The sequence below is a fragment of the Moschus berezovskii genome, chromosome 2 (assembly GCF_049115385.1).
Source record: "Moschus berezovskii isolate FMDL1 chromosome 2, NW_MosBer_1.0, whole genome shotgun sequence".
NCBI classification, from domain to species: Eukaryota; Metazoa; Chordata; class Mammalia; order Artiodactyla; family Moschidae; genus Moschus; species Moschus berezovskii.
In genome coordinates, this window is record NC_142461.1 from 111,043,974 (window position 1) to 112,197,406 (window position 1,153,433).

Consider the following 1,153,433-nt stretch of genomic DNA (forward strand, 5'->3'; position numbering starts at 1 on the left):
AGAGGAGCCAGAGATCAAATTGCCAACATCTGTTGGACCATTGAAAAAGCAAGAGAGTTCCAGAAAAACATCTATTTCTGATTTATTGACTATGCCAAGGACTTTGACTATGTGGATCACAACAAACTGTAGAAAATTTTGAAAGAGATGGGAATACCAGACCACCTGGCCTGCCTCCTTAGAAATCTGTATGCAGGTCAGGAAGCAACAGTTAGAACAGGACATGGAACAACAGACTGATTCTAAATAGGAAAAGGAGTATGTCAAGGCTGTATATTGTCACCCTGCTTATTTAACTTATATACAGAGTACATCATAAGGAATGCTGGGCTGGGTGAAGCACAAGCTGGAATCAAGATTGCTGGGAAAAATATCAATAACCTCAGATATGCGGATGACACCACCTTTACGGCAGAAAGTGAAAAAAAACTAAAGAGCCTCTTGAAGAAAGTGAAAGAGGAGCATGAAAAAGTTGGCTTAAAGCTCAACATTCAGAAAACTAAGATCATGGCATCTGGTCGCATCACTTCATGACAAATAGGTGGGGAAACAGTGGAAACTGTGACAAACTTTATTTTCTTGGTCTCCAAAATCAGTGCAGATGATGCCTGCAGCCATGAAATTAAAAGATGCTTACACCTTGGGAGAAAAGTTATGACCAAACCTAGATAGCACATTAAAAAGTAGAGACATTACTTTGCCAACAAAGGTCCATCTAGTCAAAGATAACGGTTTTTCCAATAGTCATGTATGGATGTGAGAGTTGGACTATAGAGAAAGCTGAGCATTGAAGAATTGGTGCTTTTGAACTGTGGTGTGGAGAAGACTCTTTAGAGTCCCTTAGACTTCACGGAGATCCAACCAGCCCATCCTAAAGGAAATCAGTCCTCAATATTCATTGGAAGGACTTATGGTGAAACTACAATATTTTGGCCACCTATTGTGAAGAACTGACTCATTTGAAAAGACCTTGATTCTGGGAAAGATTGAGCTCAGGAGGAGAAGGGGATGACAGAGGATGAGATGGTTGGATGTCATTACCGACTCAATGGACATAAGTTTGAGTAAACTCCGGGAGTTAGTGATGGACAGGGAAGCCTGGCATGATGCAGTCTATGGGGTTGCAAAGACTCGGACACAGCTGAGCAACTGAACTGAACTGAACTGAAAAGGTCTCTATTATTTGCTCATCTATTCCAAGGCTAGGAAACCAAGCCCATGAAACTCTCTCCAACTTATACTGCCTCAAGATGGGGTGAAATCATCTTTGTTCAAGGTCCCCCAGATTTGCCAAGGTGCCTGGCCTGCTTACCACCTGTGAGGCTGGGATTCTGACAATCATAGAAAAAGATCAGGACAGCTTGTCTTCACTGGCTTTGTGGGTATTGATTCCACCTAGAAAGTACAAACCTTGTTCCTTCAGGGGGACTAGCTACAATAAGTAGTCAAGAACTAGTCTCAAGTATGACAACCCACATACAAGCCTTAGTAGCACAAATGTTTGGTCTAATTTTATCTGGTAAAAGGAAGAGAGAGTCTTACTGAGCTTATGGAAGTACCCATAATACCATGAAAAACAATAAGACACAGTAAAAAATATTGGATTCTTTTGAATGTGCTTTCTCCTTCAGCTAAACTAAGCATTAAAAGCACAATAAGAAAAGAAAAAGTATATATGAAAAATACCAATAATTTTTTTTTAAGAAAAGCACAGACAACAGGACAGTTAAATGGCTCTCTTAGTTCACTCAGTTCTATAATGAATTCTTGTACCTCTGGAGTTTGCATCTCCACTCTCCTTTCCTGAAGTCATCTGCCTCTGGACTTCAAAGAGCCTTGGAAATCTCAGCCCAGTCCTCGGGTAGAGTCTGCTGCTGCTGCTGCTGCTGCTAAGTCACTTCAGTCGTTTCCGACTCTATCTAACTGCTGACAGCTCAGAAGCCAGTACCCAGAGTTTCAACTTTGAATTGTACAGTCCTTCCCAAGACATTGAGACTGCATTTTGTTGAGGACTCAACTCCCATCTTATTCCTTATAGCAGAACCTTCAGGGAGCATTCAGGGAAAGAACTACCTTGTAGTGACGCAACTAACTGGCTGTGGTTAATATATTACAATAGCTAGTAAAATCAGAAGGAGGATTAATACCCCCTATTGGGGTAAAAATACATGACTATTTCCTAAGAATAAGATCAAGAATTCTCCTAGGGATGAAAGCATCATGGACAGTGAGGACATTGATACATCTTCAAAGGCTTTATTTTCTAGTTTACAAAGTGTGCAATCTTTGCAACATTCATATTAAATACATTCTAGCAATATGAAGTATTGGTAGATTTGACAATTTTTCTCATGCAATTCTTAAATTATCTTGAGTCAATTAAGAAGTATGGAGTATAAAAAGAGCCTAAATGTTGATCCCTCTTTTCATAAGATGAAAAAATAAATGTTTGTCATTTTCCAGATTCTCTGAAAATCTCAAATAGTTTTAGGTGAAAAAAATCATTCTAAAAAATGCTTTTATTTTGTTTTTGATTTCTGATGTTTTTTTTTTAATGTAATGTTTATTTATTTATTCATTTTTGGCTGTGCTGGGTCTTTATTGATGCGTGGATGTTTCTCTAGTTGCAGTGAGTGCTCCGCTCTAGTTGTGGTACATGGGCTTTGCATTGCGGTGGCTTTTCTTGTTGAGCACAGACTGTAGGGTTCACAGGCTTCAGTAATTGTGGCACACAGGCTTAGTTGCCCTGCAGCATTTGGGATCTTTCCAGATTGGGGATTGAATCTGTGTCTCCTGCATTGGCAAGTGGATTCTTTACTACTGAGCTACCAGGGAGGCCCAGGTTGTTATTGTTCTTCTGTCTAGTACAACAAAATTTTATTTTGTAGTTATTTCCAAAGTTGACAAAGAAATGGATCAAATATCCCAGTTAGTTGTGACTGCATAAAATGTTCATAATCACTTCATAGAAATTGTACTTTTTCCTATACTGACAGAAATTTGCAATGGACACATTGTATCTAAATATTTTAATCCATAAAGCGTATAACATTAACAGCCAGAGGCAAAGATTTGGCCATCAGAAGGCAAAATCAAAAGGGTTCTCAGGGTAACTTTGGTACTGACTTCCCAGATGGCACTAGTGGTAAAGAATCTGTCTGCTCCTGCAGCAGATGCAAGAGACTTGAGTTCAGTCCCTGGTGGAGAACATCCCCTGGAGAAGGAAATGGCCACCCATGCCAGTATTCTTGCCTGGAGAATGCTATGGACAGAGGAGTCTGGCAAGCTATAGTCCATGGGGCTGCAAAGAGTTGGACATGACTGAGCAACTAACACACACACACACTGATGATCTGTGCAGGATCTCTCACCTCTCTCTCAAGGTAAGATTATGGATTCTTGAGAACAATAGCTTGAAACTGCAGTTCGTCTCAAGGTCTCATTTCAGTAGTTTAAACAGCAAAAGCAGGGCTTCTCTGGTGGCTCAGAGAAGAATCTACCTGCCAATGCATGGGACAGGGGTTCAAACCCTGGTCTGGGAAGATTCCATGTGCCTCGGCGCAGCTAAACCCACGTGCCACAACTACTGAAGCCCCTGCGCCTAGAGCCCATACTCTGCAACAAGGGCAGCCACCACTGAGAAGCTCTTGCACTGCCACTAAAGAGCAGCCCCTGCTTGAGGCAGCTAGAGAAAAGACCACACAGCAGGGATGACCCAGCATCAGTCAGTCAGTCAGTTCAGTCGCTCAATCGTGTCCGACTCTCCGCGACCCCATGAATCACAGCACGCCAGGCCTCCCTGTCCATCACCAACTACCAGAGTTCACTCAAACTCATGTCCATCGAGTCGGTGATGCCATCCAGCCATCTCATTCTCAGTTGTCCCCTTCTCCTCCTGCCCCCAATCCTTCCCAGCATCAGAGTCTTTTCCAGTGAGTCAACTCGTCGCATGAGGTGGCCAAAGTATTGCAGTTTCAGCTTTAGCATCAGTCCTTCCAATGAACACCCAGGATCGATCTCCCTTAGAATGGACTGGTTGGATCTCCTTGCGGTACAAGGGACTCTCAAGAGTCTTCTCCAGCACCACAGTTCAAAAGCATCAATTCTTCGGCGATCAGCTTTCTTCACAGTCCAATTCTCACATCCATACATGACCACGGGAAAAACCATAGCCTTGATGAGTGTGTTAGGAGATGAGTGTGTTAGGAGGGGTATTTTAAAAGTGTGAGAGAGCAGAAAATAGATGATGAGCATCTATGCTGTTGCCTGACCCTATGCCCCACTGAACTACTGCAAGCCTCCTTACAAGTGACTGTTTCCTTTTTTCTGCAATTAATTATTTTTAGAAGAGGGTGATGTCCTTATATGAAGCTACTGTCCTGGTCAAGTTTGGCACCTGAAACTCAGAACTTGAAGATGGTATTTCCTGAGTGGAAGATGAAATATTTAACATTTGGGAACCTGTAAGATACACTTTTCCTAAAGTAGAGAAAGTCAGTCTTTGGTGTCAGACAATAAAATCAACACTCAGAAGGAAGCCAAGTGAGAAGATGAAGTGCCCTGTTGAGGAGAGTCCCTGGTCACTTGTCCCTGAGGCCCAGATGTATCAATGAATTTCACATGTTTGTATTGGTTCATCCTCCCTTAAGTTACATCTGCCATTAGGTTTCTGTCACTTGCAGCAAACTCCAAAGGCAAACAGCCTACATCACAATTTATTTAAGGATCGCCTTGTTTAAAAATGGATGTACTCTGAGTTTCAATCTACTTTGTAATTTAGGTATCTCAGCTTCTCTTTAAGACATTCACATTTCTAAAAGTCATGTCTTTACATGAGAATGCTGTTTATGTTAAACAAATAGCTATAGTGCTTATGAAAAAGCTCAAAATAATTTATTGGAAATTTACAAATCAATTAATGAAGCAGCTTAAGACCTTACATTTCCCACTCTAAGAGAATCAGAGATGAGACAGCATCACACACCCACCGTATAAAAAGGCTAAAGTGGTCTACAAAACCACACTGCCAACACTAAAGGTCAGGTTTTCATATCCAAATGCCTGTTAGATGCTCTACTAATCTTACAAACATTTTTTTCATCGATGTTTAGTTCTTCGGACATCTATGTTGAAAATTTTCTTTTCCTATTTATTTGCTTGATTTTCTTAGTGAATAAGGACTTAGTGAATATGTCTTAGTGAATATGTCTCAGCTGGGTAGTATTTATAGGAAAGTGTATATGAAGTTTTAAGTGGGGTGTCTTGAAGGATAGCAATGTTAGAATTTGGTTTATACGTTTAAGGAGGCATACCCCTTTAAATTATGCAAAATGAGATTCTAATGCACTAACTCGTCAGTCTTGGGTACTAGGGAGCTAATTCATGATGAATGACGAATGGAGTTCCCATTCCAGGTGTCCTCCTCACCGCAGTGACCAGAAAAGACTATTAAATGGCCAGAGAGTGCTGCTAAAATGAGACTGTAGCACAAAAAGGACAGTTACTTGGGCTGGTACTGAATCAGCTCAGCTAGGAACAGGGAGGATTTTATGCATTTCTGCACTGTCCCTGGCCTGTCAGCTTTACTAGGACTTTGCTAGAGATGCTGTTAGAATGCAGATTTTTGATACTGAGTAAAGAATAAAAAGTAAAGAAATAGCTTTAAAATAATTATAAGAATAACTGCTAGGGGACGTCCCTAGTAGTACACTGGATAAGAATCTGCCTGCCAATGCAAGGGACACAGTTTCAAGCCCTGGTCTGGGAAGATTCCACATGCTGACGAGCAACTAAGCCCATGACCCAAAACTACTGAGCCCGCGTGCTGCAACTACTGGAGCTTGCATACCGGGAGCCTGTGCTCTGCAACAAGAGAAGCCATGGCAGTGGGAAGCCCACACCTCACAATGAAGCACAGCCCTTGCTCACTGCAACTAGAGAAAGCCTGCATGCAGCAATGAAGACGCGGGACAATAAAAAAAAAAACCCATAATCATTGCTAGGGAAACATTTCTATTAGAGCCCTAATATTAAATCAGAGTTGGAGAAAACCACGTTGACAGAAAACTTAAAACCCTAGTCTTCTTTGTCCTAATTAAGGATTTGCATCATCCCTAAGAGACGGTGACCACATAAGGCTCCTCTCCTTCTAGCTAATAGCTAAGATTTCATATAAAACCAGGCTGCCCTGGAAGGTTTGAAATGGTTGGAATAACCTTACTGCCAGGATTGTGCATTGATATGTTCCAAAAGGATGCTTAGAGCCCCAGGAAAATCAGCCATCACAGGCATTCCTCCTCTCTCTATTATTTATTATGGGATTTCAGATAATAAACTGACTGGTTATGGAAGGACTCATAAGAAAGTGTAGTACCATCAGGTAGGCATTCATCTATAACACTGTCATGAAATCTTTCTTCTTTGTGTCAGGCATGGTATGGCTTTGGGTCAACAAAGTTTCACAGCAATGTTCTGTAAGCCCAAGAATCTCCAATAGCTCTTCAGTTTTCTCGGTCTCTGAACATCTCAAACATTCCATGAAATATCTTATAATGATTAAGAACATCGGTCATGTCCAAAGTGAAAAGACTCAATTTAAATTGAAGAAAGTAGGGAAAGCCACTAGAGCATTCAGGTATGACCTAAATCAAATCCCTTACGATTATACAGTGGAAGTGGGAAATAGATTTAAGGGACCAGATCTGATAGACAGAGTGCCTGATGAACTATGGATGGATGGTCATAACATTGTTCACGAGAGAGGGATCAACCATCCCCAAGAAAAAGAAATGCAAAAAAGCAAAATGGCTGTCTAAGGAAGCCTTACAAACAGTTGTGAAAAGAAGAAAAGCAAAAAGCAAAGGAGAAAAAGAAAGATAATATACCCTTTGAATGCAGAGTTGCAAAGAATAGGAAGGAGAGATAAGAAAGCATTTCTCAGTGATCAGAGCAAAGAAATGGAGGAAAAGAATAGAATGGGAAAGACTAGAGATCTCTTCAAGAAAATTAGAGACACCAAGGGAATATTTCATGCAAAGATGGGCTCGATAAAGGACAGAAATGGTATGGACCTAAAAGAAGCAGAAGATATTAAGAAGAGGTGGCAAGAATACATGGAAGAATTGTACATAAAAGATCTTCACAATCCAGATAATCACGATGGTGTGATCACTCACCTAGAGCCAGACATCCTGGAGTGTGAAGTCAAGTGGGCCTTAGGAAGCATCACTACAAACAAAGCTAGTGGAGGTGATGGAATTCCAGTTGAGCTATTTCAAATCCTGAAAGATGATGCTGTGAAAGTGCTGCACTCAATATGCTGGCAAATTTGGAAAACTCTGCAGTGGCCACAGGGCTGGAAAAGGTCAGTTTTCATTCCAATCTCAAAGAAATGCAATGCCAAAGAATGCTCAAACTACTGCACAACTGCATTCATCTCACACTCTAGTAGGTGATGCTTAAAACTCTCCAAGCCAGGCTTCAGCCATACGTGTACAAAGAACTTTCAGATGTTCAAGTGGACTTAGAAAAGGCAGAGGAGGCAGAGATCAAATTGCCAACATCTGTTGGATCATCGAAAAAGCAAGAGTTTCAGAAAAACATCTATTTCTGCTTTACTGACTATCCCAAAGTCTTTGTTTGGGTCACAACAAACTGTGGAAAATTCTGAAAGAGATGGGAATACCAGAACACCTGACCTGCATCTTGAGAAATCTGTATGCAGATCAGGAAGCAATAGTTAAAACTGGACATGGAACAACAGAGTGGTTCCAAATAGGAAAAGGAGTACTTCAAGGCTTTATATTGTCACCCTGCTTATTTAACTTACATGCAGAGTACACCATAAGAAATGCTGGGCTGGATGAAGCACAAGTTGGCAAGATTGCTGGGAGAAATATCAATAACCTCAGATATGCAGATGACACCACCCTTATGGCAGAAAGTAAAGAAGAACTAAAGAGCCTCTTGATGAAAGTGAAAGAAGAGAGTGAAAAAGTTGGCTTAAAACTCAACATTCAGAAAACTAAATCATGGCATCTGGTCTCAGCACTTCATGGCAAATAGATGAGGAAACAATGGAAACAGTGACAGACTTTATTTCCTTGGGCTCCAAAATCACTGCAGATGCTGATTGCAGCCATGAAATTAAAAGACGCTTACACCTTGGAAGGAAAGTTATGAACAACCTAGACAGGATATTAAAAAGCAGAGACATTACTTTGCCAACAAAGGTCCATGTAGTCAAAGCTATGGTTTTTCCAGTAGTCATGTATGGATGTGAGAGTTGGACTATAAAGAAAGCTGAGTGCTGAAGAATTGATGCTTTTGTACTGTGGTGTTGGAGAAGACTTTTGACAGTCCCTTGGACTGCAAGGGGATCCAACCAGTCCATCCTAAAGGAGATCAGTCCTGAGTGTTCATTGGAAGGACTGATGTTGAAGCTGAAACTCCAATACTTTGGCCACCTGATGCGAAGAACTGACTCGTTTGAAAAGACCTTGATTTGGGAAAGATTGAAGGCAAGAGGAGAAGGGGATGACAGAGGATGAGACGGTTGAATGGCATCACCGACTCAATGGACATGAGTTTGGGTAAACTCCGAGAGTTAGTGATAGACAGGGAAGCCTGGCATGCTGCAGTCCATGGGGTCACAAAGAGTCAGACATGAATGAGCGACTGAACTGAACTGAACTGAAATGTAGAATGCGATAGGTATTTTTCCTAATTAACCGTCTATCAGTAAAATTTAATATTGTTTTGGAGGTGAGAATTATAGTATTGTCATACTGACTGCTTTTTAATCAGGATTTTAGTGCATGTCAGTTCAGTTCAGTTCAGTCGCTCAGTCGTGACCGACTCTTTGCGACCTCATGAATCACAGAACGCCAGGCCTCCCTGTCCATCACCAACTCCCGGAGTTCACTCAAACTCATGTCCATCAAGTCGGTGATGCCATTCAGCCATCTCATTCTCTCTTGTCCCCTTCTCCTCCTGCCCCCAATCACTCCCCGCATCAGAGTCTTTTCCAGTGAGTCAACTCATCGCATGAGGTGGCCAAAGTATTGGAGCTTCAGCTTCAGCATCAGTCCCTCCAATGAACATCCGGGATTGATCTCCTTTAGAATGGGATCTCCTTGCAGTCCAAGGGACTCTCAAGAGTCTTCTCCAACACCACAGTTCAAAAGCATCAGTTCTTCGGCGATCAGCTTTCTTCACAGTCCAACTCTCACATCCATACTTGACCACTGGAAAAACCATAGCCTTGACTTGACAGACCTTTGTTGCCAAAGTAATATCTCTGCTTTTTAATATGCTATCCAGGTTGGTCATGACTTTCCTTCCATGGAGCAAGCGTCTTTTAATTTCATGGCTGCAGTCAGCATCCGCAGTGATTTTGGAGCCCAAGAAAACAAAGTCTGACACTGTTTCCACTGTTTCCCCATCCATTTCCCATGAGTGATGGGACCAGATGCCATGATCTTCATTTTCTGAATGTTGAGCTTCAAGCCAACTTTTTCACTCTCCTCTTTCACTTTCATCAAGAGGCTCTTTAGTTCCTCTTCACTTTCTGCCATAAGGGTGGTGTCATTTGCATATCTGTGGTTATTGATGTTTCTCCCGGCAATCTTGATTCCAGCTGTGCTTCTTCCAGCCCAGCGTTCCTCGTGATGTACTCTGCATATAAGTTAAATAAGCAGGGTGACAATATACAACCTTTACATACTCGTTTTCCTATTTGGAACCAGTCTATTGTTCCATGTCCAGTTCTAACTGTTGCTTCCTGACCTGCATACAGGTTTCTCAAGAGGCAGGTCAGGTGTTCTGGTATTCCCATCTCTTTCAGAATGTTCCACAGTCTATTGTGATCCACACAGTCAAAGGCTTTGGCATAGTCAATGAAGCAGAAATAGATGTTTTTCTGGAACTCTTTTGCTTTTTCCATGATCCAGCGGATGTTGGCAATTTGATCTCTGGTTCCTCTGCCTTTTCTAAATCCACTTGAACATCTGAAAGTTCATTGTCCACGTATTGCTGAAGCCTGGCTTGGAGAATTTTAAGCATCACCTACTAGAGTATGAGATGAGTGCAGTTGTGCAATAGTGAGCATTCTTCGGCATTGCATTTCTTTGGGATTGGAATGAAGACTGACTTTTTCCAGTCCTGTGGCCACTGCTGAGTTTTCCAAATTTGCTGGCACTTTGAGTGCAACACTTGCACAGCATCATCTTTCAGGATTTGTAGGCAGATCCTTTACCACTGAGCCAGCTGGGAAGCCCTTCATCTTTCAGGATTTGAAATAGCTCAACTGAAATTCCATCACCTCCACTAGTGCATGTAACTATTATTTTTAATCAACTCAATGCTACCATTATTTATAGCATCTCTTCTGCATGGAAGGCAGTTTGTTTTATTAGGGGAATTGTTTTGATCTAAAGTGCTATCCTTAACCAAAACATAGTGTTTTCTGTGTGTTTTGTATTTTTCAATTATCTGATTAAAAAATATATAAGTAATATTTTTTGACTTTTTCTCCTATGCGTTCTTGTGTTTTGATAACTTGTCATGCTTTCATTTGCAGAAGATTAGAAGGTTTCAGATATGTATTTGTGCAGTATTGCATTTCATATTAAGAAGCCAAGTTCAACAAATAAAAATGATCTTTCAGTGGATTCAACATAATGTTTGAATTGAAAACTAAACAAATGGAGAGTCTCTGAGAAATGAGTAAATTGAAAAAGATTAGAAAAATAAATGTCCTATGTTAAGATAGTTCTGGAAACTATTCTAATTATCTTTACTGGCTCTTTTTGAACCCCAGAATTTTATAAATCTTCAGGGAAATAAACATCTCTCTTTTATTTTTAGCAGAATAATGGGCTTTTAAAAAAAGATATTTTATTTATTCTCTTGGCCACTCCATGTGGCATGCAGGATTGTAGTTCCCCAACCTGGGATGGAACTTGGCCCCTTTCAGTGGAAGTGTGGAGTCCCAACTACTAGACCAGGAGGCAAGTCCTGAGGGAAATAAACATGTCTTGCCAACATATAGTACTACGGGGGTGGAAGGTATAGCTATAATTTCAGGATTTTATTTTTTTTCCAGTATTCATAAATAAGTTTCTGGTATATTTTACCTAATATGAGGATTCTAAAATTTATGTCATGGTGAAAAGGCCTGACACTGCTTGATTTTTTTTTTTCCAATAAAATGATAACATTAGCTGTTTACTTATTTCTCGGCTCTTTTTCATAAAAAGAGAGACAAGGAACAAGATACAGACACTTTATCTGCTATTTGAGCCTTTTGATTGCTTGAACTTTAGATGCAGAAGTTTCATTAATTGTGTTATATTAAGGAATTTTACTGTATTCTCTCCCCCATATTTCCTTTTCAAATTACTCTTATAGTTGAAAGTGTCCCTTAGGGCCAAAAATATCCTGAAAGCAAAGAAAAAACACTCAATATCAACTTATTGCTATAGTATTTTGCTGGATCATTTGTCCTTAACCATTACTAAGAAGTATCAGTATTATGTTCTTATTTTTAAGAACATGTTGTTTTATAACAAAAGTAATTATACCACTTATTCTAAAATGATTTCCCCTTTGTTCTTTTGTTTGCATAACAAACTACCCTCAAATTTTGTGACTTAAAACGAAGACTGTTTTATTACATTTCATGTTTTTTTGGATCACAAATTGGGCAGGGTTTGGTTGGGTCTTTCCTCTGTTCTATATGGTGTCATAAAGGTCTTTCAGTAGCCTGGAAGGCCCAAGACAGTTTCCATTCTCTGGTTAGGGCCTTGGTGGGGACAGTTGGATGTCTGGGCCCCTCTAGGACTGTGTTTGGAGTACCTACAAGTGGCCTTGCCAACAAAGTGGGTTCAGCGTAGTTGGTCTTTCATAGATGCTCCGAGAACCAGAGTTCCAGTGATAAAGGCAGAAACCCCAGAATTCCTATGACCTGAAAGTCACACTGTCTCGTGACTGCCAACTTTTATTGGTTAGTCCGTCCGCCACCAACCTGGTGGTGGTTGGTGGTTTAGTTGCTAAGTTGTGTCCGACTTTTGTGATCCCATGGATTGCAGCCTGCCAGGCTTCTCTGTCCATGGGATTCTCTGGACAAGAATACTGGAGTGGGTTGCCATTTCTTTTTGCAGGGAGTCTTCCCAACCCAGGGTTCGAAACCAGGTTTCCTGCATTGCAGGCAGATTCTTTACCAAACAAGCTACGAGGGAAGCCCAACTTCCCTTTTGATTTATTGTTTAAATCAATCACAAACCCACTCAAATTAAAGTAGAGGAAACATGGACCTCATCATCTACATCATTTGGTGTATGAAGTGTTCAAGATTGCAGTCAGGTTTTAAAACCATCAAACCTTAACTTCAGGCAACTTTCCCCCATCCCTCCTTCGAATCTCTGAAATATTTTCACTTTTCCTTATTCTAGAAACTGTGCAGTTCTATGAAATCATTTGGCTTTAAATTCACTGATGGTAGAGTTTACACTTTCATGATCTATATCTTTTCTTTAGTATTTCTTGCCTGAAATAAGGGTACCGATATCTGTGTTTACCATATGAAAAAATGGCAATACTAATAGTTCTTTGTGGTGGGAAGTAACTCATTTAGTCAGACTTTATATTTTTGGGCTCCAAAATCACTGCGGATGCTGATTGCAGCCATGAAATTAAAAGACGCTTACTCCTTGGAAGGAAAGTTATGACCAACCTAGATAGTATATTAAAAAGCAGAGATATTACATTGCCAACAAAGGTCCATCTAGTCAAGGCTATGGTTTTTCCCGTGGTCATGTATGGATGTGAGAGTTGGACTGTGAAGAAAGCTGATTGCCAAAGAATTGATGCTTTTGAACTGTGGTGCTGGAGAAGACTCTTGAGAGTCCCTTGGACTGCAAGGAGATCCAACCAGTCCATTCTAAAGGAGATCAATCCTGGGTGTTCATTGGAAGGATTGATGTTAAAGTTGAAACTCCAATACTTTGGCCACCTCATGTGAAGAGTTGACTCATTGGAAAAGACTCTGATGCTCAGAGGGATTGGGGGCAGGAGGAGAAGGGGACGACAGACGATGAGATGGCTGGATGGCATCACCGATTCAATGGACATGAGTTTGAGTGAACTCCAGGAGTTGGTGATGGATAAGGAAGCCAGGTGTGATGCGGTTCATGGGAGTGCAAAGAGTCAGACACGACTGAGCAACTAAACTGAACTGAACTCATTTAGTAACAGATTTTATATTTCCATGATAAAATATAGATTTAAAAAAGCCAAAAATATAATCACAACTTGTTAAATATAACATATTTTATAGAAATATAGAAGTAGAATATTCTCAAAGTCCTGGTTTTTAATTTTATTGCAAATATGAATACATATATATATATATATTTGGCTGAATCTGTTCTTGTTGCAGCATGCTGGATCCTTAGTTGCAGCATGTGGAATCCAGTTCCCTGATCAGGGATCGAACCCAGGTCTCCTACGTTGGCCTGGGAGGCCCCTGAATATATTTTTTAAATTAGAAAACCTTTCCTCTAGTATTTCTCTACCAATAATCAAGTGAGCATTGATTGACAGATCAGGCTTAATAATCCTGCCGTCCTCTTTCCTAAGTGAGCTGTTCTACTTACATTTTTGACATTTAGAAATGACTGCTTGTCAACATTGTCAGTGATACGTTGAGTAAGAAACTTCTTTTACACAGTTTTCCAGTCTCCCATTTTCCTTACTTTTCTTTTTCTCTTCATATTCATTGTGCTTATGGACATGAAACAATTACAGATGAATAGGAATTGTGTCTTCCCTCTATTTACTGTTCAAAGTTCATTGATGCTTTGCTTAATTTTGTAAATTCGAATTTTAGAAAATGGAGGAAAAGATGCTAATACTCTGCTTGCTAATGTTCATGACAATGAAACTGTCTCATCCAGTTAGCTATGCCACCGGTGTCCCCCCTCAATAGGGCTGGAGTCCCACCACCCTGACTCTATTTGGAAGAAGAGCTATAGGATATCGTAATCACATTCTGGCAATGGAGGACCAGATTGTCTCTGGGATATTGTGTATTGTCCCAGGTGCTGAATTATAGTACTGTGGTATAAGGAATACTGGACTAGAAACTAGGATGCTTGGTTTATTACTTTGCAGTGGACGTCAGCCTCCTGAGAAAATAACTAGGGATGTCATTACTCCTTATTCTCAGTCCCTGTGGGTCACACAGGGCTAGAGTCATCTCCTAGACCCTGACAGAGGCACTTGGCCCTGGCTTGACCAGTCAGCATATCTCATATCCCTGGCCATAGTTCAGGGATAAGTATATTCTCCAGGTAAATGTAATAAGAATTACACTTAGCACTTTTGCTACAATTACCTATCAGTTACATAGAAAGAAAGAAGTATTCTCTTTGCACTGAGATTATTAAACAGAACATAGTACTTGAGCTTCTGATTGCCATATTTGCCACTGCTAAAGGAAAATCTGCTGTGAATAAAGTCAATTAGGAGGAAAAAGAGCTGAGAAAAAGATCGATTCCTGATTAAATTTGTAACTTTAATTAAAAAGAATTGAACGCTCCCAGAATTCAGAACTACTCCCTTGACTTTTCAGTTATAAAAGCAACAGGTTTTAGTTCCATTTATAAGCAGTTCTAACACAGGCATCCTACTCATAGAGATAGGATTTAGATCAGTGGTTACCAGAAGTGGTAAGAGATCACAGGCAGGGAAGGTGAACAATGCAATCCCGTCGAACATCAGTTGACCACATATGCGTGGGTCTAATTCTGGACTCTCTCTTCTGTCCAAATGATCTATATATCTGTTCTTACATTGATACCATACTATCTTGATTACTGTAGCTTTATAATAAGTTTTGAATCAGGTATTCTAAGTACTTTGTCAGTTCTTTTTGAAAATTGCATTGGCTATTATAGGTGCTTTGAATTTCCATGTATATTTTAGAATCAGTTTATTAATTTGGAAAGAATTGATATCTTAACACATTGAGTCTTCTAATCCGCAAACACAGCATATTTCTCCATTTATTTAATCTTTTTTTCTTGTTGATTTTGTAGTTTTTAGTACACAGATATTGCACATATTTCTGTTAAAAGTATGCCAAGTATTTCAGGTTTCTGATCCTATTAAAATGGTATTTTTTAATTTAAATTTTAAACTGTTTGTTGCTAGTATATAGAAATAGTTGATTTTTATATACCGATCTTGGTCCTGCAACAATGCTAAATTCATTTATTAGCTCCAGCAGTTTATTGACAGATTATTTAGGATTTTCAGTGTACTCGATCATTTTGTTTATGGTAAACATAGTCTTATATCTTCCTTTTAACCCATGTGTCCTTTATGTTTTTGTCTCCAGTATAATGTTGAAGATTAATGTAAATATATATATAATGAATATAAATATAAAAAGCGAGAGCAGACATCTTTGTTAGTCTTTGGAGGAACGATTTTGTATTTTACCATTAAATATGATATTAACTGTAGGGTGTTCATAGATACACTTTATCAGATTGAGGAAGAAATTTCTTTTATCCTGGTTTGCCAAGAGTATGGGGGTTTTCTTGCTGTTTGATTCGTGTTCTGTTTTATCATAATGGGTGGTGCTAATTTTATCAAGTACTTTTCTTGCATATGTTAATGTAAACATAATTTTTTTCTCCTTTATGCTGCTAATATGGTGATCTATATTGATTGGCTTTTTAAGACTTCAAAATACTGAAGTATACATTTCATTACTTTGCCAACAAAGGTCTGTCTAGTCAAGGCTATGGTTTTCCTGTGGTCATGTATGGATGTGAGAGTTGGACTGTGAAGAAAGCTGATCGCCGAAGAATTGATGCTTTTGAACTGTGGTGTTGGAGAAGACTCTTGAGAGTCCCTTGGACTGCAAGGAGATCCAACCAGTCCATTCTAGAGGAGATCAGTCCTGGGTGTTCATTGGAAGGACTGATGCTAAAGCTGAAACTGCAATACTTTGGCTACCTCATGAGATGAGTTGACTCACTGGAAAAGACTGATGCTGGGAAAGGTTGGGGGTGGGAGGAGAAGGGGATGACAGAGAATGAGATGGCTGGATGGCATCACCAACTCTGTGGACATGAGTTTGAGTGAACTCCGGGAGTTGGTGATGGACAGGGAGGCCTGGCGTGCTGTGATTCATGGGGTCGCGGAGAGTCGGACACGACTGAGCGACTGAACTGAACATTTCCTTAAAACAAGAACATTCTCTCATATAACTATAGTACAGTTATCAAAATTAGGAAATATATATTGATACAATGATATCTAATTTACAGACCTTATTAAAATTCTCTAATAGGCCCACTAAAATCCTTTTGTAAGTGAAGTATTCAAGATATGATAATATTTTGTGTGAACTGTTGTATTTCTTCTGTCTCCTTTAGCCTCTAATAGTTCTGTAGTCTGTCTTTGACACTTTTGAAGAGTTGTGGTTCAGTGGCTAAACCATATCCAACTCTTTGCCACCCCATGGACGCAGCACACCAGGCTCCTCTGTCTTCCACTATCTCCTGGAGTTTGCTCAAATTCATGTCCATTGAGTCAGTGATGCTATCTAACCATCTCATCCTCTGCCACCCACTTCTCCTTTTGCCTTCAATCTTTCCTAGCATCAGGGTCTTTTCCAATGAGTCAGCTCTTGGTGGCCAAAGTATTGGAGCTTCAGCTTTAGCATCAGTCCATCCAATGAATATTCAGGGTTGATTTCCTTTAGGATTGACTGGTTTGATCTCTTTGCAGTCCAAGAGTACCAGTAAGTTATTTTTAAAATTGTACCTCTATTTGGGTTTCTCTGATGTTTCCTCTAGTTTCCCAGGTGGCACAATGGTAAAGAATCTGTCTGAAAATTCAGGAGATTCAAAGGACGTGGCTTTGATCCCTAGGTCAGAAAGATAACCTGCTCCGGTATTCTTGGCTGAAAAATTCCATGTGTTATAAAACAAAACATATGTCAACCCAATCATCTAATAATTTCATTCCTTTGAGTTTACTTAAGAGAAATGAAAACATGTCAACACAAAAAAGAGTAAGGAATAATTGAATGAGCTATCTGAAGTAAATATGGCAGATTGGTGCCTAAGGTCTGTTTCATCTTCTTATACTGTGGCAGCCTTAAAAACTAGTAACTATACTAATCTGTCTGCCAATGCAGGAGATACAAGAGACATAGGTTTGATTCTTGGGTTGGGAAGATCCCCTAGAGAAGGAAATGGCAACCTGCTCTACTATTCTTGCCTGAAAAATTCCATGGACAGAGGAGCCAGGTGGACTACAGTCCATGGGGTCGCAAAGAGTGGGACATGACTGAGCACGCACACAAGATGTTTCCTTATGGTTTGATCAGGTTATGCATTTTGGACAGGATGCTAAAGAAGGGATATTATGCCACCCCAGTCAGCACCTTAGGAGGAATACGGTGTTAATTGTCCTATTATTGTTGAAGTTAACTAGTGACTTCCAGATTCCTCCACTGTAAAGTGACTATTTTTCCTTATCATTAATTTGTATCTTGTAGAGACTGAATAGTCTGTTTCTCACCATACTTTTGGCCACTAATTTTATCATCCATTGGTGATTCTTGCCTGAAGCAATTACTGCTGTGATGGTTGACACAGAGTAATTTTCGAACATTTTTACAGTGTCTGAAATCCACCATAAAAAGAACTTTCTTCTGTTCCCTATTTATTCATATACAACCATATATAGCAATATATATATATGGATATATATTTTGTATATATTGTATATTTATATATATATGTATATATATATTTGTATATTTTGTATATATCCACATATGGTATATCAATAGATATCAATAGATACAGTGTATCAGCACAGATTCGTGTGTTCTTATTTTATGGATTTTAGCCCATTGCTCTCAATATTTACTTATTTCACTTCTGTCCCTGGTGAACAAACTTGGCATAATCCTCTCCCTTTAGAGGGAAGCTGAATGGTCATTGCCATGATTGGGTTACACGATACAAAACTCTGTTCAGTTCAGTTCAGTTCAGTTCAGTCGCTCAGTCGTGTCCGACTCTCCGCGACCCCATGAATCACAGCACGCCAGGCCTCCCTGTCCATCACCAACTCCTGTTACATTGTATAAATCTCTCTGCAGGGATTGTCCTTCTGGTTTTGAAGAAGAAAGCTATCAGGAAGTAAGAGGGTCATAAAGGACCTTTGGGCAGCTTCTGGGATGTGAGAGAAACCACCACTGACAGCCAGAAAGGAAATGAGGGTTTCAGCCCTCAGTCACAAGTAAACAACCTGAACAAACTTGGAAGAGGACTCTGAACCCCAGATGAGAATGTAGCCTGGCTGGTCCTTTGATTTCAGCCTAGCGATATGCTGGGCCTTAATCCATTTGAGCTATACCTGGACTTCTGATCTACAGAAATGGTGAGATAACAAATGGCTGTTATTTTTACATGCTAAGTTTGTGGTGATTTGTTGTGCAGCAATAGCAAACTAACACAAGGTTCCACCCTCCCTTGTGCCTTTCCTGCCCAAGTCCTAGAATCAGTCATTTTTTCAAGGAGTCTTCCAACAATGAGAAAGCTGGCTATAGTGCTATATAAATAATAAGCCTGGCTATAATTATATAAATTATATCCACACACACTCACATACACCCTTTCTATATATTGGAACAAAAATACAAACTTAGCTATCTACATATGCCTCTAATCTTCTTTTTCTCTTCTTTAACCTTTTATTCTTTTCTTTGTCAGTTTTTACTGATATAATTTAATTCATATCTATTGCTTATACAATGCTTAATAAATGTATTTAACTTTCCTCTTTCCCTTTTCAAAAACCATCTTTTAATTTCATTCTATATTGTTTGCCCTGTTCCTATTTCACAAATTTCCTCTTTCAATGTATTCCTTCAATTTTTTGGTTTAATTTGCTCTTATTTTTTATCTTCTTGAGGTAGAATCTTAGGTTTGAAAGAAAAGACTTTTTTTCAACACAAGCACTTAAAGCTATAATTTCCTCCCCTCTGCTGCTGCTGCTGCTATTGTTATCCCACAAATTTTGATAAATTGTGTTCTCATTATAATTTGGTTCAAATATTTGCTAACTTCCTTTATGACTTCTTTGTCTGATGTTTAGAATATTTTTTCATTTCCAACTGTTTGGAAATTTTTTGATATTTAAATTAGTAATTAATTTCTAATTCTGTTGTAACTGAAAAACACTCCATGAGACTTTTTTCATTTTAAATTTCTTGAAATGTGTTCTATATTTCAGTATATGACTTTTGATAAATGTTCCATGTGCATTTCAAAAGAATGTATTTTGTTTCTTTATCAATTAGATAGAATTGGTAGTATGGTAAAGATACTTCTATTCTTAACAATTTTCTGTGTCCTGGCGTGCTGTGATTCATGAGGTCGCGGAGAGTCGGACACAACTGAGCAACTGAACTGAACTGTTTATCAGCTACTGAGAAAGGAAAGTTGAAATCACCAATTATAATTTAAATTTGTTTATTTCTCATTTCAGTTCTGTCATTTAACTTTGTTATTAGATACATACCTATTAAGATTTTTATATCTTTTAGAGAAATTCATCTTTAATCTTTATGTAAAATACTTCTATATTTTTAGAAATATTTCTTGTACTGAAGATTATATTGTCTGTATTAATATAGCTTCTTCAATTTTTTATGATTAGAGTTTTCATAATATAGCTTTCCATTCTTTTTTAAAAAATTAGCTTTATTGTGCTATGACTTACATACTGTAAAATTAACCCCTTTAAAGTATACAAGTGGCTTTTAGTATATCCAGAGTAATGCAATTACTGCCTTTATTTCATACTAGAACATTTAGTCACCCCAAAAAGAAACCATGCACCCATTAGCAATCATTCATCCTTCTACCTAGCCCTTGGCAACCACTAATTTACTTTCTGTCTTTATAGATTTGCTTATTCCAAACATTTCATGTAAATGAAATCATACAATACATGGCCTAGTGTGACTGGTTATATCACTTAGCATGTTTTCAAGATTTATTCATGTTTCAACAGGTATCAGGGCTTTATTCCTTTTATGGCTGAATAATATCAGGACTATAATCCATTTTAAGTTATATTTTTGTGGATGGTTTAAATTCGGAGTTCAGCTTTGTTGTTTTACAGGTTCAGATAGTAAAGATTCTGTCTGCAATGCAGGAGACATGAACTCAATCTCTGGGCCAGTAGGATCCCCTGGAGAAGGGAATGGCTACCCACTCCAGTATTCTTGCCTAGAGAATCCCATGGACAGAGGAGCCTGGTGAGCTACAGTCCATGGAATTGCAGAGTCAGACACAACTGAGTGACTAACACTTTAACTTTTCATACATTTAGCCCAGTACTTCTCGTTGAAAAGACCATTTTCCCCCAATAAATCATCTTGGTATCCTTGTCAAAATCAGTTGACTATAAATGTAGTCAACTGATTACTTTTAGACTCCCAATTCCATTTCATTGATCTGTCTGTCCTTATGCCAGCGCCATATTGTCTTGATTATTGTTGCTTTGTTATCAGGGGAAAAGTTCTGATATCAGGGAATGTGAGTCCTCTAACTTTGTTCTTTTTAAAGATGGTTTTGTCTAATCTGAATCTCTTCATTCCATATGAATTTTAGGATGAAAAATTTAGAAATTTTTGTCAATTTCTGCAAAAAAAAAGAAGACAACTGAGGTTTTCTTTCATGATGTGATGTCAATCAGCTCTGCTGCTGCTGCTAAGTCACTTCAGTCGTGTCCGACTCTGTGCGACTCCATAGACAGCAGCCCACCAGGCTCCGCCGTCCCTGGGATTCTCCAGGCAAGAACACTGGAGTGGGTTGCCATTTCCTTCTCCAATGCATGAAAGTGAAAAGTGAAAGTGAAGTCGCTCAGTAGTATCCGACTTCGCGACCCCATGGACTGCAGCCTACCAGGCTCCTCCACCCATGGGATTTTTCAGGCAAGAGTACTGGAGTGGGGTGCCATTGCCTTCTCCATCAATCAGCTCTGCTGCTGCTGCTGCTGCTGCTAAGTCACTTCAGTCGTGTCCGACTCTGTGTGACCCCATAGACGGCAGCCAACCAGGCTCCCCCGTCCCTGGGATTCTCCAGGCAAGAACACTGGAGTGGGTTGCCATTTCCTTCTCCAATAGCACACATTAAAGATTGTTTATTACCACCATCTTTCTATACATTTTAGCTCTCTTGGTTTTTGTTTTTTTCCCTTTATTCCATGCCTTTTTTTAGGTTGAATTATCTTAGAAGTTTGTTTAGTCTTCTCTGTTGAATTGTTTCCTATACCTCCACATTCTAGTTATAGCCCTGCTGCTGCTGCTGCTAAGTCACTTCAGTCGTGTCCAACTCTGTGTGACCCCATAGACGGCAGCCCACCAGGCTCCGCCATCCCTGGGATTCTCCAGGCAAGAACACTGGAGTGGGTTGCCATTTCCTTCTCCAATGCATGAAAGTGAAACTGAAGTTGCTCAGTCATGTCTGACTCTTAGCGACCCCATGGACTGCATCTTACCAGGCTCCTCCGTCCATGGGATTTTCCAGGCAGGAGAACTGGAGTGGGGTGCCATTGCCTTCTCTCTAGCCCAAAGCAATCATCAGTATATTTTCTATCCCTATGATCTGCCTTGTCTTGACTTTTCATATAAATGAAATCACACATTTTTTTCTTTTGTGTCTGGCTTCTTTCAGTGAGAAAATATTATTTGAGGTTTGCCTGTTTTTTTTTTAATACCCTTTTTTTCAATCTCTACTTCAGCTTTGACAGTTTCCTCATTCAAGTTCACTTATTCTTTTTTTCTGCAGTGTCTAGTATAATAAGTCCAGTGAATTTATTTCAGATATTTTAATTTTCAGATCCAGAAGTTTGATTTGACTTTTTTTATAGTGTCCATTTCTTTCTTCATTGTCTATATGTTTTCCTTAAATCTTTACAGTTATTAAAGCTGATTTGTAGTCCTTTTCTGTTAATTCTGGGTTTGCTTCCATTAACTAATTTTCTTCTGGTTATGGGTCACATTTTCCTGATTCTTACACTTCCAGTAAATTTTTATTGTGTCCCTTCTATTGTGAATGTCATCGTATAAAGTGTATGAATTTTTTAAAATCCTTTTTTGAAGAAGGTTGCATTTTATTCCTGAGAGCAGTTACACTGTTGCAGCTCCCCTTAATCTTTCTGAGACTTGTCTCAAAGCTTTGCTAGTACTTGTGCAGCGTAACCTATACGTAGTGGTAATTTAGCTCGAGCCTGTCTGGAGCCTCTACTGAGTGCCCAGTTGTTCAAGGATGTTTCTCTACTCGCTCAGGTACAGACATTGAATGTCTTCTAATTCTATGGATACTCTAGTGGTTTTTCAGCTTACAGTCTACTGGCAGATTTTTTTACCATCTGAGCCACCAGGGAAGCCCTTTCTAATTTTTTCAGCTTGCAGTTCCCTGGTAGTTGTCCTTATATGGCCTCATTGAGTGTCACCCCATGCAATGCATGGAAGTGTTGCACCAAAGACTCAAGGGGATCCCTCTGAAGACTTCTGGAGCTCTTATTCTGTGCACCTCCCATTCTCTCGTTTCCTGTGCCACGATCCCAGCTGCCTCAGCTCCCTTCACCCCTGACCTCTGTCTTTTAGCTCAGTGAGACGGTTGTGCTTTGCTTAGGTTCTCTCTCCTCCCGCATGGCCTGGAAGTTGCTTCCATGCAGTCAGCCTGAGTAATTGTAGGTTTACTTTGCTTGTTTTCCATCTCTGAGATAATAGTCTTGTACTGCCTATAATCCAATTTCTGAAGTTAGTTGTTTCAAACAATTTACCCAGTTTTCTAGTGTTTTACCACAAGACAGTTAGTCTAGTACCAGCACACTATCATGGCAAAAAGTTCCAAGACTATACATATTTAAACCAGAAATATTCTTTTCCAAGAGATGTTTTATCACTTTAAAAAGTAGTTTTAAATGATTTTTAAGTTGGAATATTAACATAATGGGATATTAGAGTAAATTGAAAATAAATGTGGGAAATTAGCAAGGTATTTTACTGTAGTTACCTTAATGGAGGGCAATAAAAAACAAGACTTTGACCCAAGTAGTAATTAGGAGCTTATGTCAAGATTTTTCAGTGAATTTCCCTCCCATTTTTATCTCTTCCTGCATCTTCTAAAGATAAGCCATTCATTTGCAAAATATTTTTCTTCTAAAAAGAAATTATTTCTAAAGGGGGTTTATATTTGATTTAAGACAGTTATTTGGAGAATATTTAAGAACAAAAAATATATCTTAAATTATTCTCTAAGTGGAAATTGCATTGGCTAGATAATTACATGGGTTCAGAATAAATGCAACGTCAGCTTCCCTCTATCAATCTGATAATAATACTACTAATAAGAGCTAATACTTATATATATTTTATTATGTCCCAGGTAATCCAAGTGCTTTATATGCTGTGCTGTGCTTAGTTGCTCAGTCGTGTCCGACTCTTTGTGACCCCGTGGATTGCAGCCCTCCAGGCTCCTCTGTCCATGGGGAGGCAAGAATACTGGAGTGGGTTGCCATGTCCTCCTCCAGGGGATCTTCCCAACCCACGGATAGAAACCTGGGTCTCCCCCTTTGCAGGTGGATTCTTTACCATCTGAGCCACCAGGGAAGCTTAAGAACTCCAGAGTGGGGAGCCTATCCCTTCTCCAGAGGAGCTTCCTGACCCAGGAATCGAAGGGGGTCTCCTGCATTGCAGGTGGATTCTTTACCAGCTGTGCTACCAGGGAAGCCCAGTGCTTTATATATGTTAATATATATCTTGCTTAATAAGCCTATGAGGTAAATGTTATAATTTACTTACTCAGCCGATGAAGAAACAGACCTACAGAGAGATTAAATAATTTTTCCAAGGTCACACAGCTAGAATGATTCAAATATATTCTGAATAAATTTTGGAGAAGCTGCTTCTGACCTAGCCAAAAAGCAGACTTCACTAAATGAGGTAATCATTTACATTTACAATCCTTTTTGATTGCTGGCTCAAGGCCCAAACTCATACTCATACCTAAGGAAGATCTTGCCAGATTAAGTCAACTGGAACGTTGCCTGCATTCATTGTATAAAATTTGTATCATCACACATATCCTGCACGCAGGCTAGCTTTTGGGCAGAAGTGGTCATTCACATCAACAGTAAAATTTGGGTTGAAATAACTGATGATTTTGCTAGTATCACAATAGCTTTATTTAAGACGTTGTTCATGTCTATTTAAATGAAAATAAAGTTCTAGGTTGGTTCACTGAAAGAAATCTTATCTTTCCTTATAGGGTTGGAGGTTGAGAGACTTGGAAAGTAGCTATACTTTCTGAATTCTTGGCAGGAGACAAATCTTCCTTTCAGCACATAGAATCTTAGTGGTTGAACTCTGTATGTGTTAAAAACCCCCAGAAGAGAATTGCTCATCTTATTTGTTAGAGAATCTAGTGATAGAGGCACAGTGCTCAGAACTGTACATGTAACAACAGACTGGTTCCAAATCGGGAAAGGGGTACATCAAGGCTGTATATTGTCACCCTGCTTATTTAACTTATATGCATAGTACATCATGCAAAATGCCAGGCTGGATGAAGCACAAGCTGGAATCAAGATTGCCGGGAGAAATATCAGTAACCTCATATATGCAGAGAAAACATGGCAAAAAACAAAGAACTAAAGAGCCTCGATGAAATTCAAAGAGGAGAGTGAAAAAGCTGGCTTAAAACTCAACATTCAAAAAAGGAAGATCATGGCATCTGGTCCCATCACTTCAAGGCAAATAGATGGGGAAACAATGGAAACAGTGACAGACTTTATTTTCTTGGGCTACAAAATCACTGCAGATGGTGACTGCAGTGTTAAAAAGACACTTCTCCTTGGAAGAAAAGCTATGGCCAACCTAGACAGCATATTAAAAAGCAGAGACATTACTTTGCCAACAAAGGTCCGTCTAGTCAAAGTTATGGTTTTTCCAGTAGTCATGATGAATGTGAGAGCTGGACTATAAAGAAAGCTGAGCACTGAAGAATTGATGCTTTTGAACTGTGCTGTTGGAGAAGACTTTTGAGAGTCCCTTGGACTGCAACCAGTCCATCCTAAAGAAAATCAGTCCTGAGTATTCATCAGAAGGACTGATGTTGAAGCTGAAACTCCATACTTTGACCACCTGATGCGAAGAACTGACTCATTGGAAAATACCCTGATGCTGGGAAAGATTGAAGGAGGAAGGAGAAGGGGATGACAGAGGATGAGATGGTTGGATGGCATCACCGACTCAACGGACATGAGTTTGAGTAATCTCCGGGAGTTGATGATGGACGGGGAAGACTGGCATGCTGCAGTCCATGGGGCTGCAAATAGTCGGACACGACTGAGTGACTGAACTGAAGCATGTTTAGTCTACCCATTTACTAATTCAGCAGAGTTCACTAGCCAGCTCAAATGTGAACTTTTTTTTCATATCCCATCTTTATTTTATTCTTAAACTTAGTTGCCAGTCATTCTCAACACCACAGAAAACTGAATGGTCGTATGAGTATGTAGCTATGCTAAGACAAGAATGGGCTTCCGCTGGCCCTCATGGTAACGAACCCACCTGCTAATGCAGGAAATGCAGGTTCCTTGGTAAGATGCCCTGGAGAAGGAAACAGCAACCCACTCCAGTATTCTTGCCTGGAGAATCCCATGGACAGAGGAACCTGATAGGCTAGGATCACAAAGAGTCAGACATGACTGAAGTGACTTAGCACACATACACACAAGACAAGAACACTGAATTTTGTAAACTTTAAGAGAAAACCTCAAAGAGAATTACATTAGCTCTTTTGTTTTTTATCATCATACATATCCTATAACTGAAACCATGATTTAAAGTGGGAGCAGCAGACTTTGGAGATTAGGTGGGGTTGAATGAGGCTCAGCATACCCTATCTGAAAATATATTTTGATAAACATTTCTTCTGGGAAACCAGGGAACTGAATAATTAAAAACTTTCATATGGTAGTAGACAAGGCAATGGCTAATAGCTACAGCTAATAAATTGGTTTCAGAGAACTGGAATACGTAATGGAAGAGTGAGAAAACATTGAATTGTTATGCACGTTAATACCGATCTGATGCATTTGTAAATTTATGACATTAATAATCTAAGTACATAAATGAACATAATGTTATGATTATGAAATAAAGGACCTAATTTCTAAGAAAATCATGTGAATTAAAAGGAGTCAGATATTTCAGATCACCATTGTTTAAAAAGTCATCTTGGAACTTCCCCAGCGGTCCAGTGGTTAAGATTCCACATTCCCAATGCTGGGGCCCCAAGTTCGATCCCTGGTCAGGGAACTAGACCTGCATGCCTCAGTTAAGAGACTGTATGCCTTAACTAAAAGACGCTGTGTCCTGCAACTAAGACCCAGTGCAGCCAAATAAATACATATTTTTTAAAGTCATTGTGACAATTATGGAAATATTTTAAATTAGCAGAACTATTTTCCAAAGTCTAAGTCAATAAAAAAATCCCCATTGCAATTTTGAAGATGAGTTAATTCATCTGAAAATAGGACAGTTTTTGCCAGATATTTTAACACACAAAATCTGTTAACATACAGAATCATATTCAGAAACCAGTTATTTGCAATGCAGATCAAACCTGCCTAAAGAACAGAAAATGTTCATTAAGAACTTAATAAACAAAAAGTCAATATTTGCAAATATGCTATTCATTGAGATATTATGGGTTTGAAGATTGTCAATAAAAATTATAACACAGGAATTTAAATACATCTTTAAATTTTTTCCTATTTACTCAAAAAGTGTTTTAAAATTAACTTTATCATTTAATTCTCTGAATTAAGTTTTCTTAACAGGTGGGCACAGTCCATCTGCTAATTTACTAGTTATTTGGGTCTCTCACCAACTGAAGTATTTCTAAATACGGGCTTTTATACAAACTGCTCAGGGGTGAGCTGTTAGGCTCTCAGCTGCCCATGCCTTCAAAGATAAACTACTCTACCACATGAGCTGCAAGGAACATCAAGTCTATTTCCATTTTCCCAATTTAAATGGAAACTGCTTAACCCCCTTCAAGCCAGATGGGAAGGAAATCCTACAGTACACTCTTGGTGTTCCCTCAACCCCTTTGCTCATCCAAAAATTGTGGTGGCTTTTTATCCAACAAAGAGGTCCGTCCACTTTCACTTCTATCTGGAGAGGAACTTCGTGTCTTAAGAGCTGTTGTTTTGTGGTCATCGTACCTTGCTGCTACACACTGTCCCTTGGGTGTGGCCACTTGACTGTCCCGAGCTGCAGGGAAGTCACCCTCCACAAATGTCTGATGCAGGTCATCCTAAGCTTTTAAAGGAGACCACATCTGGAAGGGGCTCCACTTTATCCAGGGTTTCTTCCCCGGGCTCTCTGTATATCACTTAAGTGTCCAGAGTTGCTGTGCTTGAGCCGATTAGAGGGTCAGCCCATCACAAAGTAGGCAACTACTGTTGCTCTTTCCAGTCTCAGAAATTTGGGGAGCCTGCTGGAGGCATTGACCAGCCTCCTTTCCTTTCTAGCTCTAAAGACATGGAGTGTTTATTCCACATCCTTTATCAGAAAACAGAACTTGCTTGTCTTTGAGTTGGGCCAAAATTATTTTTAATGGGAAATACATTCTCTGCTTCTCTGATCAGTCATCCTGCCTAGGACAGTCCAAGAGAATCTCTGGCATCTATCTTGCTAACACAACAAATTCATAACCACGTTACTACCGACAGCAACACAATTTAAAACAGAAGTTAAATCTTCGGTGGCCACCCCACCACTTTTATACCATTGTGTAGCAGGACTATCACCAATGCCTCTCCATATTTTAAAACCTCTACTGTTTCCAGTGAGCTACCTGTATCTTCTCTTATGTACTGAATTTAGACAACAATTTCTTTCTGTCTATTCTCCAGGTAGGAACTAGAGTAGTACTGTTTAGCAGAGCTTTCTGTGATGATGAAAATATTCTCTCTCTGTGGTATTTAATATGGTAGCCACTAGGCCCACATGGCAATTCAGCACTTGACATGTGGCACATGCAACTGAGAAACTGAATTTTTAATTTTGCTTGATTTTAAATAAATATAAATGGCATGCATGGCTAACAGCTAATGCACTGAACAAAGTGCCTGCCTTAATTTCTCTTTATGAAAGAAATTAATCAAAATTCATTTCCAGAGTGTATTTTTTTATGAACTCTGAGTTTAAACTCCTCTTCAAATCAAGCCAAACAAATACTTCATCCGGTATTTTAAAAAGACACACATGCTGGAAATATGTATTTTTGTTCTTTTATCAAAACAAAAGATTATTATAAACTTTAGAACCAGATATTTTTGCTGGATAAGCCTTACCCACCAGCCTTTCCCTCTTCCACAGCATGCCTCTTATAAGTTAAACATTTGCAGTGGTAACATAAATAATTTCTCTCCAAAATTAACACACACCGAATTTCAAGTGCAGAGGGACATTCTTCATCCCCACAACCCATCTCTCTGTCAACATAACTTGTCTCACAAAGCTGTTCTATGAACTGACTCACTTATGAATGTGGTTTTTTGCCTCTTAAGAATAAGACTCTACTGTGTAGAGAAATTGGATATTAAAAGTAAATGTGAACTGATGTTATTTCTTTGGGCTTACTATCTCTTTGACAACTTGCCTTCAACTTAAATAGGACTGAACTTGGTTAAGAGTCTCATCTAACAGACTCGGGTTTCTGTGATACCCCCGAACTAAATATATATGAAGCTCAATTGTCTTCAGTGGAGGTATTTTAATTTACCACAAGGCCACAGTTTGCCCATGGTTATTTTTAGAAGCCTGTTCATATTGGACAATTGTTTATTCTGCCACAGGGGCTAAAGTTAGCTGCCAAAAATCCATTTATCTTCCTGCTCATTCACTGGGCCCCCAGTCTCTAAAATTATTTTTTTAAGTGTCTGACCACTCAGGAATAACTCCAGTATTCAAACATCATACATTTTGGGGTAGCTGAAAAGTGAATCTGCAAAAAAAGAATGATTCACTTTTGCTTCTGTGTCAAAAAGGCTAAGGAATTTCACTTGGAAAAGATGTCTATATTTAGGAAGTCTAGTTTATGAAACTTGTGGTCAGTAGGTCTTTTAATAAACAATTGGCGTACCTGAGTCTTCAGTTAATGTGATTTAAAAGCTAGCTCTGAGGAACCTGTTTGAACAGAATTACAGTTCAATAGCATTTACTCATTTGCCCAACAAATTATTTTCTACTGGAATGAAGATTACAGTTGATTTCAAGAATGTCTTTTGCCCCAGACTGTCTAATATAGTCGCTTGGGGGATGCACCATGGCTATAATAATAATTTATTCAAGAACTCAAAGCTGCTGTATAGCCTATACAAGTATCATGGAAAATCATACTTCATTTAAAATGCTTGTGTTGAAGAAGTCATACATATGAGCGTGCATCAGCAATGTACCAACAGGGATGTATACTACACAAATGCCGGGAAATCCAGGCTGAGGATTTAGAAGTTTTCTCCTGTGGGTCTGAGCGTTAAAAAAAAATTTACATACTGAAGGAAGCATACTTGTACAAACAAACAGCAGTCACACTGCATCACTGTGTTGGTCTCTGAGCCCAACTTGGGATTAAGTCTCTCATCCACAGCGCTCTATGACTAGGGATAAGCACATGAGAAACGCTAGATATAAATTATTTATTTCTATTGTGCTTGGCAGAATGGGATCTGTGCCCTTTAAAACTTAATTACGTAGATACTGAGATGGGTAACTTGGAGTCAGTGAAGGGTTTGTTATACTGAGCATGTTTCCTGTTTTCACCAAAGAAGTGACAGAAATAAAGGGACTCCTATCATAGCAAGAAATTTGCTGAAGGGGGGAAATTAACTTCCTAAAGGAAGTAATGAGATGCAAAGACAACTCTTACAGAATTGATACAATCTCTGTCCCTAAAATATGTCAAAAAATAGGATACTCCTCATTTGTCTGATAGGAGGATCTTAAATGCAACCTCTCTGGAAATAGGGCTGTTCTACAATTCAGGCTGGGAGTTGCCTGTGTGGGGCTATAAGTCTGAGATACAGCCGTTCCCCTATTCCTTTGCTGTGTACCCTGCCACAGACCTTGCTTTGCAACTGAGCTAGTAGAACTCAATAGTTATTTGTTGGGTCAATTGAATAAATGCAGGAAGAAATAAGGAACTTATTTATCTATTACTATGCATCGACTTGATGGACATGAGTTTGAGTGAACTCCGGGAGTTGGTGATGGACAGGGAGGCCTGGCGTGCTGTGATTCATGGAGTCGCAAAGAGTGGGACACGACTGAGCAACTGAACTGAACTGATGCAACAACAGTACCTTGTATTTAGCAGCTTAGAACACAATCATTTATGATCTCACAGTTCGTGCAGATCAGGAGTTTAGGAATGGCTCAGCTTGGTGGTTCTAGCTCAAGGTTTCTCATGAGTTGCAGTCAAGATGTTGGCTGGGCTGTGGAGGCAGAGACTAGGGCCTCTCTGCTACTGGAGTCTGGGAGCCAAAGGGCAATGGTTAGGGACAGGGGGCAAGCACAGTGAAGCAAGGGGTGGAAATCCTGAATTGAGGCTTACGTGAAATTTGGTCAGAGGAAATGGAACTATAGAATGAAAGGCACTGGGACCAGTCAGAATGTCCAGGCCGAGTGGAGATGAGTGGGGTGAGCCGAGGAGCAGACAGACAGTGCGTGACTTGGAGTGGATCGGGTAGGACGGGCCAGTCGCGTGGTGAGAAAAGAACCAGGCTGGGAAACGCCAGCCAGAGCACCCTGATTTGGGCTTGCAGCTGCTCCCCCCAGGTATTAGGGAGGGGTCAGAGCTGGGGATAGGTAGAGAAGGAGTTTTAGGAGGAAGTTTAGAAGAGGAGGAGTTTTCACCCTGAAAGCATCCTTTGGTAGGCAGTTGACTGCTCACCCTCGGCTACTGTGGGCCCTGCTTCTCTCTTGTGTTTCCATTAACACCCCCACGGTCCAGCTCCTGATCTTGCTGGAGTCTCCAGTATGATATCATGCTGCTGCTCGGTCCCCATGGGATCCTGAAAATATCTATTCACAACCCTCACAGACAAAACAGAAAATCAGTAAACACTGGGTCTTTGAAAATTAGAAAATGGACTGGGTCGGTCAGTCAGTTGCTCAGTTGTGTCCGACTCTTTGCGACCACATGGACTGCAGCACGCCAGGCCTCCCTGTCCATCACCAGCTCCCGGAGTTTACTCAAGCTCGTGTCCATTGAGTCGGTGATGCCATCCAACCATCTCATCCTCTGTCACCCACTTCTCCTCCTGCCTGCAATCTTTCCCAGCATCAGGGTCTATTCCAGAGAGTCAGTTCTTTGCATCAGGTGGCCAAAGTATTGGAGTTTCAGCTTCAACATCAGTCCTTCTGATGAATATTCAGGGCTGATTTCCTTTAGGATTTGACTGGTTGGATCTATCCTTTGAAAAATTAGACTGGGTACTAGAAAATAATAAGTAATACTTATTTTTTCCTTTTTTTTTTTCTTTTATGTGTGACAATGGTATTGTGGTTACTTAGGAAACTGTCAGTGGCGCTTAAAGTTCGAGAACCCTAGCTTGGACTCTGGTTACAATCTCACTAGAAGAGTGCTACTTTTCAGTGATCTTGATCTGAAATTCTACCACCATGTATTTGACACCTTCATGCCAAGCAGAGTCTTCACCATGATCCACTCCCGTTGTCCTGTCTCACTCCCTGAGTCTGGAGCTCGGTCCAGTCTTCTAACTTCTGACATAGTTACTTGTTAGCTAATGATGTTCTCACCTCACTCCTTAGCCCTGAAATTAGGCACTACTCCATTTCTGGCTTCAATGTTAATCTTCTTTCCTCAACTATGAGTTGAGTTCCCCTTCTGGTTTTATGACATGAATTTTCCTAATCTATATCTTTGGACTTACTTTTCTTTGTTTGGAGTGTGTGCCCTTGTTGGATTTGTCACAAATGTGAGACAAGATCTTCACATTGATGACCATGCTACCTTGCCTGAAACCTCTGTGAAACACATTAGTTTTTCTTTTTCTGTTTCAAAGTCCATGTCCCTCCCTAGATCACCCACTAGGTTTGCTTCCTGTTTAGAGGATGCTTCCTATACTGAACTTATTGTTGAGTGAAAATGACTGACATACATGAAATCCAGTGAATGACCAGATTTATCCTGTCCCGGAAGATCAACCTCACTCATATTTCTTCAACAATGTATCAGGCATGTTACTCCACAAGCCCTCCTCTACATTTTGCTCTTGTATATCATAGAGTCATGCCAGAACTTCTAAATGTTTGCAGTAGTTTTAGAAAGAGTCTCTCAAGAGAGTTCCTGGCTAGGGAAACTTCTGCTCCTCACAAATCCAAAGCATAAACTCCCAAATTCCAACATAAAAATCCATGTAAAGAATGATCTAAATCAATCACTCACTACTCAACTCCATACACGTGAGAATATCTTGGAGTAAACGACATCTTCAGGCACTAACTCACCTGTGTTCTTCTCTTGGCCAGAGAGCATTTCCAGCAGCCGCTATGGGTTCACTCAAGTCCTGGCTTACCCTTCCACGGTATTCTGGGACGCTGGCTCATTGGAACAGCTTAACCTGAGGCCCAGGTAAAGAGGAAATTTCTCATCTATTTTCAGGAACCCAGGAAATGGCTTATATTTGTTTAACCCTAATTGAATTCAATTACAAATATTTACTAAGTTTATTTCGTCTGTAACTCATTTTTACCAGATGCTGGAATGCAGGGCAGAATTTGGTAAAAAGAAGTAAATAAGAAATGATCCCTATGCTCAAGGAGCTTTTAGCTTAATACAAATTTATACACATAATTATTGTATAATAGAGAAAAGTAAGGGCTCTGAGAGCCCAAGAAAGCCCTAGGTTGGTTTGAAGAAAGGAGACATTTGGGCAATTGGGCCGAAAGGGGTGTGTGGGGCTGTATTTGGCATTTAGCACAGGACTGCAAAGACCAGTGTGATTTTTGCTGCAGCAGTAGAAGAGGGAAGGGCAAACTTTCAGTGAAGGTCACATAATAAATACTTTAAAGTTTTCAGGTCGCATCCTGCCTCTGTTGCCTACTCCTTCCCCTGTCCTCCTCTACCTTTGAAACATGTAAAAGCCATTCTTGGCATATGGGCTGCACAAAAACATGCTGCAGACCCCATCCCACAGGGCATAGTGTGACGGCCCCTGTTGGCTACATGAACAAAGCTGTGGCTGTGGGAAGCGGCAGTGTGTTTCCTTTTGGCTGAAGGTTATGGAAGGTGGGGCAGGGAGAGTGGGAAATAGGATGGGAAAAGTTAGTTAAAGCTCTAGTTTGCAGAGCCTTGGATGACGATATAAGTTCATCAGGCATGAGAAAAAAGCTGAAGGTTTCCAAACAAGGAAAATGATATGACATAGCTTCAATTCTGGAAGCTTAATCTGATGCAGGATGGAATCGTGTGGGGAGATGAGCAAGTACACCAGGAAGAACAAATGGGGTCGGTATTAGATGGTAGAGTGTTTGAAAGATGGAGACAGACAGGAGGGGCCGGGCGCCTTTTTATGAAGAAAAGAAATCAGCATTTGCTATGGGAAGTATATTTGCATAAATAAAGCATGGCATGATGGATGCAAGGCTTGGCAGAACCAAATAAATCATGAATACAGTCATTAGTCAAACAAGATTTCACAATGTCACTGTCAAGTTTGACTTCACCAATTGAAATTTTGATTACCAGCCTGCTGAATGCAGCAAAGTAATTTCCTGTCAAATTGACACCTGGCTCAGAAAGATTCTTTCAGAGATCTCCCATCAGATGGTCAACAGAGGAGTTATTAAAGAATATTTGTCATGGGAGATGCCATGTCTCCAGAGAAAAGCCCACAAGAAACACGTCGGAAAAGAAGTTTGGGGGAGAAAGAGAAATTCAAATGCATTTCTTAAATATGAAGAAGAAAGCAGCTGAATTAACATTATTGGAATTAATTCACAAAACTAACAACTTACGGGTGTACCTATGGCTGGTTCTTGTTGATGTATGACAGAAAACCACAAAATTCTGTAAAGCAATTATCCTTCAATTTAAAAAATAAATAAAGAGAACTAACAACTTCTCTTTAGCAAAACTGTACAGAAAAAAATGAATAAAAATTGAGACCCCCCACCCCCCACCCCCAGCAAAGTCTGACATCCCCATAGGACAACTGAGCAATGCCAATCTGTCTCACAGACATCAAAGCATTTCCTTCTGGAACAGAAGCTCCTTGCCAGCACTGTTCTGCCATCACTACAATAAATGCCCATGGAAACTACTTTGTATAATTCCCAACCTGACCTTGAATCAGACAGCACCCAAAGAAGAACCATCAACAGCAGAAAGAACTTCAAGGGAATACAGAGGCAGAGGGGGTGAAGGAGAACCCCATAGCTATGTATGTAATAGAGAAATGTTAATGGTGAAAATTGTTATATTAAAATGATAAACAGAAATGAGGGAGTGCTCCAAACATTCTCACGTGTATTTGAGACTTCTTCCTAGCACCTAGAAATTATTGAGTCTCTAGAGACATAAACTGGAGTAGTTTTCTAGAAAGTCCTAAATGGTATTGGCTGTTGTGACCACAATCTATAAATAACGGGAGGCAATTCCCTTCATGAGCTTCTTGGGCAAAGGATTTTAAAAATTTTCTTAGTTTTTATACTCGCTGCTCCCCGTATGCACTGAGTAGTTTTTAAATTTCATATAGTGAAAACAGCTTCCTTTCATGTATTAAGAAATTGTAGCATGATTTTAAATAAGATTGCTTTTTCCATTTAGCCTGTATCGCTAAAAATGGCCAACTTAAAAAAACAAACATGTTTTTCCTGTCATTATATATAGCTTGCAAATTTGAAACAACACACTACAAACCCATCCAAATTCAGAACTCTTGAAAAATTATGCCTTTATAAAGAAATAACACCACCTTCTGTGTTTGAAATATGGTAAATTGTATGTAATAAGGGATGATGGGAAATCTGTGTTTGTAGCACAAAGGGTAAAAGTTTTCAGAATCTTCCCAATTCTCTTCATTCCTTTTAAAGAATTCGTTGCAAATGAGTACATTCATTATTCTCTATTGAGTACACTTAGCTGTCAATTACATGAAAATGTATTATAAAAATAATTGCTTTTCATCCTCATTAACCAACTATTAGGAAGAAAAATGATGGAAAATCTTTCAACATTTTAATTCTACAGCAGTATTTCTAATGAATCCTTTTATCAAGTTATGTGTAGAAAAGCATTTCCCTCCCCATTTTCTAGTGAATTAGGCAGCACTTGAATAAAGAAAGACACTCCCGTTACGAACACATTACAGCATTCCCTGTGGACTACAGAGACTCTTCAGCATCTGGGGGAAAAATTAAATCTTGCTTTCCCACCGTTGCTTCTCACAGGCTTTGTAGAAGCTTTAATTGAACCTGGCACACGCTGCTAGATTTTCTACGCATAATTCCCTACTTATTCCTTTTTGAGTAATGGCAAGGAAGCAAATGCATCCTCTAGATTCTTTGGGCCATAAAGCTTGAAAGAAAGGGGAAGGGCTCCAAGACATCTCCAGAGACCCACAGGGAGCGGGCTAAGGAGTAGAAGCCTTGCACCTGTGCTTGGCTGCAGCCCTCTCCCTCTGGTGGGTGCGAGCAGCTCCAGTTTCCCACTCCCACTCCTCATCTGTGGTTACAACTGTGTGTGTGCTAAGTCGCCTCAGTCGTGTCTGACTCTTTGCAACCCTTTGGACTGGAGCCCACCAGGCTCCTCTGTCACGGGATTCTCCAGGCAAGAATACTGGAGTGAATTGTCATACCCTCCTCCAGGAGATCTTCCCGACCCAGGGATTGAACCCGTGTTTCTTATGTCTCCTGCATTGGCAGGTGGATTCTTTTCTTTACCACGAGCACCACCTGCGAAAGCCCTTAGAGCTGAGTCGCCCTTATTCCTTGAAGGAAATGTTTATCAGGGTGCCACCTGATTGACGTGCACACCAGTTCACACCACCCACCTTTGGCTCAAGGGCTGGCTAGTCATAGTGGGATTTCTGTCTGAAGGGTCTGGTTCTCCTTATTAATGATTTAGGACTAACAACATGGCACCCCAACTGGCCTGAAGGGACCTGGGCTACAGTCTGAGGAACTCCTCAGCTTCCTCTTAAAGGCAAAGAATCTGCCTGCAGTGCAGCAGACCTGGATTCGATCCCTGGGTCAGGAAGATCTTCTGGAGAAGGGAACGGCAACCCACTCCAGTATTCTTGCCTGGAGAATTCCATGGCCAGAGGAGCCTGGAGAGCTACAGGCCATGGGGTCACAAAGAGTTGGACATGACTTAGCAACTAAACAACAACAAGAGGATGGATAAATAGCAAGGTCATACTGTATAGCACAGGGAAATATATTCTATATCCTGTGAAAAACCATATGGAGAAGAATATGAAAACATATATGTATGTATAACTGAGTCACTTTGCTCTACAGCAGAAATTAAACACAACATTGTAAATTAACTATGCTTTAACAATTTTTTTTTTTAATCCAGTAGAGGTAAAGCAAATCTACTTGAATCAAGAAATGCAGTATTACCCGTCACATGTGAGGTACAAAGGGTACAAATCAGTACAGGACGGACTGCCGATGCTCCCAGAAAAGCGTCCGTGTGAGTGCAGAGCTGGGGGTTCAGAGGACGCTCAGTGAAGGAGGTGGCAGACGGCTCGGTGCTTGGAGGCCACACAGGATTTGAATGGGCAGAAAGAGAGGATCATCTCTGCCGGGTGGGATAGTGTGAAGACAGATTCACGGGTGGCATGTTTTGGGAAGACGATTGCAAGTTACACGGCAACAACAGCGGATCGCATGCTCAGAATCACCTGCAGGACTTGTTACAACACGGGTTGCTGGGCTCCACACCCCCGCCTCTTCTTCATTGAATAGATCTGAAGCCCCCTCTTCCTCATTGAATAGATCTGAGAATTTGCATCTCTAACAAACCCCAGGTAATCCTGATGCTGGTGGTCCAGGGAGCATACTCAAAGAATCTCTAAGTAAAAGGGTAGAATTTCTAAGCAAAGAGGAGGCTGAAAAGATGAATGGAGCCCAACTCTGAATGGTTGTATGCTTTTGGAAGAAGTTGGGATGTATCTGAAAGGTGTTTTAGGAAGTGTCCTTGGACCACTGTGCTGAGAATAACTTGGAAAAGGATAAGACTCATCACAGGAGAATCTAATAGGAAGTGAGCCCCAGGGCTTTAGGACCCGAAGATGAATGTGGAAGAGGGAATAGCAAAAGAAAAGAGACGGTACAAAAGCCCATTCACTCATTCTTCTTTAAACTAAATTTCAAGATACATTTGCAAAAGATTTGACAAAACAGTTTACTAGTAAAGTCTCTAAGCTAGTGGCTGTCAAAATTCAGGGCAAGAGGCTCATTAGAGATGCTTCTTAAAAATGCAAAATACATCTCAATATATTCACAAAAGAACTGAAAGAAACTCTAGCAGATATTTGTACCCATGTATTCATAGCACAGAGTCGGACACGACTGAAGTGACTTAGCAGCAGCAGCATTCATAGCAACGGTAGCCACTACAGCTAAAAGGAGGAAATAACCCAAATGTCTATGATCAATAAACACACACACACACACACATATAGGAATATTATTTAGCCTTAAAAAATGTTGACACCTGCTGCAACATGGATGAAACTTGAAAAAATTATGCTAAGTGAAGTAAGCCAAACACAAAAGAACAAGAACTGCATGATTTCACTTAGTGAGGTACGCAAATTCATAAAGACAGAAAGTAGAATAAAGATTACTAAGGGCTGAGGGTCGAAGGGAAGGGGAGTTACTTTTTCATGGGTATAGAGTTTTAGTGTGAGATGATGAAGAATTTCCAGAGATGAGTCGTGGCGATGGTTGGACATCAATATATTATTTTTGCCACTTAACTGTACACTTGAAATTTGTTACAATGGTACATTTTCTGTATATGTGTGTGTATATTATGTACACATACATACATATATATCTATATACCATTATACACACATATATTTTAACACGCAGGCCCCCCACACACACAGACAAAACTCAAATGCCTGAGGCAGTCTCCCAACTAGAGATTGTGATTCAATTGGTCTGGGCAGGGCCCAGGAAACTGCACTTGAACATCTAGCCCAGCATGCTTCAAAACAAGTGTCAGAAGAATACATTCTCCACCTCAGCTCTAGAGAAAAATAGCTCCTTTGCAGTAAAGCCTTATGTGAGTGAGGGGTTTACTTAATGCGAGGATTCTCAGGAGCCACTTAGACCAGAAGCTGCTTTTTCCTCACAATGTCACAGAAGTCCATAACATTTCTGACTATGAGAAAACTGAATAGAAGCCTTTGTCCAGGGCTCTGCTTCTCATCTGAAGGCAGCCACATGGGAGAGTCACCTCTCCTGTGATTCTCGCATTGCATGTTTCCTGTAATAACTACTAGAAGCAGAAAAAGAACAACATAAACACAGATGATGCACTTTTTGTAGTTGCAGCAGAATGCCTGAATTTTATGGCTTGAACTCTATACAATTATTGACTGGCTGAGAGCTGTCTACAATGAGTATTAATTAACATGAGGCAGGAAACAGTCCAGCAGGAAACAGAATGGAACATAGATGAGGATAATGGGGGTTGAAGGCTCGGAAGCAGGATAACAAATGTGAACTAGGATCTGCATTAGGACCAAAATGGAGATATCATCTCAGCTGCTGTCTGATAATTTAAACCTGGAGACCACAGAGGTTATTCCTCCCCAGCCTGAATGTGTGCATTATAAATTCAAGTATAATGCATATTTACTTATTTGAGTCTCTTTACGACCTGAGAATTATAGGATCCAATATATTTGATTCTCCAGTTTCTCCACATAGTAATTTAGAGAAAAAAAATGTTTCAAATAAAATTTAGTAATTTAGGAATGGTGATGAAACCACACAGGTGGTTTCAAAGGCACACAACAAAAAAGAAGAGACTTAGTATGCATATTACCTGGCAATAAAACAAAAGGAATTTTAAAGTACTTTTAAAACTGAGAATGTGGTACAGGGCTCATGTGATGGTTAACTTTATGTCAACTTGGCTGGGCCACAGGGCTCCCAGATATTTGGCCAAGCATTATACTGGGTATTTCTGTGAGGGTGTTCTAGATGAGGTTAAAATTTAAGTCATTAGTCTTTGAGTAAAGCAGACTGCCCTTCATATGATAGGTGGGCCTCATCTAATCAAGTGAAGACCTGGCTAGAACTAAAAGAGGCCTCCCTGGAGCAAGAGAGAATTCCCCTGCAGATTGCCCTTGGACTTTGCCTACAGGATCAGTTCTTCTGGCTCTAAAGCAGTCTGCCAACCTTCAGACTTAAAGTTGCAGTATTGGCTCTAAGGTCTCCAGCCTGCTGGCCTATCCTGAAGGTTTTGGAGTTGTTCACCTCCATAATTGTGTAAGCCAATTCCTTTTGAAACAGTCCCCAGCACAAAGGTTAGAGATACAGTCTGTGCGTCAGAAATCCTCTTATACCCTTTTAGTCAGCCCTCCAAAGACTGTGTAGTATTGTGGGACATATTTAGTAAAAAAAAAAATTCTTTTATAAGTGGACCTGCACAGTTCAAATCCATGTGACCCAAGGGTCTACTGTGTGCGTGTATATGCACACGCTATTGGTCTGTTTTACTGGAGAACAATTACTAACACAGGTGGCAGATGAGATCTGCAACTGTTTCTAGTAAGTTCAGTTCAGTTCAGTTCAGTCGCTCAGTCGTGTCCGACTCTTTGCAACCCCATAAATCACAGCACGCCAGGCCTCCCTGTTCATCACCAACTCCCGGAGTTCATTCAAACTCATGTCCATCGAGTCGGTGATGCCATCCAGCCATCTCATTCTCTGTCGTCCCCGTCTCCTCCCACCCCCAATCCCTCCTAGCAGCAGACTCTTTTCCAGCCAGTCAACTCGTCGCATGAGGTAGCCAAAGTATTGCAGTTTCAGCTTTAGCATCAGTCCTTCCAATGAATACCCAGGATTGATCTCCTTTAGAATGGACTGGTTGGACCTCCTTGCAGTCCAAGGGACTCTCAAGAGTCTTCTCCAACACCACAGTTCAAAAGCATCAATTCTTCGGCGATCAGCTTTCTTCACAGTCCAATTCTCACATCCATACATGACCATGGGAAAAACCATAGCCTTGACTAGACGGACCTTGGTTGGCAAAGTAATTAGGAGGGGTAAAATTAGGAGGGGTATGATTGTTGTGGCTTTTAAACAGTCACAAACTCTTTGACATTCTTCCCAACAAAAGATGTGGTATATGTTCCCACCCCATGAATCTTGGGTGCATTTGTACTGTTTTGACCAAAAAGTATCACAGAATTGCACTGTATGACACCTGAGGCTCTATCATAAAAGCCATGCAGTCCTTTCTCCTGATTCACTGAACACATGCTCTTGGAGCCTAAGGGGTCATGAAAGAACTCAGATCATCCTGAGGATTCCATGCTATGAGGAAGTTCAAGCCATGACAAGATATCTTGTGTAGGGTCTCTGGTGACAGCCTCAACTGAGCCCAGCCTTCAATTCATGACCCATGTGCCAAACACGAGACTGAAGTTCTCAGGGGATTCTAGCACCCACTTATTAGTTTTCCCAGGTGAGGTCCCAGACTCTGTGATGAGAGACAAGTCATCCTTCCTGAATTTTTGGTCTGCAGAATCCAGGAACTTAATAAAGTATCTTTTTTTTTTTACTTTTTATCGTTCATTTTTAATTGGACGATAGTTACAGTATTGTGATGGTTTTTGTCATACATCAACATGAATCAGCCACAGGTATACCTGTGTCCTGCCCTCTTGAACCCCCCTCCTACCTCCCTCCCTACCCCATCCCTCTAGGTTGTCACAGAGCCCTGGCTTTGGGTTCCCTGCATCATGCATCAAATTCCCACTGGCTATTTCACACATGGTAATGTATATGTTTCAATGCTATTCTTTCTCATCCCACACTCTCTTTCCCCCACTGTGTCCAAAAGCCTGTTCCTCATGTCTGTGTCTCCTCTGCTGCTCTGCACATAGGGTCATTGGTACTATCTTTCTAGATTCCATATATATGCATTAATATATGATATTTGTCTTTCTTTTTCTGACTTACTTCACTCTGTATAATAGGCTCTATGTTCATCCACCTCATTAGAACTAATTCAAATGCACTTTTAACTATAAACTTCCTTTTATAGTTGAGTAATATTCCATTGTATGTATGTACCACAACTTTCTTAACCCATTCAACTGTTGATGGACATCTAGGTTGCTTCCATATCCTGGCTATTGTAAATAGTGGTGCAATGAATATTGGGGTCAGTTCAGTTCAGTCGTTCAGTCGTGTCTAACTCTTTGCGACATCATGGACTGCAGCATTCCAGGCCTCCCTGTCCATCACCAACTCCCAGAGTTAACTCAAACTCATGTCCATTGAGTCGGTGATGCCATCCAACCATATCATCCTCTCTCGTCCCCTTCTCCTCTCACCTTCAATCTTTCCCAGCATCAGGGTCTTTTCAAATGAGTCAGTTCTTCACATCAGGTGGCCAAAATATTGAAGTTTCAGCTTCAGCATCAGTCCTTCCAATGAACATTCAGGACTGATTTCCTTTAGGACAGGCTGGTTGGATCTCCTTGCAATGCAAGGGACTCTCAAGAGTCTTCTCCAACACCACAGTTCAAAAGCTTTAATTCTTCAGTGCTCAGCTTTCTTTATAGTCCAACTCTCACATCCATACATGACTACTGGAAAAACCACAGCCTTGACTAGATGGACCTTTGTTGGCAAAGTAATGTCTCTGCTTTTTTATATGCTGTCTATGTTGGTCGCTCAGTCGTGTCCGTCTCTTAGCGACCCCATGGACTGCAGCGGGGGTGCCTGGTGGGCTGCTGTCTATGGGGTCACACAGAGTCGGACACGACTGAAGCGACTTAGCAGCATCAGCAGCAGCAGCTACGTTGGTCATCACTTTTCTTCTAAGGAGTAAGCGTCTTTTTATTTCATGGCTGCAGTCATCATCTGCAGTGATTTTGGAGCCAAAAAAAAAAAAGTCTGCCACTGTTTCCACTGTTTCTCCATCTATTTGCCATGAAGGGATGGGACCAGATTCCATGATCTTTATTATTGGGGTACATGTGTCTTTTTCAATTATGGTTTCCTCAGGGTATATGCCCAGTAGCGGGATTGCTGGGTCATATGGTAGTCTTATTCCTAATTTGTTAAGGAATCTCCATACTGCTTTCCATAGTGGTTAATCAATTTGCATTCCCACCAACTGTGTAAAAGGGCTCCCCCCTTTTCCATGCTCACTCCAATAAATTGGTGTTTTGTCATTAAGTTTTAGGGAAGAAGCTTGTTATAACGCAAGAGGTCACTGAAACAATGCTGCTGCTGCTTCTGGGGCTAAGTCACTTCAGTTGTGTCCGACTCTGTGTGACTCCATAGACGGAAGCCCACCAGGCTCCCCCTTCCCTGGGATTCTCCAGGCAAGAACACTGGAGTGGGTTGAAACAATGCTACTACTATTTAAAATGTATAAAAGTCACTGATTTCTCATTTACTTAGCTGTAGAATCTATTCCTTTATTTTAGTGAACATCAAGAAATTTTTATAGAGTTTATAGATGTACCCCTAAACTTAGCATTTAATCTGATTCTTTTTTAAATTATTTTCATTGACATTTTCTACTTTGGGAATCTTTAAGGATATAATCTTGGAAGATGAGAGAAACTTAATTTCTTATACATACTTGCTGTTAGCTAGCAAATTGTAAATAGTTAATTCCAAAGACTATTTTCTGTTTCTTTTTTCAACCTTTCTTTTTATTGTAGTCATAAATGTGGACTTTTGACAATTCTTACAATTACTACCAAGGATAGCTAGCCAATCTGGTGTGGACCTTACTTTCATTTGAAAGTACCATTTTGTTTCCTATTTATCTGATTGGGTTGAGGGTAGATTTTTAGCTGCGTTTTTATAAATTCCAATGATCTTAGTACTTTCAACTACGAAGAGAGAGTATTAATACCGTTCAATGCAAGAAATATTAATCTCTGTAGTAGGCAAGTTTAGAGCTAAAATAATTGAAGGAACAATTACTCTTTAAAAGCATATAGCTATTATGATAAAATTGTAGTTACATAATCACTAGTGGTTTATAAGAGTTCCTTGAAATTAAGTTAATTCAACCAAATTCATGGGCTTCCTAGGTGGCACTAGTGGTAAAGGACCTGCCTGCCAATGCAGCAGATGTAAAGATGTGGGTTGTACCTCTGGGTTGGGAAGATCCCCTAGAGGAGGGCATGGCAACCCACTCCAGTATTCTTGCCCAGAAAATCCCATGGACGGAGGTGTCTGGCAGGCTGCTGAATCAGACTCAGCTGAAGCTACTTGGCACACAACCATATTCGTGGTTTTTATAGTGTGTCAATTATTCTCTTGAAGTATGTGATGAACATTTTAAAAGATCATATATGTGTATATATATATGTGTGTGTGTGTGTGACTGAATTACTTTGCTGTGTACTTGAAACTAATACAGCATTGTAAATCAACTGTATTTAAAACATAAAAAAATTTTTAAACTTAAAGGTTATTATATAGAAACTGACCTTATGAATCCTATAGTCTAGTGAACACAGTAAGATTTGCTTACTTGAAACAACTAGATAGGAGTGCTTTGTAGAAAAGGTATATTCAGATGAGAATCCAGGAGAATCACCCCTGACTCTCCAGGGCCTTTATGTCATACTAGAAGGAAGTAGTTCCTTAAATGATGGGGAATGCATGCTTTCAGATCTTTTTCTAAGGCGTTCTAGTCATTTAAATTTGGAAAGGTCTTTTTTTTTTTTTTTTTTTTTTGTATTTTCAGCTTGGTTGATCACAAAACAAGGAAAAGCAATACAAAACAGCAAAACCAGCTCTCCACTGACTGGCATATACTGATCTGGACTCTTGAATTGGATAATTTTGTATTATTTGAAAATGCTATTGAACTGCCTCTTGTTGTAATTAAAATTTCTTATGAGAATGACTGCAGTAGATTAGTAAGCAAAACAATGCAGGCTACGCAAAATCTTCTTTTGTTTTCATCTTAATTCTGTTAATACTGTGAACAAACTAGTCTTCTTCCTGCCTACTCTTCATATAAATAACTTGATCCTGGGAATTCTGCCTCCCTTGGGATCTCAGTCATCTGCAATTCTCTGTTTCGTGTCTCACGCCTACAATTTCCAGAAGCAGGTGGGTGCTCAAAGAAGCTGTAAGAAAGTTGGATTTTGGTAACAAAAAAATCACATTAACCCCATTAACATACTTATTCTACATTTTGAGGGAGAAAAAAAGGAAGCAAAACAGTTATTGCCTTCAATAAACTTGGAATTTAAAAGAAAAAATAAATAGTAGTTATACATGAACACTCCAAGTCTCTAAATACATCAAGTCTTATAAAGACATCAAGTTTTGTAATGATGAAATTTTATTTACTTTAATAAAGTTATTACAACTTGTAAAAATTATGAAGGTTTCAGAGTAGATAGATTTCCTACATGTCACCTGGCTTACTCAGAGAGAGTATTCTGAGAGGCAGGGTTTGGAAGCAGCTAGTCTCATAAGGCCTGAGCTCAGAAACTGGCACAGCATCACTTCTGGCAAGTTCTATGGACGAAAGCAGACAGAGAGTCTGCCTGGATTCAAGGGGAAGGGACTACTGGCTACTTCTCAGTGGCAGGATTGTCAAAGAGTTTGAGGCCATCTCTAATCTGTCATGACCCCTTTCCCCTGAGGTCCCTGTGGCTTCCACCACAGATAAGATTAGGAGCCACTAGATGCGTCTGTGCTTGATGCCACTTATGCCCCCCTGCATTTAGCTGGTCATGCTCCAGGATGGATGATTGCCTAAGCCTTTCTTAAGAGCATGCTGTACCCTTTGGTTAAAGCGTGTGCCTCCAATGCGGGAGACCCGGGTTCGATCCCTGGGTCGGGAAGATCCCCTGGAGAAGGAAACGGTAACCCACTCCAGTATTCTTGCCTGGAGAATCCCATGGACGGAGAAGCTGCCTGGTAGGCGACAGTCCACGGGGTCGCAAAGAGTCGGACACGACTGAGTGACGGAACAGAACGGTACCCTTTGGAGCAGTGCTTGGGTTGCCCAAATGCCCCTTGATTTTCACAACTATAATCCATTCACTCATATTCATTCATTGATTTATCAAGTGCTGGGTGCTGGAGATAAAGGGTGAGAGGAAGCAGATGTATCTGTCCTCAGGGAGCATATAGTCTATTGTAGGAGACTGATGCTAAAGAATCTCACAAAGCAATATAAATTTATAACTGTGAACTGTGCCCCAAAGGTGAGGGAATAGTGGTAGGAGAGGGAAATGGGCCTTGTCCCCGAGGACATGACCTCTGACCTGATACCTGAAGAAAGGGTAGGCGTGTATCAGGGGAAGGGGTGTGGAGGGGCACCATGTTCCGGATAGAGGGAACAGATTTTGCGAAAGCCCATGGTGCCTTCCCAGAACTGAAAGAAAGCTGGTGTGCCTGGAGCACAAGCCCTGTAGAGTAGGGTCGATACTAAACCCATTTCACAGATAAGGAAAATGAAGGCCAGTTACTGAACTTCGTTTGTCTGATATACCAGCCAAAGGTTGGCCCTTGCCATCTACCTCTACAAGGATTAAATCATGAGCTGCTGCAGCCGCTGACCTGCAATACCCCGTGAAAGGCATTCAGTATAGAGATCAGGCACTCTGTGCTCTGGGAAAAACTGGCAGAATAGGCCTTCAGATAGAAAGTTTCAAGAGAAGATTTTATGAGCCCAGTTCTCACATCTCCTCATATCTGGAAAAGGACTAAAATCTTTCATGGTGATGTCTGCTCCTCGAGACCAGCAGGAACTTTCTGCAAAAATATGTGCTTGGTTGCATGTCCTTCCCCTTCACCAGAATCACGGATACACTGACCTTCCCCTCTACCTCCTCAGAGTGCTTTCTCAAAACTATGTGAAGCTGTAGTCCTTATTTTGCCCCAAATAAAACTCAACTCACAACTCTCACATTGTGGGGTTTTTTGTTTTTTTTTCAGTCATCAGGTAATACAGCCAGAAGGCTGCAAAGCCAGACTTTGAACAGAGTTCTTCTCATTCTCCATTTTCTGATCCTCCCCGAATGACTAGCTGTTTGAGCCAGGTCTGTTTTAGCTATGTTTTCAAGGAGGGGAAAAAGGTATCAGGGCCAGGGTGGGAAACCCACCTCCCAGGCAAGGAGCATGGCCACTAAACAAAGCCTGGAGGAGTCGCAGAGAGCGTGAGAGAATTTTAAGTAATGGAGCCAAGTGCCTGTGGAGAGCTCAGAGGAGCAATGACTAAGATCAAAGCGCTGGGAAAAAAAACCAACAACAGGAAAGTTGGAGGAAGGCTTGCTTTGTGATTAGGATTCTGGATTTCAAATAATTGTATGTCAACTAGATTAGGTTAATCTAATCACAGCAGAAACTAATTCTGGTTTTGAGCAGTTTAATCTCTGACACTTTTCATCCCTCGTGGTGTTTAGAGATAGAATCAATGTGCCTCTGAATAACAGTTTCACTTTTCTCCTCTCTGGAGGGTGGGACTGAAGGGACCCCAGGATTTCTCCAGTTCCTGGTGATTCACAAAATCAAAGGCTTTCTAAGTGTGCTGTGAAATACAGGGTTGGGGAAAGTAAGGCTTATTAGGTCTGCAGAGAGGCTGACCTCTATTCTCTAGATAATTAATACTTGGGAAATGGAGAGAATGACAAGAGGACTAAAGATCCCCCAAACAGTGCTGGTTAAAATGCAAATCTTCAGACTCCTCAGAAACAGTGCCTGGGAAGTTGAAGTTTTAGCATATTTCCAAGGAGCTAGTTAAGGATCTAGGCAGTGAATGAATTCCAAATTAAAAGAAAGATGCCTCCATTTGACCTCAGCCCAGTGAGGCCCCCCAGGTGAGAACCACCCATCTGAGCCCAGTCAATCCACAAAGCTGATGGAGATTATTATAAAGTGTTGTTTTAACCTACTAAGTCTTGAGTTGGTTTGTTATGCAGCGATAGTAACACAACCTCAAGGCCCAGTAAAGTGTTTCTGGTTGGCAGGCAGTTGTAACCCTCTGATGACCCAGAGGTCTTCCATATGCAACTCTACCATTTTCAATACAGAGTTTCCAAGATCATTGTGAAAAAGAAAAGAGCCTGAAGAATAATGCAAGGGAGATCTTTATGGAACCAGACCTGGAAATGGAATATATCACTTCCGCCCACATTTTGGGGCCAAAACTCATGGTTGCACCTAACTGCATGGAACGCTGGGAAATATAGTCTGTGAGGAAGGGAAATGGGTTAAGTGAACAAGCTGGTTGGTCTATCTCTGTCTCCTGAACTAATGTTCCTCCTAGGTTTCCTTCCCATTGGGTAAGGGGGTAGAAATAACTAAACGAGACAAATCTCAACTTGTCTTTCTCTCAGTTTGAAACTATTTTAGTTCAAACAGCCCTTTTAGATTGTATTTCTTCTCCCTTCTGCTGCCCCTAACCAAAGTGGTATCTTGGTTTTGAGGGCCAGGGAATAGGTCACCTTGGGGCTTGAGAAAAAGGAGGCCTCAGCTCAGCACATGCTGTTTCTAGTGAGAATTGCTGTTTTACATGTAGAACCAGAACCCTGGCATAGAGTCTGATCCTTTTTGGTACTTATGGTTGCTGTGTCCTCAACCTCAGAGCTAAAGTTGACGGTCTAGCCCATCTCTACCATCTCAGCTTCTTGGATACAACCTGTGGTTGCTGGCACTTCGGAGCTCCCTGTCCCCTCAGCAGGGACACAATGGAAGTTCTGTCTTCCCCACCCCGCCCCGCATGCCTCTTATAAGTTTTGGAGAATTTGGTCCCCCTTGGCTTGGAACCATTAGCTTGGGTATGATCTACAAAGAAAAATGGAAGCCCAGTATGACCTAGAAGGAAATGGAAAAGAAATAGGAAGAGAATCCATGGGGCCTCAATGCTTCTCCTTTGAGTCATCAGCATGGTTAAGTCAGAGGACAGCACCTCCTCCTCTGTGGATCCTAGCATAGTACTTGCAGTTCGGTGCATAATGTTCACATAATCAGAATATATTTGTATTGAGAGAAGGCATTAAATTTTTTGAAACCTCTAACAAACACAGAAATTTAGAGAAAACAATAAATGTAATTGGGCTTCCCAATGGCAAGCCACTCCAGTACTCTTGCCTGGGAAATCCCATGGATGGAGGAGCCTGGTAGGCTGCAGTCCGTGGGGTCGCTAAGGGTCGGACACGACTGAGCGACTTCACTTTCACTTTTCACTTTCACACATTGGAGAAGGAAATGGCAACCCACTCCAGTGTTCTTGCCTGGAGAATCCCAGGGACGGGGGAGCCTGGGGGGCTTCCATCTATGGGGTCACACAGAGTTGGACACGACTGAAGCGACTTAGCAGCTTAGCAGCAGCAGTGGCTCAGATGGTAAAGAATCCATCTGCAGTGTGGGAGACCTGGATTCGATCCCTGGGTCGGGAAGATCCCCTGGAGCACGGCATGGCAACCCACTCCAGTATTCTTATCTAGAGAATCCCCATGGACAGAGGAGCCTGGCAGGCTACAGTCCATGGGGTCACAAAGAGTCAGACATAACGGAGCAAGTAAGCACAGATATGTAATTAACCTGAATAACTTAAAAATTGTAATAATCATAATATAGTTAACAATTAAAAGAGGAAGATATCAAAAGTATGTTAAACTTCCCAGCTATCACTGAGGCAGGATGACAGTACATTCTAATACAGAGAAATCAAGAATTAAAAGTATCTGTATTTAATTCAGTTGGAAGGTGATGTTCCTAGAAGAGCAAAACCAAAAGTAACAACAAATGACAACAAAACCTCTAGGGAGTGGGCCCTGGAATGGAGGGTGCGAGAAGAGAGTCTTCAATTTCCATGTCAGAGCGCTTCATGGTTTGGACTTGGAAACTCACATGCAGAAACTAGCTTAATTAGAAAATATTGAATTTCAAAATGTAACAAAACAAGGCAGACTCATCAATAAGGAAATGCCGAAATAAGATATAATATATTCATCAAATGAATATACATATTGAGGTAAAAATGAAATAAATGTATAGATTCTGACAAGGAGGGATATACAAGATGTAATGTTAGGTGATGGACAAGAGTTATAGAACGATACAGTTAGAACATCTGTTTATGTAAAAATTATAGATGTCCTTGTACACAGTCACACATCATGTGAGTAAAGAATACATTTGCATGTACAGGGAAGAATGTCTACAGGGATATATATACCCCCAAACAGTTTGGAATGTAGAGATGTGAAAGTCGCTTAGTCATGTCTAGTTCTTTGCAGCCCCACAGACTATACGATCCGTGGAATTCTCCAGGCCAGAACACTGGAGTGGGGAGCCATTCCCATCTCCAGGGGATCTTCCCAACCCAGGGATCAAACACAGGTCTCGTGCATTGCAGGCGGATTCTTTACCAGCTGAGCCACCATTTTTACATTTCATACTTCTCTATTACTTTTTTTTCTTTTTAGAAAGCACACATATGTCTTAGTTATCATTTTAAAATGTGAATTTGCATTTTGGCACTGCCTTTTCCAAGCTGTGTAGTGTGGAGAAGTCCAGCAACCTCTCTGCACCTTGGTTTCCCATCTTTACCTAGAACTCCCACCCTTTGCATGGTGGGCTGTGTGGATGAAAGGCATGACTGTATTCTAGCAGCTTGTGAGGATTTGAGACAAATTGCATCCTTCCCTTTTCGTCCTTTCCTAGTGAGAAATGGCAATCTGGGTGACTCGGGAAGAGGGGTGAGTTGGAGGGTGGAAAGTGGAGAGATGCTCCAGACAGACAGTGTTTAAAAACAGCCCTCAGATACATATGCATGCAGTCATCTCCAGCCCCGAGATCACACCCTCCCCTTTCCTATAATTTTCTTCCCACTCCTTTCCCTTCTAGACTCCTCTTCATATTTATCTTAACCCAACAATATCTGTGTAAAACATTCCAAGGTTATTAAAATGTTCTAAGATAGGAAGAGCCTCTTTTTTATGTTCCCCTAAGTTGTCACACTAATTAATGATGAATGCCTGACCCATTAAGCTCTTGAAGAGTATAGACATTATTTTGTAATTTTTTTCCTCTGTTGCCTTTCACTGTGCCGGTCACATGCCATTTACCCAATAATGTATATTGAATGAATCCCAGAAAACCTTTCTTGGTCCTTTCCATAATATTCTCATGACTTCTATGCCAGAGTCACTGTCAATTATACAACAAAAACATTTTCAAGGAAATAACACATCTAAAATACTCGAGATGTATGGCAACCCACTTCAGTATTCTTGCCTGGGAAATCCCATGGACTGAGAAACCTGGCAGGGCTACAGTCCATGGGGTCGCAAAGAATCAGATACAACTTAGCAATAATAAACAACCGTTTGTTTATTAGCACAAATGCACTTCTTATTAGTCAAAGTCCAGACTAGGATATTGGTTTAGCCTTGTGTGGAAGGAGGAAAATGGAATATTTCTGAGTTATTGAATCTTCTTCATCCCTGTAAATAATGGCTGCTTGAAGCTAAACCAATCCCAAGACTCTAAGATTCTGGTTTATGGTAACTGTTCTGCGTGTTCCTTGTTGGTTTGCCTCAGTGGAAAGGTGATTGCGAGGATGGCATTTGGTTGGGAACCATCAATCTCATGGGCTTCCCAGGTGGCTCAGTGGTAAAGAACCTGCCTGCCGTTGCAGGAGCTGCAGGAGACGCAGGTTTGATCCCTGGGTCAGGAAGATCCCCTGGAGGAGGGAATGGCAACCCACTCCAGTATTCTTGGCTGGAAAATTCCATGGCAGAGGAACCTGGAGTGCTACAGTCCATGGGGTCACAAAGAGTCGAACATGACTGAGGGACTGAGCACACACCCATGCACGCACCAATCTCAGTGACAAAAATAGGATTCTTCCTCAACCATGCGTCACTCCCTATCCCAGCCACTGAGGAAAATAGGCATCTGTATGGAGGGAAAATTCATACAATTTCACACATTTTATTGCCATAAGGATTTCACCTCCATCCTCCACACAGACCCCTGGACCACACTGATGATGCCCTGAATGGTAATGAATGGTAGATGTGGACCGAAGGACAGTCACCATGGGAGGCAGGCTGGCAGCTTCTTCCTAAGATCAGCTTCAAATTCTCCATGTTCTGTGTCTCACCATCCAACGCTGAGGAAAGGAGAGTTTCCCAAGAAGGCGCTGCCCTTCCCGCACAATCTTCTCAGCATTCTCTTCCTTGGAGACGCAGAGAGGGAAGGGGCAGGGCAGGGACAGGGGTAAGGAGCTCCAAGGGGCTCACACGCTTGTCAGCTGGAGCCTCTTCAACCACCTGGACTATTGTTGCCGGAGGAGTGGTGACAAGAAAGACTCGACCTCCTGATTTTTCAATCCAGGGTCCTTTGTGGAAACTGCAGAACAACTTCCTGCTCTTTCTAAATTGTCTTCCCTACAGCTGACTGTGGAATCACTTGGTTTGGCTTTGTTGACACGACAATAATTACAGTCATTTTCATTAATTGCTCCCTATTTGAGTCTAATTGCCATGGAATACAATAAAAATTAGGCACATCATTCAATGTGCCATATTAACGTCAGATTTTATTTCATTATAACACGAGATTTGGTTCACTTTTACATAGTATTGCTCACATGACTTGGTTTTATACACTTTTTTTATTAGAGAAAAAGACATATTTCAATAAACTAGCAGAGGAACCTTATGAGGGTTTTGGACCAAGAACGGAAAATCATCCTCTACTTTTCTCTGTGCTTTACTTTACTCTTTCCTTTCTCTTGATCACCTTTTTTTTCTGTTTCTCCATGTACACAACTCCTCACAGAGCCCCCAGATTCACAATACCTCTATTTAAGTAAGGGCTTCCCTGGTAGCTCAGTTGGTAAATAATCTGTCTGCAATGCAGGAGAACAATGCAATGTTTGATCCTGGCTTGGGAAGATCCCCTGGAGAAGGAAATGGCAACCCATTCCAGTATTCTTGCCTGGAGAATCCTATGGACAGAGGAGCCTGGTGGACTATGGTCCATGGCATTGCAAGAGTCGGACATGACTTATCACCACCATTTAGGTAACCAGCCAGACTGAAGTTTCTCTTTGAATCAATTCCAAATTAACAAGAAGAAAAAATCTTGGTAAAGCAGCTTGGTTGACTCTTTCTGGTATAATCAACTCTGGCCAATTAGTGGGGTGAAGAAGATATAGAACAGCTTCAGGGGCTCCCAGCCTGTGGCTGGATGGGTAATTGTGGGGGTGAAGGTGCTCTCAATTTCTTTAAGCCTTTCTGTAAATTGAGGGTGGGGAATGCACAGAACTTATCTCTTAGGGTGTTGGTGAGTGTTGCGAGGAGCAGGGTTCACAGAGTATTTTGCATATTCCTGGCACATAGAAAAGACTGAATATAATGTTTCCCATTGTTATTGTTATTTCTTTGAGCACTTAAACCATTTTTTTGAGATTCAGGGGCAGATATGATGTGCAAATCCATAAACCTCACCCCAAAGTTTATACAGCTATCTGAGAAACTCAGGGAAATCATCTCAAAAAGCTATATTCATTCCCCCCCCCACACTCCTCAAAGCTCTAAACAGCGGTTAAAGCATCTACAAATTTTTAGACCCAGTTTTAGAGAGCTTAGGACTTCCCTGGTAGCTCAGATGGTAAAGTATCTGTCTACAATGCGAGAGACCCAGGTTCGAGCCCTGGGTTGGGAAGATCCCCTGGAGAAGGAAATGGCAATCCACTCCAGTACTATTGCCCTGAAATCCCATGGACAGAGGAGCCTGGTAAGCTACAGTCCATGGGGTCGCAAAGAGTCGGACACGACTGAGCGACTTCACTTTCCTTTAGAGACCTTTGAAAATATGGTCTGTAATATTTCACTAATCCAGCAGGGGGCAGGCTTCGCAAACGTAAATGCTCTGTACCAACGGGACTGCTCTGTGAAAAGCTAAGGTGATTCCAATGAGGCGACTGTTAACTTTCGGGAATGCAATAATACTATTACCTTCAAGAAATGTCAAAAATAAAAAGCACCAGAACATTTTTAAGACCCAGCAGAATTCCTGGCCGTGTGACCACAGGGGCTCCTTGTTGCCTGCCAGGTCAGCTGGACTACAAGATCGGGAAATAAGCAAGTCATTACTAGTGTCCTCCACTATCCTCTCTGCCTTCGGGTTCTCTGCTCCCTTTCTCCCTATGATTCCTTCTTCTTTTTGTCCCCTTATCCTTCGAAAATGTATCTTCATGAAAAATAACTGATTTATATTAAAGAAATAAAAATCTTAGCAACTTTAGCTTACTGCCCACACGATCAAGAGAGTGACAGTTATTAAAAATGGCATTTGGATTTTCAGATGCCCAGCTAGGACTCATATTAAGGTAGGTACAGTATTAATGGTTTAAAGCAAGGGCCTTGAAGGCGGACAGGTCTGGGTTTGCCTCCTGGCTTTGGTTATATACTCATCACCATCTCTGTGACGAGGGACTATCTTCGCTACCTTGGGCTAGTTGCTAGGGTTTCTCCTTATCTGTGAAAAGAGGATAATAATAAAACTTGTCTTAGTGTTTCATGTAAAGTATATAGTGTTCGGCGCATAAAACACATTCAATAATATTTGCTATTATACTGTAAGTTTTATGACAGTGACATTACATTAGTGAATTATCATTCCCACACAGGCTAGACAATTTCTAGAATGTTGCCTTTAGATCTGAACTGGATGAAGGGGGCACATTTTAAATGGAATATTGAAACACAGAAGAAAATGAATAGTGGTGGTTCTGAAAACTGTTGTGTGAAAAGTAGTTGACCGAGTTAGGACCATTTCAACTGGAGAGTATAGGATTTAGGAGGAATATAAGAAGCATTTTCAGATACATGAATGGCTAGAAGAAGTTCTGAGAGGTCTGGACAAGAGCCTCATTTTCCAAAGCAAGTGGGCTTTGCATTTGTTTCTGTTAGCTGACCAAGGAGAATCATCTCCTGCACCTTGGTTTATGTGAATTTCCCAGCTTGGGTATTCTTGGAACTGGTTACAAATTCTCCAGGGAAACTTTGTCCCCAGAGCTAGACCAAGACAGAAAAGCATCCTCCTTGTCTCCATAAGTCGCTGGGTGTATTTTCCTGATTTCATTGTTTCCTTACGGTAGTTTTTCTAGCTCTATAATATTTTTAGGAGTTTTTCTTTCACAAATATTTTCTTTGACTGTCACAAGAACCTTGTGTAATACAGATTATTGTCTCCACAGGACTTTGTCTAAGGATACACAAGTATTCAAGACAGGACTTGAATTAATGTCTTAGGCCAGATCATGTGACACAGACTCTTCCGCGTGTCAGTGAGTTAATATCCATGGTTGTCTCCTGCAGAAACTCTAGGTCTCTGATACAAAGTCTCTGCTCTTACTTGGTTGTGTCTGGTTGAAATACATCTCAGAGAAGAAGATTAGCGAAACGAGTCTGGTGACTCTGTTCTATCCACGGCTCAAAGACTTCTGTACAAATTCCGTGCCTTTGGTACTTGGGTGTTAAATTACAACCAGTCTCAGGTAACTCTGCACAACCATTATAAAGATCAGAGCACTATGTAAGGCATAAGAGGTTGCCCTTATTATTCACCATAGTTTTCTTTTCTGAGGCTACTCTCTGTATAGGGTAGAAAGTCCTGAACTGGCAGCATGATACAACAGCTTGGATTTATTTCTTCCATGATGATTTCACATAAAGGCTGTGTGTGCCACGGTTCATTAACCTTAAGCTGGGAAATGTTCATTAAAAACACTATATCAGTCTGGCTTTACCAGCTACCGTGTGTATGCTTGTCATAATCACTATTACGTATTTTCCCCTAGAATTCACAAGAAAATGTAATAAAATCTAGAAATAGTTAGAAGTCGCACAGACCAAGATGGTACAGAGGTAAAGAATCCCCCTGCCAATGCAGGAGATGCAGGAGACATGAGTTCAGTCTCGGTGTTGGGAAGATCCTCTGGAGGAGCAGATGGGAACCCACTCAAGTATTCTTGCCTGGGAAATCCCATGGACAGAGGAGCCTGGTGGGCTATAGTCCATGGGGTCACAAAGAGCTGGACAAGACTGAGCATGCATGCATGCGTGCACACACTCACACACACACACAGACTAAAAGAGCTCATTCTGATTAACAACAATGGCCAGCAACTCATTTCAATAGCCTTTTCATCTCTCTGGCCTTCATCAAGCAAATATGATGGTGTTTCTAAGTGTTAATAATCACTAATGATATCTATTAAGCAAATGCTAGAGGGATGTCGTTACAGTAGGAAATAAAGGGGTTTGTTTAAATCACATGACTTTGAAAGAAGTCATGTAATAACGATGTGAACTCCAAGATCTCAGTCATTTCTTTCCAGTGGAAAGTTATTAGAAACAAACAGAATATCAATAAAAGATTTCAGTCTCAAAGAGTATAAGCCTATAAATATTGTAGAAATGAGTTTCAGAAGGATGGTAAGCATAGTTCCATTCCATTCAACTCAGCTGAAAAATCCAGCTAAAATACCAATGACCCCTTCTGATGGCTGGAAGATTTATAACAGGCAGGTTGGATGACTTCAATGAAAGTAGGAGCATTCATATAGTGGGAGCCGAGCCAGAACTTGAGCATTAATTTATATAGCTCCACCACCTCACACCACAACCTGTCTCCTCACTTCTCTGATCCTGAGGTGTATTGTGACGTTTTTCTAGGAAGCTCTCAGATCTCTGGTTTCACCAGGATTCTTGATGGAACCCTCTGGACCCACTTAGACATTTCTCGGCTCTCAAGAAAACTCATTTTTCCTGAAGTGTGATGCTGGAAATAGTTTAAAGAGCAGCTCTCTCCCTCTCCTAGGGAAGTTACAGTTAAACAGGAGTCAATTCTGAGCTAAACACGGAGCAGAACAGTGTTATTTGTATGCTATCTTTTGTGTGAGAAAATATAGAATCCTTTATGCCTTTATTTGCAAAAATACACAATGGAAGATGAGACAAAAGTGTAATAAAAATGGTTACCTGTAGAGCAAGAGAGAGAACCAGATGGAAAGGATAGGTAGAGGCAATCCTTTTCTGAATATGCCATGTTCTAGAGATGTGCTAGAGCCAGGTCAGCTGGTGTGCTAACAAGAACCAGTGGTTAAATTTCCAAGCATTTTGTGAGCCAGTTAGTCAACCACCACTATTAGAAACTAAACTACACAATTAGATAGATTACATTAAAAATATATTCTCAAAACTCATCACTTTGTAATTATTTTCCTATTATCTATGCTACTGAGATTATTCTATTTGTATGGTAGAAATATTATATAAATGAATATTATATAATGATTTACTGCTGCATATCTCTATGCTACTGAGATTATTCTATTTGTATGGTAGAAATATTATATAAATGAATATTATATAATGATTTACTGCTGCATATCTCCCAAGCTCTGCATTCAATGATGTGACTTTGGTAACTTGGAATTGGTCATGGTAATATCTACACCATCAGTCACTTCAGTTGCTCAGTCATGTCCTACTCTTTGCAGCCCCGTGGACCGCAGCACACCAGGCTGTCCTGTCCATCACTAACTCCCAGAGCCTACTCAAACTCATGTCCATCCATCGAGTCGGTAATGCTATCCAACCATCTCATCCTCTGTCATCCGCTTCTCCTCCTGCCTTCAATCTTTCCCAGCATCAGGGTCTTTTCAAATGAGTCAGTTTTTCACATCAAGTGGCCCAAGTATTGGAGCTTCAGCGTCAACATCAGTCCTTCCAATGAATATTTAAGACTGATTTTCTTTAGGATTGACTGGTTTGATTTGTTTGCTGTCCAGGGGACTCTCAAGAGTCTTCTCCAACACCACAGTTCAAAAGCATTATTCTTTGGCACTCAACTTTCTTTATGGTCCAACTCTCACATCCATACATGACTACTAGAAAAACCATAGCTTTGACTAGACAGACTTTTGTTGGCAAAGTAATGTCTCTGCTTTTTTATATGCTGTCTATGTTGGTCATAGATTTTCTTCCAAGGAGCAACCATTTTAAAATTTTATGGCTGCAGTCACCATTTGCAGTGATTTTGGAGCCCAAGAAAACAGAGTCTACATCATAGAAATTAGCAAAATTAGGGTTCTTATCCCAGGGCTTCCCAGGTGGCTCAGTGGTAAAGAATCTGCCTGCCAATGCAGGAGACATGGGTTTGATCCCTGGGTTGGGAAGATCCCCTGGAGGAGGAAATGGCAACTCACTCTAGTATTCTTGCCTGGGAAATCCATTGGACAGAGGAGCTACAGTCAATGGGGTCATAAAGAGTTGGACACGACTGAGCGACTAACACTTATCCCAGGGAGCCAATTGTCAAATATTTACCAGCACATTGTCACTTTGGAACTATGTTACTATTTTGCATGATTTAAAATTAAGAGTAAACTTTAAAAAGAGTAATCATTAAAAATAAAAAGCAAACAAATAAGTTTATCACGTGTATATCATTTAGCTGCCATAACAATAGAATGAAAAATTATTTCAAGTGACTTTAAAACATGTGTTTTGACTATAAATTCTTACTGGAAAATATCTTAAATGAAAATAAGTGCAAAGAATTCTTAATCTGCACTAAGTAGTCTTATTGCTACTAGTAATAATCATACTGTTACTGTGAAACTATCACATACATATATAATAATTTCAAAGTAACAATATAATTATTACTACTAGCAATAAGACTACTTAAATATCAGTTCAGTTCAGTTGCTCAGTTGTGTCCAACTCTTTGCGACCCCATGAATCACAGCACACCAGGCCTCCCTGTCCATCACCAACTCCCGGAGTTCACTCAAACTCATGTCCATCGAGTCGGTGATGCCATCCAGTCATCTCATTCTCTGTCGTCCCCGTCTCCTCCCACCCCCAATCCCTCCTAGCATCACACTCTTTTCCAGTGAGTCAACTCGTCGCATGAGGTGGCCAAAGTATTGGAGTTTCAGCTTTAGCATCAGTCCTTCCAATGAACACCCAGGACTGATCTCCTTTAAAATGGACTAGTTGGATCTCCTTGCAGTCCAAGGGACTCTCAAGAGTCTTCTCCAACACCACAGTTCAAAAGCATCGATTCTTCGGCGATCAGCTTTCTTCACAGTCCAACTCTCACATCCATACATGACCACGGGAAAAACCATTGCCTTGACTAGACGGACCTTTGTTGGCAAAGTAATGTCTCTGCTTTTTAATATGCTATCTAGGTTGGTCATAACTTTCCTTCCAAGGAGTAAGCGTCTTTTAACTTCATGGCTGCAATCAGCATCTGCAGTGATTTTGGAGCCCAAAAAAATAAAGTCTGACACTGTTTCCACTGTTTCCCCATCTATTTCCCATGAAGTGATGGGACCAGAGGCCATGATCTTCGTTTTCTGAATGTGAGTATATTTGTACATATATGTGTGTTGTGTATATATATATACACGTGATAAAGCAAACAACTAACTTTCTTATAGGAACCAAAAATTCCTTTAGCATAAAAGGAAAGACATACAAATATAAAGCCAAAATGTTAAGTAAAACTCTATAGTCTTAAACCTAAATTGCAAATATCAGTATGAATTCCTGATATGTTTTTGTCTTTCCATAAATGCCCATTTCTAAGGTCTCCACTGAATATCTCAGAAGCAATGACAACCCAGGAGAAACAAGCAGGCTTAGCACCCAGATTATGATCTCTAAATATTATTTCCTACTGAAAAGATTGAGGGCAATCTAGACAAATAGTTTGTTCCGTGTCTGGGTCAAGAAATATGCAGGATGAGCCTGGGATATTGTGTTTTGTCAGAAAGCAATAAAGCTATCAAAGACTACTAAAATAAAGTCAAAAGGACATAGAAACCAATTTGTAGTGACTTCTAGGCATAGGTAGAACAGTTTGAACATTTAAAAAAATTTAAGTACATTAAAACTCATTAAATACATTCAGTTCAATGAGCTTATAATAACAACTTATATACATTTTTTCAGAGTGAAAATGAGATTTAATAAGAAAAAGAGCAAAATAATCGGGGCAGACAGGAAGTATAAAGAGTTGGGACAGAGTTAAGACAGAAATTGAGGACCTCCTCCAACGTCCCTCTCAGTCAGATCCTCTTCTTTGTGGGCCAGGAGACTTGAAAGCAGTGGTACCATTGTGTTTCTCTTTAGCCTTTGGCCTTGTACCTATGTTTCTCCCCTCCACAGCTAATCTTTTAAGATTAGATCACCACTTATTATGAAAGGATATAACACAGGATAGAAGAGATGCATAGGGTAAAGTCTGAGGATACAGTGCAGTGTCCATGCCTTCTCTAAGTCTGCCACTCTGCCCAAAACCCCATGCATTTACCAATCTGGAAACTGTTAAACACAATTTTTAAAGCTCGCTGATTACCTTTAGAGAATGCTAGTGAAACAGCTAATTATTCTGAAAACTGAGAAACATAGAAAGACAGTACTTGCTCTTTCTTTTTAAAAAACAAAACAAAACTATACTCTGAGGTAACAAACTGAATGATGCAGAAAAGTTCTTTTAAAATAATTCCATCTGAGAGATGCGGAAATAATGAAAGAATTAAGTATCATCCGTTTATAACCCCTAATAAGATAATGGCTCTAGGACTTGAACATCAATGATTGCTAAAACAAATGAAAAGCTAATGGATTAAGACACCATACATCAAACAAAGCATAAGTGTTCTCTAAGAGATGGCAAACAAATGAGGTGAATGCTACAATTGTCATAGCTTTGAGATTACTTTGAGAGACTTTCCAGGCCACAGGTCAGGTAGAGTGGAGCCAGGTGAATCTTGGTGGTTTCCTTGAGTAAAGGAGTAAAATATTTGGGATTATCTCAGTAGGAGAAAATAATTAGCTTTAGACTAAACACATGCTCTGAATCATCGAAAGAGTAAGAGAGTTCCAGAAAAACATCTACTTCTGCTTTATTGACTATGCCAAACCTTTGACTGTGTGGATCACAACAAACTGTGGAAAATTCTTAAAGAGACGAGAATACCAGACCACCTGACCTGCCTCCTAAGAAATCTGTATGCAGGTCAAGAAGCAACAGTTAGAACTAGACATGGAACAACAGACTGGTTCCAAATCAGGAAAGGAGTACATCAAGGCTGTATATTGTTACCCTATCTATTTAACTTAAATGCAGAGCACATCATGAGAAATGCTGGACTGAAAATTTAAGTTCTCGAAGGAGAGGAAAGAGAGAGGTGGAAAAGAAGAAATGTTTAAAGATATCATGGCTCCAAATTTTCCAAGTTTGATAAAAATTATAAACTATAGTTTCAAAAAGCTCAATGAACCCTAAGCAAAAGAAAAAACCACATCAAAGTACATTACAATCAAATTACTCAAAAGTCAGCAACAAAGGGAGAAATTTAAAACAGCCAGAGTGGAGGAAAAAAGATGTTATATGCTAAGAAAGAAGATAAAGATGATGGCATTTTTTCACTGGAAACAGGGTAAACAAGAAGATGGTGGATAACATCTTTAAAGTATAGAAAGAAAAACCTATCAACTTAGAATTCTCTATGGAGAAAAATATAGTAAACATAGCTTTCATTCTCAAAATTTTTCTCTTATCGATTTTTTAGATCCTCCCTTCTGCCAGTCACTCCCCTGTCCTCAGTCCCCAGGAAATCACAGATCCTTTCTCTGTCACAATTGAGTTGTTTTCATTCTCTAGAATTTTATATAAAAGGAATCATACAGTATGTATGCTTTTTCTCTGACACATTTCACTGGACATTATATTTTGAGATTTATCCATGTTGTATGTATGAATGGTTCACTCCTTTTCATTGCTGAGCAGTATTTTATTTTATAAATATATCGCAATTTATCCATTTGCTTGTTGATGGATACTATGAGTTGTTTGCAGTTTGGGCTATTACAAATGAAGGTGGTATGAACATTCTCCTGTGATGTATGCCTCCTTTTCTTTTGAATAAATACCTAGGAGAAGAATGGCTACATCATATATTAAGTGTATATTTAACATTTTATGAAACTGCCAAGCCATTTTTGAAATTCCCAAATGACCTGGTGAGATAAGAATAATTATTCCATTCCCAAAGATGGAGTAGTAATAAGACCTGTTTATATTTGTTTAGTCAACTATTTTCTAAACATGTATCAATAATAAACATGTATTAGAGATGTGATTAACTTAACAAAATTTGAATTAGGACTTGCTAGTCAATCCTGAAAGATGATGCTGTGAAAGTGCTGCACTCAATATGCCAGCAAATTGGGAAAACTCAGCAGTGGCCACAGGACTGGAAAAGGTCAGTCTTCATCCCAATCCCAAAGAAAGGCAATGCCAAAGAATGCTCAAACTACTGCACAATTGCACTCATCTCACACGCTAGTAAAGTCATGCTCAAAATTCTCCAAGCCAGGCTTCAGCAATATGTGAACCATGAACTTCCAGATGTTCAAGCAGGTTTTAGAACAGGCAGAGGAACCAGAGATCAAATTGCCAACATCTGCTGGATCATGGAGAAAGCAAGAGTTCCAGAAAACATCTATTTCTGCTTCATTGACTATGCCAATGCCTTTGACTGTGTGGATCACAATAAACTGTGGAACATTCTGAAAGAGATGGGAATACCAGACCACCTGACCTGCCTCTTGAGAAACCTGTATGCAGGTCAGGAAGCAACAGTTAGAACTGGACATGGAACAACAGACTGGTTCCAAATAGGAAAAGGAGTACGTCAAGGTTGTATATTGTCACCCTGCTTTTTTAACTTATATGCAGAGTACATCATGAGGAACGCTGGGCTGGAAGAAGCACAAGCTGGAATCAAGATTGCCAGGAGAAATATCAATAACCTCAGATATGCAGATGACACCACCCTTATGGCAGAAAGTGAAGAGGAACTCAAAATCCTCTTGATGAAAGTGAAAGAGGAGAGTGAAAAGGTTGGCTTGAAGCTCAACATTCAGAAAATGAAGATCATGGCATCTGGTCCCCTCACTTCATGGGAAATAGATGGAAACAGTGTCAGACTTTATTTTTTGGGGCTCCAAAATCACTGCGGATGCTGATTGCAGCCATGAAATTAAAAGACGCTTACTCCTTGGAAGGAAAGTTATGACCAACCTAGATAGCATATTGAAAAGCAGAGACATTACTTTGCCAGCAAGGGTCTGTCTAGTCAAGGCTATGGTTTTTCCCGTGGTCATGTGTGGATGTGAGAGTTGGACTGTGAAGAAAGCTGATCGCCGAAGTATTGATGCTTTTGAACTGCGGTGTTGGAGAAGACTCTTGAGAGTCCCTTGGACTGCAAGGAGATCCAACCAGTCCATTCTAAAGGAGATCAATCCTGGGTGTTCATTGGAAGGACTGATGCTAAAGCTGAAACTGCAATACTTTGGCCACCTCATGCGATGAGTTGACTCACTGGAAAAGACTCTGATGCTGGGAGGGATTGGGGGCGGGAGGAGAAGGGGACGACAGAGAATGAGATGACTGGATGGCATCACCGACTCGATGGACATGAGTTTGAGTGAACTCCGGGAGTTGGTGATGGACAGGGAGGCCTGGCGTGCTGTGATTCATGGGGTCTCGGAGAGTCGGACACGACTGAGCGACTGAACTGAACTGAACTGAACTGAGTCATGATAACAGCATAGGCTTCTTTTACCTGGCCCTTCAGGAACCATGAAAGAAAGAAATTCAGGCATTAAAGTGACATTCCTGTATTGATTGCCTAGATATCAGAATAAAAGAATTTTATTCTTATACTGAACCAAAATCTTTTGGGGCTTGTTAATTTCAAGCTGAGTTATTCTTTGACATTTTGAACTTCACTAAGAAAGAAAATCTTTAACCCATTTCAGAGCTGATGAATGAACTGTCAAGTTGTAAGGACATGTCTTCTCTTGAGTTCTTGTATATCATGGGGCCTCAATGCAATTAAGTGAAGTTGAAAGAGTTAAGAACAATTTGCCTATTTCAATGGTCTTTCTCTGCAGGGACCAAATTCTATTTAAACACTATGTTCCAGGTTGTATTTCTGTTTCAGAAACAAGGCCCACGTTGCCTCTTTAACCTGTTATTGTCCTTGTTTTGACTGTGATTTTTCCTTCCATAAAGGAATTTGCCCCCAAATCTAAATGGAGAGTATTGCAAAACCCAGGAAGAATTAGTTTACCAATTCTTCCTGTCCACCCACACTCTCAATGACTTCACAGAGTGATGAAGAGGTGGGCAGAAGGGAAGGCTGTGTAGGAAGGGACTCTCTGAGCAGGTTATTCTCCATTTGTCGTTTCAGACCCAGCCTCTGTCTTCTCCCTCCTGCTCTGTGTCCAAGGAGGCTGGCCTCTACCAGCTTCATCACTCTTGTTCTCTTTCCCTCTGCCTTTTAATTGAGATCGTTTTTCAGTCGCTACGTCATGTCTGACTCTTTGCAACTCCATGAACAGCAGCACCCCAGGCTCCCCTGTCCTTCATCATCTCCCAGAGTTTGCTCAAACTCATGCCTATTGAGTCGGTGATGCCATCCAACCATCTCATCCTCTGTCGTCCCCTTCTCCTCCTGCCTTCAATCTTTCCCAGAATCAGGGTCTTTTCTAATATTGCAATGAATATTCAAGGTTGATTTTCTTTAGAATTGACTGGTGTCATCTCCTTGCTGTCCAAGGGACTCTCAGATCCAATGGGCAACAAGATATCACACCTGGGACTCCTTCTGCTACCCCCGGTCACCTTCCTTGCCTGGCTGTGCTACCATCTGAGGTTGCCTGCACCTCCCCTCAGCCACACTCCTCTTGGGCCACCACCTTCCCACAGCTGCACAGCTCTGCTAAGGTTCTGGTACCTTCACCTCGCCATTCAGGCTTAGCGATGGAAATGGTTTCCCAGCATTGCTAATCCTAGGTGCTTCACCATCCCTTATCTCTTCCCTTGACCCTGATCTCACCTCTGTCAATAGTCCTCTTATTAACCTTCTACCCCTAGTGTGCCAGCAGTTTCCTGTTGTTATTCTGACATATACTCCTGTTCTGATGTCAAGATTGCTACCAAATTTCTCAGCATCATGTTATGGTTAAAAGTTGGGATCTGAAAGTCTTTCAAGTTAGAGGTCCTGCTTTGAAAGAGAAGCCGTTTAAAATGTAGAAGTTTAACATGACTGAAGGTATTTGATATTAAAATGGTCAATTATTGTCTTTTTTCTCAGTGAGTTTTGGGAACATATTTCAGTTAATTAGACTGACTGTCAAAATAGTATCTTGTTTTCTTACTTTTCAAAATACACTCATGAAAATTTCTGGGACATGCTGGTCTCAACTTAGACCATCTTCTCCCCATCTCTCCTTAAGAGTCCTCCGGATAAAGGTCACTCATGTGATAAAGGACCTTGGATAAAGGACCAAGTCAATATGTTTTATTTCCAAACACATTTGCTAAGTTAGGGGAAATCAAAGAAGCTGGTATTCTAACCCTCCATGCGTGCTTGTGTGCTAAATTGATTCAGTCCTATCTGACTCTTTGCGACTCCATGGTCTGTAGCCCTCCAGGCTCCTCTGTCCATGGAATTCTCCAGGCAAGAATACTGTAGTGGGTTGCCATTTCCTCCTACAAGGGATCTTCCCAACCCAGGGATTGAACCCAGGTTTCCAGCATTGCAGGCTGATTCTTTACCATCTGAGCCACCAGGGAAGCACAGGGATCAAACCCGTGTCTTTTATGTCTCCTGCGTTAGTAGGCGGGGTTTTTGTTTTTTTTTTTTTTTACTAGCACCACCTGGGAAACCCATTCTAGCCCTGCATACTGCCTGCCAAATTCTTTTCCATTTCACCCCTCTTCTCTTTCCCACCTCTTTTGATTTCCTATAAAAATGTTTTTTCTTCCTTTTCCTTGTACTTCTGCTCTTACTATTTGATGACCCAAATTCCAAGGCTGTCTCAATCACATGTGAGGTCTATCACAGGAAGGTATAACCAATAGGAACTAAAGTTCTCAAGTTTGCAAGCAGTTTAAATTAAAAACATTCATATGAGTGGATTCAAGATTATTCCCCCAAATAACTCAATCGGGAGGAGACGGGGACGACAGAGAATGAGATGGCTGGATGGCATCACCGACTCGATGGACATGAGTTTGAGTGAACTCCGGGAGTTGGTGTTGGACAGGGAGGCCTGTTGTACTGTGATTCATAGGGTCGCAAAGAGTCGGACACGACTGAGCGACTGAACTGAACTCTCAATCATCTAAAATCCATAATGCTGTCTTGAGTGGGAGAATGAGATTTGGAATTACCACTAACGTATTAGGAGTTAAGCATAACTGGCAGTCTTGCTTACCTATTACTGATCTACATTTAATAGCTTTGGCCATTACAAATAATTGTATGCTTTATTTTGGCACACACAAAAATTGTTTTTGATTCATTAAAAACTGGGCAGGCCTGTGGGACTGCAAGGAGATCCAACCAGTCAGTCCTAAAGGAAATCAGTCCTGAATATTCATTGGCAGGACTGATGCTGACATTGAAACTCTAATACTTTGGCTATGTGATGCAAAGAACTGACTCATTGGAAAAGACCCTGATCCTGGGGAAGATTGAAGGCAGGAGGAGAAGGGGATGACAGAGGATGAGATGGTTGGATGGCATCACTGAATTGATGGACATGAGTTTGAGCAAGCTCCAGGAGTTGGTGATGGATAGGGAACCCTGGTGTGCTGCAGTCCATGGAGGGGTAAAGAGTTGGACACGATCTGAACTGAACTGATGCCTGTGGGAGTGTCAAATATTGATATGTCATTCATCAAGTGAGTTTGTAGTACAAAAAAGGTTGAGCTGCTCCAGGGAACAACTAAGACAAATCCCATTACTGTGGGAAATCCCCAGTGGAAGCCTTGATACAATTTGAGAGAGAAACTCTCTGTTGTAATAACTGCATTGTTATGTCCATGAATCTTGAATGGGTCCTATCTTATCTGTTGAAGATCATTTCTCCATGCTATATTTGCTTTATAAGGCCATTTTTTCCCCTGTAATATCTGAAAAAAATCCAAACAGGCTAAGGTTGTTAATTAGTCCCATTTTGCTTCATCTCTTACTCTCTCTCGAGTGGAACAAAGTAAATTACCCTATTTTCAATCTTTTGAACTCATCAGTCCAGACTTTATGATGCTGACACATTGTAATTGCTTGAACATAATGTGTATGTTGACATTAATTTTTTTCAAGCAAAGAGGAAAATGCAATTTAATGGGACCCATTATTAAGATACTGGACTGTATCTGCACCGACTGTGCAAAGGAGCACACCAGCAAAGATCAGAGATGCATGTGATTATTGTCTTGAGGACTGGATAACTGAGCTTTTGTACTGTTGTTTAAGAACTTAGATTAATGCTTCTCTTTCCTCCCTTGAGCTTAGTGGCTTTGACATCTGAAAAGAACAGCTGAAGGTGAGGGGATGGGTGAAGGAAAAGTTAAAAACAGGCTGGTGGAAATGGCCTTTAGGCTTATTTGTAGTACCACCTAAGTATATGCCAACCTACTACCTATAATTAATTTGTTTTTTAATAATGAATTTAAACAACATTTAACACTTTGTTTTCACAGATAGAGCTGTCCTCCTCAGTATTTATGGGGAATGCTAAAACTTATGTTGAAAAGCATTTGTGCACATGGTTTTCAAACCGCAGGTCTAAAGGGACCTGGGCCAGGCGAGGGGGTCAGGTACTAGAACCAGAAGAGCCCTGTTTTCAGAACTGGGTGGAAACTGGGAATTGGGGCTCAGATATGGATCCTGTTATTAGAGTGGGACATGAGCGCACAGGCAGAGAAGCGGCAAAGCCAGCAATTCAAAATCCAGAGTTTCAGAACAGAGCTCGTCAATCCCATCTGCCTGAAGTCTGATTTGATCCTGAAAGTAAAGACTGCCTCTTCAGACCTGCAGAAACTTTTTTCTCAGGGCTTAAAGTAATTTGTTTTTCTTTTGGTTCCCGGAACTTGTCTATGGCACATATAGCATTAGTGGGGATACTTGGAAGGGAGTGACAGAAAATCCAATTAAAATTAGCTTTAGGCAATCACAATGAGAATTGACTGGTCCATGTAACTAGAGAATGCAAGGGTGGATGCAGTTATAAATACTGCTGGATCAAGGGGCTTAAAAACTATCCCTGGAGCTCTTTTTCATCATTTACTTCTACTTGTCTCTGCAGTGGTGGGCTGGTTCTGTTCGACAACTAGGTCTCTGAAAAAAGAAACGAATGTATGTATATACATACATCGGCTAGTTGTAAACTTCATTACTCTAAAGGATATTTAGCACAATTTACTACTAAAAACAAAATATATCATCCTTTTCACATAGACTTGATATAGCTACTTTATTCTATAAAATGCTTTTGTTGATTTTCGCCAGGCTTTTATACCCATAGCTAAATGTGATGATTACTGAAGAATGAGTGTAGTTTGGACTTGAATGTTAATTGCTGTTTTCACTTACAGAGTAGACAATATTATGGACTGAATTGTGTCTCCCCACCCTAAACTCATGTTTGAAGTCTGTTATGGACTAAATGTGTCTCCCCAAAATGCATACATTGAAGTATGAACCTCAAAATGTAATGGAATTTGGAGGTGGGGCCTGTGGGAGATAATTAAGCTTGGAAGAGGTCAGGAAAGTGGGGTCCTCATGATGGAACTGTGTTCTTACAAGAAAACAAAGAGACTGGAGCCCCCATCCCCACCTCCCCACCAGATGTGAGGATGCCATGAGAAGGTGGCCATCTGCTAGCCCGGCACTCATCAGAACCTGATCGTGCTGGGTTTCTGATAGACTTCTAGCTTCCAGAAGCATGAGAAAGTAAATAGTGTTTAAGCTACTAGTCTGGTATTTTGTTACAGCAGCCTGGTCAACTAAGACAAAGCCCTAACTCTCAATGTGACTGTATTTTGAGATAGGGCCTACAAGGAGCTAATGAAAGTTAAACAAGGTCATGATCAATCCTAATCTGATAGCCTTAAAAGAATGAGAAATGGGCAGAAGACTTAAATAGACATTTCTCCAAAAAAGACATAGAGATGACCAAGAGGCACATGGAAAGATGCTTACCATTGCTAATTATTAGAGAAATGCAAATCAAAACAATAATGATGTACCATATCACACCAGTCAGAATAGTCATTGTTTAAAAGTCTATAAATAATAAGTGCCAGAGAGGGTGTGGAGAAAAGGGAACCATCTTACACTGTTGGTGGGAATGTAAATTGGTGCAGTCATTATGGAAAATAGTATGAAGGTTCCTCAAAAAACTAAAAATAGGGTTGCCATATGATTCAGCAATCCCACTCCCAGGCGTATCAAAACTATAATTCAAAAGATACACGCACCTTGTTCACAGCAGCACTATTTACTATATAGCCAAGACATGGAAGCAACCTAAATATCCATCAACAGATGAATGGATAAAAAGATGTGGTATATACAACTATATCCAAATATTGGAGTGGATTGCCCTTTTCCTCCTCCAGGGAATCTTCCCGACCCAGGGATCAAACCTGCATTTCCTGCATTAGAGGCAGATTCTTTACCGACTGAGCCACCAGGGAAGCCCTTCCGGACAATGATGAAAGTGAAAGTGAAAGTCGCTCAGTCGAGTCTGACTCTCTGTGACCCCATGTCCATGGAATTCTCCAGGCCAGAATACTGGAGTGGGTAGCTGTTCCTTTCTCCAGGGGATCTTCCCAACCCAGGGATCAAACCCAGGTCTCCAGATATGGCCTGCAAAATCTGTAAAATGTTTACTATTTGGTCCTTTATAGAAAAAGTTGGCTGACCTTTGATCTAGAAAATCAATCAAACAAAAATTCCAGCCTGGATTTGTAGGGTTTATTAGTTAGTGTAAATACATCCATGTTGGGATTTCAGTATATATAGCACTGAACACAGAATTGGGAAGAGATGTTCAATAATGCATCATTATCGATTACTTCCACTAGTTAGGAACAGTAGCCATAAATAGTCTCAAGAGCATGGATAATAATAAAATGGAATATGATAATTGGGAGATAATGAGTTTTGAACAGGTATTACCTTTGTTTTTATTATAATTTACTTCAGGATATGTTTATATAATTTTTTTTGTGTGTGTAATGACTGTCTTTAAAAGGGAACCCTCCTACAGTATTGGTGAGAATGTAAACTGGCGCAGGCACTGTGGAAAATAGTATGGAGGTTCCTCAAAAAACAGAGTTGTCATATGATTCAAAAATGCCACCGCCTTGGGCATATATATATATATATCCAGAGAAAACTATAATTCAAAAAGATACAGGCACCCCAGTGTTCACAGCAGTGCTGTTTACAATAGCTGAGACATGAAAGCAACCTAAATGTAGATGAATGGATAAAGAAGATTGGCATATATACACAGTGAAACACTAGTCAGCCATAAAAAGAATGAAATAATGCCATTTGCAACAATATGGATGGATCAGGAGATTATTATACTAAGTGAACTAAGTCAAACAGAGAAAGACAAATACCATGTGATATGATTTATATGTGGAATCCAAAATATGACACAAACTTTTTTACAAAACAGAAACAGACTCTTACACGTAGAAAACAAACTTGTTACCAAAGGAGAAAGGGGTGAAGGAGGGATAAATCTGGAGTTTGGGATTAGCAGATACAAAGTACTATATATAAAATAGACACACAACAAGGTCCTACTGTACAGCACAGGGAACTATATTAACTGTATTCCATATTCTATAATAATCTATAGAATACATATATTATTTACATATCTACATCTATTAAACTGAATCACTGTGCTGTATACCAGAAACACAGCATTGTAAATTGGGGGAAGGAGCCTTGGGGATGAACTGAGAAAGCAGAATTGCCATATATATACCATCATGTGTAACATATATAGCTAGTGGGAAGCTGCTATTAACACAGGGAGCCCGGCCAGTGCCCTGTGACAACCTAGAGGTGTGGGGTGTGGGGGAAAGCGCAAGAGGAAGGGTCTGTATATGTAATTATGGCTGATTCATGCTGCTGTATGGCAGAAGTTACAACATTGTAAAGCAATTATCCTCCAATTTAAAAATAAAGTTTTAAAATTTTTAAATAAATGGCTGCCTTTAACTACTGGTTCACAACATTTCATGAAAATGTAGGATCTGTCTCTCCTGAAACAGTTTGAGCTGGTGCTAGCACACCACTATCTCTGTTTTACATGCTAACTTCACTCTCTTCTGCAGGCAACAGACTCCTTATGGCCAGATAACTGGTACCTGACTGCCACAAGCCTACATTTTACTCCCTGTCATAACAAAGATGAAAAACTCTTGAACCTCAAATGCACAAATCTAATCAGCCCCTGGACTAGCCCCTTTGGACCAAAGAATAGGGAGGGTACCATGATGGATAATCTCACTAGGACCACATGGAATAAAGGGGGAATTATTTCCTTTCTTGTAAAAAGGGGTTCTGGGTATATAAAAATTGATTGCAACTCTATTTACCTTACTCCAAAATGATTTCAATGAGGTGTGTGCATGCTGAGTCACTTCATTTGTGCTTGACTCTTTTCGACCCTATGGACTCTAGCTTGAAAGCACCTCTGTCCATGGGATTCTCCAGGCAAGAATTGTGGGGTGGGTTGCCATGCCCTCCTCCAGGGGATCTTTCAATGAGGTGCCAAGAATTAAACATAACATCTGGATGAGCTGTGTTGAAGGCAACGTATAATTGAGACAAGTACTTCCCTAGGTGTGGACATCATTATTCTCTTAATGCAACTCTAAAATGCACTGACCACACATGGTCCCAAATTTACTGGCTTCTTTAATCTGATACCTGTTGACATTCTTTTAAGTGTAAACACTTGCCATTTTTCATGAGACCTACTACTAACATATTTTCCCCAAGATCTGGATTTGAAGAAGTTGACTTTTTTTTAGTGCCAATGTGGGAGTTTATATTTCTTTTCTCAGTTATTATTTATTTCACCCCACTTTATCAATTGGCTGTGACACATTAATATTTTGATTCTGCTATCTGGTAATTCCCACTATCGTTATTTTGGTTATATATTATAATTTTTTATGCTTTTCAAGTCTTTAGCTTAGTCATCATTAAACAATTTTTAATAGCACATCCTCCTTTGAGATCCTCTCAGAAACTTCTTTGACATTGCCATCCATCCATATGTTGTTATCCTTTCCAATGAGTATTCAAGTCATTACAAATCCAGTCCATGAATCATTGTTGTGCAGAAGCTCTGTCTTATGCATAAAGATATCAGAAGAGACCAATGTCATAGCCAACTGTATTTACTTCTTAGACAATAGTCTAGAACTGTATGCAGTGAATATAACTAGGATTTTGTTTCCTCTGAGAATCAACTAGCATTAGCAGGTTATAATGCTGACAATGATTCTAAAGTAGGTCATGGTAAAATCTGTAAGTCCTTTTCCAGGAGATGAAAACCTATGTTGCAAAAATGGAAGAGAAATGTAATGATCACCAAATTTCTATGAGTAATTCCTTTGTCTAAGGTCACCTGAATTGAGTTTGATAAAGCATAGTGAGGGACTTACCCACTGAAAATGCCTAAGTTGAGTTGACAATAGGTAATGATGGCTTTATTGCTCACAATTTCTGATCCAGAGATCTTAATAAAAGGAGTCAAATACCTCCATTCCTTGTGGTAGTCACTTGACCCTGCCCTGGAGTTCTTGTATATCTGTGGTAAGGGTTGTTGCTGGTAACCTGGACAACATGTAGTCTCCTGGACTTCATGTACATTCTAATGAAAAAATTTACCCGTAGTAGAAATGTCATTAAGTAGTTTGAGTAATATTTATTATTGTTAACATAGCCTTACAGAAAAAAGGAAGGTAATAGAAAATTACTCATTTCTTCAAGAAAAACATACTGATTTCTGAAATAATCTCATAGATTTTAAAAAAGAATCAAACTTGGCATAGTCAAGGGGCAGAGAGGGGGAGTGTGGGGTTTGAGAGTATCTCTCATTTTGACCAAGCTGTGTGACAAAGCAGGTCACAGAATTGAACTACCTAGATACTTTTTTTCTAGTTATATGCTGTTTCAATTCTCCCTTGAGATAGCAGGGGCCTTTGGCCTAACTTGTTATGAGAAATGGTCAAAAGCTAGCAAGAACTCTCCAGGGAAAATGTCACAGTTAATGTGTCAACATAGTGCCTTTCCCCATCGGGATATATAAGCTGATTCTTGCTAGTCTTTCAAGATTCTGCCACCTTTTTTGTTTGAGTATAATTGCTTGCTTTACAATGTTATGTTCATTTATGATGCACGGCGAAGTGAATCAGCTATGTATACATACCCCTTTCCTCTTGGACCTCTCTCCTCCCTGCAATATTAGTCAGCTATAAAAATGAGCTAAATTGGGTCATTTGCAGAGAAGTCATACAGATTGAAGTAAGATTCTTTAGTGAGTTTCTCTCTTCCCATTAGGAGAATAACTTCATGAAGGTGGAGACTGGTTTTTCCTCACTTCTTTTTATTTTATTTCTAACTTCTATATAGTGGTAGGCACATAGCAGATGTTCAATAAATATTTGCTGAATGAATGAGAGAATGCAGTATTTAGTGAACATCTGCTATATGTCAGATACAATCCTAGGTGCTGAGATATAATAACAGAATTGACAAGTCCCTAGACTCCTCGAGCTTACATTAAATTAACAAATGCATCAAATTATTAAGCAACTGAAAGTATACATTATAAAAAAAATATCAAGTTCTAAAATCCTTGGAAGTAAACATAAAATTCTATCTCCTTATCTTTTTCTAGTTAAAACTTAAGTGCTGCTTTCCAGTAAAAAATATTTATACCTTTCTTATGTATATATAAATATATATATATATATTTAACTGAGTAACTTTGTTAGTACACCTGAAACTAACACAATATTGTAAATCAACTATACTTCAATAAAAACACAAATCAAACAAAAACAACCAAAGAATCAGGATAGCCATTATTCCTTTAGGACAAAAGACCTGTTTAAAAAAAATTTTTTTTGAAGTTGTCACACGATTTACTTGCTATTCAGAAGATTATCTTGTATATTTGGGCCTGAAAGAAACAGAAGGGAAGGGGAAAAGAGAATTTTGAAGATTTAGAGTTTTTAATTCTAAGATATAAATGAGTCACTGTGGACAGTGTTCCTAAAAGAAAGTTACAAATAACTTTATAGGTAAATCATCAAGAACCTAAGTGAAGATTCAGAAAAGAGCTCATTTTCACCCACATAGGGAAAAATGGCATGACAATGCAGAACAATTATCCTTTTAGGTTTAGAAACGAGTAGGTAAGTCAGAAAGGAAACACGATATTTGAAAATAGATTGAAGAAGAAAAGGAGGACTGGAAGGAATAGTGGAAATACAACAAGTATCTTGTCAGAGGAACACGGTAAGAGCACTGTGGCCAGAATACACTGTTTCTTTCTTGTTCCTCATTGGCAAATGGTGTCTTTTAGAGTTTCATATTTTTATAGGAAAGCATCTGGTTTCAGAGCAAACGATTTACTGGAAACACTGAAAAGGAAACCACACACAATTCGAGTGAACTTCCAAGTTCTTAAAGGAAGAAATGTCAGCATCACGCCCATGTCTAAATTCCCTCTGTTGCTGCAGATGCTGTCTGACCATCCTTGTCTCCAACAATCTCCCTCTCCCTCCTCGTTGTCGGGGGGCATAGGCAGAGCCAGGCCTTTGGCTTACTGCTCTTCCCCTTTCATTTATTATTTTATGTTATTTGGCTGCATGGGGTCTTATTTACAGCACACAGGATCTTTGCTGCATCACGTGGGATCTTTCCTTGTGACACCCGGAGTGCCTAAATGTGGCATATTGCTATAGGGCATGTGGAATCTTAGTTCCCTGACCAGGAATCAAACTTGTGTGTGTCCCCTGCATTGCAAGGCAGATTCTTAACCTCTGGACCAGCAGGGAAGTCCCTGCTCTTCCCTCCTGATGTACTCTCTTGAAGTCTCATTGTTGCCAACAAAATTCAGCACCCTGTTCTCTATCATTGACACCCAAGACTCTACCTCTAGTCCAGAACCATACTCACCACTTCCAGCCCCACTGTGGTGGTTAGTAGGTATTTCCCACTCCCCTGTTGTGCTGGGATCTCAAACTCTTCAATCAAACTCACATCACATCTTTCCCTCCTGTCGTGTGTGCTTTCTCCTTGGTGAGTAGGTAGGCCATCCAGAAGTTAATTGGTGCACAAGGGGCAGAAAGATGTTGCCAGGTACAGGTATGGCCTCAACTGGCACATGGCAGAATGTTCCTTGGTGCTTGATGACTGTCTTTTCCCAGTCTCTTATCCTGAGCCTTGGTGCTACTTCTCTCTCCTGACTCTGACCTTGTGGTTTGACTTTTTACTTTGAGGTCTTAACTCTTCCCAGAATCAATCCATTGATCTCATCCTGCCTGGTAATTCTTCACTATGTTCCTAAGTCAGTGTGTATGTATGTGTGTGTGTGTGAGAGTGTGTGTGTGAGTGAGTGTGTGTGTTAGTTGCTCAGTCATGTCCAACTCTTTGTGACCCCATGGACTGTAGCCCACCAGAACTCCTCTGTCTGTGGAATTCTCCAGGCAAGAATACTGGAGTGGGTAGCCGTTCCCTTCTCCAGGGTGTCTTCCTGTCCCAGGGATCAAATCCATGTCTTCTACATTGCAGGCAGATTCTTTACCATCTGAGGTGCCAGGAAAGCCCTCATAAGTCAGCATTCTACCATTAAATTAAGAGAGATAGTATATATATATATATGTGCATTCATAGAGTATTTCCAAACAGACATATAGGAAATTAGTAAAAATTATTGCCTCTAACAAAAGAAATTATTTAGCTGGAGACAAAAAGAGACTTACTTGCCAACTAAACTCTACTATATATTGAGGTTTTTTTTTTTTAACCGTTTACATATATTATGAAAAAGTATGTGGCCTCTCATCAAATGGCCTTCTTTTGTTCAATCAAAAAATAATCAAGTACTTACTGTATGCCACTCAGCATTGAATAGGTAAAAATAGAATTACCATATGATCCAGCAATTCTACTTCTAGGCATAGGTCCCAAAAAATTTGAAAGGGACATGGAAGACATTTATATACCTATGTTCACAGCAGCATTATTCACAATAGCCAAAAGGTAGAAGCAACTCAAGTGTCAGTTAATTTGGATGAATGAGTAAAAAAAACAAAACAAAACAAGTGGTCTGTATGTACAGTAGGGCTTCTCTGATAGCTCAGTGGGTAAAGAACCCACCTGCAATGCAGGAGACACATGAAATGAGGGTTCAATCCCTGGGTCAGGAAGATCCCCTGGAGAAGGAAATGGCAACCCACTCCAGGATTTTTGCCTGAAAAATCCCCTGGACAGAGGAGGCTGGCGGGCTGCACTCCAAAGGGACAAAGAATCAGACAAGACTGAGTGATTAGGCATGCATACATGGAATGGAATGTTATTCAGCCTTAAAAAGGAGGTAAATACTGGCACATGGCACAACATGGATGAAAATGGAGCACGTTATAACAAGTGCAATGATCCGACCACAAATAGACGAACACTGTATGATTCCACTGACATGAGTACCTAGAACAGTCACATTTCAAGAGACAGAATGCAGAATTATGCTTGCCAGGGACTGGGGAAAAGGAGGAGGGGATTTATTATACACGGGTACAGAGTTTCAGTTTTACAAGGTAAAGAGTTCTGCAGGCAGATGATCATGGTGGCAGCACAACTTTGTGAGTGTGCTTCAAGCTACTGAACTGTACACTTGAAAATGTTTAAGATGCTACATTTCACAGTATGTGGATTTTGCCACAGTTTTTTAAAAAGCAATAAGCCAGGTCATATGGTGGATCTATTTTTAGTTTGTTTTTGTTTTACACTATTGATACTATGTATAAAATATATTACTAGTGATTACCCAGCGGACAGCACAGAGAACTCTACTTAATGCTCTGTGGTGACCTGAATGGGAAGGAACTCCAAAGGGAGGGGGTAATAAAGAGTCGGACACGACTGAGCGACTGAACTGAACTGAACTGAATATGTTTATGTATGACTGATTCATTTTGCTGTGCAGCAGAAACGAATACACATTGTAAAACAACTATACTTCAATAAAAATTAATTAAAAAAAAACAATATGTGAGGAAGACAATGAGACAGAGAGAAATGGGTGGCCATACAGAGGGGTCAGAAGAGGCCTTCCCAGAGAAAGGCCACCAGAACACGATGGGAACCACGGAGAGACATCAACCTTTGGAAGGTCTGCAGCAGCCTGTCCGGCAGAGGGGGCCGGATTGTGAAGACCCCCGGGTGGGAAAGAGCTTTGAGTGCCTTAGAGACAGAAAGAAGGCAGAGAGAGGTGGGACAGGCCTGGCCCAGGGCGCTGAGTGGCGCCAACACCCAATTCCACCCAGTTCCACCCAGCTGCTGGCAGTCACCTCACCTGTCCTCACTCTTCTCATAGAGGGCTTCGACTTCCTTGTGACCTCACCCCCTTCTTGCAGGAAATCAAGATTAAAATGTCCTTCTTATGAGTTTTCTTCGGAATCTAAAAGTGGGACAATGGGGAGGCCTCAGGCCTGGAATGAGCCCATGTCCAGAAATACAGGCAGAGCAGCAGGCACCAATTCGACTCTGTTTCGAGCATCAGGAGACCAATTTTTGAGTTTAAGCTCAGTCATTTTCTTTTTTTTAATTTTTTAATTGGAGGATAATTGCTTTACAATGTTGTGTTGGTTTCTGCCGTACAACATGAATCAGCCACAGGTATACATATGTCTCCTCCTGTTTGAACCTCCCTCCCACTCCCCACCCCATTCCACCCCTCTAGGTTGTCACAGAGCACTGGATTGAAGCTCAGACGCTTGCTAACTGGGTGACCTTTAGTTGTTTTGCATTTCTGAAGCTCAGTTTCTCCATCTGTTAGAGGGGATTCATTATAATAACCCCCCCCCCACAGTGTTATTGTGAGGATCAAATTAATTATGAATAAATAGTAGTGAATTAGTGCTATTTATATGTTAGCTATTATTATGCCATTGATTTTACTAGTGCTGTCTTACCTTGCTTTAGAGTGGTTCTAACTATTTCAAGGGTTTTCAGAATAAAATTAAATAATGTTTTAAAAGAAAATATGTGACATGCAGTAGGTTGGAGGGTTTACAAAGAGGAGGGTTAGCATGATACAAAATGTTGACTCTAGGGACTTCTCTGGTGGTCCAGAGGTTAATGCTCTGCACTTCCAACGCAGGGGGTGAGGGTCTATCCCTGGCCAGGGAAATAAGATCCCACAATGCCATGCAGCCAAAAAAAAGGACATCAGAAAGGTTGTTTATTTTTTTTTAATTTATATTGGAGTATGGTTGATTTTTATGGGCTTCCCTGGTGGTTCAGTGGTAAAGAATCTGCCTGCCAATACAGGAGACACAGGTGATGTGGGTTCAATCCCTGGGTTGAGAAGATCCCCTGAAGAAGACAATGGCAACCCACTCCAATATTCTTACCTGGAGAATCCCATGAACAGAGCAGACTAGCGGGCTACAGTCTATAGGGTTGCAAAGAGTGACTGAGCACATGATGATAGTTGATATACAGTGTTGTATTCGTTTCAGGAGTACAGCAAAGCGAATCAGTACACACAGGGCATCTGGAAGGGCAGACCCTGGGGACCACACACAGTGGCTTCTATGAAGCCAGTCAGCATGCCTCCCCTGAAACAGCTTCCTGAGATAACAGGGTGTGGAACTTTCCCATTTTTCTATGATTTTCTGGTGACAGAAAAAGAGAAAAGCTTAAAAGAAATAGGCTATTGAGCTTTCTTGCGTGTTCAGAGACTGAATTTTAAATGTCCCAAAGAACTTCATAGATGGGAAGAACTGAGAAACATTAGGATGGATGAATGGAAAAACCTCTAACTGTGAGCATTTTGACTGTAGAGTAATAATGTCTTTGGGGTAATGTTTTGACAATCTTTCAATTTGTTGCAAATAATGTTCTCAATTGCTGTATTTGCCCAACCTAGATAAACTTTTGAACTTTATACAGTGTAAGCAGGTTGTCATAAGACACATCTAAGAATATTATCGATGGGAAAATATGCTTTGAGTGAAGTATGATTAGACAGAGGGCAAAGTCTTGGGCAAATGATTTGTTCAAAGAGAAGATATCATTGCATGTGAAGGCATATAGCTGACTTTTTTTTTTTAATTGAAGTGTAGTTTATTTACAGCATTGTGTTAGTTTTAGGTGTATAGCAAAGTGATTTGGTTATATGTATTTATAAGCTTATATCTATATTCTTTTCATTATAGGTTATTACAAGATATTAAATATAGTTCCCTGTGCTCTATAGTAAATCTTTGTTGTTTATTTATGGTAGTGTGTATCTGTTAATTTCATACTCCTAATTTATTCCTCCCTCCTCTTCCCTTCTGGTAATCATAAATTTGTTTTCCATGTCTAGGAGTCTGTTTCTGTTTTGCAAATAAGTTCATTTGTATCGTTTTTATTTTAGATTCCGCCTGTAAGTAATGTCATATGAGATTGTCTTTCTCTGTCTGACTTACTTCATTTAGTATGCTAATCCCTAGGTCCATCCATATTGCTGCAAACGGCTGACTCTGAATTAGAATGTAACTTCCATGAGGCAACAGCCCATGTCTACACTGGTCACTCTTCTATCTGCACTGCGTGTTAGTGGCACATAGTGGGTTATCAATCATGTTCTTTAAAAAAGAATGAGTGAATGACTTAATGAAGTGAGTGTATCAGCAATTTCTTCAGTTTGTCAACTTAAATGAAGAGGGATTTTTCTTCCTAAAGCAGTGGTTTCAATCATAAATCTATTGAATAAATGTCCATAATTTCAAAGGATGTTGATTGCTCAAACAGACTTTAATCAGAGAGATGCCTCAGGGATTGCTGGGGGAGAGGAAGGAGAGGCCAGGTGCAGTGGGGACGAGCAATCCTCAAACACTCCAACCCTCTTCAAGCAGAAGAGCTCTCCTCTCATTTGGTTTACACACTGGGAATGCGTAAATTTTTTATTAGAAAAGATTTTGGCTAGTAAACTAAAAATGTGAACAATTAGCTGATACCAAATGCTTTAATTGGACCATAGCCAATAAACACTTGATAAGACTTTGTAAAATAATGAATAAATACATCTATATGGAAAACTATGCAACATTCCCTAAAGCTTTCCTGCTGCTTCTTTTCTTTGGTGAATTTAAAACTATGAACTATCTGTTTACATTGTGCTGCCCTCCAGGCATTTTTCTCTACCACTTCCCTTAATTTGTCCTTTCCATCAAAAAAGTGTATGTCTTAAGTTCTCATACCTTTAGTGTCTACTCTCTGTTAGGTAATGTGAATGATGATAGATTTAATTAGCCCTCAAAGATGAGCTGCTGCTGCTGCTGCTAAGTCACCTCAGTTGTGTCTGACTCTGTGTGACCCCATAGACAGCAGCCCACCAGGCTCCCCCATCCCTGGGATTCTCCAGGCAAGAACACTGGAGTGGGTTGCCATTTCCCTCTCCAAAAGATGAGCTACTAATTCTAAAACATCTTTACCTGAAAGCCCCTAAGGAGTGGTTCTTCTGAACCTTGGTCAGAGAAATATGTGCGGCCCCATAGCTTTTCAGTCCTTCCAACGAACACCCAGGATTGATCTCCTTTAGAATGGATTGGTTGGATCTCCTTGCAGTCCAAGGGACTCTCAAGAGTCTTCTCCAGCACCACAGTTCAAAAGCATCAATTCTTTGGCGATCAGCTTTCTTCACAGTCCAACTCTCACATCCATACATGACCACGGGAAAAACCATAGCCTTGACTAGACGGACCTTTGTTGGCAAAGTAATGTCTCTGCTTTTTAATATACTATCTAGGTTGGTCATAACTTAAGCTGAAACTCCAATACTTTGGCCACCTCATGCGAAGAGTGGACTCACTGGAAAAGACTCTGATGTTGGGAAGGATTGGGGGTGGGAGGAGAAGGGGACGACAGAGAATGAGATGGCTGGATGGCATCACCGACTCGATGGAGATGAGTTTGAGTAAACTCCAGGAGTTGGTGATGGACAGGGAGGCCTGGCGTGCTGTGATTCATGGGGTCGCAAAGAGTTGGACACGACTGAGCGACTGAACTGAACTGAACTGAACTGATAACTTTTCAGAGTCCTGAAATCATTCTGGTTGGTCAGTTCCCCAGAGTGTGCAGGGAGAGCCCAAGATATGAAGCAATAATCTTGGTGGGATTTAACCTCTCTATAAACCTGATCTGTAATCACGGTACCATTGGGAGAAACATATTCTAATAAGAAAATATCTGAACCATTACATTCTCCCCTATGAATTAAACCATTTCTTACATTTTCCCTATGATAACAGAGCCACCTATTAACATTATGATCATTTCTGCCAAGATTCTAGAGTTCAGAAAAAAAAAAACAAAAAAACCTGTCTTCATAAAGTTTCCCAGGAAAGTAGGTTGGCAAGATATCATTGGGAACAACATGAAAATGGTGGGTGGTGGGATGAAGTGGAGAGAGAATTTTGTAACAGAATTTCAGTGGAGTCAAAATACACCCACTGTGCTGCTGAGGTTCTGAGAAGGAAGGAGAAAGACTTACACCAGAGAAACAGTTATAAACACACAAGACAAAGGCAGATACAAAATACTGCCAAGCGAAGGAGGCTGGCTGGGGAGGGAAAACAGCAACCCACAAAGACTCTGAGACATGAACTTGTGGAGCTAAATAGTAATTAGTGACTGGATATTGTGCAAAGACTTAATGAATATTCCTATGGTACAAAAGAACACCTGCAAGGCACTGCACATTCAACCCTCTAATAACCATGAATTCATGTCGGGCTAGTAAAATAACAAGAGAAATTGCTCCTGTCATTTGCTTTTAGGCCGGTTGACAAACGAAAGCTATGTTGTCTTTTTTTTTCTGACTGAGTTATTTCCCAGGCCTGTTAATCACACTTATCCTTAGAGAAAGCATCCCCAACAGTACAGGTTGTTATCAGTGATTATCTTTCATAAGATATTCTATAAATCAGGAGATGGAGACTTGATGTTATTTGGTATAACCACAGAAATTGAGGATCCTTTTACATTGGAAGAAATATTTCTTTTCCAACCATTAACATTTATAGGTAGTTAAACAAAAATATATTAATCATAAATTTCTGTTTACAAGCATAGGGCACACTTGAACTAGAAATTATTCTATGATTATCCACCATTTGGGCCAAGTATTAAAAGCATCAGAAGCTGCATATCTTTAATGTAAATATTAGAATTTGATAATTTATTTATTGAAGTATAATTCATTTACAGTGTTGTGTTAGTTTCTGGTGTAGAGCAAAGTGATTCAGTTATACACATACACACATATATTCTTTCTTCATATTATTTTCCATTATGATTTATTACATGATATTAGATATAGTTCCCTGTGCTATACAGTTTATTTTTATATACAGTAGTTTGTATCTGCTAATCCCAAATTCCTAATTTATCCCTCCCCCACCTCCATTCCCCTGTGGTAACCAAAAATTTTCTTTCTACATCAGTGAGACTGATTCTGTTTTGCAAATGAGCTCATTTGTGTCATATTTTAGATTACACATGTAAGTGATGTCATGTGGTATTTGTCTTTCTCTTTCTGACTTACTTCATTTAGTATGATCATCTTTAGGGCCATCCAAGTTACTGCAAATGGCATTATTTCATTCTTTTTTATGGCTGAGTAGTATTCTCCCTGGTGGCTCAGTAGTAAAGAATCTGCCTGCCAATGCAGGAGACATGGGTTCGATTCCTTGGCTGTGAAGATCCCCTGGAGAAGGAAATTGTAACCCACTCCAGTATCCTTGCCTGGGAAATCTCATGGACAGAGGAACCTGGTGGGCTATGGTCCATGGAGTCGAAAAGAATCAGACATGATGTAGCAACTAAACAACAACAACAGTATTCATACACACACACATGAACACACACATGAATGCATATCACATCTTCTTTATCCATTGATGAATTATTATTTAAAAGTTAATATCTTGGGTCTTCCCTAGTGGCTCAATGGCAAAGAATTCACCTGCCAAAGCAGGAGACATAGGTTCAATCCCTGATCCAGGAAAAACCCACATGCTACAGAGCAACTAGCCCATGGACTACAACCATTGAGCCTGTGCTCTAGAGCCAAAGAGCCAAAACAAGACAAGCTTCTCATTCTGCAACGGGAAGCCCATACTCCTCAACTAGAGAGTAGATCCCACTGACCGCAACTAGAAAAAAGCCTGTGCACCTCTGAAGACCCAGCAGAGCCTACATAAATAAATAAAATTATTTTTAAAAAATTAATATCTTTGTTATTTATTTTATTGTTAATGGCATTTGTTGGTATAATTCACTGATATTTAACACAATATCTATCTTTTCTCATATTAAAAAGTGAAAAAATAAATTAAATATCAACCATAACTGCACTGAACATTTTCAAGACATTTTGTCAAATAAAAAATGCAACTGTGGTTAAAAGAAGCCACAAATATGGGAAAAAAAAGAAAATATGGGGAACGGTAAATTCACTAATTTCTGGCATTATTTTGGCCTTGAAAAAAACATATTATTTTTGTATTTTTTAAAAAACGTAGGTAACAAAAACTAAAGTTAATCATTTAATCTAATTGGCTTGAATATTACACTCTAGTTGAAGCTTTCTAGAAATTTTACGTTACACCATGAAACTATTTAGCTGTTGAAAACAAGACTTCTAGGGAAAAAATAAACTCCCAATAATGTTACATTGTTTTTCGAAGTGTCATTGACAGAATAATGGTCCCCCACAGGCTATGGTTTTTCCATTGGTAACGTATGGATGTGAGAGTTGGACTGTGAAGAAAGCTGAGCACCGAAGAATTCATGCTTTTGAACTGTGGTGTTGGAGAAGACTCTTGAGAGTCCCTTGGACTGCAAGGAGATCCAACCAGTCCATTCTGAGGGAGATCAGTCCTGGGTGTTCATTGGAAGGACTGATGCTAAAGCTGAAACTCCAATACTTTGGCCACCTCATGCGACGAGTTGACTCACTGGAAAAGACTCTGATGCTGGGAGGGACTGGGGGCGGGAGGAGAAGGGGACGACAGAGAATGAGATGGCTGGATGACATCACCGACTCTGTGGACATGAGTTTGAGTGAACTCCGGGAGTTGTTGATGGACAGGGAGGTCTGGCGTGCTGCGATTCATGGGGTCGCAAAGAGTCAGACACGACTGAGCGACTGAACGGAACTGAACTGAAAAATGCTCATGTCCTCATCTCTGGAACCTATGACTATATTAACTTTCACAGCAAAAGGAACATTGAGGATATGATCAAGTTAAGGGTCATGAGACCAGAAGATTTTTTTGAATTATCCAAGTGAGCTTGATGTAACCACAACGGCCTCTAAAAGAGGGAGGCAAGAGGATTAAAGTCAGAAAAGGAGCTGTGATCAGGGGACCAGAAGTTGGAGCAATGAACTTGGAAGATGGAGGAAGGGGTCATGATCCAAGGATTGTGGGTGGCATCTAAAAGATGAAAAAGATAAAGAAAACAGATTCTCTCCTACAGCCTCCAGAAGGAAAACAGCACTGCTGACTTCTTAACTTTGACCCAGTAAGACTCATTTCAGACATCTGACCTCCACATTGTAAGATAATAAATCTGTGTTGATTTAAGCCACTAAATTTGTGGTAATTTGTTATAGCAGCAGTAGGAAACTAATACATAAAGCTTATGAAAAAAACAAAAATCATCTATTTCTGCCTCCCACTGAGGGTCCTCATCTAGTTCTGCTGTGTTTATATTTACATATTGCATATACTAACAACAAACATGCACCTTTCAGAAATGGGGCTATACCTGGGACTGTTCTTCTATCCACCTTGATGTTGCATTTTTTCATGTGTTTTTTTTTTTAAACTTAAAATTGTGTCGCTGACGTTTTTCTAAAACCATTAACTTTTATTAGAAGATGGGGAGGGATGGGCAGTGGAAGAGAAAAGCGTTGTTGCAAAGTTTGTCATAACTTAAATTGTCATAAGTTTGACAATTTAACCAGTAAAAGAGGTCAGAACAAAGAACTGTCCAGCTGGTGGATATTGAAGTTGACCTTTCCCCCCACATTTTTTACTCCTAGAGGCAATGTTTGATGGCTGTTTTATATATATATATATATATATATATGCACATATATATGCAAAACTTTAAATAAACACCTCAAATGGACCCTAAAATATAAGATGGATTAAAAAAGAAATAGAGAGGAGGACCAGAATTATTTGAAGAACACCTTCTTAAAAGCTGGTAGAAACATATCACTGTAGCAGTTTGAAAAATCATGGAGCAATTCTATTGGTGTAATAGTTGAAGTTTTTCTCATCGCATTTTATTTGAAATTCTTTATAGGGAAAATATTCAAATTTTCCATCTCTTTTTTTCCATTTTTGTTCAGATACTAATACAAAAAAGATCAATTTCTTCCTTGTCAAGATCATTGTCCTTTTAGCTCAAGGATTTTATAACCTAATAGAGGAATGAACATTCTGTCCTTCTGGTTCTGGTTTGAAATTTGACACATAATTTTAACAGGAGAAAGTATTTTATACACATTGAAGAAGGAAAAGTAGTTCAATCCTCTTGTGTTTTCTTTGAAGAGAGGAGGGAGATGGTTTAATCTGGACAAGGATGATGCTCAAAGGAATTCTGATGAGAAGCATTCATCAATGGACAGAGAAATGAACAGACTTTTGAAACTTCAGCAGTATTTCCTGGCTTTATTTTTAAACTACTTTGCATTTGATTAAGAAAGTGGAAAATTGGGTTGAGAATTTAGAAAATTTTAAAATAATACTGTCAAAGGCTGAGATGAATCTTTAAAATTGTATACAAAAATAAATAAAAGAGGAAGGAAAAAGGATTTACCAAAATAACTTGCAAAAGCATCTCTGAGTATGAGTGCCCACAGTCCTATATTTATGAAGTAAAAGTTAATTCTAAGAGGCTCCACCAGACATCAGTTGATCTATAGAGGAAGGCCAGAAAGGATGTGGTTACCTTCTGGTGTAGAGATTTCTCCTTGAGGCTGATCTGGTTTGTATGCAAAGGCAGAACTGATAAAATTATGGAGGATTAGAATGGGAAAGAAGAGGAAAGAATCTGGAAATGTCACAAGGTGGTCAAGGGGCCATGGGAAACCCCTGCTAACATGTTATACTCTGTACTTGAATTAAAGTGCTTCTTTCTTGCCTGGAGAATCCCAGGGACGGCGGAGCCTGGTGGGCTTCCGTCTATGGGGTCACACAGAGTCGGACACGACTGAAGTGACTTAGCAGCAGCAAAGGACAATTTAACCAGTAAAAGAGGTCAGAACAAAGGACTGTGCAGTTTTGACAGGACAAAGACTTTGGACAGAGCAAAAAGTGTCATGGCAAAGATGACTCAGGGAACTCACACCCAGGCCCTTGTAACAACCTAGAGGGCTGGGATGGGGAAGGAGGTGGAGGGTAGGTTTGAGAGGGAGGGGGCATATGTATACCTAAGGCTGATTCATGTTGATGTTGGGCAGAAACCAACACAATTCTGTAAAGCAATTATCCTTCAATTAAAAAATAAATAAATTTAAAATTAAAAAAGAAAGAGCATGAGCTTTAGAATTGGAGACATCTGGCTCTAGCTGTGTAATCTCATGCAAATTATTCAAAATTTTAACAATCTTAGTTTATTTACTGATAAAATGGAAAAAATAACTCTGCTGACATTGTGAGAGGATTTTGAAGATTATATATAATAATGCTTAGAAGACTGCACAGAGAATAGTTGAGGGCGCAGCAGAAGTCAGCTACATTGTTACTATTATTATGATTTCTGGCCTCTATACTAGCTTCCTTATTGTTCCTTGCCCAAGCCAGACATATTTCTGCTTTGGGGGCATTGATACAGTGTATTTCCTCTGCTTATAACTTTTTTCCTCCAGATGTCCCTGTGGTTAACTTTCTCAGATCCTTCACAATTTTTTCAAATGTCTTCTGCCCATGCTACTTAAAGATGCAAACATCAGTTCATTCTGTTTTCTCTTTCTGATCTTTTTTATCCTACTCTATATTTTTCACTATATTTTTCAGTTATCACCTTTAATGCTATAAAATTTATCTATCTCTCACCAGGCTGTAACTCCACAAGAGCAGAATTTTTATCTGATTGTTTTGATTGATGTATGCTTTGTATTCAAAATAGCCTAAAGCACTGAAGATGCTGTTATGCGAGGGAGTAACTGATTTTGTCAACTGCCATTATCAAAGTAAAACACTCCTCCACCTTCTTTTCCTAGTCCATTGACTTTTGGGTATTTTATTCGCCTTCGAGTTTGCCCTTGATGTTTATTTTTCATCAGGAATCGAGCCTAATGAAATATGCTATTTCAGCCTGTAAAGTTATGACCAACCTAGATAGTGTATTAAAAAGCAGAGACATTACTTTGCCAACCAAGGTCTGTCTAGTCAAGGCTATGGTTTTTCCAGTGGTCATGTATGGAAGTGAGAGTTGGACTGTGAAGAAAGCTGAGCGCCGAAGAATTGATGCTTTTGAACTGTGGTGCTGGAGAAGACTCTTGAGAGTCCCTTGGACTGCAAGGAGATCCAACCAGTCCATTCTAAAAGAGATCAGTCCTGGGTGCTCATTGGAAGGACTGATGCTAAAGCTGAAACTTCAATACTTTGGCCACCTCGTGCGACGAGTTGACTCACTGGAAAAGACTCTGATGCTGGGAGGGATTGGGGGCGGGAGGAGAAGGGGACGATAGAGAATGAGATGGCTGGATGGCATCACCGACTCTATGGACATGAGTTTGAGTGAACTCCGGGAGTTGGTGATGGACAGGGAGGCCTGGCGTGCTGTGATTCATGGGGTCGCGGAGAGTCGGACACGACTGAGCAACTGAACTGAACTGAAGTGACTGTACTCATTCACTTGTCTAGTTGGCTACCATTTTACAAAGACTACTTATTGCTTTTATTGAGCTTCTGAATTGATTGCTAATCAAAGGTGGTTGCTTTTCTATGGCAAGAAAATTCAGACAAGTCAATAGGAACGTATCTGTCCACTGCTACCCTTTTTCACTGCCAAGAGAACCCTAACTTTCTAACTCTAGAATGCAAAGCACAAGAAATGTAGAGAAAACACCTTCATTTTAAAGGAATATGAATTAGGTATAGGAAGGGGGAGTGAAGGGGATGAGTTGCAATTACAATGAGGCAATAACAATTGCCAAGCATTTTTAGATAGTTTACTGTGTCCCAGCACCATAGCTAACACTTAAAATACATCATTTTACTTAAAAATGCTCACATCAGCCTGATAATGAAGTTACTGCTGTTCTCCTGATTTTACAGATGAGGAGGTGAATCCTAGAACTTTAAGAACGACTTTAGTGTCACACAGCTGCAAGAACAAGAGCCAGGATGCAAACCCCAAGCTCTCTGGCCTCAGAAGTGTTAGTCACTCAGTGGAGTCCAGCTGTTTGTGATCCTGTGGACTCTATAGCCCACCAGGCTCCTCTGTCCATGGGATTGCCCAAGCAAAAATATTGAAGTGGGTTGCCATTCCCTTCTCCAGGGGATCTTACTGACCCAGGGATCAGACCCAGGTCTCCTGCACCAGAGGCAGATTATTTACCATCTGAGCCATGAGGAAAGCTGTGCCCAATCACTGTGCTAGCTTGATGTCTACAGAGGATGAAAAGAAGCCAGATGTGCCTCAGGCAGAGAGCTAAGAGAAGATATCGCTTCTGTTTAGAGATTCAGACAATCTGATTTCAACAACAATAAAAAATACTTGTAGTTTTGCTATCTCAAGAATGCATTTGTTCATTGAACCACATGAAGTGGTTCATTCAGTAATCATTATTTACTGAGACTCTAACAAAGTACAAGACAGTGAGATGAGGCTTGAATGGGCACAAAAATATTTTAGATTTGGTGCCTGTCCTCAAGTTGGAGATAAATAAAACACAGATTTAATAAAGGTAGTGATGCAAAAAAAAAATATTAACAGCTTCATTCATTAGAACAAGGATCAGTGAATATAAAAGACCAGATAGTAAGTGTTTTAGGCTTTGTGGGTTATATGGTCTGGGTGCAACTTCTCAACTCTGCCATTGGAGCAGAAAAGAGGCCAGAGACATCAATGAACAAGTGCAGCCATGTTTTCACAAATCTTTATTTATAAATCAATTGGGCTTCAGGCCATGGTCTGCCAGCCCTTTTGTTAGCGAAAATTTCTGAGACAATATATGGTACATTTCTGAGTGAGCTTTTGAGACATTAGGTGCCCTGAGAAGTTCGAAGGTGGGAGAAAAATTGGAGTCAGAGAAGTAACAAGGAGGGGCTGAGAAGCAGGAAGAGAATGAGGAGACAGTTGTGTCATGGAACTCAAAGGACAGGGATGGTGCGAAACATTAAGGCCTTCAGGAGTGTGAAGCCTTCAAGTGGGCCTCAAAGGATGAGCAGGTGTTTTGGAAAATTGAACATTCTTAAAAAGGCACTCATCAGGTATCCGGAGAAGGCACTGGTGACCCACTCCAGTACTCTTGCCTGGAAAATCTCATGGACGGAGGAGCCTGGTGGGCTTATGTCCATGGGGTCGTGAAGAGTCAGACACGACTGAGCGACTTCGTTTTCACATTTCACTTTCATGCATTGGAGAAGGAAATGGCAACCCACTCCAGTGTTCTTGCCTGGAGAATCCCAGGGATGGTGGAGCCTGGTGGGCTGCCATCTATGGGGTCGCACAGAGTTGGACACGAGTGAAGTGACTTAGCAGCAGCAGCAGCAGCAGCACCAGAAAGGCTTCCATGACCTTTTGAACTCATTCACTTAACATTAAAAATAAAAATGATGCCCAAAGCGGGGAAGGGCATTTCCAAGTCCTCATAATTCTTATTACTTGGGACAGTTTTTTTTTTTAAACCTTTTAATTATTCTTTTTACCAAGAAATATAATTTTATGCTAGAATACAAAGTAAAGGTAAATATAATAATTTCAAACAGACATATAATCTCTAGAAGAAAAACAGATAAATGTTAAGCCCTCCCAAAATACACTCCCAACCATAGCTCCTTGAGGGAATCACTAGCCTGACTTTTTAAAAAATTGTGGTAAAAATATATATAATATTTACCATTGTAACCATTTTTAAGTGTTCAATTCAGTGGCATTAAGTATATTCACATTGTTCTGCAATCATCACTACAACCTATTTCCAGAACTTTTTTGTCATCCCAAACTGAAACTCTGTATCTATTAAACAGTAACTCTTGGGATAGTCTTGATTAAGAATTGTCTAGATTTTCTGGAGCTCCAATCTTTCTAAAAACAAAAACTTTTTAAAACAACATGGTGATCTGTGCCTCTTTCTACTATTCATAGGGTTCTCAAGGCAAGAATGCTGAAGTGGTTTGCCATTCCCTTCCCCAGTGGACCACATTTTGTCAGACCATGTTTAGTCAAAGCTATGGTTTTTCCAGTAGTCATGTGTGGATGAGAGAGCTGGACCATAAAGAAGGCTGAGGGCTGAAGAACTGATGCTTTTGAACTGTGGTGTTGGAGAAGACTCTTGAGAGTCTATTGGACTGCAAGGTGACAAAATGAGTCAGTCCTAAAGGAAATCAGTCCTGAATATTCACTGGAAGGACTGATGCTGGAACGGAAGCTCCAATACTTGGGCCACCTGATGTGAAGAGCCGACTCTTTGGAAAAGACCCTGATACTGGAAAAGATTGAAGGCAGGAAGAGAAGTGGACGACATAGGATGAGATGGTTGGATGGCGTCACTGACTCAATGGACATGAGTTTGAACAAGCTCCGGGAGATGGTGATGAACAGGGAAGCCTGGCGTGCTGCAGTCCATGGGGTCACAAAGAGTGGGACACAACTAAGCAACTGAACAATAGCAAGGTGATTTGTGCACTTATCAGTTGAAGGGAGAAAGATGGGAGGAAAAAATTTGAAGATTTTTGAATATCCGTGGTAGCCATCAAAGAGAATGAAAGTTGAAACTGATATTGTTTTTATATTGAAAAAAAGGGGCTATGGACTCTGAACCCCTGGCACTGGGAAGTGCCAATGAATTCTGTTTCTAGAAGCTATCTAGAATCAGGGCTTATGCTGCACAACAGACTCTACCAGCTCCCCCCTTATGCCCTAATGTTGGAGCACTAGCCCTTAGAAACTGACTCCAAACTCCCTTCAGCAGAATATGCTTCACAGATTAAAAATATAACTCTCAGCCCCATATTCTGCTCTGAGTGATATAATGGAATATTCACCACTCCCTCATCTGAGCAAATATCATCACAGATAAGAATCACTATTTTTCCCTTCAGTTCAGTTCAGTTCAATCGCTCAGTCGTGTCCGACTCTTTGCGACCCCATGAATCACAGCACACCAGGCCTCCCTGTCCATCACCAACTCCTGGAGTTCACTCAAACTCATGTCCGTCGAGTCGGTGATGCCATCCAGCCATCTCATCCTCTGTCATCCCCTTCTCCTCCCGCCCCCAATCCCTCCCAGCATCAGAGTCTTTTCCAGTGAGTCAACTCGTCGCATGAGGTGGCCAAAGTATTGGAGCTTTAGCATCAGTCCCTCCAATGAACACCCAGGACTGATCTCCTTTAGGATGGACTGATTGGATCTCCTTGCAGTCCAAGGGACTCTCAAGAGTCTTCTCCAGCACCACAGTTCAAAAGCATCAATTCTTCGGTGATCAGCTTTCTTCACAGTCCAACTCTCACATTCATACATGACCACTGGAAAAACCATGGCCTCGACTAGACGGACCTTTGTTGACAAAGTAATGTCTCTACTTTTTAATATAATATCTAGGTTGGTCATAACTTTCCTTCCAAGGAGTAAGCGTCTTGATTTCGTGGCTGCAATCACCATCTGCAGTGATTTTGGAGCGCAAAAAATAAAGTCTGACACTGTTTCCACTGTTTTTCCATCTTTTTCTCGTGAAGTGATGGGACCAGATGCCATGATCTTTGTTTTCTGGATGTTGAGCTTCAAGCCAACTTTTTCACTCTCCTCTTTCACTTTCATCAAGAGACTTTTCAGTTCCTCTTCACTTTCTGCCATAAGGGTGGTGTCATCTGCATATCTGAGGTTATTGATATTTCTCCAGGCAATCTTGATTACAGCCTGTGCTTCTTCCAGCCCAGCATTTCTCATGATGTACTCTGCATATAAGTTAAATAAGCAGGGTGACAATATTCAAACTTGATGTACTCCTTTTCCTATTTGGAACCAGTCCGTTGTTCCATGTCCAGTTCTAACTGTAGCTTCCTGACCTGCATACAGGTTTCTCAAGATGCCCCTGCCAACACATAAATAATGGAATCTGTTCTCCTACTTATAGCGTCTAAGAGCAGAGAAAGGCCCAGATAAGGAAGAAGTGAGTGAGAATTGCAGGAGGTGCAAGAGAAAGGATCACTCAAACTGGGACTGGTGGATTAGGCAGAGGAGGGGACCTGGGAGGGGGGCGGAGGTAGAGGCTGGCAGGAGATACCATCTCTTCCTTGCACACTTTTTCCCCCAGAACATATGTACTAGTTCCAGTGACTACCAAGGGCAGCCTGTAACCTGAATAGGAGAACATCCAAGCTCATGGTCACAGTCTTACAATACTATTTGTCTTAGATATAACCACAGGGAGTTCGGGTGAATACACAGAACCAAAATACCAATCACATCCTTATGACAATTCCATTTGGAAATACTTACCCTCTGCATTAATTCACCATGGCTACAAACTTAACAGAAAAGGGAAGATCTAAGACCAGTGAAGGCCACACCCATTCTGGCCTGAGAGACTGTGTTTGTGTGTTGTGCTATTTTGAAAATAAAGCCTTCCCTTCTCAGATATCTAGGTCTCCATTGTCTCTAGACTGAAGTAGTCTGAATGTATTTGAATATCTGAGGAAAATGGAAATTCTGTTATAGTTTAAAAGAGGTTTCGGTTCTTCTGTTTAAGCTACAGAAAAGGCCCAGAGTTACCACCTTCCTCATTGCTGCTAAGTCACTTCAGTCGTGTCCGACTCTGTGCGACCCCATAGACTGCAGCCCACCAGGCTTCCCCGTCCCTGGGATTCTCCAAGCAAGAACACTGGAGTGGGTTGCCATTTCCTTCTCCGATACCTTCCTCATTAGCACTATACAATTTCAAAAAATTTTTTGAAATAAAAATATCTATACCATTCCCCAGAACCCTCAGTTTCAATCTTATTGTCCTTACTGAGTCACCATTTCTGCTATCCTGCTAATGTTCCAGCAAACTCCAGGTCTCGTTGCCTCTACTTCTTAAAAGATTCTAGCATTTACACTGTTTGTTCCCACAGCTACAACCCTTTCATTCATCAGACCCCTTATAATGCCCTCCTGTTTCTTACTCTTTACTTATCAGTATTTATCCATCTTCATTATTGGAGTTTTCTTTCTTTGCGTAAAACAACCAATCCAAACCCATACTTATATATTTTAAGCCTTTCCATTTAAATAACTTGTTCTTAAGCCAGTCTTCCCTTACCTCTCCATATTCCATCATCATCATCACCTCGGTTATTTTTTATCTTTACATGACTCAGACTTTGGCCATTTAAGTTAGCAAAGAGTCCTGGAAATACACTTTTGAAATTTGACGAATTATTTCCTCAGATCTCCTTCCTGAGGAGAAATAAAATGAACAAGAAAAATCCTCAGTGCAACAGAGGTGGTGGAAGGTGTTTCCATTGCTGGAACAAGATGATTTTTGCAGGCAAAATTATCACCTTATGATAATCGAGATATCACTCAAGATCTAATGGACAGAGATTTTGTGATATTTAAGAAGACCTCTGTGTCAGAATAAGGTCAGCATGTTTTTAAACTTGGGATCAAATAATCTTCTCTTTTGAATTCACTTTTGCCTTCAGTTCAGTTCAGTTCAGTTCAGTCGCTCAGTCGTGTCCGACTCTCTGCGACCCCATGAACTACAGCACGCCAGGCCTCCCTGTCCATCACTATTGTAGAGCTTGCCTTGCTTACTCCTGCTGATAACATGAAGGCATAAGGCATCTATGATATTACAATCACATAATTATCAAGAATAACAATTAAACCACCCTCCACATATATGATGGTCCGGCTTCGAATGGTCTGGGGCTATTTTTTATTTTGGGGCCAGAGTCTTAATTTTCCTAGATGCTGTGAGGTTTTGGCAGATAACTTTTATTTCAAGAGGCAGCCAAGTGCTGAATTTTGAATTCCATTATAGAATAATGCTTAATTGTCAATAATCAGATGATTATTTGCAGATATACAGATAATCAGTTTGTTTGCATAGCAGCCAGAGTACTCTCTTAAAAACAGAAATCTGCTCCTGTCATATTCCCTTTGACTAAAGCCTGAAGACCTTGAACTAAGTTAGGGGCCCTGATGGCAGGTCCCTCTGCCACTCATTGCCTCCTTCCTTCTGCCCTGGCCACTCTGGTTTTCTTTCAGTTCCTGCAGTGGGGCAGACCTCAGAGCTCTTGCCCACTGCTGTTCCTCCTGTCTAACTCTTGACCTGGCTAGTCAAACTCCAGATCAGTGGTAAAATATTACTTCTTCAAGAGGCTTTCCGTGACACTCCTTCCCTAATATTAATTAAGGCACTGTATTTCTATGCTCTCACAGTAGCTCATACTCTCCCATCAGATGCCTTAACACAATCAGTAGAGTATGTCGCATGATTCTTTGAGCGATGTCTGTCTCCCTTTATCACTCAGATTTGATCAGAGAAATAGAACCACTTTGAGTGATAGCAAGAACAAGATGTATTATAGGGATTAGACCTTATGCAATTGTGGGTGCTGGTGGAGTCTATAGAAGGCTGTTGCCTTGCCTCTGGTGGTGGGCCTGAAGTGTCCATAGATCAGCAGGATTAGCAGTTAGGAAGAAATGCTAGGCATGAAATGCAGAGAACAAGAAAAACAATAATCCGTGAGGACAACTGGAACCCATGTTTATCTCACAACACCTCTGTCTTAGTCTATTCAGGCTTCTACAGCTAAATGCCATAAACTGAGTGGCTTATAAACAATAGAAACTTATTTCTCATGGTTCCGTTCTTTGGGAAGTCCAAGATCAAGTTGCCAACAGATTCAAAGTCTGGTGAGATCCCACTTCCTGTTTCACAGATTCCCATCTTTACTCTGTAACTTCACCCAGTGGAGAGATGAGGAAACTCTCTGGGATATCTTTCATACTCATGAAGTTGGAGATTAGATTGCAACATATGGATTTTATAGGAACACATTCCATCTATAGAAACCTCTAACCTGGATGGTATGGGTAACATGTAGAAGAACCTGGTACTCTTCACCAGGGAAAGACATGAATATCTGTCCCAGGACTCAAAAACTAAGGGAGCTGATGGGGCAGGAGTGGTAGGAGCTGCAGGCTGGCTGCTACCTGATGCCACCAAAGTAAACCAGCAGAGCAGTGACTGTGTATGAGGGCAGTGATCCCTGGTACCTTACACCAACTTCCCCTTCCAAATTTCACAATGATAAAATTTCATGATATTCCTTGTGCCAACATTAAACCAGGACTACACACAAAAGGGGGGCTTCCCTGGTGGCTCAGTGGTTAAGAATCTGCCTGCCAGCACAGGAGATGCAAGTTCAATCCCTGGGTCAGGAAGATCCCCTGGAGAAGGAAATGGCAACCTACTCCAGTATTCTTGCCTGGGAAATCCCATGGACAGAGAAGCCTGGGCAGCTAGAGTCCATGGGATCACAAAGAGTCAGACATGACTCAGCAACTAAACAACAATAATATACAGAAGGGGAAGCTAAGTTGATACAGTACAAAACTATCCATTCCCTGAATCATTTGTAAGTTTCATGCAGGTTGGAAATACACTTTGTGCCCAGCACCTAGTATAGTTTTCAACCCACAGTAAGTCTTGAATAAGTTGTCATTCAAAAGCTGCATCTTTACAATGAACAAATTCTACTTTTGTCAATGAACAAAATGAATTTGCTCATTAAAAAAATGCACCCTTTGAATGACAACTTATCCAGGATTTAATTGTAAGCTAGAATTGTAAAATTGACAAATTTTGAATATGATGTTATTTTATCAATGCATTTAATAATTTTAGCTACTATTAGTAGCCTAATGATTGGTAGAAATTTATAGTTACCTTCAATTAGTTTTGAATATCAGTACAGTAAAGTAAAATTAATTCATTTTAAAATGTTACTACTGGCAAAAGGTGGCTATTACTCTTCTTAATGATGACATGTGTGCTCCTAAGAACTCAGATATCTTCCCTAAGGAATCTGCCTGCCAAAGCAAGAGACACAGGAGATGCTGGTTTGATCCCTGGATGGGGAAGATCCCCTGGGGGAGGAAATGGCAACCCACTCCAGTATTCTCGCCTGAGAAATCCCATGGACAGAGGAGCTTGGCAGGCCACAGTCCAAAAAAGTTGCAAAGAGTCGAACATGATTGAGCACACACACCAAGAAATCAGGGGGAAAAAAAAAAGTTTTCATAATTTCCTAGAACCTCCTCAAAGATGTAATAGCTGGCAAAGAAACAAGATTAACGTTAGTCAACTGTTAAAAACTGGAACTAACCTAAATGTCAATAATTGTGTTGAAAATTAGGACCCTTTGGTGATAAAGGGGATCAGTAAAACAGAAACTGTCCACAAACTGTCTGGGACCTTCCAAGGAGCTGTGGTGTGAAAGGCTGACTGCCTCTATTTGACTAATCCCTAAGGATCTGGAGGTCCCCACCCAGAGTTGGCTTTTGGCACATTTACATTTGGCCTTGAAAAGTCAATGTTTACCAACTCTTGAGTAACAATCATTGCTTAATTGTGCTTTGGTTTGTAGGACACACTGAAGCCTATGAATGTACAAATTCCCATGGACAAAAACTGAAGAAAATGCCTATTAGGTGGTGTGTTTGTTTCAGTAACATTTAGTTGCTAAGTTTAGAAAACTTTCCTAATTTTTCATGATGTGCCAGTGTACTGGATGAGGAGGAAGGAGAATCACTGGGATTTATCCAGAATGGCAACCCACTCCAGTACTCTTGCCTGGAAAATTCCATGGATGGAGGAGCCTGGTAGGCTATAGTCCATGGGGTCGCAAGGAGTTGGACACGACTGAGAGACTTCAATTTCACTTTCAGGGATGGCAAAGAAACACTTTGGCATGTCACTTGAAGCATGTAAAGATATTGAACAGCCTTCTAGTAACCAACACTGAGTTGTTATATCAGCATTAGGCAAATTTTAAACAGAGAAAGAACTCAGAACATCATCAGCTTTCAAACTACTATTTATTTAATCATTTATTCATTCCAGAAATAATTTTTAAAGTGTCTGCTGCTGCTGCTGCATCACTTCAGTCGTGTCCGACTCTGTGTGACCCCATAGACAGAAGCCCACCAGGGTCCCACGTCCCTGGGATTCTCCAGGCAAGAACACTGGAGTGGGTTGCCATTTCCTTCTCCAATGTGTGCAAGTGAAAAGTGAAAGTGAAGTCGCTCAGTCGTGTCCGACCCTTAGCGACCCCACGGACTGCAGCCTACCAGGCTCCTCCATCCATGGGATTTTCTAGGCAAGAGTACTGGAGTCGCTTGCCATTGCCTTCTCTGATATAGATAAAGTATCTAGTATGTACTAATTGCAGGTTAGGCTCCAGGATTACAGCAGTGAGTTAAACAGATAAAATTCCCTGCCCTTATGGAACTTGAAGCCTAGTGAGTGACTCAGTCAATAATCAACTTCATAGATAACTGTGTAATTATAATATAGGGTACAGTGAGAGGGCTAACAAAGGGCTCTAATTTAGGAGTTCAGAGAAGTTCTCAAAGAAATAAGAGTTTACTTCTCAGATACTTAATAAACCAAAGAAGCAAAATTAAAAGGAAGTGTTTAAATAGATAGAGTTAGGCACCACTTTTAATTACACATATATACACACACATAAAATAGATGTTGATTTTCTAAATAAATTATAAGCAAATTGAATGCAAAATTTATTAAGAAGAATAAAGTAGCACATATTCCAGAAATAAAGGCATGATCAGTAGCAAAAATCTAAATATTATCAATGTTGTTTATCACATCAATACATGTTTTAATGGCAAATTCAATGGTTATAGAAAGAGCATTCTATGAAAAGAAAAATGCTTAATAAATTAGTAAAATAAGGAAATTCCTTAACCTAATGAGAGATATTTTTAAAGATCCTTCAACAAATATATTTAATGATATAACTTTGAAAATATTTCTGATGAAGTCTAGAGACCACAAAATTCCACGTTGTTCTACAAGTTCTACTCAATAGAATAAGAAAAGAAATTAGCAGTGTAGGAGTTAGAGAATGTGTCAGACAGACTTCACATCACTCAATCTGCTGTGGTTTGGAAATTTAAGAAGTTGACCACGTTGTCCACTTTTGAATGGAAGAGACCAATTTGTCCACTTGCAAATGATGTGATAATCTTAACAAAACCAAGGCAAGGAACGGAAAAACTATTTGAATGAATAAGATAATTCAGTAGGATTCTTCAGTAAGATAAAAGCTGTGCATAAAAGAACACATAAAAGAAACAGTATTTCTTAATAGTATTTCTTTTACCAATTTTTTTATACCAAGTCATCCCCAAATATTATAAAATGTCAAGAAATGGATTTTTTCCAATGTTAGATTTTTATAGAGGAATTCTAAACATTTTTTGGAGGGCATAATAAGAAAATTTGAATGAATAAAATTATTTTCAAGGATGAAAGGAAATACTTTTATAAAAATATCTCAAGTTAAGCTATATATTTAATAAGTTCCGGTAAAAATTACAAAATGACTTCTTCAGCAAATTTGACAAATCTGAATCCAGTATTCACACAATTCAAAGTACATGAATACTTAGGGTAATTTTTGAATAGGAAATATAGTTATATTTCTTTTAAAAAGGCAAAAGGAGCAACCAAAATGAAAAAATTGTGGTAAATTTGACTACATTAAAATTAAAATGTCTACATAGTTAAAAACACTGAGCAAAGTCAAAAGAAAAGCAATTGATTGGAAAAAGTCATTTCAGTAATAATAATTAGAAAAGGATTAATATTCATATTATATATAGAGCTACAATTTAATAGAAAAAGACAAAGAATATAAATAGGCAATTCACAAATAAAGCAGTCTACATGTCTAATACATTCCTGAAATAATGTTCTGTTCTGTTCTGTTCAGTCGCTCAGTCGTGTCCGACTCTTTGTGACCCCGTGGACTGTAGCCTACCAGGCTTCTCCATCCATGGGATTCTCCAGGCAAGAATACTGGAATGGGTTACCATTTCCTTCTCCAGGGGATCTTCCCGACCCAGGGATCGAACCCGGGTCTCCAGCATTGGAGGCAGACGCGTTAACCTCTGAGCCACCAGGGAAGCCCTCATGAAATAATACTCTACCTCATTAATATTAGAAGATCACAAATGAAAATGAAACTGTGATACTCCTTTAAAATTTATTTTTAAGAAAATTTGTTTATTATTTTACTTTTCTGCTGCACATTGTTCATGCTCTGTCTTAGTTCACTGACCAGGGATTAAACCCTTGCCCCCTGCAGTGGAAGTTGGGCCTTCCTAGTGGCTCAGTTGGTAAAGAATCTGCCTGCAATGCAGGAGACCTGGGTTCGATCCCCAGGTCAGGAAGATCCCCTGGAGAAGGAAATGGCAACCCACTCCAGTACTCTTGCCTAGAGAATTCCATGGACAGAGAAGCTGGACAGGCTGCTGTCCATAGAACTGCAAAGAGTCGGATATGACTGTGTGACTTTCACTTTTTTTCCACCTGCAGTAGAAGTACAGAGCCTTTACTGCTGGAACGCCAGGAAACTCCCTGAGACATTACTTCAACCCATCCAAGTTGCAAAATTTCAAAGTCTGAAAATATTATTATTGATCAGGATTTGGAGAAAAACACACTGTGCTTTTGGGAATATAAACTGGTAATATATGGTAGCATCTAATAAAATTCTTAAAGTGATAGGAATACAAGACTACCTTACCTGCCTTCTGTGAAGCCTGTATGCAGGTCAAGAAGCCAGCAGTTAGAACAAGACATGGAACAATGGACTGGTTCAAAATTGGGAAAGGTGTACTTCAAGGCTGTGTATTGTCACTCTGCTTATTTTAATTATATGCAGAGTACATCATGTGAAATGCTGGGCTGGATGAAGCACAAGCTGGAAAGATTGCTGGGAAAAATATCAATAACCTCAGATATGCAGATGATACCACATTTCTGGCAGAAAGCAAAGAGGAACTGAAGAGTCTCTTTTGAAGGTGAAAGAGGAGAGTGAAAAAACTGGCTTAAAGCTCAACATTCAAAAAACTAAGATCATGGCATCCAGTCCGACCACTTTATGGCAAATAGATGGAGAAACAATGGAGACAGTGTCAGACTTTATTTTCTTGGGCTCCAAAATCACTGCATATGGTGACTGCAACCATGAAATTAAAAGACGCTTGCTCCTTGGGAAAAAAGCTATGACAAACCTAGACAGCATATTAAAAAGCAGAGACATTACTTTACTGACAAAGGTCCATCTAGTCAAAGCTATGGTTTTTCCAGTAGTCATGTATGGATGTGAGAGTTGGACCATAAAGAAAGTTAAGTGCCGAAGAATTGATGCTTTTGAACTGTGGTGTTGGAGAAGACTCTTGAGAGTCCTTTGAACAGCAATGAGATCAAACCAGTAAATCCTAAAGGAAATCAACCCTGAATATTCATTGGAAGGGCTGATGCTGAAGCTGAAGCTCCAGTACCTGGGTCACTTGATGCAAAGAGCTGACTCATTAGAAAAGACCCTGATGCTGGGAAAGATTGAAGGCAGGAGGAGAAGGGGACAACAGAAGACGAGATGGTTGGATGGCATCACTGACTCAATGAGTGAGAGTTTGAACATGAGTTTGAGCAAGCTTCAGGAGATGGTGAAGGACAGGGAAGCCTGATGTGCTGCAGTCCATGGGGCCACAAAGAGTCAGACATAACTGAGCGACTGAACAGCAACAACAATAAAACTGAAAATATACATAACCTGTAATTCCACTAATTCTATGCCTCAGTAAACACTCTGGAAAAACATATATATACACAAAAGAGAAACATCAAAGATATTCATGGAAGCAGTGCTCATTTTAGTAGATAAGTATAAAAACTTTAATGTTCATCAGTAAGGGAATGGATGAACGAAAAATATTCTATCTATGCAATCCAATGAACACCCAGGTTGGATCTCATTGGAAGGACTTATGCTAAAGCTGAAACTCCAATACTTTGGCCACCTCATGCGACGAGTTGACTCACTGGAAAAGAGTCTGATGCTGGGAGGGATTGGGGGTAGGAGGAGACGGGGACAACAGAGAATGAGATGGCTGGATGACATCACCGACTCGATGGACATAAGTTTGAGTGAACTCCGGGAGTTGGTGATGGACAGGGAGGCCTGGCGTGCTGTGATTCATGGGGTCGCGGAGAGTCGGACACGACTGAACGACTGAACTGAACTGAACTGAACTGATGCAATCCAATATTCAGTGACAGCTAAAAGATCTATAAATCTATAAATACAAATATAGATATCAATAGTGATGTTGAAAAAGAAAAGCAAGATGTAGAGTGACACATATAGTATGATGGTAATTGTGTATATTAACCATATATATATATATATGTATAAAACCTGTATATATACAGACAGAAGATGAGATGGCTAGATGGCATCACCTACTCAATGGACATGAGTTTGAGTCAACTCTGGGAGTTGGTGATGGACAGGGAGGCATGGCATGCTGCAGTCTATGGGGCTGCAAAAAGTTGGACACGACTGAGCGACCAAATTGAACTGATACATATATATATATACACACATACACACACACACAGAGAAAATAACCTTACATGTATTTTTATACTTATCTTTTACATACACATAGCATTTAAAAGCATTGAAATAGGTATACACTTCTATATGCAAAGTGTTAGTCACTCAGTCGTGTCTGACTCTCGGTGACACCATGAACTGCAGCCTACCAGGCTTCTCTTCCATGGAAATTTCCAAGCAAGAATACTAGAGTGGGTAGCCATTCCCTTCTCCAATGGATCTTCCTGACCCAGGGATCAATCCTGGGTCTCCCACATTGCAGGCAGATTCCTTACCATCTGAGCCACCAGGAAAGCCCACGTCTACATGTGGAGATGTGTACAACTATTTGAGAACACACTGGAAGACAGTAGATAGCACTTCAACCACACCAGAAGAGAGAGGTACGGGGAATGGGAGGGAATAATCACGGGGACACGGTTTAAGGGAGATTGACCTAGATTTATGGTGTATCATTTCTTAGCTAACCAATAAACAAAAGACTGTCAGTAAGACAAAATACTGACAATGTTTAATTCAGAAAGACTGAAAGAGATATTTGCTATATCACTTTTGGTAATATTTTCTCCTTTGACTCTCTTAAAATTAAGCACAATATTAAAAATGTATTTCTAAGTTCCTTCTTATACAATGCAAACATGCAGATCAAATGTCTTTGACATTTTCTTTTCTAAAAGTGTCTGTTGAAAGGAATTAGGTAATCTTTCTGGTTAAGAAAGAGAAGGAAAATAGAAGAGAAAGTCCAAAAGCCAGGTTCACTGTGGGAATTCCCTGAATTCTTTAGAAGGACCTGATTCCCATGGTGAGGGTGGGAGGGGGCAGTAGGAGGGAAAGAGAGAGGTGGGAGAAAGGTTATCCTCAGAGACTTCTCCCTACACCCCTGCAGACAAGTCCATCTGGCAGAGCATAGACGTAACAACAAATGAAGCAGGACTTGTAAGTCCTTTGAGGCTTAGGTAAGACCTCATTGTTATGGAATATTTTCATTCTTTCTGGGTGAGATGCCAAAAAGGTGAAAAGCTCTGATAAGGCATAATAATGGTGGTCTGAATGAAGTCCATCGCCCCAGAAAGTCTTCTTGAGCTACACCAGCTCATGATAACTTCAAAATTCTGAGCAACAACAGTAGACTATTAAACCAAGCATCCATCACATGTCATTATAAGATTTTAGAGCCTCTCAGAGGCCAAGAGAGTTATGGGCCACTTCTATTTTTCTGAGACTCCAGCACATTTTTAAAAAATGATGAAATGCAAGAAACATATAAGTTGATAATTAATAATAGTGCTTTTAACACACATTATCATAAATGTAAGTATGCTCGTCATCACAACTAAAAATCATGAAAAAAGATCAATTCATATTGAATTATGGAAGTCTGTTCCAATGAAGGAACAAAAACATGAAGTTCTATAACAAATGTTTTTGTCTCTTAATCCTGTTAGTATTCCTGTATGAAATATCTCAATAGAAGACAGGCTAAAAATATACAGTTGAGCCCCTTTGTGAATAAGGAATCAGTGCCAAGTGGACTTTTTTTGGCAGCCCTCCCTTTGCCCTTTCTTTTAAGTTCTGCTCTTGGAGGACTATGTGAGATTCCAGAATGACTGTCTTGTGCAAATCAGGAGGATGAGGGGAACAGTAACACTCCAGTGATACCCGTGGAGAAATGGCACACACTGCAAGTCAACTGGATGGAAAATCTGGGTTCAGAAAAGATGACATAAGTCAGGGAGAGGCAGGAAAGTTGCCATAAGTCTAGGCAGGGAAAATGCTTAGAGCAGGCACTTGTGCATAGGGCCTGGTGGTTTGTGGAATGATGGTAGGGTGCGAAATGGATGAGTGGGCTGAACTTTAAGCCACCTTCTCTATGCAACTCATGGTCTGATCATCATGTTTTATTCTCATATTCACTCCTCAAAAGGCTTTGTGGAAGTGTTAGCTGCTCAGTTGTGTCCAACTCTTTGTGACCGCTTGGACTGTAGCCCATCAGGCTCCTCTGTCCATGGAATTTTCCAGGCTCTTATACTGGAATATTTTGCCATTTCTTTCTCCAGGGGGTCTTCCCGACCCTGTGTCATCTGCCTTGCAGGCTGATTCTTTACTGTTCTGAGCCACCAGGGTTTTACTTCTCAGTATTAAAAATGGTCATGCTTATATTTAATTTGAGAAATTGTTGCAAATGTGCCACTTTGGGGGAATGTGCTCAAAGGCAATGGTAGCTTTCCCTCCAACTCTTCCACACCTGAAAATGCACATTGCCATCCAACTAGTTTTTGACTTAAATCTGGGGAAGGCAGCAGCAAGGATGGGGTGCTTAGATTAACAGAGGAGGGCCTAGAAAGAGGGACAAGTGAAGGAGTTGGGAGTTCTGGACAAACAGAAATAAAATGGCAAGTCTGAGTGTGAACTATGCAATGAAGATCTAGGCAGAGGGTACCAGCAGCTGAGGGTGGAGTCTTACACTCAGCGAGGTCACTCTGTATCCCTCCAGCTTATTAGAGATGGTTCTGAATGTGATGGGCCTCATGTGCACGTGGAGGAACCATGAAATTCCCAAAATGCACATACCTCTTCGGAACTCATCCGAGGAGCAAATACAACACTAGGCCTGTCCTAAGGTACTCAGGTAGAATTTTGAAAAGGCATTTTTAAGTGTTGTTAAAGGTACAATGCAAACTCTAAAATGTCGGAGCCCACAAGGACTGCGTACGACTGGACTATTCGACAATCTTGCGGACCTTCACAATCATTTGTCATTTGATAATATTTTCTTCATCTGGAAACCCAGAATGGTACACTATTATTAAGAGAGAATGGAAGAGAAGGTCTAAGGCATTCTATTCCCAAGAGATAATTCACATAAGCAATAATAAAGAGAGAGAGAATGAAAGCATAACAATATTCTTCAGTTTTGGCCCTTTGAAAGGTCAAGAGAATTGTTACAAGCTTCCTGCTTTATTGTTAGGAAATAGAGAACATTCTTATTCCAGTGACCTCCGAAAGAGAAAGGAAATTAGGACTGGATGCCATGTGTGTTGGGAGGCCTGTAATATCAAGGAAGAGAGGATGGACCAAGTCATGTCACCAACATTTCAATCTGGTGGAACTTTTTTATAAAAAAATTTATTTATTTTTAATTGAAGGGTAATTGCTTTACAATATTGGTTTGATTTCTGTCATACATCAACATGAATGGTGAACTTTTTCTTTTTTTTGTCAGTCTCTCCAAACTTGGGGAGATAGGAGAACAGGAAAAGTTGGACTAGGGAAGAAGAACTTCTAGGGATCCAGGAGAGAGAAAGTTCAGTTCATTTCAGTCGCTCAGTCGTGACCAACTATTTGCGACCCCATGAATCACAGCACGCCAGGCCTCCCCGTCCATCACCAACTCCCAGATTTCACTCAAATTCATGTCCATCGAGTCGATGATACCATCCAGCCATCTCATTCTCTGTCGTCCCCTTCTCCTCCCGCCCCCAATCCCTCCCAGCATCAGAGTCTCTTCCAGTGAGTCAACTCTTCACATGAGGTGGCCAAAGTATTGGAGTTTCAGCTTTAGCATCAGTCCTTCCAATGAACACACAGGATTGATCTCCTTTAGAATGGACTGGTTGGATCTCCTTGCAGTCCAAGGGACTCTCAAGAGTCCTCTCCAGCACCACAGTTCAAAAGCATCAATTCTTCGGCGATCAGCTTTCTTCACAGTCCAACTCTCACATCCATACATGACCACGGGAAACACCATAGCCTTGACTAGACGGACCTTTGTTGGCAAAGTAATGTCTCTGCTTTTTAATATACTATCTAGGTTGGTCATAACTTTCCTTCCAAGGAGTAAGCGTCTTTTAATTTCATGGCTGCAATCAGCATCTGCAGTGATTTTGGAGCCCAAAAAAACAAAGTCTGACACTGTTTCCCCATCTATTTCCCATGAAGTGATGGGACCAGATGCCATGATCTTTGTTTTCTGAATGTTGAGCTTCAAGCCAACCTTTTCACTCTCCTCTTTCACTTTCATCAAGAGGCTTTTGAGTTCCTCTTCACTTTCTGCCATATCTGAGGTTATTGATATTTCTCCCAGAAATCTTGATTCCAGCCTGTGCTTCTTCCAGCCCAGCATTTCTCATGATGTACTCTGCATATAAGTTAAATAAGCAGGGTGACAATATACAACCTTGACGTACTCCTTTTCCTATTTGGAACCAGTCTATTGTTCCATGTCCAGTTCTAACTGTAGCTTCCTGACCTGCATACAGGTTTCTCAAGAGGCAGGTCAGGTGGTCTGGTATTCCCATCTCTTTCAGAATGTTCCACAGTTTATTGTGATCCACACAGTCAAAGGCTTTGCCATAGTCGATGAAGCAGAAATAGATGTTTTTCTGGAACTCTCTTGCTTTCTCCATGATCCAGCAGATGTTGGCAATTTGATCTCTGGTGCCTCTGCCTTTTCTAAAACCTGCTTGAACACCTGGAAGTTCATGGTTCACATATTGCTAAAGCCTAGCTTGGAGAATTTTGAGCATGACTTTACTAGCGTGTGAGATGAGTGCAATTGTGCAGTAGATTGAGCATTCTTTGGCATTGCCTTTCTTTGGGATTGGGATGAAGCTGACCTTTTCCAGTCCTGTGGCCACTGATGAGTTTTCCAAATTTGGTGACATATTGAGTGCGGCACTTTCACAGCATCATCTTTCAGGATTTGAAATAGCTCAACTGCAATTCCATCACCTCCACTAGCTTTGTTCGTCGTGATGCTTTCTAAGGCCCACTTGACTTCACATTCCAAGATGTCTGGCTCTAGGTCAGTGATTATCTTGGTCGTGAAGATCTATTTTGTACAGTTCTTCTGTGTATTCTTGCCACCTCTTCTTAATATCTTCTGCTTCTGTTAGGTCCACACCATTTCTGTCCTTTATCGAGCCCATCTTTGCATGAAATGTTCCCTTGATATCTCTAATTTTCTTGAAGAGATCTCTTGTTTTTCCTATTCTGTTGTTTTCCTCTATTTCTTTGAATTGATCACTGAGGAAGGTTTTCTTACCTCTACTTGCTATTCTTTGAAACTCTGCATTCAGATGCTTATATCTTTCCTTTTCTCCTTTGCTTTTCGCTTCTCTTCTTTTCACGGCAATTTGTAAGGCCTCCTCAGACAGCCATTTCACTCTTTTGCATTTCTTTTCCATGGGGATGGTCTTGGTCCCTGTCTCCTGTACAATGTCACGAACCTCCGTCCAGAGTTCATCAGGCACTCTATCTATCAGATCTAGTCCCTTAAATCTATTTCTCACTTCCACTGTATAATCATAAGGGATTTGATTTAGGTCATATCTGAATAGTCTAGTGGTTTTCCCTACTTTATTCAATTTAAGTCTGAATTTGGCAATAAGGTGTTCATGATCTAAGCCACAGTCAGCTCCTGGTCTTGTTTTTGCTAACTGTATGGAGCTTCTCCATCGTTGGCTGCAAAGAATATAATCAATCTGATTTCGGTGTTGACCATCTGGTGATGTCCATGTGTAGAATCTTCTCTTGTGTTGTTGGAAGAGAGAAAAAGTCACCTGTAAAAGGGGAAACCTTGTGAATTATATCTGATTATAATTTAATGTGGTTTTTAAAAGAAAGCAAAACAAGTTTAATCATAACAAAACATAAAGCAAACTATTACAATTAACTTGGACCTTCATTGGGATATTCTCCCTTGACCTTTACCTAAAAAGTCCTCTAAAAATAAAATAGGCAACCCAAAAAATAAGGTTATTTTTGCAGGGGAAGTTGTTGTACAGCCCTTGAAGAGTTAGTTCCTAGTCAGAGTTTCACAGAAAAATTCCCTGAATGTCTGAAATTTCTCTCTGTGTCATTTTAAGTTGCTTTAATTTGTCCCCAACCCTATCCAGATTAATCCATGTGAGAGAATTTGGGGCTATTTCTGTCCATTAACTTATTCATTTCTAATTTTCAAAAAAACCCTCATACACAAGAAATGAAAGCAAGTAAAGTCCAAGGATAGTAAAAGTTTAAGAAATTTTGTCCAGGATAATGTTTTCTTTTAATAGGAAAAATTCCTCAAAGAGCTTTGTTTAAAAAATATTCATAAATTCACCTGATCTTTTATCAAGTCAAACATTTTTCTATGAAGCCATTGAGATCAAAATGTTGTTGTGAAATCACTAAATTCCAAAAATTCTGATGAAACTCTTTTCCTCCACTCTCCCTCCAAAGTGAGTGTGGAGACAAAGGAAGTGGCTGTGATACAATAAATGCATTGCTGGAATTTAAATTCAAAGACGGTTCTAGTTGGAAGAAACTGCACAAATGAATTAGAGCAGTGGTTTTCAAACCTGGTTGCACAATAGAATCACCTATTTAATATTATTCCACCTTTTATTTCAACTCATGTTTCTTAAAATATATCTTTGTTTATTTCTTTTATATCAAGTCTTCTCATCTACCCCTCCCATCCTACCACAACTGTTAAATCCAGCCATAAGTATACCTCTACTTCTTAGGATTGATTTTCATTCTCTATCCTGTTTGGGATCAACATCTGTCATCTCTTTATCTTTTTTGTATGAAATCCTACAGTTTTTAAGACTTTATTCCACTTCATGGATTCAAGTGCTATAACACTTATTGCTTCTAATGTACAATATAATCGATAACAATCTGCATTTGTTTTCTTTTTAAAAGTTAATGTTTATTATAAAATAGTTTAAAATATTAAAACTTAATAAATATAAAAAGACACAATAGATACTATACAGAAGAAGCCACATATAAGAAAGTGTTCATAAGACCAGATACTATAAAACTCTTAGAGGAAAACAGGCAGAACACACTCTGACATAAATCACAGAAAAATCTTGTTTGATCCACCTCCTAGAATAATGCAAATAAAAACAAAAATAAACAAATTGAACCTAACTAAACTTAAAAGCTTTTGCACAGTGAAGGAAGACTTAAAAAGACAATCCACAGATGGGAGAAAATATTTGGAAATGAAGTGCCCAACAAGGGATTAATCTCTAAAATATACAAACAGCTCATGCAGCTCATTACATTAAAAAAAGGAACAACTCAATAAAAAAAATTGACATTTCTCAAGAGGAGAAGATCTAAATAGACATTTCTCCAAAGAAGACATACAGATGCAGCACTCTTTACAATAGCAAAGACATGGAAGCAACCTAAAAGTCCACCAGAGTGGAATGGATAAAAATATGGTAATACAGTGGAATATGACTTAGCCATGAAAAATAATGAAGCAATGTCATCTGCAGCATGATGGATGGACCTAGAGATTTTCATACTAAGTAAAGTAAGTCAGAGAAAGGCGAATATCATATCACTTATTTGTGAAATCTATTAAAAATGATACAAATGAACTAATTACACAACATAACTAGACTCACAGATCTCCGAATCAAATTTATGGTTATCAATGTAGTGGGAAGTGATAAATTAGGAGATTGGAATTAACATATACACACTATCAGATAACTTGGGAATTTCCTGGTAGTCAGTGGTTAGGACTGAAAGGCTGTGGCCATGAGCCGTGAACAATGCGGGGACTCGTGGCCTCTGGAAGAGGAATTTGATCCGGGGCCAGAGACTAGGCTTGATCACTCAGAGTTTTATGTGTAGCGAGGTTTTATTAAAGTATAAAAAGAAATAGAGAAAGCTTCTGACATAGACATCAGAAGGAGACAGAAAGAACGCTCCCTTGCTAGTTTTTTAACAAGGCATTTTATACCTGTTCAGTTCAGTTCAGCTGCTAACCAGATAAAAGAAACACCTCAAGACTGACAGAGTTGCACCAGGGACCTCTCCCACCACATGCATTTTGAGATAGCATTGGCACAAGGGGCATCATCTCTGGCCATAAAATGATGTGAATCTTGAAGAAAAATAGATTTTCAAGCAACTACATAGTTTCGTTAACATAGCTTAAGAAAAATATTTCCATAAGAAAATGTGGGACCAGATGGAATCAGGTGTTGTCATGACAGCATAGGATTCAAAGAGAAAAGAAAAAATCTTCGGCCACTTACAGTTTATTTTCTTCTGCTGCTTGGGGACCTCTGGCCTCCCTAACGAGGCTGTTAACCCTTTCAGGTCTCCACGCTTTCACTGCAGGGGACCCGGGTTAAATCCCTAGTCCAGGAACTAAGATCCCAAAAGCCATGTGGCATGGCCAGAAAGAATAATAGATAACTAATAAGGACCTGCTGCTGCTGCTAAGTCGCCTACTGTATAGAAGAGGGATCTTACTAGATAATTAATAAGGACCTTTTGTACAGTAGTTACTCAGTATTCTGTAACAATGTGGGAAAAGAATCTGAAAAAATATGTATGTGTATATATGTGGGGGGGTGTGTGGGTGTGCGTGTGTGTGTGTGTGTGTGTGCGCACTCAGTTGCTCAGGCATGTCTGACTCTGCAACTCCATGACTGTAGCCTGCCAGGCTCCTCTGTCTATGGAACTTTCCAGGCAAAAATACTGGAGCAGGTTACCATTTATTCCTCCAGGGGATCTTCCTGATGCAGGGATGGAACATGCATCTCTTGTGTCTCCTGCATCGGCAGATGGATTCTTTACCACTGTGCCAGCTGGGAAGCCCCATACACACACACACACACACACACACACGCGTGCACAACTGATTTACTTTGCTGTGTACCTGAAACTAACACAACATTGTAAATCAACTACACGCCAATACAAATTTAAAAAGAAAATGTTGACACATAAAATTACTTAAACATTATTTTCTTGTGAATGAAAGTAGCAAAGCCTCTTAAATATACAATGCTTAATAAAATCAACATTCCCAGGATTTTTTTAAATGTACAATTATATAGTATTACTCTGCTTTGAGATAAAATTTGCTTAAATACCTTTAAATACCTTTCTTTTCAAAACCTAGCTTTCATTATAAAAAAAGGTCAGCCATCTCAATTTGTATCTTTGCCTTTCCTTTATGAATTCCCACTCCCTTGTTATAATAGGCATGACTCTGGGCATCCTATTAGGACTTTAACAAACATTTTATGATTTTTTCCTAGTTTCTGTATTAGCTCACCTTTGCAGGAGGGCATAAGGAAGAGTCCTCTATTTTCATGGGCTACAAAGTGAGGGTCATAATACTCTGTATTTCACAGCAGTAGGTAAACTAAATGAATTTTTATGTAGAAAAATTGGAATTATATAGCTTGTTGGAAGATTTCTATCATTTCTATCTGTAATTGAAGCCTGAGTTCTTGATTGTCTCTGAAGCCGGTATGAAGTAGCCACAGTCTGTTTGTAAACTTTCTCACACCGCAGGAAAAGTAGTCATGGACAAGTCATGTTCTGAGATGCTCTGTTGCTGAAAGCATAGTGGAGACCCTCTAGAGAAAAGAACATGGAGGAAGACCAAGGCATAAAGACTATGGTCTTTAAGTGGAGACATCCCCCTGTTTTTGCTAGGGAATGCCAGCACCAAAGGGCAGGTGGCAACCAACCCTTGCTTTTGGGGGCTGGTGTTATGAAGATCAGGTAAGCAAGATGGAATTGCTTATCTGTGACGTTAGCTGATTTCCACAAACGGTCTCAAATTTTCAGCCATATTTGCCCTGATTCATGGACTATTCCTAACATTCCAGTTCAGGGCAGATTTGTCCTATCACAAAGAGATGTGTTCTGACTTAAAGATATACTGTTCCTAGACTCGTAGTTGACAGCGGGGAGGGGTGTGGGGGAGGGATGGAGTGGGAGTTTGGTATTAGCAGATGCAAACTATTATACGAAAAATGGATAAACAACAAGGTCCTATTATACACACAGGGAACTATATTCAATATCCTGTGATAAGCCATAATGGAAAAGAATATGAAAAAAATATATATATATACACATATGTGTATGTGAATCACTTTGCTGTACAGTAGACATTAACACAACAGTGAGAATCAACTATACCTCAAATAAATACATTTTGAAAAAAAGGTTCACTGTTCCTTTTCATTCATCCCAAGTCAATACCATTTAACTTAGTTCAGTTAGAATTTTTCAAAAGAAATTAGATGGCAACTATTACAGTGTGCTAATGTACTTAGTCGCTCAGTCGTGTCCGACTCTTTGCAGCCCCATGGACTGTAGCCTGCCAGGTTCTTCTGTCCATGGAATTCTCCAGGCAAGAATATTGGAGTGGGTAGCCATTGCCTTCTCCAGGGGATCTTTCTGACCCAGGGATTGAACCCAGGTCTCCTGCATTGCAGGTGGATTCTTTTACCATCTGAGTTACCAGGGAAGCCACCAACTATTATAGAAGGGAAAAAAAAAAGGCTAACAAAGACACACAGAATGGGCTGGTTTACAGAGTTTAAGATTTTCCCTCCCTATTTCCTCTTCTCTTATTCTTCGTTTTTCATTTAATAAATGTGTTGAGCACTACTGTGCTGGTCAGTGGGAAGTCAAGAATGACGAACAAGCTTGACTTTCTTCCCCTAATTTACTTACAGTAGAGGCAAGCACTGGCTTGACTGCTGCAGCTTATAGCACACGAAAACCTAGAGCAATTTTCTAACTTCAATACCAAGTATCCGTCCGTCCGTTCCGTTCAGTCGCTCAGCCGTGTCCGACTCTTTGCGACCCGTGGACTGTAGCCTACCAGGCTTCTCCGACCATGGGATTCTCCAGGCAAGAATACTGGAGTGGGTTACCGTTTCCTTCTCCAGGGGATCTTCCCGACCCAGGGATTGAACCCGGGTCTCCCGCATTGGAGGCAGACGCTTTAACCTCTGAGCCACCAGGGAAGTGGAAATATTAGTCACTCGGTCCTGTCTGACTCTGCGACCCCATGTGCTGTAGCCTGCCAGGCTCCTCTGTCCATGGGATTCTCTAGGCAAGAATACTGGAGTGGACTGCCATTTCCTTCTCCAGGGGATATGCCCCACCCAGGGACTGAGCCCAGGTCTCCCTCAATGCAGGCAGACTCTTCACCATCTGAGCCACCACAGAAGCCCCAATCCCAAGTATGGCAAGTCTTATTTCAGCTCATTTCAGTCTAAGCTCTTCTTTGCCGCTGCTGCTTAAGTCACCTCAGTCGTGTCCGACCCTGTGCAACCCCATAGACAGAAGCCCACCAGGCTCCTCTGTCCCCGGGATTCTCCAGGCACGAACACTGGACTGGGTTGCCATTTCCTTCTCCAAGCCCTCCTTTGAGCCTCTTGGTGTAACATTTTCCCGGGACATTTGTGCGGCAGCTCAGCAATGTACTTGCATTGCCCTTAACTGCCACCGGGTGGTGTCTAATGCTGGAACCTACAGATGAAAAGCCTTTTTCAACTTTTTATTTTTAAAATAATTTTTAAAATTGTATTTTAAAAGAATTTTTGGTGAAGTCAACTTTTTCCACTATAAAAATTGTACCTCAGGACTTCCCTGGTGGTCCAGTGGTTAAGAATCCACCTTGCAATGCAAGGGACACGGGTTCAATTCCTGATGCCGAAAGATCCCACATGCTGTGGAGCAAATAAGCCCATGTGCCACAACTACAAAGCTTGTGCCCTAGAGCCCCAGAGCCATAGCTGCTGAGCCCGGGAGTCACAGCTACTGGGCCCATATGCCCACTGAGCCTGTGCTCCGCAACAAGCAAAGCCCCTGCAAAGAGAAGCCCGAGCACTGCAATGAAGAGCAGCCCTCACTTGCCACAGCTAGATAAAGAGGCCGCACAGCAATGAAAACCCAGCACAGCCACAGGTAAACAATAAATAAATCAATCTTTTAAAAACATATACCTTTAAGGGACTTCTCTGGTGGTCCACTGGTTAAGACTCCATGCCCCCAATGCAAGGGGCCTGGGTTTGATCCCTGGTCAGGGAACTTAGATCCCACATGCTGCAACTAAGACCCTGTACAGTGAAATAAATAAATATTCTTCTAAAAAATGTGCCTTTAAAATAAAATGTAAAGTGTTTAATCATTTACTAACCACTAGATTTTGGGGCAGGAGGAGAAGGGAACGACAGAGAATGAGATGGCTGGATGGCATCACTGACTCGATGGACATGAGTTTGAGTGAACTCCGGGAGTTGGTGATGGACAGGGAGGCCTGGTGTGCTGTGATTCATGGGGTCGCAAAGAGTCGGACACGACTGAGAGACTGAACTGAACTGAACTGAGATTTTACATAATCACAACGAACATTTGTATCCTGCCCTCAAATTTGCAAAGTGTGTTCACATTATTTCTTTTGATGTTTCCAATAGTTCTTTGAAGTCAGTTTGGCAGGTGTTTTTATTTGCTGCACTTTACAGATGGCCACACTTTATATAACCAAGGTCACACAGGTACTAAGTAGTAGAACAGGGGTATAAGACCTAGTACTCTGATTTAAATTTCCAAGCAGCTTGTTTAATGCTGTGCTGTAAAGGCCTGAACAGAGAGCAGCATTAGGTACAGTTCCTGTAAATCATTGAACTCAAGCCCTGGAATTATAAATCTTTACTCAATTATCATGCTCCTTATTGCTTTTAGGAAACTACTGAAGTTATGTTCTGTGTTTAGCACTGAATCACACAGCACTCACCTGTATACTTTGCAGTTTTTAGGGGAGGTGTCAACTGCCACTACAACCTTCAGTTTCTCTCTCAGTTCAATACAGTTGATCAGTGAACACCATAGATTTGAACTGCCGGACACTTACCCTCAGATTTTTTCCAACAGTAAATACTGGAGTACTAAAAAATCTCAGGTTGGTTAAATCTGTGGATATGGAATCGTAGATACAGAGGAATCATGTATAAGGAAGGCTGACTCTAAGTTATCCAGGGATTTTCCACTCTATTGGTATGCCCAGCCCTCTCATTGTTCAAAGGTCCATTGTACTTTCTTTTTGTCTTATTTTGTACCGTGAGAGACTGCCTCCCTCCTTTACTTCCTTGAACAGTAAGAATCCCTAAATATAATACACATCTAAAATATGTCAACACGTAATTGTGTCTTCCTCAGTTAAAGAAAATCGCTAGTAACCAAGTTGCTCCGTTCCAAGAAGCTCAGCTATTGTCACTGAGTGCTCAAATCTATCTTTTCTTCTTGAAGGATCCAAACCAATTTTTTTTTTTCTTATGGGTAACTTAAGGATGATTTTAACATAATTTTTAAATGCAATTAAAATATATTTATTTATAACCATCCATTCATGGCCTGACTCATGGCAAACCAGGGAGATTATATGTGAACTTAGAAAAAAATCATAGTCATAGCAAGTTACATTTATTGATCACTCACTGGTTAACAGACACTCTGCTAATCATTTAAAATTTCTTACAGCTCATCTCATCTTCACAAGAACTTTACACAGTAGATAGTTCTATCATTTGCATTTTCCAGGTATGGAAGCTCAGGCTTAGAGAAGTTAAGGGGTCTAAGACAAGGATAAGGAGTGGAGCTGGGATTTAAAGCTGGATCTGCCAAAACGTGGATCGAGGTCCCTTGATTTTATGCGTGCTCATCTCTAGGCCTCCTAGGATTGAGGACAAGCCAGCCCGATTCTTTACTCTTCTGACTAATTAATAAGCACCCATATTGTGCTCCATTTGTTTTTTTCAACCATCACCACTCTACCCTTGAATGCCCCTTGTAACAGGAAAAGTCTGTTCAAGACAGCTCAAGGGATGTGGGGTCTGATGGCTTCATGCTAATAATTTGGGGCTTGTAAGGAGTTTTGATGTCAGGGATTTCTACCTTTATATTCCCATAATCTTAGGATGTGGGTGAAAAAGACACCTCATGAAAAAAAGAAACTATGCTTCTTAGCCTTCACTCCCCATTTCCCCTTCACTAAATTAAAAAGAAAAGAGGAGCTTTCAGGACACAGTATAGATGCCAGAGTCTCACGAAGAGCTGAACTTCCAGGTCTCAAGAAGAGCAGGAAAACAGGATGGACTTTTAGATAGTAAAGGATGCTGAGCAGAAAAACGAGTGGACTTTTCTTCACTGTGCCAACTGACGCTCAGCTCTCACATCTTCCCTGTGTGTCTCTGTTCAGGTGTCAAATTTCAAAGAAGGAAACTCAATAGATGTAGATCGGCTTCTGCATATGGCCCCTCTAACTGCGACCACCAGAGGAACTCTGGTCAGGAATGACAGTCAGAACACACAAACAAGCAAACAACAATAATAAAACCTCAGACATCCAACACTTTGGTCTGGGGGAAACGGTTTCTGGGGAGGTGAACAGTACAGACAGTACATGAAGCCTTACCCTTTCAACAAGTCTATTGACAGGGAACAAGAAGTGAACTGGTAGCATGAGAGTTAGGGGTAGAAAAGCCTTTGCATGTGTTGATTTTCTTTAAGATATGATGCGCTTGAACATATCTGAAGGCTGAGAGACATAGGAGACAAAAATAAAGGTAGTTGATGGAGCAAGTTACAGAAGAAGGTAGGTGGGACTGGTGTTAAGAGCGCACAAGGAGACCTTAATTGTAAAGAGTAGGAGGCACACTTTTCTAAATAGAGGGAGGTTTGCAGAGCCTTCCCTGGTGGCTTAGAAGGTAAAGAATCTGCCCGCAATGCAGGAGACCTGGGTTGGATCCCAGGGTTGGGAAATCCCCTGGAGAAGCGAATGGCAACCCACTCCAGTATTCTTGCCTGGAGAATTCCATAGACAGAGGAGCCTGGTGGGCTACAGTCCATGGGGTTGCAAACAGTCGGACAGAACTGATTGACTAACACTTTGCAGGGAGAAGGGAAAGGAGATATTTTCAAACTGATGGCCTCTACTCAGTGCAATATGAGACAAAATGACCTCCAGATTGAGGGATCTGGAGAGTGAGGACTGGAGGTGGGTGGTGAATGCCTCTGACACCTGCTACAGGGTCCATTCCCTAAGGGCAGCAGAACAGGGAGAAGTCCAGTCAAATTTGAAGACACAGATTACTTAGTTTTTCTATTTCCCTCACATTGTATGCTTTTTCTTTTTGACATTTTAGTGCTTATTGGTCTCTCTCTTAAAGTGAGCAAAGAAAGAAAATGGAAATAGGAAACCAAATGTTACAGGTAGTACTGAATGGCCATTTCTTAAAATTTCTGCTAAAGCTTTGGCGGGGTGGGTGGAGAAAGGGATGGGGACAAAAAATGGGTATTAGATCATTCATTATTGGACTCTGTCATCCCTTTTTTCCCATCATGATCTCTAGAACATGAATGTTGGTTTAATTACCTCTCTAGGACTTAGATGTCCTGGTTCAGAGGATGAGACAGGAGTGTGGCATATCCTCTAACAGGTAACTTTGTACACAAGGGTGTACCATGTACTGCCAAGAAAATACCACGGAAGGCAGTTTATATCACCTTAAGGCAGAGTTGTCCAACAGCCAGAGAAACACAGTATAAAGACTATAGTGGCACAGGTGACTCCCACTACTGCAAAGGGCATCCTTGGCAAGACAAAGGGTCTGTGGATTTAAGCCAGGTGATGCAACCTGGAGTGAGGTGTCCAACAAGATCCGTCTCCTTTGAGAATGTGAATTTGTGCAGCCATTATGGAGAACAGAATGGAGTCTCCTTAAAAAAAAACAACTAAAAGTAGAGTTACTAATATGATCCAGCAATCCTACTCTTAGGCATGTATCCAGGAAAGATGAAAGCTCGAATTCAAAAAGACACAAGCCTCCAGTGTTCACTGCAGCACTGTACAATGGCCAAGATATGGAAGCAACCTAAGCGTCCACTGACAGAGGATTGGATAAAGAAGTGGTACATATATAAATGGAATATGATTCAACCATAAAAAAGAATGAAATATTACCATTTGAAGCAACATGATGTACCTAGAAATTATCATACTAAATGAAGTCAAAGATAAAATATATGGTATCACTTCTATGTGGAATCTAAAAAAAATAATAAAAACTTATTTACAAAACAGAAACAGACTCACAGACATAGAAAACAAACTTATGGCTATCAAATGGGAAAGGGGGCAGGATAAACTGAGCTTGGGATTAACACATACATACTGCTATATATAAAATAGATAAACCACAAGGACCTACTGTATGGCATAGGGAACTATACTCAATATTTTGCAATAACCTGTAAGGAGAAAGTTATATACATATATGAATATATATATATATAACTGAATCACTTTGCTGTATACCAGAAAATAATGCAACATTATAAATCAACTATACTTCAATAAAAATAATAATAATAATAAAAATTCTGCCTCCTTTGAATTCTTTAAAACTGAGTCTCAGAGGTTCTTTATTTCAGAATGGCTAGAACCAAACATCACAGATCTAGATAGCACAGCCAATAACTTCAGATTGTACTCTGATGAGAGAAGCCACTAGATCATATAGGAATTAGATTAGACAGACATGAGTTGCAACCCCTATCCCACTACATATGAATTGTGTGTCATTGGGCAAATCATTTATTCTCAGATCTTATCTCTTCATAAGTAAAAAGGATAATTTGAAAATTATATTAAATGTGTAGATGAAAGCATTAAGTAGTGATCCTGGCATATATTAGGTTTGCAATAAGTGTTGGAAAAAATGGATTGTGACACTTAGCTTGATTAAAAATTGCAGGTGGGGGTCACTTTTAGAATCAGCTAAAAGATACTTTTAAAGTTCTTCTGTGGATTCAATGCAACACAAATTAAAATTATAAAGGAGTTATCTTTTTATCAGAAAAAATCAGCAACAACAGTGACAAGAATAACAAACAAAAAGCCTTCAAGCTCCTAGCAGTTCATAAAAACAGGTCTGTTCTCCTAAAGACTGAGATCAAATTACCAAGGCCATTATTTTTTGATAAATCAATGAAAGTCAATACAAAAACAATACGCAAATACTCTCATCAAACACCACTTTGATTACATCAAAACACCATTAAACAAACACTCCAAACTCCTTCATACCATTCCTGTCCCTTCCAGTCTTTCACTGTGAATCTCCATGAAACTCAGCTCCAGTGAACTTGGACTCTCAGCCGGCCCTTGTTTTCCTAGCTCTGCATTCTTGCTCATGACATTCCATCTCTAGAGAATTCCTCCTCCCGTCCCTACACACAGCCATACCAATTTCCTTATCCTTCAAGTCTTGATGAAACCTCACTTCCAGTTTAAAAACCTTCCTTGTCCATCACTTCTTAGAGTGACCACTCTCTGCTCCAAAACTCCATGGTATTTCTCTTCTGCAGAACTCACTTGACCAGCTAGATTGGGCATGGGTCTTTCTGGCAGGTGCCCAGCTTCTGAATCCTTTCTCTATTTTGGAGGAAGTAGAGCCTGCCTCCCTCGCTAGAGGCTGAAGATGTTTGTATGCTTTCCCCATCTCCTTTCCAGTTAAGACAAGGACACTTGACAGAGGCTGAACCCATCAGGTGCACTCAGCACGCTTCGAAGGGAAGGCCAGTGCCATGAAGAAGCAGTTATGACGCGGACCTCAAGCAGTGCATAGAGATACCTGGGAGACGGCTGTGTTCTCTTTCCCAGGTCAGTGGTGGGAGCTGCCCACACTGACCACTCTCTGCCCTATGGTGGCAGTGGCAGGGTCTTCACCAGACTAGCTCCATGGCATGATTTGGGGCACTGTTCATGACTGGTCCTCTCCACGCCTGATTCTCTAGTTTTGCTATAAGTCTGGGCCTAAGAATAGGAGACTTCAGCATAGTATAAAACAGGAAACAGCTTAAACTGGAATGCAAGGTCTCTCTGGGAATTGCTCACTGCTTGTCTTTCTCCTCAGACTCTTCCCTTCTTTCACGGCCTTCTTTCTGCTTAGGTCTCTGCCTGGAGAGGGATTTGTGGCAACATTTTTGGATGTTGCAAAGTTTAGGGGGGTAATGTTGACATTCGGGAGGGTGGCAGAGGTGCTCAGACATTGTCACACAATGAAAAATCTCATGCCACTTTCCAGGGTCCCCTGGACAATCATATAGGCAAAAATAAATCCTATTTTCTGAACCTAGAAGCTGACCCTGATTTATGTATTAAAAACAACCTATTTGGGACTTTTTGAGGGACGATTGCATTTGGTTTGGAACTTCCCCAGGAGTTTTTCACTATTTTGGGTCATCGCATCAGGATGGCAATATGGCTCAAAGCAACACACATTGGTTCAGATGACACTACCCTTATGGCAGAAAGTGAAGAGGAACTCAAAGGCCTCTTGATGAAAGTGAAAGAGGAGAGTGAAAAGGTTGGCTTGAAGCTCAACATTCAGAAAACAAAGATCATGGCATCTGGTCCCATCACTTCATGGGAAATAGATGGAAAAACAGTGGAAACAGTGTCAGACTTTATTTTTTTGGGCTCCAAAATCACTGCAGATGCTGATTGCAGCCATGAAATTAAAAGACGCTTGCTCCTTGGAAGGAAAGTTATGACCAACCTTGATAGTATATTAAAAAGCAGAGACATTACTTTGCCAACCAAGGTCCGTCTAGTCAAGGCAATGGTTTTTCCTGTGGTCATGTATGGATGTGAGAGTTGGACTGTGAAGAAGGCTGATCGCCGAAGAATCGATGCTTTTGAACTGTGGTGTTGGAGAAGACTCTTGAGAGTCCCTTATACTGCAAGGAGATCCAACCAGTCCATTCTAAAGGAGATCAACCCTGGATGTTCATTGGAGGGACTGATGCTAAAGCTGAAACTGCAATACTTTGGCCACCTCATGCGACGAGTTGACTCACTGGAAAAGACTGTGATGCTGGGAAAGGTTGGGGGCGGGAGGAGAAGGGGACGACGGAGAATGAGATGGCTGGATGGCATCACCGACTCTGTGGACATGAATTTGAGTGTACTCCGGGGGTTGGTGATGGACAGGGAGGCCTGGCGTGCTGTGATTCATGGGGTCGCGGAGAGTCGGACACGACTGAGCGACTGAACTGAACTGAACTGAACAGCTGTCACCACTATGTTTGCTGGATCCTAGGATCAGTGTGGGCATCTGATTCCATTATGGATTCTCTAGTGTCCTCTTAGAAAAACATTTGCATCCTGAAAATGTATTTTTATGTATATCATGTTTCCTTTTCATTTCTCCTTTTTATTACAGTTATGGAAGTACACTGGATTTTTAGAAAAGATGATTTTAATTTCATTTCAGGATAGTCAAGGTGGCAGTCTTAGTTACTTATTATAAAAAGGAGATGTTTGATCAAAAAGGGTAGCAAACCATGGCCCTCAATTGCTCTCTTATTTTCCCACAATCTTCTAGCCTGCTCTCCACTTCCCCCCTACCATGTGTTAGGCAATATCCTTTGATATAGAATTTAGAATGTTATTCAATTTTTTTAGATAATGTATATTTTTTTTCCTGTTAGACACACCTTTAGAAACAGGCTCCATTCTGGCAAAACTAAAACCATAACATCTTGGGTTGATACTGATTGAGGGTCTAATGGCCCATTTCAAATGCTGACCAAAGGAGGCGGAATAGGTTTTAAAACCAGCAGGCTCCTGGGAGCTCAATTCTGTAGAAACTTAATAGGGTGGAAAGGGCATATGGAACCCAACCCACACCCGACTCTTAATCACCCCATGAAAGAACAAACTTGCCTTCAATGCTGAATGCTTAAAAGAATTGGAATATAAATTAGCATGAGATTTGAAAAAGAAAAAAAGAAGTTGCTTATTTTTCTGTTACCAACCATCAAAATCCATTTGAGCAGACTGAGCTACTTGGCAGTCACCTCATGGTACGGCCACAGAGAGAGACAATTCAGGACAAGGTGTCCTCACTCAGCTCTGAGAGATTTCAGGCGAAGCCCTGCTCCAGCCAACAACGTCCAAAGGTTGCCTTACCTGATTCATGCGCCCTCTTAAAATGACCATAACTGTGAGGCTGATACTCCAAGGAGAATGCTTCCTGATATTAAAAATTCCTGAATTTCTGGGCCTCGTCATATTTTATGAGTGACCTCTCAGCTGCTGATGGTGTTAGTCCTACATGTTTTTACTGGAAACCAGAGGACATGGGGGAGAAGGCAATGGCACCCCACTCCAGTACTCTTGCCTGGAAAATCCCATGGACGGAGGAGCCTGGTGGGCTGCACTCCATGGGGTCGCGAAGTGTCAGACATGACTGAGCGACTTCACTTTCACTTTTCACTTTCCTGCATTGGAGAAGGAAATGGCACCCCACTCCAGTGTTCTTGCCTGGAGAATCCCAGGGATGGGGGAGCCTGGTGGGCTGCTGCCTATGGGGTCACACAGAGTCAGACACGACTGAAGTGATTTAGCAGCAGCAGCAGCAGAGGACATGAGAAAGTCTTTTCCAAACCTTATCACTTCAGAGGCAGAAGCAGCATCTGAGGATTTTCTGAATTGAATTTACCTGTATGTCCTGAAAAACCCATATGTACTTACAGGGAAAGCTCTGGTTTTAAAGAAGACTGCCTTTTAATCACTTGGAAACTATGAATTAACACAATTTCCAAAATCAACAGCCTGAGTCTGATCCTGAGACTTTGATTGTATGACTCAAAAAATTCTCAACAGAAAGTTTCTGAGGAGTGACACAAAATGTCCCAGAGTTTAATCATGAGAAGATAATAGATGCAAAAGTGAAAGGTAAAGTCCTACACAAATGAAAAGTATTTAAGGATGTGTCATTGTCACAGCCAACTAGGAAATAATTGAGTGCAAATTCAGAAATAATACAGTAAATAAACCGTGAAGCTATACACCCACACTGTAACAACTACTCACTGAAAGAAGAAAAAACTGGTCAACACTTGACACAACAATTGACAACTGATTTTTTAATGGATGTTACCTCTCTGATTTTGAGTGAATCAGATATAACGTGAGTGGCCAAAACAAGATTATTTTTTGCAAATATGCCACTTTTATATGCTGGAATGTTTGCTCAAGCTGTGTTTCAAGTGTGTAAGTCACCCTGGAGCGCTTTTAAGAATCCTTTTACATTGTAGCCATTATTGCTCCATTAGTTTCAGGTGGTTGAGTCACTTGGTAACATCTCATCATCATCTGTTTATCTTGTTTTCTTTTTTTGAATGCTCACCAGAAAGTGGTCTGAGGCTTTGTCTGTCTTTTTTCTTTTTTTTCCATAGCCCCTCACAGTAATCTCGCTTTTGCTTCCTTGTCAACTTTGCCCTCATAACTTCCTTCACACTCCGACCTCACAGCTGTTTTTTAGCTCTCTGAGCGACTTGCAGCTCCTAAGCCTGTGCAGTGGGAAGATGACTTTCACTCTGTGAGAGCGACCGTGCCTTGCCTCGATGTGGTGCTCACACTTCCCTTCTAGGAATCCAGTAAGGCGCCAGCATTTGTTTTCTTGACTCACAAGCTGACTCAAGCGTTTATTATGTGTGATATTTAGAGATGCTGGGAAATACAAAGATGAGTTTGTCTCATTTTCTGACCTCAAGAAACTTACTTTACACTGAATAAAAAGGAAATGACATGAGTTAAATGTTACACAACCGCAGTCCAATAAACTAGCCACTACTTATTGATTACTGGAATTTGAAATGTGGCTAGTTCAAACTGATGTACAGTAGATACAAAATATACACTGGACTTCAAAGATTCGGTGCAAAAAGTGCAAAGCAACTCATCAATAATATTTATATTGATTACATGTGATAATATTTTGGATCAGTTCAGTTCAGTTCAGTTCAGTCACTCAGTCGTGTCCGACTCTTTGCGACCCCATGAACTGCAGCATGCCAGGCCTCCCTGTCCATCACCAACTCCCAGAGTCCACCCAAACCCATGTCCATTGAGTCAGTGATGCCATCCAACCATCTCATCCTCTGCCACCCCCTTCTCCTTTTGCCTTCAGTCTTTTCTAGCATCAGGGTCTTTTCCAATGAATCGGCTCTTCACATCAAGTGGCCAAAGTATTGGAGCTTTAGCTTCAGCATCAGTCCTTCCAATGAATATTCAGGGTTGATTTCCATTGTGATTGACTGGTTTGATCTCCCTTGCAGTCCAAGAGACTCTCAAGAGTCTTCTCCAACACCACAGTTCAAGAGCATCAATTCTTCGACACTCAGCCTTCGTTATGGTCCAAATCTCACATCCATACATGACTACTGGTAAAACCACAGCCTTGACTAGACGGACCTTTGTCCACAAAGTGATGTCTCTGCTTTTTAGTATGCTGTCTAGGTTTGTCATAGCTCTTCCTTCAAGGTGCAAGCGTTTCTTTAATTTCATGGCTACGGTCACCATCCACAGTGCTTTTGGAGCCTAAGAAAACAAAGTCTGTCACTGTTTCCATTGTTACCCCATCTATTTGTCATGAAGTGGTGGGACTGGATGCCACGACCTTAGTTTTTCGAATGTTGAGTTTTAAGCTAGTTTTTACCCTCTCCTCTTTCAGCTTCATCAAGTGGCTCTTTAGTTTCTCTTTTATTTCTGTCATAAGGGTGGTATCATCTGCATATCTGAGGTTATTGATATTTCTCCCAGAAATCTTGATTACAGCTTATGCTGCATCCAGCCCAATATACCACCATTAAAGTCTTACCTCCCTTTTCAAGTCCTTGTTTATAAAATAATTGTTATAATCTGAAATATTCCAAAATTTTACACAATACATCTTCAGGAACAGAGTAGGGAAAAAGATACATTTTCCAGTTAAATTTCCCTGTCCTTATTCTGTACTGACTTTATAATAACCTTTTATAACCTTTTTAGTTGTGGGAGATGGGAAAGATTCAAAGTATAAACTGTCCATTGTCTTTCCTTTTCCTGTTGATATACTTGGCCACTGGAAACCCTAGGAGAATATTTAGTGGTCTGCATCTATCTTCATCAGAATTATGGATGTCTCTGGAAAGTAGTGCAAATTCTGAGGATGTTGGTAGTGTAATTATTTTAGTGATGCAAGACAAGCTTGGCATATCTCCAAGTTCTCATTGGAGCAGTCCTTATAGAAGGACTTTATGACAGTCTGATACCTTTCTGAAGTATGCCAAGAAACTATTAGACCCACACATGACAGGTTACTAGGAGAGGAACTGACTGGAGGTGTCATTGTAAACATATACAGAAACTGCTTCTCTTCAAGACAGATGCTCACCACAGGATGGTGGGCCAACCACTGTGAGGGCCCAGACACGACAGTGGCCTCAAAACCTATATTCTCTCTCCCATCCTGAGGTTCTGGCTCCAGGAATTTTAAGAAGACTTCCAGAGAGGGAAAACCAAATTTTCATAAGATTTCATTAAAGTGCAGACTTTACAGACTTCTGCTTCTAACATGGGTTCCTCATCAATTTCAACTTTTCTTACCCCTGGTCATCTGTTAAGGCATCAAGAAAAGGGTGTCTACTGAAAGTCCTCATTCACCTTCAATTTTGGTTAGTAACTGCCTTTTCTGTTATAATAAAGCATCTAACATTATTGAGCACTCACTGCTATGCTAAACATTGTACTATTTATTTTAATCCTCATAACACCACCGTGGATTATATATCATTACCTGTTATTTTAGTTATCTATTGTTGCATAACAAATCACCACAAAATTTAGGGACTTACAACAACAATACTCATTTTTGATCTCTTATGGTTTCTATGGGTCAAGAATTCATACAGAACATGATGTGTTTGGTTTATCCCCATTCTATGAGGTCTGGAGTCTCAGCTGCAAGGCTTAAAAACTGGGCCCTGGAGTCATCTGAAGGATCGATCACTTCCATGTTGAGCCGTTAATGCTGGCTGTCAGTGGAGGGTCTGGTGGGGATGTCAGTAGGGACACCCACACGTGACCTCTCCGTGTGGCCTGGGCTTCCAAAGGCTGAGAGAGAGCCAGGCGTGGAAACCTGTTGCCTGTTATGACTTAGCTGGAAGCCACATCACTTCTGCCATGTTTCTTTTGGTTGAGGCAGTTTCAAAATTCAGCCCAGATTCCAGGAAAGCGATCCCATCTCCTGATGAAAGAATATCCATGTCACCTCATGAGAACAGCATGTGAAATGAAATGTATACTGGCGCAGCTGTATTTGGAAAATACAATCTTCCTTGCATCTATATTTTACAGATTAAACGACAGAGGCTTAAAGAGGGTAGATAAATTGCTTGTGATTACACAGCTAGTAAAAACAAAAGCCAGGATAGAAATCTGCTGATTTCCAAAATTCATTCTCTTAAAAAATCACTATGCTATGCTATCTCCAACCTCAGCTTTCAATTTTGAACGTAATGATAAATTAAAAATAATCCATTTTAAAACCAAATATTTATTTACCCCAATAGTGTGCCACAGATTTCATAAGCGTGGAGCTGGGGATGGTCGTATGAGGTCACAATAATTTTAACATCTAAGTTACAAGAGCTCAATAACTCATGTCCTTGACCTCACACTTTCCAGAAGTTTCCCTTTCCCCCCACTGTTTCTATAAAGAAGCCAGTCAACCCATCGGTCCTCTAGGCCATTACGTAACCACTACTGCATTCTTCGTTTTCTCTGTCAATGACTGGGCTTCTGAGAACATCAGTGACAATGGAGCTGGGTCTTCTTGCTACAGTAGCTTCTGGGGAAGCCAGAGGGGAACTGGTCTTACAAAGTGGTGGGAACAGTGACTCTGTCCCAACTCTGGGTTATACTCACACTCTCTCTCGTCACCTGGGCAGAGGAGCAGCACTGCCTTTCTCAGAGAGTAATAGGGTCGTATGAAAGCTAGCCCTTCAACTTCACCCCCAGATTATTCTCATTTTCCTGCTATTGACACTTATAAAACAAACAAACAATTCAGCCTGGATCTCCAAACTCACTCCTGCAAGGGTTAAAAATATATTTTTTTTCCTTCCCAAACAAAAAAAAATTTCAACAGACTCTACAGGAAGAAGCTCACTTCAATAATACAAGAACTTACAAACCAAATATCAACTCTGACTTTGAGTGCTAACCGTGGGTCTTCCAATTATTGGTGACCTTGTGGTTTCTGGCCAGACACTGGGTAGACATTTACTTCTTGTTTGTATGTCTCAAATACCTAGTGAGATGGTTTTCCCAAACAAAAGAGGGTTGACCCAAAGACAAGTTTTCTGCTTAAAGCTGTGAAAAAAAAGGTTTCCCAGGCTTTTCTCCACTCCAATAAGATATCTAGGCCTTGTTCTGGGCACAGTTGCAGTACTCTTTGCAAGAAGGAAAATTCTTCCTAAGACATATCCTAGAGATGGAGCCCAGCTGTGGGAGAGATAATAGGAGGCTTAAGGCCTTCCCCTTATGGTGTTAAAGCAGCAGTGGTGGGTCAGGGGAGGAGGGGGTAATGAAGTCAGGAGGAGGAGAGGGGGGGAGGAGGAGGAGCAGGAGGGGAAAGTGATATGTACTGCATTCTTCCGAGGTGTTGGGCATCATGTTCAATGTGTTCATCTAGTTCTTCCAATAACTAGGTGAGGTAAATACTGTTATGCATTTTGGTAAATACTGTTAAGTATTATGGATGTAAATACATACCATTTTCTTCAGATGAAGAAACTCAGGCTTAAAGATTGAACTAGTTCCAAGGCCATAGCGTTTAGGGAATTATAGTTGTGCATTCTTACTCCTGAACTCTTAACAATTTACATCAACTCTCTCCCACCCTAAGTTAGATGTTAGCGGCTGTTCTCTTAAGAAATCCAATCAAACCAAACTTTATCAAATATCTGCAATGTGCAAAAATCCCCACTAGGCCCCGGGGCAATAGAGACGAGGTAAGAACCGGTTCTGCCTTAAAGGAGCCAGTGGTTCAAGAGAAAAGACAACATGCCTAATGGGAAGGACTCTCAGGCCCAATGTAGGAAGGCATTCGTTCTAATTCTGATGTGACTACAGAGAATTTCAGAAGGTGGTTTTTGAGATGGAAATTAGCTTACAAATATAATTTTGATAGAGAAGAAAGGGAAAGGCATTCCAAACAGAAGGAAACATGAAGAAGAAGGAAAAAAATGCTTGTTAAAGTGCATGTGTGAGAGAAGTTTGAGTAGCCAGGGTGAGAACCTCAAAAGATGTATCAGGAAAGAGAGATGGAAGGTCAACTGTGACGGCCCCTGTTTCCCTACGGAGGAATCTGAATGTGTCCTGTAGACAAGGACAGCCAGGTAGAGGCTTTCACACAGAGCAGTGGCAGGCTGTGCCGGTTTCAGATACCGGGCAGGTCCTGTATTCCCTCTAATGGGTGAGTTCTCTGGATTCACCTCTTTCACAGCCCAGGTGATTGGGAGAGCCCAAAGGGAAGGTCGGCTGCCTTGGGCAGGGATCCATGGACACCCTGCCTTCCATCTTCAGGTTTTGTTTCTTTGAGTTGGATTTTTGTGGCTTTCTGTCTTTAGGATGACTCTTGTGTTACTTAGATATTTTCTAATGGTGTAGGAGAAGGCAGGTTGAGATTTGGGTTTAAATTCTCAAGCAGAGGCCAAATGTTGCCATTGGTCATCATTCCCAGAGAAGGCAGAGTTTTGCACGGAGGAGGAATGCACGTGGAAGGAGACTAAGTGTACGCCATATCTGAAGGTGACCTGGGGAAAAGAGGGCAAGATGCAAGAAGGGTTACTTCACCATCAGGGCCTTTTCCCTGGACCTTTTCAATGGTGTTTGTTCATATTTTTAGCCTGCAAGAATTGAAACAAATTTCCACTCTTTGAAGCCTAAGACATGAAGTTTTCCAAAATGATTTGTGATTCCTTTTTGATACTGTGAGAAGAGGTCTTCTTCACTGAGATCTACGATGAGTTGAGTTTATTAGTATTTCTGAGGATGGTCTGTAGGCCAGAGAACTGATGTCTGCATTGATCATATTGTCTCTTTACCTTGGCTAACCTCAGAAGGCTGGAACAAATGACTATCTGTGCCTCCTGCTCTGTTAGAACAGGGGAAATCAAATATTGTGAGGAGAGAGAGAAGGTTTTTTGACTCAATGAAAATGTCTTTTTTCAAACTGAGTATAATTTACAAACAGTCTAATTCCACATGAACTACTCAGTTTTCCCCTTAGCTGTTGAGTAGCTCTGGCCTGCAGCTTGAAGGTTAGTACACTCGTCAAGAGTTATTGGTTAAACACTAAATTCAGGTGGTAGTGAAAGCATAGAAAACCATATCAATACATTTGGGTAAGTGAAGATTAATTGAGGAGATAATAATATATATATGCACTCCTCTGTAAACTGTTCACCCGTCCAGTGGGATGAACTCCTTAGTTGTGTCACCCAAACAAAATCAAGAGGAGAGGAGAAGTAGCAGAAGTACAGGTAAGAATCAGGACCCAGGTGGGCCCAGGGCCTATTCAGGGCACTTGGCCTAGGCTTATCAATGGAGGTCAAAGTGGGGTTGGATGGACAGATGCTGAGATTCACTGACAGCCCCAGGGGGAGGAGATGGACAAGGGTTGAGCTGACAACAGTCCAGCCCAAGAAAATGAGTAACCCTGCAAGTCCTGCCAAGGGATCAACTGATGGTCTGATTCTGGTCAGACTCGCCTGAATGGATGGCTTTGGTGCAAAAGTCTGGATGTGTGTGGGAGACTGTGAGTCCTCTTACAATTATCCTGATTAAACTCATGGATTCCCAGTTGCTGCCATAGGATATCCTGCTATTTTCTTAGCTCACGCTCCAGAATAAATCTTTTTTTTTTTAATTGTTAGAGAAGTTTGTTTGAAATTAAAAACAAAGCAATCTACACTTCCCTTTTCCAATGATGATTTACTAAACAGCCATCATGTGCCAAGGGACTCTCAGAGCTTGGGGTAGAGTGGTGATGAGAATGGTCAGGGCCCTGCTCTTCCAGAATGCGTAAGTTCAAGGCAGATGACAACAACAGACTGGAGACAAATGAACCCACAAGAAGATCTCTATGGCCATGAGTCATGGGAAGACCTTGAGTAGGGGGATATGACAGAGTGATGGTGCAGCAGTTTTAGACTGGGGGGTCAGCGTTGGCTACCAGAGGAAGTGACATTTGAACTCAAGACATGTACCTCCATTTTGAACTTTTTATTGTGTCCAATAGCAGAAGTACAGGAGGATACAGGTGGGCCCAGGGCCTGTTCAGGACATTTGGCCTAGGCTTCCTTAGTTTAGGAGGTGGCTCACACTTGACCTTATCAAATGTAGGTCAAATGAGGTTAGACCAAGAGTTTCAGAGATTCACTGATAGCTCCAGGGCTTCCCTGGTGGCTCAGATGGTGAAGAATCTGCCTGCAATGCAGGAAATCCAGGTTCAATCCTTGGGTTAGGAAGATCCCTTGGAGAAGGGGATGGCAACCCACTCCAGTATTCTCGCCTGGAGAATTCCATGGACAGAGGAGCCTGGTGGGCTACAGTCCATGGGGTTGCAAATAGTTGGACATGACTAACAATGACTAACACACACACACACACACACACACACACACACACACACACACTGACAGCTCTGGGGGAGGAGATGGATGAGGGCTGAGCTGACAACAGTCCAGCCCAAGAAAATGAGTAACCCTGCAAGTCCTGCCAAGGGATCAACCGATGGTCTGATTTTGGTCAAACTCCTCTGAGTGGACGGTTACCCGATTCAAGAAAAATTCCAGGAAAAACAACGATTATCTAGATCACACTCAAGTTTGTATCTTAAGATAAACAGCCTTGTAAATGGTTAGTTCTCTCTCAGTGCAATCAAGATCTTTTAAGCACATCTGATTTTTGCTTTTCTGGAAAGGGCGGGCTGCTAGTGGGGAAAGAGTGAGCTGACAGCTTCCGGTGGTCAGGGCTTAGAATTGCCTAATACTAAATATAGCTCTTTCCCTCTTTACATGTTTATCGCTATAAACTTTTTTCTTTTCTGGATGGTTCTAACATGAGGGATGATGTGCTATCAATGAAGCTGATTTTACAAAACACCAGTGATGTCTTGTCTCACTGTTTTCTTGGGACATGGAAAAATATTCTTCTCTTTGGCACCTGCTGTGGCCAATGAGTAGAAGAAATACCTTCGAAGTGGATGTTGACTCAGAATCGTGCAGCCCACTGCTACTTAGAGATGCAGGGCATTTCTGAGTTTTCCATCAGGGAATAATTAAACCACTGCAGGTAACAAAGAATTAATTTTGAGGAATATTAAGCACCCTTAATTAGCACATTTGAGTTTCGTTTCCCCACAGGGAAAATATTCTCATGGCATCTTGCCACGTCAAAGCTTCTAAAACTTCTTAAACTTCCGAGCTGAAGTCTGTTTTACAATGCAAATGAGGACTGCAAAAACCTTTAAGCCAAATCATTCATAAGCATTTAGGAAGCTCCAGGGCCTCTGAATTTTGTTAATAATTCTGTGGCAAGCTCTGGAAAGGCTTTCTGAAAAATACATGGCTGGCAAAATCAGAATAACTAAATCTTCTCAGAACCCAGAGCTGTGCAGATTTCTGAAAGCTTAAGTTTTTCTCAATCTTGATTATGCTGGGTTTTAATTGCATTTTAAAGTTTAAGTGAATTTAGGGATCATAAAAATGCAAGACAAATAGAAACATCTCAGCCTAGACACATCCATCACATGGAGCTGACTGCTCACAATACCACCTACAATTAGGACAGCAGAAGGGATTACAGTTTATCGGTCTCACATTCAATTAAATGAGATCAATTAATTCCTTGGAATATTTACAATAAGCTTCTCCTATCTAGGTATCTATGCTACACTGAATTTAATTTAACAATGAAAGAGGCCTGATCTGTTTGGTTATTATGTAGATTTATATGTTTTTGAATTTGAGGGGAAAGACTTAAAACTATGTGTACTTTCCATGGCATGGGTGGAAGCTGGCAGGGAGGCTCAAGAGGGAGGTGATATATGTATACCTATAACTGGTTCACATTCTTGTACAGTAGAAATTAACACATTGTAAAGTAGTTATACTCCAGTTAAACATTAAATTAAAAAAAAAACAAACACTAAGTGTACTTTCCAAATATAAGCATGTAGAGTTTAATTTATTACATGTTAGCGATTGCCCAATAATGATTCTTTTAGACTTGAACATGAACATTTGCTTTAGATGCACTTCTGAAGGCAAACTAAATGATTACAAGGGAAGGTTGCCTTTGAAATTTTACCCTGCTTGGATTCACACATGAGAATGAACTTAAACTCCAATAACTAATGAGGGAAAGGAAGAACACAGTCATTTGAGGTAGTATCAGTTCTCAAATAGTATATAGCAGCATATTTCTCTTTTCATTTTCTACTACTAAAAACAGCACAGAAAAATGTTCAAAGAGCTAGGGAGGGAAGCTGGTAACTAACAGACTCTGCCAATGTAAGCATGTGGCCCAAGTCCTTTGACTTTGTTTTCTGTTGGGATTTTGCATGCAGCCAGCAACACATTCTAATAAGGCATTTTTAGGTTTTATCAGAACATTTTAGGATTTGATTTGAGGTAAAACAAGAAGTGATCTATTTCTTTGGACTTTTGAATGTCTCTTTTTAAATTTTGAATGTGCTTTTGTCCCATGGTAATTACCTTCTGCTTTTTCCTTTCTTTTTCTTCTTCACTCCTTCCCTCTCCTCTCTCTAACAGAGTAGAAATTTAAGATGAAAGAGGTCCTAAAATATTAGGGCATAGACTAGTGTCTCCTTCCAGCTGCAAAAATTTGTAGGGCAATGCAGATTCTTCTCTAAAATAGTGGTTTCTTTTAGCTCCAAAATACTAAAGGCAGCTTATGAGAAAAAGGGACTGTGCTCAGTCGTGTCTGACTCTTTGTAAACCCATGGACTGTAGCCCACCAGGCTCCTTTGTCCGTGGAATTTTTCAGGCAAGAATACTGGCTGCTGCTGCTAAGTCGCTTCAGTCATGTCCGACTCTGTTACCCCATAGATGGCAGCCCACCAGGTTTCCCCGTCCCTGGGATTTTCCAGGCTAGAGTACTGAAGTGGGTTGCCATTTCCTTCTCCAATGCATGAAAGTGAAAAGTGAAAGTGAAGTCGCTCAGTTGTGTCTGACTCTTAGTGACCCCATGGACTGCAGCCTACCAGACTCCTCCGTCCATGGGATTTTACAGGCAAGAGAATACTGGAGTGGGTTGCTAATTTCCATTTCCAGGGAATCTTCCTGACCCAGGGATTGAACTTGTGTTTCCTGAGGCTGCTGCACTGGAGGTGGATTCTTTACCCAAGGGCAACAATTTCCAGGTCAGTTTCAGACAGAAATACCTTTCCCAACATTTGTAACAGGTGAGCTTATACCTGAAACTTCCCATGATAGGAAGTCTCCTGCTTGATGAGGCTGCTAATTCATTTTTGGCCAACTTTGCCCATTTATTCTACAGAGATGCAATTAGCTTTACAGGCAGTTAAGCCAGTCATCCCAAGTTCTGCCCTCTAGATCTGAACAGATCAAGTCAAATTTTCCCCATCTAATAGCCCTTCCAATCTTGGAACTCACACACCCGGCCTCCCAACAATCTCTTCTCCTCTAGTTTCTGCCATGGTTTGCAGGATGACTGGATACAGCTTCCTGAACTACACCCGCCCCTTAACACTTGACTCAAATTCCAGTTTCTTGCCCTCTTGAGATTTTAAAATCCATGTCCGCAATTTCTCAAATTCTTTTCAGCTTACAACCTCCTGTTTCCTTGTTTGTACAAGTCACTTATATCTAAACAGTCTCTTTATGAGTTTCTAACAAACGTCACTGGTTTTCAGCAGTTTGTGTCTAATATGTTTATGGCAGTTTAGCAAAAACAGCAGGAGGAATCACATGTCCTTTGCATTAGCTTCTGAAATCTCCCTCCACTCCCCTGTCTCTCCCTTCCTGACATCATCCTCACTTTCTCTGCTGAGTGAAAGCTAATTCTACTAATCTCAGAAAGAAAGACCTGCTGATCCTAAGATGTGAAAGGCTCAGACTGCCTGGAAGGTAAATTATCTCAGCAGAGTCTGAACCTTCTTTCCCTGAAACAATGAAATTTTCATTGTGTGTGTGTGTGTGCTCAGTTGCTCAACTGTGTCTGACTCTTTGTGACCTCATGGACTGTAGCCCAACAGTCTCCTCTGTCCATGGAATTTCTCCAGGAAAAACACAGGAGTAGGTTGCCATTTCCTCCTCCAGGGATCTTCCTGCCCCAGGGATTGAACCCATGTCTCCTGCATTGGCAGGTGGAATCTTTACCACTGTGTCACCTGGAAAGCCCATTACTATCCACATTACTACAAAGCATAATATTCAGTAATAATCATAATCACATCCATCTAACTGTTAAACACTTTACAGTAACATTTAGATCTTACCTTAATCCCATGTGGTAAATAGTGTTATTGTTTTTGTACATGTGAAGAAATAGATTTCAAAAGGTTAATTAATTAATTTTTTTAAGGAGAAATAGGCTATTATTGACAAAGCCAGCACTTTAAACTTACATTTTTTTTTATTAAACTCCAAAGTTAGTGCACTTGACATATATACTAAATATCTCCTTAAGATTCCCATAACCCTTATCATCTTGGTTGTTATTTTCTGCATAAATTCCCTTTTAAAAAAAGTATTCCTTTAGAAATATGGCCATCTAGGACTTCCCTGGTGGTCCAGTGGTTAAGAATTCACCTGCCAACACAGGCGGCATGGGTTCGATCCCCGGTTCAGGAAGATTCTACATGCTGTGGGGCAACTAGGCCCATGTGCCACAACTACTAAAGCCTGTGCTCTAGAGCCTCTGCTCTGCAACAAGAGAAGCCACCACAATGAGAAGCCAGCGTCCCACAACAGAGAGCAGCGCCTGCTTGCTGCAGCTAAAGAAAGTCCTCACAGCAATGAAGGCTCAGCACAGTCAATAAGAAATAAGTAGTAAAAATTTTAAGACTTCATAAAAACAAAAAAAAACCAAAATATGGCCTTCTAAATGACTACAATCCTTTATGTATGAAAACAAGGAAGTAATCAAAGATTCTAAATGTAGCCAACATATGTGCTTGCCTGCTCATCCATTGTTTTTCATAAAAATGTAAAGCAAAACCACAGAAAAGAAGACACAAAGAAAAGGGAGAATTTGCATGGTTGTATAATTTCCAGTCTATTCCTTTTTCTCTTTTATCAGGCCTGTTCTATTTATTATTATTATTGTTATTTACCTGTCTGGCCTCTAAAGACACTGGAGTTTGCAATCCCTACTTTTTACAGCATGGCATATTCTTGCCATCCATCTTGGACTTGATAGAGTTGTATTCTTCTAAAAGCAACTCAATAGGCCTATTAGGATAGGAACAGGTTCATGGTAACTCCTAACTCTGCTGTGGGATGAATGGAAATTGCCTCAAAAAACTCTGTTTTATGAGGATAGCTATGTACATCAGTGTACATAGCTAACTACCTAGCTTCTACATCTAGCATGGCCTCTCTGTTCTCTTCTTGTCTTCACGTTTCATTCAGGAAACTATATGCTGTAAGGTCATTCATGTTCTGTAGAAAGCATGAGGATTGTAGCATTTACATTTCAAGTGTTCTCACTTTTTCCTGTATCTCTACAGCTGACAAATGATTCCCATGTATATGGAATTCCCATGTATATGTATACCCGTTACAAATTTTTTCGGGGGTAATCTTGTCATTCTTTTAATGTCTAAATTGAAAGAAGTCCTGCATTTTATGTAGATCACTAGGTAAGTTGTTGATCATTCTATAGGCAAGTTAAACTTTTTTATTGTTGTTGTTCATAGAGGCAAAGAATGCCAAGGTGATATGGAATTTCACTCAGAGGTATTACCATATCTCTCTTAGACAGATTATTCAAATATCCAGTGCTTCATCTTTTCCACAGTAATGCTGTGAAACATGAGTCTAATCATTGGCTACATCCATTCAGCCAACATTAAAATACTACCCCCGGTTTTACAACTGTGAAACCTAAGGAGATTCTACTGGAATCCTCAAGGTAATTTTTCCATTAAGGTATTTTCTAATAGTCATAGATGTGCCAAATAGAATAGGTCAGTCCATTAAGTAGTGAGCTCCATGTTAACAGAGACTTTTAATCATAGCTAGGATGGGCACAGAGAGCATATTGTACTCATTAACATATAAAGTCACTTCCAGCCCTGAAATTCTGTTTCTATATAAAGTCAATAATTTCAAACACTATTTGAGGTTACTTATTCCTCCTACAAATTAACTAGATGATTGGTTGAGTTCTCTGCTTCTCTTTGGTGGTAAAAATCTTTGCATAGTAGAAAGCAGAACTCAAGCTTTGTGGCAAATACATCAGATGCCCTGCCCCCTAAATAGTACTCATACATCTGTACTCATAGAAAATGCTATCATGGTTGATTTTACCTAGCTGAACATATCTATGACGTCATAGATATGTAGCTAAGGTGAATGTGAATGTAACTCTTAACTGTACAACCCACAGTCAGATAACTTGGCTGTTTCTAACTTTTCTCTGTTAGTGTTGCCACACATACTGCATGCTTAAAATTTTAGTGGGAGGCTGACATAACATTAGTAAGTTAATGAAAATTGCAAGAGGGGAAATTAACATTTAAATAGATTTTGATTATTAGAGGGAAGACAGACAATCCAGCCAGTGGTTTGGTTGAGCGAGACATACAAGAGTAATTGATGGTTGTCAATATCAGAAAAGGTTTCCCAGAGACAGGAACTGTCAAGGTAGAGGAGGAAGGAGAAAGATCTTCAGCCCTCCAACATTTTCACATAATTGTAAGAAAGACTGTGAGCATGGGAGGAAGCAGTAATGCTGGAGAACTTGTGGCAAATCAAGTATATTCAATTCCTGTCCAGGTTAAACACCTTTCAGTTCAGTTCAGTTCAGTCTCTCAGTCGTGTCCGACTCTTTGCGACCCCATGAATTACAGCACGCCAGGCCTCCCTGTCCATCACCAACTCCCGGAGTTCACTCAAACTCACCTCCATCGAGTCGGTGATGCCATCCAGCCATCTCATTCTCTGTCGTCCCCTTCTCCTCCTGCCCCCAATCCCTTCCAGCATCAGTCTTTTCCAGTGAGTCAACTCGTCGCATGAGGTGGCCAAAGTATTGGAGTTTCAGCTTCAGCATCAGTCCTTCCAATGAATACCCAGGACTGATCTCCTTTAGAATGGACTAGTTGGATCTCCTTGCAGTCCAAGGGACTCTCAAGAGTTTTCTCCAACACCACAATTCAAAAGCATCAATTCTTTGGCGATCAGCTTTCTTCACAGTCCAACTCTCACATTCATACATGACCACTGGAAAAACCATAGCCTTGAGTAGACGGACCTTTGTTGGCAAAGTAATGTCTCTGCTTTTTAATAAGCTATCTAAGTTGGTCATAACTTTCCTTCCAAGGAGTAAGCGTCTTTTAATTTCATGGCTGCACTCAGCATCCGCAGTGATTTTGGAGCCCCCAAAAATAAAGTCTGACACTGTTTCCACTGCTGCTGCTGCTAAGTCACTTCAGTCGTGTCCGACTCTGTGTGACCCCATAGACGGAAGCCCACCAGGCTCCCCCATCCCTGGGATTCTCCAGGCAAGAACACTGGAGTGGGTTGCCATTTCCTTCTCCAATGTGTGAAAGTGGAAAGTGAAAAGTGAAAGTGAAGTCGCTCAGTCGTGTCCGACCCTTAGCGACCCCACGGACTGCAGCCTACCAGGCTCCTCCATCCATGGGATTTTCTAGACAATAGTACTGGAGTGGCAATGGCCTAATTCCAATGCTGTGAGTTGAACACTTAAGATGGCAGGAGATGTGAATTTTTCGCACTGCTATGGTGATTTATATACTATGGGGATGAATCCTGCTTACTTCTTGTCCAAAGCTCTCCCTAAATATCGTATAAATGAAAATACAAGAGACTACTCCCTGCACAGTGCAAACCAAGTGTAGGTTTAAGATAGTTTTGCCAACCACAGCAAGAAGATTATATTCATGAGAAATGACTGAAGAAATAAAATTTGGCAATATTTCTGTATTATTCCCAGTGAAAACCAGCTTCCTTTAAAATCAATGAATTGAGTGTTTGAATCAAAGGCTTTCTTTTAGCGTTGTGGTCTGTTTTAAGCTATAAATAACTTATATGTTCTTAAAACCTTTGACAATTGAGTGTGTGCTATGTATCAGACATCACACTATAGAATTATTTATTGCCATTGTAGATAAAATCCTATTCTCATTAAAATATGGAGGAGCAATCTTTTGGCTCATATTAAAGGCCATTTGTAATCTGGCTTCTCAACCACATTTTGTTTATTGTTTTAAAGCCCACTTATTATTCAAAGTCTAATTCCATTTCTGCCTCTTCCTCAAAGTTTTCCTTGACTTCTTCAACACAGAATGTCTCCCTTCTCCTTTGGCCAGGAAACCCTCATTATCTGCAATATTTGGGCACTTCTCACCTACTGCCCAGTGCCATCTTGAGTGGTGCTAGTGTATGTTGCTGTCTGACTTTTTATGTAAATACAAATAGATTTTGTATTCTTTTTGTAGAACAAGTACAGTAAATTTGTTTTGTGCAACTCATAGTGGAAATTCAACTAAAATTCTTGTATCAAAAAAATCAGACTCGAGACTTCCTGGAGGTCCAGTGATTAAGAATCTGCCCTGCAATGCTGGGAATGCGGGTTCAATCCCTGATCAAGGAACTAAGATCCCATGTGCTGTGGAGCAACTAAGCCAGCATGCAGCAGCCACTGAAGCCTGCACCATCTGGTGTCCATGCACCGAGAAAAAGGTCCATGATACAACTAAGACCTGGTACAGCCAAATAAATAAATGCATGTTTACAAAAAAAACTAGACTCAAATGTATGCAGAGGATTAATACCTGCACATGTGCCTTGAAATTAGAGATAAGGCTTAACTTTGTTGATATTCACATTCAGGATCTAAAGCATGCTTTCCTTATACGCAGTGTAGACAGTATCACCCCAACTCCCAAGAGAAACTTTTTTCACCTTTTCTCTCTATTTACAAGCCACCACTTGGTTTTCTTACCGTTACAAACTTGTACAATAAATAAATTGTACTTTGGTTTCCTGGGACAACAAATTAGGATTCTTTTCTGCACAGGTAAATAAAAAGTGACCTACTTGGGAGGTGTGCTGGGCTGTGTCTTTCCTGGGACCAACCTTTCTCAGGGCCTGAACTGAGCTTCTCCATTTTCGATCCTTATGATGAAGCATGCGGTCAACAGCTTCTGAGTTTGACACTCTAGAGTCCAAGTGTACAGAGAAAGAATGGCTTGACCCATGCCCCAACACCTGAAGAAGGATTTTAATTGCTATCTTGGTACAAGGTCCATTCCTGGACCAATAAAATGTGGTAAGACATGGAACGATATTGTGCTCTATTGTACTATTTCTGGGGTAATCATTTGGAGGAAAGGTGACAGGAAAGAGCCATTACCTATAGGGAATATGCTGGACAGGTTCGTTAAACTCTGCATGTGTACAGAGGGTATTAAGAGTTTATGAGTCTTTTCCTATGCATTATTTAATGTGACTCTCAGGATCGTCTGGTGACACAGGCAAGACAGGTATTAATTGGTAACAACTTATGCAGGAGGGTGTTAACATGCTCTTAGAAACTAAGCAACTTGTGCAAGATACACAGATAAGTAGTGAGTTCTCTTTCCAGTGTCCAACAAAAGCTATTTTTCAAAGTGTTCCTGAAATCTCACCACCTTCTCAGAGTTGATGAATAGGAGAACAAAACGATCTTGGTTTGACTTCTCTAGAAAAAAAAGCATTTCCAAGGAGGTGTAATTTCAGGGAAGCAGGGATGAAAGATTTGGGATTCTCCAGTGGCTCAGATGGTAAAGAGTCTGCCTGCAATGTGGGAGACTCAGGTTCGATCCTTGGGTCAGGAAGATCCCCTGGAGAAGGAAATGGCAATCCACTCCAGTGTTCTTTCCTGGAAAATCCCATGGCCAGAGGAGCCTTGGAAGGCTGTGTGCTGGGCATTATTTTAAGCGCTAGGGATAAAACAGCAGTAAACAGAAATCTTTCAAAAGTTTACAATTTATTGTATGTGTCGGGAGACCAATAAAAAACAATAAAACATATATTGTGTTAGATGGTGATAAATGCTTCAGAGGAAAACAAACTAAGAAAGTTGACGAAGAAGAGAAGGGGTGGGGAGTGAGAATTAGAGATTTAAACTAGGGTGGCCAGGGAACTCTTCACTACATGAGTGGTATTACAGAAAGAGTGGGCATGGATAGTTGGCAGGAAAACTCCAGGGACAAAGAATAGCAATTACTGAAGCTCAAAGTCATGCTAAATATTCTGCAGGCAGGGCAGGGCGGCCAGTGTGAACAAAGCCCACCGAGTAAGTGACAGGGGGATGAGGGAGGGCAAGCGAGGTCAGAGAGGTACATGCAGTTGCATATCTTTGGTCACTGAAATGACTTTGGCTTCTAATTTGGGAGAAACGGGGAAGCAGTATGGCTTTAAGCACAGATTTGATTATACTAGCAGTTTAGCTGGATCACATGGTCTGAGAATAGACTGTAGAAGTATAAGTGTTGAAATTGGGGCTTAAGAGGCTACTACTGTAACTCAGAAGAGAATTGTTGGTTGCCTGAACCAAGATGGTAGTTGGTTCTTTGAACCAAGAAGAGGTGGTGAGAGAAAGTGTGATTCTTTAGATAGTTTAAAGATGGACCTGGGACTTCCCTCGTGGTCCAGCTGCTAAAACTCCATGCTCCCAATGCAGGGGGCCCTGGATTTCAACCCCTGGTCAGGGAACCAGATCCTGCATGCCACAACTATGAGTTTTCATGCCACAACTGAAGATGCTACATGCTGTACTGAAGATCGTAGATCCTGTGTGCTGCAACTAAGGCCCTACACAGCCAAATAAATAAATCAATTAGAAAAAAAAAAAGAGCTGACAGGATATGTAACTAACTAGGAGATATAGTTAGTTCTTATAAAGGAGATAAGAGAGAGAAAAGGATAAAAGATGACTCCAGAGTTTTGGCCTGAGCCAAGAAAACAGGAGGGGAAAAACTTAGGGGAAAGATTAGGAGTCTGGACAGGAAATGGCTCGTAGACATCCAAGTGGAGTAGTTAACTTGACAGTAGCTTTAGGAGTCTGAAGTTCATGGAAAAGGTCATGCTAGAAATATATATTTTGCAGCTATCAGTGTATCACTGAAAGCCACACAGATGGCACTGAAATCTAGGGGACTGGATAAGATCACAAAGTGAATGAACACAGAAAAGTGAGGAGGGAAAAAGACTGCCTCCTAGGCCACACCAACTTTAAGGCACTGAAAGGTGAGGAGTGAACCAGAAAGGAGACTCAGCAAAAGTGGCCAGGCGGTAGGAGGAAAACTAGAAAGAATGTGGTTTCTGGAAACCAAGACAAGAAAGTGTTTCCAAAGGCAGCAGCTAATGAACTTGGCCAAACATTTCCCATACCGGTGTTGAGAACCGACCTTTGGGTTTAGCAGCATGGAGACCATTGGTGACCTTGAGCAGTTCAATGCAGCAGAGAGATGCAACTGCTCCAGTGGACGTCCAGAAGAGAAAGGAGGGAGACAGTGGATACAGGCCTTTAGAGGTGTGCTTTCAAAGGAAGGAGTAAGAGGGTGGCAGCTGGAGGGGGAGGGAGGGTAAAGAACTGCGTATTAAGAGAGTCTGTTTATTTGCCTCTTGGAAAGAACCAGTAGAACTTACTAGCGGAACCAAGTAGGAAATGAATATTTGTGAGAAAATTCCACAAAAATATTCCAGGGAACCAGGTCTGTATGTACCACTGATCCTTTGATCCACACATAGCTCCCGTAGCAATGAAGAAATGTATCGTGGAAGTCAAGGTGCCTAGGGTCAGGTCTCACAGGTCCTAACATCTTAAAGGTTTCCGATTCAAAAGGTAGAATCAAGGAGGAGCAGAGTGGAGATTCTCTACTGATGTACCAAGTAAAAATGCGGTCTGGCGCCGTTATTTGCGAGATTCATTTTGTGGGCTGGTTTTACAGAATGCCGCGGTTGTTATCATCACCAACATCATCTCATCATTATCAAACAGCAATTAAGTGCCTAATTTCTCCTACAACGTCATAAATTGAAACAGAGGGCCTTGGTCCCTGGGGGAGCTGGTTGTGGTGATGAGCGGGAGTAAAACCAGGCTGGAAGGTCTGGTATGGGGAAAGACGGGCGGCGTGAGGAAGAGGCAGACGACTCTTGCCAAACCATCTTGCCCAAGTTCCTGATTTTCCCCCCTCCTACTCCAAGCGCTGGAGTGGGTGACTCTCCTGTCTAATTCTTCCTCCTTTGCGCTCTGCGCCCCCTACTTCTCCTTTTGCTCTTCTCTCTTGGCGCAAGGGTGGTTCTGAATATCTACCCCAAACACTGCCTGCCCCCCACCCATCGCCTGTAGGCGCACTGAAAGCCGACTGAGATCCCTGAAACTCCAGTCGGGCCGGAGCCGGTGTTCTGAGCATGTGCGAGCAAGCCCGGGGGACCGGAGCGGATTCGGGAAACCGGACCCAGGTCGCTACCCTAAGCGCCGCTCCAGAGCTCGGTGACCGCAGGGCCAGTCGGCTCTCCCAGGAGCGGTGCCCCCGCGCCCAGGGCGCAGCGGCTGCGCCCTGCCTCCGGGCGTGGGCTAGCGGCCGCGTGTGCCTCGCTGCTTGACGCGAGGACGGGCCAATCAGGGCCAGCGGCCCGGGCTGCCATGTGACAGGCGAGGCGGCTCCTTTCCCCAGCGCGGCCAGAGGGAGGAGGGAACCGGGGCTCGCCGCGAGCCTTCGAGAGCAGCGGCCGCGGAGGAGGCGGCGGCGGCGGCGGCGGCACAGGCTCCGGCCAGCAGCGCGCGCATCCCCTGGCGCCCTGCGCGGTGGAGAGCTCGGCGGGCCGCGGGAGCCCAGGACGAGAGTGGACAAAGCAAGATGGCAGGGATCTTAGCCTGGTTCTGGAACGAGAGGTTTTGGCTCCCGCACAATGTCACCTGGGCGGACCTGAAGAACACGGAGGAAGCCACCTTCCCGCAGGCTGAGGACCTCTATCTCGCCTTCCCCTTGGCCTTCTGCATGTTGATGGTACGGCTCATCTTCGAGAGGTAAGGAGAGCTGGAGCGCTCCTCCCCCCAACACACACCCGCACACCCTCGCGCGCGCACACACACACACACCCGCACACCCTCGCGCGCACACGCACACTCGCGTGCTCTGTGGCGCACGCACCCGCACCCCCAGCGCTAGCGCTCACGCCTCCCAACCTTTGTGTTCTGGAAGGGGTGGCTGACCCCTCAGCACGGTTGAGGTTCTGGGAACCGGAGAGGGTCTGGCTGGCCTCCGAATTTCCTCCGGGGCGCCGGAGAGGACCCGGGGAGCATTGGGGTAGCCCCCCGCACTCCTCTTGGACCCGCGCTCTCCTAGCAGAGAGGGCGGGCGAACAAAGGTGAGCGACGGCCGGCCGCGGGACGCGCTGCACTCCGCCGGGATTGTCCCGCTTTGCTGGTGATCGCGGCGCGCTGCCGGGAGAGGCTTCCCCGCCGAGCCTTGCTGCCACTCACCTGACAGCCAGAAACGTTAGGGACGCGCGGCCGGGAGGGCGGAGGAACCGTGCACACTTCCAAATCCTTTCACCCTGGCCCCCGGATTGCCAGGACTGGGCTTCGGAAATTTCTCCAGGGACTCTGGCTTCTGGCAGCTGTTTGGTTGCCATCAGTGACACTGAGTATCAGACCACAGTGCTGGGAAATAGGTGACAATAGTTTGTAGGTTTCCAGGACTCCGGGCCATTAGCGATTTCTTTAAAGAGGACGGGACGGGTGCAGAGCCTGCAAAAGGGTGTTATTAAATTGATAGATGTTTCCTATGAATAACCATAAACTTTGATACCAGAACACAAATAGTTTTAAAGAATTGCCATATTATTGCTTGTATAATAACCGGATTTGGTTGGATAACTCCTTTGTGTCATAAACAAACTTGTGTTACTTACTGAATCAATCTTAGTTACCAAATTAGATTTTGCCTGCCGTGCATTCTCCGGGGTGCTATTGAAACAAAACCGGGACAGCAGCACACGCTTCTTTTTCTCAACTGAAAACCTTACCTACCCTTTCTCTCCCTTCTCCCGCCCTCCATTCATCAATAGAGGCTGAACTCAGATCACTGAGTGTAGACTCCACTTCTCCCTTAGACTTCACTTCTCCTCTCCTGCCCCCAACTCATCTTGGTCTTGTTTCTTAAGCTTTTGCTCTGTGTTTTTCTTTTTTTTTTTCTCTTTTGGTATTTCTGTTTGTCCTAAGCCACTCTTGAGTGACACAAATGGCAGAATTTGTCTTTTGTGTCATTTGTTGCTGGAAATGGCAACAAAAGTACTTCATGGGAATAATTATCTTTTGTTTAAGGAAGGTGTATTTTTCAATGGGCATTATTGTTTGAGAACTAAATCAGCTATTTCACCTGCAGAGATTAACATGCACAAAGGAACAGACTTAATGATTGGACTCTAACACAGATGCCCTCTTTGATCCTATCTTGCGCTGAGACTTACAGTGAGAAAGCGGGTGTGTTTGCAGGGTTAGAGTTGCTTGTAGAGCAGATGTTTACTTACAGAAAATGGGAACTCATATCTGAACTTGCAGTCTCTCCAAAAAGGGGCTGTGGGGAGCAGCCAGTTGCTCCGCGACCACACATAGTAGGGACTCCATACAGTTGCCGAATGACATCTGATCAATCCTGGCTGATAAATCCTGGCCTCGCTCACTTTTAGCTAGCTAATGCATTTGAAAGAGATGTATAGTGTTATGTTTTGAAAAACAAGCATGTCAGCTATTGACCTGTGTGCAGAAAGCTGATTCCAGGCTGTTTGTTTGGTTGGAAGAAATACATTTGTTCAAGAATGGAGATAGCTTTGTACTTTGCCTTTTTCTGCTTTTTTTTTTTTTAATTAAAAGTCAATTTCATAGTTGAAACTGGAATTTCATTTTTCCTCTTCCTGAACATCTTTTTCTTCCTTTGCACAATCCCATGACTTACAGTTTACAACAGCTGCCTTCAACTGTTAGTCACAGCAGATGTCCTCATATTGATATGTAGAGACTTGGTGAGTTTCTTGCAGGCCCTTGATCCAAATAGAAGTGATTTAATAACCTATATGAAAAGTGAAAGTTTGTGATTAATACTCAATGTAATAATCCAGGATGGCCCATTTACCACAAGACGCTACTGACTTTTGAAATGGTGTCTACTTTGCTTTTTCCTATAGTAATGACAACTCTGTCTTTAACCATTTGGGACTTTCTCACTTTTCTGATAATTCAAGGGTTTAGTTGTATCCAGAATTTCAGGTACTGCATGTTTCTCCTCTTCTCAAACCTAAGTGACACATTTTGGCGTCCAACCTGTGGCCTGCTTTTCAGCACCCATCAAAGACCTGAATCTTTGAATCAGTATAACTGAACTAGCCAATACTGTTGGCAGTGTCACAGCTCACTTTTGGTACCCTTCCAACACACTGGGAATGTTTCTTTTTCTTTTGCAATTTTGTGTAATATATAACATGATTTAAAGAAGCTGGTTGGAAATCTTTTTATAAAATGATTTGTAATAAGAAATAATTCCCCTAGGATTCTGCTCCTTTTATGCCATTGTCATTTATTTCAAAGGTGAGAACATACCTATGAAATAACTAATTATCCAAGACCTTGATTTCTGTTAAATGGGCGTCTTCAATATCCTTGTTGAGACTAAAATTGTGAATTTGAATTCATTCTCCTCAGTCTTATTTATTTCTCTCTATAAAGAGAAACACTAAATAATGAATTGAACTGGCCTTTGACCAACTGAGCAGTCTTATCTTTTTAATTTCACCCCTGCTGTCCGGTTGTTGGCAGTGGGGCACTAGTGGCCGGAACAATGCCATGTTATAGTACCATATGGATAACAGTGTGAATACCCGGAGTGGTTGGTTAAAAATGGAGCAGGCTAAATGCAGTGACTTCTGGCTGAGTCTGTGAATGGCCCAAAGCTTGGTGGTTTCTAGCATAGCCTTAGATATTACCTGCTTAACTTAGTAAAATATCTGTGTTTACTGAGAAAACCTAGAAGTTTCTTATAGAATGAAAATTGTAGTGTATCCTGTCATATTATGTTGTTGGCTTGTTGACAAGGAACAAAATATTATTTAATAACATAGCATCATTTATTTGATGACTTTTCTTGATTTAATACTTGTTTAGGCTCAATAAGCCATTCTCTGGAATTATAATAAGTGCTTCTTCTAAACTAATTTTTTAAAAATATGTGCTGCTATGGTGTTCATAAATGTGGGATTAAAACTTTGCTGAATTTCTGTTCAGAAATAAAGACATTTTTGTGTTACCGTTATAAAAGGTAATGCTAATGCATTTTCTTCCTTGAGGGTTTGGGAGAGAGACACAGAAAATACTTTTTGAAAATAAGAACATTTGCATTCTAGTCAACCTTATCTCACACTGGGGTGGCCACCTAATTTCTATCTCCCTTATTTTCTCTTTTGTGCAGTGAAGTTGATGGCCTTTGTAATCCAAGGTTGCTTGCACTTTCGCAGTTATCTGATTCCTCCTATAGGAATGCTATAATATTTGAAGTTTACTAATTGTTATCTCTTGAAACTTTAAGGCAGGCTTCTCTGAATGTTATTTTTTTGCAGGTAGTAATAAGTCATCTAAGAATAAAGAGTTTTTTTTCATACATACAAATATCCTAGCTAATGGTTTTGCTTCTTATATTTTTAAATTATGGGTTGAGTTAAAGGAATCATTTGGGCTGTTATCATTTGTGCTCCAAAAAGCTATACTGTTTCAGAATAACCAACAAAGAATATTCCCCAGAGAAAGCAGTTGCTCTCTTTCCTTAGAACTTTTTAAGCTAGATCCCAGAGCCAAAGGATGAGATGGTTGGATGGTATCACTGACTCAATGGACATGAGTTTGAGCAAACTCCGGAAGATGGGGAAGGACAGGGAAGCCTGGTGTGCTGTAGTCCATGGGGTTGCAAAGAGTCAGACACGACTTAGCCGTTGGACAGCAAAGAGTAGACCTGACACCTCTTGTGATGGCTGGGTAAGAAATGAGTAACTCATTCATGTCAGGTTGTTTTTCCAAGTGCTAAGCTACATGAGAACTGTCATTCTTCAGAGGCTGACACCAGAGGTGTCCAATAATGACCTGTTGCCCCCAAACCCTCCAAGAACAACAGGTCTCAGTTGTATCAGAGGGAATGTCTGGCCAGTGGGTTAGTTTTTATTATGGGTTTGCTTAATATCTTGGTCTTGTCAATAGCCTTGGGTGAGACCACAGAGGAGAAGGGAGGAGAGGAGAGAGAGAGAAAAATGAATGGGGTTGTATTCTTGATGGTTAGAGGGGACAGGGTAGGTATGAGTGAATGTAAGGAAAAAGTGGGATGCCAGGTGAGTTTCCTAACTGAAGGATATTCCCATAATGTACCTTAATAATGAAAACACTGATATCCTTAGATTTATTTTAGAAGACTGGAGTGTGCAGTGGAATGAATCTTTACGTACCCTCAAAATCCATAGGTGGCCATCTTTAGTCATAAGTTGCAAGTGTCAAGGTGGTCATGGTAGGAGGTGGCAACTTTGGGAGATAACTAGGTCATGAGAGTGGAATCATCATGCGTGTATGGGATTAGTGCCTTTATAAAAAAACAAGCTCCAGAGAGCTCCCCCACCCCTTCCATCATGAGCGCACAGTAAAATGATGGCTGTCTGTGAAGCAGGAAGCGTGACTTCACCAGACACCAGGTCTGCTGGCACCCTGATCTTAGACTTCCGGTCTCTAGAACTAGGAGAGAGAAATTTCTTTTGCTGTTTAATGATATAATCTCAACATTTTCCATGTCATTAAGCTTATTCAAAAGTATTTTCAATGACTACATTATTCTATGCTATGGATATACCATAATTCATTTAACCAGTCCCTATATTATAGTTGGATATTTAGGCTGTTTCCAGTTGATGTGTATAAACCTTTCAATTACTGATGACTTCCTAAGGAATGTTTCCTAGAAGTGGCATTTCTAAGTCCAAAGATAAATGTTTTAGAAATAGAAATCACCAAATTGGTGTCAGGAAAGATTATATTCATTTGTATTTTCTTATCAGCATGCGTATTATTACTATTTGAAGAAAATGTTTTTTCTCTGAAGGTTGAAGATACGTTATTCTTGTAATGTGAGTGTGTTTATGTTATTCATGATGAACTTTCCCCAAATATTTGTTCAGTTCAGTTCAGTTCAGTCGTTCAGTTGTGTCCTACTCTTTGCGACCCCATGGACTTCAGCACGCCAGGCTTCCCTGTCCATCACCAACTTCTGGGGCTTATTAAACTCATGTCCAAGGAGTCGGTGATGCCATCCAATCATCTCAATCTCTGTCGTCCCCTTCTCCTCCCACCTTCAATCTTTCCCAGCATCAGGGTCTTTTCCAATGAGCCAGTTCTTCACATCAGGTGGCCAAAATATTGGAGTCTCAGCTTCAGCATGGGTCCTTCCAGTGAATATTCAGGACTCATTTCCTTCAGGATGGACTGGTTGGATCTTCTTGCAGTCAAAGAGACTCTCAAGAGTCTTCTCTAACACCACACATCAATTCTTTGGCGCTCAGCTTTCTTTACAGTTCAACTCTCACATCCATACAGTACTACTGGAAAAACCATAGCTTTGACTAGATGGACCTTTGTTGGTTTTGTATGTAATGTTTCTGCTTTTTAATATGCTGCCTAGGTTGCTCATAGCTTTTCTTCCAAGGAGCAAGTGTCTTTTAATTTCATGGTTGCAGTCACCACCTGAAGTGATTTTGGAGCCCAAGAAAATAAAGTCTGTCACTGTTTCCCCATCTATTTGCAATGAAGTGATGGGACCCGATGCCATGATCTTAGTTTTCTGAATGTTGAGCTTTAAGCCAACTTTTTCACTCTCCTCTTTCACTTTCATCAAAAGACTCTTTAGTTCTTCTTCACTTTCTGCCATAAGGGTGGTGTCATCTGCATATCTGAGGTTATTGATATTTCTCCTGGCAATTTTGATTCTGGCTTGTGCTTCATACAGCCCAGCATTTCTCATGATGTGCTCTGCATATAAGTTAAATAAGCAGGGTGACAAAATACAGCCTTAACGTACTCCTTTCCCTATTTGAAACCAGTCTGTTGTTTCAGGTACAGTTCTAACTGTTGCTTCTTGACCTGCATACAGATTTCTTAGGAGGCAGGTAAGGTGATCTAGTATTCCCATCTCTTTCAGAATTTTCTACAGTTTGTTGTGATCCACACAATCAAAGACTTTGGCATAGTCAATAAAGCAGAAGTAGATGTTTTTCTGGAACTCTCTTTCTTTTTCGATGATCCAACGGATGTTGGCAATTTGATTTCTGATTCCTCTGCCTTTTCTAAATCCAGCTTGAACATCTGGAAGTTCATGGTTCACATACTGTTGAAGCCTGGCTTGGAGAGTTTTGAGGTTACTTTGCTAGCATGTGAGATGAGTGCGATTGTGCAGTAGTGCGAACCTTTTGTGGCATTGCCCTTCTTTGGGTTTGAGTTGAAAACTGACCTTTTCCAGTTCTATGGCCACTGCTGAGCTTTCAAAATTTGCTGGCATATTGAATGCAGCACTTTCACAGCATTATCTTGTAGGATTTGAAATAACTCAACTGGAATTCCATCACCTCCACTAGCTTTGTATGTTCATAGTGATGCTTCCTAAGGCCCACTTGACTTCACATTCCAGGATGTCTGGCTCTAGGTGAGTGATCACACCATCGTGGTTATCTGGGTCATGAAGGTCTTTTGTTATATAGGTCTTCTGTGTATTCTTGCCACCTCTTCTTAATATCTTCTTTGTTAGGTTCATACCATTTCTGTCCTTTATTGTGCCCATCTTTGTATGAAATGTTCGCTTGGTATCTCTAATTTTCTTGAAGAGATCTCTACTCTTTCCCATCCTATTGTTTTCCACTGTTTCTTTGCATTGATCACTGAGGAAGACTCATTTATATTTCACTTTCTGTGAATTCATGTATATTTTTCTGCTGGGATGAACTTCCTAATATTTTGGGTAGGAAATGGTGGCCTTCAGATTTTTTAAAAATCAGAATGGTCTTGTATTAAACTGTTTCTCTAGTCATGTGTTTATGCTCCTGCTTACTGACTCTCCCCTACAACCTAAGTGATCATCATAAGGAAGGAAGTTTCTCAAATTCTAGATATTGGAAGGGATGCATGCAAAGAATGAAGTAAATAATATCCTGAGTTTACTATGGAGGATGAGACAGAGAGAAAGGGCTTGGAAGAAGTTTCAGGGGTTAAGAATGAATGGGTTTTTATGAAGGAAAACTCAGAGATTGAGCCTAAACACCTTTATATTGTTTCTCTGAATTTTGGATAAAAGTGAATTATTAGCTGAGTCATCAGGGAAATGCAAATCAAAACCACAATGAGATATCACCCTACACCCATTAGGATGGCTACTATTAAAAAACAAAACTAAACAGGAAAGAAAGAACGTGTTGGTCGTCATGTGGAGTAATTGAACCCTGTGCCTTGTTGGTGTGAGTATAAAATGGTACAGCCACTGTGGAAAGCAATATGGAGGTTCCTCAGAAAATTAAAAATATAATCACTATGTGATCCAAAAAGAGACCAGTCCTGGGTGTTTATTGGAAGGACTGATCTTAAGGCTGCAACTCCAATCCTTTGGCCACCTCGTGTGAAGAGTTGACTCATTGGAAAAGACCCTGATGCTGGGAGGGATTGGGGGCAGGAGGAGAAGGGGACGACAGAGGATGAGGCGGCTGGATGGCATCACCAACTCGATGCACGTGAGTTTGGGTGAACTCTGGGAGTTGGTGATGGACACGGAGGCCTGGCATGCTGTGATTCATGGGGTCGCAAAGAGTCGGACACGACTGAACGACTGAACTGAACTGATGTGGTCCAGCAATTCCACTTCTGGTATATTCCTGAAAAAATTGAAATGTGAGTCTCAAAGAAACGTTTGCATACCCATGAGCATAGCAATATTATTCACAATAGCTAAAAGCTAGGTGCAGCTCAGGTGTTTGACAGGTGAATGGATAAACAAAATGTGGTATATTTTAACACATTACAACATGGATGAACCTGGAAGACATTATGCTAAGTGAAATAGGTCTGACACAGAAAGACAGACACTGTTCAGTTCAGTTCAGTTGCTCAGTCGTGTCCGACTCTTTGCGACCCCATGAATCACAGCACGCCAGGAAGATTGCACTTATATGAGGTACCTAAACAGTCAAATGCATAATGACAGAAGGCAGAATGGTGGTTGCCAGGGGCTGGAGGGAAGTTATTGTTTCATGGGTACAGAGTCTCAGTTTTGCAATAAGAAGATTTCTGGAGATAGATGATGGTGATGATGGTGGCAAAATGCTAATATAAAGATAGTTCACTGACTAGAAGGAAAAGTTATTTACTAGAAATACCTGGTTTCATTCTCTAGACTTGACAATTTTTTATTTAGGAATAAGCATCACTTCCATGAGGGGTGATGGAAGGAAGGTTGAAGGCCAGAGAGCACTCAGATGAAGGCCAGAGAGCACTGTATCCTGGACCTTTTTGGAAGGCCCTTCAGCCAGACACCTTGCTTCAGTCTGTTTGTTGGCATGTCCAGGAAAGGGGAGCAAAGTGTCTTTGGGAAAAGCACATTTTCAGAGGATCCCTAGGACTAAAGTAGAGACTTTATGCTCTTTCACTTCACGCTCCATTGAAAGCAAGCCAGTGTGATAGCATAAATTGCTAGTAAGGCAGGTGGCCGAGGCTAGAGAGAATTCCTCTGGTAGGAAGCTTTTGCAGTGGAAGAGGAGTAGATTTGACCTTTCTCCCTAGTTTTCCATTTAACTTCAAACCCTTTTTGTAAGCAGATGTTTTTAGATACTTGTAAATTTGAACATGATTTTGTTTAAATGCTTTCTACTATAGGGCAGGTTGCAAGCCATGATTTGTGCAAGCAGTTGATTGCAAGCAGTGGCAGGTACATATTATTGAAAAGTAGTTTTCAAAGTTTATATTAATGTTCCATCGTTGTACAAAACACTGCTTTCCATGATTCATTTATGAGAGGATTTGGGGCAGGTTTTGTTGTTTTTAAAGAGAACTTTCTCTTCCTCACTGCGAGCCTTCAAAATGAACTTCTTGTGGACCACTTCTGCTTCCTGTTCCTGCTTTTGCTTTTGTTACCTCAAAATTGGATTGTGCGGGTCGTTTTTGGCAGGTGTGGTGTTCAGTTCAGTTCAGTTCAGTCGCTCAGTTGTGTCCGACTCTCCGCAACCCCATGAATCACAGCACGCCAGGCCTCCCTGTCCATCACCAGCTCCCGGAGTTCACTCAAACTCATGTCCACAGAGTCGGTGATGCCATCCAGCCATCTCATTCTCTGTTGTCCCCTTCTCCTCCCCCCGCCAACCTTTCCCAGCATCAGGGTCTTTTCCAGTGAGTCAACTCGTCGCATGAGGTGGCCAAAGTATTGCAGTTTCAGCTTTAGCATCAGTCCTTCCAATGAACACCCAGGATTGATCTCCTTTAGGATGGACTGGCTGGACCTCCTTGCAGCCCAAGGGACTCTCAAGGTGTGGGGTTGAAGATACCCAAATGGTTTTTCATCACAGGAAAGATGCAGTCCATTACTAGGTGGCCTTTTATGGCCACTTAGTGACCTAGGAATCACATTCGTGACTTGCTGATGTCTATATAAATGTCACATCTTATGTTTGAGGTTTTCTGGTTACAAAGATGTTGCTGTCCTGAAGCTGTGATTGTGATTCTTTCCTTCCTCTATTCCTTTTTTCCCTTTTCTTTCCTTTCTTCATTTTTGCCTTTTATTTTTTCTCTTTCCTTCCCTTCCCTTTCTTCCTTCCTCTCTCCGTTCCAGCCTTCCTTCCTTCCATCCTTTCCCTCTCTTCCTACTTTTCTCTGTCTCTCTCTCCCCTTCTCCCCTCTCCCTCCTTCTGCTGCTCATTGCTGCTGTTGTTTAGTCGCTCAGTCTGGCTCTTTTGTGACCCCATGGACTGTAGCCCACCAGGCTCCTCTGTCCATGGGATTTCCCAGGCACGAATACTGGAGTGGCTTGCCATTTCTTTCTCTGGGGATCTTCCTGGCCAGGGATTGAACCCACGTCTTCTGCATTGGTGGGTGCGTTCTTTACCAAGTGAGCCACTGGGCAAGTTCCCCTCGTTGCTACAGAGCCTTTCAAAAGACAGGGAAGTTTAGAGAGCAGAGGAGCAACACAGAGTTAAGAGTGGGGGAGAGGAACAGAACCATCTAGAATCTTATCTAGGGACATGGTTTGGCAAGTATCAGAGTACAAGCTGCCAGCTAGTCTGAGTGGCTCTGTAGATTTTCTCTTACTAGATCACCATTTCAAAGCAAAATAAAGTGACTTGGTGCTTTAACAAGAGTGGCAGTTTTGGACACAATAGCTTGAGTGAAGGAAAACTGAGAACCAGTCACTTAGGCATGCTGGAGATGAGAATATGAGGGCTTTGTCCGTCAGTGGGAGCATGGATATCTTTGAGCGCATGGGTACACTCCAGAGCGACACTGCAGTTAAATTCTGTTACTGTTGTATACACTTAAAGGACTTAATTAGAAATGTATATTCCTCACGAGAATGAAAAGGAAAATGGATAGGATATCAGAAAGACTGTGGAACTTGGGTTTAAATTCAAACACTGCCTCTTCTCAGTTATTCAGTAGTGGACAGAATGCCTTGAAATCTGGTCTTCTCACTTGTAAATTAGGGAGTGTGCCTACTTTGTGATATTGGAAGACTGTGAAAATGTAGTTAAAGGGGACTCAACTGGTTCTTAAAAATATACATTGTGTAAAAAATAATTGATAACATAGTACACTATAGTATTTACCATGAGGAGAAATCATGTTCTGTAAATCCAACCAGTCTATTCTAAAGGAGATCAATCCTGGGTGTTCATTGGAAGGACTGATGCTGAAGCTGAAACTGCAATACTTTGGCCACCTCATGCGACGAGTTGACTCACTGGAAAAGACTCTGATGCTGGGAAAGGTTGGGGGCGGGAGGAGAAGGGGACAACAGAGAATGAGATGGCTGGATGGCATCACCGACTCTGTGGACATGAGTTTGAGTGAACTCCGGGAGTTGGTGATGGACAGGGAGGCCTGGCGTGCTCTGATTCATGGGGTTGCGGAGAGTCGGACACGACTGAGTGACTGAACTGAACTGAACTGAACGTGATTTCATGTGTTGGATGTACCTGTGGGGAGATGGTGTGGCTTATAGAGGCAGTGGAACCTCTTTATGTATGTGATCCTGGAACTGAAGGATTTACTAGTTCTGTTGAAGAGTAAATATTTAGCGTTTTAAACAGGGATCGAAGCTTCAGTCTCTTCAACACAATGCCTATTTAGGGAGGAGAATGCATCTTAACCTTTTATTCTCTAAGGTTAATAGTGGATTGTAGGTCAGGGACTTGCTTGTACTGGGTGGCAGAAGACTATTTCTAACGGTAGGATTTGAGATGGATGAGGCGCAGCTGTGTATCACTTACAGCTTAAAGTTTTCTCAGAGGGCTTTGCCTTGAGAGAAAGCCCAGGAAGATGGACTTCCACTGGATGGAGTTTTCTCTGGAAACTGCCTTTCAGTGGACAGATGCCTTATGCAGATATCCCAGTCTATCTCCAACTGCCCCGTCTGGCCCCATGGTCATTTTTTTATTGCATGTGGTCTCCAGGGGAAACTGGCTAGGTATTCAACCAGTGGTAATGGCAAAGATCAAATTCACCATTTATATTGATTTAGGACCTAGGCTGAATTCTGACCATGCCTTCTATGTTGCTGCCACAGATCTAGGAGCAAATAGCTTAATCTCTTCATGCTCAGTTTCCATTTGAAACTCTTAGGGTTGTGAAGATTAAATAAGATAAAGCATGCATGCGTTGCGTTTAGGGCAGTACCTAGTTCAAGGAAGGAAGTGAAGTGAAGTTGCTCAGTCGTTTCCGACTCTTTGCGATCCCATGGACTGTAGTCTACCAGGCTTCTCTGTCCATGGAATTTTCCAGGCAAGAGTACTGGAATGGGTTGCCATTTCCTTCTCCAGAGGATCTTCCTGATCCAGGGATTGAACTCAGGTCTCCTGCATTGCAGGCAGACGCTTTGCCCTCTGAGCCACTAGAGAAGCCCACCTAGTTCATGGAGGTGGTAATTATTTGTTCTTTGGGTTTATTGAAGGTGCATGCGCACACATACACACACGTACATTCTCACACACAAACACACAATTGCTTTCTGACCGTTTGTTGGAACCCTGGTTTCCAGAAATGAGACTTTACTGTGAGGTGTCTGAAACTCGTTACTGGCATTATCTTTATGTCGTGAATGAGGATGTCAGACTGCATTCTTGCTTGCACAGGCTGGGGTTGCTGGTGTAGTCCTTTGACTTAACTTTCCCTAGTCCTCCTGTTTCTCTCTCTCTTTTTCCCCTCCAAGGAGCATTCTGATTCTTCCAGTTGTAGTTGGCTGAAAATAATCCCAGCCTCTTAGTGAAGAGCTGGGCCTTATGCACCTCACACTTGTTTGTCCTGCACTTTGCTGAGATATGTTACTATTTAGACAGCTCAGGAATACTTTTTTTTCCCCTAATAAGAGCCTTCCAGAGAAAGGAAAGACTTGGGAATGACATTTATTGATTTCTTTCAGAATTTTAACTCTTGTGGATTATCTTAATTTTATCCTTAAGAAGAAAGAAATTCATTCTAGGGTCTTTGCGACAATGCTTGTGAAGATGCACACGTTCAAAGTTAGCTAGACATACTAAATACATGTATTTTTTCCTTAAGAGAAACAAATCTACATCCCTAAATTTGAACTTCCTTTGGCATGAAAGTGGCAAACCTAGGCTGACCAAATTAGTTCAGAAGGGATTTGTACCTCATTTCTACTAGAGGCACTTTTCCAGCTCTACACAGCTTAAACATTTCATTCTTAAATATACGATTTGCCCTGTAAATAATTTAACAAGCCTGTTAAAGTCTTTAAGGCACTGATAGAGGGCATCTTAAGATGAGCCAATATAACATTTGTGGTGGGCTGTCTTTCTTTTTATTAATTTATTTTTTATTGAAGGATAATTGTTTTACAGGATTTTGTTGTTTTCTGTTAAACCTCAACATAAATCAGCCATAGGTATACATGTATCCCCTCCCTTTTGAACCTCCCTCCCATCTCCCTCCCCATCCCACTCCTCCAGGTTGATACAGAGCCCCTGTTTGAGTTTTCTGAGCCATACAGCAAATTCCCATTGGCTATCTATTTTACATATGGTAATGTAAGTTTCCATCTCTTTCCATACATCTCACCGTCTCCTCCCCTGTCTTTTAGCAAAGAGGAAACTACAGGGCTCTGGAATGACAAATTATCAAAAACTGCCTCAATTTTAATTCAGTAATAGTTTAACAGTGTGATTGACTTTCCACTTAGAAAAAAAAAAAGCAAAACTCATTCATTAAAAAATAGTTGAGTCAATCATGTGTTATACACCAGTGTGGCACCAGAGTCGGGGGAGGGGTGTTGGGGGTGGGAGAGGTCCACCCTGGGTGGCAGCAGTAAGGGGCTGTATTACCTACCAACAGATTTAAAAGGAAACAATACAACTGACTAAAAGTTGGTCTGCTTTTTCTTAGCACCATGTAAAGCCAATCCTAAACATAGAATTGATAGAGTGAAAAATTACCCCCTCACCTGAGCACATGCTTCCTACCACCCCTCTCCCCACTTCTTAGAACACCAGTTCCAGATGCTGTTTTAGGGCACAGATGTTCTGAAAACCACAGTTTGAGAAATTCTGGGAAAGCCAGCAATCGCCACTTCCCATTTTCTGTATCAGGACACCAAAGCCTATAGAAATAAATGAAGTAACTTTCCCTGCACCACCCACCCAGGTCTAGGTCCTGGGAGAGTGTGGCTGCTATAGCATGCTCACAAGGCCATTGTAGGATGATGCCCCTGAGCCCACTTTTTTCTGGAGCTATTCCAGGAAACGCCTCAGCCCAGGAAGACCTGGACCTGAAAATCAGGTTGGTCATAGCCCCTGATTGTTTGCTCTGTTACGCCTAAGTTGGTCTGGTCACCGGCCAGGGGTGTTCCTATTGATACAACACAAATGGCTACTCTGCCTCTCCCTGTGGGTGAATGAGGCTGGTTGTGGGAGGAAGCGTCTGGATGATTTGAGATGTGTTGCCTGCCCCCCTGTCAATGTACCACATTTCATGGCTTAAAAAAAAGAAGATGTGATTGAAGGGGCCCCCATTAAACGTGGGTTGGAGCTCCTGAGAGTAGAGCTCACTCTGCAGACAGCCGGGACCCCTTCTTCGTGTGCTAATTGCTCCTGAGCTCGTTTGTTCCGTGTTACTGAAACCATGCACCCAGTTTTACTTTCTTCCCACTTTCACCCTAGTGCCTGCTAAGCATCCACACTTAAGCGGCTGCTTGCAGAATTTGCAAAGGAACTGGGGGAGAGAGCAAAAATAGACATACAGGTGGTGGTTGTCAACCAGCAGTTATTTCTAAGGAGTGCTTGGGCAATCTAGTGGTTTTCTGTGTGTGCATTTTTTGTTCATGGTTTTGTTGAGTTTTACAAAGTATAAAACTTTCTTTCGGTAGTGGTAGGTACCTGTGGTTTATTTGAAAGAGCCGGGCTCCTGAAATAAACATTGCAGTGTACTGTATCTTAGAGTCAAATGAGGGAAGTGTTATTAAACTCCAGTGCTCTGACCTTGCCTCCCGCAGAGGCAGGCTCTTGTCTTGGGTCTCTAAGCAAGCATGAGGCTTGCCACAATCAGTCCCTGTGCTGTGGCCCGTGCCTCCCAGCCTGCCACACGTTGGCATAGAGTCAGGCTGTAGACGATTGGGTAGAGGACAGCTTGTCAATTTAAAACCAGGGCGTGTCGCTTCTTTAATTGCTGGCTCCCTTTCACTTAGTAATTCACGTCCTCTGATTACTTCTCTCTCCCGCTCACACCCTCCTCTCCCTCAAATTGAAGGTAACCTGGGTAGCCTGAGTCACCTGCTTGGTTGACTCCCTCATTTTTTGGTCCTGAGCTTTGGTTACCAGGATCTCTGTTATAACTCACATTTCCCAGGATAATAGTGAGTTTGAGTCAGATCCACTTAAAAAGGATGGTTAATAAGAGCAATCACCTCCCATTGTACTAACTTTAATTTTTTGGTTTCTTTAAAAAATAAGTCATATGGAATAAATATTCTTTCTGGTTTCGAAAATAAATTTATGGTTATAGACTTTTTTCTGGTTGGAAACAGAAGAAATAAAATTGGTTCCTTGATGGCTCAGTGGATTAAGAATCTGCCTACAATGCAGGGGCCACAGGAGATGTGGGTTCAATCCCTGGTTGGGAAGATCCCCTGGAGGAGGAAATGGCAACCTGCTCTAGTATTCTTGGCTAGAAAATCTCGTGGACAGAAGATCTTGGTGGGCTATAGTCCCAACAGTTGCAAAGTGTCGGATATGACTGAACATGAGCACAATTCAGTTCCAGAATTATAAAACAATTGTTTGGCAAGCAGTTTCCCCATTTCTCAGAGTTGAAGATGAGATAAAAATGTTGCATTAAAAGGAGAACGTTCTCTCCTTTCCATTTTCCCAGCCAATATCTAATTCTCTACTTGGGTCAAATCTGAGGACATCCAGTCCTTTCAAATTGTCTAAAGCTTTTCTGAATTGGATGCACTTAGCTGCCAGAAACTTCTTATGGCTCTATTTTAAAAGCCAATCTAGAAGAGTCAGGAAACGGCTCTGAATGGGAACTGCTAAAGTAAATAGTGTATGGTGATACATTTTGGAATTTGACACAGATTATACTTATCTTTGCAGGTGAAACTAAGCACGTCTTTTTGGTCCCGAGGAGTGTTTGGATTTGTGGAGAGACTGAGAGCGAGAGGTAGAGAGAGGGAGCAGAGGAGGGAGGGAGGCAGGGGCTCTCCACCGGGTGTGCACAACAAAAAGAAGCGTAGCTCCCTGACTTTGGCTTAAAATTCCATCTTGGTGGAACCCCAGTTCAGCTAATACCCTAATGGGTGTGTGGGTGCATGCTCAGTCACTCAGTCGTGTCCGACTCTCTGCGATCCCACAGACTGTAGCCCACTAGACTCCTCTGTCCATGGGATTTCCCCAGGCAAGAATACTGGAGAGGGTTGCCATTTCCCCAGGGGATCTTCCCAACGCAGAAATTGAACCCCCATCTTCTGTGTCTCCTACATTGGCAAGTGGATTCTTTACCACTGAGCCACCTGGGAAGCCCAACCTAATGAGTATTTGCTGTAAATCTGACACTGAAATGCACAATCATCACTTGCTTAACAAACGTTTCTACGGCAACTTTTTATTCTGTGTATAGCATACATACAGAAACATGGGCAAAAGTATACTGAAAACCTACAGCAAAGCAAACACACTTATGTGTTCATTAATCAGAATGCAGATTTAGAAATAGAACATTACTAGCATCGTAGAATCTTCTTCTTTGTTAGTTTTACTGATTTAATAAATTAAGGAAAAATTATTTACAGTGTGAAAATGAAAGGCAACTGTAGCTCCTAGTCCATTCAGCAATACCCATACCCATTCTTCCACTTAAGGTCTTGGTTTCTTATAGAGGAAAACATGAGCTGTCCTCTGGCACTTGCGGTCACCCATGGAGCCATATTTCCTCTCTTTGTGTTAAGTTTGTACGTATGGTACTTTGCTGGTGGTCCAGTGACTAAGACTCAGGCTCCCAATTTAGGAGGCCTGGGTTCAATCCCTGGTCAGGGAACCAGATCCCACATGACGCAACTAAGAATTTGCATGCCACACCTAAAGATCCTGTGTGCTGCACCCAGGACCCTGTGCAACCAAATTAAAATAAATATTAAAAAATAAGTTTGTATGCATGCTTGGATAAAGGTGTGTGTGCGTCTATGCAAAATTTGATTAATAGTTGGCTATAAAATTTAATAAAAGAAATTGCTTAGAAAGGAATGTGAAGAAGATATGAGAAAGTGAATGAGAGAAAGAACCATAGTCAAAACATTCTTTTTCTTTCCCACCTTATTTACTTAATTAGTGAGAATATTTTATAAGGATTTATAAGGGACAAAATGCAGTGTTTTTAAAAAGAAAAAAAATGACTGATGTTAAACAGGGGATAAATGTGTATGTTTATTGCAATGCTTCTGTGTCCTGTTGCTTGAATGTAGAGGATCTAAGAAGATTTGTTGAGACAAGGGAATCAGACTTTGGATTTAAATAAGCCATGTATTTTGAGCACTGAGTGTTTGCTTGTGATATAGAAATACAGTGCTTGTTTGGAAAATAATACCTTTAAGTCTTGCTATGTTTTGTGTTTTTAAAATTATACTAACCTTGAAAACAAGTATTTGTTGTTTGTTGTTTAGTTGCTAAGTTGTGTCCAACTCTTTTGCGACCCCGTGGAGTGTAGCCCACCAGGCTCGTCTATCTATGGGATTTCCCAGGCAAGAACACTGGAGTGGGTTGCCATTTCCTTCTCCATGAAAACATGTACGTTTTAATTTAAATATTTCTTATTTAATACAAACTTTTTTCTGTTCCATCTTTGGATGTGCTTTCTATTCAATATATTCTCTTTTCTTCTTCAGGAACACCAGTTACATGCATGTTAGCTTTTTTGGGCCTAGCTTTCATATCCATCTTTTGTACAGTGTTTTTAATATATTTCATTATTATTCATGGTTTTATTAATTTCCCTCAAGCCTACCAACCAGGTGTCCTTTTCACTCATGTTTATTCTGTCACCTTGATCTTAATGTTGCTTTAATTTTTAAAATATTTTTTTCCTTCTGTTCTACTGCTTTCTCCAATTTATTTTTGCAGTTTTATTTTTCAGTTTTCTAATCTTTCTGAACCCTGATTTCTCTCTCTCTTTTTTTTTTGAAAAGCAATCATGTAGCCTGCAATTTCTTTAACATTTTTGTTTGAAGTCTTCCTATGTTCCTGTGGGTAATTCTTTTTCATTTGCTTTCTGGTTCTTATTATTTTGCAGTTTTTATTCTTAGATTTTACTGCTTCCTACCCATGTCTTTTAGTCTGAAAACAGAAAATATTAGATTGCTTTCTGTTTATTTTTATAAAGAGGGTATCTTAAAATCAACTTGGCTAAAATCTATTGTTTTTGGACTCATGGAATAATAGAATGGTTTTCTTTAAAAATAATTTATTTCATTGATAAGATCTTCAAAGGCTGTGACTACCGTTTCATAATCTTCAGTGTTCACATGGCCACGACACTGCAGGTGAGGGACAAAACTTTCAGAGCTTTTCTGATAGCTGTGAGAGAAAATATTCTTCCAACTTATGCATTCTAGAGACGATGGGGATTTCATACCAGTTTTAAATGGAACTTCTAAATTTTTTTTCCCAGTTCTTACAACTGTAATAACACAACCTACTGTGAACTTATGGTGTAGTATTACCTCAGCAGTAACTATTTGTTAATTTCTAATATATTAATTCTAGTTTGTGGACTTTTAAATGTTTTGGTGTCTCAAATGATTAATAATGCTACAAAATTTGAAATCTTTTGAGCATTTAAAATGATAAAACCTCTTCCATTTTTAAAATTATTAAAGAAATTGATTGGTTTTATATATCTATAATCTCATTGGGAAACTCTCAATGCAGAAAAAAATACAGCAATTTTCCATTTTTACTCTGTTTTCTCAATCCCTCGTTCTTCCCTAGATATGTCCAGCATGAATAGTTGATATATATATTTTCTTCCAGAACTTTTTCAATGCATTTACCTACCTGCACACTCACACACACACACACACACAGCATTATAACTCTTGTTTAAAACATGAATGATATACTCTAAATGCTGTTCTGAAACTTTGTTTTTATTTAATATTATGCCTTGAAGATTTCCCACTGTTGGTGAATGTAGGACAGCTTTATTCTTTTCACTGTGATAATAATATGATGATAATATCCCATTGTTTGGGGTTATTTGTTTATGAATGCTATTAGAAACAATGCTATAACATCATTCTTTTACAGACTTCTTTGTACTCAGGTGTATTACTCTAAGCTAACATACAGAAGTCAGATTGCTGGGTTATAAGATATACAAAGTTAAATTTTAATAAATGCTGCTGGAGTCTTTCAAGAAAAATCATATGAATTTACTGGCTGACCCACACTGTATGAGAAACCACCCTACCCTGACTTCAGTGTGAAAGTGAAAGTGTTAGTGCTCAGTCGTGCCTGACTCTGTGAGCCCATGGAGTGTAGCCCACCAGGCTTCTCTGTCCATGGGATTCTCCAGGCAAGAATACTGGAGTGGGTTGCTATTCCCTTCTCCAGGGATCTTCCTGACCCAGGGATTGAACCTGGGTCTCCTGCATCGCAGGCAGATTCTTCACTATCTGACCTGCTGCAAATTTGATGTAACTTTTACTGATTGTCCTAATCTGTAATGAAAATAGATGTTTTGACATGCTGTTTCACAGAATTGGGGCTCTGGGTAAGAATAAAATTTAGTAGTATCTGCCATGAAAGGACATTTTGTTAGTCTTTCTTTACCTGAGAAATTGGAATAATAATAAAATAATAATCCATAAAATGCAGTAAGAAATTCCTTCAAGTTTATAATATTGAACTTTTTTAACATCTACTACAATCATTTGCTTAGAAAACATTTATCTCATGCATTTATACCCCTTTCAACACTTGTTATAAAAGAATGTAACAGAAACACTCTCTATTCCTATTAAGTCAAGCTAAAGCAGTTGTGTTTTGTTATATTCTTTTATAAGAAATAAGTCATTTTTAGATATATTAAATCTTATCACCTTGTATAAGAAATCATGAATGAGGGAAATCTCTCCTTGTATGAAGTTTTCTAATCGTCTGTTATTTGAGTTAGTCACTTTATGATTAAGTTATTTGGAGGGCAGAAAAATTTGTACTCAACAAGTCACCAAGTAACCAAAATTGAACAAGTAATTAAGAATCTAGAACTCACGGGAAATTTTAAAATCTACAATTAGGTTATTTTTCAGTACAGCTGTCTGCCTACCACATCCTACCTCTGGTCATCATATTGTCTCATTATGCCTTTCTGTTTAAGAAAAAGTTATGTTTTTATACCTTTAGAATAGCATATATTAAAATTTATAGACTTTTACAAAAATGTTCAAATATACAGAATAGCTAAAAAAAACAATGCCATGAACATGTGCATTCTCATCACTGGAATTCAATGATTAACATTTTATTGTCTCTGTATATTTTATTTTCTTCTGTACCATGCAAAGTAAATTTCACATATTATGACACATCATTTTTAAATACTTGAAAATCTGTTGTCTAAAAAGACATTATAGGGTGACTTTTTAAAAGTAGCTCTTGGAGAATGAATTTTACATTGTGGAATTTATTGTTTTTCAAAATATTTTGAATGTATAGCTTCAAAGCTATATGGGTTATGGAGTTGGTGAAATTATAAGGTAAAGGAAGACCATAAATTTAGATTCAGTGACTAAATTTAATGGTTGTACAAAAATAAGGCTTGAAGTGATATTTTAGTGAAAAACTCATGGGCAATTAAATGTACTGTTTGGAAGTTGTGTGCACGGTTTTGAGCTGGAAAACTGTAAGTTTACAAGAAGTAGCTAAGTAGTGGGGCTTCCCTGGTGGCTCAGATGGTAAAGAATCTGCCTGTAATATAGGAGACCAGGGTTTGAGCCCTGGGTTGGGTAGATCCCCTGGAGAAGGGAATGGCTACTCACTACAGTATTCTTGCCTGGAGAATTCCATGGTAGGGAGCCTGGTAGGCTACAATCCGTGGGGTCACAAAGAGTCAGACACGATTGAGTGACTAACACTTACTTAAGTAGTTATTCATTCATAACATTTCATGGCATTAGAAAGTGTGAAGTACATTGGCTTATAAATCAAGTTATAGACTCATTTCCATCCGGCAAACATTTCTCAAGATTGCAGACTCCTGCCCCCTATGTGGTAGAGTTTACGTTTCTTTGGGTCATGTTTGATCTTCTAGCATGGTGAACTCAAGACTCCAAAGCAAAGTTGGAGTACAGTTACCTTTTCAGAATGCAAGTCCAGACTCACCATTTCTGTTGGCTAAGTAAGCCTAAAGCAGTGAGCTGGACAGGGTTTGAAATAAATGAGATGTATGTTTGTTGAATACCAGACCACCTGACCTACCTCTTGAGAAACCTGTATGCAGGTCAGGAAGCAACAGTTAGAACTGGACATGGAACAACAGGCTGGTTCCAAATAGGAAAAGGAGTATGTCAAGGCTGTATATTGTCACCCTGCTTATTTAACTTATAAGCAGAGTATATCATGAAAAACGCTGGATGGATGAAGCACAAGCTGAAATCAAGATAGCCGGGAGAAATATTTATAATCTCAGATATGCAGATGACACCACCCTTATGGCAGAAAGTGAAGAGGAACTCAAAAGCCTCTTGAGAAAGTGAAAGAGGAGAGTGAAAAAGTTAGCTTAAAGCTCAACATTTAGAAACTAAGATCATGGCATCCAGTCCCATCACTTCATGGGAAATAGATGGGGAAACAGTGGAAACAGTGGCTGACTATTTTTGGGGGCTCCAAAATCACTGCAGATGGTGACTCAGCCATGAATTTAAAAGATGCTTACTCCTTGGAAGGAAAGTTATGACCAACCTAGACAACATATTAAAAAGCAGAGACATTACTTTATCAACAAAGGTCCATCTAGTCAAGGCTGTGGTTTTTCCAGTAGTCATGTATGGGTGTAAGAGTTGGTCTATAAAGAAAGCTGAGCACTGAAGAATTGATGCTTTTGAACTGTGGTGTTGAAGAAGACTCTTGAGAGTCCCTTGGACTGCAAGGAGATCCAACCAGTCTATCCTAAAGGAGATCAGTCCTGAGTGTTCATTGGAAGGACTGATGTTGAAGTTGAAACTCCAATCCTTTGGCCACCTGATGTGAAGAGCTGACTCATTTGAAAAGACCCTGATGCTGGGAAAGATTGAGGGCAGGAGGAGAAGGGGACGACAGAGGATGAGATGGTTGGATGGCATCACCGACTCAATGGACACGGGTTTGGGTGGACTCCAGGAGTTGGTAATGGACAGAGAGGCCTGGTGTGCTGCGGTTCCTGGGGTCTCAAAGAGTCAGACACGACTGAGTGACTGAACTGAACTGAAGTTTGTTAAATAAATTGTTGTAGTCACTGTTGCTAAAATTATACACTAAGATAAACTTGTATTTTATTTATTTTATTATTGTTATTCCCATTTCTCAGGTACAGAAAGAAAGAGCAGCAAAAGAAGTTAACATCTCCCCCAAACCAGTTCTTGGTTAGAAAAAGGAGTCTCAGCTTCCAGGCAGCACATTAACTATGCTCCTCTCTAGAAATCTCTTTATCATCCTATTATCATCAACTTGCCTGTATATTCCTGGGAAGGAAACTGCTTAAGAAAATATCAATATATGCTTATTGTGGAAAAACTGTCAAACAGTAAAATACTGTATTTAATGCAAACTAAAACTCCTTTCTCAGGGACAACCGTTTGCAGTTGTTTTCTGGGACTTTTCCTATGGATATCCAAACACATATATTTCTCTGTAAATGTTATATATGCTCTTTTGTGGCTCAGCTGGTAAAGAATCTGGCTGCAGTGCAAGAGATACAGGCAATATGGATTCAATCCCTGGGTCGGGAAGATCCCCTGGAGGAGGAAATGGCAACTCACTTTAGTAGTCTTACTGGAGAAATCCCAGGCTCCCAGAGGAGCCTGGCGGGTTACAGTCCATGGGGTCACAAAGAGTCGGACATGACTAAGTGACTGAGCACACATACATGCTCTTTTGTACTTTTTTACTTTAAATGGTTGTATAGAGTTTTAACATATATAATATATATTTTACATATATAATACATAGCAATATATTTGTCATAATTTATTTAATCAATCCTCTATAAATATATTTTTAATTCATCTTCAGTCAGGTGCTATTTAAAGCAATGCCACAATAGCTAGTTTTGTACATATATCTTTGTTTACATGTGAATGTTTAGGATAAACTCCTATTAGTTCACGGTGATTGGGTCATTTCGAATTTGATCCGTTCCGTTCCGTTGCTCAGTCGTGTCCGACTCTTTGCGACCCTGTGGACTGTAGCCTACCAGGCTTCTCCGTCCATGGGATTCTCCAGGCAAGAATACTGGAGTGGGTTACCGTTTCCTTCTCCAGGGGATCTTCCCGACCCAGGGATCGAACCTGGGTCTCCCGCATTGGAGGCAGATGCTTTAACCTCTGAGCCACCATCGAATTTGATAGGTATTATCAAATTGTTCTCCTAGGGGATTATACCTGTTCATAAGGTTTGTAATGTGTCATGCAACAGAACTGTCAAGTGTTTGCCAGTTGGCTACGTGAAAAATGGTGTCATTTCAATTACCCTTTGTTTTTAAGTGAAATTCAGCCCCATTTTCATATTTTTAAAACCACTTAAAAATTTTCTGTGAGTGACTTGATGTTTTTGTCATTTTGGGGAGTGTTTGTTGAATTATGAAAGCAAAAATAAACTAGCTATTTTTCATGTTGATTATAAGTATTTTCCTTTTTGTCTTTTGACTTTAATTATGATTTTTTTTCAGGACTAGAAATTGTAATTTTTCTATGGTTTGAGTAATTACTGTTTTTCCTTCAGAGTTACAGTAGACTCTTGAACAACATGGGGGTTAGAGGCACCAAACCCCTGTACAGTTGAAAATCCTTGTACAAATTATAGTGGGCCCTGTGTATCCGTGGTTCCTCTGTATCCATGGATTTAACTGGCGGTGGATTGAGTAGTACTGTAGTGTTTACCGTTGTAAAAAATCTGCCTATAAGTGGAGCCCTGCAGTTCAAACCTGTGTTATTCAAGGGTCAGCTGTACCTTCTCCTGTGCTTGTCAGTGTCCCTAGAGAACAACCTCCCTCTTCCCTGCCTGAGGGGCTTATGAGCCTGCTGCCTGCATCATGAGAGTCGTGCAGTAAAATGGAGCTGCAGGTCCTGTATGGTTTGTAGATTTTCCCTCTATCCCCTGTTTTGGTCATTATGCTCAGTGTCCCAGTGACCAGATCTTCTGTAACTCACCCTCTCCAGGAGTAAACCAGGGGGCTAGAGAGAGCAGTCACCTAACTTCGAGGACCAGGTCTGAGGTCTGCCTCATCCTGTTACAGACTCAGGACCTGTTCTGCTCCCCAAACCTCCTGAGGTTTCTGATGTCAGTGGTTTCTGGCATCCTCTACTCTAAAGCCGCGATACTCAACGTGTGGACCCCAGACCAGCTTCCATTCACATCACCAGGGTGCTGGTTAGCAATGCAGCACTTCAGGACTCCTGCCCGAGGCCTAAATCAGAATCTGAACGCCCTCTCTGTATCACCAGGTGGTTCTTGTCACATAAGAGTGGGTTGCTTTTTTTGATTTCCGCCGACGGCAGGCACGTAGTCTTCATCTGTCTTCCCTTGGCTGAATCATGTGTCACTCATGCTTCTGTTTTCTATTTTCCAAAACTTTTGGTGTTATTGTGGCCTTTTGTTCTTTTGGAAGTTTCCCTTGTTTATTCTTTTTTTTTTTTTTTTTTAAAGTGATTATTTATTTATTTATTTTGTCCTGTCTGCTCTGCATATGGGATGGTTTCCAGACCAGGGATTGAACCCACACCTGCGCAGTGAAAGCACAAAACCCTACCGCTAAGCCACCAGGGAACTTCCCTTGTTTATTCTTAACAGTAATTTTTCTTTTTTTTGGGGGGGAAGTGGGGGGGTTTCAAGAAGGCTTATAGATAAAAATATTTGTTTACTATATTTAATGAAAATCCCCTCTTCCGGTATTTTATGATTTTTTTATGTTTAAATCTTTAAAACATGTTGAATTAATTTTGGTGTCAAAAAGAGGTCTCCAGATTTAGTCCTCCCCACCTCCAATTGTATAGCTGGTTGTCCTAACATGGTTAATTAAATGATCCCTATTTTCCTTTCTGATTTTAAATGCTATTTCTGTCATATGCTAAATTTCCATTGTACTTTGACTATTTTAATTATTGTAACTTTATAATACTTTTTACTGCCTGACAGTACTATTCCTCTCCATTTTTAGAAGACAGTTTAAAAACTGAGTTAAAATAAACAATTTCTATATTTCCCATTTATTTTAATCTTTATTTTTGTTCATTACATTTTGTTTACTTTGCTGTCTATGGGGTCACACAGAGTTGGAAACGACCGAAGTGACTTACCAGCAGCAGCAGCAGCAAAGTGATAGGGTGATTAACTTCCTTTTATTTTTAACTAGGTTTTTAAAATACATGAAGTAGAGGTGCTTTTCTTATGTACATACGTATGATTTTTTTTTTTCTTACAGACTTTATTTTCTTTTCTTCACATATGACAAATTTGAAGACATTCCTAGGAAAATCTGTTTCTTCCCATCGTTTGAGAAGGGTACAATGTAAACACTGGTAAATGCAATAGAAAGCTTTACTGCATGAATATGGTATGACAGACTGTGTGTTGTGATTACTTCTATCCAAGACTAAGATAGGAAAGGCTCCCTCAGCTCCTTCCAGTGGGCCAACCCAAAGCACACCACCAACTTCTCAGAGCTGTGACTCTGCATTAGTTAAGAATCTCTCAGATCTTGTGAGATGGAGATCTTGTTAACCTTTCAGATGCAAAAGCTGGAGTTATTTGCAGGAAAGTGCTTAACTGAATCCCTGGGCCAGCGTAGGTACCCAGCCAATGAGCTCTGCTTCTTTAAATGTGTGAGAGGAGTTGATTCGGATGGCCTTTCAGAGTGATTTAATCAACAGGGCTGTTGAATTGCTCACTTGAATGTGCTGGTAGAAAAAAAGTTTATATGGGAACACTTCCCAGTGTCTTTGCTTTAGGGTACATGATCAAGTTTCAATTGTCCATACTCATGGAGGGGGGATATGACATGAGTAAATAACAGTAGATAATATTTTAAGCCTTTCAACATGGCTGAGAATTTGTTGGACAATTACTTTTGCAGAATATAGTAACAGAATTTCATAGCTAGAGGAGAACTTTGAGATTACAGTCCTTTCATTTTACAAATGAAAAAAACAGACCTAGAGAGACAGTGACTCATCCGAGATCATACAGTGGTGTGATCTTAGTGGCAGTTAGGATCAGAAAACAGATATGTTAGCTCCCAGTTCCGTGTTTTTAATTAACTCTTTAAGATTATATTTGCTTAGGTACACATCCAAAGCCACCCATGTGGCACCTGAGAACTGATGTCTGGGACCCTCGCCAAGTGTAAGATAAAGGACCCATGAACTTGGAGGAATAGAAACACTTTTGAGCCTTTGTGTTCCCTCCCTCTTTCTCTTTATTTATTTAGAAGGCAGATAACTCTCCTCTGACTCACAACCACAGCTTTGATTGTGTTATATTCAGGTGTGGGCCAGTAGATTTAGGGTGAGAAGCTAGCACCGGGGAAGGTAATTCTTAACAGAGTAGATATACATCTAAGTCAAAGAGAAAGTGGGAACCCTTGGGGATGTAAGTGTCCATGTAGATGTCTTGAGTAGGGTATAGATTCCACATCAACAAGACAGGCAGGAATGAGGACCACACACATCGTGGGCAAAAGCAAGTGGTTAGAAAGCCCTGTTCAGTGATAACATAGCAAAAAGTGTGTAGGAATGAAACATCAACAAAAGCTGAGCACCAGCCTGAGCCCCATTCCGAAAGGTGGTGCAGTGGGGATCCTGTCCACAGAGTTTGTGGTTTGAAAGAGGAACAGTTAAAAGCCATTAAGAGAGAGCCAGCTTTGAAACCGACCAACTATTTTGCCTTTGCTCAGAAGTTTTTTGATTTCCTAATCAGGTAGGATCAACTGTAGCCACTTGAGGTTTCTAGGTGTAAGTATTGAATGGAGTGAATAAAGTTAATTCCTGGCCATCATTAGCTCTATGTCCAAAGCTGGCCTTTAAAATACACAACTCTCACTCCAATAGCTTTGCTTCATAATCCAACAAACTGATTTTGCTTTTGACTTTACTGTTGAGAAATAAATGCTTGATCTGTTTTATAAGTAGAAATAATATTGGGATTGTGGGCTAGCTGACAGGCCAGTTGTTTTCCCCAAATATGGATTTACTTATTGAGTTAATAAGCCATTCATTTGTAACTGTGAATATCTATTATCTTGGGTTTTGATGAATTTGAAATAGTACCAGCAGGAATACATATGATTTGGAGGTCGTTTCAGTTTAGAAGGTATTTCCTTTTAGAAAACATCAATTTAAACTTTGGTTGAATTTTTGATACGTTTAGAAGAATCATTAACAACGTTTTTCAAAGGCACTCAAACATTCTATTATGGTGGCCTTAAAAATCCAATAAGCATGGGCATCTTGTAGAATCTTTAGTTAGAGCACATAAATACTAAAATAAATTATGGCATTTAACTTGAATCATTGTGATTCAGGGAGAAAAGTTAAATGAAGCTTTACATTTAGGCTTGGAGAATCTTTTGTTGGGTTTAGGTTGACTTAAATGAATTAAAATGAGTGTTAATTTCATTTGCGCAGAGGATTTAAATAATTAGTTACGGTGGATTAGATCAATGGACTTGGAAGTCAGTGGGACAAAAGCTACAAAAAGGCAAATAAGTGGGTCTGCGCAGTTGTTGAAGTCATTAGCTCCATGGGCTTTGCTGCTGCACCTCCATCGCTGAAGATAGCCCCCACTGTGAGCCTCTCTCCTAGTCCAGGGATGATGGCTTCCCATATGCATAGTACAAATTGTACCTTCAGCTTTTTCTTGTACCATGAGTCATCGTCTGAGTGGTCTTCCTTCTGTTCTGCTGTAGTGCATAATTCATGCAAAAAAATCTGATTTCAGCTGTGTCAACTTCAAAGGGTTGCAATCAGGCGTATATCTGGAAGGATTTGCTCAGAGAAGAGTTTCTGTTTTTCATTTATACCACTGGAGACTCAGACTATCTTTGATCAATTTAGTGGCAAGGAGCCGGAGCCGGCTTTTCCATTTGCCAGCCTTAGTTAAGCCTTTTGTTTTCCTTGAATCTCAAGAAACTCTCTGGGATGAAGACTGTGTACATTTGATATAATCATCTGGTTTATCTTTTTAAAAGCTAATCTTTACATTGAAATAAAGATAAAAGTGTCAGATGGTTGGAATAGCTGCTAACAACATATCCATTTGTTATGAAGGGTTTTGGTAGTTTAATCTGTTGTAAACTCTGCTGTAGCCCAACAGATGATGTGATCATGTTCACTGAATAAACACTCAACATGTGATGGTCTGGACAGTGTAAGAAGTCTGAAGGCAGGAGTGAAGGAACACAGTAATAGGTTAAAAAAAAAACTCACTTACTGGAGCAGGAGTGACTGCAGTGTTACAATAGCTGGAGTGGTGGTGGTGGTGTCAGGATCAGTAATTATAGCTCACATTTATTGCAGATGTGCTATTGGCCAGGCTCTGTTCTGAAAGCCTTCCATGGATTATCTCCTTTAATCTTCTGTGAAGTGGGTACTACTTCTACTTCTGTGTTATGGATGTGGAAATGAGGCTTATAGAGCTTCAGTAATTCATCCAAGATCACATAGCTAATGTTTCTTTGATCAAGACCGCTTAGAACATTGTGCTTGGCTTGAGCCAAGGAGACTCTGTATGCTTATTGCCTGGTTGGTCTTGAACTAGTGACTGGTTCGTCAGGGTTCTCTGAGCTTCAGCTTCCTGCTCTGTGAAATGTTAGGGGAAGTGAAGAGTCTGTGTCACAGGGTTTTTGAGATAGCTGGATTACATAGTATATCTGGAGGTACTTTGTAAACTGAAAGTTGTTATCCCGTATAAGATAGAAGTATTGTGGTTGTGAAAAAGGACAAGCCCTTTGGAGAGGGAGGCTTTTTTTTTTAACTGAGAAAACAGACTTCTTCACAATGTGGGTTCAGAGTTGGCACTGGATGTATCTTCCTCCTGCCTTAGGGGAGCACGTGAAGGTTCTATCCTTGCATAGTGAAGAGACAGGGATAAAAAGATGAGATTCTTAACCAGCTGTGCTAGGGTTATGAACATGAGGAGCCCTCTGAGCCAGTCAATGGAGAAAAAGGTAAGACATGTTTCCATATTTACATTTTCTAGATCCATGGCTTTCCAACTTCACTTTCCAACTTCACATCATAGTCATCTGCAGGGCTTGTAAGAACAGGTGGCTGGGTCCCGCCCCTGGAGTCTCTGATTCCGTAGATCTGGATTAGAATTGCATTTCTAACAAGTTCCCTAGGAATGCCATTGCTGCTGGTCCAGTGACCACACTTTGAGACCCACAGGTCAGGAATATCTGTGTGTTCAAAATATTGTCCCACAGTATTCAAAGCTCAAGGTGAGGCCCTGCTTATTAAAAGCACAACCAAGAGAAAATTTAACATGTCATCTACCACAACAGAAGTACTGTTTTTAGTACTAGGCTTTTTACACATTTTAAGAAGCAGAGAAGAAAACATCTCTCTATTTTAGCCTAACCAGTAAGGTGACAGGTTCTTCTGCAGACACATCAGCGTGAATCTTTCTGAACTGAGCACTCCTCCTGAGCTACTAAAATGCGTAACTGCTTGTTGGTGGTGTTTGAGAGGGAGAGTTCATACTCAGCCATTTTCAAGGTAAGAGTGTGTGTGTTTCCTTCAGTTCAGAACAGGGTCTTTAGTGTCTTTTTACCCCAGATTTCTCTCTTTTGAGGTATTTTATGTGAAAGTCTTCATTGTTGGTTACCCTTCGCCCTGGGGAGAGTCACTGGAAGCTGTCCTGGCTCCAACCTTAAGGGGATGTGAAAAGAGGGCTGTTTTCCACAGACACATCCTCGGGGACTGAAATAATGCTCCGTGATCACTCCTAGTGGAATAGAATGCATTTTCTTTATGAAAGTAAACAAATGAACAACGAGGCATTCTGGAAGTTAATGAAAAAAGAAGATGTAGACAGTGATAGGCAGGCTCTCATTAGACGCTTTTCTATTTCAGCTGTTTGCCTCATTGTACAGTTTTGGCATATAAAATTGGAGGAAATTAAAATATCTTTGGTGCCACTTGAACCTTTTGACCTGTAATCATTGAATAAGAACACAGAAAGTGACATACTGCTTCGCTTTAAAAAGTTGATAGACCATTTTTGAACAGTTTTTATATTTTATGGAAGAATGAATGGGAAGAACAGAGAGTCCTATACATTCCCTCATCTCTCTGTCCCAGCTCCCCACCACCGTCAGCCTCCACTTCACTTCTCTCTGTAATTAACGTCTTAAGTGCCGTGGTACCTTGGTTATAGTTGATGAGCCAGTATTGATGTTATTATTCACCGAAGTCCGTAGTCTACATTAGGGTTCCCTGTTTCCTACATTCTGTGCATTTTGACTAATGAATAACATGTGTCCATCATTACACTGTCATACAGAATAGTCCCACTACTGTAAAAATGCCCTGTGCTCCCCCACCCCCCCCATTCATCTCCTCTCTGCTCCCCAGAACCACTGATCTTTTTTCTGTCTTAATAGTTTTGCCTTATTCAGAATGTCATATAAGTTGGAATCAAATAGTATGCAGCCTTCTTTCACTTAGCAATATTTATTTAAGGTTTTTCCATGCCTTTTGTGGGGGAGGTAAAAAGAGCTTTTATTTGGAAATAATTTCAGGGTAAGTTTTAAGAACAACTCAGTGAATGCCTGTATGCTCCTTGCCCAGATGTACCTGCCCTTTGTTCCATTTGCTTGATCTCTGACTCTTTCTTCACAGGTATCCATATTATTCATATTTTTCCTAACTCAGTCCCTCCTAAGAATAAGGATACACGCCTACACAGAGTTCAGTCATTTTTAAAAGAAACACTCCAAACCCTTATCTCTGTCCAGTTAACTGTTGGGATTTCAGTCATAAACTGACTCCATATTTTTCTTTATAAGTCCATACCATTTTTTTCTCTAATACAGTATTCAGTCTCTGATGATGTCCTAATTTTATTTAATTTACTTTTGCCGAGTTTTTTGAGATATAATTGACATCACTACTATAAAGTTAGTTACACATCCATCTCCTTGCTTTTTTGTGGCTTTTGATGGTTCATTTCTTTCCATCTTTGAATAATATTCTATCGTCTGGGTGTACCACAGTTTGTTTATTCATTCATCAACTGAAGTTATCTTGATTGCTTCCAAGTTTTGCCCACTGTGAATAAAGCTGCCATAGACATTTGCATGTAGGTGTCTGTGTAGATGTAAGTTTTCAATTCCTTTGGTTAAATAAGCAAGGAGCATGATTGCTTTGTTATACGATAAGATTATGTTTAGTTTTATGAGAAACTGCCAAACTGTCTTCCCAAGTGGCTGTACCATTTTCTGTTATCACCAACAGCCTTTGAGATTTCTGTTCCACATCATCACCAGCTCTTGCAGCACCAGTGTGAGTGTTTGGATTTCAGTCTTCCTAATAGGTGTGTTTTCCATCTATTTCCCATGAAGTGATGGGACCAGATGCCATGATCTTTGTTTTCTGAATGTTGAGCTTCAAGCCAACCTTTTCACTCTCCTCTTTCACTTTCATCAAGAGGCTTTTGATGCAGCCATGAAATTAAAAGACGCCTTCTCCTTAGAAAGAAAGTTATGACCAACCTTGATAGTATATTAAAAAGCAGAGACATTACTTTGCCAACAAAGGTCCGTCTACTCAAGGCTATGGTTTTTCCCGTGGTCATGTATGGATGTGAGAGTTGGACTGTAAAGAAAGCTGATTGCCGAAGAATTGATGCTTTTGAACTGTGGTGTTGGAGAAGACTCTTGAGAGTCCCTTGGACTGCAAGGAGACCCAACCAGTCCATTCTAAAGGAGATCAGTCCTGGGTGTTCATTTGAAGGACTTATGCTAAAGCTGAAACTCCAATACTTTGGCCACCTCATGCGACGAATTGACTCACTGGAAAAGACTCTGATGCTGGGAGGGATTGGGGGCGGGAGGAGAAGGGGACGACAGAGAATGAGATGGCTGGATGGCATCACCGACCCTGTGGACATGAGTTTGAGTGAACTCCGGGAGTTGGTGATGGACAGGGAGGCCTGGCGTGCTGTGATTCATGGGGTTGCGGAGAGTCGGACACGACTGAGTGACTGAACTGAACTGAACTGAACAGGTGTGTAATATTACCTCAGTGTTTTAATTTTCATTTCCTTGATGACAAATGATGTTGAGCATGTTTTCATGTGCTTGTTTGCCATCTGTATGTCTTTTTTTGGATGAGGTATCTGTCTGTATCTTCTGTCCACTCTGTAATTCTCTTGTTAAGTTACTGCTGTTTTAAGAGGTTACTGTGTATCATGGATACTAGTCCTTTATCAGACATGTGTTTTGCAAAGATTTCCTCTCTGTCTGTGGCTTGTCATTTCATTCTCTTTACAGTGTCTTTTGCAGAGCAGAGCTTTTTAATTTTAATGTAGTCTATCTTATCAATTCTTTTCTTTCATGGATTGTGCTTTTGATCTTATATCTGGAAAGGCACCACTGAACTAAAGGTCACCTAGATTTTCTCCTATTTATCTTCTAGAAGTTTTAGTTTTTGCATTTTACATTTAGGTCTATGATCCATTTTGAGTTAATTTAAAGGTCTGTGTCTAGATTCATTTTTAACCCTTGCATGTGTATGTCCAGTTGTTCCAGAACCATTTGATGAAAAGGCTTTTTCTCCAATGTATTGCCTTTGCTCTTTTGTCAAAGATCAGTTGATTTTATTTGTATGGATCTATTTCTGGGCTTTCTACTGCCTTGCTTTTTAACTGCAAATTAGTAGCAGTTGCTTTGGATCTCTCCTCCTGTTGATCCTTAGAGTACAGGTCAGTATTTATACCCATGCCTGCTGATGGTCTCTTCTTGTTTGTGTAGTTAGCATTTCACTCCTCCAAACATTCCTTGTGATATAGTAATTTACTTCTTGTCCTTATCCACGTATTTGTCACTAGCCTTTCTTTGCTAAATTCAAAGCTATTCTAGTAAATGATTTTAATAAATTCCACACAGTCCACTTAATGATTTTTCCAGTGTGGTTTCCAGGAATGAACTGTATCATAAAAGTGATGAGTGCCTGTACTATTGATTAAGTACTTTTTGTCTGTCTGTTGCTTCATTTGTAAGATAGACATAATAATCTTCTTAGAGCAGATGTTTTTAATCAAATCACAAAAAAAATATGTGAAAACACATGAGGTGGGGGAGGGTACTGATGGTTTGTATGTACTATAAGATTCAATTCTTCACTTTTTTCTATCTTCGTTTTATACTTTCTCCTAAAACAATCAGTCTGTTCCTTTAGTTTTACTTATAACTGAAAACTTTCATTGAAGACCCTGATTCATGTATTTTAGATAATTGACGAATTTCGGTCACAGAATGTCTATCCCCTTGTGTAACCATCCCTCTTCCTTCTTTTTCTCTCCCTCCTCCTCCCTCTCCCTCTTCTCCCTATCACCTTAAAAAAATGACTGGTGGAGAGCAGGTGGGGTGCCTGTAAAGCTATAATTTCATAGTGAGAATGTTTAGGTACAAAATATTGATTGGAAGGACATCTATCAGGTCTGAGCCCCAAAGCATTATTTTATCATTGTAATGTAAGATGTGGTGATATCCATGATCTGCCTAATACTGTTGCTAATCTTTATAAGCCTAATAAAATGTTATGTCTTATCTATGTACTATACAGCCTGTTTTGCTTTAGGCACGCTGAATCAAAATCTACATTTAGTTGCTTCAGAAAATACATATATTTTTCTCAAGCTTCTTGTATGAATTCCATCCTCCCTGGCATTATTTTCTGAACCACCTAAACTGTGAATTCCATGACACTGTTAAAGCCTGCTAAATTTCAGTGTATAGAAGGAACTTAAAACCTTTTCTAAGCATATACTTTAGATATTTCTGATGTATAATTGATAATATAGATATATATTAACATATTAATAAACTTGTATTAATGTTGTCTGTCTTAGATTGTAAGTTCATAAATGGCAGGGGTATGCTGATATATTTTGTAAATCATTGCCAAGAACAGCTTAAAAGTCTGGAAAACGGTTTTGTGAATAATAAGGGAAAAACCTCTGTAATAAATATATTAATATGGAAGGATTAAAGATTAAGAAAAGCAAGAATATGAGAGTGGTCAAAATTAATACAGCCTGATTCTGATTTTCTTTTGATTATTATATACGTGATATGCTTTTTTTCATTTATTACTTTAAATTTATTTATTTAAAGTAATAAATTTATTACTTTAATCTATTTAAATCTATAGATTTAAATCTATCTTTATATTTAAAATGAGTTTTTTGTAGGCAGCATATAGTTGGTTCTTGTTAGTTGGAAATACTCTGACAATGTATTTACATAGGTGTTTTTAGATCATTTACATTTAATATAATTATTGATAGATTGGATTTAAAGTTCCCATTTTATTATTTGTTTTCTCCATGTTCCTCCATTTCTTGTTCCTCTTTGTCTCCTTTCCTGTCTTCTCTTGGATGATTTGAATCTATCTTTTTAGCATTCCATTTTCGTTTATATACTGAATTTTTGTCTTTATTTCTTTGAAAAAAATTTTGGGGAATGTTTGAGAATTCCAGCATACATATGTAAACTCTCACAGTCTGCTTAGTGTTAATATTGTACTACATCAAGTAAATGTAGAAACCTTATGATCATATAGTTTCCTTTATCCTCCCCTGCTTACCTTTATGACATAAATTATATCTGTACATTGAAAATCCTACCAAACAATGGTATAATTTCTACTTTTAGCAGTCAGACATGTTTTAAAGAACTGTGGACTGTCTTTTATGTTTGCCCAGATATTTACATTTCTGTTGTTGCTCTTGGTGAGTATCCAGGTTTCTGGTGTCATTTCCCTTCAGCCTGAACCACTTCCTTTAGCATTTCTTTTAGAGTAGTTTTGCCAAAAATGAATTCTCTTAGTGTTCGTTTGTTTAAAAATGTCATTATTTAGCTTTCGTTCCTGAGGAATATTATCAAGGGATATAGAATTCTAGGTCAGCTGTTTTTTTCTTTCTGCACTTTAAAGATGTTTCCATTGTCTTTTGGCCATTCTTGTTTCTGATGAAAACTCTTCAGTTATTTGAATAATTGTTCTCCTATATGTAATGTGTAATTGCTCTCTAGCTGTTATTAAGATTTTCCCTGTATCTTTGCTTTTAAGCAGTTGATTTTGATGTGTGTAAGGGTGGTTATCTTTGAGCTTATTCTATTTAGAGTTTATGAGCTGTTTGCATTTATAAATTTATGTATTTTAATAATTGGGAAGTTTTGGGCCATTATTTCTTCAAACAGTTTCTCCACCACTCTTTTCCTCCTCTTTTTCTAGAATTCCAGTGACAAAAATACTAGAAGTTTTAATATTCTCCTACCGGTCCCTGAGGCTCTGCTTATTTTTCTGAATTTTGTTCTCTTTGTTCTTTAGACAAGATGATTTCACTCACCCTTTAAGCTTACTCACTCTTTCCTCTGTGGTCAAGGTTCTTCTGTTGAGCCATCCAGTGAATTTTAAGTTTCAGATTTTTTTATTACTATAATTTTCACTTGGGTATTTTTATAATTTCTGTTTCTCTGCTGAGAACTTCTGTCTTTCATTTCATATCCTCATGGAAGATATTATAATATCTATTCTCTGGGTCATCTTATAGTTGGAATCTGGATGTACTTTTTCTTGAGATCTAGACATATTTTTCCAGCTATTTTAATATGAATTGCTATTAGACTGTATCCTGGGCACTGTGTGTATTATGCTACAGTGTATATTCTGTGTATATTCTGGGTCCTATTGTATTCTCCTGAACAATGTCTTTTAAATTTTGGTTTTGCAGTCAGTGAACCTGGCTAGATTCAGACTGAATTTCCTTGTCACCTTCCGAGGGTGCTGGTTCTAATCTCAGTTCAGTTTTCAGAGCCATTGTTGTGCTACTCTGGGTCTGTCTCATGAATGCACAGCTCAAGGTGAGGCTGGGAACTGTGCCAGTTTGTGTGTAGAATTTGGGAATTCCCTTCTCCTTGTTCTTTTTCTCTGTGATTTCCTTAATACTCTGGCCTTCAAGGGTCCTTTTCCAGGTTCCTCTGGCCCAAAAGACAGAGTTTCATTTGAAGATTTAGCTGTTCAGGCTGCAGCACTGACTGGTCTGTTGCTTTCTCTGGAACTCCGTGATGGTGTCCTGCTCCAGGACAAAGCAGGACGGTGTCCTGCTCCAAAGTAAAAGAAAATAATCTGGGAAGTTCACCCCCTATTTGGTCACTTCTCTAAGCTTTGGCTTTCCTCTGCAATTCACCTTTTTTGTTCACTTTTCAGAGGCCTCAGGTAGTTGCTTTTCATGTTGGACCCAGAGCTTTTGGTTGTAAAAAGTAAGAGGGAGAGGCTGCAGTGTATTTACACCAGCAGAGAGGAACTGCAGTGCCCTACTTTTCTTTGCTTCATGCAGGATCATGCACATCAAAGGGGAGAATATGTGATGATAGTAAACGGGACGTGTATGTGTTTTCCAAAGAGCTTGCAAAAAAGGTCTATATTTTGCTAGTAAGTGACACTTTGGCATCCGGGTAACTTAAAGCAGTAATTAATTTCCTTCCTTTCACTGTTTTGTAAGATGCAGGCTGTATTAATACTTTGTGGAGGCAGATGATATATTAGAGAAAACTAAAGTCCAAAAGTAATTGGGAGGTATTGAAGCCAAGAATGCCTAAGAGGTGAGGAAGGAGGCTTCCAGTCCGTGGGCAGTTGCCAGTCACCCTGAGGTTAGAGTGTGTGACCTAACTCCAGCTAATTGTCACTATCATCTTCTTTTCTCTGATGGCTGTGTGAAAGAAGGCAGGGTTAACACCATAGCAAAGAAGATTAGGAGAAAAGAAGATTAGGTCAAAAGTATTTAAAATTGAGGTGTGAGTCTGTCTTCCTTGAATTAGGACTTTGAGTCCACTTGGCCGTATTTCAGCAAGATAATCTTTTAGTGTGTACTTTGAATTATCAATTTTACAGTGACAATATTGGCTTCTTTATATTTGACTTCAGAATGTGGCAAAAGCAACTCTCATAATTCTATCACTTATATGAGTATATTTCCTACATTCTGTTTCTTACTTAATATTTGGATTTTTATCACAAAAGTGATAAAAGCTTACTATAAATATTCTAAACAATAATAAAGCTTACAAAGTAGAAAAAGTGAAAATTAATCCCTCAGCGTTTGTTTTAGGAATTTTCTAGTTCCTTGTATTGGGAGAGGGGATATAGTTGAAATTATTCTATATTAAAAAGCATTTGATCTGACACTCAAGATACCTTTGTAGTCTAAGCATTGTCAGCTTTTTATACATTATTTGAAAATTCTTCCTAAATCTAATTTTGTTTAATTTTTAAGAATCATATATAGGAAACTATTAAAGGGTATAAAGTAATGTTAAAATTTTCTTTTATCCATCTTCTCTTGGTATGAGCCGTTAGTAACACTATTCCTTTTTGTGTATTTCTGGAAGTGTTTCTGGAATATAAAAATACATGTATTAACCTATAAAGAGTTTTATACTCTGTTCATTTTTGCTCTTTTTTCTGAATATGTAAATATTATTAGAACATGACTATTTCTTCATTTGTTAAAAACTCCTTGTAAACATAATTTTTAATGACTGAAGATTTTCTGTTCTCTTGAAATTGGGTGCTTTGATTGCACTTAATTTTCTTATTTTTTAAAATGACAGAATAGTTTGTTTTTAAGTCAGCCAGCCTCAGCAGCCTCTCAGATGCATCTTATCTGAAACACCTTATCTCTTCTCGACATTTAAATAACTTGTGAAAACATCTAGGCTGGCCCATGGAATGAAGTCATCAGATACATGCTTATTCTTTATCTCCTTAACTCTGTAACTCCTTAGCTACCAGGATAGAGCAGCCTCAGATTAACAATGAGAGGAATTAATTTTTGGGTGAAAGCTGCTAACCAACATGCATTACAGTGTTACTGTGAGCAGAGTGCTTCATGTTAAATGACTCTTGTCAAAGCAATAAGATAAGACTTCTGGATTTGACAAGACACCCAAGATAAATACTTAAACCTCTCATAGTGTCCCATGCAGAAGAGATTACATTATTATACAATTGGCTGTCTGTATCCATGGATTCAAATAATCTCATATTGAGAATATCTGGGAAAAAATTCCAGACAGTTCCAGAAAACAAATTTGCTGTGTGCCCAACAACTATGTTCATGCATTTCCATTGTATTTACAACTATTTATATAGCATTAACATTAGGTATTATAAGTTGTCTAGAGATGATTCAAAGTATACAAAGGGTGGTTGTGCACAGGTAGTAACAACCACTCTATTTATAACAGCCATTTTATATAAAGGACTTGGACATCTGCAGATTTTGATGTCTGTGGGGATCCTGGGCCCAGTCCCCTGCAGATATTGAGGGTCAACTCCAATGCGAAAGGGACACAATATGTGGACAGGATCTAGAGGAAAGTCAGGTGTGCAGTTTGTTGCTGACAACCAGACTTGTGTCGGGACTGCTCAGAGTAGGGATGAATCCTGCCTGTGGTCTCCACCTCTCCTCTCTCAGCAGGAACTGCTTCATTTCTGCAATGAGACTACTATTCATTATTTTTCAGGGTTTTGTGAGGAATCAGTGCGAGCTCCAGGAATGTTTTCCTCTGTCCTTTCCCCTCTGTTCTGATATCCTGTCACTTCTCCATTATGGCACTCCAGTCTTTATAATTAAAATATTATATATTGTCTGCTCTCTACCAATCCCTCCTGACTGGAAGGGCAGAGACCTAGTCGATTCCTGCTGCTTGGCTTTGTGCCTTCTATAGAGGTCAATAGCTAAGCGCCTAGCTCTAGACTCAGACCACCTTGGCCGCCGCATTTGTTAGCTTTGTCCCTAGGCTGGTAGCTTAACCTCTCTGTGTCTGGATTTTCTCATCTGTGAAATGAGGAGAAAAATGGTGTTCCTCTCTTTGGGTTATTATGAGGATCAAGTAAGTTAATACTTAAATTAGGACGTGTGTCTGACATGTTATAAATGCATACGCATGCATGTTAAACAGGATGTGCTGTGCTGTGCTTAGTGGCTCAGTCATGTCCGACTCTTTGCGACCCCACAGACTGTAGCCCACTAGGCTCCTCTGTCCGTGGGGATTCTGCAGGCAAGAATACTAGAGTGAGTTGCCATGCCCTCTTTCAGGGGATCCTCCCAACCCAGGGATTGAACCTAGCTTTACCACATTGCAGGTGGATTCTTTACCATCTGAGAAGTCCAAGAATAGTGGAGTGGGTAGCCTATTCCTTCTCCAGGGGTTCTTCCCAACCCAGGAATCTAACTGGGGTCTCCTGCAATGTAGGTGGATTCTTTACCAGCTGAACTACCAGGGAAGCCCAGTTAAACAAGATATATAACAACAATTGCTGAATATTTGTTAAATGAATCAATATCTGTTAAATGAAAGAATATGTGGGCTTTTATCAGTCAGCTCTGGTGAGTTGGGTGGGAGGTATGTTTGCAGATGTGTTCCCCTGGACTGTTGTCATCCTTGGCTTGAATTCAGTCACACAAGGTAGCACGTGGAATGAATGAACTCTCATGAATAAAATGTCCTCATGTGGAACAAATTATGCAAGAGACATCGCCTTATAGTCATTGTAGTCTGACTCTCAGATTTCTGAATTAGCCTCTCTAGTGGCTCAGTTGGTAAAGAATCTGGCTGCAATGCAGGAGACCCAGGTTCAATTCCCGGGTCAGGAAGATCCCCTAGAGAAGGAAATGGCAACCCACTCCAGTACTCTTGCCTGGAGAAATCCACGGGACAGACTGTGCGACTACTTTCACTTTCAAAGCTAATAAAAGTATTTCATTAATAGAGCAGTAAAAATGAACTGCTTTTACTCTCCTCTTTTCTTCTGAAGCTATGTACGGAATGTTCACTCACAGTGTTTAGGACGAAACAATAACAAATCACCTGGGTTTTTAGTGTTCAAGTTCTCAACAGGGGTCAGAAAAACTAGTCAGAGTAGCAAAAATGCAATCTGCTTTTCTACTTTCAGACTGTACTTGTTCCATGAAATTAAAAGAGACATTTTTCTTTTTGAGCTTGAAAGTATTGCATATAAGATGTTATTTGTATAGTACTTAGTTCCATCATGGGGCTTCCCTGCTAACTCAGCTGGTAGAGAATCTGCCTGCAGTGCAGGAGACCCTGGTTCCATCCCTGAGCTGGAGTGGCAAACCACTCCAGGATTCTCGCTGAAGAATCCCCATGGACAGAGGAGCCTGGAGGGCTACAGTCTGTGCAGTCGCAAAGAGTTGGACATGACTGAGCGACTAAGCACAGCGCAGTTATATCATATTTCTTATCTTATTAGTTTCCAGTAGCAGCCGTAAATTTTAGAGAAGTCCAGCATGATCAGAAAACCTATGTTGCAAGAGGAATTTTCTAGATTAGTTTGAGGTTTCCATTTAAATCCTTAAAACTTTATTTTCAGCTTCATGGCTACTAAGTGGAGTTTGGACCTAGCATAATCTTTTTCTTACAGTTTATAGTCATCGTTATCAGCATTGATTATTACGCTTTAGAGAGTGAGGTTTTTAAACTACTAGGTTTTTTTACACTCAGAATCCTCAAACAAACAAGTGTATGTGCGTATGTGTTTTGACCTTATTACTGCTATTTGTAGTTTTCCTATTGCCTCTCAGGCTGAGAGTTGCTGGTTCATACCATCAAAACACCTGCTTCTGAAAGTCTTCTATCCAATCAGCCATCTCTAACCCAGTGTAGTTAGAGAAATCAGACCCGGATATTTAATAATTTGTCTATTGTAGAAGTAAATCATATGAATCAAAGTCTCAGAAAGGTGCATGGGTGGCCTGGGAAGGCTAAGTCTCAATTGAGGCAGAGTATTTAAAAGAAAAGGTCAGTTTTCATTCCAGTCCCAAAGAAGGGCAATGCCAAAGAATGTTCAACTACTCCACAATTGCACTCATCTCACAAGCTAACAAAGTGATGCTCAAAATTCTCCAAGTAAGGCTTCAAAAGTACGTGAACAGAGAACTTCCAGGTGTTCAAACTGGATTTAGAAAAGGCAGAGGTACCAGAGATTAAATTGCCAACATCCATTGGATCACAGAATAAGCAAGAGACTTCCAGAAAAACGTCTACTTCTGCTTCATTGAATATGCTAAAGCCTTTGACTGTATGGATCACAACAAACTGTGGAAAATTCTTTAGGAGATGGGAATACCAGACCACCTGACCTGCCTCCTGAGAAATCTGTATGCAGGTCAAGAAGCAACAGTTGGAATCAGACATGGAACAATAGACTGGTTCAAAATTAGGGAAGGAGTGTATGTCAAGGCTGTATATTGTCACCTTGCTTATTAACTTATATACTGAGTACATCATGTGAAATGCTAGACTGGATGAAGCACAGCTGGAATCAAGACTGCCGGGGGAAATGTCGATAACCTCATGTATGCAGATGACATCACCCTTATGGCAGAAAGTGAAGAGGAGCTAAAGAACCTCTTGATGAAGGTGAAAGAGGAGAATGAAAAGGCTGGCTTAAGACTCAACATACAAAAAATGAAGATCATGGCATCTGGCCTCATCACTTCATGGCAAATAGGTGGGGAAACAGTGGAGACAGTGACAGACTTTATCTTCTTGGACTTCAAAATCACTTCAGATGGTGACTGCAGCCATGAAATTAAAAGATGCTTGCTCCTTGGAAGAAAAGCTATGACCAACCTAGATAGCATATTAAAAAGCAGAGACATTACTTTGTCAACAAAGGTCCATCTAGTCAAAGCTATGGTTTTTCCAGTAGTCGTGTATGGATGTGAGAGTTGGACTATGAAGAAAGCTGAGCATCGAAGAATTGATGCTTTCGAACTGTGGTGTCAGAAAAGACTCTTGAGAGTCCCCTGGACAGCAAGAAGATCAAACCAGTCAATCCTATAGAAAATCGATTCTGAATATTTATTGGAGGGACTGATGCTGAGGCTGAAGCTCCAATCAGTTGGCCACCTGATGTGGAGAACTGATTCATTAGAAAAGACCCTGATGCTGGGAAAGATTGAAGGCAGGAGAAGGGGACTACAGAGGATGAGATGCTTGGATGACATCACTGACTTGATGAACATGACTTTGAACAAACTCTGGGAGTTGGTGATGGACAGGGAAGCCTGGTGTGCTGCAGTTCATGGGTTCACAAAGAGTTGGACACAACTGAGTGACTAAACTGAACTGATGGTAGATAGGATATTCTAAGTATGAAGATGGTGATTGAGTTGAATGTTAAATTTTGTCTAGTCATAGTAGAAGTCATTAACTTGGATTGAGCAATTAACAAATACTGACATTTATATGCCTTAAGGCAGTTCACCATGAACAAGTAAAACATTAGGGACTGATAAGTACCATAAAAATAAATAAAGGAAGTAATGAAAGAAAGAATAAAGGAAAGAAAGAACACAATACAGAAAAAGACATAAATACATACATATGAGGGATTGGGGACACCGCAGGTGAGCTTTTATGTAAGTGGTCAGGGAAGAACTCTCTAACACAGTGACCTTTGAGCAGAGACCTGAAGGCTGAGGGGAGGCAAAATCAAGTACAATGACCCCAGGCAGTACCCAAATGACCTGATCCATGAAAAGGGTGGGGGTGGGTGAACCGCCCGGCAAGCAGGAGGTGTGTGTGGTGGCGGGACTGACCGTTTGGGGATCCTTGGGAGGCGATTGGTTCTGGCTCTGAATGACACAGATCTTTACTCCGTGTTGAGCAGTGGAGTGATGTGAGCTCACAGACTGGTTGCTGAAATGGAGCTTTGTGGGGAAAGCATTTGGGAGGTCATGTGAAATCCAGAAGTAATCAGAACTTAAGTGTGCTTGGGTAAGTGGGGAAGATCAGTTAGGGAGGCCCTGAAGAATACAGATGGAAACTGCATCTGATTTTAATGGAAGTTTCCTGGGACCTCGCCTCTGCCCCTGGCCTGCTACCCATCCCAGGCTGCCCCTGAGCACTTCCCAGTGGGCTGTTCTTCTAGTGAAATCTCCACATCCCCATTCCTTCTCTGGTGGAGGATACCTCAAAATCAAAACATTTAAATTTTACAGAGTTCAGATTTATAAGTATCACAATTCTGAAAATAATCATATTGCTAAAAGATTTGCCAGTGTTTGAAAGCCTTTTCTAAGGTTGCCAGCAACCTACTTGTTGAATGCATGTGTGCTCAGTCATATCCAACTCATTGTGACCCCATGGACTCTAGCCTGTCAGGCTCCTCTGTCCATGGGATTGTCCAGGCAAGACTACTGGAGTGGTTTGCCATTTCCTCCCCCAGGGGATCTTCCTGACCCAGGGATTGAACCCGAGTCTCCTGTGTCTCCTGCATTGCAGCTGGCTTCTTTACCCACTGATCTATTGCGAAGCCACTTGTCAAATGGACTGGCCTTCTTCCCTTTCTAATCCCTTGTCAGAACTCTTCTGGTTTCCATTATTCTGGAGCTTTTTATGTCATCCGATGCCATCTTCCTTTTTTTCCTTTGTGTGTCCACCAAAGCCACATCCTCCAGCCGTTGCTCTCCGTTTCGTAAGTGTTCTCTTGGTGCATTCACTCCATCTTTAGTCTTATCCATTCTTGAGCAGGGGTCACAGCTCCCCACCTCCATCTCTGACAGGTCTACTCTGTGTTGCTTTATATTTTATTAAGCTCACCTCCCATCCCCAGCTCTCTTTGTTAGTGCTTCCATTCTTCTTGGCTCAAAATAGAGCCCATCCTGGCACATTTTTCTTCTTCTTTTCTTCTTCAATCTGTTTTCAAATCTTGTAGATCCTTTTTTGAAAGCATCTTTCAGGTTTATACTTTCTTCTCTCAAAATAGATACCCAACAACCTCAGCCTTACCATCTTCATCTTGGCGTCCAGCCACAGCCTATGTGGCTAATTTTGCTTCCAGTCTCCCTCTCCAGTCTCCTTTGGTTATAACAGTGATAATTTATTCAACAAATGTTTACTGATGCTTATTGAATGCCAGCTACTGTAGTAGGCACCAGGTGTATAATCAGGAGTCCTGCCCACAGGAGCTTACATTTTAGAGTAGCAGACTGTGAACCAAAGTAGCAGAGAAATATATATGTTTTGTGGTCTCGATGCTGAGAGAAGTCAGGGGAGATGGTGGGAGCAAGAGTGCCGGTGGGGAAGAAGAAGTTTACAGTTTGGAATAGGTGGTCAGGAAGGGTTCATAGAGAAGATGAATTGGAGGTTCCATGGGTGAGTTTTTATGTAAGTGGTCAGGGAAAAACTCTCTAATAATGTAACCTTTGAGCAGACCTGAAGGCTGAGGGGAGCCAAAGTCAAGTACAATGACCCCAGGCAGTACCTGAATGACTTGATCCATGGAAAGGGTTGGGGTGAGTGAACACGTTGCCCAAATTAGCATGTGTGATTAGCATGTTAATTACACATGCTAATTACACTCCATTCAACAAGTGGGCCACTTGATTCGACATGTGAAATCCAGAAATAATCAGAATATCAGGGTGCTTGGGTCAGTGGGGAAGATCAGCTAGGGAGGCTAACAACATGGGCAGAATTAATGCTAATAGTGTTGTTGTTCAGTCACTGTCGTATCCAACTCTTTGTGACCCCATGGGCTGCAAAATGCCAGGCTTCCCTGTTCTCCACCATCTCCTGGAGTCCACCCAAACTCATGTCCATTGAGTCAGTGATGCCATCCAACCATCTCATCCTCTGTCGTCCACTTCTCCTTCCGCCCTCAGTATTTCCCAGCGTCAGGGTCTTTTCCAGTGAGTCAGCTCTTTGCATCAGGTGGCCAAAGTATTGAAGTTTCAACTTCAACATCAGTCCTTCCAATGAACACTCAGGATTGATCTCCTTTAGGATGGACTGGTTGGATCTCCTTGCAGTCCTACAGACTCTCAAGAGTCTTCTCCAACACCACAGTTCAAAAGCATCAATTCTTCGATGCCCAGCTTTCTTTATGGTCCAACTGTCACATCCATACATGACTACTGGAAAAACCATAGCTTTGACTAGATGGACCTTTGTAGGCAAAGTAATGTCTCTGCTTTTTAATATGCTGTCTAGGTTGGTCATAGCTCTTCTTCCAAGGAGGAAGCGTCTTTTACTTTCATGGCTGCAGTCACCATCTGCAGTGATTTTGAAGCCCAAGAAAATAAAGTCTGTCACTGTCTCCATTGTTTCCCCATATATAAGCCATGAAGTGATAGGACTGGATGCCATGATCTTCATTTTGTGAAGGTTGAGCCAGCTTTTTCACTCTCCTCTTTCACCTTCATCAAGAAGCTCTTTAGTTCCTTTTCGCATTCTGCAATAAGGGTGGTGTCATCTGCATATCTGAGGTTATTGATATTTCTCCTGGTAGTCTTGATTCCAGCTTGTGCTTCATCCAGTCTGGCATTTCACATGATGTACTCTGCATATAAGTTAATAAGCAAGGTGACAATGTACAGCCTTGACATACACTCCTTCCCTAATTTTGAACCAGTCTATTGTTCCATGTCTGATTCCAACTGTTGCTTCTTGACCTGCATACAGATTTCTCAGGAGGCAGACCAGGTGGTCTGGTATTCCCATCTCTTGAAGAATTTCCCAGTTTGTTGTGATGCACACAGTCAAAGGCTTTCAATTCAGTTCAGTCACTCAGTCATGTCTGACTCTTTGCGACCACATGAACCACAGCACGCCAGGCCTCCCTGTCTATCACCAAATCCTGGAGTCCATCCAAACCCATGTCCATTGAGTCGCTGATGCTATCCAACCATCTCATCCTCTGTCGTCCCCTTCTCCTCCTGCCCTCAATCTTTCCCAGCATCAGGTCTTTTCCAGTGAGTCAGCTCTTCACATCAGGTGGCCAAAGGATTGGAGTTTCAGCTTCAACATCAGTCCTTCCAATGAACACCCAGGAATGATTTCCTTTAGGATGGACTGGTTGGATTTCCTTGGAGTCCAAGGGACTCTCAAGAGTCTTCTCCAATACCACAGTTCAAAAGCATCAATTCTTCGGCGATCAGCTTTCTTCACAGTCCAACTCTCACATCCATACATGACCACGGGAAACACCATAGCCTTGACTAGATGGACCTTGGTTGGAAAAGTAATGTCTCTGCTTTTTAATATACTATCTAGGTTGGTCATAACTTTCCTTCCAAGGAGTAAGCGTCTTTTAATTTCATGGCTGCAATCAGCATCTGCAGTGATTTTGGAGCCCAAAAAAACAAAGTCTGACACTGTTTCCACTGTTCCCCCATCTATTTCCCATGAAGTGATGGGACCAGATGCCATGATCTTCGTTTTCTGAATGTTGAGCTTCAAGCCAACCTTTTCACTCTCCTCTTTCACTTTCATCAAGAGGCTTTTGAGTTCCTGTTCACTTTCTGCCATAAGGGTGGTGTCATCTGCATATCTGAGGTTATTGGTATTTCTCCTGGCAATCTTGATTCCAGCTTGGGCTTCTTCCAGCCCAGCGTTCCTCATGATGTACTCTGCATACAAGTTAAATAAGCAGGGTGACAATATACAGGCTTGACGTACTCTTCTTCCTATTTGGAACCAGTCTGTTGTTCCATGTCCAGTTCTAACTGTTGCTTCCTGACCTGCATACAGGTTTCTCAAGAGGCAGGTCAGGTGGTCTGGTATTCCCATCTCTTTCAGATTTTCCACAGTTTATTGTGATCCACACACTCAAAGAATTTGGCATAGTCAATGAAGCAGAAATAGATATTTTTCTGGAAGTCTCTTGCTTTTTCCATGATCCAGCAGATGTTGGCAATTTGATCTCTGGTTCCTCTGACTTTTCTAAAACCTGCTTGAAAATCTGGAAGTTCATGGTACACATATTGCTGAAGCCTGGCTTGGAGAATTTTAAGATCACCTACTAGTGTGTGAGATGAGTGCAATCGTGCGGTTAGTTTGAGCGTTCTTTGGCATTGCCTTTGTTTGAGATTGGGATGAAAACTGAACTTTTCCAGCCCTGTGGCCACTCCTGAGTTTTCCAGATTTGCTGGCATATTGAGTGCAGCATCATCTTTAGGATTTGAAATAGCTCAACTGGAATTCTATCACCTCCACTAGCTTTGTTTGTAGTGATGCTTCCTAAGGCCCACTTGACTTCACATTCCAGGATGTCTGGCGCTAGGTGAGTGATCACGCCATCGTGATTATCTTCATCGTGAAGATCTTTTTTGTACAGTTCTTCTGTGTATTCTTGCCACCTCTTCTTAATATCTTCTGCTTCTGTTAGGTCCCTACCATTTCTGTCCTTTATTGAGCCCACCTTTGCATGAGCTGTTCCCTTGGTAACTAATTTTCTTGAAGAGATCTGTAGTCTTTCCAGTTCTATTGTTTTCCTCTATTTCGTTGCATCACTGAGGAAGGCTTTCTTATCTCTCCTTGCTATTCTTTGGAATTCTGCATTCAGATGCTTATATCTTTCCTTTTCTCCTTTGCTTTTCGCTTCTCTTCTTTTCACAGCTATTTGTAAGGCCTCCTCAGACAGCCATTTTTCTTTTTTGCATTTCTTTTCCATGGGGATGGTCTTGGTCCCTGTCTCCTGTACAATGTCACAAACCTTCGTCCATAGTTCATCAGGCATTCTATCTATCAGATTCTAGTCCCTTAAATCTATTTCTCACTTCCACTGTATAGTCATAAGGGATTTGATTTAGGTCATACCTGAATGTTCTAGTGGTTTTCTCCACTTTCTTCAAATTAGTCTGCATTTGGCAATAAGGAGTTCATGATCTGAGCCACAGTCAGCTCCCGGTCTTATTTTAGCTGACTGTATAGAGGCTTTAGCGTAGTCAAAGGGTTTAGCATAGTCAATGAAGCAGAAGTAGATGTTTTTCTGGAAGTCTCTTGCTTATTTTGTGATCCAACGGATGTTGGCAATTTGATCTCTGGTACCTCTGCCTTTTCTAAACCCAGCTTGAACATCTTGAAGTTCTTTGTTCACATATTGTTGAAGCCTAACTTGCAGGATTTTGAGCATTACTTTGCTAGCATATGAAATGAGTGCAGTTGTGCGGTAGCTTGAACATTCCAAAGAATGTTGCCCGTCTTTGGAATTGGAATGAAAACTGATCTTTTCCTGTCCTGTGGCCACTGCTGAGTTTTCCAAATTTGCTGGCATATTGAGTGCAGCACTTTCACAGCATCATCTTTTAGGATTTGAAATAGCTCAACTAGAATTCCATCACCTGTACTAGCTTTGTTCGTAGTGATGCATCCTAACAACCACTTGACTTCGCACTCCAGGATGTCTGCTAGGTGAGTGATCACACCACTGTGGTTATTCATGTCATTAAGATCTTTTTTTGTACAGTTCTTCTGTGTATTCTTGCTCCCTCTTCTTAATATCTTCTGGTTATGTTACGTCCATAACATTTCTGTCATTTATTGTGCCCATCTTTGCATGAAATGTTCCCTTGGTATTTCTGATTTTTTTTAAGAGATTTCTAGACTTTTGTATTCGATTGTTTTCCTCCATTTTCTTTGCATTGTTCACTGAGGAGGGCTTTTTTATCTCTCCTTGCTATTCTTTGGAACTCCTTATTCAAATGGGTATATCTTTCCTTTTCTCCTTTTCCTTTTGATTCTCTTCTTTTCTCAGCTATTTGTTAGGCATCCTCAGACAACCATTTTGCCTTTCTTTCTCTTGGGGATGGTTTTGATCACCACCTCCTGTACAATGTTACGAACCTCCATCCATAGTTCTTCAAGCACTCTGTCTGTAGGATCTAATCTCTTGAATCTTATTTGTCACTTCCACTGTATAATTGTAAGGGATTTATTTTAGGTCATACCTGCATGGCCTAGTCGTTTTCCCTACTTTCTTCATTTTAAGTCTGAATTTTGCAGTAAGGAGTTCATGATCTGAGCCACAGTCAGCTCCTGGTCTTGTTTTTGCTGACTGTATAGAGCTTCTCCATCTTCAACTGCAAAGGATTTAATCAGTCTGATTTTGGTATTGATCATCTGGTGATGTCCATGTGTAGAGTAACATGTGCAGTGTAATTACACATGCTAATCACATGAACATGTGTTCTTTCTTTCCTTCTTTCCTTTGTTCTATCTTTCATTAGTTCCTTATTTATTTTTATGGTATTTATCAGTTCCTGAGGTTTTACCTGTTCTTGTTGAATTGCCTTAGGGCAAGGCAGTTGCCTTGAGCAACTGAGGGCACATAAAAGGTCAGTATTTGTTAATTACTCAATCCAAGTTAATGACTTCTACTATGACTAGACAAAATGCAACATAAAACTCAGTCAAATTATTTTATTGATGTAAAGTAGGTTTAGCGTAAAAGTTAACCATTTTAACCATTTTTGGAGTGTATAATTCCATGGAGTTCCATATATTCACATTGTCGTACAACAATCGCCACTGTCTTCAGCACTTTCCCTCCATTTGAAGCTAAAACTCCCTTTAAATGAAAACTCTCTTCTCCTCCCCCAGAACCTGGAAACCAGCATTCTGCTCTCATCCATATACCGTTGACTGTTTTAGGAATCTCACAGAAGAGGAATCAAACAATATTTGTTCTTTGGCATCTAGTGTATTTCACTTAGCATGTTTTCAGGGTTCGTTAATGCTATAATGTGTGCCAGAATTTCATTTTTTAAGGCTAAGTAATACTCCGTTTTGTGTGAATCACATTTTGTTTATTCATTTATGTGTTGATGGGTGTTTGGCCTGTTTCCACCTTTTGGCTCCTGTGATTGATGCTGCTCTGAACATGTGTATTCAATTATCTGTTCTGGACCCTGTTTTCAGTTCTTTGGAGAGTATGCATAGATGTGGGATTGCTGGATCATATGGTAATTTTATTTTTAGCTTTTTGAGGAACTGCCATATTATCTTCCATGATGGCTGCACCATTTTACTTTCCCAAGATGGTAAACTGAAGGAAGATCAAGGAGGTGAGGGAGTGAGCCAGGAGAAACCTTGGGGAGAACCTCTCGGGTTGAGGTCAGACCACGTACAGGTGCCCTGAAGGGGGTGCGTGGCTGCCATGTGTTAGGCGTGGTAAGAAGGCCACTGTACCTGAGGGAAGATGGAAGAATTGGAGAATGAGCTCAGAGAGCAGACAGCTGTGCAAATCATATAGGGCCTGTAGGCCACGATAAGACTTTGATTTTACTTTCTGTGCTATGAAGAGCCTTCAGAAGAGTACATCATATTAATCTTTCTTAAATCATGCTGTCATCAGGTTAAAAAATCACTGAGAGTTCCCAAACGCCTAGCATTCAGTCCCAATTTCCGTAATTCCACCTGTCCAACTATGTGTCTCCGAGCATCCCATAAACTTGCACACTTGGGCTTAACTCCTGTCTCCTACCAGTTCTACTTCTTTCTGATTGTGTGCAGTTTGTGTGCTTCCTTCTGTGTGGAAATCTTTCACTCTCTTCTCTTCTGGCTCCACTTCATCTACATTTCCACTCTGAGCTTTTCCTCGCTGGCTTACTGGTTGCCCTTGTCTTCATGTGTCATTCAGCACGAAGTTCTTTTTGGTTTATGTTTTCATCTCTCCAATTAGGTAAAAGGAGACTAGGTCAAAGATCATTTATTATAGTGCTTTAGGTCTCTTGTAGTAATAGGACAGTGGTGGGTAATTATTATTTTCATAAGTCAACCCTCTTCCCACCAGAAAAGGGTAAGCTGGGTGACCACATAGTGCTTATACAATAAATGCTTGTGGCTAGGTTGATTCTATGCTTTTTGGTGAGTATGTTATGGTAGTTTATATAGGTGATGAAATTAAGTAGATGCCAATATGTCTGATTCACAGTTCAGTTCAGTTCAGTTCAGTCGCTCAGTCGTGTCCGACTCTCCGCGACCCCATGAATCACAGCACGCCAGGCCTCCCTGTCCATCACCAACTTCCGGAGTACACTCAAACTCATGTCCACAGAGTCGGTGATGCCATCCAGCCATCTCATTCTCCGTCGTCCCCTTCTCCTCCCGCCCCCAACCTTTCCCAGCATCAGAGTCTTTTCCAGTGAGTCAACTCGTCGAATGAGGTGGCCAAAGTATTGCAGTTTCAGCTTTAGCATCAGTCCCTCCAATGAACATCCAGGACTGATCTCCTTTAGAATGGACTGGTTGGATCTCCTTGCAGTATAAGGGACTCTCAAGAGTCTTCTCCAACACCACAGTTCAAAAGCATCGATTCTTCAGCGATCAGCTTTCTTCACAGTCCCAACTCTCACATCCATACATGAGCACGGGAAAAACCATTGCCTTGACTAGACGGACCTTGGTTGGCAAAGTAATGTCTCTGCTTTTTAATATACTATCAAGGTTGGTCATAACTTTCCTTCCAAGGAGCAAGCGTCTTTTAATTTCATGGCTGCAATCACTCGAGTGTCTAAATTAGCATTTTTAAAGCTGAAATCTAAAGGACTATCTTTATATTCTCTGTACCTTTTTTTTTTAATTAGCTTACTATTGTGGAAACTGAAGCATGCTAATTAAGCACTTATCCAATTATTAGAGCTTCAGAGAAAAGCCATGGATTAAGAATTCATTTTAATTTTATGAGTTACTTAAAGAAATTAACAACAATTTGCAAAGTTTTAAAGCATTTAAGACAAGTGCATTCATTTAAAAGTCTCACATCAAGCACGGCAGGAACTGAATTTTGCTCAGTTTGAGTTTTTTGCTAGCTTTTCAACCACACAGTCAGGACTAATTTTAGACCCTAAGTATAAGCTGGTACTTTGCGTTATGTTTTATGGCCTGGAAATGATTCAGTAGGTTGTTATTATGAGCAACCCTGTATGAACATTCTGCATTAATGTAATTATATAACAAGCATCTTACAGCTACCACCAAGAATAAAAAATTAACATTTTGCCACTTTAGGACAGTGATCTTTTTTCATAAAGGAAATACAACATCTGGATAAAATTCACTTGGTCCTTTATCTCATTCCTGTCTCTCATCCTCCCATCATCCAGCATCATGAATTTAAGTGCCTCTCCTAGGCTATGTCTTATAGTTTTGCATATTTAGGTATGTATTCATGAACTATGAACAGTGTTTTATTAGTATTTAAAAATTGACCTAAGTGTTATTATAGTTATCTAAAAGGAAACAGAATAAATAGATTCTGTTTCAACCTCTTTATATATATGTTTATATTTACTATAAGGAATTAGCTCATGTGACTGTGGAGGCTGCAAAGTCCCATGATCTGCAGTTGGCAAGCTGGAGATTGGGAGAGCTGATTTTGTAAATGCCAGTCTTGAGGTTGAGTCCAAAGAAAATTTATATAAGAGATACAGTCATCACTGTATAACCTGCTTTTCTGAGGCATCCTTTGATATGTGTGTGTGTGTTCAGTCACTGAGTCGTATCTGACTCTTTGTGACCGCATGGACTATAGCCCACCAGGCTCCACTGTCCATGGATTTTCCAGGCAAGAATGCTGAAGTGGTTTGCCATTTCCTTCTCCAATCCTTTGACATGGATCTAAGTTATTTAACTGCTGTAAAGTCATTCTGTTCTCTGAATATAGTGTTTTATTTATCTATGTACATGCTGATAAGCAAATGTTCTTGTATATCTCTTTGTGTAGTAAGGCTTCTCTGTGAGGAATAACTCCTTTTGGTGATTTGATGTTATTTATGGGGAACCTCACAGGTTAAAGCATCTGCCTCCAATGCGGAAGATCCAGGTTCGATCCCTGGGTCGGGAAGATCCCCTGGAGAAGGAAATGGTAACCCACTCCAGTATTCTTGCCTGGAGAATCCCATGAACAGAGAAGCCTGGTAGGCTACAGTCCATGGGGTCTCAAAGAGTCGGACACGACTGAGTGACTTCACCTCACTTCACACTGTTTACAGAGTACTTGATGACTGAGTGGTGCACATCCGGGTGTAAGAGGCAGGAAGCTGCTGTCCCGGGCACACAGGGACACAGCAGGAGTGTAGGGGCCAGTTGCTGCCCTTGAAAAGATCTGAATTTAATTAATAAGTCAGACTTGCCAGATCCATGCAATAGACTTTATAGGGACTCCGGGGTCATTTGTGGGGCTTCCTGGTGGCTCAGATGGTAAAGAATCTGTCTGCAATGCAGGAGACCTGGGTTTGATCCCTGGGTCAGGAAGATCTCCTGGAAAAGGGAATGGCAACTCACTCCAGTATTCTTGACTGGAGAATCCCATGGAAGGAGGAGCCTGGAGGGCTACAGTTCGTGGAATCTCTAAGAGTTGGATACGACTGAGTGACTTTCTCAACAACAGCAAGGGTCATCTGCTCCCACGTTTGCTGCTTCTGATGCTAATAACCAGCTGACTCTCTTGTCTTAGTTCAGACTCTTCGAAACAGATCTGATTGGTAGGTTGAAAAGATAGTAACTTTCATAAGGAATAAAGCATTTTTCCATTAAAACTGAGTTGAGCCGATTGGCATGCTAACGTTTCCTAGTGGAAAGTGTTAGTGGCTGAAAAATTAGACTCACTTTCATTATTGACATCCTTTTCTTTTGTTAAATATATGACCTAGATTATAATAATATGTGTTTTCCCCCAATGGCTTAATTTCTAAATAATTTCTTTTGAAGTGATTTCAAATATATAGAAAAGTTGCTCATTGGAACAAAGCTCTCTAACCCCATACTTCTCATCTGTTAGTGTTTTACAATACTTGCCCCATTGTGTTTGTACTGTGTGTGTGTGATCATTAGTCTTTTTCTTAACCTTTGGGGAGCAAGCTGCTGACGTGATGTTCCATTCTTTCTACACACTTCAGTGTGTATTTCCTCCAAACAGGGATGTTCTTCTACATAATCATTATACAACCCTCCAAATGGGGAAGAAAGCTTTGGTACAGACTACCATTCAGTTCACAATGTCAGCAGAATAAACTCAACAGTGGCTCTTTTTCCTGTCTGGTTCAAGATCTCATCCAGGAATGTCCATTGCATTCAATTTTCATGTCTCTTTAGATTCCTTCAATCTGGAACTTTTTCTCAGTCTTTCCCTATCTTTTGTATTCTTGATAGTGTTTAAGGGTACACGGTTTAATCATGCAGGTGGTAGGATCTTTCTGCTATATCCTCCTGACGAGGTTCAGTTACTACATTCTGGGTGGAATGCCACAAAAATGATGTTGTGTTCCTCCCAGGACACCATATTGGAGTCACATGATTCTGCCCTGATGTTAACCTTAACCACCTGGTCATGTTGGTGGGTTTATTCATATTAAATTTACTATTTTCTCATTGTGATTGATTAGTATTTTGTGGGAAAGTTTCCTCCAAATTTTGCTAGCATCTTGTTCCTCAACAAATCTCTACTCACCAACATCCACTGGCAATTCCCACCTGAATCAACCAGCTCTGGCTTTGGCCACATGGTGGTGCTTCCTATTTCCATCTTCTGTCTACACTTATTAGCTGGCATTCTGCTCTAGGGTTTCCCTGATAGCTCAGATGGTAAAGAATCCACCTGCAATGCAGAAGACCTGGGTTCAATCCCTGGCTTGGGAATATCCCCTGGAGGAGGGCATGGCAACCAACTACAGCATTCTTGCCTGGAGAATCCTATGGACAAAGGAGCCTGGCGGCCTACAGTCCATGGGGTCACAAAGAGTCAGACACGACTGAGTGACTAAGCAACATTCTGCTCTAAGAAAGATCTTTCTCTTCCTCCTCCCCCTTTTCCTTCTTTTCTTCTTTCCTTAGGAGAGTTCTTTCCTTCCTTAGGAGAGTTCTTCCAGATTCATAACCATCTGATGTTCGTGGTGTCATACCTTAAGCGCTGCAGAGAACCAGGTACTAGGTAAATTTAACATATATGTAACAAATGGGCTGACATAGAGGTCGTACCATCTAGTCTTAGGCAGTTGCCTATGTAAAGTCGTATTACTAAGCCTAAAGAAAAGGCAAAAATTGAAACATAAACTATTATGTGAATTTGTCCAAAATGGAAATGAATCATAATAATGTGTTTCTTAGCTAGCTTGAGAGTTTTGGGGGAATTCGTAGTAAGATCTTTTTCCTTTAAATTATTCTATTTATTTTTCCAAAGTAATACATGTGTGGCTAAAAATTAAAGAACAAACGAGCTTACTCATAATAAAAAGCAGTATTTTCCAGTTTTTGTTACATCTTTAAACATACAGAAAATTTGAAAGAATAGGATAGTAAGTATTTATTCCCTTCACATATATTCAGCAGTTAATATCTAATGTTTTGTTACATTTGCTCTCTCTCACATTCTGTTTGTATAATATAAAAAATATGTGTGTGTGTGCACATATATATTGCTGCATGTTTTTCTTGAATCTTTAAGTTTTCCTTGTTTTGAAAATGACTTGCAGATATTGTGGTATTTCACCCCTGAACCTTTAACATGTATCTCCTAACAATAAAAACATTTTTCTCTGTAATCACAATATCAGATCATGTACAAAATTATAATACTATAATATCATCTCATTACCAGTCCATATTAAAATTTCCAAAATTGTCCCCATAATGCTTTTGGTTGTTATAGAAGCAACCACTTTAGATTATTTAATGTGGCTGTTTCTCTTGCCAGTGACCTCCAAATCACTAAATAATATGCTTATAGAGGTACTTCTTAAATCATCAATTGATACCTAATATTTTGACATTCTACTCTAATAGCCAAGAATTCATCTTTTTAAATAATTTTTCAATGCTCCCTTCCCCCATCCTATGTGGTTTTTATCTTTATTTGTAGTTAAATCAATAATCTGTGTTTATGCTATAATCAATATGTATTTTTCTATAAAACTAAGAACTATGATTACACCCCTTTCTTGTTCAGCTTTTCCCCTTGTTCCTATACTTTGTGATTTTTAAATGGACTATATTGTGTGCTTTTTCTATCATCAGCATGGCCAATCTTTTTTTTTTAAATTTTTTCTGTCTTTTTTTTTCCACATTACATGACTTGTGGGATCTTAAGTTCCCTGGCTAGGGATCGAACCCGGGCCCTAGGCAGTGAGAGCACAAGTCTTAACTGTTGGACCATGGGGGAATTCCCTGGCCAGCCTTTATTAAGGACTTAAAGTGGCAAGTACTTTCTATGTGTTTTATATGCTTTGACTAATTTAATCCTTACAGCAACCTATAATATAGGAATTATTACAGATGAGGAGACTAAGAAATAGGGGTAAGATATCTGAATTGTTCAAGGTCATACACATGCAAAGTGGTGGAGCTGGGACTTGAACGTGAGCCGCTGCCATATACAGGCCATACTCTTAATCACTTTGCTGTTCTTTTTCTCCACCGATTCAGAGTACTAAATTGTTCAAACCTCCTTTATTTTTCCTGCCTCCCTTCATCCATCTGTCTCAATCCAGACGAATTGATTTTCTAGATCTGCTATACAACTCTTTAGATAGTTTTTTAGATCTTCATTGTTGAACCTTCGTTTTTCTCCTGGTTAGATCCATTCTTTCCTTGATCTATAGCTTCCTCTTTCTTGGTTTACATCTACATTTTGCTGGAGCACATCAGTAACTTCCTAAAAATGGATGTTTAAAAAGTCAGTGCTCTGGATCCTCATATTTCTTCTGTTTATTTGCTTCTTTTATCTATTGAGTAACTATCATCTCCTATTAAACCTATATTTTGGCTATTTAGAAGACTCTCGGCTGAAAATCTTTTTTCTTTGAAATTTTGAAGGTATTGTTCTGTTGTCTTTTTGCTACTAGTGTGGCTCAACGGGACATCTGCCAGTCTGAATCTCTCTCCTTTGTATGTCTTATTGCTATTCTGAAGTCTCACAGTGTTGGACAAGAGTCAGTTTTGTTTTCCATCATCCTGAGAATTAGTGGGCCCTGTCAGTATGAGGGCTTAGAAACTTTACCTCTGGGCAACTTATCCCATTGTTTCTTTGAGAATATTTTCCTTTGATGCTCTTCATTCTTTTTTTTTGGAAATAAAATTTTCTCTTTCTAGTTTGTTGGAGCTTTTCACGTAATACTCAGTTTTTCTTTCATCTGTAAAGTTTATTATTTTTTTTATTGGAGTGCATGTTACATACAGTAAAAGTCGCTACCTCTATTGTCCAGTTCCATAAGGTTTGACAAATGTATTCAGTAGTGTTAACCAATATCCCAGTCAAGATATAGGATCCACCATAGCCAAAAGGTGGAAACAACCCATGTGTTTTTTTTTTTTTAATTTATTTTTAATTGGAGGGCAATTCCAATATTGTGCTGGTTTCTGCCATATATCAACATGAATCAGCCATAGGTATACATAAGTCTCCTTCCTCTTGAACCTCCCTCTCACCTCCCACTCCATCCCACCCCTCTAGGTTGTCACAGAGCAAATGATTTGAGCCCCCTGTGTCCCATGTGTTTCTTAGTGGATGGATAGATAAACATATATATTTATGGTATGTGATATGTATCATATATGACATTACATACTTAATCAGTTCAGTTCAGTTCAGTTGCTCAGTCGTGTCCGACTCTCCGCGACCCCATGAATCACAGCACGCCAGGCCTCCCTGTCCATCACCAACTCCCGGAGTTCACTCAAACTCATGTCCACAGAGTCGGTGATGCCATCCAGCCATCTCATTCTCTGTCTTCCCCTTCTCCTCCCGCCCCCAACCTTTCCCAGCATCAGAGTCTTTTCCAGTGAGTCAACTCATCGCATGAGGTGGCCAAAGTATTGGAGTTTCAGCTTTAGCATCAGTCCTTCCAATGAACACCCAGGATCGATCTCCCTTAGAATGGACTGGTTGGATCTCCTTGCGGTACAAGGGACTCTCAAAAGTCTTCTCCAGCACCACAGTTCAAAAGCATCAATTCTTTGGCGATTAGCTTTCTTCACAGTCCAACTCTCACATCCATACATGACCACGGGAAAAACCATAGCCTTGACTAGACGGACCTTTGTTGGCAAAGTAATGCCTCTGCTTTTTAATATATTATCAAGGCTGGTCATAACTTTCCTTCCAAGGAGTAAGCGTCTTTTAATTTCATGGCTGCAATCAGCATCTGCAGTGATTTTGGAGCCCCAAAACACAAAGTCTGACACTGTTTCCACTGTTTTTCCATCTATTTCCCATGAAGTGATGGGACCAGATGCCATGATCTTTGTTTTCTGAATGTTGAGCTTCAAGCCAACCTTTTCACTCTCCTCTTTCACTTTCATTAAGAGGCTTTTGAGTTCCTCTTCACTTTCTGCCATAAGGGTAGTGTCATCTGCATATCTGAGATTATTGATATTTCTCCCAGCAATCTTGATTCCAGCTTGTGCTTCTTCCAGCCCAGCATTCCTCATGATGTACTCTGCATATAAGTTAAACAAGCAAGGTGACAATATACAGCCTTGACGTACTCCTTTTCCTATTTGGAACCAGTCTATTGTTCCATGTACAGTTCTGACTTTTGCTTCCTGACCTGCATACAGGTTTCTCAAGAGGCAGGTCAGGTGGTCTGGGATTCCCATCTCTTTCAGAATTTTCCACAGTTTCTTGTGATCCACACAGTCAAAGGCTTTGGCATAGTCAATGAAGCAGAAATAGATGCTCTTCTGGAACTCTCTTGCTTTCTCCATGATCCAGCGGATGTTGGCAATTTGATCTCTGGTGCCTCTGCCTTTTCTAAAACCTGCTTGAACATCTGGGAGTTCACGGTTCACATATTGCTGAAGCCTGGCTTGGAGAATTTTGAGCATGACTTTACTAGTGTGTGAGATGAGTGCAATTGTGCGGTAGTTTGAGCATTCTTTGGCATTGCCTTTCTTTGGGATTGGAATGAAGACTGACCTTTTCCAGTCCTATGGCCACTGCTGAGTTTTCCAAATTTGCTGGCATATTGAGTGCAGCACTTTCACAGCATCATCTTTCAAGATTTGAAATAGCTCAACTGGAATTCCATCACCTCCACTAGCTTTGTTCGTAGTGATGCTCTCTAAGGCCCACTTGACTTCACATTCCAAGATGTCTGGCTCTCGGTCGTGATCACGTTATCGTGACTATCTTAGTTGTGAAGATCTTTCTTGTATAGTTCTTCTGTGCATTCTTGCCACCTCTTCTTAATATCTTCTGCTTCTGTTAGGTCCATACCATTTCTGTCCTTTATCGAGCCCATCTTTGCATGAAATGTTCCCTTGGAATCTCTAATTTTCTTGAAGAGATCTCTTGTTTTTCCTATTCTGTTGTTTTCCTCTTTCTTTGCATTGATCACTGAGGAAGGCTTTCTTTTCTCTCCTTGCTGTTCTTTGGAACTCTGCATTCAGATGCTTATATCTTTCCTTTTCTCCTTTGCTTTTCACCTCTCTTCTTTTCACAGCTATTTGTAAGGCCTCCTCAGACAGCCATTTTGCTTTTTTGCATTTCTTTTCCATGGGGATGGTCTTGGTCCCTGTCTCCTTTACAATGTCACAAACCTCCGTCCAGAGTTCATCAGGCACTCTATCTATCAGATCTAGTGCCTTAAATCTATTCCTCACTTCCACTGTATAATCATAAGGGATTAGATTTAGGTCATATCTGAATGGTCTAGTGGTTTTCCCTACTTTCTTCAATTTAAGTCTGAATTTGGCAATAAGGAGTTCATGATCTGAGCCACAGTCAGCTCCTGGTCTTGTTTTTGCTAACTGTATAGAGCTTCTCCATCTTTGGCTGCAAAGAATATAATCAATCTGATTTCGGTGTTGACCATCTGGTGATGTCCATGTGTAGAGTCTTCTCTTGTGTTGTTGGAAGAGGGTGTTTGCTATGACCAGTGCGTTCTCTTGACAAACTCTATTAGCCTTTGCCCTGCTTCATTCCGTGTTCCAAGGCCAAATTTGCCTGTTACTCCAGGTGTTTCTTGACTTCCTACTTTTGCATTCCAGGCCTCTGTAATGAAAAGGACATCTTTTTTGGGTGTTAGTTCTAAAAGGTCTTGTAGGTCTTCATAGAACCGTTCAACTTCGGCTTCTTCAGCGTTACTGGTTGGGGCATAGTCCTGGATTACTGTAATATTGAATGGTACATACTTAATATGGTATATTTATCCATGTCTGTCTATCTATCTATATCATAACAATGGAGTATTACTCAGCCTTAAAAAGGAAGGAAATTCTAACATACGCTACAGCATGGATGAAACTTAAAAACACTTTGTGAAGTGAAATAACCTAGTCACAGAAGGACAAATGCTGTATGTCTATTTATATAAGATTATATAAGATACCTAGGGTAGTCAGAGTCATAGAGCTAGAAAGTAGAGTGGCGGTTACCAGGGAGGAGCGGGAAATGGAGCATTATTGTTGAGGGAGTATAGTTTCAGTTTTGCAAGATGAAGAGTTCTGGAGATGGATGGTGGTGATGGTTGCTTAACTGGGAATAGACTTAATGCCATAGATCTGTATACTTAAAAATGGTTAAAATGGTAAAAAAAAATTTTTATGTATTATTTTACCAAAGTAAATTTTAAAAAGGTATAGGATAGTGTCGATCTCATCACCCTCTCCTCCCTTGCCCCGCCACCCTGATTCTTTCTCTCTTTCATGTTTTTGAAATCACTTCCTCATTTTGGTGTGCATTCTGGAATATTTCTGAGACTTTTTTTTCCAAAGCTATTATTATTTCTTGTAAAATTTTGGCATTTATAGTCATATTTTAATTTTCAAAGTATTTTCACATTTTCTGATTGTTCTTTTTTCAAAGAACTTTGCTTATATATCACGAGTGCAATATATTCTTGAATTTCTGTGAAAATACTACTTAAAATTTTTTTTAACTCTTAAATTTCTTCTGCTTCTTCTCAGAGGTCATTCTGTTATTGTTGGATTATTTTTCTCTCACTTTTAATTTTCAGTTTTCCCTCAAATGTTTAGTTCCCTTTAGTTGTCCCACATATTTCAGATTGGCTCAACAAAATGTTAATTGGCAGCTATGTGTACAAGAATGAGGTCTGTTGACTCTTTCAAAAATAAGCTTTATTTTAGAATACAGAAAAATTGCAAGGATAGTGCAGAGAGTTCCCATATATTCCACTGACTGTTTCTGCTACTGTTAACTTTGGTGGTGGTGGTTTAGTCAGTAAGTCATGTCTGACTCTTTGTGACCCTTTGGACTATAGCCTTCAAGGCTCCTTTGTCCATGGGATTTTCCCAGGCAAGAATACTGGAGTGGGTTGCCATTTCCTCCTCCAGGAGATCTTCCTGACCCAGGGATCGAACTGAAGTCTCCTACATTGCAGGCAGTCTCCTGCATTGCAGACAGATTCTTTACCGACTTAGTCATCAGGGAAGCCTACTGTTAATGTTACCATGGTATATTTGTTATAATTAATGAACTGATATTGATATATTGTTAGTAATTAAAGTCCATACTTTCATCAGAACTCCTTAGCTTTTATCTAATGTCATTTTTTCTCCCCTGGATCCCATTCAAGATATTATATTGCATTTCACTTTTATGTCTCCTTAGGCTCCTCTTGGCTGTCAGTTTCTCAGATTTTTCTTGGTTTTGATGACCTTGACAGTTATGAGTAATGCATTCATCAGATATTTTGCAGAATGTCCCTCAATAGATTCTGATGTTCTTCCCCTCATTAGACAATGGTTATGGATTTGGGGGAGGGAGACCACAGAGGGAAGGTGAATGCTCAGCCTCTTATATCAAAAGGTCACTCCTGTTGATGTTAACCTTGATCCCATTGGGCTTCTCTCATAGCTCAGTTGGTACAGAACCTGCCTTCAGTGCAGGAGACCCTGGTTCCATCCCTGGGTTGGGAAGATCCCCTGGAGAAGCGAAAGGCTACCCACTCCAGTATTCTGGCCTGGAGAATTCCATGGACTGTATAGTCCATGGGGTCACAAAGAGTCAAAAATGACTGAGTGATCCCATGACTTTTTGATCCCATGGCTGATGTATAGTGTCTGCCAGGTATCCCTGCAGTGATGTTATTCCCCCTGTCCATACTGTACTCTGGAAAGAAGTCACTAATCTTTGTTGTTCATTCGTTTCTGACTGTTTGTGACCCTATGAACTCCTGTATGCCAGGCTTTCCTGTCCTCCGCTATTCCTGGAATTTGGTCATATTCATCTCCATTGAGTCGGTGATGCTATCCAACAATCTCATCCTCTGTCATCCTGTTCTTCTCCTACCTTCTATCTTTCCCAGCATCAGTGTCTTTTCCAATGAGTTGGCTCTTCATATTAGATGGTCAAAGTACTGGAGCTTCAGCTTCAGCATCAGTCCTTACAATGGATATTCAGGGTTGATTTCCTTTAGGATTGACTGGTTTGATCTTCTTGCTGTTCAAGGGGCTCAGATTTTTCTTGGTTTTGATGACCTTGGCAGTCATGAGTAAAGCGTTTGTCAGGTATTTTGTAGAATGTCCCTCAATTAGGATTATCCCTGAGCTTAGCCCACCATAAGGAAAGGACAGAATCTATTGATATTTCATTCCCCAAATGCTACAACTTCTTCTAGGAGGATACAGTACTTCAATTTTTTTTTTTCCTGGAGGGAGATACCAAGTTTTGGCCATTTTCTGGGCAGTCTACTTAGACAGTTGGATGGAAAAGGAACTCCTGATCTGTATATAGAGCTCCAGGTACTGCCCACATCTGAGCTCCTCAGAAAGAGCATCTGTGAGGTTGACTAGCTCCTCCATCCCACAGATGTCTCCCTGGGGATGCTCCAGGCTGTGCTTTCCTTTGTTGCTTCTGAGTAGCTCTTTGAAATCTATCCTCTAGAAGTTTGTTGTTGAAAATTTCCATTTATAGACCCTCCTCCCCAATCTGATTTTTGTTGTTGCTGGTTCTGTATGTTCCATTTTGATTCCCTTCCTATCATCTTTTTTACTTTTTAAAATTTTTATTGGAGTAAAGTTACTTTACAGTGTTATTAGTTCCTGCTCTACAGCAATGTAAATCAGCTATATGTATACAACACTTTCCCTCTTTTTTGAATTTCCTTCTCATTTAGGTCACCACAGAGCATTGAGTAGAGTTCCCTGTGCTATACAGTAGGTTCTCATTGGGGTTATCTATTTTATAAATAATACCAATAGTATATATATGTCAATCCCAACCTCCTAATTCATCCCAATTCCCCTTCCTCCATTAGTACCTTTCTGTCCTTTTTTTGGGCCATGCCACATGGCGTGTGAGATCTTAGTTTCCTGACCAGGTATTGATCCCACATTGCCTGCATTAGAAGTGTGGAGTCTTAACCACTGGACCATCAGGAAAGTCCCTTTCCTATCATTTTAATTATGGATATCAGAAGACATGAACGTAAGAGGTTAACCCACCATTTGGAGTAGAAAGTCTTTTTTTAAAGTTGTGATTTTAAAACATGGGGAGGTATAATTACTACCATTCTTTGTTTAAAATTTGTAATTTGCTCTAGGGATAATAAAACAAGAAAATATGACATTATAATGACTTCCTGCCAGTGGTATAAAAATATCATCCTGATCTTCTAGATTGAAATGGGAGCAAAGGAGGTAGAAAGTTTTATGGAAATTGGACCTAGTCTGGTCTATGCTGTGCATTCTAAATTGTCTAATAGGTTGTATGTTGTCAGGGAAAAGAGAATTTTGGAGAGTTTCAGGAGGTGACAAAGCTGAATGAAACAATTGCATTGGGGAGGGCTTTCTAAGTCTTGACTAACATAGATTACAGGAAAGGAAAAAGAGAAGAATAAAGTTAAATGATTGTGGGATATGAAAATATCTACTGTTTAGTCTTATATAATAACCTCAGATATGTAGATGATACCACCCTTATGGCAGAAAGTGAAGAAGAACTGAAGAGCCTCTTGATGAAAGTGAAAGAGGAGAGTGAAAAAGTTGGGTTAAAGCTCAGCATTCAGAAAACTAAGATCATGGCATCTAATCCCATCACTTCATGGTAAATAGATGGGAAACAGTGGAAACAGTGGCAGACTTTATTTTAGGGGGCTCCAAAATCACTGCAGATTGCAGCCATGAAATTAAAATATGCTTGCTCCTTGGAAGGAAAGTTATGACCAACCTAGACAGCATATTAAAAAGCAGAGACATTACTTTGTCAACAAAAGACCATCTAGTCAAGGCTATGGTTTTTCCAGTAGTCATGTATGGATATGAGAGTTGGACTATAAAGAAAGCTGAGCGCAGAAGAATTGATGCTTTTGAACTGTGGTGTGGAGAAGAATCTTGAGAGTCCCTTGGACTACAAGGAGATCCAATCAGTCTATCCTAAAGGAGATCAATCCTGAGTGTTCATTGGAAGTACTGATGTTGAAGCTGAAACTCCAATCCTGTGGCTACCTGATGTGAAGAGCTGACTCATTGGAAAAGACCCTGATGCTGGGAAAGATCGAGGGCAGGAGGAGAAGGGGACGACAGAGGATGAGATGGTTGGATGGCATCACCGACTTAATGGACATAAGTTTGGGTAAATTCTGGGAGTTGGTGATGGACAGGGAAGGCTGGTGTGCTGCGGTTCATGGGGTCACAAAGAGTCGGACACGACTGAGTGACTGAACTGAACTGACCCATACAGAATAAGATCTTTTGTATTTTTAAAAACTCTTTTGGATAATTTTAGATATGCTGAAAGTGTTCAGTAATTGCATGCCCTTCATATACCTTCTCCTGTGTTAACATTTTACATATTCCTAATGCATTTGTCAAAACTAAGAAATTAACATTGCAATAGTATTATTAATTAAATTACAGACTATATTTGAAATTGACTATTGTTTCTACCAATGTTCTTTATCTAATCCAAGCTCCAATCTAGGATTACACCAATGCATGATTATTTTTAAGTCAGAAAAATTTTTATTTGAGCCACATGCTTGCCATAAGTAACATATAATGTATATATGTTTACATTCCTGAATTTTCTCTTTCAGATGTTCTTTTATGTAAATAAATAATTATTGCTCTTGGTTTGTGACTAACTGATTCTGAACATAAGCTTTGGTTGGGCATTCTCAAAATGAGTTTTATAACATTGGAGAGGAACCATCTTTTTAAAATTCCAATTAAAATTTTTTAAATTTTAACTTTTAAAAGAATATATTTTATTTATGGTGTGTGGGGTATATAAGGACATGTACATAGTGGTACTCCATCCTTGTATTATGCTTCAGAGTGTTCTCATTTGTGAAAGGTAGGACTCAGTAGCTAAATTAAGCTAAAGATGGAACACCCTATTTACAGCCTCCATGGGAGTCAGGGAATCTGAATTCTAGTTCCAGATCTGCCACTTATTGCTAGGCACTAATACATAAAACTGAGGACTGTGGAGACACCGCTGTACTGGAACTCACAGGTGGTGTAATCCCTGTCTTAATTTTGTGTTTAAATCTCAGCATAATGCCTGTGACCAGATAAATTTTTGTTGAACACTTCTGTAATGAGTGTTCTGGTTATCTATTGCTGTATAATGAATCACTTGAAAACCTAGTGGTTTAAAACAACAGCTTATCATTATTTCTCATGGTCCTGAGCACGGTGGGTTCAGCTGGGCGGTTCTTGGTTGGGGGCCTGCAGTGGTTGGGGGCCTGCAGTAGTTGGTGGCAGTTAGAGGCCCAAACTGGAGAAGCCCCAAGGCTCCTTCATGTTACACATCTGATTCCTGAGCTGGGCAAGCTGGGGCAACTCTCCAAGGGGCCTCCAAATGGCTAGCCAGGGCACGCTCACAGCATGGGAGTCTCCTGAGAGCTCGGTTTCTCACCTGGTAGTTGGCTTCCTCCAGGGTACTTAATAGACAGTTGGTTAAGTCTTGGGGCCAGAAACTGGTACAGCATCACTCCTGATGTATCCCATTGACCAAAGCAATGTCGGACCAAATAAGTATACTTTTCTCTAGGAACTTTCTTTCCCTCCAGTTCAACCATCCTCTTCCCTCTCTCTCTCAGATGACACACAAATGTCGAATGAGTGGCCTTGGTGTTACAGCTGATTCCTTAAATTATAGCACTGGGTATTCAAATACAGGTAAAGTACAGCCCTTGCCCTTAATCAGCTGAAGTCAAGTGTGAAATAAAGTGCATTAAAGTGGTATGCACATGCTATAATCAGTGAAGTGGAGTGCATGGGATGGGGGCAGTGTTGCTAGGCAGGAGTTAGGAAAAGTTTCAGAGAGAAGTGAAACTTTTAGCCAGTTTTCAAAGATAATTACAATAATAATAGTAAAAAAATATTAGCAGTATGCAACATTTATTGAGCATTATGTGCCAACCCTGTTCTAAACATTTTATGTGTACATTTTATGTATAATGCTGATGGTGACTCTGTGGAGTGAGTATTATATTATCCTCACTTTAAGTAAAGGAAACCAAGGAACTGAGCGGGTGTTGTTTCCTTAAGCCCACACAGCTAAGTGGCAGGGATTCAAACCCAGACATTCTACCCCAAGGAAGTAGCAGATAGCGATGCCAGGCTCTTGGGAAAAAGTTGCTGTATCAATATGAACAGCTGGATGTGGCGTGAGGACCCCAAAACTGTTTCTGGCTGCCTGGTCTCCTAACTTCCTCCCTAACCAACCCCTTTCCCTCCCAAACTTATTTAGATCAGCTTCCGTTGCTTTAAAATGCTGTTTTAACAACTGTTTTCACCTCTGTTTCATGCTTTTTTTTTCTCCGCAAGGTCCTGTGTAAGGCCTTGCTATTTTATGAGATATTTTGGAAGACCGCAGTTTATATTGATTAGTGTTTCACTTGCTCCCTTTTCCCTTCCTTCCTTCTATCAAACACATCATTACTATGGGCCTGCCGTGTTCTAGCTTGGGGCACTCTGAATGTAAGAAAGACAGAACACACACTAGACCATCCAATCATTATACCAAAGAAGGAAAAAGTACAGTGCTCCAAAATATATTATCAAGGAGCAACATGGCCTAGGAAGGTTCATGATCAAAAAATGTGTGATCTTTATTACCCTGGAGCATTTGAAATTCACTTGCATTTAATCAATGAGAAGCACATGTACACATAAAATGTTTAGAACAGGGTTGGCACATAATGCTCAATAAATGTTGCATACTGCTAATATTTTTTTACTATTATTATTGTAATTATCTTTGAACACAGTGTGCACGTGTTTGTCACATTTGCACACTGTGTACACACAGTAATGTGTGCGCATTTCTGCCTTAAAACTTTTTAAATTAATAGTAGAATGCTTAGTATTGAGGGGGTGTTATTTATATGATGGAATACTATACAGCAATGCAAATGGAATTTGTGTACACTGTATGAATTACTACCACAAAATTATGTCATTTCTTAGGTTTTCTCACAAATCAATAGGAGGTTTCAGTGCTATACAGTGTCTTCTGTGATTTCAGATACTGTAATCACTGAAGTCTAGAGTTAGCCCTACCTTCTGAACTTCCTAGCTGCCCTTTGTGGTAAGGGCTTCAGTTTTTGGCCAGATCACCATTCTCAAGACAGCACAAGAGGAAATCCCATGGCTGGGTCATCCAAGGGGTCAATGGCAGCAACCTGTATACCCAACTGGGACTACATTGGCAACAGTTTGTGCTAAAGGTCTGCAGTGTGGGGCCAAAGTTAGACCAGAGGCTGCTAGAGCCACTTGCTGGGGTCTGGCTATTTTTAGAGAAGGTATGTTCTGCTGCTGTGGGGATTCCCAAACTGACAAAGGGCCAGCAGAGAGGGACTGCAGGAATCTGAGGCACTGGAACAGGGGGTCAGCAAGAGCAGGTGCCTGGTGAGGTGCCCAGCTCGTTGGGCCTGCTGTCTCTGGACCAGCCTGCATAGTCCTGGTGGTGGTTTCTGTCGCTGCCTCTGTTGGGCTGAGTAAATCACTGGAGGTACTTGCATCTCTGCTCTTTGCACTCACCTAGCTTGAGATTACCTCCTCCCTTTCTTCGGTGGCTACTGTTGTTCAGTTGCTAAGTCCTGTCCGACTCTTTGCGACCCCATGGACTGCAGCACGCCAGGCTTCCCTGTCCTTCACTATGTCCTGGAGTTTGCTCAAATTCATGTCCATTGATTTGGTGATGCCACCCTACCATCTCATCCTCTGTCTCCCCTTTCTCCTCCTGCCTTCAGTCTTTCCCAGCATCAGGGTCTTTTCCAGTGAGTTGACACTTCTCCTCAGGTGGCCAAAGTATTGGAGCTTCAGCTTTAGCATCAGTTCTTCCAATGAATATTCAGTGTTGATTTCCTTTAGGATTGACTAGTTTGATCTTGCTGTCCAAGAGCCTCTCAAGAGTCTTCTCCAGCACCACAATCTGAAAGTATCAGTTTTTCAGTGTTCAGCCTGCTTTATGATCCAACTCTCACATCCGTGCATGACACCTGGAAAAACCATAGCTTTGACTATATAGGTGGCTGACTACCTGGTATCCTCAAACAGTGCCTGCAACATTTGTTGCTTACAATTTCCTTCTGTAGATAGTGCCTTTCCAGTTCTCATCTTTCTTTTCAGAAGAAATGACTAGCATACCACTGGGAAACAGTGGAATTTAAACATGTATGCACTCTTGCTTTGTTTTTCCCCAGTTATAAACTTTTAAACCAATGATTTCTGAAATGTTGAGTTATAATTTGAATCCATCCATTCATCCTCTTTCTATAAATTCTGAGTCTAGGTTTTTAGTTTACATATATTACTTCCCTGGAACAGCATCTTTTGTTGCTTCCCTTATTGATGTCTGGGGGAAAAATTATTTGGGGTTTTGATGGAGGAGCATGGTAGGCTGCAGTCCATGGGGTCACTGTGGGTCGGACACGACTGAGCAACTTCACTTTCACTTTTCACTTTCACACATTGGAGAAGGAAATGGCAACCCACTCCAGTGTACTTGCCTGGAGAATCCCAGGGACAGGGGAGCCTGGTGGGCTTCCATCTATGGGGTCACACAGAGTCGGACACGACTGAAGTGACTTAGCAGCAGCAGCAGCAGCAGCAGAGTCGCTTAAAATGAATATGCTTTTCTACTTCTATAATTAAATGACAAGGGACTTTAGATTGTGCATTTACATTGGTAGAAAAAATTTAAAAAGTCCCCAGATTCATAGCAAAATGTGAAAGCCATGTTCCTTAGGAGCAAAATATGTGTGCAGCATGCAAAGTTTTTATCGCTCTCTGGACAGGCTTTGTTTCCTGTTGCTGCATCGACAAAAAGGGCCCTGGGTTTAATCCTGTTGTCAGTTCAGTTCAGTTCAGTTCAGTCGCTCAGTCGTGTCCGACTCTCCGCGACCCCATGAATCACAGCACGCCAGGCCTCCATGTCCATCACCAACTCCCGGAGTTCACTCAAACTCATGTCCATCGAGTTGGTGATGCCATCCAGCCATCTCATTCTCTGTTGTCCCCGTCTCCTCCCACCCCCAATCCCTCCTAGCATCAGAATCTTTTCCAGTGAGTCAACTCGTCGCATGAGGTGGCCAAAGTATTGGAGTTTCAGCTTTAGCATCAGTCCTTCCAATGAACACCCAGGATTGAGCTCCTTTAGAATGGACTGGTTGGATCTCCTTGCAGTCCAAGGGACTCTCAAGAGTCTTCTCCAACACCACAGTTCAAAAGCATCAATTCTTTTCTTGATGCTTTCTTCACAGTCCAACTCTCACATCCATACATGACCACGGGAAAAACCATAGCCTTGACTAGACAGACCTTGGTTGGCAAAGTAATGTCTCTGCTTTTTAATATGCTATCTAGGTTGGTCATAACTTTCCTTCCAAGGAGTAAGCGTCTTTTAATTTCATGGCTGCAATCAGCATCTGCAGTGATTTTGGAGCCCCCAAAAAACAAAGTCTGACACTGTTTCCACTGTTTCCCCATCTATTTCCCATGAAGTGATGGGACCAGATGCCATGATCTTCGTTTTCTGAATGTTGAGCTTCAAGCCAACCTTTTCACTCTCCTTTTTCACTTTCATCAAGAGGCTTTTGAGTTCCTGTTCACTTTCTGCCATAAGGGTGGTGTCATCTGCATATCTGAGGTTATTGATATTTCTCCCAGCAATCTTGATTCCAGCTTGTGCTTCTTCCAGCCCAGCATTCCTCATGATATACTCTGCATACAAGTTAAATAAGCAGGGTGACAATATATACAGGCTTGATGTACTCCTTTTCCTATTTGGAACCAGTCTGTTGTTCCATGTCCAGTTCTAACTGTTGCTTCCTGACCTGCATACAGGTTTCTCAAGAGGCAGGTCAGGTGGTCTGGTATTCCCATCTCTTTCAGAATGTTCCACAGTTTATTGTGATCCACACAGTCAAAGGCTTTGGCATAGTCAATGAAGCAGAAATAGATGCTCTTCTGGAACTCTCTTGCTTTCTCCATGATCCAGCGGATGTTGGCAATTTGATCTCTTGTGCCTCTGCCTTTTCTAAAACCTGCTTGAACATCTGGGAGTTCATGGTTCACATATTGCTGAAGCCTGGCTTGGAGAATTTTGAGCATGACTTTACTAGTGTGTGAGATGAGTGCAATTGTGCGGTAGTTTGAGCATTCTTTGGCATTGCCTTTCTTTGGGATTGGAATGAAGACTGACCTTTTCCAGTCCTGTGGCCACTGCTGAGTTTTCCAAATTTGCTGGCATATTGAGTGCAGCACTTTCACAGCATCATCTTTCAGGATTTGAAATAGCTCAATTGGAATTCCATCACCTCCACTAGCTAGTCTGTAGAATAATATTATTAAGCCATACTGTAGCCATTCCTCCTGAAACTTCTTTACTTTAGAACAGGCAAGAAATTGTTTCCAGCCTTGTTAGTGATACAATGCATTTCTTCCACATTTTTGTTGCTATTTTTTTTTTCCTGGCTCAATAATTAAGAGTGCCTGCTACTTGGAAACGTGTCCGATTGAGACATTTTCTTGGAATGTGGGCTCTTTGAAGAGCTGATCAGACCATTGTTACTTAAAGGTCTGGTTGCCTGAAAGACTTTGATAAGTGGGAAATCCTGATGGCAGTTCTGCACAGGAATCACTTTATATAGTTTTTGCCTTGAGTACTGATGGCAGCTCCTAAAGAAATGTGGCTGCTGTTGCCAGCGCTCTCCAGAGGACTAGAAGGAAGAAACTACTGCAGGCTGGACTCAGAGGCAGTGCTTTTATGCCTCTCCTGTGTAGGCTGAAGCTTTCTGTGCTGTAATTTTGTGATCTTTTCTGTAAGAAATGCAGCCTGAAAACTCGCTTTGGAGTTGGAATGTTCTGAGTTTAAACCTCAGCCCTGCCACCTCCCAGTTGTTACCATCTTGAGCAAATCAGCTTCTCTGGGCCCACCTTTTCTTATTTGGAAAATGAGGTGAGGGGCTTTCCAGGTGGTTCAGTGGTAAAGAATCTGCCTGCGAATGCAGGAGACTTGGGTTCGATCCCTGACCTGGGAATATGCCGTGGAGCAACTGAGCCCATGTGCCACAACTATTGAGCCTGTGCTCCAGAGCCCGGGGGCTGCAACTACTGAAGCCTGCGTGCCCTGGAGCCCATGCTCTGCAGCAGGAGAAGCCGTCACAACAACGAGAAGCCCGCATCCGCAACTAGAGAGTAGCTCCTGTTCTCCACTACTAGAAGAAGAGTTTGTGCAGCAACGAAAGTACCGGAAGAGTCCCCCCAAAAATAAAAATTAAAAGAAATGAGGTGAATAGCGCTTAATTTCTTACTGCATGATTGTTGTAAAGATGATGGAATGAAGTGTCTTACAATGTATGGCTTGCAGTAAGTACTGCTGTTCCACTCTGTAGGGGTTCCTTCCTTTCCTTCCCCTGGAGAGGATGGGCTCAGGCTTCAGACACAATGTAGATGAGATCCCACCCGAGCTAGCTACCTTCTGTGCAACTTTTCCCAAGGTTTTTAACCTCTCTGAGCTGCTGTTTTCCAATCTATGACATGGAGATAGCTATACATACTTTCAATGGTGTTAAGAGACTTGTGTAGGATAGAGTGAGGATGTCCTCGCCTAGTAACTATGGTAACTTATCCTCAAGTCATCTTTCTTAGTAACGTACTTTCTCTGTTAGCCTTCCTTGCTTCTTGCTCTTTGTCTTCCTTTGTTTCTTATTCCCTGCCTCTGGTTACCTTTTTCTCTATATTTATTGAGCAAGAGTTGATTGCTTGGCAAATGAGCTTGTCAAAGCCACTGAAACAGGTGTCAGCAGAATAGAAGAATCTGCCTCTTGGGTTAGTCTTATTATTTATTTATTTTTTTAGGAAATAACTCTTCAGTGAAAGAGAAATAATAGCTCGTGGAAAGTGAAAGTGAGTGTTTCTAGTAGAAATGTATTTCATTAATTAAGGAGAAGAATGAGGAGGAAAGAAGGAGAATGGTTATGGAATGAGAAGGAAGCTGTGAGATTATCGGGTTGAAGTTAAGTCACAGTGAGGCAAATGGGTTGGACAAAGTATCAAAACTGACCTTATAGCATCATCACAACCAGACCAAAGTACACCTGAGTTGCAGTTCTGACTCTTCCCCACCATAAATGGACTCCAGACACATGTGCATGTCTGCCCATACGTGCATGTGTGATGGAAAAATAATTTAAACTTCTTTATAGTTGATTTCTGACATTGGAAGCTGGATAATAGGAATATAATGACAATTAAATATTTTAGACTTTTTCCATGAATAACCTTTAAAATTATCATTACCATGAACATGAATTCATTTAATTCTTTTACTGAATACTTCAGTTGTCTATATTTAAGCACTGCAGGAGACCGTAATTCCACAATTTAATAATTGAGAAATGACAATTATATATATACTTTTGACATTTATATTTTTAGCACAAAAAAATGTCTGTCCAAGCCTAGCATATCAATTAATAACTAACTTTGGATTTTCTCCTTAAATATAGTTTTTGATAATTGAACCATGTGGTCACTGTGGGGAAAACTTTTCAATATGAAAATCTTTTAAATTTAAGGATGGTCCCGCTTTAACATCTTTCAAAGCATGAACGTTCAAATCACCAAGGGGAGGGGGCATTGATGGGGAAAATGGGAACCACTCTAAGTTCATTATGAAACATGTCAGTAAAGTAATGATTCTCTTGTTCTCCAGGGCTTCTGGTTCTCATGGTTTTGTCTCAGGAAGAAAGTCATTGGCCCTGTTTAAAGGACAGCATGGCAAGTAATTTTAAGAGACATACTTTGAGCATTACTAACAACAGAAGGAATGCAGTGTTTTAGAAGTCAGAATCAGTAGGTTCCAACTTGCTTGTGAAATTGGGCTACTATTTTTAAAAGTACAAGTTGTGCCAAGAAGGGAATCTGTAATGAGGCAGTTTTGTTGGAGAAATTGTACTGTTGCTGACATTCCTCTCTGGCTTTCAGAGATCCTATCCCTGGTGACTTGTTCTGAGAGATACCAGCTCACGGAGATGTCTGTCTTGCCTTATGCAATAATAGAAAAGAAATAAAGAACTCTAACTCTTCTTGTTGGGCAGTCTCCAAATGGAGCTGCAACTTCAGAATCCAGCAGATGTTTGTATTGACAGCTTAAGCTGCATCTTGAAAATTTAAACAATAGCCCAAGTTTTCCATTTTCAGTAGTTTAGTCTTGCAGATGTGGTTTCCAGAGTATTCAAAGTCATCTATATTTTCTTTTGGTAGAGGTTTGCTAGGTGGTAATGGGATTGTGGGACCTAGTCCAGGGGAAGAATATCATATCATAAAGTTCAAAGAACCAGACTGACCCACCATGGAATAATCTCATAGAATGGAAAAGAATCCTTGTGATCATTCAGTAGAGACCTCCAGCTTCTGTTCAAGCATGTCTAATACATACAGCTTAAGAACAATAATATAATTATATAGACTGTATAATATTATGTATAATAAAACTATTGTTATTACTTTTATATCAGTATTAATTAACTGCAGTTATAGCTACCATTTTTTGGAATGACTTTCAGTTCATGTGCTGTGTACATTATTTCATTTAATCTTTTAATAGCCTTATAATAGAGCAATGGTATAGCAATTAAAGGCACACATTCTAGAGCAAGATTGTCTGAATCTAAGCTCCATATTTGTTTGCCGTTTGACTTTGGGCAAGTTATTTAATCCTTTGTGCCTTAGTTTTCTCACCTCATTGGTAAAAGGAATGTCATGGTACCTATCTTTTGGGGCTTCCCAGGTGGCACTCGTGGTAAAGAACCTGCCTCCCAGTGCAGGAGATATAAGAGACTCAGGTTCGATCCCTGGGTTGGGAAGATCCCCCTAAGGAGAGCATGGCAACCCACTCCAGTATTCTTCCCTGGAGAATCCCATGGACAGAGGAGCCTGGCGGGTTACAGTCCATAGGGTTGCAAAAAGTTGGACACGACTGAGTGACTTAGCATGCACGCAGTACCTATCTTTCACGGTTGTTTTCAGGATTCTGTGAGGATTACATGTGTAAGGAGTCTAAAAGAATGTTTGACCCAGGGTCATTGGGGTAACTGTGCCCATGTTGGAAATGAAGAACATGAGATTTAAATTGTTATCTGATGTTAGACTGGAAGGATGTGAAAACCGAAAGTCACATCTGCCTACCTATGAAGCTCAGACATGTTCTTCACCTTTAAACATCCTGCTTCTCTCAGGACATGGCAACCCTTTCCACGTCTGAGTATTTCATGGGGAAATCCCATTTTATAATCAAATGAATTCTAGCAGTGTTTACCTTTGCACTGTTGATCGCAGGTTTATTAAGGTATCATCAGTTCAGTTCAGTTCAGTCGCTCAGTCGTGTCCGACTCTCCGCGACCCCATGAATCACAGCATGCCAGGCCTCCCTGTCCATCACCAACTCCCGGAGTTCACTCAAACTCATGTCCACAGAGTCGGTGATGCCATCCAGCCATCTCACTCTCTGTCGTCCCCTTCTCCTCCCGCCCCCAACCTTTCCCAGCATCAGAGTCTTTTCCAGTGAGTCAACTCGTCGTATGAGGTGGCCAAAGTATTGCAGTTTCAGCTTTAGCATCAGTCCTTCCAATGAACACCCAGGATTGATCTCCTCTAGAATGGACTGGTTGGATCTCCTTGCAGTCCAAGGGACTCTCAAGAGTCTTTTCCAACAACACAGTTCAAAAGCATCAATTCTTCGGTGATCAGCTTTTTTCACAGTCCAACTCTCACATCCATACATGACCACGGGAAAAACCACTGCCTTGACTAGACGGACCTTGATTGGCGAAGTAATGTCTCTGCTTTTTAATATACTATCAAGGTTGGTCATAACTTTCCTTCCAAGGAGCAAGCGTCTTTTAATTTCATGGCTGCAATTAAGGTATCATACTTTGTCCTAAAAGATGAGAAAAGTAGAAGCACAAACTTGGGCTTTTTTTGCCCCTCATTACTGTTAGCTACTGAGTTTAATGTTTGATGGCTGTTGTTCAGACAGAAAACTTATGATTTGGAGGGAAGGGAGGAATACCTCGTTTGGACGTTTCTCCTATTAGCCCAAATGAACAAGAAGTGAGCATCTTATTTAGTCACTTTGTTTTCCTGGTAAAGGTCAAGCTGAGAAGGATGCTTGCTGATGTTAGGTATGTGCTTATAGATACAGCGGATGGGAAGTTCTGGTGGTAAAGCTCTAGCTATGGTTTTAGGGAGGATGTCAGGGCCTCTGATATCTCTTGGGTTTTTTTGGTTGTTGGGGCAAACGTAGCCTCAACTTCCATGGAAAAGAAGACGTGTTTGTGTGTGTGTTTCTGTTAAAGATTCTGCAAAAAAATTTCCTTGTAACTGGGGTTAATTTCAAAAACCCATATTAATAAACCACAGAGATTGTGGGAGTGTAAGAGATTACTCTCTTCTTGATTATCTGTTGGACGATAACCTCTAAAATTTGGGGGGAAAGTGTTCTTTCCATTTTTATTTGGCAGGTATATACCAAATAGGTATATACCAAAAGCCATACACTTTTTCCAACTAAAGACAAAAATGAAGATGCCTGTCCTTAAGGCACTGAACTGGCACGTTAGTGTGTGGCAGTAATGCAGCAGAGATTCTTGTTATGAATAATGCTGCAGTGAGTGACTTTTTGTGCTTTAAACGCACATGCACAGTTTAAAGGACGTTAAAGGATGTGTCATAATGTGGTCGTTGTTCCTGTTGCCATCTTTCACTTAACTCTCTGCTGGGGATCTAATTGAAAGTGCCAATCTGAAAATTCAGCTTTGTTTTTCCTTCTCTGTGCTGTGCAGCAGAGCTGTCGCCTCTGCCACATCATCTAAATGTCTCATCACGGACTGTCTGGGACTGCAATGCAATAAACTCTTGGAGGGTGGGGAACACTTCTTTGGTTCCCCTTCTTAACAATAGTCAGGGACCCAGTGTTTTCTGAAGTTGTGTCTGAATGGATTATGTAGTAATTTCACCATTAAAGCACTTCCCCCAAGAATATATTAATAAAAACAGTTCTGCCTGCTTGTGAGAAGTGATTCTTGAAACTTTGAGATTTCTGAACATTTTATAGTGAATGCTTAAATGACAGTTACATGTGTGCTTGCGTGCCAAGTCACTTCAATCATGTCTGACTCTTTGTGACCCTATTATGGACCATAACCCCCCCCAGGCTCCTTTGTCCATGGGATTCTCCAGGCAAGAATACTGGAGTGGGTTGCCATTTCCTCCTCCAGGGTATCTTCCTGAGCCAGGCATTAAACCCACATCTCCTATACCTCCCGCATTGACAGGCAGGTTCTTTACTACTAGCGCCACCTGTTGGAAACCTGGGTGTATGGATTTCTCTTTTTTGCTTCCTGCCTGTTGCCTCCACTGCCCTCCCACTCCCTATGGTCTCCTGGTCTCCAGGGCTCCTATCTGGGGACCCATCGCAGATCTCTCCAAGCCATGTGCTGTAATCCCGAGGTTTCAACCAACACCTCTCAGCCTAGTGTCCCTACAGCTGCATCTCTCGAGCCTTTGACCACTTAGTCTCTTTTGGCCCTGTGGTCCCAGCTGTCAGTAAGCATCGACATGTGGAAAAGTGATCAGTTTCTCTCCCTGCAGAGCTGATGTCTTGGTTTTTTTTTTTTTGGCAGTAGAAGGGAGCATCTTCTGAGACTATTGGCGTTCTCCTCTAAGAGGACCTCCTCTCCCCGATGCTGCTCTCCATACCACTCTAGCTGTTAGTGTGTACAATCCGTTCCTCACTCTGGCCACTCACTGGAATTCCCTGGGAGCATTGGACAAAGTTGATGGCACAGTCCCAGGCCAGTTGAGTTGTCAGTGTTTCCAAATGCCGGGAAATTGTAATGTGAAGTGGTGCTGGGACCATAGGAGTAGAGGTTCAATAAATATTTGTTAACTGATTAAATAGTAATTTTATGTACATCATAAACGTGGGTTAATGTTTTGATGCTGGGTGATATTCACTGGAACACTGGCCTTGATAGCATTTTTCAAATCATCTTTGTGCCCATATATAATAAACCACAGTCTTGACAGTACTTTGCCACATGAAAGTGAAAGTGTTAGTCGCTCAGTCCTGTCTGACTCTTTGCCACCCCATGAACTGTAGCTCGTCAGACTCCTGCCCATGGAATTCTCCAGGCAAGAATACTGGAATGGGTTGCCATTTCCTTCTTCAGGGGATCTTCCCGACCTAGGGATCGAACCTTGGTCTCCTGCATTGCAGGCGGATTCTTGACCATCTGAGCCACCAGGAAGCCCAGGCAGAAAAATACATTGGGAGGTAAGGGGAAGATTTATTTTCAAAGGGACATTGTCCTAAACTTTTTAAAAGAAGAAATATACATATATGATACTCCTTCAATTGTATATTGTTGGTAAGTTTTGGAAGGGTTTCTAAAATCTTCTAGTCACTCCCTACTCCATGAATATAATTTGTTTGACCATGTTTATAAAAGCATTGAAATACTATTTTCTCGTTCCTATAGATGGATAGATTCTACTTTCTATTGATTATGAAGTCAAGTTTGACAGAACTGGTTCAAGTTTAACTCTTCAGGGAAATAAATCTGGTCTAGAAGACAAAATTTAAGGATGACAAGCCATGCAGTTGTAACACTGGAAGCGGGCAGAGGAGAACCAGATCATTTGCAAAGCTGGGATCAGGGACCAGCCTCGCTGCTCATTTAGCCTATTAGAGTGGGAATTTATGAGCAGAATGTTCCAGTCTCATGGTCAGTGAGGGGCACTGGGGAAACGGAAGCTTTTTTTTTTTTTTACCCCCCATTGATTTGGTTCAATCAAGTTTTGCCTGTATTTTTCTGACAGAGAGAAAGAGATAATGCCCACCCCATAAGCCTGATAGATATGTCACATGGATCCTGTGAGATAAGGAGAGCAGCAGTGGTTTGAAGAACTGGCAAGCGTCACGTGGAGAGGGGAGAGGTAGGAGAAGGGGGAAGAGTAAGAGAAGAAGGGAGGAGGAAGGAGAAGCGGTGGGGGGGGGGGAGGGATAAGGGGAGGGAGAGGGAGAAGTAGAGGAGGAGGAAAAGGGTTGGGATGATGCTAGTAACAGGGCTTCAAGGAACAGTTCCAGCAAATTCCTAAAGGGATTTCTCGGATGCATTTGAAATGAGGCACTTCCAGACAACATGTCTTGGGTTCTTGGGTTCTTCTCTGAGTCAAGAGGTGAAGGATGAGATGCTGTCATGTTAAACTAATAATGACATTAGTAAGGCCAGAAGTTGAAAGGAATTCTGCTTGCAACTTGGGAGCTTCCCTGAGGAAGGTTGCCAAGGTCTGGGGGCCAAGAGATCACTCATCTCTGACAAGAACCATGGAAAGATCTAAGTTAAAAATGGAATAGCCTTCAGAAACCTTTGGAACCTAAGGGGCTTCACTGAGCATATTTTTCTTTGAGTGGAAATAGATGTTTATAATTTCTTTGAAGTCATTTTTCAAAAGTAAAAAATGAGGCATGTGGAAGTTGTTCCTGCCTTTCCAGCCCCTTCAACAAAAGCCTGTTTTGCTAAGTGTGTTATCTCTAAGTTTCCTTTGCTGGGCAGTGATTGATTTGAGAACATAGTTGGAGAAGTTACTGTGAGAATGATTTTTTGGGTGACTTTCCCTGGGTTTGCATCCTTGTCCTCAAGTTCAAAATTTTACAACTGTGTTTTCTGACACAGTTGTGTAGCATTGGTCTTGAGTACTGAAAAGGAGCTACAAACCTATGGCAATTATAATCCCAGATTTTGAGATCTGTGTAACAGGCATAGGCAGCAGAGAGCTGGGTGCATGAGTTTTTGTGGGTTTCTTATGTAACCCAGTTACTTAATTTAGGGCAAAGTGTTGACAATTTTGAAATTTATACAGTGTCCTTTAAAGCAGGTTTCAAAACTGCACATTTAATTTTTTTTCTTTTTGTTACTGCAAATCTTATCTCTTCTTTGCAAACATTCTCCTATTATCTTTAAAAAAAGTTTTATTAGTATGCTGAAATTGTTCCCACTCAGTGGCAGTTAGGAAGTCGTTTTCTCCTGTAATGTAGGTGAAATTTTGAATGAAGTAGAAGAAAATGGTAGTAGTGAAATGCCAAGAGCTTTTGTGTGTTTTCTAACTGCTTGAATGAATGAATCAAACTCAATTAAAATACATCTGAATAAATATTCAAGTATTTATTATGGGGCTTCCTAGTTGGCTCAGTGATAAAGAATCCTCCTGCCAATGCAGGAGACGTGGGTTTGATCCCTGGGTTGGGAAGATCCCTTGGAGGAAGAAATGACAACCCACTCCAGTATTCTTGTCTGGAGAATTCCATGGAAAGGGGAGCCTGGCAGGCTCAGTCCATGGTCTCGCAAAGAGTGGGACATGACTTAGTGGCCAGCACAGGCACAGGCAAGTGTTTACTGTATGCCAGAAATAATAGTGGCTGTATTCAGTTCAGTTCACTTTAGTCACTCAGTCGTGTCCAACTCTTTGTGACCCCATGAACTGCAGCACGCCAGGCCTCCCTGTCCAACACCAACTCCCAGAGTTCACCCAAACTCATGTCCATTCAGTCGGTGATGCCATCCAACCATCGCATCCTCTGTCGTCCCCTTCTCCTCCCGCCCTCAATCTTTCCCAGCATCAGAGTCTTTTCAAATGAGTCAGCTTTTCGCATCAGGTGGCCAAAGTATTGGCGTTTCAGCTTCAACATCAGTCCTTCCAATGAACACCCAGGACTGATCGCCTTTAGGATGGACTGGTTGGACCTCCTTGCAGGCCAAGGGACTCTCAAGAGTCTTCTCCAACATCCATACATGTCCACTGAAAAAACCATAGCCTTGACTAGGTGGACCTTTGTTGGCAAAGTAGTGTCTCTGGTTTTTAACATGCTGTCCAGGTTGGTTGTAACTTTCCTTCCAAGGATTAAGTGTCTTTTAATTTCCTGGCTGCAGTCACCATCTGCAGTGATTTTGGAGCCCCAAAAAATAAGACTGACTCTGTTTCCACTGTTTCCTCTGTGGCTGTGTTAGTGATGCTTTTGGCTGTGTAACATTACCTGTTGATGTTAGCTAAATGAAGGAGCCATTTGTCTTCGATAATGTAGGTTGTTGGTTCTACTTTGGATGCAATAACTACAAATCCAGTAGAGACCCAGGCTCTTTCTGCCTTTCTACTCTGTCATTGTCAATGTTCAGTTTTTGTCTTTAAGCTTGTCACTTCTTGATCCTATGATGGCTGCCACTGCTCCAAACACTACCCTTTATAATAAGGAAGAGGTAGAAAGAGGCAGAGTGGAAAAAGAAATAGTTCTTTTATTATGAGAAAAACTATTTCTCAGTCTTTCCCACACCTCCAGTAGCTGTTAGGAGACCAGAGAAAGTAGATATTTGGAAGACAAGAATCCAATTTTTATGCTTGTCTGAGATCAGTCGTAATTCGTAAAGCTTTCCACGTAGAAGAGTTTTGTTTGCAAGAAAGGAGGGGTGGATGTTAGGTGGAGGACCAATGCTGTGTGCCATGGTAGCATGTGCCAGACTTTCAGAGGAGAGGGGGAGTGAGCACTGGTCATTGAGGAAGTCGCTACCTGATGTTGGGGAGGAGACAAATGACCAAATGACTGCAGTGATTTGGAGAATGAGAACAATGTCAAAAAGTGGTAATATAATAGTATTAATGGAAGATTTGAAGAGAGGTGTATAGGTTCAAGAAAAACTTGGGGAAGATAGCCTTTGAGATGAGCACTGACGTTTTCAACAGATGTAGATGGGCAGGCAAATGGCCTTGGGTACATAGCAAGTGTCCCAGAAGAGTAGGACTTCCCAGGGGGCTCAGTGGTAAAGAGTCTGCCTGCCAACGCAGGAGACACGGGCTCAATCCCTGGGTTGGGAATATCCCCTGGAGGAGGAAATGGCATCCCACTCCAGTATTCTTGCCTGGAGAATCGCATGGACAGAAGAGCCTGGCGGGCTATGGTCCATGGGGTCACAGGGAGTCGGACATGACTGACTGACTGAACAGCAGCAGCAGCATCCCAGAGGAATAACCATGGTTAATCATACAAGGCATTTGAAGCCCAAACATATCAAGGTGGTTGTTGCATTACTGTGTCCAGTTCAGTTCAGTTCAGTTCAGTCACTCAATCGTGTCTGACTCTTTGCGATCCCATGAATTGCAGCACAGGCCTCCCTGTCCATCACCAACTCCCGGAGTTCACTCAAACTCATGTCCACAGAGTTGGTGATGCCATCCAGCCATCTCATTCTCTGTCGTCCCCTTCTCCTCCCGCCCCCAATCCTTCCCAGCATCAGAGTCTTTTCCAGTGAGTCAACTCGTCGCATGAGGTGGCCAGAGTATTGGAGTTTCAGCTTTAGCATCAGTCCTTCCAATGAACACCCAAGCCACACGTAAATGAAAGTACAACGTAATGTATTCTGAATGGCTGCATTTTATTTGCCAGGTTCAATGCTGATAACTACCTTCCTTGGTGGATGCTTAGTCACTCAGTCGTATCTGACTCTTTGTGATCCTATGGATTATATAGCCTGCCAGGCTCCTCTGTCCATGGCATTCTCCAGGCAAGAGAATGGAGTGATTTGCCATGTCCTCCTCCGGAGGATCTTCCCAGCTCATGGATCCAACCCATGTCTCTTATATCTCCTGAATTGGGAGTTGGGTTCCTTAACACTAGCACTACCTGGAGAGCCCACCTTCCTTGGTAGACACGCTCATGTCGCTCCCCTCTGTGCTCATTCATGGGCCACCTTGGACTGCATTTAAAATTGAACTCATGTGTATTTCTTTCTCTTTTTGTATTTTTAAAAACATTTATTTATTTATGGCTGTGTTGGGTCTTTGTTGCTGAGCGTGGACTTTCTCTAGTTATGGCAAGCGGGTGCTACCCCCTAGCTTCAGTGCTCGGGCTTCTCATTGCTCTGGCCTCTGTTGTGGAACACAGGCTCTAGGTGTGGGGGCTTTAGTAGTTGTGACGCATGGGCTTGATTGCTTCACAGGATGTGGAATCTTCCTGGACCAGGAATCAAACCCTTGTCTCCTGCATTGGCAGGTGGATTCTTAACCACTGGACGTCCAGGGAAGTTCTTTTTTTAAATTTTTGTTGATTTAAAGTATAGTTGATTTACAATGTTGTGTTAGTTTCAGGTAAAGTGAATCAAATTGTATATATGCATATATCCACACTTTTTCATGAGGGTTTCTGAGGTCTGTTATTTATAATCTGTGGGTTCAGGTGGTATTTTTTACTTGATTGTTTTTATATCGAAGTATAGGTGTTCATTGGAAGGACTGCAATACTTTGGCCACCTCATGCGATGAGTTGACTCACTGGAAAAGAGTCTGATGCTAGGAGGGATTGGGGGTGGGAGGAGACAGGGACGACAGAGAATGAGATGGCTGGATGGCATCACCGACTTGATGGACATGAGTTTGAGTGAACTCCGGGCGTTGGTGATGGACAGGGAGGCCTGGCGTGCTGTGATTCATGGGGTCGCAAAGAGTCAGACACGACTGAGCGACTGAACTGAACTGAACTGATAGTTGATTTACAATGTTGTGTTTTCAGATGTATAACAAAGTGATTCAGCTGTACATGTATATGTATTTATTCTTTTTCAGATTCTTTTCCCTTATAGGTTGTTACAAAATATTGCAGGTAGTATTTTTTAAGGAAGTCCCAGAGAACCTCAAGCCCAGGTCTGACTTTCTTAATGTGATGTGATAATATCATGCAGTTTAATAAAATGTGATGGGATTATGATGCTGGTGATTTATGTTAGTTTCATGATGTTTAGTAAACCATACTCAGTTTTTGGTACAGTTAGCACAGTCACTGAGTTAATTTTTCTGAATGGAAAGAAGTTAGTGAAAAGAAATGGTGATTGTAAAAGAAATAGTCTTTAATATCTCCATCCAGATTGCCCAACACTACTCCATACTGTGGTCAAATGGAAGCAAGACTGGAGACTCAGTGGAGGGAATTTAGAGACCCAAGTGACCTCTCAAAGAATGGTATTTGTAGAAGGAAAAATCCCATGGAGTGAAAAGACTAAAAAAATATTGTTAATACAGCACTCAGGGAATTGGGTTGACCATAAGGCTGGTGAATGAGGGGGGCTGCCAAAAACTTAGTGTTAAAGTAACTCCTGATTGTTTATGTTTCATTATACAATGAGAAAGATGATAATTTTACTCTACTCTGAGTTAGTATGAGATTTTCTGTATGGTGTTTTGCATGTGTGTGTATATACACATTTATGACATGTAAATATACATATGACATGTCATATATATATGATATAAATATATATATGTATATGTTGCTGTTTAATCACTAAACCTTGTCCTATTCTTTGTGACCCCATGGACTGCGGCCTGCCAGGCTCCTCTATCCATGGGATTTCCCAGACAAGAATACTGGAGTGGGTTGCCATTTCCTACTCCAGGGGATCTTTCTGACCCAGGGATCAAACTCACGTCTCCTGCATTGGCAGGTGGATTCTTTGCCACCGAGCCACCAAGGAAGTCCATATATATACATATGATATATATAGAGAGATAATATATAATTGTATATTTATATTCATAATTTTTCTATATATAGGACTTACTTTTATTATAGTTATAGTGCCCTTATCACACCCGACAAAACCAGCTGTAGTGTTTTTATATAATAGTAACATATGTTATTGTATTTATATGTATAGTATATAACCAAAGTGTCTCTGTATGTGTATCTGTGTCTTTGTCTCTCTATATATAGACATTTTGCCTATAGAAAAGAAGACTTCATGGTTGGTTTTGAATGTTGTGGGATTTCTATGTGGAAGAAAGTTTGAAATTTGTCATCTTTGTTCCTTTTGGTAGGGATGGCCGAATTGGTAGTTACAGGGAGCGCGTAGGTGAAATGGGCAGCTGTGGGTGCACGAGAATTCCTCTACTTCTTAAGACCAGTCTGTCCATATCTAAGCTGACGCAGTGGTTCTCAAGCTTCAGCATACATCAGGATGCCTGGAGGGCCTGCTCACACCCAGATTGCTTGGCCTTGCCTTCAGAGGTATTGCTTTAGAGGGCTGGGGAGACAGGGGCAGAGGTTGCATTCCTCTCAACTTCCCAGGCGAAGTGCATGCTGCACATCTGAGGACCACAGTTTGCGAGGCACTGGGGTGAAACATGCTTATCAAATAAGGAATCATTCGAGCCGTTTTTTAAAATACAGGTTCTGATTCAGTTGGTTTGGACCTGGGCCTGAGATTCTGCATTTTTTACATTTCCCAGGTGATCAGTGCTTCCGGTCCATGGTGCATGAGTAGCAGGGCCAAAGAACCCATCAGAGATGATGAGGCCTGAGGAAACTTAAACATCCCGTGGGTAGTAGCCAGGAGATAACTCTGAGCTTCTGTGAAATAATTTTATTTTGTGAATCCCCAAGGGGGACATAGAAAAAGTTGACTTTTGCTTAAAAAAATTTTTTTTAAATGATAAAATACTCTTTTGTTACAATTATCACACCCTAATTACTAATATTTTATGACCCTTCTCTGCAGGTCTTTAAATAGGAACTCATTTAACTCACTCTATAAGCTTTTGCCCTTCAGGAAAATGCATTATTGATTGAATCCACCACCAAGCTTTAAATGGAAGTGACCTTCATGTTCTTTTATTTAATTGAGCTCTAATGTTTACTTGCAGATTTGGTTATTTCTCATAAATGGTCCCTTCGAAGAATTTTCAGGATTTAATACAATTATGTCCACTCATTGCGCTTTCTAATGATACCTCTGGGGTTGTGGCCATGGAAGGATTACAGTCCATCAAGAGATTTCTAATCTTTTTTTGAAAATGACGTGGATCTATGTCTATTGCTTGGATAAGCAAGGCTGCATTAAGAAAATGAAACATCTCTCGTGACGAAAGTCGTATTTCCCAATCAAGAACCAAGTGCATATTTTATTCTGTTTTCTTGTGTTTACTCTGTATGGGTAAGCTGTGTTTTGCCTTTGCTGCCTTCAAAGTTGTTTCTCCACCTCTTATTTGAACTTTGATTCTAATCTTGTGAGCTTACATTGCTTTTACGGTTTAGGTTTTCTGGTATTAAGTGGATGTTCTTAGAGGATCACACTTAGTTCTTAGACCAATTGGAAGTAATAAGATGAAGATCTCAGAAAAGAAAAGCTGATTATTAATAGCTCTTTAACCTTTTGATATGTTCTTTTTCTCATAGAAATGGAAGGAAACCAGCATTGACATCAGTGTTTCATCTAATTCTTATGGCCCAGGAGGTATAATCCCCTCACAGGCAAACTGGCTGAGGGTGGTGAAATGAAGCTAGCATGTGGTCACATCAGGATTCGAACCCAGGACAGCCTATCTCTGAAGCCACTTTTTTTTATATGATGAGGCTTCCTAATATAAACAGCAGATTCTTTGGAAGGCAGATGTTGCAACATTATGTATTCATGGTGTGATAGTAGAGCGCTGTGTGGGAGATGCAGAAAATAAGTGTCCTGACCAATCAGCATCTCTTTAGTTTCTTGTCTAGCTGGCAGCCACAAACTCTCTTCAGCTGTGCTACAAAAATCAAATGCAGGTAGATGCCCAGTTGGCAGGAGCACCCTCAGCCTAGAGATTTTGAATATGCGAGAACACTCTGTGCTGATTATTGAACCATCATTTCTCAGCTATAAACCCATCCTTCTCCTCTGGTCTGTGACCTTGGGACTGAAGCTCTAAAAACCACGTTGCTCCTTTGCTAGCTCTTTCCCTGGAGTCTTTGCTAATGTGGGGCATTAGTGGGGTCTGCATAGCTGGTGGAGAGAGGCTGGAGGAGGCAGACCAGACCTGCTTATCCCGTTAATTTCCTTTCCTGAAAGTGTCACCTCAGCAGCAGAGGTGGTTTGTTTTGAGTAATTGATTCTGGTTTCTTACTTAGCCACCTCCACCCCTGGCCCCTGTATCCCTACAAGCAGCTGTGTTACAACCCCCTCAGAGGCACCATCCCCAGTTGGGGCTTCCCCTTCCTTAGGGGTCTGGGTCCAGAATTTTGGTCCCTCCCTAATCTCCACTCTCCTTTCCCCAGGAAGCTCTTGCTTCCTCTGTGACATCTCGGGATCCCTTTTGAACCTTTCAGTTGTCGGATACCAATTTTAGTCATTCCTTATATTCTCTCTGTTAACCTGTGGGTTTTATTTTCCTGGCTAGATCTTTGTGGACACACACTCTCAGAGAGAACTCCTAACCTGTGCCGAAGTGTGGTGTGAACACGTACTGCCCACTGCTGACCTGAGAGGGTCGGGCAGAAGTTGCAGCACAACTTGAGGGATTTGCAGACAAAGTTGTTTAGTTTGCATCCCGTCCCAAGCCCACAGTTCCACCCTGGGACAGCGTGTTAAATATGAGAAAGGAATAGGAAAAGGCAGCCAACTGAGAGAAGCTGTCTGTCCTAGAATCTAATTTGGCTCTAGGTTTGGGGACAACATTCTTTCTGGACAACACTTGGTTTTCTCACTTATAAATCTTTGGTAATTCTCATTACGGAGTCAAGTGAAGTTAGGAAAGCAAGAGTACTCATGAAAAGTATAAGGCCTTGGATGAAAGTAAGCTGTTATGATGATGAAGTAAATACTGTCGTGCTGTCATTACATTTGATCTCTGTCTATGGGAAGGTGTCTGCTGAGGCTGTAGACATCTTTGAGTGATACTGCAGTGGGGGCTTGTGAGGGGTGATGGAGATTCATCGCTGAGGACCCGCTGTGACCTGACACTGTGATCAGTGTACCGGGTATATTATCATTCAACTTCTACCATTTTATAGACAAAACTGATTTTGCTGATGTCAGCTTTCTTAATTATTCTCCATTCTTGTCAGTTGATGAAGGGTGCTGTCCATACTGATTTTTTCACAGTCTTCTTTGCTCATGAGACAAATACATGATAGGTGGTTGGTATTAAAATTGGTATTACGCTATCAAATTCTTCTGAGGGGGAATTCTGGCATACTGGTTGATCATAAGCTTAAATGAAAACCTTTATGAACCCTCCTTCATGAACTGCTCACTCTTTTGAAATTCTGTAAAGTTGTTGTGTAATTGGTAATTCACCATTAAGCTCAAGGGCACAATCTTCATTTACCTCTACATACACTCAGAAGTCTTCGGTGGTAGACCAGGAGTGAAATAAAACCAGGCGTGGTTCATTGATGATCAAATCTTGTGGTTTTGTGGACAGTCCTTGTGGTTCTGGTATCTGGGCCAAAAGAAATGTTCAGAGACTGGTGAGCCTGTGTAACCAACTAAAGACAGTCAGAAATACTGGAGAGTACAGTTTTCGGAATAGAATAAGAGGGATTTGTATTGAATGCACCTCTCTCTCCTCCTTAATTTTTAGTTCAAGTCACTGAAACATTGAATTCTTCTCCTCTTTTGTAAAACAGTGGTGATAAAATCTGCTTGCATATCCCTTGGAGGTGTTTTGAAGACTCACTGAGATGCAGTGTGAAAGCGCTTGGTGAATTACGAGGCAACTGGCAAATGTAAAGAATTAAAGGATTACCAGGAGGCTTGGCACTCTCCCAGACCTAACATTTAGCTTTAGGGCCAGTTTCGAGCCAAATCTACCAGTAATGAGGTCCTGTAAGACAATCTGTCAGCAGACCTTGAAGACCTGGCTTCCTGTGTCTCTGCCCTCCTCAGCTGGTCATCTGAGAAAGGAGAGTGATCAGGGATGCCTAGACCCCATCACTGGAGAAGGAAATGGCAACCCACTCCACTGTTCTTGCCTGGAGAATCCCAGGGACGGGGGAGCCTGGTGGGCTGCCGTCTGTGGGGTCGCACAGAGTCGGACACAACTGGAGCGACTTAGCAGCAGCAGCAGCAGCAGCCCCCATCACAGAGCAAGGGTGAGTACAGTGATAGGGGAGCTGAAAGAGTGCCGAGAGGTACAGTTAAAGGGAACTGCAGCATTCTGGCAGAGCTCTTGATGTGTGCTATATGTCAAAAGTCGACAGAATGTGCTGGAAGCAGTAGTTAGAGAGGGAGTTGCCCAAATTGCAATCAGTAAGTTAAAGAGGCATAGCCAGCAGAGTGACAGATTCTGTGGAGGTGCCGTTGTATCCCTCAGTGAGCGCTCTGGATGGTATCATTCTCAATGTGTGAAGTAGAGCAGACTGAAAATAAAGCCTTCCTGATACAGGTATGCTATTCCCTAAGGATTCACTGACCATCATGGTAATTTTATAAGCATCATAATGTTGAGGAAATAGCTTCCTCCTAGTGATAATGTTTTAAAGACTTTCCTCACTGCAAAGATATTTTTGTATATATTCAGTAAATATACACGGTACAGGTTTTCCTTCTTATAAATATCTTTAATGCCCTTTGCATCTTATTTTATGTAAAACACAGGGGCATGTTTTTCATTGTTTAAGAGAAATACACAGTTTCTTTGAATTTTATGAACTTCATCTTTAATGGCTAGATTGTATGTTTCTTGAGTAGTTGAACTCATAGTGAAATATCTGAAGTCTAGAGTTTTTGTTATTTATTTTTTCAGAATCCTGGAAATACATGGCAAGTGGAGGCAATTTTGACATTTCTCAAGGCAGCTTGGGCTTTCCAAGAATCTCAGCTCTCAGCTGATGGCACTCAGCCTTTCTAGCCTCTGATTTGCACCCCTGAAGAGATTGGAGTAGGCTAGACTGACAGGTCTCTTTTACTAAAGCTATTTCTGATTTATCTGTATTTTTCAGAAAGCCTCTTCTGAATTGTTTTTAACAATAGCAACAATAACACCAAAGTCTCTACCCATGATTATTTATTAATAAGAGCAGCTATTTTCTAAGGGTCTCCTCTATTCTCTTAGGAGAAGAATAAAGTTAGATTCAGAAAAGAATCCTTAAAATACTAAAAAAATGAAAATTTAAAGTTAAGCTAGAGGAAAGGTTTATGGGGTCCATGCTGTTTATTCTTGAAGAGGAATGCAGGATGACTTAATCAGTGTTTTCAAAGTATTATACCACTTCTCCAGAGGGCTGAGAAATGGAGAAATGGGTTTATATTTCAGCTCGAAAGAATGATGCAGGAAGAACACTTTAAGTCAAACGTGATGAAAAACTAAGGATACCAAGGGGAGTTTTTTTCCTACTTTTTAAATTTTGAAATAATTACAGAGACACAGGAAATTGCAGAGAAATGTATAGGGAGATTTCATGTTTGAAGAAAGTTTTTGAATGATCTCTTTAGAGAGAAAGTTCAGCTTGAAAAAAGGAAGCTGGACCAGGCGACACAGTAAGCTCAAATGTTCTTTCCATGATTCTTTCCTGAGTTTTTGCCATCCTTCTGTTTTTTTTCTATAACAAGTTTCCCACTCTACCTTACTATCCATCCCAGACAAGAAGTCTTCCTAATGTGTGGAATGTGTGCTCCTTGCAATTAAAATTTAAACCTAGCCAGCCCTTAATGTATGTTTTCCAAATGTTGAACACTGGGGTGTGAGGTTTATACCTATTCTGTCAATCCTCACACACATTCTGCAAAGTAGATTTTACTTTCTTCATTTTTAAATGTGATAACTAGGGTTTAGAAATGTTAAAGAGCTTTCCAACATTCTGAGCTCAGAACAGATTCACTTGGGATATGGGTTTGCTTTAAAGGAATCTTCCTTTCTACTCTAAATCATATTTTATTTTCCTGAGGAGAGAATTGTCTTTTGTCTGCCTGCTGTTCTGCATGCCATCTTCCCCTAGCTCTATCCCTTTCCAATTGGTCTCAAGATGATGATGATTTGGAAATATTCCCCAACATGAACAGAGTGTAATTATGATTTTTATTATATAGAGGAAGAAATAGAGAAGTTCTGTGGAGTTGCCAGGCACAAGCAGAAGCAATTGTTTTCTGGAGGCATCTCAAAACCCTCTTGGCATCTTTAGTTAATGTTGATAACATTTTTCTTGAAGTGATTTTGTGTCATTTTGTATCTTCTGCTGTGCCCATTGACTTGAACTTCATCCTTTTCTCTACTTGATAAGGTCCTGAAATAGCATTTTTATTTTTATTCTACCTACTGTGCTTTTCCTTGTCTAAGTCTCAGTGGAGACCCATGCTTGAAGAGCTCCATGGAATTAGCTGAATTGCACCTGTCTTAGGGCTTTTCATGTTCTGTTTTGGTGTCACTGAGGTTTTGAGTCTTACCTGACATAGAGACCATCCAGTTCATCTCTATTTTTATTTTTTATTTTTTTTTTGGTATGTATTGTTTTATTTTATTTTATTTTTTTGATCTTTATTTATTTATTTTTTTTATTTTACAATATTATATTGGTTGGTTTTGCCATACATTGACATGAATTCGCCCCAGGTGTACATGAGTTCCCCCTCCTGAACCCACCTCTCGCCTCCCTCCTCCCTTTACCCTCCCTCTTGGTCATCCCCGCACACCAGCCCCGAGTATCCTGTAACATGCATTGACCCTGAACTGCTGATTCGTTTCACATATGACAACATACATGTTTCAATGTCATTCTCTCAAATCATCCCACCCTCACCCTCTCCCACAAAGTCCCAAAGACCGTTCGATACAACTCATCTCTATTTTTAAAGGTATTTATTTTTTATTTTTGGTATTAAAAATTTGAGCTCTCATTTTAGGTGTCCAAAAACATAGAAAAGCATAAAAAAGAATGTTAACGTAAGCCACAATCCGATCCTATCATCTGGCAGTAGTATATCTTCAACTTCTTTTATGTGTTAGAAATTTATATGAGGGCTTCCCTGGTGGCTCAGATGGTAAAGAATCTGCCTGCAATGCGGGAGACATGGGTTTGATCCCTGGGTCAGGGAGATCCTCTGAAGATGAAAATGGCAACCCACTCCAGTGTTCTTGCTTGGAGAATTCCATGGGCAGAGGAGCCTGGTGGGCTACAGTTTGTGGGGTCACAAAGAGTTGGACAGGACTGAAGTGACTTAGCACACACGCATGCAGTCAGGACTTACCTGGTGGTTCAGTGACTGGGAGTCTGCCTGTCAATGCAGGGCACACTGGAGGGATCCCTGGTCTGGGACGATCCCACATGCCTTGGGGTAACTGGGCCCCATGTGCCACAACTACTGAGCCCGCTCGCCTAAAGCCACTGCTCAGTAAGAAGAAAAACCACCAGCAGTGAGAAGCCCTAGCTCGCTGCCATAGAGAAAGCAGGCACATAGTCACGAAGGCCCAGCACAGTCATAGAAAAATACATAAATGAATAAATAGCTTAGCCTTTAAAAAAAAAAGGAGCTTTGATGGGCATTTGGAAAAAAGAGAGCTTGATCATCTTTTCATCTGTTATTGGTTATTGTTGCTTATTTCTGTGAACTACTCATTTATATTCTCTCTGCTGCTGCTGCGTCACTTCAATCGTGTCCGACTCTGTGTGACCCCATAGATAGAAGCCCACCAGGGTCCCCCACCCCTGGGATTCTCCAGTCTTTACTAAATTTCCATGAGCAGTTTATTGGCGTTCTTTTTCTCCAAATCCTCAATTATATTTCAAATTATCAGGTCCAGCCTTCAGAGTATGGACATTTTATTTATTTATTTAGTCTTACTGACCATATGATTTCATTAGTCTTATGACTTTATTTGGCGTCTGTATGTTGATGACACCAAATTTGTATTTCTAACCCAGACCTCTCCTGAACCCCAGACTACTTTATCCAACTGCCTACTTGGTATTTCCACCTATAAGCCTAATAGCTGATAAGCCTAACCTCACATTTACTACCCTCAGACTAACTGTCCTTCCAGGGGCTCCGGCCAAAGACCTGTCGGGATCATTTTATTCCTCTCGCATCCCATGTTCAGTCCAGTGCATGCTGTGGGCCCAACCTTCAAGATAGCGTCTGGACTTGGCCACCTCTCACCACCTCTCTCGTCACCACTCCCTTTGGGCCACTGTTATCTCTTGCCAGTATAACTGGAGCAACTGTCCCCTGCACCCCACCCTCAGTTGGCTTGGCTGCTCCCATTCTTGCTCCCCTTCAGTCTGTTCTCAAGAAAGCAGCCAGTGATTCCATTTAAATATAAATCAGTCATTTAGGTTTTCTTCTCAGAGTCTTGCAATGGCTTCCTGGCTCACTCTAGATGAAAACCAGAGTCCTTCAAATAACTCACAAGGTGTAGTGATGTGGTGGCCTGCTGCTCTGACCCCATCTTTCTCCTCTTGCTCTGATTAATACTTCTCTAGCCTCATTCCCCCTGCAATGCAGGAGATATGGGTTCGATCCCTGGAAGATCTCTTGGAAGTGGCAGCCCACTCCAGTATTCTTGCCTGGAGAATCCCGTGGACAGAGGAGCCGGGAGGGTTTCCCCCTGGGGTACGGGGGACCCATGGGGTTTCAAGGAGTTGGACAGGACTCAGTGACTAAACAACAAAGCCTCGCTGGCTCTCTCAATGTGCCTTCCAAATCTCAGGTGTACTCCTTCCTCAGAGCCTTTGCCCTTAGCGGCTGCTCTTTCCAGAATGTTCTTCTACTTCTCTTCCTGCATGATTTCCTTATCTTCTTAGGAATAGGTTCACTTTCTCAGGAGTCTTCCCTGACCAGTCCATGGAAAATTGCAACCCCACCTCATCCTTCTTAGCAGGCTTTATTTTTTCCTGTAGTACTTTTCACTATCTTGCATCACATGCACCACTTTATTTTTCATCTCCCTTCTTTCCAGTTAGAACATAAACTCCATAAAAGTAGGGAATTTTGTTCACTGTTGCATCCGCAACACTTAAAGCAAGGCTGACGCATCATAGGTACTCAATGAGTCATTTGTTAGTGAATCATTAAGCTGTTTACCATTTTCACTATTATAAAATGATGGTGCATGAAAAATTTTCCATTTATGGCTTTTTTTCTTTGTTTGACAGATTTCCTGAGATAAATATGTAAAAGTGAGATTTCTGAGTTTAGGTGTATGACTGCTTCACATTATTTTAACAGTGCCTTTTTAATCAGCTTTTATTATTTTAGGGAAACTTTTATTATATTTAGGGAAATAGTAATAAAATGTTTTTATTAATAGATTTTGTTAGGATTGACCACATCTAAATCTTGTCTAAATTATTTGTATTAAGATCTTAAGCAGATCCTTTAAATTCTTTTTTTTTTCTTTAAAAATTTTTATTGTAGTATAATGCATACAACCTGAAATTTACCATTTTAACCATTTGAGGTATATGGTTAGATGGCATTTGGTACATTTATCACTGCTATCTTATCCTAGGGTTTCAAAAGGAAACTTTGTGGAACATCATGCAATTGAGCCCTTCAAAGCTGTGAAAAATAATGACAAAGATATCTATTAATCAATGTGGAAGGATTTCCAAGCTATATTATTTAATGGAAAAAAGAAATACATAAGACAGCATCTATAGCATGCTACTTCTTGCATAAAAATAAAGTGAAAATAACATATACATGTAACTTCCCACTGAGCAAGAAGAAGCACACAAAGAATAAATCAGAAGCTAATGAAACTGCTTACGTACAGAAGGTGGGTGGATATAGGATAGGAAAAGATGGAGTGATAGTATATTTATTTGTATAGTTTGACGATGTTACCATTTACCTACTAAAAATAAATAGAAGATGATGGAGAATAAAGAAAAGTAGAACAAAACAAAAAAAATGAGCCTAGATATGTTTCAAATTAATACCATAATCAGACTGAGGGGGGGAATAAAATAATTAAGTAATTATTAAACACAGAATTTTGTCTACAAACTACTCTCACAGTAAAGAAAAATTTAAGCAAGGTTTGAGCAGAAGTTAGTTTTTCATTAACAGAGGTTTGCATTCAAATGATATTATTTGTGTTCAAAGATTTAGAAAATAAACAAACTTATTCTGGAAAAGGGAGTAATTCATCAGTTGGGGAAAGATACATGGGAAAGGAGAGGCTGGAAAGAATTCCCTGATGTCAAGCAAGATATATATCAACTTGAGCTCGTGGGTTTTAATATGTCTAAACAGACTGAAATTTATCGGTTCCCATCCCACACTTTCAGTAGTGTGGTGATCTCAAGTGTTAATACTGCTCTGTCTGGATCTTACTGTGATGTATGGAGAGGCAGAGTCTATTGCTGAGTTCTTCAAGGTCAAGGGCATTCACCCCTCCTCCTCATGAGCAGGCAGAGGGGCAGCTAACATGGCACTGACATTAGGGACACCTTCTCCTGGGACTCCTGTTGCTTAGGCCTTTGGCCTCTGCAAGGGTCCATTTCAAGAGAAGGCAAGAAATTGGCCAGTTAGCTCAGCTGATTTCTTTTCTAACCAGAAGCCCGGGGCTGAGTCCCCAAGACCTTATTCCTATTAATAAAAATGAATCTTCCTGCTCATTGTTCTAGTTCTTTTAGCCAGGCATGGAAGGTGCTAAGATCATGAGGTCGTGGAAGTATAAGAGATGGGTGTTTAGGTAGCAACCTGAACCAGCAAGCATCAACATCAGTCTGAGCAAGGTGGGGAACCATCTCTTTTCCTAGATATGTGCACTGATGTGAGGACTGGGAGAAAGAGAGAGAAAGGGTGTGTTTACATTGCTTGTACAACCATGTGTTCCCTGGTTCACACACTGACTAAATGGTGCTACCAGCCACAGTTGGCCATAAAATTAAAATAAATTAAAATTACCTAAAATTAAAATTTTGGTTCTTTACTTGTACCAGCCTTATTTCAAGTCTTTGGTAGTCACATGAGGTTAGTGCTACTGTATTGGACAAAGCAGATATAGAATATTTCCACCATTGTAGAAAGTCCTATAATGGGATGATAACAGACCATGGAGGGCTGGAATTCTCCTGCAGTGCATGAATGTGTGCTTGTGTGGGTGTGTGTAAGTTATTTATGTGTTGGGTTTGACTATAGGTGATTCCGTGGTTCCAGATTGGGAAAGGAGTACGCCAAGGGTGTATACTGTCACCCTGCTTAATTAACTTATATGCAGAGTACATCATGAGAAATTCTTGGCTGGATAAAGCACAAGGTGGTATCAGGATTGCTGGGAGAAATATCAATAACCTCAGATATGCAGATGACACCACCCTTATGGCAGAAAGTGAAGAAGATCTAAAGAGCCTCTTGATGAAGGTGAAAGAGGAGAGTGAAAAAGTTGACTTAAAACTCAATATTCAGAAAACTAAGATCATGCCATCTGGTCCCATCACTTAATGGGAAGTAGATGGGGAAACAGTGGAAACAGTGACAGACTTTATTTTTTGGGCTCCAAAATCACTGTGGATGGTGACTGTAGCCATGAAATTAAAAGACGCTTGCTCCTTGGAAGAAAAGCTATGACCAACCTAGACAGCATATTAAAAAGCAGAGATGTTACTTTGCCAACAAAGGTCCGTCTGGAGAATGGTTTTTCCAGTAGTCATGTGTGGATGTGAGAGTTGGACTGTAAAGAAAGTTGAGTGCTGAAGAATTGATGCTTTTGAGCTGTGCTATTGGAGAAGACTCTTGAGAGTTCCTTGGACTGCAAGGGGATCTGACCAATCCATCCTAAAGGAAATCAGTCCTGAGCATTCATTGAAAGGACTGATGCTGAAGCTGAAACTCCTAAACTTTGGCAACCTGATGCGAAGAACTGACTCATTGGAAAAGACCCTGATGCTGGGAAAGATTGAAGGCAGGAAGAGAAGGGGATTACAGAGGATGAGATGGTTGAATGGCATCACCGACTCAATGGACATGAGTTTGAGTAAACTCTGGGAATTGGTGATGGACAGGGAGGACTGGCATGCTGTAGTCCATGGAGTCGCAAAGAGTCAGACACGACTGAGCGACTGAACTAAACTGAGTGGGGTTTCTCTCTGTGTGTTTGGTTTGTGAGCTGCCTGGATATAGTCTTAGCATGTTTGTTTAAAAGAGCTTTTATGGTGTGATTTTTATACAATACCATATATATCTAATGTATACATCTGAGGAGTTTGGACATGTGCACACACATGTCAAGCCATCCCCACAATCAAGTCATCGACATGTCTATCTCCTCTAAAAATTTCCTTGTGTCCCTTTTTTGTGGTAAGAAAACACTGTTTTAATTAGTTTTTAAGTGCACAATATAGAATTTTTGACTCTAGGCAATATGCTATATAGCAGGACTCTAGAACTAATTCATTTTGCATAAGTAAGACTTCATATCAATTGAATAACAATACTACATTTTCCCCTCTTTTCTTCTCCAGCCCTTGATAATCTCCATTTATTCTCCGCTTCTATGAATTTCTTAAACTGAAATTATGCAGTATTTTTCCTTGTAAGACTCGCTTATCTCACTTAACATAAGGTCTTCCAGGTTCATCCCCATTGTCTCAAAAGTCAGAATTTCCTTTTTTTAAAGGCAAAATAATATTACATAGTATGTCTATGCCATATTTTCTTTATCTGTTCACCTGTCAATGGACATTTGGGTTGTTTCCATAATTTAATTATTGTGAATAGTACTGCAATACACATGGGAGTGTAGAAATGTCTTTGAGATCCTGATTTCTATTCTTTCTGATATATACCCAGAATTGGAATCACTTGGTCATATGGTAGTTCTGTTTTTAATGTTTTTGGGGAAACCCATACTGTTTTCCATAGCAGCCATACCATTTAAATCCACACCAACAGTGTAGAAGGGTTTTTGTTTGCATGATTTTTAAGTTGTGTAATGACAGAGTATTTCATTTTAAAGTTGTGTGTAAGTTGGTCTGAATCCATAAAAACCTCGACTCTTTTGTCTAAGATAGAGAGGGTCAAAAAGAAGCACTTTGTTACTCTGTGTGTCTGTTTTTTGGGGTACAGCACCCTCACAATCTAATTCTCCTCTCCTTGAATGAGTGTAGAGAAGAGTGGGCTAAGTGAGTGACTTAGAAACATGTGTTTGCATTTGACCTGGGGAGATAGTCTTGCAGCCTGACTCTTCTCTTGCTTCAGCTCTGAGATCCTTTAAATTCTTTAGATTTATTTTATATTTCTGTAAAGTGGGATTAAAGAAGGGTTGTAGTTGAACTTAGAAAAGAATAAAACATTGCAAAGCATTTGCCACTTCAGTTGAGTTCAGTTCAGTCGCTCAGTCGTGTCTGACTCTTTGCGACCCCACGAATCACAGCACGCCAGGCCTCCCTGTCCATCACCAACTCCCGGAGTTCACTCAAACTCATGTCCATCGAGTCGGTGATGCCATCCAGCCATCTCATTCTCTGTCATCCCCGTCTCCTCCCGCCCCCAATCCCTCCCAGCATCAGAGTCTTTTCCAGTGAGTCAACTCGTTGAATGAGGTGGCCAAAGTGTTGGAGCTTCAGCTTTAGCATCAGTCCTTCCAATGAACACCCAGGATTGATCTCCTTTAGAATGGACTGTTTGGATCTCCTTGCAGTCCAAAGGACTTTCAAGAGTCTTCTCCACTCTCAAGAGTCTTTGAACACCACAGTTCAAAAGCATCACTTCTTCGGCGATCAACTTTCTTCACAGTCCAACTCTCTCATCCATACATGACCACGGGAAAAACCATAGCCTTGACTAGATGGACCTTGGTTGGCAAAGTAATGTCTCTGCTTTTTAATACACTATCTAGGTTGGTCAGTGTTAATAAATATCAATCTCCTCCTGGCCTTCTCTCCATAAATGTTTTCTTGTCTTAGAATTGTATAATACACAGTTCCACACATACACCTACTTACTCAGGCACATGCACCTATGTGTATCTAAACATGCATTCATGTCGCTTTCAATATCCAATCTATACTGTTCTCATACATTTTACATTTGTAATGCTTTCTGGTGAGTGTTGGAGTCTGTGGAGGTGCTTGTGGCTAAGCAATGAATTAAATCAATCACCCCTCTTCGTATTTTTTTCCCCTTGGATGTTCGTAGTTAGGTTTCTTTCCAGCACTGTCTGGGATGGGACATACGTTATTTCACAGAGAATGAGATGGCTGGATGGCATCACCTACTCTATGGACATGAGTTTGAGTGAACTCCGGGAGTTGGTGATGGACAGGGAGGCCTGGCGTGCTGTGATTCATGGGGTCGCAGAGAGTCGGACACGACTGAGCGACTGAACTGAACTGAACTGAACTGAATCTGTTATTAATTGGTTATAATTACTTTCAGAGATCTTCCAAGTACTTTTATATTTACCATTTCTGATGGTCTTCGTTTTTTTCTAGAGATCTAAGCTTCCCTCTGATTTTGCTTCCTTTCAGCCTAAAGAAGTCCCTCTAGTATTGTTGAAGTGGGGATCTGGTGGCAGACAAATTCCCTTCATTTTCCTGTCACTTTTATTCTTTGAAGAAAAATTTTGCTGGCTGTAGAATTTTGGGATGATAACTTTTTTTATTTTGTTTTTGCTTCAGCACTTTAAAGATGTTTCACTGTCGTTTAACCTCCATCATGTCTGATGAGAAGTCCTTCGTTTTTCAAATTATTTTTCCCTGTATACAATGTGCCATTTTCTCTAGTGAGTTTCAGTGTTTCCCCTTATCTCTGGCTTTCATCAGTTTGACTGTGATTTTGTCTGTATTTTCTTTTTTTGGGGGGAACTTACCTCTTTAGGGGATTCTTGAACTTCCCAAACTGTACGTTTATGTCTTTTATTGGATTTGGGAAATATATTTCTTTCTATTATTTCTTCTAATACCTTCTTCTCCAGTCTTTCTCCTTTTTTTCCTGGAACTCCAACTACCTATATGTTAGCCTTTTTAAAATTGTTCTACAAGTCCTCACTGTCTGTTTCTTTATCTTGTCATTTTTTTTTTCTTTCCTTTTCTCAGATTGCATTATTTCCATTGCCCTATCTTCAAGTTCACTAAATCTCTTTGTGTGTCTTTTAAAATTGGTCCATGTTTTCCTTGCTTTCCATCAAGATATTAGATTATATTTGGACATTCTTAGAGTTATATTGAAGAGATTCTGGAATTTTTTTTTTTACATTGCTGTCAAGAGTGTTGAGATGTTTTGTGTTAACAAGCAATTTACTCAGTTAGGTTCAAACTGTAGCCTGTCAGGCCCTCAGTGGACCATGGCTTCAGTCTTTATTCAGTTCTTTAAACCTTAGCTCCCACTTGCTTTCAGCTTACCTTGTACATACATGGCTTGCAGTCAGCCAGAATCATGCTTCGTTATTATGCTGAATTAGGGGTTGGCTTCTCTGTCTTCTTTCTTTTGTGATTCCTTAGCCAGTCTCCAGTTTCTCCAGGCTCCTTCCCTAGTACCCACAGCTAGACAGAGAGTGTGTTTTCCTGTCAAAGCTGTGTCTACTGCTGTGATTGCTCTCAGAGTTGAGCTGCAAACCAAATATATAAATAAATAAACAGGAGCTTGCTCTCTGCTGGTTTCCTGCTCCAGCTTTTGACTCCCCTCCAGTCTACTTGCGTTTGTTCCATCTCCAGAGCCCTCAGGTACTTGGTTTTGTTTTTAGGGGATTGGCATGTTGTGCAGTTTTTAAAGATGAAAAATCAGTTTATTGGGTGCTCATTTCTCCATATCAAAACCAGACTGCTTCTTTTAATTATTTTTTAAATCGAAATCTTTCCTGTGACAGTTGTAGATTCAGATGCAGTTGTAAGAAGGAATACTAAAATTATAGTATGGCATCACTGCCAGGTTACTAGCATTGATAGAGTCTATTGAACTTACACTGATTTCCCCAGCTGTACATGTGTGATTTAATTTTATACACTTAAAGAATATTTATCTATTTGGGTCTTAATTGCACACGTGGGATCTTCATTACGTTACACAGACTGTCTAGTTATGTCATTCAAGCTCAGTAGTTGTGGCACGCAGGCTTAGTTGCTCCAAGGCTCGTGGGATCTTAGTTCCCCTACCAGGGATCATACCTGTGTTCCCTGAGTCGCAAGGTGGATTCTTAACAACTGGACAACATGGAAAGTCCCAAAATCTATGCACTTTTTTTTAAAAATCACGTGTAGATTTGTGTATCTACCACCACAGCCATCCAGCTACTTTGAAAAGTATAGGAAGTGCTAGAGTCAGTGCTCCCCACTGAAGACAATTACATAGTGCGTGTGTGCTAAGTCATTTCAGTAGTATCCAACTCTTTTGTGACTCTATGGATGGTAGTCTGCCAGGCTCTTCTGTCCACGCGATTCTCCAGGCAAGAATACTGAAGAGGGCTGCCATGCCCTCCTCCAGGGGATCTTCCTGACCCAGGGATCAAACCCCCACCTCCTGCATTGCAAGCAGATTCTCTGCCTATGAACCACCAGGAAAGCCCCTGATTACACAGTACTAAGTAATTAGAGCTGACATGTACCCTGTAAATGTTTATTCACATTAAAAAATTTTTTTTTAATTTACTCTTTTTCTGTATTGGGAAAGTGTTTCATGCAAGAATCACTTCATTTTTGTGTATACCTTTAAGCATACCATAGCCCGGAGCTTACCTTGGTATTGAATGTGTAGAGACATTCAATTCATGTTTAAAATACAAATACATGTGGTTAAATAGAACTAAAAAGTAGGAATGTCTTCGTGTTTTCTCTGCTTTTACATTGAGACTAGTATTTTTCAAAGCTTACATCCTTGCTATATTTACTTTCAAATATGTTATTCTACATGAAAGTACTTCACAATGTTTGATCTTTTGAAGGTAATGTTACTGCCTTTGATAAAAAAGTAATTAGGTGAGCATTTCCTGGTAGAGGCAGTCATCAAAGCTTGAAAGTACATATTCCCTTTCAACTATTATATTTGTAGGTACTCTACCCCACCTTCATCGTACTCTGTTTTTCTCTCTCCTAAGACAACCCTTGTAAAAGACAGCTTTTGTGAAATTTTGTTAGAGCCAGCATTGAAGGAAAAAAATCTAGCATTTTTCTAATGGACCATGGCAGTAGGTGATAAAATTATAGATATCCTGTCATTAGTTTTATTTGGTGTCTAATATGCTTTCTTACGGAGAAGGAAATGGCAACCACCTCCAGTTGGTTGTCTGGAGAATACCAGGGAGAGAGGAGCCTGGTGTGTTGCCATCTATGGGTTCGCACAGAGTTGGACACGACTGAAGCGACTTAGCAGCAGGAGCAGCAGCATGCTTTCTTAAAAAGAAGCAGCAGTGATTCAAAAATTCTTGGAGAATAAACAAATGTAATTTCTATTTTCATATAGATTTATATAAAATATATATCATATATTGCTTTTAAGTTCAGTTCCATTCAGTCATTCAGTCGTGTCTGATTCTTTGCGACCCCATGAATCACAGCACACCAGGCCTCCCTGTCCATCACCAACTCCCGGAGTTCACTCAAACTCATGTCCATAGAGTCAGTGATGCCATCCAGCCATCTCATTCTCTGTCGTCCCCTTCTCCTCCTGCCCCCAATCCCTCCCAGCATCAGAGTCTTTTCCAGTGAGTCAACTCTTCACATGAGGTGGCCAAAGGATTGGAGCTTCAGCTTTAGCATCAGTCCTTCCAATGAACACCCAGGATTGATCTCCTTTAGAATGGACTGGTTGGATCTTCTTGCAATCCAAGGGACTCTCAAGAGTCTTCTCCATCACCACAGTTTAAAAGCATTAATTCTTCGGTGCTCAGCTTTTTTCACAGTCCAACTCTCACATCCATACATGACCACTGGAAAAACCATAGCCTTTACTAGATGGACCTTTGTTGGCAAAGTAATGTCTCTGCTTTTTAATATACTATCTAGGTTGGTCATAACTTTCCTTCCAAGGAGTAAGTGTCTTTTAATTTCATGTCTGCAGTCAGCATCCACAGTGAATTTGGAGCCCAAAAAACAAAGTCTGACACTGTTTCCACTGTTTCCCCATCTATTTATTTCCCATCAAGTGATGGGACCAGATGCCATGATCTTTGTTTTCTGAATGTTGAACTTCAAGCCAACCTTTTCACTCCCCTCTTTCACGTTCATCAAGAGACTTTTTAGTTCCTCTTCACTTTCTGCCATAAGGGTGGTGTCATCTGCATATCTGAGGTTATGGATATTTCTCCTGGCAATCTTGATTCCAGCTTGTGCTTCTTCCAGCCCAGCGTTCCTCATGATGTACTCTGCATATAAGTTAAATAAGCAGGGTGACAATATACAGGCTTGACGTACTCCTTTTCCTATTTGGAACCAGTTGGTTGTTCCATGTCCAGTTCTGACTGTTGCTTCCTGACCTGCATACAGGTTTCTCAAGAGGCAGGTCAGGTGGTCTGGTATTCCCATCTCTTTCAGAATGTTCCACAGTTTATTGTAATCCACACAGTCAAAGGCTTTGGCATAGTCAGTGAAGCAGAAATAGATGTTTTTCTGGAACTCTTGATAAAAATTACTCTTTCTTCTCTCATTTTGAATTTGAAATTAATGTTTTCCGCCTATCTTGTGAAATTTTTTATATCTTGGAAATTTAGTGTTTGGCTCTGTGTGCTAGGTAAGTTGAAAAGAGAATGCCTGGTAAGAGGTTGGTAGAACATAGACAAGAGCTCTATAGGGCCGCTTTGACATTATAGGGACGGTGAAAATTATAGAAACAGCTTCTCGAGTTTGAGCCATCAGTCTCTACCCTCTGAGTCCCAAATAAGGACCCTTTGTAGATTAAGTATTTAAGGGAATTAAAATGCACAGTTCTTATGAAAACGATAGAAAGGTCATGCGCCATTGTATTTTAGCTGATTCGGTCATTCATCTATTCACTTACCGTCGAATATTCATTGAGTGTCTACAGTGTGCCTGGTGTTCTGTAATAATAATTCTTGACAGAGTAACTTCTTTCAAGGGATTCAAGTGGTTTGATTTATTGTACATACCCATCAGAAGCCATTTAAACCATAAGATCTTCAACCTTAAAATTGAGTTAAATTCTGTTAAATTTGACTATCACTTCTCACATCCTATCCCACAAATCCTCGGAATTTGGGACTTAGCCTGGCCAATAAACAAAGATGGGGAGCTGATGATAACATTCACCTTCCTAGGAAAGAAATACGCCATTCTCTGCTTGCCTTCCCCTAGAGACAGAGGATACTTGTGTCTCTCTTTCTGCAGAGTGGGGATGGTGATACTGCTGTCTCACCTGGTTGAGGGAGAGTATGTGTGTGTGCTAGGGTCAGTAGAGATGGGAGCTTTCACCGAGGTCATTGCAGCCTCTATGAAAGAGGCAACACACACACACACACACACACACACACATCAGCTCTCCTGTGACGGGTGTGGACATAGCATCCTGCTGGGCCATGGAGATTTGCAGGGCATCTGGGAAGGTGTGGACCTGGAGAGGATGCAAGGTATCAGTTCAGTTCAGTCACTGAGATGCGTCTGACTCTTTGCGACCCCATGGACTGCAGCCCGCCAGGCCTCCCTGTCCATTTCCATCTCCTGGATCTTGGTCAGACTCACGTCCATTGAGTTGGTGATGCCATCTAACCATCTCATTTTCTGTCATCCCCATCACCTCCTGCTTTCAATCTTTCCCAGCATCAGGGTCTTTTCAAATGAGTCAGTTCTTTGCATCCAGTGGCCAAAGTATTGGAGCTTCAGCATCAGTCCTTCCAATGAATATTCAGGACTGATTTCCTTCAGTATTGACTGGTTTGGTCTCCTTACTGCCCAAGGGACTCCCAAGAGTCAGGAATGGGCTCAGAACCTTAAGGCAGTGCTGCTGTGGACCCAGTGTGGACCCATGTCAGGCCTGAGGCTTGATGATGAGGGTCACTACAATTTATTGCTTACACACTTATAAAATTATTGTGGCAGAATATCAAGCAGGAATGTTCTTGTCAGTAAAGGGGTACCATTAATAATGATGCTGGGACAACCAAGCTCTGAGGGTAAACTGAGGCAAGTGGTTACTTTACCTGCTGTCCCTTGTCTTTTTTAGTTGCCTGTCTTGTTTCTGGTCTCCCCTTTTCTTGCTTGGTACATTCAAACCTTGTTGGATGCACATGGCTTGGCACAGTGTAGCTGAAGCTGTGTGGGTTGCTGTGTTCAAGGAGTCATGGTGTGTAAATGGTATGGTATGAAACCATACACATGGCTCCCATCAAAGCTTTTAGACAAAGAGGCCATGTGATATTATGTTTTAACATATACATGTGTTTGTATAAATACACAATTTATTTATCTATGTAAATATTATTTCTTACATATGCATATGAGGACATTGGGCACAGAGAGATCGGTTTCTGAAGCGAGGTCTCTGTCGCCAGATAGTAGCAGAGATAATTCCCACCTATCCTTTAGACATGTTTTAAACGTATGTTTGTAGAGAATCATGTTTATTTGATAATTTTGATTATCAAAATTTCAGAAGTTTAATGATCAAGTGATATGTCTTCTTCAAGATGCTTATTAGTTCTGGAAAAGTAGAGAAGCGTTTCTAAAAAAAAGTGATTTGAAGTTTAAAAAGAGGAATAAGGTGTAAAACATGGTATTGTATAAAATACTAAAGGAACCTTTTTGAATATTTTTGTATGTTACTGGGAAGTGACAGTAAAGGTGAGGAAGTTGCTTTTGAAGAGATTCTATTGAGTGAATTTCTTGGCTCTCGTGCTGTCTGTCTGCACATTGTTGTGGGGTACACGAGAAGGTCTGTTAGCTTGTCAGCAGTGCTCACCACAATGATGGCAACATTAAAAGTGCATTTGTACAACATAGCCTGTGGATCAGATTTCTTGCCCCCTCCTTTGTGTGCCTGGCATTGTCATATTCACAGATAAAATGATCGGCCTCTGCATTTAGACTCTTCACTCCATAGAAGAAGAAAACAGATCATATCCTTGATCAAGGATGCTGCTGCCAAATTCCAAAAGGAAATTTGAACACAGCGTTTCAGAATTTGTAGGAATTAGGAAGACAAGAGAGGGCTGGGGAGAAATCCAACAGGGCAGAGTAGAAGGAAACCATTATAAGTGTTGATTTTGGCTTTTAAACAACCTTTTTTAAAAAATATAAAACGCTTGCTGATCTCATGTCTTTTCACACCTCTCATTATGCCTTATGATTAAGAGGCACTAACCACGAAGCAGGAAACTTTAGGGAAACAAGTGGTCACTGCCCATCAATTTTTATTTCTTCCCACTGTCTACATTTGCAGCGCCACAATTACTGTTTTCAGTGAGGACCCAGAGTTATTTAGAGAAAATACTGCGCTTCTTTTACAAAGGTGAGGGCATAGGTGATTGGTTTTCATTCCAGCAAAGGTGGTTATTCTTCCTAACTTTGTTCCAGAGAGCCCAAATGAAACAGGAATTAAATTGCATTCTCTGTGTATATCTTTACTGGTTTAGGCTTGCATGTACAGTATTTCATTTTCCTGTTTAAATACACTTTTTCCCCTTTTACTTGAAATAGGACCCAGTGGGATATTATGAGGTACCATGGATGTAGACTTCATTCAGTTCAGTTCAGTTCAGTTCAGTTACTCAGTCGTGTCCGACTCTTTGCGACCCCATGAATCACAGAACGCCAGGCCTCCCTGTCCATCACCAACTCCCGGAGTTCACCCAAACTCATGTCCATCGAGTTGGTGATGCCATCCAGCCATCTCATTCTCTGTCATCCCCTTCTCCTCCTGCCCCCAATCCCTCCCAGCATCAGAGTCTTTTCCAGTGAGTCAACTCATCGCATGAGGTGGCCAAAGTATTGGAGTTTCAGCTTTAGCATCAGTCCTTCTAATGAACACCCAGGACTGATCTCCTTTAGAATGGACTGGTTGGATCTCCTTGCAGTCCAAGGGACTCTCAAGAGTCTTCTCCAGCACCACATTAGTCCCTCTTTAAAGAAAAAAAAAATTCCTCCCTTGTTTACTGTTCTTTAACTCATCCACTTTTTTTTTTTTTGCCACACCATGTGACATGCTGCGTCCTGGTCCCCTGACCAGAGATTGAACCTGTGCTCCCTGCTTTGGGAGCTCAGAGTCTTAATCACTGGATCACCAGGGAATTACCCCCTGCCATTCACTATTATTAAAGAAACTTCATCTAGGATTTACTCATGGTCTGTTGTATATATTTATCAGTTGCTTTTGGCCAACATTAAATGAATTTGGGTCATAGTTTCATATAATATTGTATTATTTGCATTTATAGAAAATGTTAAATGTCACTATTGAAGAGGTACATTGCACCTTATCTCTTGAATGTTTAGTTTAAAACAACTCTAATGCTTTTCTTTTAAAAAAGGTTTTAGAGACATCATCAGACCTTTGAGGCCCCATGTCCTCTGCCTGCACGCCTCCCATGCCTCATTCACACTTTAAACACAGCCAGAAGTATAGCTAAGACGCCCTGTTCTTCTTGACATAGTCATTTTCTTACGATAAAAATGGTGCAGCTGATGTTTATAGTAATTTCAGACTTTTCAGCTTGGCTGGGACGTCATGTTGTTTGACACCTTTCATGACTCCTTATGAGAAAGAAGCAAATAATCATAAAGCAGTGACTTTTAAGAAGTTATAAAGAAGTGGGACTGAACATAGCGTGCTTTGATCATAGAGACAAAATGGGCCAGTTTTTGGACTGGGGTTGATCAAAAGCATACTCTCTGTATGTGTAATCAGATGGTTAGCTAACACTTTCTCAGTAAAAATATAACATGACTTGTAAGAAGAATATACATCATTTCAAAATCATAGTTTGTTTGGTTTATGTATCTTATACCAGTATATTTCTCATTTGTAGTCTTTCTATCCAGTCAGTCTCATTAGAACTTACATATCAGGAGGTTTAAATGTTTTAAAAGGATTTCTTTTTTTACTGTTACTGCTGGGGGATTAAAGGAGAAAAATAGTTAACTCTGCTTTGTATAGGTCCTGATATATGAGTGTTAACAATGTCTACCCATAAAATCTTATCAACACTTTATTGGGACAGTTGAGTAATGGTTACCTGATAACATTAAGAACAGCTATAGAGAGAATAATGTCTTTTTTTTTTTAGATTTGTAGCCAAACCATGTGCCATAGCCCTCAACATTCAGGCCAGTGGACCACAGACTGCCCAGCCAAATGCCATTCTGGAAAAGGTCTTCACTGCAATTACAAAGGTATGATTGTCCTTTTCTGGGTTATGAATTGCTATGACCACTCTTCTTAGTCTGAAATCATTGATTCCCTCTCTGTTGAGTTTGAGAACTAACATTTGAGTCGCCTCATGCTTGAACGCGTGGGAAGCACGCAGGCCCTGTGACTAAACTGAGAAAGGGAGAGGCCAAACGCACGTGGGCGTGTTTGAGACCTGCGTGTTTACTCCGTAGTGTGTGAGAAGCTTGGCTGTGAAGGGCAGTCTGGATTAGAGCATGAGGGCACTGATTCTGCACCTCAGTCTCACCTGACCTGAAGCAGTGTGGATGCCTAACGGTGGGGTGGGACTTTGTGGCGGCGACTGCGGGGAGCCGAGGAGTATGATCAGTGTAGCTGTGAGGAAAGGGGCCCATTTGCTTACGGAGTAGTCCATTTGTTCTAGCAGTTATGATACACAGGCCGACGTGAACAAAAATGGAAACGATGGAGGGAGGGAAGAGCTGTGATATGAAGCCATGAAGAACGAGGGTGCAGAGAGTTACAAAGTACAGATTCACTGTAAAGAAAATGGGAGAGGAGATGATCGCTCTGCTCAGAGTTAAAGTCCAAACCAGCAAAGAGGAGAGCAGGGGAGAAAGGGAGGATGTAGAGCAAAGATTGTCACCGACTGTCAGCTGGCCTCTCCTGAACAAAAAGAGGAGGAAGAAGACGGAAGTCAGAAACCCTCAAGCTCGGGCCATGAAAATGCAAGTCACAGCGTCTGGATAGCTGATTCTTACTTAAATCTCTCTCTCGCCTTACTCTTTTGTGGAGAAGAAAGGAGAAGCATAACAGTCTATGAGTAATATTGTGCGTTTGCGTATTAAATGGTTCATTTTCCTGCTTTCATTTTTCTGGGAGAATTTCTCAGGCTTCTAAGATGTGATTTGACCATATTAAGCAGATTTGATTCCTTTTTTTGGTATTTGTATTACTAACCATTTTTATTGATTCTCTCTTGTTGTAAAATAATGAATTCAAATTTTCAAACATGTTTGTTTATTTTTGGTCTACATTTCTGCCAGGATTCTCTAGGGTTTTCCCCTCTATTCTTTTAAAAATGGTATTCTTCTCAGGAAAGTGAAAGAAAGCACACAATTTTTTTTAATATCTCTGCTAAGAAGAAGAGTAGAATAAGTGGAATTTTAGGAAGAAGAGTAGAATAAATGGAATTTTTGTTTTGTAGGATGATTTTAGACTGCCACTTTCTAACCTGAAGGGACTCATGTGATAGAGTGTTTAAAGGAAGAAAATATTAGGAAGGAAATTGCATTTTTATTTATTAGTTTGTTGCCACAAACACATTTTCCCCCTCTAAAATAGCAGATGTGTAGGGAGTTATAAGGGCTTCCCACGTGGCTCAGGTAAAGAATCTGCTTGCCAATGCAGGAGATACAGGAGATGCAAGTTTGATCCCTGGGTCAGGAAGATTTCCTGGAAGAGAAAACGGCAGCCCTCTCCAATATTCTTGCCTAAAAAATCCAATAAACAGAGGAGCCTGGCAGGCTACAGTCCATGAGGTCACAAAGAGTTGGGCACGACTGAGTGACTAAGCACACACACACACAGGGAGTTATAGGTTCATTTTTTTACACGTGATTACGACATATTTGTATTTATCTCGTGAATTACTCTAAATACATAAAAATGAATTTTCTACCCAAATGTTACACCTCCCTTTAGGAATCCTGCGGTAGATGTTTTATTTCCCTTGCCTTATGTTTATTATGGTTACTGGGGGATTTTTCTCTATAAAGGTAATGAAAGGATTTTGCAGCCAGGTTGACTGCTCTGGAGATATTTGCTTCTAGCTAATTTTAATGATCATATTCTCTTGGTTTCCAAGGTGATTCTTTTGGAAATTTCTACATGATTAAAGCAGAAGCCTCAGGTTTGGAATTAAATGCAGCCAAGGCTGGAACTGTTTTCCCCCGAATTCTTTGTAGTTCGCCAGTGTTAACTGTGATATGAGAAAGGAACAGATCTGCTGACCAGAATACAAGCAGCAGGATTTGGAGGGTTTGAACAATGATTGTCCAGCATCCTGGCCTTGACCATGGTTCTAGTTCATCTTTGAAGAAGGGCATGTTTATCATCTTTCAAGTGTGAAGGGATATCCCCTTAGAACCCTTAAAATCTATTGCATGCAGGACTGGCTACATAATTTTTAGAGGCTAGTGCAGAACTAAAAATGCAGGGCCTTTTGTTCAAAAAGCACAAAAAAGGTGCCATTAAAGGCATAAAAAGAGAAAGTCTTTTCCTTTCTTGTGTAGTTTGCCTCTCTTTTGACCTGTCAAGATTTTTTATTTGGTATTTAATGCCATGCCTCTTAGGCATACTCATGAAGCAAGTGAAAACCCTGACAGATACTCAGGAACCCCACCCTGTGATTTAGTGCACACACAACCCACCAGCTGCTAAGTTCTGGCTCTTTCCAGCTCCTGGGCTAACATGTCTATCCTTTTCAGGCCGGAGGGAGAAGTTGATACAGGCCTCTCCCCTTTCCATAGGCCCACTGTCCCAACCCATAGTGGACAGGGGACCTGCCAGTCTACTTCATTCTCTGCTCCAAGACATACTAGGTACCGGGATTGGAGGATTGGAGTGAGCAAGAGGCTAATCCCCACCGAGTCACCCACTAAGTACCTTGGGATGCTGCTAGCCCAGGGGCAGGTGGCTGAGACACCGCGGGGTGTGAATACCTGATCCCACTCCTTTCCTAGGGCGGCAGTAGTCAGTCAGCAGGAATGGGAAGGTGAAGCCTAGAGGCCCTGGGGAGCTAGAGGACAGGGAAGTAAGGTGCCCCGCCTCATCTGGGGGTAGTGACAGGACTGTGTGTGAGCCAAGACGGAACCCCTGACATATGCTTCCCTGTCCCAGTGGACTTCCTGTACAAAACACAATCCCCATGACACAGTTATCAAGAGTTTCAAGATGCAACCATAGAATTTTAAACCCCGGTATGAGCCCTTCTGAGTCTGTATTCCTGTGTGAGTTCACTAGTCACGTGCCCTGACTGAGCAGTTTTCGTCTATGAAATTAGCTGATAAATGTGACCTGCTTCATAGTCTTTGGCTGTCTTTCCTGTTGATGGAACATCTGCATGTCTTTTTCACCCTTTTTTTTTTAATTTCTCTAAAACTTTATTTGAAGTTATCCACCTCACTGTTAATAAGGTGTACAATTAATGTTCTGTGCCAGTATTACTAGGCCTGCCCATTGCTGACAATGCACTTTGAGAAAACCCATTTCCTGACACCCCAAAAGTTAAATTACTCTTTTCAAAACATACCGAACTCCCGATACTTGCAAAAAGTATTACATGCACCCATTTCCCCACCAATCTTTAAATCTGAACTTACATTATTAATCTACATCAGTGTATGTTAAAATGAAGTCATTTCAACAAATCATGACTGTACAAAACACCACTAGTTAATATTAAGAGTATTTTACAAACACTACGTTACATATTACCTTGCAATCTGAAACATTACATTTCATATTTGTGTAAGTTTATTTTAGATAACTGAAACTTCACAGAATTCAACGGCAAATAAAGTTTAAAAAATTTAGTTCTGTACATTGGTTCCAACTATATCTATTTTACAATCTATGAGGCTCATGTCATAGTTCAGCACCAGAAAGATCTAAGAAACTGTCGAACTTCTTACTCAGCCCATGTGATAAGTTTGTTATTGTTGTTATTTTTAAGGTGAAAGTCTGAGAAAACGCTTTATATATCCTACTTCCAGACCTTGAGAAGTGGAATACTTTTTGGGTGGTCATACTGTGTAAAAAACTTGAGTTGTATCTTTTAATTTTCACTGTACAGATACAAAAACAAAAAAGGAAAGGAATACTTACAACATGAATTTAGGCTGTCAGTCTTTAAGTTGAATTTATAATACTGAACCATTAGAAATAACTTCACAATGGATGTTAAGGGCTCTGTAAGACTTCATACCTCTCTGGCCATGTGTATGCATGAAGCTTAGTTTTTCATCCTTTTTTTTCCCCCTTTGTAAATCTAAAATTTTGTAAATATTTCAGAGAACCTACCTCTGATGTAAAATGATTAAAAGTATTGGTTTTTGAGCAGACTTGAGTTGTGTATTGGAGCATTGGCTCTGCTGTTGCCTAGCATTATGGCTTTGGGCTACAAGTCAGTTAGCGAGTGAGAGAGCTTTTATTTGGGCCAGGAGCTCTCTCCTTTAATTTACATTAAGAGCACCTGAGGAGTTAAATATAGATTGCTGCATCTTATTTCTTAGAGATTCTGATTCAGTAGATTTGTGATGGGGCTCAAATATCACCAATTATAAATTGTTAGACTCGTTCAAATGAATGGCATGATTATTTTTCTTTAGTGAATATTTTGAGTTCATGTTTCTTAACTGATTATATCCAGAGTTATCTGAATGAGATAGATATAAATTAATCAATCATTTTATCTATTTATTTATATATCTTTCTAGCTTTTGGCATTTATCTGTGATTGTAACAGCCTCATTTTCTCATCAAAGCAATTATTGAATCATTAAGGGTAAAATATATTTGTCAGCTCTGAAACTAGGTATTATGATCTAGAGAATTATGAGATTATCATATCATAATCTGCTTTTGGTCTGTTTACACTGTATTTTAAAAATTATATGCAGGTTTCTGATTAGTTTTTCCTGATTCTTCTCTTATGCCTATTTCTCTTTTTCTTTTCCATCCTTGTATGTTTATGTTTATGGAAATTAACCTAGGTATTTCTGTTATAAAAATATTTATGTAAGTCAGTTATTAATTTTTTTCCTTGGGAATCTTAAAAAAGGAAAACTACGGAGCAATTATAAAACATGACAATAAAAAATACACAAAAAAAGAAGGAAAATCTTACAGTATTTATTTTTTGGCAAACTAAGAGCTATATATCTCCAGATTTCAAAATATATATAGAAAGGCTAAATAAAAACAGTTGGGGTTGGGCAGAAGCCAAGAGTAAACTCTGAGAGAGAAAATTATTGACTAATATTAGGTGAAAAAGGAAGAGGAAATATGCTAGTTTTAAATATTGTTCATTTGGAGTTTTTATTGACTGAAAACAGAAGAAAAGTCCTATGGTAGAATAAAAATTACCCACACAAAGAAAGGGACGTCAGCCATATTTGATTTAATAAAATTTTAAAAATTAAATTATGATAACAGAAAACACAATTAATGTGAAGTAAGTGCTTAAAAACGACACAATGATTTCTGTTAGTTTCCAAGGCAAACATTCAATATTACAGTAATCCAAGCCTATGACCCAACCAGTAATGCTGAAAAAGCCGTAGTTGAACGGTTCTATGAAGACCTATAAGACCTTTTAGAACTAACACCCAAAAAAGATGTTGTTTTCATTATAGGGGACTGGAATGCAAAACTAGGAAGTCAAGAAACACCTGGAGTAACAGGCAAATTTGGCCTTGGAGCACAGAATGAAGCAGGGCAAAGGCTAATAGAGTTTTGTCAAGAGAATGCACTGGTCATAGCAAACACCCTCTTCCAACAACACAAGAGAAGACTCTACACATGGACATCACCAGATGGTCAACACCGAAATCAGATTGATTATATTCTTTGCAGCCCAAAATGGAGAAGCTCTATACAGTTAGCAAAAACAAGACCAGGAGTTGACTGTGGCTCAGATCGTGAACTCCTTATTGCCAAATTCAGACTTAAATTGAAGAAAGTAGGGAAAACCACTAGACCATTCAGATATGACCTAAATCAAATCCCTTATGATTATACAGTGGAAGTGAGAAATAGATTTAAGGGACTAGATCTGATAGATAGAGTGTCTGATGAACTATGGACAGAGGTTCGTGACATTGTACAGGAGACAGGGACCAAGACCATCCCCATGGAAAAGAAATGCAATAAAGCAAAATGGCTGTCTGAGGAGGCCTTACAGATAGCTGTGAAAAGAAGAGAGACGAAAAGCAAAGGAGAAAAGGAAAGATATAAGCATCTGAATGCAGAGTTCCAAAGAATAGCAAGGAGAGATAAGAAAGCCTCCCTCAGCGATCAATGCAAAGAAATAGAGGAAAACAACAGAATAGGAAAAACAAGAGATCTTTTCAAGAAAATTAGAGATATCAAGGGAGCATTTCATGCAAAGATGGGCTCGATAAAGGACAGAAATGGTATGGACCTAACAGAAGCAGAAGATATTAAGAAGAGGTGGCAAGAATGCACAGAAGAACTGTACAAAAAGATCTTCACGATGAAGATAATCACGATGGCATGATCACTGACCGAGAGCCAGACATCTTGGAATGTGAAGTCAAGTGGGCCTTAGAGAGCATCACCTCGAACAAAGCTAGTGGAGGTGATGGAATTCCAATTGAGCTATTTCAAATCCTGAAAGATGATGCTGTGAAAGTGCTGCACTCAATATGCCAGCAAATTTGGAAAACTCAGCAGTGGCCACAGGACTGGAAAAGGTCAGTCTTCATTCCAATCCCAAAGAAAGGCAATGCCAAAGAATGCTCAAACTACCGCACAATTGCACTCATCTCACACGCTAGTAAAGTCATGCTCAAAATTCTCCAAGCCAGGCTTCAGCAATATGTGAACTGTGAACTTCCAGATGTTCAAGCAGGATTTAGAAAAGGCAGAGGCACCAGAGATCAAATTGTCAACATCCGCTGAATCATGGAGAAAGCAAGAGAGTTCCAGAAGAGCACCTATTTCTGCTTCATTGACTATGCCAAAGCCTTTGACTGTGTGGATCACAAGAAACTGTGGAAAATTCTGAAAGAGATGGGAATCCCAGACCACCTGACCTGCCTCTTGAGAAACCTGTATGCAGGTCAGGAAGCAACAGTTAGAACTGGCCATGGAACAACAGACTGGTTCCAAATAGGAAAAGGAGTACGTCAAGGCTGTATATTGTCACCCTGCTTATTTAACTTATATGCAGAGTACATCATGAGGAACGCTGGGCTGGAAGAAGCACAAGCTGGAATCAAGATTGCTGGAAGAAATATCAATAACCTCAGATATGCAGGTGACACCACCCTTATGGCAGAAAGTGAAGAGGAACTCAAAAGCCTCTTGATGAAAGTGAAAGAGGAGAGTGAAATGTTTGGCTTGAAGCTCAACATTCAGAAAACAAAGATCATGGCATCTGGTCCCATCACTTCATGGGAAATGGATGGGGAAACAGTGGAAACAGTGTCAGACTTTACATTTTTGGGCTCCAAAATCACTGCAGATGCTGACTGCAGCCGTGAAATTAAAAGACACTTACTCCTTGGAAGGAAAGTTATGACCAACCTAGATAGCATATTAAAAAGTAGAGATGTTACTCTGCCAACCAAGGTCTGGTCTAGTCAAGACTATGGTTTTTCCCGTGGTCATGTATGGATGTGAGAGTTGGACTGTGAAGAAAGCTGATCGCTGAAGAATTGATGCTTTTGAACTGTGGTGCTGGAGAAGACTCTTGAAAGTCCCTTGGACTGCAAGGAGATCCAACCAGTCCATTCTAAAGGAGATCAATCCTGGATGTTCATTGGAAGGACTGATGCTAAAGCTGAAACTCCAATACTTTGGCCACCTCATGCGACCAGTTGACTCACGTGAAAAGAGTCTGATGCTGGGAGGGAATAGGGGTGGGAAGAGAAGGGGACGACAGAGAATGAGATGGCTGGATGGCATCACCGACTCAATGGACATGAGTTTGGGTGAACTCAGGGAGTTGGTGATGGACAGGGAGGCCTGGCGTGCTGTGATTCATGGGGTCGCAAAGAGTCGGACATGACTGAGTGACTGAACTTAACTGAACTGAACTAAAGTATAAATAAATGCTTCCCTAGTGGCTCAGTGGTAAAGAATCCACCTACCAATGCAGGAGACGTGAGTTTGATTCCTGGGTTGGGAAGATCCCCTGGAGAAGGAAACGGCAACCCACTCTAGTATTCTTGCCTGGAAAATCCCTGGACAGAGGAGCCTGGTGGGTTACAGTCCATGGGGTCACAGAAGAGTCTGACAAGACTTAGTGACTGACAATAACAATGAAGTATAAATAAACTTATATCAGTGAATATAAGTGGATTTACCTCATCTAATAAAAATAATTCAGATTTAGGTCACATAGCTTATGGAAGTTACCTTTATATAAAGTAATTATAGACATTTAAAATAAAAGAATGAAAATAAAAGGTTTATAGACAAATATAAATAATAAAGAAAGTAGGATTTCTGTTTTTATTTAAAGGAAGAGTTCTGGACCAAAAAGTTGAAATGAAATGAAATATTGGCTTTTTATTGCCAAAGGATACAATTCACAATGAAATTAAAATGGTTATGAATATACATGCATTAAATATGAGTGTATCCATATACTTATAGAAAAAAACAAAAGAAAAACTTATTTAATAGTAAGAAATTTTAATTTACGTCTGGGTCATGACAGGTCAAAATATGAAACAGAACATATAAAAAACAAAATATAGCAACTAATTCTAAAAAGTATAATGAGGACGATTTAAGGGGTACATTTTGAACCCTGTATTCTGAATATAGAGACTATACTACCTTTTCAAGAACATGTTAAATATTTTTAAAAATTAACCTTTAATTATATAAAAATGGTAACAAATTTATAAAATAGGCACAATTTACTAATACTAGAAATCAGCAAATTTCTTGCTTTCTTAATTAACTTTTGTGTAAAAATAAAATTTCAGAATATTTAGGAAACAGTGATGAAAGTACTACTTACTATGCCAAAGTAGTACTCAGATGAAAACTCATATCTGTATATATATATATATATATGTATATATACACATACACATACGTATATATAAAACCACTTAAACACTGGAAAAAGATCAACAAAATAAATGAAGGCAAATGGAAGAAATTAATAAACATAGAAATTGAGTTAGCAAAACTATAGTATTGAAAATTAATCCAGAATTACCTGTCTGTTTAATTTTTTAAAACCAGTCAGCTAACATTCATGTCCACAAATTTATCTCTCTATATATGTGTATATGTGTGAAAGCTATGATTTTTCCAGTAATCATGTATGGATGTCAGAGTTGAACTATAAAGAAAGCTGAGCACCGAAGAATTGATGCTTTTGAACTGTGATGTTGGAGAAGTCTCTTGAGAGTCCCTTGAACTGCAAGGAGATCCAACCAGTGCATCCTAAAGGAAATCAGTCCTAAATATTCATTGGAAGGACTGATGCTGAAGCTGAATCTGCTTTACTTTGGCCACCTGATGCAAAGAACTAACTCATTTGAAAAGACCCTGATGCTGGGAAAGATTGAAGGCAGGAGGAGAAGGGGATGCCAGAGGATGAGACGGTTGGATGGCATCACCAACACAATGGACATGAGTTTGAGTAAACTCTGGGAGTTGGTGATGGACAGGGACGCCTGGCGTGCTGCAGTCCATGGAGTTGCAAAGAGTTGGACACAACTGAGCGACTGAACTGAACTGATATGTGGATAAAATAACCCATGACAATGTTATTTATTGCAGCATTGTTTATAGTAGTGGAAGTGTGGAAGCTACCTGAGTGGGCATTAGTAGCGGAGCAGATAAGTTTAGTTTTGTTGAATGACAGGTCACCCTCATGTAATTGTTGGCAGGCTGCTCTCTAAGACAAAGTAGAGAGGAGGGACAGAACTCATATGTACTGAGATTTGCATCCATTTTTGCATTTGGTCCTCAGCACTGTTTAGGTGGATAAGTAATCTTCCTTTGAACAGGTGAGGAAACTGAGGCTCAGAAAGTTCATCAGAACAAGAACTGAACCTATGTCTGTCATCTCCTAATTTTCTGGAAATGAGAGTGAGAAGCAGAGTAATATCCTTATTATTGTTGTTCAGTCACCCAGTCGTGTCCGACTCTTTGCGATCCCATGGACGATAGCCCACCAGACTTCTCTGTCTATGGGGATTCCCCAGCAAGAGTACTGGAGTGGGTTGCCATGCCCTACTCCAGAGGATCTTCCCTATTCTCATACGTTGCAGGCAGATTCTTTACCAGCTCACCTACCAGGGAAGCCCTCCTGGAATTTGCTCAAACTCAAGGCCACTGAGTCGATGATGCTATTATATGACAAGCATAAATAGGGTCTCTTTCTACTTCACCAAGTTTGCATTTTCAAGTAATGCATAGTCATTGTAAAAAAATCTGATGGAGTTCTAGTCAAAAGGAAGACCAAGAAAAGAATAGTCAAGAGGAACGTATAAAGAAGTGAAGAGAGGGGAAATTGAAGAGGAAGAAAAAGAAAACATGTCTTTTAAGTGGAATTGGTACCTTAGGCTAAAATGGCATATTAGGGGATTATTCCAGGCTTTTTGTCTGTCCTACATTATTTTTATATTTGATAATTGGGCACAGTATTTTCTCCTGAGAAAGTGAAGTATTTGAATGAGGTCTTTTGGCCAACACACCTTTACTTAACTCCTTTCCTGGTAGCTTGGTGGAGCTGGCTTAGCCAGTTGGCCATTTCATTGAGTCTCTGTTACTGATAAGAAGTACAAGCATTAGAGTGAGATTTATATTTTCAGTGCTGTTTCATAATGAGTAGCTTTTTTTGTCCTAAGTGGTTGTTTTTGTTCATGCTGCTGATGGAAGGCCTTGGTCCTCAGTATTCAATATAGCAATCTAAGTAGTGGATAGAAAATACAGGGAAAACAATTATCTCCAGAATAGACAAGGGCAGATCTGTTTATAGTGAAGATGAAAATGTTTTCCTGGTACCTTGTTTCATAGCATCCTGATGAAAAGAGATTGGAGGGCCTCTCCAAGCAGCTGGACTGGGATGTTCGCAGCATTCAACGCTGGTTCCGACAAAGACGCAACCAGGAGAAACCAAGCACGCTGAAGAGGTTCTGCGAGAGCATGTGAGTTGCTGTTTATCTTTTTGAAAGAAAAACCTGTTTAACTTATTCATTCCATCCCTGAGGTGAAAAATAATGGCTTGGTGCAGGCTCCAGCAGGACCCCCACCCCCACCCCCGCCACACACACACACACACAAAGCATGCCTTCTGGTTGAAAAAAGTAGTCCCTGGGAAACTGGGAGATAGTAGTTTGTCAGAATTTGTGATTTCTATATCTGATGCAGTAAATGGAGTTTGCTTCCTAATGGAGTTTCAACACAGCAGGCAGATTGCAAGGCCTACGATGGTATATTCAGTCAACTACCTTTGAAATGCAGCACAAAAAGCCATTACTTTTATATTCTGCATTTTATTAGAGGGGACTTTGTCACGATGTTCTTTCCATTGATAAAAGCTGAGATACTAGGATATATTATCAGAGGGTCATGATGATGTCCTGTCTTCCTGGAGTTTTAAGAAATGGCTATGGTGAGTTTAACGAATCATTGCTTGAAGTGGAGGGTGGAATGAAAGTCTCTTCCATTTCTGAAATGTGAACTTTTTGATGTGTAAATTAGAAGTCAATAAAGCTGTTAAAAATAGTAAAAGACTTGCAGAGAACTCTTTGAGCACAGTGTTATTTTGAACTAGTAACACTCAAAACCCACATCTGTAGAAAAGTTAGAGAAAGAAATATTGAAGCATCAAGCACATCCCCAGCAAAGGCAAGATTCTGCCTCGAGACTGGTTGCTTTATGGTCTTCATCCTTTGAGATGAGACTGTGCCTTTGTCTAACAGTGCTTTTCTTTGGGAGCTTTTTCCTGACACCTGGTCCCTTAAACAATAATGCTGTCAGTATAGCTCTTTGCTTTTGGGGTCGTAGTTGCATTTTCAAGTTTAGCTTTCAATTATACTGAAAAAGTATGTTAACAATTGCAATCTAAAGCTTAGAGGGAAATGTAATTTTATGGGAGATGTGAATGAGAGGCAGAATAATATCATAAATCCTCAGGCTGGATAAATATGGGAAACATAAACAGGGTCTTCAGAAGGTCAGAATATTTATAAAACCTGGACAAACAGCCTAGCAGATAGAATATGCAAAGCTATTATTGAACTAGTGGCAGTTTATGGAAGAAGGATTTATGGATCTGGGCTCCTGATCAAAAGCCGGAATAGGTTCCTGGTCTGGTTGTACCACATGCACAAAGGACCTGGGCTCCTGCTGAGCTGCAGGTCTGAGTAGAGGGGAAGAGGGCTTCTGAGATGGTGCTAGTGGTAAAGAGTTGCCTGCCAATGCAGGACAATCCCTGGATTGGGATTGTCCCCTGGAGTAGGAAATGGCAACCCACTCCAGTATTCTTGCCTGGAAAATCCCATGGGTAGAGCACCCTGGTGCGCTACAGTCCATGGGGTTGCAAAGAGTCAGACACGACTGAGCACCCACACATACAGGGTCTAGGCACATGCCCATGGGGTGAAATTCATGTGCCATCTTCCTTTCCTTCAACTTCTTTGGTAACTCAGTGCAATCCCTTTCCATTCTATACTGAGTCAACACCACTTTCTGCGCCAGTATGCATAGGAATCAGCCTCCTGGATCTTGTTAAAATGCATCTGATTCAGTTGCTCGGTCTGGGATAGCAGCCAAAATTGAATATTTAACAAGTTCCCAGGTGATTCCACTGGTCCGTTGGCCACATTTTGAATAGCAAGGCTAAACAGTGTACCAGTGTCTTCTTCCTGAATTCAGCTGGGTTTTATCTGCATACCACAGTTACCTGGATGGTCATGGTTCCAATCAGTTAAAACTGTTTTTAAATGATTACTAGAGACTTGGTAATGTGAAAGCACAGAACAGGTGGGTGGTGCATACAGTACTGATTAGGATCTCCTCCCTCCAGAAGCTTCATGATAGTGTCAAGGAGATGGGACAGAATATCTGAGTTATGTATGAATCCATTATAAATACTAAGAAATAAACGTCTATGTGTTCTATATGGTTGGTATGGACAGGCAGTAAAGATTAAAGGAGAAAGATCAGCTATGGGTTAGGGCGTAAATCAGGGCTCCTGGGACTAGAACAGTCTGTACCGGTGGCCTTGACCTCTCCTTTGTTCTTTCTTGACTTCTGAGTTGCCACCAGGTTTTTATTCTTGCCTTTCCAAGGGCCTTTGTTTGCACCATTTGTTCTGCATTTTCACTGGGTCTTTAATGGGCTACTTCTCCAGATTTGACCTTTATCTTTCTCATTCTATCTTCTACCTTCTCTCCCTTCATCAGCATCTTACAAAGTTATGTGTCCAGTGCGGAGGTTTCTTCTGCAGCATCATTCTGCTGTCTCCCACTGGCAGCTCTGATTTGCTTTCATGTCTGACTTTCCTCTTTCTCCAATTGTTTGTATGCCTCCATTCTGTTAAAGCTGGAAACTCAACCCAATTAGCCACTCCCATTAGTTCCGCTGGTTCTTTGTAAAGCCAACTGCTATGGCGCTGATCCTAATTCCTCTCCTAGGTCTCTTATTTGTCTCATACTTACAGATATTTTGTTTGCTGCAAAAAAAAAAAATACAGTTTCCTAAAATACTACTGTCTCCATGATCTGTTGGTTTACAACTTAATGATTTTTCTGTAAGATAAATCTTATAGATAAATCAAGAGGCTCTTGATGAAGGTGAAAGAGGAGAGTGAAAAAGCTGGCATAAAACTCAACATTGAAAAAAATAAGATCATGGCATCCAGTCCCATCACTTCATGGCAAATAGATGGAGAAACAATGAAAACAGTGACAGACTTTATTTTCTTGGGCTCCAAAATCACTGCAGATGGTGACTGCAGCCATGAAATTAAAAGATGCTTGCTCCTTGGAAAAAAAGCTATGACAAACCTAGACAGTTTATTCAAAAGCAGAGACATTACTTTGCCAACAAAGGTCTGTATAGTCAAAGCCATGGTTTTTATAGTCATGTATGGATGTGAGAGTTGGACCATAAAGAAGGCTGAGTGCTGAAGAAGTGATGCTTTTGAATTGTGGTGCTAGAGAAGTTTCTTGAGAGTCCCTTGGACAGCACGGAGATCAAACCAGTCAATTCTAAAGGAAATCAACTCTGAATATTCATTGGAAAGACTGATGCTGAAGCCGAAGCTCCAATATTTTGGCTGCCTGATATGAAGAGCTGACTCATTAGAAAAGACTAATGCTGGGAAAGATTGAAAGCAGGAGAAGGGGACAACAGAAGATGAGATGATTGGATGATATCACTGACTCAATGGACATGAGTTTGAGTAAGCTCCAGGAGATAGTGAAGGACAGGGAAGCCTGGTGTGCTGTAGTCCATGAGGTCTCAAAGAGGCAGACATGGCTGAGCTACTGAACAACGACAACAGCAATATCTTAGGTTCTTTAATCTGAAAGCTAGAGCCTTGCTTTTGTTTGTTTGGTATTAGCCACCCAAATGACCCCTTTCCTTCTAGAGGGCTCTGTTTTCACTGTCCATTCCTTGGTCACTCCAGCCTTGGTTTGTGGTATGTTCTTGGCATGGGACACCTGCATTCCTCTGCCACACCCTTTTATCCCTGACCCATTCTTCAAACCGTAGGCCTTCTCAGTAATCTGCCATGACACTTGGATCTGGAGTAAGCACTAGTTCTTCTGAATTTTCAGAGTTTTTATTGTAAGTACTAGTCATTTAATACTGAATCAACATGCTTTGTTTATGTGAATATTTAGCTTTTCTTAGCTTGTCTGTATATTTTCACCCTAATTGTATCACATGTTCTCCTTGAGGACACAAGAATTGCATCTTGTTTTTCTTACATTCTTCTCAGCCTTTATTACAACATATGGAGTCTGCTGAGTAAGTATTTTTTAAGTGACTGTATGTTATGAAGGCATTATTTTGGAAGGGTTTGCTGATCTAAATTGGCATCCTGCCTCCCCAAATGAAGAGTGCCTAATATAGACACCATTTGGCTTAAAATTTGTCTGGGAAAATTACTGAACAGTGAGACAATTTCAAAGACAAGAGTGCAGAGGAAAGATTGAGGTGGCAAAGGAGAACATTTAGACAACACCTTGAGGAATTAAGCAAAATTATATTGGTCTATATGTGTAGATGTGTCATAGTTATATGTGTTATATATAGTTATATATATATCATATACATAGTTATATATATGTCATAGTTATTTGCTCGTCAATGTAAAAGATGATCTGAAAAGCTTGTTCTCAATCAAGGATGCACTTCACAGGCACCTGCTGTTCTTTTCAAAATACACACACCTAGGCCCCACCTCAGAATGTCTTATTCAGTATAGAGACCCAAGTGAGGGCCTATCTTGGAAGGAATACCCTGAAGACTTATAATAACACAATCCTGGTTAAGAAGCACTAATCTCTGAAAAGAGATGACTGCTTTTCAAAAGTACTAAAATTCAAATTCGCAAGACAGCACAGATTTGGGGCTTGTAGATCTAGGCTCAAATGCAAAGATTCTATAGTTTTTCTATTATATAAGTTATTATTTTAGAAACTATAGAATTCCTTCAGGGGAGCTTGTTTCATCTTTTAGCAGTGTAGAACGGCACTGAAATGCATGCCAAACAGTGCTGGTAGCCATCTGTTGGCCTGTCCAATTTTTGGCACACCCATTTAATACAGATGGACTGAGTAGAAGTTGTTCTGCAAGTAATGTGTTGAAACATTGATGTGATTTTTTTTTTCCCTTCATGCTTGATGTCAGTCATCAGCAGCTGTGTTAGTTTTGATTAATATTTTTTCCAGAAGCTTTTAAATCCTTATTGGCAACTGAAATAGAGATTTTCAAGAGTGAGTGAACAGTTTATAAAAAGGAGATGACACTTATTCTGAAAGTTTTATTTTTATTGAAAATATTATTTTTATATTATCTTGATGCAGTTGTTAGAGGAGGAAGGCAAAGTTTCCATAGCCTCAAACCATGGATCTTCCGGCTAAAAGCTCCCACTTAGAACCAAGTTTCTCCTAAATTGAATTGTATTGCAGTTTGCTCCATATGGACTCTTGTAAGATGAAGGCCTGAGATTGTCTTTTATTTGTTGTTGCTGTTCAGTCACTAAGTCGTGTCCTACTCTTTGCCACCCCATGGACTGTAGCATGCCAGGTTTCTCTGTCCTCCACTATCTCCTGGAGTTTGCTCAAATTCACGTCCATTGAGTTGGTGATGCTATCTAGCCATCTCATCCTCTGTCATCCCCTTCTCCTTCTGCCTTCAATCTTTCCCGGCATCAGGGTCCTTTCCAGTGAGTTGGTTCTTTGCATCAGGTGGCCAAAGTATTGGATCTTCGGCTTCAGCAACACTCCTTCCAATAAATATTTAGGATTGATTTATTTGTTGGTTTGATCTCCTTGTTGTCCAAGAGACTCTCAAGAGTCTTCTCCAGCCCCACAATTTGAAAGCATCAATCGTTCAGTCCCCAGCCTTCTTTATGATCCAGCGTTCACATCTGTACATGACTACCAGAAAAACTATAGCTTTGATTATACAGATTTTTGTCAGCAAAATGATGTCTCTGCTTTTCAATATGCTGTCTAAGTTTATCATCACTTTCCTTCTAAGGAACAAGCGTCTATTAATTTCATGGCTATAGTCACCATCCACAGTGATTTTGGAGCCCAAGAAAACAAAATCTGCCACTGCTTCCATTTTTCCCCTTCCATTTGCCACAGAGTGATGAGACTGGATACCATGATCTTCATTTTTTGAATGTTGAGTTTTAAGCCAACTTTTTCACTCTCCTCTTTCACCCTCATCAAAAGGCTCTTTAGTTCCACTTCACTTTCTGCCATTAGAGTGGTATCATCTGCATAATTGAAGTTGTTGATATTTCTTCTGGCAATCTTGATCCCAGCTTATGATTCATCCAGGCCTGGATTTCTCATGACATACTCTGCATATAAGTTAAATATGGAGAGTGACAAAAATACAGTTTTGAACCTATCAGTTGTTCCATGTCTGGTTCTAACTATTGCTTCTTGACGCACATACAGGTTTCTCATGCGACAGGTAAGGTGGTCTGGTACTCCCATCTCTTTAGGAATTTTCCAGTTTGTTGTGATCTGCACAGTCAAAGGCTTTAGCATAGTCAATGAAGCAGAAACAGATGTTTTTCTGGAATTTCCTTGTTTTCTCTATGATCTACTGAATGTTCACAATTTGATCTCTAATTCTTCTGCCTTTTCTAAACCCAGCCTGTTCATCTGGAAGTTCTCAGTTCACGTACTGCTGAAACTTAGCTTGAAGGATTTTGAGCATAGCCTTACTAGCATATGAAATCAGTGCAATTGTCTAGTAGTTTGAACATTCTTTGGCATTGCCCTTCTTTGGGACTGGAATGAAAACTGACCTTTTCCAGTTCTGTGGCCACTGCTGAGTTTTTTCAAATTTGCTGACATTTTGAGTGCAGTCTTTTCTTTAGGAATTCCATTTTAGTGTTGATGCTGATTAAAACTCCCCCAAGTGCTGCCATATATGGATGCTTCTGTTCAGTGGCAGCACATTGACTAAAATATGGGAACCTTCTGGCACCCAGGTAAAGGACTGGCAGAAAGGTCCCACGAGCTGGGCCAGGCAGGGTCCTGCTTATCAGGATGAGCTGCACGTCCCCCAAGGGAGGATCACTTCCTCTTCCTTGGCTGCGGCTTTTTCAAAGGAGTAAGCTATCATCAGTGCTGTGAAATGAAAGTCCGGTGTGCCCCCCAAAAAACCAAAACCCTTTTGGAATTGTGACTTTATTTCTGCAAAAGAGCCCCACTGTGATCTTAATTTGTGATTCCCTTGAAGTAAGAATGTCCATGTGTAGAGTCTTCTCTTGTGTTGTTGGAAGAGGGTGTTTGCTATGACCAGTGCGTTCTCTTGACAAAACTCTATTAGCCTTTGCCCTGCTTCATTCCATGCTCCAAGGCCAAATTTGCCTGTTACTCCAGGTGTTTCTTGACTTCCTACTTTTCCATTCCAGTCCCCTATAATGAAAAGGACATCTTTTTTGGGTATTAGTTCTAAAAGGTCTTGTAGGTCTTCATACAACCGTTCAACTTCGGCTTCTTCAGAGTAACTGGTTGGGGCATAGGCCTGGATTACTGTCATATTGATTGGTTTGCCTTGGAAACGAACAGAAATCATTCTGTCGTTTTTAAGATTGCATCCAAGTACTGCATTTTGGACTCTTTTGTTGACCATGATGGCTACTCCATTTCTTCTAAGGGATTCCTGCCCACAGTCGTAGATATAATGGTCATTTGAGTTAAATTCACCCATTCCAGTCCATTTTAATTCACTGATTCCTAGAATGTCTGTGTTCACTCTTGCCATCTCCTGTTTGACCACTTCCAATTTGCCTTGATTCATGGACCTAACATTCCAGGTTCCTATGCAATATTGCTCTTTACAGCACCGGACCGTGCTTCTATCATCGGTCACATCCACAACTGGGTATTGGTTTTGCTTTTGCTCCATCCCTTTATTCCTTCTAGAGTTGCTTCTCCACTGAGCTCCAGTAGCATACTGGGCACCTACCGACCTGGGGAATTCCTCATTCAGTATCCTATCATTTTGCCCTTTGATACTGTTCATGGGGTTCTCAAGGCAAGTATACTGAAGTGGTTTGCCATTCCCTTCTCCAGTGGACCACATTCAGCTGTGGTCCATGTGATCAGATCGACTAGTTTCCTGTGATTATGATTTCAGTGTGTCTGCCCTCTGATGCCCCCTTGCAATACCTACCATCTTATTTGGGTTTCTCTTACCTTGGTCGTGGAAAATCTCTTCACAGCCGCTCCAAGAAAGCACAGCCGCTGCACCTTACCTTGGTCTAGGGGTATCTCCTCAAGGCCGCCCCTCCTAACCTTGAACGTGGAGTAGCTCCTCTCAGCCCTCCTGCGCCCACGCAGCCACCCCCTGTTGGACGTGGGGCAGCTCCTCTCAGCCGCTGGCCCTGGCCTCAGGCGTGGGGTAGCTCCTCTCGGCCGCGCCTCTTTGTCTGGTCGGTTGCGCCGGGGCCGGCGTCTCCCACGTCTGATGTTCAAGCAGGTTTTAGAAAAGGCAGAGGCACCAGAGATCAAATTGCCAACATCCGCTGGATCATGGAGAAAGCAAGAGAGTTCCAGAAAAACATCTATTTCTGCTTCATTGACTATGCCAAAGCCTTTGACTGTGTGGATCACAATAAACTGTGGAAAATTCTGAAAGAGATGGGAATACCAGACCACCTGACCTGCCAATTGAGAAACCTGTATGCAGGTCAGGAAGCAACAGTCAGAACTGTACATGGAACAACCGACTGGTTCCAAATAGGAAAAGGAGTGCGTCAAGGCTGTATATTGTCACCCTGCTTGTTTAACTTATATGCAGAGTACATCATGAGGAACGCTGGGCTGGAAGAAGCACAAGCTGGAATCAAGATTGCTGGAAGAAATATCAATAATCTCAGATATGCAGATGACACTACCCTTATGGCAGAAAGTGAAGAGGAACTCAAAAGCCTCTGGATGAAAGTGAAAGAGGAGAGTGAAAAGGTTGGCTTGAAGCTCAACATTCAGAAAATGAAGATCATGGCATCTGGTCCCATCACTTCATGGGAAATAGATGGAAAAACAGTGGAAACAGTTTTTTGGGCTCCAAAATCACTGCAGATGCTGATTGCAGCCATGAAATTAAAAGACGCTTTCTCCTTGGAAGGAAAGTTATGACCAACCTTGATAATATATTAAAAAGTAGAGACATTACTTTGCCAACAAAGGTCCATCTAGTCACGGCTATGGTTTTTCCTGTGGTCATGTATGGATGTGAGAGTTGGACTGTGAAGAAAGCTGATCGCCGAAGAATCGATGCTTTTGAACTGTGGTGTTGGAGAAGACTCTTGAGAGTCCCTTGTACCGCAAGGAGATCCAACCAGTCCATTCTAAGGGAGATCAATCCTGGGTGTTCATTGGAAGGACTGATGCTAAAGCTGAAACTCCAGTACTTTGGCCACCTCATGCGACGAGTTGACTCACTGGAAAAGACTCTGATGCTGGGAAAGGTTGGGGGTGGGAGGGGAAGGGGACAACTGAGAATAAGATGGCTGGATGGCATCACCGACTCTGTGGACATGAGTTTGAGTGAACTCCGGGAGTTGGTGATGGACAGGGAGGCCTGGCGTGCTGTGATTCATGGGGTCGCGGAGAGTCAGACACGACTGAGCGACTGAACTGAACTGAACTGAAGTAAGGATAACTCAACAGTGAGGTAGGAGTGGCTTAACCAGTTGCCCACATATTACCAACTTAATCAGTATTTTTATTTGCTAGCTGTTTTACTTGGACAAATTATCGATGCTGTCATGTGACCTATGGAAAAATGTGAAGCCCAATCATTGATGGGGTTAGGGAGAGGAAATAGGGCTCTAAGGATACAATGAATTGAGTTGTATATCCCTTTATTTCAGATCAATCTTTGATCTGAGGAAATTGTGTGGTGAATATATTCAACAAGTTTTCATAACCCAGCCACCTGTTTGCAAAAAAAAAAAAAATCTTACAACAACTGAATGATTGTAAACTGTTCTAGAATCTTCCATGTATTTTACAGTCGGATGTTGGGTGAAATTTTGCCAAAGAGAAAATTTGACTTAGGTTATTTTCTTTCTCCATCAGATCATGACGTAAGCCTCATTTACAAAGTAACTACCAAAGTTTCCTGAAGGTTAATGTAATTTTTAAAGTAAAGAATAAGAAAGTATTATCTTTTAAAGGAATATAATCTTTATTTATTTATTTATTTTTTTGGTACTAGGATTTATGACTGGCAAAGCATTGATGCTGGTCCTAAGTCTGGAAAAAATTAGTCCTTAAAAAAATTGAAGGACAACCTCTTAGTTCTTGAAAAGTACACTGTGGAGTTGTTTTGTTACTGTTGTGATGGTGATTGTTTCCCATTAATATACAACAGTCCTTGGATTGATGAACAACTTTTAAAATACGTAGTTACACATCTAGTTATTGTTCAGCTTTGGTTGAGTCAGTGAATGCCCTGGTGATCATGAGTATTCTTGACTATTTTAAATGGTTTTAAATCCATGGCTTGTATTCAGGTCAGTTATAACTTGGAGCAGGGAGCAGCAAATTTTTCCTGTAAATGGAAAGGAAATATTTTCAGCCATGTGAACTTTATCACAATACTATTCAGCTGTTGTCTCAACAAAAACAGAGACAAAGCACATGTGCCTGGCTGGGTTCCAATAAAACTTTAATTATGGGTACTGAAATGTGAACTTATCATTTTCATGTGTCATGAAGCATTATTCTTTTTTTAATTTATTTTATTTTTGGCTGCATTGGGTCTTTCTTGCTGTGCGAGGGCTTTTCTCTGGTTGCCGCAAGTGGGGACTGCTCTTTAGCTGCAGTCACAAGCTTCTCCTGGCGGTGGCTTCTATTGTTGTGGAGCACAGGCTCTAGGGCATGTGGGCTTCAGCTGTGGCAAGTACGTGGGCGTAGTAGTTGTGGCTTATGGGGTTAGTTGCCTCGCAGCATGTGGGATCCTCACAGACCAGGGATTGAACGGGTGTCTCCTGCATTGCAAGGCAGATGCTCAACCACTGGACCACCAGGGAACCCCCTGTGGAGCATTATTCTTAATTTTTTTTTCAATCATTTAAAAATTTGAAAACTATTCCTAACTCATGGGCTCTAGGAAAACAGATGGCAGACTGGATGTGGCCAGCAAGCCATAGTTTGCTAAATCCTGCTACTACTATTAGTAGTTCTGTCAGAGTTTTATGAAAAAAATTATATGATGTTATAGCTACAGGCATAGTCACCATTGCCCAAAGAGTTGCCATTTAATAGAAGCATTAGAACAGTTCTGTAATCAGTGTGTGTGTGTGTGTGTGTGTGTGTGTGTTTAGTTGCTCAGTCATGTCTGACTCTTTGCAACCCCATGGATTAGCCTGCCAGGCTTCTCTGTCCATGGAATTCTCCAGGCAAGAATACTGGAGTGAGTAGCCATTCCCTTCTCCAGGTGATCTTCCAGACCCAGGGACTGAACCCAGTTTTCCTGCTTTTCAGGCAGATTCTTTACTGTCTGGGCCACCAGGGAAGCCCAGTGCCCATCTCTAGTATTTCTGGGACACAGTGCTTTGATGCTGTACTGTTTCATTAGTCCATCAGACCCTCTTTGAAGCTGTTAGTATTCTTAAGAGAGTGTAACTTTCACTACAAAAATTCTGAAGATTGATGAATTGAACTATATATACAGTCTAGTCTTCTGCCCTGAGAAAGCTTTTGAAACTTTTCTCACTTTTTCTACTCCACACCTACCATCTGTGAAAAGTGAACTCAGCTTTTCCATTTAGATCAAGCATCTCACATTCCTTGATGGCATATGGCTAGGCCTCTAACTCATATGTACCAGCTAATTAAGGAAAACAGATTTTCACTAAAAATATCAGAGAGGCCACACTTTGGCCGAGCTGACTGCATCTGAGGTACTGCTGGTCAGTTTTCTTTAAATCCTGGATTTCTCAAGGCTCTGTAGTTCTCCCAATAATTTTATTTAACATGGATAGTGATGAAAAGGACACAGTATATGGCAGAGTAACTGTATTTATTAAGGCTTAATGTTATTTAATTCTTGTCTGCCAGGTTTTGAATCTGTATGCCATTTCTTTTTGTTGTGTAGTCTGTTTTAAAAGTTATTTATATCCGATTTAGAACCAAATAGTGAAAATCATTACAATCAACTTTGATTTTAGAGGATGTATTCCCTCTATATATGTATATATAATGCTTATTTAAAAACTGGGGAAAAACACTCCAAAGCCTTCACTCAGATATAAACACTTTAACTTTTACTACTTGTACAGGATTGTATCGATTTCTCCACACAAACACCCATGCATGTATGTATCTGAGCGTGATTTCTGCCCTCCTTGAGATCTTTTATAGACCCTGCCTCCTCAGAGTGACCCCTCCTGGAGTCAGTGCCTTCCACTGATTGAGGCTATGGAAGCATTATGTCTTATGCGTTATCTTCAGTCTCTGTGATCATTTACCCCTGAGTGGCAGTGGAGCCACTGTGCTGTAACAGAATGTATATATTCCTGAAAACCACCACGTCAGGCACAATCACACTTGAAAACATAAAAACACAATGCGGGGCTTATGAGAAAAATGAGTCAGGGGCCGAGCACGCAAAGCACCATCAGTGACATATTTTAAATAAAGATAGGAACCTGACAGACATAGCATAGTTTCACACATGTTAAATGGTTAAGAAATACGTGCTGACTATAATACATATGGCACTTTACCTTGAAAAAGATCTGAAGTCCTCCTGTAATTTGGTATATTAGTTTCCTGTGCTGTGTTCAGTCGCTTAGTTGTGTCCGACTCTTTGTGACCCCATGGACTGTAACCCACCAGGCTCCCTGTCCATGGGGATTCTCCAGGCAAGAGTACTGGAGTGGGTTGTCATGCCTTCCTCCAGGGGATCTTTCCGACCCAGGAATCAAACTGGGGTCTCCTGCCTTGCAGGTGGATTCTTTACCAGCTGAGCCACCAGGGAAACCCATATTCATTTGTTCCGTTCAGTTCAGTCACTCAGTCGTGTCCGACTCTCCGCGACCCCATGAATCACAGCACGCCAGGCCTCCCTGTCCATCACCAACTCCCGGAGGTCACGCAAACTCATGTCCATCGAGTTGGTGATGCCATCCAGCCATCTCATTCTCCGTCGTCCCCTTCTCCTCCCACCCCCAATCCCTCCCCGCATCAGAGTCTTTTCCAGTGAGTCAACTCGTCTCATGTTAGGGATGCATAATTAAATACCACACAGCAGAAATGTATTTCTTACTGTTCCAGAGGTTGGAAGTGCAAGATCAGGACATGACAGAGTTGATTTCCCTGGAGACCTCTCTCCTTGCCTTGCATGTAGCTGCCTTCCCCCTGTGTCCTCACAGGGTCTTTCCTCTTGCACCTTCATCCTTGGGGCCCTTTCCTTTTCTTAGATGGACACCAGGCATACTGGACTAGTTTGCCAGTCTTGTGACCTCATTTAACCTTAGTTACTTCCTCAAAGGTCTATTTCCAAATACAGTCACATTAGGGGTTAGGGCTTGAATACATGAATTCAACCCAAATCAGTGTGTGAGGGGTTATAGCTCACAAGCTGCTTGAGGGGGTGGGAGGAGGGTAATCTGAAATGGGAGGAAAAGTTGTAACAATGGTGGGTTTATCTCACAACGCACGTGAACTGAAGTAGCTTGGAGATGTTGAGGGGTGTGTATGTATATGTATGTGTGTGTTTTGTGTATTCCTACACTGCCTCCTTCCTCCTCCTAGAGTGAGTGAAGTCGCTCATTCGTGTCTGACTCTTTGCGACCCCATGGACTGTAGCCCACCAGGCTCCTCCCTCCATGGGATTCCCCAGGCAAGAGGACTGGAGTGGGTTGCCATTTCCTCCTCCTAGGTCAACTCATTATAGTTTTCTGCTTTCACCTAGTGTTTCTGGCAGATTAAATTGCATGTAAGCTAATATGAAATTCATGTTAAGCCCATGTAATATTGGGAGATATTTATGATTTCAGCATATGGTTTATAGCAGGATTATGATGTAGTGAACTCTAGGAGCCAGGTCTGTCTCTAATATAAAGAGGTATGTGGGGGTGTTTGGGAGAGTTGTCTGACCACCTTAAGCTTCAGTTTCTTTGTTTGTAAAACAGGCGTAACAGTAGTGCCTGCCTCATGGGGCCTTTGTGAAGCCTAAAAGGAATTAACATGTATAAAGTGTTTAGAGAGGTGTCTTGCACATAGTAAGCAGGTAGTAAGTAAATGTTAGCTGCCTTACACATCACTGGACTCTTAGTCACATTGGTGTGATAGGAGAAGCAACAAATAGGTAGTACAGTGAGCCCTCCTTCTGCAGATGTGGAACCCGCGGCTCTGTAACCTGCAGGTACAGAGGACTGGCTGTACTATGCCATTTTTAAAAGGGATTTAAGCATCTGAGGATTTGGGTATCTGTGGGCATCCTGGAACTAATCCTCCATGGTTACCAGGGAAAGACTATAGCCTGTCACACCCATGCACTGGCTGTGGGCACCTTCTCTGGCAGAGGTGGCTGTGGCATTTGTCATTTGGAGAGGAGAAATCCAAGGAGATGCATGGGAAGCAGCTTCTCAATTTAGAGCAAAACTCTTTCATCCTGTGGAACCCCAAGGGGGCAGAATCCATGTGGGCTCACAGGGCTGTCAACTTGGACTTTACTGACACATACAAAAAAGATGCAAAATCCACCTGAATTCAGAGCATTGGAGCTTTTGGCTGGCTGCTAAGTAGTGATGTGACAGAAGTGGATGAGAAAAGGTGTCCTACTTCAGTAGGGAGCCAGGCCCCTGTGCCTCTAGAAGCCCAGGCTTTTGAAGCACCACATGAGAAATGTCAGAACACACAGTGAATATCTTTGAACCACAGAGATTTAAAATTTGCCCAGGCGCTTCTGAGAAGGACACAGCTTGTCTCCGCCAGGAGGGAGGGAGGAACAAAGCTGGGTTTCCCGCAGTGCTTGCTTTGGTAAAGCCCTCTCTGCTGGAGCTGGGATAGTCGGAGCAGCCTTAGGAGGTCAGTGTGGCCTCTGGGGACAGAGTTTGCTGTTTAGGTAATATTTGTTGGTTACCTCCTAAGTGCAGGTGAAGGTGTAAGGGGGCAATGGATCTTGTACATATTTGAGGACAGAAATCAGATTAACCGGTCCCTGTCCTGGCTCAAGTTCTGTTACCCTTAGCGAATATGGTAAATTTCCCAGATGCCTCTTCTGTCAAGGGAAAATGACTCCTATTTAGGGGATTAAACGAGAGTCTCTCAGTGCCTGGTTCCCTTTCACATAGGCTGCAGAGTTGGGTAAGCATCAGCTTCTGACTTTGCAGGACTCACCAGGCAGTTGATTTTGTTATTAGTACAGTTGTTAAACACCTTAGCTATAGAGCCATGAGCTACAAGACTTAAGTGATGTGGCTCCTTTCTAGGACTTCTTTACTGCTCCAGCCATGGGATTTTATGGGTCTTGTATATTAATTTGCCATCAGGAGAACTGTATTTTAGGTTGTTGAGAAGGAAGTGCTGTTGCTTCTTCTTGGGAGTCCAGTGTGGTTTCCCCCTCCTCCTCTCCTTCTCTTTTGTCTTTTGCCCCCGCCCCCGACTTTGCACTCACCTCCCGCCTGGTGCTGTTGCAGGGCCACTTGCCTTCTGCTTCTTCCGAGCTATTCTCTCTTCTGTGATTGTCTCATGGTGGCCACATTCTTTAGCCAGGGGCAGACAGGAGGTGTAAAAGAATCCTCTATCATCACTAATTTAGCTGTAATTGTCTTAAAAGTTGGCCTTCCCAGGTGGCTCAGTGGTAAAGAATCCATCTGCCAAAGCAGACGTGCAGGAGGTGTGCATTCGATCCCTGGATTAGGAAGATCCCCTGGAGAAGGAAATGGTAACCCACTCCAGCATTCTTGCCTGGGAAATCCCATAGACAGAAGAATCTGGTGGGCTACAGTCCATAGGGTCTCAAAGAGTCAGAAAAACTGAGCAACTGAGTATGCACACACATCTTGAAAGTTGAAACATAATATGTGACTCCTGACATTTGATTTTAGCACCTAGTAATGTAAGGGGTGAATGCGTTTCTCTGTGAGATGATGATAGTGGGGAGGGTAGGTACTTGGAACAGAACAACAGGCGGTCCAACCTTGTCTCTTTTGGAATGATCTAAGCAGATTCCAAGTGACTATCAGGGAAGCAAGTCTTTGAGGTTTATTTGCAGGCCTCCCCGAATCTAAATTCATAATGAGCTCTCCATGTGATTGGAAACTTAGCTAAAAGCAATTAAAGCTAATTATTTTCATTCTAAATACAACTTGAGCTGCTGGCTTTGTCTTTAGGGCTGTCAGGATATGAGCAAGCTATTTTAGAAAAATCACTTCAAATTTGGCCAATTTTTCTTATTTTGCCCATATACTGACTCAGAGCAGAGCAGTTGCCCACTGATAGGAGGCTATATACTGTGCTTAGGGCTCAACTGTGTAGAAATTTAATGATACTGTTGTGTGGAGGATGCACTGTGAGTGAGGCAATTTCTGCGTGCCACACACATGGTGCACCATGACACACAGGTCAAGGCAAGCAGCAGAGTTTTCACTAAAGGTTAGTACGTGAATCAGCCATAGCTGTTGTACAGCAGAAACCAACACAATATTGCAGAGCAGTTTTCCTCCAATTAAAAAATAAAGGTTAGTACGCAAGTCTTGGCTGTATTGCTTAATTCTGCAGGATTCTGATAATGCCTGCACTCTCTATATTTAGCCCCAGATATAATGAAAATTCATGTTTTCATCTTCCATCTGGTTGTATTACAATAGGTTTTCTTTCAGATGTAGTGGACACCTAATGCAGGTAGGAAAACTAGACTCCCAACAAGGAAAGGAAATATATATTCACCAAGGTTATGTTATATTCTGGATTCCATAATGGGGCCTTTATACTTAACCCTCATCACCACCCTCTGTAATGTGTTCAGTCTTAAAAACCTGTCTTACCTGTGAAGAAACCAAAGCAAAGAGGAGTGGAGTAACCAACCCAGCACCATGCAGCTTGTGTCTGGCATTTCCACCATAAGCATCCTTGATGTAGACATCTTTGCCACAAGCATTTTTGCCATATAACTAATTAGCCATAAAGCAGTTTTTCCTTCAGAGATACAATAGAGAAAATGAATAACAAAATTAAATGAATATGAAAAATGAAAAGACTATACTGCAAAACACAAAATACTTGAATACATTTAAAATGGGTGTTGATTCATGGCAATACTGTGCCAATAGCTAATTTTATTTTGTGGGTTGTATGTACCTAAGCACTTATCTTTGAAGTCTTTTGTTCGTAGTATAAACATTTTTTGCTTGTTGATTCATTTCCTTATTTAGCATTGTACTTTTTCTTTTTTTACTAAAATTTCTTCCTTCATTAAAAAGAAAGACAGGATTGTTTTAATTCTTAATGTATGTTGTCATATGTCCATCTATAGCCGTTCTAGAGTTCTATGGGAAATGTGGGTTCAACTCTGTGCCACTGTGTAGCCCATTCTGAAAGCTAAGACATGGGAGTTCTGCATCCATGGAGAAATGAGACCAAGCGGTCAACCAGTTATTGTATCTTTTATAGCACATACTTGCCTTACGACCAATTAGTTATACAATGAGAATGTTTAAGACAAAGATGCTTCCTGCGGAAGTACCTAGAACTCATACATCTGGTAAGCAACAGAGCTGGGAATCCTTGGGCTTCCTTGGTGGCTTAGATGGTAAAGAATCTGCCTTCAATGCAGAAGACCTGGGTTCGATTCCTTTGTTGGGAAGATCCCCCAGAGAAGGGAATGGCTAACCACTCCAGTATTCTTACCTGGAGAATCCCTGTGGACAGAGGAGCCTGCCTAGCTACAGTCCGTGGGGTCACAGAGAGTCAGATATGACTAAATAACTAACACTTTCACTTTGCCTAAATCCAGGGGCTTGTCTTATTTCAACTGAACAATGTTAGAGAAGGCTCAGGAACATTATATGTTACCATATCCAGAGCAAATACGAAAAGGGGGCACTTTGGTATTTTATTTGTACATCATAGCTTCTTTTCTCTTTCTTTTCACCTCCAGTTAATGAAAGTTCAGTCTCTCAGTCGTGTCTGACTCTGTGCAAACCTATGGACTGCAGCACGCCAGGCTTCCCTGTCCATTACCAACTCCCGGAGCTTACTCAAACTCATGTCCATAGAGTCAGTGATGCCATCACACCATCTTATCCTCTGTCATCCCCTTCTCCTCCCGCCTTCAATCTTTCCCAGCATCATGGTCTTTCCAGATGAGTCAGTTCTTCAGACCAGGTGGCCAAAGTATGAGTTTCAGCTTCAGCATCAGTCCTTGCAATGAATATCAGGACTGATTTCCTTTAGGATGGACTGGTTGAATCTCCGTACAGTTTAAGGGACTCTCAAGAGTCTTCCCCAATGCCACAGTTCAAGTGCATCAATATTTTTGGCACTCAGCTGTCTTTATAGTCCAACTCTCACATCTATACATGACTACTGGAAAAACCATAGCTTTGACTAGACAGACCTTTGTTGGCCAAGTAATGTCTCTACTTTTTAGTATGCTGTCTAGGTTGGTCATAGCTTTTTCCAAAATCTCTGCAGATGGTGACTGCAGCCATGAAATTAAAAGATCCTTGCTCCTTGGAAGAAAAGCTACAACCAACCTAGTTTATGAAAGCCTGGGATTAAATTTCACTGCTTTCTCCTTGGCGCTCTTAGTCATTCTCTCCTAGTGCACTTGGAGACTTATTATTTTCACTGTTTGCATCTCTCTCTGATATTAAACTGTCCAACACCTTAACTCTGGTACTGTCTTATTCGTCTTTTCCTTCCCACAGCTCAGCACATGCCTGGTGTTTTGTGAGACTCCAGTAAATGTCTACCGAATGAATAAATTATGTGGATCAGTGACTAGATGGAGCCTCTAGAGACTAGATGACTAAATTTAATTAGAACCTCGAGTTTATTGTCTTTCAAATATAGGTGTCTCTTGCTTTATTGGGCTTTGTTTTATTGCACTTTGCAGATATTGTATTTTTTACAAATTGAAAATTTGTGGGAACTCTGCATTGAGCAAGGCTTTTGCCATCATTTTTCTAACAGCATTTGCTCCTTTGATGTCACATTTTGTGTGTATGTGTCACATTTTGATAATTCTCACAATATTTCTAGCTTTTCTTCATTATTATATTTATTATGATGATCAGTGATCTTTGATGTTACTAGTGTGTTTTGGCTATTTTTAGCAATGTGGTATTTTTAAACTAAGATTTGTACATTTTTTAAGACATACTGTTATTACAGACTTAATTGACTGTTCAGTTCAGTTCAGTTCATTTCAGTTGCTCAGTTATGTCCGACTCTTTGCAACCCCATGAATCACAGCACGCCAGGCCTCCCTGTCCATCACCAACTCCCGGAGTTCACTCAAACTCATGTCCATCGAGTCGGTGATGCCATCCAGCCGTCTCATTCTCTGTTGTCCCCTTCTCCTCCCGCCCCCAATCCCTCCCAGCATCAGAGTCTTTTCCAGTGAGTCATCTCTTTGCATGAGGTGGCCGAAGTATTGGAGTTTCAGCTTTAGCATCAGTCCTTCCAGTGAACACCCAGGACTGATCTCCTTTGGAATGGACTGGTTGGATCTCCTTGCAGTCCAAGGGACTCTCAAGAGTCTTTTCCAACACCACAGTTCAAAAGCATCAATTCTTCAGCAATCAGCTTTCTTCACAGTCCAACTCTCACATCCATACATGACCATGGGAAAACCATAGCCTTGACTAGACGGACCTCTGTTGGCAAAGTAATGTCTCTGCTTTTTAATATGCTATCTAGGTTGGTCATAACTTTCCTTCCAAGGAGTAAGCGTCTTTTAATTTCATGGCTGCAATCAGCATCTGCAGTGATTTTGGAGTCCCCAAAAATAAAGTCTGACACTGTTTCCACTGTTTCCCCAGCTATTTCCCATGGTGTAAACATAACTTACATGCACTAGGAAGCCGAAAAAGTCATTTAAATCACTTTATTGTGCTATTTGCTTTATTGCAGTGATCTGCAACTGAACCCACTCTATCTGTAGTCCTTGGGAAGACAGAGATGAGGAGGAAAGGAGCAGGAAAGGCTCCCTGGAGGAGTTGACACTGCTGAATTTTTAAGGATGATTACCTTGGCCAAGTAGAGAAAGAATGAAAGTGCCAAGCCTGCTTCAGGAAGATAAATAGCCCAAGGGATGTGGTGGGTTTGGGGAACTCCAGTCAGCATGAGGGTGAATAGGAGAGGAAGACTCAAGAGGCAACCGCAGCCCTATTGCCAAGCTGAGACCTCGGGCATTCCTTCCCACCCTTTCTTCTGTAAGTACACATCTAGGGCCGTCTGACCTTTTTCTAAAATGTTCTCGCTTTACCTGCTTTCACAAAAATCCCATGTTTGATAAGTACTTGGCTCATGTAAGAATGGAATTGGCTTTTATTATCAGTGCCTCCTACCAATGTATGATTAAGTTTGAACCGTTATCTTGTTGTTGGGAAAAAAGAAACTTGCTCATTGAACGTAAATCTCTCATTGGGAGATACCTACTGGAGGTGATTTTGAGCAGGCACCTTCCCGTGTTTCTCATATGTGGTCTGCTTTCCAGCCTTTCCTTGTCCTCTGAAGGGTGCACAGAATTGTCATGATGACCTCTTCTCCCTGATCCCACTCTGCTCCCACCACACACATGCAGAAATGAAACATCCAAGGGAAAAAGTAAGAAAGCCAAGTTAAATTATTGCCTCACTATTGGCTATAACACCTGATGTGAAGAACTGACTCATTAGAAAAGACCCTGATGCTGGAAAAGATTGAAGGGCAGGAGGAAAAGGGGATGACAGAGGATGAGATGGTTGGCATCACCGACTTGATGGACATGAGTCTGAGCAAGCTTCAGGAATTGGTGATGGATAGGCATGCTGTCGCATGGGTTGCAAAGAGAAGGACACAACTAAGCAACTGAACCGGACCATTGGCTATACCAACTGTATCATATTTTACAGGAAAAAAATCAGCGTAGGGGACCCATGAAAACTAGCAATATATCATTAACTCCACACTCTGCAGTCTGTATCCAACATTAAAAAAGCAAAACAAAACGGGACATGCAGTCAGGAAAGCATGAGTGTGCTTGTATGTTTTTGGGAACAAGTGATTATTTGAAATCAAGACTGTCTCAGAAAATCCAGAAAAAAAATTGAGCACCTACAGGACTTAATTCACTTCAATTTCTCAAGTGGTTCCAAAGGGCCTGTCTATGGCAGAGGCTAGGGGTGGGGGTTTTGAAAGTAAAGAGCTCAAAATTGCTGTGTTCTTACATTGGAGTTTAGGAGAGGAAGAAGGTACAACCTGTGTGTGTAGCACTCCCTGGGGACAGGGCTGAGTCATCTTGTTATAATGGGTGCTTGTGGGTTAGCAAACCAGATTTGAGATAAACAAATTGAAGAATTGGTCCATGTAGATAGCTTCTTGTAAATGCATTTTACGATGGATTTGAGTGACAGAATTAATATGGAAGTATATAAAATATTGAATTTTTCTTTATGGAATTTCAATCTTTGGATACAGGGAAACCATATTTGTCTGGTGATAGCTGTGGAATAACAAATGATCATCCTATAGTGGGGCCCTTCCAGGGTTCTTATTGTTCTGGATGCTGGGAGAGTCATTAAGTGTGCAGATTCCTTACTTAAGCTGGGTCTATTTAGTGCTCCTGATCAACGGAAACCAGCTTTCATCCACAGCCATCACTGGTCTTTCTTTTAGGTGTTCTTTTCTTCTCTCTGGGTGGAAGGGTGGAAAGAAGAATAGATGACTGGCTGGAGAGGGTGGCGCTGTGAAAGTGCAACCCAGTATCAAGATTGAGGTACTATTTCTAGAAACGCAGAAACCAAGTAAGATCTTCAGTGTGTGGTGAGTGTGGTACATGCCCTCTTTTGTGAAAGAAGGTGTGAGAGGCTTAAATCTGTACCTGAAACGCTGTGTGGGGTCCATACAGACCTCGAGAAGTTGCCAAATACAGGACTCCCTCCAGCTTGCTCTTATGTCTCCTTTGCAAAGGGACAGTCCCCTTTGTCTTTGGTGATTCCTTCAGTTGGTGGGTTTCATCTCAGATTTTCTCTCCCATCGTTACTTTCAATTGTGAAAATGTGTCCAATTCGAGCTGATTTCAGTTCTCAGTGATTCTAATTCTGAAGCAGGACTTGTGTGTGAGCTTATGTGTGTCGTTTAAATTTAACCGATTAAAAGATGAAATATTCTTTTATCTTAAATTATAAAGGGTTGAAATGAATCCTGGCCAAACCTCTGGTGTACTAAAATCTAAGGCTTCCTTGCTTTTGAGTTTAAATATTCTTATTTCTGTTTTTCCCCAATACATACATGATTTAGCAAACAATTTTGAGCATCTACTACATGCTGAGTTCTGTATCAAATGTTAGTTGGAAAATTAGGACCTCTTTCCTTAATGGACAAACTGTTTCTGTACTTCACCCTCTAAACCTGTTTCCTTATCTGTGAAAAGGCTAATAATCTTAAAAATTTGGAAGAGTTGTCATAAGAGTTAAATAAAATAATCTCTGTGAAATACCTTGGAAACACTGAACACATGGTAAAAGCTTGAGAAAAGTAATTACTTTTTGAATTCTTCTGTGTTAAAGGTTGGCAAAAATGAATTGAATTCCCCTACCTGGTCAAATAATACTATTCCAAGTGTATGTAGTACCCTAATGTACCACATGCTTTTTATCTAGGCTCTATTTCTATTTTAAAATAATTTAAATTATGATAATGTATAATAATATAATTTCTCTTTCTTTAGAGAAAAGCTTGGATATTGGAGTGAGAACATGATTTTCTGGCTTTCTGACTTTTAAAGTGGCATGTAATTTGAAACCACAGTCCTTCACTTTTCTTGAACAGCAGGATAAGGCCCTGTGGTAGAACTAGGAGGCTTATATTTTGGTAAAGAAGCCAAGGCACACAGGGCCCAGTGGCCCGCAGTGTCTAGGACACCCATTCTACCTGCCTGTCTCTGTGTGCTGTGCTGTGCTTAGTCTCACAGTCGTTTCTGGCTTTGTGACCCCATGGACTGTAGCCCACCAGGCTCCTCTGTCCATGGGGATTCTCCAGGCAAGAATACTGGAGTGGGTTGCCAGGCCCTCTTCCAAGGGATCTTTCCAACCCAGGGATTGAACCTAGGTCTCCTGCATTGCAGGTGCATTCTTTACCATTTGAGCTACCAGGGAAGCCCAAGAATACTGGAGTGGGTAACCTATCTCTTCTCTGGGGTATCTTCCTCACCCAGGAATCAAACTGGGAGCTCCTGCATTGTAGGCAAATTTGTCAGCTGATCTACCAGGGAAGCCCTGTGTATCTCTATTACTTGCCAGCTCACCCTGCCTCAGTGTTTTGAAGCTTAACATGGGTCAAAACAGTACTTCAAATTTAAAATTAGTTGTTCTGGACATGTGAAACACTCATATTTGCAAGCACTTTAATAAAGGTTAGCCATTATCATACTAATGATGATGAGTGTGTGTATTAGTCAGTCATGTTCAACTCTTTATGACCCCATGGACTATAGCCCATGGGATTCTTCAGGCAAGAATACTGGAGTGGGTTGTGATGCCCTCCTCCAGGGGATCTTCCCAACCCAGGGATCGAACCCAGGTATCCCACATTGCAGATGGATTCTTTACCATCTGAGCCACCAGGGAAGACCCGTGATGATGATTAGTAGCATGTGTATAATTATCTTTAAAGAAGGATCTCCTGTGTGTGGGCTCGTTTCTTGAACAAGTTGTAGCTTATCTCACGAATTCCATGAGAATTTATAAAAATCCATCTCTCTTTGGATTGTGCTGCTAGATAGCGGTGCCATGTTTGTTCCTGCCCCATAGCCTTTGCTAATGCTGTCACCACCCGCCTCCATCCCCTAGGATGCCCTTTCCACTACCTTGTCCACTTGACAAATACCTGCTCATCCATCAAGACTCTGTTTACCCTCATTGAGCAAACTTTGGGCATTTATTGAAGGATGAGTTTATGTCGGGCACTGTGCTTAGCATCCAGTGAGAGCAGACCTGGAAAAAAATCATAATCCGTGTGGTCTCATGTCATCCATGAAGGAGGCCTCACACTCCCATTCCCTTTTTCCCCTAGTAGCACTGACAATTCATGCTTTTGTGAGCCCATTTAATGATAACAAGAGTTTATTGCTCTTGTGAAGTGAAGTGAAATTTGCTCAGTCGTGTCCAACTCTTTGTGACCCCATGGACTATACAGTCCATGGAATTCTCTAGGCTAGAATACTGAAGTGGGTAGCCTTTCCCTTCTCCAGGGGATCTTCCCAACCCAGGGATCGAACCTAGGTCTCCTGCATTGCAGGCAGATTCTTTACCAGCTGAGCCACAAGGGAAACCCAAGAATACTGGAGTGGGTAACCTATCCCTTCTCCAGTGGATCTTCCTGACCCAGGAATCGAACCAGGGTCTTCTGCATTGCAGGTGGATTCTTTACCAACTGAGCTATCAGGGAAACCCTTACTTGTGTTTTTATCAGGTAACCTATAAACTATTTTAAGGTAAAGGTACATCTTACCCCTGCTTGAATACCTAGCACATGAACTGTGCCTGCATGGAGAAGATGCCCAATAAATGTTTTTAGAATTAATGAGCACTTATTTTGGGGTTGCAGTTCCCCAGTGTCTCAATGGTAATGAATATGCCTGCCAAGGCAGAAGATGCAGGTTCGACCTCTGGTTGCAGAATATTCCCTGGAGGAGGAAATGGCTACTCACTCCAGTACTCTTTCCTGGAAAATCCCATTGACAGAGTAGCCTGGTGAGCTGTAGTCCATGCTGTTGCAAAGAGTTGGACAGGACTGAGTGACTGAACGCTCAAGCATGAACACATATTTTACAGCCAACAACCTTCTGGGAATTGTGTATTTTTTAAAATTTTTTATTAGAAAATGGAAATTTACAATGTGTTTATATCACTCACTGAGTACATGACATTTAAAAACAACATCATTACAGAAAGATAACAAAAATACAAAGTCTTGAAACTTACGGGATATGGAAGACATTATCCACTGAGGCCTTAAATGTAGTAGACTTTACATAAAAAGAAAAAGCAATGACTATACAAGTATACAGCCAGTTTAAGAAGTTAGCAAAATAAACAGAATAATCATAAAGAGAAGAAAGCAACTAATACATACCAGGTATTAATGCAATAAAAATAAAGATAAAATGGAGAGGCTCAACAGAGTCAAAGCTGCCTTAAAAAGCTTCTCTAAAAAGGGAAACATCAGGTAACAATAATCAACAAGAAAAATCTTGCAAATAAGCAATACTCAAAATGGGAATTACTCATAGAAGCAATAAGAATATAAATAATAGAAACAACTTTATGCCTATACATTCAAAGATTAGTTGTCTCATATATAGGGTTATCGTTACCATCTTTCTAAATTCTATATATATGTGTTAGTATACTGTATTGGTGTTTTTCTTTCTGGCTTATTTCACTCTGTATAATAGGCTCCAGTTTCAGCCACCTCATTAGAACTGATTCAAATGTATTCTTTTTAATTGCTGAGTAATACTCCATTGTGTATATGTACCACAGCTTTCTTATCCATTCGTCTGCAGATGGATATCTAGGTTGCTTCCATGTCCTGGCTATTATAAACAGTGCTGTGATGAACATTGGAGTACATGTGTACCTTTCAATTCTATTTCCTCTGTGTGTATGCCCAGGAGTGCGATTGCTGGATCATATGGCAGTTCTATTTCCAGTTTTTTGAGGAATCTCCACACTGTTCTCCATAGTGGCTGTACTAGTTTGCCTTCCCACGAACAGTGTAAGAGGGTTCCCTTCTCTCCACACCCTCTCCAGCATTTATTGCTTGTAGACTTTTGGATAGCAGCCATTCTGACTGGTGTGAAATGGTACCTCATTGTGGTTTTGATTTGCATTTCTCTGATAATGAGTGATGTTGAGCATCTTTTCATGTGTTTGTTAGCCATCTGTATATCTTATTTGGAGAAATGTCTGTTTAGTTCTTTGGCCCATTTATTGATTGGGTAGTTTATTTTTCTGGTATTGAGCTGCAGCAGTTGCTTGTGTATCTTTGAGATTAATTCTTTGTCAGTTACTTCATTTGGTATTATTTTCTCCCATTCTGAAGGCTGTCTTTTCACCTTGCTTATAGTTTCCTTTGCAGAAGCTTTTAATTTTAATTAAGTCCCATTTGTTTATTTTTGCTTTTATTTCCAATATTCTGGGAGGTGGGTCATGGAGGATCCTGCTGTAATTTATGTCAGAGAGTGTTTTGCCTATGTTCTCCTCTAGGAGTTTTATAGTTTCTGGTCTTACATTTAGGTCTTTAATCCATTTTGAGTTTATTTTTGTGTATGGTGTTAAGGATTGTTCTAGTTTCATTCTTTTACAAGCGGTTGACCAGTTTTCCCAGCACCACTTGTTAAAGAGACTGTCTTTTATCCATTGAATATTCTTGCCTCCTTTGTCAAAGATAAAGTGTCCTTAGGGAATTCTGGGAATTGTTTACCAAGTTCATTCATTGCCCAAATACATTTTGAGTGCCTACTGTATGCCATCCATCCTGAAGGTCTTGAGATGTAGTTTACATGGCATCAGGGGGGAGAGACAATGGACAAATAAATAAAATACATAGGATATCAGTTGGCTTGAAGCACTCTGGAGGAAAATTAAACTGTAAAAAAGGTCAGGAGTGTGCGTGGGTATGAATGTTTAGGGAGTGTCAGCAAGTCATAACTGAGAAGGTGGCATTTGAACCAAAGCCCAGGGAGGTGAGGAGACCTCTTGAGTGGAGTGGGCACAATTGCAGGTCCCTGAGGAGGAATGAAGAGAAGGCAGTGGTACCCCGCTTCAGTACTCTTGCCTGGAAAATCCCATGGTTGGAGGAGCCTGGTGGACTGCAGTCCATGGAGTTGCTAGGAGTCAGACACGACTGAGCGACTTCACTTTCACTTTTCACTTTCATGCATTGGAGAAGGAAATGGCAGCCCACTCAAGTGTTCTTGCCTGGAGAATCCCAGGGACGGGGGAGCCTGGTGGGCTGCCGTCTATGGGGTCACACAGAGTCGGACACAACTGAAGCGACTTAGCAGCAGCACCAACAGCAGAGGAGGAGTGTGCCTGGCTGATATGAGGTCCTGGGTGTCTCAGACTGAGTGTATGTGGAGGAGAGAGAAGTAAGGAGGTGAGGTAAGTGGGTGGCCAGGTGGTACAGAGCCCTGTAGACCCTTGGAAAGACTGTGGTATTTTATTCTGAGAAAGAACCCATTGCAGAGTTGTGAACTCATGGGGAGATATGGTCTGAGTAGCATTCTGACATGTTCACACTGGCTGATGTGTTCAGAATAAGAGATAAGAGTGGGTGTGGGACCTGTAAAAGAATGAAACTAGAACACTTTCTAATTCCATACACAAAAATAAACTCAAAATGTATTAAAGATCTAAATGTAAGACCAGAAACTATAAAACTCCTAGAGGAAAACATAGGGAAAACACTCTCTGACATAAATCACAGTAGGATCCTCTATGACCCACCTCCCAGAGTAATGGAATTTAAATTAATTAAAAAAATAAACAAATGGGACCTAATTAAACTTAAGAGATTTTGCACAACGAAGGAAACTACAAGCAAGGTGAAAAGACAGCCTTCAAAATGGGAGAAAATAATAGCAAACGAAGCAACTGACTTGATGACTAAACCGCCAATACTATGGCATAAGATACTCTGTATCAACTTCATCCAGATTCGCCAGTTGTTAACATCATGCCCTACTTGCTTAAATATTCTTTCTGGGTAAATTTCAGACCCCGATTTATTGTGACATAGAGTAGAAAATATGCTGAGAGATTGGTTGTGTTGCATGAGAGCAAGTGAGCAATGCAACCTTGCCCCCAGGGTCTGGCCCGAGCAGGTAGAAGGCAAGAGATGCCATTTGCTGAGTTGAGGCGAGGGAGGGAGGAACAGGTCTAGGAACAAGCTTGGGGTCTCAGTTTCGGTCGTGTCAGCTCTGTGCCTGTTGGAAGAGTGTCCTGTGCAGCTGGCTATACGAAGAGGGAGGTCAGGGACAAGGGTGAAGGTATAAATGTGGCTACTGTCAGTGCATAGCTTGTATTTAAAGCCCGGAGACTGTGAGATCAGAAAGGCAATGAGGATAAGAGGAGAAAGTGAGGCCAGAGCCTTGGGGTGTGTTTGTGTTAGGCATGGTGCAGTTAAGAAGGAGCCAAGAGAGGAGACAGTGATGAAAGGGCAGTGAGTAGGAGGAAGAAGGTGTTGAAGATCAACCATGTCAGATGCTGCTAATGGGTCTTGTAAGTCCACGACTGAGAAGAGTCTGTTTTAATTGATCGTGGGTGTCATAAAAGTCCTTGGGATCTTTGACAAGGGGAGTTTGGATGGAGTGTCGGGGTGAAAACTTCAGTCTAAGAAGCCTCAAGAGAAAATGGGAGGAGAACAAAAAGGAATATGGGGAACTTTAGAGAAGTTTGTTGTAAAAGAGAAGTTCAGAGGAGGAGAGTGGTAACTCAGGGAGGAACGTGGGGTTAAAGCTTTTTTATATTTAAGTTTTTTATTAATTTTTAAATTAAGGTATAGTTGACTTAAAACAAGTTGTTTTTTTTTTTTTTTTTTTTTAAGAAGGGAAAAATTACAGCACGTTTGTATGCTGATGGGAGTGATCCAGCAGAGGGGGAGAAATTGATGATGTGAGAGAGGGGAGAGAGGATGAGAGTTGTATCCCTGGCTAGCCAGGAGGAATGGGAATGCTGTGCCCACGTACTAGTTGCTTTCGGTAGGAGCATTTCTAGGCAGGAAACCAGAGAACCTGAGCTGGGATGCAGGCAGGTAGAATCAAGTTGAGCCGTTGTGGCAAGGCCCGAGATGGCATCTACCATCTTAGTAAAGTAGGGTAATCAGCAGAGAATAAGGAGGGAGAACGAAGTATTGGAATTTTGAGGAGAAGAGAAAGTGTGAAATAATTGTCCAGAAGTGTATTTATTCATTTCTTTGGATGGAGGGTGTTTATCTGGCATGTTGCGGGTGGGGGGCAGGCAGTGAGGGCATTGGGAATCATAGATTGCCTTTTCTAGGAAAGAAGTATCAGTTAAGTGAGGCCTCTCTTTAATACCCAAAGCTGCTGAGTTGGGACACGGCTTCACAGTGCAATGAATGGCTGCTTAAATGAGCAGCTAGGTTGAAAGCAGAGGTTTAGAGCCCTGGCTCAGATAGCTGGTGCAGCTTTAGTGCAGGCATTTATCACACCAGACTTTGGAACTGGTATTAACCATTGTCAGGAACTGAATGTTTGTGTCCGTCCAAAGTTTGTATGTTGAATCCCTAACCCCTAATATGATGGTATCTGGAGATGGAGGCCTTTGGGAAATAATTTGGGTTAGATACAGTCAGGGGGATGGTACCTGCATGATGGATCAGTGCCAATGTAAAGAGGAGGAAGAGATACCAGAGTTTCCTCTCTCTGCTCATGTCACGTGAGCACATAGCTAGATGGTGGTCATCTGCAAGCCAGGCAGAGTCAGTCAGTTCAGTTGCTCAGTCGTGACTGACTCTTTGCGACCCCATGGACTGCAGCACGCCGGGCTTCCCTGTCTATCACCAACTCCTGGAGTTTACTGAAACTCATGTCCATCGAGTCAGTGATGCCATCCAACCATCTCATCCTCTGTTGTCCCCTTTTCCTCCCACCTTCAATCTTTCCCAGCATCCGGGTCTTTTCAAATGACTCCGTTCTTTGCATCAGGTGGCCAAAGTATTGGAGTTTCGGCTTCAGCATCAGTCCTTCCAATGAATATTTAGGATTGATTTTCTTTAGGATGGACTGGTTGGACCTCCTTGCTGTCCAACGGACTCTCAAGAGTCTTCTCCAACACCATGGTTCAAAAGCATTAATTCTTTGGTGCTCAGCTTTCTTTATGGGCCAACTCTCACATCCATACATGACCACAGGAAAAACCGTAGCTTTGACTAGATAGACCTTTGTTGGCAAAATAATGTCTCTGCTTTTTAATATGCTGTCTAGGTTGGCCATAACTTTACTTCCAAGGAGCAAGCTTCTTTTAATTTCATGGCTGCAGTCACCATCTGCAGTGATTTGGAGCTCAAAGTCTCTCACTGTTTCCATTGTTTCCCCATCTGTTTGCCATGAAGCTATGAGACTGGATGCATTGATCTGAGTTTTCTGAATGTTGAGCTTTAAGCCAACTTTTTCACTCTCCTCTTTCACTTTCATCTAGAGGCTCTTTAGTTCTTCTTCACTTTCTGCCATAAGGGTGGTGTCATCTGCATGTCTGAGGTTATTGATATTTCTCCCAGCAATCTTGATTCCAGCTTGTGCTTCATCCAGCCCGACATTTTCATGATGTATTCTGTATATAAGTTAAATAAGCAGGGTGACAGTAGACAGCCTTGATGTACTCCTTTCCCAATTTGGAACCAGTCTGTTGTTCCATGTCCTGTTCTGTTTCTTCCTGACCTGCATACAGGTTTCTTAAGAGGCAGCTCAGGTGGTCTGGTATTCCTATCTCTTGAAGAATTTCCCACGGTTTGCTGTCACCCGCACAGTCAAAGGCTTTGGCTTAGTCAGCAAATCAGAAGTAGATGTTTTTCTGGAACTCTCTTGTTTTTCGATGATCCAACGGTTGTTGGCAATTTGATCTCTGGTTCCTCTGCCTTTTCTAAATCCAGCTTGAACATCTGGAAGTTCAGAAAGCCCTGAACAAAATCTGAATCTGCTGTCACTTTGACCTTGGACTTCGCAGTCTCTAGAACCATGAGAAAGAAATGTTTATTGTGTAAGCCACACCGTCTATGGTATTTCATCACAGGAGCAGGGGTGCCTAAGACAACTGTCGAGTGTTTACTCAGTCTGTACCCTCTCCATGTTCGTTGTCCGGAGGAGGGAGGGCGAGTCACTTCTGTCCTTCAGTCCATCTGAAACTGTGGAGTCACTGAGGGGGCAAAACTGAATCAGAGAGCCTGTTTTGCATATGGTTACCTTTAAGGAAGACGTCCCCATTTTAATAAAGCACTATTGTATCTTTTAGTTCATTATCCTGTGAGCTGCCGAGGTAGTAAATTCTTGTTAAACCGGGGGATGTTCCATCCCAAACTCCCTTCTGTCCTGAGAAATTCTATACACATGCTGAAGATTCTTAAGCTGCCACGTGGATTTCTCTTGAGCTTTGGCTAATTTGATGCATTAGATAGTTTTATTTAATTTAGACTTTTAATTTTAAGAAACACATCCAGATATGCCTGTAGCCAGCCAGCCAGTTTCTAAATCTGCATATAAATAAGCGGAAAGAGAGAAGAAATAAGAAAAAAAGACAAGCAGCATTTTTTTCCTTTTTCTTTTCTTCTCTTTATACATTGTCCATTGTGTCCTCAGAAAGTGATTTCAGTCCAGGTTTCTCCCTTTAAAAATAAAGAGTTCATTAGTAAGACAATCAAGCAAATCAAAAACAAACAAATGTAGAAGATGCATTTTCATAAGATCCCTTGAGTGAAACTTTTTTGATACTTAAAAACTAATCCTCTGCCTCTAAAAATTATCTCCAAACCCTTTTGCCCCTGAAATTATTAAATGTTTAATTAAATGTCTGCAAGATATGATTTAATGGCTCAATATCCAAAGATTTTGTATAAATACAGTAAGTTTTAATCTCAACGGCAGAAAAACATTATTCTTTCAGTTGTAACTTATTATTATAGGAATTTTAACATATGTGGAAAGGAGAGAGAGTAGTGTAATGAATTTCCCTGTGTCTATTATATAGCTTCAACTATGGTGTACATTTTGCCGTATCTTTAGGATAACAAATTCTTCAACTGAAAGTTATAAAAATAATCTTAAAAATTTTAACAAATAAAACAATAATATGGGATGTGGATACAAAGTTAATATGTTTAATATGCTCTAGGGTCAAGCCTCCAAATTAGAGACCTAGGGCATGCATTTTTGTTTTTTTTTAAGTAATTTTGTTTATTTATTTATTTCTGGCTTTGCTGAGTCTCTTTTTAATAATTAAATTTATTTATTTTTAAGGATGATTGCTTTACAGTATTGTGTTGTTTTCTGCCAAACGTCACCATGAATCATCCATAAGTCCCCTTCCTCCCACCTCCCTCTCCATCCCACCCTCCTAGGCAGTTACAGAGCCCCAGTTTGAGTTCCCTGAGTCATACAGCAAATTCCCATTGGCATCCTAATTTACATATGGCAATGTATATGTTTCCATGTTACTCTCTCCATACATCCCACCCTCCCTTCTCCCCCTCCCCCATGTCCATATGTCTGTTCTCATGTCTGTGTCTCCATTGCTGCCCTGCAAGTAGATTTATCAGTACCACTTTCTAGGTTCCATAAATATGCATTAATATAAAGTATTTTTCTCTTTCTGACTTACTTCACTCTGTATGATAGGTTCTAGGTTCATCCTCCTCATTAGAACTGACTCAAATTATGGCTGAGTTATATTACATTGTGCATATGTACTACAGTTTTTTAGACATTCGTCTGTTGGTGGACATCTAGGTTGATTGTATATCCTGGCTATTGTCAATAGTGCTTCAGTGAACACTGAGGTACATGTGTCTTTTTAAATTTTGGTTTCCTCAGGGTATATGCCTAGGAGTGGAATTGCTGGGTCATATGGTAGTTTTATTGGTAGTTTTTTGAGGAATCTCCAATCTGTCTTCCATAGTGGCAGTGCAAGAGGGTTTCCTTTTCTCCACATCCTCTCCAGCATTTTATGTTTGTAGATTTTTTGGTGATGGCCATTCGGACTAGTGTGAAGTGATATTTCATTGTAGCTTTGATTTGCATTTCTCTGGTTGCGAGCCACGTTGAGCATCTTTTCATGTGTTTGTGGGCCATCTGCGTGTCTTTGTGGAGTGTGCTGCGCCTTCATTGCTACGCCGGCTTTCCTCTAGTCGGGGCAAGCACAGGCTACTGTTTGTTGCAACGCACAGACTTCTCATTCTGGTGGCTTCTCTTGTTGCGGAGCATGGACTCTAGGACCCGTGGGCTTCAGTAGTGGCGGCATGTCGTGTCAGTGGTTGTGGCTTTGCACAGGCTCAATAGTTGTGGCACACAGGCTTAGTTGCTTCTCGGCATGTGGGTCCTCTCGGACCAGGGATCAAACCCGTGTCTCCTGCATCGGTAAGTGGACTCCTCACCACTGAGCCACAGGGAAGCCCATAGCCTGCTTCTGTAAATGGCTTAAACCTTGTTCTCCTGTGGCCTCAAGTTCAAAGGGCTCAGCCATGCTTGCTCAGGAGTCCCTTCCTTGCATGTTATGCTCCAGACGTAAGTCACTGCTCAGAGTTCTGCGCACATTCTGACTCAGGCCCCGCCTCCACCCCTTTTTCTCTGCTTTTGACTCGTTCTCACTGCTTCAGAGTCCCCTGCCCCTGGCATCTGGAGAAGGCAATGGCAAGCCACTCCAGTACTCTTGCCTAGAAAATCCCATGGATGGAGGAACCTGGTAGGCTGCAGTCCGTGGGGTCGCTAAGAGTCGGACACGACTGAGCAACTTCACTTTCACTTTCACTTTCATGCATTGGAGAAGGAAATGGCAACCCACTCTAGTGTTCTTGCCTGGAGAATCCCAGGGACGGGGGAGCCTGGTGGGCTTCCGTCTATGGGGTCGCATAGAGTCGGACATGACTGAAGTGACTTAGCAGCAGCAGCAGCAGCCCCTGGCATCTACCAGAGTGCTTTCAGACCCTATTCATTTGACTATTCTAAGTACATCATGTAAGTAGAATCAAACAGTATTTGTCTGGGTGCCCTCTTTTTGAGGCTTCCTCTTATCACCCCTGCCCTTGCCTGGCACTCGGATAACCACCTGGTGCTCCCATAAGACTCTTGCCTCTCTCCCTGTCCCTTCTTTGGGTGTGTGCTCAGTCATGTCTTCCCTGGGTTGGGAAGATCCCTTGGAGAAGGGAAAGGCTACCCACTCCAGTATTCTGGCCTGGAGAATTCCAAGGGGTCACAAAGAATCGGACACAACTGAGCGACTTTCTCTTTCACTCATTCATGTCTGACTCTTTGCAACCCCATGGACTGTGTAGCCTGCCAGGCTCCTCTGTCCATGGGATTCTCCAGGCAAGGATACTGGAGTGGGTTGCTGTTTCCTCCTCCAGGGAATCTTCCCCACCCAGGAATCGAACCAACATGTCCTGATTTGCAGATAGAATCTTCACCACTGAGCCACCTGGGAAGCCCCCATCCTGGTCTATGCCCTTCAGTAAAATCTAAACCAGTCACCCTGGCCTGCAGGGCCATTGCCTCATCTAGGTTTTGGCTGTTGGCCTCTCTGACTTCCTCTCCTCCCACTAGGCTCCAGGGACATCCCTTTGCCAACTCATTCCTACCTATAGGCCTTTGCACTTGCTGTTCCTTCTTCCTAGAATGTGCTGCCCCATAGCTTTGATTGTCTGGGTGCAGTTCTTAGCAACTCCCCGACCCCGCTGCCTTTCAGGAACCCCTCGCCTAGCACAACACTGCCTTTCTTCCCAAGAAATTAATGAATGTATCACTTTTGTGGGAATTATTTTCTTACTTTTACTTTCAGTCTTATTGTTTATACATGTATTCCAAAACAACACAGTTTAGTTTTGCCTGTTTTTAAACTTAATATGAGTAGGATCATACTGTACATTTTCTTTCATGTGTGGCCTCTTCTGCTCCACAGTGTACTTCTAAGGTATATCTATGCTGATTGTATATGTGTCATTGGCAGCAGTTTATTCATTTTTCACTGCTGGATGATATTTCATTGTATAAACATATCACAGTACATTGATCTCTTCTACTGTTGGATATTTGGGTTGTTTCCAACTTGGGGCTTCTGCAAAAAATAATGCTATGAATATTCTTGTACATATATTTCTGGGCACACTGTCATGAGTTTCTCTGCTGTATGACTAGGTGGAGAATTTGGACTTAGGGTAACCATAAATTAATGTTCCAAATTAATGTTCATAACACAATAATATCCATAACATAATGTTCCAACATTATATAATGTTTCAGTGTCTGTTTCTGTGTGGGATAAAAGCTATATATCCCGTGGTTTTTAACATTTGCATTTTATTACTACCTGGTATAAAATTTTCTATTTTCTAGTACATTTTGTTCTTTGATTCAGTAATTATTTAGAAATTTTTTTTATTTCAAATTTTTAAATTATTTCTAGCTATGAGAGAAGATCATTCTCTGTATGACTTTTCTCTTTAGAAATTTGTTCAGATTGTTTTAAAGTCCAGTGTATGGTCACTGTTTATAAAAGTTCTTTGTAGACTTTACAAGAATGTGAGTTCTATAATCGTTGATTATAGTGTTGTATAACTTCCATTTGTCAAAGATTCTAATCACAATCCTCAAGTCTCCTGTATTTTACTTCTTTGGGGGAGGAAGTCTGCTTATTCTGTCAGTTACTGAGGAAAATGTTTAAAATCTCCAACTATGATTATGAAGTTTTCTGTTCATCCTTGTAATTCTGTCAGTATTGCATTATAAATATTTTAGGCTAGCTGTTAGGTATATATGCATTTAAAATTAAAATGACTTTCTGGTAAATTGAATGTTTTGTTAGTATGAAGTGATTCTCATATCTAATAATGCTTTTTTCCTAAAAGTCAATTTTGTTTCATATTAATGTAGCCACACCAATTTTATTTTAATGGTTATTTGCATAATATTTTTTCCAGATTTTTGTATAACTCTTTTGTATTTTTATGTTTAGTGTTTTTCCCTCAATTAATAAATGGTAGGATTTTGTTTTAATTCACACTGAAAATATTTGTTCTCTTTCTTTCCACTGGAGCTTAGCCCATAGCCACTTAAAATCATCACTTTTAAATACTTTCCAATCTTCATCCTGGTTTGTGCTTTCTATTGCTTTGTTTGTTTTATGTTTCTTTATCTCACTTTTCTTGACTTTTGCATTTGTTATTTTTATGATTCCATTTTCCTTGGTGGTTTTGAAATTAAAAATTCAGTTTTTAAGCTATTTGGTAGTTACTTTAAAAATTGCAGTGGTTATACTTGTTATCAAAATCAATATTAATCCAGTTTTTTAACCCTTCTCCCAGAAGATCTGATGTGTTTAGAATATTTTTATCTACATATACCCACTCCTGACTCATGCCTTTCATTCTGTGTATTTTAATCTTAAGACACTGTTAACCTGTAGCTACAAAGAGTTAATGTTCTTTTAGATTTGCATACATATTTACCATTTTCTTTATTTTTCATTCTTTTTTGTTCTTAGACCTTCTATCTGCAATCATTCAGTTCTTGTCTAAAGATCCTTAAGGTTTGCTATAGATGAAATCTCTTTGTTTTTGTTGTCTAAAAACAAATATGTGTTCTTCTTATTCTTGAAAACTGTTTTTTCTGAGTCGAGAATATGATAGACAGTTATTTTCTTTCAGCACATTGATGATATCATTCTACTCTCTTCTTGCTCACTTTGTTGTAGAGAAGTTGATATAGGTCTGCCTTTCCTTTGAAGATAATGCCCCCCTTCCCCGCTGTATGCTTCAAGATTTTTCTCTTAGTCTTTCTGTATTTTCAGTATGCTATGTAAAATTGTAGTTTAAAAATTTACTCTTAAGATTCTCTGCACTTCTTAATCTATGGGTTGCTATCTGTCATCAGTTCTGGAAAATTCTCAACCATCACCTCTATAAATATTACCTCTTCCGTATTCTGTTTTCTTCTTCTGTAACTATAATGAAATATATTAGACATTTCATTCTCTCTTCCATGTATCTAAACATTTTTTTCATTTTTTATTTTTATAGCTGTATGTTAAATGTCATCTGACCTATCTTCCAAATCACCAGTGCTCTTATTAACTCTAATTTATCATTTCCTTCTCCAACCAGGTTTTAATTTGGTTGTACTTTTTTAATTGTAGAAATTCTATTTGGTATTTCTAAAATACCTACTTGATCACTTTTATTGAATACATATACATTTTGATTGAAATATAATTGATTTACAATGTTGTGTTAGTTTCGAGTGTACAGAAAATAAAAACCTGATTTGTCATTTTTTTATAAAATGTTTCCTATTCTTTGCAGATACATTTTGCCTGTTTTTTTTTTTTTAATTTCTTTACCTAGAGTAAGCATAGCTATTCTAAAATCTGTATTTGATAGTCTCAATATTTGTGAGTTTCTTACCGACTGATTTGTGATAACTGTTTTTCCCTATCTACTTTAATTTTGTGCTATTATTTATTCTTAAAAAGTACTGGAATAATGCTTAAGGCCTAGGAAGAAGATACCATTCTCCAGAGAATTTATACATTTGTCTCTGTAAAATATTTTTAGGTACTACCACTATATTACTAAAAACAAGTCCATGGTTTAAGATTATCAGGACCACAAAGGCATAGTGACCTTAGGTTACAGTCACGGTTATGGATCTTTCAGTTCAGTTCAGTTCAGTTGCTCAGTCATGTCCGACTCTTTGCGACCCCATGAATCACAGCACACCAGGCCTCCCTGTCCATCACCAACTCCCGGAGTTCACTCAAACTCATGTCCGTTGAGTTGGTGATGCCATCCAGCCATCTCATTCTCTGTCGTCCCCTTCTCCTCCCACCCCCAATCCCTCCTAGCATCAGACTCTTTTCCAGTGAGTCAACTTGTCGCATGAGGTGGCCAAAATATTGCAGTTTCAGCTTTAGCATCAGTCCTTCCAATGAACACCCAGGACTGATCTTTAGAATGGACTGGTTGGATCTCCTTGCAGTCCAAGGGACTCTCAAGAGTCTTCTCCAGCACCACAGTTCAAAAGCATCAATTCTTCGGCGATCAGCTTTCTTCACAGTCCAACTCTCACATCCATACATGAGCACTGGAAAAACCATAGCCTTGACTAGACGGACCTTGGTTGGCAAAGTAATGTCTCTGCTTTTTAATATGCTATCTAGGTTGGTCATAACTTTCCTTCCAAGGAGTAAGCATCTTTTAATTTCCTGGCTGCAATCAGCATCTGCAGTGATTTGACCATATGGAATAGTTTTTTTTTTTTCTTTTTTTTCCTTCTTAATACCAATGCAGCCATCCTTATAGCTGCCCATAATTAGGGGTAGAAGTAGTGTTTATGTATGGTTCACACTCATCCTATCTATGTAACATGGACAGTATCTATAATATCCCCATCTTTGGGTCTTGATTCTTTTCCCTTTTCTCCAGGAGGCTGTCAAAACAGAAGCCCAGAATCACTGACTATGGCAGATGCCCTTGAGGTGAGAAGAATGTTGGTGCTCTGCTTAGGTCTTTGGTTCCCAACATCCCTTATATTTTTGTCCTAATAGTTTCTTACTCTCCTGTCACTCTGATGCTTTAAAATTATTTTAGATTGAGAAGTTTAGTTGTTTTTAATAGACCAGAGTGACAAGGAATTAGTCTGAATAGCCTAGCTTGCTATTTCTGGAAAAGGAAGTACTAAAAAGATCTTAAATCTACTCAATCAGTTCAGGAAGTCAGTCATGTCTGACTCTGTGAGACCCTGTGGACTGCAGCACGCCAGACTTCCCTGTTCATCAACAACTCCCAGAGCTTACTCAAACTCATGTCCATCGAGTTGGTGATACCATCCAACCATCTTATCCTCTGTCATCCCCTTCTCCTACTGCCTTCAATCTTTCCCAGCATCAGGGTCTTTTCAAATGAGTCAGTTCTTCGCATCAGTCAGCCAAAACATAGGAGTTTCAGCCACAACATCAGCCCTTCCAATGAATATTCAGCACTGATTTCCTTCAGGATGGACTGACTGGATCTCCTTGCAGTCCAAGGGACTCTCAAGAGTCTTCTCCAGCATCACAGTTCAAAAGGATCAATTTTTTGGCGCTCAGCTTTCTTTGTGGTCCAACTCTCACATCCATACACAACTACAGGAAAAAACAATGCTTTGACTAGATGGACATTTATTGACAAAGTAATGTCTCTGTTTTTTAATATGCTGTCTGGATTGGTCATAGTTTTTCTTCCAAGGAGCAAGCGTCTTAATTTCATGGCTGCAGTCACCATCTGCAGTGATTTTGGAGCCCCCCCAAAATAAAGTCTGAAATTGTTTCCATTGTTTCCATCTATTTGCCATGAAGTGATGGGACCGGATGCATTGATCTTAGATTTCTTAATGTAGAGTTTTAAGCCAACTTTTTCACTCTCCTCTTTCACTTTCCTCAAGAGGTACTTTAGTTCTTCGTTTTCTGCCATAAGGGTGGTGTCATCTGCATATCTGAGGTTATTGATATTTCTCCCGGCAATCTTGATTCCAGCTTGTGCTTCATACAGCCCGACATTTCACATGATGTACTCTGCATATAAGTTAAATAAGCAGGGTGACAAAATATAGCCTTGATGTACTCGTTTCCCAATTTGGAACCAGTCTGTTGTTCCTTGTCCAGTTCTAACTATTGGTTCTTGACCTGCATACAGATTTCTCAGGAGGCAGGTCAGGTGGTCTGGTATTCCCATCTCTTGAAGAATTTTCCAGTTTGTTGTGATCCACACAATCAGAGGCTTTGGCATAGTCAATAAAGCAGGAGTAGATGTTTTTCTGGAACTCTCTTGCTTTTTTGATGATCCAGCGAATGTTGGCAATTTGATCTCTGGTTCCTCTGCCTTTTCTAAATCAAGCTTGAACATCTGGATTAATGTCCATGTACTGTTCACAGTTCATGTACTGTTGAAGCCTGGCTTGGAGTATTTTGAGCATTACTTTGCTAGTGTGTGAGATGAGTGCAATTGTGCAGTAGTTGGAGCATTTGTTCGCATTACCTTTCTTTGGGATTAGAATGAAAGCAGACCTTTTCCAGTCCTGTGGCCACTGCTGAGTTTTCTAAATTTGCTGACATATTGAGTGCAGCATTTTCACAGCATCATCTTTTAGGATTTGAAATAGCTCAACTGGAATTCCATCACCTCCACTAGCTTTGTTCATAGTGTTGTGTCCTAAGGACCACTTGACTTCACATTCCAGGATGTCTGACTCTAGGTGAGTGATCACACTATTGTGGTTATTTGGGTCATGAAGATCTTTTTTGTATAGTTCTTCTTGTATTCTTGCCACTTCTTAATATCTTCTGCTTCTGTTAGGTCCATACCATTTCTGTCCTTTATTGTGCCCATATTTGCATGAAATGTTCCCTTGGTATCTCTAATTTTCTTGAAGAGATCTCTTGTCTTTCCCATTCTGTTGTTTTCCTCTATTTCTTTATACTGATCACTGAGGAAGTTTTTTTTTCTTAATCTCTTCTTGCTATTCTTTGGAACTCTGCATTCAAATAGGTATATCTTTGCTTTTCTCTTTTGCCTTTAGCTTCTCTTCTTTTCTCAGCTATTTGTAAGGCCCCTTCAGACAACCATTTTGCCTTTTTGCATTTCTTTTTCTTGGGGATGGTCTTGATCACTGCCTCCTGTGCAATGTCATGAACCTCCATCCACAGTTCTTCAAGCACTCTGTCTGTCAGGTCTAATCCCTTGAATCTATTTGTCACTTCCAGTGTATAATTGTAAGGGATTTGATTTAGGTCATCCCTGAATGGTCTAGTGGTTTTCCCTACTTTCTTCAATTTAACTCTGAATTTGTCAATAAGGAGTTCATGATCTGATCCACAGTCAGCTCCTGGTCTTGTTTTTGCTGACTGTAGAGTTTCTCCATCTTTGGCTGCAAAAATATAATCAATCTGATTTCAGTATTGACCATCTGGTGATGTCCATGTGTAGAATCTTCTCTTGTGTTGTTGGAAGAGGGTGTTTGCTATGACCAGTGTGTTCTCTTGGCAAAACTTTGTTAGCCTTTGCCCTGCTTCGTTTTGTACTCCAAGGCCAAATTTGCATGTTACTCCAGGTATCTCTTGACTTCCTACTTCTGAATTCCAGTCCCCTATAATGAAAAGGACATCTTTTGTGGGTGTTAGTTCTAGAAGGTCTTGTAGGTCTTCATAGAACCGTTTAACTTCAGTTTCTTCAGCATTACTGGTTGGGACATAGACTTGGATTACCGTGATATTGAAAGGTTTGCCTTGGAAACAAACAGATATCATTCTGTTGTTTTTGAGATTGCATCTAGTAAGTATGTAATAAAAAAAATGTGCTATGTATACAGAGGTTTTAAATGTGATAAAAGATTTTGAAAAGTCTAACTTGGAAACACTGTTATTTTATGTGCTACATCATTTTAATGTTGATATGAGGTTAAACAAGGTCAGCTTGGCCTTGTATCCAATATGACTCCCAGTATGACTACAGCAGTTTCCTAAAACTGCATACAACAACTTTCCTAATGAACAGTGAAATAGCCATCTTTGCTAAGTACCCACAGTGTGCAATTATAGTTTCAGAAAAGTCTTAAGGGACGTGGCCTTTAAAAGACATGGAAGATACCGATTTCCCTCCATTGTTCCCTGGTGTGTATTAGGCAATACCTGGTGAAGAGATTTCTGGTTAATATGTGACCGAAAACAATGTAGGAGCAATGGCCACTCTTTCAAAGTGATGCCCGGACAGATGTGACTATAATCAAGTTGAGATGGTGTGGAGAATGTTGATTATATTCGGCAAAGATTGATCAAGTTGGGGCTGCTAAGCAAAGTCTCTCTGTGAGGATGGGAATCTTGAGTAAAATTTTGAACATTAGAAACATACATTAGTGGCAGGGTGGTTTATGAACTGATGGAGAAGGGAGGCAAGTAGAGACAGGTACGGACAAGTGGTGTATGAGGACTGACTAGCATTTCCTTTTCACAAGGATAGATACTTCACTAGGAAAGTGATTGGGAAATGAATCACCTAAGAAAGGTGTGAAAGCAGAAAATCCTTTACTTCTTAGAGTCAAGGAACAGCCCCCATCCTGTGTGGATAAGGGCAGAGCCAACTGCTGCAAGTTTTCAGTCAGTCATAGAAGCTGTTCAGCATTTCTTGTTTCTTACTTGTTTACTTTCTTTTCGGCTTTGAAGAAAGGGCTGTAGTTTAACCAGATACAGTGAACTGAACTCTTGGGTGGCCTCGTTGGGGCTCAGACCAAAACCAGTCATTAGGTCTTTAGAGAGTAGTTCAGAAATACCTACCTTTAACATTGTCAGGGTTGTTTGAACTTTGGGAAGAGGATAACACAAAGCAGGACCTTCAGAGACCTGGATTGTCAAGAATGTATAGGCAGTTTGAAGATTACACGATGTATTTGTGTAATTTTAATTACTCTCTCACTCTGATGTAGCATTACTGAATTTGTTATGCATGGATATGGAATGCATTCTCTCATTCAGCAAAACGACTGGTGACTATGCTGGGGCTTTTCCTAGACACTGTGAAGATTCTCTTTGGTAATTATTTTTAACAGCCTTTTGCCATCATGACCTGGCCTCTGCCATCATGACAGCATGTAACATTTATTGAATATCTATTATGAGCCATGTTTTCTACTTGTGTCATCTCATTTAATCCTCATGACAATCCTATTGAATAGACGATGTTACTTCAGTTCAGAAAAGTTAATTAAATTGCCTTTGTGTGTATGTGTGTATAAAGTGAGATATATAATAAGAGTCAAGCAGTGTGTGACCGATCCTAACATAGCCATGCTTCTTTCTCCACACAACCACTGAGACTAACTAATTCTAAGTAAATTTTATGAGTTGAACTGCAGTGAACTGTAACTTTAAAAGAAAACTGTTTTTAGGTCTCTCAACTCCTGTGTTTTTGGTATTTGTGTGATATCTATCTATAGAACAGATCCTTTGCAATTGTTGGTGTTTTTTTTTTTTTTTATAATATGTACACAGAAAAACTTTTCAGTGGAGTCTGCATGTGTGGCATGTGTGAGACAGACAGACAGACAGACATAGTGACACCAGATTCATCTATGACTGAATTGTAGGAGCACATGTGCCCAGCTTCTGGGCATTTCACCAAGACTACATTTGGCCACATTTCCTCATTTCTTTTTACATAACTTTCCCATTTCACTGAGGACCTCTCTGCTAACATAGGCTCCTAGGGACTTTTCAGTTTATTCCAGTGACTCTTTCAAAATAGACAATGGTGTGATACCAGTCACTTAGGATTAGATATTACTGGTTGAATTAAAATCTATTCACATACTTCAAGGCTTTTTTTTTTTTTTTTCACTGAAACTAGAAAGTGCTAACTGGCAATTTGCTATGGAGAATTTGGGGCTAGATCTTTCCTTTTTTCTACCCTAGACATTAACAAACAAAAACAGCTGCAAGAAGTCATGTTTTATTTGCTTTCTGTTTTATGGCATAAAATAAAGTGGTTAAGGACAGCACTTAGATTATTTTCCTTTGAAATGGTTGGAGGAAGTAGAATATATGTAAGTAAATATCTCTAGATTAATGGCTGCATTCATTGTCAGTCTTTGGAACACTCTAAATGGGAGAGACTGGCAGAAACAGCGACCAGGATTTTAACTCCTGTCTTGAGAGTTAACAAAACCAAAGGTCAGATCCATCTTTTTTTGTGCTGCAAGAGGTGGTTGTTTCTTCTAGTCGAAATCAGTAAGTGTGGGATTGGTGTATGTTCTTTGACCTGTTTCAGGAAATACACGACTTGCTGCTTCTCAGGGGACCGGCCGTTAATAACAGTGGAGATGCTTGCTCACAGGATGCTGAGCAGACAGCACCTGCCTGAGTCCGGGTGGGGAGGCTGAGACCAGATTCTTGGTCACTCTCCATATTACAGTGCTGTTTCTTTGATTCAATAAATATTCTTGGAGCAGCTAGTGCATGCTGACAATAAGTGCAGGAGAGACTGTGATGGATAGAACACAGAGGCAGCCCCCAAGGAATTTGTGTTCTGTGTTCATTGCCTATCACTGACTTTCCCATGGTTAAATGCCCAGGCTGTGAAGTCAGACCTGGATTCAAGGACTATGCTCATCACTTTTGCCTCAGTAGGACTCCCATTCTTCGTCTGTAATTTAAGTGTAAGGGGGATCATTCCTAAAGGGCTGTTCACTGTCTGTGGCTCTGAATTCTCTGCTGTTGTGGTCATTGTTGTGATTATATTCTGGTCTCAGGCTTTAAGTAAAAGGAAAAGTGTTTGAAATAAATTAGAAGAATGTGGCTGCTAGGTATGCCAGAGGAAAGGACCAGAGGCGCATAAAGTTCCCACTAACCTGGGAGGAAGCTAAGGCTGACCCTTGGCAAATGTGGGACTGTTTGTCTCCCCCTGTAACTTCTTTCCCCTTCCAGGCATTATTTTAGTTTGACCTTTTTTATGTGCAAATGTTGGGCAGTTGGAAGGCAAAGCACCAGTGCCATTTACCCTGCTTCTTCCACAAAGTAAGCACAGCTGAGTCTGTGCCAGGGAACCAAAGGGAGAAACAGAAGTGGCTCAACAATCTTTTCAAGTGTGACTCAGCTAATTCAACTTTCCAAGAAGTAGAAAATAATGTTAGGAATTCAGAAGGCATTTCCTGACTTAGAAAACAGAGATTATATTACATATTTCGGAAGGCAGTCATGAGCTTTAAATAATGCAATGTGTCAAATTTCTTGGTACATTCTTGTATACTAGGGGTGCTTAATAAATGTTAGTTAAATCTGAATCAGTATGTCCTTAAATTCTGATTTCTTTGTACAGCTCATTCTGTTTTCTCCATATGGGGATGTGTGTTACATTTTAAGATATCCCTCTCTGTGCATCTCATGATATTGTGTTAAAAATGACCAAGGAGATCATATGGTATGGTGGTGTTGAAGAGGAAGAAATTTTTCTCTCTCCTTCTAGGTTCTTCCAGCTGCTCTGAGAATTAAACTGACAAGAGAAAGATTAACGGGAGAAAATCGAACCAAGTTTAATAGCATTGTATATGAGAGAGACCCAGGAAAACTGAGTAACTCACCAAAATAGCAGAAGCCCTCATCTTATATATCATCTTCAACTAAAGTCAAAAGAGGATGTTGGGGGTAGTGGTTTGGGACTTCAAAGGGGAAGAAGGCAACTGACATGGAAATGGAAAAACAAGTGTTCAGTCAACAAATGTTGCTGGACATTGTAGAGACAACTAGACACAGCCTGGACTCCAGTGTCGGTTCTGCCTAGAGTTTCCCCACCACTCCAAGCCCATGTTCTTTGAAGGTATGTCTGTGATAGCTCTATTCAGTGAACAGGCTCTCTGAATTATTTTAGGCACTCAGGGGGAAGGTCAGAGTTTCTTCCTGAGTCTTAAGGGCCTTGATTGTTTTTAGCGCACAATAATTCTCAGGCCAAAGAGACATTTTGTTGTGGCAAATTTTATTCCTGTACAATAGCTACTGAATATGGTAGCAGAATGTGTGTGGGGGGCACGCTAAGTCGCTTCAGTCGTGTCTGACTCTTTGTGACCCTATGTACCACAGCCTGCCAGGCTCCTCTGTCCATGGGATTCTCCAGGCAAGAATACTGGAGTGTGTTGCCCAGAAGGGTTCTTTACCACTAGCGCCACCTGGGAAGTAGTTTGACAATGTTACTTTGGTGGTGGCTGGGCTACACCAATTTAGGAGATAGAGGTGATTCTGTAAACAAGAGCAGAACAGTGCTTCTCCTTGCCAGAGGCTTGTGAGTGCAGAATCACCGTTTCTTGGCCTCTGTCTCAGTGCCGTGTAAAGACAAATGCTTTTTTCCTCTGTTCCTTTATGGCCAGAGGTATTAGCTAAGCGTTAGCTCCTGGCTGTGAAAAACCTTCTTTGCCTTGATGGAGGGGATACGTTTAAAAAAGAAGCTTCAGAAGAAGACTTTTGATATTCATTCAGAGTTAGTGTGATTAATATAAAATTGGTGAAAGAACTTGAGTTGTGGGTAGGTGAGGGTCTTCATCCTAGCTTAGTTTTTGAAAATCTCATTTTTAAAAATGCAAAAGTGGGGTATAATGAGTGTCACATTATTATTACTACTAAAATTTATTAAGTACTTGTTTGGGGCAAGAAAATGTTTTAAGGGCTTTATTTTCTATTTTATTAAAGTTTTAAAAAATCATGGTGAGATTTGGTAAATAATTGGTAAATTGTGGTAAAATAAAATGTTCCAGCTAAACCATTTAAAAGTGTGCAGTTCAGTGGCATTAAGTACATATGTTGTACAGCCATCACCACAATCCATTCCCAAATTTCTTTTTATCTTCAAAAGTGAAACTGTAGCCTTTAAACACTGTCTCCCCATTCCCTCCTCCTTGCATCCCCTGGAAACTACCACTTTACTTCCTGTCTTCTCTACTAAGTACCTCATATAAGTAGAATCGTGAAATATTTGTCTTTTGGTGACTGGTGTATTCACTTAGCATAAAGTCCTCAAGATTCATTTATGAGATAGCATGTGTCAGAGTTTCCTTTCTAAGACTGAAAAAAAAAAAAGAATTCCATTTTATGTCTAGACCACATTTTGTTTCCTGTTCATCCTTTGACGGACACTTAGGTTGCTTCTACCTCTTGGCTGTTGTGAATGCTGCTATGTGCAGGGTGTACAGATAGTTGTTTGAGACCCTGCTTCCAGTTCTTTTGGGTATATAGCCAGAAGTGGAATTGCTGAATCACATGGTAGTTTTCTCTTTAGTTCTTAGAGGAACCACCCATACTGGTGTCCATAGAGGTTGCACTATTTTACATTTCCACCAACAGTGAACATAGGTTCTAATTTCTCCACATCCTCACCAATAGTTGTCATTCTGTCTCCCTCCACCTTTCTTTCTTCCTCTGTCTCTCTCTCTCTCTGGGTAGTAGACATCCTAATACATGCAACTGAGGGTTTTCCTTTAAATGTATTGAGTTATTTAATCTGTTGACAACCTAGAGGTAGGTCTTATCATTATCTTGATTTGAAAGAAGAGGAAGCAGAGAAATAGAGGTGTTGACTACAAAGAAGTGGAGCTGGGATTTGAGCCCAGGCACTGTGGCTCTGGGTCCTGAGCTCTCTTACCATATCCTCACAGCCTCTGTCATTATACAGTCATTGCAGCAAATTAAAGTGATAGAGGAGTGTTTGTGATAATCACTAGCTCTAATCCCATGCATGCATGCCTTAGAATTAATCTCTGATGTGAATTTCCATGTTTTTGTGCATCTGAGTATAATTTTGCAAGAGTTCATGCTTTGCACTTTGTCTGGTACTTCTTCTGCCTCACTTACTTATTTAGTAAAGACATCTTTCCAGGTCAGTACAGTCAGTACATACGGATGTATCTTATTTTTCTGACTAATGACTGCATTTGGCAGAAATTTAATATGTTATTCAGTTCTTTATTGGTATAACCATTAAAACGTATGCTTCAAGAAGCATTCTTCAGTGCATATTTCATGTAAAGTTGTTTTTGTTTTTAGTAGAATAAGTCCCTTAAAGTGGAATTTCTGGGTTGAAGGGTGTATACATTTTATGTCTGGTCCTAGAATTAAAAGCTGACTCATACAGGCCATGAGTTAAAAGAAGATCTTGCTGGATGAAAGACTTTGGCTGCCTCACATTTGTTAAATGAGTACAGTCCCCGGGAGAAGACTCCAGAACTAGGCAGATGACTGGAACTCAGCTGGGAGAGCTTTCAGCTGTGCAAGGCCAGCTTCAGGGAGTCCAACAAATCAGCTAAATTTCTGACCTGGTGCATTTGTCCAAATTACCAAACAGCTTTCTTCCTGTGAAATTTCTTTTACCTGAGTAGCTGGAAAAGGTCATGGCCATAGTTAAAAGAAATAGAAGAGTAAAGCCTATCCTTTTGTCAGAAAGCTATGGCTTAATTTGATCTTTTAGAGATTACTGACGTAGTTTCAATAGGCTGTCCTATGAATAAAGTTATCAGAGAGAAATGACCAAATAAAAATATTTGAATCAACTATCAAATATATGTATACATATATATGTTCTGTATGTATGTATATATACTTGTGTATGTATGCATGTGCATATTTTAATGCAAGCCTTTTGGAGATGAAGTTTTAAAGTAAAATTGATTGCTTTTTATCCTTATTATATCCACTGAGTTGGCATCACTGACTCAATGGACATGAGTTTGAGCAAGAGTTGCAAAGAGTCGGACACGACTCAGTGACTGAACAACAATGTAAGGATATCTACAATTATAGAATCTTGGAAAATAAAACAGCAAAAATGGGGAAATATGGTAATATAATTAGTTAAAGCATTGTTCAATGTATAATTTTATGGTTTTTAATATTGTTGGGGGATCATATTGCATATACAATTTTTTAAAGCATTAGATTTGAAAGTGTACTACTAGTTGATGGCCAACATTGGACTAAGCATCTCCTATTCCTTAACTTATTAAGTCTTCATGATGCTCATCTGTGGTAGGCTCTGTTTTTCTTCTCATTTTATAGTCAAAGAAATTGAGATTTAAAGAATCTGAGTAACTTGCCCAAAGTCCATAGCCAAGAAGGTGTATTACAAAGAATGAATCGAAATCACTTGCCTGTGCTCTCCACCTTTAGATGGACAGGTGGGATTTGCATGATGCTGTTTCCAGGGCACCAACCTCCCATGCCAGTGCCCTTTCTTTTTAAGTGTTTACTTACACAGCTATAGAATATTGCATCTAAGGGCTGTCCCAAGGTTTATTTCATTACTCTCTTATACCTAGGGACATTCTTAATATATTTTTGTTGTTTAAGTGTCTTAGAGCCATTTGTTGTAATGGCTCAGGTGTCAGGTTTACCTCTACAAATGATGAAGATCTCTGTGTACTTTTTCCCCCTGTACTTTGGAGTATCCTTAGAATAGAGTCAAGGTAATTTCATTGCTTGATCAAAATAACTATACTTTTAAAAAGATAAAGATGATTTTTAAATTATTCACAAGTCATCATAAAATATTGCTGGTGCTGTTTTCCATCATCTCTGGAAGACAGCAGGACCCAAATGACTTCACTCTCTGTGGCATGAAATTTCATGTTCTAGAGGAAAAATAATGTCTTCACGAGGAGATGTGAAAAAATGGCTGACAGCATGAGAATTTGAAGCCCAAGTTGAGATGAGTGGTATTTAAATAATATCTCACTTCTAAAGAACTTGGGTTAGCAGTGTTACCTAGTATACACGGGGCTTATCCTTGAAATACCCTGTGACTACTGCTTATTCATCTTAACCTTATCCTAAAACCAACATTGTTTATTCACTAAGACTTTCATTTGCAGACTTCTTTGGTGGTGCAGGGGATAGGAATCCCCCTGCCAGTGCAGGGGATGTGGGTTTGATCCCTGATCTAGGAAGATTCCACATGCTGAGGAGCAGCTAAGCCAATGCATCACAATCTGCTGCTGCTGCTGCTAAGTTGCTTCAGTCTTGTCCGACTCTGTGTGACCCCAGAAATGGCAGCCCACCAGGCTCCCGTCTCTGGGATTCTCCAGGCAAAAACACTGGAGTGGGTTGCCATTTCCTTCTCCAATGCATGAAAGTGAAAAGTGAAAGTGAAGTCGCTCAGTCATGTCCAACTCTTAGTGACCCCATGAACTGCAGTCTACCAGGCTCCTCCATCCATGGGATTTTCCAGGCAAGAGTACTGGAGTGGGGTGCCATTGCCTTCTCCGGCATCACAACCTAGGCATTCCTAAACCTCCGATTTCAGGTAAGGGAACCATGGAAGGTTCTAAAGGAATAGAGTGGTCCTCCCCATAGATCCCCTAAGTCTGCGTACAGAATAGCATCTGGTATCCAAACTTACGTTGGTTGTGTTGGCATCTGTCAACTGGGTATCATACCAGATATAAGTGAGATAATGCTGATGTAACATTGGATTTAGGAGCAGGGATGAGATGAGAATAAAATAAATGCCACAAGTGAGAGGAATGTATTAATGCCAGGCATTGTGCTAGGCACTTAGTTTACAAAAGGTCATGGAACTTCAGATGGGGGTGAGAGAACAATGTTTTGAAGAATACAGTGGCTTGATGTCTCCATCAAGTGGTGTTTCAGGTAAGCCAGCAAAAATGGATTAAATTTTGTCAGATGAAAAAGAGAGAATGGGTAGAAAAAGTACTGTGGCCAAGGAAAGCCCCAAGAGCCTGAATCTACCCCTCTGGCTGGAGCTGAGGCTGTGGGAAGGGAGGTGAGGCTGGAGCAGCTTTGGGGCTCACGAGGAGGGTCATGAAAGCCAGCATTGGAATCTAGCCAGGGGGTGACAGTGGTCGCTGAAAGTTCTGAGCAAGAAGAGGCTTTGATAGGAGTGAAAATAAAGAGGAACCTGACAGCAGTGTGCAATGCGGGATGAAGGCAGGCCTTTGTTGTGGTCCCCTGGAGAGTTACAGAGGGAATGGAGGGCTGGGGCAGTGGGAAGAGGGATTTCAGGGATGGTGGAAGCTTATGCCCATGACTGGTAACTGCTTAGATGCAGAGCCCAGCTTTTACAAACCCTTCCCAGTGAGGTCATGGGGCAGATTTTCCTTCGGCACTGATGCTACTGTGTACTGGAGGAAGTGCCTGGGAGTCCATCAGTTCAGTTCAGTTCAGTTCAGTCGCTCAGTCGTGTCCGACTCTTTGCGACCCCATGAACCACAGCACTTCAGGCCTCCCTGTCCATCACCAACTCCCAGAGTTCACTCAAACTCATGTCCATTGAGTCGGTGATGCCATCCAGCCATCTCATTCTCTGTCATTCCCGTCTCCTCCCACCCCTAATCCCTCCCAGCATCAGACTCTTCCAGAGAGTCAACTCGTCGCATGAAGTGGCCATAGTATTGGAGTTTCAGCTTCAGCATCAGTCCTTCCAATGAACACCCAGGATTGATCTCCTTTAGAATGGACTGGTTGGATTTCCTTGCAGTCCAAGGGACTCTCAAGAGTCTTCTCCAGCACCACAGTTCAAAAGCATCAATTCTTCGGTGATCAGCTTTCTTCACAGTCCAACTCTCACTTCCATACATGACCACAGGAAAAACCATAGCCTTGACTAGACGGACCTTGGTTGGCAAAGTAATGTCTCTGCTTTTTAATATGCTATCTAGGCTGGTCATAACTTTCCATCAGTGTTATGACAAAAATACCCATTCCCATAATAACAGCTTCCCTAAAGGGATCCATTTGAGGTATTATTACTTATATCAGTTTCCTATTGCAGCTGTAACAGTTTACCAAAAACTTAGTGGCTTAAAAGAGCACAAATTTATTATTTTACAGTTCTGGAATTCAGTGGTTTTCACTAGGATAAAAAGTCTTTGGCTGTAAAGATATGTTACAATTAGGAAATTTTTCCTGCTTTTATTTATGTTATAAAACTTTGCAGCACATCTTTGGTCCCAATTCCTTTCTAGAATCTGATTAAAGTTTTTCTCCAGAAAAATTTATATTTATGCTTATCTTCTAATTTTGCCTAAACGTTCTCTTTTCTGTTTACTTATTTATTTAGCTGCACCATGCGGCATGGTGGTTCCCCAGTCAGGGATTGAACCCACGCCCCCTGTAGTGGAAGAGCCTGGACCCTTCCCTGGACCACCAGGGAAGTCCCATGCCTGCACTTTGTAATGGTTCATGGGACCCTATACTAAGACTCCTTTGGCTTAGGACAAAAATGCCTGTTTCCCCAAAAACATGAACCATAAAGGCTTTGTTACTCTGCTTTGTGGGTCAGGTTGCCCTGAGAATGATATTGCCAGGTTGCCTTTAGTTGTACTTTTAAGTTTACCAGCTGTCTGATATTTATGTTTTATTTTAAAGCTTCAAATTATTTTAGATTCTGTGCCTTGGGGTTTCTGTTAATGTTCATTATTATTTCATTTTATATACAAATAGTTTCCTGAATATTTTCCCTTTAATGAAGAAACAATTATGCTTTTGTGTGAGTATTGTTATTATACTTACAAGAGATATTTCTGAGGCAGTGTTTTAAAATTTCCCAAATGTTTTATTGTTAGTGTCTTATGTAAATCACTTGGTGCTTGCTTGCTTCATTTACTGACTCACTCAAATGGGAACACTTATTATGTAGCAAAACAAGATGAATGCTGGTTAAGATTCATTCATTCAGAAATGCGAGCAGTGTGTCTACTCTGCACTCCAGGCCTTGTTCTAGCTGCTGGATATGCAGCAGTGGACACAGAACAGGTAATTCCCTGTCAGACCTTCTATTTGCAGATGCACTTTGAAGTCAAAGAGACAAAGGTATGAATCCAGGTGCATGTTGTTGGAGGAAGGGGGATCCCTTCCAAGGCTTGAGAGTGGACTCTTGTCTAACACCTGGAAATGAACTATCCAAGGAGACGCACGTTCTGATAAAGCAAAAGACTTTACTGGGAAGGCGTGCCAAGGCAGGGGAGCAGCAGGAAAGGGAACCCAGGAGAACTGCTCTGCCACGTGCCTCGCAGTCTCAGGTTTTATGTTAATGGGTTAGTTTCCAGGTTGTCTTTGGCCAGTCATCTTGCTTGGCCCATATCTGGTCTGGTTTAAGGTCCCTGAACTGAACTGAACTGAACTGGTGGCTTATGCACCTCTCAGCCAAGATGGATTCCAGTGTGAAGGATTCTGGGAGGTTGGCAGAACAATATTATGGGCTGGTGTCTCCTCCTTCCTTTTGGCCCCTCCCAGATCCTCCCAGTTAGTTTTCAGTGGCAGCACCTTATTTGTTATCAGGACCTCCAGTTGTGAGACTACTCAGGCAAGTACTTATCATTGTGCCTGGCCAAGGCGGGCAGTTTTGGTCAGTGGTTCCCTAACAATATGACCTAGCTCCGGCTCAGCAATTCGCATTGCTGATCCTTGGTCTCCTAGTTCATCAAATGAAGAAAATAGTATAAACTCAAAATTAATAGCTCATATATGTAAGTCGTGCTGTGGAGTATGGCTCAGAGCAACCTTTCAGTTGTTGTTCAGTTGCTAAGTCGTGTCTGACCCTTTGCTACCCCATGGACTGCAGCACGCCAGGCTTCCCTGTCCTTCACCATCTCTTGGAGCTTGCTCAAACTCATGTCCATTGAGTTGATTATGCCATCCAATAGTCTCATCCTGTCACCCCTTTCTCTTGCCCTCAGTCTTTCCCAGCATCAAAGTCTTTTCTAAAGAGTCAGCTCTTTGCATCCGATGGCCTAAGTATTAAAGCTTCAGCTTGAGCATCAGTCCTTCCAAAAAATATTCAGGGTTGATTTTCTTTAGGATTGACTGGTTGGATCTCCTTGCAGTCCAAGGGACTCTCGAGTCTTCTCCAACACCACAGTTCTAAAGCATCAATTCTTCAGCACTCAGTCTTCTTTATGGTCCAACTTTCACATTTGTACATGACTATTGGAAAAATCATAACTTTGATAATAGGGACCTTGGTCAGCAAAGTGATGTTTCTTGTTTTTAATATGCTGTCTAGGTTTGTCATAGGTTTTCTTCCAAAGAGCGAGCATCTTTTAATTTCATGGCTGCAGTCTCCACCTGCAGTGATTTTGGAGCTCAAGAAAATAAAATTTGCCACTGTTTCCACTTTTTCTCCATCTGTTTGCCATGAAGTGATGGGACTGGATGTCATTGTCTTATTTTTTGAATGAATGAAAAACTTTTCAGTAATTGTTGGTTATTTTTATCCCTGGTGACAAGCCCTATGCTGTATCCTGGGAATATGATGAAGTAGCAGTGCTCACATTCTAATGGAGGGGTTGATGTGTTATAAACACACATATCTCTCTTCCTTGCATTTCATTGTATTATTTTCCATCCCCATCTGACCTCGTCTTCTTCATCCACTCCTTACCCGTCTGTCCGTCTCCATGCTCCTCATCTGTCCGTCTCCACACCTCTTGCAGCCTAGAGGTGCACACCTCCTCTAGAATCTAGCTCCGCGGGGTCTCTTCTCTCACTCAGCCCTACCCCCTCACCTTCCATCTTCTGAGTGAACAAATCCCCCACGCTTTGTTGCACACGCCTGCGTGTTTCCATTTCCCCTTCTTCAGTTCAGTTCAGTTCAGTCGCTCAGTCGTGTCCGACTCTCCGCGACCCCATGAATCACAGCACGCCAGGCCTCCTGGTCCATCACCAACTCCCGAAGTTCACTCAAACTCATGTCCACAGAGTCGGTGATGCCATCCAGCCATCTCATTCTCCGTCGTCCCCTTCTCCTCCCGCCCCCAACCTTTCCCAGCATCAGAGTCTTTTCCAGTGAGTCAACTCGTCGCATGAGGTGGCCAAAGTATTGCAGTTTCAGCTTTAGCATCAGTCCTTCCAATGAACACCCAGGATTGATCTCCTCTGGAATGGACTGGTTGGATCTCCTTGCAGTCCAAGGGACTCTCAGGAGTCTTCTCCAACACCACAGTTTAAAAGCATCAATTCTTCGGCGATCAGCTTTCTTCACAGTCCATTAGCCCTGCTATTTTCCCCTTCTCCCGCCGTCTGGGTCCTTCCTGTCCTTCCAGGTTCAGCCTAAGTCTCTACTCCTCTTTCTCGCATGAATCTCTCCAAGAGGACATTTTTCTTTGAACCCCTGTGGTAGTAATAATTACCTATTGTATCCATTACCTCCCATTTGGAATTATTCCCTTTTTGTTTCATCTATCTTAGTGGTTTGTTTTCTCCCCAGCTAGACTGGGAAAATGTATGCTTAGTATGCTTAGTGAATATAGGATGGTTTGTCAATTGATTCAGGGTAGCCTCAGGAATACATTTCCTTCCTTTGAAATGAAGAGAGTTTCCTAGTGTTACTTCAGGGTTTTAAGAATTGGGACTCCAGCTTGCAGCTGATTCTCAAGTTGAAAGCGTTGTTAGTGAACTGACCATTGCCCTCAGTTGGAGGTTAACCATCAGTGTTATAAAGATAAGAGCTCCTCCACCCCACCCTGCGATGTGGCCCTCTTGGGATGTTTGATTGACACTGCCCGGTTGGCAGAGAGAGCCCTGCCTTTCTAAGGAGTATGTTGCTAAGTTAACATCTCACATGAGCTGTCTGTGTCAGTACAGTTCCCTTGCCTTCCAGGGGATGTTTGTAAGGACTGGTGAGCATGAGGAATCAAGATGTCAAGGAGAGGGCAGGGTGCCTGGGTGTGAGCACCCATACTTTCAAGTCATTTCTTGGTTGCTTATAGGAAGATTTACTGGATGCAGTTTGTCACCAGGGGAAGCATTTACACAAGAGGACAAGGAGCAGATGTATTCACATGCAGCACTTTGGAATAATTCCACTCCAAACTCCTGACTGTCAGCTGGTGAGCTGTTTGGGGGAGCATTTCCAGTCTGAAGAGAGGAATTGTTGTTTAGTCTGAGAGTTTAGCCTGAACTTCCCTTTCATGTGGTTTCCACTTGAGAGTTCTTAGAGTTAGACCACAGTGAAATTAAAGGCTGAGGCACTTTGAGAATGGTAAAAATCAATGAATAAAAGACCAAAGTATTAATTTCATAATTGCATCCATTCATTTCCCCCTTTAGTCTTTTAATTTTTCTTTTTAAATCCTGCATCACCTTATGTTGAATCATTTATAATAATAACTTTGACTGGTTTGAGTGACATAACACTAAATGTTGTGTTTAATATGTGGCTGATGATACTTCTGAAAAATATCTCTCATTATTATTATTATTATGTATGTTCAGATATAGCACAGCAAATGAATTTTAATGTTTTGCATTGATCGTACTTTCACCTATTCTTCATACAGACATTCACTAACATCTCCTACTGTTTGACTTGTATGAATGTTGCCTTAAAATTGGCAAGAAAGGTAGGCTGCTGTTTACATAATTATTTAAGATTTCCAAGAGGAGATTAAAGGGAATTTTATGGATTTTAAAATTTTTGGCAGCATTTATTATTTAATGTAAATAGACTTAAATGGGTCTCATATTTTCTTCCAGATGTGAGGGAAGGGTGCCCAAAGTAGCAAGACTTTAAAAATTATTATTATGATAGCTGCCAAAGCTCAATATTTGTTGATAAGTTTTCACACATCTGGCTAATAGACTTGGATTCTATTCGTGAGTTACAAAGGGAAGAAACTCAGTTTGACATAAAATGAGTGGCTTTGCTTTTGATCTGATTGAGGGCATTCATTACACTGTTGATTGTAGGATCGTGCAAAGTGAGGACTTAATAGATTTTGGTGGGTGGGGGGAGTTTGGGCTCTAGAACCAGTTTTTACCTGACTTCCCAGTCTCTCTCTAGAATACTTTTTTTTGTTCAGAAACATGCAGAAGAGTGACCTCAGCAGAGTACAAAGGGAGTGGGAAAATGTGAGATTAAAGGAAAAACTCACAATTCAGTTTAATGCCTTTTTTATTTTCTTGATTCGTTGAACTTTTGTGTCTCCATTAGTACACAAAATTTTTAGTTAACAACAAATGTTCTGGTGTTGGTGCAACTTTTTGTTTATTTGGCTTTTGCTGAAGTAGAAAATTAGAGTGGGAAAATTCTTGACAGCAAAAGTGATAAATAGTGTCCCCTGTTGCCTTTAAAATATAATACTCTATTCCCTGCGTCTTTGCTCTTTCTTGAATCTAGTAACTGAGCTTTGAAGTCAGTATTCTAACTTATCACTGATTCACTTTCACATTATTGAGAAATTAGCTTCTATTTCTTTCCATAGATGCCTATAGATGAGTGACGGTAGGGTGCCCTCAGATATAAGGCAGGTCCCCTGGTTCCCAATAATAAGATAAAGCCAGGCTGAATATGTAAACTTTTAGAGGTAGAAAAATATTAGATGTATATTAATAACATTAGTTAATATGTTTGTGTAGAAATAATGTCTTTTTCTATTCACTTTCAGGAAATGATTTATTCAGGGCCTCCATCTGCATCTTTGATATTATGTCTTTAGTGTAACCGAGCTACTTTGAAGTCATCTAGTACAGTGTGCCAGATTTTGTCTCTTCAGTCCCACCCATTTAAACTGTATAGACCTTCCTGTTTCAGATATCCATGTATGAAGCTATTTCTAAAGTTTATCCCTGTCCCTAGCACACATTTCACCTTTCTTTTTTGGCTCTCTATCTATAAATGTATATTGGGGAGCTCCAGAATGTGGCCATTTCCTATACTGTTTTTAAAAGATTTCTTTACAGTGACATCTAATATGAACAACTGTGAGGTTACAACCTGTAGATCATGATTAAGCTTTTGTTCAATTTCTTTGCCTCCTTTAAATAGACAGTTCTGTCAGCTGACTTTTGAGATTGTTTCAGATTTGAGTATCTTCATTCAAAGCGTACTTCTTTGTTCAAAATAAAGTACTTGAGAGAGGATTCTGTAAATAAAAGACTGTGAGGACTTAAATATTTGACAAAGTTCTTTGTGGGAAGAAGAAAAGAAATCCTCAGTATATATGGTGCAGTGATTAATCAAAGGGTTTTCTTCTTTTTTCACATCTGATTGTTTTATTGTTATTCATTTGTATATGTTTTTTAAAGGTGAAAAAATAGTTACAAAGATGTAGTTTAGTGGAATAGGGAGTTTAAATAGGCTAAAGTTTATTATATGGTGTTTGTTTAATCTTAATAGTTAATATATGGTGATCCAAAAACACAATGCCATCACAGAAAATAGAACTACAGATTTAGTGAAAAGGTAGATCAGTTACGGAAAGCAAAACTAATGACTTTGCTTATAAGACTTTTTATTAATCTCCACTTCTCCAATATAGACCTATCTTTTGAAATATTAATTTCCATTTAAAAGTGGTGTCAAGTACTGTAGTGGTATGACATGAGAAAATTAATATAAAACCTGAGCTTTGTCTTGGGATAATCTGGTAAGTTTGGGAAGAGGAGGTATATATGGGAGAAGAATCTTACTGGAAATGATCAAAACTAACTCTGCTCTCTTGAGACCTTTTTCTGGCTCTCTAGCAAGAGAAAAAACGTGTCAGCTGAAGCTGAGGGGAGTCAGTGAGTAGGTTGTGATAACAGCCACTTGACATTCGCATAGCTCTCTACTTTTCAAGGAGCTTGTGCGAGTGTTATTTAATTTCATCATCACAGCAACCCTGAGATGTAGATGAAGAGATAGAAGGAGTCCCTCCTCCTTCCCTGTTTTCTTTTTGACATTTAAGGAAACTGAGGCTCTGACAGGTTCAGCAGATCGACCCAGGTTGCCTTGTAGAAAATGGGACAGTAGGAACAAGGCTTCTTCTCTGAGTAGAGGAAAAATACTGGTTACAGTGTATGTGCATGTGTGGGGTTTTTTTTCTATTCCCTCAAATCTTATTTCTCACTCCCATTCCTGCTAGGGACATGTAAAACACAGTTATGAATGTGTTTTAGATGTGATTATCCTAGAAATGCTTCCCATGAGTCATTACTTTTTGAAGACTTTTTATTGAAGAATGGCAGTAAATTCTTCTCCTTTCTATATTTTGCTCTTTGCATCTTTGCTTCTGCCAGTAATGAGAATTCAGGTACGCTTAAGAACAAAGGAGACGTAGATATATTTTTAACTGAGTATTGTCAGAGTAAATCCAACCGTGACCTGCCAAGGTTTATTGTCTCATTCTGAAAGACTTCTGAATTTAAGTAGTTCAGTAACTTTTAGATGAAACAACATTGTTCTCTGGATGGATGTAATTTCAGGAAAGAGATCATTTGCTGACAGTCATTTGAGATATATGTATCGCATCTGTTTGAGACTTTTCTATGCGGTTTTATGGATATTTGAGGTTTTAAGATAGAGTGTGAGAACCATATGAATGTTTCTAGACCATCAAGCCGCTCTTTATTAAGAACATTGTTTTGGACTTTACATGTGTAACTTAGTTGACTGTTGTGGATAGATTTAATTAAATGTCACAAATATTTATTGAATTTTGAATATAGTATGAAGTGCAGCTGGTAATACAGAGATAAGCTCTTTCGCTAAAAGGGGATTTAACACACTACTAGTAGATATAAAACAAGAACCAGAATGACTCCCGGGCAAAGGAAAATGAATATATGCAAAAAGGGAAATATAAACTGAGCCCTTCAAGGGTTCAGACAGAGTGTGCATGTCAGGTTGAGAATAGCAGGGTGAGCTTCACAGTTTGGGATGGGCTCTCCAGGAAGCGTGGTATTTTGAGGGTGGTAAATGGAGGTTTCTATTGGAGGAAACAGCATGAGCGAAGGCATGGATGCAGGAAAGTTTAGGGTATATTTGGGGAATTAGGACTGAGTTCAGAATGTCAGGAAGAAAACACAGTAGGTGATTGTGTACTTGGCACTTTCCAAAGAGTATAATGAATTTTTTGATTTTCTTGTGGATCAAAGAGAAAATTCCTTAAAGGATTTTTGAAGGAAGGTGGGAAAGGAAGAACGCTAGCTGTGTTTTGAACTTAGAGACGTTTTAGCTGTGCGAACAAAATACTTAGTACCTGTGTTGGCTACTGTTAACATCGCTTCTACATCAAACTCGATTTGACAAAGCTGAGTCTGTATTTATCTTGACCTCTTTCCTTTTATCCAGAACCTTCTTGCTACCAAGGATTCAGCATGCAGGAAGGATACAGAAATCCCTTCTGTCCAGCTCTTACCCCGTTTCCCTTGAGCCAATCCTCTGCTATCCTTCAACTTCCTTATACATATTTTAGCAAGAGTATTAATACTTGATAATGTGTTAATGTGTGATTTGACTTTAGGATATTTGCATTTTTATTACCAGTCGTTCCTTCACCAAGGTTTTCTGTCTCTGGTAGTAGAATTTTCATACACTGGCAGCATTAATATGGTGGGGGTTTGGGAGCAGGGTGGATTTTGGAGTCATATTAACCAGGTTTGACGTCTGGGTTCCCCTCACGTGATCCTGTCTGAAACCCCCTTGACTGGTGATACAGCGATGCTTTCCTCGTTGGATGGTGATAACATTTGCAACTTGCATGTGGAAGGCTTCTCCTTCCTGCTTTCGCTTTTCACCGTAAACGCTACGAATGACAGTGATGTCTGCTTAGTCACAGCTTCACTTACTCAACTTCTCACCTGTGGTTAGGAAACAGCTGTATTCTTCAAGCAAGAGACCCTCAAGGTGTGTTGTTGCCCCGTACCCTCTTCATGTATCTTCTCAGCCTTGACGTGCTGTTTCTATTGCTCAACCTCTTGGCTTCTGAAACCCGAAGGCAACTTGATAGAATTTCTCATGCGTCTTCCTGAGTTGTGACTATTTGTATATTTATTCCATCCCACTTCTTCTTATTTTTAAAAACTTTTACTGTGTATTGGGGTATAGCCGATTAACAAGCAATGCTGTGATATTTTCAGGTGAACAGTGAAGGAACTCAGCCACACATGTACATGATCCATTCTCCCCCAAACTCCCCTCCCATTCAGGCTGCCACATAATTTTGAACAGAGTTCCATGCACTATTCAATAGGTGCTTGTTGGTTATCCATATTAAATATAGCAGAGTACACGTCCATCCCAAATTCCCTAACTCTCCTTTCCCCCAATCCTTCCCCTCAGCAGCCACAAGCTCTTTCTCTAAGTCTGTGAGTCTGTTTCTGTTTTGTAAGTAAGTTCATTTGTATCATTTCTTTTTAGATCCCACATATAAGGGACATCCTAGGATATTTCTCCTTCTCTGTCTGAGTTACTTCCCTCAGCATGACACTCTCTAGGCCCATCCGTGTTGCTGCAAATGGCATTATTTCATTCCTTTTAATGGCTGGGTAATATCCCATTGTATACATGTACCCCATCTTCTCTAGGCATTCCTCTGTTGATGGACATGTAGATTGCTTCCATGTCCTGGCTATTGTAAACAGTGCTGCAATGAATATTGGGATGCATGTATCCTTTCAGATCATGTTTTTTCTCTGGTTACAGGCCCAGGAGTGGGACTGCAGTGTTATATGGTAGCTCAGTTTTCATTTTAGTTTTAAGGGAACTCCGTACTGTTCTCCATAGTAGCTATACCAGTTTACATTCCCACCAACAGTGTAGGAGGGTTCCCTTCTCTCCATACTCTCTCTCCAATATTCACTGTTTGTGTATTCCATCCCACTTTTGACTGGAAGCTCTGGACTGGACATTCCTTAAAGGAATGGACATTTCCTATAGCATCCAATATCATGCTCCGCACTCTTTCAGTTTCAGGATTGAATGTAATCGATCTGATGCCTTTATAATGCTCATGTGTAACTAGTACCCAAATCCAGTTCCTACTTTTCTATGGCACTGGGCAAAGTTAATCCCCACTCCATCTGTTTACCAATATACTACAAGCTATCTTCAATGCATCTAGAAACACCACACCCAAATAAACCTCATAGATTGATTTTTTCTACCCTCTAGAGCAAATATGGAATTATTAGCATGGAATTCAAGCCTTCTCTATCAGTTTTTTTATACCCCTCCCCACCCAGTACTTACTACACTTCAGCCTACACCTTGTGATTCAACCAGGCAGATTGCCTGGATCTACTCCCCTGCACAAAGATGGGTAAAAATATCCATTGTCAGCTGACATAACAGGTGGCTTTCTCTTGCCATCTAGAATTCCATAAAAGATATTGTCACAGTCTCCCACATAAGGTCATGGCCTAATCTGGGAAACAATTTTCAACAAGCCCCCAGTACAACTGTGGCTCTCAACACATCTGATCTATTTCTTTCCTTGAAGTTAACTCATGATTTAAAGTTAATTTGTATTTATTGGCAGTATTATCTGCTCATTTGCTGGTCACTTGTGGACCTCTGCTTTGACCTCTGCTTTCTAAAGAGATAGACCAGTGGTCAGTTCTGATTAAAGAGTTTCCTAGCACTAGCTTTCATATAGTCCAGTCATCTCAATTTATAGGGGAGAGAATGAAATCTTCTCAGGTAGATACCATTTTTTTTTTTTTTTTGCCTTATCTTGTTTAGTCACTAAGTCATGTCTGATTCTTTGTGACCCCATGGACAGTAGCCTGCCAGGCTCCTCTGTCTGTGGGATTCTGCAAGCAAGAATACTGGAGTGGATTACCATTTCCTTCTCCATGCCTTATCTTAGTAACTTTTGAAAACAAATTTAATTCACAGGCCTTATATTTGCAGGCAAGTTTCAACTGGAAAATACAGGAACAGAACATTTTTAAGGACTTCCAGAAAAAGAAGCACAAAGTAAAATTTACCGCCCTTCTATAGCACAAAGTCGTCCATACTTTAAATGAAATGAGAAGCCAATGAAGTTGGTTTAGACAGGTGTTTAGGAGGCAGTCAGTATGCTTTGTACATATTTTGATGGTAGTAGTGAAATTTAAGAAGGAGATGGTCACAAATACCAAGAATATTACCAAAACAAGCATTGTTTTATTCTTTATTCCTTTCATATAAAAAGTATAAGAAGATTTATTTTTACAACTGTTTTTACCAAGTGGCATATTAAAAATCAAGTTAGCAAAAGTTTAATAGCATAGAAATATTTATAGAAATTTTATAGAAATATTATATACTGTATATATAGCCTGTATTTCTATAGAAATATATCTCTGGGTACAATTAGAGATAAGATACATGAATTATCTGTCTGTATAGTACTTTATTCCCTATGATTTCAGTTTCTTTGCTAAATGTCTAAGTCCTCAAATGACATTGACCCATTGCTAAAAGCAATAGCTTTAGTTTAACCCAAGACTTTGTAGATTGGACTCAGTTCAGTTGCTCAGTCGTGTACAACTCTTTGTGACCCTATGGACTGCAGCACACCAGGCTTCCCTGTCCATCACCAACTCTCGGAGCCTGCTCAAACTCATGTCCATCAAGTTGGTGATGCCATCCAACCATCTCATCCTCTGCCGTCCCCTTCTCCTCCTGCCTTCAATCTTTCCCAGCATCAGGGTCTTTTCAAATGAGTCAGCTCTTTGCATCAGGTGGCCAAAGTATTGGAGTTTCAGCCTTAACATCAGACCTTCCAATGAACATTCAGGACTGATTTCCTTTAGGATGGACTGGTTGGATCTCCTTGCAGTCCAAGGGACTCTCAAGAGTCTTCTCCAGTACCACAGTTCAAAAGCATCAATTCTTTGGTGCTCAACTTTCTTTCTAAGTCCAACTCTCACATCCTACATGACTACTGGAAAAACCATAGCTTTGACTAGATGGAGTTTTGTTGGTATAGCTTGGATTAATCTTTAATAAATAAAACTTCACCCAGATCAACCTACCTATGTGTGTAATAGACTTTTATTTTTTACAGAAGATCATGTGGTCAAATAACATTTTTGAGCACCCAGAATTATGCAGTGCCGGTGTGAAGTGAAAGTCACTCAGTCATGTCTGACTCTTTGAGACCCCATGGACTATACAGTCCATGGAATTCTCCAGGCCAGAATACTGGAGTGGGTAACCTTTCCCTTCTCCCAGGAGTCTTCCCAACCCAGGTCTTCTGCATTGCAGGTGAATTCTTTACCAACTGAGCTAGCAGGGAAGCCCGCAGTGCTGGTATTCAGAGAGTTTAAGAATTCAGATATGTTGTTTGCTACCAGAGAGCAGAAGAGGATAAATAATAAATATCTACACATGCAGTGCAGTCAGTGGATATAAATTAACTTACATTCATCAATCTCATGAGTTAACATTGAGAAGGAAAAATCTAGTGAAGTGAAATTCAAGGTTGTAGTTATTTGTGTTTACATTAAGGACTGGAGTTTGAGGTTTGGCTGTAATAGTTACTTTCTGGGATGTAGATAGTATTTGACCCCCAGGCCCAGCCTATCAAATCTGAAGAGGTCAGCATTGGCCCCCCACCCCAAAAAAGCTTCCTATAATGCTGTAATTTCAGGGAAACTCTTTAGGGGCACTGAATAGTCTCCAAATCAGCATGAAACATGTTGCAGATAATTTATTCCATGAACTTACATTTTGTGAAATGTATAAATTATCTACTTATAGTTCAAAGGGGCTGGAAAAATACCCCCATCCCTCCACCCTCAACTTTCCCGTGTAGAAAGATAGCATAACAATGATCTTGTATCCTATGGAAGCAGAAACAGATGTTCAGAGTTCCTGACTGCTTCGTTAGCTGCTGCTCACTGGGTTGTCCTTTGAATGTCCAGGTGATGTTTGTAATACTGTGATGTATTTGCTGAATATCTTATCATTTGGGGAAAGGGAAATCAAAGGCACGTTAGGGGTAGGGGAAGTGCAGACCCTCCCTCCGTATTTGGACTTTTCCCTTTCCATCTGCCCCACTGAATCACCCATTAAGATGGCTACTTGTGTTACCTTGTTAGGGAGGGGTTGAAAAAAGCCAATGGGTACCCCCAGTGAGTATATTTGTAACATTTAAAGAAAATAAGCGCAAGATGTGATTATCAGTTAGGCATGTAAATACATTAGCATCTGGGCATTACTTTTGAACAATAAAAGCAAAGGATGATTTAGCTAAATAGTGCTTTGAGTTTACAAGAGATTTTTAAATTTTTATTTATTTTTAATTGGAGGATAATTGCTTTGCAATATTGTGTTGGTTTTTGCTAAACATCAGCAGGAATCAACTGTAAGTATACATATGTCCCCTTCCCGTTGAACCTCCCTTCTCTCACCTCCCACCCCATCCCACCCCTCTAGGTTGTCACAGAGCACCAGGTTTGAGCACTCTGCTTCATACAGGAAAGAGTAGCACTAAAGCATGTACACTGCCATATGTAAAGCAGATAGCCGTGGGAAATTGCTGTACAAGAAATTTTAATGTTTGTGGATGTGCCGGGTTTCGCTGATGGCCACTTCTCCACGAAATGACAGGAGCCCTTGTAGAAGCCACACCACACCCTTTTAACATCTTTCACTTGTGACCTGGACCACAGGTATAGCTCAGCTTCTTCCAGTCCTGTTTCCTCACAGATGTCACTGAGAGATCTAATTGTGTTTATAGCCTCTCTGATGTAATGTTTTCAGAAGCAGAGCTAGGCTGAAGTTGTTGGCCTGATTCACAAAGAACCATGGTCATTAGGAGACGAAGGCTCAGAATGAGGAACTTCCTTTGAAGGCCTTTGATCCTAGAGCCTGCTGAGTGTAAGGAACGGAGTTTAGGTAGGTGAGCGTTGTCTGTAGGTTGTTTGTGTTCTCTCTAGTCCGTGCTCCTAGAGCCTGCTGAGTGTAAGGAACGGAGTTTAGGTAGGTGGGCGTTGTCTGTAGGTCGGCTGTGTTCTCTCTAGTCCATGGTCTACATCCAAATCTGTCTCGAGGTCTTAATCTCAGCATTCTATTGACTGAGACCCTGAGATAAGTAGGGGAACAGTAAACTTGTGTGGTTTATTTGTGCAGGGGAATTATGGAGGACTGTTAGATAGGGTTTGAAAATAAAAAAAAAAAAAGCTTGTTAGAAATCAAATGGGAGTCATCCTCAGTCTCTTAGGAGTGACCAAACAAAGATTTAAATATTTTTACATTACTTGGGCTTCCCTGGTGTCTTAGACTATAAAGAATCTGCCTACAATACAGGAGACCTGGGTTTGATCCCTGGATTGGGACGATCCCCTGGAGAAGGGAATGGCAACCCACTCCAGTATTCTTGTCTGGAAAATTCTATGGACAGAGGAGCCCGGTGCGTTACAGTCCATGGGATAAGAAAGAGTCAGACACAGTTGAGTGACTAACACTTTCATGGGGCTATCCAGGTGATGCTAGTGGTAAAAGAGTCCACCTGCTAAGGCAGGAGAAGCAAGAGATGAGAATTTGATCCTTGGGTCAGGAAGATCCCCTGGAGAAGGAAATAGCAACCTACTCCAGTTTTCTTGACTGAAAAATTCCATGGGCAGAGGAACCTGGCAGGCTGCAATCCATGGGGTTGCAAAGTGTAAGACATGACTGCCTGACTAACACATTACTTGGAACCCTTCTTAATTTTAATTAAGATTTGCCTTTGGTTTCAGTCTTTTCCTTTAACCCCATTTCCCCTCCAACTTGAAAATAATCAGCAAACTTATGCTTATAGTAGGTTTGGGCTGCTTAAAAGGTTATGGCTTTCAAATACACAACTTTTCAAAGGTCTGATTCCACGTTGCCAGGATGTCTGCAAAGATGGGTGGAACGTGATATGCTTGTGTGTCTAGGGCAGGATTGGCAAATTATGGCCAGTCATATCTGGCCTGCTGCCTGATTTTGTACGCCCTGTGAGATCACCGTGGGTTTTCCATTTTTAAATGATTACATTTTAAATGGCTATATAAGTACTTGCATAATACTTTAATTTTGCTTCTTGGCCCACAGTCCTAAAGTATTTTTTATCTGGCCTTTCCAGAAAAAGTTTGCCAATCCCTTGTCTAGGGAATAATGTCACAGGCATCTCTCCTAATCTTGATGATAAGAAATAGTCCTACCCGTTTGTTCTATTCGTCTAAATTCCTCTTCTAAGTTATCAAAACCAGTGTCTTCTAATAGAAATGTTTCATAGTGTTGTCATCCCTGCTAGCTCAGATGGTAAAGAATCTACCTGCCAATTCAGGAGACTCAGGTTCTATCCCTGGGTTGGAAAGATACCCTGGAGAAGGAAATGGTTCCCCACTCAAGTATTCTTGCCTAGAGAATCCCAAGGACAGAGGAGCCTAGTGGTCTACAGTCCATGAGGTCATAGAGTCAGGCACCACTGAACGACTGACACTTTCAGGTGGTTTCCCACATGGCACTAGTGGTCAAGAATCTGCCTGCTAATGCAGGAGAAGCAAGAGACGTGGGTTCAATCCCTGGGTCAGGAAGATCCCCTGGAGGAGGAGATGACAACCCACTCCAGTATTCTTGCCTGGAGAATTCTATGGACAGAGGAGCCTGGCAAGCTACAATCCATGTGTTCTCAAAGAGGCAAACATGACTGAGCACACACAGCGTTGCAATCTTTTCAGGGGTCAGTGAGTAGGGCTGCACAAAAGATTTGGTGCCACATGTTAAAAAATTAACCAGTAGCCCTCACAGTATACTTTGGAAGTGTCCTTGCAGCAGGGACTTATCTGGCCAGTGAGGATAGGGGAGGGGAGGGAATATTCAATACTTTTTTGTTGAGGGGGAAACTCAAATGTCAAAAAAAGAGTTAACAGTAAATGCATTAAGAGGTTTATTTGGGTAAATGGCTTGTGGTGGATTTTCTTACAGAAAGGGGGAGGGAACAGGCGGATAGATGTTCTCTTTGAACAGAAGCTAGAAGACAGGAGATCCCTTGTGGTGTGCAGCTGTATTCATGCCATTGGAATAATAAATGTGACATGGTGGTGATTCTCCAGAAGAGAATTCTAGAGCACCCTTCTTTGTGAAAGAGTCAGCTCTAGGGCTCTCACTGAATGGAACTTTCCCTAAGTGTTTCCATCATGAAATACTTTGGGCACCTGTATCCTTCAGTGTTGTGTACCTTCAAGTGCATCCAAGAGAGAACCTCAATTGTGAGCTGATTGTCCTGGGGAGGAGATAGAATAATGACAGCGGGGTAAGCGGTCCTGCCTTCAGTGAGCTGCTGGAGTCAAGAGCTGCAGGGAGCAGAGGCATTGTTGTTGTTTAACAGCTTTGGTGAAGTATCATTTTCATACTATAAAATTCATCCATTTTAAGGGTACCACTTAATTGTGTTTTAGTAGATTTATGGAGTTGTATAAGCATCACCATTCAATTTCATAACATTTCTGTCACTCCAGAAAGAGCACTGTGCCCTTTTGCTGTCATTCCCCCAGCCCTTGACAACCACTAATCTATTTTCTGTTTCAGTAGATTTGCTTTTTTCTGGACATTTCGTATAAATGGAATCATCCAGTATGTGTTCTTTTGTGGCTGACTTTCACTTGGCATGTTTTCGAGTTTCATACATTTTGTGTCATGTATCAGTACTTTGTTTAATGAATGAATATACCACGTTTTGTTTATCCATTCACCAGTTGTTGGACATTGGATTATTTGTGTTCATTTTTTTTTTTTTTTATGTTAGGAGTAGTGTTCTATGAACATTCACATACAAGTCTTTGTGTGGGCATGTTTCTATTTCTCTTGGGTAGATACCTAAAAGAGGAATTGCTGGGCCATATAATAAATTTAGGTTTAACTTTCTAAGAAACTATCAAACTGTTTTCCAGAGTGGCTGCACCATTTTATATTCCCATCAGCACTGTGTGAGGGTTCCGGTTTCTCTATATTCTAGAGAATACTTGCTGTACTGTCTTTTTGATTGCAGTCTTCCTGCTGCTGCTGCTAAGTCGCTTCAGTCGTGTCCGACTCTGTGCGACCCCATAGACGGCAGCCCACCAGGCTCCCCTGTCCCTGGGATTCTCCAGGCAAGAACACTGGAGTGGGTTGCCATTTCCTTCTCCAATGCATGAAAGTGAAAAGTGAAAGTGAAGTTGCTCAGTCGTGTCCGACTCTTCACGACCCCATGGACTGCAGCCTACCAGGCTCCTCTGTCCATGGGATTTTCCAGGCAAGAGTACTGGAGTGGGTCACCAGTGCCTTCTCGGTACAGTCTTCCTAGTGGGTGTAAAGTGGTATCTCATTTTATCCCTCTCATGAATAATGATGTTGAGTATCTTTTCATATGATTATTGACCATCCATATATATGTATTTTGTTTAGTGAAATGTCTGTTCAGATCTTTTACCTATTTTAAATTGAGTTTCTCTTCTCATTGAGTTTTAAGAGTTCTTTATATATTCTTGGTATAAATCCTTTATTAGGTAGATGACTCGCAGACTTTTTCACCCAGTCTGAGACTTGTGTCTTTTGTTTTCTTAATGGTGTCTTTTGGAGGGCAGTGCTCCTTGAAACATGAATTGTGAATTCATGACATGGAATTTGTTTCCAGTATTTTTCCTCGTTTTAATTATTTTATTCCAAAACTGACATTTGTAAGAGCTTATAGAACTCCTTCAATGAATCACTGAGGGGTTGGGTTGGTAGTAGAGTCACATCATTTGGGGTTTTGCAATGTGCCAGGGCCCTAGGTAGCTCCAGGCTTACCTGGTACCTATATCTGTTTACTCCATTGTTCCATTTGGGATGTGGCTGTCAAAAGTGCTTCAAGGTCATCAGTAAATGAGAAGATGTTGTTAGTTTCAGCTTGATGGTTCGTTGCATCTTGAGGATAGCCTGAGGGTGTCATCATTTCAGACCATGAAATAAGACTGTTCCTTTTCTGTCTCTCCTTTCCTCTTCCCACCTCTCCTTCCAGCACTCATCCCCTTTAACATTTTGGGTTTTTCTCAAGACTTGCCTTTCTGATGTAAAAAAGAATGATAGGGAATATAGTGAGAAAAGGTGAACATAAAAACTAGCTATAAAAGTCTCAGGAAGCAGTTATGTGGCATCACAAGACAAGAGATGGGGCAGGATGGCCATGTCCACCGGAGAGCATGGACTGCCACTTAAAATACTTGTGAGCTCAGGCAAGTTGCTCAATCTGTATGTGTCTCCCTACCACATCTCTAAGATAGGAGCTATCATTGTATCCACTTGTGAGAATTAGTGAATTAGAACACATACAGTGCTTAGAAGTATCCATTGGTAATTACTCAGTAGGTGTCAGCTATTATTTTTATTATTGTCTTTATTCTTGTTCTGTGATAGGCAGAGTGCTGCTCTACGAAACACATAGGGCTTTAGTGTCATACATCCTAAGTGACATCTTGAGTTTGATTCCCCGCTCCTGTGTTTACAGTGTGACCTCACACAAGCCAGGTTTGCTCTCTGTGCAAAGATCTCACTTGTTTAAGAGGAAAACAGCACCTTCCTGAAAGAATTGCTGTGATAGATAAAGTGGAATTATATATGCAAATGTACTTAAGTAGCTGGAAAACAGTAGGTGGTCAATAGGCTATTTTTTGTTTTGCTTGTTTGCTTGTCTGTGATGTTAAGGGGGTAGTGGTTAACAGAGCAAAAGAATCCTGTAATTTTCTGTGGAGCATCTGAGAGTTGGAAAAAAGAAAGGAAAGTCTTGCAGAGAAGTGAAAAGTGGGCCCTGTAGAGGAGAGTGGTTTTGGACACATGATGAAGGGGGTTGAGGCAGCAGCGGGCCCAGGTCTGCTATCCCAGGAGACACACACATGGGGCTAATGGTGACCACAGTAGGAGTCTAAAGGTGGGCTCTGATTATTGAAAGCCCCGGAGTCAGTTCATTAAAGTGTCTGCAGAATTGTTCTTTTAGAAGCCTCGATCTGGCTTAAAATAGGCAAAATCTTGGAGGCAGAGACCACTTCCAGGAACACTACAGGCTTTCATTATTTACCCCTTTCAGAAAGAAGTCCTTGGTTCTGAGAAAGTCTGCATGCCATTCTTTCCCTAAGGACCTGCTTGCTTCTCAGTCTGTCTCCTTTCTTGGCAGTGCTACCCCAGTTATCCTGAGGTTCTACATGAAAGAGCTTTCACAGCTCCAGGAAATAGTGTTACTCTAAAGCATGCGACGATGCAGAGAAAGAATGTGTATTTATTACATTGGTCATAACATCCCAAATATGTACAAGTGATTACAATGAACCCCTTGAGAATTGATTTGTCTGTTTGACTGTGTGTCTCTGTCTTGAATTACATAGTATAGATGTTCCAGGAAAATTGTGAATACATTTTATTTTATAATTTGAATTGTTTTCCCATCAATATTTGCCATCATCTATGAGTAACTGATCTGCTATTGGAACTCTGATAATAAATGTCTTACCGACTGCCTCCCCACGTCCCTCACTTGCCTATTCCCCTTGCCTCTCCTCCTTTCATTATATCTTTTCAAATGTGAAAAAGTCTGCAATCAAAACTTTGAATATTTTTGTAGCAATTTTTTATTGTTTCTCAAAGTGTGAACATTAATATACATTTACTAATCTTTTTATTCAATATTTGAAAAGGAAAGGAAATAGAATATATAGTTCATTCAAATAGATGTTTGATAACATCTTATGGCAAGAGTCCTTTAGCCCCAACTCCTTTTCAGGTTCAGAAAAGGACCAGAACAGGCCCTGCCACCGTCCACTCCCTTTCCCATCAGCTGTTCCTCCATTATTCCGCTAACATGGGCCAGGGACCTCCAGGCGCTTTCCCATTGTGTTGGAGCCACTGAGCTCCTGACCATTCTCCTGCTCCATATTCCTACAAAAATCTTCAGGGGATTTGGACGCTGGGTCCAGTGGAACTTTTTCTTGGGTTTTCTGTCTGGTCCCCCGCTGCATCTCTACCCCACCCCTCTCTCACCTCAGCTCACAGACAGAGGGACAGATGTAACACCATCTCCATTTTAATAAGATTCCTAGATCTGATGTGGCAGAACTGAGATCTCCAGGCATTTTCCCCTAGAGACACTAGGGCAGGATGACCCTGAGATAAAAGCTACTGTTTGGATATTGTCCCAAGCTGAAAGTATAGACAGAGGATGCAAATGATGGCTTCAAATAATAAGGCTTTCTTAGATTTGCAGCCATAGCCCATCAAGAAACAGCCTGTTAGATTGTCAGCTTCTTAAGAGGATTATGACTTATTCATATTTAGATCCTTGTATGTCTAGGCATTAAGTAATTGCTCAACTTATCCTCCTTAATGAATGGCAGTCTGTTTGTGAGCATAATTACATGTAGAATTTCTCTGATTTCACTTCTCTCCATTTTTGGTTGCTGGACATTTTCTGAGAATTGATCAAGAGTTCAATTAGGTCATTAGAAAATGAGGATGAAATTTTACCCATGAAAATTTCATGTCTTGGAAAAGCAGAGAGTTCCATTCCAGCTTATTTATGTAGTTTAGATAGTAAGGGTTAAAAATAAAACATCCCACCCATTTCTGCCACATATGAAAGCAAAAGTTGTGAACTTGTGACCCCAGGTTGAATCCAGCCTTCAAGATGTATTTTGTTTGGCCTTTTTAGTGTTTTAGTTTTCAGTCAAGTTAATTGCCAGCATTTACTTAAAAAATCAGATTTCATATAAAATACATGAAATATCAGACTGCCAGCTTTCTCTGAAAAATGGGAGAATTCTGGCCACAATTCAGTTTGGATTTTTCTTGACATTTGACTGACCCTTATTTCAGTGGGGTATTGAAATTGCCACAGCCCTGAGCACCTCCTGTCCCACTGCCAGAGTGGAAACTGAATGCCAGTGGCCATTCATCCAGTTCCAAGAGCTCAGCCTCACCATCTCCTTGTTTGTCTGACTGGCGTGGTACCTGAAGGATTTAAGTTTGCAGTCCCTCACTTAGAGGCAGTGTGTTTACAGGTTTTAGATGATGACCTTGAAGTTCAGATATTTAATTTTGTGGCTATAAAATATCTGAATGCAAAGAAGTTTAAAAAACCCATGAATAAACATAAACTCATTCTCTTCGTTTGTACGTCTTCGGTGATCAATTTTTCCACGTATCGTATCTGATTTATAACACCACATTGCCACGGAAATTCACTGCTATACTTTTCACTTTCCAGCTCTACTAAATTTTGCTCTTAAGATTTTCAGAACGGCGTGTACAATGTACAGATTTCGTGTAGCAGCAATCTCAAGTGGTTTTGTAACATTAAATATTAAATAACTTTAAAACTGCAAACAAGGGGAAAATAAGAAGTCAGCCAAATTCTAACACATAAATTTAATAAAGAAGCAACAGAGAGTCCTCATTCACATGACCTATTGCTTAACCACTTTAGTGGAAGGAAGGCCTCCTCTACCCTTATATCTTTTTCAAATCGCATGCCAAATGTCTTTCCTTAAAGTCCTGCTATAATTTAGTGGTGTGTCTAGCCCTTGGCACTGGCCCATACAGTTAATCATAAAACTTAACTCAGGAATCATTTATGGGGTATCTGTCTTATACATGCTATATAAAAATAATAAAGATAAGAGTTATTAAACATTTGCCACATATTGAAATGCTATTCTGTGTACTTTACAAGTATCATCTCATTTAATCCTCACTCAAACCCTTTGAAGTAGATGTTATTATTTTCATTTTATAGACCAGATGACAGATTCACAGGGAGTGCCCATGCTCACTCACAAAGACTGAAAGCCACGGATCCAGTATCCCAGCCCAGGGAGAATGCAGCCTCCCTATAGTGAGTCCTGGGCAGAATTAAGGCACAGATCTTTCACTTGAAAGTGAAAATTCAATTGATTGTTGGTCTCTTAAAAAATTGTTGTTATTCAGTTGTTAAGTCGTTAAGTCCTGTCCGACTGTTTGCGACCCCATGGACTACAGTGTGCCAGGATTTCCTGCCCTTCACTATTTTTGCTAAAATTCATGTCCTTTGAGTCAATCATTCTGTCCAACCATCTTATCCTCTGTCGCCCCCTTCTCCTGCCCTCAATCATTCCCAGCATCAGTTATCCGCTTCAAAGATAACTATAATAAATATTAATATCAGAACAGTATATTATGGGAACAAACACTTCTGCTTTGGGGAAGTGGATGGAGACCAGGGAAAATTTCTTTCTGATGCAATTGTAAATGGGATTATTTTCTTAATTTCTCTTGCTGATAGTTTGTAAATGTACAGAAATGTCACAGATTTCTGTACCTTGATTTTGTATCCTGTGGCTGTCTTAGATTCATTTATTAGTTTTGATGGTTTTTTGGTAGCTTGATACTGCTTTAAAGTGGGCAGCTCATTGTCTTCCAGTGCTCATAGTGAATGGAGTGTCTGGTTATTTAAAAGATGAGGTACTACTGTATGAATATAGCTGGCATGTGGGCAACTCATTACTTTTTCAGCCAGCATACAAGTCACATGGCAACAACTAAGTCAGCCAAGAATTTCACTGTGTGTGTTGTAACTAGGCTCAATTTCATGAAATGGCTTACTTTCTTATACAGGAGTACAAGTTAACTGACTTTTTTGGAAAGTACCTTGTGACTTCAAATTGTTTGTCTGCTCTTATTTTTCTTTCCCTAATAGAGGATGGAGCAAGAACATCATCCTCTCCCACATAGAAGATACTAGGTCAGAGGTCTACATACCTGTATTTGTTTCCAATTAGAAGATCCTTGATATTCTTGGATTTAACTTTTATATGTACATACATTTACATACACATAGATATGTGTGTTTATACACATTCATATACTATATATTTACTTGATACATATATCTATGTTTATACATACATATACAAGTGTGTGTGTATTCTTAATCATATCTGACTCTTTGTGACCCCATAGACTGTAGCCCGCTAGGCTCCTCTGTCCATGGGATTTTCCAGGCATAGAATGCTGGGGCTGGTTGCTATTTCCTTCTCCAGGGGATCTTCCCTTCCCAGGGATTGAACCTGTGTCTCCTGCATTTGCAAATAGATTCTTTACCATTGTGCCACCTGAGAAGTCCATACACATACATACACACACATAAATAAACATCTACATAAACAAATCTGTATTCTTCACAGACAACTTAAAAGTCCAAGAGGAGAATGTTGTGGTAAATGGGTTGAAGGAACTGGAGGATGAGAAGTGGTGTGGGTGTGGTTGGAAAAAATATTTTAAAAAATGAACAAACACACATCAGGAGGTGAAATATGATGTATGAATGCATGGTGAGACTGGTATGTCAGGTCAAGTAAATTAAGAATGAGCCTACATAGCATCCTAGGGTCCATCCCTGAGCATATTTCTCTGTGTTTTATTCTTTTCTTTCATGTCTCATTAAATTCTAACAATACTGAAAATTAATATTTTCATCACCATTTTTCAGATGAGGAAACCAAAGAAATTTTATACTAGAATTGTAGGCAGGATTTAAGGGTAAGAGAGGATCTCTATGCCAGTCCCTGTGAATGGTCTGCTGCTCTGTCTCTCCTCCAGTTATGAGATGTACTATAGAGTCTGTGACAGAAAGTTGATACCAAACAAGGCAGTAGAGAGGTACAAATGAATTTCTTGCTTAAATTCAAAAGTATGTGCTTTTTTCAAATTGGAGTACCATTCATTCCCATTTGTTTCTTTCCTGTGCAATCACAGCATCTGAACAAATGACTCTTTGTCTTCAGTCTGCTTTCAGATAAGAAAAAAGAAAGTACATAGAGACTATGAAAGCACTTGATATTCAAGGGACACATAACATTAGCTTGACGTTCAGTTCAGCTTGACGTTAGGTGGTAATAAATATTTGGCTGCTTTTGCCTTAACCACACACTTAAGAATTGTGACATTTGCAAGTACATGTTCCAAAGTCATATTGACTGATTTTATTTTTGGCAACAGGAAAATAATCTTGATTTTATTCCTTCCTTTATCCTTATCCTGAACAAATGTTTGTAGGAAAATGCTCATTTATCTTTTTCTGATTTCCACAAGTTGTGGCCTTTCAAACTTGAGTATAAATGAATGGACTTGAAGCTCACAATTTTACGTTTAGTCTGTATTTGGGGGAGTTTGAGGAGTAAGGAGGAATGTTTCATAGACACAGTGACCTAACAGAATGTCATTTGTGGATGTTGATTTTTGGCAGTTGTATTTTGAATAGATTGTAGGAGCCTGGGACTGGTGTTGGAAAGACTCATGGGAGGGGCCAAAGGCCAGAGATGCTGAGTTCAACCTTGCTGGGCACTTGACAAGAGAAATCAACCTGGAAAGAAAAGAAGGGACCCCAATAGAGAACTGAAGAGAGAATCAGTAAAATTTGACTGCTGTTAGAATTTACAAACAAAGCATTAAAAAAACCCAATGTCCAAATCAAAGTAGTTAAATCTAAGAAATGGATCACAGTAGATTTAGAAGTCAGTATAAAATGTAGACAATACCTGAAACTTTTCCAATAGTAATTTTAGCCCTCAAAGCATGAATAAAAATGACAGGAAAAGAGTAAAACTAGTTATGATGCTTAGAAAATGATGCTTGGACTGATGATTTATAATAAACAAACCATTCATAGTTTCTAGGTGTGAGAAAAGGAAAAGACATAATCATTTACTGTAATATGTTTTACTGAACATAATTCTTATTCGCAGTATCTTTTTTTTATAATGAAGTATTCTTAAATACACAGACTAATGTAACAGAGACCCTCCGAGCTCTCTCCAGTCTTATTTTATTTATTTATTTATTTTTCATGTTACAGCAGGTATCAGAATTTTATTTTATTTTTTTTAATTTTTATTGGAGGCTAATTATTTTACAATATTATATTGGTTGGTTTTGCCATACATTGATATGAATCCGCCCCCGGTGTACATGAGTTCCCCCTCCTGAACCCCCCTCCCACCTCCCTCCTCCCTTTATCCTCCCTCTGGGTCATCCCCGCACACCAGCACCGAGCATCCTGTAACATGCATCGACTCTGAACTGGTGATTCGTATCACATCTGACAACATACATGCTTCAATGCCATTCTCCCAAATCAACCCACCCTCACCCTCTCCCACAAAGTCCAAAAGACTGTTCTATACATCTGTGTCTCTTTTGCTGTCTCGTATACAGGGTTATCATTTGCATCTTTACAGGGAGGCCTGGCGTGCTGTAATTCATGGGGTCACGGAGAGTCGGACACGACTGAGCGACTGAACTGAACTGAACTGAACTGAAATTCCATATATATGTGTTAGTATATTGTATTGGTGCTTTTCTTTCTGGCTTACTTCACTCTGTATAATAGGCTCTAGTTTCATCCACCTCGTTAGAACTGGTTCAAATGCATTCTTTTTAATGGCTGAGTAATACTCCATTGTGTATATGTACCAAAGCTTTCTTACCCATTCGTCTGCAGATGGACATCTAGGTTGCTTCCATGTCCTGGCTATTATAAACAGTGCTGCAATGAACATTGGAGTACATGTGTCTCTTTCAATTCTGGTTTCCTCGGTGTGTATTCCCAGGAGTGCGATTGCTGGATCGTATGGCAGTTCTATTTCCAGTTTTTTAAGGAATCTCCACACTGTTCTCCGTAGTAGCTGTACTAGTTTGCATTCCCACCAACAGTGTAAGAGGGTTCCCTCCTCTCCACACCCTCTCCAGCATTTATTGCATGTAGACTTTTGGATAGCAGCCATTCTGACTGATGTGAAATGGTATCTCATTGTGGTTTTGATTTGCATTTCTCTGATTATGAGGGATGTTGAGCATTTTTTCATGTGTTTGTTATCCATCTGTATGTCTTCTTTGGAGAAATGTCTGTTTAGTTCTTTGGCCCATTTTTTGATTGGGTCATTTATTTTTCTGGAATTAAGCTGCAGGAGCTGCTTGTATAATTTGGAGATTAATCCTTTATCAGTTGCTTCATTTGCTATTATTTTCTCCCACTCTGAAGGCTGTCTTTTCACCTTGCTTATAGTTTCCTTTGCTGTGCAGAAGCTTTTGATTTTAATTAAGTCCGATTTGTTTATTTTTGCTTTTATTTCCAATATTCTGGGAGGTGGGTCTTCGAGGATCCTGCTGTGATTTATGTCGGAGAGTGTTTTGCCTACGTTCTCCTTTAGGAGTTTTATAGTTTCTGGTCTTACATTTAGCTCTCTAATCCATTTTGAGTTTATTTTGGTGTATGGTGTTCGGAAATGTTCTAGTTTCATTCTTTTACAAGTGGCTGACCAGTTTTCCCAGCACCACTTGTTAAAGAGACTGTCTTTTCTCCATTTTATATTCTTGCCTCCTTTGTCAAAGATAAGTTGTCCATAGGTGCGTGGGTTTATCTCTGGGCTTTCTGTTTTGTTCCATTGATCTATATTTCTGTCTTTATGCCAGTACCATACTGTCTTGATGACTGTGGCTTTGTAGTAGAGCCTGAAGTCCGGCAGGTTGACTCCCCCAGTTCCATTTTTCTTCCTCAAGATTGCTTTGGCTATTCAAGGTTTTTTGAATTTCCATACAAATTGTGAGATTATTTGTTCTAGTTCTGTGAAAAATATCGTTGGTAGCTTGATAGGGATTGCATTGAATGTATAAATTACTTTGGGTAGTATACTCATTTTTACAATATTTATTCTTCCAATCCATGAACACGGTATATTTCTCCATCTATTAGTGTCCTCTTTGATTATTTTCACTAGTGTTTTGTAGTTTTCTATGTACAACTCTTTTGTTTGCTTAGCTAGATATATTCGTAAGTATTTAATTCTTTTCGTTGCAATAGTGAATGGAATAGTTTCCTTAATTTCTCTTTCTATTTTCTCATTATTAGTGTATAGGAATGCAAGGGATTCTGTGTGTTGATTTTATATCCTGCAACTTTACTGTATTCATTGATTAGCTCTAGTAGTTTTCTGGTAGAGTCTTTAGGGTTTTCTGTGTAGAGGATCATGTCATCAGCGAACAGTGAAAGTTTTACTTCTTCTTTTCCAATTTGTATTCCTTTTATGTCTTTTTCTGCTCTGATTGCTGTAATCAAAACTTCCAGAACTATGTTGAATAGTAGTGGTGAGTGTGGGCACCCTTGTCTTGTTCCTGACTTTAGGGGAAATGCTTTCAGTTTTTCACCATTGAGGATAATGTTTGCTGTGGGTTTGTCATGTATAGCTTTTATTATGTTGAGATATGTACCTTATATTCCCACTTTCTGGAGGTTTTTATCATAAATGAATGTTGAATTTTGTCGAAGGCTTTCTCTGCATCTATTGAGATAATCATATGATTTTTATTTTTCAGTTTGTTAATTGTGGTGTATTACGTTGATTGATTTGTGGATATTGAAGAATCCTTGCATTCCTGGGATAAAGCCCACTTGGTCATGATGTATGATCTTAATGTGTTGTTGGATTCTGATTGCTAGAATTTTGTTAAGGATTTTTGCATCTATGTTCATCAGTGATATTGGCCTGTAGTTTTCTTTTTTTGTGGGGTCTTTACCAGGTTTTGGGATTAGGGTGATGGTGGCCTCATAGAATGAGTTTGTTTTTTTTTTTTTTTTGGACAGCATAGTTTTATTTTTATTTTTTTTTACAGTTCATAACTTTTATAAATAAAATAAATGTACAGTGAATAAGTTCTCTGAAATATTTCAATATTTCTGCAGGTTTAGTAACATCGTAAAATACATTTCAACTAAAATTCACAAATCTAAAAATCTGTTAGGCATTTTTAGGCAGTTTAAGTTGGAAATGAAGAACAATGTTACATCGTAATATGCCAATTACAAATAGTACTTCAAATAGCAAATACTACAGTTTGTCCCAAACTTTAAAAACTATTCATGAACTCAACACTGAACTATTGATGGCTATGAGAATTGTTTCCTAGCCTTTTTGAAAATTTCAACCCATTTACGTTTAAGGTAATTATTGATAAGTACGATCCCGTAGTCATTTTCTTTATTGCTTTGGGTTCAAGTTTATACACTCTTTCTGTGTTTCCTGTCTATAGAAGATCCTTTAGCATTTGTTGGAGAGCTGGTTTGGTGATGCTGAATTCCGTCAGCTTTTGCTTGTCTGTAAAGCTTTTGATTTCTCCTTCATATTTGAATGAGATCCTTGCTGGGTAGAGTAATCTGGGCTGTAGGGTATTTTCTTTCATCACTTTAAGTATGTCTTGCCACTCCCTTCTGGCCTGAAGAGTTTCTGCTGAAAGATCAGCTGTTATCCTTATGGGAATCCCCTTATGTGTTATTTGCTGCTTTTCCCTTGCTGCTTTTAATATTTGTTCTTTGTGTTTGATCTTTGTTAATTTGATTAATATGTGTCTTGGAGTATTTCGCCTTGGGTTTTTCCTGTTGGGGACTCTCTGGGTTTCTTGGACTTGGGTGATTATTTCTTTCCCTATTTTAGGGAAGTTTTCAACTATTATCTCCTCAAGTATTCTCTCATGGTCTTTCTTTTTGTCTTCTTCTTCTGGGATTCCTATGATTCGAATGTTGGAGCGTTTAACATTGTCCCAGAGGTCTCTAATATTGTCCTCATTTCTTTTAATTCGTTTTTCTTTTTTCCTCTCTGTTTCATTTATTTCTACAATTTTATTTCTAGTTCGCTTATCCTGTCTTCTGCCTCTGTTATTCTACTGTTTGTTCCCTCCAGAGTGTTTCTGATCTCATCTATTGCATTATTCATTGTATATTGACTCTTTTTTATTTCTTCTAAGTCCTTATTAAATCTTTCTTCCATCTTCTCAATCCTTTTTTCCAGGTTATTTATCTGTAACTCCATTTTGCTTTCAAGATTTTGAATCATTTTCACCATCAAAATTTGAAATTCTTTATCAGGTAAATCCCCTATATCTTCCTCTTTTGTTTGTGTTGGTGGGCAATTATCTTGTTCCTTTACTTGCTGGGTATTTCTCTGCCTCTTCATCTTGCTTATATTGCTTTGCTTGGGGTGGCCTTTCCCTCTTCTTGCAGTTTGTGGAGTTCTCTTTGTTATGTAGTTTCTTCGCTGTGTGTGGGGTTGGACGGGTGACTTGTCCAGGTTCCCTGGTTAGGGAAGCATGTGTCGGTGTTCTGGTGGGTGGAGCTGAATTTATTCTCTCTCTTTTAAAAGACAGTGGGCTGCTTTTCTGGGAGCCTGATGTCCTCTGCCAGTATTCAGAAGTTGTTTTGTGGACTTTACTCCGTGTTCAAATGTTCTTTTGATGAATTTGTGGGGGAGAAAGTGGTCTCGCCGTCTTATCCCTCCGCCATCTTGTTCCTTCCTCCCCAGAACACTGGATTCTTATATTCCACTTGGTCGTGGAGTATCTCTTCCCAGCTGCTCCAGCAAGGTGCAGCCACTGTACCTTACCTTGGATGAGGGGTATCTCCTCAAGGCCGCGCCTCCTGCTTTGAATGTGGATCAGCTCCTCTTGGCCCTCCGGTGCCCAAGCAGCCACCGCCTCCTGGACGTGGTACAGCTCCTCTCGGCCACCGCCCTAACCCTGGACGCGGGGTAGCTCCTCTCAGCCACGATTCTGCACGTGGTCGTTTGCGCAGGAGCCGGGCATCTCTCGCGTCTGCGCCGCCGGAGCCGGGCGTCTCTCGCGTCTGCCTAGAATGAGTTTGGAAGTGTCCCTTCCTCAGCAATTTTATGGAAGAGTTTGAGTAGAATAGGTGTTACCTGTTCTCTAAATTTTTGGTAGAATTCAGCTGTGAAGTCATCTGGACCTGGGCTTTTGTTTGCTGGAAGATTCCTGATTACAGCCTCTAGTTCCGTGCTTGTGACTGGTCTGTTCAGATTTTCTATTTCTTCCTGGTTCAGTTTTGGAAAGTTATACTTTTCTAAGAATTTGTCCATTTCTTCCAGGTTGTTCATTTTATTGCCATATAATTGCTGGTAGTATTCTCTAATAATCCTTTGTATTTCTGTGTTGTTGGTTGTGATCTCTCCATTTTCATTTCTAATTTTATTGATTTGATTCTTCTCCCTTTGTTTCTTGATGAGTCTGGCTAGTGGTTTGTCAATTTTATTTACCTTCTCAAAGAACCAGCTTTTGGCTTTGTTGATTTTTACTATGGTTTCTTTTGTTTCTTTTGCATTTATCTCTGCCCTAATTTTTATGATTTCTTTCCTTCTCCTAACCCTGGAGTTCTTCATTTCTTCCTTTTCTAGTTTCTTTAGATGTAGGGTTAGGTTATTTAGTTGACTTTTTTCTTGTTTCTTGATGTGTGCCTATATTGCTATGAACTTCCCCCTTAGCACTGCTTTTACAGTGTCCCAGAGGTTTTGGGTTGTTGTGTTTTCATTTTCATTCATTTCTGTGCATATTTTGATTTCTCTTTTGATTTCTTCCATGATTTGTTCATTATTCAGCAGCATGTTGTTCAGCCTCCATGTGTTGGCATTTTAAATAGTTTTTCTCCCGTAATTGAGATCTAATCTTACTGCATTGTGGTCAGAAAAGATGCTTGGAATGATTTCAATTTTTTTGAATTTACCTAGGCTAGATTTATGGCCCAGGATGTGATCTATCCTGGAAAAGGTTCCGTGTGCGCTTGAGAAAAAGGTGAAATTCCTTGTTTTGGGGTGAAATGTCCTATAGAGATCTATTAGGTCTAACTGGTCTATTGTATCATTTAAAGTTTGTGATTCCTTGTTAATTTTCTGTTTAGTTGATCTATCCATACATGTAAGTGGGGTATTAAAATCTCCCACTATTATTGTGTTGTTGTTAATTTCCCCTTTCATACTTGTTAGTCACTGTCTTACATATCGTGGTGCTCCTATGTTGGGTGCATAAATATTTATAATTGTTATATCTTCTTCTTGGATTGATCCTTTGATCATTATGTAGTTTCCTTCTTTGTCTCTTTTCACAGCCTTTGTTTTAAAGTCTATTTTATCTGATATGAGTATTGCTACGCCTGCTTTCTTTTGGTCTCTATTTGCATGGAATATCTTTTTCCAGCCCTTCACTTTCAGTCTGTATGTGTCCCTCGTTTTGAGGTGGGTCTCTTGTAGACAACATATATGGGGGTCTTGTTTTTGTATCCATTCAGCCAGCCTTTGTCTTTTGGTTGGGGCATTTAACCCATTTACATTTAAGTTTATTATTGATAAGTATGATCCCGTTGCCATTTCCTTTATTGCTTTGGGTTCGAGTTTATACACCCTTTCTGTGTTTCCTGTCTAGAGAAGATCCTTTAGCATTTGTTGGAGAGCTGGTTTGGTGATGCTGAATTCTCTCAGCTTTTGCTTGTCTGTAAAGCTTTTGATTTCTCCTTCATATTTGAATGAGATCCTTGCTGGGTAGAGTAATCTGGGCTGTAGGTTACTTTCTTTCATCACTTTAAGTATGTCTTGCCATTCCCTCCTGGCCTGAAGAGTTTCTGTTGAAAGATCAGCTGTTATCCTTATGGGAATCCCCTTGTGTGTTATTTGCTGCTTTTCCCTTGCTGCTTTTAATATTTGTTCTTTGTGTTTGATCTTTGTTAATTTGATTAATAAGTGTCTTGGAGTATTTTGCCGTGGGTTTATCCTGTTGGGGACTCTCTGGGTTTCTTGGACTTGGGTGATTATTTCTTTCCCCATTTTAGGGAAGTTTTCAACTATTATCTCCTCAAGTCTCATGGTCTTTCTTTTTGTCTTCTTCTGGGACTCCTATGATTCGAATGTTGGAGCATTCAACATTGTCCCAGAGGTCTCTAATATTGTCCTCATTTCTTTTAATTTGTTTTTCTTTTTTCCTCTCTGTTTCATTTATTTCTACAATTCTATCTTCTAGCTCGCTTATGCTGTCTTCTGCCTCCATTATTCTACTGTTTGTTCCCTCCAGAGTGTTTCTGATCTCATCTATTGCATTATTCATTGTATATTGACTCTTTTTTATTTCCTCTAAGTCCTTATTAAACCTTTCTTCTATCTTCTCAATCCTTTTTTCCAGGTTATTTATCTGTAACTCCATTTTGCTTTCAAGATTTTGAATCATTTTCACCACCAAAATTCGAAATTCTTTATCAGGTAGATTCCAATCTTCCTCTTTTGTTTGTGTTGGTGGGCATTTATCTTGTTCCTTTACTTGCTGGGTATTTCTCTGCCTCTTCATCTTGCTTATATTGCTTTGCTTAGGGTGGCCTATCCCTCTTCTGGCAGTCTGTGGAGTTCTCTTTATTATGTAGTTTTCTCGCTGTGTGTGGGGTTGGACAGGTGACTTGTCAAGGTTCCCTGGTTATGGAAGCTTTTGTCGGTGTTCTTGTGGGTGGAGCTGGATTTCTTCTCTCTGGAGTGCAATGTAGTGTCCAGTAATGAGTTATGAGATGTCAGTGGGTTTGGAGTGACTTTGGGCAGCCTGTATATTGAAGCTCAGGGCTATTTTCCTGTGTTGCTGGAGAATTTGTGTGGTATGTCTTGCTCTGGAACTTGTTGACCCTTGGGTGGTGCTTGGTTTTAGTGTAGGTATGGAGGTGTTTGATGATCTCCTATCGATTAATGTTCCCTGGAGTCAGGAGTTCTCTGGTGTTCTCAGGATTCGGGCTTAAGCCTCTTGCCTCTGGTTTTTGGTCTTATTCTTGGAGTAGTCTCTAGACTTCTCTATCTGTCATTTCCAAGGTGGTTCCCTCTGTTTTAGCTTCTGTTTGCTGGTCTCTTCAGTGTCTAATATCCGCCCTGATACTAGGGGGCGGGTGGACACTTTAAGGCTCAGTTGTTCAGTCCTGTTCTGGGAAGGGAGGAACGCTGCAGACGAATATCTCTGGCGTCTGTGGGGAGTCCTCGCAGTGTCTCGGCCACACTGGGTTTGCCCCCGCTCACAGCACGTGTGCTGTCCCATTCTGCACTGCACAGGCTCTAGGTTGCTCTGCCAGGAACTGTCTGAGGCTGGCACTGGGTTGTATGCACTTCCCAGGTCTGAGCGGCTCAAGTTCAGGTTCTCGGGTACTCCACAAAGGCGCAGACTTGGCTGGGCCTGCATTTTGTGCCTTCCCCAGTCCAAGCAGCTCAGATGACCAGGTGTTTGGTGAGCACGGTCGCTGCGACTTATCGCCTCCCCAGTCCCTGCCACTCAGTTTTCTGGGTGTACAACCGGCGCACCTTCTCAGGTGGATATCGACTGGCCAGAGCCCAAGAAGTCTTCATTAGCAACAAGCCTGCCTGAAGTTTGTATCGGATGCCTTTCTGGGGCCGTGGTTGCCCCCTCCGGCTCTGGCTGCCCTCCCTGCCTGTCTTGGCGCGGGGGGGGGGGCGGGGGGGGATGGGGGATGGGCCGACCACAGCCAGCTCGCTCTGCTCAGCCCTTTTTTCTGTGAGCGGTTCTGGCGGAGTCTTAGGTTAGAGCTTTCCGCCTTTTCGTGGGGAAGCTATCCCAGTCTGCTTTGCTATCCCCTGTTAGAGCCCCAGATTGTTCTCACGGCATTCAAGCCCAGTCCTCTCTCTAAGCAGTTCAGCCGGCTCCTCCCTGCCCAGCCCCCGCTTGCTAATGGTGTATGCAAGCGTCTCCACTGCTTCTCCGCTGGGTGTTACCGTTTGGTGGGTAATCTGTGGGTTTTAATTATTTCTTTCTTTTTTTCTCCCGATCATGTGGCCCTCTGAGGTTCCAAGGCTCACCACAGACTAGCCAGTGACAGTGTTTCCTGGTTTTTGGAAACTTCTCTCTTTTTAAAGCCTCCCTTCCCGGGATGGAGCTCTGTCCTTACCTCTTTTGTCTCTCTTTTTATCTTTTATGTTTTTTCCTACTTCCTTTCGAAGACAATGGGCTGCTTCTCTGGGTGCCTGATGTCCTCTGCCAGTATTCAGAAGTTGTTTTGTGGATTTTACTCTGTGTTCAAATGTTCTTTTGATGAATTTGTGGGGGCGAGAGTGGTCTCGCCATCCTATTCCTCCACCATCTTGTTCCTTCTCTCCAGTCTTGTTTTAAAGGATTAAAATATTATAGAAGCAGCTGAAGCTCTCTATAGACCCCTTCTATGTTCTGCTGTGCCCTCTAGTCAGTCTCTCTCCTCAATTTGGTGTTTATATTTTCTTCTTTATTTTTATGCTACATATATGTGTATATAGGTATATGAGTATATATATTCATGAAATATATAACATTATTTTGCATGTTACAGAAGTGCCTAACCTGTTTTTTGAATCAATGATTTAATGAAACAGTTCTGGCTCAGATTAAGTTCACACTGACCCTGAGAATGAAGTGAATAGGTTTGACTTACCTCCAACCTCAGTGACTGCATTGATAAGTCTGTTGCTTCTCAGAGAAACAGCTGAGCCTTCAGCAAATGAGGAAAACTACTTGGAGTCACCGAGTTACTTATTGATGGACATAGAAATAACTTCAGGAGATGTTTGAGGTGAAACTGAGGTCTGCATAATTGATCCATAGGCTGAGTCATATCTTTTCTCCTAGCTTGACTATTTCTTTGGATTCCTAAACTGATTAAAGTTTGAACACTATCTTGGGAATTTAGATTGTATAGCAGAGTTTCCAAGAGAAGAATCTTTAATCTCACCTTTGTTTCATTCTTTAAATTTATGGAATTTTTCAAGCTAAAGTCAATTTACTTTTTTCCTAGCTGATGATCATCTCTGTTGTCTTCAATTAATAAAATTAGTGTCCCAGTAAAAATTTGGAATGGAGAATACAGACTTAAAAATTGTTATCTCTTTTTTAAAATGTCTTTAGATGAAACCTATCAATTGTTTAACTAAGACTTCAAATCTATCTTCACTTCAAAATGCTGCATTCTAAAACTAATCTTTGCATGCTAAGTCACTTCATCGTGTCCAACTCATTGTGACCCTATGAACTGTAACCTGCCAGGCTCCTTTGTCTCTGGGATTCTCCAGGCAAGAATACTGGAGTGAGTTGCCATTTCCTACAGGGGATCGTCCCAACTCGGGTTGAACCCATGTCTAATCTTTGAGGGGAGGCATTTTGGCTAAAAACATGTGGAACAAGAAAGAAATATGTGTCTGCATCATTAACATGATTCATTGATGTCTGATGGCTTTGTTAGACTTACTGAATACAAAATATAATTTAAGGACCTAATTTTGTTCTACAAACCAAAAATCCAGCCAACCCACCAACCACCCAGATGAACAGAAGCCTGGCACCTGTGGCTCTGTTAAAAAAAAAAGAAAATTAATGTTGGCTTAATTTTTAAAATTTGGTGTCTGTGCACTAATGGACATTACATGCCTCCTCAGAGAATTGGCAGTGTATCAGGTGTCCACTGAGTATTTTCTGAACTGAGGGTGTCATTATCTGTTTCTAGTCTAGACCTTAAGGCTATAGGGCTTTAAGATGTAAACAAAGGAGACCTGGTTTGAAAAATGAGGAGCCCTGTTTTCTTTCATCAAGTTATCTGGGTACATAGGGAAGTTACACATTTCTCTGAACCTGATGTTTTCATTGGTAGAACAAGGGTGTGGATGGACCCCCTGGGATCACTACCTTTGCTGGTGAAAAAACAAGGCTATTCGATAGAGCAAGGCTGTTAAGAAAAGCTTGTGTTCAAATGAAAAGGTGGTCAACATCACTCATGATCAGAGAAATGCAAACCACAATGAGGTACCATTTCACACCAGTCAGAATGGCTGCCATCAAAAAGTCTACAAACAATAAATGCTGGAGAGGGTGAGGAGAAAAGGGAACCCTTTTACTCTGTTGGTGTGAATGCAAACTAATACAGCCACTATGGAGAACAGTGTGGAGATTCCTTAAACAACTGGAAATAGAACTACCATATGACCCAGCAATCCCACTGCTGGGTATACACACTAAGGAAACCAGAATTGAAAGAGACACGTGTACCCCAGTGTTCACTGTAGCACTGTTTACAATAGCCAGGACATGGAAGCAACCTAGATATCCATCTGCAGACGAATGGATAAGCAAGCTGTGGTACATATGCACAATGGAATATTACTCAGCTATTGAAAATGAATGCATTTGAATCAGTTCTAATGAGGTGGATGAAATTGGAACCTATTATACAGAGTGAAGTAAGCCAGAAAGAAAAACACCAACACAGTATACTAACGCATATATATGGAATTTAGAAAGATGGTAACAATGACCCTATAGGTGAGACAGCAAAAGAGACACAGATATAAAGAATAAACTTTTGGACTTTGTGGAAGAGGGCAAGCATGGAATGATTTGAGAGCTTTGCATTGAAACGTATATTACTGTATGTGAAATAGATCTCTAGTCCAGGTTCAATGCATGAGACAGGGTGCTCAGGGCTGGTGCACTGGGATGACCCTGAGGGATGGGATGGAGAGGGAGGTGGGTGGGGGATTCAAGATGGGGGATTCATGTACACCCAAGGCTGATTTTTGTCAAAGTATGGCAAAAACCACTACAATATTGTAAAGTTATTAGCCTCCAATTAAAATAAATTAATTAAAAATAATAAAGAAGAAGAACTTGTGTTCAAACATAAAAACTGTGAGATGGATAGCTTTGATTTATGTACACAGAAATATACCAGTGCTGCACTCAAACACCTGGAAGACCAAATCTCTGCCCTCGGTGAGCTGTTGTCCTACTAGGGTAAGCATCACACTTTCATGACATCGACTCTTAACCAGGACTCTTGCCAAGTCATTTCACTTCAAGTGTATGCTTAACATTTGTGGAGAAAGGAAGAGAAGACAACAGAGAGTTTTATTTGCCCTCCTGCCTTAGCGTCAAAAAGGAGCTTGAAGTGGAGGCTGTAGCTGTCATAGTAATTCCACTGATTTTTCTTAATATGTTTGGAGAAACAGCTATAGAGTAATGTATTTTTCAATAAAAAATATAACTTCTATTTTAACTTTTATGTTAAAATAAAGAGGAAGTATGTAGTAGAAAGGAGTGTGGTCCCTGGAATCAGACTGCCTGGGTTTGAATCCCCAAATTCATTACTTGCTAACTGTGCTTTTAGGTAAGTGACCTAAATTATTTCTCCATGTCCATAGGATTGGAATGATAGTAGTATCTACACCATAGGGTTCTCATAAGATGAGAATAAGTTAGTACATACAAAAGTCTATGATGGTACCAGGCATAAAGTGAGTACTCAAGGAATGCAAGTACTACTAACATAAAAATACTTAGTTGATCCTCAAAGAATGCCTAGTAAATAGAAGTACTGTTCACTTCATAAAGATGATGATTTAGATGGCTATTAGTGAAGCCACAGTTAACTTCACTTCAAAACTTTGTGGAAATGAATGTATCTGATACACAGAAACCCTTTTGAAGGTTTTTTTTAAGTCCTGATGTACTTGACTGGAGAAATGATGAAATATGAGCATACCATGTTTATACTGTAGCTTTGTTCGTACCTTATGAAAGTCATAAGCTTTGAGGTTTTCAGTAGAAAAACAGGAATTTAATCTTCTTTGTGGGGCTTCCCGGTGGCTCAGACAATAAAGAATCTGCCTGCAGTGCGGGGGACCCAGGTTCGATTCTTGGGAGGTGAAAGGATAGATTTATGTAAAGTACAGTTGGCTTTCTGTGTCTGTGGGTTCCATTTCCACAAACTTCAACCAACCAGGGATTGAAAATATTTGGGAAAAATAAGTCTAGAAAGTTTCAAAATGCAAATTTGAATTTGCCACATACTAGCAGCTATTTGAGAGTCCCTTGGACTGCAAGGAGATCCAACCAGTCCATTCTAAAGGAGATCAACCCTGGGTGTTCATTGGAAGGACTGATGCTAAAGCTGAAACTCCAATACTTGGGCCACCTCATGCGACGAGTTGACTCACTGGAAAAGAGTCTGATGCTGGGAGGGATTGAGGGTGGGAGGAGACAGGGACGACAGAGAATGAGATGGCTGAATGGCATCACCGACTCGATGGACATGAATTTGAGTGAATTCCAGGAGGTGGTGATGGACAGGGAGGCCTGGTGTGCTGTGATTCATGGGGTCGCAAAGAGTCGGACACAACTGAGCGACTGAACTGAACTGAACTGAGCAGCTATTTACATAACATTTACATTGTATTAGGTATTCTAGAAATGATTCAAAGTGTATAGGAGAATGTGTATAGTTTGTAGGCAAACACTATACCATTTTATATAAGGGGCTTTAGCATTCTTGGATTTTGATATTTGACACTGTTATTTGGTATCAGTTCCCCATGGCTACCAATGGACAACTGTATCAGTATACAAAGTCTTTACTAATTAATTTCAGAATATTTTTTCATTTATCGAACTCCATAGTTTCACTGTGAAGAAGTAGAAGCAGTGATAGATTTTCTTTTCTTGGGCTCCATAATCGCTGAGGATAGTGACTGCAGCCGTGAAATTAAAAGACACTTGCTCCTTGGAAAGAAAACCTATGACAAACCTAAATAGTATATTAAAAAGCAGAGACATCACTGTGCTGGCAGAGGTCTATATAGTCAAAGCTATGGTTTTTCCAGTAGTCATGTGTGGATATGAGAGTTGGTCCATAAAGAAGGCTGAGTGCTGAAGAATTGATGCTTTTGAATTGTGGTATTGGAAAAGACTCTTAAGAGTCCCTTGGACTGCAAGCAGATCAAACCAGCCAATCCTAAAGGAAATCAATCCTGAGTATTCATTGGAAGGACTGATACTGAAGCTGAAGCTCTAATACTTTGGTCACCTGATGCAAAGAACTGACTCATTGGAAAAGACCCTAATGCTGGGAAGGATTGAAAGCAAAAGAAGTGGGTAGCAGAGGATGAGATGGTTAGATAGCACCACCAACTCAATGGACATGAATTTGGGCAAACTCTGAGCGATAGTGGAGGACAGAGGAGCCTGGCATGCTACAGTCCTTGGGATCACAAAGAGGCAGACATGACTTAGCGATTGAACAATAATAGTAGTTTCACTTCATTTGTAATGATTTGCAAGATATATGAAGTTTATATTAAATTTCGTGAATAAAAGATGTAAGCCCTACTTCACTTTTATTCATATATTTGGTAAGCAATTTTTTTTAACCTTAAATGATGGAACAGTGAAAATGTGAAATGTCTCAAATGGATAAACTCAATCAGAATCAAAGGAACTACATGCTAACATGTGTTCTAATAAGGCATCCTAGTTTTGCATTCAGTAACAGAACTGAACTGAACAGTATTTTTAAATTATTATTTAGACCATTCCAGAGTTGACTTTCTCTGATTCTAAATTTCTGCTATATTGGTCATGTAAAAAAACTGCATTAGAAGCATTTGGCATGTCTTTCCCCTTTCTTACTCATATTTTGCACAGTTTCTGGAAATAGTTGATAAAATTATTTGATTAAAGACTATTTTGGTTAAAATAAACCTATAAGTAGAGAGGTTAAAGTGAGTGCTCATACCATTTATAAAAATTCAGATGTCAATTTAGGAACTGTTTCTCACCAAACACTATGCTTTTCAGAAACACAAAGATAAATAATATTCAGTCATACCTACTTGGAGCTCACAAGCAAGTCAGAGGTTTGTGGCTGTAATCAAAGATGAGATAAGGAAGTAAGAAACACACCATCAGAGAATTATAATGCTTTCATTGTTGGAGTGCTCAGAAAAGGTGGCTTCATGGAATAGCTAGCATTTGACATAAATCTCAAAGGAGGGATAGTGTTGCAGTACACAGACAAGATGAGTGGCTAAGACGGAGAAGGGTCCTGGGATATTACTGGTGACTTTAGTGAACAAGCTCAGTATTGTCTCAGTGACCTGGTATTGAGAAGAATCCCCAGTGCAACCCTTCCCTACTTCCAGTTTTGCAAGCAGCCAGTTTCTATTCATCAGGACGGAGACTGTTCTCATCATGTGGTGTCTATGAATGGTCCCTTGGTTGGAAATACCATTTCAGCTGAATACATTGTCTTCAGTTTTCAGGTGTGTAACATCAAGAAGAGGCAGCAGAGCTTAATAGTTCAGAGCTGGGATGTTGAAATCATGCTGCCTGGTTTGCAGTCTTGATGTTCTCCCTTACTAGCTGTGTGACCTTTGGCAAGTCAGTGAACGTCTCTGGGCTTGTTTCCTCATTTGAAGGAAAATTAGGGATGATGTTAATAGTACCTACTTTGTTGTGTGGAATAGTTTTCACTGAATGACTTTCTGCTTGTAAAGGGCTCAGAACAGCTGTTAGCCCAGAGCAAATACTCCAGAAATATTGTAAACAAATTGGCCCCACGGGCTGTTCTCCTTTCTTGAGAATGGTGTGCTAAGTTGAGCTCAGGGAGCTGCTTCTGGATGTCTCTCCCTACATCTGCCTCTTCTATCAGTTAGGACCCTTGTGCCATGTGAGTGATGCCTGACAGTAAAACACAAGCCCTCAACACTCTGATTTTCTGCTTTTATGGCACATTTTATCAGTCTTATTTTGAAAAAGAATGCTTTCAGCCTTCTTGTATAAGGACAATAAAACAGATTCTGTGAGTGGTAGTTTTTACTAGCTTTCCATTCTCATTTTCAGGCTTGATGGCTATAAGAGGTTTCCATGTCCAAACAAGTGTAGTGTCGAACACATCTAGGCAGAGAAATGCATGCTGATTCTGTGGAATTTGAGAGGAGGCTTTTGAGTCAGCGTTGCACTAGGTTTGTGTCCTGGTTTTGCCACTTAACAACAGTCTGGACTTGGACAAGCTAATCCTGAGGCCTCTCTGTCCAATAGAGGTTCCTCCCTTGCAGAGCTGCTTTCTCATCTAGAATCCTTCTGGGATTCTCTGGTGATTCTGAGCATCCTCCAACCACAGCTTAGGATCCAGCCAGCCCCTGGTTCTGATAACAGGCTCCACAGTGGGGTGGTTATCCTCAATCCTGTTGTCTGTGTCCTTTTGAGTTTATGCTTTCCTTAACAAATCCGTCTTCTGCCTGTTTAGTGCTGCATTCATAAAGGCACATAGGTAAATTCATGCACCCACATTGCCATCTTTAATCAGGCATCCTCTAAGTTTTGAAAGAAATATTCTTTAACTATATTTCTCTTACCATGACCACAGTGTCTTGAAATTTCTCTGTCAGTTCGTTCAGTTCATTTCAGTCGCTCAGTCGTGTCCGACTCTTTGCGACCCCATGAAGCACAGCACGCCAGGCTTCCCTATCCATCACCAACTCCTGGAGTTCACCCAAACTCATGTCCATCGAGTCGGTGATGCCATCCAGCCATCTCATTCTCTGTCGTCCCCGTCTCCTCCCGCCCCCAATCACTCCCAGCATCAGGGTCTTTTCCAGTGAGTCAACTCGTCGCATGAGGTGGCCAAAGTGTTGGAGTTTCAGCTTTAGCATCAGTCCTTCCAATGAACACCCAGGACTGATCTCCTTTAGAATGGACTGGTTGGATCTCCTTGCAGTCCAAGGGACCCTCAAGAGTCTTCTCCAGCACCACAGTTCAAAAGCATCAATTCTTTGGTGATCAGCCTTCTTCATAGTCCAACTCTCACGTCCATACATGACCACTGGAAAAACTATAGCCTTGAATAGATGGACCTTGGTTGGCAAAGTAATGTCTCTGCTTTTTAATATACTATCTAGGTTGGTCATAACTTTCCTTCCAAGGAGTAAGCGTCTTTTAATTTCATCGTTGCAATCAACATCCAGAGTGATTTAATTTAATGCTTCCCTTCTCTAATCCCTCCTTCCAGTAATATAATTTGAGAATTCATCCTTTGATTATTGTTTTTAAGTATTTTGTACTAAATTGCCCCTTAAGGACAGTAATAATGCCCCTTAATTGGGCATTATTTGCCCAAATTTCCCCAATGAAATTTACAGCAATTATTTATGTTGTTAACAATACTCCTTTTATTCTAAAATCATACTTCTTGAATTCTTAACTTTCGTTTGTGTCTCTGTGGGTTGGAATTGACCAAAGGAATTTGTTTAGTAATGGTTAAAGAGTAATGTATTTTCAGAGCTTTGATATCTGAGAATGTTTTACATATTTTTTTTTAACAAATGAAAGCAGTTTGATTGGCAGTAGCTTTCTTTGATGGAGTGTTCTCTCTTTTCTATAAATTTAGTGATGCAAAGGAGAAGTTAAGACCACTGGATATTTGTTCCTTTGATGGTGACATATTTTTAATTGATTTGTATCTTGACTTTGTGTGTGTGTGTGTGTGCATGGATATTGAAGGATTTTTTTTAAACCCAAGGATTCCAAATTTGTCAGGATGTGACTTTGAATTGATATTGTTCAGAATACAATTTTGACCTTATTCTTTTCAGTCAGGTTTTTTTTTTTCAGTTGTATCTTTGGTTATTCCTTCTGTTTAAATCCTTCACTTCAGTTTTCTCAGAAGCAGCTATAATTAGACTTGATTTTTCTGATTCTCTGGATCCCAGGTCTTCTTTCATCTATTGGTTCTTTTCTCCAGCCCTATGGAGATGGTTTATCTTCTACATCAATGATTTTTAGCAGGATATGTGTACATTTTTTCTTCCCTTCCCCCTCATGTGGATAATATTCCTTCACTTCATTTTTAGAATCCTTATATTGCTTTTTTGTTTCACTTATAATCTCTTTTTATCTTACCCAGTAGTCTCTTACTAATTTGTGGCTTTCTTCTTCTGATTTTAGGAGATGTATCTAGCAACACCAGGTGCTTTTCTAAAAATGACATCTGATTCCTCCAGGGAGTTAACTTTAGGAGATGGTTCTTTCTTTGGATCCTTACCATGCTCTTTTCTTTCCATGTCTATGCAATACTTGTTAGTAGACCTGTATTGACATTTAGATTTTTTTCATTCCTGAATTTGGAAATGTCCATCTAGACCTGCTCGCAGAGAAGATGTATAGATCGACTTTTAGCCCACTCTCTGTCCTCTTTTTTGCTAGTAAAAGTCCTCTTTTGGACCTCCAACCTTGCAGCAGGTTGATGACTGCAGGCCTTGGTCGGCTTTGAGTGGACTGGAAGGATTTCACATGGAGCTGCTGCCGCTAAGTCACTTCAGTCGTGTCCGACTCTGTCTGACCCCATAGACGGAAGCCTATCTCTATATCTTGTTCTCTGTTGGTTATATGGGTTGTAAGAACGCCAGCCTCCAGAGCGCAACACCACCGTGAATCATTTTGCCCCTAAGTAACCTTCTCTGTAACTGGAACTCCCGGGGTGCCAAGTACTTCCTTTTTTCTTACTCATCTTTTGAACAGTCATGAAGTGACAGGGTGGGGGGATTCTCCTCCTGCCTCAAAAGTTTCATTCATGACAGAGGGCTGTCTAGGTTTATGACTGATGCAGATTTTTGCATTTCTGTACAAGATGACAGAAAGTGGAGACAGGAAGATATACTCAGATTTTCCTACTTCTTTTAAGACCAATAGCTTGTTTCTTGTTGCCTCTAATTACATTTTTATTTCTAATTTTATTCTTATTCTTTTTTTTCTTCTGTAAATTCTCTGATTCCTGCAATAGGTACAAGGTCATTTTTTCCTTTTTGTGGTTGCATGCACCTTTATTTACCTTTCTTTTTAATAGATATTTTAGTGGGAGGTTGAGAGGGATTGTGTCAATGGATGGTAGCTGCTGCTGCTGCTGCTAAGTCACTTCAGTCGTGTCCGACTCTGTGTGACCCCATAGACGGAAGCCCACCAGGCTCCCCCTTCCCTGGGATTCTCCAGGCAAGAACACTGGAGTGGGTTGCCATTTCCTTCTCCAATGTGTGAAAGTGAAAAGTGAAAGTAAAGTCGCTCAGTCGTGTCTGACCCTTAGCGACCCCACGGCTCCTCCATCCGTGGGATTTTCTAGGCAAGAGTACTGGAGTGGCTTGCCATTGCCTTCTCCGGGATGGTAGCTAGGCACCATTTAAAACTGTAACTTACATGAAACTACAACAGTGAAACAAAGGACTTCCTGAATGTGGAAAAATCCTTGAAAATATTGCTTCTGTAGATTGGTGGAAATAAACGATGCCTTATAGATATACATCACAAATTGTTATTCAGATGATGGAGGCATTCATGTTCCTATAATACAACCTATGTCTTATGAAAGCTGGGTCATTTTATGAAAGAAAATGTAGTTACATGAGTGATTATAGGGGTTCCAATGACTTTCATAAAGTTTTTTTGTTATCCGTAAAAACTGCCTGATCTAAGTGTCTTATACAGTTCGTGGGTTTCTCACAGCATGTATACTGGGGGTTTGCTGTTCCTTCCTCCAGCGGATCATGTTTTGTCAGAACTCTCCACTATGATTCGTCCATCTTGGGTGCCCCTACATGGCATGGCTCCCAGCTTCATTGAGTTATGCAAGTCCCTTTGACGTGACAAGGCAGTGAAGGGGAGGTGAAGACGGGAAAGGAGAAGAGGGCAACAGAGGATGAGATGGTAGAATGACATCATCAATGCAATGGACATGAACTTGGGCAAACTCCAGGAGATGGTGAGGGACAGGAAAGCCTGGCATGCTGCAATCCATTGGGTCACAAAGAGTTGGGCATACTTGGTGACTGAACAATAAGTGTTCTAGAGCTGAAACAGCTGTTATAAATCATTTAGTCTAGGAGTTGTGAATTCACTTGTCTTTAGGGACCAAAAAGTGACTTGCAAGTGTATGAATTAGGGTGGTTTAATATAATCATGAGTCAGAGGAACTAGAGAGAAGTGGAGATTACTTTATCCATCAAATCCTTAGGACATTAATATATCAAAACAGTTTAAATATCAAAAACAGTATAAAATAAACGACTCTCCCTTTATAGAGATGGAATTGAGGTCAAGAGATATCAATAGGTTTGCTCAAAGTTAAGAGAATCTATGAATATTGACCAGAACCAACTATATAATTCTAGGAACCAGTGAACAATAAAATATGGAGCTCCTTGTTCAACAATTATTAAGAATTTCAAGATAGTAACAGCAAAACATTAAACATAGCATCATACTCTGTATAACTGCACGAGATACACACCCTTAGAGCCATACCTGGTCTTCACTTCTGGTTTAGAATTTATACATCCTAACAGAAAGAAACACACAGATACTCTCACCCGCAGCCACCAAAAAAATTGATAATGGAGGTGGGATTAAAATTAAGGCCTTGACTTTGACAGTGCAGTAAGTAAACTGACTTTACTTAGAAGAGGGCTTTTGTAAGAAGTTTTAGAATCATTGCTTTTGTTCTGGTCTGAATTCAGGTTTTATGGATTATTAGTTGATGATTTTCAATCCTAAAGTTCAAAACTTTTCTCTAAAGGTTTGTTCTGACTTGAATTCCAGGATGTTTGAAGTGTCAGTCTGTCCAGGAATGAAACTCAGGGACATTTATGTCTACCATTGAGTCTTAACTCAGCTCTCTGAGCTCCCTACTATTGTTCTTTTCTTCTTACCTCAAAAGAGCTCTGTAAGCTGAATCATCTCCTCAAATAACCTTTACAAAAAATCTTACTTGTTATGGTTTATCAGAAGGGAAGGGGAAAGGGATAAATTAGAATGGAATTAACATATACACACTACTATATATAAGATAGATAAGCAACAAGGACCTACTGTGTAGCACAGGAACTCTACTCAGTATGTTGTAATAACCTGTAAGGGAAATTAATCTGAAAAAGAATATATATATATAGACCATACTGTACACCATATGTATATTTATTGTGTACAGTCCATGGCAGTCGCAGAAGAGTCAGACATGATTTAGCTGCTGCTGCTAAGTCGCTTCAGTCGTGTCCAACTCTGTGTGACCCCATAGATGGCAGCCCACCAGGCTCTGCTGTCCCTGGGATTCTGCAGGCAAGAACACTGGAGTGGGTTGCCATTTCCTTCTCCAGTGCATGAAAGTGAAAAGTGAAAGTGAAGTCACTCAGTCCTGTCTGACTCCTAGTGACCCCATGGACTGCAGCCTACCAGGCTCCTCTGTTCATGGGATTTTCCAGGTAAGAGTACTGGAGTGGGATGCCATTGCCTTCTCCAAAGATTTAGGTAGTAAACAACAAAAACAATGTGTATATATAATGTATAGCAATACATGAACCGTGAACTTCCAGATGTTCAAACTGGTTTTAGAAAAGACAGAGGAACCAGAGATCAAATTGCCAACATCAGTTGGATCATCGAAAAAGCAAGAAAGTTCCAGAAAAACATCTATATCTGCTTTATTGACTATGCCAAAGCCTTTGACTGTGTGGCTCACAATAAACTGTGGAAAATTCTGAAAGAGATGGGGATACCAGACCACCTGACCTGCCTCTTGAGAAACCTGTATGCAGGTTAAGAAGCAACAGGTAGAACTGGACATGGAACAACAGACTGGTTCCAAATAGGAAAAGGAGTACGTCAAGGCTGTATATTGTCACTCTGCTTATTTAACTTGTATGCGGAGTACATCATGAGGAACGCTGGGCTGGAAGAAGCACAAGCTGGAATCAAGATTGCCGGGAGAAATATTGATAACCTCAGATATGCAGATGACACCACCTGCAAAGAGTCGGACACGACTGAGCGACTGAACCGAACTGAATCCTTATGGTAGAAAGTGAAGAGGAACTAAAGAGCCTCTTGATGAAAGTGAAAAAGGAGAGTGAAAAAGTTGGCTTAAAGCTCAACATTCAGAAAACTAAGATCATGGCATCTGGTCCCATCACTTCACGGCAAATAGATGGGGAAACAGTGGAAACAGTATGAGGCTTTATTTTTCTGGGCTCCAAAAATCACTGCAGATGGTGATTGCAGCCATGAAATTAAAAGACACTTACTCCTTGGAAGGAAACTTATGACCAACCTAGATAGTATATTAAAAAGCAGAGACATTACTTTGCCCACAAAGGTCTGTCTAGTCAAAGTTATTGTTTTTCCAGTAGTCATGTATGGATGTGAGAGTTGGACTATAAAGAAAGCTGAGCACTGAAGAATTGATGCTTTTGAACTGTGGTGTTGGAGAAGACTCTTGAGAGTCCCTTGGACTGCAAGGAGATCCAACCAGTCTATTCTAAAGGAGATCAATCCTGGGTGTTCATTGGAAGGCCTGATGCTAAAGCTGAAACTCCAATCCTTTGGCCACTTCATGCGAAGAGTGGACTCATTGGAAAAGACCTTGATGATGGGAGGGATTGGGGGCAGGAGGAGAAGGGGACGACAGAGACTCAAAGAGGGAAAAAAAAATTCTTATTTGAAATTTTTACAAGGCTTGCAAACACAGAAAGCACACTACCTTATGGCAAAGTTGAATAGTCACTTTCTCCTTTGTGTTCATTTACAACTTGTAACCAAGATACCATGAGCAGCATGATCTCAGGAATTCTGTTTTGTGATATCAACCAGTTTTCAAAGGCACAACTATTTACACTCAGAAAAATAAAAAAAAAATGAAATTGGGAATTGAGTACCAGGTTAAGAGGTTTTTTGCAGTAACCATATATTATGTATATGCACACACACTATGTATATAAGTTATATAAAGTCTTGGTATTTATGTAAAGTCTTTAAAAGAGGTAAACATCCAATTCATTTAACATTGAAAGAGAACTTAAAGATTTTCCTCATTAAAAAAGTGACCATCTAACAGCTGGACGGAGTTGGGATAGTATAAGGTTGTTGCTAACAGTTGTACATCAGATGGATGGTTTGGATTCCAGATAGGTTCCTTTAGTGATATCCAGAAAGATGCCAATAAAAATTTGTTAAAAGAAGGGAAAAAATGTTGCTACTTTAAAAATACTAAAGCTTTAAAAAAAAAAAAAACGGAACATCAGTTAAGTCATTTACTTAATCTCTGAATCAGGCAAAGAATTCAAAACTATCTTATATATGTTCATATTTTTCAAATCTATCCATTCATGAGCCATGAACTAGAGGAAATTCACATGCTGGAAGAAGAAAAGATGAGTGAATGGGCAAACATAATAACTGAATTAAAGAAAAATTGTAACAAATATTAATATTTAAAATATTTACCAATTATACAGAGTGAAGTAAGCCAGAAAGAAAAACATCAATACAGTATACTAACGCATATATATGGAGTTTAGAAAGATGGTAACCTGAACCCTGTATATGAGACTGCAAAAGAGACATAGGCATATAGAACAGTCTTTGGGACTCTGTGGGAGAGGGTGAAGGTGGGATGATTGGGGAGAACGGCATTGTAGCATGTATATTATCATAAGTGACCAGTCCAGGATCGACGCATGATACAGGATGCTTGGGGCTGGTGCACAGGGATGACATGGAGGGAGGATATGGGGAAGAGGGAGGTGGGACGGGGGTTCAAGAAGGAGAACACATGTACACCCGGGGCGGATTCATGTCAATGTATGGCAAAACCAACCAATATATTAATGTAAGGTAATTTGCCTCCAATAAAATAAATTTAAAAAATTAAAAAAAAAATTACTGTATGCCATTCATAGTAAATATACATGTTTAGCCTGCACTGAAGTCACTAATTATGTTTAATCCCTGGTTGGGGCAAAGGTGTGTGTGTGGGGGGTTCATTTAATGGAATTTTTTCACTCATGTATTTCAGAATGTGCTGTGAAATATTTAAACTGAGTATCATAGAATGCTTTTTAAACTTTCCACAGGTGGAAATTTTCATATGGCCTTTATATATTTACCTATGGAATCCGGTTCCTGAAAAAGGTAGGATCTGTCAAATTATTTTATATAATTCTCATGTAACTGTAAGTCTGTATCTCATGTTTTATGTTGTGACAGAAGTAGTATTTTAAATAATCATGAAGACTTGATAAAAGTTATTTGTGCATTTTCTTTGATTTATAAAAATACTGGTGATATATTCTTTGTAGTAAGTAACTTTTAGGCATATATGGAAAATAGTTTTGAAAATAATTTGTTTTTCCAGTGATAGATATTGCTAAGTCCTTGGAACACTCTAGTTGGTTATCTGCTACCCATAGGCTTTAGGAACTTATAAAATTCATCTGAGGCTCGAAAAGAAGTTAGAGTTACCACATCACACAATTTAAAAAGGTCAGTTGTGGCATTGAGTATTATTACCATAGCCTTTGCCAGTAGAAATTAGATTTGGTGTCTTGCAAAGCTACCAACAAGGTGACACCAACTGCCGGTGGAAAATTCCATTCCTTTCCTAGACTGTACTTTGCTATTCTACATAAACCAAGGCACCGTTACCTATGAAAACAATTCTTTAAGGCTGTCATAGTCTTTTTCTTCATTATTTCAATGCTTAATAGCACTGACAAGTTAGGCTGCTTAACTTTGTCTCACGAAGACATATAATAGCAGTAACAAGTTAGGCTGCTTAACTTCAAGTCTCACAGTCGTAAAATAGTGAGTTGGCAGAAGATGAAAACTTATTTTTAAAAAATATTTTATGGTATTATCCTTTAAAGTGGTATCAGTGTTATCTTTATTTAGCACATTTTTATTTTCAAAGTGGGACATTGTGCCAAGTGACATTCCTTACTTGTAAATTCTCTTGTAAATATTTGTATGAAAATTACATTTTTATTTTTCAAGTCTGAGTTGTAAGATATTGTCTGCCTGTGGCAAAAGCTATTATAAATAATGGTTGTTTCCCAGTATCATAGTTTCCAGGAGGAAATATTCTTTTTGCTTGTTCTCTTATCCTCTAGCAACTGCACTTATTTTTCACTTAATAAGACTACACCGCCCAGCGGCCATTTCAATAGATTTAAAAGAACGAACTTCACTTTGTACACTACGTGTGAAGACATTCTCAACTGGGGTAAATAAATGTGGTAGAAAGTGCTTATTTTGGAACCCTACTGTTCAGTTTTTAAGTTTACTTATCTAGGGGGGAAAATGGAAAGAATTGGCTGTAGAGCTATAGAGAGAAAAAAATGGCTATAGAGCTTTTATACTTCCAACTTTACTACCTCGGAAGAGGAAATAACTTTGGATGGAGTTTCAGCTGCCATGGGAGAGCTGGGCTTCAAGGGAATATTGAGTTGCTAACTGAGGTCAAGGTTTGGAATTCATGTCAGGTTCTGTTGATGATGGTGAGCAAGGAGAGGTGGTGAAAGCCAGGAGCACTTTTTTGCCCTTTTCCCTAGATCTGCAGGATGTGGTCTTTTTTAAAAGCTCTCATTCAGCAAGCCTGGCCATCCGTCATCAGAACAGGAAACACTTTGACACAGCTCTGCTTCATTCTGTCCCTACACAGACCGAATGGAATCAAATGGAACAATACTAGTTCTCACTCCCTAGTTCTCAGTGGCTCTGTAGAAGGCAGTAAGAGAGTTTCTCAATAGAATGTTTGCTTGAAAATTGTTGTTCCTTAAACTGTAACCATTTCAGCTGCTTCTATATGTAATAAATGCTTAAAAATGAAGAGAGCTAGATGTTGTTCTTGTTGGATTAATTTGTATTGGGGGTTTCTTCCTTTGATACTAAGAAGCACTCAGTTTGGGATGAACTGTATGGTTTAGAGTTTGGTCATAATGCAAGATAGAAAAGTGTACATAGAATCCATATGACTGAGCTAACTGCCGAGGACATCATAAGCTATCTGTTCAACTCTGTCATTTCACAGCTGAGGAAGCGGCAATCCAGAAAGGGTAGGTGGCATTCTACAGGTCACAGAGTGGGTTTATGAAAGGGCTGAATCTGAAGTGAAACACACACTGCTATCTCTTATTCTAGTACTTTCCCCCACTTTACCAGCCTGAGTCCTCTGGGAAACAGATACCAAGAAGAGGTTAAATGTGCAAGAAATTGATGAGCAAAATGTCTAGAAAAGAACATGGAGAGGGAGTTGGCCAGGAGGCTAGAAGAGCCTTCAGACCACAATGTAAGTCTGACCATGAGTGCCGGAGAGAGGGAAGGAAGGAAAGTGTGGATAGAGCTCTAAGACCACTTGCTATGCCTTTCCAAGGAGAATCCAGTTAGGCCACTTTGTAGCCCTGTAGCCACTGTTGATCATCAGAGGAGATGCACGTCTCCCAGAAATGGGCTTGCTGACGTATTCCTGGTGTGCTCAGTCATGGACTGCCAGCAGCCTCTGAGCAGTGGGGCCTTCATGCAAATACAGCTGTGGATTTTATTGCACAGCACTGGGGCCACGAGTCAGCCGCACTCCCAGCAGTCCAAGATATGAGAGGCACATTCTCATGGTTGCCTGCTGCTGCTGCTGCTAAGTTGTTTCAGTCGTGTCTGACTCTCTGCGACCCCATAGACCAGGCTTCTCTGTCCCTGGGATTCTCCAGTCAAGAATACTGGAGTGGATTGCCATTTCCTTCTCCCTCATTGTTGCCACGTGTGCTTAATTTTTTAACATACTCCAGTTTTTCAGAAGAAAGGCTATCTGATGGGAAAAGACCCTATGTGACTGGAAATAGTTTTCACATGCAAGGTATTTAGAAGCATAAGAGAAATATTGATCTGTTGTACTTTTTATCATTTACTCTGTTTTGATTTCCCCTCCATTGTGTCATAGTTCTTGTAGTTGATGTGTGAACATATCTTCAGAGCAAGGCATAGGCTGACTTCCCTCCTGAATTGTCTCAGGGTCCGGGGCACTTACCTCCCTCTTGTACTGACCCAGTATAGGTGATAAATTGTGTGGCCACCCTATGGATAGTTCTATAATAAAGGATGAAATCATTGGCCCCATATTTTCAGAGATCCTACAAAGCATGTGTGTGTGTGTGTGTTCCCTCATAGGAAATCAACAAAATGTTTTCTATAGTTTTATGATGACAGATAAGAGGGTGCACTTCATTTATGGTGAGGAGCTAATGCTTAGGTGTGCAGATGTTGTATGCTGTCTTTACTTTCTTAGCTCCAAGCCGCCTTTAGAGACAGCAGTAACTCTGATGATGGAAGTAGACCCTGGCAGGCATAGGCCTTGCATACACATTAGTGAACTATTAAGTGAAGTCATTGTTGAGTTAGCAGAATGTATTTAAATAGTAGAATCTAAACTATTTAAATGGTTTTAATAGTCTGCTCCTGTAATTACTGACACAAGTGACTCTGCTCCATAAATATGATTGGCAGAGATAAGTACTTTCATAAAAGAAGACAAAGAATTAGTTGAGGTACTCTGAAGTCAGAACACAATGTACTTATACAAATTAATACCTTTTTCTAGGTCTTGAAATGAACCATATGTTATGTCAAACCTTTGAAAATAGAGTAAGTTATCTCTCACTTATTATTACCTTTTTCTCATTTGTAGGTGGAAGTTGATATTGCGTACAGTTCCTTAAATACTTTCTTTGAGTTCCTTTACTAATTTTTAAAAAATATAGTGTCACAGGAAGTCCATGTTATACATTCGCAACCGGGACTTAGGTAAATATATTTTGCTATGTAATCTATCCATTAGGCTAATATAGTAACAACTTTTTGACCATAAGGCACATTTTATATAACAGTTTTCTGCACATGCATGCGTGTGTGTTTGCTAAGTCACTTCAATCATGTTCTGACTCCTTGTGACCCTGTGGACTGTAGCCCGCCAGGCTACTCTGTCCGTGGAGATTCTCCAGGCAAGAATACTAGAGTGGGTTACCATGCCCTCCTCGAGGGGGTCTTCCTGACCCAGGGATCGAACCTGCGTCTCTTATGTATCCAGCATTGGCAGGCGGGTCCTTTACCACTAACACAACCTGGAAAGCCCATACACGTGCATATATGTAATTAAAATAAAGTTTACTCAAAATATATCTCTACCTAATCTCTCTATCAGTCAGGGTCTCCATTAGGAGACAGAAACCACAGGAGAGATTCTTGGAGTGACTATAATGTAAAGAATTATAAAGCAAGAGCAAGTCACTAAGACGATATTATTCAGAGTAATTGATCTGCTGTTTGCTACCAGTCTGCCATGAGATAAGGAGCTTGACTTGAATGTAAATCAACTCACTGCTTCTTTTTTTGAGGGAGTCTACCTCTGAAGAAGAGTCAGCTGAACTGAACAGTGTGCTTAGCAACGTAGTTAATTGACATTCTGATGAAACAATAACAAACATTTCAAGGACTGGCGCTTGTCTGCCCACAACACTTTGCTCAGTGCTGCACTGAGGTCTCATGGAAGCAGTGATGGCAGGAAGAAGCTACAGCTCTGAGGATGGGGGCTTATAGCAAGGGGTTGGAGTTGTTAGAACCCAGACACTTGAAGAAGGAACTGGGGAGCTGCACAGACCTTCTGCTGAGAAAACGCTGACCAGCTCTTATGTCTCAGAAACCACAAGGAGGCTGATTCTGAGAATGAGGGAAGAGTGCAACCAGCTGCAGCCACTGGGATGAGCTGTCTGGGGTGCAGATGCAGTGCTGGAGGGTGGGGTGGGAGTGGGGCTGGGGGGTGAAGGCGAGAACGGGAAGCAGAACAGCAGGGAGCACATCCTTCCTTCATCTAGCAGTCTTCCTGCCTCCTCTCGTGCCCACCTAGAGTCAGAGCTCAGCAAGGGACAGCTCCCTGGAGCCAGCGCAAGATGGTCTACCTTATGAAATCATGAGTGAGGGTTAGATGGGGGGGTGAGACTCCCTCTAAGGGATAAGTAAAACATGAGAAAAGGAAACAAGCACAGAGTGTTCTCTTATTAGAAAGGCTGCCGCTATCCCTGCTCAGTCACGTCTGACTCTTTGCAAACCTTTGGACCGTAGTGCGCCACGCTCCTCTGTCCAAGGGTTTTCCCAGGCAAGGATCCTGGAGTGGGTTGCCATAGTCCAAAGTGACATTTATCATTTTTGAATACTGCTTTGGGTTTTTTTCGTTTTTATATTTTAGAAATTCTGTCAAGGGACAAAGATTTTTGAAGTTTTCTTTTACTCTACCTAATCCAAATTAAATAGCTTTTGGTGATGCACTGTACACTTTCTTAAGAGCATATCTAATACCACATGTTAACAGAATCCAGCGATGACAGGCATTATTCACTGGGATCAGACCACTAAATAAAATTCTTTTATGCAAAAAAAAACCAGACTTCCCATTGTGTTGTATTCTATGGTACACTCTGACAACGTACCATAATTTATTTCATTACATTTAAAAAATATGCAAATTGCTCCCGATTATATTGACTTCATGACTAACCAGGGGTGAAAACTCAAATTTGAAAAGTACTTTGGCCAACTGAGCATTTTACCCATTTCCCTTAAACTTTCTGAACCTGGCCTGAATTATGGCATAACTTCTCATTATTCATTGGGTGTACTTTTCAAAGGTCAACAAAGAAAGCCAGGAAATTCCTCTGGTGTCATGTTTCAAGGTGTTCCATTTTCCTTGTTGGTTCTCTTGGAATCTTTCTGAAGTGAAAGCTGCATTGTCATCCTTTTGCCTATTTTGATATGGAAATAAAAATTGTCCAGCCATTATAATATGTGTCCAATAAGAATTTTCTTTGTATTATTTTAAAATTTTGAAATTGCTTACAGCACATCGCTTGTTTAAGGAGGCTTGACAAATAGTTTTACTTAAGGAAAAGGCCCTATCAAATGACATAGATTACGGTTAGACATTGGAAAGGGTCCCTAAAGATCAACTACCTCAAATTTCTCATTTCAGAAAAGAAGAAACAATTTTAAAAGAATCAATTGACTTGCCTGAAGAAAGAATCTCAGCCAGTCTTGTGGTCTTCACAATTTCTAGGTTGTTTGAAAAAAAAAATTTAGAAAACAAGTTTCAAAATCTAGCAGTTCAAGAAGTGTTTTAAATTTTTATTAGTAAATTCACCTGACTAGAAAATAGAAGTCACATCACTGTGGGAGGACATCATGGGACTGAAGTTTCAACCTCTGCTCTGCCAGTTGTGCTTAATGGTACCTTTGTGTTCCCTGAAAGTTCATTTTTCTCGTCTGTGAAATGGGAAGATGATGCTTGCCTTGGCTTCCTCAGCTTACATGTAGGAGTTCTGTGGAAACTTTACAGTACTTTGAAAATGTAAGACGTAACACTAATTATTACTGATTTAGAGGGGGCTCTTGGCAGCTGTGAATGCCTGTCTCCTACAATCCTCTGACATGAAGCTTTCCATCTTGTGCTGCAGCGGCCGTCTAGTCCAGTAAAATTCTTTGTCCTGACTTTGCTTTGATGCTTGCAAACAGGTAAATGTGCTGCCTGGAATGGAAGTTATCTGGCATGACCTGAGGAAATTGCCCTTCAAGGCTTCTCCTTATTGTATCTTCCATATCTCCTTCCCACATCTGTCCTCTTGAATATTTTTTGATTCCCTCATACCTTTCATTTGCCCTTGACATATGTCTGGTCTCCTAACTGAGAAGAATATTCTGAAGCCAGAGAGAAACTGAAGATAGTGTGTTTCAGTGAGGACCTTGAAGAAGGAGCCAGAAGACCTGGCCATTAATCAGTTTTGCAATGTTAAACAAGTTAGATTCTCTGGGATTGAATTGCTACATCTCTAAAATTACTAATGTAGACTAATGCAACATTTTAAATTCTTTTTATTTTATTATTTTTAATATATATAACATTTTAAAACTCTTACTCCATAATTCAGTGAAGATTTTGAAATAGCTGATCATTATGGCAAGCTGGTACAAACATGTTTAGAAAGCAAAATGGTGATATAGACTAATAACCATAAGAATGTTCATATACTGTGACTTAGCAATTCAACTCTTATGAATTTATCCTGAGGAATGAATTATATGGAAGCAAAAAAATATACATGTATAAAGATTTATTACAACTTAAAAATATTTATACACATATACACTTATATACAAATCCAAAATAGAATGTAAAACAACCTTGATGCCTAATATTAGAATTGTTTAAATTGTTGTTATCAAAATGGCAAAATAGCATGCAACTACTTAAAAATAATGACTATAAAATTACTGTATTATTAAGTAGAACTTTACATGAAAATAAGTAGCAAACTCATTGCTTTGAAAACTCATTGATTTTGCTTTGAAAATCATATATATATAGCAAATTGGATGTAATAGGTAAAAATGTTAAGACTTCTTTTATAGAGGAACTGTGGATGGTTAATTTTTCTCAAAATTTTACTATTTTCTTTTTTTATTTAAAAAGTCAACCTTAAGATATAGGAATTAGGATGGAAATGATTGTGCATGATTTGTAAAATTATGGATTATGAAAGTGTTTGCAGTTGTAACTTTTAAAAAGGAGAAAAAAAATTTTGGGTTACATTTTAAAAAGGAGAAAAAAAAGTTGAGTTGCATTTAAATGGCAAAGACATATGGAAGTTTCATTAAAAACCTCCCCATCTGTTCTTGTTTACCTAATCCTGACTGCCCTAGTCCCCACGTTTTCTCTCAGGACTTCTCTGAGATCTTATTGCCCAGAATGCCCCATTATGGCCCTAGCATAGACTTCTTTTTTAACTTTTTATTTTGTATTAAGGTATAGCCGATTGAATTCTTTCTGAAGTGAAGAGTCAGACACAACTGGGCAACTGAACAACCACAGCATAGCCAATTAACAATGTTGTGATAGTTTCAAGTGAACAGCAAAGGGACTCAGCCATAGATCTACACGTATCTATTCTCCCTCATACTCTGCTCCCATCCAGGCTGCCTCATGACACTGAACAGGGTTCCATAGCATAGACTTTCTAATGAGCTTTTTCAGTCTTCAATGGCATTCTGGTAAGATTTAAGCTCTTTTTCCATAACAGATTTACATGGCCTATGTTAGACAATAAATTCTTCATTTCATGTAATACTTTAAAAACCTCTTTCACAGTGAAAGTTCCACCTTTTAGGGGTAATGTTTTGGAAACATTCTTGGCCTAATGTATAGCCAGAATGAGATTTTGCGTCACTAATCATAATTGTAATCAGGAAAAGGATAGTTACACTGTGCTGAGCACTCACTGTGGGCCAGACATTCTTATTCATTTTGCATGTGTTGTACTGTATAACTCCTCATCCTTATACATGAAGGAACTAAGGCTAGCAAAGGATCAGTAATGTGTCCAAGGTCACATAGCTAGTCAGCGGGAGGGCTGAGATTTAAATCTAGGTGTATTTGGCTATTGGAGAAGGAAATGGCAACCCACTCCAGTATTCTTGCCTGGAGAATACCAGGGACAGAGGAGCCTGGTGGGCTGTCATCTATGGGGTCGCACAGAGTCGGACATGACTAAAGCGACTTAGCAGCAGCAGCAGCATATTTGGCTATATAGCCTACTTGTATCTAGGCTTAGTTACTGACTGAGTAGGTCTACTGGGCTGATGATGCTTGAGCAGTGACTAAGGAAAAGCAGAGGCTCTGTCTTATAACTGAATTCATATTCAGAACACAGAGTTAAATTTAGTGATTATATTCAAAACATCCAAATTAAGCATCGTATTTTCTTCATTTTTCTGCTTCCAAATGAACTCGCCTTAGTAAAGCTGAGAATTGGTGGTTTGCTGTATTCTTAGTGATTTAGATCTTATCAGAAATTGTCTCCTAATTTTCTGATGGGTATAGATGACCCTTTTTATACTAACCAATAATGTACTAGGTTGGCCGAAAGGTTCATTTGGGTTTTTCCTTAAGGTGGTATGGACTTTTGGCTAACCCAATAATTATACAATACAATTTATTCTCTCCTTCTATGATACTTTCTACGATGTGACTAGAAAACTGTTAATATACTATTTACAGTAAGAAGCTAGTTGATAAAATTCAGTATTTTCTGTAGCTCAGGAAATGTAAATTGCTCATTGCCTAGAATAAATTAAAACTTCAGATGATAAAACCATTCCTTCAGCACTGAAGTTATAGCTTTTTATTAATGAGATGGCAACAGTTTGATTTAGGTTGTATAAACTTTCCACCTATCACTTCTCTGCTTTTTGGCTAAAGTGAAAGTCGCTTAGTCATGTTCGACTCTTTGAGATCCCATACAGTCCATGGAATTCTTCAGGTCAGAATACTGGAGTGGGTGGCCTTTCCCTTCTTCAGGGGATCTTCTCAATGCAGGGATCGAACCCAGGTCTCCCACATTGCAGGCGGATTCTTTACCAACTGAGCTATCAGGGAAGCCCCAAGAATACTGGAGTGGGTTGCCATTTCCTCCTCTACGGGGATCGCCCCAATCGAGAGATTGAACTCAGTTCTCCTGTATTTCCTGCATTGCAGGCATCAGGATTCTTGACTGCTGAGCCACCTGGGATGCCTTTTGACTAAGATCAAGTATTCAGTTCAGTTCAGTTTAGTCGCTCAGTCATGTCCAACTCTTTGCGACCCTATGAACTGCAGCATGCCAGGCCTCCCTGTCCATCACCAACTCCCAGAGTCTACCCAAACTCATGTTCTTTGATTCAGTAATGCCATCCAACCATCTCATCCTCTGTCATCCCCTTCTCTGCCTGCCCTCAATCTTTCCCAGCATCAGGGTCTTTTCCAATGAGTCAGCTCTTCGCATCAGGTGGCCAAAGTATTGGAGTTTCAGCCTTAACATCAGTCCTTCCAGTGAACACCCAGGACTGATTTCCTTTAGGATGGACTGGTTGGATCTCCTTGCTGTCCAAGGGACTCTAAAGAGTCTTCTCCAACACCACAATTCAAAAGCATCAATTCTTCTGCGCTCAGCTTTCTTTATAGTCCAGCTCTCACATCCATACATGACTACTGGAAAAACCAAAGCCTTGACTAGATGGACCTTTGTTGACAAAGTAATGTCTCTCCTTTTTAATGTGCATCTAGGTTGGTCATAACTTTCCTTCCAAGGAGTAAGTGTCTTTTAATTTCATGGCTGCAATCACCATCTGTAGTGATTTTGGAGCCCCCAAAAATAAAGTCAGCCACTGTTTCCACTGTTTCCCCATCTATTTGCCATGAAGTGATGGGACTGGATGCCATGATCTTAGTTTTCTGAATGTTGAGCTTTAAGTCAACTTTTTTACTCTCCTCTTTCACTTTTATCAAGAGGCTCTTTAGCTCCTCGTCACTTTCTGCCATAAGGGTGGTGTCATCTGCGTATCTGAGATTATTGATATTTCTCCCAGCAATCTTGATTCCAGCTTGTGCTTCATCCAGCCCAGCATTTCTCATGATGTACTCTGCATATAAGTTAAATAAGCAGGGTGACAATATACAACCTTGATGCACTTCTTTTCCTATTTGGAACCAATCTGTTGTTCCATGTCCAGTTCTAACTGTAGCCTCTTGACCTGTATACAGATTTCTCAGGAGGCAGGTCAGATGGTCTGGTATTCCCATCTCTTTCAGAATGTTCCACAGTTTATTGTGATCCACACAGTCAAAGGCTTTGGCATAGTCAATGAAGCAGATATAGATGTTTTTCTGGAACTCTCTTGCTTTTTCCATGATCCAGCTGATGCTGGCAATTTGATCTCTGGTGCCTCTGCCTTTTCTAAAACCAGCTTGAACATCTGGAAGTTCATGGTTCACATATTGCTGAAACCTGACTTGGAGAATTTTGAGCATTGCTTTGCTAGTGTGTAAGATGAGTGCAATTGTGCAGTAGTTTGAGCATTCTTTGGCATTGCCTTTCTTTGGAATTGGAAGGAAAACTGATCTTTTCCAGTCCTGTGGCCACTGCTGAGTTTTCCAAATTTGCTGGCATATTGAGTGCAGCACTTTCACAGCATCATCTTTTAAGATTTGAAATAGCTCACCTGGAATTCCATCACCTCCACTAGCTTTGTTTGTAGTGATGCTTAACTTTCCCTAAAGAACATCAAGAAACCTTTTACCCAGATTTTCATGTTGTGTTCAGGCTTTTTCTTGAGAGAATGACATTCACATTGAGAGCTTTCTCCAGGCCATGCAATAGAAAGATTTCAGGACTTGTAGGAGTTCATGAAGCTGAAATGGACTTTTGTGGGAGGAGGAGGAGGTGCTTACATGAATTCTCAAGTATATGTGGTGCCTTCTGCCTTACTGAGTGATACTTGCTCTTAGGTAATTATATATACAAGGGTTTGTGGAGTTGGTGCTTGATCAAACCATGAATCTTATCTTTTCAGCTTCCTTAATAAAATACCAACTTTGTAGAAGCTTTCAAAATAAAAGTTGACTTACAGTTCAGAGACTACTGAAATAACCCCGATTTAAATATGATTTCATTATTAAATAGTCCCCTAAAGGCATAGACTTAAACGTCTCAAAATGTTTAGAGCTGAACTTGACTCTGAAAAACATTGGTCCTCATTTATATGCTGTAACAAAGCTTGTGCTACAGGCTTCCTTTGGCTGACAGCAGTGCCTGAGAACTGGCTTGCATTAGTATTCGTCTCCTGTTTCCTTAGGGAATAGAAAACTAGTCACTCAGAAGAGTTCAGGTAATTTGATATAAAATATTGATCCATGTTTCAAAATCTGTACCTGCACATTCACTTTGCATTAGTTGAAACATCATCTGACACTTAAAATTCTTTACTGAATTCAAAAAGGGTTTCTTTTTCTTAAGGTTTTTTTTTTTGTAAAATCTGAGAGCTGATGGCTTTCACATACAATGGTCATCATAATAAAACATTGTCCTCATCAACGATAATGAAGCAAACCAGATGTTCTTTGCTTTAAAAAAACAGCAGCTTTCTGGGAGAAGTAATGAGATGTTCTAGTTCTGCAGCCCATGTTTTGTCTCTTTAGGGAAGACCTGATCTTGGCCATGAGAGGTGGGGTCGGGGGTACTTAGCGCAAGGACTGGGTGTGAAGCAGAGCTGACCAGCCCTTGCTCTATTTAGAGCCTCACGTGTGGCTCTGAGAAACTGGCTCAAGGAGCAACTGGATACTGGTTCAGCTACAGTTTGCTGTAAGGTGGGACACACGGCCTAGGGTTTTGTTTTTGCCCCCTTCTCCATTATTAATGCACATGGGAATGGCCCTCCTGCTAGAGGCCATTGCTGTCATTATTTTAGGATTTTTTGCACAACAGTCTGTAATACCAGTCACCTCGGAATGATTTTTCCAAAGCACAGAGAAGCTGGCCATTTTGTCCTCAGGGAATTTAGGCTTCTATACAGCAGTGAACTGTGGAAGGAATAAAGTTTTTGTTTTCAGGCAGAATGAATGTGTCGTGATAGAGGTAGTTGTATGGGAGAGGGAAGGAGAGAGCCTGCTGGAATGCTGAATCTTGAGCTGAGTGGTGGTGACATAGGTGAATATGTATGTAGAAGTTGATGTGGGTGTATACATATGGAGACAGCATATTTCTATGCACTCAGATTTGTGTACTGTAACTGTAACTTACACTTCAGTGAGAAAAATTAATGCTGGTGTTCGGTCCTCCTGTGCTGCCATATAAAGCAGCTTCTGCTGGCGCTGACTGCAGATGTGGGCACAAGACATTTGAGGATCAAAACCTGTCATTTAAAGGGCTCTTCCAAGAGCTTCTCCTATTACTGTTGGAAGCTACTGGTCTCTCTTCATTTGTTCATTCTTTCATCAGTGTGTTTTGAATTCTTACCTATGACAGAGATTATTCTAAGTGAAAATGAAAGTCGCACAGTTGTGTCTGACTCTCTGAGACCCCATGGACTATGAAATTCTCTAGGCCAGAATACTGAAATGGGTAGCCTTTCCTTTCTCCAGGGGATCTTCCCAACCTAGGGATTGAACCCAGGTCTCCTGCTTTGTAGGCGGATTATTTACCAGCTGAGCCAGAAGGGAAGCCCAAGAATACTGGAGTGGGTAGCCTTTCATTTCTCCAGGGGATCTTCCCAACCCAGGAATTGAACTGAGGTCTGCTGCATTGCAGGCGGATTCTTTACCAACTGAACTATAAGGGAAGCCCGATTATTCTAAGCATCACAGATAAGACAGCAGGTCAGTCTGAGTTCCTGAGCTAATACTATTATTGTTCTTCCCTTCCCTGGGATCATCAATAACATAGGAATTTAAGTCAACTTAGCTAACATTTATTAAACATCTGTGCTGCCAAGACATAGTGGTAGATGGAAGAGGAGAAGGAAGGAATAATTCTTGCCTGTGAGGATCTTGTACTATGGTAGAAAGTTAAGATTTTTCTGTTAATACTTACAGTATGAGACTTTGTGATAAATGATAGAAGTACAGGGTTCTGTTTTGAGCATGGGAAAGAGATGCAATTGAGGGAACTGAAGAAAACTACAGGGAAGTAGTATTTAGTTTGAGCCCTCCTGAATGGGTCGCCATTGACGGAGTGTGGGGGAGGGGGTGGTTAGTGAAAGCATTCTTAGATGGGAAGAACAGAGTGGGAAAACTGGAAAACAAAACAAGGTCTGTTTGAGACTACATGATGGAGAAATCGGGGAAATAACACTGGTAATGTGTTTGGGAAGGGCTTGATTGTTGTTTTAAAGAGATTGGACTTTACAGCTAATGAGGGCTTAGTTCTTCTGTGCCCTCATTGTAAAGAAACCTGGTGTTTGTGTGGAAGGGGCATCCTGCCTCTTTCCTGAACCTGATATACAGTTTCTCATCTTATTAACACATGACACTGCCTCTTCCCTGTGTCTTCTCTGTGGATCTTGCTCCTTCTCCTTCCACATACCCCAAAGTGGTAAATGAATGGAGCAGGGAAGTCTAAGATAATGGTGGAAAGTCATTTCAATTACATCCACCTTCCCAGCCTCATCCATCTATGAATGGCTGTGAAATTATATTCTTAATCCTCACCAACAGAGCCTAACGGGACATTGACATTACTTTTCCTCCATTACTATTGTAACCCTTGCAAGCAACATGATTGCTCAAACCACTGGTTTTTTTCCTGTAGTCCAACTTCACCCTTCTCTGCCCTACTTGCTCACTTTCCTTTTTCTTTAATCTCTTTTGTTGTGATAAAAGTCACATAATATAAAACATACTATTTTAAGTACATTTGACTGTGCAGCTCAGTGGTGTTAAGTTCGTTCACATTGTTGTGCAACTCTCACCATTATCCATCTCCCGAATTTTTCACCTTCCTAAACGGAAACTCTGTCCCCATTAAACACTAACTCCCTGTGCCCCCCACCCCCTACCGCTGGCATCTATCAGTGTACTTTCTGACTCTATGAATTTGACTGTTCTAGGTACCCAGTCCCACTTGCTCACATTCAGATCCTCCCTATGGAAGTATCATCTTTTTTTAGACATTTCTTTCAAATAAACAGATCTTTGCTCAGTTCAGTTGCTCAGTCGTGTTGAACTCTTTGCGACCCCATGAATCACAGCACGCCAGGCCTCCCTGTCCATCACCAACTCCCAGAGTTCACCCAAACTCATGTCCATTGAGTCGGTGATACCATCCAGCCATCTCATCCTCTGTTGTCCCCTTCTCCTCCTGCCCCCAATCCCTCCCAGCATCAGGGTCTTTTCCAGTGAGTCAACTCTTCACATGAGGTGGCCAAAGTATGGGAGTTTCAGCCTCAGCATCAGTCCTTCCAATGAACACACAGGATTGGTCTCCATTAGGATGGACTGGTTGGATCTCCTTGCAGTCCAAGGGACTTTCAAGAGTCTTCTCCAGCACCACAGTTCAAAAGCATCAATTTCTTCACAGTCCAGCTCTCACATCCATAAATGACAACTGGAAAAACCATAGCTTTGACTAGACGGACCTTTGTTGGCAAAGTAATGTCTCTGCTTTTTAATATGCTATCTAGGTTAGTCATAACTTTCCTTCAAAGGAGTAAACGTCTTTTAATTTCATGGCTGAAGTCACCATGTGAAGTGATTTTGGAGCCCCCCAAAATAAAATCAACCACTGTTTCCACTGTTCCCCGTCTATTTCCCATGAAGTGATGGGACCAGATGCCATGATCTTTGTTTTCTGAATGTTGAGCTTCAAGCCAACTTTTTCACTCTCCTCTTTCACTTTCATCAAGAGGCTTTTGAGTTCCTCTTCACTTTCTGCCATAAGGGTGGTGTCATCTGCATATCTGAGGTTATTGATATTTCTCCCGGCAATCTTGATTCCAGCTTGTGCTTCTTCTAGTCCAGCATTTCTCATGATGTACTCTGCATATAAGTTAAGTAACCAGGGCAACAATATACAACCTTGACATACTCCTTTTCCTATTTGGAACCAGCCTGTTGTTCCATGTCCTGTTCTAACTGTTGCTTCCTGACCTGCATATAGTTTTCTCAAGAGGCAGGTCAGGTGGTCTGGTATTCCCATCTTTTTCAGAATGTTCCACAGTTTTTTGTGATCCACACAGTCAGAGGCTTTGGCATAGTCAATAGAGCAGAAATAGATGTTTTTCTGGAACTCTCTTGCTTTTTCAATGATCCAGCAGATATTGGCAATTTGATCTCTGGTTCCTCTGCCTTTTCTAAAACCTGCTTGAACATCTGGAATTTCATGGTTCACATATTGCTGAAGCCTGGCTTGGAGAATTTTGAGCATTACTTTACTAGCGTGTGAGATGAGTGCAATTGTGCAGTAGTTTGAGCATTCTTTGGCATTGCCTTTCTTTGGGATTGGAATGAAGACTGGCCAGTCCTGTGGCCACTGCTGAGTTTTCCAAATTTGCTGGCATATTGAGTGCAGCACTTTCACAGCATCATCTTTTAAGATTTGAAGTAGCTCAACTGGAATTCCATCACCTCCACTAGCTTTGTTCATAGTGATGCTTTCTAAGGCCCACTTGACTTCACATTCCAAGATGTCTGGCTCTAGGTGAGTTATCACACCATCGTGATTATCTTGGTCATGAAGATCTTTTTTGTACAGTTCTTCTGTGTATTCTTGCCACCTCTTCTTAATATCTTCTGCTTCTGTTAGGTCCATACCGTTTCTGTCCTTTATTGAGCCCATCTTTGCATGAAATGTTCCCTTGGTATCTCTAATTTTCTTGAAGAGATTTCAAGAAAATTAGAGGTATGTTGCTATTTCATAGCAATTTTATTTAAAAATTTGGGGGAAAATCTGAAAAATTCATGACTGAAATCAAGCATGGAAATTAGTTGAGAATTCTCATTATTTGTGGTTACCCTATTTCCTGTTAGTTGTGTATACAGGGTTGGCAGTAAAATTAGATAAAATTACTTTCTTTTCCTGAACCGGTAGGTAGTTTGAATTCTGGCCAAACTCTTCCCCTTATGTGAGTAGTACATCTAACCAGATCTATCCTTAAAATATTCATTATGAGGAGTAGATTGAGGGTTTCCAATATTTCTGTCTTATGTCTTAAGAAGTGTGTGTATATGTAATCCACTTAGTAAAGCCCTGGTACCCAGGGTCTCACTGCTAATTGCTGACTGAAGGATGTTCCAGGATGTCTAAGGGATTCCATTATCACAGTTGTGTGAACTGTATATTCAGGTAGCATCAGACTGATTCTTAGACCCCCAAACTGAAAGATAAAGTGTTCTCCTTTACAGTACACAGTGTCATCTGGATACAATGAAAATTGCAGAGTATAGTGTAACCATTAGCATTTCACTTTCCCTTTCTGTCTAGGTTAGAGTCAGGTCCATCTTCCTCAAGTTCATTAATTGGTAAGACTCTAGTAGTTTCTGCAGTGACTTGGGTACTAGGAAGGCGTTTAGTAACCACAGAGTAAGTAAACATAGTCTGTTTTCCTAGGCAATAGCGCTATGGTAAGTTGTCAGCATCTCCTTTGTGGGTGTGTCTTCCTTTCCATAGCAGATTTTTGTTTAGGAAGTTAAAAGTGAATATATTAGTAAAATACCCAAACATAGATTCTTAATAGGGTGCATGGTATACAGCATAAGCAGAAAAATCTTATTTGGCACTCCCTATTCCAGTACAAATGGAGGTAGTAACTAGACGGCAATGCTGTGTGTGTGGGGGCATGCATGAGTGTCATTGCTGTGTGAAGTGTGCACACATGTGCATCTGTGTGTGCAGACATCACTGTGTTCCTAATAATGGTTCCTGTCACCCTCACCTCAGTTTTTTCTTAAACTAATGGTCGAAGCTGTAAAGAAACTGAGACAGTGGTGCTTTGCTAATTATCTTGATTTCATGTGAATTATGAAAAGGGGGCCATGTAAAAATGAAATTACTAAATACTGTGGATACGATTTGATCTGGGATCGGTTGACCTAATTTACAAGGTTCCAGGCTGGGAAATTGTTTCCCACTTCCCTTCCTTATTCACCAGTCCTTTATTCTCAAACAGTGGCGTCCTCTAGGTGATTTCTCTGTACTGCATAAGCATGGAGTATGGTCATCAGAGACTGGCAAAATTCTGATTGCCAAATATACTACTGCAAAGAAAAACACAGTCCTACAAGTTATATACATAACTGCTATAGTCCTATGGATGAGAATGTATAAATTAAAAATAGAGTTTAGATTATGATTCTGCTTGATTATGGGAACATCTCTTATCAAGATGTGACACATTAATTCAGTTATTCAATAAATTGATGCTTGTAGTATGAATTCTGGCTTTCTGAAGGAATAGGTTTTGTGTCATCACGTTGTGGAGAAGTTGTACCTACGGCTCTTTTTAGATATCAGATTGGAAATGCTATTCTTCTCCTTTTAGAAGTTCCTGCTGACATACATTTGAATTTAAAAAAAAAATCACACTTAATGTAACATTGCAGGTTTTATCCTCATGTGCTCAATATGGCAATCCTAGGGCAAGAAATTGATAGAAGTACAGAATGGACTCCTGAATAATAGAGAAATTGTGAGAAAAAGTACTGGTTTGTAATTCCATTAATTTAAAATCTATTTTGATTGCTAAGAAAAATTATTTTATTTAGTAGCTAATGCCAGTGATTGTGTTCATACCCGCCTGCTGCTGGTTCAAACCTGTAAGCACAGAGAAAAGAGACTTTAGATTGGTAATAGCCTCTCATTATTTTAAGACTTTTTTTGTTTATTTTTGCAGCAGTGTATTTAAGATGTCCTTACTATTTTTCACTTTGTGTTCTTATAGCACTTATTTCAAATAAATGAAACAATATTATGAGATTATTTCATCCTCTTAAAATGTAGGACATCCAAATAATTACTGAGTTCAAAGAAAAAAACTGTTTCAAGAGTGGGTCTCAAACTTGAACATGTCTGAGAATCACCAGGAGGGCTTGTTAAGCCACAGATGGCTAGGCCTAACCCAGAGCTTCTGATTCCATAGATTTGGATGAGGCCTGAGGATTTCCATCTCCAGCAAGTACTCGAATGATAATGATGGCAACACTGATCCAGGGACCTCACTTGTGTAAAGGACCCTAACATAAGGGACCTTATGCTGTGTTATAGTATGGTACCCATAAAAAGCTAAATACTCACTAACAAATTAACACAGGCTTAGTGGCTTAAAACAATGAACACAAAGTTAATCTCTTACAGTCCTGTGGTCAGAAATCCAAAATCAGTTTCACTGGGCAAAAGTCAGGGTAGCAGCAGAGCTGCTTCTTTTGGAAACTAGAGGGAAGAATTTGTTTACTTTCCTTGTCAGCTCCCATTGGTTGCCTGTATTCCTTGGCTTGTGGCACCTTCCTTTTCTTCAAAGCTCATTACTCCAATCTCTGCTTCTGTCATATAGCCTTCTCCTTTTCTGTAGTCAGATCTCCCTCTTTCTTCCTCTTAAATTTGTGATTATAGTCAGGATTCATCCAGATAAACCATGGTGCTCTCCCCATCTCAAGATCGTTCTCTTAATCACATCTGTAAGTTGATTTTCCCAGATAAAGTAATAGTTTCAGATTTAGGGATTAGGACTTGGATATCTTTGGAAGCCATTATCCAGCCCATTGCACTGTGAAAATCTTCTACTTATTTCTCCTGATCTCTCAGAAGACAGTCACTAATATATTTAGAAAGCAGTGCCATTTGGAACATTTAAAGTTGGAGTCATTTTGCATTCATTGCTTCTTATATGAAAGTGGAGATGATTCACAGGTGGTAACACATCTTCTTCTGCAATAAATGTTCGTGTTATTCTGTTTTCTTGAAAATCATGGTGACAAAATTAAATTAAATTCTGTAACACAATTTTGATTTTTATTAAGACCTGAGGTAGCATAAAATCTAAAGTTTCTCTTTGGAAAGGACAGGAATTCCTTATTCTTAAAGAGCTTACAAGTTAACAGAAGCTATGACTTGCTCACCGATATATTTGACATCAGGTATTGCCAAATTCAGACTTAAATTGAAGAAAGCAGGGAAAACCACTAGACCATTCAGATATGACCTAAATAAAATCACTTATGATTATACAGTGGAAGTGAGAAATAGATTTAAGGGACTAGATCTGATAGATAGAGTGCCTGATGAACTCTGGATGGAGGTTTGTGACACTGTACAGGAGACAGGGACCAAGATCATCCCCATGGAAAAGAAATGCAAAAAAGCAAAATGGCTGTCTGAGGAGGCCTTACAAATAGCTGTGAAAAGAAGAGAAGCGAAAAGCAAAGGAGAAAAGGAAAGATATAAGCATCTGAATGCAGAGTTCCAAAGAATAGCGAGGAGAGATAAGAAAGCCTTCCTCAGTGATCAATGCAAAGAAATAGAGGAAAACCACAGAATAGGAAAAACAAGAGATCTCTTCAAGAAAATTAGAGATTCCAAGGGAACATTTCATGCAGAGATGGACTCGATAAAGGACAGAAATTGTATGGACCCAACAGAAGCAGAGGATATTAAGAAGAGGTGGCAAGAATACACAGCAGAACTGTACAAAAAAGATCTTCATGACCAAGATAGTCACGATAATGTGATCACTGACCTAGAGCCAGACATCTTGGAATGTGAAGTCAAGTGGGCCTTAGAAAGCATCACTACGAACAAAACTAGTGGAGGTGATGGAATTCCAGTTGAGCTATTGCAAATCTTGAAAGATGATGCTGTGAAAGTTCTGCACTCAATATGCCAGCAAATTTGGAAAATCTCAGCAGTGGCCACAGGACTGGAAAAGGTCAGTCTTCATTCCAATTCCAAAGAAAGGGAATGCCAAAGAATGCTCAAACTACCGCACAATTGCACTCATCTCACATGCTAGTAAGGTCATGCTCAAAATTCTTCAAGCCAGGCTTCAGCAATATGTGAACCGTGAACTCCCAGATGTTCAAGCTGGTTTTAGAAAAGGCAGAGGCACCAGAGATCAAATTGCCAACATCCGCTGGATCATGGAGAAAGCATGAGATTTCCAGAAAAACATCTATTTCTGCTTCATTGACTATGCCAAAGCCTCTGACTGTGTGGATCACAATAAACTGTGATTTCACAATAAAATTCTGAAAGAGATGGGAATACCAGACCACCTGACTTGCCTCTTGAGAAACCTGTATGCAGGTCAGGAAGCAATAGTCAGAACTGTACATGGAACAACAGACTGGTTCCAAATAGGAAAAGGAGTACGTCAAGGTTGTATATTGTCACCCTGCTTATTTAACTTATATGCAGAGTACATCATGAGGAATGCTGGGCTGGAAGAAGCACAAGCTGGAATCAAGATTGCTGGGAGAAATATCAATAACCTCAGATATGCAGATGACACCACCTTATGGCAGAAAGTGAAGAGGAACTCAAAAGCCTCTTGATGAAAGTGAAAGAGGAGAGTGAAAAGGTTGGCTTGAAGCTCAACATTCAGAAAACAAAGATCATGGCATCTGGTCCCCTCACTTCATGGGAAATAGATGGAAAAACAGTGGAGACAGTGTCAGACTTTACTTTTTAGGCCTCCAAAATCACTGCAGATGCTGATTGCAGCCATGATTTTAAAAGACGCTTACTCCTTGAAAGGAAAGTTATGACCAACCTAGATATTATATTAAAAAGTAGAGACATTACTTTGCCAACCAGGGTCCGTCTAATCAAGGCTATGGTTTTTCCTGGGGTCATGTATGGATGTGTGAGTTGGACTGTGAAGAAAGCTGATCGCCGAAGAATTGATGCTTTTGAACTGTGGTGCTGGAGAAGAGTCTTGAGAGTCCCTTGTACTGCAAGGAGATCCAACCAGTCCATTCTAAAGGAGATCAATCCTGGGTGTTCATTGGAAAGACTGATGCTATAGCTGAAACTCCAATACTCTGGCCACCTCAAGGGACGAGTTGACTCAATGGAAAAGAGTCTGAGGCTGGGAGGGATTGGGGGTGGGAGGAGAAGGGAACGACAGAGAATGAGATGGCTGGATGGCATCACCGACTCTGTGGACATGAGTTTGAGTGAACTCCGGGAGTTGGTGATGGACAGGGAGGCCTGGCGTGCTGTGATTCATGGGGTCGCAGAGAGTCGGACACGACTGAGCGACTGAACGGAACGGAACTGAACTGATCACGTGAGAATTTTAGACCAGGTGCTCAGGAAAGACTGCACTAGGAGGTGGTGTTGAGGACAAAAGACAGAGACTTCTGTTGATGTTGATGGTGAGCAAAGGAGGTGAAGGGAGGAATAGTGTTGGGAAAGAGTAAAAAGTGTTAAGGCTGTAACTTGGGAAGTGGGGAGTGTGTCTGGAGGCAGAAGAGAAGCGGGGACAGCCAGCATGATGAAGCTGAGGGAAAAAGGGACCGACAGGCAAAGGCTGTTCTTACCAGGTCAAGAGTTTAGCTCCTGTTTAGTCGGGAAAGAAGAAATAAGGAGGTGATAGACAATTGAATTAGTGATGGAGAAAGACCACTTGGTTGAAGCATGAAGAATGAATTAGAAATGGCAAAAGCTGGAGGCAGGGGAACTGTGTTGACCAATTTAACAGTCTTGATAGCTGCTGTCCCTGGCGTTGGCCCCTGTGCTGGAGAAATGGGCTCTGGTGTCTCAGTTGTAGATTTTTGTGTCAAGTAAGCCCACCTAAATGGTCAGTTTCAGACAGGTAAGGCATTTCCTGCTCGTTGTGAATGCTTCTCCAGCACTGAAGAGGTAGTGTTGAATTTTTAAAAGGAGAAAAGAGGGGACAGAATGTTTGCAGTTGTATATCAAAGTTACTTCTAAAAGGAATGGTGGGAGTGGGGAGAACAAGTTAAGTTTAAAAAAGATTTCTCCTGTTTCTTTTCCAGAAGAAGGAAGGCTTATATCTCCTGTTTCTTTTCCAGAAGAAGGAAGGCTTATATCCTGGCCAGGAAAATATGTAGCTGTTTCTGTTGTGATCTGTTTGCACAGGAGGAGAAAGCACCTTTTTTTCCATTTAGGGTCTCTAACTTAGTTGCTGTTCAGTAGCTCAGTCGTGTCTGACTCTTTGTGACCCCATGGACTTCAGCACGCCAGGATCCCCTGTCCTTCACCAAACCCTGGAGCTTGCTCAAACTCGTGTCCATTGAGTCAGTGATGCCATCCAACCATCTCGTCCTCTGTCGTCCCCTTCTCCTCCTGCCTTCAATCTTTCCCAGCATCAGGGTCTTTTCTAATGAGTCGGCTCTTCGCATCAGGTGACCAAAGTATTGGAGCTTCAGCTTCAGCATCAGTCTTTCCAATGAATATTCAGGATTGATTTTCTTTAGGATTGACTGGTTGGATCTCCTTGCAATCCAAGGGACTCTCAAGAGTTTTCTCCAACACCACAGTTCAGGAGAAAAAAAAACAACGGCTATCCACATTGGGATGAAGGTAATGAATACTTTTTTTTTTTGGAAGAGACAAAAACTGCTCTTTATTTTTTTAAAAAAGTTATACTTAATCCATGATATAAATAATTTAAAAATATACTTTTAGGTCTGTGATATCTAGGGGAGAGACAACAGCTGACTTTGAAAGAAAGAAGGGTATTCAGCCCTGGCAGCCACATGCTTTCTCAGACTCCTGCCATGTATTCTTCCGTGCTGTGTCCTGCGTTGTGGTGCTTAATTGATTGTCTCCCTGACCTTCTGATGTGTGTGTTATTACCCCCATTTAAAAGAGAAAAAAGAAATAGTCTCAAAGAGGTTAAGTAACGTTAAGTAGCAGAGGTAGCATTCAGCCCCAGGTCCTGTGAGTCTTTGCCCACATTCATCACTGTTAAATGGCCTCTCTTAGTAAAAATACTCCATTTCAATGTTCAGTTAAATTCTTAAAAGCAATTCACTATTCACTGATATAATACTATGTCTTTACTGTGGATATTTCATGGCAGGAAAGAAGGGAGAGAAATGATTAAATGCAAGAATAGTTTTATTTTGAAAAGTGTTTGAAGCTCTACTAAAATGTATATAAGCATAAAGTTTCCAGAAATCCTGTTTTTATATTTTTTCAACAGAAAAAGCTTTTAACTTACTGTGCTAGAAAATAGAACATTTCATTTTCTAATGGGAATCATCTGCTTTTTGCCCCCTGCTAGCAACTCTGTTTGCTTGCCAGTGGTTGACATAAGTGTTATCACCCCTTACTGACCTGGCTACTTCCTACTGATTACATAAGTCTTCGCTCAAGCTTCGCCCCTCTTGCTTCCCATCCCCTTCCTCTCTTCCCTCTGGGCTGTCTGTCCTAAGCCCTTGCCTCCCTGCCCCGTAACACCCTGTGCCCTGATAGTGGACTAGGAAGAGCACGTTTGCTGTACTTGTCACATGGTTACTCATGTCCTTTCTCAGTCTTATGAAAAACACCAAAGGTCAGTTCCTGAAAACAGAATCTCAGTAAATAGCTGTTGAACCAGATCTACTATCTGTCTGTAAGGTCAAGGAGATTAAACTGATGGCTGTGATGTATTCAGTAAGGTGTGTTGAGAAATAAGGCAAATTTCAAAAATAGAGAAGGGAAAAAGGAAAAAGGAATGCAAACTTTTGAAAAAGGCCCTGCTGTTCTCCGTCCTAATAGTTTATCTGTAGTTGCTTACTTGTTCCAGGTTTAATTCCGACATTAGGGGAATAGGTGGTAAAAGCCAAAGAAACATCTGTCCGTTTGGGAAGGATACCTCAATGTTCCATTTTCTTTCCTGCAGGCATCTGAGCTGGTGTCTCGTGGGAGGGGGGAGGGGCAGGAGCCAGAGGTGCCAAGGGGTGTCCAATAGTCCTGGTAGAGAGCCGGGGGAAGGATGTCCTCCACTGTTTGTCTGTTCACCACCAATTCATTAACTAAGCTTATTCCTTGTTTCCTACAGCCTTCCCTCCTGCTCTGAGCACTGAAAATGGCTCATCAATTGTTCATTCCTTTGCATATCTTTGGCCAACCCACAAATATCAACACCATCTTTATTTATTTATTTGTTCATAGCATTTTTTTTGTAGCAGTCCAAAACCTATGGGGGAAAATCAAATATCTTACAAGGGGTAGACAGTTAAATCACGGTACATCCTTACCTACTCAGAGAAAACAGAATAAAGTATTGATATATGAAATAACTAACTTGGAGATCAAAGGTATTATGCTGAGTGAAAAAAGGCTCCTCTCAAATGGTCTTATACTGTATGATTGTGTGTTGGTCACTTAGTCGAGTCTGACTCTTTGTGACCCCATGGACTGTAGCCTGCCAGGCTCCTCTGTCCATGGAATTCTCCAGGCAAGAATACTGGAGTGGGTCGCCATTTCCTTCTCCAGATCAACACCATCTTTAAATGAAATAGCCTGACTCCTGAAGCACTGAAATCACCACCATATTAATTCATAGAGAGATGCTAAGGTAATTTAAAGTACTTTTTTCCCTTTATCTATTTATGACATTCCATAAGCAATATCTGGTTGCTTTTCTCTACTTTCTCTGGCTTCCAGGTATTGTTGTTGGATTCAACTTAACCAAATCTGTGTTGATGGCAGCTGTGTGGTGCAGTATTGTGGTCCTCCAGTTATTATGTCAATTTCTTTCATGGGATTTATTTATAACTGTGAATATGCATTTTGTTTTTCCTGCTACGAAATAAAATCACCTTTGTAAAAGCACCAACAATTACTCACATCTAAATGCTTCATTTTTAATCAGTTTCATCTTCTTGACCAATACAAACATATTCCTCTAGGAATAGGTGAACATGTTCCTTTTAGGACTGTAGCAGTCCTGTGAACTGGGCAGGGTTGGGGATGGGCAGGAGTGAAGAGTAGCTCAAGGAGATTAGGCAGGAAGATAAAAGGAAATAGGAATACTGGGGAGAGAAAGTTTCCGTGATTAAAGGAATGAAGAGGTCTTCTTGGGAAGCAGATGTTTAATCTGTGCTATAATTTTTCTTAAATAATTCTATAGAGCAGTTATCCTTCAACTAAAAAAAATAAAAATATATATTAAAAAAATGAATGGGAAAGGAGGAAGAATAAAAACTTTTCAACCTTAAAAAAATAAAAAGTCATTAGCCTCGCTAACTCACTTTTGTGTATGGCAGTGCTGAGATGACTGAAGAGAAGTGGATTTGTGATGTTTTACAGGGATGCTCATTACAATGACAGCAGTCCCAGCTCTGTTTTTACCTAGGTTTTCATGTCTGCTGAAGGTAGCATGCTCTTTTCCTCCTCTTATGGATAATGTGTTAGGGCCAAACAATGTTTTTCTTCCAAAGTGATCATTTATGCTCTTAACTCCCTAGCCTTTGGAACAGTTATAAATTAGTTCTGTAAACTAAAGAGAAGAAGGAAGCAAGTAACTTATGGTTTTTAAAAGTGACTTCCATCTGAGACAGATCTAACACGTCTAAGCGCTCGTGCTTTCCAAATCGGGATCTTTTGAAAGAATGAGTGCTTTACCCTAGGCAGTTCATAAAACAAGGCCCTGCTACTCCGGTGATTATAATTGATCAGCTGCTAAAGCAGTTCTGTGCTGTATATGTTTACAAATCTCCTTTTCATATATTATCTCACTTTGTTTTTCTGCAGCTTCATGATAATCCTCATGTCATTTGACCTCACATGAGACATGTTAAGAAGTGGTTGTTAAGTGACTGTAAATTTGCAATTGCAATTGCTGACAGACAGTGATGATAATAATCAAATAAGAAAACTGGATTCATAGAAACTAGTCATTAAGGTCACCAGTGAATCTGTTGCCAGAAGCTTCATTAATGTGAAACTTTTCACTCTCTGAGGCTAGCTGACCTCTAAATTTTTACCTCTGTTCACGTTGATAATCAAAACATTGCCTCTAAAAATGGACTACCAGTTAATGATAGGTGCAAACTTATGAATAGTGTATTAACTCAAGGGCTAAATGTTAATTTAGTTTACTAATTTATTGCTTGACTGAGGGATTAAGTCATATGGCTGTTTTCTCAGCTCTAGTCCTTTGCTTTCAAAGGAAACTCAAGTGTGTTCAATGAACTACATAGTAACATTAATGGTCTCGAAGTCCCAAGTCCTTACCTGCTAAATATCAGGGTGAAAGAAAAGTGAAAGCCCAGTCGTGTCTGACTCTTTGCAACCCCATGGACTGTAGCCCACCAGGCTCCTACGTCCGTGGGATTTTCCAGGCAAGAATACTGGAGTGGGTTGCATTTCCTTCTCCAGAGGATCGTCCCAACTCAGGGATTGAACCCAGGTCTCCTGCATTGTAGGCAGACACTTTACCATCTGAGCCATCAGGGAAGTCTAAATCTCAGGGTTGGGTATTAAAAAAAGGAACAAAATAAGAAATTGCTATTAGTTTTCTAAACCATCCTTATATTAGTTGTAATTCAATCAGACCTGAACATTTACAAATAGGGAAAATAATGTGAGGCTACCAAAGTGAATTAAAAAATAACTAAAAACCGATAAATTGTTACATATGCAATGACAAAAATATGCTGGGAGCTGTGGCTCTTCTCTCATCCCCTCACGCTGACCACTTAGGGAACCAACTGCGACTGTCTTGAGGGAATCATTCTCTGCCTTTTGATGTCTCACAAACATGTGTTCATTGAGTTTCGTTCCTTCTAAGAGTAAATGAAAAATCATGTGGGAAAGATCACTCTGATCCCTGTTCTATTTCTGTGACCAGTTGGCTGTGTCCTCTTTTTCCATTTGATATTGAGAATATCCATAGCCATCTTTGTCCAACTCTCAGCCGCTATGTGTGGAGTGTATGCCGATACGTGGAGTGAATAGCGTGGACATAAAGTCTGGCTCCTCTAAAGGGCAGTACCATAATCAAGTCACTGAAAGTAAAGTAAATACGAAAGAATGCTTTTTTTACTTCTGGTTTTATTGGGATGTAACATACAGCATCCTGTAAGTTCAAGGTATGTAACACAATGATTTGACTTATATACATCATGATCACCACAGTTGGTTTCGTGAACATCCACCATTTCATATAGATACAAAAGGAAAAAAGCTTTTTTTCCCTAGTGATATAAACTCTTAGGGTTTCCCTCTTAACAACTTTAATATAAAACACACTGCAGCATTAATTATATCAATCTGGTTTTACATTGTATCCCTAGAACTTATTGATCTTATAACTAGAAGTTTGTACCTTTTGACCACCTTCATCCAGTTCCCTGTCCCTCTGCCCCCGACCTCTGGTAACCTCAGATCTGACCTCTTTTTCTGTGAGTTTGTTTCTCTGTTTGTTGAGGTATAATTGGCTTACAACAAACATGATGCTAGTTCTTGGTACACCTTAGTGATCCGATATTTCTATACATTAAGAAATGGACCATCATTATAAGTCTAGTTCCAATCTGTCATCATACAAAGACATTACATTATTATTGAATCTCTTCCCCATGCTGTACATTTCATCCTCAAGACTCACTTACTTTGTAACTACAGGTTTATGCCTCTTACTTTTCCTACCTATTTCACTCATTCTTCCACTCCCATCCCCTCCGGCAACAACCTGTTTGTTCTCTGTATCTGTGACTTTGTTTCTATAAGAAAACTATCAACAAAACAAAAAGGCCACCTATGAAATGAGAGAAGATATTTGCAAGTGAATATCTGGTAAGAGCTTAATATCCAAAATATACGAAGAATACATACAACTCAAAATAAAATATACAATTAAAAATGAGCAAGGGACCTGCATAGATATTTTTCCAAAGAAGACATACATATTACAGACAGACACATGAAAAGATGCTCAACATCACCAATCATCAGGGAAATGCAAATCAAAACCACAATGAGATAGATATTACCTCACACTTGTTAGAATCAAAATAGCAACAAATAAAAAGTGTTGGCAAGGATGTGGAGAAAAGGGAACCTTCCTGCTTTGTTGGTGGAAATATAAATAGATGGATTCACTATGGAAAACAATATAAAGTCCTCAAAAAATTAAAGGTATAACTACCTTGCCATAAAATCCAGCAATTCCCCTTCTGGGTATTTTCCCAAAAAGATCAAAAACACTATTGGAAAGATATAGGCACACCTTTGTCCATATGTTCATTGCAGCACTATTCACAAAAGCCAAGTTACAGAAGCAGCCTAAGTGCCCAGTGATAGATGAACAGATCAAGAAGATGTGGTATGTACACACACACATACACACACACACACACACCCCAGGAATATTACTCAGCCATAAAAAAGAATGATATCTTTTCATTTTCAATAACATGTATGGTCCTAGAGGGTATTATGCTAGGTGAAACAAGTCAGGCAGAAGAAAAGCAAATACCATATGATCTCACTTATATGTAGAATCTAATATAAACAAAACCAAATGAAAGAACGTTTTTAAAGAAAATCATTGAAACGTTTGCAAGTCTCTTGGGAGAACAATGAAATATACTAAATATTCTGTTTGTAAATAACTGTTTTCCTAATGAAGCCCTGAAGGGGAGAGATTTAAATGCGAGTCTGCTCCCCAGCCGATCCCCACAGCTACCATTTCCAATGGCTGTTCCACTTTTATTGATGAGGGGCCTTTTTCAACTAGACGGATCTGATACAGATAATGGCCATGTAGATCACATCAGGGGACGATTCATAAAACAAGGATGTTCATAAGCAGGTAGAATTTTTCCCCTGCAGTACAAAAAAGGATTATAATTCTCCTTTGAAAGAGATTTAAAAACCTTGTCCTAAAATCACATGGCCTGAGGACCTTCTGTGGTATGCTACACTGGTTTCATTATATTAACTATTTGTGAGTTATTGTTTTCAGTTATCAGTTACATGGCTAAATCTTCATCACTGTTGTTTGGTTCCCCTAGGTTTTATTACTAATCTAGGACATCTCTCCTGTGGACTGCTGCAGCAGAGAAATACTGTCGCAGCCAGCAAGGCTAACAACTGTCACAGTAAAATTCTGCCAAAATCAATAAATGAGCTGGAGCTTACAAAACCCTGTCTTAGCAATAGGCTCCGGGACTTGGAAAACATTTCTCTTTAATAAGTAGTTAGAAAGTCATCTGCTTGGAAATGGTGGTCAGATGGCCCCTTTTGGCACCGGGTTAATGTTGGAAAGAAAAGTTAGTAGGATGAGTTAATTCTCATTATTAGCCATTCTATAAAATGTCTCTCTCAGTATATCTTCCTAATAAATTTTAAAGTTGAAAACCTTTAGTTTTAAATTACAAAGCACTTACACTTATGAACTCAGATTCTTCATGCATCTCAGGAATCAAAAGACGTTGGAGCCTAGAGACAGAAATTATAAGCTGATATAATAATATAATTGAATTTTGTTTTTACTCACTGGAATAAGGTATTGAAAGAGTCTGATGCTAGGAGGGATTGGGGGTGGGAGGAGACGGGGATGACAGAGAATGAGATGGCTGGATGGCATCACCGACTCAATGGACATGAGTTTGAGTGAACTCCGGGAGTTGGTGATGGACAGGGAGGCCTGGTGTGCTGTGATTCATGGGGTCGCAAAGAGTCGGTCACGACTGAATGACTGAACTGGACTGAACTGAAGTCAGACTTATAGAATCTGTTTGTTTTGAAAGTCTGTGACTTGGCAGTACCTTTTTAAAATGTATGCTGTAACTCACAAAGCAAGACACATAGAAGCGCATGGATAAATCATGGTGGCCCCATCAGTACAAGACCAGCTCTGAGTGTGCTCGGGCCATCAGTCAGTGATGGAATTTCATGTGAAAGAATATTTTATGTCATGACATTTCAACTACTGATGTTTGAAGATAAGTAATGACCCCAATACTTAGCTCATGCTTTTACAGGACACATTTACTTTAAAAAAAAATTTCATTTATTTTTGACTGTAGCTGGGTTGCTACCCAGACTTTTCTCTAGTTGTGGAGAGTGGGGGCTATTCTGTAGTTGCCACGTGCAGGCTTCTCACTGAGGTGTCTCCTCTTGTGGAGCATGGGCTCTAGGGCGCACAGGCTTCGGTATTTGTGATGAGTGGGCTCAGTAGTCGCAGCTCCCAGGCTCTAGAGCACAGGCTTAGAAATTGTGGCACATGGGCTTAGTTGCTCCATGGCATGTGGGATCTTCCTGGATCACTGAACAAACCCGTGTCTCCTGCACTGGCAGGCAGATTCTTTACCACTGAGCCTCCAGGGAAGCCCAGGGCACATTTGCTTTTATAAAGCATAGACAACTATTCTTATTGATAATCTTAGGAGCTCTGTGATAGATGAAGCGTCTGAAGGCCAGGGAAATTAATGTGACTAAGGTCCCTTCTTCAGACACGTAGGCACAAGGGTTTAACCTAAGCCTGCCCATCCTAAGTTGGGTGTTACATGCTGCTAGAACATAGCTAGGTACATTATCCTTAATCATAAGGGCAGTGTGCCTTTTGGCTTCCAAGAGGAAAGCACCATCTTTGCTTGTGGGCTTCTTGTATCTCGTTAGTCTTATGGAGGTCAGTAGACTTTTCCCCCTAAACAGATACCAGAGGATTAGAAAGAGAACCTTGTTGATGGCAGTCTCTTATTACAAAGCAGTTATTGGCCCATCCTTGAATTGACTTATGAGAAAAGCAATAAATGTGGATAATAAATGCACATTTAGGAGTTGCCTGTAAATTTTCTCAGGGGTTTTGGGTTTCAAATGGAGTTTGGGCTTCCACATAGTGTGTCCTACTTATAGAAGATGAGTTTGCATGATAGATCCTGAACTCCTCTGGCTTTGGGTTTTTCTTTCTTTTGAAGCAGGTGAAAGACCTGGATGTGTGGTTGTATACACATTAAAAAGAATGACCTGTCTCAACCTGGATAAGCATTGTTTTCAGAATTGAAAAAATATAGAATCAAAAGAAAAATCAAAAGTGCCTAATGTTGAAGTCCAGAAAATAAGACTGAAAGAAGAGGCAAAATTCCAAGAGAAACTTCTCGAGTTCAAAGAATTTCTTTTAGCCATGTGGTGCCAGCTGTTTCACCTGTCATCTATTTTAGTTGCTGCTATTTTACTTTACTTACTGACCTGTGACAGTACTTGTATACATACTTGTATGGCTTATCATAGTATTGTGAACTTTTAGAAAATTTTGTGTACTATTTATATTTCATAAGTTAAGATAATTGAAGGAAAATTTGGAATTATTCTCATTGTACTACTTTCACTACGTCTTAGTTTATGCTTAGGCCTTAAGGCAATTGACTGTACTTTCTAAATGGAAATGTCAGGACATTGGCAGAGGCATGGACAAGTTTCCCTAGGTTGGCTATTCTGAACTTCAGCATGTGAGCAAGCTGTATTATGAACTAGTGTTTGTGTTTAGTGGAGAAGGAATTTTTAATAAGTAAACACTTTATCATTTTATCTCTTCAGTAACCCATGTGAAAGTCCCAAAAGGGTATGGTTGACCTGATGTGTTTTTTTTTTAAAAAAAAAAAAAACAAACGTGCATTGCTGTATGTGATATAGAGGATAAAGGGGGGGAAATGGAGAAGAGGGTTGTCCTATGAATGGTGTCATAAATGATTAACAGTGCTGACAGGAGAAAAATGATTAAATGAACAATTAACTTTTAGAGTCATCTTATCTCTCCTTTCTGCACTCTTCTTCTTTTCCTCGGTATTGGGTCAATACCTAGCCTCCTGAGGACACTGAGCATGTTTCCAACCAAAAATAGGACATATATGGATTAACAACAACAAATGTTATGCTTTTTCTAAGAGCAGTAGGCAGTTCTGGAAAATGCAACTTGTATATTAGTCTGTTGAAGTTTTGGAGACATTTCGATAGTTTATAAAATATTAACGCAGACTTTTTGATGACTAAATATGTATTAAGAAAATTCAAGATATGTGATCTCTGCAAGTTGTCACCCATTTCTTCCCTAAATCTTATATTAATTTTTTTTTAAATTTCCTAAAGGCCTTGCTTTCGGCTGTCATTAAGGAAGGTTCTGGTTTTATATTACTCTTGAGTTTTGTATTACTCTTCAGGACAGTTGGCTTTTCTTTTCTTTTTTAACTACATAGATGGTATTATCCTTGAGGAATGGATTCTTCATAGTGGGGTTTTCTGGCTTGGTCAGTGACTGTATGAGTGGTGCTGTGGGCACTGCTGGGATCAGACTTTCAGCAGTAAGCTGTGTGGGGTACTTCTCAGGTGGTGACCCATCCAGTGACTGATATCTTTGGGAGAAACATCTGTTGGATACGGTGCTCAAGGTTTAGAAAAAAAGTCCATGCTGCCATAGCTGTCTCCTCTACCAGGAGCTCCTCACACGCTACAAGACTACAATATAAATGATCACAGAAGCACTCTTCATTGGCTTGTGTCATATCTTTCTTTAACCTCAGGAAGAACTTTAAAACAATTATAGTTACTATGTTGGAGAACTCAGTCATGTATGTGAAACTTGCCTTGCTGTAAATTATGGGGTTTTATAAACTGAAATATATTGACATGCAATACTATGTTAGTTTCAGGCGTACCACCTAGTGATTTGATATTTGCATGCATTATGAAATGATCACCATGATAAGTCTGGTAGCCATCTGTCCCCGTTCAATGTTATTGCAATATTATTGACCATATTCCTTGTGCTGTGTATTGCATCCCCATGGCTCGTTTACTTTTATAACTGGTGGTTTGTATCTCTCAATCCCTCCACCTATTTTCCCCAGCCCAGCCCCCCTCCACTTGGGCAGCCACCCATGTGTTCTCTGTGTCTATGAGTCCTTTTTCATGTTGTGTTTTTAGACTCCACTTATAAACGAAGTCACATGGTGGTTTGTCTTTCTCTCCGTAATCTATTTCACTTAGCATAATACTGTCTAGATCTATCCATGTTGTCTAAAATGGTAATACTTTTTTTTAGTGGCTGAGTACTATTCCATTACATATATTTCCCACATCATCTTTATCCATTCATCTAATACAGGATGCTTCCATACCTTGGCTATTGTATATAATGCTGCAATGAACATTGGGGTGCATATATCTTTTCCAGTTAGTGTTTTTGTTTTCCTCAGGTAAATACCCTAAGTGAAATTTCTGGATCATGTGGAAGTTCTACTTTTAATTTTTTGAGAAACCTCTATACCATTTTCCATAGCAGTTGCACCAACTTACAGTCCCATCAACAGTGTCCAAGGGAGGGATATAGAGACATCCTTGCCAACATTTGTTATTTGTTGTCCTTTTGATGATAGTCATCTGACACATGTGAGGTGGTATTTCATTGTGGTTGGTGTAGATTGTATTTTAAAATAACAAGGCCATTTTAGTCTTTCAAAATACTTTTGTAGCCATCTTTACATTTGCTTGAGAAGATATTCCTTTTTGCTTTAGAACATAGGGAGTATGGGGATGAGGATATGATTTCCCCTTCTCCACTCCCCAGCCTGGAGTAGCATCAGGATGCCCTAATCCATTCAGTTTAATCAACGGTTATTGAAGACTTACCGTACTTATACTAGGTCTGTAGGAACAAGAAAACCACCTCTGTGCCCAAGGAATTTACTTTTACAAGCAAGTCTGATAGGATAGATTGGCACATGTGGTTTTGGCATGTATCTATGTGTACATTAATTCATTCCTAATCCCTTTAGATTGTAAACTTTCCCCCCTTTATCATATTATACATTATATCCAAGTTATACACCCTCTGCTTGCCTGACACATTGTAAATGTAGATTACTCAGACCTAGCTACCAAAGTGCACCTGGACTTTGACACTGTGTTCCCCAGACCCTGTTAGATTTTTAAACCCCTCTTGAAGAAGTCTGGCAGAAGTGATGTGAAAGGCTGAATATGGAGATCTGCTGTGGACCAAGCTGCATGAACAGATCATGCCATATTGTTTGCTCTTATACAGACCTGCCATCATAGCATGTCATAAGAGGTGGAGCCAGTAGAAGCAGTCTTCTCTTGGAGCAATTGGACATTTCTGTGAGCCATTTTCTGATATCTCTTCATCTTGACATGATGTGATTAGTAACTGTTCCCTCTCCACCTCACACTCCAACTGTTACTCTATCACCATCAGCCCAACAAACATAAATGTGGAATAAGCATTCCTTTACATGACATTAAAGTTTTTATTACATAGAAGGGGCTTAAATCTTGCCAGAAAGTAAAGCTATTCCATAGTAAGCCATCTTGCTTTTGTGATGGTTGTTTTGTAACTTTGATCTATGTAATATGTGGTATAATACAGTGCCACAGCCGAGAGTAGGCTTGAGCCAGTCTGCTGGACCAGATGGAGTCTTGGTTCTGCCATTTATTGCATGTGTGACATGTTATAAGTTACCTTCTCTGTGCCTGTTTCCTTATCTGTAAAATTAGATGATGATTGGATCTACATAAGAGCCTTATTCAGCTTCCCTGGTGGCTCAGCTGATAAAGAACCCACGTGCCAGTGCAGGAGACACAAGAGATGCAGGTTCAGTCCCCCAGTGGGGAAGATCCCCTGGAGAAGGAAATGGCAACCCTCTCCAGTGTTCTTTCATGGAGAATTCCATGGAGAGAGGATCCTGGCAGGCTGCAGTCCAGGGTTGCAAAGAGTCGGACACGACTGAGTCTGCACGTACACACACACAAGACCTTATTATAAAAATTGAATGAACAATGCCTAGTCCATAGTTGACACTCAATTTAAATGATGATGTGAAAAGAAAATAAACAACTGTGTGCAGTAAGTTATCTCTTTCAGGATCCTAGAGGGGGTCCCGGGGAAGTAGATTTAAGCTGTCCCATGTAGTAGAACCTTGAGACCTCTGCCGCCTTCATCTTGTGTGCTGAAAAGTATTCATCACGTGACAAGGACCACAGCCCCCAGGACTGGCCATGCTCAGTGCCCTAGTAAAGGTTTCGGTGAGAGAAAATTCAGGGATATACGTGGAAATAGCTAATGTGGGCTGAGTGTTTGCTAAAACTTAAGTATGTACTCATTCTTTTATTCCTCACAAAACCCAATGGGGCAGATGAAGAAACTGAGGTGCAGAAACATCAAGTTATTTGTTTAAATTCTTATAGAAGATTACGTGGTGGACTGTCATTTGAACTCAGGCCATCTTTATCCATCTTTTACACTGAACTGGCCCCCTTCAGAAATGCTTTTGTGAATTACATTTGGTGTGTTGCCATCCACTTCTGTTAGGGATCATTATAGGCAGAAGCTTGATGAAATCTGTCACTGTGGATATTATAAGCATAATATCTATATATTCTGTGTCACACAGCATCTTCCTCGTGAGGACTCTTAGGAGAAATTTGTCTCATTTCTTAATAATGAGAATTCGTAAATTCCCTGAGCAGATTACTCTGTTTTTATTTCCTGGATCTTGTAAACTTTACCCTTTTGAGTTGATCCCTGTGGTTGTTCAGTTGTGTCCCACTCTTTGAAACTCCATGGACTGCAGCATGCCGGGCTTCCCTGTCCTTCACCATCTCCTGGAGCTTGATCAAACTCATATCTGTTGAGTCGGTGATGCCATCCAACCATCTCATCCTGTCATCCCCTTCTCCTCCTGCCTTCAATCTTTCCCAGCATCAGGGTCTTTTCTAATGAGTCACCTCTTCGCATCAGGTGGCCAAAGTATTGGAGCTTCAGCATCAGTCCTTCCAATGAATATTCAGGATTGATTTCCTTTAAGATGGACGGGTTTTTATCTCCTTGCAGTCCAAGGGATTCTCAAGAGTCTTCTCCAACACCACAGTTCAAAGGCCTCAATTCTTCAGTACTCAGCCTTCTTTATGGTCCAACTCTCACATCCGTACATGACTACTGAAGAAACCATAGCTTTGACTAGATGGACCTTTGTTGGCAAAGTAATGTGTCTGCTTTTTAATACGCTGTCTTGGTTTGTCATAGCTTTTCTTCCAAGAAGTTGATCACTAGAAAGCTAATAATCATGTTTGTAGCCCACCTTTGATTTATCACAATGATTTTGTCACCCTTGCCTTCAATCTGTCAATATTTTTCTTTTTAATTTCATTCCACATTTAAAAGTCATTTTTTGCTTCAAATTATACATGGAAGACATTCAAATGGTATAGAAGAGCATAAAGATGAAAAGCTCCTTCCCTCTACCCTCCATTAATTCCTACCCTCAGGTTTTAAGTACTTCTTGTGTGTATGGAAGATGTTTTATGCATAAATAGCATACGTGTGCATTATTTTAGATAATAGAATCAAGCTAATATGTATTATCGGAGAAGGCAATGGCAAGCCACTCCAGTACTCTTGCCTAGAAAATCCCATGGATAGAGGAGCCTGGTAGGCTGCAGTCCATGGGGTTGCCAAAGAATCGGACACGACTGAGCGACTTCACTTTCACTTTTCACTTTCACACATTGGAGAAGGAAATGGCAACCCACTCCAGTGTTCTTGCCTGGAGAATCCCAGGGACGGGGGAGCCTGGTGGGCTTCCGTCTATGGGGTCACACAGAGTCGGACACGACTGAAGTGACTCAGCAGCAGCAATATGTATTATAATCACGGTACTTTAAAATTTCTATTTTAATTAGGAAAATTATCATAAGATGTATAAATAAAGGAAAGATTAATACTAATTCCCACACCGTTTCCCATCTCTCCAACGTATGCAATGCTATCACTCCTCCTGGTATAATGTTACTCTAATACTATCTTACTATATTGTCTGTTTTTTCTAAAAAATCACTTGAGCTGTGAACTCTTTGCCTGGATTATGGCTTGTTCATTATAACGTCCTTGTGCCTGGCGCAATGATTAGTACAGAGTGAGCATTCAACATACAGTTAAGACAGACACCCACATGCGAGAACATTTAGATGAAGAGCTGAATGCCATTTTCTTTGTATGGAATATGCTAATAAAGAGCCAGAGTGAAACCTGAGTCTTGCATTGTGACGTGAAGTCAAGAAAACAGATTTTGTTCTATTTAATGGAGGAGAAAAGTCAGATGGAATATGAATGTGGAAGTGCTCTGCTTGGAGTGAGCATATGCTTTCTATTGCTAGTACAACTGCCAGGGCATGGAGATCTTTATCCTTGTGCATGGACAATGTGTGAAAAAGAAATTAAAATTCTGTACGTGTATACATGGCTGGCTTAAAAATTCACTCAGCAAAACATTCAATGCATCTATTAAGCAGCCTTCATGTGTGAAGTACAGGGTTGGGTTCTAAGGACACTGCAGTCAGATTATGGCTTCTGCCCTTAAGACTTCTACATTTAAGGGAATCTAGAACCTCACCTTCCTCCCTTCCCTTCACCCCTCCCCCCAAATAAAAAAGATCTGAGAGACCCTCCTCTTTATGTTACTACATGCTGGCCAGCTATCATCTAGTGATTTCCCCACCCCCTACTTTCTAACCATCTCTGCCTTTTATACTGTTACTGGTGATATTTTCACCTGTAACTAGTAATGCCTTGTCATAGGAAAGCTTTTTTCTGGTTTTCTTTTCTTCTCCTCTGAGGGTTGTGGTTGGAACAAATCTAAAACTGTTTATCTGAATGTTCTTAGACTATGTTCTAACCTCTGTAAAAAATATGAAACAAACATATGGTAAGGAAAAGTTTGTTTATAATATATCTTGACCCTTATCTGTGAGTTTTGAAATATGTTCATAGGAATTTACAAGGAAGTCTTTGACCAGCATGTGTTCTCTCTGAGTAAAACTGTACCTATGTTGTCATTATCTTTGGGTGTCCACTTTTTCTAAAGATTTCACAGAGTCTTCACTGTCATGTTATTTTTTTTCATTATTTCATTTTTGCTTCAGTTTTGTTTTGAAGCTGTTTGAAAGAAAAATTTATCCCTGCCATTTTTTTCTTAATAGGTAAGCTTGTTGCATGGTGGGAAAAAAAATTTGACCTAGAAGCAGTTACAAAATTGACCACCTCTGTCCTACAGTATGTGCTTTGATCTTTTGAAATTTGATGTTGAATCATAGAGGCATAATGATTAGAACTGTCTCCTGATTGTCATGTAAGTGAACAAAAGAAATCATGTGTTTAAATAAATATGTGGACACTCAGTCATTCAGTCATGTCCGGTTCTTTTCCACCCCATGAACCATAGACCACCTGACTCCTCTCTCCATGGGACTATCCTGACAAGAATACTGGAATAGGTTGCCATTTCCTCCTCCCAACCCAGGGATAGAACCCATGTCTCCTTCAGCTCCTGCATTGGCAGGAGGATTCTTTACACTGTGCCACCTGAAAGTGAAAGCCCCCTAAAAGTGAAAGTGTTACTCACTCAGTCGTGTCCGACTCTTTGCAACCTCATGGACTGTAGCCTTCCAGGCTCCTCTGTCCATGGGATTCTCCAGGCAAGAATACTGGAGTGGGTAGCCATTCCCTTCTCCAGGGGATCTTCCTGACCCAGCAGTTGAACCTAGGTCTCCTGCATTGCAGGCGAATTCTTTACCATCTGAGCCACCTGGGAAGCCCCTAAATAAATCTATAGGGGATTCCTATCTGGAATGGCAGTGGGGGTCAAGGATCCTTTGCAGTCAGGGCAGTCTGAGTTGCTTTGTCGCATCACCAGCTCTGGGGTATCTGTGTCCTGAGAGAATGCAGATGTGACTCAAGAAGAAAAGGGAAAAGGAGAAACTAAATCAAATTCAAGTATAGTTGTAGTACAACAATGAACATACTAGGAAAATGCTTATTTAAAATTTCTATCATTGATGTCCTTAATTATGGTTTTCAAATGAAATAAAGATTAAGACGTCATTTCAGTTAAGCATGTAAGATTACCTGCTAGACTATTACCTGGAGAATAGTAATGCCTATTAATTCTAAATAATTTCCCAAGTACTAAATGCATCATTTGTAGACAGGCCATAATTTATAAGTTATGGGCAGTGAGTGAAAAGGACAGTGGTCCCCATTTTTCATCCCTGACAAAATCTTCCTCCACATTTAAGGTTTCAGGAAGACACTGGACAGCTCTTATCTACTGCTTGTATTTCCAGTTATTCGTTAGTTCAGAGGGTTATTGTTTCTCTAGAGTGAATTTAATCCCAGCATTTTCACTCCACAGATTTAGAGTTAGATTTTGTCTTGTTTGCATGTATTCAGGGCATGCATCGCAAAGTTACTGGGAATATTTAGCTGAGAATTACCAGCACCTTTGAAAACTAGAATCCCTGTGGAGAGCCAGATACACAAAGTAACAAGATAAGAAGCATCACTACTGTGAGCTTCCCACTGGGATGCAACACAAATGTCTGCAAAGGATGCTACATGCAGCCGTGCTTGATGGAAAATGTTCCATTCGCAGTGCCGTTGGGCTTCTTTTTTCTTTTTGGATTATATTCCTTAAGATCAATGGATATAGTTTTTAGATTACTTTTAACCAAAAGATTTATGCAAATTGATTGACTTACAGTTGTATTGCTGTCTTTTAAATAAGAATATTCTGTTCTCTAATAAAACAGTTGGCAACACTTCAGGACAGATTATTACAGTCTCCAGATTCTCAGTAATAATTATTTTTGGCTGAGATCTTTGAGTCTCGGTGTACCATTCAATGCTCTATTTTAAAAAATTAAATACAATTGCTCATAGTCCTATAAACCTGACTTTGGGGTTCTTTTTGGTTTTGTTTTTGCTAATTAAAATATATTTTTTCTTACCAACTTAAATCATTTTGTAGCCAATACATTTCACTCACTTCATTGTGTTTTCTATTATATTAAATGGCTTCTGGATTCCACACAGTGGTTTCTTTTGGCCAGTTGTTGTTTAGCCACTAAGTCATGTCTGACTCTTTGGGACACCATGGACTGTAGCCCACCAGGCTTCTCTGTCCATGGGATTTCCTAGGCAAGAATACTGGAGTGGGTTGCCACTTCTTCCTCTAGGGAATCTTCCTGACTCAGAGGTCAAACCCTAGGTTCCTGTTATTGGCAGATGCCCTAGTGGCAGGTGGAAAGCCTTTCGGTAAGAATGCTCCAGACCTTTTCTAGCAATGAGCTTTGTCAGGTTCCCAAGCATAGCTGAAGACCACTGAGGGGAGGGATGTATCCCTGTTCTACTGACGGGACTGGTTTTATAAGTGAAGTGGCTATTGTGTTCTGGTGGCCTGCGGAGGTTTCCTACCACACTTTTCAGGATCGATTCCATTCCTCCTCTTGAGCACTCTGGTGCTTTCTCCCTTGTCATTCTTTTGTCTCCCTATACTAAACATGAACTATCCATACCGTGCTCTGGATGGCTTTTGCCACATGAAGTAAAAGTTATTAGAAACTCGAGTGTATTTGTTTCCTCTTTATATAAAATTCCCCTACTCCTTCTAGCTGTTGGACGTTTTTTTTTCCCTATCCTTTTCTGATCTGATCTCAGCAGATAAAAGGCACCGCTGTATTATTCACCCAGCCCCGATTATTCTGGGTCATCATTGATTCCTTTCTGTGTCCCAGATAAGGAAAGCAGAGTAAGCAAAAACACAGAAGCTTGCTGCGTGAGCTTCTGTTAATGAAGCAGGTATTAGAATACTTATCTCTCAATGTGCTCTATCCAAGATAGTTGGTGAGGTCCTCTAATAGTTCTGTCCCATGTGGGAGGCAGACAGGTAAAGAGATATTTGTAGCACGGTGGGTATGTTTCTTGTGAAAGGAATATGCATGAACTTCTGTGAAGCATGTTTGAGCAAAACCATGAAGTTATATGTGACTTGAACATAAGGCTTAGCTTTGTTTTTGGTGGGGCCTTGTGGGCAAAGAGATAGAGGTGTTAAAAGCTAGGTCGATGCCAGGTCGTAAATGGCCTTGAAATAACAGTAGGGAGCTGGGGCTTCATTGAGTAATTGGTGTGGAATCATCAAATGTTTCTCAAAAGCAGAAGAACAGGTGAACCTGAATTCCTAGATTGTTTTCTAGTTTTCTCCTAGACTTTGCATTTGTATCCATAAGCATTTCAAAAGCTCTTCAAGGTCAGCACCAAGCTCATGGTCTTCCTTTACTCCTCCTGTGGCATTCCCCATCTTGTTTATGGGCATTAATATCTGCAGCAGTCAATCAAGCTGGAGATCTCGGGGTCATCTTCACTTCCTCTTTATGTCCTACTCCATGGTCAACAAGGCAGCATATGCCAATGACTCTTTCTGTGACCTGGCACTCTAGTTCATCTCCTGCTCTCCACTTTCAATTCTACTTTTATCAAGTTTAGCACTATTAACTTATACTAGTTATTCTTCGATACACCACGATTAGGTAAATTATTTTAGTTTATTGCTTCAGCAATAATCAGTATATTAAGAATTCACAGGATGGGTTCTATACACCATGGAAATCTCTCCTTGACTTTATATGTCCCATGGTATTCCTTTTTATGATATTAGTTAAGCTTAGCTTTGAAGCATATAGCTAATAATAATCATAATAGTGGCTTGCATAAGAAAAAAGTTTGTTTCTCATGTAAAATAAGTCTGGAGGGAGGCAGTTAGCATCTGAAATGATGGCCCCATTATTTAGGATACAGGGATATTCTATCTTTTTGCTTCAGTACGCTAATACATAGCTTCTATCTTGAAGATTACTTCCTGTTACAAAATGGCTGCTGGAACTCCAGCCATCACTTCAGTGAAACAATTTCCCCAAAGAAGGAGAGGTGAATAGGTAAAAAGTTGTTTGCCAGCTGAATCATCTCTCATTATGTAGCCTTTATGAACATCTCACATACCATTTCTACTTCATAGATCAGAACTGAGACACAGCTAGATACTTAGCTGCAAGAAGGTTGAGAAGTATCTCTTTGTTTATTCAAGAGACAATGTGCTTAATTAAAATTGGCCTTTTACCACTAAGGAAGAAATGGAAGAGTAACATTGGTATAAGCAACTGCTCAGGATAGATAACGGAGAAGGCAATGGCAAGCCACTCCAGTACTATTGCCTAGAAAATCCCATGGATGGAGGAGCCTGGTAGGCTGCAGTCTGTGGGGTCGCTAAGGGTCGGACACGACTTAGCGACTTCACTTTCACTTTTCACTTTCCACTTTCACACATTGGAGAAGGAAATGGCAACCCACTCCAGTGTTCTTGCCTGGAGAATCCCAGGGACGGGGGAGCCTGGTGGGCTTCTGTCTATGGGGTCACACAGAGTTGGACACGATTGAAGTGACTTAGCATCAGCAGCAGCAGCAGGATAGATAAAACTGTCTTTGTAATGGGCAGAATAAACCTATTATCACTGGTCCTGTTGGGTGTCTCTTTCATGTACAAGATACCTATGCTATATGGTTGCCATTCTGGAAAGTATCTTTACTAAAATAAACAGTAAAATCACCATCCAAGTGTGACTTTCTACTTCCCTACTTCTCAAGTCATGAGAAATACTTAGAACCTGAACACCATTCTTCACAGAAAGGTGGGAACATGCAGAGCAGCTGAAGCAGGTGGAGACAAACTGCTTTTTTGCAGAATTCCTCACTTGGCACATTATTTGTTGTAGGCTTTGTAGGTTTCAGCAGCTTACCTCAGTGCAGTAGTTCTAATCCTGCAGCAGATCTGAATCACCCAGGGAACTTGTTAGCATAACTGGGCCCAGTACACATAACTGGGCACTAACCGCCACCCCCCTACAAACATTCTGTCTTATGACTTATTAAGTCTGGAGTTGTTCCCAGGAGTCCATAGGTTAAAAAATAAAGGTGATTCTGATTGTTTCCCTCATGTAATTGCAGCATTTGATTAACAGAGCTTATTCCCTTTAACGTATTTCCCAGAAATAATACCCACTGCATTAAGTCATCTGCTTCTGGATTATTCTGAAACATAAAATGGGAAATTGTCATAAGAGGTCTGGATCAACGTATGTGATTGTATGAGGAGAATGGGTGGTATAGGACCAATAGATTTTATTTTAAAGACCAGAATGATTAAATATATGGATCAAGCAGACAGTATTGTAAAATTAAGCATTCATCATGTAGTATCTTCAGTGTGAAACACAGCTTCACAATCCTGGTTATACTCCCAGTCTGATGTCTTCAATGAATTGACTTTTGTATCCCTTACTTTGTTGTTGTCTTCTGTTATCACAGTATGTTGGTATGCAGGTCATCTAAGGAATAAAATCAGTGACTTCCATTCCTAAGTTGTTTTTTTCTTTTAAAATTATTGCCTCTATATATCTTCAGTTTCATAAAACCTAGTACAGTAATCATCTTGGCCATTTTTTAGAGCAGAGAATTGAAACAGAAAATCGCACTATTTTTACAGCTGACAACATGTCAATTTAAATGAGGAAGCAGGTCCATGCAGTAAAACACTGAATTTATCTGCAGTGTTTTTTTTTTTTTTCATTCTCTAACTTTGCCAAGAATGCGATCCGTGCTAAAGATCTGAGTCTCTGTAACTGTCCCTCCCCCATCATCACATCACTCCCATTTCAGTGCTCTTTGCAGCAAAGTCCTAAATGGAATTAGCCAGGACCTAAGGATCGGAGAAGGCAGTGGCAACCCACTCCAGTACTCTTGCCTGGAAAACCCCATGGATGGAGGAGCCTGGTAGGCTGCAGTCCATGGGTTCGCAGAGTCAGACATGACTGAAGCGACTTCACTTTCACTTTTCACTTGCACGCATTGGAGAAGGAAATGGCAACCCACTCCAGTGTTCTTGCCTGGAGAATCCCAGGGATGGAGGAGCCTGGTGGGCTGCCGTCTGTGGGGTCGCACAGAGTCGGACACAACTGAGTTGACTTAGCACAGCATAGCATACCTAAGGACGCAACTTTAATACTCAGAAAAATGACGTGCAAACAGATAGATTTAGGAAGCAGTGGTAAATTTATTACCAGTTAAAAGCTTAATGCACCCCAATGTTCATTGCAGCATTATTTACAATAGCCCAGACATGGAAGCAACCTAGATGTCCAACAGATGAATGGTTAAAGAAGTTGTGGTACATATATACATACATATATATATACATACATTATATACATATATAATATGGAATATTACTCAGTCATAAAAAGGAACAAATTCAAATCAGTTCTTGTGAGGCAGATGAACCTATTCCCTGGTATACAAAGTGAAGTAAGTCAGAAAAAGAAAAACAGATATCGTATATTAATGCGTATATATGGAATCTAGAAAATTGTTCCGATGAAACTATTTACAGAGAAGAAATAGAGACACAGATGAAGAGAACAGATTAGTGGACACATAGGGAAAGAAGAGGGTAAGAGAGATTGAGAAAGTAGCATTGACTTATGCACACTATCATATGTAAAATAGATACCTGGCGGAAAGTTGTTGTGTAACGCAGGGAGCCCAACCTGCAGCACTGTGATGATCTAGAAGGGTGGGATAGGGAAAGGAGGGAGGCTCAACAGAGAGGGGATCAGTTCAGTTCAGTCGCTCAGTCATGTCCGACTCTTTGCGACCCCATGAATCACAGCACTACAGGCCTCCCTGTCCATCACCAACTCCCGGAGTTCACTCAAACTCATGTCCATCATATATATATACACAATTATGGCTGATTTGCTTTGATGTATCCCTTTCATGCTGGATTTTCTCTTCTGAGCCTTCACCATATATAACATAGTACCTATTTTTGCTTATTTATCTTATTTATTATAAGTATCCTCCACCAGAAAATAAATTCTGCAGAAACAGTGATTTTCTGTTAGTTTTGTTCACTCCTAAATCCCTAGTGCCTAGGATATGACCTGGCACAGAGCAGGTGCTGGATAAGTGAATGTTATTGCATGATAAATAATAAGAATATATCAGGAATTTAATTGTCTCAGCAGTTTATTTTTATACCACTATTAAAGTGGTGTTATTTAGATAAATATAAACCTAAACTAAGGAAATCCATAGTACAGCTGATCTTCCCTTCTATTCCCTCTTATTACTGTTGGAGCTTGTTATAGATGCCAACTTGCCCTATATTTAGACAGTTTTTGATTACTTTCTGTTTGAACTACATGTAATTTTCCTCTCCTTGGGTGTCCTTTTAGTTTTCCCAGGGACAAAATTATAGTCATTCCCATTTTAAAGCAATTTGATGTTATAGTTTCTATCTTGGTTTGCATTTTGTTCACAGGAACAATACATGTAACACAAGCCTTTTATAATACTGTTAGGTAAAATATGTATGTTATTTCTGTTTGTAACCAATGGTATATGAAAATGGGTCATTTTTTCCCCAGAACATATGTTCTAGAATCAGAGGGTAAATTGATGGATTCTCGCTCAGTTTATAAACCACGTGTTTACAGAAATGGTCCCTAGTGATATTTAAGCACTCCAAAGTGAGATGCCCTGTAGCATGTGTGTGTGCTCAGTCGCCTTCGACTCTTTACCATGGACTGTAGCCTGCCAGACGCCTCTGTCCATAGACTTTCCAGAATACGGGAGCAGGTTGCGATTTCGTACTCCACGGGATCTTCCCAACCCAGGAACTGAACCTGCGTCTCTTGCATCTCCTGCCTTGGCAGCTGGTTTCTTTACCACTGCACCTTCTGGGAAGCCTCACCCTATAGAATACATGATATGCTTATAGTGGCAAAAGCCCTCCACTTAGAGTATTTTCAGAACTCTGATTGAAGAGCCAAAATACCATTGTCATTTAACTCAATGATGCATTTATTAAAGGAAAATTGCACTTCAGCTTAGTGTAAGTCTTCTAGATAATACTTCCCAATGATAACAGAATAATGTGTCTTCTCAGCTCAATTACTAAAATTGTTTGTTTTGGAGCAAGTAAAATTTCATTCTCTGTGGCTGTTTCCCATTTAAAGATTAGCTCATGCCTGTTTTCTATGTTGTAGTCCCTGGAACTGTGAACTGAAGTTGTGAAGTCATTTGTATGCCTTTGCCTGGAGACAGATAGCTCCAGCTTGGTTCAACTTCATGGCCTTTTTCTGAACTGCCAATTTCTAGTGCAGTAAATAACCTTATTGTTCACTCATTTACACAGGCAGGTTCTGTAACTGATAGTGCATCTGCTTGAAGAATCAGGCATTTAGCAAGTAGCAAATATAACCTCATGAGAGCATGAAGCAAACTACAAGAAAGGAAACACTGATGGGTTAATAGTATAGACATCTGTGAACTCAGAAATTCATAGGTGTTGAGGTAAACAAAACAAAGAAGCACTTGACAAGCACAAGCATACTTTGTTTTATTGTGTGCAGATGCCCTCTTTTTTACAAATTGAAGGTTTTGGCAACCCTATATCGAGCAAGTCTATCAGCACCATTTTTCCAACAGCATTTGCTTACGTTGTGCCTCCGTGTCACAAATTAAACAAGTTTGTGTCACAAATGGATAATTTTCAAAATACTTCAGACTTTTTCATTATTACGTTAGTTATGCTAACCTGTGATCAGTTATCTTCAATGATACTATTGTATAATTGTTTTAGGGATTCATAGACTACTGTCACATAAGAGAGCAGGCTTAATTGATAAATGTTGTGTGTGTTCTGACTGCTCCATTGACAGGCTATTTCCTATTCTCCTTTCCCTCTCCATTCCCTGAGACATGACAACGTTGCTGCTGCTGCTGCTAAGTTGCTTCTGTCGTGTCCAACTCTGTGCGACCCCATAGATGGCAGCCCACCAGGCTCCCCCGTCCCTGGGATTCTCCAGGCAAGAACCTGGAGTGGGTTGCCATTTCCTTCTCCGATGCATGAAATGAAAAGTGAAAGTGAAGTCGCTCAGTCATGTCCAACTCTTAGCGACCCCATGGACTGCAGCCTACTAGGCTCCTCCATCCATAGGATTTTCCAGGCAAGAGTACTAGAGTGGGGTGCCATTTCCTACTCCAGGGGATCTTCCCAATCCAGGGATTGAACCTGCGTCTCTTATGTCTCCTGCATTGGCAAACATATTCTTTACCACTAGCGCCACCTGGGAAGCCCAATAACCTTATAATGGCCTCTAAATGTTCCACTGCAAAGAAGAGTTGTGCATCTTTCATTTTAAATCAAAAGTGGGAAATGATTAAGCCTAGTGAGGTAGCTATGTCGAAAACTGAGACCAAAGTCTAGACTCTGGAACCAAACAGCCAGGTTATGAATGCAAAGGAAAAGTTCTTGAAGGAAATTAAAAGTGGTACTCCTGTGAACACACAGAAAGAAAGTGAAACAATTTATTGCTGACATGGAAAAAGTTTTAGTGGTGTGGAAGGAAGGTCAAACCAGCAACAACATTCCCACATGCCAAAGTCTAATCCAGAGCAAGGTCTTGACTATCTTCAAATCTGTGAAGGCTGAGAGAAGTGAGAAAGCTGCAGTAGAAGAGTCTGCAGCTCACGAGGTTGGTTCATGACATTTAAGGGAAGAAGCCATCTTCATGACATTAAAGTACAGGGTGAACTAGCAAGTGCTAATACAGTGCTGATATTGCAGCAAGTTATCCAGAAGATCCAACTAAGGTAGTTGATGAAGGTGGCTACCCTAAATGATAGATTTTAAATGTGGATAAAATAGCCTTATATTGGAAGAAGATACTACCTAGGTCTTTCATAGGTAGAGAGGAGAAGTCAATGCCTGGTTTCAAAGCTTCAAAGAACAGGCTCACTGTCTTGTTAGAGGCTAATGCAGCTGGTGACTTTACGCTGAAGCCAGTGTTCATTTACCACTCCTAAAATCCTAGGCCCTTAAGAATTATGTTAAATCTCTGTCTGTGCTATAAATGGAACAACAAAACCTGAGAGACACAGCACACCAATTTACAGCATGGTTTATTGAATATTTTAAGCCCACTGTTGAGACCTACTGCTCAGAGAAAAAAAAAGATTCCTTTCAAATTATTATTGCTCACTAACAATGCACCTCATCACCCAAGAGCTCCGATGAAGATGTACAGTGAGATTCGTGTTGTTTTCATGCCTGCTAAAACAACAGCCATACTGTGGCCTATGGTTCAAGGAGTAATTTTGACTTTAAAGTGTTATTTAAGGAATATATTTTATAAGGCTATAAGGTGCTGTATATGGATCTGTGCAAAACTGTCCATTGAATACCTTCTAGAGAGGACTCACCATTCTAGACGTCATCAAGAACATTCGTGACCCATGGGAGAAAGGTCAAAATACAGACCTTTACAGGAGTTCAGAGGAAGGTGATTCTATCCCTCGTGGATGACTTTGAGGGGAATCAAGACTGCTGTGGAGGAAGTCACTGCAGATATAGTGGAAATAGGAAGAGAACTAGAAGTGAAGCCTCAAGATGTGACTGAACTGCTGCAATCTCATGAATAAACCTTAATGGATGAAAAGTTGCTTTTCAAGGATGAGCAGAGAAATTGGTTTCTTGAAATGGAATCTACTTCTGGTGAAGATGCTGTGAAGGTTGTTGGAATGACAACAAAGGACTTAAAATATTACACAAACTTAGTTGATAAAGCAGTGGCAGAATTTGAGAGGATTGACTCCAATTTTAAAAGAAGTTCTACTCTGGGTAAAATGTTATCAACATGCAGTGTAGCACTGTACACGATAGAGAAGTTGTTTGTGCAAGGAAACCGCAATTGATATAGCACATTTCATTGCTGTCTCATTTTAAGAAATTGCCATAGCCATACCAGCCTTCAGCAACCACCATGCCCTGATCAGTCAGCAGCAATCAACCTTGAGGCAAGGCCCTCCCATAGTAAAAAAATTGTGATTCACAGAAGGCTCACATAATGTATTAGACATAAGACTATTGTATACTTAATAGACTATAGTATAGTATAAACATAACTTTTATATGCACTGGGAAGCCAAAAACTTCATGTGACTTGCTTTATTCCCTGCGCTGGAACTGAACCTGCAATATCTCCAAGATATGTGGTTACAACAGAATGTAAAAAGGAAGGTGGTTCTATTTCCGTAGAAAGGTTGGTCAGTAATACGCCGTGACTACTTGGCCATCTTGTTTTTGCTTCCACATAAACAGATAATTTTGGAGGAGGAAATGGCAACCCACTCCAGTATTCTTGCCTGGAAAATCCCATGGACAGAGGAGCCTAGCGGGCTACAGTTCATGGGTTGCAAAAGAGTTGGACACAACTTAGCAACTAAACAACAGCAACAAATAGATGGTTCAAGATTACATTTTCAGTATCATGCCGATTTCATTAATCATCCGGCCTTTTCACCTCATTGATTTTTAAAAGCTCTCTTTATTCATCTAAAGGAAAGCTTTATCTTATATTCAGCAAACCACTTCTGTATTGCTGGTTCAGCCCCTTGATGTAACTCAGTTGCATTAATCTATCAGACTTGTATCTTTTGGCTTCCCCTCCCCCTCAAAATAATTACATATCTTTATAAGTAAGATCAGAAGCTGGGAAGACAGGAAAACAGCCTTGATTAAACTAAAAAACTTAACATCATAACGATCAATTCCATCTTTGTAATTAACTCAGCAACTCAAAGGATAATTTCTCTATCCTAATTAGAAGATAAATAATAAATAAGGATGTACCACTCATTTAAAGGATTATAGTTTGATCATTTGTCCTATTAGTAATAAGTAATGGTAAACTGATGTGAATTCCCTTCTGAATTTTAATATATGAAAGTGACTGTAAGGAAAGGGACTAATTATTTTTCTAAATTAAAATATCATCATCAAATTTTCATCAGTGTTTAATTTGGAAAATTTTAATCGTCAATACCAAACATAATATAAAACTTGAGTTTCACAGATAGAGGACACATTGAAAAGTAATTTCTCACTTTATGACTTTTATTCAACATAATGATATTGGGCAAAATGAGCTTTTTATTATATTGTGTTTAATAAGAGTGACTAAATTTTGTCAGTGATTCAAAATATCTAAATTGCAGTGAAAAGCTGGAGTCCCTGTGAAGAAGAAAATAGGGGATTTCCTTCTGATACTGGATTTTCATTAATGGGGTATCAGAGCTTGCAACAAGATTAGAGCACACACAGGAAACTAAGATTTTTGTCTTTGGGGAGAAATAAAGGGGGGCAAAGAGAATGGTGAAATTTAGGGCTTGAGGGATCATGGAAATTACGCTGTCTCCTAGTTTCACACATGAGCAACCAGATGGGCGGATTGACTTAGCCACTGTCACTCAGCTGGTTAACAGGAGACTAGACCATACAGAGGGGCTGCTCTGTCCTTTCTGATTCTCTCTTCCCCATCATGTGTTCTTTCAGCGATTGCAGCGATTGGGAAATTAAGGAACTTTTATTTCTCTATTTCTAGATTCCCCTGTCTTTCAAAAAAGTGGTGTTCTCCAGTCACATAATTGAATGTTACAGAGATCTGGCTGCTTTGCAAGTATCTGAAGTTTGTCTTTTCTTGCAGCTTTCTCAGATAATGATAGCACGATACAATTTTTCCTTCTAACATGTTCCTCATGTAAAATGTGTTTTCTACAGCCATTTATGGCCAATCAAGGCAGAAAATGACTGGAAGTTTAGGAGTTCAGGAAACATAGGACTGTTTCTACTTAATATGTTTGGATTCATGATTCATATAATGTAGCCTATTATGGGTTTGAAGACAGAATGCACAGACAAGGTGACTACATAACATATTAAAAAGCAAGTCTTATTTTGTAGTTAAGAAATATCAAGCTGAAGTGCCCAGTATTTTTTTAAATTTTTTATCTAAATATTTTATTAAAGTATAAGATAGGTACCAAAACTGGGCAACTTGCTGACTCTCCACAATATAACATGCTCATTTTTCCAACACCCAGAGCGAGAAGCCCCCCTTGTGCTCCCTTCTAGCCACTATCTTCCCTCCCTGCCACCCACATGATCTCTGCTCCACACCATCTTTGGAGACTTGGTTCTTTCATTTTGTTGATCTCCTGTCCTTGACACAGTGGTTTTCAAACTTCTTGGTTTTAGGACCCCTTTACACTGGTAACAATCATAAGAATTTTAAAGAGTTTTTGTTTTTATTAGTCATATCTGTCAATACTTATTGTGTTAGAAATTAAAGCTGGTGAGTTGTAAAAGCATTTATGAATTGAATTAAAATAGTACCAAACAGTCATTACATGGAAACAACAGTTTAAGAAAAAAAAAAACTATATTGTCCAAAACAAAAATTAGAGATTTTTGTAATAATCTCTAATGTATGGTTTAGTAGAGGGGAACTGGATTCTCATTTCTACCCTGAATATTCACTGGAAGGACTGATGCTGAAGCTCAAGTGCTAATACTTTGGCCACCTGATGCAAAGAGCTGACTCATTGGAAAAGACCCTGAGGCTGGGAAAGATTGAGGGCAGGAGGAGAAGGGGGCAATGGAGGATGAGATGGTTGGATGGCATCACTGACTCAATGGACATGAGTTTGAGCAAGCTCCGGGAGACGATGGACAGGGAAGCCTGGCATGCTGCAGTCCCTGGGGTTGCAAAGAGTTGGACACGACTTAGTGACTGAACAACAACATTCAGTGTGTGAATGTGTGTATTTGGTTGATTTATATAAAGAACATCTAGTCTCATAAAGTTATAAAATTGGAAAAGGTGGAAACATCTTAGTAGTGTTTTCTAGAAAATTTTAGATATCCTTCTTCAATATGATGCCAACACTCAAGAAAAAGTAATTTCTTTAATGTCAGTGAAATTTTAATGCTTGGTTACATTAACATCCATTGATTTCTCTTTCCCTCTCATCCAGGTGTGATTTTTTAACATCATTTGGAAACTATTGGTTCACTGAGTTATATAGATCTTACAAATGTTGGCACATTATTATAAATATCAAAAGCAAGAAAAAATAGAATATTTGTGATTGTTTCACTTTTCTCCTCAAAAAGTTTTTAACAAATGGGAATCTGTTAGGCATATTGCTAATATTTTCTTGAATTTTATCATTGGCAACAAATACTTTCATTTGAGTCTCTTGAAGTGACAGGCTCACCACTTTTAAGAAAATGTCTACAAATATTCAGTTCAGAATAAGAGCCATTGTGAAGAAAAATAACCAAGTTTTCACTCACATTTCATTCTTTTAAGTTCTTTTTTTTTTCATGCTTTCTCCACCTTCGTATTATTGTTTCTCTCTGTCCTGAATAAATGCTAAAGTAGGAGTAAGAAGACCTTTCTGTACAGGACAGGTACACTTGTATCACTAGCTCTCTGTTCCTGGTGGGGCTAGTAGCCTCTAGGAGGTTCTGTGACCCCAGGAGGCCAACCAAATAGTGCCTAGGATACTGACCAGGAGGCAGTGGGGTAGAGATGACAAGCCAGATACAAGGTGCAGGAGTGGTTAAGGCATGGAGGTGGGAATTAATGAGGCACACACTGCAAGGTGCCTGGCCCGAGGAGAGCCAGGGACATGTATTGGGCAGAGTGGAGTTAGTCTTACTTGGTCACAGTGGACAGCCAACCTAGCAGAAACATGGACAGCCAGCCAGAGACATTTCACCTTCTGAGTTGGACATGAGAAGGCATTTAATGTTCGTTAGTCTTCTGGAGAATAATGCAAGGAAAGGGATTATGAAAATGATGTTGGAACTCATCATGACTCCTGAAAGATTAAAAAAAAAAGTTCTTGCATCTGAGTTCCTCTTCTCCATCCACCAGCTTCTGCTTGTCCTTCTGTCCTCAACTACTATGGTCCCACCTAGGGGAGCTGTCCCCTGCTGCCTCTCCCTTCCAGACTGGGCTGGGTGTATCTGCCCCTCTGCATCCTGTGTTTACTTCATCTATAACTTATCGTTTTGATTTGATTACCCAGCATATGGTAAGTTCCTATAAAATGGAGAACTTGTGTCTAGTATCTTCATGTGTAGCAGAGTGTCTGATACATGGAGGCCACTGAATACTTGATAGAGCAAGTAAACAAGGAGGGTGCAATCATATTAGCAGAAAGATATTAGAATGTAGGTAAACTGGTTTAGAAACAATAAGAAAGTGCCCACCTTCCCCATTGGTTCACTAGGTAGAGAATCTGCCTACAGTACAGGAGACGCGGGAGATGCGATTTTGATCCCTGGGTTGGGAAGATCCCCTAGAGGAGGAAATGGCAACCCACTCCAGTATTCTTGCCTGGAGAATTCCACGGACAGAGGAGCTTGGTAGGCTACAGTCCATGGGGTCTCAAAGAGCCAGACATGACTGAGCAGCTAAGCACACAAGAAAGAGGTTGATGAGGCTCTTTGAAATGAGAGTGAGTGGGGTGGGTGGCAAAATGATTGATCATCACTGTAATGAATGCAAACCTTATTCTGCATTATTTGCTCATCTTATTATTTTCCCCTTTACAATTTCTCTTAATGGGGAATTTAAATTATTGATGACTGATTTATACTTGAAATATCAAAGTCAACACGTAAATGCTGTGAAGGCAGTTGTTTCATATACTAATATTTAGTTTTATTTTATTTTCAGTTTTATTATTTATTTATTTTTCCTTTTTTTTAGGCTACATTTCTTACTTTTAAATTAATTGGAATTATTGAATAATTTGAGGATTGTAATAGTTAATATCATTAATGTTATTTTTAAATATATAGCAAATGTGTTTTTTAAATCAGGCCTATTAAAGGTACATAGACTTAGCTTCTTTTTATTATTCCATATACCCTGTTCATTGTAGAAAATTATAGCTACAATTACTTGCATAGTTTAATATTGAAATAGAAACATTTCTTAAAAAGTGAAAATCATTTGAGATACTCATTACTTGAAGATAAATACTAATTAGTCAGTCACTTCAATCCCTCAGTCATGTCCGACTCTTTGCGACCCCATGAATCATAGCACGCCAAGCCTCCCTGTCCATCACCAACTCCCGAAGTTCACAAAAACTCATGTCCATCGAGTCAGTGATGCCATTCAGCCATCTCATCCTCTGTCGTCCCCTTCTCCTCCTGCCCCCAATCCTTCCCAGCATCAGAGTCTTTTCCAATGAGTCAACTCTTCGCATGAGGTGGCCAAAGTATTGGAGTTTCAGCTTTAGGACTGATCTCCTTTAGAATGGACTGGTTGGATCTCCTTGCAGTACAAGGGACTCTCGAGAGTCTTCTTCAGCACCACAGTTCAAAAGCATCAATTCTTCGGCGATCAGCTTTCTTCACAGTCCAACAGTCCAACTCTCACACCCATACATGACCATTGGAAAAACCATAGCCTTGACTAGATGGACCTTGGTTGGCAAAGTAATGTCTCTGCTTTTTAATATGCTATCTAGGTTGGTCATAACTTTCCTTCCAAGGAGTAAGCGTCTTTTAATTTCATGGCTGCAATCAGCATCCGCAGTGATTTTGGAGCCCAAAAAAATAAAGTCTGACACTGTTTCCACTGTTTCCCCATCTATTTCCCATGAAGTGATGGGACCAGATGCCATGATCTTTGTTTTCTGAATGTTGAGCTTCAAGCCAACCTTTTCACTCTCCTCTTTCACTTTCATCAAGAGGCTTTTGAGTTCCTCTTCACTTTTTGCCATAAGGGTGGTGTCATCTGCATATCTGAGGTTATTGATATTTCTCCTGGCAATCTTGATTCCAGCTTGTGCTTCTTCCAGCCCAGTGTTCCTCATGATGTACTCTGCATAGAAGTTAAATAAGCAGGGTGACAATATACAGCCTTGACGTACTCCTTTTCCTATTTGGAACCAATCTGTTGTTCCATATCCAGTTCTAACTGTTGCTTCCTGACCTGCATACAGGTTTCTCAAGAGGCAGGTCACGTGGTCTGGTATTCCCATCTCTTTCAGAATTTTCCACAGTTTATTGTGATCCATACAGTCAAAGGCTTTGGCATAGTCAATGAAGCAGAAATAGATGTTTTTCTGGAACTTTCTTGCTTTTTGCATGATCCAGCGGATGTTGGCAATTGGATCTCTGGTTCCTCTGCCTTTTCTAAAACCAGCTTGAACATCTGGAAGTTCACAGTTCACATATTGCTGAAGCCTGGCTTGGAGAATTTTGAGCATGACTTTACTAGCATATGAGATGAGTGCAATTGTGCGGTAGTTTGAGCATTCTTTGGCATTGCCTTTCTTTGGGATTGGAATGAAAACTGACCTTTTCTAGTCCTGTGGCCACTGCTGAGTTTTCCAGATTTGCTGGTGTATTGAGTGCAGTACTTTCACAGCATCATCTTTCAGGATTTGAAATAACCCAACTGGAATTCCATCACCTCCGCTAGCTTTGTTCGTAGTGATGCTTTCTAAGGCCCACTTGACTTCACATTCCAGGATGTCTGGCTCTAGGTGAGTGATCACGCCATCATGATTATCTTCATCGTGAAGATCTTTTTTGTACAGTTCTTTGTGTATTCTTGCCACCTCTTCTTAATATCTTCTGCTTCTGTTGGGTCCCTACCATTTCTGTCCTTTATCGAGCCCATCTTTGCATGAAATGTTCCCTTGGTTTCTCTAATTTTCTTGAAGAGATCTCTAGTCTTTCCCATTCTATTCTTTTCCTCTATTTCTTTGCATTGATCGCTGAGGAAGGCTTTCTTATCTCTCTTCGCTATTCTTTGGAACTCTGCATTCAGATGCTTATATCTTTCCTTTTCTCCTTTGCTTTTCACTTCTCTTCTTTTCACAGCTATCTGTAAGGCTTCCCCAGATAGCCATTTTGCTTTTTTGCATTTCTTTTCCATGGCAATGGTCTTGGTCCCTGTCTTACGTAAAATGTCACGAACCTCCGTCCAGAGTTCATCAGGCACTCTATCTATCAGATCTAGTCCCTTAAATCTATTTCTCACTCCACTGTATAATCATAAGGGATTTGATTTAGGTCATATCTGAATGGTCTAGTGATTTTCCCTACTTTCTTCAATTTAAGTCTGAATTTGGCAATAAGGAGTTCATGATCTGAGCCACAAACCTCCCGATCTTGTTTTTTCTAACTGTATAGAGCTTCTCCATCTTTGGCTGCAAAGAATATAATCAACCTGATTTCGGTGTTGACCATCTGGTGATATCTATGTGTGGAGTCTTCTCTTGTGTTGTTGGAAGAGGGTGTTTGCTATCACCAAGAGAACGCACTGGTCAAACACTAATTAACTTTTGGTAAATATCCTGCCAGGCATATTTCATGTGTTTGTGTGTGTGTGTCTAAATATATATCTGTATATATCTACTTTAAACACAAGATACACTGTATATTCTACTTGCAATTTGATTTTAACTTAAAATGTGAATGTGCTGGTTATATCCCCATAGTCCATCTAATATTAGCACAGCTGTGATAGATAGTGCCATGCACTTTTGACGGTGTCCCACATCAGATAGGAGCTGTGCCCTATCTCTGCTCTGCTTTCTCCTAAGCTGCAAAGTTTACCAGACACAAGAAGGTACAACCTAGACACAAGGAGGCATTAATACTGGAACCTCAACCAATGGGGTATGAGAGTTGGTAGATATATGCCTCAGCCTCCCTGTCCTTTGTTGGGACAGTTTTAAGATGTGTGCTCTGTAATTCTGCAGAGGTCCTCAGGGGAGTTGAGGTGTAGTTACTTACAACAGTAACCAGCTCATTCCTGAAAACCATACTGGGTATTCCCCATTTTTCTAGTTTTCTGGGGTCACCTCCCAAATAACCAACCAGCACCCATGTTCTCATCTCAGAGTCTGCACCCACCGAATCCCACATAGGAACATGCCAGTGTTCAATTTTATTGAACAATTACATTTATTTCAATTTTTCATTACTAGCAAAGGAATCCCAGGGACATGGGGAGCCTGGTGGGCTTCCGTCTATGGGGTCACACAGAGTCGGACATGACTGAAGTGACTTAGCGGCAGCGGCGGCAGCAAAGGAATGGTAGTGGAAATCCACATACTCAGAGCCTTTATTCTGAGTCTGATTTTTTTTTAACAATAAATGCTGCTTTAAAAGATGTACAGATTTTGAAGACAAAATTACTTTTTAGAAAAGTTATTCTAGTTTGCAGAGTACTGTTTTCCCTATACACTGCTAACCCCTGGGTATTATGCTAACCCCTGGGTATTATCCTCTTTAGATATTTTCTGACTCATGTAGAAAATTCTGACTCATTTTAACCTGTAATTTTTACATATGTTTTTGGTCACATTTTGTTTGTTTGTTTAGTATGTTGCCTGTTTGTATCTTCTCCCCATTTTTCTGATGGAATATTTAAATGTTTTAATCAATTTTTATGGGTTTTTTACACATTAGAAATCTTAATCTTCTGTTCCATGTTATAAATTGTTTCCTTATATGGTCTTTTGACTAATTCTGTGCTTCTTTTTTTTGTTTTTAATTTAATTTACGTGGCATTTAACAACAACATCATTACAGAAAGAGAACAAAAATACAAAGTCTTAAAACCTATGGGATATGGAAAACATTGTCCACTGAGGCCTTAAATGTAGTAGACTTTACATAAAAAGGAAAAGCAATGAGTCTACAAGTATATAGCCAGTTTAAGAAGTTAGCAAGATAAACAGAATAATCATAAAGGAAAGAAAGAAAATTCTGTGCTTCTTAATAGTGTTGACTTAAAAAAAACATACAACATAAGAGTGGCAAAGTTAAGTTTTATTCAAGATCTTAAGACCTTAAATAAAAGAACTATACTGAGGACAATACCCCAGGAGACAGCTCTGAGGAATAGCTCCAAACAGGTGGGAAGAGGCAGTTTATATATTAATTTTTTTTTTGGCCAGGAAATACATACTGTCAAGAATACATTTTCTTAAAAAGTCACTGCCAGTCATAAAGAACGGATATGTCAAGCTAATGATTTCAGTGTTTGTCTATATATGGGAAGATTCAAGAATCAGGGTCACTGAAATTCTTCCTGAGAAATCCATATAACTATCTATGGGGCTTGTTCACCCAGAGCACAAAGTACTTCATCCTGTTTTTCATCCTGAATTCCCCTCAGGGTTGCACTGCCATTAGGTGACTGCCGTGGGTCAACGTAACCCTTGTAGAACTGGGTGTTGAGCAATGCGCTTTTGTTCTTTGTTCCCAGTGGCCATTCTGACTGGCTTCCTTCCCAAATTCTGCACTGGCCGCCCTCTCCACACATCTCTCCCCTACCACCCCCACCCCCATGTTGACATTCTCAGGATTGTCCTTTCCCTCTCGGTCTTTCCACCTCTTTTTATTTCATCTTCCCTTTTCTTCATCTGTTTCCTTTATCCCTAATTTCTATTCTAAACATGGAATTAATCTGTCCACTCTGCTTGGCAGTGATTCTCACCGGCCCAGAGGAGAATACACGTCTGAATTAATGTGGACAGGTGTCTTTTTAAGCCTCCTGTTCTCCAGACTCTTGAGAATCACAGCCTCAGTTACTATGAGGTATACGTGGGGTCCCACAGCTGAACAAAGGCAGAAAAAGTTGAGAACCACTGCTGGAAGGTTTTAAATGACATGGAAAAACCACTAAGATTTCTCTCTCTTTGGCTCTGTGATGAAGCCCTCGAGGAGACCCTGTAACCTCAATACCAATCTCCAAGGAATTCCTTCTATTTTTGTATGCTTGACAGATCTGCATATTACTTTCTAAATTGATTGCTGAGTGTGCTAAAGGCACATACTTCACTAGGTCCAGAAGACTAGCATCATTTTAAAAGTTTGATCAATATGAAAAGCTGCTGTCTTTATATAATGACCATAAGGTCAAGTCTAAATTACATTTGCACATCATAGAGCTTTCAAAGCTAATGCAGATGCCAAGGGCCTCTAGGGAGGGGTCACCACTCTGCTTTGTAGATTTATAGTCACATATCTCCTGACCCAGCAAAGGAGGAAAAAGGGTAACTCTTGCATGCTGGAGACTGTTCTAGACTACTCATTACCGGTCAACTGCATCTTCAGGCTGCTCAGAGACTTCTGGCTTCATTCTTTTCATCCCAAATACAGTTTATTGATCAGTTTTTAAATTTACAAAGCATAAAATATTTCTTTCAATTCTGAGTTACTTCACAATATGTATTAAATGAAAACAGTAGATTATCATTTTGCATGGATTTTATTTATATGCATTGAAATTATGCTGTTCATTTCTGAAGAGAATTCACAATGTTTATGTAATTAAGCTGTTAATATAGATATTACCATCAAAAAGTACCCACAAAAGGAAAAATAAGCAAAAATGTTGAGACAGTAACAATTGCTGTGACTGAGCTTCAGAATTAAATCCTAATTTCCCAAAACCATGGTGAAAACATAATGATTTGGTAACAGGAAACATGCTAAACATTTGCAAAGAGAAGAATTCTCCCCATTGGACTAAATTTAAAAGGAAAAATATCATTGGAACTTATACATTCATTTTCAGTGGTTACCTAGTGTTAACCTTTCCAGTATAAACACATTGCAGACAAGGAAGCATTTTTCTCGTGTTCTTACAATACATCTACAATATAAGCCAAAGGTGTAAGGTTTAACTATAACTCAGTTTAAGTGAAAGACATTTCAGAGTAGTTCAGGGATCTCGCTTCCTGGCATTTAAAAACATAATCCAAGGCTCTAAGTATTTCATACTTAAACTATTCAGGAGCCAGTTTGTCTCTTAGACTGTATGCCTTCACTGTTAATTGCCACACCTGAGCTTTATGAAGGCCACCTAGGAGTTTGGATGGAAACTGTGAAAGATGAAAGTTTGCTTCTCAGATGCTGACTTCAGGTAAAGACCCACACAGCTTTCTCACTTTTGATGAGGCAATGAAATGTTTTAATACTTTCTATGATTCATGTTCTTTTGTTATATCAAAATATTTATTAATTCAAAGAGACTGCTATTTGTTCAGCTATAGATACCAACTGATTCTTGAAAAAAAAAGTATGTATGTGTATTTATATTTCCATTTGTTTGTTTAACACTTGCCAGTTTAACTGAGCATCCTTCTTTTCTGATCTTTTCCTTCAAGCTCAGTTATTCCATTAGTTTACAAGGCATGATAAGTGTCAGTGATCGGAGTTAACCTTGATTTTTTTTTAAGATTTAATTTTTTTGAGCAGTTTTATGTTCATAGAAAAATTGAAGTATGAGATTTCCCATGTACCCCTGGCCTCACATATGCATATTCTATCCCACTATTAAATCCTCCTCAGAGTGGTACATTTGTTATAACTGATGAGCCTGTATTGACGTATCATAATCACTTGAAGTCTGTAGTTTACATTAAGGTTCAGCCTTAGTGTTGTACATTTCATTAGCTTGGGCATGGCCTTCTTGATATCTGATGATTGATCCATCATCATCATAACTGAAAGGTACATTTATTTATTTTTAAAATTATTTTATTAAAGTATTGTTGATTTACAACACTGTGTTAATTTCTGCTGTAGCAAAGTGATTCATATATATTCAAAGTTTTATATATATATATATACACATATACATTCCTTTTCATATTGGAAAGGAATATATTTCATATATACTTTCCTTTCCATTATGATTTATGACAGAATATTGAATACAGTTCTGTGTCCTATACAGTAGGACCTTGTTTATATCTGCTGAGCCCTTTTTATTTTTTATCTTTTTTATTTTTTGAATTATGAAAGTATGATAACACATTTACAGGAGACTTTGGAGAATATAGAACAAAGTTCCATATAGTTCCACTACATATTAAAATTGTTTAAGTAGATAAGTTAAGATTTTTAGTTAGAATTTCAATATCAAACTCTCAGAAATTAATAGAACACTTATTTTTTAACTATTGTTTTTAAGAAGTATATCAAATGGAACTTTTAAAAAAATAAGACCAAACCTATTTTATTCCAGACAGTGAAGTGAAATGATCAAACCTCATCTATTTTTGTTACTCCTATTCACTATGAACCCTCTACAGAACAACTGATAAAAAAGAAACCTGATTTTTTTAAAAATCACACTTGCTGACACTTAAAAAAAAATCACAAAATACATAGCATTTGAATCTTATGCGTTTAGTCAAAAGGCGAATGAGGACTGCTTTTGACCTCCAGCAGCACGTCTGACCTCCATCCTGGTGCTGGGGTTGGGTTTGCCCAGGGTAAGAAGAGCTACAGAAGCCTTCCCTGGGACACTGTGCTATTGTTGGATGTGCGTGTGGCCAACTTGTATCTCAAGTATTGTGTCTGGGAGCAAATGTACATAACATAATGAAAATGTCATTTTACATTGTGTTTTAAATCGAGAATGTTAAAAGTCATTTATTATATACTCTTTTATGGTCTCAGTCTTGTTCAGATGTTTTGTAAGTCTTCTTAAATTGAAATTAGTTGATGTGTACTTTAATAGCTTCCCTGGTGGCTCAAACAGTAAAGAATCTGCCTGCAGTGCCAGAGACCTGGGTTTGATCCCTGGGTTGGGAAGATACCCTAGAGAAGGGCATGGCAACCCACTCCAGTATTCTTGCCTAGAGAATCCCCATGGACAGAGGAGCCTGGTGGTCTACAGTCTGTGGGGTTGCAAAGAGTTGGACATGACTGAGTGACTAAGCACACACACACACACACACACACACACACACACTTTAATAGCTATTAAGTACCATATATGAAGAGTTGTCTTACGATGCTGTGTAGGTCACCCCGACTACCATAACAAAATGCGGGATTTTGGATTCCTTGGATTTTTGAATCCATGGTGGGTCCTGCAACTATTAGATGACTCTATTAGTGAGAATACAAGCCATGTGTATATATGTATAAGAAAAATGATAGGAATTTATCTGTCTCATACATGTAGTCCAAGGTAAGAAGACCAGGGCTAGTAGGAGGCCTCTGACACCAGCATCAACAGAAACTTCTATCTCAGGGTCAAAGATGACAGCTCCAGCCCTTACTATCTTCCTCTGATGGAAATGGAGAAAGGATGAGAACAACTCATTCACATTCATCACTAGGGGTGGCATCCCACAATGGCCCATGTCAACCGTGCTCACATCTCTTCCACCATATATATCCTCGGTGTTTGGTTCTAGCAAGCATGGAGGTTGGTTGAGAAGCACTGTCTCCAGCTAACTACTGTTTTACTAACAACTTCTGTTCCATATGGCTACTGTAAAGATGATAAATCTTTAAATTCTTTAAATTTAAAATTCTAAAATTCTTTAAAATCTTTAAATCTTTAAATTCATTCATTTACTCAGCTAACACTGAATTGTGAAATATTATAACAAAGTGCCTAGCAAAGTGTCTTACACCTGGTAATACCAAGTTGGATCATCCCCCTTACGTTTCTGTAGCACCTAACTACTCAAAGTGTGGTCCAAGGTCTGAGCATCATCTTGAAACTTGTCAAAAATGTAGAATATCAGCCCCAAGTCAGACCTACTGAATCAGAACCTGCATTTTAATAGTTTGAGGAGCCTCCATGCCAACATGTTCTTTATCCTTTCTGGCACCTGCATGCTATGTTCAGTTCAGTTCAGTTCAGTCGCTCAGTCGTGTCCGACTCTTTGCGACCCCATGAATCACAGCACGCCAGGCCTCCCTGTCCATCACCAACTCCCAGAGTTCACTCAAACTCATGTCCATCGAGTCGGTGATGCCATCTAGCCATCTCATTCTCTGTCGTCCCCGTATCCTCCCACCCCCAATCCCTTCTAGCATCAGACTCTTTTCCAGTGAGTCAACTCGTCACATAAGGTGGCCAAAGTATTGGAGTTTCAGCTTCAGCATCAGTCCTTCCAATGAACACCCAGGATTGATCTCCTTCAGAATGGACTGGTTGGATCTCCTTGCAGTCCAAGGGACTCTCAAGAGTCTTCTCCAGCACCACAGTTCAAAAGCATCAATTCTTCGGCGATCAGCTTTCCTCACAGTCCAACTCTCACATCCCTACATGACCACAGGAAAAACCATAGCCTTGACTAGACGGACCTTGGTTGGCAAAGTAATGTCTCTGCTTTTTAATATGCTATCTAGGTTGGTCATAACTTTCCTTCCAAGGAGTAAGCGTCTTTTAATTTCCTGGCTGCAATGTTAGTTGAGCACTTACAATGTTGTTATGAAAATTAAATGAGGTAATATGTATAAAATACTTTAAAATCTGTGAAGTGCTTCATATCATTATTTAAGAATATATCTTTGAGGGGAAATAAAATGAGTCTTATTGGAAGGCCAAGGTTTGAGAATCACTGAGTTTTGGATTTTCCAGCATTGATATTGTTCCCTATTATTGTAATGCCATGTAAAAAAGCATTTCTGTTTCCAGAAAATGTGCTTGAATCACCTTGCACTGTCCTAGGTTCAGAGCTTTTCTCTAATTATGCAGGAAGATGCTAGGCTCATCCTTATAAAATGAGGGCTTTCAGTGTGTTTTTTCATCACCGTTATTCTTTCTTGACATCTAAATATTACAGCTTTTAATGTTCTTAATTATGTTAATGCTTATACAGATTTGACTCACTGGAAAAGAGTCTGATGCTGGGAGGGATTGGGGGTGGGAGGAGACAGGGACGACAGAGAATGAGATGGCTGGATGGCATCACTGACTCAATGGATATGAGTTTGAGTGAACTCCGGGAGTTGGTGATGGACAGGGAGGCCTGGAGTGCTGTGATTCATGGGGTCGTAAAGAGTCGGACACGACTGAGTGACTGAACTGAACTGAACTGAACTGATACAGATTTTGATATCAAATGAACAAGGAAATTGCTCTTAAAAAGATATCTGAAAAAAACTGATTTTAAAAAACAATAGATTTATGATATCAGTTGAAACTAAAGATGTTATACCTAATGCATTAAATTATAAGCAGCAATCCAGATTCATACACTTGTGTTGACCTATTAGAAATTAGGAGAATCACCTTTTCATGGACTTGTCTTCTCATCAGTTTTTTGGGAAAGACAGTATTTATTCTGTCTCAAAGAGTTTGAGGGACCATAACATGAGTCCCTAGAAAAATGTAGCATATGGAATATATTAATATCTAGTATCATCAAAGTAGGAAGTACACATGAACATGCATTGTGAAATAAGTATGTGTAAGTACTTATTTAAATGTTGGACTGGCAAACTTGCAAGCTGAGCTGTGGTCCTGGTAGTGGTTGTTGTTTGTGGCTGTTTAGTCTCTTAAGTTGTATCTGACTCTTTTTGTGACCCCATGGACTATAACCCACCAGGCTCCTAATGTCCATGGGACTCCATACTGGAGTGGGTTGCCATTTCCTTCTCCAGTGAACCTTCCTATCCCAGGGATTGAACCTGCATCTGCTGCATTGGCAGGCAGGTTCTTTACCACTCTGCCACCTGGGAATCCCATGGCCCTGGTAGCCCCATCAGATTCTCAGTGTTCTTTACTCCTGCTTTAAGTAGGCAGAACCCAGTGAGAGACAAAGAGTTACCCACTGTTTCTGCAGATTGGTCCACTTTCACACTTGATACAAGCAGCTCTAGGTGATGCACTTCTGATGCACCCAGAAAAAAGCCTGGGGGTTAGAAGAAACTCAAGGAGCTAGGAAGCTCACAAAGAAAGGGAAGCTCTAAATGATGGATGTTCCTGGGTCACTAGGAATCATACCTTTGTTCCTTTGTCTGTAGTGGGAAGGATGACTGTAGTGGAAGAGATTTTCGCTTGTCTTTAGAAGCAAGCACACACTTGCCCTGTGCACTGGGGACTGATACATTCAGAAAAATACTACAAGGCTTTTTATAGGTCTTGGATTTAATTCTGTATTCCTTTTCATCAGCATTCAGTAATGAATGCTGAACTGTCACCTTGAGTGTCTCATGCTGGAGAGATAAACGTGAGAATATGACATAGTTTTCCCTCAGGGACTTTCAGTCAATTGTAGAGATAGTAAACAGTTTTATCAGAGAGAAAGGTAATAAATCATATTTGTACTCTACTTTAAAATAGATTTTGCTGTGTTGTGCCCAAATTTAAAAATAATGTGTGTATGTATGTGTTTAAAGACAAATCTATCCATGTCTGTATCAATATCTATATTATATAGAAAAGAGGTTCAAAATGGGTTGTATATGAAAATGTTAATAGTGACAAGAGTTCAATTATTTTTCTTATTATTATTTTCAATATTTTCTATGTCTTCCTCAATGGACTTGTGTTGTTTATAGAAGACAATCAAACTTCTGAAGCCTCTGCATCATTTTTTTTCTTGTTCACTCATTTGATCTTTATAATCACCCCATGAGGTTGGTCAGTCATAAACCTCAATGTCATGGACATGAGAAATGGAGAAGATAGTCAGAAAGGCAACTTGGGCATCCAGGATGTTTGGTGCAGAGAGACTGCATGATATGTACAGCATCGCACAGGTAGCAAATGGCGAAAGCAGGAAAAAAGGAAGGAGAATCAGTAGTGCCTAAATGAAACGAGGCTGTAAAGATCCCTGAACATCATTAGGTTGAGGGCATGGCATGGCTTTTTACCTCTGCCTAGCTCCCTGAACTAAGGCCTGGTTCAGTTTTTATCAGACTTAAAGACAGAGTCACAGAGGCTATGTTTGGCTTTAAGACCAGGCAGTCTGAGCTTGATACGCAGCTCTGGTCCTGCCTGGCTGTTTAACTGAGGCAGTTAACTGTGGGCTCAGGGTCTGAATTTACCTGTCTATAAAATGAGGGAAATACTACTGCTACTTACGGTAAGCTTTAAATGAGTCCATACATGTGAGTGTGAAAGGGCAACCCACCCCAGTAATCTTGCCTGGAAAATTCCATGGACAGAGGAGCCTGGCAGGCTACAGTCCATGGGATCACAAAGAGTCAGACACGACTGAATGACTAACACTTTCACTTTGAAAGAGAAACAACTTTTTAACTGATTAAATAAATAATAGATCATGGAGGAAAATTCTCAGAAAACAATGTACCCTCCAAAAAAGTGTATGGTCATAGGGAAGACTCTGCAAATACTCTCTAATAACCTCCTCATCCTCATGTCATCATTGCAAGGTGGAATGATACCTCTATGGCTTTCAGAGAGACAACTAAGTTATCCTAGTGCAGATGGGAGCAACTTTCACTATTATAGGATATAGGACCAAACAGGAAGGTTCAGTCAGTTCAGTTCAGTCACTCAGTCGTGTCCGACTCTTTGCGACCCCGTGAATCACAGCATGCCAGGCCTCCCTGTCCATCACCAACTCCTGGAGTTCACTCAAACTCATTTCCATCGAGTCGGTGATGCCATCCAGCCATCTCATCCTCTGTCGTCCCCTTCTCCTCCCGCCCCGAATCCTTCCCAGCATCAGAGTCTTTTCCAGTGAGTCAACTCATCGTATGAGGTGGCCAAAGTACTGGAGTTTCAGCTTTAGCATCAGTCCTTCCAGGTTTAGGTCAGTACAAATATATCTGACATTACTCTTTCAATGACAGTCTTATCATTTTGAGATATATAAACCCACACACAGATTGGATTAATGATAGATTATGTTTCCTAATAGTAAGAAAAAAAGTGAAAAAAAAAAATGGGCCACAGCCTTGTCTAACTCAATGAAACTAAGCCATGCCGTTTGGGGCCCCCCAAGATGGGCAGGTCATGGTGGAGAGGTCTGACAGTATGTGGTCCACTGGAGAAGGGAATGGCAAACCACTTCAGTATACTTGCCTTGAGAACCCCATGAACAGCATGAAAAGGCAAAATGATAGGATACTGAATGAGGAATTCCCCAGGTCGGAAGGTGCCCAGTATGCTACTGGAGATCAGTGGAGAAATAACTCCAGAAAGAATGAAGGGATGGAGCCAAAGTGAAACCAATACCCAGCTGTTGATGTGACTGGTAATAGAAGCAAGGTCCGATGCTGTAAAGTGCAATATTGCATAGGAACCTGGAATGTTAGGTCCATGAATCAAGACAAATTGGAAGTGGTCAAACAGGAAATGGCAAGAGTGAACATCGACATTCTAGGAATCAGTGAACTAAAATGGACTGGAATGGGTGAATTTAACTCAGATGACCGTTATATCTACTACTGTGGGCAGGAATCCCTTAGAAGAAATGGAGTAGCCATCATGGTCAACAAAAGAGTCCGAAATGCAGTACTTGGATGCAATCTCAAAAACGACAGAATGATCTCTGTTGGTTTCCAAGGCAAACCATTTAATATTACAGTAATCCAAGCCTATGCCCCAACCAGTAACGCTGAAGAAGCCGAAGTTGAACGGTTCTATGAAGACCTATAAGACCTTTTAGAACTAACACCTAAAAAAGATGTCCTTTTCATTAAAAGGGTCTGGAATGCAAAAGTAGGAAGTCAAGAAACACCTGGAGTAACAGGCAAATTTGGCCTTGGAGCACGAAATGAAGCAGGGCAAAGGCTAATAGAGTTTTGCCAAGAGAACGCACTGGTCATAGCAAACACCCTCTTTCAGCAGCACAAGAGAAGACTTTACACATGGACATCACCAGATGGTCAATACCGAAATCAGATTGATTATATTCTTTGCAGCCAAAGATGGAGAAGCTCTATACAGTTAGCAAAAACAAGACCAGGAGCTGACTGTGGCTCAGATCATGAATGCCTTATTGCCAAATTCAGACTTAAATTGAAGAAAGTAGGGAAAACCACTAGACCATTCAGATATGACCTAAATCAAATCCCTTATGATTATACAGTGGAAGTGAGAAATAGATTTAAGGGACTAGATCTGATAGATAGAGTGCCTGATGAACTCTGGACGGAGGTTTGTGACATTGTACAGGAGACAGGGATCAAGACCATCCCCATGGAAAAGAAATGCAAAAAAGCAAAATGGCTGTCTGAGGAGGCCCTACAAATAGCTGTGAAAAGAAGAGAAGTGAAAAGCAAAGGAGAAAAGGAAAGATATAAGCATCTGAATGCAGAGTTCCAAAGAATAGCAAGGAGAGATAAGAAAGCCTTCTTCAGCGATCAATGCAAAGAAATAGAGGAAAACAACAGAATAGGAAAGACAAGAGATCTCTTCAAGAAAATTAGAGATACCAAGTGAACATTTCATGCAAATTTGGGCTCGATAAAGGACAGAAATGGTGTGGACCTAACAGAAGCAGAAGATATTAAGAAGAGGTGGCAAGAATACACAGAAGAACTGTACAAAAAAGATCTTCAAAACCAAGATAATCACGATGGTGTGATCACTGACCTAGAGCCAGACATCCTGGAATGTGAAGTCAAGTGGGCCTTAGAAAGCATCACTACAAACAAAGCTAGTGGAGGTGATGGAATTGCAGTTGAGCTATTTCAAATCCTGAAAGATGATGCTGTGATAGTGCTGCACTCAATATGCCAGAAAATTTGGAAAACTCAGCAGTGGCCACAGGACTGGAAAAGGTCAGTCTTCATTCCAATCCCAAAGAAAGGCAATGCCAAAGAATGCTCAAACTACTGCACAATTGCACTCATCTCACACGCTAGTAAAGTCATGCCCCAAATTCTTCAAGCCAGGCTTCAGCAATATGTGAACTGTGAACTTCCAGATGTTCAAGCTGGTTTTAGAAAAGGCAGAGGCACCAGAGATCCAATTGCCAACATCTGATGGATCATGGAAAAAGCAAGAGAGTTCCAGGAAAACATCTATTTCTGCTTCATTGACTATGCCAAAGCCTTTGACTCTGTGGATCACAATAAACTGTGGAAAATTCTGAAAGAGATGGGAGTACCAGACCACCTGACCTGCCTCTTGAGAAACCTGTATGCAGGTCAGGAAGCAACAGTTAGAACTGGACATGGAGGAAAAGGAGTATGTCACGGTTGTATATTGTCACCCTGCTTATTTAACTTATATGCAGAGTACATCATGAAGAACGCTGGGCTGGGAGAAGCACAAACTGGAATCAAGATTGCCGGGAGAAATATCAATAACCTCATTTATGCAGGTGACACCACCCTTATGGCAGAAAGTGAAGAGGAACTCAAAAGCCTCTTGATGAAAGTGAAAGAGGAGAGTGAAAAGGTTGGCTTGAAGCTCAACATTCAGAAAACTAGGATCATGGCATCCAGTCCCATCACTTCATGGCAAATAGATGGGGAATCAGTGGATACAGTGTCAGACTTTATTTTTGGGGGCTCCAAAATCACTGCAGATGCTGATTGCAGCCATGGAATTAAAAGACACTTACTCCTTGGAAGGAAATTATGACTAACCTAGACAGCATATTAAAAAGCAGAGACATTACTTTGCCAACAAAGGTCTGTCTAATCAAGGCTATGGTTTTTCCAATGGTCATGTATGGATATGAGAGTTGGATTGTGAAGAAAGCTGATCGCCGAAGAATTGATGCTTTTGAACTGTGGTGCTGGAGAAGACTCTTGAGAGTCCCTTGGACTGCAAGGAGATCCAACCAGTCCATTCTAAAGGAGATCAGTCCTGGGTGTTCATTGGAAGGACTGATGCTGAAGCTGAAACTCCAATACTTTGGCCACCTCATGCGAAGAATTGACTCATTGGAAAAGACTCTGATGCTGGGAGGGATTGTGGGCAGGAGGAGAAGGGAACGACAGAGAATGGGATGGCTGGATGGCATCACCGACTCAATGGATATGAGTTTGGGTGAACTCTGGGAGTTGGTGATGGACAGAGAGGCCTGGTGTGCTGTGATTCATGGGGTCGCAAAGAGTCGGACACGACTGTGCGACTGAACTGAACTGAGCTGAACTGAATAGTAAGAAACATACTGGTGTGTATCAGATGTATATAGATATATACCACCAGTTATATATCAGGGATGCAAAAGAATTGTAAAGTTAGTACAGAAATATGAGAAAGTTTGTGCTGGTGTTAGGGGATGGTTGAGCTGTCTGTTCAAATCCATACCAACCCTAACCCTACCTGCTTATTAAAAATGTTTGGAATCTGTATGTATACTTAGATGTTCTGTTTAATTTTACAATGTGGTAAGGCAACTGATTCTGTTAAATTAAGAAAGACTGTTTTTTCTTCAAAAGACCTTGACCACAGTCAGGAGTGGAGTGTACTCTGAGGGTTAATCTACTCGGGCCTGGAATTAGTCAGAGCTGCTGCTGCTGCTGCTGCTAAGTCACTTCAGTCGTGTCCGACTCTGTGTGACCCCATAGACGGAAGCCCACCAGGCTCCCCCGTCCCTGGGATTCTCCAGGCAAGAACACTGGAGTGGGTTGCCATTTCCTTCTCCAATGTGTGAAAGTGAAAAGTGAAAGTGAAGTCGCTCAGTCGTTTCCGACCCTTAGCGACCCTACGGACTGCAGCCTACCAGGCTCCTCCATCCATGGGCTAGTCTGACTGAAATAAGTGTATCTGCCTGCTACTGACCCCAGTCAAGGCATGAAACAATTGATTAATAATGTTGCTTGGTAAACAATGAATTGAAGGAGTTTCAAAGAAATGTACATCAACTGTCAGCATTGTTTATTGATAATAGGGAGATGGAGGATTTGCAATGGATCTTGGTGAGATACGAAGAATTGTGCTGTTGCAGCTGGTTACCTAGCAGGAATGTACTGAACCAGCACAATATTAAAAAGTGCCATCCAGGACTCTATCCTAGAAGTAGCCTGAAATACTGCTGGTTGAGTTTAGAAGATTCCCCAGAGAGAGTGCATGACGGACTCTTCATTTCTTTGCTCTCCCATTCCCGATTGTACTAAGTCCTTCAGTTCTCACACAGGTGGATTATTGAAATCCCGAAATATTGGAAGGCCAGAATCTGTCATAAACTTCTCTTATCCTGCTTCTCTTCCAAAACATGTAAAATGGTTTCTCTGTCATGTTTTTCAGACCCCCTGGCTGTGGAATACAAAGCATTGCTGGTACAACTACCCCTATCAGGTAAGGACACAGTACTGTCTGGATTTTTATACATGGAGAGCTCTTCCTAAGTCAGCACCATGATTTCTGGCAGGTCCCAGCAGGTTGGGCAGCCACCTTGTTTTTTGCCCCCGCCCTGCCCCTGCTGCTTGATGGTAGATGTAGCCTAGTGAGGAAGGTACTTTCTGTTAGTTCAGAATCAGTGTTCACTTGCTTGAGCAGATGAAGTGTGGAAGGTGCGTTTGCTGAAGAGTAAGATATGATCACTTCAGTAGGTGGATAAGTCCTCCTTCTAACAGCCCATCTGCTTTTGGGCTGATAATAGCCCTGGCCTGTCTCGACAGCTAGTGGGCAAAGCTCGAGTAAGGAGCTGGGATAGGCATGCTGAATTTGGTTCACTTTGTGGCTTAGGACCAGCCTCTATAGAGGCAAATCAAACACTGTTTCCCTGAGCATGGAAAAATGGGCTTGTTCCGTTACACATAGACAAAAATAGCATTGTTGAAAATGATATTATAATCATATCCCAGACAGCATTTCAGATCCCTGCCCACAGATATACCCTTGCCTCGGATCTTGAAATTAGTAATATTACCATGTGTTGTGGTCTCTAGCTCAGTTACTATTTGAATATCAACTATTTCTTGCTGAAACAGTTCTAGAATTTCTAGTTCAACTGAGAGATATTATTTAAGAGAAACAAATACAACCATGTATTTTGTTGGTAAAATAAAGAGACTGACATTGTAGTAAGCAATGTGGATTTTTGAGTTTGGGATTCTATAGATTGCCTTTTTAGAGGCATTTGGTCTAGCAAAGTTAATGGACAGCAGGCTTGCCCAGCTTCTTCTTTATTATACACTATGTTGCAACAGGGGATAGGGACTGGTGTTGGCTATTCCTTAGACCAAGTTCAAGGCTAGGAACACATTGAACTGGGGATTCCAGTTTGCATTTCCATCTCTTTCACATGGTTCATTCAAATTAGGAAAGACTGAAAATCAACAACATGACATGGTCAGAGAGAGCTGAACATTCCAAGGCCATCTGATCAAGACTAAAGTAACATCAAAAGCAATCACTTGCTGCACACAATTGTAATTCTCAGTCCCAGCTGCTGTTTTATGAGCTTAAATATTATACTCAGAATATTGTCGTTTACAGTTCTGTATCCTGTAATGGCATACTGCATGGAAAGGATCCTGTTCCTCGTGTGTTTTGTTGACAAAGATAAATGAGGGGAACAATTGTTTTTCTTGGTGTCCATGCTTAGAGTTGGTAGTTAAGTGAGTGCTTCTCATACCACTTAGTCATTAGGCTGTTATTGGTTTACAGAGCATTTCAGTTTCAATTGTATTTACCATGTATACTATTGTTTGTATGCAGTGGTGTGGATGTGTTCATGTAGTGAGTTTCAAAGGTCTTTCATTCATTGGGGAAATCAAGGTATTTCATTATAACTCAGTGAAACAATTAAAAACAACTCATCAAAAATGTTTTTTTTTAAACTCTGTTTTGTCTTTTTGGAAAGACAAAATATGTGCAAAATAAATAGCATTGACTTCCACTGCCTCTCTGAGCCTCTCCTGGACCTCTGAGGCAGGTAAAGCAGATGTTACCTCCACTTTCCAATAAGTAAACCAAGGCCCAAGTTTTATAACTACTTAAACTGTGGAACTGGGGCTTGATCTCAGATTCCCTGGTGGGTGCCCAACCTGGTCTCTCTTAGCAGCTTCCTTGTCCCCCTGATCTTGTAATAAATATTTTTGAATTATCTCTTTAAAAATCTTTACAATGTACAGAACATTTTCTAAAAACAAAAAAGCTCCAATTAAGACAGAATCTGAAACTGTGCCTCCGTGACTCATATAGTACTCCAGCTTCTTTCACCTCCCCTGGTCCCTGTACTTACGGAATTGAGTACAGGAATCTCAAAGAATCTCATGGGAGTCGTCCAGATTTATTCTTTCTGTGTATGTGTTAGAAATTTTTGCAAGTTGCCTAAAGGAATCTTGTAGAGACGCATGTCAGAAAACCAAAATACGATTGTTGAAATGAATCGCAAATTGGGTACCAGTGCCAAATGTTCATACCAGTTGTCACTTTTCTGGTTGGAGATGAAACAAAACTAATTCCATCAAGCTGTGGATTAGAGGAATCCTTCAAAGCTCTCTTATCCACAGAGAATGGGGTTGGAATTTGTGGAGGGACTGATGCTAAAGCTGAAACTCCAATACTTTGGCCACCTCATGCGACGAGTTGACTCACTGGAAAAGACTCTGATGCTGGGAAAGGTTGGGGGCGGGAGGAGAAGGGGACGACGGAGAATGAGATGGCTGGATGGCATCACCGACTCTGTGGACATGAGTTTGAGTGTACTCCGGGAGTTGGTGATGACAGGGAGGCCTGGCGTGCTGTGATTCATGGGGTCGTGGAGAGTCGGACACGACTGAGCGACTGAACTGAACTGAACTGAAGACCATGTCACTTTCCAGTACTGAGTTTGAGACATTTGAAACAGATTTGGTTTCCTGTTAATTATTAATCGTGCCTTTTTCTCTTTGATCCTCAGCCACTCACACCTGACCTTCACTACTATTATATCCTGGAGCTGTCGTTTTATTGGTCTTTAATGTTTTCCCAGTTCACTGACATCAAAAGAAAGGTAAGAGTGGGTATGTTGTAAAGGCAGATAGGCATTTTTCGTGACCCTTGGCAGATGGGTGTAGAATCTCAGAAGCACCCACTTCTGTTCTCCCATCAGTACTGAATTAGTATGACTTTTGGCATTATTATAGAAGATTCTCTACTTTTGTTTGTACTGTTCTATATTTTAATCCCATTGTCTCTTCATTCTCCCCCAACACCAAACCTGGTGTTCTTTTCTCAGTGATAAAATATAACAATGATTCTTAATGGCATTAATTTCCTCTCAGTCTGAGTCCCAAGTCCCTCTGTTGTCCAAATGAAATGAAGAAGAAAAATTGTATCTGTGGCTCCTGGGAGAGAGTGTAAGCTCAGTGTTCCAGCCCTAAAGAATGAAGATTTCCCCAATTAAAGAGTTATGTAATGTCAAAATATGTCAGGAAAATAAAACATTCCGAAGTGAACTGTAACTGGCTTTCACCCTCCCCTCCACTGGAGTAGCTTTTGCTAATGGTACTTTTGACCCCTTTGTGTTAAACCCTCTCATTCTAGTTCTCATCTTATCAGCTCCTGGGCAGAATTGGTGCTTTTGGCTGTTCACTGTTGACTTTTCTTTTTTTTTTTTTTCCATGAAGCTATTTTTTCCAGATACTCATATTTGGATCACTTCTTCAAAGCCGTCTCTGCTGGCCTCCACTCCAGCCCCCACCCTCCATGCTCTGCATATTTGCATGCAGCAGGGTCTGGTCCTAGATTACAGGATGTCATCTCCCTGGGTGATCCAGCTTACACTCTTTGGCACTATTAACAATTATGTCTATACCAGTAACTCCCAACTGTCTCCTGTCCCAAATCTTCTCTGGGTCCAACACTTACACAAAACTAGTCATAAATGAAAGGATGATGTTCTTCTTGTTATTTTATCATTTAATCCTCACCACAATGCTAAGATCCCGTCTGATTATTTATTGTTTATTTTCCTATTATGAATGAGAAGTCTGAGCCATACATACAAAGTGTTCCCAACTGAAGACATTGTCTTCCCCTAGTCTTGTTCTTCCTCCAGTAATCTTTGTCCCCAGCAGTCATGTCAGCTAGCAGCCCCTTTGCTCTCCTCTTTGCCACTCCTCGTGCCTACTTCCTTAGTGTCACTAACACATTTAGTTTGAGTCCTCTCTATTTTGGCTTAGTCTATTACAGCGGCCTCTTAAATGGCCCTCCTTTCTAAGTAGTTATTCTTGTCTACCTGCCATCTAAGAGTTACATTTCTCAAATCTTCAAAACAAAGCCAGGCTACCTGGGGAGATATTCAGGTTTGTCACCCTGATTCCAACCCACCACTCCAGTCTCTCCTCCTCCTGACACACACATGTGTCTTAGTTACAAACATCGTCTCTCCATTGTTCAAACACATTTTTTCCATGACATCTTTGTTTTTTACAAGACCTTGCCTGCGGCTGGAATCTATCTCCCTTCACCAGACTTGGCAGGCAAAGAGCACAGGATATGTTCATCTTTATACCTCTCGTGACTGTCAATGCATCTGCCTGTGGTGGGGCTCAGTGAGTTTAGTGTGAATGAGTAAATGGATTCATCACAACGTCTTCTGACTGCTAATAGATATCTTCTAAGCTTCTTTGCAAATAGTACTGTGCATTGTGATAGATCCCAGTACCGTAGCAAACCATTTCTTGGCTAGATCGGTAATCTGCCAAATTGCAAAATATCCAAGTGGCAGCTGAAAAGCATTTACCTAGTACCTGCATCACCTCCCCCAGGTCTACTCCTTCCACTCTCCTATGGCAGTGGCTTACTTGACTGGCAAAAGGCTGTCTTTCCTGACAACACTGCCTTAATGCGGTATGTGTCATCTGATTCTCAGAGGTGGATGGTTCCTGTACGGGCCAAGTCTTAGGCATCGCAGATAACTCACTGACACCCATCATTGGTGGTTCCCTTACTCATTGCACCACATGCTTTGGGTCCGTTTCTGAAAATGTTTAAAGCTCTTTCAGTGACGCTAAGTCAGCTAGATCTTGTCTCTCTTGCACAAGGGGTCTTCTTCATTCCTGTAGTCAGGACTTGTAGAGTGATGCTCTCCACTGTGCCAGGCCCGCTGTGCATTTTATTTATTTATTTTTGAAATCATTCATTTTGGGAAAAATCAAAACATAAAATTTCCCGTCTTAGTTTTAAGTGTATAGTTCAGTAGTGTTATGCACATTCACACTGTTGTGCAGCCCGTTTCCAGAACCCCTTTCATGTTGTGGAGCTGACATTCCGTACCCATTAGTCAGCAGATCCCCATTCCTTCCGCCTCCAAACCTCATCACTGAAAACTACCATTCTACTTTCCGTCTCTGTGAATTTGATGACTCCTTACCTCATTTAAGTGGAATCACACCACATGTGTCCTTTTGTGACTGACATATTTGACGTAGCATAATGGCCTCAGGTTCATCCATGTTGCAGCATGTGTCGAAATGTCCTGCTTAAGGCTGAAGAATGCAGATTGTATTTTCTTTTGAGGAGAAATTTTTCCAGGTCGTCACAGAAAGCACTTGTATAACAAAGAAGGAGTTTTGACTATTCTTCCCTTCTTCTAATTGAGAAAATTGATACACAGTGAATTTTCAAGGCTGGACAACGTGGGAATAAATTAGAGCCCAAGTTTACCAAGCAAAGTCCCGTGGTTCCTCATAGATGCGCCGTTGGATGTGTCCCCACATCTTGTGTTGACCTGCCCCTCCGTGCTCCTGACATTAGAGACAATAGGCTGTCTGCCATTCTTTGCCATTTTGTTTGTTCCTCTTTTGCTTCATGATAATTAGGAATGCCATCTTGAGTCAGAGATGAATGGAAGCAAAACTGACTGTTACTTAGCCCCCAGGAGCCTAGTCATCGGGAGACGTTGCTGCATCAAAAGTCACCAACCCGCTTCCTCTTGCTTGACCTTCCTCAGCAGGCATGTACCGTGTCTTTTCACTGAGCCAAGAGGACTCACAGAGGCTTCATTATTTTATGACAAATTACCATTTTCTTAATAGTAATTTTAAGTGGATTCATTTCAGGGGCTAAAGTGTATCATTTTGTATGCTTTTCACTTATCTTGCATCAGTGCAGAGAAAGCCTACAAAAAGGGGCATTTTACAGTGAGGTCCATGAAAATGGAATTTATTCAGGCCTGTACATGTTGTCAATGTTGCTAAATTAATAATATATACATTTGCTGGTCAGCGCTATAGCTTGCTGTGGCCGTCTGGCTCCTCTTCCTTCTCCCCTTGGTCAGAGTACCTTTGAACGTTCCTGGTGCAGCTGGCTTATTCTTGCTTCTTGTACAAAATGGGAATTTGGCTACTACCATATGTGCTTGTTACTCTGCACAGATTTTAATAAGGAAGGTCTTCTGCGCTGTGGCTCTCTCTCATTAGTGAGTTGCTCATTCCGTTCTGTTCCGTCGCTCAGTCGTGTCCGACTCTATGCGACCCCGTGGACTGTAGCCTACCAGGCTTCTCCGTCCATGGGATTCTCCAGGCAAGAATACTGGAGTGGGTTACCGTTTCCTTCTCCAGGGGATCTTCCCGACCCAGGGATCGAACCCGGGTCTCCCGCATTGGCTCATTAATCCTTGCTTTTTTCCTTTGAACCATGCCTGCAGCCGCTGCAGATCCTTGGGGGTTCCCACCTTCCCTCCCACCCGAAAAACCTGCCATTCCAGCCATCAGCAAGGACTTCTGGTATATTCTGTTGCCAAATACATCCCCACCTTCTATATTGCAACTGTTAACTAAGCCCTCACCCTATAAAAACAACCCTCCTCCTAATTATAGAATAGAGATGTTTGAAGACACCCATTGACACCCATGATAATCAATTTCTGAAGTCTATACATATAATGGTTAAATAGAAAGGTTATAAAAATATTTCTTTACTTGCCCTATCAAATAACAATGAACTTGAACAACCATTTTCAAATAGGGACCAGAATTTATAAATGTTTGATCTAAATGCATGCCCCCAGCTGTTAGAATCAATACCTTAAAATGTGAGGTTCAGAAATAACTCTTTGTGACTTAATTGGTTCACAAGTCTTTCTAAAAATGGCTTTTATTTTCACAAACTCTCCCCCTCTAGAAATGTCCTAGTATTGCCATCTTTTTTTTTTTTTTTTTATTGCTCTGTTGCCAAGCAGGATCTGGAGTTTAAAAATGATTGGAGAACTTTCATCTCTATGGTGACAGAACACCTTGCCTCTCTTGGTCATCTCCAGGGTTGGTACTTATTTGGTCAGTGATGACATATATGCTATAAATATTCCAAGAGAAAAGGTATTAGTCAAGAGGTAATCATTTGGTATAATGGACTCATAATTTAAGTATTCTGTTATATGCTACCAAGGTATGTGCATCTTTTTGAGGATTTTTTCCTTCCTTCTTCTTCTGCCCATTCTGCTCTCCTTCCCTTCCTTTTTGCCTTTCTTCTTTTGTAAAAAAAAAAAAAAAATCATTAAGGTACCTATTAAAAAAACAACAGGTATATTCTTGGTATTCAATATTGTTTGAATCACCTTTTATTTCCCAAGGCTTAATTCTTATTAAGATTCTGTTTTCCACCACCTGTTCACAATAAGTATTTCTCCTGTGCATCTAAATTTTCTAATGGAAGTTAATAAATATGACTATGTTGGAGCTCAGAACAGCTTGCTGGTGTCCGAGCCTTGTGTCCCTGTTAACTAGGCTGCTGTTTGACTTGATGGCCTGGGCCCTTGGCCAGTGAACCTTGCTCGTGTTTAGAGTGCTTTGCAAAAAATCACCCATGGCTGAGTTCCAGGACCCAGCTGGTGAAATCAACTTATTGCTCTTTTTGTCTTTAACCTGAGAGAAAAACTACATCTCATGAAAGATCCCTGACAGAGAGAGGTGATGATGTTGAAGTTTAGTGAGAAACTTATTGAGAAGCTGGTGTTTGCTCTTTGGTAACATTTTTGGAAAATTACTAGTATCCATTGCTTTGAGTACTTTAGCTGCCTTGTGGGGGCCTGCCATGCTCCAGGTCTTTCCTGTTTCAATTAGCTTTAGGATTTATTTATTTATTTTTTATTTATTTATTTTTTTTTTTTTAGGTAATTATTTTTTATTGGAGGCAAATTATTTTACAATATTATATTGGTTGGTTTTGCCATACATTGATATGAATTTGCCCCGGGTTTACATAAGTTCCCCCTCCTGAACCCCCCTCCCACCTCCCTCCTCCCTTTATCCTCCCTCTCGATCATCCCCGCATGCCAGCCCCGAGCATCCAGCTTTAGGATTTAAAAAAGCATGTTTTAATCTTTTAATAAGGAAGCAGTATGAAAAGGTTGGCTTGAAGCTCAACATTCAGAAAACAAAGATCATGGCATCTGGTCCCATCACTTCATGGGAAATAGATGGGGAAACAGTGGAAGCAGTGTCAGACTTTATTTTTTTGGGCTCCAAAATCACTGCAGATGCTGACTGCAGCCATGAAATTAAAAGACGCTTACTCCTTGGAAGGAAAGTTATGACCAACCTAGGTAGCATATTAAAAAGCAGAGACATTACTTTGCCAACAAAGGTCCATCTAATCAAGGCTATGGTTTTTCCTGTGGTCCTGTATGGATGTGAGAGTTGGACTGTGAAGAAAGCTGATCGCCGAAGAATTGATGCTTTTGAACTGTGGTGTGGAGAAGACTCTTGAGAGTCCCTTGGACTGCAAGGAGATCCAACCAGTCCATTCTAGAGGAGATCAATCCTGGGTGTTCATTGGAAGGACTGATGCTAAAGCTGAAACTCCAATACTTTGGCTACCTCATGCGACGAGTTGACTCACTGGAAAAGACTCTGATGCTGGGAGGGATTGGGGGTGGGAGGAGACGGGGACGACAGAGAATGAGATGGCTGGATGGCATCACCGACTCGATGGACATGAGTTTGAGTGAACTCCGGAAGTTGGTGATGGACAGGGAGGCCTGGCGTGCTGTGATTCATAGGGTCACAGAGAGTCGGACACGACTGAGCGACTGAACTGAAATGAACTGATGGCATGGAACTAGATAAAACAATGTCCATGAAACCATCTATCTAGCACAATGCTTGACAGAACTCAGAGCAGTGCCCAACACATAATGACCAACATTTGGTTGAATCAAAGCATAGTACTAGGACCAAAAACAACTCAAAAAAACCTCCTAAACTAGTGGTCACTGATTTTTCTACTGTTGATCAGTTTAAATGAGCAGAAATCATTAGGAAAAGGAGTTAACTTAAAGTTGCCAACCTTTTACTTTTCCTGGTAAGGAAATTATTTCATAAAGGAAAGGACATCGTAACATTTTAAAAGAGAAAAGATACCTTGTGAAATAAAAAGGACAATCCTTTCTATTTATAATTATGAAAAGTTTTTATCTCTCTCATTTTGCTTAAGACTGGGGGAAATTATGTTTTCTTCGAGGTTGAAGGCATGGGCTCTGGAGTCCTTCTACCTCCCAGCACCTTTCCTAATTTGGTGTGACCTTGAGCAATGTAACTTGCCTCTCTGTGCCTATGTGTCCTGATCCAAAGAATAGCGGTCATATAACCTACCTCATGGGAGTGGTGTGAGCACAGATAAGTGATGCACGCTGTTGAAACACTGCACAGCACATAACAAATGCTCCATAAATGTTAGCTATTACTGTAATTGTCATTGTGACTCACCAGATATTGCCAACTCTCTACTCTCAAGCACATGCTTGAGGATGGTACACTCAGCCATGCCCCTTCTTGTGGCTGGATATGACCAGATGGCTGGTAGGCTGTGAGCAGAACTGACTTAGTCAGTGATGTAATGAAATTGCTAGTGTAAGACCCACTAGAGTCTCTTTTCTCTCTAGCACAATGGGGTTTCCCTGGTGGCTCAGATGGTAAAGAATTTGCCTGCAGTACTAGAGACCAAGGTTCGATCCCTGGGTCAGGAAGATCCCTTGGAGAAGGGAATGGCTAGCAACTCCAAGTATTCCAAGTATTCTTGCCTGGGAAATCCCATGGACAGAAGAACCTGGGGAGCTACAGTCCATGGAGTTGCAGAGTCAGACACAACTGAGAGACTAACACTATCACTTTCATAGCAATTGATAACCTTTGAGATGGAGGCTGCTCCATCTGGGTCCCTAAGTGATGGCAATAAATAGTGTGCCCTCTGCCCAGCCAGTTGTTAACATACGATAAAATAAGACATGCTGCTGCTGCTGCTAAGTCGCTTCAGTTGTGTCCGACTCTGTGTGACCCCATAGACGGCAGCCTATGAGGCTCCTCCGTCCTTGGGATTCTCCAGGCAAGAATGCTGGAGTGGGTTGCCATTTCCTTCTCCAATGCATGGAAGTGAAAAGTGAAGGTGAAGTTGCTCAGTCATTTCTGACTCTTTGCGACACTATGGACTGCAGCCTACCAGGCTCCTCCGTCCATGGGAGTTGCCAGGCAAGAATACTGGAGTGGGTTGCCATTGCCTTCTCCAAAAGAAGACATAGACTTTTGTTATTAACCACTGAGATTTTAAGGGTTTCATTATTGTCACGTAATCTAGTTTATGCTAAGTGGCACAGCTAGTATTAATAATCTGGCTGATTATCACCTCCTAGTACAGTATTTAGAAATCATTTGTAAAGATAGCAGTTCTCAAAGTGTGGTCTCCAGACACTTAGATTCCTGAGACCCTTTTAGAAGATCTACAACATCAAAACTGGAATCATAATAATGCTGGGATGTCATTTACCTTTCTCACTGCATTGAACTTTACACTGATCATGCAAAAGTAATGGCAAAATTGCTAGCAGTGGCACCAAACAGTATGAGTAGTAGTTTTTGTATTCCTCTCTGCCACGTGCTTGCAGGAAGGAAAAATGTGTTTTACTTGAGAATGCGATCTCTAATTCTTGAGTGTACATTTAATTTTTTTTTTTTTATTTTGTCTGATGAAGTGGGAAGGAGCCAGGAAAAGCTTCTGCTGCAGAACAGCATCCGGTGTGTCTCAAGAAAAGTCACATGCTGTTAGTGTTTTCCACTGAGGACTGTGCTAGTTGCTTTTTCCCCCCAAAATCTAATTTTTACTTGAAAGAATGACAAACTATAGTTATTCCATTGTGTGTCTTTGGTGGCACATTACTGAAAACGCACAGAGTGAACTTATCAAGGTGCTTCAAGTAAAACCATTGACATTATTTGTTGTCAATGATAAAACTCAAATTTTCAAGAAAAAATTAGAAGACTTGTGTCTACCAGCAAGAGCTCTATAGCGTCTCAATACTTAAAGACTTTTCTCAGGAGATTGGTAGTGATGACAATAAATGTGATTTTTAACACATAGTCCAAAAATATGTTTCTTTAACTCCATGAGCCAGTGTTTTCCATACTCCGAAAGTATGCGTGAGTGAAAGATCCATTCAAAGGTCAAGACAGACCAAAAGATTTTATGTAACAGAACATGAAAAATTTATTGATATAATTTTAAATTACATATTGCAACTAACCTTTAAGAATGTCCCTCTTGTCAAGGTTTGGAATATCAAGGAAGAATATCCATAACTATCTGAATAAGACTATTAAGATACTTCTCCCATTTCCAACTGGTGTGATCCTAGATTTTCTTTACATACAATAACCAAAATAACTAGGCAACAGATTGAATATATATGCCATGATGAAATCCAGCATGAGACAGGCATCAAAGAGATTTGCAATCATGTAAAACAATACTACTGTGTTCATAATATTTTAAACATTTTGGAAAATGTGGTTATTTTTATAAATATATTTATGTTAATTAACAATGAATTTTATTTAAAATAAATTAATAAGCATGTTTGACATGTTTTTTAATTTTTCCCAGTTTTCATGTCCAGTGTGGTAAATACTGATAGATATGACCCATATAAACAAACAATTTTTGGTGTCCTCAGTAATTTTTAAGAATATGCTCCTGACACCAAAAGATTTAAGAATTGCTCATCTAGATTATTTTTATTCTTTTTAAGAAAACATCTCTGTATTTTATTTATTTATTTTGGCTGTGCTGTAAAGCATGCAGGATCTTACTTCCCAGACCAGAAATGGAACCAGTGCCCCTGCATTGGGAGCACAGAGTCTTAACCAGTTTACCGCTGGACCACCGGGAGCGTCCCTAGATTATTTTTAAGTCTTTCCTAAGGATATGACAGCGTATTAAAAAGCAGAGACATTACTTTGCCAACAAAGATCTGTATGGTCAAAGCAATGGTTTTCCCAGTAGTCATGTACAGATGTGAGAATTGGACCATAAAGAAGACTGAGTGCCGAAGAACTGATGCTTTCGAACTGTGGTGCTGGAGAAGACTCTTCAGAGTCCCTTGGACTGCAGGGAGATCCAACCAGTCCATCCTAAAGGAAATCAGTCCTGAATATTCATCAGAAGGACTGATGCTAAAGCTGAAGCTCTAATATGTTGGCCACCTTGATGCAAACAGCTGACTCATTGGAAAAGACCCTTATGCTGGGAAAGACTGAAGGCAGGAGGAGAAGGGGGCAACAGAGGATGAGACGGTTGGATGTCATTACCGACTTGATGGACATGGGTTTGAGCAAACTCCGGGAGTTGGTGAAGGACAGGGAAGCCTGGTGTGCTGCAGTCCATGGGGTTGCAAAGATTCTGACATGACTGAGCGACTGAATAACGAACAACAAGTATATGACTCTCGGGTCACGCCTCAGATTGCATCAGCATCTCCTCTCCTTGCTGGAAAGGCTGAAATCACACCAAATGACACCTGATAATCCTAAGAGGGTGGAGGATGATGTAGAATTCTCCCTGGGTGACCTCAGTGCTGCTACTTGTAGACACTGGCAGGCAGACCATTTAACCACTCTTTCACAGAGGCGCCAAGTTGTTCCTTTATGTGTTCACTTATGCCTGGAGTAGCAAGATCCTGCCCTCCAAGCTTAGGTTTCTTCCAAGACAGGTACTGCTGACTCTGAGGGCTTTTTGTGTTCCTTTCTCACTGCAGTGACTTCAGAATCAAAGAAGGGAAGAAGAGGCAGCTCATTTTAGTAAGCCACCACTGGTGATCAAAGCATTTCAACCCAGGGCTGTGTGCAGGCTGGTGGGAGAACAATAGAACAGTCTTGTCTGGGGTGGGGGGGCACCCCATTGTCTTATGGGGCAATTTTATGAGATTTTATTCAAAATTAGCTTGTTCCAGCAATCAAAATCCCAAGTACCTCGCCAGAGGAGAGGCTGTTAAGCATCTTTTTTTTTTTTTAATTCTAATGATTTTTTAAATTTTTATTTATTTATTTTTTGAAGGCTAATTACTTTACAATATTGTATTGATTTTGCCATACATTGACATGAATCCGCCACAGGTGTACATGTGTTCCCCATCCAGTTAGATGACCAGCCCGGTGACAGCCCTGGGGCATTGTGGTGGCATGTAGAAGTGACAAGCATGAGAAGTGACAACAGGAACCTCTTCTTCCAGGCTGGTGCCAAGAGCCACGGCATTGCCACATTACAGAGAGACCTACACCCGGGACCAACTCAGTGCTGTTGCTCCAAGGCTCTGGGTCCTTAAGTCCAGGCCCTCAGGGATCCCACCCTCCCTTGAGAGATGCCACTGACATTTGGAAAGTATCACTTTCATTGGTGCATGGGTGGTTCAGTGGTAGAAGTTTTGCCTACCATGCAGGAGGTCCAGGTTCTTTTCCTGGCCTATACAGCCACAGTGTCCCCTTTTTGGGGCCTTCCCTGATAGCTCAGTTGGTAATGAATCTGCCTGCAATGCAGAAGACTCCGTTTCGATTCCTGGGTCGGGAAGATGCCTTGGAGAAGGGATAGTCTACCCACTCCAGTATTCTTGGACTTCCCTTGTTGCTCAGCTGGTAAAGAATCCTGAAATGCAGGAGACCTGGGTTCAGTCCCTGGGTTGGGAAGATCCCCTGGAGAAGGGAAAGGCTACCCACTCCAGTATTCTGGCCTGGAGAATTCCATAGACTGTATAGCCCAAGGGGTCGCAAAGAGTCAGACACGACTGAGTGAGTTTCATTTTCACTTTCATTAGGAGATTTCATTCTGCTTCCCCTGGAGAGTTTCCCATAGGTCATTCTAGGAGTCTTGGGAAAGCATCTCCTTTGGTTTACTATCTATCTGTTATCTATCTAACAGTCTTCCTGACTCAGTGAATTCCCTCCATTTCTATCCCCTTAAATATAAACAGACCGATGACATATCCTCTCCTTTAGCCTCCCAAGAAGGGGCACCTCTTCCACTCATGGCTAATCCTCCCCTTTGCTCTTGATCCCCGTCTCTTCCTGTCCCCTAGAAGCGACCTTGTTCTGTTTGATGGGCTTCCACTTACCTGTGTTTTCAGAAGGGTCCTCTCTCTGCTGCCACCTTCCTTATTGTCATCTTTCCTTGTGCTTTTGTTTCTGAGAAGCCGTCCACTGTGATGGGAGCCTGACCTCTCCAGTCACACAGAACTAGATGCTGATGTGCCTTGAGCCTGTCCTTACCATGTGACTCTGGAGAAATCTCACAGCTTCTCTGTGCCTCAGTTTCTTTATAAAATGGCACTCAAACAGTACTTGCCATTTGGCATTATTGGGAATAAATCACCATGTCCAAACCTTCTGAAGCCTTATAATTAGTAGGCAAGCCTCAGGGTGGATGGAAGTTCACCAGATACTCAAATGGGAGTGGGGCTTGGAGAAAAGAAGAGAAAATACAAAGCCTTGCAGCCAGGAAAAATCCCTGAAGGGCCAGAGTACTGCATGGGGCAAGGAAGGTGACAGGTGAGTTTTGCAGGTAGAGTCCTGCCTGTCGGTGAAGGCAGGTGGGGAGTTCAGGCAGTGGAAGGGAGAGGAATTAGAAGAGAGACAATAAGGCTGATGAAAATAATAAGAGTTTCCCTGAACCCCTCCTGACAACTTACAGCATCATCCCAGCTTGGCTGACCTAGAGGAGACTTTTTCTTCTTCCATCCAAAGCACCAAATCGAGACCTGATTTGTCATTTAGAACCTCCAGGGTTTGAAGGAGGAAATGGCAACCCACTCCAGTATTCTTGCCTGCAGAATCCCATGGACAGAGGAGCCTGGCGGGCTACAGTCAATGGGGTCGCAGAGTCAGACACAACCTAACACATGGCACAGGCTTTACAGTAAATGTGAGGATGATGGCTTTTGAGTTCTGGGATCGCTCTGCTTTTAGTTGAGCCCAATCTGCCCCCTGCTGATCATTCTGGATGTTTTCAACCTGAATGAGTTTATTTGCTATCCAGTGTTGGCCCTGGCCTTGGTCCACTGTTATTTCCCACACCCTACCCTCACACCAGATAAAAAGGAGAGTAAAATCTGTTAACTTGCACATCACTTAAGACTGTTATGTTGGGTATATTTTAAATGTCCCAGAAGTGACCCTTCCAGCATGAAAAGCTGTACAAATTAGTGCGGCTGGACCAAGAGTAATTTCAACTGCACCCAGAAGATGGATATTTTGGCTTCCAACTACTGGCGCTTGTAATTTGGCAAGACTTGTAGTGAATGGAGAACATCTCAACACCCAAAATTCAATAAGAAAAAAAAGACATGTGTCTATGATTAAGAAAAATACCTACATCACTTGAAAACGGAGTGCATCTGGAGAGCGTACTTTGGAGGGGAAGAGGAGCAGAAAGCAGGGAGGACTCCAGGGAGTTTCAGATGAAGTTCCAAGCTCTGGCCAGGCATAGTGGGAGGGAAGCAATGGCACTATCTTACTGTTTTCTGTTGTGCAAATAAAATTTTATTGCATCTTTTTCCTCAGTAATAAAATCAATTGAAGATTAAATATTAACTAAATAATTCAAAGTGCATGAGATTATGAGTCCTTGATCTTAAAATGGTGCCGTCTTTGTTACACAGGAGAAAGATTGGGTAAACACTGCTGATACAGCAGTTCTTTATTTCATTTATGTATATTCCCAGAAGCTCTGAAGTAATGGCACATGTTGCGGTAGAGAGACTAATGTTGCATCCAGAAGGACAGCTCTTGTTTTCACAAAAGCTTAAGCTCTTCAAAAGCTCTTAAAGTTGTAGTTATAATTTATCATGAGGGTTTTGATGGAGATATCTGCCAAAACTGTTTTTTTTTTAAATAATTTATCTGAATTTTGAAAGTAGTACTGAATGCAGGGAGATCCAACCAGTCCATTCTAAAGGAGATCAATCCTGGGTGTTCATTGGAAGGACTGATGCTAAAGCTGAAACTCCAATACTTTGGCCACCTCATGCCACGAGTTGACTCACTGGAAAAGACTCTGATGCTGGGAGGGATTGGGGGCGGGAGGAGAAGGGGACGACAGAGAATGAGATGGCTGGATGGCATCACCGACTCGATGGACATGAGTTTGAGTGAACTCCGGGAGTTGGTGATGGACAGGGAGGCCTGGCATGCTGTGATTCATGAGGTCGCAAAGAGTCGGACATGACTGAGCGACTGAACTGAACTGAACTGAATACTGAATGGGTTGCTTCGGAACAGCTGTGAAAATTAAATCCCTTACTTCATTTCAGTTCAGTTCAGTCGCTCAGTCGTGTCCGACTCTTTGCGACCCCATGAACCACAGCACGCCAGGCCTCCCTGTCCATCACCAACTCCCAGAGTTCACTCAAACTCATGTCCATCGAGTCGGTGATGCCATCCAGCCATCTCATTCTCCGTCGTCCCCTTCTCCTCCCGTCCCCAATCCCTCCCAGCATCAGAGTCTTTTCCAGTGAGTCAACTCGTCCCATGAGGTGGCCAAAGCATTGGAGTTTCAGCTTTAGCATCAGTCCTTCCAATGAACACCCAGGACTGATCTCCTTTAGAATGGACTGGTTGGATCTCCTTGCAGTCCAAGGGACTCTCAAGAGTCTTCTCCAGCACCACAGTTCAAAAGCATCAATTCTTCGGTGCTCAACTTTCTTCACAGTCCAACTCTCACATCCATACATGACCATTCTTTATCTAAAGAAAATGTGATGAAGCCAGCCATGAGCCTATGCGATTGCGATATCTCAAATTACAAGATTGTTTCACATATTATGCTGTTTGATGTGGCTCTAAGGCAGAGGTCATCAAAGTTTTTTCTAAAGGGCCAACTAGTAAATATTTTAAACTCGAGATCTGTACAGTCTTCGTTGCAACTACTTAACTCTACCAATATAGCAAGAACACTGCCATAAACAATGATTAAACAAATGGATGTTGCTGTGTTCTAATAAAATATTATTTATAAAAACAAATAAGGGCCAGATTTGGCCTGGAGTCTGTAGTTTGTCTTTCTCTGCTCTCAAGTTGCATCACCTGGATGTGCCTATTTGGTGAAGAGTGAGGATGGCAGCTTTAAGAATGGCAGAGAGAGATATTCACATCATATCAGCACATGTTTTTAAAAACATTGCAGTACTAACAATAGCAACCTTAAAATCTTTAACCGATTAATTTCTTAGCACTTACTATTTTATAATGATGTTTGTATGAGACAGTTATCTCTCTCAAGGACCTAAATCTGTATATATTTAGTTCCAAAAGTGAAAAATCTAGTCTATTGGGGAAAAAGAGTAGAAATAAATTTGTCTCCAGATTTTGTGTGAATGAGGTTTTATTCATGGATCGATATCAGAGATGGGCTAAGTGAATTGTTCCTTCAGGACTCCTCCTCTTTATAATTAAACAAACATTATCCAAACAAATCACATTTTTTCGTCCATTTCCACATTTTCCCATCAATATTTACACTAGAGTAGAGGCCATACATAAGAATGAAAGTGAATTTCAACTACAATTTTTGAAGAACCTTGTTACTTGAAATACCCTTCTTTAAATGGCACATTTAACCAGTTCTCTATAGAGTAAGCCAAAACTCAAGGCCAGCTAAAAATATAATAACCAAGTAAATTGTGGGAGGTTGCAGATACCCCAAAGGTTGACATTTACATTTACATACATTATGTTAACTTCTTACATCATGGGCTGGTAACAGAAAGTTATAATTTTCAAGTTGCCAAATATGGGCAAATCAGAATTAACAGATTTTTATAAATCACCCTGAATATTCTTTTATTTCAGTCATTGTCCTTACAACCTAGACAGTATTTTGTTTCTTTGCTTTTTAAAAGAAATATAGATAGATAGATATAGATATGTTAATATACTTTGGCCACCTCATGCGACGAGTTGACTCACTGGAAAAGACTCTGATGCTGGGAAAGGTTGGGGGCGGGAGGAGAAGGGGACGACGGAGAATGAGATGGCTGGATGGCATCACTGACTCTGTGGACATGAGTTTGAGTGTACTCCGGGAGTTGGTGATGGACAGGGAGGCCTGGCGTGCTGTGATTCATGGGGTCGCAGAGAGTCGGACACGACTGAGCGACTGAACTGAACTGAACTGATATATATATTCATGCTTAGGACTTTAGCTATCCATAACCAAAGTCTGAGTATCTATTATATCTTCATATTCCCTCAATGGGAAAACTGTTTAACTATGATTGTTCTTGGCACATGTAAGTTTTGTCTGAAGTTCAAACACTCCATGTGTGTTCATTCTGGAGTGAAGGTGGAGCCTGGGTGGCCACTCTTCCCTATATAATGCCAAGTTACAGGCTTGAAGTCCACTTTCTGCACAGCTGTATTGCTCCCCAACATTCTGAGCTTTATTCCCAGGTTGCACAATCCTGAGAGAAGAGATGGGGAAACTGTTGTTTGATCTCTAGAAAAAAAGAACATGTTACTCTGTTGACAACCCTATTAATTTCTTTGTACCTTGAAGACTCAAATAGGAAAACTATTTTTAAAAAAATAGAAATGAGAGATTTCCATTACTGCTGTAGTGGCCGTAAAATGAAATCAGCTTCAAATTATGTTTCTTTCATTCTGTTTCTTACAAAGTTTGAAAATCTGCTAAATGGGTAACATGGTATTACCTGATTCCTATCCCTGAGAGGAGATCCCCTGGCAAAGGAGTTAGCAACCCTCTCCAGTATTCTTGCCTGGAAAATCCCATGGAAAGAGGAGCCTGGCAGGCTACAATCCATGGGGTTGCAAAGAGTTGGACATGACTGAACAACTAAACAACAACAACTCATGAGTTAGAGTGTGTTTATTAATGGCATTTGTTTAATTTGGGAAAGCTGCTTCCATCATTTGCATCCCAGAGAGAGGAGTCTTTTCTTTGTCTTGCACTTTAGTGGCATTTCATATTTTTCACCACCCATGCACATCTGAATTAACCATCACTTAATATCTTGATCTTAATTTTTTTTTTTTGAGAAGCTTCACCAATGTTTTTCTTTATTTGCTGCAAAGATTATTCCCAAAAGAAACTGCATAAAATTGTTAATACTTTAGCCAGCAAATGGGAATTTAGAGAACAAGCTTCTTTTTTGTAGTGGAAAGTTTTTTTTTTTTAATAAGAAATGAGTTAATTTTGCCTTCATAAGAATATGTACATTGATGTGAATTTGTGTGTTTTCTGAAAACAGTATTATTTCGAAGCCTTGTTCGTTCAGCCTGACCACTGCAAATGGAGTTCCATCATATAGAACATCAGACTTCGGTCCCTGTGGCCCTTCGGTGCTAATATTTTGTTGTGCAGAGAATTCCCCTGGAGAACTGAGTTAAGGATGCCCATTCTCATTCTACTAATAACAGTTGGGGATGGATCCCGAGTAACTAGAAGTTTATTTGCACCTACAAGTTTCTGATGTGGAAGCTACACAAAATAGACTGAGTCTCTGTTCTGGGATCTCTAAATGCCATTCAGAAATGTAATACGGAAAAAACCCAACGTTCTCTTCCCAGCTTTTGGTATTAAAATGGAAAATGGCTTTTCCTTCAATTTCTTCGTTTTAGTCTTATTCTAATTGTACTTGAGTCAAGACCATATCTGTATTTTTTCCTGTCTTTGATAATTACCATGGGAGAAGCCACTAGAATGAGGGCTGGGGTTGAGGTAAATATCTTGCAGGGAATGTAGAAGGAGCCCTTGACAATGGCCATGACTATGCCCAGAAACAATATGACAGAACAATAGGCGGTTGGGGACCACTGATGCAGGTAGCCAGGCCAGTCTGCTTGAAATAAGGGCTTTGGGGTCTGTCTTCAGTATGAGGGCCAATAAGAAATCACAGTCTCTCTACCTAATTGATGCTACCAAAAATGGAAGAAACATTCTCAACCTAAATGCTAAGTTTCCTGCAGCTTGCCTGGATCTGGGTATATTAATACGCCAGTTACTTTCAGCAGTAACAAACAAGAGGATGGGAGTTTCCCACAATGTGTTGATAAAGTCTAAATTGACAATTTGTTTAAAAACTGTTATTTGTACCAGATTCACTGCCTATTCAGAAAAATGTCACAGTGAAGGGATGAGAGTAACACAAAAAAATAATGATTGCATGGCTTTTATTAAAGGTATTTCATTGTGTATAATGCTTTCTGAAGCAGAAATGTAAAAGACAAAATCCATTATTCATGCTTTTTATATTCATACAGATATGACAGTATAATGAAAATTGGTATTCTGCCATGAGCATAGCTCTGAGCCCCTCAGGAATAAATATTTTCTAGGACCAAGTTATTTATATGCAAAAATCATCTTCACAAAGCAAACTTTGTCTGAAAAACAAGTCTCTTGTTTTTAGGGCCACCTTGCTATATTGACAAGGGCATTGTTTTATTTATTGACATTTATATCAGATACATATTAGGAAACTTAATTATAAAATGGCCCTAATCCTCCATAAGGTTTTAATCAATTCATATTCATTTTAAAATTAAATCGAGAAAACCTCTTCTCTTTCAGTGAATCAAGAGCAATCATTCAGGGCTAAACAATGGGATATGTGGAAAATATTGTTCTGGTTAGGTACTCAACTAGTTAGATTTTAAAGTCTATGTATTCAGCATGGGTGAGTATAAACTCACTGAACTGTTGAATTAACACTCTATGTTTTTATTTAATTATGTTTATGAGACAGTATAAAATAGCAGTTGATAGGTTGCTGCTGCTGCTGCTGCTAAGTCACTTCAGTCGTGTCCGACTCTGTGTGATCCCATAGATGGAAGCCCACCAGGCTCCCCTGTCCCTGGGATTCTCCAGGCAAGAACACTGGAGTGGGTTGCCATTTCCTTCTCCAATGTGTGAAAGTGAAAAGTAAAAGTGAAGTCGCTCAGTCGTGTCCGACCCTTAGCGACCCCATGGACTGCAGCCTACCAGGCTCCTCCGTCCATGGGATTTTCTAGGCAAGAGCGCTGGAGTGGCTTGCCATTGCCTTCTCCGGTTGATAGGTTAGCTCCACTTTAATTGATCCATTGTTTTGAAGTAGCTATTGTCTAGGAGAAGGAAATGGCAGCCCACTCCAGTATTCTTGCCTAGAGAATCCCATGGACAGAGGAGCCTGGTGGGCTGCTATCTATGGGGTCGCACAGAGTCGGACGTGACTGAAGCAACTTAGCACGCACGCACACACGCACTCATTGTCTAGTAGATTACTCTAGGTGATGAAACCGAATACATATCTGATAACAGCCTGGAGTGAAGAGATTTCATCTTCCCCTGGGAAACATTATCAGAGCAATTTTTACTATATGCTTAAGGCACTTTTGGTATTGTTCAACTTTAATGGACAAACCTAGATAACTACAAAAGCATCAGAGAAATCAAGAGAAATAGGTAAAACTGGTAAGTTGAGTCTGTATATGGTCACTGATTAAACTCAGAGTGTGGTCTTCATTTCTGTCGCCATGAGCTGAGAACTAATTAGAGATGCAGATGTGGGTCTGGAGGAAAGAGCATGGTGATGGGTCCACAGCCAGCAGGAGTTTGCACAACTTCATTCTGTAGTTCTGCTACGGGCGTTGGAATGAACTGATGCAAGACATGATTCTGCCAACAGTGTATCTACCATCATGCCGCACAGCTCATTTTGAGACTAGGTTAACTGAAAATAAGAAAAATAGTTCTATTTCATTTTTTAACATTTCTGACCTTATTTAGGAAACTAATACATTATTTATTGCAGTAAATATGAGCTATTTACTAGAATAAATTAAAAAACAAATATGTATGCTCAGTCAGTCATGTCTGACTTTTTGCAACCCTTTGGACTGTCACCCCCCAGGATCCTTTCTCCATGGGACTTTTTTAGACAAGAATGCTGGAGTGGATTGCTATTTCATCTTCCAGGGGATCTTCCTGACCCAGGAATTGTACCCACATTTCCTGTCTCCTGCGTTGCAGGCAGATTCTTTACCCACTGAGCTATTGGGGAAGCCCAATAATAAGTCAATATGGTCATCCATAAATGCAGAAAAGTAACCTCTGGACACCAAAGTGTATGCAGAACCATTTAAACATTGTGTTTTTTTAAATATACCCATTTGGCTTTACTTCATCATTGTCACTTAAAGCTTGAATTTATAGAACATAAAAAGATATTCTTAAAGAGTTCTGTATCACCGGAATTTAAACAGTAGAAGAATCCATAGCTTTATAGGTTTAAGTTATATAAATTAAAATGATTGGACTTTTTCAATATGGGAACTATACAAAGAAATATATGGCAAAAGGACCTTATAGGTGCAGTATTTTATTACTTATAGATTATCATTAGTTACTTTCAGGATATAAGCAAAAAACATTGTTTTAGAACCATTTAAGTAATCAAAGTTGAACTTTCAGACCTCCAACTGTGTGACATCAATAGCTACTTAATGAAGAGTGTGTGTATGTGTACATACACTCACTTTCTTTTTTTCTCTCTCTCTCAGTTTCATAATATGCTTCTAATTTTGTCTCATTTACCTCTGAATGGTCCATGGTTTCAAGTAGGTCATCATTAGAGCTGGTCTTGGCACTGAAGTCCCAGAGACTTCGAGTTTACTCTGGGAGAAATACAGACTAAATAAAAGTGTCAGTAAAAGCATTTCGAAGAAATATAAATTCCATGTTATAATAAATGTGTCCAGGTGGTCAGGAGATAAATCAGTAGTGGAGATAGATGATCTTTTCACATGGGCCAGGAAGCAGCTGCCTTGAAGTTGATCAAAATAATGATGGGGAGTTGGTGATGGACAGGGAGGCCTGGCGTGCTGTGATTCATGGGGTCGCAAAGAGTCGGACACGACTGAGCGACTGAACTGAACTCAACTGAAATTCCCATTACGTTTGCCAGTTGTTTTTTTCTAATGACTACAGACAGATAATGGTTAAAATTCAGGGCTTGTTTGTGTAGAAACGCCATCAGAAATACCGACATATTATGATTCTTATTTTAACATTCCGCTGGGCATATTCCAGGAGAAGGATGCCAAACCCTAGCCACTAATAGTCAGAGAAGTGGTCCAGTTGGACCTGCCCTGCTGTCGTGCAAATCCAATGTCGTACAAATCCTAGTGTACAAATCCAAATAATACCTTTCTGAACTTGAAACCTGTCAACTGAAAAAAAATGCACAATTTAAAAGTTGAAAATTATGGTCACAATGTTGACAAATAGCATCTCAGATCACTCTGAGAGATTACTCCGAAGAGACAAAGGGGGACCCAAGATATATAGGCATTTCTACAACAAAGACCAGGTGGTCAGAATAGCAAAAGATTATTACTAAAGAAAACCAGATATCTCAAGTTAAGGAACTTGGTGCTTTTCTGTGTACCCGAAGATGAATATCTCATGTGTGTCACTCATTCCTTCGACATGCACCTCGGCAATCTGGGGCCAGTATCTTCTGCTTTCTCTCCTGAGCCTCCTCAGGGTACATTGTCAGGATCCACCGCAGTGACTGACTACTGGGGGGCACCTTCTTTCCATCCCGAGCTTCCTCAGTGCTCACTCTAGAGGAGACTGCAATTTGATGGCTGCAGCATCCTTTGTCTACTGATATGGCAGGCAGTATTTTTTGTTCACAGATTCTATATGGCAGTTTTTCCTGTAGCTTCAAATTCCTTGGCTTAGTACAAAACAGCCTTTATGATCTGGCCTTAGTCCTGGTGTTGATCACATTGTCCAGAGTCACTGGTCTCCTGCGTGTCTCTCCCAGGATGTGGTGAACTCTCAGAGAGTAGAAACTATATATTACTCATTTTAGTGTCCCCAGTGCTGGGCCCATTGGGTTCCTCAGAAGTATTAGATGAATGGATGAACAGATAGAAAAACTGTGATGCTGCTAAATCCTAATTAACATGCCTGTGTCTTCTGCTTCCCAGGACTTTGGCGTTATGTTCCTGCACCACCTTGTAGCTATTCTCTTGATTACCTTTTCATATGTCAACAACATGGCCCGAGTAGGGACCCTGATCCTCTGTCTCCATGATTCAGCCGATGCTCTTCTAGAGGTAAAAGTTTTCTTTTCATATATGAGAGTACAAAATCTGAAATTTAAGGAATCCCTCAGATCCTCAGTTCTTCTAGGTATGCTAGATGGTGTTGGGAGAAGGTAGTATATGACTTCTTTGAATCTGTGGAGTGTTTCTCTGTAGGTCTAATTGATGAAAGTGAGACTTTAATATACAAATTTCTGTGCAAAAACTATTCACCAAGTTAGCATTCTTTATTAACAGAATAATGAAAACCTTTACCCTTCCACACTTAAGAAATTAATGTTTTACAATAGGAAAATTACTATTTGAATAGGCTTTGTTTCTAGTGTTACAAGTTTCACACTGATTTATCTGGAAAGTATTTTTAACTCGCTATAGTTCGTAGTTGTCCATCCTGATGAAATTAATAGTCATAGTTTTTATTGCCTATATATATGTGTTCAGTTCAGTCGCTCAGTTGTGTCCGACTCTTTGCGACCCCATGAATCACAGCATGCCAGGCCTCCCTGTCCATCACCAACTCCCGGAGTTCACTCAAACTCATGTCCATCGAGTCGGTGATGCCATCCAGCCATCTCATTCTCTGTCGTCTCCTTCTCCTCCTGCCCCCAATCCCTCCCAGCATCAGAGTCTTTTCCAGTGAGTCAACTCATCGCATGAGGTGGCCAAAGTATTGGAGTTTTAGCCTTAGCATCAATCCTTCCAATGAACACCCAGGACTGATCTCCTTTAGAATGCACTGGTTGGATCTCCTTGCAGTCCAAGGGACTCTCAAGAGTCTTCTCCAACACCACAGTTCAAAAGCATCAGTTCTTTGGCGATCAGCTTTCTTCACAGTCCCAGATTATGTATATTAATATTAAATATTATCCTAGTATTTTTACAGTGAAAGTATATATGCATTGCAAATTTTACATGAAAACTGTGTTTTCTATGCATAAATTAAGAATACCTGAAGAGATATTGGTTGCACTTTAGTTAACTTTCTATACCATTACCACTTTGAATTATTAAAATAGCAAAAAAGAATGGAAAAGAAAAATGTTTCTAAACATATTTCAAAAGATAAAATCCCAAGTAAAATTTTGATGTGGAATTTACTCTTAATATTGGCCCCCATGAAGAGACATACTCAGTAAGGTTATATAATTACAGTTTTTCACTTTAATGCTAAGAAATTTACATAATTGGTCAAAAATAAACTTACTAAAGTACAAATTCCATGTAGAAATGGGTCTTAGAATCTGTATTCTGATTTTGTATTCCTTTCGCCCTACAGTTCTGTCCCTTTGAAGCTTGGGCTGTCACTGTGAATGTAAAATAGAAGCACCCTCAAGTAATGATTTGTTATTGCAACATAAGCAGAAATTTCAGGTCATAAAATTGAATCTACTATAAAGGCAATTAGTCAAGGTTTGAAGTATATACAGCACTTCATTAAAGACTCTGGTCCCTCTAAGGTTATGAAACAAAAAAATAGTCCTAATGGGCTAGATATGTCATATGAAAGGTTGGCACTATTTTTAAGTGATTCAAGCTAGATTCTGTTCAGCGCATTTTTTAAAAGAAATAAAATTAGTACAAAGGCAATTCCCTGAAAATCAGTTACCATGTGGTTAAATCCTCAGTGTGCTTGGAGGTAGAAACGTATACAGCAATCTACCATTTTGAAATCAATCCTGTATAATCTGCCAGCTCTTATATCTGTGGAAATGGATGGCCTAGTGCTTGGCCAAACCATAATTCAGAAAATGTGGGCTGAATCATCATCTACCACTTTTATCTAAAAAAGAAAAATAATCCAGAAGTCCAAGTCATGTGAATGACTCCTTTTTAAACAGAGGTTTAAAAGGAAATGTTCTTCATCCCTTGGATTCTATTTGACATTATAAAATAATGCTTGAGAATATCCAAATAATGAGATATGCTGACTCTTCAAAGCAATATCTATGGCTTAGACATTTCAGAAAAATTGATGTTTAATGCTTGTTATTGAATACTGGTGAATGAATGTAAAAGAAAAACTACATAGTTTACATAGCCAGAATGAGGCAAAAGATGCTTTTTTTATTCCTTTACTATAAGTTGTGATGTTATATACAAAGTATTCATGAAATTAAAGGTTCACAATCCTGGCTTCCACTCAGTTAATAGATATTGATATTTCCTTTTAGGAATGTATTTCTCTCATAGCTTCATATTTTACTTAAATATCTTAAATTATAGCTTCTATGGATACTGTCAACAATCCTTTCAAGTCTGGCTCAGCTAATTTAACTTTACAAGAAGTAGAAAATAATGTCATGAATTTGAAATACATCTTCAGTTTATAACCCAGTGTGTGGGTACCGTGAATTATATGTGAAAGTGTAAAAAGAGGTAATCAAGCACAATTATGTTTTCAGTGTCACCTGTTCTTACTTAGAATCATCTATAAAAAGTAAATGGTAGAGAAAGGGATGTGTTTCTTTCCTCGACTAATTTATAATATACAAAGTAGTCACTTAAATCACTACCATATATTATTAGTGTACTTCTCATAGACATTCTGAACACTAGTGACTTTCATCTAAAAAATGACCCAATAATGTAAATTTGAAAATGATACCTAAATGGATTCACTGAAATAACATCATCTTGACACATTCTTCCTTTCTAAATTTGTGAGGATAAGCCAAGAAACTGTCCCCAGAGACCTCCTTATACCTGTTTAAGAAAAACCTATAACTCTGAGTATAAAGGAGGAAAAAGTACAGGAAGGCTCAATATATTGTCTATAAAGTTTGTGACCTTGGTATTTGGAATTCATTAAAGGTTTAAAGGATTATCTAGCACTTTCTATTTTGACCTGTTATGCCAAATTCCTGTTTTGGTGTCTTTGGCTTGCTATTATTATCTGTAATGCAAGAATTTCTTATTTTTCTGTTTTCCTGAAGTCAACCATATAATTGAATTTTTCAGGTTGCTGAATATTTTATTAAATCTGTAACAGTCGGTAGTTCTACTTATGGCTAATATCGCATTTCACTTGACTTGTGGGTAATTTATAAATATGATGCATGATGCATGACATTTCAAAGTAGCAGGCAGTTTTATGCATCTGGTAAGTTATATCTTAAAGGAAACTCGTACATATTGAAAGAAGCTTTTCATTTATCAGTTTAACTCAATTAATCTTTCACATTCCTCCCTTTCATAGGCTGCCAAAATGGCAAATTACGCCAAGTTTCAGAAAATTTGTGATCTCCTGTTTGTTATGTTTGCCATGGTTTTTATCACCACACGACTGGGTGTATTTCCTCTCTGGTAAGTGTGCCTATCTTCTTTCTGATAAGGCCACCCCATCCAGAATAGGTTTTATGAAACATTTTCCTGTTGAATTTTACTCCAGATACTTAGTAAGAAGTTTAAAGAAAGTGAGGGAGAGACTCAAGAAACAGCTTGATTTCTTCTTCCAGAAATCTTCTTTATTAATACTTTCTACAGGATCGTTAGAGAAGGATGTGGCTTACGTAGCTTCTTAAGCCACAGGAAGCTGTCAGCCATTTTAGGCTCCAATCTTAAAGTATGATGCAAAAACCTTAGCCATGAAAGTTTGCATTAAGAAAGAAAATATGGTGTTGCAACCAGTTAGATATCTGGGATCCTCCTGTACCAGTCGTTCACCAAGGATTATTCCTGGACTATTAGCCACAGCAGCAGAATCACCTCTGAACTTGTTAGAAATGCAACCTCTTGGGCCCCACCCACCCCAGACCTACTGAATCACAGACTCGGGGTGTGGGGCCTGGCAATCTGGATTTTGATACGCCTTCCTGATGACTGCTACATTCAAGTTTTAGGACCACTATCTTATATAATTCTCATTGGCTGCATTTATAGCTAAAGCAGATGCAAAGTATAACTCAAAAGTAACCCTTAAAATTCTCTGTGGCCCCTTATTGTCTGGACGTCTTTTCTTTGGTTGAGAGCTATATGACAGGTTTTGATGAAATATGACAATCTCTTGTATAGAAAATAAATCTACTGTCATTAATCTTTAAGGAGATTATTATTTCTAAAAAAATATTATTCCTCCATTTCACTTAAAGTCTACCACTGATGACAGATTTTTTTATTCCATTTGGGAAAATTGATTTGAATGGGAAATTACAGCAATGGAAAGGGGAGAAGGTGGAGAAATGAAGGGCTTCAGTGATATCTTTTCAGTCCAACAGAAAAATTATAAAAATAAAATTGGAATTTTTAAGTGAGTAACATCTATCATTGAGGTTCCCTAGACAAGTTAATCTCACCCCATACACACACACACACACACACACACACACACGTATATACACACACACCTTCTCCTTGAGACTCACAGCCCTTTTGGACACCTACTTGTTATGAAAATTGCATCCCGGCAGCAGCACCCTGTGTTGGCAGAAGGCATTTATAAAACTCATTATAATAGCTTTATATGATTGTAGGTAGGAAACATTAAGTAATTTTGACTATAATGTATCTATACTTATTTCAGGATTGGAGCTCTTTCAAGATCATGAGCAGAACTAGGGGTAGGAATTTAAATAGAAGAAAGTCGAGGAAAATCCAGGCAAATTTTCTCAAAAGAATAACAGAACGCTTTTCCTGCTTAGAATTTCTGGGAACCTAGTTTTTAAAAAGTAAGCATCACTATGAAGGATTTACATTTGCTTTCATTCTATCTTTTAAGGATAGAATTAAAACTGAGATGTATCTCCCCCTTTCTAGCTAATGTGAAAAAGCTCTTCCGGTTTAGACAGCAATGAGATACCAAGAAGATAAACTCAGAATATAGAAATTATGTAATGCCGCTAGTGAGATAACTGATGGGTATGTCCTGTGATGATGACATAAGCCAGCTGCTTAGAAAAATCCTCATAACCAGAAATGCAAACCGAGAGCTTCTAATACTGCAAATACTGTAGGTTTCCTGCTACCTCCGCCCTTTGTTCAGTCAAGTTTTTCAAAAAGCAGCTTGTGGAGAGAAATATTCTATTGCTTGGGGACAAGAAATAATTTCTGTATACCTGCTCCCATTGTGGTTAGACCTCTAGTGAATGAAGTCCTTGTCAGATATGTCTCATAATCGATGTGAGTGCTTGGATGACCTTTGTTTTGACCCTCTTTCAATTACTAGAGTGTAATGGGCATTGAGAGTATTTAAAATAGTAAGGTGAATGACAATAAAAAAGTGTTTTAAGTATTTGCCTTAATACTGTGAAACCATTCAAAGATTCCTTTCAGATTAGCGACTCTTAAAATTGGGTCTAATAGTGCCTGTCCCACCCCTCTGCCCAGGGTAGGAATTCTCTCAATTCCTCATCAGGAGTATTGCTTTAGAGGTCAAGGGAGAAATAATTTTTTATATGAAACAGAAACCTGGGTCCTTAGAAGTTCTAAACTAAGGGTTCCTAATCTGATTTAGAACCCCCTGAAACTGTTTTAAAACATATGTGTGTACATTTTTTTTTCCCTAGGGGGAGGACCCATGGCTCTATTCGATTCTAAAAAAGATCTGTGACTCCTTCCCTTCCTCAAAAATGTGCCTTTTAGAAAACAGACAAAGTGTACCCAACCACTTCTAACTGAAAACTCTTAAGAATGTGAGGGTTTCTACTATATCATCTGTAGGCTTTCTCTTCAAAAGCATCTCTAATCCCTTCAATTGTTCCTGTTTGTTGTTCTCCTTTGTTTGTTCCTCAGAATTCCTGTTGTCACAATATTCTGAGTGTGGACTAGCTGATACAAAATGTAAGAGCACTAACGAAAAGCTGTACTTAGAACTGCATTTCCTCTGAGGCAGTTTGCCTCTGCATTAGCATTCCGCAGGCAATCTTGATAAACAGCTGAGCTACTGCCAGACTAGATCGCCTTCATCTTACATTTATCTCGTTTTTATATATTTTTATTTCTAATTCTGACTTAGTTGCATACCTAATCAGAGACCACCTGCGTTTATTTCTATTAGATTTCATCATGCTGTTTTCAGATATTCAGGCCTGATTAGGATCTTCTGAACCATATCCATTGCTACACTTACCCTGCTACTTTTATGTTACCTGCAAACATGGCTTTCACGCTTCTCCCAACTCACTGAAGCAAATGTTGACCCAGAGGGACTCCTGTGTACACTACAGAAGAGTTTCTTCATGTTGACCTCCATCTCTCAACCACCAGTCTGTCTTTATGATTTTCTGTTCATTACCGTTTTATAACTTTTTTGTCATTAGCCCTGCTGTTTCTCCATATTTTTACTTTTATTTTTTTTAATTTATTTATTTTAATTGGAGGCTAATTACTTTACATTATTGTGTTGGTTTTGCCATACATTGACATGAATCTGCCCTGGGTGTACATGTGTTCCCCATCTTGAACCCCCCTCCCACCTCCCTCCCCATCCCATCCCTCTGGGTCATCCCAGGGCACCATCCCCGAGCACCCTGTCTCATGCATTGAACCTGGACTGGGGATTTGTTTCACATATGATAATATACATTCTCCCAAATCATCCCATTCTCGCCCTCTCCCACAGAGTCCAAAAGACTGTTCTATACATGTTTCTCTTTTGCTGTCTCTTACACACGGTTATCATTTGCATCTTTCTAAATTCCATATATATGCGTTAGTATACTGTATTGGTATTTTTCTTTCTGGCTTACTTCACTCTGTATAATAGGCTCCAGTTTCATCCACCTTATTAGAACTGATTCAAATGTATTCTTTTTAATTGCTGAGTAATACTCCATTGTGTATATCTACCACAGCTTTCTTATCCATTCCTCTGCAGATGGACATCTAGGTTGCTTCCATGTCCTGGCTATTATAAACAGTGCTGCGATGAACATTGGAGTACATGTGTCTCTTTCAATTCTGGTTTCCTCAGTGTGTATGCTCAGGAGTGGGATTTCTGGGTCGTATGGCAGTTCTATTTCATTTTTTAAGGAATCTCCACACTGTTCTCCATAGTGGCTGTACTAGTTTGCATTCCCACAGTGTAAGAGGGTTCCCTTTTCTCCACACCCTCTCCAGCACTTATTGCTTGTAGACTTTTGGATAGCAGCCATTCTGACTGGTGTGAAATGGTACCTCATTGTGGTTTTGATTTGCATTTCTCTTGATTATGAGTGATGTTGAGCATCTTTTCATGTGTTTGTTAGCCATCTGTATGTCTTCTTTGGAGAAATGTCTGGTTAGTTCTTTGGCCCAATTTTTGATTGGGTCATTTATTTTTCTGGAATTGAGCTGCAGGAGCTGCTTGTATATTTTGGAGATTAACTCTTTGTCAGTTGCTTCATTTGCTATTATTTTCTCCCATTCTGAAGGCTGTCTTTTCACCTTGCTTATAGTTTCCTTTGCTGTGCAGAAGCTTTTAACTTTAATTAGGTCCCATTTGTTTATTTTTGCTTTTATTTCCAATATTCTGGGAGGTGGGTCATGGAGGATCCTGCTGTGATTTATGTTGTACATAAAACACTCTCCATATTTTTAAAAGGTGTTGTGAAAGACTTTGTCAGAGGTCTTGTGAGCATCAAGTTCACGCTCTGCACACATGGTGTTGGGAAGAAAAAGATTCATGGCCCAGCTGGGTGGCTTGGTTTTTGGTGGCCTTTGCCAGCTCCTTCCTGGCTCTTCATTTCTAAGTTCTCACCAGTCTAAAATTTCTGGTTCCTGTCCTTACCGTATATATGTGGACTTTTACCTTCTAATATACTACCACTTTTTGTGTATTTAACTAATATTTACTGGGCACTTACTGTGTCACTAGGACTGGGCTGGGTGCTGAGAATTCGGTACGACAAGGGCCTCTCTTGGGACACTTGAATCCCTACAGATCCCTTCAGTATTCTGGTTGATAATTGTGTGGGATGTAGAGATTATCAGTTATTTTCTGAATGTTTATTGGGTATAAGGAATGTAAGTGGATGTTGATATTAACCAGTTTGGTTGCATACACTAAGGAGCTCTGTCAGCCGAGTAAAGCACGATTCTAGATAGAGTATCAGTTCAGTTCAGTCGCTCCGTCGTGTCCGACTTTTTGCGACCCCATGGACTGCAGCACGCCAGGCCTCCCTGTCCATCACCAACTCCTGGAGTTTACCCAAACTCCTGTCCATTGAGTCGGTGATACCATCCAACCATCTCATCCTCTGTCATCCCCTTCTCCTGCCTTCAACCTTTCCCAGCATCAGGGTCTTTTCAAATATGTATGTGAAATAGTCACTGGTCGAGGGGAAGTGCTGGAGCTAGATTGGTCTTCAGTTCTAACAAGCGTTTGATAGACTTATTTCTCCCTCAGATATTTGTGCTTTAGCTGGAAGGAGAAACAGAATGATTTTTATGCCCTCACTTCTTTTAGTTTTGAACCCATTTACTTTGGAATCACCAGTAATACCCTGCAGGTTCCTCCCGACTATAATTGTGTTCCCATGTGAGCCATCAGAATTTTTGTGATTTGTGGGTTTGATGATACATGGCTCATTCAGAGTTGTGTCTTTGGTCCATGCCTCACAAAGATGGCATACACCATAATTAGCCATTTCAGAACTGTGCACTGCCCGGACTTCCCTTTTGGCTATAATGCAGCCTTCTAGAACTGCACAGTCCAATAGAATTAGTGATATAATTCAGGCTTCATAGTAATTTAAAATTTTCTGGTAGTTACATTAAAAAAGTAAAAGAAACAGGTGATATGCACTAAATAACATGTTTTACTTAACTCAGTATATCCAAATTATATGATTTTAACATGCAATCAGTATTAAAAATTCTTGATATTCTTGCATTATTTTATTGCTTGCTAATTCTTTGAAATTGATTATGTTGTTCACATTACTACATCTACTCAAAAGTCTATGTGTTTTAGCACCTGGACAGTCCTTTATTTGCTCCTTTTTGAAAGTAAGCTGTTCCATTGTTATAAGCTGTTACTGTGTTCATTGATCTGCATCTGTCTTTCCTCAACTGTGTGTGGTCCCTGAAGTTCTTAACAATTTTTAGTGTTTTATGAAGCTTTGGTTTTAACCTGCATGGAGTAAATTGTGCTCAATCTCATAGCATCTGTCACAATGCGTTGCTCACAGTGGCTACTCAGTAAATATTTGTTGAGAGAATTAGCTACCTTTTAATTCTTTTTTTATTAGAATATGATTGCTTTACCAAGTTGTATTAGTTTCTGCTGTATAACGAAGTGAATCAGCTCTATGTATACATATATCATCAGAGGACCTCCCTCTGACCTCCTCCATCACTGAGCTGAACTCCCTCTGCTTCCCTCCAGCAGCTTCCCGCTAAGCTATCTGTCTTACACATATAGGGTATATATGTCAATGCTGCTCTCTCAATTCATCCCACACTCTCCTTCCTCTACTGTGTCCACAAATCTGTTCTCTACATCTGTGACTCTATTCCTGTCCTGCAGAGAGGTTCATCTGTACCATTTTTTTAGACTCCACATATATGTGTTAATATACAATGCTTATTTTTCTCTTTCTGACTTACTGCACTCTGTGTGATAGACGCTAGGTCCATCCACATCTCTACAAGCAACCCAATTTCATTCCTTTTTATGGCTGAGTAATATGGTCTCACATCTGTTGTCTTAGTTGAGTACCTTAATTTGTTGTGAAGTAGATAGGTGCAGTTTCTCTCTTATTATACAGAGAAACTAATTTACTCAGTGATTTACCCAGTCTCTCTGGACTCTGGTCTCCTGACATCAGTTTAATTCAGCAAGTTCTACTTGTCCTTCCTACAATACAGTGTACTATGTTATTTAAGGATTAGGCCATAAAGCTGTTGATGAGATAAATTTTTGGTAGTTGTTGGATTAAAAAAAAACAATCATTTTAAAATGATTGTCCCTTTTATTCTGCTGCAGCCAAGACACTGCACTGGAAGCATTATCATCTTCTGGCCATACATTAGAAATCTGGTATCGGAAAAGGCAAAGCCGCAAAGATCCTGAAAGGGAAGGTGCATGCTGCAGTCAGTAGAGAGACTGCTGGCTTGAGTCACAATTCTCCTCCTCACTGCTTGTGGGAAGACCAGGTGCATAGCTTATGTACATCTGTGGCCTCATCAGAGAAAAATAGTAGTAATTGTTCTGCCTACCTTACCAGGAAATATTAAGGATCAAATTAAATATTATTTGTACCAGTGTTCTATAATTATAAAATACTTTATAACTATTAAACCTTTTTAAAAAGGTGTTGTATTACTGTTAAACATGAAAATTCCCATTACGACCAAGTGGTCAGAAATTTTTTTTCTTTTTTTTTTTTATTGGAGGCTAATTATTTTACAATATTATATTGGTTGGTTTTGCCATACATTAATATGAATCCGCCCCGGGTGTAATGAGTTCCCCTTCCTGAACGCCCCCTCCCACCTCCCTCCTCTCCTTATCCTCCCTCTGGGTCATCCCCGCACACCAGCACCGAGCATCCTATATCGTGCATTGACCCTGAACTGGCAATTCATTTCACATATGATAATATACATGTTTCAATGCCATTCTCCCAAATCATCCCACCCTCACCCTCTCCCACAGAGTCCCAAAGACTGTTCTATACATCTGTGTCTCTTTTGCTGTCTCGTATACAGGGTTATCATTTACATCTTTCTAAATTCCGTATATATGTGTTAGTGTATTGTATTGGTGTTTTTCTTTCTGGCTTACTTCACTCTGTATAATAGGCTCCAGTTTCATCCACCTCATTAGAACTGGTTCAAATGCATTATTTTTAATGGCTGAGTAATACTCCATTGTGTATATGTACCAAAGCTTTCTTATCCATTTGTCTGCAGATGAACATCTAGGTTGCTTCCATGTCCTGGTTATTATAAACAATGCTGCGATGAACATTGGAGTACATGTGTCTCTTTCAGTTCTGGTTTCCTCGGTGTGTATGCCCAATTGCTGAATCATATGACAGTTCTATTTCCTGTTTTTTAAGGAATCTCCATACTGTTCTCCATAGTGGCTATACTAGTTTGCATTCCCACCAACAGTGTAAGAAGGTTCCTTTCTCTCCACACCCTCTCCAGCATTTATTGCATGTAGACTTTTGGATAGCAGCCATTCTGACTGGTGTGTAATGGTATCTCATTGTGGTTTTGATTTGCATTTCTCTGATTATGAGGGATGTTGAGCATCTTTTCATGTGTTTGTTAGCCATCTGTATCTCTTCTTTGGAGAAATGTCTGTTTAGTTCTTTGGCCCATTTTTTTATTGGGTTGTTTATTTTTCTGGAATTGAGTTGCAGGAGCTGCTTGTATATTTTGGAGATTAACTCTTTGTCAGTTGCTTCATTTGCTGTTATTTTCTCCCATTCTGAAGGCTGTCTTTTTCACCTTGCTTATAGTTTCCTTTGCTGTGCAGAAGCTTTTAATTTTAATTAGTCCCATTTGTTTAATTTTGCTTTTATTTCCAATATTCTGGGAGGTGGGTCATGGAGGATCCTGCTGTGATTTATGTCAGAGAGTGTTTTGCCTATGTTCTCCTCTAGGAGTTTTATAGTTTCTGGACTTACATTTAGTTCTTTAATCCATTTTGAGTTTATTTTGGTGTATGGTGTTAGGAAGTGTTATAGTTTCATTCTTTTACAAGTGGCTGACCAGTTTCCCCAGCACCACTTGTTAAAGACTGTCTTTTCCCGATTTTATATTCTTGCCTCCTTTGTCAAAGATAAGGTGTCCATAGGTGCGTGGGTTTATCTCCGGGCTTTCTATTTTGTTCCATTGATCTATATTTCTGTCTTTATGCCAGTACCATACTGTCTTGATATCTGTGGCTTTGTAGTAGAGCCTGAAGTCCGGCAGGTTGATTCCCCCAGTTCCATTCTTCTTCCTCAAGATTGCTTTGGCTATTCGAGGTTTTGTGTATTTCCATACAAATTGTGAGATTATTTGTTCTACCCCTGTGAAAAATATTGTTGGTAGCTTGATAGGGATTGCATTGAATGTATAAATTACTTTGGGTAGTATACTCATTTTCACAATATTTATTCTTCCAATCCCCGAACACAGTATATTTCTCCATCTATTAATGTCTTCTTTGATTACATTCACCAGTGCTTTATAGTTCTCTATGTACAGGTCTTTTGTTTCTTTAGGTAGATATATTGCTAAGTATTTAATTATTTTCATTGCAATAGTGAGTAAAATAGTTTCCTTAATTTCTCTTTCTATTTTCTCATTATTAGTGTATAGGAATGCAAGGAATTTCTGTGTGTTGATTTTATATCATGCAGCTTTACTGTATTCATTGATTAGCTCTAGTAGTTTTCTGGTAGAGTCTTTAGGGTTTTCTGTGTAGAGGATCATGTCATCGGCGAACAGTGAAAGTTTTACTTCTTCTTTTCCAATTTGTATTCCTTTTTTGTCTTTTTCTGCTCTGATTGCTGTGGTCAAAACTTCTAGAACTATGTTGAATAGTAGTGGTGAGAGTGGGCACCCTTGTCTTGTTCCTGACTTTAGGGGAAATGCTTTCAGTTTTTCACAGTTGAGGATAATGTTTGCTGTGGATTTGTCATATATAGCTTTTATTATATTGAGGAATGTCCCTTCTATTCCCACTTTCTGGAGGGTTTTTATCATAAATGGATGTTGAATTTTGTCGAAGGCTTTCTCTGCATCTATTGAGATAATCATTTGATTTTTATTTTTCAGTTTGTTAATGTGGTGTATTACGTTGATTGATTTGTGGATATTGAAGAATCCTTGCATTCCTGGGATAAAGCCCACTTGGTCATGATGTATGATCTTCTTAATGTGTTGTTGGATTCTGATTGCTAGAATTTTGTTAAGGATTTCTGCATCTATGTTCATCAGTGATATTGGCCTATAGTTTTCTTTTTTTGTGGGATCTTTACCAGGTTTTGGGATTAGGGTGATGGTGGCCTCATAGAATGAGTTTTGAAGTTTCCCTTCCTCAGCAATTTTCTGGAAGAGTTTGAGTAGAATAGGTGTTAGCTCTTCTCTAAATTTTTGGTAGAATTCAGCTGTGAAGCCGTCTGGACCTGGGCTTTTGTTTGCTGGAAGATTTCTGATTACAGCCTCTAGTTCCGTGCTTGTAATGGGTCTGTTAAGATTTTCTATTTCTTCCTGATTCAGTTTTGGAAAGTTGTACTTTTCTAAAAATTTGTCCATTTCTTCCAGTTGTCCATTTTATTGCCATATAATTGCTGGTAGTATTCTCTAATGATCCTTTGTATTTCTGTGTTGTCGTTTGTGATCTCTCCATTTTCATTTCTAATTTTATTGATTTGGTTCTTCTCCGTTTGTTTCTTGATGAGTCTGGCTAGTGGTTTGTCAATTTTATTTACCTTCTCAAAGAACCAGCTTTTGGCTTTGTTGATTTTTGCTATGGTCTCTTTTGTTTTTTTGCATTTATTTCTGCCCTAATTTTTAAGATTTCTTTCCTCCTACTGACCCTGGGGTTCTTCATTTCTTCCTTTTCTAGTTTCTGCAGATGTAGAATTAGGTTATTTAGTTGACTTTTTTCTTGTTTCTTGAGGTGTGCCTGTATTGCTATGAACTTCCCCCTTAGCACTGCTTTTACAGTGTCCCAGAGGTTTTGGGTTGTCGTGTTTTCATTTTCATTCATTTCTATGCATATTTTGATTTCTCTTTTGATTCCTTCTGTGATTTGTTCGTTATTCAGCAGTATGTTGTTCAGCCTCCATATGTTGGCATTTTTAATAGTTTTTCTCCCATAATTGAGATCTAATCTTACTGCATTGTGGTCAGAAAAGATGCTTGGAATGATTTCAATTTTTTTGAATTTACCAAGGCTAGATTTATGGCCCAGGATGTGAACTATCCTGGAAAAGGTTCCCTGTGCACTTGAGAAAAAGGTGAAATTCCTTGTTTTGGAGTGAAATGTCCTATAGATATCTATTAGGTGTAACTGGTCTATTGTATCATTTAAAGTTTGTATTTCCTTGTTAATTTTCTGTTTACTTGATCTATCCATAGGTGTGAGTGGGGTATTAAAATCTCCTACTATTATTGCGTTGTTGTTAATTTCCCCTTTCATACTTGTTAGTGATTGTCTTACATATTGTGGTGCTCCTATGTTGGGTGCATAAATATTTATAATGGTTATATCTTCTTCTTGGATTGATCCTTTGATCATTATGTAGTTTCCTTCTTTGTCTCTTTTTCACAGCCTTTGTTTTAAAGTCTATTTTATCTGATATGAGTATTGCTACTCCTGCTTTCTTTTGGTCTCTGTTTGCGTGGAATATCTTTTTCCAGCCCTTCACTTTCAGTCTGTATGTGTCCCTCGTTTTGAGGTGGGTCTCTTGTAGACAACATATATAGGGGTCTTGTTTTTGTATCCATTCAGCCAGCCTTTGTCTTTTGGTTGGGGCATTCAACCCATTTACCTTTAAGGTGATTATCGATAAGTATGATCCCGTTGCCATTTTCTTTATTGTTTTGGGTTCGAGTTTATATACCCTTTCTGTGTTTCCTGTCTAGAGAAGATCCTTTAGTATTTGTTGGAGAGCTGGTTTGGTGATTCTGAATTCTCTCAGCTTTTGCTTGTCTGTAAAGCTTTTGATTTCTCCTTCATATTTGAATGAGATCCTTGCTGGGTACAGTAATCTGGGCTATAGGTTAATTTCTTTCATCCCTTTAAGTATGTCTTGCAATTCCCTCCTGGCCTGAAGAGTTTCTGTTGAAAGATCAGCTGTTATCCTTATGGGAATCCCCTTGTGTGTTATTTGCTGCTTTTCCCTTGCTGCTTTTAATATTTGTTCTTTGTGTCTGATCTTTGTTAGTTTGATTAATATGTGTCTTGGAATATTTTGCCTTGGGTTTATCCTGTTGGGGACTCTCTGGGTTTCTTGGACTTGGGTGATTATTTCTTTCCCCATTTTAGGGAAGTTTTGGACTATTATCTCCTCAAGTATTCTCTCATGGTCTTTCTTTTTGTCTTCTTCTTCTGGGACTCCTATGATTCGAATGTTGGGGCGTTTAACATTGTCCCAAAGGTCTCTAATATTGTCCTCATTTCTTTTAATTTGTTTTTCTTTTTTCCTCTCTGTTTCATTTATTTCTACAATTCTATCTTCTAGTTCACTTATCCTGTCTTCTGCCTCTGTTATTCTACTGTTTGTTCCCTCCAGAGTGTTTCTGATCTCATCTATTGCATTATTCATTGTATATTGACTCTTTTTTTATTTCCTCTAAATCCTTATTAAACCTTTCTTGCATCTTCTCAATCCTTTTCTCCAGGTTATTTATCTGTAATTCCATTTTGCTTTCAAGATTTTGAATCATTTTCACCACCAAAATTCGAAATTCTTTATTGGGTAGATTCCCTATATCTTCCTCTTTTGTTTGTGTTGGTGGGCATTTATCTTGTTCCTTTACTTGCTGGGTATTTCTCTGCCTCTTCATCTTGCTTATATTGCTTTGCTTGGGGTGGCCTTTCCGTCTTCTGGCAGTTTGTGGCGTTCTCTTTGTTATGTAGTTTCCTCGCTGTGTGTGGGGTTGGACGGGTGACTTGTCAAGGTTCCCTGGTTATGGAAGCTTTTGTTGGTGTTCTTGTGGGTAGAGCTGGATTTCTTCTCTCTGGAGTGCAATGTAGTGTCCAGTAATGAGTTATGCGATGTCAGTGGGTTTGGAGTGACTTTGCGCAGCCTGTATGTTGAAGCTCAGGGCTATTTTCCTGTGTTGCTGGAGAATTTGCGTGGTATGTCTTGCTCTGGAACTTGTTGACCCTTGGGTGGTGCTTGGTTTTAGTGTAGGTATAGAGGCGTTTGATGAGCTCCTATCGATTAATGTTCCCTGGAGTCAGGAATTCTCTGGTGTTCTCAGGATTCGGGCTTAAGCCTCTTGCCTCTGGCTTTTGGTCTTATTCTTGGAGTAGCCTCTAGACTTCTCTATCTGTCACTTCCAAGGTGGTTCCCTCTGTTTTAGCTTCTGTTTGCTGGTCTCTTCAGTGTCTAATTTCCACCCTGACACTAGGGGGTGGGTAGAAACTTTAAGGCTCAGTTGTTCAGTCCTGTTCTAGGAAGGGAGGAACACTGCAGACAAATATCTCTGGCGTCTGTGGGGAGTCCTCGCAGTGTCTTGGCCACTCTGGGTTTGCCCCCACTCACGGTGCGTGTGCTGTCCCAGTCTACACTGCACAGGCTCTAGGTTGCTCTGCTGGGCACTATCTGAGGCCTGCGCTGGGTTGTATGCACTTCCCAGGTCTGAGCAGCTCAAGTTCAGGTTCTCGGGTATTCCACAAAGGCACAGACTTGGTTGGGCCTGCCTTTTGTGCCTTCTCCGGTCCGAACAGCTCAGGTGACCAGGTGTTTGGCGAGCGCGGTGGCTGTGGCTTATCACCTCCCTGGTCCCTCCTGCTCAGTTTTCTGGGTGTACAACTGGCACACCTTCTCAGGCAGATATCGACCGGCTGGAGCCCAAGAAGTCTTGATTAGCAAGGAAGCCTGCCTTCAGTTTGGTATCGGATGCCTTTCTGGGGCCGTGGTTGCCCCCTTCCGGCTCTGGCTGCTCTCCCTGCCTGTCTCGGCGGGGGATGGGGGATGGGCCAACCGCAGCCGGCTCGCTCTGCTCAGTCCTTTGTTTTGTGAGCAGGGCTGGTGGAGTCTTAAGTTAGGGCTTTCTGCCTTTTCGCAGGGAATCTATCCCACAGTCTGCTTTGCTATCCCCAGTTCTCTCAGATTGCCCTCGCGGCATTCAAGCCCAGTCCTCTCTCTAAGCAGTTCAGCCAGCTCCTCCCTGCCCAGCCCACGCTTGCTAATGGCGTATGCAGGCGTCTGCGCTGCTCTCCACTGGGAGTTACCGTTTGGTGGGTAATCTGTGGGTTTAATTATTTCTTTCTTTTTCCTCCCGGTTATGTGGCCCTCTGAGGTTCTAAGGGTCGCCACAGACTCGCCAGTGAGAGTGTTTCCTGGTGTTTGGAAACTTCTTTTTAAAGCCTCCCTTCCGGGGACGGAGCTCCGTCCCGCCCTCTTTTGTCTCTCTTTTTATCTTTTATGTTTTTTCCTACCTCCTTTCGAAGACAATGGGCTGCTTTTCTGGGTGCCTGATGTCCTCTGCCAGCATTCAGAAGTTGTTTTGTGGACTTTACTCTGCGTTCAAATGTTCTTTTGATGAATTTGTGGGGGCGAGAGTGGTCTCGCCGTCCTATTCCTCCGCCATCTTGTTCCCTCTCCCCCAGAAATTTTTATACATTTGATGACCTTCAACTAGTCTAGACTAAGGAAACATAACCATAGATACTTTTGAAATAAAATTCTTAAATGCTATCTCCAATTATGAGATGCAAAATACCTTGTTTCATCCCTTCTCAGTTCTCAGTGAGCGTGTAGTAATGGGCATGAGCTGGGTTGCCTTAGTCTCTCAAATCTGAAGTGACTGTACCTATCCTGAGCCAGCAGAAGTAAATATTGCCCTGCACAGAACCTCCCAAAATTCAAGTATAGGTTGCTGCTGCTGCTGCTGCTGCTGCTAAGTCACTTCAGTCGTGTCCGACTGTGTGCGACCCCATAGATGGCAGCCCACCAGGCTCCCCCGTCCCTGGGATTCTCCAGGCAAGAACACTTGAGTGGGTTGCCATTTCCTTCCCCAGTGCGTGAAAGTGAAAAGTGAAAGTGAAGTATAGGTTAGGCTCGTTCTTTTCCGCAAGGGACAGATTCACAAGTCATTGTCCCACTAAGAGTGCATGCCACAGTGACCAGAGCCTCCTCGTATGGCCTAACGTTGACTTTCCGTGTCCTCATCCACTTCCTACCAAATGCCACGCCCTTGCCTACAGGAAAGTCAGAGTCAAATACATACCTCTGGTGGTCTCTGCTGTTCCAGCAGAAGCATGTTACTTTCTGTGGCTCTCTGTCTGTAAAGTAGGGAAATCATTTGCTGATTTGCACTCTCTGAAAGTGTCTGCAATTAAAAAGAAAAAAGTTACAAGGAGCCTGGATCATTCTTTTACTGTTTTCCGTAATAAGATTTGAAATTCATCTAGATGCATGTGAGAATATCATCTTCTCTGATTTATTTTTCAAGACACATTTTACCAAAATAGTGTGGCTTATATGCTTTTCTGAATATCTGGAAAGATTCATTTTTGGGTTCACAAATTTGGACATGCTGAGTTTTAGGGATTTTTTCTAGAATCTCTTGATAGGTTTTCTCTGAAATTTTCCTTGATGCTAGTCTGTGTTAACTATATTGGAAAGATAAAAGATGAGACCTAAAGTCTTTTGGCTACTAGGTATTTTGGTATGTTTTTAATATTATTTACATATACTAATATCAGTTACAACCTTCATAAAGTGGGGTAGACTTGAGTAGAAATAAAATGTATTGGGATGTTTTGTTCTTTTCATGTAAACATACTAATTTTAATATATTTTAAGATTGAAGGGCTAGACCAGAATCAACAAACTGTGGCCTTTAAGACAAATTGCCTACTTTTATAAATAAAGTTTTATTGAAACATAGCCTGGTCCCTCAGTTACATATTGCCCTTGGCTGCTTTCTGCTACACTGGTTTAAGTGGTTGGGAAAGAGCATATGACCTGTTAATTGTTAAAATCCTTTACAGAATAAGTTTGCAAACTCTTGGGCAAGACCACTAAGAATTAGTCTGATGAGTAAAAATAAAGGAGTGTGGGAAATGGTATATTAAATATATTCAGCCTCTGGGTGCTTTTTAGAAGTCTTAGGCGAAAGACTTACAAAAAACAACTAAGGCGACTTAGGTCTTAAAAATGACTAAGACTTCTAAAAAACTAAAAGGCTTAGGCAAAAAGCATGCAGATATTCTTAATATTATGTGTGAGTATAGGAGATGCACAATATGCTCTCAATTGAGTAAGCTTTTCTCCTTTTGTGATTTGAGTCAACATAAATATGTGGTATCCTAGTAACACTTTCTGCACAGAATTAATGTCTTAAGTGACCCCTCCCTGCCTCCCAATCACTGCTCTGAACCTTTTACTGGGAGAAGGAGAAAAAGACCAAATAAATGATTTGTTCAAAGTGTTATAAAATGTGTTTATATACCATCTATGGAAAAAATTCAGCATGGCCATTTTATCTGTTTTTTTAAATATCTGAGTATGGTAATAAAATGGCAACCCACTCCAGTTTTCTTGCCTGGAGAATTCCACGGACAGAGGAGCCTGGCGGGCTACAGTCCATGGGGTTGCAAAGAGTTGGACACGACTGAGCGACTAATACTAAATACTATACTATACTATGGTAATAAAGTCTAATGCCAGGGCCAGGGATTTGAAAATTTAATCAAGGGTCTCACATATCTGAGAGTGATGTTTTGTGATGTTTTGTAACAAACAAAGAACCCACATCAGCTGTGATCCATTTGCTTGTGTTACCATGAAGGGCAATCTTACACCCAAGTAATGATCTGCTCCAGCTACCATCACCTTCCTGTCTCTGGTCTCTGGGTCTCTGCCAGCCGGCCACTGTGCTCATGCTAAGCCCCTTGTCACCATCCTGAGTTCAGCTTTGGACCAGCTTGTGACTGCCCATCACCTACTTCCCAGTCTAGACTAGAACCCAAAGCTTCTGAGAAACCCTCCGCAATCCCAGTGCACAGGCCTCTATGTCATTGTCAGTAGAGGCCACCCTGTGTCCTTTCATTTTAAGAACTTCATCCTTGCCTCTGACTGTCACTTCTGGGATAGCAGTGTAGCCAAAAAGAGAGAACCACAGTATCACCCACATCTCTAGAGTCATCCCTGTTCCTTGGGTGTTGGGGGACGGGGGGATATATCTTACCATGTATTATTATTTAACTTTCCATGTCATTAGGGCAAGGGAGTAAGAACTTCTCAAATTCTTTCTAGCCACTTATTCTTTACAGATCTGTTCAGTGCACTCACTGTGAGCAGGCTGTATGTCAGGCAGAAGAAGAGTGTTGGGGGGTATAGGTATTGATTAGGTCATGAGCCCAGGAGCATTCAATGCTGCAAAACTGTCAATAAATATCTGTTAAATAAAGAAATAAGATTTTATGATTTCCCGTGTAGTTTGGCACAGTCGTGACTGAGACTCTGTAGCCCATAGTGCATCTTTCTTTATGATACAGAATCGGCCAATCCAGGAAGATGAAGCTGGCAATGACTCAGCAGCTTTTAAAAGCAGGGGAGCATTCCAGCCATCAAATGATTTTGCTCAAACAGATTTATAAAAGCAGAATCATGCAATTGCTTAATAACTGCTGCCATTGTCCACAGCAGATAATAAGACAGAAATGCTTAATTACGAATGCTAAAGATTGCTGGGAGAAATATCAATAACTTCAGATATGCAGATGACACCACCCTTATGGCAGAAAGTGAAAAGGAACTAAAAAGCCTCTTGATGAAAGTGAAAGAGGAGAGTGAAAAGGTTGGCTTGAACCTCAACATTCAGAAAACAAAGATCATGGCATCTGGTCCCATCACTTCATGGGAAATAGATGGAAAAACAGTGGAAACAGTGTCAGACTTTATTTTTGGGGGTTCCAAAATCACTGCAGATGCTGATTGCAGCCATGAAATTAAAAGACGCTTACTCCTTGGAAGGAAAGTTATGACCAACCTAGATAGTATATTAAAAAGCAGAGACATTACTTTGCCAACCAAGGTCCATCTAGTCAAGGCTATGGTTTTTCCCGTGGTCACGTATGGATGTGAGAATTGGACTGTGAAGAAAGCTGATCGCCGAAGAATTGATGCTTTTGAACTGTGGTGCTGGAGAAGACTCTTGAGCGTCCCTTGGACTGCAAGGAGATCCAACCAGTCCATTCTAAGGGAGATCAATCCTGGGTGTTTATTGGAAGGACTGATGCTAATGCTGAAACTGCAATACTTTGGCCACCTCATGCGACGAGTTGACTCACTGGAAAAGACTCTGATGCTGGGAAAGGTTGGGGGCGGGAGGAGAAGGGGATGACAGAGAATGAGATGGCTGGATGGCATCACCGACTCTGTGGACATGAGTTTGAGTGAACTCCGGGAGTTGGTGATGGACAGGGAGGCCTGGCGTGCTGTGATTCATGGGGTCGCAGAGAGTCGGACATGACTGAGTGACTGAACTGAACTGAACTGAAATGTCAACAAGTTGGAAATACAAGAGTTAAAGATATATAAGGGAAATCATAGAACATGTAGCTATACTGAAACTGCAGGCTGACTTGAAGTCTGGTGGGGAAAGTGGTGAGTCAGGGACGTGGGGACATGGCTCCTCATTATTGAAGCATGAAGAGAGGACGTTGTCCAGAGGTTCCAGGGCAGCATAGGAAAAGGACAACCATCCAAGAGAAAGACAGATAGGAAAAACAAATAGAGCACGTTTCCTCCATCCATGGACCACCAAAGAAAGAGGGTAGGAGCACACAGAACATCATCCCAGCATAGTAATTAATTCTGTCCTAGCTCCCTGAACAGTTGTTCCAGCCTCCGCTGGGGACTTGTGTCAAGGCCTATCCTCAGATTCACAGCAGACTCCACATCTCTCAGAGCAGCATGCAGTAGCCCAACTTAGCTGTCCTGACTCCTTTTTTTTTTCGATAGACAGCATGTAAACACACACCTAATTTTCACAGATACTAGTATCTTAGACTACTTTGTATCCCACACAATCCCAACTCATGCCTTTAAACTGAGTTGTCAGGGTATAAATATTTCATTTGATTTGTTGGTTGCTAATACATTGTATTGTGACCTATAAGTTACATATTCAGTAGTTGTTGAAATGTAGTATGGACCATCCATTGAAATATTTATTAAAACATGTTTGGAGAAATGATTCTGAATACATTCTGCTTTTTAATGGCACACAAGAATAGCTAGACTGAAACAATTTCAGGTGTTTTAAAATTCTGAGAGACAAGCACTATTTTAGTTACTTAGCATTTTTAGGTTGTCTTCTGAATTGAAATGTAAGTGTAATAAAAATGTATTTGCAAAATGGAATAGTCTAGTAACGTATTCCTATTGCCCGGTAGTATCTGATACTAAAATAAGGAAATATTGAGGATTCTTTCCCCAGATAGCCTCCAGGGCTGTTCAAACAGCCTCCAAAGTAAGTCTCCTGTCTTCTCACCTGTTCTCTGCAATCATAGTTAGTGTATTGAAGCAATACATCATTATGAACCATCAAAAATTAGTAAACTATTTTCAGTGACTTTTTATTATGCCTTTTGACTAATAATAAATGAAAGAAAACAAAATAAGGAAAAATTTCTGATTATCATTAAGTTAACTAGAGTATTTCCTTTAATCAGGATTTTAGCCCACCACATTTTACTGGTTCTTATTCCATGGACATGTAAGGGTGTTCTCTCTTTTGTCTGCTACTGAAGGGCAAACACCTTGATAAAGCGATGAGTACTTTAAGTTGTTATTCAAAGTACCCTGTGAACACATCCCAGTCAGTCAATTCAAGGCTAACGTGAAGCAGTGAAGGAGTTTTTCTTTGTGTACAAGTCTCTTAAATTACTTCTCTTCAGAACACTGGCTGATGTTAGGAGCATAGTGTGCAAAGTCAGCACTTTATTAAAAAGGGTGAAGACCCTTTCTTATATTAAGTCTGTAATATCTCCTCAGAAATAAGTCAGGTGCTTCACAAAATAGGTTCAAGTGCATCAACAAAGTACAGAAGAAACAGAGCTTGACTGTCTCTTAGTAGTGAATTATTCATGGAGCTCGACCCCCTTTGCTCTACTAGCCGTAGGATTGCAGTTGTTTTAAATTGTGTTCTCTTCACCTCACTCAAAAATGTAATTAGATGTTTGAGTCCCCTACTCTCAGTAGCAATTGCTCTGTGCTCTCCTGAAACACTGTTCTGTTCAATTGTTTGGTGATGGTTAATTTCCTTGTCGCCCTTCTCTGCTCAGTAGCGAGTTCCAAGCAGGGCTGGGACCATGTCACCATCCCCATTTGTATGCCCAGTACTGTGCTCAGTGCTCCTATGCTGTTAAGTTTGCTGATTTACTTGACAGTAAAGCTTTGATTTATTCTAAGTCTTAATTCAGAATTCACGTTCATAAATGTGTTCTCCGCAGGCAGGTAGTTTGTTTACTTATTTCAACATAATAGAGTATCATTCTTTTTATTTTCTTTCTCCTAAAATCAAGGAGAAATATTCTGAATGCCAAGGTAATGCTTACTTAAACTCCCTCATCTCTTGAGCCCACATATCCTAACTAATCCCTCTACATAATTTGTGCACCCTACATGTTACCCTGCAGCTCGTGTTTGGGATAAGCCCTCTTTCAGATGTAGAGGGTAGAAGACTAGGCTTGGGTGGCCTTGGCCAGACATACTGACTTGCGACTGTTCTTTTTTTTTTTAACTTGATTTCTGCCCATTCTTCAAAGATTTGGGGAGGATGACAAAAGATTGCCTTATTCTGAAAATAACTGCATGCACAACTAAGATCACTGCTTATTTTTATCTTCTAGCCTACTTTTTACTCACAAAAAAAGTGAAATAAAGTGATGCTCTGTTGTGTATGTGAAATAGATAGATAAGTAGATATTTGGTAAAGATGTAATATATATGTGCTTCATCATATATATCTTATTTGTATCTTTTAAAACTATATATAAATATGTATCTTATTTATCATGTATAAATATCTATGTGAGGTAAGTATATATTTATCTTAAATATATTTCTGTTTATGTATTTTATATATATCATATAGTAAAACTTTGGCTTACTCTTATCAACATCAAATAAATATCATGCCAGCTGCTTCATGTCGCTTCTGTTTTTAGTGATTAAAAAGCAGTGAGGCTATTGATTGCTGCCTGCTGCAAAAAGAATAAGAAGAATAAAACTGAACTATATATTTTCCACATAAATTGACCATAATGGCTTTGAGATTTTAAATAAGGCAGTTCAATTGCATTTACACAAAACCTAACAGTTACATTAAAACTATTTTACCTGCACTTGTATCTGGAGACTCTTGATGCTACAAAAATGTCTAAAATGTGTATTTAGTCCCTCAGCCATGTCCAGCTCTTTGTGACCGTTTGGACGGTAGCCTACCAGGCTCCTCTGTCGATAGGATTTTTTTCAGGCAAGAATACTGGAGTGGGTTGCTATTTCCTCCTCCAGGCAATCTTCCTGACCCAGGGATCGAACCTGCATCTCCTGTGTCTCCTGCATTGCAGGCAGATTCTTTACCCACTGAGCCAGTGGGGAAGCCTAAAACATGCTCACCATCATTTCTGCCCATCCTCAGGATATATTTCCCTGGACCAATATCTTGAGAACCTTGAAAAATAGCCAGTATCCCCAAACCATTTGAGAACAGATCCAGGCTGTTTTTCCCGAAGTAAAAAGGAAAGAGAAGTCAGTTTTTCTTCTTCAATTTATCTCTCTGTTCTGGTGGGTATGATGACTTATTTTCCTTACTTTTCCTATATCTGAGAAGCTTCTTGGCAGTGAAAAATTATGCACTTTCCTTTGAAAGAAAGGAGAAAAATGTTTGACAGTAAGGTATTTTAGTACAGTCACCATTTAACCAAATGAATATCTTCATTTATAGTAGAAGAGCAATATATCGTTATTTTTTACTAAGGAATAAGCAGCTCGACTCCACTGGAAGGAGACTTAAATACATTTCTATTGAATTCTTCCAGCAATAGCAAGAGCCTCTGATGACTACGAAAATAGCTTGAAAGTAACTTGAAGCCTGGTGATAGTACAGTGGTAGGTAAAGGGCGATACAGATCTCACCCAGGAATCTGGATTGAAACAAGCACATGTGAATCGTCATCTTGTCTTTGTGTCTAAGGTATACTCAGTAAATGTTCAGGCCATCTCTTTGAGCTGATCAAAAGAAAGAAAACAATCAGATTGACAAGATTTTTATCATTAACCTACATTGTTCAGAAAAAGGAAAAAGTCTACAATATCAAATTCTGCAAGGGGCCCCAAGGCAAATGAGACTACCGGTCCTATGAAATTGTGCATGTGTTCTTCTTCATCTATAAAATGGGAGACTTGGAACAAATGTCAAAAATGTCTTCTAAAATGTACAGAGTCTATGATTTCATGATTATAAAAGGGTTGGTGACCTTTCAGTGAGAAATTTATTTATAGAGTGATCCCTGCAACAGATTCTGAGCAGGGGATTGGGGGGTGGTAGCACGAAGAGAATAGATGTAGATGACTTGTTTTAAAAAGGTTGCTGTGTGTAGAAGGAAGGAAATAAGTTGATCATTAGATGGAATACAGTATCAAATACAGATTTTTATAGAATGTAGGACATCTGTGCTTCCTTTTAAAAACAGAGGAGAAAGAGTACTTGGAGGTGTCAGTGAGGTACCCATGCTTAAAGACCAGACTTCTGCTTTTCAGAGAAGTGAAGGAAGAAAGGCAAGCATCCAGTGGTGGTTCCAATTAAGATGATGTCTCAAGTACCCACGATTCCTTGACTTCGTGCAAAGGAAGATTCTGATGATACTAGTGATGAAAGGAGAGAAGACTGAGCAGTCAGCACCCCAGCAGGTTAACAGCCAGGTGGTAGGGTAGCCTTCTAAGAGTAGGAAACTCATCCTTCTGAAGCATGAGGCAGAAAAAAAAGAGTGAAAGAATGGACTGGAGGGTGTGCGTGTGGTAGAAAGGTGTATCCGATGGCCTGTAATTCCTGTCTGACAAAACCGTGCTCATACCTGACAACATGTGGGGGTTGCATTGGGATTGGGGTGCGAGGTCCCAGGGAATGATAACAGAGCAATAACATGAACTGATTGCCATTTAAGCCAGTGGTCAGTGAACTGTAGTCATTTCCTGGGCACCTTGACCGTTTAATACCGATGATTCAGTTTAGGTACTGGGTTATCACCCAGATTAGTATATCGGCTCTCTGAACTGGTAGTAGCAAAATCTTCCTGGTATCTTTGTGGCCCCAAATCAGTAATCATAACTATCTCCTGTTGTACAAGATCACAGAGACAATCGAAACCCAGAAAAGTTAAGTGACTTTGCCAAGGCCACAGTGAGTTTTCATCATGGTTAAGGGTAGAAATATACCTTCTGTTTTCTTTGCTAACGTTCTCTGCTTTAATTCATTCTGCGCAGGGGATCAGTACGACAGTGTGGGCCATAGACCAGGCTAACTTTGGCCATTTCCTTGGCTCTGCCACTGACGTTAGGAAGACTCAGTATCTCTAGATTGTTGGTAAAAAAGTTTTCAATTTAACACCCTACACCTGAAAGAAGGTATAGCAGCTTTAAGGACTAATTGAAAACATCCTGGCTATCTGTGATTTCCCTAACTGGTTCTCAGAAATTAGGGGATTATAAAAGGAAGAAAGTTCATTATTGCAAGAAAGAATTGATTTAGTGATGAGTTAACTCAAGATCAGTGCCCTCTCAAATATTCCTCTCTTGTACCATAAGAACCTTCCTCACCAGTCTAGTGAGATGAAAGAAGAGTGTCAGAGCAGTGTAAGTTACTTGCAAAGTGAGAACTTGTATCTGATGCACTGTATGCAAGATTTCTTGGAGTCAATGAAAGTGATGTTGATCTCCTCCTAAAACATACCCAAGTAATGCCCAAAGGAGTTGGCAAACCATTCAACAGCCGAAAAAAGGAAAATCAACAAGGATGGTGATGTGATAGGTACTTCAAGGAAAGGTGTGGATTTCAGAGGATTGTGAGAGACCCTTGGTAAATGTTAAAGCCTTAAGTATTCTTAAATGTTCCTTAAAATTGTTGTAATACCACCGTCACTTCTTTTTGAAGAAAATTATGTAACCCTCTTAATGCTTCATTCATTTTTGAGGCATTGATCTTTATTCTTTTTATTTATTCTATTTATTTTTTGGCTGTACCACGCAACATGTAGGATCTTAATCCCCCAACTAGGGATCAAACCTATGCCCTCTGCGTGGGAAGCACAGAGTCTTGAACCATTGGACCGCCAGGGAAGTTCCTTCATTTGTTTTTAGTTTGTGCTAAGAATTACAGCATAATTGCAGTTATAACCTGAATTTGATTAAATGGAATATAAATTCACTTTCATGAATTTTATTTTCATTTCTCAAAATAAAGTCTTGATGGACCCTTTTATTCACTCTTTTCTATGAAATTTATGTTCCATTTTAAATGGATTCACTTAAAATGGCTTTTTTTTTTTTTTTTTGGTGACAGTGTTCCTTTGAATAGAATGACCTCCTGTACTCAGAATTTTAAGTGGATGTAATGTTTCTCTGATCCAGTCTGTGTAACCTAGGAATAGGACAAGGAAATCCAATGAGTAAGCGGTGAATAGGTAGGGATCATTAACAGTGTTAATGGTCAGCCTCCAACCAAAGGGTTCAGTGGAGCCTGTGCATTATTGGGGACTCTGTTGACATGACTGGCCATGGGATTCAACCCATGGAAGAAGTTCAGAGATTCCTGGGATAGATCCGGTGAAAGAAAGGAATCCAATTTTTATGTATTCTTCATGGTCCTATTTTTGTTTTCTGAGTTTACCTTACTTTGTTCTTTATCACCAAAGGAAACATGAGTCCTTCCATCCTCCTCCCGTTGGGAAGACTGTCGTCTTCCCTCAGCAGGCAGTGAAGTGCTTGGAGTGGGTAAATACTTTGAAACAGAGCACTTCACCTGTCCATGGAGGCAGAACAACTGAAACACATAATTTGAAAATAGCCAATTGGTTTAAAGTAGTGAATTTACATAGATTCCCTTTCATATTAGTGCTTTTCTTTTCATCAGCTTAATCCCCCAGATCTCATGGGGAAACAGCAATTAATATCTTTCAAGACAGCCCATCCTGCTGTTCAGAGGAGTCTTTTCTTAATCAATTTCTACAGCACTTGAAAGAGAGTAAAAGCTAATCCTCTTTTGGGATTCTCACTAGATTTGGACCTTATTAACCCTCAGGGTCCCAAGAGGTGGTTATGGTTACTGGTTTGAGGCCCCAGGGGCCCCAGGGAGATTTTACTACTGCCCAATCAGAGCATCCCCGATGGCTCAGTGATAAAGAATCTGCCTGCCAATGCAGGAGATGCAAGAGATATGGGTTCCATCCCTGGGTTGGGAAGTTCCCCTGAAGGAGGAAATGGCAACCCACTCTAGTATTCTTGCCTTGGAAATCTCATGGACAGAGAGGAGCCTGGCGGGCTACAGTCCATAGGGTCAGAGACAGCTGAGTGACTGAGCATACATACACACAGTCAGAGCAGAAACACCAGTGTGGAGCATCACAGCACAATATACCAATTGAGTTGTTAGTATTGGTGTTCACGGTCCCCAGGAAGTGTTTGCAACTCACTGGCCATTGGCCCAAAATGCAGCATAGAATTTTTCACTCTTCCTGTTTTGGTAACAACATCTATATGTTGTGTATCAGTTGGGTCCTTCGAGAAACAAATGCTGAGATGGAGTTAGGAGGGCCAAAGGTTTATTTAGTGTTATTCCTGCCAAAGATAAAGTGAAGGAAGCAGGAGGAGGGCAGTCAGAGCTTCAGACAGTGATGCTGATCTGACAGTCTCAACTAGCCCCACAGACAACTCCAGAGCAATGAGTACCCATTAACGGAGTCCTGGGTTGGGCCGAAATGGGCAGCCTCTATTACTGCTGCATGTTCAGTCATTGGCTAAGCACTGCCCAGACCTCATCTCAGATTCTGTGGCAGATTCTGAAGGCCCTGCAGCTGGAACCTGCCAGCTAACTACACATCTCACAGCTGAATGGTAAGTTCTTCAAGAGGAAAGGATGTATAAGCAGCACACCTTGTTGGTATAACATGTGCTTAGTTGCTCAGTTGTGTCCGACTCTTTGTGACCCCATGAACTGTGGCCCACCAGGCATTTCTGTCAATGGAAATTCCCCAGGCAAGAATACTGGAGTGGATTGCCATGCCCTCCTCCAGGGGATCTTCCCGAACCAGGGATCAAACCCAGGTCTCCCACATTGCAGGCAGATTCTTTACCATCTGAGCCACGAAAGAAGCCCAAGAATACTGGAGTGGGTAGCCTATCCCTTCTCCAGGGGATTCTGGCCCAGGAATCGGACTGGGGTCTCCTACATTGCAGGTGAATTCTTACCAGCTGAGCTACCAGAGAAGCCCTGGTATAACATATGCCACTATAAATAGGAAACTAACACCAAACCATTCAAATAAATGAATCCTTCAGGAAAAAAAGACTCATATATCAAAATGGCAGCATTTGGCAGTCAACCAGTTGCAACTTGCAGTAGTCAATACGATTTATCAAATTGTATTTGGGGAACATTCGTTGCTTTCTGATAAATAATTTTATTCTGAAGGATAGTGATGATAAAGAACTCATCCTATACCAGTTTTAAAAGTTGCTTAGCAGTGGGGCAAAAAACGAAAGAAGCAATGAGATTTATATTTAGTGATCTATGTGCATCTGGAGCACATTTCTGGAATAATTCAAAAGGGCCAATCCATTTCATGCCTCCTGCTGCTAAATGAATGTGGGAGTCAAGCTGCTATTTTCACAATGCAAGACATTTATTGTTGATAAAAAAAAGTCTCCCACTTATATATAATCAGTATCCTGGCAAATGACACTGTAGAATTTCAGTTCCTTAAACATAAAGTGGAACAATCTTAAAAAAAAAAAATAAGCCTGTGAGCTAAAAATTAAAAATTATACAGCCACAAATCAAAGTATTGAGACACTTTCATTCTGCTCAAATGAGTTCTTTACTGAGTATGTGTCCTTTCAAAGTTGACAAGACCGATCCTTATGTTGTCACCCCTCTTCTGTTGGACAGTACAGCACTTTGATTATTCAGTCAATATGGGACCAGTTAACTCTGTGTCTGGTCCATTCAGAGCAATCAGTGTTAATGCAACTTAATGTCAATTTTTTTTTTTAATTTCACCTCTATTCCCTCTCCCCCAACCTCCCAAAAAGCATGTAAAATCAAGAACTAATTCATATGATGTTATGGTAAATATAGGGCTACAAATTATTGGTGGTTTAGTTGCTAAGTTGTGTCCTACTCTTGTGACCCCATGGACTGTAGCCCACCAGGTTCCTCTGTCCATGGGATTCTCCAAGCAAGAATACTGGAGTGGGTTGCCATTTCCTTCTCCAGGGTATCTTCTCTACCCAAGGATCAAATTCTGGTCTCCTGCATTACAGGTGGATTCTTTACCAACTGAACCACCAGGGGAGCCCCTGTATAAATTACTATACCCTCTTCAGTCATTCTTGTGTCCTAAAAAATTTTACAAGTACAGTTTGCTCCGGGGGTGTGTCAGGAATGGAGAGTAACACCTGGTCTCTTTCTTCTATTTAGATGCAATGTGGAAATGTTTATTATCAGACTGCTTTAGACCTCTAATAAGAGTATGATCCTTGGACAGAAACGGTTTCTGAATAAAGTATGAAATAATAGTGAGACCTGCTCACCAGCAACCCTGAGGAAATATTTTCTTTAGGCTAACAGAGCCCAGAAAGATAGACAAGGAAGTGTAGAAAAGCTAAAGAAATTGATTTCCCATTGATAACTTACGATCTACCCAGGATATCATAGAACATGGTAAGAATGGGTGGACCCCCTACACCAAGCCCAACACTGTGCCAGGTAACAGTTGAGAATACAGACTGGGGTTGCAGACATGTCCCCTACACAAACCCATGAGGATGCCAACACAGTCAGAAGTGAGAAAACTTGCTTCATAAGCTTGGAGGTTATTTGCCATGGAAAGTAGAAGACATTTGGAGGACCTTAGCTGATGACTTGAGCTGATCTATCAACTGAGGGTAGATATTGTACCATAATAATTTAGGTGCTTTTTCTACCAGCTTACTCTCAAAAACTAAATGGAGGAACTTCCCTGGTGGTCCGGTGACTAAGACTGCACTCCCTATGCAAGAGGCCTGGGTTCAATCCCTGGTGAGAGAATTAGATCCCATAGTCTGCAACTAAAAATCCCACATGCTCCAACTAACACCTGGCACAGCCAAATAAATAAAAAAATAAGTATCTTAAAAAACTAAATGGAGGAGTAATTTTTAAAAAGGGGGTATGGATGCACGTTAAAATTCTATAAGGTCTCTTTCTTTTTTTTCTATTGCTTTCTGAAAATAAGTTTGGAAGTAGGTATTTACAGCCTCATCAGAACATGTTAAACATTCAACTGTGGGTGTTAGATCAAGATGTTCATAAGTCACTTATAAACAAAACTCTAAAACAGGGTTTCTCAACTTTAGCTCTGTCGACATTTGGGTCAGGTAATTCTTTGCTGTGGATTATCATGTTGATTATGGAATGTTTAGCAGCATCCCTGGCCCCTGTTCACTGGATGCCAGCAGCACAGACAGTTATGACAGCTAAAAACGTTCGCCATTGCCAAATGCTTCCTGGGGGGCAACATCAGCCCTACTTGAGTACTGATGCTCTGAACCTATGGTTCTCAAAATTGTTTAGAGGATGAAGACCTAGAAATAATGATGTTCTTCATAGAATACCATGAGATATTGTCATCTTTAAAATACCATTGTTTCATTGCTGAGTGATTTTTCTAAAAGAAAAAGACTTAATAACATATAGGCTGCAGAAAATTATAATCTCCAATACACATGCCTAGGATGAATGATCAACACTTTCCTTGTGTATACCTTTAATTTTAATTTAAGTACATAACAAAAGTTTACAGAAAACTTGAGAATTGTCCTCCCCTACAACTGAGAAAAGGCAAACTTCAGTTTAGCTATAGAAAATTTCCATGCTTTTAGCTAGTTATGTTGTATTGTTGTTGTTGTTCAGTTGCTAAGTTATGTCTGACTCTTCATGACCCCATGGGCGCAGCATACCAGGCCTCCCTGTCCCTCATTATCTCTCAGAGTCTGCCCAAGTTCATGTCCATTGAATCAGTGATGCCAATTACCTAGTTATAAGTTTCTTTAACTCTGGCCACTTTCAAACAATAATTTGTGCCAGAACCATATACTGTTATTTCTTACTTGAAAGTTTTCCTTAATAGACTTACTTATTTTTATTTTTAGATGTTTAGTTTAAAAGAAATCATTATATTATTACAGAAAATTAAACAGGGTGAGTTATATTGGGGTGACCATAAAGTTCATTTGGGTTTCTCTGTAACACCTTATGGAAAAACCCAAACAAACTTTTTGGCTAACCCAATATTTTGTAAAATACACATTCACATAAATATATAACTCATTCCTATTCGTCTCACATCTAAAATCATCTTCATACCATACTTTGCAACCTGGAAAACAGTCTGATACTCATATTCTATTAAAATTTTATGTGGAGTTAGAAGGCTCAAAAAACTTCATAACACTTTAATACTAAGATACTTCCAAACCACTCTTCAGGTTTCTGTATTTTTATATTCAGCATAAATATTATTCAAAGATAGAAGAGAAAAGGAAATTGTGTCTCTGTGCACATGAAACTTGTCACCCAGGATTGTACAATTTAGGAAGGAAAGGAAAATTAGTATTTATTGAGCACCTGTCACCTGTATTGTGCTAAGCTCTTAGTACAACAATGGTTCCATTTATTTGACAAATAGTTACTGAGTACACAGGTGGTGCTAGTGGTAAAGAATCCACCTGCCAATGCAGGAGACATGAGAGATGCGGTTTTGATCCCTGGGTCGGAAAGATCCCCTGGAGGAGGGCATGTTAACCCACTGCAGTATTCTTGCCTGGAGAATCGCACTGACAGTGGAGCCTGGGGACTACGGTCAGACATGACTGAAATGACTTAGCACGCGCACACTACGTGCTGATGTTTTGTCAGGGCTTATATATGTGAGATGCACTTCTTATACTTAAAGTATAACTTAAATATAATCTCAATCTTTACAATATAATTGTGTGTATGTAGTAAGTATTAAGACAGAAGATGTACAGCATGTTATTGGAGACTGCATAAGGAATATCTAATTGGGTTAAAGTAGAGAATAATCCAAGGATAGCATTTAGAAAATATCTTACCTAGGTCCCCAAGGAGTTCTCCTGCTTTCCTGAGGCTCATAGAAGTAATTAACTTTGCTGAAGGTCACAAGATTTAATTGCAGCCCTGAAGCCTGTATCCTTTTCATTACACAGGGATCAGAATTATCTAGCTCCAAGATGATCTGTGTGTGTTTTACCACTTCCCTCTTAACTACCCAGAGCAGACATTGACAATCAATCATGGCATGATTTTTCTACGGGGCCAAGTCCAGGGCCAAGAATCTTTCTCATTCCCAGTGCTCTAAGCAACCACACCTTTGTCCATTTTCTTAATTTTCTAATGAGAAAACTGTGTGCCCAGAGAAAGTTATACAACTGCATGAAGTCCTTCAGGCCCAGACCCAGAGCTGTGGACAGTCTTCTTCTTGCTAGATGTTTTTTCTACCAAACTGTATCGCTTCTTAGGAGAAAAATAAATCCAGAAACAGTCATCTTCTACTTACCTGCCTCCCTCCCCTGTGTGAACAGACACTGCTTTTCCCCAGTAGAGCAAACCCGTGAGACTCAAACAGTTCATGATGTGTCCACTATTCTTGCTGTTTTTGTTGTTCAGTCTCTAAGTCTTGTCCAACATGTGGACCTCAGCACACCAGGCTTCCCTGTCCTTCTCTATTTCCCAGAGTTTGTCCTAACTCATGTCCATTGAGTCGATGATGCCATCCAACCATCTCATCCTCTGTCACCCACTTCTCTTCCTGCCCTCAGTCTTTCCCAGCATCAGGGTCTTTTCCAATGAATTAACTCTTGCATCAGGTGGCCAAAGTATTGGAGCTCCCACTACTCTGTGCTATGCCTAAGGACTTCTCCAAGTGGTAGAGTCACACGCCTTTAAAGAGTCAAATGATTACCTGACAACCTCTGCCAGTTATATGTGTGATTTTATCATTCACTATTAAAAAATACTAAATGACATATTAAACGTAAGTGTAAAAACAAAAGAGCTTCTTGTAAAACTGTAGAAGTTAAACATTTGTGAAAACTAAAAAGCAGGTATAGTTGGCCCTCCCTACCCACAATTTCTGCCTCCATGGGTTCAACCAACCATGAATTCAGTCTGCTTGTTGTTTGGATCCAGAGTTAAGGAACCCATGAATACTGAGAGTGACCGTACTAAGCAATTACATAAGGGTCTTGAGCACCTGAGAATTTTGGTATCTGTGGGCGTCCTGGAACCAATTGCCCGGGAGACTGAGGGACGACTGTATCTAAAAGATTGCTATTGAATTAACTGTAGATGAGACAGCTCTGAAAGACTCGAGGAAAATTATAAAAACCCGAAAGTCTTCTGCACTCATATTGCTTCCAAGTGGCTTTAAGTTTTCACTCTATTTTAAAGAAGTCCAAAAAAATAAAATAAAGAAGCCCAAAGTAGAAATTATAGACTTAACATTTAAAAAATGGTGTATGCAAGAAAGGTCAACCAGAGAGCCCATATGTGAAAGGAAAACCCTTGGTCCTACCTCAAGAAAAATTGATAAACAAAGATGTGTGTGTGTGTGTATATATATATATATGCACACACACACATCCATATATGGGTTACATGTGTAACATTTTAATTATTGTCCTATTTCACTTCTTTTTCAATTATTAAAACTATTCCTTCCACTTTAATCAGATAATAATGGCAAAGCAGCACATATGGATGTGTGAGTATGCATGTATAAAATGTGTCATTAAACTTACATGGGCCAAGGATATTGGAAAACTATTTCCCAACAGTCTCAAAGGGCTGATTGTTTTTCAGAATCTCCTCTTAAGTGAGATAATGTGGAAACAATGTCAGATAAGGAATTAAGGATCCTGTTCAAGTTTTCATCTTGATACTAACTTACTTTTTGTTAACCTTTTCAAATCGCCTGTCTTCTCCCTTCTTTTGCTGCATCTACTGTTGAGTGTAATGAAGTGTTTTTTGGCAAAGAGTTTTTGTGTGCATCAATGAGAGTGCACCAAAAGAAAAATGCCTTGAGAGGTTTAAAGCACTAGACAGCACTGTTTCTAGCTTATTTGAAAATGATGGGTCATACATGTCTGTGAGGACATGATCAGACTCGGGGGGCTTTAGATGGGGCACTGAGGCAGAGGAGGATTCTTTAAGGAAATAAGGCTTAAGTCAAGAAGACGTCTGACTACTCAATATAGAACAGGGAAAATTGCAAGTAATTCAGCTGCAGCATTTGGACAGAGACAGGAATCATATCCTGATGGCTAGCCTTTCCCGGCCAAGTTTTCAGATTAAGATGATGCATGTGAGGAAACAACCCTGGCATGGCGGGTAGCCACACGAAAACCATGCCACCTGTGCCTGTTATGTCCCCTGGTCTTCACTGGGTAAATGTTTGGCCCTTCCGCTGTACTTGGGTGGATTAGTCTGGAGTAAGTGCTCGGGTGATTAGCTAGTGAGTGTACCATCTCTTTCTCTCCACCACTATTTTCCTGTCCCCTGTGAAGAGCTACTGCTTCCTGTGTCTGTCTACCTTGACCTCTTTTTGACCTGATAGCACGCCAGCCACTTACGAGGTATGAGCTATTGAGATGGAGACCAGACAGAGCAATGAGATGACGGCATCTTCCATTAGAGCTGCACTCACTGTGAATGCGTCTGTAATGCGCAAGAGGGTCTGAGGGAGAACACAAAGAAAACCTTTCAAGACTGATTCAGTTAAGAGCCTCCCAAGAGACACTGAGCACCAACAATGGAAAATTCAATATTGGGCTCACAGAAAGACATGTCTTCGCATAAATGTCCTTTTTCTCTAATGTGTAAGGAAAAAGATTCTGCAGCAACCTTTTGAAAAATATGGCATTTGACTTTAAAAAGAGGTCTTCCTCTTTCCGATTCTTTCATACCTGTATTCATAGGAAATTCATTAGGGGAGATGTGAGATTATAAAACGAACGATTGCTGTGTGGAAAACCAGCTGTTCACATGTGCAGCTGAAGTCCAGCAGGCAGCTACATGCGTGCGTAACCCTGGACAAATGGAAAAGTGGCTGTCAAGGTCGTTACAGTAGTGTGGGTGCCAGTAACTATTTTCTTTACCTTGTAAGGAGTAAAATATGCAGCCCCTCCCCAAGAACTGAGTTCAGTATTAAGCAGCATTCAGGGAACAACAAGCTGGTTTTCTTTGCCCTTCAAGTAGCATTGTAATAGTCAGTCATCACATGTACTGTTTATAAAGGGCTTTTGAGCTGTTTACAGGGAGATATTTAACAAGATCCATTTCTGCCGCAGGATCAAAATTTGCTCAACGGGTGAATATGAATTATTGTTCCTGTTTTAGGTGTAACAATAGCATTGTGGTTAATTCTTTTTTCCAAGAGCTTGAAATATTTATAGATTAAATAATATGATGTCGAGGATTAGTTTCCAAATAATTTAAGGTAGGCAGGAAGAGGAAAATAGGGATGAAAACATGTTGACTGACAGTTGATTATCACTGAAGCCGCTGATGAGGGTTTATTGAGGTGGTGGGGTCTTTATTGTATTTCTCCTCATCTATATATTTGAAATTTTACCAATAGACGTTAAAAGCTGAAATATGAAAATTCAGACCAGTTCAGTTCAGTTGCTCAGTCATGTCTGACTCTCTGCGACCCCATGAATCACAGCACGCCAGGCCTCCCTGTCCATCACCAACTCCCGGAGTTCACTCAAACTCATGTCCATCGAGTCGGTGATGCCATCCAGCCATCTCATTCTCTGTCGTCCCAGTCTCCTCCCGCCCCCAATCCCTCCTAGCATCTCTAGTTTATACACAGGATGAGAGACTCCTATTTTGAACTGATGGACTTAAGGTTAGATTCCCTCTGTGACAAATGAAGTTGGGTACAGAAGTCAAGCATTGTTCTTTGCTAATAGTTATCTGGGTAGAGCTCATTGCATCTGACCAACAAGAAGAGGTATGAATCAGCTGTGTTCGGCATGCAGTTATTGACAGACAGTGTGAAAATTTTAAATGACAGATGGTGGTAATTACTAAATAATAAACAATAGCTATTTATCTGGAACCAAACAGAGAATAGCTACTTTTTGTCTCTGGTGATATGGTATTTTAACTTCATGATAGGTGTGCTCTTCTAAGAATATGGAAGTTTAGTCTATGGCCATACCACCCTGAATGTGGACACTCTCATCTGATCTCAGAAACAAAGCAGGGTCGGGCTTAGTACTTGGATGGGAGAATATGGAAGTTTAGAACTTCAGAGAGTTTTGTTTCCAGCTTTCTGCTTCTCCTTAATGTTCTTTTCAGTTCAGTTCAGTTGTCACTTAGTCGTGTAAAGATTAAATTTATAACATTACGTTAGTTTTAGGTGTACAATATGAAAGTGAAAGTCGCTCAGTCGTGTCCGACTCTCTGCGACCCCATGGACTATACAGTCCATGGAATTCTCCAGCCCAGAATACTGGAGTGGGTAGCCTTTCCATTCTCCAGGGGATCTTCCCAACCCAGGGATCCAACCCAGGTCCTCTACGTTGTAGGCGGACTCTTTACTAACTGAGCCACCAGGAAAGCCCAGGTGTACAACATAGTGATTCAATATTTTTATAGATTCTACTGTACCTCACAAAGTTTTAAGCTCTGGCTTAATGTTAACTATCATTCCTGAGAATAAAACTTGAGTATATTAAATTAAACAAGCAATCCATTGCAGGGGTAGACTTGGGAGCAAGCATGGCACTGAACATTGGAACTTAGAATTTGTATCATGGATGTTTTAATAGGTTATAGGTCAAAGAAAATTTCATGAGGTTCTGTTTTTTTATCAAGCATAAATTATCAAAAGCTTATGCAGGCTCTGGGCTACCTGCCAGGGACACAAAAATATGTATGATACCTCTTCTAAAGGAGCTTGTGATCCAGTTCTGACATTAGACATCAAGCCCCACTCCACGCTCGTAGCAAAGAGTAGTAAAGAGAGGTACACAATTTTGTGATGAGGGCGCAGTAGAAGCTTTGGTTAATTCTTATCGGGGATGCCAGGATGCTGATAAAGTGGTATTTGAGCTGGGCCTTGGGGAATAAATAGGTGGTCAATTGAAGGAGGATACACCATCCTAAGGTAACACGTAAATGAAAGCAGAGAGGGGAGAACACAGTATGGAATTCAATAGAATGTGACCCAAGAACTAGGTTCCAAGGTTAGGTCATATGTAAAAATAGAGTGTATATTCCTAAGTTTATAATGAGCATATAATAAGACAGTCCTTATTATGAAAGGCAAGTAAGGTAAGAACCGAGAAGGTCCAAGGGTACAGTGGTTCATGTCCCCTAACTCCAGCAAGTTAAGAAGGTGGCAGATGGGTTGCACCACATTCTCTAAAGTATTTTTCTTTTGTTCTCAGTTCTTTTATGCTGTTATTTTATTTTTGCTGAGTACAAGTAGCTGAATCCTCAGTGTGTATCATATAACACAACTGATTCTACTGTCTAGCAAGGTGTGATGAGGATGGGAAAGAATGTGCCAAAAAGAGGGAAGATGGAAGAACCAGCATTTAGGGGGCTGTTACTTATGTGCCCAGATCAAATTAGGAACTGATGTGGACAAGTTCAATATGGCAAAAAAGAGTTAGGAGAAGATTAATCTTGTGTTCTTTCCCAAAACTGGGGCACATTTGGAACCTAATAAGGGCAAAATCCCATGGATTTTCAGTCATATACACATGGTTTAAAGGTACTTCCCACAAAGTTGATTCTCAGCAGATGCAAATAAATGTTTATCAAGTCCAATTTGAAGAAAAAAGAAAACTGGAAAGGAATTGACTTCACTTTCTTAACATTTCCTAGATAGACTGAAATTTCTACACAATATATGTTACATTCAGAATTAGAAAATACTAAAGCCATTCTAATTTCCATTCATTTATGGACAAATTTCATTTATCCCACAAATGTTTGAAATCCTGCTATTTGCTGAACACTACACTAGGTATTTGAGACCAGCAGTGAAGAGGTAAACTTTGCAGTCCCTACCCTCATGAAGCTGTCAATCTAGGGAGGCAGATGTCAGTCACACAGCTACCGGTAAGTATCATGACAAATGGGCCGCTCTGAGGATCCAGCCTATTCCGAGAGTCCGAGAATGGTTCCCTAAGGAATGACTTTGAAGCTGCCATCTGAAGAATGAGTCTGGGTCAGCTTGGGCACTGGGGGCTCTCGTATCGCCTCAAGAACTGAGGAAGTGTTTTGACATGGTTCACGTTGATAGTCTAAATTTTTAAAGTATACATAATCTGGATTATCTGGATGACCCCAAATACTGCCACATGATTTCATTACTCACATTGCCTTTTTGTTGTTGTTGTTAACTAATTAAAGTGTTCCTTTATTTCTCTGGATTTTGTAATGTTTATGGAATTGGTAAGTTTTTGTTTAATTTTTATTTTTTATTGGAGCAGAGTTGATTAACAATTTTGAGTTAGTTTCACGTGTACAGCAAAGTGATTCAATTACATATATACATGTATCTATCTTTCAAATTCTTTTCCCATTTAGGCTTTTACAGAATATTGAACAGATTTCCCTGTACTATACAATAGGTCCTTGTTGGCTATCTACTGTAGGGAAGGGTGGAGAGAGGGATAGATTGGGAATGTGGGACTGATGAGTTCACATTGCCTTTTTGTTTGTAATCATCTTGCAGCAAGGTCTAACTTGCGGACTAGTCTGTTTAGAAGCCTATTACAGTAACTGCCTAGGTAGGAGTTGATGGTGGTCGAGTGTAGTTGTAGCAGTGAACACAGAAGTAAATGGTTTCCAAATGAATTTAGGAGATTGACAGGGTGTGCAATCACATTGGTTATCGAAAAGATGGATAAAGGAGTTGGAACTGTAGATGGGTGACCCCACAATTTTGACGGCTAAAGCCGTTTGCTGAAGTAAGGAGATAATGGTTAACAGAATGAGCACTGAATAAACCCAGTATATCTTCAAATCCCGGGCCTGTCCCTGTGACTGCATGACTCTGGGTAAATTACCTACTCAGTCTAAACTCTTCAGTAAAATCTGAGGATAAAAACAATAGTATATCTCTGGAGTTATGATGATTATTGATAAGAGTGGCAGTAGTTGTGCCGTGATGTTACATGTAATAGGAATAGGTGGGGGAAAATATAAATTTGGTTTTGGAGATGCCTTGTAAATAACCCAGAGGAGGTACCAAGCAGGGAGGGCTGTGTGTGTGTGTGCAGGAGTATTTCAAAACAAAACAAAAGACAAACTTGGTTGGAAAACCACACTGAAGAATCACAAGCATGATTTTGACTGTGTGCTCATTTGTTTCATTAGAGCAGGCTGGTAATGAGATCAAAGTTCACAGAGAAATCAACAAAATTGTTATTTCAGGACCATTCAGGCGGGCGCACTTTAATGGCATGTCACTCTTCATATCCAAAGACCATAAATGTAACCACTAATTCAAGAATCAGCAGCAGTGGTATTCTAAGCATTGATTCCTTGGTACGAGAAGGCATGTAAATCACATAGAAGTTCTCACATTATATATTTGGCATCTGAAAACATCAGTTTCAGCATAGATTTGTTTCAAAGGATGAGCACATTCTTGGCAGCTGCGTGGTTGTCGAGAGCCCAGGCTCTAAGGAAAATAGTCACGGCTTTAAGGGGAAAAATGTTGAGTTTTGACTTCAGTGTCATTTGTCGTGCCCTGCAGTGGAAGAAACAGATCACAGTGGATAATGATAAAAATGCACAGCGTTAGGATTTTGTTGGTTTTGCAGTTTGCTTTGGTGTGGGTGTTCCAGTGTTCACTTGAAAGGTCTTCCAAGTCTCTCTACGGTAGCCTCAATGTGAGGTATCATCTCCTTTATTGCTTAGCATCCTAATAATTTTATTTTCAGGGGCCTAATGTTCTCATTTTTTTCCTGTTGCGTGTCTAATGCTTCTGTGAAAATGAACATCTCGGCAGTAAATAGACCCAAAACAATTATAGCAGGATGCACTGAAAAATTATACCTATGGGTATAAATATCACGAGGCAAGTGTGAAAAGCTGCCTGGCTCTATCTGTACTTATAGATCAGTGTACCCAGCAGGGATCCTCTGGGGGCTGCTGAAGGGAGGGCCACACCTGCTGTCGGTTTTCTTGGAAAGAGAATTGGTCAAGCATCCCCTGTTATCAGGACCTAGAGTTCTCTGTGGTGCCTGGGCAGATGTAAAGCAGGGCAGATGCAAATAATCGTTGCACTCTTAGAGCTTATGCTTTAAAGTGAGAGGCAGTGGAATCATGGCAAAGTATCTAAAATGAAACAGACACACATTAAAAGATAAGTCATAGGAAGAGGCCAGGCATAGGAAATTCCCTGGGGTGGGAAGAGTGTTGGCCTGTTTCTGGAACAGAAAGAAGCTTGATGAACAAGATGGAGATGGTCAGACCTGAATTTGGAGAGGCAGGAGAGGTCCAAGATTAGCGAAGTTTATGGGCCTTGGGATGCGTTTGGGATTTTAGTCTAATTGCCGTGGTCAGTGTTAGAAGGCTCAAAGCAGAAGAGTAATTCAAATGATTACAATTATTCCTGAGATCTTTCAGCATCACAGCTTCAGAACGGTAGGATGGCTCCCTGCTGCCGCTCAACATCCTTCTTCTTGGGATGAGTACTTATTTGAAATTTCAACTGCCTTTTCAGGCGGACTGATTTTCCCTTATCTCAATATCCTATGTGAGGTAGGGGTTGGTTGTCCCATGGCCTCACACTCCATGGGGCCACTCCTCACCCTCCCAGTTAGAGAAGTAGAGTAATATTTGTGTCCATATTTATATCTGCCATCCTGATGCAAGAGGCAACTAGAGGTAAGGTCGAATGGACAGTGAGTTAGTACCTGGAGCCATGTGAGAGTTGCTTTTCAAAAATGAAAATGAAAATCTTTTATATAGTCTCCTCTGGTGTTTTAAACATAGCAAGCCCAGTGATATATCTTGGGAAAATTGACAATATTGATTGAATCTAAAGGGGAATATTCTTATCAAGTAAAAATCTATAATGATCACTGGAACACTGTTCTCTCTTTAGCAAGTTGAATGTTAAGTGATTCGAGTCATCATAACTCGGTGGTGAATCACAGACACTCCCCAAGGACACTGCATGCCGGGTGCCTAACAGGCCACTAAGTGTGCGGTATTAGGGGACTTCCCTGGTAGTCAGTGTTTAAGACTTTGCCTTCCAATACCGTGTGCGTGGGTTCAACCCCTGCTTGGGGAACTAGGATACCACATGCCCCAGGGCCAAAAAAACCAAAACATAAATCAGAAGCAGTATTGTAACAAATTCAATGAAAACTTAAAAAAAAAAATTGTGTGCTTAGGGCACAAGCAAAGTGGGCTATAAACATTTTTTTTTAATATTTTTACATTTCAACAAGAATTGACTTGATTTCCCATGCAAAAAAATATATATTTTTAGGAATTTTCTTACTGTTTTGTGGTTTGGAATCACTTTTAATATCAAGTATGTGTGGGCAGGGATAAGGACACCATCATCTCTTCCAGCTTTGGGCTTCTTCATCTGCATCTGTGGACACTTTCTTTCTTTTGTGTCAGGCTTTAGTCTGAATGAGTTCACAAGCTCATGCTTCAGACTCTTGCTTCAAAGAACAATTTCTGCAAAATCCTGGGAGGGAAGCATAAACTTTGTGTAGCCCAAAGGAGGGTAATCAGGGCACAGGGGAGAATGGGGTCTTCAGCTTTCTCTGAATCAGGACAGTTTGTAACCTCCAGGCTGGGGGTTCTGATGCCAGGGCACCATTGTTCTCATTAAAGTAGGAGAGGGGACAACATTTTAAACATTTCACGCAAAGCCTGGTAAATATCGTTCAGCCACATATAGACATAAATGACCCAGAAACATCATGTCTTCTGAAAGCAGAAGTGGTTGGTCAAAGGTTATTCAGAATTGTTTGTGGATTTTTAAAAAAAACAAGTTGGAAAAGGAAATGGAGAATGAAAGAGGCAGTTTCCAAACTTGTCCGCACAATGGAATCATCTGGGGACCTTTCAAAGATCACACCACTCAAGCTATACCCCAGACTATTTGAATGACAGTCTCTGGAGGCCATCACAGGTGTCAGTACTATCGATGCCCCCCAGGGAATTCCAGCGACCCACAGGCCTGGGAGCCACCAGCCTAAGGACAGTCTCATTGGAGTGCATGCACAAGGTGGGACCTGAGAAACCAGGTTTCTAAATCCTACAGATTAAGGGGGAATTAGTTTTAAACTGAAAAACACCATCTGACTGAAAACTGAATTTGAACATTCTCAGTGAACATACCATAGTGTGTTTATATTATTTTATATTATATTATTATAATATTATATATGATATATATCATATATATAATATATTATTATATTTATATTAACACAAACTCCAGAAGTCACATGTATATTTAAATAATTCCTGAACGAAAAATATATGCCAAAAACCCAGTATTTGACTACAAGGAGATCCAACCAGTCCATCCTAAAGGAAATCGGTCCTGAATATTCACTGATGCTAAAGCGGAAACTCCAATACTTTGGCCACCTGATGCGAAGAACTGACTCATTGGAAAAGACCCTGATGCTGGGAAAGATTGAAGGCGGGAGAAGATGACAGAGGATGAGATGGTTGGATGGGATCAGCAACTCGATGGACATGAGTTTGAATGAACTCCAGGAGTTGGTGATGGACAGGGAGGCCTGGCGTGCTGCAGTGCATGGGGTTGCAAACAGTCAGACATGACTGAGTGACTGAAATGAACTGCTGTGTGCTGCACCCCAGCCTCTTCATCTTCACCTTGTGGCCCCCCAGGACAAGAATGTAAATGGAAGCCCACCTCTCTGTCACTGGGCTCCAGGTAGGCTCTCAGTATGAGGAAGAGTTGGGGAGAATAATCTGAAAGGTCCATCTGACCTCCTGGGTTTTTTTTTTCCTTGGATTTCTCTTTAGTGCCACCTGAGTGCCATGCTAAGGATGCTTGCTTATAGAAACGGGAATTCTAAAACCAACAGCTGTAGCTCAGATTCGAGCTCCCTCCATGTATACACTTTGGGCATCTTCCTAAAGGTGTTCAGCCCCAGCATCGAAGATTCAGCGTCACCTCTCCTCCTGCTGACAATGGGATGCAAAGAGATATTTTTTAACTTAACTTTAAAGCGTAAAAGTGTTTCTTATATCATCATTCTTAAAAAAAGTTCTCAAGTGTTTTCTGTCATTATAAGAATAGTACATACATTTGGAAAATGTAGAAAATCTTATATTTTAAATTCCTGGAATCAGAAGTAACCAATGTGGACATTTTGGAATATTTCCTTTTAATCACATTTTGTATTCAAAAACTGAGTGTCGTACTGCATATGATTTAATATTATTTTTTCACTTTTTCACTAAGTTGTGAGGATTCTCCTATGCTGTTAAACAAAAGACATGATTTTAATGTATGACTAACATTCCACCATATAGATATGCAGATTAACCATCTATTTGTTTCTTTTTTACTGTTAAAAAGAGCACTGCATGCATATTCCTGAACTTAAAAATATATATACTCCTCACCTGCATTCATCAGCTGTGACCGCTTGCAGTACTCATGGCATTTCTTTTTCACACATGCCTTTCTCTTACATTTGCCAAATCATCTGAAAGTGGGCTGCAGATGTCATTGACACATCAGCCCCCAACTTTTGGCATAAATGTCTCTTGTTTTAATTTAGCATTGATTGGATTATAAGCACAGTGGAACATTTCGGTCATGTTTTCCAATGCCATTTGTGTTTCTTCTGTGATCTGTTCATATCCTCTGCCTACTTTTCCATTGATGATATAGCACTTTACTCATCAACATCTGTGATGTATGTGAGTGAAAGCTGTACTAGATTGCTACCCAAATGCCACTCAGACCTCCTAACAAGGGGCTAGGTGCTGTACACAGGGATAGCCAGTGGTGTGTAAGAAATTTTCTCTGGTATTTAGGGTAGTTCAGTTCAGTCGCTCAGTTGTGACCGACTCTTTGTGACCCCATGAATCACAGCACGCCAGGCCTCCCTATCCATCACCAACTCCTGGAGTTCACTCAAATTCATGTCCATCAAGTCGGTGATACCATCCAGCCATCTCATTCTCTGTCGTCCCCGTCTCCTCCCGCCCCCAATCTTTCCCAGCATCAGAGCCTTTTCCAGTGAGTCAACTCTTCGCATGAGGTGGCCGAAGTATTGGAGTTTCAGCTATAGCATCAGTCCTTCCAATGAACACCCAGGATCAATCTCCCTTAGAATGGACTGGTTGAATCTCCTTGCAGTCCAAGGGACTCTCAAGAGTCTTCTCCAGCACCACAGTTCAAAAGCATCAATTCTTTGGCAATCAGCTTTCTTCACAGTCCAACTCTCACATCCATACGTGACCACTGGAAAAACCATAGCCTTGACTAGACGCACCTTTGTTGGCAAAGTAATGTCTCTGCTTTTTAATATACTATCTAGGTTGGTCATAACTTTCCTTCCAAGGAGTAAGCTTCTTTTAATTTCATGGCTGCAATCAGCATCCACAGTGATTTTGGAGCCCCAAAAAATAAAGTCTGACACTGTTTCCACTGTTTTTCTATCTATTTCCCATGAAGTGATGGGACCAGATGCCATAATCTTTGTTTTCTGAATGTTGAGCTTCAAGCCAACTTTTTCACTCTCCTCTTTCACTTTCATCAAGAGGCTTTTGAGTTCCTCTTCACTTTCTGCCATAAGGGTGGTGTCATCTGCATATCTGAGGTTATTGATATTTCTCCCAGCAATCTTGATTCCAGCTTGTGCTTCTTCCAGCCCAGTGTTCCTCGTGATTTAGGGTAAGGCCTTGGCTAATGCTGTTTCTGTCCGTGACAGAAGTCTAATAATATTCAGCTCACTGACTGTAAACATTCTGTTTGTGACCAGGGACTATGGGAAGAAGTAACTGAGGTTGGATGGACACGTATAGTTAAACACTGGAGAAGGCAGTAGCAACCCACTCCAGTATTCTTGCCTGGAAAATCCCATGGACAGAGGAGCCTGGCAGGCTACAGTCCATGGGGTCCACAAAGAGTCAGACCCAACTGAGTGCACACGCACGCACACTCTCACACACGCACACTCTAACTGCTGGGAGCAGAGTGTCTTGTCCTGTCAGTTAATTTTTTTTTTTTTTTGGTTTTTAGATGACACCCCCAGGAAATTGTGTTGTTGTTGTTGTTGAGTCACTTAGTCGTGTCTGACTCTTTGCAACGCCATGGGCTGAAGCACTCCAGGCTTCCCTGTCCTTCACTATCTCCTGGAGTTTGTTCAAACTCATGTCCATTGAGTCGGTGATGCCATCCAACCGTCTCATCCTCTGTCGTCCCCTTCGCCTCCTGCCCTCAATCTTTCCTAGCATCAGGGTCTTTCCCAGTGAGTGGGCTCTTCCATCAGGTGGCCACAGTATTGGAGCTTTAGCCTTTAAAGTATTCAAAGATGAGTTTTAATAAATAAAACCACTTGTCCAAGGGCCACTACCTTGATCTTCAGTTGGGATTTCTGCCAAAGAACTCTTTGCTGTCCTGAAACTGCACACCCTGGCTGAGCAGCCATCCTGGGACCACCTGAGTCAGATGCTGGGGTGGGGGACTCTAGGTTTGCTACAGCTTGGCCTTCCCTCTCTGCAAGGTAGGGTTTGTAATTCTTTCTTCCTCAGTAAATTGTTAGAATACGCACCTGCGCTGAACGTGCCAGCAAATAAATCACACTGGGCAGATTTGCAGCAGGCAGTTACAGGTGGAAGCAGCTCAGTTTCAGGCCCTGAGCTTTGCACAGCCGCTTCTCTCTCCACTTCCAGGGCACAACTGTTTGTCTTGCGGCTCTCTTTTTATTAGTGTAACATTTAATCCCAGGAACGCGGTGGTATTGAATGTCACGCTGAGTTTGTGCAAGGCCTGGTCCTGATTCAAGGTTCAGACTGGAGCATGGCCCCAGGGAAGCAGGCCTCCTGTCTCTCTCTTCCTCTGTCTGCCCGTTTCCCGTCCCCACACCCCCTTCTCTGGCTCCTCCCTTTCCCACCCTCTTTCCGTTTCTTCCTGCCCCAAAGACAAGATTTGCAGGTATTGCACCCATGGTTTTCGGAAGCTGTCTCTTGTATCTTGCAGACACATTTCTTTCACAAAATCACGAAATAAGAAAGTAACAGAAGGAGAGCGCCGAGACCAGGCGGGCCTCACAGCTCTTAGGCTGGTTATTAGCTCCAAATACCGGGAACTCTGACGAAAACAGCCCCAAACGTGCCAACAAACCCCCGTTCCAGGGACAGCAGTGATCAAATCAAATGTGCTTAGGATGTGTGCTCAGTTGGCCTCTCTGCCATCTCAAAAATCTCCACACCCATAAGCACGGTTGAATTTAGCGAGCTGCCGCTTCTGTTCAGAGAGAATAAAAGCTTCTGTCTTTGGAGGCAGCGCTGTGAACAGACATATCCCAGAGAGGCAGAGGCTGCGCCACCACTGGACGCCCTGCTCTGCCCGGTGAGCAGCTCTCCTCCTCAGCCACCCCCACCCCACTCATATAAAACCTGCCCGCCTGAGGGGACAGGGGGACCAGCTGGTGTGGCCACAGACAAGTACTGTCAGTAACCATCTCCCCATCCAGAGCAGGAAGCTGGGACTTCAAGGAGAACCACAGCAGCCAAGCCGGGCTGCCCTTCTGCAGCTCTGAGACCTGGAGGAGGTGGCTTGCAGGAAATCCACCCATCTCTACAAAAATTTATTACCTTCTTTGCCCTAGATAGACCTTCAGAGGCTTTGGCTAGCACGTGGCTATTGAAGGCAAAAGAAGAAAGGGGTGGCAGAGGATGAGATCATTAGATATCACCGACTCAATGGACATGCATTTGAGCAAACTCTGGGAGACAGTGGAGGATAGAGGAGCCTAGCATGCTACATTCCAGGCGGTCGTAAAGAGTCAGACACGACTTAGCAACTGAACAGCAACAACAGCAATCAATTATCATTCTCATTGGATTTCCTCAAATTTTAACTTAAACTGATATTTATTTATGGAATTATATATGTGTTATAATTAAATTTCATTATAGAAATGTCATGAAATATGAAACACCACAAAGAAAAAAAAATCCCATAGTTCCGAAATAACCACTTTCATAATTTGATATCTTTCTTTCTAATATTTTATATGTTTAAAATTACATCGTCTTCTTTACCAAAATTGGCTTATGCTGCACATACTGTTTTATAGCTTTTTCTCATTTAACATTGTACCATAAAATTTTTTCCATTTCATTAAGTATTCTTCTATAACATAATTTTATTAGCTACGAGTATTTCATCTTATGAGAAGATCATTGTTTATTCATAAGTACTATATTTTTAGACATTATCTAGGATGTTTCAAGTAGTGTGCTACTATAAATAATATTTAAATGAATATCCTTATGGCTAAATCTTATAAATCCCTGAAACTCTTCCTTAGGACAAAGGTTTGGAAATAGATTCACAGCCTCAGTAGATATGCACATTTTGATACATGTGGTAGCATTATCCACCAAATACGATATGCCAATTTATATTCCAACCCCAGCTCCCCAACTTAATCATGAGTTCTTTGAGGCTCCCTAATATGTATACCCCACAGTGAGGGGGTAGTGTTGGGTATACAGACAAACCTGTGCTTCAGTTTCTTCAACTGTAAAATAGATGTAATAGTACCTACTTTGAAAAATTAGGATTTATCCATAAGGTTTATTTCATAAGGGTTTAATGAGTTAAAACATGTAAAACCGGAGCCCAGCACCTAACACATCAGTTCAGTTCAGTTCAGTTCAGTCGCTCAGTCCTGTCCGACTCTTTGCGACCCCATGAATCACAGCACGCCAGGCCTCCCTGTTCATCACCAGCTCCCAGAGTTCACTCAAACCCACCTCCATCGAGTCGGTGATGCCATCCAGCCATCTCATTCTCTGTCGTCCCCTTCTCCTCCTGTCCCCAATCCCTCCCAGCATCAGTCTTTTCCAGAGAGTCAACTCGTCGCATGAGGTGGCCAAAGTATTGCAGTTTCAGCTTTAGCATCAGTCCTTCCAACACCCAGAATTGATCTCCTTTAGAATGGACTGGTTGGATTTCCTTGCAGTCCAAGGGACTCTCAAGAGTCTTCTCCAACACCACAGTTCAAAAGAATCAATTCTTTGGTGCTCAGCTTTCTTCACAGTCCAACTCTCACATCCATACATGACCACAGGAAAAACCATAGCCTTAACTAGACGGACTTTGGTTGACAAAGTAATGTCTCTGCTTTTTAATATTCTATCTAGGTTGGTCATAACTTTCCTTCCAAGAAGTAAGCGTCTTTTAATTTCATGGCTGCAGTCAGCATCCACAGTGATTTTGGAGCCCCCAAAAATAAAGTCTGACACTGTTTCCACTGTTTCCGCATCTATTTGCCATGAAGTGATGGGACCAGATGCCATGATCTTAGTTTTCTGAATGTTGAGCTAGTTAAGAGTAAATGTTAGCTAGTGTAAGTATTCTACTAAATGGGATTTCTTCTGTGTGAGTTTTTGAAAGAATTGAGTAAAACCATGTAAATAATGGGCTTCTCTGGTAGCTCAGCTAGTAAAGAATCTGCCTGCAATGCAGGAGACCTTGGTTCAATTCCTGGGTCAGGAAGTTATACTGAGCCCACTCCAGTATTCATGGGCTTCCCTGATGGCTCAGACTGTGAAGAATCTGCATACAATGCAGGAGACCTGGGTTTGATCCCTGGGTTGGGAAGATCCCCTGGAGGAGGGCATGACAACCCACTCCAGTATTCTTGCCTGGAGAATCCCCATGGACAGAGGAGCCTGGTGGGCTGCAGTCCATGGGGTCGCAAAGAGTCAGACATGACTGAGTGACTAAGCACAGCACATGTATTTATCATGTTTGGGCCAGTGCTCAACACATACTAACTATTTAATAAAGAACAGTTATTGAGAACCAGGCAAGTCTGTTTTAGGGTCATGTAGGCAACCAAGACGGAGAAGGCAATGGCAAGCCACTCCAGTACTCTTGCCTAGAAAATTGCATGGACAGAAGAGCCTGGTGGACTGCAGTCCATGGGGTCGCTACTAGTTGGACACGACTGAGCGACTTCACTTTCACTTTTCACTTTCACACATGGGAGAAGGAAATGGCAACCCACTCCAGTGTTCTTGCCTGGAGAATCCCAGGGACGGGGAAGCCTGGTCAGCTGCCGTCTGTGGGGTCGCACAGAGTCGGACACGACTGAAGCGACTTAGCAGCAGCAGCAGCAGGCAACCAAGAGGTAGGCAGAGGGTTGAAAGCAGGTGTGTAAGAATCAGAATGCAGCTTGATGGACATGTTCTAGGATAGAGAAACTCAGGTTGGGAGGTCAGGAACACAGAAAGGCAGACCAGGCAGTGGAGGGGTTGGGAACTCAGGCGGACAGACAGCAAATAAGGCAGTAAGAGAACAATGCCTAATTTTGAGAAAAACATCCACCTTGGCAAGGAGGTCACCAGTGACAAGCTCGTTGTGTTATAAGGGATCAGTGTCTAAGTTTGACCAGCCTATGACCTAAAAATAAACGAATTGATCCCATGTCTTACTTGGATAGAATATGACAGAATTGATGTGCCCATTGCTAGAGGAAAGACAGATGGTCCCTCCATGTTCAAGTTTCTCTTCCTGTCAAGGATAGAGAAATCACTCCTGTGTCTGCTACAGACTTCGTGTATCTATTATTTGAGATAATTAGGCACCCAAGCTGCAAGCTACCCAGAAGCTGTCCTCCTAAAAGAGATCTTGCTGACCCACACCAGTGCTGTGGAGAAACCCAAGCTGTGGGTGGGGCCATCTTGTTAAAAGAAAATTGAGAGTGAGTTTTTCAGTCATGTAGCAGGCTTGACTACCCAACACTTGACCAAATTGTTCTTTAGGTCTGGGGTTTTTATTGCCTCAGAAAACCCAGGACAAAGAGGATTTCTTCTCACAGTGAATTAATTACCCGACTCCTTTTTCAGGTATTGTGTTCATGGTTTCTGTTGAGAGTACATTATAAATGCTTTGCTACTAGTATCTACTTTAAAATGAGCAAAACATGCCAGTAGATTATGGATAAGTTTCAAGTAGAATCTACTTTTCATTTATGTTTCATGTAAGTCGAAAGAAAATAAATGCCAGAGAATCACACATCCTGAAATATACTGCAGTCTCTCTGAAAAAACAAAGTCAAAGACCATTCAAAAGCTCTGAAGTAAAGAACACTTTAATTCTGAGTAAAACAAATTTCCCTTTCTAGTCTACCCCCACGGGCATCATGCAGCAGTCCCCAGCGTGAGGCCCTGAACCTGATTCTCCCTGAGAAGCAGTCTTGACCCTCTTTGGATATTTGAGTGTGTGTGTGCATGCTATGTTGCTTCAGTGGTGTCTGGCTCTTTGTGACTCTCTGGACTATAGCCCACCTGGCTCCTCTGTCCATGGGATTCTCCAGGCAAGAATGCTAGAGTGGGTTGCCATGCCCTCCTCCAAGGGACCTTCCTGACCCAGGGATCGAACCCGCATCTCTTATGTCTCCTGCGTTGGCAGGCAGGTTCTTTACCATTAGTGCCACCTGGGGAGCCCTTTAGATGGATCTAATTATTATGGTTTTTATGTAGACCATTCTAAAAACACACAACCCAAGGCTCAGATGGAGCTCTTAGGTGGAGGTGGAAGGGGAAGGGGAAGGGGAGCAGGCAAAGCTTAGGTTCCTTACCATGGCCTCATCATAATCACCCGCCTATAACTTCATTCATATAGTGAAAGAACTCGGGCCTCTGTCGTCTTTAATATTCCAACCATTAATATGTGGTCCCGCCTCTAAATCAGTGGGATATTTTAAAAGTAAGATACATGGAGTGGAAAGTAAGGATGTTTATCTAACTTTGCATAACTTTGCATGAAAACCTAAACTCCTGAGTTGGCAGTCACGATAAGAATGGGGAAAAACACTGGTTATAGCTTTTCTGAATGAGGTATCAGTGGAGATCTTTTGACACTGTGCTCTCTGACAGTAGGAAACTTTCAGAATTCTGAGGTTTAAGGGGAAAGCAGAAGTCACATCGATGGTTTAGAATATAAATGAGTAAGACCTTAAATATAGGATTAAAATGAGGCTATTCTGAGTTTGCTTTGCTTTAAAAAAAGGTAAAATTTTCTGGATAAATGTATATATTTCCCTCCCCCACAATCCCCATGTAGCCTGTATATACATATTTCTGAGATAATCAAATTTAACATGAAGAATCCATAAAAGGAAAGCATGAGCAAAAGTAACTATAGGTCACAGTCAAACTAAATTCTCATGATTCATTAAAAAGCCATTAAAATACACCATCAGGGCTAAACTATTGGGGTGGCAACTTGTGCGCCTTCACATCACAGGTGAACTGCTTGGAGCTTTGCCCTGCAGGCATCATTTCTAGTGGGAATTAGCAGGAAGAAAGAAGAACAGACAGGACTGGGACTCTTGATTCCATTGTTTGGCAAGATTCTTAGGAAGTTGTTACCTGATGATGGAGTGATTTTTTTGCTGGGACCCAGACTATGGCACAAGGTTCTGGCAGAACAGACCTACTTGAGCACACTTTGTACATGCGTGATGCGCCATCTAGTGGTTAAGAGAGCCTAACCTTAATGGAAAGGAAAATGGTCTCTGGTCCCTGGTGCCTCCAAACTCTCCACCACTGGATTAGAGCAACAGGAGGTTTGATGCTGTAGGCTATTTGGGGGGAAGAAAAAAAATCTGTTTTCTCAGAAGCCATACCTTTAGTTTATATTAGGTGGTGGCGTGGGGGGTGGGGTGGGGTGGTAGAAATACTGATGTTATAGTAGCTATGCGACCCAGAGGTTGCAAATTGGCAGTGTTCGGCCCACAGAGTACTTTTTTCTGTTTCAGTTAATGGAGATGTAATGTTCACAATGCACTACATAGATCTTCAATATATAACTTGATATATTTATGCATTTGTAAAAATTTGCCTGTAAATAATCTTCATAATTACCCCCATAATCAAGATCAAGAATGTTTCCAGCATCCCAGCTGCCTCCCTCCTTTTCCCTCCATCAGCCCTCCCTCGGATACAACCACTCTTCAGAGCCCTGTCACCGTAGATTTGTAATGACACCATTAAATAGACGCTTCCCTGGTGCCTCAGAGGTTAAAGCGTTTGCGTCCAATGCGGGAAACCCGGGTTCGATCCCTGGGTCGGGAAGATCCCCTGGAGAAGGAAACGGTAACCCACTCCAGTATTCTTGCCTGGAGAATCCCATGGACGGAGAAGCCTGGTAGGCTACAGTCCACGGGGTCGCATAGAGTCGGACACGACTGAGCGACAGAACGGAACGGAACCCTAACCTCCGGGAAAGGGCAAAATCCTATAGTCACCATTTTAATAGTTTGCCCCAAAGGGGACAGTTTTCTCATGAGAAACTTTCCGTGGCTAAACAGAGGCTCTGTTTCCTGGGTTTCCTGTTTCTCGGGATCCAGGTGGCATAATATCTAGTCCCAATTCCTCATGTATTGTTTTACTTCCCCAGCTTCTCACTGAGAGATATATCCATTTGGTGCACTGATTATATTTTCCCAAGTGTCTCTGCAGGCAGCCAAGTCAATTTTCAAAGAAATCCATTACTTCTGAGCGGAATCTCAGAGGTGCCACTGACTGTCATGGCAAAGCCTATGAATTCTGATGCAGCATTTCCAAAATTAATGTGGATATCATGTCACCAGTGACTGCATGACACTCTGTTCATAATAAGCCAAACAAACTGTAATGGTGAGAAAGGCTCTCAAACCCATAATTCAGCAAAGGCTAATTTTTAATGCATAGCATCACATAGTCATTGCTGCCATTTCTACAAGACCTCTTTTTGTTCAAATGAAACTAAATCCCCTCTGAAGGTCAACATGTTTAATATGTCAAGAAGTAGAGCTGGTTCTGAAATAAAACTATTGTGATTATTCCAGAGCTGTCTTGTGCATATCTATTTTTTTGATTATTGAACTAACACACGGTCTATCAGCCAGCAGGTCCAGTGAGCAAATTACTTCCCAGTATTTTGCAAGGTGCTGGAGATAGAAAAAATTGAGATGTAGGAGTCCTCTCTCACTGTCCAGGAGTTGAACTTTGTTTAGACCAGTTTTCCCAGGGCCTGCAACCTGATGTGTAAAGAGATGGCTGCCTCTTGGGAATACAGGCGTTATCCTAATTTATTCCTTTTTTTGTATTTTTTTCCTAATTATTTGTGATGGATTTAGAAAAGTGAAGAATGTAAAGAAGAAAATACAGGGTTTCCCTGGTGGCTCAGTGGTAAGGAATCTGCCTGCCAATGTAGGAAACATGGGTTCAATCTCTGATCCGGGAAGATCCCACATACTGAAGAGCAACTAAGCCCCGTGCACCACAATTACCTAGCCTGTGCTCTAGAGCTCAGGAACTGCAATTACTGAGCCCATGTGCTGCAACTACTGAAGCCCGCGTGCAATCAAGCCCAGGCTCTGCAACAAGAGGAGCCCTCACACTGCAACTAGAGAGTAGCCCTCGCTTGCGTCAACTAGAGAAAAACCCGAGCAGCAACAAAGGCCCAGCACAGCCAAAAATAAATAAATAAATAATTTTTTTAAAGAAAATTCAAAATTCCCCAATCCACCAAAGAAAGTCTAACATGGCTTTGATTAATTTCTTCCAGTGAATTATAATTCTCTTCATTTTCTCTGTGTGTATATGCAAATATATATTTACCTTATGGAGTTGGGATATTATGATTTTTATCTAGCAAAAGAAAGTCTTGAAACATATTTGCCACTTTGAGTGACTTAATAATTTCTAGAATTCCTTTATAATTTTTAACCACTCCCTGTTATTGGAAATTTTCATTGTTTCCTCTTATAGAAATGTAATGCCTATTATTTTAATTATTTTAATGCCTATTATTTCTACCATACTTTATAGCTGGAACCTCCAGAATAGGGTTAAATAATAATGGTGATGCTGACTGTTCCTGATTATAAAGTCAATAACTCTGGTATTATGACCACTGCTGAATTGAATTGAATAAAAATCATATTAAGTACTTTGAGTTCCAGTTTTCAAACATCACCAACCGGGAATTGAACATTTCCAAATATCTTTTAGTGCAGTTGAAATAATTAGGTTTGTACCGATTTGGCCTATGGATGTGTGATAATTTTATTAATAGATTTCCTAGTGTTGGTCCTCTTCCACCAGAATGAATACTACTATTGTATCATAGAGTAATATACTCTTAATGAATTGTCCAATTAAATTCCATACTGTCAGTTTTAGGATTTTAACACTCACGTGTGTTGAGCATTGCTCTTGGGAGGTAACTGGTGTGGTCAGGTTGGAGTCGCACTCTGTCTCATGCTGGTCTGTGAATGCAGGTTACCTGAACTGGACTTAGACCTGTTTTTCTAGTATTTATTCTCCTTTTTTTGTTTATCTCTTATATCAACTCAATTTTTTTCCTTTTGTGAATTTACTAAGTACTTTTCTTAGCTTTTTTCAAAGCACTCATCACACTCTTATATTCAAATTTTCTGTATGTGTGCCTTCTGTTCTTGCATGAGTGGTCTTGCATTCAAGAGATTTCCATCCTTCTCCCTTCGTCAACAAGTGTTGTCCACCTAACCTCTCCTGTAGGGTCCTGGCAAAGCACTGCAGTGACAGTTGGTGGAAATACACTTAGATGAGTTTTGTTAACCCACTGAGATCTCCAAACCAGCCCAGCACTCAGCTAAGAAGGAAGGCAAGGAAGTGGAATAATTCCAAAATCTTGTGACTGGTGAGCTTCTATGTGGCAGCACTATGAGGCTGGAAGGCAAAAATCACCTTCTGATGGCTTAGGAGTAGACACAGCAGGGATGAGTGTGACACATTGAGACCAGCCATCCTGTATCCTTTATCTGCCCCACGTGGCTGCTCCATCCTTGTCCTGATGGTGGATAACAGAGAGAAGCAATTACTTCACATACTTCTGCCTGCCTTAAGTACATACTCTTAAAACTAAGTATACTTGGTATATTCTAATATTTAATTATTAAACATTTTAAAAAAATCCTTCCAACACTCATCTCAAGACATCACTTCTATATAATATCTTTCAGTTGTCAGTTCTTTACCAGGAAAAGACTTGCAAAATATGGACCCAGCCCAAAATTAAGGCTCTCCTTTGAGGCTATAAACCACTTGAGGATAGGAGTTAGGTCTTAAGTATATGCCAACTCTCGCTGTGCTAGGCATATATTTTAAACTTCACTGGTGTTTCTGAAATTAATTGCTCTTTTTTTCTTGCAATGTAATGTTACTAAATGATATTCCTCACACTTACTTAAAGACCCAAAGCAACAAAGGACAGTACAGGCCTTTTAACAAGTAATGAGAAATAGAATCAATCAAAAACTGTGATGAAAATTAATGGAAGAAATGACAACAAAAGTGAGTGGGAAAATAAGTGCACTATTCAAACCAGAATCCTAAGGAATGTGATGCCACAGGTGGAATCATCCAGGTGATGACTCTTAGGTGAAGTACTTAGCTTTCAGACCATCCTTGCAAGGGAGCAGTCAGTGGGTATCACTGGCTTCATGGTTCTTTGCAGTAACTAGAGTTCCTTTGAAGGCAGTGAAAAGTTGTGTTCAATGATTACTTTCTCCTTTTCCTTAGGGTGTTAAATACCACATTATTTGAAAGTTGGGAGATTGTTGGACCTTACCCTTCCTGGTGGGTTTTTAACCTACTGCTGTTGGTAATACAAGGCTTGAACTGCTTCTGGTCTTACTTGATCGTAAAAATAGCTTGCAAAGCTATTTCAAAAGGCAAGGTAAGCTAACACTCGCCCTTTCTAATCTGTCACAGAAAATTGTGGTTTGGAGTTCTTCTGAATCACCGAGAACATTATTTATTATTTAGAATTTCATCAAAACTGCTTTTTCTCCTTCAAAGTTTAGCATAACCTCTTGGATACATCATACAAATTTTCATTTTCTCTTAGTGATTTTTTTTTACATGTAGCATTGCTTTGCTGAGTGATCTGCATACATAGTTTTAGATTCACGGAGATACATTATTTACTGTGTTCCTGCTCTCCCTTTCTCTGTCTCCTTTGGTCCTTCTCTGATTATACTTATATTAAACAGAAATTTAATAACTCTTTTATGAGAAGTGTTACTTGATGCATTCTGACCATTTATAACTTGCCAGTAAATATTTAGTTCAATCTCTTTGGTTAAAAATGGGGCTCGTAATAAAGCATCCTGGGCCTCAACCCCTCTGTGTAGAGCAGTGACTTTTCTGGAACATTCTCTGCAACATTTTCTTACTTTCGTTGTTTGTTCTCTTCCTTCTGCCCACCTGGAAGTCTGGGAAGTGGAACCCTTTACATGTAAGTTTCTCACCCCTCTCTCTACATCCTGGCTTCCACGTTAGCCTTTTGGAGCAACACTCTGGTGCTTCTGTTTCCATGCATATTGTTCTGTCTAACCCGTTGACACTGTCTAGAGGCTCTAACCAAGGCGTGGCTCCCACCAGCTGTGAGGGATGCTAGACACAGCTCAGTTAGTGCCCTTTTGTGTGAGCCTGCATTCTGCTAAATTTTGCGTGATCCAATAGAGAAAGAAGTGGACTTCTTTCACTGGTGTTCAACATTGGTTGAAAAACAGAAATAGACCAAAGTGAAGTAGGAGAAGCAGAACTCAGTTGAGGAGAGGATCAGCATGGTCCACCAGGGAGGTCTGAGCATCAGCTCTTTGCCAAGACTGCCCTGGGCTGCAGGACAGCACCTGACCACTTTGTTCTCCGTAAGCACCTGCCACGGGGGCTCGGGGCATCGAATCACATAGTATGAAGCCTATACTTGGCATCATCTCCATGTAAATCCAAAATAATTAGAGCAATGAATTGTTTAGAAGCAAAAGTTTGTCTTTTTCTCTATGACCTCCTACTCTAAAATGAGAATGTATTTCTACTAACAAACAAAAACAAACAACAACAACAAAAAACCTCTCCTGTCCTTATTTGCATACAAATTGCACAATACTGTCAATATGATAAGGGTAACTGAAAATGCAAGGGGGCCATAGATTAGATACTTTGTGTCCTTATTGCACTGCTATTTCTACCAGGTATATTGTCTTCTCTCCAGCTTACTCCCTCAACTTTTCAAGGAGGCAATCAATTTTATTCCAGATCTCAGGCTTCAAAATATCTTAACTGGAATTGCTGCTTACCTAAGACAGTAAAATTCATCTTAGCCACAGGCTTTATATTCCTGTGCGTTATTTTAAAATACTCTAAATTGTTCCTTTCTTTGAAGGTAACTTAAGTATAAATTTTTTTCAAAATGCAATTAAAACTAATCTTACTAAGCATGCAAATGTAAATTAATCACTCTTTGAAACTGGAGTTTTCTTTCCCATTAGCAGCTTAATTTACGACTAATGGATTGCTCAATGTAGTGGAGCTTTTATTCTAATGCTGTCTTTGTGACCCATCTTTTATTTTTAAGTTAAAGTATCCTTATTATCTAGTCCTTTTGGTGTTTCAGTATCTAAATCTTCTTGGAGATGGTCCTTGTGAGCTAAGTCTCATCTCATGGGCCATTAGAGTGAGATCCATTTTTACATATTTACTCAATCATCTCTGCTTAGGCTGGAGCAGCAGTCCTCAGTTCTCACCTTCTCCTATCCCCACCCTTCCTGACAGAGGTGATATTGGGAGTGCAATGGATTCCAGGGTTCTCCAGTTGGAGGGTAGCAGTGACACAGAGAATGAGATGTGGGAAATCCCTCAATTCATTCTGAAGTGCTCCCCAGGAGACTGCCAGCTTTTCAGTCCACCTCTTAGAGAATCATAAGGGACTAGACTGGGAAACATTCTTTGAAGCCAAACAAGCCACCAGGTCCCTATTACCACCCCCCTTAGAAAAGAAGTTCATGCCACTCAGTTACTCAGGGGTGTTAAGACCTGTTGGGATAAATGTTCGCTATGTTTGTAGGCATAAAGTAGGAGGTACAAACTATTTTAATTTGAAAGAAGTAGAGTATTTCCTTAATTTCTTCCTACATACCTCTTTATGAAACCATATGATTTTTTTTCATTCTTTATGGTAATGTATAGACTTATATCCTGATGCCAAGTCATCCTCATGACTTGATGAGTCTGAATGGTGGATGGAAGAACTCTGGAATGATGGGAGTCAATTCATGATGATCCAGTCAGTAGATTTTTCTTGGGAAATATTTTAAACTATTCCTTACCCAGCAAGTACCCACAAATGCCTCCTGCTGCCATTAGTTGTATTGTTGTATACAAAACAAAATTTCTACTTAATTCTATCAGACAGAAAGACAAATCATACAAGAATACATTAAAAAGCCAAATAAGAATGATGTTTTAATGATCAGAGCTAGTAAATATCTCCATTAGTATAATTAATTGAGAGCTGACTCTAAAGGATTCTCAAAGAGAATGTGATCATCAAAGAATAAATATTTCCATTTGTACCAAATTCCTATAGTGCCATTCTAGTAGAATGGTATGCTCCTTGCCAGTAAGAGTGGGGTTCACCGTCTAGTACATTCTCAATATCCAAAGGTAACTTAAGGAAGTCAGCAAGGCTAACCCCCTGTGATGCCTAAGTCCACCTACATTCCTTGATCACTGACTTTGTTGCCCAAAAGTCTATCTCCAATGAAGAGGAACTTACTACTCTGGCAATGTTCCTATCCTGTTTGATTTTTTTAATACTTAGATGTTTTCCTTTATGTATGATTGCATGTACTTCTGAGCACGCTACACCTTTATGATTTCTTCAGAGCCTGTTGCACTCACCTTCTTGTGTTCCATAGGTGTCCAAGGATGATCGAAGTGATATTGAGTCTAGCTCAGATGAGGAGGACTCAGAACCTCCAGGAAAGAACCCCCATACTGCGACCACCACCAATGGGACCAGTGGTACCAATGGGTATCTTCTCACTGGTGCTTGTGCCGTGGATGATTAATTACTCAAAACTACAAGTCCCAAACAAAGTGAACTGTTCGTTCCTGGAAGTATTTAATAAGTTGCAAATGCAGTTCCTTTCATAATCTCTCAGCTCCAGAAACAAAAATTAGGATTATCAAAGCATTTTGAATAGTGCACTGCCATATGTCCTTCCTGTGAATGAAGAAGAATTACCATTCTATATATGTAGGCATGCTTTATGTAATTGACACAAGGGAACGGTATTTGCATTTGTACTGTCTTAGAATATTATTTATTTTCTTTTTGTATTTGTTTGTAAATCTGTGGACAAAAGAGGGTTTCCTCACTCCTTTTACTCTCTGGGTTCATGACAGTGAGGGAGATGCTCCGTTTGCTTCTACCCTTTCTTGCTGTGACCTAGTCCACTAGGAGCATCAGCTTAGTTGGTCACTTAGAGCAAGCAAAACCCAGTGCAAGATTCTCATGTAGCTCCAAATAGGTTTGCTCTCTTTGTGTTACAATGCCCATTCTGAAATGGCCTATTCGGTCTCAAGTGACCTTTCTCCCAGCGTAAAGTTGAAACAGGATGAGCTCAGTTTTGTAATCGTCATTTTTCATGGTCAATTGGTGGTGGTTAAGTCATGCCCGACTCTTGCAACCCCATAGACTGTAGCCTGCCAGACTCCTCTGTCCATGGGATTCTCCTGGCAAGAACACTGGAGTGGGTTGCAATCGAACCCCAGTCTCCTGCACTGCAGGTAGAGTCTTTACCAACTAAGCTACGAGGGAAGCCCTTCATGGTCAATTAGCTGTTCCAAATAGAGTGTGGTTATTGGAGGACTTAAAATTTTTTGTGTGTATTAAATTACTTTGGAATAGACTTCATTTCTTGTGCACACAGCCAAAGTTTCTTTAGTGAGAATGGTAGCTAGTTGGGGATTAACTTTTTAGGTTACAGAGACTTTTTTTTTCTTTATTCTCCATTATAGGGTCAGTGCTCCAGCTCTGAAGGAAGACTTAAGTTCATGGTTACAAACAAAGAAATCAGTCTTCCAACTAGGAATTTGTACCATGATCTGAGAATAGTACAAAGAGAGCAGCAGATTTCAACCAGGTTTTACCACTATCCCTTTAATTAGTGCAGTCTTCCACTATGTTATGGAAAAAAAGAAGCTAAGTATATTTGGGGACAGAAAAAGGGGACTTCCAAGAGTTGCCAAAAGTCAGCTCTAGTGCAAAGCACTTTACTGCAACCAGCTTTCAAGAAAGCACCCTATCTAGTATTTGATCTTGTTTTTTTTGTTTGTTTGTTTTTTGTTGTTTTTTTCTGGGCAGAATAAAGCCAGTGAGAATAAGACCATTTTACCCTTTGTCTTTTCTCCTTAAACATAACCCTAACATAACAGAATTTCCTGTTAGTAGAAACTGAGCAGTGTTACACTGTAGGTCCTTTTGTCTGCTTCTTTGAAGGACTTGTTCATTTTCCAGGAATTTTTGTTCAAATGGAGCTATTTCCAGAAAAAAAGCAACAAAAATTCTACTCAGCAAATGAGAAAGACTACTGAAAAAATCAGTTTCTGTAGTCTCCTACAGGGCAGTGTTATTTATGTATAGATAAGAAAACCATACACATAAACCAAAGATTTTATCTCTTTTCTTCCAACTTTTAGTGAAAGGGAATAAAAAGTTATTATAATACTTATTTCATAAATCAGAAAGACCATCTCCTGAAACAGAGAGTCCAAAACCACAATGCAGTGATATCAGTGTGCAGGTCAGGACTACTGAAAGGGACAGCAAAGTACTAAGAAGTGCATGTCCTGCTCAAAGCCACTCACATTCAGTTCAATTTTTTTTTTTAATTGAAGTAAAACTTTGTGCCCACAATGTGCACCATGATTGTTAATAGTTAAAAGAATGCTCCCAAACAAAACCTCAAACTGTAATGTTAAATCTCTTCCCACCTATTTATAAAATAGTGTGTTTTTGGTATGGCCCACTATGATTAAAGGGCCTTAGAAATATGTCTGCTTTTTTGTTGACTAAATGGTATAATTAACTCTTCTTGGAAAATCTTATTATTTTATTTCACAGAACAGGGGCATGTCTAGGAGAGTAATTTATGTATGGTCAAGTTGTAAGACCAATCATTAAATATGAAAAGTACTTGTCAAGTCATCTGAACATCTGCTAAAATGCAGATATGTAAAAAGTAAACCAGCAAGCATGTTATGGCTGAAAATTTTTGATAAGGTGAAAATTTCTTCTCAACTGAAATATGGAACAGAAGAAAGCCTCGTGCCTTGCTTTAGTATCTAGAGCAAGTCCTCTGATGGGTGGAATAAACCAGGAAGCCACAGTGTGTTTCTATTTGGGTCATTTGACACTCTTTAGCATAGAAAAATAATTTCAAAAGATCTGCTTGTAAATTAAAGGTTTAGAAGACTTGCATGACATGAAGAAAATTGTCTGTCCTTAGCAAAGACATCTGAACATCTGACTTTTGTTCTTCCCAAAAGTCACTTAGAAGGAGAATTGGGAATTCTCAGAGCCTCCCTGACCACTGATAGTAACAACGCAGTCTTCTGTGTATCAATACACTTGTATTTCATTTTACATTTTAAGGCAAAGAGTTCTTTTTGATTCATCAAAATGGTGTTTGTAGGTCTTTTGAGATAAAGAATAATGTATTTATGTCTACTGCTCTCCCATGGTGACCTGATAAGCCTGAGAGAGAAAATATGTGAGATCTGATATCTTCTACTTGTGCCAGGCCATATTTTTGGAAGTGTATATTGTAATGTCAGCTGTAGATTAGTAGGAGTGTTGTTTCCCATTAATTGACTTAGTCTGTCCTGGTCATATTCAAATCTTCCCAAGGTACAAAGAGGTATGTAGGAAGGAATCTAGAAAAAGTAATATTTTATTCTCCAGTTCTGTAGCTTTTCTAGACCAATTAGAGGGAGAGAAGTAGAAATTCAAGTAGAATTTGGCCTTGGGTCAATAAAGGATATAAAAATGTGTGATCTGTGTATGTACATGTAGGTTTCTCAAAAAAACATGATAAAACCAAAATATCACTGACTCATCTTTATCCATATTCTTTTCAAGAAAACCATCCGCCATGTGCAATAGAAATTTTCCACCTCCCTTTTTACTGCCTGTTCACGCCACCTCCACAGCTGAGAGGGGAAGACTCCTTTCAGCCTCTTTGCCTCAGAGCTCAGATCACGAAGGCCCTAAGGTCAGCATCTAAGTAGTCCCCATCTCCAAATTAAGTGTTACAAATGTTGAGAGTAGGGGAGCAACTATCCGTATTTTGGATTATTAAACTAAGTGTTGAGGAAAATGCACAATATTTCTGCTTCACCCAAGGATTTTATTAACATTCAGTTCCTGCTCGGCTGCTGAACAGATGGTGTCCTGAGATACCATCAGATAATGAAACAGGCATCTGGCAAAGATGAACTGGGAAGAAAGGTAGGCTCTCCAAAGTAAGCAAGCATTTGGGTGAGAGAAATAACTCTTTAGTGGGATAAAATTAGGTCACCTGTAGCCAAAATGACAGGTAAACCTGAAAATGTCCTGTTCTGTTGCCAAACTTTTCATTCTGAGTATTTGACAGAGTTTGAATTTGAGCAAACTGCACACTTGCACCGTGGGTAGAAAGGGTCTGAATTTTCCACTCTGTATATTTCAACCTCATTGCTATTTGGGCTGAAGTAAGAAATCATATTTCATTTCAGCACACCTGAATCTTTAAAAAAGAGCTCTTCCAAGAGAACTTTATGGACACCCATGACTGTTCCCAAGCTGTTCATGATTTTTGCATTGGTAGTTATTTTTGTCCCCTACTTGGAGATGTTAATGCCAAAGTTGCCTGAATATTTGAGTATTTTTTCTTAATTTGAAGTATGAAAATTATACAGAATAGTTACAAAGGTATTAAATAATTCTCTTTATTAGTATGTCCTATGATATCATTGTGTCCAAAGAGGTTTCAAGAAATTCTTTAGAAGTAAGAGATTAAATGTTTACATTTCACATGCTATTTGAGGTCTTAAGATTCTAATTAGCTTACTTCCCGCCCCTCCCCCCCAACTTTGTCTTTGGCTGATTTCTGCTTTGTAGATAAATATTAGTAGCCCTGAAATGTTTCTAGTGTTCAAATAAGAAAAAAACAAATCAGGTCAAAGTCTGCACCTGTGTCCTGTCCATGAAGGGAGTACTGTCAATCACAAACAGTTCATGCAAAATGCAGCAAGATACTTTTTAAGTGACGTTATTGTTGTCCCAATAGTAGGTTTAAATTTTTCTTGGTAAAATGCAATTATACCATTTTCAAATTACCAGATAGTAATTAACACTGGTTCACTGTGACCACAGTTTAATTCTTCGTTTTTAATAGGCTGGAAACAGGCCCTGTGGTTTGCATTTGTTTGCATGGTCCCCTCCTGTCCCCTAGGGGGCGTTCAGTAGATGCTAAGGAGGCCTGTCTACTTGTCCACTCTGTGCTGTCGAAATGCCTAACCTACTGTCACTGGAAGCATACCTGATGCTGTTTTTTATGGAGAAAATTGTATGAAAGAACATAAAACATTATAAGTAGCTGTTAATAAGATCTGTAATCACCCAGAAGAGTACCTTAGTCTTTCCAATGTGAGTTCAACCTGAAGCCTTTGAATGGAACACATTACCAAATGTCCGTAAGCTAGATCCCCATCCAATCAAAGACACATAAGTCTCTGCAAGCAGATGACACATGATATGATGTTTCCACAAGACTAGACATTCTCAACAGTGCCCAGGAAGGAATGGGAAGGGACTGTTAGCCTAAAATATAGCTTATTTATCTCTCACTCACCTTCTTTTAAATCTGGAACTCTTAATAAAATGAATCTAAAATATTGTCACTTATCTGCTATCAATTTCCCAATAATCATTGGATCAGTTCTGTATCACACTTCCTTCTCTGATTCCATTAAATATATATATATATATATATAGTGCCCATATGAGCCTGTTTTCCTCAACACAAGTCAATGAGAGCTTGGCTTATTTTGGTATGTCTTGCATGGCCTGGAAACCAGTGAACAACAGCTGTTGGTGTGATTTCTATTTTAAGGGAAAATTAGGTTTTATGGAGACAATTTTTTCTTTTGGATCTGCAACCATTTTTTTTGAACTGTCATTGTAAATCTGCCCTTAAAAAAATAGGGATTTTTAAAGATTAGTTGCCAAACAGAAATTCACTCTGTAATAGGAACAGTTATATGGTGATTCTGGAACTTTAACTTTGAGCTTCATTAATTTAAACATGGAAAATAGCCTCCAAGTTTGATTTCCCAAAGTTTCATAAAGCCTCTAAGCTCATGATTTTCATCTCCTTTTTGCCCACATGATAAGTTACCTCCATAGCCATTTGGTGTCATGCAAAAGGGAGGTGGTTAGTTTGGGCATTTGATTTTTTTCAACTTGCAGTGAGAAATAGGATAGGTGACAAAACCTTATTTGTTAAGACAATTCAGTGCTTGAGCATCTCTGTCAGAAATGGAATGATGTACTGTTAGCCAATTAGAATTATTTTATGTATTGTTACTGTATTTTGCTGATTTTTATATGAAAATATAATTATTCATTCTTGATCTCTGGAAGCAGTCATTATTATGAGGATCATTTTACTTTGAAAACACTTTCATAATAAAGATAAGTCTTAAGAGTACAGTGTAAATGCCCTTTTCTGTAAGCACTTCTGAACTTGTATTGGTAATATGCCACATCTTCCTGGACAAGATTCATTTCAGTGTTCACATCATCCTACAGTTTTCTTGTAAGCCTCCTCAAATCCCAGTAGTCCCTATGATTACGAAAAAGGAATGTAATATTTATACGTTTTATATATATATATATATTGTTATAGGTTATTTTGTCAAAAGTTTAGCTAAGCTACTTGATGGTGTTGTTATCTCAGCATCCATTTTGTTTGCCAAACAGCCTGCAGGGACCATCGCTTGACACTAGCCCCTCATACAGGTGCATGTCCTGAGTAGCAGTCCAGAGTCACAAGCAAATGTAACTCCCTGATATGATTTCCCCAACAACCCTTGTGATCAACAGTCTCCTGCCTCCCAGTGCTTTTGTATGCCTTATGCATCCCGTAGATAAGACCCACCCTCCCTAGGGCAGGGGGTTTAGCAAACCTCTTTCTTTTGGCTTGAATTGACCGATCTGGCCATAGCCCAGGGACTCCAAGGCCCTGCACCCATGGACCCTAATAAAGGCATGTGCCCCAGATCCGGTCTCTTTCTCTCTGTCTGTACTCTGCCTGACCTTCCTGTGTGGCCCCTTCTGGTGTGCCATGTACCTCCTCTCCCACCCAGGACCTGTGAATAATAAACCTCTCTATTTCAAGTTCTCTTGTGGTCTGTTGGACTCTGTTGTTGGTTCACCATCCAACACCCTGTGCTCCACTTAACAAAGGTTAATTTAGCAGACTTATATTTATTTGTTATATATACATATGTAACATCAGTTCAGTTCAGTTCAGTCGTTTAGTCATGTCCGACTCTCCGCGACCCCATGAATCACAGCACGCCAGGCCTTCCTGTCCATCACCAACTCCCGGAGTTCACTCATGTCCACTGAGTCGGTGATGCCATCCAGCCATCTCATTCTCTGTCGTCCCCATCTCCTCCCACCCCCAATCCCTCCCAGCATCAGAGTCTTTTCCAGTGAGTCAACTTGTTGCATGAGGTGGCCAAAGTATTGGAGTTTCAGCTTTCGCATCAGTCCTTCCAATGAACACCCAGGACTGATCTCCTCTAGAATGGACTGGTTGGATCTCCTTGCAGTCCAAGGGACTCTCAAGAGTCTTCTCCAGCACCACAGTTCAAAAGCATCAATACTTCGGCGATCAGCTTTCTTCACAGTCCAACTCTCACATCCATACATGACCACGGGAAAAACCATAGCCTTGACTAGACGGACCTTTGTTGGCAAAGTAATGTCTCTGCTCTTTAATATGCTATCTAGATTGGTCATATGTAACATATCTATGTTATAATATCATTTTGACAAGTAAGTTATAAAAGCTTCAAGTTAAATTTTATGTAGTACTTCATTCTGAAAAACTAGAATTTACAAAGTTATCACTTCAAATATATCAAACTGTACTGATTTTTTCCAAGCTATAAAAAAGGCACTTAGGATTAACAACACAAAGCCCAACACACACAAAATTGTCCCTCAGAGAATGTGCGCTCACAGGAGCTTGACTGACAACATCTTCTCGGGGTCTGTGCCCCACTTGTTAGGTCTTCCTCACTCTTTGTCTTTCCTGTGTAACTCTGTCTCCCCCACCTGCTCTTCTGCTCTAAGCTTATGTCATCTCATACCTCAAGAGCTGTAAAAATAGCACTGACATTCAGCCAGACACCCCCACCACCACCAGGATTATAAAAAATTAAGCAAACACCCTATTAAAAATCTTACACATATCATAACCACCCCCAACAACATTCTGACTCCAAGTATGAGTTACTGTGATAAATTAAACCACCAAAATTTTTCTGAGGCACAAAAAGACTATTAGCGATGCACCATTTGGAGAAACCAGGAACTCTTCCAGGTCTGTTAACATAGCATAGCATCTATGCTATAACTCTACAAGCATCTCTCCCAAATCGTCATGATGCAGCTCCGCTGCTCTGGGCCCCCTTCCTTACTGCTGGGAAACATCCATCCAGGTACGTGTGCTTTCTGTTTCCATCAGCCTTGTGCTTGCTTCACCCGGAACAGTGGCAGCAGCGCCAACAATGGTGAAAGGTGGCAGGATGGCCCAACAGCAGGGTCATGCACCAGCATGCAGGGTGGTCCCTCAGAACCAGTCACCTCAGTGAATGGAGCCTGAGGACCACATCCCCAAAGCTGCTGTAACCTGAGGCAAGAAAAGTTATATCATTCCTAAACACTGCAGTTTGAAAATTATGTAAAGTGTCTTTCAGAGTCCAGGCAGGAAACAGAAGTCACTGCTAGATTGTTGAGTGGAAGAAACTTGAATGAAAGGACTATTTTCAGAGGCCTGAGATGGAACATGGGATGGTAAAGCACCCAGAGTCCAGCAAGCATGGGAAGCAGTTACCATCCTCAGCTGTAACCAGAGGCCACTAAGAGGAGGTGGCGTGGAGAAGCTGCCCTGTGGGGACTGGAAACTTGAATGGGGAGCCAACATCCTCTGATAGCTCTCTTTATTCCCACCCTCACACCGCCATTGGCTGAACTCAGCAGGAAAGCTCCCAGTGGGGGCCCAGGGAGATGTGAACAGGAGGGGTCAGTCTCCCACGTGTGGAGCAGCGATCTGGTAGAGGGTGGAAATGAAGAACAAACAGAATAGCCAGCATAAAGCTGGTTTCTGGTGGTGTTTCTGGAGACTTGTCTAGGGCCTGGCAATTAACAGGGCACAAAAAATGTTGGAGAAACAAGAACCCACTGGTTAGATGTGAGCTGTCAGCAATAAATATTGCACTACTTAGGAAGCAAGATGAACATGAGTTCTCAATTTGTCTCCAAGTCTTTCCCTGGGGGGGCGGGGGGAGGCACATCCTCTCACTGGTGCTGGGGACAGAAAAGTTGAAGGGTTTGTGGCAGGACTCAGATAAGGGAAGCTACCTGCGTTACCAGCTTCACAGATCCAGGCACCCAGAACATAAGTGGAGAAAGATGCAGGTTAGAGAAGTATCTAGAAACAAACAGAAGAACTCAGCAGAGTGTGTTGAAGAGCTGGTAGAATTAATCAACTAGATTTGTGGGGAAAAAAATGGGTCAAGAAGCTCTAAGCTCTGAGACTCATAACAAGTATTGAAGCAATTCTTAAGGCAAGAGTTTTGCTTGTTTTTAAAGTAATGAATAATAAAACTAGTCAAAACTATGGTTTTTCCAGTAGTCATGTATGGCTGTGAGAGTTAGACCATAAAGAAGGTGGAAACCAAAGAACTGATGCTTCTGAATTGTGGTGCTGGAGAAAACTCTTGAGAGTCCCTTGGACAGCAAGGAGATCAAGCCAGTCAATTGTAAAGGAAATCAACCCTGAATACTCATTGGAAGGACTGATGCTGAAGCGGAAACTTCACTACTTTGGCCACCTGATGCGAAGAGCTGACTCATTAGAAAAGACCCTGATGCTGGGAATGATTGCAGGTAGGAGGAGAAGGGGGTAACAGAGGATGAGATGGTTGGGTGGCACCATTGATTCAATGGACATGAGTTTGAGCAAACTCCAGGAGATAGTGAAGGACAGGGATGCCTGGTGTGCTACAATCCACGGGGTTGTGAAGTGTTGGACATGCCAGAGCAACTGAACAACAATAGCTGGCATAACTAGAGATAACTTGAACAGCAAAGGCTCACGTTCCTGGATGCATCATTCAGATATTTATAGAAAGCCCATTTGGTGCTAGGAATTGTTGTAGACATTAAGACTAGAAGGGTGAATAAGACACATATAATTCCTGCTTTCATGAAATATATAATTTAGTAAGGAAAGGGAAAAACAAATGATGAATATTAGTTTGTCAGGGCTGCCATAACAAAATATTACAGACAGGGTGACTTAACAGAAATGTATCACTTCCCCCCGCCTCCCCACTTCCCCTGGCTCTGGAGACAAAAGTCTGAAATCAAAGTGTCAGCAGGGTTGATTGTTTTCAGAGTTCTCTCTCCTTGGCTGGCCTTCTAACGATGTCTTCACACCATCTTTTTTCTGTGTATCTGTCTGTGTCCTAATGTCTTCTTTTTAGGATAGCAGTCATTCTGAATTACGGCCTACCCTAAGAGCCTTATTTTACCTTAATCACCCTTTTTTTAACCATCGATGAACTTTTTGTTATATTAATCTCTTTTTTCCAACAAAAGGGAAAAAAACAAAGTTTCAAGGGTATCATAATTTGGCAAAAAGTTAACATCCTCTATCTTCTGCGATAAAGACTGATTCATACACATAACCTATTTTAGGGACTTTTAGGGAAATGTACATAGAATGCATAAATGTAAAAAGTATCTTAAGCACCTCTTTAAAGGCCTTATCTCCAAAAACAGTCACTTCCTGAGGTGCTAGGGGCTAGGACTTACTATGAATTTGGGGGGACACAATTTAGCCCATAAAACACATTGATGTCACATAATGACAAAGGATGGAAGTAATGAAGGAACGAAGAGATTGCATGGCTCTGCCATGACTCCGCGGTCACAGACACCTTACAAACAGGTGATGTGGGCTGAGATGTGACTGTCAGGGGGGTTTCCCCAATGGCTCAGGGGGAAAGAATCTGCCTGCAATGCAAGAGATGCAGGAGATGTGGGTTTGATCCCTGGGTTGGCAAGATTCCATGGAAGAGAACGGCAACCCACTCCAGTGTCCTTGCCTGAAAAATATCATGGACAAAGAAGCCTGGTGGGCTACAATCCATGGGGCTGCAGGGTCGGACACGACTGAGCATGCACACACGCGACTGACAGGAGTGGCTGGAGGAGGAACTTGGATGGCTTTAGGCAGCAGAGGCCTGAAACACAAAGGTTCTGATGTGGGAACAGACTTGTAAGTTCAAGGACCAGTGAGAAGGCCAATGTGATGAAGCAAGATAAACAAGGAGGACAGTGCAGGTGTTGACATTCAAAAGTTAGGGAGCGATGGGTCATACAGAGTCTGAGTGCCAGGGTAAGGAGGGCAGGTTTTAGGTAAGAGGATATTTAACAATCAGCTCAAACAAGCTTTGTTCAGGCAAATGAACAAAGGACTTTCAAGGACTTAAGCAAGAAGTAGCATAATCTGATACGCTGTCATTTCTCATGAAAAAAAGAACATGGCTTTTTAAATGATGCCCATACTAACCATGACTAGAACATTATTTTAAATAATGCCGATCCAAACCATGACTGGAAAAACTGCTCCAACTTGGAGCAGGTCAGTGGTGTGTGCAGCGGTGTGGTGGGCATCACATTAGGCAGGGTCAGGGTGATGGATGCACGGCTATTGGAAGAAATAAAGGGCTGAGCATCCCTGAGGATCCAACCCTCAGGCCACAAACTGAGTTTGGACAGAGAATGAAAGGTAGAAGATTTTACTGAGCTCTGGTACAGGAAAAGCCTCCAGTTTCCTTTAAGGAAAGCAGTTTGGAAAAAGATGAGGGATTGGCAATCATCAGCCAGGGGAGAAATTTGGGGAGGAGGGCAAACTTCCTGACTGAGTGTAGTTCTTTGTGTTGTTCAAAGGCATCTCATGGGCTGTGAATTGATGGATGATCACAAATTCCACAACACCTCCTTGAAGGAGGCGAACATCCAACAATAACAACACTTGCTATTTGTCGATTTCGTAACTGATGGGTGTGACTGAGCTAGCCTGCAAGGTTTAGCACAGACTACCCAGGCAGGGAAGGTGAGATGCAGAAGAAAGGGGACCTTCTAGGGCTTTCCTACTGTGTGCAGGCATTGTGCTAAGTGCAGAACTGTCTTAATCAAACCATCCCCAAAAAGGAAGATTCACTTGATTCTTGTTACTCTTGGAGATGCTGCTGCTGCTGCTGCTAAGTCACTTCAGTCATGTCCGACTCTGTGTGACCCCATAGATGGAAGCCCGCCAGGCTCCCCCATCCCTGGGATTCTCCAGGCAAGAACACTGGAGTGGGTTGCCATTTCCTTCTCCAATGTGTGAAAGTGAAAAGTGAAAGTGAAGTCGCTCAGTTGTGTCTGACCCTTAGCGACCCCACGGACTGCAGCCTACCAGGCTCCTCCATCCATGGAATTTTCTAGGCAAGAGTACTGGAGTGGCTTGCCATTGCCTTCTCAGACTCTTGGTGATGATGTTCTATAAACTCAGTGTTAATTACCACTCCCGTGAGAAGTACGGGGCTGGTTTCCTGAGAGCCTCTGGCCACAGTGTTTGCATCAACTGATCAATACATAACTTTGTTTTACGCATGTTTTTGTTGAAAGACACTTTTACATAATATATATGGCTAATTCACTGACGCTGAACTCACAGCCGAAAGCACCATAACATTTGCCTGAACAAAGCTTGTTTGAGCTGATTGTTAAATATCCTGGAATTTTGCAAACTGTTATTAAATATCAGTTATTAAAATTATATAAACTTACAATTTAAAATTATATTTTAAAATATCATTTCAGTTCAGTTCAGTTGCTCAGTCGTGTCCGACTCTTTGCGACCCTATGAATCACAGCACGCCAGGCCTCCCTGTCCATTACCAACTCCCGGAGTTCACTCAAATCTATGTCCACTGAGTCGGTGATGCCATCCAACCATCTCATTCTCTGTCGTCCCCTTCTCCTCCCGCCCCCAATCCTTCCCAGCATCAGAGTCTTTTCCAGTGAGTCAACTCATCGCATGACGTGGCCAAAGTATTGCAGTTTCAGCTTTAGCATCAGTCCTTCCAATGAACACCCAGGATTGATCTCCTTTAGAATGGACTGGTTGGATCTCCTTGCAGTCCAAGGGACTCTCAAGAGGCTTCTCCAGCACCACAATACTAAAAAAAAATCCCTTTCTAATTATTTTCATACATTTTACATCACCTATGCTCTTGAAGTATGATGGTGTGCTACCATGCACTTCTTCCTGGGAATATGTTCAGTGATATCAAATGGGCAGCTTGAAATTGGTTGTGGTGGGAGAATTTACTCTATGAAAATGGGCAAAACCTGCAAGCTGAGATTTTGTCTGTTTGTTTGTATGATCCAGTTGTTAAATATTTACCAGCATACCACAATCACCCACGACTTACAAAGGCAGAAACTATGACTCAAAGAAGTTAAGATCTCTGTCACCCAGCTGTCAGGCAGTAGAACTGAGACTTGACCCTAGACCTGAGTGATTTCAAAATATATATATTCCTAGTGCATTACACTTCTTCCAGTGTTTGCCTTTGTTTCTGAAGACCTCAGAAGCCCAGATTTCTACTGCATTTGAATTGCCCATTGGCTTTTTTAAATTGCCACCTTTAAGTTTTCTTACAGATTTCAAATGTTTTCCCCTGCAGTTTTCATTCATATTTTCCCCATTTTCAACATTTTTTGTTTAGTGCTCTCAACTACATCAGAGGCCTTTCTTAGGGAAAATTCTCAATAAGTCTAATACATCAATGACTGAACTCAATTTTCCAAGTTCACTGCAGTGTTCCATTTCACAAAGCACACACATCTTTCCTCAGCCTCGCCCTGGGAGCTTGTAGGGGCACACATATACCCCAGAACACAGGTTTAAAAGGAGCCAATTCAAGCAGTTCAATAATTCAACACATTGCAGATCAGAAGTACAGAAGGTATCTAGGTAGTGAAAATAGTTATTCAGAAGTCTGGGTTTTAAGACTCAGCTGAAAATCTCTAGGGAAGTACTCCTAAGGGTAAGCAGGGATGAAGTGCTACAGAGGCAGGAAGTTATAGGGGGAAAAAAAAGCAATTATCATCTCTCCTTTTTTGAGTCAAACATTTAATTAGATTACTTGAAATTAAACCCCTGATTCTTTTACTGACCCATGCTACTAGTAACTACCCAGTAAGCCAGCCATCAAGCATGTGTAGGATGCCAGGCCATAGGGAGCCACATCACCAGAGATGATTTCAAAGGGCCCCCCCAAAGATTTTTAAGGTAAAGAGTGTTTTTTCCTCTCAGTTGAGGGCACTAGATGGTTCCTAGAACAGATCCTTGACCTACTATACTTGAGTGCTGCCATTTCTTAGTTATACCACTTACAAGTCATTCCCTAGGATATATAAGATAATATATGCCATGCTAGCTAAAATCACACAGAACTACAGTATTAATGACTTCAGTGAAATTCACATCAATCTTAAGTCAATACACACCTTGAGCACCAATTCTCTGTGAGACTTTCTGGTAGGCATTGTGAGAGATATAAATAAGACGAAGGCAAAGCTGCTGAATTGAAGGGGTTCTCAACCTACTTAGAGGAACAAGGCACAAGCAGTGGTCACTTTAATGGGTCAACAAAGCTGTAAAAGAAATGGTACTTGTTCTATTATGCAGATCAAACTTTGTGTAAAGATAAAATGTTTTTGAAGACTGTAACTACTGAAGTGAAGCAGCAGCAGCAACTACTCTATATATATAAGACATTATATGAAATACACTATAAGATAGTTATTGCCAGAAAAGTTAGGAGAAGAGGGAAGTTGCTTCAAGATCAGATAAGAAAAGTTTCAAGGAGAAAGCCAACAATAATGGATAGGACTCACAGGACTCCCCGGGTGGTCCAGTGGCTAAGACTCCACACTTCCAATGCAAGGGGCCTGGGTTTGGTTCCCTCATCGGGGAACTAGATCCCACATGCCACACCTGGAAGATCCTGCATGCCCCATTGAAGATCAGATGTAACTAAGACCAGTGCCTCCAAAAGAATGGTAGGATTTGGGTGAGTCATGTGGGAAGAAGGTCATCTGAGACAAAGGGTTTTGGAGAACTGATGAGTAAGCCCTCAGCAGTGCCCCCGAACCCTGCCACCTTCATTCCATCCTCATCCCTCCCCACGACCTCCCTGGATGTTTCTCAAGGCTGTGGTCTCAGAACATGCTGTGCTACCTGTATCTCCAGCTCTTTGGCCATGCGCTCACTCCATCCAGCTAACACTGTGTGGTCCACCCGCTAGAAAGCCTTAGTCCCTTGGAATGTGGGACTCTTCCTAGAGAAGAAAAGATGCCACCCTTCAACCCCATCAGAGTGCTCATCGCACTGTCTTCCTCACTAAGTGTCGACTCTACCACACTAAGCATCTTGGGGGCAAAGACCTTGCTTTCTGTATCTGGATTCTTCGCCACCATGCTTGCTAACAGTAAGCACTCAATAAATGCTTGTAGCATGTATGTGTGTATTTACAGAAATAGAGGCTTTAGGAAGACGAATATGTTTTGTAAGGGGAAAATGAGCTGATTTTTACATTTTGAATTTGAGTTGATGTGAGTCCATTCATTTGGAAATGTCTGCCCAGAATTAGAAAGACGGGACTACAATCAGGTACCATTATTATTTTCATTTTTTTCAGAGAGAGAGAGAGAGACAGATATATAAAGAGAATAAGAACCCTGCCTAGGTCTCAGAAAGCAGTGATGCAGATAACGTAGTTGGAGCTCTGAATCATTCCTCTGTTGCCTTCTAAACTGGAACCTTGGGAAATGCCCAGAGCAGAAGAATACAAGGAAGAAGATAAGCCAGCAAACAATTCACTGATAACAAAGCTAGAAAGAAGTACAATGATGTTAATGATAATGATGGGTTTCTTGGAAGGTTCAGAAGGTAACGAATCCACCGCAGATTTGATCCCTGGGTCAGGAAAATCCCCTGGAGGAGAAAATGGCAACCCATTCCAGTATTTTTGCCCAAAAAAAATCCTGTGGACAGAGGAGCCTGGCAGGCTACAGTCCATGAGGTCGCAAAGAGTCACAAAGAATCGGATTAGACTGAGCGACTAAGCACAGCAATAAAAATGACCTCCCCCTCTGCCTCTCTCTCCCTTCCTTCCCTTCTCTTTTCTTTCTGACCTGTTCATTCCTAGGATGGGACAGAATAGGACGATGTCTGTGCCAGGTGGCGAGGGGCGGCGGGAGGTGGTGGGGGGTGAGTCATGATGGCCCAAAGTCAGGTGCTGGAGGCCAAATGGGCCTAAGGAGATGTCTGCAGAGAGAGGACGGCACTGCATGGAGAACCAGGGTTGGGTGCAGAGGGTGTTCCTACAAGCTGGGGCCCAGCACAAGACACTGAGCCTGGGAGACTGAGTTCATATAAATCAGTAAGAGTAAACTGGAAGTTTGATGAGGAGTGAGGTGTTTTGCATAGTCTCAAGGTACATCTCTTCTACATATTTATTAACCTCAAAGGTGGAAGTTGTAATTTCACAGCAAAGAAGCCTGACAGATGCTATCTCCATTAAGTAAACACCATCAGTAATGACAGAAATGGAATCTTAGTCACTTGATTGGATGTAACAAGAAAGCAGCATTGTTTCTGTGATATTTCTGCCAAAGGTGCCTAACTTGAATCTAATTGTGAGCAAATATCAAATAAATACAAATGTAGGGGCAAATACAAATACAAATCTACAAAATAATTAACTGGTAATCCTCAAGTGTCTCCATGGCATGAAACTCAAGCAAAGACGGAAGACCTGCTCCAGAGCGAAGGAAACAGAAGAGATTTGACAACTAGATGCAGTGCACAAGCCTGGATTGGATTCTGTGGCTATGGAGAACCTAACAAGGACAATTGGTGGAACTGAGAGGTAGATGGCAGTAATAAATCAGAGTTAATTTCCTGCTTTTGATGGTTGTATTGTGGTTTTGCTGAATTATGTCCTTGCTTGCAGGAAATACACACTAAAATATTAAGGTATCAAAAAAGAATTCTGTGTACTGAACTACAATGTGTCTGCAACTTTGAGATAATTTTTAAAATCCAAATATTTGTTTTCAAAACCCTAATAGTGCCTCAGGTGAAATTTGCACTTGTTTAGATGTGACAAAGTCACTTTAAAAATGAGACTGTCATGTTTGAGTTCCAAGAGCAATAAGGTAATACAAAGTGTCTCATTCTCTTAAAGGGAAGTTTGGTGAGAGAAGAAAATACATTAGCTAAAACTTCTTGAGAATTCTACATTGCTTGTTAAGTAGAATACTCATGTTAGTTTTTTTGCAGTTTTTAAATTTTAATAGTTGTCGTTTTCAGTGTTCTATGTGTATAATATTGTGCAATCATCTTTAATAATGCCTTACCTTATTTTGTAAAAATAAAAAGATAAGTCATATAAACAGCTAGTGTTTACTGAACATTTATTATGTACACTCTGCTATGAGTTATGTGGTATATTATTTCCATTTTACATATCAGGAAATTAAGGCTTAAACGGGGTTAAGAAATTTCCCCCCAAATTAGCGTACTAATGTATAGTGCAACCAACTCTTAAAACCATATTTTTCACACGCCAAAGCCTATACTATTAATTCCTGCCCAATAGTGCCTCCTATGGAGGCCATAGAGAAGGGAATCTTACGGAGGATTCCAGAAGCCTAGGCTTCATTCTAGATCCACCCATTTCTTCATTGTTTACTTCCAATCCAAGTCATCACTATGTTCTCCTGGTTCTATTTTAGAACTCTACCCTTTCCTCTCCATGTTAAGGATTCACTATTTTTCTCCTGGCAACAAGCTCCCACTCTTCCTGTTCCTTATGTCACCCCTCTTCAGAGGCTCCATACTGCTCTCAGAGTGATCAGTCTAGAATGCACATCTGAATATCACAATGTGCTTAATTTCCTACACAGAAAAAGACCCCCTCTGTTCAGTTCAGTTCGGTCGCTCAGTCATGTCCGACTCTTTGCGACCCCATGAATCACAGCACGGCAGGCCCCTCCAATTACCTCTGGGTTAAAGTTAGAACATGGCACCTAAAGCTTCCCACATCTTATCTCTGAGTATCTCTTCAACCTCAACTATAAGGTTCTACACAAACCTGAGCTCAAGGCACTCTTCTGAACAACACAACACATACTCTATTATGCACAGATAATTAATATGTGCCCTTTGAGCATCAGCAAGTGTGATCGTCTCTTGCTAGTGTTTTCTGGCATTCTTCCCTTCCCCAACCAAAATGAGCAAGCAGGGCACTTTTCTGGAATTTCCATCACATTTCTGTAAAGACCTTTCATATAATCTATCACAATATAATACAGCCTCCTTTCATCACACTGAGTGCCTTGAAAAAAGAGATTGGAGTTTATTCATCTTCATGTCCCTCGCCATGCCACCCTGGTGGCTCAAATGGTAAGGAATCTGCCTGCAATGCTGAAGACTCAGGTCCGATCCCTCGGTCGGGAAGATTCCCTGGAGAAGGGAACGGTGACCCACGCGCCTAAGCATAGCACACAGCATAGCAGCTTATACAATTGCTAACTCACTGATACCTATTCATTCTTTCGGTCATTCAGTGAGGTCTTATGTAGTGCTGGGTTAGTCACTCACTCCTGTCTGACTCTTTGCGACCCCATGAACTGTAGTCCTCCAGGCTCCTGTGTCCACAGAATTCTCCAGGCAAGAATACTGTAGTGGGTTGCCAGGCCTTCCTCCAAGGGATCTTCCCAACCCAGGGATTGAATTCAGGTCTCCTGCATTGTAGGCAAATTCTTTACCAGCTGAGCTACCAGGGAAGCCCCACATAAGATGCTTCCAAAAAGGAGAAATGAAAGAAACAGTGATTATTTCAGGAGGACCATTTCTGAATGTTGTGAAAGAATCTAAATAAGGGGTTAAATAGTTTAAGAAGACAACAGGGGAATATTTTAAATAAATACACAGAGGACTGGTTGACAATCTAAGTTCTGAGTAAACTGGTTTATACACTGCATGCCCTCAGTCCCAGGGATATGCAATGGCTTTAACAAATTAGTTTATTGTTCTGAATAGGTAATACAAGCACATCATATACAATTCTAAATGTGAAAAGAGACATGGTAAAGCCCTTCCTCCTCTCCATGCCCATCCCCCAGCTCCTCAGTTCTTACTGCCAAAGAACTGAGGTAAACAACTCTTTGGAGTGCTTTTGTTTTCTGAGATTCTATCTCCATAACCTGGCAGTGATTTATAGGAAATAACTATAATCAATGATTTATAACGCAGGAGTATAACCAAGATGAAAAGGGCAAATAAATCCTGGTTGGCACATTATTTACATAAACAAAAATGCCAAACTGTGATCTGCGGACCAAATCAAGCCTCTGCTTGACATTCCAGAGTGCATTTTAATTGAAATCTGTAAGACTGGTCCTAGATGAGCTTAGGAAAATGTAAGTAATTCCCATGAATATTAACACAGGTGAGCCAGTGAAGATGTAATGTAATTTAGATTAATCTGCATTTGTAAAATATCCTTCTTATCCTTTTGGGGGGAAGTTAGGCCATGGAGCATGGCTGTAGGATGACTTGATTGTTAATTAGTTGTCCATTAAGTTTTCATTTCCTAGGGCTTATTGGAGAAAAGCAAATTTATACTAATTTGCTTTATGCAAATTTATCTATTTGATTTCATCTTTATTCCATTAACACCTGGAGATTTTAAATTAATACATATGAAACTTGGACATGCACAGTGAAAATTCAGCCCTAGCACAATGAATACAGGCCTGGTTTGTATTTATAAAGTAACTTAATTGTGACCATTTGGACTTCAATTTAAAAATTAGGAAATTTTTATGAAGTGGAAGGTGGCAAAAAAAACAAAACACCTTTTGAGCTATTTTCAAAACCACCAGATAAAGATCCAAACTAAAAGTTACTTTTAGATGCTACAAATCAGGCTGACTATTAACAATAACAATACCCTGGTGTTCCCCCTCACACATACCCTTCCTCCACTCCTGCTCTAGTTTGCTGCTGCTGCTGCTAAGTCACTTCAGTCGTGTCCGACTCTGTGCGACCCCACAGACGGCAGACGACCAGGCTCTGCCGTCCCTGGGATTCTCCAGGCAAGAACACTGGAGTGGGTTGCCATTTCCTCCTCCAATGTGTGAAAGTGAAAAGTGAAAGTGAAGTTGCTCTAGTTTAGAACACTCTTTAATGCTTCTGAATTAGGTAGTTTTTTTGTTTGTTTTCTTATCCTGAGGCTTTGGACCGAGGTACTTTTTTTTTTTTAATGAATGCACTAAGGCAAGTCTTTAGAAATGTTTCTTCCAGCTCTGGGGAGACATGGAAATTAAGGAAACTAATCACTGCAGCAAACCACCAGAGACTAAAAATAAAAAGTCGTTTAGTCAGAATGAGATTGCTTCTATAGTTCCTTCTGAGGGTGATTGGTGGAGGTGACGTAATGTCTTGTAAACACTGTCCGTGGCTCTAATGTGCTTGTAATGACTGCAAAGAGGATCCTGGTCCTCTGTCGGCTCTAACAGGCCAAGGAGCACTCGGCTTCCTCCAGGACTCAGAAGCGGGCTGTGTCAAGGCGCGGTGAAGACATGATCAACTGCTGGCCAGCCTCTCTGCCTGACCCTCGAACACCTGGAACCCTACAACCTGACCAAGCGCAGCTGTTCACTCAGTCATCAAAAATGGTTCACCAGCCCCCGGCCCAGATGCTGTCTGTCCCTTCACATTCTTCTTGCTTTGGATATGGTAAAAATTCCTTCTGATGTTCCTGGCAAACTTTGCAGAACTTGGCTCATTTTAGACTCCAGCTTTTAAAAATCTATTGTTAGCATTAGGCCACCTTTTGATTAAATCCTTGGTTCCAAGACTTCTTATCTCCTATGTTTATATATTTTTAACCAACAAATCTCCAAGAAAGTTCTCTAAGTGGCCCCTTGGGATTCTTCTGATTCCTTCTCAGTTTCCTGCTTGTCAAGGCCATTTTTAATCAGAGCAGCAGAGACTCCCAAGGGCATTTGGACTGTTTCCCATTTTAGAGTTCCTGCCCAGAGGTCATACTTATCTTGACTCTCAGTGTTTGAAACTCTGCTTCCTGAGAATTAAAGATACAGACCTACTCAAAAGCAACATTCTCATCTTATGGATGAAGAGGAACTAGCTAGCAGGGCCACTTTCTCAGAACTGAATTCAGTTAAATGAAAACATTTATTTATTGTACATTTCCTTGCTCCCCATACTTTATGTAAAGAGCTCACTGAGTAGTGTGGGAGGCAGGCCATTAAACTAATAATCTCCATACAATAGGGTAAATGAATTAAAAGAAGGGCAAGCTGTGGATAACAGTAGTACAAAGGCAGGAGTGAACTGTGTCTGGGGAAAATATCACCAGCTGGACTTTGTAGATAAATGAAAGCCCATTAAGGCGACTTAAATGTAGAAGGAATTCTAGGCAGAAGGAACCAGCATTGTACAAAGTCATGAAGATATGGACTAACAAGGCCTGCTGTCTCCATTTCACTTATGGGTTCTAACTTTTTTAAAAGGTTAAAATCAAAGTTAGCCTAATTGTTATCCTTTTTAAAAAGTGTTATTTGTCTTGTTTGTTTTCAAAGCAGTACATGTTTGTTTTAAATGTTAAAATTACATACACATGTAGGCCCTTGAAAGGAAGAGTCCTCCACAGTTCTGTCTTTCAGAGCCATAATATTGTCTGCCTGGTGTATATGTGTCTGGATCTTTTTTTCTTACACAGATAACAAACTAGACTCATACTTCTCTTGCAACCTGTTGTGTATTTTATACTCTGTCCTCACTGTTGGCTCTTTCACTTCAATATCCGGGTTGAGTAGAAATGCAGCATAGTAATGAAACACAGAAGCACTGGAGTTAGATGAATTCCAGCTCTCTAACTCCTAATCGTGTGACCTTAGGTAAGTCACCTAACCATCCTGTGCCTCAGTTTCCCTATGTGTATTATGAGGATCAAAATAATACAAGTCTATCTCAAGTGATTGCTATGATGATTTTAAAAGTTAATGTTTATAAAGCACTTGCTATAGCTTTATAAATATTAAATATTGACACATGGTAAGTCCTCTAAATGTGAGCCCATATTACCTTAAGGTATTTAACCAAGTCCCTATTGATACATGCTTGTTCCATTTCCAATTCTTCACATCCTTTGGCTACTAAAGAAATGTCAAGGCAAGTTTTGAATTGCTCTTAACCTCTATAACACACTTCCCAGGTGGTGCTGAAAGAGGAAACAGACAGAACAGGCTCCATTGTGAAAGCAGGACTCCATCTTGGGCCGGACTGTGGACTTACAGCTATATGTCCAGTATCTATGGAAACAACATACCAACTGGAAAATCAGACCCCCCGGATGGAAGAGCCTCAGGGCTCGTACCTAGACTCTCTGTTGCCTAAAAGAATATCCTAATTATTTGTGTAAATGAATAGAATCATAAATTCTATTATGCTTATTGGGGTATGACCACAGTCTTATTGATAATTGTCCACTGTTAACTACCTAGGTTTAAGGCATATGAATCACGGGTTAACTTTGATTGTATCTTTCTTTTCCTCTGTTCAGACTAGTTTCAGGGAATTTGGGGAGGCGGGTTTGTGCACATACACTTAGGGTATATAAGGTTTTCGCAAAAACTTGTGGGGATCCTTGGCTGAGAGAAGACTCTGCCTTGGGCCTGCCGGTGTAATAAACTGCACTACTCCACTATCTGCATTGTCCTTCTGAGTGAGTTTGTTTCCCAGAACGCATGGCTACAACAGTGCTAGTAGTAAAGAACCTGCCTGCCAACGCAGGAGATGTGAGAGACACGGGTTTAAGCCCTGGGTCAGGAAGATCCCCTGGAGTGGGGCATGGCAACCCACTCCAGTATTCTTGCCTGGAGACTCCTATGGATGGACCGAGGAGCCTGGAGGGCTACAGTACCTGAGGTCACAAAGAGGTGGACACGACTGAAGCAGCTTAGCATGCAGGCACCTCTATTACACTTGGGCTCCTTCTTACTGACTTAAGACACCCAACATCTGCTTATAGACACTTAACAAATGTGTCCTCATGTTGTTGGAGGCAAGCCTGCCTTGGAGACAGCACCAAATGGGGGGGGTAGAGTGGCTTCCAGGTCAATCCACTGCAGATTTTCTTTCTGCAGAGAGGTCATGCTGGGAAGGTGAATGCTGAACACAGACTGGGAAAGGAAGCAGGAAGATAAGGATCTGAATGATCGACCAGCAGGTCAGCTGAAGGCCCGTACTGGAAAGAAGCCGGAGAATGAGTGCCAGCCGAGAACATGTGACCAGAGACAAGCCTGAAGAGAACACATTTTAAAAGATGCCTTGGGCACCCACATGTTTAGAAAAAAATATATAGAATACTTTCTTTGAGATGCTTCACTATATAGAATTCTCATCAACCTGTAGATACAAGCGAGGTGATATCAATACCAGTTCAAAAACTATAAGGCTCTTTACCTTCTTGCTCACGCAGGAACTCAACTTCCTCTTCCCAGTCTCCCTGGGCCATTTCTGGGAGTCAGGGGTTGTGGATTCTCATCAGCTCAAGGACAAACTCACTCAAGTTGGTCTCCTCTGGCCTCCTTGCCAAGGTGTCTCACCAGTCACAGCCTCTGGGGCTGCAGCCACCTTGGAGAACCTGCTCTGCTACTTCCTCCGCACCCCCTCCACCCTCTGCCAGGGAGGACTGTGTATGTACAGGATGGGGTGTGTGGTCACAAAGGAGAACCACCCCATTTCCAAATCAATGTCTAAAGTCTGCCATGAACTCAACTCCCCTTATTTCTCTTCCTGACCTCAACCTCTGCTGAAGTTCCAAATAGGACCCTTGAGGTTGCATTGAAGAAAAGGAAAGGTTGACATATTTCAGTCCTCCCTTTCAGCGTCCTATCCACTTTATCTCTCTAGTCACTGAAGAACAAATATTGACTGAACATTGCAGTGTATTGAATGTAAAATGCAGCTCTTTGCCCGTTTCTGTGTCTGTGCCCTTTGTAGTAAGACACTCGGCTCCTCCCACTAAGGACTGGAATCTTTCCTAACCCCTTGAATTGGGGCTGGCCTGTGACTGTCCTTGATCAGCTGAATGGAGCCGAAGTGATGGTGTGTCAGTTCCAAGCCTGCACCTTGAGAGGCCTGAGCACTTCCACTCACTCTTGGCTCCTCAGTACACCCTAGAACAGTCTGGCTTAGACTTCAGGTTGGGAAAAACTCACCTAAGCTCCCAACCAGTCACCCTCCCAGTAGAGCCCAGAAGAACTGCCCTGCCAAGATCAACAGACGTTAGGAGATCGTGAGTGGGCCCAAGGAGAACCAAAGAACCACTCAACTAAACCACACGTTTATGGACTAAATAAAGTCATTTGAAACCGCTGGATCTTCCATTCATTGTTGCCATTCAGTTGTTCAGTCCCGTCCAACTCTTTGCGACCCCATGGACCGCAACACTCCAGGCCTCCCTATCCTTCATCATCTCCCGGAGCTTGCTCAAACTCATGTCCATTGAGTTGGTGATGCCATCCAACCATCTCATCCTCTCTTGTCCCCTTCTCCTGCCTTCAATTTTTCCCAGCATCAGGGTCTTTTTCAATTAGTTGACTTTCGAATCAGGTGTTCAAATTATTGAGTTTCAGCTTCAACATCAGTCCTTCCAATGAATATTCAGGGCTGATTTCCTTTAGGATTGACTGATTTGATCTCCTTGTAGTCCAAGGGACTCTCAAGAGTCTTCTCCAACACCACACTTCAAAAGCATAAATTCTTCAGCGTTCAGCCTTCTTTGTGGTTCAACTCACATATCCACACATGACTACTGGAAAAAACATAGCTTCGACTATACAGACATTTGTTGGCAGAGTAACGTCTCTGCTTTTCAATATGCTGTCTAGGTTTGTCATAGCTTTTCTTCCAAGGAATAAGCGTCTTTTAATTTCATGGCTGCAGTCACCATCTGCAATGATTTTGGAGCCCCAAAAAATAAAGTCTGTCACTTTTTCCATTGTTTCCCCATCTATTTTCCATGAAGTGATGGGACCGGATGCCATGATCTTAGTTTTTTTGGGGGGGTTTCTTTTTTTCTTTTTTTATTAATATATTTATTTTAATTGGAGGCTAATTACTTTATAATATTGTGGTGGGTTTTGCCATACAGCAGCATGAATCAGCCACAGGTGTACATGTGTCCCACCATCCTGAACCCCCCTCCCACCTCCTTCCCCACCCTATTGCTCTAGGTTGTACCAGAGCACCAACTTTGGATGCCCTGCTTCGTGCACATGATCTTAGTTTTTACACAGCATTATTGTGACAAGTGGCTTCCCTGGTGGCTCAGACGGTAAAGCATCTACATGCAATGCAAGAGACCTGGGTTCAACGTGGGTCAGGAAGACCTTCTGGAGAAGGAAATGGCAATCCACTCCACCTGCCATTTGGAGTGGGAAATTCCACAGACAGAGGAACCTGGGAAATTCCATGGACAGAGGAGCCTGGCAGGCCCCAGTCCATAGGGTTGCAAAGAGTCGGGCTTGACTAAGCAACTAACAAACACACATTGTGACAAGATATAAATACAGCCCTCTTCTAACATCCAAAAATCAAAGTTTTGTTGCAGATTCAAACACCCTCTGAAAAGCTTAACAAATGGTCAAACTCGAATTCTCTGTATAAATTCATTCAGGACACCCAGCGTCCTTTACAAGAAAAGCCTGTGGTAGGGAGACTCTAGTAAGGTGGAGATATTTTAATTTCCCCGGGAGGTCTAAGGGGAAACTCGTGAGCCTGCTGGAAGAGACACACATGAGAAGGATGGATGTGGGAATGTCCTCCCAACCTCCCAGAGGGCCACAGAGACCACAGTAGCTTGGGTGACAGTATTTCTTGTGGGGATTGGTAAGGGAGGCCAATCTCCCCATGCTGAGCTGAGTTAGGCCTGGACTGAGACAAGTGCAGCAGGAACTGGGGGAAGACACTGAGCTGCCTCAGGCTCTGGATCCGAGGCACAAGCCAAGTCTGTTTACCCTCTCTGAGGGCAAGGAAGCCCTCCAGTGGGAATCTGAGTAACATGTTATTAACCTCAGTTTACACTGTGTCTTAAGCCTCTTTCAGTCTGATGGGTGCCTTATCTAATTCTAGCCCTGGATAGCTAGGACTCCATGTTGTAACCTCCAGTGATAACCTTCCTTGGCAGAAGCTCAGCGTAGAACATTGTTAAGTGTGTGAATAGTGGTCCCTAAGGAACCCTTCTCTCTACTCAGATTACAGCAGCAGTCCCCAGTCATTTTGGCACCAGAGACCAATTTTATGGAAGACAGTTTTGCCAGGAACCAGGGGAGGGAAGGAATGGTTTGGGGATGATTCAAATGTATTATATTTATTGCACTGTATTTATCTCTTGTCATACTGTGTGTCACTCTATTTCTAATTTAATGCTGCTGCCGATCTGACAGGAGGTACTGGTCCACATCCCAGAGGTTAGGGGCCCCTGGGTTACAGGGAAAGTCTTCCGCCCTTATTTCCCTGCCTCTGCATGTGTTATTTCTGCTGTGCTGTGCTGTGCTTAGTTGTTCAGTCACGTCCAATTCTCTGTGAGCCCATGGACTGTAGCACATCAGGCTCCTCAAAAAAGTCCATGGGGATTCTCCAAGCAAGAATACTGGAGTGGGTTGCCATGCCCCCCTCCTGGGATCTTCCCTTCAATCCATCTTCAATCTCTTCCCAACCCAGGGATCAAACCCAGGTCTCCCGCATTGCAGGCGGGTTTTCTACCATCTGAGCCACCAGGGAAGTCCAAGGATACTGTGTATAGGATTTGCATATCATGGACAGATAAGTGGAGTCTGAGTCATGTGGGCAGCTCTGAGGTGTTCCACTGGGCTGTATGCATGGAACTCCTTCCAGGCTCTGGACCTGCATTTACCCGTCCACCAGTCAGAGCAAAGCTACCCACAGACCAGCTGTTAAAGGAAATTAGCTGGAAATCTCAGGATTGACCACAGGCCACAGGTGCAGAGAAAACAATTTAAAAAATAAATTGCTAATGGCTGATTTCTGGTTTGATTTATCCTCTTGAGTGATTAAAAAAAAATAAGGGTGAACATAGAAAAATCCTTCTTAACTTGATAGTTTAGCCTCTTGGTTCTTTTGGGGTAGTAGTGAGGGGGTTGAGTTAGGCACTTGAGGTGCTTACTACATGCCTGCTCCCTCATAAGTTTTCTGGACATTTTACACTACAGTCATGGTTATATACCATGCGTGGATGCGTGCTAAATTGCTTCAGTCTTGTCCGACTCTTTGCAAACCTATGGACTGTAGCCACCAGGCTCCTCTGTTCATAGAATTCTCCAGGCAAGAATACTGGAGTGGGTTGCCATGCCCTCCTCCAGGGGATCTTCCGACCCAGAGATTGAACCTGAGTCTCTTGCATCTCCTGCATTGGCAGGCAGGCTCTTTACCACTAGCACCACCTGGGAAGCCCTGGTTATATAGGGATGGCCTTAATTGTTTGATACCTTGGCCCTGGGTGGTTTGGTGCAGGGGGATATTGACTTGATGTGTGAGAGGTAGGTAAGAGAGGTGATTGCGGGTCTGACTCTGGATTGGTTGTATTCCATATGCTTACAAGTTGGTTGTTTGCTGTCTGTTTCAAGGAATTAGCTAATCCTGGAAGGGACAATCCTTCCTCATCAACCCCAAAGGCCCCAGTGTGTCAAAGCATCAGAAAAGAGATAATAAAAAAACAGAGTGAATACAGCAAGCTTAGAGAATCTCTCTACTACCAGCCCTGAGTGGCTGAATCACCAGGAACACTTTATAATCTCTGGGCTGTCTTTCAAGGCCATGCAGTTCACGACTCAGTCCTCTGACCCATAACTATTTACAGAAATCATTCTCACCACCTCACTCCCACGCTCTTGACCCAGAGCCATTCTTTGCTTTTTCAGAAAGCAAATGGGATTAAAGTCCAGGGTTGGGACTTCCTTCTTGGAGTGTTTGACAAGGACTGACGTACTCTAGGCCCTTTGAATCCCGGAAGTCCAGGACACACCCAGCCTTGGGTGCAGCATCCTGAATGCCGGAGTCTAGGTAAAAGGACTGAAGCAAACAGCACTTCACCATGAGGGACCCACTGACAGACTGTTCGGTGAGTAGCTCCATGTGGTTTGTGTGCCTGTGTGTGAGAGGCGGCCGAGGAGTAGATTTATATACTAATGGATTTGAACTTAAGAAATTTGAGACGCTCAGAAGCCAAACATGTTTGGATATTGGCACTGGACCAAAAGTCTGTGGTTGTTCTTCGGTTTAATTTAAAACAGAGCTCTTTCTAGCAAATAACAGGGCAGGTAATTGTCATATTTTATTTTCCTATTCTTGGAAAAACTTTGAGTGGGTATAACATTATATTTACATGCAGATGGTGGCTGTTCGGGAAACATACGAGTGGTGCCAACATAGAACATAGCATGGACACACAAATGTGCAGAATATCTGCAGCCAGTTTAGGGCTTTGGGAATTAAGTCGGGTGCAAGGGTTTTGCGTATTTTCCCCTTTCATTTAGAGTCCAGAACTGCAAGTCCTGAAGGAGGAAGTACAGGCTGCACTCTGTCCAGCCTGCAGTAGTCCTTGGACATGTTTACTGACTTGTTTGTTACAATCCTGAGAGCATTAATAAAAACTGAAAGTTGGTCAAAAGTGCAGAGACATTGTGAGGTCATTAGCCACAAGAGCAGAGATGTAATTTAGGAAATGAGAAGCAATTAAAACAAAGGGTGGGGGGAGGAAATAAAGTAATCAAGGATTGTCATTGTGTTGTCCCAAGAAATGATGCCAAAAAGCTAAAACTGGTGACATCAGAAGCAAGGGACTGCATTCGTCCTTCAAGTATTTTATTTAAAAACAAAAAGAGGTGAAGTAGATCAACAGGGGCTGTAATAAAACCCTAAAGAAAAAAATCAACAGAGAATTATTGGTTTCATTTGTGTTTATTCAATGGATGTGCAAAGTATAGGCTTAGTGAAGATGAAAGTGTAACTGTCATCCCACCAAACGAGTCAGGAATCAGACATGCTAAATGAGATAAAGTCATAGCGGCTAGTAATAGTAACAATGAGAGCATAGTAACAGGCTCTGCCCGCGTATTACTATTGTACATTACTATTGTTTTTACAAATAGTAATATGTGTATTACTATTTGTAAAAAAAATTCCAACAATATGGTTGCATTCAGATTTTAAGAGTGAAACCTCTTCCCTTAGCTTTCGTCCAGCAATCTTTTCTCTTTTTGGTAAGCACAGATCACTTTTCAAAAAGTCTTTTATCATTTATGTATTTGTTATTTATTTTTCACTCCTTGCATTTGCTCCCTTACTAAAATGCTGACTCCTCTTCTTTCTCCCCATTGATACTTTGATGATGTTTTTGCATGGGGTGGGTGAATGGATGGGGGGATGCAATAAGTGGAGGCAAAAACTTGGCACCGATGATCACTAAAGGAGAAAGTCAAGAGTAAGAGAAGAGTGAGATAGTGGAGAGGAAAGCCAGGATAAGTTAAAAAAAACTAAAAGCCTAACATTATTTTCCAAGGCTGACTCTAGATCCAGAACTAGGAGAAATGTTCCTTTGAGTAGCTCCCAAGACAACTCATCACCGTGTCTCTATGTCAACTTAATTCCCCCTCCCTGACAAGCTCAGGTCCTTTTTCCTACACTGGACCGTTGACCCAAGGACTCTTGTCCTTGTCTCCAAACTGGAAGGTTGTCTCTCTAGGCCCAGTGCCACCAGTTGTAGTCTGGGAGTCGCGAGTGGGAGGATATTCCTTCAGCCAGGGTTTCTGACTCCTCTAAAGTCAAGGAATCTTTATTTATTTGCAACTGTTCCATCTCCATCAAGCATTGGAGTTGATTTCCTGGTGCAGCCCTGGTTTGTGCTTGGGGAACAACGCTGTGCGAAGATGAGCCTGCAATTTGGGAACAAAATAAAACAACAGAGTGGACTGCAAAAGAGTGCTCTGTGAAACAGGGAGCTTCACAAAGAAGCCAAAATGGGTCCAAAGTTTTAACCACCTGTAAAATATCCCATTTCATGAGTCCCTGACGTTGCACAGGGCACAATTAATTCATAAAGCCTTCCTGAGTCCCCTTTGCTGTTCATCTGAAACTATCACAACATTGTTAATCGGCTATACCCCATAACAAAATAAAAAGTTCAAAAACTAGTAAGAGGTTAGTTATATAAAATATTATAATATCTTGAACCTGGGGGAAGAGTAGGTGCTGATTAAGGCATTGTGTTGTACCAATATTCCTACATTAAAAAGGAGTCATAAAGGTGTAGCTTAGCTGCAGTTCTGAACTTGGTATACCCAGTAGATCCACATATGGAAATCAGTGGGTTGAGTGACCTTCAATGGGAAGAAACATGACCTCTTTATTTGTGTTCGTTTCTAACTGTAACTAAGAATTTCCCCCAGTTTTCAATATAAGTAGCAAACCCTAATACAACAGTCTGTGACCTTGTGACTAATGAAAATCACTTAGATTTTTATATAACATTAGAGTTGGTTACAGATATATAGAAATACCATTTACACACACTCAGTGTGACTTAAAAATCTGAGTAATTTTTAAGGCTTGCTATGTAGTATGTTAATTAAAGAGCACACAAAATATCATGATTTTAAATTATGTTTTATAAAACATATATCAATATAGTTTTCTTTATAATCCTGTTATTTTGTTTTGAGTTTAAAAATATTTTTATGAGTAAAATAGGTTTCACTACTAGTCTGCAAAAAAAATGTATAAACCTCTTCTTTTAGGTCATGCTCCAATGAACAAAATAGGCTGATAGCTGGGCCATTCTATCTCACAGATCCAGGTTAGTGTCTATGCTCAAATTATCAGTCACTAGGGTAGTACATGGAGAAGGCAATGGCAAGCCACTCCAGTATCCTTGCCTAGAAAAATCCCATGGATGGAGGAGCCTGGTAGGCTGCAGTCCGTGGGGTCGATAAGGGTCGGACACGACTGAGCAACTTCACTTTCACTTTTCACTTTCACACATTGGAGAAGGAAATGGCAACCCACTCCAGTGTTCTTGCCTGGAGAATCCCAGGGACGGGGGAGCCTGGTGGGCTTCCGTCTATGGGGTCACACAGAGTCGGACACGACTAAAGTGACTTAGCAGCAGCAGCAGGGTAGTACATATGTTGCTTGAGTGCTGTGTAGAGCTTTTAACTAATCTTGAGACTGTCAGAACTTATTTGAAGGAGATTTTTTAAAGTCCTGTTTTTGAAAAAGAGAAGAATTGGCTCTGGGACTTGATGCTTTAATGCCTATGATCTTAGCTTCTAAACCTAAAAATATGCCAAGGGAAATCATTTTCAAATCCATGTGTAAGGAAACAGACTGGATCAAATTATCTTCAAATGAAATAATCTAATCATTAAAAAAAAATTTGCACCTTCCTAAGAAACAACGCCAAAGAAATCAAGCGCAAATAATAAGCTATAGCCAAGGTTTTGCTCTTACTCACCCCTTCACTATCCAGGAAGGGACTCTCAGAGCAGGCTTTCTTGGGTCCACATAGTCAGCCTCTTAGGGCCACACAGTCAGCTGTTGAAACAGTCCTGTGGGTTCAGATGCCAGCTTGAGCTTCCCATCTCAGTGGTTCAGCCTGGGCTGTAGGAGGTTGACTCGCACTAATACAGAGGGTGACGGGGCAATGGTCCATGGCTCCTGCAGGATTCTGGGACACTATCGAGATAAGGAGGCAGCTTGAATCTGGTGTGGTTGTCCTTGGCCCCCACCATCAATGAGACATATGATGTGCCATTTCACGTTTTGTGGGCCTCTGTTTCCTCGTCTGTAAAGTAATAAGAGGAAAGGATGAAGTAGATTATGTTCTTTAATGTTCTGTATCTCACATCTATGACAGCCTGCCAGGGAGATTCCAAATATTACCCAGATGCCTAATAAATACAAGATATCCCCTAGGTTAGAGGATATTACATCACATGAAATCAGTAGCACGGTGCCTGGTATATGAAAGGCAGCAGCAGAAGTAGAATATCAGGTTTGTTTAACAGTATGTGGATCATCATTACCCCTCCCTCATCACAAAAAAAACCCCAAAACTTTTCATACTGGCACTTAGAATAAAGTGAATTTTTCTAGAATAGCTGAATTTGACCTTCTTAACCATTCAAAACTTGGAAAGTTAGAAAGAACAGCTAGGCCAAGGTGGATATAGAGCATTTTCATATTCATTTTTTATCTGTCATTTCATGTGCCATTTACCTAGATTACTAAGTTTTTTAGTAAAGATAATATTTATCCAACAGAATTTGCTTACAAGCACTGGGCAGAAACTTTCTTACTGGCAGAATGGGAAGTGTCTTTGTACATCAGCTGTCTATCTAAAGGGATTTTTAGAGTCTCAGAAAGATCCCACTTATTTCTCCACCAGTCTGCAATCCCTTTATCAGGAAAAAATCTATTTTTCCCAGTAATTAATGACCCCAGGGAAAAGCAGCCTGTTAATACAGTAAATTCACAGGGAGATGTAAGATCAACAGTAGGTGCTTTCTTGGAATGAATATTTGGTAAGGGGTGGGATATTCAAAAGCTCAGTAGGTGGGAAAAGAACGTGAAAAAATGATCTTTCACATTACTCTGAGTAGAGCAAACTCTCTGTGCCCATTGACGATGTTGAGGAGCCATCTGCGCTGCTCATAATACTGAAAGGAAATGCCACTCTGAGTTCACTTAGTGTGGTTGTCTGCATGTGTGCCTGCTCTGTTGCTTCATTCTTGTCCGACTCTTTGTGACCCTGTGGACTGTAGCCCACCAGGTTCCTCTGTCCATGGGATTCTCTAGGCAAGAATACTGGAGTGGGTTGCCATGCCTGCCTCCTAGTGTGATACACTGTGCTGTGCTGGGCTTGGTCGCTCAGTCTTGTCCGACTCTTTGCGACCACATGGACTATAGCCCGTCAGGCTCCTCTGTACATGGGATTCTCCAGGCAAGAATACTGGAGTGGCTTGCCATGCCCTCCTCCAGGGGAATCTCCCCTACTCAGGGATCGAACTCAGGTCTTCCACATTGCAGGTGAATTCTTTACCAGCCGAGCTACCAGGGAAGCATGATTATACCGACTACCTGTTTATAAAATATATTTATTTCTCATGGATTCTCTAATTGATTTGCTCCCCTACATTTCTAATCACAGTTCTGTCCCTAACTAATGAAGCTATTTTTTGCTGTTTGGGCCTTAACTATAAAATAAGAGGACTGGACTTCAGTAGTTTCCAAACGGTGGTCCGTGGAATCCCTTCAGATACCCCTCTGGTGGGTGAGACCATGTGGGGAGGAGAGATTGGAGAGGAGAGGGAAAGCCAAAGTCAAGGTCAAGAGATTTCATCCTCCCAAAGCAGAGAAGGTCCCAAGATTTTCTGCTTACATACGCACCCCACCCCCTACTAAACACACACACACACACACACACACACGCTGGATGAGATTGTCTCTGGGGTCTGCTTTGATGTTTACTCAAGTCTGCTTTCCACAGCTTTTATCTTCAAGTCTGAATAGATAGTACAAGATGAAAAGTACAGAATCAATGAATCTACAGAAGTGGTTATGCTGAAATAATGAAGGTATTCTTAGCAACTTTTTTATTTATTGATGTCACCTTTATCTCAGTCTGTTTATCTCAGTTGGTTGGGGAGTGTCCAGTACATTGTCTGTAGAGTTAAAGATTCTCCCCATCACTGTAATAAGCAGAACATCCCATTTTTATTTGATCATTGAGTTAACAACAATGTAATATATTGAAGAATTTCCCGACTTGTGTGTATCTGCACACTGGTTTGAGGGAGGGGTTACAGGTAGGGTATAGCTGGGGGGCTGAGCTCAATGGCCAGTTGCCTCTGCCTTGAACAACTTTGTCCATTTATCACATTGTTTCAGGACAGATATCGTTTTCTACAGATACCATGATGTGAAAAAAAGAAGTACTAGCCTATTAAATGACAGAAAATCTTCCAAAATCTAAAACCGGGACTCCCAGGGGCAATTGAAGCCATAAGATATGATTGATTTGAGCAGACTCTTATTTAAAATAGACAACTATGAATACCTTTGAGAAAGGCGGTCTCCATAGTGCCATAGCTCACGCACTCTACACTAAAAGCAGTTGAGTTTTGAATCATAAACTTTCAGTGCTGTCTGACTTCCTAGAATTAGTCTTCTGGAGATAGTATTTTTTTAAATTAGTTTATTTATTTTAATTGGAGAATAATTACTTTACAATATTGTAATGGTTTTTGCATACATCAACATGAATCGGCCACAGGTATACATGTGTCCCCCTATCCTAAACCCCCCTCTCCCCCTTCCTCCTGACCCTATCTCTCTGGGTTGTCCCTGAGCACAGGTTTTTGGGTATGCTGTTTGATGAATCAAACTTGCACTGATCATCTATTTTACATACGGTAATGTACATGTTTCAATGTTGTTCTCTGGAGATCGTATTTTTAAAATGTGTCTTGGAGAGTTTTGATACCTTGATAAGTTCAGGAAATGCAGTAGCCCCAGGACAGGGAAAATTCTCAACTGGTTCTGCTCATTCCCACTTCTGTTAGGGACAAGGTTTCTCCTACTGGCCCCATCCTCACACATGGTGTCTGAGGCACCAGATTTTTTCTCCAGGACTTTGGTTGCAAATCATCTCTTCTGGTGATGGTGGGCTGCAGGGGTCCTTGCCCCCAGAGAGCTCATCACAGAGACCCTTCCCTCCGCTCCTGGTTTTCCAGGTGGGAGTTTCTTCTCCTCACTTCTGCTCTGAAGCCTCCAAATCCTTCCATCTGGCTCTCTGCTTTGTCTCCTCCTTGTTGAGTCACTAAGCCATGTCTGACTCTTTGCGACCCACTGGGCTGCAGCGCGCCAGGCATCCCTGTTCTCCACTATCTCCTGGAGTTTGCTTAAATTCATGTCCATTGAGTCAGTGATGCTATCTAACCATCTCACCTTCTGCTACTCCCTTCTCCTTTTGCCTTCAATCTTTCCCAGCATTAGGGTCTTGAGTCAGCTCTTCACAGCAGATGGCCAAAGTATTGGACCTTATAGTGTTTAGGAGCAGAAAAACTCACTTTGCAAACAGGCATCCAAATCTTTCTCCCCTGCACATGGCCCCCTGATGTTTTTGTTGAGTCTTTATTTCTGCTTTGGTGTAAGCTAGAGAGAGAAACAGGTTGCTATTTCAAAAGACACTGCTTAATACTGTGTAATACTGTGAGATATTTCTAAATAAACAAGAATGCTACAGGACCTATAAAAAAAATCATAAAATTTTATTGAACATGAAATAAGATTTGAACTAATGAAAAGACTTACTGTGCCCTTGGATGGGAAGTCTAAATACCATAAAAATGTTAATTTCCTCAAATTGAGATATATAGATGTAATACAACTCCAATTAAGATCTCAGTGGGGATTTTTAAAAATTATAATTAGATAAATATTTATAGGGAGAATAAATGCACAAGAATAGTCAAAGAAATTATGAAAAGGAAAGAAAATATTGCTTAAAAAAAGCAGAAACAGAGAGTTTTCTGGTGGTCTAGTGGTTAGGATTCCAGGCTTTCTTTGTGTAGCCTGGGTTCAAGTTCTGGTCAGGGAACTGAGATCCCACAAGCAGCTTGGCTTGCTAAAAAAAAAAAGAAAGAAAGAAAGAAAATATTACAATATTGCAATGTTGCAAAAAGGAAAAAAGTGTTATTATCTCTGTATCTTCAGTTCAGTTCAGTTCAGTCCAGTGGCTCAGTCGTCTCCGACTCTTTGTGACCCCATGAATCACAGCACGCCAGGCCTCCCTGTCCATCACCAACTCCCGGAGTTCACTCAAACTCATATCCATCGAGTCGGTGATGCCATCCAGCCATCTCATTCTCTGTCGTCCCCGTCTCCTCCCACCTCCAATTCCTCCCAGCCTCAGACTCTTTTCTATTGAGTCAACTCGTCACATGAGGTGGCCAGAGTATTGGAGTTTCAGCTTTAGCATCAGTCCTTCCAATGAACACCCAGGATTGATCTCCTTTAGAATGGACTGGTTGGATCTCCGTGCAGTCCAAGGGACTCTCAAGAGTCTTCTCCAGCACCACAGTTCAAAAGCATCAATTCTTTGGCGATCAGCTTTCTTCACAGTCCAACTCTCACATCCATACATGACCACGGGAAAAACCATGGCCTTGACTGGACAGACCTTGGTTGGCAAGAATATAAAGGGATATCATAATTAGTGTATGTGTTATTATTATTTCTGAAACATGATAATGTTTCATAATTTAAAACAAAAAGTCCAGGGCTCTGTGATGACCTGGAGGGATGGGATTGGGGGAGGCAAGGGAGGGAGGAGATATATATATAATTTTGGCTAGTTCACATTGTTGTATGGCAGAAACCAACACAACATTGTGCAAATAAAACAAACAAAAAATAAATAAATCACTTGCAGATGTTAAAAAAAAAACCTCTGATTTAGAACGATGTTTAGCTATATATTTTAGAAATGCAAAATAAGAGTGGCTTTGAAAAGAAAGCCTATCATTATAGTCCTCCCATACATAAAATATGTCCCTAAGTAGAGAGTTAGGACTCAGGTAGAGGCCCTCAGGATCCAGGCTCTCTCTCTTTCTGACCTAAAATCTTAGCATGTGACATCCACCCTCAAGATAACCTTATGGCACAGCTGTCATTTTAATTCACAGTTTCAGGAAAGAGGAGGAAGGAATTTTCACTGAAACCCAACATGAACTTTCACCCATCCCGCTTTGGGAAGGATTTAATTGCATGACTACACCTAAGGGTGAGAGAGGCTGAGAAATGACTTTGTCCCAAAGGCATGTGCCTGCTTACCACTTCTCTATTTTCTTTTCATGATACCTAGTTATGTTTTATTGGATGTTATTCAGTGTTATGGGAAGGAAATAAAAGGCTTAAGGGAGAATTTAGTGAAAATGTTTAGGTAACTAAGAAATAAACAAAAAAGCTAAGCAATTTTAAAGTGTTTACCAAGCTCTCCCATTGTACTTGTAAGGGGAAGAAAGGCCTGAGAGTATCATGTCATTTGTAGATAACAACTTACGTTTATGAAAATAAAAATGAGAAATCTTGGTTGCCAAACTGTGATATTACTCTCATACCTCAGAGGAGAATCATTTCTTTTTTTCTTTGCAAGCTTTAACCTTTATTGTGTATTGAGGTATAACCAATCGGTTTCACAGGTGGCTCAGTGTTAAAGAATCCACCTGCCAATGCAGGAGACACAGGAGATGCGGGTTCAATCCCTGGGTCAGGAAGAACCTCTGGAGAAGGGAATGGCTATACGCTCCAGTCTTCTTGCCTGGAAAACCCCGTGGACAGAGGAGCCTGGAGGGCTATAGTCCATAGGGTTGCAAAGAATTGGACACAACTGAGCGCATATAGCCTATTAATGTTGATGCAGTTTCAGATGAACAGCAAGGGGACTCAGACATACACATACATGCACCCATTCCCTCCCCAAACCCTCTCCCATCCAGGCTGGCACATAACACTGAATAGAGTTCCCTGTGCTATACAATAAGTCCTTGTTGGTTATCCATTTTGAATACAGCAGTGACTTTCCCAAACTCCCTAACTATCCCCTCCCCCGAGCAACCATGAATTCATTTTCGAAGTCCGTGAGTCTTTTTCTGTTTTGTAAGTAAGTTCATTTGAGAGAGTCATTTCTTCATAATGAAGGCTATACCCAAGTGTGTTTTGCTTGGTTGGAAGATAGTTTAAAATTTTGTGAATCATTTGCTGCAATTAAAAAAAAAAATTATTTTTCAGATCCCAATCCTCATTTCAGCTTTTTGGACAAGAAAGCTGGTCTGTGGTTCAGAGTTGTTGTGGCAGCTGTCCCTCCAGCTCACTGTCCCCAGCCTGCTCCTCCCTTATCCAGGTGTCTGATGGTGCTGTAAACCCGTGATTTTGCAAACCTTGCTTTAGGAGTCAACAATGTCCTTCTAAAGAGCTTTGCATTCTGACCCCAGTCCTTGTGTTCTGGGTGGTTTCAGTGAAGCTGTTTTCTCCTATTGTGTATCTATCAGATCCTGTGGTGGCTTTCTGTGTTTTAAATTCAGGGGAAAGTTAAACTCCTGCATAAAGATCAAAGGATCTGGTATCTATAAGATTACGTTTCTACACCCTAGGTGTTGGTTGGCTCCACCCTGCAGGGAGGGGCCTGTTTTGGCCCGTTCTCTAGGTCCTTCTTCCTCTGGGCCCTCTGTCCTATCTGCCAGCCTACCAGCCCCTTACCCCCGGTGCTGGGTGACAGCTGAGAAGCTGTCTTGCCCTGAAGGTTCCTGTGTGGAAACATGGTTGCCCCATAGTAGGTTCTCAGCACGTCTGAGTTTCCTGCCCTTTCTCCTTCTCAGCAGGGTGACCAGCAGTGTGCCCACGACATCTGAGGTCAGGAAGGGGCTTTTTCATCGGATGAGCAGAGAGTCACTGCATGACACTCAGTCTACACAGAAGTTGCATCCTCCAGGGTGTGACCTCATTTTGAAAAATGAAATGGGCCATCCCATCTCCCAGGTGGAAACACTGAGATGATGTGTTTGAGACTTGATCACCTCTCTCATCTGCTCTATTGTCAGGAAAGCAGCAGCATCAGCCGACACCCTCTCCCTCTGGGCAATCGTCATCTATGTCAATCCTCAGCAATATAATATTCAGAAGAACATTGTGGAGTTTTGAGCCACATGACAAAAATCTTTCGACTGGAATATTTTTGTCTACAACTAAATTCATATATAGATACATTGATAAAAGTTTATTTGTAAATGTATAAAGGTTTGGTTCAACCAAAATGTTCAACTCATTATTATAACATTCTTGTTACTAAAGGTCAATGAGATATAGAGGGGAGTAGGAGAAATTTTATTAACAAATTATTCACTTACATTTTCTCTCACAGTCAAGAAAGACTCACTTTAATGGTTCAGGGTTTGTCATGAGTTCCAGAAATATTACATTGGAATTTGTGGGGGAGACATAATATGAATCTGCAGTGTATTTCAGGATGCATTTTTAGCTTTCCTGGGACCAAGAGGAGTGACAGGAATCCAACTTCACCCACTGATGAAGAGTTTGCATTTGGCCTAGGAAGAAACAGATAGACCAGCTCTATTTTTGAAAAGTTCTCCAGGGTCTTTCACATCCAGACAGAAGAGACTTCCTCTTTATTTTTAAGAACTCATCAAAGTGTGCGTTCTGTAGTTGCAGGATCATTTACAATGACAGCCCTCATCACAGCAGCATTCTGAATTTACAGGAGTTCAGTCTTTGGGAGTGCTCCTAACCCTTCTGTACATTTTCTTCTGTTTCAGTATAATAAAGTATACAAGAACCTGAAGGAGTTTTCTCAAAATGGAGAAGATTTCTGCAAGCAGATCACATCCATTCTTCAGCAAAGGTACAAAATGCATGTTTGCACGGAGCAGTTTTTCCTCTTTAGTTGCAGCCAGCGACATGACTGGAGGAGTGATTTCAAGCTGTCCCACTTTCTAGAATGCAGTGTTATATTTTGGTACTTGAGAAATCGGTCTGAAGAGTGATTCTTCGCTATTGCACATTTATCACTGGGGTACCATAAAAATCAGGAAACAACAGGAAGTAATTCTGCTTGGGAAAGCTCAGTCAAGTCCCTCTGATTATCAACTTCTCCTGGGGCCCACCATTGTGCCTGACGTATACTCCCATTACTGTGCTCTTCACACAGATGGCAATTATTCGTCTGCTTTTCTGTCTCCCTGGCAAGGGCAGCGGCTGTGTCTTACTCATCTTTGTATGCTGAGCTCTCAGAGTCTGGCCTTTTGACTTCTTCAGTAAGTGTCTGTTGAGTGAGTTCATGGATGAATATTCACCACTTTCAGTATCATCTTCTCTTAATACTAGATATGATCATGTTTAAAGCTCTTCACTGTGCTGCAATGAACACACTTAACTCAGTCAAGAAATTACAAAAATTCCTGCTTAAAATTAGAGTCCCCGAGGATTGAATTGGGCCTACAGGGTGCTTAGGCCATTTCTCTACGTGTCTACAGACAGTTCGGTAATAAACAACTCCAAGGAGACCTTCAAAAGAGATTGGTTATTCTTTCAAGGGAAACCATTTCAATTTTAAAATACTGTATGTGTGCCATAGGAGCAAAGATGCCTGAGTTAATTGCATCCTGTGTTAGTAGGTCAAGAGCAAGGGAGAACATTCACTGGTTCTGATAAAAAACATGGCTTTATCAGGACCAGTGAATGAGGCCAAGGAAAGATACAGGAGAGTTCAAACGTGATTTTATAAAGAAGTAACCAGGTTTGAAAAGACCCTGATGCTGGGAAAGATTGAGGGCAGGAGGAGAAGGGGACGACAGAGGATGAGATGGTTGGATGGCATCACCGACTCAACGGACATGGGTTTGGGTGGACTCCAGCAGTTGGTAATGGACAGGGAGGACTGGCGTGCTGTGGTTCATGGGGTCGCAAAGAGTCGGACACAACTGAGCAACTGAACTGAACTGAACTGTACCAGGTTTGTCAAATGGAGTCAAAAAGAAAACACTTAAACAAGTTATTTCTCTCTTAATAGACAAATTGCTTTAATTCTATGAAAAGAAGAGATAGGACCAATCTTGGAGGGAATTTTTTTTTCTATAAGAAAAATATTTTTTATCCATCTCAATGGCAGCTATGTAAAAAAAGACTAGTTAACTATTATACAAGTTCAACCTATTACCTAAATGAGAAGACATCTCCCTCCTGCAGATCAAGAAGAATCTACACAGAGTAGCCGTACAAGTGACCTGGGTTACAGTGAGCTGAGCCTTGATTACTTGGTGTCTACAGGTTCAAAACTAGTGCCTGGTAGACACTATAGTAGTAGTAGTAGTAGCTATAAAGATAGAAGGTCGATGATGGATAATGCCTAGTAAACAAACTCAACAAATAACTGAATAAATTTAAGAGAATTATTTCTCCAAAATGGCCCTATTCTTTCTCCCTTGTCTAGGTAACTCTGCATCTCTGCCTTGCCACAGACACATCTACTTTGCATACAAACAGAACCTTCCTTTCTTACCTGTGTCTCTCTTGAAGTTGCTTCCTCAGGCTTCCATCTGCCCTAGACCTATTCACGTGCAAATTTTCCCACATGTTCCAGAATGGCAAATGGACTCCAGTGAAGGAGAGACACTTGAGTAGCTAAAGATATCTCCCTTCATGGTTTTATCTCTTCATAGAGCAGAATATAGAATTTGCAAATCTAACAATATTACATGCACATCTCTGGGGTAAAAATTGCATAGCATAAATACAAAGAGGGGATCTAATGGTTTCAGTTCAGTTCAGTTCAGTTGCTCAGTCGTGTCCAACTCTCCGCGACCCCATGAATCACAGCACGCCAGGCCTCCCTGTCCATCACCAACTCCCGGAGTTCACTCAAACTCACGTCCATCGAGTCGGTGATGCCATCCAGCCATCTCATTCTCCGTCGTCCCCTTCTCCTCCTGTCCCCAACCTTTCCCAGCATCAGAGTCTTTTCCAGTGAGTCAACTCGTCGCATGAGGTGGCCAAAGTATTGCAGTTTCAGCTTTAGTATCAGTCCTTCCAATGAACACCCAGGATTGATCTCCTTTAGAATGGACTGGTTGGATCTCCTTGCAGGCCAAGGGACTCTCAAGAGTCTTCTCCACAGTTCAAAAGCATCAATTCTTCGGCGATCAGCTTTCTTCACAGTCCAACTCTCACCTAGACGCAAAGAATTATGCTGGCTATTAGGTCATGTATGCAATGAATGCTTTCCTGAACAATGGGCAAAGCTAATCTTTCACAATTAAATCATTTCCCCTTAACCAAGATACCTTGTATGAGTTGCTTTATATTTATTCCTGATAAATGTACATTTGGCGATGCCACCTCACACTTGGGCTTGAAGCTCTCCTTCCTTTGCTCAGCTCTTGGATCATGTAGTTAACCTAAAGGATGTCATCCATGCTAAAAGATTAGTGTTTCCAAAGAATTGTTTTCTAATGGACACAAAGTCCTTACTAATCTATGAATATGTGGTATATTGTATTTTTTTTCCCCAACAAATTCCCTACATGTCAGATGGCAAAGACAGATGCTACCTCCCTCCATGACTGGGTCATTTCTTTCCCACGGGGAGTGATTCTGAGGTTGCTATCTCTTCCAAAGAAGCGGGTGAGAACATAATTACCAGATCAAAAGGAGGAATGGTCGCAACCAACATAGCTGGTGTTATACTTGCCTTCACTGTCCCCATTCTGTAGTTATCAGTAGTTAGTTCCCCAGACATACAAAAGATAAAAAGCTGTTTCCCACCGTTATCCAGATGAGCCCTCAGCTTATTTTCCTCTTAAATGGAAAATAAGATGTGTTTATTACATATGATCATAACTCCTTATTGCCAAATTCAGACTTAAACCGAGGAAAGTAGGGAAAACCACTAGACCATTCAGGTATGACCTAAATCAAATCCCTTATGATTATACAGTGGAAGTAAGAAATAGATTTAAGGGATTAGATCTGATAGAGTGCCTACTGAAATATGGACGGAGGTTCGTGACATTGTATAGGAGATAGGAACCAAGACCATCCCCATGGAAAAGAAGTACAAAAAAACAAAATGGCTGTCTGAGGAGGCCTTACAAACAGCTGTGAAAAGAAGAGAAGTGAAAAGCAAAGGAGAAAAGGAAAGATATAAGCATCTGAATGCAGAGTTCCAAAGAGAACTCTGCAAGGAGAGATAAGAAAGCCTTCCTCAGTGATCAATGCAAAGAAATAGAGGAAAGCAACAGAATGGGAAAGACTAGAGATCTCTTTGAGAAAATTAGAGATACCAAGGGAACATTTCATGCAAAGATGGGCTTGATAAAGGACAAAAGTGGTATGTACCTAACAGAAGCGGAAGATATTAAGAAGAGGTGGCAAGAATACACAGAAGAACTGTACAAAAAAGAGCTTCATGACCAAGATAATCACGATGGTGTGATCACTCACCTAGACCCAGACATCTTGGAATGTGAAGTCAAGTGGGCCTTAGAAAGCATCACTACGAACAAAACTAGTGGAGGTGATGGAATTCCAGTTGAGCTATTTCAAATCCTGAAAGATGATGCTGTGAAAGTGTTGCACTCAATATGTCAGCAAATTTGGAAAACTCAGCAGTAGTCACAGGACTGGAAAAGGTCAGTTTTCATTCCAATCCCAAAGAAAGGCAATGCCAAAGAATGCTCAAACTACCGCACATTTGCACTCATCTCACACGCTAGTAAAGTTATGCTCAAAATTCTTCAAGCCAGGCTTCAGCAATATGTGAACCGTGAACTTCCAGATGTTCAAGCTGGTTTTAGAAAAGGCAGAGGCACCAGAGATCAAACTGCCAACATCCGCTGGATCATGGAGAAAGCAAAAGAGTTCCACAAAAACATCTATTTCTGCTTTATTGACTATGCCAAAGCCTTTGACTGTGTGGATCACAATAAACTGTGGAAAATTCTGAAAGAGATGGGAATCCCAGACCACCTGACCTGCCTCTTGAGAAACTTGTATGCAGGTCAGGAAGCAAGAGTTAGAACGGGACATGGAACAACAGACTGGTTCCAAATAGGAAAAGGAGTACGTCAAGGCTGTATATTGTCACCCTGCTTATTTAACTTCTATGCAGAGTACATCATGAGGAATGCTGGGCTGGAAGAAGCACAAGCTGGAATCAAGATTGCCAGGAGAAATATCAATAACCTCAGATATGCAGGTGGCTCAGACGGTAACGTGTCTGCCCACAATGCAGGAGACCCAGGTTCGATCCCTGGGTTGGGAAGATTCCATGGAGAAAGAAATGGCAACCCACTCCAGCACTCTTGCCTGGAAAATTCCACGGACTGAGGAGCCTGATAGGCTATAGTTCATGGGGTCGCTTAGAGTTGGACACAACTGAGTGATTTCACTTCTTTCCACCCTTATGGCAGAAAGTAAAGAGGAACTAAAGAGCCTCTTGATGAAAGTGAAAGAGGAGAGTGAAAACGTTGGCTTAAAACTCAACATTCAGAAAACTAATGGGACCATGGCATCTGGTCCCATTACTTCATGGGAAATAGATGGGGAAACAGTGGAAACAGTGTCAGACTTTAATTTTGGGGGCTCCAAAATCACTGCGGATGGTGACTGCAGACATGAAATTAAAAGACGCTTACTCCTTGGAAGGAAAGTTATGACCAACCTAGACAGCATATTGAAAAGCAGAGACATTATTTTGCCAACAAAGGTCCATTTATTTAAGGCTATAGTTTTTTCAGTGGTCATGTATGAACGTGAGAGCTGGACTGTGAAGAAAACTGAGCACCGAAGAATTGATGCTTTTGAACTGTGGTGCTGGAGAAGACTCTTGAGAGTCCCTTGAACTGCAAGGAGATCCAACCAGTCCATTCTAAAGGAGATCAGTCCTGGGTGTTCATTGGAAGGACTGATGCTACAGCTGAAACTCTGATACTTTGGCCACCTCATGCAATGAGTTGACTCACTGGAAAAGACTCTGATGCTGGGAAGGATTGGGGTAGGAGAAGAAGGGGACGACAGAGAATGAGATGGCTGGATGGCATCACCGACTCGATGGACATGGGTTTGAGTGAACTCCGGGAGTTGGTGATGGACAGGGAGGCCTGGCGTGCTGAGGTTCATGGGGTCGCAAAGAGTTGGACATGACTAAGCGTCTGAACTGAACTGAACTGATTGCATATGAATCAGTGATACCTTTCCTTAGTATTAGGAAAATACCTAGAAAGCCAATACTTTTGGAATGAAGCTATAATATTACCTGGGCTTTCCGAATGACTCGACAGTAAAGAATCCACCTCTAATTCAAGAGACCGGGGTTCAGTCCCTGAGTGGGAAAGATCCCCTGGAGAAAGGAATGGCAACCCATTTCAGTATTCTTAACTGGAGAATCCCATGAACAGAGAAACCTGGTGAGCTACAGTCCATGGAATCACAGAGTTGGACATCACTGAGTGGCTGAGAACATCATATTACTTAAGAGTATAGGCAAGTAACAGGAAACCCCATCAGACAAGTAAAAGGGTACCCTTAGAATAAGTACAGCAGGCATTTCTACTGAGACACAGAAAATCATGACATAGAAATTCATGAAGACAAGTCCAGCAGCCAACATTTGAAAGATTTAGTGAGAAGGCATATGGTGCTTAAGAATACCTGCCACATAAAATGCATTCAATAAATATTTGTAGATTGAATTAATAAATAAATGAAAGCTAGTTTAAGGTTTATTTTCTTATTATTACACCTATATTGTTAAACAGGGCCTTTACTATCCTTGGATATTAACAATTGCAGACACCTTGCTTAAGAATCCATTGGAATGTGGTTCTGCTAACACATCTGTATTAGCTCCTGGCTACAAGGGACTGCATCCCAATCAAGCTTCAAGGCCAGATAATGTTCTGTTTCCAAGCTCAGCTGCCTTCTTGCATTTGTTCTAATTGGTGGTGATAGAAAAGTGTGTTGGAACTGAAGCACGTTTTGCCTGGAAATTCTGTAATTCATGGCTGTGCTTAGCTTCTTTTATCTAATTAGCTGCTTCAGTTTCCTTTTTGGTAGTAGCAACTCAGATTTAGCCAGAAACACACAGCAGCTCCTAAAATGCCTAATGCCAAAGCCATCACATTCACTTCAAAACAATCACAGATCAGATTCAAAAAGACAAAGGCACATTTCTAGAAACTGTTTGAACATTTGGTTCCCTGCCCCACATAGCTAAAGTGTAAACAGGCTTTGATGGGAAAAATCAATTATTTTTTCTCTAAGGAAGCTTAAGATCAAGTTTTCAAACAGCAAGTACCACAACTCTGGATGTAAAAAATCATTTTTAACTAAAAAGAAAAGAAGAAAACAAAGAAGGAAGTGTAGTTGGTCATTGTTTCATCTACAATGCATTGCAGAGGCTGTCAATAAAAAATAAGTGATTAAGATGAAATCTTTAATAAATCCTTACCTTTACTAGTCTACCCATACCTTGAGTGATCTTAGTTCCCACAACTTCAGCCCTTTTCTGCATATTGATAGCTCCCATATGTATATTACTAGGCAGTACATCTTAACCTGTACTTCAAGCCATATATCTAACAGTCTATTGGACATTTCCAGCTGAATGCTCCATGAAACCACAATGGAAGCTTATCCAAATAGAGTTGATCAGCTTTTCGCCAAAGCTGGTACTCACTCCTTCTGGATTTTTAACCATGATTACCAGGACCTCTGTCCCCCCAGTCAACCCCAATACGGGGGAGCCACCCATGACCCCTTCTTCTGTTCTCAGTGAAGTGATCAATGGCTGCTCAGTCATATCCGACCCTTTGCAATCCCTTGGACTGTAGCCAACCATGGAATTATCCAGGCAAGAACACTGGAGTGGGTAGACTTTCCCTTCTCCAGGGATCTTCCTGACCCAGGGATTCTGCATTTCAGGCAGATTCTTCACTGTCTGAGCCACCAGGGAAGCTCCTCTTCTGTCTCAACTCATGAATAAGTCCTTATATTTCTCTCTTCCAAACACCTTTGCTCCTCTAGCTTTGTTTTCATTTCATGGCCTCTGCTGTTGTTCTGGCAGAGCACTCTTAACCTGTCCTCTGCCTGGAATACTGCCCTGCCGCTGGGCAGTTTGTACGCTTCATGAAGGCAACTGACTGAGAGGCATTGTGAAGTAGAAATCTAATTCATTCTCAACCTTCATGTCTGGTACCTGGGCTCAGAGCTGTGTCCCTTCAGAGGATCTAATTTTTCTCACCCAAGCAAGTTGCCTTAACTAGGGAGCATCTAATACATCTTTCACTTTGTGGTCAGGACCCTGTTTAAGACCCTTCAGAGGTTTCCATGACCTTTAGTATAAAATTCAACATTTGTAGTATTTCACAGAAGGAACTTTAAAATCGGCTTAAAGATCACATCTCTAAGATCACATCTTTAGGATCACATCTCTCCATCTTACTTATGGTTGCTGCTTGTAGAACCACTTGCAATCACCCCCTCCGCGACCACTCCTACCTGCATTCATGGGTCTTGGCAGTTGTACATGCTGTATCCTCTGCCCAGGAGACACTTCGACTTTCACTGCCAGCTTCCACTCAATGCATTCTTCAGAATTCAGTCATCCCACTCTGGTTGGCCTTCTAGTCAAGACTCCACTAGTATTTATCTCTGCTATGACATTGTGCAGGAGACAGGGATCAAGACCATCACAATGGAAAAGAAATGCAAAAAAGCAAACTGGCTGTCTGGGGAGGCCTTACAAATAACTGTGAAAAGAAGAGAAGCAAAAAGCAAAGGAGAAAAGGAAAGATATAAGCAACTGAGTGCAGAGTTTCAAAGAATAGCAGGAAGAGGAAAGAAAGCTTTCCTCAGCGATCAATGCAAAGAAATAGAGGAAAACAACAGAATAGGAAAGACTAGAGATCTCTTTAAGAAAATTAGAGATACTAAGGGAACATTTCATGCAAAGATGGGCACAATAAAGGACATAAATGGTATGGACCTAACAGAAGCAGAAGATATTAAGAAGGGGTGGCAAGAATACACAGAACTGTACAAAAAATATCTTCATGACCAAGATAATCAATCATGATGGTGTGATCACCCACCTAGAGCCAGACATCTTGGAATGTGAGGTCAAGTGGGCCTTAGAAAGCATCACTACGATCAAAGCTAGTGGAGGTGATAGAATTCCAGTTGAGCTATTTCACATCCTGAAAGATGATGCTGTGAAAGTGCTGCACTCAATATGCCAGCAAATTTGGAAAACTCAGCAGTAGTCACAGGACTGGAAAAGGTCAGTTTTCATTCCATTCCCAAAGAAAGGCAATGCCAAAGAACGTTCAAACTACTGCACAATTTCACTCATCTCACACGGTAGTAAAATCATGCTCAAAATTCTCCAAGCCAGGCTTCAGCAATACGTGAACGGTGAACTTCCAGATGTTCAAGCTGGTTTTAGAAAAGGCAGAGGCACCAGAGATCAAATTGCCAACATCCGCTGGATCATCAAAAAAAGCAAGAGAGTTCCAGAAAAACATCTATTTCTGCTTCATTGACTATGCCAAAGCCTTTGACTGTGTGGATCACAATAAACTGTGGAACATTCTGAAAGAGATGGGATACCAGACCACCTGACCTGCCTCTTGAGAAACCTGTATGCAGTTCAGGAAGCAAGAGTTAGAACTGGACATGGAACAACAGACTGGTTCCAAATAGGAAAGGGAGTATGTCAAGGCTGTATACTGTCACCCTGCTTATTTAACTTATATACAGAATACATCATGAGGAACACTGGGCTGGAAGAAGCACAAGTTGGAATCAAGATTGCCGGGAGAAATATCAATAACCTCAGATATGCAGATGATACCACCCTTAGGGCAGAAAGTGAAGAAGAACTAAAGAGCCTCTATGAAAGTGAAAGAGGAGAGTGAAAAAGTTGGCTTAAAGCTCAACATTCAGAAAACTCAGATCATGGCATCTGGTCCCATTACTTCATGGAAAATAGATGGAAAAACAGTGGAAACAGTGTCAGACTTTATTTTTCTGGGCTCCAAAATCACTGCAGATGTTGATTGCAGCCATGAAATTAAAAGACGCTTACTCCTTGGAAGGAAAGTTATGACCAACCTAGATAGCATATTAAAAAGCAGAGACATTTCTTTGCCAACAAAGGTCCGTCTAGTCAAGGCTATGGTTTTTCCAGTGGTCATGTATGGATGTAAGAGCTGGACTGTGAAGAAAGCTGAGCACCGAAGAATTGATGCTTTTGAACTGTGGTGTTAGAGAAGACTCTTGAGAGTCCCTTGGACTGCAAGGAGATCCAACCAGTCCATTCTAAAGGAGATCAGTCCTGGATGTTCATTGGAAGGACGGATGCTAAAGCTGAAACTCCAATACTTTGGCCACCTCATGAGACAAGTTGACTCACTGGAAAAGACTCTGATGTTGGGAGGGATTGGGGGCGGGAGGAGAAGGGAACGACAGAGAATGAGATGGATGGATGGTTTCACCGACTCGATGGATGTGAGTTTGAGTGAATTTTGGGAGTTGATGATGGACAGGGAGGCCTGGCATGCTGCGATTCATGGGGTGGCAAAGAGTCGGACAGGACTGAGTGACTGAACTGAACTGAACTGAACTGATGGAGTACTGCCTTTTTGTTCACTTCTCTGTCTCCACTACTGGATGTTGAGCTCCTTAAGGGTCTTTGTATCCCACATGATTTGCACAGAGTAGGCATTCATTAGATGCTCGCTGAGGGAATAAGTGTATTCTCGTGAGTGATTCTGTGCCTTCAGGCACTCACAACTTTTTAGAAGTTTAAGTTAGGCTCTTTACAAGGAGTCATAAATGAGTGTGTCAAAGAAATGTACTTACATAGAGTATTTTGAACAAAAGCAAGGAGAGAATAATAAAATCATAGAAGAGATCAGGAAGTGCGTTTAGTTCAGTTCAGTTCACTCGCTCAGTCGTGTCCGACTCTTTGCGACCCCATGACTTGTAGCACGTCAGGCCTCCCTGTCCATCACCAACTCCCGGAGTTCACCCAAACTCATGTCCATCGAGTCGGTGATGCCATCCAGCCATCTCATTCTCGGTCGTCCCCTTCTCCTCCCGCCCCCAATCCCTCCCAGCTTCAGAGTCTTTTCCAGTCAACCTGTCGCATGAGGTGGCCAAAGTATTGGAGTTTCAGCTTTAGCATCAGTCCTTCCAATGAACACCCAGGATTGATCTCCTTTAGAATGGACTGGTTGGATCTCCTTGCAGTCCAAGGGACTCTCAAGAGTCTTCTCCAGCACCACAGTTAAAAGCATCAATTCTTCGGCGATCAGCTTTCTTCACAGTCCAACTCTCACATCCATACATGACCACAGGAAAAACCATAGCCTTGACTAGACGGACCTTTGTTGGCAAAGTACTGTCTCTGCTTTTTAAGATACTATCTAGGTTGGTCATAACTTTCCTTCCAAGGAGTAAGTGTCTTTTAATTTCATGGCTGCAATCAGCATCCGCAGTGATTTTGGAGCCCAAAAAAATAAAGTCTGACACTGTTTCCACTGTTTTTCCATCTATTCCCATGAAGTGATGGGGCAGTTCCCTTCACAATGTATTAGGGTTTTCTATGGTAAGGGACACCTGTGGTCATCAAGCCCAGTGGCTTTTGTACCTGGTAGCACAGGGGTCTGTGGGAAGCTCTCAGGGGTAACTTTAGCAGGTAGGAAGAAATTAATGGGCAGGACTCAGCACCCTTTTTCACTCCTGTTCCCACTTATTCAGAACATAGCATCTATATAATATGGTGGGATTCTGTATAAAATTTTGCTTTCCAGTTGAAAAGTTTAAAAAGCTGCCTTTCTTGTTCATTTCACCTGACTTCTCCCACAACAACACTCCCCCTCAACACACATAAACTCACTCAGTTCAAGAATTAACAGACACAGAGGATCTGAGGTGCTAGACCAACTTTAGCTGTGCATCCGCTGGGCCAGAAGCAAGCAGAGACTCAGTGAAACTCCTAAACTGGACACCCAAGCAGTGTGACCTCCAAATCTCATCTTCCTATTTCTCCTTTTATACACTGTTCTCAGGAACCAGAATAAAGGCAATGAGTAATGATGAAGTGGGTATTGTGGGCTAGCCAGGAAATCCCACTGCTCAAAAAAACAGCACCTGTGTAAAAATGTCTTTCACTTTTCAAATTGTTATTAACTTTTAAATACAGTCTGTTTGTATGAGCTTGCTGCTGTTTTTCAAATGGCAAACTGATAAAGCTTGTGTGGAAAATGTCAGCATACCAGGCCCCAAGAAGCTGTTGCTGATAGAAATCAGGAGGCCAGGAATGGGGTTGTGGTGTTGCAGAGTTTCAGAGGACTAAAATTTCTTCTTAATTCATAATAAAGGTGGGGTTGTCATCTGCTGTTTTCAGTCTTGAGAGAGCCTTTGTTCAATTTCAACCAATTCCTCATAGACACAGAAGCAGCTACAGTTTTCATTTTTAATCTCTTTTTATCATCTTAATTTTCTTAGAGTAGAGCACTCGAAAATTGATTACGTGGTCACTTAGAGTCTTAAAATTTAATCTGTGCCCTGTCTAAAATATTGAATCTGATACCACATATTTTCTGTCTCTCATGTTTTTTAAAATATGATTTATTTTCAAATCTAAGACAAATGTTAGTCTGACTTATTCGTTGATCTTCATTATTACTAATGAAAATGTGTTGACCTGCCTCCACATGCTGAGAGGAAATTAGAATATAACTGGATTAAAAGTCAGTGCATGCCATTTCCCTGGTCAGGGATTATTAAGACTCACTGGAATATTCTAAGATTGAGTTACCCATCCAGAAAGATATATCATCAATTTCACATGTGCCAAGACAATTGCTTGGAGAGAGAATCTCAACTCCTATTAGATACAGCAGCTGTAGGGCTAGAACATTAGCTCAATGTTCTTATAAACTAGTTTCCAATTTTTCTAATGAGGGGGAAAAGTCCATGTCTCAATGTGAGATTAACTCTGCCTCTGTTGGCTTTCTTCGCATGTGGTGTCTTCTAGGCTAGAAGCCATATTAAAGCAGATGCCTTAGAAGAAACCAGTGTGGCTGGGGGTGCACATTGCCATGTCTGCCTTGGGAAAACGTGTCCCTTTCTGGCTCTGTCCATTCATTTCTGTTTAACAGGAATTTAGAAAGGATATATATTCTGCTTCATGGGACCCTAAGAACAGATGAGCCACATGGCAGTGTTTGTTCCAATTTGCAAGCATTCTAACCTATAAAAATGACAGCTCTCTCCACACTTGCCAGTTGGAATGTGGCTTTTTAGAGTGATTTTTCTCTGGGGAGGAATTTACCCATTAACCTCTGCTAAGATAAAGCCGTTCAGGGTCAGAGGCCAGAGAGTTTTTCAGTTGTAGGCAAACTCACCAGAAAAGGAGCCTAGCGACATGTTCCCCTCCTGTATACAAGTTCATCTTCCCCACTTTCTCATTTCCTTACCTTCTGACATGTAGGGTGATCTGCTGAGGATTCTGAAATGGTCATTAATGTTAAAATGCAAGAGGAAATGACTGCAGCTTGTTTCACTTGGTTGATTTGAATGTTGGTGTTAAATATGAAATATATGTAATATTTATGTATTGTGGTGGTTTAAGTCGCTAAGTCATGTCCAGTTCTTTGGATCCCATGGACTGTAGCCTGCCAGGCTCTTCTTGTCTATGAAATGCTCCAGGCAAGAATAATGGAGTAGGTTGACATTTCCTTCCCCAGGTGATCTCCCCAACCCAGGGATCGAACCTGGGTCTCCTGCATTGCAGGCAGATTCCTTACCATCTGAGCCACCGGGGAAACTAACACATTTATGTATCAGGGCTACCAATAGAGTATTGAAGGCAGAGAGATGAAGGGTACAGTTGCGCTGCTCAGAGAGGATGTGTCCAGCTCAGTCTGGCCTCAGAGGGCTACCTTGGTGACATGTGATATCAGAACCCCTCCTTCCCTACTTTTCTTCCCTCAAGAACCCCCTTCTTATCCAGGAAAGCACCTTACAACGAACTGCACAGATGCTTTTGAAAGAAGCCCCAGGAAGCTCATTCTGTCTTCTCCTAGGCTACTGTGATCCCATTTCTAGCTGCTAAGCCTCATGAGTTGTGGTGAATCAGAACACTACAGTTAAAGGCAGAGAGAGAGGCAGTGTCAATTTTAAAAAGTGTTTGCCTCTGATTCCCCTGTAATTCTCCAGTTTCAGAGGCACGAGAGTGGAGTGCTGGGCAGGCAGGTTCTTGAGCCAGACTACCTGGGCTTGCATCCCAGCTGTCACTTCTTCATGAGTGACCTTCAGCAGGGCAAGTTACTGACTAAACTCTCTGTGCCTCAGTGTTCCCCTCCATGAAATGGGTAGAGTCAGTGTGCCTTCTTGATGGGAGTGATTGCAGGATATGAGGAAACATACCTGAAGCACTTAGAATGTTGTCTGTCATGTTGTATAATAAATGCTGGAGTCACTAGTTTCTGTGTAGATAAAACACAGGTTAAGCCTCATCAACATGTCACAAATTTGTCAGGAGAGACTGCACTGTTTGGACAAAAACTTCATGGGCAGGATTACAAGAATTTTTAAGCTGTATACCAACCTATAAAACTACAAATCCACTTCCTGTAGATTTCTAAGATAATTGTATGTAAAGAGAAGCCTTCCAAAGCACAAGATGCTGTGTGGTAGTTGGGTCTCTTTAGGCTGGTTTCCTACCGTTCATGAGAGAAAGCCAGCAGAGACACAGGGCTCAAAACGGAAGAGCCCATCAGTTTACAGTGAGCCTCTCCTTTCTTGCCACCAAAGCCCATTCCGCCCCCTCTCCCACCGACCCTGCAGATGAATCAGAAAGGGTTAAGGATGTAAAGGAACACCATGCTTCACACTCTCGACATTGTCTTTATTATTTCTGCTTAGCCTCTGAGCTATCTTTTATGACCTGCAAGAACTGTGTGAAAGTGAAACTGAATTCTGAGGAAGAGAATGCACCTGTGCCTGACAGCATTCCCTTTCCTGTGGGAACCATTCAGGATGGTTCTGGAGCTGTGGATGAGAAAATTGTGCCTTCTTTCCCCCACACCTCTCTGTCTCTGTATATTTGGGGTGTTCTGAGTGTTTAGAAATTCTTTTGGATACATACTCGTAATCATATTGTTGCAGGAAGGGGGACTCCTTCCAGGGCCCGAAACCGGGCTCTTGTCTAACACTCGGAAATGAATTGTCTGAGGAGACACATGTGCTGACAAAGCAAGAGATTTTATTGGGAAAGGGTGCCTGGCTGGAGAGCAGGAGGGTAAGGGAACCCAGGAGAACAGCTCTGACACGTGGCTTGCAGTCTCCGGTTTTATGGTGATTGGATTAGTTTCCCGGTTGTCTTTAGCCAATCATTTTGACTCAGAGTCCTTCCTGGTGGTGCACTCCTTGTTCAGCCAAGATGGATGCCAGAGAGGAGGATTCTGGGAGGTGGTCGGACATGTGGTGTCTCCTTTTGACCTTTCCTGAACTCTTCTGGTTAGTGGAGGCTTATTAGTTTCGTGTTCCTTACCAGAACCTCTTGTCATAAAACAACTCATGCAAATGGTTACTATGGTGCCTGGCCAGGGTGGGCGGTTTCAATCAGTGTGCTTCGCTAACAATATTAGAAAAATTAATATTTATTAAGAACTCCTTTGGTGCCTATCACTATCTGAGCACAACAAATGCATCATCACATTTAATGTTCTATGTGTGGCTTCCAAGCAAGAATGGAATGCTAAAAATGAAACTCCTAAAGAGCCCTCTAGTTAGGATGGGTTAGGAGAGGGTTTAATGTGTCTAACTGTTGCAAGTGCTAGAGAGTCGTATATACTGACGTCAGAGCTGAGCCCAGTTAAAACTTGTGGGACTGAATTTAAATAATTCAGGAGTTTAAAGTTTTCAAAAGTGGTGAAATGAGAACAGATTTGTAGTGGAGACTGGTTAAAAATTCTAACTGAGACCTGATAGGAAGTCCATTCATTCATTCATGAAATACATGCTGAGTGCCAGTTACATGCCAAGCACTGTTCTAAGCCTAGACATATAGCAATGAGTAATACAAAATCCTGACCCTGATAGAGCTTGCATACTAGAGATGTTCATAGTTCAGTTCAGTTCAGTCACTCAGTCGTGTCCGACTCTTTGTGACCCCATGAATCACAGCACGCCAGGCCTCCCTGTCCATCACCAACTCCCGGAGTTCACTCAAACTCATGTCCATCGAGTCAGTGATGCCATCCAGCCATCTCATTCTCTGCTGTCCCCGTCTCCTCCTACCCTCAATCTTTGCCAACATCTGGGCCTTTTCAAATGAGTCAGCTCTCTGCATCAGGTGGCCAAACTATTGGAGTTTCAGCTTCAATATCAGTCCCTCCAATGAACACCCAGGATTGATCTCCTCTAGAGTGGACTGGTTGGATCTCCTTGCAGTCCAAGTGACTCTCAAGAGTCTTCTCCAACACCATAGTTCAAAAGCATCAATTCTTCAGGGCTCAGCTTTCTTTATAGTCCAACTCTCACATCCATACATGACTACTGGAAAAACCATAGCCTTGAATAGATGGCCCTTTGTTGGCAAAGTAATGTCTCTGCTTTTTAATATGCTGTCTAAGTTTATCATAACTTTCCTTCCAAGGAGCAAGCGTCTTTTAATTTCATGGCTGCAATCACCATCTGCAGTGATTTTGGAGCCCAGAAAAATAAAGTCTGTCACTGTTTCCACTGTTTCCCTATCTATTTTCCATGAAGTGATGGGACCAGATGCCATGATCTTCATTTTCTGAATGTTGAGCTTGAAGCCAGCTTTTTCACTCTCCTCTTTCACTTTCATCAAGAGCCTCTTTAGTTCTTCTTCACTTTCTGCCATAAGGGGTGGTGTCATCTGCATATCTGAGGTTAATGATATTTCTCCCGCCAATCTTGATTCCACCTTGTGCTTCTTCCAGCCCAGTGTTTCTCATGACATACTCTGCATATAAGTTAAATAAGCAGGGTGGCAATATATAGCCTTGATGTACTCCTTTTCTTATTTGGAACCAGTCTGTTGTTCCATGTCCCATTCTAACTGTTGCTTCCTGGCCTGTATACAGGATTCTCAAGAGGCAGGTCAGGTGGTCTGGTATTCCCATCTCTTTCAGAATTTTCCACAGTTTATTGTGATCCACACAGTCAAAGGCTTTGGCATAGTCAATGAAGTAGAAATAGATGTTTTTCTGGAACTCTCTTGCTTTCTCCATGATCCAGCAGATGTTGGCAATTTGATCTCTGGTTCCTCTGCCTTTTCTAAAACTAGCTTAAACATCTGAAAGTTCACAGTTCACATTATTGCTGAAGCTTGGCTTGGAGAATTTTGGGCATTACTTTACTAGCGTGTGAGATGAGTGCAATTGTGTGGTAGTTTGAGCATTCTTTGGCATTGCCATTCTTTGGGATTGGAAGGAAAACTGATCTTTTCCAGTCCTGTGGCCACTGCTGAGTTTTCCAAATTTGCTGACATATTGAGTGAAGCACTTTCACAGCATCATCTTTCAGGATTTGAAATAGCTCAGCTGGAATTATATCACCTCCACTAGCTTTGTTCATAGTGATATTTCCTAAGGCCCACCTGAGTTCACATTCCAGGATGTCTGGCTCTAGGTGAGTGTGAGTGATCACACTTTTGTGATTATATGGGTCATGAAGATCCTTTTTGTACAGTTCTTCTATGTATTCTTGCCACCTCTTCTTAATATCTTCTGCTTCTGTTAGGTCCATACCATTTCTGTCCTTTATTGAGCCCATCTTTGATTGAAATGTTCCCTTGGTATCTCTAATTTTCTTGAAGAGATCTCTAGTCTTTCCCATTCTATTGTTTTCCTCTTTCTTTGCATTGATCGCTGAGGAAGGCTTTCTTATCTCTCCTCGCTATTCTTTGGAACTCTGCATTCAAATGCGTAAGCACACTAAAAAATTATGTGATGTAAGATAGTGATAAATGCTAGTGCATAAATAAAGCTGTGGGGGATAGTGACAAGAATGATCTTTTCAATAGGCCTCTGAGGTAGTGATGTTTGCACAAGACTGGTTGAAATTGACATGAAGGAGAATGCCATGGAGTTATATAACAGACAAACTACCTGGCAGAGGCCACAGCATGAGCAAAGACCCTGAGGCGGGATGACATCTCGCTACTGAACAAGGGTATGGTGAACAAGGGGATGATAGGAAAAGAAATCAGAAAGAGGGCCAGGGGTCAGATGGTGCAGGTCAACAGAAATCACTCCAGTCTTTGAGCCTCTATTTGGGTGATGGCCACATCTTAATGATCATAAAACCCTTAAGGTAAGTCTGATAACTTCCTTTTAAAGTTTCCTAAAGCCACTTTACTGAGTGATAGCCTCTCCTGGGATTCTAAAACATCCAAGTTTATTGAGGGTGGTGGTCACTTTGAGCTTGCTGCCAATCAGGACTCCCTCTCTCCATCAGTCAGAATAAACTGATTAAATAAAACGTCCCTCTGATATTTTATATATATATATATCTTTATTAATTGTTGGAATAAAAATTAACAAGTAATAAAACATAATTCTGCTGAGAAAAAAAAAAGAACTTATTCTGAGAGCAGAGAAATCTTTTTAAAAACACTATGAGATATTTCTTTATCATCTTCATTATTTAAAAATATTTGCCTTAACCTTTTCTTACTCTTGAACAAGGCCTGCTGCCAAATGGGTGTTTTCTGCACCTGGGCCTTAACATATATCCTGCAACAGTCTTCTTTCTTTTAAAAAGTGGTAAAAATAACTTGGAACACAGCTGTACTAATGAAGAAAAATGAATAGAAATTTAGCAACAGGTTCATAGCCCATGATGTCTGGATTTCACTTAGAAAAGAGAACTATCTTCCTTTCCTTGGTCCATAACACTGAGTCTAATTTGTGTGAGAACATCCAAGCATTAAGTTAAATACTGGAGAGTCCTGAGATTGTTTCCCAAATGAAATGAAGTCATAAATAATTTTTAAAGATGTTTTATAATAAAAATAGAATTGAAAGACTGAAAAGTACGTAACAAAGACTCTTTGGTCTATATTAAGATGAAAAACATAGTAAAAATTCAACTTAATTTCTTACATTTTTATTATTTTCATTGAAAAGTGAGGAGATGAATAAAAATGTGTCTTCATTTTAGTTATAGATGGGCCTAGAATGGGACATGGAAAAATCAGTTTAAGATGAGAGTGATTCAGTCTATCCCAAACAACTGAGATTTCTTCTGAGGGACATGCTCAGATTCCCTAATGGGTCTTGTCTTGCATACAAACTCATGAGAATTCATCTTCTAAATCCCATGTTGGCCCATTAGGAAGCATGCTGTTGTTTAGTGGCTAAGTCATGTCCAACTCTTTTGGGACACCATGGACTCTAGCCTGCCAGGCTTCTATGTCCATGGAATTTTCCAGGCAAGTATACTGGAGTGGATTGCCATTTCCTCTTCCAGGTGATCTTCCCCACCCAGGGATCGAACCCAAGTCTCCTCCATCGGCAGGTGGATGCTTTATTACTGAGCCACCAGGGAAGCCCCAGTTAGAAAATTCAGTTCAGTTCAGTTCAGTCGCTCAGTCGTGTCCGACTCTTTGCGACCCCATGAATCACAGCACGCCAGGCCTCCCTGTCCATCACCAACTCCCGGAGTTCACTCAAATTCATATCCATCAAGTCAGTTATGCCATCCAGACATTTCATTCTCTGTCGTCCCCTTCTCCTCCTGTCCCCAATCCCTCCCAGCATCAGTCTTTTCCAGAGAGTCAACTCGTCGCATGAGGTGGCCAAAGTATTGCAGTTTCAGCTTTAGCATCAGGCCTTCCAATGAACACCCAGGATTGATCTCCTTTAAAATGGACTGGTTGGATCTCCTTGCAGTCCAAGGGACTCTCAAGAGTCTTCTCCAACACCACAGTTCAAAAGCATCAATTCTTCGGCGATCAGCTTTCTTCACAGTCCAACTCTCACATCCATACATGACCACGGGAAAAACCATAGCCTTGACTAGACAGACCTTTGTTGGCAAAGTACTGTCTCTGCTTTTTAAAATACTATCTAGATTGGTCATAACTTTCCTTCCACTTATGGTAGCTTAAACTACAGAAACATTATTGTGTCACAGTCCTGGAGGCCGGAAGTCTGAGATCAATGTGTTAGCCAGGTTGGTTCCTTCCAGGGACTGTGAGGGAGGATCTATTCCATGCCTCTCTCCTAGCTTCTGGTGGTCTGCTGACGTTCAACCTTCAGGATCCTTAGCTTGCAGTTCATCATCCCGATGTCTGTCTCTTCATCTTTACAGAGCATTCTCCGTGTGTGTGTGTGTGTGTGTGTGTGTGTGTGACTATGCCCAAATTTTCTCCTTTCTTTAGGACACATTCATATTGAGTTCTAGCTCATCCCAGTGACTACATCTGAATTTGATCATTTGCAAAGACTCAATTTTCAAATAAGGTCCCATTCACAGACAAAAAGTTAGGACTTAAGCATGCGAGGGTAACAGGCAGGAAGGCCAGGAGTCTCCAAAAGGAGGAAATAGGCTGCAAGTGTCAGACATTTTTTTCTCTCTCTTAATGGCAGGAGGAAACAAACTAGTGTTTCCTTTTTTCCCCCTTCTCTATACAAATTTAAAAAGAGGTTTCTCTTAAAATTCTGTGTTGCCATTAGGATCCACCTGAACTTAACTTTTCTCAGACCTTGAGCTAACCAATGCATTTTTCTTATGGAAATATTTGTCTTAAGGTTTGTTAATGCACTATGCATTTACCCCAGACTCAGTCTTCAAGTCAGTTCCACCTAAAGGCTCAGACAAACCAGTATGTTGTACTCATACACTGTTCTAATCTGGGTTAATGAAACTATATAGTTGTATGGAAATCTGCCCTTCTTCAAGATTCATGTCAATGGTTCTATGGCCTGGGATGACTCATTTGGTGCCATGGTTATCTCAAAATGCATCTTGTGGGTGAGGGGCCTGGTACCATTCTCTGAGTTTTGAGACATTTCCTTTCTTTAAAAATTAGCGGACTGCTAGTAGCTATATAACATCCAGCTAAAGACTAGCAGGGGGGCACTCTTTCTGCTCCCTTCTGATGTCTATGTCAGAAGCTTTCTCTATGTCTTTTATACTTTAATAAAACTTCATTACACAAAAGCTCCGAGTGATCAAGCCTTGTCTCTGGCCCCAGATTGAATTCTTCTCTGGAGGCCAAGAATCCCGGCATCTTTCATAGTTTTGTTGCAGGAAGGGGAACCCCTTCCAGGGCCCAAAACTGGGCTCTTGTCTAACACTTGGAAATGAATTGTCCAAGGAGACACATGTGCTAACAAAGCAAAAGATTTTATTGGGAAAGGTCACCCGGGTGGAGAGCAGTAGGGTAAGGGAACCCAGGAGAATAGTTCTGCCACATGCTTGCAGTCTCAGGTTTTATGGTGATGGGATTAGTTTCCGGGTTGTCCTTAGCCAGTCATTCTGACTCAGAGTTCTTCCTGGTGGTGCATGCCTTGTTCAGCCAAGATGGATGCCAGAGAGAAGGATTGTGGGAGGTGGTCAGACATGTGGTGTCTCCTTTTTTCCTTTCCTGAACTCTTCCGGTTGGTGGTAGCTTATTAGTTCCATTTTCCTTAGCAGGACCTCCTGTCATAAAACAACTCATGCAAATGGTTACTATGGTGCCTGGCCAGGGTGGGCGGTTTCAATCAGTGTGCTTCCCCTAATAGTTTAGCAACAGCCTTTCAGGAACACAATCCAACCCATAATGCTACTGTACAGGAAGGTTAAATTAAAACTTCTCTCCCTTTTTAGGACTCTCCTGGATATCCTTAAGGATTACACCTAGGACAGGAGAATCCTTCTAGTAGACAAACCATCTCTTTGTGCGTTACATTATCAGCCTGAGTCCTCCTTCAAATCTTTGTGTGTGTATGTGTGTTTTTCTTGATTTCAAGTCATTGTATCCTACCCAACAACTCTCCCTTTGCTAACAGGGCAAATCTGGAGATTAATTATGCCAAAGGACTTCAGAAACTGGCAACCAAGCTAAGCAAAACATTACAGAGCACAAAGAAAAAGTAAGTACATGGAAGAGGTAAGGCAAAAATCACTCTTAAAAATAATTTTTAAAAAGTGACATTATTGTAGCTGCATGTTCCGGGAAACAAATTCACTCATAAGGATAGTGCAGATAGTGGAGTGCAGTTTATTACACCGGCGGGCCCAAGGCAGTCTCCTCTTAGCCAAGGACCCTGACCAGTTTTTGTGAAAACCTTATATACCCTAAGTGTACGAACTCAAACCCACCTCTCCAAATCTCTGAAACTAGTCTGAACAAAGGAAGAGAAAGATGCAATCAAAGTTAACCCGTGATTCATATGCCTTAAGCCTAGGTAGTTAACAGTGGACAGTTATCAATAGGCCTGTGGTCATACCCCAATAAGCATAATAGAATTTATGATTCTATTTGGTTACACAGATAATTAGGGTATTCTTTTAGGTGAGGGAGAGTCTACCTACGAGCCCTGGGGCTCTTCCATGGGGTGGGGGGAGTCTAGTTTTCTAGTTGGTATGTCCTTTCCGTAGATACTGGGCGTATAGATCAAAGTCCACAGTCTGGCCCAAGATGGAGTCCTGCTTTCAAGATGGAGCCTGTTCTGTCTGTTTCCTCCTTCAAAATATGTTCAGTACCAGCTTCCTTTTATAAAGGTGGCAGGTCTAGAGCATCAAGCCTGGTTTCCAGTTCTTGGGCACTTACTGTGTGCCAGACGCTGCGTTAAATGCTTTTCTAGATTCACTACATTTAATCCTCATGACAATCTCTGAGAAGTCTTTTTATGATCCCTATTTACACACAAGGAGTTAAATCTTGGAGAGTTTAAGAAACTTGTTTTGTGACACAGATAATGAATTTCAGAATTGAATTCATCCAGTGTCGTTGTGAGGCCTAAGATCATATTCAGAAAAGGCCTTGGTGATGATACTAACTTGGGAAGCAGAGTTGTTAAGTTGGAAGGTCTTGAAGTCCTGAAGTATGTATCCCACTTTATCTCAATTTTATGACTTTCAACAAATAACCTGGCCTCCCTTGATTTCCTCTTCTATTATATGGAGTAACAAGGCATGCTCCTTTGTGTGTGGGGAGAGGGTGAGTACTGGGGTGCATATTAAATGAGATAATATATGTAAAGACATTAACACATCAGGTGCTGAATAAAATGTTGGTTCACAAGTTTTTTTTCAATTCAGTTGAAAATGAAGTCAGTTACTTCTCTTGGGGAAGAGAGGAAAGATATTGGTATTCTAATAAAATGGTCCATTAGTGATAATTTGTTACAAAGATTTGACTATTGTTTGCAGATATCACCCAATGGCAGTGTCATTGCAAAGACCCCTTCTGATGGTAAAAGAAAGAGGGAAAGAAAAAATAGAAGCCTTGTGGAGCATTCCTACTCCTTCTTAGGCATCATCCTATATCAGCAAATAGTGGCTCTGAAATCGCTCTGACTTTGAGCTTGATTTTTAGGATAGTATTTTAGTAGCCTCGGACTTTTCTGGTGGCTCAGATGGTAAAGAATCTGCCTGTAATGCAGGAGACCTGGGTTCAATCCCTAGGTCAGGAAGATTCCCTGGAGTTGAGAATGGCAACCCATTCCAGTTTTCTTGCCTGGAGAAGTCCATGGACAGAGGAGCCTGGTGGGTCGCAGTCCATGGAGTTGTGAAGAGTTGGACATGACTGAGTGACTAACAGGTTCAGCCTGCAAAGGAACTAGTAGAGCACACTGGTTGAATATAAATAGACTTTTTCAGACTGCCCAGGTTTTAATTCTGGCTCTATCACTTACCAACTGGGTGAATTAGGAATCTTGTGCTCAGCCCCTAAGTTGTGTCTGACTCTTTGCAACCCTATGGACTGTAGCCTGCCAGGCTCCTCTGTCCATGAGATTTCCCAGGCAAGAATACTGGAGTGGGTTGCCATTTCTCCTCCAGGGATCTTCCCCACCAAGAGATTGAACCTGAGTCTCTTGCATTGGCAGGTGGATTCTTTACCACTGTGCCACCTGGAAAGTCCATATCTTCCCTCTCAGTGTGTAGTGTATTTAAGATGGAAATAAAACCTACCTCAGATAATTTCTGTGAGGTACTTGTATAATAACCCAAATTATTTCTATTCTCAAAGACCAATTAAGTGAGGGTCAGAGAAACTGAGTGATTCTTCCAAGGTCAAGCAGGACACAAAGAGGAGCTTGTAGATTCAGACACAGACCCTCTGAGGTCAATGCCTTCATGTTCCGGCTCTGCTGCCCTGCTTCTCCTAGGGGCAAAAGTCAGATTCTCTTCCTAAAAGTGTACTTGGATTTCTTGCAAAAAAAAATCTCTACTGAGATTTAATTTACATGCAATATAATAAGCCCACATTTTAAGTATATATTTTGATTGATTTTGTTATAAGTATACACCATGCAGCCTCCACCAAAATCAAAATATACTTATTTTCATCACACCAAAAGATGCCTTGTACCTGTTTACAGTCCTTTCCCCAACACAGTCCCAAGGTAACACTGATCTGCTTTTTTTCAATCTAGATTATTTTGTCTTTTCTGGACTTTCCTATAATTGAAAGCATACAGTAGGTCCTCTCTTATGCCTGGCTTTGGACGCATAGAAAATCTGACATCCTTTGATCTAGCTCTCCCATTCTGTGGCTTCCAGGTGCAGCCCAAGTCATTTGGAGGTAAAATCTCTGTGCCATCTTGCTCTCAGTAGGGGCACCAATCTGTCATCTCCTTTCCATCAAAGTATACACTGGCTCTATCCCTTCGGTTTATCGATACAATGGGCTTGCTATTTGACGGCCAGCTATATGTAGGAGAAAAATAGCATCATATTTCTTGATTCTCTGTGCTGCTTGGGTCAGGGCAGAGCAACCTTTTTGTTAAATTGAGATACTGTTCACAAGACTGTGGCGTATCTGAGCTGTGTTCCTAAAGGCCAGCAGGGAAACTGAGCTATACCCCAACTGCAAGAGGAGCACACTTAACTTCTCTGAGCCTCTGGTTGTTCATCTGTAAAATGAAGAGCCTGAAAAGATTGTCTTTAAGGGTCTTCTACCTCTGGCATGCTCTCTCCCACCTGTTCTAAATGTCTTCTCATCCCTGCGTACTTTATTTCCCTGATACTCTACAGACATGAAATGGAAATCGGAATGAAAATGACTGGGGAAAAAAGCAGATCATGTGATGAGTACAGTGCAAATAAATATGTTGGCAGGCTTTAATCCTATGGAGAAATTGAAACAGGATTAGGGATATGAGTGCAATTGCCAAATGCAGAAATCAGATGGGATGCTTTATTTCTGGGACTCCTGGGAAAATGACACCCACACTTGTCCTCCCTTGTTTTTCCCTCCAGCTGTCTTGTCAGTGCCTGGGCCTGGGTCTCGGAGGGCATGAAGTCTGCAGGGGACCTCCATCAGTGAGTACTCATAGCCCAACCTTGCTCCAACCCCAAAGGGAGTCATAAATATTTAAAGTGGGTGTACTACAAATACTTCCCTGCAAACTTGCACTAAGCAGATATGCTGTAACACACTATTTTATTTCCCCAGAAAATAATTTGGAAGGTAGATATAAATCCTAATACTAGGCTTGTGTGCCTTTTATGTTCTATTTCCAGAAAACTTGGCAAAGCAATTGAGTTGGAAGCAATAAAACCAGCTCATCAAGTCCTGAGTGCACAGGAGAAAAAGAGGAAATCAGTGAGTCAAATATTTCTTTTCCTCGCTGTTAAAGCAAGATTTCTGTCTTTGGCTCAAGAGCTAGGTAATCGAAAAGTGATACTAAGTCTTAGGAATTTTATCACAAAAATAAACACAAATTCAAAGATTTATGTATGAGGATGTTTGTTAAAGCCTTGTTTATAGTAGTGAACAAATGGAAACATTTTCATCTTCCAAAAAGAAATTAGGATAAATTCATGCAATGAAATACTATGTAACCATTAAAAACCTTATAGAAGAATTTAATGGTATGGGCATGTAGTGCTAAATTAAAAAACAAAGTGAGCAAATCTAACAATATAACTTCAATTTTGTAAAATAAATGTGTGTATATATGCATAGAAAAACACCTAGATGCACCTTCCCAGAATGTTAATAAGAATTATCTCCAGATAGTGGAATTAGAGGCTATTTTTATTTAATTTTTTGGTATGTTTTGTATTTACATTGCTTTTCAATAAATATTCCTTTTGTTAATAGAATTATAAACACGATTTGAAGAGGAGATGCTTTTTTATACTTTCCAGCTTGGGATTAGGTTAAAGCAATAGGTATAATTCTCAAATAGCCTTAAAATTGAAGAAAAATAAACAATACTTTCAGGGCACCTGGTCATCTGTATGGCCTATGTACTTTTCCTTCCAAAAGAGTTTCATTTGCACTCCTTTTCCTTTTATTTGGACATCATATAGTCAGTAAGTACTTCAAAATGTATTTTCAGGCAACATAAAGGGGTATTTAATAAATACTGCTTAGCTCTGATAGGGATGGAATCATGCTCATTGTCTGCGTCACTCTCTGGTAAGGTGAGACGTTCAGAGCAGTAATAACAGGTCTTTGCAAAGGGTAGGGTCAGCAGCTAAGCAGAGTTTTGAGTGACCACAGCCAGAGAAAGCCAGTCTTAAATGTGGTATGTCCATAGGATGAGGGGATTTATGAAAGCCCTGATGGAAGAGAAATGATACTGAAAAAATCTTGTTTGAACTTGTGAAACTAAGTCAGGAAATGGAATCAATGTTGAGTGAACATCCATGTATTTTCACTAGAATGGATGCCCTCCTCAGGGCTAGGATGACGGGGAAGTTTACAGTAATTACCAGAAAGTAATATAATCTTCTGCCTTTGCAAATCATCATAATAGAAATCAAAAACTAGTCTATATTTCATTAATGACAAAATATTTTCATACCACATAATAATATGATAAGCACAAGCATTTCCTTAGTATTTACTGAATTAGGCACAGTGCTATGATCCTTATCCCATTGCTTTAGATAATTAATATCATGGTCCCCACACTGCTGGTTCAGTTCATAATTGTTTCATATTTGCCCATAACGTGATCACTGACCTAGAGCCAGACATCTTGGAATGTGAAGTCAAGTGGGCCTTAGAAAGCATCACTACGAACAAAGCTAGTGGAGGTGATGGAATTCCAGTTGAGCTACTTCAAATCTTGAAAGATGATGCTGTGAAAGTGCTGCACTCAATATGCCAGCAAATTTGGAAAACTCAGCAGTGGCCACAGGACTGGAAAAGGTCAGTCTTCATTCCAATCCCAAAGAAAGGCAATGCCAAAGAATGCTCAAACTACTGCACAATTGCACTCATCTCACACGCCAGTAAAGTCATGCTCAAAATTCTCCAAGCCAGGCTTCAGCAATATGTGAACCTTGAACTCCCAGATGTTCAAGCAGGTTTTAGAAAAGGCAGAGGCACCAGTGATCAAATTGCCAACATCCGCTGGATCATGGAGAAAGCAAGAGAGTTCCAGAAAAACATCTATTTCTGCTTCATTGACTATACCAATGCCTTTGACTGTGTGGATCACAATAAACTGTGGAACATTCTGAAAGAGATGGGAATACCAGACCACCTGACCTGCCTCTTGAGAAACCTGTATGCAGGTCAGGAAGCAACAGTCAGAACTGTACATGGAACAACAGACTGGTTCCAAATAGGAAAAGGAGTACGTCAAGGCTGTATATTGTCACCTTGCTTATTTAACTTATATGCAGAGTACATCATGAGGAACGCTGGGCTGGAAGAAGCACAAGCTGGAATCAAGATTGCTGGGAGAAATATCAATAACCTCAGATATGCAGATGACACCACCCTTATGGCAGAAAGTGAAGAGGAACTCAAAAGCCTCTTGATGAAAGTGAAAGAGGAGAGTGAAAAGGTTGGCTTGAAGCTCAACATTCAGAAAACAAAGATCATGGCATCTGGTCCCATCACTTCATGGGAAATAGATGGAAAAACAGTGGAAACAGTGTCAGACTTTATTTTGGGGGGCTCCAAAATCACTGCAGATGCTGATTGCAGCCATGAAATTAAAAAACGCTTACTCCTTGGAAGGAAAGTTATGACCAACCTAGACAGTATATTAAAAAGCAGAGACATTACTTTGCCAACAAAGGTCTGTCTAGTCAAGGCTATGGTTTTTCCCGTGGTCATGTATGGATGTGAGAGTTGGACTGTGAAGAAAGCTGATCGCCGAAGAATTGATGCTTTTGAATTGTGGTGCTGGAGAAGACTCTTGAGAGTCCCTTATACTGCAAGGAGATCCAACCAGTCCATTCTAAAGGAGATCAATCCTGGGTGTTCATTGGAAGGACTGATGCTAAAGCTGAAGCTGCAATACTTTGGCCACCTCATGCGACGAGTTGACTCACTGGAAAAGACTCTGATGCTGGGAGGGATTGGGGGCAGGAGGAGAAGGGAACGACAGAGAATGAGATGGCTGGATGGCATCACTGACTCTGTGGACATGAGTTTGAGTGAAATGCGGGAGTTGGTGATGGACAGGGAGGCCTGGCGTGCTGTGATTCATGGGGTCGCAGAGAGTTGGACACAACTGAGCGACTGAACTGAACTGAACTGAACTGATTGCACCCCTGGGCTTCCCTGGTGGCTTAGCGGTAAAGAATTCACCTGCCAATTCAAGAGGCGTAGGTTCAGTCCCTGGGTTGAGAAGATCCCCTGGAGAAGGAAATGGCACCCCATTGCAGTATCCTTGCCTGGGAAATCCTATGGACCTCTAGAGGAGCCTGGTGGGCTACAGTTCATGGGGTTGCAAAGAGTCGGACATGACTGAGTGACTAAACAACATTGCACCCCTATCACCCTATCACATTTTCTCACGAAAGATTTGAATTTTTAAAGTGAACTTGGTCTGCATTTCAGCCACAGAAAGTCAAAAGTGGTACAATGCATAGAATTATTTTAATCATATTTGTTACAATAAAACCCATAATCCAAGTTTAATGAACAGATGAAAAATAATACAAGTACAGTGTTGCTAGATCTCAAGGTGGTTGAGTGATGGCTGGTCTGAGGCTTTAGAGTAAAGGGCTATGGTTTGGGTAAAAGGTTTTGCCCTCACTTAAGCCTGATCTCCTTAGGAGGTTGCCTAGGTCCGTTTTCATCAGCTTTATTACTGTTCCACTGGCTATTTTAAAGTAGGAGAAAACGTTAATTATGATGAGTGATTCAGTCTCTGAAATTGAAGCAGTACTCACTTCAGAAATTATCAGACACTTAGTTAAGTTGCCACTGAAGGACTTTTACCATTTCTCAGGGTGTTAAAGTGTGGGCTGCACAGAATGAAGCAGGAAAGGAAGTAATAGGAAGAGACATGATACCAAGTTACGCAAGTCCCTCCTCCGCGCCACACGGCTTGTACCCACTTGTGTTTTCTTAATACAGCTATATATTAGAAATGATTATCTTACCAACCAAATGCATTCACACCAAATCCTGTGACAAGATTCTTGACCTGAGGAAAAGAGAACTGGCTATTTTCTCAGGAAATATGTCCACTGTAAGGTTTTTAAATTTCCATTGTTCATGATACTAATTGTACTATAATTAATAAGCCAGCACCATGACTCAACAAGAAGACAGCAAAAAACTTTTTTTCCTTTTTTCCCTCTTGATAGCTTGATAATGAAGTTGAGAAGACAGCAAACCTTGTCATTAGCAACTGGAATCAACAAATTAAGGCAAGTATACACAAATGTTATTTGTGTAAATTCAGTATTTAGGATTGAAGCTTTTGGCATTTGCACAAATGTGATTTTTTTTTTTTTTAGTGAAAGTGCTCATTTGTGCCAGACTCTTTGCAACCTCATGGGCTGTAGCCTTCCAGGCTCCTCTATCCATGGAATTCGCCAAGCAAAACTACTGGAGTGGGTTGCCACTCCCTTCTCCAGGGGATCTTCCCATCCCAGATGTTGAACCTGGGTCTCCAGCATTGCAGGAAGATTCTCCATCTGAGTCACAAGGGAAGCCCCATGTATTTTAGTGTCAGTATTTGTAAGTGCTAACTGAAGATAAGAATGTTTCCTCATCTGAGTTATTATATAGATATGTCCATGGAAATCCCATGGAAAGAGGAGCCTGGAGGGGTACAGTCTATGGGGTCGCGAGAGATTAACACAACTTAATGACTAAACAACAACAACAACAAATCTTTCAACTAAATCTATAGAGGAGCAAAACTCCAAATATGGCTTTCATTTATAGCTAATAAGTAGCTTTTATTGTATGTCAGGTGCTATTTATATTTATGTATTGAATCATCACAAAAACCAACCAATGTGGAATATGACTATGTGTTGTCCCATTTTATAGATGGGTGGGGAAGTATAGACACAGAGGTTAATAACCTTCTAAGGTTACAAAGCTGGTTAATGGTTGAACCAAGTAGCCTGGGCTCCAGGTTACTGAGCTTAACCATTACGTACACTGACTGCCTCTCTGTATGTTTGTAACTTAGGGCATGGTATGAATACTGAGTTTCGGTCTTGTCTTTTACAGAAGGTCATTCGTGATCTCTGTTTCTCCAGTGAGAGCAGCACGGTTGAGGGAGGGTGAAGGCGTGTAAAGGGGAACGCCTGTATTGGTTCATGCGTGTGTGCCACCCACTTCTTGCGCAGCACACCGCGCTAAGACACGGTTCTTGTTTCATGCAACTTAAAGTTCAGCTGGCTAGATATTAATAACATGTGTGCAGGAAACAGTGAGTGACTTCTAAGGAGAGCAGTTATGATCTGATGTGAGAATTTAGGGCATCATTATATGGTTGTAAGCAGAGAGAATCACAAATGGTGCCCATATGTATGTGCAGAAGATTATTCTAGAACAATCCAGTTTAGGAGGAATTCATTTTGATTGGGAAAGACTAGAAGCCAGCGCAGAGGGAATCTGCTCAGAAAACCCAATGATCCCCTTTGAGAAGACTTGGACTCCCAAAGTTGAAATTCTCCTTTTTCGTCTCTAAAGTACTGGTAACCCCAAAGACCCTTCTTTCTCAAGTAGACAGTCATGAGTGCCAAATAAGGGGAGACACCTTCAGAAACTGGGGGCCCCATTTCAGCCCTCAATGTTGCCTCTGAAGCTACTGCTGGAACCGAGGGCCCCCTAAGACAAGGACATTAATTATAAATGTTTGAGAAAAGTGAATTTCTATACTGACAATAGTAATCCCTGTAAAAGGATGCTCATGAGGATCACTTTTATAGTAAATATGTGAACGTCCCATAAACAGTGTCCAGTCATTTGTTTCCAAGTTTGCTCTTGATTTATGAGCTTTCTTAAACAGTTTGTTTTTTAAAAATTTATTCTTAATTATTCAGCTTTCATGGAAAATTTGATATAATAGATGGGAAGAGAAACCATTTTCAGTAGCTGTCACTGCTTTCAGGAACAACAGCAACAACAAAAAAAACCTTCTTATTTCCCAGTTTCCACCAAGTAATTTTTATAAGTAAAACAATTTTATTTTTATGAAGATTGACAGAGAAATTAGAGAACATAAAATGCTTGTGCTATAATAATTTTCTTTCCAGTTACAATTCAAGGGATTCAGCATGTCTTCATCCAGTAGTGAAGCATAGTCTGTTTTGGAGATGCAAGTGAAAAGCCTTAAAAGACCAAATGTTCTTGCCTCCTGCTCTCCTTTATCAGCAGGCATGTGACCAACAGAAGGTGGGGGGAAGCGGGCTCTCTGAGCTTCTTGTTCCTTGAATTCCCTTTTATAGAGGTTTCACATGTTTAGAGACATTCAGAAGGCTTTGCCTCTGACTTCCTAGCAAAAGAGAGACATAGATTTTCCCCTTCCTTATCTGGTTTTACAATCCTTGCAACTTGAGGTGAAAAACCACATAGTCTTTTCAATCAACCCAGTTCCTGAACAGGCTGAATCCAACTCAAACCAGATTCTATTGATTTATCTCTGGAACATCCAGAGCTGGGGTTGTATGTAACAGAGAACAATCACTTAAATTATAATCCATGCCAAGGTTGGAGGCATCAGCAGAGAAGGGGGACTTTAAATGGTCTTCCTTCCTGACTCCTCCCTCCACCTGCCTGCTGCAAATTCAGGGCACTTCACAAGATGTCAGGCAGATGCCCAGCTCTCAAGCCAGGGCATCAGGGAGCAAAATTTCCCTTTTGCTCTAAGTTCTAGGAGAGCATCTTAAAATGACCTCAATTATGGTTTGTAGACTTAGCCTTCAATGATTTAACAAAATATATGACCCTCTTGAATGAACTCAATGCAATGAAAAAATATACAATGGTTCTCAGGACAAAATATTAGCCACTGTGGTGTTATAGCAGATTTTGGGGTGAGGGCAGAAATAAAGAACTAAAAATACACAATCATTCAAGCTAGCACGTAAATGTAACTCATCCCAGAACAGAAGAGTTTCTCTCTTGACACCAGTTTCTGATCTTTCTTTGCTTTTCTTGTATGTTTTTGACTCTAGGCCAAGAAGAAATTGATGGTTAGCACCAAGAAGCATGAAGCACTTTTCCATCTTGTAGAAAGCTCCAAGCAGATTACAACTGAGAAGGAGAAGCAGAAGGTAACATCTCATGGCCAGCTGAGTGCATGTGGCTTAGAGATGGATGAGCAGCTTCCTGCCATTAGCTGTGAACACAGGAGAATTAGCTGACTCCACCTCTGTGTGGGGTCTCTGCAGAGCTATAGTGTGGTAGAGTATCAGATGGGATCCAAAGTTATTCCTGGTCTCCACATATTTTTGAAAGGTATTATCAACAGATGACAAAGCAAACTGGTATCCAGTGTTTTTGTTAAGGAGCCCTATTAAACACCCCAAATAAGCTCATACCCCAAATAAGTAAGATATACATATCCATAGCATAATATACAATGTACTTTACCTATCCTGTATACCCTATATATACTTTTATATTATATTAATGTTATAAACATTATAAAACATGAAAAAGAAATATTTGAAGGATGTAAAAATAAAATAATATTTTCAGTGATTAGTTGATCATGATGACCTCATATAGTCATTCAATGATATATACAAATAAAATATACGTGTGGGACAAGGTTCAGGCTTAACCCTAGTGAAATATAAATTCATATTTCTAATATGTCCTCTTACAATGTCAATTTTTTTGGTCAACTTCTCATCAGCTCTCATTAGACCATGCCAGTTTATGCAACTGTCATCCAGAGTGGGAGAAAGCAGGAGCTCTGATGTTTTCCTGTAGCTTTCTTGCATTTGTATTGTTAGCATTTCCTGTGGCTTTCTTGTGCTTGCATTGTTAACATCAATCTATAGCTTCACAGCAGAAATCTGCATAAAGCATGTGTCAATTTTGTGTATGAACCTAACTGAAGCTAGAGGAGGACTTCTGTGGCAGTTCAGTGGTTAAGACTTCGAGCTTCCGCTGCAGAGGACTTGTGTTCAATCCCTGGTCAGGGAACTAAGATTCCAAATGATGAGTGGTGAGACCAAAAATATAAATTAATAAACAAAGCTAGATCATACATCTGCAAATCCATATGCTCCAGACTCCTTATGACGGGCACATGTACATAGATTACTGAGAGTGAATAAGGTGTGTGTGTACTCTGGGAGTTGGTGATGGACAGGGAGGCCTGGCGTGCTGTGATTCATGGGGTCGCGGAGAGTCGGACACGACTGAGCGACTGAACTGAACTGAACTGAACTGAACTGAAGGAACTGCATCAGCATCTCATGCTGTAAAATTTCCACTCTCCCCCCAGAACACTTCAGAATCCTCAACTGTCCATGAGTGGGCACCAGTAGCAATTCATATATTGACTAAGAGCAAGCTGGAACACTCTCTTTATGCAGAAATGAACACAAATATTATTGGGATACTAATTATCTTGCACACCCCTTGTGGTGTGTGCCCCAGACTGGAAACCTCTGAAATAGTCATTATCTTCCCCTAAAGATGGGCTCTCTCGAAGGAAATTCAGGCCACACACTGCAACCCGAAACATCCTTAAAGGAAGACAAGAATTGTCATCACCGAGTAACTCTATCTCACCTGAGAAACCATTAGCTGAATAACTTAAATTCATTGTTAGCAAGATTTTACAAGGTTCTTGTGTCAATCTTCACAGTTTGAAATGATCATAATAACAAGGATTAAATAATGAGACAGCTTCCAAGGAGGAGGCAAAACCAAAGTAGGTTAAAACCTAAGCTCTGGGACCCTGCTGTAGGCATTCGGGGCCCTCATTAGAAGCTATTCTTCATTGACGTCAAGGAATAACAAGGGGGAAAGCATGGGCAGCTAAGTGTTGAATTTCTGCTTCCTTCCCTCATTAGCTGCTTTCCTGGGAGGCAGAAGTCTGTGATCCTGCCCCCACCTTTCTCCAGCTGGTCCTGTTAACTATAGCCCTTGGCTGTCATTACATCACAGACTCCTAGCGCCTTCATCACTTTATCTGGTAGCTTTCTCATTTTTAGTCCCAAGGTTAAACACCTAAGGCGGCATTCATCTTTGCATCTCACAGAGTCCTGCCCATGATCTCCCACCTGACCTGGCCTGGTTTGGTGCCAGGTCAGTCCTTCTTGTTTTCCTGCTCAGCAACCCTGACTCTCCCCAGAAGCTGATCTGCATCTTCACTTGTCTCACTGCTCGGTCTCCATCCTCCACTGTTGGCAGATTATCTCACCTACAGCGTCACAGAGAGCACAGCGGTCAGCACGGCCAGCTGCCCACTGAAGTCCTACGTGCAGTGGGACAGGCCAGTTTTTCATCCTGCGTTCTGACTCCTAGCCCCCCTCCTCTCAGTGATCCTTCCCTTGATTATTCCCTTCTCTCCTGATCTCAGACAGACTCCTCTCGAAGAGTTGCTTCCCGTCAGCCTTCTCAACTTCCCTCTATCTTGGGGGAGTAGAAAGAGTCAGGGAGACGCCCTCCATGACCATAGTCCCGTTCCTCTCCACATTTCATCTCTTTATTTCTTTATGTTTTTACTTTTTGCCTGTGCTGTGCGGCATGTGGAATCTTAGCCCCCACCCCTGCTCAGGGATTGAACCCATGCCCCCTAGACTGGAAGCGCAGTCTTAACCAAAGGACCACTAGGGAAGTCCCTCTTTCTTTTCACAATAAGATTCATTGAAAGGGCTGTCTCCACTTCCTCATCTGTTCACTCCTCAAAGCAACAACCAAGATTTCCCCACCAAATTGCTAGGAATGTTCTTACCCTTGAATACAATGTGGTCCTTGTTGCAAAAGCTAATGGGTGCTTTCCAGTTCTGACTTTATTTAATTTCTTAGAAGCGTTAATCACCATTGAATTTCCCCTTCTAGAAATATTCTCAACTGCGACGAATCTTACTCTCTTGTTTTTCCTGTCAAGTTTTTCTTAAGCTCCTTTATGGACTTCCCTTGTTCTGCCTGAACTGTCTGTATTGCTGTGCCTGATGATATCCCTCCTGGGCCTCATTCTGTTTTATTCGGCTTGTATCTTGAGTCTGACACAGTACTCTCAGTATCAAGGGCTCAATAACAACAGGTATTCAACAAATATTTTCTCAAGGCTCCATCTACTGTGTCTCTGCTGACGATACCCCAGTTTATAGCTCCAAACCAAACCAGTTTCTAAACTGCACTCTGGCACTTCAAACAAAATATCCAAAATCAAAACCATCCCTTCCCTCTACCAAAAGTATTTTTTATGCCTCTGTTTTTTATATCTTTGACTATTACCATCCACCATGTCCTCCCAACTCTAAGTCCTAACCTAAGTGCTTCTTGAATTTATCTGCGCATATTTCTCTCCACAGCCACTACTCTCGCCCAGGCCACTACTTGGTTACTACTTGTCACCACTTGGGTTACTCCAGTTGGCAAACCGGCGCCTTGGCTTTCAGTGTTGCCTCTCCTTATCTTTTCCCCATATACAGGCCAGGCTGACTTTTCCGGAACTTGAATCTGAGTGTATCATTCTCCTTTAAAAAGCCTTAAAATACACCCAGGTGACCTCAGAATAAAGAACAACTCCTCTATGTGGCTCTTTAAGACCCTCCCTGACTTGATCCTTGCCTAATTCGTCAGCGCTTTCACTTGCTGTTCTCCCTCTCAAACTGTGTGCTCCAGCCTCACCAAAAATGTTTTTTTTCATATCACGTCAAGCTATTTTACCTAACCGATTCCTACTTTCATTTTAGGTTTATTCACACAGGGGTCATTCTGTGATACCTGACTACTTCTTTCATCCTGCGATCTATCACACAGAATAGCAATGGCCTGTGTTGGTCCCTGACTAGAGAAGGAGCCTATCCATTCCTTTATCTATTCCCAGTGTCTAGTACATGACACAGTTGCGGCGTCAAGAAACGTTGATGAATGAATGAGTGAATGAGATGTTTGTTCCAAGAGAAAGAAAAGAGCAAAGAAAAAGTATTTAATCTGACAAATTTAAGAAAAGTTTCTGAAATTTTTCTCACATTAGAATATATGAGTCTCCATTCTTCTGTATCTGTTTGGAGTTGTTTGCTATAAGTTTGCTGAGCAGAAACTTCTAGTCAATAGTTCTATAGTGCAGGCTGATGAACATGAGTTGTCACCTCCAAAGTGACTCCATGAAGGAGCTGCTGCGATGATATTTGGAAAATCAGATTAGGGATGCATGATGTCTCTGAAAACAGAACACTATGCCTGGGTAGAGCATGCTTGAAAACAAGATATTCTACCAAGGAGCCTGTACATAAAGCTCTCTGTTATGTGTTTCTCCTGAAAACAGGGAAATACGCCCTTCTGCATAGCTGGATGAGGGAGGGCTTCTGGGCAGGCTCCTTAGATAGATGATGCGGCAGCTTACTAGCTCCTCGTGTAACCAATCTGCTTGCTTGAAATGCAAAATTGTATCCATGTATGGTAATAGAGAGATTGCTGTCGCTCCCTCCCTGCCTTACTGAAAGGAAAATATAAAATAAACCGCAACCTGTGTTGCGCGGATCTTTTTCTCCTCCGGCCGGAGTTTTGTGTGTCTGTCTTTTGTGTTGTCTGTTTTGTCCATTTCGTTCGCGGCAACTCCATTCTTATTACTAGGAACCTGGGCACACTCAACAAGAACCAGAGAACAATGACTTGGCCAAGTATAGCCATGGTACACATTCAAGTCTTTCTCTGTATCATTATTAGGCTAAAATTCACAAGCTCATGTCTCTATAGATAAATGGCTCATTATGCTTGATATGCAAAACCAACCATGTCCTGAGTAGACCATACATCAGAGCTGAAGGACAGTTGAATGGCCAGCATGTGAACTGGAATAATAAATTGAATGGTGTTAACATTCAGCATTTTGGATGAATGTTCATTACTGAAATGTTAGTCAAAATGTCCTTAAACATAAAGAGGGGCATTCTTAAAAACATTTATCTCTATCCTTGAAACTCTTAAACTGTTTAAATCAGAGGAATCCTTGGTGCTCCTGAACTGTGATTCGGGGACCATTTGCATCAGAATCATCTGAGGAGGCAATGAAAATCCAGATTTCCCAATCCTGCTACAGACCTACTGAATCAATATTGCTACTTGTGGGATCCTGAAAATTTCCAAGAATGTCTGGTCATTCCTAGGCGTATTAAAGTCTAAGAATCCTTCATATAATGCAACTTCTTCCTTTCTCAAAGATGTGAGATTTTGAGAATTCAATTCAAGCTACCCTGGTCCAGAGAGTTTTGTATTACTTTGATTTTTACCATCAGAATGGCCAGTTTGGGTGATTGGCCGGGGGGGGCTCTTTGTTAAGGTGCAGATCATTGGGAATCAGGGTCCCTGATGGAAAACTGGAGATTTCCCATTTGACAAATGTAGGAAAGCATCTGTCAAGCTGTCCATGACTCGTAGTGAACAATGGCATGTATCAGGCTCTTCGCAATGAGTCGGACACAGCTGAGTGACTGAACAACCACAGGCTCTCCACTAGTAATAGTAACGCTCACTTGTCTTTGAGTGCTGTGGCATTGATAAATTTTGAGCAGTGTGCCCTGTCCCTTACCTGCATCACCCGCTGGACTCCTCAAGACAACACAGTGGGGACTTCCCTGTGGCGGTTCAGTGGGTACGTCTCCACGCTTCCAGTGCCGGGGGAGCAGGCTCAATCCCTGGTCGGGAAACTAAGGTTTTTACATGCCAGGCAGTGTGGCCAAAAGCAAAAAAAAAAAAAACCAAAAAACCAGTAAACAAACAATACAATGAAGTGGGAGTATCGCTGTCCACATCACAAAGATGAGAAAAAATGTGTCTTGTGAAGTTTAAGTAACTTACTGGCAGTTAGAACCAGGACTCTAATCCTGATGTTTGATTCCAGAGTTATACTGCAGAATTTATGTAGTGAAAGTGAAGTGACAGAATGTCCCAGACCTAATGCTAGTTCTACAAATTATCGAATTGTACAGATCTCTACCTGTGCCAGTAAGAAATGCCGAGGACTAAAGAATTTACTAAATAAGAGTACCAGAATCACCAGTAGATTGCAGTCTGGAGTTGCAGCTTCCTGATCTGAACTTGCTTCTCACCTGTCATTTGGCTTCATCTGATGAAAGCAGACATATCACATCGTATTTAAAGACCTCGATTTCCTCATAGAAAAATTGAAGGAATCCTATTGAAAGGGCCTTAGGTTTCCTTTCAGTTCTGACATCCCTGTTTTCTGAGAAAGATGTTTGATTTTGTCATCTATTGTTACTGTTTGTGACTTTAGCTGGGAGATGAGAAACTCATCATGGGGATCATGTAATTCTTTCTCTGGAATTACCAAGGACTTTCATAAATGTGTTCCTGAATTTGTGACTCTGATGTTTTACTTTAGCTCCTCAATAAACTGAAAAAATCAACTGAGAAGTTATCGAAAGAAGATGAAAATTACTACCAAAAAAACGTGGCAAGCTGTTCTACCAGACTGAAGTGGGAGAACACACTGGAAAATTGCTTCCAGGTAAGTTAAGCCTTCACGGTTTTTTGTTTTTCTTTTTCCAAGGAGGCTTTGCGTGGGAGAGAAATCGCTGCTCCTAGGCACCCTTCAAGGGCTATGAGAAAAACATTTAACCTCTGTCTCCATCCATCTCACCCTCCTCTCTACCTCACAGCAATGGGGGATAATTGTGGTTCTCACTGTATGGCTGACAGGATGTAGTGCACACATCCTGGCGTAGTGCACACCGAGCTGGCCTTCAAGGTTGTTAGATGCAGCTGTTACTAACTACCCTTACCAGAGGCTCTTACTGGGTCTCTCCTTCCTTTTTCTCAGTGTCTTTTTCTCCTTTTAGGGTCTTCTTCCACCTTATCTTCCCACCACACCCCACTGTCAGGACTCCCTACTTTTACGCTGAAACATCATAGACATTATCTTCTTCACTTTTAAGGTCTTCCTGATGGTGACAAGATGTACATTTACTTATATTTCAAAAAACCTCTGTTCAGCTCAGCTTTAAAAATATTTAAGACCCTAGGTTTTTTTTTCTCTTTTTGAGAATCCAAATCACATGGAGAATCTACTAGAAGCCAGAATCTCCATAAGGAAAAGAAAGGTTTCATCTTTTTTGTTTCCTGGTTTGTTGCTCCCACCATGCTGGAGAACACTGGAACTTGACTCCCTCTTCCTTTGAGTTCACACAGTTCCTCTTATCTCACATGAGTTCTATTGCGTTCTAAACTTCTCCTCTGGCTTAGAGCTATCCTCTACCCCCTGAATGCCAAACCATGCCCCACTTGAGATATTCCTGTTGAGTCATCCTTGCCTCACCTTAACCAATAAGGATCCTTTCCTTAGTATTTCCTTGGCTTGTACATACTGAGTCTATACCAACAAGTCATTGATTCACATATTTCACTGTGTATTCTTATTCTCTGTTGTTTACAAATGATAGGAATAACATGTGATATTCATGAAGGCATATAATGGAAGTTGGCTGAACTCAATTAAAAGAGAATTTATTAGAAGTGTGGGAGACAGAAATGGGTCCACCAGGGTTGTTCCATTTCATTATTTTCTTCCATTCTCCAGCTGTTCTTCCTCTGTCCAGTCTGACTCTCCAGATTGGATTCACAAATTCTTTCAGAGGACATTCACTGAACCATGCTCAAGGCAGTTTACTAGATACTGTGAAAAATATTATAAAATTTCAAGTGCAAATATTAAGAAATGAAACCAATTCCACAAATCATGTCAAAATGAGTCATCACTTCATAATTATATGTTCAAGCCATGCTTCCTACCTTCCAAGAAGAAACAATTCAGCTGGCAAAAATAACCTGTAATATTGTTTGGAAAATAATAGCCACTCAAGAATCTCATAGTGGTCCAGTGGTTAGGACTCTGTGTTCTCACTGATGTGGGCCTGGCTTCAGTCCCTGGTCAGGAACTAAAATCTTACAAAATGTGCAAAATAAAATAATGTGTGAGGCCAAAATAAAACAGTAATAGCCACTCTATCAAAAATGACTATAAATCAAATGTTTGGTACTGGTAATATTTACTTGAGGAATTATTTTAGCAAACCATTTGCAATAGGTGCAAAGAATCTTAAAAATGTTCACATTCTCAACCAGTGTTCCTCATGTGAACCACAGAACACAGAAAATAATGTGAGTGGCTGTTTTCTCAGTTCCCAGAGGATGGTGCAATGGAGAGATAGTAACTCAATGCAGAAAACAGATGCCTTAGGACATTAGGGCTTAATTCTCTCTTAGAACCTCGGTTGAAAACCTAATTTCCTTTCCATAAATCCATCTTGAGGAAATAAATGAAAAACAAAACACATATTTCCATTCAAATACATTAAAAGTAAAAGGGAAGAAACAATACAAGTGGCCAATGTTAAGAAGAGGGCTAAATAAATCAAGACATTCTATACAAGGGATTATTAATTAAAACAGTGTTTGGGAAACTAATAGCATTGGAAACTGCTTATGTACAATGTTAAGTGAAAAAACAGTATACCAATTTGAATAATTTGGTTGATAACCAGAAATATAAAATCACACATACATGTATACCTCAACAGACTAAAATACATCAAAATGTTAACAGGGGTCTTCTCTGGGTGGAAGAATTAGAACTGGTTTTAAAATGTTTTTTCTTATAGCCCTTTATGGCCCCAGAACAATGTCTAGTGTGCTAGTTAAAATTTAGGTTCCTGGACTTCTTTGGTAGTCCAGTGGTTAAGATTCCACATTTCCATTGCAGGGGGCCTCAGGTTCGATCCCTGGTGGGGAAACTAAGATCCCACATGCTGTGTAGGGCAGTCAAAATAAATAAACTGAGGATAAACTGACTCTTAAGCCCTGAGTTGGGAATGAGAAGTTTTAGACGTAAAAAAAAAAAAAAAAAAATGCAGATTTCTGAGTGCCTGCCTACATGAGATGAGTCACACTTCTGAATGATTTTAGGGGTCTTGGTGATTGCTATGCATAGTAAAGTTTAAGAGTTTCTGCTCAAGAAAAAGCAAGATATTTCTTTGATCAGTTTCATGAAAACAATTTAGATGAAAACGAAGTCCCTCCAAGCTCCCTGGGTAGTCCTAACTGGAAGGCCAGAACAGCGGAAATGAACAGAATGAATGAAGAGTGTGAATTATCATGAGGCCTGGGCCCAGACAACCTCTCCATCTGCTCTTCCTTGATAACTCCTTGATCGCACTTTCCTTTCACGTGCTGTTGTGAAAGCACATGAGGAAAATTTGAGGTCCTCCAGAGTCTCTTGCTTCTCTGCACCCTATTTTATACAAAAAGAACAAGATAATAGAAAGCAATAATTCATTAAACGAGATATGGATTTCCCCTTTGCACAGTGGAATTTATCTCAGCCTCTTTTCATGAGCAAACATAGATCATCTTAACGATTTCCCTGAAATGTAATTAAAATCTGTTAAATATTACTATTGCCAGCAAGGGACAGGATTATTCTAGTCTCAGACTGATGCTAGTGGCTCAGCATTTGTCACAGTAAAGAAACAGCTGCCCAGCGGGGATTCAGTGTGTTTCCCAAACCTGGCTTTTGTTTTCCATCCTGTCCTTTGCTCATAGTGCTAAACTATAACAGCTGCTTTCCAGATCTTTTTCTATAAGGTAAAGACTGTTTCTTTATGAAAACGGTCTCACTTGTGGTCCAAGACATTGAGCAGAGTTTATTTTACATATTTGTTAGAGGAGGCGTATAGCTTGTGCCCTGTGAAGAAGCATTTACACTTAATAGGCTACTCTTATGGGTTTTTAATCCTGTATCTGGAAGACAGAGGGCACATTCAGATGGCTGGCACTTGAGATTTTGGAGAAAGACTCAGGAGACCAACAGCAGAAACAAAAGGTATTTCATTCCCATTGACTTACAAAAATTGTGCAGATTCTGACTAGACAAGGAAGATGGTCTTAGGGAGCAGAGCTCCAGGCTTCCCAATTCAAAAGTCAAGACCCTTGGCACAGGATCAAAGTTTGCATGTGGTTGACATAGATGTTCACAGTTACTGCAGCCTTTTACCACGTGCATTTAATAGTGGCATTAAAATGTATACTAGTAAAGTGTGGTGTGTCCAGACAGCAGAACATTATTCACCCTTAAAAGGAAGGAAATTCTGACCCAGGCTACAACAAGGATGAATCTGGAAGATTATATGCTAAGTGAAATAAGCCAGACACAAAAGGACAAATATTGTATGATTCCTCTTAGATGAGATACTTAGGATAGTTTCAGATTCATAGAAGACGGCAAGTAGAATTGTGGCTGCTGGGATGATGAGGGGAAGGAGAATGGGGAGTTACTGTTTAATGGGCACAGAGATGCAGTTTTGCAAGATGAAAAAAATTCTGGATATGGATAGTGGTAGTGGTTGCCCAGTGATTTAAATGGACTTAATGACACTGAACTGAGCACTTGAAAGTGGTGAAAATGTTAAGCTTTACGCAACAGTTACACAAATTTTTAAAAAAAATTTAATGACTATATGCTGCTGCTGCTGCTGCTAAGTTGCTTCATTCATGTCCGACTCTGTGCGACCCATAGAAGGCAGCCCACTAGGCTCCTCGGTCCCTGGGATTCTCCAGGCAAGAGTACCGCAGTGGGTTGCCATTGCCTTCTCCAATGACTATATACCATAGGTGAAATAACAACAGGATATGAATGCAGTCTCCACACAGGGATATAAAGGAACACTGTACTGCACAGGCCAGTGGCTCCTGCAGGTGTGCTGAGAAGCAGGATGAGAGAAACCAGTGGCCTTTGTGATGTCCCTGCACCCCCACACCACCTAAGGCCTTGAATACAGTCCACCCTTCTTACTTCTTGGGTAATGTTAGCCACTGATTTGCCCATGACAGCGTTCTTCCTCATGAAGGACTCTTGCTGAGTGCTCTTTACTGTGGGAAGGGGTGAGGCAGAATGGCAGGTATGAGAGGAACCAGTCCAGCCGCTGGATAAAGAGGGAAAGCCTGGCCTTATCCTTACAGAAACAGAACAAGGCATTATGTCTTGGACACCTGCCACCTCTGTCAAACCCACGGGTATCGGGGCACATACCCAGCAGCTTCCTGCAGTCCCCAACATAGCCTAGGAATCCACAGTGCATATTCCAGTTGACCCAGCCTTCTCTGAACTTCTCTATTTCCTTAAAATAAGCAGTCTGCAGCTTGGCTCCCAGTGAGTGGCAAGAGCCTGATAACTAATTTTTTCTAAAATGTTAATGGCTGACAAGCCAAATGTGACCTCCCTAATTTCATTTATTCTTCCCAGTTAAAAAAACAAACCAACTAAAACCCCAAGAGTGAAATTTTTTCATCCCACACAAGATGAGAATGCTGTATGCCCACCTTCAAAGAGTGGTCTCTGTACCCCAAGGCCAGGAAAATGACTTGGTCAGACTTTAAGGTTCTGTTCTTGTCACATAAGCTTCCTTAAGAAGAGAATTTGTATCTCATCATATTGTCCCTGCAAAGACTAACAGAATGCCTTGTATGTGCTGCAAACAATTCTAGAAATATTTAGTGTCTGACTGCATTTCCTAAATACAGAAGGGCTTTTCCTGGGCTTCATTCTTTTTCTGAAATGCACAAATGATTTCAAATGATTCCTTTCTCCCCCTTCTTTGTGAGTATCAGGTAACCTATGGCATCCACCTGTGTGCATTTTGGCCTAGAAAAAATGGTGAAAGTATGAGAGTGAAATCAATCCTGCATGCGTGCGTGCTCAGTCATGTCCAACTCTTTGCAACCCTGTGGACTGTAGCCCACCAGGCTCCTCTGTCCCTGGGATTCTCCAGGCAAGAATACTGGAGTGGGTTGCCATGCCCTCCTCCAGGGGATCTTTCCGACCCAGGAATCAAACCCACATCTCTTGCATTGCCGTGGATTCTTTACCCCTGAGCCACCAAGGAATCTGAAATTTATCCTAATGGAGGATAAATAGACAGACACCAAATCCATTCCTGTCCTGGGAGCCTGCCCCCTCTTCAGTTTGGATCAAGAGGCACGAACAGGACGGCTCACTCAGACTTTCTTCAGTGTGTTAGTGATTGGTGGGCGCCTTCAGTTTTGTAAATATAACAGTGGGCTGATGTAATTTCATTTTTTATCCTTTCAGAGCATCCTGGAGCTGGAGAAGGAAAGAATTCAACTCTTATGTAATAACTTAAACCAGTACTCCCAACACATTTCGGTTTTTGGCCAAACCTTGACCACAGTGAGTAGTAGAGAATTTGCCGTCTCTGGTGTGTACGGTCAGAACTGGCAGGAAACGTGTCTTCTGCAACCTTGTTCTGCTTTCCTTGGCCTTGCAGTGCCACACGCAGATTCACTGTGCCATCAGCAAGATAGACATCGAAAAAGATATCCAGGCTCTCATGGAAGAAACCATAGTTTCGTCTACAGAAAATAAATCCGAGTTCCTATTAACTGACTACTTTGTAAGTATGGATGGTAGGAGCTTTCATTAGTGGGGAACCTTAGTCACATACTGAGGGATTCATTTTTAAAAAAATTGAGAGCAATTGTAAAAGAAACATTGTTTTGTAAATTAAAATATTGGCTTTTTATAGTCTGCATAAGTTTAAAAACTGTGGTTTACAGATGGGGTGATGAAAACATGTCTTCAGTATTCTTTGCCAGGGAAGAAAGTCAAAGAGGATCTTAGACTGAATCTTTTTATTTTTGAAGCAAATATTAATTAAAAAATTAATTTTTTGGAGCATAATTGATTAACAATGTTGTGTTGGTTTCAAGTGTACAGCAAAGTGACTTAGTCATACAAATACATGTATCTATTCTTTTTCAAGTTCTTTTCCCATTTAGGTTATTACAGAGTATTGATCAGAGCTCCCTGTGAAAGACAAAGTAAATTAGCAATAGCAATGTCTGTTCAAAGCAGAAACAAAGATAGAGATGAAAGTGACAAGGAAGATTTGATTATATGGGGAAAGTACTTTTTTTCTTCCAAATAGTGTAGGTGATCCCTGAGATGAGACAACGTACAATAAAATATATCTATTACTTTCTTGTGAAAATACCTCTATAAGCTAACCTGTCAATAAAATAAGAGTCATTCTCCTTGAAAATCTGACTAAGGTTCTGCTGCTGCTGCTAAGTCACTTCAGTCATGTCCAACTCTGTGCAACCCCATAGACGGCAGCCGACCAGGCTCTGCCGTCCCTGAGATTCTCCAGGCAAGAACACTGGAGTGGGCTGCCATTTCCTTCTCCAATGTGTGAAAGTGAAAAGTGAAAGTGAAGTTTTTCAGTCGTGTCCAACTAGTAGCGACCCCATGGACTGCAGCCCACCAGGCTCCTCTGTCCGTGCGATTTTCTAGGCAAGAGTACTGGAGTGGCTTGCCATTGCCTTCTCCGGACTAAGGTCCTACTGAAACATAAAGAAGCAGCCACAATGGTTTGTCTTTAATTGACGTGCCCAAGGGAAATTTTGGTTTCTATGCTGTTTCAGTGCACCAGAACTAATGACTATGTGTGTTGTCTAAGAGAATGGACTGATTCTCCAACTGGGAGAATAAGATTGTCCTAATATCCTTAATATGCTTCATGCTTTTCAATTGTGCTAGAGAAGACTCTTGAGTCCCTTGGACTATGAAGAGATCAAACCGGTCAATCCTAAAGGAAACCAACCCTGAATATTCATTGGAAAGACTGATGCTGAAGCTGAAGCTCCAATACTTTGGCCATCTGATGAGAAGAGCCAACTCATTGGAAAACACCCTGAATCTTTCCCTGCTGTGAAAGATTGAGGATAGGAGGGGGAGAACGAGATGGTTGGATAGCATCACCGATTCAATGGACATGAACTTGGGCAAACTCCAGGAGATAATGAGGGACAAGAAGACCTGGTGTCCTGCAGTCCCTGAGACAGAAAAAAGTCAGACACGACTTAGTGACTGAACAACAGCAACAATATTCTTAAAGCAAAACACCTCCAAAATCTAACTTTATAGTCATTAGCAACAAGTGTAGACTGGGTTTTAATGAGTGCTACAAAATTTACACGGACTAGGGTAAGACAGGAAAACAATCTGAGTGTAAATATTGAAGGGCTGGTGATTAGTGTGAAAAATATTTGTAAGTTTACTGTAAAGACCATGTTCAAAAGATTGTATCTGTGGTTTAAATGCCACCTCTGGTATTGATCTTCTTTCTGACAAATTTTTGGAAAAGAACAAATTTTAAAAAGTTAATGATGGCAGTCTACGCTATCTCAAGTTGATCCAGCAGTAATCTATCCCTGGAAATACATTTGCAAACAATAGACATCCCCAAAGAAACCAAATGAAGTTTTGGACTGACAAGGAATTCAGATTATCATGTGCATTCCTCAAGCAAGAAAGGGTTGATGGTTGGACTGAGGCATCCTTGCAGTTGGTAAACTCGTAGCCCACCTGTGGGGGTAAAGTCAGCTTGAGCCTCAGCCTAAGGCAGATGTGTGATGGAGTGGACTGGTGGAGACTGGGGAGTCACAGAAGTTGGCTTTCAGGAGTAATTACTTACTAGCTGTTTAGTCTTGGGCCTTCATTTATTTCTGAGTATCACAGGTAAAATGGGGAAAATAAAGCCAATTTCATAGAGTTGTTAATCACATGAATGAAAGGTACAGAAAAAAATTATATAGTACACAGCATATTGATATTTCTCCCGGCAATCTTGATTCCAGCTTGTGCTTCCTCCAGCCCAGCGTTTCTCATGATGTATTCTGCATAGAAGTTAAATAAGCAGGGTGACAATATACAGCCTTGACGTACTCCTTTTCCTATTTGGAACCAGTCTGTTGTCCCATGTCCAGTTCTAACTATTGCTTCCTGACCTGCATACAGGCTTCTCAAGAGGCAGGTTAGGTGGTCTGGTATTCCCTTCTCTTTCAGAATTTTCCACAGTTTATTGTGATCCACACTGTCAAGGCTTTGGCATAGTCAATAAAGCAGAAATAGATGTTTTTCTGGAACTGTCTTGCTTTTTTGATGATCTAGCAGATGTTGGCAATTTGATCTCTGGTTCCTCTGCCTTTTCTAAAACCAGCTTGAACATCTGGAAGTTCACAGTTCACGTACTGTTGAAGCCTGTCTTGGAGAATTTTGGGCATGACTTTACTAGCGTGTGAGATGAGTGCAACTGTGCAGTAGTTTGATCATTCTTTGGCATTGCCTTTCTTTGGGATTGGAATGAAAACAGACCTTTTCCAGTCCTGTGGCCACTGCTGAGTTTTCCAAATTTGCTGGCATATTGAGTGCAGCACTTTCACAGCATCATCTTCTAGGGCTTGAAATAGCTCAACTGGAATTCCATCACCTCCACTAGCTTTGTTCATAGTGATTCTTCCTAAGGCCCACCTGACTTCACATTCCAGGATGATACTGCATATCAGTAACCTCAGATATGCAGATGACACCACCCTTATGGCAGAAAGTGAAGAAGAAGTAAAGAGCCTCTTGATGAAAGTGAAAAAGGAGAGTGAAAAAGTTGGCTTAAAGCTCAACACTCAGAAAAGTAAGATCATGTCATCTGGTCCCATCACTTCATGGAAAATAGATGCGGAAACAGTGGAAACAGTGGCTGACTTTATTTTTCTGGGCTCCAAAATCACTGCAGATGGTAACTGGAGCCATGAAATTAAAAGACGCTTACTCTTTGGAAGGAAAGTTATGACCAACCTAGACAGCATATTAAAAAGCAGAGACATTGCTTTGTCAATCAAGGTCCATCTAGTCAAGGCTATGGTTTTTCCAGTGGTCATGTATGGATGTGAGAGTTGGACTATAAAGAAAGCTGAGCGCAGAAGGATTGATGCTTTTGAACTGTGGTGCTGGAGAAGACTCTTGAGAGTCCCTTGGACTGCAAGGAGGTCCAAGCAGTCCATCCTAAAGGAGATCCTGGGTGTTCATTGGAAGGACTGATGTTGAAGCCGAAACTTCCTTTGGCCACCTGATGCAAAGAGCTGACTCATTTGAAAAGACCCTGATGTTGGGAAAGATTGAGGGCAGGAGGAGAAGGGGTTGACAGAGAATGAGATGGTTGGATGGCATCACCGACTCGATGGACATGAGTTTGGGTGAACTCCGGGAGTTGGTGATGGACAGGGAGGCCTGGAGTGCTGCTGTTCATGGGGTCGCAAAGAGTTGGACATGACTGAGCGACTGAACTGAACTGAACACAGCATATAGATTAAATATTTTAATCTCATTATTTTCTTATAAAGGCTATTACAGTATTCTCTTTGCTCTAAATTGTCCTGCTTCCCTTTCTTTAGGACGATCTTTCTGAAGCTAATCTCTCCACCAGTATTTAGGGTCCCAGTCTTTCTCCTTCCTTTTCAGATAAGTCGTGACTCTTCCACTTCCATCTTCAGTCATCAGTTTTCCCTCTTTCTCCAGGATTTGTGTCTCTACTGCATTCATGATCAGGCACCACCACCAGACCTAACACCTTTTTGTTTTTGCACACAAAGGTTTTAATCATTTTAAGTTGCATATCACTGTAGGACATTTGTGTTTCCCTGGTAGCTCAGACGGTAAAGCGTCTGCCTATAGTTCGGGAGACCCGCGTTCGATCCCTGGGTCGGGAAGATCCCCTGGAGAAGGAAATGGCAACCCACTCCAGTATTCATGCCTGGAAAATCCCATGGACCGAGGATCCTGGTGGGCTACGGTCCATGGGGTCGTAAAGAGTCAGACACGATTTGCTCTTTGACTTGTTACTAGGCATTTACACTGTGTCCTAACATCTTTATTTTTTCAGTTCTGGAAATAATGCTTATGAAAGCTCTTACATAGTTAATAGTTCTCAATTTACATGATAAAATTTCTACTTCAGTCCTCAAATCTGACCTAAACTACTTAGATAATTTTTTTCTTCCACTATATTTGCTCAAGCAACTGGTATGTTTATTTTTTATTTCACCCAAATCCTCCCTATATCCTTTGCTTGTGCCATTTCTCCTGCAAGGAGTAACCTCTGCCCTCCTTCCCTGCAACTGAAAGGTCCTGATTAAATCAGCTAGTCTTCTTAAAGCTCTCATGCCCCTGACCTTGGTGAGCCATGCACTCCTATGAAATGGCTATAGTAACATTCACTTTCCAAGGGTAATTTTTTTCCGTTAAAGTAAGTTCTTGGCTATATACTTACCAGTTGTGAGCAAGATGTCTTTTTATTAAACAGGTCTAGAAAAGGTAAATCTATCTGTGGAAAACCAAAGGCTATCCTGGTTTTATTTATTTATTTTTCCTTCTGTTAAGTTAACTTTGAATGTAGCAGGGACAGTCTCAGTGCAAGCAGGAGTAGCAACTCTTCCTTTTTCCCACTTAAATTGTTAAACTTCCTTCTTTTCTCCTAAAGGAAGAAGATCCTAAAAATGCAATGAGTAAAGAGCGACAGACATCTTCAATAAAATCAAAACTGTTGAGACTGCAAAAAGATATTGAAAAAGCGTCGCGAGACCAAGAAGGTATGTAACTATCTCTTTGATTGGCCTGGTGAGGGAAAGTCTTCTATCCTGAGGTTTTATTCAGAATTGTGGTGCTTCTGCTTTTGCTGACTGGTTCAGGGATCATCTCATTTAAGGGACCAAATGTCAGACCTAATTTGTGTGAATAAAGAAAATTTTTCTCTCAAAGGAGAGAGCAAAAAAAATTAAACATGACATTTTGGTCCATCTGTGAGATTTTTATAGGTACTATACCACCATTTCTAGAAATGTAGCATTTTACTCTGTTTCTGAAATTGGCTGATATGAAGGACAATTAGTCGGGACTTCCCCGGTGGCTCAGATGGTAAAGCGTCTGTCTACAATGCAGGAGACCCAGGTTCGATCCCTCGGTTGGGAAGCTCCCCTGGAGAAGGCAATGGCACCCCACTCCCGTACGCCTGCCTGGAAAATCCCATGGACGAGTAGGACGAGTAGTTTGGATTAAAACATAGTAAACCTCCTAGGTGGTTTACTTCCCAGGTGGCGCTAGTCATAAAGAACCTGCCTGCCAATGGAGGAGACCCAGGTTCAATCCCAGGGTTGGGAAGACCCCCCCTAGAGAAGTAAATGGCAACCCAGGCCAGTATTCTTGACTGGGAAAGCCCAAGGACAGAGGAGCCTAGTGGGCTACAGTCCTTGGGTCACAAAGAGCCAGACAGGACTTAGCAACTAAACAACAAAAACCTCCTATGTACAAGGTTTCCATTTATTTGTTTTTCCCATATTAGTTTATATTATTCCATTGGAGGGGTGTTAATAGGTGATTTAAGATTTTTTTAAATTAATTGATTTTGTACTGAAGTATATTGATATTCAGCACTGTCTTAGTTCTAGGTGCACAACTAATGATTCAACACTTCTGTACTTTACAGAATGATCACCACTTGATTGTTTTTAAACCAACTCCCTGAACCATGTGAAAATCATTCAAATTAAATCCTATGCTTAGAGATTAGGTATGTTAGAACATGAAGAAGCTCCAAAGTACTCCAGATAATGAAAACAATTTCATACTTGGGTTCTGATATGTGGAGCTTGTTTTTTGTGGACCAGAGAACACTATTGCAATGTAATACTTGATAGGAAATCCAAGGGAGCAAAATGTTTAGAAATGTAAATACCAGCAGAGGAGAGCTTAAGATCATGGTAAATGTTAGGGGAATGCCACAGAATGGATCTACAAGAAGGACTCAAAAGCTCATCTTGAGTTTTTCATCTTGAACAACAATCAAGACTCCTTAAGCACGAGCATTTCTCTAATCTCATTAAATGAAGGTACAGGTTACCCATTCAGTAAAATTTAGCAACAACTACATACACAAACAGCTCCAGCCATTTGGGAAATGCTCCAGGAATCAGTTCTGGGCTCTGGCTCCCTCTGAGTGTAACCACCTTTAACCCCTGCCCCTCCAGGACTGAGCAATGGTGGTGACTGGCAGTCTGATTTCACTTGCAGGCTTGGAACGAATGCTGAGAGCCTACTCCAGCCACTCCTCCTTCTCAGACTCAGAGAGCAAAAAAAGCACAGCAGCCTTAATGGACGAGGTAAATATTTGCAGAGCGCAGTTTGGTAGATTTAATGAAGGAGCTATTTGGGGAACGCCTGTGTTCTGGCCCATTTGACCTCTGTTTGCCTTTCCTTTCTCATGACACAGAACAGTCTAGTCAGAGAGCTTGTATGGTCAGCTCCTTGACAAGTGGTTTGAGGAATCTGGAAAAGTCCAGCTACTTAGAGATGTTTGCTTTAGTGTCCTCCCAGTTGGGGGTGGGGGGTGGGAAACGTGCCTAAAATAAAATCCCTCCCCCACCCCCACCATAGAATCACTCAGTCGAGGTCTGGAAATCATGTGTACTCTACCTCCGTTAACAGATGAGACTGGAAAATAAATGCAGGGTCTGCTTTCAGGGAGGCCTGCATCCGGATCTAGCTTGGCCGGTTACAGGGACCTGGGACAGGTTTAGCTTTCTCATCTTGGAAGTGGGGATGTTGGTACTTACCTCAAAGGGGTTTTGTGAGGGTGAAGCAGTGTTTAGAAAATGCTAGCAGAGTGCGCAGAGGAGAGCTGAAATCCTGGTAATTATTATAGAGACGCTGTTTTCCATTTATCCCTGAGCCAACATCAGGGTCTTCTGAGAATGTACAGAAGGAAGATGGCTGTTTAGGGTGTGAGAGCTTCCAGGGAAACAAGGAAAGAAACTTCAGAGGCCAAGGTCATTTTGAGGGGAGTGGAGGTAGGGAGAGGCACTTCCAGGCCGTTTTGCCGGAAGGCTGGACTCCAGCAGCACCCAGACATTTGTTGCAACTGATGCGCAGTGTTACCTCTTCAGAGGAACCCACATTATACAAAAAAGTCAGCAAAGGCCCATGAATTTTATACAGGAATAAAAACAAACAAATACTGTGACCTATGTGTGGCAAGGTTCACAATTTCTGTTATGATGGGAGAGAAAGCTGATTGGGGTTAATTTGAGAAGAATTCAGGAAGAGATTAAATTCTTAGCAATGTTCTGAAGGATCCAGGAAGCTGAGCCAGTTTTCCTTTCCTTGCACGTAGCCTATCTAACACTCTCGTAAAAAGTACGTACCTAATAAATTCTGTCCGAAGAACAATTTCAATAGTCCTTTGGTAAAAACAGATGCAGCCAGGTACTGTTTATCTGTTTTTTAGCAGCAGCTTCCTTTAGTGGAGGTGCTGTTTCAGAAATAAACCTGACACTTTTTGTGAAAAGACAGGCCTGAATTCTGTTCACTTGGAAACAGAGGTCTAATATCCTTGCAGTGACATATGGCTACAATTTTTATAAAATTATAAAACAGACTGAAAGACATTTTCTGTGACAACATAAAATGTTTGGTTAACTAATTCAGTGTAAATGATATTTACCAAAAGGAAATCATATGAAGCATTTTATGATGGCATTAATTTATAAGTTTATTTCTTTGGGTTCTTGCACAGCATTTTGTCATTGATATAGAATTTGTATTAGGATCTTCCGGGCACACAACTGGCCTGATTCACACAGTGGAGGATGCAAGATAGGAGATGATCTAACCCCTGAATTTATGGTGTTTAGGATCTAGCAATGAAGCAAAGAGTGTTCAAATAGTGGATGCCAGATATCTGTGTCAGAGATTATATACCCCCACATCTGGTGGAGGGAAACTATTAACAGTAATGGAGGTAGATTGATTTTGTCTTAGGCAGGGGAGGTTTCTTGCAGGGGAATCTCTATTTCCTATTTCATTGGCTCTTGGTCCAGTGCCATATTTGAAACGAGAATGTTGGCAAGCCATATTCTCTGAGAAACTGGTGCAGAAACTGGAAGTGTTTGGGGGCAGATATTGTCTTTGGATACCAGAAGGAACACTACAGAACAGAGAGACTTGCTCTTGATGTTCTCAAGTGCAGACTGGATCTAAGGCTAGAAGCTATGGAGGAGCTTTTGATTGCATCTTAGGTGAACCTGCCCACCTAAGTGAATTGTTCCAAGGTGCAGTGAATTGTTCCAAGGACTAGAGCCCTTCCCCATCGATTGGAGGTGTTTGGTCCATGGCTGTGACTCCCTGACAGGGATGTTAGGATTATGAATCCCAGGCTGCAGACTTCCCTGGCAGTCCAGTGGTTAAGACACCTCGCTTCCACTGCAGGTGGCACAGGTTTGATCCCTGGTCGGGGAATCAAGATCCTGCATTCTGAGTGGCACAGCCAAAAAATAGAAAGAAAAAAAAAGGAATCCCCAGGCTGGAGATGTGGAGAAGGGAGAGGCAATGGTGAGGAGAATGTTGGATAAGCAGACTCTTTCCAGTATTTAGATTCGGTGATTTGATTTACCTTGACTGAACACAACTTGACAGAGAAGTCTATATAAAATAAGTTCAAGGTTCAATATAAAAAGTTCAAGGTCAAATTGAAAACAGGAGAGATTAATAGCTTTAGTTTCACTCTTTATTTTTATATTCAAATAGCCCAGAATATTGTTTCTAGTTTTCAGAAGCGTTACTGCAAACTTTCTAGGTAATATAAGACCTCACCTCTTCAAGAAATAATAACACCACCAACAAAAGCCCTATCACACATCATTTTAGTTTGATTCTGTTGACAAGAGTCAATTCTCTTCTTTATGTTAAGTGCCCATGGCTCCATTGCTTTTCTTCAAAGCCCCCTGAAAGCTGACTTCTGCAATCAGCACTTACTATTTATTCTTTTTTTCCCATTCCTCAGCAGAAAGTTAAGTAAAGCTCTTGTCACAAAATGCTGGGTAATATATCTATCAAGCTTTCTGATTTACCTTATTTACAAGGGTCCAGAATAAGATGCACTCAACAACTAAGGCTTTCTTTAGAATTTTTAAAGGGTCCATTGTTTTTCTCTCCTGCATTTTCTGCAAATGAATTGCACAGGAGTTGAATGTGTACTTTTCTGAACCTCTTTGTCATTTTGGAAGCTATCCTGATATCCCTTTATCCACCCACAATGAGTTGTGCCTCCTTCTCTAGAAATTTACTCATATGGTCAAATCTTGTTTCCACAGAATAGCTTGAAACTAGACCTTCTGCAAGCAAACTCCTATAAACTGTCATCTGTGTTAGCAGAACTTGAGCAAAGACCTCAACCCAACCATCCCTGTAGTAACTCCATCTTCAAGTGGAAAGAAAAGGTAAACATTTAAGAGGCTGGTTATAATTTCTTGACAGGCCTTGTTGGGTAGAATGACTCAAAGCAGCATCAGGGCAAAAAAGCTGTTATGAATTATATATGCCATATGCTCAAATCTCCAATTGCACAATTTTAAGATAAATTTAATTATTTTTTGAGCACAGTAACAAAAGCTAAACACAAATGAACACATTCTTTGTATTCATAGGTAAATTAATGAGTTAAAAATACTTTGGGTTCCTTCTTCCTTCTCATTTTCTAACTGTATCCTTTGAATGTGCTCTTATAGTAAAATTTCTATTACAGACCTAAATTGTAAGATTTTGTGATAAGCCGTAGTCTCATCCATTTAACACAGTACATGATGTTGATAATGTGTGAGCACAATTAAAAGGTTCACACAAATGTGTTAATGCTTTCCCAGTGTTTCACTCTAGGAATTGATGAGCCTGTGAGTATACACAGTTAGCTGTTTTCCGTTTGCTACCAGAAGAGGGAGCTGTAACTACCTTGTGATGAAGGGACAGTTTTCTTTCTGAGACATGAGCTCTAAAAGGGTCTCAGTCATTTACACAGTCACGATTATTTCACTTGCATCAAAACCAATTAAAGTTGAATTTATAGAAGGAATGGTGTAAATGTTATTATTTGGCTTAAGGCTGCAGGTCAGAATTGCAAACACAGGCTATAAAATATAGTAATGTCTAATTCTGAAAATATTAAGGTTTCAGTAACAAAACCTCACTATAGTAAGATTTAGAAATGTATTGAATGATTTCTTTACATCCTTCTCCCAATAATTAAAAAACAGATTCCTGAGGAAAACAGTTGCAGAAGAGTTACTTTTCTCAAATACTTTTGTTGATAGCGCTGTTAAAATATCTTTTCCCCCCTATTCAAACAGCAGCAGACACATAGTTCTGTAAAAATATCTCGGCCTGTTCTGATGAAGAGATTAGAGACTGTTGTGAACAGGGCATCTTCTGATGGGCAGAGAATTCCAAGTCCTTCGTCTACAGGTAATCTCATGCCCAGAATAATTCGAGGCTGGGTCCTATCAGTAAAGCACATTGCCAAAATTATATTTTATTTTCAGAACCACATTGATATAAATTGGCTCAAGGAAATTAACATTTCAATCGGGACTGATTAATTTATTAGAATGTGTAGCTTTCTGTGCTAATGTCATCCAAAAGGTGGGAAGGACTCAAGAAGAATGCAGGTGGGGGACTGGGGGAAGAATTCTCTAATGTTTTAGGGAAGGTACCCCCAGTCCCCAGCATCCGTGTTATTCAGACAGCCTGCAATTTGTTGTCCACACGCTTACCCTGGAAACGCTGTGAGGAGCTCTGCAGCCCTGTCTCCACAGCCTCCTCCAAACTGCCATGGAAACCCCGTCCTCTGTGTGAGAAACATCGTGATCCCAAAGCCTTCCGGCTTTGCTCAGTCACTTGACTTTGGTCATTTGTCCATCTATCCCCACTGTCTTTTACCATTCAACCCTCCTCCACCCCAACCCTCCCCATCCACACAAGCACGTTTCATTATCCTTTATTTTTCATTATCTTTTATTTTTATTTAATACTATAGTATTACCATAACCTTGACTCTTTAGGTTCTTGACTAGAACTTGGCAAAAAAGAGTTTCAGTCAAACCCAGGCCATTGTAGTCCAACTGTACATTAAAGACCCAAGGTTGCACAATTTGAGAAACAGTTCCCTAAGTACCTGGGGATAATGGTAGGAAGCTCCTGCTCCAATATATTCTTGATGGGAAAACAAGTGTGGGTTTTCCAAGACACAAATACAACATCGGTCAACACAGATTAACCAATGTGAAATTCACATGGAAAACAATTTAAAGCTGTCATCATTATTATTACTACTACAATAACTTCTGTCTCTAGACTTATTTTCTATATTATAGCTTTTGAGTATATAATATACATAGTTCATTCTCATAGTACCTACATCAGAAATGGTTACTGAATCAAAGAATGAGTATTATGTACAATGATAAACTTTCCTTCGGGGAAGATTTCAATATATTCAAGCTCTGCACCTTGTAGTAAAAACTAGACCACTTTCCCACTGTGTTCATCTTGCCTACTGACCCAGCATTAGTCACTAAAACTTGATCCAACTTTCAGCCTCTGGTGTGACCCAGCTCGGCAATGGTCTTTGCAAGGCCTTATATTCTTTTCAAGCCAGGCAAGATGATGAATTGGACTTGGAAAAAGGTAAGAATCATTCTCAAATAGTTGACTTGCCTTCTCATGTGAAACTTGAATATAACCTTTGTCTTAGCTTTTAAAGTTAGTACCATGTTAAATCAGTTCAGGTTTATAATCACCCTGCTTAGAAGACAGAAAGATAAGCACACCAGAAAAAAACTCACAGAAACAGCTGACATCTATGTGGTATTTACCAGGTGCCAGACCTTGCTGCAAACACACTGTCCAATTTAATATTCATAAACGCCTTCTGAGGTATTATTATTTATGCCTGTTTTATGAGTGAGGAGACTAAGACACAGAAATGTGAAGTACTTCGGCTAAAGTCACTGGCAGTTGAGGCTCAGGATTTGAACTTGGAAACCCAGTCATGCTGTTAATCACAGTGCTCAGTTGGGGTAGAATATCAGTAATGGACAGTTATCAGACAGGCAGCCCCACCTTTTTCCTTTTCAGAAGCTACACACACTGGAGTGTGATGTCACTTCCTCTCATGGCTTAATCTAAATGCCAGTTCTAGAACCTGGGTCAGAGGACTCCCAGCTTAATATTTCTCCTACTTCTGTCTCAAAAAGAGGTTTTACGACTAATCAAAGGAATCTGATCCCCTTCTCCATGTCACAGATTTTTGTTTAACATCGGAAGGTATTATGTAAGGACAACCTCAGATATGCAGATGATAACACTCTAATGGCAGAAATCAAAGAGGAACTAAAGAGCCTCTTGATGAGGGTGAAGGAGGAGAGTGGAAAAGCTGGCTTAAAACTCCATATAAAAAAACTAAGATCATGGCATTCAATCCCATCACTTTATGGCAAATAGAAGGGGGAAAGGTGGAAGCAGTGACAGATTTCCTCTTCTTGAGCTCTAAAATCACTGCGAATGGTGACTATAGCCATGAAATTAGAAGACAATTGCTTCTTGACAGGAAAGCTAGACAGTGTGTTAAAAAGCAAAGACATCACTTTTCTGACAGTGTTCCATATAGTCAAGGCTATGGTCTTCCCAGTAATCATGTATGGATATGACAGCTGGACAATAAAGAAGGCAGAGCACCAAAGAATTGATGCTTCCAAACTGTGGTGCTGGAGAAAACTCTTGAGAGTTGCTTGGAGAGCAAGGAGATCAAACCAGCCAATCTTAAAGGAAATCAACCCTGAGTACTCTTTGAAAGGACTGATGCTAAAGCTGAAGCTTCAATACTTTGACCACTTCATGCGAACAGCTGACTCTTTGGAAAGGACCCTGATGCTGGGAAAGATTGAAGGCAGGATAAGAGGGCGACAGAGGATGAGATGGTTGGATGGCATCACCGATTCATCGGACATGAACTTGGGCAAACTCCGGGAGATGGTGAGGGTCAGAGAAGCCTGGCATGCTGCAGTCCATGGGATCACAGAGAGTCTGACACAACTCGATGACTGAACAACAACAAGAGGTTGTGAAAACCTCAAGATTATTAAATGAGAGGTTACCACCTCAACTTTCTATGTCCAGTTAGCAACCACATTCAAATGTTAAGCTAAGGTAGAGATCTGGAGATGAAAATGCTAGTGAGAAAGAATTGTGTCATAGGAGAAAACATATTCCATGACCAGGACACAGCACCCAGAATCAACAGAAAGTCAAAATGGATTTAACAGTTAAACAATAGGGACACCACCACATATTTGCTATTGGTTCATGGGTGCTTCCTTTTCAGTTTGCCTGTCAGAGTTCTCCACCCAGTTACTTTTCCTTGTAGCTCAGAAATAAGACAAGAAAAAAGGAAACAGAAAATAGACCCCACTCCTGCTTTCATCTGAAATCGATGTTGCCTTTAAAAGTTTTGAGTGTTATAGAAGTTACTTTGTTATTCATCACACCATCCTAAGACTGTTTATATCAGTAAGTGAGTAAATGAAATGCAGTATTCCCACTTTCCATATGAGTTAAAACACATATCCTAGATCCACCTAGAACCCAGGGTCCTGAGTTTGTTACATAGGTAACACATTAAACTGATCATCTTTGTCTTTGGTTCTCTGTTGGTTGCAAAGCCTACTTATACATTATATCTCAAGTGGGTTCTTTAAATGGAATGACATGTTGGCATCTTAGAGAAGCTGAAGATAAAATTTTAAGTTATTTATTTGTTCTGTTTTTTTTTTACATTTTTACTTTGTGACTATACCTTGAGGCACATAGGATCTTAGTTCCCCAACAAGGGATCAAACCTGCACCTCTTATATTGGAACCGTGGAGTCTTAATTACTGGATGGCCAGGGTAGTCCATAAATTATGTGTTTGAATTCCAATAGTGGATGGTGTCAATCTACTGACCTGATAACTCATTAGATGGAGTTTCTAGACTGAGAATGATCTCTTGCAAGAAAAAATGGTGATGTGACTAAGGAAAGGTAAAAGGGGGGTTGACAGTCTCCTTTGCCTTGGAAAGAAAATTACTGGGGAGAAAAGTGAAAGAAAAAAGACTGAAAATGGCTTTGTAATGATGGTAAAGATCAAGTAGCTCTTGGATCCTGAAGGAAGGAGATGTTTTTCACTTTGATGTACAGGAAGCAGCCAGAAAGGACTCTCTCACAAGATGGGGACTAGTGTTTTTATCTTGTTTTTTAACAGAGAATTAGAGAAGAACCATGTGTTTCCTAGGAATTTTATTTACTTCAATCATTACTTTACTTTAAAGGAGTATTGTCTTCAAATTGATATTTTATTCAATTATCTAAATTGTTGAACAAAGGGTTATATTATTGTGCAAAGCTGTAGGTTGGAACTTCGGACTATGAAGCTGGCACATACAGTGGAGAGAAGCTGCTTTGATCTAAAGAAAATTCTGGCAGCCAAGACATACTGTTAATAGTCAGCATACCAAACTATTGTGCCCACCAACATGAGGAACCCTTAAAGCACAGACACCAACAAAGAGTTTGGTGACAACCCATCATTTCTATCCAAAGTGAACCAGGCAGCATGAGGACATAGGATCCAAAGTGATTTTGTTTCTAATCAAACTACTTTATGGCACAACTCAGTTGTCCATTACCTAACTTTTTAATATTCTCTGCATTCTGCCTGCTTCGTGCAGAGGTGGTCAATAAGTTTTGCTTCATCTGAATCACCTGCAGAAAAGTGATGCTACTAAGTAACTCCTTGAAAGCAGAATCTCCTTAAAAACAATCTTAACTGATCAAACTTGGGAAGGTATTAATCGCAGGAACTCACTTGTCTAACTAAACGTATGTGCGTTTTCACAGGCGACATCGTGACGATACACAAGAAGAAAGATGAAGGATGGTGGTTTGGCTCTTTAAAGGGGAAAAAGGGTCATTTTCCTGCCGCTTATGTGGAGGAGCTTCCTTCAAATGCTGGGGACACAGCTTCACAAACATGAGCGAAATTCTGAAGGCATCATCTTACACACTGTTAATTATACAATGTGATGCAAATAAAGGGAAATGCTGTCGTCTTCACAAGTTTATCTTCCTAACTGGGTTCCATGATGCAGGCATACCGTGGCATTTTGCACTCTTAGTTCTTGAAACAGAGTCGGAAGGTGGAAGGTAAAGGGAGGTGAAAAAGATGTACCATGCATGGTTCCTAGAGCTGTCTAAGAGACTCTATAAATAACCCAAAACAGCCCCTCTCACAGGGAGAAAAGGCTGAGTGCAGAGCAGTGTAGCCTGAAGTCAGACAGTTTTCTGGTGGCACAACAGAGATTAGGATGCAGACGTCCTTTTCCTCAAGTCTTGGGCGGCAATAGCCACAGTAGGCCCACAAGGGGTCAAGGAGGGCCAGGAAAATGGGGAAGAATACATATCAAGTCCAAGAAGGAGACCTCAGCAGAGACAGGCAGGTAAAGCACCAGTGAGACAGACCCAAGTAAAGGACAGTAGAATAAAGGATCGTGAGCCAAGGTGGACAGAAGCATGGTCGGAAGAGAGGCTGGTAGACAAGAGGACTCTATGCCAGGCAGAAGACCTCAGGGTAGAAAGGAGTTCCATCCTGAGCCAGTGACCTTCTGAGTTAGTGAAGTAAGTGAAGTTGCTCAGTCGTGTCCAACTCTTTGCAACTCCATGGATGGCAGCCTACCAGGCTCCTCCCATGGGATTTTCCAGGCAAGTGTACTGGAGTGGGTTGCTATTTCCTTCTCCAGAGGATCTTCACCACCCAGGGATCGAACCTGGGTCTCCTGCATTGTAGGCAGATGCTTTACCGTCTGAGCCACTAGGGAAGTCTTATTAGCATGGTGAGTCAGAGATGGCTGGAGATCTGAGAATACGTGCAAAGCTGATAGAAAAGGGTTAGGAAGGAGACAGTGCCTGAGATTCCATGCCTCCCTGCCCAGTTGGAAACTTCATACACCAATTCAGAAACTAGGAATTCTATACTTTCCTTCCAGGTCGTGATGCAAGGAATATCCTAAGCAACTTCTTAGTGACAGACACTTAAAAGCTAATGAGTCTCTAGGTTGGATGAAAAGTTCTAAAAACCAGAATTTACTGTCAAAATGGAAAATTTAGAGATTTCTGCCGCTTCCTCAAATGCCCTACAATGGGAAAAGGTGGAGAATGATAGAGAGCAGGCCCCCAAACTTTCCCCAAGGGGAACATTTTAGAATGGAGAGGTGTGACACAGCAGCATCTCAGAAACTGTCCTACATCAGCCTGGAGATCACACACTCCACTAAATGGAAGCTCAAGATATTGCGAGAACATCTAGGCAGATTTACTTTTGTGCCAAATAGTCTGGCATTAAAGGAGTGATTAAAATCCATTCTATTACTCTCCTGCCCCCTACTTCTTTTTTTAACTTGTCAAGCTTTATACTGTGAAAAAGGAAATTTTCAAATATATTTTATTTTAAATAAGGTACATATATTTTTTATACTCTGCCCCATTACACTCCTAAAGCAGGCTATAACTAACAAAGATATTTATAGATACAGATATCAGACCGGAAGGAGCTCAAGTAAAACTTGTTATGTGAGACATAATTTACAGTCCAGAAGAACAGATCAGAAGTTTTAAAGTCATTCTTAATGGCATATTAATGAAGGCTTTCCACATGTAGAAAGTTGGCTGAATAATAGGCCATTAAGACCATGAACAGAGATTTTGAATTTATATTTCCCTTTCATCTGACTTCTTTCCATTAAGCCTTGATGGACAAAAGAAATTGTGTAGCCATTGACTGCAGCCCACATGGGATCATTTGTGTAAAGTGATGATAATGATGATTGGACCCTGAAACTCTTTGGAAATAATTTTCAAAGGGGCCCCTCCTTCTTCCTAAAGCAGTTTTACTTTATAAAGACATAAATGGATTTCCTGGTTTAAAATGTTGCTGCAAATTCTTTTGTTGCATCTGTGATATGTAATTTTTAAACTTCAAAGAAACACTATAGTATTAAACTAGATAAAAATACAAACATTTGGGGGTATAAAAGACTTGGATATCATCTTAGAAGGGCAAGATTTTTCTGGCAGGACAGGTGGGGATGGTACTACTTAGATTTAGGTAAAAATTAAATGCCTATTGGGAACATTAATGATGTTCCTAAGTCTTCTACAGAGAATAAAATAATTTTTTAATATTAAGACTTTTAAACTCTTAATTGGGCTTTCATAATTATACTCCACTAGGCAGTTTTCTTATGTCAGGAATTTTCTAGCAACATTAGCAACCTGAAATATAGGCAGTAGAGGTCTGAGTCAGATTTTCACTAAAAATATCAAAGACATTATTTTATCTTCTTTCTGGTACAGTAAATTCTGACTATCCATTACCCTGTTATGTCAACCAGAAAGATTAATTTCACTTTTCTGCATTTCAATTACTCATAATAATTAATATTCATAATGAGTATTATCATCCATTCTGATTCATCAGAAAGTAAAATAATATTGTTTGGGTTAAAGTAAATTTTATTGTACAGTAATATAAGGTTTTAACTGATTAGCAATTTGAGCATAATATGACTTTGTTCCAGCTTCCAAGAAAAAGTCCCTCCTCCCCCAGAGTCTTTATGGACTCAGGGGCAATCAGCCAAATTTGGAAAGAGAATCAAAATAGCAACACATCCCATTGTCTGTGGCAACATTAATAGGAAGAAATGTCTAACTCAGGAAGATGGGCTTGATGACAGGGGATCAAGAGAAGGGATTTTGAAGGGTAAAGAGAAATTACTATTCACTGATCTGTTGCTTCAATACTAGAAAGACAGTAAATCCTTTTCCTCAAAGAGCCATCAGTCTGTCTTCTGAAAGGGAAACAGACCAATACACTGTGATAAATGTGTGTGCATGTGTGTGTGTCTGTGTGTATATGTTAGTCACTCATTTGTATCCAACTCTTTGCGACCCCATGGATATACAGTCCATGGAATTCTCCAGACCAGAATACTGGAGTGGGTAGCCTTTCCCTTCTCCAAGGGATCTTCCCAACCCAGGGATCAAACCCAGGTCTCCTACATTGCAAGCAGATTCTTTACCAGCTGAGCCACAAGGGAAGCCCAAGCTGAACGCTATGGGCAGATAAAATGGTGCTGCAGATAAAATGTAACCTCTGGAAAGTACACACTTAAAACGTGATTCCAGGGTTTCCCTAGTGGCTCAGCAGTAAAGAATCCACCTGCCAATGCAGGAGACACAGGTTTGATCCTTGATCTGGAAAGATCCCACATGCCATGGGAAAACTAAGCCCATGGGCCACAACTACTGAGCCTGTGCTCTGGAGCCTGGGAACCACACTACTGAGCCCACACGCCTCGACTACTGAAGCCTGAGAGCTCTAGAATCTGTGCTCCATAACAAGAGAAGCCACCTCAATGGGAAGCCCACACATCACAACCAGAGATTAATCGCTGCTCACCGCAATTAGGGGAAAGCCCACGCAGCAGCGAAGACTCAGCACAGCCAAAAATAAATAAAATTATTATTTTAAAAAATTGATTACATACAAGGCCACAAAGTAATGCTCTAGAAATTGTGTCACCATAATGTAAGAAATCATTAAGAAAAGAATAAGTGAAAAAAACCTATGTGTTCGGAAAACACATATGTGTCCCTGTACACATACAAGCTACACATGTGCAGACACACACACTTCTGAATGACACATGGTCAAAGAATAGATCTTAATGGAAAATTTTAACGGTTCGAAATAAAAAATAAGAAAGTTCAGTTCAGTTCAGTTGCTCAGTTGTGTCTGACTCTCCGCGACCCCATGAATCACAGCACGCCAGGCCTCCCTGTCCATCACCAACTCCCGGAGTTCACTCAAACTCATACGTACTAAAACCTATAGTTTCAGGAAAGCAACTTAAAAGAAGTACCACAGGAGAAAGGATAAAATTAATGAATTAAGCATCCTAAAATTATGAATTTATAAAAACATCAGAAACAACCTAAAGCAAAAATGAAAAGAAAGATCAGAAATTAATGACATATAAAACAAGAGTTCAGTTGAATAAAGCTATTCATTGGTTCTTTGAAAGGGTTAATCAACTGAGCAAACCTCTGGCAAAATTAAGAAAGTCACGAAAGTGAAAGTGTTAGTCGCTCAGTCAGGTCTGACTCTTTGCAACCCCTTGGACTGTAGCTTGCCAGGTTCCTGTATACCATGGAATTCTCCAGGCAAGAACACTGGAGTGGGTGGCTGTTCCCTTCTCCAGGGGATCTTCCTGACCCAGGGATCGAACCCAGGTCTCCTGCATTGCAGGCAGATTTTTTACCATCTGAGCTGCCAGGGAAGCACAAGAAAGGCATAAATAAAGCAGCATTATTTCTAAGAAAAAAGGAGACACACTACAGGTGCAGTAGATATCAAAAACCAAAATTATATATTATTAATGACTTCACACCAATTAATTTGCAAAAAAAAGTCAGCAAAAGACAAATTTCTCAAAAAAGTATGCCGTATCAAAACTCAGGAAGAAACAGAATAATTAAGTAATTCAATAACTATTAAAAAATTAACAAGCATTTTTCTAAAAGCATCTTCCTACAAAGAAAACACAGGCTCAAGAGAATTTCATATGTGTGTTCAAAAGCCACAAGCCCTTATTCTAACTTTTTCAGGAAACAGAAAAGAAAGGAACACATCTCAACTATTTTCAAGGTTCTGGGACCTAGGATAACCATGATACCAACATCAGATGATGTTAATACCCAAAGGAAAATTATAAGCCAATCTAATTAATGGTTCAGTTCAGTTCAGTTCGGTTCAGTCGCTCAGTCGTGTCCAACTCTCCACGACCCCATGAATCACAGCACGCCAGGCCTCCCTGTCCATCACCAACTCCCGGAGTTCACTCAAACTCATGTCCACAGAGTCAGTGATGCCATCCAGCCATCTCATTCTCGGTCGTCCCCTTCTCCTCCCGCCCCCAACCCTTCCCAGCATCCGAGTCTTTTCCAGTGAATCAACTCATCGCATGAGGTGGCCAAAGTATTGCAGTTTCAGCTTTAGCATCAGTCCTTCCAATGAACACCCAGGATCGATCTCCCTTAGAATGGCCTGGTTGGATCTCCTTGCGGTACAAGGGACTCTCAAGAGTCTTCTCCAACACCACAGTTCAAAAGCATCAATTCTTTGGCGATCAGCTTTCTTCACAGTCCAACTCTCACATCCATACATGACCACGGGAAAAACCATAGCCTTGACTAGACGCACCTTTGTTGGCAAAGTAATGTCTCTGCTTTTTAATACAGAAGTAAAAATTTAAAGCAAATTTCACAAAACTGAATCTAGCATTATTAAAAACAAAACAAAACATTGCACGCCATGACTAAGATTTATTCCAGGAAGTCAAGCTTAGTTCAACTTTTTTTAAAAGCCTATTAATATAAATCACCATATGAACAGCTACAAGATGAAAATCCATACAGATACAGAAAAGCACAATAAAATGTAACAAACATTCATGATAATTACTTTTAATTAACTGAAAATAGAAGAAAGCTTCCTTGGCCTACTCTACAAAAAAGAAAAGGCAAGTTTGGGAAATTACACATAGTGCAGTTTGGTCGGAGAGAAAATTTAAGCTCAAAAAGATTAACTGATTTGTCCAAGATCATGTATCAATTTTAATAATAGAGCAACGACTGGACCACATCTTAATTCTCAAATATTTTCATGTTACCATGTTGATACTGGAAAGCAGAATTTTTCACACACACACAGAGCATTTATTCAAGATTTACCATTATATAGATCACATTTATATGAATCTTAAATATTGCCTCTTTCTGAATTTTTGTAAAAATCTATGCAACTGAGTAAAATAATTTCTTCTTTGAAGTTTTTCCATTTGTTGCACCCTAGCTACCTCCAGCTTGCCTAGTTGATAAGGAAAGAGAGTCACGTGTCTATAAACTCCAAACATTCTTCACATATCCCATCATACATCATTCATAGTTCACATACAACATGTTTAACAATACTATGAAAGGAGCTGATTCGAAATAGCTTGCATACTATCCAGTTTACTTTCATTAACAAGACTCTCTTTCTACACAGATGAAACCCTTGTCTTTATTCAGTCTTGTTCTCAATTAGCTTGCCATTTTTTTTCAAGAACTACCTATACAGCTGTCTTTACCTGTTAAAAATTGCTAGACATCTCAGCAACATGCCTGTAGGTATTACCAAACAAGTCAGCTCCTTTTCAAAGGTGTAATTTAAATTTCCCATTAAATAATTTTCTACTGAGTCTGGAAATGTGTTCAACATTAACAAATACTTATTAAGTTTCTACTGTATGTTAGCTACTATGCTATTTTGCATGCTCAGTTCTGTTCAACTTTGTGCAATCCCATGGACTGTAGCCCGCCAAGCTCCCCTGTCCATGAAATTTTTCAGGCAAGAATACCAGAGTGGGTCGCATTTCCTCCTCCAGGGGATCTTCCCAACCCAGGGATAGAACCCATGTCTCCGTCTTCTTCGTTAGCAGGCGGATTCTTTACCACTGAGCCACCTGGAAAGATACTATGCTAGCTTTATAGCTAAACAGGCAATTCACTGTCATGGTACACAAATTAAAGTATAATTAATTGTCTCTGTATCAGAATCCTCTGAACTGGAAGAGAAGCAACATTTTCTAATCTTCATTAGCTGGGAAATCAAAACTTTACACCCATTAGTAAGACATTTTAGCAGATTTTGTGCTGATTCTGTTTTTTTAACTTAGTGATTGAGTTTAATTTGAGAGGTCTTGTTCCATTTTATTACAAAATGTGGAATAGGTTAGTGTACCCCATTGAGATTCCATTTCAATCAATTTTACTACTTATGTATACTTTTTTCCCATTTAAGAAATTGTATTTTGTATCTTGTGCTTTATTTCTGTATCAGGAAGGTTTTAAATGCGGAAAACTATTATTTCATTTTTACAACATACCATCCTAAATAAAATGGATAGAGGAAGTTTAATGGACTCGCTTGGTTTCCCTTTCATATGTATTCTTAACCATTCAAAGCACAATTTTCATAATGTATCAAACTTTAAAATCTAAGCTTGTCATTATTGTTCAGTTGTGTCCCACTCTTTGCGACTCCATGGACTGTAACACACTAGGTTCCCTGTTCTTCATTATCTCCTGGAGTTTGCTCAAACTTACGTCCATTGAGTGAATGATGCCACCCAACCATCTCATCCTGTCACCCCCTTCTCCTCCTGCCTCAATCTTTCCCAGCATCAGGGCCTTTTCCAGTGAGTTGGCTCTTCACAACAGGCGGCCTAAGTATTAGAGCTTCAGCATCAGTCCTTCCAATGAATATTCAGGGTTGATTTCCTTTAGGATTAACTGGTTTGATCTCCTTGCAGTCCAAGAGACTCTTGAGTCTTTTCGAGCACGAGTTTGAAAGCATTAATTCTTTGGCACTCAATCTTCTTCATGGTCCAACTCTCACATCTGGACATGACTACTGGAAAAACCATAGCTTTGACCAGACGGACCCCCAGTTAGAAGTGAAGAATGGTGGTCCTTGAGGAGAAATGGATCTAAGCGGAGAGCTCCCCATTAAGTCTCTCATCCCCAATCTTCATTTCTCTAACTTGCAGGTAAAAAAGATCTTTCAGAATCAATGCCTAGTGCCTTTTGAACTCTATGGTTCAAAACATATATCCAGAATTTGTGGTAGGATATGTGGTTTTTCTATAGTTTAATGAATGAAAATATTTTCTTAAATTTTTGGTTCCTTGTTGATATATTTCAAGCAGGGAATTCAGTAAATATGTACTCACTATAATAGTCACCTGCTACCTTTTTTGTTAAACATTTAGTGTCTATTTCCATTTAAAGAATAACATCCCTACTCTTAGCTCAGTCATCGAGCTTAACCCACCTCCAGACCTGGGTTTCCAGAGGATCTAACCTAATCCAGTGTATATACTTTACTCTTCTCATCACCAGTGATTGGTTCAGAGATTGAGATGAGCTTGAAATTGCTGGGGTTCACCACATGGAGTCTTAACCTAGGAGAAACAGCTAAGAAATGGTCCTGCTTATATAATTTAAACTCCAAACCAAGCCAGGTCCATAAAAACCAAAGCTGGGTTTTGATATGGCTTTCTATATTCATTTAAATGTAGTATATTACAAAATAAGCCCAAATGTGAAGGTTTGCCTGGGAAAACTGGATAGTCTGCTCACTGAACTCCCTGTTAAAATACTCCTTTAGCTAAGCCCATGCTAAGACAGGATAAGATGATTATTTGTACCACACACTCCAATCTCCAGGGCAATTTATCAGCCTTTCAGCTCTGCAGAGATAGTATCAATCAGTGGTGCCTAAAAGCTGGTCTGCACACTGGGGATGGCTGAGTAATAACATTCCCACTAGTCCACAGCATCCTTAGATACATTCTACTGCTATACGATGGTGGGCAGAACCCTGAGCCAAGTCCTAGACATGGGAGGCAACTGAGGGATAGTGCTCTGAAGCTCCTTCCAGCACTGACTAGACAACTGGCTTTACCTCCCCCCACCAGACACCAAGGGGAGGCCAGAAGTAGCTAGGAGCATGGAGGCCACTGCTCCATGGCTTTTAGGTGTGCCCAAGATATCCTGAGACAGTAGTATGTGGCTTCCACTAAAGTCAGCAGACCTAAACACAACCAAATTCATAGGGAAAGAATAGTGACCAAAATGAAATCCTAGAAGAAAACTGACTGAGTTCTAGTCTGTACTGAATAGACTCCAAAGATGTCAAATTATATGTCTAGACCACAACTAACCAGTGTAAATATTACAAAATGGAAATTGTTTATAAATTTTCTACATTTGGATTTTCAAAATTAGATCCTTTCCAAGATAATTTAGAACACTGCCAACTTTCTTCTGATACAAAGATTTGTCCTTTGCCTGTAGATCCCTCTTGGTTTAAGATAAAAACATTCCTTCCTTTAAGACATTAGGATGATAGCATTTATTCTGTGAAGTACATTTTAGAAGTTGCAAACCACAGGTTGGACTCCCTTCATTTTTTGTTATTACTGATCCATGACTTCTAATAGCTTGACTTAAACCTTCTTTCCCAAGATTTTAATTAAAATAATTGACAAAAATCAGCACAGAGAAACGTTACAAAAATAAAGATTATAGACAAACACTGAATAATGAGTTTTTTAAAAAAGAGAAACACAATAGGGATATCGGTTTTTACACACTATTTATACATTAATTATAAACCATGGCAGTAAAGGCTTTCCGAACATTGGCAAGAAAAGCCGAAAAATTGTTGGTCTGCCTTACATTTTCTTGAAATTCTGCGAGGCACTCAAGATGCGGAGCGCTATCAGACACTAGGAGGAAAAAAGGAAGACAATGTTTTTAGAAGAGAAGTATTTCTAACTTAGATGCTCTAATATGATTCAAGTCATTTCCATTCCATTTTCCTGAAATGCTTTCAGCATAGAATGACACACAAACTTGATTTTCATATCCTAACTATCTTTCGGACCTTTCCTTTGTTTAATCTCTAAATAGTCAAATACTAAATACTACAATCTTGTTTAAAAACAGATGGTAATCAAGGATTGAAGAGCTCAGAGATACAGAATAGAAGGCCATTTCCTATCATCTTTCCCATACATTTTAACTATTCAAACTATTTTAACAGTATTTTTTTAAAACTGTTGTCATTTTTCTGTGCAAAATTTGGCCTCAAATCTAATTTCTGACTACTTGATCAAAAAAAGAACAACTTTCAACGCCAATCCTTAATAACTGCCAACTGTGGAAAGAAATAGCTGCTGTTTTACAACTGAAATGGGGATCATTAGAAAAATGTAGCTGCTATTCCCAAAGTTGTATTTACATGGCCAAATGGGACTCAAAGTCACAAATAACAATATGGCCCTCATATGCAGTTGTACCAGCTGGTATATACTAGGAGCAAGTCTCCTGTGAAGGTGGTTGAAGGAAAGGAATGATTCAACTTTCTCTGCCATCAGTCTTGTCCTTTGTCCAAGAAGAAATGGAAGTCTGTCAGATTTCTAGTTCTTTGGCAGAGACTGCTTGGGAAACAAGGCTCATGACCAAAGCAGAGGAAGAATAGCAAAGAGCACCTGGCTCCAAATTTATACTGTAGACTCTACTTTAATACATTATCAAATACTATAACACTATACAACAAGAGAGGCTATCCAATTTAGAGAAAACTGAGAAGCCAAGTAGGAAGTTTTGGGATTTGCTTTTTAAAAGTTAGCAGCCATCAGATTAGAAGATATTTACCCAGAGAGAAAAAAAACCCTAATAATTGTACTTGAACTGCTGTTGCTGCTGCTGCTAAGTCGCTTCAGTCGTGTCCAACTCTGTGCGACCCCATAGACGGCAGCCGACCAGGCTCCGCTGTCCCTGGGATTCTCCAGGCAAGAACACTGGAGTGGGTTGCCATTTCCTTCTCCAATGTGTGAAAGTGAAAAGTGAAAGTGAAGTTGCTCAGTCGTGTCCGACTAGTAGCGACCCCATGGACTGCAGCCTACCAGGCTCCTCTGTCCATGTGATTTTCCAGGCAAGACTACTGGAGTGGCTTGCCATTGCCTTCTCCGAACTACATGCCTAAAATATACATTCAAGTCACTAAGTCACATCAGGGAGCCGACTCAGCCGTTTTCCTGAGTGTCCATCTGCTATTACTACAAATGCTTTGAAGACACAGGTATAAAGAGCTAAGAACCATTTTTCTGAATTGCAGTAAGTTAAGGATTACTTTAGAATCCTTAAAATTAGAATAATAAAAGGAGATAAATAAATTTCCATTCTTTTTGTTCACACTATTGCCAAACATATAACTTCCCACATATTAAAGACCTTTCTGGCCCACTGCAGAATCAGTAACGAAGCAAAATTATCAACACTTGGGATTTTCAGGATAGGATAGTATTTAAAAATTTATTTTTTGGAAATTAAATTATAACATTCAAATTGAAAATCATCTACTTAGATCACACACAATATTCACACTTAGGCAGTCATATCCTTTATAGCTTTAGCTTTAAGTTCTCTTAAGAGGATAATTCATACTTGCATATGAAATGCAGTGACCGTTGGTCTTTTAAGTCTTTCAGCCATTGTGGCACTGTGCCATCCGGAAGAGAAGTTACTTATTAAGGTTCCTGGATACTATCTATACATCAAAACTATAGTCATTACCTTTAGAAGACAATATCACAAGAAGCAAGACTGGAAAAGAAAGCAACAGCTTGTGGGAATATTACTTGCCTTCACGTTACTTTATGTTCTAAGTCAAATAACATTCTGGGATGCCAATCTTAAGTACCAGTTAAGAGATAGGAGTACATACCTTCATAGTCCCTTGCTTCATTTAGGCACAGGGAAAACATAAATGGGCGATCAGGATGCTTAGGGTCAATATCAGTGAATATAAACTGCAATTTATCACCTGAAAAAAGGGATTAAATTATTTAGTATGAGAATTATTTTATTGTGCCAAAGCTCTCAATTGAGATGAGCTTTCTTGCCTCCATCTCTGATGAATATCTACACTGCTATAAAACAGTATTTCCTGATTTTGAGGACTATGAGAAACTTCTACTTTAAATCTAAAAACAATTTTAAAGCTTTAAAGGTGGTTTTGAGACAAAACTAAACAAAACACAAAAAAGCACCTCAGGATACCAGTGAAGATACACTTAAAGACCAATGGAGCAAATGTTCAGAGCTGCGCTTGCTTCGGCAGCACATACACTAGAACTGGAATGGTAGCGAAGATGAGCATCACCCCTGTGAAAGGGTAACATGCAAACGCATGAAGCGTTCCGTATTTTTAGAAACCAACACAATATTGTAACGCAGTTGTCCCCCAACTAAAACTAAATAAAAATTTTTCAAAAGTTCAGAGCTGGTCTTTATGTTCTCCTCTAAGCAAAGGTTAATATTTTGTATTAAAAACTCATTCTGACAAATAGGAAAAACACCAAAACTAAGGCAAACAGATTTATGAATAGAGAGAGGGTCCAATTTCAGAAAGAAGTATAATTAGTAAATAAATGGGGAAAATGCTCACATTTTCATTAATAATCAAAGAAATGTACTTTTTAAAAGTTTCTGTTATCTAATTAACTGCCAGATAACAAAATAAACCAAAAAACTTTAAAAAGAAACTACAATTCTGGCACAAATAACAATGAAATGGGTACTCTTTACATTATACACAGATTGCATAAAAGAGCTGACCTAGCAGGCCTGAGACATCTATCTCCAGAAAAGGTCTGCCTGCAAGACTGGTCCTTGTCTGGTGTATCAGATATCCCCAAGGCCACCACAGGTTTGAAAATTCACTAGGAGGATTCCTGGGGCTCACCACTGGCTGTACTCAGGGCAAGGCCACCACAGGTTTGAAAATTCACTAGGAGGATTCCTGGGGCTCACCACTGGCTGTACTCAGGTCACCTATGATGACCAGCAAAACCAGCAATGCAAACAATTCCTGGGGTGAAGTCCAAGGAAAACCAGGCCAAGCTGCCAGAGTCTCTAATGAGGTTCCCTGGTAGACAACACTTCACGGGTACTGTCACAATTTGACGCTGAGGGAGTAATCACATCCTGTGTGACTCCACTGGCTTAGGCTCTTGAAAACTTGTTTCCTCTAGATTTTGCCCAACGTGACTTTCTTCTTTGGGCTGATTTTGTCTTGTATCCTTTCACTGCCATAAACCTGAGCCACCCTGAGTCTTGAAAATCTTTCTAGTGAATCAGCAAAACTGAATGTAATCTCGGGGACTCCCAACACCACAAACATTTCTATAAATCGACACACAGATATGTAACAGCGGCAGAAATATTCTTATGCTTTAACTCGGTAATTCATCTCTGGGAATTTCAGGAAAATTCTGCCCCTCAAATGGAGAAGTCTATGTATGTTCACTGCAGTATTTCTAAAACTGAAAAATGTAAAATCCAAGTGTTCAACTTAGAGTAACATACGGGTTAAACAATAGATAAAAGATTGAATAAATTAAGCTACACTTATGGAATGAATTATTACACCACTATGTTAAAATAACCATTATGAAGGCTACAGCAATTAGAGAAATACTAATCATACAATATTAGTAAGAACAAGGAACAAAAAATTTTTTTGCATGCTGGCAACCATGCCTAAAATACATTTACTAAAATACTTGATGATAAATAACCAAGGCATGCGTAATTACATTAGGGTGATAAGAGTTTTGTAATTTTTTCCTACTGTTTAAAAAGTCAACCATGTGGTCATTATCTTAGCTGAAAATATTTTAAAGATTCTTTTCTACTTAAGACAGACTTTTCAAATATCCTATGTTTTACTGACATTAATATACTAACCATAAATTTTTCGAATTTCTAGTCCAAGTCGATCTTTATACAAGTCTGCAGATTTCTGTAGCCTTTTCAACCTCTCTTCATTAGCTTTGTTAGCAGTGGAAATAGCTATGATTAAAAACAAAGACAATGAGTATAGAATATTTTAAATAACATTCAGTTAATATTCTTTTAACTAATTTTTAAAAACTTAAAAACAACCATAAAAATGATGCCAGACAAATAAATCAGCTTACATTTACTACACTTTCTATCTCTACCAGTTAGCAAAAGGGGCTTCTGTTCAATCAAGCTAGAAGGAAAAACTGCATGAAAAAATACATACCAGTATTAAGAGGAATAAGTTTTGTTCTATTTTATTATAAAGCAGCATGAATAAATAGGCCAAGTACTTGCAAGGCTAGCAGAGAGACAGAAAGACCTCTTGTACACTATTTTGCTTTTTTCAGTTAGTCAAAAATGTATCAATTGCTTCACTGGAAAAATATTCTATTATCTTAAACAGGAAGTCAGTGTTATTTCATGCAAGTTTAGAACTTTTTTTCAAAAGTTAATGCAATATTCCCTAAGTAATACTTAAGAGCTGAAAAAAATAATGTCGATTCGTACACAAACTCTATAAGAAAAAGCATTCATGAAACACTTTGTTATTTTCAAAAGATTTTAGAATTGATTATTTCATTTATGGGCAAATAAGGCTTTTATGTAAAAGAAGCAGCTTTTTAAAAAAAATATAAAAGTCTTAGACAAAGAGGCTTTACAGCATGCAGAACACACTTAATAGTTCCTGGCGGAGGATGCGTGATCAATGAATCTGTCGCATAAATTACACGATGGTTTCTCCCAGGCAAATCTTATTTAGTGAAACTGTCTCCCACTCTGCTTAATTAAACTCCCATATCAATTTCATTATTCTCTGGTTCTATTAGAAACCAAAAGGATCGGTCTTCACTAATGCATATACATGGAATCTGGAAAGATGGTACTGATGAAATTACGTGCAGGGCAGCAATGGAGACACAGACATGGAGAACAGATTATGGACATGAGGCAGGTTAGGAAGGACCGGGTGGGATATGTGGACAGTAACACGGAAACACACATTACCATATGTAATACAGACAGCCAATAGGAACTGCTGTATGACTCGGAACTCACACTGGTGCTCTGTAACAACCTACAGGGGTGGGGTTGGGGGAGGCGGGAGGGAGGGTCACTAGGGAGGGACGCTGGTAGACCTATGGCTGATTCATGTTGATGTTTGGCAGAAACCAACACAATACTGCAAAGCAATTATCCTTTAATTAAAACTAAATAAATTTTTTAAAAGACAGGAGGAAAAAAAAGACTCTTGTAAGCAAAAGAAGGAACATAAAACCCACTTAGCGAACTTCACAGACACCTTGCAGAGAGATGAGGGGCTGGCTATGGCCTTAAAGTATGTTAGCTACTTCCGGCAATGAACTGGGGAGAAGGCAAAATGTACATAACGGTGAGCCATCACTGCTTTGACATTTAGATTGTTTTAAATACCTGTACAACTGGAAACTTACTTTCCTTCTTCCTGGCATATTCTTCCTTAAGATCCTGGATATTTGCAGTCAATGCCTCCACTTCCTGTTTTTTGTCTTTTACTTCGGCAATCAACTTTAATAAATTCTCCTTTTTCTCTTGAATGAGCTTATTCTGTCTGCAGATTTCTGTAAGAAACACAAACTATTAGCTAGAATCTTTATGCTTTGCTCATCAACATGTATCTATAAAACGAGCAAAATACTGATTTTCACAAAATTAATGTTTTAATTGATAAGCATTTCCTGACATTAAAAAACTGTAAAAGAACAAGAATCCTTATCCTTTCCTATTTGTCTTTGAAAACAAAAATGAGGAGACAAAAAATGCATTTTTAAGTGACAATGCTAAATTAAACCAAGAAATACAAAATCAGAAGATCATGACCTTTGCAGCTCTCTCCTTCAAATAAGAACATAAAGAAAACACCACCAAAGATGAAAAAGCTCTAAAGATGGCTTTTCAGATGCTTTGAAGAAATACCTAATTTTAATGCTAGATATCTGGTATATTCTGAAATATACCAAAATGATAGAAGAAAGGAGAGAGGAAGGTAGGGAGGCAGTGAAGAAGGAAGAATACACAGAATAACTATATTAAAAAGATCTTCATGACCCAGATAACCACGATGGTGTGATCACTCACCTAGAGCCAGACATCCTGGAATGTGAAGTTAGGTGGGCCTTAGGAAACATAACTATGAACAAAGCTAGTGGAGGTGATTGAATTCCAGGTGAGTTATTTCAAATCCTAAAAGATGATGCTATTAAAACGCTGCACTCAATATGCCAGCAAATTTGGAGAACTCAGCAGTGGCCACAGGACTGAAAAAGGTCTGTTTTCATTCCAATACCAAAGAAAGGTAATCCCAAAGAATGTTCAAACTACCACATAATTGCACTCATCTCACACGCTAACAAAGTAATGCTCAAAATTCTCCAAGCCAGGCTTCAACAGTACCTGAATTGTGAACTTCCAGATGGGTCAAGCTGGATTTAGAAAAGGCAGAGAAACCAGAGATCAAATCACCAACATCTGCTGGATCATAGAAAAAGCAAGAGAATTCCAAAAAACATCTACTTCTGCTTTATTGACTACGCCAAAGCCTTTGACTGTGTAGATCACAATGGCTTCCCTAGTGGCTCAGAGGTTAAAGCTTCTGCCTCCAATGCGGGAGACCCGGGTTCGATCCCTGGGTCGGGAAGATCCCCTGGAGATCACAATAAACTGTGGAAAATTCTTAGAGATGGGAATACCAGACCACCTGACCTGCCTCCTGAGACATCTGTATGAAGGTCAGGAAGCAACAGTTAGAACTGGACATGGAACAACAGACTGGTTCCAAATCGGGATGTGAGAGTTGGACTATAAAGAAAGCTGAGTGCCAAAGAATTGATGCTTTTGAACTGTGGTGTTGGAAAATACTCTTGAGAGTCCCTTGGACTGCAAGGAGATCAAACCAGTCAATCCTAAAGGAAATCAGCTCTGAATATTCATTGGATGGACTGATGCTCAAGCTTACACTTCAATATTTTGGCCATCTGATGTGAAGAACTAACTCACCATCAGGGAAAGATTGAAGGCAGGAGGAGACAGGAACGACAGAGGATGAGATGGTTGGATGGCATCAAAGACTCGATGGACATGAGTTTGAGTAGGGTCTGGGAGTTTTGATGGACAGGGAAGCCTGGCACACTGCAGTCCATGGGGTCACAAAGAGTCAGACAAGACTGAGCGAATGAACTGAACTGACCGAACCAAAGAAGGAAGAGGGAAATCATATTTGCAAATAAGACATTCAGGAATAATCTAGATCAAGATATATGCAGGCTTTGTAAGGAAAAAAAATGCGAAACTTGTCTCAGGCGTACATTTGACCCAGTTATACGGAGAGACATTTTAAGTTTCTAAATATTATAAAGATGTAAATATTTCCCAAACCCTTTCTGTATTTAATAACACCCCAGTGGAATTTGGAAGGAATAGAAAGGGAAGATCCAACAAAAATAATTACACAGGTGAGAACAGCTAGGAAATATGGTGAGAAAAATAATAAGAAAAGAGACTTGCCCTATCAGATTTAACAACTGTGACAGTATTAACACAATAGTGGTGCAGCAGTTGACTACAACTCAGTTAAACAAAAGTTCGCAAACAAATATAGGTGCATTTAGGAAATTAATATGATAAATATCATAAATCAAGAGGTAGATTGTTCCCCAAACAGTGCTGAAGTCCAAAATAAAATCCACATTTAAATTAAATATTTAAATGTAAAATGAAACTTTATGAAACCGAAAAGATAGTATCTGTGAATATAAAATTAACTATATGGGGAAAGATCTTTTTACTTGAAGGCAAAAGGAAACTGATGAGAAAGGCAGGCAAGCAGACACTTATATTTGAATCAAATAAGCATAAAAACTCCACTATAAGCTAGATACTTGCTCTTATATTTATATAAATTTACTCAAGTTTCACAATAATACAATGATAGATGTCTTACTCTTTTTTAAAAGAAAAAAAAACTAATATATATAAAACAGATAATCAACAAGGACCTACTGTATAGCACAGGGAACTCTATTCAATATTTTGTAATAACCTGTAAGGGGAAAAAAATCTGAAAAACAATAAATATGTATATATAACGGAATCACTTTGCTGTATACCTGAAACTCATACCCAAACTAACCGTAACTTCAGTTAAAACAAAGAAGAAGAAAAAGAAGTCTCAGCAGTTCAATAACTTGCTCACAGCTTTACTTGCTAGAATGCAATGAACAGTAAGACCTGGATTCAAACTTAGGTCTTAACTTCAAAGGTCATGCTTTTAACCATTAAACTATCCTCTCCCAACAAAGGTTACTATTCTTAATCTAAAGAAGATACAAATATAAATTCGAAAGAAAAGGACAAAAGAATGAACAGAGGAAACACAAAATGAAGATGGTTAACAAATACAAAATATAATTTAAACTCAGTAATCACAGAAATGCAAATAAAGCAATAACATACCAATTACACACTTTTCTGTATTTTGTAAGACTTTGTGGACATGATCAGATTATATAAGACATAATTTAAAAATAAACATCTTATCAGAATTACCAGAAAGAAAAATGCTACTTTTTAAGGATAATTAAGTAGAATTTTACTGCAAAAAAGATGCAGATTTAAATGTCAAAAGTTCTCAGTTCCCATCTGGCTTCTCAGTTGTTACCCATGGACCTTGATTCAATCACAACTGTGGGTCCTCTTTTCCTCAGTTGTAACGCAAGTATTTTGGCCACCTGATGCAAAGCGCCGACTCATTAGAAAAGACCCTGATGCTGGGAAAGATTGAGGGCAGGAGGAGAAGGGGATGACAGAGGATGAGATGGTTGGATGGCATCACTGACTCAATGGACATGAGTTTGAGCAAACTCTGGGAGATGGGGAAGGACAGGGAAACCTAGCATACTGCAGTTCATGAGGCTGCAGAGTCACACACGACTGAGCAACTGAATAACAACAAAAAAGTATAATAAATGGCTGTCCCATTTATTTACCCCACAGGATTAGGGTATCTAATGATGGTGTGAAAAATTTTAAGCTAGGAAGTGGTACATAAATACCATGTATAGGAATGTTTTTATTCTAACATTTGAAGGATTGTGTGATTTTCCTTCCTGTTGCTGGTTACAGAGGGAATGAGAAGCTTCAGGGCAGCTAAAGAAAGTGGACATGGTAAAAGTCTCCTATAACAGCCTCCCAGGAGTTCCAAAATCACATGCCTTCAGGGGCCAGATAATAAGTAAGTGGTCAAGGCAAAGCAAAGCAGAAGAAACAATCAGGGACTGTAGCACATTAAGGACACATGTCCCATGTAAAGGCACTCTGATTTGTAAGTGTTCAAAACATGGTTTGGCAAAATTTAGTGTCTCCAGTGGACTTTGGCCTGTGGCTACAAGCCTGTGGTCTGTGTGTGAGAATTCAGTAAAAGCTGCTAATCCACTCTGGACAATCTGCAGAGTGGTAGAAAAGAAAGGCTGCTGCTAAGTCACTTCAGTCGTGTCCGACTCTGTGTGACCCCATAGACGGCAGCCCACCAAGCTCCTCTTGCCCTGGGATTCTCCAGGCAAGAATACTGGAGTGGGCTGCCATTTCCTTCTCCAACCACAGTGATCTAGTTGAGTTTAATTTTAACTTAAGTTACAGTTATTGCCAACTTAGAACAATGCTTGGTTTTGGAGCCTGTATACACAAAGTTTTTGTCATACATCACAACTTTGGAACCTTCGCACCAAAAAAGAGGGAATGCATTTTCTTAAAGTGAGCTTAATTTCTGAACTCTTGGTGATTCATCTGGGTACACAGATTCTGTGATCCCACTTCATATTGCACATGTAGGAACACTTTTTGTTTTCATATTATTAATAGTATCATGGTCCTGTTACAGGCCTATTAACTTCATAAATTTGTCTTTGAAGAAAAATATGTAAATATGTATGTATTATAACATGAGAATTTCTCTTTACAGCAGGCTTAAAATTTTTTGGAAATGTTTAACAAAGTATATCACGTGAATTCAGATTTATCTTAATGCCAAGAATTTTGTTTAGACAGGAAAAAAGAAATTTGTTTCAGTCTCAGGTAGAAAACAGATTGAGTTTATGTCACTTTAAACTTTTCTTAAAAACTAGAATTTACTCTGTTTAACTAAACATGATTTAGAGAAAAGAAAGGCAGGAACAATAAAAATATATAGAGAAAAACTGTCAGATTTTAAACCTACACTCAAAGAGAGAACTCCAGTTTTTCAAAGTTGTGAAACTCATTTTAAAAAAGTATGATGTGATAACATCACATAAAATGTGATGAACATGTTATGTACTGATTTTGTATTTTAGTCTGTGAAACTCATTTTTTTAAAATATGGGCATTTATACATCAGTGAAGATGAATCTCACAAGCAAATGCTAAGTGAAAAAGGGACAGAATACATATTAATACAAAATGCTGCCACATATGTAACATTCAAAACCTCAATACTAAAGTAAAATACTGATAGATTAGTTCTAGAAGGTGAGAGAAGAGGAAGGTATAACATGGGATGTTCTGTTTATTAAGCTGGATTGTGTGCATGTGTGCTCAGTCCAACTCTTTATGACCCCCTGGACTGTAGCCTGCCAGGCTCCTCTGGAATTTTCCAGGCAAGAATACTAGAGTGGGTTGCCATTGCCTCCTCCAGGGGATCTTCCCAACCCAGGGATTGAACCCACTTCTCTTGTTACTCTTGCACGGGCAGGCAAATTCTTTACCACTAAGCCCCCAGGGAAGCTGTATATATATGAGTTGGACCATAAAGAAAGCTGAGCGCCAAAGAATTAATGCGTTTGAACTGTAGTGTTCAAGAAGACTCTTGAGAGTCCCTTGAACTGCAAGGAGATCCAACCAGTCCATCCTAAAGGAAATCAGTCCTGAATACGCATTGGAAGGACTGATGCTCAAGGTGAAGCTCCAATACTTTGGCCACCTAATGCATAGAACTGACTCACTGGAAAAGACCCTGATGCTGGCAAATACTGAAGGCAGGAGGAGAAGGGGACGACAGAGGATGAGATGGTTGGATGGCATCACTGACTCGATGGACGTGAGTTTGAGCAAGCTCTGGGAGTGGGTGATGGACAGGGAAGCTTGGCATGCTGCAGTTCATGGGGTCGCAAAGAGTGGGACACGACTGAGCGGTTGAACTGAACTGACATATACAAACACACTGTTTTACTTGTATGAGGGATTTTATGAGGATGTTGAAAAAAAACTCTGTGATCTATTTCTACAGTTTGTCACATACGATTTTGATATTCCAGAAACATTTCAACCATCCGTTCTTCTTCCTTTAATTTCACAGACAGCTTTTCTGAAAGAGAAAAGGAGTTGAAGTTTCAATTCAGCTGAAATTACACTAAAAAAACAAACAAGAACAACAAAGAATAACAGCATGTTATGAGTTAAATGCAGGTACCTGCAAATGCTTTAATGGAGTCCTTGTAGGCATCTCTTAGTCCCACCATCTGACAGGAGGTGTCACTGACAGTGCTTTTGAATTTATTCCAAAATTCATTTAAGCTCTTATCAAATAGTGCCAGTTCATCCTCTACCATTTTGTAAGACAAGGCTACAAAACAAATAGGACACACATTGTATCTTTTAAGTTACTGAAACCATATCAGCCACATATTTTCAGTTCAGTTCAGTCGCTCAGTCGTGTCCGACTCTTTGCGACCCCATGAATCACAGCACACCAGGCCTCCCTGTCCATCACCAACTCTGGGAGTTCACTCAAACTCATGTCCATAGAGTCACATATTTTTGTCAAGTATATTTTGGCAGTTTGAAATTTGCTAGAAAATGGTTAGCAACTTACTTTCTTTAATACACTGAAGTATAGTTGATTTACAATACTGTGTTAGTTTTAGGTGTACAACAAAGTGATTCAGTCATATATATATATATATATATTCTACTTTTCTACTCGATTCCATTAAAGTTTATTACAAGATTTCAATTTACCGTGCTGTACCGTAAATTCTTGTTGATATGCATCCCTGAAACCCCTACTCCCATAGCAACTTACTTTTAACTCTAAATATCCCAGGGCAGATCAAACCACCGAAACTTAACTATGGTAAAGGTGCAGCAGGAAATCAGAACACCATCACTCCCTAGGAATTCATTAGTAGTAATGAGTGTTGTCCCCACACTACACCCTGGGAAATATGACTCTGCCTCCGTTTTTCCACAAGTAAAGTTGGGGGCTGCTAAGACTCCTTCCAACTCTGACCCTTTTGATTCCGGCCTGGATTGCCAGGTCCCAGAAGGCGGGGCCCCTATCATGGGATAAGATCCCACATATCCACACTCCTTCTTCCTCCTCCACCTCCAGATCAGGAAAGGTGGCAGTAAAATGGAAACTGGAGGAGAATTTAGTGGGTTTAGTCCAGGGCCTGTACAAGTAACCTCGACTTTCCCGGCCTCAGTTCCTCCCCTGTGAAAGGATGTTCTGTAAGATCCCAGGTTCCATCAGTTTTCGGTAACGCTACAACCTTACCAGTGACATAAAATCTCCCCAGAAAATTCGCAGACTTGTCTTCGGTGAAACCCCTAACCCCTCCGCCTTGTGGCTGCCCATTCTGCTCCCTAAGCAGCAACAAGACGTACATTTCAGACTCCGCCCCCCAAATACGCATTCCGCCTCCAAACCCAGTTTCCCCTATCGCGACAGGCGGGTTTCGGAGTCCAGCTCAATTCCCACCTTCTCCCGCAGGCCTGAGCACAGCCACTTGTCTCACAAGACCTGAATCGACTTCAACCAACAGCCGAACTCCAAAATACGCTGCCGCAGCCGACCCAACTTTCCTATTTCAAACCTAGGGCGCCTTCCGCCTCCCGCCTTTGGGCTCCCAAACGCCTTCTTATTGGCTTATAGCGTAGGCTCTTTCATGAAGGGATTGGTTGAGCTAGCCCTCTGGGATTCTCGCGATAAAGATAGAGAAAATGGCATTCTGGGATTGGTAGTTCTTTTTTGAGAACAGCCGACCTCGTCAGCTCTACTTCAGGAAAGTATTAACAGTTCCTGGAGGACTCGGCTGACTGGCCATTCATCCTTTTCAGATAAAGGTTTCCGCAAAAAAATATAAATATTGAACTTTAATTGTATTTTGTTGACAAGTATATAGCCTTTTCTTTAATACTACAGGTAGCTTAAATAAAACTAATAAAGCTTGTAAAAATACCATTGCTTAATCTGTCTAGTGGCTGAAATATTACTGTTTATTGGCTAATAATAATAACAAATTCCAAAATTTCTTGACTCTGGTTTTAACCCAGTGAATTAAAACAGAGACATGAAAAGACTGTAACTAATACTGGTAGTCCCTGCCCCAGTAGAAACTCAGCAACACAAAATTTTTTATAGTGAAAGGGAGGGGCAAGATAAGGGTAGGGGATTAAGAAATACAAACTACTATGTAAATGATGAATAAACTACAAGAGCATTTTATATAGCACAGAGAATATAGCCAATATTTTATGATAACTTTAACTGGAATATAATCTATAAAAATAGTGAAGCATTACCATTGTATACCTGAAACTAATATAGTTTTGATTTACAATATTTTAAACTATACTTCAGTGAAAAATAATACATAAAAAACTTTTAATAGCCAGGATTCCTGCTACCTGCTGTCTCTGATAGACTGTATTGTAGATTTATGTGAAAAGGAGAGTAGTAAGTCAGAAGTAATTTAAATTTGAGACAATGATGATGCTGATGGCAGAATTGAAGCTGTCTTTTCAGCAAATCTGGTGTGTTCAGGGAGAGGAGTTGTGGGGAGGAAGAAGCATCATGAGTTATAATTTTAATATATTGAGTTTCAGAGAATATTGTTGAAGATATTAATAAAGCGCTAATGTCTTTCAGTCAATTTATTTCTTCAATTAATTACAGATTGGGTAACGTTTCAACTCTGCAATAAGACTATCTGGGTTTGAATTTGCTAAAAGTGATGATGGGCTCCACCAATTTGCTAAGTGTGATGATGGGCAAGTTACTTGGTCTCTTTAATCTCAGTTTCCTTATCTATAAAGTGAGGGTAATAATAATAATAATAATATCTTCTTCATATACCCTATGTGAAGACTAAAAGAGAAAGTAAATGAGAATACCTTGGACTAGGTCCTTGTAACATAAAATGGTTTCTTGTTATTATGATTTATATACTACCCACTTCCTATTCAATACACTATCCTATTAAACACATATAAATAAGTCTTTAAATAGAACAAAATCTACAGTAGCAAAGAAAGAGAGAAATTGTTGCAATTCGATACTACCTTTAGCTAAGGCGATGCATATGCCTCCCAAAACAAGACAATCACACTAATCATACAGTTTTGATTTTAAGGAAACATATATTCTTCTATGTCCGGATAAATACAGAATGCGTCCCTTCCACCCCAATCCAAGTTGAATTAATTAATATTATCCATTTAATAATTTACCAATGTTTCACAAGTACAATTTTAATCTCAGCACAATGGAAACTAAATTTTCAACAATAATCAGAAAACAGTTTCAGCAATTTCTTTAGGCCATTACTAATTCAAGATAATAAATTATTTCTTCAGCTTGGAATAATGCTCGGACCATTTCTCTAATGCATTTCTGATGGAATCTAGACACACATGACTGATCCATGAGCAAATTGGAAAGAGCTCATCAGCAAGGGAGATATTCAAGACTGACACAGGCTACAGCTACATCTCTTCCAGTAAGGTGAACATCTTATAGCTGACTTATTTTTTTTTCCTCTTTAATGGACTATTTTTGTTAGGTTGACTTCTGGTATGAGTAGGCAGAAACACCCAGAAAATCCTCACAGAAGCAAATTCCTTATTATATATGTATACACACCCTCTTGATACTGTTTCTCTGTAGCACCCTGCCTAATACATATGCATATACGTTTTGTTTCTCCGTTCATCCATTTATGATCATCTGAGTTGTTTCCATCTTTTAGTTATTTTGAATAATACTTATATGAACATAGGTGTACAAAGAATGTTCAGTTTTAATTTCTCATAATTATATTTTGGTCTAATTGATGTTGGGCACAATAGTTGATGCTAAAAAATGCCTACATGAATGTGAAGTTCTACACCTTCTACCTCTCTATTAGTCCCTTCTCTGGTTCCTATTCTCCTCTCTAATCCCGAAATTTAGATGCTTCCTAAAGTCCATGACTCACTTTTCCCACCAACTTATTTTCCAGGGCAATCTCATCTGATCTCACATAGATGTCTCTCAGATTCATCTTGCCTTGCCTCCTTTTCTGCACTTCAATCACATATTTCTATCTCCTGGTCAGATCACAAAAATCCTTCACTAGTAATATTTCAAAACCCAAACTTTATCATTTTCTTGGTAAATATTCCCTTTCTTTTAATGGCACTGATGTTTTCCCAGTCCTCAAGTTCAGAATCTTGGGATCTTCCATGATTCCTTTATGGTTAACTGGTTGCCAACACCCACATGCGTGCGTGCCAAGTTGCTTCAGTCCTTTCTGACTCTTAGCAACCCTATGGACTGTAGCCCTCCAGACTGCTCTGTCTATGGGATTCTCCTGGCAAGAATATTGGAGTGGACTGCCATGCCCTCCTCCAGAGGATCTTCTAGACCCAGGGATTGAACCTGTGTCTCTTAAGTCTCTTGCATTGGCAGGTGGGTTCTTTACCACTAGCGCCACCTATGAAGCCCACCACCCTTACCTTCCCTTTCTTCTATTCTCTAGATCTCTATTCAGACCCTTACTACATGGTTCTTACCTTCAGACTCTTGCCCTCCTGATCTGTTTTGCCTACCATTGCCACAATAATTGGAGAAGGCAATGGCAACCCACTCCAGTACTCTTGCCTGGAAAATCCCATGGGCACAGGAGCCTGGTAGGCTGCAGTCCATGGGGTTGCTAAGAGTCGGACGCCACTGAGCGACTTCACTTTCACTTTCACACATTGGAGAAGGAAATGGCAACCCACTCCAGTGCTCTTGCCTGGAGAATCCCATGGACGGGGGAGCCTGGTGGGCTGCCGTCTATGGGGTTGCACAGAGTTGGACACGACTGAAGCGACTTAGGAGCAGCAGCAGCAGCAGCCACAATAATATTCTCAAAGTGCATGCTATTTCTCTGTTCAAAACACTCTCAGTGTTCCTTCATTATCTTAAAAATGTAGTCCATACTTCTTAGTGGCATTCAAGTCAAATCATTGAATGAAATGGTCTCAAGTTACCATTTTACCCTTATTGTTCAATTGTTTACTTTATATTTTAATAGAAATAAACAATGAGCCCTGTACTTCTTTAATTTTGTTTTGGGTGGAAAATTATTCTAAGTAATTTATAATATACACAAAAGTTAACAAAATAGAGGAACAAGATGGCGGAGGAATAGGACGGCGAGACCACTCTCTCCCCCACAAATTCATCAAAAGAACTTTTGAACGCGAGTAAAGTCCACAAAACAACTTCTGAATGCTGGCAGAGGACGTCAGGCACCCAGAAAAGCAGCCCATTGTCTTTGAAAGGAGGTAGGAAAAAACATAAAAGATAAAAAGCGAAACAAAAGAAGTAAGGACGGAGCTCCGTCCCGGGAAGGGAGGCTTTAAAAAGAGAGAAGTTTCCAAACACCAGGAAACATTCTCACTGGCGATTCTGTGGCGAGCCTTGGAAGCTCAGAGGGCCACATAACCCTCTTTTTTTTTTTTTTAAGATTTTTTTTAAAACCCACAGATTACCCGCTAAACGGTAACTCCCAGCGGAGAAGCAGCGCAGACGCCTACATACGCCATTAGCAAGCGGGGGCTGGGCAGGGAGGAGCCGGCTGAACTGCTTAGAGAGAGGACTGGGCTTGAATGCCGCAAGAACAATTTGAGAGAACTGGGGAGAGCAAAGCAGACTGTGGGATAGCTTCCCCACGAAAAGGCGGAAAGCTCTAACCTATGACTCGGCCAGCCCTGCTCACAGAATAAAGTACTGAGCAGAGCGAGCCGGCTGCGGTCAGCCCATCCCCCATTCCCCGCCGAGACAGGCAGGGAGCGCAGCGAGAGCCGGAGCGGGCAACCGCGGCCCCAGAAAGGCATCCGATACAAACTGCAGGCAGGCTTGTTGCTATTCAGGACTTCTTGGGCTCGGGCCAGTCGATATCCCCCTGAGAAGGTGCGCCGGTTGTACACCCAGAAAACTGAGTGGCGGGGACTGGGGAGGCGATAAGTCGCAGAGACCGCGCTCGCCAAACACCTGGTCCCCTGAGCTGCTCGGACTGGGGAAGGCACAAAACGCAGGCCCAACCAAGTCTGCGCCTTTGTGGAGTACCTGAGAACCTGAACTTGAGCCGCTCAGACCTGGGAAGTGCATACAACCCGGTGCTGGCCTCGGACAGTTCCCGGCAGAGCAACCTAGAGCCTGTGCAGTGTAGACTGGGACAGCATACGTGCTGTGAGCGGGGGCAAACCCAGTGTGGCCGAGACGCTGCGAGCACTCCCCACAGATGCCAGAGATAATCGACTGCAGCGTTCCTCCCTTCCCAGAACAGGACTGAACAACTGAGCCTTAAAAAGTGTCCACCCACCCCCTAGTATCAGGGCGGAAATTAGACACTGAAGAGACCAGTAGACAGAAGCTAAAACAGAGGGAACCACCTTGGAAATGACAGATAGAGACATCTAGAGACTACTCCAAGAATAAGACCAAAAACCAGAGGCAAGAGGCTTAAGCCCGAATCCTGAGAACACCAGAGAGCTCCTGACTCCAGGGAACATTAATTGATAGGAGCTCATCAAACGTCTTCATACCTACGCTAAACCCAATGGTCAACAAGTTCCAGAGCAAGACATACCACGCAAATTCTCCAGTAACACAGGAAACTAGCCCTGAGCTTCAATATACAGGCTGCCCAAAGTCACTCCAAACCCACTGACATCTCATAACTCATTACTGGACACTTCATTGCACTCCAGAGAGAACAAATCCAGCTCCACCCACCAGAACACCGACACAGGCTTCCATAACCAGGGAACCTTGACAAGTCACCTGTCCAACCCCACACACAGCAAGGAAACTACATAATAAAGAGAACTCCACAAACGGCCAGAAGAGGGAAAGGCCACCCCAAGCAAAGCATTATAAGCAAGATGAAGAAGCAGAGAAATACCCAGCAAGTAAAGGAACAAGATAAATGCCCACCAACACAAACAAAAGAGGAAGATATAGGGAATCTACATGAAAAAGAATTTCGAATTTTGGTGGTGAAAATGATTCAAAATCTTGAAAGCAAAATGGAGTTACAGATAAATAACCTGGAGAAAAGGATTGAGAAGATGGAAGAAAGGTTTAATAAGGACTTAGAGGAAATAAAAAAGAGTCAATATACAATGAATAATACAATAGATGAGATCAGAAACACTCTGGAGGGAACAAACAGTAGAATAACAGAGGCAGAAGACAGGATAAGCGAGCTAGAAGATAGAATTGTAGAAATAAATGAAACAGAGAGGAAAAAAGAAAAACAAATTAAAAGAAATGAGAACAATATTAGAGACCTCTGGGACAATGTTAAACGCTCCAACATTCGAATCATAGGAATCCCAGAAGAAGAAGACAAAAAGAAAGACCATGAGCGAATACTTGAGGAGATAATAGTTGAAAACTTCCCTAAAATAGGGAAAGAAATAATCACCCAAGTCCAAGAAACCCAGAGAGTCCCCAACAGGATAAACCCAAGGCGAAATACTCCTAGACACATATTAATCAAATTAACAAAGATCAAACACAAAGAACAAATATTAAAAGCAGCAAGGGAAAAACAGCAAATATCACACAAGGGGATTCCCATAAGGATAACAGCTGATCTTTCAACAGAAACTCTTCAGGCCAGGAGGGAATGGCAAGACATACTTAAAGTGATGAAAGAAAATAACCTACAGCCCAGACTACTGTACCCAGCAAGGATCTCATTCAAATATGAAGGAGAAATCAAAAGCTTTACAGACAAGCAAAAGCTGAGAGAATTCAGCATTACCAAACCAGCTCTCCAACAAATGCTAAAGGATCTTTTCTAGACAGGAAACACAGAAAGGGTGTATAAACTCGAACCCAAAGCAATAAAGAAAATGGCTACGGGATCGTACTTATCAAGAATTATCTTAAACGTAAATGGGTTGAATGCCCCAACCAAAAGACAAAGGCTGGCTGAATGGATACAAAAACAAGACCCCCATATATGTTGTCTGCAAGAGACCCACCTCAAAACGAGGGACACACACAGACTGAAAGTGAAGGGCTGGAAAAAGATATTCCATGCAAATAGAGACCAAAAGAAAGCAGGAGTAGCAATACTCATATCAGATAAAATAGACTTTAAAACAAAGGCTGTGAAAAGAGACAAAGAAGGAAACTACATAATGATCAAAGGATCAATCCAAGATGAAGATATAAGAATTATAAATATTTATGCACCCAACATAGGAGCACCGCAATATGTAAGACAATTACTAACAAGTATGAAAGGGGAAATTAACAATAATGCAATAATAGTGGGAGATTTTAATACCCCACTTACATCTATGGATAGATCAACTAAACAGAAAATTAACAAGGAAACACAATCTTTAAATGATACAATAGACCAGTTAGACCTAATTGATATCTATAGGACATTTCACCCCAAAACAATGAATTTCACCTTTTTCTCAAGTGCACATGGAACCTTTTCCAGGATAGATCACATCCTGGGCCATAAATCTAGCCTTGGTAAATTCAAAAAAGTTGAAATCATTCCATGCATCTTTTCTGACCACAATGCAGTAAAATTAGATCTCAATTATGGGAGAAAAACTATTAAACATGCCAACATATGGAGGCTGAACAACACGTTGCTGAACAACGAACAAATCATAGAAGAAATCAAAAGAGAAATCAAAATATGCATAGAAATGAATGAAAATGAAAACACAACAACCCCAAACCCCTGGGACACTGTAAAAGCAGTGCTAAGGGGGAAGTTCATAGCAATACAGGCACACCTCAAGAAACAAGAAAAAAGTCAACTAAATAACCTAACTCTACATCTAAAGCAACTAGAAAAGGAAGAAATGAAGAACCCCAGGGTCAGTAGAAGGAAAGAAATTGTAAAAATTAGGGCAGAGATAAATGCAAAAGAAACAAAAGAGACTATAGCAAAAATCAACAAAGCCAAAAGCTGGTTCTTTGAGAAGGTAAATAAAATTGACAAACCACTAGCCAGACTTATCAAGAAACAAAGGGAGAAGAACCAAATCAATAAAATTAGAAATGAAAATGGAGAGATCACAACTGACAACACAGAAATACAAAGGATTATTAGAGAATACTATCAGGAATTATATGGCAATAAAATGAATAACCTGGAAGAAATGGACAAATTCCTAGAAAAATACAACTTTCCAAAACTGAACCAGGAAGAAATAGAAAATCTGAACAAACCCATCACAAGCACGGAAATTGAAACTGTAATCAAAAATCTCCCAGCAAACAAAAGCCCAGGTCCAGACGGCTTCACAGCTGAATTCTACCAAAAATTTAGAGAAGAGCTAACACCTATTCTACTCAAACTCTTCCAGAAAATTGCTGAGGAAGGGAAACTTCCAAACTCATTCTATGAGGCCACCATCACCCTAATCCCAAAACCTGGTAAAGACCCCACAAAAAAAGAAAACTACAGGCCAATATCACTGATGAACATAGATGCAAAAATCCTTAACAAAATTCTAGCAATCAGAATCCAACAACATATTAAGAAGATCATACATCATGACCAAGTGGGCTTTATCCCAGGAATGCAAGGATTCTTCAATATCCGCAAATCAGTCAACGTAATACACCACATTAACAAACTGAAAAATAAAAATCATATGATTATCTCAATAGATGCAGAGAAAGCCTTCGACAAAATTCAACATCCATTTATGATAAAAACCCTCCAGAAAGTGGGAATAGAAGGAACATACCTCAACATAATAAAAGCTATATATGACAAACCCACAGCAAACATTATCCTCAACGGTGAAAAACTGAAAGCATTTCCCCTAAAGTCAGGAACAAGACAAGGGTGCCCACTCTCACCACTACTATTCAACATAGTTCTGGAAGTTTTGGCTACAGCAATCAGAGCAGAAAAAGACATAAAAGGAATACAAATTGGAAAAGAAGAAGTAAAACTTTCACTGTTCGCTGATGACATGATCCTCTACACAGAAAACCCTAAAGACTCTACCAGAAAACTACTAGAGCTAATCAATGATTACAGTAACGTTGCAGGATATAAAATCAACACACAGAAATCCCTTGCATTCCTATACACTAATAATGAGAAAATAGAAAGAGAAATTAAGGAAACTATTCCATTCACTGTTGCAACGAAAAGAATTAAATACTTAGGAATATATCTACCTAAGGAAACAAAAGACTTGTACATAGAAAACTATAAAACACTACTGAAAGCAATCAAAGAGGACACTAATAGATGGAGAAATATACCATGTTCATGGATTGGAAGAATAAATATTGTAAAAATGAGTATACTACCCAAAATAATTTATACATTCAATGCAATCCCTATCAAGCTACCAAAGATATTTTTCACAGAACTAGAACAAATAATCTCACAATTTGTATGGAAATACAAAAAACCTCGAATAGCCAAAGCAAACTTGAAGAAGAAGAATGGAACTGGGGGAATTAACCTGCCGGACTTCAGGCTCTACTACAAAGCCACAGTCATCAAGACAGTATGGTACTGGCATAAAGACAGAAATATAGATCAATGGAACAAAATAGAAAGCCCAGAGATAAATCCACGCATCTATGGACACCTCATCTTTGGCAAAGGAGGCAAGAATATAAAATGGAGAAAAGACAGTCTCTTTAACAAGTGGTGCTGGGAAAACTGGTCAGCCACTTGTAAAAGAATGAAACTAGAACACTTCCTAACACCATACACCAAAATAAACTCAAAATGGATTAGAGAGCTAAATGTAAGACCAGAAACTATAAAACTCCTAGAGGAGAACATAGGCAAAACACTCTCCGACATAAATCACAGCAGGATCCTCCAAGACCCACCTCCCAGAATATTGGAAATAAAAGCAAAAATAAACAAATGGGACCTAATTAAAATCAAAAGCTTCTGCACAGCAAAGGAAACTATAAGTAAGGTGAAAAGACAGCCTTCAGAATGGGAGAAAATAATAGCAAATGAAGCAACTGATAAAGGATTAATCTCCAAATTATACAAGCAGCTCCTGCAGCTCAATTCCAGAAAAATAAATGACCCAATCAAAAAATGGGCCAAAGAACTAAACAGAAATTTCTCCAAAGAAGACACAAAGATGGCTAACAAACACATGAAAAAATGCTCAACATCCCTCATAATCAGAGAGATGCAAATCAAAACCACAATGAGATACCATTTCACACCAGTCAGAATGGCTGCTATCCAAAAGTCTACAAGCAATAAATGCTGGAGAGGATGTGGAGAGAAAGGAACCCTCTTACACTGTTGGTGGGAATGCAAACTAGTACAGCCACTATGGAGAACAGTGTGGAGATTCCTCAAAAAACTGGAAATAGAACTGCCATATGATCCAGCAATCGCACTCCTGGGCATACACACCGAGGAAACCAGAATTGAAAGAGACACGTGTACTCCAATGTTTATTGCAGCACTGTTTATAATAGCCAGGACATGGAAGCAACCTAGATGTCCATCTGCAGACGAATGGATAAGAAAGCTTTGGTACATATACACAATGGAGTATTATTCAGCCATTAAAAAGAATACATTTGAATCAGTTCTGATGAGGTGGATGAAACTGGAGCCTCTTATACAGAGTGAAGTAAGCCAGAAAGAAAAACACTATGGAATTTAGAAAGATGCAAATGATAACCCTGTATACGAGACAGCAAAAGAGACACAGATGTATAGAACAGTCTTTGGGACTCTATGGGAGAGGGTGAGGGTGGGATGATTTGGGAGAATGGCATTGAAACACGTATGTTGTCATATGTGAAACGAATCACTAGTTCAGGGTCAATGCATGTTATAGGATGCTCGGGGCTGGCATGCGGGGATGACCCAGAGGGAGGATAAAGGGAGGAGGGAGGTGGGAGGGGGGTTCAGGAGGGGGAACTTATGTAAACCCGGGGCAAATTCATATCAATGTATGGCAAAATCAACCAATATAATATTGTAAAATAATTTGCCTCCAATAAAAAATAAATTAACTACAAAAAAAAAAAAGTTAACAAAATAATACAATGAATCTCTTATGTACCTGTCACAGGGCCCCAGCTACCATCAACCATTGGTCAACCCTGCTCTATCCAGACCCCATCCACCCTCCCAAACAACATGTCATTTCACCCACAAAAATCTCAGTATGCTTTTCTAAAAGATAAGAACTCATTTTGACATAACCACAACAGCATTAGCACATTAAAAACATTACTATTAATTGATTAACATTATTGCAATAAAACACAATTTTAGAAACACAATTTTGACATTTTTGAGACAACTGAAAATTTTTTAAAGTTTCAGACTTTGAATTGTCTCATAAATATAAAAATGGAGATTTTGTCCTACAGTTTTTAAATGCAATGTATTTCAAATGGAATATATTTCTCCATTTCATCCTACAGCTTTACATTTCTAAATTCCACCCATTGATCCAGGCTCAGTTACTTGCTACCTCCTCCACATAGGCTTCCCTAATCTCATAAACGGAAAGTTAAATCTGCTTTTCCTCTTGTCGATTTACTGTTAGCCCCTAAGGACAGTATGTTATTTATTTATGATATTTATTTACATAAACATTTTCCCGATGTGACTATAAACTCCTTGAGGTGTGAGTTATCCCTGTCCTGAACAGTACATGTAAGAATCGTGTCATATACCACTAGTGCTTCTCAAAGTGATGTTCTTCATGCAACAGCAACACCCTCATCTAGGAATTTGTTGGAAATGTAAATTTTCAGGCTGACCTCCATTCCTACTGAATTGAAAATTTTGGATGTGGGTCCCAGTGATCAGTGCTTTAGTAAGCCCTCCAGGTTATTCTGATGCACACTAAAGTTGTCTTTCTCTGGAGAAGGAAATGGCAACCCGCTCCAGTATTCTTGCCTGGAAAATTCCATGGACAGAGGAGTCTGGTGGGTTACAGTCCATGGGGTCACAAGAGTTGGACATGACTTAATGACTAAACCACAAAGTTTGAGAGTACACAAGGTAGAAACTCTTAAGCCATTTATAAAATATGAATCCAGCTATAAAGTATCTTAACTCTACTTTGGAGAACATGAATACTATTGCCGAATGGACAACTTCATTGGGTCCCTTGGTGATCCAAGGAAACAGATTATAGTTGTATAGGTCATGATCATTTCTAGAAAAGAATGCATAATGAGACTCGTGGAGGGTGTACCTGGAACATCTGTAGCTGGGTCACTGATAATAGTGTCATTATGGAATGCCAATATTCCTGGGATGCTAGCCAGAGTGGAGGTAATTATTTTCTGAAAGTCACTAGGGTATAAACTCAGTCTGAAATAAATCCATTTTACATTGTAAAGTGACACTGGAGAGATCTCAAACACAATTTATTTTTGAGAAGGCAGATAAGCTTGTGGTAAAAAGATAATGACAATACACAGAGACATTAAAGGTCAGTGCCTCCAAAATAAATTTTTGCTTATTGCCACAGAACCAGTGACACAAGCTAAGTCAAATATCTCTGAATGATGTTGTATTACAGTGAGTGCTATAACTCATATATCTTGTGGTTATATCATATTTGGCATGGCAAAGCATATTGCAGAAATTCTAGTCTCTGCCTACAAGTTGTAATCTAAGTAAAATAGGCAGGATTTACTGCAAATCCAAATCTTAAGAAAATCTAAATGAGTCAGAAAAAGAAAGTTCTGGGTAGAACTGGAATTATTCAATTATTGGAATTAACTAAAAACAAGGCAGCAGTACAAGATTTTGAGACTGGCTATAAGATTAAAAGATCTTTTTTATTGAAGTATAGTTAATTGACAATGTTGTGATTGTTTCAAGTGTACAGGAAAGTGATACATTCTTCTTCAAATCCTTTTTCGTTATAGGTGATTACAAACTATTGATTTTAGTTCCCTGTACTATACAATTTGTTTATCCTTGCTTATCCCTGTACTATCCAGTTTGTTTGTCCTTGTTATTTATCTATTTTTTATATACAGTATTGTGTATATGTTAGTCTCAAACTTGTAATTTATCTCTGCCCCCGACAAAAAGAAATGTTTTTAATCTAGACATTAAGAGGAAAAATGTTATCAGGACAAATGGTGCTGAGGAGACTGAAAGACTGACGATAACTCTGAAGAGACGGAGGAAATGAAGGGATCCTGGGCATAAGCACTGTCACAGGATGGGATTCCTGTGAATTGTTGTAGAAATGGCTTTACCAGGCTTCACTGATGGATCAGTGGTAAAAAATTCGCCTGCCAATGCAAGAGACACAGGTTTGATTCCCAATCTGGGAATAGCCTGTGGGCCACAACTATTGAGCCTGGGCCCTAGAGCCCTGGAGCTGCAACTACTGAAGCCTTGGAGCCCATGCTCTGCAACAAGAGAAGCAACTGCAATGAGAAGCTCTTGTACCACAATGAAGCGTAGCCCCAGATCGCTGCAACTAGAGAAAAGTCCATGCAGCAATGAAGACCCAACACAGCCAAAAATAAGTAAACAAACAAAAAACAGACAAATAATGTGAATCTTATTTGGTGAATCAATTTGGGAGAAGCCTTGAACTCTACTATCTTTGACTTGGAAATGTCCCAGTTTGTCAAGAAGACTCTGCTATTGGTGGGAAAAGATAGATTTGAAGATCCTTAGTACGGAAAAGAACCAACCTCCCTCATCTCCCTCCTGCTATTACCCACACAGGGTAAGTTCTGGGGAGCATCTCCACCCCAAGCAACTTGTGGCAGATGGCAAACTGAGGAGGACTAAGGAAATGCTTGAGAAGAGATTTCCCATAGGAACAACATCATAAACACATAAAAGTGCTGTTGAGCTGGAAACGAATCCTTTACAGGTATAATGGGTCAAGTAAGCATTGCTTTCCTTTTCATCATTTGTCCCATTTGAAATTTTTTTTGCAAGAACTGGTTTTAAAATTCAATTCAATTTTATAATTATTAAGCTATTTACATGATTTCAAATTCAAATCTAAAAAATAAGAGTATTTAAAGGAATCAAGTGTTTCCCACTTCCTACACTGTATTCTCTTCATTTCTTTGTAGATAACCTTAAAATATTTTATTTTTTATTTATTTATTTTTTAATTTTTTATTGGAGGCTAATTATTTTACAATATTATATTGGTTGATTTTGCCATACATTGACATGAAGATAACCTTAAAATATTTTAAACTGCTTATTTTCCTATTATCTTTAAGCATAAGCAGATGCATACATATATTACTGTTTTCTTAGATAAACATTATCTGTAATTTTCTTTACCTTAAGGAAGCTTTCTTGATCTGGCCACTTTACAATATCATCTCTGTAAGAAAATATATTTTAATTTAGATTAACTGTGATTCATGGGGTCGCGGAGAGTCGGACACGACTGAGCGACTGAACTGAACTGAACTGAACTGAACCTCTTTATAAGTTAGCAGTCACATCAAGTTTTGTTCAATAATCGATTCGCTTAAGAAACCTTTGCATGCATACTCAGTCACTCAGTTGTGTGTGACTCTTTGCAACCCTATGGACTGTAGCCCACTAGTTTCCTCTGTCCATGGGATTTTCCAGGAAAGAATACTGAGGTGGGTTGCCCTTTCCTCCTCAAAGGGATCTTCCTGATTCAGGGATCGAATCTTCTTCTCCTTCATCTCCTGAATTGGCAGGCAGGTTCTTTACCACTGAGTCACCTGAGAAGCCCCAAGAAATATTTACTAAATAACAATAATAGACTTAGGGGCTTTAAAACTCCTGTAAATTGGATCCTCTCTTTGAGAAAAAGAATAAAAAATTGGTTCAGTCACTCAGTCGTGTCCGACTTTCCGCGACCCCATGAATCACAGCACGCCAGGCCTCCCTGTCAATCACCAACTCCCGGAGTTCACTCAAACTCATGTCCACAGAGTCGGTGATGCCATCCAGCCATCTCATTCTCTGTCGTCCCCTTCTCCTCCCGCCCCCAACCTTTCCCAGCATCAGAATTTTTTCCAGTGAGTCAACTCATCGCATGAGGTGGCCAAAGTATTGCAGTTTCAGCCTTATCATCAGTCCTTCCAATGAACACCCAGGATTGATCTCCTTTAGGATGGACTGGTTGGATCTCCTTGCAGTCCAAGGAACTCTCGAGAGTCTTCTCCAGCACCACAGTTCAAAAGCATCAATTCTTCGGCGATCAGCTTTCTTCACAGTCCAACTCTATAGCAAACACCCTCTTCCAACAACACAAGAGAAGACTCTACACATGGACATCACCAGATGGTCAACACCGAAATCAGATTGATTATATTCTTTGCAGCCAAAGATGGAGAAGCTCTATACAGTTAGCAAAAACAAGATCAGGAGCTGACTGTGGCTCAGATCATGAACTCCATATTGCCAAATTCAGACTTAAATTGAAGAAAGTAGGGAAAACCACTAGACCATTCAGATATGACCTAAATCAAATCCCTTATGATTATACAGTGGAAGTAAGAAATAGATTTAAGGGACTAGATCTGATAGATAGAGTGCCTGATGAACTCTGGACGGAGGTTCGTGACATTGTATAGGAGACAGGGACCAAGACCATCCCCATGGAAAAGAAATGCAAAAAAGCAAAATAGCTATCTGAGGAGGCCTTACAAATAGCTGTGAAAAGAAGAGAAGCGAAAAGCAAAGGAGAAAAGGAAAGATATAAGCATCTGAATGCAGAGTTCCAAAGATTAGCAAGGAGAGATAAGAAAGCCTTCCTCAGTGATCAATGCAAAGAAATAAAGGAAAGCAACAGAACAGGAAAAACAAGAGATCTCTTCAAGAAAATTAGAGATTCCAAGGGAATATTTCATGCAAAGATGAGCTCGATAAAGGACAGAAATGGTATGGACCTAACAGAAGCAGAAGATATTAAGAAGAAGTGGCAAGAATACACAGAAGAACTGTACAAAAAAGATCTTCACGACCAAGATAGTCACGATAACATGATCACTGACCTAGAGCCAGACATTTGGAATGTGAAGTCAAGTGGGCCTTAGAAAGCATCACTACGAACAAAGCTAGTGGAGGTGATGGAATTCCGGTTGAGCTATTTCAAATCCTGAAAGATGATGCTGTGAAAGTGCTGCACTCAATATGCCAGCAAATTTGGAAAACTCAGCAGTGGCCACAGGACTGGAAAAGGTCAGTCTTCATTCCAATCCCAAAGAAAGGCAATGCCAAAGAATGTTCAAACTACCGCACAATTGCACTCATCTCACATGCTAGTAAAGTCATGCTCAAAATTCTCCAAGCCAGGCTTCAGCAAAATGTGAACCGTGAACTCCCAGATGTTCAAGCAGGTTTTTAAAAGGCAGAGGCACCAGAGATCAAATTGCCAACATCCGCTGGATCATGGAGAAAGCAAGAGAGTTCCAGAAAAACATCTATTTCTGCTTCATTGACTATGCCAAAGCTTTTGACTGTGTGGATCACAATAAACTGTGGAACATTCTGAAAGAGATGGGAATCCCAGACCACCTGACCTGCCTCTTGAGAAACCTGTATGCAGGTCAGGAAGCAACAGTCAGAACTGGACATGGAACAACAGACTGGTTCCAAATAGGAAAAGGAGTACATCAAGGTTGTATATTGTCACCTGCTTATTTAACTTCTGTGCAGAGTACATCATGAGGAATGCTGGGCTGGAAGAAGCACAAGCTGGAATCAAGATTGCTGGCAGAAATATCAATAACCTCAGATATGCAGATGACACTACCCTTATGGCAGAAAGTGAAGAGGAACTCAAAGGCCTCTTGATGAAAGTGAAAGAGGAGAGTGAAAAGGTTGGCTTGAAGCTCAACATTCAGAAAACGAAGATCATGGCATCTGGTCCCATCACTTCTTGGGAAATAGATGGGGAAACAGTGGAAACCGTGTCAGACTTGATTTTTTGGGGCTCCAAAATCACTGCAGATGCTGATTGCAGCCATGAAATTAAAAGACACTTACTCCTTGGAAGGAAAGTTATGTCCAACCTAGATAGCATATTAAAAAGCAGAGACATTACTTTGCCAACCAAGGTCAGTCTAGTCAAGGGTATGGTTTTTCCTGTGGTCATGTATGGATGTGAGAGTTGGACTGTGAAGAAAGCTGATCGCCGAAGAATTGATGCTTTTGAACTGTGGTGTTGGAGAAGACTCTTGAGAGTCCCTTGGACTGCAAGGAGATCCAACCAGTCCATTTTAAAGGAGATCAATCCTGGGTGTTCATTGGAAGGACTGATGCTAAAGCTGAAACTGCAATACTTGGCCACCTCATGCGACGAGTTGACTCACTGGAAAAGACTCTCATGCTGGGAGCGATTGGGGGTAGGAGGAGATGGGGACAACAGAGAATGAGATGGCTGGATGGCATCACCGACTCGATGGACATGAGTTTGAGTGAACTCCGGGAGTTGGTGATGGACAGGGAGGCCTGGCGTGCTGTGGTTCATGGGGTCACGGAGAGTCGGACACGACTGAGCGACTGAACTGAACTGAACTAAAAGTGGTAACTAAGTTAAAATGAGGACATTAAAGTTGAGCATTAATACAATGTGACTCATGTCCTTATAAAAAGAGATTAGGACAGAGTCTCACAGCAGGAAGACCATTGAGGCCACGAGGAGAAGATGCCATCTGCAAGCCAAGGATGGAGTCCACTGAAGAAACCAACCCTGCTGACACCTTTATCTTGGGCTTGTGGGCTCCAATTTCTATCATCTAAACCACCCAGTATGATACTGCATATATTAGCCCTAGCAGAGGAATAAAATCCCTAAAAGAAAAGAGCGTTGGAGAGAAAGCACTATACAGGAATGGTGAGGGAGCTGGTTGGAGGAGGCAACGCCGAGAACGTATATATAAGCTAAAGCAGGAAAAGATAAAAAATGATGAACTATGGGAAGGAAACAGATTTAGCAGTTCCTGTTAAGAGGCAAAAGAAATCAAGGTGTTATGCTGTGGTTAATTACCCCACAGTCTACAGAAGCAGAGAGTCCTCAGGAGACAGTCTTTCTAAATTATCCACCTAAGATGAAAAGCTAATGTGCGACCAACTTCCTCACAGTCCACAGACTCTGAAGTACTGAATGAGTAAGAAGTTAAAATTTTAAGACAAAATGTATTTGATATCATTCACATTATAATTTAAGGAAGTTTATGAGGAAAGAATATGATAAAATATATGGCTCAAACACATCTTAGAAAAAAATAAAGCAAAGTAATGTCTTTCTTCATGGTTCATTAAAGAGATTATGGAAACTGATTATGCAAAAACAAAAAGGCCAAGAGTACAGACTCTGATTAGTCAAGGCCGATGCCTCACAGAATCATGATATACCTGAATAAATTGATTTGTCCTTGGCAAGCAAGCACATATCCTCATTTTAACTCAATAAGAATTATAGGGACTCCCCTGGTGGTCCAGTGGCTAGAACTTTGCACTCTCAACGCAGGGGACCCAGGTTCCATCCTTGGTCAAGGAACTAGATCCCACATGCCGCAACTAAGTTTGCAACTAAGAATTTCAGATATCACAACTAACGATCCTCCAAACTGCAACAAAGATAGACGATCCCAAGTACCACAACTGAGACCCAGTGCAGCCAAATAAATAAATATTAATAAATAAGAATTATAAACTCAGAATCCCAGGGAGTCCCTTATTTCTTGGTGGGATGCTGCATAAATTACTTCTGACATATGCTCATTCAATTTGTCTTGTGAAAGACAGAGTATACAAATGGACAATGGCCAGACCAAATATAACAACAGAACTCTGATCCACAACATCTGAAGCCAAATGCCCAGAGTGCTCAGAACTTGGTCAGTGATTGCCAGTTTCCCTACTTTTTGCCCCTGCCTTCAACTCAGGACCAACCAGAGAAAGCCAAATGGTTTCCCAAACCAATCACCTAAGATGCTTTGCTTCTAGAAGCTCATTTCCAGATTACACACGCCACCAACCACCTTTTATCAGAGCAACCCTGAGGCCTCCCTTCTTTGTTTTTATAAAGTGTTTCCAATCCTCTGTCCACTTTTGTGTTTTTGTCAGATGCATGAGATGGTGGCTGGCCCTTGCTAGCAAGCAGAATAAATAATCTCTGTTTGCTCTCATCTGAGTAAATTTAATTTATTTAGTGGTGCTAGTCTTAAAGAACCTGCCTGGCAATGCGGGAGACATAAGAGATATGGGTTTGATTCCTGGCTCAGAAAGATCCCCTGGATATGGAAATGGCAACCTACTCCAGTATTCTTGCCTGGACAGTGGAGCCTGGTGGGCTGTGGTCCATAGGGTCACAAAGAGTCAGACACAACTGAAACGACTTAGCACAGCACAATTTATTTCCATGCATGACTATTCCCAGAGAAGAAAACCTATGCTGGGTCCCAGGGGCACCAGCAGCAGATGGGCATCAGAGCTCCCCACAAGCTCTGGAGGGACCCATCTTTGTGCCACTTTATATTTCCTCCAGGGAAGATGTCAGCAACTGGGAAGTTAACAGTAGCCACTGAGTACCCACAACAACTGTGTCCCTGTTGTCAAATGATGGGATGAGCCACCCAACAATTCCAAGCGGTGTCTGTATCTGTGATGTCCTCTTAGTGATCAAGCAGCTGACCAGATGTGGTTCAGCGTCAACCAATCACGATACAGGGAAACTGGAGGTCTGGGTGGTTGAAAACATTTGAAACGAGATGGTTATGGCATTAGCTATTATTCATTTTGCAACTGTTTTAAAAATCTCATCAATGTTGGCCTTAAGCAACCAAGTCAAGGCTTAGATTGAGAAAAATCATTGCTCTGGAAACAAAATTTCATTTCCAAGCAGGCCTCCCATACTAAAAAACTGACCTGGGCAGTTACTTGTTCATTTCCTCATCCCTAAAATGAAGACCTCTGTGAAGTTAAAATCGGATAATAAGATGGAGTGTTTTATTATTATTATTATTTTATTACTTTGTCTGTGCCAGGTCTTAGTTGCAGCATGTGGGATCTAGTTCACTGACCAGAGACTGAACCCAGGCCCCCGGCATCGGGAGCTCAGAGTCTTAGCCACTGGACCACCAGCAAAGTCCCAAGATGAAGTATTTTTAAAGATAAATAACAGGCAGACTATAAAGGCAAGACATTCTAAAGCACAACTGAGTTTTCAGCACAATTACTTTTATCCCCAACACCCCTCAGATCAGATTAGCACAGTAGCGGGAGAGTGAGAGTGAATGTAATTCATAGTCTGCAGTCTGCCCGAGGGGAGAGCAAAACCTGGGGAGAGCCAGTGAGGGCTGACTACTTCCTGGCTCTCCTCCCACCACAGAAAAACTAATAAAGGAGACTGTGAGGTTCTCAGCATGGACAGAGACTGATATTCATTTCCTGGAAGACATTTAAAGACACTGTCTGAAAAATGATCTGATGCCACTTGCAGTCCTACTTAGTGACTGTCAGACCCAAGTTCTCATCCATAGAAGCCAGGCTGTGTTTTAAGCTCTTTTTGGGAGAGAAGCACAGAAAACTCAGTAAGCAAGGTTGCCATCACTATGCCCTATTTTATGAGAAGTGCACTTCAATTACCTCCATTGCTTCACCTCTTCTGGAGATTAGGGTTTTCTTTCATTCTAGAGATAGAGTCTCCAAAGACTTGACAACAAGATACATCACTTAGTGCAAAAATCGAATGTAATGGGAAATCCAATTAAGCCCAATAGTTGACATATTAAATGTCAGTGAAGCTTCTTTCAGGTAGACTTTTGGCAGAGGGAGGGGTTTAAGGCCAAAAGGAGAACAAGCTATGTATGAATTGCTTTATATCAATGATTTTCAATCCTAACTGCACATTGCAATCATTTGGAAAGTATTTTTAAAATGCTAATGCCTAACTTCCATAACCAGAAATTTAATTTATCTGGGAAAGACATGGCATTTTTTAAAAAGCATCCCAAAAGACTGGTTAGTCAAAACATTTCCTCCAAGAGAAGCAAAGAGTCTGGGAAGGTAGACACTGGATCTCCATAATAAGGTGCCATTAAATGATGGGGCCAGTCCTGTGGCCACGGCTGAGTTTTCTAAATTTGCTGGCATATTAAGAGCTTATTTAACTTATATGCAGAGCAGCAGCAGAGTACATCATGTGAAATGCTGGGCTGGATGAAGCACAAGCTGGAATCAAGATTGCCAGGAAAGATATCAATTACCTCAGATATGCAGGGCTTCCCTGATAGCTCAGTTGGTAAAGAATCTGCCCGCAGTGCAGGAGAGCTGGGTTCGATCCCTGGGTTTGGAAGATCCCCTGGAGAAGGGAAAGGCTACCCACTTCAGTATTCTGGCCTGGAGAGTTCCATGGACTATATAGTCCATGGGGTCATAAAGAGTTGGACACGACTGAGCAACTTTCACTTTCACGTTTCAGATATGCAGATGACACCACCCTTATGGCAGAAAGTGAAGAGGAACGAAAGAGCCTCTCGTGAAGATAAAAGAGGGGAGTGAAAAAGCTGGCTTAAAACTCAACATTCAAAACACTAAAATCATGGCATGCAGTCCCATCACTTCATGGCAAATAGATGGGGAAACCATGGAAACAGTGACAGACTTTATTTTCTTGGGCTCTGTCACATGAGCAACTCTCCCATGCTCTCAATTATTTTCTCTAGCCAATAAAAATATGCCTCTTTCCTAACAGTTCTACCATCTAGTAGACCTACGACTCAGTAATCTCCATATCTGCTTTCTGGCCTCACAGTCAAAAAGCAACACATTTCCTTCCAGATTTCATATACTCCATGCGTTTTTTTCTCTGTTCCACATCTCTCATATTATTCTCTTTGCTAATAAGGAAATATCAAAATATTTTTATTTAAACATCTGTAATCAGAAAATACTGTCATATCATATAAATTTTTCATGCCTAGATATTTACTCATCCGTTTTCCTGAAAGACCCAATAAAATAGTCAAAGAGCCACAGTCTATTTTAAATTAAAATGCATTGCTTTAAGGGCTATTTGACATGCAGTAATTATTTACATAGTCTTCTAGTGAAGCACAGAAATTGCTAATGTCTCTGCCCTTGAACGAAATGAACTGTGCAAAAATTTCAAGCAAACATGATCCAACTGTTCACACAAAAGACAGACTGCATAAGAAGTGCATTGTGTCTCTACCCAAATTTCCCCTCGACTTGCCACAGATCAGCATGTACTTCACCTCTTTGGCATCAATTAAAATCATAAAGCAGATGAACTTTTCAGCAGAGGAGGATAGACATGCCCTCTCCGCAGATGGTCAGTATCACATGTCACAGTAATGGCTGGACACGCCAAGAGAGTAACGTATAAAAATGGTAGAACTCAGAGCACTTCAGCTCCACTCGCTCTATGTTTAGAACTGCCTCTCTTTCAAGATGGATTTCCTTCATAGGAATGGAGTGCTCGTTATTCAGCATTTGCAGAAGGACTACCGAGCTTACTACAATTTTCTAAATTTTATGTCCAATGTTGGAGATCCCCGGAATATCTTTTCTATTTATTTTCCACTTTGGTTTCAACTTAATCAGACAGTTGGAACTAAGATGATATGGGTAGCAGTCATTGGGGATTGGTTCAATCTTATTTTTAAATGGTAAGCCTTCTGTTTTGTTTCATTCTTCATAAAGCTTCCTCTTAAATTTGTAGCTTTGGCTTAATGATCACATTTCAGATGTGTATAGTTTTACTTGGAAAATCTTTCAAACATACTGGTTAACTTGAAACACCTATTCGTTAACAGAACTTACAGAAAAGCATAGAAGTCTATAATTTATCTGACTTAGAAGTAAATTCCAAAAGCCTATAACATATATGGTGTGATTAACCAAGAAGTGAGTTAAACGAACTGCACCATAATGAACAGATTAATAATTCCAAGGACCACTTTGATATTTTGGGTCTAAGTATCCAAAGCACCAAAAGACTTCCCTTGCAAGGAAAAAAGTCCCTGTTTCTATTGGAAACTAGGATGCCCAAACTCCGTATGACTCATCCTCTATAATGAGAGACAGACCAGAACTTAAATTCTTTCAGTCTGTCAATAATGAGCTTTCCTCATCAACAGTCTGCTTGAGTCATTTTTATAGGAGAGAACAGCTAGTCTCCAATTAAGTAACAACTGTGTGTTTAAACATATATGCATATTTATATTTCTTTAAATACAGGATATTATTTGGTCATCGGCCTTATTGGTGGGTCCAAGAAACTCAGATTTACCCAAATCACTCAAGTCCGTGCCTTGAACAGTTCCCCACTACATGCGAAACAGGTCCAGGTAAGCTATTAAAGCAGCCTCAGGTTTCTAAAGATATTCCAACAGAGAGCCATTGTTCATGATTATCACCTAATAACTGTACAATATCACACAGGGAAGAAAATGGCATGGGTGAGGATGCTAAAAGTTCATAAACAAAAAATGCTAGTGAAAAGGGTAAAACTTTTATGAGTAAGAAATTTTCATTTTTTAAAAATTTGTAAAAGGATAAGTTAAGAGAATATTCCTCAAATGATTTTATTCTTGGCCTTTTTTTTTTTTGGAAGAAGGTCATGGTTTGATATAGAAATAAACAAAAGACAATTAACTAGAACAAATTAAAAAAAACTACATTATAATACTGGAAATGCTGATTTATCTGCTGCTGTGTACCCTTCAAAGTTACTATAGATCTTCTGAGAATCACATAAATGAGACAATAGACAAGGTTTCTGTAAGAAAGGTAAGGACTTCCTGGTATTACTATTGTCTGCCGAAATTCTCTCTAATCATAGAGTTATTTCTTTCCACTTTGTTTTTTCTCTTGTGTATACAGTATATAAGTAGACTTCTTGGTCCACTCTCTCATAAGTAAGATTTTGTATGAGTATAAAATCTTTACTAAAGTTTTAAATATATATATATATATAAAAGGTAAATTGCATATTGTTTTAATTTGTAAGATTATGTTATATTGTACCTCCACACAGTTTGTTACACAGCCTAAAATTCTTGACATTTGACATCTGAGACTAAACTTGAATACAGTGAATGCGTAAATTCCTAATAAGTTTTTGGAATATCTCTTTTTTTTTTTTGCTACCAAAAAAGTAGGCATCCATCTGTTATAGTACTTATCACACTGTACTATTATCAGTTATTTAATATCTGACTCCTCCAATAGACTGTGCATTCCATCATGTCAGGGATGGTATGTATTTTATTTTTGTGAAAACAATGCAGGCTGGTTGGCTGGCTGGATAGCATTTGGGACAATTGAAATGCTAGTTTGATTTATCCTAGAACTTTCCAGCACATGCTCTGTCTTATGAGACATTTTCTGGAAAAGAAAAAAAGAAATACTACATTCTACATTCACTCCTTGAAGTTTTCCAACGCATGAAACATATAAAAAGCCCTGACAATTTCTGTTTAAGAAATAGATTTGAAAGAACGAGATCCATAAGTAATCAATTTGTCTTTATTTAACTTGGTGTTTTTTAAAAAAAGACTGATGTTTAAGCTCAATGAATCTCCACTTGGTAAAAACTCAAGGAGTACATCAAAACAAAGTTATTTTTTTAAAAAAAGATCTAGCGACATGGGAAAGACATTCTGGGGATAGAAAGGTTTCCTGTCTGCAGATTTATTCTGCCAGGATTGATGCCACTTTGTAGCTTCCCTTTTCCATTTAATGACAAAGACTCCTAGTGCAGCAACCAGTCACAAGATGGGCATGGGGGTAGCTCACACATAGCAGTTAGTTGGTAAATCAGACCCAGCAGTGATAGCTTTAAGATGTTTGACTTTCAGCCCAAGGAAAACAAACTGATTCAAGATTCAATCCAAGTACTCCAATCTTGTCATCAGTTAAAAACAATTAGATATGAAGAATGACTAAGGATGTGACAGATTTTTTGATGCAGCTGCCTGAGTTCTTAATTAGACTTGAGCATTTTGATTTCTGGACCTCAGTGAACTTGAATAACCTTGGGGAAATTTTTTGAAATAGCATTTGACTCAATTCTGACTCAATTTTCTTTATTCTACCCATTACTAAACATTACATATAGCCTATGTCCTATGGCTTTTTTCTGAGTTATTTGTAATATTCATGACTAAGATGCTATTCTATTGTCCATTTCTGATAGTTGTACTCTATTAACCACCTTTCAAATGGATTACCACTTTCTTGCAGGAAGTCCATCTGGCCATGCAATGGGTTCATCATGTGTCTGGTATGTCATGGTGACAGCGGCCCTGAGCCACAGCATCAGTCAGATGGATAAGTCTTTTATCACTCTGCACAGGTCAGCTTAGCTCCAATCTCTGTAGCACTGGAATATGACAGTCTTAAACACAGAAAGTCTTTTTAAAAATTCAGTTTAGTGTATTTTTAATTATTGAAATGTACTTATTCAATTATATCATAGTCAATATAGCTAAATGAATAGAAGATTAATATTTTGCTTTAAGATAATACCTTAATTAGCTTACAATGATTACCACATTACAGGGTTGGAAATGTTTAACTGATTAATGACTTTTTAAATGTGCCTTTGGGGTTCCCATAATACTGTACTCACTTTGGTAGTTCATAAATAAGTCATTTAAAATTATATAAGGAAGTATTTTTGCATGCATATTCCCTTAATTTAAGATTAAACAGAAATTTTTGAGAAGCCTCGTTCCCCTCAAATGCATGGGTTACTTTAGCATAATTATGCTTTCTTCTTTGAATAACTAATAATTTTGACATAAATAACATATATTCTAGCTTTAAATATTATGCAATCTTTTAATTAAAAATGTCCAGAAGCAAACTTAAATTCTAATATTAGTAGATTTAATGTTAGTAGATTCATAACATTCTGAAAGGCCTAGACCTTTAAATTATTCAAAATTTTTATACTTTTTCCTTCTTTTCTTTCCTCATATAGTTTAACTATCATTAAAACAATTTTGAGCAACACTTTAATCAGAAATTATTAGGCAGTCTGAGGTAAGATTCTCCAGTTAATTGCATAAAAGATACTATAAGATACACCATTACATGGAAGTTGTTTATAATAAAGAACTTCCAAAGTCCATCTCATATTCCACTTTTCAGAGTAATATTGGGTACTATACAAAACAAATGCAAAGGAATTTGGGCATCTTTAAAGTTTATACTAATGAGACTGTGACCTGTATGCCTTAAGGTATTCATTATCCAATCCAAAACGACAATGGTAAAAACATGTTGTAATTTTTAAAAATTAGCATTTTCTATCCACAGACAATTTTTCAAAGTAGGAATCTAGATAAGCCTTGCCTTTTCTCTGTAGTTCATTTTCTCCTCCAGTTCTCAAACCTGGAAAATTATTTGTTTCTTCTAAAAAAAAATTCTCGACTCTTCTTTGATTCTTATAACTACATCATTTCGTTGATCCATCAAAATGTACTGAGTGCCCACACCTTACCTAAATATTATCACATCCTTGTTGATTCTTCTTCCATATGGATAACCCCTGCTTACTTTCTCTTTGAAAATCTTGTTTCTCTCTATTCCTTAACTTTTCAATATCCAAAATTTAGTCCAATTATCAAGGACAAATCATTCAGAACTGTCAAGGATTCCTAGAACTCATTATTGCTAATATTTTTTATTAAAATGATGAACATTGCTTGGACTTAAATATTTTTATAAGTTTTCTGTATACTGCTGCTTCTAATTCAACATATATAACCCATCGGTCACTTTCTCTTTCTTATTTTCTATGTGTCAAAAACCAAGGGACCAGGACTCTTGAGAGCTTGAGAGTCTTGAAATTAAACCCAATGAAAACTTGCCCTTGATGGAATGCCTGTGTACTTTTCATCATATTGGCAGTTACCTCTTCTGTGAGTTTTCTTCAAGCAAAAAGATGTTGAGAGAGGAAAGAGGAAGCACATATGACAAGGAGTAAAAATATATATAATTTATTCTAGATCACTGTAGATATTAATAATTCCCCCAAACTTGACTTTCCCTTCATTAGAATAATTATCAGGATGCCAAGTTGGTTTCTTTTCACAGCGTTTATTAAAATTTCACAATATAGCCTAGCATTGGTTCAGTTTAATGCATCGATAAATATAGAAACATCTTTTAAAACATTTGAAATTGAAAGACCCCCTAGAATTATGATATTACATCACAGCTAGAAGATTCCTCTGTGAAAGATAATCTGGTGTCAACCCCGCACCCATTTTTAAGAGTGATACAATTTCTTTGCTTTTTATGCTTTTCTCTATTTTTCCATCGTAGACTGACTTGGTCATTTCTTTGGAGTCTTTTTTGGTTGATTCAAATCAGTGTCTGCATCTCCAGAGTATTCATAGCAACACATTTTCCTCATCAAGTTATTCTTGGAGTAATTGGTGGTAAATATGATCACTTACCTTTTGTTGTATCATTGAAAGCTTTAGTGTCCTTTGTTTTATGTTGTCAGATTCTCCCTGCTAAATGATTCCCCAAACTCAGGTAATTCTGTCAAGCCACTGATAGTTAATGCTGCCCTAGGAGCTTAAGCGGTTCTTCATATCTCTCAAATTCTCCATACAGACAATGGCACATTCTCACTCAAAAGTATAAGCGCATAACCTCTTGGTGACATGATTGGGCTTCTCTAAAGTGTGACTAGTGCCGAGTCCAACTCCTGAGCCACCACGAAGGACAGTGTGCTTGTGTCTTGCTTTGGGAGACTCAATAATGGCCTTCCAACCTGCACACCATGTCACTTTCTTGGAAACACCTGCAGTGATTATTACCTAACTGTGGACTTCATTCAGCAGTTGCTTTGTATTTCTACCAGCATTCACAATGATCGAGTTTCCGCTTTTCAACTCCACATATCTTTCAAAGGCTCTCTACATTAACTGGCTGTGGCAATTGAAATATTCATTGCAAGCACCTAGATCAGTGCTCTGCCTATAAAGTGGGTTGTCACTCAGTGCCCTGGACTCCTGAAAGATCCCCCTGTGCTAATGTGGATAGATAAAAGACCATGGGGAAACTGAAGTTTCAGTTACTGCCTTAAAAAAACAGGCTTTGGAAAATGGATAGAACCTAGGTTTCTACAACCCTTTATCATTGAAAACTGTGGCTAAATTCTTCAATGCAGAGAGGAATGATTCCTGAGAGTCTCAAAGGCACACAGTTCTGTTCAGTGTTGCTTTCCAATCCCCAGGCGTCCTGGTAGCGGAGGTCTTTGAATACACTCCAGGTATCCAAACAGCCAGCCTGAACGCATACCTGAAGACCAACCTGTTCCTCTTCCTGTTTGCATTTGGCTTTTACCTGCTTCTCAGACTTCTTGACATTGACCTGCTGTGGTCCGTGCCCATAGCCAAGAAGTGGTGCGCCAACCCTGACTGGATCCACATTGACACCACACCTTTTGCTGGACTTGTGAGAAACCTTGGGGTCCTCTTTGGCTTGGGCTTTGCAGTTAACTCAAAGATGTTCCTCAGGAGTTGTGGAGGAGAAAATGGCTACAGGCTGAGCTTCCGGCTGCTCTGTGCCCTGGCCTCGTTGACGACCCTGCAGCTCTACCATTTCATCAAGATCCCCACTGACACCGAGTATTTGTTTTATGTGCTGTCTTTCTGTAAAAGTGCATCCATCCCACTGACTGTGGTTGCCCTGATTCCCTACTGTATTCATATGTTAATGAAACCAAGAACAAAAAAGCTTAATTAGAATTGTGTGGAGGTTTAGTGCCTGTGGCCCCAGGATGACGCTACCCTATCCTCACATAGGACCAACAGGGCAGAGAGAAACTGGAGGCTTCCAGTTGGAGGTCACAAATGGCAGCCATAAGACCCAGTCCACTCACATATATGCTTAGTTTGACCTTCAGAATTACCTGTGTTCCCCCATCTTTTAGAGTGTATGTTAGTTAGTCAACAATTCCTGTTTGACTTTTTGTAACCCCCAGGGATGGCAGCCTGCTAGGCTCCTCTGTCCAGTGGAATTCTTCAGGCAAGAATACTGGAGTGGGTAGCCATTCCCTTCTCCAGGGTATCTTCCCCACCTTGGGTTTGAACCCTGGAACTCCTGCGTTGCAGGCAGATTCTTTACCCCTGAGCCTCCAGAGAAGCCCTGATTTTAGATTAGTTGCCAATATTTTAAAACCAGGATATTTGACATAAAAGTTTGGATTTCTGTATTTTCCTGAATAATCTGACTGTATGGTGACACAGGGCCTGCATTCCCAGCTGGAGACAGTCCACTGTGGCCGACTGTCCCCAGAAGGAGACATGCACTCTGCATGCCGTCGCTGTGTTCAGCACCTCACAGAGCCACCAGTAGCAGAAAACTCTATCATCTTCAAGTCAGGTTGCTTCCGGCTCCTGTGGGCATTTTAATGGCAGTCAGATCTGATCCCCTCAGTGTTTAGATAAGGAAGTGGAGCTTTATTCAGGTGAAAAAACTCACTGTTATCACACCACCATCAGAACATTAGAACCCAATCTTCTGATACCCATTTACATGACACTGTATTTTGTTTCTTCAAGAGGTAAAAATCTATAGGAATGAATGATTTTACATAGGTTCTATGATTTTGCCATTGAAGTCAGTAATTTTTCCAGAAATGACCTTAAAATATCATATCCTGTTTGACTTATATCAAGTACGCTGGGTACAGATGGGGCCAGCAGTAGCTCTAGTTATGGTTACATATCCACAGGGAAGGAAATAGGCTGGGTTACTTTCTGGACTTGAATCTCTTCTTAACTCTTGGTCCCTGTTTTATGGTAGTGCTTTCCAACATTTTAATAAACTCTTTTGAATACTCTCTGCTTAGAATATTATTTACTCCACCTCAAAGTTTTGTCTCTTCATTATGTCATCCTTATACGTTATTTTTAGGAGCTAATCTTTCAAAACCAGGGAAATCAAGTGCCTTCCTGTAGGTCATGCTCTAACCCAGGAAAACTGTGAAATGCTTATATTTATTAGTTGAGTTCCACATGTACTGAACTGTGATGAAAATATACAGCTTTACTAGCTTTACTTTAGAAAGTTATTATTGATGGAATGCTAACATACTAAAAGTTTTTCAGTAAATATCTTTCCCCTCCACTGGACCTAGTAATTCTAAACTTAGTGACCTGTGATCTACCATAACACTTTATGTAATTCTTCTGAAGAATACCAATATATGAATTATTTTAGATATTATATTAAATAATCCATAAATATGTATGAAAACACCAGTTCTAGCAAGTGTTATTTGACAAAATATTAGTTGAGGTTAACAAAACCTCTCAAAATCAAAGTAATTATTTGTCCCTTTTGACTCACTGGAAAAGACTCTGATGCTGGGAAAGGTTGGGGGCGGGAGGAGAAGGGGACGACGGAGAATGAGATGGCTGGATGGCATCACTGACTCTGTGGACATGAGTTTGAGTGTACTCTGGGAGTTGGTGATGGACAGGGAGGCCTGGCGTGCTGTGATTCATGGGGTCGCGGAGTCGGACACGACTGAGCGACTGAACTGAACTGAAGTATACTTACTAAGTATAAGCTGTTACTTTTACAAAACACAATTTGTGATAGCTTTTGTTAGAAAAGGTAACTGAACTTGGATTCGGAGGTTGAGTGATTCCTAAGCAAGAAGGTGAGGATGATGAATGATTATGTTAAGAATGAAATTTTTCTCATGTCAATGGGGCCTTTGGGTGAAGGAGAGTAACATGATACTGAAGATGTTGCCCCTTGTTCATTAGTTCAATCCCTCCCACCTCAGCCCTCTCTTGGTCAGTAGAAAGTCACACGAATCCTTTAATCCTTTATGAAGCACAGGTTCAATCCCTGGGTCAGTAAGATTCCCTGGAGAAGGAATTGGCAACCGACTCCGGTATTCTTGCCTGGAGAATCTCATGGACAGAGGAGCCTGGCAGACTGCAGTCCATGGGTAGCATAGAGTCAGACACGACTGAAGTGACTAAGCACACATGCCGCATTACATCCACCTCTGCACTTGTCAGAGATCTCATTCCTGTCTGAGAGCCCTTCATCAGAGTTTCACTTGAAGTTAGTAATGTTTGTTTTGAAGAATCACCCATCCCGACACAGCATCAGCTTGCTGTCACCAAGGCCTGAGGAAAGTGGGATACTGATACCCAGTGGGATTTTGCTACAATGTTTGACTCCACCATAAACCCCTTCTTGATTCTCACAGAGAAGTTCTCTTCAGCCACCGCATTGCAAGTCCTGTCTGTGGGGTGATGCATGATCCTCAGAAGGGGAATAGGATGAGGTATGGGCTCATTTTCTATAATTAATCCCCAACAACTCAAACCCCATCTGCCATAAAGTCCTAAAGTCCCCGTGTGATGAAATTCCCCTCTTTGCTCTAGTTGAAGTCTCCTGTAGGGATTCATATGGTGGCGAGCTGCTTTTACAAATTGAAACTGCTTAGACAGCTAGAGGAAGAGCTTCTCACAGCCTTGGAGAAAATGCCTGCCTTTAGTATTGATGGAAAAGACTCTACTGGTTCCAAATTATTCGCCAAAAGTAAGGAAAATTGAGCTCATTTGACTTACTGTAACTTAACCATATATTCAAAATGTCTACATAGCTACATATTCAGAAGAAAAATTTCAGTATGAGTTTTCAAGATGAGAAATCTAGACAGGGGACTTGAGAAACTGTCTAGTCAAGCATACATTTGAAAGGAATGCAAATTAATTAATTATTGCTGAAACTAGCTACCAAGAATAGTGTTGAATCTCTTTCCTTTGACAACCAGAGGATGTCTGCCTCATCCTCAACCTATTGAAAGGATGTCTGTCAACCCATCACCAAGGGTTAAATTGGTGCATTCTCTATGCCTATTTCAGTATAACAGAAGGATGATTTTTAAAATTCTTATAAGATGCCCTTGAAGTTCAAAGTTGTATCTCTCTGGGTCATCCCCGCATGCCAGCCCCGAGCATCCTATAACATGCATCGACCCTGAACTAGTGATTCGTTTCACATATGACAACATACGTGTTTCAATGCGGGGATGACCCAGAGGGAGGATAAAGGGAGGAGGGAGGTGGGAGGGGGTTCAGGAGGGGGAACTTATGTAAACCCGGGGCAAATTCATATCAATGTATGGCAAAACCAACCAATATAATATTGTAAAATAATTTGCCTCCAATAAAAAATAAATTAACTACAAAAAAATAAAAGTTGTATCTCTCAATACTTTATATTTATTCACACCCTGTAAATAAATTTGATGCATACAAAAAAAACCACAAAAAAAAAACCTTGGTATAAGAGAAAGTCAAAAGACTTTTTTTTTAAAGAAGTTATTCATTTCTTAAGGATATGAAGCCTGTATATTCCATATTCTAGCACGTCAATTGAACTTTATGCAGTAATGGAAATGCTCTATGTCTGTGCTGTCCAATGTGGTAGCCACTAGCCATGTATGGCTATTAAAAAGCATTTCATTACTTTCTTGAAATGCAGCTAACACAACTGAGGAATTGCATTTTAAAATTTTATTTATTTTTGATTAAAGTTAAATAGTTGTGTGCATCTGTGGCTACTGAATTGGGTAACACAGATCAAATCACACAGTGCTTTTCCCTGAAAAAAATTTTTGTTTTTTCTTTTTAATTTATTTTTTAATTGAAGGATAGTTGCTTTACAGAATTTTGTTGTTTTCTGTCAAACCTCAGCATGAATCAGCCATAGGTATACATGCAGCCCCTCCCTTTTGAACCTCCCTCCCATCTCCCTCCCCATCCCACTCCTCTAAGAGGTTGATGCAGAGCCCCTGTTTGAGTTTCCTGAGCCACACAGCAAATCCCCATTGGCTATCTATTTTACATATGGTAATGCAAGTTTCCATGTTACTCTTTCCACACATCTCACCTTCTCCTCCCCTCTCCCCATGTCCATAAGTCTATTCTCTATGTCTGATTCTCCACAGTTGCCCTGTAAATAAGTTCTTCAGCACCATTCTTCTAGATTCCGTATATATGTGTTGCTGCTGCTGCTGCTAAGTCACTTCAGTCGTGCCCGACCCTGTGCGACCCCACAGATGGCAGCCCACCAGGCTCCCCCGCCCCTGGGATTCTCCAGGCAAGAACACTGGAGTGGGTTGCCATTGCCTTTTCCAATGCATGAAAATGAAAAGTGTAAGTGAAGTTTCTCAGTCATGTCCGACTCTTAGCAACCCCATGGACTGCAGCCTACCAGGCTCCTCCATCCATGGGATTTTCCAGGCAAGAGTACTGGAGTGGGTATATGTGTTAGAATATGATATTTACCTTTCTCTTTCTGACTTGCTTCACTCTGTATAATAGGTTCTAGGTTCATCCACCTCATCAGAACTGACTCAAAGGCATTCCTTTTTTTGGCTGAGTAATATTCCATTGTGTGTATGTACCACAACTTCTTTATCTATTCATCGTCGATGGGCATCTAGGTTGCTTCCATGTTCTAGCTATTGTAAATAGTGCTGCAATGAACAATGGGATACATGTATCTTTTTCAATTTTGGTTTCCTCAGGGTATACACCTAGGAGTGGGATTGCTGGGTCATATGGTGGTTTTATTCCTAGTTTTTTAAGGAATCTCCATACCGCCTTCCATAGTGGCTCTATCGATTTACATTCCCACCAACAGTGTGAGGTGATATCTCATTGTGGTTTTGATTTGCATTTCTCTAATAATGAGCAATGTTGAGCATCTTTACACATTTAAAAGGAAATTTTAAAAAGCTAATAGTAAACTGCTGTGATTTTGAGGAAAATCCTCTGCAGATCTGAGAGTCTGTCTATGGAGCTCTCTTGTCTTACTCTGTCCTATGGACTGGAATCACCTTGGTCTCCCAGGACTCTTAGCTCTGTTGCCTCAGACCAGAGAGTCTGCATTTTTCCTCCCTCTGTGCTCCAGAAACCCTTGAAGGGTCACAAAACTGAGTGGAGCTTTATCCAGTATTCCTATAGATGGATGACTTCCTGACCAAGTTTTCCTGCTTGGCTGGGTCTGTCATACCTGTACTCTGGATACCAGTACTTCTGAAGATATTCAGAAACTGCTTAAAAAGAATCACCGATGTCTAGTTGCATTGGAGGATTTGGCCCTCATTGACTGACTGTCCAAGCCTCTCTGGAAATTGCAAACAGCCTCATGGAAAAACGGACCTCAAAGTTTCCAAGAAACTAAGGTAGTGTTCCTAATTTTTCCTTCCCCTTACCTTTAATGCTTTCTGAGGCTGATTCCATACTGAAGGTAAAGCAGTGGTATTTATTTTTTAAAGTCTTTTTTAAATCTTCATTTTGTCTTTTCTTTTAAAAAATGCTAAAGGCAAGAAAGGTGGGTAAGAAGCAATATTTCAGAAACTTCTGCCAAATGACAGCAACTCACTAGAAAACTCTAAGAAATATAAGTTATTTCAGAAACTTCTGCCAAATGACAGCAACTCACTAGAAAACTCTAAGAAATATAAGTGCTTCCTTTTAGCTCTGCAGAGGACAAATGCAATTTATGTCAAATCTCAGGCCGATTTGGTGTGGAGTACTAATTACTGTCTTTGCTATTCTTTGATGGTGATCACAGTGATGACCTGGAAGAAATCATATCTTGTTTATTTTGGCAGCACAGATCTGATTGCACTCAAAAAGGAAAGAAATTCAAAGACTGAGGTTATAAAGGTTAATGTAAGACCGATTAATTATTTTGTTTGAATTTTTAAATTTTTTTGAATCTTTTCTTTGAAGATTTTGCCACAAGACTTCTGAATCTGTCTTCAGCTCAAAACCTGTGATATTTTCCCTGAAGACCACTGTGTTCTAAAGAAGCTGCTGGGGACCAGGGAGGGGAAGGAGAGAAGGGTGGCAGCTGTGTTCCTCCCTAGTGGGGTTTGCGGCACAGACCAGGGGCTGCCCCCAGGAGCGATCAGTGCCATCCACCTTGGCCCATCTCCAGTGCTGGCGCATGTGGGAGCAGCAACCTCTGCCCTGGGACAGCCTGGGCACTCTTCAGGAGGAGCAGGCTCACGTGTGTCTCAGAAAGAAACCCAGAGCTGGTTAAGATGAAGAGCTTCCTTTCTCCTCCAACTCCCTCCTGCCTTTCATATCAAGTGGGCCAATCACACCCCAACTTCTGGTCAAGGACTTGACTTCTCCCTGGATTCAGTCTGTATCTTAGGAACAGTACAGTCCAGACTGTGATGTCTCCTCACATACCCTGCCATTGATGGAAGAAGTTTTCTAAAGGTGGACATTGCATTCACACATCACTGCCTTTCTTAGACACCACCATTGCCCTCAAGCTCAACAATTGTGCATTGAAAGCATCTGATCCTTGAGATCTCTTTTTCTTCAGAATCATTCTGAACTCTGCCTTTTTATAATTTCTTTTTGAGTGAAAGAAATCATAGAGGCCTTGCTGTCTTTATATTTAAAGATTGCATTGACTTAACAAGGGGGAAGTAAATATTCCTGTCTGAGTTTGTGAAATTTTTGTGTGAGTCTAACTCGTTTGGCATTGAGGTGTTGATGCCCTGCTCATGCTGGCCAATCAAAAAGTGGTACCACATGTCCCTGTATAGATCCCCAAAGGTGTCAGAACTCAAGAGGGTAGGTGTTAGCAGATTCACAGACAGATAGATGTACAAAAGACTTTGTGGAGCTTGGCAGCAAGCACCCTGGATCGAGTCCTTTGACTAGGTTCTAAATGTCTCTGTGTTTAACTCCTGGGACGCTGGGAGTCCTTTTAATGTTGGTGGATTCAGTTGACCAGTTTCTCAAATGAGAGACTTAAAATGGACTTAGGATGAAAGGTTCCTTCTAGCTCTGAAATTCTGCAACTCTGAGGATCTCATTCCATAAAATTGGAAGAAGAGCCAATTACATTAAATGTTGTGTGTGCTGTCGCTCAGTCATATCCAACTTTTTGTGGCCCCATGGTAGTCCACCAGGCTCCTCTGTCCATGGAATTTTCCAGGCAAGGGTACTGCAGTAGGTTGCCATTTCCTGCTCCAGGACATCTTCCCAATCCAGGGATCACCTGCGTCTCCTCCATTACCGGCAGATTCTTTACCACTGAGCCACCTGGGAAGCCCTCACGTTAAATTTTACTTACTTGCAATAAACAAGGCTGTAAATTCTAAAGTGTACTCCATTTTGTAATATGATACTTTAATAAACAGGTTTAGATTTATAGAATACATTTTGGTCTTTAAAGCATCCTATTCCAATTAGAATCTGAATTGTATCACTATGAAAAGAGGTGCATAGAAAGATGTGAAATAATGTAACTGACATTTGAGGCCAAAAATAGTCACATGAAAATAGTCACAGACTTCCTACTTGCTTATCTTACATAAGGAAGAAAGTATTAGTCGCTCAGTCCTGTCTGACTCTCTGTGACCCCATGGACTGTAACCCACCAGGCTCCTCTGTCCATGGAATTCTCCAGGTATGAATACTGGAATGGGTAGCCCTTCCCTTCTCCAGGGGATCTTCCCAACCCAGGGATCTCTCCTTCATTGTAGGCAGATTTTTTTACCATCTGAGCCACCAGGAAAGCCTCTATCTCTCTCTATCAACCTAGTGGGGTGGGATGGGGAGAGAGATGGGATGGAGGTTCAAAAGGGAGGGGATACTTGTACACCTATGGTTGATTCATGTTGAGGTTTGACAGAAAACAACAAAATTCTGCAAAGCAATTATCCTTCAATAAAAAATACATTAATTAACAAAAAAGAAAAGAAAGAAAGCCCCTATCTTACAAAAGAGATTCTGTAACTAAATCACCAGCTCCATTTCCCTTTCCTTAACATCCTAAAGAGGATATTCTTCTTGCTGGAAGAAATACTAGTGGGATATGTATGGTAATAGGCTGACTGAGAAGAAGGGGAAGGACAAGAAAAGTTTGCTTTGTGTGAAGAAGGCTTGCAGGTACTTAACCAACTCTGCTATATGAGGAAAGTGATTAGAACTTTGAAACAGCATTTTAGTAAGTTTGTTGTGAACTAATTACGGATCTCTCAAAGACATAAGGGGCTTCCCAGGTAACTCAGCTGGTGAAGAATCCACCTATAATGCAGGAGACCCTGATTTGATTCCTGGGTCAGGAAGTTTCCCTGAAGAAGGGATAGGCTACCCACTCCAGTATCCTTGGGATTCCCTGGTGGCTCAGATGGTAAAGAAACCTGCAGTGCAGGAGGCCTGGGTTCAATCCCTGGGTTGGGAATATCCCCTGGAGGAGGGCATGGCAACTCACCCCAGTATTCTTGCCTGGAGAATCCCCATGGACAGAGGAGCCTGGTGGGTTCCAGTCCACAGGGTCACAGAGTCAGATGACTGAGCAACTAAGCACAGCACAGCACAAAGACATAAAGATAATGTTTACTTTATAATTCTTTATGACTATTGAAATGTACTTCTTGACTACAACACAACTCTAATATCAAATTATATGACACCAAGATTTTTGAGGATGACCACGCTAAATTAAATTAGAGGTTCAGTTCCACATAGCTTCAAAAATCTTCTCAGGCTCAAACAGGGTCCCTTCTGTCTTCTTTTTTTTTCCTGACTTCTCCACCCTCCCCCAACACCTGACAAACACTTATTAAATTCCTTTCGATGATAGAGATACAAGGTTGAGTTCAATATAGGCCTTTCCTGGGGGAGATTCCACGGGGTCCAGGCTCTGGATGGCCTGCACTATCTCCAGCCTGTGGGCTTGGAAGAATTGGGTTGAGACTGTCTCCAGCTACAAATTAGTTGGTGACTTAATTCCCCATCTATTCTAGTCCATTCGGTTTCAAATTCATCCTCTTCTTGAATCACTTTCAAGTCTGGCTATATCCCACCCGTGGAAGCCAGGCCAGTCCGTCTGGCATCAGTTTTATATTAGTAATGTGAGAGGATGAGAAAGCATAGCCATAAAGCACCAAGTGTTTAAGTAAATGTCTCCTTTGCTTCAAGCATAATGAAGCAGGGTACGTGAAATGTTCTAGAAAACAGCTGGAATGAGCTGAGGACATCCATCCAGTGATATTTCCTTCTCAGAGCAGTGACATTTGCAAAAAGACATATTAATTCTTTCTTTCACTTAATATTTGTGGAAGACCTCTGGATTTAAAGGACATATTTTGAGGTCATCTGTGAATACATCAATATTTCAACATTGCTTTATTATCTTTAAATGTTATGTTTCAACATTTTTTATTAATAAAAATCTAACTCTATCTACTGAGTGTGTTAATCTATAATTAACAACAACAATTACAACTACAACAAGCCACTTCGGTGCTTAAACAAGTGAAAGGGGTTTTGTGGCTGGGGGTAGCAGTCCAGGCTGCAATAGCTGCTCAACGATGTCCAAGAATCAGGCCGAGTCTGTCTGCCTGCTCTGCCGTCCACAGTGTATGGCTTCTGTCCAAGTGGCCACAGCAAGGTCACTGTGCATCCCGGAAAGAAGAAAGGGGAAAGCAAATATGTTTTCTTCAACCCAGGCTTTATTCCAGAAGGGAAAGCCTCCACAGTGACGTGTGCCTGAATTTCATTGACCATAGTAGTCACGTGGTCTCCTCTAGCTGCAAGAGTCTGGGAAGGTAAGTATTTCACTTTCCGGCCTCTGAAACAGAAGCATGCAAGGGGAGAGGGTGTGGGATTGGGTGTCAACTTACCTCCTTATGTAAATAACAATGAATGCAACTTAGAGCTGCCTTCCTCCCCTGCAACCTACAAAATGGTTTCACAGTAACAACAATTATGAAGGCAAAGTGGCTTCTAAATTATGAAATGCTTTGTGAATGTTATTACAGGGTTTATTTAAATGATCCATTGAATTTTCAACTTCTAAGGAATTTTATGAAAACATTGTTCATCTGTTATTTTGATTCCATACTTGATCTATCAGAAATATATACTCTCATACCTATGCCTGATTCATGTTGATGTCTGGCAGAAATCAACAAAATTCCATAAGGCAATTATTCTTCAATTAAAAAATAAATAAATTTTATAAGAAGAAAAAAAAGAATATATACTCTCAACCAATAAGATAGCACAATTTTCTTTCTTGTCTATAATCATTCTTAATTATTATAGATACTCATTTTGGATCACCTTGAGTGAACATTTCCCTTTCTAGTCCCAGCTGTTCTGTTGTCCTCACATTTATCTCTTTGTCCCTGAGAGTAGGAGCTATCCCTGTATTAGAGGAAGAAAGAAATTGCCAACTCATTGTCTGGCTGTGTATTCTTCTTCCTTTTCCTACCGCACATTCTGTCTTACTGATGGTTTATTGAATTTAGTAGCTGCATCCAGACAGCTCCATGCCAGTCACGTGTACCCTGATTACTCATTATGAGCCTTAGGATCCCATACAACTCACTAATGAGCACATTATAATGCTGGCCAGTGCTAATTAGATGATAATCATGTGCATTGCTTTATTTACAGTCTATCCATTTAAATTAATTGGGTATTTAACTGAACACAGTGGGAAAGAAATTGGAATTGGATTTCAGTTAATTTCACCTGCCATCTCTTATAGGCAGGTGAGATTGTTCCCTTGACCTGGAAATTGACAGCAATACAAATGGACATAATGCTTATTTTATAATGGTACACACGCATATGTAAATTTATCTCAAAACGTGTTTGGAAAGAGCAGCCAAATTTGCAATTTTTTATCTCCACTAATATCCTTATTGATCTGCATGCAGAGAGATTCTACATGCATAAGACATATTAATAAATCCAACTCATTAGTTGGAAATATAATGTGAGATCCTAAAACAGACTGATGAGAATATTCTGATATTTTCTTAGGATAGGAAACTTACCTTTAATGCATTAAAAAAATATGGTGAACTATATCTAATTATGATCCTATATATTTTCCTCTTTAAGGACATAACATCAAAATATTACTGGACTTACATTTTTAAATCATTGTATGATTGCCAAAAACTGTATTCATGACTGCATCATTAAATTCAAACTGTCTTTTTATTGAAATAATTTCCCAAGAGCACAGGTAGAATAGACCTAGAATAACTACATGAAAATGTGTTTCTAGACAAAAAGTTGGAGGCCAGCTCTTCTATATTTTTGTCAAATAGTAACATTTCTGGTTTATAGGCACCTGCTTCCATACAATTTTGAAACTCTTACACGGCAGAATTTCTTTAGGCATCTCTCATTCTTGAGAATAGTTTGTTGGGAATAAAATTCCATAACAGAAATAATTTTTCCCTCAGAATTCTGAAGGCAAATCTTTAGGTCTTCTGGCTTTCAGTGTCACAGTCAAGAGGCCCTATGTCACTAGGCTTCTTTACTGTATGTTCCCCTTCTCTCTGAAGCTTTTAGTATCTTCTCCTTTGCCTCAGTTTTCCAAAATTGCATAATGGGTGCCCAGGTAATATTTGACACTTTGTGAACTCTTTCAAGTTGGAAATTCATATCCTTCAACTATAGGACATATTCTTGGGCTATTTAATCATGTTTCCCCCAGTTTTCTCTGAACTTTCTTTCCGGAACTGCTGTTAGCTAATTATTGCATCTTCTGAATGCATCTCCTCTAAGTCTTTTTCTACTTTTCAGGTCTTTTTGTCCTACCCTTAGAGAAATTTTCCCAACTTTATCTTCCAATCCTTGTATTTTTTTCTTCAATAAAGTTTCATTAACTGGGGTTATGGAAAGAGTTTGAACACAGCAGAACCCATCCTGAAAACATTAGAAATTACAGAAAGACTTGAGATAGTGTCAGTCACAACAGATTAAGCAAGTCTTTCCATCACCTGAGACACAATAATGTAAAATTGTAGAAATCAAATCTTCATGAGTGGTACAAGATACATGACAAAAATGAAGACATTGGCAATCCCTGACATTGTAAAATAAACTTGCAACTTTATTTAATTCTGTATTTTTGAAGTTGTAATTCAAGTGTTTTCCCAAATCATTTCAAACCCTCTCCAGTCAAGCTCTTCCCTCTTATCAATAACTTCCAAGTATCTTATTTGAAAAATAATTTAATCATTCATTCTATTCCAGGAAACTGGCAGCCTCCCAGCACATAGCTTATGTTCTTCCTCTGAAACAAAAACTTAAAGCAAATGGATGTTGGTCTTTTTTCTTCAGTATTAGAGGATAAGCATGTGCTTCCTACAAAGTGTAATTCCTACTCGAAGGCATCGTTATTCTGCAACTTCACTGCCATTTGTCATAAGTAGAATGCTGCCTTCTACCCTCTCCCTTTCTGACTTCACAACCATCAGTTCTGTTCTAACTAGTCAACCTGCTAAACCACCTGCGTGGTTATTCACCAGGAAACACTAGACCAGAGACATAAATAATATACCTCGATATAATAGCTCTGGCTTACTCTGTAGGCAGAATTTCATTTGTTGGCCATGGGAAGAAAACACTTCAGTTCAGTTCAGTTCAGTCGCTCAGTCGTGTCCAACTCTGCGACCCCATGAATCACAGCATGCCATGCCTCCCTGTCCATCACCAACTCCCAGAGTTCACTCAAACTCATGTCCATAGAGTCGGTGATGACATCCAGCCATCTCATTCTCCGTCGTCCCCTTCTCCTCCCGCCCCCAACCTTTCCCAGCATCAGAGTCTTTTCCAGTGAGTCAACTCATCGCATGAGGTGGCCAAAGTTTTGCAGTTTCAGCTTTAGCATCATTCCTTCCAATGAACACCCAGGACTGACCTCCTTTAGAATGGACTGGTTGGATCTCCTTGCAGTCCAAGGGACTCTCAAGAGTCTTCTCCAACACCACAGTTCAAAAGCATCAATTCTTCGGCGATCAGCTTTCTTCACAGTCCAACTCTCACATCCATACATGACCACGGGAAAAACCATAGCCTTGACTAGACGGACCTTGGTTGGCAAAGTAATGTCTCTGGTTTTTAATATGCTATCTAGGTTGGTCATAACTTTCCTTCCAAGGAGTAAGCATCTTTTAATTTCATGGCTGCAATCAGCATCCACAGTGATTTTGGAGCCCAAAAAAATAAAGTCTGACATTGTTTCCACTGTTTCCCCATCTATTTCCCATGAAGTGATGGGACCATATGCCATGATCTTAGTTTTTGGAATGTTGAGCTTCAAGCCAACCTTTTCACTCTCCTCTTTCACTTTCATCAAGAAGCTTTTGAGTTCCTCTTCACTTTCTGCCATAAGGGTGGTGTCATCTGCATATCTGAGGTTATTGATATTTCTCCCGGCAATCTTGATTCCAGCTTGTGCTTCTTCCAGCCCAGCATTCCTCATGATGTACTCTGCACAGAAGTTAAATAAGCAGGTGACAATATACAACCTTGATGTACTCCTTTTCCTATTTGGAACCAGTCTGTTGTTCCATGTCCAGTTCTGACTGTTGCTTCCTGACCTGCATACAGGTTTCTCAAGAGGCAGGTCAGGTGGTCTGGTATTCCCATCTCTTTCAGAATTTTCCACAGTTTATTGTGATCCACACAGTCAAAGGCTTTGGCATAGTCAATGAAGCAGAAATAGATGTTTTTCTGGAACTCTCTTGCTTTCTCCATGATCCAGTGGATGTTGGCAATTTGATCTCTGGTGCCTCTGCCCTTTCTAAAACCTGTTTGAACATCTGGGAGTTCACGGTTCACATATTGCTGAAGCTTGGCTTGGAGAATTTTGAGCATGACTTTACTAGCATGTGAGATGAGTGCAATTGTCCGGTAGTTTGAGCATTCTTTGGCGTTGCCTTTCTTTGGGATTAGAATGAAGACTGACCTTTTCCAGTCCTGTGGCCACTGCTGAGTTTTCCAAATTTGCTTGCATATTGAGTGCAGCACCTTCACAGCATCATCTTTCAGGATTTGAAATAGCTCAACTGAAATTCCATCACCTCCACTAGCTTTGTTCGTTGTGATGCTTTCTAAGGCCCACTTGACTTCACATTCCAAGATGTCTGGCTCTAGGTCAGTGATCACGTTATCATGATTATCTTGGTCGTGAAGATCTTTTTTGTACAGTTCTTCTGTGTATTCTTGCCACCTCTTCTTAATATCTTCTGCTTCTGTTAGGTCCATACCATTTCTGTCCTTTATCGAGCCCATCTTTGCATGAAATGTTCCCTTGGAATCTCTAATTTTCTTGAAGAGATCTCTTGTTTTTCCTATTCTGTTGTTTTCTTCTATTTCTTTGCATTGATTGCTAAGGAAGCCTTTCTTATCTTTCTTTGCTATTCTTTGGAACTCTGCATTCAGATGCAAGGTAAAATTCACTATTTTCACTTCCTGCTGGGATTTGGAGAAACAAAGGATAGAAACCAATAAGAACAGGGGTGAAGAGAGTACAAGACCTGGATAGAGCCCCCTGCTCCAGCCATGCGGCAGAATCCAGTCCAGGAAATGAGGACGGCACCAGCCACGCACTGCACCTTGAATCTGTAACTCAGCATCCCTGACTGGTAACCCCTTTTAATACCTGCCTTTTTCTGCCCCTTTCAGTCTGAGCGTGCCCAAGTAGAAGTCCTCCTTTCTCTCTCATCCTTAGGGATGGATGAATCTGCTTTCACATGCAAGAAAACTGTAATCAAATAACAGCCGGTCTTTAGTCCTCCTGTTCTTCTCCACATGACCTTGGTCCAGCTCAGTAGATATTTGCCAAGTGCCTAGTCTAGACCAGGCTCTGTGTACCCCAAGTGTTCAAAATGCAAGGGCTGGTTCTCGGCCCCTGGGGAATTCCAAGTCTTACTTCCTCCACATCACACGTCTCGCTAATTCCCATGGAGTAACTGGGACTGGTGAAAGCACTGGATGATGGCTGCTTGACATTGGATTCTTACTGCTAATGACCCTAGTTTCTTTCATTTTCTATATACAGACATTTAAAACTAAATTATTATTGAAGGTAAACTAGCTCAGGTTCAATCTATGTCTGTATAAGTAAAATATCATTATTTCTGCTTAAAGAAAAAAAAAAAACAACAGTCCATGGCACCCCTGTAATTGGTGTACCATCTGTGCATGAATCTCACAAGTCAGGTCAACTGATGGGGGCTCCCGTGGTAACAAGTTTGTAATAGGCCCCTTTCTGAGCCATCAGTTCTTCATGGGTCCCCTTTTCAATCACTGTCCCCTGTGACATGACAGCAATGATGTCTGAGTTCCGGATGGTGGACAAACGGTGGGCAATGACAATGCAGGTTCGACCTTCTCTGGCTTTGTCCAGGGCGACTTGCACTGTCTACAAAGAGAAGATGGAAAGTTGGTACAAAGATACATGTTTGTTCCCTAGTCCACTATTGCCTGAGTTCTGCCACATACCACCGAGTAACATCACTATATTCAGGGCTTGATATGAGAGAGAGGTTTAAAGGAATAATTGCTGAATGCAATGCATCAGTGGCTTAAATTGCAGTCCACAGGCTGAAAGTTTTCACTGGACCTATAATGAACCAAAGTACGAAACCATGAAGTGATTTTACACTACTCAATGGTCTAGTTTACTATTAATAAAATAAAACCAGGGAAACAATGTAAGGTAGCAGTTAGGTGGTCATTCCCTACCATTCTTCACTGAGGACAATTTAGCTGTCTCCAAAACAGAATCCTAATTTTTAAGGAGTTAATTATAAATGGTAAATTTCATAACTGTGTTTTGCCCAATTGCATTTACTTTTATGCAAAATTAGGAAGGAAAGTTACGACCAATCTAGATAGCATATTAAAAAGCAGAGACATTACTTTGCCAACAAAGGTCCGTCTAGTCAAGGCTATGGTTTTTCCAGTGGTCATGTATGGATGTGAGAGTTGGACTGTGAAGAAAGCTAATCGCCGAAGAATTGATGCTTTTGAACTGTGGTGTTGGAGATCCAATACCACAGTTGACTAGAGATCCAACCAGTCCATCCTAAAGGAGATCAGTCCTGGGTGTTCATTGGAAGGACTGATGCTGAAGCTGAAACTCCAATACTTTGGCCACCTCATGCAAAGGGTTGACTCATTGGAAAAGACTCTGATGCTGGGAGGGATTGTGGGCAGGAGGAGAAGGGGACGACAGAGAATGAGATGGCTGGATGGCATCACCGACTCGATGCATATGAGTTTGGGTGAACTCCAGGAGTTGGTGATGGACAAGGAGGCCTGGCGTGCTGTGATTCATGGGGTCGCAAAGAGTCGGACATGACTGAGCGCCTGAACTGAACTGAACTGAGGACTTGCCTCAGTTCAGACGGTAAAGGGTCTGCCTACAAGGTAGGAGACCCGGGTTCAATCCCTGGGTCGGGAAGATCTCCTGGAGAAGGAAATGGTAACCCACTCCAGTATTCTTGCCTGGAAAATCCCATGGACGTTGAAAGCCTGGTAGGCTACAGGTCATGGGGTCGCAAAGAGTCGGACACGACTGAGTGACTTCACTTTCACTTTATGCAAAATGCACGTCAGAAACCACCTCTTACTTTGTTTTGTATGCTTCCCATCTGCTCTGCCACAGAACTTTAGAATTGTAAAACATGAAATGCCTAACAGATGGTCAGGATTATTTTATTTTACTTAAGATAGCTAATCATTTGCCCTTGAAAAAAATGTCACCTAACCTGAATAATTTTAAAAACAATTCATATTTTAAAGTTAAATTTTTTTTTTTATTTGAAGCAATCCTATTTAAAATCCTTTCTCTAAACTATTGTCTTTTGGTTCCACAAAGGAGTAGCCATTTCTACTGTTAATGAATCAGAAAATTAACAATACTACCATTTTATAAGGACAAATATTACAGCAAGAGACTCATTTACAATGGTCTAACACTCTTGCCCGGAAAATCCCATGGGTGGAGGAGCCTGGTAGGCTGTAGTCCATGGGGTCCCGAAGAGTCGGATACGACTGAGCGACTTCACTTTCACTTTTCACTTTCATGCATTGGAGAAGGAAATGGCAGCCCACTTCAGTGTTCTTGCCTGGAGAATCCCAGAGACGGCGGAGCCTGGTGGGCTACTATCTATGGGGTCGCACAGAGTCGGACACAACTGAAGTGACTTAGCAGCTTAGCAACAGCAAGGCTTAGAAAATCAATACCTACCTTTTCACTTTCCGTGTCTAAGGCAGAAGTAGCTTCATCTAGTAGCAAGATTTTCGGATCCCGTACGATGGCCCGAGCAATAGCAATGCGTTGTTTCTCTCCTCGAGAGAGTTGAGACCCCTGGGACCCAACATTAGTTTCATATTTCTGGAAAACATATGGTAAATTTGAGAACCAGACGCATGCTCCTGTGCTTTATGGAGCTCCCATCAATGACGTCTCAGGATTTAAACAATTTGTTATTTTATGAAATTGTGAATCATTTCTATAAAGGACTTCAAATCCATCTAGGATCTAAAAAAATATGGCATTTGTGACCTTTCATGCTGGGAAACAAGGGGACTTTGTATTCTTTTCTCTGTATTTATTTTTTAATCTCTTTCTCCTTATGTATGAGATCCTCCCTGATGTAAGATTCCCTGATTTCCAATCTCCTGTCTGGAAGATCTTTCCAAGACACAGTGGTCCTAGGATGTCAGGACCTTTGAGAGATCTTCTCGTCCATTCCCTTGTTGAGGTGGCATTGTTCTGGAATGCAAGTCTTGCTTTGCATTTCACTCTTGCTGTATACTAGCTCTGTGATCATAAACAAATTATTTAAATTTCTGTGAGCTGCAAACTCACCTGAAAATGCAGATATTAATAACTAGTTTACATATTTGTCATTTTTATGAAATTATGGAAGAGAATCCCTTGCTGAATGCTTGTGTAAAAAAAGTTACATTCACAGAGTATTAACTGTGCATCAGGTATGGTACTAACTACTCTAGCCAGATTATCATTTAATGTTCACAGAAATCCTTTTCTCCCTATTATCTAATTTCCAGTTTATTTTTTGAAAAATTTTCAGTTTCCACGTTTTCATTTTCTTTGTGATCGAACACCAAGAAAGACCATTGGTGGATGGAAAAATTTAGGGTCAATGTTACACTGCATTCAGACTTGGCTCTGGGAAAGTGAGACTTACTCCAAACCAAGTGCAACTTACTCTACATGTGTAATAGTTGCTGCCGAGTAATGGAATGACAATGACAGAAATAACAGAAGCAGCTTTCTTTGTGTGGCTATTTTGTATACTCTTTCATTCTAAGTTATCTTTTACCTTTTTGTAGATGACTGAGTCTCAGAAAAGAAAAGTAGTTACACAAGTAACTTTACACTAGAAAGTGACCTCACTTGGATTCAAATCAACATCTGCTCCAAATCTCAGGAATTTTTTTTTTTTTCCATTATGCTAAGTTAATACTCAGGGCTTCCCTAGTGGTTCAGATTGTAAAGAATCTTGCCTGCAATGCAGGAGATCTGGGTTCAATCCCAGGGTCAGAAAGATCCCCTGGAGAAGGGAACAGCCACCCACTCCAGTATTCTTGCCTGAAGAATTCCATGAACAGAGCCTGGAAGTCTACAGTCCATGGAGTCGCAAAGAGCTGGACACAACCCAGTGACTAAGCACACACACGCAAGCTGATGCTCAATGTGGTGTTACTTTTCGTACAACAAGTTCTATAAAATACCTTGCATTGGATAATATAATACTGTTCAAAACTAAAGATTAGAGACTTTTCTGGCAATTCAGTGGTTAAGACTTCACTTTCCAATACAGGGATTGTGGGTTCAGTCAAGGTCAAACAACCAGAACACAAACAGAACCAGAACACAAACAACCAGAACACAAACAACAGAAGCAATATTGTAACAAATTCAATAAAGACTTTAAAAATGGTCCACATCAAAAAAAAAATGTACAAAGCCCTAAAGATTATGTTGATGAAGGACATTTATTTTGCTTAAAAGGATGAGACAATCCCAGGGCACTGGGGAGTAGGTTGTGTTGCCTTTGACCCTCTCCTCGAGCCACAGTCATAATGACTTTCTGGTCGTTCTGCCTCTCTCCCTCCCTGTCTCCCATCAGGAATGATTCTGACTGGGTACCTACCTCTGGGAGGGACATGACAAAGTCATGCAGCTGAGCCTGCTTCGCAGCTTCTATAACCTTCTCCATGGGGATTTCTTTGGTGTTGTCTCCATACTTGATGTTGTCCATTATGCTACAGGCAAACAACACTGGTTCCTGGGAAACGATTCCAATGTTTGAGCGGAGGAACTGGACGTTTACATTTTTGCTGTCATGCCCATCTATCATCTGCCAACAGAGGTGACAACCAGGGCACTGAATTTTAGAAATCAAGCAGTGAGGAAAGTTCATATCCTAGAGTTAGTGTTATGCAAGATGCGTGCTTTGCTTAAGAGACAACAAGTTCAGGATTCTTAAAAATAAATTATGTTGCCTTTGACCTCTGGAGGTGGTGTCTGCCAGAAGCGGTGTCAAACTTGTGATCAGACATGGTTTTGTTTGTTTGCTTCCCAAACTCTAGCTCTACACGTGGTATTAAACAAGAAACTCACTCAAGACATTATCTAGTTTAAAACACGGAAACTTCCCGTATTTTCTGGTGTAGCACATCCTCTCCAAGTACACATAATTGCTCAATTTTGAGACTCCATGGGTTATAAAATGGGGTTTCCTATGTAAAGCTATTGGACAATATAAAAATCAAACTCATTGATTTCAAAGATACTAACTTCTGAATGATTGAAGATAATGAATCCCAGTAAGAAAGGAGTACATTTATTTACTTGGTCAACCAACAGACATATACAGAATAACCTGCCACAAAGGCACCATGCTAGGCAGTTTTTGGTATGCTACAGGAAAAAAAAAATCTCTATTTTCTGGAACTCATGATCTATTTTTATGATTGAATAGCATCATGGACTCAATGGACATGAACTAGGGCCAACTCCAGAAGATAATGAGGGGCAGGGAGGCCTGGTGAGCTGCAGCTCATGTGGTTGTAAAGAGTAGGACACAACCTAGTGACTGAACAACAATGACAGCACGATTTATTTGGGCAGTTGAGCACAGGAATTCAAATAGCTACCATTTGAGCTCTTTCACTTAAAAGACCTAGAACAGTAAAAGGATACTACTACAAAGTATTTAGCCCCCTGATTTCAGAAAAAGATTATGTTAAGCGGTATGGATATACTATATTTTAGATAATTTTTGGCAGCATAAAACACAAACACTACTAGAAAAAGTATATGGCATTCCTCAACAGTTAGCCCTCGCTCCTCTTCCTTTATGCATTTTCCATAGTACTTATACACTGCAAAGCACTAATACTTAATTAAGCACTGGAACTGTTTGCTAATTGTTGTCTATGTGCGAGCATTGTAAGCTCCCAGAAGACAGAAGACATGCTTCATGCTTCTCAGAATTTCCCACAGGAACTAATCTGGGCACATCATAGGCACCAAATTAAATGCTAAAAACGTTGAATGCCTGCATATGTTAGCTTCCTTAAAAGCAAAGAGGATTTTTTTAAAATTGCATTAAAGGTGGTATTTTTCTAACTGAAAAATGTCTGTAATAACGTTTTACAATGATATAATAAAATACATTGTGTCTATGAAATGAAAGGAAACATATTGATATTGTTCATGGGCATTGCTTTCTACCTGTGACCAGAACATTCACTGAGTACATTCAGAGAAATATGCTTAATATGCATGTTAATGTCAAAGAAGTTGAACTTGAAGGATTCGAATTCCTGCATGTCATGTAGTTCACTGTCTACCCAGGTGATAGTCATGAAAGATTTGACATTTGGTTAAACTGTATCCTCTCCTTTGCAGAGATCAGACCCCCAGTGTCAGGTACTTTTTCGAGTCATCGGTCACCAAATAATTTCAAACAAATAAAATCCCTATACCTAAAATTAATAAGAGAAGTGATTATAATCCTCAGATAATCAACTCTTACTCCTTATTTTCATAATTTCCTGGATTTTACCACTATCAGTTTGCTTATTTCCCTGTTTTGCTTTATGCAAAGGAAACTTTAGCTACCTCTTTCAAATTTCCGTAAGCATTTCTCCTCATCATGTTATCTATCCTCATTGCAATGACAATTACATTATTCAGGGATATCAGAAAGTCCTTTTTCAAAATATGTGGATTAAATCAGACCCACACCTCTGAATCATTTCTTAGAAAACTACTTACAGATGCACTCCAACAAAATAAGAGGGGAAACCAAAGAAAGAGGAAAATACATGAACTAGGAAATAATGGATCTAATCCAAAAGATACTGTGGGAAACTCATAGACTGACAATTGTTTAACAGATATAGGATGCAATTAGGCTGGGGCAGAAATAAAGGAAAGAAGCAGGTTCCTCAGAATAAGTATCAATATAGAACATGGAAAGAAACTAAAGATTTTATAAAGGCAGAGAATACAAGAAAAAAAGAAAAAGCAAGAAAGGAAACTGTGATGCTAATGTACCTTATTCCTTAACTATGAGATGAACAGTATTTCCATAGCCATAATAAAAGCTAATAGATTTTCAACTTTTAGAATCAGCCTAGAGGAAAAGCATGAAAGACAGTAAATAGTATAAACAAAATGCAAGCATTTTACATTCTTAATAAAATAAAAGTGTAGCTATTACGGGTTGAGAGGCCAAAAAAAAAAAAAAAAAGGGAAGGGGAGGAAGAAGTGAAAATAGAGGTAGAATTGCTAATCTCATCTTAGAAAATGAGAATTCAAGAGATGTTATCTACAGGTGATAGAAAAGAAACAGAACTGTACTAGTTAAATTTACAAAAAGAGGAACTTTTAAAAGTAATATCACCATATTGGGAGGAGGTGGGTCAAAGAGGGGGAAAGGAGGAGGGTAAACTGAATTTCCATCTCTTGCGAATAAATCAACAGAAGGTTGAAATTTGTTAAATCATGAAACAGCAACATGAGCATATTATTTAGGGACACTGAGGTAATTGTTGGGAGATCTAAAAACATCAAGTGATTAAAAACAGGTGCCTTTGAGCAGAAAAAGGGGGGTGGGGTGGAAATGGTGGAATAAAAGGTTGATTTTGTTTTGTTCTGCTTTGTCTTTACCAATATTTCTTATTTTACTTTGTACTCCTCTGCATATATTATTTGGAAAGATAGAAAGGAAAAAGAAAAGAAGAGAAAGAAATTCTGTGGAAAATAAGCAACAAAGCAAGCCACCAATTTTTCAAATATCTTTACCAAAGATTTAAGGCACATGACTACCAATTTGAGACCCTTATATTATTTAGACTTTAGCTTCTTGAACCAGGACTGTCTCAGATTTTTCATATTAAATTCCCTTTCTATTCATTTATCATGTGTTTCTCATCACCCCCACTCTTTCTGTTCCCAGTCATTAGTTTCCTGATTAGTCTGCACTTTCTGCCCCATTTACAGGTAAGTGAATGCTTCTATTAAGTACACTCATCTCCAGCTTTGCAGTTTTCTTTGCCTATCTGGTCAGGAGACCATCTGGAACTGGGAGGAATGAATCTAACATTAGAAATTGTGAGGTAGAATCAGGTCAAGCAGCAAATGACTGGAACTGCAGAATATTGCCCAAGGCAAGTGCTTCAGAATGAGTCTGGTAAGGCACAACCTTGAAGACCCCCTTTAAGAAGTTAGAGATCCTCTGCAGAAAGCTAAATTCTCAAATGCATTTGCATTGCTTACCACCTTCCCTTGGTCAGGATCATAGAAACGTTCCAACAGCTGAATGCTGGTGCTTTTACCACATCCACTGCTCCCAACAAATGCCAGGGTTTCCCCTGGACTGACAGACACTGAAAGACCATTCAGAACTTGTACATCAGGTCGGGAAGGATACGTAAATTTACAGTCAACAAAGTCAATCTGTCCCCGGAAGTTGTCCTGTGGATGGAAAGATTAGAATTATATATTCTCCTACTAGAATCTAGACTGTTGAGAATGCCCCTGACTTTTAAATCCTTGCTGCGTGCTGTGATTCATGGGGTCGCGGAGAGTTGGACACGACTGAGTGACTGAACTGAACTGAAGATACCTTCAAAACCAAGCTGCCCAAATGCAAAGTATAAGGACAGCAACTTAATGAAACAGCATTCTATTCTCTATTTTAGCAGATGTAGAATAAAGGGAGGGTGGGGCATTGAGTTTACAGATATTTGATCAGGAGATCAAATATTCCCCTTATAACCTAAGGGGACTTCCTTGTCAGTCATTCTTTGACATTCTGCGTGGAAAAGAGAAGAGATGATTACATCACAGAAGCCAGTAACTATGCAAACTCCTACAGTTCTGTTCCCCCAAAGATTTAAAATAATAACTTTACACTTGAAATGACCTCCACAGAAAGTTACTTGAACCCTGAATTGCAAAGGTGAAAACCTTCAGTTGTACTAGTTGACTTGTGAACTCTAGAAATGGATAGACATTTAATAAACCACACAGAGACTTGCCTTTTACTGAGCTGAGGGAGAAATGGGGCATTTGACCAGTTTTAAGATTTCTGAATTTAATTTTACTGGGGTTTAGGTTGTTTTGCTCTCTTGAACACTGGGATTTTAAAAATCAAGCAAGGAAGATCTAAAAAGACACCTGTGGGGACTATCAATTAGAAAAAGTGATATTTCATTGAGATCAAATTGATTTTCTGAGCGTCCAGATGAAGACATGTGGAACCCAGATAAACATGAAATAAGTCAGTATTACTGGACAGGAGAAACTGGTTTTTCTACATTCCATAGCAGAATATCAGTAAAATCAGGGTGATTGCGCAAGTCTCTCTGGAACTAAGTGTGTTTTATAGTAACTGTGTATTATAAAACAAGTATTCACTGGATAGAATTGCCTTATTCCAATACCAGCTTTATGAATAATTTTAATGCTAATGTACTTCATTCCTTTACATTGATAAATCTACTATTTGCTCATTCTGAGTGCATATGAATGCACCCATATACTGCAGAATTTCAAAGCTAAGTGATCTTAAATAACCAGCCCCAATGGCTGTTCGGCAGACACACACTGCACTCCTTACCTCACTTCCAATACTTACCCATCTTTCACCTGCCCTGCTGTACACCTTGATTGCGGGTCTTCGGTCCAGCAGTTGGAAAAAGCGTGCAGCTGAGATTTTAGCTTTGGCATAGCTTGGTGTGTAAGAGGAGGCTCTCCCAAGAGCTGTCGCACTCAGTACAACTGAAGAGATCACCCTGCAATCAGACAGACACCCAGCTGGAAAGGGCACCGTATGGTTGGTGTGGTGGCCTAAGAGGCCAGAGTTTGGGGGGTCTAGCCTTGTAAAGGACTGAGCAGCCTTGAACAGGTCTCTTTAGACTTATTTGGGAATGGGAGGTTGGGGAGATGAACGGTGTTTAAGTTGTGTTCTAACAAGAAAGGGTGAGGGGAGGCTTGCACAAGGGGGTTCAAACCTCCAAACCCAGCTTCAAGTAGAGCAGCCTTTAAAAAAAAATTGAGAAAAAGACTTCTTGGGGGAAAAAAGAGAGTAGTTGAAAGATCACCAGATTGACTTGGACTTTTTTATTGGGGGCAGTGAAAAAGTTCATTGGAACTTTTTCAAAGCTGTTATGGAAAAACTCATATGAACTTTTTGGTCAATCCAATACAATGTTAACATTCTATGAATCTATGATCAGTGTGTGAAAGACAATGATTGGTGATATAAGCATCAATTCTGTACCAAGCAGGCATGTAATTCATGCTTCAGACAGCATGAAAAAGATGTGTTTGCCTGAATCCTTCTACTCATTCCAGCTTATGCACATTGTGTGTGGTTGTGCTTAGTTGCCTAGTCGCTCAGTTGTCTCCGACTCCTTGTATGTTTTACTGCTCAGTTTATAAGCAGAAATGGTTTTAGGGCAGACCTGCAAACCCAAACATCTCCAGGATCCCAGTTCAAAGCTTAAAGCAATGACAAGCACCTGGAATAAAACAGGAAGTGATGGAAGGTCATCTTTCAGAGAAAGAGAAGCCAGAAATTGGGAGTTTTTTATAGTCTCTGATTTTAACATGTTAGCAAATAATTCTTCAAAAGTCTTATCTAAACTAAATAAGTCAACAGTTTGTGATTTCCAGTTTTGGGTTAGTAGTTCTAAATATGCAAAAATTTAGAAAAGAGACTTTCTGGTGGGTGGGGGGTGTAGTGGGGCAGGAGAAAAATTTTCTTTTATTTCTAGGAGAAGATAGAAGGCAAGAAGACAGAACTGGTTCATGACTTGAGAACAGACTTTTACTAGGGCTGTTTTTCCTAATGTCCTCCAGGGTTTTCTCAGACCATCTCCCCCTCATCCTTCCAAGGTCCCCCACCCCATCACACCACACTCGTATACATGTACACCCAGTTCCTTGGTACCCTGACACCCTCAGGCTCTGGAAATGTGAGAAACTGGACTCAAAACTAATCTTCTTAGAAGAGCAGACTCCAGCTATAAGAAAGGAACATGATTCCCCTGACTGGGTCTTTGCTATCTCCACCTAGGAAGAGTCAGCTGGAGACCTGCCTTCTTAGCGAGAAGTAGAATTCAAATAAAGTAGATCTATGAACCATCTTATTTTAGGCTTTTAGGTTTTCTCAGCACTAACCAATATGGTAGACTGTGAAAATGCTTAATTAATCTTATTATTCTATACCCATCCCTTTGCAATATGACTTTTTACTCCTCTGATATTGGGACTTCTAGTAAGAGATATATATTTGGTCTTCTGTCAGTTCCTGGTTTGGAGCTCCTAAACCTGTGGAATTTCCCAAATTTTGAGAGGATCAATGTGTCTTTTGTTATGTTAAGGAACTGGCTTTTCTAAAAACTCTGGATAACCTAAGGATGGGCTTCCCAGATGGCACAGGGGAAAAGAATCCACCTGCCAATGCAGGAGATGCAAAAGACGTGGGCAAGAGATTCAGGTTCGATCCCTGGGTCGGGAAAATCCCCTAGAGTAGGAAATGGCAATACATTCCGGTATTCTTTCCATGTAAATTCCATGGACAGAGGCATGTAACAGAATACAGCCCACAGGGTCGAAAAAAGTCAGACACGGCTGAATGACTAAACACACACATACAACCTAAGGATGGACCCTGGTTGCCAGGAGAGTCAACCATGTGATTAGAGAGACGGAACTTCAGTCCCTTCTCAGACCTCAGGGAAGAAAGAGGCTGGATATTGACTTTGATTGATGGTCAATTATTTAATTAATCAGGTCTAACAAGATGAAGCCTCCATAAAAACCCCAAAGACAGACTTCATAGAGCCTCTGTTTTGGAGAACATGTGGAGATTTGGGGAGAGTGGCATTCCTGGAGACAGTATGAAAGCTCCAAGCCCTTCCCACACAGCCTAGCCTCTGGGTCTCTTCCATCTGGTTGTGTCTGAGCTGTGCTGTGCTGTGTGTGCTCAGTTATGTCCAGCTCTTTGTGGCCCTGTGAACTATAGCCTGCCAGGCTCCTCTGTCCATGGAATTTTCCAGGCAAAAATACTGGAGCTGTATGCCATTTCCTACTCCAGGGGATCTTCCCACCTAGGTATTGAACCCACATCTCTTGAATCTTCCTGCATTGGCAGGCAGATTCTTTATGACTATGCCACCTGGGAAGCCCAATGAACTGGTAATCGAGGAAGTAAAATGTTCCTCTGAGTTCTATGAAACACGCTTGCATATAAATCAAAACTGAAGAGGATGTCATGGGAACCTTGGGTCTCTAGCTGGTTGGTGAGAAGCACAACTTGCATTGGTGTGGAGGACTGAGGGAGAGGCAGTCTGGTAGGACTGAGTCCTTAACGTGTGAGAGGATCCAACGCTACCTCCAGGTAAACAGTGTCAGTATAAACCGCACTGTAGGACATGCATCCAGGGTCAGTGCTGTGTGATAGCAGTGTGGGCATAAAGGAGAAACATTTATCAGACCCTCTCATCAAAAGATGGGTTACATTCCTCTTTTCTTGGAATCTGGGCTTTGTCATCTATGACTTTCTTTGGCTAAAGAGATATTAGAAAATGTGATGCATGCAGAGACTTGGCAAGCACGTGCACACTGGGGCTGGCAATTTTCTGTTGAACTTGTAATTCCAAGAGCACAAAGCAAAGAAAACAGGCTGCTAACAGGCCACATGGAGACAGAAGGCCACTCAGAAGCCTAACTGAATCAGCGCAGTCCAGAACTATCTACCACCCTGAAAACCCACCAAATCTTTAAGAAATAATAAATCTCAGCTGTTTAAGACACCAAGTTTGGGATGGTTTAAATGGCAGCCACTAACAAATCAGACCAGACTATTTCTCCCTAGAATGTTGATCTTTTATGATTTTAGCCAGATAGTCCTCACCTGAACACATAGCTGAAATGGAGCCCTTCATTGGGAATTAAGTAACCTCCATATCTGTAGGAAGCAGAATTAGCAACAAACATGATGCACTGGGAAAAACCAAAGCAGAGTCCGTAAATATTCGCTTTTCGGAGGGCTGTCTTGTATGGCTTCTCCAGTTCTGCTTCAAACGCTTCTATAAACTGCCTCTCCTTTCCAATCCCAGCCACAGTACGGATATTACTGAGGGCTTCATTTGTAATCTGAAGAAGGAAAAAGAGCTTTAGAAATAAAAGAGCAGAGGTAACTACTTTCATGACATTTTCAGTGGTTACATGAATTAGATCAATGGCAGAAGGCGATACACATCACATCTTCTGAGAACACAAAGAAGTTGCTGGAAATCAACTTAACTAGACCCTGAGACATCCTATCAGTTCAAGTTCTACTCACTACTAACAAAGGTCCATCTAGTCAAGGCTATGGTTTTTCCAGCGGTCATGCATGAATGTGAGAGTTGGACTATAAAGAAAGCCGAGCATTGAAGAATTGATTCTTTTGAACTGTGGTGTTTGAGAAGACTCTTGAGAGTCCCTTGGACTGCAAGGAGATCCAACCAGTCCATCCTAAAGGAGATCAGTCCTGGATGTTCATCGGAAGGACTGATGATGAGGCTGAAACTCCAATACTTTAGCCACCTGATGCAAAGAGCTGACTCATTTGAAAAGACCCTGATGTTGGGAAAGATTGAGGGCAGGAGGAGAAGGGGATGACAGAGGATGAAATGGTTGGATGGCAAACTGACTCAATGGATGTGGGTTTGGGTGGACTCTGGGAGTTGGTGATGAACAGGGAGGCCTGGTGTGCTGTGATTCATGCGGTTGCAGAGTCGGACATGACTGAGTGACTGAACTGAACTGAATTGAACATGGCTTCATTGCCTCTAATTGTTGAGGAAGAGAGGAGAGGGAGAAAAATGGTACAGAAGGTTCTCTTTATGAAATCATTTGAAATGTCCAAAATGGTTTCTTTAGATGTGTCTCAGACAGAAGATTGTTTCATAATATAAATTTAAAATATTAGATTCTATTTCTTAAAAATTATTCTAACAAAATATTATATAAGAAAAATTAAGTATAAAGCTTATTTTTAGTCTATACTATGAATTTGTATTTGTTTCAATCCCTACTCTAGGGTAAATAATTATTATTTCTGAATTAGGGTCCTGTCCTAAAAAAAGGTACAAAAGTGGGCTACTTTCTATCATTGGCATACAAAATTCTTTTGACTTCTGCCTACTTGGGCTATGTTAACTTTTCCTCTTCGAAGAGACAAACCTTAGTTGATAGTAAATTTATTAAAAGGGGAGGGTATATATATGTGTGTGTGGATGATTTCTTGTCCTTGATAAATGTCTATGCCATCATCTCTTCACTTATCTCTGACAATCAGATTTAATTAGAACAGTCTTAAAAGTGCATAGCTGCAGCCTAAGTGTATTCAAGATCTAAACTGTATGTATCTCATGGTTCTCTTCGGGAAAGATATTTGCCACAAGTCTAGCAGACATTGAAGTGTGAAAGTTAAAAATGTGTGCCAAAAAGATGATAATTCCTTTCTGCGTCGCTAGTATGACCTAGAGAAACCATTAAGTTAAAAAAAAAAAAAAAGAACAGACAATAAAGGTAACTATCCACTCCTGCAAAGGAGGATACTATGCCAAACTGGGATGTGGGAAAAGATAACTGTCTGGGAGTAAACTGAACATGTAACCTCTGTGTTTGCCCCACTATTTCTCCACATCTGCTCAATCTCATAGCATCAGAGGCATATATGAAAAAGGCTAATGGGAAGTTTCTACTCATGAGTGATTGCAGGCTAACAGCTTCCTTAGGCCTATTTGCGCTACTCCTTCTTAGCAGTTTGATAGCCACTCAGCCATAAGCAGCCTGAACAGTGGGTGTGGGAGATTACCTGTCCCGCTATTTCCAGAGACTCCTTGTCATGAGTGGCAAATCCCATCAACATTCTGGTCTGTATGGCTCCTGATAAAGCCAAGAAAGGGAAGAAGCACACTATAACCAGGCTTAACTTCCAACTGAAGAAGAAGGCAATGATCATAGCCACAGTGATGTTAGTGAAGGCATTGACCATCATCCCAATCTGAGAGCCGGTAGCCTGCAAACCAAAAGCAATCAAATAATCTCAGATATGCAGTCTCTGACTAAACATCATAAGAAGGTTGTTTTATAGCAAAAAGATAGATTGTTTAAATTATTATGATAAAATCATAATATATAATATATATCAAAAATAATGTTTATTATTTTAGCCATTCCTAAAAGTATAAGCCAGTGATATTAAATACCTTCACAATGTCATGTAATCATCACCATATTTATTCCCAAAGCTTTTTCATCATCCCTCACAAAAACTCTATACCCAATCAATACTAACACCCCTTCCTCCCTCTCCCCAGCTCCTGTTAACCTCTGCTCTATTTTCTGTCTCTGTGACTTTGTCAATTCTAGGTACCACATACAAGTGAAACCATACAACATTTATCCTTCTATGTCCAGCTGATTTTACTAAGCATAATGTTTTCAAGGTTCATCCATGTTAGAGCAGGTATCAGAATTTTATTTATTTTAAAGCTGAACAATTTTCCATAGTGAGTATATACCATATTTTGTTTATTCATTGCTGTTGATAAACACTTGAGTTGCTTTCAGCTTTTGACCATAATGAATAATGGTGACATGACCATGGGTATACAAGTATTTGTTTGTGTCCCTGCTTTCAATTCTTTTGGGTATGTATACCTAGGAATGAAGTCACTGATCATATAGTAGTTCTATGTTTAAAAAAGGAAGAATCTTCTACATAATGAGACCCCCATAGAGCATTTGAATGCTGGATTAATAAAAGTATTACACCTTATTCACAGCTTCTTGGGAGCTCATCTATTGACTAATCTCATTTCATGAGTATCAGAGCTAAAGCAGTCAGTGAGAGATTAATTCTAGTGATAATGAATAACCTATAAAACTCCTTGAAGATTGAAGGTTGAAAAAATAGTAGGAATGAGCTTATGGCTTATTTATTTAGTCTAAGGTCAAGAATAAGGTGAATTAGACACTAGAAAACTCAGATGATAAGAGTAAAATTGGTATAAACTCTTTAAGCAGTGAGATAATGCATATTAAAACCTTTCAAAATGATCATACATTTTGATCCAATGATTATATTTTAAGAACTAAAAAAATAATCATGAATATGCCAAGCCTGATGTAAAATGATATAAATTACTTACAAGGAGGAGACCTAAATGGGAAATACTTTTAGAAATTGTGATATATAAAAATAATGAATTATGTAGTCATTAAAAATTCATCATAGAAGAATATATAAGGGCCAAAATATGGTCACATCAGGTTGCTTGACAGAAAAAAAGAAAGATTACAAAATAATATGCAGAGTATAACCCAAAGACTGTGAGAAACACATTTCCACAGAAAAAAACCAATGTAAACGTGTTAGTCACTCAGTCATGTCCAACTCTTTGCGATCCCATGGCCTGTAGCCTGCCAGTCTCCTCTGTCCATGGAATTTTCCAAGCATGGATACTGCAGTGGGTAGCCATTCCCTTCTCCAGGGAATCTTCCTGGCCCAGGGATCAAACCCGCGTCTCCTGCATTTCAGGCAGATTCTTTATTGTCTGAGCCACCAGGGAAGCCCCAGAGAAAAAGCCTAGAATGATCAACATGAAAAATTTACAGGGACTTTGCTCTCAGTAAAAGAATTCTATATTCCTTTGAAAATCTTCGTGTCAATGTCCATATTGTTGATTGAACTGGTAGGAGTTGAGATATACATACAGTAAGGCACCAGCAATCTAGCATGTTTTCTTCCAGGAAGAGCCTCACAGACAAACCATGACTTTTTTTCCTCTTTTTCTTTTTATAAAAGAAAGTGAGTAGAGGTGTTGGGAGGCAAGCTGAGCTTTCATCACTTTAACCCAGATGCTTGATTTTATACAGGTGTAGCCTCACCTTATACATGTGGGTAAGTCTCCTGAACAAGGCAACAGGTTCTGGGGTTAAGAAACCACAGCTTAGTCTCTGTTATTCAGATACACAGGCTTTGGAATGTGTCAAGATTCTAGATAGCGATCATTTCCATCTTTCCCTCGATTTCCTGGGCTGCTCAGAACAACTTCTCTTCTCCTAAAACTAATTTATAACCCCGAGCACCTGTGGAAGAAGACTTTTATCCATACGCCCTCTGGGGGGCGCTATTAAGCTCCATGGAATCGGCGCCTCTGGGCCTAAAAATAATCTGAGAAAGGAGACTTGGAAAAGTTCTCAGTTACTAAACTTGCAGGAAATCCGAAACACTGACAGATTTTGATTCATGCTATAACACAGATTCTCGGCACTGCTGAGGAGACAGTTTGCTTTCACTGCTGTTTGTCAGCTTTGGAAATGAGAGAAAATGTGGCTCTGGGGTACTCTAGTCCCACGAGTTCCCATTTCATAGGAAATACCTACGTAATTCTAAAAGAACCTCTTGATGAGAGTGAAAGAGGAGGGAAAAAGCTGGCTTAAAACTCAACATTCAAAAAACTAAAATCATGGCATCCAGTCCCATCACTTCAAGGCAAATAGATGGGGAAATGATGGAAACAGTGACAGATTTTACTTTCTTGGGCTCCAAAATCACTGTAGATGGTGACTACAGCCATGAAATTAAAAGACATTTGCTCCTTGGAAGAAAAACTATGACAAATCTTGACAGTGTATTAAAAAAAACAGAGACATTACTTTGCCAGCAAAGGTTCGTATAGTCAAAGCTACGGTTTTTCCAGTAGTCATATATGGATGTGAGAGCTGGACCATGTAGAAGGATAAGCACTGAAGAATTGATGCTTTTTAGCTGTGGTGTTTGAGAAGACTCTTCAGAGTCCCTTGGACTGCAAGGAGATCAAACCTGTCAATCTTAAGGGGAATCAGTCCTGAATATTCATTGGAAGGTCTGATGCTGAAACTGAAACTCCAGTAATTTGCCCACCTGATGCAAACAGCTGACTCATTAGAAAAGACCCTGATGCTGGGAGAGATTGAAGGCAGGAGGAGAAGGGGACGACAGAGGATGAGTTGGCTGGATGGCATCACCGACTCGAGGACATGAGTTTGAGCAAGCTCTGGGAGATGGAGAAGGACAGGGAAGCCTGGCGTGCTGCAGTCCATGGGGTCACAGAGAGTTCAGACATGACTGAGGGACTGGACAATAACAACAACGTATGTAATTATCAATCAGAATAGGCAAAGGAAAGAAAGTCTACTCCCGTTGCTACATCCCTGGTTTCCCCCGTGGCTTACCCCTTGAACTTGGGAAGCGTCTGTAGCAAGCCTTGTTGTCAGGGCTCCGGGGCTATTTCTGAGGTCATCGAACCAGCCGATGTCTTGCCCTAACATTGCTCTGAAACCCAATTTACGTAGCCTTTTTGTCAGAAGTTCCCCGGATTTGGCAAAAGCATATCCCTAAAACATAAAGGAATCTTTAGTGATATTTTAACTTGAAATGGCAGAAAATGGCTAAATTTCTTATTGAAAAAATGAAACTCCTTACCTGCAGAAACTGCGTGCAAACAGAGAGACAGCCTATTGCTACAAAGAGCAGGCACACACCATGGATCTGTGATCTCTGTTCTTCTTTATCAGGAATTGAAAAAGTCTTTGCAAGACAGTAAGCAAGGAGGTCACTTTATGATTACAAACAACAGCAAAAGAAGTAAATTCAAATATGTTTAAAAGAAATTTCTCTTAGGCATCGGGTTAAAAACAAATTCACTATAAACATACTAGTATTAAACCAAAGTTAACTGTGAATATGTGTACCTTATCTGTGGAGAAGGAAGGCTGGTGAATGGAAACCAATAGTTATGATTTAAAGAATTTTTACCTTGCTTCTTTGCCTGCTGTAGGCAATTTTATTGACTTTTCTTTGATATAGATGAAAAATATGATGAGATGGTTCAAATTCTTTACATAATAAGGTAAGGGAAAAAGAAAAGAAGAAAGGAAAGAAGTGGGGAAGTTACTTGAGAATCTAAGTATTGTTCTCTCCTAGTATTAGTTTTATAGTATTTATATATATATACAAGTAATAGCATCATTAAAAAAGCAACTGGCATACACCCACACAAAAGCAACTAGCTATCAAGGCATTGACTGGGATTGGCTTAGGACAAAAAAAGTTTCATCCATCAGAGGCTGAAGTTGCTGCCTGTAAATCATCAGAAGTTGAAAACATCCCCCTCAAAAAAAAACTATAGAAATTATGAGTGGGTTTTTTTTCTGTCTATAATAAGTGGCAAACTATACTCATAAGTATATTCTGAACTTAGAGGCACGTGTTCAAGTAACTGACAATAGCCCAAGCTGTTGCAACAAGAAAATGTAAAGAACAGCTGCATACTCTTAATAACATTGCCTTACAGTAGGTTTTAGGTACAACAAAACCTTCCTAATTCAGACTACGTGAGAGTTCAGAAAGACTATTCATTAGAGAACTGCACAATAAATCTTTGTTGATTGCTCCACATTAATTTGAATACCTAGAACATTGCCAGCAAGAAGTTGCTCAAAGGAAACCATTTATTCAATAAATATTTGAATGCCTGCTGTATGCCAAATAAATCTCCTGAAAGCAATGTTTACTTCTCCATTAACAAGCCCTTTTTTGTAAAGCAGAAGTAACCCATTGAAATCATCACAAATTTCGAAGTGGGAGGGGGTGTTCTAAATTAATGAGATGTATTGTTTCCAGAACAGAGTTTCTGGGGCATTTATAGTTCTTAGTAATAAAAGATATATTCATTCTTAATGAATGAAGTGGGTTCAGAAGATGCCACAGTCATTCATCCCAGCATGGAATAACTCATGTTAAGTTTATTTTACAGTTTATAAATAAAGGGACTTATATTTCAGTTTGGTTTTAAAAAACATTATACAAATCCCCCCAAACTCCAAACTGTGATGCCATAATTCTCATTCCTCCCTATGGTTCTCTACTATAATCATGCACTATAGCACTAATGGCAGCCCACTCCAGTGTTCTTGACTGGAGAATCCCGAGGATGGAGGAGCCTGGTGGGCTGCTGTCTATGGGGTCACATGGATTTGGACATGACTGAAGCGACTTAGCAGCAGCAGCAGCAGCATAGCACTACAGATTAACCAGTTTAACTTTTATTTTACAGATGGGAAAATAAAGCCCACAAGCTCAAGTCCTCTGTCCAGGTTTGTTTAGCTGGTGGTTATTGCTCTGTCCTGTTCAGTCGCTCAGTCGTGTTTGACTCTTTGCAACCCCATGGACTGCAGCACGCCAGGCTTCCCTGTCCATCATCAACTCCTGGAGCTTGCTCAAACTCATGTCTATCAAGTTGGTGATGCCATCCAACCATCTCATCCTTTGTCGTCCCCTTCTCCTCCCACCTTCAATCTTTCCCAGCATCAGGGTCTTTTCAAATGAGTCAGTCGTTCGCATCAGGTGGCTGAAGTATTGGAGTTTCAGCTTCAGCATCAGTCCTTCCAATGAATATTTAGTTCTGATTTCCTTTAGGATAGACTGGATCTCTTTGCTGTCCAAGAGACTCTCAAGAGTCTTCTCCAGCACCACAGTTCAAAAGCATCAATTCTTCAGCGCTCAACCTTCTTTATAGTCCAACTCTCACATCCATACATGACCACTGGAAAAACCATAGCTTTGACTAGATGGACTTTTGTCGGCAAAGTAGTGTCTCTGCTTTTTAATATGCTGTGTAGGTTAGTCATAACTTTACTTCCAAGGAGTAAGTGTATTTTAATGTCATGGCTGTAGTCACCATCTGCAGTGATTTTGGAGCCCCCGAAAATAAAGTCTGACACTTTTTCCATCATTTCTCCATCTATTTGCCATGAAGTGATGGGACTGGAGGCCATGCTTTTAGATTTTTGAATGTTGAGTTTTAAGCCAGCTTTTCACTCTCCTCTTTCACTTTCATCAAGAGGCTCTTTAGTTCTTCACTTTCTGCCATAAGGGTGGTGTCGTCTGCATATCTGAGGTTATTGATACTTCTCCTTGCAATCTTGATTCCAGCTTGTGCTTCATACAGTCCAGCATTTCACATGATGTACTCTGTATGTAAGTTAAATAAGCAGGGTGACAACACACAGTCTTGACATACTCCTTTCCCTATTTGGAAGCAGTCCATTGTTCCATATCCGGTTCTAACTGTTGCTTCTTGACCTGTATACAGATTTTTCAGGAGGCAAGTCAGGTGGTCTGGTATTCCCATCTCTTTAAGAATTTTCCACAGTTTGTTGTGATTCACACAGTCAAAGGCTTTGGCACAGTCAACAAAGAAGAAATAGATGTTTTTCTGGAACTCTTTTGCTTTTCTGATGATCCAACAGATATTGGCAATTTGATCTCTGGTTTCTCTACCTTTTCTAAATCCAGCTTAACCATCTGGAAGTTCACAGTTCACGTACTGTGTTAGCCTGGCTTGGAGAATTTTGAGCATTACTTTGCTAGCATGTGAGATGAGTGCAATTATGTGGTAGTTTGAACATTCTTTGGCATTGCCTTTCTTTGGTATTGGAATGAAAACAGACCTTTTCCAGTCCTGTGGCCACTGCTGAGTTTTCCAAATTTGATGGCATATTGAGTGCAGCACTTTAACAGCATCTTCTTTTAAGATTTTAAATAGCTCAACTGGAATTTCATCACCTCCACTAGCTTTGTTCATAGTGATGATTCCTAAGGTCCACTTGACTTTGCATTCTAGGATGTCTGACTCTTGGTGAGTGATCACACCATCGTGGTTATCTGGGTCATGAAGATCTTTTTTGTATAGCTCTTTTGTGTATTCTTGCCACCTCTACTTAATATCTTTTGCTTCTGTTAGGTCCCTACCATTTCTGTCCTTTATTGTGCCCATCTTTACATGAAATATTCCCTTGGTATCTCTAATTTTCTTGAAGAGATCTCTAGTCTTTCCCATTCTACTGTTTTCCTCTATTTCTTTGCATTGATCACTGAGGAAGACTTTCTTATCTCTCCTTGCTATTCTTTGGAACTCTACATTCAGATGGGTATATCTTTCCTTTTCTCCTTTGCCTTTCACTTCTCTTCTTTTCTCAGCTATTTGTAAGGTCTCCTCAGATAACCATTTTGTCTTTTTGCATTTCTTTATCTTGGGGATAGTCTTGATCACCACCTCCTGTACAATGTTATGAACCTCCATCCATAATTCTTCAAGGCACTCTGAAGGAAATGCCTGTTTTCCAGATTCCAGTGCAATGGTTTTTTTCTGGGCACTACTCTGTTGGTTCCGGGTAATACCCATCTTCTCAGTATTAAAAAAAAAAGAATGTTTGGCTAATATTAAATTCAAGACTGGGCATCATCTATCTGTAATCTTTACCCCTAAACTCTACTGCATGAGTCCTTTGTATATTCTTACTGAAATGCACCCCAAAGGGCTGCCCATCCGTAGGTTTCTCTGTTTTTAGACGAGCTATAGTTTGTGCACACATCTACACCATCTTGTACAGGTGAGTTTAGGGAGAAAATGAAATTTCGTTCAGTTCAGTTCAGTTCAGTAGCTCAGTCATGTTAGATTCTTGCTATTTACTAGATACAAATGTATTTTTAATCTACTTTAATTTAAAATGAGGATTTCCTTAAAATTGGGATTCTTAAAACAACCCAGTGAGGTAGATTTTCTTGTCCCATATTACTGATAAAGAAACTAAGACTTATCAAGAAGAAGCCACTTGCCTAAACACACACAAACAGTACAGCAGCAAATCCAAGGCTGACTGATTCCAACATTCATGCTTTTCCCCAGCATGGGTGTGTGCTGTGTGTGTGTGTGTGACCCTATGGAGACTGCCAGGCTCCTCTCTCCATGGGATTCTCTAGGCAAGAATACTGGAGTGGGTTGCCATACCCTCCTCCAGGGGTTCTTCCCAACCCAGGGATCAAACCCGCATCTCTTACATCTCCTACATTGGCAGGGAGATTCTTTACCATTAGCGTCATCTGTGAATCCCTTTCCCCAGCATGCTACATCCAAACTACTGTTCCAAGTCAAACAGACCCAGTGAAAGTGAACCAGAGAAAGTAAGCCTTACGTGTACATTGAGGCTTCACTAGATTAGCAAATAGGCTCATAATGCCCAATTTTTTGCTGTGTCCTTGTTACGAACTATGGTCTTAGTAATAATTGTGAATATCGTGCCCTTTAGATATGTCAGAATGACAGTAGCACAATTAAAACCAGACTATTATCTGACTCATGATTATACCCTATGAGTTGAAAGCATCATGAACCCTCTAATGAATCTGTGATAATTATGCTAAGAGACAAAAACAACCTTGTTTATCAAATAAGAAAAATAATAAAGCTTTATTCTCTTAGCAAACTTAACCCTGTGAGAACATCAGTGATGTACAGATTTTGGATTTCATCCTGCTACTCTGATCCTTTGGTCCTTAGGTGAAAACCTCAAATGCTTAGGCTAGGATTTTCTGGTTGTGACCAGAAGAGTCAGACAATATTCTAACCATTGGTAACTTGGTTAAGTGGGTGCTGTTGGAGGTCAGGTGTTATAATTTGAATCATCAAATATTTTCTGATTTGGCCACTCGATAGCCCACAGGAGCTAGAAGGTATCTTACAGAGCCTCTTTGTCAATCCTTCCTTTTATAGTTAAGGAAACTGAGACATCACGAAAGAAGTAGCATGGTATGACTCCAGGGCAGTAAAGAAGTCTCCTGGTGGGTAATCCAGGATTCTTCCAAAGCAGTTCATACACATGGTTTGAAGTTGAGTGAGCACATTCCTTACTCTGCATTCATAAGAAAAAGAGATGATCAGCAAAGGAGCTGAATCCTGGCTTTAATTTAAAAGCAAACATCTAGGGCCTTGGATCTTAACAGATTCAGGGCCATCCCCTACACCCTCTGCATATACATCACTGCTTAGTGAATGCATTTCCGGAGCCTCTCCCTAGTAGAATGTTAGCTTTCTGAGAGCAGGGAGGGCTCTGGTTTTCTTGTTCCTCACTGTACTCTTAATACCAGCAACAATGTCTGGGAAACAGTAAGTGATCAATAACTATTTTGTGAATGTGAGTGGATTTTTCAGTTTAACATCTGTCTTCCTCATAGATTGGAAACTCCATTAGGGAAGGCACCCTCACTAACATACCAGTTCCTAGTTCAGGGGAGATAATCAACAAGTATCTGTTAAGTGAATAAAAGGACATTGCTATTATATTTAGGATACTGTACTTCCTACATATTAAGGAATATAAATTAATTATCAAGATGTTTTCAGCATGACCAGTAATTTAATTTACCATAGTTGGTCTCTGGGTTTCCCATTTCCTACCTTTATGATAATGTCCTCACTTACCACAAAGGGGCAGTGTGAAAACTGAAGCAAGGGGTGGGGCGCTCCCTATAGGATTGATCTGATTTGGTTTGTGGATGCTACTGGTCTTTCTACATAACTCATGCCTGCTGGGACAATTTTCTGGTCAGGATCTCTGCCAGACAGACCATAAAAGTGAAAGAAAAGTAGAGGGGGAAACTGAAACTTGGGACTCTTACACTTCCTTTAGACTAGGCTTCAGAAAAGCTGGTTCTAGGGTTGGTCCCCCCACCTTCTGTGACCCCTGTGTCACCTTGAACAAGTTCATAAGTTCTTCAAGATTCTAGGTTTTCCTCCTTGTTGATCTCATAGGATTCGTGTGTGTGTGTGTGTGAATTTCAACTGAGAAAATATGACAACATTTCGAGAACTGACTTCACAATGATAAGATTTTATTGGAACTCAGCTCTGCAGTCACATTGCCTGGATTTGAATCCCAGATCCACCACTTACTCCTCTAAGTTCTTTAGTTTGCTCCTTTGTCAAATAGGAACAATAAGAATACCTACCACAGCAGGTTATTAGGAAAGTTTAGTAAACTTTATGCATAATAATGTTTGTACTTATTATCATCAGTATTATTATTATTATTTTATAGCAATAATATCAGATGGAGAATATCAAAACTCCTAGGAGATGAAAAACTGAAATAAGTCTACTCTTTATACATGCCTTATTTTACTTATCTCTACCTTTTCCTGTTTTCTCCCCCAACTGCCCATTTCAATGGTGCAATGAGCAGAAGAGCAGAGTGTTATACAACATGCATGAACACTTGCTATTACAAATCAAACTTTGTATCTCAGCTGATCAGCAAGATCGAAATGGCCCCCAAATCCTTTTATATCATTCAATGAACTTGCTTTGCATTCTTATTTGGTTTGCATATGGGTAAACTGCCCTCTTTTGACACTAAGTTTGCAGCCATAGTGTCTTCTTTTTTTTTTAACAGACACAATGACTGTCAGAGTGTGCTGCCAGCCCAAATGAGAGTCTCAGCTTTGTCTTCTCACCTCCTGTTTGATGGAGACTTGAGACATTTTAAATTCTTTAGAGATGGAGGGGAAGAACTAAAAGAGGGAGGGGGGGAAGAACTAAAAGAACAACAAAAAAAGAAACTTAAAGTTAAATACATTACAACAAAGAACCAACCTATCAAAAGTGACAATATCCACTGACAGACAAACAAAAGGTAGGAGGAGAATAAAGCTGGTCCAGCTGCTTGCTTACCCCAAGAATCTGGCTGAATAAAAAGGCATACATGGGTGTGACTGTCCCATTGACAGCTGCACCCACAGACCCTACCAGCATGTAGGGCCATTCTCGAGCATTGAGTTTCAGAATCCTCCTCACTGGGGCTGGTTCAATTTCTTCTTCCACAGGAATGTTCTTGTCCTTGAGGGGAGAGGAGGTTACATTACTCATTGAAATGTTTGCATACACTCTTTTATTATACAGTTGACGCTTTGGCATTCATAGATTTGAGTCATGGTTTGACTGGTTATGAGTGACCTCAAAGATCTATAACACATGGTGATACGATATTTTGTGAGAGATGGTTCTGAACTGCTTGCTGCCATGCTGTGACTCGGGCTTCCCTGGTGGCTCAGTGGTAAAGAATCCGCCTGCCAGTGCAGGAGACACAGGAGACACAGGTTCAACCCCTGCGTCAAGAAGAACCCCTGGAGTGGGAAATGGCAACCCACTCCAGTGGGTTCTTGCTAGGCTAGTCCCATGGACAGTGGGCTGTTCCAGTCCATGGGGTCACAGGAGACTCAGACATGACTTAGGGACTAAACAACAGCAACATGCTGTGACTTGGATGGGATGATTCTAGAGTGTCTGTTCATCTGAACGTGAGCTGGTGGTTCTCATTTCACAGTTGCATAGGTATTAACACTTGGGGAGTAGTAAATAAGTGGGATCTATCAGAAAAATAACTCCCAGTTTAGAAACGTTTTTGTGCTATGGTGAGTACGTGAGTACTACGTCGCTTCAGTCGTTGCTGACTCTTTGCAACCCTTTGTGCGATAGTGAGTGGTATTTACACATTCAAGGGTTGGTGAAATTTTCAAGGTATGTCCTTCATAAATGTCAAAGTCTAGTGACTGCCTCAAGCCCCAAGGCAGGCCAGTGTATCTAAACAATGCAAAATAATTTTTAAAATGTATTAACTGGCGACAATGGTTATCAATTGCGTATTTCTGTGAAGGTTTTCTTTAATTAGTGTCCAGAAATAAATGGTAATCAATTTGGATTTCTAAATTCTGCATGTTCTTTACAAGGAGTACAAATTATTTTAAAATTTCCCCATTCCAATTTCTTTAATTGCCATTAAAATGTCAGAGCTAGCAAATTTTTAGCCTCTTGAAGGCAAAAATTATATTCAGAACTTCATCATTTTTACCATAATTTTTCCTTGCTAATGATATTCTTCAGTGCTTGGTCTTTAGGACCATTCTTCAATAATTTGCTAAATTTATTGTCCACTTTGTTTGAGAAAAGATTTTAGGTGGCTTATATAGATCTGTATTGATTTTTTTTTTTTACTTTTTCTATTAAAATATACTAAAAATGTCTACAGCAAATTGACTACAAACCTGTTAGTGTTCTATTTCATTAACACATGGTTATTTACCCCTTAAGGAGCTAACCGTCAGGAACAGACCACAGTGAGGAACTTCAGATACTATCCTTTTGCTTCCAAAGTCAAAGATTTCATTGCCAGTTCAACTGAACTAAAAGCCTGACGTCCACACCCTAGTTGCAAGCCAAGTAGGACGGAGGGAGCGCCTGCTTGGTGATGGGTCTGTCGATGCCTCCATTTCAGCTCCTCTCTCGGTCTGCCCCCAGTAGTCGCTACTCACTCATGCAGCAAATCCTTCAAGGATTTCATCTCTGATGTCTTACTCAACTCTAGGACATCAATGCGGAGAGGAAGAAAGGTGTCTGTCAAAGTGTGAGGGAAACGGGCGTGTGGAAAGAACGTGGTTCTTGGATGAACCCCACACGGCCACTAATGGAATATATCACTGAGCACTTCAGCTTTCTGGGGCTCAGTTGCCTCCTCCTCCTCACAAGGAAAGAGATAGACAAAGCTCTCTATGGCTCTCTCGTGTTTCTGCACATCTTGTGAACAGAGGCACTGACCACCTTTGCTGAGGCTGTTTTCTCAAGAATGTTGGTATAGCAAATAGCCTTGGAGGAGGGGGATAGTATTTCCATCCTAAGAAAAGGGCTTATTGCCCATTATAAAAACACCAGCTTTCTCAAGCCTAGGATTCCTCTTCCCCTTCATTTGCTTGTATCACCTACTTCTCATTCATCAGCTGAGAAGTCGGGGTAGGCTGGGGAATCAGTGGAAATGCTGTGCACTGGCTCCTGCTCACACTCTGAGTAAAGTCTTTCATCTCTGGCACAGCTTTTATGTATTCTCCAGCATCCCTAAAATTGTGTCAGGCTAACTTGATTGCTTCTTGGAAGATGGTATTTGCTATGACCAGCGCATTCTCTTGGCAAAACTCTGTTAGCCTTTGCCCTGTATGGATGTGAGAGTTGGGCCGTAAAGAAGGCTAAGCACCAAAAAATTGATGCTTTCGAACTGTGGTGTTGGAGAAGACTCTTGAAAGTCCCTTGGACAGCAAGGAGATCAAACCATTCAATCCTAAAGGAAATCAACTCTGAATATTCATTGGAAAGACTGATGTTGAAGCTGAAACTCCAATACTTTGGCCACCTGATGTGAAGAGCTGACTCATCTGAAAAGACCCTGATGCTGGGAAAGATTGAAAGCGGGAGGAGAAGTGGGTGACAGAGGATGAGATGGTTGGATGGCATCACTGACTCAATGGACTTGAGTTTGAGTAAACTCCAGGAGCTGATGATGGACAGGAAGGCCTGGAGTGCTGCAGTCCATGGGGTTGCAAAGACCAGACATGACTGAGCGACTGATCTGAACTAAAAGTAGTGTAAGAGCAAAAGAAAATGGAAGTCATTATGTACAGAAGGTTTTTTCCCTCTGGGATTTTGCAAAGCTAAAGACAAATTAACTCATCTAAAAAAAGCTAAAAGGCTAAAGATATGTATTAAAGTGAAAGTCGCTCAGTCATGTCCGACTCTTTGCAACCCCATGGACTATACAGTCAATGGAATTCTCCAGGCCAGAATACTAGAGTGGGTAGCCATTCCCTTCTCCAGGGATTCTTCCCAACCCAGGGATCAAACCCAGGTCTCCTGCATTACAGGTGGATTCTTTACCAGCTGAGCCACAAGGGAAACCCAAGAATACTGGAGTGGGTAGCCTATCCCTTCTCCAGCAGATCTTCCCAACACAGGAATCAAACTGGGGTCTCCTGCATTGCAGGTGGATTCTTTACCAGATGAGCTATCAGGGAAGTCCCAATATATGTGTGTGTGTGTGTGTGTGTGTGTGTACACACACACAGCAAACCAGTAACTCACAGAGAGACAAAATTATAAAAGTTTATATATGCTTCCTCACTGCAGTTCTTTTCTCTATTGTGTCAATGATAAGTTGCACAGTGCTCACTTATTTATCATACATAAAGAAGTGTCCTGCCAGCAGCTCCAGTGAAGGAAGAAGGACAGTGCTCTTGCTCATCTTTGCATCCCTAAGACAATATCTGGCACTTGTTAGGTATGCAATCAATGTTTATTGGATCAAAGAATGAATGAAGCTTTTATGCTCATGGTGCATAAATGTAAAAAAACATTTGTTTAGAAATTACTGATTACTTACTTACAAGGTAGATGGTTCAATGCTAAACAAAGGGCTTTCCCTAGCTTCCTTCCATCCATACCCTGTGTAGCTCAGGTAAAAATATAACTTCCTACCTAAATTTCATGTCTAGATTTCTATATTTTGTTACACCGATTTCTTAGGTGGTCTCCTGCCTTGATGACAACTTTAAGATACGATGATAGGAAATGGTAACTGTGACTGAGAAACAGGGACTTTCCAAATGCTCGAATACTAGTAGTCATTTTTATAGATCTTCTGTCCTATCTTCTATGTGTGTGCGTGCTCAGTCACCCAGTCGTGTCCGACTCTTTGCAACCCGATGGACCTTGCCTACCAGGCTCCTCTGTCCATGAGATTTTCCAGGCAAGAATTCTCGAGTGGGTTGTCATTTCCTTCTCCTAGGGATCTTCCCAACCCAGGGACTGAACTCACATCTCCTGCATTGGCAGGTGGATTCTTTACCACTGAGCCACCTGGCAAACCCTGTCCTACCTCCTAACCAATGCCTAAACCCTACTATAAGCTGTGATGAATTGATGGGTTTTTAATATTTGACCTTGACCCAATCTCATACATATTCTATGTTTTAGTTCCTCTGAAAGAGGTACCTAGATATTAGAGACTGAAAGCGTTAGCCTGCAGTTTTCCCCTAATCCTAATCTCAATTTTATTAGCATTATAACTGTAATCTGATTTATGAAAGCCAAGAGTATAGCTTGGAGACCAAGAGAAAACAGGCTATAGTCTTATCTCTGTCACCAGCTAACTATGAAACGCTGGGTCAGACACCCCACTTACACTTTGGAAGCACAGATTTTTGAATCTATCTCCTCTAAGTTTTCAGAGTCAAAACTCAAAGAGACCACAAGGTGGAGATAACCCCTTTATATAAGTAAACCTTTTTGCCTTGCCACACAAAATAGAACATCTCCCAAAAAACAGAAGGTCAGGTTAGAGCTTCTTCATCAAACTACGAAAAAAAAATTTTTTTTACCAGTGTTTGATCTTAAAGAATTTAGTTAACTATCAAAATACTTTAAAATTTACTTGGGATTCAGTTCAGTTCAGTCACTCAGTCGTGTCTGACTCTTTGCGACCCCATGAACCACAGCACACCAGGCCTCCCTGTCCATCACCAACTCCCGGAGTTCACTCAAACTCATGTCCATCGAGTCGGTGATGCCATCCAGCCATCTCATTCTCTGTCGTCCCCGTCTCCTCCCACCCCCAATCCCGCCCAGCATCAGACTCTTTTCCAGTGAGTCAACTCGTCGCATGAGATGGCCAAAGTATTGGAGTTTCAGAATAACCTAAATATCTAAAATACTTGAAAATTTACTCTAATTAGGAAGTCCTTATATTAAATTCCATCAGTGCTGATTCTGCTGTTTCCTTTTTTAAAATATTTAATTTTTAAATAAAAAATGTTCTAAGATAGTTTTCATACAAATGAGCAGTATTAATATAAGCACAAGGCCTGTTTTACTTCCACCTTTAGCAGCATCACACTGGCTCTCTGTCACTTTTTTCCTTTTCCTCCATTAACTAAAGAAAGAAATCAAAGTGTCATCTTTTTAAAGTTACACTCTCTCTTCTCAGATGCTCAGTTACGTCCAACTCTTTGTGACCCCATGGACTTTAGCCCACTAGGCTCCTCTGTCCATGGATTTTCTAGGCAGAATATTGGAGTGGGTTGCCATTCCCTTCTCCAAGAGATCGTTCCTCCACCCAGGAACTGAACCTGGGTCTCCTTCATTGCAGGCAGATTCTTGGTTTCCATTTAATTGCGTTATTTATTATATTCTAAGTGGCAATGCTGATGAGTAGAATACATAGGGAGTAGTTTTGTTTTCTCTGGAACTACTCTCTGTATTTTGATTTAGATTTCCTTTTATTTAAATAACTCCCTTTTGAGTTTTCCCTGAATCAGAAGTCTGGGAACCTGATCTTCAGGAAATCTGATTGTTCTCTTCAACAGTGCTGAGCCATCTACCAGCTTCAACAATAACAAAACTGGATTTTCTTTTCCTTCCTAACTCTCTTGTTTTTATTGTCAAACATTTTCCCAGAAACTAGGGAAAAAAATAAAACTGCAAAAAATTGAATATAATTGGTGCTGTTATGTTTGAAATGTCAGTGTAGTGTTTGGTTCTTTCCTCCTTGAAGCTTATTAAACTCCTTGTATAATGCATCTTGTACTTATGGGTGGCAGTACCACAGATATAAATGAAGAAACTATTTCTAGAATGAGAAGAGGTGCTGAGTGCTTAATGGCAGGATGCAGTAAGCAACCATGCTTGCCAAACATTTTCTCTCCTTGGCTCCACCCTGCTGTTCCTGAGACAAAGCGTTCCTCTGTGGAGTTTATTTAAACCAGCTGTATTAGATACTGAGAACACTATCTGTTCAGAGTCGAACACCAATTAGCGATTCAACAACTATTCAAACACCACTTAGCGACTGAACAACAGTAACATTAGATAATTAAGAACGCTATTTATTATTAATATCTTAAAACCAAAAGAGAGCCTTAATAATCCTTCCATCATAGTCATAAATTCGTACCTAGCACTTTAATCCAAATTTGGCATTGTGAATTAGTGTTTATAATTACTCCCCAAAAGGATTCTCATACTGAAATGTTTTTTTAAAGATAATTTGAAATTACATCATGCATAATGGATGTGCTTGTAATTAAAATATTCTGACTCATTTTCTTTGATAAATCTTGTGGTTTGGACTTTATTTTACTATAAAAAGTTAATTTTTCATGCTAGTTTTAAAAATCGCTTGATGTCCTACCATGTGCAGCTCTGTAACTAAACAGAAAGATGAAAGAGTCTGTAGATTATGAGCAGGTTGGAACAGGACTCAGTTGGTTCTAGGTTTACATGTGTCAAATAAACAGAAATGTTTGCTAGGTCTCATGGTAACCAGATAAAGGAGTTTCCAGGCAAAGCAAGATGCCCACTTTGATACAAACACAAATAACAGTCACCAACTTTTAGAAGCTTGTAATTTAGTAACAGGATAAGAAAACATGATCTGAAATAAGCCTCAATAAGAAAATTGCCATGAGAAGACTGAAATGAAGAGTAATGGGGGATTGAAAATGAGAGGATCAGGGCTGAAGAATAAAGTTCAGTGATTAAGAAAGTCTCTGAGTAGGAGGGATGGTCAACTTATGTGAAAGTTAGACTGTGTCCACTGCAGCAGTGGATATCCTGATGAACAAAGCTGACTATTGCTATATGTGTTGATTCTTCCCCTATCTATTTCATTTTTATGCTGCTTTGAATAGTGCTAAAATTAATAATTTTAATTTAAAATGTAATAATGTTAATTTTAAATGTACCCTAAAACAATTATTATAAAGTTGCATTAAGTAAACAAATGTCCAGAAAACCTAATCAGTCCCCATTAATTTAAAATTTGCAATAACTTGTATCAAACACTTTATAATTATTATAATCATTTAAGAAGGAGATTTAAAGTTTTACAAAGAAAGGTTTTCAGATAGTCTTAAGAACTTGAAAGGGATTCCTACATAATCAAATAATCTGCTAAGTACATGTAATTATGTTTATTAGAATGGCTCACATAAGAATTATCAGTGATGGGATGGGGAGGGAGGTGGGAAGGGGGTTCAGGATGGGGAACACATGTACACCCATGGAGGATTCAAGTCAATATATGGCAAAACCAATACAATACTGTAAAGTAATTAGCCTCCAGTTAAAATAAATAAATTTATATTAAAAAAAGAATTATCAGTGAACTTTTAATGGTTCAGCTTAGTTATAATGTATTCTTAAAAATATTTTAGTATTTATGTTTCTCTTAAAATATTATGTAAAACACTATATAAAATTTAGAGTTTCATTCAGGTCTTAACGGAGCCTCCCATTTAGTTTGACTTAGTGAAACATTACTAGATAAAGGCCTTGAAAACTCATATTCTAAGCTTAAAGGGCATACGATAGTCCCCAGGAGAGACTTCTTCCATCCCCCCATGAGCCATTGGTGTCTGACCTTTCTGTCTTGTTCATGAGTAGACTTATGATCTACAAGTGCTAATGAAGATTCATGTCCCAGGTAAGAAAGCTGAGACTTGGACCGCTGTCGGATGGAGGCTCTGTAAGTAAACAGAAAGATGAATTAGTCTGTGGGTTGTTGGAACAGGACTCAGTTGGTTCCAAGTTTACATCACCTGTGTCAGATGAACAGAAATGTTTGCCAGGTTACTCGGTAACTGGATACGGGAGCTTCCTGAGTGGGTGTGATAGAACTATCAGTCTGGTTGCTCTGGTGCCAAGCTAAACCCTGATTCAGAGTACACACACAGAGGGAGGAACAGAAGGGGACAAAGTTGTTTCACTAGTCCACCAAAAAAAAAAAAGCATCCAAGACTCCAACCTATCCCAAACCCACATGGTTCTGCTATTGCTTTAATGGCGATGGCCCATCACTGTCTCCCTTAGGGTTGTAGGGTGAGTTTTGATATCTCTCTTTCTCTCTCTCCCTGATGTTCAGTTCAGTTCAGTCGCTCAATCGTGTCCGACTCTCCGCAACCCCATGAATCACAGCACGCCAGGCCTCCCTGTCCATCACCAACTCCCGGAGTTCACTCAAACTCATGTACACCGAGTCGGTGGTGCCATCCAGCCATCTCATTCTCTGTCGTCCCCTTCTCCTCCCGCCCCCAACCTTTCCCAGCATCAGAGTCTTTTCCAGTGAGTCAACTCGTTGCATGAGGTGGCCAAAGTATTGGAGTTTCAGCTTTAGCATCAGTCCTTCCAATGGACACCCAGGATTGATCTCCTTTAGAATGGACTGGTTGGCTCTCCTTGCAGTCCAAGGGACTCTCAAGAGTCTTCTCCAGCACCACAGTTCAAAAGCATCAATTCTTTGGCGGTCAGCTTTCTTCACAGTCCAACTCTCACATCCATACATGACCACTGGAAAAACCATAGCCTTGACTAGACTGACCTTGGTTGGCAAAGTAATGTCTCTGCTTTTTAATATACTATCTAGGTTGGTCATAACTTTCCTTCCAAGGAGTAAGCGTCTTTTAATTTCATGGCTGCAATCAGCATCTGCAGTGATTTTGGAGCCCCAAAAAATAATGTCTGACACTGTTTCCACTGCTTCCCCATCTATTTCCCATGAAGTAATGGGACCAGATGCCATGATCTTTGTCTTCTGAATGTTGAGCTTCAAGCCAACCTTTTCACTCTCCTCTTTCACTTCATCAAGAGGTTTTCGAGTTCCTCTTCACTTTCTGCCATAAGGGTAGTGTCATCTGCATATCTGAGGTTATTGATATTTCTCCCTGCAATCTTGATTCCAGCTGTGCTTCTTCCAGCCCAGCGTTCCTCATGATGTACTCTGCATAGAATTTAAATAAGCAGGCTGTCAATATACAGCCTTGACGTACTCCTTTTCCTATTTGGAACCAGTCTGTTGTTCCATGTCCCGTTCTAACTCTTGCTTCCTCACCTGCATACACGTTTCTCAAGAGGCAGGTCAGGTGGTCTAGTATTCCCGTCTCTTTCAGAATTTTCCACAGTTTATTGTGATCCACACAGTCAAAGGCTTTGGCATAGTCAATGAAGCAGAAATAGATGTTTTTCTGGAACTCTCTTGCTTTCTCCATGATCCAGTGGATATTGGCAATTTGATCTCTGGTGCCTCTGCCTTTTCTAAAACCTGCTTGAACATCTGGAAGTTCACCGTTCACATATTGCTGAAGCCCTGATGTTTGCTTTAGCATAATTCTACCTGGACGCAAATAGACTAGTAGGAGGAAACAGGGACCCCAGTGGAAATTTCTTCAGGCTACGTACTGCTTTTAGGGATGGATTTAATTAACAAATACATTATCGAAATATAATTTAACTTGATGTGTTCACTGATTCATTCAACTGAAGATGATTGTGCGCTTACAATGTACAAATCAAAGTTAGGTGCTGGGAGGGGACACACAGACTGGACAATTACAGACTTCTCCCTTAAGGCGCTTAAAGTTTTATAGAAGAACAATGCATGTAACCAACCCTAATATAAGGAAGAATGTGATAAGTGCTATAAAACAGGTTTAAATAAACAGTATGGAAATTTAAAGGATAAAAGAACATATGTCAGGTGCTACCATGAAAGGCTTCATGGAGGAGGTGGCTAAGGTAGGCTGTGGGTATCTGTCGGCCAGAGGAAAGAGCATTGCTAATTGACAGAACCATATAAAGAGAAGTACAAGGGTTACTAGTTACATAAACTTAGTATAGAGCAGATATAGGAAGTGATTCGAGTTGTTTTGTTTTTCCCTGAGGTTTCTGGGACAGAGACTTCTACTCTCTTCTAGGTTAAATTTGAAAGTATGTGACACTGGAAGCTGTTGGCAATTATGTCAAGAAAAGAAGCTTCCTAAAAAACAAATACCGGAAAAAAAAAAAAAAAGTAGAGCTGAGAAGGGAAGAAAAAGAAATTGTATGTATCTTGACTAAGTCACTGAAGTCCCAGCCTTGCCTGAAGCCAAAGCCACTTTGAACTATTTAGTTATGTTGTCATTCTTTCCCTTTAAAGGTTAAACCAGGTTGGCTGAGGTTTTAGCCATTTGCAAATAGACTGCAAAGTGATAAAGGTAATCCTGAAGACTTGAAAGGACGGAAGTTACATTCTCAAAGCACTTGGTCTGAAGAAATACCGAGTAAAGAGGGAGATTGTAGTGATGAGGAGATCTGCATCAGCTGTGGTAGTGCGACCCAGGTGGTATTATTCATAAGTCTCCTATCATCTGTATTCAGGTTAAGCTGCTACTGCTGCTGCTAAGTCACTTCAGTCATGTCCGACTCTGTGTGACCCCGTAGACGGAAGCCCACCAGGCTCCCCCGTCCCTGGGATTCTCCAGGCAAGAACACTGGAGTGGGTTGCCATTTCCTTCTCCAATGTGTGAAAGTGAAAAGTGAAAGTGAAGTCGCTCAGTCGTGTCCGACCCTTAGCGACCCCACGGACTGCAGCCTACCAGGCTCCTCCATCCATGGGATTTTCCAGGCAAGAGTACTGGAGTGGCTTGCCATTGCCTTCTCCGCAGGTTAAGCTAGACTAAAACAAATACCAAGGTGGCACCTGCCTATTACAGATGCTCATCTATCCTTCTTGAGAAGACAGCAATGCATCAACTTCATGACCCTCACTTATTCCCACGTTCATCTGATGGCATCTTTATCCTCTTAGTCACCAGGTTCAACAGGTGCATTTATGTCAAGTCCTCCCTCTTGCTCTTGCTCAAACTCTCATTGTGATCAAGCATGAAACCACACCCCACTCTGACTTCCTGCTACCAAACTGGCTTCTGGGACACCCCAAGCCCATCCCATTTGGCCTGAAACTCTGCAGCAATAGAGTCATTTCTTTAAGTTAGGTAACTGAGGTCAAGAGCTCAACTCCCAAAGGTGTGAGGGATGGCTCTGTGTCAGCTAGAGAGAGCTGAGTGCAAGAGAGGGCTGAGACGGAAGTTTAGGGGCCTAAAAAGAAACTCTGAGCATTGGCAGACAAGGTAGGAGGAGTATGTGGAGGAGAGAGCATCAAAATATAGTTGGCTACCTCCCAGTTCTGAGCAGGGACCACATCAGTCCTTATCCCCTCAAATTTCTACTACTTTAATCTTATGTTTCTTAAATCTCTCATTCCCTGTTGCCCATTCATCCAGCATTCTACCTGTCTAGCATAAGCTGCCCCAAGGAGACCATGAACAGTCAGGGTGCGAGGCAGGGGCCGGACCTGCCGGCTCTGGTCTGCCATAAACACCAGCAGTAGAATTCTGTCACTCCCCTTTTCAGAAACCTACAACGGCTGCTCCTCCCTTCCTCAGAAGCCGTGGACCACTGCTCATAGGAAACAAAAACAGCTAATTTGGGAATATATGCTCTCTCTCAACATTATTATTTAGGAAATTATTGTCATCCATGGAAATTGTTCTTGAATCTAAAATATATTTCTAAAGAGAGACTTTGGCATCAGACGGAGGAAATAATATACAAATTAACATTTCAATTAGTCCTCTTAAAAAAAATCTGTCAGCATACACAATAAGATATTTTTAACAGACTTTCTTACTCAAGCCTATATCTGTAGGAGGGTAATAGCTACTTTCTGTGTACAGGTTGTGTTTCTGGGCTTCTCTCCCTAGTCACCAAAATGTAGAATATGTAAGAACTAATAGCCAAATAAGAAATGTTTATATTAAAATGGTTATCTGGACCTAATGTAAACTGTAAGTAAACTACTTAGAATGGGAAAAATTCTGTTAATCTGAAAAATTAAGAAAATATTTATTTTCTTTTGACCTCACCATGAGATACATTTCCTCTTTGCAACCTTTAACTTAGTGGTCAAAAGAGATGTGTAGTCATTTTCTGGGTTTAAGAAGTTAGTTGATATCTTCAGACTGTGATTCTGATGACCTTTATAATCTTTTTCTTCCAATCAGAAAAAAACATGGTGAAATAATTAATGCCAGATGTCCTTAAAAATTACCTAACAATTTCGGCAATTTTTATAGCTTTTACATTTGAACTATTGCTTTATTACTTTCCAAACTGAAAAAATTCAATGAAGCTAGCATTTCTTGAAATTTTCTGAATAAATCTGTTCTTAAAAGGAGAAATAAAATCCCTAAGCACAAAACCCAGTGAACTAGTCTTTGAATATAAAGGTAAATAAACCTGTGTTTGAACTACTTGGAGTTATTTCTAGAATATTATATTTTAAGCTTCTTTAACCATTCTTCAATAAACAATTAGCTATCTTGAATGAGCAAGTCATAAATCAAGACTTTGTTTAGAGCACAGTCTTGAATCAAATATCCTAGAAATGATAAGGGACACAGTAGAGAAATGTCAGTCTATTGCCTACAAATAGTCTCCGAACTTAAGAAAAAAATATCTTGAATAACATTTTCACAAATACACACAAATACTCCTGGGCAGAATTTTTCTTAATATACAGACCTTTAACATTAAAGGAACTATTTTTTTTTTTAACTTTTAAACCAGAATGAAAGATTAAATTTATAGTCTTGCTACAGCATGCTCCAAAATATGCTTTGGAAGTCAATACCCATAGATTGACCCAGAAAAAAAAAAAAGTTCATGTTTAGGAAAATATGCTTTAAATGTTAGATGACACATCTCATATTTCATCTAGTTAAAGAATGATTTGACCTTGGACGGGGAACTCTGGGAGCAGAAATATTTGTAATTCAATAGCAGCTCAGTAGGTTAAAGAATGGAGCTAAAGGCATGACTCTGACTTCCATTTAAGACAGTGCTTCATACCACAGTTAACTCTGAGAGACAAGCCTAAACACAGATTTTTTAAAAAATCCCCTTCCTAAGCTCAATAAACAACATTTTAACTACAGAGTGTCTTTATCATGACCCCCTACCCTCAGTAAAATAAGAAGCCAAATTTAAGAAACCTCTGTGGATTGGAGACAGAAATGTCAATATGGCAACCAACGATTCATTTGCATGTTCATATTACACAAGACCTGGAGCTGTATTTAAGGGCTTTCCAAGTGTACCTGAGATATTGCCAGAAGATCTTAGCTGCAGAGGGTTCCTGAAAATATCTGAAAACTTTAAAATGTGCCCTGTTGCCTGAGCTTACCTTAAGCTAGCCTGGTAGCTCCCTCTGCTAAAGGTCTGTTTTCTCTCAAGTAAGGAATCTTCGGTTTCATCCTTTCCTATTCAATACAACAAAAGTGATCCCTTAGTGTATACAATAAGCAGGGTCAAAGCAAAATAAGATTATTTACTGTATTTGCATAGCATATCATTAATATATCTGATCTCAAACAACCTGTTAACTTTATTGCAATAACTAAAAGCTAACACTTGTCCAGCACATTCTAACAATAAAAAAATTAAAAATACTCAGCAAGATTGAATCTTTTGAATTATATGATAGCCTATATGTTATCACCACAGAAACAGATACCTATAGCTATAGCTGATATGAATGACAAAAATTTCTTGTGAGAAACCCACTGGAAAGAAAAGTGAAAGCATTAGTTGCTCAATTGTGTCCAACTCTTTTTGACACCATGGACTGTAGCCATGGAATTCTCCAGCAAGAATATTGGAGTGGGTTGCCATTCCCTTCTTCAGGGGATCTTCCCGACCTAGGGATCAAACCCAGGACTCCTGCATTGCAGGCAGATTCTTTACTGTCTGAGCCACCAGAGAAGCTTGAGAAATCCACTAGAGGTGGCAAAAGAAAAAAGTAAATGAACCAAATTAAAAAAAAAAAATCTTTCAGAATAAATCACATGTTCAATGTATACAGTCATTTTACCCAATACTGTTAACAAATCCAGATTTGATATGGAAGAGAAAGTTTGTAATGGATGCTTAACACAGGTTTAGGTAAACCACCAAATCCAGAGGTTAAGACTCCATGCTTCCACAGCTGGGGGCATGGGTTTGATCCCTTGTCAGAGAATTGGATCCCACATGCCACGTGATGTGGCCAAGAAAAAAAAAAGAAAATTCAGATTGAAAAGGAGACAGTACATTAGGACCCGAAGTATCTACCTACAGTAATGAAAATATGCATAAAACTTTTTAGTCATTGTTTAACTCACCTAACCAACAAGAAGAGAGCTCCTACTGAGTGCAAGACATTCCAGGAAGACTCTCTTATTTGCAAAGTAAGAGGGGAAAAAAGGGGATGGAATTAAAGTTTCTTCCACAGGAGACCTGGGTTTTAGCACTATCAGTTGATCAATAAATAAACCTCCTGAGCATCTGTTCTTTCCTTTATCATCTATGTTCAGTTCAGTTCAGTTCAGTCGCTCAGTCGTGTCCGACTCTTAGCGACCCCATGAATCACAGCACGCCAGGCCTCCCTGTCCATCACCAACTCCCGGAGTTCACTCAAACTTATGTCCATCGAGTCAGTGATGCCATCTATGTAATGACACACAAATTCGTGAAGCGTTCCATATTTTTACGAGTTGACTCACTGGAAAAGACTCTGATGCTGGGAAGGATTGGGGGCAGGAGGAGAAGGGGACGACAGAGAATGAGATGGCTGGATGGCATCACTGACTTGATGGACATGAGTTTGAGTGAACTCCGGGAGTTGGTGGTGGACAGGGAGGCCTGGCGTGCTGTGATTCATGGGTTCGCAAAGAGTCGGACACGACTAAGTGACTGAACTGAACTGAACTGGATGTCCCCCAGGGCTTTGAGGAGAACAACAAAGACACTATATGTTAAAATCCATAGAAATCCACAAACATCATATATCCTAACTATTTAACATAATGTATAAGCATAACTGAAAAGGCACTTGCCTTTTATGTCTTTTTCATTAAAGGCGTGGTCTCCTTGACTTTGCAAAGTTATTAGAGTGAAGTAAACACCTTTCCTTTCCAACAGCTCTTCATGGGTGCCTCTTTCCACTGCTGTACCATGTTCAAAACCAATAATGACGTCTGCAGCTCTGATTGTAGATAGGCGATGAGCAACAGAAATGATGGTGTGCCCATGCTGAACCTGTGAGAATGTTCAGTGCACTGAGTCAGACTGTAAGGCAAAGCTGACGGTGCCGCTGGACTGCCTCAGAATCCACATGTAAGGCAGAGACTCAGTCCCTAAGAAGATTCTTAAATAGGCTAAACAGATGTTGGAAAATGCCAGCGTACTTTCTTGTGGCTAATAAACACATCATACATTGCTCCAGTTGCTGCTATTCATCAACATCTTACAACCAAAATGCAAATTTTTAAAATCACATCTTGTGAGTTAGACTTAACAAGATTTAAAATTTTACATGTGCAGCCTTTAGAAGCAAATCATATGTCTTCTGTTCAACTGTGAGGAACATTGTGGTGAGCCGATATTTTCCAAATAGATGCAATGACCCATGGAGCCCTCCTCTCTCTGCCTCTCTTTCTCCTCTCTTCACAGAGGCCTTTCCTACAACAACACAAGAATTTCCTCACGGGCTTACAAAAGTAACTTAGACTCTCAACAAACCTTACTCAGTGCCTCCTGCACCATGGCCTCACTCTCATTGTCCAGTGCCGAGGTGGCCATGTCCAAAAGCAGGATCTTCGGGTTTCGAACAAGAGCTCTGGCAATGGCTATTCTTTGTTTCTGGCCACCACTCATCTGGCCTCCTCCTTCTCCAACAAGAGTGTCAAATTGCTAGGAAGAAAGCAACATCAGTAATGAAGAGAAAGAATTTGATGGATCCTGACAGTGATCCATTCATTACAAAGGTCCTTTCTAGCTTCCCCTTCAAGCATGAGTTTTCACACATCCATCTTTCACTTAAAAAAAAAAAAAAACCTTTCCTGAAACAGGTTATTATCTAATCAATATTTGTGTGTAAAATAAAGATATTGATTTATTCTTTTATTCTGGATGATAAAGTGTTTCTTTTTAACTCAACTTCAAGCAAAATGTTTCCACCATAATAAAAGTTAATCAGCATTCTGAAAATCCATCTTAGAGGATTAAAGCATATGTCAATTCCTTGTCTCTTTCTTCTAGCTAGACAACACAGAAAAATACAACACTAAAGTTGTCTATATATTAAGAATGAACGATCAAAGTAGCTTTATAATCACTACCATGCACAGTATTACACTGGAATTTCACAAGGGGGTGATGTGGTCAGTCTCTTATCTCACTTATATTGGCAACATGAGTTGAGAATCTACCGTGTAGAAACAGTGGATCTGAACTCTTTACACATATCATCTCATTTAGTTCTGACTGATATGCCATGAGGCAGGTACTACTATTCTCCTTAACGGATGGATAAAGTAATGCTGCAATCTGTGGGGGTAGAGTAACTTGCCCAAGTTCATAAATCTTACAAGTGCAGAAGCTGGGATTTGTCCGGAAGTGGTCTGATTCTGAAGCTTTATATTGTTTAACCACTAGACTATGTCACACACACCGCTGCAATCCTATCCATACAGGCGTTTTGGAAGGCTGAGAAGGACATATGCTAGAGCACAGACTGTGGGACCAGGACCACCTTGGATGGGAACCTTGCCTTGAGCAAGTGATTTGACCTCTTGGAACCTCAATTATCCACCTGTAGATGGAGATAATAATATAGCTGCCTGACAGGATGACTGAGAGAGTTAAACGAACTAATAGACGTGAAGTGCTTAGAAAAGTGCCTGATATGTAGTAAGCACTGCTGCTGTTGCTAAGTCGCATCAGTCATGTCCGACCCTGTGCGACCCCATGGACGGCAGCCCACCAGGCTCCTCTGTCCCTGGGATTCTCCAGGCAAGAACACTGGAGTGGGTTGCCATTTTCTCCTCCAGTACATGAAAGTGAAAAGTGAAAGTGAAATTGCTCAGCCATGTCCGACTCTTCCTGCCCCCATGGACTGTAGCCCAACACGCTCCCCCGTTCATGGGATTTCCAGGCAAGAGTACTGGAGTGGGGTGCCATTGCCTTCTCTGATTTTGTCATTGCTATCATATAAAATGAAGATAAATGAGGAAATTTTGAATACATGAGACAAAGTACTGAAGACACAGTATTAGCAGCCCAAACACAAGAAAATTTGAGAATAGTTAACAGTTGCAGACATCAAAAGAACATTGTGAAAGCCACCACCACAGGACAAATTTATCATGTGCTTAGACAAATGTTTAAATAGATGGAATAAGGAAACTCTATGTTAAAGTGAGCTTCTAAAAGAAGGTGCTGCAGTTTGGTAGATTTTAATGTATTAACCACAACATAGTTTCAGACAAAGAGGGGAATTCAAAGTACATTTCCAGGCACAAAATGAAAACATGACATTGATAATTTAGAATTCAAAAGAAAAACAATGCGTATTACTATGTAATTTTTTTCCCTCTATGAATTCTGGGTTTCCCTCTGGAATGAGAGGCTAGGGGTACCTGTGGCAGGTCCATGATGAAGTTGTAGGCATTGGCTTCCTTGGCTGCTCGGACTATATCTTCCATCGTTGCATCTTTTCTGCCATAGCGAATGTTCTCTGCAATGGTGGTGGAAAACAGAACAGGCTCTTGCTCCACTATCCCAATCTGAGCTCTGAGCCACTGGATGTTAAGAGAGCGAATGTCATGGCCATCCAAGGTCACCTAGAGAACAAAAACCACAACATCACTTCTCTTGGAATCCTTCAAGATTCTGAATACTACTACTGTGGTGTACTTGATCTATGAGGAGAAAAAATGAGACCCACAAGATTATGTAAAACAATTCCTCTTATAATGTGGTTGTTAATATAAGGATGACAATAAAAGTTGAAATCAAGGATAGCTGTAAGACAATTCATTGTAGAAACACAATTGATATAAAGGTCACTTAGTTTAGTTCGACTGGCCCAAGAATAGAAAAAGTTTTAATTTTTCAATAAAGAGTACAGTCAGTTATTCATCATACTTTAAATATTTCTATCTTTTGACTTGAAGCTAAAATGAACTTCAAAAGATACAAAGATACACATATATCTTGCATAAATGTGTATGTTTTAGAACAAAATCTTACTTTCTGGCCTGATTCATCAAACGACACTCAGGTGTTCAAATGCAATTGGAACTATAAATGGGATAAGTAAATAAACATTACTATTAGCAAAAATATAAACATTTTCTATAAAAAACATGATTTCTATATATTCAGAGTATAATTATCGTAGTATGTAGCAAAGAATACCCAATCAGAGAATAAAGTGTCTGTGAAAAAAGAAAACCTTATCACATTTGCCATGTCACTCTGACAGGACCCCCATTATATTGCATGGAATATGCATTGCATGCAGAGCTCATTGCATGGAAGAAGTCATTTAATATGCAGTCAAATGATTCTATCTCAAGGCATCAAGGAGATGTTAACAGGAAAGATTATGAGGCAGAGTGAAAGAGCATAGCCTTTGACATCCAACAGATCTGGGTTCAAATCTGGAGCAACTCTCAATTTCTCTGCTTCCTCATTTGTAAAACGGGAATATTTATCTTTGGAAGTTGCTGTGAAAATAAGCAATGATCTCTATAAAGTACTTGACATATAATATGTGATAAATAGCAATTATTAATATTTTGTTAAGTTTCAGTCTATATTTACAGTCAGACAAACACAAGGAGAAAGAGACTAAGTAATTTGCAAAAATAATGTAATTATTTTTAGACCTAACCTCTCAGAGTAACAATCAAAAACTGTTCTCTGTTAATTCTGGCCATGTAAGCTTTCTTACACTTAGTGTTTGGAGAACTTTAGGGAATAATAACAATTTTGTTATAATACGAAGGAAGAAATGGAAATTTTCCCTCACTGAAAAGGCAGCAATACCATTTTGAATGTATCTGTACATTCAGTTACATCACTGAGCAGATGGACTGATTATTCATCGAACACAACTGTTATGGAGAGAATTCGTCCACTTGGTTTAGTCAGAAAAAGTCAAGTCAGACTTTGATCCCTGGTCAGGGGAGATCCCACATGCCGCAGGTTACAGCCAAGAAACCAAACCAAACAAAGCATTAACTGAACTACGCAGATGTCAAAGTGCTGTCAGTGTTTGCTAGGTGTTTGTATTTGACCAATATATCACCATTTCCAATCTCCTATCCCCAAATGGCTCACTGATAAAGAATCTGTCTGCCAGTGCAGGAGAGGCAGAAGACACAGGTTCCACCCCCGGGTCAGAAAGACCCTCCGGAGTAGGAAATGGCACTGCACTCCAATATTCTTGCCTCGAAAATTCCATGGACAGAGGAGCCTGGTGGGCTAGTCCATGGGGTTGCAGAGTTGGACATGACTAAGCATCCATGCACACATCCCCATGTAAGAAGCTTCTAGAAGATACACACCATGCCTTCAGTGGGGTCATAGAATCGCTGAATGAGCTGCAGTGCTGTGCTTTTCCCAGCTCCACTGGATCCTACCACAGCTGTCACTTCCCCTGATTTAATGACTGTGCTAAGTTTATTTAAAATCTGCAGAGAAAAGAAAAGAACAATGTTCAGATCGTCATCAATTAGGCTACAAGTTAGAACACTTTGTTAGGACACTGTGTACGTGTTTACTTATGCCCTCATAGCAATGTCCATTGATTTCCATTAATAACCAGAAAAATTAGTAACAGTGCTGGGATGTGGTTTTAGCATTTAGCACATCACTTAGTCATAAACTAATAGCCATAGCCAGCAAATAAAATGCTGTGTGGAAACACTGTTGAAGTAAGTAAGCCAGGCAACCTCAAAAACTATGTTCCAAAGTCTAATTTAAAACATTTCTGACATGCCAGGATACCTCAAGGAGACTGTCCCAATTAGCTTATGGGAGAAAGTCACTTAGAAGACTCTGTTAGAGCAAACTACTGGCATTGAGAATAGAAGATAAAACAGAAATGAGATAAACGCATATCAGTTCAACTGGTATTTGTTGAACAGCTGTCTCTGAACAGATATTATAAAGTAAGCTTTTAGCCATTCATTCAAAAATATTTACTGAGTAAGTACTACCTTGTTATTTATATTTCACAAGGCACTTTTACATTTAATGTTTATATGTGTGTGTGTGTTGTAATCAAGAATATACTTCAGAAATATCAGAATATACCTATACCTATCTTATATACATATATAAGTATGTATGTGTGATGTATATTTGTTTGTATGTGTATATATATATATAAATTTACTTATGTTACAACTATGTAGTACTAGAATTAAGTTGCATTTCCATGACCTCTGTGGGGATAATAGAAATATTAAGGAAGAGTAGCTAACTATGGAAAACAGTCAAAGTTTCCTCAAAATATTAAAAATGGAACTGCCAAATGATCCCGAAATTTCACTTCTGTATATTTATCAGAAAAAAACAAATATTAATTTGAAAAGATACATGCATACCAGTGTTCATTGCAGTATTATTTACAATAGCCAAGATATAGAAGCAATCTAAATAGATCAATAGATGAATGAGTAAATAAAATGTGGTATATATATATATATATGTATAGATGTCTTCTATACTCATTTGTCTATTGATGAATATGTGTATATATATATATATATATAAATACATATGTATACACACAAAGGAATTTGCTGCTGCTAAGTCACTTCAGTCTTGTCCGACTCTGTGTGACCCCATAGACAGAAGCCCACCAGGCTCCGCCGTCCCTGGGATTCTCCAGGCAAGAACACCGGAGCAGGCTGCCATTTCCTTCTCCAATGTGTGAAAGTGAAAAGTGAAAGTGAAGTCGCTCAGTCATGTCCGACCCTTAGCGACCCCACGGACTGCAGCCCACCAGGCTCCTCCATCCATGGAATTTTCTAGGCAAGAGTACTGGAGTGGCTTGCCATTGCCTTCTCCGCAAAGGAATTTACTCAGATATAAAAAATTGAATATTGGTATTTGTAACAACATGGATGAATCTAGAAAGTATTATGCTAAGTGAAATATCAGACAGAGAAGGACAAATACTGTAGGATCTCATTTATATGTAGAATCTAAAAAATAAAATAAGCAAACAAGCAAAACAAAATGAAAACAGATTCAGAGAGATGGAGAACAAATGAGTGACTTCCAGAGGGGAAAATATGTGAAGGGGTCAAGGAAGCAGAAGCCTGAAGTTATAAGATAAATAAGGCACGTGGGCATAACATGTAGCATAAGGAATATGGCCAATGATATTGTAATGATTTTGGATAGGGGCAGGGGATAACTAGACTTAGCACAGCGATCATTTCATAATGTACGCAAATATCTGATTGCTGTGTAGTACCCCTGAAAGTAGTGCAATATTGTGCATCAACTATTTTTCAAGTAAAAGTAAATAAATGAAAAGAAAGGGTGGCTAAAGATACTCTGTTAAAAATGAGGAATAAGTCTCCTCCCCTTCCAAAGCCAGTTCTTTTAGAGACGCAAAGAGTCGGGCACGACTGAGCGACTGAACTGAACTGAACTGAACTGAAGTTTCCTGTAGGGTAAATTGCCTTTAAAGACACTTGCTCAGTAGGTGTGGGAACAGTGTAAATTTTCTTCACCTTGTGCCCAGAACAATTGCATGGTACAAGACAGTGATTATAAGATTACAAAATTACCTTTCCTCTAAGGACTGATTTAATGATCCTTGCAAACATGGATAGGAAGTAAAACATTTCAGAGAGCAGCTTTCCTTTGCCACGTCATACCCCACCCACGCAGTGTTATACCTTCTGCAGCCTCTAAAGGGATACTTGGCAGGCTGTCCTGGATGGTTCTGATTGCCTTCCAGTTTGTTTAGCTTGCTCTCACAGTGACAGGACCTGCCATTCATTTCAACATAGTGTCACTCAGCTGACTTAACATGAATGTGCTACCAAACTGTTCTTACCAAAGAGATTTATATATTATTATTATTAACACAAGGAATGTGGTTAGTGGCCTAAGGAACAAGACCTGAGGACACTTCCAGAGAAACATGCCTCTGGTGCCTTGTTCCTGGAAAATGAGTCATGTTTCAGAAAAACAAGTAATCTGTGGCTCTGAAAATGAATCATCAAAGAAGAAAATTGGAAAAAATTGGCACGTACCTTCACCTCTGGTCTGGACGGATAGTGGAAGGTCACATTATGGAACTCAATTTCACCCTTAATTCGATCTAACTTGTAACCGTCTTCTGACATGCAGTCAATGAGGGGTTTCTGAAGTGGAATGTAAAAGGGATAGAGCATTAGCACGTATAACATGCATTTACTGTCCATCTCCGTTTGAATCTATTCATAACACAGAACAGCAATCAGGCTAAACATTGCCAAAGATAAGCTGCTTCTACATTAAATTGTATTAATAATAGTAATAATATTCACTAACACTTATTGGGAAATTAATGTGAGATTATTACTGTGTAATTACTATTGCTATATAATTGTATTAAAATATATTATATATTACATATATTATGTAGATTTACATATAACCAAACTTACATAAATAATTAATGTGAAGTTATTATAATTAAAACTGTTGATGATCATATAATTGGTATAAAATATTATCACTAATTTAATAAGTATTTATATTACTATGATATATTTTATATAGTGAAAATATCACAATATATAGTATTAATCTGTCATTAGTATATTAGTACATAATGTATTGATATTATTATGGAGTACTATAATATTGAGATACCCAAGAAGACAATCTACAGGTGTTTTAATGTTGTTTCTTTTATGTGATCATCACCATGACCTGACAGATGATACACATTTGTTCATTGAAGAAGTAGAGGAGTCTCAAGTGGTCAAGATCCAATAGCACCCTACATTTGACTATTGTAGATGATGATCGACACTAACTGAATGTTCTCATGTGGTGTCTTCAAATGCCACCAACTTTTAATTGACATGCTGAATTTCACCTCCATGGCTGTTAGTAGTGAGCCTAATTCAGAACTTAACCATTGTGGATAATCAGACCAGAGTGAGGGTTATCTCCTGCTACCAGAACACTCAGGGTCAACTTCTTCCTTCTTTTACCCTAGTGAGAGAAACTCATCATCCTATCTCTTTTGGGGGCTACAGTGTCATCTATTTCTCCTTCTTTATTCTCTAGTAAAAATAATAATTTTTAAATGTCTTAATTTTTCTGTAACAGTGTCAAGGGAGTTTTAGACACATCTTATTTGAGCATACAACAATGCCAAGAATGAGGTAGAATTTGGATAGCTCTACAAGGTTTTCAACTATCTTTATATAGCCCAATGAATGAAACCCCAAAATATAAAACAGATTAAGTGATGGACAGTTTCCTCAGGCAGGTTCTAATCTCACCAACACTAACAATGTAGGGACCCACAATGCACGTCTGCATTTCCAGGGCTTCTGACTCAGTCCTGGGCATCTTCTCAGAGAAGATGTTCTTGGATTTTGACCTTTCTATCTTGATGTCCAATGTGCTCCAATAGATTAATCAGGAAGATCTTAGCTAGGCTACCAGGGTCAAAGCCTGTAGACTTTCTGTCACATTTTGAAGTTAATCTAATCTTATGAACTGGATCTTAAAGTCCTGTATGATCTGGCTGCTTCCATCGCTCCAGCTTCTCTCTTGCTCACTCTGTTCAGTCACACTGACTTTTTTTAGTTCCTTGCACTCACCAAGCCCTTTTCCAACCTGGAGGTCTCTCCCATGAATATGCTCCCTGCTCTTACCTCCCAGGCATCACTCCTCTCTCAAGGACTTTTTTGCATGGCTGACTCACCTGCTTTGGTTCTCAGTTCATAACTGGTGTCACCGTCACTCAATATAAAGTCTCCTTCCCCTACCCCAACTGCTATCTCAGTGACCTGTTTTATTTCCATTACTGTACTTGCTGCTTCTTCTTAGTTGCTCAGTTGTGTCCAACTCTTTGCAACCATATAGACTGTAGCCCGCCAGACTCCTCTCTCCATGGGGATTCTCCAGGCAAGAATACTGGAGTGGGTTGCCATGCCCTCCTGCAGGGGATCTTCCCAACCCAGGATCAGAACAGGTCTCCCAAATCGTAGGCAGATTCTTTACCATCTGAGGCACCATTGTACTTATCACTGTCTAATATTTTCCTATCTTTGGATATGTCTACTTTGTTAATGCCTATTTCCCATATATGAGAGAAGGGGCCTTATTTGCTGTATTTCACTCTTGCACTCCCATCTGATACTGTGGTCTGGCTCATGACAGTACTTATTAAGTATTGCTGAATTAAGGGCATTGTGAAGTTCCTCATATTTTTTAACACTGAGGATAAATTCCTCATGAGTTCATTTCTCTCCCCACCCTCAACTTGCTAATGGCCTTTACTTTTGGCTTTTACATACCCGGTCTATTGTCTCAAAGATGCTGGCAGCTGCAGCACGCCCAGCTGCAAAGGCTTCCAAACAGGAAGAGGCATTGCCAAGATTTAAAGCTCCTACTATGACACTGAGGAAAATCTGAAATAAAAAGAGATAAACATAGTTTTCATCAGTTTGTAAATAGTGTTCATTGTCATTTGGGCTATCCATGTGAACTCAAAAATTTCTCAGAAATATTCTTCCATGGGAGTTGTTTTTTTTTTTTTTTTTTTTTATGGCTGTGAGCAGACCGTAGGACTTTGCTGGTCAGAGACATGCAGTCCTTATCACATGGTCCTCTCCATAGGACAGTTCACAACATGGCTTTTTAAAAAAATTATTTATTTTAATTAATTTATTTTTTTGTTGCACTTGGTCTTCATTGCTGCATGCAGGCTTTCTCTAGATGCGTCTCTTCAATTTGATGTGCAGGCTTCTCACTGCAATGGCTTCTCTTGTTGCGGAGCATAGGCTTTAGCTGTGAGGGCTTCAGTAGTTGCAACACAGTGGCTCAGTGGTTGCAGCTCTCGGGCTCTAGAGCATGGGCTCGTAGTTGTGGCACATGGGCTGAGCTGCTCCTCAACATGTGGAATCTTTCTGGACCAGGGATTGAACTAATGTCCCTACATTGGCAGGCAGATTCCTATTCGTTGCACCACCAGGGAAGTTCCTCCTGTGGGAGTTTGAAAGCTAAATAACTCTTTGGAAACACTTGGGATAGCTTTTGTTCTGTAAAGTATCTCCAATTTTTCTACTGTTATGATTTAAAAGACTATATTATTTTTGATTGAACATCATATTCTACGAAGAATAACATGTTTTCAGGTCAGTAAGAGGTGTAAGTAAGGCAGCATATAGACAGTGAGTGGGTTAGAGTCATGACAGAAGAATTCGATTCATTATATAAACAGTCTCACAATGGTTTTCTGGTGAAAGGGTTGCTGAAAAAATAAAGACTATTATTAGCTTGACTGTCCTAGAGTTTGTTACATGCAATATGTGCCTACTGCTTCTGCTATATTCCTGCTACTAGTGAACTAATTTTTAGGATAACTACTGCTATACCTGGCTTCCCAGGTGACGCTAGTGGTAAAAAAAACCCACCTGCCAATGCAGGTAGATGTAAGAGATGAGGGTTTGAGCACTATTTGAATACAGTGCTTCCCTGATAGTTCATTTGGTTAAGAATCCGCCTGCAATGCAGGAGACCCTGGTTCAATTGCTGGGTTGGGAAGATCCACTGGAGAAGGGATAGGCTATCTACTCCAGTATTCTTGGGTTTCCCTTGTGGCTCAGCTGGTCAAGAATGCACGTGCAATGCAGGAGACCTGGGTTCGATCCCTGGGTTGGGAAGATTCCCTGGAGAAGGGAAAGGTATTTTCCCACTCCAGTATTCTTGCCTGGAAAATTCCATGGACTGTACAGTCCGTGGGGTCGCAAAAAGTCAGACATGACTGAGTGACTTTCACTTTCTCCATTCACATTTTGTCCAGCTCTCAGGCTCATCTGCTGCTATTGCACACAAGTGGAGTAGCCAGCTTCCTGTGTAGAGCTGGGGAAGCCATCCTTTGACTCATAAACCTGGCCATCTCACTAAGTTAGGGGAGGGCCACCTGATCACAATCAGCAGTTCCTAGGCAACAGCACTGTGTTCATCAGTGCTATTTGTAAAGGAAGAGGCAGTTCCTCCTGCTGGCCTCATGCTGGATGAGCACATGATTCTTCCTCTCTACCCTTTCAACTGAAGAATGATTGTTTGTCGCATGACTCACATGGAGGCTGTTTCCTCGGTCGCCATCTATTGAGGACTGGAGTTATTTGCTGAGCTAAAGTAACGGTTGACTCCTGCTTGAATGTAGTCTTTTTCAGGTAATCAAGTGATCCTAGTCTGTAGTAGTTCCATGAGCTTGATTCTTCCCATGGATTATATCACATCGTAACAAAATGCCCCAAATTCCTCCCCATTCTCTTTTTCCATTATGGTTAGGCCATGGGGCTTCTCAAAGCCTGTCAGCCATCTCCCTCTCTCCAGTATCCTCTCTCTTCTATATATCATGATGCTGTGGGCCAGCTTCTTCTTGACTTCTCCCTGAATTCCCTAGGCTATGCATGGAGACAAACATTCTCGCTTCATCTGTTCTCCACCTGTCCATCTGTCGTTTTCCTTAATTATGGCAGGCATTCCTCCCATGGGCAAATTACTTAATCTCTCAAGCCCCGATTTCATTATTGATAACACGGGGGAAATGACTGCATATATGTCAAGGAGTTTTTACAGGGATTAAATGATAATATGTGTAGAGATGATTAATGACAACTACGAAAATAATAGTGATGATGGTGATGAAAGAACTGAGATTCCACATAGAAAGTGATAAGATGAACAGACAGAACAGTACTTGTTCTTGGTTTAATTTTCCACATGTCCTAGTTCAAGAGTTGGTAAACATTTTCCACAAAGGACCTGTCAGTAAAGATTTTAGGCTTTTCAGGCCATATGGGCTGAAGCAGTTATTCAACTCAATTCCTCAACTATGTAGGACAAAGGCATTCATAGACAGTAGGAAGCAAATGACTGTGGCTATGTTCCAATAAACCGCTATTTACAAAAACAGGTCACAGTCTGGATTTGATTTGTGGACTATTGTTTGCTGACCCCTGGTCTAGATCCTAGACCAATTCAATCAGTCGCTCAGTCGTGTCCGACTCTTTGCGACCCCATGAATAACAGCACGCCAGGCCTCCCTGTCCATCACCAACTCCCGGAATTCACTCAAACTCATGTCCATCGAGTCGGGGATGCCATCCAGCCATCTCATTCTCTGTCATCCCCTTCTCCTCCCGCCCCCAATCCCTCCCAGCATCAGGGTCTTTTCCAGTGAGTCAACTCGTCGCATGAGGTGGCCAAAGTACTGGAGTTTCAGCTTTCGCATCAGTCCTTCCAATAAACACCCAGGACTGATCTCCTTTAGAATGGACTGGTTGGATCTCCTTGCAGTCCAAGGGACTCTCAAGAGTCTTCTCCAGCACCACAGTTCAAAAGCATCAATTCTTCAGTGATCAGCTTTCTTCACAGTCCAACTCTCACATCCATACATGACCACTGGAAAAACCATAGCCTTTACTAGACGGACCTTTGTTGGCAAAGTAATGTCTCTGCTTTTTAATATACTATCAAGGTTGGTCATAACTTTCCTTCCAAGGAGTAAGTGCCTTTTAATTTCATGGCTGCACTCAGCATCCACAGTGATTTTGGAGCCCACAAAAATAAAGTGTGACACTGTTTCCACTGTTTCCCCATCTATTTCCCATGAAGTGATGGGACCGGATGCCATGATCTTTGTTTTCTGAATGTTGAGCTTCAAGCCAACCTTTCACTCTCCTCTTTCACTTTCATCAAGAGGCTTTTGAGTTCCTCTTCACTTTCTGCCATAAGGGTGGTGTCATCTGCATATCTGAGGTTATTGATATTTCTCATTACCTGAAATGAATGCCTCTCTTGGGGTTCTTAGGTAAAGAGTGAGTGAGACAGACAAAAAGTAAAAGTGCTAGTTGCTCAGTTGTGTCTGACTCTTTGTAACCCTCCCTCCCACGACCTACCACCAGGCTCCTCTGTCCATGGAATTCTCCAGATGAGAACACTGGAGCGGGTTGCCACTCCCTTCTCCAGGGGAATCCTCCCAACCCAGGGATCCGATCTGGGTCTCCTGCATGGCAGGCACTAATACCATTGCAGGAGCTAGCACATCTCCTAGTAGACCATCATCTCTCATTCCAAATACCACACTTTTTAGCCCTGTAAACATCAGTGTGGGAAGAAGGTGGGCAAAAGAAGCCTCTGAGGAAGAGTGTATCTGTGGGTGTGCTATGCTGGAGAGGGCATCTGTGCACAGAAAATAAACTGTGGTTACCAAAGGAGAGGGGAATAGGGGAGGGATGAATTGGGAGTTTGGGACTAGCAGATGCAAACTATTATATATATAGAATGATAAACAACAGGGACCTACCGCAGAGCTCAGGGCACTATCAGTGTATTCAATATCTTATAATAACCTATAATGGAAAAGAATCTGAAAAAGAGTATATATATGTATAACTGAATCACTTTTCTATATGCCTGAAACTAACACAACATGGTAAATCGACTATACTTCAATTAAATAAATAAAATAAAATGGAATCTGTGGCCCTTTGGAAGAGATTCAGAAACAGGAAAACAGTGCTTAATGGGTCAGGTCCCAGAATCGCAGAAATCTGGGCTCAAATCCCACCCTCTGCTACTTGGCATATAATTCTCACCTTGTGACTCCATCTCGTTCTTAAGTGGTGGCATAATGGCATCAGTTACAGAATGAGGTTGTGAATATTACACATGTTAATTATATTAAATAGTCACTCAGTGCTTGACACCTTGTATACACTAAATAATGCTCCTCTCTATTACTCCTGTTCCTTTTTCATTACCAAGTCCTGAAACTTAAAAGCGGCGTGAAAGAGCAAACCTCAGCACCATTCAGTTCCCTTTAATCTTTTTTTGTAATAGATCACAGAGTGCGGTTTTTGTCAAGTGATACTAATTACAGCCATTTATGTGAACTACTTACCATTTAGGCCCAATTAGCATGCAGCCAATAATGATTTTGTGCATCACAAAATGTGTTAGATTAACCTAATTGTTAATTAGTTTAGTGGATTAAAAACACTCAGCTCATGCAAACTCAGCCTTAATAGTCCTCATCTCAGAGCATGGCCAATAAAGTGCATGCACAAAGAAAGAGACAGAACCAGAAAGGGAATGCTTACCAACGATTATACTGTTAAAGAATGTCTCTCATCCTCCCAAAGAAAAATTTCTTAAGATAAAAATGGTGGCTTACAAGGAGTAAGAGGTGAGGTTAGTAACTGATGATTAAAAGTTAGAGACATATTACATACCATGTCTGCACATAGTAAGTACTCAAGAAATATCAGTTGAGAGAAGGAATTTTTATAGAAGATATACAGTAGGCTATAATCCACTGGGCAGGAAACTTGAAGGTGAAAACTTGTTAAATGAGTTAAACAAGGTTGCCAGTAGACTGAGGTAGCCTTAATGCCTTAGCAGGTTATGTAAGCCACCAAAACCTAAGCCTGAACGCCTCAAGGCTGAGAAATCAAAACCTAAGGGCAAAGCTAAATCATGAACAGCCAAAGAGGCTTTCCAAAATAAGGCAACTACCTCCCAGAGTTAGGTAAAATTATCCTTGGACTGCAAGGAGATCCAACCAGTTCGTTCTAAAGGAGATCAGTCCTGGGTGTTCATTGGAAGGACTGATGTTGAAGCTGAAACTCCAATATTTTGGCCACCTCATGCCAAGAGTTGACTCACTGGAAAAGACCCTGATTCTGGGAGGGATTGGGGGCAGGAGGAGAAGGGGATGACAGAGAATGAGATGGCTGGATGGCATCACCGACTCGACGCACATGAATTTGGGTGAACTCCAGGAGTTGGTGATGGACAGGGAGGCCTGGCGTGCTGTGATTCATGGGGTCGCGGAGAGTTGGACACGACTGAGCGACTGAACTGAACTGAATGCCCATTGAGCCCGTGATGCTATCTAGCCACCTGGGGTGCTGCAGTCTATGGGGTCGCAAAGAGTAGGACACAACTTAGCAACAAAAACAACAACAAAATAAGGCAATTACTTAAGCTACAGGCAGCCAAATAATTTCCTGGCTTTCCTTCCTCCTCTTCTCTTCTCTGTTTAAGTCTTTTCCCTAACTTCTATTAATAGAACCCCTCTAGTACTCTTGCCTGGAAAATCCCACGAATGGAGGAGCCTGGTGGGCTGTAGTCCATGGGGTTGCTAAGAGTCGAACACGACTGAGCGACTTCACTTTCACTTTTAACTTTTATGCATTGGAGAAGGAAATGGCAACCCACTCCAGTGTTCTTGCCTGGAGAATTTCAGTGACAGGGGAGCCTGGTTGGCTGCCATCTATGGGGTCGCACAGAGTCGGACACAACTGAAGTGACGCAGCAGCAGCAGCAGCAGCAGCTACTCCTGGTTTGATGTGCCCAACTGGAATTATTTTTGCTCAAATAAACTCCCAAAAATTTTACTTTGCCTGAACTTATCTTTTAACAAAACCATAAAATTGGATCTTTTCTAGAGAGATTCACAAAGAATTTTTTAATGAAAATTTTATGAAAATGGTTCCAACCGGAATTGTGTATTTTCAATTTACCATTTTCTCATTATTCCCTCTGAAACTGTTATTTGTGAACACTTCTCTCCTCTACTCACAGTCAAGGAATCATAAGAAGAATGTCTTCTCTCAATGAATGCCTTTCTACAGAATGAGCAGATACAAGATGCTGAGACTGAAGTCACCTACAGGTATTTCTAGTTTGGTAAAGTTGGAAGTTCTTAAGAGTCATTAGGTCAATAAAGAAAGGACTTTACAGTCAGATTTTAGACCTGCAGTAGTTTCACTGGCTTTTCAAATATGCAAAGCTGTATTAAAGTTATTAAGTAAGTGCTTAAATTATAATAATAATAACACTTTCCATTTATGCTATCCCTTTAAGGTTTAACACGATTCATCATATTTAATTTTTTTAAATGAAGTTCAAGTGATGCCAACTGTTTATCTTTAAAAGAAAAACTAAAATTTATAAAGTCGTTCTTAATGGCACTTCCATGGTGGTCCAGTGGCTAAGACTCCAAGCTCCCAATGCAGGCAGCCTGGGTTGAACCCTGGTTAGGGAACTAGATTCCACATGCTGCAACTAGGAGTTCACGTGCCACAACGAAGACCCAGTGCAGCTAAATAATAAATAAATATATTTTTTAAAGTCATTCTAGTGTATTACCAAGTTCTTAATGAAATAAAGTCCGTGGCTTAGAATGATTATAGCCTGGCTTCTAACAATCATTTCTATTTGCAAATAAAATTTCTATTCAACTTTCCCTGCTGCCGCTGCTAAGTCGCTACAGTCGTGTCTGACTCTGTGCGACCCCATAGACGGCAGCCCACCAGGCTCCCCCGTCCCTGGGATTCTCCAGGCAAGAACACTGGAGTGGGTTGCCATTTCCTTCTCCAATGCATTAAAGTGAAAAGTGAAAGTGAAGTCGCTCAGCCGTGTCCGACTCTTCCAGACCCTATGGACTGCAGCCTACCAGGCTTCTCCGCCCATGGGATTTTCCAGGCAAGAGTACTGGAGTGGGTTGCCATTGCCTTCTCTGTCAACTTTCCCTAGATATGTATTTATATAAAAGCAGTAGGTCTCAAATTGCAGTCTTCTGGCTAGCAAATTTCTGGTATGTGAGATTTTGGTATTTTGTGTTATTTATTTTATTTATTTATTTATTTATTTTGTGTTATTTAATTTATGCCTGTCCTACAAGAATCTGGAGCCAATTTGTTTTAAATCTTATATGAGGCCACTTGCATGCCTTTTATAGTAATATACTTTATTGAATAATTAATAGATCAAATGAAACATATATTTCTTGGTTTATCTCCCTGACCTCATGGAGCTTACTGTGTGAAGCTGGGAATGACTGGGACAAATATAAGTAAATGCAAGTGTTCAGATGCATTCAAGGACTCTTAAGGAAAAGTTCAGCAGGACATGCAAGATAGGATGATGGGACTTCCCTGGTATTCTAGTGGTTAAGACTCTGAGCTCCCATTGCAAGGAACTTAAGTTCTATTCTTGGTCAGGAAACTAAGATTCCACATGCAACAGGGCACAGCCAAAAAATAATAATAATAAATAAAAGCCTTGTAAACTAAAGATCCCATTCAGTCCCAGGGACTGCAGCCTGCCAGGCTCCTCTGTCCTTGGCTTTTCCCAGACAAGAATACTGGAGTGGGTTGCCATTCCCTTCTCCAGAGGATCTTCCTAACCTAGGGATCAAACCCAGGTCTCCTGCATTGGCAGGCAGATTCTTTAGCACAGAGCCACCATGGTAGCCCCAAGAAAAGAAAAAAAAAGGATTGGATGATCATGGAACACCTGACGGGGAAGTGCCATCCAGTTAAGAATTTGAACAAGGACAGGAGCTATAAAGGTGGCAGCGGAGGAAGATTTGGGGATAGCAAGCAAGAGGAAGAGCTTTCCCTGACCCCAGCCATACTTGGTTACCCTGCTGTTCACAGTTGAGGGCCCTGTCCTCTGTAGCATATAATACTGTTAGGGGAAGCACACTGATTGAAACCACCCACCCTGGCCAGGCACCATAGTAACCATTTGCATGAATTGTTTTATGACAGGAGATCCTGATAAGGAATATGAAACTAATAAGCCACCACCAACCGGAAGAGTTCCGGAAAGGTAGAAAGGAGACACCGCCGTTTCTGTCCACTTCCCAGAATCCCTCTCGCTAGCATCCATCTTGGCCAAGCGATGCGTTTGCCTCCAGGAAAGACTCTGAATTAAAATGATTGGCCAAAGACCACCCGGAAACTAATCCCATCACCGTAAAACCCGAGACCACGAGCCACGCAGCAGAGCAGTTCTCCTGGGTTCCCTTACCCTACTGCTCTCCACCCAGGTGCCCTTTCCCAATAAAGTCTCTTGCTTTGTCAGCTCATGTCTCCTCGGACAATTCTTTTCCGAGTGTTAGACAAGAGCCCAGTTTCGGGCCCTGGAAGGGGTCCCCTTTCCCGCAACAATACCATTGTCATTACACCGTGATGTGATTATTTAGTTATTGCTCACCTGCCCCCACTAAACTGTAAATTCCATCAAGGCAAAAATCACACTTCTTCTGCTCACTATTGAATCCTCTGTACTTCGTGTTAATCTGGCATATAGTAGATGTTCCATAATTAATTCTTGAAAGAACAACTGACAAGATATTGGAAATTAAAGTAGCCAAGGCATTAGCTATAGCTTGGCTACAGTGCAAGTGAGAAATAAAATATGCCTATATTATCTGTTCAGTTGAGGGTATTATTGGCTTCATATTTTAGCAACTCATTTTATTTCACAACTATGTCCAGCACGTATCTCATGCTATTATTAAGCTCAACCACATAAACTTAATTTTTAGCTGAGAGATCCCTGACTTTCCATATTCTTGGCATATTATCTTTTGGACTCAGAAAAATCATTGTTTTACAGCTATAAAATCTTCCATTGATTGAAAAGCATTAAATTGCAAATCTTATCAACTCAAATGCTCAACATCCCTTTACTATAAAAATCATAAGTATTGCTTGTTTCTGCAGATGGACTCCATCAAATCACTGAGGCTGTTCTCTCTCAGACACTAATGGAATAAACAAAATGCCTTCTCTGTGGACTTTTCCTAGATACAGGCAGGAAATGTTCTGTCTGGGTCATCAAGATGGAAGTACCTGGACAAGAACTCCTGGTGTATATTCTTCGTCATCCAGGACAAGTTTGGAGCCATACCAGAAGGCCAGCGCGTAGCACAAGAAGATGAGACACCACAAGAATCCAGTAAAGAATCCCATCACTATCCCTTTTCTAATTCCCCAGCGCTGGGCAAACACAAGATTTTTCTCATACCTGTGAAGAGAAAACATTTGAGTCTATTTTAGCAACAGCAGCTTAAGTTAAAATGTTTAAAACAGGCCACAATGCAGTGGTTTTAATCAACGATAATAAAATCACTCCAAACGCAGAGCAGCTGTAGGGAAAGAAAACAACGATCACATCTGTGTGGTTTCTTCAAATTTGTTTCAAGCTGGCATCGATAACGTGTTGATAGATGTTGCCTAAGAAAGTCTCATAGTTGATAACTTCTTGGATGAGTACGATGGGGCGAGTTTTACCCCCAAGAGAAAAGAATTTTCAACCAAAAGATTTGGGCGTGAGAGATCCAGTACTGTTGTTGCTGGCCAAAATCGTCACTTTATCTGCCGACTGGAGCTGAATAAGAAAATACAGAGACAGAGTTGGGAGGAAATAGAAAGCTGCCTTTAATTCTCAGCCAGCAGAGAGAGAAACACAGTAGACTCATGCCTCAAGAACTGTGACCCCTCCATGAGGAGTCTAGGGGCTTATATAAGATGAGGGCTTGCAGTCAGGAGCCAGTGATGAGAAACAAAGGTGTTAGGATCTTGTTCAAAAACATATGCTAGCGTCAATAACCCAGTAATTGAGTTTGGCAGTTCCGTGGCTCCGTGGCCTTCTTCCTGATATGTGAAAAGAAGAGCTACAAGGGGAAGAGGCTGTTGCAAAGATAAGCCAAGGATAATAGGTGTGATATGTGACTGACTCTTGCAGACTAAGGGGGCAGAAAAGCAAACTTAGTCATAGATATGCAGAGTTAGGAGCAGTTAAAGTAAAAAAAAAAAAAACTAGGAATGTTCAGGCCTTCTCACTGTTCTCTTTATCTTCTTGTCCTCAGGATAGAAAAAGAAAAAAACTCATTCCTTTTCTTTACTTTTCACTGCAACACTATTTGAGTTTGAATTCTTTTATTAAGTCATGCGGTATGAAAGATAATATCTCTCAGAGTGGAGGAAATGGGCTATTGAAATTTTTTATGAAAAATAAGGTAACCTTATTTTTCCAAACCAAAAGAAGCAAAAGAGAAAAAAGAAAAGAGGATAATTAGATATTGTAAATCCTATTTTATTTTTCATTTGGTGAATTTTGTAGTGACTGAGAATGTGATCTCCAATTTCTTGAAGAGATCTCTTGTCTTTCCTATTCTGTTGTTTTCCTCTATTTCTTTGCATTGATCACTGAGGGAGGCTTTCTTATCTCTCCTTGCTATTCTTTGGAACTCTGCATTCAGATGCTTATATCTTTCCTTTTCTCCTTTGCTTTTCTCTTCTCTTCTTTTCACAGCTATTTGTAAGGCCTCCTCAGACAACCATTTTGCTTTTTTGCATTTCTTTTCCATAGGGATGGTCTTGGTCCCTGTCTCCTGTACAATCTCACAAACCTCCATCCAGAGTTCATCAGACACACTATCTATCAGATCTAGTCCTTTAAATCTATTTCTCACTTCCACTGTATAATCATAAGGGATTTGATTGAGGTCATATCTGAATGGTCTAGTGGTTTTTCCATACTTTCTTCAATTTAAGTCTGAATTTGGCAATAAGGAGTTCATGATCTGAGCCGCAGTCAGCTCCTGGTCTTGTTTTTGCTAACTGTATCCAGCTTCTCCATCTTTGGCTGCAAAGAATATAATCAATCTGATTTCGGTGTTGACCATCTGGTGATGTCCATGTGTAGAGTCTTCTCTTGTGTTGTTGAAAGGAGTGTTTGCTATGACCAGTGCGTTCTCTTGGCAAAACTCTATTAGCCTTTGCCCTGCTTCATTCCGTGTTCCAAGGCCAAATTTGCCTGTTACTCCAGGTGTTTCTTGACTTCCTACTTTTGCATTCCTGTCCCCTATAATGAAAAGGACATCTTTTTTGGGTGTTAGTTCTAAAAGGTCTTGTAGATCTTTATAGAACCGTTCAACTTCAGCTTCTTCAGCGTTACTGGTTGGGGCATAGGCCTGGATTACTGTAATATTGAATGGTTTGTCTTGGAAACTAACAGAGATCATTCTGTCATTTTTGAGATTGCATCCAAGTACTGCATTTCAGACTCTTTTGTTGACCATGATGGTTACTCCATTTCTTCTAAGGGATTCCAGCCCACAGTAGTAGATAGAATGGTCATCTGAATTAAATTCACCCATTTCAGTCTAGGTAGAATAGGGAAAAGGAGTCAAAAATGGTGGTGGCCAAAAGACAAGGAAGGGAAAAGCCCACGAAAATAGAACAAAGGAAGGTCCGAGGACCGGAGTGAAGACCTCAAGTAAATCAAACAACACTCCTGGCTGGCCCAATTTACATAGGGCAGGCCCAGGGGGAAAAAAGCATATATAAAGAAGAGCCAAAGTTAGCTCGCTCTCTCTCCCACGCACTTGGCTGCTCTTCTCTTCGCGCTTTTGGATCCACGTGCCCTCATGCCTTGAAGATGGATTTTCCACTATCTTCTAAATAAAATAGAGCTGTAACACTGAGCTGTAACACTGATTTGTCTAAGAGCTATAACATGGTCCATTCGAGACCTGAGAGTTATAACACGGTCTATCCAAGATCCGAGAGCTGTGACACACCGAGGGGGCTTTAATGTCCATCACCCCAAATCTTTGTTGTGATGAGACAAAGAACCGAGGAACATACACTCATGTGACAAGTCCATTTTAGTTCACTGATTCCTAGAATGTCGACGTCCACTCTTGCCATCTCCTGTTTGACCACTTCCAATTTGCCTTGATTCATGGACCTAACATTCCACGTTCCTATGCAATATTGCTCTTTACAGCATCAGACCTTGCTTCTATCACCAGTCACATCCACAACTGGGTATTGTTTTTGCTTTGGCTCCATCCCTTCATTCTTTCTGGAGTTATTTCTCCACTGATCTCCAGTAGCATACTGGGCACCTTCCGACCTGGGGAATTCCTCATTCAGTAGCCTATCATTCTGTCTTTTCATACTGTTCATGGGGTTCTCAAGGCAAGTATACTGAAGTGGTTTTCCATTTCCTTCTCCAGTGGACCACATTCTGTCAGACCTCTCCACCATGACCCACCCGTCTTGGGTGGCCCCACACGGCATGGCTTAGTTTCATTCAGTTAGACAAGGCAAAATCACTGCAGATACCGATAGCAGTCATGAAATTAAAAAGCGCTTACTCCTTGGAAGGAAAGTTATGGCCAACCTAGACAGCATATTAAAAACCAGAGACATTACTTTGCCAACCAAGGTCCATCTAGTAAAGGCTATGGTTTTTCCAGGGGTCATGTATGGATGTGAGAGTTGGACTGTGAAGAAGGTTGATTGCTGAAGAATTGATGCTTTTGAACTGTGGTGCTGGAGAAGACTCTTGAGAGTCCCTTGGACTGCAAGGAGATCCAACCAGTCCATTCTAAAGGAGATCAGCCCTGGGTGTTCATTGGAAGGACTGATGCTAAAGCTGAAGCTCCAGTACTTTGGCCACCTCGTGCAAAAAGTTGACTCACTGGAAAATACTGATGCTGGGAGGGATTGGGGGTGGGAGGAGAAGGGGACGACAGAGAATGAGATCGCTGGATAGCATCACCAACTCGATGGACATGAGTTTGGGTGAACTCCGGGAGTTGGTGATGGACAGGGAGGCCTGGTGTGCTGTGATTCATGGGGTCGCAAAGAGTCAGACACGACTGAGCGACTGAACTGAACTGAACTGAAAATGTGATCATGCTAGATCTACAGCATATGAAATAAGAGTTTAATTAAGTTGGTGGCTATTTTATAGAATCAGTACCTAGAACCTGATAGACACTCAATAAATACTAAATAAATGTAAAAATAAGCAAAATCAAAGTTTTAACAATTGTGTTGTTTTGGCCATTTAGGTTTTGATATTCATTAACAGTTATCTCCTAGAATGATAGTCTATATCAATGTCAAATTTTGTTTGATTGAATGGAAATCTTGGACTTCAAATGAGCACATAGTAGCTAAGTAAAACACATTGAATAAAAAGCTTTTCAATAAAAATTTGGAGAATTGCATTTGAAATCTTGTAGGTTTTTCCTTAACGGCAGAAGACAGTGGTTTAGACTGGCATGAAGTGTGTGTGGGGTGTACACACACACATCATCAGAGTTTGACGGAAGTATCAAAAAGAAAATGGCTTTTTAAAAACCACAAACTACATCATCTTCAAAAACACAGGGCTAAAGGTTTGGGAGACTTTTGTAAGTGTTTTCACCAATCTCATTAGTTTGCTTAGCTGTTTCTTGAACAAAAGCTCCCTCTGGGAACCATAGCAAGGTGAATCTGCCACTTTATGCAAAATGGGGGAAAATTCAGGGTAGTGTGCAGATCAACAAACTCCAAGGAAGTGTCAGACATTTCAATTAACTAGTTTTTCTTTCTTTCTTTCTTTTTCTTTCTTACTCCCTTTTTATTTTATTTTTTGGCTTTGCTGCGAGTCACATGGGTTCTCAGTTCCCTGACCAGGGATACACAGAACACACAGCCCCAGCATTGGAAGCGCGGAGTTTTAACCACTGATTCACCAGGAAAGTCCCTCAATTAACTAACCTTTCAACCTCTTTTTTCTCACCACCAAAAGCAGCCACTGTTCGGATAGATGATATGACTTCATCAGCAACTGAGCCGGCTTTGGCATAAGCCCTTAATTCATAGTCAGTAAATCTGGACACACTCTGAAATCCAAAAGAAGAAAATAAAACATGAAGACCAGATAATTAGGTAAGTCACCTTGTCACTCAGTTCAAGTGACAGAGTAAACACTGGATTGGCTTCAGGCAAAACTAGATTCCCACTGGAACAGTGTTTACCAAAGAAAGAATTTGGTCCAAGTTTGAGCCATGTTAAGCCTCATCTGGGCTTCCCTGGTGGCTCAGTCGGTAAACAATCTGCGTAAAATGCAGACGACCTGCAATGCCAGAGACCGCCTGCAATGTAGGAGACTAGGGTTCGATCCATGTATTTGGAAGATCCTCTTGAACTCCGGGAGTTGGTGAGGGACAGGGAGGCCTGGCGTACTGTGATTCATGGGGTCGCAAAGAGTCAGACACTACTGAGCGACTGAAATGAACTGGAGAATGAAATGGCAACCCACCCCCATACTCTTGCCTGGGAAATCCCAGGAACAGAGGAGCCTGACAGACTATAGTCCACCGCGTCACGAAAGAGTCAGCTAAGGCTTAGCGACTAAACCACTACCACCACCAAGCCTATTCACGGATGTTTGTTGACATATCAAAATAATTCCATTAAAAGTCAGCTTCGAAATACCTCTCACAGATTAAGTCCCAAATAGAGCCTTTTCTGGGACCACAGTGTTTCAGTCATCTTATTAATGATGTTTTCAAGTCAAATTGTCACATTTCATTACTGTTGGCCAAAGGCCATGTTACAGTTCACAAATACCAGATACAAAGACCAAGGCCCATGCAGGCATCATATTGGTTAGAATGTAGAATAAGAAAGAGGTTCTGAGCAGCCAAACACATGATATGATATGCAGAGGTAATTCCAAAGAAGAAAACTTGAGATAAATATTACACCACTTTGACTCTACTGTAGGGGTTCAACTAATTAGGTTTGCTTTTCACAAAAGGAAAGAAAAAGACATTGCACTTAATATTAAACAAGTTACTTCTTCTAAAATTGGACTTGAGTCCTAGTTAGAATCAACCACCAAAAAATTTTCTGGCACAGGTTAAGAAACAAGAAGGGGAGAAAGCAAATGTTGTGAAAGATTAACTGATTCAGAAATCTAAAAATATATATAGTACCCAGACTAAGGGAGTTTATATTCCAAGTTTTTCCAAACGTTTAGTAGCAAAACTCTTATCAAACAAATCTTAGAATTTTAGCATACAAGTAGTATTTTATGCCAGTATATTCATTTCACAAGATTGAAAAGGCAACAGTAAAGGAAAGTGAGACTATTTTTGTCAACATCAAAATTTGAATTTGGTTATTTGGTTAGTATGGATGCCATTGCAGTTTTTACCACAATTCTCTTCTCATGTATTCCTGAAATATATGGAGGTAGCATGCTGTTGTTTAGTCGCTAAGTTGTGTCCAACTCTTTTGAGACTCCATGGACTGTAGCCTGCCATGGGATTTTCCAGGCAAGAAAAATGGATTGGGTTGCCATTTCCTTCTCCAGGGGATTTTTCCCAACACAGGTATTGAACCCATGTTTCCTGCATTGGTAGGCAGACTCTTTAACACTGAGCCACCAGAGAAGCTGATAGGTAGCATGTTAATGAGAAAATTAAGTAGTTGCAAAAGTTATCAGTTTTTATTGTAAAATGAAAAGTGAAAATCTTAGTCGCTCAGTTGTGTCCAACTCTTTGCGACCCCATGGACTGTAGCCTGCCAGGCTCCTCTGTCCACAGAATTCTCCAGGCAAGAATACTAGAGTGAGTTGCCATTCCCTTCTGCAGGAGGTCTTCCCAACCCAGGGATCAAACCCTGGTCTCCTGCATTGCAGGCAGATTCTTTACCATTTGAGCCACCAGGGGATCACATTAAAGAATCTCTTTACACCTCAGATAAACTGATATAGGAGCTACAGTTCAGTTCAGCTTAGTCGCTCAGTCGTGTCCAACTCTTTGCGACCCCATGAATCATAGCACGCCAGGTCTGTCCATCACCAGCTTCCAGAGTTCACTCAAATGTCCATCGAGTCGGTGATGCCATCCAGCCATCTCATCCTCTATTGTCCCCTTCTCCCCCCGCCCCCAATCCCTCCCAGCATCGGAGTCTTTTCCAGTGAGTCAACTCTTCGCATGAGGTGGCCACAGTATTGGAGTTTCAGCTTTAGCATCGGTCCTTCCAATGAACACCCAGGATTGATCTCCTTTAGAATGGACAGGTTGGATCTCCTTGCAGTCCAAGGGACTCTCAAGAGTCTTCTCCAGCACCACAGTTCTAAAGCATCAATTCTTTGGCGATCAGCTTTCTTCACAGTCCAACTCTCACATCCATACATGACCACTGGAAAAACCATAGCCTTGACTAGACGGACCTTGGTTGGCAAAGCAATGTCTCTGCTTTTTAAAATACTATCTAGGCTGGTCATAACTTTCCTTCCAAGGAGTAAGTGTCTTTTAATTTCTTGGCTGCACTCAGCATCCGCAGTGATTCTGGAGCCCACAAAAATAAAGTCTGACACTGTTTCCACTGTTTCCCCATCTATTTCCCAAGAAGTGATGGGACCAGATGCCATGATCTTTGTTTTCTGAATGTTGAGCTTCAAGCCAACTTTTTCACTCTCCTCTTTCACTTTCATCAAGAAGCTTTTTAGTTCCTCTTCACTTTCTGCCATAAGGGTAGTGTCATCTGCACATCTGAGATTATTGATATTTCTCCCGGCAATCTTGATTCCAGCTTGTGCTTCTTCCAGCCCAACGTTCCTCATGATGTACTCTGCATAGAAGTTAAATAAGCAGGGTGACAATATACAACCTTGACATACTCCTTTTCCTATTTGGAACCAGTCTGTTGTTCCATGTCCAGTTCTAACTGTTGCTTCTTGAGCTGCATACAGGTTTCTCAAGAGGCAGGTCAGGTGGTCTGGTATTCCCATCTCTTTCAGAATTTTCCACAGTTTATTGTGATCCACACAGTCAAAGGCTTTGGCATAGTCAATGAAGCAGAAATAGATGTTTTTCTGGAACTCTCTTGCTTTCTCCATGATCCAGCGGATGTTGGCAATTTGATCTCTGGTTCCTCTGCCATTTCTAAAACCTTCTTGAACATCTGGAAGTTCACAGTTCACATATTGCTGAAGCCTGGCTTGGAGAATTTTGAGTATGACTTTACTAGCATGTGAGTTGAGTGCAATTGTGCAGTAGTTTGAGCATTCTTTGGCATTGTCTTTCTTTGGGATTGGAATGAAGACTGACCTTTTCCAGTCCTGTGGCCACTGCTGAGTTTTCCAAATTTGCTGGCATATTGAGTGCAGCACTTTCATAGCATCATCTTTCAGGATTTGAAATAGCTGAACTGGTATTCCATCACCTCCTAGCTTTGTTCATAGTGATGCTTTCTAAGGCCCACTTGACTTCACATGCCAAGATGTCTGGCTCTAGGTCAGTGATCACGCCATCATGATTATCTTGGTCGTGAAGATTTTTTTTGTACAGTTCTGTGTATTCTTGCCACCTCTTCTTAATATCTTCTGCTTCTGTTAGGTCCATACCATCTCTGTCTTTTATCGAGCCCATCTTTGCATGAAATGTTCCCTTGGAAACTCTAATTTTCTTGAAGAGATCTCTTGTTTTTTCTAGTCTGTTGTTTTCCTCTATTTCTTTGCATTGATTGCTGAGAAAGGCTTAAAAGATGCATATTGGCAATATCATATTTCCTATAGTAAATATAAAAGTCAGAAAAGGCATACAAGACCCACAATAATTTCTAATATTTCATATCTTTCTCCCTCCACCTTTTTCTGTTCTGCTTTTGAATTGAGCTTTGTAAAATTGCTCACATCATTTTACACAAACATGCACAGACCTGAATTCAAGAAGAAAACAGTGCAGCACTACAACATTCCAAATTGGTGACACATTTACAAGAGATTGAAATATGGACACGGAGATGAGAAGAGAAACTGTGCTTTGAGCCTGTTTGAGACCAAGTAAGCTAGGCCATGTTATTGGTCTCCAACATGTTAAAATGTGACACATGAGCCATTTGAGGATGATTATTAATCTATGGTGGGTTTGAAGTAAGAGATTAAATATATTTAGAGGGGAAAAATGCTGAATCAAATGTTTGCAGAGTCCCCAGCAACCCTCTGGAAAGGTTGAGGCTTTCCTGGAGTGCCACTGGAAAGCATTTGATAGGAAAAACTGTTGTAAAGCTTGCATGATTCAGTAGATTGAGAAAAAAATAAAAGCTAATATCTCATTAGCAATTAATTCTGTGCCTGATGCTGTGCTAAGTGCATAACATGGATAATGCCTTGAGTCATCACAATGACTCTGGGGGGTATTAACCTTATTTTTACAAGGAGGAAACTGACATTTGACAGGTTAAACATATTGTTCTTGAGTCAAGTGATAGAGGCAGGTGGTGACCTAGTGAGTAGAGTGAGCTCTTTGCTATTGTCACTCTGTATTACCTGGGATGTGTTTGACTAATACAGCCAGTGGAGGGTGGAGAATATTTTGCTGGAGAATATAGTCATGGAGATTGGTACCTGTTGCTCAGTGATGTGAATATGTGTGCAGTTTTTCACTTAAACTCTATTCTTATTTACAGTAAATCATTAGTGTGCCAGATCCCATGATGTGTTATCTCATATGACTGCTCTGAAAGTAAAATGAAATAATTTCTCAATCTTTGGGAGTGTTTTTTGGGGGGATGATGCCAAGTTCCTACTCCTACACTTTTTCCTGACTTGCATACCTGGGGAGTGGAAACTGACTGGGATACTTCTCTGAATGGGTCAGATACCTCCCTGAAACTGATCACATGGGATGGAGAACACAGTGTGATTGCAGAAATCTCTTGTATGTGCTTGTTACTGATCCAGGTATATTTGCTGGGTCTTTCTGAGGGAAGCATCTAAACTTGGGAGACCACGGAAGCCATATGTACACTAGACAGTGGGTAGGGATTTGGAATCAGGCTTCCTTGAATTTGAATCCTGTTCTGTCTCTTGCTGGCTGTGCAGTTCTATAAAAGTTCCTTTACCTCTCTGAGCCTCCATTTCTTATATTTAAAATGGCATTAATACTTTATATGATTGTTGTAAAATTATAGATCATGTCCATGAAGCTCCTAATAATGCCTGGCAAAATAGCAAATGTCCAGTTAATACAGTTATTATTGGAGGTGAGCATGGCAACCTACTCCAGTATTCTTGCCTGGAGACATGGACAGAGGAGCCTGGCAGACTTCAGTCCATGGGGTCACAAAGAGTCAGACATGACTGAGTGACTAAGCACATTTTTAATATTACTAATATAATAATATGTATGTTATTAAAACAGTCACCTTTAATAATGGAATGTTATTTGATACTGAGCAATAATCAAACAAAATAAATCAATGTAGTGATAATGATGTTAACTAAACACACTCAGGAGAAGGGAAACAAATTTCACATCTTTGGCTGTTTCTCAGAGCAAAAGTCTTCCCATGGAGAGAAGTGAGAAGACATTCTTACCAGACCAATGATGGCTGCTCCAATCCCAATGAGAGGGCTGACAGAGATAATAACCAAGGTCAGTTTCCAACCCTGGTAAAATCCCATTAGGAACCCAAAGATGCTCGTGGTCATGCGCTGGATGAAAATACCCATTTGGTCAGCAATGGCATCATTGACCTTGTTAATATCACTAGAAACAAAAGAGGCTTTGATCACTGAAACTGAATTTGGTCAATTCAAATATCTTTCCCAGAAAGTTTAACCTTTTATTTCTAAATGCTCCCATTTCTGTATCCCATTGCCCTTGGGAAACTTAGTAGCTTCTCATGTCTTGGAAAATTTGGTGTAATGTGGGAGCTCATTAGACCTCTCCCCTCATAGCCAAGGGAGTTTGCCTTTAATCCAATTTTCCCAACTGATGTTCACTCAACATAGGCAAAGGCTTTTGGAAACCATCTTATTTGTCTCTCTTTTTTTTAACATTCAAAAAACTAAAATCATGGCACCCGGTCCTATCACTTCATGGCAAATAGATGGGGAAACAATGGAGACAGTGAGAGACTTTATTTTCTTGAGCTCCAAAATCACTGCAGATGGTGACTGCAGCCATGAAATTAAAAGATGCTTGCTCCTTGGAAGAAAAAGTATGACCAACCTCAGTTCAGTTTAGTTCAGTCGCTCAGTCATGTCGACTCTTTGCGACCCAATGAATCACAGCACACCAGGCCTCCCTGTCCATCACCAACTCCCAGAGTTCACTCAAACTCATGTCCATCGAGTCGGGGATGCCATCCAGCCATCTCATTCTCTGTCATCCCCGTCTCCTCCCGCCCCCAATCCTTCCTAGCATCAGACTATTTTCCAGTGAGTCAACCCGTCGCATGAGGTGGCCAAAGTATTGGAGTTTCAGCTTTAGCATCAGTCTTTCCAATGAACACCCAGGATTGATCTCCTTTAGAATGGACTGGTTGGATCTCCTTGCAGTCCAAGGGACTCTCAAGAGTCTTCTCCAGCACCACAGTTCAAAAGCATCAATTTTTCGGCGATTAGCTTTCTTCACAGTCCAACTCTCACATCCATACATGACCACGGGAAAAACAATAGCCTTGACTTGATGGACCTTTGTTGGCAAAGTAATGTCTCTGCTTTTTAATATGCTATCTAGGTTGGTCATAACTTTCCTTCCAAGGAGTAAGCCTAGATAGCATATTAAAAAGCAGAGACATTACTTTGCCAACAAAGCTATGGTTTTTCCAGTAGTCATGTATGGATGTGAGAGTTGGACTTATAAAGAAAGCTGATCACCGAAGAATTGATGCTTTTGAACTGTGGTGTTGGAGAAGACTCTTTAGAGTCCCTTGGACTGAAAGGAGATCCAACCAGTCCATCCTAAAAGAAATCAGTCCTGAATATTCATTGGAAGGACTGATGTTGAAGCTGAAACGCCAATATTTTGGCCACCTGATGCAAAGAACTGACTCGTTGGAAAAGACCCTGATGCTGGGAAAGATGGAAGGCAGGAGGAGAAGGGGATGACACAGGATGAGGTGGTTGGATGGCATCACCAACTAGATGGACATGAGTTTGAGAAAGCTCCAGGAGTTGGTGATGGACAGGGAAGCCTGGGGTGCTCCAGTCCATGGGGTTGCAAAGAGTTGGACATGACTGAGTGACTGAACTGAACTGCAAGCTAACATCCTGATCTGACATGAAGAACCCTTCTTTTCTTTATATATGCTAAGTCTTTTCAGTCTCAAAGTTCTACTCACATACCACCTATTTCATAAAAATTTATATAATCCTCCAGGGAGAAGTATTATCTTCTTCCCTGTGTTTCCATAGCAATGTGATTAATCTCTGTGTGTGTGCTTAGTGGTTTAGTCATATCTAACTCATTGCAACCCACTTAATTATAGCCCACCAGGTTCCTCTGTCCATGGGATTTTTCAGGCAAGAAATACTAGAGTGGGTTGCCATTTACTCCTGCAGGGAATCTTCCTGACTCAGGGATTTAACCTGTGTCTCCTGCGTCTCCTGCATTGCAAGCAGATTCTTTACCTGGTGAGCCATCAGGGAAGCCTCCGAATAATCTGTATACATGTTTTTGTCTATGTGTATATAATTATTGTTTCCTGCTTACAGGTATGGCAAGCCACTCCAGTACTCTTGCCTAGAAAATCCCATGGATGGAGGAGCCTGGTAGGCTGCAGTCCGTGGGGTCGCTAAGGGTCAGACACGACTGAGCAACTTCACTTTCACTTTTCACTTTCACACATTGGAGAAGGAAATGGCAACCCACTCCAGTGTTCTTGCCTGGAGAATCCCAGGGACGGGGGAGCCTGGTGGGCTTCCATCTATGGGGTCACACAGAGTCGGACACGACTGAAGTGACTTAGCAGCAGCAGCAGCTTACAGGTAATATAGGAGAGTGGTTAACAGCCCTGACTTTGGAGCCAAACTCTGAATTTAAACACAAGCTCTTCTCAGGCAAGTTACTTAATCTTTCTGTGTCTCAGTTACCTCATGTATAAAATGGGGATAATAACATTAGGTAACAATAATAACAATAGGTAGCAATGAGGATTAGTTAATATATGTCAAGTATGTAGAACAGTGCTTAGCATATTGTAAGCGATCAATATATATTAGCTCTGATTATTTGCTATGTAATTCTTTGAGATCAGGAGTTCTGTGGTATACCTTAATGCCTTGCAAAAGAAAGTGCTCCAGAGTATTGATTGACAATAATTACATTAAATTCATATTCCTGCAAACCTTCCATAATCTCTTGTCCAGATGGAGCAAACAAGGGTCAGGACTTAATAGCAAAAGGATCTAAGATATTACATAGAGATTGGACAATTGTATTCTAACAAAGATAAGTATCTATTCAAAGTTAAAATAAGTAAAGGCAGAATCAGTGCTGGAGGCTAGGGATCCCGATGCTCAGTCTGCTTTTATTGCCACTACACTGCTAACTGTCTTTCATGGAACCTCAAGCTTCAATAAAGTTCAACAGTTCTCATTGATCAGGGCTTGGCTCATTCAAAAATTACACAGGGGTGGGCTCCAAAATCACTGCAGATGATGATTGCAGCCATGAAATTAAAAAATGCTTACTCCTTGGAAGGAAAGGTATGACCAACCTAGATAGCATATTAAAAAGCAGAGACATTACTTTGTCAACCAATGTCTGTCTAGTCAAGGCTATGGTTTTTCCCGTGGTCATGTATGGATGTGAGAGTTGGACTGTGAAGAAAGCTGATCACCGAAGAATTGATCCTTTTGAACTGTGGTGCTGGAGAAGACTCTTGAGAGTCCCTTGGACTGCAAGGAGATCCAACCAGTCCATTCTAAAGGAGATCAGCCCTGGGTGTTCATTGGAAGGACTGATGCTAAAGCTGAAGCTCCAGTACTTTGGCCACCTCATGCAAAGAGTTGACTCACTGGAAAAGACTCTGATGCTGGGAGAGATTGGGGGCAGGAGGAGAAGGGGACGACAGAGGATGAGACGGCTGGATGGCATCACCGACTCGATGGAGGTGAGTGAACTCCGGGGGTTGGTGTTGGAGAGGGAGGCCTGGTGTGCTATGATTCATGGGGTTGCAAAGAGTCGGACACGACTGAGTGACTGAACTTAACTGTACTGAACTGGAGGGGTACTATTAATGACCCAAACTAATATTTAGGTATGGGCTTTGTGGTAAAGAATTCTCCTGCCAATACAGGAGATGCAGGTTCATTCCCTGGATCAGGAAGATCCTCTGGAGAAGGGCTTGGTAACCCGCTCTAGTACTTTCTGCGAAATCCCATGGACAGAGGAGCCTGGCAAGCTGCAGTTCATGGGGGTCACACAGAGTCGGACATGACTTAGTGACTCAACTACAACAAAGTATTTAGAAATAAACTGGATTTAAATCCAGTTTTCAGTTTAAATCTTTCTCAAACTATTTTGAATTTTTTGTTTTTATGTGCAGAAATTACATCAACAGACAAAACAAGATATTAATAATTCATTCTGATTGTATTGTTTTCCTTATGGGGACGTAGATTGTGATATCCCTCAGTTTCTCCTTTCAAGGCCAAATGACCCTACTTCTTTTAAACTGTCTTCTATAATATTTCATTTCTAATATTTTAATCCAGGACCTACAAACCAAGCTGTCATATCCCAGCTTTCAATTTTTAATAGTTATATTTGATAAACCATTACCTATGAAAAAGTCATGCTACTTATAAAAACCCAACTTAGACAAAATGCAGCAAAAAGAACTGAAAATGTTTCTCCAATTGTCATTAATTTAGAAACAAAAGTTTCATTAGAGAAAAATCACACATCCATTAAAACATCCTACCAGGGATTTACCTGGCAGTCCAGTGGTTAAGACTCCATGCTTCCACTGCATGGCTCACAGGTTCAATCCCTGGTCAGGGAACTAGATCTCACATGTCCTGTGATGCATGCCAAAAAAAAGAAAAAGAAAAAAATCCTACCAGCCACTTACTCAGAAAATCTTGTATTCAGCTCTCCCACTGAATTGCAGTCAAACCATCCAATTTCCATCCTCATTATGCTCCTAAAGTAAAATTTTCTCATTTTCTGTATCTGACGAGCTGCAGCAATTACCCAAAAGCATATCTGGAAATGGAGCAAGGAATGTTTAGCATTGTTATAAGATCAGGCATTAATTCCTTCTCTTTTCATTAGAAAATACTTTCACTAGAACAGCTGAAAAAAAGAGGAAAGTAATTCACAACATGCCTCTTGTTCAGAACTAAGGTGTGAGCTCTGACATCTGCAGCTGAGAGTGGAGACAAGTGGAACCCTGTGAACAGGGAAACCAGAGACTTGGGTTTGAATCCAGCTTGACCACTTCCAGAGTTAACCTTATTAACTATCCCTCTCCTCATGTGTAAAAGAAGGCTCATCACATCAAAAGTAAATTTTTGCTCTTAAATCACTACTTTTGCATGCCACTTCCAAGTAAAGTTTTCTCCTGAGAGGCCTGCCAATAAGCATGCATGCAGAGCTTTCAACCCTGGAGGAGGACATGGCAATCCACTCCAGCATTCTTGCCTGGAGAATCCCACGGACAGAGGAGGCTGGTGGGCTATGGTCCAAAGGGTCACAATGAGTCAGACATGATTGAAACGACTTAACATGAATGCCTGCAGTTTTCAAGCTCTTGGACAATGATTTTCAGAAAAAAGTAAGACAAAAATTATGACATAAGCAGGGAATCTTTACTACAGTTTCCCTCTCAAGCAAAAGAAGCCTGTCATTAAAGCTTTAGTGCCAGGATTGGGGGGCGGGGATGAGAAATAACTCATTTATCTTTATAACTAAAACTAACTTCCTGGAATTCATAAGTGAATGGAGAGTAGGGGGAATTTATTATTTTCTATACATGAGAAGGCAGAAGATAAAATGTTTTTCTTCCTTAGTGAGAGTTAAATAACACCAAGCCCTCCCATAACTGAAATCTAGAATATGGGTTCAGTTTATAGAATCTGGGTTGGAATTCAAGAGAAAAAAGAAAGCCAAGCTTGCTTTCCTCCAATTCCCCACATCCGCTTTCCACAGGGATTCAGTCTCCCTGTATGAAAACATCCACCACTATTCTGAGTTTAGAAGAGAGAGTGAAGCAGGGAGAGCAGGGGAAGACAAGACACTGAAGCTGAATGTCTATTCTCTACCTCTCTATGCAAGTGTCCATATCCTCCTCCCCAGCTGAGAGGAAAAATTCTTTCCCATCCTCTTCATCCCCCTGAAATAAAAACTGTAGTCCTTGGGGCTTCTGAATAACTTTAAAGAACACATTTTGCATTTCATTGTCATGTCTTTGAACCCAGATGTTGATCTATAAATAAAATGTAGGTGTCACTAACTTGAAAATATCCTGTGACAAGCACTCCAACAGCGACACCAGCATAGTAACTGGCAAAGTTGACCATTTCGGCTTCAATGTCCAGAAACCTTCAAAAGAGGGAAAAAAATGGTAAGACTCACAAGTAGGATCTTGCTACCAAAGACTGGCTTTGTGCTTACAGAGGATTTTAAAATACACGTATTATATATTTAAACTATACACATTGTATGTTACATACATATTGTAAATAAAATGGAGAAAGCATTTTATCTGTGTAGAATTGCAATCAATCCAAATCCCCAACAGACCTCATAGTACCCATGATAGCAAACATGCCTACCTCCTAGGTGTTTACAGGCAGAGATGTGAGGGTTGTGTAGTAATTAATAGGCAGTTGTGGGGAGACAGGGGGCTCTAGATGGCAGCCTAGAGCTCTGTCCACTGAGGCTCCTTTCATTCGTGGTCATTATTAGTGAAAGCACAGTCACAGCTGGAGAAAGATTTCAAAAAGCCAGACCAGTGTCTGCAAAGGCACCGATAGAAAGACGTGTGCTGTCAGTCAGGAGGCTTACGTCACCTACTCTAGGTAACAACTTTTAAACTCCTTCCTCTCAGAGTAACAGTGGGAGAGATGTGTGTGTCGTCCTTCCCATTGCTTTGTGGTTGTTTAGTCGTTCTGTCGTGTCCTACTCTTTGTGACCCCATGGACTGTAGCCCACCAGGCTCTTTTGACCTTGAAAATTTCCAGGCAGGACTACTGGAATGGGTTGCTATTTCCTTCTCCAAGGGATCTTCCTAACCCAGGGATTGAACCCACATCTCCTGCACTGGCAGGCAGATCCTTTACTGCTGAGCCACCAGGGAGGCCCCTGTCATCTTCCTATAGAGAGAGAAAAAAACAATTTCTTCGCCAAGTCTTTCTGCTGACCACAGCCCAGGAAGCTTTGCTCTCTAGGACAACCTCTGAGGTTGAAGTTAAAGAACTTGTGAGGAAGCAAAGACGCTATACAGCATTTTCCCATCACAGCTATCACATTGTGACACAGGGTTTGGAACTGGCAGAGGCAGGAAGGGGAGAAAAAAATGATTCTGAAATTGCTTTCAGGAAATAAGAAGTTTTGTCACTGGAAAATTAACACATTGGTTGATGATACATCTGCGCCATAGAGACAAGCTAGATATCCATTTCTTTAGAGAATCAGAAAGTAGCATCTTTAGCCTAGATGTTCTCATTCTACCAGCTTTCTGCTTCAATCAACCTTCCTTTCGTGACCCAAGTTTGAATTGTTCTCTCCCTCTACTGAATTCAGACCAAATATTTAATTATAATTTATTTATTCAGGACAAACTATTATTCCATGGCAGATTTTATTGCCATTTTGCACTATTATTCAATATTTTTATTGAATATATTTATTTCGAGTATATTCATGTTTCTCTTGTTAGTAAACTGCGAGTGACTTGAGAGCAAAGACTGCTTGCTTTCACTGCCGAGGCCTGATACAATATGTTACACATAGTACATACTCACTCAATCGTTTCTAGATTTTTCTTTCACTTGAAAAATACTAAAGAGGAAGGAAACAACTGCCTTAGTTTACCCTTCTGACAGTCTCAAAACCAGCTAATATGTCTGGGTTTACCACATTCCTAGTTTTTCATGATGATTTAAGAGGACCCCCAGAGTGAACAAGATCTAGAAAATAATAAATTATATACAAGTATCCACAATCAGAGGCCTTTTCAAAGCCTAAATTCCTACAAAGATAGAGTGTATAATGTAGTATTATGAGTATTATGTATATTGTCACCCTGCTTATTTAACTTATATGCAGAGTACATCATGAGGAACGCTGGGCTGGAAGAAGCACAAGCTGGAATCAAGATTGCCGGGAGAAATATCAATAACCTCAGATATGCTGATGACACCACACTTATAGCAGAAAGTGAAGAGGAACACAAAGGCCTCTTGATGAAAGTGAAAGAGGAGAGTGAAAAAGTTGGCTTGAAGGTCAACATTCAGAAAACGAAGATCATGGCATCCAGTCCCATAACTTCACGGCAAATAGATGGGGAAACAGTGGAAACAGTGTCAGACTTTATTTTTCTGGGCTCCAAAATCACTGCAGATGGTGATTGCAGCCATGAAATTAAAATATGCTTACTGCTTAGAAGGAAAGTTATGACCACCCTAGATAACATATTAAAAAGCAGAGACATTACTTTGTCAACAAAGGTCCATCTAATCAAGGCTATAGTTTTTCCAGTGGTCATGTATGGATGTGAGTGTTGGACTGTGAAGAAAGCTGATCGCCGAAGAATTGATGCTTTTGAACTGTGGTGCTGGAGAAGACTCTTGAGAGTCCCTTGGACTGTAAGGAGATCCAACCAGTCCATCCTAAAGGAAATCAGTCCCGGGTGTTCACTGGAAGGACTGATGAAGCTAAAATTCCAATACTTTGGCCACCTGATGCGAAGAGCTGACTCATTTGAAAAGACCCTGATGCTGGGAAAGATTGAGGGCAGGAGGAAAAGGGAATGGCAGAGGATGAGATGGTTGAATGGCATCACTGACTCAATGGACATGGGTTTGGGGGGACTCCGGGAGTTGGTGATGGACAGGGAGGCCTGGCGTGCTGCAGTTCATGGGGTCACAAAGAGTCGGACACGACTGAGCGACTGAACTGAACTGATGTGTAAAGATTTCTAATGTATAAATGGTTTTCTGTTTGTGAAATAAAATGTGTGTGTCCCCAAAACAGAAAGCTATGAGCATTTGTCAAAAAGTTTTACTTAGATTCCCTGGGATGCATTTATTCTATAGACTATGTAAGCAGAGGTGAGAGAGTGCCTGTCATGAAAAATGCAACTGCTAGTCATGGACGAAGGACGCTGAGCATTGACTCAGCTGTGGGATTTACTGGAGCAAAGTTCAGGAGAATTGCATCACTGTTGGGGGGTGTGAATAGGAACATGTGTGGTTTGTGGTTCTTCTCACTCGTGAGGCACCCCAGAGATGAATCATTAACTCAATTTTATTTATTCTGGGAAGAGTCATAAGAGTTTTAAAGACTACTTGGGAATATTTCTGGGACAACAGGGCAAGCTTATCAGAAAAACTTTTAGAAAGGAAAACAGGAGATTGACTTGGATCCTTTGACTGCACATCAGACTCTATCATCTGCATGGTGGAAAACTATCATGATTATAAAAGCCTAGAAAGTATTCTATAAAGTTTATAGGTGATTTGAGTGTCTTTCTTTTTAACAGCAAAACTGACATATGCCTACTTGAGCAAATTATGATTGCCCTGACACGTTTGTCAAAGAGAAAAGAGGGGAGAAAAATATCAATTAGAGGGAAAAGGTAAAATAGATGATACGAGGATTCTTGAGGATTTCACGATGATATGAGGATTCTTGCCTTGCTTTTTATGAAAAATAAGAGAAATAAAATTGAATCACTCAATGACCCTGATGCTGGGAAAGATTGAGGGCAGGAGGAGAAGGGGGTGATAGAGGATGAGATGGTTGGATAACATCACTGACTCAATGGATATGAGTTTGAGCAAACTCAGGAAATAGTGAAAGATAGGGAAGCTTGGTGCACTGTAGTCCATGGGGTCACAAAAAATCAGACACGACTTAGTGACTGAACAACAGCAATGTATACCAAGGTTTCAGATGTACTAAAGCCTTAGGTTTCTCATTGAAGATACCTAGGAGGTCTTGATGACAAGATGCATTGACTCACCAGAAGCTCTCCTTTCACTAGGGTTTTTATGAATTGTAGGGGTCATAGGGGTTCTTATGCACTGTAGACTCAGTAGCATTGACACATTAGAGCAGGTCCCCAACCTCTGGGCCGCATACGGGTACCTCCCATTAGCTCAGTGGCAGCATTAGGTTAGAACAAAGTGTACAATAAATGTAATGCACTTGAATAATCCCCAAACCATCATCTCCACACCTGATCCACGGGAAAAAATGTCTTCCACAAAATCAGTCCCTGGTGCCAATAAGGTTGGGGACCATTGCACTAGAGTGAATATCAGTGGCAACCCAACTGGTAGAAATGCATCCATATCCTACTTTCAAAATATCAAAGGGTCCATATTCCTCAATGCGTGGGACATTGACCTATGGACAAATGATTTATTACTAGGTAAAGATGCAAAGAAATAGAGGAAAACAACAGAATAGGAAAGACAAGAGATCTTTTCAAGAAAAGTAGAGATATCAAGGGAACATTTCATGCAAAGATGGGCTCGATAAAGGACAGAAATGGTATGGACCTAACAGAAGCAGAAGATATTAAGAAGAGGTGGCAAGAATACACAGAAGAACTGTACAAAAAAGATCTTCACAACCAAGATAATCATGATGGCGTGATCACTCACCTGGAACCAGATATCTTGGAATGTGAAGTCAAGTGGGCCTTAGAGAGCATCACTACGAACAAAGCTAGTGGAGGTGATGGAATTCCAATTGAGCTATTTCAAATCCTGAAAGATGATGCTGTGAAGGTGCTGCACTCAATATGCCAGCAAATTTGGAAAACTCAGCAGTGGCCACAGGACTGGAAAAGGTCAGTCTTCATTCCAATCCCAAAGAAAGGCAATGCCAAAGAATGCTCAAACTACCACACAATTGCACTCATCTCACACGCTAATAAAGTCATGCTCAAAATTCTCCAAGCCAGGCTTCAGCAATATGTGAATCGTGAACTTCCAGATGTTCAAGCAGGTTTTAAAAAAGGCAGAGGCACCAGATATCAAATTGCCAACATCTGCTGGATTATGGAGAAAGCAAGAGAGTTCCAGAAAAACATCTATTTCTGCTTCATTGACTATGCCAAAGCCTTTGACTGTGTGGATCACAAGAAACTGTGGAAAATTCTGAAAGAGATGGAAATACCAGACCACCTGACCTGCCTCTTGAGAAACCTGTATGCAGGTCAGGAAGCAACAGTTAGAACTGGACATGGAACAACAGACTGGTTCCAAATAGGAAAAGGAGTACGTCAAGGCTGTATATTGTCACCCTGCTTATTTAACTTCTATGCAGAGTACATCATGAGGAATGCTGGGCTGGAAGAAGCACAAGCTGGAATCAAGATTGCCTGGAGAAATATCAATAACCTCAGATATACAGATGACACCACCCTCATAGCAGAAAGTGAAGAGGAACACAAAGGCCTCTTGATGAAAGTGAAAAAGGAGAGTGAAAACGTTGGCTTGAAGCTCAACATTCAGAAAACGAAGATCATGGCATCTGGTCCCATCACTTCTTGGGAAATAGATGGGGAAACAGTGGAAACAGTGTCAGACTTTATTTTTTTGGGCTCCAAAATCACTGCGGATGCTGAGTGCAGCCATGAAATTAAAAGATGCTTACTCCTTGAAAGGAAAGTTATGACCAACCTTCATAGCATATTAAAAAGCAGAGACATTACTTTGCCAACCAAGGTCCATCTAGTCAAGGCTATGGTTTTTCCCGTGGTCATGTATGGATGTGAGAGTTGGACTGTGAAGAAAGCTGATCGCCGAAGAATTGATGCTTTTGAACTGTGGTGCTGGAGAAGACTCTTGAGAGTCCCTTGGACCATAAGGAGATCCAACCAGTCCATTCTAAAAGAGATCAATCCTGGGTGTTCATTGGAAGGACTGATGCTAAAGCTGAAACTCCAATACTTTGGCCACCTCATGCGATGAGTTGACTCACTGGAAAAGACTCTGATGCTGGGAGCGATTGGGGGTAGGAGGAGACGGGGACGACAGAGAATGAGATGGCTGGATGGCATCACCGAATCGATGGACATGAGTTTGAGTGAACTCCAGGAGTTGGTGATGGACAGGGAGGCCTGGTGTGCTGTGGTTCATGGGGTCGCTAAGAGTCGGACACGACTGACCGATTGAACTGAACTGAACTGAAAGATGCTTTATGGAATGCCCTCACACTACGCCAGCACATTGCCAGAATGGCTAATGCAATTGTGAGATGTATTACAGAGAGATTATGCATGCCCTTTATCTAGTTTTCCCACAGTGGTAACATCTTGTAAAATTATTGGACATTATCACAACCGGGATGTTGACTTCGATACAATGAAGAGCAGAATATTTTCTTCATTCAAAGATTCCTTATGTCGCCCTTTGATATCTACACATATTTCCATCTTTCTCACATTTCTAGAGACCAGAAGTCTGAAATCAGCTTCACAGGATTGAAATCAAGGTGCTGGCAGGGGTGCACTTTCTCCAAAGGCTCGAGAGGAGAATCTGTTTCTTCCTTTCCAGCTTCAGGTAGCTACAGGGGTTCCTGAGCTTGGGACCTCACTTCAGTCCCTTACAGGTACCTTTTGTCTCTTTTTCTCTCTAAAGTCAGATCTCCTTCTGCCTCTTTTTAGTAACCGTCTCTTTAAAAAATACTCGTGATTGTAGTTAGGGCTCACCTGGGTAATCCAGTATAATCTCCCCAATCCCAAGATATTTTAGTTAATTATATCTGCATAGACTCTTTTTCCCATACAAGGTAGCATTCACAGGAATATAGCAGATATCTTTGGGGGCCATTATTCAGCCCACTGGAGCTACAGTCAGGGCTTCCCAGGTGGTAAAGAATCCACCTGCCAATGGAAGGAGGTGCAGGAGATTCAGATTCAATCCCTGGGTCAGGAAGATCCCCTGGAGGAGGAAATGGCAACCCACTCCAGTACCCTTGCCTGGAAATCTCCATCCATAGGATGGCAAAGAGTCAGACACAACTGAGCACGCATGCATGCATGGAGCTACAGTCAAGATATAGATAATAACAAGTGTTGGTGAGAGTGTGAAGAAATTGGAACCCTCACACATGTTAAGTGTTAGTCACTCAGTCATGTCCGGCTGTTTGTGACCCCACGGACTGTAGCCCACCAGGCTCCTCTGTCCATGGAATTCTCCACACAAGAATACTGGAGTGGATTGCCATTTCCTTCTCCAGGGGATCTTCCCAACCCAGGAATCGAACCCAGGTCTCCTGCATTACAGGCAAATTCTTTACCGTCTTAGCCACTTGGGAAGCTCATAAAATGGTACAGCCACTTTGAAAAACATCTGGAAATTCTGCAAGTGGTTAAACATATAATTAACATCTGACCCAGTAATCCCCTTCCTAGGTATCTACTCAAGAGAAATGAAAACATATGTCCATAGGAAACCATGTACACAAACATTCGTAGCAGCATTTGTAATAACTGAAAAAAGGAAACAACTCAAATGTCCATCAACTGATGAATGGATAAATCCACACATTATATCCACACAATAAATGTATCATGTTCATACAATGAAATATTATTCAGCAATTAAAATAAATGAATAAATTAATTTATGCTATTAATACCACATGGATGAACCTTGGAAACATTCAGTTCAGTTCAGGTCAGTCGCTCAGTCGTGTCTGACTCTCCGCGACCCCATGAATCACAGCACGTCAGGCCTCCCTGTCCATCACCAACTCCCGGAGTTCACTCAAAATCATGTCCACAGAGTCGGTGATGCCATCCAGCCATCTCATTCTCTGTCGTCCCCTTCTCCTCCCGCCCCCAACCTTTCCCAGCATCAGAGTCTTTTCCAGTGAGTCAACTCGTTGCATGAGGTGGCCAAAGGATTGCAGTTTCAGCTTTAGCATCAGTCCTTCCAATGAACACCCAGGACTGATCTCCCTTAGAATGGACTGGTTGGATCTCCTTGCAGTCCAAGGGACTCTCAAGAGTCTTCTCCAACACCACAGTTCAAAAGCATCCATTCTTCGGCGATCAGCTTTCTTCACAGTCCAACTCTCACATCCATACATGACCACGGGAAAAACCATAGCCTTGACTAGACGGACCTTTGTTGGCAAAGTAATGTCTCTGCTTTTTAATATACTATCAAGGTTGATCATAACTTTCCTTCCAAGGAGTAAGCGAACATTAGGCTAAGTTAAAGAAGCTGGTCACAAAGGCCCACATATTGTATGATTCCATTTACATGAAATGTTCAGAATAAGCAAATCTACAGAGATGGAAAGTAGATTAGTGATTGTCTAGGGCTGAGGGGAGGATGCAGAACTGGGGAGTGAAATTTAAGTGATAATAAAATAACAAAAATGTTCTAAAATTGATTGCAGTGATGAATGCATAGCTCTGTGAATATACTAAAAGCCACTGAGCTGGATACTTTAAGTGGGTGAATTTTATGGTATATGAATTAAATCCTGACAAAACTGTTTTATAAAGTACGTGGTCTTCACTGTCTAACTTCAAAATAGTGCCTGAGTGCAGAAGATAAATGCATATTGCTAAGAAAATAGACTGAAATCCAAGAGGAAGTACAGGCTTAGATTTCTGCATCAACACATCCACGTCAAGTAGCCACGGACAAACATCCCAATGGTCATGGGTCAGTCTCCAAGGAGTCCCCTTATTATTTTTGCCTCCTGGTATTCACACTCCTGTGTAGTCCTCTCCCAAACTACACCACAGTTGGTCTGTGTGACCAACAGAACACAGCAGAAATGATGGTATGTCACTTCCACAATTAAGTTATAAGGCTTTGTAGCTTCCATTTGAGTTTTTACACTTTAATTGGATTTTTTTTAAAAAAGTAAACTGCATCGTGATTTTTTCCCCTTTCTCCTTTCATTCTGTTACCTTATTATTTGACTACTCCGAGAAAATAAATTCTGAGAAGCTAATCAGAAGGCCTAATGTTCTGCCATCCTTCTCAGCCTTATTCACTCAGCCATTTGGAAGGCTCCAGCTTAAAATTCCATCGAATGGATGATAACTGATATGCTGAAATCAATATAATGAAAGAGAAAAACCAGCTCCTACATTGTACATGCATGTTTATGTTGATAAGATCATTGAGTTGCTTGTATAGTTCAAGACTAGCACACTGATTATAGCAGGCGGAGACATTGTACTTTTAATGTTGTACTTTTTCCAAGAAAGAAATCTGTGAAAGAGTTGGGTAATTTTGGAGGCACATTCACTACTTACTGGTAAGAAAACATCCCCTGCCTCTCTTCTGTCCCACCCAAGTTCATTTTCACAACGATCTTTCCACATGAAAGCTAAAGAAACATTTATTCAGAATACTGCTTGTTAGTAGTATTCTTGTCAGTGACCACAATAACTCACATTTAAAATATTTAGCTCTTCAGTGTGAGCTCCTGGTACAGGCCTAAGAAAGGTGTGGTCTACACAATTTCAAATAGCCATATGAAAAATTTTTTAAAAAAGGGACAAATACCCATTTACATGCTTGGTATCATGTGAATTCAGCCAAAGCCAAGGAATTTCTGAAAGCCCTTATTTGCTTTGAACGATTTGCTCACCTTCAAGTATATGACCCAGTAAGAATCAGTAAAGTGTGAGTGATGGGTATGTGCTAAGTTGCCCCAGCTGTGTCTGACTCTTTGAGACCCAATGGACTGTAGCCCATCAGGTTCCTCTGTCCATGAGCTTCTCCAGGCAAGAATACTGGAGTGGGTTGCCATTCCCTCCCCCAGAGGATCTTCCTGACCCAGGGATTGAACCCACATCTTTTATGTCTCCTTTGGCATAAGAGACAGGTGGGTTCTTTACTACTAGTGCCACCTGGGAAGTCCAGTGAGTAATGGGTAGGCATCCTTTCTAGTGGATGCCAGTGATGCAGACATTAAGGGCATATTCATTCTGCAGCTTATCTAATAAATATTTATGAGCACTTGTTATCTTGAATATGTTTCAAATACTGGTCCCTCTAACATTTATTTCCAATTTTTAAGGCATTATAGGATATACTTTCAGGATCTTTCACTTGAAGAGTTTATTTTCATGAGTGTTATTGATTTATTGTTTTCCCATCGCTCAGTTGTGTCTGACTCTTTGCGACCCCATGGACTGCAGCCTGTCAGGCTTCCCTCTCCTTCACTATCTCCCAGACTTTGCTCACACTCATGTCTATTGAGTTGATGATGCCATCCAACTATCTCATCCTTCGTCACCCTCTTCTCTTCCTGCCCTCAATATTTCCCAGTATCAGGGTCTTTTCCAATGAGTCAACACTTCTCATAGGGTGGCCAAAGTTTTGGAGCTTCAGCTTCAACATCAGTCCTTCCAATGAATATTCAGGGTTGATTTCCTTTAGGATTGACTGATGTTATTAACGATTGGGGTCTTTTTACATATGTAAGTCTGAATGGATTTTTTTTCAAAGGGGGAACTGATTAGTTCACATTTTTTAGTCATATCACTCTGTGAATATGAGTTCAAGCCTTCTATTCTGCAACATAAATGAAAGAAAATAAAAGATTGTCATTGTGAATTCCCTAGGCGTCCAGTGGTTAAGACTCTGCAGTTACACTGCAGAGGACTCAGGTTCAATCCCTGGCTGGGGAACTAAGATCTTGCAAGCCACATGGCACAAGTAAAAATATTTTAAAGACTGTCATTGAAGACAGTCTCTCTTTTATACAAATTGTTTTGTTACTTCCAAATTTAGAAGAGAAATATACACATTTATATGTTGGAAATTTATTTCTTATGAGTCGGCTTATTTTTTAAGGATAATTCTGTACATTATATGTTGTCCTGTACTTTTCTGTCAAGTGCTAACCGGTTTATAACTATAAACTTATCTGCATGGTCATTGATTTCATGATGGTCTCACCAACTAGATGTGACCTCCACAAAGATCAGGACCATTACTTATAAGATACCCCTGTAGCCTTTGTGCTTACACATTTTCCTGGTACATAATTGGGGTTCCAAAAATTTTGGTTGAATGAGTAGATGAATGAAAGATGTTAACAACAAATATTATGGAAGAACATCAGTAATTTAAAAGGATTTGTCATAATCTGGAATCAAGCCTATAGAAAAATGTTTAAATGGTGGAGAAAAATATGAATCACTTGAGGGAGCCATTCCAAGTGTTTCTCTAGCCAGGATGTGCCCTACTCTTGATTCTTGAACCTGAGTGAGTTTATATGTGAAAATGATCTTGTTCTGGTCCTGAGGCAGCATGAGACAGGCTGCAAAGTCCATGCTATGACAGTGAGTCAACCCTGTGTATACTACAGACTCACTGATTATGTGGCAGCCTATCGGGCTTATCACAGACAGAACAGGAGCACAGTGAGTTCTGGCTAATTCTGCATGGTTGTCTTCTGTTCATAGCACCACGTCACTCTTTCACAGCTACTCAACTGCCAGTTGAGGCCAGTGACCCCTACTCCAAGTCCAAGAGCACAGGAATGATGAAATTCCCATTGTAGAGAGAAGACTGGCGGTCAAGTGGGTCATCAGCCACAGCCAAAGAAGCTGGGGGACAAAAGAGAAGAGACGAAGGAAGGAAAGAGGGAAGGAGGAAAGAAAGAGGAAGGAAGGGAAAAGGAAGTCTCAGATGTGAGAAATGACAAGGTCTCAAGTAAAATTTATGAGTCATCTTCCAATGATATTAAGTATCGATAGTGTCGTCCCAAGCCCACGGTCTACAAAGTGTGAAATTTGGGTATGTATTTAATGAGCAATTTCCAATTCTGTATTTTGTTGCTGTTGTTGGGATTTTAAAACCCAGTGGAATAGGAAGAACTTCAGGGCAGAGTAATTTACAGAAATATGTGTAAATTTATGTTTCTGTTCACTCCATGTTAGATAGCACTCCAGGTCCTTTTATGAGGTTCTCTTTACACATTTTGAATTACAATCTAAGATATGAGCAAAAAAAGTAAAAACAAATAGCAGCCTACCCGCAGCGTGTCCCATTTGTCATGTTCTGGTTGAGGGAGTCGTTGGTCCACACTATGGTGTTATTCACGCATGCTTTTCCAGGGATACTGAGTTCTTGTAATTCCATGTCATACTCAATAAAAACATCTGTCATTGTGCCAAAAATGAATAGCACGCCTGGATAGGCTACTCCATGGAGAAGTGCACATAAACTTCCCACAGACATCAGGCAAATGTCAGTCTTTGAAGAAAATCGAAACTTGAAAAACAAAGGATTCAGAGATCATCTATGGGTGAAAAGCAGGAGAGGTAGGAGCACTATTTAATTGTAGTTACTAGATTCTGATAAATAGTATTCAACACCAAGTCTTAAGGGAATCATTTTAATTGAAATGTAGAGTTCTCCCTAACACTGAAATAAACGGTGCATCAATTATCCAAGTGATTAAACTCTTACATTGTTAACTCATGTTCTTTCTTTCCTAGCATCTTAATTCACTCTCTTTGCCTCAAGAGCTGACTTTAGTTCTTAGCTTTTCATCCCCAGCTTAAGAGGGAAACAATCACTGCCACTGATGCTGTTGCCAAGGAGATGCTCCAATGGCTTATTCAGCAATAGTAGAAATTGGCTCCCAGGACTGATAGCAATAATGAAGAGCAGCAAATACCTACACTATGGAACTTCTAAAGGCATCATAAGAATAAATATGAATGACATGATTACTGTGACAATTTTCCTTACTAAAATGATCATTAGGGACTCAGAGATTATCTTCCAGAACACTTTTCTGATCTACCAGATAGAATATGTGTGTTTACTCAGCAATAGATTTCCAATTACCAATCCACATGTTGTCACATAGGCTGAAAAAGTGATCACTATAGTTAAGCACCTGCCAATATGACTAAAAACTTAACATTTTCTCCACCATCTGAACAACTCACAGTTGCAAAACCTATGCCATTAATCAGCATAGTTTTATTACCAATCGAAAGAAGCCAACTTGACTGCTACCACCTTTCTTCTCATCTTGTAACCTGAGGAGAAAAACATGGAGATTTACAGACTATCCTTTCCAAAACAAAACAATGAGAAATTCTGCCTAAATTGTGATTTCATGAATCATTCTTTAGTAAGAATGAAAGTTCCCATTGGCTGTGAAATTCTTTCCAAAACTGGTATCTTAATAACTGGCTATTACTTTCAGATTTACCTCTTCTAGCGATTTCAGTGTAGCTGTGTCTCTTGTTCAGTAGAGATTCAGTTCAGTTCAGTTCAGTCTCTCAGTCGTGTCCGACTCTTTGCGACCCCATGAATCACAGTAGAGATTAACTGAGGTCTTTTCAGAGAGGTGTTGAGAGAAAGTAAAACGTACTCTGCACCCCCAACTGTAGTAGCAAATAACTGTGGAACCTCAGCTTTGACCCTTGATTTATATCTACCTACATTTCCTTGAGAGTTAATTTAGGTGGTTGGATTATCTAATTTATTGCTTCCAGCTCTTAAAAATTTTGCAACTACATCAAATAGTGTGGATATGATGAAAAATTCAAAAACTCCCATACTTCCCTTAAAGCCATATTTACTTACTATTTCTTATTCAATTTATTGCTCCGAAAATTGTACTTAACCCATTCTGGAACTTTCATATGCCAAAGAGGTCTAATTCACCTAAGTTATCTATTCACGAACACACCTTAGGTCTTATTTTCACCAGGAACCGCTCTACTCCATTGGCTCTTGGGAACACCCATGCTTCTTATTTTCTCACTTCCTTCCTCCTTCCATACCTATTTGTCATCTCAGTTGAGACCCACAGTTCTTTGTGTGTTAGTTGCTTAGTCATGTCCAACTCTCCCACCAGGCTCCTCTATCTCTGGAATTTCCCAAGGCAAGAATACTGGAGTGGGCTGCCATTTCTTCCTCCAGAGGATCCTTTCAACCCAGGGATCAAACCTGAGTCTCCTGTATTGCATACGGATTCTTTACCATCTGAGCCACCAGGGAAGCCCAGTTCTTTAAACCCTCCATTTACTTACAATCACTAAACACCATCAAGATTCTCCTTCCTTGGACTTGCCTGGTGGTACACTGGATAAGAATCTGCCTGTCAATGCAGGGGACAGGGGTTCAATCTCTGTCTGGGAAGATTCCACATGGAGCAACTAAGCCCATGAGCCATAACTACTGAGCCAGTGCTCTAGAGTCCACAAGCAGCAACTACTGAAGCCATGCACCTGGAGCCTGTGCTCTGCAACAAGAGAAACCACTGCAATGAGAAGCACAGAGAGAGAGTAGCCCCGCTCTCTGCAACTAGAGAAGGCCAGAGCGAAGCAACAAAGACCTGTCACAACCAAAGATAAATTAAAAAAAAAAAGATTCTCCTTCCTTCTCCAGGCATTCTAGGTCCCATTGCCAGCCATTTGATGCTCTCACCATCATCCTCAATCCCTTTTTCCAAATTCATCTTTGGAAATCCCATCTCTGCATTCAGTCTGCTGTTCCCCCTTCTCCTCCTGAAGCCAGGCGGTTAAGCCTGCTGAAGACAACCTCTCCACCATCTAAACAGATACTGACACATGCTGTGCTTAGCACTCCACTGCCCTAAGCTTCCCTTCCAGCTCAGGGTGGAATCACAAATCCTTGCTGACACGTCCAAAGTCCTCTGTGATCTGGCCAGTTGACTCTCTTACCTTGTTTCCTCCTGCGTCACTCCACCCAAGCCGCCTGGCCTTTCTGCTGACTTTCATCCACACCAAATCTGTTCCCACCGCTGGGGGTTTGCACTTGCTATTTCCTCTCACCAAAGTGTTCTTTCTTCAGATAACAGAGTGGAGAACTCCCTCACCTCTTTCATGCTGCTGCTGCTAAGTCGCTTCAGTCGTGTCCGACTCTGTGCGACCCCATAGACGGCAGCCCACCAGGCTCCCCCGTCCCTGGGATTCTCCAGGCAAGAACACTGGAGTGGGTTGCCATTTCCTTCTCCAATGTGTGAAAGTGAAAAGTGAAAGTGAAGTCGCTCAGTCGTGTCCGACTAGTAGCGACCCCATGGACTGCAGCCCACCAGGCTCCTCTGTCCATGCGATTTTCAAGGCAAGAGTACTGGAGTGGCTTGCCATTGCCTTCTCCACACCTCTTTCATATCTTCTCTCAAAAGTTGCCTTCAGTGGGGCCATCCATGGTCAAAGTCTTTAAAATTTCAACTCTCCCCCCACATCACTTCAAATCTCCATTTCCATGTTTATTGTTTTTTCTTAGAAAGAGGATGATAAATTATCATTATCTACCATGCTATATATTTTATTTATTTATGGTGTTTATTATGTCTCCCTCACTAAAGGAGAGAACTCTTCAAAGGCATGTTAAGTTGCTCAAGACAGAGATTTTTACCTATTTTTTTTTTCTTTTCTATATCCTCAGGACCCAGACCAGTGCCTGATACCCAGTATGTGAGTATGTGTGTTAGTTGCTCAGTCATGTCCAACTCTTTGCAACCCCATGGACTGTAGCCCACCAGGGTCCTCTGTTTATGGAATTCTCCAGGCATGAATACTGTAGGTGGTTGCCATCTCCTTCTCCAGGAGATCTTCCCAACCCAGGGGTCGAACCCAGGTCTTCTAGATTGCAGGCAGATGATACCCAGTAAGTCCTCAATTAATATTTGTGAAATGAATGAATGAATGTGGTCTCCAACCTCAACTCAACCCAAGGCACTATACTTCATTCCTCTACAGATTGTTCCCATTCCTCTCAGTGGCTTTATCAAAACTTCACTGTGATCTTCTCACTCTCCATTACCACATCCATGCAGACATAGGTTCGTTTTCTCTAAAAACCAAAGTACTCACTCAACCTTCCTGCTCATCCTCTCACTGAAGCTCATTTATCTGCATCCTTCATTTCTCTGCATCCATGCCCTTTTCCATCTGTTTCCCACCCAATGAGACAAGAGTGGTTCTTCTGTCCTCAACTGACCCTACCATTCCAAGTAAAAAGCTAGTGTTACCACAGCCACCAGCTCTCTCTGCCATGCAGTATTTACACTTAAAATGTTTTACACACCTTCAACCTTTACCTTTCCACCATCTCCATTTCAGAAACTTAGTTGGAACCTCCTTATCTTCTAAATTGGACTCCATTAATCCTGTCCTCATGTCAAATTAGGGTAAACTGATATTTGGTTTATAAGAGAATTTCAACTCTTTAAGAGAAATATCTAGTCACTGCATTTGAGGTTTCTACAATTTGCTTTTGGGAAGAATTGGGATTTTCTTCTGTAAAAAGACTCTCCTCTGTGACCATGAAATCTTACATGTCCAAATTTTCCTCTGCTTGTTTAAGTCAGAAATTCTGTGGGGTCCCTGGACATATAGGGGATATTTGAACCTAATCCAGAAGGAATATTCCCAAAGATTTTTGAAATCAAATTATAGTAATGTTTTAAAGAGAAAAAGAATGGATTATATATACCATTTTGTAGGCAGTACAACATATATGAAAATATTGCTTCTGCTTTGTGCCTTTTATGTGACTATTAGGGGAATTATTTTGAAAATGTGTTGCATTGTTGAAGCAGTCACTTACTTTGATTTTTTATCATTGTTATCTGTCAGGATAAAAACAATACATAAAGCAGTTAATAATAATGACAAAATGAAACATAATCATTAACAATTTTGCTCTGGAAAAACATTTCTATGATCATTTTATTCATGGAACAATACAAAATAATTATTTGCTTTTTCACCTTTCTCTCTGTTCCTCCATATTATAGAAGAAAACACACTCTTTCACATATAGGACTGCTGCCTTGACTACATTTTCTCCAGAAAGTGAAATCTTTTGATATTCTGTATGCTAACTAAAGAACAATAATTGTAAATTAGTTACAGAAAAATCTGATTTTTTTGAACTACCAAATAAAATGAATACTTATTTATTGTTTGGTTTTTTAGAAACATCAGAATTTATCTACTTAAAATACAGACCATAAATCAACCAGACAATAAGATGTCATTGACACACCTGAGCCAGTAGAAGCCATAGAATTGAGCCACATATTATTTTCCCCAGCATAGGTCAGAGCAGATGGAAGGGAAGAGGTGAAAGTGGAGGTTCAGGGTCGTGGGCATAGGGAAGCCATAGTGAAAGGAACCCAGGATTTTAATGTCAACCATCATCATGGGACAGCACATCCTGGTTCCCCTGGCATTTTCATTTCATTTCATGCAGAGTAAAGAGGCATTATAGTGCAGATAAAGATTAACCTCTCATATTTGGGAATCAAAACTGGGTTAGAATTATGGCTCCTTTAATCATTAGTCATGCAATCTTTGTCAAGCTTAAGACAGTGTATCTAAGTCTCAGTTTCCTTTTCTATAAAATGTAAACTCATAGGACTTTTGAAAATAATAATAGCATAGAATCATCTGCCCTTACCACACTCTAGGTATTTGTGCTATGGATCCCCATCCACTTCACCTCACTCTGGCCAGCAGTGTCTCTGTACCATTCCTTTCAGAGAGAAATGCTCACTAAATGCATATTACTATAATCAATTATAACAATATATGAATAAAGGTAATAATAATGAAAGCATTGAAAGTGTTAGTTTCTCAGTCATGTCTGACTTTTTGCGACCCAGTGGACTGTAGCCCACCAGGTTCCTCTGTTCATGGAATTCTCCAGGCAAGAATACTGGAGTGGGTAGCCATTCCCTTCTCCAGGGGATCTTCTTGACCCAGGGATCAAACCCAGCTCTCCTGAATTTCAGGCAGATTCTTTACTGTCTGAGCCAGTGCCAAAACAACCCGAGTCTATCCAGGGAAAAAATATTCATAGTGAGATGCTTTCACTCTCCCAGGATTTATGCATTCTTACCTAGCACTCTCAGCAGTTACAGTACATGGATTCTTGGGAGAAATACCCAGGTTGTGTAAGAAAAATATGAGGTAATAGTCCTACTTATTGTTGCTGAATTTTCTCTGCTCCTTGAATATCTTCACTAGGTTGTCCCACTTTTGTTTTCACCTTTTTTTGTACAAGAGACAATAAGATAAAAAGGCCACTTACATGAGCTGTCTGACTCAAAACCATGATTGTCCTCTCCAAATTTCTTCACACTGCGAAGAATTACTGAGTCAGACATAACAATTGCAGTTCACAGCAAAAAAAGAAAACCCTAGAAAATAAAAGAAAAGAGTGATTGCAGAGGAAGACAAGATGACAAAGGAGTAGCCAGATGTGCAGTACTTCTCTCTCCATGGATACATCAGGGATACACCTTCAGATGCAGAAGATCTCACAGAACATCAGCTGAGAGCAGACAAGAGTCCCTGACCACTGGAAAGGAATAGATAGATCCAAAACTCAGTAGGACAAAGGAAGGAAGGGGAAAGGAGGAGAATGAGCAGGACTGGACCTGTACCTAGGGTTAGAGGAACTGAAGCAGGGGTCAGATCCCCAGATTGAAGCAATCATTTGAGACAAAGGGGAAGTATTTGAGGCTGTTGGAGAGTGAAGCAGCTGATCTGTGACTGTCTGAATGGAGTGAGAACCAGACAATCCTTGCTGCAGCCCTATGTACCCTGGTCAGGGACCCAAGTCTCCTAAAACACACAGTGGCTGGGATCTGGAGCGTAGCGACTGGACCCTCCCAGGGTGAGGGTTGCTGTTGACAGCTGGGAGACAGCCCAAAGGGACATGAGGGAGGAGATTATGGTGGAGAATGCCTTTGGAGCAAAGCTGAGTAGCCACGGAAGCAAAGTGATACTGCTGAGTCATGTGCAGGGGGAGGAGCCATCACTGTAGCTTCTCTCCCCCCACATGCTAGTGCTGGCAACTGACCAATAGAGAAAGACTCCAGAGAGGGTAACCCTTTGAGTGTCTGATGCACAGAACAATAGAGAAGGACCCCAGCCAATGGAGACCTTTGAGTGCCTGCTGCACCAAGCAACAGAGAAGAACCAGCCAGAGAGGCCTTTTGAATGCCAGCTGCCAGAGGCTAGAAAAAGACTGTAATAGTGCCATAGCTCCTGCGCCTGAGGCCACCAGCATCTCTTAACAGTTGGCACCACCAAGGTCCCTGTGATCCAAGCAACTGTGCCACCTCCACACCCGGTCCTTACTAAGGCAGACCGAAGTCTGCCAGGGCAGCCTCAGGAACAAACTCCCGTGGATGACCCACATGCAGAGTTGGGGATAAAACCACAATTGAACTCTAAGGGCAGTGTGGCTAAGGAAGAGAATCAAAAACCTTTCCACCAGCTGTACAAGGTGCAGATTAAATCCACATGATCAATTAGGAAGACTATGTCTATGGACTATATAAAAGGACAATGAGACCTATCACAAAAGAAAACACACTAGCTCTGGTATCTGTGGACATTGCAGGCAAGAACTAGGCAAGAAATAGGGCCAGATTAGTCTGAGCTATTCCCACAGCAGGTCCAGACATCAGCCCAGTATTGGAGGGCATCCTAGGGAGGCAGAGGTAGACTATGACTCACAGAGAAGGAAAGGACACTGGCAGCTGAGATCCAAGAAAAACATTTATTATTATTCATATATTTTAATTTGTTCTGCAGTTGATCCTAGTTTTTTTTTTTATCAACATGTTAGTTTATTTTATCTATATCTCCCCCTACTTTCTTTTTCTTTTTTTTTTTTTATTGGAGGCTAATTTTTTACAATATTATATTGATTGGTTTTGCCATACATTGACATGAATCCGCCCCGGGTGTACATAAGTTCCCCTTCCTGAACCCCCCTCCCACCTCCCTCCTCCCCTTATCCTCCCTCTGGGTCATCCCCATGCACCAACCCCGAGCATCCTGTATCATGCGTCGAACCTGGACTGGTGATTTGTTTCACATATGATAATATATATGTTTCAATGCCATTCTCCCAAATCATCCCACCCTCGCCCTCTCCCACAGAGTCCAAAAGACTGTTTTATACATCTGTGTCTCTTTTGCTGTCTCGTATACAGGGTTATCATTTGCATCTTTCTAAATTCCATATATATGCGTTAGTATATTGTATTGGTGTTTTCCTTTCTGGCTTATTTCACTCCGTATAATAGGCTCCAGTTTCATCCACCTCATTAGAACTGGTTCAAATGCATTCTTTTTAATGGCTGACTAATACTCCATTGTGTATATGTACCAAAGTTTTCTTATCCATTTGTCTGCAGATGGACATCTAGGTTGCTTCCATGTCCTGGCTATTATAAACAGTGCTGCAATGAACATTGGAGTACATGTGTCTCTTTCAATTCTGGTTTCCTTGGTGCGCATGCCCAGGAGTGCGATTGCTGGATCATATGGCAGTTCTATTTCCAGTTTTTGGAGGAATCTCCACACTGTTCTCCATAGTGGCTGAACTAGTTTGCATTCCCACCAACAGTATAAGAGGGTTCCCTTCTCTCCATACCTCTCCAGCATTTATTGCTTGTAGACTTTTGGATAGCAGCCATTCTGACTGGTGTGAAATGGTTTCTCATTGTGGTTTTGATTTGCATTTCTCTGATTATGAGGGATGTTGAGCATTTTTTCATGTGTTTGTTAGCCATCTGTGTGTCTTCTTTGGAGAAATGTCTGTTTAGTTCTTTGGCCCATTTTTTGATTGGGTGGTCTATTTTTCTGGAATTGACCTGAAGGAGCTGTTTGTATATTTTGGAGATTAGTTCTTTGTCAGTTGTTTCATTTGCTATTATTTTCTCCCATTCTGAAGGATGTCTTTTCACCTTGCTTATAGTTTCCTTTGCTGTGCAGAAGCTTTTGATTTTAATTAGGTCCCATTTGTTTATTTTTGCTTTTATTTCCAATATTCTGGGAGGTGGGTCTTGGAGGATCCTGCTGTGATTTATGTCGGAGAGTGTTTTGCCTACGTTCTCCTCTAGGAGTTTGATAGAATCTGGTCTTACATTTAGCTCTCTAATCCATTTTGAGTTTATTTTGGTGAATGGTGTTAGGAAGTGTTCTAGTTTCATTCTTTTACAAGTGACTGACCAGTTTTCCCAGCACCACTTGTTGAAGAGACTGTCTTTTCTCCATTTTATATTCTTGCCTCCTTTGTCGAAGATAAGGTGTCCATAGGTGCATGGATTTATCTCTGTGCTTTCTATTTTGTTCCATTGATCTATATTTCTGTCTTTATGCCAGTACCATATTGTCTTGATGACTGTGGCTTTGTAGTAGAGCCTGAAGTCCGCCAGGTTGATTCCCCCAGTTCCATTCTTCTTCCTCAAGATTGCTTTGGCTATTTGAAGTTTTTTGTATTTCCATACAAATTGTGAAATTATTTGTTCTAGCTCTGTGAAAAATATTGTTGGTGGCTTGATAGGGATTGCATTGAATGTATAAATTACTTTGGGTATTATACTCATTTTCACAATATTTATTCTTCCAATCCACGAACACAGTATATTTCTCCATCTATTAGTGTCCTCTTTGATTATTTTCACCAGTGTTTTATAGTTTTCTGTGTACAGGTCTTTTGTTTCTTTAGGTAGATATATTCCTAAGTATTTAATTCTTTTCATTGCAACAGTGAATGGAATAGTTTCCTTAATTTCTCTTTCTATTTTCTCATTATTACTGTATAGGAATGCAAGGGATTTCTGTATGTTGATTTTATATCCTGCAACTTTACTGCATTCATTGATTAGCTCTAGTAGTTTTCTGGTAGAGTCTTTAGGGTTTTCTGTGTAGAAGATCATGTCATCAGCAAACAGTGAGAGTTTTACTTCTACTTTTCCAATTTGGATTCCTTTTATGTCTTTTTCTTCTCTGATTGCTGTGGCCAAAACTTCCAGAACTACGTTGTACAGTAGTGGTGAGAGTGGGCACCCTTGTCTTGTTCCTGACTTTAGGGGAAATGCTTTCAGTTTTTCACCATTGAGGATAATGTTTGCCGTGGGTTTGTCATATATAGCTTTTATTATGTTGAGGAATGTTCCTTCTATTCCCACCTTCTGGAGGGTTTTTATCATAAATGAATGTTGAATTTTGTCGAAGGCTTTCTCTGCATCTATTGAGATAATCATATGATTTTTATTTTTCAGTTTGTTAATGTGGTGTATTACGTTGATTGATTTGCAGATATTGAAGAATCCTTGCATTCCTGGGATAAAGCCCACTTGGTCATGATGTATGATCTTTTTAATGTGTTGTTGGATTCTGATTGCTAGAATTTTGTTAAGGATTTTTGCATCTATGTTCATCAATGATATTGGCCTGTAGTTTTCTTTTTTTGTGGGATCTTTACCAGGTTTTGGGATTAGGGTGATGGTGGCCTCATAGAATGCGTTTGGAAGTTTCCCTTCCTCAGCAATTTTCTGGAAGAGTTTGAGTAGAACAGGTGTTAGCTCTTCTCTAAATTTTTGGTAGAATTCAGCTGTGAAGCCATTTGGACCTGGGCTTTTGTTTGCTGGAAGATTTTTGATTACAGCTTCTATTTCCGTGCTTGTGATGGGTCTGTTAAGATTTTCTATTTCCTCCTGGTTCAGTTTTGGAAAGTTGTACTTTTCTAAGAATTTGTCCGTTTCTTCCAAGTTGTCCATTTTATTGCCATATAATTGCTGATAGTATTTTCTAATGATCCTTTGTATTTCTGTGTTGTCGGTTGTGATCTCTCCATTTTCATTTCTAATTTGATCCCGGTTTTTTTATCTTCTTTTTTTTTTTTTTTCTTTGTTTATCTGGTTGTTGATTTTATTATTATTATTAGCTCTAAGTTTTTGAGAACTTTTTCTAAATCACACTTTTGATTTCCTTTGTATACTTATACCTCTTCATTGGTTTTTTTGTGATTCTGTGGGACTTTTTCTTTTTAAAATTTTGTTTGTTTCTCTTACTGTTCTTTTCCTGGTGTAGTTATTCTTTAACATATATAAATCTTTTATTTCTTTTCTTTTTCTTTTCTTCCTTTTCTTTCTTTATTTCACCATGTTTGTTAGTTTGTTTTGTTTTCTTTGCTTATTCTCTAGTTGACACTCTGCTTTGGTCTTGATTACCAATTTGTGTTTTAGTTAGTTTTGTTTTTAATCGGTTGGTATCATTTTTGGTTTCCTTTGCTTGCCAACTCACTCTCTTCTACTTTCTTGTCTTTAGACTATTGTGGATTTTGTGTGTGTGTTCCTTTGTTTTTGTTATTATTTGCTTGGTTTTGTATTTACCATTTGTCTGGGGTTCCTCTTTTGTTTCTTCTTTTGTTTTGCTATTTTTGTGTTTTTGTTTTAATCCCCTTTAATGCCATAACAAATGGCTTGTGGAGTGTCAGTTCCATAGGCAAAGATTGTGCCTGAGCCTTTGGAGTGGAAGCTCTGAATCCAGAACAGTGGACTGCCAGAGACCTACTGACGCCAGGGAGTATTGATTATTGAGAATGCCCATGAAGACCTCCACTTGTATCTAAGACCTGGAATCACCCAACTGCCAGCAGCACCCAGTGCAAGACACCTCACCCAGCCAACAAGTAAGACAAAAACACAAACCCAGTCATTAGCGGAGAGGCTTGCCACAGACACTCCAAAACTTACCACCTCACACAACCCTGTCCATCAGGGGGAAAAAAAACTCACCTCCTCCTACCAGAATGCAGACACAAGTCCCTCCCAAACCAAAGCTGACACAAATCACTGGACCAACCTCACCTACCAAGGGCAGTAACCAAAAGGAAGAAGGTATATGACCCTAAAGCCTGGAAAAGAAGACCTCAGACAAAGTAAGTTTTAAAAAAAATGAAAAGACAGAGAAATATTATACAAATGACGGAATAAGGTAAAAATTCACAAAACCAAATAAACAAAGAAGGAAATATGCAAACTACATGAAAAAGAATTCAAAATAATGACAGTAAAGATGACCCAAAACCTCAAAAACAAAATGAAATAAATGCAAGGATCAATTAAAACATTTAACGAAGACCTAGAAGAAATTAAGAATAAACAGAGACAAACAACACAATTACTGAAATTAAAAATACTCTTCAGTTCAGTTCAGTTCAGTCGCTCAGTCGTGTCCGACTCTTTGCGACCCCATGAATCACAGCACACCAGGCCTCCCTGTCCATCAAAAATACTCTAGAAGAAATCAATACCAGAATAACTGAGGCAGAAAAACAGATAAATGAGCTGGAAGATAGAATAGTGGAAATAACTGAAGAACAGAATAAAAGGAGAATGAAAGAGAATAAAAGAAAATTGAGGATAGTTTCAGATACCTCTGGGACAATATTAAAGGTTACTAACATTTGAATTATAGGAGTCCTAGAAGAAGATGAAAAGAACCAAGGGTCTGAGAAAATTTTTGAGAAGATTATAGTTGAAAACTTCCCTAACATGGGAAAAGAAATAGTCAACTGATCCAAGAAGCACAGAGTCCCATAGAGGATAAACCCAAGGAGAAACATGCCGAGATACATACTAATCAAGCTAACAAAGATTAAACACAGAGAAAGAATATTAAAAACAGCAAGGGAAAAGCAGCAAGTAACATACAAAAGGAACCCTATAAAATTAACAATTTATCTTTCAGCAGACACTCTGAAGACCAGAGAAAATGGCAGGATGTATGTAAAGTACTGAAAGGGGAAAATATGCAACCAAGATTACTGTACCTGGCAAGGATCTCATTCAAAGTTGATGGAGAAATCAAAAGTTTTACAGACAAACAAAAGTTGAAAGAATATAGCCCCCCTAACAACAATGTTAAAGAGACCTATAGGCAGGAAACATAAGAGAAGGAAAAGACCTACAAAAACAATTTTGAAGAATGTCAATAGGAAAGTATATATCAATAATTACTTTAAATGCAAAGGGATTAAATGCTCCAACCAAAACACACAGACAGGATACAAAACAAGACCCACATATATGCTGTCTGCAAGAGACCCACTTCAGACTTAGAGGCACACACAGACTGAAAGTGAGAGGATGGAAAAAGATATTCCATGCAAATGGAGATCAAAGGAAAGCCAGAGTAGCAATTTTCATATCAGACAAAATAGACCTTACAATAAAGAAAATTAAAAGAAATAATGAAGGTCGCTACATAATGATCAAGGGATCAATCCAAGAAGAAGACATAACAATTGTGTTTATGCACCCAACATAGGAGCACCACAATCAGTTCAGTTCAGTTCAGTCACTCAGTCGTGTCCGACTCTCTGCGACCCCATGAATCACCGCACGCCAGGCCTCCCTGTCCATCACCAGCTCCTGGAGTACACTCAAACTCATGTCCACAGAGTCGGTGATGCCATCCAGCCATCTCATTCTCCGTCGTCCCCTTCTCCTCCCGCCCCCAACCTTTCCCAGCATCAGAGTCTTTTCCAGTGAGTCAACTCGTCGCATGAGGTGACCAAAGTATTGCAGTTTCAGCTTTAGCATCAGTCCCTCCAATGAACACCCAGGATTGATCTCCTTTAGAATGGACTGGTTGGATCTCCTTGCAGTATAAGGGACTCTCAAGAGTCTTCTCCAACACCACAGCACCACAATACATAAAGCAAATACTAACAGACATAAAAGGGGAAATTGACAGTAACACAAAAGTAGTAGGGCACTTGACATTTCACTTGCACCAATGGACAGATCATCAAAACAGAAAATAAGGAACCACAGTGTTAAACGACATATTAGACCAGATGGGACCTAACTGGTATCTTCAGGACATTTCATCTAAATGTAGAACAATACACTTTCTTCTCAAGTGCACGTGGAATATTCTCAAGCATAGACCACATCTTGAGTCATAAATCAAGCCTCATTAAATTTAAGAAAATTTAAATTGTATCAAGCATCTTTTATGACCACAATGCTATGAAACTAGATATCAATTACAGGGGGAAAAAAACCTGTAAAAAAGCACAAACACATGGAGATTAAATAATACATTTCTAAATAATGAACAGATTACTGAAGAAATTAACAGGTAAATAAAAAAATTCCTAGAAACAAATGCAATGAAAACATGATGACTCAAAACCTATGGGATGCAGCAAAAGCTGTTCTAAGAGGAAAGCTTATAGCAATACAATTCTACCTTAAGAAACAAGAAAAACATCAAATAGACAACCTAATTTTACACCTAAAACAACTGGAAAAGAACAAAAACCCTCAAGGTTAATAGAAGGAAATAAATCATAAAGATCAGAGTAGAAATAAATGAAAAAGAAATAAAGGAAACAATAGTAAAGACTAATAAAACTGAAAGTTGGTTCTTTGAGAAGATAAACAAAATTGACAAACTATTAGCCAGACACAACAAGGAAAAGGGGGAGAAGAATCAAATCAACAAAATTAGAGATGAAAAAGGAGAAGTTATGATAGACAATGCAGACATACAAAGGATCATAAGAGACTATTATGAGCAACTTTATATTCCAATACAATGGACAACCTGGAAGAAATGGACAGAATCTTAGAAAAGTTCAATCTTCCAAAACTGAGCCAGGAAGAAATAGAAACTATGAATAAGCCAATCACAAACACTGAAATAGAAACTGCGGTCAAAATATCCCTCAAAAAACAAAAGTACAGGGCAATTGGCTCCACAGGTGAATTCTATCAGACATTTCAGTTCAGTTCAGTTCAGTTCAGTCGCTCAGTCGTGTCCGACTCTCCGCGACCCCATGAATCACAGCACGCCAGGCCTCCCTGTCCATCACCAACTCCCGGAGTACACTCAAACTCATGTCCACAGAGTCGGTGATGCCATCCAGCCATCTCATTCTCCGTCGTCCCCTTCTCCTCCCGCCCCCAACCTTTCCCAGCATCAAAGTCTTTTCCAGTGAGTCAACTCGTCTCATGAGGTGGCCAAAGTATTGAAGTTTCAGCTTTAGCATCAGTCCCTCCAATGAACATCCAGGATTGATCTCCTTTAGAATGGACTGGTTGGATCTCCTTGCAGTATAAGGGACTCTCAAGAGTCTTCTCCAACACCACAGTTCAAAAGCATCGATTCTTCGGCGATCAGCTTTCTTCAGAGTCCAACTCTCACATCCATACATGACCACGGGAAAAACCATTGCCTTGACTAGACGGACCTTGGTCGGCAAAGTAATGTCTCTGCTTTTTAATATACTATCAAGGTTGGTCATAACTTTCCTTCCAAGGAGCAAGCGTCTTTTAATTTCATGGCTGCAATCAGCATCTGCAGTGATTTTGGAGCCCAAAAAAACAAAGTCTGACACTGTTTCCACTGTTTTTCCATCTATTTCCCATGAAGTGATGGGACCAGATGCCATGATCTTTGTTTTCTGAATGTTGAGCTTCAAGCCAACCTTTTCACTCTCCTCTTTCACTTTCATCAAGAGGCTTTTGAGTTCCTCTTCACTTTCTGCCATAAGGGTAGTGTCATCTGCATATCTGAGGTTATTGATATTTCTCCCAGCAGTCTTGATTCCAGCTTGTGCTTCTTCCAGCCCAGCGTTCCTCATGATGTACTCTGCATATAAGTTAAATAAGCAAGGTGACAATATACAACCTTGACGCACTCCTTTTCCTATTTGGAACCAGTCTGTTGTTCCATGACCGGTTCTAACTGTTGCTTCCTGACCTGCATACAGGTTTCTCAAGAGGCAGGTCAGGTGGTCTGGGATTCCCATCTCTTTCAGAATGTTCCACAGTTTATTGTGATCCACACAGTCAAAGGCTTTGGCATAGTCAATGAAGCAGAAATAGATGTTTTTCTGAAACTCTCTTGCTTTCTCCATGATCCAGCGGATGTTGGCAATTTGATCTCTGGTGCCTCTGCCTTTTCTAAAACCTGCTTGAACATCTGGGAGTTCACGGTTTACATACTGCTGAAGCCTGGCTTGGAGAATTTTGAGCATGACTTTACTAGCGTGTGAGATGAGTGCAATTGTGCGGTAGTTTGAGCATTCTTTGGCATTGCCTTTCTTTGGGATTGGAATGAAGACTGACCTCTTCCAGTCCTGTGGCCACTGCTGAGTTTTCCAAATCTGCTGGCATATTGAGTGCAGCACTTTCACAGCATCATCTTTCAAGACTTGAAATAGTTCAACTGGATTTCCATCACCACCACTAGCTTTGTTCGTAGTGATGCTTTCTAAGGCCCACTTGACTTCACATTCCAAGATGTCTGGCTCTAGGTCAGTGATCACATTATCGTGACTATCTTGGTCGTGAAGATCTTTTTTGTACAGTTCTTCTGTGTATTCCTGCCACCTCTTCTTAATATCTTCTGCTTCTGTTAGGTCCATACCATTTCTGTCCTTTATCGAGCCCATCTTTGCATGAAAATTTCCCTTGGAATCTCTAATTTTCTTGAAGAGGTCTCTTGTTTTTCCTATTCTGTTGTTTTCCTCTATTTCTTTGCATTGATCACTGAGGAAGGCTTTCTTATCTCTCCTTGCTATTCTTTGGAACTCTGCATTCAGATGCTTATATCTTTCCTTTTCTCCTTTGCTTTTCGCCTCTCTTCTTTTTACAGCTATTTGTAAGGCCTCCTCAGACAGCCATTTCGCTCTTTTGCATTTCTTTTCCATGGGGATGGTCTTGGTCCCTGTCTCCTGTACAATGTCACGAACCTCCGTCCAGAGTTCATCAGGCACTCTATCAATCAGATCTAGTCCCTTAAATCTATTTCTCACTTCCACTGCATAATCATAAGGGATTTGATTGAGGTCATATCTGAATGGTCTAGTGGTTTTCCCTACTTTCTTCAATTTAAGTCTGAACTTCGCAATAAGGAGTTCATGATCTGAGCCACAGTCAGCTCCTGGTCTTGTTTTCGCTAACTGTATACAGCTTCTCCATCTTTGGTTGCAAAGAATATAATCAATCTGATTTCGGTGTTGACCATCTGGTGATGTCCATGTGTAGAGTCTTCTCTTGTGTTGTTGGAAGAGGGTGTTTGCTATGACCAGTGCATTCTCTTGACAAAACTCTATTAGCCTTTGCCCTGCTTCATTCCGTGCTCCAAGGCCAAATTTGCCTGTTACTCCAGGTGTTTCTTGACTTCCTACTTTTGCATTCCAGTCCCCTATAATGAAAAGGACATCTTTTTTGGGTGTTAGTTCTAAAAGGTCTTGTAGGTCTTCATAGAACCGATTAACTTCGGCTTCTTCAGCATTACTGGTTGGGGCATAGGCCTGGATTACTGTAATATTGAATGGTTTGCCTTGGAAACGAACAGAAATCATCCTGTCATTTTTAAGACGCCGGCCCCGGCGCAACGAGCCACGCAAAGAGGTGCGGCCGTGAGGAGCTACCCCACGCCTGAGGCCAGGGCCGGCGGCCAAGAGGAGCTACCCCACGTCCAACAGGCGGTGGCTGCGCGGGCGCAGGAGGGCCGAGAGGAGCTACTCTGCGTTCAAGGTCAGGAGGGGGGGCCTTGAGGAGATACCCCTCGTCCAAGGTAAGGTACAGCAGCTGCACTTTGCTGGAGCAGCTGTGAAGAGATTTTCCACGACCAAGGTAAGAGAAACCGAAATAAGACGGTAGGTATTGCTAGGGGGCACCAGAGGGCAGACAAACTGAAATCATAATCACAGGAAACTAGCTGATCTAATCACATGGACCACAGCCGAATGTGGTCCCCTGGAGAAGAGAATGGCAAACCACTTCAGTATACTTGCCTTGAGAACCCCGTGAACAGTAACAAAGGGCAAAATGATAGGATACTGAATGAGGAATTCCCCAGGTCGGTAGGTGCCCAGTATGCTACTGGAGCTCAGTGGAGAAATAACTATAGAAGGAATAAAGGGATGGAGCAAAAGCAAAACCAATACCCAGTTGTGGATGTGACCAATGATAGAAACAAGGTCCGGTGCTGTAAAGAGCAATATTGCATAGGAACCTGGAATGTTAGGTCCATGAATCAAGGCAAATTGGAAGTGGTCAAACAGGAGATGGCAAGAGTGAACGTCGACATTCTAGGAATCAGTGAATTAAAATGGACTGGAATGGGTGAATTTAACTCGGATGACCATTATATCTACTACTGTGGGCAGGAATACCTTAGAAGAAATGGAGTAGCCATCATGGTCAACAAAAGAGTCCGAAATGCAGTACTTGGATACTAAACATAGAAACCCTAAAAATACTATCAGAAAATTACTAGACCTAATTATTCAGTTTAGTGAAGTTGCGGGATATAAAATCAATATACAGAAATCACTTTCATTCCTATACACTAACAATGAAAAATCAGAAAGAGAAATTAAGAAATCAATCTCATTTACCCTTGTAACAAAAAGAATAAAATACCTAGGCATAAACCTACCTAAGGAAACAAAAGAACTGTATACAGAAAACTATAAGACACTGATGAAAGAAATCAAAGACAACATAAACAGATGGAGAGATAGTTCATGTTCCTGTGTTGGAAGAATCAGTATTGTGAAAATTACTATACTACTAAAAGCAATATACAGATTCAGTGCAATCCCTGTCAAATTACCAATGGCATTTTTGAACAAGAACCAGAACAAGAAATTTCACAATTTGTATGGAAATACAAAAGACCCTGAATAGCTGAAGCAATCTTGAGAAAGAAGAAAGGAACTGAAGGAATCAACCTGCCTGATTCAACAGACTATATGGCAAAGCTACAGTCATTAAGACGGTATGGTACTTTCACAAAACCAAAAATAAAGAGCAATGGAATAATATAGAAAGCTCAGAGATAAACCCACGCATCTATAGGCACCTTATCTTTGACAAAGGAGGCAAGAATATACAATGGAGAAAAGATGATCTCTTCAATAAGTGCTTCTGGGAAAACTGGACAGCTACATGTTAAAGAATGAAATTAAAGACACTTCCTAACACCAGACACAAAACTAAACTCAAAATAGATTAAAGACCTAAATGTAAAGCCAGAAAGTCTTAGAGGAAAACATAGGCAGAACAGTCTATGCCATAAATCACAGCAAGATCCTCTATGACCCACTTTCCAGAGTAATGGAAATAAAAACGAAAATAAACAAATGGGACCTAATTAAACATAAAACTATAAACAAGGTGCAAAGACGACCCTCAGAGTGGGAGAAAATAATAGCAAATGAAACAACTGACAAAGGATTAATTTCCAAAATATACAAGCAGCTCATGCAACTCAATACCAGAAAGACAAACAACCCAATAAAAAAAGGGGCAGAAGACCTAAACAGACATTTAAATGAAGAAGACATACAGATGGCTAAAAAACATATGGAAAGATGCTCAACATCACTCATTATTAGAGAAATGCAAAGCAAAATTATAATGATATATCACCTCATATGAGTCAGAAAGGTCGTCATCCAAAAATCTATAAACAACAAATGCTGGAGTGTGAAAACAAGGGAACTCTCTTGTACTGTTGAAGGGAATGTAAATTGATACAGCTACTATGGAGAACAGTATGGAGATTCCTTTAAAAAACTAGGAATAAAACTACCAAATGATCCGGCAGTCCCACTACTGGAAGACCAGTACCCTGAGAAACATACCCTGAAAAACTACAGCTGAAAAGGACACATGTACCCCAATATTCATTGCAGCACTATCTACAATAGCTAGAACAAGGAAGCAACCTAGATGTCCAGCGACAGATGAATGGAATAAAGAAGCTGTGGTACATATATACAATGAAATATTACTCAGCCACAAAAAGGAATACATTTGAGTCAGTTCTGAAAAGAAGATGAACCTAGAGTCTATTATACAGAGTGAAGTAAGTCAGAAAGAGAAAAACAAATATCATATGTTAATGCATATATACGAAATCTAGAAAGATGGTCCTGATGAACTTATTTGCATGGCAGCAATGGATACACAGACATAGAGAACAGACTTGTGGACACAGCAGTGGGGAAAGGAGGGGGTGGGACAAGTGGAGAGAGTAGCATGGAAGCATATGCACTACCATATGTAAAATAAACAGCCAGTGTGAATTTGCTATATGACTCAGGGAGCTCAAACCAGTGCTCTGTGACAACCTAGAGGGCTGGAATCAGGTGGAGATGGGAGGGAACTTCAAGAGGGAGGGGACATATGTATATCTATGGCTGATTCATGTTGATATATGGCAGAAACCAACACAATACTGTAAAGCAATTGTCCTTCAATTAAAAATAAATAAATTTTTTTTAAAAAAGAATCATTGCAGAGGAAGCAGGGGAAGATGGCGGAGGAATAGGACAGGGTGACCACTTTCTCCCCCACAAAATCAACAAAAGAACATTTGAACGCTGAGTAAATCCCACAAAACAACTTCTGAATACAGGCAGAGGACATCAGGCACTCAGAAAAGCAGCCCATAGTCGTAGAAAGGAGGTAGGAAATAGATAATAAGATAAAAAGAGAGACAAAAGAGGGAGGGACGGAGCTCTGTCCCGGGAAGGGAGGCTTAAAAAAAAAAGAAAGACGTTTCCAAACACCTGGAAACACTGGTGAGTGGAATCTCAGAGGGCTGCATAACTGGGAGACAAAAGACATAAATAATTAAAACTCACAGACTAAGTGCCCAGAGGAAACTCTCAGCGGAGAAGCGGTGCAGACGCCCGCGCCCCTCACTAGCAGGCAGGGTCTGGGCAGGGAGGCACCGGCAGTGGCGCTTAGAGGGAGAACTGGCTGCAGCACTTAGAGGGAGAACCGGGCTTGAACGCCCCAGGGCAAACTGAGGGCTCGAACTTTAGATACCAGAGCAGAGGTTGCAGCTGAAGGGCGAGAGGACTGGGAAAAGCCTGCGAAAAGCCCCAACCCAGGACTCTGCCAGCCCCGCCCACAGAACAGGGCGCTGAGCGGAGCGAGTGGGCAGTGGGCGGCCCATCCCCCAGCCCCCGCTGACGCGGGCGGGGAGGGCAGCCAGCGCCGGGGCGGGGGCAGCCATGGCCCCAGAGAGGTTTCCCGTGCCAAGCTGCAGGCAGGCTTCCTTGCTGGCCAAGACTTCTTGGGTTTGGGCAGGTCAATATCCACCTGAGAAAGTGGGCCGGTTGTACTCCCAGAAAACCGAGTGGCAGGGACAGGGAAGGCGATAACTCGCAGCGACCACGCTCGCCAAATGCCTGGTCACCTGAGCTGCTAGGACCGGGGAAGGCACAAAACGCAGGCCCAGCCAAGTCTGCGCCTTTGTCGAGTACCCGAGGACCTGAACCTGAGCCGCTCAGACCTGGGAAGTGCATGCAACCCAGCGCCAGCCGCGGACAGCTCTCGGCAGAGCAACCCAGATCCTGAACAGCATAAACAGGGAAAGCACACACGCCTCGAGCAGGAGCATTCCCAGTATAGCCAAGACACTGCGAGCACTCCCCACAGATGCCAGGGATATTTGTTAGCTGTTCCTCCCTCCTGATAGCAGGACTGAATAGGTGAGCCAGGAAAAAAAAAAAGTGTCCACCACCGCATCCTGGTGTCAGGACGGGAATTAGACACTGAGGAGACCAGAAAACAGAAGGGCTTTTTCAACAGAAGGAACTGCCTTGGAAGTAACAGAGGGAGAAGCCTTGAGCCTACTGCAAGAATAAGACTGAAAACCAGAGGCAGAGGCTTAAGGCCAAATCCTGAGAACACCAGATATCTCCTGTTCCAGAGAACATTAATTGATGGGTACTTATCAAATGCCTCCATACATACACTGAAACCAGGCACCACCCAAGGGTCAACAAGTTTCAGTGAAAGACATACTACGCAAACTATCCAGCAACACAGGAGAATAACACTGAGCTTCAATATACAGGCTGCCCAAAGCCACTCCAAGCCCACTGACATCTCAAACTCATTACTGGACACTTCATTGCACTCCAGAGAGAAGAAATCCAGCTCCACCCACCAGAACATCGACACAAGCTTCCCTAAGCAGGGAACCTTGACAAGTCACCCATCCAACCCCACACACAACGAGGTAACTACTTAATAAAGAGAACTCCACAAACTGCCAGAAGATGGAAAGGCCACCCCGAACACAGCAATATAAGCAAGATGAAGAGGCAGAGAAATACCCAACAAGTAAAGGAACAGGATAAATGCCCACCAACACAAACAAAAGAGGAAGATATAGGGAACTTACCTGATAAAGAATTTCGAATTTTAATTGTGAAAATGATTCAAAATCTGGAAAGCAAAATGGAGTTACAGATAAATAAACTGGAGAAAAGGATTGAGAAGATGCAAGAAATGTTCAATAAGGAATTAGAGGAAATAAAAAAGAGTCAACATACAATGAATAATGCAACAGATGAGATCAGAAACACTCTGGAGGGAACAAACAGTAGAATAATGGAGGCAGAAGACAGGATAAGCGAGCTAGAAGATAGAATTGTAGAAATAAATGAAACAGAGACGGAAAAAGAAAAAAGAATTAAAAGAAATGAGGACAATATTAGAGACATATGGGACAATATTAAACACCCCAACATTCGAATCATAGGCGTCCCAGAAGAAGAAGACAAAAAGAAAGACCATGAGAGAATACTTGAGGAGATAATAGTTGAAAATTTCCCTAACATGGGGAAGGAAATAATCACCCAAGTCCAAGAAACACAGAGAGTCCCTAACAGGATAAACCCAAGGCGAAATACTCCAAGGCACATATTAATCAAATTAACAAAGATCAAACACAAAGAACAAATATTAAAAGCAGCAAGGGAAAAACAGCAAATAACACACAAGGGGATCCCCATAAGGATAACAGCTGATCTTTCAGCAGAAACTCTTCAGGCCAGGAGGGAATGGCAAGACATACTTAAAGCGATGAAAGAAAACAACCTACAGCCCAGATTACTGTACCCAGCAAGGATCTCATTCAAATATGAAGGAGAAATCAAAAGCTTTACAGACAAGCAAAAGCTGAGAGAATTCAGCATCACCAAACCAGCTCTCCAACAAATACTAAAGGATCTTCTCTAGACTGGAAACACAGAAAGGGTATATAAACTCGAACCCAAAACAATAAAGAAAATGGCAACGGGATCATACTTATCAATAATCACCTTAAAGGTAAATGGGTTGAATGCCCCAACCAAAAGACAAAGGCTGGCTGAATGGATACAAAAACAAGAACCCCATATATGTTGTCTACAAGAGACCCACCTCAAACAAAGGACACATACAGACTGAAAGTGAAGGGCTGGAAAAAGATATTCCACGCAAATAGAGACCAAAAGAAAGCAGGAGTAGCAATACTCATATCAGATAAAATAGATTTTAAAACAAAGCCTGTGAAAAGAGACAAAGAAGGAAACTACATAATGATCAAAGGATCAATCCAAGAAGAAGATAAAACAATTCTAAATATTTATGCACCCAACATAGGAGCACCACAATATGTAAGACAATTACTAACAAGTATGAAAGGGGGAATTAACAATAACACAATAATAGTGGGAGACTTTAATACCCCACTTACATCTATGGATAGATCAACTAAACATAAAATTAACAAGGAAACACAAACTTTAAATGATACAATAGACCAGTTAGACCTAATAGATTTCTATAGGACATTTCACCCCAAAACAATGAATTTCACCTTTTTCTCAAGTGCACACGGAACATTTTCCAGGATAGATCACATCCTGGGCCATAAATCTAGCCTTGGTAAATTCAAAAAAATTGAAATCATTCCAAGTATCTTTTCTGACCACAATGCAGTAAGATTAGATCTCAATTACAGGAGAAAAACTATTTAAAATGTCAACATATGGAGGCTGAACAACACACTGCTGAATAATGAACAAATCATAGAAGAAATCAAAAGAGAAATCAAAATATGCATAGAAATGAATGAAAATGAAAACACAACAGCCCCAAACCTCTGGGACACTGTAAAAGCAGTGCTAAGGGGGAAGTTCATAGCAATACAGGCACACCTCAAGAAACAAGAAAAAAGTCAACTAAATAACCTAACTCCATCTAAAGAAACTAGAAAAGGAAGAAATGAAGAACCCCAGGGTTAGTAGAAGGAAAGAAATCATAAAAATTAGGGCAAGATAAATGCAAAAGAAACAAAAGAGACCATAGCAAAAATCAACAAAGCCAAAAGCTGGTTCTTTGAGAAGGTAAATAAAATTGACAAACCACTAGCCAGACTCATCAAGAAACAAAGGGAGAAGAACCAAATCAATAAAATTAGAAATGAAAATGGAGAGATCACAACTGACAACACAGAAATACAAAGGATTATTAGAGAATACTATCAGCAATTATATGGCAATAAAATGAATAACCTGGAAGAAATGGACACATTCCTAGAAAAGTACAACTTTCCAAAACTGAACCAGGAAGAAATAGAAAATCTGAACAGACCCATCACAAGCACGGAACTAGAGGAAGTAATCGAAAATCTTCCAGCAAACAAAAGCCCAGGTCCAGATGGCTTCAGAGCTAAATTCTACCAAAAATTTAGAGAAGAGCTAACACCTATTCTACTCAAACTCTTCCAGATAATTACTGAGGAAGGGAAACTTCCAAACGCATTCTATGAGGCCACCATCACCCTAATCCCAAAACCTGGTAAAGACCCCACAAAAAAAGAAAACTACAGGCCAATATCACTGATGAACATAGATGCAAAAATCCTTAACAAAATTCTAGCAATCAGAATCCAACAACACATTAAGAAGATCATACATCATGACCAAGTGGGCTTTATCCCAGGAATGCAAGGATTCTTCAATATCTGCAAATCAATCAACGTAATACACCACATTAACAAACTGATAAATAAAAACCATATGATTATCTCAATAGATGCAGAGAAAGCCTTTGACAAAATACAACATCCATTTATGATAAAAACTCTCCAGAAAGTGGGAATAGAAGGGACATATCTCAACATAATAAAAGCTATGTATGACAAATATATATCCTCAATGGTGAAAAACTGAAAGCATTTCCCCTAAAGTCAGGAACAAGACAAGGGTGCCCACTCTCACCACTACTATTCAACATAGTTCTGGAAGTTTTGGCTACAGCAATCAGAGCAGAAAACGACATAAAGGGAATACAAATTGGAAAAGAAGAAATAAAACTTTCACTGTTCGCTGATGACATGATCCTCTACACAGAAAACCCTAAAGACTCAACCAGAAAACTACCAGAGCTAATCAATGAATACAGTAAAGTTGCAGGATATAAAATCAACACACAGAAATCCCTTGCATTCCTATACACTAATAATGAGAAAATAGAAAGAGAAATTAAGGAAACTATTCCATTCACTGTTGCAACGAAAAGAATTAAATACTTAGGAATATATCTACCTAAGGAAACAAAAGACTTGTACATAGAAAACTATAAAACACTAGTGAAAGTAATCAAAGAGGACACTAACAGATGGAGAAATATACCGTGCTGGTGGATTGGAAGAATATTGTGAAAATGAGTATACTACCCAAAGTAATTTATACATTCAATGCAATCCCTATCAAGTTACCAACGATATTTTTCACAGAACTAGAACAAATAATCTCACAATTTGTATGGAAATAAAAAAAACCTCAAATAGCCAAAGCAATCTTGAAGAGAATTAACCTGCCAGACTTCAGGCTCTACTACAAACCCACAGTCATCAAGACAGTATGGTACTGGCATAAAGACAGAAATATAGATCAATGGAACAAAATAGAAAGCACAGAGATAAATCCATGCACCTATGGACACCTTATCTTCGACAAAGGAAGCAAGAATATAAAATGGAGAAAAGACAGTCTCTTTAACAAGTGGTGCTGGGAAAACTGGTCAGGGGCTTGTAAAAGAATGAAACTAGAACACTTCCTAACACCATACACCAAAATAAACTCAAAATGGATTAGAGAGCTAAATGTAAGACCAGATTCTATCAAACTCCTAGAGGAGAACGTAGGCAAAACACTCTCCGACATAAATCACAGCAGGATCCTCCAAGACCCATCTCCCAGAATATTGGAAATAAAAGCAAAAATAAACAAATGGGACCTAATTAAAATCAAAAGCTTCTGCACAGCAAAGGAAACTATAAGCAAGGTGAAAAGACAGCCTTCAGAATGGGAGAAAATAATAGAAAATGAAGCAACTGATAAAGGATTAATCTCCAAAATATACAAGCAGCTCCTGCAGCTCAATTCCAGAAAAATAAGTGACCCACTTAAAAAATGGGCCAAAGAACTAAACAGACATTTCTCCAAAGAAGACATAAAGATGGCTAACAAACACATGAAAAAATGCTCAGTTCAGTTCAGTCGCTCAGTCGTGTCTGACTTTCCGCGACCCCATGAATCACAGCATGCCAGGCCTCCCTGTCCATCACCAAATCCCGGAGTTCACTCAAACTCATGTCCACAGAGTCAGTGATGCCATCCAGCCATCTCACTCTTGGTCGATCCCTTCTCCTCCCGCCCCCAACCTTTCCCAGCATCAGAGTCTTTTCCAATGAGTCAACTCGTCGCATGATGTGGCCAAAGTATTGCAGCTTCAGCCTCAGCATCAGTCCTTCCAATGAACACCCAGGATTGATCTCCCTTAGAATGGACTGGTTGGATCTCCTTGCGGTACGAGGGACTCTCAAGAGTCTTCTCCAACACCACAGTTCAAAAGCATCAATTCTTTGGCGATCAGCTTTCTTCACAGTCCAACTCTCCTCATAATTAGAGAAATACAAATCAAAACTACAATGAGATACCATTTCACACCTGTCAGAATGGCTGCTATCCAAAAGTCTACATGCAATAAATACTGGAGAGGATGTGGAGAAAAGGGAAACCTCTTACACTGCTGGTGGGAATGCAAACTAGTACAGCCACTATGGAGAACAGTGTGGAGATTCCTCAAAAAACTGGAAATAGAACTGCCATATGATCCAGCAATCACACTCCTGGGCATACACACCGAGGAAACCAGAATTGAAAGAGATACATGTACTCCAATGTTCATTGCAGCACTGTTTATAATAGCCAGGACATGGAAGCAACCTAGATGTCCATCTGCAGATGAATGGATAAGAAAGCTTTGGTACATATACACAATGGAGTATTTTTCAGCCATCAAAAAGAATGCATTTGAATTAGTTTTAATGAGATGGATGAAATTGGAGCCTATTATACAGAGTGAAATAAGCCAGAAAGAAAAACATCAATACAGTATACTAATGCATATATATGGAATTTAGAAAGATGGTAACCTTAACCCTGTATACGAGACTGCAAAAGAGACATAGGTATATAGAACAGTCTTTGGGACTCTGTGGGAGAGGGTGAAGGTGGGATGATTGGGGAGAACGGCATTGTAGCATGTATATTATCATATGTGACCAGTCCAGGTTCGACACATGATACAGGATGCTTGGGGCTGGTGCACGGGGATGACATGGAGGGAGGATATGGGGAAGAGGGAGGTGGGAGGGGGGTTCAAGAAAGGGAATACATGTACACCCGGGGCAGATTCATGTCAGTGTATGGCAAAACCAACCAATATATTAATGTAAGGTAATTTGCCTCCAATAAAATAAATTTTTAAAAAATAAAAGAATCATTGTAACTACTACTTATTTTCTCATCTTTAACCAATGTAGCCAAACAGAAGAACAATTCAAGAAATCTCCTTAACTAACAATCTCAGACAAAAGCAGACTTTTTAGTTAGTTGATAATCCCATGAAAGAGTCTAATTATTAGGAAATAATAATCCCAAACCATTGACTATGGGTTTCTCTGGTTGATAGGTGGATAGCTGTTTTTTATTTGTTCTTTCTTCTTATCTGCGCTTGCTTGTTTATTTGATCGATTTTTTTAAGTGAGTAAAACTAAAAACTAGTAGAAGGGCACAACCCACTGGTGACACTCTTGGGTCAGTGAAGCTGATCAATGACATCCAAATACTGTGGGTAGGCTTCAGTGCTCCTTTGTAAATCTAGCCACTAGATGCAGAATATGGCAAATTCAGCGTGGACCAAGGAAACTGCTACCTATTTCATTTTGTAACACAAGTATAATCTTGACATCAAAACAAGAAAAAATGTAATAAGAAAAAGAAAGAATTATAATTACTTTGAAAATAGATTTTAAAATACTAAATATATTCAGTATAATTTAGCAGTTTATGAAAAAAATATAGTGAGAAATGTTGATACCAGGAATGCAATGATTATCTACTGTAAACATTTTTGATCATTTTGATAGATGAAAAAGATATTTAATCAGAATTAATATCCTTTCCTGAAATTTAAAAGCTCATAAAATTAGAAAAAAAATCATTATATTGTAATCCAATGAATAAATTTGGATATAGATCAATGACAAATACTAAAAAAGCTCACTGAAATACTGATAAAGATTAAATATCCAATAGTACACAACATTGGGAAGCTATAAACACATTACATTAAGTTGTGAAATCTCTGTAAGCTTCTCTTAACCATGACAATTTCTTACAACTCTCTTGTTTTTGATGATATTGACAGTTTTTTTTTTGATTATTTATTTATTTGCATTACAATAGTTTAATATGAACAATCAGAGCTAATGAACAGTATAACAATATTTTACAACTGAAATAATTAAAATAAACTATAAAATTACTACATAAAACAGGTCTGATCTAGCTAATTTACTTTCTATAATCTCTTCAGTGCTGCAAAACCATTTCTTTCTTTTTTTTTTTTTCATGTTTTAATAAACACTTCGTCTTTTTGTATTGCTTTCTTTTTCATCACAATAATAGAAATATAACACCATATATCACTGTAAAACACATTTCCACATAAATGCTGATAAGCACAAAATATTTTTCATCATTTACATTTTACCTGTAATAATATATGGCAGGATTAAAGCTGCATCCATCATGTGTCTAACTAACCTTGCTGTAATGAATTTTTAAATGTAATGGTTTCTGTCGCAAAGTAAAATCATACATAATGTCTAGTGACACAGTACGATGGTGGATGGGTGGTTTTGGAAAATGGAAATGCAACTTCATTTTTAATTAGATTAATAAACTTCACCACCTCCACCTCCAGCCAGCTTCCCAACCCTCCCTCCCACCACCATTATTTATTTATTTATTTATTTTAAATGAGGCTTTTAATTAATGTTTGACAGAGCTGATTCAGGTTGAATAGACTAAATTTCTTTAAACAAACTTACTTATACTCCAGAGTCCTTTAAAAACTTAATAGCATTTATACATTGAAGGTATTTGATTTTCTTGTAACTAGCACTTCAAATGCAACAAGCATTTGACCCAACAAGTAAAACTTTCTACAGTTCATAACTTTTATAAATAAAATAAATTAAATGTACAGTGAATAAGTTCTCTGAAATATTTCAATATTCCTGCAGGTTCAGTAACATCATAAAATACATATCAACTAAAATTCACAAATCTAAAAACCTGTTAGGCATTTTTAGGCGTTTTAAGTTGGAAATGAAGACCAATGTTACATCGTAATATGCCAATTACAAATAGTACTTCAAATAGCAAATACTACAGTTTGTCCCAAACTTTAAAAACTATTCATGAACTCAACACTGAACTATTGATGGCTATGAGAATTGTTTCCTAGCCTTTTTGAAAATTTCAACCCATTTACGTTTAAGGTAATTATTGATAAGTACGATCCCGTAGCCATTTTCTTTATTGCTTTGGGTTCAAGTTTATACACTCTTTCTGTGTTTCCTGTCTAGAGAAGATCCTTTAGCATTTGTTGGAGAGCTGGTTTGGTGATGCTGAATTCCCTCAGCTTTTGCTTGTCTGTAAAGCTTTTGATTTCTCCTTCATATTTGAATGAGATCCTTGCTGGGTATAGTAATCTGGGCTGTAGGGTATTTTCTTTCATCACTTTAAGTATGTCTTGCCACTCCCTTCTGGCCTGAAGAGTTTCTGTTGAAAGATCAGCTGTTATCCTTATGGGAATCCCCTTATGTGTTATTTGCTGCTTTTTCCTTGCTTCTTTTAATATTTGTTCTTTGTGTTTGATCTTTGTTAATTTGATTAATATGTGTCTTGGAGTATTTCGCCTTGGGTTTATCCTGTTGGGGACTCTCTGGGTTTCTTGGACTTGGGTGATTATTTCTTTCCCTATTTTAGGGAAGTTTTCAACTATTATCTCTTCAAGTATTCTCTCATGGTCTTTCTTTTTGTCTTCTTCTTCTGGGACTCCTATGATTCGAATGTTGGAGCGTTTAACATTGTCCCAGAGGTCTCTAATATTGTCCTCATTTCTTTTAATTCGTTTTTCTTTTTTCCTCTCTGTTTCATTTATTTCTACAATTCTATCTTCTAGTTCACTAATCCTGTCTTCTGCCTCTGTTATTCTATTGTTTGTTCCCTCCAGAGTGTTTCTGATCTCATCTATTGCATTATTCATTGTATATTGACTCTTTTTTATTTCTTCTAAGTCCTTATTAAATCTTTCTTCCATCTTCTCAATCCTTTTCTCCAGGTTATTTATCTGTAACTCCATTTTGCTTTCAAGATTTTGAATCATTTTCACCATCAAAATTTGAAATTCTTTATCAGGTAAATTCCCTATATCTTCTTCTTTTGTTTGTGTTGGTGGGCAATTATCTTGTTCTGATCTTGACAGTTTTGAAACGTACTGAGGATTTGTTTTGTAGAATGTTCCTTAAATTGGGATTTATCTGCTGTTTTTCTCATGATTAGACAAGGATTGTGTTTTGGAGAGGAAGACCATGGAGGTAAAGTATCCTTCTCGTTACATCATATCAAAAGTACTATCAAGATAATAGTAACTTTCAACATGATTTATTTTTAAAAATTTTTAAATAAACTCAATATTAAGAAGTAGAGTGAGAAATATTAATCATGTAGTTTATCAGGTCAGTGAAAAAAAATACTAAAAAAAATACCTAATTCAAAATTCTTTTATTCAACAACAAAATTTCTTTACTACAGCAATAATACATTCAGTCTGCAACGTTTGCTGATCACATATTTTTGAAATTTAGACCAAAAACTTCTTCAAGAAGATAAGAAACTCTTTGATAAGGGGACAATAATAAAACTTTAACAATGGTTATAATATTTCATTTCCTAATTTTAAAATAAGTCTTTTATGAAAAAATTACGTCTCTAATTTTTTTTTTCCTGGCTTCACTTAGAAAGATTTCTTTCCAATGGGGTGCAAATATTTGGCAGTGTTTAGAGGCCATTGGTGTAGTGTCTTGTCTGTGAACTTTGAAGTTTCACAGATTCTGTTACTGCCTACAGCTTCACTCTCTGTTATTGGATATGCTTTTTAACCTTTCTCTGGGCCCTGACTTCTCCACCTTTTAAGTCAGGCAATGATGGTGGTAAAATTCATCTTGCAGGATAGGTATGAAAATGACAGGAAACTGAGTCTGTACATCAGCTGTCCCTAAAGGAGAAGGCAGAGAAAGCTCCCTTTGCCCTTCAGGCTTGGCAACCAAGTTCCCCCACCCCATCCCCACCTGCCCTCCTCAGATCATCTGTTAAGCAGAAGCTAATAAACCAACCTAGTCTGTCACTCTCCCTCTCTATTTCCCCAGCTATTCTATACATTAGGGTTCATATGAGGTCAGCTTGCCTTTTACTTCCTTCTGAATATAGAGATTTTTGTGATCTCCGTTTTACAATCTGAAGATTTAATGTACTGCACAGTGGTGGCAGTCAACAATACTGTATTGTATACTTCAAAATTGCTAAGGGACTAGATTTTAAATGTTCTCACCACAAAACAAATAATAATAATTATGTGATATGATAAAGTTACTGGCTAAAAGTATCAGATCAGATCATATTAGTCACTCAGTCGTGTCCGACTCTCCACGACCCCATGAATCACAGCACGCCAGGCCTCCCTGTCCATCACCAACTCCCGGAGTACACTCAAACTCATGTCCACAGAGTCGGTGATGCCATCCAGCCATCTCATCCTCTGTCGTCCCCTTCTCCTCCCGCCCCCAACTTTTCCCAGCATCAGAGTCTTTTCCAGTGAGTCAACTCGTCGCATGAGGTGGCCAAAGTATTGCAGTTTCAGCTTTAGCATCAGTCCTTCCAATGAACACCCAGGATTGATCTCCTTTAGAATGGACTGGTTGGATCTCCTTGCAGTATAAGGGACTCTCAAGAGTCTTCTCCAACACCACAGTATAGTGGTAATCATATTGTAATAAATATAAATGTGTCAAATCAACATGTCATTATTTATATGCTTTAACTGACATAATGCTATATGCCAACATATATGTTATATGTCAGCCTTAATTTTTTAAGGCTGAGGAAGGGTGAATTTGCCCATTTGCTTTAGCTGGGACATCCAACTTTTTCTGCCCTCCAACATTTTCTTTCCTGGTTCTTGGGCCTTCAGATTCCAACTGAGACTTATGCCAACAGCTCCCTTGGTTCTTAGACCTTTAGATTTGAACTGGAACTATACCCCCGACTTCCCTTGGCCTGCATCTTGCAGACGGCAGATCAAGAACTCCTCAGCCTCTGTAGTCATGTGACTCAATCCCTCATAATAAATCTCTTTCTATGTATCTATATATAATCCTACTTTTTTTGTTACCTTAGATCACATTGAGTAATACAGTGAGTATTCTATGAAATTATTTCTATTTTTGGTCCTGATGCTTTTGTTTTTTAATGTTTTGTGTGTGTGGTTAAAATTCACATAATATAAAACATACTATTTTAACCATAATTAACTGTACAGTTCAGAGGCAGTAAGTACATTTATAGTTTTGTGCAACTCTCACCATCATTCATCTCCAGAAACTCTGTACCCATTAAACACTAACTCCCCCTCAACAAAAGAACAGATAAAGATGTGGTACATATATACAATGGAATATTATTCAGCCATAAAAAGGAACAAAGTGTGCCATTTTCAGAGACATGGATGGAATTGCCATACAGAGTGAAATAAGTCAGAAAGAGGAAAACAAATATTGTATATTAATATATATATGTGGAATCTAGAGAAATAGTACAGATGAACCTGCTTGCAAAGCAGAGGTGGAGAACATGGGATGTGCATACCAAGGGATTAGTGGGGACATTGAGCTTGACATATATACACAACTTGTATGGAAGAGATGGCTAACGAGAACACTGTATAGCACAGAGGAAGAAAGAAAGAAGGTATAGCTTGTTTGTATGACATCTCTAGTTAACCTTTAAAAGCATTCCAATATACATTATGGACAGAGATTGTTTATTTCTAGTAAGGGAATAACACCGTTTAGCTCTGAGTTCCAGGCCAGCTACCAAATATTTGGAGCTGTTCTGTTTGTTTTCTTTCTCAGAGTTCACTGCATCACTCTGAACTTTGGTAGTCCACTCTAAGGAGCTGTATTTTAAAAGACACACACTTTCCAGTGCTACAAGACATGCCTCAGTTGCTCAGTCAGAACTGAGAGCTAGTTGCCTTCTTTGCAGCCAACTCTGAAATGGCCATGACGGCTTGTAAAGGCCACTGTGTTGAAAATATTAATTACTTGCATGCATCCACAAAGACATTGGCAGTTTTCTAACACTACTTTGGGGAAAGTGCAAGGAGATACCAAAATGACTAGAAAGAATAAATGAAGGCTTTGCCCCTGGTATTTTCCAGAAAAAAAAAAAGGAACAATGTTTCCAAAATTAGATATTAGATGAATATGGCCTCATATCATTGTAAGTGTACTCTGATGTATCATTCAGTTCAATTCAGTTCAGTCGCTCAGTCGTGTCCGACTCTTTGCGACCTCATGAATCACAGCACGCCAGGCCTCCCTGTCCATCACCAACTCCTGGAGTTCACTCAAACTCATGTTCATCGAGTCGGTGATGCCATCCGGCCATCTCATTCTCTGTCGTCCCCGTCTCCTCCTGCCCCCAATCCCTCCCAGCATCAGACTCTTTTCCAGTGAGTCAACTCTTCGCATGAGGTGGCCAAAGTATTGGAGTTTCAGCTTTAGCATCAGTCCTTCCAATGAACACCCAGGATTGATCTCCTTCAGAATGGACTGGTTGGACCTCCTTGCAGTCCAAGGGACTCTCAAGAGTCTTCTCCAACACCATTATACCATGGTTTTTCCCACTGATTAATTCCCTTTTTATTAGATTAGATTCTGGGAAACTCGTATAGCTGATGCTGGAGAACATCTCTGCTAGTCTCTGAAACCCTGAAAAGAGCAGGATTTTGGCCACCAATCCTGGGTGTTCATTGGAAGGACTGATGCTAAAGCTGAAATTCCAATACTTTGGCCACCTCATGCGAAGAGTTGACTCACTGGAAAAGAGTCTGATGCTGGGAGGGATTGGGGGCAGGAGGAGACGGGGACGACAGAGAATGAGATGGCTGGATGGCATCACCGACTCGACGGACATGAGTTTGAGTGAACTCCGGGAGTTGGTGATGGACAGGGAGGCCTGGCGTGCTGTGATTCATGGGGTCGCAGAGAGTCGGACACGACTGAGCGACTGAAATGAACTGAACTGAACTGAACTGAATCATGGACTCCTCCAACAATTCCGAATTGCTCATTCAAACACCAATTTCCCCCTCTGCTAAATGGCACATGGTCTATGACTCATATACTACAGTGTGCTTTTGTTTAACTATTCAGGGTTGAAGTTTCTTTTTCTTTGATAAAAAATATAACCTTATCAACACAGAAATCCACATTAGAGAACTGTCTCCTGATCTTTATTGGTAGACATAGTGTTAGTTGCTCAGTCAAGTCTGACTCTTTGCAATCCCATGGACTATAGCCTGCCTGGCTTCTATGCTCATGGGATTCTCCAGGAAAGGATACTGGAGTGGGCTTCCATTCCTTTCTCCTGGGGGTCTTCCCAACCCAGGGATCAAACCCAAGTCTCCTGTCTTACAGGAGGATTCTCTACTGCCTGAGCCATAAGGGAAACCCTTTGGTAGACACATCAAGGATTTTTCTATGTTAGAACTTTAGCAAAAACATTCTGGAAGATCACTGCCAGGAGGAGAGAGGGAAGCAGACAGCAGCACCTGGATGGACCACCCAAGCGAACCTGGGACATTGACAGACCTCAGAGAGAAGGCCAAGAGAGCAGTGGGCCCAGGGGTTGAGACTGTCAAAACTGGAGGAGATCCAAGGTTCCACAGGCCATGCATGTCAGGAGCTAATCGAAGATCCTAAATGCCCAATGAGGCTGCTGGTGTGACTTCAAGCCACCAGTCTGGAGCAATAGATGAGTGGGCTGACCTTTACTGAAGACTGGGTCAACACTAGCAACTGGCTATTGACAGTGTAGGAAAAATGGGAAAGAAAGGAAGGAAGGAAAGAAGGGAAGGAGGGAGGAAAGAAGAAGGCAAGAGAGATGGGGAGAAAGAAAGGGAGAGAGCAAGGAAGGAAGGAGGGAGGGAGGGAAGGGAAATGTCAAGCTAAAACTAGCTCTCCTGGGAGCTGGAATCCTTCCAGGCTGAAGGATATGACAATAATAGAGGCCTTCAACCCACTGCCTGTTTTTATACATACAGTTTTATTGGAACTCAGTCACGCCCATTCGGTTTTGCTTTGTCCTTGGCTGCTTTGGGGCTACAATGGCAGATCAGAGCTACTGTGACAGAGATGACTCCCACCTTCCCACCGATGCCTAAAATATTCACTGTCTAGCCCTTCACAGATATATTTGCAGACCCCTGTGTTACGAGGGGTCAGAACAGCCTGAAGCCTGAGGAGAAACCTTTGAGAACCTGATTTAACCAACCTGAAAATCTAACAGAGCACAGGCTCTCCTACCTGCCTGTCCTCATGGAGCTTACGTTGTGCAGGGAAGACAGATGACACATAAGAAATAAGCCCAATGACAGGGAGTAAAGCAGTGCAGGCGTCTCCAAGACCCTCAAGCAGGGCCCTGTCCCCACCTGGAGAGTTGGGGAAGGCTCTGCAACCAGTGCTTTTAGGATGAGACCTTGAACATGGGGCAAGTTAGCCAAGGAAATGGGAGAAGAGGAGTTCCAGGCTCGTGCAGAGGCTCGGACTTGAGAGACAATACACAAGGACCCAAGGGTGTCCAGTGAGTCGGAAGGACGGTGGATGGAACAGCTATGGAGAATGTGGCTGCCTCGTTCCTCAGGGCATCAAAATCCTTAATAATGCTGAGGACTTAGGCCTTTAATAAGGACTTTGAGGCAAAGAAAGAATATAATCATATTTATACTTCCAAAAAAACCCACAACACTCTGCTAAGTCCATACTCTTAGAGTCAGAGATCAGCTTGGGAAGGATAGAAACCCCCAGAGCCAGCAGTGGTGTCCCTTCATTTACCAAGGCCGAGAGCATACACAGGTCACCTCACTCCCAGGCAACCTGGCCTGGGGTGACCAAAGGAAACAGGCTGTGTGATGGGACAGCCAAGCCAACAGGGCCCGGCTCTTGTCAATTTAGGACATGGCTTCTAGACTCTCCCACTCTTCTTGGCTTTGAATTTTCTTCAGGGAGATTTGTTCTGCATTCATTTTCTTCAGAATACTAGTTTTGAAACACGTTGATCTTGCCTAGACTGAGCTCAGGAGGAAAAAACAAAGGTTTTTCCACATTTAGGCTTCAATGGTTAGGAAGATCTAAACACACTTGCAGCCACTGGAGTGCTGAGGTGTGGAGCGGCGGGGAGTGAGGAGATGTGAGACACAGCCTCCTTCACCCCATACCCCAGTATGAATATTGGCCTTGGCTTTACTTTTATAAAGTCCTCCCTCTGTAAGACCATTCAAGGCCGCTAGCACCACTCACTCCCCTCCCCAAGCTGCTCAGAGACCAGAGCTGCTCCTGCTCCTGGTGAATTTTCAAGTCCCTTTTGAAACCACAGATTCTAATTTTTTTAAAGAGCCCTTGAAATGTCTTTCACTGCTGACATGCAGTGATGTAGGAAGGGCACCCTTTGTTATTATCAAACCCAGCCAATGATTTCTTTCTCCCAAGGATCATTAGAGGAGGAGAAAAATACTGATTTATACTAAAAAGCAAGAGAAATAGAAAAATACTGCCTTGCTGATAAAAAAAGTTGTGGGGTGACAATGTGTGTCGATAAAGTAAAAACACTGTCCAGGGATAATGAAACTGAGGCCTTTCAACCCTGGAGGCTACAGCCCATGGTGAAGGGAAAGAAATACACAGTGATTCTTGAGGCGCACATGGGTAGCCCTGCTTCACAGAGTCACAGTTCAGATGGAGAGCTAATGAACTGCTCTTGAGGAAAATATGATTTAACGCCAAAGTTCCTCCCAGCACTTCAACTCTACATGCACAGTTCTTTCACCTTCATAAAGCAACATGGCCCTAATACTTGATTACCGAAATGGGACTTGGCATTTTCTAGCAATTTCAAGGTCATCTAAAACCACAGCGTAGGGAATGTTTTCTTCCTAAATTGCTTCCAAGTCCACGTGCAGCATTCATCAACAAATATTTGTCACTGTCACTCTTCGTAGTAGGATACACAAATTATTCAAGGGCTTACAACTGAGTGGGGTGGGGAGGGGAGTATAATCCCCTAGGCAGGGAAATGGAAGCTTAAAACAGATAACTACAGGAGTGTTACAGGGCAGAGTATAAGTCTGGAGTTTGGGGGGTAAGCATGAGGGTGGAAGCACACAGAAAGAACTTCTATTAAGCATAAGCCTGTAAATAAGTCAGTATTTTAAAAGTTTAATAATAACCACTATCAGTTTCTAGTATTAAGAGTTCTAAGGACAATCATTATAATTTGTCTCTAAAATGTCTAGAAGGCTCTTCCCCCCTCAAAATGTTTAGAAATGCCTCACTTCATATTCAGTCTTAAAGTAAATTATATTTGATCAATGTGTTTAAATCATCAGCAACATGTGATTTTTACTGGCTAGGGAAACTGAAAAATGGAAATTAGATTCTAGAATCCAACTTTTCCGCTTTTAGCCATGAATCCAGGGCTCAGTATTTAAATTATTGAAAACTAGGAGAATGGAGTTAGTATAGTTCTGTATTAAATCAGCAGCAGCTTTCTGGGGTAAGATTTTGTGGTGGTCAGTGCAAAACAGAACCGTGCTTTCATAAAGCCAAGGTTAAAAGTTTGCTAGCATTTATACTTTGGGCAGATTATTCAATCTGTTCACCCATTCGCACCATATGCTCCCATACACCACCCACCAACACAAACACACACACACACACACACACACACATTCTCAAGAGAATTAATGCATAAAAAAAGCATTACTATAAATGAGATAGAAAACAATAGTCATCTGTATTATATATATTATGAAATCATTAATGTATTCTGCAAGTTCCTACCCAAGCCTTGTAGCATTGTTATTGTATAACAAGATGCCAGCCTTTATGAGTCAGAAACACAACACCCCACAAAGTAAGACTTAAAGGAAATGGACTTGCAGAACATAGTCTTCAAATCCTCTAGACAGTATAAATCACTTACCTGGGAGCATGAACTTGAAGAAGCCAGAAGAAACAATGGACTCCACTGTAGAGTCAAAAAGTTTTCCAACCTGTTCCAACTCCAGTTTTCCTCATTTAAAGCACTGAACAGAATTCAATTTTTTTTTTGAGAACACTATCTATTTGCTTAAGGGTCAATGCCCCAAAGGCCAGACTGAGCGGAGTTCAGTGACACCTGAAGAAAAGTTGAACACATTCAAAATAATAACTGCAAACACAGTGCTCTTGGGAAGCTCTCTGACAGTGTCAGCTGGCTTTGGATTGTGTTGACTTGGCTTCGAAGGAAGGGAGCTGGAGTGCCCAGGGAGAGCACTGTGTTTCTGGTTGTATCCAACTCTTCTCTTATAGATCATTATTTTTGAAAAGTTATTTAAAAACATAACAAGGCAGGGGAAAAAAATACCTTGAAACTTTTCCTCCTCAATTTGAAAGATCACTCTTGGAAAATCCTTGTGCAGGGCCCTGATATTACTGTCCCCCAACCCCAGAGTTTCGTGGAAACAGATAATCTCAAAGAACACCTGAAACAGACTTTTGCTCAAAACTGAGTGCTCAGATGACCCTTGTACCCTGGTCTGAACAGTCGATAACCTCAGGCTCTACCTGTCAAATGAAGCCCTGTGTAAGGCTTTCTTTTTTAAAGTTTTAAACGAATGGAAAACCAAGTCAAATCAATACATATAGCTTCTCCAACAGCTTTGTGCTGCCACCCATGTCTGCTCCTCTCCTTTCTTGTTGGTCCTTCCATCTTCTCAAAGGCTCTTATTTCTTCTCTCTCCCTCTCCTGAGCAAACCCTTTCCTAAACACGTCTCACTATGACCTTCAGCAATGAATAGTAACAGCCAACGTTAGTCATCCCCTTATTGAGTACCTGACTCGGTTTAAGAGTTTAAGAGTACAACCTTATTTGGACTTCTTCACAGCTATAGGAGTTAGGTGCTGTCATCACCATCCCCATTTCATAGTGGAGGAAACTGAAACTCAGAGAGGTGAATAATCCACACAAGTTCTTATAACCAGTGGGTTCAGAACCTATGCTCCTTACCCTTCTAAGCTAACCCTCTTCCACCCCATACTCTGAAATGGTGTGGACCAACCAGTGCTTCTCAGTTTGCAGAAAGTAAGATCAAATTAAATGATAATATCAACACTTTTAAATTACAAGTTTTTCTGCCATAAGTCTTCCTTTGTATTTCAGCTTCCACTACTGTTTGTCTCTACTGGATTCTATATTTAAGACAGTTTGTGATTTAGCCCCAAATTTTGTGGGTTATTATATTTAGGTGTTAAAGTCTCAATATATCAAGGTCAGCAAAGATGAGAAAGATTTCTTGATGTTCCCGTATCTGAACTGGTTTGAGAATCCCAGGAGTGGGTAGACTTCTGAGGCAATGAAGATACAACAATGTTGGGTGTGGCATCAGTTAGGACACAGGAAAAAGAACTTGACACAAAACCAAAAAGGCAGCACTGCAGTGGGATCATACTTTTGATTGGGAGAAGATTCTTAGCAGAATTTTGCTGACTTTGTTTTGGTGAAATTGTTGACAATAGCCAAAGGATGAAAACGCTAAGGAGAAAACTCAGCAGAGCTTCTCACTGGTCCTACTGTCCTAAACTTCCCTTTGTGGGGCATGTAGACGCAGAGGAAGATAAAGCCTGGACTTTTAGAGCAGGAAACAAGATTGCAGACACTTCATCCAACCCCTCATCCTGTAGATGAGAAGGAAGGACAGGTCAGTGTCCTGTCCAGGGCCTTTGGGAGGGCTAATGGTGTCTTCCTTTGCTCCTTCAACTCTAGCCCCTCAACTGAGTCAGCCCAGGCAGAGTGAATGCCATGTTAATCATTCCTGTTTTGTTTCAGCAGTGGGTGTGTTTTCTTCATGGTTCATGGTCTGAAGACAATAGGGTTGTAGTCCCTGCTCTCCTCCAGCTAAAACATCAACTACTGTTTGAGTGCTTACTATGTGCCAAACACTGTTCATTCTTCTGAGATACAGGAATGAATGAGAATCCTTGTCCTCAGGAACCTTATGTTCTGGTGCAGACAAGAGGTAGATAGTAAACAAAGAAAACATATATGTCAGGTTGTGATAAATCCTACGGAGGAAAACATCAGGAAAGGGATTTGATAAGGAGTGTATGTGTGAGTGTGTGTCTGTGAATGTGTGTGTGTGCATGTGTGTGTGTGTGTGTGTGTGTGTGTGTGTGTGGCAGGTGGGGGGTGGGGGCGGAGAGTGTTGTCATTTGAAATCAGGTGAATGGAAAGATGACATGTAAGGAATGACCTGAGATAAGGAAGAAATTGCAGGAGTATCTGGGGAAACAGTAAACGCAGAAGCCCTGGAGCAGGGGAGCATGTGGAGTAGAGTAAGCAGGGGAAGCAGTAGTAGACGGTTTCAGTGTGGTGGAAGTAGGGCAGAGGTTCTCAAGCTGCGATGACTAGACCAGCAGCAGCAGCAGCATCTGTTAGAAATAGAAAATCTGTTAGCAAAATGAACAGAATAATCATAAAGAAAAGAAAGCAACTAATACATACCAGGTATTAATGCAATAAAAATGAAGATAAAATTGAGAGGGTCAGCAGAGTCAAAGTTGCCTTAAAAAGCTTCTCCAAAAAGGGAAACATCAAAAAAAAAAAAAAAAAAAGGAAACATCAGGTAACAATAATCAACAAGAAAAATCTTGCAAATAAACAATACTCAAAATGGGAATTACTCATAGAAGCATTAATAATATAAATAATAGAAACAACTTTATGCCTATACATTCGAAGATTAGTTGTCTCGTATTCTGTTTATTTTGCTAACTTCTTAAACTTGCTGTATACTTATATACTCATTGCTTTTCCTTTTTGGGTAAAGTCTACTACATTTAAGGCCTCAGTGGATAATGTTTTCCATATCCCGTAGTTTTAAGACTTTGTATTTTTGTTATCTTTCTGTAATAATGTTGTTTTTAAGTGCCATGTACTCAGTGAGTGATATAAACACATTGTAAATTTCAGTTTTCTAATAAAAATTTTTGAAAAAAAATTAAAAAAAAAAGAAATAGAAAATCTGGGCTCTATTCAGGCCTACTGAATCAGAAATTTTGGGGGTGGCCCCTGGCATACTGAAGTTTGAGAAGCCCTATTGTAGAGCCTTGGAAGTCACAGTAGACCAATTTGGACATTTCAAAATCACACTTCAAAATTCCTCAAGGAAGAATTTGGCCAATGATTGTTTAAAAACTTGTATTGCAGATAATTATGGGCACTCACTATGGAAGAAATAAAAGTAGCTGCATTACTTTCCTTCCTTGCACCATTCAAAAACAAATTATTGGGATTCCCTGGTGGTCCAGTGGTTGAGAATCTGCCTTGCAATGCAAGACACCAGTTCAATCCCTGGTCCAGGAGGATCTCCCACACTGCAGGGCAACTAAGCTGGTACACCACAACTACTGAGGCTGGGCTCTGGAGCCCATGAGTCACAAGTTCTGAGCCCACAGGCAGCAGATATGGAAGCCTGAGTGCCTAGAGCCCATGCTCACAACAAGAGAAGCCACTGCAATGAGAAGCCCGGGCACCGCAACTAAAGGGTAGTCCCCAGTCTCCACAACTAGAGAAAGTCTGCGCACAGCAATGAGGACTCAGCACAGCCAAAAATAAAGAAATAAATAATTTAAAAAAAATTATTTACATGACACCATGTTGGGTGTTATGCTGATTTCCAACTTGTAAACATTAAGTTAGTTGTCCAGGGACAGCATTAAGTTGTCCCTCAGTTCAGTTCAGTTCAGTCGCTCAGTCGTGTCTGACTCTCCATGACCCCATGAATCACAGCACGCCAGGCCTCCCTGTCCATCACCAACTCCCGGAGTTCACTCAAACTCATGTCCACAGAGTCGGTGATGCCATCCAGCCATCTCATTCTCCATCGTCCCCTTCTCCTCCTGCCCCCAACCTTTCCCAGCATCAGAGTCTTTTCCAGTGAGTCAACTCGTCGCATCTCTGAAGTATTTAAAATGTGACACATCAGTCAGAACAGGAATCATCAGAAAAAGAGTGTCAGAAGAGGGGAAATATGAGTTGTATCTCAAAGTAGGGGAGGGACCAGGTCAGAAATAGAGAGTGAGCAAGGGAGACCTGGGTTCAATTCCTGGGTCAGAAAGATCCCCTGGAGAAGGGCATGGCAACCCACTCCAGTATTCCTGCCTATAGAATCCCTGTGGACAGAGGAGCCTTGCGAGCTTCAGTCCCATGAGACTGCAAAGAGTCAGACAAAGAGTGACTAACACTTTCACTTTTTCAAGGTCTTAGAACACATTCAGGCAGCATTAAGAAGGACCAGATATCTGCTGAGCGAAGAGATTAGAAAATGGTGTTTTGAATGTTGGCAAACAGTGATATCTAGTTTGTTTAAGTAGGGAAAGACAGGTAAAGAAGGGTTTTCAGTGGACAGGCTGAGTTTTAGCCAGGGTAAGACTGAAATTTCAGTCCAGGGGAGCTTGTACATGTACACTAATGATGCACTCTTTTGCTTGGTCGTTGCCACCCTGAAAACCAATATAAATTGCAAAAAGACAACTTGAATCAGTTAACACATAATTGGCTATTTTCGTGGCACAGAGATTAGCAGAGAGAAAAATGGCTAGATTAGAGCTTTCTTGGGTAGCTCTATGTTCTTTAAGCCAGCTGTTGGAAGAATACTATTTTTTTTTTTTTTTGCCACATCATGTAGCTTGCATGATCTTGGTTCCCTGACCAGGGATCAAACCTGTGCTGCCTGCAAAGAAAGCATGGAGTCCTGACCACTGGACTGCCAGGGAATTCCCCCAGAAAGGAACAATTTCTGTAGTCTGTTCACTACAGAAGGAGGCAAAATAGTACTGTGAAAAAATCACAGGTTAATGGAGCCACAAGACCCAAGTTAGTATTCTGGTTCTGCTACCTACCTGCTATATAATTTAGTTAATGTGGATCACAATAAACTGTGGGAAATTCTGAAAAAGATGGGAATACCAGACCACCTGACCTGCCTCTTGAGAAACTTGTATGCAGGTCAGGAAGCAACAGTTAGAATTGGACATGGAACAACAGACTAGTTCCAAATAGGAAAAGGCTGTATATGTCACCCTGCTTATTTAACTTCTATGCAGAGTACATCATGAGAAACACTGGGCTGGAGGAAGCACAAGCTGGAATAAAGATTGCCAGGAGAAATATCAATAACCTCAGATATGCAGATGACACCACCTTTATGGCAGAAAGTGAAGAAGAACTAAAGAGCCTCTTGATGAAAGTGAAAGAGGAGAGTGAAAAAGTTGGCTTAAAGCTCAACATTCAGAAAACTAAGACCATGGCATCCAGTCCCATAACTTCATGGCAAATAGATGGGGAAACAGTGGAAACAGTGGCTGACTTTATTTTTCTGGGCTCCAAAATCACTGCAGATGGTGATTGCAGCCATGAAATTAAAAGACGCTTACTCCTTGGAAGGAAAGTTATGACCAACCTAGACAGCATATTAAAACAGAGACATTACTTTGCCAACAAAGGTCCATCTAGTCAAGGCTATGGTTTTTCCAGTAGTCATGTATGGACTCATAAAGAAAGCTGAGCACCAGAGAATTGATGCTTTTGAAATGTGGTGTTGGAGAAGACTCTTGAGAGTCCCTTGGACTGCAAGGAGATCCAACTAGTCCATCCTAAAGGAAATCAGTCCTGGGTATTCATTGGAAGGACTGATGTTGAAGCTGAAACTCCAATGTTTTGACCACCTGATGTGAAGAGCTGACTCATTTGAAAAGACCCTGATGTTGGGAAAGATTGAAGGCAGGAGGAGAAGGGGATGACAGAGGATGAGATAGATGGCATCACCGACTCAATGGACATGAATTTGAGTAAACTCCAGGAGTTGGTGATGGACAGGGAGGCCTGGCTTGCTGTGGTTCATGGGATCACAAAGAGTCGGACACGACTGAGTGACTGAACTGAACTGAACTGAATGACAGCTGCTAATGACACGTGGACTCACATGAAGTCCAATAGGTCTCAAGTGAAGGAAAATTGGTGGCAGGGGAAGGTGCTCTGCTCTACAAGTCATTCAGGGACCCAAGCTGACAGAGGTACCACCATCCTCCACATGTGGATTCCAAGGTCTCCTTGTACATTGGCATCCAGCCATCACACAAAGGGAAGAGAAAATATGGAACATTATGTGTGGGCAGTTGCCATGGACAAACCTGGAAGTGGCATCCATCACTTCCACCACACTTCATTGGCCAGGGCTCTCTGTCACATCGCCATACCTATCTGCCAGAGAGACTGGGACATGAGGTCTAGCTGTAGGCACAGAAAATTTAGTTAAAAGCTAACCAATCTCAAGACATAGGCTTTGGAAACACAATGATTCGAGTTCACACACTAGCCGAGTGACTTTGGGTACATTATTTAATCTCTATTAGCCTCAGTTTTGGAGAAGGCAATGGCAAGCCACTCCAGTACTCTTGCCTGGAAAATCCCATGGATGGAGGAGCCTGGTAGGCTGCAGTCTGTGGGGTCGCTAAGGGTTGGACACGACTGAGTGACTTCACTTTCACTTTTCACTTTCACTTTTCACATTCACACATTGGAGAAGGAAATGGCAACCCACTCCAGCGTTCTTGCCTGGAGAATCCCAGGGATGGGGGAGCCTGGTGGGCTTCTGCCTATGGGGTCACACAGAGTCGGACACGACTGAAGTGACTTAGCAGCAGCAGCAGCAGCCTCAGTTTCTTCATCTGTAGAATGGGAGTGGTAATACCACCTTCATAAGGTGACAAAGCCTGTCTGAACTTCCCTGTGCCATAGATTCTGAGCAAATATGCTAGACTTTGAAAAGAAAATGTTTTGGACATTTCTCCAAAGAAGACATAAAGATGGCTAATAAACACATGAAAAAATGCTCAACATCCCTCATCATCAGAGAAATGCAAATCAAAACCACAATGAGATACCATTTCACACCAGTCAGAATGGCTGCTATCCAAAAGTCTACATGCAATAAGTGCTGGAGAGGGTGTGGAGAGAAGGGAACCCTCTTACACTGTTGGTGGGAATGCAAACTAGTACAGCCACTATGGAGAACAGTGTGGAGATTCCTCAGAAAACTGGAAATAGAACTGCTGTATGATCCAGCGATTGCACTCCTGGGCATACACACCGAGGAAACCAGAATTGAAAGAGACACATGTACTCCAATGTTCATTGCAGCACTGTTTATAATAGCCAGGACATGGAAGCAACCTAGATGTCCATCTGCAGATGAATGGATAAGAAAGCTTTGGTACATATACACAGTGGAGTATTTCTCAGCCATCAAAAAGAATGCATTTGAATCAGTTTTAATGAGGTGGATGAAATTGGAGCCAATTATACAGAGTGAAGTAAGCCAGAAAGAAGAACATCAATACCGTATATTAACGCATATATATGGAATTTAGAAAAATGGTAACCTAAACCCTGTATAAGAGACTGCAAAAGAGACATAGGCATTTAGAACAGTCTTTGGGACTCTGTGGGAGAGGGTGAAGGTGGAATGATTGGAGAGAATGGAATTGTAGCATGTATATTATCATAAGTGACCAGTCCAGGTTCGACGCATAAATTTTCCTCTGTTCATTTCTTTGCATTTGTGCTTTTTTAATAAAATTCTTTTTTAGAAATAAAAAAAAATAAAAATAAAAAAAATAAATAAAAAACTTCAAAAAAAAAAAAAAAGAAATAAAATGTTTTGGATCCAGGGGCAGAGCAGTTTCTCCTCCAGCATGGGTACCACCAAGTTTATCTGACTCTTAGAGATTACACTTTAAGATTAGAAAATTTTAGTTTAGAGCCTGAGATGTTAATCTATCTGGCTGGTATGTGGATGTATACACCAACATCCTCTAAGCCACCAATTAGGCACCTTCCTTAATCACATCCTACAACTAGCTCTGCCATGAAAAATACATGTTTAAAATAAATTTAATGAAGTTTCTCAATCCTATTTTGTTTAGTCAAGGGTTCCCATGATTGATACCCAGATACAGTATTGATAGTCATGGAGTAGAAGCCCTTCCCAAGAAGTCAAGATAACGGACACGACTGAAGTGACTTAGCAGCAGCAGCAGCAATTTTGTTTTATAGACATGTAAAAATGACTAGAAGAAAATACAAGAAAATATAAAAGTGATTATCTGTAAGCTATAAAAATGTGAACATGGGTGAGTTTCAGATTCTGCCTTGTGCTTTTCTATATCTTCTGAATTGTATACAATAAGAGAAAACTATTCCTTTTTGTAATATGCAAGTTATTCTATAAAAAGAATAAAGTATATGGCAAGAGGCAATGTCTAAAAGGATGTTTAATAAAATGTATACTAAGAATGATGTTTTAAAAATATGTCTAGAAACTCTGGGTGCTCTCCAAATACTAGTTGCAGTTCAGTCTTTACTTCTCTGCCCTAGAGACTCTAGCCTCTGCAGAAAAATGGGGCCTTCATCTGGACATCACAGGCAAGGGTTCCGTGGATTCTAGGTCTTTGTCTGTAAGCAGTCTTGGCTTATCCTTATGTAGACTAGCCCAGTGTGGTGGTGTCTGAAGCTGTTACTTGGTGGTATGGCCTAATGGTCTTAAACCTGTAGGTAGCTCCAACCCGCTCCAGACCTCTGCTCTGGGCCCACTTCTCCCACAAGCTGGCTCTAATCTGAACAATGCTTGGCATCCCCTTTGGCTCCGTGGACAGCCTGTCCCAACCATCTGTCACATCTGGCCTTGGCTCCTGGAACTCCTTCAGGCCCTACCTGTTTGATCATTTAGAGTAAAACATTTGACACATACAGCCCTTCAGGATGGCCTTCAAATCATGCTTCCTTTAAGATGATCATGGGAACCAAAAGTAATGAGTTGAGTAACCTCAACATATTTTAGATGTTTTGTGCTCCCCCTATAGAATCCACAATACCAAATAAGACTGTTTAATCATAGTCTAAGCAAGTTGTAACTTTCAATTATCTGAAAGAAATTCATTGAACTCCATAGACATTTATCCTCTTCAGCACTCAGTACTTGGTCAGAATTTCTATTTTTGTTTCCCTTTCTAATGAAGAAAACTGGCAGAAAAAATATAGACTTCACTCATGAGCACATCTTTTTTCATGCTTTTGAGTATGGTAGTTCTTGCCTTTCCCCAAAGGCTCATCATTGCACACATAGTTATAAAAATTACAAGGGAAAATCAGTAATTGGAAAAGAGAGAAGAATAGGTAAAATTAATAAAGGAAAAGGGACTTCTCTGGCAGTCTAGTAGTCAAGATTCTGCATTACAATGCAAGGAGGTACAAGTTTGATCCCTGGTTAGGGAACTAGTATCTCACATGCCAAGAGATGTAGCCAAAAATTTTTTAAAAACAAAACAACAACAAAAAACAAGCATTAAACAAGCAGGTCAATCTCAATAATCATTAAATAAATGAAAACAGAGGGTTTTTTTAAATGAAGAAGAAAGAAATCAGAAAGACTTCTGCTACAGAATAAAGAACTTAAACAAGTGGCTGTGCCTTTGGTGCTGAGTAGTCGTTTGAACTGTCAAATGAATGCCTTTCTCACTGGAGAGGGGCAGACTGCCTGAAGCTTGGGTGAATTGGCTTTTCCTGTCTTGACTTCATGTGGGACAGCTCTCTTCTTAAAGTGATCTATCAGCCCTGGAAACCATTCCTTCGATGGGATCTAAGGGGAGTGGGGTTGGTAAGGTATGGGTAGTGGGTAATCATCAGTCATATTTCACAGTAATCTATGCCAAGTGGTTATAAATAAGGTGTGAGTGGTTATCTACTACTCCCTAGCTTAAAGCAAGGCAATTCATTCTTCAGGTAGCATATCTTGGCAACAAGGAACCAGTCTTACCAAATCAGTCAATCATGACTTGGACAGCAATCCAATAGTCTCATATAACCAAGATACAGTTCTCTATATAAGCTTTACAATCCAGGTGGATATTGTAAACTAGTATTCTTACCAGTGAAAGACTGAAGGCAGGAACATTATTTTTATTGCTATGTTGTAAACTACTGTTGAAGGTTCCCCAGTTCCATTCTTACTGACTCTAGGCAATGCCTTATGACAACAGGAAACTTAGCTTTGAAACACTTTTCTAAAGCAATGAGCTATCTAGACCTGATTCACCAGTTCATGGCTTCTCAATGACACTTGTCCAGGCACATGTTAGAATGTCACAATTTTAAATAGCAATGATTAAGAGTGATTAACTAGGGGCCCCTGGTCATGATCAACTGAGATATGGCAAAACAGAGGACTTGCAGCCAAGTTCAACTTGTAGCCAACTCTGACGGAGAAGCAGAATCAGCTGCCATCACTCTAGAGACTGTCTTCTCATCCAGCCCAAGGGTTTCAGCAGATCTTATGTCAGAGTCCATGCTCCTCTATCCTGGGTTGTAATCAGGCATCCTTCTCTTTAAACCACAGCCCATCCCACACTTGCTGATTTGCCACATCCTCATTTCTTTATCCCCTGGACTGGGAAATGGCAACTCACTCCACTATTCTTGCTAGGAGAATCCCATGGACAGAAGAGCCTTGAGGGCTACAGTACACGGGGTCACAAAGAGTTGGACACAACTGAAATGATTGAGCACGAACTTCTTTATCAGGATCCCCATGTGGCTCAGTTGTAAAGATTCCGCCTGACAGTGCAGAAGATGTGGGTTCGATCCCTGGGTTGGGAAGGTCCCCTGGAGAAGGGAAGGCAACCCACTCCAGAATTCTTGCCTGGGAAATCCCACGGACAGAGGCACCTGGCAGGCTATAGTCCATGGGGTCACAAAGAGTCAGACGTGACTGAGCACGCACATACTTTTTGTTGGGCGTGGAAGGGTGATTGCTTGCATTCTCAGGAATTCATTTCAAGATTTCAGTTGTTCCTTATGGGCATATTCTAAGGACAGTCACTAGTTGTTTCCACTCCCCCCCCCCCATGGACTGCTTTAAGTCTTTATTTTTAGTATAAATGAATGTGTGTGTGTGTATGTGTATATGCAGGCATGTATGCCAAGCAGAAGCAGAACTCACAATGTATCATATTCTAAGTTGGAGCTTTTGCCTCTAAGTCAGAACTTAGGAAATTGTATCTGGTGATCATGAGATGCATGACATACTTTAAAAAAATGAAGAGTCACATGCTGAGGACAACAGGGTGGAGAGATAAAAAGAGTCTGGGCTTTGATGACATAATTGAACCACTGAACCAACCCTGGAACCAAATACCTCCAGATTTCATGTACTGTGACATCATTGCTCCTATTATTTAAGCCACTACTACTGGGATATTCTTTCACATGCAGCTAGACACAAGCTGACAGATCCTCTTACATTCCCAGATAGCTCCAGAAATTAGATTGCATTATTATTTTTCAAGGAGATATACGCAAACACACATAGACACAGCTATACCATTTTATACATTCTGAAGATGTGATCAGAGGGAATTCAGAAAATGGCACAAGAAAATAAGAAGAAAACAAAAAGAGGAAGAGACAGCCCAACTAAGTGACTCTGCAGTGATTCATCTCAAATCTTCATTTCAGCAACCTCTCATGGCCTCTCTGAGTGATCCCCCACCTAGATGATTACTGACTTCCCTCTCCTCCCTCAGCCCTTTTCCTGACGTGTCACTGCCAGCTCAGATACACTGGCAAAGCAATAAGCTCTGCTCTCCACACTTCTGCTTCTTGGATCCCTTTATTCTTATCAGCCTTGTAAACTACCTATACCTAATTCAGTCAACTGTTAAAGGTGACAATTTGTCCGTAATCTCAATGAGAAGGCTCTAATGCTAATAAATGGTGCTGTGATTTGCTCAAAGCCTGGATTAGCCACATCTTGGCCTCAGACCTTATGATGAAGCTGGCTTCTCCAACCTCTGCTGAAATTTCTACAACTACTTAGAACCTGAAAAAATCATCAGCAGTGCTCAAACTGGTTGCTGCAAATAGCTCACAGTTAAGGAGACTGCCAAATAGTTCAGTGGCTAGTGAGGTATGGCCATGGCTTTTTATCAGTGAAATCACAGGCAAGCCTGGCATGATTGGCTACGATGTTTAAGGACTGATCTTCAACATCTGATTATATTTGGTTTATTATTTGAATATTCTTGGGTCATGTATGATCAGACTGGTATTTCAATAAAAAGATAATGTATATAAATGACAACCCACTCCAGTATTCTTGCCAGGAAATCCCATGGAGGAGCGTGGTGGGCTACAGCCCATGGGGTAGCAGAGAGTCAGATGTGACTTAGCAACTAACAACAATGATTAAAAATACCTACACCCTTTCCAAGCATGAAACTCCATTTGTCACTTCGAATATCTCCTACAATATCCTAAGTTTCAAAACATTCATATTTAATTTTTATAATCAGGCTAAAATTCACAGCAATATTAAAGTATATATATATATATATATATCTTTCTTCATAATTTCCAATGTTGCCTCTCACTTTTCACCTTCAAATCTCTAAGCCCCTAAACTACTTTTAACTCCCAACAATGAGAACCTGCTTCCTCTTTTCTTCACACTCCACTGGATTCACATTTTTAAATTTCCCCTTGGAAGGGCCTGCAGCTGTGTGTTTTGACAAAGCTATTAGATTTTACCATAACTCCAATGTCTTTTGCCCTCATTTTTGTTTTATTTATATCATCATAACATTTATGAGAAATGTGTCTTCATAAACTAATGGTCTTTTGAACTTCTTGGATAATCTAATGAATTTAAAAGGGGAAAGATGGAGGAAGGGATAAATTAGGAGTTTGAGATTAACGCACACTACTAAGTATAGTAGTGTGTAAGGTGACCAACAAGGGCCTACTACACAGCATAGGGAGCTACACTATTTTGTAATAATATTTTGTAATAACCTATAAGGGGAAAGAATCTGTAAAAGAATATATATACATACACATACACACACACATATACACCTACATATACACTTATATGTGCGTGTATACAAATAGAACTGAATCACTTTTCTGTGATTAACCCAACATTGTAAATCAACTTCAATTGTAAATACTTTAATAAAAATCTTTTTTTTTTTAAATCTAATGGGTTTAGCTTCTCTCCTTCTTCATTGGTAATTCCTAGTTCACCTTGAGCATAAAAATTCTGCTCTTGCCCCTGGTTTATCTTGTCATTCAGTTCCTCCATCCCAGAGCAGTCCTTGAACAAACTGGATCATATTCCTGACACATATAAGGGGGCAAAGAACAAGGGAAAAGGCGAGTTTACTCCCATTCCCAGCATGTAGACAGGTGCCCAGGAAACAATGCTGTTACCCCCCTGGGAAAAATCACAATAGACTGCTTCTGATTCCAAATCTACCCATTCTTTCATTTATTAATTCAACAAATATTCATTTATCATTGACTATTAGCTCAGTATCATGATAAGCACTATGGATAGAGATGATGAGCAAACTAGACATAGTCTCATGAAGTTTATAATCCAAAGGAGAACCCATAATAAATAAATAATTGCACAAGTAACCATAGAAATGATGACAAATTTCATAAAGTCTATTAAGGAAATGTTCAAGAGGTTTCTGAGAAGAGGGATTTAACTTAGACTGAGGCTTTGGATAGGCTGGCCTAAGAAAGGGAGAGAGTGGTGTGACCTGTGGCTGGATGGGTAGGGGAAGGTTGATCGTGCAGGATCTTGAAAACCACATTCATGAGTTCTGATCCAGCAAAGGAATAATGGGATCTAAGTTTCATTTTTAAACATTTACTCATTTACTTGGGGGTCAGAGGAGTGGAGAGTAAGGGTCCTGTAAGGATCAACCTTATTGGAACGCTGGAAGATAAGCAAAGCTTTACGGCAACCCACTAAACATTTAACCAGAAGAAGGCCACTAAAACATAATAAGAGAATCTGTAACATTTTAACTTAGCTTTACCCCCCACACATCGTATTCTTCAAGACAGCAATTTGAATTCCAAGTATGAATGCACGATATTGGAGAGAGTAGAGAAAACCTTGTTCCCAAGGAATCACACTTGTTTTGACATGTCTGTGAGTTCTCTCAAGAACCACCACAAGGAGCCTGCCTTTGTTTCACCTGTCTAGGAATGCCCTCAGGGTGAAGGATGTTCCTTAAAAATATTGGCAGCAACAAGCTGCTGCCACCTTGGATGAAAATCAACAGTTGAAGGAAGCAATAAACATGATAAAAGGAAGAAAAGGCTGTGGAGTGAGATTCTGGGGAATAAAAGCTTTGAAAAATTCCTAAGTGTACCAGGGAATCTAGAAAGCCGAGCACATGCCCAGAGCAGCATGAATGCTCAGAAAAGATTTAGAGACTATAAGCTTTCACTTTTTTTTTTTTTGGCCCTGTCAAGGCATATGGGATCTTAGGTCCCCAACCAGCCATGCCCCCTGCAGTGGAAGCCCAGAGTCCTAACCACATTAGTCCCAATCACTATAGGCTCTGCATAAGCAGGTAGGCTTCATTAACAATATTGCCATTCCCATCACGTGATGCTTTAAATTCCAATTAGTTTATCACAGTTTGCTTTCAAGCTAATAATTCACGTTTTAAAATAAGCAACCATCAAAATGCCAGGTTTACTTCATTGTATTCAAGTGGGACATGAACATTATATTCAGAAAAGCAGAAAGGCTAGCAAACATTTCACAGATTTCAGTCAGTGTAATGGTGTCAATATATCTTGCAAACTAAATTAATCCAGATGCATCTAGACGATGAAGATATTTCTGTTTAAAAACAATGATTGTTCCAGACATCACAAACTTGTTGATGGTCAAGTTTGTGTTCCATATTATTAATATTTGTATTTCCCATAACAGCTGATAAAGCATTTTGCATAAGAAATACATGAGGTCAGATTGATTTCCTTGATTAATATCAAAAACATTTGAATTGACATTGGGTGCTGTTGCCTAGCAAATACTGGCTCAACTCCATTATAGAGAAAGCTTTGGATGCATTTTATAAAATAGTAATGAGGTCTCTTACTTTTTAACATTATGACAAAGGAGCAGAGAAAATTTGAAATCATAATGTAAAAAGCCTACAACAAAGCTATACTTTCCAATAGGTGGGCAGTCTGTTCTTAACAAAATATTCATCTCAGGCACAGGTTATAAGACCAGAAGTTAATCTTAGTATGGTCCTGTTTTCTGCAATGCTTTAATTCATTTTTGAAATTTAATTCATGGAAACACTGATGAAAGAGATATGTTATATATCTCAAAGTCAATCTTGCTTTTTAATTTGTTTAATTTCACTTAAAAATTTGCCAAAAAACTTTATATAAATAACAAAATGTGGTTATATCATGTTTTCAACTTTTTATAATGGGGTATTTCAAACATACATAAAAGTAGACAAATTAGTATCCTGAAGGCCCACGTACCCATCACTCACTCCACCATCCACTTACAACTACTGGCCCAGCCACACCCTCATTCACTCCTTCCATGGTATTTTGAAACAACTCCCAGACATCATATTATTTCATCCATTAATATTTCAGTAATTAACATAAATGATAAGAGCTCCTTTATTGATAACTCTAATATCTGCATATCATATCTGCAAAATTAATAAAAGCTATTTACCATAATCAACTATCCATTATTTAAATTTCCAACTGTTCCATAAAAATTGCCATAAATGGATTTATTGTTGTTTCAAAGTATGTTCCTTCAGGATACAAATAAGGCCTGCATACTACAGATGGTTGTATCCTTTAAATCTCCTTTAATCAGTTAGATTCCTTCTCCATTGCTTTGCGTGCAGTTTATTTTTATTGAATAAGTCAAGTCGTTTGTCCTTAAGAGTCCATCATTGGTTTATTGATTATAGCCACCCAGGATATAGTTTGACTGTTTCCTCTTTTCTCTATATTGCCTGTAAGTTGGTAATTGGATGTAAAGGCTCTATGAGAATCAGGGATTTTTTTTTTTTTTTTTGGTTTACATGTTTGGTTTTGTGGGGCGGGGGGAGTAGACATATGACAGGACTTTATTTTAGTTGGCATTGTGTTGAGTGAAATTATTTTCAGTGCAGTCTTTTAACAATATCTTTCCCTGGAGGTCCAGTGGTCAGGACTCTGAGCTTTCACTGCAAAGGGCCTGGGTTCAGTCCCTGGTTGGAGAATTCCCACAAGCCATGCAACACAGCAACAAAAACATCTTCCTTTCTCTCTTGTTTACCCCGTGTTGATTCACCTACACCATCCATCTACAAGTGACCAATATTAACAACCCAGGGCGTGTCCCTCCATATGTTCTCCCTGTTCACTTAAATATCTTTATGAACATGCATACAGAGATTGCTGTCTGCCTTACACAAAGGAGGTCATGGAAAGCCTTCCATGCCAAATGGCAGAGCCATAATTTGTTCTATTTCACGGCTTCAAAATAATATTCCATGTACATATCTACAATTCACTCAGCCACCCCACTCTTAGTGGCCACCACTTTGTTCCTGGATCTTGTTGCCACAACTTGTTCATCAGTTCATACTGGCTTTGAATGTTTATAGAATGTTTTCCCAGGAGCGGGACTGCTGGGTCAAAAAGTAATTCATATTTTTTACTTTAATAAATGTTTCCAGGCAGCTTTCAAAAAAGGCTGTAGTGCTTTCTTTACATGTCCACCAGCAAGGGATGAACTCGCCCTTTCTCTGACAATCTAAAACAGTCTCAAGGAATGAAAAGTAGTCACAGATGAGGGTCACACGTTGGGAGCCAGCAAGGCTTTCAAGGAGAAGCAGCAGCTCTACGAGCTTCCTTAATCCACAATGAACAAATGAACGATGAGTGATTTCTCAATAGGAAAGGCCCTACGCAGTCATCCTTGCACCTCGTGAGCCTCACACAGGCTGGCACAGAACAAACATTCCAGAAGACCCTACAACAGGGTTTGAGTCCAGTTATCTCTAACTGCTGAAAGTTGTCTTTAACTCTTCTCCATTTCCTGGTTCCTAGTGAGTTCTTTCCTACTGGATGGTACCTGCATATTACACAATAGGATTTATGAAGCATCTGCTGTTAATTTCATTTGATTCTTTGTCATCTCAGTTAAGATTCTGGGAAAAGGAAGTTGTCTTGGATAGGAAGAAACCAGTAAACTTAGTAAAAGGGTCATTCTTAAGCCAGGGAATAAAAACAATGTAATGCTCTACATGTGTTGGTCGCACCAGAAGGAGTAACCACTTCCCACCCTCTGAGAGAGCCACATTTTTCTTACTAAACCTCCACACTATTTCTTGCAAGTCTCTCCCTTGCTGGGAATCCCCAGTTCCTCTGTTCCTTTCCCTCCATTCTTGCCCATCTACTCTTGCTCTTGAAGGACAATACTCACCAATATAATACTCTTCACCCCACCTTTCAAACAAAGGCCTCTTGTTTCAGTTGAAACGATGTGTTCTGTAAATGAGAATCTTTTCAAAGAATCTACCAAATGTACCCATGACTCAGTCCCTTATTATTATTATACCTAAGGATCTCACAGTGTAGGGAAACAAATAATTACCCCAGCTTCATCTTACTGTTGGGACAGTCAGGAAATGCCAGATAAAAAACAGAGTTCCTGGTTTTGACCAAGCCTAGCTGGGAGTTGGTGATGGACAGGGAGGCCTGGCATGCTATGATTCATGGGGTCGCGGAGAGTCGGACATGACTGAGCGACTGAACTGAACTGAGCTATGCTTTTATGAACAACATTTGTAATTAAGCTCCTCGCGTGTCAGAAGCATTGTTGGTGTACTAAGGGGAACCTCTACAGTGGAACTAGGAGAGCTATTGACAAACGGAGGAGGTAGAATTTCAAAGTGTACTTTTTTTAAATAGGAAGCCATAAATTCAATTCATAGTTATTCAGAGAAACACACTCTGCTAGAGTGACCTTAGAGAGAGGACTATATTATTATTCAGGAAGGAGTTGGTCAACATGCAAACTCCTTGCCCCTCTGACAACTCTTACAAGTGTGACACCAGCCATACTCCAGGAATTTGTTCTGCTACAGCCCACAGCGCTGGGATTAGTCCTTTTCTCCATTTGACTCCCATTTCAGGATTACCTGTGGCTTGGACCACCCCGGCACAGTGCAGGGACAATGAGCCTGATGGATGTCAATTGAGACAGTCTCCGGTCTGGATATTCTCCTTGTATTCTGGTGCCTCGAAAAGAGTAGAGAAGTCATCCTTGGGCAGAAATCAGAGGGAAATATGGGGGACATACACATTTAGAAGAAAAAAGAGAGTCATATGTTTAGTGTTTTTTCTATGGCAGTATCTAGCTTTACCCCCATATAATTACATTCCAATTATCAGCATTGACATTTACACATGAAGTTCACAGTGCAATCTTCTGTTTTAAAAGGGAATTGGAAAGAAAATAGAATGGCAATTTGGTTCTGGATTTTTTATATCACCTTTGATGACCAGAAATTTAACATAAGCAGAGTTCTGAACAAAGAAACACCTTCATAGCCTTATTAAGGAATGAAAATGAAAGAAAGTTTAGCGCTTAAGTGAACTTGAAGCAGATATGTTGCCAGTCCAGATAATGCACTGCTAATAAATGAATCCTTTAACTGAACACCCAGATAGGATCATTTGACAAAGGAAGCAAGTGTTCCAACCCTGGTGCCAGTGCTTCAGAAGCTGAACTCTTAAATTGGGTCCACTGGAATTGAGGAATCCAGACACATGGCCAGAATTCTGCTTCATAACGTGCAAATCAGTCAAAACATCTGATTGTTTTAAAAGTCTATTTGGGAAGTTTTTAAAATGGGGCTGCACTAAACAAGATGACTGAGTCAGTAAAACCTACTATTGTTACAGTGTTTTCTTGGTCCTTCTTGAGTCTCTGCCTCATTACCACCCAGGTTCCTATGGCTGTCTTCACCTCTCAGTAACAGTAACTTGCTCACATCAAGGGTCAGATGTTAATTGGTTGTATCTTTCTTTCAGTTCAGTTCAGTTCAGCTCTGTAAATCAATGTACTATCTCTGAAAAATGTTTTCAATTTAAGGCCTACTCTGACTTATGGAATGTCAAAGGGGAAGAACTATATTTGGACATTTTGGACACTGTAAACCTTTCAGTTCAGTTCAGCCACTCAGTTGTGTCCAACTCTTTGCAACCCCATGGACTGCAGCACGCCAGGCTTCCCTGTCCATCACCAACTCCCAGAGCTGACTCAAACTCATGTCTATTGAGTTGGTGATGCCATCCAACCATCTCATCCTCTGTCGTCCCCTTTTCCTCCCGTTTTCAATCTTTCCCAGCATCAGGGTCTTTTCCAATGAGTCAGTTCTTCACATCAGGTGGCCAAAGTACTGGAGTTTCAGACTCAGCATCAGTCTTCCAATGAATATTCAGGACTGATTTCCTTTAAGATTGACTGGTTGGAATTTCTTGCAGTCCAAGGGACTCTCAAGAGTCTTCTCCAACACCACAGTTCAAAAGCATCAATTCTTCAGTGCTCAGCTTTCTTTATGAATCCAACTCTCACATACATGACTACTGGAAAAACCATAGCCTTGACTAGACGGATCTTTGTTGGCAAAGTCATGTCTCTGCTTTTTAATATGCTGTCTAGGCTAGTCATAGCTTTTCTTCAAAGGAGCAAGTGTCTTTTAATTTCATGGCTGCAGTCACCATCTGCACTTATTTTGGAGCCCCCCAAAATAGTCTTTCACTGTTTCCGTTGTTTCCCCATCTATTTGCCATGAAGTGATGACAAATCTTTACCTAAGTAAGTTTCAGTCTTAGTGTTTTGTTCATTTGGAGAAAAAAGGTCCCTTTGTAATTTGAAGAGAGATAGCAGTTGTCTAGACTCTACCTAGACAGATAAGTTCATTCATCCACCCAGCCCAGCCACAAGAAACTGCCCTTTTCAAAGAAGGAACACAGAAGCTTGGGAAATCTGAGATGTGTAGCAATAAGTTAGTATGTAAAGGGACTGAAACTAAACAATCAGAGGCGTTTGTACCAGCCTGTGTGCCTAAGGTGTAGGTGGTCAGCTTGGGGGGCAGGGGAAAGGAGGTGGTGGTACATATTAGTACCTGCAGCCTCAGCACTTCCCACTGCATTTCAGGATATGCCAGGTCAGTTGTGATCGTTTTCTAAAATAAACAAACGCTGGGAAAGAAGGGGGCATCCTTTCTCATTCCCAGCGGTCTCAGTACTAGAGACCATTCAGTATCTCCTTCAAAGTGAAAGTGAAGTCACTCAGTCGTGTCTGACTCTTTGCGACCCCATGACCAGGATCCTCCATCCAGGGAATTTTCCAGGCAAGAGTAGGTGCCATTTCCTTCTCCAGGGGATCTTCTCGACCCAGGGATTGAACCGAGGTCTCCCACATTGTAGGCAGACATTTTACCGTCTGAGCCACCAGGGTCAGTATCTCCTTGTCATACTTTAAAACACAAATTAAGACTTATAAGTCCACTCTCTCATTTCACTAGTTTTGATCTTACTCATCAGTTTTTTTTTTTTAGGTGGTAAAAAGAATCATCAGGGACTGGCTTCCCCTACCTATTTTCTTAGAAAAGAAGGCGTACTATTAACAGGATGAAAAAAATAACTAGAGATCATGAACAATAATCATAATTCAAAAGTTAAATAATTAAAACAGTGTATCAGGCAATTTACAAAATGTCTCCATGTTAATTATTTCAGTAATCACAATGAAAAAGGTGTCATTGATCATTTTTAAGTCCCTTCTAAAAGTTACTACATTTTATTTGTTAAAGATGTTGCAGATTCCTTTGGAAACACATGACCCAGAGCTTCTTGGCTTCCTCCATCTGAAGAAGACAAATTTAGTCATCAACTTGAGTCACAGTGACTCACAGAGAGAGGAGGGAACCTGCGGACTCCTCACACACTTTAGTACTTTGAGCTTGACGGAAGCCCAGGCATCTCTACCTTAAGAGGATCTGCGAGGTCAGGGTGACACAATCCTTCCTTCCCCCAGCACAGCGGCCAGATCAGGCAGATTACAAGCAGCCCAGCAAGGTTACAACAGCTTCTGTGTCCCAGTTCATCTTAAATAAGGTAACCGATGATGGAGTTCTGTCACTTACTTATTCCTTCATTTCTCATGTCGATCTTCAAATTGTCTTGATTTTCCTCACTCTTACATAATAAATCAAGTTGTCTTTCATGCTGTAGTCAGCAATTTGCTTTTTTTTTTTTTTAATGATATGTTAGAAGGCTGTGATGGCCGCTGGGTCCATCTCATCACAGAAATAAGCTCAGTGCCACCAGAAACCTTGCCTTGAACTTCCTTCCCCAGGTTTCTCTTTGAATGTTCTTTATCACCCTAGAGTTACAATTAGATTTACCTCTAGTTCATTTCTCTGTACCTATTTGACACCATCTATGAATCTTATAATTAATTGGAAACTGGAGTGGGGAAGAGCTCTAAAAAGAGTGGGAATCTCAGCTGAGTTCCTAATTGGAACAACAGATTTGCTACCAACTGCAGGTCAGGTCTGTTAGTCTACCTGCTTTACCAATACTTTCAGAGGGCAATTTAGGCAAATACACACACACACTAAGCTGAGTGAGAAAAATGCTGTTTAGTCCAGGAGGAAGCAGGGATATTCCTCAATGCACATTTGATTCCTGGACACTGGGATGACCATAAGTCTGCTTCAGATATTCACTCTGTTTTATGATTTGGGGGGTTGGAATTTTACCTGTTATACAAATAACAGAGGGAGAAAGTCAGTTTAGTGGCTTCAAGGGCAATTCTTGTAAAGGTTTATGATCTAAGCAGTGGTGTGGTCTTTCTCAATGGACCAATTTTTAACAGTTGGGGGGAAAGTGTAAAAAAAAACACATTTTTAAATTAAAATTCAATTTAAGCTTGAACAAATAGTTCTGAAATGTCCTGCTATACTATTAATTCCAGGGTAAGGACTGTGCTTTATTTAGCTTAGTAGGTGCCCTAAAAATATCCTTGGCTAGATGCTGCATAAAATGAAAATTGAATGTTGTATCATCTTTGTATTATTTGTGATATTTGAAAAGTGTGCCCAATTTTTAGAACAAAGTTCAATATCTGAATTCAAGGAAAATTTATTATTTCATATATCAAATGGAAAAAAATAGGAACTGGATTTACAATGAATGTCACTTTCTCAAGGTATTACCATTAAAAACTGCTCAAAAATAACTGAGATGAAAAGAAATATACTGAAGATTTGAACACACTTTCTGCAACTCTATATAACATTCTCTCTATATTGCAAGCTTCCTTGAAGCTTTGTGTAACTGTACGCTATAATAACATTTAATATATCATGTCTTCCAGTTAGCAATGCTTACTCAGCAACATAAATAAGGTAACCATGGCTTTAGCAATATATCTTAACCTGCCAATAATATCAGAAAGCATATTGGCAAAATAATAAACCTAGAAGAGACTGAGAATATTAAGTATTATTGCAGATGATTTGATGAATTATAATTTAAAAATTTTGAAAGAAGTCAGAAGAAAATCGGAGATAGGTTTTTTCCTTAGAACTAAAAGTGCAAAACATAAACTCCTCAGGTCTTCCCTACAAAAGAGTGGGCTGGCACACCTCCAGGCTCAGCCAGGAGACTAAATGAGCCTGCAAAAGAGGCACCCCCCACCCGACACACACACACTGCAGTGTCCCATTACACAAGGCACACTGAATCCTGAGGGCCACCCTCCTCCTACAGGAAGCAGGATTCAGGGGGAATGTAACTAATGGAGGAGCTTCTTCATTACACTGTCTGAGGGAACTTACAAGGATGAATATCACCTCAATGATCTCATCGGGGCACCATAATCATTATTATTATTATTTTAATCTGATGCTCATGTAAGACTATTTTAGGTAAGATCCCTTGGCTCCATTTAAATTTTTTTAGATTTCTGGGTGCCCAACATGAAGACTTTCTTCACAAAAAATATCATTCATTAGTCATATGCTTACTTGATGTCATTAGGCACAAATGTCATTTTTCTTAAAGAAATGTGTCACAGAAATCTCAGAATGGCCAGTTAGGTTAAATAGTGACAGAATTTCTTGATTCAGTGAAAAGATAAAAATAAAAAGGAATCTGGTGTCAGTTAAGCAGGTTTACAATATTTATTTATTTATTTGGCTATGTCAATTCAGTTTCAATTTGTGGGATTTTGGTTGCATCATGCAGGGTCTTTCGTTGTGGTGTTTGGACTTTGTGTGCAGATAAAAGAGAAAACTATTTCTCCTTTTTTTTAATTTCCTTTGTGTCTTTGTGGCATGGTGGAGAATTTTGATAACATATTTTCATTTTCCAATTGACTGGTTGTGGTGTGCGGACTCAATGGTTGCACCACATGGGCTTAATTGCTCTGCAGTATGTGGGATTTTAGTTTCATGACCAGGAATTGAACCCACGTCTCCTGCATTACAAAGTAGACTCCTAAGCACTGGACTACCAGAGAAGTCCCAGGTTTACAAAATTTAAATGGACAAGGGACGTACATACATGTCCAGTCAGAATGCTGTCAACCTTAAGAAATCTTGTGCAAGAGAAACTCAGAAAGAAAATATTTTAGAAAGCTTTTTGATAAATGTTCTCTATTTGATGTATTTTGATTTAAAAAACTTAGTTGTTAATTCACCTCAGGTCACACTTGCAGCAAATTGAAAAAAATAAAAATACAGAATCAACAAATACCCTAACAGTCAGTGTGATTGACTAGATTCAGTATTGCTTTCTGTTTGTGAAGTTTTGTGAAAATAAAACCAGTTTTGGAGGAAGTAACTATAAAGAACTCTATCTCTCTTATAAGAAGTATACCTCACAGTGACTCTGAAACATGGAGACTTTATTTTTTATCTTATTTTTTTTAAGAATCTCTCATTTATTTTTAAAGGGCAGAGGAAGATGAATAAGAGAAGTGAAATCAAAGGATCTTATTTTAGATATTTTAACCAGGAAGACAAACCCAGGAAGAGAAAATGAAAAGAAGCAGAAGTGGACAAGGACAGCAATTGAGTTGCAATATTTTCCAATAGCTGCAGACGAGCAGTTACTCTTCAACCTTCAAACACAGATCAAAGATAAACCTAGTTCTCCTTTTTTGATTCCTTTTGAGTCTTTGTGGCATCGTGGAGATTTTGATAATATATTTTAATTTTTCCTATTGATTGATAATGTATTCATCTCTTTCTAGTTCTACTTTTCTTTCTCTCTCTGTCTTTTTTTTTTTTTAACATAGTTTAGGAGCTCAGAGATGAAATTTTTAGTTCTAGCCACTCACTGGCAAATGATCTTATGTCTGACACCAACCCTACTTAGCTCACAGAAATATTTTGATAATTTGATGAGATAAATTTTATAGGAACATTTTTCAATAATGTTTAAAGTTATCTAAATTGGAAGTGTGACTATCTGATGACAAGGAGGAGGAGAAGAGGATGCCCTGATGATTCAAATGGCTCAAAAACTAATCCAGTTATCACTAGATGCCTGGTGTTCAAGCGGAAACTTTCTTCTCTTTCTTTCTTCTTTCCTTCTACATGTATTTACTTAATATCAAGTATCACTAGGCATGGTGGTATAGAGAAGTGTACACACAGTCCATACTCCCAGAGTTGAGTGGGAATCCCGGTAACTGTGGGGCAGACAATTAAAGGATGGATGCTGGGATTGAGTGGCCTGAAACAACACAATTCTATCTTGAGCCCATTAACATGCACTTCTGAATTTGTTTCCTCATCCATAAAATAGAGATAATTTTACTGTAAGGTTTGAATGAGATAAATATTTCTAGATCTTAGCAGAGGGCCTAGACTGTGGTGAAGTGAAGTGAAAGTCATGCAGTCATGTTTGACTCTTTGCGACCCCATGGACTATAGAGTCCATGGAATTCTCCAGGCCAAATACAGGAGTGGGTAGCCTTTTTCTTCTCCGGGGGATCTTCCCAATCCAGGGATCGAACCCAGGTCTCCTACACTGCAGGCAGATTCTTTTCCAGCTGAGCCACTCAATAGATCATAGAGTTACTGTCATTCCTACCTGACTTGGTCAACTGGGAATCCCAAGGGCCATGGCTTTCCCAGAGCATTCTTTGAATTCTGTAGTCAATGGTACTCATCTGAAGGGCACCCCAGAGAAGTTCATGGTGGTCCAAACTCAAAAGGCTCAGCTAGAATTTAGGCCTCATAAATGCTGTGAGTATTCATTTGGTAATTCACAAAATTCACAAATGGTAGCATACATAAATTTGGCTTTGCTCACTGCCTCCTATCCTCCTGTTGACAAAAAGGCAATTTTCAAAATATGTATATTCATTTATTTTATTTATTTGGTTTCCTCGGCTCTTAGTGGCAGCATGTGAGATCCCTGTGGTGCGATGCACAAACTCTCCAGTTATATCACGTGGACTCAAATACACGAGCTCAGTAGTTGCAGCCCATGGGGTTAGTTGCCCCACACAGCATTTGGTATCTTAGTTTCCCAAACAGGGATTGAACCTGAGTGTCCAGCACATAAAAGCAGATTCTTAACCACTGGACCACCAGTGAAGTTCCTAGGAAACTTTTTAAAATCATAGATATTAATGCTTACTGCAGCAGGCTATGAATTTATTGTTGTTCAGTCGCTAAGTCATGTCCATCTCTTCGCGACCAGATGGACTGTAGCACTCCAGGCTTCACTGTCCTTCGCTATCTCCAGGAGATTGCTCAGACTCAAGGCCATTGAGCTGATGATGCCATCCAGTATTTATAAATAATAAAAATTTTCTGGTAAGACCATACAAAATATAAACTTTCATCAATATGTCACTACTAAGGAACAAAGGCTGAGTTTCCATTCCGGGTTTTCAGTAGTTTCCAGCAGTTCTGAATGCTGTACCGTTCTGGACCTCCAAGACAAGGAAACACTAGACCAGCAGTTCTCTACTAGGAGGAATTTTATTCCTAGGGGAACATCTGGCAGTGTTTGGAGACATTTTTGGTTGTCACAACTGGGGAAGAGGACTACTGACATCTAAGTGACAGAGGCCAGGGTGGTGCTAAACATCCTGTAATACACAGGAGAGACCCCCCACAATAAAGAATTACCTGACCAAAACTGCAAAAATACTGAGGCTGAGAACCCCATGCTAAGACATGAGCAATGCATGCAGCAGCCAATCCTACCACATGACAAGGCTCTTCCTGTGTAACAGGCCTCTAATCATTTTATTTCACCTGATACTCTTCAAGGTGGACTTCCCTGGTGGCTCAGTGGTAAAGAATCTATCTGCCAATACAGGATATGCAGGAGACATGAGTTCACTTCTTAGGTCTGGAAGATCCCCTGGAGGAGGAAATGGCAACCCACTTCAGTATTCTGGACAGAAGAGCCTGGCTGGCTATAGTCCATACAGTCATAAGGAGTTGGATAAGACTTAGCGACTAAATAAGAACACTCTTCAAAGTAGAAGTTATCTCTATTTTACAGATAGAAAAATGGAAATGAAGATAATATGACAATTGACTCAAAGGCCCTCTGATGGTAGAGGAACTGAACCTGAAAATTGATCTGCCTGATTCCAAGGCCTCAGCTCCTAAACCCTGATTTAATGTCTCTTGTGTATATTTGTGTGTATGTGTGTGTGTGTGACCTTGGTCCTTGCTTTCTACATTTTTACTGGCAAATTGGCTAGTGTTGATTTTGGCTGAAGAAAACACTCCATGACCTGTTCAGAGGACGTACACTCAGAATTGCACCTGGCCTCATGCATTGAGCTGTAGGGGCTGAAGATCTGCTTTCTTTTACTCTGTTCTTGGCCTTGATGAGTCAATAAGCTCACAGTCCCTGGGTGCTAGAGGGACTCTGACAGGCACTTCTTGCTGAGAGATCTGTACCCCTACTAAGCAAGCAGATAAAATGGAAATACAATTTCCAATAAATGCTATGAGATAAATTGGAAAACACACAGAGAAGCCAACAACTCAAGCAACCAAAGTCAATGCCCCGACTGAATTGCTGGCACCAAAGACCCATATGGAGGTGACCACAGCTGGCAGAATAAGGCTGATGCAGCCCTGTGAGTTACTGTTACTCATTTACTTCCCAGTGATCAATGAACGAATCAACCATCAATCAGCTTCTGTGTACAGGTCATGTTCTCAGCAACTCTGACTGACCTAGGGTTATTACTCAAAGGTGGCATCTTGGCTAAAATTAGAGGACAAAGGTATGTGTTGGGTTTGTGGCTGACTTGGTCCAATGACCTAGAGGTATGTGAACCTTAGGGACTGAAGAAGAAGCAGTATTTTTGGATGATAATCTTTGGGGAAAGGACAGACTGCAAAGCTCTAGGTCAAGGCTGGCAGTCTTTGGATTCAGGCTGCAGGCTGGGACACCAGCATCTGAAATAACCCTCAGCCCAAAGGAATAACTAATGAGGACAACACATTTTAATGTGAGCCCATCCCTAACAACTAAAACCTCCTCTGTTTGCTTGTCACCTGGAAAAAATTGGTTTGGCTAGGGAAGGAGGAAGTTGAGGGGGGAGATGGATAAGATGAGGAGGGAGAGGGAGTCTAACTAATTTGGTCTGAGTTTTTGCTTTCCTCCCGTGGTTATGAAGGTGAACTTCCCAAAGAGAAGAAGGCAGAAAACTTGGTGTCTAAGGTCACTAGACTCTGAAGTTCTGGATATGAAACTTCTCACCTATCCTGTACATGGAACTCAAAGCAGTCAAATGAACACTTTTCTCATTAAAAAAAAAATCATTTTCCTTTGCCAAACTTTGAACTTTTTGGTTTGAATTAATTTCAAACTTATGGAAAAGTTTAAAGAATAGCACAACCCAGAATCCCCAGATATTGACATTGTACCATGTTTACATTCTTATTCTCTCTTTAGAGAATGTACATATTCTTAATGTTTGTTTATATATATATTTTTATTATTTCCTAAACAGTTTAAGAGTAAGTTGGAGACATGGTGCTGCTGCTGCTAAGTCGCTTCAGTCGTGTCCGACTCTGTGCGACCCCATAGACGGGGACCCCATAGTCCATCAGGCTCCCCTGTCCCTGGGATTCTCCAGGCAAGAACACTGGAGTGGGTTAGACATGGTGCTACTTGATCCTTAAATACTTCCATGTGTATTTCCTAAAAAGTAGGACATTTTCTACATAAGTATAGAAGTGATCAAAATTGAGAAATTGATATTCATGTAATATTTATTGTTTATCAGATCTACAGAGCTTACTCAGATTTCACTTGTCAACCTAAAAATGTTCTTTTTGACAAAAGGAAAAGTGATTTTCCAGTGCAGGATCAAAAGCTGCCATTGTCTCCTTCATTTACTTCAGCTCTGATCTTTATGATTTCTTCCCTTATACAAACTTTAGGGCTTTTGTTCTTCTTTTTCTAGTTGCTTTAGGTGTAAGGTTAGGTTGTTTATTCAGAGTTTTTCTTGATTCTGAAAGGAGGTTTGTGTTGGTATAAGCTTCTCACTTAGCACTGCTTTTAGTGCCTCCCGTAGGTTTTGAGTTGTTGTGTTTTCATTGTCATTTGTTTCTAAGTATACCTGGATTTCCTTTTTGACTTCTTCAGTAATATGTTGGTTATTCAGAAGTGTATTGCTTAGCCTCCACGTGTTTGTGTTCTTGGTAGTTTTTTTTTTTTCCTGTAGCTGGTTGGAAAAGATGCTTGAAATGATTTCAATTTTTAAAAATTTACCAAGGCTTGATTTGTGACCCAAAATGTGATCTATCCTGAAGAAAGTTCCATGTGCGCTTGAGAAAAAGTGAAAGCTGCTGTTTTTAGATAAAAAGCCCTATAAATATCAGTTAGGTCCAACTGATATAATGTATCATTTAAGGCTTGTGTTTTCTTATTAATTTTCTGTCTGGTAGATCTGTCTATTGGTATTAATGGGGTATTAAAGTCCTGCACTATTATCGTGTTACTGTCAATTTCCCCTTTAATAGTTAGCATTTGCCTTAGTATTGAAGTGCTCCTATGTTGGATGCATATATATTTATAATTTTTATATCTTCTTCTTGGATTGATTCCTGGATCATCATGTAGTGTCCTTCCTTGTCTCTTATAACGGTCTTTATTTTAAAGTCTATTTTATCTGATATGACTATTGCTACTCCTGCTTTCTTTTGATTTCCATTTGCATGGAATATCTTTTTCCAGCCCCTCACTTTGAATCTATGTGTCCCTAGGTCTGAGGTGGGTCTCTTGTAGACAGCATATATAAGGGTCTTGTTTTTGTATCCACTGTATCTTTTAATTGGAGCAATTAGTCAATTTACATTTAACATAATAATTGATATATATGACACATATGAGGCTTCCCTGGTGGCTCAGACAGTAAAGAATCTGCCTGCAATGCAGGAGACCTAGATTCAATCCCTGGGTCAGGAAGATCCCCTGGAGAAAGAAATGGCTATCCACTTCAATATTCTTGCCTGGGGAATTCCATGGACAGAGAAGCCTGGTGGGCTACAGTTCATGGGGTCACAAAGAGTTGGACACGACTGAGCGACTAACACTAATTAATGATCCTATTACTATTTACTTTATTCTTTTGGGTTTGTTTTTGTAGGCCTTTTCTTTCTCTTGTGTTGCCAACCTAGAGAAGTTTCTTTAGCATTTGTTGTGAAGGTGGTTTGGTGACGCTGAATTCTCTCATCATTTTTTTTTTTTTGCTTATCCGTAAAGCTTTTGAGTTCTCCTTTGAATCTGAATGAGATCCTTACTAGATAGAGTAATCTTCGCTGTAATTTTGTTTCTTTCATCACTTTAAGTATACCTTGTCACTCCCTTCTGGCCAGAGTTTCTGTTGAAAGATTAGCTGTTAGCCTTATGGGAATCCCCTTGTATGTTATTTGCTGCTTTTCCCTTGTTGCTTTTAATATTTGTTCTTTGTGTTTAATTTTCATTAGTTTGATTAATATGTGTCTTGGTGTATTTCTCCTTGGGTTTATCCTGTATTGGACTCTGGGCTTCCTGGATTTGGATGGTTATTTCCTTCCCCAAGTTAGGGAAATTTTTGATTATTATCTCCTCAAATATTTTCTCATGCATTTTTTCCCCCTCTTTTTCTGGCATCCTTATAATTCATATGTTAGTGTGCTTAATGTTGTTCCAGAGGTCTCTGAGACCGTCCTCATTTCTATTTTTTTCCCCTTATTCTGCTCTGCTTCAGTTCTTTCCACCATTCTGTCTTCCAGATCACTTACCCATTTTTCTGCCTCCAATAGTCTATTGGTTCCTTCCCTTACTCTAGCACCAAGACCTCACAGGCATCACAGCACAGAAGACAAAACCTCAGGACTAACGGTGGAAACAGCACTCAGTTGCCAAGAGCACCCAGAGAAACTCACACATTTACCAAAGGAAGAGAGAAAAAAGAGAATGGAAAAGAAAAAAGGGGAAGAAAATGAGAAATATATGAAAAAGAAAAACGGGGGGAAGATTAAAAGGATAAGAAAGGGGGAAAGGGGGAGAAAGGGAAAAAGAGGGGAAGGGGAAAAAAAGAAAAAAATATATAGAGAGAGTAGTAGTCCTATCTCCACCTCCTAGGAAGAGCTCCTATACTGGACTGTTCTTTGGACCAGCTGTCAGATTCTAATCTGCCTCTGCTCCTATGTATACTTGCCTCCAATGTCCACTGTTGCCAGAGCCAGGGTTTTTCTCTTTTATGTGAACACTTATGGTCCTTTTATATATTCCATAGGCACAGAGTCTACCTAGTTGGTTGTGTGGATTTAATCTGCAGCTTTTACAGCTGGTGGAAAGATTTTCAATCCTCTCCCTTAGCCACTCTGCCCCTGGAGCTCAATTGTGGTTTTATCCGCACTGCTGCATGTAGGTTAGCCACAGGAGTTCACTCCTGAGGCTGCCCTGGAGGACTTGGGTCTGCCCCAGTGAGGACCATGAGTGGCGGTATCACAGCTGCTTGAATTGTGGGGACCCTGGCAGCAGCATGTATTCAGGGGAGGCGGCGGCCACAGGAGCAGGAGATACGGCACTATTAAGGCTTTTTCTTTCTAACCTCTGGCAGCTCTGCACCAGTGAGGACTGGGCATGGAGTGGCATGGCCGCTCAGAGTGTGGGGAACCTGGTGGGGCCAAAAGTGTAGGGAAGCCGGTGGCCATGGGCATAGGAGATGAAGTGCTACTACACTCTTTTTCAGGGGCTCCCCAGGTGGTGCGAGTGATCAAGAACCCACCCGCTAATGCAGGAGATGTAAGAGACATGGGTTTGATCCTTGGGTTGGGAAGAGCCCCCTGGAGGAGGGCATGACAACCCATTCCAATATTTTTGCTTGGAATCCCATGGACAGAGGAGGTTGGCAGGTCGCAGTTCACAGGGTCACACAGAGTTGGACATAACTGAAGCAACTTAGCGCAAACATAGTCTTTTTCTAGCCTCTGGAAGCTGGCATTCAAAGAACTTCCCTAGCTGGTCCTTCTTTGTTGCTTGGTGAAGCAGGTGCTCAAAGGGCCCTCCGGGCTGTGATCTTTCTCTGTTGTTTGGTGCATCAGGCCCACCAAGGACCACCATCTCTGGGGTCTTTCTCTACTGGTCAGCTGCTGGCTCTGGCATGTGGGGAGAGAGGCTACAGTGGCGGCTCCACCCCCTGCACATGATTCAGCAGCATGGTCCTGCCTCCACGGCTGCCCAGCTTTCCTTCAGGGGCCTCCCTCACATCCCCTCAGGCCATCTCCCACAGTCACCAGCAGCCCTCACTTTGGGATTGCTCTCTAATCCCAACGGTCCAGCTCCCAGCAACTGCACATACCGAGGGACCTGCTTCCTGGACAGGTAGGGCTGTGGTTCTCCGCTCCATTCAGAATGTCACAGATAATTGATTCACTCTCCAACAGCCTCAAATGCCTCCTCTCTGTCTCAAACTATCACTCCAGTGTGGGAATCTCACCCCTGCTTTAGTTCCTTCACCCCCTGAGTGCAGATCCAGTCCTACTCACTTCCTAGTTTTCCCTTCCTTCCTTCCTTCCTTCCTTCCTTCCTTCCTTCCTCTTACTGAGTTTTGCGTGGATCCATATTTCTTTCCGGTGGCCAGGCACTCCTGCAGCTCTCAACTGGTGCTCTGAGATCCTTGCATCTGAAGATATATCCCTGATGCATCCATGAAGAGAGAAGTACTCCATGCCCAGCTTCTCCTCCGCCATTTGTCGTCTCTGTAGTGTTCATTTTTATCACTTGGTTAAACTGGTATCCATCAGATTTCTCCACTGTGAAATTACTATTGCTCTCTTTTTGATTCGTACGAGCCTTATGCAGAGATTCTTTGAGATTCTGTAGTTACTGTTTCTCATCGGAATTTCACCCACTAGTTTAGAACTGCCTGGAACAACTGTCATTTTGTCAGCTGCCACATGATGATTTGCTAATTCCATTTTTCCTTTTACATTTATTAATTGGCATATTAATTCTCCTATAAAATGAGGCAAGTAATGAGCCCTCTCTAACTAAAAAAGGCTAGGAAGAGGATCAAATGAGACCTATATGTAAAAGTGAAAGGCAGAACGCTTTACAAAAGTAAGCCATTGTTTTACTATTGCTCCCCTTAGGCCTGCCTGCCAGCAGCAAAACCCTGCAACACAGTTTCCACTCAACTCTGCTGCTGCTGCTGCTAAGTCGCGTCAGTCGTGTCCGACTCTGTGTGACCCCAGAGACGGCAGCCCACCAGGCTCCCCCATCCCTGGGATTCTCCAGGCAAGAACCCTGGAGTGGGTTGCCACTTCCTTCTCCAATGCATGAAAGTGAAAAGTGAAAGTGAAGTCGCTCAGGGTGTCTGACTCTTAGGGCACATTAAACCCCATGAATATGTGCATTTTTCACATAATTCCCTTGGGAGTTTGGATTGCAACAAAGGTTACAGAATCCATTTGGTGAATACAGTCAACTTTTAGTTATTCAACAATTATTTATCAAGACCTAGACTTAACCAAGGAGAAGGCAATGGCACCCCACTCCATACTCTTGCCTGGAAAATCCCATGGACGGAGGAGCCTGGTAGGCTACAGTCCATGGGGTCGCTGAGAGTTGGCACTTTCATGCATTGGATAAGGAAATGGCAACCCTCTCCAGTGTTCTTGCCTGGAGAATCCCAGGGACGGGAAGCCTGGTGGGCTGCTGTCTATGGGGTCGCACAGAGTCAGACACGACTGAAGCGACTTAGCAGCAGCAGCAGTAGACTTGACCAAACGCTATACTAATTGAATGTATAAACATGAAATGTCCTTAAAATGTCTAAACAACGAAATTTTGCTAGAGTTGGTTATACCACTCCACCCCTCAAAATTATTTTAAATGTATTTATTTATTTGAAAAGAGGAAATCTTGCTACATAGACATCAACTTGCAACAAATCAATAATTCCTACAGAGGGAATATTTGGAAAAACTATACCAAATTTTTAAGTCACAATAGTCTAAAAACCTGACTGCTTTAGAAATAGTCACAGCTATACCACAAGAACCAACTAGTTTCCACAAACCTTCCTTTTACTTCTGACTCATTTTTATTACCCGTTTTTCCCTTCTTTAGCTATAGATCTTTTGGCAGGAAAAAAAGATGAAAGCAGAGTCCAAATTTTCCATGATAAGTGAAGATATATTGCATTATTTTTTTATCTGAAACAATCTATTCCTTGTAACACAATAGAAATAGAGTTGTGTGTCTGTGTGCACATGAATGTGTGTTTATGTTCACATTCCTTATTAAGCAAAGAAATATTTGCATATATATATATAAAGGAAAAAAAGTCAAATCAACCCAATGACCCATGTCAATTTTGCCAGTTACTTTCTCTGCCACTTGGGAAACCCTTGTGGCTTAGTGGTAAAGAATCTGCCTGCAGTGCCGGAGACGCAGGTTTGATCCCTACGTCAGGAAGATCCTTTGGAGGAGGAAATGGCAACCCACTCCAGTGTTTTTGCCTGGAGAATCCCATGGACAGAAAAGCCTGGAGAAATACAGTCCATGGGAGTCACAAAGAGTCAGACACGACTGAGCACACACACACGCAGATATGATAGGTGTAGTTTAACACTTAAATGGCCATCTTCCCAACCAAATAAGAGTTATTGGATTTTTAACCATCTATGTATCCATCCAAATGCATTAAGATATCTTAAGTTCATCACTCTGGGTTATTATGCCCTAATGGTTCTAATTTGAATTTTCTTTCTAATTTTGAACACTCAGGACACCATCTTCTTTTATTGTTCAAGAAAGAAGTGTCATACAACAGGAAAAAAAATGCTCTTTTGGCTGTTAGCCCTTCTGATCCTTTGTGGTTTTCTGTGGAATTATAAAAGACAGCTAAAGATCACAAACATCACTGATAAGTACATTTTCATCACTGGGTGTGACACTGGCTTTGGAAACTTGGCAGCCAGAACTTTTGATAAGAAAGGATTTCATGTAATTGCTGCCTGTCTGACTGAATCAGGATCAACAGCTTTAAAGGCAGAAACTTCAGAGAGGCTTCATACCGTGCTTCTGGATGTAACTGACCCAGAAAATGTCAAGAGGGCTGCCCAGTGGGTGAAAAACCAAGTTGGGGAGAAAGGTGAGTGATGTGAAAATGAGGGGAATGGAGGGGGTGTTGAGAAGTAAGCAAAGTTAATGAAAGTAAATAGTCTGATTGTAAAGGGTCTTTCCAAAAAAAAAAATATATATATCTCCTAAATACCAGTTGTGTACTGGAGAAGATGGGAGAAAGTTTAGAATAGCCCTGAATATGTCTACACTGCAAGCTCTCTACATGCATGAGAGACACAGCCCACATTATCTTCTCATACGTTCCCATGGGTGAATCTGGAACTGAGATGATGGTGTCAACTGGTCTTTATCTGTGAAGTGTTACTCTAACCACTTACACAGCAAACAACTTGGGGCTAAAAGCTACGGTAGATCCTGAGGGCAACCCTTAAATGCCATCTGGATATCCAGGACCATCTTCCGACTGCAAAATGGTTCCAGAGCGTGCACACTGTCACTGGGAAAGGAAGAAAATAGTCTGGCGATCTGAGCAAGTGTGTCTTAGGTAGTCGCGGTAGAATGGGGAGTCATTGGACCTCATTCTGCAGAGATAGGAGCGTTCTGAACTAGAAGACTTTTTATTTTATTTCCTTGAATGAAGTTTGAGATATTCTCATGGATGAAGATATTTGAATCCACAAAGGAAAAAACAAACAGATGTGATTTTTCTTTATTACATCTTCATCATATAGTTGAGACTCTGAACCTCAAAAGCAGTGGTTTAATATGGCTCCAAATAATATTTTAATGCTTGAATGCCAAACACTTTTAACAATGTTAAATGTTTCCCATCATAAAATAAGACAGGTAAATGATTGGATTTTTACCCAAAACAAATGTGAAATAGATCGTTATTCTTTGTCTATAAAAACAGTTCATAAGTATTCTCTGGCTGTGCCATCCATCATGATAGGAAAAATAGAGCAATTTCCTCACATCGGAGATTAAAAAGTCTCACTCAGATAGTGTTTGACATTCAAAGCAGAAACAGAAAAATTGTGAGATTGGCTTCCAGTAACAGAACTTCAGGCATTTCAGTTTAACCTCCCAGCCACTGTACTATCACTTCCCCAAACTGCAAGTGTTCAAAGCAGGGAGGGATGTGACTGGAAGGAGGAACTGGCACCACCAGATAGGGCAGAGCTGTCTGTCCGTCGAGGATGCCTGTGTGAGTGTCACCGTCTACCACGCCTCCTTCCCTCCCGCTCTGCTCTAGGTCTCTGGGGTCTGATCAACAACGCGGGCATTCTTGGCGTGCTGGCACCCAATGACTGGCTGACAGTTGAGGACTACAGAGAACCTGTGGAAGTGAACCTGTTTGGACTCATCAGTGTCACGTTAAACATGCTTCCCTTGGTCAAAAAGGCTCGAGGGAGAATTATCAATGTCTCCAGCATTGGAGGTCGGCTTGCATTTGGTGGAGGGGGCTATTCTCCATCTAAATATGCAGTAGAAGGCTTCAATGACAGCTTAAGGTAAAACAAACATGGACATCTTAGCAAATACTAACCACTAACATTCATTGAACATTTATATACCAGACACTCTATTTAGTGCTTTCAACTATTCCCAATTTATGATACTGAAAGTCAGCCCTTGACACAAGGGTTTGAAGCAAAAAATAAGGAAAAAACATTTTAAAAAATGAGAAATAAAATATAAGTGATACCACTGAAGCTAAGAGAGATGAGATAACTTGCCCAAGGTCTCCCAGCTGTCAAGGGGTAGAATGGGATTTGAACCTAAATCTTTTAAAGTCTTTTCTCCTTTTTGCATTAACGCGTATGTGAATAGTGGTGGCAAATTTGTATTCAACAGATTAGCTTGTTTAATAGTTAAGGAATCACAGAGAGGAAGGAACTAAATCAGGTCTCTCTGTTGGTATTACTGTCAGTTGCAGACACAAGAGTGACATCTTATTTAAACCCTCAGTAGAAAATTATCTGATAAAGTAATGACTTAGTGATGCAGCATTTCTTTCCCCTCTTGTAGCAAGTTCTGGACTCAAATTTCACACACTATAGCTGAATGGATGGTAACCGTCCCACCTCTACCCCAAGGACAAGAAAGACAGCTTTCCTCTGATGCTTCCATTTCCAAATAAAACTTAGAGTAGAAGCTTTCTACCCTGGAGAAGGGAATGGCAACCCACTCTAGTCTTCTTGCCTGGAGAATCCCATAGACAGAGGAGCCTGGCGGGTTATAGTCCACGGGGTGGCAAAGAGTGACTCACACACACACACACACAGAAGCTTGCTAATCTAATGTGAAGATTTTGCTACCACAAGAAAGCATTGACTACCTCTTTTTGCTATGTGTCACCAGAGAACCCTAGAGCATAAAACCATGAAAGGACAAATTTAGCAAACAAAGTCCTTCAATTCGGTGCCCCAGGCATTAGTTTCTTTGGGTTTATGATGCTTGAGGTTCACTGGATTTCTCCAATCTGTAGGTTTATGCCTTTTCACATATTTGAGGGGGTTTCAGCCATTGTTTCTCCAAACATTTTTATCTACAATTCACTATTTCTCTTCCTTCTGGGATTCTAACACAAATATTAGACCCTTTGGTTTTGTCCCACAAATTCCTATGGTTCTGTTCAATGTGTCCATTTTTTTTCTCTCTGCTGTTCAGATTAGGTAAATTCTAGTGATCTATTGGAGAAGGAAACGGCAACCCACTCCAGTGTTCTTGCCTGGAGAATCCCAGGGACGGGGGAGCCTGGTGGGCTTCCGTCTATGGAGTCACACAGAGTCGGACTTAGCAGTGATCTATCTTCAAATTCATTGACTTTCCTTCATCTTCTTCTATTTACTAATGAGTCCAGCCAGTAAATATTTTATTTTGGTTAATGAATTTTTCAAGTGTAAAATTTTCACTTGGTTCTTCTGTATCGTTTCTTTCTTTTCTGAAGCTTTCTAAATTCCCATTTACTTCAGGAGTGTCTATCTCTTGGAGCATGTTTGTAATAAGCACTTTAAAGACTGATAATTCCAGCATCTGTGTTGCCTCGGCCTTGGTATCTGTCCATTGTCTTTTCTCATGTGAGTTGAGATTTTTATGACTTCTTTTATGTATTTGCTAAACATTTGGTACAACATGAAACTATGAGTCTTATTAAATTCTGGGGAGAATGCTGATAGGTTTTTGTTGTTATTGTTGTTGTTTTTAGCAGATAACTGACCAGCTTGTGTTCAGGTCACAATTTCCAACCAACCTTCTGTGGTTTGAGAGCCCAATGTTTGTTCAGTTTTCAAAGACTTTGCTGTGCTATTCAGATGTGTCCCACATGTGTCCTACATAGTAGCCAGACTGGAATGTGGAAGATGATCCATCCCATAGTTCAGTTCCTCATCTGCAAACTGGGATGGTAGAATAAGATGCTCTTTCCTGTACACTCCATTCTGCGATTCCATGAAAAGATTTATAAGCAAACATTATTCAAATAAGCCTGAATTAAATGTCTTCAACTGGCTCTTTTCACAGGCGGGACATGAAAGCTTTTGGTGTGCATGTTGCTTGCATCGAACCAGGGTTGTTCAAAACCAATTTGTCGGATCCAGAAAAGGCTGCTGAAAAAAAACTTGCCATTTGGAAGCATCTGTCTCCAGACATCAAACAACAATATGGAGAAAGCTACATCAAGAAAAGTGAGCTTTGGGGTGGACCCAGGGTCCTATGGGGTTCATTGTCCTAGACAGCTTGAAAGAGACTTGAACAGAAAGGAAAAAGTAAGGTTATCATGGAAATACATCAGTAAGATCTCAAATATAGATCAGGAGTCCCCATTAATTACTGTCATCTCTTGCTCGTGTTTATAAACATTTACTGAGCATTTACTAAGTGGTAAGTTCCATACTAAGTGCCTTATTAATCGTATCATTTATTCCTCAAAAGAACTATACCAGCGAGAAGAGGTTTGGAAAGGGGAAATGTCCTACCCAAGTTTATACAACTCCTCAGAGCAATGCCTGGACTGGAGCCCATGGTCATTACATCTGCACAAACCACCTCTTTTTGGTGATCACCTACCACTCATTCAAAGACTCAGACTATGACTAACTTACAATCTAGGTGACAACAGAAAGTAACCAGATGACTCTGAACACTGAGTTTTACAACATGCAAGAAGCTTGATCCTTTATTTCCGAAACACAACCCAACAGCCTAGAAGGACTGTGCTAGACATTGCAGTCTCTAACTGTTCGAGAAATTCAGTACAGGATCAAAGCATTGTTGGTTAAGAAACCTTTATAGGAAAGGTCAGGTTTGAATACGACCTAAACAGGAAGAAATTATTAATATTTGGGTGGAAGCTTTCCACGGCAGGAATGCATGGCAGTGGAGATGGAAGGAGAAGTAAAGTAAGTCAGACTGAGTCAAGGCTGGAGGAATAATCATAAAGATTAGATAACAATGACTAACACACAGTAGACGTTCACTACATACTTGTCACCATTCTAAGCACTTTACACAAACTGTTTCATTTAAAACACCCAAACAAACCCTCTGGATTTTATAGAAGCAGAGGCACGGGGATGTAACTTGCCCAAAGTGGCACAGCTCGTAAGTGGAAGAGCTGGATTTGAACCCAGGTGGCCTGACTTGGCCGTCTATTCTCTGCCATGCACTGTAATGGGGATGAGGCATTGAGGAACTGCTGGAACTTCCTGTATTGGGGCTCTTACCTCCACATCAGACTTCCCGGCCCTATTAACATTTACTTGCTAGTCCTCAAACGCTTACTAAGCTCCTGCTTTGAGCCAGGAGCTCCACCTGAACTGGTGTCACCCTAACCCCAGCTGTGATCCTGCCTCTTCTTCAGTGGGCTTGGGTAAGACAGCCAACTGTGGCAAGGTTCAAGGCCAGGAGTTTTCAAGGTGGAGCCAAGAGCCTAGTCACATCTACTGGGGAAGATGACTCACTTCTGCAACTACCCCACTGCACACACACACGCACACTCACACAACACAGACACATGCATACAGGTACATATATGTCAACTAAAACGTCTGGTTTGACGAACCTCGCAGTGCTGACATGTCACGACATATCAGGTTACAACCACTGCCATTAAATGCTGTTACTCACTCACCGACTCTGAAGCCTCTAAGTTTGAAAACAAAATCCCTCATTGAAAAGAGCTTTCCCTGTTTGATGTTGAGATTGATATTTTCTAGATGCCTGAGAATATATCATCAATTTCTATCTCAAATTTTTTGACTTGGCCTCTGGGTCAGGTGTCCTTTCTCAGAATTACTAAAGGCTTAGAGCCCAATTTTGTCCTAGTTGCTCACTAGAGTTCTCCAAGCCAAGACTTCAAGATCAGCGAGACTCATAGTTCCAAAGCAGATCACAAATTTAAGCTCACTTTGCTTCATTTCCCAGACTGGAGTAGTAGGAGTTTAAAATAGACTTAAGACTTATGAGCTAACCTCAATTAGGCTCGTGAAACAGCCTGTGGCTACTGGGAGCTGAAGTCAAAAGATTTAACACAATAGATTTTCCCTTGAGGATACACAATTCAAGATATGTTTTAAGAACTTAGGAGGAAGCCTTCAAGCCATCGCCAGTCCCTGCCTCTTTAAAAGTATCTTAGCTCATTACTCAAACAATTCATTTGCTGAGAACCAGGATACCTTTAGCTTCCTGAGTCAGGGCTTTAGTGGATGAGTCTCTCTTTATTCACTGAATTATAGAGGCGCATGCTATATTAGCACACATATATGCACAAGCACGTGTACACACATTTCCTGTATCAAATTTGTTTGAAGAAGTACTGTGTTTATACTACTACCGCTATGTTTATACAGACTACTAACTTCCTGGGTTCTGGCTTTGAACAAGCTCTCTAGGAGATTCTGCTGCTCACTCAAGTCTGAGAGCCAACAATCTAAAGAAATCACTGCTGCCTCCTTTTCTAAGGAACTGATAAAAACCCATCACAAGGCGACCCAGTTATAATGGCAAAATCAAAAGAGATTCCCTCACTGCATCCTCCCCTTTGCAACCTAGCTTTGCAACACTCCCCTGCTCCCCTTCTTCCACAGGGTAAATGTGCTTTTGTCTCTTTTTTTACAGGCCTAGAACAATTGAAAGGCACTGCCTCCTTTGTGAACGTGGACCTGTCCCTGGTGGTGGAGTGCATGGACCATGCTCTCACAAGTCTCTTCCCTAAAACCCGTTATGCTGCTGGAAAAGATGCCAAAACTTTCTGGATCCCTCTGTCTCACATGCCAGCAGTTTTGCAAGACTTTTTATTGTTGAAACAGAAAGTAGAGCTGGCTAATCCCAAGGCAGTATGACTCAGCTAATGATAAATACCTGCCCCAGGCTGTGAAATTGGTTGATTTCTAGGACACATCTCCTCAATCTCATTCTTTACCTAATCCAAACTGGACTCATTTAGATCAAACTTCTTTTGGTAAAAAGACGGACTGCCACCATCACCTTTGAGGTCCCAGTGTCCCTCTTCAAATTTTTCTTGAGAAGATGGGCAGGGATGGCACCTGCCCGATATTTAGTCTTTGCCTGCTGGTTATAATGCATGGAAAGTGGACAGGCTTTCCCATCCAAAATGATTTTTCACCCGTGCCTGCCCCATGCTTCTAATCCACACCACTTAGAGTGACTCCTGAGTGTTAAATATCTGTCCTTGATCAAAATATTAAGAGATAAGTAGAATAATTTCTAAAGGGGGATTGGATGTGCTATCTTGCTGAGAATAAGATTCTGAAGGACTGGAACTCGGTTCTGCAAGCTTCAATGGGGGCAGGAGAAAGGGTAATGGGGCATTGTGAGACTGGTAGAAGCTAAGGGGCAGCAGAAAAATACTAGGTAAGAGTGCAAGTAGGAGGGAAGAAAAAGGAGAGAAGGAATAAGAGGACTAAAAAAAAGAAACAGGTGTAAAAGTGTAGGTAGGGAGATTCTAAGACCGCCATCTGTGGATAGATGGTAACAGCAGAGGAACTTGTCATTCCAAAAGAAGAAAAATGTAGAGCCTCTGTGTTTATCCTAAGGCTTGTAAATATAACGCGACATAGACTCTTCGATACAACTTATACCTGAGATGGTTGGGAAATCCAGTATGTGAGGTGTTGCTGAAGCCCCATGAAAATACAGAGCTAAATTCAGAGACTCTTTCACCAGCAGTTACGGTCAGAGCAGGACTGCTGCTGGCTCATTTAATGGTTCTAAACTAGGTTGACTCTGAACCCACACCCCATCCAAAAGAAACTGCCTAAACAGATGTTTCCTCAAACCCCAGCACCCAGTATCACTCACAAAGGTTGGTTGAATATTTATATGAAAAAACCCAAAGTGTCAAATTTTAATATCTGTTGCAGGATAATATGGGCTTCCCAGGTGGCTAAGAAGGTAAAGAATCTACCTCTTTGCAGAAGGCTGGGATTCAATCCCTGGGTTGGGAAGATCCCCTGGAGAAGGAAATGGCAACCCTCTCCAGTATTCATGCCTGGAAAATCCCATAGACAGAGGAGTCTGTCAGGCTACAGTCCAAGGGGTCGCAAAGAGTCAGGCACAACTGAGCAACTAACGTACTTGGGTAACCACAGAATAACACAGAGTGAAAGAGTTGGGGAAACTATCTAGTGTGTATATTTGTGCGTGCACATGCACGAACGCGCGCACACACACACACACACACTGAATTTACTGTGAAGAAAATATTTATATCTGCTGATTAAAACCATGTTCTTTTGAAGATGTCAGTAATCCTATTCATTTTCACTCACCTTTCTGGAAACATCTGCCTATGAGGGAGTTTCCTCCTTTGACATTTACAACATATTGTTGACTTTCAAAAATCAAATTTCCAATGGCATCAGGTCCATATGTTTCATTATTTTGAGAAAAGATACACTCATCCTTTTTACATGAAAATGAAGACAGTCACAGCAAGAATCATATAGAAAAATTCTCAAGCAAAGTTATCTCAACTATCCTCACTACCTATCAGTGGACTCATCTCCATCTTGGTCCTACAAGCCCCAGAGACCATTCCACCTGTACATCCCTGATTTCCTCTGGTTGGAATTAACACCAGGCGACTGTCACTCATCTTATCCTTGGAGATGAAGTTCATCCACATCGTTTGCTGAGGCTTCTCCTTCTCACCTTGAGTTCCTAGATCTTGGGTTCATTTCATTGCTTTAAAAATATCTAACCTGGGACTTCCCTGGTGGTTCAGTGGCTAAGACTCCATGCTCTCAATTCAGGTGAGCCTGGGTTTGATCCCTGGTCAGGGAACTGGATCCCACATGGCACAGCTAAAGATCCCACATGCCCACAACTAAGGCCTGATGCAGCCAAGTAAATAAATATTTTAAAACAAATCTAGCCTGCTGCTCCCCAACCTTCCAGGCCCCTAGGGCTTCCCAGACTTTTAGAATCTTCCAGAACCTCCCTTGCTGAACTTTCCACTGTGTATTTGAGCTTGGTGCGTGCATGCTCAGTCATGTGCGACTTTGTGTTACCCCATGGGCTGTAGCCTGCCAGGCTCCTCTGTCCATGGAATTCTCCGGGCAAGAATACTGGAGTGGGTTGCCATTTCCTTCTCTAGGGATCTTCCCGACCCATGGATAGAACCTGGGTCTCCTGCAAGAATCTCTGGCAGACTCTTTACTGTCCGAGCCATCTAGGAAGTGCTGAACTTTCCTAATGGTTATTTCCTTTGTTTTGCATCGACCTGAGTTGTTTACTCATTTCTCCATGTAGTTACAATTGATAGCTCCCTGTTTCATCCAACTGAAAAAAAAAATGCTGTAATTAAATTAATGCTGCCAAATTATGGTATCACTTCAAAATAAAACCAAATATATTCACCCAAGCAACTTTTAAAGCTTTTTCAACTAAATGAGGAGGTGAGGGTATTTGAAGTAGAAAGGCATAGTCTCAACAAAAGCACATGGATTGGGAGGGAGGGAGGGTCCCTGCGCCAAAGGTCTGAAGTATAGGTCTCTAGACTTCTCCCCACCTCTCCATTGCTTCTTATATTCTCTGGGCTCTTGGGAAAATATCATATATCAATATATATATAAAATACGAATAATATTTTGGTGGACATATGTACTGGGCTTTCTGCTAAGCACTGGCCAACAGTGAGGAACAAGACATAGTTCTTTTCTTCACAGAGCTCAAGGTAAACCAGAGGTGGATGAAACTGGAGCCTATTGTACAGAGTGAAGTAAGTCGGAAAGAAAAACACCAACACAGTATACTAACGCATATATATGGAATTTAGAAAGATGGTAACGATGAGCCTGTATGCGAGACAGCAAAAGAGACACAGAAATAAAGAACAGAGTTTTGGACTCTGTGGGAGAAGGCGAGGGTGGGATGACTTGAGAGAAGAGCACTGAAACATGTATATTATCATATGTGAAACAGATTGCCAGTCCAGGTTTGATGCATGAGACAGGGTGCTCGGGGCTGGTGCACTGGGATGACCCTGAGGGATGGGATGAGGAGGAAGGGGGAGGGGGGTTCAGGATGGGGAGCACAGGTACACCCATGGCTGATTCATGTCAACGTATGGCAAAAACCACTACAATATTGTAAAGTAATTCAGTTCAGTTCAGTCACTCAGTCGTGTCCAACTCTGTGACCCCATGAATCACAACACGCCAGGCCTCCCTGTCCATCACCAAATCCCGGAGTTCACTCAAACTCATGTCCATCGAACCGGTGATGCCATCCAGCCATCTCATTCTCTGTCGTCCCCGTCTCCTCCCGCCCCCAATCCCTCCCAACATCAGTTGTTTCCAATGAGTCAACTTGTCGCATGAGGTGGCCAAAGTATTGGAGTTTCAGCATTAGCATCAGTCCTTCCAATGAACACCCAGGATTGATCTCCTTTAGAATGGACTGGTTGGATCTCCTTGCGGTACAAGGGACTCTCAAGAGTCTTCTCCAGCACCACAGTTCAAAAGCATCAATTCTTCAACGATCAGCTTTCTTCACTCTCACATCCATACATGACCACAGGAAAAACCATAGCCTTGACTAGATGGACCTTTGTTGGCAAAGTAATGTCTCTGCTTTTTAATATGCTATCTAGGTTGGTCATAACTTCCCTTCCAAGGAGTAAGCGTCTTTTAATTTCATGGCTGCAATCATCATCCGCAGTGATTTTGGAGCCCAAAAAAATAAAATCTGACACTGTTTCCACTGTTTCCCCATCTATTTCCCATGAAGTGATATTTGTCTTTTGAATGTTGAGCTTCAAGCCAACCTTTTCACTCTCCTCTTTCACTTTCATCAAGAGGCCTTTGAGTTCCTCTTCACTTTCTGCCATAAGGGTGGTGTCATCTGCATATCTGAGGTTACTGATATTTCTCCCAGCAATCTTGATTCCAGTTGGTGCTTCTTCCAGCCCAGCATGCCTCATGATGTACTCTGCATATAAGTTAAATAAGCAGGGTGACAATATACAGCCTTGACGTACTCCTTTTCCTATTTGGAACCAGTCTGTTGTTCCATGTCCAGTTCTAACTGTTGCTTCCTGACCTGCATACAGGTTTCTCAAGAGGCAGGTCAGGTGGTCTGGTATTCCCATCTCTTTCAGAATTTTCCACAGTTTATTGTGATCCACACAGTCAAAGTCTTTGGTATAGTCAATGAAACAGAAATAGATGTTTTTCTGGAACTCTCTTGCTTTCTCCATGATCCAGCGGATGTTGGAGATTTGATCTCTGGTGCCTCTGCCTTTTTTAAAACCTGCTTGAACATCTGGGAGTTCACGGTTCACATATTGCTGAAGCCTGGCTTGGAGAATTTTGAGTATGACTTTACTAGAGTGTGAGATGAGTGAAATTGTGTGGTAGTTTGAGCATTCTTTGGCATTGCCTTTCTTTGGGATTGGAATGAAGACTGACCTTTCCCAGTCTTGTGGCCACTGCTGAGTTTTCCAAATTTGCTTGCATATTGAGTGCAGCACTTTCACAGCATCATCTTTCAGGATTTGAAATAGCTCAACTGGAATTCCGTCACCTCCACTAGCTTTATTCATAGTGATGCTTTCTAAGGTCCACTTGACTTCACATTCCAAGATGTCTGGCTCTAGGTGAGTGATCACATCATCGTGATTATCTTGGTCATGAAGATCTTTTTTGTACAGTTCTTCTGTGTATTCTTGCCACCTCTTCTTAATATCTTCTGCTTCTGTTAGGTTCATACCATTTCTGTCCTTTATCGAGCCCATCGTTGCATGAAATATTCCCTTGGAAACTCTAATTTTCTTGAAGAGATCTCTTGTTTTTCCTATTCTATTGTTTTCCTCTATTTCTTTGCATTGATCACTGAGGAAGGCTTTCTTATCTCTCCTTGCTATTCTTTGGAACTCTGCATTCATATGCTTATATCTTTCCTTTTCTCCTTTGCTTTTCTCTTCTCTTTTTTCACAGCTATTTGTAAGGCCTCCTCAGACAGCCATTTTGCTTTTTTGCATTTCTTTTCCATGGGGATGGTCTTCGTCCCTGTCCACTGTACAATGTCACAAACCTTTGTCCATTGTTCATCAGGCACTCTATCTATCAGATCTAGTCCCTTAAATCTATTTCTCACTTCCACTGTATAATCATAAGGGATTTGATTTAGGTCATATCTGAATGGTCTAGTGGTTTTCCCTACTTTCTTCAATTTCAGTCTGAATTTGGCAATAAGGAGTTCATGATCTGAGCCACAGTCAGCTCCTGGTCTTGTTTTTGCTAACTGTATAGAGCTTCTCCATCTTTGGCTGCAAAGAATATAATCAATCTGATTTTGGTGTTGACCATCTGGTGATGTCCATGTGTAGAGTCTTCTCTTGTGTTGTTGGAAGGGGGTGTTTGCTATGACCAGTGTGCTCTCTTGACAAAACTCTATTAGCCTTTGCCCTGCTTCATTCTGTACTCCAAGGCCAAGTTTGCCTGTTACTCCAGGTGTTTCTTGACTTCCTACTTTTGCATTCCAGTCCCCTATAATGAGAAGGACATCTTTTTTAAGTGTTAGTTCTAAAAGGTCTTGTAAGTCTTCATAGAACCATTCAACTTCAGCTCCCTCAGTGTTACTGCTCGGGGCATAGACTTGGATTACCGTGATAATGAATGGTGTGTCTTGGAAACGAACAGAGACCATTCTCTCTTTTTTGAGATTGCATCCAAGTCCTGCATTTCAGACTCTCTCTTTGACTGTGATGGCTACTCCATTTCTTCTGAGGGATTCCTGCCCACAGTAGTAGATATAATGGTCATCTGCGTTAAATTCACCCATTCCAGTCCATCTTAGTCTGCTGATTCCTAGAATGTCTATGATCACTCTTGCCATCTCCTGTTCAGCCACTTCCAATTTGCCTTGATTCATGGACCTAACATTCCACGTTCCTATGCAATATTGCTCTTTATAGCATCAGACCTTGCTTCTATCACCAGTCACATCCACAACTGGGTGTTGTTTTTGCTTTGGCTCCATCCCTTCATTCTTTCTGGAGTTATTTCTCCACTGGTCTCCAGTAGCATATTGGGCACCTACTGACCTGGGGAGTTCATCTTTCAGTGTCCTATCTTTTTGCCTTTTCATACTGTTCATGGGGTTCTCAAGGCAAGTATACTGAAGTGGTTTGCCATTTCCTTCTCCAGTGGACCACATTCTGTCAGACCTCTCCACCATGACCCGTCCATCTTGGGTGGCCCCACACGGCATGGCTTAGTTTTATTGAGTTAGACAGGGCTGTGGTCCATGTGATCAGATCGACTAGTTTTCTATGATTATGATTTCGGTGTGTCAGACCTCTGATGCCCCCTCGCAATCCCTACCATCTTATTTGGGTTTCTCTTACCTTGGTCATGGGATATCTCTTCACAGCTGCTCCAGCAAAGCGCAGCTGCTGCACCTTACCTTGAACAAGGGGTATCTCCTCAAGGCCGCCCCTCTTGGCCTCCAATTAAAATAAATAGATTAAATTTTTTGAAAAAAAAAAAAAACAACAAAGACTGAGGCCACTACTCAGGATGCCTTAGAGGGGCTTCTCAAGGAATTCCTGGTCAAGATGAATTGAAGGACTTCCCTGGTGATTCAGTGGCTAAGACTCTGCACTCCCAATGCAGGGGGCCTGGGTTCAATCCCTGGTTAGGGAACTAGATCCCACATGCCGCAACTAAGACTTGGCACAGCCAAATAAATATATATATATATTTTAAGATGAATTGAGATATCATCTTCTACCACGTCAAGCTAGGGAGGTCCCTCCCCATTTAGTTTAGAGGGACCAAGAAAGTGTTCCAGACCTTCCCCTTGATCTGATCTAAAAAGCCAGCTCTGTCTGATGTAGCTCTGTGTGAACAATACATTCAAACCTGAAGTTTCTATCTCCCTCGCCCCACCTTTCTGGGTCCAGCACCAACCACCATCAATTTTATCTCCTACCTACTCCTCTTTACCTCTAGGGCAACCATCTGTCCAAGCTTCTATCATCTCTTACCTCAACTACACCGTAGTTACTTCTGTGTACCTTCGATGGTTTCTCCTCACTGCAATCAGACTGCTCAAAATTAAAGTCTGATCTTGCAGCTTTTCTCCCCACTTCCCCTTTCCCAAACCCTTCAGTGTGTTCCCATTGCCCTTTGACTAAGATGAAAACGCATGACATAAACCACACTGTCCCAGCACACCTCACACACCTTCATTTTAGGCTACTGTCTCCATTTGCCATCTGAGGACCTTTGTCTTACCTGCTTATCTAGCTTCTTCATCCTACAGACTCAACCCCTACTCAGGCAAGCCCATACAATTCCAAATTCCTACCACCATCTTTTCATTCCAACGACATTCCCATCTTATACATTCTCACCGCACTCTGTAATTTACTTCAGGGCACTTATAACAGTCTGTAATTATGTATTTGTGTGACAGGTAAGTTAGGAAATATTGGCCTTTCTTATCAAATTTTAGAAGTTTCATGAAGTCAGGACCCATGTTGGTTTGCTTATCTTCCTGTTCTTTTGTCTAGCAGACTGCTGGCATATCAACCAGTGTTCAGTAAATATTTGTTGAATAAATGCAGAAATAAGCCTTCTAAGGTGCCGTCTAGCACTTAAGACCAAGCTTGCCAGCTGCATTACTTGTGCTGTCAGTGTGTCTTTTCAGACAAAATCCTGTAACTTCCTCAAGCCTTTGAGTATTTCTACAAGGGGCTCCCTAATGCTGGTTTGTTGCCATAGAGATTTCTCATGACCTGTTGGTCCAGAGACACTGTGAAGGAGCCTGTGTCTAAGTTGAGACTTAGGCTTCAGTGTTCACAAAAAAAGGGAGCATCAGACATCATTTTGTCCATTTTTCTGCCTGTAGGCAGGGCATGTCCATGTCATCCAGGCTGAAGAGAAGCCCTTTCTATTTCAAAATCTCCCCAGAAACCCTGAAACTTCTGTGGGAAACCCAGCCCAACATTTAATGAGGAAAATTTCCAGGAGCATCTAAGAAAAATTATCAATTTCGGCTCTTCTCCACTCTATTAATCCCAACAATTCTCAAGACAGTTCAGTCCCATCAGTGTGGAGGGAAGAGCTAAACATTTTCAAAATTAAAAGTTTTTTTTTAATATTTATGAATTATTTGTGACAATTTAATCTACACCACTGTTTATAAAGATAATACTGGCCAACAGTTTCATAAGTTTTTGCGTGTTGAAAAATAAGACAATTCTGCTGATACACTGCTGGCATTCTTCAACTCTGTGATTCACTTCTTAAAACAAAATATGAGTAAATTCATTCTTCTATATGAGGCATTAAAATAACCAGGGTTCTAATGCAGATTCTGGTTTAACAAGCTTTCTAAGCTCTTTTTGCACATAGCATCTGCCCAGAAAAGAGCCAGATCACAGTTCTTGCCTGATTTGTCCCTGGAAATAAGTAGTGCCCTAGTCTTAATCAGGTCTTGCAAAGCAACGCAGCATCCTGTCACACTGTATACCAGCAACTGCCCTGAACAGTTTCATTTCAGCTCCTTTTGAGAAACTGGAGATGGAAAGCAATCTGCTATAGATGCGCAGCATAAGCCCTGACCAAAGCCAACCAGTCAAACACCTAAGTATTTACCCTCAATCCTCTAGATCTGTTTTTCCCTCCTATTTATGGTGACTAGAACTTAAGCATGATGCCATCCAACTAATGATGGTAACTTGGATCAAGTAATCCAAGCAACCTGGGTTCCCACTGGTATAATAAAAATATAATAATAGTTATTTAACACTGAGTGCCTGTCAGGTTCTTAAAGCATTTGTGCATTGCATGAATGATTTTACCTAACCCTAACCATCCGGGTTCTCCCTTACCTGGTTTGCTTCCTTGGTGGCTTAGATGGTAAAGAATCTGCCTGCAATGTGGGAGAACTGGGTTTAACCCCTGGGTTGGGAAGATCACCTGGAGGAGAGCATGGCAACACTTCAGTATTCTTGCCTGGAGAATCCCCATGGACAGAGGAGCCTGGTGGGCTACGGTCCATGAAGTCTCAAAGAGTCGGATATGACTGAGTGACTAAGCATACAACCGTCTCTTAGATACAGGTTTTTGGTGTTTGTTTGTTTGTTTGCTTTTCATTTTAATGTGGTAAAAACACAACACAAAATCCACCCTCTTAACAAATGAAGTATGCAATACAATATTGTAAAGTTAGGCATGATGTTATACAACAGATCTCAGGAACTCAATCATCCTGCATAAATGAAATTTTATACCAGTTGAAGAACAGCTTCCCATTGCCCAATCCCCTCAGTCCCTGGCAACCCCCGTTCTCCTCCTTGCTTCTGTGAGTTTGACTATCTTATATACCTCATCTAAGTATTAACATGCAATATGTGTCCTTCTGTGACTGGCTTACTTCACTTAGTGTAATGTCTTTTAGGTTCGTCCAGGTTGAGGCACATAGAAGAATTCTCTTCTTTTTAAGGCTGAATAATATTCCACTGTGTGTATATACCACATTTTTTAATCCATTCGTCTATAGGTGAATATTCCATTTGTTTCTCCACATTTTGGCCACCCCATGCGACGAGTTGACTCACTGGAAAAGACTCTGATGCTGGGAAAGGTTGGGGGCGGGAGGAGAAGGGGACGACGGAGAATGAGATGGCTGGATGGCATCACTGACTCTGTGGACATGAGTTTGAGTGAACTCCGGGAGTTGGTGATGGACAGGGAGGCCTAGCGTGCTGTGATTCATGGGGTCGCGGAGAGTCGGACATGACTGAGCGACTGAACTGAACTGAACTGACAATAAACAGGAAGTACAAATATCTCCTAATGATTCTGGTTTCACTCCTTTTGTATTAAATGCCCAGAAGTGGGACTGCTGGATCATTTTTATTTTTTTGAGAAACTGTCTTAGTGTTTCCCAAAGCAACTGTACCATATTATATTCCCATCAACTATGCTTAAGTACTCCATTTTCTCTACATCCTCACCAACACTTATCTTTTGTCTTTTTGACAACAGTCACCCTAACAGGTGTAAGGTGATACTTCATTATGGTTTTAATTCACCTTATTTGATGATTAGTGGTATTAAGCATCTTTTAATGTACCTGTTAGTCATTTGAATATCTTCTTCAAAGAAATGTCTATTTAAGTCTTTTGCCCCCTTTTTAAATCGAGTTGTTTGGTTTTTTGCTATTACGTTGGAATAGTTCCTTATATATTTTGGAGGTATGTTTTTTTGAAGACAGATAAATGAAGTCACAGAGAAGTGAACAATTTGCCCAAGTGTGTGCCAGTGTTCGAGCCCAGGCAGGCTGATGCCAGAACTCATATTCAGAACCACTGCAATCATATAGAAATTGCATCTCACAGAGTAGTTTTCTAAACTTCAATACCAGATCTACAGAAGCAGAATCTTTATTAAATTAATCTAGCGTGAGTATCGCCTAGCCAATAATTACTATGCATAGAGAAATGCATCGTTTTCAGTATATATAAATACACACTCTGTTTTGTTTTCCTAGATTCTATTTAAAACATGTTCTCACTTGTGGTAAAACAACAAAAGCACTTGTACATCATTCCTCAGGTCCTTGAAATCTTCTAACTGTATTTTGTTCTTTCTTTTTTCTTTTTTGTTGTTGATTTTATTTATTGTTGTTTCATATATTTTCACTAATCTTAATAAAGGCCTTCGATTATCTGTCCTCACCCAAGATCAACTCTTTGAGTCTCTAAGCTTTTAAGACCAGAAAAAGGAAAAAGGAACAGCAGAGTAAGACCCAGTGAATATGTTTCCCTATGGCTGTATTTTTTGCAATGCAGAGAAATAATCCTCTAAATACCACTCGGGGGCAATGGGGTGGACTGTGTCAATGTCACTAGTGACACAGTGATCCTACTGATCCTAGTCACTGTGGCTGCCACTAGCCCTGGAAATACTACTGAGAGAAATGAGGGGATCTTAGCTGGGCCACGGTAGCACTTGGACCTCCTACCACTAACACCCTGAAGATATTACTAGGAATGCAGCTGGACACTCCAACTTGGCTGAAGAGAACATGTAGCTTAGACTGTCTCACAGAGTAATTTCCACTAACAACATTTCCAGTGGGACAAGTTTCTGCTCCAGCACCACTGAAAAATGGGAAGATCTCCACCTCTAATTACCTTGCTGACTAGCTCTAGTTAATAGAATGCTCTTCATTATTTTTGAGCCAAAAATGATCAGTGGAGGGGGCGGGGGGAAATGGCCACTGTTTCTACAGCCATCATGATAATAATAGTGTTCACTGAGCCTTTCAAATGAGTCAGAGTTCACCCAGAGGACTGTTCCTGCATTTTCTCACATAATCTTTACAACTATTACACAACAGTCACTTTTACGGACCCATCTTACAAAAGAGGCTCATAATGGGGTCACAAAGAGTCGGACACGACTGAGCGACTGAACTGAACTGAACTGATCTGAATGTCCAAGTCGCTTTTAACCCTAACAATTCCTACATTTCCTCTTCATAAAAAAAAAAGAAGAAGAAGACAAGAGAGTGAGAGAGAGAAATTAACAGTGGACTTTAATCCCAAAATGATTTCTTCAAGTTTTTTTCTGGAACTCTGTAGCCATCCTAAATGAAAAGTGCTAAAGTTCTGAGTACTGAAAGCATAAGACTGCCTCCTGGCCAGTGAACCCCCTGGCTCCTCCTCCATGTTCTTGAACCCTTGAGAGAAATGCAAGCTCTTCTCGTTTTTCCTACTTACCTTCTACCCGCTGCTGCTAATACCCTTCTAAGAAATTTGACTTGTTTTCATGAGCAGAAATACGGTTATCTCCACACTTTACAAATTCCAGTGCTCATTCTGAATGTAAGGGAAAAAACGGAGTCTGGTCAGAAAACTCTCTAAGGGACTTCTCTGGTGGTCCACGATCCCAAGTTAAGGAACTCAGATCGCACGTGCCTTGTACCACAGCTAGATAAGCCTGTGTACCACAGTGAAGAGCCTGTGTGCTGCAAGGAAGATCCAAGTGGAAAAAAGAACGAAAACTCTCCAAACGCTCAAGTCTTCTTCATGCCCCCTCCCTCCATTGGCGTGCCTTCCCTTCTAAAGGGAACAGAATCTGACCCAAGGTCTGCCCCAGGGAGAAGCACTTTTACCATCAACTTAGATGAAGAGGTTTGTCGACCCACCAGGGGAAAACCATAAAACAGAATCTGGGTCTAGAAAGCATCTGTGAGTTTTAACCACGGACTAGCAAGACAAAATGATAAAGGGAAGGAAGCAGGGCCTTGCTGTGGTTCCAATAAAGCAAGCATGGGACTCAGAGCCACGTTGTGGAAGTGACTGGGGCATTTCATGTAACATCAGCTCAAAGTGAGGCAACGTGTGATGTAATGATGCGACGATGTAAAAGCCCTCCTCCACCATCCCTCGCAAGGAAGAAAAATGTAAATGATGTTTCAATCTTGGTTTAAACTTTAAATTTACAACACAGAGAGTAAGGCTGATGATGGCTGTGTCTCCTCCCAACTGCTCAGAGCACTGGTAAAATCGAGCCTTCACTGATCCGAACCCCACTCCTGTGTGGCCACAGATATTCTGAAGAGGGTGGCCGGGAAATCGAGTAGGAGCTGGAGCAGAGCTGAAAACCCTTGTTTTTCACTTGGAAGGAGAGCCTGAGGGAAGACAACCCACTTGAAGGCGTCTCCCTGTGAAACAGGAATTAAACTCATTTCCAGATGGCAAAGAGAAAGGTCCAGGGTCATGGGTGAAAGTTACATGAAATTCAAGTTCAGCACCACATAAGGAGGTGTTTTCTCGCCAGTAAAAGCTTGACTGAAGGCAAGCACAGCTGGTGGGTGAGCACAGGAAGGACAGTGCTTGGCAAGGAAATGCTGGAGAGGGGACTCGTGTAACAGGGGGCTGGGGTGACATTTGCAGACTCTCAAACCTAAGAATCTGTGATTGGGGCAAGGGGCTTTCCTCAGATATAGCACATACCAGTATAGACAGCAAAGAATTCCCAGTCTCCAAAGCCTGAGGAAGCCACAGGCCAAACGTCTCTCACCCAGCTTCTCACAAGGCCTGGAGTGTTGTTTCTTCAAGCCTTGAAAGCTTGTCTTAGCCTCTGACAAGGGGAAAGGAAGGGTGTCGTGCTCAAAGAGGAGCTCACAGAACTCAAGATGAACTTCAGCTGAACTTCATACCATGCCCAGCGCCTGGAAGGATTCTTCGAGGTGCCAAGGAGCTTGGAATGTCCATGACTTTGAATAGTTCAAATTCTCCAGATGGAAAGAGAGGCAGAGCTAAGCTGTAGTAGGAAAATCAAAAGAAGGAGAGACATTCCCAATGGACTATATATTTATTTAGTAACTTTTTAATTGAAGTATAGTTGATGTACAATGTTGTATTAGTTTCTGCTGCACAACAGTGATTTGAGATACATATATTTATTTAATATTATTTTCCATTATGGCTTATCATAGGATAGGGAACGTAATTTTCTGTATACAGTAGGACCTTGTTGCTTATTTGTTCTTTATATAATAGCTTACATCTGATAAACCCAACCTCCCAATCCATCTCTCTCCCCTAACTCCCCCCAACCTTAGCAACCACAAGTGTGTGCAGTTATCCAAAACATGGACTTACTTTTATCAATGGATGAGGATTAAATAAATGAAAGCATTCAGAGTGTGTATAGTAGAAACCTAGTTTTCCTGCCACCAGGCCTCTAGTCCCTAGCTTCGAGCTTCTCACAAGGCCTTCCCGAGATGTGTAAATAAATATGGGCGTAGAGTCCTACCTGCACCCATTTTCACACAATGGCAGCAGTGCTAGACGCTGCACACTTTCTTCCACAACACATTCAGATATTACTGAACAAAAGTGTGGAAGGCTTTAAAACCAGCGCTCAGTTTCCTGTGTAAATCTGGCCCAGGCTTAGGCAACGGGCAGCTGTGAAGTCAGCATTTCATTTCTTCAGCATCTGCCTTAAACCAACACATTAATTCAGTAAATCACGGTGCTGTTACGCTTTCATTAAATACACCTTAAAGTTTGTATTCCCTACAGCCTAGTTTCCTCTCTAATTTAGTTGCAGCTGTCATCTTTATTTTGAATGAAATAAGAAAGGAGATAATAGTGCTAATTGTAAATAGTTCTTAAGAGCGCTGCCTACCAACGTGAGCAGTTCCAAGTGGAATCACCAATGCATTAATAAATGGTGCTGAAGGTAAACCGCTCCTCTACAAGAAGCTAATTAACTCTTTCAGGAAACCAGTTTGAAAACAATACATTCTCTTGGGGGATATCTAATTTCTAAATAGTGTTTGATACACTGAGAGTTCGTTCCATATCATCAACAGTCAAGGGTTCTAAGGTTAGACGCTGACTGAATCCTTCCTTTTCTTCTTTTTTCCTTACTTTTGTAGATGAGAAGCTAGAAATCAGCTAATTTGATTATTGACTAACAGTAAATGAGGCATTAACAAAATTACTCCATTTGACTCCAAGACCTGTTGGAGAGTTCCTGTTAAAGTAAACCACCCCCTTGCTGATTATTACTTCAGAATGACAAAGGGGGGCTGTTATGACATTGAATTAGGTCCTCCTACAAAAAAGATATGATAGAGTCATAACCTCTGGTACCTCCCATTGTGACCTTATTTAGAGATAAGGTCTTTACAGAGGAAATCAAGTTACAGTGAGGTCATTAGGGTGGGCCCTCATCCAATATGGCTGATGACCTTATAAATAGGGAAGGTTGGACATAGACCCACACCTAGAGAGAGAAAATAATGTAACATGAAAAGACTCAGGGAGAGCCAAGGAGTGAAGCCTGGAACAGATCCTTCCCTCACAGCCTTTAGGAGGAAACAACCCTGACTCCTGGCCTCTAGAACTCCTAAAAAGACAATACATTTCTGTTGTCTAAGCCATCCAATAGAGCTCACAGTGAGTGCTCAATCACTCAGTCACATCTAATTCCTTGCGACCCCATAGACTATATCTGACCAGGCTCCTCTGTCCATGGAATTCCCCAGGCAAGAATACTGGAGTGGGTTGCCACGCCCTTCTCCAGGGGATCTTCCTGGCCCAGGGATTGAACCTAGCCTTTTGCATTTGCAGGCAGATTATTTAGCACTGTGCCAAAGCTACTACCATGTGCTACTTTATTCCAGAACCATGTGATGATATCAACATGGCATTGGTTTGGCAGAATCTTGGGATGAAAGTAATATGCAGGCGCTCACCTAGCCCACCTTCTTCCCTTTAAGCATCTTTCCCAGGGGAGTACCTTTACAAAATTGTAATAAATCTGTTCAGAAGAGCTTCACATCTGGTTGAGAACAAGGACTCTTGGATCAAGCTGCTGGAGTTAAAACCAAGCTCTAGCCTTCACACTAGATTCACCCTGAGCAGAAACACAAGTTCTCTACCTTAACTTCCTCATCTATAGACTGTCCCTCAGATGGTTATAAGAATTAGTGAATGCATATCACAGATTCGCACAATCCTCAGTGCTAAGCTGCTAAGTCACTTCAGTCATGTCCGACTCTGTGTGGCCCCATAGACGGAAGCCCACCAGGCTCCCCCGTCCCTGGGATTCTCCAGGCAAGAACACTGGAGTGGGTTGCCATTTCCTTCTCCAATGTGTGAAAGTGAAGTCGCTCAGTCGTGTCCGACCCTTAGTGACCCCACGGACTACAGCCAACCAGGCTCTTCCATCCATGGGATTTTCTAGGCAAGAGTACTGGAATAGCTGGCCATTGCCTTCTCCGACAATCCTCAATGAATGTCAGCAATTGTGATTGTTCATTCTTTTGAAATCTTCTCAAATCATCCTTGGTTTATGGCAGAACTTACTGTAGGTCAGCCCCCCCCTCAGCCTGTTTGAATCACTGGCCAAAGACAAGATCAATGACTTTTGTTCTCCCCAATTTTTTAAGTTAAGTGTGATAAGAAGGGATTAAAACTACAGCAGAGCCCTCAGAATAATGAAAGGGAAAAGAAATAAGACATGAGAAAAAAAAAAAAACAACCACACAAAATATCCCTTGGTCACTGTTTTCTCAGCACCCACCCCATGGAGAGTCCTCCCCGAGGTGCTGGGACTCTAGAGGAAGGCAGTCCAAGATGCAGGATGGACCTGGCAAAGCTTCAATTACTACAAGAGTGTTGCAACAGAGAGGGCAGAACTTCTAGGCCCTTCAGATCTCTGATCTATTTTGTCTAAGTTCAAAGAAAAGGGAACAGAGGCCCTGAAAGGTGAAAAGACTTGAGCAACATTTTCTGTCAGAGTAACAACAGTATGAGGCTCAGATAAGAAATAGGCTGCTTCTCCTGTGAGGAAGATGAGACACCCAAAGCACAGCTCAACAGAATCTAAGGTTGCTGATTCCAGAAGCGTTGCAGAAACAAGAGAACGATGATAATGTTGATGATGATGACATCGGTAATGCTGGTACCATATATTGAGCAGCTACTCCACTCACAGCAAGCACTGTGTTCATTGTTTTCTATGCAAAATTACCTCATCTGATTCTCACACAACCACCTTGCAAGGTGGTTACAAAGAAGATGAGAGCTCAGAAAAGGATTCTCAACTTACGCAGCACCCAGAGCTGCTGGGTAGCAGTGAGGACCATCAGCTTCTATGCAGGACGCCTCTTAGAGGCAGCCCCCAGCAACAGATGCTGCCAAGGGCCCGTCTTGCTCAAGGAGAATATATTCTTAGATTATCCAAGCCACAGCACTAAATTATATCTCTTACCAGTGAAATCAATCTACTTGGTCTTTCATACAGAGTTTTGAACTGTGAAAATAATATCAGAAAAAGCTGCCATTCATCTTGGAAGAATGGGCTCTCAGACAAAATCTTCAGTGGCATTTGAATCTGGTGTTGATTGCTTCTGCACTGTCAGAAACTTGCTGAAATCATCACTTTTCTCCTGGGTAACATAACACCATTTCCTCTTGTACTTTTCTAATACAGTATAATGAAATGCAATGGAAACCACAGGAAATGCTGTGGTTGGTTATTGAACTTGAGCCATCATGATCAACTCCAACACTCTGACAAGGGCGCTGTGGGAAAAAAAAAACAAGGTGGAGGTGTGCTATGTAACATGATCAGGAGGTACTGTCTTTTTTTAAGGGACAAGAGAAACATCATTTAGGGGACATGACTTAAAGGTCCTGGTTACAAATATCCATTTAAACCCAAACTAAGAACAAACCAAGGGGACCCCACTTGGGACATCCCTCCCAGAAGCCTTATGCTAGACAGAGGGTCTATGAGGGGGTGCCTGCACTTGGCGTATTTCCTAGTAAGCACTGCATTGGCTCCAGTTTAGGTGACAAGCATTTCCTGAGCATCTTCTGGTTTCAGAGCCAAGTTGGGAGCTGGAAGAATGTCCCTCTCTCTGTAGTTCATCCCTTGTTGTTCAGTCACTAAGTCATGTTTGACTCTGTGACCCCAAGGACTAGTCCTCCAGGCTCCTCTATCCGTGGGATTCTCCAGGCAAGAATACTGGAGTGGGTGCCATTTCTTCTCCAGGGGATATTCCCGTCATAGGGATCGAACCAGCGTCTCTCATGTCTCCTGCATGGCAGGCAGAGTCTTTACCACTGAGCCACCTGGGAAGCCCCTTCAGTTCAGTTCAGTTCAGTCGCTCAGTCGTGTCCGACTCTCTGCAACCCCATGAACCGCAGCACGCCAGGCCTCCCAGTTCATCACCAACTCCCGGAGTTCACTCAAGCTCATGTCCATCGAGTCAGTGATGCCATCCAGCCATCTCATTCTCTGTCGTCCCCTTCTCCTCCCGCCCCCAATCCCTCCCAGCATCAGAGTCTTTTCCAGTGAGAAGGTTAAAATAACAGTTGCACTTCCATTTCAGCAGGAAGTGAAGTAAGACCACCTGTACTTCTGTAAATTGCCAAGGAAGTTTCCAAAGGTACCAGATGAACCCAAAATCAGTTAAAGTAGAAAGAAAGTGAATGAATAATAGTCCAATAAAAATAGTAGACACACTGCTTATTAAACACTTTTTATGCAACTGTGGACTGTAATGCATTATCAGCTATAATCTCAACATTAAGGTAGGTGTTATTATGATGCCTCCTTTTACAGATGAGAAAACTAGAGATTTGGGAGAGGCTGGCTCTCATGCCCAAGGACACTACATACACACACATGCACGTACACCTCTGACTGGCCTGGAAGAGCAGATACTTGTGTGTCTCCACTTCTGCTGCCCCTTTCCACACACATGACAAATTTTCACAGTGACCTAATCACGTGTTCTGCTTTAGTCCTCTTTCAAGTAGTTAAGGCCACAGTCAGACAAGCTAGTCTGTGCAGACTGTAGAGTCCCACTCTTGCCTCACCTCTCTAGGCTCTCGGTAATCTCTTTCTTCCCTCCACAGTGAGAATGGAAGGCAGAAAAGCGTTTTGTGATTAAATCCCAACTCCTCTGTGACAGAAAAGCTGTCCCAAATGAATGACGATAGCAGGAAAACTAGAAGCGAAAAAGACTTGAGATTTGTTGTGAAGATATTCTGATATTACATTAGAGTGGGTCACTAGGAAAATCTATTCACGACTTCCAGTGAAGCCGGAAGAAACACATCAGCAAGACGAGAGTTTGCTGTCTGGAGGGCCTGGTGCCTCTACGATGGCCATTAATGGATTTCCTCACTGGCCAACAGAAGGGGCACGCCTGAAGGCTCAGCTGTGTCTCATAATTGTCTAAGTGCAATGGCCACATCTCAGATGGAAATGGTTGCATGAGCTATTTTAGGGTCAAATTTAAGGGAGACCGACTTTTAAATAAGGGTTTGGGAACGAGGTTAGGAAAAGGGGAGAAACAGGGATGAGAGAAGCAGGGAGTAGGCTTTTTTTTTTTTTTTTTTTTTAATATTTCTTTGTTGCAGCGGTGGGGGTGGATCTTTAAACGGGGCCTAGTTTCCTAACCAGGGATGGAACCTGGGCCCCCTGCATGGAGAGTGCAGAGTCTTAACTGCTGGACCACCAGGAATGTCTCAAGACTACTTTTTAAAATAAATTAAAGCAGCAAACCTGGTGGCTTGGATGGTAAAGAATCTGCCTGCCATGCAGGAACCTGGGTTTGATCCCTGGGTCGGGAAGATTTCCTGGAGAAGGGAATGGCAGCCCACTCCAGTACTCTTGCCTGGAAAATCCCATAGACAGAGGAGTCTAGTGGGCTGCAGTCCGTGGGGTTGCGAAGAGTTGGACACGACTGAGCGACTTCACTTTCACTTTTCACTTTCATGCACTGGAGAAGGAAATGGCAACCCACTCCAGTGTTCTTGCCTGGAGAATCCCAGGGACGGCGAAGGCTGGTGGGCTGCCGTCTATGGGGTCACACAGAGTCGGACACGACTGAAGCGACTTAGCAGCAGCAGCAGCCAGTACTCTTGCCTGGAGAATTCCATGGACAGAGGAGCCTGGCAGGCTATAGTCCCCGGGGTGGAAAGAGTTGGACACGACTGAGTGGCTAACACACAAAGCAGCAAAAGACAAATTAAAAACCCACAAACCTTTATAATATTTTTATAAAGAAATAGTATATGCACGAAGCCAGCCCACAGAGCTGTGTGTCAAGTGAATTGGACCCGGGGAGCTGTTTCAAATTTGGGATGAGGGACAGGCATGAGGCAAAGCGAGCTGGGGTTTACTGAGAGGCAGCAGGCACTTTGTTGGCACTCATTCCTATCACCATTCTGAAAGTGACTCCATCCAAAAGATTAAATGTTTAGGCCAAGAAATTAGGGGCTGAGCTCTAGTCTCTTTAGTTCCCAGAGTCGACGTCATTCCACTGCACAGACCTGGTCCCCTCGTGTTGATTCTCAATAAGGATGCAGTCAGTCCTTTGTCCGAGTAGTGTGGTGCAGGACACTGCGGCTTCCAGGTTAGGCGACTGGACAAGCCATTTATTGCAGCCAGCCCCATCCCTACCTCTGCTCCTCCCCTCAACACCTCTGGCCCCAGGAAACAAATGGAGACAAATCGAGATTCCGCTCCTGACTCCTCACACCTGCCCCATGTTGGTCAGGAACAGAGCATGCAAGGCCAGTACTGCCACTCGGCCACCAGGGGACGCCAGATACTCATAAACTCCCTGAGATTCCCTGTTTGAACTGATTGAGAAGGAATACGATCTCTACCCCTGAGAAATATCACTTCCAAAGGATTGGAATCTACCGTTTCAAAACGAACTCACTTCTTCGTTTCACAGCTTTTCCTACTGAAGAATTTCTCCTTGCAGACTATCTAAATCTGATATGCTGTAGTTTTGTGCTGTGCTGCTGCTGCTGCTGTTAAGTCGCTTCAGTTGTGTCCGACTCTGTGCGACCCCATAGACGGCAGCCCACCAGCCTCCGCCGTCCCTGGGATTCTCCAGGCAAGAACACTGGAGTGGGGTGCCACTTCCTTCTCCAATGTGTGAAAGTGAAAAGTGAAAGTGAAGTCACTCAGTCGTGTCCGACTTCTAGCCGAGAACACCATAAAAAACAGATTCCCTCTGTTGGATGGAAAACTATCTTTCTCCCAGCCCCACTATTCCTAGCTTCAGGATAACCCAGAAGCTTCTAGGGCTTCCCTTGTGGCTCAGATGGTAAAGAATCCACCTGCAATGTGGGAGACCTGGGTTCGATCCCTGGGTCGGGAAGATCCCCTGGAGAAGGGAAAGGCTACCCACTCCAGCATTTTTGCCTGGAGAATCCCATGGACAGAGGAGCCTGACCGGCTACAGTCCATGGGGTGGCAAAGAGTCGGACAGGATTGAGTGACTAACGTTCACTCCCAGAATAACCCAGAATAACACAGAAAACAGCCAATGATGGTGATCAAAGCACAAGGCATACAAGAAAAGCACTCGTCATCTCCAAAGTCTTGTGCCTCTCTGGCACCCCCAGCTCACGTGCTTACGTGTCTGTAGGAAGAGAGGAGCGGGGACAGGTAAAGTCTGCTCCTTGGAGAAGGTGTCTTTCATTTCACCCCGGGGAAGACCGCAGAACCAGCAGAGAGAAGCAGAGGGAAGGGCAGGGTGCTCTCCTCCCTTAAGCCTCTCACAGAGGCCCCAGGTGCCCGCAATGTGCTCGGGCCTTTCAAAGCTGGGCTCTTGGCAACAAGCCTTTGAAATAGCCAAGTGCTGGCAACACAGGTTTGACATGAATATGCAAATCAGAATATTCAAGTCTCCCACTTCATGCTTTTGAATCTTTTTAAAAATCCTGCCACTAACCGTGACTCACAAAAAAGAAAGAAGAGAGAGAAAGTAGTCTGACCTTCCCTTGGTCTCTCCCACTGACCTCCTTGTGCTGGAGCCAAAGCACTTTTCAGGCCAGAGTCTTGACAAGAGGCCGGGACCACTGCTGCACTAAAGGCATTTTGCCTCCCCTTCTCACAAAAGCTTGGGAATGGATAAATGGGCCCTACGAGGTGCTGTCAGTCAACCTCAGTGCTCTATTTTTGTCACTCCTAAGATGGATAGAAAGCTAACGTTTGCTACAAAGCCCCCATCAGCGTGTTAGGGGAAATCTTAACGAGTCACGTCTGTAGGCTTGCCAGGCTGCTAACTGTGCATATCGTTTCTTCCCGGCCCCTCCATCCTGTCACTTTGGTCCCAATAACGACTTTGGCTCCCATTTCTTCCTTTGTTTGCCTGCTCCCCAGAGATGAGCCTGGAGGGGGCCCCTCCGGAGCAGGCACGTCTGTGTAACAAGATGTGACAATGAATTTGGGGAATTCTCTGGCTAAGCATAATTATAAACAAGAATCCAGCATCATTAGCCACTGCTTTGCGGAGACCCAGAGTGAGTGCTAAGTCTCTCTTTCTCCTCCCTCTCTGAGGTCTGGGCACACAGCAGGTGATGAGTGATTAATTCAGGGGCAAGTCCACCCTGCCTGTGGGGAAAGACACATTTAGATAAAGCCGGAATCAGCTGTCAAACCAAAGCTAATGTAAACAGCTGCATGGTGCAGAAACAACAAAAAAAAACTTCAGTTCCTAGAAGATGAATTACACCCATGTTAAAAATTCCTGGCACTCTTTGAAAGGAATCAGAGTTTGTAGATATTTCTTTGCCTTGGTATCCTTAGGAAGCAGGGGAATTCTGTTGCAGGAGATGTGGGGCAGAGACCAGGCAAAGACTATGTTGTATCTGCTAGTGCAGAACCAGGGCTTCCCAGGTGGATGTCTTCCCATTCACCAGTGCAGAAGACATAAGAGATGTAGGTTCGATCCCTGGGTCAGGAAGATCCCCCACAGGAGAGAACAGCTATCACTCCAGTATTCTTGCCTGGAGAATCCCATGGAGAGGAGCCTGGCGGGCTACAGTCTACGGGGTCGCAGAGTCAGATGCGACTTTCGTGCCCTTGCCTTTGGTGTGAAACACAAACTCTTGTGTACCTTCTGCTGCTGGGACCACCGCCCCTCCATGGAAACCTTCTCCAAGGCCTTAACACCTTTTAACATTTCTTGGGTTTGAGCTCCTTATTGAGATGGGGGCAGGCAGTAGGAGTCACATTTTTTAAGGGGGGGGGGCGGAGAGGAGGCCCAGGGACCGGGAATGACCTTCCAGAGGCGGCCCAGAGAGCCGACATGCTCCTCTGTTCACTACCTTTGGCCTTTGGCCATCCCCCACCTCCAGTAAGTCATCTGAGTCCCCTTGGGGCCCTCGAGCCCTCACTGGACAGGGACACCAACAGCCGTTTTCTGACCATTCCACCTGATGGAGTGATGCCAGGTGAGTTTGGTGAAAACGACTTGCCTAGATTGGGTTTAGGAATTACTTTTTAACTTCTCTTAAGCAATATTTTTTCCCCTCTGCCTTCCTTCAGTTCAGTTCAGTTCAGTCGCTCAGTCGTGTCCGACTCTCTGCAACCCCATGAATCACAGCACGCCAGGCCTCCCTGTCCATCACCAACTCCCGGAGTTCACTCAAACTCATGTCCACAGAGTCGGTGATGCCATCCACCCATCTCATTCTCCGTCGTCCCCTTCTCCTCCCACCCCCAACCTTTCCCAGCATCAAAGTCTTTTCCAGTGAGTCAACTCGTCGCATGAGGTGGCCAAAGTATTGCAGCTTCAGCTTTAGCATCAGTCCCTCCAATGAACATCCAGGATTGATCTCCTCTAGAATGGACTGGTTGGATCTCCTTGCGGTACAAGGGACTCTCAAGAGTCTTCTCCAGCACCACAGTTCAAAAGCATCGATTCTTCGGCGATCAGCTTTCTTCACAGTCCAACTCTCACATCCATACATGACCACGGGAAAAACCATTGCCTTGACTAGACGGTCCTTGGTTGGCAAAGTAATGTCTCTGCTTTTTAATATACTATCAAGGTTGGTCATAACTTTCCTTCCAAGGAGCAAGCGTCTTTTAATTTCATGGCTGCAATCAGCATCTGCAGTGATTTGGGAGCCCAAAAAAATAAAGTCTGACACTGTTTCCACTGTTTTTCCATCTATTTCCCATGAAGTGATGGGACCAGTTGCCATGATCTTTGTTTTCTGAATGTTGAGCTTCAAGCCAACCTTTTCACTCTCCTCTTTCACTTTCATCAAGAGGCTTTTGAGTTCCTCTTCACTTTCTGCCATAAGGGTAATGTCGTCTGCATATCTGAGATTATTGATATTTCTCCCAGCAATCTTGATTCCAGCTTGTGCTTCTTCCAGCCCAGCGTTCCTCATGATGTACTCTGCATATAAGTTAAATAAGCAGGGTGACAATATACCACCTTGACGTACACCTTTTCCTATTTGGAACCAGTCTGTTGTTCCATGTCCAGTTCTAACTGTTGCTTCCTGACCTGCATACAGGTTTCTCAAGAGGCAGGTCAGGTGGTCTGGTATTCCCATCTCTTTCAGAATTTTCCACAGTTTATTGTGATCCACACAGTCAAAGGCTTTGGCATAGTCAATGAAGCAGAAATAGATGTTTTTCTGGAACTCTCTTGCTTTCTCCATGATCCAGCCTTCCTTACTGAGGATAATTGGGACATGCTGGCATGTTTTTTGAAGCTAATCAAACAGTTTATGATCTGTGAAAAGAACTGCAACTCTCTAGAGAAACACAACGTCCTGACAGCATGCCCGATGCCCACTGTATTGGGTCAATATCTGGTGTTTGTTTTTCTTCCCATCCTTTGGCAACAATTCCGAGCATTCTCACTGAGGGCGGGGAGAGGGGATGGAGGCAGTGGGAATGATCTGGCTGCCCTTTGGGTGTGTTAGTCTCTCAGTCACGTCCTACTCCATGACTGCATGGACTGTAGCCCCCCAGGCTCCGCTGTCCATGGGATTCTCCAGGCAGGAATACTGGAGTGGGCTGCCATTCCCTTCTCCAGGGGATCTTCCTGACCCAGGGATCGAACCCTGGCCTCCTGCATTGAAGGCAGATTCTTTACTGTCTGAGCCACCAGGGTTAAACTGGTTTGCCGCACTAACAAGGCAAGGCCGGGGACTCACTGGAAACAGTTCTGTCTTACATATTGCATTTGGTCCGTTAACATTGGAGCCATCTGGCTGCTCCTCACACTCCTCTCTCTTCCGCATGAGGTGAAGTCATGTGATACAGAAGTGTCTTTATACAGGTCGCTCTAGTTCTGAAAGTAGCCAAGGTTATATCCAGGCAGGGTGGGTGAGGTTCAGGGTCCTTCTGGCAGCCAGGAGGCTGTGGGCACCCACAGTCCTGCCAGCTGCCCTGTTCCCAGCACTTCCCCTCCCCAGGTGACCAGCTAGGCCCTTGGGTGCTGTAAAAGGATCTGTCATCTTCCCATCCATCCCGACAACATAACATGGCCCAGTCACTGCTCGCCCAGGCAAGGACCCCTCCCACCAGCACAATCAATCTGAGGATGACTTAAGAAAGGACTTCTCTTTCTGGGCTTCCTTAACACCCCTAGTGTGGCACATCTTCCATCTGTGCTCGTTTCATAAGTGTCTTTCCCAGGACGTGTGGCCAGAGCACCCTCAGGAACATGGCTGGGAGAAAATATGAACATTTTGATGGCCCCTCTCAAAATGTTCCTTAAATCTCTCCAAATCTTTGGACCAGCTGGTACATGGCCGTCTCTTCAAGTGAAGTTCTTCCCCTACTAGAGCACTTCCTAGCACATCAAGGAGGTGAAAGCTCTTTGGCCTCCAGTTTGCAATTGGAAACCAATTGGAGACCCGTTGATTTATTCAAGAATTTTCTGCCCTGGAACCGACTGTCAGCCCAAGAGTCTTCTTCCATTCTGCTTGGGAGTCTGTGAGGTCTCTAGTATGCAAGCACAACTCCCCAGTGGCCCCACCAAAATTAAGCCCTGATGTGTCTGGATTCCAGGACAGAGCACAGAACGGGTTTCATTCTGGGACCAATGCCATTCATTATCTGCCTGGAACTGAGAATGAATTTCTCATAGAAACAAGGTGCCAGCTGGTGGTCCAGGTCCCTCTCTAGCAAGCAAGAGCCCATGAGCCCAAAATGTGGCTCAGCTATAGAACTAACTGGACTAGGCTCCGTTCTGGGAGAGAGAAGAATACAAAAAAGGGAAAAAGGACTTTCAGCTTTCCCGGCAAATTTCCTAAAACAAACCCAGCACATGATGTCTCCCTGCCATTTCACCCCCGCACCACTACCCCTCCTCTCCAGCACCTCACAGCCACTCTTCAAGCATTCCCGGATTCCCGCCCTTTGAAATCCTTCAGCCTGGCACCGCAACCCCCACCCCTCTGCAGGCACCAGGCAAGAACACTGGAACCTGCCACCTCAATCCCACGGTCCCTCTCACAGGTCTGCCATCTGCTGAGTCATCGAAGGGACCCAGCCGGTCAATTCTCGACCAAGCGTGAGGGGCGACTGCACCTGGGCCCTCCCGTGAGTGTGCGCAAGGGTGCCTGGCACACCTTCTGATCTGGAAGCAGCAGGCTGCAGGGAGACGATCCCAGCAGAGTAGCAGCAGCTGTGCTGCCGTGAGCACTGTCTGTAACCCAGGCCATGTGCTGTGACTGATCAATTGTTTCAGCACCAGGAGCAATGCCGTGAGCGCTGGGACTTCAGCCCTGCAGTGAGACAGTGCCGCTGTCCTCAGGAAGCTTACAGTCCTGTCTCAGTGTTCACAAGAACCTAGGAGGCTGCTACTATCACACCGCTTTACTCAGTTAAAAAGAAACGAATAAAACAAAACAAGCCTGAGCAACCTGGAGATTAAATCATGCTCTGCAGGAATATGCTGGCTAAGTAACTAAACCAGGACTCCAGGCCAGGCTTCCTGCAATGCCTGAATCCGTGTCTACAGCACTGGGCTTGGTGGTCTGGGAAGCAGAATTCCCCACACCAACCCCGCCTCACCAACACAGATGGCTCCAAAACCCCGGCTTGATGGCCCGGGCTGTTCACACTTCTGCCAGTCCCTCTTCTGTGTCTTCTGAACTCAGACTCTTAAGGGGTCCCACCTTTCCCATAAGCTGAGGGGTGAGTGCGTTTGTGCTTAGTCACTCAATCATGTCGGACTCTCTGCAATCGCATGGACTGTAGCCCACGAGGCTCCTCTATCCGTGAGATTGTCCGGGCAAGAATAGGAGTGGGTTGCCATTTCCTCCTCCATGGGACCTTCCCGACCCAGGGATTGAACCTGAGTCTCTTGTGTCTCCTGCATTGACAGGCAGACTCTTTACCACTAGTGCCACCTGCCCTAAGGGGAGAGTAGGGGTGACAGGAAGGCTGGGAGCCCTATCAGGCTCAGTTTTACGTTCTGTATCTCGGAAGCTAATTGGACACACGTGTCATTCTGTCAGCAAAAGGATTCTGACCCAGAAAGAGGACTCCCACTCCCTTCCCTGCCCCCTAACCTCGAAGGGCAAGCTCCTCCCTGTCCCCTCAACCTCCTTCTCTAAGGACTAACCTCACACCCATCAAAGGCTGCCACTGACAGCTTAGCTGGAAAATAAAACTAACAGAGGAGAGGGGAAGGGAAAGTCAGAAGGTGAGGCCAGAGGGAGAGGGGGTTAGGAACCTTCCTCTGGAGATTATTCTTGTGCTGGCTGCCCTGCCAGGAGGTCTGGCAAATGGAGGACCAGGCCATCTTTGTTTCCAGGCTGATTCCTCGATTGCTGAGCTCAACACAGTCCTGGCTGGGAAAATTGTTCTATTCTATTCCATTCTGACAAATCAAGTATGCTATAGGATATGGTGACAGATGAAAGTTCCAGATCCCTACTAGGGGCCTCTGCACCCACCCCCCAAGGGCTGCCAAGGGTCCAGGACTATGGCCTTTGATGGACTTGCCCGCAGCCATTGTGCTGCCCCAGCCGAGGATATGGGGGTGTCATAGAGACTGAATGTTTGTGTTAGGGGAGCCCTAACCCCAGTGTCAGAGAAGGCAGTGGCACCCCACTCCAGTACTCTTGCCTGGAAAATCCCATGGATGGAGGAGCCTGGTTGGCTGTAGTCCATAGGGTCTGGAAGAGTCGGCACATCTGAGCGACTTCACTTTCACTTTTCACTTTCATGCATTGGAGAAGGAAATGGCAACCCACTCCAGTGTTCTTGCCTGGAGAATCCCAGGGACGGGGGAGCCTGGTGGGCTGCCGTCTATGGGGTCACACAGAGTCAGACACGACTGAAGCGACTTTGCAGTAATCCCAGTGTGATGGTATCTGGAGGCGTGGCCTTTGAAAGGTGATTAGGTCGTGAGGGTGGAGCCGTCATGAATGAGACTCTGCTCTTATAAAAGAGACCTCAGAGAATTTTATTCCTTCTGCCATATGAGGACACAGTGAGCAGACGGCCTCTGTCTGTGAAGCAAGAAGTGGGCTCTCACCAGACACTGAATCTGCAAGTGCCTTGATCTTGAACTTCCCACCCTCCAGGACTGAAATAAATCAATTTCTATTGTTTGTATGCAACTCGGTCTATGGTATTCTGTTACAGTGGCCTGAACAGACTAACACGGGGTGATAGGTGAGCAATGCCTGGCTGATGAAGAGACCAAAGGCTTGGCCCCAGCCTCAGTTAAGGACGACTCAGAAGGACCATTCCCAGCTCCAGAGCATCCTGTACCGTTGGCTGAGGCCTCCATGGCAACTGCATCTGAGTTGAGCCTCTGCCTTTGCCCAGCCTGCCTTCATCCACCCATCCTTATGACCATGCTGCTGCTGCTGCTGCTAAGTCGCTTCAGTCGTGTGCGACTCTGTGTGACCCCACAGACGGCAGCGCACCAGGCTCCTCCGTCCATGGGATTTTCCAGGCAAGAACACTGGAGTGGATTCTTCTTAGTCTTCACAAATTTGAAAGTCAGCATTCTCTGTAATAATACACATGGCTTTTTCACAACATTCATGAGGTCCCGTAATATTAATATCTAGTTTCTTAAAGGGATAGATCCAAGCATCTTTCATATATATATGAGAGGATAAAGGGAGTCTTTTTTCCAGTTCCTTCAACTTACACATTAAGTGTGTAAAGGAAAAAAAGTGTGTGAGTGGAAAGGCTGTAGGTTCCCTATCAACTTGGATCTTTAAAGAGCTTCTACTACCATGGACGTCTCTCCACCGTGAATACAGTTACGCTACATCACCTGGCCTTGGGGTGACCCTGCTTGGAGACATGGGTGTGGCTCCAGAGTGTTCCCTACTTCACGGGAATTGGGAGAAAGACACCCCCTAGTGTCCCGTCTTTGGTGAATCTCTCCAGTCATCTCCACAAGGGAAACCACTGGGTTGTGAAATTTCAGAAGCAGATGGGAGCTTCGAGGTCATTCCACCCAGCAATATCAAACGCAGAGCCTATAGACTTTTAAAGAGCAAAAATGGAGCTCTTCAAGTTATTTTCAATACCTTTAAAGCCATATTACATGGCTTACCCTTCAATAGCCTCAGCTAACAGGCTTGTCAATACCAATAAGTCAATTTACTCATGAACCCAACAACTCATCAACCACCTGCTAGCTGTTAGACCCTGAGGACACAGAGGAGAATGAGGCAGATAAATTGCTGGCCCAGACAGATGAAACTGACTTATTGCATGGGAAATGGTGGCTAAGACTAAGAAAGAAAAACAATCAATGGTGGGACACAGGAAAAGAGAAGGTGGAAACTAGGTGAAATGGACAAGCAGAACCTCACTGAAACTGAGACTCTGATTTGATTTGATTAATAAAAAATGGAAAGCAAGGTAATTGTTACTCAATAAATATGATTCTTCTTACAAATAATACATTCAAAGCATGAACCCCATGGAATTAATTAAGGAGGGTCTTGCTTTATGAAAGACTTTAATGTGGTAATGTTCTTTAAAAAATAAAACACTTTTCATTTTTTTGTTAAAGCACAATGTTTCAGGTGTACAGCAAAGTGAATCAGTTATGTATATGTACATGTGTACTTTTTCATACTCTGTTCCATTTTAGGCTATTACAAGATACCGAATACAGTTCTGTGTACCATAGAGTGAATAGTTGTTTTTTTAAATACAGTAGTTTGTATCTGTTAATTCCATTCTCCCAGTTTATCCCTCCCTGACTTTTCCCTTTGGTCCGTCTAGTCAAGGCTATGGTTTTTCCAGTGGTCCTGTATGGATGTGAGAGTTGGACTGTGAAGAAAGCTGAGCGCCGAAGAATTGATGCTTTTGAACTGTGGTGCTGGAAAAGACTCTTGAGAGTCCCTTGGACGGTGAGGAGATCCAACCAGTCCATCCTAAAGGAGATCAGTCCTGGGTGTTCATTGGAAGGACTGATGCTGAAGCTGAAACTCCAATACTTTGGCCACCTCATGCGACGAGTTGACTCATTGGAAAATTTCCTGATGCTGGGAGGAATTGGGGGCAGGAGGAGAAGGGGACGACGGAGAATGAGATGGCTGGATGGCATCACCGACTCTGTGGACATGAGTTTGAGTGAACTCCGGGAGTTGGTGATGGACAGGGAGGCCTGGCGTGCTGTGATTCATGGGGTCGCAAAGAGGCAGACACGACTGAGGGACTGAACTGAACTGAATCTAAGGTAACCTAAGAAAACATGTTTGTTTTCTATGTCTACGGGTCTGTTTCTGTTGTGTAATTCAGTCCATATGCATTGTATTTTAGACTCTACATGTAAGCAATATCATGTGGTATTTGTCTGATTTATTTCACTTAGCGTGATAATCTCTAGATTCATCCATGTTGCTGCAATGGCATTATTTCATTCTTTTTATGTCTGAGGATGTTTCACTGTATACATATACCATATCTTCTTAGTCCATTCAACTGTCAATAGACATTTAGGTTGTAAAGCAATGATCTTCTCTCCCCTTTTAAGAAACAACAAAAAGCAGGCAACTTTCTGAGATCACATCGCTACACTTTGACCAACCTGGAATAAGACTTGGCTCTCCTCCTCCCTGGAACAGGACTCTTTCCATTACATTGTGTTTTAGGTAGAGATGAACTGGAAAGCAGTACCAACCAAGGTTAGAGGTGTGGCTCTGGGTTGAAGCTCCTGGGTTCAGAGGTTGGCTTTGCCACTACCTAGCTGAGCCATCCTGAGCAGCCTGTTTTATGATTCAGTTTCCTCCTCTGTAAAATGGGGATGCTAATAACGGTACCTCCCTCAGCTTGGTGTACCCCCTAAACAAGAGCCTGTGTGCAGAACAGCACTTGCTAACTGCTCTGCAGACCCCAGCTATCACAGGCCTGGGGTCCTAGCCAGTGTAGTCTCAAAAGGCCAGACAGCCAGGCTGGTTTTGTGAGTGGCTCCCTGCACCACCGTCCTGTGCATGAACACTGGAATTTTAGAGCTTGAGTGGCATGAGAGGGGTGGAGCCTTCCTACCTACATAAAGGTGAGCTCTTAGTGATGGCTCATTTCTTCTCAGTCACCTTTCTGGAAGAGCATGAGGTTAATTCTTCAGATGTCTTTTACACAACATTTAACCACTCTGTTCAGTGAAACCCTTTGTGAGTCCTAGGAGCTCAGAAGAAAAAAAATCAAGACACAAATTTAAATGGCACTTGATCGTGACAAACTAACCTCACACACATGAACCCTGAACCAACCAGCAACATAGGCCAAAGACAGATGTGTTTGTAAGAGCATGGAGGTTCGGGATTTGATGGATTTCTTTCTTGCCATAGCTCTTAGCTTTTTTTTTCCATTTATTTCCTTAGCTAACATTTGCGTGTGTGCTTAGTCACTCAGTCATGTCTGACCCTTTGCGACCCCATGGACTGGAACCTGCCAGCCTCCTCTGTCCATGGGGATTCTCCAGGCAAGAATACTGGAGTAGGTTGCCATGCCCTCCTCCAGGGGATCTTCCCAACCCAGGGATCAAACCCGGGTCTCCTGCATTGCAGATGGCTTCTTTACATCTGAGCCACCAGGGAAGCTCAGCTAACATTTATTCAGCACTCATTACATGCCAGGTGCTATGTTAGAAGCTATGGATAGAGAAGTGAAAGCTGGTCATGGTCCCTGGGACACTGACATGGGGTTGAAGAGAGCGAGAAACAAGAAAAAGGATAATTAAATGTGCACCAGGACTGGAACAGAGCTGAGAAGGTCCTGTGAGGGCAGGAAAAGGGTGTGCCTCTTGCTTGATTAAAGTAAGACACACACACACACACACCATCCCTCCCTGCCCAGGAAATTACAAATAACAAGTAACAATTAGGGTAGGGTTAGCTGTCTGAGCTGTTTGACTCCACCATGCATTTGAGGCAGAGCTCAGAAAAATCATTTAGGCTGTTTTTCACATTTTTCTGCCTCCTTTGTTTCTCAGAAACAAGAGCCTTGTCGGGTCAGACACAGCAGGAGATGCACCAGGAATATTGAGCCTGTCCTGGCAGATTTATTTCTCCACAGAATAAATCAAGGCATTGGTTCATTCTATATTTAAATGCTAATGACTGCGTGAAGAAAAGGTTAATGCTGGTGGGCACAGCTGGGCTAGGCTGGCATGGCCCTTCACAGAGGGAGAAGCCAGCACCCAACTGGAGAAGGAGCACCCAGGAGCCAGCCCAGCACTAGGAGGTCCCTCTTATTAAATCGCAGTGGCATTACCTGAAGGCAGAACACTAACACACACAGGGGCCAGAAGGCATTGACCTGAATCCAGTAGCATACAAGTCGCTGAAGGCTTCCTTTGAACTGAAAGTTTAGATAGGCTTTCAGTTCAGTTCAGTCGCTCAGTCGTGACCGACTCTTTGCGACCCCATGAATCACAGCACGCCAGGCCTCCCTGTCCATCACCAACTCCCGGAGTTCACGCAAATTCATGTCCATCGAGTCGGTGATGCCATCCAGCCATCTCATTCTCTGTCGTCCCCTTCTCTTCCCGCCCCTAATACTTCCCAGCATCAGATAGGCTTTAGGAAAGGTTTTTAAGACTGGGAAGTTGTTGGGCAGTCAGTGCAGAGTAGGACGGGGATCGAGAGGGAGTTGGCTGGGGGTGGAGTGGGGCGGGATATTTCCTCGCCAGCCTGTATGAGGACTCAATGTGGCACAGGGGTGTGGAGTGTGGACTCAGGGGCTGGACTGAGGTAGGGTCTCAGATCCAAGACTTAATACCTCTAAGACTTTGTGCAAGTTATTTAACCTCTCTTACCTCAGTTTCCTCATCTGTAAAATGGGAATGATAATAATCTACTTCATAGAGTTGCTGGGAGGATTATATGAGTTAAGAGTTGGAAAGTGCTTAGCAAATGTCCTGGAAACCTAGGAAACCTTCATTCAATACCTGCTCTTATAGTTGTTGGGCTTCCCTTGCGGCTCAGTGGGTAAAGAATCTGCCCGCAATGCGGGAGACCTGGGTTCAATCCCTGGGTTGGGAGAATCCCCTGGAGAAGGGAAAGGCTACCCACTCCAGTATTCTGGCCTGGAGAATTCCATGGACTGTATAGCCCATGGGGTCACAAAGAGTCGGACACGACTGAGCGACTTTCACTTCCACATGGCTGTTGTTGCTGGACAGGTTACTAACAATCCACAGAAATAAAATGGAGGAAGTAAAAGAAAATATTTCCCAGGTCATGATCTTGTGCCAAAGCTTGTTGTTTTGTGCTTTATCATTTACACAGAACCATTGAATTATTTTATGACTACAATTACCAAAATATAATTTTCTAATTTTTTAATTAAAAATAAAAAAGCAGCTTGCTATCTGTGGTTTTAGCTTTCTATCTATCCCTCTGTTTTCTGGTCTGTAAAATGGTGTAATAGTACTTTCAGTATAAGGCTTCCAGAATTAAATGAGATACTTCACATAAAGTGCTCTGGAAATGTTAGCTATTACTATTTGATTCCATGGTACCTAGTAGATGCTCGTTCAACATTTGTAGAATGAATGAGTAAATACTGTCCTCTTGGTGTTCCTATGGATTTTGTTATCTTCTTCTTTTTTTTTTTTTTTTTAAGATAAGAAACAGAAATTTAGAGGAACTCAACAGCTTTTATGAGGTCAGCCAGCTAGTTAGGGAAAAAGTCCTGGCTCCAACTCTACTTCACCTTCCCAGATAAACCAAGGTGGCCATTTGCTTAAGTTATTAAGTCGTGGCTTTGCACTCTGAACACCACAGCTCAGTCCATTCTGAGTAGTAATTCCCGTGTCCCTCATAGGAGACTAGGGCATTTCCTGTTGGCCTGGGCTGAGCTGAGCTCTGTTTCCTACCCTTTTTTCGTGGGCTCTGACACAGTCAGAATATCAGAAAGAATACCATGCCTCAGTGATTTTCAAAGCCATTACAAGAAGCTTTCTAAGGCCATCTTGGAAAAAAAAAAAAAAAAACAGCTCCAGATGTCAGATAGATGACTAAAAATCCAAATTTAAAATTTTACATTATATATATCTTACCACAATTAAAATGTAAATTCAGGTTTAACATGAAAAGAATTGAAAATCATAATTAATTTATTTTACTTCTAGGTTCATCTGTTCTTTCATCCAGAGCCCATTTAAGGGCCTCTCATCTCATCAAAAGTCTGCAGGATGCCAGTGGCTCATCAGAAGTGACTTCCTGGTCCTCCAGCCAGCCTTACTCTCTGACTAGGGTCCCTTCATATGCCTTAGGAACACTCGGTGGGCCTGGGATCCCATGAAAGACCCCCGCAGCCTTGGCTCTACAAAGGTTGTTTGCAGGAGTTTCCTGCAAAAATAAACTCCTGGTGACAACTTTCAGCCCTGAAATTTATGGGCAGGCTTTCAGATACTTCAAAAAAAGAAAAGATTTTCTAAAATGTATCTCTTTGATAGCTCACCTAGAGAGAAACAGCATTTGAGGATAAAAACTAAGAAGCTATAATTGAAGCTGTCTTCTTTGAAGTTGATATAACAAGCTCAGAACTTACTAAAACAGCAGCAGTAATTTTGAATTGAACCAAATTCCAAATTAAGACTGAAGTAGAGAGAAGTCATTGATCTTGAAAACCAAAGAACTTAGCAATAAACTTGTCCAACCACTTTACATTCCAGATAAAGTTACAAACCATCAGGGAGGTGAAAAAACTGATCCAAGGTCTCATGGCCACTCAGAGGTTCACTGTCTAGGAGAGGGGTTCCTTGCCTGTAAGACTGTCTCTGTTTTCACGAGGCCCTGAGTGAGGGCCAATGACAGATAAATGGACTTCCTGAGCCCAGAGTCTAAGCATCACCTCTATAATGTGGGGAAATTTTCTGTGCAGCAAATGGTAACGTCTCCATTAACCTCCACTTAGTGAATCCAGTCCCTTGAAAGTTTGGAAAACAGCAGCAAAGCACTGTCGCCAAGAACAGCTCAGATTGCTTATCCTTTAAATTTTGAATTTGCAAAAAAAAATAAAAACCTCTACAAATGAAAACTTAGAAGCAATAAATATACAATTGCACTTGGAAATAGACTGTATCCCACTCATCTTGGGGTAAAAGTCCCTAATGTCAGGAAGACTCAGGATGTTCTCAACTCCTCTTCCCTGGCCCTCAAAAGGCCTCTTGAGGAATCTCAACCACAGTGGAGTTCATGGAAACTAAGAGAGCATAATTAAATCCTCTGGAGTCTGGAAACATGGGAAGAGATAGAAGAATAGGTTTTAAATATGTTCTATCAAATTCCTACATCAACCTGTTCTTTAACTCAGCGAAGGCCTGGATATGGGGCACTGGGAAAACCTGGGCCATGCTCCCCAGCTGTAATGGGAGTATGAACCCTCCCTCTCTCAGCCTGGGATTCCCCTCTTTCACATCCAGGGTTCTTTACTGCCTTCCGATTACACTTGCATGACAATAAAATGAGACTCTACATTTTATCATCTACACTCCAGCCTCATTACATACAAGATCTATGCATTCTTCCACAGGCCCGGAGAAAACCTTGACCACCCGTATAACATCCATCATTAAAAAAAAGATTTGCGGCTTCTATTTAGATTAGTAATTCTATCCTTGGCTTCATGTTAAAATCCCCAAGTAGCTTGTAAAGATACATTTCCTGGAGAACTTCCTGGCTGTCCACAGGTTAGGCCTCTGCACTTCCATTGCAGAGGTACAAGTTCGATCCCTGGTCAGGGAACAAAGATGCCATGTGCTGCATAGTGTGGCCAAAAGTAATTAATTAATTAAACATGAAATTGCATTCTATAAAGATTTCAAAAATACATTTCTTTTTTAAAAATTAATTTTGTTTATTTTGGCTGTGCTGGGTCTTCACTGTCATGTAGGCTTTCCTCTAGTTGCCTTGAACAGTGTCTACTCCGTGGTTGCGGCGCAAGGACTTCTCTTGCAGTGTCTTCTCTTGCTGCAGAGCACAGGGTCTAGGGTACCCAGGCTCTGGGAGCTGCAGTTCTGGGCTCCAGAGCGCAGGCTCAGGAGTTGTGGTGCATAGGCCTAGCCACTCCACAGCCTGCGGGATCTTCCCAGACCAGGGATTGAACCCATGTCCCCTGCATTGGCAGGCAGGTTCTTTACCACTGTGCCACCTGGGAAGCCCAAAATACATTTCTTCATTTAAAAAAAAAAACTCTCCCCTTCTCTTCCGTTTAATAGTGATCAAAATCATGGCTACTGGGGATTCCGGGCTTTGTGCCAGGCAACGGGCTGCATGTATTCTCTGCATACTGATGTATTTTCAAACTGAACTCTCATAGCCCCCTCTCTGCTTTCCACAGAAGCAGCAGCTGAGGCTCAGTGATTAGCAGCAGGAGGATGGCCTAGCCCCTGTGATGGAAGTAATTGGTTGGGAAACTGCTCTTAGCAAATGACGATCATTAGGGGAAGCTAATTATCAGAGGAGCAGAAATATGAGCCCTTCCTCTCTAGTCTGCGTAAGATGGGACAGCATTTGATGACTATATCGTTAGCTAGTGGACTCAGTGGAGACCTGTCTGCTTTGTCTCCTGTAGTTCATTCCAGAATATCATGGACACAAAGTGAATGCAGACACGTGGTTGATTTTCAAACAAAATGTTCTAAATTCACTTCCAGGAAGAGGCACATAATTGGTGTGTCTAAAAGTCCTCCATGAGGCTGGTAACTTTCAGGAGTTGACAAGCCTAGTGATTATTTTTTGATCCTCACCTTGAGATGGCCATGGTTAGGACCACTGGAGGCATGAAGCAATGCTCTCCAGAGCTGGCCTTCCTCTCCCAGGGTTTAGACACCTTCCATGTATGTCCAACTGCTTTTCACTGTAAATCAAATATACTCTGAGATAAAATTATAATTTTTTTAAAAAAACGGAAACGTATAATCATATGTCATTTTCAGTATGACCTGTGGCTTGTGACTTTGATGAATGCAGCGGGGAAGACTGAAAAGGGGCTGAGAGTTCAAGGGCAACCCAGGGCTCCAGGTTGTGGGGCCAGGCCTCTTTCCAGAATGTACATCTATAACCAATTTCCTCAGACCCCTCCCTCACCCCAGGGCCTAACTAGCTCTCATCTTTGAGCCAGCCTGACACACTCTATCTCAAAAATCAAATATTAGTGATCTTTTCCTAATTCAGAAAAAAAAAAAAAGCCAAGAATTAATGGATGGAATTCCCCACTAAAAGTTCTCCTCTCACACATTTTCCTTAAACTCATAATTGAGTTTGCAACGGAATGCTGGTAAGAACATAGGCAAATAATCGAGTGAGTGAATCAATGAAGGAAGGAAACAAGGGACAGAAAAAAATCCATGGGAAGCTCTGGACAGATGAGCAGTGTGATCCAACAGTTTCCCACGGACAAACCTTCTCGTGGTTGTGATTTTACACTGTGCGATAACACATTTCTGCTGGTAAAATTGTTTCCACTTCACGTGATTGTTGTTCAGCCACTAAGTCATGTCTCTTTGTGAACCTATAGACTGCAGCACGCCAGGCTTCCTTGTCTTTTGCTATCTCCTGAAGCTTGCTCAAACTCATGTCCATTGAGTCAATGATGTCATTCAGCCGTCTCATCCTCTGTCACCCCTTTCTCCTTCTGCTTTCAATCTTTCGCAGGATCAGGGTCTTTCCAATGAGTCAGCTCTTCACATCAGGTGGCTAAAGTATTGGAACTTAAGCTTCAGCATCAGTCTTTCCAATGAACATCAGGATTGATTTCCTTTAGGATTGACCTGGCTTCATGTGATGTGATGCTGAGTCCCATCAGCTTTTCCATCCTCTAAACAGCACCGTTTCCCAATCTCCCCCTCCGCCCCCCACCCCCCACACACCTGGCATAACTTCTCTCCAGGAGAGAATAAAGCAGGGGCAGGACCCCAGCTGGGAGAGCCAGCCAAGGAGGGATGACCCAACCCCTGTCGGTCTGACCACAAGTGCCAGCTCTCATGGGAGAGAACACTCAGCAACATGCTTTCTAGGTCCTTCCAAAGGAGACCCAGAAATGAATCTAAGAAGGAAATTAATTCTCATTTTTAAAATTCCCCAGATTATTTCTTATTGAGCTTCAGGCCCAACACAAATACCAAAGCTGGAAATCACAACCGTTTTGGAACTCCCTTTTACTCTGACTTTGGGCTGGTATGGCTCACACACCCCATTGGAGCCCAAATCCCAAGCTGAACAAAATCCTCTCCAGCTGTGACCTTGCTGCTGCCTTCCCGTCACCATCAGATCCAAAGTGGGAAACTGGCTGGGGTCCTAGGGTGTGAGGAAGGAAAGGGGAGGGGGATTGGATGACTCTTTAAGGCAACTGGTGGTGGGGGGGCTGCCTGCCCAGAGTTCAGGTGGAAATCTACACTTTATACTCCTGTGTTCACCGCCCCCCACCCCCGACCTGTGGATTCCTCTTCCTTCTCCTCCCTTTTTGAACCCCGGGCATTCCTGGTTCCCTGATGCCTAATACTCAAAGTCCCAAGCTCCATGCACAGCAAAATACAACCAATTCATCACCTGGGTTTATAAAGCATACAGAAGAAGTCTGATAAAATACACCTTTATTAGAAATTTTTCAGCAGCATCATTTCCATTTGCTTTTCTAATCAAAGTACATTTCAAAATAATTACAATAAGCACTCAAAGTATGAGCAAAAAATATTTTGAGAACTCAGGAATAAAATCATCAGTAGTACAGGTTCCATTCATCCATCTGTCCATTCATACGCTCATTCATTGCTGTAAAATGTGCATTATTAGCACAGACAACGGGGAATGCTACCTAGTGTGAAACTATTCCTGCCACAGTTCCGGCTGTGGAGACTAGAGTCTAGATTCAGGAGGAAGGCTAGCCTCTGCAAGACATTCTGATACAAACGTACAATTTTGCTAAAGAATCTAAGCGAGGCTCAATAAGAATGGTTTCCCTTTCTATTCATGTTCAACTGAGAAAATAAATAGTCATTATAAGGAAATTTTTCACACAGAGAAACACAAAATCCAGCTGAGGCTTTGCTCTGCTGGTGTTTGCTTTGCACCTTCCTTTATGAAGACAGATTTGCTTTTCATTCATTCAGCTCCAGTTTCTAGAGGAGGTGACGACCTGAGATGCCAGGAAAGAGTGTCAATCACCCTATGGTCCACCAAATCAAAGTTCATGCAACTAGATTACAAACTCTTTGCAGGATACTGAGACTTAAGGACATGAGATTTTTCTCAGACATTAACATAACATGTTGACTTGGTAGTTAAGGAGATAATAGGAAACAGAGTTCTGGTTGGACAACGCCAACATGCAGAAGGGTGGAACGGAATAGTTTTTTCAACCTTCTGTATCATCTGCATCTCTATGGATATGCTATTCATCAGGTCAAACTGAACACTAAGTGCTGATGTGTGAAAACAGACCCAAGAGTGGGGCCTGGATTCCCTTCCTTGATAATTCTATAGGGTCTTAGGGTGGTGCCTCTTCTTCTGATATTGCTAAAGGCCCCGTCAATTCCTTTCTTCAGTGGATCATTGAATGTAATGATCACCAACCAATTCAGCAGATACTTTCATTAGCAAATTTAATGATGTGATAATCTTTCCAAAATTTACAAATGTACAATATATTTATAGTATTACCTTCAAAGAGTTTCAGTGCAAAGATATACATATAGTACAAGGTGATAATTAGTTGTAAAAATATGAGATGAGTAAAAAAGACACACAAGGCATTGTTTCCACAAACAGTACCAACTACAGGAGTACAGGGGAAAAATATATTCTTTTAATAAAGTACTGAATGTTAATTTTTTTCATCTGTTTGTAAAAAAAAAAAAAATGTGCAAAAGTGTGTTTCTAATTATTCCCTAAATAGCCAGCACAGTTATGCCTCCGAGTCTTCTCTAACAAGATTTGCAGTGTCTTTAAATGTGTCTTCTGTTGCACTGTAGCCTGGAGTTGAGCCTTTTTTCCAAGAAACCTTAGCAGGAGGAGAAGGTGATGGAGGTGGGGTCACAGCAGCACTGACCTTTGGTTCATTCTCCATCTAAAACCACAAAGAAACAAGAATCTGTCACTTATTTCCAACACAATGGAAAATGGTTTTGTGTGGAGAAGACAAATTGTGGCCAATTTGCTCAGAATAATCTGAGTGCATGCCCGATTTAGCAAGTTAATGCTAAGAAAGAATGCTTGGGCTGAGAAAAATTGTTAACAATTACCTCGGAATAGAATGGATTTTCAAAGTTGGTATTTTGTTTCGGTTTTCGTTTGAAGATATTCCATTTTGTTGGCTAAACGAAAAAGAGGAAACAGAAAACTTTCAGTAATGGAATTTTTTGTTTCTTCCACCCAGCCTAGGTTTTAAAATGTCTTCTTACAGAGGGAAAAATCAATTTGGAACTTGGGACCACATGACCCAGCCCATGCAGAAAATTGTTCAGTTCTCCCATGGGTGGGCCCTGAAGAGTCACTGAAACTATCTAGGCTCTTGTCATCTAACAATTTCAAAACACTTGCTTGATCTGAAATGTTCACAGAATTTGTGCCCGAGAATCTAGAAGTTTTGACAGAGACAGGCAAGAGATTTATTCAGGGGCTGCCTGAAACTTTAAGGAACAAGCCAGACTGTAACCCTCATCTCGTACTGACCCTTGGTCAACTCAATCATATTCCATATCCTGTCACCATTTCCTCCTGTCATTATGATGATAACAAAAACAACTAACATGGGCTTCCCTAGCGGTCCAGTGGTTAAGATGCTGCACCTCCAATGCAGGGGCGCCGGTTTGATCCCTGATCGGGGAACTCAGATCCCTCATGCCAACTGATCCCAGAACAAAGGGTACATAAAACCAACAATTAACAGCCAAAGTATAAACTACAGTAACACAAAACAATACAAAAATGCAGTCACTTAGAAAGTAAAACCCTCTCTCCTAAATCTTGGATCAATGAGAAATCAAATACGTAACTACAGCATGTCTGGAAGGAAAAAATTTTTCTTTAGAAACACCTAACGTGAACCATAAACTTCCAGATGTTCAAGCTGGTTTTAGAAAAGGCAGAAGAACCAGAGATCAAATTGCCAACATCTGCTGGATCATAGATAAAGCAAGAGAGTTCCAGAAAAACATCTATTTCTGCTTTATTGACTATGCCAAAGCCTTTGACTGTGTGGATCACAATAAACTGGAAAATTCTGAAAGAGATGGGAATACCAGACCACCTGACCTGCCTCTTGAGAAACCTATATGCAGGTCAGGAAGCAACAGTTAGAACTGGACATGGAACAACAGACTGGTTCCAAATAGGAAAAGGAGTACGTCAAGGTTGTATCTTGTCACCCTGCTTATTTAATTTATATGCATCATGAGGAAAGCTGGGCTGGAATCAAGATTGCCAGGAGAAATATCAATAACCTCAGGTATGCAGATGACACCACCCTTATGGCAGAAAGTGAAGAAGAACTAAAGAGCCTCTTGATGAAAGTGAAAGAGGAGACTGAAAAAGTTGGCTTAAAGCTCAACATTCAGAAAACTAAGATCATGGCATCTAGTCCCATCACTTCATGGGAAATAGATGGGAAACAGTGGAAACAGTGGCTGACTTTATATTTTTGGGCTCCAAAATCACTGCAGATGGTGATTGCAGCCGTGAAATTAAAAGACGCTTGCTCCTTGGAAGGGAACTTATGACCAACCTAGACAGCATATTAAAAAGCAGAGACATTACATTTCAACAAAGGTCCGTCTAGTAAAGGCTACGGTTTTTCCAGTGGTCATGTATGGATGTGACAGTTGGACTATAAAGAAAGCTGAGCACCAAAGAATTGATGCTTTTGAACTGTGGTGCTGGAGAAGACTCTTGAGAGTCCCTTGGACTGCAAGGAGATCCAACCAGTCCATCCTAAAGGAGATCAGTCCTGGGTGTTCACTGGAAGGACTGATGTTGAAGTTGAAACTCCAATACTTGGGCCACCTGATGCGAAGAGTTGACTCATTGGAAAAGACCCTGATGCTGGGAAAGATTGAGGGCAGGAGGAGAAAGAGGTGACAGAGGATGAGATGGTTGAATGGCATCATTCAATGGACATTAGTTTGGGTAAACTCCAGGAGTTGGTGATGGACAGGGAGGCCTGGCATGCTGAAGTTCATGGGGTTGCAAAGAGTCGGACACGACTGAGTGACTGAACTGATTGAGGGCTTACTATGTGTCAGGGACTATTCTAAGAGTCTTGCACATTTCTGATTTAATCTTCCCAATGACTCTGCAAGGCAAAGGCTCTGATTATATCTAGTTTGCAGATGAGGAAAGGGAGTCTCAGCAAAATCACTGAACTAAATTGTCGGTAGAGGAGCAGGCAATGCCTCTAGGAGTCAGAGGCCTCAAAACTGAAGAACCCAAAGAGAAATCACCCTGGACTATGATGAACGGCCCCTGTCTTACAGAAAAGCTGCCCATGGTAGAGTGCTGGCCACGGCTCTGGCTGCCAGCTGGAAGGAGACAAGAGAACAGGAGACTGGGAAGCAGACCATGCCCCCCTGCAGGCAGCTAAGGTAGCACCTGTGTGTCATGAAGTGTCTCCTGCTCTCTGAAAGTAGGGGCCAACATGTGAAAGTCTAGAGAGCATGTGAATCCAGAATTAGAAGAAGGCATTCACTCACATTTAATTGAGCAACTACTCAGTGCGCAGCCACCACCAAGGGGAAGAAGGAGATACTCAGGTCAAAGCTCGGCCTCTAAAAACCCACCCTCAATGGGGAAGGCCCAAACTCATTGCTTCAGTGTGGAATGGCCCCATGGACTTGAGTATTTATTAACAAGAGAAGCAGTGGTGATTTTCATTGTTACCTTCTTGGAAAGTCCAATGCATGTCAACACAACTTTTGAAAATGACAGAACTAAACCACAGGAGTTCATGTTTTTTGAGTCCTTTGAACATATTTATTGGTGAAAGAGAAAAATGTAAGCTTCTCTGGCACATTAATGCCAACCTAAGGTCATCCAAAACAAGGGCTTCTACTGCTTTAAGCCACTCTGGCTGTTATCTCAGTTCCCAGGAGGCAAAGGTCATCCCTGGACATACCATGGAGAACAGATTCTTAGAGGGCCTCAGCCTCAACTGATTAAAAAAAGAAAAAAGTAAGAAGAGCCAGTGTATTGCAAAGATGGAGATGAGAAAGAAAAGGACTGCAATTGGTAAAGGTCTGCTCTACTCGAGAGAGTCTCTCAGTGTTTCTGATGACTATTGTGCAGGGCAGAGGTTGCAGAATCCCCATCATGTTCCCCTTCGTGCTCAGCTGGGAGAGAGCTCTGTCCAAAGAAGAGGATCACTGGACTTGAGAATATAGTGTAGATCTGGCACTATCGCGGGGCCGAGTCAGACTTGGGGAACCAACATGTGACATTTAGGTATTCTGGTGTCTGTGGAAAGAGTCTGCACAATAAACTTTTCGATGTAGCTTAAAGAAAAAATATGCAATCGCTTGAAAATATGAAATATCAAAAATATGAAAGTGGAAATTCCTAAGACTACATTTGTGTGGTGTGTGTGTGTGTAAGAAGGAATTAGTAAATGACAGATGAAAAGGTGGACAAAGGCACCTTTGTTATAAGCTCTCCTCATTAGCATCAATTTAGTTCAACTTTTATTTTGACCTGAATGAGCAGAACAGGATCCAGTGTGAAGTGCTGAGAATCCAACATGACTTTGCAGATACTAATTTTGTTTGTAGATTATGCAATTTGAGAACAGGGGTTATTTTATAAAATGGTAAGATTTCTAACTACCCTTGGGCTTTTGTCCCTTTATATTATTTCACAAAAGTCACAGACACTTAGAACATTCCAGATCCTACTGTTTTCAACTGGGAGTGTATGTTTAGGGGCTGAGGGTGGGGGAGGGATCACAATGCACTGGAGGAAACTACTGGCATTTAGTGGATAGGGGCCAGGAACGCTAAAATGCCCAGCAATGTGCAGCATCGTTCGTGCCACAAAGGACTGTCCAACCAAGATGCCAATGGTGCCCCAATGAGTAATAGCAAGGGCTCTAGTGCCCAGAGGTAAAACAGTTGCCCAGAATCAAACAGTTACATCTGAAATAGCTTCTTCCTATGTGTCTATTATCCATTCATATAAAGCTTTGTATCAAATTGACTGAATTTCTCTTTGTAGACCACATAGTTTACAAATTTCAGAGGGTCTGCAGACAAGATAGAGAGGCTCCACCTAGTGTTCTTTCTTGTCCTTTTACTCTTCGGTATTAGACACTGCCTGGCACATTGAGGAAAATGATGTTAGATGGAAAGATCAGGCGAGTGAAGATTAGTGCCATCAAGTGGCGAACATCAGTAGCAACAGTAGAGTCAAAGCAACACGCATCATTAAGGGAACAAAGACATACACAGCAGAAAACTGCACTGCACAGGAAAGGTTCTCTACATGTATCATTGACACAGTGAGGTCTTCATTCATTTTAAGTTGTTATCTCAAATTAAATGCCTCTGATTTGCTGGGGTCAGAAGTATGCCACCCTTCTTTCCTGCTTTGTCTCCCGTGTCACAAGGAACATCATTCCCAACTCAATGTTAGAATGTAACTTTACTCAGTAGAATTTTTTCAATTTATTATTTTTTAAATCATCTTTGCTAATTGCCCACAAATCTTGGGATCTGTGAGCCTATCAGGGTCTCTCTAGTTTGCCTAGGATTAATAAACCCAGCAATTCCAAAGTCCTTCCCAAATCCCACATCATTCCAGTCACTGTTACCTGAGTTTCATCACTTGAGGAAGTTGGCTTTGTGTCTGTAACTAGTTCAGCAGGGTTTATGGGACTTCCATAGTTTTTGTTATACACTGTTTCAGATTCAGTTACCTGTGTGCATATTGAAGGCCATTATTCAGTTTTGAAAGAATTTTTGCTGTAAAGTTTATCAACTCTTTGATTCTGCTTACCACCTTGCTCCCCTACAAATATGATCAGGCACCATTTTTATTATATGAAAACAACCCTGTGGTCGAGGAATAAACCTCACTCTCATCTCTCCCAATCAGGAGGACCAGCTACTAAGTTGTCTATCTCGTGCCTGATCCTTGGGAGACAGACCCACTCATTACTGGTCACACTCTTTCTGCCATTTCTGTACTGCTTCTCTTGATTCAAAAGAAGTTTAGCTCTAGTGGTTCTGACAAAAGGAAGATGGGCTAACTGACAATTGACAGGTATTGGCAGTGGCAATGGGACTACTGATCTGGACCTAATGAAGAAATGTCCCTCCCTCCATCTGCCTAATTTATCTCTCCTTTCCTCTTAAAGATAAGTGAGTAATAGAACCATACCAAAGGAAGTTTTGGTATCTACCAAACTCAGAGACCTCAGCACTTTCCAGAAAAGTATGAGGAAGGCGAGCAGGGAAGTCACCTCAAATTACACCCTCATGATACCAGTAAGGACCAGACACCATGTGTGCCCAGTCCCCCAGGCCTCTGCATAATGGCCTGAGGACTGTCTGCTCACTCAGCTCACAGGTATGTGTGTGCCAGGCACCATATCTGCCATTGAATGCACTCAGACCTCTTGTTCGGCCACTCAGGATGAAACTGCACTTGGTTGGCACCCCCAGAATGATGGCCAAAACCTAAGATTCTGATTGTTTTCAGGCCTTCTGTCCTTGGGCCAGTCCCATGACTGCAGAGCATGAAGCTGAGGAAGGGACCACCATGCTTCCTTCCATGGAAGGAAGGCTGGGAGGATGCTAACAGCACATTATTCCAAAGAATGAGACTCAACAACAGCAGCACCTGACAGAAAGGACTGTGGTTCCTCACCGGGGCTGTTGCTGGCTGAGCCACAGTAACAGCAGTGTCCTTGGAGGAGTATGTCGGGTTCTCAAATATTATGGGCGGCTTCCCGAAGTCTGTGGCAAAATGTTCATTCTGATGAAGGAAAAAAAGGATTATACCATGCAAACCTGGTCCACACACAGCAGAAGATGCACTCCTTCTTACAGGAGGTATGTTAGGTGCTTTGCTGAACTGACCCAAAAAGAACTTGCCAAAAAAAGAAAAGTCAGCAGAGACACAAGACCTCCATAAGGCAAACACTGTTTAAAGCAACATAAATGTGCTAACTCATCAGCTCAGGGAAACAAAAACACTCTTTCCATTTTTGAATACTCTATGGTTCCTTAAGGCAAAGCCACTTGGGGGTTGGCTTTGGACATAGAAGGGTGGGAGGTGGAAGAGAAGCAAAGAGAAGAGGCAGAAGGGGAAAGAAGAATGGATAACACTGCACTGTTAGGCAGGGACAAAAGAGGAAAGATTTGGTGGGGGGGAGGCAGAACACTGAGAATGGCTTCCCATCAGCAAATATAAACATCGCAGTGGATCCTAGTCCACTCATAAAGTATTTGGCCCCCACAGGAGGGCTCACTCTGCAGATGGGGACAGAAAGTTCAAGCTCCATGCTTCTATCACATACTTAGAAGCTGGCAGAGTTGTGATTTGAACCAACCACTGACTCAAAAACCATGTTTATCCCAACACTACATCGGTGGGAAAATATAGGAGACTAGGCAACATGTATTTCCCTGCCTCTTCCTTCAACATATAAAAAGTCATCAGATAGAATATCATGGTCCCTCTCCCCTGTTTCCCCAAAATATAGATTGTTTTAAGATTTCAATTAAACTTAAAACTGTGCATGATTCCAGGTCAACTGTGTGACTTACTTTTAGCTCAGGGGTTCATTTCAATTTCATTACTAATGTTTTTAGATACATTTCACAACAAGCCCAGTGTTTCCTAACTTTGTAGAGTGAAGACTTTATTCTGAGGGGCATACTGTGTTTCATTTATTTTTTCACTAGGTGAATTTTATTCTTTATCAAAAGTGTTTCTTGAGACTTCCCAGGTGGTCCAGCAGTTAAGAATCCACTTTGTGATGCAAGGAATAGGTTCAATCCCTAACTGGGGAACTAAGATCCACATGCCACAGGGCAACTAAGCCCAGGTACCTGAGCCCATGGGCCTCAACCAGAGTCCATGTGCCACAGTGAAGATCCCGCATGCTGCAACTAAGACTCGATGCACCCAAATAAACAAATAAATAAATATTTCTTTGATAAAACAGTGAAAATGACAACCTTCAAAGAGTCATTTTGTAAGCACACTCACCATCGCCAGCGATCTGTCAATAGCAGACTCAGGCCCAAAACCAGTGACTCCAATGTCCATGCTCACACCATCCCCTGACCTGAAGGTCACCCCATTTCCAGTTTCAGAGGATTTAAGGTGGCTTAAGCTTAAAGGAAATAATCAAACAGTGTCTTGTTATTTTTTTTTAATCTTTTGCAATAATTGTCTAGCTAGTTTCCTAGCTAACTCTTACTTAATTGAAAGGCTTGAATCCCACTTTTGAATTTACATATCATGTACAGGAGTAAATTCCTCTGGTCACCCAGAAGTGTTAAAGCACATTCCCGAATGCTTAAGAACCAGGAAAGGGCCAGCCAGGCACTTGGGGAAAAGCCTGACCCCTCACACAGCTGACGTTGTTTTCCAGTGTAACCTGGTAGACACAACCATTTACACTCTAAAATGTGATTTGTACTCAGGCTTCAGAGAAGCAATCAAAGAAGTGACTGTTTTCAGTTCAGCATCTTTTGTTTCTGCAGAGTAGGTGAACACTCTAGGATGATTTTTAACTTAAAAAAGAAATAAATTATTCATGTGGTTACAGATCATACAGATTTCTAAAATCAATATCCCACATAATGAAACTGACCTTGACAGCTTGGGCAGAGAAGGCAAAATGGAGCCAGTTTTCCGATAGTGGAAAAATCCTAAAGTGGCTAAAGCAGCAATTATGATGATCAAGATGATTGTCAATAGCACAGACGCTGCTGCCGAAGAGGGAAGAAGAAGAAAATGTATGAACATGAGAAGGAAAAGAGCGAGCTGGCTGAGCAGCAGGGGCTGGGGGCTAGAACCTTTACTTCTTCCAAAACTGAGTTAAACAGATTATAGACAGCACTCAACTGAGGGAGCATGATGCACTCCCAGATCCCTCATTATCCTGAGAACTTACTTGTCCCTGGAGGAACGCCTTGTGAAAGCCCCATTTCACAATATTCTCCCACGTAGCCGCTAGAACACCTGAAAGGAAAGGAAGAACCACTCATGAGCTGTTGCTTCCTTAGGTTTTGACTGTAATCGGACTATGGAAATTCACTGTCACAGGGAACAGCTGTGCCACCTATGGAGTCAGCCTCATCAAATCGACCTATCGGTGTCTTCTCTAATCTATGGAATTCTTCCTTGGAGAGTAAACCCGGAAACCTTCATCGTGTTCTTCCCTTGGACATGCTTTCATTAATTATCTTTGTGCACTATGTGAAGAGCTTTCTTGATAATTTTCTGCTTTCCAAATCTTTCACCCAGTCTCTTCCTCTGGAGAGCTTGGCACTGAAGCAGCTCTGCTAATGGCTGCTCTCCCACAGTTAAAATCGGCAGTCCCAGGTGAGAAGGAAAATTGGGTTGTCATTTCTCTAACTCCTTGCTCCCCAATATGGGGCACACAATTCAGTGGCATCCCCCCCAGGAGCAGAGCTTCCCTGGTAGCTCAGCTGGTAAAGAACCCGCCTGCAATGCAGGAGACCCTGGTTCAATTCCTAGGTCTGGAAGATCCCATGGAGAAGGGATAGGCTACCCACTCCAGTATTCTGGCCTGGAGAATTCCATGGACTGTACAGTCCAATTCTTCCAGAATACTGGAGTGGGTACCCTGTATAGTGGGTAGGACTGTATAGTCCATGGGGTCGCAAAGAGTTGGACACAACTGAGAGACTTTCACTTTTACTTTCTTTCCCCCACCCGGAGTTAGAAATGCAGGATCCCTGTGAATGAGATGGGCATTTTTTTCCAAAACCTGAGGTGATTCTAATGCACATGATACTTTGAGAAGCACTGCCTTAGTTCTCTGTGGACTCCCCCACTGGAGGGCAAGTTGATTATGATATGAAAACTGACAAGGCTCTTGTGCTTGTTTTTAAGGGTCTCAACTTCCCCCCAGAAGGGGTAAGACCTACTAGCTCAGACCTCAACATTCAGACTTACTTGCATTTGGGGAGGTTATTCTCATCAAAATAGCAGCTTCCTCCGTTCATACACCTGCATGCAGGGGGCATGTCGACAGGATTTACGATGGCTGCAGAAAGGGAAAGTCACACATGTGTGAGTCACCCACACTCAGCAGAGCCCCCCCAACGTGCAAACTTGTTTCAGCCCAAGCTGGAGTAGGGAGTGAATGAAGTGGGGCAGCTGATTATCCTATCAAAATGATACCTTGCCCTTAAGTCAGATGAATTCCTTTATCAACAAGGTCTTGGGGACTAACATGTATTTGATAGGGGGGAAAAAGGCAGTTTATAGCAGCCCCCCCCAATAGTGGAGGGATACTAGACTCATGAAAATACCCACTAATAGTTAAAAAGAACACTGTGGTAAATCTCTCAGGACATTCACATTTTCATTTGAAGTTTTCAGAATGGTTCTTTTTGAACCCAGTTAAACCAAGAGCTCAATTTAGGCACACCCTGAAACATCCACTAAAGACTGCAGCATCAGCAATCCATTGATCAATAAACAGACACACAGATACAGATCAATAGATGCTTGATAGACAGCTGGTTGGAGAGCTCATTTTTTAAGACCTTCAAAATTACCCTTGCTAAAGATTGTAATCTTGCCGATGCTTTCCCAGTAGCTCTGGGACAGAGTGGGGGTAGAGAGAGTGGAAGGGGCGGTTTCTTGCTGAGATCTTTCTCTAAACGCGCAACTTTTCAGCCTGATTGGGAAGAGTCAACAGGTGGTGCCTTACTTCATTGCTTGTTTCTGCTCCTCCTGGTGGCAGAACATGGTTATGCCTCTTCATTTCCCCAGAATGTGAGCCATAAAATGGGCGGCTAGTGAACAGGATGATGTTTCTATCATCCTTACCAAGCACTGGATACTAGTTAGGGACACTAACTAGTTACTACCTATGGCTTTTTAACTCCTTAATAAAGTCACTGGAGAAAGGTCTTGCCAAGAATAGGTCATCTATAGCATTTGGGATGAGAATTAAACCACTGCTTACTTATTTCAGCTTCCATCTGTCAACAGCATAAAGTACATTTTAAAACGTGGCCCTTTTTCAGTTGTCAAAACTTTGAAATAAGCAAATGGGAAAAAGACTGAACTCTCTATGTCTCCCCTCCATATTGGATAAGCATCACCCCCCAACATCTGGAGCCTGGCTCTCCACTTTGAGGAACTCCCAGTAAGGCTGAATAGATTCTGGGGTGACTGGGATCCAGTATGGGGTAGATTGAGGAGGATGAGGCCTTATAGAAAAGTCACTCTTCAAAATGTCTCTATAAGACAACATAACAGTCGATTTAGGGGCACTGGATGTAAATCTCTACAGATTTTGGCAAACAATTCTCAGAAATCACAGGGACACAAGTTCTGTTTGGCCCCTTCAGTCCCACTCAGCTCTGTTCATAGTTTCCAGATCTCCCATCCTTCCTTCCAGCCACCCCCACTCTCTTCTGTAAGAGACCCATACCCAGGGATTCTTCAGGCTCCTGAAAAAGGTGAAGCGTAGGTAAGGGAATCTACTAAAGATGGCAAAGGAGCTCCCCTCAGGCCCCACGGCTGCCCAGGCAGCATCCCAACCTGCATCACACACTGTGCCGCTTCCTTCTAGAAATCTGGAGCCTTGCGGACAGGCGCAGGTGTATCCCTTAGGTCTCAGAAGACACAAGTGGCTGCAGACATTTTTACAGCGGTTGGGCACTGGAAAGCAGATGAGAACAGTGATTAGTTTCTGAGGAGGGAATGAATGCTCCAACCAGGGACATGTCCATCCACTGAGTTGTGGCCAGGCGACATCTGAGCTCAGGCAGCATCCTGATACCTTTAGGCCATGTGACACCTGACAACTTACCCCCTTTACACGACCCTCCCCTGCTCCCTCACCAACATGGCACTGTCCCTCCCTGTGCCCTCCACCCCACTTCTGTGCCCCTCACATTTTCTTGTGGCATCACTTATCTCCCCTATGGCCCTGGCAAGTCTGGATGGTGGGTGACTGTCTGGTTCACCGCATGACTGCAAAAGTCAATCAGCACTAAGCAATCTGAGATATTTCAAAAGGTCAGTAAGATCCCACTATTATATCAAGACTTGTCAATATCCAGATCTGGATAGATCCAAAAGTGAAGTCCAGCCAAAGCATACAGTGGATGTGATTTTTCACCCCTGCTCTCCAAAGAGAAGTTTTTCTTCTGGGCTTCAGTTTCATTATTTGCAAGGTATGGGAAATTTAGAGCAAATTTAGGGTATTTAGAGCTATGATTATCAGCATCACCTTTATTAAATCCAGATTTAAATTGAATTGGACGGAGCTCACACACAGCCATAGAATTCAAGCTGGAATTGGGTTTACCGACAACTGGACCAGAACAGAAAAATGCTCAGCTTTGGGTTGAATGGAATAAAGTTTAAAAAATCATCTCTGGGTTTAAAGCTTATCTACTGCTTGGGTGACTTGGGCAGATTTCTAGTTCCTTTCCTCACTTCAAAAATGTGCTTTCCCTTTCACGTTACTCCACACAATGATGAAGGATGAATTAGAACACTTCCCCCTGGCTCTGCCTGCAGTGCAGGAGGTGGGTTCAATCCCTGGGTCAGGAAGGTCTCTTTGAGAAGGAAATGGCAACCCACTCCAGTATTCTTGCCCTGGGAGATCCCATGGCCAGAGGAGCCCGATAGGGTACAGTCCATGGGGTCACAAAGAATCAGACACAACTTAGCAACAAAACAACAACCACCACCACCCGAAGAAGCAGGACCCAGAACTAAGAAAATAAGAAGGGAGAATGTAAAATGCACCCTTCACGCTTTAGGCTGAGGCTTGCCTAGCTCAGGATGACGTGACTAGCCTGACCTGCAACTATTAAGAGTGGGTAAGACTTCTGATGTCCATGAAACCTGTTATTACGTGACTGGTCAACCCCACTTACATTTATCAGGGGTCTAACCCATCCTGGATTCTGTGGCCTAAGGAGACATTCCCACACTGCAAGCAACAATAAGGACTGAAGGACTTTTACTTCATATCTGCTGATGGTATGTACCATTTCATTTTGTCTCCAATTTTATCTTTCTCTCATCAAAATGATTAAAATACACACACACACACACACACACACACACACGTTTCAGGCACAGGGAGGTCAGCTATTATTATCCACCACCATTTTCCAGAAAGACTATAGTCATTAATTTGAAATAAGGTTTGTGACTACCTGAATGATTATATTTCCGTTGATGGAAGACTCGAACTTGAGTAAGCCAAGGGTTCACTGTCAGCAATTTCTCTTTCTTGTCTCGCCCAAATTTATCTTGGATCCACACTTCTCCCTTATCCTTAGATGTCCAGTATAACTGGCTCTCAAAGATGTCCAGACTATAAGGGTTCACCGCTGTTCACCCACAGAGAAAAAGCAAAAACAAAACAAGGTTATTGAAAAGAAGATACCCAAGCTCCACTTCTAGGTCGGAAGTCAAGCTGCTCAGATCAGCCTCTAAGGCAACACCTTACAATTCCAGCAAAATTCATAGACTCTCTGTACACATGGCCATGAAAGTGTGCCACGCCAGGAGATCAAGATAACAGAAATTAAATTGGATCAATGCCTACAGGCTGCTACCAATTATAGGGGACTCACTTTCAAGTTGTTGATTTTATTTTACTTTTAGAAAACAAGTTGTATGGCAGAGGATTTTTTTTCCTTAAACATAAGATACCACTTATCAGGAAAACTTGATATATGCTGGATTTTTCAGGTCTGCAGAATTTAGGCAAGAAAACAAAATGCTACTCTCCTAAATGTTTCCAGTCTTGCATAAAAGGCAATTTAGCACATTAAAAACTAATGTATCTAGAAGAAGTTAGACCTGGATATAACCACTATATCATAGTATCGTTACCTCTATCAGGACAACCTAACAAGAAATGGTTATTTTAACATCTGATGCTGAGAACAGTTTTTTTTTATGATACAAGAAAGAACCCCTAACAGGTTCATTTGCATTTGAATTAGCAGATGGGAGCTGGGCAGAATGGAAAGTATATAAGAAACTATATAAACCGTCTCCTAAGATTAGGATTCCTTCTTGGGAAAAGGGGGGCAAAGAGACTGGAAACACATTAATTAACATATGAAATTGAAAGTGAAATTTCTAACCTGAATTTACCACAATTCTCCTATCGGTTCCATCATATTTGACGGTTTCAACAATGTTGTCCTTGAGGTCACTCCAGTAGATCCTGTCACCATTCACATAATCTATACAGAGGCCTGTTGGCCAACCGAGGTCCTCCTGAACCAAGACTTTCCGACGCTGCCCATCCATCCAAGCGGACTCGATTTTAGGATTTTCACCCCAGTCAGTCCAGTACATAAACCTGTAACAGAAGGTTTCCTCGTGGCAGCATTTCATTAGGTGGAAAAACCAACTGATTTTCAAAGAGGCCTAGGTCCTAAAGAATGCTGCTTTCATATCTACACGGGACAGGCAGAGACAGAGGGGAGATGGCCGAAATGTGAGCTCTCTTTCATGAGAACTGCACATTCCAAATACAACCTGGACAGTTTTTACCTAGGATATATATCCAGACCCTTCAATATATATAATCACAAAGGCTGTTTCTTGAATGCCCACAGTATAAGAAGGCACTATCCTGTGTCTGGAATGTATCTGAGAAAAAAAAATAAAAGATTCCTTCCCTCATCCTAACTCTTTGAAAATGTATTATTTTGCATCCAACTAAAACTTGATTGTAGAAGAACCGAGTAAACCAAGGATTGCACCACGTTAAGTACCTAGAAAGGATCAGGCAAGCAAGGTAAATGGATGGTGCAGGGCAGCTGTGAATGTAGAGTGATGGGCAAACACCACATTAAGCTAAGCCCTAGCCTAAGAGTTCCAGGCAATGCTGAGGCTAGGAAGGCATATCCACGTAAGATTACCAGTTATTCTGATTTTTCAAACCAGAAATACAAATATGTTTTTAAAATGAATGTTATCAGGACTTTCCCGGTGGTCCAGTGGTTAAGAATCCACCTTCCAATGCAGGGGACTTGGATTCCATCCCTGGTTGGGGAACTAAGATCCCACATACTTCAGGGGAGCTAAGCCTGTGCTCCGCAACTATCAAGAAACTCTCACACTGCAACAAAGAGCCCAGGTGCTGAAACTAAGACCTGATGTAGCCAATAAATAAATAAATCATCGTTTAAATATATAATGCTATCAACTACATTTACTTAAAGCTCTGAAGTTCAAGTCCAATAAGTATATGGGCCTTATTCAGCCCATCAGCCACCACTTTGCAATCTCTAGTCTAAACCAATCATCAGGTGTTGCTCAATCCCTAAATTCTACTGAGAAATGTGTGGATTTTAGACAAACCATGGTGTCGAAAAATGTGGCTAAACCCTTCCCCATACACAGTGTCTGTCTACCGAAGCCTGTTTGGTCCTAAATGATCTTTAGGGCATATTACAGTTCTTGAAAACAGTTATAGCTGCTACTCAAAAAAGTCCAAGGACAATTGGGAATAATTGAAAATAATTTTTTTGAGAACCCAGTGGAAAATATTGAACATTAAGGACTCCTTCAAGTACTTACCCTAGTTTGGGATTCACAACTATTGCAGCTGGTTGATCCAGTTCAGTGGAAATCAGCCACTTTCTGTACCTTCCATCAAGTTCAGCCACTTCAATTCGATGACTCCTGGCATCTGACCAGTAAATATGCCTGAATTTGGAGAGACAAAGTTAAACAACTGAAAAGTCTAGACTGGACTTCCGGGGTAGAGGTGTGAAGATGAGAGCATTTAGTTTGGAAGTTCTGGCCAGCAAGACAGCTACTCAGACGCCAGTGATGAGAGCACAGCCTGTCTCTCAGGAATGCCCCAGTCTCTTCAGCCAAGAGGACATCTGAGGGAAGTTACAAGTGATGGGGTGTGGAGTGAAGGGGCTATTCAGTGAAGCAGCTGTATCAGCCAGGACTGGTAATGACGGGGACCCTCACACCTGGCATGATTATGAGACAACTGCTTCTAGGTAGGAGCCACAAGGCACTGTGGGCCTTTCATTCTGACTGCCTGTGAGTTAGCTTCCTCCTCAGGCAAGAGTCCACAAGAATCATTGCCACCCTGCCCTTATTCTTCAGGCTTCAGGTCTCAGTCTCAAGCAGAAAGAGCTGCAGTACTTTCTTAAATTCACTCATTCATTAAGGCTGAGAAAGAGGGAAAACTTCAAACAAGAAGAAAGATCTGCCATTGCCAGGCTTGTTTTCAGAAGGAGGTGCTAAAGTCTAGAGGTGCCAGTTCCTGACTCTCTGAGGTCTTGTTTCCTGACAGGAGTTGCTGAAATGAGTCTCCTGTTATCCAGAAGGTACAGGGGGACTTGCCTAACTTCTGCAAAGATGCTCGAGTCTTCCAGGAGTACTAGACAAGCATGTGAAGAGGTGGAAATTAATACTAGAGATGACTCTCTGTTGTCTCAGAGGGCAACAATTTTCCACTACTGCTTCATTAGAAGGACAGAATGATTAGAAGGACAAATGACTGAGTTCTGATTGTAATGTAGTCACTTTCCCGTAAATGTTATTCCAACCCAAGGCTCTTCCTTGAAGAAGGTTTCTTCCACATTAGTTTGCCTCTCATGAATCTATCTGATGATAAAGCTACTTAAGGTTCTTATTTAGACATCACTTAAACTGGTTCTGGTTCCTGAAGTTCTAGAAGGGCACCCCTATTAGCTCAAACCCAGAGATTAAATAGGAAAGTCAAACTTCCAATCTGTTCAGACAACACAGCCTGCTAGGAACACAATGTGTGGACTGTTCCTCCTCAAAATAATCAACATCAAGGAAAGTGTTTCATCTCAACTGCTGGTAGAATGCAAGGCTGTCCCATTTCTTCACCAAATGAGCAGTGCTGCCATACTGAAAGTTCATTTTGGAATCCAGAATTCTGTTGACAAAAATGCTCTCCTAGATAGAATATAAAATCTTGACCTTGGGGCTTTCCCCACATTTTTGCGGCACACAGAATACAGGAAGTGATAAGGTTTACCCCATTACCCCATTGGGTAAGCAGAGGTAGATGCTGGGATGGGAGTCAGTCCAGGTATCACTCAGCTGCCCCGAGGCTGAGTGCACCCATAATCTGGGTCAATTCAATTCATGTGCCAAGCTGAGCAGAGGGGAGCTCTGGCCAGGAAAGTAGAATAGGCAGAAGAGAATGAAGCTAAACTTACCTTCCAACCCAGTCCACTGCTAATCCATCAGGCTGCACTATGTATTTCAGGTTCAGGTTAATTTCCATCACAGGATTATTGCTTCCAGATTCAAAGTTGGGAATGTAGGCACGTTTGATTGCACCGAAATTAGAGCCCTCCCCTAGCACAGTGTAATATACAACACCTGCGGAAGTGAGACACGTAGATCAGGTGCAAGTAACTGGCATCAGGTAAGGGAAGAACTGGAGTCTAATGGGTGAAGTACTGTTCATTCATTGATGTCTCTGCTTCCTCAGTGTTCCTGTAATACTAATAGTTCAGTGAAACCACTATGATCAAACCTAAAAGTCTATCATACTTGAGATACTAGCTATAAAAGCTTCAACTGATAACCTACTGATAATTAGTCATCTCTATTTAAAGGTAATTCATTAAAATATATTTCAGCCAAGAGCCTGTTTACCCTCATGAAGATCATGTTCTAGTTTCAAAAAAAGAATATATAGATTAACTAGGGGCAAACCGTTACGAGTTTAAGTCCATACTGGCAATAATGAAGCTGTATAGAAAAGAAGTCTTATTTTATGTATAAACTAAAAGATATTGGATAGCAGGCACTTTAAACAGCACAGGAAGGGACTTTCCTATGGTCCAGCGATTAAGATTTTGCCTTCCACTGCAGGGAACAGGGTTTCGATCCCTGGTCAGGGAACTAAGATCCCACATGCCATGTACTATGGTCAAAAAAAATAAAATTTTCTTTTTAAAAGCATAGGAAGACTGTGCCTTTCAGGGCACACACTTCCCTAGGTAGGAACCATTCTTGAAAAGTTTACTGCATTGTATGATGAAATGTGAAAACACAATAATAATAAATCTTACATAGTTAGTTTGCAAAGCATGTTCATATCTATCATCTCATTTGACTTTCAAAACAACTCTCAGAGGGAGTCAGGCTGAGCAAGATTACTGCTCTTATTTTACAGATAAGAAATAGAGAACCAGAGAATCGTTACAATTATTTAAGGTCACAAAGCCAGGAGACAAGGGGGACAGGCATTTAATATGTTTTCCTGCCCAGCAACCACCTCCCGCAAGCCATACAGAACCATAAGAGGCTTCACAGTAAGCATGACTCACGTTTCCTTCATCGACTACCCACCACATCCACTACCAGATGCTGGGTCAGATGCCCGGCTTGTGGAGATGAAGTTGATTCAATCTCTCAAAGAGCATGTGGTTAAGGTGTAGGGAGAAAGATGTGCGGAGAGCTAGCTGTAAACTCAGTCCAACGTGGAAAAATGCTACAGGTTCACAGAACTGTGATTATCAAAGATACCAGAGGGGAGGTGACTTTGAATTGGGTCTTTGAGTAGAAATGTTCCAACCGTACAGCAGAGGGGAAGAACAGTCTTGGCAAGAGCAAAGACAAGGAGACAGTAAACAAAGGGATGTGAGGCAGTCCTGAAAGAACAGTCCCCAGAGATGGGAGAAGGTTCGGTGAGAAGCTGGGAAACAGGCTGGGCCACACGGCCACACTAAATGGTCTGGAGCATGCCGGGTGGGAGGAGCATCCTCGTCCACTCAGGCAACAACACTTACTCATTAAAAGTCAATCCCCCAAAGTTCAATGCCTTATCACTCAGGGGATTCAACTGATACCGGTGACAGATGCCAGGGTTCATACTCACTGAGGCCTGTGCCCTCCGGATCCCAATCATAATCCATAGCCTGAATGCGCTCCTGGTCTTCAAGGTACTCTGAGAACTGCTGAGATGAGAGGTTGTATTTTCGAATTCTCACATTTTCAGGCAGTAGCAGCAAAGGAGGACTACCTGGAGACAAAAGAAGGGCTGGTTAATCTTTGAATTCTACCTGAATTTTGGATATAAAACAGCAGATATCCTCCCTGTCCTTAAACACACACACACATTTTTCTAGGAACTGAACTCTGCTCATCAGTGGAGCTGACCATAAACTGGGTTGCCAAACCTGTGACATTCTTGTCTCCATTTCTGTTAGGGATATAATCAGTTCTTTATCTTTAGGTAACAGTTTAAAGCAAAGTAAAGAATGAGATCCCTGGATAGTTACCTCTTCTTCACTGATTTTTTTTTTTCACTGACAATAAAACAGGTAAGATTGTAGACATTCAGTCTCACATAAAAAATTCAATATGTAGAGTCTTACTAAAAGTTTACCCAGAAGTCTTCATTTCTCATTCTTTACTGACAGATTTTAATGATTCTTTTAGCAGGTAATCAGCTCCATGACCCAGTTTAGCTTCTAGCTAATGACAAAAAACCAGCTTGCTCTTATTTTCTTTTAGTTAAAGCAGCTATGTAAATGGTGACTATTCCAAGATACACTTTTAGAATTTTTTTTAATTTACTTGCATAATGTCAATCAAACCCAATTTAAGTAACTTTTAAAAGTTCATTTTATGTATTTCCTTTATCTTGATATAATGTTTTACATAAATTTCTCATTTCAGTCATCTCTTTGGTTAAAAGAGTTGAAGATTTTCTAATTTTCTGCTTAATTACCACACCAACTGTTCAAATGCCTTCACCCTAGTCTGCATTCAGAGTCAAAAATGCTTAGAGGGTAAAATATTTAAGTATGCTAGTCGAATGCTTTGTACAAAAACTCAATTTGTACAAAGAAATTTAACAGCCATTTTACCCTTAATATGCAAAATAAAAATGTCGCCTTCTTATCAAGTCCTTAAACTCAATTACAAACTTTAAATTCAAATCCATAAGATTATAAAGACTCCTTAACTGAGATATGCTGATTTATATCAGAACGCTGGAAATCTGGACTGTGATACTTCTGACTTTTTCTTTTGCCATTTTTATGTAGTCTCTCTTTCTGCTTTCACTCAGGCCTGATTCACCAATACTGGCATTAACCAAAAATGCAGAGCTAATAATTGAAGTCATGAATAAACCAGACTCTTTCTGTCTGTGATCAATAGTCCATGAACAACAAAAAAAAATGTTTGTCAACAGAATGTTCCTGATCTGCCCCAACTGACTATGACCCATTGAATGGGATGTGTTTTGTGACCTATTTTGGATTACTGGACCTCAAATCTTGACCTCAGTGGAGTGGAAGGCTTTGCTGACCACCATCCTACACAGATTTTCCCTGCAGCTCAGATGGTAAAGAATCTGCCTGCAAGGCAAGAGACCTGGGTACGATCCCTGGGTCAGGAAGATCCCCTGGAGAAGGGAATGGCAACCCATTCCAGTATTCTTGCCTGGAGAATCCCATGGACAGAGGAGCCTGATGGGCTACAGTTCGCGGGGTCGCAAAGAGTTGGACATGACTGAGCAACTAACCCACATCCTACACAGAAGCATTTGTTGTCTGAATCCTCTGGAGAGGGATATCTTGTCCACTTGTTGAAGTTTTTATCCAGGTGGACCAGAGGCTAAATCCAGAATAATAAGTAACACTTGACTCTTGTTTCAGTGCCTATCTATTTGTTGGGGGTTGTGGTTATTGTTTTGTTTTGGCAGGGGAGAGGAGAAGAGAGTGGGTTGGGTGTTGGAAGAGAAGTAGCTGGTGAATTTTAAAAATAGGACTCAAAAGTTTATTTCCTGGTATATTATAGCTCTCTCGGCTTGGAGTCTTCGAAAGTCAGTTAATCCCCCGTCCACACATCATACCGTCAGCTGCACACCGTTCTCCGTATCTGTCACTCAGAGATGTGAACCCTTCAGCGCAGGAACACTCATAACTTCCCTTGGTGTTATGGCAGATCTGAGGACAACTCCCGAACTGCATACATTCATTGATGTCTGCAGGCAAAACAAAACCAAGTGGGCAATATCTGCTTAGAGCCCATCCCTTCCTTAGAGATCCTGCTTCTGTTTAAATCCATATTCACAAGCAATAAGGATGAGAAAAGTGCAGATGAACGCAAGTCATGATGCCAACATTTGCAGAACACTGACCAAACTTCAGATACTATTTCACATGCATTTCAAGTTTTTCCCTCATTTAATCTTCCAAAACAACTCTCTCAGGTATGGACTGTTATTGAACCCAAAGTCCCAAAGACCAGATTTAAACAGAAGCAGTCTGACTCTGGACAACAGCAGAACAAGATTTTCCCTTTGGGGAAGCAGCTGTTGTGCCACTGGTATTTGGTACCACTTCCCTCCCACTAACTGGTTCCAGGAAGGGACGGCACTGATTTGGTTTTTTCAATTGAGTTCTTAGGCATCAGCCTTCAAAAGAACTATTCTAATCATCTGAGTATGGTACGTCATGAAATAGGAACAGTAAATTCAAATGATCAAATACACCTAAAATCCTACTTGATATTTACCATCTTGGTAAGCACCCCATCTTAGAACTCATTTACATAAGTCTGACATAAAGAAGGATGTAATAAATACGTATTGTCTGAAGAAAGGCAGACTTGTGTTTGTTACAAAGAAATTTTGATCTCACACACTGATACAATAAGGAGCCATCATCACCCAAGTCTTCATTCATCACATCAATTTCACAGACATTACTAAAGATGAACTATCTCTCAGTGCTATGCCAGACACCGATAAGACAGCATGGAAAAAAAGCAACTGGCATGAGCTTAGCCCCGTGAAGGGAATTAAACCATGTTTAATAAAAGGGAATGAGTGAAGAACCTAAAAAGTACAAGGTTCTCCTAATAGGAATTGGAGGAAATATACTCTACCTTCACAGAGATTTCTGTCAATACTATCGGCTTTGAATCCGGGTCTACAGGAGCAGATGAATCCTCCTTCATGTAACTGGGTACAGTTGTGTTCACACAGATTTTCAGCACATGATCTGTCTTTTCCTCTATCTGAAACACAAAATCCCAGCATTAAAAATGAAAGGTACAAAGCAGATCAAGCACAAGTGAACAGTCAAGTGGCCTATCAGAAGAACACCTACAGATAGCCATTAGAGAACAGAAAGTCTTGAGATGACCCCTTTCCATAAGCTTCGCTGAGTATTAGAGACCTCTGACACGTATATCTGCTAATGCCTTGAATTCCATTTGTACAAATATATGTAATGTTAGAACCTTGAGGCAATTTTCTGATTATATTCAGCACTTCTAAGATCATCCTTCGAGTATCCATTTCTGGACAGAATCAAAAAGCCAGGGACTCTTTACAACTGTCACCACCTGCTCCACTATTTTACTATTACACAATGATATCAATATGTAAATGATATTTTTGAGCATGCATGCTAAGTCACTTCAGTACTGTCCGATTCTTTGTGACCCTATGGACCGTAGCCCACCAGGCTCCTCTGTCCATGGGATTCTCCAGGTAAGAATACTGAAGTAGGTTGCCATGCCCTCCTCAGGGGCTCTTTCTGACCCAGGGATCAAACTCACATCCCTTACATCTTCTACATGGGCAGTCAGGTTCTTTACCACTAGTGCCACCTGGGAAGCCCAAATTATATATATATATATATATATACACACACACATATAAATAGAAGGCGTTGATCCTGTTTAAAAGAAAAGGAGGAAGAGAAAGGGAAATGAAAAGGAAAGCAAGCGGATAAGCAGCACCCAAGAACTGGTATTTAAAATGAGAATTCTATATCTTAGTCAAACTAGCCCAATGCAGTAAGACTGAATTCCATCACAGATCCGCTTAATATCTGAAAAGAAATGTTGCTTCCATACCACATTAATGCCTGGGCTACCTGAAGAAGCGAAGTGAAGGGAAGTCACTCAGTCGTGTCTGACTCTTTGTGACCCCATGGACTGTAGCTTACCAGGCTCCTCAGTCCGTGGGATTTTCCAGGCAAGAGTACTGGAGTGGGTTGCCATTTCCTTCCCCAGAGGATCTTCCCCACCCAGGGATCGAACCCAGGTCTCCCGCAGTGTAAGTAGACGCTTTACTGTCTGAGCCACCAGGGAAGTCTTAAATAAACCCTGCTTTTAATGAAATGTCATTTGAATTAAAAGTACTATGGTGAAGAATCTGCCTTGCAGTGTAGGAGACACCAGTTCGATTTCTGGTCCAGGAAGATCCCACATGCCGTGGGGCAACCAAGCCTATGCTCCATAACCACTGAGCCCGTGCTCTAGAGCCTTCGAGCGGCAACTACTGAAGCCTGCGAGCCCAGAGCCCACGCTCCACAAGAGTAGCCCCTAATCACCGCAACAATGAAGACCCAGCACAACCAAAAATATAAACAAACAATTCCTCAGCAAGGAAGTTACCTTAAAAGGAAAAGGTTCTATGGCTGAATTTAAGCCTTTTCATTTGCACAGGCAACTGAGAGAGAAAACAATGCTTGACCCAAGCCTAACTTGGAAAAGTCCTGGAACCATTTCACATTATCAGCTAGTCTCCAGGCATCAGAACCCAAATCAACCTTTCGGTTCTGCAAATTCCTTCATGTTTATGCCTTTTAAATATTTAATTTAAGTCACATTATTATGTCAAAAACTCCAATCCTGTGGAGAAAGTGTGTGAAACAAATGGCAAATCAACTAAATATGGCTGGTTCTTCATCTTCCTTTGTAAGCCACACAGGAGAAAAATTTGCCAGGAAATCCTTGAGGGGCCTCAGAAAAAGGCTATTAAAGCCCAAGAAGTTGGAAGCATGTGGAGCTAACTAGTGTTCCCAAGTGCAGACTTGTACGGTTTGGAGAACTCCCTCCTTTTTCCTAAAAAGAAACTGAGGCCTGGCAATGTTAGTATGTACTCTAAGTGGCACAGCTGGTGGCAGAAGTGGGAGCCAGTTCTTCCAGTCTGGAGTCCCAGGACTGTTCCAATTCTGCCCCTGCCACTCTGTGTGACCTCAAGCAAGTTATTTAAGCTCTCTGAGCTTTATTTTAGACATAATAGCAGTAATCCCCCTGAGCTAATTTGAGTAACAAACTAAAGAATGTATGTGGGGCTTCCCTGGTGGCTCAGTGGTAAAGAACCCATTTGCTAATGCAGGAAACACAGGTTCAATCCCTGGTCAGGGAGGATCCCACATACCATGGAGAAACTAAGCCCACGCGCCACAACCAACTACTCAGCCTGTGTTCTACCCCGGAATCTTCAACTACTGAAGCCCACACACCCTAGAGCTTGTGCTCCACCACAAGAGAAGCCTCTGCAACAAGAAGCCCACACCCTGCCATGGAGAGTAGCCCCCTTTCCCCACAACTAGAGGGAAGCCCCCGCACAGAAATGAAGACCTGGTGCAGCCAAAACTATATAAATAGATAAAAATTATATATATATATATATATATATAAAAGAATGTATGTGAAAGCATTTCACAAATGCTATACAGGACTGCTGCTGCTGCTGCGAAGTCGCTTCAGTCATGTCCGACCCTGTGTGACCCCATAGACGGCAGCCCACCAGGCTCCCCCATCCCTGGGATTCTCCAGGCAAGAACGCTGGAGTGGGTTGCCATTTCCTTCTCCAATGCATGAAAGTGAAAAGCGAAAGGGAAGTTGCTCAGTCGTGTCCGACTCTTCGCGACCCCACGGACTGCAGCCTACCAGGCTCCTCCATCCGTGGGATTTTCCAGGCAAGAGTACTGCAGTGGGGTGCCATCGCCTTCTCCGTATACAGGACTACCAAAGGGCAAATTATCAGCATGCCATTCCAACATTCACTTCACGTTAAGCTAGAATCATCCCTTGTTTGTGAACATCATACTTTTCCTATACAAAAATCTTCTCTTAAAAGTAAGTGTTCCTTCCAAGGTCCCCTGTGACATTTCTATTCTTTCAAAAAAAATTTTTTTTTAATTTACTGGCAGTGCCAGGTCTTAGTTGCAGCATATGGGATCTTCAGTTGCAGCGTGTGGGATCTAGTTGCTAAACCAGGAATTGAACCAGGCCCCCTGCATTGAGAGCACAGAGGGTTAACCACTGGACCATTAAGTACGGCCTGACATTTCCATTCTTACCAACTACTCTTCCCCTCTGTGACAAGGATACTGCATTTGGCTTAAGATGAAAAAAATGTGCAAACTAAGAAACAAAATAAATAGCTTGAAGGTGCTGACAGCTACCTAGTAAACTGGGAAGAGGATGTGTCTTGCAGTTAAGGAGACCAGAGTTTAAATCCTGACTCAATTTCTTAATGACAGGAAGACACGGCCAATTTATTTAACCTGTAGGGTGGTTTCCTCATTTGTTTAAAAGAGAGTGACAGGGAGACAAACAATACCTAACTCACAGGATCATTCCATGGATAAAATGAAATAGTCCATGTAGTATTCAGCACAATGTCTGGTACAGAAAAGTGTTCAATAAAGAAACACAACATGTAAACTAAAGACAGTGTGGTCACTGTTTACTTTATGTCATTGCAAGTTTTTCAGTAAGGTAACCTGAGTTACTACCATGAAGTTCAAAAAGAATTATTTACTTACTGCATCCCATCTCATCGAAATTGTCACCACAATCATTAACGTGATCACACACCCGGTGCTGTGCAATGCATCGCCCATTGCTGCACTTAAATTCTTCCGGTGTACAAGGTCTAGGAGTCGGTTCTACACCTGTGATTTAAGAATAAGTTCAAGTCAAAACATTCTCTCCTGTGAAACAAGATGCTTCCTTCTGTGGCAGAGACAGTATTCCTCACCAATAAGCTGGTGCTTCCCTACAATTCCTGGTCCCCCTTGCGGTTAGCTTGGGGCCAGATCCAACCAATGAACTATGAGCATAATGGACACCTGTCACTTCCAGGCCTAGGTAGTAAGGAAACTGTCTCCTCCATTTCTCTCTTCTCCCGCCTCAGCAACCTTGAAGACTATGTGTTCCGGATGGCTTAAAGCAGGATGAAGGGGGCTACCTGACCTCCATCAGACTTTAGGCCTCTGCTGGTGTAAATCATTGAAATGCTGCAATTCGTCCACTGTGATGCCTAGCAGTGATTCCTCCAACATCCTCCTCCATGGGAAGAATTTTAGTTTCCTATCCCTTTTTTCCAGTCTGGGATTTGATCACATCCTACAAATGTCTGGCATGATTAATAGAGGAAGTGGAAACAGAAGAGGAAAAGAGGTAAACCTGCCCCAATTTTTCAAAAAGGTTTTATTTCTAGGTTTTCATTCTTTTGTGTTATGCTTTAAACAAACATATTAACAATGTTATAACCATTGGTTCATCTCTGCCCCAAAAAGGGGAAGGAGAGGGAGGGTACAAACTTGAACACGCGATAGTATCAAAGTCTGCCTGACATAGGATGGCAACTGGCAGTAAGCATTCTAAGGCCACATCAATATAAGGAATGCTGCTGCTGCTAAGTCACTTCAGTCGTGTCCGACTCTGTGCGACCCCATAGACGGAAGCCCACCAGGCTCCCCCATCCCTGGGATTCTCCAGGCAAGAACACTGGAGTGGGTTGCCATTTCAATATAAGGAATAGAGACTAGAAAAGCTTTATCTAAATTTCCCCAGATAATATCCTTTTAGGAAAAAAGTAATTGGACTCAGGATAAATAACCTTCCTCACTGACTTTTTCTAGGTAAATTAAATTGCCCAGAAAATTAATCAGCTCTTTCCTTCAATGGATAGATGGGAAAACGGTCTCAAAATGGAAAAGCACAGATTTCTCAATACCTAAAATATTAAATGCAGCCATTTATCTCTTAAAATAATCTATCATTTTTCTCTTCTGGGAAATGCATTTTCATTTTAAAGAAGGATATTAGATAACCCCTGTGAACACTGCTGCTGCCTTACTCAACATGAGCTTTTCAGTAGGACATTGAGAAGTTCCCATCCCTAGATTAACAATTAGAAGCTCTAGGCTGAAGAGTGACCAAACTTCACCTTTGAAAAGAGATAAACCATTAGTTTTTCAAGTGGGACTCAAACCACTATTTAGTATTTGTTCTCATTTCCTTAAGGAACTTTCCAACATCTGGTTCAAATGAAATAGGAAGAATGGGGGAAGGGCTGCATCTGAGTACTGTGTGTTTAGGGAGTCTTGCAAACAATAATGTCCATGGAGACCTGCAGTCACACGCACAGCTCAAGCCTCTACAGAACAAACTGAAATCCCTGAGGTACATTTTGCAGACTGCAGACAATTGGGGGCCTTTCTTTTCCCTTCTCCCTTTTGACTTTTGCTTACAGAGCTCCTCTTTCTCGTCACTTCCATCTCCACAGTCATCCTCCTGGTTGCACACCTCATGACGGTAAATGCAGCGATTGTTGTCACACCGGAAACGGTATGGTGAGTCACAGGCAACATTTACTAGAACACAAGATGAAAAAGCAAAAGTTTACGTAAAGAGTAGAACATAAGGGTCAATATCTAAAAACACTCCTGTTGCCAGCACCAGGCTTGGGCTTGCTTGATTCGCCCCTTATTGGCTTATTTGATTAACCAATAGACAAACACATCTTGAGTGTCTTACTGACACCCTGGTGCTGTGCTGTGCACCAGGTTCTACTGGGGAAAAGAAAGACACAGTCCTTATCCTCATGGGACTTTTATTCTAGCAGAGAAACCAACTTCACACATTAACCATTCAACTACAACTGTGGTAAGAGCCCAAAGGAAACATGCTATGAAAGCATCTAGGGGAGGAGAGATCAAAAGAGGCTTCACATGGGAAGAGTCCAGGTCAGGAAGAAGACGGCAGGCTTCTGGACCTGAATAAAAGGTCTCTGTGGCTGGACAGAGTGGGGAGGACAACGGTGCCTGGGAGGCTGGAGAGACCAGCAGGACTATACATGTACTCTCATCCTAACAGCCAAGAGCTCACTGTTTGTCCCTCCGACTACAGTCCAGAAAATGAAGTCTTTTCATTAAAGTTCTATACCATGATGGAACTTCCTTCCTCAATCTCCTCACCTATTACTTTCAAAGTTGACATCTCAAAGCAAACATGGACTCATTCTGTTACCCAGAGTTAGATCTCTGGCTGACGCTCATACCCCTGTGAGGAACCTACAGGTAAAACCCAGGGCCCTTGGTTGGAACAGGGACATGATCCTCTATACATGTAACAGGAATTCAGAACTCAACACACAGGTGTTTTCCTCTTTCCCATGGACAACATGGGCTGTGTGATTTTCCTTCTGCCTTGGTACCACACACAGGAAACAAGAGGAGAGATTTTTAATGAGGTTGAGGGGAAAAAAAGAACAGCTGCAAAGTTGGTTCTTGGAAGTATTGTTAATGGAACTTCACAAGGATTATTTGTGGTGAAAGGAAAATGTAATATTATAAAACAGCGCTGATCACTTTTTCATGTAGCTGTGTCTCTGCCTCCCCAAAGTTTAATCTTACTAACTATGGGCACTTTATCTTATAGTGAGAAACAACTTTTCCAGGATTTATTTGACAGTTACACATGTTTAGGCTCTTTTTCAAGATTCTTCAAGTGAAAAACAAAACAAACTATTGTTAGTTCCTTAGAAGGAAAGATGTGGCAAGGGAAATATTGGGATGCCACTGGGAAAATATAATGTAGTTTATATTTTAATTATATAATATAATTAAATTCTCTGATGGAAGGAATATTCTGATATATTTTTTTCTAGAGTTAAATCCTAAAAATGAATGGTGAGGGCTAAAATGAATAGTGAGAAATCTAGGAAATTGAATGGAAGAGGTGATGAGAACCTCAGAAGCGAATCACAGCTAAATGAGAGTAAGAATTAAGAGTTTCAAGAGGAATGGAGGGCTTCTACTTACATCACATTCTTAACCTTGGCTTGCATCTGAATCACATGGTGGGTGAGGGAGGGGTTGGGGAGGTGGGTGGGCGGCTTACTAATGCAGAGATTGCTGGCCTCCACTGCCAGAGATTCTGATTAGGTAGATGTGGGATGGGCCCATGAATCTGTGTTTCTAACAGGTCCCCAGGTAATACTGACTGTCTCAGTAACGGAGATGATGCCTGAGATCTCCAATGACTCAAGGCATAGAGCAAAATGATCAAAACAAACTTATGTTCATTCATTTTGCTAAAATTAGTAGTTCTCAACCAAGAGACCAAATTAAAACCTAAGGAGCTTTTTCAATACATTTTTGCCCAGACCCAAAATGTCCTTGGACATTTGATAGGTCTAAGCCTGAGGTCTAAGTCGACTTAGCGACTAAACCACCACCATTTTAAGGGCTTCCCTGGTGGCTCAGTTGGTAAAGAATCTGCCTGCAATGCAGGAGACCCGGGTTCGTTTCCTGGCTCAGGAAGATCCCCTGGAGAAGAGAATGGCAACCCACTACAGTATTCTTGCTTGGAGAATCCCATGGGCAGAGGAGCCTGGCAGGCTACAGTCCACGGGGCGCAAGAGTCAGACACGACTTAGCGACTAAACCACCACCACCACCAAGCCTGAGGTGGGACCAGAGCATGTGCTTCCAAAGCACCTTTCCCCAAGGGATTCGGATGGGCACCCACATTGAGACTGACTGGTTTAAAAAGTAAATACGCATCATACAACAGAAAGGAATTAGATGGGCTTGAATTATGATGTAAAGTGAAGTGAGTTTCAAGATTAAGTGGTTTTAATATTTCCTGACGGTGTTCTGTGAAGCTCCAGGGGTTTGGCAGAAGTACTCTGAGGGGTACTGAAAGTGGGGTGGAGCAGGAGAGATACACACTCCACCCTAACTCAGATTTCAAACACAACAGACCTGCCTTTATTTATGCATATTGGTTTTCCAACAATTTCTTTTGAGGCCACTGTTTTCAAAGGCCACAAAAATGTTTAAAACTATGGATGTCTGCCCAACTTTCTCATGTCCCAAGTAGAGAACTAAGCAGGAAGGCCAAGTCAAAGTGCACTAATCAGATCATGTGTCCAATACACAAAAATTGTACAAATGCCCTCCCACCTATGCTCCACATAAGAAACACTGACACCACCACCCTTTAATCTCTCACTCACAGCACAGATGAAGTTCTTCATCAGAACCATCGCCACAGTCATTATCACCATCACATTTCCAAGATGAATGGATACAAACGTGATTTTTACATTCAAACATAGTAGCTGGGCAGTATGCACCATTGGGAAAGCGGGTGGCTGTTGGTGGGGAGGAGACATATTCAAATGATTAGAAATAGATACTTTTTGGAAAGCTAGCTGGCTATTTCTCCTTTTATAGAAAGAATTCTCCTAATAGAAAGCATTTCATTATAGCCTGCTCTTTCCTCATTCAACCACAAGTACAGCGGCCTTAAACCGTCTGAAATTCTGATGGAATGTTTCTTAAGGATAATTGACTAAGCCCAACATTTAATGACATGAGTCATTCTATGGACAGCATTGGGTTTTTTCTTTTTCAGGTAAGTGAAACTTTTCAGCAGTGCCAACACTGGCTTTTCGTATCATATATTTAAAGTCTCTTGGAAACCAAGGTTTTAGGATGTAGCAACCACATGATCAACAAAATCCATCATAGATAAGTATCAAGAGTTAATATTTATTCAGTAGTTCTAAGAGACTAAAATACAAATGATCATATAGGCTTTATACTTTTAAACAGTTTTATATGCCTTTATTACAATTCAGAAAATGCTTAATGCTGGAACTTCAATATGGTTGAATACCCATTTATTCATTGCTTGAATATTCTTTTCCTGCCAAGTTTTTATCTGATTAATGATTTGTAGAGTAGTACTGAACTGATAATATATAAATACTTTCATTAGCACAGACATAATATATTCTCTCTCTGTATATAATATTTTAAATATTATTAGTGAAATGTACTTGAATAACTACTGTGAAATATATAGACATGATGACTTAAGCCCCACGTAAATTGATAATTATCAGTGAATGCTGAATAGAAAATATCTATGACCTTTCAATCTAAGAAGTGGTGGCTATTGGGTCTAAACAGCCATAACTATACCAATGGTCTAGAAACTTACGACAGTTGGCTTCATCAGAGGCATCGTGACAGTCAGCCAACCCATTGCACTTCATGTGTTCAGAAATACAGTGCCCACTATCACACTGAAAATATCCAGGACGGCAGGTCATCATCTCTGAAAAGGAAAGAATGTTGTTTCCAAGGTGCCTTGGTATTCTCAGACAAGTTTTAGCTCTGTGGAGGGTAGTAAGTATTCTATCGCATTCCTATCCATACCCAGTGAGTGGCTCACAACCAACCCACAACTTGTGATCAGTGAGTAAATAAACTCTCAAAAGTTACACCTTCCCCATTCAAGATACGGAGATGGAGGTACCAATCTCTCCTTTAGTTAAAATGAGATTTTTAAAACTCTCTTGCGATTTTCCCCTATTATTGATCTGGAATGCTCTAAGGTAATCATAAAGCATAGAAAGTACAGAGAAGAAGGTACTGTAATGCTAAGGTTTATATATTACCTAAAATACACAAAAATCATCTATAAAACCTTACAAACACACATTGGAAGTCCCTGTTGTTGTTGTTTCAGGGCTAAGGCATGTCCAGCTCTTTGTGACCTTATGGACTGTAGCTCGCCAGGCTCCTCTATCCATGGGACTTCCCAGGAAAGAATTCCGAATTCCCTACTCCCCTCCAATACGCTGATCCTAGCACGAGACTCTGTGGGAAGCCCCTCAAATTGCTGTAACAGTTACCACAGTCCCGCTCATCTGAGTTGTCCCCACAGTCGTTGGTTTGGTCACAGACCCATCGAGAAGGAATACAGCTCTGATCATCACACCGAAACTCGCTCTCTGTGCATTTCCGAGGGGCTGAAAAGGAAAGCCACACAGCCATTAGAGGGAACCAGGAGTTGTACACAGTGCACTGGCTGTGGACTGGCCTAAGTGTCCTCTGTGCCCAAACCCCTCCTGTGCCCCAAGTCCCAGACTGTCCAACCTGCAAAAATAAGACTTTTCACTTCAATTGTAAGTCTGTTTTTAGTCAGTTATAATTGCAGGTGAAACCATCACCCTGATTCTCTCCACAGCCCATACTTTCTCATTTCCAAAAGGAGACTAAAGTTAGAGTATATTTCATGTTAGTTAATCTGAAATTGATACATATCATAAGGCAATGATGGAAGTCACCTCAAGTTCTTTTTGAAAAAAAAAAAAAGATGCTGTTAAGTGTAAATAAATTAACAGACAAAAGATACACTTGGGTAAATATTCTTTTCCTAGAGCATGATTACAGTCTGCTAAGAAGAAGATGAAAAGTAGAAACGTGCCAGTCAGAAAGCAAGAGGTCAGACAGCCGTCATCCTGCCTTTTAAGGATGAACTGCATTGACAGTTGAGTTAACAAGAGCAGACATCACCACTCCAATGGCACACGGGAAAGAAGGACCCCCAACACTCACCACAGTTTTCCTCATCGGAGTGGTCTCCACAGTCATTTTGCCCATCACATCTCCAGCGAAGAGGGATGCAGCGGTGATTTGTACACCGAAATTCCCCAGAAGGTTTGCATGTCATCGACTCTGCAAATCACAGTCATTGCAAATACTTCAGAAGCCCTTGGTCAAGGAATGCCAAAGTAGTACTGGCTCTCTTGAGATGGTCTAAGGCTTATGCTACCATAGTCTCGAAACTCCCAGAAAGAGGAATGCCAGCTACATTCACTGTCAGTACTCCTCTTTAGGCTAAACTGAACCTATCCTACTATTTGAAACTAAATCCATTCTCTTTTGTAGAAACAGTTCAAAACATGATTTGATCCCTGGCTTGTAATTTGCAACAAAGGCCTGGAAAGGAAAATTAAGTGATGCTGCCAGCAAACAAAACATGTCCATTACATTGCCTCTAGGTGATTAGATTCAGTGTTATTAAAATAATTCATTATCTTTCCTACCTCTCTTCCAACTAAACACAACACACACTGTTTTCAGCTAGAGGAATACGCCTAATCTTGGAAAATTCCATTAATTCATTTGGCCTTTTGTCCATAGATTCTTTCTATATTGCCAAACACAAAAAGACGTGGAAGGTCAGAGAGACATTGGAAATATCAAAACCTCCAAATAAGAAATATTCTGATTTTGAAATATCTTTTTTAGAGATACATATTTTCTCTACCTCCTCCCTCCCATCTATTTCAATCGAACTGTAAGATAAGACAAACTTGTCAAATGTAGATAAGAATTTCCCATTTGTGAAATTCCTAATATCTCCACATTTGGGGAAAGATTTCATTTAAGATGATATAAACGAACCTCCCAGTAACCCTGTAAAATGCTGGTATCCCTATAAAATCGCTATAAAATGCAACATGTTATGAGAGGCAAACAAAGGGAGGATGCCATGGGAAATCCGGTCTCCCCGCCGGTGCGCTGCTCGTCCCTCCCCGCCACGGCCGCCCCTCCTACCACAGTCCTGCTCGTCACTGTTGTCCCTGCAGTCGTTGGCACCGTTGCACACCGCCCACTTCGGGATGCAGCGGTAGTTTGTTTTGCAGCTGAATTCTGTATAGTTATCACAGCGATAGGAGGGGCCCACTGAAAAGACAGGAGGGAGCAAAGTAAGGACTGAAGTTGTGGTCCTGCCAGGAAACCAAAGACACCTTTCCACAGTGACCATGTTATCAACCAAACAGACTCAGTGCCTGTTTGGCAACTGTGTCTCTTTTGTGCTTAGTTGCTCAGTAGTGTGACTGACGCTCTGCAGCCCCGTGGATGGTAGCCCACCAGGCTTCTCTGTCCATGGAATTTTCCAGGCAAGAGTACTGGAGTGGGTTGCCAGTTCCTACTCCAGGGGATCTTCCCAACCCAAAGATCAAACCTGCATCTCTTGTGTCTCCTGCATTGGCAGGTGGGTTCTTCACCACTGAGTCACCTGGCAAGCCTGTGTCTCCGTTAGGTGTGATTTGTTCACTCAGAGACCTTAGGTTTTCTCAACACATAGTTACCACTCATTTATGTTGTGGTCAGACTGTTGGGGAGGGTGGGATGGGGGAAAAGGTACCCTGGTACATTTTTTTACTGGGTTTGATTAAAAAAAAAATCACTTCACATGAGGTTCAGGTCCCTCATTCACCTTCGCTCTCACCAGCTTTCAGTGAGGCTCAAAACAGAAGGTGCAAGATAAAAATGTAAGCTCTTTGATCATATTCTGTAGTTAGACATCCCGTGGGCAGAGGCCAGGAGTCCGCCATTTGAGACCCAGGGATGTGGTTCACTCTGCAGGCCGAGCGTGCAGACCTCCTCTGCATCCTTGGGGCATGCATGCCATAGGGCTCAGCAGGGGCTGTGCACTCTCCCTCCAGCCTCGCAGGGCTGCTCCCAGGCCAGACCCGCACACAGCACTCACAGCACTCCTGCAAGGGCTCATCGGAGTAGTCCCCGCAGTCGTTGTCCACGTCACACTTCCATATCTGCGGGATGCAGTGGCCGTTGGCGCACTTGAAGTAGCCCGGCCGGCAGGTCCTGTTGGTGCAGTGGGAGCTGTCTTCGTCCGAGTTATCGTCACAGTCGTCCTCCATGTCACACTGCCAGGATTCCGGAATGCAGCGTTTGTTGGCGCACTGCCATTCGTAGGGCTCACACTGGTGATGCTCTGCAAGCGGTGGCATTTGGTTATCAGTTTGCAAGGCTTCAGGAACAGAAGCCCCTAGTTTACACTAGTGGATCCTGTGGAACGCCACTCTCCTTTCCTTTTAGAGGATTTATGGCCCAATGCACTTATTACTGACCAGTAACACTACAGGGCAGATAATCCTCTATCACTGTCTCCTACATTCTTAAAGGTCTTTTTCTTGCATGTAACTCAGAGGATGAGGATTGACAGCCTACTCAATTCACTTTCTCCGGTACCTGTTGCCCTAATGGACAATGGTTTCCAAACTTTGTGTTTGTTGCTATTGTTGATGTGCTACTTTTGGTTTGGAGGGTTGTTCTGGGGGTTTTAGTGCAGGTTTTTTTTTTTTTTTTTTTTTTTGAGAGGATGCTTTCTAAAACTGGAGACATAAATAAATATCACAACTGAGAGTCCCTGTTTAAAATGTGGGAATCCCTGATTTCACCCTCAATACTAGCTCTTAAAGAAGACTCTATACACAGTACACAGCAAAGAACCACTAATATAGACAACCTATAGATGTGGGATGGACTCTGAGTTGTCTTTTTCCTCCCCCAGGATTTTGGGCCAGATTTTGATTTGACATTCAGAAAAGCCCCACTGAACCATGATTATACATGATCAACTACAGAAGTGGGCAAAGAACGTAGAAAGTGATTCCACTCACCACAAAGCACAGGGTCTTCGTCGGACCCATCAGGGCAATCCTGACGCAAATTGCACAGGGAGTGTGAGTTGGTGCAGTTGCCATCATTGCACTGGAACATTCCTAATGCGCAGAAGCGCTGCGGGCAAGTGACAGGTTCATCAGACCCGTCCAAGCAGTCTCTCCGCCCGTCACATTTCCACCAGATAGGAATACACCTGCAGAAAGGAAATAGCACTTCTTTTAGCAAAGCAACAGGCAGTTAGAGGAGCAGGCAATGACCATCCAGAGAGAAGGCAAAGCTGAATTTCAAGCAATGATATGCAAGCGTTTTATCATGGCCCAAGAAGAGGATCGATTCACCCTTGGTTACTGTGGCATAATCTTTAGAGAAAACATAACTAGGTTAGATAGAACAGGTGTGTTAAGACCCACCACACAGTGAAAAAGTACTTTGAGCATGATGACCAAATTCCTGCCACAGCCAACAGTGAAGTGTGTGTTTAGAGCTGTGGTTCTGTGTAACAAATGGATGATTAGAGCTATCAGTCAGAGACAGAGATGACATTAGGCTATGGGCTGGGAAGCTGGAGGCACTACCACTTGTTGAGAGTCTACGTTGTGATGGGATATAGACTAGATTCTTAATCTAGGATCCTTTACTCAATCATCAGAATAATCTGCCGCTGAATCTTAGATGCTGTGGTTTGCATAACACCTCCTCTTAATCTCACTGTCTGACTCTGAACCCCTAGTCATCAAGGGCTGCATCCACTGTGAGGGAAATAATCTGTGAGTGTTTCATAACAAATACAAATGATCAAAAATAGATTTGTGTGCCCCTCGATCCTCTAGCATAGTTAACTGAGGAGCTAGGCCAGCGTGTCAAAAAGATGGGGAAATTCTATCATTCCTAAGGGCTGTTTCTCAGTGTACACTTATGTACATTCTTGACCCTGAGACTTTGGACAATTCATTAGAAATAAAACACACACAGTTTGCTTCCTTGTTACAGATACGAAAATTTGCATGCCTGAGTGTAACTATTTGATTCCCAAAATGCTTCCTTTCATGGAAGAAATTATCTGAAGTTGGAGACTTCAGACCGAAGCTGGACAGTTGAAGATAGTCTTGGTACATCCCAAATGAGCCATGTTAATCAGCCAAAATCTTCTTCATTAGAAAACTCTCATCCCCAGGGGCCTTGAAGTTCAATGTGTGTCCAAAGGCTGGAGAGGCAGTGGGAAGAGGGAGGAGCGAGCCTTACATTTCACTGTTGGCACACAGGAATTGGGTGCTAGAGCACATGGGCAGGCACTGGGTGCTGAGACCACGCTGGACGGTATAGAAGTTATCTGGACACTCGCAAGTGAATCCAACACCTCCTTCTTTGATGAGGCAGAGATGAGAACAGCCACCATTGTTCGTGCCACAGGGATTAGCCACTAGTGAAAGAAGGGAGAAAATATATGTTCATTCACTTAAAGCATGGACGAACTGATTATGGGCCACATAAAACTCATCACTTCTTAGTATACATGCTTTTTCAAAAAGTTCATAAAGAAGACATATGGTAGAGCTGTGTTAGCAACCCTGTTGCTGATACTGTGAACTGATTTATGTGCAGAAATGAGGCTTACTCACTGTTAGAAAAGATCTCTCAAAGTTTCCTGGTGGTCCAGTGGTTAAGACTCCACACTCCCAGTGCAGGGGGCACAGGTTTGATTCTTGTTTAAGGAACTAGATCCCACATTCCATTAAAAAAGAAAGTTCTTGGAGAATAAGTGGGAGGTTTAGCTTACCTCCATGCACCCAGAATGTAAGTTAAAGTTTTACTTTCCAACAGATGCTATATTCTCTCCTCCTAAGGATACAGGCAACAGAAGTTGGCCCAGAATCAAGTTGATAGATAAACTGAGCAACATCTATACTAATTTTCTGGGTTGCCACTCAGAGGTAAAGATGAACTTGAACTTCTGCTAAATAATATGAAGACTATTACCTTCCAGAAAAAAATAGTTTGTCAGTTCTCATATTTCCTAACTTCCAAGTTTATCATATGTTTATGATAAAATACATTTATGATATGCTTCCTAACTTCCAAGTTTATTAAGATAACATGACCTAGTAGGCCCACAAAATGCACTCTATCCCCAAAGAATATTCCAGAACTTGGCTAGATATCAAATGCAAATAGCCATTTAATAAATGATATTTCATGGTTACTATAACTTTCCTTTAAGCATTTCTTTTAATCATTTCAGTAGATTGATCTTAGTAAAGAAATGATTCTTACAAATACATCCATGTGATTATAATACATTTCTTAGGTATTATAATTTATTGTGGTTATACAGGAAAGTCTTTATTTTTCAAAGGTGCTTTCTTAAGTAGGACTGAAATGTCAAGGCAACATATAATAACTGTTGATTTTTATTAAAAAGAAAACAACAAACCAAGATCTTTAAGAATATAGCAGGTACTATGAAAAAGAATCATCAGCAGCCTTTTCCAGAAAGAGGGGAATAAACTCTACACCTTTAATTTCCATCCCCTCAACTCTCAACATTTGTTTCATAGAAAACATTAACAAGTAACACCATTTCTGGTATAAATTATGATATTAATGATTTAAAAAAATTTAAAAAAAAACAACAAGAGCAGCATGGACAAGCCCGTAAAGTAACTGTGCAAAAACTTCTGAATCAACTACTCACCAATTGGCTGCCTGTAAGGATGATACACACGGATGTCATACGGCCTGTGTGTTACGTTCAGCAGCACCACTCTATCTGACCCATTGTATTTGTTTCCCTTTTCAACTGTCTTTGTATTCCAATCTGTCCAATAAATGGTGTCTTCAAAAATGCTAATAGCAAACGGGTGAGACAGCGTGCCACTTTCGTATACCGTGTGCCGATGGTGGCCCTCCAAATCAGAGTACCTAGGGTCAAAGGAAGAAAGAGTGACTCAATGAAGATCATGCCTCTCCTCTAATGCCTTTAAGGACAGAGGAGCTAACAAATCTTGAATAAAGTACTACCTTCTAGAAGTACTGATATCATGGAATTTGGCTAGGAAATTATGTCAGAATATTGTTACTTTAATATTTAAAAATCTGGGCGCAGACCCTAAAACTCCCACAAGAGGTGGAATGAGCTAGCAACTAAAAAAGGTGATAATATTAGCCATGGGATGTCAGAAAATTTTCCAAAATATCTTAATTTATGAAAACTTAAAGAAGTCATAGGAAAACCAGAGATCAATCTTCTGGATCTCTGTTGCTAAGACTGCAGATAAATGACCAGAACGTAGTCATTATCTGTTTCTTTTTTAAAAATTCATAAACCAGAAAGCAATCTTGATCTCTTCTCTTTCAGTTCTTGCATGATCTCTACATAGAGAGCTCAGACACTTTTATGAGCATTTTTTCTCAAGTGAAATTTTTTTCAAGATAAATTTAACAGAATGACACAATTTTTTAAAGATCTTGTTTTTTGCATGCAATAGGCTGTGTATCTGGGTACTAATTCATAAATACCCTGAAGAAATTACTATCGTCTATCTATGCCATACTTAGCAATGTCTCCGAAATAAACACATATTTCTTGGCCAACAATTTGTATTACCTTTTTTAAAAGGAGTATTCTTCATTGAACAGTATAATGTTTCCAAGTCTATTTACCATAAATTGGGAAGGGAAGGGCAAAGTAAAGGGATAAGGAAATTAAGATGAGTTGAGCACTAGGCTGACTACCATAGGGGAGAGATTACTAGCTGCTTTTTTAGGAGTGTAAGAAGTAAAAAAGCCAAGACAAAACTGTGATCTGGATGGCTTCAAAGTTCACACTCTTCCCTTGTACCATGCCTCAGAGCTCAGCGAACTGCCTATAGGCACTTTAGTTAGAAGCAATCTCAGAGTGACTTTCAATAAACAGGCCAATTAGAAGCTGCCTAGGAATCATACGCTGGCAACACAAACCCTGGTGTTTGGAATGAAGGGTTACGCGATTTGCTTTATTCTTTTCTATGTACGTACTCAATGTAACCCAGGTGGGCATCTGCCCAGTAGAGTAGATCATTGGTGTAATCAATGGTGAGGCCATTGGGCCACATGATCTTGGTAGAGATAATCAGAGACTTAAGGGTTCCGTCCATGCCTACTCTCCCAATGTATGCTCGGTCACCCCAGTCTGCCCAGTAGACGTGCCTGTTGGAGCAAACACAACATGTCAGTCCCTGAAGCCAGAGGAACTCAGTGGGAAAGACACAAGCTTTCTCCAATTAGAGAAACAGAATTTACATCCTACAGAGCATTTCATAAAGGAAAGAGAACTAACAGAAAGGAATCTAAAAGGAGATAATATGTAGGAAATTCTCAGGAATGAACATGATAAACTAGGGATTTCAGTAGCTTTGACATGGAAAGTCCAATAAAAGTGGGTTGTCATTTTCTTTAACCATGATTTACTTTCATGCAGCCAAAATATGTAACTTTATAAATGAAGTGATGTGTGATGGCAAAGAAAATAGCATATGAATATTATTTGAAAAAGTCATGCTTCTAGCCATTATACTAAGCCATTTACCAGGTAGAAAAAGCAGAAGAAAATTCCAGCAAGACACTGGCCTTGAGATCACTATGTGAACAGCCTTTTTGGTAACAGAGGTGGAAGAAGGGCGTAAAAGAAGAGCCTGAGATTACAGGAAGACAATACCCATATTGAGGGTGAAGTGCAAGTCCTCTAGGATTCTCAAAGCAGAAGGTGTTGTTGGCATCCACACAGTGCTCAGCCAACTTGCGGCGGTATCGGCCATTGAGGTCAGAGACAGAAAGGCATTTCAGGTAGGAATCCACCCAATAGAGCTTTCTGCAAATGGAGAAACAGGAGTTAGAGCCATTTTACCTGTAAAACAATGTATATTTAGCCACATAATTTCCTATCCAAGCACTTTTCCCCCAGGCAAACAATGACAAGGGGAAAACAGTTGATCTTCCTGCAATGAGGCAAAAAAAGATGCAATAATGTGTGCTCGTTTTCCTATTGCAAAGTGATGTCACCTTACAGTAGGGAATTGCGGGGCCACAGAAGGATTTTGGCTTTACTTGCTTCATACAGCAAAAGGCATCTTTCCAGGTAATGATCCAGGCTTTACGGGAGCAAGGAAGCAGAAATGAGAGCAATCAATAAGTATCATGAATTACAATTTATATGTGGAGTCAAGGAAACTTGTCTCAAGTACAGCCTTGAGACTGCAAAAGGGAACTCTGAACGCTGGCATCCTTAAGATAAAGAAAAACCTGACACCTCCCTAGCCTTGTCCCACTAGACTGGCAAAATGACTTTCTTAACCTGTGCCAAATTTCATTTAATCAAATCACCAGTCTTAAAGTATCCATAACCTTCCTGGCGTGCTGTGATTCATGGGGTCGCGGAGAGTCGGACACGACTGAGCGACTGAACTGAACTGAACTGAACCTTCCAAAGTTCAATATTCCTAGAATGTCTGATAGTCAATTTCCACTGAAATGATTTCTCTTCCAAAGGCTCCAATGTCTCCCTGCCAGAGGTAAACATGATCCAATCATACTAGGTGTCAGAATAACTGTCAGGACAGTAGTACCTTCTTAGGCTTGTGGATGAGGAAAGGAGTATGCAAAAATGTACAAGCCTTGCTCACTTGGGTGAATACTGATGACTGAGATGGCCACAATTTTGGATTCTATCACTGTAGAGGGTGATAATAGCAACAATAATAGTAGCTATCTATTCAATGCCAGGCTTCCTGGGGGGCTCAGTGGTAAAGATTCTTCCTGCCAATGCAGGAGACACAGGAGACTTGGGTTTGATCCCTGGGTCTGGAAGATCCACTGAAGGAGGAAATGAAAACTCAATCCAGTATACTTACCGGGAAAACCATAGGGTTGCAAAGAGCAGGATACAACTTAGTGACTGAACACTCACATATTCAATGCCAGGCCTGGGCTAAGAGCTAAGATCACAACAACTCCCGGAGTAAGTTCTACTGTTACTTTTGTTTTCTTGATAAGGCTGCTGAGGCCCAGAGGTTAGTAAGAGCTAGAGCAGGAATTAATTCAAGGAATTATGGCTATACCATAGGGCACTCTATTCTGTAGAGCTTACTGCCAACTCACTAATTCCTCTTTATTCAACAATCAAAACACTGACCCATGAACAGAATATGGAGAAGGCACTCCATCCCCACACAGGGAAAAATTAACAGGACCGGGAGCCAGTCCAATTTTCCACTGTGAAATTTTGCACTGTGCTTTGAAAAACTAGTATATCAAGTTTAAGGGCTTTGGAAACCAAACATCTTTGAGTTTATTGCGGACATCTTTATCGATACTGGGAAGATTATTTCAAATTTCCAAGTAATTGTATCTTAGAACTATCCCATATAGGCCTAAATGTGACTGGCTTCTATTCTTCCTTGTGTTTTAAGGAATGTTTAAACTGGTTGGAATCTTTCTTGAACATCTGAGGAAATGCTTCAGACGTAAGATATTTTATCCGACAACCACCCTAGACTTTTTGCTCCATCTTCCTGACTACCACACATGTATCTAATTCTTTCCCCTGGTCAAGCACATGCCTAGAACAAGAGGAAAGCAGATAAAGTCCAGGGGAAAATATCATCCTACCAGTTTTGGGGAGAGAGGGCTGAATGACAATATCAAGGTTAAAATATTATCTTTCCCTGCATTGAAGCAAAGGACAAGATAAGAAGAGGTACCACAGTTAGTTCTGTTCCTACAAATCATTAGTTGCTATGCTTTTTGACACTCCACAGAGTCACTATATATAAAATATTTGTATTCACATCAATATTTTATTGATTATTCTGCAGGCAGTTTTGGAGCAGGTAGGCTCTTATTCAACTAGAACTAGGAAGCCAATTCTCCATCCCCCATCTTTACTCTTAAGACGGTCAAACAGAAAAGATGTGGAAGCATCCTCTGTGGGTCTGGGGTGACCAAAGCAATAATATTTGCAGCCTAAGTGCACACAGCTTCCTGTCAACCACAAAGCCAAGTATCTGATCCAATAGAGAAAGAAGAAGTGTGATTGAACTGGTAGAGTTGAATTAAAATACCACTGTCTACTGTAAAGATGCTCAGAGTTTCATTTAATTTATAACCAGCCCATGTTGGGAATAACTAGCATCATAAGTAGCCTGTGAATTCCAGGAAAGCAGGGGCTGTGTATGTCTTGTTTACCTCCAAACCCCAGTCCCTAGAATAGTACTGCACTTAGGCAACAGGTTTAAATGACTGAATGCACCAACCAAAGCATGAATCATCCCTTCACATACCTTCAGTAACAACAGAGCTCTTTCTTCCTTTGTGATGCCCCACCCCATAAAATTCATATCATAAATTCTTAAAAATCACTAGATTTTAGATTCTGTGGTATCCCATTTGATTATTAGGTACACAGCAGAAAATAGCAACAACAAAAACAAAACATGCAGAAACATTAAAATGTTTCCACCTGGTAACCCAAGCTGGAAAGATCAATTCCCTATTAAGATGAAAGCATGGCTAGAACACTTTTTAAAAAACAAAAACTTGCTAACTTTTAAAAAGCTTTTTTCTTACCTGGTAACCCAGTCGATAGCCAGACTTTCCGCACCCGGTAGATTGTGCTTTAGGACTGTCTCCCTGTTTGTCTTATTCACAAACATTCTCTCAATAACTTTATTCTCTATATCAAGCCAGTACAATCTCTTTTCTACTCGGTCAAAATCCAATGCCACAACATTACCCAGTCCTTGCAAGATGAGGGAGTATAAATGGCCACCGATAGTTAGATTTCTCAAATAGTAACGGTTGCTGAAAATGAGATCAGGCTCGATGTTGCTGTTCTGCCGGCAGGTCTTTCCATCTGGCTCACGGATGTAGCCTGGGGCACATTTGCAGATGTAAGTGCCAGGTAAGTTCTCACACTTTTGGCTACAGACAAAGGGCGTCTCCTTGCATTCATCAATATCAATACAAGTCCTCTTGTCAGACAATAGCTTGTAACCAGGGTTACAAGAACAATAGAAACTGGTTAAGGTGTCTGTGCAGTTTTGGTCACAACCGCTGAGTGTAGGGTCATTGCACTCATTAATGCCTGTAGGTAAAAGACAGTTATCAGAGAACATAAGTTGTCAGTAATGGATCCACCATAATGGTCAAAAAAGTCAGCCTTCCCACTGGACAGATGCAGTTCTTTTTGTTTGGTTGGGTTTGGACAGACCCAAGTTCTTAATGAATCATGCTAAAAAAGACAAATAAACAGGGACAAATAAGAAGGGATTTCTAAAGGCCCTACATTATTCAAAAGTCACTCTTATTCAACTTCCTTCCTTGATCCTTCACCAATGGTTTTAACAACTAATACAACCAGGGTGGGGTTAGGGACTGGGGGTGGGGTGGGGAACTTCCAGTTAAACTCTCCCTTTTAGTCACCTGAGGATGAAAATTAAGAACAGATTAAGGCATGTAGCAGAGGGGCAGTTAAAGCAACAAGTCACTGCAAGATCAGCACTGTCTGCTCTTAGATACGGATGGCCTTAATGTGTTTATCTCCTGTTCTCTATAATGAATGGCTAACTGATGATGAGTCCAAAAAATGTGTGTGACTGACCTTATAGACCAAGAAATCCTTGCTTTTAGATAGACAATAGTAATTTTCTGGCAGTGTGCTACTTAGAGAACCAACTGAAAGGTCCTACTAAAAAAGGGTTGAGAATCCATGCTCAGTCCCTCGTTTCCTTTGCCTAATCTTCCACTATACTCACCACATCCTTTCTCGTCACTGTTGTCTGAGCAGTCAGGCAAGTTGTTACAGACTTTCACCATCTCAATGCAGTTCCCATTGTCACACCTGAACTGGTGAGGGGGACATGTGGTTTCTGGGGTGTGACACAGGTGCTCCAGCTCATCAGAGTTATCTCTGCAGTCATTGTCCCCATCACAGACATAAGCCTTGTTAATGCAGAGTCCGTTCTGACACGTGAAAAGGGTCTTGTCGCAGGCAGGGTACACACAGCCCCTCTCATCACTGTAGTCACCACAGTCGTTGTTCCGGTCACACCTGTGTCACGAGACCCAGTCCCACTTAAACCCAGAACATTTCAGGTGAAAATCCAGATCCCCAACTTCTGTCCACACACATGATGCTGACTAGTGTCTGCGTCTCTTGGCTGGAGCAACACGCCCACAGCCTGCCTCACCTGCCTCTCTGTTGTCAGGCTGACCCTGAGCCACAGTGTGCAGTCCCATTTATCATCCTGCTCACACTGTTATTTTTCTTATAGCAGAAAGAATTGAATGAAGTATTTCTTATGCCCATGCCTCTATTCCAAGTGGCAAACCCTGAGCGTCAGCTGCCTCAAGAAAGAATTTTCTTCTAGTAAGCCCACTTCACTCATCTCTCTGATCCTCTGTGCAAGGTCACATTATGACCTTCATGGACCCCAGGCACTTCTGCTTTCGTGGGCCCCTTCCTCCATAAAAATATTTAAAATTATAATTAACGACTACATTGGTATAAAGGCATATATAGTATTATTTAGTATTTAAATATTTTCTTTGACCTAAAAGTTCTCTTTATTTTTTTTCTCTTGATTTTAAAAGAAGTCCAAACATTTTCAGAGGCCATGAAAAGTATCATGGGCCCCAGCCCTGCTTCATGGACATTTGAGGTTTGTTAATAAATTTTTTAATCCCCAATTCACCTGAACTGGTTGGGGATACACAAGCCATTGTTACAGATGAACTCCGTTCCAGAGCAGGATCTCCTGGTACAATTCTGGAGCTCATCAGAGGCATCAAAGCAATCCGCTTCGCCATCACAAACCCACGATTTAGGGATACACCCTCTGTGTGGACGCACACCAACTACACAGGCAAACTCAGAACTTGAGCAGTTGCGATTCTCTGAAGCTAAAGCACAAAGAGAATCAGGAATCATATGAGAGCTCATTCCAGCAGTCAAGTTCATTTTGAATCAATATTTATCTTGCTTTACATTCCATAATAGTCTGAGGGATGAAAGGAAATGAAGGGAAGACAAATTACTCTCCCAAATTTTCATTTTAAATGCTTTGGACCTTGAATTTTTTTCAGAAGTAAAAAGTAAAGATAAACACCTCATAATTAAATCTCCATAAAATTAATGTAAGGTCATATTTTTCCCTTAGAGATGTAGAAAACTACTTGCATTTTATTAACTGGATACTAAAAATCCCATACATTTGGTAATTTTTTTTAGTTTATAAAGTATAATCACACAAACATGATGTGAGATAGGCGTTTTTATGCCAGTTTTATGAGAAAAGTGAAGCTCACAATGGTTAACTAGATAGCAAAAAGTCACAGAATTTTCGAAGAAGCTAGGGCTTCTTTCCTAGATATACAGGAAAAGTATTTGTTAGTAAGAGTTGACAGAAACCATGACACTTTAGGAAAGAGCTAAAATGTAATCATGAAAGTCTGCAGAATAGAATAGAGATATTTTATCTGAGGGTGAAGAGGAGACAAAAGGCAGGGGGTCTTGAAGAAGAGATGTGGGAGAAAAGTACACACTACAATCTAGATTTGGGCAGCTGCCAACCCATTTCATAGAGGATATGGAGAAACAGGGGCCATCACCAAAGTCATGGACATATGAGGTAACAATCCAATGCAAAGATCATGGAGTCATTGCTTTTATTATCCTACCATGGAAAGATACTCTAAGACACCTGAATTTAGAGTTCTATGCTCTGTTGGTAATGGGAAATGTTGTTTCATAGTCTGTTCCATAATTCACTTAAAAGAATGAACCCCACCCCATCATAACAACTCTAGGGAAATGGCTAAAACTAGAGGCACAGTTAATTGCAACAGTATTAAAGCTGCTATTAAGAGTGGCCAACTGAGTTCTCTTTATCTGTTCTAGAAATGTAGGACATTATTTCCATTACCTAAATGCAACAGAAAAAAAATTAAAATCATTTTTATCATTTAAAAGCATTTATGTAGATAATATAAAACATTCCTGAGCAGAAAAATAAAGATAACATTCTATCCGTGTACTTTCAATAAAGAAGAACCTGCCTGACAACCATATTCTCCAAAGATAGAAAAATAAAGCTACTGTTTCCCTGAAGTGTGGCTCTGTAGAGGAATTAATTGTTTGCACTTACTGCAGTTGTGTCTTTCATCCTCATCACTCATGTCTCCACAGTCATTGTCACCATCACAGACCCACATCACTGGGATGCACCTGTTATTGTCACACTTGAAATAATTACTGGCGCATGTTGACTGAGAAAACTCTGGAAAAAAAAAAGGGGACTCTTGGTGAGAAGAGTCATGTGCAGTCAGGAATCTTGAGAGAAACATACTATAGCCAAAGGCTTCCTAGAACACCAATTAGAATTCTTTAATCATATCCCACATGTTAACGAATCAAGTTGTCATATGCCCAGAATCCCAGAGATCCCTCAAAATTAGCCTAAGGCAAAAGAACATTTAATTTTAACCATTAAAATACAGCACAATGATAACAGTAAGGAGTAACATGAACTTCCACGAGCTGGTAAGAATGCAGTATGTACCAATACAGGAAACCTACTCCCAGAGTTCTAGCCTTCCCACATACCCAGGATGTTCATTCCAGCATTACATCTACAAGGAAAAAATGGGAAAAACCTAAATGCCCAACAGTTGGGAAAGGGATAAAAACACATGGAACATCCATACTTTACACCAATATACAGCAGTGCAAAGATAAGACTGAGGTATATTTGCTTTTCTTATTATTAATTTATTTTTTAATTGAAGGACAATTGCTTTACAGAATTTTGTTATTTACCATTACCATATGTAAAAGAGACAGCCAATGGGAATTTGCTGTATAACTCAGGAAACTCAAACAGAGGCTCTGTAACAACCTAGAGGGGTGGGATGGGGAGGGAGATGGCAGGGAGGTTCAAGAGGGAGAGGTGTATTTTCTAACTGATAAGATATTGTTAGGATAAAAAAAAAAGTGGGAGGGAAACAGCAGAAAGATATATATAGTAAGATCTCTATACGTCAGGATATATAGGTAAAGAATTCACACTTAATAACAGTTATGTCTGGAGGTGAGGGGATTGTAAGAGGGTGAAAGAATGGGGATTTCACTCTTCTGTATACATCTTATTACTTCTTTAAAATAATATCTGTGTATTGGATGCTCACTAAACTTACTGTGATAATCGTTTCATGATGTATGTAAATCATTATGTTCTACACCTTAAATTTACACAGTTCTATACGTCAATCTCAATAAAACTAGAAGAAAAAAATACCTCTGCATATTATGAAAATCCATTAATAATAGTGTGTTTACTTCTATTTAAATATGTCAGAGAGTAGGTACTAATTGCTAATACTATGACTTTGGTTCCCATGGAGAAGTTTGGACACTATTCATTCTTCATATATCTGAAACAATAGTTCAGATATTTAAAAATAATCTCCAAGACCCTTCTACTCACCTAACAGTTATTATTTCTCTTACAGCTCCTTAAAACTATGTTTCTACAAAACTTTTAGTGTTGGGGGAAAAGAACGTTTAATACCACTCTCTATTATCCACAGAATCTGAGCCCAAGGGAAAACAGGAATAGAAAATAGCCTGAATTCAGCTGCAAAACTAGGCTAATGGTCTTAAGAAAATACCACTCCAAAAAAAGTGATGCTACTTACTACAGTGATATTTAATAATACCAGAAAAAAATAAAGCAATCTAAACACTTAAAATAGAGGCAGTTAACTCAATGATCATATAGCCACTCAATGGAATATCACACAGCCATTAAACAAGAGTATGAAGATGACACCATGGGTTAGAGAAGTCTCTCTTAACCAGATGGTATATATATTTTAAGCTTCAGGCCACATGTTCTTTTCACAACTACTTGACACTATAATGTAGCTGCATTTTAATGAAACTTTATAAAGACAAGCATGACGGACTTCCCTGGTGGCCCAGTGATTAAGACTTCACCTTCCAATTCAGGGGGTGTGGGTTTGATACCTGGGAAGGGAGCTAAGATCCCACATTCCTCATGGCCAAGAAAAAAGAAAACATAAAACAGAAGCAATACTGTAACAGATTCAATAAAAACTTTTTTTTAATGGTCAATGTCAAAAAATCTTTTTAAAAAAATTTAAAAAAAAAAGACAAGCATGGCCATAGTTTGCTGACCCACATACAACAATATTGCCAGACCCCCTAAAAAAGCAATATAGAAGATTGTACATTCAGATTTTTACAATTATGTTAAAAAAATTGTGCATGGATACAGATTAGGATTTGCAAAGGTAAATAGCAACCTTCAAACACAAGCAACACACAACTGCCTCCAAGAATATAACTAGAAGGTCCTTGGAACATCTCAGGAAGCTCAGATGGCTTTGGGACCCTAACCCTTCAGCTGGCACACAGAGCAGGAAAAAACATGTGCCCCTCACCTGCCCCCTCAGCATGTACATCATGCCCTCAATAACCTTTCAGTTCAGTTCAGTCGCTCAGTCGTGTCCGACTCTGCGCGACCCCATGAATCACAGCATGCCAGGCCTCCCTGTCCATCACCAACTCCCGGAGTACACTCAAACTCATGTCCACAGAGTCGGTGATGCCCTCCAGCCATCTCATTCTCTGTCGTCCCCTTCTCCTCCTGCCCCCAACCTTTCCCAGCATCAGAGTCTTTTCCAGTGAGTCAACTCGTCGCTTAGATCCTCCCATAGTCTTACCCAAATTCAGAAATTCCAATGCAGAGTCAATTACAATTAATTGAGTTCCACAAACCAGGCAGGTAGTAGGTGCATCACCAACTTTCGGTAGGTGCAACTTTTCATCTGCATCAATCAGCACCTTCCATATCCTGCCCAACAACCCACCCAGTGCCCTACATGATGACCAGGCTTTTAATGAGTATCTGCTGAGGGGTATCAGCAAGGAGTGCAAACATTCCCCAGCCAGAACCATAGTTTACATTTGAAGTAGTTGGAAGAGAGGTGTCAACTGCATCACAATGCTTTTCTTGCTGGCTCACTCTCTTACCACAAGTGGGAGGTTCGTCAGAGCCGTCAGAACAGTCTTTTTCATGATCACAATACCAACGTGCAGGAATACAGGGCCCAGAGGTGCAATGGAACTCATCACTCCTACACGTCCTAGTGGCTGCAGTAGGTAAAGAGAAAATCCATGAGCAACACACAAGCTTGTTCCTAATAACCTGCCTATATCTCTGAACTGGGTAGCAGTTGGCAAGACAGGAAAACCGAGGCCTGTGTTTTTATAGAAGTTTTTCATCCAGAGGGAAGAACATGGGAGAGCAATACTTTTCCAGTCTCCCAGAAATTTTTCCCTAAATTCCAGAGATTCAGAAAATGAATTGCACTTATTAGAAATACCAAAAAGACTATTTTTTGATACATGAAATCAAATTATAGATAAAAGAAAACATGGTTCTATGTTTTCCGCCATAACACAAAATAAATGCTACTGAAAAGAAAAAACAACAAAATAACCAAATCACCCTACACACAAGCTTTTAAGCCACATTAGACCATGATTCTAGAGAATTATCAAAGTTTTGCTCTTATTCGTCCTTGTAACTTATTTGAGTAAATGATTCTGCCTATGTGTAAACTTTTCTCACATAACCTGAGGTTATGGTCTGATGTGTTTTCTAGATTTTCTATTTCCTCTTGTTGCTGTTTTTACAACTGACTCCTATTCTTGGATTGTAACCTGGACTGGTGACCATTACTAAATTCTTAAAGGATGCATCTATTTACACTAAAAGTTTCAAAGTTATCGAGCTTAAGATTTTGAACTATAAATATAAGAAATTATTTGATTGAAACAAATGGCTAAATATGAAATTAAGGTTTCTGAAAATCAAACATATGAAAAAGACAAAAATTCTTTCAGTTATTAATGGCTATTATAAACGTACTGAGAATAAATATGAGGGTTTATTTTGCAAATTCTGCCTGTAGTTCCTGAAGACAAAAGACCTTTAATTATAGGAGGTTATGCGTTATAGCTGATCCCTGGAAGAAATATTTGGAGTCAGGTATCCAGCCAGGGAACAGAGAGAAGGGACTTCTTATGCCCCTCCAATTACATGGTATATAACTGCCTACTGTATCTATTTACAAGGTCAACTTGAAAGGACAAATTGAAATTAGCTGAAACACACAAGCCATGTGTCTTTATTAGCTCAAGACATGCATGCCTAGAACCACAAAAAGAGGTTTATCTTACCACAGAAAATGGGGTTTTCATCACTCATATCTCCACAATCGTTGTCTCCATCACACAAGAAAGAATGTGGAATGCAAATTGTTGAATTCGTACATTTTATGTATCCAGGATGGCACGTGCGTTCAGCTTGAAAAAGACAACCAGATAAACAAATTGGAACATATTCATCACATATACATCATATATGTCCATGCTAACAAATCTACTGCAGAATCAAACCAGCAGAAGGGAAGCTATCAGAGAGGCATAACTCATGACAGTTAGGTGATGCCATATAGTCTCAAGTAAAAAGAGCATTTCCTGTTTTCATTATTTAATAGCATCAGCAAGACTTCCCACTCTCCTCACTCCCCATACAATGGAGTAACATGAATGAAGAAGATCTCTATATATTGATAAGGAAAGATGGTATGACCTCCAGGATGCATTAACAGCAGGAAAGCAGAACACTAGGCTATCTTTTGTGTATGAAAACTGATAACTGTGTGTGTCCAGCAAGAAAGAAATGCTTACATTTAAAACACAAATGAAAAGATAAACTAACGAAAATTGTCACTCCTATGAACAGACTGAGAATAGTATGGAGGGAACAGAGTGGAGAGGACAAACATGACGGATGTTGTGAGTGTACCGTGTCACACAATTTTTATATGACTATGAATCCATGCACATGATTTTCTATAAATGAACACAATGAAATAAAAATGGAAAAAGAAAAGCAATTCCCAAAATTTGGAAACGGTAACAAATGACTGCATATTTCTAGTGGGAAATAATCTAAGAATAAGAAGGACATAAAATAATTACATTTGTATGGTTACTTTGAAAGTATTATAAAATAAAGCAACTAAGTGACTATGTCACCTATTACAAACTAAGATTTTAAGTGTAAGAGATGTGATTATAAAATCTAAAAGGTAAAAACCTGTTTATCTTAAATTAAAATGGAAAATACCAATATCATTTTTTACCCTTTAGAATTGTATTTCCTAGTTCTGTCCACTAAAAAGTCATAGAAGCAATAAAAGCCAAATAGAAATAGATAACCCAACACTGTGGTAATTTTAATTTTTTAAAAAGTCTATTAAATTACAATATTGCTTCTGTTTTATGTGTTGGTCTTTTGGCCATGAGGTAGGCGGGATCTTTGTTCCCCAACTAGAGATGGAATCCATACTCTCTGTGTTGGAAATCTTAACCACTGGACTGCCAGGGAAGTCCCAGTAATTTTTAAATACCACACACAAAAGGAATGAGACAAATTCCAGGTCTGAGACAAGAAATGCACAAGTCTGAAATGCACTATGGAAGATTGAATGGGATCAAGTCAAAATAAAAAAGGACCCAACTTAGCAGATTCCCGCTGCCAAAAATAGGACAATTAAGCACCAAAAGCAGTAAATTACTTCATCTCATTAAAACTCAAATATGTAAAAATCCATGAGTTTAATACAATAGTAAAAACAAAACAAAGCAAAAGCTTAATGCTCACTGGTCACCAATTTAGTACTCTGAAAATTGAAAAGGGAAAGAAAGAGCCAAACATTTACACCACAGAATTGTATTTCAGAGTAACAAAATAGCTGATAAGGGAAATTTCTTCTTTAGAGAACTTGAGCTAATAAATGTGGATGGAATAGTAAAAACTTTAAATACCTGATTTATAACCCTTAAAGTAATAATAAATTCATGGAACAACCATCCATGGTTAAAAACCACTGGGTGAAAGACTGATGGGAACTTCCTAAAGGGAAGATTGAAACTGACTTCTAAATGAATACCGTCTTCACTTAAAGTGGAACAATCAAGCATTATGTGCTTCATGATGTGATATAACAAGAAACAGACAGCTCCACGTATGAAGTGTTCTTGCCCAAAGAACCAAGTCTAATGCGATCAAAGGTCTAGGTCTCAATTCCGACCTAAATCAATATGTAGACTTTGAATCCTGATGTGAACAGATGAACTGTTGACATTTTAGGGCTAAGTGATAAAATTTGAATATGGTCTTAGTACTAGAGGACATTAAGTAAGTATTGTTGATTTTGTTGAGCATAATTCTAGAATAGTAGTTGTTTTTCAAAATGTATATTGCCATGTATAAAACAGATAACTAGTGGGAACTCAGCCTGATACTCTGTAGACCTAGAGGGATGAGATGAGGTGGGATGGGAGGGAGGCTCAAGAAGGAGCAGGTAAATGTATACTTACGGCAGATCCACCTTGTTGTATGGCAGAAACCAACGTAACATTGTAAATCAGATTATCCTCCAATTAAAAATTTAAAACCATTTTTTAAATTAGAAAACAAATGTCTTTATCAGTGACATGCGTTTCTGGAAGTTGCTTTAAAATACTCAGGAAAAAACTTGGAGGACATGATGAAACCTATTGACTACTTGTTAAAAATAAAAGCATGGGAGCATGCTCTGGATGTCATCCAGTCATGTCTGGATCTTTGTGACCCCATGGACTGTAGCCCACCAGGCTCCTCTGTCCATAGGATTATCCAGGCAATAATTCTGGCACACCCAAATAAATATTGTGTGTAACCGCATACAAAGACAGCAGAGCATGTAGATATACCCAAACTGAAAATGCATTTTTGCTCATACTCTGTGCTACTGTTTTCTCAAGATACTAAACTGTAAGTTCCAGAAATTTGGGAAAACCAATTCACTAAAAAGCAATTTACCAAATCATTTCAGCCAACACTGTACTACATAGCTTTGTGCACAAGCAAACATGAACCACACACATTAGTCAATTAATTTTGTCAGTAATCATTGGTAAAGCTTTACAATAATCAGAAACACAAACCAAAGATAAAATATTGAAGGCGAAAATACTCAAAGAGTGTATGAATAAATCAAACATTAGGTAGAATTATTTTTAAAAATCACTAGTAGACCTGTAAAATGAAATGTATGTTTTAGACGAATACTGTCGATTTTTTCTCAGAAATGCATCTTCTTTACATCTCCCAGGCTCTGAGAGTTCAAGGCTCCAAAGCCCATCAAGAACTTAAGGTGAACTTACGGCAATTTCTCTCATCTGAAGCACTGTTGTCACGGCAGTTGTCTATCCCATCGCAGACTAATTCAGAAGGGATGCACCTTCCATTGTTACAAGTAAACTCTGTTTTGTTGCAAGCCCTGAAACGGCACCCTGCCTCGTCACTGTTGTCACCACAGTCATTGTAGTGATCACAGCGATCGCTGTACGGGACACATCGCCCATTGGCGCAGGTGAAGCTTGTCGAAGGGCAGGTGTGAAATGCTAAGAGGAGGGGGGAAAATATTGCAAAAACATCAAAGAAGCTCGCAGATTAAAGCATCATCCCGTTTTCTAAAAAGACACAGTCAAGTGAAATAAGACACTTTGGGTTGACCTTCCAAGGCAAAAGCTGCAAAACACACTGCATGCAAAGTGAGCTCAAACTTTAAATTAAATTAAGCAAATATGTTGCATACTTTTTTTTAAGCAAATGGAGTATTTGACGCAAATGGCAAAGTCACTCTATTCCTCTACCATCCCAATGTATAAGCTTATCTCAATTTCATTAAAGCATGCAAACACAATGCTTTCATGGGACTGAGGCTCAGAGAGGTTAAGTAATTTTCCCAGAGCTCCCCAGACTATAAATGGCATGCAGCACCTCTGCTCTTTCTTAGGTGCACTTCAGAGGTGCTTCCTAACAAAGTATCGAACACGACTTCACAGCGCATATATCAGCTGTTGCGTGATTTAAGCAAAGTGCAGTCTAGATTCTCAGGGTACATGTTCTTCGCTTGTAAAAGGACCAAACACTAGGTACATGGTGAATTTCAAAAGTTCTAAGAGGTCAGCTCACCACAGAGAGTTTCCAGCTCATCACTGCTGTCACCACAGTCGTCAATGTCATTACACTTCAACTGGTCAGGGATGCACTTCCCACTGAGGCAGGTGAACTTGGAACTGTCGCACCGGGTACCGTTATCCTGGATACAGTACTTATTGTTGTTGGCCAGGTACCAGTGGCCCTCATGTGGACACTGGCACTCAGCGCCATTTGGACCTGAAGAAGGGTAAGCCCAGAAAAAAGCATAAGATTTCTGTAGCAAACACTGCTATTTTCTCCCCCTGAAGAGCACTGGCAACAGCTTCTATATTATTAAACATGCTCTAAGACATGGAAACTCTGCTCTAAGTTATGTTTTCATCAATATGAACAACCACCAATTTCTAATAAATGTAGCTAATTCACCCTAATCTTTAAACCACTATTTCTTCTCTTCAATGAAACATTAGCAATGATTCTACCTTCTCAGCAAAATGTGCACAGCAATAGTCTCAAAAGGCACATCCTCTTATGAATTTATTATTCTCTATAAAACACACTTCTGAAGCACACTCTGTTTATTCAATTATAAACAATACCTCCTAAGTCAAAGTGTTAAATCCTTTAATGAGGAACATTAGTTCATTGATGAAATTTCTATTCAAGACATGATGTGCAGCAGCCAAACCTGCATATTTCTTTCTACCTCCATCAAGCTTGAATTAAAAATGTCATTGTAAGAAGGCTCCAAATGGAATAGGAAAGAAAAAACCTTCAGTCTTCTTCTCAACATACAAACCCTGAAATCTATTTTAGAAATTCCTCTGAAAACAAAGAGAACCTTTGCTCATGCTGGAGCTGAATATTCCCTCAGCCTTCCCTACTAATGTTCATCATTATCATCACTCTCCATGATTCTATCTTCATTCCCAATGCCTTCAGTTCAGTTCAGTCGCTCAGTCGTGTCCGACTTTTTGTGACCCCATGAATCACAGCACGCCAGGCCTCCCTGTCCATCACCAACTCCCAGAGTTCACTCAAACTCATGTCCATCGAGTCGGTGATGCCATCCAGCCATCTCATTCTCTGTCGTCCCCTTCTCCTCCTGCCCCCAATCCCTCCCAGCATCAGAGTCTTTTCCAGTGAGTCAACTCTTCGCATGAGGTGGCCAAGGTAGTTACCTGGTGCACAAATATGGCTGCAGCCCCCATTAAACCGATCACACGGATTGTGACATTGTTGTTGGTCCTTCACAACAGCACGAATACCCTTAGGCCGAAAGGGAAGGGTCGTGGTCACTGCAGTCTGACCTGACCCATCAATTTTGTTAGCTCGATAAATTTTCTGAGTGAGCAAGTCAGTCCAGTAAACATACTGGCCATAAACAGCCAAGCCAAAAGGACTATTGGCTCTGCTGACAATGACCTCCCGCAGATAGCGCTCTAGATCGATGCGCTCAATCTTCTCCCTAAAATGAAGATGGAAAAAGAAAAAAGAAAATACTAGAATCTAGAAGGATTAAGGTCCTCAACTGGCACCCAATACATCAGCGCAATCATGACTTTTACACAAGCCCTCAACTTTCAAGTGGAGCGTATGGCAGCAAGAAATGTTTCTTCTGGTAATGGGAGAACTTCATCTCCTTATTAAACAATGGCCTATATAAATGATTTCCAAATATTAATATAACCCACAAGTAATCCTACTAAAGGAAACAGGGAAAAGAAACGAAAAGAGGGGAGTATTGTGAAATACTACACCTCTTGCTTGGAAATAATACCTGTCTTGGTGTCTGGCACATAGTCACTCAATAAAATGTGAATTACTTTTCCCTTCCCACCCGCTTAATGAGTTTTTCCATTTGTCACTGACTTTGAGATATCTTCCTAATTTAGACACAAACCATCACTGCTTTATTTCAAGTGAGAAAATAAAGATAAAGTTGTTAGGTGCTCAGCATCACAAGACCAAAATCATAAGAAAATAAGCAAGGAAAGTTTAAGATTCCCAACAAGCATATACCAGCCATAATAAACAAAATTATCTCATATCTTCAATCATTAGGATGATGGGAACATGTGTAATTTCAGAAGTGACTCAAGAGTTACATGCAAAAATTAGAGCTGACAGAAGTTTATAAAGAAAATATTGTGAAATGCACTGAGAAGAAGCTGGCACAAGAAATAATTTTTTTTGAGAAGATGATCAAAAGACAAAGACAAAGGAAAATGTTTTTATAAGAAAGCATTTTCAAATGCTTTCTGAATGCTAAAACCCAGAGAAAAGTTACTATCAGTGTACGTTTAAAGTCATTCATATTTTGAGGTAGTTACATGATTATAAACTGAATGATTATATTTATAACCATAGTTGAAATTAACTTGTCTAGTAATACATCTTTAGATATCTTTCAGTTCACAATTACTCAATCTCATGATATAGATCAATTTTCACAGGTATATTCACTAATATTTTACCACATTATGCATATCCCTTTTCTTTTGAACAGGGAGGAAGAAATCTCATCAACCACAAGAATAACCAAAGACACGTACAGATTAGCATCTGCCCAGTAGAGAAGGTTTTGTTCATAGTCCAGAGTGAGCCCGTTGGGCCAGACCAGGTCCCTGTCCACCAAGCTTCTCCGGGAGTATCCACCCATTGTGGCAGTCTCGATTTTGGCATTAGTACCCCAGTCGGTCCAATACATGTACCTAGTGATTCAAAAGGAGTCATAAGTCACTCACACTTCTTTTTACTTAAGAAAGACAGCAGCATTATTTAATTGCAAATATAACAGTTATATTTGACACCAATAGAGCAAATAGAAGCTCATTCCATTCCCACAACTTTTCCAATAGGAATTTACTGAGTCAGACCATTAATTCCCCAGTATGCGACCAAACTTCCTAGGAGCACCAACCACAGTTCCTTCCCAAGTAAGGTCACTCGTGCTCTTTCACCCCTTAATCTGTAGCTACAGTATTACAAGTCCACAAAACACTGGCTCTCTATTAACATAAGATAATTTCAGACCCTGCTCCCTCCAGAAATAAGCAATCATGAAGTACCCTTGGCAAGGATCTAACACAATTCCTCTTGGCTTTGGAACTTGGGCTATCACAGTGTGTTTAGACCCATCCGTGGCAATGGACTTAATCATCTGATTGGTGTAGTCACTGTAATAAATTCTTCTATTGATCCAGTCAAAGGCAATGCCCTCAGGACTTCCTATGCCTGGACATACAACCAACAAACACACAAAAAGAAGTCAGAATCTCAATAAACATTTTAGAATCCCTGGGTCATCCATGTGTGTTGATCCCATTCTGTCTCCTTCCAAGATAAGCTACATTTAGAGTGCACTTACCTGAAACAACAACAGTGGGAGGACTGCTCCTTGAATTCAGGTTGACATAGGAAATCTGGCCTTTTCCGGATGGCAAAAGTTGTGTGAAGTAGATTCTGTTATCTATGCTGTCATAGTCTAGGGCCACAGCCATTTTTTCCACACTTATTGCTGGGAAAGGTTGGCTATAGTCTTTGGGGTCAAAACGTAAGCTCCTCAAGGAATCATCCAAGGCAAAGATGAGGAAATTTTCTGATGAAATGGCACAACTCTTGCCATCAGCTTGCAGGGTCCCGAAGGCACAATCACATTTAGGGGTTTGTGATATAGGCAGAGCAAAGCAGAAGTGGGTGCATCCTCCATTATTTTCCAAGCAAGGGTTGTTGTTGACCTCTGCTGGTGACCGAGGCTGGACACTCTGGTCAAAGATGGTCACATCTCTTAGCCAATCAATATTGTCCCTTATCACTGTTGGTCGATCTGCCCTATCTGGCTCCTTGCTGGCTTGGAGGATTTTCTTTAAATTCCTGTCTACCCATATGATAGAATTTCCAAATACAGTGATGGCATAAGGAGCTGGGTAACGACTGCCGAAACGAATCACTTCAGATTCCCCTCCCTCAATGCTGATCCTTGCAATTAAATCTACAGCATCATCAACCCAATAAATGTAGTTACTGCTATGATCCAATGCCAAGCCCCGTGGTGTGGCAGTGATGTCTGATACAAGCACAGTTCGATTGGTACAGTCAAGAAAAGACCGTTCAATTTTTGGGTTTTGCCCATAGTCAGACCAGAAGAGGTATCGATTCTTGGGGTCCACAACAATGTCTCTGGGCATATCCACTATGGTTTTAAGGAGAATATGGCGGTGGGTGGTATTGATCCTTAGAACTTCTATCAGTGTTTCAGATCTAAAAGCATTGGTGAAATAAAGATTTCCTGCAGGAAAATGAAAGAGCATGCTGATTAATGGCAAACCAAGAAAAAAGAAGATAGCTCTTGTAAGATAGAGGTTTGAGCCAGTATATGTTGTCTTTCCCAGGAGGATAAATATCTCAGTTGAGGCTTAGAAAAATAAATATTTACTCTTAGGAACTAAATAGATTGTTTCTAACTAGTGTAGATGTTTTCATCCCATGGACCTTCTAAAGTCACCAAAATGTGGGCATTACAGAACAAAGTAAATGCTAGAGAAAAAAGTATAGTGGGAAGATAGTTTACAATACATAAATGAATGGGCACAGTTGTGTTCCAACAAAACTTTACTTACACAGGCTACATTTGGCCCATAGGCCATAGATTGTTGACAGTTGTTTTTCAATGTATCATTAAAAACTGGATGGTAATTCAAAATCAAGTGTATAAATCAGTATAGAAAAGTTAATATAATGTTGGGTCAGGCATTTCAATTAACTACAACAAAGTACCTAATAATCAAAGGGTTTTCATAAATAACATGAGGAAGCAATTAAGAATTTAGCAACTAAAATTGCTCAGCTTTAAAATAAATGATTGCATTTTATGGTTTATATTATATTTTGATATTCCTTTCTCTTTGAAAATTTAGACATTTCTAATTTAGAAATTAGATGTTCCTTTAAGGGTGAAATAAGTCCACACAATTAAATATTTCTTTCCATTTTGCCAACGATTTAGTAAATAATCTATAATGAGATCATCTATAATGAATCTGCCATTAACTACTATCATTAACAGGCACAAGGCTGTTATATTTATTTTAAAAACTCAATTCAACTTATCTTAAAAAATCTCAATAAACATCTAGGAAAATAGACCTGCCACACGTATGTTAAACTTTATAGTATAAATAAGATGACAGAAATGCAAACACAAAAAGCTTTTCAATAAAATCACTATATAGCGTACCCACCTGCTACCCAATCCACTGCAATACCCCGGACTCCGTTTACTCCTATCCCATCTGTAACGATGTTGGTAAAATTAGACCCATCTGGTTTGATTCTACGGATTGCATTATTAGATGCCACAGAGATGTTAAAATCACACCAATAAATAAAGCCAGAAGATACGTCCACATCCACATGCAGTGCATTCCGTCCTGGAACATTAGAGGAAAGATCATTAAACTATGCTCTAGTTTGAACTAGAACTTTTAAAAATGTCTGCCCTTCCTCTCTAACCCTCATTCCAAATCCCCTTTGCTCAAACCATGCCTCCATTATGAAATAAAACTATTAATTTCCCAGTTGCAATGAGCACAACTACCCCCAGATCTTAGTTTCTAAAAGCCACTTCCCACAGTAAAGAGTACTGGCTTCTGGGAGAAACAGTAAAGCATAGGTTTGGGAAGGGAAGGTACAAGGTAAGCCTGGAACATATTTATTAGACCAGGAAGCAAGGACACATTCAAACACTAATGGAATCATGTCGAAAGAATACAGACAGCAATATGAGAGGCTCTCCCCAGACAAAATGGATCGATAGGGGCATCAAAAGAACAATTATGCTAAATGATTCTACACTGAATTAAAGAAATAACAACTTGAGTGTATGTGATAATAAAAAGGAAAGAAGAATGTAGAAGGAATGATAAAACAAGAAAAAGAACCATTTTGCAATTCCCAATTAAATCATCATTTCAGACAAAGATAAAAACCAATGAATAATAGATGCTTGGGGGGAAAGATATTAATAGGGTATCAAAGTGTAACCCCAAAAATTTCATACAAATTGTAGAGGGGCAAAAAGGCAGAGATTTCATGGTGATCACCATTACCAGGTGATCAAACTTAAGTATCAGTTGTAGCAAAATGTTAATGACGGTTGAATCTAGCAAGTACAAGGGTGTTCACTACACTTATCAACTTTTCTGCATTTGATATTTTTCAAAATGCAAAGCTGGATGAAAAACTTGTTGACTGTATAACATATTTACAAGATGGTAACTTAGATGACTTCTTAGACATAGGAAAGCAGAGATCAATCATGAACACATGCGAATATGGTTATCAAGCAGAAAAACATGCTTCCTTATGTGCTGAATCCAAACACGGAGAAATGCTATATGGCACCAATGACTTCAATACGGCATCAAACGGAGTCAGATGTTACTTGTATTGGAGGAACGCACCTGGGCCTGCAACTGGCACCATGGCTTCTGAATGATCTGACAACTGCAAGCTAAAGCCCCTGATTGTCCGCAGCGTGGAAACAACAATGAAAGAATTATATGGAGAGCAGGTCCGATGATCAGGATTGAGTTTAAATCCGGTGGCACAGGCACAGGAGAACAGTCTTCCTGGTACAGGCAGGCAAATTTGCTGACAGACATTCATGTTGTTGCTGCAGCCGTTTGAGGATTCGGAGCCTGAATGAAATCACAATTAGTTTGTAACTTTTCACCCCATCTATTTGCCACTCAGTGTCAAATTTGGGGGTCATTATAAAAGTCAATAACAAAATATGGAATCTGAGTTAACCTAAAAACAATATCGGAGAGCCTACGGCTTATAGAACTAACACATAGAGGTTTAAAATAGGACCACAACCATGTAATAGTTTATGTTATATCACAGTAGAGAATGAAGCACCAATTGTTTTTCTTCCACCAATCATTCAAGAGTTAGAGGAATAACCTACGTACTACCATTTAAAATTCTATCAATTTTAATTATATGATCAAACATGTGATGGATATTTGATGTAATGTATATTAAATAAGAATACTTGAAGTTTTTTTGAATATGCAATAAAATAATATCAAGTGACAAACCTAGGTTATAGGACAACAAACAAATTACTTGATAATCTTAGGCTAGATATTTCAAAATAAAGTATTTCTAGATCATAATACTAATTTAAAGGGGCAAATCCAAAGTTACATTATCTCAAAAAAGCACACCTAAGAGTACTCCTTTTAAGATTAAAAAAATTCAGTTGTGTTATTTACTTTTCCAGTAGGTATCCAACCTCCAGTGCACCAGTAACTATTCTAGTTACTGGGTAGAGAGCAAGAAACAAGACAGACAAAATACTTGTCCTCATAAAGGTTACATACTAATGAACTCAGACAATAAACACATGCATAATTATGTCAGGGAGGGCAATGAAACAAAAGCAAAGTGACGGGGAATGAATGGGAGAAAGTTTACTCTGAAGTGAATCTGGCCTTTCAGATGCCAGATTAGTCTTTGACACTTAGCCATGCTTAATATTTTTAAAATATTTTGGGATAATTTCTATTTCTGTATGCACACAGGTTTGTGGGTGTGGCGGGGTTGTATGCAGACATGTAAGTGCATAGATATAGTCATTGAACACACATGAATGTATGTTTCAGTGACAAATACTCACCACGTCTTTGGTAAATTTTAAGGCCCCTGAGATCTGGGAGATTATTTCTCAAGACTATTTTGTTGGCCCCTGTAGCCTTGTCAACTCTTTCAATGACCTCATATTCTTCATCGGAGTAATAAAGGAAGGGGCCATAGACAGCAAGTCCCCAGGGGTAGGAAAGATGGTTTACCAGGATCATTCGATTTGTTCCATCCACATTTCCTCTTTCAATCTGAAAGGTTAGAATTTTTGCTATTAACTGATTCATGGTGAAATGAGGCAAATGTTTAAATCTAATATTCGCTTAATAATGTTTCACACATAGATAGCATTCTATCCTTTCCAGGGATGTTTCATATCTATTGCTAACTATATGTGATAGTCACACCCATACCAAGTGGTGGGTCAGACAAATGTCACTGTGCCCATTTCACTGATAATGAAGCTGAAGTCCAAGTAAGCCAGTCAACCTTCTCAGATGGCATGGTGGAAAATAGGGAACTAATCCCCGCATGTGATATTCTGTGTGCTAACTGGCCCTGGGTTTAATGTCACCAACCATTTCTACAATGGAGATAGGAAATGTACTCGACACACTTACAGAAGACAGCACTATCAAATCAGCACAGTAACGAGTCAGCCTCAAAACGTGAACTAGAGAAGAACTCAAGAATGAAGTTCCTAACAGGAAGTGATAAGCAGTCTGCTCTGGAAGAAAAAAATATATATATATATATAGACATAGATGGTTTGATCCTCCTCTGTGTCAGGATTTGAGCTGATTGCTGGCAAGAGAGACAAATGGGTGTCACTCCCTGCCTCTCTCCACAAGGGAATCCAGCAGTTACAAGAGTAGGCTATGTCCTGGAAACCAACAGAAATTCCAGAAGGGTGCAGCACAAGGGAATAAGTTCTGAGGGAGTAACTGGGACCAGATGAGCTGACCACACTTGGCTCAGGAATCTGGAGCTACTTATCTGGGCCAGGGCTCAGGGTTCCTTGCGGTTTTATGAAGACCACCTGCCTCCATCATGAAAGCAGTTTCATTAGAGATAGCTAGAGAGAAGCACTTCGGAATGGTGCAGGTGGCAGAAAAGGCTGGACCTGAGAGAAGACGCTCAGGGACAAACTGCCGGGATTTTTGTAATGATTAAACAGGACATAGTTATTAGAGTGAAGGGGGAATATGAGGTTCTAGCCTAGGAGAAAGGATGGAAGTCACACCACCAACCGGCTCACAGATTGCGGAGAGCAGAGCAGATGAGGAAACGGGAAGTGGGAGCTGCTGGGTAGTCTGGTCTGGGACATGCTAACTTGTATGAAGAAATCACAGCATGTGGCAAGTATTTCTGTAAAGGGCTTTCACACACATCACTACATCTCTTCATTATAATCACGTATTAAGAGTGAGATGAGACCTCGTCAAGCTATCATGAACTGAAAATCAAATCTACTGAACCACTTTTTGAAGAGTGTCAATGTTATAAACAGATCTGAAATCACTCCTGTTCTCTAAAGCAGGGAGGCAACTAGCACACACTCAACAACCAAAACAATACTGTAGCTGATCAATAATTATTACTGAGTATGAGAAACGCTGGGCTGGAAGAAGCACAAGCTGGAATCAAGATTGACAGGAGAACTATCGATAACCTCAGATATGCAGATGACTCCACCCTTATGGCAGAAAGTGAAGAAGAACTGAAGAGTCTTTTGATGAAAGTGAAAGAGGAGAGTGAAAAAGTTGGCTTACAGCTCAACATTCAGAAAGCTAATATCACGGCATCTGGTCCCATCACTTCATGGGAAATAGATGGGGAAACAGTGGAAACAGTGTCAAGACTTTATTTTTCTGGGCTCCAAAATCACTGCAGATGCTGACTGCTGTCATGAAATTAAAAGACGCTTACTCCTTGGAAGGAAAGTTATGACCAACCTAGACAGCATATTAAAAAGCAGAGACATTACTTTGCCAACCAAGGTCCGTCTAGTCAAGGCTATGGTTTTTCCCGTGGTCATGTATGGATGTGAAAGTTGGACTGTGAAGAAAGCTGAGAGCCAAAGAATTGATGTTTTTGAACTGTGGTGCTGGAGAAGACTCTGGAGAGTCCCTTGGACTGCAAGGAGATTCAACCAGTCCATCCTAAAGGAGACCAGTCCTGGGTGTACATTGGAAGGACTGATGCTAAAGATGAAACTCCAATACTTTGGCCACCTCCTGCGACGAGTTGACTCACTGGAAAAGACTCTGATGCTGGGAGGGATTGGGGGCAGGAGGAGAAGGGGACGACAGAGGATGAGATGGATGGATGGCATTACCGACTCGATGCAGGTGAGTTTGGGTGAACTTCGGGAGTTGGTGACGAACAGGGAGGCCTGGCGTGCTGTGTGGGGTAGTAAAAAGTCGGACACAACTGAGCAACTGAAGTGAACTAAACTGACCTTCTTTGTGCCTAGTTCCAGATCGGCTGCATAAGCTCAGTAGTAAAGATCAAGTGCTAGTTCTGTGAATGAATGAAATTGTATACTTCCTATTTCTTATTGCAGATTATAATGAACTTCATCTTGAAGTTTAAAATGACCAAGAAAGGGAGTTCTCACACATTACAACTACCAGAAAATAATAGGTATCTGTGAGCAGATTCCTATTGAGCTCAGAAGCTTTCTATTTAAAAAGAAAAGGCTGTTGAGGACAAATGTGGAATGAGAAATGGAGTTTATCTTGAAGAAAAAGAAAGAATAAGGGAAAAAATAACATTCTGTAAAGAACTGGACTTCAAGGAAAGAAGTTATTGAGAGAAAGGGCAATAAAACACTGGTGCATGTGCGTGCATGCGAAATCTCTTCAGTCGTGACGTTATGGACTGTAGCCCGTCAGGCTCCTCTGTCCATGGGGTTCTCCAGGCAAGAATACTGGGGTGAGTCACCATGCCCCCCTCCAGACCTTCCCATCCCAGGGATCGAACCCACGTCTCTTCCATGTCTCCTGCATTGGTCAGTGGGTTCTTTACAACTAGTGCCACCTGGGAAGCCCCAAAAGTGACTGAGATTGTTTGAGAACCACTGCCAGACAACTCAGAACAATGGATGTCAACTATACAAGTTCTGCAACGAAGACCAACAGACTAAAATGGGTGCACATACCACTCCCGTGCTACTGACTGCCCAGTAGAGTTTTTGCTCCTCAATATCAAGGGTGATAAATGCCACATTTTCAAGGCTCCCAGTAAAGAGAGTTCTTGGAGATTTGCCATCCATGTTAGCACTGGCAATCTTGGGGGGAATGCCACTGTTGGTTCCTCGGTCTGACCAGTACAGTTTCCTACAACCATGAGAAACAAAGGTATTTAGTGAAATATATGTTTTCACTATGTATTTAAATGAAGAACAAATCTTTCTTGTCCTCAGGATGCACATCATTCAATGGAGGAAGTCTGAAATGTCAATATCCTGTTACATACAGCGTGGAGGAGTCCATAACTAGTGTTCTCTAATGTCTGTACACTTCCAAGTTATTATTGGGAGAGAGGCCACTTAAAATGAAATCTGACCCAGGATACCATTTTCCACTAGTGGACAATCCTTTAGCTTGGTCACACAGTAAGTTCATGGACTAAGAGCCCGTATCAATAGTCAGTTCCAGACTCAAATACTGCTAAACACACCAGAAAAGAAAGAGCTAATGCAAAAGTATTCAAGTACCTCCCTGATCACCTCTCAGCCTTCATTTCTTTTCTGAATCAATTACCACAAGAGTTTGAGTGAACGCTGGGAGTTGGTGATGGACAGGGAGGCCTGGCGTGCTGTGATTCATGGGGTCGCAAAGAGTCGGACACGACTGAGCGACTGAACTGAACTGAAACTACTTAATTTTCCAATGTTCATGATGGAAAATGCAATGTATACACATGAATCCTAATCAGCACACAGAATTACCAATTTCATTAAAATATCTGAAGGTTGCTTTCCATTTCCATTGATGACAAAACTTCTAGACATGAGTCAAAGTTTTCATTCCTTGCGAACTTACCTCCCGCTTCACCAGACAGCCCTCTCAAACTCTTCTACAATTCCTCAAACCCTTAATTTCAATCATCTTTATTGGCATCTTTATTTCACCATCAATCCAATATACTCTTCCCATGAACCTACTCTTCAATTCTAAACTTTTTTACCTCTAAGTTTTCAAACTCTAATATTCAACCAAACTCTCAATCTCTTCCTTTTTCCTATTTTATTTCTTCCATTGAACCTATTCTCTGCCCTTTAAATTTGTCTGAGCTCTCAAACCTTCAGTCCCTCTATGCCTGGATGTCATACCATTTTTACTGTTTTAACAGTACTCTTATTTATTCTCGTGATCTCCTTAACTTGCTAACCACTCACCGTAAGTTCCTGTCATTATTCTCTTTCTCCTCTCCCATTCAAGGTTGCCAAAAGTTTTCTGGACAAAGTCACAAAACTCTTATGAATTCTGAGTTCACTAAAAATTTAAGCTATTTAACCTTAGCTAAAAACTTTCATCACTAGCTAAACATTTTCTTCTTCCCCTGACTCTTGCCACTCCAATCCTGATTAATCTTTCTAAAATACAGATTAGGATATATCATTCCTTTTTTCCAAATTTCCTGCTGGCTCCTTAGTTCTCAAAAAAAAAATACAGTACAACTCCTTAGCATAACATTTAAGCCCCTCCCTGATTCGTCCCCAAGTGGCTTTAGCTGCTGTATCTCTCCCGTCTAGTCAACTGTCCCTTACTCGAAGTCTCTGGTTCCAGCCCTCTACACAGTCATGCTAAGTACCACCATGCTTCTGGGCCTCCACTGCTCTTTGGCCTCAAGTACCACTTCTCAGTTGCAAGCCATCCTCCATCTACTCGTGGTCTTCTCACCTTTCAAGGTCTATTTCAATCTTTCCACATTCATTCAAAGTCAAAATATATTATTGTTCACTCTATTTTAAAATGCTTTCAATTCTTGCCTGTTTGAAATTCAGGGTTATTAATTTGAAAAACACTTATTACATATAACTTAACAGTTATTTCTTTTGAACTGAGATCTATATTTTCTTTTCTATATGGTGGTGGTGGTTTAGTCGCCAAGTCGTATCCAACTCTTGCGACCCCCTGAACTGTAGCCTGCCAGGTTCCTCTGTCCATGGGATCCCCCAGGCAAGAATACTGGAGTGGGTTGCCATTTCCTTCTCCTTCTTTTTTATATAATTTCTTCCTTTTTTTTTTTTTGGCTGTGCTGAGGTTTTGCTGCACACGAGCTTTACTCTAGTTGGGGCGAGCAGGGGCTACTCTCTAGGTGTGGTATACAGGCTTCTCATTGCAGTGGCTTCTCTTGTTGCAGAGCACAGGCTCTTAGGGCACGGAGGCTTCAGTAGTTGCAGCTCCCAGGCTCTAGAGCACAGGCTGTATTGTTGTGGTACACAGGTGTAGCTTCTCTGTGGCATGTGGGATCCTCCCAGATCAGGGATCATACCCACATCTCCCACACTGGCAGGTGGATTCTTTACCACTGAGCTACCAGAGAAGCCCTGAGATCTATATTTTTCAAATGCTGGCATATGAAATCAGAAGAGGTCCTATGCTTTAAATCTTCCATTTTATCAGATGAAAATACTAACAAAAGTGCTGCTGTATAGAAGACATATGCTATTTCTGAATGAACACTCACCCGTTAATAGGATCAATAGTTATGCCAACTGGCAAACCAACTCCAAGACTTGTCCCATCATTGGTAATCAGGGTTTTCCCGTAACTGACATCTCCTCGAAGTGTCACAACCTGTATAAGAGGAAAATAAGAAAGCTAAGATGAAGGAAAACTGAAACACACAACAAATTCAAACTATGATTGGGGTGAATGAGAGGGTTTGCATGGTATCCAGATAATCCCTAATTGCATCTCAGAGCTATGAGAAAATCAGCTCAAAAGAAAAATGGGAGTAAGAAAATGAAATCACCTCTCAAATTTTTATTTGCAATTTATCTAAGAATTCAGGAGAAGCTATTTATATGGATCACTGCCTGAGTGAAACTACAAAATGCCTTCAGGAAAAGATGAGAACCATCCAAAGGGAACCCCACAGGTCTCCTGTGCCCCAGTGACTGGACCAGAGCACCCAGTGGTCCGTCACTACAAACACAGTTGAGCAAACAATCTAATTCACTTGAGTGAGTTCTGTGTTAATGGCCTGTGTGCAAATGCCGGCCCTGCCAGATCCTATATGACTGAAAGCAGGACCTGAGGCAAGTAAGTTCACCTCTCCGAACTGTGTCAGTCAAGTGTGGAAGATAATGGTCCCTTCTGCATAGAGGTCCCAGCAACATGGGACATGGGACAATTCATGTAAAGTGCTTTGCACAGCACCCGGCACAACTACAGTCAATGTTTTCTATTGACCTGTTTATGGGAGCCCACTATATAGCAGGCATTATATTAAGCACTATCGGATTTAATCCTCACGGTGACTTAATGAGATGGATGCCATTATTATGCCCATATAAGGTAATAAAGAAGAGGCCTAGAGAGGATTTGTGGTTTTCCTATTATGTTTTTAAGCAGTCTTGCTTGAATTGTTACGACAGTGTTCTACCACTGAGAGATATGGATTACTGGGCCAGAAGCAGTTTCTTATAGAAACAGGGCTATTTTAGTATGTACTTGAGACAGTCTGAAGTGAGAAGCACTTGTAAGAAATAAGAATACGCCTCTTGATTTGCACAAAGCCTTGTCTATAAAATCGTATTTCAATACAAACTGATTATTTGTGCTTGTTTCTGCCTTTGCCTTTCTATCTGTATACATCTTCCTCCCTCCCTCACTCTTTCCCTATATTTTTCTCTCTCCTGTGCAGCAGCTTTTTCTCCTATTTGGATTAAAATAATTTTTTCAATTTGCCTCCTTCTGCTACAATTTCTCTCTTTTCCTAAGGATGTCTTTGGTTCAAAGGAAAGTCTCCTTGTTTTTTTGGAACAGCTGGAGCTCTCTCACAGACAGCCTTTCTGTACGTTTCACTTTTCAGTTTCAAAATTGCTTTCAGTGAGTGAGCACACAGCCACCCCTAGTGGAAAAGCTGGAATTCAACATGAGTTACTCCTACTCTGGCAGCTTAGTCAGTCAAGAATCTGCCAGCAATTCAGGAGATCAGGGTTCAATCCCTGGGTCAGGAAGATACTCTGGAGAAGGAAATGGCAACCGCCACCTGTATGCTTGACTAGAACATTCCATGGACAGAATACATTCCTGGCAGGCTACAGTCCTGGGACTGTATGGGATCTTTAGTCAGACATGACTAAGTGACAGAATATACACACAACCATGGCACTGATCCATAGTGTTTGTTGAATGAACGCACAAATGAGCAAACAAGCCAGACTCGAAGCCAGGACTCCAAGTTTTCTCTCCCTGGACCTTGCTGCACTGGGGGCACAATTTAAGTTTCCATGGTTAAAGTAGCCTCACCAATACACACACATGCACATGCACACACGCACACACACACACACTCAGTTCTTTAACTGGTGCTATCTAACCCTGATGGAGGAGACAAGTGCCCTGCTCTTGAAAGACTATCAGTCCACAAGAGAAGACACCCTTTAAAAAACAGGAGCAGATTAACTGCCATTTGGAAAGAAGACAGTTTTGTACTAAGTGGCCTCCAGAGAATGTGAGTTTCTTACTAAAGGTTTGGGCAGTAAATACTGCCTTGTCTTGGACCAGTGATATTTTTAGTTGAAGTTGTGCAAAATACCTTCTGTCCAAGGGGGTTGAAGCAGGATGGACTGCTGAACTTGTGGTTTATAACAAGGCAAAGTTAGACCACCCACCCCTTCCCACCCCACCTTCCAGAATCAGGGTAGTGAAGCTGACTTCTGTGGGCTTAACATTCTTACCAAATGAACAGCTTAAATCAGATGAGCCTCCAAGTTTCCCTTCATGTTAGGAGCTGCTGATTCTACTTGGCTTGACATTAGGATACTGAGTACATACTGTGAATATCCCTGTCACCATAACCGTTCACTACACTTGTGAGCCCTCAGCAATGTTGGAAGACTTGGATGGCTACTGTGGAGGATACTGAGGAAGGCTACTGTGCACCATCCTCATCGTTACCATCAGTCTTTCTGCATGTCCCAAAGAGAACCGACTTACTAACTGATGCTTCATCCAGAGCAGTGGACTGTCACCCTACCGTCACATTCCCAAGACGGCCCCTTTGCATTAGGAATTTTCACTCTCACCCTGAATCAATAGTCCCTCACATGTCTTAACTTTATCCCAGACTGGAGTCAACCAACACTAGTCAAGTTACCTCTGAGTTACTTCATGTGATTTCATACCTGTGCCCCTATAGAATTTCTGCCGGGAATTAGAGTGAAAAGAACACTTATCTCACAAAGGAAAGCATCAAAGGAATTAGAATAAAGTTTCTACTTTCCGTTTCACTGTTAGAGTCATAGATTTCCATCTTAGAACAACGGCAATCTATAAATTTTGTTTAGAACAGAAATAGCATTGGGACTTGATGGGGAAAGATAATGAAAATGGGTCTTGCCTACTATAAGCTTCCCTTTACATTGAATTCATTACAAAATTTGTATTTATCTTTGTATATATTTTAATAAATTTTTATTTATTAAATTATTAACAGGCTACCATTGATACTCAGGTGGAGACAAAATAGCACAGTAGAAAGTTTCAATTTTCAGGTTTCTCCTTGGCTTCAGAGAATTAATACTAATATTCCTTTTTCTTTCCTCCATATGACAGCACTTTCTGAAATTTTATGTGAATCAGAAACCAGTGTTTGTGTCAATAGTTTTATGGAATTATTACCTTAATTGACCGAGTCACGTGATCGGTAAAATAAAGGTTTCTTGATAGCCAGTCTAAGGCCAGGCTCGCAGAAGCCCCCAAGCTTGACAGAGGAGCAAATACTGTCCTGTTGGTACCATCTGTCTTCACTCTGTGAATTTCACCCTGGTGAGAAAGACAAGGAGTGGTAAGCTGTTTCAAGGTCACAGCTGCTTCACTGCAGTTGCTTTAAGATACTTCGTGCGTGGAGGAAATGCAAAGGGCCAGCGCCATTGGGTGGGCTCACTGTGTAAAACACTAACGCCCGCAACACTGAATCATTCATGTTCTCCTTCCCGATTCTCACAGGTTTCTTCCCTAATACGTAAAGAAAGAGTTCCAATGGGAAGGAAGTTGGAGGAATGTTCTCTTTTCTCCTAGAGACAAAGATTCTGAGTGAAGGCCACAACAGCCACATCAGATGTTTTCCCAAAATTCCCTTAGGGAATTATTGCCTTTGTTCTTGAGTGAAGATCATTCTTATGTTGGCCTAATATCTTCTGCTAGATTAAAGCTCAAGAGCAAACTTGGTTACTGCTTCCTCTTGGCATATACTCTGTAGTTGGAAGCAGCCAGTTCACTGCAGGGAAAGTAGTAGTCACTTAATACTTGCTGAATGAATAAATGCACCCAAGAGGTTAAACGTGTTCACTATTGGGTCTTTGCTCCAGGCCAACTTCCCATTGACTTCCCTCAGTGAATTTAAAAAAGGCTTAGTGTTAAACTAATTTCTGTCTGGGTCATTCCCACCCCAACTCCCCCAAGTAAAAATGTAAGAAGGCCTCCGTGAAGGTAGGCTCTTCAAGAACAAGCTACATACTTGGAATGTTATTCAAAACTTACTGGATTTTCAAGCCAATAGATGAATTGCTCTGAGTAATCAACTGCAACATCATAACCATTGTGTATCCCTGATATGGGCACCATAGCATCAAAGGTCTTCACGTCAGGATTAAGGGAAATTCCAAAAATTATACTGTTTCTTACAACTATTAGGAATGCTTGATCATCTGTGAAAATACCAGAATATTGCTCAAAATTATATCCCAGATATTTAGATTAACAGAGGGCAAAGGATTCTTACCATCTGATAGGATAAAATGCCACTGAAGGATCATGGCAATAATTACAATGCATGATAGATATTTCACCAGAAAATTCAGGGTTTTCCATTGGGTTTCAGTGGGTTGTTGGGTCACCAGACCACCACTTTCATATACAAGACTTCTGGAATCACCCAAGGTAGATCAGCATTTACCTTACACTTCATTAATTCCTCACTCACACTGCTAAACTATCCGTGTTTGGATAGTCACAGACAAGAAGTTCTTCTGTTTCTAGATGCAGAATGATTCAGGCAAGGGAGAGTTAGATTTTCACATTTTGGAGCAAAAGAAAATTTGTGGTCTCTTCTTGGTGAATGGCAGTTCATTAAAGTATTTTTAGAAAATAACACCACAAAGTGTCGCCTAGTGTTTATGAAAGGGTCTAATTACTAAGTAAATCTAATTTATAATTGCAACAATTGTTGTTTGACTAATGTCTATCTTCTGCATTAGATTCTAACTCCCAAAGGGCAGTGACCCCATCTAATTTACTCACTATTATGTCCCCAGAGCTTGGAATAGTCGCCTAATAAATATTTGCTAACTGAATGACCCCATACATGAATAAATGGATGGACAAACAAGTAAATATGTAGAGTGTCTTCTGAAGTTCTCAAAAGTATCTATACATTGCAATCATCTTCATAAAATCTTATTTAAACTATCAGTTTATGTAGGCTCTTTAATAGATAATGAGGTCCTTTCTCAGAGATCATCTTATCCAGACTGTAGGCCCATTATGAAAAAACTAATAAAGTTCATGAGTAGGGTTTTATTATCATTCCTCTGTGAGAAAAGGAAAACTTTGAAATGTGAGTTTGTGTTATTAAGACAAGTAAGATATATCAGCTATTAAGACAAAGTATAAAATGATTAGTTATTGCATAATCTTCATAGGCTAAAAATGGTGTTTGCATTTTTTGATCATTCGGGAAGTTTTGCATCTTCAGCAGGATTATTTTGACAATTTTTTCTTTACTTTCTTTTACATCTGATTAGCTTTTCCTTGTTCCTGGCATTTCCATTACTGAGAAATGAATTGACTCAACTGATTAACCTAGTACAGATTTGAAATTTGCAACTATTCCTGAAAAGTACTACAATATATAGCATTTAGTCTTTCACAGCAATCAGCAATGCTGTTTTCAAAACAACTGAGGCCAAGGAGCCTCCCACAGCTATGCAACTCCTGAAGGAAACAATGCAATGAGATTAACTCCCAACCCTTGCCTTGCTCAGCTGTTCCACTTTTCCTCTTTTCTGAACAACTGCAATAATCAAAATAGCCATCCTCATTTACTGAGAATACATGCTATACAATATGCAGCAAACAAATACTTATTCACTTAATTTCTCTCCCTAAAGCCTTTTGCAGCCATGAAATTAAAAGACGCTTACTCCTTGGAAGGAAAGTTATGACCAATCTAGATAGGATGTTAAAAAGCAGAGACATTACTTTGCCAACAAAGGTCCATCTAGTCAAGGCTATCAGTAGTCACGTATGGATGTGAGAGTTGGACTGTGAAGAAACCTGATCGCCGAAGAATTGATGCTTTTGAACTGTGGTGCTGGAGAAGACTCTGGAGAGTACCTTGGACTGCAAGGAGATCCAACCAGCCCATTCTAAAGGTGATCAGTCCTGGGTGTTCATTGGAAGGACAGATGCTAAAGCTGAAACTCCAATACTTTGACCACCTCATGCGAAGAGTTGACTCACTGGAAAAGACTCTGATGCTGGGAGGGATTGGGGGCGGGAGGAGAAGGGGACGACAGAGGATGAGATGGCTGGATGGCATCACTGACTCGATGGACATGAGTTTGAGTGAACTCCGGGAGTTGGTGATGGACAGGGAGGCCTGGCATGCTGTGATTCATGAGGTCGCAAAGAGTCGGACATGACTGAGCAACTGAACTGAACTGAACTGAAAGCCTTTTGTTGTTGTTGCAAAATAACCAAGGTCACTTGGACTCTAAAACCTATGTTCTTAATCACTATTCTGCAAAAAGCACATGCTGGATACTATTTATTAAATATCAAATCACTCCTGAATTCATTTGATTTAAACACAAAAATTAAAAATGTACCCTGAAATTAGTCTGAGATCATATTTAATGATTAATTAATTATATATTACATATGCTCACTGGTTCAGAGAAATAAGAAATATTTCTCAATTTCACAGGGGAATTTTTACTTACTCAAAATCTGATTCTGCTCTTTTCAGGGTAATTTTTCTTTTGCTTAACTGGAAGAATTGTTAACTAAAGCACTGTTTAAGGCTGAAAAATCTTCATCTCTTATCCATCAAACATGGGCCTCCCGGACTCCTCCTCTAACAAGCTCTTCCTCCAGTGCTACTCCTTCAGCCAATTCTCCTCCCTAGGGGTAGGTCTCAGGACCTCCGACTGTTCACTGTGGGTGTGTTTGAGAGGGTTTACAACCAGTGAACATTTGCGGGCCATAGATTAGAGGTGGGGTATCATTTAACGCTGCACTGGCAGAAGGGACCACCAAGACAGCAGGTGGCATAGGAAGGTGCGTGAAAAGTGCTCTAGAGCGAAGGAAAAAGGACTAATTTTATAACTCCACACATCAATAAAGGCATAAACATGTGAAAACACATGAATGGAAAATAAACAAAATCTGATATTGAAAGGTTTGTCATCCACTCAACATTCACTGAGCGACACTGTGTGCCATGGGCATATATGAGGGAATCAGATTTATCCTCAAGGAACTTAAGAGTCTGGGGGGCCACACAAAGAATATGGACCATGGCCATGAAAGAGTAGGTACAGCAGCATCTAGGGTTGGCTTGAAAGGAGATCAGGAGAAATGAAAATTTCTTCAGTTTTATTTTTCATGTCATTATCTTATTAAGAATTAAGATTAGTGTTAGCAGAGCAAAAAAGTGAAAAGACAACAGTCGGGAATGAAAAACGTATGTTGTCATTAAGAGGTGGCATTTATGACTCCCAAGCATAGTTCCTCCCAAAGTCAGACCTTACACAACCCTATTTTGGATGTGCAGCTCTTAATATTAGGGGGTGCTGGGAAGATGGTTTGAGTTTGGGGGGCTTTTTGGCTTTTTGAAGAACATATTTGATAAACAATAAAAAAAAAAACTATTTCATACAGAGAAAGCTCTCCCATTAAAATTTTATAATTAGGAAAAATTAGGAAAAAATAGAAATACTCCATAATCTCCCTTCCCAACATTAAGCACTATTGACATTTGTGTATCCTGTCCTCCAGATTTTTTAAATGCATGATTTTATGAATACGTAGCCAATATTAAACAATCTGTGCTTTTTCACTTAATCTTATAGAAGCACTTCCAAAGATATTTTAGACACTGCACAGGCAAAATTTTAAAAGTGATCAAATATTTAAATAAACTGTTTTCATCTATGAATGCTGTCTTCTAAGCTTTCTGTTGAAATAAAGTAATTTTTTTTTTAGTTCACATATATTAGCACTCAGTAACCCAACCAGTGCTCAGAAGCCTGTTGGAAAATGTTGAAAAAGTTCCACCTCAGTAAAAATCAGTCCATTGGAAACCACTAGTGGAATTATTTGTGAAAAAAGAAAAGGTATTTTTTAGGGTTGACACTTATCAATCACTATCAGATAGTAATGTAGATGACACCAATCCCCAACGCACAGTTCAACAATCTTTGTGTGGTGAAAGAATGTTTTGTACAAAGAATGTCTATAGCCCCATTTAATCTTCTGCCAAAAGACTCTGAGGACACACTAAATTAAACAATGTCAACAAGGATTAGGTTCATAATAAATCTCTGAAGAAACATTGCAAATGCCAATCCCTTTATAAGCATCACCAATAATTAAAATCTTTCATCACAAAAGTATCACTGCAAAATATTACTTGCTAATGGAATTAAATTTTCAGTAACCTTGCATCTGTATAACCTGTAAACACCATAAATTTCCTGGATTCAGGAATATATTTTCCTTTTGAAAACTAAATTTTCCTCTAGAATTAAGACTACTTTCCTCTTAATTTAGGAATTTTTCACCATTAAACATTTACTTTTCACTTGTCCACAGTCATTTTTATCAGTATGAAAATATGTTTACTCCTCTTCACTGAGTAATGAAAGAAATTTGTTTATACTACCCCTTTAGATTTTTAAGCAAAGGCAAATGACTTCTTAGAAATCTCCTTTGTGGATTGACTACATCTTATCCTTCCTTTCTTGCTCCCTAAAGTACTTAGTGTAATACTCACATACTCTTCAATCAACCCAGTAAGATATCTAGGATGAGATGAAGAATAAATTGCTCAAATAATCATGCAAAGTATTTCATTCAAACAGAAGTTTCATTTTTAGAGCACCATAAAATAATAAATAGTAAAGGTATTGAAACTGGAGTCAGAACACCCATACTGTAACACTCTTTATTGACTACTGGCTATGAGAATAAAAAATGAAATAAGGAGGCACTTTCTTTGTGGTCCAAGGTTAAGACTCCACACACTCAATGCAGGAGTCCAGGTCTGATACAGGTCAGGAAACTAGATCCCACATGCCATGCAACTATGAGTTCACATGCCACAACTAAAAAATCCCAGGTGCCACAACTAGACCCAGTACAGCCAAACAAATAAATAAAAATAAATATTTTTAAAAATGAGATAAGTTACCTAAAAATGAAACTACCCACAAATATCCACAATTTTTATTTCTAAATGCAGAATTTGGAACTTCCCATTATCACAGCTTGCCTGCCTATAACTAGGTAAGAAAAAATGTGAGGATGAAGAATGCTGAACCACAGGCACACATAATACTGGCTCTATATATAGAAACTATATTACAATTACAACTCATTTGTAATGGAGTTTCTGAATATGGTTGATACCTGCTGATCAGAGGAAACCTAGAACACACACTCCATCATCAAGTGCTTTAGTGTTTGATGGCAAGTCCCACCTTCAGAGTGCACTTAAAGGACATACTCTACCTCTCACGCAAGTCACAGAATCAGGAGCAAGACTCCACCCGGAAGGGCAAGCACAGGAGTGAAGACTCTTTGAGGAAAGCAGGCACAGATGGCTGCATCGGACATAGTTGCATGGATTTGAGGCTGTAATACAAAGAGAAGAAAACAGGGCGAATGGAAAACTGCCCACATTAAAATGAACAGAATGAATGGACAAAGAAGATATGGTATGTATATAAACATGCATATAATCAAATATTAATCAGCCACCAAAATAAAGAAGAAAATACTCCATTTGCAACCACATAGACAGACCTGGAGGGTATAATGATATCACTTTCATATGAAATCTAAATTAAAAAATAGAAACAAACAGATTGGTGCTTGCCAGAAGCAGGGAATGCAAGATAGCAAAAAGTGTGAAGGTGGTCAAAAGGTGGAAACTTCCAGTTACAACATAAAGAAGTCTTGTGGATGTAATGTACAGCATGAAGACTAAAGAGTTGATCCTAAAAGTTCTAATCAGAAAAATATGTGGTGATGGATGTTCATTAATCTCACATTGATATATTCACAATATATATAAATATCCAATCATGTTGCACACCTAAAACAAATGCGATGTCATTTGTCAATTACATCTCGATTAAAAAATTGTAATCCCAGAAGTCTCCGATATTTGGACATACAAATATATGTTACCTTGGCTAGTTCAGTTTTTGCCCTTAACTACTTCACCCTTCCCCAACATCATCTTTCAACATAAGGTTCATAAGAGGCATAAGAGGGAAGAGTGACTTACCCAAGGTCACAGACCAACCCAGTCTATAAATGGATTATGAACAAACAGCCCCTAAGTAACCCAGAGCTTAGAAGTAGAAATTTGATGCTACATAAGATGTGTCTCCTTGGTTGACCCCAAAAAGATCTTTTTACATTAAATGAAACCAAGTTGTGTTCTCTATGCGACCTTACCTACTGTTGTGAAAGTTCTGGTTAGGTAATCTTTGTATGTTTCTACTCCTTGAAGTAAAGAGATCTGGTGTGTATCCTGTGCTGATAGGATATTCTCTAGATCTTATATATTCTTATTACATACACTTTGATAGATGCAGTAATCCATTAGTTCGCTCAAAAACTAGTAACGCCAAACAGGCTTTCAAGGTAGTGCTAGTGGTGAAGAATCCAACTGACAATGCAGGAGACTGGGAATACTGTAAATATGAAGCCATTAGTATAGCAAAGGGAACCAGAGCTAAACTCATAAATTGTGTGGCTTTAGCATGTGAGAACAACGAACAAAAGAATTATGAAAGAGAGAGCCATTTTCGATAGGATGGTCAAGAACCATCTGAGAGAATGAAGGACCAAGGACCATCTGAGAGTAACAGGAAGGAGCACCTCAGGCAGAGATCTGGGCAAGGAGCAGCCCAGGGCAGAGGGAAGAGCCAGTGCAGACATTCAGAGATGGGAAGAAGCCTGATATGCTTCTGTACCAAAGGGAAGTCCAGAGAAGCCCAGTGTGGCAAGAGTAAGTGAGAGAAACAAACCAGGGAGACTCTGAGTATGTAAAGACATAAAAGATTTGTGTTTTCCAAGATACATAGAAATCATGCAAATACACCGTCCAAACAGATGGGTCTGCAAAATTATACATTTTACATTCCCAGAATCAATGTTTTCCAAGCCATACCCAGGAAAGATATGTCTATCACTTACAAACTGGTTGTTTTGCAGGATGAACCACGACAATGCCAAGAGGCTGGTGAACGGTCATCACCACTGACTGGTTCCCCCCATGCCACTTATTGGCTTTCATAACCTCATGAGTAGCACGATCACTCCAGTACACGGTATCTTCAAAGAGACTTATGGAATAAGGATGGCGCAGGATCTGTGAAGCAGAAGGGAACAATGAGACCCAGAAATAAAAACTAAGATGAACAAAGTAGGAAGGGATACCTACCCAAGAAGATGGTTTCCTTTAGCATTTAACGTAATAAAGACAGAGTAAAATCCTTGCTCAAGAGATAGAAAAAATATACTCCTTGACCTATATCCCACTGACAAATCAAAAATACTTTCATGGACCTGTGTCATTTAGCCTTCATCTTTACTCTGAAGGCTACAATAGTTCTTTAGTAAATACATATTTTCTTCATTTTCCCATTTAACTTGTGAAAATAAATTCACCAGTATTTCTTGAATAAAAATACAAAATATGCAACAAACTATGATTTCATTGAGGAATTTACATATAATTAAATCATTATTTACATGAAAACAACAGATTGGCATCAGCTAAATAACAGATCAACTAAATCACGCAAGCTATTAATCCTTCCTGGACCGTGAACAGGAATAATGATTTTCTGTGAAAAAAGATGGACCAGCCCTCTGCTGATATTTTCTGGATGTCTATGACACAGCAGTGAATTTCTTACTTTTCTTTTACTCCATATGCTTCCTATTAAACCATGATCTTAGTTTAACTTCCTTTCTTTGCTACCAACTTACCAAATCACTGGCTATCACCTGCCTCCTATTGCTTCCATCGTAGTGACAGAAGTCTATGTAATCGAGATAGCCATCCATGAAATAGAGCAGCCTGTTGGGGTAGTCAAGAGCTAATCCATTGGGCCAGTAGATCTTCTCCTGCACGATGACAGTGCGCTGACTGCCATCCATGCTAGCTCGCTCAATGCGAGGGTGATTGCCCCAGTCAGACCAAAACATCACACGGTCACTGTGAAAAGAAACGAGTTACCAACTGGACAGGACATATTTCCACATGGAAAACAATTGTCATTTTAAATAATAGAATATCAAGTTTATGCTCTGCTTAAAATAACACATCTCCAGTTCAGAATATATGCAAGAGCTTACTATGTCACAAAGTAAAACTGCAATCATAATGCAATCACAAGCCATCTGGGTGTTTTTATAATGTTCATAAAACATACAGTACAGTGTGACACACTGAAATGTCTCAATGCTGATTTGTGTTTCTGTACAATCCACATACAGTTGATCTAGAAAAGTCCATCTGTCCTTGTTTATCTACCCTGTCATTTTTAAGAAAGTTGTTATTCATGATCAGATTCATCATAAATTTCACTGGTGTGTAATACTTTTCAATATCCAGCAAGTCTGCACTGCATTGAACATAATTTGCCTAACTCATCTTCCTGCAGAAGACAATCTAAGGAAATTCAAGGAAAGAAGCCCTCAAAGTTTTCTAAGCATGAGAGAATTTCTTCTTTCCTTTAGGGCCAGGAGGCAAAAATTTCCTTCCATGACCTCAAAAGAAGTTGTAGTAAACAATATGAAACTGAAGTAAGAAAATCTGGCTTTTTGTTGTATAAATATGAAGTGTACTACTGCGTGCATTTGTTAGAGACTTCATCACATACTTGCAAGCTAAAAAATAACATGATCTTTAATTTAAGTGAACAATCAATTGCTCCTGTGTACTTTAAGAAGACCATTCAGATAAAGGAAGACAGCAACAACTAGCTGTATGGCTAACACTTATACAGAGATTTTTAAACAAGGGATCATTTAAAATACTGTGATAAGGGGGAGGAACAAGATGGCGGAGGAATAGGACGGCGAGACCACTCTCTCCTCCACAAATTCATCAAAAGAACATTTGAACGCGAGTAAAGTCCACAAAACAACTTCTGAATGCTGGCAGAGGACGTCAGGCACCCAGAAAAGCAGCCCATTGTCTTCGAAAGGAGGTAGGAAAAAACATAAAAGATAAAAAGCGAGACAAAAGAAGTAAGGACGGAGCTCCGTCCCGGGAAGGGAGGCTTTAAAAAGAGAGAAGTTTCCAAACACCAGGAAACATTCTCACTGGCGAATCTGTGGCGAGCCTTGGAAGCTCAGAGGGCCACATAACCCTCTTTTTTTTTTAAGATTTTTTTAAAACCCACAGATTACCCGCCAAACGGTAACTCCCAGCGGAGAAACAGCGCAGACGCCTGCAGACGCCATTAGCAGCGGGGGCTGGGCAGGGAGGAGCCGGCTGAACTGCTTAGAGAGAGGACTGGGCTTGAATGCCGCGAGAACAATTTGAGAGAACTGGGGAGAGCAAAGCAGACTGTGGGATAGCTTCCCCACGAAAAGGCGGAAAGCTCTAACCTATGACTCGGCCAGCCCCGCTCACAGAATAAAGGACTGAGCAGAGTGAGCCGGCTGCGGCTGGCCCATCCCCCATCCCCCGCCGAGACAGGTAGGGAGCGCAGCCAGAGCCGGAGCGGGCAACCGCGGCCCCAGAAAGGCATCTGATACAAACTGCACACAGGCTTGTTGCTAATCAGGACTTCTTGGGCTCGGGCCGGTCGATATCCCCCTGAGAAGGTGCGCCGGTTGTACACCCAGAAAACTGAGTGGCGGGGACTGGGGAGGCGATAAGTCGCAGAGACCGCGCTCGCCAAACACCTGGTCCCCTGAGCTGCTCGGACTGGGGAAGGCACAAAACGCAGGCCCAACCAAGTCTGCGCCTTTGTGGAGTACCTGAGAACCTGAACTTGAGCCGCTCAGACCTGGGAAGTGCATACAACCCGGTGCCGGCCTCAGACCATTCCCGGCAGAGCAACCTAGAGCCTGTGCAGTATAGACTGGGACAGCATACGTGCTGTGAGCAGGGGCAAACCCAGTGTGGCCGAGACGCTGCGAGCACTCCCCACAGACGCCAGAGATAATCGACTGCAGCGTTCCTCCCTTCCCAGAACAGGACTGAACAACTGAGCCTTAAAAAGTGTCCACCCACCCCCTAGTATCAGGGCGGAAATTAAACACTGAAGAGACCAGCAGACAGAAGCTAAAACAGAGGGAACCACCTTGGAAATGACAGATAGAGACGTCTAGAGACTACTCCAAGAATAAGACCAAAAACCAGAGGCAAGAGGCTTAAGCCCGAATCCTGAGAACACCAGAGAAGTCCTGACTCCAGGGAACATTAATCGATAGGAGCTCATCAAACGTCTCCATACCTACGCTAAACCCAAGGGTCAACAAGTTCCAGAGCAAGACATACCACGCAAATCCTCCAGTAACACAGGAAACTAGCCCTGAGCTTCAATATACAGGCTGCCCAAAGTCACTCCAAACCCACTGACATCTCATAACTCATTACTGGACACTTCATTGCACTCCAGAGAGAACAAATCCAGCTCCACCCACCAGAACACCGACACAGGCTTCCATAACCAGGGAACCTTGACAAGTCACCTGTCCAACCCCACACACAGCAAGGAAACTACATAATAAAGAGAACTCCACAAACGGCCAGAAGAGGGAAAGGCCACCCCAAGCAAAGCATTATAAGCAAGATGAAGAAGCAGAGAAATACCCAGCAAGTAAAGGAACAAGATAAATGCCCACCAACACAAGCAAAAGAGGAAGATATAGGGAATCTACATGAAAAAGAATTTCGAATTTTGGTGGTGAAAATGATTCAAAATCTTGAAAGCTAAATGGAGTTACAGATAAATAACCTGGAAAAAAGGATTGAGAAGATGGAAGAAAGGTTTAATAAGGACTTAGAGGAAATAAAAAAGAGTCAATATACAATGAATAATACAATAGATGAGATCAGAAACACTCTGGAGGGAACAAACAGTAGAATAACAGAGGCAGAAGACAGGATAAGCGAGCTAGAAGATAGAATTGTAGAAATAAATGAAACAGAGAGGAAAAAAGAAAAACAAATTAAAAGAAATGAGAACAATATTAGAGACCTCTGGGACAATGTTAAACGCTCCAACATTCGAATCATAGGAATCCCAGAAGAAGAAGACAAAAAGAAAGACCATGAAAGAATACTTGAGGAGATAATAGTTGAAAACTTCCCTAAAATAGGGAAAGAAATAATCACCCAAGTCCAAGAAACCCAGAGAGTCCCCAACAGGATAAACCCAAGGCGAAATACTCCTAGACACATATTAATCAAATTAACAAAGATCAAACACAAAGAACAAATATTAAAAGCAGCAAGGGAAAAACAGCAAATAACACACAAGGGGATTCCCATAAGGATAACAGCTGATCTTTCAACAGAAACTCTTCAGGCCAGGAGGGAATGGCAAGACATACTTAAAGTGATGAAAGAAAATAACCTACAGCCCAGACTACTGTACCCAGCAAGGATCTCATTCAAATATGAAGGAGAAATCAAAAGCTTTACAGACAAGCAAAAGCTGAGAGAATTCAGCATTACCAAACCAGCTCTCCAACAAATGCTAAAGGATCTTTTCTAGACAGGAAACACAGAAAGGGTGTATAAACTCGAACCCAAAGCAATAAAGAAAATGGCTACGGGATTGTACTTATCAATAATTACCTTAAACGTAAATGGGTTGAATGCCCCAACCAAAAGACAAAGGCTGGCTGAATGGATACAAAAACAAGACCCCCATATATGTTGTCTGCAAGAGACCCACCTCAAAACGAGGGACACACACAGACTGAAAGTGAAGGGCTGGAAAAAGATATTCCATGCAAATAGAGACCAAAAGAAAGCAGGAGTAGCAATACTCATATCAGATAAAATAGACTTTAAAACAAAGGCTGTGAAAAGAGACAAAGAAGGAAACTACATAATGATCAAAGGATCAATCCAAGATGAAGATATAACAATTATAAATATTTATGCACCCAACATAGGAGCACCGCAATATGTAAGACAATTACTAACAAGTATGAAAGGGGAAATTAACAATAATGCAATAATAGTGGGAGATTTTAATACCCCACTTACATCTATGGATAGATCAACTAAACAGAAAATTAACAAGGAAGCACAATCTTTAAATGATACAATAGACCAGTTAGACCTAATTGATATCTATAGGACATTTCACCCCAAAACAATGAATTTCACCTTTTTCTCAAGTGCACATGGAACTTTTCCAGGATAGATCACATCCTGGGCCATAAATCTAGCCTTGGTAAATTCAAAAAAGTTGAAATCATTCCATGCATCTTTTCTGACCACAATGCAGTAAAATTAGATCTCAATTATGGGAGAAAAACTATTAAACATGCCAACATACGGAGGCTGAACAACACGCTGCTGAACAACGAACAAATCATAGAAGAAATCAAAAGAGAAATCAAAATATGCATAGAAATGAATGAAAATGAAAACACAACAACCCCAAACCTCTGGGACACTGTAAAAAGCAGTGCTAAGGGGGAAGTTCATAGCAATACAGGCACACCTCAAGAAACAAGAAAAAAGTCAACTAAATAACCTAACTCTACATCTAAAGCAACTAGAAAAGGAAGAAATGAAGAACCCCAGGGTCAGTAGAAGGAAAGAAATTGTAAAAATTCGGGCAGAGATAAATGCAAAAGAAACAAAAGAGACTATAGCAAAAATCAACAAAGCCAAAAGCTGGTTCTTTGAGAAGGTAAATAAAATTGACAAACCACTAGCCAGACTTATCAAGAAACAAAGGGAGAAGAACCAAATCAATAAAATTAGAAATGAAAATGGAGAGATCACAACTGACAACACAGAAATACAAAGGATTATTAGAGAATACTATCAGGAATTATATGGCAATAAAATGAATAACCTGGAAGAAATGGACAATTCCTAGAAAAATACAACTTTCCAAAACTGAACCAGGAAGAAATAGAAAATCTGAACAGACCCATCACAAGCACGGAAATTGAAACTATAATCAAAAATCTCTCAGCAAACAAAAGCCCAGGTCCAGACGGCTTCACAGCTGAATTCTACCAAAAATTTAGAGAAGAGCTAACACCTATTCTACTCAAACTCTTCCAGAAAATTGCTGAGGAAGGGAAACTTCCAAACTCATTCTATGAGGCCACCATCACCCTTATCCCAAAACCTGGTAAAGACCTCACAAAAAAAGAAAACTACAGGCCAATATCACTGATGAACATAGATGCAAAAATCCTTAACAAAATTCTAGCATTCAGAATCCAACAGCATATTAAGAAGATCATACATCATGACCAAGTGGGCTTTATCCCAGGAATGCAAGGATTCTTCAATATCCGCAAATCAATCAACGTAATACACCACATTAACAAACTGAAAAATAAAAATCATATGATTATCTCAATAGATGCAGAGAAAGCCTTCAACAAAATTCAACATCCATTTATGATAAAAACCCTCCAGAAAGTGGGAATAGAAGGGACATACCTCAACATAATAAAAGCTATATATGACAAACCCACAGCAAACATTATCCTCAATGGTGAAAAACTGAAAGCATTTCCCCTAAAGTCAGGAACAAGACAAGGGTGCCCACTCTCACCACTACTATTCAACATAGTTCTGGAAGTTTTGGCCACAGCAATCAGAGCAGAAAAAGACATAAAAGGAATCCAAATTGGAAAAGAAGAAGTAAAACTTTCACTGTTCGCTGATGACATGATCCTCTACACAGAAAACCCTAAAGACTCTACCAGAAAACTACTAGAGCTAATCAATGATTACAGTAACGTTGCAGGATATAAAATCAACACACAGAAATCCCTTGCATTCCTATACACTAATAATGAGAAAACAGAAAGAGAAATTAAGGAAACTATTCCATTCACTGTTGCAACGAAAAGAATTAAATACTTAGGAATATATCTACCTAAAGAAACAAAAGACCTGTACATAGAAAACTATAAAACACTACTGAAAGCAATCAAAGAGGACACTAATAGATGGAGAAATATACCATGTTCATGGATTGGAAGAATAAATATTGTAAAAATGAGTATACTACCCAAAGTAATTTATACATTCAATGCAATCCCTATCAAGCTACCAAAGATATTTTTCACAGAACTAGAACAAATAATCTCACAATTTGTATGGAAATACAAAAAACCTCGAATAGCCAAAGCAATCTTGAGGAAGAAAAATGGAACTGGGGGAATTAACCTGCTGGACTTCAGGCTCTACTACAAAGCCACAGTCATCAAGACAGTATGGTACTGGCATAAAGACAGAAATATAGATCAATGGAACAAAATAGAAAGCCCAGAGATAAATCCACGCATCTATGGACACCTCATCTTTGACAAAGGAGGCAAGAATATAAAATGGAGAAAAGACAGTCTCTTTAACAAGTGGTGCTGGGAAAACTGGTCAGCCACTTGTAAAAGAATGAAACTAGAACACTTCCTAACACCATACACCAAAATAAACTCAAAATGGATTAGAGAGCTAAATGTAAGACCAGAAACTATAAAACTCCTAGAGGAGAACGTAGGCAAAACACTCTCCGACATAAATCACAGCAGGATCCTCCATGACCCACCTCCCAGAATATTGGAAATAAAAGCAAAAATAAACAAATGGGACCTAATTAAAATCAAAAGCTTCTGCACAGCAAAGGAAACTATAAGTAAGGTGAAAAGACAGCCTTCAGAATGGGAGAAAATAATAGCAAATGAAGCAACTGATAAAGGATTAATCTCCAAATTATACAAGCAGCTCCTGCAGCTCAATTCCAGAAAAATAAATGACCCAATCAAAAAATGGGCCAAAGAACTAAACAGACATTTCTCCAAAGAAGACATAAAGATGGCTAACAAACACATGAAAAAATGCTCAACATCCCTCATAATCAGAGAGATGCAAATCAAAACCACAATGAGATACCATTTCACACCAGTCAGAATGGCTGCTATCCAAAAGTCTACATGCAATAAATGCTGGAGAGGATGTGGAGAGAAAGGAACCCTCTTACACTGTTGGTGGGAATGCAAACTAGTACAGCCACTATGGAGAACAGTGTGGAGATTCCTCAAAAAATTGGAAATAGAACTGCCATATGATCCAGCAATCGCACTCCTGGGCATACACACCGAGGAAACCAGAATTGAAAGAGACACATGTACTCCAATGTTCATTGCAGCACTGTTTATAATAGCCAGGACATGGAAGCAACCTAGATGTCCATCTGCAGACGAATGGATAAGAAAGCTTTGGTACATATACACAATGGAGTATTTTTCAGCCATTAAAACGAATACATTTGAATCAGTTCTAATGAGGTGGATGAAACTGGAGCCTATTATACAGAGTGAAGTAAGCCAGAAAGAAAAACACCGATACAGTATACTAACGCATATATATGGAATTTAGAAAGATGCAAATGATAACCCTGTATACGAGACAGCAAAAGAGACACAGATGTATAGAACAGTCTTTGGGACTCTATGGGAGAGGGTGAGGGTGGGATGATTTGGGAGAATGGCATTGAAACACGTATGTTGTCATATGTGAAACGAATCACTAGTTCAGGGTCAATGCATGTTATAGGATGCTCGGGGCTGGCATACGGGGATGACCCAGAGGGAGGATAAAGGGAGGAGGGAGGTGGGAGGGGGGTTCAGGAGGGGGAACTTATGTAAACCTGGGGCAAATTCATATCAATGTATGGCAAAACCAACCAATATAATATTGTAAAATAATTTGCCTCCAATAAAAAATAAATTAATTACCTAAAAAAAATAAAATAAAATAAAATACTGTGATAAGAGTATTAGCCACATCACGTTACTGTTATTTCTTCTCATACAATGTTAAGGCAACATGATATTTAAGGAAAAAAAAATGTCTTACGTAGCTCTGGGATCTACTGCTAGTCCGCCTAGATTTGTTATGTTTTCACTAAGCAGCACAGTCCTGTGGCTCCCATCCAGTTTAGCGACTTCAATTGTTTTCAGGGAAATGTCTGTCCAGTAAAGATTGCGTCCTATCCAATCTACTGCGATATTTCCAGTCATGCTGACACCACTGTCAAGTATCTAAAGACGAAAGTGAATAATAAGTGAACTCTCAAGAAATAATCCAAACCTAGAAATAAAATGAAAATTGAGAATAAGGGATCATCTAACTTGTCCTATGATTTCATGTGAGGACTAGAAAATGTGGTCTTCCCATGTAGAAACAGTAGGGTTTTCTAGGGAAAATCTACAAGATTGTGTAGAATTGAATACTCTATTGTTGGATTAGTGTGGAGTTTTGGTTTCAGAATTTTTTCAATTAAACAAAAACTGTATCCATTTGCTAAGTTGGCCACCCTATGAAACTTTACAGTGTTCTCATAGCAAAAGTAATGCCTTTATTGATTGAGAGCCAACAATTACAAAATAAAGTTCTAAGGAGCAGAGGAAACATAACCACCAAGGATGAAGAAATTGAAACCCTAAGAGACTGATCAAGAAACATAACTGAATTAAAGCTAAGAAAAGCAACTTCAACTACAAGGTCCTATTGTATAGCACAGGGAACTATATTCACTATCCTATATAATAAACCATGATAGGAAACAAATAATAAATTTTAAAAATATTTTAAGACAAAAGAAAGAAAAGCAACCTCCCCTGTGTCTCCCTTGTTTTTTATGCACTAGGGGGAAAAAAATGCAGAAGGGACTTCCAAGATGCAATGAGGTCTCTGTATCATATAACCTGGTATTCAGATTCAAGTCTCTCCCTTCAGATCCCATCAGATAGGAATTAGGAACATCCAGGGCTTTTAAGTATGGATGGCCCAGAGGGAGACATGAGAACCACTTAAGATAAGGTAGGACCTTCTCTCACTGGTGAGTAACAGCAAACAGACCTGAGACTGGGGAACTGGTCAGATCAAAGGCCAGTAGACATGGACTTATGTACTTACTAGTTTTTTATCTGTTCCATTTTGAAACGCACTCCAGATTTTACCCTGAGTTCCATCAGACCAAAAGATGCGACCACTGACTGAATCAAAATCCACAGCCACGATGTGAGAACCATGTTGGATAACCGGGTAGATGAAGTAGCCCTTCCGGGTAATGTTGCCAGCAACAAGCTGGCTCTGGCTCGCCACCAGTAACAGACTTTCAGATTCTGTCCAAGAAGAAAACATGAAGTGTCAACGATTCTGGGAGAAACAACAATATTTGATAACAGAAAGAAGATGCCATTCCAAACTAGAGTAATGGGGGAGAACAAAAACTCCTGTAAGAATGATGTTACCTTAATAGCTGATTTTAAGCTTTCAAAATATCTTTCATCCTTGAATTACACTTCATTGTTTATCTATCAACCTGGAGTGAACTATTCTTGCATTCTTCCTGTTACTATAGTTACTTTTGTACTTGCTTATTTTGTACTCTGCATTCAGCTGTGGCAGAGATTTCTAATCATTCCCATGTCCTCTCTCTTCTTTTTAGTAATAAATTATGCCAAGTTTTAGCACAGCACAGGGCCTAAGAGCTAGAAACGTTTCTCCATTTCCATTTCAATTTGGAGAGACTATATGACTAAGTTTCCATCAATAAAATGCAAACACAAATGATGTGTCAAATTCCAGGCATCATCCTTAAAAGGAAGCTGCTCACCCCTTTCATACTTCCTGGGAGCTGGCAAACTCTGGAGCAAGATCACTGTATCCCTGGATGGAAGGCACACCAGCTTTTACCCCCAAACCCTCTACCCTCCAGACTCCTACCTGAAAAGAAGAAACTGACTCTTTGGTTTTAGTATTCTTTATTTGGTCATATTTAAAGCAACCACATCCATGCCCTAACACATAGTACAAACACTTTCATGTCATAGAAACTGAATTAATACTATGTGTGTGTTGTGTTCAGTTGTGTCCAACTCTTTGCCATTCCATAGGCTGTAGCCCACCAGACTCCTCTGTCCATGGAATTTGCCAGGCAAGAATACTGGACTGGGTTGCCATTTCCAATTCCAGGGGATCTTCCTGAGTCAGGGATTGAACCTGAGTTTCTTATGTCTACCTGCATTGGCAGGCAGATTCTTTACCGCTGCGCAATCTGGGAAACCCAGAGTTGATACTGGTTGAATTTAATTCATTAGGCATTATATAAAGGTGGTGTCTGGAGTGTGCCTGTTACACTAGCTGGAGTTAGTTCACTGTCATTACCTGTAGCTTTACAAGTCCTCCGATCAGCGTCTAGCCTGTATTCTGAATCGCACCAGCACCGGAAAGAACCTCTCATGTTGTAACAGTACTGGCTACAAAAGCCTGGAATACGACATTCATCTATGTCTTCGCAGGTCTTAGAGTCATTGCCAAGCAGGTATCCCAGCGGACACTGGCATTGGGCCCCATAAGGCCCTTGAATACACTGGTGAGTACAACCACCATTGGAATCTGAGCAGCTATTCTGGTCTAGAAAAAAGAAAAAGAAATCACAAAGGGGAAAAGTCAGGCATCTTTGCTTCTTTGGTTCACTCTGCCACATTACATGTCATACAATCTCACGTCACCCTCAACACAACACCCGAGTATGAGCTATGAGCAGAATCCACATGGATGAGGTCCATAGGCTGTCCGGTGCTCCGACTTGCCTAAGGATTTACCATCTTTCACATCCACTGGACATGGACCACTTTCTTCACTACAGCCCTCTAATATAACTCCATTTAGTGCAATGAGAGAAATGTGGAGGAAATATAAACTAAGCAAAAAGAAACATAACTGTCTGTGGTAAAGCATGCAAAGAGACCTAAATGACTTCCCGTTTGTTCTCTGTCATTCTTCTACCTACACAGATATGGAAGACAAGACTTCGACACTGAAGAACAGAGCTGAAAGGTTTACAAAGGGGAAAGACAACTGAAAGACTCGAGGGCATAGTTACACCAACATACCATCATCCTTACTTTCAGGTGTAAAATGACTGTGCCTGAGGCACCCACGATAGTTATCTGCCTGTAGATGCAAATACCCTCTATTTCCATGTGTACTCTTATTTATAAGAGTCATAGTATGAAACATGTAGCAGAAGGGGAAGTAAGCCAAAATGATTAGGACATTTTCAGCACAAACGCAATGCAAATAAAATCATAAGAATCTAAAATACTTTGCAGTCATACCTGGCTGGGGTTCATCTGAGAGTGAGCATTGATTAAAGAGCAAAGAAAGGAAGGACAGTAATTAGGATGATATGCCAATCACAGGATTTTAATCACAGCAAACACAAATCCCTGGACTTTGTTTTGTGGCAAGTTCTGATTGAAATTAGGAAATATGAAAGTTAGAAAAACGTATGAGTGCATTACCCAACACAACCAAATTTAATTTCATGATCTAATGAAGTAAAAACACAGAACTGGGTGCAAAGGATTAAATGAGAAATACTATCCAGTGATGATTTATTTGAATTCCATGAGGGCTATCCCTACACAGGTTGAAATTCAGAGAACTGAGATTCCCTCCTCAAGAACTACATGGTGATTGTGACAATGATGACACGCAGCTGGCCACTGCTCAGGATGAGTTCATGGCCAGTAAACTGTGGTCAGGAAACTTACTGCAAAGTGGGGACTCATCTGTCCCACCAGGGCAGTCAGGGATACCATCACACACTGCACTCAGATTCACACAGATGCTATGGCCGGGGCATTGCCACTGCCAACTGGGACACTGAAAGGGCTGAGTAGGGCAGTCCTTCTCATCGCTCATGTCTCCGCAATCATTGTCCCCATCACAGAGCCAATTTCTATAGATGCAGTTTCCATTTTGACAGACGAAATGAGATGGATGGCAGGTTTTGGGGGGACAGCCATTGTGCTCATCAGATCCCTGGAGGCAGTCCTCATGCCCATCACACTCCCAGGTCTTTGGAATGCAGATCCCATCTTCTTGGCACTGGAATTCATCTTGGTGGCACATACCAGGAGGCCTGGTTGCTAAGAGAACAGCATGAGGAAAATGCGTTTGTGAATGTGATCCATAATCCCTTTTATACAACTCCTAGGTTCAGAAGAAGTCATTTTGGATCAATGGGTGGGTTTCTAATAATGATTACGACAAAGGTAATATTAACATCTAAAATGATTGTCTTCTCTGTCTGATCTGATTAATGGGTCTGATAACAAAGAAACGGATGTACAATGGATAGAAGTCCCTGAGTCAAAAGAAAATTATATTTCCTGTGTTTCTAACTTTGGATTAAATAATAAAGAATCATCAGAGCATTTAGTAGAGGTTAAACAGCTATGGCGGAGAAGGCAATGGCAAGCCACTCCAGTACTCTTGCCTAGAAAATCCCATGGATGGAGGAGCCTGGTAGGCTGCAGTCCGTGGGGTCGCTATGGGTCGGATACGACTGAGCGACTTCACTTTCACTTTTCACTTTCACACATTGGAGAAGGAAATGGCAACCCACTCCAGTGTTCTTGCCTGGAGAATCCCAGGGACGGGGGAGCCTGGTGGGCTTCCGTCTATGGGGTCACACAGAGTCGGACACGACTGAAGTGACTTAGCAGCAGCAGCAGCAGCAGCAAACAGCTATGGTGACATGGAATTCATGTATTTCATATATTTGGATGTTATCACTTTCCCTCAAATGAATTATACTAAATGAAGCCAAGTAGGAAGTCAAGAAATACCTAGAGTAACATGCAAATTAGAGAAGGCAATGGCAACCCACTCCAGTACTCTTGCCTGGAAAATCCCATGGACGGAGAAGCCTGGTAGGCTGCAGCCTGTGGGGTCATGAAGAGTCGGACACGACTGAGCAACTTCACTTTCACTTTTCACCTTCATGCACTGGAGAAGGAAATGGCAACCCACTCCAGTGTTCTTGCCTGGAGAATCCCAGGGACGGCGGAGCCTGGTGGTCTGCCGTCTATGGGGTCACACAGAGTCGGACACGACTGAAGTAACTTAGCAGCAGCAGCCAGGAGTTGGTGATGAACAGGGAGACCTGGCGTGCTGCGGTTCATGGGGTCACAAAGAGTCGGACACGACTGAGTGACTGAACAGATGATGATGAAGCCAAGATGACTGTAAATCTTCCATTCTTTGCAAACTTTCCACTATTCGTCAAGCAATTCTTGTTGATTGCTTGCCTATTTCACAGGAGTAAACCCAAACTCTCTCCCAGGGACCTTGTAAGGTAATAGAAAGCCAGAGGCAATGGCACTTTAACCTCAGATCACCTGAGAAGAATGCCATGTTTTCAATGTGAAACAGAAACTTTGGTGATTAAGAATTTCTAGGTGTTGTACAGACTTATTAAGTATGTAAGCGTTTATATTTTCTTTTATCCATAGATTTAAACTGTCCCTTTCTGATTGTTGTTGTTGTTATAGTCACTCAGCCGTGTCCGACTCTTTGTGACCCCAGGGACTATAGCCCACCAGGCTCCTCTGTCCACGGGATTCTCTAGGCAAGAATACTGGAGTGGGCTGCCATTTCCTTCTCCAGGGATCTTCCGGACCCAGGGATCAAACCCTCATCTCCTGCATTGGCAGGTGGATTCTGTACCACTGAGCCATCAGGGAAACCCTCTTTTCTGATCAGGGAGGAGAACGGATAGAAACCTACTTTTTATGATACAAAACACCAACATTCAAACAAATGATCACCTCACCTTGTTTAATATAAAAATGACAATAACAAATCCTTTCCATTATTAGGTCTACAGCCTGTGAAGTTTATAGGTCCATCAGATTTATAGTCCATGAAGTCCTCCTTGAACCCTCAAAAAATTTCTTTTCTCGGAACCTTCATTGAATTTTATCTGTATCATTTCTACAAAGCCCTTATAACTATCTGCCTTGCTTTGTTTCTTACTTTCTATCAGACTCCCAGGACAAAGACCACAGAAAACATGTTAGCAGGTACTAAATAAATGATTTGCTTGATGTGACCTCCCTATTGAGACTTAAAAGAAACCATTAAAATATCTTTATATATGGCAAACCTCATTGAAACCCACTAATTTTGAATGCCCCAGGTAATACTGAAAACAAAAATACCTGAGAAATATTTAACCTACTCAAAAGACAATTTGAAAGTGCCCATTTACAACTACTTGATTCACAATTTATCCCTATTTGGTGATGTTGATTTGATTTTATTATACAATCAATACTGTGGTCCTTGAACAATGTTTTGTTAATTAGGCTGCCTTCCCTCTAGCTTATCTAAGAGAAAATCTGTGGTAAGAGCAATCCTGGTAAATAAGAAATAACCCCATCACCTGAAACATGCTATGTATATGGTACTTACGACAATCTGTCTCATCAGAGTGGTCATCGCAGTCAAAAATACCATCACAACGATATGTCTTGCTAATACACTGACCATTACTAGCACATGCAAATTGAGAAGCAGTGCAGTTAATTACTGAAAAATGAGAGAAAAATATTAGAAATTAAGCCAAGGAACAACTGAACATTGAAATTTTTCTAAACACCATGAATAAAAATAAACCATTATTACAATAGCCAAGATAGATAAGCAGTTTATTTGTCCATAAACAGAGGAATAGATAAAGAAAATGTGATATATATATACACACAATGAAGCACCACTCAGCCATAAAAAAGAATGAAATTTTGCCATCTGCAACAACGTGGATGGACTTAGTCATAAAGAGAAAGACAAATACCATATAATGTCACTTATATGTGGAATCTAAAAACTAAAGCAAACTAATGAAAATAACCTAAAAGACTCACAGACAGAGAACAAGCAAGTGGTTAACAGTGGGCAGAAAGAAGGGGCAGGGGCAAGATAGGGATAAGCTACAGGAATGTATTACACAACAAAGGGAATATAGCTGGTATTTTACAATTATAAATGGATTTAATCTTTGAATGTTAATTAGTATGTTGTACACCTGAAACATATAAATCAGTTATGGACTTACAACCTCAATGGATTAATTAAGCAATTAATTAATTAAAAAAATAAAACAAAGTACTTACTACAACCAATCTCATCAGACCCATCAGCACAGTCCTTGGTCCCATCACAGACAAAAGATAGGGCAATACATCGGTGATCAGGGCAATGAAACTGAGTAGGTGAACATGTCTGTGTATAATCTAATGTCATCCAAAAACAAAACCAAGTTAATAGTTTATTTCTTGTCCAATGTGTACCAGAGCCAAACTGTATAATGCTTAGGAAATACATAAATTATCTCAGTTGTATGTGTGCTTAAAATTCCTGCATGTCAGGCAGATCGCCTTTTGGAGAGAGGAACAGAAATAATATAGGGCAGAGTCAGAAACTGTGAGGATACTCTGAAAAACAGACCAGATGTAGAAGATAAGCATCATGGCCTTGCTTTGGACTACACCTCATGAATACTATGAAGTCCAAGACTCTTCTGCACAGCTAAGCAATGAAACCCAGCCCACAAGACAGGATGGCCTGTGGTCTTGGAGCATGGTCCACATGATAACCGGACTTAACTGGATCATGATAACTGAATTTAATCCAAAGTCTAAGCAGAACTATCCTCAAAACCAGGACCTTAGCTGGCTGAAGAGACATAGCCTTAGCGTCAGACGGGCTGCCTCCACGACCCAAAACAGGAATCATAATATAGTCTCACAGAATGTGAAAGCTAGAGGGGATCTTAAAGCTTATCTAGCCCTGAAAAAAAAGGGGCTAGCCAAATCATGCAACCAAAACAGAACTTAGTCCAGGGAACTCTGCACCACCTTTGCACAGGTGTGTAAGATTAATGAAATTGAAATGTTCTTTGCCTTTTTATTCTATTGTCTTTTTGCCTGTATAAATGAAAAGAAAAACCAGTAGCTAAACGTCTGGGTGTGTTTATATGATTTAGAAAGGGCAATTGTTTTAAATATCTGAACAGTTAGTTGTGGGATTTTTATTTTCCAGTTTCCATCTGGATATTAGTTAGATATCAAAGACAGTCCTTGTTTTGCTTCCATAGAAAATATTTAGCAAGACTTCCCATGTCTTTGCTTTTACAGCCTATTAATACACTGGTTGACAGATGGAATAGAAGTGTCTAAGATACAATGAAAATTATATGAGCCTTCAAGGAAAGTACTCAAGGCCTACTGATGGTTTAAATCTATTTACTAGGCTGACCAGCCAAGAGAAATCAGTTCAAAACTTACTGCATGACTTTTCATCTGATCCATCCCTACAATCATTATCTGTGTCACAGACCCAGCTCCTTGGGATACAGAAGTTATTGTCACAGGTGAACTGATCAGCACGGCAGGAAGTGGGTGCTCGGGTGGGGCAGTTCTGCTCATCACTGCCATCCAGACAGTCATTCTCTCCGTCACAGCGCCACATTGAGGGAATGCAGTGTCCTTCGTGTTTGCACTCAAATGCTAAAGGTGAACAGGTAGCATCTACAATAGAAACCAACTGGTCTTAAAGACATTGGTTTTTACAGCCTTTTAAATGAGATCTTACCTTTCAATGGGAGCATTACACAAAAGGTGAAAGTCATCATCATTCGCTGACGTTTATTTGGCAACTATTATTTACATATTTTTTCTCTCTGAATCCTCACAAGGATACTGCCAGGTACACATAATTATCTGTATTATACAGATGAGGAAATTGAGGCTTTGAGAGGCTTAGGCATCTGCCCAAGACCAAAGTTCTAGTTGTCACAACTGTAAGGCCCATCCTTTGCCTCTAAGCTATGCTTCCTCTCATCATATGGCTCATTTGAAATTGATAAAACATTTATGTAAAAATCTGCACTCTTAGAAAAGTGCAAAATAAAGCAAAACAAAATAAACCTTTATAAATTCAAAAATGTACAAATGAGCACTTTTATTTTCAAATGTCATTTCTCTTTCTATTAATGTCTCCTTGATAGAAATTTCTGAGTTTTTTTAATCTTTCACAATAGTATTTATTATAAAATGGATTACCATCATAAGAAGATTATAAAGGTTAAAATCACCATTTCACCCATAATCCATTTTATACCTATAGGAGGAAAAACGAATATAGTACATGAGATTTTCAAAAGCTATTATTGCAAACACTTATTCCATGATACCATTCTCTCCAGTACTATAGATTAGATCCCGTTTATTTTGGAGTAGGAGAGGCCAAGACGCAGTGATTCTGCATGTCCACCCAATGTCAGAAAAAAAATTTTATCAAGGATAGTCCAAATAAAGCTAGAAATCATCTGTAACATTATCTATGAATAATATTCATCGTCCAGCTTTCTAAGCCTTTCGCATACATATTCCTTTTTGCTATGGAGATAACCTAAGCTTTTTTTTAAAGCGCATCTCTCTCTGTTATATATTATCATAGGACGTATGGCTAATGTATAAGCTACTTACTAGATGTGGTACACTGGACCTCATCACTGTTATCAAGACAGTCATCAAATCCATCACAGCGATACCGAAGGGGCACGCATCTGCCATTGTGACAGGGGAAGGAAAGAGTGCCACACTGCTCCACCGGCGGCTCTCGGGATGAGTTCTCCACACAGGTCAAATGATCAGAAGCCAGACTCATTCCATAGGGGCAGCCACACACCCGCTGGGAATTCGGCACTGGGAAGCAGAAGTGGCTGCAGTCGCCATTTGGATTGGTGGGTCGGTTACAGGCATTAGACCCTGAAAAAGCAATGCCCCCAAATAAGGGAGTTAAGCACATACCTTTTAGGTTGATCACAGGTTGGGTTTGTCACAAAAAATGAATGGGAAAGAATGCTTCTCAGACCCAATATTAAAAACTGACTTCTTCTTGGAAAGGAACACGCCAAATGACACATTCAATTTAAATACAAAGAAGTGCTGAAACGTGTTTTTCCTCCCATATGCTTAAAGTTAGTAGAGTTGAATAGAAATTCTTACACATTAAAATTATCTCAGTGACAGGAAGATAAAACTATCAGGAGTTACAGTAAATAAGAAGTATTTAAAGGTAAAAGGAGCCACCATATTAAATACATCCATACAAAACAACCTGGCAACATTACTCACCTGTCTGGATTCTAGAATCATATACTTTCGCACGCATTACAGAACCAACACCACTTCGGAGAACAACCGATTGTCCAGGATTGTATTTCCCAAATCGAACAATACCACGTCTCCAATCAGTAACATATATATAGTCTAAGAAGAAATATAGTGATAAGTTTATTTGCCACAGCTCACCTGGGAAAATGCAATATGTTTGTAACGCTTCTTCTAAATGTGGGAAGCTTCTTTCATAAGTATCTGTTTAAATAAATAGATTTGTTTTCCATAACTTGTAATTCTAGAAATGACTCTTTAGAAGCTTATATATATTTTTTTTTCTTAAAGAAAAAATTTATTTGTTGACTTTTGAGCCTCTGAAGCTAAGGACCTTTAATAAAACAACAGAGTTGGAAGAATACTTCCTGACACAAGAGTGCTAGGGAATAAAAACAGTAGAAAGAGTTGCTAGTATAGATATCTGAGAGAGATCCTACCTAGAAGAAGCCTATATTTTTAATAATAGTAGTGTTCAGATTCAGGGAAGAATATTGGAATATGGAATGTTGTGACGGTACTTAATAGCAATTGGGCTTAGACCTCTATGGGTAAAAATTTTTTTAATCTCAGGATTCTTTTATACAATATGAGATGATGCCTCAGGAGACTGAGTTCTTATCCGAGCCATAGCACTAAACTGCTGAGTGATCTTCACTGTGAGGGGGCTCATGTTTCTAGTAAAATTAATCTCTAAGTTCTCTTCCAGGTCACACATTTTATATCCCATATTTAATGAGAACATTTTTAAAAAAATTTGACTCTCAGATTTCAAAATGAGCTTTGAGAAGGCAAAGCACAGATATAGTTCAAGAAGGAAATGTTAGTGTATGTTTAGGGGTCAATAAAATTTATCCACATAAGTGTTCCTATACCTTAAAAGACAATAATGCTCCACAAAGCTGAAAATGGAAGTTAGACGCCATACAAGATTTTAAACATCAAAAATTCAATTGCATTCACTTTACCTTAGATACTAAAGGAGGGAAATAAATGCATATTTCAATAGTTTTCCAAAGAAAAAAACAATAACCAACTAAAAATTCCAACTGACCAGAAAATGACTAAGATGTCACAAATTTTATCATAAAACCAGTTTTCCTTATCTATGGTCTAATCAATGACTAATCAGTCATTGGACTCACTAAATGATATTTAGCCTGACTGGAAATCAAACTGCAAACCTGCAGTTAAATAAAAACTGCATTTTTATTTAATAAATTTTTATTTTAATAAATAAATTTTTATTTAATAAAAATGCAGTTTTTATTTAATTGCAAAATATTCCAGCAAAGAGCAGAGAAAATTTAACATGTTTATACTGTTCCTATGTGAGAACAAATAGGATGTGTCGGATAGCATTAGTAGAAAGGGAAAAAGAATGCATAGGCTGGGAAGAGGGGGGATGCATATTTATAACTGACTCAAAAATCTCACAAGAGCACTTAAAATATTTTAAAATAACATGCACTCCTCCACAGAAAACAGGGGGGGAATATGGAATATATTTACTAGTTATTCATTCCATACTACATGTGTATGAGAAAGTCTTCGAATTATAGTCAGTGTCTACTTTTTTTTAAAAGCAGTATGCCAATTATTCACAGTAGGAAATTTCAGGACTTCCCTGGTGGCTCAATGGAAAAGAATTCAACTGCAATGCAGGAGACGTGGGTTCAGTCCCTGGATGGGGAAGATCCCCTGGCAAAGGGCACGGCAACCCATTCCAGTATTCCTGCCTGGAGAATTCCATGGACAGAGGAGCCTGGTGGGCTATAGTCCATAGAGTCTCAAAGAGTCAGATACTTTGTGAGTTAAACTGAGTGACTTAGCATACATGCAGGAAGTTTCAACCTGAGACACAACCAGCCTAAGTGTAGGGGCTTTCGTGGATCACAAAATGGCACCTCTCTAACTAGATTAATTATGGTTTGTCAAGCAGAACCAGGGTAGATTTTAGTTTCTCCTTACTCTCTTGGCCTGGCACATGCTGCACAATCATTCACAGAAACCCTATTATCAAGACTAAACAAACCACCTGTTTCATGGTGCCAAGCTAGACTCTTATTTCCAGCAACTGAACCCACAAGAACATGCCTATACTCACAAGAGGGGAGATGGGAGGAAGAAAACAGATGCACTGTTATATAAAAATGTCTCAAACAGAAAATAATATTTAATCAACAAACCAAATGTTTTATTTAGACATAAGAGCACCATTTCATAAGTGACCAGTTTTTGTGGAATTATGAGATTGCCAAATGAGGATGAGTTTTATACGGCTTGCACAGTGTAAGTAAAACACTTTTGCTTCAAAACATACCTTGAGAGACAGCAAGTCCAAATGGATTTGTCAACTGATGTACATTGGTCAGGGTTTTTCTGTCTGAACCATCAAAGGTACTGTGCTCAATTTTATCAAAAAAGGCATCTACCCAGTACAATCGTGAAGAACTAGAATAACAAAATGCTTAGTTATTGGTTATTCAGAAATTAGACAAGCACACCTTATACTGAGGGCATTCATAATCAGGAACTTCCCTGGTGGCTCAGCAGTAAAAAATCCGTCTGCAATGCAGTTCGATCCCCCTGAAGAAGGAAATGGCAACCCAGGCCAGTATTCTTGCCTTGGAAATCCCTTGGACAGAGGAACCTGGTGGGCTACAGTCCATGGAGTGGAATGAGTTGGACACAACTAAGAGCTGGACAGTCCATGGGGTCACAAAAGAGTCATACATGACTTAGCAACTAAACAACAACAGCAACAACTGAACAGCGTGTTCAGTTGACACATTTACATTCATTAAGCAAAGTTTAATAGTCTTATGTTCCCCAGAAAAACGAAGCAACTTTCATGAAGTGATTTTCAAATGTGTTAGAAAACCTGAAATGTTATCTTCAAGTTAAGAACTCTAGTTTTCGCCTTATTAAATCCACATTTAGGAAAGATACCATGAGTAACTTATGTTTGAAAAGTTAAACACATTTCTTCCTATTTTTTCTCCTATGAACTGCTTTTGCATTTGATATCTCTAAGCTTGTTTACCCTGTTACCTTTTCCTATATTACTTGACAGATCAATTTCTTAAAATTTAAATCTGATAGTCCAAAAATCCTCCCATAGTGCACACAGGCAAATATACATTTGTTGACACCAAATATTCCCTATTCTCAAGATGGCCCCTGTAAAAATTACAGATGACTAGTACTTCATCAAATCCTTCTTCTATTTCCCTGAGTCTTGCCCTATTCTGCTTCCTCTAGCAATTTTCAGAATATTCATTTTAATGCATACATTTTCATCCCAGCGGAAGCTGGCCAACTACAATATGTCTCCTTTAGCAGCAATTTGGGATGATTCCTACTTACCTCCAATCAATGGACAGCCCACTGGGCCACCCAAGAGTAGTGTTTACTATAGGTATAATGTTAGATCCATCAGCCCATGCTCTCAGGATTTTAGCAGGACGGTACCAAACTGAGAAGAATATATACCTAGAAAAGGATTTAATAAAGCAAAGATGTTAACATTGGCACAAACTATGTGACTTAGATTTAAGCACAAACACAGATTCTCCAGAGAATTGCTGCAAACTAGTTTTCTGTAGGGTTTATATTTTAAAAAATATATGGAAAATACAAATAGCATTAAAATGAGCATCCAGGGCAGAGAACCACTGTGCTACACTTCAGGACTACTGTCGCCAAGTAGGCTCTTTAAAAAGACAAAATTCAGATTATTAATACTATATGTCCTTGAAATAAACAATGAGCAAAACAAAAACAGATTTTATAATCTCTCACTTTCTTTCTAGATTAAACATCCAGGATCCACTAGATGACTCTTTAATCATCTTCCACAAGGAATTTGCCCCAAAGCATTTCATTCCTGATTAAAAATGCATCCAAATCAATGTACCCAAGATGTTTTACCCAAGACATCTTTTTTATGCCTTTTTTTATTTCAAAGGGTAGCAAAAATATAATTGTAGGGGGGAGAAGCTCTTCTCTTTCATGTGAGCCTTAAGAACTAAAATGAGTCTTTTCCAAAAGGTAACTCTTGAAATGCGACTTCATATTGTTTTAAATGAACGACTGATTACGAAAGGAATTTAACGCCTTTTTAAAACCCACTGCCAAAGACTTAGCTTAAGATAAATTCAGTAGAAAATCAACATTTAACTCTCTATCGGGCAATAAAACTTCTTATAAATAGCATCGTCAGTTTTAAAATATATGAGACACACAGGCTTTGCAGTCAGATAGGTCTGGAATTTTAATACTAACTGTTGCTTAATAGCTGTGGGTCCTTGAGCAAGTTACTTTATCTCTCTAAGGTCCAAAACAGGTCTTGTATATACTCACTCACAAACCAGCTTTTGGATTAGATGAGATTATGAACTATGTAAAGTGTTTGCTATGTACCCTCAATCAGGCTTTAGTAAGTTACCAGTCATCACTTTTTTATTACTGTATTAAAACATAACTCCCTGGCTTAAGACGTTATAGTAAGCTATCAGACTATCAAACATATTTAAATAAAAAAAGGTAAGAACTAGAAGGGATGATGTGAAATGCTCTATCTTTTCTTGCCTGACTCCATCAACAATGCAGTGGTTAAACACTTTGTAGTCTGAAAGACTTTTCATTCTGAAAACTACTGAACGATTTAGAAAGCTTTGGTAAACTTTGTACTATGCATTAAAGCTGGGAAGGAATTTGAGCCTTTCCTGATAATTCTGCATATTCATTCCTTCTCCACCGAATCTGTGACTCACTGTTTGGTCCTATGTGACTATGAAAAAAACACAGTTCAGTGAAGGCTGGGAAAGCCAAAACTTAGGAGAAAGTTTTTGAAAGGAGGTAAAGTGATAATTTCAGCATATGCTAACAGATACAGTCTAAGGTGATTTCAATTTACATGGTTCAATCTTGTATTTACTAAATTTGCCAAATACCTATGGCATCACTTGTTTTCTTAAGAAAACATGAACATACTTACCCAGCAGTAGGATGAACTACGATTGACCGTGGGTTATTTAAATTCTGGATGATTGTACGTCTTGATTTATCAGCTAGCTTTATGACACTGACACTCCTATAAGAAGAATCTGTCCAATAGAGATTCCTCGAAATCCAATCAAAACTCAAACTTTGAACACTTGGCACCCTGTTAGCTGTGATAATTTCTCTTCCTGCAAATTAAAATATGGACATGTTTTAAAGTAAGCATATTTTATATGATATACATTTTCCTATCACTGCATATTTAAACTTTGTGTGAGCACTCAAAGACTATTTCAGTAACATGAAATTCTTTAAAAAAAATAAAGCAACTGCAAACTGCAAAGCAACACATGAGATAAACCTAGAATCTACTCATCTCCAAAAGTCTGGATCTCTAAGAATAGATATGATTCTGTTAAACAGAACCAGCAGTCGTATGGCCTGGATTTACTCCCTGTTCAACCTTCCAGAAAAAATTTCTCAGTACAGAACATCTGAAGAAGAGATACCTGAGTTCACATACCCACAACCACCACCCACAGACAGCACTGATAAGCTGACACTGCCAGGTACGACTGGGGGTATCTGTGAGGCAATCCCGCCCAACCTTCTCATCAACAATTCTTTCATAGCCACAAAGTTGCCAAGTTTGGGAAAGACCAGCAGCCAGAAAGGAAATCAGACCTGGGTATGGGGAGAAACAAAGACCACTTTTTCCTTTGTAAATGTTTATGCCTTTCCCCCTCCTTTTTCTTTAAAAAAAAAAAAAAAAAAAAGGATCAGAGTAAACAATCACACCTCTTTCTTTTGATGGAACAAGTCTAGTCTTTTTTCCATTTATTTATTTGAGAAATTGTACAAAGGAAGTCCTCTCTGTGCAAGACACCATACTAGACATTGAGGAAACATGATATTGCTAATAACAGCAGCTTATGCTGAGCACTCAGTACCAGCCACCACTTCCCTGGTGGCTCGGACAGTAAAGCGTCTGCCTACAACACGGAGACTGGGGTTCAATCCCGGGTCACGAAGATCTCCTAGAGAAGGAAATGGCGACCCACGTCAGTATTCTTGCCTGGAAATTCCCATGGATGGAGGAGCCTGGTAGGCTACAGTCCATGGGGTCACAAAGAGTCAGACACGACTGAGCGACTTCACTTCACTTCATGAGCCCAAATACTTTACATGAATTCATCCATCCTCACAACAGCTCAAGAGCAGGAATGACTATTATCTCTACTTTCCACGAGGCTTCCCTGGTGGCTCAGAGGTTAAAGCGTCTGCCTCCAATGCGGGAGACCCAGGTTCGATCCCTGGGTTGGGAAGATCCCTGGAGATGGAAATGGCAACCCACTCCAGTACTCTTGCCTGGAGAATCCCACGGACGGAGGAGCCTGGTAGGCAACAGTCCACAGGGTTGCAAAGAGTCGGACACGACTGAGTGATTTCACTTCACTTCACTACTTTCTACATGGGGAAACTGAGTCATATAAAAGTGAAGCATCTTGAGAGAAATGTGGACACTGTCTTCAAGATATCTATAATGAAGTAGGAGAGGTGAGGGGAGGCAATTAGGGCAAGAGGGAAAGCAATAGAAGAATATTGGCGCTGTGATAAAGGTATGCACAGGACGGTATGGAAATTATGGCAGGAAGTACAGGAGGATGAGATGGTTAACCCGCATCACTGACATGAATATGAGCAAACTCCAGGAGATGGTGAAAGAAAGGGAAGCCTGGTGTGCTGCAACCCATGGGGTTGCAAAGAGTCAGACACAACTTAGCAACTGAACAAGGACAATAGGTGTAGAGAGGTATTTTGCTTTTATTTATTTACTTATCTTGGCCCCATCACACAGCATGCAGGATCTTAATTCCCTAACCACGGATTGAACCAATGCCCCATGCAGTGGAAGCAAAGTCTTAACCACTGGACCACTAGCCAAGTCCAATGGAGAGGTTTCCCAAAGGAAGTGGCGAATGAAGGACTGTAGAAAAGATGTGGAAGTGGGAAGGAGAGACGCCGAGGATTCCACATGTTCAGATGCAGGGCTGAGGTTAACAAGTTAATGATAGAGGCTAAAAGAAAGGAAGAAGCTTGGGTGACCACCAGATTTGGGGAGGGTGGGGCAGTAGGTAAAAGGTGACACCTTTCCCTTGCAGGGGGAGGTCTGGAGAAGGGGAAGAATGGTGAATATTTAGACACATTGGTTTTCAGGTGGTCTGAGGGATATCCAGGTGAAGTATCCAACAGGCAATTGGTGCAATGAATGTGAACACCAGAACATGAGCTTGGTTTGAGACTTTTAGCACTTTCTGCAAGAAGCTTTCCCTGACCTTTCCCTTAACTCTCGAAAAGCATTCAGGAAATGGCCTATCATAGGTTTCCCTACACTAATTTATACTTACTACATTCAGTTCAGTTCAGTCGCTCAGTCGTGTCCGACTCTCCGCAACCCCATGAATCACAGCACGCCAGGCCTCCCTGTCCATCACCAACTCCTGGAGTACACTCAAACTCACGTCCATCGAGTCGGTGATGCCATCCGGCCATCTCATTCTCTGTCGTCCCCATCTCTTCCCACCCCCAATCCCTCCTAGCATCAGATTCTTTTCCAGTGAGTCAACTCGTCGCAGGAGGTGGCCAAAGTATTGCAGTTTCAGCTTTAGCATCAGTCCTTCCAATGAACACCCAGGATTGATCTCCTTTAGAATGGACTGGTTGGATCTCCTTGCAGTCCAAGGGACTCTCAAGAGTCTTCTCCAACACCACAGTTCAAAAGCATCAATTCTTCAGCGATCAGCTTTCTTCACAGTCCAACTCTCACATCCATACATGACCACGGGAGAAACCATAGTCTTGACTAGACGGACCTTGGTTGGCAAAGTAATGTCTCTGCTTTTTAATATGCTATCTAGGTTGGTCATAACTTTCCTTCCAAGGAGTAAGCGTCTTTTAATTTCCTGGCTGCATTCTAAAACAGACACTTACTACATTAGATGGTAACAAAAGACACGGTGCAGAATTATGCGGAAGAAAACGCGCAATTAGAAGAGAGGACCCATGTTGAACTCTGCTGCTGCTAAGTCACTTCAGTCGTGTCCGACCCTGTGAGACCCCATAGACAGCAGCCCATCAGGCTCCCCCGTCCCTGGGATTCTCCAGGCAAGAACACTGGAGTGGGTTGCCATGCCCTTCTCCAATGCATGAAAGTGAAAAGTGAAAGTGAGGTCGCTCAGTCATGTCCAACTCTTCGTGACCCCATGGACTGCAGCCTACCAGGCTTCTCCGTCCATGGGATTTTCCAAGCAAGAGTACCAGAATGGGTTGCCATGGCCTTCTCCAATGTTGAACTCTAGAGATCACAATTGCATATAGGACAGATAAAGAAAAAACAAAGCTAGTGGAGGTGATGGAATTCCAGTTGAGCTATTTCAAATCCTGAAAGATGATGCTATAAAAGTGCTACACTCAATATGCCAGCAAATTTGGAAAACTCAGCAGTGGCCACAGGACTGAAAAAGGTCAGTTTCCATTCCAATCCCAAAGAAAGGGAATGCCAAAGAATGCTCAAACTACCACACAATTGCACTCATCTCACACGCTAGTAAAGTAATGCTTAAAATTCTCCAAGTCAGGCTTCAGCAATACGTGAGCCGTGAACTTCCAGATATTCAAGCTGGTTTTAGAAAAGGCAGAGGAACCAGAGATCAAATTGCCAACATCCTCTGGATCATCGAAAAAGTAAGAGAATTCCAGAAAAACATCTATTTCTGCTTGACTATGCCAAAGCCTTTGACTGTGTGGATCACAATAAACTGTGGAAAATTCTGAAAGAGATGGGAATACCAGACCACCTGACCTGTCTCTTGAGAAACCTATATGCAGGTCAGGAAGCAACGGTTAGAACTGGTCATTGAACAACACACTGGTTCCAAACAGGAAAAGGAGAATGTCAAGGCTGTATATTGTCACCCTGCTTATTTAACTTATATGCAGAGTACATCATGAGAAACGCTGGGCTGTAGGAAGCACAAGCTGGAATCAAGATTGCTGGGAAAAATATCAATAACCTCAGATATGCAGATGACACCACCCTTATGGCAGAAAGTGAAGAACTAAAGAGCGTCTTGATGAAAGTGAAAGAGGAGAGTGAAAAAGTTGGCTTAAAGCTCAACATTCAGAAAACTAAGATCACGGCATCCGGTCCCATCACTTCATGGCAAATAGATAGGGAAACAGTGGCTGACTTTATTTTTTGGGCTCCAAAATCACTGCAGATGGTGACTGCAGCTATGAAATTAAAAGACGCTTACTCCTTGGAAGGAAAGTTATGACCAACCTAGACAGCATATTAAAAAGCAGAGACATTACTTTGCCAACAAAGGTCCATCTTGTCAAGGCTATGGTTTTTCCAGAGGTCATGTATGGATGTGAGAGTTAGACTATAAAGAAAGCTGAGCACTGAAGAATTGATGCTTTTGAACTATGGTGTTGGAGAAGACTCTTGAGAGTCCCTTGGACTGCAAGGAGATCCAACCAGTCCATCCTAAAGGAGATCAGTCCTGGGTGTTCATTGGAAGGACTGATGTTGAAGCTGAAACTCCAATACTTTGGCCACCTCATGTGAAGAACTGACTCATTTGTAATGACCCTGATGTTGGGAAAGATTGAGGGCAGGAGGAGAAGGGACGACAGAGGATGAGATGGTTGGATGGCATCACTGACTCAATGGACATGGGTTTGTGTGCAGGGAGGCGTGGCATGCTGCGGTTCATGGGGTCGCAAAGAGTCGGACACGACTGAGTGACTGAACTGAAGTGACTTAAAGAAAAAATGTTTAAGGAACACTGAAATAATGGTCAAGAAACAGAAGGAAATTCAGGAGTGTGTTGTCAAGGGGAAAAAAACATTGAAGAAAATGACTAAGGTGCCAAAGATAAGAACTGAAAGTTTATAACAAAGTGACTGGAGGTGACTGGGATAAGATTGGTTTCAAGAAACTGACATAGTGCAAAGAGGTGAGAAATGCAGATACGGAAGTAGGGCTTAAAAAATGTGCACCAAACTTTTAAGGTGCTTGTCCACAAACCTGAGGACAGAAGACTGTAATCAAAGAGGAACATGAAGCAGAGGGTGGGCTGAAGGATTTTTAGGATGAGAGAGATTTCAGCATATCTGATGAGGATAAGTCAATAGAACAAAAAAAGCTGGAGAAGAGAAAGGATCACTAATGGGGCAAATTCCCTGAGGGTCAGCCCATATTGACTTCAATGTGACTTTGAATGGTTTTTGCACATAAACTCATTGAATTTCACCTTTTCACTCTGAAAAACAGAGCAAACGTAATACCTCCCTAACCAAAGTGCAAAGAGTTTAACCACTATTTTAAAAGGCAATATTCTCAGCATGTGGACTTGAAATTTATTTAAAAAAAAAAAGAAGAAAGAAAACCGTGATGAGAACTGAAGTTGCCAAAGCTATAAGAAGCTGACCTGTGGAGGCACCTGCGGGAGACAGCCTGTGTGTCGTAGCTCTGCAGACGTAACTCTAGTCTACAGAAAAAAAGGTCTTCTGGTTCAAAATAACAGATTAACCACACATTTACCTCCTCTTCCTTCCAGTAGAAGAACAGATGAAGAGAAAGAAACTGGAGAAGGGGTAACTAACTAAAGAAAAGGTGAGATATACCAGCAGAGGTGAGCACCGACATACACATATGCAGAAGCTTCAGCTTATCTGCAGGCAGAAGCACCAGATTCTGAAAAAGGCAGGGGTGGGTAACTACCCTGGTCTAGAGGCTTCCCTGGTGGTCCAGTGGTTAAGAATCTGTCTTGTAATGCAAGGGACTGGTTTGATCCCTGGTCAGGGAAGATCCCACAAGCCATGGAGCAACTAAGCCCGTGTGCCAAGACTACTGAGCCAACACTCTAGAGCCCATGAGCCGCACTACTGAAGCCTGCACACCTAGAGCCTGTGTGCTGTAACAAGAGAAGCTACCGCAATGAGAAGCCCGCACATCACAAGGAAGAGTAGCCCTCGTTCGCTTCAACAAGAGAAATCTCCACACTGTTCTCTTGTCGAAGCGAACGAGGGCTAGAACTCCCATATGATCCAGCAATCGCACTCCTGGGCATACACACCGAGGAAACCAGAATTGAAAGAGACACATGTACTCCAATGTTCATTGCAGCACTGTTTATAATAGCCAGGACATGGAAGCAACCTAGATGTCCATCTGCAGACGAATGGATAAGAAAGCTTTGGTACATATACACAATGGAGTATCATTCCGCCATTAAAAAGAATGCATTTGAATCAGTTCTAATGAGGTGGATGAAACTGGAGCCTATTATACAGAGTGAAGTAAGCCAGAAAGAAAAACACCAATACAGTATACTAACGCATATATATGGAATTTAGAAAGATGCAAATGATAACCCTGTATACGAGACAGTAAAAGAGACTCAGATGTATAGAACAGTCTTTGGGACTCTATGGGAGAGGGTGAGGGTGGGATGATTTGGGAGAATGGCATTGAAACATGTATGTTGTCATATGTGAAACGAATCACTAGTTCAGGGTCAATGCATGTTATAGGATGCTCAGGGCTGTCATGCGGGGATGACCTAGAGGGAGGATAAAGGGAGGAGGGAGGTGGGAGGGGGGTTCAGGAGGGGGAACTTATGTAAACCCGGGGCGAATTCATGTCAATGTATGGCAAAACCAACCAATATAATATTGTAAAATAATTTGCCTCCAATAAAAAATAAATTAATTACAAAAAAAAAAAAACAAGAGAAAGCCCACAGGCAACAGTGAAGACGCACCACAGCCAATAAATAAATCAAAAAGGTGGTATGGGGAACCCAAGACCCTGAGCATCTATGACACTCCTCTCCTCGGCCTCCTCTAACAGACCTGAGAATTTTCTTCCTCGGGGGGAACTCAACTCAGAGAGGCTGCAGGCTGAGGACTTGTGGCATGACAGCAGACTGGGATCCGCACAGAACTGAACACAGGAGGATTATGCCTGTGAACACTGCACTGAAGGGGCCTCCGCCCCTCTCATCTGCACTACTCCCAGAACGCAGGCGCGAGTTTCCCCCTCTTACTCCTCACCCCAACAGGGAGAATGGGGGCATCCACTAAGAAGAAATTGACTATCTCCAGAAAGGATTTGCTGATACTGATATTTGGAAACTTCTCAACAAAAAGGCTGCTTGATCACCAACTGATGAGGCCCATTCATACCTACAGCTTTCTGGTCAGCACTTTATAGCTTTGCTCTTACTATCAAACAAGGCTCAAAGAGCCTTTTTATTAAGTTTCCTTCATAAAAAGGACATCTGAAAACAACCCCAAAAGAAAAAGCAACCCAAAGGCAATGGAAAGAGAAAAATTAATCATTTAATGTAATTAATATCTTCATAGACTAAGAAAAGATTAAATTTATTTTTCAATTAATTAATTAATTAATTTGCACTGGGTCTTAGTTGAGGAATGTGGGGTCTGGTTCTTTGACCAGGGATCACATCTGAGCCCCCTGCTTTGAGAGCATGGAGTCCTAGCCACTGAACCACCAGGGAAGTCCCAGGCTTTATTTTTAAAAAGAGATAATCAGAGAGCAAGAAGGAAAATTAAATATTGATAATTAAGTTAAATTAATTGAAAATTAAATATCTGATAGACTAAAACTAAAATGCCAAAAAGAAAAAATTCACAGAAAGTAGAACGAAATAATAAGAGATGAAAACTAGGAAAGGAAAGATAAGAAGAAAACAGATGATTAACCTAACATGCTTGAATAGAAAAAGCAGGGGCAAGAAAACTCCCAGAATAGGAGAGAAATCCCAAGATGAAAAGGATCACAAAAAGATTCTAAAAGTTTCCAAAAAGAAACAAAAAGACTCTCCCCGCCAGAAAGGAATGTCATATACACTGAAATGCTGCTGCAGATGGCATAGGACTTCCAACATGGGCTACTAGAAGAGAGTGCAGCAATGTCTTCAAATTTCTGAGTTAAAACTACTTTCACCCTACACCTTGTCAAATGATCAAGTTGCAGGGCAAAATAAAAGCAGGTTCAGACTCAAATTATATACCACCCTACCCATTCAAAGCTACGATACAATGTGTTTGAATAAAGTATGGAAATAAGTCGGGAAAGAGAAATAAATGGCTTGCTGGAAATAGGAAAACCAGCAGAGAGAAGCAGCAGATGGAGGTCAGAAGAGCTGTGTGCCAGATTCAACTATACAGCAGAGCGGGGGGGAAAATCACAGATTTTGCATTTGATAAATACGTAGATACACAGACAAGCATTTGATAGATCTGTGTGGGGAAAATATAATAGCTATAGAAGAAACTAAGCAAATGAAGATGGAGCAATTGTTAAACTCCAGGGGGGAAAAAATCAACATTTGTTCAAGAAATGTCATCATGAAATACTACTTGATTTAGCAGTGAACAAAAAATTATGTTCTAGCTTTTTAGGGAGAAGGGGAGGGAAAAAGAGCTGATTCCTTATCTGTAATAAGGAAAATAAATGTTTAAAATGACAAATCAAGAAAAGGTACGGCAACAGAGAATAATAACCCTGATTCCATATTGCATCTATTCCTTTAGCTCTAACCTTTGTTCTCTGTTGCCTGTGCTTAGTCACGTAGGCTCGGCACCTTTTGTAAAGGAATGTTGCCTATGGGATAAAATACACAGGATAGCCCATTCTCAAGGTTGTGACATTTAAAAGTATAAAATTTCCCTTCATATAGAGATAAAACCCTGGGGTAGGAAATGGCAACCCACTCCACTATTCTTGCCTGGAGAATTCCTTGGACAGAGGAGCCTGGGTGACTACAGTCCATGGGGCTGCAAAGAGCTGGACATGACTGAGCGACTGAACACACACACACACAGAGATAAAAGGCTTCCCAGGGGGCCCTAGTGGTAAAGAATCTGTCTGTGATGCAGGAGACGTGGGTTTGATCCCTGGGTCAGGAAGATCCCTGGAGAAGGGAATGGCAACCCACTCTGGTACTCTTTCCTGGAGAATTCCTTGGACGGTGGTGTCTGGTGGGCTACAGTCCATGGGGTCTCAAAGAGTTAGATATGATTGAGTGCCTAATACTTTCTACTTTCTTTCTATAGAGATAAAAAGTTGCAGAACAGAGAACAGCTTTTACTTTGTTGGTAGTTTACAGGAACATGGTAAACAGATTACATGGATAGCTCCAAGGACAAAGGATGCACCAGCCAAATCCTCTCTGCTTTTAATATAAAAGAGGCTTGAATTCTAATTCGGATAAGATGGTTTTTTGGGATACTAGTCTATCATCTTCTTGGTCTGCTGGCTTTCCAAATAAAGTTGCTATTCCTGGCTGGAACACCTCATCTCTAGGTTTACTAGCCTGTCATGCAGTGAGTTGTATGAGCTTGGACTCAGCAACAGTATAAGCATTAGTAAGTATTAGTAACTTACTAATTACTAATACTTACTAATTATTGTATTAGTAAGTATTAGTAACAGTATAAATATTAGTAAGTGTAAGTATTTAGAAACATGGGGACAAAAGAATGGTAAGGAATTACCTCTAGTGAGCAAGTCTGAGTTGGGACAGGGTGGAGCAGAGTAATAGAGTTTTCCATTGATAATAACTACAATAATAGCTTTTGTTGTTCTTCAGTTGCTAAGGCATGTCCAACTCTTTGTGACTCCATGAATTGCAGCACACCAGGTTTCCCTGGCCTTCACTATTTCCCAGAGTTTGCTCAAACTCTCATCCATTGAGTCAGTGATGCCATCCAACCATCTAGCTAACATTTACTGAAAATATTTACTATTTTCCAGGCATCATTCTCGATGTTTTAAATGCATTAACCTAAAATCCTATCAAAAACATTATGAGTTATGTAGTGCCTTTATTATTATTCCTATTTCACAATAACATTCCCAAGATTATACAACTAAGAAATGTGAGAAGTCAGGATTCGAAACTAAGCAGTGAGCTTCTGAGCTGGCCCTCCTAGTTGCTATGTTATTCTGGCTACTTTATTTTTTTTCAGTTTTCAACCCATTAGGGATGGTAAAATCAAAGTACTGGATCATGATAGTACCCAACTGATAAGGTCTGACTGACTATAATTTATCTTTCTGTGAGGATTATGAAGATTTTAACAGAATTCCAATCAACTAGAAACTTACAGTAAATCTATATTTATATATAATTCATATATTTTAAAAATAAATATTCTTATTCCATTTAGGTAGTGTAGCAACCCTATACAGAGATCATTCCATTGGCTCAGTCTGGCTGCTTGAATAAAAGCAACAGCCTCTAGTCAATTAGCCCATTAACAGCTTTCACACATTTAACCCTCCTTTCATGAAGTGGCGATATGGTAATATTCGTAGCCGTCCAACAGAGAATGAGACGGCTGGATGGCATCACCAACTCAATGGATATAAGTTTGAGTGAACTCCGGGAGTTGGTGATGGACAGGGAGGCCTGGCGTGCTGTGATTCATGGGGTCACAAAGAGTCGGTCACGACTGTGCGACTGAACTGAACTGAACTGAATTACATCAATAATTGTTTTAAAATGCAGTCTCATTTGTAACTTATTTTGAAAATGAAGTGTTCGCTTAGAACTAATTTATAGATTTCCCTATTTAAAAATATTTAGCAAGCTTAGTAAAAGACCCTGCTTAAGAAGTGAATGCAAAAGTTTTATAGGGCAAATGATTAGTATTATTATTGAAAACAGACAAAACAAGACAGAAAAAAAACTTTAAAAGCATTCTCACCTGTACCATCGAGCTTCTGTCTATAAATAATGTTTTTCTTTGTATCTGAAAAAAAGATAGCCTTCTCGCGGGCATCAAAATCAATCCCAAGGAAGACGGAGGAAGATCCCGTCACCGGAAGGACGACATCCGTCTGGTGAGAGAGGGTGAGCGGGATGCCACGCACAGCCAGATTAGATGAAAAGAGGAGAAACCGCTCAGCAGCTGTAGAGAGAAGGACACACGCAGTCAGCCACAGCTTGGTTCCTGCCTTCTCCCAGTTCCAGAGAAATTACTTTTACACCCATAAATCACATCTGATAATTCTGAAATAAATTAAAAAATATGTGAAAAACAGAGTTGGAAATAATGGCAAGAAGGAAAATACCATAAAGGCTGCAAATCTTACTTCTCCCTGAGAAATTTATCCTTAAGATTTACTTATATAACGCATGGTGTCCATATGCTGAATTTCCAAATTCATTAACTGAATAAATGGTATTAACTGAATCATGATTCCATCAAAATTCTCAAGTTACATTAACTTTTGTGTAGAGATCTATATCAAGAATCCTACTGCAGTTTAGGAGATGCGAAGACCAGCAAAAAAGAAGATTAACAGCAACCAGGTAAATTATTTAGAAAGAAACAAAGGAAGGAAAGCAGAAAGGGAGGAGAGGAATGAAGGAAATAGGAAAGAAGAAGTGATGTGTAAAATCAAAGAAGAAGACAGAGAAATCCAAAAGGAGAACATGGTTTTTGCAATGAGGGTGATTTTTATCTGAATCTAGGATGACCTACAAAGTGAACAAATTTGCTCAAGTTAAAATAAGAGAATTTACATACTAATCCAGAAGTAACAGCAGGGAGTAAGAATGTGTCAAAAGCATCAAAGGGAGAGTTGTCAAAGGGACAACAAATGAGAGAGACAAATATTGTAGGAGTGCATTTCACCATCAGATGAAGACGAGGTAGCGTTATTTTAATGAGAGTAGATGTGTAGGTGATCAAAGAGGAAGACCACGCATTTAAGGCACGAATGAAAACCAGAGCACAGAAGCAGATAGAGAGGGAAAATCTGAACTGAGGAGTAAACACCGGATGAAGAAATGAGCTACCCCAACACTTAGGGGGTTAGTTTGGAATACAGCAGGAAAGCCAGGTGGGATCGAGATGTGATTACCTGACTGGCAAAGTAGTGAGCTAAGAGAAGTCAATAAAAGTGATGGCAAGTGCTTCCTCCTAGGGTAAGACTAACATCTAAAGGTATACACGTGATAGAGTAAAGGGCTCAAAGTTAAATCCTCTGAATTTCAAGAGCATAGTTTAAAGAAAGAGAAAGCGATTTCAGGAATGAGAGTCACCCAAGGAAACCCTGAATGTGTCCCAAATGATGGAAATTTACATCTTCAAACACCTTCTTTGTACAAAAGGAAAGGTGCCTACAAAGGAAGATGCCCGTGGGCTACCAAAAGCTTATTCGCTGTGAAGAAGTGCTACAGGGAGCTGGCCCAGTCCCAAAGCAGTGCATGCACAGCCCTGTGCTGACTGTCAGAAAGATAGTCCAAAAGTGATCTTACCGACACAGTGATAGTCATCCCAATCCGGCATGTAGCCAAACCTACACTTGCAACGATAACCCAAACCACCATTGAACGTTCTGTGGCTGAGGACACAGATGTGCTGACAGCCCCCATTTTCATGCGCACATGGATTCCTTGCTGGAAGGAAAAATGCACATTGTTAAATCTCAATTAGAAATGCTTATTTATCCAAGACATGCGAAGCCATTTTGCAACCTATGGGTGAAATGGGTTTGAAACTCCTTGGAGACATCACTACTGTATACATCCATTTAACTGCTCCCAATCCCACTGCTGCTCTTGAATCTACTCTTAAACTGATAGTGGCAAAAAAAAAAAATTCCTGCAATTGAATAGCCTTGAGGGTTCTTATCCTCCCAGTAACTATATCACTTTGTCTGCTAGCATCAGTGATTAAAATATGACTTCCTCCAAATAACCTCCCTGGATACTTACAAAAGACAATTTACCACTAAAGATTCTAAGAGGTAAACATTATCATCCCAATTTTACAGAAAAGGAAACCAAAGTTCCAAAAGGTTTGACAACTTGCTCAAGATTACTTAGCTGTTAAACAACTAAACTAATATTCAAATCCAGATCTAATTTCAAAACCCTACATGACTGAAACACAAACCAGTTTATACATCCAAAAACAATTCTCAAGGCAATGACTTCAGAAAGTTCACTGTACGCAAGGCTGTCAAAGTTAAAAATGTCTGCTTTTGAAATGGTTTTCTTATCCTTTAACTTACTCTTTAAAATAGTCTCTTTACCTTCGCAAGTAGATTCATTTTGAGAAACACAGGCAGGTATCATTCTGAAGCAAATAATATAATTTAGATGAAACTGGGTTATACTTTTGATCAAGGGCAGATGTGAGTTTAGTAGCCCATGAATTGATCATTCCAAATAGATATTTTCGAATACAGTATATACTTTCATATGTATATGTATATAGTATATATTTTCCAATGAAGTGTTTGTTTACGTAGGAAGAGTAGTCATCCGAAACTATCAATTCTAGAGGTTGGTTTGTTTGGGTTTTTTAAATCAGCCTAATTACTTTATAGTCTTTCTCCAGAAAGCCAGACCCGTCACTTAGCATTAGAGATTTAAAGTGAAATCTTTCTTTCTCTGAATTACTGTTCACTGATATTAAGCTTTCTTCCAACGTAGCCTAGTTTATGTTTCTTTTCTTAGATGCATAAGCAAATGCAGAAAAGAGCTATGGACACAGTACAGTCATGTCAGTTTAAAACCTTGAAACCAAACTTATTATAAAATAACATAAGACTTAACAGCGTCTGAATCAAAATATTTCATTTCTTTGATTAGTGACTATCCTGAGAGACACCAAACCCAATGCTAAACAGGTATCATACAAGGAAGAAGACAAAAGAAAAAAAAAGCTCTGGCACTACCTAAATAAAATGACCGCTTAGGCATGTCATTTTCTTCTTCCGGGTCTGGCTTCCCTGGCTGTAATATTAGAAAGTTGAATTGGGAGATCTCTCCCAGTAGACAAAGGATGGGTAATTTTAGTTTGGTCTATTTGCTGCTCTTTCTCCAGCCTGTAGACAGGATCTGGTACACTGCATATGCCAATAAATATCTATTAAACACATCTCTATGTTCTTTGTAGACTGGGCATTTTAATTCTGAAATACATCAACTTCTCTAAAATACCCATGACCTGCAAAGCTAATTTCAGTTAATTTAACTCTCTAGATAAGCCATCAAACATTAGAGAACACCACCCAAATCTCATGAGAACTTTGAGAAAACCTTTCTAACCAAGGCCTGTACCAAGCAGGGTTTTTCCACTGTTGGGGAGGCCTACCATAGGGCTGCCTGAGAGCGTGGTAAACAGTCACTCCAAACGGCCTCAGGGAAGAGCGGTAGTACAATCTGGGGTTAGTCTCCTTGAACTTGTTTGCCTTCAATACAGCCATCTTTGTCCAGTCGGTGAAGAACAACTGTCCTTCAAACAAGCTTATTGAAAAGGGATGAGGAATGTTCGAGCCTCCATGAATTACTGTCATCCTGTTACAAAAGAGATACACCATACAGTTTTGATTAAAGGTAGAATTAGTTCACATAAATGCTTAAAAGCTAAAAAATTGCTAGCTACAACCATAGAATATATAGTCAAGATACATTTTAAGATGCAGGTGTATTTCTGTCTATACTTGCTAGAAGGACTTACATGTTGCCTCTTAGAAAAGAGCCTTGGCACTTATAGACCAGTCCCTCCCTAGCTAAATTTTTTGAGAAATTACTGCTTTCCCACCTGTTCTTCATTCTCTTAAGGTTGCCCCACATATAAAAGGGCTAAGATGTGAAACATCATTTTGAAATTCCTAGGGGAAAGAGTATAACAAGGGATGGGAGATCTGGTAGAAGATGCCTTCAACACTCACTTCACTCACACCCCTGCACCACTGACCGTTTCTCAGCCAGTAGGGAACAAGACAGCAAGTTGGAAAATTCGACACACGGCAAACACAGACCTATTTCTGATGTCACTCTAGAGAGCAGAAAAAGCAGGGCTACCACTGACATGCCCTTGGTTGATTAAACTGTCAGCTATCACATGATAGTGGAGACAGAGTGCCCAGAACTGCTTAAATGGAAGACAACAGAGGTAAGAAGTGCCAGACAAGGGGAAGAAATCAACATTGCCGCCATGACAACATTTACAGAAACAGTCATTCACTGAGGATCATCAAAAAGAAAAAAGTTATACAATTTCTCAATTGTATGATTTATATGATTATTTTTGTCATTAATTCATATTCTCATGGGAAACAGTTTCAGTAATAAGAAGTCATAGCCTTAAAACTCAATCTCTTCATTTAAACAAATAGAGGTTGTGGCAAACTGTGATACCATCCTTACAAACAGAGATAAAGGGGAAACGAAAGTATCATGGTCTTTTTATTGAGAAAATAAGATCAACTCATTTGGCAAAATCAAACTGGCATGAGTAATTTTTCTTGGTCAAAAGTTAAAGGCTGTTTTAACAGTTTTTGAAAACACCAAAAGAAGAGGATGTAAAATAGTTAACAATTAAATTAATCTATGGTCAACTCTAATCTGACTAAGATGAAGGAAAAAAGTATGCCATAGTCTGCATTCAAAGGTTGTTTAAATGCCTTTGAAGTACATCAGGTAAAAAGTCAGAATTTCTCTTTAAGGTTTGAAAAATATATAAGAGCAGTATAAAATCCAGTTAATTCCCACCAGATAACGTTAAACCTATTTACTAGGGGGAAAATAGAAAACTAAACTATAAAATGATCTTTGGAAACAAACCCTAAGGGACCCAGAAAAATGAACTCAGGAGTTAATGAAAATAATGTGCTTCATCTGGGAGTGGGAGAGGGTTTGGAGAAGAGAAATCAAATTTGAGTGTTAACATGGAACAAGTTAAAACTCAGAGCAGGTCACATCATGCAAATGTCAACACAAAGATAATTCAAGTTATGTCAACCAACAAAGCAGTCTTTTAATTCTAGTTCTTCAGTATCCCTCCCCATAAATTTTACGTACTTCTCCCAAACTTATAAAGATGTATTAAAGGAGAAATAAAAAAAACTTCTTACCTTTTAAGTCCATCGTAAGTTACAGTCTCAATGTAATCAAATCGGGAGTCAACCCAGTAAACACGCTTTAATACCAAATCCAGAGTTATCCCACCAGGCCATCCCAGCTTTGTTGTTACCAAGTCTTTACGGTTGGAGCCATCCATGTAAGCTCTTTCTATTCTCGGTACCCCAAAAGCATTCTGCCAATCTGAGAAAAATAAATAACTACAAAAGAAAAACAAAAGATGAGAGAATCAGCTATTTTACAAGTTTACTTATCTTTTGAGATTGTGTGTTTAGATCAATGGAAATCTCTTCTAGCTGATAAGAGAACCATGGAGATTTAAAACAAGAGAGAAATTTTAAAGCATTAAACGGAGAAGGCAATGGCACTCCACTCTAGTACTCTTGCCTGGAAAATCCCATGGACGGAGGAGCCTGGTAGGCTGCAGTTCATGGGGTCGCTAAGAGTTGGACACGACTGAGCAACTTCACTTTCACTTTTCACTTTCATGCATTGGAGAAGGAAATGGCAACCCACTCCAGTGCTCTTGCCTGAAGAATCCCAGGGACGGGGGAGCCTGGTGGGCTGCCGTCTATGGGGTCTCACAGAGATGGACACGACTTAGCAGCAAAGCATTAAAAATCAGAGACTGTGAGGACCAACTGGGGAGGGGGAGGGTCGAAAACTCTAAATAGCAACTATGAAAATGCACAATTCGCAGGCAAAAAAAAAAGCTTATCTACCTTCTAACCTTCTTAATTTTTCTCCCCTGTTCCCTGACTCCATCTTTCACTTCTCTATTTACAGCCAGCAAAAACGCTACCAAGGAAAAAAAATCTATCAAGCCATTTCTCTCCTTAATTCCTCATTCTAAGGCATAGTCTAGACATCATATACATCATTTTCAAGGAAGGACAGATCATGAAATAGATATGAATTATCACCAGCACCTAAGCAACCTCAAGTTCATCCAACACTTCTAAGACCCAACCGTGAAAATCTAGGCAAAAGCTAGTCTCTACATAACTGGTCTCAAATGTGATGATCAAGAAAATTTTAATTTATACCTGGAGAAAACACTGACATCTCAACACTTGTCTCTAACAGGAAATCACTAAAAGGGATAGGTCCGGTAGGGATAGAGTAGAGCATTCAGATTGTTAGCTTAGAAACTCCATTAGGGATTGTAGATAGAGAAGGAACTTTAGGGAGGCTTTGGGAGACCACAGTAAGTTAATGAGCACTCAAGAAAGTAATGGAAAAATCAGCAAACAATGTGGGTTTGCTTGACTTATAAAGCAGAGCAAGTGGCATAGTATCAAAGCCAAACTGGTGTGCTTAACAACAAAACCAAGTTAACTTGCTTACCAACAAAACCGGGCAGCAGAAGCACAAGACATGCCCCAAAACAACAAAACAATCATGGAAAATAAGGCCTACAACCTGCCCAGTGATGTCAACAAGTTAATGACACCTAGGGCATGTTCTTTGCATGCACAAAAATACTAATTTAGGGAAAGGTGATATTTCAAAGTGAAAGACACTCGTACTGAGATCTGAAATTTTCCATAGTGCCATGAGGATCCTAGATACACCTCAAAAACTCTCCCACCCAACAAATAGGAGGAATTAATGACCAAAGACTCAAAGAATGAAAAAGAAGGTGGTCTTATCCACCTTATCTTCCTTTGATTATAAAAATGTAACCCACTAAGTACTCAGAGAAGTGCAACACTAACATCCTATGCTAATAAATCACTTATCTGTCACTTTGCCTCTTGCTAAATTCTTTCTGTACTGAGGCATAAAGAACTGGGGTTCTTCAGAGCCCGCCAAAACACCACCTAGTGGTTTTAGATCTATCCCCTGCTTAAAACAACTTCATAACTTAAGAGTGATCCCATTAATAATGGTTTAGTTGTGACAATACTATTAGAGTGAGTCAGAAAAAAGAATTCAATCTCTCAGCCAGGAAAACATGGCAAACACTAAGCATAAAATTCATAGCCCAATAACATTACATATTTTTAGGACATTAGTAGGTATATTTGGACTGCACATCCTCAAATTGAATTATATTTCAGTTCAGTTCGGTTCAGTCGCTCAGTCACGTCCAACTCTTTGCGACCCCATGAATCACAGTACACCAGGCCTCCCTGCCCATAACCAACTCCTGGAATGCACTCAAACTCATGTCCATCAAGTCGGTGATGCCATCCAGCCATCTCATTCTCTGTCGTCCCCTTCTCCTCCTGCCCCTAATCCCTCCCAGCATCAGAGTCTTTTCCAGTGAGTCAACTCGTCGCATGAGGTGGCCAAAGGACTGGAGTTTCAGCTTTAGCATCAGTCCTTCCAATGAACACCCAGGATTGATCTCCTTTAGAATGGACTGGTTGGATCTCCTTGCAGTACAAGGGACTCTCAAGAGTCTTCTCCAGCACCACAGTTCAAAAGCATCAATTCTTCAACAATCAGCTTTCTTCACAGTCCAACTCTCATATCCATACATGACCACAGGAAAAACCATAGTCTTGACTAGAAGGACCTTGGTTGGCAAAGTAATGTCTCTGCTTTTTAATATGCTATCTAGGTTGGTCATAACTTTCCTTCCAAGGAGTAAGCGTCTTTTAATTTCATGGCTGCAATCAGCATCCGCAGTGATTTTGGAGCCCCCAAAAATAAAGTCTGACACTGTTTCCACTGTTTCCCCATCTATTTCCCAAGAAGTGATGGGACCAGATGCCATGATCTTCGTTTTCTGAATGTTGAGCTTCAAGCCAACCTTTTCACTCTCCTCTTTCACTTTCATCAAGAGGCTTTTGAGTTCCTCTTCACTTTCTGCCATAAGGGTGGTGTCATCTGCATATCTGAGGTTATTGATATTTCTCCCAGCAATCTTGATTCCAGCTTGTGCTTCTTCCAGCCCAGCGTTCCTCACGATGTACTCTGCATATAAGTTAAATAAGCAGGGTGACAATATACAGCCTTGACGTACTCCTTTTCCTATTTGGAACCAGTCTGTTGTTCCATGTCCAGTTCTAACTGTTGCTTCCTGACCTGCATACAGGTTTCTCAAGAGGCAGGTCAGGTGGTCTGGGATTCCCATCTCTTTCAGAATTTTCCACAGTTTATTGTGATCCACACAGTTAAAGGCTTTGGCATAGTCAATGAAGCAGAAATAGATGTTTTTCTAGAATTCTCTTGCTTTTTCCATGATCCAGCAGATGTTGGCAATTTGATCTCTGGTTCCCCTAACCCCTTTAAAGTTAACCCCTTTAAGGCTGCTATGAAAAGAGATATGAAATAAACAAGGATTCTACAGTACAGAGCATAAAGAATCTTCAACTATGCCAATGGATGTTTTATCTAAAGGGGCAGAAATGAAACTCAAAAAAATGCTGAAATCAGTATGTTTGCAAATAACTTACCCATCAGTTGGGTCCACAGCAATTCCTCTAGGATGTCCCAAATGTTCACTTATAAGGGTAATCCGATTGCTTCCATCCAAATTTGCCACATCTATGCAGTTGACTCTGGTCTCCACAATATAAAGTTTATTATTTACCCAATCCACAGCCAGATTCTCTGGGTCTTCGATAGAAATACCGAGAACTTCTCTAACACGTGAACCAGAGATGTCAATTGAAAAAACCTGAAAGAAAACCCAAAATTATTAAACTTCTTAAGCATAACTAGTTGGGAGAGTTTTCCAAGGACTTATCTTTGGTGCAGAAATCAGTAATTTGAACTAAAAAAAAATTTACTAGAGACTTTTAATTTTACATCATGGTTACTAGGAGGTGGTGGGGCATTTCTTTAAAAGCATGTGAGGCATATATAAAAAGTTGAGTTTTTTTAAAAAAGCTTGTATCTGTAATTCTTAGGTAGTTAGTAAAAGTTTAATTCAATGTGGATTTTTGGTGGCACAGGTGGAAGTGGTTTGTTTTGTTTTCTAGCTGTTATTAAATCAGACCTACTAGTAATCTAAAGTCTCAATTTTTGGAAAATTTATGGAATTTATCTGTTAATTGAATTAAAATTTTATTAATGGTACAAGCAAATGTAAGAAGAAATAAAGTATCATAACTCTTTAAGAGTCTCTAAAATTTATGTTTTAAAAATCTCCGTTGCATTATTCAAAGTTGAAATCAGATCCATCACATTTTCCAAATAAGAGAGCATAATGAAATTTTGGCTGTTAAACAAAATACTGTCAATATTTGTTACTTGGCCAATGCTCAATTACAGTTCCATTTAGAAGATGCAGGTAAAATCTGATTTTTATCATCCAGGAAAGCAGAATACTTTTTACATTTTAAATGATCAAGTTTCAAAAATTACTACCAAATATCTATCCAGTTTTGAAAGAATGTCTACTATTTCTTTTAATTAGGCTTTTGGACTCCATTTCGAATAAAATTAAAAGTTGCTCAAGGCTAATCCATATAATAGACTGCTTTGTTTAATAGGTCACATGTAATACTATAGCTGTAAAAGGTGCTGATTAACATAAAATATCTCAAGGGCCTTTTTTGTTAGAAAACAAAGGAACTTCCCTCCCTACTCCTCCCAAAATGAAAAACTATCAACACTTTGTGCTTGGAGTTCTATCAGGTCTAAAGCTATACTCCAGAAATTTCTATTTACCTTATTGTGCACAATGTCAGTCCAAAAGACTCTGCGTAGCCGATAGTGAAAATCCACACCCACAGCCAATCCACGATTTTGAGACTCTGCCAGAATCTGAAAGTTGTTTCCATGAATGTTACCCTTTAGCAAATCCCGACCATCGGAGAAGATCACAAAGGCCTCACCAACTAAATGTGAAGAAGCAAGGCACTGTCAGTCCTTCAAGTGAACAGAGATGATGAAGCAACTTACAACTATGTTTTCTTATTTGGTTTTAAACCTTCAGAAAACACATATCAGAATGTGTATGTAGAAATACATATCATTTTACCCATTTCACAGATGGGCAAATTAAGGCACAAAGAGGTTTAATGAAATGTCCAACATCACAGTAAGTTAGGAACAGAGTCTGTCAAGAACTCAAGTGTCCTAAATGCTGGTTCGATGACACTGAGGTATCAGAGAATCTTTGATGATATGGGAACCTTTCCCCAGGTGCAACTTTAGATCGTGTAAAACACAAAACACATTTTAAAGATTAATGGGAAACCACCCAATGTGAAAAACATGGCAATGGTGGATAAAAACCTGCTACACCCATATACTTACAAGAATGCAAAATGAATACAGTTATTCACTGAAGTATGGTTTGCTATAACAAAGGATAAGAAATAATATAAAAGTCCATCACTAAAGGACTAGTTAGATAAATTATATACATCCAAAAAACGGATTCTGCCACTATTCAAAAACACTGTAGACCTGAAACACTGGAAACCAACTATACTTCAAATAAAAATAAAACAAAATTAAAATAGAGTTCTCCATGTTGATATGGTAAGCCCTTAAAAATATAGTATTCAACATTAGCAAAATGAAAAACTGTATGTATAGTTTACTACCATATATGTAAAAACAGGGTTAAATGTCTATATCTGCATATTCTTATTTATGCATTTAATAATCTCTAGAATTAAAATAAACAGTGATTATACATAGGAGAGGAGAAGTGGGAAACTGGGCAGAGTGGAATGGATATAGGGGGTGGGGAGGTATTCATATAACTTCTCAATAATGTGAAATTTTTGAAAATATGAGTATGTACCTGTTCAAAAATAAATAAATGTTACAAATCAGTTGTAACTAAAGTTAGTCCACAGCAGTTAGTAGACTAACTAAAGTTAGTCCACACCATTTTCTACACAAAAACAACTAGAAAATAGTCAACTCAAAGACTGGCAAATCAGTTTCAGAAAGACATTAAAAGCAGTTTAAACAGGTGTGGGAAAATAATAATAATAATTAGGAAAAAAAAGTGAAGTCAAGATCTTATTATCCAGAAATCCACAGTGACAAAAATTTTCATGACTTTTCTATACCACAGTATTCTTATAATGAGGGCATTTTCACAAGCTGTAATCCAAATTTAGCAGGTCCACTTTTAACCACTCTAAAAAATTTTTGCATAAATAGTGCCTATTGATACTTGTCACCTTGTGGTAGGTACATTAATTAAAAATAGGTCAAATGTACTCATAAAATTTATGTAGTAGGTGATACACTATTTCAGGCCCAAAGTGAACAAGCAATCAATAAAATTTAAAAAACCCAACAACTATTAATCCACAAGTTGGTCCCTAACAGCATGAAATGAATGTTGACCCATTCTTCCAACAGCAGGGGCCATATCTGATTTGTGGTAATCAAACCCGCCATCTGCCTTAATGCTGATATTTCTTTTGACTTCTGCTATGCAAAGAGGATAGAAGTTTACTGTTCAGAAACACAAGTGTCTGTAATTTACTCACAAGAAGAATTAGCTCTGCAGTGCTGCTGACGCTCCAAGACATACCCCTCTACACAGTGACACTGGTGATGGCCAATCCGGTCTTCACACATCTGGTCACAAACTCCCCATATCTGGCAATCATCAAAATCTGCCACATAGGAAATAACCAGTTATAATAATGTTTAACAACATGGCTTGAGCACTTTCTGAAAAAAATCTTGGACAAGCTATACACGAATCTGGTGATGCCAAGTGCCTAAGACAGTACCCCCTGGGGAGGCAGGGCATAGGCATTGTCATACTAAGGAAAACCCAAGGTTCTTTAAAATTTACATAAAGGATAACATTGCAGGTGATGCACAACACTGCTTGGACTCACTGCCTTTGCATTTCATTGATTAATGATCGTTTACAAAATACCTGAATTTTGGTATAAATGCATCCTTTTAAAATTGTGCTTTCCAATGTGGTAGACACTAGCTCGCTGCAGCTTCTCAACGTTATATTTAGATTAACTAAATTGAAATAAAGTTAATAATGCAGTTTCTCAGTCACACTTGCCACATTTCAAATGCTGACAGCCACATGTGACTAGTGGTTACCGTACTGGAGGACACAGACATCTCCATCACTGCAGAAAGAACTGCCCTTTATCCAAGTGCTCAATGAGACACAAATAAAGTATGCAATAAATTATCTGGAAAGGTTTATTTATCCTTTTCTCTGATGTCAAAAGTCATCACCAAAATTAAAATCATTTTTAAGTCATGAAAAATACATTCTCTTCTGCTTACTCATTAGCATTATTCGTTCATTTAATATGTACTTGTTGAAAATCCATTACACAATAGAGCTCTGTTCAATGGCCAAGTAGTACCAGTTCTATCAAATAGTAAAAAGACTTTCAATATAATTGACACATAAACAATACAACATGGGGGCAGGGAAGAAAAATACATGTCTTTCTTTAAGATTATAAAGCTTAAAGGGTGCAGAAATTGTCCTATCCTTGGTTAACTGGTGCCAAATATTTCATTTGACCCTCGAAGTTCACATCCACTCTTCACCCTCTTTCGCCCTGCTCTCTTTCTTTGAAGAATGACATCCACCGCCTAAATCAACAGGCTCCTATCCCTAGGGCTTCAGAAAATTCTCAAGTAAATTATAATTCCTGAGACTCACAGGTCTAGGGTTCTCTAGAATTTCTAGGGATCTGATAACATTTACAAATCTGTGAGTTGAATTCTACCACACCTGCTGCATGCCCCACCATCCTGTGACTCCCCAACAAGAAAGACCAAGAAGGAATTTCCTGGTGGTCCTGTGGTTAAGAATCTGCCTTCCAATGCAAGGGACATGGGTTTGATCCCTGGTGGGGGAACTAAGATCCCACATGAACTAAGATCCCACAGCTACTGAGCCCTTGCACTCTAGAGCCCAGGCTCTACAACTAGAGAAGCCTCCGAGTGCCATTAACTAGAGAGAAAGCCCACAAAGTGACACAATGAAGACCCAGCACAGTCAAAATCTAAAAAATAAAAAAATTAAATTAAAAAAAAGAAAGACCAAGAAAGTCCTGGGATCAAGATAACAGTTCCCGTCTTCCCTCCATATCAAGTATAACAACACAGACCAGCACATCTTTCATCCCAAGGACAGTGACAAAGAAAAAATTAATCCAGTTTGGACATGACAAGGTAAAAGGACATGTGGGTATAGACAAAAAGCCAACATTTGATCTATTTCTTCTGTGCCCTCACTTCATTTCTGAGAAAACACCACATGAGGCTTTGCTTCAGTAGGAATGTACAGGACATTCGCCCTCAAACTCCCAGGGTATCGTGACGTCATTTTGAATGCAAGACACTATGACGATGTCTAAGGACCTGGAGTCACCCTGGAAACAGGAGTTCTCGTGTCAAAAAGAGGGTGGAAAAGTCATAACTAGGAATGCTTGGGTACAAAGGCCCTTCCTACCATCTGGGTTACAAGTACTGCACAGGTTTAAATGAGTAAATAAACACTGTCACTTTTAATGACTGAGTAAGATCCTGTTCATCATTACAAAGAAGAATGAAGGCTAATTAATATCCATTGTCAGCCAAAAGAAAGACAAGAAAAATGAAAGGGAGACCTGAGGATTTTAAAGAGAGTAGAAAAGGTAATGGAAACTACAAAACACTAAAATGGTGCTTTAAAATCCTCCTTCCCAGCCCAAGTCACCTTGATTTACTTTCCTTTTTACTCTTTGTCCCCTCTTACCAATAAATACTGCTTTGAGAGTAATTCAAAAGTATCCTGCTCGGACACCCTCTGATCCAGTTGGCTGTGTGCAATCCCACCGTGCTGAATGACCTTTCTGCCCTAAGGCTGCACCACCATGTCATTCCCTCAACAAACAGCAAGTCCTTGTCAATCAGAAACAATAGTCCAGTAAATTGCTCTGGTGGCTTGCCTCAGAGTCTCCACAGCTAGGTCAAGGCTACCAGGAGTAGAAGAATGGTAGAAGGAAAGATTTTGTGTCATGATTATTCCATTTTATTCTTAACAATCACTGAGGCATCCCCTGGGGAGCCACGGCTAAACTGATAAATGTTGCATAGGTTTCCAACACCTGAAGCTTCTGTGGTAAGTCAGGCATGCAGAGGATTACAGGCATACAGAGAGTGTTTGTTCAACTGAAATGCTTGAAAGAGCAGACCGAAACAATTCTCTAAAAGCTCAGCTGAAATGAGTGTAACTGGTTTCATAATATCATGTATTGAAACTAATAGGTTCTCTTTACCAAGAAAGCAAAATATAGTCTTCTTGAAAAGAAATGTTAACCCAGCTGCAAAACTCAGAGGCAAAGGTACATTCTTAAAGGACAAGAAAGGTCACAGAGAAAGTCTCTGCGGGTAGCAGAGGGCCTGAGCTTGTATCCAAAAGAGGTCATCTGTGCTAAAGTAAGTCCTAGGTACATTGTAAAGGGACTGAAAGATGTTTGTGGACCTTAGAATTAGTGCCCAAGTATCGGACTACTTCCAGTAGTAGTAGAACCAAATGTGTTCTTGAATTCTGAAATGATCCTGTGTACAGCATAATACTGCAAAATTCTGTGTTACATTCATTAATAGATTTAAATGTAAAAATCCTGTTACGAAAGTTTTTCATTTCTTAAGGGCTGCAAAAAATTGAAGCAGCCTGGACCCCTCTCTGACATACAAATCAAACCTCATCACAGGCTTAAGTATTAGAAAAGATGTTGGAAAATGTGGCTCTGGGCGAGGGGGGGGCACTCAAGAATAGGTTGCAAGGTATCACAGGAATGAACCAGGGATTCTTAAAGAGCAAATCCCTTTTCCTGAAAACATTTCATGGCCTATCGAGTTCCAACTACAAGGCAGCCCAGTCCAAATTTCTCTTTAGGATTGAGAGAAAAAAGAGAGAAAAACAAATGTAACACTGAGAATGTGGCTTCCGGTATCTCTACTGGAATTCCTTTTCTAGTAAGAGAGAGAGGAAAGGCCTAGAGAACTAAGGCTGGAAATCGGATTGGCAGCTGGGTGGCAGTCAAGGGGGAAGAGTAGCCTGACATTTGGCAGACAGCCCGAGCAGTCTTACACTTACAGAATAGAGCATAAGCAGGGTTTCCGTGTCAGAAACTCAGGAAATAGACTTTCTCCAGAGTTTGTAAACCAGAGTGTTTCTTTCATGCTTATTTATTTTATTTATTCATTTATTCATTTTTGCCCACACCACACACCTTGTGGGATCTTAGTTCCCTGACCAGGGAACCCTGGCCCTTGGCAGTGAAAGCTCGGAGTCCTAAGTGCTATATAAATAGCTGCCTGCACACAGAAAGTTCAAATTTTGCTTTCTGGAACTTTCTGTCCCCCACTCCCCTTCTTTTTTTGATCCCCAGTTGACTGAATTGGAGATTGAAGAATTCACAGATAGGGAGGGCCGACTGTATTTAACAAGTATGGCTATATAATTCTGCTTCCAAATGTATAAAACAGCAATACACAATATATCAAAAGAACAACCTCCATCATTAGGTACTGGACAGATACAACGTAGCTAGTTTACTCACTCATCATACAACCACTCTTTTGCCATGGGCACCTCACAAAAGCTTCTCAGAGTTAAAACTTCCATTTTGTCCAGGTTTTCAGTGAAGATTCTGTTGCTCTTTGTTAACAGATTCTCCTCTCCACAAATACAAACTCCTTGATGTTAAGGGAGTGCTCCCAGTGCCGTAAGTACTGTGATGAAAGGCTGTCACTTACCGACGCAGTTATTGGTTCTATTTTGGTTGACAATAAAACCCGAGGGGCAGTAACACATCCCTCCACCTGGTGACTTGTGGCATTGGTACTCACATCCCAAGGACGGGCACAGATTCACATCTAAACAGAGAAAAAGACTTTGTGAAATGAAAGGTGATCTCCAGACAAGACTGATTTATAAGAAGAACTTTCCAAAGTAAAACCTCAGTAAGTATGCAGTAACACAGAAAATCTGTCACCATTCAAGCCTGCAGTATGATGCAATAAAAACTCAGCACATATTTTTAAAATTCATTATAACTAAGTGCAAGCACAAGGCATCAGAAGTGCTGTTCATGAAAAAAATCTAGTCAAAAGTCTATCTTTGTGTCTAGAAAGATATTAGGATATCTAAGAGAAAGACATCTATCTAGATATCTATTTCTTCTGTCTTGAAAGAATAGAAGGATATTCCCAAGAATTCCCAAGCCACTGAACACTAAACACTAAACTTAAAAAGCTACTTAATCCAAGCTAGCTTCAACTAATTTTTGTTTTCTAACTTTTGCAATAGGACTATTTTAAAGGGCTCCCAAATGAAATGGGTAGGGGTGGGGAGAAGCCATAGAAGCCTCTTTTTTTCATGGAAAAGAAATCACCAAAACTTTAGGGTTACAGTTCAAGGTCACTGCTAGGCAACTACAAGATAATTCAGAGAGAAATCAAGGCCATGAATTGCATTTTCCTACAGGACAACCAGCTGTCCACAGAAGTGATGGCTTGGGGAAATATTCTACGGCTATGGGGGCGGGGGGGTGGGGAGGTGGGTAACACCAAGTATAGATCCCCGAAACCATAAGTTTTTGAGTAAAGCCAGCAACACTTTTTCCACAGGTATAATCCAGGGAATAAAATCTCCAGAATACTTTTAGAGTCATCATAATTACCATTAAAACCATTCTTCCTGGGAAGGAGATGCAGGGGGAGGGGGAGGAAGAGTCAAATATTTATAAACTCCTCCCATCAAGAAATGGAGTCTATTTCTTCAGTTCATTAAATCTGGGATCAGTGTGACTTTTCTTGGCCAATAGAACACTTAGGAAACATGACATAAGTAGAGGCTTAGAAGAGCTTGTTCACTGGGGTTTGCCCTTTCCACGACCAGGCAAACATTCCTGGACTAGCCATGCTTTTGCTGGAACATCCTGAGATGTGAGTGAGCTGGTTCAGGCCAAAAGAATAATGTAGCCAACCCACAGGACTGTGAGAAATAACAAATGTTTGTTGGTTAGAGCTACTAAGTCTCGGAATTGTTCATTCCACAAACACCAACTGATACTCTCTACATATGGCAATCTGTTATAGAAAAACAGATACCATTACCTGAAAGATGCCCAGACAAATTTCCATACTCACCACACTGTTGTCCTGCAGTGATATTGCTTTCGTCTTCTCCTCCTGGACAATCTAAAGTCCCATCACAAACTTTAGAAATTGGGATGCATTTTCCAGACTTTGGACAGGCCCATTCATTTGGGTAACATTCAAAGGTACGATTAATTTTGCTTTCTGTGGGGGAAAAAGAGAGTTACTATAGGCCATATGAGAGGCAGAGCCAGCCATTTTTCAATACATGGTTAAGAGGGGATAGAGATCAGAAACCTACAAATGACCAATACTTCACAATAAACAAGTAGTTTCTAACACTACAACTGACCTTTTATTGAGAGTCTAAAGAATGGTAAATGTCATTATTTAGGTTCCAGTCTTTCTAGGGGAGGCAACTGCCAGCCAAATTATAAGAGTAAGAACCAGAAATGGGCCTGAGTTATCAACAAACTAGATGAATAACCTGTAGGAAAACATTCAGCTATTAAATTATGAATCATACATTAAAAATAGAATTAGAGCTATCAAGGTAATGCCAGTATTCCTGAGTTTGTGGGTGTGTGTGTGATTTTTTGTTGGTTGTTTTGTTTCTTTAGTGAATTGTCAACAGTATAAGAAAGATTATAATCCAGAAGTTGGAACACAACTTCTTGGAATACTGAAACATGAAATCAATGGATGCTCCCAACCAAAACGAGCAACATTATTAATATACCTGGGCTAGAATCATAAAGGTAACTTGCTTTACATGTGGGTGTTAGCAGTTTCCAAGCTGTTGGAGGTACTGCTGATAACTGCCCAATGAAGGGGATGAATATCACTGACAATTTCCTTCTCAATTCTCCTGATAGTGGCCTCTCCTACATCTACCAATCTTCAGCTCAGTCGTTCTTCATGGTTGTAAAGTCTTAAGACAAATCACATTTCCCCCTATTTTCCCTCCTTCCCCAGCCTACTTCTTTTATATAGATAAATCTAATTAAGATAAAAGTCTTAAAAGGAAAACCTCAGATAGGGCTGAAAGGGGGAGAGACTGTACTATCTATTTGGCCTTACTGTTACGAAAGGATTCTAATTTATGCTATATTTGAATTCTGTGTCTTTTTAGAAAAAGCTAGGGGAACCACTCTTCCTCACCCAAAATTCCCTGTCAGTCCAGTCAATCCGGAAACTGGCATGTCACACAGATAATCTCTAACAAGAAAAGTAAGAAAAGCAAGTCCTGGAAAACACTTGCTTGAAAATCGGAAAATACTTTCCAATCAGAGGCTCTTCCCCTCCTTACCGCATCCATCTTCATCAGCGTTATCTACACAGTCACCTTCTCCATCACAAACCCAGTTCTGTGCAATGCAGACGCCATTAGGGCAAGTGAATTCGTTGCCTTTGCAGGTCCGAAAAGAACCTGGAAGAAAATAAAATGACAGCTACACTCCAAAGATACAAACCTTTGGAAAGAAATCAAAGTGCTCACCCGGCCACCTAAACTGAGCTCCAAGAAACTGAAATTTCTATGCCCATTTAGTCCCTTAACTACCTTGACAAAAATGAACAAAAAAAAAAAAGAGAGAGAGAAGAAGAGAGAAGGAGGAGAAGAAAACAGTAGCTTTGGGTTCAGGACATGAAAATCAAGTGCATCAAGATGAAAAATAAGATAGCTATAAGTGGACACAGAGTGAAGAGTATGGACTGACAAAGATGCTTCAGAAATGCCAATGACCAACGTTCTCTCACTTGACCACAAGCATGGTAATTGCTCTCTAGGACTCAATGATTCTGAGTAACTCATTCCATGATATCACATTCCTCTCAGTTTAGCACTGAAATAAGCCCAGGTGCCAGAAAGGAAATCCAGTAATACAATATACCCTGTATCTTTGTGGCCTAAGAAAAGAATGCAAACTGTCCATGAGCAACCCTTCAACTCTACACAGATCTTTGGAATGGAAAGAACTCTAAGTTCACCAACACTGCTGAGGCTCATGCCATGGGCCCTAAATGATATTCTGGCTTCCTCTGCCATCAGACACAGTGACTCTTTTATTTGAAAAGAATAATACGTCAGTAGGGGGTAAAAATACAAAGACAAGAGTATTCCTAACAGCATGACCCAAAATGAGGAAGTCACCGTACTGCAAGAATGTTCGTCACTGCCATCTTCACAGTCCATGTCATGGTCACAGACGTAGGTTCTAGGAATGCACTGCCCACTGCCACACTGAAACTCAGTGCGCGCGCATCGGCGAGCTGGGACACAAGGTTAAAAGGGGAAAGAAAAGAGAATTTCAGTTTCACTGTAGCCACTTAATTTCATAGGAAGAGTCTATCTCAAGTTTCAAAAGATTCTTACCACGCAGCAGTGTGCTGGTAAATGTTTAATAACCAGTTCTCCAGGAACATAAAAGTCCTCACTTATTGTACCTGCCAATTTCCATAGTGTAAAATACTCCACCATGGCTGACTTCCAGCCACCAATGTGAATTCACTGAACACAAACTTGAAAAGAAATGTGCGTAACTAGCTAGTAAACCAGCTTCAGCATATTACTTACTGCAGTTGAGTTCATCAGAGGCATCTCTGCAATCAACCAGCCCATTACACCTCTGACTGGTGTTATAGCAGGCTCCGTTGGCACAAGTTAGCTGCTCACATACTGGGTACCCTGAAAGAATGGAAACAGCACACAAATCTTAAATGAAGATGTCACTTAGAAATCACTTCTTGAATGACTACTACATCCTAGACACTAACTGCTGAACATATATTGGTAAACAAAAGAGACACTCTTTGGATAACCTAAGAATGACACAAACAGCAAATTACAAACTGGACTATGTGCTTAATGTGGTAAGTACAGAGTGCTTTGAGAGGGCATAGAAGGGGGGAAATGGAAGCCCAGGGAATTGGGCTCCAAAGTGACTTGTGCACTCCAAGCCGAAGAATGAGAAGAAATTTTAACTTGTCAAAATGGAATCTTCTTTTACATAATATAAATAACACCCCAGGAAAGTAATGTACCATCACACACGGTTTGGGAGATGAAGGGCTGGTTCTTTGGCTGGAAGGTCAAAGAAAGAAAACAGGCCAAGAAGCCAGGAAACCTGGGACCCGGGGCACCACTCCGTACCTATTTACTCTCACTTGAACTATTCATCTTTTCTGTGTCACCATTTTCTCATCCACACATACAGGAACCTCCAAAAGGCAATGTCTAGTAAAGCACTCTGAAAAGAATAGTGTGCTCTACAAAAGCACGGTCTGCACTATAAGCCCAAATCATTGTTACTGACGATCACTTCACTGCTGTTAGCCAAATGCTTCTTAACCCTGGTTTTCTAGATCTCAGTGGAAAAATCAGGATGTTCCCTTGAAGGAAAAAGGTACTATCAGCCCCTCCCTTGTGCTTCCCCAGACTTGGAACATATCTCATGACTCCCTCACTGTAGGCTCCATTCTATTCGCTGATTATCTGTTTCCCCCATGACATTATGAAATCCTCTGAGATCAAGGATCCTGTCTTACTCAAATCCCCATCATTCAGCACAGAGACTAGGTCTTTTACCCACTGCGCTCAAGAAATGCTTGGGAGTGCCAGAGTTATCACAGGTTGAAAGGTTTTTAAAAATAGTGTAAACTTCTGTCCTTTATGGTCTTTTAAGAGTTTCCCTCTCACAAGTATGATATCTTTCTTGGTCTGTTTTTTGTTTCATTAAAGATTGTTTTCATAGTGATTCTCAGATTCTCCTCTAATTTCTTTTTCAATAAGAAATTGGTACATCTCAGGACCAGACAGCAGTCCCATTTCATGACGTTCCACAGTAAAAGAGTAAGCACAAATATTCTCATCTCCAGAAGCTCAAAACTACTCTATTCAGTTCAGTTCAGTTCAGTTCAGTCGCTCAGTCATGTCCAACTCTCCACGACCCCATGAATCACAGCATGCCAGGCCTCCCTGTCCATCATATCTATAAATACTTTAATTGCCAAGTTGCACACAATCAACTGTATACTAAAATGGGAGGCATTTAATAACTGATAAAATTTAATCTTTTGCAAACTTTATTTCTAATCATCCAAGAACCAATTAATGTTTAGGGTTATTGCTATCTTTTCATCATAGGGATGGCACACATCCCAAATGCATATTCAAAGGGTCACATAGCTCAGTTTATTCATTCTCCCTTCAACAGATGCCTAGAAGTCAGCTGAGTCCAGCAAGTGATTTCTTTTCCCCTTGCACTGGATAGTAGTATGCCATCTAGACTATTCAGAGAGCAGCAAGCAGGAAGGAAATCTTAGAAAATCCAACACTTTACATTAAAGGAGATATCTATCAGGAAGAAATTTTATATGGGCATGGACTGTGACTCTTTCATTTAAGGTGATTATTTTAGATATGAAGGAACTGAGACCAATATGCTGGGCAGATCTCTTGTTCTCCCTGTCCTTTTTGAGGGTCATTCCCCCACTGAAAACTAGTATCCACTAATATAACTAAACTTTGCTGACATGGCATATTCGCACCACAATCAAGGCCAGCTTGATGTCATCAAAGAGAGTATTGGTATGGTTAGAGGTCAGTAGTTTGACACTTGGAATGAAGTATGAACAGCTTTCTTGTCTCTGACCAAGCTGATAATAAATCTGTCAATCAGCTGAGGATTTGCCCTGCACACCTTGTGCCTGACTAAATGTACGGGTATGCCCATAGGAAGGACTACATGGAGCCAAAACACAAAATATACAGAAGATTTGGAAAACTGTTTCTAAAAGCTTTTCCCTCTTTGAATACCCCACAGAGAGAAAAGGTCCAAGTTGTACACTGAGCAAAGTAAGAAATGAGCAAATTTCCTTTAAAGATTTCTACTGCTAACAGTATTAATGAGTTTCAATCCAGAAAACAGGAAGTCACAATATTTGGTGATAATGTATCTCTCTGAAGTCTAACTTTTTGGTTTATTTGCTTGGCTGGAGAGTCTGAGTCTAACCCTGTAAACTTTTTCCCATGGGACAAATCCATCATGTAGCTGAACTGTCCTACATGACTTCAAGTAAAGGGGAAGGGTAATAAGAGAGAAGATACTGTATAAGAATACCAGAGACTATCATCCTTGTAAGTTTTGTTTTAATGGAAAGATTGACAAGTACCTATTAACTAAGCCCCAGACTGCTAAAGTTGACCTGATACAAAAAAATGCAAGAACATCCTCTTCCATCTCCCTCCCTTTGTCCAGTTTTCAAAATGATTCATGTCCAGGTTTGCTCCTCGAAATTGGGAGCTGCCTCCAAATATACATGTAGGATTGCTACTTGACGGTGTTTTAAATGTTTTCTCTGCTACTGATTTGGCTTGGAGCAAGAAATTTCCATGCTATAGCTCTGTTTGCATAATCAAGGAGGAAGAGGTGGTTTGAGAAACTCATAGACTTTCCCAAATGGAAATCATCCACAGCAGAGTAAGACACAGATATTAGGCACTACTCTTTATTATCTTCACAGGAAGGTTCTAAATGCATTCTATTCTCAGAATTTGACAAAATAGCCAAGAAGACAAACTGATTCTAAAGAAAGAGAAGGTATCTTAAAGGTATATTATGATGCTTAAGCCAAGATTAAAAGGAAAACAAGAAGTCACTGATATAAGTCCTGAATAGACACCTGGGATTTTCCAAGGTCCTAGAGTCATCCTTTATAAGTAACTTTGTTAGTTCAGTTCCCAGGCAGGATAATCCAGTCAGAGTAATGATTTGCCAGGAAAAGTTTACTAGTTTGACCACCAGCACTTAGTAAAAGTACTATCCACAAAGTTAAATAAGCAAAACCAATAACAATCATCAAAAACATGTATTGAAAATGATGCTCCAGAAGCCTGTTCAAGTACTCAATACATATGAACTTATTCTGTTCTTGTAACATCCCAATGAGGTAGTTAGTACTACCATTCCCATTTCCTAGATCTTATATCTGTGCCTCTCTGAGGTATAAGGAGGTTGAACAATTTGAAAAAAAAAGTCATGTGACTGGTAAGCTGGAGAACTAGAATTCAAATTCAGTCAACCTGGCCCCACAGTGCATATTCCTAACCACTATAATAGGTATTGCTAGCACTTACAGACTTCAGAGTTATAGGAAGAGGAAATTACAGGGAAAAGAATGAAACTGAATGAAAGGAACAGATAAACTTTAAAAAAAAATCATATGAAAAGAAACAGAAGAAGCAACCCAAGAAAAAAGGTGTGTTTTTTTTCCATTTAGTTTCTCATTTCACTTTGGTAAGTCTGGAGAAGTGAGGTCAAATATAAATTTCATCAGATTATTTTATATCCTAAGGACTTCAATCTGATATAATCTAGGAATTCCACGCTAGGAACCCTACGCTAAGAAACAACTTTTCAAGAGTACCAGGACAAACAAGAGAGTCCATACTAAAAAAACACCACAGTGACTTCCCTGGTGGTCCAGTGGTTAAGACTTGGCCTTCCAATGCAGGGGGTATGTGTTTGATCCCTGGTAGGGAGCTAAGATTTCTACGTCTCATGGCCAAAACACCAAAACATAAAACAGAAGCAATATTGTAACAAATTCAAAAAAGACTTGAAAAACGCTCCACATCAGGGACTTTAGGGGAGAATGGATACATGCATATATATGTATCACTGTCCACCTGAAACTATCACAGCACTGTTACGCAGCTATACTCCAATACGAAATTAAACGTTTAAAATAAATAGTCTACGTCAAAAATCTGAAAACAGACCACAAAGTGGCAGAAGACCAAGCTACTCCCCTCCCTGGCCCACCTCCCACCTCCTGTGTCAGTTAAATTCAGTCCCTGAAGTAACAATCATCATGGACTAGGGAGTGCAAGCCGGCAACAGAGAAGCATTTCCTGCCTCTTTTCAAAAATAATTAGAAGCATCTTTCAATGAAAATCATACATATAATAATATTTATAAAATGGAAATAGTAATTCAGTACCTTGGAAAGAGAAAGTAAATATGATCTTCCCAAGGGCTACTAAAATTGGACTAACATCAAGTTTAGTCTGAGCAGCTTTTTAGGAACTTGAAGCAAAAAAAGGGAAAACATTAACTTACCTAGTTTCTTTACCACCCTCCCTTTAAACTACTAGGTCCTAAATCCTAAATCCCTACCTAGTCTCAGTTCGTGGTGAACTGATCTCAAACCTAAGTTTTAAAAAGCACCCAAGAGGCCTGCTCCAAAGATTTTGGATCTGCAGTACCTTCTTCTCATACACAGAGCTATCACCAAAATCTTCAAATGAGATAAAGACTGACAGAGTATGAATTTTTAAAATAATAAAAATCTCACATGAGTCCTGGTGTTGGAATAACTGAAAAACAGAATGGAAAATTGTGCCTCAAATGTTCCAAGGAATAATGCAACATATATTTATTGAAATCCATCTTCCCAGACACCATGATAAGAAAGGGATAAAGAGATTGATTATAAGTGAAATTATAAGTAGCACAGCTTTTTAAAAATATTTCATGGTGGCTCAGATGATAAAGAATCCGCCTGCAATGCAGGAGACCCATTTCCTGGGTTGGGAAGATCTCCTGGAGAAGGGACTGGCTACCCACTCCAGTATTCTTGCCTGGAGAATTCCATGAACAGAGGAGTCTAGTGGGTTACAGTCCACGGGTTCGCAGAGTCAGATACAACTGGGCGACTTCATATGCATGCTAAGTACTAGAGAGAAAGTGATGAACTTCATAAAATCTTTGCCCTCATAGAACTTTTTTTATTTATTTAGGAGAGTAGGAGGACAGACATTAAAATAAATGAGAAAGAGTGACAGTGAGGAGTAGCTCTCTGATAAGGTGATGTTCAAACAATTGGGTTTAGCAAAATGGAGGTCATTGGTGACATTTTCAAGAATGTTTTTGTATACCTATGTACATCTGTATACCTATGGCTGATTCATTTTGAGGATTGACAGAAAACAACAACATTCTGTAAAGCAATTATCCTTCAATTAAAAAATAAACAATTTAAAAAAAAAAAAAAGAATGTTTTGGGGAGAATGGAGATGGACAGTTTTCAGTGAGTTCAAGGAAGAAAGAGGAAATGGAGACAGTTATTAAAGACAACTCTATGTAACAGCTGAGACAGATCTTAACATCTTTTAAAACATGAGAGATATTTATAATGTGTTTGCAAGATGAAGACTAAATAGATTTTTCTCTTTCCTCAAGAAATCAGGGTTCTGAATCCTATCTCAAACTGCAAGAATCATTAAAAAAAAAAAAAAGGTACGTCTACGATGTGATTTGTGAGACAGACTCAGTCTCTGCTTCTTCCTTCTTGCCTGCAGTAGAGAGAACAGTAAGAGCAAGGCTGAATTTGATGAACATGTCTGTCACCAGGCATCACTGTTCACCGAATGACTTCTCTCTCTGCTCCACTACCCACCCACAATTATGCCCCCAGTTGGAGCTTCAGCAGTTAGACAAATATAGAGTAAGGTATGTGTTCAGTTGCTCAGTCATGTCCAACTCTTTGCAACCCCATGGACTGGAACCCATCAGGGTCCTCAGCCATGTAATTTTTCAGATTACTGGAGTGGGCTGCCATTTCCTACACCTGGGATCTTCCCCACCCAGGGACTGAACCACATTTCTTGTGCCTCTTGTATTGGCAGCTGGATTCTCTACCACTGAGTCACCTGGGAAGCCCAAAGTATACAAAATTCTAAAGAACAGAACGTCAATGGAAATAAAACATCAGAGACAAAGCCACCCCAGTGGCAGGCAGACCAAACACTGCTGATTACCAGCAAGAAAGCCTTCATTGTAACAGGGATTTGACCCTTCTTTGGCATTCCTAAGTAACAAAAGAGAAGGCTGCAAACCAATGATAATTAGCAGAAGTTTTACTCACACCAAAAGCATGCTAATATGGCACTTGATAAAAATGAAATAATCTGTTTACTTCACTAGAAAAAATTATACTATTTTTGAACAACCAAAAGTCAGTGCATGACCCATGATGGAATGACTCATAATTGCTGCACTGTTCTGATGCTTATCTCGGACTCTGAGCGAGTGGGTTTCCCTTGATGCTAATCTCATTAAAAGCAACATAGATGGCAGTTTCGAATCTGTTCCTTAAAAAATAATAATTAATAAGCTGTTTAATAGAAAGTGTCACTTTACAGGTGGCCAGCTTGAAGAGCAAAATAACCTAGGGAAAGTGAACTTTTACCTATTTCACAGCTATACACATACGCGAGCACACACACACACACACACATTCAGAAAGTTCCCAAACAGCAGAATAACCATAAATATCTGTGCCTTATGCACACAGGAACACAGCACACAAAAAGATCAAATATAATAAAAAACAATATATTTCAAGGATAATCCTTTTATTGGGACCTTCACACCCTTGCCTTCCTCATCATCTCACTCATTCTTTCCCCTCCCTTCTCCCTGTATCCCTGAGTGGACCTTTACACACCTCTCTTTGTTGTATAAAAAGAGTGCCTGGAAGGGACACAGCTCAAGATCTTGGCCTTAAAAGTTTGAAGGAGTAAGAACTACATCCCTAGGGGTCTGAGCTGACAGGCAGGACTATGAACTACAGAGTCAAGTTTCCTGATCCTTTCAAATATTTGGGGAAAAGAAATAAGTCCTTCTTGGCAATTTTCCAACATCCATAACTATATTTAAGTGTTTCTAGTGCCTAGAAGTGGAGAAGGCAATGGCACCCCACTCCAGGACTCTTGCCTGGAAAATCCCATGGACAGAGGAGCCTGGAGGGATACAGCCCATGGGGTCGCTAAGAGACGGACACGACTGAGTGACTTCACTTTCACTTTTCACTTTCATGCATTGGAGAAGGAAATGGCAACCACTCCAGTGTTCTTGCCTGGAGAATCCCAGGGACAGGGGAGCCTGGTGGGCTGCCATCTATGGGGTCGCACAGAGTCGGACACGACTGAAGCAACTTAGCAGCAGCAGCAGCAGCAGCAGTGTCTAGAAGACTCATTCCTACAGACAATATTATTCCTGAGAAATAGACAAAGCCATATTCATAAACTGATTCTGTCTGTACATAAATAATTTTCCTATGCATCATGACTGCAGAAACAATAGAACAAAGTGTCACAAAATGATTTCTGGCAAAGCCTCACTTAATCCTTCATCATGTGGGAACATTCTAATTTAAAACAACTAATGAACAGCTGCTATATATTTGAAGTGATGTTTAAAATAGCTAAGTACTCCTATGACTAAATGGATCTTAACATGACCATCAATGGCTGCTAACCTCACAAAAGGACAGTTAGGCATTAGATGCCTCCTGATGGAAATATATACCTTTATATACAAAGCGCTGTTGCCCTTACACACATACAGACATACACATCCTTGCCACTATTCAGTTCAGTTCAGTTCAGTTCAGTCGCCCAGTCGTGTCTGACTCTCCGCGACCCCATGAATCACAGCATGCCAGGCCTCCCTGTCCATCACCAACACCCAGAGTTCACTCAAACTCATATCCACAGAGTCGGTGATGCCATCCAGCCATCTCATTCTCGGTCGTCCCCTTCTCCTCCCGCCCCCAACCTTTCCTAGCATCAGAGTCTTTTCCAGTGAGTCAACTCGTCACAAGAGGTGGCCAAAGTATTGCAGTTTCAGCTTTAGCATCAGTCCTTCCAATGAACACCCAGGATTGATCTCCTTTAGAATGGACTGGTTGGATCTCCTTGCAGTCCAAGGGACTCTCAAGAGTCTTCTCCAGCACCACCGTTCAAAAGCATCAATTCTTCGGCGATCAGCTTTCTTCACAGTCCAACTCTCACATCCATACGTGACCACAGGAAAAACCATAGCCTTGACTAGACGGACCTTGGTTGGCAAAGTAATGTCTCTGCTTTTTAATATGCTATCTAGGTTGGTCATAACTTTCCTTCCAAGGAGTAAGTGCCTTTTAATTTCATGGCTGCAATCAGCATCTGCAGTGATTTTGGAGCCCAAAAAAACAAAGTCTGACACTGTTTCCACTGTTTTTCCATCTATTTCCCAAGAAGTGATGGGACCACATGCCATGATCTTTGTTTTCTGAATGTTGAGCTTCAAGCCAACCTTTTCACTCTCCTCTTTCACTTTCATCAAGAGGCTTTTGAGTTCCTCTTCACTTTCTGCCATAAGGGTAGTGTCATCTGCATATCTGAGATAATTGATATTTCTCCAGGCAATCTTGATTCCAGCTTGTGCTTCTTCCAGCCCAGCGTTCCTCATGATGTACTCTGCATACAAGTTAAATAAGCAAGGTGACAATATACAGCCTTGACGTACTCCTTTTCCTATTTGGAACCAGTCTGTTGTTCCATGTCCAGTTCTGACTGTTGCTTCCTGACCTGCATACAGGTTTCTCAAGAGGCAGGTCAGGTGGTCTGGGATTCCCATCTCTTTCAGAATTTTCCACAGTTTATTGTGATCCACACAGTCAAAGGCTTTGGCATAGTCAATGAAGCAGAAATAGATGTTTTTCTAGAACTCTCTTGCTTTCTCCATGATCCAGCGGATGTTGGCAATTTGATCTCTGGTGCCTCTGCCTTTTCTAAAACCTGCTTGAACATCTGGGAGTTCACGGTTCACAAGTTTCTAAATAGTGCTGTCTTCAGAGCGGGGGAAGGGAATTCTTCTCCCAGAGGACATTTGACACTGTTTGGAAACACTTTTTGGTTCTCATAGTTGGGAGGTGCTACTGGCTTCTAGTGGACAGAGGCCACTAGAGGGATAGTGAGAGCTACTCTACAATGCATGAGACAGCTCCCCACCATAATTATTGGGCCTGAATGTCATTATTTTTAAGACTGAAGAAACTTACTTTAGATCTAACTACCAGTTTCCAGGAAGTACAGTTCTGGGGCAGTTTAAAAACATTAGAGAGTACAATGAGCAAAGAAAAAGAAAAATATGGGAAACTCCAGGACAAGTCAGTTGCTACCTGACTTGTCTAAAGAAAATATAAATTTTCTTTGGGTTTTTATTTCAAATAAAAAATAATAAGCCAATTGCAGAACTTTTAAAAACTGGATGGATATCTAATTACTTGCTTCCCAGGTGGTGCAATGGTAAAGACTCTGCCTGCCAATGCAGGAGATGTGGGAAACGTGGGTTCTACCACTGGTTTGGGAAGATCCCCTGGAGTAGGAAATGGCAACCCACTCCAGTATTCTTGCCTGGGAAATCCCATAGACATGGATGGAGGTTAGCCTGGTGGGCTACAGTCCACGGGGTCACAAAGAGTTGTACACGATGGAGTACGCACGCAGAGCCGACAGCATTGTTTTAGTCCTTCCTTATATGTTAGCAATTAGATATTGAATTACCTAAAGAAAAAACTGTATGATATCTGAGAACTGCTTCCAAATAATGGAAAGAAAAATAAGGAGATATAGGTAAGACAAAATTAGCTATAAGCTGATGTAATCACTCTGCTTTTGATTATGCTTAAAACTTTCCATAATAAAAAACTTTGAATGTAACATTTTAATAATAAAAAAGCTATGCAATCTGGAGGCAAAATGTTCTGTAAACATCTTATACAAAAGAAAAATATTCCAAGGGCACGGGCATAGGATTTCAGTTCAGTTCCGTTCAGTTCAGTCACTCAGTCATGTCCAACTCTTTGCATAGGATTTAGACCTAGGTTAATATCTTGGTTCATCCACCCTTACCTCTTGATGATCTTTAAGGATGTCTGTAAAGTACCTTGTAGTACTGATGTGAAAACTGAATAAGATAGTGGTCGATGCCCTCTCACTTCCCACAGGATCTCCAAACAAAGAGGGAAAATAAAACAAGGCCAATCCTGCCACCTGCATGCTGGCACTTACTAAACACTTTGATCCAGGTCATTCCTTTCCTTCTTATAGGAACCTGGCTATGGCCAGGAGATCAAAGCACTGACAAGGAAGTACGAGGATTCTTTTTTAATTTCCTCTGATTTGTTAAATTTCTTTTATACTAGTCCTTAAATAACGTGTAGCAATAAATAAATGAGGTAGAGAAAAATAGGAAGAAAGAAATCTCAATGTAAAACCCCCTTACATGGTGAGATTCACTTTAGGGCCACGAACCCTGAAGGATTCATGAATTGTTATGATTCCAGAAACAATAAGCTTTAACTCTAGTTCGACAATTATTTATATGTACTTTAAAAAACTATAAACAAAATCTTGATTACAAACTCCAGCCCAGATATTTTACAAAACTCACTTCCTTTCCTTCATTCCTATAAGCGCTACCTGAACCCTGCCAACTTTTTTCCAGAAAGCCCATTGGCAAAGTCATGAGGCAGTCGTATTGGTGACTTGAGACTTGGCTGCAGGATGTTCACATGGAATAAATCCAAACAGTCTGTTTTGGCTGCCTTTATTTTGCCTAAAATAGCATTTCCGCAAGTCCCATTGCATTTGCAATAAAGCATTCATTTTTTATCCATTCGTAAATAAGGGATAAAGATGCAGGCCAGTGGCACAGGTCACCCATTTTGTTCTTGCACAAGGTAGGACTTCCTCCTTCTGTAAATAAAGTCCTTCATGAACAGCAATCACCAGACTTGGACCAGAGGACGAGCTGAGCTGTAGCCCTGCCACCCACCACTTACCCTTGAACAAGCCACTCTGTCCTTGCTGGTTCAGTTACTTTATTCATAAGACAGTACTATAATACTGGTGCTATTGTTCTCAGTGAGCGGCCTAATAAGAGTAACCACTGGCATTTACATAACACTTTGAAGTTTACACAATACTGCAAAATATAATGTATGATTTGTCTCTATTCTTAATGAAAAATATTTGCTTCACTTGCCACCATAAAAGATTTATTGTTTGCTTTACAAAGTACTCAAAGGGGAGCCCTTGATTCTGGACATACTATTTGTGACCTCCTGACATACACCGCTGTCTCTAAAACTGCCAGTATTAAGTCTAAATTTTCCAAAAATTTTCTCAAGTTAAAGAAGATCTGAACTACAGGCAACATAATCACTTTCAAAAGAAAACGTGTAAGTTGGAAATTACAACAGAACTATACCAGAAACTGCTAGGAAACAGAGACATAAAGACAAATAGCAGACCCTCCTCTCAGAGCAAAGTAACATACACCGGAAGAAAGCACTGGAGAAGATTTTTGTTTTGTTTTAATGTACTGTGTGATGATAGTGAGGCTGCAGCATGGATCTGGCACACATACCAGTATTTCTTCCATCAAGAGCACAGTTTGTACAGTACAGTAAATACAAACAATTTGCTCATAACCAGTTTATATTAGCTCCCACTCCAGGCATGGTGCCATATTGGCAAGTGTTTGCTTCTCATACAGTACCAAAGGAAAGAACTTAGGGACAGTCCAGAGAACTAAAATCACATCACAATGATCAAATAATAAAAGAGTTGCCTCAGGAGAATAGACTAAAACTGAAATTTTTAGTTGAAGACATAATAACCAAGAAGTTTACGATCAAGATTTCTAAGGTGCAAAATCTATCCACTGATTATTAGAATACGAAATATTAAATGACTCCTTGAAGTTTAAAATGCAGTATACCAGAAGGAATGTCAGGAGAAAAGACATAAAAACTCAAGGAAGCTCTGGAAAAATGTATGAAATGATAGACTTATAAGGGCTTTGAGAGAAAATGGTATGCCTGAGACTAAAGACAGAGTTAGATGGACCAGAGGAAGGACACAACAGAATAATTAGTATGTTCTCATATTCAAAAAATTCTATATAAGTCGCGAGAGGCAGATTACTCTTTACTCATTTGTAAGAAGTAAATTACGCACTATGATTTCACTTTCTTATTTTGCTTATGGTAATAATTAAATATTCATTATATGCAGAACACTGTGATTTGTATGCTTTATCTTGTGGTGATCAGTTACAAACTTATACATTCTTCCATTACAGAAAGCCATTTTCAAAATGTAATACATTTCCAAAGGTAATCTGGAAAACACTGAGCCCACAGGAACAGAAAACTCTTATTGGCCAAAGACATTTGACCTAGAAGCTTACCATCATAATGTAATAAAAGTTAAAATTGATCAAACTGGATTTTGTACTCACTGACTTTTTGTGACTCTATGTTAAAGTTTAAAAAGAAAGAAAGAAAAACAAGCTGAAAAAATTAAAGTTAAAAGTTTCTTACTTCAAGACATAGAGAAACTTAATGTGCTAAGGCAGGACACACTCAGAATGTCTTGCTAAAAATAGACTCCTATCAGAACATCACCTCTAATCCACAAAAGAATCTGCCAAGAGATTTCAATAACAAGAGGCATATTGTAGGCATTTTTATCCATCAACAAATTGATTAAAATGCCAAAGGGACAAAGGTGAAACTAAATACAGGGCAAAGACTTTAAGGAACTCACGGCAGTTTTTCTCATCAGTTCCATCCAAGCAGTCTACGGAATGGTCGCATCGGAATTCCCCTGGGATACATTCACCATTCTCACACGTGAACTGATGGCTTGTGCATGTTATCCCAGCTGTGAAAGGAAAAAAAATATGACTTTATAATTACTGAAGAACACAGATCCATTAACAGATGTGACAACATTAACAAATATGAATGAGGAAATTTAAAAGTAAAGGCAAGTAACCCATACACTGAACATAACATTCATAGGGTCACAAGGTAGAGCACCTGGCTCCCCTAAGGTAGACATCTTACGATGTGAAAGCAAGGGTGTTAGGACAAGCATACTATCAAAACAGCCAAAACACTCAAGTTTGTGAGGGTAGACAATTATATCATCAACATGTGTTGAGAATACAACATAGTTTGAAAACCTACACAGTAAAAAGGATGGATGAAATAAGAATTTTGCAAGTATAGGTATTAATCAAGGCCCCCTTTGCAAGGAGATCAAACCAGTCAATCCTAAAGGAAATCAACCCTGAATATTTACTGGAAGGACTGATACTGAAGCTAAGGCTCCAGTACTTTGGCCACCTGATGCAAAGAGCCGACTCATTGGAAAAGGCCCGGATGCTGGGAAAGATTGAAGGCAGGAGGAGAAGGGGGCAACAGAGGATGAGATGATTCGATAGCATCATTGATTCAATGGACAAGAGTTAGAGAAAACTCTGGGAGATAGTGAAGGATATGGAAGACTGGCATGCTGCAGTCCATGGGGTCACAAAGAATCGGACACAACTTAGCAACTGAACAACAACAAAAGTTCCCCTCAGAAGGAAATACGCCAAAGGATAAACAGTAATTATTTCTGAATATCAGGAATATAAGTGATATTTTTCTTTAGAGTCTTCTCTATTTTACAAGCTTTCTATGCTGAATATGTGTCAGTTTTATAAACAGATATTTAAGCTAGCTCCCTTGTACTGCAAAGAGATCCAACCAGTCCATTCTAAAGGAGATCAATCCTGGGTGTTCTTTGGAAGGACAGATGCTAAAGCTGAAACTGCAATACTTTGGCCACCTCATGCGACAAGCTGACTCACTGGAAAAGACTCTGATGCTGGGAAAGGTTGGGGGCGGGAGGAGAAGGGGACGACCGAGAATGAGATGGCTGGATGGCATCACCGACTCTGTGGACATGAGTTTGAGTGAACTCCGGGAGTTGGTGATGGACAGGGAGGCCTGGCGTGCTGTGATTCATGGGGTCGCGGAGAGTCGGACACGACTGAGCGACTGAACTGAACTGAACTGAACTGAAATGGTACGTGGTTGTGGTAGGTGAAGGCAGAACATCAGTAGTTTATCAAATTTGTCTCTGGATAAATCGGACAAAATCGAATGAATGGTTGTTTCATGTGAATTCTGTTCTGTGAGTTTGACGCAGGAAACATGATGGGACTTTTTAATTACCCACATAAAAAGAGAAGCATTTGGGGGACATATGATCTGATGAAAACACAATACAAAATTTAAAATGTAAGAGTTATCTTATGAAATCCATACCCATTTAAAATAGTATGGAGCATTGCTTACAAATTATAGAATCTCCCCGAGCAGTGGCCCTTGGTAGCTCCCATCCCTTCTGCGTAGTACGGTCATCCACCACACACTGCATCACAATCTGCAGCTCAGCTTTCTTCCTACTCTGTGCCAGCAAGGGGAAATGGAACCAAATGGCACATGGACCCAAAAGATAAACAAGCAGTCATTCATCCATTCAGTGTCCATTTACCAAGAACCTACTACCCGTGACACAGAACAGCAAGCTTTAGGGACAGAAGCTTAATAAAGCATAGTCACTGCTCTCGAGAGCTTCACACTCAAGCACGGAGGTCACCCTTTTCCTCTAGGACCTTTGAGAGGCCAGTCAGAGAATATCAGAGCGCAGACAGATTTCCTAGAAACAAGGATTTCTTCCTGCTCCCCACTATCCCTGGTACTTTCCTTTCTCCTTTCAGTAATTCTGAACCATGCCCCAGTCCCATTTTGCTAATCTACCTTGAATCCTGATTCATAGCTGGACCTGATTTAGATACGCCTTGATCAGCTCCTGTCTGTACCTTCCTCAAGACTGCAATCTGTCACCACCACACCACCACCTTTCACAGTTCTACATATTTTACTGGTTAACAAAGTGGTTAACACTTTGTCCCAAGGATGACCACCTCGTTGTTGCTGGATGGCAGACTACATGACCAGCAGTGACAAGCCCTAACAGATTGTTTAATACAGTCTACATTTACACCAAATGTTTAATACAGTCTACTTTACACCAAAGTCAAACTCATGAGTATTGAGAATTTCCATTACTTTCCTCAAAAGAAGGCATCTAGTGGCCCAACTGAGAACAGTTCATACTCTGTGCTGGCCTCAAAATTCCTGGACTGAATTCCATTTTTTTATAAATACACCCAGAACCCACTGAAGCCCACAGCATCTCCATTGCTAGTCACCTAACAACTAAACAAGTTCCCACATGACGTACTCGTGAAAACATCTGTTTCTTCTTTGATCTTTGTGGGCAATGACTATGAGAAAATGCCAACAGGATCGTGGCTATCTCAAAACCAACAGAGAGTGACGATGCTGCTGCTGCTGCTGCTAAGTCGCTTCAGTCGTGTCCGACTCTGTGCGACCCCATAGACGGCAGCCCACCAGGCTCCCCCGTCCATGGGATTCTCCAGGCAAGAACACTGGAGTGGGTTGCCAGAGTGATGACAGATGTCCCCTGATCTGTGGGATGTGCATGTAATGAAACAGAATGTGGGAAAGTTCAAAGATGAATGCTACACAGTGATCAGAGCTGGATACTTCCAGAGGACACCTGAGGTCGAGAGCTACAGGTGGCTCATTACAGCCTTGCATCTTCTCTCCATCTCAATCCATCAAGATGGATTTCAATATCTAGAAGAGATATTGAAATGTGAATTATGGGAATGTAAAATTCAGAACTTCTACAGCTTTCATGCAATCATGAAAAGCCAACAGGCTAAAAAGACAGCAGCACAGAACAGTGGAAGAAAATTGGATGATGTTATTAATTCAAGGAACTGAGATTTTCCATTATCTTCCAGTCAATCCTGGAACAATGCTACATTTATACTTGTTGTGTGGATAATAAATTCCCTTTTTGTTTAAATGTTTTGAGTTACATTTTTCATTCTTTGCAACCAAAACATCCAATTGCCAGACAAATGAAGACCCTCACAAATAGAAACAAAAAAGTGTTTTGTTTCACTCTTAAGTGTAATATAACCTGAATTAAATGCTGGGAATCTAATCACAGGGATGTACTGATAAAACTTTAGCACATTCACACTTTCAGTAACATCCAACCCCTGGGTGAGATGGCTGGCACAGGTTTCTTTGTCCTTCAAGGCCCAACTTTTCCTTCATTTACAAAGAATCATTTCGTTGTGTTTTGTATTTGTAAAGGTTAGAATTTAAGGTGTCCAAAGGGCCAAAACAAGACTCATCTACAAGCACTTACGGCAATGCCGACGTTCATCTGCACCATCATTGCAGTCATCTTCCCCATCACACACCCAGCTGTCAGGGATACAGAGCTGTTCATTCGGACACAGGAACTGGTTGGAATGGCAACTACTGGTGGCTAAAATAAACCAGAAAAGAACTCATTGTGTCAAACATCCACCCTATTATACCAACAAGCAATACTCCTTTTAAAGGAAGTACGTCAACTACTGCTCAATATATTTGATAACAAATATAAAACACCTTAGAGCCTGTGGACCTCAGCCAGTGTTCACTGTCAAATAATCTCAATGATTTCACAACAAAATGATCCAAAGAGATACAAAATTCCAGAGAATAAAACAAATAGCATACATACATACAAAAACACACATACAAAGTTATGACCAAAACAACATTAAATTTTAATTTTAATTACATTTTTAATTTTACTAAAATCAACCATTAGTTTATAATTATTAAATTACTTGAAGTGTTTTGTATTATAATAACTAATAGTAAAGCATGATGATAAATTGTAAAATCCATGAAATTTGGAAAATAAGACTCCAAATCAAATCATTTTATTATTTCCACAATTTATTTGCTTTAAAATCTTCAGCAGGTTCTCTGAATCTCAATGTACGCATCATAAAATGGGGTCTATACTTTTCTCACATTGCTGTAAAAAATAAGAAGAGTAACATATGCGAAGTGTTAGCCGCTCAGTCATGTCCTACTTTCTGCCACCCCATGGACTGTAGCCTGTCAGGCTCCTCTGTTCATAGACTTCTCCAGGCAAGAAATCTGAAGTGGGTTGCCATTCCCTTCTCCAGGGGATCTTCCTGACCCAGGGATTGAACCCAGGTCTTCTGAATTGCAGGCAGATTCTTTACCTTCTGATCCACTGGGGAAACCCCAACATATGTGAAAGTGCCATGCAAATTAGTTGCGATCACTATTGTCATTGGAATGTTGCTATTATCATTGCTATGGGACATTGACAAATCTGTGGGTGTAACTGCTATTCCTTTATATCAGAATACACTCTTCTTAACTTTCTGCTCCTAGTGTTTAACCTAAAATGAACTCAGCAAGCCCAGGAGGCAAATAAATAACACATGATCATGTCTCTACAAATAGAACTATTCCCTTACTCAAAGTGTGGTTTCCAGACTAGCAACGTCAGCATCTCCTGGGAGCTTCCAGAATGCAGAATCTCAGACCCCACCTCAAGGATGTGGAATTAAAACCTACACTTTAACAAGCTCCCCAGGTGATCCATTATTGCATGAAAATTTGAGAAGTATCTCATAGCACCTATGCCCCACACTTCTCCCATTCTCAAAGTGCATTGTCATCCAAACAATACACCTAAGTTTGTTCTGTTGTGCAAACAACTCAAATTCTCACCTGCCTTCTTGGTTTTTGGATTATAATCATCACCTATTCACCTATCAAAATGAATGAAACTGCAATAGTGTGATGAATCTCCTATGGCAAGGTGGGAGAAAAATGGATATAAGGGTTGGGATTAGCCCACCAAGTAGGAAGCCTTTAGTAGGTAACTTAGCTTCTCTATGCCTCAGTTTTCTCATCTGAAACCTACTTCAGAATACTATGGACAGAACTAAATGAAGAAACACGTGGAAAATGATTTTCATAATTAATTGGAAGTTAAAAAGTTAAATTTGGTGTCTATATCATGTTTTTAACTATAATTTTTTTAAAATATAAACTGCACTAGCCACTTCTGTGACCTCGTTATAGTAAATTCACACAAGTTCCTCTGCATCCTACTACATCTGCTACCCCCTGTTTATGAAAACAGACTCCCTGAACTAAAAATCACAGCAGTACAGCCATTATTTTCTTGTTCTTGTTAGTGCACAAAATTTGCAGATTGAATAATATGAAATAATCACTTATATGCTTCAGAAAACAACTCAGAGAGTTGGTTCCGTACCAAGGTGTTTGGATAAGACACAAACTGATGTGAACTGAACCTCTTCCTCAAAAGGGTCTGAATTCTTCATGCCACTTTATCGCTGAAGATTGGAGCTCAGTACAAACTATTATTAAAGTCACAACTCTTTGTTACAGCTGAAATCACTTCTGTCACTCAGAACAGCGCTGAGGCCCGCCCCGCTTCACTTACGGCAGCCAATTTCATCCGCGCCATTTGGGCAGTCTCGGGTCCCATCACACCGCCAGGACGCAGTAATACACAGCCCAGGTTGGCACTGAAACTCATTACTGCGACATCCTGTAATCCCACAAGCAAGAGAAAGCCAGTTTAAAAAGTTATCCACACAGATATTTCAAAGAAATACAAATTTTTGATGAAATAAAAAAGTATTCCACTAATTAGTAATCAAAGGATGTAAATGACTTGTACAACTAGGAAAACATTTTTATGATTATATTCTGTTTGGGGGTTTGCAGGAAGGTCATTTTCACACACAGCTAACTAGAAGGCACCTTGATGTAAGGAATCTGGAAAGCAATTTGACAACAGTTTTCCTGCTTTTTAAAAGCACTTATTCTTTAATTTAATTTAATACTTTTCCTTCTACACTTTAACAAGCTTCTAGGTCTTTTATTATCACTTAAGGAACGAGACAGAATTTAAAAATTTATGTGTGGAGATTTTCATCTTAGTATTATTTATGATAAATGAATTGCAAGCCTTCTAAATGTCCAATGTGAAAATGATTAAACTTTCTTGTATCTATATCTATATATCATATTAGGAACTCATTAAAATAGTTATGAAGAACTAAATGATTTGGAGAAATATTTGTAACAAAGACAGTTTACCAAAACAAAATTATATACAATAGAAAAAAGCACAGAAAAGACCAGAATGCTAAGGGTAGCTATCTCTGATTAATAACGTCATGAGTAACTTTTTCATATGTGTGATGGTGTTGCTTTTTTCTATTTCACACCCTATAGTTTTTTTAAGTCCCTTTTTATTACTAAATCATGTACAGCAATTTATGGTTCTTTGTTCTTAGATACAGACCAATATCTTGGCTTTTTGTTTGTAACTTATTTGTAAGATGTCTGGTACATCTCTTCTCCGCCAATAAACAAAGGCCAAAAAACAAAATAATCTCTGCAGCCAATCGTGGGTGCACAGACTTGGCATCAAAGCTGCCACATTTCCAAGTGGCAGTGATATCCCTAGTGATACCAAAAAGAGAATATAACTTAAAGAAATTCATTCAATTCAACCAGTATATCCTGCAGTTTTCCTACTTCTCCCTGGGGGACTAGTCTGGCAGTTGGAGGTCCTCAGAGTTTCCCCAAATACCGGACCACTGACCTCCCCATACATTATGTTCTGTATCATTATCATGTGTTTGTTTTTTTTTTAAAAGAGCAGCCAACATCAGCCCAACTTGGAGAAGACTCAAAATTATTCTTTCACAAGCCCATGGTGGTTGAGGAATAATTTGAGGGGTTGGAAGAATAATTATACTTTCCCCATGTATTTAAGCAATCATGCTAAATTATCCACTTCAATGTTTGACTAACTAACCTGAAATTAAGTAAATATACAGATCAATTACCTACTCCCAAAATAAATAAGCAACGTGCTATCCTGTCTTGTGTAAAGGCAGGCATATCAACAGCATGACATAAACATAGTTAAGTGATCTATTCATAGGGGATATAGGCTACTTTGTTCATGGAATGTTCAAATCTGATTGTCTGGTAGTGACATCCTGATTTATAATGTATGCTGCAAATGGTCAGAAACTTTCCTTGACTAAATGGTGGTACCGAGTGGTACAGGAATACGTACACCCAAATACCTTCTATAGACTAATGCATGATGGTGGTTGGTGGTGCAGGTCTGGGGTTGGTGGTGCAGGTCTCTTATCAACTACCTTTAAAACACAACAACCTCCCTTGCAAAAATGCCCCTAAGGAATGTACAAATTCACTCTGGAATCCCAGAACTTCTCATTGGATTTTGTTCTACAAAGCAATATTTCCATGAGAGATTAGAGGCTTTGGAGGTTTAGCTATTAACACAACATATATTAAATCACTTTTATCAATTAGGTCTATTGTTAGTAATCCAACATAATACATTTGTAAATTCAGTACATTTGTTTCCCTTAGTATCCAATAATTTCTGGTTGAAAAGTGTAGCTATCTAGAGGTCAGTCGACTTACAAAGAGTTTCCTATTGCTAGAAAAATCATACACTTAGAAACTGAGCATACTGAAGCAAATTCTCGGTACTGCCTGTTTTAAATATATATATATAGTTATTTCTTAATCAACCTTTTTTCTTTTTTCATTTAAACAACTTTTATTACAAGTCAAATGTTGAGGTTGTTCTTTGTTTTTGCTAAAATATGAAGTTAAGCACATCATGAAAAGAATACAAGATAGATATACAAGATTAATTTCTTAAGAACTTAAAAGGCAATTATTTAATATCACACATTAAATTTTTTTTTAATTGATAGGGGAAGTTTTGCAATTAAGCAACCCTTTCTAATTCGTATTTTTCACATTTGACCTCCCAAATACTCAATCATCTAAATATATGAAGCCCAATTCACTCAACTTATCAATAGATCCATGATAATTCATCAAGTTCATCTTTTCAATGTCAATTTCCATGTCTGTTATAAGCCCCAAATGACTATTATTTGGAAACACCTCTGAAGAAAAGCAAATGGGTACTCTATCATTGCTGGGTGGTAACTTATCAACCAAATGATCCACTATTATTAGAAAACTATCACCCATCCTTTAATATTTGAAAGCGGATATGTACTGTGATAAACATAATGGAAAAGAATATGGAAAGAATGTATATATATATACATATGTAATAATCGCTTTGCTATACAGTAGAAATTAACAAATTACAAATCAACCATACTTCAATAAAAAAAAATTTTTTTTTAAAGCAATGCAGAGAAATAAAAAAAGTTTCAATCTCTTCAAGAAAAATTACAGTGGACACAGGAATAAACCTGTTTTTTAAGCTTACAGAGCTCCAAGCTGGAGAAAAACACGAGTAATCCTTTCTTCATAAATAGCCATAGATTTAGAGTTTCCTGGTTTAAGTGTTGGGCTAAGAATGTGTTAAGATAAGATACTAGAGTAATAGATAATGCCTCAAGGAGGAAAGAAGTTTGTTTTTCCAGAAGGCGCACAGCACAGAATTGAGAGCACCACTTCTGTATCCTTCACAACCTTTAAGCACAGTGCTAGGCACATGAGACAGTAAACACATATTTACCAGGAAATGAGGATTTCTCTTTGTAAAATTCAGTCTCTTGGGATCATTACAGACAAGAGATTCATAAAACCATCAAGGCAAACAATGTCTTTTAATTGAAACTTACTATCTTAAATCTATAGAAAGAAAAATAAAACTTGGTTTAATCTGAAGTAGGAAGACTATCTAAAAGTTTTAAAAGAAAGAGAAAAATATTACCATATTAATGTTTTATTCTTTTGCTCTTTCCCTCTAACAGTTTCTTTTTCCTCTCATGACTTCTCTTCTTAGAAGAAATGGGCAAGTTGTAGTCAACAGAACATTGTCCAGAGTTAACAGAGTAAGGTAATTTCTATGGCAAATCCTATTTTCCTACTCGATCCTCTAACATATGCTGTTCTATCCAGACACTTTTGGTCTACCTGAGGAGGTACATGCGCTCTTTTTAAAAACATGTAACACTATGTGGCATTTAATAATCCTACCTTCACTGAACTCAAATACACTCCTCAATTCACCCATAATTTTTACTTTACTTTTTTGGTACTTAATTTTACTCCCTTGGTGCAGACAAACATATTTGTGATGTTTATAATCTGGTGATGGTTTACTACAATTTTCACACCTTATCCATAGCAACAGTGCCTGTCCCCTTTGGAAGATTTAAAGTCACTTGCTAATTTCCAAACTTGACAGTGCAGCCGTGACACCCAAGGGTAACAGATTGTCTGGTGACCTTGCCCTGACTAATGTCAACTAGTGGAATAGCCAACTCAACTGATGGACCTGAAACAAGACAGGTACAGCCAACCAACCTATTAACACTACTCTTCCTGTGCCACGTTTTAGCTGCTTGGTTTTCAGAACAGGTCACCAAATATGTGGCCAGAATTACTCTTTTTTTTAAAATCCAGTTTACAAACAAATTGAGTTGACTGCTTCCCCAAATTGTTTCAGAGCCCTGATGTTTTGAAGGAGGGAAACAATATTGGTATTAAGAGATATTAGGGACTTCCCTGGTGGCCCAGTGGTTAAGACTTCACCTTCCAGTGCAGAGGGGTGTGGGTTTGATTCCTGATCAGGGAGTTAAGATTCCACATGCCTCAAGACCAAAAAAAACAGAACATAAAACTGAAGTAGTATTGTAACAAATTCAATAAAGTCTTTAAAAATGAAAAAACAAAGCAAAAAGTATGTTTCAAAAAGTCAAGGGCTTTGAGGGAAAACCACAAAGCCAGTTGATGAGTGATCATGTACACACATTATTTAAATGCAGTTTCTTTTTTAAAACAAGACCAAAAGAATATGATGTCAGATTTTAAAAAGCCACAAAAAAAATTATATCCACTGTGTGCAAGACTTTGTTTAAGGTTTGTGGAAGAAACAGAGAATGATAAGCTATGGTCTTTCTTATCTAGAGTTTACAAATTTATTGGGAACAAAAGTTATTTATGCATTATAAATTACACAGCCATATAACAACAATAGCTGCTACTTGTTGAGTACCTACTATGCATCAGATGATATAAAAATATTTATACACATCCATTAGATTCTTTTAGAAATAGATGAATTGAGAGTTCTATTTCCTTAGTAGGAGAATTTGCACCTCAGAGACATCAGTTAAATTCCCACAGATGCAGAAAACAAATTTTTTGCAGAAAATGATTCAGACCCGGGGCCTATATTCTACTCTTCATCTCACATCCCACAAAACAAATGACAGTTTTCAATCACTCATAATTTACTTATTAAGTGCCAGCAGTATTTTAAGTGTTTCCCATAGATGACCTCACTTATCCTCACAACTATGAGATAATACTGCTATAATACTATGAGATAGTATTAATAGCCCCATTTCATAGATAAGAAAACTGAGGCTTGACCAAATCTCACAACTGGTAGATGGAGAAGTAGGGATTCACACAGCAGGTAGTATGACCCCAAAGCTGTGCCATATGACACTAGGTGATTTGGTTCCAAATACGCACCAGAGACAGTAAGAACCAGTTGGTCTCACGGAGGGAAAAATGAGCACCATAAGATGGTGTGATGAGAGAAGGCTTCTTGAAGGAGAAAAGACTGCACTGGGCTGTGTGAAAGACCAGGACTTGGGTGGATGACAGAGAGACCAGGCTTTGTGTAGGGTCCAAACAACTTGAAGGAGGCCCAGCTTGGGTGAAGTCTAATGAGCAGGCCTCCAAAGCCCAAGCACGGGAACCTCTTCAAACATGGGGGACAACCACGCTGGGTGATGGAGAAGAAAGGGCCTTGAATGTCAAATGGGTTGAGAGTGAGAAAACTAAGAAATCTTTCCTGCCAGTAACTCTATTGGGCTTCCCTGGTGGCTCAGACTGTAAAGAATCTGCCTGCCATGCAGGAGACCTGGGTTTGATCCCTGGGTCGGGAGATACCCTGGAAAACGGAATGGCATCCCACTCCAGTATTTTTGCCTAGAGAGTTCCATGGACAAAGGAGCCTGGTGGGCTACAGTCCATGGGTTCACAAAGAGTCAGACACAATTGAACGACTAACACTTTCACTTTCACTTCAGTAACTATTAAAACTAAAAGGCTCTCTGGGTGGATGCAAATCTGAATGAAGATACAGATTTGGCCCTGAGAAGACCTTGTGCTCCTCAGAACCTTGCCCAGAGCAAGAGCTTGGTGATCTAGGCTGTGGGTGGTTCACTCAGAGGCTCCGGTAGGCATAGGGCTCACCCTGCATCCCTTCTAGTTGCCCCACAATGATCCAATGCCTGGCAGATGGCCAACAGTTTCCACAGGTGCCACCCAAGGCCTCCTAGTGTTCTGTCTTTTCCAAGCTGAATGGATGTGTCTGAGCATCCAGCATGCGGAATTCAGCCAGTCCTTGCAAGATAGCAGGTTGCAAAGACTGCTGAAAGATTTAATAATTTTTAAAGTGTCTTTTCAATGATCAAAAGGCAGCAGAATAACATGATACACTATCAGAGAAGCCTCTCAGTTCTGGGAAGTGGGAAGTTACGTTTCCACCTTTTCTAACTGAGCTATTCCTCCCCCGTTTTGTTTAAACACTAGCTACCAGCCGTTCTCTACCCTCATCTCTTCCACACCACTTCTTTCTCCTTAAGCACCTCTTAGCCCTACAATCAGACTGTCCATCAGCACTGCACTGAATTATAAATAAAATCACACTTCCCAGGGACTCTTGACAGGAACACGATGGGCATGTAGGGTGGGAAAAGTATTCAACTGCGCTGGGCAAAGAGCAAATGTCTAGTGTCCCATCCCCTGTCACGTGACATATATGTCCAAACACCCTTGAGAATGGCGGCACCACCCCCAGTTGAGAACAACATGGAACATCTAAGCGGCTTGGACATTCAGAGCTCGAAATGTCTTACCCCACATGAAAGAGATCATCTAAGAAAACCCCTATAATAAATTCTTCCCTCCTAAAGATAATAAAATTTTTTAAATGGCAATCATACTCCCTCCCACCCATCAATAAGAGGGCCTGGGGTTGGGCAATATCATGCCCCAGCTGCTAGTACCAGCACCCTGAAATGAACGTCCATGGGAGTGTGATAAAGAATCCCAGTTCCAGGAAAGCCTGTTTCACCCTGGAGTGCCCTATCAGGTGTCCACAGGCTTACCCATTCAAGGGTGAGGGGAGTCACAGGAAAAAAAAACAAGCCAAAACCTGAAGTCCTCAGGCAGTTGTTCTTCACTAATGGAAAGGATCACTGCTATGAAAAACAAAGTCAGAAACACACCCGTTTCTGGTGGAACCTTTTCCCATCTGTGTAATTATTAGAACAAAAAATATATATATACTTTTCTCAAACATCCTCTCCTCACCTTGCCACACTTATAAATAAATGAATAAAGATATAAACTGACAATCACCTGAGTGCCTAAAACATGCACAAGAAGCTATTTTGACCAAGAACACTCAGCAATGAAAACTTCCTGCCAGCCAGTACCAAACACTGAAATTGTGTTTGTTTGAGTCTTTCCTGTATTTTCGCATATAATCCATGCCGTGTTTTCTTTTGCAGCTGAGTCACTGAGGTTCCTACAGAGGGACACATACTCCACCTGGGAGAAAACTAAGCCCAAGAACTTTGTCCCCACTCCCCACCAAGGAACTAACTGGTTATCTGATAGCCAAAGAGCTGCATGTATATAGGATGCTGAAACGACACTATCCAAACCAAAGAAGATAGTCTCCCTGCTCTGGTTAATAAGAACCCAGTGAATCCAACTCCATAAGGAAAGAGTCCAGCACCCTTCAACACAATGTCTTAACATGACTTGTACAAAAACTATAAATCACCCCCATTTAGGAGCTGATTTCCAACCCCAGCTGCCCAAAGTATTCCTACGTGGCTTACTGATTAGCAATATAAGTTATTGGGAAAACAGTTCAATGGAATCAAAAACTAACAAGGAAAATCACACTCTTATAAGAAATAAGGGACTACGCAGATGCAGGCAAACCACTTTCCTGCTTAAGGCTTTTATAGGGTGTGATAGACCCACTCTCAATCTGAACGCAGAGTTTATAAATAGCACCAAACCAGGGTTTCTCTCATTAATCAGTTCCAAGTGTTGAATCATAAGTCAAATCAATACACATGTGTTAAAGCTACAGGCATCATTGATGTTTTGGTCATCTTAAGTAAATTAGGTCACAGGTTATCAAATGATCAATGGCTTGATACCAGAAATTATGACAACAGCAGGAGAAGAAGAAATTGACTCCCAGTTGATGGATTTGGTGATTCTCTACAGTCACAGGGCAAATCATTTGTAACTACAAAACAGGTCTTCTGGACTGAATCATACAAACACTTTCTTGTTCTGATCTTTTTTTTTAAATTTTTATTATTAACTTTATTTAAGTATAACTGACTGACAATACTGTTTCAGGTGTTCAATATAGTGAATCAATATTTTTATAGCTTATACTCCACTTAAAGCTATTAGAGGACTTCCCTGATGGTACCACGGATAAGAATCCACCTGCCAGTGCAGGGGACCCAGGTTTGATCCCTGATCCAGGAAGATCCAACATGCCATGAAGCATCTAAGCTCGTGCGCCACAGTAAGCTCGTGTGCCACAGCTACTGAAACCCACATGCCCTAGAGCCCATGCTCCACGAGAGAAGCCACCTCAATGAGAAGCCCGAGCACCACAGGGAACAATAGGCCTGCTCTCTGCAACTAGAGAAAGCCCGCACGCAGAACAAAACCCAGCTCAACCACCAAATAAACAGTTATTACAAAATAATGGCTACGTTCTTTTGTGCTGTACACTTTTTCCTTGTTTTTATTTAACAAACACTTTGCTGTACTTGGTCCCTTACTCTATACTATTTAGTTCTTGACCATTCACAATAGTTACACCAATATGCTCTCAAGACATGAAAAGGGATAAAAAGAGGCAGAAACAGAGGAAGAAGGAGAAAAGAGGAAGAAAAAGGAAGACAGCGGGGGAGGAAAGGAGAGTTACCAAAGTCAACCAACATCAGTGTCCAAACACTAAATGTAATGAGACCTAGCATTTTACCCTAACCTCAGTGGAACAAAATGGTAACTCATTCTTCTTTAACAGTGGCCCAAACCCAGGCTGGACCGGTTTGTAACTGCTAAGTGGGTTTATAGGTCACAAATTTCATGCTGGGAACTCTAAGCTCTCACTTGAAATGTGTACATTTTCAGAAAGTGGAGATTAGATATAGTTGTATATATATTATGTATAATATATATAATTGTATATATATGCATGAAATTTACTCTGAAGCAACCAATGCTTCCACATCAACAAGCAAGTCTAATGACAATGCTGGCCAGAAATATTGATCATTATGAGGCTTATGGTGGGGCTTATTATAGTGTTTACACAAACTCTGACCTTTTTTCCCTTCTACTCAACTTATATCTCAGAAAGAGTTTTATAAGAAGCTCAAAATTCTCCCACCATGACCTGATATATATATGAAAAATAAAGACAGAAAAAGTAAATGAGATTAAGAGACCAAAAGAAGAGTGATAGCAAGGTGACAGGAATTTATTATGATTCTACCAAGAACAGCATGTTATTCTAAAGTATGAGCTCCTAAAAGCAGGAATAAATACCTCTATAATCCCAGAGCCTAGCACAGAACCTCCTAGTACCCAAATCAATAAACAAACGATATGAGATGCATTAGAATATGTGGCTGAAGCTGATTTCCAAAAGATTGATAAAGCCTCAAGATCATGATGATTCGTGTACTTTTATAATGGATCCCGCCACTTTTCTTCCAATCTAACCTACCAATGGAATAATTATCTTCCATATTGACTCTCTTGAGAGTCCAAAAAATTCTTTAGAAGCCAACCCCAAATCTCTGGGAGCCTATTTATATGTCTGGGTCATTCTCTGCTAATTCAATAAATGATGGAACTTCCCCCTTCCCCTGACCTTCACCCATATTATACAAACTATTTATAAACAGCATTACTCTGGAGTACTCTGTACCCTCCCCCACAAAAAAAAAAAAAAATAGGGGAAAAAAAGGAAGCTGCAAGAGAATATCTGATTCCACAAATCAAAATGTGTAATTTTTATAGCACATGGATCTCTGCTCAATGCTATAGTACATGCTGGATCACAGGGCAGTTTGAGGGGTAACGGATACATGTTTACGAATGACTGAGTCCCTTGCTGTTCACCTGAAATTATCACAACATTGTTAATCGGTTATTCCTCAATACAAAAAGTTTTTTAAAAATTTGTAATTTTTATTATAAGCGATTTGCTAACATATGCATGAAGTTAGTTTCCCTGTAGAGTCAAAGGTAAAGGTGTATTTGGTAACTCGGGAAACCATAAAATAGGATCTATTGCACTTGCAAAGACTTTCATGGTGGAGTGATATAAAATGTCCTGTGTCTCCTCTACTACAGTGATTTCAGCAGATTGAACAAAAAGAACTTCAGGACATGCCTCACCAGCAGGTTATCTGTTAAACCAGGAGTCCTTTGGCCCTGGTTTGTTATGCCTGGGCTTAAATAGCATTTATGGGTCTCCAAATCACTTCCAGGCTCTATAAATGTCATCACTTCATGTTATAATGTGAAACTCAATAGCTTGTTGACACAGAATCAACAATATTATATTATCACGCACTAACACCCATGTGTAATAAAATAGTATTTGGGTTTCTGACTAAATACAGTGAATTTATAACTCCCCAATATTAAGAGCAGCTTAAATAAAATTATAAGTTTATCTGCAGTGATGGTCAAAAGCAGGAAGAAAAAGGTAACATATATTTCCTAAGATTTCACCTAATCTGTATTTAAGTATCAATAAGTAAGGACCGTAAGAACCTATTTTCATAATAAAGTGTTAACCATGCAATAAAATAGAACTTAGAATTTTGATGGAAAAAATAATGGTTTCAGTAATAAATTATATGAGGAATTACATACAACAAAATCTATGACACAAAAAATTAAAGCTATTGCTTACTAGAATTTTGCCTGTATTACACTTTTTAAAAAACTACAAGAAAATAAACTGGCATTAGGAATTTTGGTCAAGAATGGAGTTTTCAATTATCATCTTAATTCTGAAAGTTAGACATCTAGAATTATACAGTGCTGACTTAGACAATGAATGAATAAGTTGAGATTCCAAATACAGGCATTATTTAAAGACAATTTTAATTAAATTCAGTAAGAAATTCAGATTTTTCAATTAGGGCTAAAATAAGAAGATAGTGATGGAGAAAACACTAGACTAAGATCCAAGACACATGGGTAGCACAGACTACTGCACCCATATCATTCAAAAAGTTCCATGAAGTCTGGAATTCTGTTTTATTCACTATTAAGTTTTCAGTCGATAAGGATTTCTTGCTTAACTGACTTAGGTTGGTGAACATGGATTTAAACTCTGATATCCAGTTTCCTGGGTTTCCCAGGTGGCTCTATGGTAAAGAATCTTCCTGCTGAAGCAGGAGACACAGGTTTGATCCCTGGGTCAGGAAGATCCCCTGGAGAAGGAAACGTCAACCCACTCCAGTCTTCTTGCCTGAAGAATTCTATGGACAGAGGAGCCTAGCAGGCTACAGTCCATGGGATTGAAAAGAGTCGGACTAACACTTTCTCACTTTTTTCATGCTGTTACCTTACCTGCAAAATTTCTGACCTGCAAAACCAAGTTCTGATAAGGATTAAAGAGGTAAACCACAAGCACAAAGCCTGAAGGACAGCAGTCCCTCTGTGAAGGGTGGTTCCCTCCTGGGCATACCCACTTCTCATCCATCTCAAATATTCTAACAGCCTAGAAAGTAAAATATTCAGGAACCAGTGCCCTCACCAGGTAAGACCTGTCTGTTCCCCTAACTAATTGAGAGAAATTCCCAGAGCCTGAGCCCCCTTGCTTGTGAGTAGCTCAGCATTTACAGCAAGGTGGTTGGTTGCCTGCCCATGAACAAAGTAGCCACTGGCCCAGTCTGAGATCAAGGACAAGACTGAAAATCAGATTTATCCTAGGAAACACAGGTCAAGCTGGGGCCAAAACCAAGCTTGCCACTGGTTTTCTATTTTATTCTCAATGCATTTTCCTATTTTCCTACAATAAACATTTTTATTCTTCATCTATTTCAAATCACTCAATCTCAGGTGAGCCTCTGGAGTTTTTATGCAAACTCCCATAAGTGTATAATTTCAACACACACAAAATTTGATGATAAATATAGAGGCTTTCCCAGAGTGGACTTTAAATCATTATATTAACTTGGACACAGCAACTTTTTTATGGTCATGAAAGTATTCCCCTTGACCTCAGCACTTCCCTCAACATATGGCATAGAACTGAGGACATAAAAGAAATTCAGGATTTTAATCAACTGAAGCTAAGTTAAAAAGCTTTTCTTCGAGAAAGTTCATAAATTCTCCAGGACCTAGGTTCAAAAACATGAAATTCCAAATTCCTTAGAATGGTTAAGATATTCAGTATCTGAATTCTCTGAATGTTTGCTTATGCAATATAAAAATGCTACAAATGTACATATTCTTTGACTAAAATCATATGTGATTTATGACTTATATCCAAAGGAAAACTTTATCATCTTCAGTTATTACCTTCTCTCTGGTCCAACCATTCCAAAAGGAGGAATAAAGTACCCCATCATTGCCATGACCCCAGCCCCAGGCTTTCCTGGTAATTAAACACAATTCTCAACACCCTCCGAAATAGTCTCCACCTCATACAGCAAACGCTCCAAACTCAATTCGATCCAAAAGCATGTGTTGAGGCTCTGGCAGAACATCTCTTTGTATGCTCGAGGAAACAGAATAACAACTGTCTGGACACAACAGGAAAGACAGAAGTCCAGGACAATTTGGCTGTCCTCAGTCAAGCCCATACAACCAGCCCACCTCCTGCCAGGACTAAGTGAGGCCAGCTCTTCCCTGAATAAGAGTGTGTTCACTGTTTGTTAAGAGCACTCAACACTTTACTAAGTTTGGCAGGTAAAGTTACAAAGAGGGAAAAGCAACTTAAACCTAAAAGGCTCCTCTGATAGTCCAGGAATGAGGTGATTAGGGCCTTATCTAGTTAAAGAGTCCCACCTCTGCTTCATTTCCCCCACCCACGTCTAAAAATCCTTTCTTTTTCTTCCCTTTAGATCCCCATGACATGGCCAAAGTGTTCTGAGCCTCAAAATCTGCACCTAAGTGAACTTACAGCAAAGTTTAAGTGAGTTTTAAAGCTTTCTGTGGATACTCGTACTTTCAGCAGAAAACAGGAAGCCCTCAAAGAAGTGAAATTTCTAATTGTGGCATTTTAGGCTTCCCTGGTAGCTCAGACAGTAAAGAATCTGCCTTCAACGCAGGAGACCCAAGATCCATCCCTGGGTCAGGAAGATCCCCTGGAAAAGGAAATGGCAACCCACTCCAGTATTCTTGCCTGGGAAATCCCATGGACAGAGGAGCCTGGTGGGCTGTAGTCCATGGGATCACAAAGAGCTGGACACAATTGAGCGACTAACACTTTCACTTTCAATGCCCAAATACCTTCTTCACAGAATGATGGCACAGATTTTAGGATCCTAACAGGACTCCAAATGTGGTACCTGGTCAGCTATCTTTGCTGATACCGGAAATGTCATCAGCACTGAGAGAGCATTTTTCCATAAAAGCACAGGCCATCAAAAATACAGTCCAAGGGTTTCCCAAGAGAACTGGTAACATCTCTGAATCACTGTAATGTGTTTTAGATTAATCTGGGATTTAGAAAAAGGCCCTAAGAAAACATTTCAAAATGAATGATGCCAAAACCCAAGAGAATCAAGTAATGAATACGATTTACTGAAATACTGTAGTTTTGGTTTTTTTGTAAACTGAAACCCCTTGCTCTACTTTTTGTAACTCAAAGATTTCCTTCCATTGGAAATATAAGATTTACCAACTCCACCTAATGTGTATGTGTATATCTGTGTATATATGCATGTACATACACACACACACACACACACACGGAAGCCCAGTGTTTCAAAGCTTGCTGTTAAGGAATGAAGCTGATACACTGAAGGCATACTTTCCACTACACCTGTAGGAATGCATCTCAAGCAGAGGAGTCTACTTTTCCCTTCTTCCATTCAACCCAGCATGTCTAAAAGTCAACAGCTTTTCTACAGAAGTTTAAAAGACGAAGTCTGAGTAACCAGACGGCTGTATGTTTGCTATACTACTCTAAAATGGGGGCGGGGAGGAGTCGGGTGAGGAAAGGGGGAGAAGAGGGAAGCCTGCTGAGAAGTCAAGTGACCTTCCAGAGAGAAAGCCCTGAAGTCTACACCCGGGTTCAAAACTCCGGCCCTCTTCTGGTGCCTCCTCTGTGCCTACAACTCCCTTCTTACCCCTTAGAATCATTAAAAATAGGCTTTAGGGACTTCCCTTGGGAAAGCTCTCCAAGGGATTTCCCTGGTAATCCAGTGGTTAGGACACCACACTTCCACTGCAGGGGTAACAGGTTCCATCCCTGGTCAGGGAACTAAGATCCCACATGCCATGAAGCATAAGCCAAAAAAAAAAAAAAGGCTTTATCCTTCTTCCATATGATGGTCCTTTGAATATTTGAAGAGAGAACTAACCATTGTTCCTCTGATTCTTTTCTTCTCCAAAAGAAACATCAAGTTTTTCTATCATTCCTCCCAAAACATGCTTACAGTTCTCTCATCCTCCTTGCATCTATCCTCCAAATCCAGTTCAAATATCTTAACAAAGGTGGGGTCCTCGAAGTGGAACAAATGCCCAGGGTCACCTGAACATCTATGGCCAGGACCACAATAGCCTACCACAATGTTCATTCCTCTTCCTCCTTCAGACACAGAATCCCAGTTTTATTCAGGTGAACGGTGTATTCAGCCAAAAGGCTATATTTCCCAGACTTCAGCTAAGTGTGGTCACTGGAGCAAGTTTTAATCAATGAGATGAAATGCAAGCAATAGGGCTGTGCAGGACTTCTGGGAAGTCTCTTTTAAAGAGAGAGCATGCCCTTCTCTTTCCTCCTCCATTTCCACACCTAACATGCAGCAGAGGTAGCCATGGCTACAGACACTATTTTGGACAATGAGGTGACCTTAGGGATGGAAGCCACCAGCAGAGGCTGGTGGAGCAGGAAGATAGGTACGTAGGTCCCTGATGATAGATGGAAGGACCAAGTCAGCCTCCTACTGCTGGTTATGTAAAGGAGAAACAAAGCCAAACACAATCCTCTCTGCAGTAGAGCATGCCTGTCACCTACCTGGAAGGACAGAGTTGCTTTACTACAACTCAGAGAACTTTCCACTAAAAGATTTCTTGAGTTTCCTGCTTACACATGGCTCTGTGCCAGACAGAGGATACCAGAGGAGGCAAGCATAATTCTTAGCATCAGTGGTCCTATGCTAGAGAAAGAGATAAAATACATAAATAATTTTAATTCTTGGTGTGATGATAAGTGTTGTGAGAGAGGCTCAGATAACATTCACTAGAGACCAAGAAAGGCCCTGTGGAGGAAGGTGCACTTAAGCTTCAATATGTGGGTCTGAGGGAAGGGTGTGCCTGGCAGAAGGAACAAACTGGAACTGGCATAGAGGCAGGAAAGTATAGGGCATGACCAAGAACAAAACACATTCTTCATCCTATGTCACTGACACATGCCTTCAAATTACCAAGAGTGTGCTTGAAGCAGATTTCCTTTGATGTAAAGAAAAAAAAAAAATTGTAAGATCCTGGCACCCTCTAAAGCCACTGAGTGCTTCCACGTTGTCAATTCAATTCACCAGGCATTTATGGAGCACTAACAGACCATTGTCTATTTTCAAAGAATCCGAAATTATTAAAAGAGGGAAAAAAAAATCACTATTTATGATCCTTACACAGTCTGCTTAAAAGCCGAGGGTTCACCTTTGTTCCTCCCTCTGAAAGGCTTTCTCCTAGACCAGAGGGCACATCTGAGCTCTACTTATATCCATGCGTCCATCACTCTTGCTCTCAGAGTTACAAAGACATCACCAGTCAGCTCTGCAGAGGACCAGATTTACAGGAAGCAGGCACAAGACACGCAAAATGGAAACACTGAGCCCATTGAGAAGTTTGAAATCCTACGTAACATGACATTTTAGGTCTGTGATTTCAAGCCCTAGAGGGGTAAGTCCAAATAAATGTTCTTGGGGGTAAAAAGGCAAGGTACAATGCCTGTCTTCTAATGCTTCCTTGACTTCCCTCTCCTTATAAAAAAATTTTTTTAAAAAATTTTTTCCCCCAACAAGTTCTATGGATAGAGAATGTGACAAGTAGTTCCTTTATTTCAAAAGACACAGCATGGTGGCTGCTCTGCTGCATTGACCTAAGCAAGAGCTGGTCAACTATGAATGATTTAGCACCAGGTTCCCTGTGGGGCCAAAGGTTTACTGAATGCTCACCAAGTGCCGGACCCTGCACGCTCACAATGTCCTTTAAATATTCTCAGGAACCTGTGGAGTAGAAATCACTAAGTAGTCCAGGAAACTGAAGCTCAGAGAGGTCAAGCAGCCTAGAGGTACATCTCTGGAACTTAACACCAGACAGAGTCCCAGCACCAGACAGGGTTCAACCACAGGTGAACTGTGTCCAGAGGAGACCCTTCAGATTGAGGACCCTTGGGTGGGTGGAGAAGGGGGCAGGGGGCGGGACCAGAGAGCTTCCATAATAGTGGAAAGAGCCCAAAATTTTGCTCAGCGACCACAAATGTAAATTTATATCACTGGCTTCAGCTCATCCCCACAATTTAGGCTGCCTTCAAGGAAACTGTAGGAATTTTCTCCTTATAAAATCTGATTGATGTTAGCACTGAATTTTTGCAAATTCGTAAATATATTCACTTCTCATACGTTATTCAAGATGCCAAATGTTCCTTCTAGAAGGAATCCTAAATAACCCTCTATCACCTATCCGACAGATGCAAATCCCCTGAGCATTCAATGCCTTTCAGAAACTGCAGTGGTATGGGGGACAGTTTGGTTATGTTCCAGCTCATTGTCTGGAGACCAAGACATAATCATTTAAGTAAGGAAGAGAATTTTCATCTATAAAGATTCTAAAAATAAGAACATTTTAGTTGTATATTTGTATAGCACTTTAAATCTGCAGTTGAGCTTTACTGACTAATGCAATCACTACATCCCAACATTTTGGTAAGTTCCTTCTCAATAGAATATCTAAATCTCCACTCAAATTTATTTCTAGCTAAACACCAAATTGTTACATCCCTCATTCATTTTTCACTTAGAAAAAAAGAAAGAAAATAAAACATTAAAGACTTCATAGTTAAAAGCTTATCCTAAAGTGAGTTTCATCATTACTTGCTACCACCATCATACCTTTATTTTGCTATGTATATGCTGATTAAGTTTCATTCCCCTAAATCTTCTCAAGTGTCCTTTCACCAGACTTTTCCGTAAAATCATACATTAAAAGTTACTCTGGTGCATTTCTCTCAAACTATAACCAGCTAGTTCTCATTTGTAAGGTTGGCAGGAAGAGAATGAGATGAAGAGAAAATTCCCTAATTTGTCATCAATAAAATAAATCAGGCTATATTTATAAATAAAATAAAGGCTATATTTATAGCCTTTAATCTTGAGTATAATTTACTGATTCAGTCATTTATTTACAAAATTGATGGAAATTGTTAACAAGGAGTTAATTAATTTAAGTCACCTGATTACCACAGTTAATTAACCACACTGACTTAATCTTCTTTGAAAACATCAACTAATCATTTCCCAGGTGTCAAGGGGTAAATCGTTAAATAAAAAATAAACCTCTGTCCTCTGCTTCAAGGGAGACTACTTGAGTGTGTTTTCTTTGCAGATTCCAATCTAGCAACAAGCCAAGTTTAGGCCAATTTTTTTCCTATATGGCTATACTGAAAGTGTACACTGAAAGAGCTATCTTTCCAGAGTTTTTTCCTCCATGTAATGGGGGAAACCAAGCTTGCAACCTTCCCATTCACCCATGTCATTTTGAATTACTTCAAAAATGAGTTAGAAATACTTCTTGAATTAAAATGAACAAATGAAAGGCAGAAACTGAGGCTTTCATATGGGAAAGTGAATTTTCAAAAAAAAGAACTGAGAAACTTTATTTGGAGAGTGTGACTACAGCAATAGCCTGCGGGAATCGAGGGGGTGGGGGCTACTGAACTGTTCCAATCCCGGTCGTGGCGCTGGATACACAAATACATACATGTATGAAAATTTATAAAACTATACATGCACAATTTAAGTCTATGCTAATTTAAATGATAAAGCTCTTTGTTAAGGCTAATATTGAAGCTTACCCACAGGAAAACTGTAAAATCTTTTTCTCTTTTTTTACAGATAGAAAAATTAAGACCAACCACCTCAAAAAAGGGGAGACGGTGTGGAAAGTGTAAGAAAACCAACTCTGAAAGAGAAAATCGGGAAGAATCCATCCTATGTGTCTTGTGTTAATACAGCTCTCAATTCATAGATCCACCGCTTCTCGGCAAGAAAAAGTAAAACCAACTGTCTTTGATCTACGCACGCACCCCCAGTGCCAGGTGGTGGTCCTGAAGGGAACCAAAGTCCCAGGTCACTGTGACAAACCACACTTGGGCCTCCTAGAGAGAAAGAGTGCTAAAGGGCCTCAATCAAACAGTTCCTCTTCTCTTCCCTTTCTCATTCCTTCAATCACAGCAAAATGCTTGAGAAGTAAATCTGGATTAAGGATTTTGTTGCACATATTCACAATCAGCAACAACTATTAAAGACCTCTTTGATTTCCTTCACAGGGAAGTGAAAGTGTTCAATACCTTACGCATCCTTCTTAGCTCAAGTCCCATGTTCTCTCTTGTCTGCCCTGCTGGGTTTAATTATTTACAGAAAGAAGAATCTAATCTTTGCTCTCTCCCAGTTAGTACGTTCAATTTTTAAACCATGCATTTTGTTTTTCACTAGAATCTCAGCTTCCAGTGATTACTTAGCAAATTCTTTCAACACCTCACTGCACCAAATATTAGGGAAGAAGTAAATTTTTATGTCAGAAGTGAACTAGAAAAATAATTCAGAGAGGTGGTACATAAAAGTCAACCATTTAGCAATTGACTTAAGAAATGTATGGCTTTTACCTTATCCACATGCAAACTGTTGTTTTATTGCATACTAAGAAATAAAACTGGTTTATTAATAGTTATCATTATGGTCTAAAAAATTGTAACTTCCCTTTACTCTAAATCCAAAATTTTCCTCTCAACCTTACCTGATGCCAATGAATCCCTAAGGAATGACTGATAGAGTGCTGCAACTTTGTTGCTTTTAGGGTCAACCTTTCCTTTTGTTCTAACAATCTTATTTTCACTGAGCTAATTAGAGGAAGGACAGCCTTACTAGAAAGTAAGAAGTTCAATCTTTGATGTCAATTGAACAGATTTACAGCAGAAACTCCCCATAATGTCATCCTAAGGAAAAAGCACAAGCAATAACATCTCTGTTACCTAGAAAAGCTGATTTAAGCAAAACAATTAATTAGGAGATGAGGTAGGCTCCCTTCCAAGACTCTCACCTTCAGATACCTTCCTTTCTTTCGTCCCTGCCCCCTATCAAACTATCAACTTTGCATCTCCTTCTCTCTGAACCTCACTCAGGAATGTTTTCTGTGCATTATTATCTCAGCTAACTACTTGGCCAGACAGGGGTAAACATTTCTGCACTTTAACCAGAGTTTCAAGGGGAAGAATGTATTCCTCTAAAGAACTGGCGCTAATGGTGACCGAGCAGACATCTCTGGCCAGGGTGAGAGACACTTTGGAGCCAAGAGACATTCCAGCCCTTCCAACCCATATGCAAATGCCTTCCCCATCTCTCCAGGAACAACCTTTCCAGCTAACAAGAGTCTCAGTTCTCACTTGGTTATTCATTACCTTCTTCTAGGACTTTGAATAAGGGAACTTAGTAGGAATTTTTCCATCAAGTATAAAGCAACAACTTTCTATATCTGCACTGCCATCCCTAAAAGGAAGTTAAAATAGAACTCTCTCTGATAGTCAAAGGGTCTTTTGAATTAAAAGATGTGTAATTATAGAGAAGACATTCTTAGATAATGGAAGAGTAGCAGAGGAGAAAGTCAGCAAGCAGGAATCATCCAGTACCTAAAGAGAATAGAGGGGAAACCTGGGTTACAATGGGTTACTCTTTCAGGGTAAGCTGCTTTGGACAGGCCCATGTGGCAGGAATCTCTCTATCCTTGGCTGTTTCCAGTTACTTGATGTCAAAGCATGATATGGCCTCCATCAACAAGGAATGAATGAATGAATATGCAAAAATAGCACAAAAATGTCCAAGAGTTGAGTTGCAAATACCAGCTTCTGAAATGAGGTCACCTGATCATAATATGAGCCATTAAATGAGGCTTTGATGGACACAGAGGCACTATCTTTCACTTGATCCTATTTGCCCAGTGATAACACATAAGAATGAGCACTCTGGGGTCAAATCTTGGTTTTACCACTTGCTAACTAGATGGCTATGGGCAAACTACCTACCCTATCTTTGTCTTGGTTCTTCTTTTTTATTTACTTATTTACGTTTTGCTGCAAGGCATGTGGAACCTTACTTCCTCAGTCAGGGATCAAACCTGTGTCCTTTGCATTGGAAGCACCAAGTCTTAACCAGGGAAGTCCCTGCCTTAGTTCTTTATCCATAAAATTCAAACTGTTAATAATAAAGAAGTGGGTAAAGTTACACCTGTGAACACTTAGGACTGTATCAGGCACATAGAAAACACTCAAAAATTTTAGCAATAACTATTCCAGGTCATTCTCCCAACTTCTTCACTCCTGGTTTCCTTCCTTCCTTGCTGGCCTCTCCTTGTTCCCTCATGCTTACTCCCATCCACCTTTCTGATTAGTTTTCATCTCTATTTGCATTGCTTTGGTAGTCTCATCCTATCTCGTAACTTTAAATACCATCTGTATTCCAACAACTTACTTGCATGTCACTGAGTCATTCCTCTGCCTCTGAACTATTCGGTCATGCTTGCATTACGAAGCCATCAAAAGAATGGGGTCCAGGGACTTCCCTGGTAGTCCAGTGGCTGAGACTCTGTGCTCTCAATGCAGGGTGCCTGGGTTCAATCCCTGGTTAGGGAATTGGATCCCATATGCCACAACGAAGACCCGGCATAGCCAAATAAATCATTTTTTTCAATTAAAAAAAAAAGGGTCTAAAGTGAGGAAGACTGCACCCAGGGACGAGCAGCCATGGGCAGTTTGCAGCAGTCTGGCCCTCTTCAGCTGGGCCCATTTTTCCTTCATTCATCACGAACAAGACCCATGAATGTCCTGACTTGACATGTGATGTTCTTTCCTCCACAGTCCACGCCGCCTCCCCGACTTGGGAAACCACTCCCCTCTTCAGAGGGCCTTTTGTCTGATCAAGGCTGTTTTCACTGTGCCGTGGTCTCAGACAGATTTCTTTTGTGTTCTGTTTAAACACAGAGTGACAGTCCACTAACATAAAGTCTGAAACTTTGGCTTATCTTTTTGTAAAAGCTACTGTATCAAATCTGTCCTTAAAATAGCAGAATGACCCATTCTGTATGTACAGGGGATTCTCACAGAGTAGCCAAGTGTCTGGGGTGGAAGTTAAAAAGGCTGATGCAGAATCCGCTACAATCAAATGTGTTGGGAGTCATCAGTAGTTGGGGGGCAGTGAGGCGGAGGAAGGGGGAGAGTCAAATGGAAAGAAATAGCGTTGCTAAGCCACTTGTTTTGATAGAGACAGCAATTTTCTTTTTTTCTCCATCAGAACCTTGATGGGGCCTCCAGGAGCCTGGCGGAATCAATGGCTGGCAATACCAGGGACATAGTGATGAGCGGAGGCTGCCCTTCTTAGTTTTAGTACCCATGGTGGCACCTATCCATCGTTCATTCAAGTTAGATTTATTTCGTTAGCCCAATTCTCAGTCCTAGGAATAAGACAATGAATAAGAGAGATAAAAATGTCTGTGGTCCTGGAATTTATATCTTAGAAAAGAGAAACAAAGTAAATAAACAACAACAACAAAAAACCAATGTCCATTATGTCAGAGGGTGATAAGTGCAATGAAGAAAGAGCAAAGAATCTGAGAAATCAACATGAAGAAAGCGACCTATAAGCAATGACCTGCTTATACGAAGAGGCCGGTCATGCACAGTCTGCGGGAAGAGTGTTCAAGAAGAGAGGAAGCACGTATGAAGGCCTTAAGGTGCTCACTACATTGGGAATAAAGCAAGAACACCACTGTACCCAGACAGTGTATTAAAAAGCACAGACATTACTTTGCCGACAGAGGTCCATCTAGTCAAAGCTATGGCTTTTCCAGTTGTCATGTGCATATGTGAGATATGGACTATAAAGAAGGTTGTGCGCCAAAGAACTGATGCTTCCCAACTGTGGTGCTGGAGAAGACTCTTGAGAGTCCCTCGGACTGCAAGGAGATCCAACCAGGCAGTCCTAAAGGAAATAAACCCTGAATACTCATTTGAAGGACTGATGCTGAAGCTGAAGCTCTAATACTTTGCCACTGGGTGCAAAGAGCCGATTCATTAGAAAAGACCCTGATCCTGGGAAAGATTGAAGGCAGGAGAAGGGGACAACAGAGGACGAGATGGTTGGATGGCACCACCGACTCAATGTACACGAGTTTGAGCAACCTCCGGGAGATGGTGAAGCACAGGGAAGCCTGGCGTGCTGCAGTCCCTGAGGTCACCAAGAGCTGGACTCGGCTGAGCAACTGAACAACCACCGTCGCACTGTGAGTGGGAGGAGAGGAGGAGACAGCTCAGGGGATGTCCGAGCTAACAGAGTTTACCTGGACTCTGACTCTGTACGAGCTGGGGAGCAGCGGTGGCCAGGGAGATGCGGAGAGGCACCATCCAGATTCCCCTCCAAGGAAGGGCCAGCTGCAGGGAAGGACTCTCTACCTACACTCAACTCCTCCAACGTCCACCTCAGCTGTATCGATAGAAAGGTACCTTGCTAAGGAAGGCCACATGCAGCAACTGAGGAAAGCCAATTCAGCCTGACATTGAACATTCTCCTTGCCAGCTGCAGCTCCAGATCTCCCCACTGGGTCAATCGAGGCTTTACCCACTTCAGTTTCTTTCTCTGCCTATTCCCGCTTCCTCCCCTTCCTTTCACAGACACTGATCTTCATTAATATCTTGCACTCCAAAGTCCATCTCAGCATCTGTTTCTGAAAAATCCAATTCATGTGTGACAGAAGCCATTGGCGCTTTTGACTTGAGGAGTGACAAGATCTGACTGGTTTTTAAAGGGGGCTGAGAGCTGACAGGAGGGGGACCGAAGAGCACCAGGTGATCAGTAGGGAAGACATTGCAACAATCCAGGTAATAGGTAACCATGACCTGCATCGACACAGCAGTGGTAAAGATGAAAACTGGTTGAATTCTACATATATTCTGATGATGGAAATGATGGGATTTTCTGATGGATTGGATGTAAGGTATAAAAAGAAAGAGTCCAAAGTTTGGAGTCTAAGCAAAGATCGAGTAGTCACTTTCTAAGATGGGGAAGTCAATGGATAAAGCAGGTTTGGGGCATTAGTGAAGATCAGGAGTTCAGTTTTTGGATGTAAGTCTGAAATGACTCTTGTACAACCAGGTTATCAAATAAGCAGTTGGACATACAGGACTAGAGTTTAGGGTAGGGCCTGGATTATAGTCATAAATTTAGTTAGCTAAACAAGATGAGAGCTGAGAATGGGTCTTTGGATTTAACAAAATGGAAGTGACCTTGGCCAAAGAAACACCTTGGTCAAGGGTGGTGGGGGAGAAAACACCTCAATGGCATGGATATGAGAAAAACCGAGCAAAACGACAGTGGATAAAGATAAATCTGCCAAGGAGTTTTGCCAAGGAACAGAGAAAATAGGTGATGGCAAGAAGGGAATGTGGGGAAAATGAAGATTTCTTGAGAGGAGACAAAGGGTGAGAGGGGAGACAGTATGATCCAGAACACGAATGAGCTGGCTGGACTGCAGAGCACGGAAAGTTCGTCCCGACGAACAGGAGGAAAGACAAAATATACAGGCTGAGGTGCAAATGATGATGACTGAGTTATGAGAATGTGCGTCCTTCTGTTGATTGCTTCTATTTTCATGTCTATAAGAAGCAATGTTGTTTGAGCAGGTGGTGTTGGAGGTCAGAGAGAAGAGGACCAGACTGCTGAGGGTGGAGGCAAGGAAGTGGTTCTAATGATGGGCCATAAAATATAAGCTAAGGAAGTAAATAACTAAGGGATTTGAGGGACAGTGAAGAGGTGGCAGGATCAATGGACTATAAGTCCCAGTGGGATCAACAAAGAGTTGGGCAATAAGATTTTCTAATAACTCCCAATGCCAAACATGGGATAGATGCCAGTGAGCTCTGCCAGGGTATGCTCTTGAGATGAATTCCCGACTTGGGTCAGCTCAAAGAACTTCAGATTCTTAACAGTGGGAGGAAGGACATCAAGGGTGTCCAAGGAAAGAGCAGAGAAAGCAAAGAATCCAATTAAGACACAAACAGTGGCTGCAGGGAGGGACTGTCAAACTGGCCAGGAAAGGAGACTGCCAGGAATGGGGGCAGTACTTCATATCACCCTTGGATGTAAATGAGTCGTTTTCCTTGTTACTGTAGCTACCTTGTAACATCCCCATCCAAAAGAAAGAATAGATATAACTGGAGTACTCTTCACTGCTAGTGGAAGGAATCTGCCATGGCAAGTTAGTTTCAGTTTACAAAACTAAAAATGAGACAGGTTACCCAGGTCAGTTGCTTCCAAATCATCTGACTCTCAGAATTACTTAAAATACAGATTCCGTACTCCTGATATAGTAGGTGTGAGTTTTTGCCTAAGAATTGATATTTAAAGCTCCCCAGGTAATTTTTATAATATGCCAAGCTTAAGAATCTAGCTCATTTCCATCTAGGGGCCCTAGAGATTATCATATTCTATAAATTGTGATGAAATAATGCTTTTGAGAACACAGATGAAATCTCAAAGTTGTCCCTAGATAGGATCAAGAAAACATGTAGCCCCATTTGCCCTGGCAGCTATAATATAACAATATGGAAAGCCAGCCTGAAAACAAAGCTGAAACCTAGAGGGAGTAGAGTCAAGAAGAACACAAAGAAAGAGAACTGGAGCCCTGAATGCACCTTACCTGAACCCCACTCTGCCTCAGAAGTTTTTGCTTACATGAGTCAATGAATACCCTTAATTGTTTAAGCCAATTGGAGGTGGGTTTTCTGTTTCTTAACAACAAAAAGTATCCTCCACAGCCTTTCCACATCAAAATCAAACCAGTGTGGAAGTACACACTAGCATTTTCTCCTTCCCTTTAGTGACAGTAAAAGGTAGGTAAGATTGACATATTTCAGATATTTCCATCCCTAAATTCAATTTTACTTAAGGATTTCCTTATCAAAATAAATGAGTTTTGATTTTTTTTACATTTTACAAAGAAAACCTCCTTGTTAATGAAAATAAACACCAAAGAACTGGGCTCAAAATAACAAGCAAGTCTCTGACACCATAAGACAGGATGTTTTTATATGAGAATCCAAGTAAGTCTAGCAGAATAGAAGTGTAACCGTGGTCTTCTTTCTCTTTGGGGGGTTTCCTCAGTACCCACTGGGCACTCAAAAGTCGATATGCTATTAATGTGAATCAGTGAGTAAAGGCTTATTTTAAAAGTTGCTGATCTTCATGAGGCTGATGATATATAAACTTAAAGGAGACCTCTAGTATTGATTCCAAACTTGGAATCTCAAGACCTGGACAATAAACAAGCCATTGTATCTATAATAACAGTGACTTAACTTTTCAACACACAGAGTGGTAATTACATTTCCTTCTTTCATTCATTTCTCAATGTTTCCAATAATGCTGGGGGTCAGGCATGACCTGAGGGCTAATGACCAAAAGCATAGAGATTTTAACATGAAACTTCACATTGTCTAATCTGTTATACTCTTGGAGAGACTTTTAAATTTCCTGAAAACTGATGTTTCCAGTTTCTTGGTACAGAAACAAGACTTAAAGACCAGCAAAATAACCACTGGCATAAAGGGCAAATGTTTAGCATTTCTGAATTAACCCAGTGAAGTGTGAAAGATACCTGTTCCACTGTCTATAGAAGAAGTTCCCTACAGTATATGCTAAGGATTCTTAGATGAGCACCAAAGTGCATTCTGTCTCCATTGAAGCATCTTCATATGTCTCCAAACCCTTCTTCCCTCCTTTTTCTCTAGCTCTTTCTCACAGCCAAGGTCTAGTGCCTGGAAAAGGGACAACATTTTAGGAATAAAAACAAATGAAGTACGTTGGAAAAGGGACAAAGGCCTAGGACTTGCTGAAAAATGAAATCCTACAAACGACTCAAGAGCTTCCGTACTTTGATCTCTCAGATCATTTTCCAGAACATTCCAGTCCATCACAAAGTAAAGCTCCAAATAAGAATCCCTTAGGCTACAAAAAAAACCTTCCAGTTGCAACATGATCACACGAACACAACATCATATCTGTGTCTTGCTTTAATATTTGCAAGACGTTTCCCTCTTCAATTATTGAGTTATCCTAGGACCACCTACTCTTGATAAATTTCAAGTCTGTCTTCATACATAAAATGGAAAACTGGTTTTATCTGATAAGGTGTTTCAGATATCTGTTGTTTCTGCAACTCCACATCTGTTCACCATTCTCCTGGGAGTCTTACCTCATTTTCCCTCTGGGGTCTAGACTTAGTCTGTGACTTCAGAGATCAAGCATGTGACTCAAGTCTAAGCCAGAGGCACATTTCATGTCCCTGGATATAGTGACTGGTTCTCCGATGAGCTTATGACCTAAAAGGAGTCCCTGAAATGCAATTGAGACTTTTGCAGAGTATAATTAAAACAAAACTTACTCTTTTCCATTGGACATAACATTAAAAGATGTGACATCAGAGAAGAACACACTAGAGAACACAATCATCTCAGAACCAGGAGATGGAGAAACCAATCAACATGAAGTAGGCTGAGCGCCCATCTCTACTAGGTTGAACCAAATTGCCAAATTTGACTGCTTCTGACCTAGGAAAACAATAGTCCCATATGGTTCAACCTAATAGCTCTATCTTTTCAACTATATATTTCAATACTCCTTCCTTTTGGCTTCAAGCAGTTTAACTGAGTTTTCTGTCATTTACAAACATGAGAATTCAGACTAATGTGTACAGCTGCTGTAGCCAATAAAGCACTGTGTCAAAGGTGCACAAGAAAATCATTTAAAGATCCCTTGTACTGAAAAGGGGGGTGGGGGGAAGATACGAAGATACAAGATCTTCTCCACAAGTTTAGAAAAAGTTAAATTCTTGAAAAGGGCAGGCATGATGGATAGAAATACATGAGACCTCACAGTCTAAAAAGCTATTCACACTCTTCTCAGTTAACTGGCATCACTACCCTATGAGGTAAACATGTGCCCGTTTTATAGATAAAACCAACCCAGAGCAGTTGAGGATGTTGTAATAAATTTCCCAGATAGAAAATGGCAGAGGCAACTTTCAAACCCAGATCCTCTAAACCCCAATTCACACTTTTCCTACTTTGTCTCACAATGCTAAGACGGTCAAGAAATCAAATAGGAAACATTTGTACAGGCCCTTTATAAACCATGGGAAGCATCAAAGACGGAGAAGGCAATGGCACCCCACTCCAGTATTCTTGCCTGGAAAATCCCATGGACAGAGGAGCCTGGTGGGCTGCAGTCCACGGGGTCACGAGAGTCGGATATGACTGAGCAACTTCACTTTCACTTTTCACTTTCATGCCTTGGAGAAGGAAATGGCAACCCATTCCAGTGTTCTTGCCTGGAGAATCCCAGGGACGGGGGAGCCTGGTGGGCTGCCATCTATGGGGTTGCACAGAGTCGAACACGACTGAAGTAACCTAGCAGCAGCAGTAGCAGCAGCATCAAAGAAATACCTCTGACATTTCAAAACATCTACCAATCCGATCATTCTAAAAGCAGCCCAAAACACGGAGGCTGGAATGGGTCAAGTCTAATATAGGTGAAATCCTAGCCAGAGCTATTAGGAACTAGAAAATTACTATCTCCGGATCTTACACATAGAGTTGCAGCCCATTAACCGTGCAGTCTCGACTCCTCTTCTCAGTTCTCATCATCCTTAACCTTTCTCTTATGCTGATGCTACTGTCTTACCAGCACACTGTAGATGCTTATCAATAATGTTTGTGGATTGCCACAGTGCAATGATTTTTTTAATTCCTCAAGATCACAAAATTAATAGACTATAACTATTAATATTTGAGTTATATCAGCTCTTCAGAAATGTGCTCTGATGGTCCACAATTTTTAAAAAATGGATCCAGAGGCACAGACTTTCGGAGTTCTGGATCAAGCTAAAAACACATGGTTATATTAATCTATCATAAGATTCAGCTTAGGCCTGAGGCAGGTGACCCACCCAACTAAAGATTCGCCAATATCATCTTTTCATCATACTTTGCTTCAACTGATAAGTCAGGATCAACACAAAAGGAATCTAGAGATCTAGACGTGGGGACAGTTAGAGGACACACATCTATAAAAGGTCCTGTAGAAGAATGAGGAGGCTCAGGCTCAGACCCCGGCTCTATCAATGCCCTTCATGTAGGGCACTTCATCCCCACCCTTTCACTCCTTTCAGTCTCCCTCCAGGGTTTAGTTACTTAGCTATAAAATAATGCCAAGCAGTCCAAGTGATATATCTAAGGTTATAAAAGTTTATATTAAAATAGGGCAGGGACAGCAAGTTTAAGCAGAAGCCCCAAAGACTGGCAAGGAAGAACTTCAGTTAGAGAAAGAAAAGCCAATTGCTGTGAAATAAAAGCAGCAGCAGATAATAGAGACATGATAGAACCAAAATGTTGCCTGTTTGCTATTGGCCACACAACCTTTTTAAGCATATAAACTGTACCCAAAGACGTAATTGTCATAAAACCTGATCCTATTAAGGGCACAATCAAACTTCTATTGGATGAAAGAATATCATTGCCTGAGAAACCATAACATTTTCTAAAAAACTTCAAATCACATCCTGGAATCTGGGAATTCTTCAGAGACATGTTAGGTGGAAAATACGTAAAGATACTCTCATGTGCATTTTGAAATTAGAAATATGATCAGTAAGCAAGAAAAGGTATTGTGAATCAAAGTAATAAAAAGAGCTATTAGTTTATAATCATTGTCTGCAGTTCCTTACACCATACTAAGGCACACTTACCACTTTATGTTCATAAAATGTCACAGAATAGATTCTCCCATTATCATACCAGTTTTACAGATAAGCAAACTGAGCCATGCAAAGTTAAAGGACTTCCCCAAGGTCACACAGCTAGAATGAGGTCAAGCCATTGCTTCAGGCCCTCCCGCATTTTTTAAAAAGAATTATGGAAAATAGAGGGCAGTGCAAATAATTTCTAGTCACAGATAGGCAATATTTTTTAAAAGACTAAATGCAAAACACTTTCCAGTTTCTAATGATACGAAGTTTGCAGGATGATCTTACCTAAAATGTTTTATGCCAAAATAAGGGCATTTACAATGTCATCATACTTATTTATCTAAGTCAAAAATCAATACAACAGGAATCTAGAAATCTTCTTAAACCCCCAGGCTGACAATATTCAGGGGACATGTATGTAAAAATGATCAATTGGGAAGACTAAGAGTAAGGCTAGACACCTGAAAAGAGTTTCTGTAAACATTCAGTTATGAGCAGCAAGCAAATTCTACAGTATGTGGCAAAGACTTGGAAAAAGTCCCTTGGCTTCTTCAGTAACTTCACACGTGGACAGTAACTAAGGGGGTATGACATTTCTAGTACAAAAGAGCCATATACTAGAGCAGTTTAGTTAAAGCCTCTGGAATCAGAATCTCTGGGAATTGTCTCACAGTGATTTTCTAGCCACATGACCTTAAGGAAGTTAACTGGTCTATGCCTTCATTTCCCAACAGTAAGAGTGCTTACTTAAAAGGGGGCGTGATAAAGACTAAATTTCAACAAGTGTAAAATACTTAGAACAGGGCCTGCCACATAAAAGTATATAATATATACAATATCATATGATATATACTATACATATTATTATTATGCTATTATTATTATAGAATTAAAGATGGATGGGTCTAAACTACCAAGAAGATTAAGTACAGGTTATTTGGTGACTAAGACATTAACACAGGGATGAGAACATCTGTTTGGGTTGTATGTGGACAACCCAGATGTATCCCAGTTTAATCCGGACAAGATTTCCTTTCGCCAGGCACTGACAGGAGCATATAGTAAAACTTCTGGCTATATTTAGGACAAACCCTCCACAATAACAATAAATTCTTTTTCTCTGTTACCAACCCTGAGAAAAGGTTTTCAAAGTTATAATTATTAACGTTCTCTTCCTGCCTCCCCTCCTTTTTCAAAGATTTTTACAGGACCAGTGAGGTTTGTTGGCGTTTCCAAACTTCTTCCCAGGAAGTCTGCAATGTGTACTGCTAGGAGTTGCTGTATAATTACTTAGTTGATTCCCTCTAAGGAGCTTACTCTAAGAATTGAGGAAAGAAAGCAGATTAACCATTTGAATACATGCCACTGGCCCATCCCCTTTCTCTGCCATAAATGGGGGCTTCTGCAGTCCCTAATATGTGATCCAGGAAAATCAATTTATTGCTTTGGCTAATCCTACAACAATAGGGGTTTCATTTTCATTGTAGGGCAATTAAGTTGTCCGAGAAGGAAGGAGCGGGAGGAAGGGGTGGGGGGGAGAGGGTGGTCTCCCGTCCCCACAGACAGATTAGTCCCCCTGGAGGCAGCAGCGTTCGCTCTGTCTGTCTGGTGGTCGGTCACACGCAGCTCTTCGCTGCTACCTAGCAACGCAAAGCCAGGGAGAGAACTCGCTTGTTCCCCTGCCTCCTCGCCTCTCCCATTCATCCCTAGCTTCCTCTCTCTCTCTCCTTCTCCCCGACCCCAGCCCCCGATCTCTCTCTTTCCCCTCCTTCTCTCCCTTCTCTCTGCTTTTCTTCTCTCCTCCTCCCCTCTTACTCTTTTTATTCTCTCCCTTACTCCCTCCTCCTCTTTCCCTCGCCTCCGTTCCTGTAAAAAACTAAAACTCTCCCGACAACTTGAGAGAAGTTCACAGCGCTTCATCGCAGAAACTTTCTCCATTCGAGCCCTCAAAACTCTGGCCGCGCAGACGAGCCCCATTCATCCACACAAAAGCCTCCACTTCCCGGCTGGAAAGGGAAACCCTTCAAGAAAATGCTGCAGCGTATCAGCCGCTCTCTCGGCCAATCCCACCTCCCGGCCTTATCTTGGCTAGTGAATGATCTTTATCGAGATGCGGTCTCTTGGGGGTCACGGCGAGACCAAGTTTCGCTGCTGCAGAAAGGCGGGGTGCTCGAGCCCGCAGCCTGGGCGCGCGAAGGGATTCCCGGGCGGGGCGCTGCAGGTGGAAAACTGCGCACGGAGCAGCCGGAGGACCGCTCGGCCCCGGAGAGAAGAAACCAGCGCGAGGAGCAGGCTGCGGACTCACGGGGAGAGCAGCAAAGTACTTTCCAGGAGGGTTGGGACAAACCTCCGTGGGAACAAAGGCGGGATCCTTGTGGGCTCTGCTGTCACCGAAACCGCAGGGGCTGCTTTCTCAAGTTTGGGACAGCTCACTGCCGGGGCGGGCGAAGGACGGGCGCTCCTGCTGGCCCCACGCAGGGCAACCTGAGAGCCCCGCAGGGAGCTGTCCGGCCGCCTCCCGCTCCTGGCCTCTGCCGGCCGCAGCCCACTCCGCTCGCCTGCGGACCCGACCCTGCCGCAGCCAGGGAAGTCCGGCACTCGGCGCGGAGCTCCGGCCGGTGGGCGCTTACCTTCGCCACTGGCCGGCGCCAGGCAGGCGGCGAAAGCCAGCAGCAGCGTGCACGCTGCCGCCGCCGCCCAGCGCTCCATCCCAGCGACTGTCCGGGTCCCCGGCCTCGCCGTTCCTTCCCCGGGAGGTGGGCGCGCGTCGCACTCGGCACTGCAGCGCCTCCACTGGGGAGCGCTCTTTCAGGGCCGCACCTCTGCGGGCTCCTAGTGGCAGAAAACCGGGACCCGCGCCCGAGGAATCGCGTTTTCTACCCGCGTCAGTCCCCACCCTCCAGACCGTGCATAAAGCCCTTTAGACCCGCCCGCCCCGGAACTAGCCTGCGGGAATCCCGCGGAGCAGGCCCCCTGCCGCCCGGCCCGCCCCCTGCACTTTGCAGCTGCGAGAGGAGTCGGGACCCGAACACACGCGTGCACTCTCACGCATGCACTTCTACAGACACAGCCGCGCGCGCACACGCACCCGCTCACACGTTCACGCACACTTCCCAGGTACACACGCTCATTCATACGTGCACACACGCTCATCACCGTCACACACTCACACTGACACGATCACACGAGGGCAGGATTGGCCTCCGCACGGAAGTTGGCTGGGCGGTCCACACGGATGTCGGCCACCTATACAGTTTTTGAAAAGAGAAAATAAGAGGAGGGAAGGGGGAAAAGGAATGGGGAGCTTGCTCGATCGAGATTTGTGACTATTTTATTCTCTAGTCTACAATCCTCAAGCTCCCTCAGACACCCGGGTTTCCCCTGTAGAGTTGGGCGCTGAGATGGCGTGCCCTATGTTTCTACGAGTTACGGGGGGAGTTAGATCAATGTTGGGGCGATGGGGGCGCGTCGGATCCTTGTTCAGATTTTCTTAAGCACCACGTCGACAGGTGTCACGGCCGGATCGTGCTGCTTACAAATCTGATCATTTTGAAGCAGAACTGAAAGAATGAACGTCTTCTCGACGGTGCAGGTGCCCCTTTATGTAAGGGAGAAACTAAAGGGGTTCAGAGAATCCCGCCGCTCCTTTCTTAGGGGCAGCGTTAGCCAGGCTGGAGGAGGGAGCCCCAAAGAGCACTGTGACAGAAACTTGAGCATCGTCCTCAGCCGATACGTGGCTCCAGTGCCCACAGAAAGAAGGAGGGTCCGTGCAACCTCTTTCCTGGCCACGTGGAGCCCTGTGTGAGAAGGAACCGTTTCTAGGCCAGGGGTCACCCCGGAATTTGCTCACCCCGGAGCCAGGCCCAGGTCCTGGAGCCCTTTCTCTCGGAGGAGCCGTGGCCGTCAAGACGACAGCCCAGCACCCACGTAGTCCCCGGCCGAGACACTGCCACCCCTTCTCCCCGAGCCTGGCTCTTGCGAGACTCTGTGGAACTCTGCTGATCCCAAACAGTCCAGGCTTTAGTGGTTGGTGAAGCTTTGAGGGGAGGGGGAAGGGGAAATAGATATTATTTTTGAAAGAGAAGACGAGAGAAATAGACCCAGATAGAGAAAACTTTGACTTAAACAAGAGTAAGGTGCGAGCAGGAGCGGGAGAGATTTAGCCGCTTGCTTCTCAGGAACTGGAAATCCAGAGTTCTCGGCTCCGACCGAAGTCCCTGGGGCGCTCTTGCCTCCCTGCGCAGCGTCTGGCGCTGGGCGGCGCCGCGGAGGAGGCAGGATCGGGGACCCGAAGGGCATGGGGGGCTGGGAAGTCAGGGGGACGAGCGAGTGGGAGGAGGGAGGCGGCGAGGGGGCGAGAAGCTGCACTTTAGTCTGGGTGGGTGATTTATGCCGGTTCCGGGCGGCCGGGGCGATGGTACGAGACCGCGCCGGGGTCAGAGCACTCCGACGCCCGCCGGGGCCGCCCTGCAGTCAGTGAGCGTCCCCGCACCGCAATTACACAGAGCCGCTGCGGGCGCGGAGAGGCGCGCCGCGGGCGCTGCGCGGGTGGGGCACCGGGGCCCGAGGGGCTGCGTCCCGCCCGGGGCGCGCGCGGGGTGCTGGCGGTGCGGGAGCGGGAGCGCAGGCGCGGTCGCGGGCGAGGGGCGCCCGTGGGGGCGGTGTTTGCGTCCTTTCTCTGTAGCAGCGCGGGCTCCAAACATTCCTTTCTGCACTGAAGGGTTTCCCTCATTGTTGTTGTCTTTGTGCTGCGGTGTTGCCAACTTACTGGAATTCCTGACGTGGTTGCGCAGCAGGGCTCAGGCTGACCGTACGAACCAGCTGCGTTTGTGTGTGGGGCCGACCCCGCCGTTAATCCCAGAAAAACGCCAGAGCGGGGGGAAGAATGGAGGGAGGGCTGCAGGGAGGGGAGCAGATGAAGGGGTGGGGATAAAGGATGAGGGACCAATAATGAAACACTGCCTATCATTCCCAACACTATGTAAACTCGCGCATCCACGCTCTTTTCCGCTAGAAAACCCCAATTTTTCAGTGCACTACCAAACTCATGCCACTTAAAACCAGACATCTTTTTACAGCCTGCACCGTGCGCCAGTTTTTATCTCGGTATCTATCCCTGAGAATGCCTGTTGCTAGATTTGGGGGATTAAAACTAAGGACTAGCATCCGGGAAAGCGCAGGCTAGCTCAGTTTTGATTTACGGCAGCACTGTTTCTAGGTAATGCAAGTTTCTATATAATGCAGAATGTCTTTATGGTCCACATTTCTCTCTGCATCTGTACCTAAAGGACTTTACAGTGCCGTTAGCCAAAAGAGAGGAAAGTGCTGAAAAGTGAGATTTATTCTACTAAATTTGTGTTCATTGATTTCCTAAATATATTTTTTACTTTATTTTATTATGCATCTCAAAGCCAAACTACTGGAAATATTTTCAAAATATTTGTTACTGTTCTGACTTAACTTCTGCTTCCTGTAGTGGACATGAAGTGGAAAAACTCCTTGAGTACAGTCCAACTCCAGATTGCTAATAATCTAACCCAGATTTGCCTCTTGGTGCCACAGAGATAATTGTTCACTGGACAGTTCCAATCCAATGTCCATAAGAGTTCAAACTTAGCATGATGGAGCCTGAACTATAAACCTTTAGTGTTTCTTATCTCAGTAAGGGGCACCACCATCCACCCCACAGGCCAAGGCTAAAATTGTCTCTTTTTTTTTAATATTTATTTTTATTTTGCTGTGATGGGTCTTACTTGCACCACGTGGGATCTTTTTAGTTGTAGCTTATGAGATCTAGTTCCCCTACCAGGGATCAAACCTGGGCCCTCTACATTGGGAGCTTGGAGTGCTAGCCACTGGACCACCAGGGAAGTCCGTGAAATTGTTCTTTTTGACCTCTTTCTCTTCCGTACTCCATATACAAGTTCCTCAATCCAATCACTTCTTATCAAATCAAACTCACCCATTTTTCTCAATCTCGTTGCCAGTAGCACAACTCTCACCTGAATTATGGCTAGATCCTTATAATGGGGTCCTTGCTGTCGGTCTGCCCTGTCACATCTATTTTCCATTCCACAAGCAGATGATCAAAGTGATACTTCCACCAGACTAGTGCTTTCAGACAAAGGTAATTAACTATTAGAGAGTTATGAAATCAATGTAGTAGGTCAGACAAGAATTATTTTCAAATAAAACAGAGCAGAATAAAAACTAAAATAACTTTCATATGGAGAGGATGTGTTGTTTCACAAAACTCTTGTGAAACAGACATTCCACTATGTAAAATATATTTCTTATTATGCATCTCAGTCAAAAAAGTTTTTAGTATCTCTCCATAAACTACTTATTAGAGTAATAGTAACAAGTTTAGAACCTGGCAGGTGTTTTAATGTGTGTGTGTTGTGTGTTAGTCTCTCAGTCATGCGCAACTCTTTGTGACCCCTTGGACTGTAGCCCACCAGGCGCCTCTGTTCATGGGGTTCTCCAGGCACTAGAGTGGATTTCCATTCCTTTCTCCAGGGGATCTTCCTGACCCAGGAATCAAACCCTGGTCACTTACATTGTAGGCAGATTCTTTACCATCTGTGCCACCATTACTTAGGTATGTTAAGGTCAACAGATCAGGAGACAGCTGTTGAAAAGACAGTTTATTATACTCACAGATCCCAGAAGAGGGAATACAAGTCAGGACATTGGAACCCATACAGGCAACCACCAAAGTCATCACTCAGAGAGCAAAAGGAGGGAACTGTGGGCAAGCACCTTTACTGTTTCCACAGGAAGGAACAGGGAATAGACAGGCCAGGTAAGCAGGTTTAGGATAGGATAGTTAGTATTTGAACATAATGTCCTTGTATTTGAACATTACACCCTGCCCCCACCACCACCACCAACTCTGGAGGAGGTAGGAGATCAAGGCAAGGTGACTCACGTATATTATCTGGACAAGGTGTATCCAGCAAATGCAGGCAAGGGCAGATGCATCAAGATTACAGAAGCTAGACCTAGGGTAAACAAAGCAGATACCACAGGGTATACCTACACAAACACACAACATAGTCAGGAGAAAGCATCAGAAGAATCCAAACAGGGACATACTGTAAGCTGAGGGACTTTTTAGAGATAAGACAATGAAGTGCAGTGCACAGGCTTGGGTTGGACTTGGACTAGTGGGGGAAATAGCTCCAAAGGGCATTATTGGGAAAATCAGAGGCATTTTAACAAGGACTATAGATTGAATAATAATATTCTATAATGTCTCATATTGGTTGTAAAATATAATGTCCTTGTTTTTAGGGAACATATCCTAAAATATTTAAAGGTTCAGGAATGGGAATTCGTTGTGGTCCAATGGTTCGGACTCTGTGCCTTCCCTGCTGGGGCTGGGATTCAATCCCTGGTCTGGGAACTAAGATCCCACCTGAGAGACACAGACAAAATATAAATACATACAGAAACATAATTTCAAAATTTATAAATTAGAAAGAGAGCACACAGGCAAAGGGCACTATCTCTCGCACTCTTGCAACATTTCTATGAGCTGAAAATTATATTAAAATGATTTGTTTAAGTTTTAAAAACTTTGCATCAAGTCAGAAATTTCACAGGGACAATTCCTCTCTTGTTTCCCAGGATTTGCTCCTACTATTCCCTCTGTCTAAAGTATTATTCTCCTACCAGTCCTTCCCTTTATCTGGTTAGGTCTTACTCAACTTTCTCAAATTTCCAGTCTCATCTGAAATATCTCTTCTTCCAGGAAGCCTTCCCTAACCACCCCTACTGCCTTCGATACCCCCTCATAGCTCTCTTGATTTTCCCAGCTCAGCTCTTTGGCACAACACTTGTTGTATTCCCTTAGCCTCCTCAAATTTTTTCACTCTGATGCCAGAGTAATTTTTTGCAGTCATCCAAACCATATCAGCTTCCCTTGTGGCTCAGCTGGTAAAGAATCTGCCTTCAATCAGGGAGACCTGGGTTCGATCCCTGCGTTGGGAAGATCCCCTAGAGAAGGGAAAGGCTACCCACTCCAGTATTCTGACCTGGAGAATTCCATGGACTGTATAGTCCATGGCGTCGCAAAGAATTGGACATGACTGAGCGACTTCCACAAGACTGTATCAATCACTTGGTCTTAACACTTCAATAGTTTCCCCATTATCCCTGGAATAAAAGTGAAAGATTTTTGCATTGCTACAAGCTCTTGAATGATCTGGCCACTGGGCATCTCGTGACCCTCATGTGACAATCTGTCCACAGCCACATTGGCTTCCACCTGGTTTCGCAAACATACTGTCTGCTTTCCCACCCTTGAGGGTGAGATTAAGGCGCCTAAGGGGGATATAGGCAGAGTTTCAAGGGGCTATCTAAATTCCTAACAGTGCTCCAGGTCTAGTTCCTAACCTAGATTACCCTTAAAATCATCTTCCTTTTCCCTGAGGGAGCTTGAATGGGTTTCTGCCCTCTGTAAAACAGAGCCAAATCATCTTCCTTTTCCCTGAGGGAGCTTGAATGGGTTTCTACCCTCTGTAAAACAGAGCCAGACCAAAACCAAAAAGTGCCAAAAAGACACCACAAGGTACCTATCATGCAGTTCCGGTATGCTTCTGACGTGATAATAACTGCCACTCACAAAGAAAGGACATCTTTCGTTTGTTTTTTCCAACTTTTGATTTGCCAGTCTCAGAACTGCATCCTGAGCCATGAGCCATAAGCAATCCTGAGCCACCACTTTTCCTGGTGGGTAACCAGGCCTGGAAAAGCCACAGCAAGACCTGAAAGGACAACTAAGGCAGCAGCCATGTCTTCTAAACCAAAGACAGAGATTCCAGGTATAATATGACAAGGCAATCCTCTTTCTTTGCAAATACAGTCATAGGGAACATCTTGGCAGAGGTTTAAAGAAACAGTTGAGAATCTAATGAGTCTCACTGATTGAAAAAAAAAATTCAATAGAATTAGGACTTGCCTGAAATATTTAAAGACAGGATGGTTGGAAGCCCTGAGAATCAGGTGGGCCTAAGGCAGGCATACATGTTCAGATGGTGATGGCACCACAAGCGCCAGTCAAGAGTATGTGCAGAGGTACTTGATAGTGCATCGTGAGGAAGGCTAGAAATACAGTAGCAGGGTCAACTTGATTAGCCTCCCACTTTCAAATTCCTCTCTCTCAGGAGCAATTTCCACAGACAAAGGTCAATGGAAACATCTGCCTGGATAATGACTCTTGAGAGCCCAAGACCAATACAATTCCCAAGGTGCATTGCTAATCTCAGGGGTTATGAAAGGGCTGGAGGTCCACAGAGAGGTCTGATAAGGAGTACTACATGCATAAAGAAACAGCCCATATAAAGTCAGGATCCATACATCATGCTTCAGGTGAAATCAAGTAGGACAACCATCTCAGTGTCACCATTAGACATAATTCCAGTCTTCCATGAACAACTTTGCTTGGAGACCTGCTTCAGAATTCAGCCAGGTTCCCTATTAAGGGACTCTTGAGAGTCCCTTGGATTACAAGGAGATCAAACCAGTCGAACCCAAAGGAAATCAACCCTGAACATCTATTGGAATGTCTGATACTGAAGCTGAAGCTCCAGTAATTTGTTCACCTGATGCAAACAGCCAACTCATTGGAAAAGAGATGGTGGATGGCATCACCAACTTGATGGACATGAGTTTGAGGAAGCTCCAGGAGATAGTGAAGGTCAAGGAAGCCTGGCATGCAGCAGTCCATAGGGTCGCAAAAAGTTGGACACTACTGAGTGACTGAACTGAACTGAAGACAAATCTAACTCCTTTATAGGCTGTTATTGTTGCTCAGTCCTCAGTCCTGTCTGACTCTTTGTGACCCCATGGGCTGCAGCACGCCAGGCTTCCCTGTCCTTCACCATCTGCTGGAGCTTGCTCAAACTCATGTCCATCAAGTCAGAAATGCCATTCAACCATCTCATCCTGTGTCATTCCCTTTTCCTCCTGCCTTCAGTCTTTCCCAGCATCAGGGTCTTTTCCAGTGAGTCAGTTCTTCACATCAGGGGTCCAAAGTATTGGAGCTTTGTCTTAGTCAACACCAAATTCTCAGAACTTGACATGGGATCTGATACAGGGCAAGCCAATCAATAAATGTTTGCAAATTAAATAAGTGAACAAATGAAATAAAAAGGATAAGATGCAACTTACTCTGAAGATATCTTGAGATCTTGCATGCTATTAGAAGCATCCTCAAGGTATATCAGAGTTTTAACCTCTCTAGCTATCCTTGCCTTGAAGGCCTACAATTAAAGTTGCAATCTGAGTTATAAAATGAGCATTATTTCTCTAATGTCCCATGGGGATGTGTGCTTACTCAGTCATGCCCAGCTCTTTGCAGCCCCATAGACTGTAATCCGCCAGACTCCTCTGTCCATGAAATTTTCCAGGCAAGAATACTGCAGTGGGTTGTCATTTCCCACTCCAAAGGATCTTCCTGACCCAGGGATCAAAACTGCATCTCTGGCATCTCCTGAATTGGCAGGTGGATTCTTTACCACAAGTGCCACCTGGGAGAAGCTAGCAATATTTGCAGAACTTTTTGGTTGCTGTGGCTTCCCTGCTGACTCAGATGGTATCTACCTGGTAATGTGGGAGACCCAGGTTCGATTCCTAGGTCAGGAAGATCCCCTGGAGAAGGGAATGGCAACCCACTTGAGTATTCTTGTCTGGAGAATTCCATGGACAGAGGAGCCTGGAGGGCTACAGTCCATGGGGTCACAAAGACTTGGACATGATTGAGCAACTGATAATTTCACTTTCTTTCACTTAGGTGCTGTAACTGGAAGTTGTACTGTCATCTAGTGGGTAGAAACGAGGGATGTTGCTCAACATCCTACAAGGAACAGGACAAACCTTTCCTTCCACCTTATCCTCTCTCCCATCTCATAACAAAGAACCATCTGCTCTCAAATTTCACTAGTTCAAGGATGAGAAACTCTGAAAGTGCAATCAAAAGGTCTGTAGCGACTAAACCTTGAAGATGAAATTCAGACCTTTAGATCAAGAACAAAATCTAAAATTCATCTAAAACCCACTTCTACTATTATAGTCTTAGTAACTGGACAATGCCGTAGGCAAAGGACTATAAGAGTTCAGTCAAGATAAACAGACATTAAGATGGGGCATGCTAAGAAGTATTTCAAAATGCAGAAGATGCATCTCGGCTCTTATGCTTCAGCAGTGTTTAAGTAGATGCAAACTAAACGAGAAAAGTACCTAATTTCTCTCTTCTCTCCAGTTGACCAACTGCTATTTTCTCTTCAAGCCTCAGCTCAAATATTTTCTCCTTTGTGATAAAATCGCCTCTTTCTCTCCCAGAGAGTCTCTTTCCTGTAATCCTATTCCATCAAACACTCACCTTCATTAAGATTTTCACTTCATGGTAGAAGGTCTTTGATTATGGTCATAACGCCTCCAATAAACTTTGTATTCCTCAAAGTCTTTTTAAAATAAACTTTTAAATTGTAGAATAGATTTACATAAAAATTGCAAAGATAGTACAGAGAGCTCCCATATATCCTACGACCATTTTAGCATATTATAAACAACTTAGATTAGTATGGTGCATTTGTAACAATCAATGAGCCATTATTGATATTAATTTAGGAACTAAAGTCCATACTTTTTTGGATTTTCTTTTACCTAATGCCCTCTTTCTGTTCCAGGATCCCATCCAGGGTTACATTATACTTAGTCATCATGTCTCCTTAAACACCCATTGGCTGGGACAGTTTTTCAGACATTATTTTTGGTTTGGGTGACTTTGACAGCTCTGAAGAGTACTATTCAGATACTTTGTAGAACGCCCCTCAATGAAGATTTGTCTAATTTTTTTTTCATTATTTGACTAGGGTTTAGCAGGGGCGAGATGACAGAGGTAAACAGCCATAATCCTCACATCATATCAACAGTACATACTGTCAGCATGACTTACCACGTTGATGTTAATTTTGACCATCTGGCTGAAGTCATGTTCATTATGTTGCTACATACCAATCGCTCCTTTCCCGGATTTTTATCCTGTCCTCTTTAGAAGGAAGTATTTATGCACATCCCACACTCCACTTCTTTAAGGACAACATCAGGGAATTCTTCTGCATGAATGCATTTATCTGTTTGTCCCTAATTATTTATTTTTTTGTTTTTTAAATTTTTTTAACACCAAAACCATTTTGTATTGGGGTAGAGCCGACCTAATTATTTCTTTATTCAATTATTTATTTTTATCACTATGGAATTATGGATATTTATTTTATAGTTTGGATCATAATCCAATACTGTATTATTTTATTGCTCAAATTGTTCCAGGTTGTTTGGTCTCTAGGAACTCTTTCATTCCTTTGTCCCTTTAACATACTCTCATCATTGTGGGGGTTTTTGTTTGTTTGTTTTGAGCACTTCCTTACTTTTCAGCCCTACAAGATGCTCCAGGTTCAAATTCTAAAATCTCTGACCCAGCCCTATAATCAGTCAAGATCTCCTCTTTATTTTGTTTTATGAACAAATTTTTTTTAAAAGAATAAAATTGGTAACTAAAATTTTCTGAATATTCAATATGTGTCAGAAATGATCTAAGAGTAGTAAAGAATCCGCCTGCCAAGGCAGGAGATGCAGGAGACAGGGGTTCAATCCCTGGGTCGGGAAGATTCCCCAGAGGAGGAAATGGCAATCCACTCTGCTATTCTTGTCTGGAAAATCCCATGGACAGAGGAGCCTAGCGTGCTGCAGTCCATGGGGTCACACAGGATGGGACACGACTGAGTGACTGAGCGTGGAAGAATCTTACACGCATATGAAAACTTGCTGCCATCGAGCAAAGTTCCAGCTTACTAGTACGCAAATACGGGTACACCTTGTTTTGAATGAATTGCCTGGAGAAATTATTTTTATTACATTTTATTTTTATAATAATAGAATGGGGAAGCCTAATAATACAAAACATGAAGATAGAATAGAAAGAATTGATAGTTTTACCTATAAAAATCAAATGATTTTGTTAGTGAAAAGCACAATAAACAATTTAAAGACAAATTGGAAAATTCACACCCATGACCAAAAAAGTTAATATTTAATAATATAGAAAGGTTCCTAGAAACTAATAAAAAGTTGAGTACATCACTGGAAAAAAATGATCCTTGAGCAAGTAATAGCTAACATTTATGTAGTGCTTACTACATGATAAACACAGTTCAAAGTGCTTTAAGAACATCAAGTTATTTTATCACAGCAACTCAATGAAGTAGTTACTATAATCACTCCTACTATCCAGAAAAGAAAGCCAAGCCCAGAGAAGTTAAGTGATTTTCCAAATGTCACACAGTTATTAGACCTAGAACTTGAATCCAGTATGATCAGCTTCAGAGTACCTAAGCTTATACTTTCCCTGAAAGAAGAGTCTTGAAACAAACACTTGAGTGCAAGTCATTTATTTGAGAAATAACTCCAAGGAGGAAAGCTATAAACAGGTGCTATATCAATGTGACCACTGTGATGTCTGGCATTTAGTTCTCCCAGAGCCTTCTAAACAGAGTAGTAAAGGCTTTTCAGAATTATCCACCTGACTATGAAGCAGAAGCATTTCTCTATCAGCTTCCATTTGCTGTTGGTAAAAAGTTATCTTCATGGGCATTACTTTCCCTTTAACCTGTAATCTGCATGTATGCTTGCTGAGCCAGACAATGTCTGCAGCAATGGAGAAGCTCCAGGGCAAAAAGTAAAAGGTATGATGCAGAAGGTTCCTGGGGCATAATTCTTCCGGTGTAAGGTAGGGTGAAGCCTGGATGATGAGGAGCCAAGTGCCCAGGCAGTTGTCATACCTAAATGTTTTGTGGTACTTCTATTGTGTCCCTTAGTGGGATCATTATGTCAAGGAATAAGACCCTCTAAACTAGCAGAGCTTAATTACATTTCTGTCATTTAGCAAATTCTTGAGATGATGGTGGTGAGAGACACCAGTTTTTCTTCCACTCCTTGGGGACAGAGTATCATCTATCTGTTCATACTACATCTTAGATGACAGTACCCCAACCCTATAGTTTTGTTATTGAGCTGGTCATTTAAATGAGAATTTAATAGATCATCATAATTATCATGTTGGTGAGGCAGTTTGGGAAGGGAAAAGAAATTCATATTTGGAGGATGTGTTGATTCTAGGAAGGACAAATCATTTCTCCCTTCATATGAGAAGCTCCATTGTAATCAGCATGCCACCAAGAGGTTGATTTTTCTGTTTTTTCCTCATGTTGGTGTTAGCAATTTGTGGTTTTCTAGGAATCTTTCCATTTAATTCAAAATTTTAAACATATTGTCATAAACTTGTTCATTACATCCTCTTGTCATCTGTTTGGAATCAGTATGATTTGTTATATGATCTCTCTCTTCATTACTACATGGGGCTTCCCTGGTGGTTCAGACTGTAAAGAATCTGCCTGCAATGCAGGAGACCTGGGTTCGATCCCTGGGTTGGGAAGATCCCCTGGAGAAGGGCATGGCAACCCACTCCAGTATTCTTGCCTGGAGAATTCCATGGATAGAGGAGCCTGGAGGGCTACAGTCCATGGGGTCACAAAGAGTCAGACACAACTGAGTGACTAACACTTTTTTCCTTATCAGTTATCAATTTTGCTGGTCTTTTCAGAGAACCAACTTTGTATTTGTTTTTAATTAATTATATTTTGTCTTCAGTCTTTCCATTCTACCTTCTCGTATGGCTGGCAAATTTTAATTGAATACTTTATATTGACTATGAAAAGTTGTGCAGGCTGTAGATGATGAAATCTTCTCCAAAGGGGATTTATGTCCTTCAAGCAGGCAGTGAGAATAGGGGTGTCTCAGTCAGACTGAGGTGTCTCAAGACTAGATTGAAGTCTTCTTGAGAGCTGAACTGGTGCCGCTGTGTCCCATTGCTAGGGTGTAGCCCCTCAGGTATTTCAATGGAAATGTGAGATATGAACTCCAGTATTTACCTCATCAGCACCATCATATTACCAAAGCTCTGGGTAATCTTTTAATATCTTAGCATCCACTTTACATTAGACCTTTTAAGTTCAGCGCAACTTACAAAGTAGAAATGCCTTGAGAAGAAAAGTAGTAGATTTGGGGGCTGACCTCAATGTTTTCTTTCTTTTTTGTATCTCAGTCTCTCAAGTTGTTGAATGTCTTAGTGTTCTCCAATGCCTTTAAATGAATGGTTCTTGTATAATTAAAATTTTTAAATATATTTTTATATTAGTTGTGACTATTCTCTGACGCTACACCAAAACTCAACAAGTTGTCGTTTCTTAAAGATCAATTACAAATAGTGAATCTGAAACCATATCGATGAAATTTTCATCTTTGGTTATATTAAAGTTGTTGGTCTACCTTATACTTTGAATTGATTTTGTAAAATTATGCACTAGTCATTTGAAAAATACCAACTTACTGTTACTCAGTTCTTCTAAAAGTTGATATATTTCATTACAGAATTTTTAAAATTACATTGGTTAGAATCACCACAAAACTCAAGCAAAAATAAAGTACTGTTAAGTTACCAAGCTCCGTTGACAGATACAAGTTATCCAAAATTCTAATTTTTTTAACTGAAAGCATAGTATGTTCTACCTAATGATTGCAGGGCGCCCTATTGTTACAGGAACCTCTTTAGTAACAAATATGTCACAAGAAGAATAATTTGTTATATTTGAATATATTGCAAGACAACATTTGGATGATATATCATCAACAGTAGAAATAAAAATGAACCTATATTCTTCAGAACTTGTATGTTCTATCAACATAAAGGTGACAGTCTCATAAAATAATACTTAAACTTAGAAATACCACAATCTGAAAGGCAAATTATGCTAAACAGAAAAAGTTTTAAAATTACAGTAAACATAAAAATACAACCTACCATTAACAATGTTTGATGAGCAGCAGAGGGACATTGATCCAGCTGCTATCTGATTACTGATCATGATAACTGTGGGCAAAATGACAGAAAACTGTTGACCTAGTAGCTTCAAAAATCATTCTTTAAAAACCAATTTACTACTTATGTGACTCTTTCTAATAAAATCCGTACTATTTCTCAAACTGGAAAAATTGGAAGTGCTTTATAATACAAGTTTTAGAAGAGAAATTTGCAGTTTTTTTTTCTTCCTGCATAGTCCACTCCAGACTTCCATACCTGAGTGCCTTTGCCTCTGTGTCCTCAGAGTTGGCTGATTTTCACTTGGTCTCCCATCTTCATTCACCAGTCATGGGAAGACTTCCCTCTATTATCCCTTCTTGTTCATATGGTTATTTCAATCAATAATTAGACAATTGTCTCAGTTAGAAGAGAAAGGATATTAGAAAGAAATGGCTTAGGGGATAAGACACTTCAATGCCACAGTCAGAAAGAATTATTGGAAGCAAAGAATATGAATAACCTAGTGGTTGCTTCTTCTTAATTACTTGCTAAAAATCATTAATAATCACAAACATCAAAATTTAAATATAGTAATACTTTAAATCTTACTCCACACTCTCATCTGGAATTCAGTACATTGCACAAACTACTGAGCAAACTGTGTTAAAAAATTATATAGCCTGAAAAGTAGAAGACACTTGGATTGTATTGGTCATAGCCACACTATTAGTGTTTTGAATAAAACAGACATAAACTTGTATGATTTTATTCTTCAGATGTGCCCCTCTACACCCAAAGTACCCCAGCATTTTATGACTGTATTTCAATATGTCGAGTCTACATTTGCATGTCTGGTGGCTTAACAGACAGTCAATAAAAATGTGCCAGTCCCTCAAAGTCCTACATGACTGTCAAAGTAGATGAACTTTGTCAGTAATCCAAAGGTCCTGAACCTCCTGGATTGAGAGTCACTAAATAGTCAATTTTTTACCCTTTTGCCAAGGTGTTTTCTTAGTTAGGAAGCTTCCCACAAATCATCTTTTAGGATAAAGCAAAGTTCCAACCCTTGGACCTTGAGATGATCAAGGTAACTGTTTTACCTGATAAACCCTGGGAGAGGTTAGAAAAGGAAATGTTTAGCTCTTACTGCTGTCTTTGTACACATTCAATGCATAGGAGGTTTCACAGGCAATCATGGCTGTGCAACACTGCCAACCAACTTTAGGACTGGCAGCACTTACCAGGGGAGCATTGCTGGTATTACAGAAAGATGGTATTTTCAGCAAGTTCCCCTCAGATGCTTCCAATAATAAAGCCAATGAGCCTAACACAGGCAGCTGTCATAATTGACAGGTACATTACCTGAGTTCATATTCCAACTCTACTCCCCTCGCCATCACTATGTAACCTTGGCAACACAACCACATCTTGTAACTTCCCTGGGACTCAGTCTCTTCCTCTGCAAAGTGGGACTAATAATGGAGCTTACAGCATACAGTTTTTGTGAGAATTAATGCTCAGTAAGTATCAGTTATTTTTATTGACAACTACAAGGTAGAAGTTCCTCTAGAAAATCAAGATACCGCTCTTCTCTTCTTCAGTCTTTCTCAGAGTCCATTCAATTAATGACTCACATTTTTCACCATGTAGTATAAACCTCACTGCTGTGTACGTTCATTTCTTACCATCATTCATCAGATTCCACTGCGGTTCTTTATGAGATGTAATAACTACAGCCTCAGAAAGGCCTATCTTTTTAATTTGCAAGAAATATAAACAGGTTGAACTCTATTGTTAGAAGTATCTGTTACTGGATAGTAGAACTAGAGACCATCTGAACTGTATTATATTTACAGCCAAGGTCTCCACAGCTGAGAGTAAGACCATAAGAAGCCCTTAGATTGTCCAGGGTTCTCCTCAGATCTATAAGCACTTTTTGACTAAAGATACTCTTTTGGCTTAAGAACTAGGTATATGACTATTAGAACAAGAATCAGTGGAAAAAGCACTAACTCTTAGTACTCAAAACGTCTCATAAAAACAAAGCCAAAAAGATGGGGAATGGGGTACTGTTGAAGAGTTGTCTGTGAGCATTGTGCAAAAATGGGCTCGATAAAAGACAGAAATGGTATGGGCCTAACAGAAGCAGAAGATATTAAGAAGAGGTAGCAAGAATACACAGAAGAACTGTACAAAAAAGACCTTCAAGACCCAGATAATCATGATGGTGTGATCACTCATCTAGAGCCAGACATCCTGGAATGCGAAGTCAAGTGGGCCTTAGGAAGCGTGACTACGAACAAAACTAGTGGAGGTGATGGAATTACGGTTGAGCTATTTCAAATCCTGAAAGATGATGCTGTGAAAGTGCTGCACTCAATATGCCAGCAAATTTGGAAAACTCAGCAGTGGCCACAGGACTGGAAAAGGTCAGTTTTCATTCTAATCCCAAAGAAAGGCAATGCCAAAGAATGCTCAAACTACCGCACAATTGCACTCATCTCACACGCTAGTAAAGTCATGCTCAAAATTCTCCAAGCCAGGCTTCAGCAATACGTGAACCGTGAACTTCCAGATATTCAAGCTGGTTTTAGAAAAGGCAGAAGAACCAGAGATCAAATTGCCAACATCCACTGGATCATGGAAAAAGCAAAAGAGTTCCAGAAAAACAACTATTTCTGCTTTATTGACTATGCCAAAGCCTTTGACTATGTGGATCACAATAAACTGTGGAACATTCTGAAAGAGATGGGAATACCAGACCACCTGACCTGCCTCTTGAGAAACCTATATGCAGGTCAGGAAGCAACAGTTAGAACTGGACATGGAACAACAGACTGGTTCCAAATAGGAAAAGGAGTATGTCAAGGTTGTATGTCGTCACCCTGCTTATTTAACTTATATGCAGAGTACATCATGAGGAACGCTGGGCTGGAATCAAGATTGCCGGGAGAAATATCAATAACCTTAGGTATGCAGATGACACCACCCTTATGGAAGAAAGTGAAGAGGAACTCAAAAGCCTCTTGATAAAAATGAAAGAGGAGAGTGAAAAAGTTAGCTTGAAGCTCAACATTCAGAAAACTAAGATCATGGCATGTGGTTCCATCACTTCATGGCAAATAGATGGGGAAACAGTGGAAACCATGGCTGACTTTAGTTTTTTGGGCTCCAAAATCACCGCAGATGCTGATTGCAACCATGAAATTAAAAGACGCTTACTCCTTGGAAGGAAAGTCATGACCAACCTAGATAGCATATTAAAAAGCAGAGACATTACTTTGCCAACCAAAGTCCGTCTAGTCAAGGCTATGGTTTTTCCCGTGGTCACGTATGGGTGTGAGAGTTGGACTGTGAAGAAAACTGAGCGCCGAAGAGTTGATGCTTTTGAACTGTGGTGTTGGAGAAGACTCTTGAGAGTCCCTTGGACTGCAAGGAGATCCAACCAGTCCATTCTAAAGGAGATCAGTCCTGGGTGTTCATTGGAAGGACTGATGTTGAAGCTGAAACTCCAATCCTTTGGCCACCTCATGGGAAGAGTTGACTCACTGGAAAAGACTCTGATGCTGGGAGGGATTGGGGGCAGGAGGAGAAGGGGATGACAGAGAATGAGATGGCTGGATGGCATCACCGACTCAATGGAGGTGGGTTTGAGTGAACTCCGGGATTTGGTGATGGACAGGGAGGCCTGGCATGCTGTGATTCATGGGGTCGCAGAGTCGGACACAACTGAGTGACTGAACTGAACTGAACTGAATCAGATGTTTCAAAGGACCTTCATTAAAGACTGAAGTTTCGTCTTCACTTATCAAAGACCTCATCTTCCCTGTAGCTCAGACGGTAAAGAATCTGCTTGTAATGAAGGAGACCTGGGTTTGATTCCTCCATTGGGAAGATCCCCTGGAGAAGGGAATGGCAATCTACTCCAGTATTTTTGCCTGGAGAATCCCATGGACAGAGGAGCCGGGCGGGCTACAGTCTGTGGAATCGCAAAGAGTCAGACCCAGCTGAGCGACGAACACTACTACCACTACTATCAAAGACCTACTAGAGTGTCCAATTTCAGATGTGTTCAGTGAAGCTATCATTTTTAATTTTTTTGGACCTATGAAATGTCAATGGGTTAATTCTGATGAAAAGAGAAGCTCCCAGAAAGCAGGTCTCACTTGCTTTGAAAGCTTTCTAGTACTGCTCCAGCTGCTGCTGCTGCTGCTCCTGCTGCTGCTAAGTCACTTCAGTCGTGTCCGACTCTGTGTGACCCCATAGAAGGAAGCCCACCAGGCTCCCCCATCCCTGGGATTCTCCAGGCAAGAACACTGGAGTGGGTTGCCATTTCCTTCTCCAATGTGTGAAAGTGAAGTCGCTCAGTCGTGTCCGACCCTTAGCGACCCCACGGACTGCAGCCTACCAGGCTCCTCCATCCATGGGATTTTCTAGGCAAGAGTACTGGAGTGGCTTGCCATTGCCTTCTCCGACTGCTCCAGCAACAGACTATAAATAATTAGTATTTTGGGGGCTGCTATGAATTCATCAACAAAAAAGAAAACAAATGTTCCTTTCCTATTTCCCATTCAAAAAACACAGCCAGGCCCTTATGGTCTAAGTTTTGGGTTCATTTGCCTCAAGAAAGATCAAAAAGTTTTATGAGTTTCCTAAGCTTCGTTTCAGAAAGGTTCAGCCCATGCAAGGAAAGGAGAGGGTTTGCCTGGACCCCCAAGCATCACTGGTACCCTGAAAGACTGGGAGAGTATAGGGGTGGGGCTCTGAGGAAGGGAAGCCTCCACTAGCTTCCCCACAGTGAACCTGAATGTCAAATGGCACAGGGATGCCTATGTTGGGCCACAGCCTTGGGGATAGGAATGGGGCTGTCCATGGCCAAGCCTGCAAAAGTTAAAGACCCTGGGAAAGGATGTTGCCTACTTGGAGCGGAACAGTGACTGGGCTGGGTGTTACAGGGCATCATGTAGCAGGAGTAGACTGAGAATAGTGACCCCCACAGTTGAAAGATCCAGCCCTCCCATCCTGTCCACAGACCAGAGTGCTTGCAAGCGGAGGTGAGTGATTTATTTTCAGTTGTTTACTGACCTTGGCAAACAAGAATTCTGAAACATATTCAAGTTTATTTCAAAAATTAAAACAGAGACTTCCCTGGTGGTCCAGAGGCTAAGACTCCGATCTCCCAATGCAAGGGGCCCAGGTTCGAGCCCTGCTCGGGGAACTAGATCCCACATGCCACAACTAAGACCTGCCACAGCCAGTAAATAAATACATTTTTTAAATTAAAACAATGTAAGGTGTTATGGTGGAGAAGAAAATGGCAACCCACTCCAGTGTTCCTGCCTGGAGAATCCCAGGGATGGGGGACCCTGGTGGGCTTCTGTCTATGGGGTCACACAGAGCCGGACACGACTGAAGTGATGCAGCAGCAGCAGCAGCAGCAAGGTGTTATGGAAAAATTCATACCTCTTTATAGATTGCTTCATTCTCCCATAAAGTGGGAATGTTAATAATATCCATTTCAGAGGCTATTGATATGATCCAATGAGACATATTGTGTAAAGTACAAAACGCAGTTCAAATGTTTCTCATATTGTTACAGATAACCCTAGAAATGTTATACAGCCAATTATTGTTCTGAAGTTAGTCCTGTTATTCTCAGTATAACAGAAGCCAGAAATCTAGATTTTCATTAGAAACAATATTCAAATGTTGGCAATTGAATGTCATCAGTTCAGTTCAGTTCAGTCACTCAGTTGTGTCCAACTTTTTGCAACCCCATGAACTACAGCATGCCAGGACTCCCTGTCCATCACCAACTTCCAGAGTTTACCTAAACTCATGTCCATTGAGTCAGTGATGCCATCCAACCATTTCATGCTCTGTCGTCCCCTTCTCCTGCCCTTAATCTTTTCCAGCATCAGGGTCTTTTCAAATGAGTCAGCTCTTCACATCAGGTAGCCAAAGGATTGGAGTTTCACATTCAACATCAGTCCTTCCAATGAACACCCAGGACTGATCTCCTTTAGAAAGGACTGGTTGGATCTCCTTGCAGTCCAAGGGACTCTCAAGAGTCTTCTCCAACACCACAGTACAAATGCATCAATTCTTCGGCGCTCAGCTTTCTTTATAGTCCAACTCTCACATCCATACATGACCACTGAAAAAAACATAGCCTTGACTAGATGGACCTTTGTTGGCAAAGTAATGTCTCTGCTTTTTAATATGCTGTTTAGGTTGGTCATAACGTTGCTTCCAAGGAGTAAGTGTCTTTTAATTTTCTGGCTGCAATCAGCATCTGCAGTGATTTTGGATCCCCGCAAAATAAAGTCAGCCACTGTTTCCACTGTTTCCCCATCTGTTTGCCATGAAGTAATGGGACCAGATGCCATGATCTTAGTTTTCTGAATGCTGAGCTTCAAGCCAACCTTTTCACTCTCCTCTTTCACTTTCATCAAGAGGCTCTTTAGTCCTTCTTCACTTTCTGCCATAAGGGTAGTGTCATCTGCATACCTGAGGTTATTGATATTTCTCCCGGCAATCTTGATTCCAGCCCAGCGTTCCTCATGATGTACTCTGCATAGAAGTTAAATGAGCAGGGTGACACTATACCACCTTGACATACTCCTTTTCCTATTTGGAACCAGTTTGTTGTTCCATGTCCAGTTCTAACTGTTGCTTCCTGACCTGCATATAGGTTTCTCAAGAGGCAGGTCAGGTGGTCTGGTATTCCCATCTCTTCCAGAATGTTCCACAGTTTATTGTGATACACACAGTCAAAGGCTTTGGCATAGTCAATGAAGCAGAAATAGATGTTTTTCTGGAACTCTCTTGCTTTTTCCACGATCCAGCGGATGTTGGCAATTTGATCTCTGGTTCCTCTGCCTTTTCCAAAACCAGCTTGAATATCTGGAAGTTCATGGTTCATATATTGCCGAAGCATGGCTTGGAGAATTTTGAGCATGACTTTACTAGCGTGTGAGATGAGTGCAATTGTGCGGTAGTTTGAGCATTCTTTTGCATCACCTTTCTTTGGGACTGGAATGAAAACTGACCTTTTCCAGTCCTGTGGCCACTGCTGAGTTTTCCAAATTTGCTGGCATATTGAGTGCAGCACTTTCACAGCATCATCTTTCAGGATTTGAAATAGCTCAACCGGAATTCCATCACCTCCACTAGTTTTGTTCGTAGTCACGCTTCCTAAGGCCCACTTGACTTTGCATTCCAGGATGTCTGGCTCTAGGTGAGTGATCACACCATCATGATTATCTGGGTCGTGAAGATCTTTTTTGTATAGTTCTTCTGTGTATTCTTGCTACCTCTTCTTAATATCTTCTGCTTCTCTTAGGTCCATACCATTTCTGTCCTTTATTGAACCCATCTTTGCATGAAATATTCCCTTGGTGTCTCTAATTTTCTTGAAGAGATCTCTACTCTTTCCCATTCTATTGTTTTCCTCTATTTCTTTGCATTGATCATTGAGGAAGGCTTTCTTATCTCTCCTTGCTATTCTTTGGAACTCTGCATTCAATGGGTATATCTTTCCTTTTCTCCTTTGCTTTTCACTTCTCTTCTTTTCACAGCTATTTGTAAGGCCTCCTCAGACAGCCATTTTGCTTTTTTGCATTTCTTTTTCTTAGGGATGGTCTTGGTCCCTGTCTCCTGTACAATGTCACGAACCTCCGTCCAGAGTTCATCAGGCATTCTGTCTATCAGATCTAATCCCTTAAATATATTTCTCACTTCCACTGTATAATGCTAAGGGATTTGATTTAGGTCATATTTGATTTAGACCATTTGAATGGTCTAGTGGCTTTCCCTACTTTCTTCAATTTAAGTCTGAATTTGGCAATAAGGAGTTCATGATCTGAGCCACAGTCAGCTCCTGGTCTTGTTTTTGCTAACTGTATAGAGTTTCTCCATCTTTGGCTGCAAAGAATATAATCAATCTGATTTTGGTGTTGACCATCTGGTGATGTCCATGTGTAGAGTCTTCTCTTGTGTTGTTGAAAGAGGGTGTTTGCTATGACCAGTGCATTCTCTTGGCAAAACTCTATTAGCCTTTGCCCTGCTTCCTTCTGTACTCCAAGGCCAAGTTTGCCTGTTACTCCAGGTGTTTCTTGACTTCCTACTTTTGCATTCCAGTCCCCTATAATGAGAAGGACATCTTTTTTAAGTGTTAGTTCTAAAAGGTCTTGTAAGTCTTCATAGAACCATTCAACTTCAGCTCCTTCAGTGTTACTGCTCGGGGCATAGACTTGGATTACCGTGATAATGAATGGTTTGTCTTGGAAATGAACAGAGACCATTCTGTCGTTTTTGAGATTGCATCCAAGTCCTGCATTTCAGACTCTCTCGTTGACTGTGATGGCTACTCCATTTCTTCTGAGGGATTCCTGCCCACAGTAGTAGATATAATGGTCATCTGCGTTAAATTCACCCATTCCAGTCCATCTTAGTCTGCTGATTCCTAGAATGTCGACGTTCACTCTTGCCACCTCCTGGTCAACCACTTCCAATTTGCCTTGATTCATGGAACTAACATTCCACGTTCCCATGCAATATTGCTCTTTATAGCATCAGATCTTGCTTCTATCACCAGTCACATCCACAACTGGGTGTTGTTTTTGCTTTGGCTCCATCCCTTCATTCTTTCAGATTTATTTCTCCACTGGTCTCCAGTAGCATATTTTGCACCTACTGACCTGGGGAGTTCATCTTTCAGTGTCCTATCTTTTTGCCTTTTCATACTGTTCATGCGGTTTTCAAGGCAAGAATACTGAAGTGGTTTGCCATTCCCTTCTGCAGTGGACCACATTCTGTCAGACCTCTTCACCATGACCCGTCCATCTTGGGTGGCCCCACATGGCATGGCTTAGTTTCACTGAGTTAGACAGGGCTGTGGTCCATGTGATCAAATTGGCTAGTTGTCTGTGATTGTGGTTTCAGTCTGTCTGCCCTCTGAATGTCATCAAATGTTTTTTTCTTCCAGTTTTATTGAGATTAATTCACATACAGCACTGTATACATTTAAGGTACAGTGTAATGATTTTACTTACATCATGAGATGATTAAATGATTAAACAGAAAGTTTAGTGAACACTAATTTCATATAGAAATAAAATAAAAGAAATTAAAAAAATTTGTTCCTTGTTATGAGAATTCATAACAACTTTCATATATAACAGTAGTGTTAATTGTATTTATCATGTGGTACATTACATTCCAAGTAATCACTACTTACTTATAACTGTATGTTTAAATGTACCTGGTTTTTTGTTTGTTTGTTTGTTTGTTTGTTTTGGCCACTCTGTGCAGTTTTGGGGGTCTTATCTTAGTTCTCCAATCAGGAATCAAACTCAGGCCTCTGCAGGGAAAGGGCCAAGTCCTAACCAGTAGATCACCAGGGAAGTCCCCATAAACATATCTATTTTTGAAAGAACACCAGATGGGACCAGGCTTCCCTGGTGACTCAGACATTAAAGAATTTGACTGCAATGCGGGAGATGTAGGCTCTATCCCTGGGTCCGGAAGATCCCCTGGAGAAGGGAATGGCTACTCACTCCAGTATTCTTGCCTGGAGAATTCCATGGACAGAGGAGCTTCCCAGTGGCACTAGTGGTAAAGAACCCATCTGCCAATGCAAGCGACCTAAGAGATGTGAGTTTGATCCCTAGGTCGGGAAGATCCCCTGGAGGAGGGCATGGCAACCCACTCCAGTATTCTTGCCTGGAGAATTCCATGGACAGAGGAACCTGACAGGCTACAGTCCATAGGGTCTCACAGAGTCAGACACGACTGAAGTGACTTAGCATGGCATGGCTACACGGGCCTACAACAAGCAGGCTAAACTATACGAGCCCCACTATTAGGGGAGAAAAGAGAGACTCATATAATATTCTTATCTTCTGATTCCTACAGATGTTAGTTAATTTAGGTACAAGTAAATGACTAAAGGAGATCAATCCTGGGTGTTCATTGGAAGGACTGATGCTAAAGCTGAAACTCCAATACTTTGGCCACCTCATGAGATGAGTTGACTCACTGGAAAAGACTTTGACGCCGGGAGGGATTGGGGGTGGGAGGAGAAGGGGACGACAGAGGATGAGATGGCTGGATGGCATCACCAACTCTGTGGACATGAGTTTGAGTGAACTCCGGGAGTTGGTGATGGACAGGGAGGCCTGGCGTGCTGTGATTCATGGGGTCGCGGAGAGTCGGACATGACTGAGCGACTGAACTGAACTGAACTGAACTGAAATGACTCTCTAGACAACAAAATAAGAGAAAAGAGTATGCCCATAAGTCCATGGTAGGGAAAAAGAACAGTCAGTTCATTAATTAATCAGAATCTCACTTACATATATACCATGAAAACAACCTTTGGTGATCTTCAATCAGACTTTATTCCTTGACAACAAGGGTAAACATGTAAAAGTGCTATATATCAATTATTGAAAATAAAGACAGTAAATGAAATTTATGCAAAGATATTATATCTCCTTTGACAACAAATTCACTGGAGTAATTTTAAACTAATCAAAGTCAACTTTATGGCAAAAATGCTGTTATCTGCAGTCAGCCAAGGAAGCATTACTAGGTTTGAAGGTAGGTCTTTTTTCCCCCCAGGAATGACAACTTAGATGAAAAGCCCTCAGGTTGAGTTACAGAGAAAAGAAAAAAAAATTTACAATTTTGTAAAATCTCTTTAACTCGGGCTCTCAGATCTCTGAACTAGAGATAAGACTGGAATGTGGCTGCAGGCAGGAATAGTAGTGTTGGAATCTTCTCAATGGAAGTCCTCCTAAGCATGGCATTTTTTTAAAAGAAGTTTCCTGATATCACTCAATGGAAAAAAATTACTCATTTAATATCTGGGTCTCAAAATAAGTACTGAGTCAATACCTGTGTCTTCGTTTCACTTACATCAGTCTTTCACAACAGCAACTACAGTGTTTCACTTGCGTGTTTTTGTTTTCTCCTCTCGGCTACATATAATTTTTTAAATAGTGGCTGTGTTTGAAGCTTTGTCATTTAATTTATTTTGAATGCATCACTGCATTTCTAAAGACATGGCTTTCAAATAACATATTGAAAGATGGAAAGATCAAAAGAGTGAATATGCAGAACAAAAATCTCAGAGACCATTTTGTTTGAGTTTATGTGTGATACAACTGTTTCATTCTCAAACCGAGGAAGAATCACACCACTTCTATCCAAATGCAACTTTGAATGCCATTGTGTTGTGTAGTGCCTGACAGGGAGCTTGATATATAATGAACAGACCACAAGTGGGACTGCTGAACTATATGGCAAACTACATTTTGTAAAATCTGAACTTTAAACAGCACTAAGTCAAGATGCTTGCTCTTTGAACTTTAATCTGTTTTTATTTACTCGTAAATGTCTTTGGACTGACTTTGAGATGCACAGAGCTGAGACCAAGCAGTTTTAGCACACTTTAAATAGGGAATTAAATAGTATGCTAAGTGAAATGAGCCAGTTAGAGGGTGAGTATACTGCATGGCATCATTTACATGTGGAATCTAAAACAAAAAAAAAAAAAAGTCAAATTCAGAGAAACAAAGAATAGAAAAGTGAAATAAGGAAAGATAGGTAGAAAGATTAAAACTTTCAGTTATAAGATGAATGAGGTCAGAGGATCAAATGATCCAGTGTGTAACATGATCACTTTAGTGTGTAGTTGAAATCTGCTAAGAGAGTAAAACTTAGATGTTCTCACAAAAAAAAAAAAAAAGAGAGAGAGAGGGTGGATGTGTTAATTAATGCAGTGTATGCATTTTTTTCACAATGTATCAGTTCAGTTCAGTCGTTCAGTTGTGTCCAACTCTTTGCGACCCCATGAATTGCAGCACACCAGGCCTCCCTGTCCATCACCAACTCCCGGAGTTCAGTCAAACTCATGTCCATCGAGTCAGTGATGCCATCCAACCATCTCATCCTCTGTCGTCCCCTTCTCCTCCTGCCCCCAATCCCTCCCAGCATCAGGGTCTTTTCCAGTGAGTCAACTCTTCGCATGAGGTGGCCAAAGGATTGGAGTTTCAGCTTCAACATCAGTCCTTCCAATGAACACCCAGGACTGATCTCCTTTAGGATGGACTGGTTGGATCTCCTTGCAGTCCAAGGGACTCTCAGGAGTCTTCTCCAACACCACAGTTCAAAAGCATCAACTCTTTGGCGCTCAGCTTTCTTCACAGTCCAACTCTCACATCCATACAAGACCACTGGAAAAACCATAGCCTTGACTAGATGGACCTTTGTTGGCAAAGTAATGTCTCTGTTTTTCAATTTGCTATCTAGGTTGGTCATAACTTTCCTTCCAAGGAGTAAGCGTCTTTTAATTTCATGGCTGCAATCAGCATCTGCAGTGATTTTGGAGCCCCCAAAAATAAAGTCTGACACTGTTTCCACTGTTTCCCCGTCTATTTCCCATGAAGTGATGGGACCAGATGCCATGATCTCAGTTTTCTGAATGTTGAGCTTTAAGCCAACTTTTTCACTCTCCTCTTTCACTTTCCTCAAGAGGCTTTTGAGTTCCTCTTCACTTTCTGCCATAAGGGTGGTGTCATCTGCATATCTGAGGTTATTGATATTTCTCCCAGCAATCTTCATTCCAGTTTGTGCTTCTTCCAGCCCAGCGTTCCTCATGATGTACTCTGCATATAAGTTAAATCAGCAGGGTGACAATATACAGCCTTGACGTACTCCTTCTCCTATTTGGAAGCAGTCTGTTGTTCCATGTCCAGTTCTAACTGTTGCTTCCTGACCTGCATGTAGGTTTCACAATGTATACATGTACCAAATCATTACGCTGTACACTTTAAATATCTTATAATTTTGTTTGTCAGTCATACCTAGAAAAAACTGAAAAAATATAGGGAGCCAAAGGAGGCAAATGATTATATGAACCAATTAAAATGTTGACAAGATTCTTGCCGTTTTTGAATGTTTCAAGCGATATAAGAACAGTTTTCGTTGCTAAAGCTGACATGTATATTTAGAAGGGATTGGGGGTGGGAGGAGACAGGGACAACAGAGAATGAGATGGCTGGATGGCATCACCGACTCGATGGACATGAGTTTGAGTGAACTCCGGGAGTTGGTGATGGACAGGGAGGCCTGGCGTGCTGTGATTCATGGGGTCGCAGAGAGTCGGACACGACTGAGCGACTGAACTGAACTGAACTGAATGTTTTTTATTTCAACCAAAAAAGATAAAGTGAAATTAAGCAAATTCCCACTACATTTCAAAAGAATGTTTTAGCAACTCTGGAGAAAAAAAAAAGCATCATACAGTGAGTTGTCATATTAACAAAAATGTGGCTGACGTATGAAAATACAGAACCTGGAGATAACTGTCACTACATTTCTAGAAACCTGATAGTTATTTTTAAATGTAAAATAGCCCAGGTTGCCTACAATTAATTTAGATTGGTAAAATTTATAAAACTTCAGGGACCGAACATACTCTGGTGGGCCCATAAGGTTGCCATATTTTCTATGGCAAAGCCTTAATTAAAATTTTAAAGGTGGAAATCACGGCAAAAGATCAAAGAATGAGAAATAGGTGGCAGGCCGTAGTCAGCTCCACATCAATAGCATTCAGCCGCCTCCTCCTCCATCTCTTGATAAAAACCCATTAATTCCCACTCCCTTCTATGCTAACATTCATTTCAAGAAAAATATGCTTGGACCTGCCCTGTACAAGCCTTCACACTGTGAGGAGCAGAAGCAGAGAAACATGCTAAACATCTAAAAGAGCTCTGCTCAACTCATGGCTTTACATCTGGCACCTCTGTCCCTCCTCTATCCATAAACCATGTCCTTTCAAGGATCAGATGAGGAATTATCATCTCCTTCACTGAGGGGGTGGAAAGACAATCAGATAAGTGCACTTAAAAAGACGGCCAAACAGGTGATAAACATTTCTAACCTGTGGCTCACGGTAATAATCATAAACCTACAAACCTGTGTATCTTCCAATACAATTTAGTCAAAAGATGCCCAAGAGGTAGATTTTTATCTGTTACATTTCTTAAATAAATTTAGCTCTTTTGGCTTCCTAGGTAGCTCAGCAGTGAAAGAATTCACCTGCCCATGTAGGAGACTCAGGAGGCTTGGGTTTGATCCCTGGGTTGGGAAGATCCTCTGGAGGAGGAAATGGCAACCCATTCCAGTATTCTTGCCTGGAAAATCCCATGGACAGAGGAACCTGGTGGGCTGCAATCCATGGGATTGCAAAGAGTCAGACACGACTGAGCACGCATGCATGGACTTCCAGGAGACAATAAAAGAACAACAGTGGAGGGTTAAATACAATCATTGCACCTCTGCCTTCCCACTACTTGCTTCAATTTTCTTTAATGAAATTATAAAATATAGCACCTAAAGGTCTTTCATATAGATGGTAACTAGACAATCTATTGGAGAAGGAAATGGCAACCCACTCCAGTGTTCTTGCCTGGAGAATCCCAGGGACAGGGGAGCCTGGTGGGCTTCCGTCTATGGGGTCACACAGAGTCGGACACGACTGAAGTGACTTAGCAGCAGCAGCAGAAGACAATCTATATTCTTCCAAGTAAACTTTTAAAATTAAAGAATAAAAAATACACATAAATCATTAAGTATACAGTTAGATGAATTTTTCATAAGTTAATTCATGTAGTCAGAACCAGACCAAGAAATATAACACTATCAACATCACAGAAAGCTCCCCTTTGACCCTTTCAGTCACTTCCCCCAAAGGTAACCACCTATTCTGACTTCTAATCAGATAGGTTCATTTTAGAAAGTTTAAATATTCGTGCAATTGAACTGTGTCTTTTCTGAGTAATTAGCTCCAGATAAAATTTGCAAATATGTATTGGTCTTACCTAGCTGCTATCCCAGGCATTTATTGTTTGACAACTCAGCTATGTTGAATACTATTCAATAAGCACCATATTGCAACAAAAGGAGGCCTTCCTGTGGCTCAGGCAGTAAAGAATCTGCCTGCAGTGTAGGAGACCCGGGTTTGATTCCTGGATCGGGAAGGGCAAGGCAGCCCACTCCAGTATTCTTGCTTGGAGAACTCCATGGACAGAGAAGCCTTGTTGGGCTACAGTCTATAGGGTTGCAAAGAGTCAGACAAAATTGAGTGATAACACATATATAGAGAGAGAAGGAGAGAGTTTGTGTACATATGTGTGTGTGTGCCTATTATATTCCTTCAAAGACAAATATTGATTATGGCATTATACATGTGCTAATAAGAGCAGATATGGGGTCCCTGCTCCCACACTGTTTCCAGTCTTGCTCTAAGTTAAGCAAATAAGTTAATGAGTGATTAATAATGGAGCGAGGGAACCATGAGACTAAATACACATAGATCACTAGATGACATTTCTTTTCAAAGGGGCACAGATGTCAAGGAAATAGAGGAACTCTGTATATAACTCTAAAGTCAAAGAAGTTTATCTGTAGGGACCAGAGCGTTAATCATCTTTGCTTTTCCTCTACTCAGTGGGAAATCTTTTCTCTTCTCCAAAGGACCCAGTGCCCCTATTACTCCCTATCAAAATAAGGTTAGTTTACTCTGACTAAAGTGCAAATGGCTTCCAGTTCTCAGTGTTCTCTCTCATGGAAGTGTTTCCACTTACCAAGACATTTTGATTTTTAAAAGTAATTTTTTGGATGTACTGGGTCTTTGTTGCTGCCTAGGCTCTTCATTAGTTGCAGTGAGTGGGAGCCACTCTCTAGTTGTGATGTACAGGCTTCTCATTGCAGTGGCTTCTCTTGTTGCTGAGCACTTGGACTCTAGGGTGCACAGGCTTCAGTAGTTGCAGCATGTGGGATCAGTAGTTGCGGCTGCCAGGCTCCAGAGCACAGGTTCAATAAAGTTGTGGCGCACAGGCTTGATTGCTCTGTAGCATGTGACATCTTCCAGGATCAGGGATCGAACCCATGTCTCCTGCACTGGCAGGTGGATTCTCTACCACTGAGCCACCAGTCATGTGTCATGTGTTAGTCACTAAGTCGTGTCCAACTCTTTGCAACCCCTGGACTATAGCCCACCAGGCTCCTCTGTCCGTGGGATTCTCCAGGCAAAAGTATTGGAGTGGGTTGGCACTTCCTTTTCTAGGGGATCTTCCCAACCCATGAATCAAACCTGGGTCTTAAAGAATGCAAAGTCTCTCTCAAAACTCTTGTATACCTCTTCAGTATCAAATATGTATAAATTAACTATTCATCAGTCACAGAATCTTAATGTTGGATGGGGCCTTAGAGGGCTTTAGTCAGTTTCTAAACTGTCTAGGTAGGGATCCCTCATCCTGTTTCCCCACTACCAGGCTTTCCTGCCTGTGCTTAAACACCTCCAGTGTACTCAACATCCCATAAAAAGTCTGTTCTTCTCCAAAAAACCTCTAATGTTTGGAACGTTCTTCTTTTTATCAAACCAGAATCTACCTTCTTGTTACTGTCACCCCTTACCCTGAGTTCTTCAGCACTTTGGATTAATTCAACAGATGTATTCTTTGTATCCAAATACAAGCACTCAATATTTATACTTGGGTTACCAAAAAATAAATCTTTAAAGACTGCTGATACTAGAGGAGCAGAAAAGGGAACATTACAGAGTTGAAGGCATGAGAAAATTCACCATTACATATGAGCTGTTTAAAATTATTAATGGAGAAAGCAATGGCACCCCACTCCAGTACTCTTGCCTGGAAAAACCCATGGATGGAGGAGCCTGGTAGGCTGCAGTCCATGGGGTTGGGAAGAGTCGGACACAACTGAGCGACTTCACTTTCACTTTTCCCTTTCATGCGTTGGAGAAGGAAATGGCAACCCACTCCAGTGTTCTTGCCTGGAGAATCCCAGGGACGGGGGAGCCTGATGGGCTGCCGTCCATGGGGTCGCACAGAGTCAGACACAACTGAAGTGACTTAGCAGCAGCATAGTCCTTATTACTGTGATATCCAGAATGGTAGTTCTGTTAGAATTCTGTTAGGTAGCTCTGTAAAATGTTTACAGTTAAGCAAAAAGGTGTGGTTAATTCTAATTATATGTGAGATTTGTGACTAATGTCCCAAAACAAACAAATCACGACAAAGCCTGAATAAATGCCTGTTTAGCTCCCATTCCCCACCTAAAGGCTTCCTTATTTTCAGGCAAACTTACATTAACTTTTACCACATTAAGTTATTCAAAATTGCTATTATATTGGGACAATATTTTTAAGCAATTTACTGCATATTCCATTAAAAAAGTTATTTAACAATTTTATAGAGGCTGCAATACACACATACACACACCAAATCCCTCAAAGTTACTATTTTGCTTTTAACAAAAGCATTTTAAGGTCTCAGTTTTTCTTCAACCAGTACCCCAAACTAACCAATAAATAAACCTGGCAATTTACATGTACCTAAGAAATATAACCTTTTATTCAGGACCAATACCTGATTCAGATATAAGGAATACTATATACACATGTTATGCAGTTCATAAAAGTACCTCTCAAAATGCATCAAGAAAATATTTGCAACAATTTAGACTCTGGGGCTGTTTGAATGAAATAGATTAATATAGTACATTCTAAACCCTAAAACCAAATTCTGTATCTAACAATTTTCAGAGTCCCTTTTGAGACTATTTCCTTAAATTTTTATTTAAAAGTGACAGCCTGCGCATGATGTGCAGGTAAAAATTTATGGGTAACTACTAATTCGATTGAGAATACCTAAATGTCAAAAAACTTCACCTATTTTTAAAAATGACATTTTAGATAAATTGAGTTTTACCTTATGGTAGCAGGCAGCATGTAAATTACAAAGCAGTAATGCATTACATGTGGAAGTCCCACACGTATGTGACAATTAGCACCATCTTTTTCTCAGTTTGATTTTTATTAACACCACCCCAAAACATATATATAGCCTTTTGGTTCTGCAAAAAACAGTTTCGGTTTTCCTTTTTGTAATTTTTACATACAGTTTTTCCAGTGGCTCCATTTTATCAAATTATCACAAATTGTTATTTTGATAGTTTTTATATTGTTGACATGATTTTTTAATCTCATCCAAACTCTGGAAATTATTGACCCATCAACAGTTCTCAAACACTGGAAGAGTAATATAACATTTATATACTTGAGTGAGTTTGGACTTTCCCTCCTTTAATCTCCAAGTATGCCCCTGCCTACCAGCATCACATCCATCTTGTCTGTATTGAACCTCAACCAGTTGGTTCTTAACTATATCCGAAACTCAGCCAGGCACTGGGAGAATTGAGCCACCACACCATCTGGACCAAAGGAAAGAAAGCCTCAGTAGTAACAAGACTGGAGACGATCCGACAAGCTCAGCATTCACCCCATCTCTAATTTTTAAAGACAGCCAGGAATTAGGACAGGAATCCATGATAATTTTAGAAAAACATTAATGAGCCTTGAGTCATGCAATTTGCAACTGATGATAAAGGAATAAAAGTGACTCAATAAATAGGTCACCTCATTCCACCCATGACTAAAGAAAGGGTCACTCAAGTCCAGGTCACTTCGGCTAAGTGGCCTGAGTAGATCGACCAGTCTTGTAAGTGCACAAGCTTTTCTGAAAAATTGAAGAGTTTTAGCGTTGGTGGAAGTTTTAGGGATAACTGGGGCCCAGAGAGAAGCAGTGACTCGCCCAAGGTCACACAGCAAATGAGGACTAGAGATGGTCTCCAGGCCAGAGATCTTTCCACCAAAAGCTGAAAGAACAAGGCCACTCAAAGGTAGGGTAGGCATCTGTCCCCAGGGATCCTCCCACAGGCTGGAGGACTGCGGTCCCTCACAACAATGCCCTCTTCGGGTCTCTCTTCCCTCTCTTACCCACTCCGAAAAGGGCTGGTTTTCCCAGGACCTGTTTGCCCAGGACCCTGCTCACCACCAGGAATCCTGAGACACCAGGAAAGCCCCAAAAGTGAATTTTTAGTTATAAAACATCATGCATCACATCAGGAGGGCAGGTCCTCTTTTAGACAAGGAACAACTAAAATTACCCTGTTCAGGTAACTACTAAAGCAACTTTCTTAATGCCAGTAACCTCTATTGATTGAAAGTTGTGCCAAATTCTTTACAAACATCTCATTGCTTCCACAGACAGTGCCATTATTATCATTTTTTATTTCACAGATGAAGAAACTGTTAACTACGTAGTCCAAAGGCATGTAAGAAATGACACTGATTCTCATACTTGTCTTTCCAAAAGGCTAATCTGACCCTGGTTTTTGGCAGCAGTTACCAGCTGAAGGCAGAAGTAGAAGCTAGAGGACAAAGTTCCCCTGAGCAATCCAGAAAAGGAACTCATTCTTCTGCATCACTGGTGGTGGGGACCTGAGAGCCACTCTTTGTGCTGCTGGCACCTCTGGCCCTCCTCATTTATGCTGGACTCTTTCAGAAGCTGTATTAATGCTTCCAAGGCCTGATAAGTTAAACAGCAGCAAAGTGTAAAGATGCATTGAAACACTGCTCCAGAAGCCTGCATATCAACCTACTGGGTTGACTTAAAGTTATTCCCAATCAAGGTGTAATGGATGCTTCGGAGGCTACTAGAGACTTTAGCTGAAAATCAAGGGCAGCCTCTGAACAACCTAACAGGGCCTTAAACATCCAACATTCCCCTCTGGACATAAATGCCAACCATATGTCCTAATTCTTAGAGGGCAAAGCAACAGAGTTGCTCCAAATAGGCCAGTTTTATACCACTTATGGGGGCTTGCCTGGTGGCTCAGAGGTTAAAGCGTCTGCCTCCAATGCGGGAGACCCGGGTTCGATCCCTGGGTTGGGAAGATCCCCTGGAGAAGGAAATGGTAACCCACTCCAGTATTCTTGCCTGGAGAATCCCATGGACGGAGAAGCCTGGTAGGCTACAGTCCACGGGGTCGCAGAGGGTCGGACACGACTGAGCGACGGAACGGAACGGATACCATTTATGGAAGCCCTGAGTCTTTTCAAAGGTCCTTTTACCAACCAAGGGACCTGTACTGAGAAAGAGAACACAGTTTCGTAAAAAAATACGACCCAGTACTTAACTCCCAGGGTACTCTAATGATCCCAAGGGATTCAGAGCAAGACTGAAAGTGCTCAAAACCAAATGAATTCAAAACCTAGAGATAGTCTCCCAAGAGGCTTGGGATGGGAGGGAATATTGAAACCCAAGAACTGAGTAGAGCAAGGCCAGAAAGTCAGGAATCATCGGCTACCTGTTAAGACTATATCTCAACACATTATGATTCCACTGGTTTTGGAAATATTACTGAAACTTTGTCCAGAATGGTTTCAATGTCAGTCTAACATAATGAAAGGGTAAATCTGGGGCCACAGCAACCCATCATAATAATAGAGACTCATTTTGGGTAACCCTGTTTACGGGATAACAGACTTAAGTCAAATTACTAAATTTGAGAAAATGAAAAAACACTCAATCCAGTTCAGCAGTTTAGAAATGAATGAAATTATGCTCCATTGTTTTAATGCAAATGAGAGGGCTTTTTTAAAACGTTACTTGCAAATATCTAGCTTTATCTAATTTTATGGTATCTTTTCTTCTGCTATGGTATGTCTTGGGGACCAGCATATGGCCATGGCTTGGCATAAGTAGACCATCAGCTTCTAAAAAGACTTCTCAGGGAGTATAAGATAACAGAAGTCAGAGTTCTATTCAGAATTGTTGGAGGGGTTTGGAAGGAGGAAAAGGAAAGGGGGCATCAAAGACTTGCAGACCATCCGAGGTAAGGGTTTCAAACTTTTCTGCATTCCATTTCCTCTAATCTGGATTGGCACGTCCAACCAGATTCTTGCCTTCAGTGTTACTTTTAAATCCTAAGAGATGAGAACATCAGAGCACTAGTTACTTTTACTACTACTGTATTCCTTTATATATGACTTTTTAGAAGATAATATATATACACAGTATATTTTAAATGGTCATGTGGGTGATCTCTAACTACTCTCCATGTGACAAAATTTGTAACATTTTTAATTTATGTGGACAACAAACTCCACATTTACAAGTGTTTATGTTCATCCTATGTATATAACAAAGAATTCTCTTACTGATACTCATTGACCAAATCCCACGTACAGGAAGACATTTAGGGTATATTCAGTTTGGTTTTTTTGGAGATGTCTTATTTTGGGGATCACCTTCCTCTTATACATTTACTTGGTCCTCTGGAAGTTGATAGAATTGTTGGGTAATCATGTAAATGCTTATGAATAAAATTTTATTGAAGGGATTCCATTAGTATTCTAACTGCTAATACATGGAAAATGACCTTCGTATTTATATTTTTTGTTAATTATCCAACTATTAATCCAGGAAATGTCTTCATTTTTTTTTACCAAAACTAATTTTTTATTGTAAAATATTTGAGTAATGTAAAGGTGAATCTTACACATGTTCAATAAAAATCATATCTTAAAAAAAAAAAGTAAAAGGGTTAATCGCTCAGTCATGTCTGACTCTTTGCAACCCCATGGACTGTAACCCGCCAGGCTCCTCTGTCCATAATTCTCCAGATAAGAATACTGGAGTGGGTAACTATTCCCTTCTCCAGGGAATCTTCCCGACCCAAGGATCAAACTCTGGTCTCCTGCATTGGAAGTGAATTTTCTACCATCTGAGCAACCAGGGAAGCCCCATCTTTAAAAAAGGATGGTCTCAATTCAGAATGAGGCAGATCTATATTAACTAACATGAAGCAACTTCCAGGATACACTAATAATTTTTTTTAAGTTTCAGAATGGCATGTATATTGTGCCACTTATATACCCGCAAATGGAAGGAGATATGCACAGTAAGTGTTTATGTGTGCACAGAGTATATCCAGATTCTAAGATACATTCAAGTCAGTTCAGTTCAGTCATTCAGTCATGTCCGACTCTTTGCAACCCCATGGACTGAAGCATGCCAGGCCTCCCTGTCCATCACCAACTCCCAGACCTTGCTCAAACTCATGTCTATCAAGTAGGTGATGCCATCCAACCATCTCATCCTCTGTCATCCCCTTCTCCTCCTGCTTTCAATTTTTCCAACATTTTGGTCTTTTTCAATGAGTCAGTTCTTATTTCAGGTGGCCAGAGTAGTGGAACTTCAGGTTCAGCGTTAGTCCTTCCAGTGAATATTCAGGACTGATTTATATCCATCTCCTTGCAGTCCAAGGGACTCTCAAGAGTCTTCTCTAAAACCTCAGTTCAAAGCATCAATTCTTCTGTGTTCAGCCTTCTTTATGGTCCAACTCTCACATCCATACATGACTACTGGAAAAACCATAGCTTTGACTAGACAGACCTTTGTCAGCAAAGTAATGTCTCTGCTTTTTAATATGCTGTCTAAGTTGGCCATAGCTTTTCTTCCAAGGAGCAAGTGTCTTTTAATTTCATCGCTGCAGTCACCATCTGCAGTGATTTTGGAGCCCAATAAAATAAAGTCAGCCACTGTTTCCACTGTTTCCCCATCTATTTCCCATGAAGCGATGGGACTGGATGCCATGATCTTAGTTTTCCGAATGTTGAATTTTAAGTCAGCTTTTTCACTCTCCTCTTTCACTGTCATCAAGTGGTTCTTTAGTTCCTCTTCATTTTCTGCTATGAGGTTGGTGTCATCTGTGTATCTGAAGTTATTAATTTTTCTCCAGGCAATCTTGATTCCAGCTTGTGCTTCACCCAGCCCAGCATTTCTCATGATGTACTCTGCATAGAAGTTAAATAAGCAGGGTGACAATATACAACCTTGATGTACTCCTAGGATACATTAGAAAGAGGTAAATGTAAGGTGATTGTGGGGGTGATATGTCTCCCTCACACTATATACCTTTTGTAGTTCTACTTTTTTCCAAGTTTGAAAAAGTAATAATAAAAAAAAATGCACCATTTCACTAAGAAAGCTATATTTTCCAGACTAATATATGACCTATAAGACTTAGAAATTTTATATAGTGAGAGTAGTGTGCAGAAATAAAGTGACCCAGGGCTGTCTTACACAGTCAGTAAAGACACAGCTTAGCCCCAAAAGATTCCATTTTTGTTAAAGGGGTTCTTTTGCTGCTTTTTTTAAGTCTTTTTTTCTCTTCAGATTTTCTGAAGATTCTTCATGGTGGTGAAAGAAATCACAAAGACTTTGAAAGAGAAAATGTGTTACTGTGTTAGTTATTAAATAAAAGCATTCCCTTAACTCTCTGGAAAGAGAACTACAAAGAAAAGCTGAAGTCACTTAAAAGATTTATTTCTCTTGCCCTAACTACTAGCGAATATGGATCAAGATGGACACCCAGTGGCCAAATTTAATTTTTTTTATTCCTGAAATTATTTTCTATGTGATTTGCCATTTTCCAAATTCTCCATTGAGTATTACTTAAGTCTATGACTTGTTCACTGAAAGTGAATTATATCTTACAAAGCCAGATTAAATTAGTATTAAGCCACTCCAGTACTCTTGCCTAGAAAATCCCATGGATGGAGGAGCCTGGTAGGCTGCAGTCCGTGGGGTCGCTTAGGGTCGGACACGACTAAGCAACTTCACTTTCACTTTTCACTTTCACACATTGGAGAAGGAAATGGCAACCCACTCCAGTGTTCTTGCCTGGAGAATCCCAGGGATGGGGGAGCCTGGTGGGCTTCCGTCTATGGGGTCACACAGAGTTGGACACGACTGAAGTGACTTAGCAGCAGCAGCAGCAGCAGCAGCAACATTAGTAAGTAATTTGCCTTCTATTGACAAAACAATGTATTCAACTTCTGATAGAAACTAATGAGACAAATTGAAATTATGTAGCAAACCTAAATAGACAATAAAATAATTTACAGCCTTAACTCTTCCTATATCAAATAGAAAAATTACCTATTTTAAGTTATTTCTAATAATTCAATATTTAATACTTTTAGAGTCTTGACAGTGATATAGTTGTTCATAATATATGCTAATTAGGTAACCCTTTCAGAGTTTAGTTTTATCTCTATTTAAGAAGGAGAAAAAGAAATAAAATATATAATTTTTTAGAATGATCTCTTATATGAGTACTTTGGAAATTTTGTGTTAAGGTTTAGATGAGATGTGTATTATAGGATCCATTTTAATGACTCTAAAGGAGAAACAAAAAAAAATCTTGATTTTTATAAATTAATATTTTAGCAAATATATCTAACATGTTTAACAGAGATTACCAAACAAGAAAGAAGTGAATTATGCAGTCAGAAAAATCAAAGTCCAATTTCTAAATTGGTAACCTTGAGCAAGTCTCAGCACTTTACTAAATTTCAATTTCCTTTTCTATAAAATGGAGCTATTATTCTTGATTTACAGAGCCATGGTGAGGATTAAATGAGATATAACTTTAAATGCTTATGACTATACCTGGCACAGATATAAAAACAGCAGCTATTATTACTACCAGAATACCAATAAGAGCAAGATTATGAAAGTCAAGTAGGAACTTCCCCAGTGATCCAGTGGGTAAGACTTCACTTCAGGGGTCATAGGTTCAGTCCATAGTTAGAGAGCTAAGATCCCACATGCTGAGCAGTGAGGCCAAAAGAAAAAAAAAAATAGAAAAGCAAATAATACCCACACAAAGCACACACCTCTTCTTCAGTCAGCCTTCTGGCATCTGCTCTGGTGTAAAACAGTGGTCCCAGATAATCTAAAAGTATAAATACTCTAAAAGGTCAAATAATCCAAATAGAACTATCTGCAACTGTGTTTCTATTATATAATATTTTTATGGCCTATTTTCACAATAACTTTTTAATGAAAAATTAAAATTAGATTGACAGTCAGGGATCTCTAAAACTTTTTTCTTTCAGAAAAAAACAAGTTTCTGACTACCCCACAAACCTCCATGTATGATGTGTGTAAATTAACGTATTTATACATCATATACATTTTAAAAATACACCCCCAAAATAGAAAAGCTTCAAGTATGAGAAAAATATAAATCAAAGTGGAGATATTCTTCTGTGTTCCTCAATAGGTATCCTGCACATGCCTGAGAGGGAACCTCCTTACTAAAGGCTGCTACCCTAACAATTCTTTGACTTCTCACCAGTAAAAGAAGAGAGATAAACTGATGGGTGACTGGCACAGAACAGCAAGGACTTTGAGGTTCCCGTCCTGCACTGAAAACTGGTCTTCCATGTGTGACCTTGGTAAATCTGTTCATCTCTTTGAGCTTCAGGGTCCTCTGCTATCAAAGGAGGGCGATATCCACAAATGATACTGTCTGTAAAAATATAGTGTTTAGAGCACAGTATCATTATTATTCAGAGCTGAAGGAAGTCTTCACAGATCACTTAAGACACTAAGGCTAAAATGACTGTGTGTGTGTTAGTTACTCAGTTGTGTCTGATTCTTTGCAACCCCGTGGACTGTAGCCCATCAGGCTCCTCTGTCCATGGAATTTCCTAGGCAAAAATACTGGAGTGGATTGCCATTTCCTCCTCCAAAGGATCTTCCCGACACAGGGATCAAACCAGACTTTCTGCATTGCAGATAGATTCTTTGCAATGAATCCGTCTGAGCCACCAGGGAAGCCCACAGAATGACAGTCTTTTTAAGACTAGGAAACTTGCCTAAAGCCACACAGCTAGCTTCAGAGAAATCCAGAACCATCCCATTTATTGAACTGTTTGCTATGTCAAAAAGTACACAGTTGAGCAAGGTTTCCCTGGGACTGGGAACATAAATTCTGCCATAAAATTATATTCCATGTGTAATCTACATAGAGGTACAATTAAAAGTTACCCATATGCTGTTGTACAGCTTTAAAAATCCCACAAGTCTATTTCCAGGGCAGGAAAAGAGATGCAGACACAGATAACAGACTTGTGGGGCACAGCGGGGCAAGAAAAGGGTGGAAGGAATTGAGAGAGTAGCATTGAAACATATACATTACCATATGTAAGACAGATGAAAGTGAAAGTTGCCCAGTCGTGTCCAACTCTTTGTGACCCCATGGACTTTACAGTCCATGAAATTCTCCAGGCCAGAATACTGGAGTGGTAGGCTTTCTCTTCTCCAGGGGATCTTCCCAATCGAGGGATCAAACCCAGGTCCGGCATTTGCAGGTGGATTCTTTACCAGCTGAGCCACAAGGGAAGCCCAAGAATACTGGAGTGGGTAGCCGATCCCTTCTCCAGGAGATCTTCCTGACCCAGGAATTGAATCAGGGTCTCCTACATTGCAGGCGGATTCTTTACCAACTAAGCTATTAGTGAAGCTAGTGGGAAATTGCTGTATAGCACAAGATGCTCAACCAGGTGCTTTGTGACAACCTAGAGGGATGGGGTGGGGTGGGGGTTGGGAAGGAGGTTCAAGAGGCGGGGGATATATGCATACTTATGGCTGTTTCATGTTTATATATGGCAGAAACCAATACAACATTGTAAAGCAATTATCCTCCAATTAAAACAAATTTTAAAAATAACCCACAAGTCACAGAGGAAAATAAGCCCTACTATCAGTACCAAAAATCTCTTCAATACATTTTATTTTTAAACCTATGCAAATGGGAAGTGCTCTAGCCTAGGAGAAAGGCTACCTAGATTCTAGTCCCAAATGTGACATGGCCCAGTCATCTGATTACTCTCTACATTCTTTTCCTCATGTACTAAGCAAAAATGATAATATTCACATTTGTGGCCGAATCGCATGTAATAATACAGGTTAGTGGAAGGATTCTATGAATAAATGTTATGATTGCTAATGTCCTCTCCTCCTGCAACAGTAAAACTGCAAGACATATAACCCCACACACACATTTGAGAATTCAGTATCCTCCCAAAAGATCCAGTCTCCTTAGAGAAAAGATCAAAGACCACTCCACCAGATCACAGGTGAATCTTACCAACAAAGAGTACCGACATTTTCTGCCTTCTCCAAATGCCCTTTTTGTCCTCTGACCTCTTTAGGAGGTAGCCTCAGTCCTTGGCCTGTTCTAAGCCAGTCCTTATCAGCAGCCCCAGGCCCTTCAGCCTGTAGACCAGGTGTACTCTGCTAGGCACAAGCCCTGGAATTTCAAGTAGCCGGGACCTACCTGACCTCTCCCTGACCCACGTCATGGGAGTCCTTCAGACAGCATCTGTCTTGGCTCACATGGTTGGAGCTCTTGTTCTTTCCTGAGACTCCCGTCTTAACCAGTTTAGGGTAGATGCCATATTATGGGCCTACTACTGTGCTGCGTAGTTTACATACAGTATTTTAAATGCTTAAAACAATCTATGAAGTGGTGATTACTATTCCACTTTACAGTTATGGAAACCGAGGTGGTAAACAAAGCTACCTCCAATGTAGGAACTATAGTGATGATCCCAATCATGTAAATTTAGGAATCATTTTATCAAAATTTGGAGCCATAGCAGAAGATAGGCACAAGGCTCTTACAAAGTGGCTTCAACTTCTAGATTAAAAAATGAAACATGAATGTGTTTCATATGAAGCAATTGTGCAACAGTTATTTAAATAATTATTATCAAGTTTAGATGGGGGTAACTCTCTTTTCATCACCAAGAAAGTGTTCAGAGAAATGTGCCAGGCATATATGACATCTCTGCTCTAATTAGACTTTAAGGTGACCACACATGACATTTTCTCCCTTCCTGTTAGAGGACTGACCAAGTAGTATCAAAAGTGGAGTTGATAGATGAGACCAATAGACGGGGAAAACACACCTCCTTAGAATGTGTTTATGCTTCAACAAGTGACTATGCTACACTTTAGTTGGCATTGTTTTCTTCTGTGTCAAAAACTATAAAGCCAAGTATGCAACTATATTTGTGAGGAATGGTAGCTCATGCCCCTGGAAGCACTTGTGCAGCAGCCAAATTGCTAAGAGAATCTTAAAGGGGAGAGATCAGAACAAATCAGTGTCAGCACCCTAGCACAGCAGCTAGAGTCTACTCAAACCTTCAGACTTCAAAGAAGACAACAGTTGGTTTCCACACAAGTTCCCATCAATGTTGACAAGGTCATGGATGTCAACCTATGCCAGACCTTTTTCATGACTTGCTGCTATAATAATATTCTGTGTTTGGAGAAGATTTTCATGCCAAGGAACCACTCTGATTTTTTTAAATTTGCCATCAGAAAACATCAGAAGTCTCCTAGTTAAATATAGAAAACAGCCTTTACAGTTTTCTAAGCTTCTAGGAGATGATCTCTGCTGATATTATCAGAAAAGAACTCCTTCTGGATGCCCTGAAGTAGAGAGAGGTATTGGTGGCCTTGCTTGCTGTAATTTGATGTTGATTTTTTGGTGCCTTCATTCTGGTTCAGTAATGGAAAGGTGACCAGAGGGAGTTTCTAAGAGATTCCATAATAGTTTCGCAGTCATCAGAATTCTCTTGCCCCAGACGTGCACATTCCTTACCTTTTTATCTGCTGCCCATAAATAACAGGCTACACAGCATAATCACCAAAGCCACTGATTTTCCAAGATAAATGAGCAAGAAACTCCGATTTAAAACTCATTGTTCCATATTAAATCTCTGCTGCAATAATCACCACTTCACAACACTGGTGAGCAATACATGGATTGCCAAACGCTTATATTTTTGACAACACATTGTCAAAAGATAATTTTTAAGATAAAATCATCTCATACAGTTATGAAAATGAATGTGTTAAAGATTTTATTTAACTCAATTGTTACAACCAATTCAAAGGAGAAGTCAAAAAAGCACAAATTTCCATGGAATAAAGAAACGGTGAAATGAACATGCAAACAGAGGCAAAAGTAGCTTTTTCTGTAGTGGGGGAGAGAAGTCAACTGCACCTCTACTAGACAGGATAGAATTGGCACATCTATAGATAAGAACTATTTCACACTACAATCAATTTTTAATAATTTATAGAATTGTGAAAAGCTCATAAAAAATCAAAACCAGAAAACATGGAAGGATATCCCCTAGAGAGTGTATAGTTTTTCACTGAAGAACAAAATTGTCCCTACAGTATCTGTATTTATAACAAATTGAGTTTAAGGAATCAACCAATAAGTAACCATAAATGAAGAGCCTGGAAGAATGGTACAAATTATCAAAGATCTTTCAAGGAGTGTGGCCAATAAGATTTTCCCAGTTTCTAATAATTAAAATGTTACCCTATCTACAAGAATAAAAGCAAATACTATACTATGTGGAGCATCTGGTTGATTCCAGAATATTGATTGAACCATGTTATTTCATGTTCCTTGAGGAACTGCAGTCCAAAACTTTATTTGAGATATTATTCCATCTGTACTTAAACTTCACTCTTTTTCTTTTTTTAACCACAAGGGTAAGATTTGTGGAACTGAATATAAAAAGAGCTTCTGGCCCCATAACTCAGATAATGATGACTCTAACATACAACGTTGCAAGCTGAGGTGAGATTTAAAATTGCCATATCATATTTACCAATAATAAAGCTCTTTCCCTAGCACCTTATCTAGTACCATTTGACTCTGATTTTACTTTATTTTGCTTCACTAGCTGAGCTCTCACAAATCCACAAATTGAAGGAAGCAATAATTCCTGAAAGTGAAAAAGGAGAGTGAAAAAGTTGGTCTAAAGCTCATTAATTTGTCTACAAAGGTCTGTCTAGTCAAGGCTATGGTCTTTCCAGGAGTCGAGTATGGATGTGAGAGTTGGACTATAAAGAAAGCTGAGTGCCGAAGAGCTGATGCTTTTGAACTGTGGTGCTGGAGAAGACTATTGAGAGTCCCTTGGACTGCAAGGAGATCCAACCTGTCCATCCTAAAGGAGATCAGTCCTGGGTGTTCATTGGAAGGACTGATGTTGAAGCTGAAACTCCAATCCTTTGGCCACCTCATGAGAAGAGTTGACTCACTGGAAAAGACCCTGATGCTGGGAGGGATTGGGGGCGGGAGGAGAAGGGGACAACAGAGGATGAGATGGTTGGATGGCATCACCAACTCGATGGACATGAGTTTGACTGAACTCCGGGAGTTGGTGATGGACAGGGAGGCCTGGTGTGCGGCGGTTCACGGGGTCGGACACGACCGAACGACTGAACTGAACTGAACTGAGTCACCACAATTGCTGAAATGGTACTTCTACACCTGATATTTCAACTGATATTTCTACACCTGCTCGTATAACTCAGAAATGTCACAAATGGTACCACCGACCTTCCGGTCCCATCACATGGCAAATAGATGGGGAAAAAGTAGAAACAGTGACAGACTTTATTTTCCAGGGCTCCAAAATTGCTGCAGATGGTGACTGCAGCCATGAAATTAAGATGCTTGCTCCTTGAAGAAAAGCTATGACAAACCCAGACAGAGTATTAAAAAGCAAAAATATCACTTTACCAACAAAGGTCCATATAGTCTGACTCTTTGTGACCCCATGGACTGTAGCTCACAAGGCTTCTCTGTTCATGGTGTGTTTCCAGGCAAGAATACTGAAATAGGTTGCCATTTCCTACTCCAGAAAATCTTCCTGAGCCAGGGATCAAACTCGCCTCTCCTCTTTTGCAGGCAGATACTCTACTGCTGAGCCCACCTGGGAAGCCCCTACCTTAGTATGTTATAAGCCAAACGGAGACCAGTGGAACTCCATGCCATGGGCCTGACTAATGTTGGTGTGAAGCAGGATAACATTTTTTTAAATAGTAAACAAATGCAATTCTGGTCTCCTACTGCTGTTGCTGCTGCTGCTAAGTCACTTAAGTCGTGCCTGACTCTGTGCGACCCCATAGAAAGCAGTCCACCAGTCTCCCCCATCCCTGGGACTCTCCAGGCAAGAACACTGGAGTGGGTTGCCAAGTCCTTCTCCAATGCATGAAAGTGAAAGGTGAAAGTGAATTTGCTCAGTCGTGCACAACTCCTAGCGACCCCATGGACTGCAGCCTACCAGGCTCCTCCATCCATGGGATTTTCCAGGCATGAATACTGGAGTGGGGTGCCATTGCATTCTCCATCTGGTCTCAGTTCAGTTCAGTCGCTCAGTTGTGTCCGACTCTTTGCGACCCCATGAATCACAGCATGCCAGGCCTCCCTGTCCATCACCAACTCCTGGAGTTCACTCAAACTCATGTCCATAGAGTCGGTGATGCCATCCAACCATCTCATCCTCTGTCATCCCCTTCTCCTCCCGCCCCCAATCCTTTCCAGCATCAGAGTCTTTTCCAGTGAGTCAACTAGTCGCATGAGGTGCGCCAAAGGATTGGAATTTCAGCTTTAGCATAAGTCCTTCCAATGAACACCCAGGACTGATCTCCTTTAGAATGGACTGGTTGGATCTCCTGGCAGTCCAAGGGACTCGCAAGAGTCTTCTCCAGCACCACAGTTCAAAAGCATCAATTCTTCTGCGATCAGCCTTCTTCACAGTCCAACTCTCACATCCAAACATGACCACTGGAAAAGCCATAGCCTTGACTAGACGGACCTTTGTTGGCAAAGTAATGTCTCTGCTTTTTAATATACTATCTAGGTTGGTCATAACTTTCCTTCCAAGGAGTAAGTGTCTTTTAATTTCATGGCTTCATCAACATCCACATTGATTTTGGAGCCCAAAAAAATAAAGTCTGACACTGTTTCCACTGTTTTCCCATCTATTTCCCATGAAGTGATGGGACCACATGCTATGATCTTAGTTTTCTGAATGTTGAGCTTCAAGCCAACCTTTTCACTCTCCTCTTTCACTTTCATCAAGAGGCTTTTGAGTTCCTCTTCACTTTCTGCCATAAGGGTAGTGTCATCTGCATATCTGAGGTTGATATTTCTCCAGGCAATCTTGATTCTAGCTTGTGCTTCTTCCAGTCCAGCATTCCTCATGATGTACTCTGCATATAAGTTAAATAAGCAGGGTGACAATATACAACCTTGACGTACTCCTTTTTCTATTTGGAACCAGTCTGATGTTCCATGTCCAGTTCTAACTGTTGCTTCCTGACCTGCATACAGGTTTCTCAAGAGGCAGGTCAGGTGGTCTGGGATTCCCATCTCCTTCAGAATTTTCCACAGTTTATTGTGATCCACACAGTCAAAGGTTTTGGCATAGTCAATGAAGCAGAAATAGATGTTTTTCTGGAACTCTCTTGCTTTCTCCATGATCCAGCGGATGTTGGTGATTTGATCTCTGGTGCCTCTGCCTTTTCTAAAACCTGCTTGAACATCTGGGAGTTCACGGTTCACATATTGCTAAAGCCTGGCTTGGAGAATTTTGAGCATGACTTTACTAGCGTGTGAGATGAGTGCAATTGTGCAGTAGTTTGAGTATTCTTTGGCATTGCCTTTCTTTGGGATTGGAATGAATACTGACCTTTTCCAGTCCTGTGGCCACGGCTGAGTTTTCCAAATTTGCTGGCATATTGAGTGCAGCACTTTCACAGCATCATCTTTCAGGATTTGAAATAGCTCAATTGGAATTCCATCACCTCCACTAGCTTTGTTCGTAGTGATGCTTTCTAAGGCCCACTTGACTTCACGTTCCAAGATGTCTTGCTCCAGGTGAGTGATCACGCCATTGTGATTATCTTGGTCGTGAAGATCTTTTTTGTACAGTTCTTCTGTGTATTCTTGCCACCTCTTCTTAATATCTTCTGCTTCTGTTAGGTTCATACCATTTCTGTCCTTTATCGAGCCCATCTTTGCATGAAGTGTTCCCTTGGAATCTCTAATTTTCTTGAAGAGATCTCTTGTTTTTCCTAGTCTGTTGTTTTCCTATATTTCTTTGCATTGATTGCTGAGAAAGGCTTTCTTATCTCTCCTTGCTATTCTTTGGAACTCTGCATTCAAATGCTTATATCTTTCCTTTTCTCCTTTGCTTTTCGCTTCTCTTCTTTTCACAGCTATTTGTAAGGCCTCCTCAGACAGCCATTTTGCCTTTTTGCATTTCTTTTCCATGGGGATGGTCTTGGTCCCTGTCTCCTGTACAATGTCACGAACCTCCGTCCAGAGTTCATCAGGCACTCTATCTATCAGATCTAGTCCCTTAAATATATTTCTCACTTCCAGTGTATAATCATAAGGAATTTGATTTAGGTCATATCTGAATGGTCTAGTGGTTTTCCCTACTTTCTTCAATTTAAGTCTGAATTTAGCAATATGGAGTTCATGATCTGAGCCACAGTCAGCTCCTGGTCTTGTTTTTGCTAACTGTATAGAGCTTCTCCATCTTTGGCTGCAAAGAATATAATCAATCTGATTTTGGTGTTGACCATCTGGTGATGTCCACGTGTAGAGTCTTCTCTTGTGTTGTTGGAAGAGGGTGTTTGCTATGACCTGTGCATTCTCTTCTCAAGTAACTACCAAAACATTAAATTTAACTTCTCCCCTCTTCCAACTGAGGTCTTTGTAGGTAAGTCAACCAAAGACTGGAATATGATTTCATTTCTCCACCCTAAGCTTCTACTCCTTTTCACCTGTGTCTTATTTTGCTATGTGTTATTCACCTTCTCAAGGGTCAAAGCAGGAGGAGAGAAGGAAAAGGGGAGCAGGGAGGGAGAACATGAAAGTTATTCGCTAACTGAAACTGTCATTAAATGGTCCTTGCCCTCTGATCCGACAGATGTTCAAAGCTGGCTTTAAATGTATGGTCCCTTTTAGGACTCCCTCTAGAAATCCTCACTGGGAACACTCTATTGTGCTTCTGGTCCTAGTGGAGGCATCTCTCCCACCCCTCACCCTGCTAGTTGCTCCTGCTCGACATTCCACAGTCCATTCTTTCCCTTGGGTTCCCATCGTTCAGTCCAGGCTTGGGATTTCAAAGAGCCTCAGTTCAGTTTAGTCACTCAGTCGTGACTCTTTTCGACCCCATGGACTGCAGCACACCAGGCCTCCCTGGCCTCAGGCCTCAGAAAACCCCAGGCCTGTCTTTTCTCCCAATGATCACCTCTGATTGAGAAAACACACAAACACATCCTTTGCTCCCACCTTGGATCAGCTGGATAGTCCACATTCTTGTCTTTTACATTTTTCCCTCAAAAGTCAGACATCAGTTCACAGGGCTACACCCCGCCCCACCTCATGCTCAACTACATGAATCTCATAGCAAGATTCCTGAGGAACTCTTCCCACCAGATTTAGCTGAACAGAAAGGAAGCAGGGAGGGCTTACAACAGAGCTCTCTTCAAAGACATCCTCTATCCAATCCTTTCTTCCCATTTCCAACCCTATCCTTTAGAACTTGGATATGAAAAAGATTTAGAAACTTCCCTTGAAATTTTACAAATACAATCCACTCTGATATCTGGCATTTGTCATCTTAGGATCGTATCTTAAATTTTCATTTATAAATCCCGTTACAAGTGTTTTCTACTATCAGAGGGAGTAAGGACTCATCAACAACATAGGTTCAGTTACAGAGAATAAAAAAAAGTTTAATTTTAACTCATTTAAGTTATCATTAAATGTTGGTCCAGCTTGATTCTTTTTTTTAATTAATTAATATATTTATTTTACTTTACAATATTGTATTGGTTTTGCCATACATTGACTTGAATCCACCAGGGGTGTACATGTGTTCCCCATCCTGAAACCCCCTCTCACCTCCCTCCCCATCCCATCCCTCTGGGTCATCCCAGTGCACCAACCCTGAGCACCCTGTATCATGCATCAAATCTGGACTGGCGATTCATTTCACATATGATAATATACATGTTTCAATGCCATTCTCCCAAATCATCCCACCCTCACCCTCTCCCACAGAGTCCAAAAGGCTGTTCTATACATCTGTGTCTCTTTTGCTGTCTCGCATACAGAGTTATCGTTACCTTCTTTCTAAATTCCATATATATGCGTTAGTATACTGTATTGGTGTTTTTCTTTCTAGCTTACTTCACTCTGTATATTAGGCTCCAGTTTCATCCACCTCATTAGAACTGATTCAAACGTATTCATTTTAATGGCTGAGTAATATTCCATTGTGTATATGTACCAAAGCTTTCTTATCCATTCTTCTGCAGATGGACATCTAGGTTGCTTCCATGTCCTGGCTATTATAAACAGTGCTGATATGAACATTGGAGTACACGTGTTTCTTTCAATTCTGGTTTCCTCGGTGTGTATGCCCAGGAGTGCGATTGCTGGATCATATGGCAGTTCTATGTCCAGTTTTTTGAGGAATCTCCACACTGTTCTCCATAGTGTCTGTACTAGTTTGCATTCCCACCAACAGTGTAAGAGGGTTCCCTTTTCTCCACACCCTCTCCAGCATTTATTGCTTGTAGACTTTTGGATAGCAGCCATTCTGACTGGCATGAAATGGTACCTCATTGTGGTTTTGATTTGCATTTCTCTGATAATGAGTGATGTTGAACATCTTTTCACGTGTTTGTTAGCCATCCGTATGTCTTCTTTGGAGAACTGCCTGTTTAGTTCTTTGGCCCATTTTTTGATTGGGTCGTTTATTTTTCTGGAATTGAGCTGCAAGAGTTGCTTGTATATTTTTGAGATTAATTTTTTGTCTGTTGCTTCATTTGCTATTATTTTCTCCCATTCTGAAGGCTGTCTTTTCACCTTGCTTATAGTTTCCTTTGTTGTGCAGAAGCTTTTAATTTTAAATCGGTCCCATTTGTTTATTTTTGCTTTTATTTCCAATATTCTGGGAAGTGGGTCATAGAGGATCCTACTGTGGTTTATGTTGGAGAGTGTTTTGCCTATGTTTTCCTCTAGGAGTTTAATAGTTTCTGGTCTAACATTTAGCTCTCTAATCCATTTTGAGTTTATTTTGGTGAATGGTGTTAGGAAGTGTTCTAGTTTCATTCTTTTACAAGTGGTTGACCAGTTTTCCCAGCACCACTTGTTAAAGAGATTGTCTTCTCCATGTATATTCTTTCCTTCTTTGTCAAAGATAAGGTGTTCATAGGTGCGTGGATTTATCCCTGGGCTTTCTATTTTGTTATTTCTGTCTTTGTGCCAGTACCATACTGTCTTGATGACTGTGGCTTTGTAGTAGAGGCTAAAGTCAGGCAGGTTGATTCCTCCACAGCTTGATTCTTATTTATCCTCGATACAATACATGCATGTCATAAGAGAGTCCTGAAAAACAGGACTCCTGCTTTTCTTCCCCCAAAGAACCCAATGGAAACAAGAGCAACTCTCTGGCCAAGAAAGGAAAGCAATACAGTGAAGGGATAAACAAGTTGGCAACCATCTGCAAAAACTTCAAGTTTCCTCTCCCCCATCAATATCAAAAAACATTTGTGTGGGGACTTCCCTGGTGGACCAGTGACTAAGACTCTGAGCTCCCAATACAGGGGGCCTGGGTTAGAACCCTAGTCAGGGAACTAATTCCCATATACTGCATCTTGGAGTTCACACGCTGCAACTAAAAGTTGTGCATGCTGAAAGAAGATCAAAGATCTTGTGTGCCGCAACTAAGATCCAGCGTAGCCAAATAAATATATTTGAAGAAGTTTGTGTAGCCATAGCTCTGCAGCCTCAGAAAGTTATACAGAGAATAATTGCCACAGTTGATGGCTACTGCTTGGTCTGTATCACTGAAGATGATCAGAAGCAAGAGGTAAAAATGTTCATAGCCAAAAAATAGACAGTGGTGTCAGGGGCAATGGTGAAGAGAGACAAGAGTTCACCTGGGTTTGAACCTGAAGATTTGCTGCTTGCTCCACATTTCAGGAAATGCAAGATGACTGAGCACAGACTAAATGTGCTCAGGGGCTTGTATACCTCCTGAAAGGAGTTCAGTCAGTTTAGTTCAGTCGCTCAGTCGTGTCTGACTCTTTGCGACCCCATGAATCACAGAACGCCAGGCCTCCCTGTCCATCACCAACTCCCGGAGTTCACGCATAAACTCCTGTCCATCGAGTCGGTGATGCCATCCAGCCATCTCACTCTCTGTCGTCCCCATCTCCTCCTGCCCCCGATCCCTCCCAGGATCAGAGTCTTTTCCAGTGAGTCAACTCTTCGCATGAGGTGGCCAAAGGATTGGAGTTTCAGCTTCAACATCAGTCCTTCCAATGAACACCCAGGATTGATCTCCTTTAGAATGGACTGGTTGGATCTCCTTGCAGTCCAAGGGACTCTCAAGAGTCTCCTCTAGCACCACAGTTCAAAAGCATCAACTCTTCGGCACTCAGCTTTCTTCACAGTCCAACTCCCACATCCATACATGACCACTGGAAAAACCATAGCCTTGACTAGACGGACCTTGGTTGGCAAAGTAATGTCTCTGCTTTTTAATATGCTATCTAGGTCGGTCATAACTTTCCTTCCAAGGGGTAAGCATCTTTTAATTTCATGGCTGCAATCAGCATTCGCAGTGATTTTGGAGCCCCCAAAAATAAAGTCTGACACTGTTTCCCCATCTATTTCCCATGAAGTGATGGGACCAGATGCCATGATCTTTGTTTTCTGAATGTTGAGTTTCAAGCCAACCTTTTCACTCTCCTCTTTCACTTTCATCAAGAGGCTTTTTAGTTTCTCTTCACTTTCTGCCATAAGGGTGGTGTCATCTGCATATCTGAGGCTATTGATATTTCTCCCAGCAATCTTGATTCCAGCTTGTGCTTCTTCTAGCCCAGCGTTCCTCATGATTTACTCTCATTATTGAATATTTGCAAATTAGATCAATGTTGTAGAGTTTGTAGTCACACATGTTCTATGTGAAGTTAACTTCTAATGTTTGATGTAGTTACTTTCACTAATCTTCTTAACATAACTTCATGTCAGTATAATAACATACTTCAGGTGTCACCAAGAGTGCTAGGAAAGGGAACTGTGCCACCCAGCAATATTCCATGGAAGCTGGAGGAACTCATGAAAGACTGTACAGAGTAAGAGAACGGCCGCATTTGCCCTCTACGATGGCCCACACTCTGTCTGTGGAGTGTGTGTCTCTCTGTATCTGAATAAATCCATTTCTTACCTCTTAGGAAAAAAAAATAATAAGAGAACATTAGTATTTTAATTCTTTTACATTCTTGTGTTTGTTAGTATATCTGAAGAATTCCTAGGGTGATATCAGAACAGTTAAGGGCTGTCACCTGAGGCTCACTCATGATCTACCTGTGTGTTTAGAAAATTTGTTTCTGTTCAGCATAGTCATCTCACAACCCAGCATTCTTCCCCTAGAACCTGACTAATTTACTGCCTTTTGTCCCTTCTATTTTATCACTATTGCCATGTAGCAAGTTACCCTAAAACGCAGAGGCTTAAAACAACCATTTCCTTATGCTTGTGAATTTTGTGGATCAAAAATTTTAACAGGGCACAGCAAATATGACTTGTCTCTGCTCCATGACACTTGAGGCTTCAGTCAGGAAGATTCAACAGCTGGCATTGATTATGGCATGGGAGGAAAAGATGTGCTGGAATCATCTGGAGGTATATTCACTCAAGTGTCTAATAGGTGATGCTGCCTGTCAGCTGAGACCCTGACTGGTTATGAGCACCTACACATGGCCTCGTGTGTGATATGGATTTTCTCTCAATATGGCAGTATGGGAATTTACATGGTGTCTCAGGGTTCCAAAAGCTGGATCTATATCACCTTTCTCGCCTTGCCTCAGGAGGCACACAGCATCACTTCTGCTCCACCTATTGGTTATTGAGGGGGTCAGAAGCCAGCTGAGATTCAAAGGGAGAGGGTATATACTCCTTGATGGGAGGCATGTCAAAGAAACAGCAGCCAATTCTTAAAACTACCATACCCTTTTTCACCACTCTTTTAGTACCCACAATAATGTTCTAAGTACGCCTCTACCTTTTGCCATTATTTCCCACTTGGAGTTATCAGGTTTCTCTGAGATCAAGCACCCTTCTTTCTTCCCCTTCTACCATTTCACCAAGCCAAGTACACACACAAGCACAGAAACATACATACTCACACACCACAGATTTCAGGGAATTGTCCGTGCTTGCATGCTAAGTTGTTTCAGTTGTGTCCAACCCGTGTGACCTATAGATGTAGCCAGCCACATCCTCTATCTGTCGGCTCCTCCTCCTGTGGGATTCTCCGGAATAAGGAGAATTCATCTTCTCTAGAATACTGGAGTGTGTTTCCATGCCCTCCTCCAGGGAGTCTTCCCAACTCAGGGATTGAACTCGAGTCTATTATGTCTCATGCATTGGCAGGCAGGTTCTTGGTGGCTCAGATAGTAAAGAATCTGTCTTCAATGCAGGAGACCCGGTTGCAACCCCTGGTTCAGGAAGATCCCCCAGAGAAGGGAATGGCAACCCACTCCAGTATTCTTGCCTGAAAACCCCATGAACAGAGTAGCCTGGCAGGCTATAGTTCATGGGGTCACAAAGAGTTGGACATGACTGAGTAACTAAGCAAGTGCCACCTGGGAAGCCCTTCAGGGAATTAACTAAGCAAACAAATCTCTGTTACACTTAAGATTGAGGAAAATTGTCAGAGTCAACGTTTATTTGTTTCGTTGCAAAGGGAAACAAATTGTGACTTGTTCACCATCAAGCTTTCAATTTTTACACCTTTAAGAAAATTTTAGTAAGCTTTGCATCAACCCTTTTACATCAGTTGACTTGATTTTTTTTAATCATCATTTTGCAAACTAGCAATTGTTTCATGATATATAATTATATGGCAATGTTTCAAGGTAAATGTTCTTTCTGGTTCACAACACAGAAGTAAAATATATAATCTATTAGCACTAAAATACTTCTTATCTTCTTAAAAAATATATATTCTTGATAGTTAATTAAACAATGACTATTGCTAAGGAAGCTGACAAAAATGTATTCACTTTGAAGCACTATACTTCTTAGAAGCACTTCACCATCTTTAAAAGAAATATTCCTTTCTAATCACACTTTAGTTTGAGTTGAGAGCCATTTATTACACATCCCTCTTTGATTCAGTAGATGTTTACAAATCACTCCAGTTTTTAACAAGCTGCTTTTTGTGAGTTCTTGGGGTATCACCTCCCTGATGACTGACAGACCCAACACCTTGGAGGATAACTATGCTGCCCACAAATCAATGAAAATACAAAAATAAAATACTGATAGATAATTTTTATTTAGTAAATTTGTCAAACAATTCTACGGCTATTTTTACCAGATTGTGCAAAGTTAATCCAGGAGTTTCAACCATGTTCCTGATTAACAAGAATTGACAATGATAAATAGCACTGACAGTGAAATAGAAGAAACAAAATGTTCCAAAGTTATCCAGGCTGATTTAATGCAACTTATCCCCGGAGAATGAATCCATATCTCACAGAAGAGTTTACATGTATAAGACTCGGTTAGAGGTAACTGATATAAAGCAGAATGTGAATGCCATAAGGAGATTCAGAGTGCTTTGGGGATTAAAAGACTAAAAACGAAGAGGTTAGAGGAATCATGAAAGATTTCATAGGAGAAGTGGCTACAAACAAACTTCCAACCGACTGCTTGGGATCCCACCCTTAAATATAAATGAATGATTTATCAGATTTTTAACAGCTATTTCTGGAAGACAACAACATGGGCGAGAGAATTCACAACAAGCAAACATGTAAAGAAAGGGAGAAATAACAGAAAAATTCAAGGAGTGGAAAGGGAAAAGGGGATAAAAAATACAGGGAAGAGATTAAAAACTTACAAAGAGAATAACCTTAGCTAGAAGGTGTATCCTTAAAAACAATACTACAAAAACAGATAATCCAGGAATAAGAAACAGCTCTTAAAATCTATACATTGAAAAAGTTTTAATTAAATAGAAGAGTTGGAAAATAGTCTTCCCAGAAAGTATGAACAAAAAGAGATCAGGGAACAAGGTAAAGATGAAAAACACAAAAGAAAATCAGAATATTAGTCCAGATTATGGAATCTGATCATTCTAAGTGCCAGAAAGAGAAGAAAAGAAAAAAATTAAAGAGTGATAATCTAAGAAATAATTCAAGATAACTAGTGGAGTGCAGGGCTGTGGCTAGCTGGTAAAGAATCCACCTGCAATGCAGGAGATCTTATTTCGATCCCTTGGGTTAGGAAGATCCCCTGGAGAAGGGAAAGGCTACCCACTCCAGTATTCTGGCCTGGAGAATTCCACGGACAGAGGAGCCTGGTGGGCCACAGTCCATGGGGTCACAAAGAGTCAGACATGACTGAACGACTTTCACTTCACTTCACTTCAATTCAATGGAGCTGAAGGACCCAAATCTATACCTTTAAAAGACTCACCAAATGATTCAGTTCAGTTCAGTTCACTCACTCAGTCGTGTCCGACTCTTTGCGACCCCATGAATACAGCATGCCAGGCCTCCCTGTCCATCACCAAATCCCAGAGTTCACTCAAACTCATGTCCATCGAGTTGGTAATGCCATCCAGCCATCTCATTCTCTGTCGTCCCCTTCTCCTCCCGCCCCTAATCCTTCCCAGCATCAGAGTCTTTTCCAGTGAGTCAACTCTTTGCATGGGGTGGCCAAAGTATTGGAGTTTCAGCTTTAGCATCAGTCCTTCCAATGAACACCCAGGATTGATCTCCTTTAAAATGGACTGGTTGGATCTCCTTGCAGTCAAAGGGACTCGCAAGAGTCTTCTCCAGCACCGCAGTTCAAAAGTATCAATTCTTCAGCGATCAGCTTTCTTCACAGTCCAACTCTCACATCCATACATGACCACGGGAAAAACCATAGCCTTGACTAGAAGGACCTTTGTTGGCAAAGTAATGTCTCTGCTTTTTAATATGCTATCTAGGTTGGTCATAACTTTCCTTCCAAGGAGTAAGTGTCTTTTAATTTCATGGCTGCAATCAGCATCCGTAGTGATTTTGGAGCCGAAAAAAATAAAGTCTGACACTGTTTCCACTGTTTCCCCATCTATTTCCCATGAAGTGATGGGACCAGATGCCATGATCTTAGTTTTCTGAATGTTGAGCTTCAAGCCAACCTTTTCACTCTCCTCTTTCACTTTCATCAAGAGGCTTTTGAGTTCCTCTTCACTTTATAAGGGTGATGTCATCTGCATATCTGAGGTTATTGATATTTCTCCAGGCAATCTTGATTCCAGCTTGTGCTTCTTCCAGCCCAGCATTCCTCATGATGTACTCTGCATATAAGTTAAATAAGCAGGGTGACAATATACAACCTTGACATACTCCTTTTCCTATTTGGAACCAGTCTGTTGTTCCATGTCCAGTTCTAACTGTTGCTTCCTGACCTGCATACAGGTTTCTCAAGAGGCAGGTCAGGTGGTCTGGTATTTCCATCTCTTTCAGAATTTTCCACAGTTTCTTGTGATCCACACAGTCAAAGGCTTTGGCATAGTCAATGAAGCAGAAATAGATGTTTTTCTGGAACTCTCTTGCTTTCTCCATGATCCAGCGGATGTTGGCAATTTGATCTCTGGTGCCTCTGCCTTTTCTAAAACCTGCTTGAACATCTGGGAGTTCACGGTTCACATACTGCTGAAGCGTGGCTTGGAGAATTTTGAGCATGACTTTATTAGCGTGTGAGATGAGTGCAGTTGTGCGGTAGCACTATTAATTTCAGATGTCTCACTCCAAGGACAGCATCCTACAGTACTGATCATTGGGAATAAGGTGAAAGTCCTTTAAGTCTTCAGAAGAGGGAATAAAAGATCACACACAAGTTAACAGGAATGAAAATGGCTTGAACTTCTCAGTAACGACCTTGTGGTTGTTTTTGCAGTTTTTATCGTTGTCACTGTTGTTCAGTCACTCAGTCCTGTCTGACTCTTTGCGACCCCATGAACTGCAGCAAGCCAAGCTTCCCATTCCTTCACCATCTCCAGAGCTTGCTCAAACTCATGTCCATTGAGTCGGTGATGCCATCCAACCATCTCATCCTCTGTCGTCCCCTTCTCCTCCTGCCTTCAATCTCTCCCAGCATCAGGGTCTTCTCTAATGAGTCAGCTCTTCCCATCAGGTGGCCAAAGCATTGGAACTTCAGCTTGAGCATCAGTCCTTCCAGTGAATATTCATGACTGATTTCCTTTAGGATTAACTGGTTTCACCTCCTTGCAGTCCAAGGGACTCTCAAGAGTCTTCTCTAACACCACAGTTCAAAAGCATCGATTCTTTGACACTCAGCTTTCTCTATGGTCAGCTCTCACATCCATACATGACTACTGGAAAAGCCATAGCTTTGTCAGCAAAGTAATGTCTCTGCTTCTTAATATGCGTCTAGGTTGGTCATAGCTTCTCTTCCAAGGAGCAAGTTAATTTCAAGATGAAGCATTTTAAATTCAAAGCTGCAGTCCCTGCCCACAGTGATTTTGGAGCCCAAGAAAATAAAGTCTGTCACTGTTTCCATTATTTCCGCATCTATTTGCCATGAATTGATGGGACTGGATGTCATAATCTTCATTTTCTGAATGTTGTTTTAAGCCAGCTTTTTCACTCTCCTTTTTCACCTTCATCAAGAGGTTCTCTAGTTCCTCCTCACTTTCTGCCATAAGGGTGGTGTTATCTGCATATCTGAGGTTATTGATATTTCTCCTGGAAATTGTGATTCCAGCTTGTGTTGCATCCATCCCAGCATTTCGTATGACGTACTCTGTGTACAAGTTAAATAAGCAGGGTGGCAATATACAGCCTTGACGTACTCATTTCTCAATACTGAACCAGTCTGTTGTTCCATGTCCAGTTCTAACTGTTGCTTCCTGACCTGCATACAGGTTTCTCAAGAGGCAGGTCAGTTGGTCTGGTATTCCCCTCTCTTTCAGAATTTTCCACAGTTTGTTGTTATCCACACAGTCAAAGGCTTTGGCATAGTCAATGAAGCAGAAGTAGATTTTTTTCTGGAATTCTCTTGCTTTTTCTATGATCCAATGGATGTTGGCAATTTGATCACTGGTTCCTCTGCCTTTTCTAAATCCAGCTTGAACATTTGGAAGTTCTCAATTCACATACTGTTGAAGCCTAGCTTGGAGGATTTTGAGCATTACTTTGCTAGCATGTGAAATGAATGCAGTAGTGCAGTAGTTTGCGCATTCTTTGACATTGCCTTTCTTTGGGACTGGAATGAAGACTGACCTTTTCCAGTCCTGTGGCCACTGCTGAGTTTTCCAAATTTGCTGGCATATTGAGTGCCGCACTTTCACAGCATCATCTTTCAGGATTTGAAATAGCTCGACCAGAATTCCATCACCTCCACTAGCTTTGTTTGTAGTGTTGCTTCCTAAGGCCCATTTGATTTCACACTCCAAAGGTGTCTGGCTGTAGGTGAGTGATCATACCATTGTGCTTATCTGGATCATTAAGATCTTTTTATATAGTTCTTCGGTGTATTCTTGCCACCTCTTCATATCTTCTGCTTCTGTTAGGTCCATACCATTTCTGTCCTTTATTATGCCCAGCTTTGCATGAAATATTCCCTTGATATCTCTAATTTTCTTGAAGAGATTTCTAGTCTTTCCCATTCTATTGTTTTCCTCTATTTCTTTGCATTGTTCACTTAGGAAAGCTTTCTTATCTCTCCTAGCTATTCTTTACAACTCTGCATTCACATGGGTATATCTTTTCTTTTCTCCTTTGCCTTTTGCTTCTCTTCTTTTCTCAGCTATTTGTAAGGCCTCCTCAGACAATCTTTTTTCCTTTCTTTTACTTGGGGATGGTTTTGATTACCTCCTCATGCACAATGTTACGAACCTCCGTCCATAGTTCTTCAGGTACTATGTCTATCAGATCTAATCTCTCTTTCTCACTTCCACTGTACAATGCTAAGGGATTTGATTTAGGTCATGCCTGAATGGCCTAGTAGTTTTCCCCACTTTCTTCAATTTAAGTCTGAATTTTGCAATAAGGAGTTCATGATCTGCACCCCAGGCAAGAAATTGAAGTTAGAATTTTATATCTGGTCAAGCTTTAGAGTAAACTAAAAGCATTTGCAGACACACAATAGTTATATAAACTTACTTCCTTAGAAAACTAATAAGAGTCCAGAAAAATGACCAAATGAATCAAGAAAAAGAAAATCTGTGGATCTCCAAAATGGAGTGTCAAATTTAAGAATGAGTTACAGAATAACCACGGTTTGACAACTGACCTAGAGAACAACCAGTCCAGAGTGATCCCCAGGGAGCTTCCTGGAGGTAAGCTCCCAGAAAAAGGTATGAAGTTAATAAATTATCTGACTTGCTCAGCATTTGGGAAAGTATTGAGAGGAGTTTGACAAATCTCATAGGAAAAAATAAGGAGGAGTACTGAAAAGGATATAAGTAAAATGAATATTATAATCATCAACTTCAGGAAAAGCAAGCATGAGAAAAATAAAAGCAAATAAATTAATCCATAAAACATTATTTCACCCAGAAGTGAACAATATATGACCTATGCATGACTATCAATTGAACCAAAAATTATGACATAATTCTATTATTATGGCAGAGTATTACTGCCTATCCAACATCGCTTCCCTCCATCTCCCACCTTCCTCCACCTAGATTTTGTTCTAGTATCTACAATTTTCTGTTTGGCAATGTGCTTAAGGGGAGGTTGATCCCAACACCAGTCCTAAAGGGTAAATCTAGTTAATCCCAAACCCTTTAATTGTGATAGTTTTAGGAAGAAACATAGATCCAATTCTGTTGAGAGGCTTCTTAAACAGAAGTGCAAGACACTGCACTGTCCATGTTTCTCTGGACATGTGGAAAAGACAACTAAATATGCTTCTGCTGCTGCTGCTAAGTCGCTTCAGTCGTGTCCGACTCTGAGCAACCCCATAGACGGCAGCCAACCAGGCTCCGCCGTCCCTGGGATTCTCCAGGCAAGAACACTGGAGTGGGTTGCCATTTCCTTCTCCAATGTGTGAAAGTGAAAAGTGAAAGTTAAGTCGCTCAGTCGTGTCTGACTAGTAGCGACCCCATGGACTGCAGCCCACCAGGCTCCTCTGTCCATGCAATTTTCTAGGCAAGAGTACTGGAGTGGCTTGCCATTGCCTTTTCCGAAATATGTTTCTATTATCTAGCAATCATGAGGGCAGTCAACCTGAAGATAAAGTCAACACCGCAAGGACAGCAGAGCAAAGAACAAAGCACTCAGGTTTCAATGCTTCACTGAATCGTGCAATCTTGAAAAACATGATTTTCAGACTTAAATGGAGATAACAAATTATTTTATTAAACCAGTAGAATCAAGGCTTTCTGTAATTCTCACTTGAAAACATTCTAATTACACAACTGGTGTGTGTCTTTGTGGCGTGGGAAGGGGATGGGATGGGAGATGGCGGGAGAGCTTGGTGTAGCCTGGTGGTTAGAGTGCTTGACTGTAAATTCACATCTACCATAATAGAACATATATAATATACTATAATATAATATAAAGTTATAACATATAGTTTATATATATTATATAATATATAATTAACTATATAATATATAGTTTATAATGTAATATAAAGTTGTTAAATCAACATAGAACAGCCTAAGTCCCACATTTAGAAACAGAGAGCAAATACAGCTAAAAAAAATACTTGCAAAAACAGCTAAAAAAAATAGTGAGTGGTTCTAAGGAATAAGACTAAGAGTTGCAGAGGGGCGAGGTAACACCAACGGAATATTTTTAATTTTGTGGGTGATTGATAAAAATAAAAAGTAATTGCAATAAATAAATATGCAAACAAAAACAAAGAATGTGATTTTCTAAGGTAACTGTTAAGAAAGGTTGAGCTCCCCCATGTGGTTATCATAAAGCTATTGACTTTATGACCCTAAAAAACTAACCAACTACTCTTCCAGAAGCTACTAACAGGCTTAACTCATTTTATTGTGCTCAAAGATTTTATTTTTTACAAATTGAAGGTCTGTGGCAATTCTGCGTCCAGCAAGTCAAACAGAGCTATTTTTCCATCAGCATTTGCTCACTTCATGTCTTTGTGACAAGTTTTGGTAATTTTCACAATCTTTCAAATTTTTTCATTATTGTTATATTTGTTACAGTGATCTGTGACATTACTATTACAACTGTTTCGGGGGTGCTACAAGCCACGCCCATGCAAGACAGCAAACTTAATCAATATGTTGTGTGTGTGCTGACTGCTCCACCAACTGGCTGTTCTCTGTCTCTCTCTCTCTCTCTTCCCTCAGGCCTCTCTATTCCCTGAGACACTGTATTAAAATTTAGGCCAGTGAATAATCCTACAATGGTTTCTAAGTATTCAAGTGAAAGGGAGAGTCTTTCACTTTAATCAAAAGCTAGAAATGATTACACTTAAGAGAGGAAGTCATGTCAAAAGAAAAAAAAAAAAGGCCAAAAGCTAGCTCTCTTGTACCAGTTAGCTAGGTTGTGACTGCAAAGGAAAAGTTCTTGAAGGTACTTATAAGGGCTACCTCAGTAAACACATGAATGATGAGAGAGTGAAACAGCCTTATTGCTGATATGGAGAAAGTTGTAGTGGTTTGGACAGAAGATCAAACCAACCACGACATTCCTTTAAGGCAAAGCGTTATCCAGATAAAGGCCCTAACTTACTTCAGTTCAGTGAAGACAGAGAGGTGAAGAAGTTGCAGAAGAAAAGTTTGAAGCTAGCAGAGTTGGTTCATGAGGTTTAAGGAAAGATGCCATCTCCTTGACATGAGTACAAGGTGAAGCAGCAAGGGCTGATATAGAAGTTATCACGTTATGCAGCAAGTTATCCAGAAGATCTAGCTGAGATAATTATTGATGGTGGCTACTCCTAATCAGGAATTTTCTGTGTGGAAGAAACAGCCTCACATTGGAAGAAGAGGACATCTAGGACTTCCACAGCCAGAGAAAAGACAATGTCTAGCTTCAAAGCCTCAAGGACAGGCTCCCTAGTTAGGGGCTAATGCAGCTGGTGACTTTAAGTTGAAGTCAACATTCATTTACTTTTCAGAAAATTCCAGGGCCCTTAAGAACTATGCTAGGGACTTTCCAAGTGGTCCAGTGGTTAAGACTTCAAGTTCTAGTGCAGAAGGCATGGGTTCAATCCGTGGTCAGAAAGCTAAGATCCCACATGTTGCGTGGCACAACAAAAAATATATATATAAATAAATTTTTTAAAATTTTTTAAAGAAGAGTTATACTAAATCTACTCTGCCTGTGCTCTATAAATGGAACAACAAAGCATGGATAACAGCTTTACTGTGGGTTTACTGAATATTTTAGGCCCACAGTTGGGTCTTACTGCACAGAAAAAAAAAAAAACACCCATTCTGGAGCCCATGAATCAAGAAGTAGTTTTGACTTTCAAGTCATATTATTTAAGAAATGTATTTCATAAGGCTATAAGCTTCCCTGGTGACTCAGAGGTTAAAGCGTCTGCCTCCAATGCGGGAGACCCAGGTTTGATCCCTGGGTTGGGAAGATCCCCTGGAGAAGGAAATGGCAACCCACTTCAGTATTCTTGCCTGGAGAATTCCATGGACGGAGGAGACTGGTAGGCTACAGTCTACAGGGTTGCAAAGAGTCGGACACGACTGAGCGACTTCACTTTCACTTTCATAAGCTGTGATAGATAAGAGATTTTTCTAATTGACCTTGGCAAAGTAAATTGAAAACCTTCTAGAAAGTATTCACCATTCTAGGCGCCATTAAGAACATCCATAATTCATATGAAGAGGTCAAAATATCAACATACACAGGAATTTGGAAGAAGTTCATTCCAATCCTCATAGATGACTTTGAGGCATTCAAGACTACAGTGAAGGAAGTAATTGCAGATATGGTGGGGAAAGGAAGAAAACTAGAATTAGAAATGAAGCCTGAAGATGTGGCTGTATTGCTGCAACCTCATGATAAAAGTTTAAAGGATGGGGAATTGCTTCTTATGGATGAGCAAAGTGGTTTCTGAAAATAGATTCTACCCCTGGTAAAGAGGCTGTGAGGACTTTGTTGAAATAACAACAAAGGATCTAGAATATACATAACTTAGTTGATAAACAGCAGCAGAGTTTGCGAGGATTGACTCCCAATTTTTAAAGTTCTACTGTGGCAAAATGCTATCAAACAACAGTGCATGCTACAGAGAAATCGTTCCTGAAAGGAAGAGTCAATCAATGTGGAAAATGTCTTGCTGTTTTAAGAAATTACCACAGTTGCCCCAATCTTCAGCCACCACCCTGATCAGTCAGTAGCCATCAACACTGAGATAAGGCCCTCCACCAGCAGATTATGACTTGCTGGAAGTGGAAAATTCTGAAAGAGATGGGAACCCCAGACCACCTGACCTGCCTCTTGAGAAACCTGTATGCAGGTCAGGAAGCAACAGTCAGAACTGGACATGGAACAACAGACTGGTTCCAAATAGGAAAAGGAGTATGTCAAGGCTGTATATTGTCACCTTGCTTATTTAACTTATATGCAGAGTACATCATGAGGAACGCTGGGCTGGAAGAAGCACAAGCTGAATCAAGATTGCTGGGAGAAATATCAATAACCTCAGATATGCAGATGACACCACCCTTATGGCAGAAAGTGAAGAGGAACTCAAAAGCCTCTTGATGAAAGTGAAAGAGGAGAGTGAAAAGGTTGGCTTGAAGCTCAATATTCAGAAAACAAAGATCATGGTATCTGGTCCCATCACTTCATGGGAAATAGATGGAAAAACAGTGGAAACAGTGTCAGACTTAATTTTTTGGGCTCCAAAATCACTGCAGATGCTGATTGCAGCCATGAAATTAAAAGACGCTTACCCCTTGGAAGGAAAATTATGACCAACCTGGATAGTATATTAAAAAGCAGAGACATTACTTTGCCAACAAAGGTCCGTCTAGTCAAGGCTATGGTTTTTCCAGTGGTCATGTATGGATGTGAGAGTTGGACTGTGAAGAAAGCTGATCGCCGAAGAACTGATGCTTTTGAACTGTGATGTTGGAGAATACTCTTGAGAGTCCCTTGGACTGCAAGGAGATCCAACCAGTCCATTCTAAAGGAGATCAGTCCTGGGTGTTCAGTGGAAGGACTGATGCTAAAGCTGAAACTCCAATCCTTTGGCCCACCTCATGCGACGAGTTGACTCACTGGAAAAGACTCTGATGCTGGGAAAGGTTGGGGGTGGGAGGAGAAGGGGACAACAGAGAATGAGATGGCTGGATGGCATCACCGACTCTGTGGACATGAGTTTGAGTGAACTCCGGGAGTTGGTGATGGACAGGGAGGCCTGGCGTGCTGTGATTCATGGGGTCGCAAAGAGTCGGACACAACTGAGCGACTGAATGGAACGGAACGGACGGAAGACTAAATGATAGTTAGCATTTTTTAACAATGTTATCTTTTAATTAAGGTATATACATTGAGTTTTTTTTTAGGCATAATACTATTGCACACTAGTAGACTAGATTTTATATAAAAGTAAACATAATTTTTATATGCACTGGAAAACCAAAAACTTTGTGTGAGTCATTTTATTGTGATATTTTCATTACTGTGGTGGTCTGAAGCCAAACCTACAATATCTTTGAATTATGTCTATGGAATTATCACAACCACACAGACTTTACAGTATGAGGGTACCAACAACTCAAATATAGAAAGCAACCTGAATCTTAAGAGCATAATACCATTCTCATTTTTATTGTCCATGCCACACAATACGTGGGGTAGGGAACCTTAGTTCCCCAACTGGGGATCAGAACTGCACCCCCAGCAGGGGAAGCACAGAGTCCTAAGTACCGAACCGTGAGGGGATTCCCAATAAAACCAACCTCAGATAGTTTCAGACAGGACTAAAACAAGGCGATATTTCGACAACAAGGTGACACAACGGGGTCTAGGCTGAGGTCACATGAATTCCCAGTAGTCTTTCCCCAAGTTATTTGCTGACTGCTAATTTCTTTTTTTTAATATGAAATTTTATTGTCAAGGTCTCAATATTATAGATGGCTGTAATTGAGAAAAGATCTTTTCAGCAAACTTTCATGATTTAACAATTGTTAGACAGCATTAAGTTTAGGTAAAGGAATCCAATTTGTGATAGTCAAAGAAAATAAAAATGTTTTGGAGGGGGTGAAAAACTTGTCATTCTGTCAAATATCCCAAATAATCTCAATTATTTTATCTTGATTTTTGACTAACAAATAGGATATTAAAATTAACATGTCTTTCAGGGACTTCCCTCGCTATTCAGTGGTTAAGACTCTGCACTCCCAATGCAGGGAGCACAGGTTTGATCTCTAGTTGGAGAACTAAGATTCCAAATGGCACAGCAGGAAAAAAAATTAAAATTTATTTCAAAATAATAAAGTTTGGTCAGTGATATTAGCCACCACACTTTTCACCAGAATAATTAAACTAATTCAGATTTGTTTTCCCGTTCTGTTCTCTGATTACCTCTTAGTCAGGTGGGCCTGAGTCTGAAGTAAAAAGGAAGTGTAGTCACCCTCCCCAGTGCCTGGGAGGGTCAAGAGAGGGAGACCAAGGCATTGTGATGTTACTATTAGCATCCTGTTAACTCTTGTCCTTCTTCCAGTCTCAATTTAATTCTCCCAGAAGTTCCCCTTATCCTCCTAGACTAGCATAGGTACCCCGTTACACACTCTCTGAACACCATACCCTTATCACAACAGTACTCAAATAATTATTTATGTAATTAATTGTTTCATGTCTGTCACTCCTAGTAGACAATACATTCCATGAATCACAAATTGTGTGTATTTGGTTTGGATTTTCAGTACCTCGCACAATGCACAGCATATTGTACGTGGTCAATAAATGTTTAATGAATAACTGAAAAAAGGAAAGCAAACGATTTTCAAAAGATGTTCACCCTTGCTCATGGATAAAGGAATAAAAATGAAAACATCAATGGAGTTATCAAATGAAAAGTTAAAAAATCTGACAATACACTGCGTTATCAGCAAGAGTACACGGTGACAGGTAGCCCATGTGGGGAGTGCTGTAGGTCGGCAATCTCTTTGAAATAAAGTAAGCAAAATATGTCAAAACTTAAATGCATATACCCTTTCACCTGGCAATTTCACATCTAAACTTTTGTTCTACTGTTACACTTTTATATTCAAAGACTCATATACAAGGACATTCATGGTTTTGCTTAAATAGAAAAAAAATACTAAAATCATGCAGGAGAATTAAATAAATTATGGTACTACCATATAATAAAGTACTACATAGCAACGACATAATGAGTTTTTATATATGATACATATAAAGCATTTAATCATATTTATAAAATAGTAATATATATTTAACCAATACACATTGATTAAAAGTAATATCCAAAAGTCATAAGTGGGAAAATAAAATGCAAAACAATGTTTATCCCTTTATTATTGTGGTTGTTTTTAAAGAATATATATATGCATATAGGATATATCTTGGAACATACATAGGAAACTGGTGAGACTTCCCTGGTCGTTCAGGGGCTAAGACTCCACACTCCCAGTGCAAAAGGCCTGAGTTCCATCCCTGGTAGGGGAAGTAGATCCCACCTGCTGCAACTAAGATCCAGCAAAGCCAAATAAATAACAAATGTTGTTGTTGTTTAGTTGCTGAGTCATGTCCAATTCTTTTGCAATCCCATGAACTGCAGCCTACCAGATTCCTGTGTCCATGGGATTCCCAAGCAAGAATATTGGAGTGGGTTAACATTTTCTTCTCCAGGGGATCTTCCCCATCCAGGGATTGAACCTGGGTTTCCTGCATTGGCAGGTGGATTCTTTACCACCAGCCGCTTGGGAAGCCCAAATAATAAACAAATAAGTATTTAAAAAGAAAAAGAAAAACTGGTAATAGAAATTGCTCCTGATGGAACGACTGGGAAATTAAAATCAGAGTAAAAACTTTTTTTTAATTCAGGATATTTTTCTTTATTATAGCTACGATATTAACTTTCTGTTCTTTTTAAAATCTAACTATAACTGACTTATAATTCTGTGTTAGTTTCAGGTATACAGCAAAGTGATTCAGAAACAGATACATATTATTTTTCAGATTCCTTTCTATTATAGGTTATTACAAAATATTTACTATATATGCTTTGTAGCATAATCACTTCTGACCTCTTTTGTCTGTAAACATCAAAAAGACAGTGGAGCTTTGGATGTCTTGAAGTGCTAGTAAAATTCAGAATACATATACATTTTGCACAGTGATTTTAAAATTTTCAGATAGCTGATTTCAACATTTAAAAGTTGGAAGATTTTTAATGGATACATGTATATGTATGGCCCAGTCCCTTTGCTGTTTACCTGAAATTATCACAATATTGTTAATCAACTATACTCCAGCATAAAATAAAAAGTTCAAAAGAGTTATTTTAAAAGATGTACAAATCAAGGAAAGAAGTTAGAAGATTTTTTTTATAAAAACTTGGGTTTCCTGCTTCTCTTGAAAATTCAATTCACACTGGACTGAATTCAATTCACACTGCAGTTGTATTCCTCCTAAATGCTAAGGCTTTAAGTCCTTCTTTAAGATGAGATGTATGTTCTCCAGTTCACCCACATTCCCATCTTTCAGTCTTTAAACCTTGTTCATGCTCTGAAGGCACTTGAGATCGTGGTCTCTGATTCTAACATCTCTACAGAGTAAGGGACAGATGGATGGATGAATGGATGGGTGGATGATGAATGGATGGATGGATGGAAGGATAAATGAACAAACTACCTAAAAAGAATCTGACTGCCATGCAGGAGACCCTGATTCAATTCCTGGGTTGGGAAGATTCGCTGGAAAAGGGATAGGCTACCCACTCCAGTATTCTTGGGCTTCACTGGTGTTTCTGCGGTAAAGAATCCGCCTGCAATACTGGAGACCTGGGTTTGATCCCTGGGTTGGGAATATCCCCTGGAGAAGGGAACTGGCTACCCACTTCAGTATTCTGGCCTGGAAAATTCCATGGGGTTGCAAAGAGTTGGACATAACTGAGAGACTTTCACTCTAACCTAACATGTGGCAAAATTCACATCTTTCATATAACTCTTACTTTCCAGGGAGCTTGACAGTTCAGTTCTCATATCTAGTCATTCTCCTTCTCTATTCTTTTCTTGTCCTGGGACATGTTCAGAAAAATTCTGGTCTGAGTGGAGAAAAGAGATATTATTTCTTTTTAATAAGATTTTCCATTTTTCCTCCTAAAACACATAATGAGAATGAGGGGGAAGTCTCTTTCTTTTTTTTTTTCAATCACTCCTGTGCCTCTGAAGCTGGGAAAGTAAAAACTCAAGAGGGACCCAAGCAAGTCACAGCTTTTGCTGTGATGTGCTCCTGGTGACCCACGTTGAAGCAACACATGGCTATGGGTTCCCATTGTTAGAGTAAATGTGGGATTGAGGTTTCTAACAAAGGGGATTGTGGTTTTGATCAATTCAAAGGACCCCATGGGCAGCCAGGGATCAGCAAAAAGAGTGAAAAGGTGAGTAATAAATATGCCAGTGCATTAATACAATTAGGTTTACTTTTTAAAAAAGCACTGAAGGAAAATGGAACATAGGAGGTTTACAAAAGCAGCTGACATGTTCTATGTTTTAGAGAAAGATTTATGGCTAATTAACTGTCTAGAACCATTCTAACTCCTGTACATAGGAAAATAAGAGCTGAGACAAAGAATGATTGATTTTAGTGGGAAAGTTCTGTATTGGGAAATGAGAGAGCAAGGGGAGGGAGGCAGCATAAGGCAATTATTTGGGAGTATTGAATCTGTGAAACTTAGATGTGGAATCAGGATTTTGCAAGAGCAGTTTTGTTGCTGTTTCTCCTGCTCTTATTGCTGTTGTTTGTGTTGTTTTAAAGTATCTTGTAGTAAGGCAATAGTTATATCTGTCATGGAAAAGAGACTGGATCACAAGATTTACTGGAATCCAAGAGGAGAATGTATTAATCAGGTCTCCTGTATACAAATTATCATGCTATCATTATGAGAGACAAAAAGAAGAGCTTTTGGCTTTAACAGTAACTACTTTCCCAAAATTAGAGTTTTACCTGGATTTTAGGGGTGCTGAGAAAGTGCCCATAATAGGAACAGGCACAATTGTATTTTGAAAATGTAAATAATGTCTGTTAAATCACTCTGTGTCCTGAAATAAATCCTTTCTGCTAATAGTTCCATATGCATCCACTTTTCACTACCCTTGAAATACTGTCAAATCAAGATTGTGAATAAATATCACTAACCACTAATGAATATCACTAATTTATAGTAATGAATATATCACCAGGGAATATCACTCTAATTCCAAACATCTACATTCAAAATAAGGCCCAGCACTGGTGATATAGTGATGGGCAAAGGTGCCTTAGAATTAAGCCCTAAGCACAGACAACAGAACCAGGATTCATTATTTCCTGGTTCCCTTTGCTCCACTCTCTCTAAAGATCAATTGCTCTGATGGTGATTACTCACCTCATCCCTCCAGAAAGCTACTAAGAGAGGTAAGTGAAAATATAACCACAGGAAAAGGAAGGGTTAGAGTCTGATCATAGAAAACAGAGGATGGTCATTGTTGGAAGACGTTGGATGATGTTTAGGTTGGTAGAGGGGAATTAATATAAACAAACAGCTTGGTTTTTTTTCTTTTAATTTTATGTATTTATTTATTTGGCATTACCAGGATTTAGTTGTGGCACACAGGATCTTCAGTTGCGGCATGCAAACTCTTAGTTGCAGCATGTAGGATCTAGTTCTCTGACCAGGGATCGAACCCAGGCCCTCTGCATTGACTGGACCACCAGGGAAGTCTTCAGCTTGCTTTTTGAAAGTGAAAAACTGGGCTCTAGATTCTGTCCATTAGCTGATGTCAAGCTTCAGAAAACATAAACTGGATTAAAGGAGTTGATTAGCACTTAGAAAAGAAACTGGAGCAAGGCTCACAAATTTACCTTTTTTTTTTTCCTGATGTCTATATCAGTAGATCAGAGATCCTTAGAAAAGAAACTGGAGCAAGGCTCACAAATTTACCTTTTTTTTTTTCCTGATGTCTATATCGGTAGATCAGAGATAGATAACTGATATAAGTTAGGGATTTCAGAAAGTCGTGTGTCAAAGGGTTTTCATGATAGTCTGGTAGCAAAATGGAGAGACCAAAGCAATGTGATAGGATAGATAAGATTGACAGCTTTAAGATGGAAGGGATTGTCCTTTGTTTACTGCTATGTCTTCTCTATGTACCAAAAGCCTGACCCAGGTTCAAAAAATCTGCGTTGATTTAGTTAAGTTTATCCACTGATGTATCAGAGCACATTGTTTTCTGAATCTCTGTCAACAGATTTTATTTTTCTCCATGTACCCAGGGCATTAGAAAGCACCTGGCATATGGTAGTAGGCATTTAATAAAATGCGATAGATAAATGAATAAACCTATAGGTCTTTTATAATATTCTTACAAAGTTATTTTCTTAGTCTTAACCTAGTCAATATTTTAAACAATAAATTGGTTGAAGATACAACAAAATAAGGGATTAATTACAACTGTACACATTAAAACAACAAAGAGGCTGCCCCAGTGGCTCAGGTGGTAAAGAATCCACCTACAGTGCTGGAGACTCAGGAGACACCAGTTCGATCCCAGGGTAGGGAAGATCCTCTGGAGAAGGAAATGACAACCCATTTCAGTATTCTAGCCTGAAAAATTCCATGGACAGAGGAGCCTGGCAGCTACAGTCCATGGGCTCACAAAGAGTCAGACACAACTGAAGCAGCAGAGCATAAAACAACAAATCCATGAAATTCAATGGACAAAAAGGATGTGGGTCAATACCTGTATGACAAAGTTTGAAAGTGAAAGTGAAAGTCTCTCAGTCATGTCCGACTCCTTGGGACCCCAAGGACTATACAGTCCATAGAATTCTCCAGGTCAGAATACTGGAGTGGGTAGCCTTTCTCTTCTCTGGGGGATCTTCCCAACCCAGGGTTCGAACCCAGGTCTCCCACATTGCAGGTGGATTCTTAATCAGCTGAGCCACCAGTGAATTCAAACAATGCACAAAAGGAGCGGAGGTTACTCTTACTTCCCAACATGAAGTAATTTACTTTGCAAAAAGATATGACAGCTCTTATTAAAAAGACCATAAATAACAAATGCTGGCGAAGATGTGGAGAAAAGGGAACCCTATACCCTGTTAGTAGGAATGTAAATTGGTGCAGCCACTATGGAGAACAGTATGGAGGTTCCTCAGAAGACTGAAAATAAAACTACCCTTCAGTTCAGTTAAGTTCAGTCGCTCAGTCATGTCCGACTCTTTGCGACCCCATGAATCACAGCATGCCAGGCCTCCCTGTCCATCACCAACTCCCAGAGTTCACTCAAACTCATGTGCATCGAGTCGGTGATGCCATCCAGCCATCTCATTCTCCGTCGTCCCCGTCTCCTCCCACCCCCAATACCTCCCAGCATCAGACTCTTTTCCAGTGAGTCAACTCTTCGCATGAGGTGGCCAAAGTATTGGAGTTTCAGCTTTAGCATCGGTCCTTCCAATGAACACCCAGGATTGATCTCCTTTAGAATGGACTGGTTGGATCTCCTTGCAGTCCAAGGGACTCTCAAGAGTCTTCTCCAGCACCACAGTTCAAAACTACCCTATTCTTTAGCAATTCCACTGTTTGGGAATATATTCAAAGAAAATTAAAATAGAAAATATTTTTAATTGAATGAAAACAAAATACTAACATACAAAAAACTGTGGGATACAGTGGAAGCAGTGTTTATAGGTAATTATATAATGATTTATATTAGGAAAGAAGAAATGTATCCACCATATCAAGAGCATAAAAAAAAATTTTTTTAAGCCACATGATCATCTCAATTGATGTAGAAAAAACACTTGATAAATTCAACTTCCATCCCATATAAAAAGTCTTCACAAATTAGAAATAGATGAGTTATTTCTCAATCTATCGAGCAAGACACCCTCAAAACAAACAAACCTACAGCTAACATCATACTAACTGATAAAATACTGAATGTGTTCCCTCTAAGGTCGGAAACATGACAAGGATATTCACTCTTACCACACCAACTCGACATCATAGTAGAATGCTTAACAAGTGAAATAAAGCAAGAAAAACTATAAGATGAATACAGATTTGAAGGAAAAAATAGAACTGTTTCACAGACAATGTGGAGAAAATCCCAAGGGAGTCTACCAAAAACCTCCTAGATCTAATGACTGAATTAGCAAGATCACAGGTTACAGAACCAAAAGAAAAACACCAGTCATATTTTCATTTGGGAGCAATAAACAACTGAATACTGAAATTTAAAACACAATACCACTTACAGTAGCTCTAAAAAATGAAGTATCTGTGTATAAACCCTACAAAATGTTTGTAAGAACTATATGATGTAAACCTTAAAACACTGATTTTAAAATAGATAAATAAATGGAGAGACATACTACATTCAAGGATTGGGAGACTTGACACAGTAAAGATGTCAACTGATCTATAGGTTTAATGCAATTCCAATCATAATTCCAGCAGGATTTTTTTTTTTTTTGGTCCACATCACATAGCAAGTGGGATATTTGTTTCTCAACCAGAGATCTAGCCTGTACCCACTGCAGTCCTAACCACCAGACCTCCAGGGAATTCCCCTAGCAGGATTTTTTGATAAATATAGGAAATATATGGGAAAGCCAAGGAAGTAGAATAGCCATAGTATTTTTTAAAAAGAGAAATAAATTTGGAGGAATCATACTACTCTATTTTATGTTTTACAACAAAGCTACAATAATCAAGAGAGTGAATTATTAGCAAAGGAATAGACACAAATTAACAGAATAGAATAAAGTCCAGAAATAAAATCACACATATATTAATTTTGACAAAGATGGAAACACATTTCAATGGAGAAAGGATGATGTTTTTCAATAAATAGTGTTTGAACAATTGGGCATCCAAAAAATACAACAACCCATATCTTGAATCATATACAAAAATTAATCAAACTGTGTCATAGACCTAACTGTAAAACACAAAACTGTACAATCGTTAGAAAGAGAAAAATAAGAGATTCATGACCTGGGTGTAGGCAGAGTTCTTGGACATGACACCAAAAACACAATCTCTAGAAGGAAAAAAATCTGATAAATTGAACTTCATCCAAGTTAAAAACTTTTACTCTATAAAAGATATTCACTGTGAAGAGAATGAAAAACAACCTACAGACTGGGGGAAATTACTTGCAAGTTATGCATTTGATAAAGGACTTGTGTCTAGAAAAAAAATATATATATATATTTTTTAAATTTTTTTAACTTTTGCCTGAGATTGACATGTACATACTACTATATTTATTATTCACTGACATGTACACATTGCTGTATTTATTTATTTATTTTTGGCTGCACTGGGTTGTATTTATTTGTTGCTGTACACGGGCTTTCTCAGGTTGAAGAGAGCAGGGGATACTCTCTAGATGCAGTGCGGAGGCTTCTCATTGCAGTGGTTTCTCTTGGGAAGCACAGGCTCTAGGTTCTGGGGCTCAGTAGTTGTGGCTCTCAGGCTCAGTAATTGTGGCACACGGGTTTAGTTGTTCTGCAGCATGTGGGATCTTCCCAGACCAGGGATCAAACCCGTGTCCCCTGCATTGGCAAGAAGATTCTTACCTACTGTGCCACCAGGGAAGTCCATTTATCTATATATACAAATATAGATAGATAGATACAGATATTTTAAATTCTCAAAATTCAATAATAAAACAACTTAATTAAAAATTGAAAAAAAAACTTGAGCTGACATTTCACTAGAAAGGATATACCGAAGGCAAATTATTATAGTCCAACATCTTTAGCCATTAAGGAAATGTAAATTAACACTAGAAATGAAATATCAGTAAACATATATTAGAATGCCTAAAAAATTTTAAATACTGACATACCAGGTGCTGGCATGTATGCAGAACGACTGCAAGTCTCAAATATCACTGATGGAAAAGCAAAATGGTACAACTAATCTGGAAAGCCATTTGAAGGTTTTTTGTTGTTGTTATTTTTTTAGGTGTTTCTCAACAATCCCACACCTCAGTATCTAGGCGAAATGAAAATTACCTATGACAGAAACTAGTATATGATTGGTTATAGTAACTCTATAAAAATTGTCCAAAACTGGAAACAGCCAAATATCTTTATACCAGTGAATAGATAAACAATGGTACAGTCATACAATGTAATACTATTCAGCACCAAGGAACGAACTAATGATACATGCAACACACTGATGAGTCACAAAGGCGTGATAATAAGTGAAAAAAGCCAGTCTAAAAATTATATACTGAACGATTCTGCTTATACTACATTCTTCAAAAGACAAAACTGTAACTCATGGAAAACAGATCAGTACTTTCCAGGGCTTAGGAGCCAGAGGAGGGTGTGATTAGGAAGGTATAATAGGAGGAAATTAGGGGTGGGGTGGGGGTGGAATTGTTCTGAATCTTGAGTGTGGTGGAGCTTACACAAATTTATACATGTGTAAGAGTCACAGAACTGTTCACAGAAAATGTCAGTTTCACTGTATGTTAATTCTTTAACTATATAAATTATAAACTATATAAATTTAAAAAATAAGATATGACCATTTTAACTGATTACAGCTCAATATATGCCAAAAGTGTGACTTGATGACCAAAAACCAACCAACCAACCAACCAACAAAAAACCCAGCTTTGGCTACATTAATGGGATAATTAAATACAAATCAGAGAAATTTATAGACTCATTAGACCCTAAACTGATCTGACCACATCTGTGGTATTCTGTTCTAGTTGGACATTGATAAAATTAACACTGTCTTTAGGAAGGAGACCAAGATGGCTATGGGATGGTGGAAAGAATTGAGATGTTTAACTTGAAGACCAGAAGGAATGACATGGTAACTCTCTCACCATAGGAAAACTGCCCACTAGATTACTAAGTCTTATTCTTTATTACTCCTGAGGAAAGAACTGGGTTCCCTAGGAAACAGTTGCAAGAAGGCAGAACTCAAATCATTATAGAGAAGCTTTATGATAGTTCAAGATGGGAATAAATAAAATGACTTGCCTAGAAAAACAGTGAGCTTCTTGTCACTGGAGATCATTGCAAATGTTTAAGCAGATGTTAAATAATCATCTATCAAGGATATTGTCAAAGGGACTACTTCACTGAGTAGAGGATTAATCTCTTTAATCTCTAACATCTCTCCAAACCCATGTCCTTTATTCTAAATTATAAAGTATATTGTAACTCGCTGTCTGGAGAAGGAAATGGCAACCCACTCCACTGTTCTTGCCTGGAGAATCCCAGGGACGGGGGAGCCTGATGGGCTTCCGTCTGTGGGGTCGCACAGAGTCGGACACGACTGAAGCGACTTAGCAGCAGCAGCAGCAACTCGCTGTCACCCAGTTTGTATCTCCAACTCCCTACAACTCATTACAGTGTACATTATATACAGAGTGCTCACAAAATCTCTGTGGTCTCCTCCTCACACCAACTGTCCCAAAACAGACTTCCAGGATGTTGTAATGATTTCCAACCAGGAACAGGGAAGATATGCAGAACATGTAAAAACGAACAAACAAACAAAAACTAAACTTGCACAGAGAACAAATAGGGGACTTCTAACAGAAATATATAGGGAATGTTTGACACTGCTGTATGTATGTTTGAAGAGTTACTGTATTCCTGAAAATGAACTAATGTGAGCTTTGAGACTTATTTTAACTTCCCTTTGCTCTAGTCTAGAAAAGAAACTGGGAAGTTTGATGTCATAAAATTTAACAAAAGAAAAAAAATGCCTCTATCCTTTCCTGTTCTTTCCAATTCTTTGAACTTACTCCTTATATTTTACTCTTTAGTTTTCTCAGTCTGTATTATCTAGGCCTAGATCTTTCCAAATTCTCCTAAAATGAGGAGCAAGAATGCCTGGTTAAAGTCATAGTGGGCACTTAGCAGATTCAAGCTGCTAAGGATTAGGACAAGGGGAAGGCTATGGGGATTAGTTTGTCTGGCAGGGCATGAGTCAGGGCAGCTGGATAGTATTGGTACCATCTGAAATTGGAAGAGAAAGATTTAAAGCAGTAGATCAGGCACAGGTTAGACAGGTTCCGTGACAGCCTAGTAAACAAGGCTGTAATGATATCTTCCCACATCAGAGCCCACTGGCCTATCTGATTGGCTTCCTTGCCTTAGTGAAACTCTGGTTCCGAATTATTTACATCAATGCAACTTTACTCTTTTCAGAGTGTTTATGAAGATACAAAAGTCCCCTTTATGAATCCATTAGAGAATCAAAAAAATCTGTCTGGCAGACAAAAATGACCTATGGTATTAGAAGTCAGGTCAATTATGTGTCAGGTAATCCCTGGAAGGGAGCACACTAGGAGGAGTTCTCGGGTGCTGGTTGTATTTCTAGATCTAGGTGCATCTACATTTTAAAAAATTCTAGTTGTAAACTTATGACTTGCATGTTTCTATATTTATGTTATCCCTCAATAAAAATGTTCTCAAGGAAAAAGTCCTTGAGCAGGGGCTTCCTAAAACCACCCTGGCCTGTGTGCAGCCAGCAGTGCAAGCACTCAGGGTCAGCCCTGGCCTCTCTGCCTTCTTTCTCTCCCTGTGTGTGCATGCTCACACATGCACACTCAAACACAGACTGGATCTGTTCAGAGACAGAAAAGGCGGCAAGCACATACCTGAGGAGAACTTCTGCCTTCTCTTCTCAACCCTGACCTCGACGCGGCTCCAGGGCTCAGCTAATGTCAACCAATAGACCAGGATTGGACACTCTATACCTCTGTGTTGGAAAGGCGCTCCTCCTTCTCTCGGTAGAAATCCAGACCCCCCCTGCCCACAGGTGGAACAAACAGGATAACTTTAAACATCAGTTAACTAATGATACCACATGAATATATTCATGAGTGCTTAGCAAAAAAGGAAAGAAAAACATCAAAATGTTAACAATTGTTATTGCTGAGCTATGGGATACACTAACTTTTTTTCTTTATCCTTTTCACTCATTTTTATGTTTTCTATGCTGATTATATTCTATTCTGCACTATTTTATAATCAGAAAAATATGTGTTATAAATAAAAATGTATGTTTGTATAATAGATTATCACTTTCAAATTTAAAAGCATAAGTTTTCTCAGTGGATTCTGTATGTATTTTGAATACAAATCCTTTATTAGATACCTGTTTTGCAAATATTTTCTCTTAATCTGTGGCTTTTTGTTTTTTAACCACTCCATGAAGCTTGCAGGATCTTAGTTCCCCCAACTCGGGATAAAAACTTGGGGCCATGGCAGTGAAAGCGCTGAGTCCTAACCTCTGGATCATCAGAGTCTATTCATTATCTTAGTCTCTTTTGCACAACAGAAGTTTTAAATTTTAATAAAGTTCATTTTATCACTTTTTTCTCTCATGGATTACACATTTAATTGTATCTAAAAACTTGTCGCCATCTATTGATTCTTAGAATAATTCTCTGACATTATTATCTCCATTTTGCAGGTGAAGAAATTAACACTCAAAGAATAGCTAACTTGACTAAGCTCAAATGGGCAGAAGTGATGGCTTTGAAACTGACAGATTCCGATGCTCTTTTCACTCTACAATCTAGCCTTATTCTTCTTGCCTTTTGTCTTTCTTCCTCTCTTTACCTTTTTCTTTGAAGTTTTTTTAAGTTTTCTTTTAAGCCTAGGGTGAGCATGGTTTCCTGGAAGAAATGGCAGCTTACAAAGAAAAAGAGATTGATGAAGCTAGTTCAAATATATCATAATGGCATCGTTAGAGACAAGCTCTAAGGCAGCAATATCAAGTGTTAGGGGAGCAAGGAACTCACGGGAGTATATTACTAAAGCTAAGAGTCCATTTCCCTAGAAACACATATACACATATTTTCCATACAATTTTAGGAGTTCTGGATTGCTAAATTGTATCCAACTCTTTTGCCACCCCATGGGCAATAATAGCCCACCAGGCTCCTCTGTCCATGGAATTCCCCAGGCAAGAATACTGGAGTGGGTTGCCACTTCCTTCACCAGGGGATCTTTTCAACCCAGGGATCAAACTCACGTCTCCAGCATTAGCAGGCAGATTCTTTACCACTGAGCCAGCTAGGAAACCCCACAGTGAGACATAGATATATATAAAATTAGTTTAAAAAAGAAAAAAAAAATTAGTTTAACATCTGGTCATCTGGATGAATACTAGAAAGAAATAATATCTATGAAGGCACTGGCATAGTTCCTGTACATAGGAGGCACTCAGTACATTCTCATTTAATTTGAAGTCTGATTAATTTGGTTGATAGTACTTTCCGCCTTCAAGCAGACAAGTAGGGAACCCACACCCATCCACTGTTTACTATAGCCTACTATAAGAATTTACCACAGGGTGTCACTATTGTTCTAAGGAACAGCTTAAATAGAATCGTCCCCCCTACCGCCCCCCCGCAACCCATCCACCCACACCCACACCCTCACCTCCTCTTAATCATATGATATTACTTATATGCAGAATCTAAAAAATACAAATGAACTTGGTTACAAAGCATAAACAGACTCACAGACTCAAAAAACGTATGAGTACCAAAAGGAAAGGAGGGAAGGGATAAATTAGGGGCTTGGGATTAACAGATACACACAACTATATATAAAAATAAATAAACAATAAGGCCCTATGGTATAGCACACGGAACTATATATTGTTTTTAACAAATCAGTGAATCTTGTTAAAAGAATATGGAAGCTCTTGTACTAATCTTGCAGTTTTCCTCTAAATTTAAAATTAATCAACATAAAACATTTCTAAAAGCTATGAATAAAATTATACTTAAAATAGATCACTGGTCCAAAGGGACCTTCTATTTTTACTTGGTTGTAACCCCAATTTAAAAAAATCCAAAGCTAAAATAACAAAAATTAATAAGTTTAAGAGCTTTTGTAGTCTATTTTCGGAACTATATTCTAATCTTATTATAACCTATAATGGAAAAGAATCTGAAAAAGACTGTGTGTGTGTGTGTATATATACATATATATGTATCTGTATGTATATGTATAGCTGAATCACTTTGCTGTACACTTGAAACACAACCACTGTAACACAACATTGTAAACCAACTATACGTCAATTAAAAAAATTTTTTTAAGACTAAGTAATGCCTAAGTACTGAGGAGAGAGAGGGAGAGGGCATTATTTTTGTATCCTGAAGTCTTTCAAAAAGAAAATATATTAATATAAGTCATTGTGTATGAATGTTCTAAATACTGTATCAATGTATTTCAGAGCACACTGCAGTTGTCCCAGGTGTTAAAAAAAAAAAGAACTATTTGTGTTCAGAGACTTTACTCCAACCCAGAGGATCCATCAGTTCAGTTCAGTTGCTCAGTCGTATCCAGCTCTTTTCAGCCTCTTGGACTGCAGCACACCAGGCTTTCCTGTCGATCACCAGAGTTTACTGTCATCTCAGAGTTTACTCAAACTCATGTCTATCAAGTCGGTGATGCCATCCAACCATCTCATCCTCTGTCGTCCCCTTCTCCTCCTGCCTTCAATCTTTCCTAACATCAGGGTCTTTTCCAATGAGTCAGTTCTTCTCATCAGGTGGCCAAGTATTGGAGCTTCAGCTTTAGCATCAGTCCTTCCAATAAATATTCAGGACTGATTTCATTTAGTATTGAGAGGTTTGATCTCCTTGCAGTCCAAGGGACTTTCAAGAGCCTTCTCCAACACCACAGTTCAAACGCATCAATTCTTTGGCACTCAACTTTCTTTATGGTCCAACTCTCACATCCATACATGACTACTGGAAAAACCACAGCTTTAACTAGATGGACCTTTGTCAGCAAAGTAATGTCTCTGCTTTTTAACATGCTGTCTAAGTTGGTCATAGCAAGCGTATTTTAATTTCATGGCTGCAGTCACCATCTGCAGTGATTTTGGAGCCCAAGAAAATAAAGTCTGTCACTGTTTCCATTGTTTCCCCAGATGCCATGATCTTCGTTTTTTAAATGTTGAGTTTTAAGCCAGCTTTTAGGGCTTCTCAGTCACTTATTTATTCATTTATCACAGATTTAATGACCATGTGATAGGTACCATGCAAATCACAATATGCCAAGAGGTTTGGACATACCTGATTACTCTCATCAAAGCTCTGGATAATCAGGCCTTGCTTAGGATAGCAATAGATTAGGAATTTGGCTTAGAATCCCTGTGGAGAAGTTGGTCACCCCAAACAGCTTCTCAGTTACTCAACCTGACAATTGTCATCAAAATCCTACATTCGGTAGCACTGTTATCCATCTATCACTGCTAGGGTGAGCAGCAGTCATCTGTAAAACATCCATCTAGCTGGTGCCTTCCTCCTTCCTGGCACCACTGAAGGCATACGAGACAAAGGCAACAACATTCACATGAATGATTTTGTTTTATAACAGCATTTTTAAGATACTTAGGTGCTGTGAAATTCACTCGTTTAAATTGTACAGTTACTTTTTCTGTATGTTCAGAGCATTGTGCCATCATTATCACTATCTAATTTCAGGACATTGTTGTCAAATCAAAAAGAAACCCACACCCCCTAGCAGTCACTCCCCATTCTTACTCTTCCTACTTTCTGTCTCTGTGGATTCCCTTATTCTGGAAATTTCATGTAAATGGAGCCATAACACGTAAACTTTTTAAATGGCAAAGGAAAGCAATTGTTTCATCTCCACTTCAACTACCAAGACTGGATTTTTGGATTTCTGCTTCCAGAAAAGTGTTTAAAGAGTAGTGCCCAGCTCGGGGCTGGCATGCGGGGATGACCCAGAGGGAGGATAAAGGGAGGAGGGAGGTGGGAGGGGGGTTCAGGAGGGGGAACTTATGTAAACCCGGGGCGAATTCATGTCAATGTATGGCAAAACCAACCAATATAATATTGTAAAATAATTTGCCTCCAATAAAAAATTAATTAAAAAAAAAAAGTAAATACAGAACTCTCAGAAAACTAAAAAAAAAAAAAGTAGTGCCCAATACATAATGACTCCCTTTGTGGCGGGGGAGGGGGGGTGGATTTCTTAACAGCTAAACAGTACAGCTAAGTTGTAGTGAAGCTGATTTTACTCAGGACAAAAGTGGCTGAAATTAATCATCTTCTGAAATCATTAGTTCTTCCTTTCTCTTCATTTTTTAAATTATTAAAGTATGATAACACACTTACAGGAGACTTGGAAAATACAGAACAAAGTTACATATAGTTTCACTATATATTACAGTGATTTTTTAAGCACAGAAATTAAGATTTTTAGTTGGAGTTTCAATACCAAACTCTCAAAAATCAATAGAATGAATACACAGAAAAGCAAAAGGAGACCTGAAAAAAAAGTAGACCTGAAAAGCACCATGATTCACACAACAGTAGGATACAAATTTGATTCAAGTTCCCACAAACTGTAAACTAGGAGACACTGAAACATATCCAGGAACATAAAACAAGGTGCAAAAATGAAATCATTACTCCTTAAGTGTGGTCTGCGAGAATGTGGAATTTGTTTGGGTACAATACTAGTATCTATTATCTTATATTCTGAAGTAGAAACAAGAAAAATTAACTGCAAAGCTCCGCTAGTCTCTCTTAGTTAATCATTAAGTAAACACACAAGTCCTCCACCCAGGTCCACAGGGTAGAAAGAGCTAACAATAACCTGCCTGGCAGCGGAGAATAACATCAACAGAAAGAAAACTGTGCCAAGCATTGTACCAGCTGTTTCCCTCCCAACAATCCTGTAACATAAGTATTATTAAAATGAGACAGTGAGACTCAATAACATACCCAAGGCTGGTTGCCCCCCTGGTATGCAAAAGTGTTGAGTAACAGATAAAAGTACAGAATCAAGAGCCACCCTTTCTGGGTTCAAATCCTGAATTCTGTAACACACTACCTGTAAGACCTCAGACAAGTTCCTTAAACTCTCTGTGCTTCAGGTCACCTCTGTAACGAACAGATGCTAATACCTACCTTCTAGAGAGATTGTACGATTCAAATAAGTTAATACCTAAAGCACTTAGTACAGTGTCTGGCATATGGAAAACCCTATATAAGTATTAACTGTTATTAGAATCCAGATTGGCCTGGACTTAAAGTCCTTGACCTTGATCATGCTTACCCTCTATTCTTGCAAGTTTAAAAGGTGGCTGGGGAGGCCTGTAGCCTGAGCTGATCTGGTAGTGCTGCAGGATATGGAATCTCAGTCAGTCCTGGCCTGGTACAGTGAGCACATTGGTGGTGCCACCCTGTTCACATGGCAGACAACATCTGAAACTTGAATTTTAAGTTTTCTTAGTAACATGTATTATCTCTTTATCTGTATAATTGCCTGCTTGCCTCCACGGGATCATTCTGGAGAATTAATAGTGATAAGTAAATAAATCCCTGTTGTTTGTAACTTTAGTGCTGCTGTTCGGGATTGATCATTTAAATAGAAGCTCATTTTAACAACGGACTACCTACAATTTCGAACACCCGCCACTGTGACTATGCATTTGAACCCTCTGTTTCATTAGTATCCAAGTACCCAGCTATTCTGTAACTACCTAGGTCATTCCTCTGTTGCAGGAATTCCCAACCTTGGTTATGCATCAGAATCACATGAGGAGCTTTAAAAACCACTGATGCCTGAGCTGTGTCCCCAGAGATTCTCACTCCATTTGTCTAGGGTGCAGCTTGGATCTTAGGAAATTTAAAGACTCCAGAGTTATAGACAGCCGAGTTTGAGAGCCAATGCTCAGTTGGCAGTCACACAACCTCTGGTCCTGCCTTAGTTTCAGCTGTTGTGGAACATTTTTTCAGATTTTCTCAGAGATCCCTCCATGACCAAGTGAATTTTCATTTTCTACACACCCCATGATCCATGTATTACGTTAGACGATCCCAACTCAAACCTCCAAGGCAGGTCTCCTAAGTGGGCATGAGATAGTGACTGTTAACTTTCTTATAATCTCAACTGAAAGGAACCTGATAGTTATCCAAGTTCAGAGATAATCTGAAGAGGTTGACGATAAACTTAGAAAACAGCAGGAGAGTTGGGTTCAATCCCTGGCCAGGGAGGATCCCACATGCCGTGGAATAACTAAGCCCCTCTGCCACAACTACTGCTCTCTAGAGCCTGAGAGCCACAACAAGAGAAGCCACCACAATGAGAAGCCCCCACAATGAGAAGCCCCCTTATAGTAACAGTGAGTAGCCCCCATCACCACAACTGGAGAAAGCCCATATGCAGCAATGAAGACTCAGCACAGCCAAAAATAAATAAATAAAGACTGCTCAATGGCACGATGAAATAACAGCTGCTGTGGTCACTACATTTAAAGCTTCCTATTATGAATTCAATAGTTGTCTGAAATACATTCCCAAACATGGATTCAACTAAAATACAGTTTTGAAAAGATAATCAACAAGGATGTACTGTGTAGCACAAGAAACTATACTAAATATCTTATAATAACCTATAACGAACAAGAATCTCAGGAACTGAACCAATGAGCTGTATACCTTAAACTAACACAACATTGTAAATCAACCATGAAAGTGAAAGTTGCACAGTTGTGTCTGACTCTTTGCGACCCCATGGACTCTCCAGTCCATGGAATTCTCCAGGCAAGAATACTGGAGTGGGTAGCCTTTCCATTCTCCAGAGGATCTTCCCAAGGCAGGGATTGAATCCAGGTCTCCTGTATTGCAGGTGGATTCTTTACCATCTGAGCCACAAGGGAAGCCCAACTAACACAACACTGTAAATCAACTATACTTTCTATATATATACACATACACACACACACACGTATGTATATATACTGCCAATATAGGAGATGAGGCAGAAGATGCAGGTTTGACCCCTGAGTTGGGAAGATTCCCTGGAGGAGGAAATGGCAACCCACTCCAATCTTCTTGTCTGAGAAATCCCATGGACAAAGGAGCCTGACAGGCTATAGTCCACAGAGTTGCAGAGGCAGACATGACTGAGCATGCACACACGCATAGTTTTGAAATGTAGTGAAAATGCTTCACTTGAAAACATGAGACTTTTTCTTTTCTTCTTTTTTTGGCTGCACTATGCATGGCATGCAGGATCTTAGTTCCCAAGTCTTGAGTTTTTAACCACTAGACCACAGGCAAGGCCTAATAAGGCCTTTTCTTACCTGAGATAAAGATGTATATTTAGAGCTCAAAAAAAATTAATAATCCTTTGGTTATCTAAAAATCAAACATGACCTGAGTTTAATTTTCCTTTTTAAAAAATGCTTTTAAAATAAACATTATAATTTAATCTAATTAAAGAAAGCTATGGCAATTTTTGCCAAAACTTGTAGATTCCTTTTTAGTCAATTTTTCAATTTCACCCAAACCAGTAAAAATATAGAACTCACTGGTTACTTGAGTCCAGTCCTTGAGAGAGAATGTTTTTATAAACGAATCCCGGTTTATTCTGGGAACCTGGTTATTTCTGACTTTTGATTGGGAATGGACAGTGCTGAAGGGTCCAAAAGTCACTAATATTGTCAATAATAAGTGTTTGGTGTGAACTGGTAAGGAACACAGAGCTACAATCCCTCCCTCACTAAGCTGTCTCCACTTAGCTTAGATTGTGGCCTCATACACAGCTCATCATCCACCTGACTCTCACTCCATTAGAAGGCAGACATTAAAAACCAGTGACTCAGTGAGAAAGGAATGAGTAAGAAGCTAAAACCATAAATAGAATCCTATTATGACTGCTCCTCTCTTAAATATATCTTTAGAGAGAGTGAGAGAGAGTGATTGAGACAGTGAATGAATTTAAATGCATGTGAATTTGAGCAACAAAATAAATCTCTACAGGATTGAGTTATACTCCAAAGAATAAATTAAATATCCATGTGTCCATATTGACACATATAAATTATTGACTAAACAAATAAATGGAAGAGAAGGGAAATCTTTCTTATAGAATTCCAAATAATATATGTAGATACTTCCTCTTCCAGGATAGGAGCTTCCCTGGTGGCTTAGTCAGTAAAGAATCTGCCTGCAATGCGGGAGTTTCGATCCCTGGGTTGGGAAGATCCCCTGAAGAAGGAAATGGCAGCCCACTCCAGTATTCTTGCATGGAGAATTCCATGGACAGAGAAGCCTGGCAGGCTACAGTCCACGGGATCACAAAGAGCCAGACACGACTGAGCAACTAACAACGCTTTCCTCCAGGATATGTACCTGACTTCTCTTTCCCTTAAGTGTGGGCTGGACTTAGCAACTCACTTCCAAAGAAGAGAGCATGTAAAAATAGTAACTTTGCTGTGGAGAAACCTGGGGCAGACACCACCTTAACTAGTGATCAAGGTTGACATTATCAGTAATAAGTCAGGTTGATATCTATATTCCCTCTGATTTGATACCTACACTCAGAACAATATATGCAGTATGACCCCTTCTCTTTATATAATTGCCTCAGTTTAGAGATACTTATGTGTGTAAGAATATTCAGGAATATATAGAAGAGTTTTGGGAGGAAATAGATCAAATTATTAACAATCATTACTTTTGGGACAAAAAGTTCTATTGGAAGAAAAGGGGCAGATGAAGGAGTACTTTTACTCTTCCTTCTACACTTTACTGTATTGTTTTATGGTTTTGTAGCAATCATTTTTGTCATTTTTACTAATTAAAAAAATAGAAGTGTTCTCAAGGAGAGAGAGTTCTGGGGAGGAGTTTGCAACTTTTTATCCTATTATCTCCTGTTCCCCCCTAAATATGAAGAAATTCTCTCATAAAGGATCTTTTGAAGATCTTTCCTGATTAGTCATTCTTTACTTTCACTTATTTTTAAAGCCCCTGACTCCCACCAACACACTTTAATGGTACTTTTAAATCTGAATGTTCATTTCACAAGTATAAATTTTAATGTTTTTTCTACCAGGGATATTAAGGCTTAGTTAGGTGGCAAGTGCCTATGTCTAAACTACTCCACAGGCCTCTTTTGGCACATCCAGGATGAGGCATTGATATAACATCAGATGTTGAAGTATCTAAGATCTAAATAATGT

At 40.6% G+C, this 1,153,433-nt stretch overlaps 7 protein-coding genes, 1 long non-coding RNA gene, 1 other non-coding gene and 1 pseudogene across 16 annotated transcripts; 6 read left to right on the forward strand and 4 right to left on the reverse strand.

The window, feature by feature from the left end:
* The first annotated feature begins 142,177 nt into the window (after window positions 1-142,177).
* On the forward strand, window positions 142,178-537,292 carry CERS6 (ceramide synthase 6). 4 transcript variants are annotated; one of them, XM_088829891.1, is made up of 11 exons: window positions 142,180-142,503; window positions 249,919-250,024; window positions 260,814-260,944; window positions 360,226-360,283; window positions 431,170-431,220; window positions 433,772-433,864; window positions 455,103-455,231; window positions 458,416-458,522; window positions 511,947-512,103; window positions 512,641-512,664; window positions 515,129-516,601. In XM_088829891.1, the coding sequence occupies exons 1-11, from the start codon at window positions 142,334-142,336 to the stop codon at window positions 515,279-515,281; spliced, it is 1,179 nt and encodes a 392-aa protein (XP_088686017.1). In that variant the 5' UTR covers window positions 142,180-142,333; the 3' UTR covers window positions 515,282-516,601. The 4 variants fall into 4 exon arrangements, with proteins under 4 accessions (XP_088686009.1, XP_088686017.1, XP_055254874.2 ...); XM_088829883.1 differs by lacking the exons at window positions 512,641-512,664; window positions 515,129-516,601 and adding an exon at window positions 536,928-537,292 and having other exon boundaries at window positions 142,178-142,503; XM_055398898.2 differs by lacking the exon at window positions 512,641-512,664 and having other exon boundaries at window positions 142,183-142,503.
* Window positions 495,528-538,298, reverse strand: LOC129538653 (uncharacterized). Its single transcript, XR_008682242.2, has 3 exons — window positions 538,178-538,298; window positions 511,113-511,215; window positions 495,528-495,885 (listed from the first exon to the last, which is right to left on the reverse strand). It is a non-coding gene; the product is annotated as an uncharacterized LOC129538653 (long non-coding RNA).
* Window positions 538,299-542,715: 4,417 nt separating this feature from the next.
* Window positions 542,716-619,143, forward strand: NOSTRIN (nitric oxide synthase trafficking). 3 transcript variants are annotated; one of them, XM_055397575.2, is made up of 16 exons: window positions 542,716-542,858; window positions 554,128-554,213; window positions 575,410-575,493; window positions 578,828-578,890; window positions 579,092-579,173; window positions 583,136-583,198; window positions 585,968-586,066; window positions 592,327-592,452; window positions 598,087-598,185; window positions 598,283-598,408; window positions 603,329-603,437; window positions 604,915-605,003; window positions 607,992-608,117; window positions 609,021-609,135; window positions 610,267-610,356; window positions 613,605-619,143. In XM_055397575.2, exons 1-16 carry the CDS (start codon window positions 542,832-542,834, stop codon window positions 613,739-613,741), a joined length of 1,521 nt encoding a protein of 506 aa, XP_055253550.1. In that variant the 5' UTR covers window positions 542,716-542,831; the 3' UTR covers window positions 613,742-619,143. The 3 variants fall into 3 exon arrangements, with proteins under 3 accessions (XP_055253550.1, XP_055253551.1, XP_055253552.1); XM_055397576.2 differs by having other exon boundaries at window positions 609,024-609,135; XM_055397577.2 differs by lacking the exon at window positions 542,716-542,858 and adding an exon at window positions 548,304-548,370.
* A 5-nt stretch (window positions 619,144-619,148) lies between these two features.
* SPC25 (SPC25 component of NDC80 kinetochore complex) lies at window positions 619,149-636,179 on the reverse strand. Its single transcript, XM_055398471.2, has 7 exons — window positions 636,049-636,179; window positions 634,759-634,911; window positions 634,588-634,653; window positions 628,733-628,879; window positions 627,183-627,287; window positions 625,159-625,257; window positions 619,149-623,155 (listed from the first exon to the last, which is right to left on the reverse strand). The coding sequence occupies exons 2-7, from the start codon at window positions 634,895-634,897 to the stop codon at window positions 623,031-623,033; spliced, it is 681 nt and encodes a 226-aa protein (XP_055254446.2). The 5' UTR covers window positions 634,898-634,911; window positions 636,049-636,179; the 3' UTR covers window positions 619,149-623,030.
* On the forward strand, window positions 625,539-625,643 carry LOC129538726 (U6 spliceosomal RNA). The gene has a single exon (XR_008682276.2). It is a non-coding gene; the product is annotated as a U6 spliceosomal RNA (small nuclear RNA).
* Window positions 636,180-658,012: 21,833 nt separating the features above from the next.
* Window positions 658,013-664,428, forward strand: G6PC2 (glucose-6-phosphatase catalytic subunit 2). The gene is made up of 5 exons (XM_055398699.1): window positions 658,013-658,230; window positions 658,802-658,911; window positions 660,809-660,920; window positions 662,900-663,015; window positions 663,822-664,428. Exons 1-5 carry the CDS (start codon window positions 658,013-658,015, stop codon window positions 664,331-664,333), a joined length of 1,068 nt encoding a protein of 355 aa, XP_055254674.1. The 3' UTR covers window positions 664,334-664,428.
* A 15,211-nt stretch (window positions 664,429-679,639) lies between these two features.
* Window positions 679,640-772,420, reverse strand: ABCB11 (ATP binding cassette subfamily B member 11). 3 transcript variants are annotated; one of them, XM_055397990.2, is made up of 27 exons: window positions 772,345-772,420; window positions 770,857-770,878; window positions 767,258-767,309; window positions 766,292-766,530; window positions 754,549-754,636; window positions 753,165-753,298; window positions 748,678-748,849; window positions 743,061-743,185; window positions 738,348-738,522; window positions 728,982-729,095; window positions 726,714-726,824; window positions 724,002-724,127; window positions 722,067-722,270; window positions 720,169-720,339; window positions 719,484-719,685; window positions 717,794-717,869; window positions 712,157-712,259; window positions 704,593-704,757; window positions 697,506-697,610; window positions 697,256-697,417; window positions 693,849-694,052; window positions 691,896-692,137; window positions 688,611-688,767; window positions 687,248-687,445; window positions 683,610-683,816; window positions 681,674-681,820; window positions 679,640-679,840 (listed from the first exon to the last, which is right to left on the reverse strand). In XM_055397990.2, the coding sequence occupies exons 1-27, from the start codon at window positions 772,418-772,420 to the stop codon at window positions 679,640-679,642; spliced, it is 3,978 nt and encodes a 1,325-aa protein (XP_055253965.2). The 3 variants fall into 3 exon arrangements, with proteins under 3 accessions (XP_055253965.2, XP_088698674.1, XP_088698675.1); XM_088842548.1 differs by having other exon boundaries at window positions 719,469-719,685; XM_088842549.1 differs by having other exon boundaries at window positions 681,674-681,819; window positions 683,606-683,816; window positions 719,469-719,685.
* A 44,045-nt stretch (window positions 772,421-816,465) lies between these two features.
* On the forward strand, window positions 816,466-816,767 carry LOC148778585 (ATP synthase F(0) complex subunit g, mitochondrial pseudogene; annotated as a pseudogene).
* Window positions 816,768-825,576: 8,809 nt separating this feature from the next.
* Window positions 825,577-848,113, forward strand: DHRS9 (dehydrogenase/reductase 9). The gene is made up of 5 exons (XM_055398581.2): window positions 825,577-825,763; window positions 838,931-839,297; window positions 840,486-840,744; window positions 842,756-842,919; window positions 845,351-848,113. The coding sequence occupies exons 2-5, from the start codon at window positions 838,985-838,987 to the stop codon at window positions 845,572-845,574; spliced, it is 960 nt and encodes a 319-aa protein (XP_055254556.1). The 5' UTR covers window positions 825,577-825,763; window positions 838,931-838,984; the 3' UTR covers window positions 845,575-848,113.
* Window positions 848,114-884,500: 36,387 nt separating this feature from the next.
* Window positions 884,501-1,068,530, reverse strand: LRP2 (LDL receptor related protein 2). The gene is made up of 79 exons (XM_088829892.1): window positions 1,068,280-1,068,530; window positions 1,036,716-1,036,823; window positions 1,034,574-1,034,696; window positions 1,031,034-1,031,150; window positions 1,018,164-1,018,274; window positions 1,017,746-1,017,859; window positions 1,016,898-1,017,017; window positions 1,015,640-1,015,792; window positions 1,014,245-1,014,364; window positions 1,009,993-1,010,121; window positions 1,008,203-1,008,372; window positions 1,006,984-1,007,207; window positions 1,003,570-1,003,776; window positions 1,001,805-1,002,007; window positions 999,959-1,000,099; window positions 998,400-998,603; window positions 987,589-987,781; window positions 985,956-986,081; window positions 984,910-985,040; window positions 982,551-982,685; window positions 981,900-982,181; window positions 980,697-980,939; window positions 979,524-979,643; window positions 978,823-978,939; window positions 976,116-976,493; window positions 974,722-974,970; window positions 973,468-973,676; window positions 972,406-972,590; window positions 964,308-964,536; window positions 963,510-963,684; window positions 961,812-961,934; window positions 956,559-956,725; window positions 955,698-955,841; window positions 952,534-952,643; window positions 949,997-950,174; window positions 946,871-947,084; window positions 945,648-945,884; window positions 944,427-944,615; window positions 942,554-943,474; window positions 942,255-942,420; window positions 941,739-941,897; window positions 940,365-940,651; window positions 939,217-939,420; window positions 938,403-938,642; window positions 935,364-935,489; window positions 934,152-934,271; window positions 931,243-931,374; window positions 929,791-929,998; window positions 928,852-929,147; window positions 927,665-928,181; window positions 924,759-924,911; window positions 924,080-924,250; window positions 922,758-922,984; window positions 921,308-921,485; window positions 920,062-920,258; window positions 919,128-919,373; window positions 918,188-918,316; window positions 917,183-917,302; window positions 916,477-916,593; window positions 915,780-915,896; window positions 914,788-914,925; window positions 912,017-912,139; window positions 910,304-910,432; window positions 906,618-906,749; window positions 905,581-905,712; window positions 903,595-903,738; window positions 901,922-902,087; window positions 900,285-900,413; window positions 898,838-899,058; window positions 897,896-898,072; window positions 896,262-896,381; window positions 894,660-894,750; window positions 893,632-893,699; window positions 893,329-893,446; window positions 892,719-892,845; window positions 891,372-891,479; window positions 890,314-890,418; window positions 885,761-885,832; window positions 884,501-885,585 (listed from the first exon to the last, which is right to left on the reverse strand). Exons 1-79 carry the CDS (start codon window positions 1,068,356-1,068,358, stop codon window positions 885,424-885,426), a joined length of 13,950 nt encoding a protein of 4,649 aa, XP_088686018.1. The 5' UTR covers window positions 1,068,359-1,068,530; the 3' UTR covers window positions 884,501-885,423.
* Between the last annotated feature and the right edge of the window lie 84,903 nt (window positions 1,068,531-1,153,433).

Bases quoted from the DNA above. Each gene is read 5' to 3' on its own strand.
- DHRS9 (XM_055398581.2), top strand. From the start codon at position 838,985: ATGCTCTTTTGGCTGTTAGCCCTTCTGATCCTTTGTGGTTTTCTGTGG. The intron at 839,298-840,485 runs GTGAGTGATGTG...GCTCTGCTCTAG, and splicing joins AAACCAAGTTGGGGAGAAAG to GTCTCTGGGGTCTGATCAAC. The intron at 842,920-845,350 runs GTGAGCTTTGGG...CTTTTTTTACAG, and splicing joins AGAAAGCTACATCAAGAAAA to GCCTAGAACAATTGAAAGGC.
- CERS6 (XM_088829883.1), top strand. From the start codon at position 142,334: ATGGCAGGGATCTTAGCCTGGTTCTGGAACGAGAGGTTTTGGCTCCCG. The intron at 360,284-431,169 runs GTAGGATCTGTC...CATGTTTTTCAG, and splicing joins GAATCCGGTTCCTGAAAAAG to ACCCCCTGGCTGTGGAATAC. The intron at 431,221-433,771 runs GTAAGGACACAG...TTTGATCCTCAG, and splicing joins GGTACAACTACCCCTATCAG to CCACTCACACCTGACCTTCA.
- LRP2 (XM_088829892.1), bottom strand. From the start codon at position 1,068,358: ATGGAGCGCTGGGCGGCGGCGGCAGCGTGCACGCTGCTGCTGGCTTTC. The intron at 982,182-982,550 runs GTGAGTAATGTT...TTGCTTTTTCAG, and splicing joins TGATTCTAGAATCCAGACAG to GGTCTAATGCCTGTAACCGA. The intron at 931,375-934,151 runs GTAAGAGAGTGA...TTTTTTTTCCAG, and splicing joins TGACGAACCTCCCACTTGTG to AGTTTTCTCAGTCAACATGC.
- G6PC2 (XM_055398699.1), top strand. From the start codon at position 658,013: ATGGATTTCCTTCATAGGAATGGAGTGCTCGTTATTCAGCATTTGCAG. The intron at 658,231-658,801 runs GTAAGCCTTCTG...CTTTAAATACAG, and splicing joins TTCAATCTTATTTTTAAATG to GATATTATTTGGTCATCGGC. The intron at 658,912-660,808 runs GTAAGCTATTAA...ACTTTCTTGCAG, and splicing joins TACATGCGAAACAGGTCCAG to GAAGTCCATCTGGCCATGCA.
- SPC25 (XM_055398471.2), bottom strand. From the start codon at position 634,897: ATGGTAGAGGATGAACTGGCACTATTTGATAAGAGCTTAAATGAATTT. The intron at 634,654-634,758 runs GTACCTGCATTT...TTTCTCTTTCAG, and splicing joins CTCCATTAAAGCATTTGCAG to AAAAGCTGTCTGTGAAATTA. The intron at 625,258-627,182 runs GTTAGTATATTA...CCCTTTTTTCAG, and splicing joins AGAAATTCGAAAAATTTATG to GTGATAAATTGCAGTTTATA.
- NOSTRIN (XM_055397575.2), top strand. From the start codon at position 542,832: ATGAGGGACCCACTGACAGACTGTTCG. The intron at 583,199-585,967 runs GCAAGTATACAC...TTTTGACTCTAG, and splicing joins ACTGGAATCAACAAATTAAG to GCCAAGAAGAAATTGATGGT. The intron at 598,409-603,328 runs GTAAGTATGGAT...TTTCTCCTAAAG, and splicing joins TCCTATTAACTGACTACTTT to GAAGAAGATCCTAAAAATGC.
- ABCB11 (XM_088842549.1), bottom strand. From the start codon at position 772,420: ATGTCTGACTCAGTAATTCTTCGCAGTGTGAAGAAATTTGGAGAGGAC. The intron at 766,531-767,257 runs GTAATAAAACTA...TTGTTTTTCAAG, and splicing joins AAGTTGGCTTCTTTCGATTG to TTTCGATTTTCTTCAAAGAC. The intron at 719,686-720,168 runs GTTTGTTGAGAG...ACATTCTCACAG, and splicing joins TGCAGGAGGCACTGAGTAAG to GTTCAGCATGGGCACACCAT.